The sequence below is a fragment of the Mobula hypostoma genome, chromosome 6, assembly GCF_963921235.1.
Source record: "Mobula hypostoma chromosome 6, sMobHyp1.1, whole genome shotgun sequence".
NCBI lineage: Eukaryota > Metazoa > Chordata > Chondrichthyes > Myliobatiformes > Myliobatidae > Mobula > Mobula hypostoma.
In genome coordinates, this window is record NC_086102.1 from 67,545,537 (window position 1) to 68,656,926 (window position 1,111,390).

At 41.2% G+C, this 1,111,390-nt stretch overlaps 4 protein-coding genes, 1 long non-coding RNA gene and 1 pseudogene across 6 annotated transcripts; 4 read left to right on the forward strand and 2 right to left on the reverse strand.

The window, feature by feature from the left end:
* Positions 1-9,875: 9,875 nt before the first annotated feature.
* On the reverse strand, positions 9,876-44,355 carry tmem47 (transmembrane protein 47). The gene is made up of 3 exons (XM_063050918.1): positions 44,019-44,355; positions 31,879-32,019; positions 9,876-15,938 (listed from the first exon to the last, which is right to left on the reverse strand). Exons 1-3 carry the CDS (start codon positions 44,239-44,241, stop codon positions 15,760-15,762), a joined length of 543 nt encoding a protein of 180 aa, XP_062906988.1. The 5' UTR covers positions 44,242-44,355; the 3' UTR covers positions 9,876-15,759.
* A 69,256-nt stretch (positions 44,356-113,611) lies between these two features.
* Positions 113,612-218,095, forward strand: LOC134348079 (uncharacterized). 2 transcript variants are annotated; one of them, XR_010018349.1, is made up of 5 exons: positions 113,612-113,715; positions 122,050-122,112; positions 211,717-211,817; positions 213,097-213,189; positions 216,044-218,095. It is a non-coding gene; the product is annotated as an uncharacterized LOC134348079 (long non-coding RNA). The 2 variants fall into 2 exon arrangements; XR_010018348.1 differs by lacking the exons at positions 211,717-211,817; positions 213,097-213,189; positions 216,044-218,095 and adding an exon at positions 129,471-129,801.
* Positions 167,428-880,195, reverse strand: LOC134348078 (cilia- and flagella-associated protein 47-like). The gene is made up of 64 exons (XM_063050919.1): positions 880,040-880,195; positions 860,677-860,831; positions 855,516-855,631; positions 847,825-847,963; positions 824,616-824,841; positions 820,974-821,143; positions 817,370-817,503; positions 809,558-809,787; positions 807,890-808,082; positions 793,583-793,805; positions 792,236-792,382; positions 782,589-782,766; positions 771,563-771,659; positions 767,425-767,641; positions 758,589-758,833; positions 748,155-748,285; positions 738,570-738,692; positions 733,728-733,859; positions 733,517-733,594; positions 729,711-729,855; positions 726,419-726,513; positions 709,324-709,489; positions 694,049-694,149; positions 693,761-693,923; positions 691,474-691,672; positions 676,704-676,910; positions 660,289-660,389; positions 653,458-653,595; positions 651,143-651,353; positions 647,424-647,588; positions 643,708-643,789; positions 640,838-640,945; positions 640,031-640,229; positions 631,199-631,296; positions 629,468-629,584; positions 628,643-628,777; positions 611,097-611,209; positions 607,042-607,192; positions 606,073-606,161; positions 604,921-605,034; positions 523,569-523,651; positions 514,423-514,568; positions 511,326-511,434; positions 508,191-508,420; positions 503,271-503,454; positions 447,469-447,668; positions 424,220-424,363; positions 408,038-408,211; positions 407,049-407,160; positions 403,975-404,121; positions 397,513-397,610; positions 375,231-375,406; positions 355,982-356,089; positions 346,076-346,187; positions 341,811-341,915; positions 332,953-333,109; positions 325,702-325,797; positions 267,624-267,783; positions 251,434-251,528; positions 247,528-247,677; positions 230,337-230,505; positions 227,830-227,991; positions 220,612-220,780; positions 167,428-168,047 (listed from the first exon to the last, which is right to left on the reverse strand). The coding sequence occupies exons 1-64, from the start codon at positions 880,181-880,183 to the stop codon at positions 167,823-167,825; spliced, it is 9,486 nt and encodes a 3,161-aa protein (XP_062906989.1). The 5' UTR covers positions 880,184-880,195; the 3' UTR covers positions 167,428-167,822.
* A 4,100-nt stretch (positions 880,196-884,295) lies between these two features.
* prrg1 (proline rich Gla (G-carboxyglutamic acid) 1) lies at positions 884,296-916,440 on the forward strand. Its single transcript, XM_063049915.1, has 4 exons — positions 884,296-884,363; positions 890,883-890,922; positions 899,035-899,195; positions 915,099-916,440. The coding sequence occupies exons 2-4, from the start codon at positions 890,913-890,915 to the stop codon at positions 915,573-915,575; spliced, it is 648 nt and encodes a 215-aa protein (XP_062905985.1). The 5' UTR covers positions 884,296-884,363; positions 890,883-890,912; the 3' UTR covers positions 915,576-916,440.
* A 39,089-nt stretch (positions 916,441-955,529) lies between these two features.
* Positions 955,530-957,680, forward strand: LOC134348718 (craniofacial development protein 2-like; annotated as a pseudogene).
* A 58,475-nt stretch (positions 957,681-1,016,155) lies between these two features.
* LOC134348080 (SR-related and CTD-associated factor 4-like) lies at positions 1,016,156-1,097,043 on the forward strand. Its single transcript, XM_063050921.1, has 19 exons — positions 1,016,156-1,016,365; positions 1,050,188-1,050,271; positions 1,050,749-1,050,793; positions 1,050,901-1,051,062; positions 1,051,616-1,051,757; positions 1,054,440-1,054,579; positions 1,055,176-1,055,325; positions 1,055,477-1,055,571; positions 1,055,871-1,055,991; positions 1,063,209-1,063,400; positions 1,063,484-1,063,575; positions 1,067,950-1,068,140; positions 1,068,448-1,068,548; positions 1,073,673-1,073,786; positions 1,074,239-1,074,395; positions 1,081,177-1,081,292; positions 1,082,583-1,082,742; positions 1,092,418-1,092,516; positions 1,094,108-1,097,043. Exons 1-19 carry the CDS (start codon positions 1,016,336-1,016,338, stop codon positions 1,094,962-1,094,964), a joined length of 3,048 nt encoding a protein of 1,015 aa, XP_062906991.1. The 5' UTR covers positions 1,016,156-1,016,335; the 3' UTR covers positions 1,094,965-1,097,043.
* Positions 1,097,044-1,111,390: the final 14,347 nt, after the last annotated feature.

Sequence of the window (1,111,390 nt, forward strand, 5' to 3'; positions counted from 1 at the left end):
TGGGGAGCATGAATGTTGAGTCAATTTTTTCTGCTTGCAAATAAATGATTAATATACTTATATGCAGTGGGAGGTTATGCCTTACAAATTTGATTGAGTCATTTTTGTGGTGGTAATGAAGAGGATTAATGAGGGCAGGGCAGTTGAAGTTGTTTACATGGACTTTAGCAAGGCCTTTCACAAGGTTCTGCAGAGTGGACAGGTCCATAAGGCAATAATACATGAAATCCAAGGTAAAATGGAAAATTGGACACAAAATTTTCTTGATCATTAGAGACAGAGGGTACTATTGGTCTGCTGATTTTCATAATGGATACAAGGATGCATGCTGAGTCCTTTATTGTTTATCGTATATATTAATGATTTTGAAGCAAATGTAGGTGGTGTGATGAGTAAGTTTGCAGATGACAGCAGAATTTAGTGGGCAGTGAAGCAGGGCGTATAACATTACAACTGAATCTAGATCAATTCAGAAAGCGCGCAAAGGAATGGCTGAGGGAATTCAATTCAGAATAGTAGGAAGTGATTCATTTTGGGAAGTTAAACCAGGACAGGACATACACAATGAATGGTGGACCATGAGGGGTGTTGTTGACAGAAAGACCTTGGGTTGTAAGTACGTAGTTCTCTGGAAGTGGTGACAGATGGAGAAGGCATAGCGTATGCTTGCCTTCATTGGCCAAGCCAATGAGATTGGGAGTTGAGAGTTCATGTTGTACAAAGCTGTGCACTTTTTAAAAGACTGGAAAGGAGATTGCCTTTATGTGTCACAGGCACATTGAAACATCCAGTGAAATACATCATTTTGCATCAACAACCAAGACAGATCAAGGATTGTGCAGCGTCAGCCCACAGGTGTTGCCACACTTCCAATGCCAACATTGCATGTCCACAATTTACTAACCTTAACCTGTATATCTTTGGAATGTGGGAGAAAACTGGAGCATCTGTAGGAAATGCGCGCGATCATGGGAAGAATGTACAGAAAATTGCGAGAATCAAACCCTGATCGGTGATTACTGGCACTGTACAGCAATTGAGCCAATGGCTATGCTACTGTATTGCACTTGGAGTATTACATACTGTATAGATCTGATCACCATGTTATAGGAAAGAAGAGATTAAACTGCTAAAGGTGTATAAAAATTCAGAGGAATGTTGCCAGGACTGGATGTTGCCAGAATTTTACTTGAAAGAAGAGATTGGGTAGGCTGGACTGTTTTCCCTGGAGCAAAGGAAGCTGAGGGGGGACCCTCTAGGCAATTATGAGTGGCACAGATAAGGTAAATGGTCATCATCTTTACTCCAGAGTAGTGGAGTTTAAAACTAGATGGCAGAAGGTTTGAAGTGAGAGGGGAAATACTTAAAAGGAATCTGAAGGTAGGTTTTTCACACGGAGGGTGGTGGGTGCATGTAATGAGCTGCTTGAGGAGGTAATAGAGGCATATATAATTAGATTAAAAACTATTTGGACATGTAGGGTAGGAAAGTAGAGAGATGTGGACCAAATGTAAATGGGATTAGTACAGTCAAGCTTCTTAGTTGGCAAGGAACTTTGAATCTGAAATAAACTTTTGCTTTCTGACATATCTGCACAGTTTCCTGAAGCACCCTTATGGCAACTCATCCCGAGCCTCATTTCCATGTGTTCTATTTACTTCAATATTGAGAAATTCACTCTCGCTTTGTCCGAGTCACAGATTAACCAGATCATTCCAGCAATAAAGACTCTCACAGGAGGTTTTCAACATTGTTGCTCAAGTAAAGTCTTCAGGTTCTTCCTGTGGAAAAACTCTTTCAGACAAAGAATACCAAGAGAAACATACCTGTTTAATGTGGCGGCTGAGACTATGTTAAACCTGCAGCTTGGCTCATGCAGTAGTAAGACTTAACCACCTGACAATTTCCACTGGCCTTAAAGCAATACTCATCCTTCAGAGTAATATGCCACTAAAGCCATTTCCACAAGTCATTGCTACTGAACGTGGTCTTAGCTGCAAAGCAGGTGATGGAATATAAGTAATTCACTTTACACTAAAGGTCGAGCAGATGGAAAACATGCTGCCTCATCACCATTGGATATTTTCTTTACTTTTCAAGACAAATTTTAACTCATTATTTGCATTACATTATTCAAAAAAGTCTTATTTATAGATATCTAAGATAAAAATAGATCATTCCATGATTGATATTGCTTGTTCATACTGAGACATTAGGGAATTTACTTCTCTAATTCAAACCTTACAACATGGCATTTCCTATAATTAAACTGCCATTTACAATCAGGCATTAATCAGTTTGCCTTTAGGTCGCAAGAAATCGATTTCTGCAGTTGAAGATCTCACGAAAAGAGAAGGGTGCTCAATTTGTGACAAACTTTCCATCAATTAGATAATGTAACCTTGCTATGGATAATGGTTATTAATAGCTGCACAAGAACATGATTTATTCATATGATGCAAATTACAGTTTTTATTAATTCTATTTTAAAATGGGCAGCTTCCGTGTGCTATTTCACATTCAAAGGGTTTCAACAAACTAAAGACATACTCTTCTTAAATAAGTTGTGTTCATTGGTCTAGAAGGATATTGGTGCAGATGATGAGCGTAGTGGGGACATGACAGCTGCCTATTACCTGCAGTGAACTTGGATTTGCAGGAAGTCATTGAATCAGATAACTTGGAAAAGGGACTTTCAGCCTCCCGAGTCCGGATTGGACATTAAACATTCATTTATACCAATTCTATATTATTCTCAGCAACTCCCCATCACTTTAAATTCTGCCTCTCAGCTACACTAGGAAGAGTTTACCATGGCCTACCAGCTTGCAGGTCTTTGGAATGTGATAGCAAACCAGAACATCTGGATAAAACCCATGCTGTCACAGAGATTATGTGCAAACTGCATATGCACAATGCCTGACATCAGGATTGAACTTGCCGCATTGGAGCTGTTGAGTTAGCATTGCCATGGTGGTGTCCATACGAACCACTCAAGAGCTTTCGGTACTAGATGATCCACTCAGTTTTATTCTCAATGGTCTGAATCATGCTGGCAGATTGCAAAATTCAGTGCTGAATGCCCAATTTCTGCCTTCCCACTCAGTGACTGTACTCATCAATGAACAGAGGATTGCTGGAAAAGAAGTCCAGATGCACCTTGTGGCTGCCCCTCAGATTTACACTGGGTGGGAGGGTGGGAGTTATAGGTGATTTGCAGTGCCATCAACGGGTGTGAGTTGCTGCTCTGTGAAAAAGATAAATGCAGGGAGGCATTTCAGCATATAGATCTATTTTTCTTCTTGTTTTAAATTTGTTTGTTTTAAAACATTATAAATAAATGTATTGCTTTTATTGCTTTGAACACTTGAAATTTTAAAATGTTATATATGTATATTGAATAGCAAGTAAATGAGAAAATTTAAAACTAAGATACCTTGTGGTAGCAGATTAAGATTCAACCGCATTGCTGTTGATCTGGAGTTACAGGCTGAATAAGGATGACAGATTGCGTTCCTTCAAGGACATTGATGGAAACAGCAGGCTTTCCTGAAAATCTGGGAGTTTAATGGAAATGGTAGCTAGTATGATTTTTTTTAAACAGCAATCCATCTTACTTATATGACCAAATTTAACTTTTCCGGGTGGGAGGTTGGAATTTGAACACTGCAACGCTGCATCAATAGTCCAAAAACATACAGTATATTTAGGTGTTATGTAGTTTAGGAAACAGACCTCCATGAGAATTGAATATTCCAGCCTCGGAACATCATTGTCGTTGTAATCGGGCATCATTTCCATTTCCCATTTTAGCTCTCCTTGTGATTCCTCGGAGGCAAATTGTGACAACAGTGTTCAATTGGGAACGCTTCCTGATTGTAACAATTAGAACTTGAGCCAAACCTTTGCCAAGTTATTTCACTTATAAATCTTACAACCAATTGAGATATGAATTTGAGTCTATTGGCCTGGGCCATTTCAAAACTCTGGTATCCATAGTAAGCTCTTCTTGTTCACAATGGGATTTACAAAAAAAAGGTAGATGAATATCACTTACAGAATAGATCTCAATGGTGGCCATTTGCTTGACTGCAAAGTCACAAAATGTATTTCTTTTATCTGACCCAGGTGATTGTCCACCCTTAGAGAGATGGAAATCCATACCAAACTCAATTGAAATATACTTTCAACAATAAGAATGGAAAAATTGCCTTTTGCAGGAAAGATTATTCGAAATAAAAAAAAGAATGAATTGTTTCTCTTTATTCACTCGGAACTGTAAATGCATAATTATAAAGGTGGAGGGGTAGGAACAACTGCAGCTTCTAGCCAAGCATTCTGGAGCAGTAGCAAAAGGTGCCACGGAATTATGTGGGTGTGTGCCCTGGCGTCCCCACCCTCCACTCTCGCACAATAGATGTCGGATCAGTGATCAAGAGCTCACACAGAAACAATATGTTAGAAAGTTTATTCTCCACCGTCAGAAAGTGGAACATCCATCAGGGCAGCCTGACCTTCACGGTGTCATCTGGCCATCCTTGGACCTTTCCTCACCACTTTTACACCAGGTTCTGTCATGTGTTCGGTGCGAAGATGTAGCAGGAAAGTAACAGTGGCAAATGGGGAGCAGGTGCAAGCATGGCACAGGTAAACCAGGAGACCTGCTCACTCAGCGTGCAGCTGGGATGAGATCAGTGTGCATATAAAATGCAGTGGTGTCCAGAATACAGACAGCAACATCTTGTTATCACCTGAGGGGGCATGAGTTTGGGCAAATTTGGACTGAGGACAGACCTGATACTGTAAATGTTTATAAGATTATGAGAAGAATAGGTAGACAGCCAGTATCTTTTTCCCCCAGGGTTGAAATGTCTAATTCTTGAGGGTATGCATTTAAGGTGAAAGGGAAAAGTTCAAAGGCTACCTCCCACAGAGTAACTGGGAATTGTCAAGGACTCTCTTTAAGTGTTTTTTTCTCTGAGATCTGCACATTCCTCTGCGCCGACAGATATAGGACTCAGACATGTTGTCTGGCAAACCATAGTCTGCTCTTCAAGTGCCCCTGCTCTAAATACTTCTGTTGTACCACTTGACTAATACATCCAATATACTGAGTGTGGTTGACAGAGTACACTGCAGTGAGCTTGGCAGTCCCTCACAAGCTCAACTTCCCATCTGGTTTGCCTGGAAATTTGAACTTGTCCTCATTTGACAGAACTCCCTTTCAATTCACCTCCCCTACAAGGCTGGCAAATTGGGCAAAAGGCCATGTTATAAGCAGCACCATGCTGACTGGCAATGGAACCATGAATTAAACTGCGAATGTAGCTCCCAGCAGGAGCTGTGTGCAGAGCTTATAGCTGCCACATCCGAGACTGTGCTGACAGCTGGGAAATTACACAGGACAAAATGCAGCAGCAATCCAAGATCTCAAGGAGTTGAAGGAAAATGTGGGGGTTGGGGGTGGATGTGGCACATCTGTCTGTCAGGATATGACACTGCTGTGATGAACCTGGCAAGACACAGGCAGATCAAGGGACCAGTGATAACTACATGTCGTTCACTATTGACAGGCAAAATGGCTGTGATCAGTGAAGGAAGCTCCAATGAATAACTTAACGCAATCCAGATCTGTGAGAAGTGAGCCTGGGAGATTCTGCGTGCAAAACACTGATATCACAATGCGGATCTGTTAAATTACCGTCTTCTTCTCATACCCTCATAGTCATTGTGGTTTTGTGAGTGAGCAGTAAAGGCATAAACGTATCACAAAAGCCTGACTTCTGCTGGCAAGGGAGATAATGAACAGTGGTTGACACCAAGTGAGTGAAATTCAGCTATTCTGAGGTGAATCATAAACCAGGTCAATTCTCTGATGGCAATAATCGACAAGGAAATGATTACTGACGTGATCTGACATGCAGGAAACTTTTAATTAGAGATTTGTGAGTACAAATGTGTGGAAGACGATCAATTTTCGAGGCACTTATGCTTCGGTGCTACCCATTAGGGTAGAGATGACTCCTCTCCTGCACCTGCTCCTGCTGTGTGGCATTGTTAAATCAAGCAGCACACACACTTGACACAGTGTAGATGTTACCATTCCAGACTGATAAAGCAGAATCTATAGTATCATCCAATCAAGGACACAGAAGAAACAGCAAGTACTAAAAATGCATACCCTTTAACAGCAGCACCTGAAATTCTGAAGGACCCTATAACTATAAGTACCCTTTGCAATTTCCACCAGTCAGAAGGCAGAATACTGTAACAGCTCCCTTTAAGAAATGTATTTATCTTTAAACACGACCCCTTAAAATTTGGAGGATGGACAGTTGGTGGTGGGACCTGTAGTTCCCACAGTCAATGACCCATGCAAGAAAGTCAGAGCAGGAGTGGACCACGTGGTTGTCAAGCCTGCACCACCTTAAAGATTGATCATGGCTGATCTGTCCTCACATATACAGTGCCTTGTAAAGGTATTCAACCCCTAATACTTTGTTCACATAAATGAGTATTTCAACCAGGGATTTTGATCAATTTAATTGAGAGTTTTTATTTGTGAATAACATGCTCCTTTTTCCCCCACAGTTGAGCCCCTAAAAAAGGGAAAATCGCAAAGCCTAAAGAACTGAAAATCCAAAACTGAACTGTCAGCAGTTCAAAAGTATTCATCCCCCTCTCCTCAGTACTTGGATAAGTCTCTTATAGCTTTGCGAAATGTATTGGAACAACATTTGCCCACTCCTCTTTGCAAAATTGCTCAAACAGTGCCAGGTGAGTTGGGCTGCAGCAGTAGACAGCAATTTTGAGATCTTGCCAGAGATGTTTAATTGAGTTAGGTTCAGGACTTTGACTGGCTCACTCAAGGATATTAATTTTTTTCATTTAAAGCCGTTGCATGGTTGCTCTGTCAGTGTGCTTTGGGTCATTGTCCTGTTGAAAGGTGAAGTTCATCTGCCCCAGTTTAAGCTTTCTGGCAGAGGCTAGCATGTTTTATCCAGAATCTCCCTGTATTTAGCACCACTCATCTTCCCATTATTTATGACCTGATTTCCAGTGGGAAAAGCATCCCCACATCCACGATACTACTTCCAGCATACTTTACAGTAGAGATGGTATTACCTGACTGATTTTTTTTTAAGTGTGTCGTAACAGACAGTCAGCCATTCTTGTCTGGCACGTGGTGTCAGGATTAACCGGGTCACATTATTAACGTTCCTGATTCGACCCTTGTATTTTTTATGAGGCCGTGTGGCTAGCTCGACACTCAACCCGACACAGATGGAAAGCGTGCTCGGGGGTGGCTTGACCTGGATTCGAACTCGGGAACCTCCGCTCCGGAGTCTGGCGCTGATCTCACTGCGCCACCAGCCTGACTGATGCACATTATTAGATTTATGCTATACATACTGTTTAGTGTTGAAGACAAAAAATTTCCACTTTACTTTCATCCAATCAAGTGTGCGTGCACCGGTCGTGCATGCAGCCTGTTACAGCCATTCCGACTAGCTTTCTTACTTTTTTCTTCTTACTTTTTTAACTTACGTTATTTGTTGTATATTTTTTCACGGTAACACGTTGAAGCGGCACCCCCTCTAACATGCTGGTGGAGGGAGTTTTATTTGGGTTCTTAGCACTGGAAATAGTTACATTCCGACACGTCTCATTAGCGGGACAGAAGCATGGTCGCATTGTTTATTCCAGGGACCAGCTGATTGCGCTTATGCTGGCCAGTTTAGCGAGCAGAGCCGCGGACACCCCTGCTGAAATCTGGAGGAAAACACACAGAGGATGCAGAGGGGGATCACAAAGGCGAGGAAAGAGGACCGGGTCGAGACAACAGAGACTTATGGAGAAGAGAAGTTCGGTAGGTAATAAAATGGACGAGTTGACGGCGCTAGCCAGGAGTCAGAGAACATTTCAGGAGTGCAGTGTTATGTGTTTCACTGGAACAGGGCTTCATGAGGACATACCCGACCAAAACTTTTCCACGGAGGGCTTCCAGACCGTTCGGGCTGACTGGAAGTGCGCTGAGAGCGGTAAGCGTAAAGAAGCTGGGGGCTTGCTGTTCTGCTTAACAACGGATGCTGCAATCCTGGTCATATTACAATCAAGGAACGTGTTTGTAGACTGGATATTGAACTTTTTGCTGTTGGACTCCGGCCATATTCCACCGAGATACAACACTGGGCGTAATGGGAGGTTGTGCCTGCCTGTGGCCATCGAACTTTGCAGCTCCTCCCCTGGAGGGTCAGACACCCTGAGCCAATAGGCTGGTCCTGGATTTATTTCCATCTGGCATAGTTTGCATATTGTTGTTTGATTGTTTGTGGTTTTTGTATCGTTATATTTATGCTCTATTCTTGGTTGGTGCAGCTGTAATGAAACTCAATTTCCCTCGGGATCAATAAAGTATATCTATCTATCTATCTACCTTTTTCCACATCAGTATCTTCTAAGTTACACTTTGCCAAGTCTTTACAGTCAAGGATATGTTTTTTTTTTAGTCAGGGCTTCTTCCATAAGAAAGTATGAATTAAGCCATTCAGCCCATCGAGTCTGCTCTGCCATTCCATCATGGCTGATCCAGAATCCCACTGAACCACATACATCTGCCTTCTCGCCATATCCTTTGGTGCCTTGTCTGATCAGGAAATAATCAACTTCCGCCTTAAATGTACTCACGGACTTGGCCTCCACCGCAGTTTGTGGCACAGCATTCCACAAATTTACTACTCTCTGGCTAAAAACGTTCCTCCTTACCTCTGTTCTGAAGGGGTGCCCCCTAGCTCAGGATACACCTACCACAGCAAACATCCTCTCTACGTTCTCCCTATCTAGTCCTTTCAACATTCGGTAGGTTTCAATGAGATCCCGCTGCATTCTTCTAAATTCCGGTGAGTACAGGGCCAAAGCTGCTAAATGCTCCTTATATGTTAATCCCGTCATTCCCGGAATCATACTGATGAACTTCTTCTGGACTCTCTCCAATGACAACACATTCCTTGCCACTCTTCCATAAATACCCTTTTTGTGCAAGGCCTTGGAGATTGTGAAGCCACGAACTTCATCTCCAGTCGCTGCCACTGACTTCAGCAGCTCACTCAGTGACTGTTGGTGTCACAGTAGCCTCTCTTACAAGTGCCATTCTTCTCCCGTGACTAAGTTTAGAGGGCCTACCTGACCTAGGCAGTGTGGCAGTTTCATATTTTTTCCACTTTTTCACAATGGACTGCACTGAGCTCTGATCTATGCTCAGTGCCTTTGAGATAGTCTGATACACTCCTCCAGATTTGTGCTTCTTTATTATCATTCAGCTTGGCTTGAATTATATAAATTGGCTTGAATGCACTTTTGTCTTCATTTTGGCTTGGTCTGTTAAAAATCTACCAGTCTGTTGCACCTTACAGACAGAGAGGGTATTTATTCTCATGAATTCATTGAAAACAGGTGATCCTCCAATTCTCTACATCAACAAATTGGGTAAGTTGGTATAGCAATTGCACATGGGGAAAGTTAGCATAATAATTACAAAGGGGAATAATACTTTTTCAGCCACACAATGTTGGTTTTTAATTTTTTGTAAATTGTTGACAGGGTTTGGAATTTTTCTTTTGATTTGACACAATACAATGTTTCAAAGTTTCAATGGCACATTTAATGTCAGAATAATGTATACAATCTACATCCTGAAATGCTTTTTCTTTGCAACCATCCACGTAAATAGAAGGGTGCCCGAAAGAATGAATGAAAGTTAAATGTTAGAACTCCAAAGTAACCCGCCCCCCCCCCCCAGCTCCCAATCTACAATAGTTTTGTAGATCTATTCAAAAATCCTACTTCAATACAAAATAGTTGTGTGGGCTGAATAATTTCTGAGGACACTCTAGCTGTCTGAGCCCTCTGGATGAGCAAATTGCAGAGATTCTCTACTAGCTTCCACTTCCTTAAGTGATGCATTATCAAGATCACCAATTGGGCCCTTTTTTTTGGCCAAGCAGCTGGCTGAAAGAACTGGCAGCAACTGGGCAACACTGCCCAGAAGATGATCACAATAATGTCCCATATATTTCTTTCTCTCTTCTTTCTGTTTCCTCTGATGTACATTCTCAAGATGAGATATCACTTTCTTTCCGTCCCTTTCTCCTCAGTTGCATGACAACTTTCCTCGATATATACAAGAATTTCCCTTTTTTTATACCCAGAGCATTCTTCCATCAAGTCTATTGAGAGAAATGGTCAGATTATCGCTGATGCTGCTTGAGGGGTTTATTTTATTGACACATCAGAGAAACAACTCAGTATGGCCCTGGAATTTTGGACTTGATTATGCACTCATGCCTTTGGAGCTGAAGTCTTTGCTGTTTATCTAAGAGGCAAGAGTGTTACAGTGTCTGAAATAACAGTGGCTTGTTCCAGATGTAAAAGACAAACACAAAGTGCTAGTATGGAGCTTGACTAACATATTTAAATAATGATAATAATTTTTTTACTGTAAAGGCACTATTTAGTAGGGTCAGTACAACACAGTTTTAAGGTACTTGGAAGTAGGTACAGAGGAGACGTTGGGGTAAGTTTTTTTTACGCAGAGAGTGGTGAGTGCGTGGAATGGACTGCTGGCAACGGTGGTGGAGGCAGATACAAAAGGTCTTTTAAGACACTCCTGGATAGGTACATGGAGCCTAGAAAAACAGAGGTCTATGGGTAACCCAAGGTAATTTCTAAAGTAAGTACATGTTTGGCACAGCATTGTGGACTGAAGGGCCTGTATTGTGCAGTAGGTTTTCTATGTTTCTATGTTTATAACACAGGCACATATCCTGCATACAGAAGACAATTTTCCATGGTTCTTTATTCTTTTGCATCAGATATATACATTGCATTCAACTCTTAAGACAAAAGATTGCTCAACCAATACAAAACCCAGTCAAAATGTTAAACTTCATTTTGGATTAACAAATGTTGGCATTGATTGTCATAAAAGGACTTCACTATTGGAGGAATGCCTTGTGAAGATATACCTGAAAAATTGGTTCTCTTTTATACTTACATTCTAAACAATAATATACCTACTTTTCTCTGTATTGTGCTGCAAGATTTCTCCCTGTGTTAAATTCATTGTTATTATCTGAGATCACAGGAAGCCCACCACCCAACCACCTCGTATGTATTTAACTTTTAGAAAGTGTTGATTCTCAACTGTACTCACTGACAATGCTCTGCACACTTTTACTTTCATTCATTAAAACTACTGTATCTGTAGAGCTCTCGATCGCTTAAATGTGCACAATGAATGCCATTCAATTAAAATTCAATCTTTGTTCGGAAATTTTTACACAGCAATTAACAGTCAAAGAATTCAAAGAGAATTTTACAATAGTTAGAATAAAAAGAACGGATGTTACAAACGCTAACTCTTGCATAAATTAGATCAGGTTAATGTTGAAATTAGATTGTTGTCGAGTAAAATCATGTTTACATTTCCATGGCTAATATACCATAGTTGGGTCAATTAAGGCACAACACAAATGTTCACAGAGCAATTCACCTTTTTCAAAATCTTTAGATTTCCCTTCAGCCACTCAAATACATATTTATGAACCTGGTACAAAGAACCACAGACAAAGTTTTGGCTTAATATATTCTAAAGAATGATAAATATATTTTTGTGTAGCTGTTGTACTATTGCCATATACTTCCTACCAAAAGCAACAGGTGAAAGGTAAACATATACAATAAATTAACTATGGTGAAAACTACTATGTGTTGAATGTTTAACTACTCTTACTATTCTTTAAACATTCCATATCTTAGAACATAAAACAATACAGCACCAGAATGTCTGCACTGAGCACAATGTGAATTAAACCAATTTCTTCTGTCTGTACAAGATCCATATCTTCCTATTCCTTGCACATTCATGCATCTATTTAGCATTCTCTTAAAGCCAGTATTGCATTTTTTATTTACATATAAACAAGTACCTTTCTGCAAATAGCATAATTGTAATTGACTGTCATTTAATAAACCATATTTAGTTCATCACCCCTTTCAAAACTGACTGAAACCTTAGATTCATAGATGACAACTTATTAAGTGGTCATGTGAGGTGTGGGGCACTGGTATTCCTACAGAATGCTGCAGAGATTGTTGAACAGATGAACGGACCTTATAAATAAATCATGGAAGACTTTGATGCATCTACATTTAGTGAAGAATCTTGATCCTCTGAAATACCAAGTTCTTATTATAAAGGGAAACTAAAGTGTAATGGTAACGTACTTTGGGAAACAGCTAACTTAGAAAGGGGTATGATTGAAGGCTTTTAAAAGGAAGGGAGGATTGGATTCAATCCAGTTGGATTGTTACTTGAGATCAATAGGGATGGCAAGACTGATGAACATGCATATAAAATCCTCAGGCGGAGTGAGATTAAATGCCAGGAAATATTTCATTTCACAGAGAGACATTTCCCTCTGGAACAAATTAAAGATGCATGTATTCCGTATAGTTAATAAGGGAACTTGATAAATTCCTGAAAGAAAACACCATGTTTCAGAGTACAAGATATGAAGTAATGACAAGAAGTAAAAGGCCAGAAAATGTTTTGTGGAGCATTCAAGGGTTGGAGAAGATGTTGTAGGATTTTATGTCATTTCAGTTAGATTGTGAGTAAGGAGCTGACAGATAGCTTAATGAGCCAAGCAGTCCATAAGACAATAAGACCATAAGACATAGGAGGAGAATTAGGCCACTCAGCAATTGAGTCTACTCTGCCATTCCTCATGGCTGATTTATTATCTCTCTCAACCCCATTCTCCTGCCTTTTCCCCATAACCTTTGATACCCTGACTAGTCAAGAACCTATCAACCTCTGCTTTAAGTATGTTCAATGACTTTGTCTCCACAGTCATCTGTGGCAATAAATTCCACAGATTCACCATCCTCTAGCTAAAGAAATCCCTTCTCATCTTTGTTCTAAATGGATGTCCCTCTGTTCTGAGGCTGTGCCCTCTGGTCCTAGACTCACCTGCTATGTACCTCCCTACATCCACTCTGCCTAGGCCTTTCTGTATATGATAGGGTTCAATGAGGTTCCCCTTCATTCTTCTAAGTTCCAGTGAGTACAGCCCCAGAGCCAAACGTTCCTCATATGTTAACCTCTTCATTCCCAGAGTCATTCTCAAGGACCTCCTCTGGATCCTCTCCAATGCTAGCACATCTTCTTATAGATAAGTGGCCCAAAATGCTCATAACACTTTAAGTGTAGTCTAACCAATGCCTCATAAAGCCTCAGCATCACATCCTTGCTTTTAGTTCTAGTACTCTCGAAATGAATGCTACCACTGCATTTACTTTCCTTAGCACTGACTCAACCTCCAAGTTAACCATTGGGGAATCTTACTCTCAAGTCCATTTGCACCTCTGATTTTTGAATTTTCTCCCCTTTTAAAAAACAGACTATGCCTTATTTCTTCTACAAAAGTGCATACCATACAATTCCCTACATTATATTCCATCTGCCACTTCCTTGCCCATTACCCCAATCTGTCCAGATCCCCCTGCAGACTCCTTACTTCTTCAACATGACCTGCCTCTCCACCTATCTTTGCATCATCTGCAAACTTTTCTGTAACACTATGGGCTCTTATCTTGTTAAGCAGCCTCATGTGTGGCACCTTGTCAAAGGCCTTCTAAAAAATTCAAGTAAACAACATCCACTGATTCTCCTTTGTCCATCCTGTCTGTTATTTGCTCAAAGAATTCCAACAGATTTGTCAGACAAGACTTCCCTTTAAGGAAACCAAACTGACTTTGGCCTACTTTATCATACACCTCCAAGTACCAAAACCTCATCCTAAATAATGGACCTCGACAGCTTTCCAACCACTGAAATCAGGGTTATCTCCTTTCTTCTGCCTCCTTCCATTCTTAAAGACTAGAATGATATTTACAATTTTCCAGTTCTCTGGAACCATTCCAGAATTTAGTGATTCTTGAAAGATCATTACTAACGCCTCCACAATCTCTTCAGTCACCTCTTTCAAAACCCTGGGGTGGAGTCCATCTGGTCCAGGTGACTTATCTAACTTCAGTCCTTTCAGTTTCCTCAGCACCTTCTCCTTAGTAATGGCAACTACACTTACTTCTGTCCCCTGATATTCACGAATTTCTGGCATACTGCGAGTGTCTTCCACAGTGAAGACTGACGCAAAATACACTTGCATGATTTTTTTCACATTCTCCTTTCACATGCCTATGAGTTATGTATTTTGCCGAAAATGTATATGAGTTTTTCTCTGGAGTTAATAAGTTTTTACACATCTAATAATTGTCCAAATGCTGAAGGCAATAAAATATGAGACAGACTTACTGCTAAGAATATGGCCAAAAACTATATTATGATAGCGTAGCAGACAAGAAATGGTCTGCAGGAATGATAGCTTGGAGCACATTTGTTGGTCATTTCTGTTTGTTAGAGTCTGTTCACCTGCCGTGGGAATGCTTACAGCATCATTTCAGTAAATTGATTGTTGTATGAAAGATTAAATAAACTTTCAACTTACCCTGCAGAAGTCCAGGCAAGGTTCTTAAATGATACCTTTGTATCAGGTTGTTGATCATGTGGGAAATAATAAAATGAAAAATTAAGTACACAGGCCTTTTATATAAATAGCTCTACAAATTCAATGTAGGTTTTCCCCGTACAACTACAAGCAAACCTCCTTTTCCTTCCCAAACTTACGTCTTTTATAGTAAATTAATGTATTCAGGGATCACTGTACGAAACAGAGAAGGAAAGTTACAGAGAAAGAAGGAGATAACAATTTGTTGGAAATATGGAATTTATCTGAGATACAAGTCAAAATAACTTTTTAGGCACAATATAAGGAATAGTATAATCATACAGGAAATAGTGTTCAGAAGTCTATATAAAAATACAGTAGTCGCTCAAATAAATTAGAATGTTTACAATAGCATATAAGATTCTTTCTAGATACTCAGCTCATCAAAATGCTCATCTTTGACACTACATCTAGTGGTATTTAAGTATACTGACATTTGCTATGCTTTTTGTTTTAAAAACATATTTCATAAAATTCATCTATAGGCATAGGAAAATGATAACTGAAATGCTACAATTGTAATTGAATGATACAAATGGAACTTTAGTACAGCTTTACAACAGTATAGTGTTCCCATTTCTCTGTAATAATTAGAAACAAGAGTAATACATTTCTATTTTGCATCAGCACAGTAAACTTTTACAGAGGATGTTGCTCAGCTTTTGAAAATGGATGCAAACATGCACTTTTACTTGAGTTGCCACAGAACAATCAGCACTTCATCCAACTCAAATATGAGGTATAAGTTTTCCAACCTCACTATGGGAAACTCATGTCCTTCATACCCAGCACAAATTCTTTCTTCAAGGTAAATTGAATTGAACATTCTTGCGAAGGTAAATTTTGATTCATGTTCTTCAATGCACACTTTTGTGATTCCGCTCAGCTGATGTGAAACTAACAGAAGTCTGCATTCCAGCACACTGTACATGAAACTGCTAATATACAAAATTTCAGCCATGAGCTCTTCCAGAGTTCCATATTTGTGGTGCAGGAGTTAAAGCAATTATCTTCATTACAGCCAAAGTGAATAGTGCATAGAGAGAACAGGTTAAATACCACACTTCAACTTAGAAAGTAGCAAGTTAGCAAAGGAGGTGAGCTTAATTTTGGTAGAATTAGTTCTGCTCTAGTAGTAATCATCATAGTTCTTCGGGTTTAAGCAGTAAAGTACAGCTCCCCCAAATGAGAAGATGGTGGCTCCCCAGGCAATGCCATATCCCCAGTTGAACTCATGATATGTTCGCATCGTGGCTGTTTCCACAAATTTGATTGGGTATAAAACGAGTCCACATACTTGGAGAACAACTGCAAAGAAAAGCCAATGATTAAACAATGTCCATGTGTTTCTTTAACCACAAAGATAGTTAGTGGAAAAAAAAATTAATGTCACATTTTTCCTCCAGTTATAATCAATCTGTAGCATATCTTTCATTTACAGTAGTAATTAAATAAATATTCCAGTATAATGCATGTGCTAACATGTGCAAATTGAAAATTCAAAGGTAAAAGTAAAATCCAGTGAATGTTGCAGTTACTCAGCATATCAATAAAGCAACAGAGTTTATATTTCCAGCGATTTTGCCTGACGAGCTTAATCTTTCTAATGTTTAGTATGAAAATTATAGTCCCTTTTTACAATGAAAACCATTGGAAGTTAGAAGTACTTCACACAAAGCCATAGAAAATTCTGCAATCTGTATTTCTTTTTAATATGTGTAGTTATTTATCTATCAAACATTGCACTATCTAGCCTGTACAGGTCATTCCTGGAAAGGTCTTCTGGGAATTACGACCCAATCTCCACCTGCCTGTGGAGAATGGCCCTGAAGCAAATTGTTTTCTAATTAGGTGGATACATAGTGATTTCACCTTAAAGCTGCAGCCATACACCCAAACCTGGATGTCACTGCCTTTAAAAGCAAGGGTCACAGTCACAAAAGTACCTTATGGTTATTCCAGGCAACAGCTCATAAATATCACATACAAATGTCACAGTATGCAGGTCACCGCTGCAAATAGAATCTCATAGTTGTTTGCTATTTAAGAAGAGTGGGATTCATTTCTATTGAGGAAACGGCAGCCAATCCTGTGGCTTTGAAGATTCCAATGAATGACCTGCTTCTTTGAAGCACTTCATATGCAAAGCTGGATCTTTTCTTGATCAGAAAGACTATCATTCACTGTAAATTTTCATTGCATATGATTACTAGTAAATCCCCTCATGCTTGGTTCCAATTATCTCAGGTGTTTGCTTGTAGTGTTTATCCTGAGGTAGTCTGCTACCAATAAAACTGATCTGCAACCAGACTGTCTTGACACACATGGTATCTTTTGCCTGAAACCCCTCCCCCCATCAATCCCCAAGTACCAATGGACGGTGACTCCTTGTATGCAGATCCTAGTGCCTACAGAGTGCCAGAACCTAGCTGATGGGTGCCAATCTCAGATGAGGCGATGCTTATCCATCTTCCTCTGCCTCGTAAGTTCCACTGCCAATATGAGAAAGGATGGTGAGCAGAGAGGATTGGCAAGAATAACACACTTGCACTGTCTACATGTCACAAGGGATTGTGTGATGAGGAGTAAATGGGATGTGAGATGGTAAGATGGATGAGGCTACATCATCATCCTCACTAAACAGAATTAGGCCTGTGATGACTGAGACCGCAAACACTAACTCCCTCTCCTCCACATGACTGAACGTTCAGAGACAAGAGCCTTTTCTCCTCTGCTGCTGTACTGACACAATGTATTTAACTTTATCTTGCAAAACAGGAAAGCATGTTGAAATTTATGTTCATGATATTTTCTGACAGGATTGAATGGCTTGTTTATAAGGTGTGAGATCCATAAATACTGGAGTAGAACAAGAGTGCGTACACATTGTGGTACATGTGCTGGTCGTTGTTCCTCTCCGCACTTTGTGGCAACCCTTTGCCATTTCCTAAGCCATTGTCTGTTTTTTTTTACGAGACCGAGCTGCTACTTCGAAATTCAACCCAGCACAGATGGAAAGCATGAAAGGAACCGAGCAATTTCAAATCCGGGGCCACTCACTTCAAAGACCAGTGCAGATGCCACGACACCACCATGGGTGTTGGTAGATGGGATTTGTTCTATTTTCTTTGACCTAGACCTCATGTGTGCTTGTGGATGAAATAAAAGTGGAAGGCTATGTGGGAGGGAAGCATTAGATTGATCTTGGTTGGCACGACATCGTGGGCCAAAGGGCCTGTACTGTTCCATGTTCTTATGTTCTTATAGTGATGAAAGAACCAAATCCTTGGGTCACCACTCTGGGTACTGATCTCTTAGATCAAATGCTTCCACTCCGAGCTTAATCTTAGCTCTTGATGATTTACATGGGAGCACTTGAACTGAAGAAACACAGACATGCCAACATTTAGTGGTAGTAAATTTCAGTTGGGGTGTACAGCTCTTTATATTAACTAGGTCTAGGGATGGACATCTTGATTGGTACCACAAAACAGCACATATTAATAATCAAGTTCATGCATTTAAAATGTGGACTAATAGCACGGTAACATTATTAACTTTTCTAGACAGTTTGTTTTCATGCTCAAATTAAACTCTAAACCAAGGAATTAACATTTCAATAAATTCCATTCCTTATGTAATGCCCTAGCAGTGTGCCATGCTTGAAAGTGTGTTTTGGCTTCAGCTAACATAGCTATGTTGTCCAATTTAGGAATATGTGTCAGCCATTCAGGATTGTGCGATGTGAGAGAAGGTTCAAGAGAGCTATTGAGGAGGAGTTTTCTGATGGACAGTAGTCTGGTTTAGGGTCTTTTGGAGGGAGCTGCAGAGTGGGGCTCAAGGGAAGATGCCACAGAATGATGTTGCAAGGAGAGTCCCCATTGCAAGAAGTGCTGTGTGCAGATGAATGGCTCCAAGGAGGAAGGGCTAATACTCCAGAGAGAGAGCCAGTTTGTTCGAGGTGGTCTTTGAGGGGAGTTCGGAATGTGGTGGGTCCAGACTGTGAATAATGAGATATGACCCCCAGTTACTCCAGTATGAGCTCCAACATTATGCGCACATTGGACTGGTTTAATTGTAATGGGCACTTTCATTTTTTCTTTTCCTTTTCTGTAACTGTTTATTGAAGTTGAACATTTGGTAAATATACTTCCTTTATAATTTTATGCTGGGATATGATCTGTCATTTCTGGGCTACTGATAACTGCGTATGGGCAGTATTCACACAGCATTCGCTCAGGCTGAGGTTCCTTTAATCCGAACATCACGCCGTTCCTGTTTGGTTGAACCCCAAATCATACCAACCCTAGACGTATATTGTTTACGAAAGGTGGCCTTTTTACCTCGGAGTCACATGACCGTTAGCAGAGTTAGCTGTCGAGCCCCAATGAAAGGGTTACACTGTCATAAACTTGTTTTTGACCAATGCTGGTTAAGGATGGTTAAATTCCTTTCAGACATCAGCACTTGTGAAAGTCATTCTTTCAAATGTTTTTCTTCTCTGTAACCAACACTCATCCTATGACGAGGATGGTGGTCCTTTCTTGTGGATAATCCAGATCTTTCCTCAGTTAAGGACTGCATGAAAAACCATTCTATTTACCTTTGTCAAACATTCAGCACCTTAGCTCTTGGTTTCATTCCATTCTATTCCATATTCTTTGCCCTAATTAATTCAGGGTGTGCATAATCACAATATTCTATTTGGACAAAGATATCCCTAAACTTTATTATTTCACAAATGTCAGAACATCAGTTTTTGCTTATTCAAAATTGCACCCCTCCACCAATGCTTCATTCCTACCTCATTACCAGAGTCACCTCATAGTTTCACCGACTGAACTTCCACAACACACCAGCTGCAGATATCAACCTTGACTCATTAGTTATCTACCTAGTAAGTTCATAGTTTGCTTCCTCACCTAATTGGCTTTATCTTTCCCTCTGTATTCAGTGTCATCTACTTCCAGGGTAGAGGAGTCTAAAATTAGATGGTAAGGGTTAAGCTAAAAAGGGAAAGATTTAAAAGGGACTGAGGTGTAACTTTTTCTACACAGAGGATGGTGGGTATATGGAACAAGCTGCCAGAGGAGGTAGTAGAAGTAGGTACAATCACAACATTTAAAAGACACTTGGACAGGCACCTAGACAGAAAAGGTTTGGAGCAATATAGGTCAAACACAAAATGTGTCAAACAGACAAATGGGACTATTCTTAGTTAGGCAAATTGGTCAGCACAGATAAGATGGGCCAAAGAGCCTGTTTTCGTGCTGTATAGGCCAATGACTATCTATCCTGACACCCCAGTACTCAGGTGCTTCACCTTGCCAACTCTCTGCTTCCTCTTTCCCTCTACGCATCTTGAAGCATGTTCAGTGGTCAGAGTTCAGAGCCTCTGTGGTCTTGGTGCTCACCAGTAAAACTCTTTTCTAAACAGTCCATCTTTGCTAACACTCTCCATATCCCCAAAAGCCTATTCAAAATCACATCTTCGGTCACATCTATTAAATCTTGTCACTTTACTTGAGTACCTGGCTTTATTCACATAAAACACTTGATAATTTAGTATTTCATGGGTGTTACATAAATACTGATTGAATGTTAGAGACTTGTAAACGACTTCATTGAAAACACATCATGACCTGAGATTACAAAGCACATAGAAATCCCTCTCCAGAGGTATTGACAGACGGCAGTGGTTGTTTTCTGAAGCCATAAAAACATCTTTCTTTCCCTCTGTTTTGGTTCTCTTTGCCAGAGCATATAATAACAACAGTGATCTCATGCTCACTGTTACAATATTTGAAATTAGCAGCAACTTGTGGACTTTGTAGAAGTCTAGAAGTTGCTGTCAGTGACATCTTGCTCCATACATTGTTATAGTTTTCTAAAGGCATCAGTGAGTTAGGATAAGATACATTCTTTACTGAGGATTATAAACATCAACAATTTTGCCATGATAGAGTTTCAATAGAAGACCAAGCCACAATTATTTTTTAAGAATCACTTTAGAATTTAAACTAGATTTAATATTCCAAGTCAAATTCATTAGCATAAACACTTGAAAATTGCAAGATTTTATTTCCCGCTTTAAAATTTAAACTACTTCTCCTTCAAACATAAACCCCTTTAGATGTCCCAAGTGTTACTTTTACTGCCTGGTTTGATCCCTGACAATTCTTCCATGTGATTGGCTGCTCAGTTTGTTAATTACGTCAATTTTAACGAACAATTTTATTGACTGGCAGAAGGCAAAGAGTGGGAATAAAGGGGGCATTTTCTGGCTGGCTGTCAGTGATGAAAGGGTCAGTGTTGGTACCATTTCATTTCACGATATATGTCAATGATTTGGCTGAGGGAATTGATGGCTTTGTGGCCAGGTTGGCGGATGATATGAAGATAGATGGAGGGGCAAGGAGTGTTGAGGAAGCACAAGGTCTGCAGAAACACAAACAGATTGCGGGAATGGGCAAAGAAGTGGCAGATCAAATATAGTGCAGGGAAGTTCATGGTCATGCGCCTTGGCAGAAGGAATGAAGGCATGAACTATTTTCTAATTGGGGAGAAAAATTTAAAAGGAGGTGCAAAGGGACATTGGCGTCCTTGTGCTGGATTTCCTAAAGGCTAAATTGCAGGTTGAGTCGTTAGTAGGGAAGGCAAATGTGCAATGTTAACATTAATTTCAAGAGGACTAGAATACAAAATTGAAGATGCAATACTGAGACTTTATAAGGCATTGGTCAGACTGCACTTGGAGTATTGTGAGCAGCCTTGGGTCCCTTATTTAGGGAAAGATGTGCTGACATTCGAAGGGGTCAGAGGAGGTTCACAAGAATAATTCCAGTAATGAAAGGGTTAACTTATGAGGATTGTTTGATGGCTCTGAGCCTGTACTCATTAGAGTTTAGGAGAAAGAGGGAGACTTCATTGAAACTTATCAAATATTGAAAGGCTTAGATAGAGTTGATATGGAGAGGATGTTTCCTATAGTGGGGAGTATAGGACCTGCGGGCATAGCACCAGAATTGAGGGATGTCCATTTAAAACAGAGATGAGGAAAAATTTCTTTAGCCAGAGGGTGGTGAGTCTGTGGAGGTCTAATCTTTGAGTATATTTACAGCGGAGGTTGATAGGTTCTTCATTAGTCATGGTGTCAAAGATTACAGGAATAAAGCAGGAGAAAGGGGTTGAGAGGGATAATAAATCAGCCATGATGGAATGGCAGAGCAGACTCAATGGGCCAGATGGTCTAATTCTGTTCCTATGTATTTTGGTCTATTAACACCAGAGACACTCAGCAAAGCAGAAGGCATTGTCATAGTGGTCAGTAGGTCTTTGAATGCAGGATTCTTAGAAAATGGTGGCACATACTGTTGCTTTCCTGGTGGCCACAAAATCCTGGCCTTTGTGTCAAGAATGAAGTGACTTGGTCTTAAGTCAAGCAAATTAAACCTCACCACTGCAGCTTAGTTGTTTTAACTATTGATGAGCTTTCAAGTCCTCAAGGCAGCAACCCTCATACTTGAGGTAGAGACCCTAACCAACTGATTTCTTACATAACACTTGAATCTCACTTGCAATTCACCCGCCTGCTCAAACTCTTCCTATATTCTAAGCCCAAAGCATTTAGCCCTTCCTGACCTTCTGAGGCATAGGGCCAGGATGGAGTTTGTGATCCCTATAACCATTTACCTGATTAATATCCAGGTGTTAGATTAAGGGAGGTACTTCTGTGATAGTCCACTGCAGATGTATACCAGGACCATGCACCCATTCAGAATGGTTAGGATTACATTAGAAAGTGAAATGCTTGGAGACTAACTGGGGCAATCAATTCACCAAGTACAGAGGAGACAGTGAGAAGACAACTGAAGTGAAAAGGAAAAGGCAGCCAACGTTTTTTCAGAAATAAAATGACCAGGTTCTAAATGAACATGCATCTCAACAATGTGAGAATATTATTACCTGAAACTAACCACTGAGCCATACTTGCCCTCACTAAGCAAATTATATTTCTGGTGGGTCGTCTCTCAATAACCTTTTGTCCAGATACCTGAACTTGTATCCTTCTTGCAAGGATATGGAAGAGCACATGAAAATGGTTATAATCTATGAATATCCAATTGTAATCTTAAAGTTGCATTGACTATCATTGGGTCTTGGGATAAAGTGCTAAAATATTATTTTCCTGGATGCAATAAAACATTGAAAGTTGATTCTCATTTTCTGCAACCTCAATCAGAAGGGCCCACTTTAGAGATGGGAATGAGAGATTATTTTTACATAGTATCATCAATTTTCCTTGAATACAGTGTTAAAAATGTAGCTCAGTAAGAAATACATGTGCTGTTCCCTGGGGCACTATGTTATATTATTATCACAAAGAGGGATGTGGGGGGGTGGGGGTATTGGGGCAGAGGGTGCGTGGAAACAATGGTGTGCATAAACACTACAGTGTTTGCTGTAGCAGTTTAGAGCAAAAATCAAATACAACCCTGTCTAGCTTGCAGCTGCAATGAGGGTCTGTTCTGTTCATAATCATGTTCATAGTTATTTGAGAGTGTGTAATTAGGATTTCTCAATTCAGCAATTCATCCATCATGCCTAAACTCATTAGGATGCTCCTCAACCTCTCAATGACGTCCTCAGCGATTCCAGTTTTACTGTGAAACAGTGATTGAAAATGGAAAGCTAGAACTGCAGAATTCATGTGTTAAACTGAATAAGTCCAAACAGAGTGCATGTTCATCTATTACATTCAGGCTCGAGGGTCTTCAATTATATCATTCTTGAAATATTTAATGTCAAAAGCATTGTGAGACACGATTCAACTTCTTTTATGCTAAGATTAGAAAATCTGAGACAGAAATTTTCAGCATTTACATCTGACTGAGAGACAGAGAGCTGGAATTATCTGCAAATCATGCCTTGAGTCTCATGGCCTCGTGTAAATGGAGATGAAAAAAATCTAGTCCAATTCTACAGGTGATTTCCCCCAGCATAAATGCTGGAAAAATGCCACATCCTCATCCTTCACGGAGTCCAATATTTAATCATAGTCAAGAAAAGTGTAAGGATGATTCGTTAGTTTGGGACTTCCATATTCATGTCTCTAGTCAGGGGAAACACAAATTCAGTGGCACTTTAACAGAGACGTGCTGACAATTTCATGCAACACCTATGCCAAATTATTGCAGCAGATAAAGATACTTGTTTCAGATCTATTTTAAGTCACAATGATTGGGTAAAATGCATTTTATTCACCATGTCCTGCAATTCCTCAATTTCCCTGCAAAATTCCTTTTGGAAAGGTCCTGGTTTACATCTGGAGTAGACTATCACATAAATTCCTACTTCAATCTTACACTTGGATGTTGAAAAATATAGATCTGGTAAATGATAATGGGGATCATCTTGGGCCCTTGTCTCAAAGGGTAAGGAATAGTGAGGGCTTAGGGCTTAGAGTATAGGAAGAGTTTGAAGGGGATGGATTGCAAGAGAGATTTAAGGGTTAGGTGAGACACAATTCAGTCACATTGGTATGGTCCAATTGGATTACTGAACTGTAATGGCTTTTAGCTGTATATTAATTTGTCAGTCTTCCACATTTGCTGCAATAAGTAAATTATTCCCCTTCACAGCAGAGCAACTGTACCTTTATAATGTATTATAAAAACAAAACTTTATTTATAAAATAGAAGATAATCTTAAAGATAATTTATTGAGATAATTATCATCTTCAGTGTTACAAAGTTTTTTTCCTTGATTAGTAATTACTTCAGGGTTCAACTTTCTTTTCTCAGTGAGTTCAACCTATTAACAGATACTGTTTAATATTGCAATCTCTCAGAGAAGAACCTCCATGGAAGTTCTGGGTGCTAATTTGTAACATAATACTGATAAAAAAAATTAATTAATTGACAGCCATTGCATTTAAATAATCATTCACCATAGTCAGAGGCATTATGTAAGAGAACGCGACTGGTAAGAAAGTGAAATGAACAGATTTGGAAAGAAAAATCTCTTCTTTGGTAATTAAATGTTCTTCAATCTTCTGCCAAATAAACAGTTTGCCAGAAACCCTGAGATTTCTAATGTTCTTAAGGGCCATAAACTTCCATCCTCCTTTGTGCTCATTATTTGCATTGTTGTCACTGGATTGTTTAACATACATAGTAGCACTAAGGCCCAGGTGTAATGGTATTGGTTTTGCTGACCATGAAGTATTAAACTCAAATGAAGATCTTAAGCCTTATCAGCTTATAGATATAACCTCACTAAAGGGAAGTTATATTGTAACTATCTATTCCAAAGACCAGTTTCCTTCCCTGTTTGCAAAGAAAAAGCATTTCAGGATGTATATTGTATACATTTCCCTTACATTAAATTGGACCTTTTAAATCTTGTTTATCCTCCACTGTGAGTTTAGCTGCCAGTGACCACAATTTGAACGACGGGCAACCCCGCCAACCCAAGGAGAAGATACTTCTAGCTAACAAAGTAGTTCTAAAAACCTTTTACTTATTTTTAGTGATGCACGTTTAAATTTAGATAAAATCCTTAAAACACATTTCATTTTCAAAACACAGGTACAATCCCTATAAGCTAAAAAAATATACCAACGAGTTGTCTGTCGCAGAAATCCAAGGCAGAGGAATAGATTCTAGTTCACCCTGCCTTTCTGTATTTTTTAAAGGCTCCTTTAAGCCCTGATAGGGCTGAAGATCATCCTAACAAGCCTGACTGCTCTCTTACATTTATACTGGTTTTTTCTCTGCCACTTGGGTGAACTCACATGCATGTGATTTCTTTTAAGAAACCTTTTCACGCAGATGGTTTAAAAGCTTCAGTGGATAGAGTTCCCAGATACCCTAAATTAATGCTGCAAATGCTGAATCTCTGAGTACACAAATCTCCCAACTATTGATAGATTGCTATTTGACATGCGAATTGATAGCATCAGACTGGTCTGCAAGCTTCCTGGAACTAAATAACTTAAACAGTATTGTTGAAATAAACCCAATTACATAACCCATTGTTTTACACTGCAATCAACTGCGTGCTGTAAGCCAGCAGTCTATGCTCTATAGACAGTGCTGTTTGTTTTGCAAAGCTGTCCTTTTAACTTCAAACTGATTATTGTCTGTCATTTATATTAAGAACAGAAGATTGGTTCTCACTTATGACAAGAGGCTGAACAAAGAATATTGGAAGTTTAACTTACATAAAAACAACTCTTTGATCTCTAAAAGTGTTAGCTGCTATGTTTGAAATCTAAGCTTGGTGCAAAGGACCCCATCCCTGGTCAGTGATTACATATCACAGGCATCCAAGATGCTGAAGAATAAATGGTGTTCCATGCAGACACCAAACACCAGTGAGTGCACCATGAAAATAAATTTAAACAGAACTGGAAAACCCATTGAGGAAAGAATGTGCCAATTATCATGTCTAACGTCTTCCACAAATGAATATACAGTATATTTTGAACAGATGGTAGCATTTTGTGAGTTTATCTTAATACTGAAGGGATTGATGTTTGCCCTGCAGATATATTTCTGAAATATCTCTGATCTCTAATATCACAGTCTATGCTTTTCAATCATTTAGGTCTAGTTTGTAGTGTTTAATTCAATGATCAGGTGTTACATGAATGAAATATTTTCTATAAAATCTTGCAATGACATTCAAAGAGAGGTGGAGAAATTAATTTTCCCCCAATCATTGATACAACTGAGATAGAAGAGATGAAGAAAAGCTGACAAATAAATAATTTAATGAAGCAATTGGGCTCTGAAGTTTCAGCAGATCACAGTGAAGCTTGTTTCTTTTAATGCTGGCCAAACATCTGGAACTTAAAAGCATAAAGCATTTATTTATTTTGGTTCAGTAAATTTTCAGTGGATTAGGCAGCGGCAAATTATGGTGTACATCATAACTGTACATTGCACCAGATCACCAGTGCAGGATGCCATGGGTCACTGACTGGCTGCCATAACCCAATGACAAAATGGCTGCTTAATACATGGTACTAAACAAAACAACATTTTCATCAGCAATATCATTGTATTTCTTTGGATTGATTCCAATTCATTATTGACAGTTCAGAATGTCCATGAAAGGGTATCATTATTTTTTGAAAATCCCCCCCACCTCTATTCATGTAGAAGAATTTGAAAATCACCAGAACTAATAATGCAGCTTCCTGAAAGATTTAATTTCAAAATTAATTCACTGCTTCATGCAAGATAAAATGCTGCCTCACAGAAACCCGTATCTTACTCAAGCCAAAAGCAATCTTTTCTATTGAGAATATTACATATTTCTACATTTTGCATAATAACTCTACTTTTTCCCCTGATAGTACATTAATATTCTGAAAGGTTAGTAAATCTTTTTTTAAGCAAATGTGTCTATTTCAAATGTAATGAACACCAGCACTTAAACAAAATGAGCTAAATTACTCCGGATGACATGGAATGAAAAGCTATGGGGCTGAACTAATAAAATATTAAACGTTTAATTGTCAGCTACTGTATCCTTTCAGGCACAGACAACTTGTATGAATAATGTCCAGTAAAAGGAGGAGCAATAAATTTGAAAGAGCAAAGTTCCAGAAAGATCTGCTTTTGGACGGTGTATCCAACCTCGCACTATCGTTGCCAGAGAATACATCTTTTGCTCAATGGTCAGATAAATTTGCCAGTTATTAATTTCCAGCTGCCAATTTTCAAAACTATTATACATCTCTGATGTAATTTTATTTTTGGTTGAATGTTTTAGTCACTAGCAAAGTGCTATTTGCTGTGTTGAAAGGTTAGAAATAATTTGCAATCATTTAAAGGATTAAAAAGTGACTTATGTTACCTGATTAAAATAATGCAAGAGAAGTAATCATGGTCTAAATTGTACTTGAGCCCCTACCAGTGTCAAGTTAGTCCGATTGTACACATTCCTGTTGCAGCCAGAGACCTCGCAGTGTTCTCACAACATTGCAACCACAGCCTTCCGATGAGGCGGACTGGCGCATTAGAAGCACCTAGCTCTTAGGGAACAGAACCTGATAACTCACACCTGGACAATCCTGATGGCTTTCTGAGAGTCTATGCCTGTGAAATGCCTTTTCAATTGCCTCTAATTAATTCTGATTACCCAAAACATGATCAATATATTGATTTATTCAAAAGTATGATTGTTTTGTAAGAAATTTAAGCAAAAATAATACTTTTTAAATGCATGTAAAAATAGACACTGAAACCACACTGAACTGCCAAGTATTAATTGATAATATTAATATGAAGTGAAATTTAAAAAAAACACATCTTTTCCATGAAAATTTGCAACCCTTGAAAGGGGCCACACAAGACCTACATGGCATAAAGCTAAGGGGATACAAAGTATGCCTGACTTCTCAGCTTTTAAAATCTTGGACGTGGGGATGAGACCAGCAGTTGAGTGGAAGGCCAGGTTTCGCAGCTTCCATCATCATTGGTACTTTTTTGTGCAATGTACAGCTATGGAAGCCCTGAACTCACTGACTCACAGTAAGGATGCAGCCAGCTTTTCTCTTACATGCCTGCAGCTCCAGGTAAGTATGATCTGGGCCAAAGAATACAGTTGGTAAGTTTGATCACGGTACTTTTCAGAACTGTGCTATCATCATTAATTTATCCATTTGTAAAGTAAATTGAAATCTGATTCAAAATCTGCATTTTCCCCTTTACAAGTGCAAATCACCTTAACACACAAAAAACTTAGAGATCCATTTCTAATATAACTAAATTGTGACATCACTGATGGGCAATTTGAAAACTGCATTGGAAGCAAAAGGCAATCTCTCATCCAGAAAATAAATTGGTCATTAAACAGTTGAGTAATGAATTATTCACCTCCCTGTACATCTCAGTCACTGAAACAGATCCAGTCACTTGCAACAGCTGCTTGCTCAGGTGTTCCTGCAACATAGTTGAGTTCTTTTTAATGCAAACTATATGACATAGTCCTGCTTAAATTTATGGGCAGCTCCAAATCTGTGAAACAGACCAATTCAAGAAAGAAGAGAGCAAACTAGGTATTAAGAGGATTGCAAAGAAATGGCAGTTTTTCCACACTATTGCTTTTTTTGTGTTTCTTAATAATTAGCAGCCAATTAAATAATCCAGAACAATTATATTTAAAATTAACAAGCAGCAGCATCAGTATACAATTAGAAGAATAAAACATAATAAAATCTATATTTCAACAAAGCTGATTTAAGGAAATATTAATAAAGGTAAAGAAAATATGTTTGATCAAGTGCAAAAGGAAACTGCAGAGCACAAAACAAAGTGTGTTAGCAGATGTGAATAAATAATGCAAAGGTAGAATAGAGTAAGAGGCTCAACATTGTAAAGGACGGAATTAAAATCATATTTGCAACATTGTTTAGAAAATATAATATACAGCAAAAACACATGAAATAAATGCAGTAAAATATGAGTGAACGGGAATTTTATCTACTTGGGCTGTAAGTGGAAGTTAAAGATGAAAACAAATGGATCTGCCCTCTTTTGGCTTCAACAGGGCTGGGTACCAAGCAACTCATCTCTGAAAGAGGAGCAGACATCAAAATATTTTAAGAATACTGTGTGCTTACATTTTAATTTTATGCTATCTTTAGTATCAGCAGTTGTTCTCAGGAAATTCACGTTTGACAGGCTAAACCCAACTTCTCGGTACTTTAGGTGACTGCTTGTGAGCTAGAGGGGCAAGGAGACTTTATGTCCAAGCGAGAAATATGTTTAACTTACGCAAACAGACTCCACAATCAGTTCAGCTAACCCACCAATCCAAACCTCAGTGATCCTAATTCGCCATTGAAAATTTATCTTCTGCCAACTCTAACCCCAAATAGTCAATCACTCCCTGACCCAAACCATAACCTAAATGGCCAGGATCCCATTCAGTCTCAAACCTAAAGTGTAATAATGCCATGTCTTCCTGATCCAAAGGCTGAAAATCTATTCACTTTAGGACCTCCTGCTGATCATTCCAATTACTCACTACATCAAACCCCAATCTTCCAACCTCAATTTGAAATCTCAGTCCAATTCTCAAAGGTCCAAACTCAAGAGATTCTTTTCACTCCTAACCCAACCCGAATGTCTGCAATCCCTGCCAGACCTGAAGACCACCCCAATCCCAATTTTCAAAATTCAAAAATCCCACTCTTCTTTTACCACAAACTCCTAATCACCTCCAAAGATCACATTCATTCCTTGACACAAACTACAATAATGTCATTCATTACTCTGAAGAAATGCTAAAGTTACTGGCTTACCCTCACTTAAACCCAAATGATCGCACTCTGTGTGAGGGTGAAATTCAGGTAACATAATGTGAGACTCATTATGTACACTTGAGTAGGACATAAACCATTGTATGTGGTCTTTGTTATAGTCATTTCTTCCACATTGTCCTTCTTCCAGGAATTCACTTATTTACATCTTAACACTACTAATGCCTAACATCTTTAGCATTGTGATTCAGTCATGACTGAGAGCTTGTTTTAGTCCTTGAGATACTTCAGTACACCAAGAGCTCTTCCTTGCACATGTTTGAATAACCTTTTGCCCTTTATCTCATAATTTATGCTATTGTCTCTTTTCTTTACAATTTGATTTTCGATTCCTTTCACAATTTGCCTCTCTTTTGGCTAACTTGATTTATTTTTGTTGGTAAAATGTCTCCTTTCCTCTCTCTTACCTTTTGCCTGAGTGCTGTATTTTTCACCATCCGATACTTTGTTCATGCTGGTATAATGGGACAGCATTTTCTGCATTTTGTTTCCTATTGTTCTCTTCTCATTTTCTCTTCAACTTCTAAGCCCAACTGGCAGTGAGTCACTGTACCTCCTTTGGGGTCTACTTTTGTCAATTATTGCAGAAGACCAGGTGAAACTGTAAGGGTCCCAATATGTTTGTATAGCTTTCAAAGGGACTTAACATTGCTGCCTTGAATGTAGTGTTCAGCGACAACAGCATAACTGAGAAAATGTGAACCTTAAGGGAAGCATACGAAATATCGCAAGAAAATATTGGCTTACTTCCAGATGAGGTCAAAGGTCAACTATAGAACCATGCATTCCATGCCCATTTTAACAGTCATTCTGCTATGTGCCAAAATAGTGGTTAAAATCGCTTCTTAAACACCATGTGCCTCACATAAATCAGGAATTTCGTATACGTAGTAGGTAAACAATTATCCAACCATACCACACAAGTTTACTCAGCAGTTTTGCCGCAGGCAGAACATAATGGTCATTGGAGTAAGCAAATATGTTTACTTTTCTTGAAACAGATTTTGCGTAATTGCATATTTTGAATACTAGGTTCAAGGACATTTGTCCACACTTCCAGGAATATTCCCAGGGTGACTGGAAAGGCCCAGAAAATCTATATGAACTGATGAGGAGAACAACCAGTTTTTCAGGATTCCTTGTGTAATCAGGCGGCACAGTTTTGCTTGTTAGCTCTCAGTTGAGAAAGCAGCGAGGGCAACCATATAGGGCTGGGAATTATCAAACGTTTTGATCACCATTCAGTAACTCCGATGTGCTATAAGGGAACTGGCTTGAAATGAGCTATAATTCCACTACACTGAATAGGTTGATAATGCTCAAAGTCTCTAATCTTGGATATCAGCAACCATGAAATGTTGCTCCATGAAGAAATATTGGAAAGGGAGGCAAATATTCAAAGATTTTTCACCTTCCCATTTATTTTCTCTTCCACGTTTTAGAAAATCCATTAAACCAGCCAATAAAATTATATACAGATCCTTTCCAGGTTACAAATGGCATAAGTACAGACTGCTTGAAAGTACACATGGAGGAGTATTTGGGAGACCACTGGGATTTATTTGCCAGCTGCTGTGGGACTGCAGGCTTCTTTTGTGAAGTAGGATCTCTTGTCTTGGCAATATCTGAATGGTTGAGTTAAATGCCCTAGTTTAACTACACATTGCCCTTTGATGGATTCAGTTTTTATTTAAGTATGTATCTGGGTGGCCACATTTCTGACTTGTGAACTCTTGAGGCTATAGACAGTTACAGACAGTTCCCAGGGACACAACTCTGACCTGTAACTAAAAATATCTGTTGACTAAATAGCCAAAGTGTTACTAAATATAGAACACAACTTATCCTCTCTCTCTATTACACAAAACATATAAATCAATGCTAAATCATTTGTATTTATCAACAAATTACCTGCAGAAAATAACAGGATAGCCACAGGTTTGTAGAATTTTCGACGAGTCCCCTGACAGATTGAGATCAAAGCCACCAGAAAGGCAATAAGAATGATGGCAGCTCCAGTCAGAAGCAAGGCAACCGTGGCAATCTCCCAGTCTGTAACAAAGAAATTAAGAGTACATCTTGAGAATCCTTAAGACACAGTTGATTGCCTAATGTAAACTTACATCACTTACTAAAATAAATGCACAAATTTGGATAAATGGAAAAACAAACATGTCCTCCCACTGTTAATCTGTAACGTTTGAACAGCAGGTTTAAAGACTGTAATGTGCAAAAAATAGTACAGTAGTAATCTGTCAATCTGTTTCATGCAAGAAAAGCTGGCTCCCCATCCACCTAAATAACTGTTTCTTTACTTTCCCATGGATTTTCAATTCACCTCCTGTGAATTTGACGTAAGCAGACGGAAAACTTTAAAAGTGAACACAATCATTTCTTAATTTCAACATTTCAGGTTGCTTCCAGCAATGTTGCTATAATGTCAGTATTTGGGTTTTTTCCATTGGATGTAAACAGTCTAAAATATGTATTTCCTGCATTCCATGTCTGATAGGAAGTTGAACTGCTTTGAGACCAGAAATACTGCAAGCATAGCCATTTGGGGGAAAGCTACATAAAGGGAATATCCCCAATCCAATAAACATTGAGCACATTAAGGAAGTATGCACAACTATTTGAAATTGTCCAAATAAGGTAAAATCTAAATGCTTGTGAACATCCCTGGATGTGAATACAGCTCTCAGATGATTAGTACTGATTAACAAAACCACAAAATCTACAAGTTTGAGATAAGGTGTTTCCCATGAGTAGATCAAACCTGCTATTATTTATTCACTGAAAATGCATAAAAATATTTTGGTGCTGCTTTCTGTGATCTGTTTTGAAGCAAAGAGAAATATTTTAAATCTTCCCCTTTTTAAAGCTCAGATATGCTTTAATGAACACTTGGAATTGTCTATTTTATTTCCATAATTATCAGCTCAACAAAGAAATCACAAGAACACAGCTCAGAAAGACAACTTTCAAGTTGATATTTTAACAGCTGAAGCAAAAATCAGTCTCCCACTTTAATAGATAATTTTCTTGATTTGATAAAAACAAAATGTTATCAGCAAATGAAATACCAGTAAATGTGTATAATAAATCTGAACGTGTACAAAATTTAACACATTTAGTTAAAAATAAGAGGGGGGGTGGTGAATGGAAATATGACAATGTAAATTGATCTTCAATATGCCACCTGGATGGAAAGCAGTAGTAAGAGATGAGAAGCCAGAAACCCCTCAAGCTAATGTTTCCACTAACAAACAATTATGTTAAATGTAGGATTGGCTTTTACCAGGGAGCCTTGCAAGCAGCCTTGTGCTATGGTCACAGAACAATAGAAGGCATAAGAGAGAATCTGCAGGAGAACATTGCATAAACTAAATGAACAGAAGATACCTCAGGTGGTTTGACTGTCAGTCTATCAGTTTTCTGCAGCTCAAAATACAGGATTATGCCAAATACTTTGAACATCACTGCACTGAACTGGAGCAAAACAGGACAAGTGTGAGTTTTTAAAAAAATAAAGTAAAATATTAGTTATTTATTGAGATTCAGTGCAGAGTAGGTCTTTCCAGCCCTTCGAGCTGCATTGCCCAGCAGCCCCTGATTTAACCCTAGCCTAATCACGGGACAATTTGCAATGACCAATTAATGCATCTTTGGACTGTGGGAGGAAACCAGAGCATCTGGAAGAAACCCACACAGTCATGGGGAGAACGTACAAACTCCTTACAGAAAACGGTGGGCTTGGACTTCGGAAAACTCCAAAACACATTTTTGCAAATGAAATTCAATTTAAATGTGGTTACTTCTTGTAAAGTAAGAAACATAGCAACTAATTGATATATAGTGATATTTTGACTAGATAACCTTGTTTTAATGAGGTAAAAATAATAATTATCATCTGAAACACCAGAAAGAATTACACGGTTCTTCTTCAGAAAAAGTGCTGGAGGATATTTTCGATCAACTCGACTGCACAGACAGTGTCTCAAAATAACACCACATTCAAATGATAGTTTTGTTACTAAGCAAAAATATCAGCCTGGAAAATATGCTCAAGTGAAGGTGGTACCATTTGAATCCACAACTTGTCCCCATAAACATCAGCGGTTGCTGCCACCGAGCTATGGTTCACATAACATTATATGCTAAATAATGAAACTATTCTCATCCGATTGCATGTGAGTTCGTGTGGAATGAATTTGGCAAACCTTTAATAGCAAGTTGTTTACATTCTCAGCCTGAGCATGATGTTTTAATTGGCATGGAAATTAAAGCATGAGAAAATGATAAAATGGAAGAATAAATAACTTAATAATAGTTACTCTTCCTCATAGCAGCTGAAACTTGGAGACTGATAGGGGCCTTATTGCTCATTATATCTATGCCAGGCATTAAAAGATACATTTATACAAGTCACTAGCTCCTGACCCATTGTCCAGAGTACATCAACTAGAAAACTCAGAGGTTTTAGCAATTATACTTTTATGTAGTAAGTACCCTATTCAAATGTAAATACACTTTTACATTCCCTGATGAGGCACGCAGTATGGCAGATCTGGTGTTTGTAAAGGGCATTGAAACACTTTTCTGGGAAGTAGTCATGTTTTGGCTCCACTAGTGATGATGATTCATCCACAAAATATTGGGCTGGAATTTCCAGGCTATTGTAGGCCACCCTTATTTGTCACTTGGTCCTTCTCTTCCTCGAGTTGATTTCAAGTACACTTGGAAGGTTCGAAATTGTGTGGTACCAAGGTGGTGTCATGCTAACACAAGCCAAGAAACTTTCTATAACCCTATTCCAGAAAAGCTGTACAGTGCAGCTTTTAATTTCCAGACTCACAGCAGGGCACATAAATAAGAGTTCTGAGATGCTCTGAGCTGACAATGGTCTCAGAAATCTACAAGCACTCTGCTACAGATTATACTCCATAGGAAGGCCCTTACAATGGACCCTGTCTGACAGACTTGCATCAATTGGTTGCTGTCTTCTTTTCCCCAAAAGATGCTGAACCGCAAATTAAGCAAAGTTGTACAAAACCTATGATTACAACATTCAGAGCAGCTAACTAATTTGAGAAAGCAGTCTATGGCATACTTAGCTTACCGAAGATAATCTAGAGGGAGCCCATGCAGACAGTGGTCCAGACACAACATTAAGTTATGCCATATCCCTCTAAAGCACCATTTTAGTCTTTTGGATTGTAAGCACCAAGTGTGGCACAAATCACAAATAAGGAAGAGCAAGGAGAAGTGCTGTGAACAAGTATCTGCCAGGAATTCCCACCATCCACCTTTCTTAACTGCATGAATAGTGGATCAATACCTTAGATGACTTCAGAAGGCAACTGATAGATGAGCAAGGGCAACTTGAACATGCTACTACTCTTGTCAATGAATGTGCATCATGTATATTCAGTTTCTACCCCAAGGAGTTGCAGGCTCACAACACAACTATTTGAGCTAACATTCCAGGTCAGAACTGAGGGAGTGTTATACCACTGGAAGTGTTGTCCTTCATATCAAATGCTAAAACAATACCTACATCCTTAATTAAATGGTCATAAAACAGCCCATAGCTTTACTTTTAAGAAAATAAGGTTAAATATATGAGGTCAATCAATACTGATAATTTAGACATTTGTGCAATGCTCTCTGTGGGAACCTAATGTATTCAAAAATTTGTGCCATGTCTCCCACAAAACCACAATAGCAGCTTTATTTCAAAAATAGATAATTAGTACAATTACAAGAGGCACATTTTAATGACAGAATTTCTTATTTTGTGAGGTAATCTAAAACAAAGGATGCTTTGGATGACCTCACAGAGACAATGATAGAGGAGTCACTGAAAGCAAAATGGTCTTATCCTGATAAGTGTTCTTCTCATGGCACTGTAATTGAGGCAATTGATCTCTTTGTCCACGTCTATGAAGAGAACAAGCTCAGGATCCTGACTCTGAAGACATTGGGTTGGGATTGGCGGTAAAGTGCCATCACACAATTAATAAACCATTTTCACTAAGTGCCTGGCAGCTGCTTTATGGTAAGAGAGAAATAAAGATCTAGCTGATTCAATTCATTCAAAGAAGCTAATTTTAAGGTTAGAAGCTAGAATACGTCACCTCTTTAGTTTTCTCCCCTTGAGACTGGCAGCACTCAAAAGCAGACACTCAGATGTACTTCAGCTTATCCTAAGCATGGACTGGTTCCGCTATGGATGGTCATATTAAGGTAACGACTGAATGTGGGACAGTGTAAGTTGCCAAGTTGGAAATACAGAGCATGCTGTCTTTGGCACACTGGACTGCATTTCATTCACCAGCAACTTGCACTAAACATCTTGACTGTGGCTCAGCTTCCTTGATAGCTTTCCACATCCCTCACATCAGCTCATGCTTCATTCAACTAGCTGCACAATGACTCCTCTACTCACAAAGATGAAGTAGACTGTAACAACTTTGAAGGTCTTGTCTAAGCACTCTGCTGCCACAGTCCACTTGCAGAATCTTTGCTTTACTACATCAGAAATATGTTCCAGATTAGTCCTCAATCAATGATGTTCGGCAGATTAAATGGCCTTTGTACAAATGCCCTTGCTGCAGGTGGATAATAGAACTGATGTGAATGTGATGAGCATAAGTTACAAACAAAAGACTGGAAGGACTGGATTGCTTTGTAAGCTGCCATTGAACTCAATGGGCTGAATGTTCCCCAATGTCAGAAGGAAATATAGAAATGCGCCTTAACAAATGCACCTCTCAGAAAGTTGAGGTGTAAGGAGTTAGTACATATGAGAGAAGCCTCAGTTATGGGGATTCATCACCTGTTGGCTGTCAGAAAATGTAGTTGAGGCTTGACCCAAAAGCAGAGCAGTGGAGAAGATTTAGTGGTGAGTGATAACTTTAATTAAAAACTGCAAAATAACAAGACATGAGCAGCCACAAAACCATGAGAGAGCAGGTACTAAACATGACAAGGCAATGAGGTACCTTGTGCAGCTGGTTGGGGCAGGCTGGTTTGTATGAGTTTGAGTAGTTCGTATGATGAAGGCTGTGTTTAAACAGGTTGCAGGGTATCAATTATTTGATCCATGATGATGCCATAGCCTGTGCTCTCCACTCTGTACTGTCCAACTTAGAAAATAGGATCTCTTATGCCAGGCTGCTGTTTACAGACTTCTGTTCGGCATTTAACACCACTATACCCCAGAAACTGGTGGGGAAACTGTCCTTGCTGGGTCTCCCTCTGTAACTGGATCCTTGACTTCTTGACAGACAGGCCACAGTCAGTCTGTGTGGGCAGCATCATCTCCAGTCCCATTACGCTGAGCCCTGGCGCTCCCCAGGGCTGTGTGCTCAGTCCACTGCTGACACATGATTGGGTTGCAGGACTCAGATCAAACCGTGTCACTAACAGTGGTTGGCCTCATCCACAACGATGATGAGTCAGAGTACAGCGAGGAAGTAGAGCGGCTAGTGGACTAGTGTGAGAACAGTAACCTCAGTCTGAACTTGGAGAAGATCAAGGAAATGATTGTGGACTTCAGGAAGGTACAGATGAACCATTCCCTGCTGTACAGAGAGTTAAATGCACCAAGTTCCTGGGAGTTCACATCATGGATGACTTTACCTGGTCCCTCAATATCACCTTCCTGCACAAGAAGGCACAGCAGCACCTCCACTTTCTACTATCAGGCAAGAGACTCTGATGCATAAGGACAAGAACAGTCAGGATGGGAAACAACTTCTTCCCTGCTTCTGAACTCCCTGCCACATCACATTTAGATTATTATATTATATTATATTAGATTAGATTATGAGGACACTCAGTCCTTGTTTACTGTCATTTAGAAATGCATGCATTAAAAAATGTTACAGCGTTTGAAGAGTCACCGGATAATTTGTACTATACCCTACAATATTTAATTTATGCACTTTACTTTGTTTATCTATGCATAATTCATTTGTATAATTAACCCTTACTTTCCTAAATTATTGTGTGTTATGTGTACTACTGTGCTTTAGATGCTGGTACAGGGAAACGTCTCGTTTGACAGTATGCATGTTTAAAGTTAAATGACAATAAACTTGACTTAACATGAAACAAGTGGCAGGTGACTCCTGTTAGCTGGATAGAGACTGGGAGGAGACAGCATGTGCAGGCCTGACAGTTCTTATGTTTCTGGCTTGCCAACAGCTATTCATACGATCTACTTGAACTTTCCAACTGTACAAGCAAATGTGACTTCCGTATAATAAAGGCATCTACAATAACAGGTAGTGACTAGTAAGGTGACATGAATAGCAATCTGGAAGACATTGTTGTTCACAAGGTTGATGTGAGGAGCCCCAGTCTCCATACGGGTACCATTTCACTGTACTTGGTAAAAATTTCCCCTCGTTTCTCCTTCAACATATGCTACCTTTCCACACGAAAGCTGATTAATGTGTTGCTGGTTCAAGACAAAGCATCTGTCACTGGCTTGACACTTCTGTGCACGGTATACTGTTGTGCACAGTAGGTGATCTTTCACATGTCCCCGGCCGTGACATGGATGAATTCAGTTGCATAAAAGCTCACTGCTGCGATAATTTTTATTTATGGGAGGACACTTCCTTGTCCAAGCAGCTATCTGCTGGGTCACCCTGGAACATATGGCAGAGCTCAGTAAGAACTTCTCTGACAAAGAGAAGACAGCTCTTCACCTGCCATGCCAGTTTAAGATCACCAGGGTCTGTATGTGCAGCTCCCAGGCCAGTAACGTCTGAAGGGATAATTCTTCAGGAGTCATTTTACCTGCATTTATTAACCTTTATGAATTTGCCTTGCTGATTTAGATCCTCAAACACAACAATATCACCTAAAGAGGTTCCAACCTCTCCTCATCCTAAATGTTTGCAGCAACAACTGTGTGAAAAAGCAATGAATTCTGAAGCAGAAACATTCTACAGTGATAGAAATGAATGTTGGGAGCTAATTAGATTTAACTGTTAAATCGTCTTAAAAAGAAGTTTTAAACTTTATTACAACAAACAAGTTTTGGGGATTAATTATCCAGTATGCCAGTCTAGTCATTCACCCAAATGAGTTAGGCCTCCCCCAAACAATGCAAATTTCAGTTGGGGACCTCACTAATATCATTCCTTCTCTTTAAGAGGGCCCTTGCCCACAAGAAGTACAACCACTCTTGTTTCTTTTTTTCCCTGAAATCACATCCTTACTGCAGCCTCATATGTATTCTCAACAATCGCAGCAAATTTCAAAGTTTGCATCTCGTTGACATTATTTCTACTGTCTCTGTTAGCCACTGGATGACACCTACTGCAACCAGCAAGACAGCTGCCTCCAAGCAGTATTTCCAATTAATGCCATCACATGTCATTGACAAGTTCTGCCTTAGCTGTGCAGAAAGAAACACCAGACAATAATAAAAGAGTTTAATAATTCCAAGTGTTTCATATCACCAATAAATTATATTCGGGTGGAAATTCCTAAATATGAAAATTATTACCTGCAAAAACTACCTTGAAAGCAACTGTTTCATTACCAATCTTGGATAACTGCATCATGGATTTGTTCTATTCTGCCACAACTCAATAATCGGAATATTTTCTACAGACACATCAACATTTGTCATATTGACATATTTCTGTCAGATCTGTCATGCATCTTATTTAATTGCTATAATATCAACATTACTGGCTAATATAAAATACATTTTATTAAAATGTAAATTTTGGTCATTCTAATTAGCATCTAGAACAGTATAGCACTGGACAGGCCATTCAGCCCATGATGTTGGCCCAATCTAAATGTCAATTTATAGTAAATGCCCCCCTCTCATCGATTACTCATACCCTGCATTCCTTTCATATTCATGTGTCTATTTAAAAGCTTCTTAAACTCCACCAAACTGCTTGTTTCCATGACTACACCTGGTAACCTACTCCAGGCACCTACCATTCTCTGCATTTAAAAAAAACTTGCCCCTCACATTACCTTCAAGCTTCTCCCCATAACCTTAAAAAATGGTGTTTGTCATTTCTATTCTGAGGAAAAGATTCTGACTGTCTATCCTATGCCTCTCACAGTCTAAGAAAACCTCTAACAGATCACCTACCAGCCTCTGACTCTAGGGAAAACAATTGAAATTTGTTCAATTTTTCCTTATAGTTCACAGCCTCTAATCTAGGCAATGTCTTGTTAAATTGCTTCTGCATCCTCTCCACAGTCTCCAGTTCTTTTCTATAATGCACACAATACAGCAAGCACAGAGTGACTAAAGATTTATATAATTGCAACAAATCTTCCTCACTTTTACACTCTACATCGCTACCAATGAACACAGGCATGTCATACACCTCCTTTACCACCGTATCCTCTTGCATAGCCACTTCCAGTGAACTATGGGTCTGGACCCCAAGATCCTTCTGTGCCTCCATGCTATTAAGCAGCCTACCATTAACACTCTCCCTTCCTTTGATCTCCTGAAGTACAACTCATACTTGCCTGGATTAAGCTCTATCTGCCACATTTTTTTGCCCAGATCTGTAATAAATCAATATCCCGCATGTTAATCCACCCATCCTTATTTTCATCCAAATCATTGATATATATTACAAACAACAGAGGTCCCTGCACCAATCCTTGCAGCACACCACTTATCAGGGGCCTCCAGCCAGAATAAGATCTGTGTGTGTTGCAGAACTGGCTTGAGCATTAGAAACCAAAACTCTTTCTGGGACATCTGAATAAGATCTTTGAAATGATACACACTCTTGTTATAAGATACACACTAGTTGTCCAGAGTGCCTCCTTTTATCTTAGCTTACATTCTGCAATGTAATTTCAAAACAAATTATCCAAAAACGGATAAGCTTTCTTTATTGTACTATTAAGAATGTTTTGTTGTCCCACTCTATCACAGTGTCTTTCGGAGGACAGTAATCAGTGCCAAATTATTTGAATGATTTATGTTGTATAAAAACCCTCACTGGAAAATAAGTGCAACTCACTGAACAGCCAGAGACAGAAATCATGTCCAAACTGTGGAGTGAATTTAATTAATATTCTCTCTAGGTCAAGATGCTATGTTCAGAATCAGAATCATATTTATTATCACTGTCTTATATGAAGTGATTTTGTTTTGTGTTCTGTGGCAGCAGTACAGTATCAGACTACATATTTATTTTTAATACCATCACTATTTAAATACAACTTGGCAAGAAGAAACATCTTTTAATGAATACTTTTTCTAAGGACAGCATTTCTGGGAATCCTTTTTGAACACTTAGTCCCTGGGTGAGTTGAACTCTGCAACAGGAAACTTAGAATTTTCCGGAAAACAAATGTGCAAATATTAGGACTAAGTACCATGTCCAGAAGCATACTGATAGCCAGAGTTTAATAACCTCGGCTCATTTCAGTTTGGAGACTCTTTAAGCACCAATGCTTTATTTGTGCTTATAAGTCACACTGTTGTGTGAGGAACATGAACAGCACAAGAATAGCTTTTAACAGGAGCTGAATGTAAGGAGAGTATGGAGAGTATGGGTTGCTAATCGATTTCTTCTTCCTTATGGCTAGTTAATTATTGCTTCAAACCAAACTGCTCCTGTTTTCCTTTCATTTCCCCAGTAATTGAATGTTTTTTTTAAAATCCAGTAGGAGTGGATTATTCATATTTACCAAACAGGCACCATTAACTTGTCAATGTTGTGGGACTTGTGTTATCTGACAAAAGACATCATAAAAGTAACCAGAACATTTAGATGGTAAATTTCCCGAGAAACAACATGCTGTATTAAACCTCAGAATAAGAAGGGTTTTGCCAGCAAACCAGGAAGGTGAGGTTGGGGATACAAGTGGAGGGTGAATGGCCAATGCATAGTGAGTTGACATTTTACTGAGGGACCTTCATTACTTCCGTGTTACCTCTAATTAATGAATAGTCACAAATAAAACTGTTGATGAGGGCACTTTTCAAAGTATTTGTGCAAAGACAGAATGAAATAGTACAGTTATTGGATTTCTTGGCAGAAGGTATTTTTAGAGACTTGCTGACAATTCACAACAATGAAGACGCAAAATATGAAACAAATAGCAAAATGCAGGTAAAATAGACAGTGAAGTAATGGGGTTGTTATGACTAATGGTTGCACAAATTATCCGCATTTGGCATTATTGACTTCTCTTTTCCTGAATTTCTATTAATTACACTAAAATTTCTCTGCAGCTATCTTGTACTGCCATTGACAAACATAACCATCAGGTAATGCATTTTAAAACACATTCACATTAAAGTTACACATTTGTCTTGATCGTTAAGGCTGCAATTCAAGAAGTGGCAAAATAACAGAAAAGCACTTTGCATTCTGGAGTCTTGCATTGCTGGACTTGCTCAAGCAGGCCAGCTCACATCAGGCTGATTTACATGAGTAATATATACCTTGCCTTACTATCTTTTTATTTTAGTTTGTCAGTTCCTTCTCCACACTTCGATGTATTTTTCAGTCTCTATTCCCGTCAAGTTTTGCTTTTTATTTTTATTGCTTTATCTTCATTTCTTGATGCCATGATTCCCATTTATCTTGGTCTTTATTTTTGATCTATTTTGCAGGCAGTTTAGGTGTCTCTATTGTTCAATGTTCTGTTTTCGCAATCTGCAATTCACACTTTGTGTACGCCTTGTTTTTTTTCCAAGCATTCCTTCCGATCTCTGTGCTCCTGCTTTGGATTATTCTTCACTCACTGTTGCATTGAAGCCACTCACAATCTTTTATTTTCTGCCTCTTTTTTTTCCTCAGTCCCTCTTCTAGCAGGTCAAAGGTAATTTTCACATTTACTCCCAGTGTAGATATGAAGCTAGTGCAAGATTTATGTCAGTATAATTATTTCTCTCCATTTTAGTTTGTTTCCTCAAATTCATTATTGTTTGCCTCAGTACAGCACTCAGTAATTTCCACATTTTATTGGACACTTATCCATTGCTATGATATACTTAGATGAAAATCAGGATTCCTGACGGGTTCCAGATCTGAAACATTCACCATTTCTCCTCCCACAGTGCTGCCTTAACTGCTGAGTATTTTCAGCATTTTCCACTTTTATGTTTTTATCTTGGGTTCAGTTAGTATATCATGCTGCATGGACAATAATCACCACCAGTCTATCACCTCAGTTCTTTCAGTTCAAGTGCACATTTCTAGTAGTATAATTTCTTCACATATAAACATCTGTCCGATTATATCACCCCTCCAATGTGATAATTTCTCATTATTTATCATCAGTGCGCAGCACATCTAAATTCTGTTTTGATTCGATCTGTTTCTTACAGGATATAATTTGTTTGCAATATTTCCTGTAAACAAACTTGTCTTGCACGTCTGTCCCTATAACACTCCTTGTTGCCAATACCTAGCAGGCTGAAATCTATACGTCAATGTTTCTCAACAGAATAACCAAGAATGCTTCTGCCCAGTGCAGTTCTGTGATTCTCTCAGTTCAGAGTATTCACAACGTTCTTCCTGGGTTCGTCAACATGTAGCATGTCCTAATGGATATTTGTTTCTGTTGAGTACAGATACTTGCTCTGTGCAAATGTCAGGATTTCTCTTAACACATAACACGGCCCTATTCACAATTTCTCCTTTCCGTAATCCTGACCGTTGGAATTTCTGTCAAGTACTGTAGTTCTCGACTGGTCTAAGCGCCTGTGCACCCACCATTCCTTTCTGGTTGTGAAATCTGCCTCTGTTTAACTCTGCCTGGCACAGCTTAAGACATTCATTTTCTTTCCTTACAAAGCTATTTATCTACCTTTTGGCAGCCCTGCATTCTGTTACATGCAGTTCTTAATTTCCCGAAAATTCCCTGTTCCTGCAACCTTGTAAGTTACTCTCCAGTCCGTTGGAAATTCGCTATTAATTTTCAGTTGTTCTCAGCCCCTTTCTGACCCCGGCTCTCCTGCTTTCCTCCCGTCCCGGCTTGCCGGGGTCCTATGTCCAATCTCCTGTGAGGGAAGTGGTGTTGCTTACCGCTGTCCAGCGCCCACTTGCAGTCCCACTCGCCGTCGGGAAGCAATCCGGCTCGAAAACACCTCTGCCAGAGAGAGAGAGAGAAGTGGCTGTCGGCGGTGACCCAGGCGGGACTCAGCAAGGCCACCACGTCCAGGCAGAGTGAGATGACCACGCACACCAAGCCGGTCAGTTTGAGCGGAGTTACCGCCGTCACTTGGCTCTCCTCGGTTGTTGACATCATGCAGCTGCCGGTAGTCAAAGCGCGAAGATCTGCACCTCGCACCGAGCCCTGTGGCTGGCGCCTCGCTCAGTCCTGCTCACAGGCTCCCTCTCTCCCCACTCCTCCCTCCCTCCCCCCCTCTCTCTCTCTCCCTCCCTCCGATCTTTTCCTCACTAGATCTCTCGGACTTTCTGCAGTCAACGTGTGAGTCAGCTCCTTGCTGGGAAAGCGCCGAACGTCAACACCTCCCCCTTCCCACCCTCTGGCCCTGACGCCTCTTCCCAAACATCGCTCTGCGTTTCGAATTGCTTCCCTATCCCCGTTGGTGATTATTCCCTGCCTAGCTCTTTCTCCCCAAACATGCCCCTTCGCTTTTCCATCACCATCTCCCTTTTATCTCCAAAAATCCCCCAAACCATCCTCCCAGCACCTCCTCCATGTGATCAACCTCCAAATATTGCTCTATCACGCTTCCCCAAAAACCACCTTCTGGCCCTTCTCCCACCCCGCTCTCAATATTCATCCTTCAGTCTTAATACCTCCTCTCAGTGTTGGTGCGGCAGTGAATGTTCAATTCTGCCTGGTGATTTTAATGCCTGTAGCAAGAAATAGACCTGTCTCAACCGTTCCAACCAACAGTCAGAGGAAGAAATGATCAGCTGAACATTATATCTGGATATATGAAATCTTTTTCAGGACTTTCTGTCAGGATCTGATCCTGGGATGTAGACTTTTTGAAACCGACAGAGTCGAGCAAAATAGATTTATGGAAGACACAGAAGTCTAGGAAATCACAAACAAAACTCAAAATCTAGGTGAAATTGTTCACTCAGCAAGTTGGTTCTTGATTGGCTCAGAGCCCACGGCTGCAATTCTGCAAGACACAATAAATCCTTTTTTTCCTTTCTTGTTACAATCAAAAGATTGTTAACCAAAGCATCTTTTTCAAAATGTTTATCACTGACGCAAATGACTGTTGTGCAATTTAGCAGCGTTTTGTGAAACTCGACCTGAGGGCTCATCTGTAAATAGGCAAGGAATTTTGCACTTTCCGATGGACTGAGTATTACAGTATTCCTCCTGTAGCTAATAGAGTGTTCACAGTGTGTATATTCATGATCATCTGCTGCCCATTCACTTCAAGGTCCGATGTGTTGTGCATTTAGAGACGTTCTTCTGCACACCGCTGTTGTAATATGTGATTATTTGAGTTACTGCCACCTTCCTGTCAGCTAGAACATGTCTGGCCGTTCTCCTCTTACCTTTCTCATTAATAAGGCGTTTTTGCCCACTGGACTGCTGCTCACTGGATGTTATTTTGTTTTTGCACCATTCTCTGTAAACTTTAAAGGCTGTTGTGTGTGAAAATACCAGGAGATCAATACTTTCTTAGATACTCAAATCACCCTGCATGGCACCAACAATCATTCCATGGTCAAAATCACTTGGGTCACTGTAATGTTGAATCGGGTTCGTGGGTGTGGTAGGTGAGACAGGAAATACTCTGACTTCGAATAGGTCTATTAATCATTTATTCACAAACAGTAAAAATTTGACCAAGCATCAAGTTCCCCAACTTACAGACACTACAAAGCTGAATACTCAACAAATGTGCGTACATTCAACAGACATATTTAGTTAAAAGTGTACGTAGAAAGTACCTTCTCGATCATCATGGGCATTGTTGCCTTAAACAAAAGAAGAAGAGAGCAAGCCCCTTCCATGTGCTACTTTACATACCCAAGATATTTGAAACTGGACACCAGGCATCTATCCAATGGGAAAAGCAGCTGCAGCTTCTAAACTAACCAATCAAAATGGAAGGAACTTTCGACAATCAGAATAAGGCATGCCCCAACAGGACAATCACATTTCCTCCCTATTCTGATGTTTGATTTGAACATCAGCTGAACCTCTTGACCATTTTTGCATGCTGTTATGCATTGGATTGTTGCCACATGATTGGCTGATTAGATATTTGCATTAATGATTAGGCATACAGGTTTACTCAATAACGTGGCCACTGCGGGTACTTCCAAATACAAGACAAAAGATCTTGGCTATTTCCTTGTGGGGAGATGTTGTGCATGCTAATGATGCGAATGTGAAGGAAAGGAGCAATATCTTATGATAAATCTCAAAGTTGTTTCTGAGATGTATCACTCCTGCAGCGGCTGGATCAACATGAAAATCCACTGGCTGGAACTCTTTTTCACATATTAACTGAAGCAAAATTCTTCTACTGACATTGTACTACAGACTAAACTTTCCAGTAATAGCTTAGCTACCTTAAGACCCTTACAATGGCATCGCACATGTTAATTCACACCTCCTGAGCACTGAAATTTAATTTTAACTGTGAGGTAATATTGCTCTTACCGTTATTATTATTTGCTGTGGACCTAAAAAAAAGTTTATTTTTTCTTCATTTAATAATTAATGATTTTTCAATCTAATTGGTTTAAGAAGCATACATTACTTGTCTTATTGACACAAATAGTAGATGCCCTTGTGATATAAAATGCTTTAGTCATATTTGAATAACTTACTAAAAACAATTTATGTGTAAATCCTACAGAAAGACCATGCAAAAGTGTTTAAGCTTATCCATTTATCCCAACATCAGATAATCTGACCCATTATAATGGTCTTCATATCAATTGCTTCATTTAGCACACTGACGTTGGTTCTTTTATCTTCCCAGCTGATATTTAAGATGTTTCGAAGACAGCGTTGATGGAACTTTTTAAGTGCCTTCAGATGTCGTTGGTATATTGTCCAGGTTTCTGATGCATACAGGAGCATTGGGATTACCACTGCTTTGTACACTAACACTTTGGTGTCTGTTCGGATGTCACGATCATGAAAGACTCTTGTTCGGAGACATCTAAAAGCTGTTCCAGTACATTTAAGACGATGTTGGATCTCGCATTGACAAGCACTGAAGCCTACGTCATCAAGAACCAGCTAAAGTGGAGTGGTCATGTTGTTCGGATGAAAGACGAACGTCTGCCGAAACAAATCTTCTACTCCCAGCTTAAAGAAGGCAAAGGTAAAAGAGGCGGACAACAGAAGAGATTCAAAGATGTCTTAAAAGCCAACATGAAGAACTGTAACATCCACATCAATAATTGGGAAACCAATGCCAAGGACAGGAAACTCTGGCAAGCCATCAACTGAGAAGGAACAGCAACTTTCGAAGCCAACAGATGTGCAGAATTAGAAGAAAAGAGAAGAAAATGGAAAGAGAGGCAGCAACAACCAAGGCCTGATCTGCCATCTGGAACTACCTGTCCTGAATGCGAAGAACTTTCAAAGCCAAGATTGGACTCATAAGCCACTTGAGAGCCCATAAGTAGATCAACAGAATGAAGACCACCATCCTCGACCTCGAGGGATAGCTGCGACAACATATCAATATTTAAAGTGATCAAACATTGTGACTGTTTTCTTAATTCCTGAAACAATGTGCCTAAGAAGAAACAAAATTGATTTCATGGTTGATTAGTTTAGTTCTATCCGCTTCCAAAGAAGTGGTCAGAAATAAAAAAAGAAGTTTAAATAAAGCTCGACTTCTAAAGCCTACTGTAAATTTTCCCATTTTGTAAATCTTTTCTAGGTGATGCCCTGCTTAGACTATGAATATATAGAACACTTTTGGAAGGAACATCATTTCTGAAGTTAAGCTATGATTGCTGAACACTAGATCAAATCATAAAGACCTCAATCCATTGTTCTTTTCAATGACACCCAAACCTTGGGCATCCGGTCAGTTTATTGGAAAATTGATATTCTACTCATCAAACCACTTGAGCTTGGGCAATTACAATGTTCTCAAGAATTAGTAAGGGTGGTGATGGCAATTACATTTTTCATCTCCATGTCTTTCTAAGGTGATGCTGTGGACATCTGCACTGTAAAACAGCTTACAACATCAAATGAAGTATGAACTGAAGGCCTTAGTGCTCAATATCGAACATAGAACATAGAACAGCAACAGGTCCTTCAGCCCACCATGTTGTGCCAAACCAAACTGTAGTCAAATGACCAACTAAACTAATTCCTTATGCCTACACAATATTTATATCCTGCTATTTTCCTCACATTCATGTGTCTATCTTATTTTCTCTCTTAAAGTCCCTAATGTATCTGCCTCTATCACCCACCCCAAGCAGTGCATTCGGGGCAGCCACCACTCTCCTTTAAAACCATCTCCTTTAAAATGAAAACAACAAACAACAGGAATTCTGCAGATGCTGGAAATTCAAGCAACACACATCAAAGTTGCTGGTGAACGCAGCAGGCCAGGCAGCATCTATAGGAAGAGGCGCAGTCGACGTTTCAGGCCGAGACCCTTCGTCAGGACTAACTGAAGGAAGAGTGAGTAAGGGATTTGAAAGCTGGAGGGGGAGGGGGAGATGCAAAATGATAGGAGAAGACAGGAGGGGGAGGGATAGAGCCGAGAGCTGGACAGGTGATAGGCAGAAGGGGATACGAGAGGATCATGGGACAGGAGGTCTGGGAAGAAAGACGGGGGGGGGTGACCCAGAGGATGGGCAAGAGGTATATTCAGAGGGACAGAGGGAGAAAAAGGAGAGTGAGAGAAAGAATGTGTGCATAAAAAAGAGTAACAGATGGGGTACGAGGGGGAGGTGGGGCCTAGCGGAAGTTAGAGAAGTCAATGTTCATGCCATCAGGTTGGAGGCTACCCAGACGGAATATAAGGTGTTGTTCCTCCAACCTGAGTGTGGCTTCATCTTTACAGTAGAGGAGGCCGTGGATAGACATGTCAGAATGGGAATGGGATGTGGAATTAAAATGTGTGGCCACTGGGAGATCCTGCTTTCTCTGGCGGACAGAGCGTAGATGTTCAGCAAAGCGGTCTCCCAGTCTGCGTCGGGTCTCACCAATATATAAAAGGCCACATCGGGAGCACCGGACGCAGTATATCACCCCAGTCGACTCACAGGTGAAGTGATGCCTCACCTGGAAGGACTGTTTGGGGCCCTGAATGGTGGTAAGGGAGGAAGTGTAAGGGCATGTGTAGCACTTGTTCCGCTTACCCGGATAAGTGCCAGGAGGGAGATCAGTGGGGAGGGATGGGGGGGACGAATGGACAAGGGAGTTGTGTAGGGAGCGATCCCTGCGGAATGCAGAGAGAGGGGGGAGGGAAAGATATGCTTAGTGGTGGGATCCCGTTGGAGGTGGCGGAAGTTACGGAGAATAATATGTTGGACCCGGAGGCTGGTGGGGTGGTAGGTGAGGACCAGGGGAACCCTATTCCTAGTGGGGTGGTGGGAGGATGGAGTGAGAGCAGATGTACGTGAAATGGGGGAGATGCGTTTAAGAGCAGAGTTGATAGTGGAGGAAGGGAAGCCCCTTTCTTTAAAAAATGAAGACATCTCCCTCGTCCTAGAATGAAAAGCCTCATCCTGAGAGCAGATGCGGTGGAGACGGAGGAATTGCGAGAAGGGGATGGCGTTTTTGCAAGAGACAGGGTGAGAAGAGGAATAGTCCAGATAGCTGTGAGAGTCAGTAGGCTTATAGTAGACATCAGTGGATAAGGTGTCTCCAGAGACAGAGACAGAAAGATCTAGAAAGGGGAGGGAGGTGTCAGAAATGGACCAGGTAAACTTGAGGGCAGGGTGAAAGTTGGAGGCAAAGTTAATAAAGTCAACGAGTTCTGCATGCGTGCAGGAAGCAGCGCCAATGCAGTCGTCGATGTAGCGAAGGAAAAGTGGGGGACAGATACCAGAATAGGCACGGAACATAGATTGTTCCACAAACCCAACAAAAAGGCAGGCATAGCTAGGACCCATACGGGTGCCCATAGCTACACCTTTAGTTTGGAGGAAATGGGAGGAGCAAAAGGAGAAATTATTAAGAGTAAGGACTAATTCTGCTAGACGGAGCAGAGTGGTGGTAGAGGGGAACTGATTAGGTCTGGAATCCAAAAAGAAGCGTAGAGCTTTGAGACCTTCCTGATGGGGGATGGAAGTATATAGGGACTGGACATCCATGGTGAACATAAAGCGGTGGGGGCCAGGGAACTTAAAATCATCGAAAAGTTTAAGAGCGTGAGAAGTGTCAGGAACATAGGTCGGAAGGGATTGAACAAGGGGTGATAAAACAGTGTCGAGGTATGCAGAAACGAGTTCGGTGGGGCAGGAGCAAGCTGAGACAATAGGTCGGCCAGGACAGGCAGGTTTGTGGATCTTGGGTAGGAGGTAGAAACGGGAAGTGCGGGGTGTGGGAACTATAAGGTTGGTAGCAGTGGATGGGAGATCCCCTGAGCGGATAAAGTCGTTGATAGTGTGGGAGACAATGGCCTGGTGCTCCTTAGTGGGGTCACGATCGAGGGGTAAATAAGAGGAGGTATCCGCGAGTTGTCGCTGTGCCTCGGCAAGGTAGAGGTCAGTACGCCAGACTACAACAGCACCCCCTTTATCAGCGGGTTTAATAATAATGTTAGGATTAGTGCGGAGGGAGTGGAGAGCAGAGCGTTCCGAAGGAGTGAGGTTGGAATGGGGACAAGGTGCGGTGAAGTCGAGACGGTTGATGTCCCGTCGGCAGTTGGCAATAAAGAGATCCAGAGCAGGCAGAAGACCAGAGCGGGGTGTCCATGAAGAAAAGGAGGGCTGAACACGGGAGAAGGGGTCATCGGTGGGGGTGGAAGAGTCCTTGCCGAAGAAGTAGGCTCGGAGACGGAGACGGCGGAAGAAAAGTTCCGCATCGTGGCGAACACGGAACTCGCTGAGGTGTGGGCGAAGGGGGACAAACGTGAGGCCCTTACTGAGAACAGAGCGTTCTGCCTCCGACAGTTGAAGGTCGGAGGGGATGGTAAAGACCCGGCACGGATGAGAGCTGGGATCAGAGGGGGAAGGGGGGAGGCTGGGGGTGTCAATGGAGAGGGGAGGGTTGGGGTGAGAGGAAGATGGAGCTTCTGAGGGCCCAGGAGTTGACGGTGGGATCTGAGGAAGACGGGGCTGCGGAGTGGTGGTGGGGGAAGGGGAGACAGGAGTCACAACAGCAGCACATAAAGACCCGGCCTGGAGTTCAAGGCTGGCGTCTCCTTTTGCTCCTTTTGCCTTAAATGCATACCTTCTTGTATTCAAAATTTCAACCCAGGAGAAAGGATGCTGTCTGTCTAATCTGACTATGCCTCTCAGAATCTTATAAACCTCTATCAGTTCTCCATTTAGCCTCCACTGCCCTAGGGAAAACATCCCAAGTTTGCCCAACCTCTCATTATAGCACATGCCCTCTAATCCAGGTAGGATCCTAGTAAACCTCTTCTTCAACCTTTCTGAAGCCTCAACATCCTTCCTATAATGGGGTGACAAGAACTGTACTCCAGCATGTGCTAACTAGAGTTTTATAAAGCTGCAATATAACTTCCTGACTTTTGAACTTAGTGTCTCAATTAATAAAGCATGCCTATGCCTCCTTAACCACCCGATCAACCTGTGTAGCCACTTTTAAGGAGCTATGAATTTGGGCCCTAACATCCCTCTGCTCATCATCACTTGTCTTTAACAGTGTACTGTCTCTTTACATCCAATCTAATAAGGTGCAACACTTCACATTTGGTTAGGTTAAACTCTGTATGTCATTTGTCCTCCCTTATCTCTGCCACTGATCTATATCCTGCTGTAGTCTTTGCCAGTCATCTACGGTATCCACAAAAGAACATATCATCTACAAACCACCTAACCCTCCCATCTATGTTTCCATCCAGGTCATTTATATACATCATAAATAGCAGAGATCCCTGTGGAACACCACTATTCACAACCCTCTAGCAAGAGTAAGTGACTTCAACCACCACCACCCTCAGTCTTCTATGGCAAGCCAGTTGTGAATCCCAATGGCCAATTCACTTTGAAATGCCCTAGCATTTTAATACTCTTGGCACTGATCTCCATATCCAACATGTCCTTCTCCTTGGTAAATACTGATTTAAAGTACTCATTAAGGACTACATCTTCATCGTTCGCATCAAAGCAAATGCTCCCTGCTTTATCCTTGAGTGGTCCCACCCTCTCCCTAGTTATCCTCTTGCTCCAGGTGTTTCCCAAGGACTTTTTCTGGCCCCTCCTGGCTTTCCTAATTCTATTCTTGAGTTCTTTTCTGGCTTCTGTATCATCGTCAAAGGCTCCATTTGATTCTAACTTCCTAAGCTTTAGATGCTTTTTCTTTTTCTTCTTGACAAAATTCATCTCCTGCCTCAGCTTCTGAGGTACTCTTACAGCATATTGTCATCCTTGTCCTTCCTTCTGACTGAAACATACCAATCCTGTACTCTGTACATTTGGTCTTTAAACACCCTCCATGTGTCAGATGTGGATTTGCCCAAAAACAGCTGTTCCCAATTAATTCCCCCAAGTTCCTGCCTAATGGTCTGTACTTATCCTCATCTATATGTAAGGGGGTTCTTCTTTTATGTTACTGCGTTGACTAATTAAAATGACTTCTTTGTTATGTTAACTGCTGAGAAAGTTCTCTCGCTAGCAGCTTGTTTGGGTTATATTATTGATAAGAGGACGAACGAATCAATTGTGATAGATGTTATTTTTTTCTAGTATGTCTGTAAGCTATTGTGATGCGCGGGTTTTTGGGGGAGAAGGCACGATGGAGACAGAGAGAGGGGACGGGATGCTGTGAGCGGGCTGACGGGGCGGACCCGAGCCGGAGTCCGAGGCCCAGGGTCTTCGGCGAGGAGAGGAGATGAAGACAGACTCGTGTGGAGTGTCTGGTCGACCACCGTTGTTGGTCCCATGTGGCGGGCCGAGGTGGTCAGAGGGGATCGAATGGTGAAAAGAGGATCGTTACTACAGCTCCAACTGTTTGTGCACAAAGAGATTGAACTTTGATAAGTTTGGCACCTTTTATTTTCCTTTTATATTTTATCTATTAATTACATAGTTCCAGTAATATCTATAAATTGTAATTCATTTAATCATATATGGTGTAATGTCTGTTATTTGGCAGGGTGGGGTACATCACACAGCATCCACAAACTTAATTACCCAGTTTGGCGGGGCCGAGGACTGCTTCCCCTAGACGACAGCAAGCTGAGCGACCCTGAGGCTTACCGGGGGGGCTACATATAGATATCTTAAAACTTAAGGAGTTGTAGTCACTGTTCCCTAACTGCTCACCGACTGAAAGATCGGTCACCCGGCCAGGATCATTACCCAACACCGGATCCAGTACTACTCCCCTCTTGTTGGGCTATCTATATATTGTTTTAAGAAACTCTGCTGGATGCATCTAACAAGTTCTGCCCATTTAAACCACGTGAACTAAGAAGGTCCGAGTTTATATTATGGAAGTTGCCTTTTCACTTGTTACATACACCTGTTAGGGTGCATTCTCCAGTTACCTTATAAGGTAACCATAGCCTTCAGCCAGGAGCAGATATCACCAGGTGGTTCCCAACCTTCACAGAGTGTTTCGACCCTTAACCACGACACTCTCCACTTGGTGGGCCGGCAGTGGTGGCCAAATCACTGCCCCTCTGCTCCTGGCTTCCAGCTTCCCTCCTCTCGCCTGCTCCAAATCTAACAAGAGGCTCGTTCTGCCTTTCCCCCCATCCTATAAGCTGCTTGTTTTTTGCTCCTTTCATTGAAACCCAGATCTGACAACAACCGCCATGCTGATTTGGCTGGGAAACCTCTGCAGCCGATCTCCACAGGGAACAACCATGCCTGCCGTCCCTTGTCTTTACACTCCTGCACTAAGGGCTGGTACTTCAAGGCCTTTCTCTTGTGGGCCTCTTCCCATCCCTCCTCCCATGGCACAGTCAGCTCAACCAGAATTATTTTCTTGTCTTCAGTCGACCACAGTACAATGTCCGGGCGTAGGGTTGAGTGCACCACATCTGGCAACTGCAACCTCCTTCCCACATCGACCCTCATCCCCCAGGACAAGGCTGTTAGCAGCAGATTGGGCTTTGGTTGTTTTGTTACAAAAGGCTTGGCTCCCTCTTTGATGAAGGTGATGGCCTTCCTCAAATCTGTGCTAGCTGTCCTCTTCTCATACCCCTCCCGCTCTATTGTGTCAGCAAGAGCCAGAAGCACCTTATCATGGCACCACCTATACCGTCCTTGAGTTAGAGCTGTTTTACACCCGGACAGTATATGAGCCAGTGACCCCTTTTGACCACAGAGCTTACAGTTCGGGTCCTCTCTCATCCCCTATGTGTACAGATGTAATGGCGAAGGAAGGAAATACGGAAGGGCTCCAGTCTCCATAACTCTGCCCATGAGATCTTGTGCTTAGGCAGATCCCATTTTGTCCAGGCACCCTGGGACCCTTGTTCCACTGCCTTTGACATCCGCTTCTCTTCCTCACGGATTTGTACTTCTGTCTGTACCATGTCTCGCCTGTTCCTTACGCTTGTGTTTCCCCACTGCTGGAAGTGAACTGAGCTGAGGCCTTGCTGCCCGACGCAGGGGTTGCCGATGATATCTCGCATCTTCAGAGAACACACTGCCTCCTCCACAGCTGCATTGGCTGCCCACTTGTGCCCACATCCGGTTGTAATGCCTGCTTGCTTTACCAAGACGTCATTGGAATCTCTCAAGCTTAATAAGACTCTGCATTTTGCCACTTTGAATTCCTCCACAACAGATGACAGGGGAAGCTGCAGTTGCCCAGAACGAATGTAGAGGCCCACTGAAGAGAAGCTTGGGGGAACTGCCAACCATCTCCACAGGTGCTTGTTGGTTTTCCTCTCAATGCCCTCTACGGCAGTCATGGGGAACTCATAAAGTGTTTTTGTGTTTCATGACATCCTCGTTAGATATTCGTTTTGTCCATGATAATCTTTGCATCCTCCTCAAAAACCACATCTCTGCTGCTTCAATTTGTTTCCTCATGTTACTAGATATTGTCCACCATTCTGATCTATATAACATAACTGAGCATACATTCTGCAATGGGCTATGGTGCCCATTTTTTCTGAGGTAACCATACTAGACCAGCAGGTGGCTACTTGGAAACAAGGGCTACCTTCTATACAACTGGTTAAGTTCACACTTAAGAGGGAACGTAGGCTATTCTTGAATCTCTTGTGCTACTGACTATATTTCCACTTCTTTCCGCTGTACTCAGGAAACATTGTGCTCATTTCTGGTTGGAGCATTGTCAAAGTCTCTGTGGGAGATATGTAAATGCAGTTATAAAGGTCTGTTCCAATAATAGAACCTAGAAGATATAACATTACAGCACAGTACAGGCCCTTCAGCCCATGATGTGGTGCCTACTTTATATCCTACTCCAAGATCAAATTAAACCTTCCCTCCTACATAACCCTCCATTTTTCTATCATTCATGTGCCTATCTATGAGTTTCTTAAAGGTCCCTAATTCATCTGCCTCTACCTTGACCAGGTAGCGCGTTCCATACACCTACCACTCTGCGTAAGAATTTACCTTTGGCACCCAAGTTCAAGTTCCAAGTTTAAGCTTAATTATCATTCAACCATACATGAATACAGCCAAACATAACAGTGTTCCTCTGGGGCCAAGTTGCAAAACACAGTACCAACAGTCATACACAGTATGAGGCACAGAGAGTACATGGAAGATAGCAAGTAGACATACAGTCACACATAAAAAATATCTATAGCATAAGTCCCTGAGTGACATGTCCTGTAAATTGATGGTGCAGGGGTGTTATCGGCAAGAATAAAGAGTCTCAAGCAATCTACAGATGAACGTACGCATACACACACACACACACACACACACACACACACAAACAATCCAACTTGTCATTCCATCGATCAACCACTGAAGAGCAGCACCAACAGAGCACTGCACTACATTTGGCGTCTACTCTCATGGACTGCTGCAATAGACAAACCCATTGCCATTGTCCAGTTCTCACTACAACCAAGGCCACGCAGCTCTCCCTCTATCTATTTCACCAATGAACAAGGGAAATGGACCTGTAACATTTCACATTATCAATGTCCAACAGGGTCTTGCGATTGCAAGAGAAACACTCACAGTTAGATTGTGCACCTTCTTTGCGCACTGACTCCGATGCCTTCCTGTAGCAGGCAGTAACACGGTCCACACCGAGTCCAACTCCTCCAGTTCCCTTCTAACCAGCAGCTTGCTTATGGGGTAGGCCTGCAGGACCTGAATTTCTTCATAGCCAGCATTGTCCTGTGGTCATAAAAAAAAAAGATGTTTAAAAAAGATAAACCACCTTTGGTTGGCCCCCGAGGTGCTGCTGCATCCAAATATGCCATCATCTTACCAGAAGTACCCCCTATACCTTTCTCCTTTCCCCTACAGTTCCCCCCTATACTTTCCTCCAATCACCTTAAAATTATGCCTCATTGTATTAGATATTTTCACCCTGGGAAAAAGTCTCTGGCATTCCACTCTTTCTATGCCTTTACCATCTGGTACACCTCTATTAGGTCACCACTCATCCTCCCTTACTCCAAGAGAAAAGCCCTAACTCACTCAACCTAACTTCATAAGGCATGCCCTGCAGTCCAGGAGGCATTCTGATAAATCTCCACTGCACCTTCGCTAAAGTTTCCACATCTTCCTATAATAAGATGACCAGAATTGAATGCAATATCCCAAGTATGGTCTAACCAGGGGTTTTATAGAGCAACAACCTTACCTCATGACTCTTGAACTCAAACTCTCCACTAATGAAGACCAACAAACATTATTCAACTCTTTCTTAGCTAACGTAATTCTCTAGAGCCCTGTCAGGATACTTGTTTCCTAAACCTTAAGTAAGCTTCTTTCTTCTGCTTGACTAGGTGTTCCACGTCTCTTGTCAACCATGGTTCCTTCACCCTTTCATCCTTTCCCTGCTTCAATGGGATAAACCTATACAGAACCATGAGTAAGTACTCTCGAAACAACCTCCACATTTCTGTTGTGCATTTCCAAGTGTACACTTGTCCCCAATTTATGCTCCCCAGTTCCTGCCTAGTAGCAATATAATTCCCACTCACCCAATTAAATACTTTTCCCATACCATCTGCCTCTATCCCTCTCCAAGGCTGTAACAAAGGTCAGGGAGTTGTGGTCACTGTCTCTGAAATGTACTCTCACTAAGAGACCTGACACTTGACCAGGTTCATTGCCTAGGACCAAATCCAGTATGGCCTCTCCTCTAGTCAGCTTGTCTACTTATTGTGTCAGGAATCCTTCCTGGACTCACCCAACAAATTCTGCTCCATCCAATCCTTTCGCATTACGGAGATGCCAATGAATTTTAAGGAAGTTGAAGTCCCCCATGGCAACAACCCTGTTATTTTCGCATCTTCCCAAACTCTGCCTCCCAACTGGTTCCTCAGTGTCTCTGTTGCTACTGGGGAAGAGGGTCTATAGACTACTTCCAATTGTGATTGCTCCCTTCCTGTTCTTCAAGCATTGAGCGCTTGAACTGCAATTATTTCCCACTATGTTGCAGGTGCTGTTCCTTATTTTGTACCCCTTCTTCTACAATGGATAGTTTAACATGCTAGTAAGTTTCTCTCAATTTGGTTGATGTGTCTGCTGTGGTAGAAATTTGTAGAGCACATAAGCTGAGTCATAGATGAAAGGATATTGACCTAAAACATTAACTTCCTTTCTCTCTACAAATAAGGAGACTGATCTGCTGAACAATTTCAGCATTTTCAGCGTATATTAAAAAAACTTTAAATGTCTTTAACAAAAAAAACATTAATAATGACTCTATGGTTAAGAAGGGATACGGTGCATACGTTACACCTTAGGTGACCCCTTTACAAAGCAACAGTGCTTAAATATCCAACCCATTCTGACCTATCTGTCTCTGGCCACCTGGTTGTCACACTGAAAGCAAGCTTGAGAGGTAATGCATCATCTTCCATCCAGTCATACTGCAGCCTTCCAGACCCAATATTGACTTCTACAACATCCAATAATTCATTTTCTGTATCTGTATTTGAACTGGTATTTCTGCTGTAAGTCGCTCCTCTTTAATTTTGGCTCAATTTTTCCTCCGCCCATTGGCACTGTCTGGCCTGTATGGCCCATCAAGCCACCCTGTATTTTGTAACTTCTTTGTCCACCTTATCATACTCAATTTGCCACCGTTTCTCAAAGTCCAAAGTAAATTTATTATCAAAGTACATATACTGTATGGCACCATATACAACCCTGAGATCCATTTTCCTGTGGGCATACTCAGCAAATCTATAGAATAATAAATATAACAGGGTCAATGAAAGATCAATCAGTGTGCAATAGAGAACAAACTGTGCAATTGCAAGTATAAATAAATAGCAATAAATAATGAGAATTTGGAATAAATGAGATAAAGAATCCTTAAAGTGAGATCTTTGGCTGTGGGAACATTTCAATGATGGTGCAAGTGAGTGTAGTTGTCCCCTTCTATTCAAGAACCTGATGGTTGAGCGGTGGTAACTGTCCTTGAACCTGGTGGCGTGAGCCCTGAGGCTCCTGTACCTTCTACCTGATGGCAGCAGTGAGAAGAGAGCATGACCTGGGTGGTGAGGATCTCTGATGATGGATGCTGCTTTCCTATGAAGCATTTCATGCAGATGTGCCCAATGGTTGGAGGGGTTTACCCTGTTCCATTGAGTACTACTTATCTCTTAGACCTCACCCCATCATTTTCATTCTCATTGCAGTATCCCTTCCCAATATTCTCTTGAAGTTAAAATGATTCTGTTTTACTATCTTTCCCAGTCTGACACAAGGTCTTTGACCTGCAATGTTAACCCTGTTCCTCCTTCCACAGATGCTGGCTGCCTGGTTCCATGTTTCCAGTATTTTTGTTTAGTTTCACATGCACTGGTAAACACCAGTTACTGTTTATGAATAGCACTATACTAGAAATTAACTCGTCAATGAATATTTTCACAGTAAAACTAATTGGTGTGCTAATCTCTTTTGATGCAGTTTGAAAGAATTTTAAAAATTAAATTTTGTGAAGATGCCAAATGCAAATGGATATCCTCAAAGTGCTGATTACAATCTGATCAGTGCTAATGCAAGTTTTATTTCCTGTATAAACAGAAACTGGCATCTAACAACCACCCTGAAGTACTGTTAGCTTGATTTGTTCCAAGTGGTAAAACTCAAATTAAGTCATATTGGAAATTTAAGATTAGACCAAGTTTGATGATCATCTAGTCAGTACTAAATGAGATACAATCAAAAAGCCTTAAGATGCAGACAAGTGCAAAACTAAGTTGGAAAGCTGCAGAACACATTGAAGAGAACAAAATGCAAAGTAGTAAGAAAAATACCTTCCTATTGTTTTTTTTTAATGAAAGGTTTGGAACTATTGAAACAATTCTACTAATTCAACTCTTATAGGAATGTTTAAAGCAAAGTTCAATTGGCAAAATGGAGCATGTCAGTAATATTGCATTGTTCTCCGAGCTGGTGAAGTCAGAACTGGTTTTAGGACTCTGTTGCATCTTCCAAAACAAGTTTCTGTACAAAGTTTAACCAGATATTAGGTTACCTTTGTTGTGAAGGCAGAGATTTGGGAATAGTGTGCTTTAAATATTGGTGAAAGAGTTTCATTTTGTGCTGTTATATTACAGGAAAGAAGCAAAAATAAACATAGGTGGCAGGTTGTGTTTAATTGTGGGACTCTCCATTTTTTTGCCTAATAGGAGTAAAAATTTATATGCCTGAGAGCAGTAGACAGGAGGAGGGAGGCCTATTTGACTAAACAGCACTTAATATTATTATTATGATTATAAGGACACGCAGTCCCCTTTTATTGTCATTTAGTAATGCATGCATTAAGAAATGATAACATGTTTTTCCAGAATGATATCATGAAAAACACATGAGAAACCAACTTAAAAACTAACAAAAACCACATAATTATAACATATAGTTACAACAGTGCAAAGCAATACCGTAATTTGATAAGAACAGACCATGGCACAATAAAAGTCTCAGAGTCTCTCGGAAGTCCCATCATCTCATGCAGACGGTAAACCTCCAGCACCGCCAACTTGTCGGTACAGCATCCCGGAAGCATCCGACCACAGTCTGACTCCGAGTCCGTCCGAAAAACTCCGAGCCTCCGACCACCTATTCGACACCGAGCACCGAGCACCATCTCTACCGAGCGCTTCGATCCCGGCCCTGGCAGCAGGCGATACGCAAAGCCGAGAATTTAGGGCCTTCGTCTCCGGAGATTCTCGATCGCACAGTTGCAGCAGCAGCGAAGCAGGCATTTCAGAGGTTACTCCAGATGTTCCTCTGCGCCTCTCATGGATGTCTCCATCAAATCCGGATGGTGCACGGACCCTAGTTACACATACGATATCATTTGGAACAGCCGTGTGCCTATATTACTTCCTGAAATAATATAATTCCATCAATATATTACGTGGGTTGTTCTTAATCATTTTTTCTTGACATTGATTCTCCCTCTCTTTGTCTCTGGCATGTTTTGCTCATTGCTTATTATTGTCAACAAAACACAGGCAGCAAACAAGGGATAGTAAAAGGATCTGCTGGACTTCGTAAGTTAATAATTACAATAAAAATCAGTTGGAATCAATAAAATATAAAGAAAGATGTATTTCTATTGCATCATCCAGATTCCTTTCAATATATTCTAAAACTTTTTAAAAGTTCTTTTGTAATGAAACTTGCACGTATCAAGCACCACAAGCAACAAGAAACAAAATGGTTATATTCAGACAGTATATAGCAAATGTTTCTGGAGGGAATACTTCAGCGAAGTGGAATTTGCTGAGGCCTACCTACAAATGGAGATGGAAGGAGAGTCCAAAGCCTTTCTCACCATCACCACTCACAAAGTACTTTATCACTCCACTAAGTTTATTTTGGAGTAGCATCTGCACGTGCACTCTGGCAGAAAGCTACGGCCTAGATGCTGAAAGGCTGCCTGGATGTTCCGCGATACCTGGATGACATCATTGTTGCCAGTGAGGGTGACAAGGAACATCTCTAAAATCTCAAGACAGCGCTAAAAAGATTAGAAGATTGTGGGCTTCGAGCATGACATGGCGAGTGTGAATTCTTTAAACCAGGCATCACTTACTGTGGTCATACCATTGACGCACAAGATTTACACAAGTGTGTTGAGAAAATTCAAGCAGTGGTGGATACCTCAAGGCCAAAGGACATGTCACAGTTGCAATCCTTTTTTAGGATTTGTCAATTACTATACCAGGTTCCTGCCAAACCTGGCTATTGTGCTCCTCCCTTTGAAGTCATTACTATAGATTGGGAAGAATTGGTGACATCAGATACTGTACTCACACACTATGACCCACATTGTCCAGTGAACCTTGCCTGTGATGCCACATTTTATGGTATAGGTGCAGTCATATTACATGTTATAAATGCTGGAAGTTAATACCCCATAGTCTTTGCATCATGTTACCATACTGCAGAGAAAAATTACACACAGATTTTTAGAGTGGTCTTGAGGCTGGCTAGGGCTGTAAAATGTTTCAACTAGTACTTGTATGGGAGAGAGTTTACGCTCATTACTGATCATCAACCACGAGTGTCCATTTTCAATCCACGAAAGGGAGTTCCACTAACAGCAGCAGCACAAATGCAGAGATGGGCTCTGTTTCTTGGAGGACACAATTACAAGATTGAATTCAAGAGGACAACTAATCATGGAAATACTGATGGGTTGTCCCATTTACCCTTGGAAAAGGAAATACCGGAAAATTTATAAACAAGGACACTCTCCTTGACGTATTTGCCCCAATGCAAATCAGTAGTCTCCCTATTACACCAGACATGATGCAAAGTGAAACCAGAAAAGATCTCACACTGTTTCAGGTCTACATGGCAACCCAGAATGGCTGGAATGTGCAGCGGAAATTCCAGTTCCCCCATTGTGATCTGTGCTAGGATGAACTTGCCCTTGATGGGGGCTGCCTTATGTGGGAATTGAGAGTTACTGTTCCATCCAGGCTGAGAGCCAGAGTGTTGGAGACACTACATGCTGGTCATCCTGGTGTGGTCAAAATGAAAGCATTGATTTGAAGCCTTGACTGGTGTCCTGAGGTTTGTCCTTGGTATGCATTGAGACTCGAATGTGTTTAGAGCTTCACTTATTCAGGAAAGTGGGAACTATTTCACTGTGTTCCTAACTGATATATTGCAAATGGTAGAAATGCTTCTGGGTGCTAGAGTGTGTGTCATCACAAGAAACCTAGCCCCTGACCTGCTGTGTCAAGCACTGTATTCATTTGGATGATCCATTTGAATTTCTGGTTAATGTTGAACATGTGGAAGCTGCTGGACTTAGTAATAGTGACGACTCTGAATGATAAAGATAGTTGTTTGCTTCCTTCTTGTTGGATATGGCAGTTTTGTGACATGCAAGTAACTTGACAAAATTCAGCCCTTGTCTAATGTTGTCTAGGTCAAGAATGGGCCAGCTGAATTTACTGGGTGGTCATGAGTGAATATCTCCACTTCTAGCCCTATGAGAGAAGAAAAAAGCTTAATAAAGCTGCTAAAGTATTGCTAGGCCAAAGGCACTGCCTTATAGGAACTCATACAGTGATATCCTTGGGCTGGAGGATACAGCTTCAGTGACCACATCTACTTTCCGATGAGCAAGATACCACAACAGCCACAGGAATGATTTCACTTTGATACCATTTGATTTCGTTTTCACCAAGATTCCTGTTGTCCCACTCACTCAAAAGTAATCACTCTCAGTTCATCTCCAGAAACCAGCTTTATCTGTGTCTGAACAATGGCTACAATCAGGTCTGCAGGTAAGTGGTCCTAGTGAAACACAAGCTGAGCACTGGTGGATAGGTCGATGGTAAGTAATTGTTGCTTGATTGGACCCTCAGTGGCGCTTTCCATCACTCTGCTGATTGAGAGCAGACTAATACCAGAGGGCATGCATTGAAGATGAGGGGGAGTATGTTCAAGGGGGCTGTGAGGGGTAAGTCTTTTACTCAGACAGCAGTGATGCCTGGAATGCGCTGCCTCGTATGATGGTGGAGGCAAATGCATTAGAGGCTTTTAAGAGATGTTTGGATAGGCCCATGGATGTAAGGAAGATGGTGGGATATGCAAGTAGGAGGGATTAGTGTTGGGCTGCTTTTCATTTGCTTTATCACTGGTTCAGCACAACATTGTGGGCCGAATGGCCTGTTCCTGTGTTGAACTTTTCTATGTTCTATTTAATTGGACAGCAATTAAGAGGATCATATTTTTCTTTTTGTCAACAGGACATAACTGCACATTTTCTACATTGATGGGTAGTTGCCGGTGCTGCAGTTGTATTGAAGCAGCTTAGATTGAGCTATGGGTGCATCTGGAAAGCAAGTGCTCAGCTCTACAGTTGGTAGTGTTCTCCTTGAGTAAAGACCAGTGTCTGTGGAGTTTTCTATAGGAAACCAGGATGAATTGTCTATTTGCTCTTCTGGTTGAACATGATTGTGAATGCTTCAGTCCACTCGTTTGGCCTTTCCTTGACTGAAGATAGGGATATTCTTTTTTTTTGTAATTTATTTTTTATTGAAGTTCATCATCAAACATTTCCATAAGATGTATTTCAGATATTGTACATATATATCATATAATCATATTTGCCATGAATCTCCACATAATATTTATCTGAGGTATAGACCTATAGAAAAGAGAAGAAAGAAAGAACAAGCAAAAGGAGAAAACTATGTACAAGTAGGGAGTGATCTTTTTTTTACAACATATTCATTGATTTGTGAGAATAAAATCAGGCCTATGAGGTGTTATGTAGTTGAACCATTTTTCCCAGTATGAATCAAATTGTTCCAACTTATGATTACCAGATGCTGTTACCTTCTCCATTTTGTAAATGTCCATTGTAATTTCAAGATAGGGATATTCTTGAAGTTTCCCTCTCCTTTCTGGTGTTTAATTGTCCACCTCCACTCAAAACTAGATGTGACAGACTGCAAATCTTTGATGATCCTTTGGTTGTGAAATTGTTTTGCTCTGTCTGTTACAAGCTGCTAGTTACACATATAGCTCTCTGTTCAAGCATCACCAGACTGACACCTCATTTTTAATTATGCCTGGTACTGCTCCCAAACATGCCCTTCTGCTGTTGATTTTGTGGTTTCATTGTAGTGGCTAATAATGGTGACAGCAGCATACACATTGGCTGGATACCAGGAATAACTTCATTTCTCTATGAGATTATACAATGGGATCTATTTTCTTTTTAGACAGCATACAGGGCTATTTTCCAAAGATACTTTGACACACAATTTTCTATTGTAAACATTGATACAGAATGTAGAGTTTTGCAACATGTAAAATGAATATACTATTTCCCATTACACATAGTAACCCATATGACTGTGTTCCTTTGTAAATACTATCCATTGAAACAGATTGTGAGACATCATTTACATTATAAATATTGACCCACTAAAAGCTTGCAACATTGACACGTGTTTCCTTTGTAAAAATGCTGAAACATTGAAATGGTTTTTGCAGTTTCAAAATGCTGACTTTTCTCGATTTTCTCTATTCACAACTGACCATTGAATTAGAGTCGACATTCTGAACCTTTGGTATTGTACTTCATATTGTGAATTCTGACACAGTGAGATAAAGGAGGTAAAATTCAACAACAGAAGGCAAATCAGACCTCCAGCTACATACCCTACTGCAAAGAAAATTTGGCCTAAATTAATTACAGATTGTACTATGTGCCATTGAATCTAAATTTTATAGAATTTTGACGTTACAAGATATTGATCTGTTTTTTCCCCCCATTGTATATATTGACATTTTGAAGAATGATTCTGCTGTTATAAGATGCTGGTGTACAAGGGCGAATTTTAATACTGGTAATTGGGTGAGATATAAAATTGTTAATAAGCTCAAAGTTCTACTCAACCTATTGATTTTAATGCAAGTAGGCTTGTAGGTGGGTATGCAGATGGCTGGGAAATGCACAGCCCTCCAATCTGCTCCCAACTGGCAAGGCACTCTATATACTTTAACATTCACCTGGCCTGCATCTAGGTGGTTCCCCAATCAGCCTGTTTTCAGCTCATAAAGAGACAATAAACATTGATGTGATTCAGGCCTTGAATGTGGCAAAATCCTAGAGAAATCTGTTCTACTCCCCCATCACCAAACTGACTTCCCATTCCTCCACCCATTCTCACTTCCATGTTTTCCACAATAAGTGGTGACCCAGAATGTTAACAGGTCAGCATTGACATCAATGAAACTAATAACAATATTTGTGTCCTAAAGTATTGGGCAGTAGCAAAAGCATGAATAATGTACTCATTGATCACTGTTGTACTGCAAAAATAGTGGCTACACCACCAGGTAACAAGGTCTGGAGAGTCTAATGATACTTCATTCAATCCCCATTTTATAATTGCCTTTGTTTTAATTTATAATTTGATGAGTTTTTAATATCCCTGTTCATGTATTATGCATAGCAGACAGGTTATGCTGTTCCAAATCTGAGCTGCGTGGTGCCATTCTTATTTTGGACAACCCGATTCAATCAAGAAAATTGGGCATTTGCTGCAAGTTGCATGGCCTCTAAGATACTGGACACCAGGATTCAGTACAAGCAAAGTGATGTCCAATAGGATAACTTCTGGGACTTTTGACAAACAGAAATGCCAGAAGACAAACATTGTCCACATGTGCTGAAGCGGAACTTCAGTTGGTAAATTGGTAAATTATTTTATTACAATGAAGAACAAGGACTTCCTAAATACTTATGTGTATATCTTACGAAATTTGGGCTGCCGATCTTAAAAATCACCATGAAGTTTCCCTATCATGCACCTTTTCTTGGAATTGGCTATATTTGTTATTTCAATTCATAGTTCAAGTAAGTTAAAATGTTGCCCACAATGTAAGATGAAAAGTTTTCTATCTTGTCCAGGCATGCTTCAGCAGGATGGATGCTGCATGGTCTTTTAGAAAGGCTATAAATTTCCGCGAAGGAGTTCAATATTTGAGACCGATGTTTTCCAGAATAACTGATGCCAAATCAGCAGGTCAGTGACAATAACAGGCAATTCGAAGAACTTCTTGTGGAAAACCAGAGAAAATCACATGGAAGGCATTCAAGAATGCTGTTGAAATTTTTCTTGACAGAGCAGCAAACTACATGCAGCTGGTGACAACATACTTCAGCCATACAAAACCATGAAGTGTTACATGTCACTAAAGTTTCATCTTCTGCATTCCCAATAAGACTTCCTCCCTGCAAATCTAGGTGCTGTCAGTAAGTGGCATGGTGAAAGGTTTCACCAGGACATTGTGGTAATGAAGAAATGGTATCAGGGCAACTGGAATCCATCAATGCTGGCTGATTATTGTTGGACGTATAAGCTAGAACCTCAGACATTGAGTACAAATGAAAATCATCAAAAAATTATTTTAACCTTAGTTGAACTATTGCAAAATATCAGCACTGTTACGCAATTAAACACTTTATATTCAATATAAGTTAATTTCTTGTTTCTCCAAATTCCTACATGATACAAGTAGTCTGAAATTATATTTGCGTTCAACTTCAAGGGGGTCTATCATAAATAAAAAAAATTCTGAGGAAGCAACACTTTCAAAAAGAACTGTTGTCCAATGTATCATCCAATGTGGGAGGAGGAGTTTAGGAAAACCAGTGGCGCCTAACTGCAACTCCTTTGCTTGCATCTTCGGAAACAGCTCTATTTCCATCTTTAATATCCCTATTTTTCCCTTTCAGGGTTCTTTTGAAGAGCTTGACCCGGAGTTACATGCTGACTACGGTTCTTTGCGGGAATGGGACCCGCTCTCAGGGTTTCACGATCGGCCGTTATTCGGCACACCAAGGTCGTGGGAGTCGGAAGATCTAAGGCTGTGTGCCCAGAGACCCGAGATCTTTGGGCACAGAACTCGGAAAAAGCAACGCAATGGACTTTTAACATCATAAACCAGCGAGTTGTTTGTATGTCTCCAATCTCCTGTGAAAGGGAGACACCTTTTTCTCCCTTATTAGGGAGAGAGAGAGAGCCAGTGGTATGTTAAATACTGGGTGAGTGAGTAGTCTTTGGAGTACTGCAAGTCATGTCTTTGCTGTTGCTTTGCTTACACTTGAGTGCTCGGTGGTGGGTGCCGATGCTTTTTTTTGCTGGTGGGGGGAGGGGGCATCATTGGTTGCTGCTGCTTACGTGTGGGTGGGAGGGGAGCTGGGGGGACTTTGGGGTTCTAATGTTTAACTGTTGTTCATTCTTTGGGAGCACTCCTTTGTTTTTTGTGGATGGTTGCGAAGAAAAAGCACTTCAGGATGTATATTGTATACATTTCTCTGACATTAAATGTACCTTTGAAACCTTTACTGAGGTACAGTGAAAATCTTTTCTTACATCCTGTGTTACCAGGTTCAGATATGGCCCAAGTGTGGAGTGAGAGACACGGAAGCGGGTCAATATTTCACAGACTTTAATGCGAACAATGTTAAAGGGAAAAAGAAAACAATAAACGATAGGCCAAACAGGGCCGTTGACTAAAACACTCAAATCGAAAACAAAGCCTACACTGCATCTGAAAAGAACAACTAAGAATAAAACAAATACCGCTAGTCTTCAGAGTCAGTTGATGCAACAGTCCAATTTCTCAGGCAAGGCAGAATGCAGATAACGAAGCGTAGCTATGTCCAAGTCTCGACAAAAACTATGACGGAATGAACGGAGTTAAATACTATCACAATGAAATAATAATTAGCAGACACGTGCATATTGAAGTGCGCAATTGCTGAATCTGCTGCGCTGCTGAATCCGTGGTTGTGACAGGGCCCCTCTCTCTAGGCGCAGCTCGAGGCACCACAGACCTGTGTCCACTGGAAGTCCCGAATGAAGGACTTGTCCAAGATGTCCTTCAGTGATGCTGGTAGATAAGTGGCATGGTGTGCACTGCCAATATCCGAGCCAAAGATTTTCATGTAGAGACAGAGGCTAGAGTATTTATAGAGGTAGTTCGACCAAGTGACACTGTGAGATGGATCATTCTCAAAATGAAGACTCTCTGAATGGAGCTAATCGGGTATCTGCTTCCACAATAAAACTAACAGAATCCTTAACAATACACTGGAGGAACTCAGCAGGTCGGGCAGCATCCGTGGAAACAATCGGTCAACGTTTCGGTCTGGAACCCTTTGTCAGGACTGAAGAGGGTAGAGGCAGAGGCCCTATAAAGAAGGTGGGGGGAGTGTGGGAAGGAGAAGGCTGGTAGGTTCCAGGTGAAAAACCAGTAAGGGGAAAGATAAAGGGGTGGGGGAAGGGAGGCAGGGAGGTGATAGGCAGGAAAGGTGAAGAAGGAATAGGGGAAAACACAATGGGTAGTAGAAGGAGGCGGAACCATGAGGGAGGTGATAGGCAGCTGGGGGAGGGGGCAGAGTGAAATAGGGATAGGGGAAGGGAGGGGGAGGGAATTACCAGAAGTTGGAGAATTCTATGTTCCTACCAAGGGGCTGGAGACTACCTAGATGGTATATGAGGTGTTGCTCCTCCAACCTGAGTTTAGCCTCATCATGGCAGTAGAGGAGGCCATGTATGGACATATCTGAATGAGAGTGGGAAGCAGAGTTGAAATGGGTGGCTACCGGGAGATCTTGTCTGTTGTGGCGGACGGAGCGGAGGTGCTCGACGAAGTGGTCCCCCAATCTGCGTTGGGTTTCACTGATGTAGAGGAGGCCGCACCGGGAGCACCGGATGCAATAGATGACCCCAACAGACTCACAAGTGAAGTGTTGCCTCACCTGGAAGGATTGTTTGGGACCCTGAATGGTGGCAAGAGAGGAGGTGTAGGGACAGGTGTAGCACTTACGCTTACAGGGATAAGTGCCGGGTGGGAGATCCATGGGGAGGGACGTGTGGATCAGGGACCGCTCAATTTTCCCTCCTCTCCAAGATCCACAAGCCTGACTGTCCCGGTAGACCCATAGTTTCTGCCTACTCCTGTCCCACTGAACTTGTACCTGCCTACCTGGACTCCATTTTGTCACCCATGGTTCAGTCTCTCCCCACCTACATCCGGGATACATCCCATGCTCTCCACCTCTTCAATAACTTCCAGTTCCCTGGTCCCAACCGCTTCATTTTCACTATGGATGTCCAATCCTTATATACCTCCATTCCCCATCAGGAAGGCCTCAAAGCCCTCCGCTACTTTCTGGACAATAGACCTCACCAGTTCCCCACCACCACTACCCTCCTCCGGTTGGCGGAACTGGTACTCACACTTAATAACTTCTCTTTTGGCTCTTCCCACTTTCTTCAGACCAAGGGTGTAGCTATGGGAACTCGCATGGGCCCCAGCTATGCCTGCCTCTTCGTTGGTTATGTGGAACAGTCTGTGCTCCAAACCTATTCTGGTACTACTCCCCAACTTTTATAGTATTGAAGGTAGAGCTGTGGTCAATAAACTATAGTCTAGAATGAGCATCTTTACTGTCCAGGTGCTCCAGAGTTGAGTTTAGGACAGGGGAGATAGTGTCCACCTGTTTAAGCAGTAGGCAAATCACAGTGGGTTGAGGTTCTCTGGGAGGTTGGAGTAAATAAATATCATGAACAGACTCTCAAAGCACTTCATAATAGTAAATGGCAGAGCCAGCAGGCATTAGTCATTAATGCCACCTTGTTTTTCTTAGGTATCAAGATCGCCTGATCTCATCTGATCTCGGAAGCTAAACAGGCTCAGGCCTGGTTAGTACTAAAGCAGTTGGAAACCTCACATTGAAGCAGGAAGAGGTTAAAAATGTCTGCAAGTACCCCCACCAGCTGATCTGCACAGGATCTAAGGACACAGACAGAGACACCATCTGGGTCAGTTGCCCTCTGTAAGTTCACTCTCTGGAAGACTGATCTTACATCAGCAACTGTGAATGGGGATTCAGTTCCATTGGAGACTGCAAGGGTGGGTAGTGACACTCCAATCCCCTTCTGTTCACAATGTGCATAGAATGTATTAAACTCATCAGGAAGTGATGCATTATTGTCAGCAATGCTGCTTGCCTTTATTTTATAGCATATAAGTTCTGCCACAGCTGACCGCTGGTCTTGGATTCTATTTTAGACTGGTATTATCTCTTGGCATTCCTGATAGCCTTATGGAGGTCATACCTCCATTTCTTGTAAAAGGCAGAATCATCTAATTTGAACGCTGTTCTGGACTTGAGGATGGAGTGGATCTCCCATTTATCCATGGTTCCTGGTTTGGGAACACTTGGATTGACTTCATTGGTACACAATCGTCAACTCACTTGCTGATCAAGTCTGTAATGGTAGTGATATACTTGCTAGTCTAAGTGTTGTGTCTTTGAACATGAACTGATCTCAAAAGAGTCAAAACATGGTAGCTTAGAGGTCTGCATCAGCATTACTTGAAGGACTTTGCCTTAATAGGCTTCCAGCACTTAGATAATGACTCTTTAATTAAAGTTTTTACATGACTGCACTGGGAGCATAAACCCTCTGCCAACTTCTTTCCCCCCCTGCATCTTTCGAATCCTAACCAAACCTATCCTTAACCACCCTCGATCTGTAACCTTCTGATCCCGTTTTTCTTCCAATTAGCATGACGCATTGTCCTACCCTCAAAACCAGCCCTATCTCTCACCAAATCAGGACCAGAATATTTTTGATTATTTTTGTTCCACTGTGTTTGGAACACAAAGGAAAGATCTTTCATCAAGCTAGGCCCCTTCAGCAGCACATGGTTCCTGGGAGTTCATATGCTTATAAATATCCCAGAGAATGCCTCTTAAATACTACAATGTTTGGCCGTCTTGTGAATGTGTCAAATCAGGCACCATTTAATTTCTGACCATATACTGTAGCTCCGACAAGGCTAAACTAAATTTTAATTATTTTATTCTTAGTTCACTTGGATTAAAGGATCTGACTTCGAACTATTTTTAGCTGGTGTATTTGATCTCATGTTTTGAGCTATTCTGCACTCCAACCACCTCTTGATTATTTGTTAAAAAATGTTTATACTGTACATTTCTACTAAAAGACGTGGTCATTCTTTGAACTGCGTTCTTTTTCCTGCAGTTTCCCCAATAGCGTTGACATTAATGATTATATCAGTGACTGGGTTGAAATAAGAGAGTCCAGAAATCAAAATTTCATTGCCTTTTATTTTGTTCTTTATGGTTTGTTGAAGTATGATCAGATAATATATACCAAAATAGTTTGCACAGAATAGGATGGACTTCACAATTATCTGTCCATGCAAAAAGGCACATAACTATTCAATCAGTTTCACAGTTAGAAAAACTGGAGAGCCAACCCAAATTAGGGTCATCTATAGTTCAGGAAAGCATTTCAAAATTACAAGCATTCATGCAATTTTGGATAATTGTGGCATTTGCAGAGCCTTCTATGAATACAACTTCCTCTTTCTTCCATTTTGCCAAACTGTTGGTAATGCTCAATTTGCCAACTCCTTCACTTCATGTAGTGAAGCATGTAATAATTTCATGTTAGGAATCAAACAGGTTTTACTTGCAAAAATGTTTCTCTGGATTGCCCTTTCAATGAAAATTATTTCTCAGAGGAGCAAATAACTCCAGAGCAAGACTGGTCAGAGTAATACTTTCTTCAGAATATCTCCATACTTTACACTATTTTAAAATCTGTTTATTTTCAATCTGAAGTGTCTATTTAAAAAAAAATCTGCTGAGTCAGTGCACAAACTGGAAATAATGAGGAACAAAATAATAAAGATAGCCATTACAGAATTTCAGTTTAGGAATATTGATGGAAATCTTTATTGATGGAACTCTATATAAAACCTGTTATGGCTTTCAAAATTAACTTACTGCTCTTTTATTGACTTTATTTGTTGCGTCTTTTGTATCACCCCTTGAAATCTTTTATTTACCAGATGATTTTACACATTTTTTAATCTTAATTTCAACTGAAACAGTTCACTGAAAGCACTCAGTTTGCATATTAAAGACAAAACAGACCTTGAAAACTTCAGCAAAGGTTATTCTTCTATAAGTTATGTATCAGTAGGTATAAATACTAGCAAAATATCCCAAAGGTACTTTCAAAACATTCACAGCACCAAAGCTTGTAAAAATGAAACAAAAAAACCAGAATACTGGAAAAATTGGGCACACTTGGAGAGAAAAAAACTGAGATATTATTACAGGGGATGACCCTAGATTTGAACTGACCTGTTCTAAAGAAAGTTTGTTTGCAATATTGAATTGAATTGACTTTATTACTTACATCCTTCATATACGTGAAGAGTAAAAATCTTTATGTTACATCTCTGTCTAAATGTGCAATGTGCAATTTATAGTAATTTATAATAAATAGTATGTGCAATAGGACAGCCAATATAACATAGAAACACAATTGTATCAGCATGAATTAATCAGTCTGATGGCCTGGTGGAAGAAGCTGTCCTGGAGCCTATTGGTCCTGGCTTTTATACTGTGATACCATACCTGGGTGGTAGCAGCTGGAACAGTTTGTAGTTGGGGTGACTCGGGTCCCCAATGATCCTTCTGCCCCCTTTTACACACCTGTCTTTGTAAATGTCCTGAACGGTGGGAAGTTCATATCTACAGATGCTATGGGCTCTCCGCACTACTCTTCAGAATCCTGCGATTGGGGGAAGTACAATTCCCATACCAGGCAGTGATGCAGTCAGTCAGGATGTTCTCAATTGTGCCCCTGTAGAAAGTTCTAAGATTTGGGGGCCCATACCAAACTTCCTCAACCGTCTGAGGTGAAAGAGGCACTGTTGTGCTTTTTTCACCACACAGCCGATATGTACAGACCACATGAGATCCTTAGTGAAGTGTATGCAGAGAAACTTAAAGCTGTTCACCTCTCAACCTCAGATCCATTGATGTCAATAGGGGTTAGCCCGTCTCCATTCCTCCTGTAGTCCTCAACCAGCTCCTTTGTTTTTGCGACACTGAGGGAAAGGTTGTTTTCTAGACACCACTGTGTCAGGGTGATTACTTCTTCTCTATAAGCTGCCTCGTTATTATTTGAGATAAGGCCAATCAATGTAGTATCATCTGCAAATTTAATTAGCAGATTGGAGCTGTGGGTGGTGACACAGTCATGAGTATATAGAGAGTAATGGAAGGGGGCTTAGGACACCACCTTGAAGGGCACCTGTGTTGAGGGTCAGAGGAGCAGATGAGAGGGAGTCCACTCTTACCACCTGCCAGCGATCTAACAGGAAGTCCAGGATCCAGCTACACAAGGCAGGGTGAAGGCCAAGGTCTCTAAGCTTTTTGTCAAGCCTGGAGGGAATCATGGTGTTGAATGCTGAACAGTAGTTCAAGAACAGCATTCTCACATAAGCATCTTCTTCAGATATGTAAGGACGGTGTGTAGAAGTGTGGCTATTGAGTCATCTGTCGATTGGTTGTGTCAGTAGGTGCTTGATGAATATCTGAAACTGTTGAATTCAATATCAAGACCAGAAAACCACAAAGTGCTGAGATTGAAGAGGTGCCATTCTCCAATTTTACCTTGGACTTTGCTGGAAGAATGTAAAATGTCAGAATGGGAGTAGGATGGAGAATTAAAACCCTGGAAACTCAGGGTCACCCTTGTCAAGAGAGCAGAGGTTCTGTAATGTGAATAGTTTCTTCAGTCTAGAGGAGACCGTGCTGTGAGTACAGTGTGCAATGTATTAAATTGGAAGAAGCACAAGAGAGTTGTCGCTTCACCTGCAAGAAGTGGTTAGGTCCCTGCATTGTGGTAAGGGAAGAGGTAAAAGAGCAGAGGTCGCATCTCCAGTGAATGGAACTGCACAACAAATAGAGTTAGAATTGGTGGAGAGGAAGAATGAATTAAAATGGAAGAATCCCTTCTGAATGCTGGAAGGGAAAGGGAAGATGCACCTCGAGGCAACAAAAATGACAGAGAATGATTGTTGAATGTGGAAGGTGATTTGGTAGAATGTGAGGACAAAGGGAGCTCTAATTGTGGTCCTGGTGGGAATAAAAGAGCTGAGAGTAGAAGTGTACCAAATAGAGCAGGAGTGACTGTGAGCACTGTTAACTCTGATAGAATGGAAAGCATAGTTAAGGAAAAAGAAGACATCTCAGAAGTACTGGTAATAAAGCTGTTGACATGAGAACAGATACAATTGAGATTGAAGGTCATCATTAAAATATTTGTAAAGAAGCTGGATTAACCGGGAGAATTCACTCTTCATCATTTCCCTGTATTGACAGGACTACCCAGACTGTTAAGGGTCTGGATGGAATGAAATTTGTGAAAAGTGCCCAGCAAAGCTTCCAGAGTCAATATACTCTCAGTAGCCACAATGTAGCTCCTATGTATGGTCTTCTGCTGCTGTAACCCATCCACTTCCGGGTTTGATGTGTTGTGCGTTCAGAGATGCTCTTCTGTATCCACTGTTGTAATGCATGGTGAATACAGTTACTTGAGTTACTGTTGCCTTTCTGTCAGCTTGAATCAGTCTGGCCATTCTCCTCTCACCTCTCTCATTAACAAGGCACTTTTGCCCACAGAACTGTTGCTCACTGGATACTTTCAGTTTCTCACACCATTCTCTATAAACTTGAGACGCTGCTGTGTGTGAAAATCCCAGGAGGTCAGCAGTTTCTGAGCTACTTAAACCACCGTGTCTGGCACCAACAATCATTTCACGGTCAAAGTCACTTAGATCACATTTCTTCCCCATTCTGATGTTTGATCTGTGTAACAGCTGAACTTCTGGACCATGTCTGCACGTTTTTATGCATTGAATTGCTGCCGTGTGATTAATTACTTATATATTTGCATTAACGAACAGGTGTACCTAATAAAGTGGCTACAGGGTGTACAAAGGACCTACTCGGTAACGTATAATAGTCGACTTCCTCTTGGGGAAGGAGGATGGGCAAGTAATAGAGGTAGCGGTCAGGGAACACCAGTGATCAAAATTCAAATAGTTTTATGCTCGTGTTGGAAAAGAAAAAGACAGACCCATGGGTTAGGACCCTAAACTGAGGCAGGGATATTTTCTGAGGAATTTGACAAGTTCCAGCAAAAGTTAATTGGGAGAGCATGCTGTAAAGGGAAGTAATGAATTGCATGGGAAGGATTTTAGTAGTGTGATATCAGGAATCGAGGTGCAAAATTTTCCTGGTGAAGGGTAAATCTGGCATGTTTAGGGAACCTTGGCATTCGAGGGGTATAGAGGCTGTGGTCAAGAAAAAGAAGGAAGAAGGAGGTAGGGGATGAAATGAATCTGTTGATAACCATACAGTGATTAAATGATTAACAGGAAAAAAAAACAATGTGGTTTTTACCAGAAGTGAATGACAAATAAATTAAAATGGAAATGGACATGGGCTCAGCTGTTTCAGTCATTCCACAAAATGAGTTGAATAGCATTTCAAAGATACTGAACAGAAGCTTGCAGATATCCAACTCAGAACTTATACTAGAGAAAAGATGACTTCTGTGGGAATGACTTTCATAACAGTGGAATACAACAACCAAGCTTGTATGTGAAAAAACAGGAGGACCAGCATTGTGGGGTCATGATTGGCTGAGACAACTAACAACTTGATTGGAGATTCATCCCCAGTTTTCATGCCACATCCACTGTAATAGATTCAACTAAAAGCAAATTAAGAAAGATACTGCATGAGGCCACAAAAGTGTTGAAGGATGGCATTAGAAAACTGAAACATATCAAGTGTAAAATAGTGTTAAATGAAAATGCCACAGTCAAGTTTTACAAAGTCTGTCTGGTTCCTTATACCATCCTTGATGAAGTAGCCAGCGAGCTAGATCTCATGGAGGCTGAAGGAATTATTTCCAAGGTTGAGTGGAGCCTATGGGCAATGCCAGTAGCAAAGGAGGATGGGACTGTCAGGATCTGAAAGTAGATCAATAGCCTCTGCCTTGATAGAGGATATCTTAGCAAAACTTTTTGCAGCAAATATTTCAGCAAAGTGGATTTGGTTGAGGCCTACCTACAAATGGAGATGGAAGAAAAATCCAAAGTGATTCCCACCATAAACACTCAGACAGCCTTATCACTGTAATAGGCTTATTTATGGAGTAGCGTTTAGACCTGCACTCTGGCAGAAAGCTATGAACCAGGTGCTGCAATGTTGCCCAAGCTGTTAGCATTATCTGGATCACCTCTGTGTTACTGGCGATGATGAAGATGATGAAGTATTCTTTAAAACAAGCATCACTTACTCTAGTCACACCATTGACTATTGGAGCAGTCAGGTCACATGGTATGAGTGATGAAAGTGAATGCCCCATAACCTTTGTGTCACGTTCTCTTACTGCTGCAGAGAAAAATTACAAACAGATAGAAATATAGAAACATAGAAAATAGGTGCAGGAGTAGGCCATTCGGCCCTTCGAGCCTGCACCGCCATTCAGTATGATCATGGCTGATCATCCAACTCAGAACCCTGTATCAGTCTTCCCTCCATACCCCCTGACCCCTGTAGCCACAAGGGCCATATCTAACTCCCTCTTAAATATAGCCAATGAACTGGCCTCAACTGTTTCCTGCGGTAGAGAATTCCACAGATTCACCACTCTCTGTGTGAAGAAGTTTTTCCTAATCTCGGTCCTAAAAGGCTTCCCCTTTATCCTCAAACTGTGACCCCTCGTTCTGGACTTCCCCAACATCGGGAACAATCTTCCTGCATCTAGCCTGTCCAATCCCTTTAGGATTTTATATGTTTCAATAAGATCCCCCCTCAATCTTCTAAATTCCAATGAGTATAAGCCTAGTTGATCCAGTCTTTCGTCATATGAAAGTCCTGCCATCCCAGGAATCAATCTGGTGAATCTTCTTTGTACTCCCTCTATGGCAAGGATGTCTTTCCTCAGATTAGGGGACCAAAACTGCACACAATACTCCAGGTGTGATCTCACCAAGGCCTTGTACAACTGCAGTAGTACCTCCCTGCTCCTGTACTCGAATCCTCTTGCTATGAATGCCAGCATACCATTCGCCTTTTTCACCGCCTGCTATACCTGCATGCCCACTTTCAATGACTGGTGTATAATGACACCCAGGTCGTTGCACCTCCCCTTTTCCTAATTGGCCACTATTCAGATAGTAATCTGTTTTCCTGTTTTTGCCACCAAAGTGGATAACCTCACATTTTTCCACATTAAATTGCATCTGCCATGAATTAGCCTACTCACCTAACCTATCCAAGTCACCCTGCATCCTCTTAGCATCCTCCTCACAGCTAACACTGCCACCCAGCTTCGTGTCATCCGCAAACTTGGAGATGCTGCATTTAATTCCCTCATCCAAGTCATTAATATATATTGTAAACAACTGGGGTCTCAGCACTGAGCCTTGCGGTACCCCACTTGTCACTGCCTGCCATTCTGAAAAGGTCCCGTTTATTCCCACTCTTTGCTTCCTGTCTGCCAACCAATTCTTTATCCACATCAATACCTTACCCCCAATACCATGTGCTTTAAGTTTGCACGCTAATCTCCTATGTGGGACCTTGTCAAAAGCCTTTTGAAAATCCAAATATATGACATCCACTGGTTCTCCCCTATCCAATCTACTAGTTACATCCTCAAAAAATTCTATGAGAGTCGTCAGACATGATTTTCCTTTCACAAATCCATGCTGACTTTGTCCGATGATTTCACTGCTTTCCAAATGTGCTGTTATCACATCTTTGATAACTGACTCTAGCATTTTCCCCACCAATGTTAGGCTAACCGGTCTATAATTCCCTGGTTTCTCTCTCCCTCCTTTTTTAAAAAGTGGGGTTACATTAGCCAACCTCCAATCTTCAGGAACTCGTCCAGAATCTAAAGAGTTTCGAAAAATTAACACTAATGCATCCACTATTTTTTGGGCTACTTCCTTAAGCACTCTGGGATGCAGACCATCTGGCCCTGGGGATTTATCTGCCTTTAATCCCTTCAATTTACCTAACACCACTTCCCTACTAACATGTATTTCTCTTAGTTCCTCCATCTCACTGGACCCTCTGTCCCCTATTATTTCCAGAAGATTATTTATGTCCTCCTTAGTGAAGACAGAACCAAAGTAGTTATTCATTTGGTCTGCCATGTCCTTGCTCCTCATATCCAATTCACCTGTTTCTGTCTGTAGGGGACCTACATTTGTCTTAACCAATCTTTTTCTTTTCACATATCTATAAAAGCTTTTCCCTGCCAGTTTTCTCTCATAATCTTTTTTCTCCTTCCTAATTAAGCCCTTTGTCCTCCTCTGCTGGATTCTGAATTTCTCCCAGTCCTCAGGTGAGCCACTTTTTCTGGCTAATTTGTATGCTTCCTCTTTGGAATTGATACTATCCCTAATTTCCCTTGTCAGCCACGGGTGCACTACCTTCCTTGATTTATTCTTTTGCAATCTGAGATGAACAATTGTTGTAGTTCATCCATACGATCTTTAAATGCTTGCCATTGCATATCCACCGCCAACCCTTTAAGTGTCATTTGCCAGTCTATCTTAGCTAATTCACGTCTCATGCCTTCAAAGTTACCCTTCTTTAAGTTCAGAACCTTTGTTTCTGAATTAACTATGTCACTCTCCATCTTAATGAAGAATTCCACCATATTATGGTCACTCTTACCCAAAGGGTCTCTCATGACAAGATTGCTAATTAACCCTTCCTCATTGCTCAATACCCAGTCTAGAATAGCCTGCTCTCTAGTTGGTTCCTCGACATGTTGGTTCAAAAAACCATCCCGCATACATTCCAGGAAATCCTCTTCCTCAGCACCCTTACCAATTTGGTTCACCCAATCTATATGTAGATTGAAGTCACCCATTATAACTGCTGTTCCTTTATTGCACACATTTCTAATTTCCTGTTTAATACCATCCCCAACCTCACTACTACTGTTAGGTGGCCTGTACACAACTCCCACCAGCGTTTTCTGCCCCTTAGTGTTACGCAGCTCTACCCATATCGATTCCACATCTTCCCGGCTTATGTCCTTCCTTTCTATTGCGTTAATCTCATCTTTAACCAGCAACGCTACCCCACCTCCTTTTCTTTCATGTCTATCCCTCCTGAATATTGAATATCCCTGAAAGTTGAGCTCCCATCCTTGGTCACCCTGGAGCCATGTCTCTGTGATCCCAACTATATCATAATCATTAATAACAATCTGCACTTTAAATTCATCCACCTTGTTACGAATGCTTCTTGCATTGACACACAAAGCCTTCAGGCTCGCTTTTACAACACTCTTAGCCCTTATACAATTATGTTGAAAGGTGGCCCTTTTTGATTTTTGCCCTGGATTTGCCGGCCCGCCACTTTTACTTTTCACCTTATTACTTTTTGCTTCTACCCTCATTTTACGCCCCTCTGTCTCTCTGCTCTGGTTCCCATCCTCCTGTTGTGAACTAACCTCCTCTCTCCTAGTCTCTTTAATTTGATTCCCACCCCTCAACCATTCTAGTTTAAAGTCACCTCAGTAGCCCTCACAAATCTCCCCGCCAGGATATTGGTCCCCCTAGGATTCAAGTGTAACCCGTCCTTTTTGTACAGGTCACACCTGCGCCAAAAGAGGTCCCAATGATCCAAAAACTTGAATCCCTGCCCCCTGCTTCAATCCCTCAGCCATGCATTTATCCTCCACCTCATTGCATTCCTACTCTCACTGTCACGTGGCACAGGCAGTAATCCCGAGATTACTACCTTTGCGATCCTTTTTCTCAACTCCCTTCCTAACTCCCTATATCCTCCTTTCAGGACCTCTTCCCTTTTCCTACCTATGTCATTGGTACCTATATGTACCACGACCTCTGGCTCCTCCCCCTCCCACTTCAGGATATCTTGGACACAATCAGAAATATCCCGGACCTTGGCACCAGGGAGGCAAACTACCATCCGGGTCTCTGGACTGCGTCCACAGAATTGCCTATCTGACCTCCTTACTATCGAGTCCCCTATTACAACTGCCCCCCTCTTCCTTTCCCTACTCTTCTGAGCTACAGGGCCGGACTCTGTGCCGGAGGCACGACCACTGTCGCTTCTCCCAGGTAAGCTGTCCCCCCCAACATTACTCAAACAGGAGTACCTATTGTCAAGGGGCACAGCCACCGGGGTACACTCTATTACCTGACTCTTCCCCTTCCCCCTCCTAACCGTGACCCACTTGTCTGCCTCCCGTGGCCCCGGTGTAACCACCTGCCTGTAACTCCTCTCTATCAACTTGACAGACCTTGAGTCTGGTTTGGCTTGTAAAACATTCAACCAATACTTGTATGGGTGAGAGTTTACCCTCATTACTGATCATCAACTACTAGTGTCCATCTTAAATCCACAGAATGGTGTTTAACAGCAGCAGCAGAAATGCAGAGATGGGCTCTGTTTCTTGGAGGACACCACTACAAGATTGGATTCAAGAGGACAACTAATGCTGGAAATGTTGATGGATTGTTCTGTTTACCGTTGGAAAAGGAAATGCCTAAAAAAATTTACAAAAGAGAACAGTCCTTTCAGTGCATTCTCACTAATGCAAATTGAAAGTCTCCCTATTATGGCAAAGATGATCCAAAAGAAACCAGAAAAAAACCCACACTGTTTCAAATTTACATGGCGAGCCAAAGTGGCTGGAATATGCAGCAGAAATTCTAGTTCCCCATTTTTACCAGTGTCTGGATGAAATTCCCTTGAGAGGGACTGCATTATGTGGGGTTTGAGAGTTGTTGTATCTTCCAAGCTGAGAGCAAAAAGTACATGTATGCCAGTAATACAGGCATGATTAAAAGGTAAGCGTTGGCTCAAAGCTTTGTCTGGTGACCTGGGATAGATCAGCAGATTGAGCTGTTCAGGATATCAACACACCCAGGTGCCAAGAGCAGTGCCTCTCAGTCCCTGGGAATGGCATGCATTGCCTTGGCAGAGGATTCATGTGGATTTTGCAGGACCATTCATGGGCACAAATTTCTTGATAGAAGTGGATGCAGCTGCAAAGTGGCCAGAAGTGTTCCCAAAAGCCTCCACTATAGCCTAACACACTCAAGAAGCCGCTTCTCAAGGATTGATGTTCCAGACACTTAGTCAGTGACAATGGACCGAAGTTTGTTGCTGAACATATGCAGTCATTCCTGAAAATGAATGGAATAAGACATATTACATCTGTATCGTACCACCCACCTACAAGTGGCTTGGCAGAAAGGTTTGTTCAGAGTCTAAGAAATGCACTGTGAGCAATGTCAGTAGGACACACGACATTGATACTGAGTCAGAAGCTTGCCAATTTCCTCCTTACTATTCGCAATGTAGCACACTCCACAACCAACAATTCACTAGCTATGCTGTTCCTGGGACGTCCTTTGTGCACATGCTTGGGTCTCCTCAAACCAAATCTCAGAAGGGGTATGGTAGCTGAGGCAAATTAAAGGCTCCTGAAACAGGGAGGTTCAATATTTCACTCCTGGCAAGGGACTACAGAGGTGATTAATACATGGTAAGATTAAGGACAGAACTGGACCACTCTGCTACATGGTGGAGCTGCATTTGATGTCATCAGGAGATGACACAATGATCAGCAGCAGAGAACAGTCAATTGTTAGAAAAGAAAGGTGTCCAGAGCTGTCAGAACCACTTCCTGTAGTTCCCGAGCCAACTTCTACAACTACCAGGGAGAAAGTTCAAGAACCTGAGAATATTTCACAGTTACAAGTCTCACCTGCCAAGCAGAGTGACCAGCCTTGTCAGGAAAGATGTTCAAAGTTCAAGTAAATATATTAACAAAGTATATATATGTCACTATATACAACCTAAGATCCATTTTCTTGTGGGCATACTCAATGAATCCAACATTCATAATAAAATCAATGAAAATCAGACAAACAGTATGCAAAAGACATCAACCTGTGCAAACACATAATAAATAAATAAATAATCAATGACTATCAATAACGTGAGATGAAGTGTCCTTGAAAGTAGACTCATAGATTGTGGGAACAGTTCATTGATGGGGCAAGTGAAACTGAGTGAGTTATCCCCTCTGGTTCAGGAGCCTGATGGTTGAGGGTCAATAACTGTTCCTGAACTTGGTGGTATGAGTACTGAACCTCCTGTACCTTCTTCCTGATGGAAGCAGAGAGAAGAAAGCATGCCTGGGTGTTGGGTTCCCTGACGATGGATGCAGCTTTCCTGTCAGAACATTCTATGTCAATATGTCCAATGGTGGGGAGAGTTTTACCTGTGATGGACTGGGCCATATACACAATATTTTGTAGGATTTTCTGTTCAAGGGCTTTGGTGTTTCCACACCTGGCTGTGATGCAGCCAGTCAATATACTCTCCACCACACATCTATAGAAGCTAGACAAAGTTATAGATGGAATGTTGAATCTTCACAAACTCCAAAGGAAGTAGAGGTGCTGCCACGCTTTCTTTGTAATTGCACTTATGTGCTGAGCCCCAGACAGGTTCTCTGAAATAACACTGAGGAATTTAAAGTTGCTGACCCTCTCCATCTCTGATCCCCTGATGAAGGGTGGCTCAGGGACCTCTGGTTTCCTCCTCCTGAAGTCAATACTCAGCTCCTTGGTCTTGCTGACATAGAGTAGGAGGTTGTTGTTGTGGCATTTGTGGCACTCTGTCACATTTTTAATCTCCCTCCTATACGCTGATTTGTCACCACCTTTAATTGGGTCTACGAATGTGGTGTCATCAGTAAACTTAAATACGGCATAGGAGCTGTGCTTAACCGCACAGTCATAAGTGTAAAGCAAGCAGTGGAGGGGGTTAAGCTCAGCCTACCGGTGTACCTGTGCCGATGGAGATTGCATTGTTGCCAATCTGAACTGACTGGTGTCTGCAAGTGAGGAAATCAAGGATCCAATTGCACAAGGAAGTATTGAGGCCAAGGTCTCAAAAATCTAACAAGAGAAAAAAATTCTCCACAGCGATTAAATTTAAAGTCCTGAACGAGCAATTAAGATTTTACTATGCTGTGGAGTATGTAATGTGTTGTTCTCGAGTCATCTTATATACACTATATATATAAAAAAGGTAACTAGATAACAATACATTACATAATGAAGTTTAGATGCATTCTATATCGAGTTGGATTTTATAGCTAAGTAAGGAGGAGTGTAATGTATTCAATATTTCAGTAATATTGTAAATATATTGTTTGATTAAGCATTCTTTGTTTATTTACTCATTTTGCTTTACATGTAAGAAGTATGTGAATGGCATACACTATAACGCCACCAAGTCACATGCACATGCCTCACTAAAGACAATGAAAGTAAAACTAAGCACATGAGTATCCCCAGCTTCACTTAGTTTTTGGAGTTACAAAACATAACAGAACTGCACAATTTACCTCAATAAACATTATCATATAAATTTATAAAACTGATTTATTTACATATTTAGTTCTGTTATCGAAACAAATTCCTTAACATAATTATTAATCAGCAAAATGACAATCTGAAGTTTTATTTAACTTCAGTGCAGATTTCCAATTCAGTCATCACTGCAGCTTCCATCATCATGCCATGTATTTTCATGACTGGCCACTTTAAACAACAACTTATTTTCAAACAATTACATTACAGGTTCTGCAATTCTGAGCCATCTGTCTTTGGAATTGGTAGCTCTTGCTTTATGTGCACCCTCTGTAGTTGTTTACACTGCTCATTTGTTTCCTTCTTTTAAAACTCATCAAGGAAATGGATAAGTGTGCCTTCTTAATGTTGATTCATTTGAATCAATTCTGGAATTAGACAAAAGACATTGGATTGCCCTTGCAACTTGCACATTTGCCAGTAAAGTAACAGCATGATGCTGCCAAACATAGGCAGGTCAGCAATTTGCAGAATTAAATAAATGTCATGCATAATTTCTTTATGCACAGTGAGTATTGAGTTACCTCGAAATGCGTGGTTGGGATTAGGAATTCAAAAGCATTTGCAGGCCTGCTGCATTCCAAAAGGAGGGTCAATTTGTTTTTAAAAATGCAAACACGAGGAAATCTGCAGATGCTAGAAATTCAAGCAACACATTTAAAAAATGCTGGTGAATGCAGCAGGCCAGGCAGCATCTATAGGAAGAGGTACAGTCGACGTTTCGGGCCGAGAGCCTTCATCAGGACTAACTGAGAGAAGAGCTAGTAAGAGATTTGAAAGTGGGAGGGGGAGGGGGAGATCTGAAATGATAGGAGAAGACAGGAGGGGGAGGGATGGAGCTAAGAGCTGGAAAGTTGATTGGCAAAAGGGATATAAGGCTGGAGAAGGGAGAGGATCATGGGACTCTTCGTACCCCATCCCTTATTTATTTATTTATTCCCCCCTTTTTTTCTCTCTCTCTCTTTTCTCCCTCTGTCACTATAACTCCTTGCCTGCTCTCCATCCTCTGGGCTCCCCTCCCCCTTTCTTTCTCCCTAGGCTGCCCATCTCATGATCCTCTCCCTTCTCCAGCTTTGTATCCCTTTTGCCAATCAACTATCCAGCTCCTGGCTCCATCCCTCCCCCTCCTGTCTTCTCCTATCATTTCGGTTCTCCCCCTCTCCCTCCCATTTTCAAATCTCTTACTATCTCCTCTTTCAGTTAGTCCTGACGAAGGGTCTCAGCCTGAAACGTTGACTGTACCTCCTCCTATAGATGCTGCCCAGCCTGCTGCGTTCACCAGCATTTTTTGTATGTATTGCGTCAATTTGTTTTGAATTGAATATCTGTTTATACGGAGAGGCTCTCAAATTTGCCTCCTTCCATGAAGCAAAGACTGAAATGATATCAAAGGAAGTGTTCTCACAGAAAGCAGTAACTTTGGGGAAGAAAGACTTTTTCTCCAAATGGGTCTCATGGACAGTTTACATAATACAAAATCATAAATTGTTTGAATGCTGTCTTGTCAGTTCATTATTTATATGATTAATCTAGAAATTTGTCCTCTGGACTTAGTATAATGGCAGGGAAATCAATAAATGTCCTCTAAAAGAAAGGAGATGCTGAAATCATGTAAGAATCAAGCACTTGGCACTGAAACTGAACAGTAGTTGCATGTGAAACATTGTCTGCAAACCATCCCCCTCCTCATATTTCACTTCTTCAGTCTGCGATCTCTCTCTTGCTATACCTCCAATCTGCCAAACTGATTGGCCTCTTTTCATTCACACAGTTCAGTTTTAGCAATTATTTACTTGTTTTGTCTTGTTTTGCCTAGGTAAAATTTTCCCCGTAAGGATTTTGGAAACCTACATAATACCTTGTAAATATTGGGTGGGGGTGGGGGTCGGAGAGGTGGGTAGGGGTGCGACTTCAGCTTATTCTGTACAGGAGACCAGAAGGCAGCAGGCACCAAGGCACCAGAAATAAGTTCACCTTTTCAGAAAATGTAACCTCTAGTTTATAGAATGCTGTGATTTCTACTGCGCAACATTAATGATTGACATAGGATCATGATAACCAGTTTCATACACTCTGCTCATTAGTTAGGACTCTGACTTCACCCACAGTTATGCAAGAGCCGGAGTTTGAGAGGAGAGATTTAAGAGGACTCCACCATTTTCAGTGTTTTAGACCATGTCAGAATGCATTAGTAATGGCTTTTACACACTGCCATTTTTTTTAACCCCCAACAGTGCTATTGATATGTAAGGATATAACAGAACACTACTGAAAACATTGCCTATTATGAATACAATTTGGTTTGATTCATAAAAACAAATTGATTGTTTTTCCTTGTATTTCCAAAATGCAAACTGAGGCCATTCAGCCTACAGATAATACTGGCTCTCAGAGCCTTCCTCTGTGTATTTCCCCATAAACTATTCTCTCTCAATGCCCTTCAACAACCTCCTCCCACCCACCCCAACTCTCCTGCTACCTACCTTCACTACAGTTAATTTACTGTGGACAGATAAGCAGCCTTGGGTATGTGAGAGGGGTCAGGAGAACCCCCATGATCACAGGAAGAACCTAAACTCCACATAGACAGCACGAAAAGTCAGGATCAAACCAGGGCTGCTGGAGCTGTGGGGTAACAGGTCCAAGGCTGTGGTACTATGTTGCACATTCTACCTTACAAATATTCTTAAATCCATTCTAATATTGTGGACAAACATCTTTGGACAGGGTCATATGCCTTCTGGAAATCTTGTTTTGTCTCACCCTTATTCACCTAATTTGTAACCTCCTTAAAGAAATTCATTACGTTCACCAGGTGAGGAGCTACTTGTTCTAATCTAGGTTTATGTTGATTGATGCAAATTGAATTTTGTGCTTTCAGGTTGAACTCTTATGTTATCCTTTCCTAAAATTAATAACAGAGGCAGTCTTTTACACCTTTGCTTGCACCTTTTTCCTTGTGCATGAGAAAGCTGTACAGCCAGGAAAAAAAACAATAAAGTGTTCAAGTAAAACTTCTCTTTCATTGTTGGTACTTTTCCTCAGTATAATCAGCAGCCCTAAAAAGTGCAGAACTGCCTATTTTTCCAAATAGTTTTGTTATCCTCTGCGTTCATACAGAACTGAACACTTAATGCAGCATGGGTGGATTCTAGATAGTTGTGACTGATTCAAATTGTTTTGCCTCTGTGGCACTTGAATATTATTTCAGTGGAATTGCCGTCTGATCTTGAAGGCCTTGAGATTGGAATGCAAAGTTTGATGATTACTGGGGTGTTATGCATGACAATTTATACACAAGTAAAATGCTGTACATTCTTTTCTCCCCCCTCCTACAAGAAAAATATATATTACTGGTTGATGTAATTTGGAAGTATGAAACTATTTAAGTAGGAGAAATATAGTTCATGCTGCAAGATTAAAGGATATGAAATGTAAAAGAGAAATTTCTTAATGAAGAGGTACAAGACTGTAAAACTTATTTCCAGGATTAATGGATGAGGCAGCAATTCATGTTAGATTGAATAGATGGTTGAAAGGTTGAAGGTCTATAGGAGTAGTGCAGCAAAATATGACCCAGAATGCTGTTGAAATAGTGTGGAGGTAGGGAAGGCGAGGTAGAAGATGTGAAGGGTTAACGTCTATATAGACTAGAGGGAACAATAATTTGTAATCATTTTGTAGGAACATAAAGGAACAGCTCCTGATTAGAACCGAAAATCCTGCCCAGCTTATGCCTTCCTTTTTGCACAGAAAATTGATAAGTATATTATACCCTCCCAAACATAACATTTGTCACTTGCTCAATACATCTGTGCACTGCAAACTGCCTGATAAGGCTGATGTCTCTAGGGTGCTTCGAATGATCTGACAGTGTGAAAGCTTAAAGCTGTTTTGACATGAAAAGCTATTCACCATTTCAGGTGCTTTCCAGAAGGTATTATGCAGTAAATGGCACAACACAGTCAAACCCTGTCTTGAGTAACAGAAACATAGAAGACATTCCTTCCTTGACATTTGTTTAGAGAAGTTTGTCGATATTATAGGTTATCAGCAAACATCTCTAATATGCCTCAGATGGTATTTCAGTGGCTCCTAAATAAACTTTACCTCCCTCAGATCTACTAACTATGGTGTCAAATCGGCATATAGGAGGGAGATTGGAAACCTGACAGCGCTGCCTCAACACAACCTCTTTATCAGTCAGCAACGGCAAAGAATCGGTTATCGATTACTGGAGGAAGAAGTCAGAGGTCCATGAATTAGTAGTCATTTAGGGGAACAGAGGTTGAGAAGGTCAGCAGCTTTAAATTCCTTAGTGTTAACATATCACAGTATCTGCTCTGGGACGAGCATATGCGTATCAACACTAAGATGGTATGGCAGTACCTCTACTTTCTTAGAAGTTTGAGTAGATTCAGCACGTCACCATAAACTTTGATAAGCTTCTATAGATACACGGTGGAGAGTATCATAACTGGTGGCATCACCGTTTGGTATGGAAACACCAATACTCAGGAATGAGCTGGCTACAGCAAATGGTGGACACAGCCCTGAGCATCACAGGCAAAGCCTTCCCCATTTACTGCTACGGACAAGCAGCATCCATTATCAAATACTCCACCATCCAGACTATGTCTGTTCACTACTACCATCTGACAGGAGGTACAGAAGCCTTAGGTCCCACACCACCAGGTTCAGGAACAGTTATTAACCTACAACCATCAGGCTCCTGAACCCTTGTGGATAACTCCAATCATCACTACCCTGCGCCGATTCTACAACCTACAGACTCACTTTCAAGGACTTTTTACATCTCATGTTCCCAATATTTTGTTGTTATTTACACAGTTTGTCTTTTTTTGCACATTAGTTGCTTGTCAGTCTTTGTCTATTTATATATAGATTTTCGCAAATTCTGTAGTATTTTTTCCTTTAAATGTCCCCAATAAAATGAATCATAAGGCAGTATACTGTAATATATGCATACTTAGATAATAAATTTACCTTGATCTTTGAATTTCAATTCATGGAATATTCAGATCTGATAGGACGTGGAAACCATAGAAAGGGTGCAGAGGCGATTTACAAGGATATTGCCAGGATTGGGGGAATGCCTTATGAGAATAGGTTGAGTAAACTCGGCCTTTTCTCATTGGAGTGATGGAGGATGAGAGGTGACCTGATAGAGGTGTACAAAATAACAAGAGGCATTCATCGTGTGGATAGTCAGAGGCCTTTTCCCGGGGCTGAAATGGCAAGCATAAGAGGGCATATTTTTAAGGTGCTTGGAAGCAGGTATAGAGGAGATGTCAGGGGTAAGTTTTTTATGCAGAGAGTGGTGAGTACGTGGAATGGGCTGCTGGCAGCGGCGGTGGAGACGGAAATGATAGGGTCTTTTAAGAGACTCCTGGATGGGTACGTGGAGCTTAGAAAAATAGAGGGCTATGGGTAAGCCTAGGTAGTTCTAAGGTAAGGACATGGTTGGCACAGCTTTGTGGGCCGAAGGGCCTGTATTGTGCTGTAGGTTTTCTATGATTCTATATTTCTATAAAGTGATCACCATCTTCAAACTTTTGCTGTTTTCGATGTCAATACCAGCAGAAGCTGAAGGTACGGGTGAGGCAAGGGAACACAGAAACATGAGACCAGGCCATAATGGAGCAATAAAGCTTTGGATTCAAATGCAGCAAGGATCGATAATATCTGTGACTGAGGCATCAGCAGTAGTCTCTGTATCCATTGAAGCAGCTTGCTGGAACATTATGCTGCACAACTCCCCTGTTTCTAGGTTTCAGGATAAATAATTCAGGACAAGTGTTTCAAAGAAATGGGAAATTTGGTGAGGAGTCTAACTTGTTCAATTTTAACAAAATGTTCAACAAGGTGGCCACATTTGCTGACGAAATCTAATTTTTACCTTCAGATAACTTATTGGAAGGTTATAAAGAAACATAAGTCAGGCTAGTTATCTAATTTCCCAATCCATGACTTTTTAATGTGGAACCTTGCAAATGTAGTGTTATTTAGCAAAGTTCCAAGTTGAACATTTGTAGTTAATAATATGGAAAGCGGCATTGTGGAAAACTAGATATTCTATCACAGGTTGTTTTCATAAGTTCCTTGGGTAATTATATTTCAAAGCTAAAAGTTTAAAGCAAATTTATTATCCAAGTACATTTATGTCACCATATTGAGCCCAGAGATTCATTTTCTCACAGGCATACTCAACAAGTCCATAAGAGGGTAATAACCATAACAGAATCAATGAAAAACTGCATCAACTTGGGTGTTCAACTTGTGAGCAAGACAACAAAATGAACAAATATAAAAAGAAAGGAATAATAATAATAATTTAAAAATGAACAATAAATACTGAGAACATGAGATGAAGAGTTCTTGTAAGTGAGCCTGTAGGTTATGGGAACATTTCAATGATGGGACGTGTGAAGTTGAGTGAAGTTATTCCCTTTGGTTCAAGAGCCTGATATTTGAGAGTTAATAACTGTTTCTGAACCTACGGTGTGAGTCCTGAGGCTCCTGTACCTTCTTCCAGAGGCAGCAGTGAGCAGAAAGCATGGCTGGGTAGTGGGGATCCCTGATGATGGATGCTGTTTTCCTGCGACAACACTTTGTGTAGATGCGTTCGGTGGTGGAGAAGGCTTTACCCATGATAGACCGAGTCCTATCCACTACTTTTTGTAGGAGTTTTCATTTGAGTGTATTGGTGTTTCCATACCAGGCTGTGATGCAGCCAGTCAATATACTCTCCATTACGCTTCTCTCGACATTTGTTAAAGTTTTAGATGTCATGCCAAATGTTTGCAAACTCCTAAGAAAGTAGAGGCACTGCTGAGATTTCCTTGTAATTGCACTTTCATAAGTGCTGGGCCCAGGGCAGGTCTTACAAAATAATAACGCTGAGGAATTTGAATTTGTAGACTCTCTCCACCTCCGATCTTCCAATGAGGACTGGCTCATTGACCTCTGGTTTCCTCCTCCTGAAGTCCAGAATAAGCTCTCTGGTTTTGCTGACATTGAACAAGAGATTGATATGGCGCCACTCAGCCAGATTTTCAATCTCGCTCCTACTTTATACTGATTTCTCACCACCTTTGATTCGACTCATCACAGCGGTGTCATCAGTAAATTTGAATATGGCATTGGAGCTGTGCTTAGCAACACAGTTATAAGTGTAAAGCAAGCAGAGCAGGGGGCTAAGCACACAGACTTGTGGTGCACTTGTGCTGATGGAGATTGTGGAGGAGATGTTGTTGCCAATTTGAACTATCTGGGTTCAGCAAGTGGGGAAATTGAGGATCCAATTGCACAAGGAAATATTAAGGCCAAGGTCTTGAAGCTTATTGATTAGTTTTGAGGGGAAGATGGTATTGAATGTTAAGCTGTAGTCGATAAATAGCATCCTGATGTATGCATCTTTGCTGTCCAGATGTTCCAGGGTTGAGTGAAGAGCCAATGAGATGGCATCTGCTGTAGACCTGTTGCTCCAGTCATCATAGCTTGTCACACTAGACAGCCAGCCACTCTAATGTTGTTTGGTTGATGTTGAGCAGATCAGTGTCAGCTAAATCAGGTGAGAGTGGGCAGTTGCGCAGAACGTGTTCAATGTTCTGCACCCTTTCACCACACTCACAGGATTCGCTGGTCTTTAAAACGCACTTCACTATGTTGTCTCCCGTCCTACAATCTCCCGCTCTCGCTCTGTTGAGAGTGCACCACTTTTGTCTGTCAAGCAGTGCCCCATCTGGCAACATTTCTGTGGGGTCTTGCACTGTATTGTTTGATGGGGTTCTGGCTTCTGTTTGTTGCCAGAGGTCAATCCTGTATGTTTGGGGGGATGTTCCGTGCAGTAGTTCCTCCAATGTAGCAAAGCTTTTCCTCGAATTTAGGCGGTTGGAAACTGGCAAATGATGATGTAGTGGGTGCCGTGGATCTGAGTTCTGTTTATCTTTTTCAATTTTGTTGTAGTGTGTCTTCGGATCTCTGGGGGAGCAATGCCTGCAAGTCTGTAAATGATTTTAGTGGGTGTGGGGTTCAGTGTGCCCGTGATTTTTTGACAGGCTTTGTTAAGCAACGGGTCTATTTTCTTCACATGGGCTGATCTGCCCCACACAGGTGCACAGTATTCTGCAGGTGCATAGCAGAGTGCTAGGGCAGTTGATCTAAGTGTGTGAGCATTAGCTCCTCATTTGGTCCCTGCTCATTTTTTCAAGAGAGAATTGCGAGAGCCGACTTTCCCTCGGAGTTTTTGGATGTGGGTGGCAAATGAGAGCGTCCTATCCAGTGTTACATCCAGGTAAATTAGACTTGGATGGTGTTCGAGCTCCTTCCCGCACCAGCAGATCTTGAGTTTCCAAGCTGTTTCTCAATTCCTCAGGTGGAATGCACATACTTGAGTTTTTGATGGATTTGGGTTCAGAGACCATTTTTCATAATACTGCTTCATTGCTTCGAAGACTGCTGTAAGTCGTACTTCAACTTCTTGGAAGGAGTTAGCTTGTGTTGCTATGCATAGGTCGTCTGCATAGATAAACCTGCATGAGTTAGGAAAGGTTGGTTGGTCATTTGTGTAGACGTTAAACAGTAGAGGTGCCAGGACTGATTCTTGTGGTAGTCCGTTCTTTTGTGGACTCCATCTACTCTTAATTCCATTCATTTCTACATTAAATCTGCGATTTTCTAGGAGGCTTCTTATTACTCTGACTGTAGTTTCATTCTTTAACATTTTAGGTAATTTCAGTAGAAGGCCTCTGTGATTCACAGTGTCCTATGCTGCTGTTAAGTCAATGAATACTGCCCCTGTAATTTGTCGCATTTCAAAACCATCCTCAATATATTGGGTTAAGTTCGGGACTTGACCGCAGCAAGAGCGGCCTGGCCTGAACCCGGCTTGGTCTGGTGTTAGAAGATCTTCAACTAAGGGGAATATTCTTTTCGGTATGAGTCTCTCGTAGAGTTTATAGAGGATGCAGAGCAAGGAAATCGGTCTGTAATTTGCTCCACTAGGCAAATTGGAGTAGATCCAAGTCATTTCTTAGGTAGGGGTTGATATTTTTATCACCAACTTCTCAAAACACTTTGTCACTGTGGATGTGAGTGCTACTGGATGATAGTTATTGAAGCAGGTTGCAGGTTCTTCTTAGGAACCAGTAGAGTTGAATCCTGTTTCAATTAGGTAAGTACCTCAGATTGCTGAAGTGAGAGGTTAAAGGTCTCAGTGGACACTCCAGCAATTTGATCAGTACAGTTTTTTAGTTTTTGACCAGGTATCCCATCTGGGCTGAATGCTTCTGTGGGTTCACGCTTCTGAAGGCTGTTCGTAGCTTGGCCTCTAAGTTCACAGGATCATAGGGGGCTGCGGGAGTTCTTGATGGTTCCTCCCAGTTTTGACGGTGAAAGCAAGCATTGAAGGCATTGAGCTCATCTGGAAGTGAAGCCCTGCTGTTGCCTATGCTGCTTGATTTAACTTTAAAAGAGCTGAGAGTATTCAAGCACTGCCACAACTGTGAAGCATCCTTTGTTTCGGGTGAAGATTCTTGATCTCGACTGTACCCAGCTGTCCTTCATGCAGATTCTTTAACACTCTGCTATCCAGTTTAGAGGGAACCACAGCATGAGATCCAGACATCAGCATTCTTTGACATACAGACAGTTGATTTTGTCTCACTGAGAATTTTGGAAACATAGGGATACCATGAACTAGCCATCCTTGCATGGTGACGACATTGACTTTTGACAATGTCGGGTCATTACTTGTTTCTCTTCGTATTTCAGAATTTGTTAATGGCAGCTGGTCCACTAATGCTCTGTGGAACAACTCTGCTGAGTCACAGACTGAAGACTTTTCTTCTTTAGTTGTCAACAGTGGAAGATATGACGAGCTTTCAGCATTGCTGTGTTGTTTGGAACCCTTGAACTCTATGTGCCCAACGTTGCAACCGGGCGGCAGATGTCACTGTGATTCCCTTCCTGGGATTGAAAATGGCCTCAAGGATCTGGAGGTCTGTCACTACAGTAAACTGTTGTCCGTAGAGTCAGGGGTGGAACTCCTTTACTCCACATACTAGACTAAGGGCCTCTCAGTCGATCTGTGTGTAATTGTGTTCTGTGTTCATCAGTGATCTTGAAGCAAATGCAATCGGATTTTCAGATCCATCTTTCATAGTATGTGACAAAATGGCGGCAATGCTGTAAGGGGACACATCGTACACCAGTCTGATGGGCAGGGATGGGTCATGATGGGTGAGCAGATCATCTGATGTGATTAGTCTCTGTTTCCTTGAATGCATTTTCACATCTTTCTGACCATTCCCACTTTGCTCCTGTCTGTAACAGTGTATTCAATAGGTACAGCACTGTAGCAATGTTTGAGAGAAACCGGTGGAAGTAGAAACCAAGTATGACCTGAGTTGTGACACATTTTCCCATTTGGGTGCCTGCAGCACTGCTTCAATCTTCTCTTGTGATTTATGTAAGCCATGCTTGTCAATGACATGTCCACAATATGAGATTTCATTCTTGAAAGACTCACATTTCTCTCTCTTTGCGCACAGACCATACTAACTCAGCCAAGGGTGTTGAGGTGCTTTTCATCATTCTTTCCAGGCACAATGATGTCATCAAGGTAACGGTGTATTCCTGGGATATCTTGCAGACTTGATCCAGCGCTCTTTGCCAAATTGCTGGAGCTGATGTGCTGCCAAAGGCAAGACGTTATATACTAGAACAGTTCCTTGTGAGTGTCGATTGTGAGGAACTTCCTGCTTGACTCCTCAATCTCCATTTGCAGGTAGGCTTATGACAAGTCAATTTTTGAACACCTCTCCCTGACTGCCAAAGATGCAAAAATCTCTTCTAATTGTCACAGGGGATACTGCCGGGGACATAGCACAGGGTTGATGCTGACTTTGAAGTCCCCGCATATACAAACAGCTCTGGCCTTCCCTTTCTTGATCACCCGGCCTAATTGCTCCACTCAACCTTGGAGAGAATGCCAGATGCCTCCAAGCTCTGAAGTTCAGCATCTACTGTAGGACATATTGCATTAGGTACTGGGTGCGTTTTATGGAATCTTGGTGTTGCTACTTCATCCAGTTCAATTCTGACCTTCCTGTCTTTGAGTTTACCAATGCCCTTCTCAAACACCTACTCATTAGCGTTAAGGAGCACTGACAGTCTCTGGTTAGTGCTACCATTTGGGCTGCAGTTGCTTGTTGATGACACACTGAAAGCTTTGATTGTGTGCTAGTCTAGTTGGATTTTTCTCAACCATTCATGTCCGAACAGTGCTGGCTCTCCACTTTTCAACACGTAGAGCTCTGACTGCTGTGTTTTGCCTCCGTACTCTACACTTACCTTCAGTTTGCCTTTGTGTGGGCATGTGGCCAAGTGGTTAAGGCATTCGTCTAGTGATCTGAAGGTCGCTAGTTCGAGCCTCAGCTGTGGCAGCGTGTTTGTGTCCTTGAGCAAGGCACTTAACCACACATTGCTCTAGTGTCTGTGTGAAGAGCGGTGCCCCACACAGACTTTCAATCTGTGCCTTGTAAGGCATGAAAATGCCCGACACAGGCCTCTCAAGGTCTGAGTCGACATTCCCACACCCGCCCCCCGCCGCCTTTGGCAGATACTTTTTCGACTCTGTAGGTCTTTAGCGTCACCAAGGTCTTTTCTAATGGTAGCTTAGTAAACAGTCTGTGAGTCGGTATATTCAGCCTCTGAAATTATAGACAGAGCTGACCCTGTATTCCGCTCCATTTTCAGCTTTAAACCAGACACATCTATAGTGATCCATATGATTTTGCAATCTGCTTCAGTAATGCTATGCATTTCTTGGCATGACAGCTCACCTTTATCAGACTCTGTGTTGTCTGATTCAGTCACTTTGTGCATTTGTTTAGTTTTGTGTTTGAAACTTCTCACTGTGTGGTTTTTCTCTTTGGTTGTGCTTTTTGTCTGTTTTAAACACTCTCTCTATGTGACCTTGTCTGTGTCTCTACTATCCGTAAACTTTTTCCTTGAACCAACAGTTATTTGCATCATGGGAGTATTTGCAACATCGATGACATTTTTGGTTTTTTGCACCATTTACGGGCATTTAGAGCATTTCACATTCTAAAGTCTTTCTCTATCGTTCTGCCATATCCTTTGCTGCAGTCTCTAATGATATTGCAATGGTCAATGCCCATTCTAAGGTTAGATCTCTTTCTGACAGTAGCCTCTTTTGAGTCCTTTGACTATGGATGCCACATACAAAGCTTGTCCTTTAATTCATCAGGAAGTCCATCTCTTAAGTCACAACAATGGGAAAGTTTGCACCGTTCTGCAATGTATTCACAAATGCTTTCATCTTTTGACTGGTTCCTTTTGCGAAATCTATATCTTTCAGCTAGTATTAGTAGTTTTGGGCTCAAGTGAAATTTGCAAAATTGCAACAATTTCCTGGAATGTCTTGCTTGCTGGCTTTTCAGGAGTTACTAAGTTGCATAAGAGATTGAACGTTCTAGTACCCATTAAGCTAAGAAGTGTGGAGACTTCCTTTATCTCATCTACATTATTAGCATTACAATACAGTTCAACCCTCTCGATATATGATTCCCAGTCCTGACTAAGGCCGTCATCACATTATTTTTACTTTAGTTTTGCTAGTTGTGTGTCTCTCACTGTGTACTGTGCATTGTTACTCACACGGCCTTTTAGATCTTTTTGGATTCAACTTTATTGTCATTGTGCCGAGTACAGATACAAAGCCAATGAAATGCAGTTAGCATCCAACCAGAAATGCAAAGAATAGTGTTATTTACAAAATAATTGTGAATAAAAAGTAAGTGCTACAGCACACAAATATACAAGTAATGAGACAGTACAATATGGGTGCAATACTGCTTAGCGCTATGATTTGAGGTTCAGCAGTGTCACAGCCTCAGGGAAGGAGCTCTTCCTGTTCCTGCTGGTGCGGGAGCAGAGGCTCCTGTAGCGCCTACTGGATGGGAGGAGAGTAAAAAGTCCATGGTTAGGGTGAGATGCATCCTTGTTAATGCTTTTCGCCCTGCCCAGGCAGCGTTTATGGTAAATATTCTCAATGGTGGGCAATTGGGTGCCGATAATCCGCTGGGCAGTTTTCACCACACACTGGAGTGCTTTGTGGTGCTTTATAGGAGTGCTTTATAGCATCTGCGACCAGCTTCTCCACACTGGTTCAGTTCAGTCATTCCTCTGTCTGTCTCTTTCCCTTCCTCCGAATTCTGTTGCCTCATAACTGTCAGTGCAGCTAATGATAGTTGCTGACATTCAAGTTCATACTCGTTGCTAATCTGCTGTGTGTGTACAACTGCATATCAATAAGTAAAGGCACATGCTCAGGAGAAGTTAATATGTAAATTCACTTTGCAGGGAGAGCAACAAATCAATGTGCATGCATAAGTTATCAGTCAATACTAAGTGCTAAGGGGAGTCATTGCACTGAAAGAAATAGATCCATACATTGCAGTCCAAATCTCCGGAATTTTGTTCTTTAGCCTCTGCCGGTATGCAGGTTAAGAGAAAGACAGCCAAGTGATCCAATTTACTGAAATGCAATCTGGGCATGGAATAGTAGGCATTCCTTCTCTTAGTATAACAGTGGTCTAGTGTGTTGGGACCTCTGGTGCTACAGGTTACATGGTGATGGTAATTGGGCAGGATTTTCTTCAATAAAGCCTGGTTGAAGACTCCCACTATGAAATTTAATAATTAGTAATGACTTTAATTTCTTGTTTTCTCAGAAACTCAAATGAAATGGAACACTTAAGTTTCCCCCAAGCTGTTACTATGTGTTCATTGAAATTTCTGTACAACCTGATTATTTCTAAACTAATGTCTACCTTGGTAATTCAACAAGAGCTGAATGTCTTTTATTACATCTGTTCAATTTCTGGAACTGGTTACTGAATTTAATTGTTGCACAAATAGAGAGGAGTTTATATTATCTTTCAGTATGTGGATATTAAATCTAACACAAGCATTAATTACCTACTAATTAGCTTTGAACTGATGTTGGTGAGCCATCCTTTTGAATTGCCGCAGTACCTCTGGTGAAGTTATTGCCACAATATGTTTGGGAAGGATGTTCCAGGATTCAGACACAGCAACAATGATGGCAGACCAATACATTTCCAATTCAGGGTGGTGGGCAACTTGGAGGGGTGACCGCACACGATAGTACTCTGTTGTGTCCATTTCCTTGTCCCCATAATGGTCATGGTTGGAGCTTTGGGAGGTAGTCTTGGAGCAGGCTAGATGAATTTTTGCAATATTTTTTGAAGATGGTGAATAGTGCTGATGGTGGAAAGAATGACTATTTATAGAGTTTAGGTTTTTAGCCAAAGAGACAACTTTGTCCTGAATTATGTCCAGTTTCTTAAGCATTAACTAATTCTAATTCGGAGTTAACTAATTCAGAAAACTGGATGGTATTCCATCACACTCCCAACTCATATATTATAGACAGTAGATTTGGGGTACTCAAACATGGGATATATCCTATATCTTACAGTGCCTATAAAAAGCATTCACTCCCCTTGGAAGTTATGAAGTTTTATTGTTTTACAATATTGAATTACAGTGGATTTAATTTGGCTATTTTTGACACTGATCAACAGAACAAGACTCCTTCGTACCAAAGTGAAAACAAATCTCTACAAAGTGATCTAAGTTAATTACAAAAATAAAACACAAGATAATTGACTGAATAAGTACATATCCCCTTCAAGTCAGTATTTAGTAGATGCACCTTTGGCAGCAATTACAGCCTTGAGTATGTGTGGATAGGTCTCTAACAGCTTTGCATATCTGGACACTGCAATTTTTACCAATTCCTCTTTACAAAACTGCTCAAGTTCTGTCAGATTGCATTGAAGATCACGAGTGAACAGCCCTCAAGGGTCATTGTCTTGCTGGAAAACAGATCTTCTTCCAAGTTGCAGTTTTCTTGCAGGCTGCATCAGGTTTTCCTCCAGGGATTCCCTATATTTTGCTGCATTTATTTTATCCTTTACCTTCACAAGCTTTTCCAGGGCCTGCTGCAGTGAAGCATCCCCACAGCATGATAAAGCCCCCAGCATACTTCACAGTAGGGATGGCATATTTTTCATGATGTGAGGTGTTTGGCTTACACCAAACATAACGTTTAATTTAAGAGTCAAAAAGCTCAACTTTGGTTTCATTGAACTATAGAACCTTCTCCCAGCTGACTTCAAAGTTTCCTACATGCCTTCTGGCAAACTCTAGCTGAGATTTCATGTGAGTTTTTTTCAACAGTGCCTTTCTCTTTGCTACTCTCCCATAAAGCTGCAACTAGTGAAGCACTGGGCAACAGTTGGATTTGCAGTCTCTCCCATCGCCACTGAAGAGTTGTCATAGGTCTCTTGGTGCCTCCCTCACTAGTCCCCTTCTTATACAGTCATGCAGTTTTTGATGACGGCCTGCTCTGGGCAGATTTACAACTGTGCCATATTTTTTTCATGATGATTGCCTTGACTGTATTCCAAGGGACAATCAGTGACCTGGAAATTTTCTAGTATCCATCTTCTAACTTGTGCTTTTCAATAACTTTTTTGCAGAATTGCTTTGAGTGTTCTTTTGTCTCCATGGTGTAGTTTTTGCCAGGATACTGACTCACCATCTGTTGTTGGTGCATATACCTGTATAATTGCTAATTCAAATGGTTGTCCTCTGAATCTAACAAGGAGAATTCTTTCTGATATTGCCCAATGTCCTAAAACACTTTTTGCCATGTTTTCATCCATAAGAATTCCTACTCCATTAGTATGGGATGTTCCACAATAATAAATTCGTGTTTTATTTCTATTCTGATATGTTTCAGCACCTAGCCAACGAACTTCGCTAATTCCCATGATGTTAATCTTCAGTATTTCCATTTCATTTATCACATTGTCCAATCTTCCTGCTTGATATAGGGTTCTTACATTCCAATTGGCAATAATTTTCTTTTGTGTTACTTTAATTTCATGAGCAGTAGCTTGATGACGGTCGTGGATCCCCTGCTGACCAGAATCAACCCTACCGAGCAAAGCATCTTCCAGCATTGTCTTGAACATCCTCTTGACGCACCAACAACAGATGGAACAAATGAGGATATAGATAAATTCTATGAAGAGCTTGAACAAGCAAAGAATGGATGCACATCTCAAGATATTGTTATTGTCATGGGAGATCTAAATGCTGAAGTAGGACAAGGTGCTGATGGAAATACCACAGGAAAATTTGGACTGGGGAAAGAAAGAAAAGAGGTGAGAAATGGGTAGAATGGTGCAAGATGAATAATCAGGTCATTATGAATACCTACTTTAAAAACCATCCAAGACGCTTATGGACCTGGAAAAGTCCAGGTGATAACATTAAAAATCAAATTGACTTTATTACTATAAACCAAAGATTTAGAAACTCAGTGACTCAATGCAAAACATATCCAGGTGCAGGCTGTAATAGTGACCATAACCCAGTATTATGTCATGTAAAACTGAAACTTAAAAAACTAAAGAAGCAAAAACCTGAACAATCCCTTGACTACTTGCAATTAATTAAAGAAGAAAACTTAAGACAAAAATTTACAATTGAAGTAAGGAATAGATTTCAAACTCCAGAAATAGAATCTGTTGAAGATAATAGCAATCATGTAGAATTGAAATTTAGCTCTCTAAAGGATGCCTTGGTAGAATCAGCAAAGTCAGTGATTCCTAAAAAAGGAAAAAGCACAAAGAATAAATGGATGACAGATGAAATCAAAAATCTAATGGAAGAAAGGAGGCAGAAGAAAACAAATCCTATAGAATATAAGTCCTTAGATAAAAAAGTTAAAAGCTTATGTCAAAAAGCCAAAGAAGAATGGTTAAACCAGGAATGTGAGCAAATAGAAAGAATCCCTATTACTGATCCAAAAAGGTTACATCAACAAATTAAGAATATCACTGGTAAAAAGCTCCTCTGTTCTTCAGGTGAATGTTTGAAAACAAAGGACAGTACCATTATCATGGAAAAAGATGAGATTATGAATAGATGGACTGAGTATATTCAGGAATTGTCTGAAGATGATCGAGGTGAAAAACCAGAAATTAAGAAAAACATTGAAGGTCCAAGTTTTTTAAAATCTGAAGTTCGTAATGCAATAAATAAGATGAAGAAAGGAAAGGCAGCAGGTCCTGATGAATTAGTAATAGAACAAATTATCGCCCTTGAAGATTATGGAATAGAAAAACTTACTGATTTAATCAATGACATTTATGAGACTGGAATAATACCAGAAGAGATGAAAAAATCAGTATTTATCACTCTTCCAAAGAAACCTGGAGCAATAGAATGTGAATTACACAGGACCATAAGTTTAATGAGTCATATCACCAAGATACTTCTAAGAATTTTGCTGACAAGAGCTAAAAGTAAGATACAAGCTGAAATAGGTAAAGAACAATGTGGTTTTTTGAAAGACAAAGGTACAAGAAACACAATATTGATGTTAAGGATACTATCAGAACGAGCTATTCAAGTGCAAAAAGATTTGTTTGTTTTATGGACTACACAAAAGCATTTGATAAAGTGAAGCACAATAAGTTATTTGAAATATTACAGAAAACTCTGGATCTAGATTCGAAAAACCTCTGCCTAATCAGAAATCTGTACTGGGAACAAACTGCTGCTGTAAGAATAGATGGAGAAGTGAGTCAGTTTATGAAAATCAAGAGAGACGTTAGACAAGAGTGTGTTTTCTCCCCTGATTTATTTAATGTGAACAGTGAAACAATATTGCAAAAAATAAGAGACATCTTGGGAATCAAAGATGGCGTTGAAAACATCAATAATTTCAGATATGCAGATGACACTGTGTTAATTGCAAGTACGGAGGAAGAACTACAAAACTTAATTGATATAATTGTTGAAAAAAGTGCAAAAATGGGTCTATCTATCAATTGCAAAAAGACAGAATGTACGGTGATATACAAAAAAGAAGGAGAATCCTATCTGCAGGCTGAGAATAAACAGGGAAGACATGAAACAAGTACAGAACTTTTGCTACTTCGGAAGCTGGGTAAGATCAGATGGCAGGTGCGACATGGACATCAAAAGAAGAGTAGGGATGGCAAAAACGCCTTTATGGGAATGAAGAGTATACTGACCAATACTAAACTAGGCATGACAACCTGCCTCAGAGTACTGAAATATTACGTTTATCCAGTTATGTTATATGGCTCAGAATGTTGGACAATATCTAGTAACATGAGGAAACGAATTGAAGCAGCAGAGATGTGATTTTTGAGGAAGATGCAAAGAATATCATGGACAAAATGAATATCTAATGAGGATGTCATGAACAGAGCAAACACAAAAAGAGAGATAATGTATGAGATCATGAAAAGACAATGTAACTTCATTGGACATGTGGTTAGGAAAGAGGAGTTAGAACGCACGGTAATTATGGGAAAGATTGAAGGAAGAAAGCAAGAGGAAGACAAAGATAAATGATGATGGAGATAGCAGCCAGAGAATTGGAAATGAATAGCAAATTAATTGATCCACTTGACCCGAAGCAGGAGTGTGTGGGCCATGGCAGTCAAAGCTCAAACTGGGCGCGGCACCTGATGATGATGACTGACTCACCAGCAGTTGGATCCTTTGGATACAGGTACGTTTTTACTACAACCAATTGAAACACCTTGACCGTACATTAGTAATCTCCATTTAACTAATTATGTGATTTCTCAAACCAATTGGCTGCACCAGTGATGCTGGTGTGCCATTAAATGGTAATCAATTTAGATCACCTTGTAGATATCCATTTTCACTTTGACATGAAAGAGTCTTTTTCTGTTTATCAATGTCAAAAAAGCCAAATTAAATCCACTGTGATTTAATGTTGTAAAACAATAAAACATGATAACTTCCAAGAGGGCTGAATACTTTTTATAGGCACTGTATATGGGTATAGGATACTCCGTCTTTGACCTGGTTATGACTGAAACTTAACTAGACCAGTTACATCGAAGCTATACATGAAATAACATGGCAGGGTCTACATTTTTGTGTCAAAAATCTCGCAGGAAGGTCTGTAAAGCCTTTCAACAAACTATAGTTCATAAGGCAATAATGTGACACTTGTTTGGTTAAGTTTAATTAATGATTAGTGGCTCCGTCTGTCTAAGTAGACAATGGATGTACCTCTGGGTGATGAATATGGAGATTCTGGGCTACCCAGACATCAAGATCCCCCTCTCGGCCTCACTGATGTAGTCCAAAGGAATGCAAAGCAGTGCATTTGGCATCAGCTTGGCTGCAGGAGCTGCCGAGAGGTGACGTGATATGTCATCCAACCGCCTTAGGGGCTCCACTCCGGATTTGTGTAGGGTTTACTTATTAGCCTTCTTTTCTTCCGAAGATATCCACAAGGCAGTGGGATCCGTAACCCTGGACAGGGGCCCATACCGGGTACTGTCAGCCGGAGTCAGCTGAGCCCGGGACTTGTGTAGGGCAGGGTCGTCACGCCCTATAGAAGTGACATATGGAGCCACTACCCACTACCCACTACCTTGGTTAAGTTTAATTCAGACAAAACTCAAGAATTGAATTGAATTCAATTGACTTTATTTTTTACATCCTTCACGCACATGAGAAGTAAAAATCTTTACGTTACGTCTCCGTCTACATGTGAAATCTGCAATCATAGTAATTTATAATAAATAGAACAGTCAATGTAATATATACATTCAAATCAGTGTGAGTTAATCAGTCTGATGGCCTGGTTGAAGAAGCTGTCCCAGAGCCCGTTGGTCCTGGCTTTTATGCTGTGGTACCATTTCCTCAAAGATGACCAGGTTGCAGGTTGTAGCGGTGGCTTTCCTCGGAGGCTCAGAGTTAGATGTCAAAACAAGCGTAAAAGTGATCGAGCTCATCTGGCAGAGAAGCAGCGTTGTTGGCAGCACCACCACATTTGGCTTTGAAGTCTGCGATGGTATGCAACCCTAGCCACAAGGCACGTGTGCTATTCGCTGTGAATCTTGACTCAATCTTGTCCCTGTATTGTTGTTTCTCAGACTTGATAGTTTTGTGCAGCTCGTAGCTGCTTTTCTTGAGCTCTTGTTGATTACTGGCAATGTAAGCTCTATGTGAATGTGAAGTTATCCACTTTGGTGGCAAAAATAGGAAAACAGATTATTATCTGAATGGTGGCCGATTAGGAAAAGGGGAGGTGCAACGAGACCTGGGTGTCATTATACACCAGTCATTGAAAGTGGGCATGCAGGTACAGCAGGCGGTGAAAAAGGCGAACGGTATGCTGGCATTTATAGCGAGAGGATTCGAGTACAGGAGCAGGGAGGTACTACTGCAGTTGTACAAGGCCTTGGTGAGACCACACCTGGAGTATTGTGTGCAGTTTTGGTCCCCTAATCTGAGGAAAGACATCTTTGCCATAGAGGGAGTACAAAGAAGGTTCACCAGATTGATTCCTGGGATGGCAGGTCTTTCATATGAAGGAAGACTGGATGAACTGGGCTTGTACTCGTTGGAATTTAGAAGATTGAGGGGGGATCTGATTGAAACGTATAAGATCCTAAAGGGATTGGACAGGCTAGATGCGGGAAGATTGTTCCCGATGTTGGGGAGGTCCAGAACGAGGGGTCACAGTTTGAGGATAGAGGGGAAGCCTTTTAGGACCGAGATTAGGAAAAACTTCTTCACACAGAGAGTGGTGAATCTGTGGAATTCTCTGCCACAGCAAACTGTTGAGGCCAGTTCATTAGCTATGTTTAAAAGGAAGTTAGATATGGCCCTTGTGGCTACAGGGGTCAGGGGGTATGGAGGGAAGGTTGGGGCGGGGTTCTGAGTTGGATGATCAGCCATGATCATAATAAATGGCGGTGCAGGCTCGAAGGGCCGAATGGCCTACTCCTGCACCTATTTTCTATGTTTCTATGTTTCTATGTTGTGCAGTAAGTGCTGTTGGCACGGAACTATTGATCCAGGGTTTCTGGTTTGGGAAGATCCTGACCAACTTCTGGGGGACAACATCGTCGATGCACTTCCGGATGAAGCACGTGACTCCATCCGTGAACTCGGAGACATCTCATCATGGAAGATATACCAGTCGATGCCATTGAAGCAGTCCTGCAGCTTGGAAGCCAAATGGTCGGACCAACAGTGGACGGTTTTAACTATGGCCTCCTCTTGTTTCAGCTTCTGTCTGTACGTTGGTAAAAGCAGGATTGAAGGGTGATCTGATTTTCCAAAAGCTGGGCAAAGGAAAGCTTTGTAAGGATTGCGAAGGGAGTATAACAGTGGTCAAGTATCTTAACTCCATGAGAGCTCACCTGGTTGTGCTGACAAAACTTCAGAGAGACTTCCGTCAGCGACTCTCGATTAAAGTCACCGGCGATGATGAAGGCAGCCTCAGGGTGTGTACTCTCCAGCGTGTTGATAGTCTCGTACAGTTCCTTGAGAGCTCAGTCAGTATCAGCCTGCAGCGGAATGTACACCGCTGTGATGATAACATCAAGAATATTAATACCAATGAGAACAAAGAAGCCAACTTGTTTGATAACAAATTCTCTACCCTCAAAAGATAATTGGCAGGTCAGCGTTTTTAAACTGCATTCTGAAACTGTGAAATTGAATACCTAAAACAATAGGGGATGCAGACTCATTTGACTCTTTTAAACACCAGCTTAAAACCTTGCTATTAACTAACATAATTTATCTTTTATTTTCATGTTTGCCCTTTATCCCATTTCTTCCTTTGCAAAGCACTTTGAATTTCATCTCCTGTATGAAAAATGCTCTGTAAATGTTATTAACATTATTTCTTATTTTTTCTCAGCTCAAGCTGGTAAAACCCAAGGGGCGGAGAAAGCCAAGCAGACTCATTTCTCAATTGCTAGGAACTTTTGGACAATTCTAGTTGCATTTAGTATTTGGGATGATACCAGGTGTAGATATTACCATTAGGACAATGTTTACCCTGTTCCATAGTCTTTCAATTTCCTCTTATAATTCAGCATATTTCTTATGCCTTTCATTTATTGATTTCTGTATGTTATATGTGTTTGGAATGGCTATATCTATTAAATAAGTTGTTCTTGCTCATTTATCTTGTAATATTATACCTGGACAATTATTATGGTTGTCCTATCTATAATAATGGATCGGTCATAATATAATGTACAGCACTCTGACTCTAAAACTGCATCATGCTTGTAAGGTATGATGTCTTTTATGAGTTTGCATTTTAAAGCAATATTTTAGTGAGTAATGTTTACCTCTTGATTGTGCTTGTGTACATAACAGATTGAGTTAAACTGTTGCAGGATCCTGTAATGTCCTTCCATCGTCTCTCAGTTTTACATATTGGAACTCCCTGCCCACCAGTACTCAGGCAAGACCTTCAGATAAAATGCAAAAGCTCAAGAGAGCTGTTTCTTCACCTCTTCTCATTTTCATATCTTGAAAATGACCTAGTGAAACTGGTTCCATTTCCCCACAACATCTAGGCCATAAAGGCCATAATTGCTTTTGTTAGTAGGTTGATACAACCGAGAGGCTACTAAGTCAAACGCATCACTGTGGTGCTGATGTCCATCTGGGACAGGCCAAGCATGGAAAGTGCAACCATGGGATTTAATAGTAATCTAGCAAATTAATTGGCACCAATCTTGGTAACAATAATTTATCCTGGATTTAATATTCAGTGAGCTAACTTGATTCCTGCAATAGGTTGATTAAATATGATGAGAGGAGGGCTCCTCAGAACCTAATCATCTGCACAAATGAAGTTGCGTATTATTGGCTCAGTCACATGGGTACATATTAATCCCAAGCAACTGTTTGTTGTATTTACCACCTTTACTTCTCATTAACCTTGAAACTCTACCACAATCTACATAAAAGTTGTTTTATTGCTCTTTCCTTCTGAGGAACTTCAAGCTGTTAAACCCTTCATGATGCATAACTGATTAGTTCTGGTATAATTCCACGAAATCACTTTATGCATCTATTTAAGTGCCTCCTTTTGATTATTTGGAAACCAGAACTGTTCACAGTGCACCAATTGTTATCTGACAATTAGTCTTCATAAAATTAACACAACTTCTCTGCTTTTATTCCCATTTCTCCAGGAAGGAACTGTAGTCCTGTTTTTGCATTTTAATCATATGCTTATTGAAGTGCAAATTGCATCACTATATCCCCTGAGTACCCCTTACCATTATTTTCTATGTATCATCAGGTTTCAATTCTTCCTACCAAACAATATAGCTTCACAATTATTGGCTCATTTGTCAATTAAATACTAATACAAATTTATTAATATCCTCCAGTCAAAGTCTGATGATTACTTGTCCCAGTTTTGATGATAAATTCTCAAAATTGAGATTCCTGTGTTATTGTCAAACCAAAAATAAGAAATGATTCATTAGAGATGTAACCTGCAGAGGAAGGTAACATCTTGCAATTGAAACAAATGCTTTTCTATACTAGTTTTGATTACAATCACAGTGAGATTGTATATTTTTCTTTTATCACTCTAACAGGCAGATTGAATGAGGAGACTATGCATTTTGTCAATATATTCTGTAGTCATATGTTAAACACGATAAAACATGTTGAATCCGCCTTGCTAAAATATTAAACTGAACTATCTGAAATTAAAATAGGTCTAATTAATGAGGCATGGTCAACATATTGTAATGCTGGCATTAAGTACTTTTATTGTATTATAGTTATATATAGATTAAGCAACATGAAATAAACTTAAGAATGCATCGTGTGACTTGTCAACCTTTACTGGCTTTCTAGTGTGGAGTTAAATGGTAACCATTGCTGCAATATATTATTGCCAATGCTGATCAGCTGGTTAATTAATGTTAATTGATGCACTTTGTGTAGGGTAATTCAGAGTCATATGAATTAGATCATATTAACCCCTCGACAAACATAAATCCTGATTCATTTTCCAGAAGGTTACTGTCTATGCCATTAATTCAATGCTGGACACACCCTTTGATCCTTTATCAAGTATTCTGTTTATACCATATATTAGTCAAATGAAACTGACAATGATTGGACATAAGTTTTAAATACATTAATGTGTGTGTTCTTGCAGGAAGACTTCAGTAATTGTTCTATGATTTTCTTTCCAGCAGGGTGTCATCTGTTATTAGTTGTCATATAATGTCCATGAGATACAAAATATTTAATGACAATTGTATTATTAATAACAAGAAACAGTAGTTCATTTCAATGGGTAATTTACCAAGGTACTCAAAATAGCTGCATGTTTACAGAAGTGTATATCTGGGAATCAATTTTCTATTCTAATCCTGAAATAAAATGCAAATTGAAACATAAATTACAAACACTGAATAAGAAGACATTGTTCATGTAAGTAATTAAAGGAATAACCTTTTTCCAAACAATCCACTCAGCAATTACAGTAAATTAGAAATGATGTTAACAGGTAATCTCTGAATGCATGAAAAAGCAGGATCTCCCAGTGGCCACACGTTTTAATTCCACGTCCCATTCCCATTCTGATATGTCTATCCACGGCCTCCTCTACTGTAAAGATGAAGCCACACTCAAGTTGGAGGAACAACACCTTATATTCTGTCTGGGTAGCCTCCAACCTGATAGCATGAACACTGACTTCTCTAACTTCTGCTAATGCCCCACCTCCCCCTCGTACCCCATCCGTTATTTATTTATATACACACATTCTTTCTCTCTCTCTCTCCCTTTTCACCCTCTGTCCCTCTCACTATACCCCTTGCCCATCCTCTGGGTTTTCCCCCCTCCCCGTTTTCCTTCTCCCTGGACCTCCTGTCCCATGGTCCTCTCATATCCCCTTTGCCAATCACCTGTCCGGCTCTTGGCTCCATCCCTCCCCCTCCTGTCTTCTCCTATCATTTTGGATCTCCCCCTCCCCCTCACACTTTCAAATCTCTTACTAGCTCTTCTTTCAGTTAGTCCTGACGAAGCGTCTCGGCCCAAAATGTCGACTGTACCTCTTCCTAGAGATGCTGTCCGGCCTGCTGCGTTCACCAGCAACTTTTATGTGTGTTGCTTGAATTTCCAGCATCTGCAGAATTCCTCGTGTTTGCGTCTCTGAACGCACGGTTTGTTTCCTTTTATTTCTCAGGACATGGGCTTCTCTAAGTTGACATTTTGACCAACCCAATTGCTGTCATGAAGATTGTGCAAGCTGTTTTTCTAATCCACAAACAGAGATACAGTCAAAGTACACCATGAGGAACATGGAAAAATATCCAAGATGGCACGTAAGATAGAGAAAAAATTGGGGAAATTTTTCCCATTATCCTCCTGTCCTGTTCTGAAACTGGAGATATTGGGAAATAGGTGCAAGTTTGGTGGGTACTGCAATGAAGCTTTACCACTGTGTACATTGTAGATGTTCACAGAACTGTTTCAGGTCAGTGGAGAGAGAGAGACTCTTATAAGTTGATAAAAAGTGATTTACCCATCTTGGTGAATATAGAGCATTCCTTACACTCCTCAGCCATACTTTCTGATGGGTAAGTTAAACAAGAGGGTGAACTACCTGCCTCTGATTTGCTCCCATAATCATTACATTTATGTGGTGCGTCCGATTCTGTGCAAATGTTATTTCCCACGGTTTAGGGCCATTTACTCTTTAATTCCTGCTGATGACATTCTAAAGGTAATATGAATTACAAATATATGCAATCATTAGCCCTACTCATAACATTACCAAAAAGCCTGCTGATAGTCTGTCCATGGACCTTCTGCAGTATTTGAAGTGAAGAGTTGCTTGGTCTACAAATTTTGGAAGTCCTTTCCATGCCAGTGAGGGTAAGAATAAGATGATCTGGTTGATGAATGTGTGGCTGAAGAATTGGTGTTGGGGGCATAGGTGTAGGTTTCAGATTTGTGGATCATTGGGATCAATTTTGGGGAAAGTGTGGCTTGTACAAAAGGGAGGGGTTAGTTCTGAACGTGAGGGGACCAATATACTTTCAGACAGATATGGTAGAGCTATTGGGAAGAGTTTAAATGAGTTTTGCAAGGGGGTGGGAAACAGAGTAAAAGTCAGAAATGGAGTAGTTGATGTAAGGTTAGATGCAGCATGTAGAGAGACATTGAGGAAGGATAGACAGTGGGTAAGGCATAAATGCAGTCAGTTGGATGGGCTAAAAAAATGTCTATCTTCATGCGAGAGGTATCAGCAACAAGGGTGATATACTTAGAACATACATCAGTGCATGCAACTATGATGTTGGTGCCATTACAGAGATTTGGCCCCCATAAGAGGAGAGAATGATTGCTGGCTGTTCCAGGGTTTCAAAAAGGACAGGGAAAGAGGTAAACGAGGTGGGAGGGTGGCATTGCTAATCAGGGGTTATATCACAGCTGCGAAGAGAGAGGATGTCATGGAGGGACCACCTACTGAGTCAGTCTGTGTGGAATTAAGAAACGGGAAGGAACCAATCACTGTATTTGGAGTATTCTCTTGACCACACAATTGCAACAGAGACATTTGAAGACCAAACAACTCACACAAAATGCTGAATGAACTCGGCAGGCTAGGAAGCATCTATGGAAAAGAATAAACAGGTGACATTTTGGGCCAAGACCCTTCATCAGGGCTGGAAAAAAGATGAGTGGTTAGAGCAAGAAGGTGGGGAGGGGTGGGAGGGGAGGAAGAAGTACAAGGTAGTAAGTGATAGGTGAAACTGGGAGGGGGAGGGGTGAAGTAAAGAGCTTGGAAACTGACAGGTGAAAGAGGTAAAGGCTGGAGAAGGGGGAATCTGATAGGAGAGGGTAGGAGACTATGGAAGAAAGGGAAGGGGGAGGAGCATCAGTGTGAGGTGATGGGCAGGTAAGGGGATGAAGTTAGAGAGGGAAACAGGAATGAGATTACCAGAAGTTCAAGAAATCAATGTTCATAGCATTGGGTTGGAGGCTACCCAGACGGTATATAAGATGTTGCTCCTCCAACCTGACTGTGGCCTCATTGCAGCTGGAAAAGTGAAAGGTCTGAAGGTAGATGTCACATGGACTTGATAAAATGTACCCCATGGTTCTGAAAGAGTTAGCTGAAGAGATTGCGGAGCCTTTAGTAGAGATCTTTCAAAAATCAATAGATTTTGGCGTGGTTCCAGAGGAATGGAAAATTGCAAATGTCACTCCATCGCAGAAAAGATACGAGCTTGGATAGAGCATTGGCTGATTGGCAGGAGGCAAAGAGTGGGACTAAAGGGAGCCTCTTCTGGTTGGCTGCCAGTGACTACTGGGTTTCACATGGGTCTGTGTTGGGACTGATTCTTTTAATGTGAAATGCAATGACTTGGATGATGGAGTTGCTACCTAGTGGGCAAGTTTGCAGATGATATGAAGATAGGTGGAAGGGCAGGTAGTTTTGGGGAAGTAGGGTGGCTACAGAAGGACTTATATAGATTAGAAGAATGAGCAAAGAAGTGGCAGATGGAATACAGTGTTGGGAAGTGTATGGTCATGCACTTTGGTAGAAGAAATAAAAGAGTAGACTATTTCTCAAAGGAGAGAGAATTCAAAAAAATTATGTGCAGAGGGACTTGGAGTCTTTGTGCAGGATTTGCTAAAGGTTAAATTGTAGGTTGCGTCAGCGGCGAGGAAGGCAAATGCAATCAACACATACAAAATGCTGGAGGAACTCAGCAGGCCAGGCAGCACCTATGGAAAAAAATACAGTCGATGTTTTGTGCTGAGACCCTTCAATAGGTCTGGAGAAGAAAAGATGAGGAGTAGATTTAAAAGGTGGAGGGAGGTGGAGAGATAAACACAAGGTGATAGGTGAAACTGGGAGGGGAAGGGATGAAGTAAAGAGCTGGGAAATTGATTGGTGAAAGAGATATAGAGATGGAGAAGGGGGAATTTAATAAGAGGGGACAGGTTGAGTCTGTGGTAAAAAAGGCAAATGCGATATTTGCATTCATTTTGAGAGGACTAGAATATAAAAACAAGGATGTAATATTGAGGCATTATAAAGCACTAGTGAGGCCTCACTTGGAGTATTGTGAGCAGCTTTGGGCCCTTATCTAAGAAAGAATGTATTGGAGAGGGTTCAAAGGAGGTTCATGAAAATGATTTCGAGATTGAAGTGCTTGTCAGATAAAGAGCATTTGACGACTTTGTGCCTCAACTTACTGAAATTCAGAAGAATGATGGGGGGACTTCATTGAAACCTCTTGAATGTTGAGAGTTGATGTTTAGAGGATGTTCCCTATGGTGGTGAAGTCTAGTACCAGAGGACACAGCCTCAGAATAGAGGGACATCCTTTTAGAATAGAGATAAGGAGGTATTTCTTCAGCCAGAGAGTGGTGAATTTGTGGAATTCATTGCATTGCCATAGGCAGCCGTGGAGGCAAGTCATCGGGTATGTTTAAGGCAGAGGCTGATAGATTATTGATGAATCAAGGCATAAAAGGATACAGGGAGAAACCAACATTGGGGGTGTACTGAACAGTGAAGAAGGCTATTAAAGCTTGCAGTGGGATCTGGACCAGCGGGAAAAATAGACAATGGAATTTAATGCAGGGAAGTGTATGGTGTTTCACTTTGGGAAGACCAACCAGGGCAGGTCTTAAATGATGTGTGATAGAGCACTAAAGAGTGTGGCAGGACAAAGGGATCTGGGAATACAAGCTCACAATTTCTTGAAAGTGCTGCCACAGATAGGTAGGGTTGTAAAGAAAGTTTTTGGCATATTAGCCTTCATAAATCAATGTATTACGTACAGGAGTTGAGATGAAATGTTGAAATTGTATACAATGTTAGTGAGGCCTAATTTGGAGTATTGTGTGCAGTTTATGTCACCTCCATACAGGAAAGACGTAAACAAGGTTGAAAGAATATAGAGAAAATTTACAAGGATGTTACCAGGTTTGGAGAACCTAAGTTATAAGAGAGGATTAAATTGGTTAGGACAGTATTCTTTAGAACGTGGAAGACTGAGAGGCTATTTGATAGAGATCTACAAAATTACAAGGGGTATAGAGAGGGTAAATGCAAGAAGGCTTTTTCAGTATGGTTGGGTGGTCTACAACTAGAGATTGTGGGTTAAGGGTGAAATGTGAGAAGTTTAAAGGAAACACGAGGTGAAACTTTTTCACTCAGAGGGTCGTGAGCATATTGAATGAGTTACCAGCACAAGTGGTGCATGTGAGTTTTGGGTTTCAATGATTAAGAGAAGTCTGGATAGGTAAGATGGATAGTTGTGGTATGGTAGGCTTTGGTCCTGGTTCAAGTCTATGGGAGTAGGCAGTCTAAATGGCTTCGGTATGGACTAGATAGGTTGAGAGGCCTGTTTCTGTGCTGTACCTCTCTGTGACTCTAAGAGATCAGCATAACATCATGGGTCAAAGGGCCTGTACTGTGATGTACAGTTTTATGTTCTGTGTTCTATGTTCTAAGTATTACAAAAGCCACTGAATAGTTACCCCTTTAATCTCCATTTCCTTTAATTTGATTGGAAATCCTTAAAGTCAGTCAGTCAGATGTTTGGTCAGTCAAAGCAGTTACTCAGTCCTCCCAACTAAAATTGAGGTTGTCTCCATCTTCCAAGATGGGGTACAATGCAATCTGATCCCAATGCAACTCAAGTAGGTTACTTCCATGTAGCCATGGATGCATTGAAAGCATTGTTGTGCATTTCCTCCATCATTTCTATCTTTTTTTAAAATCACGAGGTTTCATTCCTGAAGTACCTTACAGGAAAGGCACACCTTCCCCCATTGTTGTTCATTGGCAAATGGGATAAATAACCTGGCCACAACAAAGAACTTCTAATAGCAATGGAAAATAACCAGTTTATCCGTTTTACTGATAACTTAAGAGTTAGTCCAAACATATCCATTGTTTCTCTTTACAGAAAAAATATTTTCTTCTCCACAGCATAAGCAGATGATGCTTCAGTCTGATCTCATTGAAAATGCAACAATTGCAGTGAAGCACTCCTTTGGTAGCCTACTGAAACATTTGTCTTGATTATATATTCAAGTGTTTGCACCATGGGAGTTGAAGCCACAACCTTCTGAAGCGGAGGTGAGAACATTTTCACTGAGCCAGCATAAGCCTGGATTCCAGTAAAAGAACTTCATAAAACCATTTTTTTTCCAAAAATATGATGTTTATTTAGTATTGTGAGGCATATAATAGTTTTGGCCTTTCTCAAACTGCATTTTATTACCTCATTTGTGAAGTTTTATTTTCACATTCTTTGTCAAAAGCTGGAAAAATTAGAAACAGTGTAACAGAACTGATGGTATTTAGTTTTTATTCATATGTAGCAATATCAAGCTCAATATTTATAAATGTGACAAAAATAAGTAGACAAGTATTTTGGCCCCCAAAGTTTGAACTGTTTGCACTTCTGTTTAAAGAACAATTGCTAAACAACATTTCACAATTTAAATGTTAAGCAAGTATTTTGGTTAAAATAATAAAAGTTGTTTATTGAATATTTACTTTTACTCTTAAGTGAATAATGTAGTGTGATTAAATCATCGACTGTGAAGTACTCACATTCATAGACCCCTGTCAACATGTTTTTTGCTTATTTATGTATCTGTGCACTTAAAGACTTGTATCTGGCAATGTCAGAATATTTCAAAGTACTAAACTTGGAAAATTATACATCTTTTCCACCTGACTTACTAAAAATGCAAAATTCCCCAAATGTATTTGTTGCCTCTCAACTTTGAAGTTGATCCACATTAAAAGGAACTGATCAAGAAATAGCAGCAACTGCCATGCTACAAAATTCCCTCAGTGGGTAATCTCTGACTGACCCCAGGATGTGCGATTATATGGAAATTAGATTTTGTTGGATTCAGTGGATGGACCACGAGGTATAACCATGCCTTACATAGTACTGATATCATGTTGAATATTCTCCCTTTCACAGCTTCAAGTTATTAGAAATTATTACTACAAGCCAGTTAAGTAGTTTTGAAATTGAATTACTACTATAAATGGAGGAAAAACAACACTCAGTTTATGTAGAAAGGTTCCACAAACAGTGAATTGATTGGCTGAGGCGCTCTCTCAAAAATCTTAAGCTTTATTTTGTGCTTTACTGCACTGCATTTTGTTACCTCACATTTATCACTTGTTTTTTTTGCCTAATTCATAAACAGTTTTATTGTTGAACAGCTGCTGGCTAAGTAAATTATTCTGCATTCAACAATTAGCAAACAAAAGCTACAAAAATGAATGATATTTACTCAAATCAGCTATCCCCTTCCCTCTTCCAAAAGGTTTGGAAAATACAGAAACATTAACCATTTTCTTGAAGTTCCAGTTATAAACAATGAATGGTATTTGACTTGTTTAACAATGAAATCACACTTTCAATGTTCACAGATAGTAGGAAGGGAGGAATTAATTTATTATAGAGTCATGGAAAAGTACAGCACAGAAACAGGCCCTTCAGCCCATCTAGTCAAACCACTTAAACAGCCTAGTCCCATCAACCAGCCCCCGGACCACAGAACATCATATACCTCCCATTTATCTACCTACCCAAACTTCTCTTAAACATTGAAATTGAGCTCGCATGCATCAGTTGCGCTGGCTGCTCATTCCATACTCTCACAACCCTCTGAGTGAGGAGGTTTCCCCTAATGTTCTCCTTAAGCATTTCACCTTTCACACTTAACCTATAACCTCTAGTTGTAGTCCCACCCAACCTCAGTGGAAAAAGCCTACTTGCATTTACCTTATCTTTACCCCTCATAATTTTGTATACCTCTATCAAATCTCCCCTCAATCTTCTATTATCCAAGGAATAAAGTCCTAAGCTGTTCAATGTTTCCTTACAACTCAGGCCTTCCAGTCCCAGCAAAACCCTTGTAAAATTTCACTGTACTCTTTCAACCTTCTTTACATCTATCCTGTCAGTAGGTGACCAAAACTGCACACAATATTCCAAATTAGGCCTCACCCATGTCTTATCCAACTTCAACATTACATATCCTGTACTCAATACTTTTATTGCTACACCAAGTTTCAAAGAATAATGGACCTGTATTCCCAGATCCCTTTGTTCTACCACACTCCTCAGTGCCCCACCATTCACTGTGTAAGACCTGCCCTGATTGGCCCTACTGAAGTGCAACAGCTTACACATCTGTATTAAATGCCATCTGCCATTTTCCAGCCCATTTTTCCAACAGGTCCAGATCCCGCTGCAAGCTCTGATAGTTTTCCTCACTGTCCACTACACCTGCAATCTTGTCATCTGCAAATTTGCTGATGCATTTAACCACATTATCATCCAGATGGTTGATATAGATGACAAACAACCTCGAACCCAGCACCATCCGAGTGGCACTCCACTAGTCACTGATCTCCAGTCAGAGAGTAACTATCTACTACCACTCTCTGGTTTCTGCCACAAGGCCAATATCTAATCCAGTCTGCTACCTCATCTTGAATGCATCTTATTGCTATGCATTACACACCATTTTCACAACCATTTTCAGTTAGAGAAAACTCAACCTATTAAAATAGATAATTATAGGACAAGATCATGTTCATTTTCTTTTCCTTGGAAGCTATCTGGCTGGAGCAAAAGATTATATGCATCTGACTTTCCTCTTTCAGGGAAAAGAGATTATCAATTACTTGTGCTGAATTGAACAATACCTCTTGTCTATTTCAATCTAAGTTTTACTAACAATTTTCTGCTCTGTTCCATGCAATAAACACTGAATATTTCTGTGATTTCAGATATGCTCCTAAGTGTGCTCACAAGGGCAAGTTGGAAAGCTGTGTTCCTAAGGGACATGAGACCTGGCAATTTTAAGCCTTGAAAAATTATCTGGCCAGAGTCCGCAACTAACAGGCTTAAAAATGCTATGTTTCAGTTACTAGAAGTTGTAACAGTACTCATGTTCTGGTTGGACTGGATGAATTTCCTCAGAATTTGGGCTTCTGCATATATTGCACTGAGGTTGCAAGTGAGAAAAAAGGCAAAGAAAATTCACACATTTGTGTTCCTGTAAACTCAGTTGAATTAACTTTGATCAGAATAGAAACCATAGAAACCATAGAAACTACAGCACAGAAACAGGCCCTTTGGCCCTTCTTGGCTGTGCCGAACCATTTTCTGCCTAGTCCCACTGACCTGCACACGGACCATATCCCTCCATACACCTCCCATCCATGTATCTGTCCAATTTATTCTTAAATGTTAAAAAAGAACCCGCATTTACCACCTTGTCTGGCAGCTCATTCTATACTCCCACCACTCTCTGTGTGAAGAAGCCCCCCCTAATGTTCCCTTTAAACTTTTTCCCCCTCACCCTTAACCCATGTCCTCTGGTTTTTTTCTCCCCTTGCCTCAGTGGAAAAAGCCTGCTTGCATTCACTCTATCTATACCCATCATAATTTTATATACTTCTATCAAACCTCCCCTCATTCTTCTACGCTCCAGGGAATAAAGTCCTAACCTATTCAACCTTTCTCTGTAACTGAGTTTCTCAAGTCCCGGCAACATCCTTGTAAACCTTCTCTGTACTCTTTCAACCTTATTTATATCCTTCCTGTAATTTGGTGACCAAAACTGAACACAATACTCCAGATTCGGCCTCACCAATGCCTTATACAACCTCAACATAACATTCCAGCTCTTATACTCAATACTTCGATTAATAAAGGCCAATGTACCAAAAGCTCTCTTTACGACCCTATCTACCTGTGACGACACTTTTAGGGAATTTTGCATCTGTATTCCCAGATCCCTCTGTTCCACTTCACTCCTCAGTGCCTTACCATTAACCCTATATGTTCTACGTTGGTTTGTCCTTCCAACGTGCAATACCTCACACTTGTCAGTATTAAACTCCATCTGCCATTTTTCAGCCCATTTTTCCAGCTGGTCCAAGTCCCTCTGCAGGCTCTGAAATCCTTCCTCACTGTCTACTACACCTCCAATCTTTGTATCATCAGCAAACTTGCTGATCCAATTTACCACATTATCATCCAGATCATTGATATAGATGACAAATAACAATGGACCCAGCACTGATCCCTGTGGCACACCACTAGTCACAGGCCTCCACTCAGAGAAGCAATTCTCTACCACCACTCTCTGGCTTCTTCCATCGAGCCAATGTCCAATCCAATTTACCACTTCTCCATGTATACCTAGCGACTGAATTTTCTTAACTAATCTCCCATGCGGGACCTTGTCAAAGGCCTTACTGAATTCCATGTAGACAATATCCACTGCCTTCCCTTCATCCACTTTCCTGGTAACCTCCTCGAAAAACTCCAACAGATTGGTCAAACATGACCTACCACGCACAAAGCCATGTTGACTCTCCCTAATAAGCCCCTGTCTATCCAAATGCTTGTAGATTCTGTCTCTTCTGTCTCTTAGTACTCCCTCCAATAACTTACCTACTACTGACGTTAAACTCACCGGCCTATAATTTCCCGAATTACTTTTCGATCCTTTTTTAAACAACGGAACAACATGATCCACTCTCCAATCCTCCGGCACTTCACCGGTAGACAGCGACATTTTAAATATTTCTGCCAGGGCCCCCGCAATTTCAACACTAGTCTCCTTCAAGGTCCGAGGGAACACCCTGTCAGGTCCCGGGGATTTATCCACTTTAATTTTCCTCAAGACAGCAAGCACCTCCTCCTTTTCAATCTGTACAGTTGCCATGGTCTCACTACTTGATTCCCTCAATTCCATAGATTTCATGCCAGCTTCCTCAGTAAATACAGACGCAAAAAGCCTATTTAAGATCTCCCCCATTTCCTTTGGTTTCGCACAAAGCCGACCACTCTGATCTTCAAGAGGACCAATTTTATCCCTTACAATCCTTTTGCTCTTAATATACTTGTAAAAGCTCTTTGGATTCTCCTTCACTTTGACTGCCAAGGCAACCTCATGTCTTCTTTTTGCCCTCCTGATTTCTTTCTTAAGTATTTTCTTGCACTTCTTATACTCCTCAAGCACCTGATTTACCCCCTGTTTCCTATACATTTCATACAACTCCCTCTTCTTCTTTATCAGAGTTGCAATATCCATTGAGAACCAAGGTTCCTTATTCCTATTCAATTTGCCTTTAATCCTGACAGGAACATACAAACTCTGCACTCTCAAAATTTCCCCTTTGAAGGCTTCCCACCTACCAATCACATCTTTGCCAGAGAACAACCTGTCCCAATCCACGCTTTTTAGATCCTTTCTCATTTCTTCAAATTTGGCCTTCTTCCAGTTCAGAACCTCAACCCTAGGACCAGATCTATCCTTGTCCATGATCAAATTGAAACTAATGGCGTTATGATCACTGGAACCAAAGTGCTCCCCTACACAGACTTCCGTCACTTGCCCTAATTCATTTCCTAACAGGAGATCCAATATTGCATCCCCTCTGGTTGGTCCCTTTATATACTGATTTAGAAAACTTTCCTGAACACATTTTACAAACTCTAAACCATCTAGACCCCTAACAGTATGGGAGTCCCAATCAATGTATGGAAAATTAAAATCCCCTACCACCACAACTTTATGTTTCCTGCAGTTGTCTGCTATCTCTCTGCAGATTTGCTCTTCCAAGTCTCGTTGACTATTGGGTGGTCTGTAATACAATCCCACTAATGTGGCCATACCTTTCCTGTTTCTCAGCTCCACCCATAAGGATCTAGTAGACAAGCCCTCTAATCTGTCCTGCCTGAGCACTGCTGTAATATTTTCCCTAACAAGCAATGCTACTCCCCCACCTTTCATTCCTCTGCCTCGATCACATCTGAAACATCGGAACCCCGGAATATTAAGCTGCCAGTCCTGCCCCTCCTGTAGCCAAGTTTCACTAATTGCTACAACATCATAATTCCACGTGTCAATCCACGCCCTCAACTCATCCGCCTTCCCCGCAATACTCCTAGCATTGAAATATATACACCTCAGAAGATTTTTACCACCACTCACAACCTTTCTATCAGCGGATTTACTTAAACTTTCAACATCATTTATTTTCACCCCAGCCACACTGTCAGCTCTGGCACTCTGGTTCCCATCCCCCTGCAAATCTAGTTTAAAGCCTCCCCAATAGCACTAACAAACCTCCCTGAAAGGATATTGGTCCCCCTGTGGTTCAAGTGTAACCCGTCTCTCTTGTACAGGTCCCACCTGCCCCAGAAGAGGTCCCAATGATCGTGAAATCTGAAACCCTGCCCCCTACACCAGTTCCTTAGCCACTTGTTCCTCCTCCAGAGCATCCTATTCTTACTCTCACTGGCACCTAGCACAGGTAACAATCCTGAGATTACCACCCTTGAGGTCCTGCTTTTCAACTTCCTACCAAGCTCTCTATACTCACTGTCCAGGACCTCTTCACTCTTCCTTGCTATGTCATTGGTACCGATGTGCACCACGACATCTGGCTGATCACCCTCCCACTTCAGAATGTCATGCAATCGATCAGAGACATCCTTGACCCTGGCACCCGGGAGACAACAAACCATCCTGGATTCTCTGTCACGACCACAGAACCTTCTATCTGCACCTCTAACTATCGAGTCCCCTATCACTACCGCTCTCCTCTTTCTCCCCCCTCCCTTCTGCACTGCAGAGCCAGACTCAGTGCCAGAGATCCGGCTACTGCAGCTAGTCCCAGGTAAGTCATCCCCCCCAACAGTATCCAATGCGGTATACTTGTTGTTGAGGTCAATGGCCACAGGGGAACCCTGCTCTGCCTGCCCTTTCCTCTTCCCTCGCCTGACAGTGACCCAATTTCCTGTCCTCTGCTCCTTTGGCGTAACTACCTCCCTGTAGCTACGATCTATAATCTCCTCATTCTCCCGAATGATCCACAGGTCATCCAGCTCCTGCTCCAGTTCCCTAACGCGGTTTGTCAGGAGCTGCAGCTGGATGCACTTCTTGCAGGTGTCATTGTCAGGGACACCGGAGGGCTCCCTGACTTCCCACATCCTGCAAGAGGAGCATTCCAACATCCTGCCTGGCATTCTCACTGCACTAAATAGTCTGAACAGAAAACTTACCGGAACCTACCCTGGCCTCTGCCTGCTCTTGCCGAAGCCTGTTTGAGCCAAAGCCGTCCCACTCTGACTCAGCCCACTCCGACGATGGCCGCTACAACGATGGCCGCTATATATGGTGGTCTGCTTTTTAAACCTTTGCGCGCTACGTCACGCGCCTGCGCAGTGCAGACCCTTCTCCCCGAGCAGTTCTTTAAAAAAAAACGACTTTTTCGACCCGAAATTCTTCCGCTCACTTCTTCAGCTACTTGCTTCGACTGAATAAGAATCAGGTTTATTATCACAGACACGCCATGAAAGGTGTTGTTTTGCAGCAGCAGTACAGTGCAATACATAAAAAAATTGCTAGAAGATTATATATATAGAAACATAGAAAATAGGTGCAGGAGTAGGCCATTCGGCCCTTCGAGCCTGCACCGCCATTTATTATGATCATGGCTGATCATCCAACTCAGAACCCAGCCTTCCCTCCATACCCCCTGACCCCTGTAGCCACAAGGGCCATATCTAACTTCCTTTTAAACATAGCTAATGAACTGGCCTCAACAGTTTGCTGTGGCAGAGAATTCCACAGATTCACCACTCTCTGTGTGAAGAAGTTTTTCCTAACCTCGGTCCTAAAAGGCTTCCCCTCTATCCTCAAACTGTGACCCCTCGTTCTAGACCTCCCCAACATCGGGAACAATCTTCCCGCATCTAGCCTGTCCAATCCCTTTAGGATCTTATACGTTTCAATCAGATCCCCCCTCAATCTTCTAAATTCCAACGAGTACAAGCCCAGTTCATCCAGTCTTTCTTCATATGAAAGACCTGCCATCCCAGGAATCAATCTGGTGAATCTTCTTTGTACTCCCTCTATGGCAAAGATGTCTTTCCTCAGATTAGGGGACCAAAACTGCACACAATACTCCAGGTGTGGTCTCACCAAGGCCTTGTACAACTAATAGTGCAAAAATGGAGCAAAATAGTGAGGTAGTGTTCATGGGTTCGTTGTACTGTCCATTCTTCTACAAATGCAATTACATTTCTCAATATTAAATTTTATCTCCCAGTTAATGAGAATGTGGGTGCAATGTCATAAAATGACAAACTCTAACTATAGGATCGCATTTGAGATAATGTCCGTCACTGAGGTACTCACAATACTTCCATTATTTAGTGAAACGCGTCACTACAATTGTTGACTTTGATCAAATGACTTATTTTCTTATAACTGAAAAGGCTCTGCTAATAATGTATCATGTAGTTAAAGAAAATTGTTCATCATTGCCGACAGTAATTGCATTCTACCAAATATATTTTAATGGATTAATTGACATTTTCTCCTACTCATCTCTTCTTTCATTAAACAATAGGAAAAAAACTTGGAAACAGAACTGTGATGAAGTGTTCGAAAGCTGAACATGTAATTTTGAAAAGTAGGTTTCACAATCTTTGAGTTTTATTTGGTAATCTGCTGAAATCTGAAATCATGCCTTTACATTGTAATCAATGATAATGGTGTTAATTAACAACAACTCCACTTAAAGATAACTAACTTGTAATGGTTAAAAATACTAGCAGTTCCAAGAGTGGTAATGATTCATCATAGGTAATGTTTACACATTAATTGACATTATCCTGTGTGAAATTGCATTGCATAAAGGATCTCCCAATGTCAGCCCAAGGTAAATGACACATCAGTCAAAGCTGATATCAATCCACTCTCCCAATCCTAATAGGCTGGTGAGTAAAATGACTCCAATAAAGTATGAAAGTAAATCTTAACTCAGAGGAAAAGCTTCATGATTCAGTTTATAATAACGTAAACAGATTACTAGTCAGTTAATATGCTTAACTAATTTATTTGTGTATGTAATTAATCTGTGGTAGAACTTCCACTGTACAGGATCACAGGAGGCAGCCAGTTCCATCACATGCTTCGCTCTGTACTGCTGCTGCAAAACAACAAATTTCATGACATATATCAGTGATAATAAACCTGATTTTTATTCTGAACAATGCATACATTAAAACTGGGTAAAAATAATTTAACTTTGATGATTACAAGATACTCATGACACATCACAACCAAGGAAATTACCATTGCTCAGGGGAAAGAAAACTCATTTATTGGCAGGGCATTCTACTTTAATCAAAATAAGTTACTGATTGGCTTGTATCAAAATATTTGTATATTTAAATTTGATTGTTCTGAACTTAAATATACAAATATCTTAATGTTGAGAATACAAAGGAAAATGAAAAATACTGGAATTACTGTATGTAGCAGTCCTGACAGCATTTGTGGAACGGGACGTGTTGAAGTTGCCAGAGGCATGCAAATAAAAAGGATAAACTTACCCTAAAGAAGAATTATAAAAATATTCAAGAAAAGGTCCTCACACCTTATGAAACTTTATGTCTGAATTAAGCAATGAATAATTAATCTTTTCGAGGTCTAAACAGGACATAATATCACTAAGCCATTGAGCGTGAGTGGGTGGGGCAGCATCTTTCCACCTAAGAAGAACCAACTGTCTAGCCAAGAGAGAGGCAAAAGATAATGTACGGCATTTAGTCGGACTCAAGTTCAAACTTATATCACCCAAGGTGCCAAAAACAGCAACCAGAGGGTTAGGTTCTAAATGGCAATTAAGAATTTGAGATAGGGTTGAAAAAACTTCTCTCCAGGATTTCTCTAGACTAGGACAGGTCCAATACATATGAGTAAGGGAAGCCTCAGCCCATTTACACTTATCACAGACAGGACTAATGTCAGGGTAAAACCTCGATAATTTAGTTTTAGACATATCAGCCCTGCGTACAACCTTAATCTGCAAAAGGCAGTGGCGAGCACATAGAGAGGTTGAGTTGACTGACTTAATAATTAAATCCCAAACTGCATCAAATAAGGAGATATTTAGATCTTGTTCACAGGCAGTTCTAATTTTATTGAAAGGGGCACACCTCAAAGTCACTAACTTATCCCGAATAGCAGAAATTAAACCTTTACGCAATGGATTGATACAAAGAAACAAGTCCAGAACACTTTTCTCAGGCTTCTCAGGGAAGTTTGATATCAAAGGGTTAATGAAATGTCTAATTTGAAGATATCTAAAGAAATGAGTATTAGGTAGATTAAACTTTACAGACAATTGTTGAAAAGTTGCAAAACGATTATCTATCAAAAGATCTTCAAAGCGCCTAATACCCTTTCTATGCCAGTTGTAAAGTGTTGAATCCTGCATAGAAGGTAGGAAAGGATAATTTCATAATTCTTCTTTAGGGTAAGTTTATCCTTTTTTTGGTATGCTCCAATCCTTTACTTTCAGCTTTTTTTTGTAAGTTATACGTTTTTTTGTTGTGAATTACATTATACTTTTAGTAGTCGGCATGATACTTTCTTTTTTCCTATATTTATTTACAGTTCTTTGGGGTTGAATGCTCCGATTGATTTATTTTTCTTCTTTTATTTGCAAATGGTTGGCCTGTGTTTTTCTATTTCAGTGGGAGATTGGGGTGGATACTAATTTTACATAATACTCTTTTGGGTGCTTTTTTTCTTATTGCTATGAATTACATATTGGATTTGTTTGTTTCGCACTGTATAAATTTCCATTTTGTTGTTGGGTTTTCTCTCTGTAGTTTGTTGTAGAAATGCATAAAAAAATTAATTAAAAAAAAGAAATTGCCACTGGATGACTTTAGATTTTAGATTAGATTAGATTATGAGGACACACAGTCCTCTTTTATTGTCATTTAGTACTGCATGCATTGAGAAATGATACAATGTTCCTCTAGTGTGATATCACAGAAACACAAGACAGACCAAGACTGAAAAACTGACAAAAACCACATAATTATAACATATAGTTACAACAGTGCAAGCAATACCGTAACTTGATGAAGAACGGGCCACGGGCATGGTAAAAAAAGTTCAAAGTCTCTCAAAAGTCCCATGATCTCACGGAGACAGGAGAAGGAAGAAAACTCTCCCTGCCATGCTTCCAGTGCCGCAAACTTGCCGATGCAGCATCCTGGAAGCACCCAACCACAGTCCGACTCTGAGTCGTCCGTAAACTTTGAGCCTCCGACCAGCCCTCCAACACCAAGCACCGAGCACCACCGAGCGCTTCGACCCCAGCCCTGGCCACCAGCAACAGGAAAAGCCGAGGATTTGGGGCCTTCCCTCCAGAGATTCTCGATCACACAGTAGCAGCGGTAGCGAACCGGGCATTTCAGAAGTTTCTCCAGATGTTCCTCCATGCTTCTCACTTCTGTCTCCATTAAATCAGAATTATGCACGGCCCCTATTTAACAAATACGATATCATTTCACTGGAGAGGCTGTGCGCGCTGTGTCGTGCCACCATCTTCTCCTCCCTTTTAATCAGAATTAAGAGATGCAGATGTTTCAGGTCACAGGCATAAGGAGGAGGAGTGGAAACAAGTGATTTGGTAGAGACAACAAGAGATTAAATAATACGAATGGTGCCACCACCAACAGGAAGAGGTTGGAAAAAATTACTGAATTACAAAAAGTAAATAGGAAATATGAAAGCAGCAAAAGAGGATAGATGAAAGCAGAATGCTGGAAATGAGATACAAGGAATAGCTGATAATCTAAAATTTTTGGATTTAGGTCCATGTAACTTACTGCAAGGTGATATGCACATGTTGCACCTTGTTAGAGTAGTGTAAAAGACTAAAGAATAAGATGCAGAGTGTAAGGGGCATAGAGAATTAGAGTGATGGGCATCTCAGGGCTCAGGGTCACCCAGGCAGACAGAATGAAGTTGTTCTGCAAACTGGTCACTTAATCTTTGTTTGGTTTATGTAACATAGCGATCACATCATGACATTGAATAAACCCACTATATTGGAACAAGTGCAAATAAATCTCTGCATCACTGGGGAAGAGTGCATAGGGCCCTTTGAAACAGGAAAAGTGGTAAAAGTGTAGGGGTCCTTTTACCTCTTTTCTGTTGTCCTGATGAAGGGCCTCGGCTCGAAGCATTGACTGTTTACTCTTTTCCATCGATGACGCCTGACCTGCTGATTTCCTCCAGTATTTTGTATGTGTCGAAAAGGATAGGGAGTTGCACCACCTGCAGTCACCGAAGAAGAATGTTATAAGAAGCAGAGCAGATGTTGGAGAAGATGGAAATGCACCATTCACTTCAGAATCCTTAAAGAGGATGTGGTGGGGACGTGACGATGAGAGAGTGAAAGAAATGCACGGCGGTGGCATTGCATTGAAGCTGTTGGAGATTCCAGGGATGATCCATTGAAAATTGAAGGCAAGGATGAGGGAACCCTATCCCAAGCATGTTGGGAGGAAAGGGAAGATGGGAAAAGGGACTGATAACTTCTCAGGTTGGTAGAGGGATATTCTTGGTCAAGTATGAAGGAAGTGATAACACAGGTACTTGTGTGGAAGATGGAATCATCAGTCCGAAAGCAACTGAACCAGTGACTCTGGTTAGAATGGAATCCTCCGTGAGGAAATGTATCAACAGCTGCAGAAGTCTGTGGTCTTGCTATGGACCTTGCTCAGTAATCCAGCCCTGTAATGGAGATAGAGGAGGTAAGATCCATGGGTGGGCTGTGTAAAAATGAATACTGGGTTGAAACTGAGAGAAAAATGATGAAAATTTTGAAGTATATACCATAACAGAACACCATTAAAAATGGTGAGGATAAGGGCCTGGGTGGAAATGGAAGTAATGTTTCCACTTGCCATACAGATCTAGTATAGGTTCAACCCATACTGGTTCGACAAGCTGCACCTTTTATTCTGAAGTAGTGAGGAGAGAGAGTTCTTTGAAAAGTTGTTCAAGGTGGGAACCAGGTCAGTCAGAAGAAGAAAGGAGTTGGTGGATGTGGAGTGGAGATGGATATATGCAGTGAAAATGAACCAGTTGGCAAAACTGTTAAAGTGGAGGAAGTCATAGATATGGGGGATGAAACAAGGAGCTAAAGTTAGAAAGAATTAAGTTTGAATTTTTCCAGGAGTTCCTCATCACTTCTGTTCCACTCGTGCTCCAACATAGATTCTATTAAAGTTAACTTATGCTGTCATACCAAAATGTTTTTAATAGTTAAAGGAACAAGATGTATTTTTGAATGTTAATTTTTAATATTCACAATTTTTAAAAGGTTAACCTTTTTTAGTGTAAAATATTCTTTGAATATTTATCTAGCAGTCTTTGACAGTTTTGTCAGTTGATGGGCACAAGGTCAAGACTTGGCTGACTATCTATATTACTTAGGGAGAAAATCAGGGCTTGTTGCTTGTAGCAGGAAATCCTTCTCTGCCCAGAAGCCAGATTTGAGGATGCTTGTTTCTCAGAGTAATCGCAGGTGGTTTGCCACTCATCTCAGTATACCAGGGAAAAGCATTGATCTATGGGATGTATGTTTTCCACTGTGGATACAAGGGAACATGCTATAATAATTAAAGCAAAATATAATGACAGGGCAATCCTATTTCAGTATCATCTCACTCAGGAGAGTAACCTGAATGTAATTATGACAAGCATAATTTTTCCAATTGAACCATGCTATTTGGCTTAATTTCCACTATACTGAAAATTTACTTATCAAATAGTCAATGCCATATAGATTTAAAATCGAAAACTGTTTCAAGACTACCACAGAGCTCTTCCCCAAATGAAGTATTTCAATTTAATCGTCTATTCTTAGAATTATTGATCATAGTCCATTTCTTTCATTTAGATTTTACATTTAGCTTTTTCTTGCATTAATTATTGTTGGAAAATTAAAACTTAAATGATGAAAACTTACTGGCAGTTAACTGATAACTGCATGCAGCCACCAAAGGTTAAAATATTGAATCCCTTAATGAGGAGTTTCAATAGCACAAATGATGGAATATTTTCATTTGCATAATGTACACCATTGTAAACTAAAATGAGAGGATACACACAAACAGCTTGAACTTTAATTTGGTTTATGCACTTTGTGCCACTAGTTGCAGACCCTCAATTCCCACTTGCTTCCTTCTAGCAAGAAGTAAAGTTTTGTGCATTTTGGTATAATTTATCTGACAGACATGTTAGTGTATTTAGAAAAAAATAAAACATACTCAAGAAGTTTGACAAGAATTAAGAGGGAAAACATTGCTTCAAACTTTAAGTTTGTCCATTGGTCATACTCATACGAAAATAAAATATTGCATCTGTTGAAAACTCAAAATATTAATAGAAGTTACAACACTTAGCATCCGTGGAGAAAACAATGCTCACACTTCAGTTTAACTACCTTCTTTAGCAGAATGTCATTTTATCTTAGTGCTGTACACTAAGACATTGTGCGAAAATTTTGATCCTTTGATAGAAATAAATCATGAATTTTGGAAAAAAGTATTATTCCAGCTGGTTAATGGTTTGGAGTAGGCTTCCGACAACTTCAACAAATTAACTTCCTTTTGGTTAATGAAGCATAGCCCAAACAGAACCAAACACTTATTTTAAAAAGCACCATATTTAATTTTGGTCAATTTCGAAGAAATGATGTAAAAGGAAAAGAAATTAAGGACATAGGATATTGTGTTGAAAATGTCCTAATTTATGTAAGCACAAATAGATTTTACAATTCAATCTTCTCTAGAAAGTATTTCTGAAGGATGATGCAAAATAGCAATCTACCAAACCAGATTCCCAGAGCTTCATTTGGTACGAGTTAGGAAGGTACAGACAATCTGGGTCTCTTCATTCAGTATCCATGGTGAATAAAACTGACATTTAAAATTAGGTCCCAAAGGTAGTCATTTATTCCATTTTCAGCCAAGTGAGATCTGCTTACCAAATTGTACTCTATGATCTATTTGGAAGATTAAACAGATTGGGAATCTTATTATTCTCATTCCAACATATTGGCCTCTCCCTGTGCCACAATGAGACCACACTCAGTGCAAGAGCAACACTTCATATTCTGTCTGGGTAGCCTCCAACCTGATGGTATGAATATTGATTTCTCCTTCCGATAAATATTTTCACTCTTCTTCTATTCCTCACTCTGACCTCCTATCTCTTCTCATATGCCTTCTCCCTTCTTCCCTTTCTCCTATGGTCCACTCTCCTCTCCTATCAGATTCCTTTTTCTCCAGCTTTTTACTTTTTCCAGCCACCTGGCTTCACCTATCACCTTCTAGTTATCCTCTTTCCCCTCCCTCCATCCTTTTATTCTAGCATCTTCCCACTTCCTTTCCAGTCCTGAAGAAAGGTCTTGGCCTGAAACGTTGACTGTTTTTTCATTTCCATAGATGCTGACTGACCTGCTGAGTTCCTTGGGCATTTTGTTTGTGTTACTCTGGATTTCTGTCATCTGCAGAAGTTCTTGTGTCTGTGAATCTTATTAAATGCTTTCTTCAGACAGATTATACAGACTGTCAACTTTACAAGATAACCCTGCACTGTCCAGGCATTAAGGGGCAGTAGGCATTCTTTTAGCATTACCTTTTGTTGTAAGAAGGTTAAACTCTAGCTATTTTTATAGTGGGTGGATAACAATAATTTTGTACGATTGTTTTTGGGGATGCTGGTGACAAGGATAATATTAATTGCCTCTCCTTAATCACAGTTGTGAAAGGTGTGTTGCAAACCAATTTGAAATGCTCCAGTCTTTCTTTGAAAGTACTCTCACAGTACAGTAGAAAAGAGATCCAGATTTTAAACAGCCATGATAAAACCACTAAGATATTTCCAAGACAGGATAATGTTGCGCTAATGAGGAACCTGCAGGTGGTAACATTCCTGTGTGTTTTCTCATAGTAAAATCCTCATTCTTACCTTATGCTGGAAGGAAAGGTATTGATGTTGCTGCTTCTTGAGATCTCACCATCAGAAAGTCAATGGGCCCAGAAGAGCTGCAGCAGAAATGCCCTGGAGCAAGAGTGTGAACCTTTTTGCGAGTGTATCCCCAAACTGGGAATAATCTTCTAAAAAATTCTTGTGCATACCATGATAATATTGATCAGAAATGAACATTGATTAAAAAATTAGGAACAATAAGTATGTACTTTTTAGGGAAAAAGGATGAGTCCACTTGCTTATTTACATGTATTCTGTGTTGCATTATTAACAAAAGCCTAACAAAGACAGATTGAAATAAACAAAGTATTTTAGAAAATATATTCAAAATTCATTAATATTAATCTTTTAAAAGACAATTGGAATAACCATCATTTCCAAATATTACAGTTATTTTAACGGTTTACCATCCAAATACTGATGTGTACTCTAGGTCTGTGAAGATTTAATCACGTATCATCCAGTGTCACATGTTCTTGTAACCATGTAGTTGGTGCCCAACTGATAAGACATTTCCTCTGAAAACATCTCAGTGGGCTCGGGTTGTAAAAAGTCATTCACTGTTTCATGCGGCAGTAAGAAATATCATTATGTAGCCTTTTCTTTTTTTGGATGGTGTTTAAACAATCAAGCATGCTGCTTACCAACAAAATTTTGGATGTGCCATCTCTGCCCTAGAGCTTAAATAATTGACTTGCAGCAACCATATACATTTGTTTAACATTCTTCCATAGACTTCTGGCATGCTCAGACACCAGGCTTCTACAGGGCCAACCAACACAGTTATTGTCTTTTTTAAATGTATTTTCTTTTACAATCGTAAGACCCTGCTGGAATTAAGAACTTAAAGTACTGCAGGTCTACTCCATCAACAAGTTGCTCATTGGTAGAGAAATGAAGGAGCTGGACTTGTTGCGGACGTGCTACTGCCTGTCTCAGAGAGGCATTGGAGCAGCTAGGCGACGGAGGTGTGTCGTTCAACAGCGAGTGATCGTCTCAATCACTTTTCTTGTGATTGCAAGACACCATTGGACCTTGTTAATGTGGAATGCTGCAAGTCCGGTTCATTGGTGTATTGGCAAACAATGGGGGTGGATGGTGGAGGAGCTGCGTGGCCTCGATCGGAGTGAGGACTGGGCCACAAGCCACAGTGTAACCTGCTTGCAGCTGCTCAGGAAAGAGGCGTCAGAGTCGGTGTGCACCACCAGAGTGTCAGAGATGGTGTGGTGAAGTGTACATGCTGAAATCGGTGCTACACTCCAGAGTTCATTCAGAATAGACAAAATGTATTGTGTTCAGACTGCTGCAACGTTAATGGGCTCAGAGATTGGTCTCTATTTCTTTGTGTGATCGTATTTTATTGCTGTCTTATATGTGCAATGTGTGCCTTGTGCAGTGTGTGACTGTTGTTACTGTGTTTTGCAACTTTGTCCTGGAGTAATGCTGTTTCATTTGGCTGTATTCATGGGTATTCACGTATAGTTGAAGGACTTGTGCCAGTAGGAATCAAAATATGTTTGCATATATTTTGGATTTTGCTTCTTGGAAATCATTATCCTTAATTTTATCAGGTTTTCTTGATGCCATTCTCTGTCAACTTGGTGTCAAGGGCAGACGCTGTTACCGTCTTCTGGAGTTCAGAGGCTTGTGCTCTCATCAGATCCAAAGCCAAATGATCCTGACAACCCTCTAATTAGGCAGTGATGAGGAGATTTTCAGCAGGCTAATGTCACTTGATAGCACTGTCATTGCTACGTTACATCCCTTTCCCTCTGAAAGAAGTTTGTGGCCTGATTGTACTGTAGATGACTAATGTGATCCCATAAATTTGTTGTACCAAACACCAATATCAGCTTCTTGATATCACATCGAGTTGTTATGCTTTGTAACTCCATAAGTGAACTTAAAGAAAGACACAGAAACTCAGGAATAAACATGGCGACTTCATTTTACTTTCAGTGAAGTGCACGCATATGACAGGGTGGCGTAATGACATAAGCCATTCACATACTTTTACATATAACCCATAATGAATTATATAAACAAAAAAGAATGCTTAATCCAATAATATCTCTACAATATTACTTATATATTAAATACATAACACTCCTCCCTGCTTAGCTATGAACTCCAACTCAGAATCCATCTCAACTTACGCGGACGTACATATAGAGGGGATCACTCTGCCTGGTAGGTGAGACTTGTGGCTGTGCAACAATATTAGGTTCTGGGGTATCATCTATGGTGGTTGTAGGAGTTGTCTCTGGACTGCAGGAAGTGGTTCTGATAGATCTGGGCACCTTTCTTCCCTAAGAATTGACTTTGACCTCTTCAACTGTCATCTCCAGATGACATCAGACACAATCTCCACTGTGTAGGAGAGTGGTCCAGTTCTGTCTTCAATCTTTCCAAGTACCTACTTTTGATCACATCTGTAGTTCCTCGCTAGGACTGCTTGCCCAGGAGTGAAACATCAAATTTCCTTGATAAGGAGGCCTCAATTTGTCACAGCTGTTTATCCTACATACTTCTTCTGAGATTGGGTTTGAAGAGATCCAAGTGTGAGTGCAAAGGATAACCCAGTACATACAGTAGTGGGAAATGGCACACCATTTGCTGAACTACTTGCAAAAATGGCACACCATTTGCTGAACTATTTGCAAAAATATCCTCCATCCAGAGCAGAGGGTATTGATCTGCTTTCAGTACTGGGTTGATGGTGACCTTAAGATCACCACAGATCCTGACAGACCCATTCTTCCTGTCTGCTAGGACCACTGTTGTTGCCCATGGGCTCCACTCAACCTTGGAATGAATTCCTTCCACCTCCATGTGATCTAGATCACTGGTTACTATATCATGGATGGTATAAGGAACTGGATGGACTTTGAAAAACTTGGCTGTTCCATTTTTATTTTATACTAATTTACTCTCGATACGTTGGAGTTTCCAGTGCCATCCTTGAACACTGCTGTGGCATCATCCAATGTTTTTCTTAATATTTCTTGCAGGGGATGTGGCATGCAAAGGGTGGGTGTATCTCCAGTCAAGTTGTAGTTATCTCAGCCAATCACACTCCAGAATGCTGCCCCCCCTTTTTACTATTTACATGCCCAATGTGGCTTGTTGATTGTTGTATTTTACTGTTACAGAAGTCATTCCCACAGAAGTTAGATTTTCTCTAGTATAAATTCATAGGTAGATATCTGGAGGCTTCAGTTCAGTATCTTTGAAACGCCATTCAATGCCATTCATTTTGTGGAATGATTGACAAAGCTGAACCAGTGTCCAATTCCATCTTAATTAGTTTTCCATTCACTTCTGGTATAAGCCATATTGCTGGTCTATTGTTAGTTTTCACATAGTAAATCTTAAGGCCAGTCAGTGCTGTGCCACTCATGTTATTATTAGATTTTTCATCAATAGCATGCTGATTAGTGCCCTTATTTGAAACTGCAACTTGACTTTTTAGCTTTTTCTCTTCCAAGCCCAACATCTTATTTGTGTGTCCTACTTTGTTACATTTTCTGCAAGTATTGCCCTTAAATCTGCACTGGTCTGGTGTATGTGAGCCCCTGCTACAACGGAAACACAATTTGTTCAGCCAGGCCAGTTTCAGTTTAGATGTTGTACTTTTGTTCACATTTACTTTCATTCCTGACTGCAATCAATTTTGTCTCTGACTGTAGTTTCCATTGGTACAGCGATTTTAACTGCTCTTTTAAATGTGAGTTGTGCTTGAGTTAGGAGTTATTTTTGAATGCTTTCTTATAAGATTCTACAAACTGAACAATCTCTCAGTGCATCATTAAGCCCATTACCAAATTGACAATACTCAGATAATTTCTTCAATTCAGCCACGTCCACTGACATGGACTCTCCTTCCTTTTGATTCCACTTATGAAACCTAAAGTGTTCTACAATCAGCAGTGGTTTCAATTCTAAATATCTCTGCATTACTTTTACAATATCAGCAAAGCTAAGTTCTATTGGTTTTGTTAGAGCAGTCAAACATCTAAGCTAACTGAATTACCTTTCCAATGAATGCGCTCAACAAAACAGGCACTCACTTTTCATTGGTTATTTCTTTTGCTTACTCAATTTGCTCAATATGCAATAATTAGTCATCACTTGTGCAATCGAATGCATCTATTTTTCTGCTATAGACTGCCATTTCCGATTTTATTTTTATTTAGGATTATTATCATCCGATACTCACTGTTTATGAACCTGTGAATTTTGTCTTTTTTCTGCATTTTTTTTTTACTTTGACCACCTTGCTGCACTTCCAAAGGAAAAAAAAAAGACTTCTTGTACTTTTTAAAAAACTCGACACCTCTTTCTCCCCCTGGCAAAGAAAAAATGTATTGTGCTTCAACAGGTCATTTTAAAACTTACTTGTCACTGCTGTTATGTTTTGTAACTCTAAAATTACTCAAAAGAAAAACAGAATAGCCAGCATAACATATGTACTTCTTTTCCTTTTAGTGAAGCATGCAGATATGATGTAGTGGTGTAATGGTGCAAACGTATGTCATGGTGACATAATGATGTATGCCATTCATATACTTTTACACATAACCCGTAATGAATTATGTAAACAACAAAGAACGTTTAATCAATATATTTACAATATTACTGAGATATTAAATACACAACAGGAGTGAATCCAAACAGCAGGCAGTTGGAACGCATGATGGTGGGGGAATCCCAGGTAGCATTTGAGAGAGTTCAGCTATCCAGCATCTCTGGCTGAAGGTTGTTGCTATGTTTAAGTCTTGATTTTGGCAATCAGATGTTAGGCCCACCATCAAAGAACATACAACAACACAACACAGTACTGACTCTTTGGCTAAAATGTTGTGTAACCTTTTAACCTACTCCAAGATCAATCCAGCGCTTCACTTCCTTCCAGTTTTCTTTCATCCATGTGCCTATCTACGTATGTGTCTCTTAAATGTCCCTACTGTATATGTCTCTACCACCATCCTTGGCTGTGCGTTTCACACACTCTTCATTCTCTGTGTAAAAACCTACCTTGACATCCCCCTGTACTTTCCCACAATCTCCTTAAAATTATGCCCTCTCCTTTTAGCCACTTCCAATCTGTGAAAAAGGCATTGGCAGTCCATTGTATCAATACCTCTTATCATGAACACCTCTATCTGGTCCCCTCTCATCTTCCTCACTCCAAAGAGGAAAACCCTAGCTTACTAAACCTATTTTTCTAATCCAAAAGATGACAATAAAATATAGAAGCAGAATTAGGCTATTTGAGTCTGCTTTACATTCAAATATATATTTGATATTTTTTCAACCCCATTGCACAGTCTTCTCCTTGTAATCTTTAATCCCCTTACTAATCAAGAACCCATCAACTTCTGCCTTAAATATACTCAGACTTGGGAACCACAGAGCACCATGGCAATGAATTCCATACATTCACCACCCTCTGGCATGAAATTGTCATTGGAGCCTCCTCTTCCAATTAGTGATTTAACTATCCATCGCCATTCATGATGAGATGCAACATAATTGGCAAGCTTTGAAAGAGTCATAGTCATAGAGTTATAGAAAAGTGCAGCACAGAAACAGATCCTTTGGCCCATCGAGTCCATACCAAACCATTTAAACTTCCTGGTCCCATCGACCCGAACCTGGACCATAGCCCTCTATAACCCTACCATCCATGTACCTATCTAAACTTGTCTTAACCATTGAAACTGAGCTCAAATGCACACTTGTGTTGGCAGCTCTGATCTGGTCTATTGGATGTGGGATCAATAAACTTTAACTTTTGAATATTGCTTTTGTTGTTGTGACTTCACCAAGTTAATTCCTCTTTTTTCGTTAGTGCTGCAATTAAGGTGGAAATTAACGCAATATTTTTCTTACCTTTATTTTCCAGAGTATCCTTTTTTATTCTTTGCCCTACATTCTTTATAAATATGTACCTGGATTTTATGCTAAAATGCCTCTTGCAGGGAGCCCTTGAATTTCTGAAATGTTACCACACAATATCCAGCTTTGGTGCTTGTTTAGTATATGCAGAAATTGCAGCAGTAAAATTATCCCCACTTGTGTTATTCAATGAGATCATCAATTATTTTCAGATTAGACTTCAACTGACATCTGTGAGCTGTTGCTATGATTCTACAAAGGATCGACACTTTCTAGACTTGAATGTTGCTGAAGAACTTTGTGTTTACTTTTGAACTATTAAACTATTCAAAGGTAACTATTAAACTTATTCCATTACACTCCTATCACTTTAAGCTTTGAGTGCACAGCTTCTCTTCCATCATCTTTAACTTCTTCTCTTTCTTTGTTCGGGAGCCTTCAGTGCACATAGTTGACCCTTTCTCCATGTCATGGAGGGATAGTGTGGGGCAGTGTGGGTGAAAGGCAGAAACAGGAAGGGAGCAATCACTCTATTGGGAGTATTGTATAGACCCCTTAACAGAAACAGGGACACTGAGCAACAGATTGGTAGGCAGATTCTGCAGAAATGACAGGGTTGTTGTCATGGGTGACTTGAACTTCCCTAATATTAGTCATAGCCATACTTTATTGATCCCGGGGGAAATTGGTTTTCGTTACAGTTACACCATAAATAATTAAATAGTAATAAAACCATAAATAGTTAAATAGTAATATGTAAATTGTGCCAGGAAATAAGTCCAGGACCAGCCTATTGGCTCAGGGTGTCTGACACTCCAAGGGAGGAGTTGTAAAGTTTGATGGCCACAGGCAGGAAGGACTTCCTATGACGCTCTGTGTTGCATCTCAGTGGAATGAATCTCTAGCTGAATGTACTCCTGTGCCCACCCAGTACATTATGTAGTGGATGGGAGACATTGTCCAAGATGGCATGCAACTTGGACAGCATCCTCTTTTCAGACACCACCGTCAGAGAGTCCAGTTCCATCCCCACAACATCACTGGCCTTACGAATGAGTTTGTTGATTCTGTTGGTGTCTGCTACCCTCAGCCTGCTGCCCCAGCACACAACAGCAAACATGATCGCACTGGCCACCACAGACTTGTAGAACGTCCTCAGCATTGTCCGGCAGATGTTAAAGGACCTCAGCCTCCTCAGGAAATAGAGACGGCTCTGATCCTTCTTGTAGACAGCCTCAGTGTTCTTTGACCAGTCCAGTTTATTGTCAATTCGTATCCCCAGGTATTTGTAATCCTCCACCATGTCCACACTGACCTCCTGGATGGAAACAGCCGTCGCCGGTACCTTAGCTCTCCTCAGGTCTACCACCAGCTCCTTAGTCTTTTTCACATTAATCTGCAGATAATTCTGCTCACACCATGTGACAAAGTTTCCTACCATAGCCCTGTAGTCAGCTTCATCTCCCTTGCTGATGCATCCAACTGTGGCAGAGTCATCAGAAAACTTCTGAAGATGATAAGACTCTGTGCAGTAGTTGAAGTCCGAGGTGTAAATGATGAAGAGAAAGGGAGACAAGACAGTCCCCTGTGGAGCCCCAGTGCTGCTGATCACTCTGTCAGACACACAGTGTTGCAAGCACACATACTGTGGTCTGCCAGTCAGGTAATCAAGAATCCATGACACCAGAAAAGCATCCACCTGCATCGCTGTCAGCTTCTCCCCCAGCAGAGCAGGGCGGATGGTGTTGAACGCACTGGAGAAGTCAAAAAACATGACCCTCACAGTGCTCGCTGGCTTTTCCAGGTGGGCGTAGACACGGTTCAGCAGGTAGACGGTGGCATCCTCAACTCCTAGTCGGGACTGGTAGGCGAACTAGAGGGGATCGAAGTGTGGCCTGACCATAGGCCGGAGCGGCTCCAGAACAAGTCTCTCCAGGGTCTTCATGATGTGGGAGGTCAATGCCACGGTCTGTAGTCATTGAGGCCGCTAGGGCGCGGCGTCTTCAGCACAGGGACAAGGCAGGATGTCTTCCACAGCACAGGAACCCTCCGGAGCCTCAGGTTCAGGTTGAAGACATGGCGAGGTACTCCACATAGTTGAGGGGCACAGGCTTTGAGCACCCTGGTACTGACACCATCCGGTCCTGCAGCCTTGCTTGGGTTGAGATGTTTCAGCTGTCTTCTCACCTGTTCAGCTGTGAAGCCCACCATAATGGTTTCGTGTGGGGAAGGGGTATAGTCATCAGCTGGTTGAGTAGAGTCACAATAACAACCTCGCACTCAAAATTAGCAAGACCAAGGAAATGATTGTGGATTTCAGGAAGGAGAAGTCAGGAGAACACACATCAGTTTTCATTGCGGAGTTAGTGGTGGAAAGAGTGAGCAACTTCAAGTGATAAGTGAAGGTTAAATGCAGAAGAGTGGAAGAGGCATAATCACTGCTGGACAGAATAGTTTGTCTGTGTTCGACAGTCCATGTAATTTTTTCCAAATAAGTTATGACTTGATTTATCATAAACCATTGATATGTACCTGCATTACACATGATATCGAGAAGGTTATAAAATAACATGCCAATTATCCAAAGAACGGATTTAGATCTCATTTCATGAACATGTATTTTTGAATTTATTTCAAAGAATGCCTACTATCTGTTGAGCAAATTCAAAATAGTTCCATACTTTTTACTTTTTCTCAGATTTTCTACATAATTACCTCAAGAGTTTTTGATACTGGTCTCCTTGTTCTGGCCAAATACAATCTTTCAAAGGAAACTTCGTAATGTCTCAAGTTCTCTTTTAACCCCTTAGGTGATTTAAACCAATGTTCTGACAGATTCAATAATGTACTTTGCATCAATAGTAGAAGAGGATAGCTATCTTAAGGTCTATAAGTAGTTTTCACTTCTTCACATGGATTTTGCACAATGCATTCAATCATTTTTACTTAGAGCAATGAATTTGATTTTTTTTATATATATCAGAGGTTGACTTGCATTTTTATTATCTTATTATGTCTATGAGAACAAGAAGTAGGAGCAGAAGGCCATAAAGCTCCCCAAGCCTGCTTAGTAAGATCATGGCTGATCTTTTGCCTGAAGCCAGTTTCCCACTCAATCCCCATATCCACTGATTGACTTAGTTTCCAAAAATATATTTGTCTGAGCATCCCCAGCACTCTAAGGTGGAACATGCGAATGATTTTCAATCCTTTCTGTAAATGAATTCTTCTATTACAGATGATGATTGCTTTTGGTTGCAGATTTCCTGGACAGAGGAAACAGCCTCTTGACATTGACTCTATCAATCCCTCCAAGAATCCTGTGACCACAGTAGTAACTTCTTTTTCTGAGACTCAGGAGATTCTGCAGATGCTGGAAATCTTGAGAAACACACAAGCATGCTAGAGAAACTCAGCAGGTCAGGTTAGGTCTAGGGAGGGAAATGACAAGGCCTCCTCTACAGCCACAGTGAGGCCAGAATGGAAGAGCAACACTTCATATTCCATCTTGGTAGTTTACAAGTGACAAAAAGAACATCAATTTCTCTAACTTCCGTTAACCACTCTCCTCTGTTTCTTACCCCCAACCGGCACTTTGCTTTCCCTCATGCTGGTGGCCCTCTCACACTCTCTCTTCCTCTCACTTGCCCTCATGACCTGCCCATCACCTCCTGGCTCTCCACATCCTTCTCTTTATTACAGTCTACTGTCCTCTCCTATTAAACTCTTTCTTTTTTGGCCTTTTTCCTCTTGCACTGATCACCTCCTAGTTCCTTACCTCATTCCCTTTCATCTTCCACCTCAACCACCTACCTTTTCCCTCACCTGGACTTATCTCTCACCTGCCAGCTTGTGTTTATCATTCTCCCCCACCTTTTGATTCTGGTTTCTGCCTCCTTCCTTTCCAGCCCTGATGAAGGGCCTTGGCTCACAAGATCAAATGTTTGTTTCCCTCCATAGATGCTGCCTGACCTGTTGAGTTCCTCCAGCATTTCGTGTGTGTTACTCACATTCTTTTACCAATTGCCATTGAGTAAAGGCCAATGTTGGTCATTGGGGAAAAATCCCTCATTTGAAAAATCCAAAGGAAGTAAATTGTTTTTTCAGTGGAGACACCAGTACTGCAAACAGAATGTAAATGACCACTGTAATCAACACTTCCTTTCATTTGTATTTCAAACTAGTTAGACTGAAGGCAAACTGCCTTCCCAATTGATTATTTACTTCGATCTCCCTCCTGGCACTTATTCTTGCAAGAGGAACAAGTACTACACCTGCCCCTACACCTCCTCCCTTGCTACCATTCAGAGCCTCAAACAGCCCTTCCAGTTAAATCAACACTTCACCTGTGAGTCTGCTGGGGGTCATTTACTGCATCCGGTGCTCCCAGTGTGGCCTTCTGTATATCAGTGAGACCTGACGTAGATTGGGAGGTTGCTTCACCGAGCATCTATGCTCCATCTGCTGGAAACAGCGGGATTTCCCAGTGGCCACCCATTTGAATTTCACTTCCCATTCCCATTCCGATATGTCCATCCATGGCCTCCTCCACTGTCGCGATGAGGCCACACTTAGGTTGGAGGAACAAAACATTATATTCCGTTTGGGTAGTCTCCAACCTGATAGCTTGAACATTGATTTCTCAAAGCTCTGGTTATGCCCCCCAATGCCCTTTCTTTACTATTTCCCATGCCCTTTTCCCTCCCTCACCTCATCTCCTTGCCTACCCATCGCCTCTCTCTGGTGCTCCTCCCTGCTTTTCTTTCTTCCATGGCCTTCTGTCTCTTTCACCAATCAACTTCCCAGCTCTTTACTTCATCCTCCCCCATCCAGGTTTCAGCTCTCACATTGTGCTTCTTTCTCCCCCCCCCCCCCCACTTTTAAGTCTACTCAAGAGCCTTTTTTTCTCCAGTCCTGCCAAGGGGTTTTGGCCTGAAAAGTCAACTGTACTCTTTTGCTAGATGCTGCCTGGCCTGCTGAGTTCCTCTAGCACTTTGTTCAGATTTCCAGCATCTGCAGATTTCCTCTTGCTTGAGATTATTTACTTCCTGCTTTTTATGAAACACCGATTAAGATTCCTCCCTACACCAAACTTTCTAACTTCTCAGTATTAAAAATGATTCTGATTTTGTATTTTCCCTACTAAATTGTTCACTTTTTCATTTGTTATTCCTCAGTGTTACCACTCACTTAAAATTACATAAGTAGAAACATTACACCCTCTTCTGCATCTAAATCATTGACAAATTGTGAATAACTGAGAGTGCAATGCAGTTCCCTCTGGAGTCCAACAAATGACAATCTTTAAACCTTTAAATTCTCCACATATCCCTGTCTTTGGCTCCTTTACCCAATCCTCCGCCCACACTGTTGTGTTGTTTTCCAGTCCTGTCAGGCCCCATTTTAGTGTGTTGCAGCTTTGCAGTTGTTTTTAATAAGAACCAGGTCCACAATGTCAACTAGTGCCTCTTATATATTCTGCTGGTTCTATTCTTGAAAGAACAGATGCAATTATTAACATTAATTTCCTTTCATTGAAAGAGTTCAGCCCTATCTAATCATTTTATGATTTTCCAAATTCTATCAATTTGTTTGTTGATTCTAATATCTTACTAGCACTAGATGTCACTCTAACAGGTCTGCACTTACTCTTTTTTTTCTCTTCTTCCTTTTCTTCAATATATTTGCTCCCTTCCTTGCAGTTGAAATATTCTGGAATCTGAGAAATTTTGGAAAATCTACTATAAGTTCTGTTTTTAGCTACCTCTTTTAGAAACTGGGTTGCAAACTCCTTTGTACAGGAACTGGACCAATCTTAGTCTCCTTAACTTCTCTGGGGGCTTCTCGTATATTTAAAAATAGATGTGACTCTAGAGCAGTCTTTCTCAACCTTTTTGCTTTGGAGGAACCCTTGAAATAATTTTCAGGTCTCAGGGAACACCTATGTAAAAATTAATATACCTATAGCTCATGGTACGTTAGTGTCACCAGTAATTTGTAGATAGGATAATCCAAAAATAATTGTCAATACTCTTTTGAATCAAGAATGAATTTTTAGCCAACCCTTCTGAAAAAAAAAACAGTTAGTTAAGCTTAGCTTATCTTTCTTGAAAATAATCTCTTCCTTTGCCTTTCATAAATTTTTAAAACTCGTAAGGCAAACATAATAAATTTCTGTTAAATAACTGGCTTCAGCCAAAATGGGATTTAATTTTTCTAAAGGTAGGCTTGGTAGATTTAATTTAAATAAAGGTTGTAAATTGATTTTAATTAATGCTATTTACAATATGAAAATTTATTGACAATGTTGAATAGTATAGTTATTAAAAAACATAGCCAAAGCAACATGAATAAAAACAGCCCAAGACACAATTTTATACAAGATTTTGGAAAAACATTTTCTTATTAAGTGATGTGATCAGGCTCAAATATAGGCCTAGCATGTGAAACCTGTGCTTGTTTTTTTGCTACAGAAATACTTGATTCTGGGTCAACCTTGAGATAAGCACACACAGATTTCATCTTCAACTGAAATGAGATCCTTGCTTTTTATGCTTGTTAAAGTAGAAAAAGCTTGATCACACATGTAAGAAGTTGAAAATTACAGCAAATTGTTTATTGCTTTCCTATGAATGGCAGTATACTCTTCTTTCACAGATATCCAGAACTTATCCAGGGACAGGTCAGTAAATCTCATCTTGAATGCATGATCAGACTGAAGCTCACAAAGTTCTTCCTCTTCTCTTGAAGACAAGTTCTCAAGCTGAGAAGAAGATTCAGAGAAAGGATCCCTCACCCAGTCATTTACTAGTGTTGAGAGGGAGGAAAAATACTGTTCAATTTTGTTCTGCAGTTCTTCCAGGTGGTTTTCAATAAGACCTGAGACTTTCTGATAGACTTCCTCACTCTCAAGCCCAAGCAGTGGTAGAAACATTTCAAGATTTCCTTTTGCAACATGATTTTTCCGAAGATTCAGTTTCCTTTGAAATCCAAGAATCTTGTTGCTTGAGGTCAAAACATTTTCTCCAGGGCCTTGCAGAGAGTAATTCAACTGTGCAATGCGGTGCTTACCAGCTATCAATGGGCTTCCCTATCCTACGTCAAAAACTGAGAATGCACTCAACCAAATAAACATGGTCCCACTGTGCACTGCCACACTGAGCTGAAAGACCTCTAACAAGATTGCTAATATAGAAACATAGAAACATAGAAAATAGGTGCAGGAGTAGGCCATTCGGCCCTTCGAGCCTGCACCGCCATTTATTATGATCATGGCTGATCATTCAACTCAGAACCCAGCCTTCCCTCCATACCCCCTGACCCCTGTAGCCACAAGGGCCATATCTAACTTCCTTTTAAACATAGCTAATGAACTGGCCTCAACAGTTTGCTGTGGCAGAGAATTCCACAGATTCACCACTCTCTGTGTGAAGAAGTTTTTCCTAACCTCGGTCCTAAAAGGCTTCCCCTCTATCCTCAAACTGTGACCCCTCGTTCTAGACCTCCCCAACATCGGGAACAATCTTCCTGCATCTAGCCTGTCCAATCCCTTTAGGATCTTATACGTTTCAATCAGATCCCCCCTCAATCTTCTAAATTCCAACGAGTACAAGCCCAGTTCATCCAGTCTTTCTTCATATGAAAGACCTGCCATCCCAGGAATCAATCTGGTGAACCTTCTTTGTACTCCCTCTATGGCAAAGATGTCTTTCCTCAGATTAGGGGACCAAAACTGCACACAATACTCCAGGTGTGGTCTCACCAAGGCCTTGTACAACTGCAGTAGTACCTCCCTGCTCCTGTACTCGAATCCTCTCGCTATAAATGCCAGCATACCGTTCGCCTTTTTCACCGCCTGCTGTACCTGCATGCCCACTTTCAATGACTGGTGTATAATGACACCCAGGTCTCGTTGCACCTCCCCTTTTCCTAATCGGCCACCATTCAGATAATAATCTGTTTTCCTATTTTTGCCACCAAAGTGGATAACTTCACATTTATCCACATTAAATTGCATCTGCCATGAGTTTGCCCACTCACCCAACCTATCCAAGTCACCCTGCATCCTCTTAGCATCCTCCTCACTGCTAACACTGCCACCCAGCTTCGTGTCATCCGCAAACTTGGAGATGCTGCATTTAATTCCCTCATCCAAGTCATTAATATATATTGTAAACAACTGGGGTCCCAGCACTGAGCCTTGCGGTACCCCACTAGTCACCGCCTGCCATTCTGAAAAGGTCCTGTTTATTCCCACTCTTTGCTTCCTGTCTGCTAACCAATTCTCCACCCACACCAATACCTTACCCCCAATACCATGTGCTTTAAGTTTGCACACTAATCTCCTATGTGGGACCTTGTCAAAAGCCTTTTGAAAATCCAAATATACCACATCCACTGGTTCTCCCCTATCCACTCTACTAGTTACATCCTCAAAAAATTCTATGAGATTCGTCAGACATGATTTTCCTTTCACAAATCCATGCTGACTTTGTCCGATCATTTCACCGCTTTCCAAATGTGCTGTTATCACATCCTTGATAACTGACTCCAGCAGTTTCCCCACCACCGACGTTAGGCTAACCGGCCTATAATTCCCCGGTTTCTCTCTCCCTCCTTTTTTAAAAAGTGGGGTTACATTAGCCACCCTCCAATCCTCAGGAACTAGTCCAGAATCTAACGAGTTTTGAAAAATTATCACTAATGCATCCACTATTTCTTGGGCCACTTCCTTAAGCACTCTGGGATGCAGACCATCTGGCCCTGGGGATTTATCTGCCTTCAATCCCTTCAATTTACCTAACACCACTTCCCTACTAACATGTATTTCGCTCAGTTCCTCCATCTCACTGGACCCTCTGTCCCTTACTATTTCTGGAAGATTATTTATGTCCTCCTTAGTGAAGACAGAACCAAAGTAATTATTCAATTGGTCTGCCATGTCCTTGCTCCCCATAATCAATTCACCTGTTTCTGTTTGCAGGGGACCTACATTTGTCTTTATCAGTCTTTTCCTTTTTACATATCTATAAAAGCTTTTACAGTCCGTTTTTATGTTCTCTGCCAGTTTTCTCTCATAATCTTTTTTCCCCTTCCTAATTAAGCCCTTTGTCCTCCTCTGCTGAACTCTGAATTTCTCCCAGTCCTCAGGTGAGCCACTTTCTCTGGCTAATTTGTATGCTACTTCTTTGGAATTGATGCTATCCCTAATTTCTCTTGTCAGCCACGGGTGCACTACCTTCCTTGATTTATTCTTTTGCCAAACTGGGATGAACAATTGTTGTAGTTCATCCATGCAACCTTTAAATGCCTGCCATTGCATATCCACCGTCAATCCTTGAAGTGTCATTTGCCAGTCTATCTTAGCTAATTCATGTCTCATACCTTCAAAGTTACCCCTCTTTAAGTTCAGAACCTTTGTTTCTGAATTAACTACGTCACTCTCCATGTTAATGAAGAATTCCACCATATTATGGTCACTCTTACCCAAGGGGCCTCTCACGACAAGATCGCTAATTAACCCTTCCTCATTGCTCAAAACCCAGTCCAGAATAGCCTGCTCTCTAGTCGGTTCCTCGACATGTTGGTTCAAAAAACCATCCCGCATACATTCCAAGAAATCCTCTTCCTCAGCACCTTTACCAATTTGGTTCACCCAGTCTACATGTAGATTGAAGTCACCCATTATAACTGCTGTTCCTTTATTGCACACATTTCTAATTTCCTGTTTAATACCATCTCCGACCTCACTACTACTGTTAGGTGGCCTGTACACAACTCCCACCAGCGTCTTCTGCCCCTTAGTGTTACGCAGCTCTACCCATATCGATTCCACATCTTCCCGGCTTATGTCCTTCCTTTCTATTGCGTTAATCTCTTTTTTAACCAGCAACGCCACCCCACCTCCCCTTCCTTCGTGTCTATCCCTCCTGAATATTGAATATCCCTGAACGTTGAGCTCCCATCCCTGGTCACCCTGGAGCCATGTCTCTGTGATCCCAACTATATCATAATCATTAATAACAATCTGCACTTTCAATTCATCCACCTTATTACGAATGCTCCTTGCATTGACACATAAAGCCTTCAGGCACTCTTTTACAACTCTCTTAGCCCTTTTTAATGCTTGCCCTGGATTTGTCGGCCTGCCACTTTTACTTTTCCCCTTTGTACTTTTTGCTTCTACGCTCACTTTACACCCCTCTGTCTCTCTGCACTGGTTCCCATCCCTCTGTTGTGAACTAACCTCCTCACACCTAGCCGCTTTAATTTGATTCCCACCCCCCAACCATTCTAGTTTAAAGTCACCTCAGTAGCCCCCGCTAATCTCCCTGCCAGGATATTGGTCCCCCGAGGATTTAAGTGTAACCCGTCCTTTTTGTACAGGTCACACCTGCGCCAAAAGAGGTCCCAATGATCCAAAAACTTGAATCCCTGCCCCCTGCTCCAATCCCTCAGCCACGCATTTATCCTCCACCTCATCGCATTCCTACTCTCACTGTCGCGTGGCACAGGCAGTAATCCCGAGATTACTACCTTTGCGGTCCTTTTTCTCAACTCCCTTCCTAGCTCCCTATATTCTTCTTTCAGGACCTCATCCCTTTTCCTACCTATGTCATTGGTACCTATATGTACCAGGACCTCTGGCTCTTCACCCTCCCACTTCAGGATATCTTGGACACGATCAGAAATATCCCGGACCCTGGCACCAGGGAGGCAAACTACCATCCGAGTCTCTGGACTGCGTCCACAGAATCGCCTATCTGACCCCCTTACTATCGAGTCCCCTATCACAACTGCCCTCCTCTTCCTTGCCCTACCCTTCTGAGCTACAGGGCCAGACTCTGTGCCGGAGGCAGGGCCACTGTCGCTTCCCCCGGGTAAGCTGTCCCCCCCAACAGTACTCAAACAGGAGTACCTGTTGTTAAGGGGCACAGCCGCCGGGGTACTCCCCATCACCTTCCTTTTCCCCTTCCCCCTCCTAACCGTGACCCACTTGTCTGCCTCCCGTGGCCCCGGCGTGACCACCTGGCTTCCACTCCTCTCTATCACCTCCTCACTCTCCCTGACCAGACGAAGGTCATCGAGCTGCAGCTCCAGTTCCGTAACGTGGTCCCTTAGGAGCTGCATCTCGATGCACTTGGCGCAGATGTAGACGTCCGGGAGGCTTGGAGACTCCAGGGCCTCCCACATCCGACACCGAGAACAGCAAACTGCCCTCACAGTCATAATGCCCCTCTCCTCAAATAGCAACAGAAAATGAATGTCAAACCTTCCTCGCCTCACCCGCTTCCGCCTAAGCCCGGTGAGCCGAAGCCCTTAAGTCTTCACTCTGCTCCCGGCTCACTCCGCCGCCCGCAAACTACGCTGCCCGCTCTATGGATCTGCTTGGTCACTGCCCACCATTGTGAGTGCTAGCATCGCACATCGTATGAAGTTCAAAGGACAGTATTTATTTTTTTAATCATAATCTCTCGCAGAATCCCTAGCAACCTTTCATGGAACCCCGGTTGAGAAATATAGACTAATGAGTATGGTTGACTCTCAATTGCCCAGTAAATCTATATTGCTCAGCAAATGAACCAGACTCAGGTTGCATGCAACAAGACCAGGATGACATTTAAGCATGGGTGATAGGTAGTAAGTTGTATTGGCTCCACAAAAGTTCCATGGCATGAGCATCTCTAACAAGTGAGAGTAATTATCTGCTCCTGTCACTTTCTTCCTCATCATGCCCATCAATATTTGGTGGCGGGTCGGGTGTTCTAAAACTCATTTGGACCAACCTTGTAAATACTGCAGTTCCAGGAACAGTTCAGAGACTAGACATTATACATGACTGACTCATGTCCTGACACCCCAAATGCCATCAAAAAAGTACAAAGCACAAATCAGGAATTACTAGCCTAAGTGAGTGAATCTTAGAATAACTTCTGAGAAGTTTGACACTATCAAAATAGTCCCCTTAATTTGGATCCAGTCCACCAGTGGCACAAAATTGATCAGGTTACTCCAAAGGCACCTTGTGAATAATGGCCTCTAACACTAAGACGGTCAGTAGCAACAGGCACTTTGGAACAGTGCTGCAGATTCCTCTCAGAGTCATATACCTATCACCTATCGTCAGAGAATCCTGGAACTCACTCTACTTTCACGGGAGGGCTTTCACATGAAGGACTGTAGAGGTTTAAAAAAGCAGCCCATTACCACTTTCTCAATGGCAATTATGGATGGATCACAAATGTTCACCTTACCTTATCAACTATACCTCGGTCCTACAAAAATGATTTATTGTCATAATTCATCTACTCTCCTTTTATTCGACTTTTGATCAATCATCTCGACTTCCTAAAACACTCCAAATGCAGCCCTCAGTGTTCAATATCAAATTTGACAATCTCAGTTTCTGTCTTTTTCTAAAAGTACCAGAATTGGCTAGTTTTGCTGTTGGTTATCCACTTATAATAATAATTCAGTTCTTGTTTCTTCACAGGCACTGCCTAATGTGTTGAGCATATTCAGCATTTTCCTTTTGGGTTCATGTTTTCACAGTTTTATGGGCTCCCTTTGTTTTCTCTGTAGTTGCTCTCATTGGTCAATTAACCAGTTGGCTCTGTAGACATTGCAGTTACTTGGGCAACCTTGGCCTTACTCTATCAAGAATTCCCTTTTGTCAAAAACACAACCTTCCTCCACTGAGCTTTCTCCCCCTTCTCTCCTACCTTTCTCCCCCCTCCCTTTCAAACCCCACTTCATTTCTCTTCCCTTCAATTGCCCCGCCCTTCCCACCATTGTCCTGGTTTCTTGAAATTAAAGAGGAGACTGGTGGGGTGGTAGATGCGGTATGGAAGAGATGCATCGCCTCTCCTCTCAGGATGAGTTTTTTTCATTCCAGAACTAAGGAGATGTGCTCCTCCTTCAAAGAAGGGGGCTTCCCTTCTACCATCAACGCTGCCCTTAACCGCATCTCCTCCATTTCTCACATATCTGCCCTCATCTCATCTTCCCAACACCCACCCCTCTAGGGATAGGGCTCCTCTTTTCCTCACCTACCACGCCACTAACCTCCACGTCCAGCACATAACATCAGCCATCTCCAAAGGGATCCCACCCCCAGGAACATCTTTCCCTCTCCCCCCCCCCACCACTTTCTGCTGTCTGCAGGGATCGCTCCCTACATGACTCCCTTGTCCATTCATCCCTCCCCACTGATATCACTCGTGGCAATTATCCTTGCAAGCAGAACAAATGCTACACCTGCCCCCGCACCTCCTCCTGCACTACCATTCAGGGCCCCAAACAGTCCTTCCAGCTGAGGTGACACTTCACCTGTGAGTCTGTTGGGGTCATCGACTGTATCCGGTGCTCCCAGTGAGGCCTCCTGTATATCAGAGACCGCTGTATTGAGCACCTACACTCCATCCACCAGAAAAAGCAGGATCTCCCAGTGGCCACCCATTTTAATTCCACTTTCCATTCCCATTCCAACCTGTCAGTCCATGGGCATGGCCTTCTCTACTGTCGCAATGAGGCCACACTCATGTTGGAGGAGCAACACATTATATTCCCTCTTGTTATCCTCCAACCTGATGGCAGGAACATTGATTTCTCAAACTTCCAGTAATGCCCCACCTCCCCCTCACCAATCCCCATTCCCATTTCCCTCTCTCACCTTATCTCCTTACCTGCCCATCACCTCCCTCTGGTTCTTGTACCCCTTTTCTTTATTCCATGGCCTTCTGTCCTCTCCTATCAGATTCCCCCTTCTCCAGCTCTGTATCTCTTACATCAATCAGCTTCGCAGCACTTTACTTCACCCTCCTCCCCTCCTAGTTTCACCTATCGCCTTGTGTTTCTTCCTCCCCTCCCCCCACCTTGTAATTCTGGCTGCTTATCTTTGTTTTTTCGGTTCTGGTGAATGGACTCTGCCCGAAACGTCAACTGTACTCTTTTGCGTAGATGCAGCCTGGCCTGCTGAGTTCATCTAGCACTTTGTGATTATACCCAAAGTTCAAAGTATATTTATTATCAAAGTACATATATGCCACCATATACAACCCTGAGATTCATTTCTTTCAGGCATACTCAATAAATCTATAATAGAAAAATAACCATTATAGAATCAATGAAAGACCGCACCAACTTGGGCATTCAACCAGTGTGCAAAACATAACAAACTGTGTAAATACAAAAAGAACAAAATAATATAATGATAAATAAGTAAGCTCATGTATGTATTAGAATAATTATCATTGGCCTTTTCCCTGAGGTGTCTTTGGGGTGAAGACAGGGCAATGTAGAAGCATCAGATGACTAATTATGTTCAGTAAATTGCTCTTTGATGAATTCTTTCTAAATCGAACACAACATTAACAATAAATATATATCGTCATGTTAAAATTGCCGTCACTCCAAATATTTGTTTGAAGCTAAAAATACAATTTCCCATAAAAAAAACAAAAATATTAGCCATCAGAATTCAAAAGCAGTTTGATCTAGATGATTGCTTATGAATGATAGCACATGCTTTCAGCACAAAGGGCATAAAAATGTAATGGAGGCACAAGAGACTACAGATGCTACAACCTGCAGTCAGAAAAACCAACTATTGAATGAACTGAGCAGGTCAAGCAGCATCTGTGGAGGCAAAGGGTTCGTCAACATTTTGGGACATAACCCTGCATCAGAACTGAAGGTGAAGAGTGGAGATATTCAGTACAAAGGACTAAGAACGAGATGTGCGGCAGAGGCTGGTATGTGATAGATGGAGAATGTTGTTGAAGAACAGCAGAACAATTGAAATAACAGGGTGTACATTGAGAGAGAGAGACTCATTGAACATCTGTCAAAGAGAAGAGAATAATTCCTTCAAAGTTTGTACGCCTTGAAGAGAATTAGCAGTGTAGTTGTAGACTGGACACATAAGAGGCAACAGATGCTGCAATCTGGACCAAAAAACTGCTGGAGAAGTCAATAGGTCAGAGACCATCTCAGGAGGCAAAGTCATGGTCAATGTTTGAGTTGAGATGCCAGTAAAGCAATTTGTTTTCCTCATTTGTTGTCAATAATTTAGGGGAGTTAATTCTATTCATTTGTTGAAAAGGAAATCAAAGTGTTTGAATGCAGAGATTATTACCATTCAACTTTATGAGATACCGAGATTTACTGTTGCTCTTAATTGAATAATTTGGTTAGCTAGGGTAGTTCAGAAGGCAAAAACTCAAGGGACCCTTCAGATGCTGGAAATCTTGAGCAACACACACAGAATGTTGTGGAACTTGGAAAGTCAGACAGGATCTACAGAGGGAAATAAACAACTGACATTTCAGGCCAAGACCTTTCATCAGCACTGGAAAGGAAGGGGAAAACAGCCAAATTAAGAAGGTGGGGTGAGGGGAAGGACTACCAAAAGGCAGGCAATAGGTGAGACCAGGTGAGAAGAAGGTGGATGTGGAGGGGGTAATGAGTAAAAAGCTGGAAGGTGATAGGTGGAAGAGCTAAAGGGCTGAAAAAGAAGGAATTTGATAGGAGGGTATAGTTGACCAAGGAAGAAAGGGAAGGATGAGGTAATCTAGAGAGAGGTAGGTGATGGGTGAGAAGAGAAGGACTGAGGAGGTTACCAGAATAGGACATCTGTCAGAGTCATCTGTTGCATCCTCTGCTCTTGGTGTAGCTCATCTTTGAGACCCAATGCAGATTGGAGGGTCACTTTGTCAAACACCTTCACTCTGTACTGCAAAAGGCAGGATCTCCCAATGGCTGCCCATTTCATTTTGGCTTCCCATTGCTAATCTGACATGTCAGTCCATGGTATACTCTCCTCCATGATGAAGCTAAACTCATTTTGGAGGAGAGAAACCTCATATTCTGTCCGGGTACCCTCAAACTTGGTGGTATGAACATGGATTTCTTTAACTTCTGGTAATATTTCTCACTTTTCCTTCTCTCTTTTTGCATTCCCTATATTGGTTACACTCTTGCCCCTTCCCCTCTCCTCACCTGCCCATCTGGTTCTCCTCCTCTTCTATTTTTTTCCACTGTCCTCTGTTATTTGTAGGTCTGGAATCATACTGAGGTTAGTCAGGATTAAATATGGCAGAGTTTCTTCTTACACAGATTTTAATGAACCTAGTGATTATTTTCAACAATCCAGCAATTCAGTGATTGCTATTACTTTTCCTGTGTTTTTATTCTAGCATCATTTAATTAATTGAATTGAATTCACCACTTGTTGTGGTGGGAGTTAACTTCATATCTCTGAAATAATGGTCCAGGATTATTTGTTCAGTAAATTAACCACACTGCTCTTTCATCTTACCGAAGAAATAACAGTACCGAAGAAATAATTACCTGGTGTTCCTTACTTTATAGATATTTTTATTATTGCATGAAAAAAAACTCTCCATTTCAGTCCTTGAGGAGTAGTAACGATTAAAATTCCATGCACACATCCAGTCTTTTCTGAATATAAATGGAGTTTTTTCTTAGATCATATCCTCAGTTTCTTTGACACAGAAAATGACAAAAGACAATAAACTTAAATCTGGCAAAGAAATATGGGTACAGTAACTATGGTACAGAACGTTTAATCTAAAAATTGGAATCATCTGTAGTAACTTCTAATTATTCTATCAAATAAATTGAGGATGCAAGACATTAGGATGGAAACACAAGAAACAGCACCTGCTGGAGAATGGAGCAATAATCTATAAGAGGAACTCAGCAGATCGAGCAGTATCTGTGGTGGGGCTGGGTAGAAATTATCAATATGTTGGGTGATGTTTTGATTCCTTGTTATCATCAGTACTTATTTTGTGGTGGATCATGGCGGTGCTGAATGTAGACTTCAGAAATATCATTCCAAAGGAGAAGATTGAGTGGATTATTGTCTCATAGATCACGCCAAGAAATATATTGACAATGAGCTTTACAAAGCAGTATAGTCTTTGTAACGTTTCAAAAGATGTAAAAAAAATTGATGGCATTAGCAATGAAGTGCAAGGCTCATTTTATTCATGCTCTGCTCACATAAGAGTGTAACATTGTCAGGATATCTCACTGTAACTCGTTAAAAATATAGCCAGTGTACCATCACTGTATCATGTGAAGGCCTTGATACCAGTGTCCATAATCCAGATCAATAATTGAGAAACTAATGTGATTTGAAGAATGATCTCCCTTGAGCTCACCAATGAAAGGTAGAGGTAAAATTCTAAAAGCAGTAACTTGTCAAAACATTAGGATATGGACCAAGTGAAGTGAGTCAACAGATCACTGACTTTAATGAGAACTGTTGCAGAATTTAAAGGAAAAGAAAAACAATAAACGCAAGGTCAACAGGACTGCTAACTGAAACTCTCAAACTGAAAGTTAAATGCCAACACAACAGATAAAAGCAATAACTAAATACTCCTTTACAGTGTCTGTTGAAACGATATTCCTTTTTCCTGGACAAGACTAGATCGAAAAAAAGGGAGTTAAATACCACAATAATGAAACAGTAATTAGCTGAAAAGTGCATACTCATGAGTGTAATTGTCAGACCCGGTGCACAGCCCACCTGTGTGGGTGTGTAGACTCTGCAGCAGAGTCAGTTGTGTGACGAGAATACACATAGATTAAGATGTTAGCTGGCCTGTGCTGGCATCAGTGGGATCAGCAGTTGGTCTGCCACCTGTCTTCAGGAGAAAGAGAGATAAGGAAAACAATGGAGCAGCATTTGGAGATGTTAATGAAGGGACGGGAGAATTTAACGGGAGGAGAGCTGTCAAGATCGGCTCCCCCTTTGAACCCTGAACTGTTTGAAGTGATGGACAGGCGATACCCCAGCAGGGGGATAAAAAGGGACAAGTTCGCTAAGGCAACACACACATGACACCCTGAGGTAATGAGACCCTGGAAGCGGTGCGTCTCCCACAAGTCGGTGGGAAGTTTTGGAAGGCTGGTCGTGGGACCAAGCCATAGACGCACAGGGTGGAAAGGCATGATCAGTGGGAACCTGGTGTGTGTCCGCCCTTGCCTGGGTGCCAGGTTCACCACAGAGAAACGATCGTATCTGGAAACGGAGGGGTCACGGTCGGTGACCTCAGAAGACATCACAAAGGGCTCGCCCGAAAGCTGACTGCGAAGAATATCGAAGGTCTGTGTGGAAGCCGTTTGAATATTCATTCGTTTTGCTCTCTCTCTCTTTCCCCCCCATTGTCCATCTCCCACGGCAGTGATTACGGTGAACTGAACTGAACTAAATTGAACTGAACTTTGCGTCACTTTGAAACTGGTCATTTACCCCTAGACAACGATAGAGCTTGATTGATCCTGTTATCCTAATTCTGTGTACATGTGTGTTTATCATTGCTGAACTGTTGCATTTATTATCCTTTTGATTAGAGTACTGTGTTGCTTGTTTCTTTAATAAAACTTTCTTAGTTCTAGTAATCCAGACTCCAACTGAGTGATCCATTTCTGCTGGTTTGGCAACTCAGTTACGGGGTACGTAACGTAAGTGGGGTTCTCGTCCACGATTTTGAATGCTAAATTTGGGACGGAGTAAATTGATTGGGTTAAAATTCCCGAAAGAAAGAAAAGACAAACAGCAGAAATGGAGGTTGAGGGATTTATAAAGGCGCCGACCTTGGAGGCATTAGAGGATGCCAGGAAAGCGGAATTGGTAGCTGTGGCCAAACGGTTGAATCTTGCTAAGGGGAAGTCGACAATGAGGAGAGAGGAGATACACAGAGCTATCGTAGAGCATTATGTATCTAAAGGTGTGTTTCCCCAAGGGGAGCTGGAGGTGGTGTCTATTGAAAAACCTGCTGGAGACGCGGTACAGGTGCAGCTTGAAAAACTGAGACTCGAGCACGAGTTCCGGGTACGGCAGTTGGAGCGAGAAGAGAAAGAGAGGGACAGACAGTTGGAGCGAGAAGAGAAAGAGAGGGACAGACAGTTGGAGAGAGAAGAGTTAGAAAGGCAGGAGAAAGAGAAACAGTTAGAAAAGCAGGAGAGAGAGAGAGAAAGACAGTTGGAGCGAGAGGAGAAACAGAGGGAAAGGGAATTCGAGCTGGAGAAGTTAAAGATAAGGGCAGAGCAGGGGCCCGTGCCAAACCAAGGTGGAGGGTTCCGGGCGACCCAGGAGGTTAGGCTGGTTCCCCCATTTGACGATACCAACGTGGATTGGTACTTTCCCCATTTTGAAAAAGTTGCTACAAGTCAGGACTGGCCGAGGGATAAGTGGGCTGTTTTGCTTCAGAGTGTACTGAAAGGGAAAGCCCAACAAGCTTACTCAGCTTTGTCTGCGGAAGATGCCCAGAGGTATAGAAACATAGAAACATAGAAAATAGGTGCAGGAGTAGGCCATTCGGCCCTTCGAGCCTGCACCGCCATTTATTATGATCATGGCTGATCATCCAACTCAGAACCCAGCCTTCCCTCCATACCCCCTGACCCCTGTAGCCACAAGGGCCATATCTAACTTCCTTTTAAACATAGCTAATGAACTGGCCTCAACAGTTTGCTGTGGCAGAGAATTCCACAGATTCACCACTCTCTGTGTGAAGAAGTTTTTCCTAATCTCGGTCCTAAAAGGCTTCCCCTCTATCCTCAAACTGTGACCCCTCGTTCTGGACCTCCCCAACATCGGGAACAATCTTCCCGCATCTAGCCTGTCCAATCCCTTTAGGATCTTATACGTTTCAATCAGATCCCCTCTCAATCTTCTAAATTCCAACGAGTACAAGCCCAGTTCATCCAGTCTTTCTTCATATGAAAGACCTGCCATCCCAGGAATCAATCTGGTGAACCTTCTTTGTACTCCCTCTATGGCAAAGATGTCTTTCCTCAGATTAGGGGACCAAAACTGCACACAATACTCCAGGTGTGGTCTCACCAAGGCCTTGTACAACTGCAGTAGTACCTCCCTGCTCCTGTACTCGAATCCTCTCGCTATAAATGCCAGCATACCGTTCGCCTTTTTCACCGCCTGCTGTACCTGCATGCCCACTTTCAATGACTGGTGTATAATGACACCCAGGTCTCGTTGCACCTCCCCTTTTCCTAATCGGCCACCATTCAGATAATAATCTGTTTTCCTATTTTTGCCACCAAAGTGGATAACTTCACATTTATCCACATTAAAAATTGCATCTGCCATGAGTTTGCCCACTCACCCAACCTATCCAAGTCACCCTGCATCCTCTTAGCATCCTCCTCACTGCTAACACTGCCACCCAGCTTCGTGTCATCCGCAAACTTGGAGATGCTGCATTTAATTCCCTCATCCAAGTCATTAATATATATTGTAAACAACTGGGGTCCCAGCACTGAGCCTTGCGGTACCCCACTAGTCACCGCCTGCCATTCTGAAAAGGTCCCGTTTATTCCCACTCTTTGCTTCCTGTCTGCTAACCAATTCTCCACCCACACCAATACCTTACCCCCAATACCGTGTGCTTTAAGTTTGCACACTAATCTCCTGTGTGGGACCTTGTCAAAAGCCTTTTGAAAATCCAAATATACCACATCCACTGGTTCTCCCCTATCCACTCTACTAGTTACATCCTCAAAAAATTCTATGGGATTCGTCAGACATGATTTTCCTTTCACAAATCCATGCTGACTTTGTCCAATCATTTCACCGCTTTCCAAATGTGCTGTTATCACATCCTTGATAACTGACTCCAGCAGTTTCCCCACCACCGACGTTAGGCTAACCGGTCTATAATTCCCCGGTTTCTCTCTCCCTCCTTTTTTAAAAAGTGGGGTTACATTAGCCACCCTCCAATCCTCAGGAACTAGTCCAGAATCTAACGAGTTTTGAAAAATTATCACTAATGCATCCACTATTTCTTGGGCTACTTCCTTAAGCACTCTGGGATGCAGACCATCTGGCCCTGGGGATTTATCTGCCTTCAATCCCTTCAATTTACCTAACACCACTTCCCTACTAACATGTATTTCGCTCAGTTCCTCCATCTCACTGGACCCTCTGTCCCTTACTATTTCTGGAAGATTATTTATGTCCTCCTTAGTGAAGACAGAACCAAAGTAATTATTCAATTGGTCTGCCATGTCCTTGCTCCCCATAATCAATTCACCTGTTTCTGTTTGCAGGGGACCTACATTTGTCTTTATCAGTCTTTTCCTTTTTACATATCTATAAAAGCTTTTACAGTCCGTTTTTATGTTCTCTGCCAGTTTTCTCTCATAATCTTTTTTCCCCTTCCTAATTAAGCCCTTTGTCCTCCTCTGCTGAACTCTGAATTTCTCCCAGTCCTCAGGTGAGCCACTTTCTCTGGCTAATTTGTATGCTTCTTCTTTGGAATTGATACTATCCCTAATTTCTCTTGTCAGCCACGGGTGCACTACCTTCCTTGATTTATTCTTTTGCCAAACTGGGATGAACAATTGTTGTAGTTCATCCATGCAACCTTTAAATGCCTGCCATTGCATATCCACCGTCAATCCTTTAAGTGTCATTTGCCAGTCTATCTTAGCTAATTCACGACTCATACCTTCAAAGTTACCCCTCTTTAAGTTCAGAACCTTTGTTTCTGAATTAGCTACGTCACTCTCCATGTTAATGAAGAATTCCACCATATTATGGTCACTCTTACCCAAGGGGCCTCTCACAACAAGATCGCTAATTAACCCTTCCTCATTGCTCAAAACCCAGTCCAGAATAGCCTGCTCTCTAGTCGGTTCCTCGACATGTTGGTTCAAAAAACCATCCCGCATACATTCCAAGAAATCCTCTTCCTCAGCACCTTTACCAATTTGGTTCACCCAGTCTACATGTAGATTGAAGTCACCCATTATAACTGCTGTTCCTTTATTGCACACATTTCTAATTTCCTGTTTAATACCATCTCCGACCTCACTACTACTGTTAGGTGGCCTGTACACAACTCCCACCAGCGTCTTCTGCCCCTTAGTGTTACGCAGCTCTACCCATATCGATTCCACATCTTCCCGGCTTATGTCCTTCCCTTTTATTGCGTTAATCTCTTTTTTAACCAGCAACACCACCCCACCTCCCCTTCCTTCATGTCTATCCCTCCTGAATATTGAATATCCCTGAACGTTGAGCTCCCATCCCTGGTCACCCTGGAGCCATGTCTCTGTGATCCCAACTATATCATAATCATTAATAACAATCTGCACTTTCAATTCATCCACCTTATTACGAATGCTCCTTGCATTGACACCTAAAGCCTTCAGGCGCTCTTTTACAACTCTCTTAGCCCTTTTTAATGCTTGCCCTGGATTTGTTGGCCTGCCACTTTTACTTTTCCCCTTTGTACTTTTTGCTTCTACGCTCACTTTACACCCCTCTGTCTCTCTGCACTGGTTCCCATCCCTCTGTTGTGAACTAACCTCCTCACACCTAGCCTCTTTAATTTGATTCCCACCCCCCAACCATTCTAGTTTAAAGTCACCTCAGTAGCCCCCGCTAATCTCCCTGCCAGGATATTGGTCCCCCTAGGATTTAAGTGTAACCCGTCCTTTTTGTACAGGTCACACCTGCGCCAAAAGAGGTCCCAATGATCCAAAAACTTGAATCCCTGCCCCCTGCTCCAATCCCTCAGCCACGCATTTATCCTCCACCTCATCGCATTCCTACTCTCACTATCGCGTGGCACAGGCAGTAATCCCGAGATTACTACCTTTGCGGTCCTTTTTCTCAACTCCCTTCCTAGCTCCCTATATTCTTCTTTCAGGACCTCATCCCTTTTCCTACCTATGTCATTGGTACCTATATGTACCAGGACCTCTGGCTCTTCACCCTCCCACTTCAGGATATCTTGGACACGATCAGAAATATCCCGGACCCTGGCACCAGGGAGGCAAACTACCATCCGAGTCTCTGGACTGCGTCCACAGAATCGCCTATCTGACCCCCTTACTATCGAGTCCCCTATCACAACTGCCCTCCTCTTCCTTGCCCTACCCTTCTGAGCTACAGGGCCAGACTCTGTGCTGGAGGCAGGGCCACTGTCGCTTCCCCCGGGTAAGCTGTCCCCTCCAACAGTACTCAAACAGGAGTACCTGTTGTTAAGGGGCACAGCCGCCGGGGTACTCCCCAATCATTTCACCGCTTTCCAAATGTGCTGTTATCACATCCTTGATAACTGACTCCAGCAGTTTCCCCACCACCGACGTTAGGCTAACCGGCCTATAATTCCCCGGTTTCTCTCTCCCTCCTTTTTTAAAAAGTGGGGTTACATTAGCCACCCTCCAATCCTCAGGAACTAGTCCAGAATCTAGTCCAGAAGGTATGAGGTGGTGAAAGAGGCCATCCTCAGGATTTATGAGTTGGTCCCGGAGGCATACCAGCAGAGGTTCCGGAATGCGAGGAAGCAGTGGGACCGCACATATTTAGAGTTTGCCCGTGAGATGCAGACATATTGTGAGCGTTGGTGCGCCTCGAAGTGGGTAGAGGGGGATTATGACAGGCTGCTACAGCTGATCCTGATTGAGCAGTTTAAAGGTTGTGTCCCTGAGGGTATGAGATCCTACCTGGATGAGAAAGAGGCAACCATGTTAGCCGCAACTGCTAAGTTAGCGGATGAGTATGCGTTGACACATAAAATGAAGTTTGCCCGGAGTAAATACTACCAGAAGGGTAGTCAGGACGGCGGGGAGAGTCCGCCAGAAAAGTCAGAAAGTAAGCCGGGGACTAGTCAGAAGGATAAGGTAGACCGGGAGAAGGCTGGTAGGAAGTCTCCTGGGATCGTCTGTTATAATTGCGGGAAAGTCGGACACTTTGCGTCCAGGTGCTTTGCCCCAAAGAAGGAGACGGGAAAAGGAAAAACGGCGATTTTGACTGGCTGTATCGAGCTGGTAAAGGAACCGCTAGGAGAGGACAGGTCTGCAAAAGTTCAGGAAGGGCGCAAGAGGTTTATCTCGGCCGGATTGGTGTCAGTGAAGGAGGGTTAAAACCAGTTCCAGTGCGGATCTGGAGAGACACGGGAGCGTGTCAGTCACTGATACTGAAGAGTGTATTAGAGTTTAGCTCAGAGATCCAGACTGGGGAGGTCAAGGTCAAAGGTATTGGGGAAGGGACAGAGGCAGTCCCTTTGCACCAGATACACTTACAAAGCAACCTGGTCTCTGGACTAGTCACGATCGGGGTGAGGCCCGAATTACTGATGAAAGGCGTGGAAGTCTTGCTCGGTAATGACCTCGCCGGGGAAATCGTGTTCCCAGCCGTGAGATTGACAGGTCAGCCTGCCGGCATTGAGGCCCCACCCATGGACTCACATGTTCATCATGGGACTGTGGTAGTAAATTTAGCTGAGATGTTTCTGCCAGCCTTGTACGAGAAGGGGGTAGAAAGTGAAAAGAAGGAGTGTAGTGAAACAAGAGGTAGTGGGGGAGCTGAGACAGACTTAGTATTAGCCAGGAAAGAATTTCTGCAGGCGCAGGAGCGAGACGAGGGGCTGATGGTTTTGGCGGAGACAGCTCTCTCTGACGCAGAATTAACAAGGGAACCAGTAGGCTATTGTGGAGGAGGAAGTGCTAAGGAAGAAAGGGAGACCAAGTACCGTACCCGCAGATGAGGAATGGGGGGTGGTGCAAAAGAGTTATGGGGATGAGATTTTTAACCTGGCCCACAAGGTACCCCTCGGTGGACATGTTGAGGTGCTGGAGGAAACAGTTGGTGGAATCATGAAAGAGGTTCACCGGCTGCACCAGAGGAAGGATGTTATTGATTATGGCCGACGCGAACTGAGACGGTCACAGGTTTTTGATATGCTAACAAACCTAGTCGGTGTTAGCGCGGAAATCAATGAAGCTAGGGTCCCCCTGATAAGAGGAAAAAACCATTTTGAAAAGATGAGTATGGTATCGACCAGATGGGAGAAGGCTATTGTTTTGGCCAGCGCTGCTGATAAGGTCTCTCCCTTAATCCTGGAACAAAGCGACTCTTTAGAAGAAGTAATTAAACGACCCGCACACGTGTGTTTGATTGTCCTGAGGCGATGCAAAGAACTGGGACGTTGGGTGGTGTTTGTTACGCTAGGCTAGCCTAGCGAGCAACGGTCCTATAGAATGAGTAATTCAGTGACGAAAGGGCTGACGAACACAGAGGTGTGTATTGGCGATGTAATACGGCTGTCTGAAGCCAGCTTGATAGTGAACCTTGAAAAAAATGAGTTCGGCCACACGAAGGTCACTTACCTGGGAATTGTGGTGACACAGGGGCAGCTGGCAGCGATGCAAGCTAAAGTGCGAGCTATCTCTGACATCCCAACCCCGACAGACAGGAGGGCCCTCAGAAGGCTCTTGGAGATGGTGGGGTACTGTAGGAAGTTTTGCAATAACTCTGCGGTTACTACCCCTCCTCCTCCTACTAAGCCCTTGCGAGAGAAAACTAAGTCGGAATGGGACGACCCTTGTTATTGTGGTCCGGGACGAAACCGAATGAGAGGTTACTTTGATCGCAATTCATCAGTGTTTTTTTGCCACTATGAAGTTTGCTAAGTTGGAGCCTGGTCTAAGGGATTATTAATAACACATATAAAAGGAACAGAAAATGTGATGGCTGACTGTCTGTCAGGTGTTGACAACTTCAAATTCGCTGTATTAGCCAAATAGCTGATAAAGATGTGTATTTGTGTGTATCAAATAATGTATTCATGTTTGTAATTTTTACCCCGGTAAAAACCCTTAAGGGTGGGAAGTGTGACAAGAATACACATAGATTAAGATGTTAGCTGTCCTGTGCTGGCACCAGTGGGATCAGCAGTTGGTCTGCCACCTGTCTTCAGGAGAAAGAGAGATAAGGAAAACAATGGAGCAGCATTTGGAGATGTTAATGAAGGGACGGGAGAGTTTAACGGAAGGAGAGCTGTCAAGATCGGCTCCCCCTTTGAACCCTGAACTGTTTGAAATGATGGACAGGCGATACCCCAGCAGGGGGATAAAAAGGGACAAGTTCGCTAAGGTAACACACACACGACACCCTGAGGTAACGAGACCCTGGAAGCGGTGCGTCTCCCACAAGTCGGTGGGAAGTTTTGGAAGGCTGGTCGTGGGACCAAGCCATAGACGCACAGGGTGGAAAGGCACGATCAGTGGGAACCTGGTGTGTGTCCGCCCTTGCCTGGGTGCCAGGTTCACCGCAGAGAAACGATCGTATCTGGAAACGGAGGGGTCACGGTTGGTGACCTCAGAAGACATCACAAAGGGCTCGCCTGAAAGCTGACTGCGAAGAATATCGAAGGTCTGTGTGGAAGCCGTTTGAATATTCATTCGTTTTGCTCTCTCTCTCCTTCCCCCCCACTGTCCATCTCCCACGGCAGTGATTATGGTGAACTGAACTGAACTAAATTGAACTGAACTTTGCGTCACTTTGAAACTGGTCATTTACTCCTAGACAACGATAGAGCTTGATTGATTCTGTTATCCTAATTCTGTGTACATGTGTGTTTATCATTGCTGAACTGTTGCATTTATTATCCTTTTGATTAGAGTACTGTGTTGCTTGTTTCTTTAATAAAACTTTCTTAGTTCTAGTAATCCAGACTCCAAATGAGTGATCCATTTCTGCTGGTTTGGTAACCCAGTTACGGGGTACGTAACAGTTGTGACACAACTAGTCTGACATCTCCAAATGAAGCCTTCTCCCTATATTTTCAAACACGAAAGGGGCAGAGAATACCCTGCAGTGAAATAGTTGGTGAATACAACTCAATCTACCATGGAACTAGCTTAATAATGAATAGCCATCTTTGTCATTGGGATCTCAATATTTTTGATCCCTATCGGGATTTCATTTGGCTACATTCTTAATTTTAGGCTACAGTATCCTGCATGGCTGTGGAACAACTGAAGTTACAGCTAATGACCTCAGATGATAAAGGAAATTTTCACCAAGATGTAGCTAGAATTAAAGGCAACAAGTAGGTCTTCCAAGACTGTTGAAGTTTGTAAAAAGTTTAGTTCATTCTACCATCCATTTTCTCATAGCCTTCAGTTGATTTTCACAGGTATTTCTTAAAATGGTAGATTACAAATCCATAAACACCAGATTTATAACTGAATATGTTACCTTTCCCTATATTTATCATTTTGGCACGTACTTCTAAATGAGTGGGTGCTACATCTTCCTGTCAGCATGCCTACTCTCAAAAAAACTACATCTGGTTTACACCTACTGTCGAACCCTCACACCTTTGTTAAAAATAAGATATTAATTGTGACCTCCCAGAACTCAAAGATTTATGGCCTATTTCTTGAAAGGCTCATTTGTTTGGTGCAAGTATTTTATGAGACAATTATATCACTAATTGTACTCTTTTAAATTTTAACATGCTTCAGTAAGTCATTAGCTGCAATAAGATGGAAGAATTTTGTTTAAAGATAATCAGTCAATATTCAAGACATGTTTCAATAGCAATTACATGTCGCACTGTGAATTGTCTGCAAATCTCATGCAAGACTTTAACAGAAGAAAAAAAAAGACAGACATGCCACGTTTTGTCCAGTTTAATTTTTCATTTAATTCATATAGATGCAAAGATAAAAGGTAAATATTTAGCAACACAGTCAGGAACCCATAGGCCAGTCTCAGAGCTACACAGGGTTCCAAAGTTACTTTGTGTTGTAGGCTCAGAAGGGCTGTCTATTTAATATTTCTGTCACATTTGAGTAATATTGTAAATATATTGTTTGATTAAGCATTTTTGTTGTTTACATAATTCATTATGGGTTATATCAAAAGTATGTGAATGGCATATGTCATCATGCCACCAGGTCATAAGTGCTTCAGGACAAAGTAAAAATGAGGTGGACACTTTATTTCCCAACTCCATGTTTCACTTTTGATTAATTTTATGTTTTGGAGTTACAAAGCATAATAGTAGCAAAGAGGTAGTTTTAAGACGAACTGAGGCGAATACCTATCTGTTGAAGTAGAACACGTTCTTATTATTCAGAGAAGGAGAGAAATAGTTGAGTAAAAAAAGCACAGCACATTTTTTTTTGAAGAGAAGGTTGAGATAAAAATAAGGCATAAAAGAGATGAAATTCATGGGTTCACAGACAGTGAGTACCAAATGATAACGATAATAATAATAATAAATAAATAAATCTCAGAAATGGCTGGCTACATTGGAAAGATAAATACGTTCAATTACATGGCATAAAGCTGGAATATCTATACTGAACAACTTGAGCAGTATATTGAAGCAAATAAAATAGCCAATGAGGAGCAAGTACCAATTTTGCTGAGTGTAATTGGTGGAAGAGCATACAGCTTACTTAAAAGTTCAACTGCTCAAACCAAAACAGCCAAAATAAACTTTGCTGATATCATAAAAATAATGCAGGAACTTTTAGAACCAAAGCCATTGTTGACTGCAGAATGCTTTAGCTTTCATCAGTGGAATCAAAAGGAAAGGGAGTCCATTTTAGCTTACGTGACTGAATTGAAGAGATTAGCTGAACATTGACATTTCAGTGATGGGCTTTGTGATGCACTGAAAGAACAAAACTGCAACACTTAAACAGAAACTGGCCTGGCCAAAAAATTGTGTTACCATTGTGGCAGGGGCTCACATACACCAGACCAATGTAGGTTTACAGAAAATGCAACGAAGTAGGATACATACAAACAGCATGCCAAGCAAACAAGAATAAATAGACTGCACCAGGAAGAGAAAAAGATAAAAAGCCAAGTTGCAGTTTCAAAAAGAGCACTAATCTGCATGCTGCTCATAAAAAATCTGATAATGATATGAGTGACACAGGACTGAAGAGCCTTGAGATTTACAATGTGTAAACTAACAGGAGACAAGCAATATGACTGTCCCAACCATGGATTCAGCAGTGCAGCATATATGGCAATTGCGCTCGTGAGTGTGCACGTGTCAGCTAGTTATTATTTCATTGTGATAGTATTTAACTCCATTCTTTCCCAGCACTGAAACGCGTCGCTGCCTGCTTGCATTTAGCCTTGCCTGAGAAATTGGACTGTCAAATCAACTGACTCTGAAGACTAGCGGTATTCATTTTATATTTAGCTATTCTTTTCAGCCACAGTGTGAGGTTTTGTTTTCCATTTGAGAGCTTTAGCTAATGGCCTTATTTGGTTTAGCGTTTATTGTTTTCTTTTCCCTCTAACTCTGTTTGCATTAAAGTCTGTGAACTATCAACCTGCTTCACTGTCTCTCACTCCACGTTGGAGTCATATCCGAACCTGGTGACAATGACTTACACCAGAAGTGAACAGCAAATTAATTAAAGTGGAGTTGGACACTGGCTTCGCTGTTTTAGTAATTCCATAGAATGAATTCGAATAGCATTTTAAAGATACTGAACAGAAGCCTACAGATAACTAACTAAGAACTTATACTAGAGAAAAGGTAAAACCTGTGGGAATGTTATTTGTAACATGTGAAATACAACAACTAACAAGCCACATTGGGCTTGTATGTGGTAAAAACAGGAGGGTCAGCAGTATGGAGTCATGATTGGCTGACACAACTACAACTTGATTGGAGTTCTATCCACAATTTGCATGTCTCATCCCCTGCAATGAAGCATAGAAACATAGAAAACCTACAGCACAATACAGGCCCTTCGGCCCACAAAGTTATGCTGAATATGTCCCTACCTTAGAAATTAATAGGCTTACCTATAGCCCGCTATTTTTCTAAGCTCCCTGTATCTATCCAAAAGTCTCTTAAAAGACCCTATCGTATCCGCCTCCACCACCGCTGCCGGCAGCCCATTCCATGCACTCACCACATCTCCTGGACAAGCAGTCGTGGCAAGGGACTACAGAGGTGATCAAAAGTGGGTATTTGGAAAGATTAAGGATGGAACTGTACCGCTCTCTTTCACAGTGGGGTTTGCATCTGATGTCATCTAGAGAGGACACATCAATCAGTTGAGGAGAGCAGAGTCAATTGTTAGAGAGGAAAGGTGGCGACCGACATCAGAACCACTTTCTGCAGTCTCAGAGTCAACTCCTACAAGCACCACAGAGGAGGCCCCAGAACCAGAACTTGAGATTGATTCACAACCTCAAATTTCACCAGCCAAGCAGTGATCCCCCTTGTCAGGAAAGATGTTATCCCACATCTGAATGGGAGAATGTAAGATTTGCAGTGCTGTGGATATCCATATAGTTGCTGTAGCATCTACCATACTGTGTATACAATTGAGATACATTCTCTATTGAGCTGGAGTTTATAGCTCAGAAGAGAGAAGTATTGTGTATTCAGTACTTCAGTAATATTTGAGCAATCTTGTATATACAGTATATTGGTTGATTAAGCATTCTTGTTCATTTAAATAATTCAATACTGGTTATATGTATAAATACATGAATTGCGTATGGCATCATGCTACCACGTGATATGTGCACGCCTCGCTTAAACACAAAGTTAGACTCACATTTTGGACTCCTGTGTCTTCCTTTGAATTAGTTTACTGTTGTGAAGATACTAAACATAACAAAAAGCATCATAAGAAATATGAGCAGAAGTCAGCTTAAGGTCCCTTAAAGACCACCAAGTCATTCATTAAAATTGTGGGCATTTTATTGTTAACCTTCCCTGTTGGTTCCCCATAACCGCTGACTCTGCTACAGGTTCCTGGAAGTGCACCTGGATGACATACTTGAGTGGAGCATCAACACAGAGGCTGTGTACAAGTAGGGCCAGAGTTGTCTCTACCTGAGGAGACTGAGGTCCTTTGGAGTATGCAGGCCTCTCCTTCACATGTTCTACCAGTCTGTTGTCACCAGTACAATCTTTTATGTGTGTGCTGGGGCAATGGCATCAACATGGGTGATGCCAACAGGCTCAATAAACTGATTAGAAAGGCTGGCTCTGTTATAGGAGTCAAATTGGACAAACTGAAGACTGTGGTAGAACAAAGGACACTATGAAAAATCCTGGAAATTCTGGACTATGTTTCTCACCCTCTGTATGCCACCTTAGCTGAACAGAGGAGCACTTTTAGTAATAGACTAAGACAACTGCACTGCTCCAAAAAGCACTCTATAAGGTCATTCTTATGCTCGGCCATTAGGCTCTATAATGATTCAACCTATAGCTAGGGAAGTGACGACCCCCTTCCTGTTCGACTGTTTGTGGTAACTTATTTTTTATTCTTTCTACTTGCCTTCTAATATTTACACCTGTACACTTGTAATGATACTGTGACACTGTAATTTCCTTTGGGATCAATAAAGTATCTATCTATCTATCTCTATCTATCTAAACCTAAAACCTGTCTACCTTGGCTTTGAATGTATTGGATTCTTCAGCTTCACTGTTTTCTCTGGCAGACAATCTCAAAGACATAACTCTCTGAAAGAAGAAGTTCTTCCTCAACTCCATCTCAAATTGGCTGCCACTATTCTGAAACTGTATCTTAAGGCTCTTATTTCCCCCACATGGTAAACTAGGGGTTCCCTGCATGTAAAAACATGTTGTTATGATATTGAATTGCGGGTTGGGGGAAGGAGTTGTGGTGTTAGCCAAAGAGGTGCCCAGGCTGTGGGATGTACAAAGTAGCTCAAGGTCCTCCTAGATACTTCTTAAAGTATCAGTAAAATAAGCATTGCTGTGGATGAAGAACATGTTTCTTTCATCAAACATCACCCGCCACTATGAAGGAAACACACACCTAACCCATGAATGCTTGGCCATTTCTTGACAATTGTCCACATTTCAACATTCATCTTTCCATTGTCCCTTTTATGATATTTCCCATACCAGCAAAATTAGTTTTCAGGATTCATAAAAAACTAAATGAAAATACCACAAACATGTCAGTGAATGTGAAATATGAAATGCTCTACTGCAAATGGAATTGGTTTTAAATATACCTTCCATTATACAGCGATGAACATTTTGCATTTTATAATTCACTGTTTAAGCAGAATTCTTCACTTTGAATACTTATTTAATTTATTTTGTTTATGTTAATAAAGTAACATTAATAATTGAAGTATACTGAACAAATATTTTATCAAGCTTTAAAAACAAATGTTATCCGCAGAAAGACTGACAAATAATTATTTCTTTCAGTTTATTATTAATGATGAACATTAATTCTAACTCATGTACCAAAGATTACAGTTGTTGACAAGCTATTTGGATGATCAAAGAAAATTTTTTTAATATTGTGAATGCAGATAAAATTCATCTTGTACAAACAAAATGACATGAATAGACATGGTTACACTGACAAGGATTATTGGAAAAATACAATGCATTAGATATAGTCATGCAACAAACACATGTTTATAGATGTTAATGAAAATAGGATAATTTTTCCATCTAAATCATTTAAAAGTTATCAGTTTTTATTTGCACATCAGAACAAAGTAATTAGTGTTCTTACCAAATTTAAACATTTGCCAAATAAGAGTCAATTGAAATGTAAATTACTTTATATTTACTTTGCTCTACTTATCTTGCTTAATGTGACTAGAGGAGCACCTTTAAGAGGAGAGGACACTGCAGTTGCTTTCACCTTGAGATTTTCACGAATAAAGTTGCGTTGTTGTACCGAAACACAGCGACGGAATCCTGTTGTGATGGTTTTACCATGTTGAACATTAGGAGGATTATACTGGGGATCCAAACTATTGATCTCGTACATCCATTGCATATCTGCAGTCTATAAATACAAGTGATAAGAGGTCAAACATTTATTTTTCATAGCTTTTATTTAGTTCATATACAAAACACCATGTCAAAAATTCTAGAATTGAGACAGGACTTCTGTTTTCACAAAGGCCAATGCACTGGTCCCAGCAAAAATCTTGTGTCCTCTAATAAGGTGGTGCTGATCAGGCAAGAATGAAAGTCCTGCCAGTTGAGAAAGGTATGAAATGGATTAAGGAAGAGAAAGTAGAATAAGTATCATTGAGAAGTGTAATATACCATAAAAGCCTCTATAGAAATGTGAAAAGTAAAAGATTGGGTGAAGATAACGTGAATCATTAAAGCCGGGTTCTTAACCAGGGTTCCGCGAGAGGTCTCTAGAGGTTCTGTAAGAGAAGAAGAAGAAGAAAGCCCTTAACTCCGAGTGGAGTCATTGGGATGCCGTCATGATGGCATTTTTTTTAGCAGGCTTTCTTATTTTTACGAGTCCGAGTTGCTGACTCAAGAAACAGTGATTAAAAAAACCATCGTTTTCTGAACTCCACACAACGCACGATGCTAGCACTCACAGTGGCAGGCAGTAACCGAGCAGCCCCGCCAGCAATCTCATTAGAGGTCTCTCAGCTCAGTGCAGCAGTACGCAGTAGGACCGCGTTTGTTTGGTTGAGTCCATTCTCAGTTTCTGATGTGAGACAAGGGAGGCCGTTGATAATTGCACTGAGGGGAAGACAGTAGGCTGATAATTGGTGAGTGCTGTATTGCACAGAGGGGAGGATGGTAGGCTGATAATTGGTGAGTGCTGTATTGCATGGAGGGGAGGACAGAAGGCTGATAATTGGTGAGTGCAGTATTGCATGGAGGGCAGCACAGCAGGCTGATGAAGAGTGTGAAGTGTGTTTTCCGAGCATTGAATGGACTCACCCAATTTGGGCAGTGATTCAGCTTCTCCCTCCAGAATTATCTCCCCCAACTTCCCCTGATGTACCACTGACTGATTTATGGGAGCGAACAAACTCTACTGTAGTAGAAAATTGGAGGGAAATTTTTAATCTAAAGATGGTTCAATGTGACAAATTTTGAAGACAAGGTTGTGAGATGGAAGAGGAGGATTCTAGGCCTCGGCCTACAGACAATTTTGATAAGGCTAATGATGAAGAATTACTATCTCCTGAGTCATTTCACTGCACTAGTGCAACAAGGGACACAATGATAGCTACTTATCAATGAATTTTACATAGACTGGTTATCCAAATAAAAAGGCTCAGGAAGCAAGTTATTTACTAGCAGAACTTATTACTCAGAAAAGGAAAAGTCACACAGTTGGTGAGAGCCTAATAATGCCAGCATGTAAAATTAAAGTGGGTAAAATGCTATGACAAGATGCAGTATGAGAAATTGAAAAGATTTCATTCTCAAACACTACGATAAGTCAATGTATTGATGACATATCACATGATGCTGAAGAGGTTTTGTGTGACAAACTGAAAAACAACAGCTTCTCTATCAAGTTTGATGAGTCAACAGATTTCACCAATAAATGTCATGCTGTAGCAATTGTAAGATTTGTAAATGATGGCGAAATTCAAGAAAACTTTTTCTGTTGCAAAGAGTTGCCCAAAACAAGCAAAGGTCAAGATACATTTAATGTTTTCTCTTCATATCTGGAAACAAAAGGTCTGTCTTGGAGGAACTGTGTTGGCACCTGTACTGATGGCATCCCATCAATGGTTGGATCCATGAGAGGTTTTGATTCTCTTGTAAAAAAGAAAATCTTGACATTATCACAACACACTGCTTCCTTCACAGAGAGATGTTGATGTCATAAACTCTTGGAGATGAAATAAAAAAGGTTCTGGATGATGCAACAGAAATAGTTAACCCTGTGGCTGTACCCTTGACAATAAGTACTCCTGCTTGAGTACTGTTGGGGGGGGGGTCGACCTACCTGGGGGAAGCAACAGTGACTGCGCCTCTGGCAGAGAGTCTGGTCCTGTGGCTCAGAAGGGTAGGGAAAGGAAGAGGATGGCAGCAGTGATAGGGGACTCTATAGTTAGGGGGTCAGACAAGCAATTCTGTGGATGCAGGAAGGAAGCACAGATGGTAATTTTCCTCTCAGGTGCCAGGGTCTGGGATGTTCCTGATGACATCCAAGATATCCTGAAGTGGGAAGGAGAACAGCTAGAGGTCGTGGTACATATTGGTACCAACGGCATAGGCAGGAAAAGGGAGGAGGTCCTGAAAGCAGACTACAGGGAGTTAGGAAGGACTGTAAAGGTAGTAATCTCAGGATTACTGCCTATACCGCGCGACAGTGAGTATAGGAATAGAGTGAGGTGGAGGATAAATGTGTGGGTGAGTGATTGGAGCAAGGGGCAGGAATTCAGATTTCTGGATCATTGGGACCTCTTTAGGGGCAGGAGGGACCTGTACAAAAAGGACGGGTTGCACTTGAATCCCACGGGGACCAATATCCTGGCGGTGAGGTTTGATAAGGTTACTGGGGAGAGTTTCAAGTAGGATTGCTGGAGGGTGGGAACCAAACTGAAGAGACAGAGGAAGAGGCAGCTGGGTCACAAATAGAGACAGCTTGGAGACAGTGTGAAAGGGAGGATAGGCAGGTGATAGAGAAGGGACGTGCTCAGACTGATGGTTTGAGATGTGTCTATTTTAATACAAGGAGTATTATGAACAAAGCAGATGAGCTTAGAGCATGGATCAGTACTTGGAGCTATGATGTTGTGGCCATGACAGAGGCTTGGATGGCTCAGGGGCAGGAAATGTTACTTTGAGTACCAGGCATTAGATGTTTCAAAAAGGAGAGGGAGGGAAGAAAAATAGGTGGGGGCATGGCACTGTTGATCAGAGATCGTGTCAGAGCCATAGAAAAGGAGGAAGACATGGAGGAATTGTCTACGGAGTCTCTGTGGGTGGAAGTTAGGAACGGGAAGGGGTCAATAACTCTACTGGGTGCTTTTTATAGACCACCCAATAGTAACAGGGACATCGAGGAGCAGATAGGGAGACAGATTCTGGAAAGCTGTAATAATAACAGGGTTGTCGCGGTGGGAGATTTTAATTTCCCAAATATCGATTGGCATCTCCCTAGAGTGAGGGGTTTAGCTGGAGTGGAGTTTGTTAGGTGTGTTCAAGAAGGTTTCTTGACACAATATGTAGATAAGCCTACAAGAGGAGAGGCTGTACTTGATTTGGTATTGGGAAATGAACCTGGTCAGGTGTCAGGTCTCTCAGTGGGAAAGCATTTTGGAGATAGTGATCACAACTCTATCTCCTTTACCATAGCATTGGAGAGGGATAGGAACAAACAAGTTAGGAAAGTGTTTAATTGGAGTAAGGGGAAATATGAGGCTATCAAGCAGGAACTTGGAAGCATAAATCGGAAACGTTCTCAGGGAAACGTACGGAAGAACTGTGGCAAATGATCAGGGGATATTTGCGTGGAGTTCTCTTTAGGTACGTTCCAATGAGACAGGGAATGGATGGTAGGGTACAGGAGCCATGGTATGCAAAGGCTGTTGTACATCTAGTCAAGAAGAAAAGAAGAGCTTATGAAAGGTTCAAAAAGCTAGGTAATGATAGAGATCTAGAAGGTTATAAGGCTAGCAGGAAGAAGTTCAAGAAAGAAATTAGGAGAGCCTGAAGGGGCCATAAGAAGGCCTTGGTGGACAGGATTCAGGAAAACCCCAAGGCACTCTGCAAATACGTGAAGAGCAAGAGGATAAAATGTGAGAGAATAGGACCAATCAAGTGTGACAGTGGAAATATGTGTATGGAACTGGAGGAGACAGCGGATGTAGTTAATGAGTACTTTGCTTCAGTGTTCACTACGGAAAAGGATCTTGGCGATTGTCGGGATGACTTACAGCAGACTGAAAGACTTGAGCATGTTGACATTAAGGAAGAGAATGTATAGGAACTTTTGGAAAGCATCAAGTTGGATAAGTCACCGGGACCAGATGAGATGTACCCCAGGCTACTGCGGGAGGCGAGGGAGGAGATTGCTGAGCTTCTGGCGATGATCTTTGCATCATCAATGGGGAAGGGAGAGGTTCCGGAGAATTGGAGGGTTGCGGATGTTGTTCCATTACTCAAGAAAATGAGTAGATATAGCCCAGGAAATTATAGACCAGTGAGTCTTACTTCAGTAGTTGGTAAGTTAATGAAGATCCTGAGAGGTAGGATTTATGAACATTTCGAGAGGCAAAATATGATTTGGAATAGTCAGCATGGCTTTGTCAAAGGCAGGTCGTGCCTTACGAGCCTAACTGAATTTTTTGAGAATGTGACTAAACACATTGATGCTGGTAGAGCAGTAGATGTGGTGTATATGGATTTCAGCAAGCATTTGAACCAGCTGAACAAGTCTCTGCAAGACCCAAGAGAAAAGGTTTTGACTTCAAGTGACAAGATTCTTAGATTTAAAAGGAAACTGAATCTTTGGAAAAATCATGTTGCAAAGGGAAATCTTGAAATGTTTCCACTGCTGTTTGAGCTTGAGAGTGAGGAAAGATATCAGAAAGTCTCAAATCTTATTGAAAACCCCCTGGAAGAACTGCAGAACAAAATTGAACAGAATTTTTCCTCCTTTTCAATGCAAGTGTACAACTGGATGATGGACACTTTCTCTGAATCTACTGTTCAGTCTGAGAACTGACTGGGAGAAGAGGAAGAACTATATGAGCTGCAGTCTGATTGTGCACTCAAGATGAGATTTACTGACTTGCCCCTGGACAAGTTTTGGATTTCTGTAAAAGAAGAGTATCCTGCCATTCACAGGAAAGCAATGAACATTTTTCTGTGATTTTCAACCTCTTACATGTGTGAGCAAGCTTTTTCTTTTTTAATAAGCATCAAGAGCAAGGATAGAATTCATCTCATTTCAGTTGAAGGTAATATCCGTGCATGCTTATCTCGTTTGATCGGAATCGAGTATCTGTGCAGCAAACCACAAGCGCAGGTTTCACATGCTAGGCCTATATTTGAGCCTGATCATGTCACTTAGTGAGAAAATGTTTTTACAAAGTCTTGTATAAAATCGTGTCTTAGGCTATATTTTTATTCATACTGCTTTGAATTATGCCTTATAGTAACTTTACTATTCAGCATTATCATTAAACTTTCATGTTGTAAATAGCATTAATTAAAAACAATTTACAACCTTTATTTAAATTAAACCTACCCAGCCTACCTTTAGAAAAATTAAATCCTATTTTGGCGTAAGACAGTTATTTAACAGAAATTTATTATGTTTGCCGTATGAGTTTTTAAAATTTATGAAAGGGAAATAAAGAGATTAATTTCAAGAAAGGTAAGCTAAGCTTAACAACCTATTTTTTCTAGAAAGCTTAGCTAAAAAATAATTCTCTACTTGAAAGAGCATTGACAATTATTTTTGGATTATTATATCTACAACTTACTGATCACACTAACATACCATGATCAGTAGATATAATAATTTTTATGCAGGGCTTCCCTGAGACCTGAAAATTATTTCAAGGATTCCTCCTGGGCAAAAAGGTTGAGAAATGCTGCATTAAAGGCTGAGACAGGAAAAATTATATTGGGCAATATGTATAGTCCAGAGGAGTTTCACGAGAATGATCCCAGGAATGAAAAGATTATTGTATGAGGAGTGTTTGATGGTTCTGGGTCTGTACTCAGTGAAACTTTGAAGAATAAGGGCTATCTCACTGAAGACTGAAAGGCCTAGATAGAGTGGACATGGAGAGGACGCTTCCTATAGTGGGGAGTCTAGGACCAGAGGGCACAACCTCATAATAGGTGCTACTTTACGATAAAGATGAAAGGGAATTTGTTTTGCTTGAGGGTGGTAAATCTGTGAAATTAATCATCACAGATGGCCATAGAGCCCAATTTATTGGGTATATTTAAAGCAGAGGTTGATAGATCTTGATTAGTAAGGGTGTCAAAGGTTATGGGAAGACGGTAGCAGAATGAGGTTGAGAAGGATAATAAATTAGCTGCGATGGAATGGCAGAGCAGACTCATTGGGCTGAATCTCCTTATTCTGCTCCTATGCGTTATGGTCTTATAGTCTTTTGGAATAGGATGATTGGAAATGAATGAAACACAGTTTCTGTTTGTCTTCAAAGAAGATGTAGAAAACCTTCCACAAATTGCAGACAACAACAGGTTTAGAGTGAATTAAGAGATAAAACCAGCATTTAAAAAAATACTATCGAGAAGTTATTGGGATTGAAAGCCAGTAAGTCCTGAAGATCTAATGATCAAAGACTAAAGAACTGCAGACCAGTTAGCCTGACATCCGCAACATGGAAAGTTGTGACAGGATATTTTGACAATAATCGGATTGTGCAGGATCAAAACTGATTTATGAAAGCCTCATTTTTGATAGCAAATCTGCCAGGATTTTAAGGCTGGAATTTGCAGAAAAGGGAAAGGGAAACCAGGGGATATGGTGTATTTGGACTCTCAGAAGCCTTTGATAAGGTTCACAGAAAATATATCAAACATAATTAGCCTTGTGGGTAACACACGAGCATAGTTGAGACTTGAGGATCTGTGAACACACTAAAGATGGGGAAAAGTGAAAAAACCCGGTCATTTTTAACCTAGGAGGCCAAGGTCAGTTAGATGCTGCAGAGATTGTTAACGGGCCTTCTGTTTTCATGATCCATATCAGTTATTTGGATGAGAGGATCAAATAAAGTACATTCAAGTTTAACTGATATTGTCAGCTGTGAGGACTTCAATATGACAGATGACCTGAAAAATGGGAAAGCACGTGAAAATGGCATATGGAAAGCATGTGAAAAAAAAGTGAGTCAATTAACTCAAACACAAGAGATTCTGCAGACGTTGGAAATGCAGAGTAACACACACAAAATGCTGGAGAAACTCAGCAGGCCTGCCAACATCTATGGAAAGAGTCAATATTTCTGGTCAGGACCCTTCATCGGGATTGGAATGGAAGGGGGAAGAAGCCAGAATAAGAAGGTGGGGTAGGGGTAGAAGTACAAGCCGGAAGGTGATAAATGAAGCCAGATGAGCAGGGGGAGGGGAAGTCAGAAACTGGGAGGTGATCGGTTGAAAAGGTAAAGGGCTAAAGAAGAAGGAATCTGATAGAAGTGGAGAGGGGACCAAGGAATAAAGAGGAGGAGGGGCACCAGAGGGAGCTGATAGGCAGGTGAGGAGAAGAGAAGAGGTAAATGGGGAGCCAGAATGGGGAACAGAAACAAGGAGAAGTGGGGTGGGGGGGGGGTCTGAAATTACCAGAAGTTAGAGAAATTGAAGTTCATGACATCAGGTTGGAGGCTACGCAGGCAGTACAGGAGGCCACGGACTGACATGTTGGAATGGGAATGAGGATTGGAATTAAAATGTTTGGCCACAGGGAAATCCTGTTTGTTGCAGATGGAGTGAAGGTGCTTGACAGAACAAAGGAAATTAACTCATAGGAGTAAATATAAACATGTGTTTTAAAGGTGCTGGTTGTCTTAATCATTGAAAGTTAGCATGTAAGGAGGTAGGAAGGCCAGAAACAACCATGGCTGGAATACTGTGTGCAGGTCTGGTCTCAAAACTCAGGGAAGGAAATACTTGAGGGAAATATTTGTTATGGATTGATTTTTGGGATGGGCTTAGGTTGCCTTGTGAGAAGAGACTCAGCAAAATTGGCTTGTAACCTCTTGGCTTTAGAAGAATGGGAAATATCATCACCAAAACACACACAATTTTTACAGGACCTGATAGAGTAAATATAGGGATGATATTTCCACTAACTGGGTTGATGAGAAACAGGAGTTACAGTTTCAATGAAAGGGATTGGGTCTTCAGAACTAGAAGGAAAGGTAATTCTTTACCCAGTGAGTGGCTAATCTTTGGCATTCTCTCTCCAAGAGGACCATGATAACTCAGTTACTGAGTATATTCAAGCAAAAGATGATAGATTTTTGGATATAAAAGAATCAATAGATATGGGGATACTACAAGAATGTGGCAAAGCAGGTGAAAGGGGCCAAATGGCCTGCTACTTTTTTCATATTCTTATTGCGCAGAAGAAATATTGAGCAGAAAGGTAAGAATTGAAAAGAAGACAAATAGTTCACTGGGCCTTCTCTTGTAAATAAATATACCAATTTGGATACTGTTTCAGGACATGATATCTTATTAGAATTCAGTAAGAACTCCAGTCTGTGGAGTCATGTGTGGCTTAGCTGTATAAGAGAGGAAATCAAGTGGAAGAGCCATGGTAATAGAGATTCAGTTGTAAGGAGAACTGTTTCTGAAACTGCAAATGTGATTCCAGGATGGCATATTGCTTCCTGCAGCGAAGATTAAGAATATTATTGAATAGCTACAGGACATTCTGGAGAGAGGTGAGTGAATAGCTGATGGTTATAGTACAGATTAGAACAGATTGATACAAATGACACACAATACATAAAAATTTATATGCAGTCCTACAAGCCGAACTTAGGCAGTCAGGAAATAAATTAAAGAGCAGGACCTTAAAGTAGTTTTAGGTTACTCGCACTGGCATGTGCAAGTGGTAGCTGCAATAGAAGCTAGATGAGTTGGACATATGACTGAAAGATAACGTTGGAATGGGGGATTTAGATTCTGAGGCACTGAGACCAGAACTGAAGAAAATAGGACTTGTATAAACTAGATGGATACACCCACAGAAGATTGGTATTGATATCCTTGCAGAAGCATTTGATGTTACTGTTGAAAGGACTTTAAACTTGAATCGCATGGGATGGGTATCAAAGCAGAGAATTAGAAGACTGGGACACAAAAGAAAAATAGAAAGCAAATGAGAAGACCGGAGAAAAAAGGGTGAGAAACAAATAGAGCTATAATAGACTCTACAGATGGGGTTAATGTCAGGAAAGATGTTTAAAAGATAAAATTAAGAACTCTACTTCTGAATGCATATGATATCTGAAAAAAATTAAAAACAGCATAATGAGAGATAAGTGAACATCATCTAGTAGCTGTGGTTAAAGCTGGAAAACTCAATATTCAAGGACATTTGACTTTTAAGTAGGAAGTTAAAGATGGTGGGCTAGCTCTTCTGATAAGGGATGAAATATGCATGGTAGTGAGAACCGATGTAAGCTCAGAAGCTGAAGAGTCTATTTGAGTGGCAGTAAAAGGCTCATGGGAGAGTCTATAATAATGGAAATAGTCACAGATAAATGAACCGTCCCTTCCGTTAAAGATGAGGATTCTGTTTCTCTCAAAGGGTTGTTGGTATTTAGAACACTTGCCCTAGAAATCCATGGAGACAGAATCATCAAATATATTCAAAAGTGATATCATTTTTATTTTATTCAGTAAGGAATCATGGATGGTGAGGATGGGGCAGGAAAGTGAATTGATAAACATCGGATGAATCACAATCTTTTTGAATGGTGGAACATGAGAGGCTTTAATGTCCCCTCCATTTCCTATTTCTTACTTATTATATTAAATTCTTCAGTTGTCATCTATTTATAACTTATATTCATTGGCTAAGATTAAGTCACAATTTGTTAAGATAGTTCAGATAAAATGTCAATACCAGGTGGTGCATCTACCATGCGATAGAGCCAAAGAATAAGGTATTACACTTGGGGAATGATATTGCTGAATGGAAGCATGAAAGTTATCAAGTAGCATTTTGTCTGCTTTTTTGGAAGATCTACAGCAGCAAGAAGAGCTTTTCACCTGTGACTAAATTAATTATGATGATGGTCATGTATCATATATTTATTTTACATATGTAACGCTCAGCTATATTGGCTCGTATATGTCTAGGGGAAATCCCGCCCGACACCGGCCTGAACGCTTCCCGCTGCGTCGGTTGCTGTACCCCTGCCGCCCGAATCAATCCCAAACATCAATCATCAGCCAGCACACACAGTACGTTGTACCAAGTACACTTTATAGATATTACTAAGTCTAGGAAATTAATATAAGCTCGATACAGAAAAGGAAGTAATGGGAAAAAAAAGGCGCCAGACTTATCAAAGTCCAAGTTCTTCGTGCACAATCGTTGGAGCTCAGAAATTCCTGGCGACCACTGGGACCCTGTCGACTCATGGCTCGGGACCACCCGAAGTGATCGACCGGAGCCTTTCCGCACGTCCGCCGTCCTCTCCGTCTCTCCTCCGACTCCCCGCCAAAAACCCCCGTTCCCAGTCATATGAGACAGCATTATCACCCCAAGAAATGATAACATGAACACCCATTGGCTACTAGCACCCTGCTGTCTGTATTAACCCAAACAAATTTCTAGCTAGAGACTTTCTCAGCATCTAACATAACAGAGAAGCCATTTTAATCCACATATGCAGCAATTTAAAAGATTAACATAACAAAGAAGCCATTTTAAATTTAACATACAAAGAAGAGACCCCGTACATATATTTTAAAGGGCTAATAAAGTTAAGGCATGATGAAACGTAACATGCTGGTGAAGTGGTTAACACAGCAACATCCATATATTGGGTCAAGGTACCATATCTTCCCTGGTCTCTCTCTAGTTATACTCTGGATGGGACGATTAGCTGTTATTTTAGTGATCTGTACTAATGACATTTATTGCCATGACAGATTAACAATTTTAATGTTTAAGAGAAGTTTCAATAGGTACATAGATAGTAGGGATATGGAGGGTTATGGTTCCAGTGCAGGTCGATGGGAGTAGGCAGTTTAACTGGTTTTGGCTTGGACTAGATGGGCCAAAGTGCCTGTTTCTGTACTGTTCTTCTCTACTGCTCTATTATCTAATTACTGAGTGTCTTCATCATCATGAAACCAACAATTACCTTTGAATTTGAAATAAAGAAAATCTATTAGATAGCAAAAGAATAGATAAAAATGGCTTTTCTCTTAATTTTGGCCATTGCTGTACATTATTAGCACATTAAAGGGTTAGTGCTTTGTTCAGGGTGTCAGATTTGGGAATCCTGGGAGACCTCCAGCCTTCCTGATGGCCACATCTGCGCCAGGTGCACCGAGATGCAGCTTCTCAGAGACCGTGTTAGGGATCTGGAGCTGTAGCTTGATGACCTACTGCTTATTAGGGAAAGTGAAGAGGTGATAGACAGGAGCTACAGGGAGGAAGTCATCCCTAGGCTACAGGGGTCATAAAACTGGGTCACTGTCAAGAGAGGCAAGGGAAATGCCCGGATAGTGGAGAGCACACCTGTAGCTGTCCCCCTCAGCAACAAATATCTTGTTCTGGATGCTGTTGAGGGGGATGACCTGACAGGGGACACCCACGGTGACCGGATCTCTGGCACTGAGCCTGGCGCTGTTCTGCAGGAGAGAAGGAAGGAGAAGAGAAATGCGGTAGTCGTAGGGGATTCCATAGTCATGGGAACAGACAGGAGATTCTGTGAGCCTGACAGAGATACCCGCATGGTGTGTTGCCTCCCAGGTGCCAGGGTACGGGATGTCTCGGATTGGGTCCTGAATATTCTAAAGGAGGAGGGTGAGCAGCCAGTTGTCTTGGTACATGTTGGTACCAATGACATAGATAGGACAAAGGAGGAGGTCCTGAAGAGAGATTTCCGGGAGTTAGGAAGGAAGCTGAGAAGCAGGACCTCCAGGGTAGTAATCTCAGGATTGCTACCTGTGCCACGTGCTAGCGAGGGCAAGAATAGTCGGATCAGGCAGATGAGAGACTGGTGTAGGGGGCAGAGCTTCAGATTCTTGGATAATTGGGATCACTTCTGGGGGAAGTATGACCTGTTCAAAAAGGACAGGTTACACCTGAACCCGAAGGGGACCAATATCCTGGCGGGAAAGTTTAATAGAGCTGTTAGGGAGGGTTTAAACTAATTTGGCAGGGGGATGGGAACCCGAATGATAGAGTGGAGGAAGGGGAAAACAGAAATAAATCTAAGATAGTGAGCAGTAAAGATGTCAGGAAAGACAGGCAGGTGATGGGGCAAATTTGTAGCCATTGGGATGAGTTGCAGTGCAATAAAGCTGCAGTGAAATCAAAGCGAAAAGTATCAAATACTGGTCTTAAGGTGTTCTACTTAAATGCACGCAGCATAAGGAATAAGGTGGATGATCTTGTTTACAGCTACAGATTGGCAGGTATGATATTGTGGCCTTCACTGAGACCTGGCTAAAGGATGCAAGTCTCTGGGAGCTGAATGTCCAAGGAAACACAGTGTATCGGAAGGATAGGAAGGGAGGCAGAGGGGGAGGCGTGGCTTTATTGGTAAGAAATGATATTAAATCATTAGAAAGAGGTGATATAGGATCGGAAGGTGCAGAATCTTTAAGGGATGAGCTAAGAAATAGCAGAGGTATAAGGACCCTGATGGCAGTTATTTATAGGCCTCCAAACGGCTGCAAGGATGTGGACTACAAATTACAACTGGAAATAGAAAAGGCTTGTCAGAAGGGCAGTGTTATGATAATTGTGGGGGATTTTAACATGCAAGTAGATTGGGAAAATCAGGTCAGCACTGGATCTCAAGAGAGAGAATTTGTAGAATGTCTGCGAGATGGCTTTTTAGAACAGCTTGTTGTTGAGCCCACAAGGGGATCGGCTGTACTGGATTGGGTATTATGTAATGAACCGGAGGTGATTAGAGAGATTGAGGTGAAGGAACCCTTAGGAGACAGTGATCATAACATGATTGAGTTCACTGTGAAATTAGAAAAAGAGAAGCCGAAATCTGATGTGTGGGTATTTCAGTGGAGTAAAGGAAATTACAGTGGCATGAGAGAGGAACTGGCCAAAGTTGACTGGAAAGGGACACTGGCGGGAAAGACAGCAGAGCAGCAGTGGCTGGAGTATATGTGAGAAATGAGGAAGGTGCAAGACAGGTATATTCCAAAGAAGAAGAAATTTTCGAGTGGAAAAAGGATGCAACCGTGGTTGACAAGAGAAGTCAAAGCCAAAGTTAAAGCAAAAGAGAGGGCATACAAGGAAGCAAAAATTAGTGGGAAGACAGAGGATTGGGAAGTTTTTAAAACCTTACAAAAGGAAACCAAGAAGGTCATTAAGAGAGAAAAGATTAACTATGAAAGGAAGCTAGTAAATAATATCAAAGAGGATACTAAAAGCTTTTTCAAGTATATAAAGAGTAAAAGACAGGTGAGAGTAGATATAGGACCGATAGAAAATGATGCTGGAGAAATTGTAATGGGAGATAAGGAGATGGCAGAGGAACTGAACGAGTATTTTGCATCAGTCTTCACTGAGAAAGACATCAGCAGTATACTGGACACTCAAGGGTGGCAGGGAAGAGAAGTGTGCGCAGTCACAATTACGATAGAGAAAGTACTCATGAAGCTGAATAGTCTAAAGGTAGATAAATCTCCTGGATCAAATGGAATGCACCCTCGTGTTCTGAAGGAAGTAGCTGTGGAGATTGCGGAGGCATTAGCGATGATCTTTCAAAAGTCGATAGATTCTGGCATGGTTCTGGAAGACTGGAAGATTGCAAATGTCACTCCGCTATTTAAGAAGGGGGCAAGGAAGCAAAAAGGAAATTATAGACCTGTTAGCTTAACATTGGTGGTTGGGAAGTTGTTGAAGTCGATTGTCAAGGATGAGGTTACAGAATACCTGGAGGCATATGACAAGATAGGCAAAACTCAGCATGGATTCCTTAAAGGAAAATCCTGCCTGACAAACCTATTACAATTTTTTGAAGAAATTACCAGTAGGCTAGACAAGGGAGATGCAGTGGATGTTGTATATTTGGATTTTCAGAAGGCCTTTGACAAGGTGCCACACATGAGGCTACTTAACAAGATAAGAGCCCATGGAATTACGGGAAAGTTACATATGTGGATAGAGCGTTGGCTGATTGGCAGGAAACAGTGGGAATAAAGGGATCCTATTCTGGTTGGCTGCCGGTTACCAGTGGTGTTCCACAGGGGTCAGTGTTGGGGCCGCTTCTTTTTACATTGTACATCAACGATTTGGATTATGGAATAGATGGCTTTGTGGCTAATTTTGCTGACAATACGAAGATAGGTGGAGGGGCCGGTAGTGCTGAGGAAACGGAGAGTCTGCAGAGAGACTTGGATAGATTGGAAGAATGGGCAGAGAAGTGGCAAATGAAGTACAATGTTGGAAAGTGTATGGTTATGCACTTTGGCAGAAAAAATAAACGGGCAGACTATTATTTAAATGGGGAAAGAATTCAAAGTTCTGAGATGCAACGGGACTTGGGAGTCCTCGTACAGGATACCCTTAAAGTTAACCTCCAGGTTGAGTCAGTAGTGAAGAAGGCGAATGCAATGTTGGCATTCATTTCTAGAGGAATAGAGTATAGGAGCAGGGATGTGATGTTGAGGCTCTATAAGGCGCTGTTGAGACCTCACTTGGAGTACTGTGGGCAGTTTTGGTCTCCTTATTTAAGAAAGGATGTGCTGACGTTGGAGAGGGTACAGAGAAGATTCACTAGAATGATTCCGGGAATGAGAGGGTTAACATATGAGGAACGTTTGTCCGCTCTTGGACTGTATTCCTTGGAGTTTAGAAGAATGAGGGGAGACCTCATAGAAACATTTCGAATGTTGAAAGGCATGGACAGAGTGGATGTGGCAAAGTTGTTTCCCATGATGGGGGAGTCTAGTACGAGAGGGCATGACTTAAGGATTGAAGGGCGCCCACTCAGAACAGAAATGCGAAGAAATTTTTTTAGTCAGAGGGTGGTGGATCTATGGAATTTGTTGCCACGGGCAGCAGTGGAGGCCAAGTCATTGGGTGTCTTTAAGGCAGAGATTGATAGGTGTCTGAGTAGCCAGGGCATCAAAGGTTATGGTGAGAAGGTAGGGGAGTGGGACTAAATAGGATAAAATGGATCAGCTCATGATAAAATGGTGGAGCAAACTCGATGGGCCGAATGGCCTACTTCTGCTCCTTTGTCTTATGGTCTTAATTCCTTTTATTTTTTATATAAATAAGATGATGGAAAGAACTTGTACAACCATGCAATGTAGTGCAGCACTTAATGAAATCCAGTGATACATTTAATTATTAATAGGCTAATTGTTCATTCGTCCTGCTCCTGCATTGTAAACAATTAGTAAGGTTTCTTGGAAAACTGATAATTAATCATTTGTTCCATGCAAGGATGTTGACTGACTTTGAGAGGTCACGTGTTATCCTGTTAAATGATCCAGAGACTGGGAAATTAAGTACTGTTATTACTTTCTGGACAACAGTGAGAATTTACTTACTTCTTGTGTTTCTTGTGCAGGTTGAAGCAAAGATTTCTCATGATTTCTGTACTAAATCTTTTCTCTAATGAAAATGATCTTGTGGTCACTGTGCACCACTGTTTTTTTTCCCTTCAATTCAATGGAAGTCAGCAGAAAGGTGTTAAGAACTATGTCTTGATGCATATTGTCCAAAAATTATTCAAGACATAACTTGGCTTCTCTTTGCACAGATACTGCCTGTCCTGCTCAGCAGTTCCAGCAATTTCTGGTTCAACTTTATTTGGCGCACATGTGGTATAAGTGACGGAGAATGGATTTTTAGGCACTCTTGCAGTTTTATTTATGAATTTATTTTAGTGATACAGTGCAGAAAAAGCCTTTCTGGCTCTTCAAGCCGCACCATCCCAGCAAACACTCACAATCCTGATTTAACCCTAATCTAATCACGGGAAAGCTTACAATGTCCAAATAACCTACCCAGTACACCCTTGGACTGTGGGAGGAAACTGGAGCACCTGAGAGAATCCCATGCATTCCACAGGGTGGACGTACAGACTCTTTGCAGATGCACCAGAATTGAACTCTGAACTCCGATGCCACTACGCTACTGTGCACCCGTAGTTCTGACCTATGAATTTAATTTATTTGGCTTCCTACTGATCAGTATTCTCTTCCTAGCCAATAAATGATATCGAGAGGGCATTTCCCTTTAGAAAATACTGTTTTGATGGTTGTCTATTGTATCCAACAATGAAAGGAGACCTAAGGATAAACGTTTTTAAAGTGGAATGCTGTTGCACTCCCGTGGCTTCAGAAGTGCAGGTCCAGTTAAATGAGTAGTTGTCACAAACTGGGGACTTTCTGACCATGACTTCTTCTGTGCCTTGTCATGCCCTTTGCTGTCCATGAAACATGCAGAACCGCCTTCACTGTTGATCTTTTTTGCCCAGTCCATTCACAGGCTAGAATAGACATGTCCTAGTATGAGGCCCACTGGCTAACCTGACCTGGTTTAGCTCACCTGTTGCAGTGGTGTACCAGGGTGTGGTCGCTCTCCATGCAAACAGCCACTTGAAGCCACAGATGAGACCTAAGTGTCTGGTGGAGCTCAAAGGTGAGTAAGCTGCCCCTGAATGGGCCCAACAAGCCCCATCACCAGAGGTGCTACCCCTCCCTGGACACCCCTTACATACATGCTGCTGTAGAGAATAACAAATCCTCAAAATTTAAAAAAACCTAAAGAGCTCCCAGAGAAACTTGGAAAATTGTGACTCTATTTAAAAAGACTGCAGTCTCGTGATGTGACCATAAACATAATAGCTAAATAAAGCAGTAGCAATTCACTCAAGATCTTGTCAAAGCTTCCATTAGATAATGCATTGTGAAATGTTTTATGGAGACTTAAATCCGAGAATGTATGCTAGGTCAGAACAACTGAACTTAAGGACAGATAATGCAGACTCATTGTTTGACGGATAAACTACTTTCTCCCTCCTGGTACAATTTAAGGATTTTTTAATTGGATGGAAACCTAGTGAATCTGTAATTGGTCCTAATTTTCAAACAAATAACCTTCCACATTTTAGGTAGTAAATGGAGATTCTGATTTTTAAACTGCATAATGTTTCTGAACTGAATATTTATTTCATACAGTTTTGTGAGAATAGAAGCAACAAATTGCAAATAAGTTGAATGGAGCTTGAAAGGGAAAATTGCAAAGTAATTTACTTTTGGTTTAGAGAAAGACAATGTCTTCTTGGCATTTATAACACAGAAGCGATAATTCCACATCTGATCAAAGTCAGTGGAAATAGCCACAATGCAATGCACAAACCAGTGTCACCATTCAAAACTTACATGCACATTTCCCATCTTTCCACATATGTGCATGCACAAACATCACTTCCAGCTAATGGTGGCATATCACACTTGTATGTTGCATGCATATATGAACACCATTCCTTCCTTCTTGCAGGAAAAGGTGGCAAAAGATGATGATTAATAAATGTCCTGTAGACAAATTCAGGGCAACAGTGACTCACTGCAAGTCATGAATGTAGAAATGTATAGATGTTTTACAGTGGGGTTATAAACAAAGCATTAGTATCACACTACTGTGTGCTTCTGATATACTGTATGTGACTGAATCCTTTAGAACCAAGTAGCCAAGTATTTCAAGATGTACTATAAGGTACAGTTTGTTATTTATTTTATGCTACAGTTCAGTCCTGTAGTACTGGAAAAACATGAGTTTTCTGACTGAATTCGAATACCCAGGCATCATTGAAAATTTCAAGATTTTGATAATATATTTAAGGTAAACAACAAAAAATGGGAAGTTAGTTAGGCAACTGATCAGGCATTATCTCACTGAATCATGGTGAAGACTTGTGAGACTCAATATTTCACTTATGTTCCTGTGTTTCTGTTTACTGGATAGGACCTAACTAAACAATAGTATTTGAATAAATCTCATGTATTTTTTACTTTGCACCTGTTATTTAAATTTGGCATACTTTGCTATATACCAGATTTTTCTAGTTGGTACAATTAATGGCTGCATTGTGGATCCATTATGATTAAGAGAAATGTGATTGTTGCATTTAGGAAGTGGGTTGACAAGTGTTAGTTTGGGAGAATTTGTTTACAATAATTAATTATGCTGAGTGAAACCTGCTTCAAGCAAAATTGGAGTGAAAGCCATTAAATATAATTGTATATTGTGGGAGAATTTTCACCCCCATAAAATTGATATTTCCATCCAAGTAAGTATGTCCAAAATCAAACTATGTGTTCCATGATTTGCAAAGGATCTAGTATATTCTTAAAGAATCAAGGATTACTTCAATAACTGATAAAGAACCATTGAAGTGCAAATACTATTCAATTATCCAGGCATTGGTACTTAATAAAGAGTTGCTTCTTATGATAGAATATTTTGTGGGTGAGTATTATTATGTAATTAATGAAGTTTGCCTTCATCCCTTCTAGTCATAAATATAGCAGTCTGATAACATAAATACTCACAAACTACCTACGAGATGAATGACCAACTGATTCATTTTATGTAAAAGTTGTTTATAGGATGAATGCTGGAAAATTTTTCAACAATGATTATGCAATCAGAACATGAAGTGAAGCTAAAATCCGTTATTTCCAAACAATGAGTGAAGAATATCCTCTGTGAAACCAAATCAGCTTAAAGTAATTTATTATCGAAGGATTCAACCAATTTGTTGCTGATTCAGTGAAAGCAGACTCAATTATCTGCTTGGGAACATAGTCAGAAAATATGGTCAGCTTGATAAATTGTTGAATCGAGTTAGTGCTGGATAGTTCCTTCTAAAACTTGGCACACAATGTCTTCTGAGCTGGTAAGAACTAACACTCTGATGCCCCCAGAATGAGGGGACAATGAGTTTTCAATAATTACATCTGAAGCTTATTCTTGAAGTATAGTGGATGGTTCATTAATTTCCATCTAGTCACACTGTTTCTTAACTGAAAGCTTTTTATATAATCAGTAGGTGTCTAAGTGAAATATGTTTGATTTCCCAGTGCTCATAATACATCAATTAACAAAAACATTCACAAAAACCTGAAAATACCAAATAAATGCAGTGCACTCTTTAAACCTGTTGGTATTCCTTTTTCTCTGATAAATGCTATCATCCACTGGAACTTACTTAAAACTGGGATGATTTCCTTTATTTTTTCTTTTATGCATCATACGTAAATCTTAGCTCTTACAGCATTTCACAGAATTTGAAAAAAAATTGGATCTTCAGGTGTTTCAATAATTTGCTACTTCTAGGCCCTCAGAATATGTATATTCTGTTTACTTTTTTGCTTAAGATACAGTACAAAACTACATTTACATCACATATTTTCCACTACAAATAGTGAGCAATCAGGCATTTCTTTCCTTACATTCACACTTCACATTGAGATGGTAGCCGAAAGTAGAATTTTAGCATGAATATATATATACTACTCAATTCCATCCTTCCTTAGACTCCTAGGTTCAGTGCCTATATATTATACTAAACACTGATTTAGATAATTAATGTAGTAATTTTAGAGTTTGGGTGAAATACTATGCACCTACTGAAGCCTGAGCGTTTAAGGATGGAACACTTTCCCCAATTAACCAATTAGCTATTTATGTCTGGAATAGTTATTCCAAGTCTGCTCCCTAATCCGACATGAAACAGCTGAATTTTTATAAGCTTTCATTAAAAATCTCTGGAATGTGGCATTTCCTACCAATTGCCAATACAAGTGCAGAATTACCACAGGAACTGCTGCAATTTAAAGCAGCTTGCCATCAAATCAAACAGAGGTGGATGCCATTGCAACAAATTGAATGATTTTCAATTCAGCCCAATTAAAAAGCATTGCCCAGTTTAATAGTACCATCACTGAGATACCAGTGACTGCTGATTACATTTCCATGTGAAAATTAATGAAAACACCATGATAAAACAAAACTAAAAATATATGAGCAACGCACACAAAATGCTAGAGGAACTCAGCAGGCCTGTCAGCGTCTATGGAAAAAAGTACGGTTGATGTTTCAAGCTGAAACCCTTCAGCAGGACTGAAGAAAAAAAGATGAGGAACAGATTTAAAAAGGTGGGGGGAGAGGAGGAAGAAGCACAAGGTGATAGGTGAAACCAGGAGGGGGAGAGGTGAAGTAACGGGTTGGGAAGTTGATTGGTGAAAGAGATAGCGAGCTGGAGAAGGGGGGATCTAATATGAGAGGACATGGAAGAAAGAAAAAGGGGGAGGAGCACCAGAGGGACATGATGGGCAGGCAAAAAGATAAGGTAAGAGAGGGGAAAGGGGGTGGAGAATGCTAAAGGGGGGGGGAATTACTTGAAGTTCGCGAAACAGTTCACCTCACCTGGAAGGACTGTTTGGGGCCCTGAATGGTAGTGATGGAGGAGGTGTAGTGGCAGTTGTAGCACTTGTTCTACTTGCAAGAATAAGTGTCAGGAGGGAGATCAGTGGGAAGGGATGAATGGACAAAGGAGTTGTGTAGGGAGCGATCTCTGAGGGAGGGAACGCTGTGCTTGGTGATGGGGTCCCATTGAAGATGGCAGAAGTTCCGGAGAATTATGTGTTGGACGGGGAGGCTGGTGGGGTGGCAGGTGAGGACAAGAGGAACCCTATCCTGAGTAGGGTGGTGGGAGGACGGGGCGAGGGCAGAATTGCGTGAAATGAAAGAGATGTGGTTGAGGGCTGCGTTGACGTTGAGAGGTAATGTTCCATCTTTATAGGACCCTGGTCAGACCCCACTTGGAGTACTGTGCTCAGTTCTGGTCACCTCACTACAGGAAGGCTGTGGAAACTATAGAAAGGGTGCAGAGGAGATTTACAAGGATGTTACCTGGATTGGGGAGCATGCCCTATGAGAATAGTTTGAGTGAACTTGGCCTTTTCTCCTTGGAGCGACGGAGGATGAGAGGTGACCTGATAGAGGTGTATAAGATGATGACAGGCATTGATCGTGTGGATAGTCAGAGGCTTTTTCCCAGGGCTGAAATGGCTAACATGAGAGGGCACAGTTTTAACGTGCTTGGAAGTAGGTACAGGGGAGATGTCAGGGGTAAGTTTTTTATGCAGAGGGTGGTGAGTGCGTGAAATGGGCTGCTTGTCAGGGGTAACCCTAGGTAATTTCCTTTTCCAATATTTTTATTAGTTTCTACATAGAAGAATACAGAGTACAAGAAAGTATATATAAAAGGTCAAAAAAGATTTTAAGAACTACCAATTACATTATATCTATCCATAATAACAATCTCATTACCCTGTATTCATGTAAGTTAATCAATAGTTATATTGAAATATACTAATATATTACAAAAGAAGAGTCTAACCCCTACCAAAACCGAAGCTGTTTATTAAGGAGAAAAAAAAGTAAAATACCTTCTCATATGATAAAAATTAATAATAGCCAACATCTGAATTTAAACAATGAATTGAAGGTTTTGAAAGTTTTGAAGATAATTCAGGAAAGGTCCCCACAATGTTTGAAAGTCTTGACGAGATTCAGAAATTGAACAACGAATCTTCTCTAAATCTAAGCATGACATAATGTCACATAACCATTGAGCATGAGTAGGAGGGAAAACATCTTCCCATTTAAACAAAAGCGCCCTCCTAGCTGTAAGAGATCTAAAGGCCAAAATATGTAAATCAGGTGTCTTCAGCTTGATATCTTGTCCTGCAACAATACTGAATAGGGCTGTCAGAAGATTAGGCTTAAAATTAACTTTGAAAAGTAAAGAAACAGTTTGAAAAACTTCCAATATTTTTTCAAGACTCTGACAAGTCCAAAATATATGAATTAATGAAGCTTCTCCATTATTACATCTGTCACAGTAGAGAGATATATCCAAATAAAAACCAGAAAGCTTATCTTTAGTCATATGGACTCTATGTACCACCTTAAATTGTATGAGGGAATGGCGAGCACATAGCAATGAAGTATTAAGTAGTTTAAAAATTTCATTCCAAGTTTCCTCAGATATTGATGTCTGTAAATCTTGTTTCCAGAGATTCTTAATTTCGTCTAGAGGAACATTCCTCGTCTCCAGTAACATACCAGAAATATTAGATACTGAACCATTATGAAAAGGTGTCAAATTAAAAATTACGTCTCGCAAGTTCTTATCTGAGCTTATAGGAAATGTGCATAATTGAGATCTTAGAAAGTCTCTGATTTGTAGATATCTAAAAAAAGTGAGTTTTGGGTAAGCTATATTTAGCTGACAATGGCTCAAATGAAAAAAGATCTCCTCTAACAAACAGATCCCAAAAACATTTAATACCCAACCTGTCCCATTCTTTAAAAACTAAATCAGTCATGGAGGGTTTAAAAAAAAATTAGAATAAGTGGGACTTGAAAGGGAAAATCTCAATAAACCAAAATGTTTTCTAAATTGTATCCAGATATGTTTAACTATTAAATTATCAGTTAGTTTACTTACAGATAAAGGAAGTGAGGATCCAAGAAGAGAAATAATAGAAAATTTATTAACAGAGTTAGCTTCTAAAGAAACCCATACCGGACAGTCTACACGATTAACATAATATAGCCAAAACGTAAGATATCATGTATTAACTGCCCAGTAATAAAACCTAAAATTAGGTAGGGCTAAACCTCCAGACTTTTTAGATTTTTGAAGATGAACTTTATTTAAACAAGGACATTTATTTTTCCATATATAGGAGGATAAAATAGATTCAAGAGAGTCAAAAAAGGATTTAGGAATAAAAACGGGTAAAGCCTGAAAAAGATATATAAGTTGTGAGTCCTGACGAAGGGTCTTGGCCCGAAACGTCGACACCACCTCTTCCTAGAGATGCTGCCTGGCCTGCTGCGTTCGCCAGCAGCTTTGATGGATATCAGAATGGGAATGGGATGTGGAATTAAAATGTGTGGCCACTGGGAGATCCTGCTTTCTCTGGCAGACAGAGCGTAGGTGTTCAGCAAAACAATCTTCCTAGAGATGCTGCCTCGCCTGCTGCGTTCGCCAGCGACTTTGATGTGAATTGCTTTTCTCAAAGGGTTTTGGCCCAAAACATCGACTGTACTCTTTTCCATAGATGCTGCTTGGCCTGCTGAGTTCCTCCAGCATTTTGTGTGTTTTGCTTGGATTTCCAGCGTCTCCAGACTTTCTCTTGTTTGTGTCCACAGGTAGGTTTTAATTTATCTCTTTTACAACTCCCCAAAACAGCTTTAAGACAAAAGCATTATTTCCTGATGCCAACGCAGAACTACGTTCTTTGTTGATCCATACAGTAAGGTATACAACCTCTTGCTTAGTGATTAGCTTAACTGATCCATTATTTACTTACTAATGTGTATTGAAATTGTTAAGCTTGATTCCATTTGGAACAATGCTGGGAAATGTTAAGAAGTTATTTACATTATTGGTATGGGGGAGCATTTAAATAACAGATTATGGATTTTGTCAGCCAACATAGGTTGATATAATTTAAAAGACAGATCTGGTTATGTAAACTCAAGGCTAACAAACAATATCATATATATTTAGGGGGTGTAGCACCAGGGGCAGGCGATGGGCGGGCAAGGAGATAAGGTGAGAGAAGGAATAGGGGATGGGGAACGGTGAGGGCGAGGGGGAGGTCATTACCAGAAGTTCAAGAAATCAATGTTCATGCCATCAGTTTGGTGGCTACCCAGATGGAATATAAGGTCTTGTTCCTCCAACCTAAGTGTGACCTCATCACGACAGTGCACTACATGACTCCCTTGTCCATTAGTCCCTCCCCAGTACTCTCCCCCGAGCACTTAATCTTGGAAGCAGAACAAGTGCTACACTTGCCCCTACATCTGCTCCCTCACTACTCTTCAGGGCCACAAGCAATCCTTCCAGGTGAGGTGACACTTCATCTGTGAGTCTGTTGGGTTCATATATTGTGTCCTGTGCTCCCGGTGTGGCCTCCTGTATATTGTTGAGACCTGACACAGATTGGGAGACTGTTTCGCCGAGCACCTACATTCCGTCCACCAGAAAAAGTGAGACCTCCCAGTGGCCACCCATTTTAATTCCACTTCCTGGTCACATTCTTATATGTCTATCCATGGCCTCCCCCACTGTTGTGATGGGCCACACTTAAGTTGGAGAAACAGAGTTTTTGGGCACAGGGCTCAGAAAAAGTGACACAACAGACTTTTAAAACCATAAATCAGCAAGTTGTTTGTTATGTCTCCCCACTCGCTGTGAAATAGGGACAACTCTTTTTCTCTTATTATGGAGAGAGAGAGAGCCTGTGATATGTTGAATCCCAGGTGAACGAGTAGTCTTTGGGGTTCTGCAAGCCTGTGTCTTTATTGATGCTTTGCTGCATGCTTGAGTACTCGGTAGAGGGCGCCGATGCTTTTTTTGCTGGTGGGGGAGTGGGGGGGGGGTGTTACCTTGCTGCTGCTTGTATGTGGGAGGGAGGGGGTGGGGGGCTTTGGGGTTCTTACATTTAACTGTCATTCATTCTTTGGAGCACTCCTCTGTTTTTGTGGATGTATGCAAAGAAAAAGAATTTCAGGAGGTATATTGTATACATTTCTCTGACATTAACTGTACCCATTGAAACCTATTGATTCCCCAAAACTATGCGAAAGGCATCATCCCCCAAATCCCGCATCAGATCAGTCCTGGGGCAGGATCTGAGGCCTCCCATTGACTGTAGGCCAAGATTTTGGAGGTGAAGAGGAATATCACTTGGGTTAAAGGTGATTTCCCATTAGTTTAATGCTTTTAATTATTGATCTGATTACTTTAACTAACAATTTTATTGTTTAAATACACTTGTTTTTCCTTTGCTTCCATTTTTAGAGGTTATTATATGTAACTGAATGTCAAAGACATTTAAATATTAATACCAATATCATCTTTTTACAGCCAACACCCCCTCCCCCCAACCCTAATTTTACAGGCTATTAAAAACTGGTAAAATTATTTTTGAGCCAGGCCCTCCTCACTGTGTCACCAGAATGCTAGTTGCTGTTGCAATCACACCACTGGACTTCAGGGTGCGGGTGGCCAGTGAGAGATGTACTGGTGTGGGTGGAGAACGAACAGTAATTCTGGTTGAAGGTGATGGGGGAGGCCAGCCTGCACAAGCTCAAGTTCAGAACTGAATGAGGATCCCATATATTAAACTATATCTACCTGCCACATCACGGATGTGATGTTACTCGAAAGAATCATGAGATTTGCAGATGTTTTCAGATCACAAATATTAATTAATTAAGAGTACCAGATCTTTCTTTTTCATCAGAATCTTGCTATTCCAAAATTTTCTCTTATTTTCAATTATTTTATTACTGTGCTAAGCTTTGGAGCTAAAAGCTCTTTTCTGGCACAATGCCCAAACTGTAAGTTTTAAGCTTGTTTAATTCTGTGGTGAGACGGCTAAATGTTCTAACTGCTCATTCATACCTTAACTGGAGATCAATCTATGATAGATTGAGCTGTAACCAATTTACATCTGTTGGAGAAGTTAATTAAAACTCTTAAATATAATTTATTCATTGTTTCAAAATGTAGAAGTTTATTGAAGCCATGTGTTCTGAACCAACTCTGGAGATCTTATTTGATTAGAATCCATTTCTTTTATCTTTCACAGTTGTGAAAACTAAGAAGGCTTTCCAATATTATGGACAATTTTGATTTCTTTTAGAATGAAATAATATTTAATAATATTTGTCATGTGCTATCAAATGTATTGCACATTTATATTATTCAAAGAAAGTGTGTTTTATTGGAACTTGTATCTTCAATCTAATTTAATTTCTGAACGAACGACATAATGCAAGATTGCAATTCTTTGATTGCCAGATCTTTTCAAAATTCATTAATGGGCCAAATGATGTTGGCTAGACCCCACCTGGAATACAATGCAAGACCTTCTCACAGAGTACATACAGTATGTGCTATATATAGGTGGACCACAGACAGCAATCAGCGATGCGGTGCAGTGGTAGGGGAAGCAAACTAGCTGAATGTCCAAATTGAACTGGAAACCCACATAGGGATAAGCAAACTAGCTTCCATATCATTAACAGCATCTACTTGCAAAAACATATCTGGTTTCTTCAGTAGAAATTTGCTGAAGCAGCGAAGTCTGAATGCCAGCCAGCTTTGGGACGACAGTTATTTGCTGGATATCAGAGTTGAATGTTACAATTCTCTGTAGCCATTGAAATCTGCAGCTTTACAACTAAAGAGTTAATCCTGTAGTGGGTAAATGTACCATCATGTAACCTTTCTAGCCAGAGGGACATCCCATCAAATTTCCTGTATTAGCCGTTACCCAAATTCCAAACTCTGAAGATCAACACTTAAGGCTGCCTTTCCATCACTGTCTCATCCACCAACTCACTAACCTGATTCTGTTGTGAATTGCAATAACTCCATTATTAACAGCACCATGCATGGCAATGATTTCTGCTGTGATGGAAATTGGGTGAATTATTTCTGACCTGTGGATTCCAGACATGGAGCTCGATAGCTTTGAAGGATGCTCAGCAATGAGAGTAGCAAAGTACAGGCAGTATTTGTCTCCCAAACCATCTGATTGTTCATAAATAGTACTTTTAGTATTTAGCAGAGAATTTAAACATTTCACTAGGATCAACCATTGCTTATGATGTTTTTCGCTGATACTAATTGAAATAATCAGTTTCAGGGAATCTCAAATTCTATTTTATTGATAATAAACTGAATGGTTCATTGCTAATTTAATCATCTATCAAGAAAATTGCATACTGAGCTGATAAAGTAACACAATTGATTGGAATGGTAAATTATCCCTGATGGCAACAACTGAATACTATTTGGCAATTCTCCTTTCACGTTGAATGATGCAATAAGCATGGGTGCTGTAGGTCAGAAATAAAGCAGCTCAGTGATAATTTTTATGGTTGTAAAAAACATCGGTTATATTATATCTGAGCTACAGTGCACAACATTGGTCCTTTTCTTCAAGGAAAGATGTTAATGCATTGAAACAATACAAAGAAGCTTACTGGATGACTTGTTATGAGCAAGTTTCTTGTGAGCGAAAATTGAATAGGCTAGTTATCTGCTCATTTTGTGACAGGGAATTTGATTCAACATTTAAGGCATTGATAAGTCTTGATAGGGTAAATGTAAAGATGGTGTTTCATCTTTACAGGATCATATGGAACTAAGGATCATTGTTTAAAGGTAAGACACAACTCTTTAGGGCAGAGATGAGCAATTATTTCCCCTCAGAGTCTAAGGTGCTTTTTGAACTTTATTCTTCAATGCATAGTAGGCAAAAGATCAGTTCAGCCACGATATTGTACAATAGCAAAGGAAGAGGTTGAGTTGCCTTTTGGTGCTTCGAATTTGTATGTACATACCTGTATATAATGCTCTCAGACAAGGCACTTACAGGATAGAGCACTTTTGAGGGTAAGAGTTATCTGCTTGCTTCCAACTTACATGAATCTTTGAGCCATGTGGGCATAGTGCTAACTGACAACTTTGCAAAAGTTAATGGTGCCCATGGCACAGTTACATTTTAGCAAAGTCTATTACCGCTGATGATAAATGTCAATAGTTCTGTGGAAGATCAATAAGCTCCACGTTGGGGTATGTATCACGATTGTGGTGAAAAGATATAAGGGAGTGTTAATGAGAATGACAAGGTGTTACATATTTTTTAAAATTACATATCCAGAGAGAGCCTTCCTTCAATAGTGTATCATGTGATATTCTTCCAGTGTCAGATTTCCACTCATTCTCTTCCTCTGTTGATGGACACACAACAATATCTACTTGGGTCCTGATAATGATGACATTCATAGTACTGACACTCAGATGGAATTGATGGATTATAAGAGATCCATGATATTACTGACCCAAATGGGGTTCGGTAAAGAGGAATCCTGAAGACTGGAAATAAAATGTTCTGAGATTTCCAGATACTGAGCATTGACAATTAGAATTCAGCTTCATTAATATATATTTTTAGGAGTCTTGTGGCTCATGAAGAGCTTTGGGTTCTGAAGAGCATCCGGAAGTGCCATATTAGTACAATCTTTTGTTAATGTACATTGGGGATGCATGCAATACTGGCAAATCCACATTCATGAAATGCTGGAGGAACTCAGCAGGCCAGGTAGCATCAATGGAAAAAAAGTACCGTGGATATTTCAGGCTGCGACCCTTCCAAGGGTCCTGCCGAAGGGTTTTGGCCTGAAATGTTGACTGTACTTTATTTCACAGTTGCTGCCTGGCCTGCTGAGTTCCTCCAGCATTTTGTATATGTTGCTCCGATTTCCAGCACCTGCAGACTTTCGCTTGTTTGAAATCCACATTCATGCTTAGCCTCAGGAATTGCAGAGGATTGCTTCATCTGAAGTACAAAATATTCATAATCTCCTTGGCAGTATGGCTAGGAGAAAATTCAGACATTGCACAAATCATAAGGAATGATCCCAAGCCTGGCAAGTTGACATTAGTAAGACTGAGGAATTGATTGTGGACTTAAGGAAGGGGAAACCAGGAAACACACACATCAGTTCTCGTTGATGTCATGGTCCAGTCTGGCAATCCCCCACCTTGCCATTTGCCTCAAGAATTGGGCCTCAATCACCTCATTTAGATTCCAATTATTCCCTGGTTCCACTAACTACACGCACCTGCTTCCCATTAGAAACGGCAGGATAAAAACTCTGTGGCCACAGCAAGAAGCCACCAGTTTGTTGGTTGACTCTTGTGAGAGTAAATCTTGTTTTCTATTCCTGAGAACTGTTAGTTCTAAACTTTGCATTGTCTCCTGGATATCAGCTCCCCGTTCACGGTGGTGCTATGACTAACGACTCTGCCTCAGCATCTGTGTCCTGCACTTGGGTTCGTCCCCAGCCACGTTCTTGCAACAGAATGAACTGGCCAAGCACGAACCCAGTGGACACGGACCCCATGCAACAGGCCCTGGCCAGCCAGGGCTACCTATTGGGCGCCCATGACCAACTACTTCGGGAGATCACAGAAAACCTTCAGACACTGTCCACGAATGTACAGAAAGTCAGTGAACAAGCAGACTGGCTCTCCGCTTCTTTTCCTCTGTTCACTCCAAGAACCCTGGCTACCCAAACCGCACTGGTCGGGATTGCTTCACCCCTGGAATCAGCCACACCACCCCCTGGAGAGCCGTATGTACCCGAGCCTGAACCCTACGACAGGGACCTAGGTAGGTGCCGGGCTTTCCTGTTACAACGCTCCCTAGTCTTTGAGCTGCAGCCACGTACCTACACTTCCAATAAATCAAAGATTGCATACATCATGGGGCTGCTACGAGGGGATGCCTTGGCTTGGGCAACCGCGATATGGGACAACTGACCAGAGATTTGTTCCTCCTACTCCTCCTTTGTCGCTGAAATGAGGAAAGTATTCGAGCAATCCATTCAGGGTAAGGACGCCGCGAAATGGTTGCTTACTCTTCGTCAAGCTTCGCAAAGTGTGGCCAAGTATGCCATTGAGTTCCAGACCTTGGCTGCAGACTCCGGGTGGAATGACGAGGCCCTACGGGAGGTGTTCCGACAGGGCCTCTCGGACAAGATAAAGGATGAGTTGGCCGTGAGGGACGACACAGACGGTCTGGACTCGTTGGTATCGCTAGCCATTCGATTAGATTATCGACTTCAGGAATGTCTGAGAGAAAAACCCAGTCGCTCCACTCCTCGGGTCAGGCCACATCCCACCTTACCATCTTCTATCAGCACTAACCTCTCTCTTCCCCCATTCCTCACAGAAATCCCGCTCCTACTGTCCTGATGAATCAAATGACCCTCCCCTCAGCAACCCAGACTCGGATGCAGATCCCGGCAACCGTGAATTACCAACAATTGTCCCTGTCCCTATCTGCTTTGGTGGAATCCGGTGCTGAGGGCAATCTGCTGGACGAAGAGATAGCCACCCAGGCCGGAATACCTCGTGAGCCGCTAACCACTCCCCTGGAGGCCCGGGCCTTGGACGGAAAACTGCTGGTTCGGGTGACCCACCGTACGCCACCCCTGACCTTGATTCTATCTGGCAACCATCGGGAGGAGGTAAGATTCAGCCTCATTCATTCACCTCAAGCCCCGGTAGTTCTAGGGTATCCATGGCTGACCCAACACAATCCCCATGTCGACTGGTCTATCGGGAGGATAGTAAAATGGAGCCCGTCTTGCCATGCCAACTGTCTGCGGTCGGCCCCATCCCCCAGAGAGGCTACCGCGACCCCGCCTGTGTTGGAACCCCTCAACTTGTCCCGTGTCCCCACAGAGTACCATGACTTGGGATAGGTGTTCAGTAAACAACGGGCCCTTTCCTTGCCTCTGCACCGTCCATATGATTGTGCTATCGACCTTCTCCCTGGGGCCCTGCTACCCACCAGTCGCCTTTTTAACCTATCCCGACCGGAGAGGGAGGCAGTGGAGAAATACATAAGTGAGTCCCCCACGGCAGGCATTATCAGACCTTCATCTTCCCCGGTAGGTGCCAGTTTCTTTTTTGTGGAAAAGAAGGATGGGACACTTCGCCCTTGTATCGACTACTGAGGCTTAAATAACATAACAGTTAAGAACAAGTACCCTCTACTACTCATTAGTTCAGCTTCTGAGCCACTGCATGGAGCCACTATCTTTTCGAAGTTGGACTTTCGCAACGCCTACCATTTAGTCAGGATAAGGGAGGGGGACGAATGGAAGACAGCCTTCAATACACCTCTGGGTCACTTTGAATACTTGGTCATGCCGTTTGGCCTCACTAATGCTCCCGCCGTTTTCCAAACCCTGATCAATGACGTACTGAGGGACTTAATCAATCGATTCGTATTTGTTTACCCTGACGACATCCTGATACTTTCTAGCAGCCCTCAAGAACACGTATGCCATGTCCATCAAGTCCTCCAGAGACTATGGGAAAACCAGTTATTTGCTAAGGCAGAGAAACGTTCCTTCGGTCAGCTTCCTAGGTTATATCATTGAAAGCGGGCAGGTAAAAGCAGACCCCGAGAAGATCCGGGCAGTGGAAGAATGGCCTCGACCCACGACATGTAAACAACTTCAACGGTTCCTGGGGTTTGCAAACTTCTATCGTAGATTCATCAGAGGCTACAGTCGAGTGGCGGCACCCCTTACCCGGCTTACCTCGCCTACCGCACCGTTTTGCTGGGACTCCGAAGCGGACTCGGCATTAACCAACCTGAAGGGATGTTTCACCACTGCTCCCATTCTGGTCCATCCAGACCCATCACGGCAATTCATCATTGAGGTGGATGCCTCTGACTCCGGGGTAGGAGTGGTCTTATCCCAACGGTCAAGGTCGGACGAAAAGCTTCACCCCCGTGCCTTCTACTCTTGCCGACTGTCCCCCGCCGAGCGGAATTACGACGTGGGGAATCGGGAACTGCTGGCGGTCAAACTAGCACTGGAAGAATGGAGGCACTGGTTGGAGGGGGCAGAACACCTGTTCGTGATGTGGACTGATCATAAGAACCTGGGGTATACTCAGACCGCCAAACGATTGAACTCCTGCCAGGTACGTTGGGCATTGTTTTTTGGTCGGTTCAAGTTTACTCTCATGTACCGTCCAGGATCCAAGAACGGGAAGCCGGACACGCTATCCTGCCAGCATGACTCCAAGGATGACACCTCTAGTCCTGAGACTATCCTCCCACCATCCTGCATGGTTGCCGCCCTCACTTGGGAGATCGAGGCTAAAGTAGAGGAAGCCCAGTGGGACGATCCTGACCTGGGCAATGGGCCCGGCGATCGCCTCTACGTGCCTGCCTCCGTCAGGTCCCAGGTTCTCCAATGGGGGCACACATCCCAGTTCGCCTCCACCCCGGGAGTGATCGGACTGTGGCTCTCCTGAGGAAGCACTTCTGGTGGCCGTCCATGGAGGGGGACACCCGTTCTTAGGTCTCAGCTTGTTCCAACTGTGCCCAGGGAAAGGTCTCTCATCGACCACCTGCGGGGCTACTTTGTCCTCTACCTGTCCCTGGTCACACATCGCCTTAGACTTTGTCACTGATCTACTCCCTTCCCACGGAAACACCATGGTCCTCACCATGGTAGACCGATTCTGTAAGGTGGTGCACTTTGTGGCCCTCCCTAAGCCCCCTTCCCCTCAGGAAACTGCAGATCTTCTCGTCCGCCATGTCTTCCGCCTCCACAGAATCCCCGCGGACATCATCTCCCATCGAGGTCCCCAATTTGTCTCGCAAGTATGGAAGGCCTTCTGTCAAACCTTGGGCGCATCGGTCAGCCTGTCTTCCGGCTTCCACCCCCAGACGAACGGGCAAACCAAGATCTGGAGGCGACGCTTCGTTGCATAACAGCAAACAACCTATTGACCTGGAGCGACCACCTCCCATGGGTTGAGTACGCCCACAACTCTCTGGTGAGCTCTGCCATTGGGAGGTCTCCATTCAAGTCCTCCCTTGGGCACCAACCTCCACTGTTCCCCGCACAAGAAGAAGAGATTGTAGTACCGTTGGTTCAGGACCATATTAATCTATGCCTTAAGATTTGGGAGGAGATGCGCACGGCCCTACCCAAATCAACAAATCCAAATAAGAAGACAGCTGACCGACACCGCATCCCGGTGCCGGACACCAACCTGGGCAGATGGTGTGGCTGGCCTCCAAGGACATCCCACTCAAGAACGAACATAGAAAACTCGCCCCTCGCTTCCTGGGACCATTCAAGGTTGAAAGGGTAATCAATCCCACAGTGGTTTGCCTAAAGCTACCTAGATCCATGCGCATCCACCCAACCTTTCATGTGTCTCAGTTAAAGCCAGTTTCCATCAGCCCGCTGTGTCCCCCTGCCGAGACCCCCCCCCACCTGCCCGTATCATCAACAACATCCGGCATACACCGTCCAACACCACTAGATGTGCACCATCGGGGCAGGGGTCTTCAATACCTGGTGGACTGGGAAGGGTACGGTCCAGAAGAGCGTCCCTGGGTTCCCCTCTCCTTCATCCTAGACCCTTCCCTCATCCAGGATTTTCATCGGGACCATCCAGACAGGCCAGGAGGATCACCTGGAAGCTCCCACTGGGGGGGGGGGGTACTGTTATGGTCCCGTCTGGCAATTCCCCACCTTGCAATTTGCCTCAAGAATTGGGCCTCAATCACCTCATTTACATTCCAATCATTCCCAGGTTCCACTAACTACACGCACCTGCTTCCCATCAGAAACAGCAGGATATAAACCCTGTGACCACAGCAAGAAGCCACCAGTTCGTTGGTTGACTCTTGTGAGAGTAAACCTTATTTCCTATTTCTGAGAACTGTTAGTTCTAAGCTTCGCATCATCTCCTGGATATTGGCTCCTCATTTGCGGTGGTGCTACGACTAACGACTCTGCCTCAGCATCTGTGTCCTGCACTTGAGTTCGTCCCCAGCCATGCCCTTGCAATAGTTGAGGAGTTAGTGGTAGAATGGCTGAGCAGTTTCAAGCTTCTGGGCATCAACATCTCAGAGGAAAAAATCTGGGACCAACATTTTGACATAATCACGAGGAAGGCACTACACTTCACAGCAGCTATACTTGATTAGGAGTTTGAGGAGATTTAGTGTGTCACCAAAGACTCTAGGAAATTTCTACAAGTGTACTGTGGAGAGCATCCTAACTAGTTGCCTCACTGTTTGATATGGAGGATCCAATACAAAGGATTGTAAGAGGCTGCAGTATGTTTGTAGACTCAGCAGCTCACTCATGGGCACAAACCTCCCCATGAATTGTCAAAAGGTGGTACCTCAAGAAGGCAGCATCCATCATTAAGGACCCTTACCACCTAAGGCATACTCTCTTCTCACTATTACCATCAGGGTGGAGGTATAGGAGCCTAAAATACACATTCAACATTTTAGGAACAGCTTTATCCTCTCTGCCATCAATGTTCTGAATGGTCCATGAACACTGCCTCACTATTCCTCTTTTGCACTATGTATTTATTATTGTAACTTAATAGTATTTGTACGCCTTGCACTGAACCGCTGCCACAAAACAGTAGATTTCACACATATGACAATAAATCTGACCATGATTCCAACAAGCACAGTAGCCAAGACACACAGACATAGCTAGAGGTCAGGCCATAGATTGTGGTCTATCTTTATAGCAATTACTTTGATAAACATAGCAGATATTGCTGCTTGGAGAGGTTGGGATAGGTGCAGATTTATCTTTAGATGCAGAGAGAACAGGATCTATAGACTCAAGTACTTCCAGCATTATCTCCCTCAGGGTCCACTTAGTGCCTAAAGTATCTGCATTGCTGGGCCTGAAGCTCCCATTTAGTGAATGGGATTACTAGGCAAGCATCCAATGTAAATATTTCAAGTAATGAATGGGTGGTGGGCTCTTTGTATTTCTTTATAGTCAATAGTACAGTTAGTAGAATGACCAGTTAGCCTCTGTCAAAAGTGGTTGAGCCAGGTACATTGGACAGGTACAATGATAAAGAATATTTAGTTTAAAATAGGCCGAACATGGTGAATGGGATGAGCTTCGAAAAGCATCCTGGATAGCCTGGATGAGATGGGCCAACAGGCCAAAGGGTCTGATGACTCTATGGCCCTTAAATTTGCAAATCTGCAAAGGAAGTCATATTCTGGAAACCTGCATGGGTTGTGACTGCCCAGTAACATCTATGTTTTGAACCAAAGCCAAACAATTTCAGTTCTAAAATGGTGTTGTCTGAGGTCTAATGTTTCAGTATGTTCAGGGAACATACATTACAGGCTAAAGCACATGAAGTGCTCCATTGAAATTTTGGAATGACACAATTTGACCAGAATATTTGTATTACACTAAGGATAAAAGAACAGTTCCATGAGCTTAAATTCCAAGCAAGAACTTTTTAAATTTTCATTTTATTAGTAATGAATGAAATTTATAACATTTCTTTTCTTCCTTCAAACTACAGCAGAATGAATCATAGAACAGGAAGTGAGGAGGTCAAAATATTCTGAATTTGCCATTATATATTTGCAAGGAGGACAGCATCAGCCAACTTTCCTCTTTCTGTTTGGTGTGAATGTTGAATCTTAGGAAGGATTTATGGAAGTTTTGTAAATATGATACAGATAGGTTCAGATAAAGTCACATCCAACATTTGGACAGCATTCAACTGAGGCAAGATGTCGGATTGAAGCTGGAAAGCATGAAAGTAGGCAGGAAGAAAAATCTATAAATATTATTGATCTTTATCTTTAATCTATCCATACCAGAGTTAATTTTAGTTTTAAGGTTTTCATTCAAGCATGGAGAATTTATTAAAATGTTTCAGGTGTTTTATAACACAAACTGTCACATATGTCATTTAATCTGCACCTGAGCACCCTAATATTTTGATTTAACCACACAATTCCCGCCACTGCTCTGTAAGGAGTTTTTCTCCCTTTGACTGCGTCTCTTTCCTCCGGGTGCTCCAGTTTCCTCCCATAGTCCAAAGATGTACTGGCTGGTAGGTTAATTGTAAATTGTCCTGTGATTAGGCTCAGATTAAATTGAGAGGATTGCTGGCTCGAAGGGCCTATACCACACTGTATCTCAAAAAATAAATAAATACATTTTAATATTCGTTTAACTAAATTTGAGGATTAAGAGTTTCTTTATATATTGCTGTTTTATTCTGAATTGTTAATGTTTCCACTAAACACTGAAAGGGAAAATGCTAGATGACTGAAACATTTTAAACTTCATTGCTGTACACTTGATTAACTACTGTGTTATGAAATTAGGAGTTGTCAATCTTATTAAGGTGACTTCATGAAAGTCCACCCGCAAAGCCTAGAAATAAGTAGAAACTGACTTTGAAAGAAACAGGAAATCATAAACTCAAGAGAATCTGCAGATGCTGGAAATTCAGAGTAACACAGACAAAATATTAGAAGAACTCAGCAGGTCAAACAGCATCTATGGAAAGGAATAAATTGTTGACGTTTCTGACTGAGACCCGTCATAAGGACCAGAAATAAGAAGGTGGGGGGGGGGGAGGGGAAGGAGGGAAAGAAGTACAAGGTGATAAGTGAGGCCAGGTGGGTGCAGGAAGTGGGAAGAAGTGAGAAGCCGGGAGGTGATAGATGGAAAAGATAAAGGGTTGAAGAAGAAAGAATGTGATAGGAGAGGACAGTGGACAATGGAAGAAAGGGAAAGAGGAGGATCATTGGGGGAGGTGAAAGGCAGAAGAGAAGAGGAGAGAGTAGTAGGAGTGGATAATAGAAGAAGGGGAAAGAGCAGGGGGAATAATTACCAGATGTTAGAGAAATCGATGTGCATGTCATTACATTGGAGGCTACTCAGACAGAATATAAGTTATTACTCCTCAGACCTGAGAGTGGCTTCATCATGGCAGTAGGCAATGAAGCGACATGTCAAAATGGGAGTGGGGATTGGAACTAAAATAGTTGGCCACCGAGAAATCCTGCTTGTTGCAGATGGAGTGAAGGTCCTCAACAAAGCAGTTCCCCAACCTACACTGCTTCTCTGCACTGTACAGGAGGCCGCATCACTAGCACGGGATATAGTAGATGACCCCAACAGATTCATAGGTGATGGGTTGCCTCACCTGGAAGGAATGTTTGGGATCCTGAATGGAGGTGAGGAAGGAGATGAATAGGCAGGTGTAGCACATCTTCTACATGCAGGGATAAGTGCCAGAAGAGAGATCACTATGGGTCAAGGGAATTACGGAGAGTGGTGGGGAGGTAAAGATGTGTTTGGTGGTAGGATCCTGTTGAAAATGACAGAAGTTGTGGAGAATGATGTGCTGTACACGGAGGCTCATTGGGTGGTAGGTAAGAACAAGGGGAACCCTATCCTTGTTGGGGCAATGTAAAGATGGGATGAGGGCAGATGTCCGGGAAATGGAGGAGATGTGACGGAAGGATCAATGGTAGAGGAAGGGAAACCCCAATCTTTGAAAAAGGGGGATATTTCTGATGTATGCAGCACTTACAGAAAGAAGCAGTACTATTTTTAGTATGTGCAACTGAGTTGAGCAACTGAACCTTGTCTGTACAGGTCACCTACCTTATTTATAACCAATTGCTATGCACAGGTTATCTCTGGGTATTGATAACACAAGATGAGCAGAAAGAGGTGATACAATCTGAAAATTGCATTGTTAGTATGGAATTAAAACACAGGTAATCTGGAATGTGTCCTGTAGTTACTAGCAAAACTAGCAGTTATACAATGCCAAATGTTAGAATAACTGTAGGAGGCTGGGGATAACAGCATAAATGATGAACATAGGATCATCAACCTGGCCTATAATATCTTTAGAAACAGAGATGAAGTTGCACAGTAATGTTTAACATCTTGAAGAAAAGGCACAATTGCAAGGCCATAGCTTTCTCAATACAGCTAGATGCTAGTTATATCTAGATATTCATGTACACCAATTAAGATGTATGATAAGGACACAACAACAGGCAGCAGTAACTATTTTACTTGTGAGCTCACGGCTAAAAACCAGTTGCTTCCAAGGCTAGGAACTGCACAAACTCACAGCCAAAAAAAGAAGACTGTACAGTCTGATACTACTTTGCCAGGCCTGAGAAGAATTGGAATAAGCCAGTACTAGGTGGAGACAGGAACTAAGTGAAGGCTGGTTTTTGGCAGCAGGGATATCGGGTTTAGGTTTGGGTTCAGCGTCACACAGAGGCGGGGATTATAGGGGAGGAAAATCAGAAACTGCATTTTTCAGTTTGGAAGGACGGTGGAGTAGGAGGAATGAGTGCCAACTGTGGGATGGAAATCAGAAGAGTTCATGGAAAGAGGATACAAGGTGTCCAGTTCTCACCGTACAAGTAACCCCACCTTATCTATAGAACACCCATGATGAGTGCCTGCAACGCAGGTTCCTCAGTAATACTTCAAAAGGAGCATTGCACAGGGAATGGTGACTTCCTGTGTGCAAACACATGAAAATTAAAACAAATTTGTGAGTATGACTGAGACCAGAATATACCTAGATAAATTGTATGAGCAAAATGGAATGCCACAAATTGCAAATAAGTTTCCAAGCATTTATATTGTCTTGAAGCATTCTGTCAGGAGCATGAGGAATGTTCAGTGAGAATTGTTAGTAAGCTGTTTATGTCGATAAAGTGCAACAAAGCTACTATTTTAGGCATAATGCTGGAAGAAATGCTCCTAATCAGATTCTTGTTGTCAAATGCCTCTTTAGTATTTTCTTTTTTTAAGGAAGTCTCCAAAAGCTTAATCCTAACAGTCAGTTTTCAAGTTTAAGACTGCTCCCTCAAATAAACTCTCCCTTGTTTTTCTTTAAACTGTTTCTTTTGTAAATAGAACACAACTGCAGCATTCAAATATAACCAATGCATGAGACTTTTCAAATTAGTTGAACTTGTACAAAAAACTTGACAACAAACTTTTTTTTAAAACATTCTTTGAGCTGCCTTAGCAACTCTCAGGAAGGAACAAAAAAAGAAACTGGGTTCCTCACTTTTTCAAAACAAACTTTGTCAAAACACCCTGCAAAGCCCAGTCACACTTTGATCTCACTCTCTGCAAAACCCAGTTAGGTCTTAAAGTGAGCTTACAAACTGTTCAACAAACTAAGTCTTCACTTGTACTTAAAGGTTGCATGGATGAACTACAACAATTGTTCATCCCAGTTTGGCAAAAGAATAAATCAAGGAAGGTAGTGCACCCGTGGCTGACAAGAGAAATTAGGGATAGTATCAATTCCAAAGAAGAAGCATACAAATTAGCCAGAGAAAGTGGCTCACCTGAGGACTGGGAGAAATTCAGAGTTCAGCAGAGGAGGACAAAGGGCTTAATTAGGAAGGGGAAAAAAGATTATGAGAGAAAACTGGCAGGGAACATAAAAACGGACTGTAAAAGCTTTTATAGATATGTAAAAAGGAAAAGACTGGTAAAGACAAATGTAGGTCCCCTGCAGACAGAAACAGGTGAATTGATTATGGGGAGCAAGGACATGGCAGACCAATTGAATAATTACTTTGGTTCTGTCTTCACTAAGGAGGACATAAATAATCTTCCAGAAATAGTAAGGGACAGAGGGTCCAGTGAGATGGAGGAACTGAGCGAAATACATGTTAGTAGGGAAGTGGTGTTAGGTAAATTGAAGGGATTGAAGGCAGATAAATCCCCAGGGCCAGATGGTCTGCATCCTAGAGTGCTTAAGGAAGTAGCCCAAGAAATAGTGGATGCATTAGTGATAATTTTTCAAAACTCGTTAGATTCTGGACTAGTTCCTGAGGATTGGAGGGTGGCTAATGTAACCCCACTTTTTAAAAAAGGAGGGAGAGAGAAACCGGGGAACTATAGACCGGTTAGCCTAACGTCGGTGGTGGGGAAACTGCTGGAGTCAGTTATCAAGGATGTGATAACAGCACATTTGGAAAGCGGTGAAATGATTGGACAAAGTCAGCATGGATTCGTGAAAGGAAAATCATGTCTGACGAATCTCATAGAATTTTTTGAGGATGTAATTAGTAGAGTGGATAGGGGAGAACCAGTGGATGTGGTATATTTGGATTTTCAAAAGGCTTTTGACAAGGTCCCACACAGGAGATTAGTGTGCAAACTTAAAGCACACGGTATTGGGGGTAAGGTATTGGTGTGGGTGGAGAATTGGTTAGCAGACAGGAAGCAAAGAGTGGGAATAAACGGGACCTTTTCAGAATGGCAGGCAGTGACTAGTGGGGTACCGCAAGGCTCAGTGCTGGGACCCCAGTTGTTTACAATATATATTAATGACTTGGATGAGGGAATTAAATGCAGCATCTCCAAGTTTGCGGATGACACGAAGCTGGGTGGCAGTGTTAGCAGTGAGGAGGATGCTAAGAGGATGCAGGGTGACTTGGATAGGTTGGGTGAGTGGGCAAATTCATGGCAGATGCAATTTAATGTGGATAAATGTGAAGTTATCCACTTTGGTGGCAAAAATAGGAAAACAGATTATTATCTGAATGGTGGCCGATTAGGAAAAGGGGAGGTGCAACGAGACCTGGGTGTCATTATACACCAGTCATTGAAAGTGGGCATGCAGGTACAGCAGGTGGTGAAAAAGGCGAATGGTATGCTGGCATTTATAGCGAGAGGATTCGAGTACAGGAGCAGGGAGGTACTACTGCAGTTGTACAAGGCCTTGGTGAGGCCACACCTGGAGTATTGTGTGCTGTTTTGGTCCCCTAATCTGAGGAAAGACATCTTTGCCATAGAGGGAGTACAAAGAAGGTTCACCAGATTGATTCCTGGGATGGCAGGACTTTCATATGAAGAAAGACTGGATGAATTGGGCTTGTACTCGTTGGAATTTAGAAGATTGAGGGGGGATCTGATTGAAACGTATAAGATCCTAAAGGGATTGGACAGGCTAGATGCTGGAAGATTGTTCCCGATGTTGGGGAAGTCCAGAATGAGGGGTCAGAGTTTGAGGATAGAGGGGAAGCCTTTTAGGACCGAGATTAGGAAAAACTTCTTCACACAGAGAGTGGTGAATCTGTGGCATTCTCTGCCACAGGAAACTGTTGAGGCCAGTTCATTGGCTATATTTAAGAGGGAGTTAGATATGGCCCTTGTGGCTATGGGGGTCAGGGGGTATGGAGGGAAGGCTGGGGCAGGGTTCTGAGTTGGATGATCAGCCACGATCATAATAAATGGCGGTGCAGGCTCGAAGGGTCGAATGGCCTACTCCTGCACCTATCTTCTATGTTTCTATGTTTCTACTTGCACAGACCTGCAGTGACCACTTTATTAGGTACAGGAGTGGAACCTGGTGTGGTCTTCTGCTGCTGTGGCCCATCTACTTTCAAAGTTCAACGTGTTGTGCATTCAAAGATGCACTTCTGCACACCACTGCTGCAATATGTGATTATCTGAGTTACTGTCACATCCCTGTCAGCTTGAATCAGTCTGGCCATTCTCCTCTGACCTCTATCATTCACAAGGCACATGCCCACAGAACTGTCACTCACTTGATGTTTTTTGTTTTTCACACCGTTCTCTGTAAACCCTCGAAACTATTGTGTCTGAAAATCCTAGGAGATCAGCAGACTCTGAAATCCTCAAACAACTCCATTTGGTACCAACAATTATTCCATGGTCAAAGTCACTGAGATCACATTTCTTCCCCATTCTGATGTTTGGTCTGAACAGCAACTGAACCCTTTGACCATATCTGCATGCTTTTATGCATTGAGTTGCTGCCACATGATTGGCTGATTGTATATTTGCATTAATAAGCAGGTGTACAGGTGTTCCTAACAAAGTGGCCACTGAACATACATTATCAAATAAAGTTAGATGTGACAGATTCCACAGAAAGTTCCACATAGTTCAATCTCATAAGTGAAGATTTATTTTCCATAATATTGGAAGTATCTTAGTGTTACAACAGTGCATTATTTATATGTACATGAGAAAATCTGCAGATACTGGCAATCCAAGCAACACACACAAAATGCTGGAGGGGCTCAGCAGGCGAGGCAGCATCTATGGAAAAGAGTAGAGTTGACGTTTTGGGCCCAGACCCTTCATCAAGACTGGAGAAAAAGATAGAAAGTCAGAGTAAGAAGGTGGGGGGAGGGGAGGAAGAAGTACAAGGTGGTTGGTGAAAAATGAAACTGGGAGAGCAGGAGGAGTGAAGTAAAGAGCTGGACAATTAACTGGTGAAAGAGACAAAGAGGAGATAAGACCATGGAAGACAGGGAAGGAGAAGGAGCACCCAGATGGGAGGTGATGGGCAGATAAGATCCAGAGCAGGCAGAAGACCAGAGCGGGGTATCCGGGAAGAGAAGGAGGGTTGAAGATGAGAGAGGGGGTCATTGGTGTGGGCTGGAGAGTCCTGGCAAAAGAAGTAGGCATGGAGACGAAGGCAGCGGAAGAAGAGTTCAGCATCACGGTGGGTATGGAACTCACTGAGGTGTGGATGCAGGGGGACAAAGGTGAGGCCCTTACTGAGGACAGGACGTTCTACCTCAGAGAAGGGAATGTTGGAGGAAATAAGAAGAACTACTTATATGTATGTTGCTTTCCTGGCAATATTAGAAACACTCTAAATGGTATTACAGCTAACTGGGACTCAGCAGCAATGTTCTCTCTAAGGGGTGTGTGGGTGTGTGTGCACGCACGCGCACATGCACACATCTTTTTCTCCTGGTGCATAAAGGAATTTAAATTACGCACATAAACGCACATTACGCTTGCAACGCTGTGTGTCCAACAGAGTGATCAGCAGCACTAGGGCTCCACAGGGGACTGTCTTGTCTCCCTTTCTCTTCACCATTTACACCTTGGACTTCAACTACTGCACAGAGTCTTGTCATCTTCAGAAGTTTTCTGATGACTCTGCCATAGTTGGATGCATCAGCACGGGAGATGAGGCTGAGTACAGGGCTACGGTAGGAAACTTTGTCACATGGTGTGAGCAGAATTATCTGCAGCTTAACGTGAAAAAGACTAAGGAGCTGGCGGTAGACCTGAGGAGAGCTAAGATACCGGTGACCCCTGTTTCCATCCAGGGGGTCAGTGTGGACATGGTGGAGGATTACAGATACCTGGGGATACGAATTGACAATAAACTGGACTGGTCAAAGAACACTGAGGCTGTCTACAAGAAGGGTCAAAGCCGTCTCTATTTCCTGAGGAGACTGAGGTCCTTTAACATCTGCCGGACGATGCTGAAGATGTTCTACGAGTCTGTGGTGGCCAGTGCGATCATGTTTGCTGTTGTGTGCTGGGGCAGCAGGCTGAGGGTAGCAGACACCAACAGAATCACAAACTCATTCGTAAGACCAGTGATGTTGTGGGGATGGAACTGGACTCTCTGACGGTGATGTCTGAAAAGAGGATGCTGTCTAAGTTGCATGCCATCTTGGACAATGTCTCCCATCCACTACATAATGTACTGGGTGGGCACAGGAGTACATTCAGCCAGAGACTCATTCCACCGAGATGCAACACAGAGCGTCATAGGAAGTCATTCCTGCCTGTGGCCATCAAACTTTACAACTCCTCCCTTGGAGGGTCAGACACCCTGAGCCAATAGGCTGGTCCTGGACTTATTTCATAATTTACTGGCATAATTTACATATTACTATTTAATTATTTATGGTTTTATTACTATTTATTATTTATGGTGCAACTGTAACGAAAACCAATTTCCCCCGGGATCAATAAAGTATGACTAGGACTCTGACTAAAGTTGTCACCTTCTACCTCATTGGCGTGTTAGTTACATTTCACAATCATATACATTTCCTTTTCCGGTTTCTGATGCGGATGGTGTTGACAATGTGGAGATTGTGATGATTTGTCTGCAGATTTCATAAATGGCTTATTTATACTGTTCTTTTGTAGAAATTATTGATTCACTATGTTGAATTCCAAATGAGCAAAGGGCGTGAAGCGCAAAAGAACTGCTGGTTCATTTGAAGTGGAATGGCTTAATGAAACAGTAGAAACTGCTATACCAAAAGTTCATTAAGCCAGGAATGTGCAGCAACAGAGAATACTTTTGTACAATACAGGAACTGGTGTTACCTGTGTGTATCGCCACAATACGAATGTTGCTGGAGAATTTGCAAGTGGGAAGAAGTGGAATGATTTTTGGAAACTTGACTTTTTAAAATGTCATTGAGCAAGTAAGTCACATATGGACAGTGTGCAAAAGCTCTGGCAAGAAATTCCTTCGTTACCTGCTATAGGTCTGCTATGTATGTGTAACACCCTGATTCATATTTTTACTGCTATGCTGCAGGTATTTCGTTTTAGCAGATCTGTAAGGGGAGTCTGTTCTGCTTTCAGCCTGTTTGGGTTGTTGTTGAAGATAAGGGATGCTGAGGAATGTGTGTCATCCAATTAGGATAGTGGAACTGGGAGATTTTGCGAGGGACACTAACGTTGGTCTTGGGTTTTTGTTCGGCAGGAGATGAAGAGAGAAGACGCTGGACAAACATGGTCATAGGATTCAACCTGATGGGAGATTGTGATTCGATGGAGCAAGATGCCAGGGCCTTCTGAGGATTGGTGAATATGTGTGACTTTTGGAAGAGTTGAGCTCCAACTTGCGCATATTTGACTGTTTAATTATAAGGGCCTTTTTTTTTTCTTTTCTTTACCAACCCTTAAGTTAAGATTTATAAATATAATTAATTTAATCATAAGCAGTGTGCTGTTTCTTGGCACTGAGTTATAACAGGGTAACAAATTACACAGCATGCACACAAACCAGGATTTGGGATGGGAGAGCCGTCCCAATCTCATGGGTTTGATGGGACTGGAGTGTGTATTCCCTAGGCTTACACAGCCAAGGAAACCAGAGGGGTTTCATATGTTTTGTGAGAGTGCAGATGAACGAGAGAGAAAACATTCAAAACCAGAGGAGATGAAAGTTCTTATTGACAGTGTATTACTGACTGTTAAAATGAATACCTTTACATGTAAAATTCAGTGCGCAGATGTTGTTGTCACAGGGCAAAAGAATTGCACAGCACAAGATTTTTGCGCACACTAGTCACTATAAGTTAGAAGGAACATTACTGTACAGTATTTAACATGCAGTGCAGCTTAACATTCCATTGTAGTCAATCTCTTGACTTGTTTGTAAATGAGGCACAATAATCCATGCACAGTTCCATTTGCATTACTCTTTTTTGATATGATAGGTACAACTTGAAATGTTTTCTGGATGTTTGCAAATATTTTTCAATTATCACACTGTTTATTTCTGTTAAGGTAGCATTATAAATTATTCCAGATTGCAAAGTTGATTCTCAAATTTGTAAACTGTAAGAACATAATAGAATCAAGTTACTTTAATAATGTTGTTACCCAAAGGGAGTATAGATTCATTTTGCTGAAGTCAGACCATGTCTGAAATCAGCATTCTTTGCAATGCTGTGAACTAAGATTCAGTTGCAAGCTTGGTAGTTTGCCAGCTGAACTGGAGAAGTTACATGTTGCATCGCGTGTTAAAGAAATACTAAATCTTAAAGTGATGTTGGCCCTCATATTAATCAGGTTTCTGTTATGCAATTTCAGCTTCTGCTCAGTTCACAACAGAAGTTAAAATTGCATAGCTGAAGTTTGAAAAACCCATCCGCTCAGAATTTAAGATACCTAATTCTAATTTTGTTACTGTTCAAAGTGGAGTGGTAATGTTGGCATAGACATGATGAGCTGAATGGCCTAATTCCATGCTGTATGGCTCTGTGACAGCAGTAATGTCAGTGAGATGGTCAGTGATAGAGATTGACGACCCCAGATTTTTGTGCTCTTACTTTTCTTATTACATTTTCCACCTCAGATGGCGGAAGAAGTTTGGCATGAGACCCCAAATTCTCAGGACTTGCTACAAGGGCACCATGGAGAGCATCCTAACTGGTTATGTCACTGCAAGGTATGGGAACTGAATTGCAGGGTATGCAGAGAGTGGTGCGGGCAGCCCAGCGCATCTGTGGATGTAAACTTTTCTCTATTCAGACATTTACAGTAGCAGGTGTGTAAAAAGGACCCAGAGGATCATCAGGGACTCCCGCCACCCCAACCACAAACTGTTTCAGCTGCTTCTGTCTGGCAAATGGTACCGCAGCATTAGGGTTTGGGCAATATCCTCCCACATATTCCTTCCTTATTGCTTGTACACAGCAACAGAGAGGCAACATAAAGATTTATGTTGTGAGAAGGATGTAAGAAATAAAATCCTAATTCTAATTCTAATTCTCTGCAGTTTTCTCCTTGATATGTATTGAAGAATAGCAGAGATGGAGGACAGTAAGTGACAATCACGGGAAGATTTATTTTTGCCCATATTTAATCTGATTTCATGAGGTTTTCAGGCTTCTCATGTCCACACCTTCATGACTATATGTTATTATGCCAGCTTTAATAAATCATTCCAGAGAGGACAGAATTTATTCTATGATCCTGTTGAGGAATATGAAATGTTGTTGAAAGGAATGATTCTACGAGAACAATCATTTCATGTTGTTCATTGAATAGCCTGCTGGACAGCCCTCATAATTTAGGCTCAAGTTCTTAGATTTTCATAAAACTCCCTGCTGTATGCTCTATTCCATTTTATTATAATGGTTTTTGAAGCAGTTTTGATACAACCAAATGGCTTGCTACGGATTTGCTTTCTCAGGTAGGCAATAGTTTTCTTTTCCTAAAAGAATATTGGAGAGGCAAATGGGAATTGGTCCAAATTTCTGATCATTTGACAGACAACTTTTAAATCCTTAAGCTACTTTGATAGATTTGAATATCTGACTCTGAGTCTTTGGTCCAAGTTTCTTGATTGCTAAAGCTGCAACAGAACATTACAGTGTTATTCCCAATGGTGCTAGCTTTAAGGTTATAGCAAGGGATTGAGAAAAATTGGTCACAGTTTTGTGACAAAGAAATGATATCTGACCAATCTACTGAAGTTCTTTGAAGGAGTAACATGCATTGTGGATAAAGGCAACTGATGGGTATACTATACTGCGATTTCTAGAAAGCGTTTGATGAAGTGCTACATCAAAGCTTATTGCAGAAAACAGAGGAACAGGTTCAGACATAGAGTGTTGTGTATGGTCTTAATCTCCTTATTTCAATAGGTTCAATAGGTTATTAGTCTATTGAAAGTGATTCAGATAAGCTTTACTTGACTCATATCTTGAATGGCTTAAAATCTTTTGAGTAAAATTGGGTGGGCTAGATTTGAGTCCACTGAAGTTTAGAAGTCAGTGATGCTCATTTAAGCATTAAGGTGCAGAGGGATAATGCCAGGATGGATGTGGGGAAGGTGTTTCCATTTGTGGATGAAATTAGAACTAAGAGTTGTTTAAAAATAAACGGTTGTTTACTTAAGACAAAGTTGAAAGGAAATTTATTCCCTTGAAAGATTTTGAGTGTTTCAACTCTTTCTGAAAAGCAGTTGAAATAGAGTCTCTGAATACTTTAAGGCAGAAGTAGGTCTCGATAAATATGGGAGAAAGGTTACACAAGAGATTCTGCTGGAAATCTTTATCAACCTGCACAAAATGCTGGAGGAACTGCCCAGATCAGGTAGCATCTATGGAAGGAAATGAATAGTCAACGTTTCGGGCCTAGACCCTGATAAAGCATTTTGTGTGATGAAAGGTTACCTTTGAAAGACAGGGATGCAGATTTAGAATCAGGTCAGCCATATCTATTGACCTACAGGATTGAGAGGTTCCTTGATTTACTCCTACAAATAGCTTGTTTGTTCCTCATTACGATTACATCCTTTTCCCTCAACTCATTAGCCTTAGTTTCTCATGTTAATTTCCTTTCTAAAGTCTTCAGTAAATCATTTCTTAATTTTCTATAGTCCTATGAAACAATGGAGGATCCATTGAACAACAATATTAGGATAGATAAGTTAAAGAAAGTGTGATGCATTGATCGAATGAAAACTGTTCAGATGCAGCTGTTTCAATAACAGCTGAGGTTAGCAAAAGTGAGAAAATTTGAAATGGGGTGAGACCGCTGCAATGTTGTGCAGTGATCATTACAGCAGAGAACAAATTTCTGAAGTGTTATTTGGAATCTACCCCAGAGAACCTTGGGCTTAATTCTGATTTTGCCTGCAAGTCTTGAAGGTCCTTGGAAAATTATGAATTTTCCCTCCAATTTACACTGGGAATTCTCAAGTATTGGAATTTCCTCCAGGCATAACTTAGAACGATATTGCAATGGTTGAAGTAACATAATAAATGAAGAGAAACAGAGGCAAATTCCCACTTACCTGCCATTCTTCATCCTATTTTTATAAAATTCATGTAGACTTGGCTTTTGAAAGGCGACTAAGAAAGTATTGTATTAAACTTGGGATTTATATCAGTAAACCATTCAATAAATGTTTAAATGCACTGACCTATTGGACTTGGTTGGCTTGGCCCTCCAGAGCACTTACAAGTAGCATTCTTGATAAATGGTTGCACAAGATTCCCATTAACTATTGCATGAAAATTCAATAGCAATAGGTTTGTGAAATTCCCACTGTTCAAATGGAAATTTCTCCATTACACTTTGCACTCATGTAGAATATCTAATTTTATGCTACATTACAATAGTTATATTTATTGATTGGTTGAAGAGAACTTGAATCAACTTAGTTATTCTTATTAAGCTAGCTTGGGCAATTTTAGTTAGGTTTTTTTTAAGCTTAAGATGAGAGCACTTGATGTTTAACACCATTTATCTTTTGGAAGATGATAGTGATGAAGTGCTTTGAATCATTGCAGTTCATGTGATGAAGGTCAGCTAACGTACTCTTGGACAACAAGTTCCGGCAAATAGACCAATTGTGCTGAAGTTATACAACATGGTCTGAAGCAAAAACAAACTGCTGGAAGAACTCAGTGGCTTGAGCACCTCCTGTGGGATGAGAGGAAATATCACCATCTCAGGTCAAAACCTTGGATCAGGACTTGCAACATGGGCTTAAACACCCTTCCGCTTTGCTACTGATCCCTTCAAGAACTGTTGGTGATGATCACCTCATGGGTAAGCATGTTGCTGACTTCCTGCAGTGCAATCAATGATCCAGCAGTGGTGCATTCATGTACTCAACTGAGGGCTGGATGCTTTTTGCATTTGGTTCCTCAGTTTTACACTCTCCATGTCATAGAGTCATAGAAAAGTACAGCACAGAAAAAGGCCCTTCAGAACATCTAGCCTGTGCTGAACAACTTAAACTGCCTACTGCTATCGATCTACACCGGGACTATAACTCTCCATACCATTACCTTCCATGTACCTATCCAAACTTCTCTTTGAATGTTGAAATTGAGCTTGCATGCACCACTTGCAATGGCAGCTAGTTCCACATTCCCATGATCCCTCAGTGAAGAAGTTTCTCCTCATGTTCCCCTTAAACTTTTCACCTTTCACCCTTAACCCATGACCTCTAGTTGAAGTCCCACCCGACCTAAGTAGACAAAGCCTGCTTGCATTTACCCTATCTATACCCCTCATAATTTTCTATACCTCTATCAAATCTCCTCTCAATCATCTATGTTCTGAGGAATAAAGTCCTAAATTATTCAATCTTTCCATATAAGTCAGGTCCTCCAGACCTGGCAATATCCTTGTAAATTTTCTCTGCAGTATTTCAATCTTATTTACATTTTTCCTGTAGGTGGGTGACCAAAACTGCAAACAATATTCCACATTAGGCCTCACTGATATCTTATATAGTATCAACATAACATCTCATCTCCTGTTCTCATTACTTTGATTTATGAAGGCTAATGTGCCAAAGCTTTACTTATGGTCCTATCCACCTGTGACATCACTTTATGGGCCTGTATTCCCAGATCCCTTTGTTCCATCGCACTCCTCAGTGCCCTACCATTCACTGTGTAAGACCTATCCCAGTTGGTCTGCTGAAGTCAAACACCTCGCACTTATCTGCATTAATTTCCATCTGCGATTTTTTAGCCATTTTTTCCAGTTTGTCCAGATCCTGCTGCAAGCCATGATAGGCTTCCTTGCTGTCCAATACACTAGTTGACCACATTATCATCCACATCGTTGATACAGATGACAAACATCAACTGACTTAGCACTGAACCCTGCAGCACTCTACTAGTGACAGTCCCTCCAGTCAGACAGGCTATCATTTATTACACTTGCTGGCTTCTCCCACAAAGCCAATGTCTAAACCAATTTACTACCTTATCTTGAGTGCCATGCGACTGAACCTTCTTGACTAAGCTCCCATGTGGGACCTTGTCAAATGCCTTGCTAAAGCCCATGCAGACAACATTTACTGCCTTGCCTTCATCAACTTTCCTGGTAGTTTGGTTAGACATGATCTAACACGCACAAAGCTATGCTATCTATTCAAATACTTATAAATCCAGTCTCTCAGAATATCTTCCAATAATTTTCCCACTACTGATGTCCGGCTCACTGGCCTATAATTTCCTGGTTTATTTTTACAGCCTTTCGAAAACAGCGGATGAACATCAGTTATTCTCCAATCCTCTGGTACTTCACCTGTCGCTAAGGATGATTTAAATATCTCTGGTAGGGCCCCTGCAATTTCTGCACTTACCTCCCGCAAGGTCCCATTCTTTGGAACAGGGCTGCTGATATTGATGAGAAAGTTCAGCAAAGTTGATGATTTATTCTTTTTTTGTTACTTAACATTAAATTTAAAATAAAATTTCAGTAGCTTAATGTATTTTAATCATATTAAGTTGTTTTATTTTGATTATTTTAAACTGATGGAACTGTTGAACAGTAGGGAGATTTAAAAATAGTTCAAAAGCAATTGCCAGTAGCTAGCTGTCAAAAACCCATCAGGGTGTTCTGGGATATAGCCTCAAGATCAGCCATCTAAGGCCTAGTTACCTATTGCATTCTGGCCTTTTTCATGCTGTGGTGGTAACAGCTAGGCCTCAACATTGACTGCTAGTGCATGTGACAACAGGAAACCATGGAGGTTAAAGGTGGGAATGATCTATTCCTACATTTTTTTCCAGTTAGAATGCTGTTAGACTTAAATGGGAACTGAAGATTATTTCCAGTGTGCCTACTTCCTTTGTCCTGCTAGATGAGAGCAGCACAGAGTATAGGGCATATAGATAATGGAAAAAAGACCCTTTGGCATGCCAGTTCAAACAATCAAAAGCCATTTATATTAATCCTATGTTAATCAACTGTTTTTATTCCCCAACATCCTCAATAACTCTTCCCAGGTTCTACCACTCACCAACACATGAGGGACAATTTATAGTGGTCAATTAACTAACCAAACTGGACATCCTTGGGAAATATGGGTTCGTAGATTAATGGTTGAATGGCTCCCAATATAAAGTTGTGTTCTTAATATTAGGCCCTGCAGAACTCCACTATTCACTATGTATAGAGTCATGTGATTGACCAGTCTCTGGGTTGCAGCAATCATGTGTAGAGGTGTGGCAAAGCCAACTGGAAGATCCTTGGAGTAAAGGAACTCCAGAACCTGTTTTATGCATTGAGATCATGCCAACAAGCCATACAGCATAGAAACAAACCCTTCAGCCAAGACTGTCCATGCCAACCATTGCGCTTATCTGTACAGGTCCCATTTACTCAAATTTGTTCCATAGCCTTCAATGGCTTGGGAATTCAAGCATTTGTCTCAATGCTTCCTAAGTATTTTGAGAGTACCTGTGTTCTGCCAACTGCTCAGGTACCATATTCCAGAGTGAAACCACCCTGAGTGTGAAAAATATCCCTCTCTGATCCTCTCTAAATATACTGGCTCTTACCTTATACCTATGCCTCTTGTTTTAGACACACTAAAATAGAAAAACGGTTCTCACCTATTCTAACACATTTACTTGTATATCTTTATCAAGTCATCCCTCATTTTCCTCTGTTCTAGGATAAGCAAACACAGCCCGTCCCACCTCTCTTATAACTATAATAATTCAATCCACTAAAAAGAGTGGTTATCTCCTTTGTACTCTCCTCAGTGCTATCACATCTTTTTCTCTTGTGAGGTGGTCAGAACTGCACATTTATTCTACAAGTGATGCAACTCTTATTTTTGAGCCTATGGCAGATGAAGGGAAGCACCCCACTTGTCTCCTTCATCACCCACTTCAGTCATGTATCACTTTCAGTGACTGTTGGATTTGCAACTGGAAGGAAAGTTGTAGAATGGGAAAAGAATTTAATTTCTGCACATTCTTGTAGAATTCTTAACATCCTGGAATTCCCTACTCAACAGCTCCATGAAAGTATCTTCATCACAGGGACTACTATCTTTAAAGAAAATAACTTGCTATCACCTTCTCAGGAAAAATCGGGGATGATCAATAAATGACGGCCTGACCAGTGACAGTACATCTTATAAATGTTTTGTTTTATAAGATTGTTAACAGCAATGGTGGTCCAAAAGGAATCCTAACTCCACATGTGTGTTTACAGTTGAAGAAGAGACAGTTGATAGCAAGTTAGAGAAAACAAGGTAATTTCACTGAAAATAGAAACAAAACTTTTAATGCACAGAACAAAAAATTTACCAGCCAGTGTGGATAACAGCTTAATACATTTTGACACTCCACTATAAAATCCATTGCTTGAGGCATACTGTTTAAGACAGAAGTCACATAAAACACACTTCTGTTGATTTTCTCTTCATCCTAATGCCTTCTAATATTCCTCAAAACAGCCTAGCGAACAAAGTATAATTTTATCCTATATTGGCACGTGTATTAATAAAGCAATATTTCTTCTAAAAGAATGGAGGCTTTTACCTATTGTAAGATCCTATAATATTCAGGTTATTTAAAAAAATTTCTGAAGCCTCTGGAGGACTAGAATACTTGGCAAAGTAAAAGTTTTTTAGCTAATGGTTGTAAATCTACTATCTTAGATGAGTTCATTTAAATGTAAGGCATTTCTTTGCAATTGACAGGCTGCATTATTAAACTCACTCCTTTGCTGCCCTAGTGACATTAAATTGTTAATTTCACTTCAGGAATTTGTAAGGAGGCTTGGATGGATATAAAAGAAACATTAAAGAGATGCTTTCAGAATGAAATTAGAGACTTTTATTTGCATATGGTAAAGAGAACATTCATTCCACATATAAATCATGAATTCATAGTACTCAATGAATTCAACTGAGAATCAAACCCATTTCTTAAGACAGATATTAATGTCCAATCAATAAATTAATAATAAGAAAAATGGTAAAATATTACCTGCTTTGCAAAGTAAAGTAACACCATTTTGAGATATTTAATGGACTACTTATTGCATTGGCAACTTTAGAATATCATACTATGTATTTTCTGTCTATTGCACTCACCTGGATGAGCAGTCTAGCTTTGTATTTCTTGCTGTACATTCGTGGAGTGAATCCAACAGTAATTAGAGTCCCAGATGAGCCAAGAGGAAGCAGTTCTCCAGTCTGAGGTGAAACCTCAAATTCTGGATCACTGCAAGGTAAGAAGTGTGCTGTGAATGGTATGGGATCCCTAAAAGTTAAAGGGAATGAGTCAAAAATTACTTAGAAGCAACAATTTCTGAACAAGATAACCATCATATAGTCACAATGTGATCTCCTCTACACTCTTAAAACCAAATGTAGATTGGATGTATTTAGTCTGCAAGGACTACCCTAAGGTTCCAATTGCTTGTCACTTCAATTCATCATCTCATACCCACTCTGTCTGTCGCCTCTTGCACTATTCTGAAGAGATTCAACGTAACTTGAAATACAAGTTCTCATCTTCCATCTCAACATCTTGCAGCCATCCAGATTTAACACTGAATTTAACCATTTAAAGTAAGAGCTCTCTCTTTGTCACAACTGGCCAGTTCTTTTACATTATCCATGTGTAACATTAACTCAGTTTTTTTTTCACTGTACAGACACTGTTTTTTCTATCTTTCTTAATAACCCTTATTAACATTAACCAGCTAGCTTCATCATCACTTAATACAATGTTAACCCTGGTCTCACCCAAACAAGATTCAATCTTTCTGTCCAATTCCTCCCTCCCATACCCTCTCTGGAACTTGAAACCAACTTATTTCCTTACTTTTTCAGTTCACACAGTCTTTGTCCTGAAATGTTAATTCTGTTTTTAGTTCCATATATGCTGTATCATCTGGTGAATGTTCCCAGCCATTTCTGTTTTTATTTCAGATTTCCAGTATATACAAGGTTTTCTAATTTCTATTAGTAATCATTATTAATAGCTCTCTGAAAGACTGGCTATAAAATTTCAGTTGATCTACAGGAAAATCAGAATCCAGGCTTTTTAAAAGGTATATAACAGTTTCTAGAGTAGGTTACATGGTCGGCACAACATTGTTGGCCAAAGCACCTGTAATGTGCTGTAGATTTCTATCTTCTATGTTCTACATGGGTTTATTGGCTTATAAACAGAGGTACAGAGTACAAAAGTAATGGAATTATACTTGGTTAAACACTGGTCGGGCCCAGTCCTAGAATGAGTGAAGACGCAAATTAGTTGAACAGTACCAGAGAAGAAAGACTCTTGTTTACTGCTATAGGCTGAGAGAAAATCTGAAAGATTATTCAAATACTTGAACAGCTGATTCCTGTGCTGATTTAAAACGATAAACAAAGAACCTGAGACAATTAAAGTAAGTAACTCTTTGTGCAATGAAATGATTGAAGTTGAATCGAATGTCTACTTGAAAAAGGAAGTGTTTCTCGGTGAAATGAATACAGCAGAGGAATGGGATTAATTCCTTTCTCTTTCAATAGTCTGGTTCAGATGTCAAATGACTTACTGAAGCTATACTTTCCCATGATTCCATCAAACAAAGAGGTTTGGGACCTGAAGAATGCCAAGTTGGAGAAACCTATGTATTCCAGGGCATCAATATTTCGTAGGGTCTCATTTGGGAGAACAATATCTCCTTCATTAACTAAAAGGCTCAGCAGAGGATGTACTTTTTGCAGCAGCTGGTAAAATTACGTCTTCCCCAGAACATACTGGTACAGTTCTACACTGCCATCATAGAAAGCCCCTCGTGTCAGCCATTACTGTCTGGCTTAATGCAGCATCCTCTCACAATATACAAAAGCTACAGCAACTGTCAAGTCTGCAGAACAGATCATTGACTGCTGTCTACCATCATTCCAGGACAAATAAGTGGGCAGGAAAAATCATTGTGGACACTACCTTCCTGCAAACTGTCTTTTCCAAAAGCTCCCTCCTGGAAAGCACTATAAGGCTATTAAAACAAAAACTTCACACCATCTTAAAAGCTTCTTTTCCCAGGCAATTAATCTGATCAACCATTCTAGTTAGCACCCCCTCCATCCCCTCTATCAATCTGTATCTATTACCCCTATCACTGCACTGCACTGTAAACACTTTAAACCACTTCTGATAATGCTGTTTACATTGTAAATAAATACTGGCATTTACATGTTCTTCTCTGCTGCTATAGGACATCCACTTCAAGGTTCAATGCGTTGTGCATTCAGAGATGCTCTTCTGCACACCACCGTTGTAATGTGTGATTATTTGAGTTACTGTCGCCTTCCTGTCAGTTTGAACCAGTCTGACCATCCTTCTCTCACCTCTCTCATTAATAAAGTTCAAAGTCCAAAGTAAATTTGTTATCAAAGTACAACTATGTCACCATATACAACTCTGAGATTCATTTTCGTGTGGGCAAACACAGTAAATCCCAGGAAACACAATAGAATTAATGAAAGACCACGCCCAGCAGGACAGACAAATAGCCAATGTGCAAAGGACAACAAACTGCTCAAATACAAAAGAAAAAAAACATAATAAATAAATAAGCATGATATGAAGAGTCTTTGAAAGTGAGTGAGTCCGCAGTTCAATAGTCGGGTGAGTGAAATTCAGTGAACAAGATCCTTTCGCCTGCAGAACCGCCACTCACTTGGTGTTTTTTGTATTTCTGATCATTCTCTGTAAATTCTAGAGACTGTCCTGCATGAAAGTCTTAGGAGATCATTAGTGTCTGAGATACTTGAACCACCCCATCTGGCACCAAGAATTATTCCATGGACAAAGTCACTTAGATTACATTCCTTCCCCATTTTGATGATTTCTTCTGAATAATTGAACCTGTGCATTGAGTTGCTACATGAGTGACTTATTAGATAGTTGAATGAATGAGCAGGTTTACAAGTGTACCTAATAAGTTGGCCACTGAGTGTATGTATTAATGCACATTTTATTCCATACCTGTATTTTAATGTCTAACTTTACATTTTATATAATTCTTTATTCTTTATAATTGTTGAATGTTTTTAGTTGCATATCGTGCCAACACACCATAGAAAATTCCCAATACATGTAAATACCCATGTCGAATAAAGTTGATCCTTGATCATTGAAATGCAGGCAGGAACAAATTCTTGAAATGATCAAATTCTTTTTTTTTTCTTGGACTTGTTTCATAACCTGTGGACATTAAAAAACTATAACCTCCCCACCCACCCATTTACCTTTCATTTTGAGAGATTCTGAAGAACAAGCACAACATCCCCATTGGAATACATTTTTAGACCATTAATGTGGAGGACCAGAAAATAGTGAAAGAAAGACAACTTTTAAGAAAGGATATAGACGACAATAAGAGACCTCCACTCTAAAATCAATGAAAAGGATTTATGACCAACAAGTAATCTGCTGAATGAAGCAGCATCTTTGGGAGGGAAGGAATTGTGTATCAGAGGTCCCAAGAGTAGCTGACTGAGGAATCAGAATCAGATTTATTGTCACTGACATATGTTGTTTTGCAGCAGCAGTACAGTAAAAATCTATAAATGAAATAGAAGTAAATAGATAGTGCAAACACAAAAAATGAGGTTCATGGGTTCATAACCATTTAGAAATTTCATGGTGGAAGGAAAATATACTGTTCCTAAATCATTGAATGTGGGTCCTCAGTCTCTTGGTACCTCCCCCCGATGGCAGTAACAAGAAGAGGGCATATCTCAATTGTAAGGACGGTTAGTGATAGATGCCGCTTTCTTAAGGCACGGCCTTTCAAAGATGTTCTCAACAGTGGGGCGGCTTCTGTCTGTGATGGAGCTGGCTGAGTGTACAGCCCTCTGCAGTCTCTGTACCAACTGGTGAAGCAAACAAGCAGAATCTCTCCACAGTACATCAATAGAAATTCACAAGGGTCTTTGGTGACAAAACAAATCTCCTCAAATTCCCAAGAGTTTTTGGCATGCCTTCTTCATGATTGCATCAATGTGTTGGACTCTGGATAGATCCTCTAAGATATTGATGTCCAGGAACTCTATTCTCATCCTTTCTACCGCTAACCACACAATGACGACTGGTTTGCATTCTCCCAACTTCCCCTGAAGTGCACAATGAATTTCTTGTTCTTGCTGACATTGAGTGTGAGACTTTTGTTGGGATGACACTCAACCAGCCAATCTATCTCACTCCTGCAAGTCTCATCATCACCACCTGAGATTCTACCAACAGCAGTTGTGTCAACAGTCAGTTTGTAGTTGCTATTAAGTTGCGTTTAGCTATACAGTCTTGAGTACAGAGAGAGTAGAGCAGTGTGCTAAATACACATCCTTAACGTGTCCTGGTTGATAGACTAGGATATATTATTATGATCTGACTGACTGTGGTTCTCCACTGAGTAAGTTGAAGACCCAGTTGCAGAGGGAGGTACAGAAGCTCAGGTTTTGATATCTGGTTGTTAGTAGTGATGTTATGATGGTGTTAGCTGCCTATTTGATAAACAGCAGCTTGCTGTATGTCTTGCAGTTGTCTAGATGCTCCAAAGCAGAGCAGAGATCCAATGAATGTGCCTGCTGTAGACCAGTTACATCTCCCTGAGCAGTGCAGTCGTTCCTACGTACTTCAAGGCCGCCACCATCGTCCCTGTGCCGAAGAAATCTTCAGTGTCCTGCCTCAATGACTACCGTCCCATTGCACTCACATCCATCATCATGAAGTGTTTCAAGAGGCTCGTCATGAGGCACATCAAGACCCTGCTGTCCCCCTCACTAGACCCCCTGCAGTTGGCATACCGTCCCAACCGTTCGACAGACGACGCCATTGCCATCACCCTCCACCTGGCCCTAACCCACCTGTACAAAAAAGACACATATGTTCGAAAGCTGTTCATAGACTTCAGTTCAGCATCTAACAAATTATTCCTCAGAAACTGATTGGACAGCTGAGCCTACTGGGCCTGAACACCTCCCTCTGCAACTGGATCCTAGACTTCATGACTGAGAGACCTCAGTCAGTCCATATTGGAAGCAGCATCTCCAACACCATCACACTGAGCACAAGGGCCCCCCAGGGCTGTGTGCTCAGTCCACTGCTGTTCACTCTGCTGACCCACGACCGTGCTGCAACACACAGCTTGAACCACATCATCAAGTTCGCCGATGATACGACTGTGGTGGGTCTCATCAGCAAGAACGATGAGTGAGCATACAGAGAGGAGGTGCAGCGGCTAATGGACTGGTACAGAGCCAACAACCTGTCTCTGAATGTGAACAAAACAAAAGAGATGCTTGTTGACTTCAGGAGGACACAGAACGACCACTCTCCGCTGAACATCGACGACTCCTCCGTAGAGATCGTTAAGAGCACCAAATTTCTTGGTGTTCACCTGGCGGAGAATCTCACCTGGTCCCTCAACACCAGCTCCATAGAAAAGAAAGCCCAGCAGCATCTCTACTTTCTGCGAAGGCTGAGAAAAGTCCATCTCCCACCTCGCCATCCTCACCACGTTCTACAGAGGTTGTATTGAGAGCATCCTGAGCAGCTGCATCACTGCCTGGTTCGAAATTGCACCATTTTGGATCGCAAGACCCTGCAGCGGATAGTGAGGTCAGCTGAGAAGATCATCGGGGTCTCTCTTCCCGCCATTAGAGACATTTACACCACACGCTGCATCCATAGAGCAAACAGCATTATGAAGGACCCCACACACCCCTCATACAAACTCTTCTCCCTCCTGCCATCTGGCAAAAGGCACCAAGTATTCAGGCTCTTATGACCAGACTATGTAACAGTCTCTTCCCCGAAGCCATCAGACCCCTCAATACCCAGAGCCTGGACTGACACCAACCTACTGCCCTCTACTGTGCCTATTGTCTTGTTTATTATTTATTGTAATGCCTGCACTGCTTTGTGCACTTTATGCAGTCCTGGGTAGGTCTGTAGTCTAGTGTAGTTTTGTGTTCTTTTACGTAGTTCAATGTAGTTTTTGTATTGTTCATGTAGCACCATGGTCCTGAAAAATGCTGTCTCATTTTTACTGTGTCCTGTACCAGCAGTTATGGTCGAAATGACAATAAAAAGTGACTTGACTTGACTTGACTTGACTAGATGAAATGCAGTAGGTCCTTGCTCAGGCAGGAGTTAATTCTAGCCATAACCAACCTTTCAAAGCATGTAAGTGTTACAAGGTGATAGTCATTGAGGCAGCTTACCATGCTCTTCTCAGGCACTGATATGCTTGCTGCTCTTTTGAAGCAGGTGAGAACCTCAAACCACAGAACTAAGGGGTTGAAGACGTTCTTGAAGGACAAAAATGACCGGCCAGTTAGTCAGAACAGGTTTTCAGTATCCAATCAGGAATATCACTGGGGCCTAATGCCTTACGATGGTTCACAGTCTTTAAGGATGTTTTGTCATTGGCTCTAAGACGTTGATCACTATATGAAACACTGGAAGTTATAAGTATATTTAGAATTGGAGACGCAAAGACTGCACATGTTGGAATCTAGAGCAACGAGCAAAATGCTGGAGGAATACACTGGGTCAGACAACATCTGTGGAGGGAAATGGACAGCTGACATTTCAGGTCAAGACCCTTCATCTGGACTGCAAGAGAATTTAGAGTTGATAATTTATCCATCCTGTCTCAGAGTTTACTAAAATGGGGCCAAAATCTAGTGTAACACCATGATTTACAGCAAAAATATAAAAAGATATAGAGGAGTAATTGTGAGCTCGGCCCAGAACATCAACTGCTTATTCCTCCCCATAGATGCTGCCTGACTTGCTGTGTTCCTCCAGCGTTTTATGTTTGTTCTCTGAATTTCCCTGGATTTCCTGCATCTGCATAAACTCTGGTGTTTATTAATAACTTAGTTCTTCTCAATAGATCTTGTTTGGCCAGATGAAATTTTCAAGAATGTCTTATTGCTTACTTCCAACACTTATTTCTACACTTTCAGTAAAGATTGTCCAACTCAATTGGTTGTCAGGAAATATTGTAGTTTCCCCTCTTCAGAGAAGTTTCATCTTCTCAGGGGGATACTACACAGAAATGGTTCCCTAAGCATATTCAGTCCTAGTACAAAGTCCATAGAAAATCTGTAGGCAAATACTTATAGTACGCAATGAAAACAATTGTTGTTCCTTCACTATTGAAGTCAAAATCTAACCTATTGTATACTCAGAAATTAAATTGTTTCATCCATATTTTACAATAACAAATTTGCTATTCGTGGAGCACTAGGGATATTTAACTCTAGAGTACTACAAGTAATCATAACTTATTTCAGTACCTTGTTTGGCTTGTAAGCCGAAAGCAAACAACAGACTCTTTATTCAGCCCAATTGTTTCAATATTGATGACGTCGTCTACCTGTGGCTCAGTGGCAGTAAACAGCAATGGGAATTTCCAGACTCCACCTGTAGCAGATTGCACCTTCAACATTGCTGGATGGCTAAAATAAAATTATAAAATGGTTACAATGTATTTATCTGAAATGCATTTGTGTTTAAGATATTGTGAAATGTGGGCATTTTCAGTGTTCTTTAATGAAGTAAAAATATTTACCCTGGCATAAAAATGTACTCAACTGCATCAAAAAGAAATAATGACTTATGCCATATAATGGCAATTTGGTATTGATCTATTTCATCCATTCAATGCTATCATTATTGTGATGGTTATGTTGGTTAACTTTTTAGACATATCAAAACAGGAACAGTTATTACTCCACAACCATCAGAGTCCTGAACAAGAGGTGACAACTTCACTCAACTCCACTTACCTCATCACTGAACTGTTCCCACAACCTATGAACTCATTTTCAAGGACTCTTCATCTCATGATCTTGATATTTATTGCACGTTTGTTTGTTTGTCTGCTTATTTATTTATCTATCCATTTATTATTTCTTTTATTTATTTATTTTTGTATTTGCACAATTGTCTTTTGCACATTGGTTGTTTATCAGTCCTGTTTTGTGCAGTCATTCATTGATCCTATTGTGTTTCTTGGATTTACTGTGAATGCCCACAAAAAAAGGAAGCTCAGGGTTGTATATGGTGACATATAAGCACTTTGATAATAAATTTACTTTGAACTTTGACTTTGAAAAATGGTTAATTCATAAAAATAAGAACAGACTCCGCTTGCAGGCACATTCCACAGACTTGAAATGCTTCCTGGAATCTTGTCCAATTTATTTCCAGATAAGGATATGATGCAGGGAGAGGTCACAATGCATTCCATATACAAAACAGAAATGGTAGAATTAATTACTTCAAAATTAAGTATAATTGATTATGATTGTTTCCTCAGTGTGATCAAATATAAAAGATTGCCCCAACTGATTATCCTCAAGCAGAAGAGAAGTTCTTCATTTCTAAGCATGGGCGACAGACATTTACACTTGGCTTGCTTTTGTACAAATACAATTTTTAATTGTAATTGATATAGATGGTATCAAGCAGAACAGAACTGTAGGACAGTTCTGTTGTTACGTAGTAGCATCTTTCGTTACCACTTTCTCAGAGCGATGAAACATACTTACACTTTAAGCAATTCTTTGAGCAACATAAACTGTAGTATGTGAGTAGGCCAAAAAATCCACATCAATTTGTTGCACCATTGTAAATACTTTAACGAATATGGGAACATCGCTCATGATTGCTGAGATTATGGTGTCAGGATAGCTGAGGCTCAGATTATGTTTCTGGGAATTCTTCTACATGAATAATTAGTTTTCAATGGTATCTACAAGATTTTAATGGACGCTTATTTTTCATGAATGGACATTTTGTGAATGGACACTTATTTTTCATGATAGGGAGTTCAGTGCTCCAGCTGTATGCCAGAAGAAATTTATTCTTTAACCTTTAACAGTAAGCTGGAGATAAGTTTTCATCCACAAAGTACCCCCATATTTATTTTATTCAAATAGCAAATAAATAAAATGGTATTCATATTAAAGAGTGTTAAGGATCAACTATTGACTTTTAAACAGTTCATCAGAAGATTGGATGTTCACTTTCAAAGAAAGATTGTACATTTCCAACAGCTGGACTCGGATAAATACAGGAAAGTGACTCATGACTGTTCAACAGGCCTCAGAGTGGCAGAGGTCAACATTATTTTTGTGCTAATACTCCTGCAAGCTCTACAAGATTGACATAGAACTTAACGTTTATGAGCTAGTTCAAACCTAGATCCAGAAATTTATTGGAATGCACATGGAGCAAGTCCAGAAGTCTTAACTAAATGTCAAACTGGGTCCTACAATATTAAAAGAATTTTCTGCCTAAAGAAGCAGGTTCCGCAGATGGAATTATGTCAAAAGATAGCTGACCAAACGTAAAGGTTCATCGTAGATGGTGAAGCCATCAACACAACAGCAACACAAAGTGCAACATGTTTATAATCTCTCCCATCTATATTTTTATTTATTGCCCAGCTTGATCACACACATTACTACATTAAACAGAAATCTGACAACACCTCAGCTAGGGTTTCTGAATAGATTCACTAGTATCACACATCAAAGTTGCTGGTGAACGCAGCAGGCCAGGCAGCATCTATAGGAAGAGGTACAGTCGACGTTTCAGGCCGAGACCTTTCGTCAGGACTAACTGAAGGAAGAGTGAGTAAGGGATGGTATAATTCACTAGTATAGTAGGTTTACCAGTTGCCAACAAGTAAGTACTAAAAATAAAGTAAATTGCTCATGCATTTAAAAAATAGAGTTTCTGCTATTTTTTCACAAAGTTTGCATTGGTAATAATTTCCAGGTTTAACTTCACTCACCTTATTGGTTTGGGAGGTGCAAAAACAATATTGAAGGTCAGCATGACAACACCAGTCTGTATGTCCCATTCCTTATTCACAAAGCTTATTGCAACTGTAGACTCCATTTGAACTCTTGCCTTCTCTGTCTCATAAAGAATTTCATAAAAAAATTCAGCTATGTTCTGACCTATTATATAAAGCAAATAGAAAAAAATTATGACATAATTTATAATTCAAACACCCAGCTCTGAAACTTCAGGCCCTCTGTTGGCCAGGGTTGACCATGGATATCACATCCCAAATATCTACGTGATCCGCAAGCCAGGGCTGTACAATATGGAGAGCATGCTCCCCCTTTCCATGCAGCAGATGAATCCAAAGGAACAGCAGAGATCAATATAGTTTGGCACAAGCAGCATTACAGGAGCTGCTAGTTAGCATTGAACTCAACATAGGATTGCCCAAGGGATCCTAACTCTGGGAATGGGAATCAGAAACAGTCCTTTCAGGTGAGGCAACACTCCACCTGAATTTGTTGGGGTCATCTATTGTGTTTAGTGCTCTCAGTGCAGCTTCCTCTACATTGGTGAAACTTCCCGGTGGGCAAACATTTTAATTCTGATTCTCATTCCCATTACGACATGTCGGTCCATGGCCTCCTCTTGTGCCAAAAAGAGGCCATCCTCAGGGTGAAGGAGCAACACCTTTTATTCCATCTCGGTAGCCTCCGACCTGATGGCATGAGTATCGATTTCTTCTTTCAGTAAAAAGTATTTCCTCCCACGGCCGACTTCCTCTATTCCCCAATCTTACCTTTTACCTCTTCTCACCTGCCTATCACTTGCCCCTGGGTTCCCTCCTCCTTCCCTTTCTCCTGTGGTCCACTCTCTTCTACTATCAGATTCTTCTTCTCCAGCCCTTGACTATTCTCACTCACCCAGCTTCACCTATCACCTTCCAGCTAGCCTCTTTCCCCCCACCCAGCTTTTTATTCTAGCATCTTCCCCTTTCTTTCTCAGTCCTGCAGAAGGGTCATGGCCTGAAATGTCACCTGTTTATTCTTTTCCACAGATGCTGCCTAACCTGCTGAGTTCCTCCAGCTTTTTGTCAGTGTTGCAGTAATGTACACCAGTTAGATATGTGCTATGTACCAAAGACTAAAAGGCGAGATGAATGGGAAATGACTATTTGAGAAAAGAAAGAATCCAGAGCACAGGGATAGAATGTAGCTCTGTTCCAGCAATAATCTGCTTACTTATTGGGGAAAGTGGAAGTATGAGATTATTGTAAAGACAGTAATCTTCTGTGTCTCCCATGCACCACTGTAAGAGATGAACATAATTTTAAGAAGGTGGATCAAATATTATACTACACGTGACTTTTGCCATTGCTAAGGTACCACATTTGTGCTGCATGACAGCTGCAGGAGATCTTGCTGAAAGTGGGCTTGGCACATCCTTGATCTGGTTCCTGTTAAAACAATTTGTCTTTATTATTAGTACATGATTCTTCCAAAAAAGCAAAAATGTTTGGTGAATGTCCTGGATATTTGTGATCTGAAGGACAATACAGTGGATTCCAGTTAACTGGGACACATCAGGACCAGTAGACTTTGGCCCAATTAAACAGCTGCCCCAATTAGCCATTTTAATAGAAATAATTAAAAAAGTATAAAAAAAGACAAACTACCATTTAACTGAGTTACAAATTACGTATTCAAATGAAATACAGAACACTATAAATACTACTGCAGTATTATAAAACTATGCATTAGTTCCTAATAGTTATCGACAGAGGACTATATATACAGTATACACTGCTGTGTTCTTTTGATTGCTGTAAATGAACAAAATCAATGCAGACACCTAGTGCAGATAATGGACTGCCTTCATACAATGTTTTTGGCAACTGGATCCTCCAAATCTTCATTTTCATTATAACATTCAAGATGATTCTCAATACCTTCGGATTCTTCATAGTTCCTAACTCGTTGAAGTAGTGAAATAATTTCATTTACACTCCCGGCTGTTTGTGGCATCTGAAACCTGAATACTTGAAACTACAGTGAGCAAAACAGTTCTGAGTTGTCTTACTGCTTATTTCTCACCAAATATTAGTGTCAAAAATCACTGCTTTTTGAACACAAACACATGCAACTGATGATATCTTAAAACTTTTTGCTCTAAGCAAGGTTGCTTTAACAACCACACAAGTGCATACGTCTGATGCTAGTTAGATACTATGCCAAATAAATGAAGAGAATCCTGGCAATTTTCTTGATTAGTTTTTGTTCTTTAAGAGTTGTCCCAAATAAGCGGCTGCTCTGATTAACTGATGGCTCAATTAACCGGAATCCGCTGATTTTCTGATTTTTTTCTATGTCAGCTGTCCAATTAAAATTGCTGAAAGTCCATAAACAAGCTTTGAAATCTGCCATATGAAAAGTTGGGCACAAACACTGAACTTGTTGAAACGAAATTCATTCATCATCAATTTCAAAAATTGTTAACATAATTGACATTGAAATAACAGCTAAAATAATACCCAACCAATTTGGCCGAATTAGTTAATTATTAAAGAGTTAATGGAATGCAATTTCAAGATCATTAAGTTTAGAATGGGAACTTAAGTTACATTCCCAAGTTCCTGCATTTTGTAACAGAGCTCATTTAATTCTTCTTCATTAATTCAATCCAAAGGAGCAGACACCATTAATACAAATATTTCTTTTTTCTTTTATGAGGAAATGCCTGGCCTCATCTTGGCAATTCCCCATGGCAACGTACTTGAAATCCAGAGTTCACTGTGTGGGAAGTTAGATCTACATCTCAACAATCTGTGGAATAAAATATTGGGAGTATTCAGGAAATTAATGCTTTGAGAGGACACTATACAGATTGAAGTCCTTGACAAAAAGTCTGAGAGAAATGTTGACGAGGATTTATGAGAACAGCAAAAAAAGAGAAGTGCTGGTACATAAGATGCTTTAACACTGACTTTCAAGGGTTCAGACCAGAAGATAGACACCCTTCAGCATTCTCTCTGTATTTAAACCATTAAATCTATCTTAGTTTTCTGTGATTCTGTTGTGAATTTAGGTGAAAAATTGCTAGCAGCAATTGATTAAATGCACAGAAATGCACAAAACCAGCAGTCTGTCCCAGGGCTAGAATACTCCTAGATTTGTTAAAAGTGTATTGTTTATGCAATTTTTGAGATAACATAAGAAACTGGAAATCAATTTGGATCAGTCTGCAGCACAAATGAATCGGCAGGAATGTTGAATTAAACAAATGGTCTGCAGCTGCTAATAAGGATTGGTTTATGTTATTATTATTGTCACATATACTGAAATACAGTGAAAAGCTCTTAGTTTGTGTGTCTCTTAGATAGATCCTTCATACATAATTACATCAAGGTAGTAAAAATAAAACAGAATCCAGCATATATTGTTACAGTAACAGAGAGAGTGAAGTGCAGGTGGACAAATAAATTGCAAGGGCCACTATGAGGTAAGCTGGGAGATCAAGAAGTCAATCAATGTAGTGTATTCAATATTCAATAATATTTGTGTAATATTGTAAATATATTGTTTGATGAAGCATGTTTTTGTTTGTTTATATAATTCAATATGGGTTATACTGTATATAAGAAGTAATATATGTGAATAACATATGCCATCACACCACCACGTCATATGTGAGTGCCTCACTAAAAAGGTAAAAAACAAAGTAGACAAAACATATCTCAGCTCCTGTGTTTTTTTTCCCAATTTGTTTCTGGAGTTACAAAACATAACATTGGCAATGAGGAAGTTTTAAAATAAATCCAAGATGACTACCTACCCGTTGAAGTGCAGCACATTTTTTTCTTTGGAACAGGATAGAGATGTTTCATTTTTTAAAAAGGCAAGAAGTGGACAAAATTAGCAAGCAACTAGGTTCATAAACAGCGAGTACTGGGTGATCATAATAATAAATATTTTAAAAGTAGAAGTAGCTGGCTGCATCTGAAAGATTGACATATTCAACTGCACAGCAAATAACTAGATGATGTATACTGAACGAATTGAACAGTATTTTGAAACAAAAAGAAATAATGGGTGGAAAAGCATAGAGTTTGTGCAGAAGTTTAACAGCTCCAACCAAGCCAGCTGAAATAAGATTTGCTGATATTGTGAATGTAATACAGGAACATTTAGAACCAAAACCATTGTTGATTGTAGAATGCTTTAGGTTTCATAAGTCGAATCGAAGGGAAGGCCAGTCCATTTCGGCTTATGTGGCTGAATTGAAGGAATTGCTCGAGCATTGTCAGTTGAGTGATGAGCTTAATAATGTACTGAGAGATTGTTTAGTTTGTAGAATCTTATAAGAAAGCTTTCAAAAATTTCTCCTAACTGAAACACAACTTATATTTAAAATGGCAGTTGAAATCGCTGTATCAATAGAAAAAGCAGCCAGAGATGCAATTGAGTTGTAGTCAGGAATGAAAGTGAGAGTGAACAAAATTGCAAAGTCCAAACTGACCTGGCCAAAATAATTGTGTCACCGTTGTGGCAAGGGCTCATATATACCACACCAATGTAGGTTTAAAGGTGAAAACTGCAGAAAATGCAAGAACGTAGGACAAATACAAATAGCATGTCAGGCAGATTAAAAATATATGAACTGCACAGGGAAGAGAAAAAAATAAAAAAAATCAAGTTGTAGTTGCAAAAGAGCACTAATCTATATGTTGTTGATGAAAAGTTTGATAATAATGAAAGTGACACAGAACTGTGTCACTTGTTAAGGATGAGGTTATGGAGTACTTCATGACACAGGACAAGGTAGGACAGAGTTAGCATCCTTTAGGGATTTCCTTAAGGGAAAATCATGCCTGATGAACTTATTGGACTTCTTTGAGGAGATTACAAGTAGGATAGATAAAGGAGATGCAGTGGATATTGTATATTTGAACTTTCAGAAGGCTTCTGAGAAAGTGCCATACATGAGGTTACTTACCAAATTAAGAGCCCATGATATTACAGGAAAATTACAGGCATGGTTAGAGCATTGGCTGATTGGTAGGAAGCAGTGACTGGGAGTAAAAGGATAATTTTCTGGTTGACTGCCAGTGACTAGCAGTGTTCTGCAGGGGTTGGTGTTAGGACTGCTTCTTTTTATGCCATATATCAATGATTCAGATGATGGAATAGATGGCTTTGTTGCCAAGTTTTCAGATGATACGAAGATTGGTGGAGGGGCAGGTAGTATTGAGGAAACAGGTAGGCTGCAGGAGGACAGAGACAAATTAGGAGAATGGGCAAGAAGGTGGCAAATGAAATACAATGTTGGAAATGCATGGTCATGCACTTTGGTAGTAGAAATATATGTACGGACTATTTTCTAAATGGTGAGAAAATCCAAAAATCTGAGATGCAAAGGGACTTGGCAGTCTTGTGCAGAATACCCTAAAGGTTAACTTGCAGTCAAAGTTGATGGTGAAGAAGGAAAATACAATGTTGGCATTCATTTCTAAAGGTCTAGAATACAAGAGCAGGGATGTGATGCTGAGCCTTTATAAGGCACTGTGAGGCCTCACCTTGAGTACTGTGAACAGTTTTAGGCTACTCATCTAAGAAAAGATGTGCTGGCATTGGAGAATGTTCAGAGGAGGTTCACAAGGATGAATCCAGAAATAAAAGGTTTATCAAACAAGGAACATTTGATGGCTCTCAGTCTGTACTTGCAGGAATTTAGAAGAAGAGGGGCTCTCATTGAAACCTTTTGAATATTGAAAGGCCTAGATAGAGTAGATTTGGAAAGAATGTTCCCATGCTGGGGAGTCTAGGACAGGAGGCACAGCCTCAGGACAGAGGAGCATCCATTTAAAACAGAGATGCAGAGACATTTCTTTAACCAGAGGGTGGTGAATTTGTGGAATGTGTTATCACAGGCAGCTGTGGAGGCCAGATCGTTGGGTGTATTTAAGGCAGAGCTTGTTAGGTTTTCGATTGGACATAGCATCAAAGATTACGGGGAGAAGGCAGGGGACTGGGGCTGAGGAAGGGAAAAAAGGATCAGCCATGAATGAATGGCAGAGCAGACTTGGTGGGTCATATGGCATATTCTGCTCCTATGTTTTATGGTCTTATGGTCTAACTGGGTAGCCCTGAGACTTACAATGTGAAAACTAACAAGTGACTGGATGTGAACAGCAAATTAATTAAAATGGAATTGGACACTGCCTCATCTGTTTCAGTCATTCCACAAATTGAGTTTGAATGTCATTTCAAAGATAATGAACTGAAGTCTGCAGTTATCTAACTAAGAATTTACACTGGAGAAAAAATAACTCCTGTACGAATGACATTTTTAACAGTGGTATACAACAACCAACCAGCCACACTGAGCTTGTATGTGCTATAAAACAAGAGGGCAGCATTGTGGGGTCATGACTGGCTGAGGTAACTACAACTTGATTGAAGATCCATCAACTATTTGAATGCCCCATCTCCTGTACTAGGGTCAACTGAAAGAGAAATAAGAGGTACTGGATGATGCCACAGCAGTGTTCCAGGATGGCATTGGAAAAATCAAACATATCAAGGGTAAAATAGTGTTAAATGAAAATGCCACAGCCAGGTTTACAAAGCCCGTCCGGTTCTTATGCCATCTGTGACAAAGTAGCCAGTGAGTTAAATTGCGTGGAGGCCAAGGGAATTTTTTCCAAGTTTGAGTGAAGCCCATGGGCAACACCAATGTGGTCCCAGTAGCCAAGAAGGATAGGTCTGTCAGGATTCGTGGCGATTTTAAAGTCACCATCAACCCGGTACAGAAAGTAGATCAATACCCTCTGTCCAGGATAGAGGATATCTTTGCAAACCTTTCTGTAGGGAAACACTTCAGTAAAGTGGACTCAGCTGTGGCCTACCTACAGATAGAAATGGAAGAAGAGTCCAAAGTGTTTCTCATTATAAACACTGAGAAAGGGCTTTATTGCTATAGTAGTCTTATTTTTGGAGTAGCATCTATCTGCACCTGTGCTCTGGCAGACAGCTATGCAGCAGGTGCAGCAAGGCTGCCCAGGCACTCAGTGTTACCTGGATTACATCACGACAAGGAACATCTCCAAAATGTCAAAACAGTGTTTAAAAGATTCAAAGCTTGTGGGCTCAAAGCATGACACAAGTGTGAACTCTTTAAACCAAGAATCACTTACAGTGATCACCCCATTGATGCACAAAGTTTACCCAAGTTACCTGAGGAAATTAAAGCTGTGACGGATGCCCCAAGACCAAAGGACATGTCACAATTGTGGTCCTTTTTAGGATTTGTCAATTACTATAACAGGTTCCTTCCAAACTTGGCTACTGTGCTCCACCCCTTGAACTCACTGCCACAGATCAGAAAGAAATAGAAATGGACAAGACAGTGTGAGGTTGCTTTCCAAAAATATGAAGGAAATGGTGACGTCAGACAGTGTACTCACACATTATGATCAATATCATCCAGAGACACTTGCCTTGACAGCTAATGGTATCGGTGCAGTTAAGTTACATTTTATGCATGATAGAAGTGAATGTCCCATAGCCTTTGAATCATGCTCCTTTACCGCTGCAAATAAAAATTACGCAGAGATTGATAGGGTGTCCTTTTGTCTGGTTTGAGGTATAAAACATTTCAACCAGTACCTGTATGGGTCTAATTCTATTCCTATATCTTATGGTCTTCTGATTATGGTTTAAAACAAAGAAATAACTACTTTATTAATCACACTTTTTTCAGGCAAACAATCACTACAAACAATAGCCTGTAACTTCCTTTTTGGAGATGAACTGTCTGTACAACGGCATTCTTTGTGATGTGAGCTGAAGTATTGAAGGTGCAGGATGCTTGTAGCATGGTGTGTATGGGCTGAATCGATACAGCAAGGTTCAGGTCTGAGAGTGGAGAATGAACTATTGTTCTTCCATTGCTGGAGCGGACTTGGAGGCAACTCTATGCAGCAGAAATGAGGCAAGGTGAGCAGAGGTGAGGCAAAGGCGAGGCAAAGGCAAGGCAGAATTCAGGTGGAGCCCATACCCAAGAGCAAGGGAAGACCCGAGGTTTGATTGATTTGAGTGCTGGACTAGTTTGAAAAGTTCAGGGTGTTGGGGCTAAAGGCATGGGATGGGCTGGTTCAGCTCGCTGCTCCATGAGGTATACTGATCTCTACGCTGAACTGAGGCTGTGGCCTGCAACTAATGGGCTCCTGAATCAGCTGTAGTGATGCCTGGCTTCATGTCTGTGGACTCACTTCCACGAACTTCAGTTCTGAACGATATTTGCTTACTTTTATTGTTTGCATGATTTGTTTTTTTCTCTCTGCACATTTAGTGTTTGATGGGCTTCTTTTTTTAAATGGGTTCTATTGGATTTCTTTGTTTTGTGGCTGCCTGTGAGGAGGTGAACCTCAAGGTTGTATAAAGTATACATACTTCGATAATAGATGTACTTTGAACTACTCCTTTTCATTTGTTCAAATACTAATTTCCCCTTTCTGTGAAGGCTTGCTTGTGTTCAAATTTTTCAGCCAACAACAAAATTTACAAAAATGTTAAGGGTCTGGCAGATCTGAGTTACATGGAAAGATTGAATAGGTTAGGAATTTATTCTTTGGAACATAGAAGATTCAGAGAAGATTTCATAGAGTATACAAAATTATGAGGGCTATAGATCGGGTAAATGCAAGCAGGTTTTTTCCAGTGAGTCTGGGTGGGACTACAACTAGAAGTCATGGGTTAAGGGTGAAAAGTGAAAAGTTTAAAGGGAACATGAGGGGAAACTCCTTCACTCAGAGGGTTGTGAGGGTGTGGAATGAGCTGCCAGCGCAAGTGCGAGCTCGATTTCAACGTTAGAGAGAAGTTTGTATAGGTACATGGATGGTAAAGATATGGAAGGCTATGGTCCTGGTGCAGGTTAATGGGATAGGCAGTTTAAATGGTTTGGCATGAACTATATGGACTGAAGAGCCTGTTTCTGTGCTGTAGTTTTCTATAATTCTACGACTCTGCGTCATTAAAGTTAATTAAACAAACTAAACTCTGCTCAGTGAAGAAAACCTAACTACATTTGCTAAGATGGGTCCATCTGCTTTGTGCTGGTAAACATTGAGGGAATATTCCGTGGAAAATAGACAACTGGAATAACCATTAAAGCAGCCACACCATGTATACTTCCAGGTTTACCCATATCATTTCGGAACATAACAAATTCTTCTGCTACGGTAATGGATGGTGACATTGGTTAAAGTTCCTCAGAATGAAAGCTGATCCATATGCATTATCATTTATTGTATATCTTGCATAGCTTCTGAAATATATACACACTAAAATGAATATTATTTTAAGTCTCGGTAATAAAGAGAGCTATGTACTGTAGTGATTCTTTCCCTTGGTAGTTGACAGCACCAGGTCAATTAAACCAATCTTTCTTTTCAGCTATGCTAAACATAAGAGATCCTGCAGATGCTCAAAATCTAGGGCAACATGCAAAAAAAAAAATCCGGAAGGAACTCAGCAGGTCAGACAGCATCAATGGAAACAAATAAACAATTGATGTTTTGGGCTGAGACCCTTTAGAAGGACTCGAAAAGAAGGGGGAGGAAGCCAGAATCAGAAGGCGGGGGTGTGGAGAGGGGGAGGAAGACAAGCTTGAAGATGGTAGGTAAAGGGTGGGCAAGGTAGGGGGTTGAAGTAAAAAGCTGGAATGTGATAAGTGGACGGGGGGCAGGAGAAGAAAGAATCTTATAGGAGAGGAGAGTGGATCATGGAATAAAGGGAAGGAGGAGGGGCACTGGGGGAGGTGATAGGCAGATAATTGTTTTCTTGTGTGTTTCAGTCATTCTGTTGTGCACAAAATGTTTGTATGTATAATCTGAAGGGATAATGTATCAAGTTTTAGTATTTAATTTAGGCTCTTTATGTAAGTATTATACAAGTCTTAAACAAATAGATAATCTGGATTGTTCACTTGTTTAACACTAGTATAATACTTGCAAGTGGTTAATCTGATACGTGTTTGTATGGTCAATCTCTTGAAAACTAACATCAAGTAACATTGATGTAGGAACCTCACAACAGGCAAACAAACTGTCATGGTCCCGACCGTTAATTCCCCATTTTCTCCTAATTTCCTTTGATGATGACACACCTGGTTCTCATCAAGACCTGCAACATAATAACCCCGGCTTTGCATCCACTCGTTGCCAAATCATTGTTTTAGCCAGTGTGGTAATGAAGGTTCCCGGCAGTTTAGGATTGTGTATTCTAAGTTTTACTTCAGTACCGAGGGTTAACTGTGTAACTCTCTCTCCGTGTCAAGAAAAGTATTGTCTACCGCTTGCCTTTCTATGCTCCGTGTCAAGATAAGTTTTGCCTGCCGCCTGTCTCCTGTTTGCCTGCCGCCTGTCTCCCGTTTGCCATTCAGTGCCAGCAATGCCCTGTGTCAAGATAAGTTCTGCCTGCCTCCTGCTTTCCTGTTCACCCTCCTGTTTGCCGTTCAGCTCCAGCCACTCTCTCACCCTCGTCTGCATCCTAACTCAATCTCTGTGCCAGTGTCCTGTGTTTGGGTTTGCCCCATTTTTTGCAACAGAACGATCTGGCCACAACGTACTCAGTGGACACAAATACCCTTCAACAAGCCCTCGCCAGCCAGGGTTCCCTACTGGGACAGCACAACCAACTCCTTCAGGAGATCATGGAGAACTTCCGTTCCCTGTCTGCTCACGTCACACAGATCAGTAACCAGGTGGTCCGTGTCTCCAATCATATCACTGGACCCACTCCTGGAACCCTGTCTAACCAGCCCAGACAGCCTGTAGCGGCAACACCTGCCCCCCCCCATATGTCAGCAACACCCCCGCCAAGAGAGTGTCACGTACCTAAGCTGGAGCACTACGCTGGAGATTTGGGGAAGTGCCGGGCCTTCCTCCTTCAGTGCTCCCTGGTGTTTGAACAGCAGTCATCAACTTACTCCATGGATAAGTCAAGGATTGCTTATATCATGGGGTTGTTGTGGGGAAGTGCATTAGCGTGGGCCACAGCAGTTTGGGATAACCAACCGGATATCTGCTTTCTTTCGCCACTCTTATCGCGGAAATGAGAAAGATCGTTGACCACCCCGTCCGTGGTAAAGACACCGCCAAGCATCTACTCACTCTCCGCTAGGGCTCACGCAGTGTTGCCGAATATTCCGTGGAGTTCCGGACGTTAGCGGCCAACTCGGGGTGGAACAATGAGTCACTCCAGGGGGTTGGAGTGCAATCAGTGACATGGTGAAAGATGAGTTGGCAGCAAGAGACGACACCGACAGCCTGGATTCCCTGATCTCCCTAGCCACCAGGCTGGACAATCGTCTCCGAGAACGCCATAGCGAAAGAATTGGTCGTCCACCACCTTTGGCCACTTCTTGGCACTTATTACCAGCTCCTGCCAGAATAAGCCTCTCTCCTCCTCCTGCTCCTAGAGTAGCTCCCAGCCCTGCCATTTCCACTGCCCCGGGAAAGGAACCCATGCAGCTGGGATGGAACAGCCTTTCTCCCACTGAATGACTCCAGAGATTGAGAGCGGGTGAGTGTCTCTATTGCGGCCAGTTCAGCCATTTCCTTGCCACCTGTCCCCTTCAGCCAAAAGGGAAGGCTCACCAGTAGCAAGAGAGACCCTGGTGAGTCAGACAACATCTCTTCCATCCCCCGACCCCGGATGCAGCTTCAAGCCACTTTGTGTTACAACCTTGCCTCTGTTATCACCGGTGGACTCCGGCACAGAGGGAAACTTTTTGGATGAAAACCCAGCCTTCCAAGCCGGAATTCCTCGTGAACCATTGTGTACCCCCCTGGAAGCCCCGGCACTGGACGGTAAACTTCTGGCCCGGGTCACACACTGCACAGAACCCCTGCTTCTCCTCCTCTCCAGAAACCATTGGGAACAGGTACGATTCAATTTAATTTTCTCTTCTCAAACCCCTATAGTTCTTGGCCACTCCTGGTTAAGCCGTCATAACCCCCACATCACCTGGCCCACCGGGAAGATAGTCAGCTGGAGTTCGTTTTGCCATTCCACTTGTCTGCAATCAGCTCTTTCCCCAGTGGATGTCACCAGGACCTCGTCTGCCCCTGGGCCCCGACTTGTTCAAGGTTCCCGTAGAGTATCACAATCTGGGAGAAGTGTTTAGCAAGCCTAACGGGCTCTTTCCCTGCCCCCATATCGCCCTTACGATTGTGCAATTGACCTTCTCCCCAGAGCCTCACTACCCACCAGTCAGCTGTACAACCTGTCCCGACCAGAGAGGCAAGCTATGTAGACTTAAGTAAATGACTCGCTCGTGGCTGGCATTATCCGAATCTCATCTTCCCCTGTAGGTGCAGGTTTCTTCTTTCTGGGGAAGAAAGACTGCTCACTGCATCCCTGCATTGACTACCGTAACCTTAACAACATCACCATAAAGAATAAGTATCCCCTGCCCCTTATCAACTCGGCATTCGAGCCCCTTCATGGAGTCACAATTTTCTCTAAGTTGGACTTGCGGAATGCCTATTACCTGGTCAGGATAAGGGAGGGAGAAGAATGGAAAACAGCCTTTAACACCCCCCCTTGGTCATTTCGAATATCTGGTCATACCACTTAGTCTCACCAATGCCCCTGCCGTCTTCCAAGCTCTGGTAAATGACGTCCTTAGGGACTTTATTAACCGTTTTGTTTTTGTTTATTTGGACGACATCCTAATCTTCTCCCGTAGTCTTCAGGAGCACACCCATCAAGTCCGTCAGGTCCTTCCGAGGCTTTTGGAGAACAAGCTATTCATTAAGGCAGAGAAGTGCGAGTTCCATGCCTGTTCCATCAGTTTCCTGGGGTACATCATTGAGAGCGGGCAGGTGAGGGCGGATCCCGAAAAGATCCGGGCGGTGACGGAGTGGCCAAAACCCACGATGCTCAAACAACTCCAGTGATTTCTGGGGTTTGCAAACTTCTACTGTCACTTCATCAGGGACTACAGCCAGGTGGCAGCGCCCCTTACTCAGCTCACCTCTCCTGTGACCCCCTTCCACTGGACCTCCGAAGTGGACTCAGCCTTCTTGGAGCTGAAGAAGTGTTTCACCTCTGCTCCTATCCTGGTCTGACCTGACCCCTCTCGCCAATTCATTGTGGAAGTCGAAGCCTCCAACTCTGGGGTGGGAGCGGTCCTCTCCCAATGCTCCATCCCTGCTCCTTCTTCTCTCACTACCTATCCCCCGCCGAACGGAAATAAGATGTTGGGAACCGGGAGTTGCTGGCCGTCAAACTCACCTTGGAGGAGTGGAGGCACTGGCTGGAGGGAGCAGAACATCCATTCATTATCTGGATGGACCATAAGAACCTGGCATACATCCAAACAGCTAAACGCCCTAACTCCCGCCAAGCCCGTTGGGCATTTTCTTTGGCCATTTCAAATTCACCCTCACCTATCGTCCTGGTTCCAAGAATGGGAAACCAGATGCTCTCTCTCGTCAATACGTCTCCAAGGAGGGCCCTTCCAACCCTGATATCATTCTTCCACCATCCTGTGTTGAGGCTGCCCTCACCTGGGAGATCGAATCCATAGTCAAAGAGGCCCAACGGACTCAACCTGACCCAGGCAATAGACACCCCTCCAATCGCCTCTTCATGCCTGACTCTGTTCGGTCTCAGGTTCTCCAGTGGGGACATACTTCTCGTTTCACCTGCTGTCCCGGAATCGATCGAACTCTGTCCCTTCTGAAGCGACATTTCTGATGGCCCACCATGGATGCTGACACTCGCTCTTTCGTCTTAGCCTGTACTGTGTGTGCCCACGGAAAAGCCTCCCATCAGCCACCTGCTAGGCTGCTTCATCCCCGACCTGTTCCTGGCCGCCCTTGGTCCCACATTGCTCTGGATTTCATCACTGGACTACCCCCTTCACATGGTAACACTGCTGTACTCACCGTGGTGGACCGTTTCTCCAAAGCTGTGCACTTCATAGCCCTTCTGAAACTCCCTACTGCCCATGAAACAGCCAACCTCTTTGTCCAACACGTCTTCCGCCTTCATGGAATTCCCTCTGACATTGTTTCTGACCGGGGCCCCCAATTCATCTCTCAAGTCTGGAAATCCTTCTGTCATGTCCTCGGAGCTTCAGTAAGTCTGTCTTCCGGTTTCCATCCACAGACTAACGGTCAGATGGAGCGAGCAAATCAGGATTTGGAAGCAGCACTGCGCTGCATTTCCACCAGTAATCCGTCATCCTGGAGCACCCATCTCACTTGGGTTGAGTACGCCCACAACTCCTTGGTCAGCACTGCCACCGGAATGTCTCCTTTCGAATGCTCCCTCGGTTAACAACCCCCTCTGTTTCCTGCCCATGAAGATGATATCGCTGTGCCTTCAGTTCAGGTCCATCTCTGCCAGTGCCGCAAGGTCTGGAAGGAAGCACGTTTGGCTCTGCTCCGCTCCACTGACAGCAACCGGAGGATAGCCGATCGCCACCGAATTCCAGCACCCAACTATCGGCCTGTTCAGAAGATTTGGCTCTCTTCAAGAGACATCCCCCTCACGAATGAATCCAAGAACCTCGCCCCTCATTACATCGGACCATTCAAAATCGAGAGCCTCATCAACCCCTCAGTGGTCAAACCCAAACTGCCCAGATCTATGCACATTCATCCACGTCCCATGTCTCCCAACTGAAACCCATGTCTGTCAGCCCTTTGTGCCCTCCTGCTGAACCTCCTCCACCCGCCCGGATCATTGACGACTATCCAGTTTACACCGTCCGGCGAATGCTGGATGTGCGCCACCGAGGCAGTGATCTCCAGTACCTGGTCGATTGCGAGGGATACGGTCCTGAGAAGTGCACCTGGATTCCCTGCTCCTTCATCTTGGACTCTTCCCTTATCTGAGATTTCCATCACGACAATCCGGACAAGCCTGGTGGTTTGCCTGGAGGCTCCCATTTGGGGAGGCGCTATTGTCACGGTCCTGACCGTTAATTCCCCATTTTCTCCTAATTCCCTTTGATTGTGTCACGGTCTCGATCGTTAATTCCCCATTTTATCCTAATTCCCTTTGATGACAACACACCTGGTTCTCATCAAGACCTGCAGCATAAAAACCCCGGCTTTGCATCCACTCGTTGCCAGATTGTTGTTTTAGCCAGTGTGGTAATTAACGTTCCTGGCCGCTTAGGATTGTGTATTCTAAGTTTTACTTCAGTACCGAGGACTACCTGTGTAACTTTCTCTCTGAGTCAAGATAAGGATTCTAAGTTTTACTTTAGCACCGAGGATTACCTGTGCAATTCTGTCTCACTGTGTCAAGATAAGTATTCTAAGTTCTACTTCAGTACCTAGGTTTACCTGTGTAACTCCGTCTCTCCATGTCAAGAAAAGTATTGTCTACCGCTTGACTTTCTATGCTCTGTGTCAAGATAAGTTTTGCCTGCAGCCTGTCTCCTGTTTGCCATTCAGCGCCAGCAACACCCTGTGTTCTGCTTGCCTCCTGCTTTCCTGTTCACCCTCCTGTTTGCCGTTCAGCTCCAGCCGCTCCCTCACCCTCGTCTGCATCCTAACTCAATCTCCGTGCTGGTGTCCTACATTTGGGTTCGTCCCATTCTTTGCAACACAAATGTTTTAATGGAAGATTATAATTTGATATAACTGGCATTTAGCCTGTTATACAGTCTTCCTTGTATTTCTCCTGCCATAACAGTGAATGTTTGGAAAGAGCCACAAATCTTCAGAATTATTATAATACTGTGCTCATTTTACCACCTTCAAATGTTTCCTTTTTTTCTATTCATTTTTGTTGCACCCTAACCTCATGCTAAAGTTATTAACATTTTTATAATAACACTTTCTGAGTGTTGTTTGTCTATGTAATGTTTTGGCCAAATAATCTATCTGCTGATCTTGGCTTCTTTTTGAGAAATACTTGTTTTTAAATTATCAGGAAAGCATCTCCCAAGTGAAATTTAAGATCTTATACTCAACCACAACATTATTTGAGACAGATGTTCCAATGTCCTGAAATTGCTCATTGCCTGCCTGAACGTGTTGGTCATCAAGAGAGTTACGTGGGTCACAGTGAGGGCAATAGGAGAATCTTATAAAATATAAAGGCTCACGTTTATTGATGCAGGAGATACATATCAACCATGATACTTAATAGGACAAAGTCCACAAGCCTATTATTTATTTGCCTGCTGAAAAACAATTGATATGAATGTACTAGGTCTTTAATTGACACCTTAATGCTCAGTAGGTATCATAGATGTTACCATGTATTTATTGAAATAATGTAACAGGCAGTGAGAATTAAAGCCCCATAAATATTGCTGTGAATTTTATGAACTTGATTGCGTTTCAGCCCAAGTTGTTATAAGAATAACTATTACTGGTGTATTTGCAAATCATTGTAAAAGAAAAAAATATACCCTGGTGGAAACATAGAAAAACATAGAGACATAGAAAATAGGTGCAGGAGTAGGCCATTCAGCCCTTCGAGCCTGCACCGCCATTCAGTATGATCATGAGTGATCATCCAACTCAGAACCCCGTACCTGCCTTCTCTCCATACCTCCGATCCCTGTAGCCAGAAGGGCCATATCTAACTCCCTCTTAAATACAGCCAATGAACTGGCCTCAACTGTTTCCTGTGGCAGAGAATTCCACAGATTCACCACTCTCTGTGTGAAGAAGTTTTTCTTCATCTTGGTCCTAAAAGGCTTCCCATTTATCCTTAAACTGTGAACCCTCGCTCTGGACTTCCCCAACATCGGGAACAATCTTCCTGCATCTAGCCTGTCTAATCCCTTTAGAATTTTATACGTTTCAATAACATCCTCCTTCAATTTTCTTAATTCCAGCGACTATAAGCCTAGTCGATCTAGTCTTTCATCATACGAAAGTCCTGCCATCCCAGGAATCAATCTGGTGAACCTTCTTTGTACTCCCTCTATGGCAAGAATGTCTTTCCTCAGATTAGGGGACCAAAACTACAAGATACTATGAGCAATTAGAATTACAAAGAATTTTGTCATGTCTTTTGATACCTATACAGCCAGTAAAGCTTTAAAGTTAGTTATATGAAAAAAAACATTTCATGAGATGCCATGCAATATTTGGCTGTTTCTTATAATGAGGGGAGGATAACAGACAGAAAACTACTACATTGAACTCTGCAACTTACCATTGTTTTCCTGAATCTCCTCATGATCACAAGTATGAACAGTAGCTGCAGTCTCCATTGCTACTGTTTGTGAAGAACCAGGAACTGCACCAGTCAGGACAATTTCTATTGTTTTTTCTATTCTTTGTCGAGCTTGGCACTGGATCACAGCTAGGGAAAACAAGAATATTTATATTCAGATTTTAGGGGCTTGCTCAGAAATTTTAACAGTACATTTCAAAAATCTTTGCAGCTCCTGAATATGAGTATTTTATGGCATTGCTTAGATGTATATAAGATGATCACAATAACCCAAATTCATATAAAATTTTCAATATAATAAAATGTTCCAAAGCACTTCACATAAATGCAATCAAACAAAATTCATCACTAAACAACATAACAAGTTATTAGATTAAGCTGATGAATGATTGAACAAAAACCTTGAGCATTTGAGAAGTGCAAAAAGACATAAAGAGACTAAGAAATATAGAGGAAATCCTGGAACTTAAAGCCTGACTTGTTGACCAGTGGTAGAGTGATGAAAGTCTGGGATGGGGTAAATTCTAAATGTGTGAACAGCAGAGATCTTGGATTGTGGTGTTGGAGAAGTGAAAGACCTTCACCAACCAAGATGTGCTCTCCTTACATTACTACCATCAACGAGGAGGTACAGGTGCTTCAAGACACACATTCAATGTTTTAGTAACAGCTTCTTCCACTCTGCTATCAGATTTCTAAATGGTCCATGAACTTATAAACATGACCTCACTACTTTCCACTTCTTTGGCACTATTCATTTATTTTTATATACGTATTCTTATTGTAGCATAGTGATTTTTTAATGTATTCCACAGTACTGCTGCCACAACACAACAAATTTCATGACATACACTCAGTGGCCACTTTAGTAAGTACACCTGTTTGTTAGTACAAATATCTAATAAGCCAATCTTGTGGCAGCAGCTCAATGCATAAAAGCATGCAAATATAGTCAAGGGGTTCAGTTGTTGTTCTGACTGAAGAAAAGAATGGGGAAGAAATTTGAGCTAAGTGACTTTGACTTTGGAATGATTGTTGGCACCAGATGGGGTGGTTTGTGTATTTCAAAAACTATTGATCTTCTGCGATTTTCACACACAATGGTCTCTAGGGTTTACAGAGGATGGTGTGAAGAATGAAATGCAGCCAGTAAGTGGCAGTTCTGTAGATGAAAATGCTTTGTTAACGAGAACAGTCAGAGGAGAATGGGCAAACAGGTACAAACTGACAGAAAGGCAACAGTAACTCAAATAACCACACTTTATAACAGTGGTGTGCAGAAGAATATCTCTGAATGTGCCACATGTCGAATCTGTAAGTGCATGGACTACAGCAGCAGAAGACCACACTGGGTTCCACTCCTGTCCACTATAAAGTAACTCTGAGTGTATGTCAGTGATAATAACCATAATCCTGATTCTAAATGAAACCATGAAAGTGATTTGAAAACAAAAGGGAGAACTTTACAAATAAAATGTTGCTGGAGACATTGTAGTTCAGCAAACACAGGAATGATGGGATGAGTGACTTGATTCAGAACATACAATTCCTTAAAATATGTTAGTGTTTGACGAGTCTTCATGAGAGACAATTAATTGTTTGTTCTGCCATTCTCCTCTGTTCATATAGAAGTGGTGAATTCTAAGGCAATTGGCTAAGGAATGCCACAAAAATCTTTGAGTTGAGCTGTGGAATTGTATTTGTTACCCTTCAACTGAAGGTAATATTCTTTAGTTTTATTGTTCTGGACAAGGGGAAATATCTTACGAAGGCTTCAATTCAAGGCAATCATTTATTAGAATATTCCTTTACTTCCAAGTGGAATCATCATGTTTTCTAAATGGTTCAACCATCCAACAATTGTTCCAGTTGATTCTTCTTTAAAGTACGTAACAACTAGATCAGCAATAACATCAGGCTATGGGACAGCATGCCTTTATGTTCAAAGCATACTTTGTATACGTCCATTGGCAATGGGTGTTGAAGAAGTTCTTATGTAAGTCACCTTTCATATGAAAACCACCTCAGGTGAATTCAAAAGCTATTGCAAAGAATGAATTCAACATCACCTTTCTGTTTTAAAGAATCTGTGTATTTCTTTTAAATCAAGAACTGCAAAAACCTTTAATTTTGATGTGTCCTTTTGAGGAAATTATAACTTCTGGCAGTGAATGGTCTTGGTTAGAGGTTTTGAATTAAAAACAACACACGTTAAAACATGTTAGATGTAGATGTGTTTTTATGTATATTAGAAAAATGTAAAGGTGTTACTTTAAAGATGACGGAGCTGCATCTCCTTTAAGGAAACAAGTCACATGTTTAACCATGGCTACTGTTAAGTTTCAGGCCAACTATCACAAATAAAGTTTCTATTTACTTAATGTTCCATTAATGAAAGTGTGGCTATTTCATGAGCACCATTTTGCACTTGAGGTTCAGCTGTTGGACCTTTGGTGTTGACCAATATGATTTGGTTCACAGAAAAATCTAAAGCAATAATTCCTCTTTGTTTGATCTGTCACAATAATTCTGGCAGAAGATTGGGAGAAACAAAGTAAAAGCAGTTTTTGATATCCATTTGCATTAGATAAAAATATTAGGCAGAGGCATGAACTGTATACTTAAATGAGTATACTGTACCTAGTATTACAGATGAAGAAAACTTGGAGAGTTATAGAGTCATACAATTGGGGAACAGGTCCTTTGGCCCAAATGATCTATGCTAACTGACATTCCCATCTAAACCAATCCCATTTGTCCATATTTGACCCAGATCCCGCTAAACCTTTCCCATGTATATGCCTGTCCTTTTAAATGTTGCTAATATACCTGCATTAACTACTTCCTCTGGCAGCTCATACCCTAATACTGTCCACCCTCTGGGTAAAAAAAGTTGCCTTTCAAGTTCATATTAAATCTCTTCCCTCTCACCTTAAACCTAGGCGCTCTCATTCTTGATTCCCCAACCCTGGGAAAATGTCTGTGTGCATTCACCAAATCTATGCACCTTTACGAGCTCTCCCCTCATTCTCCCATGCTCCACTAAAAAAAAGTCCCAACATGCTTAAACTCTTTCTATAACCCAGTCCCTTGAGTCCTGGCAACATTGCTGTAAATCTCCTCTGCACTCTTCCCAGTTTAATGACCTGTGTATTTTTTTGTGTTTGGGTAAAATCTGTTCTTTAGGTAAAACGCTGCTAATGTTTGCTTGGACAAAAGAGTACATGGCAATATATCACCCACCAATTATGGCGCCATGATAGCGTCGCAGTTAGCACGATACTATCACAGCTTGAGGTGTCGAAGTTCGGAGTTCAATCCTGGCATCCTCTGTAAGGCGATGGCATGTCCTTCCCGTAGATTGTGTTGATTTTCCCTGGATGCTCTGGTTTCCTCCGACAGTCAAAATTTGTATTGGGTAGGTTAATTAGTTATTGTAAATTGTTCCGTGATTAGGTTAGGGTTAAATCAGGGTTGTCGGAGGTTGCTACTTAGAGAGCCAGAAGGGCCTACTCCATGCTGTATTGCTAAATAAATAAAACATATTCTCCTTCTGGTTAGATTGAAATTAAAGTAATTGTTCATAAAGGGATGTGTACAAATATTACGAATTAGTTATATACCAACAGAGCAATCCTAAACATTGTAGTCAATGTTATTTACTTTATGCTTGTTTTGTTTATAGGTTTAAAGTTATTTAAGAAATGTATATGCCAAGTAAGGATAAATTTCCATTAAAGTCAGTTTGAATTGTCAATTCAAAATTTGTAAACAGTTTGAACTGCAGTGCTGTGATTTAATAGTTTGAGCTGTGTGCTGCAGTTTAACCAACTTATAAATGATTGATGACATGTCACTGAAAACAAATATCCTTTAGTGACTTACCAGGGGACAGTGTTGCTGTCAATGCTTCAGGGATACCATAAATCGGATACAGCCATCGAATAGCAGAAATTTCACCCCCCTCCGATCTACAAAAGCTGAGGCAGAATAGAATTAATGCCACTTTTACAAAACTTATGGATCTGGATTTAAAAGAATTTAAAGGCTCACTCCTTACCCCCTTAAACCTTACAATCTGTAGTGCCAGCACAATTATGCTACAGTGTAGGGTGGGAGATAATTTTCTCCTTCATCAGCCAGGCACTAATCTGATGGAACATAGCACTTCCTGATGTATAACCTGCCTTATTAGCATCCTATTGAAATTCGACAGCCTGTGCCTTCTCTAAGCATCATCTGTCATTTTTGTCAGATATCAACAGCTCAAATTTTTGTTCACTTTCAGAATCAAACTGATTTACCAGCAAAGATAAATGGGTTTGATGACACCACTATTATATGAAATGCTATCTGGAAGATGAGAGACAGGTTAATTAGCAAACAGTGCAAAATGAGTCATGGGCCAAGCTGGATCACCATCATGTGAGCAGACAGTTGAGCACAAAGTGTAAAGAGAAACTGGGACTAAATAAATAAGTTCAAGTTCAAGTTTATTGCCATCAGAAGTTTATTGTCAACAGAACAACATTCAGGCCATGATGCACCCATAATACATATATCACACACAGTATACAAAACAAAATATTACCACGAATACTGTAAGTTAATAAAATATAATTCAAAGTGCATGTGGCTTGCAGCACAGGTAGCATTAAACAGTAAACAGCTCAATGTCCCAGTGATGAGATTTCAGTGGTGGCAGAGTATTCGTTAGTCTCACAGCCTGATGGAAGAAGCTGTCATGCAGTCTGGCAGACCTAGTGCTGATGTCCCTGTACCTCCTTCCTGATGATAATGGGTCACAGAAATTGTGATAGGTGGTAGGGATCCTCAACAATGCTTTGGACATTTTGTATACAATGCTCTTGGTAAATGTCACAAATAGTGGGGGAGCAAGACAACGGTCATCCTCTTGGAGATTTTTAATATCCTCTGTAGGGTGTTGCGGTTTGATATCTTACAGCTTCTGTACCACGCAATGATACAGCCAGACAGGACACTCTTCATGGTGCTCCTATAGAAAGTTGTTAGAATTGTTGCATGGAGCCTTGAATGCCTCATTCTCCTCAGGAACTGTAGACACTGTTCTGTCTTCTTGACTAATGAGGAGGTGTTGTGGGATAAGGTAGATTGTCCGTTATATGCACACCAAGCAACTTTGTGCTCTTCCCTTTCTCCACAGCAGAGCCATTGATGTGCAATGGAGAGTGATTGACCTGTGTCTTCCTGAAATTAACAATCATCTCTTTTGTTTTGTCCATGTTGAGACTCTGGTTCTTGTTCTCATACAATTTGGCAATCTTCTTTAGCTTCTCTCAGTATGTCAACTCGTCATTATTGCTGATGAGGCCAACCACTGTTGTATCATTAGCAAACTTGATGACACGGTTGGAGCTGGATCTCACAGTGCAGTTGTGAGTCAGCAGTGTGAACAACAGAGAGTTGAGCACACAGCCCTGGGGGATATCAGTGCTCAGTATGATGGACCTTGAGATACTGCTGCCAACTTAGAATGAGTGGGAATTACATGATGTGTGAAAATTAAAGATTAAAAAAAAACAGTTAGGGTTTCCAGAACAGAGAATGATCTGGGGAGGTGGAATATATAGGTTAAGATGCTGAGGAAAAATGATGGGAAGAGATGGTGAAATAATGAAGGATTCTGGATGTGTAATATGAAGGTAGATCAGGAGATTTGTAGATGATTTGGGCATAATAGTTATAAGACAAGAGAGAGACTAGGATACAAATTGTAGAGGTTGAAGATAAGAGTGAGAATGAGAAAATATGCTAGTAATTGCAGCATAAAGTGTTGGGGTGGAGAAGGTGCAACATAATGGGCATAGGGAGCAAGGAATTATGTGAAGGGGAACAAGTAGCTAAATGATTGAGGGTACTCTGGAAATCATTGGGCATTGAAGACGCTCTTCACTTCATGTGTTTTTCTTTGTCCTCTGAGTTGCAATCCTTTCTGGGTGCCATGGTAGCATAGTGGATAGCACGGTACTATTACAGCTTGGGATCTCGAAGTTCAGAGTTCAATTCCAATGTTATCTGAGAGGAATCTGTGTGTCCTCCCCAAGGGATGTATGGGTTCTTTCTAGGTGATAAGGGTTCCTCCCTCAATCCAAAGATGTACCAATTTGTAGGTTAATTGGCCATTGTAAATTGTCCTGTGATAAGGCTAGGGTTAAATCAAGGGTGGCTGGGCAGTGTGGCTCGAAGGGCCGGAAGGGACTATTTCACGCTGTATCTCAGTAAGTAAATAAACAAACAAATAAATAAATAACATAATTCATCTAAGCCTCTGAAAATTTTTCAGTAATCCTGGTTAGATTGTTGCTAATCACAACCTAAATCTGTTCCCATGTGTAATCTGCATTACTCAATGACAAAAGAGGAGAAAGAAAAATTAATGAACTGGTCACTGTAGGAGTTGCACTGGAAGACAATAATTCATTGAATAAAAAAACAGAAATGACAAGAGAAAATAAGAAAACAGAAAATATGACACAAAGCACTGTAATTTGATTAATGACAAGATAATGGAAATATCACAATGTAGAAATATATTATAAAAAATCTATTGTTTGTTAAGGCCAGCTGCAATACAACTTAATTTTAAACACTAGAGATTCTGCAGATGCTGGAGGAACTCACAGCAGAAATTAATAAACAATTAACGTTTTGGGCCAAGACTCTTTTTCAGGACTGGAAAGGAAGGGGGAAGGCTCTAGAATAAAAAGGTGGGGGGGGGGAGGGAAGGAGGACCAGCTAGAAGGAAAAAGGTGAATCCAGGTGGGTGGGAAAGGTAAAGGGCTGGAGAATAAGGAATCTGACAAGAGAGTGGACCATTGGAGAAAGGCAAGAAGGAGAGGCACCAGAGGGAGGTGATAGAAACCATAGAAACCATAGAAACTACAGCACAGAAACAGGCCCTTTGGCCCTTTTTGGCTGTGCCGAACCATTTTCTGCCTAGTCCTATTGACCTGCACATGGACCATATCCCTCCATACACCTCCCATCCATGTATCTGTCCAATTTATTCTTAAATGTTAAAAAAGAACCCACATTTACCACCTCGTCTGGCAGCTCATTCCATACTCCCACCACTCTCTGTGTGAAGAAGCCCCCCCTAATGTTCCCTTTAAACTTTTCCCCCCTCACCCTTAACCCATGTCCTCTGGTTTTTTTCTCCCCTTGCCTCAGTGGAAAAAGCCTGCTTGCATTCACTCTATCTATACCCATCATAATTTTATATACCTCTATCAAATCTCCCCTCGTTCTTCTACGCTCTAGGGAATAAAGTCCTAACCTATTCAACCTTTCTCTGTAACTGAGTTTCTCAAGTCCTGGCAACATCCCTGTAAACCTTCTCTGCACTCTTTCAACCTTATTTATATCCTTCCTGTAATTTGGTGACCAAAACTGAACACAATACTCCAGATTCGGCCTCACCAATGCCTTATACAACCTCATCATAACATTCCAGCTCTTATACTCAATACTTCGATTAATAAAGGCCAATGTACCAAAAGTTCTCTTTACGACCCTATCTACCTGTGACGACACTTTTAGGGAATTTTGCATCTGTATTCCCAGATCCCTCTGTTCCACTGCACTCCTCAGTGCCTTACCATTAACCCTGTATGTTCTATGTTGGTTTGTCCTTCCAACGTGCAATACCTCACACTTGTCAGTATTAAACTCCATCTGCCATTTTTCAGCCCATTTTTCCAGCTGGTCCAAGTCCCTCTGCAGGCTGTGAAAACCTTCCTCACTGTCTACTACACCTCCAATCTTTGTATCATCAGCAAACTTGCTGATCCAATTTACCATATTATCATCCAGATCATTGATATAGATGACAAATAACAATGGACCCAGCACTGATCCCTGTGGCACACCACTAGTCACAGGCCTCCACTCAGAGAAGCAATTCTCTACCACCACTCTCTGGCTTCTTCCGTCGAGCCAATGTCTAATCCAATTTACCACCTCTCCATGTATACCTAGCGACTGAATTTTCCTAACTAACCTCCCATGCGGGACCTTGTCAAAGGCCTTACTGAATTCCATGTAGACAATATCCACTGCCTTCCCTTCATCCACTTTCCTGGTAACCTCCTCGAAAAACTCCAACAGATTGGTCAAACATGACCTACCACGCACAAAGCCATGTTGACTCTCCCTAATAAGCCCCTGTCTATCCAAATGCTTGTAGATTCTGTCTCTTAGTACTCCCTCCAATAACTTACCTACTACTGACGTTAAACTCACCGACCTATAATTTCCCAGATTACTTTTCGATCCTTTTTTAAACAACGGAACAACATGACCCACTCTCCAATCCTCCGGCACTTCACCCGTAGACAGCGACATTTTAAATATTTCTGCCAGGGCCCCCACAATTTCAACACTAGTCTCTTTCAACGTCCGAGGGAACACTCTGTCAGGTCCCGGGGATTTATCCACTTTAATTTTCCTCAAGACAGCAAGCACCTCCTCCTTTTCAATCTGTACAGTTTCCATGGTCTCACTACTTGATTCCCTCAATTCCATAGATTTCATGCCAGCTTCCTTAGTAAATACAGACTCAAAAAACTTATTTAAGATCTCCCCCATTTCCTTTGGTTCCGCACAAAGCCGACCACTCTGATCTTCAAGAGGACCAATTTTATCCCTTACAATCCTTTTGCTCTTAATATACTTGTAAAAGCTCTTTGGATTATCCTTCACTTTGACTGCCAAGGCAACCTCATGTCTTCTTTTTGCCCTCCTGATTTCTTTCTTAAGTATTTTCTTGCACTTCTTATACTCCTCAAGCACCTGATTTACCCCCTGTTTCCTATACATTTCATACAACTCCCTCTTCTTCTTTATCAGAGTTGCAATATCCCTTGAGAACCAAGGTTCCTTATTCCTATTCAATTTGCCTTTAATCCTGACAGGAACATACAAACTCTGCACTCTCAAAATTTCCCCTTTGAAGGCTTCCCACCTACCAATCACATCTTTGCCAGAGAACAACCTGTCCCAATCCACGCTTTTTAGATCCTTTCTCATTTCTTCAAATTTGGCCTTCTTCCAGTTCAGAACCTCAACCCTATGACCAGATCTGTCCTTGTCCATGATCAAATTGAAACTAATGGTGTTATGATCACTGGAACCAAAGTGCTCCCCTACACAGACTTCTGTCACTTGCCCTAATTCATTTCCTAACAGGAGATCCAATATTGCATCCCCTCTAGTTGGTCCCTCTATATACCGATTTAGAAAACTTTCCTGAACACATTTTACAAACTCTAAACCATCTAGACCCCTAACAGTATGGGAGTCCCAATCAATGTATGGAAAATTAAAATCCCCTACCACTACAACTTTATGTTTCCTGCAGTTGCCTGCTATCTCTCTGCAGATTTGCTCTTCCAAGTCTCGTTGACTATTGGGTGGTCTGTAATACAATCCCACTAATGTGGCCATACCTTTCCTGTTTCTCAGCTCCACCCATAAGGACTCAGTAGACAAGCCCGCTAATCTGTCCTGCCTCATAGGTAGGTGAGGAGAGGAGGTAAGAGGCTAAAGTAGGGAAATAGAAGAGACAAGGCGGAGGGAAAATTTACTGGAAGAGAAACTGATGTCCATGCCATCAGGTTGGAGGCTACCGAGACAGAATATAAGGTGTTGCTCCTCCACCCTGAGAGTGGCCTTATTGCGGCAAAAGAAGAGACCGTGGATCGACATGTTGGAGTGGGAATGGGGATAAGAATTAAAATGGTTGGCCACCAGGAAATTCCACTTTTGGCAGATGGAGCGGAGGTGCAATTTAATTCTTATAGACTCTCCTAGTCACTAATAAGATCTTCTGGTCACTAATAAGCTCAAACAAGTAACTGCAATTTGAGTAGATTTTCTCAACTGTGTGTTTGCATTCAAAGGGGCCTACGTCTCAGACTAGAAAGTGCTTGAATGGATGTTTTTATTGCCACATTTCACTATTTTGAGGAAACTATCCCAACTTGTGGATATCTGTCTGGCAAAGTTTTGGGGTAAATTTAAGCAGTCTTATCATATGATCATCAAATCATTGCCTCCTAAATGTCAATTTACCATAAAATTTGAGTTTTATAGCACTCAGATGGTGGCATATTTTGTAATATTGATTATGTCATGGGACACTTGATACTTTTAAGGGTTTGATTTTCTTTATGGATTAATGCTGCAAAAATGGTGATCTGCAATTTAGTTCCCTTCTCTGCCTAATTTTTATGGTTTACTCACCCATTTTTGAATATTTCCCCAATCTTTTCTATAACTTTCAGAAAATAATAACCAGGGAATGTATTAGATACTGACTACGATGGTTCTGTTAATATCTGAAGGAAAACTGGATGTAGGGTGAATCTATACCATGAGGTTGTTTAGTTAATGGGAGACAGAATACCAAGTATAAGGCCAGAACAGCAGGTTGTTCACCATCTCCTGCAATCTGACTTTATCTGTTTCTTACAGGGACACACTAGATCTCTCTAAAAACAGCATTCATCATTCTCACACCAGTAAAATATTGTGCTTTTCTATTCCTCCTATAAAAGGGATAACACCTCTGCCACATTCCCTACTTGTACTTTATCTATCCTTTGCCTTCTTATAGAATGCTTAACCCTTTGCAGACTTTTTGTGTCCTCACCACAACATTTTTAATTGCCAAAATTTGTCTTGGTCCCATCATCCAAATGATTAAGATGAATGGTTGAAGATCAATATATGATACCCCACTAGTTACAGTTTCCAAATGTGAAAATGACCTATTTCCTCTCTGCTTACTGTCACATAACCAATCTTTTATCTCTGAGCAATCAATTCCATGAGCAGTTAATTTGTGGAGTAACCCTTTGTGGTGAACTTGGCAACTTTATTTAATTATCCAAACACACTATCAACTCTTTCTTTATTCCAACCTGTGATTTGCAGTCTCAATCAATACAAATAAATGCATCAATTATTCTTTGTAAACCAACTTTCACTCTAACTAAATATATAAGAATTTTCAGAATGTCACTACACTGCTGCCTCAGTCAAGAATTTCAAAATTTCCAAGTAGTTGATGTAAGGATAACTAGCAACAATACCCTGCATTTTCACTTCTTGTGAAGTGCTGTTCCATTTGAATCTGGAAAGGTCCCTGGAGTTTTCCAGTCTACTGTGACCTTTGCAGAATCAAATGTGTATTTTGAAAGGTCACACATTATGCATCTCTGCAGCCAGTTCTTTGAAATCACGGAGATACGGGCAGCGGATTGTCAGTCTTTAATCCCTTTAATCCTGCCTGTCCTGTTATGTACTTCCAGCATTTTCTCTTTTTTATTTTCGTTCCATTAGATTGCCAGTACTGTTCTGTCTGGTGGTAATGTTAACTTTAAATTTTCCCCTCACTTTTGCCCTATTATTTCCTCATATTTTTAGTACACTTTGCTTTTGCTTTCTTCCTCTTTATAAACTACAAAATATTGTTTTACTGTCTTTGACATGTTCTTTTATCCCATTATTAATTCCCATTTTCACTTCCAAGTAATCAGATTTTAATTTTGCTATTTTCTTTCTGGTTTAACTGTTGCAAGTTTTTCTGATTTGTATCTATATCCTCTGCTAGTTTAACTATGTGCTACTGTAACCTTCTTATCCAAAATTTTCTTCAGCCTACTTACCCTTGATAGCGATATACAGTGGATTCCAGGTAACTGGGACACATAGGGAACAATATATTTTGGCCCAATTAGCCAGTTTCGTGGAAATAGTTTCAAAGGTATAAAAAAGACAAACTACCATTTAACTGAGTAACAAATCATGTATTAAAATGAAATACAGCACAAATTAGAATACTACCAAAACTACTACAGTACTATAAAACTGTGTATTAGTTCCTAATAGTTACTGACTGAGGAATTAATTCATGTTCTTTTGATTTACTGAAAATGAACAAAATAATTGTATACACTTAGTGCAGTGTCTCAAACAATGCTTTTGATGATTGTTTTCTGCAGGTCATTTTTATTGTAACATTCAAGGTTATTGCCGATACCTACAAATTCTTCGTATTTCCTAATCTGCTAAAGTAATGAAATTGTTTCATTTTCACTTGTGGCCGTTTCTGGCATCTGCAAGCCTGAATGCTTGAAACCACAGTGAGAAGAACAGTTCTAAATTGTCTTACTGCTTATTTCTTGCCAACTATTAGTGTCAAAAATCACTGTTTTTTGAACACAAAACATACAATTAACGCTATATTCTCTCTAAGTGCAGTGTAGTGTCTAATGACCACACAATATGCACGCACCTGACACTAGATAGAAATTGTTTGGCAACAGTCTCCTGCCCCAATCAAACAATATAGTGCCCCAAATAAGTGAAGGGAATCCCAGAATTTTTCTTGATTAATATTTGCTTTTCAAGAGTTGTACCAAATCAGCGGCTGCCCCAATTAACCAATGGCTCAATTAACCAAAATCTACTGTAATTGTCTTTATTAGCACATGCTTAATACCAGACTTCAGATTGCTACTATGTGTAAAGCTAATCAACAATTCATTATCTTTCCCTTGTTCATCAATGTAGCAATGCCTCAATCAGGTTGCTGTTTATTGATTACAGCTTAGTGCTCAACACCATTATACCCTCAGTATTCAGCAACAAGCTCCAAAAACTGGGCCTCTGCAAATGGACTTTGACTTCCTCATTGGAAGACCACAGTCAGTGTGGACCAGAAATAACATCTTCTCCTCACTGACAATCAACATGGGAATACCTCGAGGATATGTGCTTTACTCATTCCTCCATTCTCTCTACACACACGACTGTGTAGCTAGGCACAGCTTAAACACCATCTATAAATTTGTCAATGACACCATTGGCAGAATTTCAGATGCTGACGAGGAGGCATACAGGAGCATGATAGATCAGCTGGTTGAATGGGGTCACAACAACAACCTCGCACTCATCATCAGTAAGAACAAGAAATTATTTATGGACTTCAGGAAAGAAGATATCAGCAGTATACCGGACACTCAAGGGTGTCAGGGAAGAGAAGTGTGCACAGTCACAATTATGACAGAGAAAGTACTCAGGAAGCTGAATAGTCTAAGGGTAGATAAATCTCCCGACCAGATGGAATGCACCCTCGTGTTCTGAACGAAGTAGTTGTGGAGATTGCAGAGGCATTAGTGATGATCTTTCAAAAGTCGATCGATTCTGGCATGGTTCTGGAGGACTGGAAGATTGAAAATGTCACTCTGCTATTTAAGAAGGGGGCAAGGAAACAAAAAGGAAATTATTGACCGGTTAGCTTGACATCAGTGGTTGGGAAGTTGTTGGAGTTGATTGTCAAGGATGAGGTTACAGAGTACCTGGAGGCATATGACAAGATAGGCAGAACTCAGCATGGTTTCCTTAAAGGAAAATCCTGCCTGACAAACCTATTGCAATTTTTGAGGAAATTACAAGTGGGCTAGACAAGGGAGATGCAGTGGATGTTGCATATTTGGATTTCCAGAAGGCCTTTGACAAGGTGCCACACGTGAGGCTGCTCAACAAGATAAGAGCCCACGGAATTACGGGAAAGTTACATATGTGGATAGAGCGTTGGCTGATTGGCAGGAAACAGAGAGTAGGATTAAAGGGATCCTATTCTGGTTGGCTGCCGGTTACCAGTGGTGTTCCACAGGGGTCCGTGTTGGGGCCGCTTCTTTTTACATTGTACATCAACGAATTGGATTATGGAATAGATGGCTTTGTGGCTAAGTTTGCTGATGATACAAAGATAGGTGGAGGGGCCGGTAGTGCTGAAGAAACAGAGAGTCTGCAGAGAGATGTGGATAGATTGGAAGAATGGGCAAAGAAGTGGCAAATGAAGTACAATGTTGGAAAGTGTATGGTTATGCACTTTGGCAGAAGAAATAAACAGGTAGACTGTTATTTAAATGGGGAGAGAATTCAAAGTTCTGAGGTGCAACGGGACTTGGGAGTCCTTGTGCAGGATACCTTTAAGGTTATCCTCCAGGTTGAGTCGGTGGTGAAGAAGGCGAATGCAATTTTGGCATTCATTTCTAGAGGAATAGAGTATAGGAGCAGGGATGTGATGTTAAGGCTCTATAAGGCACTGGTAAGACCTCACTTGGAGTACTGTGGGCAGTTTTGGGCTCCTTATTTAAGAAAGGATGTGCTGACGTTGCAGAGGGTTCAGACAAGAGTCACGAGAATGATTCTGGGAATGAGAGGGTTAACATATGAGGAACATTTGTCCGCTCTTGGACTGTATTCCTTGGAGTTTAGAAGAATGAGGGGAGACCCCACAGAAACATTTCGAATGTTGAAAGGCATGGACAGAGTGGATGTGGCAAAATTGTTTCCCATGGTGGGGGAGTTTAGTACGAGAGGGCATGACTTAAGGATTGAAGGGCACCCATTCAGAACAGAGATGCAAATAATTTTTTTTAGCCAGAGGGTGGTGAATCTGTGGAATTTGTTGCCATGGGCAGCAGTGGAGGCCAAGTCTTTGGGTGTATTTAAGGCAGAGATTGATAGGTATCTGAGTAGCCAGGGCATCAAGAGTTAGGGTGAGAAGGCGGGGGAGTGGGACTAAATGGGAGAATGGATCAGCTCATGATAAAATGGTGGAGCAGACTCGTTGGGCCGAATGGCAGACTTCTGGCTCCTTTGTCTTGTGGTCTTATGGATATCCATCCTGGGCCCAATATATTGATGCATTACAAAGAAGGCACGACTGTGGCTATATTTCATTTCGCATTTGAGGAGATTTGCTATGTCACCTGTGACGCCAAACCAAGTTATCAGACGATTGATGCTAATGAGAAAGATAAGGGAGACAATGGAAAAACGTTCAAAATGTTAATGAGAGAGGAGGGAGAGATTAATGGAAAGAAACACAATTCAGAATATTGACAGACCGGTTGCTTTGAACCCGAACTGTTTGAATTTTGATGGACAGGCGATACCCCAGCAGGGGGATAAAAAGAGCAGGTTCGCTAAGGCACGGGACACACCACAAGATCACGAGATAACAAGACCCTGGAAGAGCGGTGTGCCCCCACAAGTTGGTGTGAGTTTGGAGGTCTGGTTCGCGGGAACCGACCATAGACTCACAGGGTGTAAAGGTACGATCGGTGGGAACCTGGTGTGTGTGTGTCCGCCCTTGCCTGGGTGCCGGATTCACTGCGGAAGAACGGTCATATCCGGAACGGAGGGGTCACAGACGGTGACCACAGCGGGATAGAAGACATAAAAGGGTCTGCCCAAAACCAACTGCGAAGAACATTAAAGGTCTGCCTGAACAAACTGCAACCCCCCTCTCTCTCTCTCTCTCCAATGGCACAACAGCAATTACTGCGAACTGTACGAAGCTGAACTGAACTCTGCGTCACTTAAGACTGATCATTTTACCCCTAGACTGCGATAGAGCTTGGTTGATTCCTATTACCCTAGTTCTGTGTACACGTGTGTGTTATCATTGCTAACCTGTTGCATTTATATCCTTACGATTAGAGTACAGTGTTACTTATTTCTTTAATAAAACTTTATTAGTTCCTAGTAATCCAGACTCCAACGAGTGGTCCATTTCTGCTGGTTTGGCAACCCAGTTATGGGGTACGTAACACACCAAAGATTCTTGCAAATTTCTACAGATGCAATGTGGAGTGCAAAGCGCAGAATCAAATATCACTGTAATGTTCTAGTATCAATTGTTTGGCGACAATAAAGTAAAGCCAGTTTCAGAGAGCTATTGACTTGGTATGGGGATATCCAAAAAGAAGGAGAATCCTATCTGCAGGCTGAAAATAAACAGGGAAGACATAAAACAAGTACAGAACTTTTGCTACTTAGGAAGCTGGTGACATCAGATGGCAGATGCGACATGGACATCAAAAGAAGAATAGGGATGGCAAAAGACACCTTTACGAGAATGAAGAGTAAACTGACCAACACTAAACTAGGCATGACAACCCGCCTCAGAGTGCTGAAATGTTACGTTTATCCAGTTATGTTATATGGATCAGAATGTTGGACAATATCTAGTAACATGAGGAAATGAATTGAAGCAGCAGAGATGTGGTTTTTGAGGAGGGTGCAAAGAATATCATGGACAAGACAAACATCTAACGAGGATGTCATGAACAGAGCAAGTACAAAAAGAGAAATAATGTATGAGATCATGAAAAGGCAACGTAACTTCATTGGACATGTGATTAGGAAAGATCAGTTAGAATGCACGGTAACTATGGGAAAGATCGAAAGGAAGAAAACAAAAGGAAGGTAAAGATAAATGATGACGGAGACAGCAGCCAGAGAACTGGAAATGAATAGCAATGAATTGATCCACTTGACCCGAAACAGGAGTGTGTGGGCCATGGCAGTCAAAGCTCAAACTGGGCATGACACCTGATGATGATGATGATTGACTTGGACCCCAAGATCCTTCTATGCAACAACACCATTATGGGTCATGCCAAATACAAAACATTTGGCTGGGTTAAATTCCATTTGTCATTTTTACCCCTAGATCTTCAATTCATCTATATCCTGCTGTATTCTTTGGCAGTCTTCTATACTATCAAAAGCACCAGCTTACTAACCCAACTACGTTTTCATCCAGGTTATTATACATATCATAATCAGCAGAAGTCCTAGTACAGGTCCCTGTGGAACACCACGAGGAACATAAGCTTGAATAAGCACAAAATAAGCATCATCAGCCACTACTTTCTGTTTTCTAATCAAGGTTTTTGGTCAATGAGTGAAGGGCAGCAGTTAGAGGGTAAGAAAATAGACAAAAGAACCTAGAACCTAGAATAGTACAGCACAAGAATAGGCCATTCAGCCAACAAATACCCTCAAAAATTTCTATCGATGTACCGTGGAGGGCATTCTGACAGGCTGCATCACTGTCTGGTATGGAGGGTTACTGCACAGGACTGAAAGAAGCTGCAGAGGGTTGTAAATCTATTCAGCTCCATCTTGGGTACTAGCCTACAAAGTACCCAGGACATCTTCAAGGAGCGGTGTCTCAGAAAGGGAGTGTCCATTATTAAGGACCTCCAACATGCAGGGCATGCCCTTTTCTCACTGTTACCATCAGGTAGGAGGCACAGAAGCCTGAAGGCACACACTCAGTGATCAGGAACAGCTTCTTCCCCTCTGCCATCTGATTCCTAAATGGACATTGAACCCTTGGACACTATCTCACTTTTTTTAATATCGTGTATTTCTGTTTTTTGCACGATTTTTATTCTATTCAATATATTATATACTGTAATTTAGTTACTTATAATCTTATTTATTTATTTATGTTTGTTTGTTTTCTATATTATTATATTATGTATTGCATTGAACTGCTGCTGCTAAGTTAACAAATTTCTCATCACATACCAGTGGTAATAAACCATATTTTGATTCTGATGTGCCAAAATATTTCAACTAGTAATTAAATGCCGAAACAAGATTCATATTGCTTAATTCTCTACACATTTGTGTGCCTATCTAAGAGACTCTTAAATGCCTCTGTCATATTTTCCTCCACCACAAACCCTAACAGCACATTCCAGGCACCCACCTCTCTGTGTAAAAAAAAATCATGCGCTCTGTTGAACTTACCCCCCCCAACCTTAAATGCATGCCCTCTCATATTAGACATTTCAGCCTTAGGAAAAGGATACTAGCTTCTTACTCCATCTATGCTTGTCATAATCTTGTAAACTTTTATCAGGTCACCCCTTATCCTCTGCTGCACGGGAGAAAACAACCTAAATTTGTCTAACCTCTCCTTGTATTACATGCCTGTTAACCCAGGCAGCATCCCGGTAAACTTCACAATCTCTCCAAATCTTCCACATCATTCCTATAATGGGGCAACCAGAATTGAATGTAATACTCCAGATAGAGGGAGGGAGGGAACATCGACTCAGACCATGAAAGGCTTGTGTCAGGCATTTTCATGCCTTACAAGGCGCAGATTGGAAGTCTGTGTGGGGTGCCACTCCTCGCACAGACTAGAGCAATGTGTGATTAAGTGCCTTGCTCAAGGGCACAAACGCACTGCCACAGCTGAGGCTCGAACTAGCGACCTTGAGATAACTAGACGAACACCTTAACCACTTGGCCACATGCCCAGATAGAGCCAGAGTTTAATAAAGCTGCAACATAACTTCCCAACTTTTGAGCATGACATTTGGCTTCTTTACTACCCTGTCAACCTGCGCAGCTAGCTTCAGAAACCTATGGGCTTTGACCCCAACATTCCTCTATACAACGTTATAGTTAAGGGTCTTCCCAAAGTGCAAAACCTCACATTTGGCTGGATTAATCTCCACCTGCTATTTCTCTGCATACATCTTCAATTGATCTATTTCCTGTTGTATCCTTTGCCAGTCTTCTATACTACCCACAACACCACTGATCTTTATATCATCTACAAGCTTACGAGCCCATCTGTCTATAATTTTATGCAGATCATTTATACACATCATATTCAACAAAGCTCCTAGTACTAATCCCTGTACAGCACCACTAGGTACAGACCTCCAGTCAGCAACCAGTACCTTCTGTCTTCTATGAGTGAATCCAAATGGCTAGGTCACAATGGATCCCATGGATCTTATTCTTCTGGATGAGCCTACCATGAGGGACATTGTCAAATGCATTACTAAAATCAATGTAGTTAACATCCACAGCTTTACCTTCATCAATTATCATTGTCAACTCCTTGAAAAACTCAAGCAAGAAAAACATAATTTGCCCCACACTAAGCCATGTTGACTTTCCCTTGTTAGGCCACGATTCCTTTAACCTAGACAAAATAGTCTAAGAATTACAATATGCAGAGCAGGCTGGATATGTCCTCCATTTCCAAAGAGAAGAAAAGAATCAACAAACTCAGCTAATATCATAGATAGATGATCAATACAGATTGAGAAATGAAATTACCTGAAGCTGCAGAATTCAGTATCAAGTTCAGGAGGCTGGAAAGTGCTCATACAGAAGATGAGGGGCAGTTCCTCAAGCTTTATTGGGCCTCACTGTTACAGTACAGGGGGTCACAAACTACAAAGTCAGAATGTGGGAAGGATGGGAAATTGAAGTGGTAGGCAATGGGAAGCTTGGGGTCACCCATGTGTTTTGATTTCTGCAATGTAAAGGAGACCACGTACAATGCACTAGACTGGAATAAACTACAAGTGCAAGTCCGACTGTTTAACGTGGAAACTGTTTCAGTCCCTAGATGTTGGGAATTGTTCCATCACTTGTGATTGGAAAGGAAATTGACATTAGAAATGGGGCTGTTGGTGGGATTGGAAGAGTGAACTACGGAATCACAAAGGGGACAATTCCTGAGAAATGCTGAAAGTATGGAGGGATTAAGAAATGACTTGTGTCTGGAATCATTTTGATGGTTCTTCTTAAGTCCCCTTAGTTACAGAAACCAAAACTACACACAGTGCTTCAGTTGTGATTTCATAAAAGCTTTGAACAGCAAAGCACCGTTCCTCTTATACCACAATGCTCTTGCATAAAAAGCAAATCTGCATCTGTCTTCAATACTACTCACAGTACCTGCAAGTTAACTTTTTGTGTTTTGTAAACCAGCAAAATAACATCACAGAACACAAAAATTTACTAGTTTCCCTTAAAAAAACTTGCATTATATTTCTTCCAAAATAAAAGTGCACAATTGCACGTTTCCTCTATTATACTTATCATGAAAGCCTATTCCTCACTTATTCAGTGCCTATCAATTCGCAGACACCTAGCGCTCTTTTCATCTGACTTTTATCATCAGTAATCTTGGATGTTAAATTCTTCTTTTGTCTTAATGACTCACGTGAATCTGTTCAGTTTTGCATTATTTCTTTGCATTTAATTGTCATTGTGTAATAATCTACTGTCAGCACTCACATCATCTCATATTTACATCAAAAATATAATATCATATATTAAATTGATTCTTTAAACAGTTATAAAAAACAAATATTTCTGCTTCCATGCCTGATGTGTCAGCATCTTACCTTTTCATTTCTTGAGTTGTTATATTTGGCACAGAAGGAGGCCAAGTACTTCCATCCTGTTTCCTGATTTGGACCACCATCAGCCCCTCATAAAATGTCATGTCATCTGGTGCAAATATCAAAGGAATGTCCAATTTCCCTTTTGGCAGAAGTAATATATCTATTCAAATGAAAAATGTATGGTATTAGAATGTATTGTCAGAAAATCTTATGTCCCAGAGACATGAAATGTGTATTTCACATATGACAAATCTAATTTAAAAGATTAGATTCTGTAAATGGCTTGATGGAACAAGGTGCCAACTGAAAGAAATATGATGCAGCACACAGACAAATCAGTTGATATACAATTTATTGCTTATGATAAATTTAAGATTTAAGGCACACTATTAAATTTATGGTGTTATGCAAGTATTAAATTATAAATTAACCTGACACCACATCGGTAGAGGAGTTGTATAGGCATGCAATTGTAAACCTTTGCTACATCTTTACAAAGATATGACATAGTTCAATATTATTTTTAATGTGTATATGTATTCTTAGAATGACAAGGAGTTAATATATTAAAATACATTATTTTGAGTTCTTTGTGGCTATAACGAGCACAGTGGATAGAGGGGAACAGATGTACGTTATTTATTTGGATTTCCAGAAGGCGTTTGATGAGGTGCTGCATAAAAGCCTTCTCCATAAGATAAGGATGCATAGAGTTGGGGGTGATGTATTAGCATGATTAGAGGATTGGTTAACTAATAGAAAGCAGAGAGTTAGATACATGGGTATTACTCTGGCTGGCAATCAGTGGTGAGCGGTGTGCTGTAAGGATCTGTGCTGGGCCTGCAACTGTTCATGATATGCATTAAATATCTGGAAGACAGGACCAAGTGCAGTGTATCTAAGTTAACTGATGATACTAAATTGAGTGGAAAAGTAAATTGTGCAGAAGATACGGAGAGTCTGCAGAGAGATATAGATAGGTTAAGTGAGTGGGCAAGGGTCTGAGAGATGGAGTACGATGTTGGTAAATGTGAGGTCATTCACTTTGGAAGGAAAAATGAAAGAGCAGATTATTTATATGGTAAAAAAATTGCAGCATGCTGCTGTGCAGAGGGACCGGAGAGTGCTTGTGCATGAATCACAAAAGGTTGGATTGCAGGTACAGCAGTCTATTAAGAAGGCAAATGGAATATTGGCCTTCATTGCTGTAGGGATTGAATTTAAGAGTAGGGAGGTTATGCTGTACAGAGTACTGGTGAGCCTGCACCCGGAGTACTGAGTGCAGTTCTGGTCTCCTTACTGAGGAAGGTTATATAGGCTGTGGAGGCAGTGCAGAGGAGGTTCACCAGGTTGATTCCATAGATGAAGGGGTTAGACTAGGAGAGATTGAGTCGCCTGGGACTGTACTCGATGGAATTTGGAAGAATGAGAGGAGATCTTAGAGAAGCATATAAAATTAAGAAAGGGATAGATAAGATAGAGGCAGAAAGGTTGTTTCCATTGGTAGGTGAGACTAGATATAGGGGACATAGCCTCAAGATTCGTGGGAGTTGATTTAAGATAGAGATGAGGATTCTTTTCTCAGAGAATGGTGAATCTGTAGAATTCTATGCCCAATGAAACAGTGGAGGTTACCTTAGTAAATATATTTAAGATAAGGTTGGATAGATGTTTGCATAGTAGAGGAATTAAGGGTTATGGGGAAAAAGCAGGTAGGTGGAGATGAATCTATGGCCAGATCAGCCATAATCTTATTGAATGGCAGAGCAAGCTTGATGGGCCAGATGGCCTACTCCTGCTCCTATTTCTTATGTTCTTATATTAGCTACAGTACATTAGAACTTTTCCAATAGACTCCCCTTCACATCCAAAACCATTCATTTAAATACATTCTATGCTAAACATAAGATGAAAAGTTCTAATTGTATGAGTCACACATCATTAACTCTAATAAGGTTTGTCTCAAACTTCCTGTGTCTGTTGTCTCACTGTATTAGTTCTCAGCGAGCAGGAGGTCAAGTCTGGGAGAAGGTACTGTAAGTGGTCTGTTGGACAGAGTGTAGATTGTGGTTGAGGAAGATCTGGGATTATGGATATTCGGCTTAAGGGCTGGGAATATAAGGGGCAGGAGGGATGGTGACTGGGAATCTCAGGAGAGAAACTGGTTGGGCTAGAAGCAGTATGGCTGGGTGTCATGGACCCATGGAAGACCATGAATGCATGATCATTATTCTATAAGGGTTTGTTTGTCTTATGAGTATATCTGCAATGGCAATGGCTACATCATAACAAAGTAAAATTGGAAAAGGGCTGCAAGAAGATATTAAGGCCCTTAGTATCAGTGTAACAATTTTTATTAAAAGAATGCATACTTAATGTAGCAGCATGACATTATATACTTCACAAGAGCCTCAGAAAGCAAAATCATAAATCAACCCAGATTAGGGAATTAGGGAAGTTAACCAAAAGAAGTACATTTTCATGGGTATCTTAAACCATAAATGAGACTTAGAGGCAGACAGTTAGAAAAAAAATTCCATAGTTTACAGCCCTAGTATGATTTGGTAAATGAAGCATTTTGTGGGAAAAAGTGAAACTGCCCAGTTTAGGAGGAAAAAATTAAAAACAAGCTAATGGTGGAAGATTTCTCGGAGAAGGGATTTGTTTGCTGAGTCACACACGGCTCCTATGTAGATATATAAAATAATTAGAAAAGCTAACAGCATGCTTTCAATTATTGCTCGGGAAAAAGTGGGGAGAAAATAAATATTAAAAACCGTAGGTAATGGAAATAAAAACAGAAAATATTAGAAAAGTCAAGAAGATAAACGGAGTTCATTATTCGAGTCAAAGGCCCTGGGAAAGCAGGTTAGTTTCAAATGGCAGAAAGGATGATGTACGGATAGGTAGGGTAAAGAAAATAACTCAGATAGGATGACAAATACTTCTTGACAGAGTCATCTAATTAATAGATTAATGAAAGTCACAAGAGAGAGAACAGCATAAAGAAAAGAATGAAGAAGCTATGAAATAAAGGTCATTAGTGAGAGATATTACAAACAAATTATGTTAAACTATGAAATGCACAGCTGTGAGAAACAGTTGGCAGATCAGTTGGAATCAATGGACAGAGAAAACCCAAAGTTATATTACAGGTGTATGACCAACAGTGGAACAGGTCAGTTCCAAATTAAATGATACAGCAAGTTATCATAAATTGTTGAATTCAGTAATGACTCTGGAAGGCTGCAAGATTTCCATGAGGTGCTTTTCCTCAAGCTTCAATGGGCCTCATTATAAAAGTGCAAGAAGCAATGGACATTGGTCAGATTGGCAGGCTAGTGGAAGATTAGAGTTGTCCTGTGGATTGAAAGTTGATGCTTTGCTTTGTAGATGGGCAACATATTTGCAATTGGTTTTCCCAGTATAAAGAAGATTACATAATGAGTGTGACGTGAGTTCTTGACAAGGAAGTTTGGACCCCAATGCTGTGGTATCTGAAAAAACATTCAAGACATGGTATCAAACTATATCTGAGCGCCAATCAAATGCTAGGTGATATCACTAATGATTATGATTAAGCACTGAGCAAGGAACTTGTAGATTCCTTAAATAATCAATGCTGGGGACCCAGAACATAGAATCATAGAAAACCTACAGCACAATACAAGCTCTTCGGCCCACAATGCTGTGCCTAACACTTACTTACTTTAAAAATTACCTCGGGTTACCCATAGACCTCTATCTCTCAAAGCTCCATGTACCTATCCAAGAAACTCTTAAACGAACCTACTGTATCTGCCTCCACCACTGTTGCCGGCAGCCTATTCCACGCACTCACCACTCTGTGTAAAAAACTTACCCCTGACATCTCCTCTATACCTACTTCCAAGCACTTTAAAACTGTGTCCTCTCGTGTTAGCCATTTCTGTCCTGGGAAAAAGCCTCTGACTATCCTCATGATCGATGCCTCTCATCATCTTATACACCTCTATCAGGTCACCCCTCATTCTCCGTCACTCCAAGGGGAAAAGGCCAAGTTCATTCAACCTATTCTCATAAGTCATGCTTCCCAATCCAGGCAACATCCTTGCAAATCTCCTCTGCACCCTTTCTATAGTTTCCACATCCTTCCTGTAGTGAGGTGACCAGAACTGAGCACAGTACTCCAAGTGGGGTCTGATCAGGGTCCTATAAAGCGCTTACATTACCTATCAGTTCTTGAACTCAATCCCACAGTTGATGAAGACCAATACATTGTATGCCTTCTTAACCACAAAGTCAACCTGTGCAGATTTGAGTGTCCTATGTATTCAGACCCTAAGATACCTCCGATTTTCCACACTGCTAAGAGACTTACCATTAATATTATATTCTGCCATCATATTTGACCTACCAAAATGAACCACCTCACAGTTATCTGGGTTGAACTCCATCTGCCACTTCTCAACCTAGTTTTGCATCCTATCGATGTCCGCTGTAACCTCGGACAACCCTCCACACTATCCACAACACCTCCAATCTTTGAGTCATCAGCAGCTTTACTAACCCGTCCCTTCATTTCCTCATCCAGCTCATTTATAAAAATCATGAAGAGAAGGGGTCCCAGAACAGATCCCGGAGGCACACAACTGGTCACCGATCTCCATGCAGAATATGACCTGTCGACAACCACCCTTTGCCTTCTGTGGGCAAGCCAATTCTGGATCCACAAAGCAAGGTCCCCTTGGATCACATGCCTCCTTACTATCTCAATAAGCCTTGCATGGAGTACCAAATCAAATGCCTTGCTGAAATCCATATACACTACATCTACTGCTCTACCTTCGTCAATCTGCTTAGTCACATCCTCAAAAATTCAATCAGGCTCATAAGGCACAACTTGCCTTTGACAAAGCCATGCTGATTATTTTTATCATATTATGCCTCTCCTAATGTTCATAAATCCTGCCTCTCAGGATCTTCTCCATCAACTTACCAACCACTGAAGTAAGACTCACAGGTTTATAATTTCCTGGGCTATCTCTACTCCCTTTCTTGAATAAGGGAACAACATCTGGAACCCTCCAATCTTATGGAACCTCTCCCATCCCCATTGACAATGCAAAGTTCATTGCTAGAGGCTCAGCAATCTCCTCCTTGCCTCCCACAGCAGCATGGGGTATATCTCGTCCAGTCCTGGTAACTTATCCAACTTGATGTTTTCCAAAAGCTCCAGCACATCCTCTTTCTTAATGTCTATATGCTCAAGCTTTTCAGTCTGCTGTAAGTCATTCCTACTATTGCCAAGGTCCTTTTCCGTAGTGAATACTGAAGCTAAGTATTCATTAAGTTCCTCCGCTGCCTCCTCCTGTTCCATACATACTTTTCCACTGTCACACTTGATTGGTCTTATTCTGTGACGTCTTATCCTCTTGCTCTTCACATACTTGTAGAATGCCTTGGGGTTTTCCTTAATCCTGCTCGCCAAGACCTTCTCATGGCCCCTTCTGGCTCCCCGAATTTCATTCTTAAGTTCCCTGCTAGCCTTATAATTTTCTAGATCTCTAATATTACCTAGCTTTTTGAACCTTTTGTGAGCTTTTCTTTTCTTCTTGTCTAGATTTTCAACAGCCTTTGTACACCATGGTTCCTGTACCCTACCATTCTTCCCGTCTCATTGGAATGTACCTGTGCAGAACGCCACACAAATATCCCCTGAACATTTGTCACATTTCTGCCGTACATTTCCCTGAGAACATCTGCTCCCAATTTATGCTTCCAAGTTCCTGCCTGATAGCTTCATATTTCCCCTTACTCCAATTAAACATTTTCCTAACATGTCTGTTCCTATCCCTCTCCAATGCTATGGTGGAGGAGATAGAATTGTGATCACTATCTCCAAAATGCTCTCCACTGAGAGACCTGACACCTGACCAGGTTCATTTCCCAATACCAGATCAAGTACTGCCTCTCCTCTTGTAGGCTTATCTACATATTTTGTCAAGAAACCTTCTTGAACGCACCTAACAAGCTCCACCCCATCTGAACCCCTCACCCTAGGGAGATGCCAATCAATATTTGGGAAATTAAAATCTCCCATCACGACAACCCTGTTACTATTGCACTGTTCCAGAATCTGTCTTCCTATCTGCTCCTCGATGTCCTTGTTACTATTGGGTGGTCTATAAAAAGCACCTAGTAGAGTTATTGATCCCTTCCTGTTTCTAACTTCCACCCATAGAGACTCAGTTGACAATCCCTCCATGACTTCCTCTTTTTCTGCAGCCATGATACTATCTCTGATCAGCAGTGCCACGCCCCCACCTCTTTTGCCCCGCTCCATGTCCTTTCTGAAACATCTAAAGCCTAGCACTCTAAGTAGCCATTCCTGTCCCTGAGCCATCCAAGTCTCTGCAATGCCACAACATCATAGTTCAAGTACTGATCCACGCTCTAAGCTCATCCGCTTTGTTCATAATACTCCTTGCATTACAATTGACATATTTCAAACCATCGATCTGAGCATGCCCCTTCTCTATTACCTGCTTATCCTCTCTCTCACACTGTCTACAAGCATTCCCTATTTGTGAGCCAACCACCCCATCTTCCATCTCTTCAGTTCGGTTCCCACCTCCCAGCAATTCTAGCTTAAACTCTCCCCAGTAGCCTTAGCAAACCTCCCTGCCAGGATATTGGTCTCCCCAGATTCAAGTACAACCCATCCTTTTGGTACAGGTCACTTCTGCCCCAAAGGAGGTCCGAATGATCCAGAAATCTGAATCCCTGTCCCCTACTCCAATTTCTCAGCCATGCATTTATCCTCCACCTCATTCTATTCCTAAACTCACGGTTGCGTGGCACAGGCAGTCATCCCGAGATTATTACCTTCGAGGTTCTGCTTCTCAGCTTCTTTCCTAACTCTCTGTAGTCTGTTTTCAGGACCTCGTCCCTTTTCCTACCTATGTCATTCATACCAATATGTACCACGACCTCTGGCTGTTCACCTTCCCACTTCAGGATATTGTGAACGCGATCAGGACCCTGGCACCTGGGAGGCAAACTACCATCCATGTTTCTTTCCAGCATCCAAGAATCATCTGTCTGACCCTCTAACTATAGAGTTCCCTATCTTTGCTGCATTCCTCTTTCTTTCCCTGCCCTTCTGAGCCACAGGGCCAGACTCTGTTCCGGAGGCGCGGCCACTGTTCTTCTCCCAGGTAAGTCGCTCCCCCCTAACAGTACTCAAACAGGAGTACTTATTGTTAAGGAGGACAGCCACAGAGGTATTCTCTGGTATCTGACTCTTGCCATTCCCTCTCCTGATCTGTCTTCCGAGGCCCCAGTGTGACTACTTGCCTATAGCTCCTATCTGTCACCTCCTTACTTTCCCTGACCAGATGAAGGTCATTGAGCTATATGTCCAGTTCTCAATCTAGTCCTTAAGGAGCTGCAGCTCAATGCACCTGGTGCTAATGTGGCCGTCTGGGAGGCTTGGAGTCTCCTGGACATCCCACATCCGACACCCAGTACAGAACACGAGCATCGCAGACATACTTCCTATTCCTATTCTTCACAAGTAACTTAACTCGCCTCAACCCATTATTACCGAAGCCCCATTGAGCCAAAACCCTCCTACTCTGACTCCCTCTACTCTGATGCCTGCTTCTCTGTTGCCCACTCTATAAAGATGTCTTCTTTTTAAATTCTTCCCGCTGGTCTAACTTGCTGACATCCATGCACCAGCATAGTCGTGCCTTGATCATAACATGATTATGAATGAACGGGAGCATCCTAACCCTTAGAGAGGCTGGGCCAGCTATCCATACTCTGTACTCCGGTGTGTTAGAGCATTTAAGTTTCAAAAGCTGATGTGGTTGGGAGCATCTTGTAACAGGACCCCCTCCCCTACAGCCAACTCCTGATGACCCTGGTTGCTCGGAGAGGCAGTGATGGTAATCGTGAATGAGTCTAGGATCTAGACAGGGTCTCTTTCTGGCATCCAGTACCTTTCCTCCAGTCTAAATCCCTCCAAGTCCACTAGGTATTGCCAAATTCCTCGAGCAGTATGCGTGTCCAAAAATCTTTTCACCGTGAAGGCTCGATAAACGTGGGTGGCGGTGGGGCCGATGGTGATGGCGCTAAGGGGCTGGTGCAGACAGGTTTTAATTTAGAGTTGTGAAAGGTGAGGTTGATCTTTAAGGACTTGGGGAGCTGCAGGGTGTAAACCACTGGGTTTACTTTCCTCATGATCATAAAAGGACCAACAAACATGGGCACCAACTTTATAGATTCCACCAGGAGAGGCAAATCATGAGTAGACAGACACTTGTTTTCCAGGCTGTAACGCAAGTCCCAGACTTCCCCTTCAGTTTATCTTGGTTTCTGCTCTCCAAGTAGATGCCAGAAAAATCTTTCTTGCCCTCATCTATTTCTCCTTGCAGTGTTGGACAAGATATTCTGCCGCAGTGACTCCAGCCTCGGCTTTTTGTTCTGGAAACAGAGGCGGAAGATAATCAAACTGGCACTCAAACGGTGACATCCCATGTGCCAAATTCTGTAATGTAGTCACAACTCAAAATGGACAAATGGCCACACAACTCATCAGCTCTTTCCGAGGCCAGGCATCTCAGTGTACGTTCTGAATCTTGGTTGGTCCGCTCCATCTGGCCATTGGACTGTGGGTGAAATCCAGAGAAAAGGTTTGCTCTTGCCCCTATCAGTTTACAGAAATCTTTCCAGAAATGTGATGTGAATTGTGGACCACGATCTGAGACAATGTCCACTGGGAATCTATGGACAGTGAAGATCTGGCCCAGGATAATCTTGGCCATCTCCGCTGTAGAAGTTAGCTTCTCCAAAGCAATGAACTTGCAGGCTTTCGAAAACTGATCAATAACCTTCATGATGACCGATTTCCCCTTGGATGACAGGATACCTGTGACAAAGTCCATGGAGAAGGGTGCCCGATATCTTTTCAGGACGAGTAGGGGACCCTAGAGGATAGGTACGGGGCTCCCTGTTTAGGGTGCATACCTTACATGCCTGCACATACTACTGAATTTCTCTCATCATTCCAAGCCACCAATACCTCCTCTTGATAAACTAGAGGGTACCTGGCAATCCCTGGCTGTGCGGTTATACTTGATGAATATCTCCATTAAAGTACCTGGGGCAGGACGGAACTTAGGATGTACAGCTGACCTGCAGGACAACTCCCGGTAAAACTCCCCTTGCGATTGGGCATTGTGAAGAGCATTGATTCCCCAGCAAATTGGTACTACAACCCTGACTTGGGGCAAAAGGCTCTCGTTCTGGTTTGTCAAACTGGCAGGACAGGGCACCGGGCTTCTGGTTCTTAGACTCCGGTCGATAGGTCAAGACGAAATTAGACTGGTTAAAAAATGAAAATCGCCTGGCCTGCCTGGAATTCAGCCTCTTGGCCTCCTGAACATAGGCCAGGTTCTTATGGTCAGTCGAAATAATAAAAGGGTTCTTGGCCCCCTCCAGCCAGTGACGCCATTCCTCCAAAGCTAACTTAACTGCAAGAAGCTCCCAATTCCCAATGTCATAGTTCTCTGCTGGGGATAGCTGCTTGGAGAAGAATACACACAAATGCAATTTACTGTCCAAAGGTGATCATTGAGACAAGATGGCATCCACTCCAATGCCTGAGGCATCCACCTCCACAATGACAGGAAGGGCCGGTTTAGAAGAAGCCAAGATGGGAGCTGTAGTAAACCGCTGTTGAAGCTCTGCAAAAGCAGCCTCTGCTTCAGTTGTCCAGACGAAAGGACCCATGGATCTCTCAGTTAGAGCCGCCAACGGAGCTGCCACTCCGAAGTTCCTGATGAACTTCCGATAGAAGTTAGCAAACCACAGGAATCGTTAGACCTGTTTGATATAGGATTATGGTGGCCAGTCTCTGACTACCTGGGTCTTGGTAGGGGCCATCTTATCATTAGAGATAATGAAACCCAAAAATGAAACAGTTGTCACATAAATGAAACGTATAAAATCCTAAAGGGATTGGACAGGCTAGATGCAGGAAGATTGTTCCCGATGTTGGGGAAGTCCAGAACAAGGGGTCACAGTTTGAGGATAAAGGGGAAGCCTTTTAGGACCGAGATTAGGAAAAACTTCTTCACACAGAGAGTGGTGAATCTGTGGAATTCTCTGCCACAGGAAGCAGTTGAGGCCAGTTCATTGGCTATATTTAAGAGGGAGTTAGATATGGCCCTTGTGGCTACGGGGATCAGGGGGTATGGAGGGAAGGCTGGGGCAGGGTTCTGAGTTGGATGATCAGCCATGATCATAATAAATGGCGGTGCTGGCTCGAAGGGCCGAATGGCCTACTCCTGCACCTATTTTCTATGTTTCTATGTTTCTAAAACTTAGACTTTTCCAACCTGACAAAATCCCTGGGTCTAGGAGCCTCTTTAAAATGTTCCTGATGTGAGCGATGTGCTCCTCCATGGATTTTGAGAAGGTTAGTATATCATCCATGTAGATGAAGGCATACCTATGGAGTCTGTCGTTTATAAAGGCTTGGAAAATGGATGGGCATTTGCAAGGCCAAAGAGCACAACCTGGTACCTATAGTGCCCTGTTGGTGTATTGAATGCTTTCTTCCCCTCATCGCCCTCCCTGATTAGGACCAGGTTGTAGACACTCTGGAAGTCTAATTTTGTAAATACCCTTGTCCCTTGGAACATCTTGAAAGCTGTATTCATAACAGGAAGGGGTAGTGATTCTTGATTGTTATGCAGCTTAATCCCCTGTGTTCAACGCATGGCCACAGGCTCCCCATCTTTCTTTTGTACAAAGAGGAAACTTGCGCCAGCGGGTGAGGTGGAGGGCCAAATGAAGCCCGTGGCAAGAGCTTCCTTTATATACTCCTCCATGGCGCTTTTCTCTGGGCCTGTGAGCATGTACAAATGATCCCATGGAAGACAAGTACTGGGCAATGGCACAGTCATAGGGTCAATGCGGTGGAAGAGTCGAGGCTTTTTCCTTGCTGAAGACCTCCTCTAAGTCCTTATAAACAGAGGGAGTTTTGACCGGTTTCTGGACCTTCCTTCGAGGATGACTCTTGAGACTTCTTTGGTGACAGGGATGGTTCAACGGGCTTCAGAGTCCTCTCTCCAAGCTCATAAAGTTCATCCGTGGAAACAATGGCCAAATCAGAGTCCGACTCCCCATCTGTATCCACAGGCAATGGCAGTGAGATGTTACAGAGGGTTCTTGCAACCCCAGAATAGGGTTCAAGGATCGGTGTAAGGGAGTCTTTCCCCTCATTGAGGCCTGGCGACTGGGATCTTCCAGTAAGAAGAGAGATAATGAAGGCCATCTTTCTCTGCTCAGAAGGGAACCGGGATGGCTGGACTTCAAATACAAATGAGCATTGGACGAGGAAGCCGCAGCAAGAACCAGGTCACTGTTGAACCTCCCCAGAATTGGAAGATGGAACGGCACCGCAGAGTGAACAACAGCCTCAGCTGAGCAACTTTGGCTTCCTCCCTGCAATAGTTGGCACATGGCGACCTGGCGGTCACGTATCTCCAAGCTTTGTCTGGAAATTTTCTCACTGTGGTTGGCCACAACTGACGAAAGGCTCCAATTCCCCTCAGGTTCCATGTTGGCTCAATTGTACTGTGATGAGAGTCCTTGATAAGGATGATGTGGACCCAGATGCTGGGGTATCTGAAGCAAGTTTCAAGACACGTTATCGAACTGAATCTGAACACAAAACAAATGCAAGGTAATATCACTAGTAGGCTTACAATTGAGCACTGAACTTATGTTCAGATTTTCCTTAAGTACTCAATTCTTGGCACCCACGACGTGATTGTCAGTTAACGGGAACGTCCTAAGCCCTTAAAGAGGTCGTACCAGCTATCCGTACTCTGGAGAGTTAGAGCATTTAAGTCATGGAAGCCAGCGTGTTCGGGAGTATCTCATAACAAAGAGAAAAAAATGCAGTACATTAAAGCAGAAGAAGTACTTCATCTGGAATGCCTGTTTGGGTCCCAAGATGTTGGGATGGATAGGTGTTGCATCTCCTGCAGTTTGCATGAGTAGCATAGTGATTGCTGGAAGATGGCAGATCAGAAAGATCCTTTAGAATGCTGAAAGGGGAGGTGAGATCAAGATGGCAGCAGAATCTAGTTCAAGCAGAGGAGAACTACAAAAGTAAGGAGCTTCTGCTTGACTTACATGGGGTGCTGGCGAGACCACCATTGGAGTATTGTATGCATTGCTGGTCTCCTTATTTCGGGAATGATGTCAATATGTTAGAAGCCATTCAGAGAAGGTTGAACTGGACTTATACCTAAAATTGGTGGATTGTCAAACATGGAAAATATGGGCAGACTCAAGGTATCCACGGGAGTTTAATCAGAAGAAATTAAGGGGTCTTAACAGGATGGTTGTGGAGAGGATGTTTTCTCTTATGGGATTATTTAGAACTAAGAATCAATGTTTAAAGAAGTGCAGTTGCCCATTCACATTGAGGAGGAACTTGTTTGCTTTGAAGGCTCGAGTCTTGGGAATCCTCTTCTAAAAGGGCAGTGGGCACAGAGTCTAACTATTTTTAATACAGAGGTAAAGGGTGGTAACAGTAGGTGGATGAAAATTCAGAACTTAGGTTTGAAACCTCATGTTGTTGATCGATCACATTGTAAATAAAGACAAAAAAAAGGCATGAGGGATTGAGTGGGCCTCTAGTTTATTCCTTCTAATATATATGCTCATGTATTATCCTTAAATGTCTCAAGAATTTGAATGAACCTTTTGAAGAAGTGATCAAGAGGATTGATGAGAGTGGGGAGTAAATGTTGTATACATGGATTTCAGTAAGGTCTTTGACAAGATTTTGCACGATAGGCTGGTCTGGAAGTTTAGTTCACATGCAATCCATAGTGAACCAACCAATTAGATATAAAATGGCTGGGTGGAAGGAGTCAAAGGATGGTAGTGGAGGGCTGTTTTACAGATTGGGGGCCTGGGATTACCACTGCTACAGGGATTGGAATTTAGTCTACTGATGTTCATCATCTGTATTAATAATTTGGATAAGAATGTTCTTGGCCTTGTTACTAAATTTGCAGATGACACCAAAACTGCTGCTATAATGGTCAGTGAGATGGCTATCTAAGATTACAACAGGATCTAGATCATCTGGGAAAGTAAGCCAGGAAATAGCTGATGGAATTTAACTTGGATCAGTGCAAACCGTTCCATTTTGGGAACATAAATATGAGCAAGACTTATACAGTAAATGACAGGACATTGGAATGTGTTGTAGAATGGGGAGACCAAGGGATACATGTACATAATTCCCTGACAGTGGCAATACAGGTAGACATGGTGTTGAAGAAGACATTTGGGATACTGGTCTTCATTGGGCAGGGCACTGAATTCATAAGTTGGGATGTTATGTTGCAACTGTACATGACGTTGGTGAGGCCACACTTGGATTACTCTGTGTAGTTCTACTCACCTATTTATAGGAAAGATGTTATTAAGCTGAAAAGAATGCAGAGAAGATTCACCAAGATATTTCTGGGACTGGACAGCTTGAGTCATAAGGAGAGACTGGAAAAGCTGGGCATCTTTCCTTAGAGAATAGGAGGCCGAAAAGTTATATAAAATCATGAGGGACATGGATAAGATGAATAATCACAGTATTTTCCCTAAAACAGAAGGACATAGATATAAGATGAGACAGAAAAGATTTAAAAGGGATCTGTCAGGCAACTTTTTCACTCTGATGGTGGTGGGTATGTGAAATGAAATGCCAGAGGAAATGTAGATGTGGGGACAATCATGTTTAGAAGACATTTGGACTGGGTCATGGATAGGAAAGGTTAAGATGGATATGGGTCAATTGTAGGCAAATGGGACTTGCTTAGGCAGGTATATCAGTCAACGAGAATGAGTTGGGCCAAAGGTCCTGTTTCTGTGCAGTACATCTCTGTGACTCTATAAATGGAATTTAGTGCTGGTCAAGACACATGGATATCAAATTTCTAAAATACCTCGTTTGCAGAAGATAGGTTGAGAAAGTCTGGTCAGAAATTGAGGCCCTCTGTTGTTGGGGCCAAGCATGGATGTTGCATCCCAGCTGTCGACATGATACATGATAGGTAGTGGGGGCTTATCCCCACTACCACCCCTGGCTGTAACAACCTCATGGAATCAGTCAGGAATAGAGCAGTAAAATATGAAAGCTATAAAGATGTGGATAATGGTCTGAATCGCAAATAATTTGAGGAACGCAGCTTCCAGCACTGTTTTCGACTATTTTAGTGATTGTGGTCTGAAGCTTAATCTGGTATTTGTATCATATGAAGCCTATTGCCAGACAGAAGGCTAAAACTGTCACCAGGGGATGCAAATTATGATGGAAACAAATGAGAATGGCTTTGAAATTTCTAATATTTATTTGTAGAAATATTCAGTTCATTCAGTTTTGGATGTCAGACAAGCAGGCTGAAGATTCAAGAACAATTGCAGATTCAAGAGAGGGGATGAAGCAGGATTCATTGTCATCATGTTGAAACTAACATTTTGTTTTTGGATGTTACCAATGGGCAGCATGTAGAATGAGAAGAAGAAGTGAATATTATATACCAAAAAGCGACAGCAATGATGTCATCGTGAGTGTAATTCTCCTTCTATAATTTACAGAACAAAATGGAACCACTGTTATCCCAGCAAGAGGAAAGTAGGTGGTAAAACATCGGGAGAGGATGATGTGATGTGGTCAACCATATTAAGACTTAAGCACAATCAAAATGGATAAGTTAAGATAGATTAGCTCTAACACAATCACATTTTGTTGGAAGCAGCCTTGATAAAAATGGTGGCAGTAGAGCAAACAGGATTGAAAGATCTCAAATAATGAGGTTCATACAGAAAAGAGTTTCAAGTAGGAAAGGGGTTTTAGAAATGGATCAGTAGTTCACCGGAATGAAAGGGTTATTGATTTTTGTTTTGAAGGGAAGATAAGAAACATAGAGGAAATCATAAAGAAATGAGAGAAAGGAGTTTAGAGCTAGGAAAGGATGAATTTGCAGTATCATCCTGTGGACTGGGAAATTGAGTAAAGTCATTTGGCTAAATGGTCTCCATCTTGGAGACAATCGATATTTCAATAATGTTTTGAACAAAATATGACAAATGCTAAAAATGAATTTAATTCATCTTTCTTTTAGCTGATTCAATTTTGGGATAAGGAATGACTCGTCTTTGGGATAAGCACAGCCATATGGATATAATATGGAAAGAGAGAAATCAGGCTAAATTTGATCTCCATTGAGGCCAAGGAATTATAATTAATTCCAGTCCACTGATTGCAATGCAAGTAGCAGACAATTTCAAGCTGCCCATACTGTATATTATAAACATATCAACTTTCACCTCAATGCAAACAATGCTATTGGTTGAGACTACTGTATTATCATGAACAGTTGGCAGCCTTTGGTGTCTAATGGAAAGATGAGTTTCTGAAGAATTAAGTTCTTTCTCACCACACAGAACTACAGAGCATTTCTGAAGAATCATAGACCCAAAACTGCTTCTTTTCCACAGATGTTACCTGACTTCCTGAGCATTTTCTGTTTTCATTGCACACCTTGTTTTTTTTTAACATTTTTAGCATTCTAAAGTTATTTTCCACCATCTCCACAGCAAAGTTGTGGATGACACCAAAACTGGGGGAATAGTGAACAGCAAGGAAGGTTATTGAAGCTTACAGCATGATCTGGATTAGCTGGAAAAATGGAATGAAAAATGAGTGATGGAATTTCATGAATTTAAAGTGTGAGGTATTGGACTTTGGCAGGGCAAACCAGGGTATGAATAACATAGTGAATGGTAGAGCACTGAAGTGTGCAGCAGAAAAAAAGGGAACATATATCAATAATTTCTGAATCTTTAAATAAGTAAATCAATTACAGAATACATATATTCAATAGATTAAAAAATTGTGCAAAAAACAGAAATATTGTATATTAAAAAAAGTGAGGTACTGTCCAAGGGTTCAATGTCCATTTAGGAATAGGATGGTAGAAGGGAAGAAGCTGTTCCTGAATCACTGAGTGTGTGCCTTCAGGCTTCTGTACCTCCTACCTGATGGTAACAGTGAGAAAAGGGCATGCCTTGGGTGCTGGAGGTTCTTAATAATGGTCGCTGCCTTTCTAAGACACCACTCCCTAAAGATGTCCTGGGTACTTTGTAGGCTAGTACCCAAGATGGAGCTGACTAGATTTACAACTTTCTGTAGCTTCTTTCAGTCCTCTGCAGTAGCCCCTCCATACCAGACAGTGATGCAGTCTGTCAGAATGCTCTCCACGGTACAACTATAGAAGTTTTTGAGTGTATTTGTTGACATGCCAAATCCCTTCAAACTCCTAATAAAGTATAGCCGCTGTCTTGCCTTCTTTATGACTACATCGATATGTTGGGATCAGGTTAGATCCTCAGAGATCTTGAGACCCTGGAACCTAAAGCTGCTCACTCTCTCCACTTCTGATCCCTCAATAAGGATTGGTATGTGTTCCTCATTCTTACCCTTCCTGAAGTCCACAATCAGCTCTTTCATCTTACTGGCATTGAGTGCCAGGTTGTTGCTGCGGCACCACTCCACTAGTTGGAATATCTCACTCCTGTACGCCCTCTCGTCAACAACAATGGTTGTATCGTCAGCAAATTTATAGACGGTATTTGAGCTATGCCTTGCCCCACAGTCATATGTATATAGAAAGTAGAGCAGTGGGCTAAACACACATCCCTGAGGCGTGCCAGTGTTGATCGTCAGCAAGGAGGATATGGTATCACCAATCCACACAGATTGTGGACTTCCAGTTAGGAAGTCGAGGATCCAATTGCAGAGGGAGGTACAGAGGCCCAGGTTCTGCAACTTCTCAATCAGGATTGTGGGAATGATGGTATTAAATGCTGAACTATATTTGATGAACAGCATCATGACGTAGGTGCTTGTGTTGTCCAGGTGGTCTAAAGTCGTGTGGAGAGCCATTGAGATTGTGTCTGTCTGCCGTTGACCTATTATAGCGATAGGCAAATTGCAATGGGTCCAGGTCCTTGTTGAAGCGGGAGTTCAGCCGAGTCATGACCAACCTCTCAAAAGATTTCATCACTGTCGATGTGAGTGATGCTGGGCGATAGTTGTATAAGGCATTGTTGAGGCTGAATTTGGAGTACTGTGTGCAGTTCTGGTCACCTGTCTACAGGAAGGATATCAATCAGCTTGAAAGAGTGCAGAGAAAATTTAGAAGGATATTTCCAGGACTTGAGGACCTGAGTTATATGGAAAGGTTGAATAGGTTAAGCCTTTATCCCCCTGGAGCATAAGAGAATGAGGGGAAATCTTATAGAGGTAAACAAAATTATGAAGGGTATAAAAAGGGTAAATACATGCAGGCATTTCCCTCAGAGGTTGGGTGAGACTAGAACTAGAGGTCATAGATTTAGGGTGAAAGGTGAAATATCTAAGGAGAACCTGAGGGGGAACTTCTTCAATCAGAGGGTGGTGTCAATATGGATTGAGCTACTGACAGAAGTGGTGAATGGGGTTTCAATTGGAACATTTAAGAGAAGCTAGGAGAGGTACATGGATGGGAGGGGTGTGGAGGGCTATGGTCTGGATGTGAATGAGATGAGGCAAAAAAACAGAATTAAAAGTCTCCAGGTACATGGTCAAAAAGATGGTGCAAACCAATGCCTTTGATGATCAATCATTATTAGATTAGATTAGATTCAACCTTATTGTCATTGTGCCGAGTACAGATACAAAGCCAATGAAATGTAATTAGCATCTGACCAGAAGTGCAAAAGAATAGTATTATTTACAAAATAACTGTGAATAAAAATTAAGTGCTACAGCACACAAATATAAAAGTACTGAGACAGTCCAATATGGGTGCAATACTGCTTAGCGCTGTGATGTGAGGTTCAGCAGGGTCACAGCCTCAGGGAAGAAGCTCTTCCTGAGCCTGCTGGTGCGGGAGCAGAGGCTCCTGTAGCGCCTACCGGATGGGAGGAGAGTAAAGAGTCCATGGTTAGGGTGAGATGCATCCTTGATAATGCTTTTCACCCTGCCCAGGCAGCATTTATGGTAGACATTCTCAATGGTGGGCAATTGGGTGCCGATAATCTGCTGGGTAGTTTTCACCACCCACTTGAGTGCTTTGTGGTCTAATAGAGGATAATTGCCATACCACACTGAGATGCAGTTGGTGAGTATGCTCTCAATGGTACAGCAGTAAAAGTCCATCAGTATCCTGGGACAGAGGTAAGCTTTCTTAATGCTCCACAGGAAATAAAGGCGCTGTTGCACCTTTTTGATCAGGATGGAGGAGTTCAGGGACCAGGTGAGATCCTTGGAAATGTGGAACCAAGGAATTTGAAGCTTGATACATGCTCCACTACAGCTCTGTTGATGTAGATGGGGACATGAGTGTGGCTCCTAGCATTCCTGAAGTCCACAATAATGTCCTTGGTCTTCTGGGTGTTAAGGGCCAGATTGTTATCAGCACATCACGCGGCCAGGTGCTGGACCTCATCCCTGTAGGCCGTCTCGTCATCCCCTCTGATCAGGCCAACCACCGTGGTGTCGTCTGTGAACTTGATTATGGAGTGAGAACCATGTACAGGAACGCAGTCATAGGTGAAAAGGGAGTACAGAAGAGGGCTCAGCACACAGCCTTGAGGCACGCCGGTATTCAGGGTGAGAATGGAGGAGGCGAGGTTGCCTACTGTTAGTCAGAAAGTCCAAGGTCCAGTTGCAGAGGGATGAGCTGATACCAAGCTGGCGAAGTTTGGCGATCAGCTTAGAGGGGATCACAGTATTGAATGTCGAACTAAAGTCAATGAACAGCATTCTGACGTAAGAGTTGGGGCTGTCCAGGTGGGTCAGGGCAGAGTGAAGTGCCGCGGAGATGGCCTCCTCTGTAGACCTGTTGGTGCGATAGGCAAATTGATGGGGGTCCAGGGTAGTGGGCAGACAGGATTTCAGATGTGATAGAATCAGTCTCTCAAAGCACTTTGCAATGATGGGGGTGAGTGCAACTGGGCGGAAGTCATTCGGGCCCGTGGCAGTGGAATGCTTCGGCACTGGCACGATGGTGGCGATCTTGAAGCTTGTGGGGACAACTGCCTGGGCCAGGGACAGATTGAAAATGTCCATGAAGACCTTGGCCAACAGCCCTGCACAGACTCTGAGCACATGGCCAGGTATTCCAGCTGGACCAGCTGCCTTCTGTATATTCACCCTGCTCAGGGTGGCGCAAACATCGGAGGTGGAAAGTGAGAGAGGCAGTTCACCAGGTGGGAGATCCGCTTTGAGGGTGACCTCCTTGTTCTCTCGGTCAAAGCAAGCATAGAAGTAATTGAGCTCATCAGGGAGGGAAACAGAGCTGGAAGGGGGCACAGTACTAGGAGGTTTGATGTCTGTAATAACCTGTATGCCATGCCACATGTGCCGGGGGTCCGAGGAGTTGAACTGCTCCTCGATCCTCTGTTTGTATATGTGTTTAGCCTGAGAGATTTCCCTCCTCAGGTTGGCTTTGGCTGAGCTGTAAGCCTCCCGGTCTCCAGACCTGAAGGCTGAATCTCTGGCTTTGAGCAGGAGACAAACCTCTCTGTTCATCCATGGTTTCTGATTGGGGAAAACTTTTATTTGTTTTTGTGGTGTTAGTCTATCTACACACTTGTTGATGTGCTCAAGGTCAGAGTGGGTATATAAGTCAATGTTACTCTGAGAGTCTGTGGTGGCATGGGCAGCAAACGCACTCCAGCCTGTGTGCTGGAATTGGTGCTGACGAACAGTCAGCACCCTCCAGCCAGATCTGAATAGACTTCACAGTGGGTTTCACATGTTTAATGACCAGGCTATACTTGGGAAGCAAAAACAATGAAAGCTGGTCGGACTGTCCCAGGTGGGGGAGGGTAGTGGCTTTGTAAGCGTCAGCCACATTTGTGTGGACATGATCTAAGGTTTTATTTCCCCTTGTGGTACATGATACATTTTGGTAAAATCTTGGAAGCACGGTATGTAGGTTGCAATGATTAAAGTCCCCAGTGACAATAAAGGCTCCGACTGGATGCAATGTCTGCAGTTTGCTAATAGCGACACTGAGGTCTTTCATGGCTACTTTAGCATTAGCATCCAGTGGTACATAAACTGCAACAGCAATGATACATGTAAACTCTAACATTTATCCTTCTTTCCTCAACTGAGTATAGCATGAATGACAGATTCTATACCTGAAAGATGGTGAAGAACCAGGCATGAGCATCCCACATTCACAGGGAAATAGGTAAGAACGTTAAGAGACATGAGCTCACATATGAATTCTGTTGCAGCAAAGAAATGAAGACATTGATTAGAGGAGTGTAGAAAAAAAGGCTGATGCATTGGAAACCTGCACAGACACTCGTGTTCAATGTTGATGAGTATTGACAATTTGGAAAAGGTCTTTGTACACAGTTTGGAGATTTATTTTCGCTTATGGAATTTGTAGCTGTCTCCATTTGCAGGCACAATGAAGTATTTGATGGCTGATACTGAAATACAAGCAGAAGTCATCCAATTTCCGAGTGATGCAGTGTACTTTTGTCATCATGGCTATGGATTAAACTGAAAACAGGTCTGCAGGATGTCAAAGCAGATCAGCAATTTGTCCTTCAACAAGGCAGTCAGAGAATTCATAGTGTCTGATGATGGATCTTCAAGCTGAAAGATTAACTTTGTTTCTTTTTACATATGTGCTGCCCAGTCAGATCTTTATTTCATATTTTCAACATCTGTAGTTCTTTTTATCCTCACATTAAAGGAGATTAATTGACAGTGTACTGTAGGGAATAATTTCATTCATAAATTTTGTTTGGAATTGTTACTTTGCAATGGTTTTTACTTTTGTTTTTTGGCCATCATTTCAATGTCACTATCTCTCATCTTTGTCTTCCTTCACCCATCTGTTCACTGTTTAGCTCCTGACAAATCAAATATCCTATCACAATAGCAATTTTATACAGCATCTGTGTAGGCTACCATAAGAAATGAAATTACTCTCAAGAGTACTTCACTTTGGTATTTGCCAAGGAGAAAGATATTGGAGATAATAAGATCAGAGAAGAGTTTGCAAATATTCTCAGGTACGTTGACACATAAAGAAGGATGATATGCTAGATCTCTTGAAGATCATTAAGGTGAATAAGTCCCCAGGGTTGGATAGGACTTATCACCAAATGTTGTGAGAGGAAAGACAGGAGATTGCTCGGGGCCTTGACAAGGACTTCTGTTTTCTCTTTGTTCACAGACAAAGTACCAGAGAATTGAAGAAGAATTAGTGTTGTTCATCTGTTTAGGTAGGGCATTAGGGACAACCAGGAAATTATAGGTTGGTGAGCCTTACATTAGTGGTAGGGAAATTACTGGAGAAGATTCCTAGGGATAGGCTCTACTAACATCTGAAAAAACACAGATATCATTTTTGATATAAAGTTGAGTTTTTTGAGGTGATGACAAAGATAATGGAGGATAGCGCAGTGGATATTATTCACATGGCCTTCAGTAAAGCATTCAAGAAGTTGCTTCATTGTGGGCTGAGCAAGAAAATTAAGGTATGTGAGATCCATCGACGTTTGGACTTCTATTGCCTGTAATATATATGAACGATTTGGATGAAAATACAGGTGGGCTGATTAGAAAGTTTGCAGGCAACAAAAAAAATTGGCAGACCTGGGACTAATGAAGAAGTTTGTCAAAGGATACAACAGAATATAGAAAATAGAACATAGAATAATACAGCACAGTACAGGCCCTATGGCCCGCAATGTTGTGCCGACCCTCAAACCCTGCCTCCCATATAAGCCCCCACCTTAAATTCCTCCATATACTTGTCTAGTAGTCTCTTAAACTTCACTAGTGTACCTGCCTCCACCACTGACCCAGGCAGTGCATTCCATGTACCAACCACTCTCTGAGTAAAAAACCTTCCTCTAATATTCCCCTTGAACTTCCCACCCCTTACCTTAAAGCTATGTCCTCTTGCATTGAGCAGTGGTGCCCTGGGGAAGAGGCGCTAGCTATCCACTCTATCTATTCCTCTTATTATCTTGTACACCTCTATCATGTCTCCTCTCATCCTCCTTCTCTCCAAAGAGTAAAGCCCTAGCTCCCTTAAACTCTGATCATAATGCATACTCTCTAAACCAGGCAGCATCCTGGTAAATCTCCTCTGTACCCTTTCCAATGCTTCCACATCCTTCCTATAGTGAGGCGACCAGAACCGGACAGAGTACTCCAAGTGCGGCCTAACCAGAGTTTTACAGAGCTGCATCATTACATCGCAACTCTTAAACTCTATCCCTCGACTTATGAAAGCTAACACCCCATAAGCTTTCTTAACTACCCTATCCACCTGTGAGGCAACTTTCAGGGATCTGTGGACATGTACCCCAAGATCCCTCTGCTCCTCCACACTACCAAGTATCCTGCCATTTACTTTGTACTCTGCCTTGGAGTTTGTCCTTCCAAAGTGTATCACCTCACACTTCTCTGGGTTGAACTCCATCTGCCATTTCTCAGCCCACTTCTGCATCCTATCAATGTCTCTCTGCAATCTTTGACAATCCTCTACACTATCTACAACACCACCAACCTTTGTGTTGTCTGCAAACTTGCCAACCCACCCTTCTACCCCCACATCCAGGTCGTTAATAAAAATCATGAAAAGTAGAGGTCCCAGAACAGATCCTTGTGGGACACCACTAGTCACAATCCTCCAATCTGAATGTACTCCCTCCACCATGACCCTCTGCCTTCTGCAGGCAAGCCAATTCTGAATCCACCTGACCAAACTTCCCTGGATCCCATGCCTTCTGACTTTCTGAATAAGCCTACCATGTGGAACCTTACAAAAATCCATATACATCACATCCACTGCACTACCCTCATCTATATGCCTCGTCACCTCCTCAAAGAACTCTATCAGGCTTGTTAGACACGATCTGCCCTTCACAAAGCCATGCTAACTGTCCCTGATCAGACCATGATTCTTTAAATGCCCACAGATCCTATCTCTAAGAATCTTTTCCAACAGCTTTCCCACCACAGACGTAAGGCTCACTGGTATATAATTACCAGGACTATCCCTACTACCTTTTTTGAACAAGAGGACAACATTCACCTCCCTCCAGTCCTCTGGTACCATTCCTGTGAACAACGAGGACATAAAAATCCTAGCCAGAGGCTCAGCAATCTCTTCCCTCGCCTTGTGGAGCAGCCTGGGGAATATTCTGTCAGGCCCCGGGGACTTAACTGTCCTAATATATTTTAACAACTCCAACACCTCCTCTCCCTTAATATCAACATGCTCCAGAACATCAACCTCACTCATATTGTCCTCACCATCATCAAATTCCCTCTGATTGGTGAATACCGAAGAGAAGTATTCACTGAGGACCTCGCTCACTTCCACAGCCTCCAGGCACATCTTCCCACCTATGGCCTTCCTACTATATCACAACCAGAACAGTACATTGCACTCCAAATGAGATCTAACAAGGTGCTTCATTGAAGGCTGATCAAGAAAATTAAGGTATGTGAGATCCATGGATGTTTGGACTTCTATTGCCTGTTACATATATGAACAATTTGGATGAAAATGCAGATGGGCTGATCAGCAAGTTTGCAGGCAACAGTTTGAGATCAACTATACAGGGTACTGGTGAGGCCACACCTGGAGTACTGTGTGCAGTTCTGGACTCCATACTTGAGGAAGGATATACTGGCTTTGGAGGCAGTGCAGAGGAGGTTCACCAGGTTGATTCCAGGGATGAAGGGATTAACCTATGGGGAGAGATTGATTCACCTGGGACTATACTCTATGGAGTTCAGAAGAATGAGAGGGAATCTTATAGAAGCATACAAAATTTTGAAAAGCATAGATAAGATAGAAGTAGGATAGTTGTTTCCATTGGTAGGTGAGACCAGAACTGGGGGACATTGCCTCAAGATTCAGGGGAGAAGATTTAGGACAGAGATGACGAGAAACTGTTTTTCCCAGAGAGTGGTGAATCTGTGGCATTCTCTGCCCAGGGAAGCAGTAGAGGCTTCCTCACTAAATATATTTAAGAAACAGTTGGATAGTTTTTTATATAGTAAGGGAATTAAGGGTTATGGGGAAAAGGCAAATAGATGGAGCTGAGTTTACGGACAGATCAACCATGATCTTATTGAATGGTGGGGCAGGCTCGATGGGCCGGATGGCCTACTCCTGCTCCTATTTCTTATGTTCTTATGTTCTTTATCTCTAATCGGTCCTACTTTCACTCCTGTCATCCTTCTTTTCTTCACATAACTGAAGAATGCCTTGAGGTTTTCATTTACCCTATTCACCAAGGCCTTCTCATGCCCCCTTCTTCCTCTTCTCAGCCCCTTCTTAAGCTCCTTTCTTGCTTCCCTATATTCCTCAATAGACTCATCAGATCCTTGCTTCCTAAACCTCATGTATGCTGCCTTCTTCCACCTGACTAGATTTTCCACCTCACTTGTCACCCATGGTTCCTTCACCCTACCATTCTTTACCTTCCTCACCGGGACAAATTTATCTCTAACATGCTGCAAGAGATCTCTAAACATCGACCACATGTCCATAGTACATTTCCCTGCAAAAACATCATCCCAATTCACACCCGCAAGTTCTAGCCTTATAGCCTCATAATTTTCCCTTCCCCAATTAAAAATTTTCCTGTCATCTGTGATTCTATCCTTTTCCATGATAATGCTAAAGGCCAGGGAGCGGTGGTCACTGTCCCCCAGATGCTCACCCACTGAGCGATCTGTGACCTGATCCGGTTCATTACCTAGTACTAGATCTAGTATGGCATTCCCCCTAGTTGGCCTGTCCACATACTGTGACAGGAATCCGTCCTGGACACACTTAACAAACTCTGATACACACTTAACAACTCTATAGATCAGATGACTGAAAATGAAAGTGACAACATGTGTAGAAGGGTGGTAAAGAAAGCATAAAACATACTTGGTAGGGGTATTGAGTACAAAAACTGGGAAATCATGTTGCAGCCATATAAAATTTTAGATAAGAACATAAGAAATAGGACAGGAGTAGGCCATCCGGCTCATCAAGCCTGCCCCACCATTCAATAAGATCATGGTTGATCTGTCCGTAAACTCAGCTCCATCTATCTGCCTTTTCCCCATAACCCTTAATTCCCTTACTACATAAGAAACTATTCAACTGTTAATATATTTAGTGAGGAAGCCTCAACTGCTTCCCTGGGCAGAGAATGCCACAGATTCACCACTCTCTGGGAAAAACAGTTTCTCGTCATCTCCGTCCTAAATCTTCTCCCCTGTATCTTGAGGCAATGTCCCCTAGTTCTAGTCTCACCTACCAATGGAAACAACTTTCCTACTTCTATCTTATCTATCCTTTTCAAAATTTTGTAAGCTTCTATAAGGTCCCCTCTCATTCTTCTGAACTCCATAGAGTATAGTCCCAGGCGAATCAATCTCTCCTCATAGGTTAATCCCTTCATCCCTGGAATCAATCTGGTGAACCTCCTCTGCACTGCCTCCAAAGCCAGTATATCTTTCCTCAAGTATGGAGTCCAGAACTGCACACAGTACTCCAGGTGTGGCCTCACCAGTACCCTGTATAGTTAATCTCAAACTGTTGCCTGCAAACTTGCTGATCAGCCCATCTGCATTTTCATCCAAATTGTTCATATACGTAACAGGCAATAGAAGTCCAAACATCCATGGATCTCACATACCTTAATTTTCTTGATCAGCCTACAATGAAGCACCTTGTTAGATCTCATTTGGAGTGCAATGTACTGTTCTGGTTGTGATATAGTAGGAAAGCCATGGAGGCTTTGGAGAAGGTACAGAAGCGATTCACCAGGGTTTGAGAGTATTAGCTATGATGAGACTTTGGACAAATTTGGATTGTTTTCTTTGGAGTATGGGAGGCTGAGGAGTGACCAGATAAAAGTATATAAAATTATAAGAAGCATTGATGGGATAGATAATCACAATTTTATTTCCTTAAACCTATGCAGTACATAGGTTTAAGCAAAGGTTTATTTTACAGTAAGTGCTTTAGGTACCTGGAGTATATTGCCAGGGATAGTAGTGGAAGCAGATATGATAACTAAGTTTAAGAAACATTAAGAGCGGCACAGATATGGGCAAGGCATGGAGATATAGATCATGAGCAGTCAGATAGGAATAGTTTGAATTGGCATCATAGTCAGGCCACACGTCATAAGCCAATGGGCCTGTTTCTGTGCTGTGCATCATCACCAAGAGGTGGTGATCTGACATGGCGGTTTTGTCAGACTCATGTTCCTCCAACCTTGAACACATAACAATCAAATACCTTCCATTCTATTTCCCAAGGAGTTCTCCTTCAGAATCCTTACTACAAGCTTACTATAATCATCAGCAGCCAACTATAATCAAACGCTTGAGATACTGCTTGATGCCGTCTCCAAACAAGAAATAGTTCGCCCAACACATTTCAAATCATAGTTGAGAACTTCAACCAAGCTTGCTTAAAGAAAACTTGTCCAATTACTATCAGCAAAAATCCTGTAGCACTCGTGCTCCCAACACACTAGACCACTGATATACTAAGTTATGGAGTGCCTATCATTCCATGCCCAGAACGCATTTCGGTAAATTGTATCACTTGGCTGTCCTCGTACCTGCATACAAGCAGAGGCTAAAGAGCAAAGCTCCAGAGATTAGGACAACAAAAGGGTGGTTGCGGGAGGCAGAGGAGTGGCTAGGGATTGCTTCGAGTCAGTGGACCGGGTGTATTGAAGGACTCATCTGTAGATATGAATGAATATACCATGGTTGACATGGACGTTATTAAAACAGTTGTAGATGATTGTGTCTGAACAAAATCATTCAGAGTCATCCCCAGTCAAAAACCTTTGATGAACCATGAGATCCCTAATCTGCACAGGGTAGATCAGAGGCATCGGAGTCTGGTGACCTCTTTACAAGGGGTCCAGGTACGATCTCCAGAAAGCTATCTCATGGGCGAAGTGGTACTTCCAGACTAAACTTGAATCAATGAAAGATGCTTGATATTTGTGGAAGAGCTTGAGTACTATTACCTCTTATGAAGTTAAATCAAGCGACATAGGAGACAGGAGGGCTTCGCTTCCAGATGAGCTCAATGCCTTCTACGGTCGCTTTGACTGTAAAAAAGCTAGAAAAGATGGTGCGAGCGGTTTTTGCAGATCCAGGTGACTTCTTCCATTTCGTCCATGAAACAGCTTCTTCTTCTTCTTTTCTTATGTCTGTCTTTTCTTTTCAAGGTGGCTGTGGTCCTGTCAGAGTCTGTGATGTACAGCCACAGCTCGAACTACAGCTCTTTATGGGTGGTGGGTTCTTATTCTAGCACTCACCTTGCAATCTGGCATTTTGATATCTCTGAGTGCATCCTGGAAAATGTGTGCCTTCGGGGTGCGGCCCTGTCGATGACCTGGTTCCAGCAGTGTGTGTTGCTACTGGAAGAAGGCCCTTACACTCAAGTTATTCCCTCCCTCCTCTCTCTCTTTTGATGGTGAGTGAGAGTCTGTCAGTTCTTAAGTCTGGAAGCTTGAAGACTAGCGACATGGCAGATTGTAACTTGGGGTGATGGGAAAGGGAAGGGGAGGGATCTGTCATTCATTCTTTGGGGTTTTTTTTCTATTTTGTCTATGAAGAGTAAGAATTTCAGGTTGTATACTGTATACATTCTCTGGTATTAAATTGAACCATTGAAAACATAGATGAACTACCATGAATTCCCATAGCCCCCGATGATCCTGTGATCCTGTGATCCAGTGTCTTTAACACTGCTGTGCAAACATCCTTCAGAAGAGTGAACCTATGAAAACTATCTGGCCCATGAAGTGTTTTGAGAGGATGATGATGAAACATATCAACTCTAGCCTGGGAAACAATTTGGATCTGCTCGAATTTGCCAACTGGAGCAACACATCCACAGTAAATACGATCTCAATGGCTCTTCACTCAACCCTGGAACATCTGGACAGCAAAGATCCATACATCAGGATGATCTTTATCAAATACAGCTCAGCATTCAATACCATCATTCCCTTAAAGCTAATCAATAAGTTTCAAGACGTTAACCTCAATAACTCCATGTGCAAATGGATCCTCAAGTACCTCACTTGCAGACCCAGTCAGTTCAGATTGCCAACAGCATATCTTCCGTAATCTCCATCAGCAAAGGTGCACCACAAGGCTGTGTGCTTAGGCTCATGCTCTATTCAATTTACACTTATGATGTGTGGCTAAGCATAGCTCCAATGCCATATTTAAGTTGCAGGAAAGCAGCATCCATCATCAGACCCCCAACAGCCAATACACGCTAATTTTTCACTGCTGTCATCAGGAAGAAGGCACAGGAGCCTCAGAACTCACACCACCAGGTTTAGTAACAGTTATTGCCCCTCAACCATCAAACTCTTGAACCAAAAATGATAACCGCTCAACTTAACTTGCCCCATCATTGAAATAGTCCCACAACCTATGGACTCTCAAGGACTCTTCATCTCATGTTATCGATATTTATTGCTTAATTATTTATAATTTTTTTTTGTATTTGCACAATTGTTGTCTTTTGCACACTGGTTGAATGTCCAAGTTGGTGCGGTCTCTCGTTGATTCTGTTATGGTTATTATTCTATGGATTTATTGAGAATGTCTGCAAAACAATGAATCTCAGGATTGTATTTGGTGACATACAGTGCCTATAAAAGATATTCACTTCCCCCCAGAAGTCTGCATGTTTTATTGTTTTACAACATTGAATCACAGTGGATTTAATTTGGCTTTTTTGACACTAATCAACAGAAAAAAACCTCTCTCATGCCAAAGTGAAAACATATCTCTACAAAGTGATCTAAATTAATTACAAGTATAGAACACAAAATAATTGATCATAAGTATTCACCCCCTTCAGGTCCGTATTTAGTAGATGTACCTTTGGCAGCTTTTGCAGCCTTGAGTCTGTGTGGGTAGGTCTCTATCAGTTCAGCACATCTGGACCCTGCAATTTTTCCCCATTCTTCTTTGCAAAACTACTCAACTTCTGTCAGATTGCATGGGGATCATGAGTGAACAGCTCTTTTCAAGTCTAGCCACAAATTCTCAATTGGATTGAGGTCTGGACTCTGATTTAGCCAGTCCAGGACATTAACTTAGTTATTTTTAAGCCATTCCTGTGTTGCTTTGGCTTTATACTTAGGTTCATTGTCCTATTGGAAAACAAATCTTCTCCCAAGTCGCAGATGACATCAGGTTTTTCTCCAGGAATTCCTTGTATTTTGTTGCATTAATTTTACCCTTTGCCTTCCAGTGCCTGCTGCAATAAAGCACCACCACAGCATGATACAGCCACCACCCATGCTTCATGATATGGATGGTGTGTTTTTGATGATGTGTGGTGTTTGGCTTACGCTAAACATAGCCTTTAGTCCAATGGCCAAAAAGCTCGATTGTGATTTTGTCAAACCATAGAACCTTCTTCCAGCTGACTTCAGATTCTCCCACACTCAGGTTGGAGGAGCAAAACCTTATATTCCATCAGGGTAGGCTCCAACCTGATTGCATGAACATTGATTTCTAGAACTTCCAGTAATGCCCCATCCCTTCACCATTTCTCATTCCCAGTTCTCTCTCTCACCTTATTTCCTTATCTGCCTATTACCTCCCTCTGGTACTCCTCCCCTTTTCTTTCTTCCATGGCCTTTTGTCCTCTCCTACCAGATTCCCCCTTCTTCAATCCTGCATCTCTTTCACCAATCAACTTCCCAACTCTTTATTTCCCCCTCCCCACCTCCCGGTTTCACCTTCTGGTTCTTCCTCCCCTCCCCACCCCCCATTTTCTTACTCTGACTCCTCATCTTTTTCTTCAGTCCTGATGAAGGGTTTCGGCCTGAAACGTCGACTGTACTCTTTTCCATAGATGCTGCCTAACCTGCTGAGTTCCTCCGGCATTTTGTGTGTGTTGCTTGGATTTCCAATATCTGCAGATTTTCTCTTGCTTGTGATTTGACTTTACTATATACTGTACATGCATATGTATATATAGTTTTATAAATGTATATATAGAAGTATAATTGTTTTGGTAGGGACATGTGGTGCCTACAGTTCATGAGATGTCACTGGTTCTCCTACAATATAAGCAAAGCCATGTGCTCTCTCCAATTTCTGATCCCTGACTTAGGAGACAAAATAGATTTAGCTTCGTTTGCAGAGAGAGATTCAGTGAGCTCTCTCTCCCACACACACAGAGTACAGCTATCTGTAAAATGTTACAAATATCTCTAATTCAAGATTGTAAGAATTCTTTCCCTGTACTCATGTTGCTTTTATGGCTGCAGAAGGTGGCAGAAGTTTTATAAATTGTACTTTGTTGAGAATTTGGTATGCCGATTGCTCCTTGAACATTCCAGCCACAAACTCATGTCTTCTGTTGAGTGCTGCCTTTTACTTTCTCTTCCAGCAATTTGTCATTTTTTCTTAGTTTCTGAAAGATATTCCAAACATACAGCATTGCATGGGGAATATCTATTAATCTAATCCATTGGACTGCTTTATGCAAAATCCTTCAGATGAACAAAAATATTCTTCAGCAATTATTTCTCGGCTCGCACTGGAGGGTTGGTAATTGCAATAACTAACAAAAGGAATAAGTACTCAGAATTATGGCAATAATCCATAGAAATCAAACACTATGATTATTTATGTCTTGCCTCCAAATATATCAGGGTTGGTTTCATGCATATTCCCAACAGAGGTTTGAGGTATGGGCGATTACATGAAGGTAAGGAAGGGTACTTCAGCAAGGGTAAGACAAAGGAGCACATACCAATCCTCATAGAGGGATCAGAAGTGGAGACAGTGAGCAGCTTCAAGTTCCTGGGTGTCAAGATCTCTGAGGATGTAACCTGGTCCCAACATATTGATGTAGTCATAAAGAAGGCAAGACAACAGCTATACTTTATAAGGAGTTTGAAGAAATTTGGCATGTCAATCAATACACTCAAAAACTTCTATAGTTGTACCATGGACAGCATTCTGACAGGATGTATCGCTCTCTGGCATGGAGGGGCTACTGCACAGGACTGAAAGAAGCTGCAGAAGCTTGTAAATCTAGTTGGCTTCATCTTGGGCACTAGCCTACAAAGTACCCAGGACATCTTTAGGGAGTGATGGCTCAGAAAGGCAGCGTCCATTATTAAGGACCTCCAGCACTCAAGGCATGCCCTTTTCTCACTGTTACCATGAGGTAGGAGGTACAGAAGCCTGAAGGCACACACTCAGTGATTCAGGAACAGCTTCTTCCCCTCTGCCATCGAATTCCTAAATGGACATTGAAGCTTTGGACACCAGCTCACTTTTTTTAATATACAGGATTTCTGCTTTTGCACATTTTTAAAAATCTATTCAATATACATAATTGATTTACTTGTTTACTTATTGTTTTATTTTATTTATTTTTCTCTCTCTCTGATAGATTATGTATTGCATTGAGCAGGTCAGGCAGCATCTGTGGAAACGATCAGTCAATGTTTTGGGCTGGAACCCTTTGTCAGGACTGAAGAGGAAAGGGGCAGAGGTCCTATAAAGAAGGTGGGGGGAGGGAGGGAAGGAGAAGGCTGGTAGGTTCCAGGTGAAAAACCAGTAAGGGGAAAGATAAAGGGGTGGGGGAGGGGAAGCAGGGAGGTGATAGGCAGGAAAGGTGAAGAAGGAATAGGGGAAAACACAATGGGTAGTAGAAGGAGGTGGAATCATGAGGGAGGTGATAGGCAGCTGGGGGAGGGGGCAGAGTGAAATAGGGATAGGGGAAGGGAGGGGGAGGGAATTAACGGAAGTTGGAGAATTCTATCGTTGACTGATCGTTTCCACGGATGCTGCCCGACCTGCTGAGTTCCTCCAGCTTGTTGTGAATGTTGCTTTGACCCCAGCATCTGCAGAATATTTTGTGTTTATGTATTGCACTGAACTGCTGCTGCTAAGTTAACAAATTTCACATGATAATAAACCTGATTCTGATTCTGAGGTATATGTAAACAATAAGTACTCCTGTTTGAGTACAGTTGGAGGGTCGGCCACCCTGGGGGAAGCAACAGTGGTCGCGCCTCTGGCACAGAGTCTGGCCCGGTGGCTCAGAAGGGTAGGGAAAGGAAGAAGGCAGCTGTAATAGGGGACTCTATACTCTGGGGGTCAGACAGGCGATTCTGTGGATGCAGGAAAGAAACACGGATGGTAGTTTGCCTCCCAGGTGCCAGGGTCCGGGATGTTTCTGATCGCGTCCACAATATCTTGAAGTAGGAAGATGAACAGCCAGAGGTCGTGGTACATATTGGTACCAACGATGTAGGCAGGAAAAGGGAGGATGTCCTGAAAACAGACTACAGGGAGTTAGGAAGGAAGTTGAGAAGCAGGACCTCAAAGGTAGTAATCTTGGGATGACTGCCTTTGCCACGCGACGGAGAGTATAGGAATAGAATGAGGTGGAGGATAAATGCGCAGCTGAGGGATTAGAGCAAGGGGCAGGGATTCAGATTTCTGGATCATTGGGACATCTTTTGGGGCAGGTGTGACCTGTACAAAAACGAACGGTTGCACTTGAATCCGATGGGGACCAACATCCTGGCAGGGAGGTTTGCTAAGGCTGTTGGGGATAGTTTAAACTAGAACTGCTGGGGGGGTGGGAACCGAACTGAAGAGTCAGAGTAAGGGGCTGTTAGCTCACAAATAGAGAAAGCTTGGAGACAGTGCGAGAGGGAGCATAAGCAGGTGATAGAGAATGGATGTGCTCAGACCTAAGGTTTAAGATGTGTCTATTTTAATGGAAGAAGCATCATGAACAAAGCGGATGAGCTTAGAGCGTGGATCAGTACTTGGTGCTATGATGTTGTGGCCATTACAGAGACTTGGATGGCTCAGGGGCAGGAATGATTACTTCGAGTGCCAGGCTTTAGATGTTTCAGAAAGGACAGGGAGGGAGGCAAAAGAAGTGGGGCATGGCACTGCTGATCAGAGATAGTATCACGGCTGCAGAAAAGGAGGAAGTCATGGAAGGATTGTCTACTGAGTCTCTGTGGATGGAAGTTAGAAACAGGAAGGGGTCAATAACTCTACTGGGTGTTTTTTTATAGACCAGCCAATAGTAACAGGGACATAGAGGAAAAGGTAGGGAGACAGATTCTGGAAAGGTGTAATAATAACAGGGTTGTCATGGTGGGAGATTTTAATTTCCCAAATACTGATTGCATCTCCCTAGAGCAAGGGGTTAAGATGGGTGGAGTTTGTAAGGTTTGCTCAGGAAGGTTTCCTAACACAATATGTAGATAAGCCTGCAAGAAGAGGGGCTGTACTTGATCTGGTATTGGGAAGTAAACCTGCTCTGGTATCAGGTCTCTCAGTGGGAGAGCATTTTGGAGATAGTGATCACAATTCTATATGCTTTACCTTCGCATTGGAGAGGGATAGGACAGGCAAGTTACAAAAGCGTTTAATTGGAGTAAGGTGAAATATGAAGCTATCAGGCAGGAACTTGGAAGCATAAATTGGAAACAGATGTTCTCAGGGAAATGTACAGCAGAAATGTGGCAAATGTTTGGGGGATACTTGCGTGGTGCTCTGCATAGGTACGTTCCAATGAGACAGGGAAAGGATGGTAGGGTACAGGAACCATGGTGTACAAAGGCTGTTGTAGATCCAGTCAAGAAGAAAAGAAAACTAGATAATGATGGAAATCTAGAAGATTATAAAACTAGCAGGAAGGAGCTTAAAAATAAAATTAGGAGAGCCAGAAGGGACCATGAGAAGGCCTTGGTTAGCAGGATTAAGGAATGTGCCAAGGCATTCTACAAGTATGTAAAGAACAAGAGAATAAAACGTGACAGAATAGGACAAATCAAGTGTGACAGTGGAAAAGTGTGAATGGAACCGGAGGAGATGGCAGGGGTACTTAATGAATACTTTGCTTCAGTATTGACTACAGAAAAGGATCTTGGCAATTGTAGGGATGACTTTCAACAGACTGAAAAATTTGAGCATATAGGTGTTAAGAAAGAGGATGTGCTGGAGTTTTTGGAAAGCATCAAGTTGGATATGTCACTGAGACCAGACGAGATGTACCCCAGGCTACTGTGGGAGGCGAGGGAGGAGATTGTTGAGCCTCTGGCAATGATCTTTGCATCATCAATGGGGACGGGAGAGATTCCGGAGGATTGGAGGGTTGCAGGTGTTGTTCCCTTATTCAAGTAAGGAAGTAGAGATAACCCAGGAAATTATAGACCAGTGAGTGTTACTTCAGTGGTTGGTAAGATCCTGAGAGGCAGGACTTATGAACATTTGGTGAGGCAGTATATAATTAGGAATAGTCAGCATGGCTTTGTCAAAGGCAGGTTGTGCCTTATGAGTCTGATGGAATTTTTTGAGGATGCGACTAAACACATTGATGAAGGTAGAGTAATAGATGTAGTGTATATGGATTTCAGCAAGGCATTTGATAAGGTACCCCATAAAGCTTATTGTGAAAGCAAGGAGGCATGGGATCCAAGGGGACATTGCTTTGTGGATCCAGAACTGGCTTGCTCACAGAAGGGAAAGAGTGGTTGTAGATGGGTCATATTCTGCATGGAGGTTGGTGACCAGTGGTGTGCCTCAGGGATCTGTTCTGGGACCCCTTCTCTTCGTGATTTTTATAAATGAACTGGGTAAGGAAGTGAAGGATGGGTTAGTAAATTTGCTGATGACAAAGGTTGGGAGTGTTGTGGATAGTGTGGAGGGCTGTCAGAGGCTACAGCAAGACATTGATAGGATGCAAAACTGGGCTGAGAAGTGGCAGATAGAGTTCAACCCAGATAAGTGTGAGGTGGTTCATTTTGGTGGGTCAAATATGATAGCAGAATACAGTATTAATGGTAAGACACTTGGCATTGTAGCGGATCAGAGGTATCTTGGGGTCCAAGTCCATAGGACACTCAAAGCTGCTGCACAGGTTGACTCTGTGGTTAAGAAGGCATACGGTGCATTGGCCTTCATCAACTGTGGGATTGTGTTTAAGGGCCGAAGGGTAATGTTACAGCTCTATAAGGCCCTGGTCAGACCCCACTTGGAGTACTGCGCTCAGTTCTGGTCACCTCACTACAGGAAGAATGTGGAAACTATAGGAAGGGTGCAGAGGAGATTTACAAGGATGTCGCCTGGATTGGGAAGCATGCTTTATGAGAATAGGTTGAGTGAACTTAGCCTTTTCTCCTTGGAGTGGCAGAGGATGAACTGATAGAGGTGTATAAGATGATGAGAGGCATTGATCGGGTGGATAGTCAGAGGCTTTTTCCCAAGGCTGAAATGGCTAGCATGAGAGGGTATAGTTTTAAGGTGCTTAGAAATAGGTACAGAGGAGACGTCAGGGATAAGTTTTTAATGCAGAGTGGTGAGTGCGTGGAATAGGCTGCAGTAACAGTGGTGGAGGCAGATACAATAGGGACTTTTAAGAGACTCCTGGATAGGTACATGGAGCTTAGAAAAATATAGGGCTATGGGTAACCCTTGGTAATTTCTAAAGTAAGTACATGGTCAGCACAGCATTGTGGGCCGAAGGGACCGTATTGTGCTGTAGGTTTTCTATATTTCTATGCAAACATAAATACAAGAGATTTTTCTATTGATGGAAATTCAAAGCAACACAGAAAAAAATTTGGAGTTGAAAATAAAGCACTCCAAGATGTTCGCACTTCCGTTTCGACAGCTATAATCGCCAACATACACATGCCAAAAATAGAGGAAGAGCATAGAATCTGTAACAGCATATTATTGTAATAATTCAATTAATTATCTAAGTGACTGCTGTTTAAAATTTACATCATTGCATTCCTTTTATTAGCTATTTCAATTGCCAAAGCTCAAGTGTGAGAAGAGAAGTAACTGACAGCAAAAGAGGACAAAACGACCTACTGGAGGAACTCAGCGGGTCAGGCAGCATCAATGGAGAGGAATAAACTGTTGAAGTTTTAGGCCAAGTCTCTTCATCAGGACTGGAAAGGGAGGGGAAAGAGGCCAGAATAAGAAAGTGGGGGAGGGGAAGGAGTACAAGCTGGCAAGTGATAGGTGAAAACAGGTGAAGGGGATAGTTGGTGAGTGGAGAAGAGGGGAGGTGAGAGGTGGGAGATGATAGGTGGAAAGGTAAAGGAATGATGAAGAAGGAATCTGATGGGAGGGGGAGTGGATCATGAGAGAAAGGTATTTTGTGTATGTTGATATGTAAGTATATTACATTAGACAATTAAATTGCATCATCCAGTGAACTTAACACAAAGATACATGAAATCAGAGATTTAATCATTTATGCTTTTATCATTTATCAGTTTTTGTGAGGATTAATAGAAAATGCAATACAAAATAAAACAATGGTAAGTATTGCAAAAGATAACAGCAAAAGAAGAGAGCAATGGAATTCTTGATTTTCTGTCTTATGTAAACACTACTGATTCAAAAAGAAGTAAAAAGATTAACTGAACCCCCAACAATTCCACTTAGCAAATGCTTGAGTATAAGCATGAAGGACAAAATCCACCAATGTCATAATTTGTGAGCATAAATATCTATTAAAAAACAATTTGAAGCAATATGTTCAACTGCTGTCATAGCATGACATGCAGATAATGAAAAGCTACCGTGGTTTCATTTAAAAGCTAATATCTGTCAAATCCATTCACTTGGTTTATGCAAAATCCTGTTGGTCAATAAAAAATACTTCATCGGTTATTTCTCTACTTACACTAGAGCTTTGGCAATTAAAATATAATAAAAGGAGAGGAATGACATAAATCTGTAACAGCAATTACTTAGATACAGTAATTAATTGAATTAGTACAATAATGTGATATTAAAGATTCTATTCTCTTACTCTATTTTTGGTAGGTACATGCTGTAGATTATAGCTGTCAGAAAGGAAATGATAACATCTTGGAGTGCTTTATTTTCAGTTTCAACTCTATTTTTAAACTTTAACATGCACAAATGTGATATGAATACCAAACTTGCAAAGAATAAAAATCTGTATTACTTTCTTTATTTCCATCTATCCTTGGCCTTAAAATTACTAGTCTTTTTTCTTTCCTTACAGTTTGTTGGATGCATTTTAGTGAACACAAATTAGCGAATCTTCGAATGAACACAAATGAACAATATATTCAAGAATTAGCTGATTTTCTCAAAAAAACAATGATTTTTTTGTCCATCAAGGCAACTCAGATTCCATTATTTCTCTCTAGAACCTATCACTCAATTACAAGGCTTCAAAACAACTACCTTAAAACTATAAATTTCCTATTCCAGTTTGGTAAATATGCTTAATGAAAAATAAAATATGCTTCATATTATTCATATGAGTGTCATAAGGTAGAAGTGAGTGCAATCTCTATTAACAAGAAGTTGAAAGATCTGAAGGTAGATAAGTCACTTAGATCAGACAGACCACACCTGAAGTTTATAAAAGAGGAGTTGAAGAGATCATGGAGGCATTAGTAGTGATCTTTCAAGAATCACTAGACTTGGAAAGGTTCTGGTTGACTGGAAAATTGCAAGTGTCACTGCACTGTTTAAGTGCAGACTGGGGAGGCAAAACACAGAAAGTTACAGGCCAGTTAGCCTGACTTCAGTGGTTGGCAAGGGGTTAGAGTCCATCACTAAAGATGAGATTTCAGGGTTTTTGATAGCACGTGATAAAATAGGCCTAAGTCAACATGGTTTCCTAAAAGGGATATCTTGTCTGACAAATTTGTTGGATTTCTTTCTGCAAGTAACAGGCAGGATACACAATGAAGAGTCAGTGGATTTTGTTTACTTGGATTTTCAGAAGGCCTTTGACGAGGTGCTGCTAAACCAGGTAAGAGAAAGATACCAGCATGTCAGAAGACTGGCTGACTGGCAACAGACAAATAGTGGGAATAAAGGGGGAATTTCTGATTGGCTGCCGGTGACTAGTGGTGTTTCACAGAGGTTGGTGTTGGGACCACTTCTTCTCACATTATATGTTAATGATCTGGATAACTGTATTGATGGGTTTGTGTCTAAGTTTGCTGTCAGTACAATGATAGATGGGGGGCAGGCAGTGTTGAGGTAAGCATGGAGTCTGCAGAAGAACTTGGACAGATTAAGATAATGGGCAAAGAAGTGTAAAATGGAATACAGTGTAGGGAAGTGAATGGGTAGCAAATTCAGAAATCAGACATGCAAAGGGACTTGGGAGTCCTTGTGTAGAATTCCCTAAAGGTTAAATTGCAGGTTGAGTGGGTAGTAAGGAAGGCAAATGCAATGTTTGCATTAATTTGAGAGAACTACACTATAAAAACAAGGATATATAATGCTAAGACTTCATAAGGCATTGATCACACCATACGTGGAGTATTCCAAGCCGTTTTGGGCCCCTTATCGAAGAAAGGATATGCTGGCATTGGAGAGGGTCCTGAGGAGATTCATGAGAATATTCACAGGAGTTTAAAAGAATGAGGGGAATCTCATTGAAACCTATCGAATATCGAAAGGCCTAGATAAGGTGGATGTGGAGAAGATGTTTCCAATAGTGGGAGATTCTAGGACCAAAGGGCACAGCCTCAGAATATAAGGATGTCTCTAGCACAGACATGAGGAGAAATTTCTTTAGTCAGAGAGTGGTGAATCTTCAAAATTCATTACTGCAGATGGCTGTGGAGTCCATGTTATTGGGTATATTTAAAGTGGAGGTTGATAGTTTATTAATTAGTAAGGGCATCAAAGGTTACAGGGTGAAGGCAGGAGAGTGAGGTTGAGAGGGATAATAAATTAGCCATGATGGAATGGTGGAGCAGACACAATGGGCTGAATGGTCTAATTCTGCTCCTATATCTTGTAGTCTTATGGCTTTAATGTTATGAAAAAGATTCCATCTGTTATAGATAAACTTAAACAATATTCCTACTGCAGAATTTTAATTGATCTATGTTACCTCCCTTCATTTACGATTTACACTTGAAAGTTCTAATGCTATCTTAAAAATATGAAAAAACAAAAGCACTTCTAAAATAGACAATGATCTGTATTTAGCTGTAAAGTGATAGAAAAATTAATCACATGATATAAAAAATTAGTTCTGATTAATCACAGTTTTGATTAATTTATTAATTAATAATAGACTATCAATAAGTGTGAAGATCATTGAAATCATGATACCATTGAGTTTTAGTTCTATTACTGATTAATTCATTCTTTTGTAAATATTCTCTTTTCAAATTCTGAGGAACAGGCCAATTAATATTAGGTTGATGCTGTCATCTTCAGTTGTTGTTCTGATGGACTACTGTAACCTCAATTTCAAACCTAGAAGTTTTAGATGGGTGAGTTGGATCAGATAAGTTGGGAGGTCAACCAAAGAAGCTTGACATACAGCAAGTATGAGATATTTTAACTGTCTATTAATGTGTTGTTTTGGCTGCTAAGCAAAAGCTAGGCTAAATGCAATGAACTCCTTGAATATTATTTCATTGTTACACATCTTTAATTCTTACCTCTTTTATCAAATTTAAATTCACATGAGTTTTAGTTGGACCACAACATGTGAATACAAAACTATAATGAAGTTATGTAAAGCTTACAGACTTATTGATACCTCGTTCAATCTCCATCCAGTAAGATGGTGGCATGCTGGGACACAGCAACCTCCCTGGGTCCAAACAAAGGTTTTATTGTTTGTCCTTCATATCTCACAATTGCAAAACATTACTGGATATTAAGAACATGAAGTCAGGAAGGTGTACCCACTAGCGAGTTGCTGGATAGCTCTGGAGCTGGACTTGCGTCAGTTGTGCAGACAAGGCCCTCATGCTTAGGAGTTACCTGTTATGATTGCTGGAAAAAGAGAAGCTGGAGTTGGCTGTGTGCCATTGAATTCTGTACACCATGAAGACAAAAGAACACTCCAAGCAACTCCATAAAAAGGTTATTGAAAAGCACGTTAGGAGATGGATACAAGAAAATTTCCAAGTCACTGAATATCCCTTAGAGCAGCGGTCCCCAACCACTGGGCCATGGACCGGTACAGGGCCGCAAAGCATGTGCTTCCGGGCCGCAAGGAAACGATATGATTTGGCGATACGAGTCAGCTGCACCTTTCCTCATTCCCTGTCATGTCCACTGTTGAGCTTGAACACACGCGAGGTCATTACCCGCGCGTCATCCATGTCAGCGCGGGAAGAAAATCAACTTCTATGTTCTATGTTCTAACTCCTGGAGCTTGGAAATGACAGCGGGCTGAAAAGTATGTTTGATATAACATCTCTGCCGGCATTCTGGATCAAAGTCAAGGCTAAATATCCTGAGATAGCCACGAAAGCACTGAAAACGTTGCTTCCATTTCCAACATATCTCTGCAATGAATTCAATGAAACTAAGTTGTAGAATCCCCTTCAAGTATCGCTGTCTCCCATCACCCCTCGATGGCACCGTCTTGTTGCAGGAAAACAAGCCCAGGACTCCCACTGATTCAGCGATATTGGTGTGTTGCAATTATTTTATATGTTCATACGGGGAAAATATGTGCTGTGTGTTTAATATCCAAATGTTACTTAAAATGTTATGATACTATTGACCTATAAGTGACTTATATAACCATATAATAATTACAGCACAGAAACAGGTGATCTCGGCCCTTCTAGTCCGTGCCGAACGCTACTCTCACCTAGTCCCACTGACCTGCACTCAGCCCATAACCCTCCATTCCTTTCCTGTCCATATACCTATCCAATTTTTCTTTAAATGATAATATCAAACCTGCCTCTACCACTTCTACTGGAAGTTCGTTCAACACTTACTTCAAGCTCCCCTATCCTCCCCCGATAATTGACTTGTCACTACATTCATGCGAGGAAAATATGCGCTGTGTGTTTAATATTAAATTCGTTAGATAAACCCTTTTAGAAAGGAAATTAAGTGTATTAGCCACTTATCACCTATATTCCGGTTGTGATTAACACTCCCCCCTCCACCGCCGAACAGAATCGCCAAAAATGAGTTGTAGGAAAAAATCGGCACGTACATGCATGTGCACTGGTGCCCACGCAAGGCTTCATAGTCATTGTAGTCTTTCTCGGGGTAAACACAACGTATTTGACTGCTACTCTTGTCCATTGGCAACCCTACCCACCCACCGCCCTCGTCGGCCAGTCCGCAAGAATATTGTCAATATTAAACCGGTCTGCGTTGCAAAAAAGGTTGGGGACCCCTGCCTTAGAGCACTTTTAAGTCAATCATCAAGAAATAAAAAGAATATGACACTACTCTAAATCTGCTCAGAGCAGGCCCCCCTCAAAAACTACAAGAAGGGGACTAGAGAGGGAGGCCACCAAGAGGCCTATGATAACTCTGTAGGAGTTACAGGTTGCAGTGGCTGAGATGGGAAAGAATGTACATACGACAACTGTTGCCCAAGTGCTTTACCAGTCGCAGCTTTATGGGAGAGTGGAAATGAGAAAGATACTGTCGGAAAAAAACTCACATGATATCTTGGCTAAAGTTTGCCAGAAGGCATGTGAGAGACTCTGAAATCAGCTGGAAAAAGGTTCTGTGGTCTGATGAAACCAAAATTGATCTTTTTGGCCATCAGACTAAATGCTTTGTTTGGCATAAGACAAACACTGCACATAATCAAAAAACACACTATGCCTACTAAGCATGGTGAGAGCTGCATCATGCTGTAGGGATGCTTCACTTTAGCGGGCCCAGGAAGACTTGTGAAGGTAGAGGGTAAAATGAATGCAGCAAAGTACAAGGAAATCCTGGAAGAAAACCTGATACCATCTGCAAGTGACTGCAACTTGGGAGAAGATTTGTTTTCCAACAAGACAACAATCCCAAGCGTAAAGCCAAAGCTACATAGGAATGGCTTAAAAACAACAAAGTTAATGTCCTGGAGTGGCCAAGTCAGCGTCCAGACCTCAATCCAATTGAGAATCTGTGGCTGGACTTGAAAAGGGCTGGTCACCCATGATCCCTATGCAATCTAACAGAGCTTGAGCAGTTTTGTAAAGAAGAATGGGGGAAAATTGCAGTGTCCAAATGTGCAAAGTTGATGGAGACCTATCCACACAGACTCAAGGCTGCAATTGCTTCCAAAGGTGCATCTACTAAATCCTGACTTGAAGAGGTGAGCAATTATGCATTCAATTATTTTGTGTTTAATAATTGTAATAAATTTAGACCAATTCGTAGAAATTTGTTTTCACTTTGAACAAAAAAGTATTTTCTGTTGATCAGTGTCAAAAAAGCTAAATTAAATCCATTATGATTCAATGTTGTAAAACAATAAAATAAGAAAACTTCCGGGGGGGGGCATGGTGAATACTTTTCATAGGCATTGTATATGGGCTATATATGCTGTGGTGACTGTTTTGCACCTTGGCCTCAGAGGAACACTGTTCCATTTGACTCTAATCTTGTTGAATGACAATTAAACTTGAACTTTAACAATGAGCAATTGACTTGAACATACAGTTCGGTAAATAATTAGAATTATATTATTCTTCTGACGATTTTAAAAGAGGATCAGTTCCTGCCAAAATACATGTTGATATGGAAATAACTTACATTTACAAATTTTCTGTAATTGAGTTGAATGACTTTTTTCTGCTGCTTAAGAAATTTCACATAACAATTTTAGAAATTCATTCTGCAGCCATTCCTATCAGGCCTGAGTCAGTTCAGCATCAATGTAAACCAAGTGCCTGATTCAGACTGGCTTTCTCATCTTCTTCAAAGGAATGGAAATGTTCCATTCTGTGTCCTCCAAATATTTATGCTATTTCAAAACACACAATTTGCTCCTTATTTCAGAAATGAATTTTCAAGTTTCGTGTTCATTTTTGATTTTGCCTCAATTCCAAATGTGTCACTAATTTCAAAATGTAAGCTGATCATTTACTTGCAGTGAAAATCATCAAAGCCTTGAAATGATTTAAAGTGAAATTAGCCTCCTAACATTCAATGTACTTGTATCAATTGACTTTGTTCACTATTTAAACTGTTGAATTAACTAGTGAAGTTGGTGATCAACATAACCTTATTTGTATTTCATACTTATTTGTTAATTTCACTGTTTAATTTCTATATTAAATTATAGAGTAATTGCTCTTCTTCCCTCAAAGAAGGGAAGCAAACATAACTATCTGCCTCCTTATAATGACTTGAATAATGGCAGGAACTGGTCAAGCATAAATTAAAGTCTTGCCATTTAAAACACTCGCTCAATCACCAAACCCACAGGATTAAAAAAAAAACTGAGCTATAAACTATAATTTCTCCCAAGATTTTTCTAATCTCCTGGAATTAAATCTCCATTACCTACTATATTTTAACTTCATAATTTCTATTTGTTTTCTAATTTAGAGGTGTGATATTCAAAATCTTCAGTTTTGTATTTAAATCTCTTCTAGCTGTTTGAGTGGCAGAGATTTAGCTGCCCCGATTCTTAAATCCAGAATGCCACCATGACTTCAAAGTAATCCACAAAATTTTTCTCTTTAATAATTCTTTTGCTCATCCTACTTTTGCAATGCCTTTTTTAACATATGTTAAATTCGTTGGTACATCTACTAATCTGACCCTTTCAGATTTCAAATAGCTCCATTCTATCTGCTGACAAGTTTATATAACTGACTGTGATCCATCGTCTCAAGTTCAAGTCTATTGTCATCTGTGCACACACAAAACACATATCACATCAAACAAAACATTACCACAAATAAGTTAGTAAAATATAATTCAAAGTGCATGTAATGCACAACTGTAAACAATACAGTAAACAGCTCACTATCCTAGTGATGAGACCTCGGTGATGGCAGGGTATATATTAGTCTCACAGACAAAGGGAATAAGCTGTTATCCAGTCTGGCAGTCCTAGTCCGGATGCTCCTGTACCTCCTTCCTGATGGCAGTGGATCAGAGACTATGGGATTTGGGTCCTTCATATACAACATTCCCAGTAAATGTTACAAATCAGAAAGAGGGAGAACCCAGTAATCTTTCCAGTGGTTTTTACTATCCTCTGTAGGGTCTTGTGAACTGATGGCTTGCAGCTTTCATACCACAAAATGATTCAGCCAGACAGAACACCCTCAATGGTACTCCTGTGGAAATTTGTTAGAACAGGGGTGGGAAGCTTGCACACCTCAATCTTCTCAGAAAGTGTAGGCACTGCTGTGCCTTCTTGACTAATGAGATGTTAAGGGTCCAGATTAGATCGTCTGTTATGTATACACCAAGGAACTTTGTGCTCTTCACTCTCTCCGTGGCAGTGCTATCGATGTGCAATGGAGGATGGTTGAACTGTGCCTTCTTGAAGTCCACAATCATTTCTTTTGTCTTGTCCATGTTGAGACTCAGGTTGTTCTCAAACCATTTGACAAACTTCCCTACCTCCTCTCTTTATGCCAACTCATCACTGTTGCAGATGAGGTCAACTACTATTGTATCATCAGTGAACTGGATGCAGTTTGAGCTGGATTTAGCAGTGCAGTTGTGAGTCAGCAGCATGAATAGCAGTTGGCTGAGCACACAGCTCTGGGAGGCACTAGTTCTCAGCATGATGGAGCTTGAGATGTTTCTGCCAATTTGGACTAACTGGGGCCTTTCCATCAAGAAGTCCAAGATCCAGTTACAGAGAGGGGTGTTGAGTCCCAACGAGGACAGTTTAGCCACTGGTATCTGCTGTTCTGTTCCCAAAGATATAATGTTGAGCAGAATTTATTCATAAAGTTTTTATAAGAAGAAACCATTTAGCATTTTTCATCATTGAATATTTTGATGGATTTATTGTTCTAATCTTCTTTAGTTGTAATGATTCTACCTTGCCAAAAGTTATACCTTGTTTTATAATAACGGTCTTCTGAGGTCTGCCAGATTTCTCTTCTCCAACTCTCAACATAGACAGATTTTCTTCTGGCTGTTAACAAATTCACTCTGTCAATCTATGACACATCTGCAGCACATATGTGCTGGCAGTCAGTAATTTAGCAGCTTTGGTTTGATTTATCCAAAAACTTCAGATCCTCTAGAACAAGCGTAATTTCATATTTGACAAGTTAAAAATAGAACATATTTCACTGCCATTTTAGCACCAATTATTCAACCTTCCTTTGTAAGATGTGCATTCTAAATTATAATCTGAAGCTCAATAGTATTTGGTTTTAATAAAGTGTATGAGGTATTAATCTTAATCAGATAGTATCAAATACAGTAATATTAAGATTCTTAATGGCATTATCATGGTTGAATCGCAGTAGGTATGAATGTCAGAAATGTTTAATCCAGTTTACTGTATTCATCTCATGTGCTAGATTTTGATGAAAAGAAACTGGATTATTGTGCTTTCATGCTGAGTATCGTGAACAGTAAAAGACTGCATGACTGAAAATTGGTTGGAGCCTCCAAAAGCCTGTAATCATTCCCTGCATGGCAAACCAACTAATGTTTTGCTCACGGGCCTATTGTCAGGCTATTCAGGAGCACAAAAGGCACAGGTCCTTCAGTGCTATAAATTTGTATGCAGAATTTAGGACTCTCCAATGCATATTCACAAGTACAAAATACACAGAGAAAATCTAAGAGGAGAGATGCGGTGCTGGGGCAGTGGGTTACAAAGGAGGGAAACTCAGTTGCATTATTCAGTAAGTATAAAGTTGGTCCTTAAAGTCTAAGTTGAGCAAAGGTTAATTTCTAAGAACTGAAAATAGAAGAGTTCAGGAGTCGGTCGTCAGCTTTACAACCAGCTGCCAGAGAGGGCAGGGTTTCTTTTATGAGCAAAATAAACTTTATTCACAATAAAATTATTTACCAGAACAAACCCATCAATAATTCTACATTCTTTACGGGCATTGTCAATACTCTCCATACAATGTAAAATAATTCTGCCACTCATGTGGCACACTGGGGTTTCATATTCAGACAATATCACAGTAATTGAGGGGCTTCCTCCCCCCACCCCACCCAGGGCAGAGTTGAACTGAATATATTTAGCTGTTAGGAAGTGGAAATGGTCAAGTAAGGAAGTGTAAATGGTAGCTGGAGTATTTTATTGATTTTTGAGTGAACAGACAATCACTAGTTGGGGGCGGTAGATCTGAATTCAGCCTAATTGGAAGGAGGGGGTGGTTAGTCAGAAACAAAGACAACCTACAGCACAATATAGGCCCTTCGGCCCACAAAGCTGTGCTGAACATGTCCTTACCTTAGAAATTATCTAGGGTTACCCATAGCCCTCTATTTTTCTAAGCTCCATGTACCTACCAGGAGTCTCTTAAAAGACCCTATCATATCCGCCTTCACCACCGTCGCCAGCAGCCCATTCCACGCACTCACCACTCTCTGAGTAAAAAACTTACCTCTGACATCTCCTCTGTACCTACTTCCAAGCATCTTAAAACTGTGCCCTCTCATGCTAGCCGTTTCAGCCCTGGCTTGTGTCAGATTTGCAAGCTTAAGGAACGTTGATGGTATCTAGAGTGCTGAGAAGATTGTGTGTGTAACTGGAGTGGGAGGTGAAGAAATTACGTATTAAAGAGTGCTTACCTAAGTTAGGTTCCAACTGAAAGTATGAAACCTGATGAGACATGCAGGTTAAAATACAGTGCTGTATACGTTAATAGCCTCCATGGTGCAGGTGAAGGTTTGTCCATACATTTGCTATCTCACACTAACATTGCAATCAAGGCATTTTGGTTGACACAGAAGCCAAGGGACACATCTGGGAGTGTTTGAATAAAACTTCTGGAGGCTTCACAAACATCACATCAACTTAAAGCAATGGATGCAAGGTGCAGATGACTGATGGCATATGCATTTCATACACAAGGAATAAGAAAAACTACCAAGACTTTTAAACCAAAATCAACTATGTCTGTAAAGGCAGAATGAGGGTTACAAAAATTGGGTACGTTACTCTCCCAATGTGATTATGATATTGAATAATCCACTTGAAAACAAATCACCATGGCTGATGCTCATTTGAGGATTCCATTTGAACGGTGAAAGGTCAATATAGAAAATAAGATGTTTAGAATGCAAGTAAATATTGATGATTTTGAAGTTATGGCGGAAGAAATTGCAAGAGTTATGCTTAAAAATGTAATTTTCTGCCAAGTATATAAATATCCCTCTTGTGAAGTGGAATGACTTTGGTACAGGTATGAGCAATGGCATTTCGCCATTTCTAAGGGAGCCATAAACTGTTCTTAAATCTATGCGGCCACCAAGTAATCACCTTGGAGTGCTGTAAGCATACATAGTTGATGAACTCTGTACTAAACAAATAGGCATGGCACGAATTAAGACAATTATTGCAGGTTAGTCTAGGAGTATAAAGATGAGGTCACCTCATGTTAAGGTTCCAAGATTGTAGAACCCAGTGAAACTTTTAACAAATATTCTTTGCTCAAATTTGATCCAGTTTCCAGTTCTTGATGTAAATTGTGTGCAGTAATAACTTTGAAGTTAAAGGCACAGGCTGTTAGCCCACAGAAGGCAACTTCTTGACTGCATTAGCCAAACGCAAGACAACTGGGGTCATGTCACTTAGCACATCAAATATGTTTATAAATTAGGATGTTTGTGTACTCAGATGATTAGCCTTTACAGCATCAATTATGTATGTTTGGGATCTCTGTCACCAGAAGCTTTTAAGATCATCCATGTGAATTACTTTGTCCCAGCAAAGGTATCTGCAAAACCTTACATGCAGATGATGTCATCTGGTAGAAAATAATGTAAATAACTGAAGCACTGGGGATTGTTAGGAATGACAAGGAGAACGACAGAAAGATGAGGTTACAGAAAGAAGAACTAGAGTTCATTCTGCAGCCTACATTTTCTGTGACAGATGACTTGTTCATCTGCAACTCATTGCTATGTTCTCCTAATTCGTAAGAATTTTACTTGTGTTTGGAAATCCCTCGTAGTTCGTAAATCTTTTGTAATTTGGAAATCTTTTTATAAATCAGAAATCCTCTAAGTATTAAATCTGTGTTAAGAGCTATTTGTCTACATTTAAATGTGTATCATTAAAAAAAACTGTGTATATATAAAAAAAATTTCATTGACTGGAAGCAGTATCTCCTTCTGTTAGGGAGGGGGATCCACCACTCAAGCAGTGGATATTGGCAGCTGGACCCCACCACAGAGACTAGACAGGGAAGGAAGCTAGTCCTTGAAGAGTAGCTGGATACAATGTAACCTCTCTATTTTGAGGGTACCTGCAGATATCTATATCTGATAGGGCTCAAATTTTTCTTTTGAGTTGATGGCTTTCTGGACAGGGAACCAAATACCATCACATTGTCAAATCATAGGCACTTCCGCAATCATAATCAGAAAAAAAAGTTGATCAGTAAGAGAAAGAAATTAATCTGTAAAATGTCTTCAATCCTCTCAGCAAATTAACCAATCCAAGATGAGCGGGTGCCAATCTGGAAGCAGAAGAGCCGCCATCTTTTGATTTCTTTCCATTCTTCATAAATTTAAGATCCTCAAAAAGTCTACAGCTCCTTTTCGCCGATCAAAGGTTTTAAAATTCTCATTCATGTTATGGAACTTTTCCCCTTATCGTCACTGTTACATCTTCCAAGCTTAAGATCTGCCAAGCTATTGGATTGTTCTGGCTTCTTGCTTCTTGTGCACCTCCAGTTTATTACTCTACACTTGTCAGCTGTGTTTTTATTGACCAGTCTCCTAAGCTCTGCAATCTCTTCCTGAGTTCCTTTTGCCTCCCTAGTTCAGTTGTACTTTAAGCTAAATTTTATCCGGGACATAATGTAGTTGAACAATTTTCCCATTTTTTTTAGGTGGAGGTTGGTGTTATAAATGTACTGGTACATCCTGGCTAGAGCTATAGCTAGTTCCAGAGAGAGCATCTTCTGTGCCACAGCCAGGCTGTTATCTGGTCCCACAATCTTTGCAGTATTCCATTATTCCCAACCATGGCTTTATATGCTTCAGCCTTACAGTGTGAGGTTGATAGGTATGTTCAAGGAGCCACCTCCTCTTGTTAGTTCTGCCAACTGCTATTCACAATCAGATGTGGCAAAAGTGCAAAAATGTTGATCTAATCTGTTGGTGTGGGATTCATTAGCTTTGTTATTGCTGCCTAGTACGCATATAATCCCAAATTACAATTTTACTTGTTGGTATCTCATTGAGGTTAGAGATGGCAGTGGAATGTTTTTCTGTTGCTGCTGCTTGTCCATAGTTCATTATGGATACTCACTATTGAGCTGCCAAAGCTTATTGTGATCTATCTCTATTTAACAGGAGGTTCGAGATTCAAGATTATTTAATGTCATTTCCAGTTCACAAGTGTAAAGGAGAACAAAGTAATTGTTACTCCAGATCTGATGCAGCACAAAAAAAACACAGTAAGATAAGGAAAGCAATAATAAGACCATAAGATATAGGAGCAAAATTAGGCCATTTGGTCCATCGCGTCTGCTCTGTCATTTCATTATAGCTGATCCAATTTTCCTCTCAGCCCCAATCTCTTGCCTTCTCCCCTTATCCCTTCATGCCCTGATTAGTCAAGAATCTATCAACCTCTGCCTTAAATCTATCAACCTCTGACTTGGCCTCCACAGCTGCCTGTGGCAAAGAATTCCACAGATTCACCACTCTCTGGCTAAAGAAATTCCTCCCCATCTCCATTCTAAAATGACACCCTTCTATTCTGAGGCTGTGTCCTCTGGTCTTAGGCTCTCCCACCAAAGGAAACGTTCTCCCCACATCCACTCTATCAAGGCCTTTCACCATTTGATATATCTCAATGAGGTCACCCCTCATTGTTCTGAATTCTAGTGAATACAGGCCCAGAGCTATCAAACACTCTTCATATGACAAGCTATTTAATCCTGAAATGGTAAAAAAAAATACAATAAATATAAACACATAAGATAGCTTATGTACATAGATTTATTGTATGCCCATAAAGTGATGCTAGGCATAGGAATGTCTGTACTGATAGGAAATGATATGTAGTGGTGGTGGGGGTTGTGCAGGGGTGGGTTAGTGGATGGACGTGTTGATCACCTTTGCTGCTTGGGGAGAATAACTGTTTTAGAGTCTGAAGGTCCTGACACGGATGCTACATAGCCTTCTCCTTGATGGGAGTGGAACAAACAGTCCATGAGCAGGGTGGGTGGGATCCTTCATGATGTTACTGCCCCTTTTCTAGCACCATTCTGTATAGTTGGTGCCAACCATTCTGTATATAGGTTGGTGCCAGAGATGTATTGGACAGTTTTGACTACCCATTGTAGAGCCTTCCTGTCCATCACAGTGCAGTTTTCATATCCCACAGTGATGCAGCATGTTAGGATACTCTCTACTGTGCTTCTGTAGAAGGATATGTGCATAACCCAGCTCTCTTCAACCTCATCAGAAAGTAGAGGCATTATGAGCTTTCCTAAATATGTAGCATATGTTCCTGGGCCACGTGAGGTTGTGCAAGATGTGCCCTCCCCGGAGTTTGAAATTGCTAGCAGTTTCCACTGTTGTGCTGTAGATGTAAAGGGGGAGGGGGAGTGAGTGGTATGAGCTCTCCTCATGTCAATAACCATCTCTTGTGTCTTAATGACACTGAGGAAGAGGTTATTTGACTGGCATCAGGCCTTGAGCTCATCCATTTCGTCTCTGGAGGCCATCTTATCGTAGTTGATAACAAGCCCCACTACGATCGTGTCATTGGCAAGCTTAATATAATTACTCAGGTATCTGGCCACGCAGTCATGTGAACAGAGTGCACAGCGATGAGCTCAGCACATTGTTCTAGGGGGGCACCCATGTTTAGGATGATGGGGAGGGATGTGTGGTTGTGCACCCTGCCTACCTGAGGTTCGGAAGTCCAATGCCTAGTTGCACAGTAGTCTATTTAGACCGAGGAGTAGGAGCTTGTTCGCCAAGGTCTGTGGGAGTGTTGTGTATTTAATATTTCAGTAATATTTGAGTAATCTTGTATACATATTGTTTGATTAAGTATTCTTGTTTAAGTAATTCATTATGGGTTATATGCATAAATTCATGAATTACAAATGATTTCATGCTAGCACATGATATGTGCACTCCTAGCTTAGAGTAAAACATGGAAGTGGACTCACATTTTGGACTCCCATATCTTCCTTTGAATTAGTTTAATGTTTTGAAGTTACAAAACATAACAGTGGCGACGAGGTATTTTTAAAACAAACCTGAGACAACTGTTGAAGCGCAGCGAGACATTCAAACTAATAAAGGGGCAGTGAAAATGATAAGAAAAAAAATCAGCACAGCACAACAGTCAAGTTAAAAAATAAGCAGTAAATGGAGGAATTCATGGGTTCATAAAAAGAGTGAATATTGGGTGATAATAATCATAAAAAGCAGAAATAGCTAGCTACATTAGAAAGATTTGCACATTTGATTCCACAAGAGATAGCTGGTTCATGAATACTAAGCTAATTGAACAGTATTTTGAAGCAAATTAACTAGCCAATGAGAAATGAGTAACAACTTTGCTTCAAAATTTGACTGCTCCAACCAAAGGAGTAGAAATAAGCTTTGCTGAAATTGTCAAAGTAATGTAGGAACATCTAGAAGCCACTGTTGATTGCCGAAAGCTTCAGGTTTCATAAGCAGAATCAGAAGGAAGGGGAGTCTGTTTTAGCGCATGTGGCTGAATTGTTGTCTAATCATTGTCAGTTTAATAATGGGATTAATGATGCACTCCCAAATTGTTTAATTTGTGGAATCTTACAAGAAAACATTCAAAAACAGCCCCTAACTGAAGCACGGCTTACATTTAAGAGTAGCTAAAATTGCTGTATCAATGGAAACAGCAGACAGAGATACAAGTGAGTTGCAGTCAGGAATAAAAGTCAGCGTGAACAAAATTGCAAGTCTAAACAGAAACCAGCTTTTGGAGAAGAAATTGGGTTATTGTTGTGGCAGGGGCTCACATATGATAGACCAATGCAGATTTAAAGGCTAAACTTGCAGAAAATGCAACAAAAAGCATTTGGGCAGACAAAAGTAAATGGACTGCACAGGGATGAGAAAAAGATAAAAAAGCAAGTTGCAGTTTCAAAAAGAGAACTAATCTGCATGCTGTTGATGAAAAATCTGATAATGATGAGAGTGACGCAGACTGGGTACCCTTGAGATTTTCAATATGAAAACTAATAATAAGACAAGCAATGTGGCTAATGCAAGAAGTGAATGGCAAATTAATTAAAATGGAATTGCACACTGGTTCAGCTGTTTTAGTCATTCCACAAATTGAGTTTGAATGGCATTTCAAAGATACTGAACTGAAGAATGCAGATATCTGACTAAGAACTTCTACTGGAGAAAAGATAATTCTGCGGGAATGGAATTCATGACAGTGAAATACAACAACAAGCAATATTGAGCTTATATGTGGTAAAAAGAACTGGAGGACCACCATTGTGGGGACACAAGTAGCCGAGACAACTACAAATTAATTGGACGTCCTTCCACCATTTGCATGCCACATCCTGAACAATAAAGTCAACTGAAAGCAATTTAAGAAAAGTACTACTGAATGATACCAGAACTGTCTCCATGCTGAACATCATGAACCATTGCCTAAAAGAGGGCAAACAGGTGTTGGTGCCAACTTCTATGCCTCTGATTGGAAAGCATATTGGACTAATGAAGGACCATGCTGCTTAGAGAAATTGTGAAAGTGACAAAAGCAGTGGACCAACTAAAACAGTTTTGGTAAGCAACGTATCTGAAAAAGATTCTGATATGCTAGTCAGGCAGTTACTTGTGAAATGAGGCCTGATTTTAAGCTGGAGGAGATTTCAAGGAACTTCAGGAAAGCTGCAAGCATTGGCTTTTGTAAGTATAAAGAGCCAGAGTCTGCTCTGCATGTATTAAGGTAATTGCATGAACTTCAAGTGAGAGATTAAAAACTGCTTGTAAAAGTAGATGTACTGTAAAGACCTAAGCCCAGCTGGATGAATGGAAGGCCAAAAAGAAAGGAGTCAAATGAAATACGAAAACAAAGGACTCATCAGCTGTTGTTGTGGATAAGGAAATCAAGAGGAGAGATCAGATCATAAATGGAGCAATACAGGGATTAATAGGGGAATACTCCAGTAAATTAAACGCACCTTCCAAAACTCAAGATACACAAAATAGAAGAAAGGCGGCTACAGCTGTCACAACTACTTTCTGCAGTCTCAGAGTCAACTCCTACAACCACCATGGAGGAGGCCCCAGAAATTGAGAATGCTTTCACAGCCACAAGTCTCACCTGTCAAGTAGAGTGATCCCCCTTGTCAGGAAAGTCTTTATCCCACAAGAGTAAGAAAGCCTCCACAGTGATTAAATCTTTAGGCCTGTAAGGCCAATTTAAATTTACTATGTTCTGGATGTCTGTATATAGTAGTTGTATTATATAGTATACTGTGTATTTAGTTGAGATACATTCACTATTGAGTTGGAGTTTATAGCTAGGTAGGGAGGAGTGTTGTGTATTTAATATATCAGTAATATTTGAGTAATCTAGTATACATTGTTTGATTAAGCATTCTTGCTTTAATTAAATCATTATGGATTATATGTATAAATTTGTGAATTGCATATGTCATCATACTACTATGTGAGATGTGTATGCCTCACTTAAAGTAAAACATGAAGTTAGACAGATTTCAGACTTCCATATCTTGGTTTGAATTAGTTTAATGTTTTGAAGTTACGAAACATAACAGGGACAAAAGTGTTGAATGCTGCACTGAAATCCAGAAACAGCATTCTGGCATAAGTGTTCTTGTTTTCTAGGTTGTGCTGCAGATGATGAAATATGGACTTGGTGTAAAGATGGGCTTAGACTTGGCAAAAGCTGTATGGTGGGCATTACAACCAAAGCAACAGATAGGTTATGTGAATGAAGTCGAACAGAGTTATGCTTCAGGGGGTGACACAATGGAACTGCAGCTCCAGTAACCCAGTCAAAACAAGAGAAAATCATCATTTTTTTCTCCAGTACTGCTGAAGGGCCTGGGCCCAAAACGCCAACTGTACTCTTTTCCAAGGGTGCTGTCTGACCTGCTGAGTTCCTCCAGCATTTTGTGCATGTTGCTCCAGTAACCCAGATTTGATCCTGACCTCCCATGCTCTCTGTATGGAGCCTGTCCTGTGACTGTGTGTGGATTTTTCAGGTTCTCCAGTCCAGGTGAAGGGTTTCAATCCAAAATGTCAACTCTCCATTTTCCTTCAAAGATGCTGTACTATCTGCTAAATCCCTCCCACTTTTTGTGTGTTGTTCCCAAAGGTGTGTTGGTCATTAGGTTAATTGACTACTGTAAGTGCAGTAAAAGAATTAAAGGACCATTAATGGGCATAGGCATAGAGTAATAAATGAGGAAAGGGAAATGATGGAATTCCTCTGAGAGCCTGCATTGACTCCACAGCTGAATGGTTTTCTTTCATATCGTGAAGAAATATAGATCACGTTGTAAAATGGGTAGTCTGATAACTGATTGACATAGATACATTTTGGAAGATAAGTCTTTCAAACTTTTACCTTGCTCTTTTAGGAATAGTACTACCACTGAAAGAGTCCCTGAAAATGAGTCTACAGACTGTGTAGTAGCTTCACCACTGAGGTGACTGAACCCATCCACGCCAATCCAGGAGCCTGATGGTTGTAGGGCAACAGCTGTTCATGAACTTGGATCTTCCCACCACAAATGTTAGTTATGAGAAGAGAGAAAGACAGGTCAAACGCAGGCAGACGGGATGGGCTCAAGTGGGAGATCTTGGCTGGCATGGAGTAGTGGGGCTGAACACCAGTTTGTTTTCTGCTCAATGTTTAATTGGCTTGAAGTCCACTCCTGTGTATGGCCAACCTTCATTTGCTTCAAGGTGCCATACCTGCATCAGTAAGTCAAGTTCGCCAAATCCTCTAGAAGATCGTAAAGGTACTAGTTCAGGTTGTCGGTTCAAAAATACATTTCTTAAAGGGAAATTACAGGTTATGGATTATGTGATCATAGTTCAGAAGAAGAATGTCATAAAATATCTATTGGTCTTGTGAGCTGCCCACAAAATGTCACCATATATTTTCAGTGCCATCTTGGGAGAGTTTGGCACACTCCAAGCTACAAAATCTGTTGTACAACTATGTCAGGCTGTGGCTGAGTCATTCTGTGTGACAGCTTTCTCATTTTAGTCACCAGTTCCCAGACAGTTGTAAGAAGAACCATATGAGGTTACGTAGACTGGAATTGACCTTGCCTTGTTCAAATTCCCAAGGAAAATTCAAGTGCTAGGTAATTTTATTAATTATGTAAACTAAGACCATAAAATTCCAGAGCAGAGTTAGACCATTCAGACCACTGAGTCTGCTTCACCATTCAGTCATGGCTGAGTTTTGTTTCAAGCCAGATCTTCACTCTTCTCTCCATAACCATTAATCCATTTCCAATCAAGAATCTATCAATCTTGACCTTAAACATAGCCAATGATGGCCTCTAGAGCCCTCTACGACAAGGAATTCCATACTATAGGTTCATTATCTGTGGCTGAAGAGATTCCTCGTGACCTCAGTTAAAGGGACATTCCTTTAATCTGAAGCTATGCCATCAGATTCTTGACTCTCCTAATGGAAACATCCTCCCGACATCCACTCTATCCAGTCCTTTCAGTATCCAGAAGATTTCAATGAGATGCTACCTCATCCTTCTGAACTCCACTGAGTTTAGGCCCAAAGTCATCAAATGTTTCTCACACATTATGCCTTTTACTCCTGGAATCATTCTTGCGGATCTCCTCTAGATCCCCTCTAGGGCCAGCACATTTTTCACAATATTCTAAATCCTATATGATCAAAGTTTTAAAAAGCCTGGGCAGTACATCCTGACACTTGTGTTCTAGTCTTTTTGAAATGAATGCTAACAGTGCATTTGCCTGCTTTACTACCGACTCGGTCAGCAAGCTAACCTAAAGGAAATCCTGAATCAAAACTCTCAAATTCCTTTGTACCTCTGGTCTCTGAATTTTATCTCCATTTAGAAAACAGTTTGCACCTTTATTTTTCCTACCAAAGTGTGCAACCTCACACTTTCCTATGCTATATTCCATCTGCTACTTCTTTGCCCACTCTCTAAACTATTATATTGAAGTTAATATTTCATTGTTTCCATTTGTTAACTTTATATTTTGTGTTTAATCAATTACAATTGAAAACATAATAATTTTGAAAAATCACTACTACAATTTTATTAGTTTTGTTACTAAATATCAGAGACATATAACATCTGTACAGAAAAGCCTTGCAGCTTTGACAGATTCATTCCTCTTCATAGCTTTGCCATCTGTAAAAGGTTATCAGTATTGTTCCAGAACGGCACTAATAGAACATTGCCTAAAGCCTAGCCACTTCTGATGCTCCACTGTACCTCAAAGGCTGAATCCTGGTGATGGAAGGTCTCCAATCCAATTCTGACAGGTGCAGGCAGCCAGAGATAGTGTGTGGTGATTCATAGGCAATTAACAACAAACATCTCCTTCACTGTCTCCACTAGCACAGGTGCACCACAAGACTATGTAGTTAGCCCCCTCCTCTATTCACTTTACACTTATGGCTGTGTAGCTGAGCACAGGTCTAAATGACAAATTCAAGCTTGCTGGCGATACCACTGCCACAGGCCAAATCAAAGGTGGTGATAAATCAGCATATAGGGGGAAATTAAAAATCTGGTTGAGTAGTGCATAATAACAACCTCTTATTCAGTGTCATCAAGACCAAGGAACTGTTTATTGATGTCAGGAGGGCAAAACCAGAGGTCCATGAGCCAATCCTCATGGGAGGATTAGAATTGGAGAGGGTCATTAACTTTAAATTCGTCAGTGTTATTACTTTGGAGGACCTGTCCTGGGCCCAGCATGCAAGTACAATTCTGAAGAAAGCACAGCAGTACCTCGACTTCCTTAGGAGTTTGTAAACATTCGGCATGACATCTAAAACTTTGACAAACTTCTAAAATAATGCAGTGCAGAGTATATTAACTGGCTGCATCACAGCCTAGTATGGAAACATCAATGCCCTTGAATGGAAAATCCAACAGCAAGTAGTGGATAAGGCCCAGTCCACCATAGGTAAAGCCTCCCCACCCCACCATTAAATATATCTACATGAAATGTTGTCACAGGAAAGCAGCATCCATCATCAAGGACCCACACCACCCATAGCATGCTCTCTTCTCACTGCTGCCATCAGGAAGAAGGTACAGGACCCTCAGGACATGCACCACCAGGTTCAGGAACAGTTATTACCTCTCAACCATCAGGCTCTTGAACCAAAGGAGATAACTTCAATCGACTTCATTAGCCCCATCATTAAAATATTCCCACAACCTATGGACTTACTTTCAAGGACTCATCATCTCATATTCTCAATATTTATTTGTTTATTTATTTATTATTACTATTTCTTTCTTGTACTTGCACAATTTGTGCCTTTTGCACAATGATTGAACACCCAAGTTGGTGAGGTCTTTCATTAATTCTACTATAGCTATTACTCTATTATGGAGTAATTGTGTATGCCTGCAAGAAAATTTATCTCGGGTGTGTGTGCGTGTGTGTGTGTGTGTGTGTGTGTACTGATCTTGTTTAGGTCTATGCATATTTGAAAGGTAACAATGAATATATACCTCACTCATTACAATTCATGTTGGACTTTCAAAAAGCTCAAGAAAAGTTATGGAATGGATTAATTAACTGAATGATTTGATCTATGGCTTTTGCATAATATTGCATGCTGACTGGAATTCTTCAAACATTAAATTAAAAATTGATCAGCATTGAATAAATATGTAATTAAATAATTTCAGAGATTAACTATTAAATATGCACATGATCTTAAAAACTCTGCAGAAATACACTCTTGTATCAAAAGATTTTGAAAATCATTACCTCTGCTTTGTTTCAGGGGAATGCAAAAAACAGCCTGTTTGTTAACACATTGTTGTAGATCTGAAGGACTTTGATTATATGTGACTTGTTTATTATCTGAAATGGAAATTTTCACAGTTTAGTATCACATCCAAAGAATAAATCTATAACTCTTGAATTCTTTCATCATGTCAAATCAAAGTGATCTCTAAATTAGCATATGGAGGAATAAATATTTTATGAAAGAAGTAGTAATTTCCATTTTATTTGGTGTTGAAACAAGATAGGAAATAACGTACATAAACAAATTAATCTTGAATGTATTCTTTCAGTTCTGTGATCCAAACGAAGGAGAAACAAAGTGCTGTTTATACATTAAGTATAAAAAAACAGAAATATAAAAATAATAATAAAACTTAATACCTTAAATATATAATAAGGGATAAGATCCTGAAGAGTATATATAGGGAGATAGGTAGGAAGCTGAAAAGCAGGAACTCAGGGGTGGATTTCTGCCTGTGCCACACCCCAGTGAGGACAAGAATAGGATGGTATAGCAGAAGAATTGCTGTGGTTTCAGGTTTCTGGATTATTGTGATCTCTTCTGGGGAAGGTATGGCTATAAAAAATGGGATAGGTTACACTTGAACTTCAGTTGGACTAATATACTTGGAAGCAGGTTTGCTGGAACTGTTAGGGAGGGCTTAAATTAGATTGATAGGGGAATGGGAACCAGAGTGATACATCAGAGACAACAGGAATTCTGCAGATGCTGGAAATTCAAGCAACACACATCAAAGTTGCTGGTGAATGCAGCAGGCCAGGCAGCATCTCTAGGAAGAGGTACAGTCGACTTTCAGGCCGAGATCCTTCGCCAGGACTAACTGAAAGAAGAGTTAGTAAGAGATTTGAAAGTGGGAGGGGGAGGGGGAGATCCAAAATGATAGGAGAAGACAGGAGGGGGAGGGATGGAGCCAAAAGCTGGACAGGTGATTGGCAAAAGGGATATGAGAGGATCATGGGACAGGAGGCCCAGGGAGAAAGACAAGGGGTCTGGGAACCAAAGGATGGGCAAGGGATATAGTCAGAGGGACAGAGGGAGAAAAAGAAGAGTGAGAGAAGGAATGTGTGTATAAAAATAAATAACGGATGGGGTACGAGGGGGAGGTGGGGCATTAGCAGAAGTTAGAGAAATCAATGTTCATGCCATTAGGTTGGAGGCTACCCAGACGGAATGTAAGGTGTTATTCCTCCAACCTGAGTGTGGCTTCATCTTTACAGTAGAGGAGGCCGTGGATAGACATGTCAGAATCGGAATGGGGTGTGGAATTAAAATGTGTGGGCACTGGGAGATTCTGCTTTCTCTGGCGGACAGAGCGTAGGTGTTCAGCAAAGCGGTCTCCCAGTCTGCGTCGGGTCTCGCCAATATATAGAAGGCTACATCGGGAGCACCGGACGCAGTATATCACCCCAGCCGACCCACAGGTGAAGTTTCGCCTCACCTGGAAGGACTGTCTGGGGCCCTGAATGGTGGTAAGGGAGGAAGTGTAAGGACATGTGTAGCACTTGTTCCGCTTACAAGGATAAGTGCCAGGAGGGAGATCAGTGGGGAGGGATGGGGGGGACGAATGGACGAGGGAGTCGCGTAGGGAGCGATCCCTGCGGAAAGCGGGGGGCGGGGGGGAAGGAAAGATGTGCTTAGTGGTGAGATCCCGTTGGAGGTGGTGGAAGTTACAGAGAATAATACTGTAACCCCCACCAGCCTCCAGGTCCAACATATTATTCTCCGTAACTTCCGCCATCTCCAACGGGATCCCACCACTAAGCACATCTTTCCCTCCCCCCCCTCGCTTTCCGCAGGGATCGCTCCCTACGCGACTCCCTCGTCCATTCGTCCCCCCCATCCCTCCCCACTGATCTCCCTCCTGGCACTTATCCTTGTAAGCGGAACAAGTGCTACAAATGCCCTTACACTTCCTCCCTTACCACCATTCAGGGCCCCAGACAGTCCTTCCAGGTGAGGCGACACTTCACCTGTGAGTTGGCTGGGGTGATATACTGCGTCCAGTGCTCCCGATGTGGCCTTCTATATATTGGCGAGACCCAAAGCAGACTGGGAGACCGCTTTTCTGAACACCTACGCTCTGTCCGCCAGAGAAAGCAGGATCTCCCAGTGGCCACACATTTTAGTTCCACATCCCATTCCCATTCTGACATGTCTATCCACAGCCTCCTCTACTGTAAAGATGAAGCCACACTCAGGTTGGAGGAACAACACCTTGTATTCCGTCTGGGTAGCCTTCAACCTGATGGCATGAACATTGACTTCTCTAACTTCTGCTAATGCCCCACCTCCCCCTCGTACCCCATCTGTTATTTATTTTTATACACACATTCTTTCTCTCACTCTCCTTTTTCTCCCTCTGTCCCTCTGACTATACCCCTTGCCCATCCTCTGGGTTCCCCCCACCCGCTTGTCTTTCTCCCTGGGCCTCCTGTCCCATGATCCTCTCATATCCCCTTTGCCAATCACCTGTCCAGCTCTTGGCTCCATCCCTCCCCCTCCTGTCTTCTCCTATCATTTTGGATCTCCCCTTCCCCTCACACTTTCAAATCTCTTACTAACTCTTCCTTCAGTTAGTCCTGACGAAGGATCTCGGCCTGAAACGTTGACTGTACCTCTTCCTAGAGATGCTGTCTGGCCTGCTGCGTTCACCAGCAACTTTGATGTGTGTTGATACATCAGAGGATGTGGCAGTTGCTGTAAAGGTCAAACAGCTTGTAGAGAGACGGTGAGGAAGGATAGGCACTGAAAAGGGCATAATGTCAGTTGGATGGGTAGAAATGAGTCTATTTTAATGTAAGAAGTATGAGGAACAAAGTGGTACAGTTAGAGCATGGAGCTAAGATGTAGCCATTACAGCAACTTGGCTGTCACAAGAGCAGAAATGGCTGCTGGAAGTTCTGGGATGTAGATGTTCCACATGGAACAGGGAGGGAGGTGAAATAAGGTGGGGAAGTGACATTGCTAATCACGGATAGTATCACATCTGCAGAAAGGGAGCATGTTGTGGAGGGATCATCTGTTGAGTCAGTATAAGTGGAAGTCAGAAACAGGAAAGGAGCGATCACTTTATTGGGAGTATTCTATACATTCCCCAATATCTACAGAGATACTGAGATGCAGATCGGGGGCAGATTTTGGAAAGATGCAAAAATAAAAGTTGTTGTCATGGGTGACTTCAACTTCCTTAATATTAATTGGCATCTCCTTAATGCAAAAGGTTTAGTTGAGGTAAAATTTGCTAGGCATGTCCAGGAAGGATTCCTGAACACAATATTTAGATAGGAAGACTACAAGAAAGGCCATAGTGGATCGTGTACTAGGCAATGAATCTGGTCAGATGACTCATTTCTTGGTGGCTGAGCATTTTGGAGAGAGTGACCAAAACTCCCTGACCTTTACCATAGCTTTGGATAGAGATAGGAGCAGACAGTATGTGAAGGTATTTAATTGGGAGAAGGTGAATTATGATGGTATTGGGCAAAAACTTGGGTCCTAAATTGGGGATGGATATACTCAGGAAGTGCACAACGAAAATATTGAGGTTATTTAGGGAGCACTTGCGCTGGGTTTTAGAAAGGTTTGACCCAGTGAAGCAGGGAAAGGATGGTAGGGTGAAGGAACTATCGTTGACAAGAGATATGGAACATCTAGTCAAGAGGAAGAAAGAATCTCACCTTAAGTGCAGGAAGTAAGGATTAGATAGGGCCCAGAGTTGCAAGGTAGCCAGAAAGAAATTTAAGAATGAACTTAGGAGAGCTGAAAGGAGATGTGAGAAAGCCTTGGCAAGTAGGATTAAAGAGAACCCAAAGGTTTCCTTCACATCTGTGAAGAACAGGAGGATTACTCGAGCGAGGGTAGGATTTATCAGGGCTAAAAGAGGAAACCTGTGTCTGGAGGGAGAGGAGGTATAGGAAATCCATAATGATATACTTCAGTATTCACATAAGGTGAATAAATCCCGGAGCCCAACAGGATATACCCCAGGTTACTATAGGAATTAAAGGAAAAGTAGAGTAATGCCTGATGATTGGAGGATGGAAAATATTATTCTTCTGTTCAAGAATAGTAACAGGATTAGAAATATAGAAACATAGAAAACCTACAGCACAATACAGGCCCTTCGGCCCACAGATTTGTGCTGAACATGTCCCTACCTTAGAAATTACTGGGCTTACTATAGCCCTCTATTTTACTAAGCTCCATGTACCTATCTAAAAATCTCTTAAAAGACCCTATCGTATTCGCCTCCACCACCGTTACCGGCAGCCCATTCCATGTGCTCACCACTCTCCGAATAAAAAACTTACCCCTGACATCTCCTCTAAAACCTACTCCCCAGCACCTTAAAGCTATGTCCTCTTGTAGCAACCATTTCAGCCCTGGAAGAAAACCTCTGACTATCCACACAATCAATGCCTCTCATCATCTTATACACCTCTATCAGGTCATCTTTCATCCTTCGTCACTCCAAGGAGAAAAGGTCGAGTTCACTCAACCTATTCTCATAAGGCATGCTCCCCAATCCAGACAACATCCTTATAAATCTCCTCTGCACCCTTTCTATGGCCTCCACATCCTTCCTGTAGTGAGGCAACCAGAACTGACCAGGGTCCTATATAGCTGCAACATTACTTCTTGGCTCCTAAATTCAGTTCCATGATTGATGAAGGCCAATACACCGTACGCCTTCTTAACCACAGAGTCAACCTGTGCAGCTGCTTTGAGTATCCTATGGCCTCGGACCCCAAGATCCCTCTGATCCTCCACACTGCCAAGAGTCTTACCATTAATACTATATTCTGCCATCTTATTTGACCTACCAAAATGAACCACTTCACACTTGTCTGGGTTGAACTCCATCTGCCACTTCTCAGCCCAGTTTTGCATCCTATCAATGTCCCACTATAACCTCTGACAGCCCTCCACACTATCCACAACACCCCCAACCTTTGAGTCATCAGCAAACTTACTAACCCATCCCCCCAGTTCCTCATCCAGGTCCTTTATGAAAATCACGAAGAGTAAGGGTCCCAGAACAGATCCCTGAGGCACTCCACTGGTGACCGACCTCCATGCAGAACATGACCCATCTACAACAACTCTTTGCCTTCTGTGGATTAACCCCGGGAATTATAGATTACAGAGTCTTACATCAGTGGAAGGCAGATTATTAGAGGAGATTCAAGTTGAGGGATAATCAAGTTGGTTTTGCGAGGGGTGGGCTGTGAGACTGATTGAATTCTTTGATGAAGTGACAAAGCAAATTAATGAAGGCAAACAGAAGATGTGATGCATATGAATTTTAGTAAGGCATTTGAAAAGGCAGAAAGTCAGCAGGCACAGGATCCAGCAAAACATTGCTGCAAGGATTCAGTATTGGTTTGTCCACATAAGGCAGAGGGTGGTAGTAGATGGAAGGTATTCTGCCTGGATGTTGATGACCAATGGCATTCTGCATGAAATCTGCTCTGGGATCCTTGCCCTTTGTGTGTTTTTTTTAAATGAATTGGATGGGAATTGGAAGGGTGGGTTAGTTAATTTGCAGCTGACACGAAAGTTGGTGATGTCGTGGACAGTGCAGATGGTTGTCATAAGTTATTAAGGGATATTGATAGGATGCAGAGCTGAACTGAGAAGTGGCAGATGGAGTTCAATCTGGAAAAGTGTGAAGAGGTTCATTTTGGAAGGTCGAACTTGAAGTGAATATACAAGATTAATGGCTAGATTTTTAATAGTATGGAGGAACAGGGGGCATGTCCATAGATGCATCAAAGTTGCAGCACAAATTGAAAGTGTGGATAAGAAGGCACATGATGTGTTGGCCTTCATTAGTCAGGGCACTGAGTTCAAGAGCCATGAAGAAATGTTGCAGCTCTATAAAACTCTGGTTAGACCATACTTGTTGTATTATGTAAACATAAGACATTTTGCAGATGCTGGAAATCCAGCGTAACATACATAAAATGCTGGAGAAACTTAGCAGGTCAAGGAGCATCGATAAAAAGGAATAAAGAGTTGAAATTTCTGATCAAGGTTCTTGTCCTGAAATATCAACTCTTTTTTCCACTCCATTGATGCTGTCTGACTTGCTGAGTTACTTGAAGTGTTGTGCTGAATTCTGGTAGCCACATTATAGGAAGGATGTGGATGCCTTACAGAGGATGCAGAGAAGATTTTCCACAATACTGCCTAGATATGAGAGCCCATCTTATGACGATAGGTTGAGCAAGCTAGGGTTTTATGTTTTGGAGCAAAGGAGAATAAAGGTTGACGATAGAAATATGCAAGATGATGCGAGGCATTGGTAGAGTGGATAGCCAAAGGCATTTTTTCAGGGTGGAAATGGCTAATACAAGGGGGTATAACTTTAAGGTGTTTGCAGGAAAGCCTGGGCAGGACGTAAGAGAGAAGTTTTTTGCACAGAGAATGGTAGATGTGCGGAATAGGCTGCAAGGGATGGTGGTAGAGACAGGTACATCAGGGCCATTTAAGAGACACTTGGGTACATAAATGAAAGAAAAATAGAGAGGTATGTGGGAGGGAAGGGTCAGATTGATCTCTAGAGTGGATTAAAGGCTCGGCACAACATTGTGAGCTGAAGGGCCTGGACTGTGCTGTGGCATCCCATGTTCTATGTACTGTGTTCTATCTGGCATTGTTATTCAACAAAACAGATAATTTATAATCCACCAGTTGCCTTAATATCTCCAAAGCTGCTAACAGCTCCTAAGCATACTCACTGTAGGAAGTACTAACAATAAAATAAACATTTTATTTTATTTTTGCAGAAATGGATAAAATAGTGTAAAGTTGTTCACAGTAAAAACATACGGTACTTTACATGGCTAAGAGTGCCGTAGCTTTAAGTGTTTTCCATCAATTCTAACTCAAGGAATTTACATATTGAAATATTTTTAGCATACTGTATGCTTGTTGGAAGTTTTCCTTGTCTTTGAAGCCACTAACTATTTATTCCATGGACACAACAACCTATTAATGAAGATCACTAATCTATTAGGACAAACCAATAAAAGCATTTATGTAAGCTCTAATTAACACCAGCATATATTGTTAACTGGGAAGTTTATTAAAATAAACGTGCTTCACAACTGAGTCTTAAACTATAGATATTATAAAGACTTCATTAATGAATATCAGGAACAGATATCTAAATTGATCAAACTTAATGAGCTTTTGTTCATCACCTGTTAGCACCACATCTATCAGAAGAAGATCATCCGTTGGGTTCTTGAAAGGCACAATAAGTGATGCATGAGAGTTAACACAAGCGCTGATACTAATGGGGTCCATCTTAAGGGGAAGCAAGCCTATTCCTGATAGATGAAAGGTCCAGTTTTGTAACTATTAAGAAAAATAGACGGTAGTCAGCAAAATCAGAAATCCACAAATATTTCTGTCAGCAGTAACAGTTAGTATGTTTACAAAAAATGTGAGTAACAATGGTGTTCAACAGTCAATGAATGAAGAAGCATATTGAAATATAGAATATTTACTTTCCCTTCTTTATATAGAAAATGTAGCTAATTGGAGAAATCAGTTAATTTATGCAAATAATTTGGGAATCAAGTTTGAAAGTGATGGGTGCTCAGAATGCATTGCTGAGATGGGGGAGATGGTAGTGGTAAGAGAAAATATGATAGAATTCTTCAAGAAGTTCTTAGATAGGCGGATTAATGTGCAGGAAATGGAAGGATGTGAACATTATGTGGACAAAAGGGTTCAATCTAGTTGGGAATTTGATTACTAATTTAATTAGTTTAATATTGGGCTGAAGACCCTGTTGCTGTGCTATACTGTTCTGTATCCTAACCTCATCTGTTCAGTTATGGTAGGTAGAATCAGCCACAAATACCATCTGACAACACGTACTTCATTCACTGATTTACATACTTTCTAACACTTGTACATGTCTCACACATATCTACAAGTATTCAACCATAACAGATATATCATTAGCACACATAGAAATAATGAAACACTCAGTAACTAAGACCCTTTCTTCTCTTTTATGTGAGAAGGTTGTTCACAACTAATACCCACAGCAGAAAACTGGAGGAAAAACTCTTCCAATCTCAACACCTCATCATATTGGAAGGGAGTGTCCTTACTATAATGAATTGCCTTAACACAGACTTAGTCAGTAGTGAGGATCAGAACTACTGGAGTGTGGTGTTAAGTATACATCCAATCAGCTATCTCATATCCTATCAACCCCCATTGCACAATATCTTCTTGTGAAATTCCACATTTCACAGAACTCTCTCTTATCTAGCCTCTCATTATTAATGTCCTCTTGTGATTTGTCATGACAGGTTTATAGATATCACTTCTGCGGAAAGTATTCCAAGCCCTTCCTCAGCTCCTCTCCATGGCACCCACTCCAATGAGTCAATGAGGAAGATGAACGCAGTTACTGTAATCATCCACCAACTCAGATTTTGACATTACATAAGAGGAATGGCTCTGAACATAAGAATTAAAAGCAGCAGAACATCACATGGCTCAGGGCATCTGCTCTGCCATTCAATTAGATCATGGGTGATCTGACCATGACCTCAGTTCTACTTTCCTGCTTATTACTTTGCACACATGGGGTCCATACAAGTAAGTCAATCCAAGGGGTTTTCTTTATCTCACTAAAAAGCCTATAAAAGATGCCAATGAACATGGAGAAGGATAGGTGCAGAATTTCACAAACATTCTTAACAATTCTTTGAGCGAAGCCCAGAACCTGATACAAAAATCCACTTTGGGAGGCATTATGGAGTAGAAGGCAGTGACATAAGTTAATAGCAATTGGTCAAGGCTAACACCTCAGATATGAAAGACAGCCAAGATCAAACCACTTTCTTTTTGGCTCCACTTGCTGCTATCTGAATAGACCTATCAACATTATCATACCCTCAGTTCTAATCAACAAGTTCCAAAACCTGGACACTGTACCTCCCTCTGCAACTGAGTCCTTGACTTCCACACTGGGGAACTATAGTCAGTGCAGATTGTAAATAACATCTCCTCCTCACTGACAATCAACACTGGCACACTTCAAGGATACCTGCTCAGCCCAGTGCTCAAATCTCTCTATACCCATGACTGCTTGGCCTGGCACAGCTCAAATGCCAACTATAAACTTGCCCATGACATGCCTATTGTTGGCAGAATTTCAGATGGTGACAAGGAGGCATGCGGGAGTGAGCCAGATCAGCTGGGTGATTGGTGTTACAATAACAACCTTGCACTCAATGCCAATAAGACCAAGGAATTGATTGTGAACTTCAGGAAGGGGAAATCAAGGGCACACCAGTCCTCAGTGAGGGATCAGCAGTAGATACAGACGGTGATGCAGTTATGAAGAAGGCATGACAGCGGCTATATTTCATAAGGAGTTTGACAAAACTTAGTATGTCACCAAAGACTCTCAAAAATTTCTACAGATGTACTGTGAAGAGCATTCTAACAAGTTGCATCACCATCTTGTATGGACGGGCCATTGCACAGGATCAGAAAAAGCTGCATGAAATTGTAAACTCAGCCCGCTCCGCCATGGGCACTAGCTTCCCCAGCATCGAGGACACCTTTAACAAGTGATGCCTCAAGAAGGCAGCATCCATCATTAAAGACCTCCACCACCCAGGGCATGCTCACTTCTCATTGCTACCATGAAGGAGGAGATACAAAAGTCTGAAGACACACACTCCATGTTTCAGAAAGAGCTTCTTCCCCTCTGCCATCAGATTTCTGAATGAACAATGAACCCATGTCCACAACCTCACTATGTTTTTTCTTTTTTTTTATTTTGCACTTCCTATTTAATTTAATCATTTATATATTTTTTCTTATAATTCATATATAGATTTTTATTATACATTGCATTGTACTGCTGCTGCAAAACAGCAAATTTCACAACATATGCCAGTGATATTAAACCTGATTGTTCTGCCTCTAAAGGTGCTGTTCATTTTATATACAGTTCATTTTGTGTAAACACCACTGGAGCAAAGAACTGTTTGTAAGCTTTTTTTAAAAACATCATTTCCTCTGTGGGTTAATCTGGATTTGGACTTGGAGCAAACATGGTAGAAAGACATCCATCTCCATCCACTCTTTATTTGCCCTTGAAACTGTGAACCTTTAGCTTTCTTTATATTGATAGACATTTAGTAGATGTATTTTGAAGGAAGTATTATGTTTATCATTCATTGCTATTAAATTATTGTTGCACCACAAGTTTGCCTGGAATGCTAAAGCGCAAATTACCTTATTTAACACTAATTGTGAAAATAATTGATTATATTAGTATATACAGGTGCGTGATAAATTCTGCATTGAATCTAATATGTGTTTTTCTTAACTTTCTGCAGTTTCACAAAGATTTCTCACTAAAAACCCTGAAGAAAGCTTCCAGCTCATGTGATTTTTGAAAAGGTGTTTAACTCCTTGCCTAGCTTTGTTCACAATGCACTCCAGAGGTAGTAGAGTGGAAAGGTAAATTGGCTTCAAAAACATTGCCTGTGGACTGGAGATGCGTCTGAACACTATACGCTACAATGGTTGCTCAACAGAGGATGAAATCAAAGCAGCAGACAAAAGTGGGAACCAGCTTCCTGTCAAATTTCAAAACAAATGTTTCCCCAGTCCTCCTACTGAGCTTTCATCCTCCACTTCAGATTCAAACCCAAAGAAAGATGAACCCTCATTTAAGGTATAAATTGAGAAGTGTCTGAAGTCACCCAACTTGGAAACTCTTCTCAGGTGGTTTCGCCACTCCATAAGTGCAGACAAAGGGTAGGCAGTGCACCAACTGCATCAGTAGCTCACCTTTTAACAGAAGCTACTGCAGAACTCACTGCACAGCCCTCACTCTCTGCACCAGGCCGTGGTAATAAATCACCATTGGACAATAATTTGAGTGAGATGCTGAGACTGGCCAGAGAAGACCTGGGGCAGAGTAAATCTGAATGTAGATAAGACAGTCATCCAGAGACTGTTGGAGAATCTGGGGAGGGCAGCAAGGAGAACTGGAGAAGCAGTAACAATATATTGCTTTTTTTAAAAATTTTATTTTTATTTGGATAAGGAATTCACAAATATCATGTACTTTTTTCACACATATAACCTTTTCCATTTTTTTATATGTATAAAACTACAATTATTTATACATTCTTAAGTACACATTGAGATGATATAAAAGGAAAATAAACACTTAAATAGATAATTATGTACTGTGGTAAATCTAACCTATTAGGCTAAGTAACGGTATTAATTGTTAAGAAAAATGGTAATAATAGTTTCCATATAACCCTTCTGGACCATTTCCACTGGTCCAAAATGTTGTATATAAGCCTATGTAACAACCATTGTAGGTGTTTATATCCTAATTTGTTCATGCTTGCTCCTGCCCGCAGACATAATTATCCAATCCCTATGTACTTATTTACTTAATTTTTCCATTTTTTTTATCCCTTTCCCAAATCTTTCCCTTTACTTGTGTTAATTCTCTATTTTGCAAAAGAAAACAAAAAAAAAAGGACATTTAGACTAGGGGTGCTTACGTTAGCAACATTACTGTGTTGATGAGAATAGCAGTATAAATCATTAGGAGAGTCATCTAAAATCTGCTCGCATTGGGGTTATATATTCAATCCATTTATTCCAGATTTGATAAAATTTTTCTTTTTGAATTCTCAAGGAGTAAGTCAACTTTTCCAATTTCGTGCCAATCTTCTAATGTAGGTGGTATTGGATTTAGCCATTTTCTAGTGATTGATTTCTTACTTGCCGCTAAGAGGGCCTGCAGCAACTTTATATCTTCCTTCTGTTCAAGAAACAATACATGCCCCAAATAGAGCGTCTCAAAGTTCAGAGGTATCTGGGACCTAAGTACCTTAACTAATGTTCTATGAATACCTTCCCAATATAGACTTAATTTAGGGCAATCCCAGAAAATATGAAAATGATTTGCCTCCTTGGAGCCGCACCTTCTCCAACAGATCACATTTGTATCTTTATATTTTTCCTGATATGGGGCCTTGAAGTATCTTATAATGTTTTTCCAACAATGTTCTCTCCAAGTCAAAGAATTAGTCGAGGACGGTAACAATATATTGCATAGCACGAGTGGACCACGAGTGGTTGCACCAGAGTAGTTTCCAGGAAAATGAGTCAAGAATCTATCAACACTGCAGAAGAATTAGACCCAGGTACAGCTTTAAATTCGGGGCCAGCACATTAGCCTACTGGTTCCAGCACACCTGCAGCAGAGAATGGTGGGGAGCCAGCTGAGCCTCCATCAGATGAAGCTATTTTACCAGACACCCCAAAGACATGTTCTGGAACATCAGAAGTTACCAGAAGCAGAGCTGGTGTGTTTGTCATGGAGTCAATGGGGGGGGGGGTCTGCTTACCCATGCCAACTCTCATTCCCAACATCAGGGATGAAATCCCAACTTCTGAAGTGGTACATAGTGGTTCACATTTAAGGACATAGCTGACAAGATCCCCCCACTTGACTCTTCCGCTGAGATTCTCCTGTTGCTTGGCAGAGACACCATCTGTGCACGAGGTACATGAACAGTTCAATGGTTGGCGCAATGAACCTTATGCCCAATGACTAGACCTAGGCTGGGTCATAGTGGGTGAAGTATGCCTTGATGGTTCTTATAAGACCACTGTCAGTGCATTTAAGATTAATGTCCTGGAGAATGGGCGTCAAAGTCTTTTCAGTCCCTGTGTTAGTAGTATTCATATGAAAGAGAAGATTGTAGGAGTAGCCAAAGATGGCCTTTGCAGTAGTTTGCACATCTGTAAGCTACTTCTCAATGCAAAGCAACTGAATCAGGCAAAGTTTAGAATCATTCATGAATACAGAGGATGTTTAGTGCATCACAAGGCAGGAACTTCTCCCAATCCAAAGTTACATTAATCCACTGTCCCTTTCTTGATTGTGAGGGGCTACGGTGATTTGGAAGATGTATTGAGGGAGCTCAGCTCACTTCAGAGGTACCTCACACAACTGTCATTCTGGGTGGGCACCACGTCACTGGTTTGCTCATCAGACATTACCACAAGCAAGTATGTCATCAAGGACAACATTTTTGACTGCAGTGAGACCGCTTCAAGATCAGTCTGTGAAACTGCCCTTCTTTTGCCAAAGACTTAATAAAGGGATCATTTGATTTTTAGTTTCAGAAGGTAAGTTTGACATCATGCATCTAGAGATACTGTTGAATTTGTATGCAGTTTGTTTTGTATAAACATCACTTCCTGTAGGTAAGCTGTTTTTTAAATTATTTCTTGTGCGGTGTAATTTGGATTTCAGCTTGGAATAAACACTGTAGAAAGGCATCCACCTCCATCCACTCTTTTATTTGCCCTTGATACACCAATATCTGTGAGTCTTAAACTTCCTTAATATTGGTAAGCATTTGGTAGATATACTTTGAAGTATTATGTTTATTGTTCATCTCTATTAAGTTATTATCATACCACAAGTTCACTCTAGTCCATGACATAGCTGTAGAATGTTGTATGTGTGTATTACCTTGTTTAATGCTGATCATGAGAGTAATCGATTATATTAGTACATCCAGGCACACAATGATCCTGTATTGAATCTAATATGCGTTTTACTTAACTTTCTGCAGTTTCACGAAGTTTTCTCATTAGAAACCTTGAAGAAAGTTTCAGGCGCTGGTGATTTTTAACGAGATGCTTAGCGCCTTGCCTAGCTTTATATGCAAGACGCTGTGAGTGGAAAGACTGATTCTGATTCTGAGCTTGCTACCAGCAAGAACAGGAAGTCAAAAACGTTAAAAGTCAAAACTGTTGACTTTGTCTGAAAGGCAAGCTTTGCAGAAAGTAAACAGGTGGACCTGAGGTGTTATGGAGGTAGTAAGGAATAGTAATAAGCAGTAAGAAGGCCAAGAATGATGAGCATATTGAGATTGCTGTATATTTTCAAAACTATTACAGTCCTTTCTTAATCACCCAGTCATTACTGGGACAGATTTTCACTTACAGTATCTTTGAGCATACAACTAGATAATTTGTAATTAATTACTATTATTGAAGTTAACCGATTTTAATTTCTATACAGGTTCAGGCATAATGCCCACATTGGGAGGGTTAGAGAACTCAATCAAGAAAATAATTACAATGGTGTAAACCCTCTGTGCTGATGGCAGAAATGATCACCATGTTAAGACAATGAGGAAGTTGAAAGCTTCTTGGCAGATCAGTGATACATCGCAGGAAATTCTTCCCAGCAGTTCAGGAGGAGTTATTGCAGTCAGAAAGATTCACATTCAACTGCCTTGTAGACTTGGGCCCAAAATCTTGACTGACACTCCAGAGCAGTTTCACCCAATCTGATGCGTTTACTGCAAAACTTGGTTGCCATCTAATATACTCTGTAATTCATAATATCCCTCTAATGGGAAACCATAAGATCATTTTCACATTGTGACACCAATGTTGCTGCAATTTGAATAGGGATTTATTAACAATATGTAGCCAGGTGAAACAGATAATTATGCCTGTTGTTTCCAGCTAGAGGGAAAATAGGATAGGACCTTCCTCCCCAGATGGCCTTAAAAGCCTACTGTTCACACGTGCTTAGACCAGTGTCTACTCCATATTGGAAGGTGACTGACAGCATTGCTGATCCTTTTGGTTGATTTATTTTGGTGACATGTGAAGTGCGTTACTTATGCAGCTCCTTTTATACTCTGCAGAACAGTGTAGGTCTTTGTGTGAGTCACTATTGTAGCCTTTTATTTAACTCATTTTGCTTAAACTTGAACTGGTGGTATTTGTATGGCTAGTATTAAATCTCCATGTGAACCTGAGTCATTGACACACTTTATTATACTGGTGTAGTAACTTTACCTAACTCACTTCTGCATTGATGCATTTTATTTCGCTGTGACAGACAGTTGAGATTTTAGTCTTTTATGAGCCATAAGCTAAAGATAGTATTATTGCACTTTACTCGATCTAAAGGTAACTCAGGAGCTGTATTTTATTTCAAATCAGACAATGTTCAATGTTTCTAACAATGTTAATAAAATTTGTTATAATTCTAAACGACTTTGTCACACTGCCTGCCTTGGAGGTCCAGAACCTGCCTGCACTACTGGTTCAGTAGATACAAGTACTTACAAATAGAACCTCAAATATCAAGGAGGATTTTTTAGAAAGATTACTCATTGTACCTCTGTAAACTCTTTAGGTGAAGTTGGTAATTCACCAAAGTTTAATTTCTGTATAGAAATCAGAGATGATACTGGCTGTTTGCCAGGATCCTGGCATTATAATGAATATAACAATAGGTGAAGAAATACCAAAGAAGTTTCTTAAGAGAGGCATGATCACAAATTTTATTATGGAAATTAATAATTTATGAATGAATACATATGAATCTGAAAAATGCAAATGATTTTCTGACATCCAATAATAAAGTGAAGTAAAATTAACTACAGTATTTTTGATGTCGTCTAAATAATGTTTTATGAGATACTACAATAATTCCTTCAGTGTTATTTAACTTTCTGATAAGGCAGCCTCATGTTGCATTGAAGGAGTATTTGCTTAACTGAGGAGATTCTGTGGTTGAGGAAGGTTGGGTTAATGTTGTGGGGTGGTTACTTTTTGCTTTTGTTTTTTCTTCGGTTTTTATTCTGATTTGTATGTGTACCTTCACTTGGTTTGCTTTTCATTCTGCACCCACCCATGGCTTTTCACCAAAAGATTCTGGTTCTGTCACTTCAGAGTTTCATGCCTTCTATCATATAGGTACCTTTCTATTCAATAGCTTTTTATTCAGAAAAATATGCCGTCTGAACAGACTAGTTCTACATATGTGCACAATCTATATTAGATGCATCTTTTTGCAAATGGATTCAAATAAGGTCTTTTCCCCCCATCTAAGGTATTACAAAACCAGAAATAATTGTGTTATCTCTTTACCAAAAGGCAGTTCCCCTAATTCCTACATCCAGATCAATTATGGAGATAATGAAGAGAAATGAAAAGAAAAACACACCTGAGGACACTTGAAGGTAATCTTTGCACAATGACTGCCTTTTCCTAATGTTGAAGGAAAGAATTGAACAGGCACTTCAGTTGTAGATTGAGGATTCACTATTATCTGTGAATAGGAAAAATAACTTTATAAAATTGATGCTAATCTTTCAAGCTTTTACTGTATTATATTGACAATACCGTATTTTATGCAGTCACTGCATCTTTCTTCAGGCAGCAATAAATTGCTAGGATCAAGAGGTCCTCTGCTTTTGTACAGAATTTCAGAATCTGATGGCCATCTTTGGAAACCAGAGACCACAATTATGTCTGTGAACGTTGTATGTTTGGGCTCTAGAACTGCTAGGCCTTAGCAAAATCAGCTAGGATGTCTATATGCTGATTCTCAGAGCTAGTTGTAATTTCCTCCAGAATTTGTGCTGAAAATTCTTTAAACCCATCTATTATACACGTGTAAAATTGACTGATAGTTTTCATCAAGACATATTCAGTACATCCATGGTGCAAATGAAAGTGGACAACATACAGCAGTATCTTCTTTATGGAGATCAACTAATAATTCAGAATAGGTGGCATTTGAAAAAAATACGATGCACAGCATTCCAATTCCAATTTGATTTTGCTCAAAAAGTAATACACGAGGAAGACAGTGAAGAACTGTGTTATACTGTGCACTTGGTCTCACTCATCAAATGAAATTTATGGAGGGGCATAATAATAAAAAGCAGACCTGATACAATGCTACTTGTTGCATGGAGGCCTATTTGGAAGTGAAAAAACTGCTTCATCACACAGTTCTTATAATGCTCAAATATTTTCATTCCACTGCCAGTTGCCCTGTATCAAAACAGCACACTAAATCTTTTTGTAGCCAAAGGGTGGCACCCACATCATTGCTACCTGGATGTGTAATTATCACTGAACTAATAGTCCTTGACATCTTAGAGAGGGAAAATGATGAGTGGGGAAAACTTGCATTGTATGCCACTTCTATATCTTTTATAGATAGTACCAAAGCACAATTAACAGCTTTTAATTTGCTGCAACCAATCTGCACACTGCAAGCTATTCACATAGCAATATGATAAAAACACAATGTATTTTTGTCAAATTAATTGAGTGATTAGTAGCTCAGCATTGGAAACTGCAAGAAGTTTCCAGCTCTTGGGAGTGCATATCACACACAAACTCTCATGGTCCCAGAACACATCCTACACAGTCAAGAAAGTTCACCAATGCCTCTACTTTCTGAGAAAGCAGAAAAGAGCCAGACTTTGCACATCCATACTCATGCCATTCTACAGATGCGCAGAAGAGAGTATCCTAACAAGCTACATCACTACTTGGTATGGAAACTGCAACGCAGTGGACAAGAAGGCTCTACAACAGATAGTCAAAACCACCCAACTGGCAACATCCAACCCACCTTCAAGGACATATATACAGAAAGCTGCCACAAAAAGGCTAGTAATATCATGAAGGGTCACACACACACTACTCATAGGCTCGCAAACAAGAGGAAATCTGCAGATGCTGGAATTTCAAGCAACACAGATAAAAGTTGCCGGTGAACGCAGCAGGCCAGGCAGCATCTCTAGGAAGAGGTAAAGTTGACGTTTTGGGCCGAGACCCTTCGTCAGGACTAACTGAAAGAAGAGCTAGTAAGAGATTTGAAAGGGGGAGGGGTAGGGGGAAATCCGAAATGACAGGAGAAGACAGGAGGGGGGGGGATGGAGCCAAGAGCTGGACAGGTGATTGGCAAAAGGGATATGAGAGGATCATGGGACAGGACGGCCTAGGGAGAAAGAAAAGGGGGAGGGGGGGAAACCAGAGGATGGGCAAGGGGTATAGTGAGGGGGACAAAAAGGAGAGAGAGAAAAAGAATGTGTGTATATAAATAAATAACGGATGGGGTACGAGGAGGAGGTGGGGCATTAGCGGAAGTTTGAGAAGTCAATGTTAAGGCTGTTTGTCCTACTCACATCAGGTAGGAGGCTACACAGTATCTGTGCCAGAACCACCAGACTCAAAAATAGTTACTTTCCCCAAACAGCAAGGCTGATCAACACCACCGCCTACTAACTTCACCACTACACTACTTAATTATTCTCTATCAGTCACCTTGTGTACACCCTAGTGTCACTTTATGGACATAAAATCAATCTTCTGTACTTATATTTATTGTGTCCTTTATCTTTTGTGGGGGGTTTTCTGCTGCATCGGATCTAGAGTAATGATTTATTTATTTTCCTTGCACTTGTGTACAGAAAGTGACTAACAATCTTGAATCTTGATAAATTTGACCAAATGACCAATTTGACCACTTTGGACTTTTATGTCAACCCCAGATATGATATGCTGAAAGTTGTATTTGCACCTCTTTTTCATTTTACTCACATAGATTCTGTATGATAATTAACAGTGTATAAAAACAGAACTCACTCTCCCCTCATTTTTGTTACTTACAAGATGCTTTTTGTCCCTCTCTTTTATTTCATGTATAGAAATTGTCAGGACCTTTTGTGATACATGATAAAATAAGAAAAGCAATAAAACATTGCACACAAATATACAGAAGCTAAATGAGTAGGGAGTACAAACAGAAAATGTTGGGAATACTCAGCAGGGAGAGAGCATGCTTACACCAGCATCACCCACATTGTCAATGTATTTCTAAGTAACATACAGAATGTTCGCCAGTGTGTCCCAGCCAGAAAAGAGATATTGCGAATTGAAGCTTTGTTCAGGATTTCAAAATCTAAAACTGCTCAAGTTTTGCTTTAGTGATTCCCTGCAGCCGTGGCCACTTGACAACACTTTGTATTAGCACCAGGATTAGGTAATGAGCACACAGGACAGGATCTCAAAGGATAACTTATAGGGTGGACTATTGTATTATTATGAAGAACAATAATCAGATTTTGAACTTGATGGTAAAGTTAGCAATGTCTTCTGGGTTAGATTTGGGCAAGTATAGGTATTTTAGGTTTCTTGAAGGAATTTGATCAGAAATAATAAAAAACACCAATTTTTTTACCCAGTGATTCTCTTCTTCATTTTTTAAAAAGTTCTTTTAAGTGTTTTATAATGTGTGTGAATGTTAGGGACACCTAACAGAATTCAAAATCCATGACAAATATCGCAGATAGCTAACTCAGGTATGGCTTTGACATCTGTCAAATATGTTAGCTGCTTTTTCATGGGCAGAGCTTTCTTTGTCTTGTCCATGTTGGGAAGGACCCTATTGCTGCACATAGCCTTGCAATGTTGGATCAGGCAGCATAAGGTAGTACTGAAACAGCTGGTAAAATGCTGCTCCCAAACCACTTTAATCATGCGAACATGAGGAGACTATGTTACAGGGAAAGTTACTGATGGGATTGGTCAGTGAGGCATGACAGGTTTTATGCAACTAATATCTTGCTCTACTTTATCAAGAAATACAGAATATAGAGTCACAGGAAACATAGTCTCTTTCCCTCTAAGAGCAAATTCTGACTCAATATTTGTACTTGTAGCCATGATACTGGATTTCAGGAGGGTAATCTGATAATGGTTATGAAATATTTTATTGGGAAGGAGAGAGATAGACCAGGTACGAGTTTGTCTTTGACAACCAGGAGTATTGTAAGCAATGGTTCTTTTGCTCTTTCTGCTGCTTTTCTTAATCTTTCTTCCCATCCTAGTAGAAGGGTTCATCCTTCCTGACTGAAAACTCCACAACAGTCTGAAGACGGTGATAATATACTGAGTTATTCAGGATCTTTTGGAGGGAAAAAAATAAATGTTTGTTTGGAGACATTGTTACTTCCCTGATGCACCAACAGCAAGCTGCTAGTGTACCTATTGCAGCTTGATATATCACTCAGACAAATGTTGACATGCAGACAGCTCACACACTGCTAAATGGTAACTGAGATAACAAATGTATTTCTCGATGGCTTGTGGTAAGTTGAGTCGTATATACAGTTCCTTTTCTTTCCCCTTCCCCTAGCAGCCTTTACACATTGTTGTTTGTTTTTGTTGTCACAATAGTAGATGTGATTGACAATTATGAGTGAGAAGACATCCTGCACCAGCAAAAAGTTGTTCCCAACATACAACACTAAAGGTCTGGTCTTCTTGTTTAACTGGAGAAAATCTGTGCTAGTCTAATAGGAATTGATAAGTAGTTTCAAAACAGAGGAACTCAACTGAATTACAAGACTCAAAACAGAAAAAAAAAACAACCCTTTGATCACACCGTCACTTTATACAGATACTTACGGGCTTTCTAGGATCAATATCTACTGAAAAATTTGCTGGGTTACTGTTGTCAACTTCCAATTTCAGAGTTTCAATGGTAGAATTAGTGAGAGGGATGATCTGACGAGCCCATCTGCAAAAAGTACAATCACGTGGCTATAATGTTTGCACAAAACTACTTCTTCATTATATGTAAATAAATTAACAAATCACCAATTTTCATTTTTCAGCATGATCTGTATCATGTGCACTAAAAGTATGAATATAAAACATTGAAATAATGTTCAAAAAGTCAGTAATGCTTTGTACTACAGTACAACAATGCCAGTTAACATATCTATAACTGAGTTTCAGAATAATGCTGGAGGGATTTATTATTACTAAATATTTTGACATGTTACAGATGCAAAACAGTTGTTTGAAATTACATAGGAATAGGTTGAAATTTCTTCTCATACTCTTTAAATGTAAATACAAAGTTATCTACAGAAAAAGAGTACCGTACATTCCCTTCTATGAAATGATGACGGAAGGCAGGATGTTGTAAACATCTGTTCTTACAAAGCATCATTGATCTGAAATATTTACTGTTTCACTCTTCACAACTGCTATCTGACCTGCTGAGGCTTAACTCATAACCTACTGCCTTATTACATCATAGAAGTAGACATTTTTGCCCATTGGGTCCCACCAGATCCCAGCAGAACAAATTTATCAATCCATTTTCCCTTATTTCCCTATAACACTACAACATACTCTCTCAAATGCCCATTAACTCCTCAGTTTTTTTAGCCACTCATGTACAAGAGAGGGCAAATTACATCATCTAATGTTTTATTTTGTCTTTATTCTGTTCTTATTCTATATAGAAATTAGGATAGTACAGTACAATAATGTTGTACCAAACTTTTAACCTACTCTAAGATCAACCTAATCTTTGCCGCCTACATAGCCATCAATTTTCCTTCCATCCCTGTGCCTAAGAGTCTCTTAAATATCCCTAATGTATCTGCCTCTACCAGCACACCTAGCAGTGTGTTCCACTCTCTGTGTAAGAAAACCTACCTTTGTGATCCTCTCAATATATCCTCCAATCACTTAATCCTTACAATTAATCCCCCTCATATTAGCCATATTATATTTCAAACCTTGTCAGTCCTTTTTTATTTTCAAAAGCAGCTGTTAAACTGACTATAATTTAAGACATCATAGTCCATTTTAATTTTTTCTCCTCTAAAATATGCTATGTTCCAAGTCCATGGAAGCCAATTTTTCTCTGCTGTCACACCGAAAAAGGCCATTAATCATGTGTAATTCTTTACAGATAGAATCATTTATTTATAGAACATCTAGATTGTGATACTAGCCTTTGAAGCTCAGTTCATTTTTTCATCTCTAATCATACTTATGAAGAGCTGACAATTCAACAAAATAGGATTGAAATTCATCCTCTGCGGACTACATATGTCAGTAAATTCATCAGGAGAATATTCCAGTGAGGTTATTTATTCAGTTAAATAATAAGTCAAATTTTATTTGCAACTGTCATATTTCCATGCCCAATTTCAAAAAAGTTACAAAGCAGATTTGGAAATTATAAATTCAGAAAAACTCAGTTGGTCAGAAAAGACAAAAAAGATCTATGATAGGATAGAGAGTTAGTCATAAATGTCGTACAATGGAAACAAGCCGGTCAGCCCAACTGGTCCACGCAAATCAAGATTCCCCATCCAAGCCAGTCCCATTTGCAGCATTTGGCCCATAACATTCCAAACCTTTCCAATCCTTGTACCTGTCTTTTAAATGTTGTTACAGTACATGCCTCAACAACTACCTCTGACAGCTGATCCTACAGAAATACCACCCTTTCTGTAAAAAGAAAAAAGTGTCCTTTAAGTTCCTCTTAAATCTTTCCCCCTCTCCTTAAACCTATGCCCTCTTGTCTTTGATACTCTGACTCTGAGGAAAAAGACTGAGTGCATTCACTGTATCTATGGCCTCCATTAATTTATACACTTCTATAAGATCACTCTCAGTCTCCTATGCTCTAAGGAATAAAGGCCTAACCGGTCCATCCTCTTATGATAACACCAGTCCCTCAAATTTTGGCAGCATACTTGTAGATCTTTTCTGCACTCTTTCCAGTTTAATATATTTCCTATAGCTGGAGGACAAAACTGAATGCAATTTTCCAAGTGCGGTCTCACCAGTGTTCTGTACAACTACATCATGGCCTCCCAACTTTTATACTTAATGACCTGACTTCAAAAGCCTTTTTCACCACACTGTCTACTTGAGACTCCACTTACACAGAACTATGTACTTGTACTCCAAAGTCCCTCTGTTCTACAACACTCCCCAGGGCTCTGCTGTTCATTGTTAAGGTCCAACCTGGAGTTGACTTTCCAAAATACAACATCTGTGAGACAAAGGTCCGGTACTGGTGACTAGCCTCAAATGATAAATCCCATCCCTGTCCCCTTATAAATTTCATCAGAGACAAGCTGATTTGCAAGGAAAACATTGGTGGTTCTCAACATAATTGTTGGTAAAAGTAAGTACATTATGGTCCATTTGTACTTTGAATTCCCATCAAATTAGTTCAGATGCAGCTGTCAGGTATACTTAGGGGTTATCCTAATTTACTGGGGTTAATAAAGTATAGTTCCCATTTAGGGTGCTTATCCAAAGTCTCTCAATGAATAACCAAATTAATTGAGGTTACAACAAATAAGCCCTCAAGAAACTTTCCAAATCCTGGATAGATCGTCACTACCACTAGTTCTGCAAAGTTGCCTTGATTTGGTTAGAAATAGAAAATCAGATGTTGTAGCTCCTGTTTCTAATATAAAATAGCTCTCCTCAAGTTCCACTTACTTAAATAAAAAAAGTAGAATTTTACTTTTATCTGCCATTCAAATCCCTCCTGATTGAATTAGCTTTTTTTGAATGGCTTTAAAACGAGTGCATCATAGTTATGGTACAAGAAATTCCAAGTCAGTGGACATCCAGTCTGATCTTCTTTTGACCTCTTTCATTTCATTAGAACAGTCTCCATAAATGGGTGTGCCACAGTAGCATAGCGGTTAGCATGATGCAATTACACCTTGGAGCGTCAAAGTTTGGAGTTCAGTTCTAGCGTCATCTGTAAGAAAGTTTGCACGTTCTTCCTGTGTGTGCATGGTTTCCTCCTGGTGCTCCAGTTTTCTCCCATAGTCCGAAAGCATACTGATTCGTAGGTTAATTGGACATTGTACTGTGATTAGGCTAGGGTTAAATCAGAGGGTTGCTGGGTGGTGCAGCTCATTGGGCCTCTTCCATACTGTATCTCTAAATAAAATAAATAATCCTTTTTTTTCCATCCCAGTGAATATCTTAGGTCCTTCTTTTGTGATTAAAATGAGAAAAATCATAAATATCAAACCTGGAATTCAAGATGTATAATTTCCTTCTTAAACATAAAATGGTTTCCAACAATAATTTGCGTGAATACATAAAAATTATAACACAGAAACAGGGACTCCATGAAAGCAGTAGTCCTAAATACACTTAACTTCCCTGATCTCAATATTCCTGTATCACCTTTTCTTTCACTCAACCTTCCAATTTGATTTTGAATATCCAGATAAATTCCCTTAACCAATAACGTTAGTAATCAACTTGGGTTCACGTTTCTTTGAATATGTTTTTTCTAATATCATTTCACTTAAATCATGAATAGCTGTGATGCTTCACTCCCATATAAACAAAATGCTTTGTATACACCTTTGAATTCCTGCAGAATCTGGTGACCCTGTGATCTCTCTTGGACAGCAACATCAGAACATCTTTCAAGAGGGTGAACTGTCGCAAGGCATCAGGTCCTGAGGGTGTACCTGGGTGGGCACTAAAAACCTGTACCAACCAAATAGCAGGAGTGTTTATTGACACTTTCAGTCTCTCACTGCTACAGTTGGAGGTTCTCACCTACTTCAAAAGGGTGACAATCATATCAGTGCCCATGAAGAGCAGAGACAGCTGCCTTAATGAATATTGTCCAGTTGCACTCACATCTACTGTGATGAAGTACTTTGAGAGGTTGGTCATAGCCAGAATCAACTTCTGCCTAAGCAAGGACCTGGACTTGCTGCAATTTGCATTTTGCTATAATAGTTCTACAGTAAATGCAATCTCATTAGCTCTCCACTCGGCCTTGGCTCACATGGACAATAGCAATACAGGTACCCCCCACTTTTCGAAAGTTCGCTTTACGCCACTTCGCTTTTACGAAAGACCTACGTTAGTACCTGTTTTCGCTAACCGAAAGAAATCCAAAGAGGATTTTCATTTTTATGAAAAAAGGCGAAAAGCGAAAATAGCGTTCTGCGTTTGTTTTGCAGCGAGCTGTTATAGAGGCAGCGCGCACCCCGGGCAGCGAGAGTGGTGCTGCCAAACTCCTTCCCTGGGAGCTACACTCAGCACCTCAGCATCAAGCTTTGAACTGTGTCTGTGAGCATCTGTGCTTTATATCGATTTATTTTGTGCATCCGTTAGCAAGATGTGTCCAAAGGTATTAGAAAAGCCTAAGAGAGATCCTAAGGGTGTCACGCTTACTGTAAAACTGGACGTAATTAAGCGTTTCAATCGTGGTGAATGAAGTAAAGACATTGTGCATGCATTGAACTTGCCTGCGTCCACCATTCGTACTATTTACACACAGAGAGAAAGAATCTTGAAAGCTGCTGACGTTACTATTGGTATGATTTGGTAGGTTATTTTTTGGGTCTGGGAACGCTCAAATTTTTTCCCCCATATAAATTAATGGTAACTGCTTCTTCGCTTTATGCCATTTCAGCTTATGAAAGGTTTCATAGGAATGCTCTACTTTTGGATAGCGGGGGAAACCTGTATCTATGTCAGACTGCTGTTGGGTCAGTGTACAACACAATCATGCCCTCAGCTCCAATGAATAAGTTCCAAAACCTGGAACTGGATCCTTGACTTCCTCACCAGAAGATCACAGTCAGTGCGGATCGGCGATAACTCCTCCTCGCTGACAATCAACACTGGCACACCTCAAGGATGTATGCTTAGCCCATTGCTTTACTCTTTCCACACCCACAAATGTGTGGCTAGACACAGCTAAAATGCCATCCATAAATTTGCATATGACACAATGATTGTTGGCAGAATTTCAGATGAGCCGTAAAGGAGTGAGATAGATCAGCTAGAGTGGTGTAACAACAACCACCTTGCAGTCAATGTCAATAAGACCAAGGAACTGATTGTGGACTTTGGAAGGGGGAAATTGAAGAAACACACATCAGTCTTCATCGAGGTATCAGCAGTGGAAAGGATGAGCAGTTTCAAATTCCTGGGTGTCAACATCTCTGAAGACCTATCCTGGGCCCAACATATTGATACAATTACAAAGAAGGCACAACAGCAGCTATATTTCATTAACAGTTTTAGGAGACTTGGTATATTGCCAAAGACTCTCACAAAATTCTACAGATGTACCGTGGTGAGCAGTAAAACTGGTTGCATCACCATCTTGTTTGGAGGAACCACTACACAGGATCTGAAAAAGCTGCAGAAAGTTGTAAACTCTGCCTGCTCCATCATGGGTACTAGCCTCCCCAGCATTGAGGGCATCTTCAAATGGCAATGCCTCAAAAAAGCAGCATCCATTATTAAAGATAACCATCATCCAGGACATGACCTCTTCTCATTGCTATCATCAAGGAGGTGGTACAGGAGCCTGAAGACATTGCCATCAGAGTTCTGAATGGGCAATGAACCCATAAACACTACCTCACTTGATTTTGCTCTCTTTTTGTACTACTTTTTTTTAATATATATTTCTTATTGTAATATATAATTTTTTGTATATTTATGCATTGCAATATACTGGTGCTGCAAAATAACAAATTTCATGACATATGCCAATGATATTAAACCTGATTCTGATTCATTTCATCAAGTATGTCTGATTTTAGACATTTCAGCCTTGAGAAACTCTTTCTATTGAGCATAGCTCTGTAAAAGACATTTGTATCACACAGCTCTGATTACCCTAATGAAAATGCACTAAACTTTCTTATTCTATTTGTTACTATATTTCTTAAAATTGGTAGCATCTTACTGGACACAATGATCATGAGACTTTTATAAGGTACAACATTGATATCATTATTCTCAGTTTTTACATTCTACAACTTATTGATGAAATATAGAATTCTATTTACTATTTTTAATGATATTATTGGGATGATATGCTGCTTTTAACATGTGAATCAGAATTTCCAGATTCTCACACTCAGTCTACCATATTTTAAGATCGATTTCCTCAAAATAGTAATTCACATTTACTATAACTGAATTCTATCTTCCAATATTTAGCCCATTCTTTCTCTTATAAATATCTTACTCTAGCATCCTTTGATCTTCTCAATTATTTATTATTCCCACTATTTTGGTATCATCCACAAATATCCTCATTATTCCTTACTGACCTTTAAACAAGTCAAAGCTGGTGGACCCCATTGTGGTTCCTGGTTACCACATCTGCAGCAAATATTGGTTGCTTAAGGAATTTGGGCTCAAAGCTGATGATCTGAAATCTGAGCTTCAAACACTGTAATGCATCAGGAAGGGAGAGCTTTACTTGGTCGCTGTGTTTTGGGAGGCAATCACACCCATTAGGTTTATTGCTGATCTAGAAAGGTAATAATCTCTGGATTGTTACCTGAACAATGTGCAAGATGGCACAGGGACAATAGAATTAGAGTAAATGCATTAAATAAGAAATGGGTTTGAATTTGTAGGACAAGGTACCAGTATTGGGGAAGAAAGGAACTGTTCTGATGGGATGGATTTGACCTGAACCATGCCAGGACCAGGATCCTGGTGAATTGCATTAATGGGACTGTGGACAGGACTTTAAATATTGGGTGGGGGAGTGTTCTACAGATTGGGAAACTATGGATGAAATAAAACAGAAGAAGAGGTTACAAAAGTCTGCAGAAAAATCAGAAAATAAGACAAAGTTTAGAAAAGAATAAGAATTGGACTTCAGGCAACATGGAGATAATCCTGTATACAGGACTGAAGGTGTTGTTATATTTGAATGCACACAGTATACAAAACAAGGCAGATGAGCTTATAATGAATTTAGAAATTAGGTGGTACATGGCTGACAGATCACAACTGGGACCTAAACATTCAAAGACACACATCTTTTTGAAAAGACAGGCTGGTGGACAGTGGAGGGGGTGGCTCTGTTGGGAAAAGTACTTGAGTGGGGAAACTGAGGCTACTGTTTCAGAGATTTCACTGAGAAGTGATGGAAGCCAAGGTGAGTTTCTAAAAAGTTTCTCCTTCTTTCTTTCTTTATCATTGCATAGAGAAAGCAGAAAAAATGAAACCTAGGGCAGTGGTGTGCCCCTCTTACATGATATAGGAAGTCAGGGGTCCTTTGATGTTCCTGATGACTATACCTACATGAAGTGCATTCAAATGGTGCTCATGACAGACCGTAAGGGAACTGTACGTGGAAATGGATGACCTACAGGTCATTCAGGAAAATAATGGGTTGATTGATGGGAGTTACAGGGAGACAGATACTGTCAGGAGAGGCAAAGGGAACAGGCAGACAGTGCAGAGTGCTCCTGTGGCCATTTTCCTTAATAACAAGTATACCACTTTGGATACCGCTGGTGCGAGCGACAGGTATCTGGCACTGAGTCTGACTCAGTGGTGGTGACAGGGGATTCAATAGTTAGAGGAGTAAACAGTAGATTGCGTGAACGTGAAAGGGACTCCTGGATGGTACGTTGCCTCCCAGGTACCAGGGCCAGGAGTATCTCAGATCTGGTCCACAATATACTTAAGAGGCAGGGTGAGCAGCCAAAGGACCAATGACATTGCAAGAAAAAAGGATAAACATAGAAACATAGAAAACATAGAAACATAGAAAGGTCCTGAAAAGTGAATATAGGGAGCTAGGCAAGAAGCTAATAAGCAGAACCTCAATGGCAGTAGCTTCTGGCCAACCAATATATGGGAGGGAGGGGAAGGTTGACTCAGACCATGAGAAGCCTGCGTCCGGCATTTTCATGCCTTATGAGGCGCAGATTGGAAGTCTGTGTGGGGCGCCACTCCTCGCATAGACACTACAGCAATGTGTGATTAAGTGCCTTGCTCAAGGACACAAACATGCTGCCACAGCTGAGGCTCGAACTAACGACCTTGAGATCACCAGACGATTGTCTTAACCACTTGGTCACGTGCCCACACAATATATGGGAAGTTCAAATAACCCATGACAAATGTTATTTTACACCTTTCTAAAATCTGCTTGCTTATCTGCTTCTTGCAGTCCTAGTAGTTTGTTTTTTTGGGGGGGAGAGCCTATAGAATACTGTCAATAGAATGATTGCACACTTTCTGTTTCTGATTTCCAACAACACTGACTCAGTAAAAGATCCCTCCACGATGTCCTCTTTCTCTGCAGCTTAACGATGCCACTCCCACTCACCTCTTTTACCTCCATCCTTATTCCTTATGAAAGATCTAAATTCTGAAACATCCAGCAGCCAAGTCCCTGTAATGGCCATAATGTCGTAGTTCCATGTGCTGATCCATATAAGGTTTATCACCCTTATTCTTAATACTTTTCACATTGAAGTAGACACCGCTCAATGATTCACTGACTGCATTTATGCTTTATCCACTGTTTATCCTTCCTCACAGTCTGCACAATGCATCTACTTTTACAGCATCTACTCTATCATCTGATCTAACACACTGGTTCTCATCCCTCTCCCTGCCTAGTTCAAACACTCACAAACAGTTCCAGCAAATCTGCCTGCAAGGATATTGATCATCTCTTCAGTTCAGGTGTAATCCTTCCCTTCTGTGCAGGACATACCTTCCCCAGAAGAGATCCCAATGATCCACAAATCTGAGACCTACTCTCTGCACCAACTCTTCAGCCATGCATTTGACTGCCACACCATTCTATTCTTACCCTTACTAGCATGTGGTGTGGGCAGCAATTCAGAGACAACTAACCTTGAGGACCTGCTTTATAGCTTCTTTTCTAGAAACATAGAAAACCTACAGCGCAATACAGGCCCTTTAGCTCACAATGCTGTGCTGAACATGTACTTACTTTATAAATTACCTAGGGTTATCCATAGTCCTCTATTTTTCTAAGGTCCATGTACCTATCCAAGAGTCTCTTAAAAGGTCCTATTGTATCCGCCTCCACCACCATCTCCCTAAAAAAAACTTACTCATGACATCTCCTCTGTACATACTTCCGTGCACTTTAAAACTATGCCTTCTCATGTTAGCCATTTCAGCCCTGGGAAAAAGCCTCTGACTATCCACATCATCAGTGCCTTTAATCCCTCTATTTTCTCACCTCCTTCTCAAGAATGCTGAAGACTTGATCTGAGATGTCTCTGACCCTAGCACTTGGGAGGCAACATACTATCTAGGATTCTCATTTTTCTCCACAGAATCTACTGTCTGTTTCCCTAACCAATGTATTACTTTTCTCCCCCCTTCCTTTTCATGCCCGCTCACTGCAAGAAATCCGGCCGCTGTGACTTACCCCTGGTAGGTCGTCCTCTTCCAACAGTATCCAAAGTGGTATACTTGTTATCGAGGGAACGGCCACAGGGGTCAGCTGCAATGGCTACGTAATCCCTTTCCCTCCCCTGACAGTTATCCAGGCACCTGCATCCTGCAATCTCGCTATGACTGCCTCCTCTAACTCCTATCTATAAACCCCCCTGAGCCTTTCATATTTGTGCTCAGTTGTGGAATATATTTCAAATCTACTAAACAAAAGTAACGTGAAGAAACCAAGAGAATTTTAATGCAGAATAATTGCCTGTCTCTACTCAGAAATAATGTGTGATGGAGTGGAGTACTTACTTCCCCAGCTCGCTTTGGAGCTCTGGCAGTGTTAGTGGTGTTGGCTGCACTGCAATAAGGTCCAGTTCATACCAAAATTCTCCTATGAGGGCCGAGTACAAAGTAACACTGCAGATAAGAGAAGATTAGAAATGTAAATTTTCTGCTCATCTAACAAATAGAAAAAATTTTTATGGGCATTGTATTATATTTTTGGTGACAGTGTCTGAAATCATCATAATTGTTATCTCACATACAGTAAATTGCCTGGTTATTCCAACATATTTGATATGCAAAGAATCTCTGTATGAATTTCATTATAGTCTTGTCAATAAAACTATTAAGATGATTATTATACTGATCAAACTGTTTTGCAACTAATTTAGCAATAAAGCGCGAGCTGCGCAAGTCTGGAGCCAGAAGCGTAACAACTGCAGTGCCCGCACATGTCTGCCCCACATGTGCCAGGACATTCCGTGCCCGAATTGGCCTGACCAGTTATCTTCGGACACACCACATCCAGTCTCAAAGTGACTAATGGTGTCGAGGTCTTCATCAACGACGATGGATGAACCATGAGCAATAACAAACTGGAAGATTTGAAGGATAAAGGCAGGCTAGCAGTTGTAACATAAATTAAGCAAAATTTTGCAAACTTCACTCATGTACCATAGTGTCATAAGTAGGGTAACAAAAGATAAGCAGTATATATTCAGATTAGGAAACAGAATCTCATGAATACAAACAGTTCTGGGGAATTGGGCACAAACAACCCATTGAAGCAGGAAGAGAAATGGATAATCATTGTTTAACATTGGTCATTAGCAAATTTGAATTCCACAACAATATCACTCAGAATTTTGAAACGTATGAATTAATCAAGAAGAGGAAATTGGAATGTGTGAAAGAGAATGCACTAAAAAGTTACCAAGTATATACAGTACCTATAAAAAGTATTCAGCACCCCCCAGAAATTTTCATGTATTATTGTTTTACAACATTGAATCACAGTGGATATAATTTGGCTTTTTTGACACTAGAAAAAGACTTTTATGTCAAAGTGCAGATGGATCTCTGCAAAGTGATCTAAAATAGTTACAAACATAAAACTCAAAATAAATGATTGCATAAGTATTCAGCACCTCCCTTAACATGGCACACCAAATTATCACTTGTGCAGTCAATTGGTTTTAGAAGTCACATAATGGAGATCTGTTTTTGGAGACTTGTGTGCAGTCAAGGTGTTTCAATTGATTGTAGTAAAAATACACCTGTATCTGGAAGGTCCAACTGCTGGTGGGTCAGTATCCTGGCAAAAAATACACCATGAAGACAAAAGAACACTCCAAGCTACACAAAAGGATATTGAAAAGCACAAGTCAGAAGATGGACACAAAAAAAATTTCTCTGTCACTGAATATTCCTTGGAGTGCAGTTAAGTAAATGGAAAGAATATGGTACAGCTGTAAATCTGCCTAGAGCAGGCCAACCTCAAAAACTGAGTGATCATGCAAGAAGGGGACTAGTGAGGGAGGCCACCAAGAGAGCTATGACAACTTCAGAGGAGTTACAAGTTTCAGTTTCTGAGATGGGAGAGAATGCGTGTACAATTGTTGCCCAACTGCTTCACCAATCACAGCTTTATGGGAGAGTAGCAAAGAGAGCTACTGCTGGGGGATAAAATATTTCACATAAAATGTCAGCTAGAATTTGCCAGAAGGCATTTGAGAGACTCTGAAGTCAGCTGGAAGAAGTTTCAATGGTCTGATGAAACCACAATTGAGCTTTTTGACCATCAGACTAAACACAATGTTTGGCATAAGCCAAACATTGCACATAATCAAAAATGCACCATCTCTACTGTGAAGCACAGTGGTGGCTATATCATGCTGTGGGAATGCTTCACTGCTGTGGGCCCTGAAAAGCTTGTGAAGGTAGAGGATAAAATACAAGGAAATCCTGGAGGAAAACCTAATGCAGCATGCAAGAAAATTGTGACTAGAGAGAGGATGTCTTTTCCAGCAAGACAATGACCTTAAGTATAAAGCCGAAGCTACACAGAAATGGCTTAAAAACAACAAAGTAAAGGTCCTGGTGTGGCCAAGTCTGAACCCAGACCTCAATCCAATTGAAAATTTGTGACCTGACTTGAAACAGGATGTTCACTCACGAACCCCATGCAATCTGACAGAGCTTGAGCAGTTTTGTAAAGAAGAATGCAGAAAAATTGCAGTGTCTGGATGTGCTAAGCTGATAGAGACCTAACCACACAGACACAAGGCTGTAATTGCTGCCAAAGGTACATTTACTAAATAGTGTCTTGAAAGGGATGAATACTTATGCAGTCAATTATTTTGTGTTTTATATTTATAACTAATTTAGATCATTTTGTAGAAATCTGTTTTCATTTTGACATGAAAGAGTCTTTTTCTGTTATTCAGTATCAAAAAAGCCAAATTAAATCCACTGTGAGTCAATGTTGTAAAATAAGAAAATATGAAAACTTTCAAGGTGGTGAATACTCTTGTTGGCACCGTAGATAAGTGGAATGCCATGCACATGGTTCACTGAGATTTTCAGAACTCTCATCATAAGCTTGTTAAAATAAATTGGGCAGATTCTCAAAGAAAAGTTAACAGTGTGAATAAAAAGATTGGCCAATGAACTGAAATCAAATTGATAGGGATGACAGATTTTTAAAAAGCATTATAAGCACTTGGTGCTGATCTTAGATTTTCTTTCAGTAAACATAGACGAATTAGACCTAGAACCATGGTGTACAAAGGCTGTAATAAATCTAGTCAAGAAGAAAAGAAAAGCTTACAAAAGGTTCAGAGAGTTAGGTAATGTTAGGGATCTAGAAGATTATAAGGCTAACAGGCAGGCGCTTAAGAATGAAATTAGGAGAGCCAGAAAGGGCCATGAGAAGGCCTTGGCAGGCAGGATTAAGGAAAACCCCAAGGCATTCTACAAGTATGTGAAGAGCAAGAGGATAAGGCATGAAAGAATAGGACCTATCAGGTGTGACAGTGGGAAAGTGTGTATAGAATCAGAGGAAATAGCAGGGGTACTTAATGAATACTTTACTTCAGTATTCACTATGGAAAAGGATCTTGGTGATTGTAGTGCTGACTTGCAGCAGACTGAAAAGCTTGAGCATGTGGATATTAAGAAAGAGGATGTACTGGAGCTTTTGGAAAGCATCAAGTTGGATAAGTCACCGGGACCGGATGAGATGTACCCCAGGCTACTGTGGGAGGCGAGGGAGGAGAGTGCTGAGCCTCTGGCGATGAGGTTCTGGAGGATTGGAGGGTTGCGAATGTTGTTCCTTTATTCAAGAAAGGGAGTAGAGATAGCCCAGGAAATTATAGACCAGTGAGTCTTACTTCAGTGGTTGGTAAGCTGATGGAAAGCTCCTGAGAGGCAGGATTTATGAACATTTGGAGAGGTATAATATGATTAGGAATAGTCAGCATGGCTTTGTCAAGGGCAGGTCGTGCCTTACGAGCCTGATTGAATTTTTTGAGGACGTGACTAAATACATTGATGAAGGAAGAGCAGTAGATGTAGTGTATATGAATTTCAGCAAGGCATTTGATAAGGAGAAACTAAGGAGGCATGGGATCTAATGGCACATTGTTTTGTAGATGCAGAACTGGCTTGCCCACAGAAGGCAAAGAGTGGTTGTAGATGGGTCATATTCTGCATGGAGGTCGGTGACCAGTGGTGTGCCTCAGGGATCTGTTCCGGGACCCTTACTCTTCGTGATTTTTATAAATGACCTGGATGAGGAAGTGGAGGGATTGGTTAGTAAGTTTGTTGATGACACAAAGGTTGGGGATGTTGTGGATAGTGTGGAGGGCTGTTAGAGGATGCAGCGGGACATTGATAGGATGCAAAACTGTGCTGAGAAGTGGCAGATGGAGTTCAACCCAGACAAGTGTGAAGTGGCTCATTTTGGTAGGTCAACTATGATGGCAGAATATAGTATTAATTGTAAGACTCTTGGCAGTGTAGAGAATCAGAGGGATCTTGGGGTCCAAGTCCATAGGACGCTCAAAGCAGCTGCGCAGGTTGACGCTGTGGTTAAGGAGGCATACAGTGTATTGGCCTTCATTAATCTTGGAACTGAATTTAGGAGCCAAGAGGTAATGTTGCAGCTCTATAGGACCCTGGTCAGTCCCCACTTGGAGTACTGTGCTGAGTTCTGGTCATCTCACTACAGGAAGGTTGTGGAAGCCAGAGAAAGGGTGCAGAGGAGATTCACAAGGATGTTGCCTGGATTGGGGAGCATGCCTTATGAGAATAGGTTGAGTGAACTCGGCCTTTCCTCCTTGGAGCGACAGAGGATGACAGACGACCTGATAGAGGTGTATAAGATGATGAGAGGCATTGATCGTGTGGATAGTCAGAGGCTTTTTCCCAGGGCTGAAATGGTTGCCACAGGAAGGCACAGGTTTAAGGTGCTGGGGAGTAGGTACAGAGGTGATGTCGGGGTAAGTTTTTTACTCAGAGACTGGTGAGAGCGTGGAATGGGCTGCTGGCAACGGTGGTGTTGGGGATACGATAGGTTTTTAAGAGACTTTTGGATAGGTACATGGAGCTTAGAAAAATAGAGGGCTATGGGGAAGTCTAGAAATTTCTAAGGTAGGGACATGTTCAGTACATCTTTGTGGGCCGAAGGGCCTGTATTGTGCTGTAGGTTTTCTATGTTTCTATGTAACACAATATTAACAATTTTGAATATCTCTACATACCACAACTACCATCTTCCCCTTATCCATATATTTAGTCACTTTCTCAAAAATAAATTAGCATATTCTGCCTTTAATACATTTCTAAATGTATATTCTGCATATTCTGCCTTTAATACATTTCTAAATATTTTGCCAAAATGTAAAACCTTTGGAAGAATTGCAAATGCTTGATATACCTTGGCCATTTTATAAACCAACATAAAATCAAATGTCTCTTTTGGCCCAGAAATCATACTCATAAAACTTCAAAAGTGATAGAAGAGGTTTTTTAACTTGCCATATGTATGACTATGTCAAGGTTAGAAATATGTTGATGTCAGTGACATCCTAAACTGAAGATAAAGGTTTAGTTCCTTCTAAATGCAATGTTAAATAAGGAATAAATGTGGCACACAACGGATCATCTCATATCAGTCTTTGTGATCTATTTGGAAGCACATTTATTTTAGAATGGATTCAAGGGTATCCTGTACCTAAATTATTGACATGTCTGGTCTGTAGATCACACGTCCTGCTATTTAGAATCTGTAGTGTGTCCTACTGGAAAACCAGACTGCTATGGAATACTTGTATTTAACTTTATTAGACATTGCTTTAAACTTGAACACAAAAATGGCAATGAGGTATATAATGTGTTTATTGTGGTTTATTGGAAAATGTGGTCTGAAATTCCACTCATTGTCTTAATGGTATAGGAACAGCTCTTTCAGCACAGCCAGTCCAAACTGTCACCTCTGTTCCATTGCCTTCTCTTTTCACATCTCTCCTCATGCAAGTCTATCAGCACAGTTATTCATTGCAAACACTCCTTCAGAATTCCCCGTTGAATTTTTTGGTGAGGAATTTTTAAAATTATAATCAGCAGTTATGCTTTTTCCACAGGTGGAAACATTCTTTCTGTATAAACTCTGTTAAAGTCTTTCATCTTTTTAAAGACCAGAAACAGATTTGTTTTGAAACTAGGGAAATCAAGAAAAATGGGGGTAGTTACAGAAAAATGGCTTTGAGGTAAAAAAAATCTACCAAGATCTCATTTAATGGCAGAACAGCTGTGGAAGGGCTATTTCTGCTTCAACTTCTTTTTTGTCACACTTTAACCTTCTGTTCTCAAGGGAAAAATAAATTTAATTTATTCATCCTTTCCTGACATGAATGCCTCTACATTTTTGGCATTAAAGTTCAAAGTAAATTTATTATCAAAATACACTTATGTCACTAATGAGACTAATTTTCTTGTGGGCATACTGACTAAATCCAATAACCATAATAGAATCAGTAAGACCGCACCAAGTGGGCAGACAACTAGTATGCAAAGACAACAAACTGTGCAAATAATAAAAGGAAAAGATGAATATTAATAATAAATAAATAAGCAATATATATTGAGAATGTGAGATTAGGAGTCCTTGAAAGTGAGTCCAAAGGCTGTGGGAACATTTCACTAATGGAGCAAGTGAAGTTGAGTAAAGTTATCCCCTGTGGATCAGGAGCCTGATGGTTGAGGGACAGTAACTGATTTTGACCCTGGTGATGTGAGTCCTGAGGCCCCTGTACCACCTTCCTAACAGCAGCAGGGAGAAGAGAGCATGTAAGGTATTAAAAAAATTACAAGTAACAAGAAAATAATAATAGTGCAAAAGAGGAATCGTGAAGTAGTGTCTATTTTGTTCATGGACCATCAGAAATTTGATTGTGCAGAGGAAGAAGCTGTTGCTAAAACACTGACTGTGTCCTCAGGCTCAAACTTCGGTACCCCCACTCTGATGGTAGTAACGAGAAAAATGTTATTCCGAATGGTGAAGTCCCTTAATGATGGATGCCATCTTCTTGAGGCAACCTTTTTGAAAATGTCACTGATGCTAGGGAGGCTTGTGCCTGTGATAGAGCTGGCCGAGTCTATAACACACTGCAGCCTCTTTTGATCCTGTGCATTGGAATATCCATGCCAACAAACCTTAAAAGATGATTAGGGTTGAAATTAAATATTGCCTTTGCCTGTGGCTTCCACATTCTAAGACAGTGTACATTTTTTAAAAATCTATCCTGTTTAGGGTGCTTATTTAATGGGTTGATTCTTAAAAAGATAAGAGTAATGCAGTGCCCCTTACCCAGGGCTGTGATCTTCTACATCATGGCTGTGAAACACAAAAAAATCCAAGGCTGAACCTTAAGGTATCTACAACACCTTGTCAGTTTGTTAGAGAAAGTGAAGCAGTGATAGACAGGAGCTACAGGGAGGTAGTCACCCCAAGGATACAGGAGACAGATAAAGGGGTGACTGTCAGGAGAGGGAAGGGAGAATGTCAAATGGTGGAGAGCACCCTGTGGTCGTCCCTCTCAACAATAAGTACTCCATTTTGAGTACTGTTGGGGGAGAATGACCTAACTGGAGGAAGAAACAGCGGCCGTGCCTCTGGTACTGAGTCTGGCCCTGTAGCTCAGGGTAGAGAACTGAAGAGGATGGCAACAATAATCGGGGACTCTATAGTCAGGGGGACAGATAGGTGACTCTATGGACAAGAAAAGGAAACATGAATGGCAGCTTGTCTCCCAGGTGCCAGGGCCTGCTATGTTTCTGAACGCATCCACAATATCTTGAAATGGGAGGGTGAGCAGCCAGAAGTACATATTGGTACCAACAACATTGGTAGAAAAAGGCGGTCCTGAAAAAAGAATACAGGGAGTTAGGAAGGAAGCTGAGAAGCAGGACCTCAAGGGTAGTAACCTCGGGACTGCTGACTGTGCCATGTGACAGAGAGGATAGGAATAGAATGAGGTGGCAGATAAATGTGTTGCTGAAGAATTGGAGCAGGGGGCAATGATTCTGATTTCTGAATAATTGGGACCTCTACAAAAGGGATGGGTTGAACTTGAATCTGAGGGGGACCAATATTCTTGCAGGCAGGTTTACTAGAGCTGTTGGGAGTGATTTAAGCTAAAATGACAAGGTGATGGGAAGCAGTATGATGTAGCTGAAGATGAGCCAGCACGTTCACAAGTGTATGATGGATGTAACATGAATGTAAGGAAGGACAAGCCAATGATTGGGTACAACTGCAGACAGAGCAAAGAGATAAGTTGTACCACAGAGGCAAAATTCTTAAGGGCAAAGAATGCAGGACCGAAGGAGGTGTATTTAAATGCGCGTAGCACTCAGAATAAGCTAGACGAACTTGTGCTACAATTAGAAATTGATAGGTATGGCATTGTGGGTATCATTGAGTCATGGCTGAAAGAAGGCCATAGTTGGGAGTTTAACATCAAAAGATATACTTTGCATCAAAAGGACAGGCAGGAAGGGACAGGCAGTGGTGTGGTTCTGAAGGTAAGAGATGGAATTACATCTTTAGAAAGAGGTAGCATAGGGTCAGAGAATGTAGAATCTTTGTGGGTGGAGTTAAAAAATTGCAAGGGTGAGAAAACCATTAAGGGAATCATATATAGGGCTCCAAATAGTAGCCAAGACGTGGGGTTGAGATTGCAAAGGGAGCTGGATAAGATAAGGGTAATGATACAGTTGTAATGGGGGACATCAATATGCAAGGGGCTTGGGAAAAACAGTCTGGTGTTGGAACACAAGACAGGGAATTTGTTGAGTGCCTATGAAATAAATGCCTTTGAAGAGCAGTTTATGCTTGAGTTTACTCGAGAAAAGGCTATTGTAGATTGGGTGTTGTGTAATAACCCAGATCTTGTTAAAGAGTTTATTGTAAAGGAACCCTTAAGAGACAGTTATCATAATATGATTGATTTCATACTGCAGTTTGAGAGGGAGAAGCATAAGTCACATGTATCAGTATCGCAATGGAATAAAGCTAATGAGAGGGGAGCTTGCCCAGGAGGAGGATACTGGCGTAGATGATAGCAGAACAGAGATGGCTGAAGTTTCTGAGAGTAGTTCACAAGGCACAGGATAGATATGTCCCACAGAAGATGTAGTTCTCAAATGGCAGGGGTAGGCAACCGTGGCTAACAAGGAAAGTTAAGGACAGCATAAAAGCCAAGGAAAGGGCATACAAGGTAGCAAAAATGAGTGGGAAGTTGGATGATTAGGAAGCTTTTAAAATCCAACAAAAGAGAAAAGATGAAATATGAGGTCAACTAGACAATAATAAAAAGCAGGATACCAAAAGTTTTTTTCAGTTATATAAAGAGTAAAAAGGAGGTGAGAGTTGCTGGTGGGGTAGTAATGGGGGACAAAGAAATGGCAGATGAACTTAGTGGGTACCTTGCATCTGTCTTCACTGTAAAGCAGGGGTTCCCAACCTTTTTTGCACCACAGACCGGTTTAATATTGACAATATTTTTGCGGACCGGCCGAGGGGGGCGGGGGGGAGGGTGTGTTAATCACGACCAGAATATAGGTGATAAGTCAACTATAAGTCACTTACAAGTGGCTAATACACTCAATTTCATTTCTAAAAGAGTTTATCTAACGAATTTAATATTAAACACACAGCGCATATTTTCCTCGCATGAACATATAAAATCATTGCAACACACCAATATCGCTGAATCAGTGGAAGCCCTGGGCTTATTTCCCTACAACAACACGGCCCCATCGAGGGGTGATGGGAGACAGCAATACTCGAAGGGGGTTCCTTATGTCCAGTCTATTCCACAATTTAGTTTTCATTGCATTCATTGCAGAAAATCCTGCTTCGCAGAGATATGATGTTGGAAATGGAAGTAACGTTTTCAGTGCTTTCATGGCTATCTCAGGATATTCAGCCTTGACTTTAATCCAGAATGCTGGCAGAGATGTTATGTCAAACATACTTTTCAGCCCACCGTCATTTGCAAGCTCGAGGAGTTGATCTTCTTCCCGCGCTGACATGGATGATTCGCCGGGGACATACACAAATGGGTCACGGACCCATTCCTTTGCACGTCTTGGGTCATTTGCGGTTGGAAAGTAACACTCGAATTCTGTCGACAGTGAAGATAGGTGATCGCGCACCGGCTGTGAGAAGGACGGTACAGCTTCAGTCTCTCCCAAAATCCCAGCAAATGTTGGGAACATGTCAAATATGCCCCTGTCCACTCGCCGTCCCCACAGTTCCAGTTTGGCTTTGAAAGCAGACACTTTATCTGCCAACTTGAAGACAGTTGTCAATCTCCCCTGAAGTGATAAATTGAGTTCATTGAGCAAATTGAAGATGTCACACAGATAAGCGAGTTTTACTATCCACTCCTCGTCACTGAGTTATGCTGCCAGTGGTGACTTCTTCCTGAAAGAAATCTCTGTAACTGCTCTCTTAACTCAAAAACCCTGGCCAGGACTCTCCCCCTTGATAGCCACCTGACTGTGGTAGCTGAAAGAGAAACCTGTGCCATCTTGTCAGCTGCAGCTTCTCCCAACAGTTCACGGCATACGTCCTTGGCAGCAGGCAGAATCAATTCTTCACCAACAGTGAAAGGCTTCTTAGCCTTAGCAATACGGCTAGCCACTAAGTACGATGCTCTCAGAGCATCAGCATTTGTGGAGGTACTGGCTCTCAGCACTTGCTTCTGTCCCGCTTGCTCATGTTTTTTCCTCTCAAAAAACTCAACGAGTTTGTCTTTAAGTGCAGGGTGCTTGGACTCAAGGTGCCGAAGCAGTTTTGAGGGGTTTATTGCCTCATTAGACAGCTTGTCTCCACATATCACACACAGGGGGATTGGAGCGTGCGAGTCACCAGTCGCAATTAAGCCATATTTTATGTATGACTCGTCGTATTTTCTGTTGAAGGAAGCTTTCTTTTTTTTTATAGTCTTGGCCTCAGCTGTCTCTGCGTTTTCATCATCATTAGGCCTTTTATGTCCCCTACCACCTCTTCCAAAGAAACTCTCAAGCGACATTTGTTTTTCACACATCGAGTAGTTGTAGGTTAATGACCAACTGATGACCTCGTGTGCGTTCAAGTTCAACAGTGGGCGTGACAGAGAATGAGGAAAGGTGCAGCTGACTCATATCATTTCATATCACCAAATCATATCGTTTCCTTGCGGCCCAGTACCGGTCCGCAGCCCGGTAGTTGGGGACCACTACTGTAAGGACACTAGCAGTGTTCCAGAGGTCCAAGAGTGTCAGCGAGCTGCAGTGAGTGCCATTGCTATTACAAAGGAAAAAGTGCTAGGCAAACTCAAAGGTCTTAAGGTGGATATGTCATCGGGACCAAATGAACTACATCCCAGAGTCCTAAGAGAGATTGCTGAAGAGATAACAGATACATTGGTCATGATCGTTTCAAAATCACTTGATTCTGGCATAGACCCAGAGAACTAGAAGATTGCAAATGTCACTCCACCCTTTAAGAAGGCAGGAAGGCAAAAGAAAGGAAATTATAGGTCACTTAACCTCGCCTCAGTGGTTGAGAAAGTGTTGAAGTCTATTATTAAGGATGAGGTTTCAGGGTACTTAGAGACTCATAATAAACTAAGTCAAAGTCTGCATGGTTTCTGTGAAGGGAAATCTTGCCTGACAAAATGGTTAGAGTTCTTCGAGAAAGTAACAAGCAGGTGGACAAAGGACAGGCAGCGTAGGTCATTTACTTGCATTTTCAGAATTCATTTAATAAGGCGCCACACACGAGGCTGCTTAGCAAGATAAAATCCTATGGCATTACAGGAAAGATACTGGCATGGATAGAGGAATGGCTGACAGGCAGGAGGCAGTGAGTGGCCTTTTGTGGTTGGCTCCAGTGACTAGTGGTGTTCCTCAGGGGTCAGTATTAGGACCACTACTTCTCACATTGTTTGTCAATGATTCGGATAATGGAATTGATGGCTTTATGGCCAAGTTGTGGATGATACGAAGAAAGATGGAGGGTTAGCTAGTGCCAGGAAGCAATGCGATTGCAGCAAGACTTAGACAAATAGCAAGAATGGGCGAAGAAGTGGCAGATGGAATACAGTGCTGGGAAATGTATGATAATGCATTTTGGTAAAAAGAACAATATTGTGGACTATTATCTAAGTGGGGAGAAGGTTCAAACATAAGAGGTGCAGAGGGACTCAGGAGTCCTCATGAAAGACTCCCAGAAGTTTAATTTATAGGTTGAGTCTGTGGTAAATAAGGCAATACAATGTTGGTATTTATTTCAAGGGGAATAGAATATAAAAACAACGAGGTACCGCTGAGCCTTTATAAGACACTAGTGAGGCTGCACTTGGGAGTATTGTCAACAGTTTTGGGCCCCATATTTCAGAAAGGATGTGTTGTCGTTGGAGAGATCCAGAGGAGGCTCATGAGGATGATTCTGGGAATGAATGGGTTAACATATGAGGAGTGTTTGGCAGCTTTGTGCCTGCACTCACTGGAACTTAGAAGAATGCATGGGGGTCTCATTGAAAGCTACCAAATGTTGAAAGGACTAGACAGGGTGGATGTGGAGAGGATGTTTCTAATGGTGTGGGTATCCAGAACTAGGGGGAACAGCCTCAAAATTGAGGGACAACCTTTAGAACAGAGATATGGAGGGATTTTTTAGCCAGAAAGAAGTGAATCCGTGGAATGCTCTGCCCCAGACTGCAGTGAAGGCTAAGTCCATGGGTATATTTAAAGCGGAAGTTGATCGTTTCCTGATCAGTCAGAGCATCAAAGGATATGGCGAGAAGGCACATGTATGAGATTGAGTGGGATCCAGGATCAGTCATGATGGAATAGTGGAGAAGACTCAATGGACTGAATGGCCTAATTTGGCTCTTATGTCTTATGGTCTTATAGTCTTAACACATTAAATAATTTTCATGTGATTGAAGTAAAAAAAAATTGTCATAGAGATAGCTAAACGTCCTACAATACTTGACCATCAGACTTCCCACTTCCATTTCTGATAGTATTCTGCATATGTTAATAATTTCTTGGCTGCACCTGCTCCAGTTATTTCCCATCTCTACCTCACAGCCTTGAGTGGGGGGTAAATTAATATGTAGTGTTTGAAATATTTATGAAAATTTGTCATCCAGGTTCTTGTCATGTTAATGTTCAGAAGTAACTGCAAGTTGTCAGCGAGTGGGTGGTGTAGGAGGAAGTGCTTCCACTGTGAAATCAATTTACAGAACAGTTAAATACAATCTATGTGTAGCCATATGGCAGCAGAATGTTGCTGTATCTGTTCTAAGCCAGAAGTAAGTGTTAATTGTGTGATTGTCAGCAGAGGAGATGTGTTATAATATTACGTAGTGACTGAATCAGATGAAGAATGGGAGTGAAAGATTAAAACTGCTGCTAAGAATGTTGCTGACCACTTCATGCGAAGTTTTGCTGAGAGAAATTAACAAGTGAAAGTAGCATTCAGTGTCCTGGTCAATTGCTTAGTCATATCTTATTTTCATCACCTATTCAATACCAAATAATAATAAAGAGAATTGGAAATGGTCAGCAGATCTGGCAGCATCTGTAGACAGAAAATCAGATTTAATGTTTCAGTCAATTTTCATTTATCATAACTCTCCACAGCTACTGATGGAACCTGCTATTTCCAGTATTTTCTGTTTTTAATTTCAGTTTTCAACAATGGCAATCTTTTTCTCTTTTATTTATCCATTAAGCACTCATTGAAAATGCTAATCCACCAAGTCTTTGGTACAGAGTAAGGGGCATCAGAAACCAACTCTTACTAAGATGTTTAAATATGGTTTATTTTAGTACTACCTATATGACTATTTCATAGGTGTCAAATTAATAACGTATCTTCGGTGCTGCATGCACATGCACAATTGGATAGGCATCATATCTGACTTCCTTAATATCACCCTTGTGAAATCCTCACCAACAACATCCTAAGGGTTATCTTTGATCAGAAATTCAACCGAACGAAGTACACAAATAGGTGGCTTCAGGAGCAAGTCAGAGGCTGGGTTTTCTATGGCAGGAGAACCAGTCCATGACCCCCTAAAGCCTTAGTAACATATACAAAGTAGGAACTCAACAGAATACATACACTCCACGTACTTGCATTAGTGCACCACTATCAACTTTTTTGAACAATCTAGGTCAAAGCAGCCCACTTGCCTGACTGTCCATCATCTACCACCCCCCCACTTACCTCTGATGTTCCCTGCCTGCAGTGAGTGTTAGCTGCAAAATGCTAATCCAGACTACTGCAACAGCTCCTCCTAAACTCACAACTTCTAGCACAGACAAAGACCAGGCAACGGATGTATGGGAATACCTTCACCTTCATATTTCCTCTAGGTTGTACACAATCATGACAGAACTAAATAACATATAAAACTTGTTCTTCATCTTTTGCTATGTCTAAATTCTGGAACTTCATGCCCTACAGCACTGGAAAGTGTCTTCACCAGAAGTACAACAGTCATTCAAGAAAGCCGATCAACACCTTCTCAAGGGCAATTAGTGGTTGGGGCAATAAATGCTGGCAAATGCCCAGTCCCTAAAAATCCACATATATAGCAAGTTTAATAATCATAAGTATGCTATTTACTGCTATAATAGGATAAACAAATGACAATTCAAATACACATTCTCCTGTAATACAAGAAATTTGTCATCACAGCTGTTCATATGCATTGTCTAAATATTATTCTACTCACTTGCAAGAGAGTGGGTATCATGAGATGACTATTTGTTCTTGCACCACAAATTGCTCTGCCATCTTATGTAACTAAAATGGCTTTGTTTTCAAAGCGACTTATTCTACTATTTACTGCAGTTCTGCAGATAGTGTTTGAAAGTGGTCATCCTCAAGATGTTATTCGCATGTGACAGAGAGGAGAAAGAACTTACATCTGGCATGCGGCTATTCTGTGGAATCATATTGGACATTTCATCTTTGTCCCCACTGAGCAATGGTTCAATGCTAGAAAAGTTACTCGAAACTTCATGGAAGAATCTGAACAGACGTGGATTGCTACAGCTTTCAGTGATAGCAAGTTGCATATCTTTTATGTTACAATCAAGGCACTTACACCATCTCATTATTGGTATAAGGAAAACTAATGCAGTTCCTCCTGAAAGGAAGAATGAAAGATTACCCAGAAGTGAAAAGTACAATAATGAAAAATCAGCATGGATTGCAAACGGGAGAAGATTACTTGACCAGCCTAACTGAGTTTTGTGAGGAAATAACAGAGAAACTATGGTAACATATGGTGACTATAATTTGCCTAGATTTTCACTAAGTTTGTTGATATGCTTAACCCATAATAAATAACTGAATGTCAGGGTATGTTGAACCAGGGCATAAGTAAGAGAATTAATCGCCAATTGGCTTCTAGATTTAAAGTGGAGAGTGAAAGTAATGAATGGTTATTGAAAAAAGTGATCATTTTTTTGAATTATTTTATCTTTGAAATCAAAAACATTTCTGAAGTTGCATATAATACCAATTTTTGATGTGCTGGAGTTTGGTATGGAAACACCAATGCCCTTGAATGGAAAATCCTACAATAAGTAGTGGATGCGGCCCAGTCCATCATGGGCAAAGCCCTCCCCTTTATTGAACACATCTACATGAAACACTGTCGGAGGAAAGTAGCACCCATCATCAGGGACCCCCACTACCTTGGACGTGCTCTCTTCTCACTGCTGCCATCAGGAAGAACATACTGGAGCATCAGGACTCACACCACCAGGTCCAGCAGCAGATATTACCCACCAACCATCAGACTCTTGAACCAAAGGGGATAACTTCACTCAACTTCACTTGTCCCATCACTGAAGTGTTCCCACAACCTATGGAGATCACTTACAGGGATTGTTTGTCTGATGGTCTCAATATTTTTTTTTCTTTTTGTATTTGCACAGTTTCTTGTCTTTTGCACTTTAGTTGGACACTCAAGTTGGTGTGGATTTTCATTGATACTGTTACGGTTATTATTCTATAGATTATTGAGTATGCCCACAAGAAAATCAATCTCAGGGTTGTATACAGTGACATATATGTACGTTAATAAATTTACTTTGAACTTTGATTTTAAACCATCCTCTGCATCTGCTGCTATCCATGTAATGAAATTACACACTCTAAGAATAACAAACCAGCATCAGACTTCCAGCTGAGTACAGTAATTGAGATGTGGTAAAGCTCCTATGCACCTACTCCCTACGTCTTCTTGGTTTAGGCGAGTTCCTGAGAAAACATTGAAGATTTGATGCAAATACTTAGCAGCAATGCTGGAGGTAATGAATGTTTAAAATGGTGCATCCAATCTTAACATAATCGTTGGAAATTAAGGACACAGAATGAAGCAATTCAACACAAATAAGAGCTATTCAGCTCTTGGTCCTTAGTCCTGCAAGTTTCAGAGTATCCCATAGATTTTTTAAGTATGTTCAGGTTTCAGTCTTGGTAAGTTCCATTCCCCCACTATTCTGAGTGAAAATGATTTTCCTCAATTCCTGTGAAATCCTTTGATTCACTGGAATCTTTGTCCCACGCTTAATAACTTCTCCACTAAAGCAAATTAATCCTTCCTATTGACCTTATTTTAAGTCTCCTCAGCCTCCCTTCTTTTGAAGAAAATAGACTCAGCCTCAGCAATGTTTTCTCTTTACTACCTACACCTTGTCCACTGCCTGCACCTTCTGTTTCTGACACTCTATACTCTGTGTCCTGACATTTGCTTTCCTCTCGTACTAAATAGGTGTATTTGTGTATGGAATAACCTGTTTGGATGATGTGTAAATATTTTCATTGCATCTCGGTACATGTGACCAATAAATCAACAATTAACAAAATTTCTCTAGCCTTGGCCACATCATCACAGGTTCTTTCAGATATTGTCTCTTTTTGTGGCTTGCGGCATATCGGGTAACATTTTTTTGCTGCTTCCATAGTACTTTGACTTTTTTTTTATGAGGCCGAGTTGTTAGCTCAATGCTCAAGCCAGCATGGATGCAAAGCGTGCAAGGAGCCGGCAGGATTCGAACATGGAAACATTTGCCTCAACGTCACGTGCTGATACCATTACACCACTGGCCGACCAAGGTTCCTTCTGTACCCACCCCCTATCACCCAAAGCTTTCACATACTTGTGGCATTGTGATGACAAAATCTGTGTGCAGTACCATAACAGTGGGATCAAGTGGTGTTTTATGTAGTTCAGTCTCATGCTCCTGATTTAGGATATTGATGCCACCACATCTTGAATATTGTGAGCAATTTTGATCATTGTACAATAGGAAGCTAGAGACAATGAAGAAACATTTACAAAGATGGTACTGGGACTGGAGGACTTTAGTTATGAAGAAAGACTAAATAGGCTGGGTCTGGTTTCCCTGGAATTGATGAAGCTTGATGGTGACCATGCTAAGGTTTATAAACCCATGAGGGACATACTGTAGATAAAGTGGATGGTAACAGTCTTTTATCCAGGGTAGATGATTTTAAAACAAGAAGGTGTGAGGTTAAAGAGAGAGGGTAAACATGCAAAGGGAGCCTGAAAGGGAAGATTTTCAATGAGGGTGCTGGGTATTTGGCCCCAGCTGACAGAGGAAGTGGAGGAAATGAATACAATCATAGCATTTAACAGCACAGATCTGCAATACACACAAAAATGGTGGAGGAACTCAGCAGGCCAGGCAGCATCTATGGAAAAGAGTACAAAAGAGTCCTGATGAAGGGTCTCAGCCCGAAATGTCGACTGTGCTCTTTTCCATAGATGCTGCCTGGACTGCTGAGTTCCTCCAGCATTTTGTGTGTGTTGACAACATTCAAAAGACATTTTTACAGGTTAACGGAAACATGAGGAAATCTGCAGATGCTGGAATTTCAAGCAACATGCATAAAAGTTAACACAAAATAATCTGCAGATGCTGTTGTCAAAGGAACACTCACAATGCGCTGAAGGAACTCAGCAGGTCAGTCAGCATCAGTTGAAAAGATTAGTCGACGTTTCGGGCCTGACGAAGGGTTTCGGCCCGAAACGTCGACTAATCTTTTCAACACATAAAAGTTGCTGGTGAACGTAGCAGGCCAGGCAGCATCCCTAGGAAGAGGTACAGTCGACATTTTGGGCCGAGACCGGGTCCTGACGAAGGGTCTCGGCCCGTTCCTAGAGATGCTACCTGGCCTGCTGCATTCACCAGCAACCTTTGTGTGTTTTTTTACAGGTTAATTGATAGGAAAGTTTAGAGAGATATGAACCAAATGCAGGTGAATGAGATGAGTAAAGGAAACACAAGCTGGACCAAATGGGTTTAAGGAGTTTAGCAGGATAACACAAGGTGCTTAGTCTCCTCAGAAACCAGTGTGACAACGTGATAGGTAGATGGAGCTTAGAAAAATAGAGGGCTATGGGTAAGCCTAGGTAGTTCTAAGGTAAGGACATGTTCGGCACAGCTTTGTGGGCCAAAGGGCCTGTATTGCGCTGTAGGTTTTCTATGTTTCTATGTTGTATTATACTGCCTGTCCAAACTTTGCACCAGGAACAGCCTCTTGCATGTTGCATCTCCACAGTAATCCTTTCTCTAATTGGTGGTACTGTACCTCCAGTTCTTGTTGTTGCTGGAGCTGGTGAAAGTTATGTGATACTTGACACTGCTGGAGCTGTTCCTGATTCTGTTTGTTTTTTTGTCCTCAGCTTAATGCAGCATATGAGTAGTACTCATGCGGATCTGAAAGATCAGAGCTCCAAAGTGAAGATTAATGTTACTGTCAAAGTAACATTTCAGCAAAAGTAGTAGGATCAAATAAGCAGGTAGAAAGGTGGCTTTGAGATGTGAGAATTTTACTGACAGATTTTCCTGTCAAGTGATCAGCTCCAACAATTTCAGAGTCTTTCATCACATTCAGAGCTTTTGATTTAAGCAGCAAGTTCTGGAAAGCCAAGGAAACAGCAGCTTTAATTGAAGCAATTGTCCCAGTGGAACTTTCCAGATACAGCCTATAATACTGGATGTAAATGAGTTAGAGTCAAATTTCCATTGTTGATTTTTCCAGATTTTATCTGTCCATTGTCCCCCCAGAACTGCTTGGATCCCACTCACTAGCTACAAAGCATTATAATTTTTCCTAGCATGTGCAAAAACTTTCATTCAACAGATATATATTGCATTCCTTGTTTTTAAAATAAATTCCAAACTTCTAAATAACATAGAAAGAGGGAAATTTTATTTGCAATTAAGAAGCATTTGTTGATTTGACAAATTTCACAGATAGCTGCTATAGATTTTTCTTCAGGCTTCTTGGTTTCAGCTTGCTCTAATTCTTTATCTTACTACATACAAGACTCTTGAAGAGTCTGGAGTTGCCTAGGGCCTCACCATTGAGGAGCTGGCCAGAATAGGAGCATATTGGTACTGGGAAATCTATAAAAATTAATAAAGACTTTTTAGAACCAAGTACTTAGAGCCGGGGCTCCCAACCTGGCATCAACAGACCGCTTGCTTAATGGCATTGAGCTCATAGCATAAACAGGTTGGGAACCCCTGACCAAGAGGTTTGCTACTGATCACAAAATCTGCATTAGCAAATTTCAGATCTGCTGATAAAAATAACTTCACCATTTTAAAGAAATACTGTCTCCCAATATACAGTATTTTGTAACTTTTCTTATCTTACCTTCCAATACTTTTACCAACAATGCTTGGAGTGAATCTAGCCACATAGACAGCAACTTCTTTCGGTTTAAGTACCAAACAATTGTCTCCTGCAATTCCATCTCCATTCAGCATAATGTCAAGTGCCAAAGGTTCATTAACAGGATTACTTATCATAATCTTCACATCAATAGAATCCTAGGTATGGAATTAACACATTGTTATTTTGAGCACTTCACAAACCTGGAAAAATGCTATATATTAACATATTATTTAGCAACTAATTTCTACAAATTGAAAGGGCAGATAATTCAAACTTAATCTACCAGAGTGATTTAGATGAAATCTAACAACTGTGATGTGTCAAATATTAGTTAATAATAGAGATCTGAAATAATAATTAATCAGACAGTAAAACTAAATGGTATGACACAACTGACATGATTTAGTTAGCACTGTTGGCATTTTTTCATTCAATGAACTAGATACAATAATTTCAGAGAAAGAATTATTAATGAACTGAACTGAGAAACTTATTGGATTTGGTGTGGACAATTAGGATATTTAAATTGGATAGTACAAGATTTGCAAGTTAACAGTCAGTTAGCTGTCAGGCAGTTCTTCTCCTTATGGTTGTTTGCTGAAGCAATTTACCAAATTGTGTAGATTAGAGCAGATTAATGCATGAGCCACTGCTACATTTGAATCCCCACATAAAGCTTACCAGAACACAGAAAAACTGCATGCTGCTACCAGGTCATAATGTTGAAGCATTTAAAAATATTCAAAGCTATGACTAGAAACTAGAGTTGTTTCAACATTTCAATTGACACCAAGTTTTTACATATTTACCATCTTTTTTATCGTGCATTTTACTACAAGTTGGTATTTTTATGAATCGGATAAAATCGAATCGATATGAATCGAATATTGGGGGGAGGGGAGAGGGGAAGGAGGAGGGGGAGGGGGAGGAGGGGGGAGGAGGAGGGGGGAGGAGGAGGGGGGAGGGGGAGGGGGAGGAGGAGGGGGAGGAGGAGGGGGGAGGGGGGAAGAGGAGGGGGGAGGGGGGAGAGGGACAGGATAAAGTGAGAAATTTATTTTACTGCATTAAAGAGGGCTCCAAAACATTCTTGGAAGCCAAACAATCACAATTTACTTAACATGCAAAACAATGTGTTAAAATGGGACAACAAAAGTTCTTGGGGTTGAAGAATGTTTTGAATTATCAGTTGCAATGGATAGTTAGCTTTACGATGTTACAAACTATGGTTTTCTGGAACTTGTTTCATTGCCTGTACAAGTGGGAAAGAAAATGCGTTACTTCTAAAAAAAATTGATTCCGGCTTTCATCTCTAATACTTGTCTTTTCCAGAAGGTAGCATGATCAGAGTTGTGTTGATAGTGTAAATGATGGCTTCACTGATCAACTGAGGAAGGTTAGAACAATAGAAATAACGTCACAACCCCCGGAGAAAAGAAATTTCTATTCATTTCTATCATAAATGAAAAATATATTATCTCAAAACTACGTTCCCTTGCTCCAGACACCCCTACTTGGGAATGCCATCCTCTTTGCATCATAGGTGGACTCTGTCGTATAGACACAAATCAAAACATAAGGTTTGTAGGGAAATGCATAATTACTGACCCTACAACTACATTTCAACACTGGCCATCAGATCAAACTAACTTTTTGCGATATGCGCGGCAAATCTATTCAATGAAATAAATAAAGAAATAATAGTTGCGTATAAAAGACTGAAAGTGATAATGTCATTAGATTTAAACCTGCTGCCTACGTACTCTCTCTCTCTCTCTCTCACTCCTCTCTCTACCTCCCTCTCTTCTTCCTATCTCTCCACTGTACCAAATATCCTCTCAACCTCTCTATCTCTCTTTCCCTCTACCTCTTCCTCTCTCCAACTCTACTTCTTTCTCCACCTCTACCTCTCTCTCCACCTCTACCTCTATCTACCTCTCCCTATCTCTACCCCCTCTCTCTCTACCTCCAGCTCTACCTTTCCCTTTCCCTCTATCTCTACCTCCCTCTCCCTCTCTCCCTCTCCTTCTACCACCCTCTCCATCTCTTTATCCCCCTCTCTACACCTCCAACTTTGCTCCCCAGCTCTCTACCCATCTGCTCTCTACCCCCTCCACCTCTGAACCCCCCTGCCCTCTACCCCTCCACCTCTGAACCCCCCTGCTCTCTACCCCTCCACTTCTGAACCCCTCTGCTCTCTACCCCTCCACCTCTGAACCCCCCCTGCTCTCTACCCCCTCCACCAATGAATCCCCTTGGCTCTCTACCCCCTGCAACTCTGAACCCCCTGCTCTCTACCCCCTCTACCTCTGAACCCCCGGTCTCTATCCCCTCCATATCTGAACCCCCGCTCTCTACCCCCTCCACCTCTGATCCTCTTGTTTCTCTCTCTCCCCCCCCCCGCTACCCCTATCTCTCCCTCTCTTGCTACCCCCGGGTCTCTCTCTCTCTCTCACTGCCTCCATCTCTCCCTCTCTTGCTACCCCCTTTTTTCTCTAACCCCCCTCTCTCTACACCCACCCTTCTCTCTGTACCCCCTCTCTACCCCTCCTTCTCTCTCTATAGCCCCTCTCTCCCTCTACACCCGTTTCTCTCTCTCTCTCTCTCTCTCTACACTCCCCCTCTCTCTATACCCCTCTCCCTCTCTACTCCCCTCTCTCTCTAACCCCCTTCTCTCTCTAAATTCCCCCTCTCTCTAACCCCCCACCTCTGTTTTCACTTTGACATGATAGAGTCTTTTTCCGTTGATCAGTGCCAAATACCCAAATTAAATCCACTTGTGATTCAATGTTGTTAAACAATAAAACATCAAAACTTCCAAGGGGGAGGGGATGAATACTTTTGATAAGCACTATTTATGCTCTATATCCCGTTGTATTCTTTGTCGGTCTTCTACGCTATCCACAACACCACCAATTGTTGTGTCATCTGCGAACTTATCAACCTACCATCTACATTTTCATCCAGGTCATTTATGTACATAACAGCAGAGATCCCAGTACAGATCTCTGGGGAACACCACTAATCATAGACCTTCAGACCTCCAGCTAGAATAAGTCCTTTCAATGACTGCCCTCTGTCCTCTATTGGCAAGCCATTTCTGACTTTTCACCATGGATCCCATACACCTTAATCTTTTGAATGAGCCTTCCATGAGGGACCTCATCAAATGCCTTACTAAAATCCATGTAGACAACAACTACAGCTCTAACTTTATCAATCACCCACCCTCGTCAACTCGTCAAAAGACTCAATCAAGTTAGTAAGACATGACTTGCCCCACAGAAAGCCATGCTGGCTCTCCCTAATTAGACCATGGTTTTCAAAATGCTCATAAATACGATCATCTCCAGTAACTTCCTTACTACAGGTGTGCAACTCACTGGTCTATAGTTTCCAGGATTATCCCTGGAACAATATTAGCTACTTATCAGTCCTCCAGAACCTCACCTGTGGCAAGACAAGATATGAAGGTATTGGTCTCTCTATCCTCCTTTTCCTTGATATATACTGATGTAAAGTATTCATTAAGGACCTCACCCACATCCTCCACATCCAAATAAATGTTCCCCCTTTATCCTTGAGTGGTCCTTTCATTTGCTTAGGTATCCTCTTGCTCTTGTTGTATGTATAGAATGCCTTGGGATTGTCTTTAATCCTACTTGCCAAGAATTTTTCATGGCACTAGAACATACCTGTTCTGTACTCTGTGTAGGTGGTCTTTAAACACCCTCCACATGTCAGATGAGGACTTGCCCAAAAACAACTGTCCCAATTAACTCTCCCTAATTCTTGCCTGATGCTCTCGTAATCTGCCCTGCTCCAATTTAATACTCTCCACAAGGTCCATACTTATCCTTATCTAGAGCTATCTTAAAACTTGAGTTGTGGTCACTGTTCCCTAACAGTTCACCCACAGAAAGGTTGGTCACTTGACCGGGCTTATTATCCAACACCAGATGCAATATACTTCCTTTCCTTGTTGGACTATCTATAGTCCATATTGATTTAAGAAACCCTCCTGGGTGCATCTAACAAACTCTGCCCCAGCTAAACCTCTTATATTCAGAAGGTCTCAGTTTATATTAGGGAAGTTGAAGTTTGTGACTACAATTCTATAGTTTTAACCTCTCCATAATCTGCCTGCATATTTGTTACTCAGTGTCCCAGTGGCTGTTAGGGGAGTCTATAGTAAAATCCTATCACACTTCCTATTTTTTAGTTCTACTAATACAGACTTAGCAGATGAGCCCTCCATTATGTCTCCTCTGTGTGCAGCTGTGATATTGTCCCTGATTAGTAGTGCAACTCCTCCACCTTTTTGCCTCCCTATCTTTTCTAAAACATCAAAACCCTGGGGCAGTAAGAACCCATTTCTGTCCCTCTCTCAACAAAGGCTCTGCAATTAGCACAACATCATAGTTCCATGTAACAATCCATGCTCTAAGTTCATCACCTTTACCCATAATACTCCTAGCATTAATACACACACTTCAAACTATCTGTCCCATTGTAACTATTACTTCGCTCCTGTCTGTTTTCATTGTCTTTGATTATCTACCTTCCTGTCCATGCCGCACCCCCCCCCACCCCCCCGCCATCTGACCTGGTGCTCTGGTTCCCTTCTGCTGTCAAACTACAAACCACATTTCCAGAAAAGTTGGGATATTTTCCAAAATGCAATAAAAACAAAAATCTATGATCTGTTAATTCACGTGAACCTTTATTTAACTGACAAAAGTACAAAGAAAAGATTTTCAATAGTTTTACTGACCAACTTAATTGTATTTTGTAAACATACACAAATTTAGAATTTGATGGCTGCAACACACTCAACAAAAGTTGGAACAGAGGCATGTTTACCATTGTGTTACATCACCTTTCCTTTTAATAACACTTTTTAATCGTTTTGGAACTGAGGATACTAATTGTAGTAGATTTGCAATTGGAAATTTTGTCCATTCTTGCTTGATATAAGACTTCAGCTGCTCAACAGTCCGTGGTCTCCGTTGTCTGATTCTCCTCTTCATGATGCGCCATACATTTTCAATAGGAGATAGATCTGGACTGGCAGCAGGCCAGTCAAGCACACGTACTCTGTGTCTACAAAGCCATGCTGTTGTAGCCCGTGCAGAATGTGGTCTGGCATTGTCCTGCTGAAATAAGCATGGACGTCCCGGGGAGAGACGTCGCCTTGATGGCAACATATGTCTCTCTAAAATCCTAACATACGCCTCAGAGTCAATGGTACCTTCACATACATGCAACTCACCCATGCCGTGGGCACTGATGCACCCCCATACCATCACAGATGCTGGCTTTTGCACCTTTTGCTGATAACAATCTGGATGGTCGTTTTCATCTTTGGCACGGAGAACTCGACGCCTGTTTTTTCCGAAAACTAGCTGAAATGTGGACTCATCTGACCACAGCACACGGTTCCACAGTCTTTCAGTCCATCTGAGATGAGCTCGGGCCCAGAGAACTCGCCGGTGTTTCTGCATAGAGTTGATGTATGGCTTCCTCCTTGTGTAATACAGTTTCAAGTTACATTTCTGGATGCAGCGACAGACCGTGTTGAGTGACAAAGATTTTCAGAAGTACTCCCGAGCCCAGGTGGCTATAATTGCCACAGTAGCATGACAGTTTCTTAGGCAGTGCCGCCTGAGGGCTCAAAGATCACGTGCATTCAACAGTGGTTTCCGACCTTGCCCTTTACGCACTGAGATGTCTCTGAATTCTCTGAATCTTTTCACAATATTATGTACTGTAGATGTTGAAAGACCTAAATTCTCTGCAATCTTGCATTGAGAAATGTTCCTTTTGAACTGACTAACAATTCGCTCACGAATTTTGGCACAAAGGGGTGAGCCACGACCCATCCTTGCTTGCAAAGACTGACCCTTTGATGGACGCTACTTTTATACCCAGTCATGATACCTCACCTGCTACCAATTAGCCCACTTAATGTGGAGTCTTCCAAACCAGTGTTACATGAATATTCTGTGCACTTTTCAATCTTATTTTAACTCTGTCCCAACTTTTGTTGAGTGTGTTGCAGCCATCGAATTCTAAATTTGTGTATATTTACAAAATACAATTAAGTTGGTCAGTAAAACTATTGAAAATCTTTTCTTTATACTTTTGTCAGTTAAGTAAAGGTTTACGTGAATTAACATATCACAGATTTTTGTTTTTATTGCATTTTGGAAAATATCCCAACTTTTCCGGAAATGGGCTTTTCTGAAAATGTAGTTTGTTTGGCAGAGGGATAGGAAACTAGTAAATTGGCATATGTGGGTACATAACATCTTCTATTATTAGGGAAAGAAAGTCTGAGATCTGCAGTTCCAAAATGTTAGTGAGATATTTTTTGTGGGAATGTATGACTTTCAAAAGATGTTTTTATGAAAAAACATAAAAAATCCCTATTTTGGAAGAAAAGTGAAAAGAATAGATGTCAAAACACTCTTCCATTTAGAATCAACTATTTCAGTCCTCTTCCAACAAGCCTCTCATTTCTGTTTTCATTTTTAAGCTCATCCCCGTATTATTCGATCCTACACTGAATTTATCATTACCATTCTATCTTGTTGAATTAATTGAACAGTGCCTCAAATTTTAATCTTTAAATCTAAATCTCATTTTTGCTGCATCTCTACCATAATAGCAGTGCCGCAAGACCTGAGAGACTGCAACATTGTCACCCTATATAAGAACAAAGGGAACAGAAGCGACTGTGACAACTACAGGGGAATCTCCTTGCTGAGCATTGTTGGGAAGGACTTCGCCCGCATGGTCCTGAACAGACTGCAGAAAAATAGCCGAAAGGGTAATATCCCAGGTCAGTGCGGTTTCAGGTCAAAGCGCTCCACAATCGACATGATCTTCTCCCTTCGACAGCTACAAGAGAAATGCAGAGAGCAAAGACAACCACTCTATGTCGCTTTCATTGACCTCACAAAGGCCTTCGACCCTGTGAGCAGAGATGGCCTGTTCAAAATCCTTGCCAGGATTGGTTGTCCCCCGAGGATCCTCAGGATAGTTCAGGCATTCCACACAGACATGAAGGGCGTCGTTCAGATTGATGGCTCTTCTTCAGAGGCCTTCAACATCTGCAGCGGGGTGAAGCAGGGCTGTGTGCTTGCCCCCACCCTGTTCGGCATCTTCTTCGCAGTCAAGTTGAAGCATGCCTTTGGAACATCAATTTATGATGTCTACCTCCATACCAGATCGGATGGGAGGCTGTTTAGTCTGTCCTGGATGAGGGCGAAAACCAAAGTTCATGAAATACTCATCAGGGACATGTTGTCTGCAGACAACGCGGTACTGGCAACACACTCTGAAGAGCAATTGCAACACCTCATGGACAGCTTCTCAAGAGCCTGCCAGGACTTCAGCTTGACTATCATTTTGAAGAAGATCAACATATTGGACCAAGGCGTTGAGTACCCCCCACCATTACCATCAACAACTACGAGCCGGAGGTAATTCACGGGTTTACATACCTTGGCTCCACCATCATGGACAGTCTCTCCCTAGACCCCCAGATCAACAGATGGATCAGACGAGCAGCCTCAACATTCACCAGGCTGACAAAGAGAGTCTGAGAGAACAGAAAGCTGACGATGCACACCAAAGTTGCAGTCTACAGGGCCTGCGTCCTCAGCACACTGCTTTATGGCAGCGAGACCTGGAGCCTCTACTGCAGACAAGAGCGGCGTCTCAACGCCTTCCACCTTCACAGCCTGAGACGCATCCTGGACATCAAGTGGATTGACCGAGTCACCAACAATGAGTTCCTGGCCCGTGCCCAGATACCCAGCCTCTTCACCCTGCTACAACAACGCCATCTCCGCTGGCTGGGCCACGTACACCACATGTCAGACGGGAAGATCCCGAAAGACCTGCTGTACGGGGAACTGGCCTCCAGCAAGAGAGCTCAAGGGCGGCCCCATCTTCATTTCAAAGATGTCTGCGAGAGAGACATGAAGTCACTGAACATGAACGTTGAGAGGTGGGAGGACATTGCAAGTGATCGTTCTCGCTGGAGGCTGGAACTACGCAGAGGTCTAAAAAGAAACTGAGGCTTGCTGCTGAAGAGAAGTGCACTCGCCAAAAAAGCAGCACCAAGACAACACTGGAGGACAGCACCTTCAAGTACAGTCACTACAGCCAAGACTGTCACTCCCGCGTGGGCCTCTACAACCACAACAGATGCTGCTCTACCAACACAGACTGAAGCAAGACTTTCCAGGCACAAATCCATGGTCTCATGAGACTAACGGATGCCACACCATAATACCCTCATCCCAAATAGCTGAAATTAACTGCATGGCATTTTCCTCTGTTGTATCTAACTTTTCTTTGCTCTTTTGCATCAATAATAGCCACATCATTCCCTCCAAAACTCGGGTTTCAAAATTTCCTCACCAAAACTTTGTGTGTTTGACTTCATGTTCTCCTTTTAGTACCCTCTATAAAATCTCTTTAATTTATCTTCTATTCTTATTCACTGTTCCATTTCTTATTTAAGTTTTCCTTTGTTCTTACATGTTTCTTTCTGTCAAAAGGTGCTTTAAAAACTCATTGCTGAAACGTTTTTTCTACTTTTTCCAGATATTAGCTGACATGCTCTGCATTGCCAGATTTTTTTGGTTTTAATAATTACATGAATAGTTCACCCACCAGAAACTTCCTGCATTAAATTCAGCTATTACAGAGAGATATATAACTAGAATGAAAATATTTGGCTTGATCTGCTGCTGGAAGCAAAAAAGAACTGTGCAGTGAAATCCCATTGATTTAAAAGCATTGGATTACACAGAGTTTAACTGAAGGAAATGGATTTAACGCTGCCACAAGGAAATTGAGTTAATGATTTCAAAGTTGTTAATATTATTCAAAAGGTATTTTTTCACCATGAAGTACATGAATCTGGAGAAGGATGTAAAATATAGAAATTATAAGGATGACATTAACATACTTGTGATAAAGTGGTTCAAAATTACATACTACAATCAACTTTTTTTTCTTGGAAACATATTGAAACGTATTATACTAATGAGCAAAATTACTTTATCATTTCTGATAAAATAGCCATTGCTTACCAAAATACAACACTTTTAAGAATATAATTGATCATAAAAATATTCAGAAATTCTAACGTCAGCATCCTTCTTTCTGATTCAGTTATAATGAATTTTTATGTTGCTACACTTCCTTATTTTCCTTATACATCACTGATTCACTTCCAGTTAACTAACAAGCAAAAGTTAAGAGTCCATGGAGTTGCAAATTTATAAGATTGCTAACCTTGCATTTTATCATCTGCTGTATTCTAGAAAAGTCCATTCAGAAAGGGGACTTGAGGAAAATAAACATGATAAAGTTTCTTGTGAACAAAGGTTAATTTTACAAATCAATGCGCTGCTGACAGTGTAATAATATTGCAATATCATCACAATGATGAAAATTTCATCGTAGATTGGTAGCAGCACAAGAAAATGCCACTTAGCTTTTTTTGTCTGTACAACTCTCCACGAGAGCAACACATTAGTTCAACTCCCTAGTCTTTTCTCTATAGCCTTGCACTTGTTTTTGCCTTATATTTACCCAATTTCTACTTCAAATCCACAATGGAGTCTGCTTCTATCACATCCATGAACAGTGTACCTCAGATTCCAACCATATGTTGCATAAAGGTGTTCCTTGCATTTCTCTTTGTTAATTTCCCCAATACTTTGTGACTTATGAGGACGATGGTGCCTAATAGCGACTCCTTTGCTTGCATCTTTGGAAACAGCTCTATTTCTATCTTTAATGTCTCTATTTTTCCCTTCCAGGGTTCTTTTGAAGACCCTGACCTGAAGTTACACGCTGACTTCGGTTCTTTGCAGAAATGGGACCCATTTTCGGGGTCTCACGACTAGCCTTTCTTCCCATTTGCCAAGGATACGGCCTAGAAGATTAGCACGCCTTCAGAGTGCCAGTTTTATGTGGCTCTGGAGGAGACTGGAGTCGAGGTCAGTGCCACCACAGAAAACTGGTGTGTCGTGGGAGACGGAAGATCAAAAGCAGTGAGCTGGCTGCTGGCTGTGTGCCCAGACACCCAAGTTCTTTGGGCACAGAGCTCTGAAGAAGTGACACAATGGACTTCAACACTGTAAATCTGCAAGTTGTTTTGTTATGTACCCCCTCTCGCTGTGAAACAGGGCACCTCTTTTTCCCTTATTAGGGAGAGAGAGAGAGCCTGTGGTATGTTGAATTACCGGGTGAACGTGTAGTCTTTGGGCTATTGCAAGTCTATGTCTTTATCGATGCTTTGCTGCACACTTGAGTGCTCGGTGGGGCTGCTAATGCTTTTTTGCTGGTGGGGGAGGGGGTTGTCACTTTGATGCTTATGCATGGGTGGGGGAGCTTTGGTGTTCTAACATTTAACTGTCATTCATTCCTCTGTTTTCATGGATGTTTGCGAAGAAAAAGAATTTCAGAATGTATATTGTATACATTTCTCTGATATTAAATGTACCTATTGAAACCTATTGAATTCTCATCCTCAAGCATCCTATCAAAGGAAGCTACTTCTCTCAATCTAGTCTGCTCATAATCCTTATTATTTCAAATTCTTCTACCAAATCTTCCTATGCCTTTTCTAATTCAAAAATAAAAACTTTTGAAAAAAAGGCCTTTTCCTTATAAATATAGTCTTTTATCCTAGGAACCATTCACTTACAGCCTGTATCCGATCTAAAATGTTCACATTCCACCAGTAATGTAGTGGCCAGAAATTGGAACTGGAATTCGCATTGTTTTACTATTGTCACATGTACCGAGATACAATAAGAAGCTTGTCTTATCGACTGTTCATACAGATCAAATCATTACACAATGACACAATACTCCAGATAAGGCTGTATCCAAGTTTTATAAAGGTTCAACTTGATTTCACCTATGTTCCTATTGATAAAACACAAAATTATGACACACATACCTTATTAACCCTACCATTTTCATTGCTTTTTTCATATATACCCCCTATCCCTTCTTTGAGAACAGCATCATTTATTCCAGCGGTCCCCAACCACCCGGCCGCGGACCGGTACCGGGCCGCAAAGCATGTGCAACTGGGCCGCGAGGAAGCAATATGATTTGGCGATAGGAGTCAGTTGCACCTTTCCTCATTCCCTGTCACGTCCACCGTTGAGCTTGAACGCATGCGAGGTCATTACCCGCGCGTCATCCATGACAGCGCAGGAAGGAGATCAACTCCTCGAGCTTGCAAATGATGACGGGCTGGAAAGTATGTTTGACATAACATTTCTGCCGGCATTCCGGATCAAAGTCAAGGCTAAATATCCTGAGATAGCCACGAAAGCACTGAAAACATTGTTTCCATTTCCAACATATCTCTGCAATGAATGCAACGAAAACTGAATTGTGGAATAGACTGGACACAAGGAACCCCATTCGAGTATCGCTGTCTCCCATCACCCCTCGATCGGACCGTCTTGTTGCAGGAAAACAAGCCCAGGGCTCCCAGATTCAGCGATATTGGTGTGATGCAATGATTTTATATATTGTTACGTACCCCGTAACTGGGTTGCCAAACCAGCAGAAATGGACCACTCAGTTGGAGTCTGGATTATTGGAACTAAGGAAGTTTTATTAAAGAAATAAGCAACACAGTACTCTAATAGTAAGGATATAAATGCAACAGGTTAGCAATGAGTAAACACACATGTACACAGAACTAGGTCAATCAAGCTCTATCACAGTCTAGGGGTAAGATGATCAATCACAAGTGACAGAGTTCAGTTTAGTTCAGTTCGCAGTAATCGCCGTCGTGCTGTTGGAGAGAGAGAGAGAACAAATGAATATGCAAATCGGATTCCAAACAGACCTTCGATATTCCTCGCAGTTAGCTTTCGGGCGAGCCCTTTGTAATGTCTTCTGAGGTCACCGACTGTGACCCCTCCGTTCCAGACACGATCGTTCTTCAGCGGTGAACCCGGCACCCAGGCAAGGGCAGACACACACCAGGTTCCCGCCGACCGTATCTTTCCACCCTGTGCATCTATGGTTGGACCCGCGACCAGACCTCCAAAACTCCCACCGACTTGTGGGGGCGCACCGCTTCCAGGGTCTCGTTACCTCGGGGTGTGTGTGTGGTGTCTGTTGCCTTAGCGAACCTGTCCCTTTTTATCCCCCCTGTTGGGGTATCGCCTGTCCATCAGACTTCAAACAGTTCAGGGTTCAAAGCAGCCCGTCTGACAGTACTCAGACCGATGTCTCCTTCTATTAAACTCTCTCTCGTTTCCTCATTAATATTTCCAAATGCTGCTCCATTGTCTTACTTATCTCTCTCTCCTGAAGACAGGTGGCAGATCAACTGATGATCCCACTTGTGATAGCACAGGACAGTTAACACCTTAGTCTATGTGTACTTTTGTAACCCTCTTTTGTCACAATATTCATACGGGGAAAATATGTGCTGCGTGTTTAATATCCAAATATTACTTAAAATGTTATGATGCTATTGACTTATATAACCATATAACAATTACAGCATGGAAACAGGCCATCTCGGCCCTTCTAGTCCATGCCGAACGCTACTCTCGCCTAGTCCCACCGACCTGCACTCAGCCCATAACCCTCCATTTCTTTCCTGTCCATATAGCTATCCAATTTTCCTTTAAATGATAATATTGGACCTGCCTCTACCACTTCTACTGGAAGTTCGTTCAACACTTACTTCAAGCTCCCCTGATAATTGACTTATCACTATATTCAGGCGAGGAAAATATACGCTGTGTGTTTAATATTAGATTCGTTAGATAAACCCTTTTAGAAAGGAAATTGAGTGTATTAGCCACTTATATCCGATATTCCGGTCGTGATTAACACCCCCTCCCCCCCCCCAAACAGATTCGCCAAAAACGATTTGTAGAAAAAACTGTACACGCATGCGCGCTGGTGCCCGCGCAAGGCTTCATGGTCATTGTAGTCTTTCTTGGGGTAAACCCAGCATATTTGACAGCTACTCTCGTCCCTTGGCAACCCTACCCCGCCTCCCCCCCCCCCGGTCGGTCAGTCCACAAGAATATTGTCAATATGAAACTGGTCCGCTGTGCAAAAATGGTTGGGGTCCCCTGATTTATTCTATATAGTATCGGTACACATATTTCACAACAAAGTACGTAATTAGTTCATATTTCTCAAGCACTCAATGTCCTATGATTTCTGAAAATTGGTAAATTGTTCTATCATTGTCAATTGTTCTGAGGTACAGTGAAAATCTTGTCTTCCATACCATTCATACAGATTAATTTATTTCAACAGTCCCTTGAGATAATACAAGATAAAACAATAAGCAAGTGCAGAACAAAATAGTGCAGTTACAGAAAAGTGTAATGAGGTGGACAATAAGGTGCAAGGTCATAATGAGGTAGTTTGCAAGGTCAAGTAAGATTCCATCTTATTGTACTATAGGACAATTCAATAGTCTTATTAAAACAGCTCATAAAATTTGTCATTGAGCCTGATGGTATGCACCCTCAGGTATTGGACCTGCTGCCCAATGGGAGCAGAAGACAAGGGAATGTCTGGAGCGGGTGAGGTCATTCATTATGTTGACTGTTTTACCAAAGGCAGCAAGAAGTGTAGATGGAGTCCATGGAGGGGTTCCTTTACTGGTTTCCATCACGTGATGAGCTGTGTCCACAAATTGTTGCAGTTTCTTGTGGTCATGGGCAGAGCCATGATGCATCTGGATGGGTTGCTTTCTAGGCTGCATCAATAAAAATTGGTGGTCAAGGGGGACTTTACAAATTTATTTAGTGTCTTGAGGAAGTAGAGGTGTTGGTGAGCTCTTCTGGCCATGGAGTCTACATGGTTGGACCAGTAGAGACTACTGGTGACATTCACTCCTAGCAACTTGAAATTCTCAATCCTCTCGGCCTCAACACCATTAATGTAAACAGAAGCATGCATACCACCCCACTTCCTGAAGTCAACGATCAGCTCTGTTCTGCTACCATTGAGGGAAAGTCTACTGTTATGACACCATGACATGAGGCTGTCTATCTCCTTCCTGTACAGCCCACTACAGTGGTAGTATCCACAAACTTGTAGATGGAGTTGGAATAGAATTTGACCACATAGTCATGAGTGTATAGGAATTAGAAGGTTGAGGATGCCAGTAAGGATAAAGTTGTTGCTGCCTATTTTTATTGATTGCAGTCTCTTATCAGGAAGTCAAGGCTCCATTTCCAAAGGGTGATATTGAGTTTGGTCCAGGAATTTGTAGATGAATTTGCTAGGAATTACGGTATTGAAAAGAAAGCTGTAGTCAATAAACAAAAGTCTAATGTGGGTGATTTCACTGTCCAGCTACTCCAGATTGTAGGGGCAGGGAGATGACATCTGCTATGGAACTGTTTTGCTGGTAGGCAAATCATAGTGGGTTGAAGTGCTCTAGAAGGCTGGACCATGACCGGCCTCTCAAAGCACTTCATGACGGTAGATGTCAGAGCCACAAGATGGTAGTCATGAAGGCACATTACCTCATTTTTCTTAAGAACTGGGATGACTGTGGTCTTCTTAAAGTAGGTGGGAACCTCAAACTGAAGCAGGGAGAGGTTAAGAATGTCTGCAAACACCCCCGCCAGCTGATCTGAACAAGCAGATTGTCAGCATGTGGGAAATAATTCATCTATTCTTTGCTTATTATGGTATACAGTAAAATAATAAGCCAAAATAAATAATTTATGTGTGGAAATCCAATCACAAACAAGAGAAAATCTGCAGATGCTGGAAATCCAAGCAACACACACTAAGTGCTGGAAGAGCTCAGCAGGCCAGGCAGCATCTATGGAAAAGAGTACAATCAACATTTCAGGCAGAAACCCTTTGGCAGGACTGGATCTCGGCCTGAAATGTTGACTGTACTCTTTTCCATAGATGCTGCCTGGCCTGTTGAGTTCCTCCAGCATTTTGTCAATTTATGTGTGAAGGCTGGTTCACTTTAACACCTAATGTCTCTTAAGCTATTTCCATATGCATTTTACCTTGACTCATGAGGCCAGCTCTAATTTGAAAACTGTAAGCCCTTCATTCTTTCCCCACTTCTGGAGGAAGGGTCACTGATCCAAAATGTTAGCTGGTTTTATCTTTCCATGGATGCTGCTTGACTGGCTGAATTCTTCCAACATTTTTGTTTATGCTTCAGTTTCCAGCATCTGCAGTTCTACTTGTTTTCCACCACATTATACAATCTCCTATTGAAATGAACTTGCATGAGTCATCTCCCGAGAGAATATTGTAATAAGGGAAACAAAACCTAGAAATGTTTTCTTTGACTTCTTCAGCTAATTTGACACTTCAAATTTATATAATTGGTAGAGTTTGAGTATTTTCATTCTTCCATCCAAATAAATATAACTGCAAAGCATACAAATTAAAAGCATTAGTGGAGTGGCAGAGTATGTTAAATATTTGAGAGTCATTTATGAGAATGATTCTTGCAAGGCTGCATTACTTTTATACATTTGTACATTCTTTAGTACAAGGATAATTAAATGATAAACAGAATTCCCCATGCCAGAATTTGATAACTGAAAGTTAACAGAGACATTTAAAGAACTGGTGTTTGTTCATATTAAATAGAACCAAAACATGTAAAAAATGTAACATAAAAAAAGTATCCTCTTCCAAATTTTTACAATTACAGTATTTGCTTGTTATACATGATGAGAAATAATTTTTTAAACTTTCTGCCTGTCAATTTTAATACAAATTTGACAAGTTGGGTTTGTTTCAAATATTCCACTCATTTGAACTGGCAGATCAATATACAAGCAAAACTAAAGGACTTTAAAAAAAGGACTTTCAAATGTACAATAATTCAATATATAAAAACAAACCATCTCTACATTTTGCTAACTTAATGATTCCTAAGCTATATTTGCATTTACAGTAGCAAATTGATTTATGGCTGCAGACATTTAACAATATAGGCAATTTTTTTGCCACTAAATTCATTATCTCACCACTGTGTGTTGCCAGAAAATAAATCAGAAGTTTACTTTAACTAAGTTCACATCAAAATATTTATTTCCAAACCAAACAGGAGGGAATAAAGTTACACACTTTCCAACATTGGAATTTATATAGAGTTATATTAAATCATTCAAAGAAATAAAATGTCGTGTATTTGAGTTATTTAAGAAAGTTGTCCAAAGTATTATGTGGCTGACAGGACCTGAAACACAAATGAACTCATGACTGTAGTAAGTTACCATACCTGCACACCATTCCAGTCCAAAATTCAACACTAAACTAAATTACAAAATTGGGAGCTAGAAGCTAATACTCCAGTTTAAAGCTCTCTGCAGAACTTCTTACCAATGTGAAGGTCTCCAAACTCAAGAATCAAAGGCCTCTGTCAGAAAACTAAAGATAATTTGCCACGACACTCTGGCCCATTCATCACTCCCTACCCATCCCTCCCTGACCCCTGACACCTTCTCTGAGAAGATGGCCTCAGAAGGTCATACATGAAACATTACAGGAGGTATAACAATTGCTCTTACACCTCCTCCCTCACCACTATCCAGTGACCTAAACAGCCATTCCAGCCAAGACCTGAAACATTAACCATTTCTCTTTCCACAGATTGTACCTGACTGAATGCTTTTGTGGTTTCCTGTTTTAATTTCAGATTTTCTAGCATCTATCATCACCATCATTATGTATTGTATGACGTGGGTGATCATTGTCTTCTATCATGGTCTCCCATCTGTCTTTAATCCAGGAAGTTCTAATAAGGTCTTCAAAACTTTTGTCTGTCCATCCCCTGATGTAAATGCCATGCATTCTTGACCACAACTTTTTCTTCCATCTGTTTTTCACATCACTGCAAGATGTTCGATTTTCTCTTTCTTCAGTACATGTCCCAGAAATTCCAGCTGCCATTTCCTGATTGATAATATCAACTCTCTTCTTACTCCAGCTTTTTGCAACAATTCCTCATTTGTTACTGTGCTTCCACGATATTTTCATCATTCTCCTCAAAAATCACATTTCTGCAGCTTCAAGTCTTCCCTCTTTTCTTTTATATATATTTTCTAGCATCTAGATATATATTTGCTTTATATCATTTGAGTTTGTCATATTTCATAATTTGTGTATCATAATGTCTCTGACAGATCAACTCCACACTAAATGCCTGCCTTGGATGTTGGTAGAAAATTGTCATTTGCACATTTGATGCTCAGGAAACATAATAGAAATAAGTCTTATGAACCAGGCAAACAATTAGTGCATTTTCATTGCCACAAGATACAATTAGTGTGATATGGAACATTTGCACACCTTCTGTTATTGTAAGTGCTTAATATATAATTTCTAATTATATATTTGTGTGGCATTTCACTGCTTACAAATATATATACTGTACATACACACTAAATTGTTCAGCCCTTCACTACTTTCATATAAATTACAAAATAAAAGCTATTTCACATTCACAATGTTGCAATGAGTTTCATTTTTTAAAATTTTTGATGCTATCCAAACATGACACGATTACCTGTAAAATTAATAATTTTACATTTTGTTGCTTTGACTAAGGTAAAACTCAATGGCACCTACTTTCTTCAATATGCAAACAATTTCACTCTTACAAGACCTAGTGGTGGAAATAAATATACAGAAACAATTTAGTAGTTTCAAACACACTGGTCCTGCTATGTGGCTCATTTAGCTTCAGTGATGAGGCACACATTTCCAGGCAAACTTGTTTTTGGTAAAATAGCAAACTGAAAGTATCAACATATATAATTTTAAGAAGTATGCCTGACATGCCTTTTAAATACATCATTTACGAAAGTATTGTCTTGGAAGGTCACTCATGAAACATCTCAGGGAATCATTCTTAAAAAATGTTCAATATGAATGATGGCAGAATATTGTAACAACTGGTAAAAACAACTCAAGATCCTTTCAAATTGTATAAAAAGTCACTAATAAATTTCCAAATAATGACTTCCATTCAATGTCTGACAATCAAATTCTGGGAAAAGACTTCTTAAATTCATTATTAGTTACATAGCATTTTTAGGTTTATAGTATTTCTGAAAACATGGAATATTGATCCATCATATGGTGTCTTACATTTAACAAAGCAGCCTTCCAAGTTGCACCTCTAATAACTCTGTAGATATCCGCTGGGGACCTCCACAACTGACTAACTTGGAGAAGGCTGATATGGAGAATATTTTAGCCATTCTTTGGTTACATATACAAGCCCTAGCCAAGAGGTTAAGGAGCACACCACCTCACAAAGTATCTGCACATAACCATCCCTTCGTCAACTTCTGATCCATCTGTGGATCAGATCAGAAGAGAGCAGTTTCCACACTGGCCTCATCACGAACCTAGAACCTACAAAAAGAAATGGGAGCAAGTCATCCTCAGTTCTGAGGGACTGCCTATGTAGGAGAGAGAAATATCTCCTTTTGTTAATTGTGGCATTGGTATATTGATTTCAATCATTTTCAAGATTTGCAGCTACTGATGAAGCACAAGCTTGAAAGCAAACAGGATTAAATTTCAGCCCTCAGTACTGCAAATGGCATGGTATGACGATTTCATGTTGATGCTGCTACAGTCTCTGGCCTGTTTCTCTATTGATACTACTATCCATTATTTTACCCAAGACCTTGATAAGACACTCAACCAGATCAAACCCAAGAAAGTAGCAATTCATCAAAAAAGTGAATTTCTTTGCTATCTACTCATGTTCTCTCTGTGGCAATTAAAGTTGAACTCATTTACTTTGATGAATAAACACAGGGAATTCATTATTTATGTATATTATTTATGTATTTTTACATGGGGCTTTTCATGTTTACATGGGTTTTCCAGAAATAGGTGTGAAATCATTGAGCAGGTATTCATGGGAATTGAGGACTGTTCAAGGACAAAGATATGCAAACTAAAAGGATGAGTCAAGAGAAACTAAAAAAAAGAGGAAATATAGAAGAAGGTAACTCATTTCAAAACTGAACCCTAACCCAAAATTTGTAATATTCGCATCAGGTTTAAGATGGTGCTAGTGAAATACAACAACACCTTGCTGGCAGCAAATAAAACTATTAACTACTCTATTAATCACACTTTTTCTAGAGAAAAAAAAATCACTGCAATCAATTGCCTGAAACTGCCCCTGCAGTGTGAACTGAAGTCTGGAAGGTGCAGTACGGTTGCAGCGAGGCATGTACAGCGTGAATCAAAGTGGCAGGCCCTAAGCCCAAGAGCAAGGAATGAGCCAATACTTGGTCATTGCTGGAGTGGACTTGGAGCCAATTCGCAGCAGTAGAACTGAGACGAGGTGAGGCAGAGTTGAGGTGGCAGGGCCCGGGCCCAAGATCAAGGAACAAGCCAATGTTTGAATGATTTAAACACCTGGCCAGGTTAGAAAGGTCAGGTATGGGGCAAATCAAGGTGGTGATGCCTGGCCCCATGAGCATATCAAAGCGGCAGGGCCCAGGCCTGAGATTAAAGAACGACCCGATGTTTGGCCTATTTAAGCACTGGGCCAGATTTAAATACTCAATTTTAAGCCACATTTGATGACAACGTAATACATTGTTCATAATAAGTAAAGGTGCTTACAATTTACGGTAAATGTAATATAACAAGTGAATTGTCAATTGTGGTTTGTATAGCTTTTGGTCACTTTGCAAAATGACATCTGAAACTTCCCATGAATCTTATAACATTGTTGCAGATGCAAATCATATTTACTATAGCAATATCATACAATTAAAAGCTGAAATAATTTGATATTTGTTTAAAATTACCATCAGCTTTATTTGCATAGAAAAGTGCACATATTCGTATCAAAACAACAAAGAAAGCAAAATCTCAAATTTTTAATATTCTTATTTGTCTGTCTCTTTGCCCTTTTGCTCAATCCTTATTTCACTCTATTAGCTATCTTTAGTCATTATATCTCCTGTAATCTAACTTACTTTAAGACCTTATGCATCTAAAATAGTCTTCCATCTATTGCTTACAACAAAATGTTCATCTGAATGTTCGCACCATCTGGCTCACTTCTAAAATACCCAATTTCATCTGATTCCAACATGAGGTAGATTAGAGTGCTAAATTGGGAGGATCAAAAGTCCAAACACTTCAATATCCTTACTGAACCATTTACTGATATCAACCTCATTAGTAATTTATGCACAAACATATTTAATGAAGAGGGCATACTTCGAGAAAATCTGGCCTAGATCTCCCAAGCTTTTAGAACACTATTCTCCTATGTGTTTTTTTGATCAAAGTTTCTTAAAAATTAGGAGAATGTGCAACACTTTGAAGCTGATTTCTACAGAATCTATAAATGATCAATACCTTGTCTGATTAAAAAAAGACAAAAATACTTCAATGTCTGAACTTTCAAGTTCTTTTTATCAGTAATCATTAACAGAGAGATGAAAACATCAAGGAATAGGATATCCAGCAGATGGAAATCATTAGGAGAAGTTTTCTCCCACCCTCTTCAGATTCCACACCATCCAGTTGTCAGTCATTTATTTATACACTCACACTCTTAGACCTCAAACCTCCATCTTTCCAAATATCTGCCTATTTAATTCTGCAACCACCGGACATAGAACAGGAAATTAACCATTGGGAAAAGTCAGAACTAACCAATTATAGCAGTTTTTAAATACATAATCAAGAAAAAAAAGCTAACTGCATTTCCATTTTTAGAAACAGGAAAATGAAGTCCAATGTCAGAACACAACTTTCTGTGCCACATCAAGTCAGTGATAATAACTTCTGGATTTCTATATTTGTATACATTTGCAGGAAATCCTTGCATTCTGCTCAGCAACAAACAAGAGAAAATCTGCAGATGCTGGAAATCCAAGCAACACACAAAATGCTGGAGGAACTCAGCAGGCCAGGCAGCATCTATGGAAAAGAGTACAGTCAACGTTTCAGCCCGAAACATCAACTATACTCTTTTCCACAGCTGTTGCCTGGTCTGCTGAGTTCATCCAGCATTTTGTGATTCCACTCAGTAACATAGAGTAATAATTGCAACCTTGTGCCGCTCTGCAGAAAATATTCAAATCCAGAAATGATCACTAGATGAGCATAAGATTCAGAAACATTAAAGTTAACATTATTTGTTTTTTATTTCCTATCACAAGATTCCATAAGAATACTTGCAAGTCTCTTTTTTTTGCCCAGTTTCTGTTCTAGATCGCTTAGGATGTACAAAGCCCAGCTGATGTTCTACATCACTCCGGATGTACAAATTTTATATGTAACTACTGTCTTAAACCAATGAGGTTACCTAGTGATAATAAATTGCTTTTCCACATAGAAGTAAGCGAGATAGTTTGTCTTGGTGATAAATAGTTCAGCATTTTTAATATTTTTTGTGATAGTCCACAATTAACCAGAATCACTTGTAATATTTTGAAAAAGTAGGACTTCAATTTGTAATACCGATGTTATGTTTAGCATAACTCTCTGCTTGTTATTCAGAGATTGACATGAGTAGAAAGCATAAAGTCTACCATCGACTAAATAAATATATATTAATTAACAGCAAAAAATGCACAATAAATTTGTAGTGAACACAACACATCTTTAAGATTTTTGTTGGGTTATTGTGTGTGGAGACTGTACTCAACAGTATTCACAAAAAGCATAGACCAAAGACAGCAGTAGCGAAATAAATGAACTTTCATACCAGTACATTGTAATAATTATGTCTAAAGACACAAGAGCAATTTTGAGAATAGAATTATATTTCAGTGTTAAAAATTTTTGTAAAATTTTTGGGAATATTTGAACTTTGCTATATTAAGTGATTGCCCCTTGCCAACCACACATATTAGGCCTGACCCCATTAATTCCAAAGGATATTGTTCAGCTGCAGACAAGGAAACGGAAAGGCTGCTCATATTTAAAATATTTTGGTTCAGTTTAATATTTGCAATTAGTTAACATAATTATTCTTTAACTATTTTAGTTTATTTAATGCTATGGTTACTTGATTTGAAGTGGTTTAAAATATCAATGAATCTGATTGTAATTGAGTGCAAATTAATTTGATATGGAACTGGAACTATTGTAAGTTGAATTCTAACAACATTCATATCATCTGTATGTAGCATTTTACACATGATTAAAAGTGTAAACTTTTATTTTGTAAACTTTATATGGTACTTACCTGTACAGCACAGGTTACGCAAAGCCGCTGCTCAGGTGGAGCTGGAACAGTATTAATCTCTAAATAAAACCAGACTCTATATAATTTACTCTTCTTTGCTGTAGATGAAAGATGAAAAAAACTATTTTCATGAATAATATTTTAACCCTATTAATCCTATTAACACCATTACTCCACAAGTTTTGAAACAAACTCCAATAGATTCCATCTAATAATTTTGGATATTCAAAACCAAAAAATATTATTGTAATGGAGTTTAAATGTTTATGTACAACACATACAGTATATTAATCATAACTCAATATAATTGATACAGTGGAAACTATCTATTCCATAATTTGATGGTTGCAATAAGTTGGGTAGTTGAATGACCCAGATCTGCTTGAACGGAAAACAAGAGGAAGATTTTTGAAGCTACACTTTAAGATGTATAGGTTGCAAATTTAATAACAAATTCATATCCCAAATATTTTAAGTTCCTTCTGCCATTGGCCTCCTCAAGGGTGGCCTTGCCGACAATCCTCAACGATTATGTTGGACATGACCTTTCAAATACTGGCCTAGTCTGACCTCATTAATTTAAATGGGTTTTGCAAGGCAAAGGAGAAGGAAGCAAAAGGGTGGATTCCTGCTTTATTTTAATTATTCAGGTTTAATGTTAATAAAGATTTATGAGCATATGTTAATGATTTAGAGGAATACATTTTCTTAAAAATTATTCAATAGTTTTTATTACTGCCAAAGTTTGGACTGAAGTTTTGCCAAACATCAAAACTGGCAGCCCATTACAAATACAGCTTTTGCATGCAAAGTCAGTATTTTCAGGCCAGTTGCACCTTAAATGAACTTGAGAAGATGTGGTGGGTCTTGTTATTTCATTGTTGCCCTATATGTAATGATGGTCAATTTAGATATGTTGTCTCCTATGAACTGGATATATCTGGAAACCTTATCAGGTGGATATCAGGGATAAAGGTAAAAAATGTAACCACTTCCAGTTTAGGTCTTCAGCGCTAAAATTTGGATAATGTTGGATCCCTTGCTTTTCAAGTGTTGAGTGCTTTCAGCTATTTCTTGATGAGATATTGAGTTAATCAAATTACAAATTGGCAATTGCAGAAATGAAACCTCTGGATAGGGTGAAGAAAGATCACTCACTCAGGTCTTCTACTGAAAGAAATTGTGAATGTTTAAGCTTTTTGTTCTTACACTCTGACTTAGCTATTGTTTACACCCGGTAACATTCATGAAGCTACTCCATGGTCTAGAACTAGATATGGATTGCAGATTTTGATGGATCGTTTCAATGTAGGTTGAAAGTGAGAGAAAAGAAACAGGGGATTATAGGCCAGTATTTTAATATAAGCTTTGGGGAATTTGCTGTAATCTGAAATTAACGATAGAGCAACTGAACATCTTGGAAATTTACAGTTCATCAGAGAGAGTTCTATCTGCCAAAAGCAGAATTTCCCTATGGTCAACCAATTTAATTCCTTTCCCTATTCCTGTTTCGACATGTCGGTCAATTGTCTCCTTTTCTGCCATGATGGGGCCACTCTCAGGTGGAGAGCTAACATCTTGTATTCTATCTAGGCAGCCTCCAAGCTGAATATTCATTTCTCCTTCTAGTGTTTTTTTTTTCTTTCTCCTCACCCTTCCCTCTTCTTCTAGTCCCCACTTTGGCCCTTTACCTCTTTTCATCACCTGCCTATCACTTCTCCCTGGTGTCCCACCTTCTTCCTTTTCTCCCATGGTCCACTCTCCTCTTTCATCAGATTCCTTTTCCTCCAGCCTTTAACCTTTCCCACCCACCTGGCTTCACCTATCACCTTCTAGCTTGTTCTCCTTCCCAACCCCTCCCTACCTTTTCATTCTGGTACCTTTCTCCTTTCTTTCCAATCCTGAAGGTTCTCAGCCCGAAACATCCATAGATGCTGCCTGACCTACCGAATTCCTTTAGCATTTTGTATTTGTTGCTCAATATTGTTCAACTATGCTCTAAGAAGACTAAATCAGTAGATTAATTAGAGGCTAGACAGAAAACAGCCTTGGAGAATGAACTGGGAAATATCCTCAAAATGGGAGCAATAGATGTTGTCAAGAAGATATTTGTAAATGAAAAATTTCACATTTCTCCAAAGATTGTACATGATCTCATTATAATTTTGTGGTTGCCATAAGTAGATGTAAAAAAGAATAGAGTGAAGATTCTTGTATTTAAAGTGATAAACACCCTAGTTTAAAAACGTCACCTATTTTGATCTGTAACACAATTTTAAAAATCACTTTTTATTTCCATTTGTGAAATTGCCAATTCATACTATTAGCCCTCCAGGAAATCATCCAAATGACCATATAATTAAATTCATGCATACTTATTGCTGATTTTATTGATATAAAAATGGACATGAACAGGCCAGCTGGTCCATTTAACTAGTTTCATCCTGGAAACTACAACATCTGCAAATCAAAACATTATTTTCCTCCTGGTACAAATTTATGATTTCCTTGCTTGCTGCATAATGTTTGCAGGGAGAAATAATAATGGTGTATTAAATTAACAAAGGCATTTTTAAATGAGAAGCTTCCCAGGGTGGGAATATATTGAGCTTTGTAAGGGTTCCCTAATAAATCCAACACTTTTTCTCTCATTTTCATGAATTTACGTATCTACACAAAATATGTTTAAGAACAAATTGTTTGTTTAAAAAAGAAATCAATACTTTGAAATAGATGGGGAAGGTGATTTTAATTCAGCTAAGTGTGAGGGGTAATTGTGACATGTTGTATTTTGCGAAGGTAAATTGCACAATGAATGGTAGAGTTATTGGAAGTGTTGTATAACAGAGGACCAAAGAAATCAAGTGTAAGTAGACAGGGTGGTGAAAAAGTCTTTTGGCATGCTGACCTTCATTTGTCAGGGCAATGTGCAGAGAAGATGAAATATTATGCTGCAGTTGTACAAGATGTTGTTGAGGCCACACTTGGAGTACAGTATTGTATTCAGTTTGGTCACCCTGCTGTAGAAAATAATCCATTCAGCTGGAGAGAATGCAGAAAAGATTTGAGTGACTGAGTTATATAAAGAGATTGAGCAGGCTAGGACTATATTCATTGGAACATGCAAGAATGAAGGGTTATCTTAAAGAGGTGTATAAAATCATGAGGGGCATTAATCAGGAAAATTCCCAGGTTTGGAGAATCAGTCATTAGAGGACATAGATAAAGAGTGAGAAGGAAGAGACTTCACAGGAACCAGAAGGGCAATCTTTTCACCCAGAGTGCTGAGGCAGGTACATTAACAACGTTTAAAAGAAACTTGGAAAGATACATGAATCAAAAAAGTTTAGAAGGATATGGGCCAAGTGCAAATGGGACTAATTTAGATTGGAATTTTGGTTAGCAGAGATCAGTTTGGCCGTCTGGGTAGCCACCAACCTGATGGCATGAACATCGATTTCTCGAACTTCTGGTAATGCCCCTCCCCCTTCACCATTCCCCATCCCCTTCTCCCTCTCTCACCTTACCTCCCTGCCTGCCCATTGCCTCCCTCTGGTGCTGCTCCCCCCTTTCCTTTCTTCCATGACCTTCTATCCTCTCCTATTATATTCCTCCTTCTAAAGCCCAGTATCTCTTTCACCAATAAACTTCCCAGCTCTTTACTTCACCCCTCCCCCACCCTTAAATCTACTCCTCATCTTTTTTTTCTCCAGTCCTGCTGCAGGGTCACAGCCCGAAATGACAACTGCACTTTTTTTTTCCATAGATGCTGCCTGGCCTGCTGAGTTCCTCCAGCATTGTGTATGTGTTGCTTGGCCAATGATGAAACTATTTCCATGCTGTATGACTGTGATTCAATGACTATGTTGAAAAGCATGGTGTGAAAATTGCAATTATTGGAAGATATACAAATTCAAAAATAAGAATGAAGTATCATGCTGTGAAAAAACTCTTCACTCTTATGCCAGCAAATACAGAAGATCCTCCCCAATTAGCTGTTACTGGGGAGCAACACTGAGGATGTATCTACACCTCAAGGACTGCAATATTTTAAGAAAGCAGCTCACTATGGCCTTCAAGGTCAACTACAGATGGGCCATTAAATGCCAGTTCAGTCTGTGAGCTCCACATCCTTTGAGTGGATATAAAAAAAAACAGAGAGTGGACAAGCTCACAAGGATGTGATGTAACGAAACTGCTATTCAAAAACTATTAGAAAATTTAATTAACAAAAGTAAAATTACAAAATGTAATTCACCTACCAATAATTACATAATTAATAATAAATAAATAATATTAATAATGTAAATTAGTTTATTCTTCTCCCTTGCAGTTGTTTTCCCAGCTGTTCCTGCACTGAGTCTAATTTGAAGCAGGTTTAATAGGCAGATATAGTGTCCAAAACTAAAACATATTCTAGAAATTGCTGATCAAAACAGCCAACAAGTTCAGTGCCTCTGCATTCAAACAAAAGTCCCAGACTCAGATACTTGTAGCTTGGCATAGATCTGCCAGCATTTCTTAGATGTCCTTTCCCAAAAATTGAGAATGCACCAGTGCATTTCATGAGAAATAGATGTCCTCAGTTCTTTCACCTCTTACATGAGGAAATATTTTCTGCTCTCCTGAAAGAGTAAGGTCAATATAGAAGAGTGCTCAAGCAGTCACAGGTATTCTACACTGGTCTAAAAATGTGGGGAAAATCAGTAAGGGAATTGGATTGCAGACATGATGGGCCTTCTATTGTCAAAGGCAAAATGGAAATGTGGAAAGGATTTCAGAGTTTTTGGTGGCCTGTAGAACTGTTTAACATTCTAACACATTTATTAAAAGACTTCAGTGGATATTAATTAACAATAATGGCTAACTTATCGCTCTCTGTATTTCAGGAACCTCCAGCAAACATTAGGCAACAAAATTCCTCACTATTTCCCATTTGCTGACTTTGGGTATTTCTTTTATAACTAGCTCAGTTTTACATTACATTCTGTTGCTTCACATTTAATTATTTTAAACTATGCCGTAAGCCAGTTTAAATAGTTTTCTGTTCTGCTCTAGCCAACAAAACTAACGGAATAGGAGGAAATACTCCATGTAGCAAACTTCTCAGTTCTATCTGTACAGCATTAAGTAGAAATTGAAACCAATAGAACTTTGTTTTGCAAGTGAATATCCAGCCTTACTTAGTTGGCTGGGAGATGTAAATATTTTTAATTCAAGCTTTTTGCACTGACTTGATTTTGAACTTGATGGCCTTTGAATCATATCTGGTCAGAGGTTCAGCAATCAAAACAATATTTGAAGTGCCTGTGGCAACACAACTATTCTAACAATTCCTTATTTCACTCATTTTCAAAATGTAATGTATACAAACCAATTTTTGAGCACTTGGTTTTCACACTAAATGGGCTGAATGTGCCTTCAAGCAGGAGGAATTAAAAATTCCTCTGCTTTTTAAACAGTGCCACACCCACATATTTTTCCACAGTTACTTGAAAAAGATAAACTATAAGACCATAAGACATAGAAGCAGAATTAGGCCATATAGCCCACTGTGTCCTCTCCACCATTCTACCATGACTGATTTATTGTTCCATTCAACCCTATTCTCCTGCCTTCTCCCTGCAATCTTTAACATCCTTATTAATTAGAACCTATCAAAGTCCACTTTAAATATACCCAATGACTTGGCCTCCACAGCCATCTGCAGCAATGAATTCCAAGGATACACCACCTTCTGGCTAAAGAAACTCCACCTCATCTCTGTTCTAAAGCAACGTCATTGTATTCTGAGGCTGTGCTCTTCAGTCCTAGACTTCCCCACGATGGGCAAGATTTCCATGTCCACTCCATCCATACTCTATCCACACTCTTTCAATATTCAATAGGTTTCAATGAGGTGCCCACTCATTATTCTAAACTCCAGCAAGTACAGGCCTAGAACGCTCCTCATAAGTTACCTCTTCCATTCTAGGATCATTCTCATAAACCTTCTCTGAATCCTCCCCAATGCCAGCACATCCCTTCTTAGATAAGGGACTCAGCCTTCAAGTTAACCTTAACAAATCCTGCACTAGGATTCCCAAGTCTACTTGCACCTCTGATTTTTGAATTTTAAGATAGTGTACACCGTTATTTCTTGTACCAAAGTGCATGACCATATGCCTCTCCTCACTGTATTCCATCTGCCACTTCTTTGCCCATTTTCCTAATCTATCCGTCTTTCTTCAGACTCCAAGCTTCCTCAGCACTACCTACCCCTCAACCTATCTTTGTATTGTCTGCAAACTTGGCTACAAAGCCGTCAATTCCATTATCCAGATCATTGACATGTAACATGGAAGAAAGTGATCCCAACACCAGTCCCTGAAGAACACCATTATTATGTAGCATAAATAATTTTGTCAAAAACAAAGCAAGTAGTATGCAACAGGTTTAAGTTACTAATTGATGAAAGCAGACCAGAGTTTGTATCTCCAGTTATTTCGTATGTCATTGATGTCACATTTGTTACTGACTGTTCACCACTAGGCTTTTCCACTGAGCTACTGCAGTCAGGCAGCTGGTCCTGTTGAAGAGTTTCATCTTCAGCCACAAATGAAATTACACCTGAAACAAAGAGAATAGATCCTCTGTCAACTGGAGTCATTGGGTAAAATTATTCCATAATGTATTGATTAAATCATAGAAATATACAGCACAGAAACAGGCCCTTCAGGTCCATCTTGTCCATACCAACTACGAGGCCTATCAATGCTAATCCCATTTGCCGGCATTAGGCCTGTTTCTCTCAATGCTTTTCCTGTCTTTTAAACATTATAATTGAATCTGCTTCCATCACCTCCCCTGGCAGCATGTTCTAGATATTCAACACCCTCTGAGTGGAAAAACTCACACCTTTATCTCTTAAATTGCACCCCTTTCACTTAAATGTGTGCAATCTAGCTATGGAAAAGAAAAGATTCTTTCTGTCTGTCATATCCAGGCCTGCTCCTCATAATTTTATGAACTTCTTAGCCCTTTAGGTTTCAGTAAGAATAAACCAGCCTATCCTTATAACTACATCCCTTCATTCTTGGCAACATCCTAGTGAATCTCTATGAACTTTTTCCATTGCTACCACATCCTTTTTGATTCTGGGTGATCAAATTGGTGCACAATGCTGTAAGTGCAGACTAACCAATATTTTGTACAAATGCGACATGGCACCCATATGTATTGTTTCTTAAAGTTACTATTTAAGTGAAGACTCCAATTTTTGGTGCATTGATCAAGTATTCACATTGTGCTCTGTACAAAATTGGAAAAACAAAAAGAGATTGGGTGACCATTTGCAGCATATCCACAAGGGTGATCTTGAGTTTCCAGTAGTCCGTCACTTTAAAATTCCATCCCATTCTCACTTTGATCTCTCTCTCTTGGACTCTCATACTGTTCCAACAAAGACAGATTTAAATTCAAGGAAGATCATCACATCTTCCAACTCAAGACTTCATGGTGAAATCAGAAATTTCAAATAAATTGCATTTCCCATTTGAATCAGTACTGGCCAGTAGATCATCAACCTGATACATTACCTCACTTCTTCTCTCTCCATCTGAGTTGTTGTGTATTTGCAGCATTCTGTTTTTATTTTAAATTTCTAGCTTTTTAAAATGTGCTTCTCACGTACACTGTAACTTAAAATTCCAGTTTTTCTTTTTTTTCTTTTTTTATCTTCTCTGTTTTTATTAATCTCCTACTTACATTTTTTTCAGGAATATCTTCCATGTTTATATCCTTCATCATTCTCTCATGGTCAATCACAGACCACAACAGCTTATTTCATGCAGTCTCTCTTAGCCACCCCATCACACCTATAATCATTCTACCCCTCCCCTTTCTGCAGCTTAAATATGTCTAATTTCTAATTTTTTTCAGCCCTGATAAAAAAAATTCCAGCTTGAAATGTTAATTCAGTTTCTCACTTCACAAATAATTTCACAGTCTGTTTGTATCAAATCTTTGTTTTTCATCTCTAAGCTGACTTTTGATCTGTATTTAAAAGAGAACATTTCTCCAAGAAAAGATTATCAAAGCAAAATTCAGTCTTCTGAAGTGTGTTTCATTAATGAGATCAATATCCAGCAGCAGGAAGTTAAATAAAATTGTTTTCACCTAAAGAGCTGGCTGGAACAAGGACATTAAAAACAGCTGTTGATGATGGCTCCCCCGCTGGGGGCAGACAGAACAATTCAATGATCAATGAACTATTTTACAGTATCATGCTTAATGGATATCCAAGGAACTTTCCTGAAGACATAGATTTTAAGGGGGTTAAGTTTTACACTGAAAGAAATTCCTCTTTAAGGAGTAGCGCTGAAAGATTTACTGTGTCATCGAGATGAAACAAATACAAAAATGTTAAACAATAATGTCTTAAGAAACCTTAGCCACCAGGAACAGCTACTGGAAATTGTATCATATGTTGTGCTTAATTTTCAAACTTATTTTTTTTCAAATAAGCTGAACTCCCCTACTGTCTTCAATGTCCCTGTGTGTTTAATATCCCTCTCTCACCTACCATCCAATTCAAATGAAGCTTTATTTTGTTATTTCTTAAACTTGGGTCATTTTTACATTTACTTAACTTTTAATTTACTTGCATTGTCTCACAGAACTAAACTTTTTACCTTACCCATGAAGGTAAAAGACTCAGATTTTACTTCATATATTTTCTTGGTTTAGCATAACCAGGTAACTAGTATTCTGACATTGACTTATTCTTTGCACTGGATAACATAAGTGACTACAAAAAAATTCACTACTCATCCACAATGAAAATTAAAGAAATAACACTTATACAGTATATTCCTGCATACTTTAATGTGTACATAATTCACATTACATTAATGTTTAAATAATTTTCTTTTCATTTTATGAGTGGGTAGAAGAATGCACTGTGTGCAGTATAGAGAAAGTATTGGTGTAAGGCTTGAAGTCAATCTATCGAGCCTCATGGAGCCAAGCCAACACCAAAATAATTTCAGTGCATTTTGGTGGCTGCAGAATGGGCAAGCATGAAGAGAATGTCAAATAAAGGCTTCAAGTAGAAATATTAAAAGTTAAATGCTGTGACACAAGAAGATTGTTCATAGTTAAATTCAATTAACTTAAATTAAAGAACAAGTAGAAAGATAGAAAGCACTGTATCCATAAGTGAATGCATGCATAATCGAAATCTGGAGGCAAGATCCTTTATTCAGATGGAGAATCAAAGTGGTCCAAGTAAAAAGATATGCATTGTGCATGACCCACATATTTTAGATCAGTTACTTCTGCTTTCTATCATTCAACCATCTCCAGAACAAAATCTCCCATTTTTCCTTTGAAACTTTGGCTTTAAACTTCTCATGCTTCTTACACATTATTTCATCAAAATCATATTGAAATGTTAAATAAGCTGCATTCACATGCAATACATTCACTTGATAACTTCCCTGAAAGTTAAAATAAATTATTCAAATCTTTTCTATTTGCTTAATTGGTAGCCATACCTGTAAAGTTTCCTCGCTTCCATGATAAAACATTGATCTCATAGGGAACAGTTTGTCCGGCCTTTAATGTAACAAATGGTTCTCCACTCACTATTAACATGTCTGAAATAACCTGGAAACATATTTTCATCCATTTTTGTAAAATAAGGCAAGCTCGTTCATGTAGGTAATTATATTTTAACAATTATTAACTTTTGTAAACAGTTGTAATACAACCGCAATTTATTGGCAAGTCTTGCCACAGCTCCAATAGATTATTGAAAAGCTGCAACAAATTGGATACTTATGTATGCAGTTCATTACTTGTGGGTACACTCAACAGTACAGAGTCAAGTATTTACAAAGTAACATACAGTACACCTATATTGCCAAAGCAATAACAAGATAGCCTCAGGGCCAATTTCAATTTTAACCTTCTTGCAACCCATATGTTCCTGCAACATCAAGTACCAATTTGATGCCCAGTCTTCAATTAAATAAAAGCAAAACTGAGAGTCTCAAATGTATTAATCAGAGCAACTGGGGTTCTATGAATATAATAAAACTTTCTTTGCATCTTGTATGTGCTATTTTACAAAAAAAGAATCAAAACAAAAACTGTAGATTTGGGAAATCTGAACGAAAGGAAGGAAGAAACTGGAAACATTGAACAGACTGGGCAGTATCGATGGAGAAAATCAACACTTCAGATCAGCAATCCTTCATCAAAGCTTTCATTAGACTTGAACTTTTGAGTCAGCTTCTCTTTGCCTAACCTGCTGAATGCTTCTAACATTGTCTGTTTTGTACCAAAGTATAGACAGATGCTTTGCTTACCCACCAATGACATTTTTTAAAGTGCAGAATATCAACATGTGGAACACATTTACAAACACTGTATCATTTCCCCCTTTCTATTAAGAGTAATTCACATATCCACACCACTCAAATACTTAAGTTTTCTTCTCAGAGGATATCAAGCTTAATGTGGTCAAGTCTAAACATCTCACCTTACATGTTAACTTAGTCTGAGTGTAATTGGGAACCATTATGACCTTCTTTGTAATCTGTTTTACTTGGCAGTCTATCACAATATGATCCATTGATGCTGGCATTTTGCCTATCCCTTTGAGGTTGAAGATGCGCTCAGTACCATCTGTTAGGTTTGCCAGGACAAGTTTACCCTGTGAGAAAGGAAGAAGTGCAAGAGAAATTGTCAGACAAAAAAATCCTCTTTTGCTGTTGAGCTTTTACTTCTTTTGTATACAATCGAATATTTCAGTGTATTGGGTAACTATTTCCAAACAAAATGTAAAATGCTTGGCAAAATTAACAAAGTTGATGAAAGCAACTAAAATAATCTGTTATTACATAATCTATATAACTTGAAGGGTGCATAGGTTTCTGTAATAAACAAGGAATATGGAGTACTAAACAAAATATAATGGCAGTTGAAGTTTAGAAATTAGTCTTCTAATCCGATTACATAACAGCCTACCAAGTAAAGCAAAATAATAGATTTAATTTCCTTTACATGGCATTAAATGGAAATAAAATGTTGTAATCAGTGTTACATTAGGTGAAGCAAAGCAACCAAACCAAAAATACATTCAGTGGCCACTTTATTAAGTACAGGAGTGGAACTCAATGTGGTCTTCTACTGCTGTAGCTCATCCAATTCAAGGTTCAACATGTGGTGCATTCAGAGATGCTCTTCTGCACACAACTGTTGTAAAGTGTGCTTACTTGAGTTACTGTTGCCATCCTGTCAGCTTGAATCAGTCTGAGCTGCCATTAGGTTCAGATATGGCCCAAGTGCGGAGTGAGAGACACTGAAGTAGGTTGATAGTTCATAGACATTAATGCAAACAGTGTTAAAGGGGAAAGAAAACATTAAACACTAGGCCAAACAGGGCCACTAACTAAAACTCTGAAATGGAAAAAACGAAGCAAACACTGCGGTTGAAAGAACAACTAAAATATAAATTGACTACCGCTAGTCTTCAGAGTCAGTTGACTCGACAGTCCAATTTCTCAGGCAAGGCCGAATGCAAACAGGCAGCAAAGCGTTGCTGTGCTGTGTCTCCAAGCACTACGACGACAAGTATGGAGTTAAGTACTATCACAATGAAATAATAATTAGCTGACACGTGCATATTCACAATTGCAATTGCCATACCATCTATAAATACTATCTATAAATTTGTTGACGATACAACCATTGTTGGTAGAATCTCAGGTGGTGACGAGAGGGCGTACAGGGGTGAGATATGCCAACTAGTGGAATGGTGCCACTGCAATAACCTGGCACTCAATGTCAGTAAGACAAAAGAGCTGATTGTGGACTTCAGGAAGGGTAAGACGAAGGAACACATACCAATCCTCATAGAGGGATTAGAAGTGGAGAGAGTGAGCAGCTTCAAGTTCCTGGGTGTCAAGATCTCTGAGGGTCTAATCTGGTCCTAACATATCAATGTAGTTATAAAGAAGGCAAGACAGCGGCGAGACATTATCAGGAGTTTGAAGAGATTTGGCATGTCAACAAATACACTCAAAAGCTTCTATAGTTGCACCGTGGAGAGCATGCTGATAGGCTACATCACTCTCTAGCATGGAGGGTTACTGCACAGGACCGAAAGAAGCTGCAGAATGTTGTAAATCTAGTCAGCTCCACCTTGGGTACGAGCCTACAAAGCACCCAGGACATCTTTAGGGAGCGGTGTCTCAGAAAGGCAGCGTCCATTATTAAGGACCTCCAGCATGCAGGTCATGCCCTTTTCTCACTGTTACCATCAGGTAGGAGGCACAGAAGCCTGAAGGCACACACTCAGTGATCAGGAACAGCTTCTTCTCCTCTGCCATTATTATTATTATTATGTTTTACTTTATTTTTTTCTCTTTCATAGATTATGTATTGTATTGAACTGCTGCTGCTAAGTTAACAAATTTCACGTCACATGCTAGTGATAATAAACCTGATTCTGATTCTGATCTACTACGCTGCTGAAGCCATGGATGTGACACGAGCATTCTCCTCTGATTTCACTCATTAACAAAACATTTTCTCCCACAGAACTGCTGCTCACTAGATACATTTTTTTTTGTTTTTTCACAGCATCCTTTGTAAAATCTAGAGACTGTTCTGCATGAAAAATCACAGGGGGTGATCAGTGTCTGAAATAACTCAACCCACCCCGTCTGGCACCAACAATTATTGCATGGTAAAAGTGACCTAGATCACACTTCTTCCCCATTCTGATGTTTGGTCTGAAGAGCAAATGAACCTCTTGACTATGTCTACATTCTTTTATATATTAAGTTGCTGCCACATGATTGGCTGATTCAATAATTGCATTAATAAGCAGCTGTATATAGGGTTAACTAATAAAGTGGCCTCAGAGCGTATGTTCCCTAGTTTTTCATTTACACAGGTTTATTTATGTATTCTACACAACACTGCCACATGGATATCAGTGAGGAAGGTTATAAAGGCCACGTTTGTTCTTTCATCCAAAAATAAACATGATTTTCCTCTTGACTACATCCAAATGTTTCTTAAATAATCATTGAATCTTTGTCACCTCTCACCAGTCCAGAGTTCTATTCCATATGCTCACCAATCTGTGGGGAGAAAGTATTTTCTGGATGCAGCCCTTAAAATTACCTTAAATTTATTTGAAACATTATATGATGTTGGCATAGCTTTGGACCAAATTTGTTCTCTCTATTATTTATATCTATCTATACCTTATAGAGAATAGCTTCTTAGTTACCACCTTTTAAGAGAGAACATCACATGTTTTCATCTTGGGTTACTAGGGATTGAGCTTGTGGTTCTGTTGCACTACCCCCAGAGCTTTTTGACCATTGGCACTAAATCCATTTTCACATATTAGTTCCCTATCCTTCTATATTTTGCATAGTCAAGTGTTGTCTAAGTATCTCTTAAATATAGTAGAAATATGGAAACATAGAAAACCTGCAGCACAATACAGGCCCATCGGACCACAATGCTGTGCCGAAAATGTACTTACTTTAGAAATTACCTAGGGTTACACATAACCCTCTATTTTTCTAAGCTCCATGTACCTATCCAGAAGTCTCTTAAAAGACCCTATCGTATCCACCTCCACCGCCGCCACTGGCAGCCTATTCCATGCATTCACCACTCTCTGCGTAAAAAACTTACCCCTGACATCTCCTCTGTACCTACTTCCAAGCACCTTAAAACTGTGCCCTCTCGTGTAAGCCATTTCAGCCCTGGGAAAAAGTCTCTGACTATCCACACGATCAATGCCTTTCATCATGTTATACACCTCTATTAGGTCACCTCTCATCCTCGGTCGCTCCAAGGAGAAAAGGCCAAGTTCACTCAACCTATTCTCCCCAATCCAGGCAACATCCTTGTAAATCTCCTCTGCACCCTTTCTACAGTTTTCACATCCTTCCTGCAGTGAGATGACCAGAACTGAGCACAGTACTCCAAGTGGAGTCTGACCAGAGTCCTATATAGCTGTAACATTACCTCTCGGCTCTTAAACTCAATCCCATGGTTGATGAAGGCCAGTGCACCATATGCCTTCTTAACCACAGAGTCAACCTGCGCAGCAGCTTTGAGCGTCCGATGGACTCGGACCCCAAGATCCCCCTGATCCGCCACACTGCCAAGCATCTTACCATTAATACTATATTTTGCAATCATATTTGACCTACCAAAATGAACCACCTCACACTTATCTGGGTTGAACTCCATCTGCCACTTCTCAGCCCAGTTTTGTGTCCTGTTGATGTCCCACTGCAACCTCTGAAAGCCCTCCACACTATCCACAACATCCCCAACCTTTGTGTCATAGCAAATTTACTAACCCATCCCTCCACTTCCTCATACAGGTAATTTATAAAAATCACGAAGAGAAGGGGTCCCAGACAGATCCGTGAGGCACACCACTGGCCACAACCTCCACGCAGAATATGACTCATCTACAACCACTCGTTCCCTTCTGTGGACAAGCCAATTCTGGATCCACAAAGCAAAGTTCCCATGGATCCCATGCCTCCTTACTTTCTCAATAAGCCTTGCATGGGGTACCTTATCAAATGCCTTGCTGAAATCCATATACACTACATCTACTGCTCTACCTTCATCAATGTGTTTAGTCACATCCTCAAAAAATTCAATCAGGCTCGTAAGGCATGACCTGCTTTGACAAAGCCATGCTGACTATTCCTAATCATATTATGCCTCTCCAAATGTTCATAAATCCTGCCCCTCAAGATCTTTTCCATCAACTTACCAACCATCATCTCTACTACCTTTCTTGAATAAGGGAACAACATCTGCAACCCTTCAATCCTCTGGAACCTCTCTCGGCCCCATTGATAATGCAAAGATCATTGTCAGAGGCTCAGTAATCTCCTCCCTCACCTCCCACAGTAGCCTGGGGTATATCTCGTCCGATCCCGGAGACTTATCCAACTTGATGCTTTTCAAAAGCTCCAGCACATCCTCTTTCTTAATGCCTATATGCTCAAGCTTTTCAATCCACTCAAAGTCATCCCTACAATCGCCAAGATCTTTTTCCGTAGTGAATACTGAAGCAAAGTATTCATTAAGTACCTCTACCATCTCCTCCGGTTCCATACACACTTTCCCACTGTCACACTTGATTGGTCCTATTCTCTCATGCCTTATCATCTTGCTCTTCACATACTTGTAGAATGACTTGGGATTTTCTTTAATCCTGCTCGCCAAGGCTTTCTCATGGCCCCTTCTGGCTCTCCTAATTTCATTCTTAAGCTCCTTCCTGCTAGCCTTATAATTTTCTAGATCTCTACCATTACCTAGTTTTTTGAACCTTTCACAGGCTTTCCTTTTCTTCTTGACTAGATTTTCAACAGTTTCTTCTTGACTAGAGTTTCAGTAGTAGTATCTACCTCCACCACACCCTCTGGCAGCGAATTTCAGATATCAACCATTTTCACTATGAAAGAACATACCTGTCAAATTCCTTTTAAAACTCCTTTCTTTCTCCTTAAACACATCCTTCATGTTTTCTGTTCTATGTATTTTGTCTGAGCGTCTTATAATTTTTCTAAATCTATCAGGAAATCATTCATTCTTCTTTGCTGCAAGTAAACCATACCCACTCTCTACGATTTCTCCCATTACTCAAAACCAGACAGAGCTCTAATTATTCTCCTCTGTGCTCTCTTCAATGTAAATATGTCCCGTCCAAGCAGTGACAATCAAATCTGCACACTATATTCCAATTGTGGTCCAACTTTTTGTCAAGTTGCAACATAATGGCCCAGCTTTTCTGAATTATTACCCATTTACTGAATATGTTCTAGGTCCGATTGATTTCAAAAAATGCCATCAACTCGCACTTGTTGAGATTACATTCCATTTGTCAATGCTCTGCCGAACTTTGCAACTATAACCTGCTATAGGCTGAGGCAATCTTCCTTGATATCCGTAACACCAGAAACTTTCCTGTGATCTGTAAATTTACTAAATCGTACCTTGAGCATTCACATCCAAGTTGTTAATATTTATCCAAAGCAGGGGTTCACAACCTGGGGTCCACAGACCCCTTGTCAAATGGCATTAGTCCATGACATAAAAAAGGTTGGAAATCTCTAATCTAAGGGGACATCGTTCTATTTTGAGGCTGTGCTCTGGTCCTAGACTCTTGCACTATTGGAAATATTCTCCATGTCCACTCAATCTAGGGCTTTCAATTTTCTTAGAATACAATATGAGTGAAATTCTGAAGTGATCATAGTTGAAAAATCATTTTGATGTTTGCCACCATGATGTTTCCCACCTGTGTGACGTAACAATAGATTGCTATTACTCATGGGTACCACAGTCCAAAGACATACCAGTTAATAGGTTAATTAGTCATTGCAAATTGTTCCATAATTGGATTGGAGTTAAATTGGTGTATTGTTGGACAGCGTGGCTTGAAGAGCTGGAAGGGCCTATTCCGTGCTGTATCTCTAAATAAATAAATAGATCACAAAGATGAATCACTGTCCCAATAGCTACCTATGCTCCACTGGTCATAGATTTTCAACCAAAAGAGCATTCTTTCCATCACCATCTCCACCCGGTCACCAGACCAATTTTGGATCCAATTGCCTACTCAGCTTGGATCCCACATGCCTTATACACTGAAGCAGCCCACCAAAGAAGGCCCTAGTAAAGTCCACACAAACAATATCTCCCACCCTTCCTTCATCTATCTTCTTTATTAAATCCTCACAAACACAATTAAACTAGTGAGACAGGATTTCTCCCACACAGAGACATGCTGAAAAATCATAATCAGTTCCTATCTTTCCAAAACACATATATCTTATCCCTTAGAATTTTCTGCAATAACTCCACAACCACCGATGTAAGCCTCATTGGCCTTTAGTTACACAAACATGAGAAAACCTGCAGATGCTGGAATTCCAGGGGAAAACACACAAAATGCTGGAGGAACTCAGCAGGTCAGGCAGTATCTATGGAAATGAATAAACAGTTTACTTTACTTTATTGTTGCCAAACAATTGATAGTAGAGCGTACAATCATCGCAGCGATATTTGATTCTGCGCTTCGCGCTCCCTGGAGTACAAATCGATAGTAAATAGTAAAAATTTAAATTATAAATCATAAATTGAAAATAGAAAAGGGAAAGTAAGGTAGTGCAAAAAAACCAAGAGGCAGGTCTGGATATTTGAAGGGTACGGCCCAGATCCGGGTCAGGATTCGTTCAGCAGTCTTATCACAGTTGGAAAGAAGCTGTTCCCAAATCTGGCCGTACAAGTCTTCAAGCTCCTGAGCCTTCTCCCGGAGGGAAGAGGGATGAAAAGTGTGTTGGCTGGGTGGGTTGTGTCCTTGATTATCCTGGCAGCACTGCTACGACAGCTGCGGTGTAAAGTGAGTCCAAGGATGGAAGATTGGTTTGTGTAATGTGCTGGGCTGTGTTCACATCATCAGTTGATGTTTCAGGCTGGAACCCTTAGTCAGTGCCTTTGGTTAAGTGGCTTTTCCCTGCTGCTCTCCTTAAATGAAGGAAAAACATTAACTATTCTGGCTCCTCAGATGTGACCAACAAAATGCAAAATTCTCTGTCAGGGCTCCATCTATTTCTTCCCTTGTTACTTATTGTAATCTCAGACAGATCTCATTTGGTCCTGTGCACATCAACCCCTATGCATTCCTTGATTGCACCTCCTATTTCTTCATTCTGACAAGCTCCAGGTTACCTATGTACCCTTCTGTGGCTTTATGTCCTTCTCCTTAGTGAGTACAGATGAAAAATATTCATTAGCAACTTGTCCAAATGGCCTGGTCCCTGTATTCAATACTTTGAGATTTTTCTGTATTTAATTTTGTAATGTGACAAAATGGAACCTGTATAATCCCAGAGTGCTTTGCTATAAATTAAGTGTGTATGTAGCAAGAGGCATGTAATGTCCTGCTCATTGTCCATTGTGTAACAAAGGGGAGATTGACAAAATGTGTGAGCTTAAATAAATGTACTACAGCTGCTAAATGGAAGAGCTGATCCTCAGTACAGATAACAGCCAAAGAATAGTCTGAAAACAAATTAAAAAAACGAACATTGTAAGCTGTAAATTAGAAGTGTCATGCCACTATGAGGAGTGGAGGTGCTTCTCCTTGCAGGTAATAACAAGTCTGTGAACAGATCCACTCTGTGTTTTTTGGTTCTCTGTTAAAAGACCTAGCAAAAGGTACATGACATCCTTCAGGGACCTTAGCTTTCCCTGGCTACCTACACCTTCCTGATATACATAAAAGGTCCTGGGATTCCCTTTAAGTTTTCTTGATATTCATGGCCCCTTTTCTCGCTCCTAATTTCTACCTTAAGTTATAAACACGAGATTCTGCAGATGCTGGTAATCCAGAGCAACACAAACAAAATGCTGGAAGAACTCACCAAGTCAGGCAACATCTATAGAAAGGAACAAACAGTCAATGTTTTGTGCTGACACCCTTCATCAGGACTGGAAAGGAAGTGGGAAGAAGCCAGAATAAGAAGATGGGAGAAGGGATAGAAGTACAAGCTGGAAGCTGATAGGTGAAACCGTGGATGGGGAGGGGGGTGGTGAGAAGCTGGGAGCTGATGGTGGAAGAAGTGAAGATCTGAAGAAGAAGGCATATGTTAGGAGAGGAGAATAGACCTTGGGAGAAAGGGAAGGAGGAGAGGCACAAGTGGGAGGTGATATGCAGGTGAGGAAAAGAGAAGATGTAAAAGGGGAGCCACAGTAGGGAATGGAAGAAGAAGGAAGGGGAGGGGGAAAAATTACCAGAAGTTCAAGAAATCAATGTTATGCCATCAACTTAGAGACTACCCTGACAGACTATGAGGTGTTGCTCCTCCACCTGAGAGTGGCCTCATCATTGCAGCAGAGGAGGCTATGGACCAACACATTGTAATGGGAATGGGGATTGGAATTAAAATGCTGGCCATTAGGAAGTCCTGCTTGTAACGGATGGAGCAAAGGTGCTCAACAGCGGTCCCCCAATCCACGCCTGGTCTCACCGATGTAGAGAAGGTCACATCAAGAGCACAGGATATAGTGGATGACCCCAAAATATTTGCAGGTGAAGTGTTGCCTCACATGGAAGGAGTGAAAGGAGGTGAGGGAGGAGGTAAATGGGCAGGTGTAGTACTTCTTCCGCTAGTAGTAGGATCATCGTAAGTTCTCTTCTACACCGTCCTTTTTCTTCAGTAGACTCCCTCGATTCCAATTGCCTCTGCTATGTGTTTACTTTTCTCCCCCACCAAGATTCTCTAATCTTGGCATCATTGCCTTTCACCCTTATTGAAATATGCTGGTCCTGTACTCTTACTTATCTATATACTACTAAAACTCTCATGCTTTGTCTGTCTGTCTGTCTGTGGCCTCCAATTAGCGCAAACGGTGCATTACAGTGGCACTTTTTTTGGCTAAATCGAATTAAAATGTGCTAACTTACAGAATGCAGGCAACATTCAGGATTATATATTTGTATAAAATTGCTCCTTCGCAAAAATCAACAGGCTCCCTTTTAACCCGAGAGCCGATCCACCATCATGAAATCGGGACACAACAGCCCGAAGCATGCACACGGCCAGCCTCAGCAGCGACACCTACCGGAGCAAAAGGGCAGGGCAGCTCTATTTCGAGGGGTCACATTCTGCTAATCACCATCAGCATGTGCAGGATTGGGACAGATCCAACTGCCACCCATCAATAAGAGATAATTAAATCTTATTGTAATGATGTACTTCGAGACATCCTTAAAATCCTTTGCTGAAGTCAGTGGTGACTATATCACATCCATTTAGGAGAGTGCCAGCCCCATTATCAAGAATAATCAGCATCCTTTGGTGTTACTGCTTCATACTTTCTATCCAGCATTAGGGTAAAAAAAATGGTCAGCCTAAATATGCCATGTGGAGAGGGAAGGGGGACGTTATGGTCAAGAGATGTTGTCGAGAAGCGGCAAGGAGAGGGAGAGAACAAGAATCGGATGAGGCTAGGGCTACACAACTCCAGGATCAAAGAGTCAGGACAAAAAAAGATGAGAGAAAAAGAGACAGAGGAGGAGAGGCATGCACGTCTCCAGGATCAGAGACAAACAACAAACAGCAAAAGAGATGAAGAGACGGGGAATGAAAGGACTGCACGTCTCCAGAATGACAACAAGAGGCACAAGGGTGGCAGATAAACCAGAAATGATGCCATCAAAAGTGCCCTTTGTTAAACGAGGAGGACCTATATTTGCTTTGCTATGTATCATTCTTCTTTAATAAACTAAGGTTTTCTACTTCAGTTTGCAAAGCAAAGTGATACCAATGGCATTCAGGAAAATTTAATGTTCATTCTGGTCACATCAGACTGCACTACCCTTCTCTCACAGGGCATCCCAACGGGTCATCCCGTTGTCTAGTTCTCTGTTAAAAGACTCAGACTTGTGAGGTCCATCTGCATCTGTGTCCAATCTTCTTTCATCAGGTACTTTCTTACACTATTGAAATAACCCCTCCGGCAATGAAAGAGTTTAACTTTAGGACCAAATTCATCCCTTTCCATAATTTCTTGAGAAGTATATTATCTTGGACACTGTATTCCATAGATACTTCCCCCATCAGTCCAGTTTCATTTCAGATAAACTCAAAGTTATGGTTTATCTTTAACAGGAATTTCTCCATATTCTCTCAATAAAACTTTGCTGAATGCAAGTAAAATAATTACACTCCATCTAAGCCCCTTGCGCTAAGGCAATCCCAGTCAATAATGTGCAAGTTAAAGTCATTATTATTGTACTTCAGTTGTTCTTACGCTCTTCTGTCATTTGCTTACATATATGTGTCTCTAAATCCTGCTGGCTATTGGGAAACCTATATTATAACCCCAGTAAAGTGACTTCCCCTCTCTTTTTCCACAGTATATCCTCTCTAAGTATTGCTGTTATGTTCTCCCTAATCAATACTGTGACTCCTTCTCCTCTTCGCTGCTGTTCATCGACTATTGTTTAGCATTCAACACCATTATTCCCACAATTCTGATTGATAAGTTACAGAATCTAGGCCTCTGCAGTTGGATCCTCGACTTCCTAACTGGAAGATCACAACCTGTGCAGATTGGTGATAGCATATCCTTCTTGTTGACGATCAACACTGGCACACCTCAGGGATGTGTGCTTAGCCCACTGCTCTACTCTCTCATGACTGTGTGGCTTGGCATAGCTCAAACCATCTATAAATTTGCTGCTGATACAACCATTGCTGGTAGAATCTCAGATAGAGATGAGAGGGCGTACAGGAGTAAGATATACCAACTAATGGAGTGGGGTCACAGCAACAACCTTGCACTCAACATCAGTAACACGAAAGAGGTAACTGGGGACTTCAGGAAGGGTAAGATGAAGGAACACGTACCAATCCTCACAGAGGGATCAGAAGTGGAGAGAGTGAGCAGTTTCAAGTTCCTGGGTGTCAAGATCTTTGAGGACCTAACCTAGTCCCAACATATTGAGGCAGCTATAAGGAAACCAAGACAGCGACTATTCTTCATTTGGAGTTTGCAGAGATTTGGTATGTCAACAAAAACACTCGAAAACTTCTATAGATATACTGTGGAGAGTGTTCTGGCAGGTTGCATCACTGTCTGGTATGGGGGGTCGGGGGGCTAGGGTAGAGTGGTGGGGGCTACTGCACAAGACTGAAAGAAGCTACAGGGGGTCGTAAGTTTAAACCGGTTCCATCTTGGGTATAGCCTACAAAATACCCAGGACATCTTCAAGGAACAGTGTGTCAGAAGGGCAGCGTCCATTATTAAGGACCTCCAGCACCCAGGGCATGCACTTTTCTCATTGTTGCCATCAGGTCGGAGGTACAGAAGCCTGAAGGCACACACTCAGTGATTCAGGAACAGCTTCTTCCCTTCTGCCATCCAATTCCTAAATGGACATTGAACCAATGAACACTACCTTACTTTTTAAAATCTGTATTATTTCTGTTTGTGCACGATTTTCATCTTTTCAATATACATATACGGTAGTTGATTTACTTATTGATTTATTTTTACTTTTTTTCCTTCCATATTATGTATTGCATTGAACTGCTGCTGCTAAGTTAACAAATTTCACAATACATGCCGGTGATAATAAACCTGATTCTGATTCTTTTCCATTCCCCTCTGTTACATCTGGAACTTCAATATCCTAGAACATTAAGCTCCCAGTCTTGCCTTCTCTCAACCATGTTTCTGCGATTTCAGGAGTGATGAAGGGTCTCAACCCAAAACACTGCCTCTTTATCCCTCTCTACAGATGATGCCAGTGGTGAGTTTCTCCAGCATTTTGTGTGTGTTTCTCTGGATTTCCAGCATCTGCAGAATCTCTTGTGTTTGTGTTTATGATTACAATGATATCATAATTTCAAGTGTTGATCCAACATCGAAACGAAAAGGTTCTTTACATTCAGGTAATTGCATTTGAGCCCACCAGCTCTCCCATGATTCCTAAAATGCTTATTTCCTTTGTTGCCTGTACTTGATATATCTTACATATTTTTCTCCCCACCTGCACACTGGAGGCCAGGTGATTGGCTTTATTTAAAGCAGAATTAATAGGTTTTTAATTAGTAGGGGTGTCAAAGGCAATAGGGAGAAGGCAGGAGAATGGAGTTGAGAGAGAAAGTAAATCAGCCATGATGAAATGATAGAGCAGACTTGATGGCTGCCCCTGTGTCTTATATATCTCACTTCTCTACCAAATTTTCTTAAACCATTGTCAACAACCACCCTCCTTCCCAGTAAGAATATTGGTCCCCTTCCAGTTTCAATGCAACCTATTCTTCTTGTGCAAGTCCCATCTGCTCCAGAAGTGGTCCCAATTATTCAATGTCCACCTGTACCACCTTTTTAGTCATGTTTTTGTTGTCCTATACTCCCAGTTCTACCCTCAGTATCAAGTAGTACCAGAAGTTATCCTGAGATTTGTTCCTAAAGGTTCTGCCTAACTCCGTTAATTTACTTTGCAGGACCTCATCCCTATCTAATGCTGTTAGTACCAATGTTTACCACAACAACATCTTACTTCCCCCACAAGCCCCTCTACTCCCCTTCAGAGTGCTCTGCATGCAGTCTGAGAGACCACTCTGACTCTGTCATCAGGAACAACCTACCACATTGGAGTCTTGCTCTGTTTCCCTCACTAATGAATCCCCAACCTCTACTGTTTGCCTAGACTTTTCCCCTTCCTTGCTGTGCATCAGATCCAACAGTACTGCCTTAAATTTGGTTGCTGCTGCCAAATTTACTCAAGGAGGCCACCTTTCTTTCCTAAAGAGCAACCAAAGCAATAACGCCGAGAGGGCAGTGACCACAGGAGACTTCTGCATTACCCACCTGCACTTGCTGCCTTTCTTGATGGTTACCCAACTTCTTTCTTTCTGTACCTCTAGCTCACACAATATACTGTTCATGACATTTTCAACATCCTGGTTCCTCCCTCCATTGTGAGTCTAACCACAGCTCTAACTGTTCGATACGGCTTAACAAAAGCTTGCAGAGGGACACACTTCCCATAGGTGCTAGACTATTCTACCAGGGGAATTATCAGAAGGAAATCTTATACTGACAATACTGAAAATTCATCTATTCCAGCAGGCATACATTAACTAATGTTAAAATTAAAATCATCAAACATTGTCTGGAATCACAAAACACTTTTTAAGATGTCATTACATGAAAGGGAAGGCTCCACAAATGGCCTCTGTGTACTCTGATAGAAGTACACATTCTCTCCCTTTTTTTGTTAGAAACATAGAAAACCTAGAGCACAATACAAGCCCTTCAGCCCACAATGCTGTGCCGAACATGTACTTACTTTAGAAATTACCTACGGTTACCCATAGCCCTCTATTTTTCTAAGCTCCATGTACCTATCCAGGAGTCTCTTAAAAGACACTATCATATCTGCCTCCACCACCGTCACCAGCAGCCCATTCCACATACTCACCACTCTGCATAAAAAACCTACCCCTGACATCTCCTCTGTACCTGCTTCCAAGCACATTAAAACTGTGCCCTCTCACGTTAGCCATTTCAGCCCTGGAAAAAGCCTCTGACTATCCACACAATCAAAGCTTCTTATCATCTTATACACCTCTATCAGGGCACCTCTCATCCTCCACCAATCCAAGAAGAAAAGGCCGAGTTCACTCAACCTATTACAAGGCATGCTTCCCAATCCAGGCAACATCCTTGTAAATCTCATCTGCACCCTTTCTATATTTTATACACCCTTCCTGTAGTGAGGTGACCAGAACTGAACACAGTACTCCAAGTGGGGTCTGACCAGGACCCTATACAGCTGTAACATTACCTCTTGGCTCCTAAACTCAATCCCATGGTTGATGAAGGCCAATACACCGTACGCCTTCTTAACCACAGAGTCAACCTGCGCAGCAGCTTTGAGTGTCCTATAAACTCGGACCCCAAGATCCCTCTGATCCTCCACACTGCAAAGAGTCTTACCATTAATACTATATTCTGCCATCATATTTGACCTACTAAAATGAACCATCTTACATTTATCTGGGTTGGACTCCATCTGCCACTTCTCAGCCCAGTTTTTCATTTTATTGATGTCCCGCTGTAACATCTGACAGCCCTCCACACTATGCACAACACCCCCAACCTTTGTGTCATCAGCAAATTTACTAACCCATCCCTTCAATTCCTCATCCAGGACTTCTCATGGCCCCTTCTGGCTCTCCAAATGTCATTCTTAAGCTCCTTCCTGCTAGCCTTATAATCTTCCAGATCTCTATCATTACCGAGTTTTTTGAACTTTTCGTAAGCTTTTCTTTTTACTTCTTGACTAGATTTTCAACAGCCTTTGTACACCACGGTTCCTGTATCCTACCATCATTTCTGTCTTATTGGAGCGTACCTATGCAGAACGCCACGCAAATATCCCCTGAACATTTGCCACATTTCTGCCATACATTTCCCTGAGAACATCTATTCCCAATTAATGCTTCCAAGTTCCTGCCTGATAGCTCCATATTTCCCCTTACTCCAATTAAACACTTTCCTAACGTGTCTGTTCCTATCCCTCTCCAATGCTATGGTAAAGGAGATAGAATTGTGATCATTATCTCCAAAATGCTCTCCCACTGAGAGACTTGACACCTGACCGGGTTCACTTCCCAATACCAGATCAAGTACAGCCTCTCCTCTTGTAGGCTTCTCTACATATTGTGTCAGGAAACCTTCATGAACACACCTAATAAACTCCACCCCATCTAAACCCCTTGCTCTAGGGAGACGCCAATCAATATTTGGGAAATTCCTCCCACCACGACAACCCTGTCATTATTACACCTTTTCAGAATCTGTCTCCCTATCTACTCCTTGATGTTCCTGTTACTATTGGGTGATCTATAAAAAACACCCAGTAGAGTTATTGACCCCTTCTTGTTTCTAACTTCCACCCACCGAGACTCAATAAACAATCCTTCCATAACTTCCTCCTTTTCTACAGCTGTGACACTATCTCTGATCAGCAGTGCCACACCCCCACTTCTTTTGCTTCCCTCTCTGTCCTTTCTGAAACATCCAAAGCCTGGCACTTTAAGTATCTATTCCTGCCCCTGAGCCGTCCAAGACTCTGTAATGGCCACAACATCATAGCTCCAAGTACTGATCCACTTTCTAAACTTAGCTACTTTGTCATGATGCTTCTTCCATTAAAATAGACACATCTCAAACCATCAGTGTGAGCGCAACCTTTCCCTATCACCTGCCTATCCTCCCTCTCGCACTGTCTCCAAGCTTTCTCCATTTGTGAAAACAGGAGTACTTATTGTTAGGAGGGACAGCTACACGGGTACTCTCTAGTATCTGACTCTTGCCCTTCCCTCTCCTGACTTTTACTCACTTTTCTGTCTCCCAAGGCCCCGGTGTGACTATATGCCTATAGCTCCTCTCTATCACCTGCTCACTTTCCCTGGCCAGACAAAGGTCATCCAGCTGCAGCTCCAGTTCCCTGACTCAGTCCCTAAGGAGCTGCTGCTCGATGCACCTGGCGCAGATGTGGCCATCCAGGAGGTTGGGAGTCTCCCGGACTTCCCACATCTGACATCCAGCACAGAACACCAGCCTCACAGACAGACTTCCTGTTTCTATTCCTCACAGGTAACCTGTCTCGCCTCGAACTGTTATCGCCAAAGCCCCGTTGAGTCAAAGCTCTCCTACTCTGTCTACCTCTACTACATCGCCCACTCCTCTGGCACCTGCTCTATAAAGCTGTCTCCTTTTAAACTCTTCACGTTGGTCTAACTCGCTGACGTTCATGTGCTTGTGCAGTCATCTCTCGATCAAACCACTGAAGAAAAAACTATCTCCTTTTAAACTCTTTGAGCTGCTCCAACTCGCTGATGCCCACGTGCTTGTGCAGTCGTCCCTTGATCAAACCGCTGAAGAAAAAACTGTCTCCTTTTAAACTCTTAGAGCTGTGCTAACTCGCTGATATCCACTCCCTTATGCAGTCGTCCCTTGATTGTTAGGAGTTTATTTGTGCTATTTTGTTTTCATTAGAAGAAAAGCCATTTTCCTGCAAAACACAGCTTAACAGAGATTCAACATGCAAAATTTAACAGCAATCAAGTCTTACCCTGGTTACACATTCAAAATCTGGTTTGAACATTAATGGGTACATCGATGTTTCACAAGCTCGTATATGAAGCATTGATGGGCCGAAGAAGTCCTTCCCTTCCAGAACAGCTCGAATTGTCCAATCTTCTTGCGTCTCATTTTGCTGAAAAACAAGTTATTCAGCATGTTAACATCAAAATTATTTTCAATTGTCTCTTAGAAATGAATACAATCCAAATGATTGTACTGCATCTAAATATTATGCTCACATCATTTCTTTAATTATAAATCAATTACTTCACCAATATATTCCTGATAATAAACAGTTTTGAACTGGTAGTAAGTATTAAATTTCATTTTGGTTCTTCAAAATCAAATATAGCATAAAAGCAAATGTTATGGCGGCCAACATAAAACATTGTTCAGTACTAGTTTTTAAAGACTGTTATGTTTACATTTAAAATTTTAAATACCTAAGTTAACGAAAGGAAACATTTCTTTTGCAATTAAACCGAAGATAATTGCTGTGCATAAGGACTCCCCAGTGCTCAAACTTTATCTCACCTTTTCCAATGCTGATTCTCTACTGATCGTGATGAATATAACAACAATGCAGCACTTAGTGCTGCTGCCTGACAGCTCAAGCATCCTGAGTTTGATCCTAACTCTGAAGCTTTCTATATGGCGCTTGCATATTCTTGTAACTATGTGGGTTTCCCCTGGGACTTCCAGTTTCCTTCCAGATCTCAAAGATATGCTGGCTGGTCAGTCTCTCTAAGTTATCCCTACTGTAGGTTGGTGGCAGTTTATGGGATATGTGAGACAGAATAGATTACAGTGAAATATGATGGGGAATAGAACTGATAGGATTGCTCTAACAGCCAAAATAACTTCAGAGGTCAAATGGTTTTCTTTTATGTCATAAGAAAATATGAGAATATGTTGGAGCTACATAGCAACTTGGAGACATAGCTGCTGAAACCTTGCCTTGTTAATAATTCCTAATAGCTAGAACCATTGATATAATGATACTGCACATGCTACCACTTGCACTGTGGGAATGTTGAATGAAGGGTGCATTCAGTCCAAGAGTGCAGAACTCAAAGGCTTCCACAAGGAGCACAGGAATTTATGCAGAGACCATGCACACTCTTTCACAGAACCTTCAGATAAAAGAGAGCTCGTGTTCAGTGGGTAGCATGCTAGACTCTTTTTTTTAAGATTCCAGAGTCTGCTGCATAAAGGTACTGAAAAAGCTGAGGAGTTGCATTTTGTTAATAATTGGAGTTCAAAAAATGGTAAAGTAGCAGCTGGAAATCAGAACAATCAAAAGATGTTTCACAACCATTGGAAAGGAAATGTAACCGGAAGTTTTGAACAGGGACAAAAGAAAATACATTTTAGCTGAGAAAAAAAAATACAAGTAGTTTGATTATTTAACTTCACTAAAATCAATTCTGTTTAATCTAATTATTGGCTGAAGTAATTAATTTTGGTATATTAGTTTTATTTCTATATTTAATGACATAAGCACAATTATTTTAACAGGAACATTGATGCTGTATGAAACAGAATTATGCAAATATAATGGGATCATTAAACTTACCATATTTAATTCGACATACCTAACAAAATGCAGGATTCAAATGCAAGATATCTATTTTCATAAAACATGATTGCACCTTCTGCACAAGCTAAATCTGGAAATATTAGGCTAGCTGTCAAATGTTAAACTTGAAAAATTATTTTTTACTAATAATTGAAACAATTTTAATGATTACAAATAAAGAAAGAAAGCCACCATCCAATGAAAATTTACTGCATCAGTAACAGCTATTCAGGTAGTTTACAACATATCATTCTGGATTGCATTTTTGAAGTAGTATCATCTGTCAACCATTGCAATGAATTTTGTGCAAAACTTTACTCAGATACTTGACAAGGTCATCACTCCTTCCTCCCATAAGATCATGCAGAAACAGGCAGCCTACAGCCATCAATTCAAAAGATAATTTTCAAAAACAGAATAGTTGCAAACTGATAATAACTCAACTTGACACATCTAGAACTCTGAGCTCTTGATACTGTATACAATACTCAAACCACATCCTGACTTTCTCTGAAATATGATTAGCTACAATTTCCCATAATGTATTCATCCTTCTAAATGCAGCTTTTACAATGCTTCATAAGAAAGAATGTCATGTCAGTATGGTCTCTGGATCACAAGGCCCCCTCCCCTTGATCTCATAGATTATCACCCCTTTTCAAGCACTACAAACAGCAGCAGTATGATGAATTCTAAAACGAAGTACATGTTTATATTAAAATGTGCATCCGTCACATTTGAGTATTGTAGAGAGATACAGTTTTGATTTTTCTGGAGAGATTCTACAGTGTGCTCCTGGTCACATGACTTGAACATCTGTTGCCTGCTGAGCTCTGTGCAGCTTTAACTTCCATAAAAGTCTCTGAGATACCTCTGCCAACTCATATCAGATTTGGAAAGCTTTGGAATATTTTCTTGAAGACTGAAAGGTCTCATACAAAAAGGATTAAACCCCAAATAAAGCATTCTCTTCTATTTAACACTTCCTACATTATTAACGTTGCTTTCCATACCTCAAACATATGATTAATCCTTCAATTGAGTATCTATAATAGAACATGATATTTTATTTGACCCAACGAAACTAACGTACATTGAGCTTCAATATGAGAAAACTTAAATTGTAAAGAAGATTTTTTTCATTTCATTGTGCTTCCCATGAACTGATTTATCATTCTTTTTCAGAATTAAGATCAGGTTTATTATGATGAATGACGTATGTTGTGAAATTTGTTGTTTTGTGATAGCAAGTCAGTGCAAGGCATACAATTTTAAGCGGAAATTTGCAGACAAGCCTTACACAAGGTGATTCCTTTTTCTACATTGTGAAATTGATCATAATATGCTGGGACTCATTTATAAAAGAACAGTTGAAATCTACTAGACAACCTTAAAAACCAAATAAATACACCTACTCAGTCTATGGTGGAATCAGGGTCTAAATGGCACCAACTGCAATTTAAATTCAAAGTTACAAAGAAGCGATATGGACCCATTTAACCCAGCAGAAAGCAGTTGGTCACCATGATTAAATAGCACCACTTGCAGCTGAAATGCTAAGCAGGGGTCAGAGGAAGTCATGAGTTGGGTGTCTCCTGGATACCATAGTCACTGCAAGGTAATATTGAAATAACTATGGCATATTAATCCTGTTTGGATGACATCTACATGATGCAAATAAACTGACATGCAAGATTATAATAAAATTAATTCTATCAAGAAATGCTGAATGCAACTCCAGCTGTCAACGTCAATTTGCCACAACTGTTTTTCATAGAGCTTCAGAGTTTCTATCTGTTTCTCCAACATATTTATTTATTCTCGCCTAGTCATGATAATGGGGAAAAAAACCTACAGATTCTCATCAAAAGCCAGATTCAAGAACTGACCACTGGTTGTCTGTTTGAAAATCAAACATGAAGAATAATACAACTCCAGTATTAAGTTGAATACTATACATATGAATGATTAAAGTTTCTCCAATAGAAATTTTTAACTAGAAGTTTCAGTTCATAGCTACTAATTGCCATTGACCAGTTTTAATACTTGTTATCAGTTGGCATGCAATAGAAGCATAATTACCCAATGATCTAGTTACAGATCCTCCTACATAAAGAATACTATTTTCATCATTCTGTCTGCTGTAATATTGTCTAATACATCAATAACAATCCAAAGAAAATTCAGATGTGGCTTAATTCATTTTGATTAGAAAATAATAAGTCAAATAATTCTGTGGGTGGGCATCTGATTTCAGTAATTATACCTGCATGGTCAAGAGTTTTTCAGATTTTTTTTCAGTAAATCAGTAAGGTAAAGATGCAAGTATGGCATGGCTCTGTTTTCAATTGTTGTGTGTTTACCTCCTTACTTACAGTTTATTAACTACCAACTATAATAATGTACACGTTGAGTGAAAACTGGACTTCAGAAAAATGGAAATATCATATAGAAGGAAGAATCTGTCACTGCAGCTAATCAAAATAACTATTCATGGTTTGTGTTTTATCATACCTGGAATATTGCGACCAATTTTGGGAAATACAATTCAGGAAGAATACCTTGAAGGGAGAGCAGTGAAGATTTGCTGGATTGATATCAGGTGCTAAGGGTTAAATGATAAGGAGAATTTGCATATAAAATAATTTAGATGATTTCACATTTTCACAAGATTAAGGGATTCTGTCAGCTTGATGGGACTTTGGAACTATGGGATATGGCTTAAAATCTGAGTAAAACTCAAAAACATTTCAACATGCTGCAGGTAATGAAAATGGAATTCTTTCACAAATGAATTTTAGAAAATGATGAAGTTCAAAAGCAGGAAATATTAAATATAAATGATTTTATCTCAGGTGATTTCAATGAAGAAAGGAGTCTGAATCTGATTTCAGGGTCAGGGGACATCCACTTAAGAGAGGATTTTGCTTTCTCCCAAAAGAGTGGAAATCTTTGGAATTCCCTTCGCCGGAAGCCTGTAGAGACCAAATCATTAACATCATTTAAGGCCTAGATAAATATTCTGTTCAAGGGAGAGTTAAGGATTAAAGGCAACAAGCAGAAAAGTTGATTGGAGGTAAAGATCATATCAACCATGAACTTACTGAAAATCAGCACTCACAAAGAGTCTCCAAATTATGTTGGTCTTAAATCAGCACATCTGTAGACTTGGCTGAAGCAATCACTGATGATTTTCAACCAGTTAGATGAATAACGTTCTTAACATTTTCTAGTGATTTCCTAAACATCAACTTAACTTTAATAACAATGTATGAGTCTGCTGTAAATAAAATTAAGATTTCAAAAAATCTGTTATTTCCATGAGTGAGCCAAATTTTGATTAAGTTCATTGGAATCATTCAGAAATGAGTAAAATCCTATTGTTAAAATGCTACTTTAGAGGTTCCGGTGATGTCATCATTCAGAATGGCAGCTTAAATCAATAGCTCCTCTGGAAAAATGCATATTTTGCCCTGTTAACCCATCAAATATAAGACCTTTCAAAAATATCTGAATTGATAAGGGGGGCAAGAATGGGGAAAAAGAATGGAGATAAAAAAAGCACCACTGTGGAGCCTGTGGAAGAGGGAGGTACAGCACGCGGCTCTCCTACACGTGCGCGTGGCGGCGAAGCTGACGCTGGGCCTCGTGCAGGCGAAGCAGCAAATATGATAAGGAATCTGGAAGAGATAAGGGAAGTCCAAAAAGATATAAAGCAGCAACTCAATGATATAAAGTCAGAGCTCGCCAACGTCAATCAGAAAATAGCGGTGGCAGAGACTCGAATTGAGAAGGTGGAAGATCACGTGCAAGACGTGGAACAGATACTAAGTAAGACAATAAAAATATTAAATCAACAGGAAAGTAAATTGCGTGACCAGGAGGGAAGATCGCGACGGAAAAATGTCAGGATTTATAATGTTCCAGAAAAAGCAGAGGGATTGTTGATGATAGACTTTGTAGACAAGCTGCTGCGGGAAACGCTGGAGATTCCCCCGACTATGGAGATTGAAACTGAGAGGGCGCATCATTCGCTTGTCCTGCGGCCCTCCGGAGACACAGAAAGTAAACCACGCTCAATAGTACTTAAATTCCTTCGATTCAAGAGCAAGGCGGAGATTTTATGAAGGGCCTGGGGTAAGAAGAGGGTTTTTTGGAATGGGAAGTTAATATACTTTGATCATGATTACCCCCCGGTGGTCCTACAGAAACGGAAGGAATATTTGGAAGCAAAACGAATATTAAAGCAAGAAAAGATTAAATTCCAAACCCCGTACCCTGCTAAACTGAGGGTATTTTACCAAGAAGGGATACGGCTATACGGATACCAGACGGTGGAAGAGGCAACTGCACACATGAACAACAGAGGACTGCCCATTAGCGTGGTCAAACCAAGGGAAAGTCTGGCTGAGCAGTTATCCCGAACTGCTTGGGAAATAGTAAGAGAACCTAGAAAGCAGGGAGCAGGAGCAGGACGAGAGAAGGATATTAGGAAGAGACTGTCAGTTCTCCGAGGGCAGCCCTCACCTCCTCCAGAAGAGCCATAATGTTTGGCTAACTTTAAAAGTGCTGATAAACTAAACGGAAGCAAAAATGGACGGTGATATACCTATCTCAAGAAATACGTATTATTATGTGGATTTTATATTACTCAATTTTTAAAAATTCATTTATTCATTCCTTTTTCCTCACCTAAATGAGAATATATACATGGGAGGAATACACAGGGAAATCATTTCTGCGTAATGGACATAGTTTTTTTTTTACTTACTGTTATAGGTACTGCAAAGGGAGCCCTCAACCCACAGGTAGGAAGGGTTAACCCCCATGGCTAGACTTTTCTTCTAGCCCAATCCAGGGTCATCTAGAGACCCCAGCCTTGGAATCACACCTTTGTAACCCTTTTTTTTATTATTCACATTTCTTGGCTATTATTTGTTCAGGGAGTAGACTGATTAAGTCATACTCTGCAAATTTCAATGATATACTAACAGATAAATACACATGGCTAAGGACAAAGTAAAATTCATTTCTTTTAATGTCAATGGGCTGTTGAATCTAGTCAAGCGCAGTAAAATTCTATTCAAAAATGAAAAAAGAACAAGCCCATGCAGTATATTTACAGGAAACTCACTTAAGTGATAATGAGCATAGAAAATTAAAGAAATCAGGACATAGAAGAGGAGTTGCTATTCTCACCTCAAGTAAGCTAAATTTTGAAAAAGTATTCGAAATGGGAGATAAGGAGGGCAGATATATTCTGGTAAGGGGGAATATAGATGGAAATCCAGTTAATTTATTGAATATATACGCACCCCCAGGAAGTGATATTAGTTTCTTCCAGAAAATTACTAATATTATGGTAACAGAAACAGAAGGTCTCTTGGTATGTGGGGGAGACTTAAATTTACAATTACAACCAAAGTTAGATTCTTCCAATAAAAAAGCTTATGAAACAAAGTCCATACATAAGAAAGTTAACTCTCTTTTTGAGGATGTTGGTCTAATTGATATATGGAGGGACCTTTTCCCCGACAGGAGAAATATGGAGGGATTACGCTCATCGTTCTGCGCACCCCCCCCCCATTCCGTATATACAAGAATAGACTATTTCGTAACATTTGGAAAAGATAGAGACAAAATAATCACCTGTGGAATTGGGACAATAGATGTAAGTGACCATGCACCTATATATTTATCCGTTGGTTTTGATCTACAACCAAAGAATACTATTTGGAAACTAAATTCAAGTCTACTCAATGATCCTGATTTTAAGGAACAAATTAAAAAAGAAATTGGTCTTTACTTAGAATTCAATGAAAAAATGAGAGGTTTCACCTCCCATTCTATGGGGTACTCTGAAGGCTGTCTTAAGAGGGAAAATTATAGCGGTATCTTCATATAAGAAAAAAATAAGGAATAGAACTTTAGAGGAATTACAAAATAAGCTGAAGGAACTAGAAAATAAAACAGAAATTGAGTTTGGCACAGGATGCACTAGAGGAAATTTAAAAAATTAGAAATGAAATTAATAGTTTGGCTACGCAAGAAATTAGAAAAAAAATGTTTCTGAAACAGAGACACTATGAAAGCGGATCTAAATCTATGAAAATACTGGCGTGGAAAATGAAAAAAAAAGATGCAGAATATACAATTCATAGAATAAGGGATCCAAGAACAAAAGTGATAAAAAAATAAGCTAAGTGAAATTCAAGAAGCTTTTGAAATGTTTTACAAAACACTATATTCCAAAGTTCCAGGGGGAAGCATAACCCAAATTGACACCTTCCTGAATTCTTTAGAGTTACCCACTTTAAGCAAAGAACAAAATAGAACAATGACTGCTGATATAACTGAAGCTGAACTAAAAACTGCAATTAGTAGGCCTAAATTAAGCAAGTCACCAGGATCAGATGCATATACGACAGAGTGGTATAAAGAGTTTAGAAGTGAGTAAATTCCTACTTTACTCCCCACACTGAACTGGACCCTAAGAAAGGCGCAAATGCCTCCCAGCTGGAAGGAGGCGATAATCTCAGCTATACCGAAAGAAGGCAAGGATAAAACTGAATGTGGGTCATTTAGACCAATATCTGTTCTTAATGTGGATTATAGAATATTTACCTCCATCATGGCCAAACAATTAAAAGAGTTTCTACCCACACTGATACATAATGATCAGACAGTTTTTATACAACAATGCCAAACACAAGACAATATATGAAGGACACTTCATATTATGGATCATATTTAAAAATGAAATTGAAGCAATAGTGATAAGCGTGGATGCTGAAAAGGCATTTGATTTGGTTAATTGGAATTTTCTTTACAGAGTTTTACATAGATTTGGTCTACATGACACAATTATTAAAACTATACAGGCACTATACGACAATCCTACTGCCAGGATTAAAATCAATGGATATTTATCTAATAGTTTTACCCTAGAAAGGGGCACGAGACAGGGTTGTGCATGGTCACTGCTACCCTTCACATTATATCTGGAACCATTAGCTCAATATATCAGACAAAATGAAGATATCAGGGGAATTACTATGAAAAGGACAGAGCATAAATTGGCCTGATACGCCGATGACACTTTGATCGATCTAGGGCAACCAACATACTCTTTACGTAAATTGATGCAATCCTTTGAACAATATGGCCAATTATCAGGATACAAGATCAACACAGATAAAACCCAACTACTTTCATATAACTATAGCCCACCAAGAGAAATTGCAAGTAGATATCCTTGGGCATGGCAAACAGACTCCATCAAATATTTGGGCATCATTATGCCAAAAGATTTGGCAGAATTATCAGAATGCGATTATCAGCCTATATATAAAAAAATTAAGGAAGATATAACAAGATGGAACCTAATTCCTTTTCTTGGTCTTAGTTCAAGGATTGAATCTATTAAAATGAATATACTGCCCAGACTACTATATCTCTTTCAGACCCTACCAATAGAGATTAACCAAAATCAATTCAATGAATGGAACAAGATGCTATCAAGATATATATGGCAAGGTAAAAGGCCTAGGGTTCATTTTAAAACTTTGCAATTAGCCAAGGAAAAGTGGGGATGGGGCCTACCTTCTCTTAGAGATTATTATTTTGCAGCACAGTTGAGAGCCGTGATATGCTGGTGCAACCCATCATATGGCGCTCAATGGAAAAACATTGAGGAGAGGATACTTTCCATCCCCATACAGGCAATTTTGGCTGATAACAATCTACAAAGTTACATAAATAATATCAACAACCCATGGGTGAAATGGACTCTTAAAATATGGAAACCTATTATAAAAGAATATAAACTGGAGAGAGACACTGCAATTCTTAAATGGTGTGCATATGACTCGGATTTTACGCCGAATAAACTGGATGCTAGATTTAAGGACTGGACAGCTAAAGGAATAACAGCTATTTGCAATGTAATGAAAGAAGGAACAATGTTCAGTTTTGAAATGCTCAAGAGAAACACATATTAGAAAAACAAGACTTTTACCAGTATTTACAGTATGTTAATAGGACGGTTAAAAATGTAACCAAGGCAAATACATGTCTGATAGAGCTATTTAGAAAAGCATTATAATTCAGACAACGGTAGTAGAATCATTTCAAGCGTTTATAAGGGTTTGTCAAATCTTAAAACACATTCGACTTCATACATTAAAACAAAATGGGAGAAGGAAGCAGGGATAATAATATCTGAGGAAGAATGGACAATAATATGGAGGTATCAATGAAAGTGTACCAGTTCACAGAAATGGAGGGAGTTCGGGTGGAAAACTTGATATTTTATTACACCCTCTCAGAAATCCCGTTATAATAGTAACCCCGCTGCTTGCTGGAGAAATTGTGGAAGTCAAAATGCAAACTATTATATTTTCTGGGAATGCCCCGTTACCAAAGACTATTGGAGTGGAATACATAATGCCCTACAAGACATCTTTAAATGTGAAATACCTTCAGAGAGTGACACCATATATTCTGGGTATATACCTCAAGAATGGCTGAAAAGAGGTAAATATTTAATGAATGTACTGCTGGTGGCTGGTAAAAAGACCCTTACAAGGAAATGGTTATCTCAGGAGAGCCCAACTTGAAATGTATGGATGGAAATTACAATGGACGTTTACAAAATAGAGAAGATAACAGCATCTGATAATCATAAGTTGGAACAATTTTATTCATACTGGAAAAAATGGTTTAACTGCATAACACCTCATAGGCCTGATTTTATTCTCACAAGTCAATGAATATGTTATTAAAAAAAAAACTCCCTACTCTGTACATAGTTTTCTTCTTTCGATTGTTCTTTCTTTCCTCTCCTTCCTGTAAGTGTATACCTCAGATAAATATTATGTAGAGATTTGTGACAAATATGATTATGTGATATATATGTACAGTATCTGAAATACATCTTATGGGAATGTTTGTTTGATGATGAAATTCAATAAAAAAATAAATTACAAAAAATGCTGCTTTAGAAAATTCATATTTAAAATTAACATTTTCAATGAATTAAAATAAATAATATAGTAATTATAGTGTAATATCTGTATAAAATATTTAAAAGAACATTTTTCCTGAGATGGTTCTTTTGCCTTATTATACTGAAATGACTTTTAAGATTGCTGCACTTTGCTTTTACATCAATTCAAAGATAATGAGTTAAAATGAGCAAATATTGTAAAAGGAATTTTAAGTTAATACTACATTGCTTTTGAGAATGAACATATTATTTCATGCAGTGATTAGACCACATAGTCATAAGAGAGCAGAGTTAGGCCCATTGAGTATGCTCCACCATTCAGTCACAACCGCTGTATCATTCTCTTACCTCCTCTCCATAATCTTTGACACCCTTATGAATCATGAACCTATGAACCTCCATTTTAAACATACACAATGGCCTCCACACCCACTGTGGCAATAAACTCCACAGATTTACATCCTCTGGCTGAAGAAATTCCCACTCATTTCTGTTCTAAGAAGAAAGCTTTTTATTCTGAGGCTGTGCCACTGACTCTCTGACTATTAGAAACATCCTCTTCATGTTCACTCAATCCAGGCCTTTGGATATTCACTAGGTTTCAATGAGTTCCACCCTCACCCATCTAAACTCCAGCAAGTACAGATCCAGAGAGCTCTTCATACATTAGTGCTCATATGTTAACTCTTTCATTCCCATAAAACTTCTCTGGACCCTCTCAAATGATAGCACATCCAACTCAAAACTCAAAACTGCTCAAAATACAGAAAGTCTCGTCTGACCGGTGCCTTCAAAGCCTCAACACTGCATACTTGATTTAATATTCTGGTCCTCTCAAAATAAATGTGAACATTGCATTTGCCTTCTTTACTACCCCACCTCAAACTGCAAGTTAACCTTTAGGGAATCCTGCACTAGAACTCCCAAGTTGCTTTGTACCTACAATTTCTAAGCTCTCTCCCCATTTAGAAATTAGTCTGTGCCTTTATTCCTTTTATCAAAGTACATGACCATACCATTCCCTAGACTGTATTTATCTGCCACTACATTGCCCATTCTCCCAACTTGTCCAAGTCCTCTATATTCTCCCTGCTTCCTCAATATTATTTATACCTCCATATGTCTTTGTATCATCCACAAACTTGGCAACAAGGCACAGGATAGAAATGTCCCACAGAAGAGGTTCTCAAGTGGCAGGGCTAGGCAACTGTGGCTGACAAAGGAAGTTAAGGATTGCATAAAACCCAAGGAAAGGGCATATAAACTAGCAAAAGTGAGTGGAAAGTTGGATGATTGAGAAGCTGTTAAAATCCAACAAAAGGCAACTAACGAAGGATCTCGACCTGAAGCGTCGGCTGTACCTCTTCCTAGAGATGCTGCCTGGCCTGCTGCATTCACCAGCAACTTTGATGTGTGTTGCTAAAAAAGCTATAAGAAGGGGAAAGATGAAATATGAGAGCAAACTAGCCAATAATATAAAACAGGATACCAAAAGTTTTTTCAGTTATATAAAGAATAAAAGGGAGGTGAGGGTTGATACTGGACCACTGAAAAATGATGCTGATGAGGTAGTAATGGGGGACAAAGAAATGGCAGTTGAACAATGGGTACTTTACACCTGTATTCACTGTGGAAGACACTAGCAGTGTGCCAGATGTCTGTGAGTGTCAGGGAGCAGGAGTGTATGCCATTGCTATTACAAAGGAAAAAGTGCTAGCCAAACTCAAGGGTCTTAAGGTGGATAAGTCACCTGGACAGATGGACTACGTCCCAGATTCCTGAGAGAGGTTGATGAAGAGATAATGGATACATTGGTCATGATCTTTCAAGAATCACTAGATTCTGGCATGGTGCTGGAGGACTGGAAGACTGCAAATGTCATTCCACTCTTTAAGAAGGGAGGAAGGTAAAAGAAGGAAATTATAGGCCAGTTAGCCTAACCTCAATGGAAGGGAATGTGTTGGAGTCTCCAACACTTCCATTAAGGAACACACACAGAATGTTGGTGGGAAGCAGCAGGCCAAACAACATCCATAGGAAGAAGCACAGTCGACGTTTCGGGCCAAGACCCTTCGTCAGGACTAACTGAAAGAAGCGATAGTAAGAGATTTGAAAGTGGGAGGTGGAGGCCCTCCCATTCCCACTTTCAAATCTCTTACTATCACTTCTTTCAGTTAGACCTGACGAAGGGTCTCGGCCGGAAACGTCGACTGTGCTTCTTCCCATGGATGCTGTCTGGCCTGCTGCCTTCCACCAGCATTTTGTGTGTGTTGCTTGAATTTCCAGCATCTGCAGATCTCCTCGTGTTTGCACTTCCATTACGGATGAGGTTTCGAGGTACTTCGAGACTAATGATAAAATGAGTCAAAGTCAGCATAGCATGGCTTCTGTATGGGAAATCTTTCCTGACAAATCTGTTCGAGTTCTCCATGGAAGTAACAAGCAGGGTGGACAAAGGAGAGGCAGTGGATGTCATTTACTTAGATTTTCATAAGGCATTTAATAAGGTGTCACACATGAGACTGCTTAACAAGATAAAATCCAATAACGTTACAGGAAAGATCCTAGCATGGATAGAGGAATGGCTGATAGGCAGGAGGCAGTGAGTGGGAATAAAAAGGGGTTTTTCTGGTTGGCTGCCAGTGACTAGTGGTGTTCCTCGGGGGTCAGTATTGGGACTGCTACTTTTCACATTGTCTGTCAGTGATTTGGATAATGGAATTAATGGCTTTGTGGCAAAATTTGTGGATGATACAAAGAGAGGTGGAGGGGTAGGTAGTGTTGAGGAAGCAATGCGATTGCAGCAGGACTTAGACAAATTTCAAGAATGGGCAAAAAAAGTGGCAGATGAAATACAGATTTGGGAAATGTATGATAATGCATTTTGGTAAAGGAAGAATAGTGCGGACTATTATCTACATGGGGAGAAGTTTCAAACATTAGAGGTGCAGAGGGGCTTAGGAGTCCTTGTACAAGATTTCTAGGTTAATTTACAGGTCGAGTCTGTGGTCAAGAAGGCAAGTGCAATGTTGGCATCTATTTCAAGGGGAAAAGAATATAAAAACAAGGAGATAATGCTGAGGCCTTATAAAACACTAGTCAGGCTGCCACTTGGAGTATTGTCGACAGATTTAAACATAGGACATAGAAATCTACAGCACATTACAGGCCCTTCAGCCCACAATGTTGTGCCAACCATGTAACTCAAGAAAATGCCTAGAATTTCCCTAGCACATAGCCCTCTATTTTTCTGAGCTCCATGTACCTATCTAAGAGGCTTTTAAAAGACCCTATTCTATCCACTTCCACCACCGTCATCAGCAGTGCATTCCACGCATCCACCACTCTTTGTGTGAAAAACTTACCCCTGATATCCCCTCAGTACGTATTTCCGAGCACCTTAAAACTATGTCCCCTGTGTTAGCCATTTCAGTCCTGGGAAAAAGCCTCTGATTATCCACACAATCAACACCTCTCATCACCTTATCCACCTCTATCTGGTCACCTCTCATCCTCTGCCACTCCAAGGAGAAAAGGCCAAGTACGCTCAACCTATTCTCATAAGGTACACCCTCCAATCCAGGTAACACCCTTGTACATCTCCTCTGCACTCTCTCTATAGTTTTCACATCGTTTCTGTAGTGAGGCGACCAGAACTGAACACAGTACTCTAATTGGGGTCTGACCAAGGTCTTATATAGCTGAAACATTACCTCACCGTTCTTAAACTCAATCCCATAGTTGATGAATACAAACACAGCAAATGCCTTCTTAATAACACTGTCGACCTGTGCAGCAGCTTTGAGTGTCCTATTGACATGGACCCCAAGATCTCTCAGATCTTTCACACTGCCAAGAGTCTTACCATTAATATTATATTCTGTCTTCAGATTTGACCTACTAAAATGAACCACTTCATACTTAGCTGGATTGAAGTCCATCTGCCACTTCTCAGCCCAGTTCTGCATCCTATCGATGTCCGGCTGTAACTTTTGACAACTCTCTAGACTATCCACAACACCCCCAATCTTTGTGTCATCTGCAAACTTACTAACCACCCTTCTACTTCTTCATCCAGGTCATTTATAAAAATCAGAAAGAGGAGGGGTCTCAGAATAGATCTCTGCGGACTACCACTGGTCACCAAACTTCATGTGAAATACGCACCATCTACAACTTTGCCTTCTGTGGGCAAGCCAATTCTGGATCCACAAAGCAAGATCTCCTTGGATCCCATGCCTCCTTACTTTCTGAAGCAGCCTTGCATGGGGAACCTTTACAAATGCCTTAAAGAAATCCATATACACTACATCCACTGCTCTACCATCATCAATGTATATTGTTACATCTTCAGAGATTTTGATCAGGTTCGTAAGGCATGACCTGCCCTTGACAAAGCCAGGCTGACTATCCCTAATCAGATTATGTCTCTCCAAATGCTCATAACTTCTGCCTCTCAGGATCTTCTTCAACAACTTGTCCACCACTGAAGTCAGACTCACTGGTCTATAATTTCCTGGCTTATCTCTGCTCCCTTTCTTGAAGAAAGATCATTGTAAGAGGCTCAGCAATCTCCTCCTTCACTTCCCACAGTAGCCTGGGGTATATCTGGGCCTGGGGCATGGTGGAGGATTACAAATACCTGGGGTTACGAATTGACAATAAACTGGACTGGTCAAAGAACACTGAGGCTGTCTACAAGAAGGGTCAGAGCTGTCTCTACTTCCTGAGAAGACTGAGGTCCTTTAACATCTGCCGGACGACGCTGAGGATGTTCTACGAGTCTGTGGTGGCCAGTGCGATCACGTTTGCTCTTGTGTGCTGGGGCAGCAGACAGAGTGTAGCAGACACCAACAGAATCAACAAACTCATTCGTCAGGCCAGTGATGTTGTGGGGATGGAACTGGACTCTCTGACGGTGGTGTCTGAAAAGAGGATGCTGTCCAAGTTGCATGCCATCTTGGACAATGTCTCCCATCCACTACATAATGTACTGGGTGGGCACAGGAGTACATTCAGCCAGAGACTCATTCCACTGAGATGCAACACAGAGCATCATAGGAAGTCATTCCTGCCTGTGGTCATCAAACTTTACAACTCCTCCCTTGGAGGCTCAGACACCCTGAGCCAATAGGCTGGTCCTGGACTTATTTCCTGGCATAATTTACATATTACTATTTAACTATTTATGGTTTTATTACTATTTAATTATTTATGGTGCAACTGTAACGAAAACCAATTTCCCCCTGGACCAATAAAGTATGACTATGACTATGACTATGACTATGACTATATCTCATCCAGTCCCAGTGATTTATCTAACTTAATGCTTTTCAAAAGCTCCCACACATCCTCTTTCTTAATGTCTATATGCTCAATCAATATCCCTAATATTGATTGGCACCTGATTAGTTCCAAGGGTTTAGATGGGGCAGAGTTTGTTAAGTGTGTCCAGGGTGGATTCCTGTCACAGTATGTTGACAGGCCGACTAGGGGAATGCCATACTAGATCTAGTACTAGGTAATGAGCTGGACCACCGCTCCCTGGCCTTCAGCATTATCATGGAAAAGGATAGAATCAGAGAGGACAGGAACATTTTTAATTGGGGAAGGGCAAATTATGAGGTTATAAGGCTAGAACTTGTGGGTGTGAATTGGGATGATGTTTTTGCAGGGAAATGTACTATGGACATGTGGTCGATGTTTAGAGATATCATGCAGGATGTTAGGGATAAATTTGAGGAAGATAAAGAATGGTAGGGTGGAGGAACCATGGGTGACAAGTGAGGTGAAATATCTAGTCAGGTGAAAGAAGGCAGCATACATGAGGTTTAGGAAGCAAGGATCAGATGGGTCTATTGAGGATTATAGGGAAGCAAGAAAGGAGCTTAGGAAGGGGCTGAGAAGAGCAAGAAGGGGGCATGAAAAGGCCTTGGCAAGTAGGGTAAAGGAAAACCCCAAGGCATTCTTCAATTATTTGAAGAACAAAAGGATGACAGGAGTGAAGGTAGGACCGATTAGTGATAAAGGTGGGAAGATGTGCCTGGAGGCTGTGGAAGTGAGCGAGGTCCTCAATGAATACTTCTCTTCGGTATTCACCAATCAGAGGGAATTTGATGATGGTGAGGACAATATGAGTGAGGTTGATGTTCTGGAGCATGTTGATATTAAGGGAGAGGAGGTGTTGGAGTTGTTAAAATACATTAGGACAGATAAGTCCCCCGGGCCTGATGAAATATTCCCCAGGCCGCTCCATAAGGCGAGGGAAGAGATTGCTGAGCCTCTGGCTAGGATCTTTATGTCCTCATTGTCCACGGGAATGGTACCGGAGGATTGGAGGGAGGCGAATGTTGTTCCCTTGTTCAAAAAAGGTAGTAGGGATAGTCCAGGTAATTATAGACCAGTGAGCCTTACGTCTGTGGTGGGAAAGCTGTTGGAAAAGATTCTTAGAGATAGGATCTATGGGCATTTAGAGAATCATGGTCTGATCAGAGACAGTCAGCATGGCTTTGTGAAGGGCAGATCGTGTCTAACAAGCCTGATAGAGTTCTTTGAGGAGGTGACCAGGCATATAGATGAGGGTAGTGCAGTGAATGTGATCTGTATGGATTTTAGAAAGGCATTTGACAAGGTTCCACACGGTAGGCTTATTCAGCAAGTCAGAAGGCATGGGATCCGGGGAAGTTTGGCCAGGTGGATTCAGAATTGGCTTGCCTGCAGAAGGCAGAGGGTCGTGGTGGAGGGAGTACATTCAGATTGGAGGATTGTGACTAGTGGTGTCCCACAAGGATCTGTTCTGGGACCTGTACTTTTCGTGATTTTTATTAACGACCTGGATGTGGGGGTAGCAGGGTGGGTAGGCAAGTTTGCAGATGACACAAAAATTGGTGGTGTTGTAGATGGTGTAGAGGATTGTCGAAGATTGCAGAGCGACATCGATAGGATGCAGAAGTGGGCTGAGAAGTGGCAGATGGAGTTCAACCTGGAGAAATATGAGGTGGTACATTTTGAAAAGACAAACTTCAAGGCAAAGTACAAGTAAATGGCAGGAGACTTGGTAGTGTGGAGGAGCAGAGGGATCTGGGGGTACATGTCCACAGATCCTTGAAAGTTGCCTCACAGGTGGATAGGGTAGTTAAGAAAGGTTATGGAGTGTTAGCTTTCATAAGTTGAGGGATAGAGTTAAAGAGTCATGATGTAATGATGCAGCTCTGTAAAACTCCGGTTAGGCCAGACTTGGAGTACTGTGCCCAGATCTGGTCGCCTCACTATAGGAAGGATGTGGAAGCATTGGAAAGGGTACAGAGGAGATTTACCAGGATGCTGCCTGGTTTAGAGAGTATGCATTATGATCAGAGATTAAGGGAGCTAGGGCTTTACTCGTTGGAGAGAAGGAGGATGAGAGGAGACATGATAGAGGTGTACAAGAGAATAAGAAAAATAGATAGAGTGGATAGCCAGCACCTCTTCTCCAGGGCACCACTGCTCAATACAAGAGGACATGGCTTTAAGGTAAGGGGTGGGAAATTCAAGGGGGATATTAGAGGAAGGTTTTTTACTCAGAGAGTGGTTGGTGTGTGGAATGTACTGCCTGAGTCAGTGGTGGAGGCAGATACACTTGTGAAGTTTGAGAGACTACTAGACAGGTATATGGAGGAATTTAAGGTGGGGTGTTATATGGGAGGCAGGGTTTGAGGATCGGCACAACTTTGTGGGCCGAAGGGCCTGTAATGTGCTGTACTATTCTATGTTCTATGTTCTATGTTCAAGTGTTTCAGTCCACTGTAAGTCATCCCCACAATTGCCAAGGTCTTTTCCCCTAGTGAATACTGAAGCAAAGTATCCATTGAGTACCTCCGCTATCTCCTCCAACTCCCTGCACACGTTTCCACTATCACACCTGATTGGTCTTATTCTCATACAGCTGATTCTCTTGCTCTGCACATACTCGTAGAATGTCTTGGGGTTTTCCTTCATCCTGCTCACCAAGGCCTTCTCATAGCCCCTTCTGGTTCTCCTAATTCCATACTTCAGCTCCTTCCTTGCACCCTTGTAATTTTCTAGAGCTCTAACAGTACCTAGTTTCTTGAACTTTTCATAAGCTTTTCTTTTCTTCTTAGCTAGATTTTCTACATACTTTGTACACCATGGTTCTTTAACTCTGCCATCTTTTCCTTGCCTCAATGGAACATACCTACGCACAACTCCATGCAAATGTTCCCTGAACATTTAACACATTTCTGCCATGCATTTTCCCTGAGAACATCTGCTCCCAATTTATGCTCCCAAGTTACTGCCTAATAGCATCATATTTCCCCCTACCCCAATTAGATGTTTTCCCAAATTGTCTGCTCCTATCCATCTCCAGCACTATGGTGAAAGAGAAAGAGTTGTGGTCACTACCTCTAAAATGCTCTCCCACCAAGAGATCTAACACCTGACCAGGTTCATTTCCCAATACCAGAACAAGTACAGCCTCTTCTCTAGTTGTCTTCTCTACATACTGTGTCAGGAAATCTTCGTGAACACACTTAAGAATCTCCACTCCACCTAAACCCCTTGTGCTAAGGAGATGCCAATCAATATTAGGAAAGTTAAAATCTCCCAATACAACAACCCTATTGCTCTGTTCCAGAATTTGCCTCCCTATCTGCTCCTTGATATCCCTGTTCCTATTAGTGGGTCTATAAAAAAACCCAGTAGAGAGTTATTGCCCATTTCCTGTTTCTGATTTCCACCCACACTGACTCAGTAGACAAACCCTCCATGACGTCCTTCTTTTCTGCAGCCATAACACTATCCCTAATTAGTAATGCCATGCCTCCACCTCTTTTGCCTCCCTCTCTGTTCTTTGTGAAACATCTAAAGCCTGGCACACTCAGCAGCTATTCCTGCTCCTGAGACATCCAAGCCTCTGTAATGGCCACAATGTCATAGTTTCACATGTTGATCCACGTTCTAAGTTCATCCGCCTTGCTTACAATACTCCCTGCATTAAAATAGGCACATCTCAAACCATCAGGCTGAGTGCATCTATGCTCTAACATCTGCCTATTCTTCCTCACAAACTCCCTACAAACTGTTTCTACTTGTACTCCAAATTCCTCATTGTCTGCCTCTTCACTTTGGTTCCCACCCCCCTGCAAGTCTAATTTAAACCCTCCCCAATAGCATTAGCAAACCTCCCTGTCAGGATATTAGTCCTCCTCGGATTCAAGTGCAACCTGTCCTTTTTGTACAAGTCACGCCTGTCCCAGAAGAGGTCCCAATGATCCAAAAAATCTGAATCTCTGCCCCCTGCTCCAATCCTGCAGTCATGCATTTATCCTCCACTTCATTCTATTCCTATACTCACTGTCGCGTGGCACAGGCAGCAATCCAGAGATTACTACCTTTCAGGTCCTGTTTCTGAGCTTCCTTCCTAACTCCTTGTATTCTGCTTTCAGGACCTCCACCCTTTTTCTATCCATGCCATTGGTACCAATACGTACCACCACCTCTGGTTGCTCACTCTCCCATTTCAGGATATTGTGGACACGCTCAGAAACATCAGGAACCCTGGCACCTGGGAGGCAGTCTACCATCCTTGTTTCTTTTTCATGCCACAGAATCACCTATCTGTCCTCCTAACTATAGAGTCCCCTATTACCGCTGCTATCCTCTTCCATTCCCTATCCTTCTGAGCCACAGGGCCAGACGTAGTGCCAGACACACGGCCACTGTTGCTTCCCTCAGGTAGGATCCCCCCACCCCCCCAACAGCACTCAAAATGGAGTACTTATTGTTAAGGGAGACAGCCATAAGGGTGCTCTCCACTACCAGACATCCTCCCTTCCCTCTCCTGACAGATACTCACTTATCTGTGCCCTGTGGCCCCAGGCTGACTATCTGCCTGCAGCTCCTGTCTATCACCTCCTCACCCTCTCTAACAAGCTGAAGGTCCTCGAACTGCAGTTCCCTAACTCAGCCTCTAAGGAGATGCAGCTCAATGTACCGGATATCCCACATCCGACACTTTGACACCCAGAACAGAAAACTGGCCTCACAGTCATACCCACTGTTCTTGTTAGAGGGGGAAAGAAAGTAACTTACCTTGCCTAGGTCTGTCGTCACTGAAACCCCAATGACCCAAAGCCCTACTATTCTGACTTACACTACTCAGACGACCGCTCTGTTAGACAGTGTCTCTCTTTTATTTCAGAGCTTCCTCAGCATCCTTGCGCAATGACAAGCTACTGTGTCTGCGCACTTCTTCCTGACCTGTGCAAAGCTCACTCTCTCTTTGAATCAGGTATATGGAGGAGTTTAAGGTGGGGGGCTATATGGGAGGTAGGGTTTGAGGGTCGGCACAACAATGTGGGCCGAAGGGCCTGTACTGTGCTGTACTAGTCTATGTTCTATGTTCTATGTTTTGTTATGTTCTATGAATCGATTGGTCCATCACTGATATGGCTCCATGTCTCAGAAAGGATGTGTTGTCATTGGAGAGAATCCAGAGGAGGTTCATGAGGATGATTCCAGAAATGAAAGGATTAAGATACGAGTAGCATTTGTCAGCTTTGAGCCTGTACTTACTTGAATTTAGAAGAATGCATGGGGATCTCATTGAAACCTACCAAATGTTGAAAGGACGAGGTAAGGTGGATGTGGAAATGTCTCCTGTGGTGGAGGGATGGAAACCTAGAGGGTACAGCCTCAAAATTAAGGGGTGACCTTTTAGAACACAGGTAAGGAGGAATTTTTTTAGCCAGAGAGCAGTGATCTGTGGAATGCTCTGTCATACGAGGGGTGATTGATAAGTTCGTGGCCTAAGGTAGAAGGAGTCAATTTTAGAAAACCTAGCACATTTATTTTTCAACATAGTCCCCTCCTACATTTACACACTTAGTCCAGCGGTCGTGCGGCATACGGATCTTGGACTTCCAGAAAGTGCCCACAGCAGGGGTGATTGATAAGTTCGTGGCCTAAGGTGGAAGGAGATGAGTTATACAGCTCTCGTTACATGCACATGCAGTTCAACTCTTTGAATGATTATGCAGAAAGTTTGAAGTTAATAATTCATCTCGTTCTACCCCTGATGAGTTATTAACTTCAAACTTTCTGCATAATCATTCAAAGAGTTGAACCACATGTGCATGTAATGAGAGTTATATAACTCACCTCCTTCTACCTTGGGCCATGAACTTATCAATCACCCCTTGTAGACTATGATGGAGGCAAACTCCATGGGTATACTTAAGGCAGAAAGTTGACCGTTTCCTGATCGTTCAGGGTATCAAAGGATATGGCAAGAAGGCAGGTGTATGGGGTTAAGTGAGATCCGGGATCAGCCATGATGGAATGGCATTGCAGACTCGATGGACTGAATGGCCTAATTATGCTCTTATTGTCTTATGGTCTAAACAATTCCAACATATTTGTCAGGTAAGATCTTCCCTTAAGGAAACAATGCAGAATTTTGCCTATTTCTTCATGTGGTTCCAAGAACCCTGAAACCTCACATTTAATAATAGACTCTTAAAATCTTACCAACCAGTCTATAATTTCCTGTCTTTTACTTCTCTCCCTTCTTAAAGAGTGAAGTGATATTTACAGTTCCTTTGGAACCGCTCCTGACTCTAGTGACTCTTGAAAGTGCAACTAAAAGTTGTGTTTTATTAGTTGCTTTCTGTAGGTTTATAAAAGATGTCCGCTAGTTTTTGCAATACTGTACGCTCCCTCTTTTACTTTTATGCTGTCTTTGACTTCCCTGGTTGCTATGGTTGCTATGGTTGCCTCATTCTCTTTTTAGATTGCTTCTTCTTATTAGGGATGAAATGTTCCTGTGACTTCGAAATTACTCCCAGAAACACCTACCATTGCTGCTCTACCATCATCCCTGATAGGCTTTTCTTTCAATCAACTTTTGCTAGCTGCTGTCATGCCTCTGTATTTGTTTTTACTTAAATGTAATACCAGTACATCTGATTTTACTTCCTCTCTTTCAAATTGCAGGGCGTATTTTATCATATTATGGTGACTGCCTCCAAAGGATTCCTTTACCTTAAGCTCCCTAATCAAATCTGGCTCACTGCACAACTCCAACTCCAGAATTGCCTTTTTCCCAATGGATTCAATCACAAGCTGCTCTAAAAAGCTATTCCATACATTTCTTCTCTTGGGATCCATTGCTAACATGATTTTCCCTGTCCACCTGCATATTGAAATTTCCCAAGACCACTGCAACATCAATTTTTTATATATGCTGTTTCCATCTCCAGTTGTAGTTTGAACCTCAAATCCTGTCTACTATTCGGATGCCTACAAATAATTCCCACTAGTGTCTTTTTACCCTTGAAGTTTCTTAATTTTACCAACAAAAATTCCACATCTTTTGATCCTATGTCACTTTCTGTTAAATATTTAATTTAATTTTTTACAAACAGAACCACCCCACACCTGTCTTTTCAATAGGATGGGTATCCTTGGATTCTGTGATGCCCACAATATCATAACTACGAATTTCTAACTGTGCTATAAGTTTACCTACTACGCATACATTCAAATGTAATGCCTTCAGTCCTGTATTCACCTTCCCTCTTCTCAAATTTGTCTACACATTGCCTGAAGTTAACTTAATTTTCTCAAATTGAGGTTCATTTTCAACACTTACCAAAGGAATGTTTTTAGTGACAGATTGGTGGGTAGAAGCAGCAATTTCCAACTCACTCTCAAAGTATTCTTCAGAATTTACTACGCACACGATATTGTATAAACGGACGTCGCATTGGGACTTCAATAGGACCTGACAAGTACAGTGACCTGGCCCTTTCGATACAAATTTCATTGGCATAGAGATTGAATCTTCCTCATCTAGATTTAATGAAAAAACAAAAATATCAATGTTCAAATTCCAAAATTACTTGACACCAGAATGCTGTAATTAAGTCAACTCTCAGAAATTATATTTACTATAAATTTCATCTTGTTTCTAATTTTTTGCATTTCAATACTTTATTCCTGTATTTTATTTTTTATATTAGATTGAGATTATACAAGTAAAAATTCAGTAATTAAACCGATATTAAAAGGAATTCTAGAGTCCACAGATTACAAAATTATTATTGTTACCTCTCAAGAATACTCAAACAAGAGCATCTAGCCACTTACCTAGGCATTGATAGCTTTTATCTATGCCTCAAAATTGAATGAAAATAATTTATTGTGTATTGAAGCGATCAAATGCAAATTTAATGATTACATTGCAGATCACAGAATCAAGGAGTCATATGCAACAAAAACAAGACCTTTGGTCAACCGTGTTTTTGCTGGCCATCAGATATCTGTCTATATAAATTCTCTTTTCCAGCACTTGGCTTGTAACTTTCTATGCCATTGTGTTTCAGACATCTTACTAAGTATTCCTTAAATGCTATGAAAGTAACTGTTACCACAACTCACAAACCACACCCCGCCCCCACAACTCGGGCAGTGTGTTTCACATTTCAACCATTTGATGAGTGAAACTTATTTTCAAATCCCTTATTACTATTTTATCTTTAAGTTAAGCCTTTATCTTCTGTTTATGGATAGCTTTGCTAAGGGGATATTTATCTATGTCCATCTAATACGTGCCCTTCATAATTTCCTATATTGTACAACTTCATTCTATTGCAAATGTGACCATATATTCTGGTCAGTTATCATTTACTTTCTGCATTTCATTGCCAGTTTGACCTCTGAGTTTTCCTTTTTGCAGTTTCAAATAAACTCAACCTAAAGAGAAGGATCAGGACTTTGCCCTTTTTACTGTAGATTTCTGGGCTTAGCACAAAGTTCAACAATTTCAAATAATAAACATTCCTCCTTTTTTTCAGCAGCCATTGGCAATGATTTAGCTATTCCGATTCACTCCTTACACAGACTCACCTTCTGTTTCTTACTTTGGTCTTGTACAACCATCTCTTGGCATGAAATCTCTCCAGATTTCTTAACTTGCCACTTAGATTCACTTGGCTTCTTTCCTTTCCCATCCTATTTTTTTTCTGCCTTTCTTGCTTAAAATTTCTCAAATTTCTAACTTATCCCATTTCAAATGAAAGACACTGAACTGAAACAAATATTTGCTTTTGCAGAAGTATTTCTATTTCTGTAATGTTTTGTAGCTTCAATATTAACTACTTCAAAGGAAGACACAGGAGTCCGAAATGTGACTCTAACTTCATGTCTACTTTAAGCGAGGTGTGCATGGTAGCGTGATGACATACTCAATTCATGTATTTATTCATATAACCCACAATGAATTACGTAAATGAACAAGAATGTGTAATCAACCAATATGTAACCACGATTACTCAAATATTACTGAAATGTTAAAAACACAACACTCCTCTCTGCTTAGCTATAAACTCTATCTCAATAGAGAATGCATCTCAGCTATATACACAATATACTATATAATACAACTATAATATACAGACATCCACAACATAGTAAATTTTTAAATTGTACCATTCATGCCTAAAGAATTAATCACTATGGAGGTTTTCTTAGTCTTGAGGGATAACGTCTTTCCTGACAAGGGGTATCACTCTGCTTGACAGGTGAGACTTGAGGCTGTGAAAACAATCTCTCAGGTTCTGGGGCCTCCTCCATGCTAGTTGTAGGAGATGATCCTGAGACTGCAAAAAGTGGTTCTGCCAGCAGCCGCCACCTTTTCTCATCTTCCTTTTTCCTCTTCTAATTTGTACATCTCGATTTTGGGAAGGTGCATTTAGTTCACCAGAGTGTTCTCTTATTAATCCTTCTATTGCTCCTTTACAATCTGATCCCTCCTCTTGGTTTCCTCATCCACAAAATCAGCTGATAAACCCTCTGTTTTCGCATCTCCATTGACTCCTTCCATTTTGGCCTTCCATTCATCCAGATGAGCTTTAGTCTTTGCAACTATTTTTACAAGTAGTTTTCTGTCTCCCATTTGAAGTTCATACAATAACCTTAATGCACGCAAAGTAGATTCTGGTTCTTTGTACTCACAAAAGCAAAATATCTGCAACTTGTCTGAAGCTCCTTGAACACTCTTTCCAGCTGAAAACCAAGTCATATTTTGCATGTAACTGCCTGATTAACACATCAGGAGCTTTTTCAGATATGTTGCCTACAAAAACTTCTGTAGTCAGACCCTTGCTTTCATCTCTTTCCTGATTCCTCTGAGCAGCATGGTCCTTCCTTTGTCCAATATGTTTTCCAATCAGAGGCACAGAAGTAGGCACCAACGCTATTTGTCTCCTGTTGTGGGATCATCCTGTACCTTTTTTTAATTCACTTTCAGTTTACTTTATTGCAGGGGACGTGGCATGAAAATTTTGGATTGATCTCCAATCAAGACATAATTGTCTCAGCCACTCACGCCCCCACAATGCTGGTCCTCCTGTTTTTACCACATACAAGTTCAATGTGGCTTGTTTGGTTGTTGTACTTCACTGTTACGAATGTCATTCCCACAGGAGTTATATTTTCTCCAGTTTAAGTTCTTAGCTGGATATCTGCAGGTTTCTGTTTAGTATCTTTAAAACGACTTTCCAACTCATTTTGTAGAATGACAGAAACAGCTGAATCAGTGTCTAATTCCATTATAATTAATTTGCCATTCACTGCTGGTGTAAGCCATATTGCCTGTCTATTGCTAGTTTATACAATGTAAATTTCAAGGTTACACAGTCCTGTGTCACTTCCATCATTATCAGATTTTTCTTTAACAACATGCAGATTTGTTGCTCTTTCTGAAACTGCAACTTAAATTTTTATCTTTTTCCCTTCTCTGTGCAGTTCATTTATTTTTGTCTGCCTGACATGCTCTTTGTATGTGTCCTCTTTGTTGCATTTTCTACAAGTTTTCCCTTTAAACTTCCATTGGTCTGGTGTATGTTAGCCCATGCCACAACGGTATCACAATTTGCTCAGCCAGGCCAGTTTGTATTTAGACACTGCAATTTTGTTCATGCATACTTTCTTTCCCGACTGCAACTCAATTGCATCTCTGTCTGCTGTTTCCATCGATACAGCAATTTCAACTGTCTTTTGAATGTTTCAGTTAAGAGTAATTTTTGAATACTTTCTTTGAAGATTACACAAACTAAACAATCTTTTGTGCATTATTAAGCCCATTGCCGAACTGACAATGCTCAGACAATCTCTTCAATTCAGCCACATATGCTGAAATGAACTCCCCTTCCTTTTGATTCCACTTATGGTGGATCATTCTGCAATCAACAATGGCTTCAGTTATAAATGTTCCTGCATTATTTTCACAATATCAGCAAAGCTAATTTCTGCTGGTTTAGTTGGAACAGTCAAACTTCGAAGCAAACAGTATGCCTTTAAACCCAATGCAGTCAGCAAAACTGGTACTTGTCTCTCATTGGCTATTTTATTTGCTTAAAATACTGTTCAATCAGCTCAGTATACATGAGCCAGTAACCAGATGTGTAATCAAATGAGTCAATCTTTTCAATGTAGCCAATCATTTCTGATTTTTTTAATGATTATTATTACCTGGTACTCACTGTTTATGAACCCATAAATTCTTCCATTTTCTGTCTTTTTTAACTTGACTTTCTCGGCACGTGCTGCGCTGCTTTTTTATTTTGCCCATTCCTCGCTGCACTGCATTTTTAAAATTCACCATTCCTCACTGCACCTCAGCATGTCGGTAGCCGTCTTAGGTTTGTTTTAAAAATACCTCGTCACCACTGTTATAATGTGGTATCACGTGGTAGCACGATGACGTAGGCTATTCACGTATTTATACATATAACCCCTAATGAATTATTTAAACAAGCAAGAATGCTTAATCAACCAATATGTATACAAGATTACTCATATTGCTGAAATATTAAATACATAACATGCAGCAATGCACTATGGCCCATAAGTTTACATTCATAGCACCATTTCTGCACCATATGGAGAAAAGTGATTACTCCTTGAGAAAAATGCAATTTTAACAATTTCTGGATTTAAACTGGTAAACACGAGGAATTCTGAAGATGCTGGAAATTCAAGCAACACACATCAAAGTTGCTGGTGAACGCAGCAGGCCAGAGGCAGCATCTCTAGGAAGGGGTACAGTCGACGTTTTGGGCCAAGACCTTGCATCAGAACTAACTGAAGGAAGAGCTAGCTCTTCCTTCAGTTAGTTCTGACGAAGGGTCTTGGCCCGTACCTCTTCCTAGAGATGCTGCCTGGCCTGCTGCGTTCACCAGCAATTTTGATTTTGATTCTGGTAAGTTGGCTTATAACTGATGCATGCACTGAGGTACAGTAAAGAAAACTTGTCTTGCATACCATTCATACAGATCAATTCATTACAACAGTGTATTAAGATAGTACAAGGTAGAACAAGAACAGAATGCAGAACAAAATGTTACAGAGAAAGTGCACTGCAAGTAGACAATAAGGTGCAAGCCATAATAAGGTAGATTGTGAGATTAAGGCTCCATCTTATCATAGTAAGGAACAATTTAATTGTGATATAACAGCAGGATAGAAACTACCTTTGAGTTTGGTGATACATGCTTTCAGGCTTTTGTGTCTTCTTCCCTAAAGCAGGGGAGAAAGAGAAAATATCTGGAGTGGGTGGTGTCCATGATTATGTTGGCTGCTTTACTCTGCCAAGAAGTGTACACAGAGTTCATGGAGGGGAAGTTGGTTTCCATGGTGTGCTGAGGTGCGTTCACAGCTCTCTGCAGTTTCATAAGGTCTTGGGCAGAGAACTACCATACTAAGCTACGATGCATTGATAAAAATGGTAAGAGTCAAAGGGACATGCCAAATTTCTTCAGCCTCATGCAGAACTAGAGGCTCTGGTAAGCTTTCTTGGTCATGGCGTCAACATGCTTAGACAGGACAGGCTATTGGTGATATTCACTCCTAGGAACTTGAAGTTCTCCATGCTCACAAACTCAGCACCATAGATATGAACAGGAGCATGTGCGCCTGGTAGTAGATGGAGCATATTCTGCCAGGGGGTCCATAGATCCCTCAAAGTTGAGAGCCTTTATTAATCAGGGGATTGAGTTCAAGAGATGAAAGGTAATGTTGCAGCTCTATAAAACCCTGATTAGACCAAATTTGGAGTATTGTGTTTAGTTCTGGTAGCCGCATTATAGGAAGGATGTGGAAGCTTTAGTGAAGGCGCAGGAAGGTTTACCAGGATGCTACCTGGACTACAGGGTATGTCTTGAATAATGGTTGAGCAAGCTTGGACGTTGCTCTTTGGAGCAAAGAAGGATGAGAGATGACAATAGAAGTTTATAAGATGATAAGATGCATAGATACAGTGCACAGCCAGAGACTTTTCTCCCCCAAGAGCAGCAGTGGATAATACAAAAGGGCATAAATTTAAGGTGATTGGAGCTCAGTATAAGGGTCATGTCAGAGGTAGGTTTTTCTTTTACATGTAGAGTGGTGGGTACGTAGAACACATTGCGAGAGGTTGCGCTAGAGGCAGATATATTAGATGCATTTAAGAGACTCCTAGATAGATACCTGGATGAAAATAAAATGGAGGGTTTTGTGAAAGGGGAAGGAGGAGGAGGGGAGGAGGGAACGTCGACGCAGACCTTGAGAGGCCTGCGTCGGGCATTTTCATGCCTTACAAGGCGCAGATTGGAAATCTGTGTGGGGCGCCACTCTTCACTCTTCACAGACACTAGAGGAATGTGTGGTTAAGTGCCTTGCTCAAGGACACAAACATGCTGCCACAGCTGAGGGTCAAACTAGCAACTTTCAGATCACTAGACGAACACCTTAACCACTTGGCCACATGCCCAACCTTTCCTTTTTGTGGAAAGGAAGGGTTAAATTGACCTTGGAGTAGATAAAAAGCTCAGCACTATATTGTGGGCTGAAGGGCCTGTACTGTGCTGCATTATTCTATGTTTTATGTTTTGTTCTATGTCCTATGAGGAAAGGTTGACTGAGCTAGGGCTGTTCTCTTTGGAGCAAAGGAGGATGAGAGGCGCCTTGATAAAGGTGTATTAAATGTTAAGAGGCATAAGATGTTAAGACCATAAGACCATAAGACCATAAGACAAAGGAGCAGAAGTAGGCCATTCGGCCCATCGAGTCTGCTCCGCCATTTTATCATGAGCTGATCCATTTTATCCTATTTAGTCCCACTGCCCCGCCTTCTCACCATAACCTTTGATGCCCTGGCTACTCAGATACCTATCAATCTCTGCCTTAAATACACCCAATGACTTGGCCTCCACTGCTGCCCGTGGCAACAAATTCCATAGATTCACCACCCTCTGACTAAAAAAATTTCTTCGCATTTCTGTTCTGAAAGGGCGCCCTTCAATCCTGAAATCATGCCCTCTCGTACTAGACTCCCCCATCATGGAAAACAACTTTGCCACATCCACTCTGTCCATGACTTTTAACATTCGAAATGTTTCTATGAGGTCTCCCCTCTTTCTTCTAAACTCCAAGGAATACAGTCCAAGAGCGGACAAACGTTCCTCATATGTTAACCCTCTCATTCCTGGAATCATTCTCGTGAATTTTCTCTGTACCCTCTCCAACGTCAGCACATCCTTTCTTAAATAAGGAGACCAAAACTGCCCACAGTACTCCAAGTGAGGTCTCACCAGTGCCTTATAGAGCCTCAACATCACATCCCTGCTCCTATACTCTATTCCTCTAGAAATGAATGCCAACATTGCATTCGCCTTCTTCACTACCGACTCAACCTGGAGGTTAACTTTAAGGGAATCCTGTACGAGGACTCCCAAGTCCCGTTGCATCTCAGAACTTTGAATTCTTTCCCCATTTAAATAATAGTCTGCCCGTTTATTTTTTCTGCCAAAGTACATAACCATACACTTTCCAACATTGTACTTCATTTGCCACTTCTCTGCCCATTCTTCCAATCTATCCAAGTCTCTCTGCAGACTCTCCGTTTCCTCAGCACTACCGGCCCCTCCACCTATCTTCATATCGTCAGCAAACTTAGCCACAAAGCCATCTATTCCATAATCCAGATCGTTGATGTACAATGTAAAAAGAAGCGGCCCCAACACTGATCCCTGTGGAACACCACTGGTAACCGGCAGCCAACCAGAATAGGATCCCTTTATTCCCACTCTCTGTTTCCTGCCAATCAGCCAACGCTCTATCCACGTATGTAACTTTCCCGTAATTCCATGGGCTCTTATCTTGTTAAGTAGCCTCATGTGTGGCACCTTGTCAAACGCCTTCTGAAAATCCAAATATACAACATCCACTGCATCTCCCTTGTCTAGCCTACTGGTAATTTCCTCAAAAAATTGTAATAGGTTTGTCAGGCAGGATTTTCCTTTAAGGAATCCATACTGAGTTCTGCCTATCTTGTCATATGCCTCCAGGTACTCTGTAACCTCATCCTTGACAATCGACTCCAACAACTTCCCAACCACCGACATCAAGCTAACAGGTCTATAATTTCCTTTTTGCTTCCTTGCCCCCTTCTTAAATAGCGGAGTGACATTTGCAATCTTCCAGTCTTCCGGAACCATGCCAGAATCTATCGACTTTTGAAAGATCATCGCTAATGCCTCCGCAATCTCCACAGCTACTTCCTTCAGAACACGAGGGTGCATTCCATCTGGTCCAGGAGATTTATCGACCTTTAGCCTATTCAGCTTCCTGAGTACTTTCTCTGTCGTAATTGTGACTGCGCACACTTTTCTTCCCTGCCACCCTTGAGTGTCCGGTATCCTGCTGTCTTCCTCAGTGAAGACTGATGTAAAATACTTATTCAGTTCCTCTGCCATCTCCTCATCTCCCATTACAATTTCTCCAGTATCATTTTCTATCGGTCCTATATCTACTCTCACCTGTCTTTTACTCTTTATATACTTGAAAAAGCTTTTAGTATCCTCTTTGATATTATTTGCTAGTTTCCTTTCATAGTTAATCTTTTCTCTCTTAATGACCTTCTTGGTTTCCTTTTGTAAGGTTTTAAAAACTTCCCAATCCTCTGTCTTCCCACTAATTTTTGCTTCCTTGTATGTCCTCTCCTTTGCTTTAACTTTGGCTTTGACTTCTCTTGTCAACCACGGTTGCATCCTTTTTCCACTCAAAAATTTCTTCTTCTTTGGAATATACCTGTCTTGCACATTCCTCATTTTTCGCATATACTCCAGCCACTGCTGCTCTGCCGTCTTTCCCGCCAGTGTCTCTTTCCAGTCAACTTTGGCCAGTTCCTCTCTCATGCCACTGTAATTTCCTTTACTCCACTGAAACACCGACACATCAGATTTCGGCTTCTCTTTTTCTAATTTCACAGTGAACTCAATCATGTTATGATCACTGCCTCCTAAGGGTTCCTTCACCTCGATCTCTCCAATCACCTCCAGTTCATTACACAATACCCATTCCAGTACAGCCGATCCCCTAGTGGGCTCAACAACAAGCTGTTCTAAAAAGCCATCTCACAGACATTCTACAAATTCTCTCTCTTGAGATCCAGTGCCGACCTGATTTTTCCAATCTACTCACATGTTAAGATCCCCCACAATTATCATGACATTGCCCTTCTGACAAGCCTTTTCTATTTCCAGTTGTAATTTGTAGTCCACATCCCTGCAGCTGTTTGGAGGCCTATAAATAAGTGCCATCAGGGTCTTTTTATCCCTGCTATTCCTTAGCTCAACCCATAAAGATTCTGCACCTTCCGATCCTATATCACCTCTTTCTAACAATTTAATATCATTTCTTACCAATAAAGCCACGCCTCCCCCTCTGCCTACCTTCCTATCCTTCCGATACACCGTGTATCCTTGGACGTTCAGCTCCCAGAGACATGCATCCTTTAGCCAGGTCTCAGTGATGGCCACAATATCATACCTGCCAATCTGCAGCTGTACAACAAGATCATCCACCTTATTCCTTATGCTGCATGCATTTAAGTACAACACCTTAAGACCAGTATTTGATACTTTTTGCTTTGATTTCACTGCAACTTTATTGCACTTCAACTCATCCCAATGGCTACACATTTGCCCCATCACCTGCCTGTCTTTCCTGACATCTTTACTGCTCACTATCTTAGATTTATTTCTGTTATCCCCTTCCTCTGCTCTATCATTCCGGTTCCCATCCCCCTGCCAAATTAGTTTAAACCCTCCCTAACAGCTCTATTAAACTTTCCCGCCAGGATATTGGTCCCCTTCGGGTTCAGGTGTAACCTGTCCTTTTTGAACAGGTCATACTTTCCCCAGAAGAGATCCCAATTATCCAAGAATCTGAAGCCCTGCCCCCTACACCAGTCTCTCAGCCAAGCATTCATCTGCCTGATCCGACGACTCTTGCCCTTGCTAGCACGTGGCACAGGTAGCAATCCTGAGATTACTACCCTGGAGGTCCTGTTTCTCAGCTTCCTTCCTAACTCCCGGAAATCTCTCTTCAGGACCTCCTCCTTTGTCCTATCTATGTCATTGGTACCAACATGTACCAAGACAACTGGCTGCTCACCCTCCCCCTTTAGAATATTCAGGACCTGATCCGAGACATCCCGTACCCTGGCACCTGGGAGGCAACACACCATGCGGGTATCTCTGTCAGGCTCACAGAATCTCCTGTCTGTTCCCCTGACTATGGAATCCCCTATGACTACCGCATTCCTCTTCTCCCTCCTTCTCTCCTGCACAACAGTGCCAGGCTCAGTGCCAGAGACCCGGTCACCGTGGGTGTCCCCTGTCAGGTCATCCCCCTCAACAGCATCCAGAACAAGATATTTGTTGCTGAGGGGGACAGCCACAGGTGTGCTCTCCACTATCCGGGCATTTCCCTTCCCTCTCTTGATAGTGACCCAGTGTTCTGACTCCTGTAGCCTAGGGATGACTACCTCCCTGTAGCTCCTGTCTATCACCTCTTCACTTTCCCTGATAAGCAGTCGGTCATCAAGCTGCAGCTCCAGATCCCTAACGTGGTCTCTGAGGAGCTGCAAATCGATGCAGCTGGCGCAGATGTGGCCAACAGGGAAGCTGGAAGTCTCCCAGGATTCCCACATCTGACACCTAAGAGTAGATTGAGCATATTCTGCCTGGATATTTTGCCTTATCATCATAAAATGATAAGAGTGGACAGCCAGCACCATTTTCCCAGAATGGCAAAAGCTAGTATGAGAGGACATACTTTTTAAGGTAATTGGAGGGAAATAGGGAGGGGGAGTTAGAGGGTGTTAATTGACACTGAGATTAGCACGTGCATAGAATGCACTGCTAGGGTGGTGGCAGAGGGAGATACATTAGGGGAATTTAAGTCACCCTTAGATAGGCACATAGATGAAAAAAATGGAGGGTTCTGTGGATGTGAAGGGGTAGATTGATCTTGGAGTAGGTTAAACGGTGGAATGAAGTGCCTGCACTGTGCCATACCTTTCTGTGTTCTAGGTCCTATGAAATAAGATCATAAAACAATAGACAGTAGGTGCAGGAGTAGACCATTCGGCCCTTTGAGCCAGCACCACCATTCACTGTGATCATGGCTGATCATCCACAGTCAGTACCCCATTCCTGCCCTCTCCCCATATCCCTTGACTCCGCTATCATTAAGAGCTCTAACTCTTTCTCGAAAGCATCCAGAGAATTGGCCTGAGGCAGAGCATTCCACAGATCCACAACTCCCTGGGTGAAGAAGTTTTTCCTCAACTCCATTCTAAATGGTCTACCCCTTATTCTTAAACTGTGGCCTCTGGTTCTAGACTCCCCCAACATTGGGAACATGTTTCCTGCCTCTAGAGTGTCCAATACCTTAATAATCTTGTATGGTTCAATCAGATCCCCTCTCATCCTTCTAAATTCCAGTGTATACAAGCCCAGTCGCTCCAATCTTTCAACATATGACAGTCCCACCACCCCGGAAATTAACCTTGTGAACTTCCACTGCACTCTCTCAATAGCAAGAATGTCCTTCCTCAAATTTAGAGACAAAAACTGTACACAATACTCCAGGTGTGGTCTCACCAGGGCCCTGTACAACTGCAGAAGGACCTCTTTGCTCCTATACTCAACTCCCCTTGTTATGAAGGCCAACATGCCATTAACTTTCTTCACTGAAACAAGGAAACAGAATTAGGCCATTCAGCCCATCGTGTCTGCTCCACCATTCCATTATGACTGATCCTGGATCCCACTCAACTCCATACACCTGCCTTCTTGCCATATCTTTGATTCCCTGACCACTTTAAATATATCCACGGACTGGGTCTCCACTGCAGTCTAGCAGAGAATTCGACAGAACAACCAGTCTCTGGGTGGAAAAAGGGCTGTGCCCTCTGGTTCTGGATACCGGCACCATAGGAAACATCCTCTCAAGAAAGCTGCCAAGCACTCCTCATATGATAATCCCTTCATTCCCAGAATCATCCTTGTGAACCTTCTCTGGACTCTGTCCAATGACAACACATCCTTTCTGGGATATGGGGCCCAAAACTATTGACAATACTCCAAGTGTGGCTAGTGTCCTATAAAGCCTCAGCATTATCTCTTTGATTTAGATTCTATTCCCCTTGAAAAAATGCCAATATTGCATTTGCCTTCTTGACCACAGACTCAACCTGTAAATTAACCTTCTGAGAATCTTGCACGAGGACTCCTAAGTCAACTCTGCACCTCTGATGTTTGAACCTTTCCCCACTTAGATAATAGTCTGCACTATTGTTCCTTTTACCTAAATGCATTATCATACATTTCCCAACACCGTATTTCATCTGCCACTTTTTTTGCCCATTCTTGCAATTCGTCTGAATCCTGCTGCAATCGCATTGCTTCCTCAGCACTACCTATCCCTCCACCTATCTTTGTCAGATCTACAAATTTTGCTACAAAACCATTAATTCCATTATCCAAATCTTTGACAATGTGAAAAGTAGCGGTCCCAATACTGACCCGAGGAACACCACCAGTCACTGGCAGCCAATCAGAAAAGGCCCCCTTTATTCCCACTCGCTGCCTCTGTCAACCATTCCTCTATCTATGCCAGTATCTTTCCTGTATCGCCATAGGATTTTATCTTGTTTAGCAGCCTCATGTGCGGTACCTTATCAAATGTCTTTTGAAAATCCAAGTAAATGATTCTCCTTTGTCCACCCAGCTGTTTACTTCCTCGAAGAACTCAAACAGATTTGTCAGGCAAAGTTTCACTTTACTATGAGTCATGCAAAATAATTTTGCAAAATGATTTTATTCCCTGTGCAACACTTTTATACCATATAACTTGAAAGACTAAGTTGTGATTTGCTGAGATTAGCCTGTTTCCAGGTATATTTCAAAGCAACCATATTTTAATGCCAGAAGTCCCTGAAAAGAACTTGGGACATTATTTAAAGAACCTTTCTGACTTATCCCTTTCTCCTCTGGAATTTTTCCATCAGGTCACAAGCTGCTTGTACACCCATGCTTGCCTGGTCTTTCCCCACTCCACTTTCTCATCACTCCCAAACTCCCAAATCTGTGTCCTTGCTTGCTCTTGAATACCTCACTAACTATTTTCATCAATTTTATTCCTTCATTTTGAATCCTAGCATGAGAAACATTCCACCTTCCCAATTGTCCCTCTTTAGAACTCAGGCCCCAATTCTCAGGTTCCACAAATGTCCTGGCTTCTTAGTTTCCTCAATTCTGGCTCCATACAACAAACTTAAATATTCAAAAAATTTGAGTAAGGCTTTATGGATAAGAATATTGCAAAATGGTGCAAGAATTCAGCCACAGTAGTGCATACCAACATCCAAGAGGTTAATTGACTCCAATGTCTGTGAAGTCCTGCGTTTTATAATTACCTTTATAAATATATTAGTAACTGAATGACTCATATCTTAGTAAGTGTTAAAATTTCATAACAGAAATTATAATACAATTACATAACTGTATTACTATTAATAAGTGTCTTTTCAAGACACTTACATCAATAACATTTGTATATTTTCAAAACAACAGTTCAACCAACATACTGCACATTATTTTACTCAGGATTGGTCTTGCAGTGTCAAAGGAGATTATATGAGCTAGAAAATAGAAGCTTACAGCACCTACCTTGTTCTCAAAGAAAATTTAAAGGGAAAATGTTATCAATAGAAATAAAGGACATTGTTAAAATGAGCTCTCGTGTTCCCTGAAGCCAACAATGGACAGAGTTGACTGGTCCCTTCCCACACCTCATGAGTGCTTCCATGGGATGCCCATGTTGAACTTTTTCATTTTATAGAAGGACAGCCTCTTTTTTGCAGTTGTTTCACTTAAGTGGAATATAACTAGCAAACAGGCCACAGGTGATGGAAACTGGGTGCCAAAACACCAAGCAGAATTGTTCTGGGGAAAACAGTTGTTAAGCCTACATACAAAGACGGAAATGAAAGGCTGGACGTGGTGAGACTAATAATCTGAGTCAGATCTATTTCAATGCAAGGAGTATTGTAGGGAAGGCAGAGCATGGATCAGCATGTGGAAGTGTGATGTTGCAGCCATTAATGAGACTTTGTTGTAGGAGGGCCAGAGTTGATAGCTCAACATTCTAGGGTTCTGTTGTTTTAGGCATGATAGAGGGGGAAATATTAAAGGAGAAGGAATGGCATTAATCAGGGAACATGTCAAGGCAGTGCATAGACAGTACAGTCTGGAGGTCTTCTCTACTGAGACTACAGTATATAGGTAGAACTGAGGAATAGAAAGCGATGACCATGTTAACAGAATTATATAATAGACCTTTCAATAGTCAGTGGAATTCAGAGCAGCAAAATTGTAGAGGAATAGCAGGTGGTTGCAAGAAAAATAATTGTGATAGGTGATTTTAACTTTCCACATATTGACTGGGACCCTCATATTGTAAAAGGATGGATAAAGTTAATCAAGTATATTCATGAAAGTTTCCTTAATCAATATATAGATGCCCCAACTACAGAAAACACAGTATTGTACTTCCTATTAGGAGAAACTTTAACTTCACTCATCCCATCACTAAACTGCACCCACAAGCTATGGACTACTTTCAAGGACTCTTCGTCTCATGTTCTTGATTTTTATTGCTTATTTATTTATTTATTCATTTATTCATTTATTTTTGTATTTGCACAGTTTGTTGTCCTATGCACACTGGTTGTTTGCCCTGTTGGATGTGGTCTTTCATTGATTCCATTACGATTATTGGATCTACTGAATATGCCTGCAAGAAAATGAATCTCAGGGTTGTATATAGTGACATATATGTATTTTGATAATAAATGTACTTTGAAATAATGAAACAAGTTTGAGGGATGGAAAGGCCTCCTACTTCTTATACTTCTTAAGTACTTCTATCTTTCTTTTCTTTACATATCATGTTCAAGTTCAAGTTCAATTGTCATTCATCCTTGCATGAATGCCCATGAATACAGCCAAACACAACACCATTCCTTCAGGGCCAAGGTGCAAAACACAGTACAAGTCACATATAGCACATATTTCTTCTCTCTTCGGTTATCCGTCGAAATCCGATGACGACATCCACTCCTTTAACGATGAGATCTTTGATGACTATACAGCCCTATCCTGGATCCACAAGCTCTATTGCAGGTGGGACATGTATATGTGGTAGTGGTGATAGTGGTGGCAGTGGTGGCAACCATGGCTGCATTTCTCCTGGCTCTCTTCTGCTGTCTTCTGGTTGTTCTTTCCATCTCCAGAATACAAACCCCGTCCCTACACAGTTGTCGCCACGTGGTACGATTAGCAGCAACATCCTTTGATCTTGCACTTCCTTAAAGCATTCTTCATCTGATCCTTATAGCGCTTCTTTGGCCTTCCAGCTGAGCATCGACCATGACGTAGTTGGCCGTATAACACTCTGCGGGGTAGCTGACATAGGGGCATTCTTATCACGTGCCCCAGCCACTGCAGCTGACGCCGGGTGATCATGGCCTCAATACTCCTGCAGTTGGTCTTTACAAGTATTTCAGTGTGAGGCACCTGCTCACGTCAGGTAATTCCCACGATGCGCTGGAGGCAGCTTATGTGGAAGCACTCCAAGGACTTGTTGTGATGGCTATAGGTTACCCAAGCTTCACAGCTATAAAGGAGGGTGGTGACACAGACCGCTTGGTATATGGCGACCTTTGTGGAGGGACGAAGGCTCCTGTTCTGAAAGACTCTACGCCGAAGTCTCCCAAAGGCAGCAGATGCCTGTTTAATGCAGCTCTGGATGTCGTCGTCAATGCCACCATCCTCAGAGAGAATGCACATATAAGATAGCAGTAAGCTACATATAAAATCCATGGGCGTTTTTGGCAAGAATATGCCTGTAGCAGTCTGCAGACAAACACAATCCAGCTTGTCTTCCATTGAACGAACACACAGGAGAGCAGCAATGATACCAGCATGGATGCCACGCCACATCACCTCCAGTGTCACATCTGCTGGACAGCTGCAACAGGCAACACCACACCATGAGGCAGAACACATGCTGCAACCAAGGCCACGTAGCTTCCCACCATTGGTCCTGTCAATAAACCAGCGAACCCGACTTGCAGCATTCCACATTAGCAATGTCTTGCAAACAGGGTCTTACAATCATGAGAAAAAGGACTAAGACAATCACTTGCTTTTAGACTGTACACCACCTTCGCACACTGACTCTGATGCCTGTCTATAGCAGGTGGCAACATGGTCCGCTCCAAGTCCAGCTCCTCCGCTAAGGAGCAACTCGCTGATAGATTAGACTTGCAGTACTTGAAACTCTTAATGTCCAGCAGTGCCTTGCGATCATAAAAATATCATTACATCGTAGCCTTTGCAAACAATAATTCATTAAAACTATAGTACAAATATAATGCTTTCTTCATTACTAAAATGAACATAAATCCAGTTTAATCTTGCACACTAATAGTTTATCTCATCACTGATTTTAACTCTCGTTTAGCTTATCCATGCCTTTTAATGAGAATAGCTTTCATGGCTAGAATGCAGTCTCCCAAACCCATGCCTCCGCCAATCCTCCTAAAAGGGCAATCTTTTGAGTGAATTTATAAAAGGTGACACTCTTGAATTTCTGGCATACGATTGGCGTCTTTCACAATGAAGACTGCTGCAAAATTCTTAAATTGTGATCATCATTTCCTTGTCCCCTATTACTACCTCTTCAGCAGTCCGATATCGACTCTTGACTCTCTTTTATTCCTTATATGTCTGAAAAAGTTTTTTTGGTATCCTTCATTATATTATTGGGTAGCTTACCTTCATATTTCATCTCTTCCCTTCTTATGGCTTTTTAGTTGCCTTCTCTTGGTTTTTAAAAGTTTCTCAGTCCTCTGACTTCCCACTAATTTTTACAATATCATATGCCCTTGCTTTTGCTTTTATGCTGTTGTTGACCACCCTTGTCAGCCATGGTTGCCTCATCCTACCTTCAGAATACTTCTTTATCTCTTTGATGTATCTATACTGTGCCTTCTAATTTGCCTCCAGAAACTCCTGCTACTGCTGTACTACCATCACCCCTGCTAGTGTCCCATTCCAATCAATTTTGACCAGCTTCTCTCTTATGCCTCTGTAATTCCCTTTACTTCACTGGAATACTGAACTATCTGACTTTATCTTCTTCCTCTTAAACTCCAGGGTGAATGCTATTATATTATGATCACTGCCTCCTAAGAATTTCTTTACCTAAGCTCTTGAAACAAATCTAGCTCATTATACAGCACCAAAACCCGAATTGTCTTTCCCCTAGTGGACTCAACCATAAACTGCTCTAAAAAGCCATCTCATATGCATTCTTCAAATTCTCTCTCATAGGATCCAGCACCAACCTGATTTTCCCAATCTACTTGCATATTGAAATCCCATAACTATCATAACATTGACCTTTTTACATGCCTTTTCGATCTCCCATTGTAATTAGTATCCACATTCTAGCCGCTATTCAGAGGCCCTTCAGGGTCTTTTTACCCTTGCAGCTTCTTAACTCTACCACAAGGATTCTACATCTTCTGATCCTACATCATTTCTTTCGATGGATTTGATTTCAGTTTTCACCTACAGAACCACCCCACCTCTGCCTACCTTCCTGTCCTTTTGAAGCAATGTGTATCCTTGAATGTTAAGCTCCAAACTATAACCTTCTTTCAACCATGACACAATGATGCCTACAACACTGCATCTGCCAATCTTTAACTGCGCTACAAGATCATCTACCTTATTCTGTATACTACGCACTTTCAAATATAAAATCTTGCATCAGTATTCATCACCTTTTTCGATTTTGCCCATGTTACAGTTCAACTTTGTCACTGTCCTGTCCGTCCTTCTTTATAGTCTCAGTACATACAGCATCTACTTGTATACCAACTGCTCCATCCTCAGCATTGTCACTCAGATTCCCATTCCCCTGCCAAATTAGTTTAAAACTTCCCCAATGGTTTTAGCAAACCTGCCCGCAAGGATGTTGGTCCCCTTTGGGTTCAAGTGTAACCCATCCTTTTTGTACAGGTCATACCTTCCCCAGAAGAGATTCCAATAATCCAGAAATCTGAAATTCTGCTCCCTCCGTCAATTGCTCAGATATGCACTTATCGGGCTACATCATCCTATTCTTACCCTGACTGGCACATGACACAGGCAACAATCCAGAGATTACTACCCTGGGGGCTCTGATTTTCAGCTTTCTACCTCACTCCCTATATTCTCTCTTCAGGACCTTCATCCTTTTCCTACCCATGATGGGAAAGAGCAAGTCATTTTTAAAATTGAGAAAACATATGGTTGTCACTCTCAAGTCTATAACCAAATAGTGGTGTTTGGTCTACTGCACATTTGCAATAAATTAGGAATATTTAGGTAATATCTAGGGATATTTTATTTAGAAAGTTCCCTGATTTTCTGATTTTTACTATGAAAAGAATGATATGGTTTGTGTAGTTCAGAAGTAAATTTCATTGTATTGAAAGGCTCAGTTAAATTGTATAATTTCTGTGTTTTGGGTTGTTTAGCTTTAATCAAGGCAGCAAATAAAAGAATTAATTGCAGTTAATTAAATAAACATTTGATCAACAAAATATTTAATTATCAATAGTAGATTAAGAAGATTACTGGTGCAAATCTTCTGGTTTTGAAGTGAATGGCTACTGTGTTTGTCACTATGCTCTGGTGTTGGAAGATGGGCATCAGAGAAATCACATCTTCATTGTTACATTAGATCAGACCTGCCGTAAGATTAGTGACAGTCAGCTTGCAGAAAAGTTGTTTATAAAAATTGTTTATTTTCCTTTTAATGCTTTTTAAAATTATTTCTGTTGCTTGTTTGGGTGTTAATTTGCTTTAAAATTTAAACAATTACTTTTTACATTATTTACATCAATTTTAATATTTTTCAAATGTTTTTGAATGACAGAGACATTTAGAATTTAAACATTATCTCAGCTTTAACACTAGATGCGGTCAAGATGGCAACAATGAACAATAATTCCTCAGGCGACATCTTACAGATAGTCGATCATTTCAGTTTTTCTGCATCTTCTACTTATTCTTTTAATCTTAGTTTTGTTTTTGAGAAACTGTTGGAGCCTGTGGTTTACAGACTGTAATTTGATCAAGTGAGCTAGCGCTCTGCAGTCCCTGAGCAAACTCCAGGAGAGAAGCACGAGCATCAGCTACCACAAGGAGAAGCTCAGAGATGAGGCGAGGGGCCATGATTGACTACATTTATCACCAATTGAAGTGTTGAGGAAGGGTGAAACATCAAGGCAAATGCAGAGGAGAACATGCAGTCACTCCCCTCAGAGGGGCCGCTGGTTTCGAGTCGCTCCCCTCAGAGGGGCCACTGAGTTGGAGTCACTCCCCACAGAGGGGCTGCTGAGTTGGAGTCACTCCCCTCAGAGCGGCTGCTGAGTTGGAGTCACTCCCCTCGGAGTGGCCGCTGGGTTCAAGGAGATGCTCTTGGAGTTGTTATCGAAATTCTCAGATTTATATATTGGACTGTATGTTAAACTAACTGCAGTTCATATTGGTCTCTTTCAGTTCTGTGTTTTATTTCGTTTTCTCATCCATTCTTTCTTCTTGTTGATTAGTGGGCTTGTTGTTGGGGGTTTGATGTTCTTGTTGCTGTTTCAACTTGTGGGCAATCTGTTAATTTTTGTGCAAGGGAAGGGTTTGGGGTTGGGGGGGTTGGGGTTTGAGAGTTTTTGGTTTGTTTCTTTTCAAGTGGTGGAGGTGAATTGATGCATTTTCTTTCAACCACTATGGTTTTTCTGTATGTTATAGATACCTGGAGAAGAAAAATCTCAGAGTTGTATTCTGCATACATACTTTGATAATAAAATGAACTTTTGAACCTTTGAAAAACAAAGCTTCAGCATTGTTTATTTTGCAGCCCACTCCTTAGTTAGAGCCTTCAGCAATTTGGGCATTGAGGGAGAGAGGAAGAGGAGAGCCAACACACAAAATGCTGGAGAACTCAGCAGGTCAGAAAGCTTCCATGGAAATTTACAGTCGTCGTTTTGGGCCAAGACCCTTCTTCATTAATTAAAAATTAATAATTGCTTTGGGAAGCTGAATAAATACTCAAGTATGTTTAGTAAAAATTTCAACTATGCTACATCTATTAGCACATTGATTTGAAGTGAGGCTTTGGAGTATAATGCAGTTTGCTTTAAACTCTACAGTGGTTCAAATGTAATATGATGAATTTCAGAACAATAACTTTATGGCTTGTTACTTTGTAATGAGTCTGAACAACAGAGCTTGATCATTTTGTATCTATTTGCACATAATTTTACAAAATTACCAGAGACTTTGCTGATTCTGAGGCAACTCATTCAGTTAAAATGGAATTAGCTCAACTACCAATGCAAATGCAATATACAGTCATGCAAATGTTTTGGCATTTATGCTCTGGAACAATACTGCATTAACTCTTCACAATTTATTACTCTACAAATGAGGTTAGTTGTAAATGCCCAAGTTTCACTCTGCCACATGCTGTTGCAAAATTGATGTCGAGTGCAGAAAGTATTCTTAAGAATTTTTTTCTTTGTTTTGATGAATTTGAGTATTTCTCAGAACCAAATTTATTTTTGTACAAAAACTTGGGCCTCAGTATTTACAGGGGCAGCTTCCATGTGCAGCACGTATGGTATTTCCGACAGAAAACAAAAAATCTATTCAGAATCTCTTGTGTTTTAAGTATTTCACATATGATGACATTTTCATTCCTGTACTTCTTGACCCCAAGAGGTTTTGAGCCCAAAACCCAGCCTGTTTGAGAGCAGGACCTATCAGACCAATCTGCAAATCTGGGTCATATGGGGATCTGTTCCCATGGGGAAAAGTGAGTCTAGTTACTAAGGAGAAGGTGCTTGGGAAGCTGAAGGGTCTGAATAGACAAGTCACCTGACCCAGATGGACTCCATGCCAGGGTTCTGAAAGAGGTAGCTGAAGAGGATGTAGAGGCATTAGTAATAATCTTTCAAGAATCATTAGAATCTGGAATGGTTCCAGAGGACTGGAAAATTGTAAATGTCATTCCACCCTTTATGAAGGAAGAGAGACATAAGAAAGCAGTTGATTAGACAATCAAGATTTGAATAGCTCAGACTCAGCAGAAAGCAGCTGATTGGGCAATCAAGGTCAGGTGACCAAGCAGTTCCAACAGCTCAAACAAATAAATGGAGGGGTAGCTCAAGCAGAGCGGCCTGTAGAAAGCGGCCAATGAAGGAGTGGAGCTTTGAGGCTTTGACTCGAGAGGCTTTCACGATAAGAGGCGGAGGACAAGCTTGTTCCCAGTTATTCTTTACAATGCCTCCTGAGACGGTAATGTGCCTCTCATGTGAGATGTGGCAGTTGTGGGGGAACTCCCTGCTCCCGCAGAGTCACATCTGCCAGAAGTGCATGCGGCTGGGTGATCTGGAAGACCATGTAAGGAATCTGGAGCAGCAGCTGGATGACCTTCGACTCGTAAGGGAGAATGAGGCAGTCATAGATGAGAGCTACAGGGAGGTAGTCACACCTAGCCTGCCGGAAGCAGGTCATTGGGTGACAGTCAGAGAGGGGAAGTGAAGGTGAGTAGATAGGTAGTGCAGAGCACTCCTGTAGCCATTCCCCTGAATAATAAGTTTACCATCCTGGATACTGTTGGCGGGGATGACTGACCGGGTGTGAGCCATGGTGGCAGGGCCTCTGGCACTGAGTCTGACCCTGTGGTGCAGAAGGGAGAGACGGAGAAAAAGGAGAGCTGTCGTCATTGGAGACTCTATAGTCAAGGGAGCAGACAGGAGATTTTGTGGACGTGAGAAGGACACCTGCATGGTTTGTTGCCTCCTGGGTGCCAGGGTCCAGGATGTCTCTAACCGGGTGCACAACATCCTGGTACAAGGGGGAAAGCAACCAGAAGTCATGATACATGTTGGCATCAACAACACAGGCAGCAACAGGGATGAGGTCCTGAAGTTTGAGTTTCGGGAACTAGGCAGAAGGCTGAAGAACAGGACCTCAAGGGTAACATTCTCAGGATTGCTGCCAGTGCTATGTGATAGCGATGGTAAGAATTGGAGGAGATGGCAGTTAAATGTGTGGCTGAGGAGTTGGTGCAGGGGGCAGGGTTTTAGATTTTTGGATCATTGGGATCTCTTCTGGGAAAGGTGGGACTTGTACAGATTGGATGGGTTGCAACTGAACCCAAGGGGGAGCAATATCCTTGCAAGTAGGTTTGCTAGCATGGTTCGGGAGGGCTTAAACTAATTTGCAAGGGGGATGAGATCTGGAGCAATAGAGCAGTGAAAGACGTGCATGGAGTAAAGCCAGATCTAACATATAGAGAGGCTTTGAGGAAAGAGAAGCAGAATAAAGGATTAAAGATAGGAAGGTAGAAGGGCTAAAGTGTATGTACTTCAATGCAAGAAGCATCAGGAACAAAGGTGATGAACTGAGAGCTTGGATACATATATGGAATTATGATGTAGTGGCCATTACAGAGACTTGGGTGGCACCAGGGCAGGAATGGATTCTCAATATTCCTGGATTTCTGTGCTTTAAAAGGGATTGAGAGGGGGGGAAAGGGGAGGAGGGGTGGCATTACTGGTCAGGGATACTATTACAGCTACAGAAAGGGTGGGTAATGTAGCAGGATGCTCTTTTGAGTCAATATGGGTGAAAGTCAGGAACGGGAAGGGAGCAGTTACTCTATTGGGAGTATTCTATAGGCCCCCTGGTAGCAGCAGAGATAGCGAGGAGCAGATTGGGAGGCACATTTTGGAAAGGTGTAAAAATAAACGGGTTGTTATCATGGGTGACTTTAACTTCCCTAATATTGATTGGCACCTGATTAGTTCCAAGGGTTTAGATGGGGCAGAGTTTGTTAAGTGTGTCCAGGATGGATTCCTGTCACAGTATGTTGACAGGCTGACTAGGGGGAATGCCATACTAGATCTAGTATTAGGTAACTAACCGGGTCAGGTCACAGATCTCTCAGTGGGTGAGCATCTGGGGGACAGTGACCACCACTCCCTGGCCTTCAGCATTATCATGGAAAAGGATAGAATCAGAGAGGACAGGAAAATTTCTAATTGGAGAAGGGCAAATTATGAGGCTATAAGGCTAGAACTTGCGGGTGTGAATTGGGATGATGTTTTTTCAGGGAAATGTACTATGGACATATGGTTAATGTTTAGAGATCTTCTTGCAGGATGTTAGGGATAAATTTGTCCCGGTGAGGAAGATAAAGAATGGTAGGGTGAAGGAACCATGGGTGACAAGTGAGGTGGAAAATCTAGTCAGGTGGAAGAAGGCAGCATACATGAGGTTTAAGAAGCAAGGATCAGATAGGTCTATTGAAGAATATAGGGTAGCAAGAAAGGAGCTTAAGAAGGGGCTGAGGAGAGCAAGAAGGGGGCATGAGAAGGCCTTGGTGAGTACAGTAAAGGAAAACCCCAAGGCATTCTTCAATTATGTGAAGAACAAAAGGATGACAGGAGTGAAGGTAGACCGATTAGAGATAAAGGTGGGAAGATGTGCCTGGAGGCTGTGAAAGTGAGCGAGGTCCTCAATGAATACTTCTCTTCAGTATTAACCAATGAGAGGGAACTTGATGACGGTGAGGGCAATATGAGTGAGGTTGACGTTCTGGAGCATGTTGATATTAAGGGAGAGGAGGTGTTGGAGTTATTAAAATACATTAGGACAGATAAGTCCACGGGGCCTGATGGAATATTCCCCAGGCTGCTCCACAAGGTGAGGGAAGAGATTGCTGAGCCTCTGGCTAGGATCTTTATGTCCTCGTTCTCTACAGGAATGGTACCGGAGGACTGGAGGGAGGCAAATGTTGTCCCCTTGTTCAAAAAAGGTAGTAGGGATAGTCCGGATAATTATAGATCAGTAAGCCTTACATCTGTGGTGGGAAAGCTGTTGGAAAAGATTCTTAGAGAAAGGATCTATGGGCATTTAGAGAATCATGGTCCAATCAGGGACAGTCAGCATGGCTTTGTGAAGGGCAGATCGCGTCTAACAAGCCTGATAGAGTTCTTTGAGGAGGTGACCAGGCATATAGATGAGGGTAGTGCAGTGAATGTGATCTGTATGGATTTTAGAAAGGCATTTGACAAGGTTCCACATGGTAAGCATATTCAGAAAGTCAGAAGGCATGGGATCCAGGGAAGTTTGGTCAGGTGGATTCAGAATTGGCTTGCCTGCAGAAGGCAGAGGGTCGTGGTGGAGGGAGTACATTCGGATTGGAGGGTTGTGACTAGTGGTGTCCCACAAGGATCGGTTCTGTGACCTCTACTTTTCGTGATTTTTATTAACGACCTACATGTGGGGGTAGAAGGGTGGGATGGCAAGTTTGCAGACAACACAAAGGTTGGTGGTGTTGTAGATAGTGTAGAGGATTACAGACATTGATAGGTTGCAGAAGTGGGCTGAGAAGTGGCAGATGGAGTTCAACCCGGAGAAGTGTGAGGTGGTACACTTTGGAAGGACAAACTCCAAGGCAGAGTACAAGGCAGGATACTTGGTAGTGTGGAGGAGCAGAGGGATCTGGGGGTACATGTCCACAGATCCCTGAAAGTTGCCTCACAGGTGGATAGGGTAGTTAAGAAAGCTTATGGGGTGTTAGCTTTCATAAGTCAAGGGATAGAGTTAAAGAGTCGCAAGGTAATGATACAGCTCTATAAAACTCTGGTTAGCCCACACTTGGAGTACTGTGTCCAGTTCTGGTCGCCTCACTATAGGAAGGATGTCGAAGCATTGGAAAGGGTACAGAGGAGATTTACCAGGATGCTGCCTGGTTTAGAGAGTATGCATTATGATCAGAGATTAAGGGAGCTAGGGTTTTTCTCGTTGGAGAGAAGGAGGATGAGAGGAGACATGATAGAGGTGTACAAGAGAATAAGAGGAATAGATAGAGTGGATAGCCAGCGTCTCTTCCCCAGGGCACCACTGCTCAATACAAGGGGTAATGGCTTTAAGGTAAGGGGTGGGAAGTTCAAGGGGGATATTAGGGGAAGGTTTTTTACTCAGAGAGTGGTTGGTGCATGGAATACACTGCCTGAGTCAGTGGTGGAGGCAAATACACTAGTGCAATTTAAGAGACTACTAGACAGGTATATGGAGGAATTTAAGGTGGGGGGTTATATGGGAGGCAGGGTTTGAGGATCGGCACAACAATGTGGGTCGAAGGGCCTGTACTGTGCTGTACTATTCTATGTTCTATGAAGTTATAGGCCAGTTAGCCTGACTTCAGTGGTTGGAAAGATATTGGAGTCCTACATGATGAAGGATGAGGTTTCAGGGTACTTAGAAGCACATGATAAAATAGGTCAAATTCAGCATGATTGTCTTGCCTGACAAATCTGTTGGAATTATTTGAGAAAATAATAGGCAGGATAGATAAAGGAGAGTTGGTAGATGTTGTTTACTTGAATTTACAGAAGGCCTTTGACTAGCTGCCATGCATGAGGCTGCTGAACAAGATAAGAGCCCATGGTATTACAGGAAAGATACTAGCATGAATTTAAGATTGGCTACTGTCAGGAGGCAAAGTTTGGGAATAAAGGGAGCTTTTTTTTGGTTGGCTGATGGTGACTCGTGGTGTTCCACAGGGATCAGTGTTGGGACCTTTTATTTTCAAGTTCAAGTTCATTCAACCACACATGGGTACCCATGAATACAGCCAAATGTAACAGTGTTACTCAAAGGCAAAGGTGAAAAACAGAGTACTAACTGTCATACACAGCACAAAGCATACAAAACACATAAGACAGCAGTAAGATATAGTCACACAACAAAAAGATAGTTCAAGGTCCCTGGGTCCATGAATGTTGTAGCAGTCAACAGTTGAACACAATACATCATGTTTTCTAGCAAGCGATCACTAGAAGACAGCACCAACTCCAGCATGTACGCCACGCCACATCTCCCCCACGTTCCGGTGCAGCAGACCAATTCTAATGTCTCTCTCCTGGGTGGCTGCATGCTGGCGACACCACGGCTTGTGGCCTCGTCCTTGCTACAACTGAGGCTACACAGCTCCTCCAGTATCTGCACCCGCCATTCACCAATAAGCCAGTGAATGGGACGAAGCATTTCACATTAACAATGCCCAACAGGGTCTTACAATAACAAGACAATCACTTGCTGTGAGACTGCACACCTCCTTTGCACACTGATACCTTTCAGTCACAGCTGGTATCACATTCCACACCCAAGTCCAGTTGGCATTGGAGATGCTCAAGCAGCGATTCACAAGAATGATTCTGGGAATGAAAGGGTTAACATATGAGGAGCATTTGATGGCTCTGTGCCAGTACTTGCTGGAATTTAGAAGAATGGGGGAGGAGAATCTCTTTGAAACCTATCAAATATTGAATCGCCTAGATAGAGTAGATGTGGGGAGAATGTTTCCTATCATTTGTGAGTCTAGGACCAGAGGGCACAGCTTCAGAATAGAGGGATGTACATTTGGAACAGAGATAAGGAGGAATTTATTTAGCCAGGGGGTAATAAATCTGTAGAATTCATTGCCATAGAAGGCTATGGAGGTGAGTTATTGAGTATTTTTAAAGCGGAAATTAATAGGTTCTTGATAAGTCAGGGCATCAAAGGCTATGGGGAGAAGGCAGGACAATGGCTTTGAGGGGATAATAAACCAGCCATGATGGAATTGCAGAGCAGACAATGGGCCAAAAGGCTAATTCTGCTTGCTATGTCTTATGGTCTTATTTTATTTAATAAGTGTTTGTGGGGTAAGTAGGCATTGCAACCAATTATAACAAGTAAAATCCTTCCACCATCAATGAAATAATGATCAACCAAAATACTTTTATTCTGTTTGATGACAAACATTATACAGCAGATTAGAACAACCGATACCAGCTTTATGTCTCTAAATGAGCAAATAAAGCTGCAGTTTAACAGATCATCCACCTCGGTGGCATAGCACTTTCATATTCCACTTACATCTTTAATTCCTGCGGTGCAGCTTGAATGCATGAATTTCTGACTCATTGTCAATCATGATGCAAACTAGTACAGCACAAGTTTTACTTGATTACTGCACACAGGCAAAATCAGTTGCTCAGGGTATTTTTTTAATAAAAGTGAATGATAATTACTGAACCAATTTAATAAATCACAGAGATAAAATCACGTCCTGCATCTGGGTGCTAATCCAACTTTTGCAGGTTTTAAGAAAAAATTTAGATGGCTTCCACAAATAACAGACAACTCACTCCATGAGACTATCATCAACAATGTTCTGTCCAATCAATATTACGGGAAGGTAATATCAAGCTGCAATTTTAACCAACCCGTTGATATGAAATTAACAAGACCAGGCACTTATGCTGTGGATGAACCACTTACTTTATGACTGCAGGGCCTTGAATGTCAAGATATAAAACAGCAGTTCATAAACAAGATTATAAATTTTCCTACAGCTCAAAAAAAGATTCCTAAGCATTTATTTTGTGTCCCCTTAAAAAAGGATTTTAATTTTTCCTGTCACATCCCCATCCTGTAAATGCTGAATTTTAAAATATGTAACAGCCATGTTAATGTGATGGTTTTGTTGCCAAGACTGCAGATGCTGCAAAGATAGATGGAGAGGTAGGCAGGTAGTTGGAGGAAGCAGAAACTCCGAATGAGGACTTGGACAGATTAAGAATAATGGCAGATGGTATATCGTATAGAGAAGTGTATGGTCATGCACTTTGGTAGAAGGAATAAAGACATAGACTTATTTCTAAAAGGGGAGAAAATGCAGAAATTAGAGGTGCAAAGGGAATTGGGAGTCCTAGTGCAAGATTGCTGAAAAGATAACTTGCAAGTTGAGTCAGTAATATGGAAGATAAATGCATTGTTAGCATTAATTTCAGGAGGACTAGAATACAAAAGCAAGAGACAAGGATAAATTTCTTCAGCCTGAGTTTGATGAATCTGGGCAATTCCTTGCCACAGATTACAATGACAGACAAGTCATTGTGTATATTTAATGCAGAGGTTGATAAGTTCTTGATTAATAAGGGCATCAAAGGCAATTGGGAGAAAGCAGATAATTAGGGTTGATAGGGAAAATAAATCAGCCACGATAGAATGGTGGAAAAGCCTCAATAGGCCAAATAGCCTTCCTATAGAATCTCCTTCTATGTTCTATTCTAATGTAACTACTTAGTAGGGTTTCCCACATCCATGTGAAAACCCAGATGCAAATGATGTAAAATAATGAATCACAAGGAATACTGAATTCAATTTTACAACTTTCCATGGTAGGATTTCAATTTGTGATTGCTTAGTACTATAAAAACTGCACTATTGTATTCAATATTTTGAAAAAGTGAGTTGGAAGTCTGGAAAAGGCCAAATTTAAGAAGCTTATTTCAAGTTTTAGAAAACATTTATCAATAAATTGCTAGATGGCTGATATGCCAAAACTTCAACAATTGACTATAGTGTCATCTAGTGGCAGGTAATGAAATATTCATACTTAGCATGGGTTTTTCCATTACAAATACACAGGATTGAGTTTCAACTTTCTGGTGTTCAGGAGGTGCAGAATGTAAGGCCTTGTAAATAGAAGTGCCTCACACTTACGAGGGGTGATTGATAAGTTTGTGACCTAAGGTAGAAGGAGTCAATTTTAGAAAACCTACCACATTTATTTTTAACATAGTCCCCTCCTACATTTACACATTTAGTCCAGCGGTTGTGGAGCATGCAGACCTTAGACCTCCAGAAAGTGTCCACAGATGGGTGATTGATAAGTTTGTGGCCTAAGGTAGAAAGAGGTAAGTTATATAGCTCTCATTATATGCACATGCATGTCAACTCTTTGAGTGATTATGCAGAAAGTTTGAAGTTAATAACTCATCTCCGTCTACCTTGGGCCACGAATTTATCAATCACCCCTGATGCATTATTAACTGATGAGTTATTAACTTCAAGCTTTCTGCATAATCACTCAAAACATTGAACTGCATGTGCATGTAACGAGAGCTGTATAACTCATTTCCTTCTACCTTAGGCCACAAACCTATCAATCACCCCTGCTGTGGACACCTTCTGGAGGTCCAAGATCCGTACGCTCCACAACCACTGGACTAAGTGTGAAAATGTAGGAGGGGACTATGTTGAAAAATAGATGTGCTAGGTTTTCTAAAATTGACTCCTTCTACCTTAGGCCACGAACTTATCAATCACCCGTTGCAGAAGATTTTAAAAATAACTTGATTTGCATTTACAAGTATTTACCAAAGGGAATACTTGCAAATAAATGCATTTATTAACTGCTTTAACAAGCCCTGAACTTCCTGAATGTAACTGCACAACATTTAGACCTTCATTCTTTCGCCTGCAGGGGGAGATGCCACATGATTACCCGCTATACATATTTCATATTACTGGTGCATTGTAACTGGAGAAAAACACAACAGATGCTGGAAATCCTGAAACAAAAACCAGAAAATGATGGAAACACTTAGCACTTTCAGAGTTGTTCAGTCATCACATAAACACAACATAAATATTTAATACCCTAGTGAATAATTACCAGTGATTGTTCCTATATTGAAAATGGTTTACCACTTATGTTACAACATACTCCAAGGATGAGCATATATGGCTGAAAAATAATTAATGACTTCATATATGTCATTCAAGGTTAATGAACACATCATATACTCAAGGCAGTTTGAACTATAGAATCAAGGCAGCCTCATCCAGAACAGCTTAACTGAATTATAGATGGCAAAGGTAAGGCAATCTTAATATACCAACATAGTCTTACTGTGTCATTTAATAAAACAATGGAGCCCCATCAGGAGCACATACTCCCCAGATTCCTTTTTCAAATTCAATACCACTTTCGTATGGTCAGTGAAATAACTGATCTGTCAGTATAACACCCAATTGGAAGAAATGTGCAATATGTAACACACACACAGTGCAGGAGTGCTGTACAATTACCTGACTTAAAGGTAAGTGTGTTCACTTCAGAAGTTTACATTTTAGACACAAATGAGTAAAAGGGAAGAACAGCTTGTAATACTGAGGAAAGAAAAAAAAGCTAATTGCAGTTGAATCGCGATCCAGAGATAATATTCACCAATTTGACCTGATGCATATTTTATATCTCATTATGATTGTAGCACCTAACTAGTATCATCCACCTTATTTTGAAGATTTTGATAATAGGTTGCAGGTTTAGGGATTCCTACCTACCCCAGGTTAACCAAGGGGTCAGGACTGAAGTCGGAAATATCTCCCTTAAAGGAAAGATGGCCATTACCTCCAACCTTTGCTGGAAGTTATGCAACTCTGGAAAGTTTTGGATACCGTTTTTAATTATATTGTAAAAAAAGACATAGACAAAGAGAGACATCCTCTATTTTCAAAAGTCCAAGAAGCTCCCAAATCCATGATATTCAACTGACAGGCACAAGGAGCATAGCAAGTTAAAATCAAATGTCAAGTACAAAGGCTGCACATATATTATTGAAAAATAATTAATTGCCTCACACGTGCCATTCAAGGTTAATGAACACATCATATGCCTAGCACAGCTTGCACTATAGAATTAAGGCAGTCTCATGCTACCTATCTCTATCAGCCATGTGATAGAAATATCTTTTTAATTACAGTTCCTACCTAACACTCACATGTCCATCTTTTTAAAATCATGTGCATAATTTAGAGATACATCTCACAAACATTATACAGTACACACTAAATGATACATTTTATTTTCCATCACAAGACAAGACTGTATTTGTCACCAACAGTTAACATCAGTCACCAGCCTGTCAATCAATTCATCAGCCTGAAGGAAAGTATGCTGACCACCAATGGCTAAACAAAGATCATTGCACATGACTGGATTCTCACATCCTCACATTCCAGTTATTCCACAATTTCTTCTCATTTACAAGATCCAAGAGGATTACAAATACTTTCTTATCCCCTCCTTTATTCCTTTCAGCATTCAAATAGCTAAGATTTTTCACCTGCCCAAATCCCAGCTGCAGAGTCACAAGGCACTACAGTCTTAAAACAGGGTTCTTATCTTTTCTACTTAAGTCCTGCGGTTTTCCTCCATTTATAGCTTTATACTTTCAGGAGTTGGGAAGAGTTTAATCTGCTATTGATAACTCAGTTTGACAAGCATAAGCCAGCAATGCAATCACAGAATTTCTAATTGATACCAAAGTTCTGACAAATTTGCACCCACAGCATTGAAATAAACGTGTCCTCTTGTGATTTGCTTTCTGTGACTCACAGTTATGGCTGGTTTTAAAAACAATATACATGTTTCTGTGTTAGATGGTAAGTGACTAAATAAACATTGCACCCTTTCCAGAAGAAGCTGACTGGAGCTAGTAATGGAATTTCCTCACCATCAGATCCCTTGAATAAAGCATAAATGATTATGCTTTTGAGAATGACCTGCTTCCAGTCAAGCTCCATGGGTTCTAAAATAGCTGATGAGGCCACTGTAAGATGGCAGATTCTGTCACAGATGACACAAGGTGCTTGGAGAAGATGGATGGGAAGTATCAGGCTAGAGAACAGGTTTTGCTGACATGGATACAATCATATATATTGACCTGAAGCACAGGAGATTCATCAATGGAACAAGTGCTGTTGACAGTAGGAGCTACTGTAAACTCAATGTAAATATACCCAATAGATACCCTAGATTCTGAAATGTTAGTCCTGTTTTTCCTTTTGATTGAAGGGCAACAGTGAAAAGGACGAGCAGCTCTATGTTCCTCAATGTTTACATCTCGAAAAATCTACTCTGAGCCCAACACATTGATACAATCACAAAAAAGGCACACCAATAGTCTACTTCATTAGCAATTTGTGGAGATTCAGTATGTCACCAAAACTTCTTTCAAATTTCTGTTGATATATGGCGGAAAGCATTATGACTGGTTGCATTGCCGTCTGTTAAGGCTCCAGCACAGGATCAGAAAAGGCTGCAGAAGGTTATAGACTCAGCAGCTCCATCACATGCAAAGTACTCACTACCATCAGGACATCTTCAAGAAGCAATGCCTCAAGAAGGTGGCATCCATTACTAAGGACCCTTACTATCCAGGACATGGCCAGCGGGGAGAAGGTATAGTACCCTGAAGAACCACACTCAGTGATTCAGAAACAGCTCTGCCCCTCAACCATCAGATTTCTGACAGTCCAAGAACCAATAAACATTGTTTCGTACTATTTATTTATTTTTGTAATTTATAATAATTTTATCTCTTGTACTGTACTTCTGCTGCCACAAATCAAATTTCCCACCATATACGTCAGTGAAAATATGTCTGATTCTTCTGATTCTGAGATGCAGCTTGACCTGTAGAATATATTGAGCATGTTTTTGTTTTAGATTTCCAGTATCTGCTGCTACTTTTCTTATTTATTCCACATTGCTTCTCACTTGGAAACTTCAAATGCCAAATCGTATATGACTGGATAACTGCCAGTATCTAATCTCTTGAGATTTTCAGACACTAAAGAAGACATCAAATACCAGAAATTCTTTCTCACGGGGTTCACAAAATGAATAAAATCATTGGGGCTCTTTTCCTGCAGATCTGTGAGATTGTGGGCTATATGCCTAAAGTGAGAGCAATTGTAGACACAGCTGCTGAAGATTTATGTCTTGAGACATCACTTGATGAAGATTTAAGCACTGAAAAATGGTTAGTTCTGAAAGAATTCCATAAGAATTTACTTAAAACCACTTAAAGTTAAGGTCCAATTGCACTTTTTAAAGGCAAGATATCTTTCTTGAATTTAAAAATAAATAATATTTTGAATATTTTTCAATGGGTTCAGAATTTCCAACACAATCCTATCCACTCTGACTATGAACATCGATATAGGAGAATTACAAAATTTCTATTTACACAAAGCACCATAAAAGGAACAGTGAATTATTCTGTGTTATTATCATCCTGTAAATTTATTAGTATGTGGGGAATACTAAATCACATATAATCAAATTTAAATAATGCAATTATCGTACATTGCCGACTTACATCGTTGAAAATGACTGTGATTAAATGCAGATCACGCACTGGCTCTCATCTCAAACGTCAATTATAATTTACAAAACTTCATTTCAAAACAGATTTAATTGGAAACTACACAATCATATTTTAAATGGAGTCTAAAGATCATAAACTTGCTGCATGCATATTTAAAGCAATATTTTACTATTTATGCCATTGGAACAGCTTGGAGAAAAAAAAGACATGTTGATATTCCAGTGATAGGTTGAAACTTTGGGATAAACAACAGATTGCCATTATAATTCTCATCAAAGAGCGATACAGCTTGGAAACAGGACCTTTGACCCACCCAGCCCACGCCAACCATCAACCACCCAATTACACTGATCCTACATCAATCCCACTTTTATTTTTCCTCACCACATTCTTAGCAATTCTTCTCAAATTCCATCACTCACCTACACACTTGGAGCAATTTACAATCATCAATTAACCTATCAATCCGCACAATTTTGGGATTTGGAAGGGAACCAGAAAATCTGCAAGAAGCCGCACAGTCATAGAGAAATCATACAACCCTACGCAGAAAACAGCCTAAGTCAGGACTGAATCTAGGCTCCACTGTGCCATTCTCTTATAAAATATAATTATCTCAAAGGGTCATGTAAACTAGTTTATGCAATTCAAAATCAAATTTTCTCTCGAGTAGAATACTATAAAGACCATGACTAAATTGTTTCACATTACTTCAGATATTTGATTGGGCAATTCTGCACACAGGATGGCATCATTCCAAATGAAATACTGCTTCTGAAACATGCCCAGTAAACATGGATCACATTGCCTATGGAGCAAACATTCTGGACCTCCTGGGACAAGCAGTTCATCCAGCAAAATGCTGGCCATTTTCAGACAAGTCAAGGGCTATATTCTAACTGAGCCAACATTCCTTGCATAGCACCTTCACTACCATCAACTCCTCCCTGTGTTTCCCCCAAACCCCACTCTCACCCCATTCACTACCATCTCCTGCTCTCCACTGCATGCCATACAACCAATGTGCTCCTGGATCACACAGACCCTAAGTTCCTAATCCTATCCTATGAACTCTTATGATCTAAACCAAAATTTCCCAACCTGTCTGGTTCATTGATCCCGCAAGATCCAGGGTTTGATAGTCCACACTCCCAATCCTGTGATTTCATGAAGTCCAGGCTCCAATTTCCAAAACCTTTGTAACACCAAACTCACTAACCCCAAAACTCAAGTACTCGACATGCCACTCCATGACTCTGCAAAAACAGGCTGAGGCCCAATTGCCTGGACCTTTGACCATGTTATCCTCTGGGTTTTGATCCTCCTAGCTCCTCAAATCCTGACTCCGTAATTCTTAGGGCTTGGACTCAGCCTTCTGCCACAATGATCCCAACAGAGGCTTTGATCTCCTAACCATTCACTTTCAAATTACATTGTCAATTCAACTATGGTCACATTTGTTTGCTCAGCACTCCCAATTCCATCCCCCAGCAACAGCAAGGATCCTCAACATCTCTTGCCCTTATCAATAATAATATCAAAAATAAAAAATATTTCTCCCTCCTATCACATCTCAACCATGGCTACACAGCCATCTAATCACAACCATCCAGCTGACCATCAAAGAATAAGACTGCAAAACCCAAACAATACTATTCTGATAAGTTCCTTAGCCTCTAGGCATTCTGACTGTTCAGTGTTTTGTATTTCAAAATATTAAGATAATTGCAAGAAAAAGATGGAGATAGGAATGCGAGTCTAACTTTGTGTTTTACTTTAAACAAGGTGTGCACATATTACTTGGTGTCATGATGTATGCAATTCATGTATTTCATACATATAGCCATAATAAATTATTTAAACTAGACAAAATGCTTAATCAAACAGAATACTTGAAATATTATACAAATATATTGAAATATTAAATATACAATACTCCTCCTTGCTTAGCTATAAACTCCAACTTAATATACTGTACGGGGTCTTTCTTTTTGTTAAATTTAAAATGGCTCCTTTTGTTATGTTATACTGGGGAATGCTAGAAAGTCTCTAACGAGACAGTTGCTTGAGTTATTAGAGATAGCAGGGTGCTATTAACCAATGGGTGGTCATGTATCGTTTTGATTTCAGATACCATGCTGTATCATATGACTGTGGACGGGGTTTTTGGCGGGGAGTCGGAGGAGAGACGAGGAGGACAGTGGATGGGGTTTTTGGCGGGGAGTCAGAGGAGAGACAAGGAGGACGGTGAAGGGGGTTTTTGGCGGGGAGTCGGAGGAGAGACAAGGAGGACGGTGGACGGGAATTTTGGTGGGGGGGTCGGAGGAGAGACGGGGAGGACGGTGGAAGTGCGGGGGTTTTTGGCAGGGAGTCGGAGGAGAGACGAGGAGGATGGCGGACGTGTGGAAAGGCTCCGGTCGATCACTCCGGGTGGTCCCGAGCTGTGAGTCGACAGGATTCAGGTGGTCGTCCGGATTCGATTGAGCTCCAACGGTTGCGCGCGAAGAACCTGGACTTTGATAAGTGTTGGCGCCTTTTTTTTCATTACTTTCCTCTCTGTATCAAATTCATATTAATGTCATAGAATTAGTAATATCTATAAAGTGTATTTGTTAAAATTTACTGGGTGTGCTGGCTGATGATTGATGTTTGGGATTGATCTGGGCGGCGTCCGACACTGTGGGGAGTGTTGAGGCAGGTGCTGGGCGGGATTTCCCCTAGACATATACGAGCCAATATAACGGAACGTTACAAATGGGGGCTACCGCCCTGGATTTGGATTTTCAGTAAAGCTGTAATAGTCGTCGCGTTAAGTGGGTGGTAAGATTGTAAGTTGGTGTGAATGGGAGGAGGTACCGGTGAATCATGCGTGGCGTGTTAAGTGGGGTCGATTATCACATTTCAGCAGATGTACTGGTGCAAGGGTTGAGTTTGATTAAAGATATTGGGCAGGTAGAACCTATAGCTAGAAGGTGTGGGAAAGAACTGGAGTCCAGCTGGATGTTGGTGCGGACGAGTGCCGACGTCATGACTTTGGAACTACCAGCGACAGTCCACGTCCAGGGGGAGGCAGGGCCGTGGGGTCTCCACACTCTCCCGGAGGACAAAAGTGAGGAGGTGCTGGAGGAGGAGCTAGATGAGGCCCCAGGGGAGGTGCCAGTAGCCAGGGGTGGAGGTGTGGAGTGGGAAGGTTTGGCCAGGCCCTGTCCCCATGGACGTGCTGAGACTTCCGAGTTAGCCGTCGCCATTACCTCCCTGGCGAGAAGGGTTGAGGGGCCCCGCCCGAAGCTGAGAATTTTCTCGGGAGCCAGGCCCACCCCGGAAGGGGAGGAGGAATATGAGACCTGGGTTGAGGATACATCCCAGTTGTTAGAGGTGTGGCCAGTTTCGGATGAGTAAAAGAGACAGTGATTGGTGGAAAGCTTAAGGGGCAGGGCAGCCTATGTGGTCCGCGATTTGAGAGCGGAACGCCCTTCGGCTTCCCTATTGGAGTGCTTGGACGCTTTGGAGGAAGTGTTTGGACTGTCAGGAGATCCCTGGAAACATTTAGTGGAGTTTCAACAAATGGGGCAGAGAAGAGGGGAAAAGCTCTCAGAATACGTTTTCTGGCTGGAAGGGAAGCTTATGGGGCTGCAGCGATGAGGGGTAGTGAGGGCGGACGAAGTGGCGAAGTTGAGGATGAGCCAGATATGTAGAGGTTCCCGGGAGGATGACAGGGTGGCTTGGAGTATCCGGCAGTCATTTAAGTGGAGCCCCCCTCCATCATTCGGGCAACTGATTAGAGGGGTACGGGCAGAGGAGAGTGCTTCAGGCCGACCAGGGGGCTCGGACCCCCGGGGACGGTCTTCAGCAGTTCAGGAGGTGGTAGCCGGGGTGAGATCAAAGAAATCCAAGGGGTCCCCGGGGGGGGGGGCGTATCGGGAGGAGAGAGGCGGCGGGTAGCGGGTGCTATAACTGTGGGAGAGAGGGGCATTTCCGGTGGGAATGTGAGTGGCCGGGGGTGTGCTACAGCTGTGGGGAAGCAAGTCACTTGCGGAGGGATTGTAAGAGACGAGATGCTCCGGCGGGGGAGAGCCCCCGGTCCACTAAGAAGGGAGAGGTGTCAGGAAACTTAGGAGAGGCTCAGTGAGGGAACGGACTGGAGTCTCGGGAGGAACACATTCCCAGAAAACAGCTATGGAACCCCAGAAAGAACAAACCTAAATTCCGGATGGACTGGTGGGACCCCGTTCCAGCGTGTCCCTACGGATAGAGGGAATCTTTGCGAAAGCCATCCTTGACACCGGGTCGCAGGTTACCTTACTGTACCGGTCGTTCTACAACAAATATCTGAAGCATTTGCCAGTAACTCCGTTTCATGCACTGGAGATTTGGGGCATAAGTGATGGTGATTACCCGTACGATGGGTACTTGTCAGTGAGATTGGAATTTTCGGAGGGAGATTTGGGAGTGTCGGAAGCCTTTGAGACGCTGGTGTTGGTCTGTCCGGACCCGGTGGAAACCTGTGGTGCTGCCCTGCTAGTGGGGACAAATTCCCCTCTGGTGTGACGGCTCTTGGGAGCCTGTAAGAAGAAGGCGGGGGAGAACTTTCTGGAGACCCTCTCGGTACACCCAGTGTTCCAAGCGGTGTACGAAGGAATGGGTGACCCCCAGGGACTGGATCCTGAGTGCAAACGAGGGACGGTGTGGTGCACTCAGTCGAGGCCTAAGGTGATACGGCCAGGGCAGGCGGCATTAGTGATGGGGACCCCCAGATTCCCTGGAGTACCGGCGGGCAAGGCCCTGCTAGTAGACTCCCCAGACGACCTGGAAGGGGAGTCCCGGTTCCCGGCTGGGGCGCTGGTGAGACCTGAATTGCAGAGGCCCTCAGCTGTACAGGCACGGCGGATGGGGGTGATGGTAAGGAACATAACGGAGCGGGAGATCATCTTTAAGCGCGGGATGCCCCTCGCGCACTTGTTCCCGGTGACAGTGATGTCCAGTGCCCCCGTGAAGCCCACTGGAGGAACACTATTGGAGAATGGGGGGCGGCTAACTGAGGAGGCCTTTAATTTTGAAGACTCCCCTGTACCGCCGGCGTATAAGAGCAGGCTGGTGGAGAAGATGCTGAAGTTAGGGGAGGTCTTTTCTCTGGGCGAGTTTGATGTAGGATGTTCCAAGAGCACTCGGCACACCATTCGGGTAACAAATGACACCCCATTTAGGGAGAGGTCGCGGCGGTTGGCCCCAGCAGATGTGGAAGATGTGCAGCAGTTGAAGGATGCAGGGATTATCGCGGAGTCCTGAAGCCCCTATGTATCCCCCATAGTGGTGGCAAGGAAGAAAAATGGGAAGGTACGCATGTGCGTGGACTACAGGACCCTGAACCGCCGCGGTCCCGAGGGTGGAAGATGCATTGGCCTGTCTGAGTGGGGCGCAGTGGTTTAGCGTATTGGATTTGCGGAGTGGGTACTACCAGATTCCGATGAGTGAGACCGATAAAGAGAAGACGGCCTTTATCTGCCCCCTGGGATTTTTCCAGTTCAAACGAATGCCCCAAGGCATTTCGGGGGCCCCAGCCACCTTCCAGCGGCTCATGGAGAGGACAGTGGGGGACATGAACCTACTGGAGGTATTGGTGTACCTGGACGACCTGATAGTGTTTGGATCTATGTTGGAGGAACATGAGGAGCGGCTGCTGAAGGTGCTGAGTCGGCTGAAGGAGGAAGGGTTAAAACTTTCCCTGGATAAATGTCAGTTCTGTAAGACGTCAGTCAGTTATGTCGGGCACATAATCTTGCGAAATGGAGTGGCCACCGATCCGGGTAAGATAGCCGCAGTAACCACCTGGCCGAGACCTCAGAAGGTGAGCACCTTACGCTCGTTTTTGGGGTTTTGCGGATATTACCAGCAATTCGTGAAAAGATATGCGAAAATGAGTCATCCATTGAACCAGCTGCTGTGTGGCTATCCACCTGTGGGGAGGAAGAGGAAGGGAGACCGAGGGCCGGAGGTAGGAGGATACTTGAACCCAGGGGAGCCTTTTGGATTGAGGTGGGATGCTCAATGTCAGGAGGCGTTCCAATCTCTGAAAAGGGCGCTGACACAGGCCCCGGTGTTGGCTTTTGCTGATCCCCGGAAGCCGTATGTTCTACACACTGATGCCAGTCACGAGGGTCTGGGGGCTGTCCTGTACCTGGAACAGGGCAACGGATTGAGGCCGGTGGCGTTTGTCAGTTGGAGCTTGTCGCCATCTGAGAGAAACTATCCCACTCACAAGCTGGAGTTCTTGGCGTTGAAATGGGCGGTGGTGGACAAGTTGAGTGACTACCTATACGGGGCCCAGTTTGAGGTGAGAACTGACAACAACCCCCTCACTTATATCCTGACATCGGCAAAGTTGGACGCTACTGGGCACCGGTGGTTAGCAGCCTTGTCTGCCTATGAGTTCAGCCTGAAGTACCGCCCGGGGAGTTGGAACATCGATGCAGACGCCCTGTCTCGTCGGGCACACGACGAGTCAGGCACGGCTGAGGAGTGGAAGAGTGTCCCTGCCCCGGGAGTAAAGGCCATGTGTCAAGTTGGGAGCGACGGGGAAGTAGGAGCACAGATGGGAATGGATCGGGCAGTAGATCAACTGGGAGCTGACGATGACGCGCTACCCACTGTTTACTGTAATTTGACTGCTCTGAGGAACAGGCAGCTGCCGGAGTTGAGTCCCCAGGAAGTGGGGGCGGCTCAGTGGGATGACCCGAGCATTTGACACTATCTGGTACGTGGTTAGCCAGGGTGATATGGTGCAGGTGGAGAAGGCGAAGCATGCCTCCGTTCCCCTACTACTGAAGGAGTGGCCTCGGTTGAAGCTGAAGAACCACGTCTTGTACTGGGTCACGTCGCCTCCGGACCACCCCCGGCGCTGGCAGCTGGTCCTGCCTGAGAAGTATCGGAAGACTGTGCTCCAGGCTCTACATGATGATTCCGGGCACTTAGGGGTAGAGAAGACCTATGGATTAGTCAAGGACCGGTTTTACTGGCCCCGGATGAGGGGGGAGGTGGAAGAATACTGTAAAACCTGTAGCCATTGCGTCAGGAGGAAGACCCTGCCTGCGCAGGCGGCTCCTCTGTCCCACTTGCAGAGTGCGGGACCCCTGGACCTGGTATATATGGATTTCCTGTCTATTGAGCCAGACACCAGCAACACCGCGAATATCTTGGTCCTCACGGATCACTACACTAGATATGCGCAGGCTTTTCCTACTAAGGACCAGAAAGCGACTACAGTGGCGAAGGTGTTATGGGAGAAGTACTTTGTTCATTATGGCCTTCCCCGGTGGATCCATAGTGATCAGGGACGGGACTTCGAGAGCAGGCTTCTCCATGAATTACTGCGTATGCTTAGGGTTGAGAAATCCAGAACCACCCTCTATCACCCGCAGGGTGATCCTCAGCCCGAGAGGTTTAACCAGACCCTGCTGGACATGCTCAGCACTTTGAAGATCGGACAGAAGAGTAAGTGGAGTCAGCACATCAGCCATTTGGTTCACTGTTACAATTGTACTCGCAATGATGCTACGGGGTACTCGCCCTACTATCTGATGTTCGGACGGGAAGTGAGGTTGCCCATTGATCTGTGTTTTGGGACTGAAGCGGGTGAAATACCTTCGAAGCCATGTCTGAAGTACGTGTCCGATATGAGGAGAGAGTTGAAAAGGGCGTACGAGTTGGCTGAGGCGGCAGCCACCAAGCAGAACCAGCGGAATAAGAAGAGGTATGATCAGAAAGTAAAGTTCGTCCAGCTTTTGCCGGGAGAACGAGTCCTTATCCGGAATTTAGGATTACCTGGTAAGCACAAGTTGGCGGACTGTTGGGCAGCCACCCCCTATGTGGTGGAGAGTCAGATGCCGAATCTCCCTGTTTACCGGGTGAGACCTGAGGGCGGGAAGGGGCCTGTCAAGGTACTCCATCAGAACCACCTGTTGCCTCTGGGTCGAGAGGTAAAGGTAGACCCAGAGCCTGAATGGGAGTTTACGCCTAGTACGAGGACTCTGCGAGGGCGCGGGGCGAGGGAAGAGCCCGCTGCGAAGAAGATTTGGCCGGCCCCCACCTCGAGAAGGGATACGTCATCGGAAGATGATGATTTGGACGTGTGGTACCTGTTTCTGTTCACTGATTCCCCGGTGCCAGGAGAAGAGACTCCTGGCCCTTCCATCACTGAGTTAGGGGAACCGAGGGAAGGTGTTGCAGAGCCGCCTGCATTACAGCCAGAATTGGGGGAGGAGAGGGTGGAACCAGAACCTGAGGCAGAGGGCTCACAGGTGCTGAGGGGTCCCAGTGAGGGGGAGGGTCTGCCAGATAGGCCCGGGGGGGGGGTCACCTGGGTGTCTGAACAGGGAGAGTCAGCAGAGGAAGTACAGAGGCCTCAGAGGAGTAGGTATCCCCCGGAGAGACTAACTTATACAGCGCCGGGAGAGCAGGGTGTGATTTCTACTGCCCTGCAAAGTTATGTCACTGCTTTGTGCACCTGGGTTGGGTTTTGTGTTTTACAAGGAGCACTGGTGAACTCTGTTAACGTCATGAGGGCATGACTTTTATTGGTGGGGGGAGAGTGTACGGGGTCTTTCTTTTTGTTAAATTTAAAATGGCTTCTTTTGTTATGTTATACTGGGGAATGCTAGAAAGTCTCTAACTAGACAGTGGCTTGGGTTATTATAGATAGCAGGGTGCTATTAACCAATAGGTGGTCATGTATCGTTTTGTTTTCGGATACCATGCTGTATCATATGACTGTGGACGGGGTTTTTGGGGGGGAGTCGGAGGAGAGACGGGGAGGACCGCGGACGTGCGGGGGTTTTTGGCGGGGAGTCGGAGGAGAGACGAGGAGGATGGTGTATGGGGTTTTGACGGGGAGTCAGAGGAGAGACCGGGAGTCGGTGGAGAGACGGGGAGTCGGAGGAGAGACGAGGAAGACGGTGGACGGGGTTTTGACGGGGAGTCGGAGGAGAGACGGGGAGTCGGTGGAGAGACGAGGAGTCGGTGGAGAGATGGGAAGGACGGTGGACGGGGTTTTGACAGGGAGTCGGAGGAGAGACGGGGAGGATGGTGGACGGGGATTTTTGACGGGGAGTCGGAGGAGAGACGGGGAGGACGGTGGAGAGATGGGGAGTCAGAGGAGAGACGGGGAGTTGGAGCAGAGACGGGGAGTCGGAGGAGAGACGGGGAGTCAGCAGAGAGACGGGGAGTCGGAGGAGAGACGAGGAGGATGGTGTACGGGGTTTTGACGGGGAGTCAGAGGAGAGACCGGGAGTCGGTGGAGAGACGGGGAGTCGGAGGAGAGACGAGGAGGACGGTGGACGGGGTTTTGACGGGGAGTCGGAGGAGAGACGGGGAGTTGGTGGAGAGACGAGGAGTCGGTGGAGAGACGGGAAGGACGGTGGACGGGGATTTTTGACGGGGAGTCGGAGGAGAGACGGGGAGGACGGTGGAGAGACGGGGAGTCGGAGGAGAGACGGGGAGTTGGAGCAGAGATGGGGAGTCGGAGGAGAGACGGGGAGGATGGTGGATGGGGTTTTTGACAGGGAGTCGGAGGAGAGACGAGGAGTCGGAGGAGAGATGGGGAGTCAGCGGAGAGACGGGGAGTCGGAGGAGAGACGGCAAGGACGGTGGACGGGGTTTTGACGGGGAGTCGGAGGAGAGACGGGGAGGACGGTGGATGGGGTTTTTGACGGGGAGTCGGAGGAGAGACGGGGAGGACAGCAGACGTGCGGAGAGGCTTCGGTCGATCACTCCGGGTGGTCCCGAGCCGTGAGTTGACAGGATCCAGGTGGTTGTCAGGAATCGATTGAGCTCCAACGGTAGCGCGTGAAGAACTTGGACTTTGATAAGTGTTGGCGCCTTTTTTTTCATTACTTTCCTCTCTGTATCAAATTTATATTAATGTCATAGAATTAGTAATATCTATAAAGTGTATTTGTTAAAATTTACTGGGTGTGCTGGCTGATGATTGATGTTTGGGATTGATTCGGGTGGCGTCCGACGCTGTGGCGAGTGTTGAGGCAGGTGCTGGGCAGGATTTCCCCTAGACATATACGAGCCAATATAACGGAACGTTACAATACTGTTACAAGACTTACCCCTGTAATAATGATCAGTGAGGCACAGAGAGAATTGTAAAAACAAAAGCGCTTATTTAACTTAACCAACTTAAGCAATAATCTGGCAATGACTTCAACTAAATATGACTATGAGGACATTTTCATAGTTTTTTCTCTCCTAAGAGTATATTATTTCAGGCCACAGTCCCTGCACAATGTATAACTAATGTGATGTTGCTGATATCCTTGCACTTTTAATAAATTGGACAGATGCAACAAATTTTTCTCAGTTAATGAGCTTAAAGTAGTGAATATATTTTATGATTAAACTTAGCTGTGATACTGAAGAAGTGTGTCTGTCACTGAAGAGCATATTAATCTTGATTTTAATGCAATCACAGGTTGTATAAATAGTTAAAATTTAGCTTGTAATCCCTTGGGTTTAGGCAGCTAAGAGGTGATCTAATCAAGATTTTTAAAATAACATTGATAATTTGATGGTGACTCCTTCCTCCGTTAGCAGAATCTGGCATGAATTTAAAAATTAGACTACAGTTATTCCGTCAAAAGAAATTTTTTTTTTGACACTGTGTAGATAAAATCAGCAGAAATAAGAGCAGAAGTAGATCATCCAGTCCTTTAAGCTAATGTGTAGTTCAAGATTATGGTTGATCCTTCCCCTAACCTACATGATCCCCTTGACTGCCTTAAAAAAGCAAATCAATTTCAGTGTTGAATATGTCCACAGGTCTCTGGGACTGAGAATAACAGATTTGCAGTACTTTGATCTGGCACAGAAACAGATGAAAAGATATATGCATTGAAACATGCTGCATGCTCCAGCTACAGCCCCAGGCACACAACAGGATAAAGATTGGTTTTGCCAATGTTAACAAGATTAGTATGGCAGAATGCGGGGCTATCTCCAGACTGGAGCATTTAGGTCTTGTTATTAAATTGGCCTTTGCTATTGCAAAGCATGAGACAGGAGATTACAAGAACAGGAAACCTGGGAACTTACTTAGAATCATTGAGCTATATAGCATGAAAACAGGCCTTTTGGCCCAACTGGTCTATGCCGATGAAGATTTCTCTCTAACCTAGTCCCATATGCCCATGTTTGGCCTATATCCCTCAAAACCTTCCCCATCCATGTACCTGTTAACACTGGCGAAAGCAGTCTTTATCCTGCTGTGTATGTGCCTGGATCTGTAACTGGAGCATGCAGCATGTTTCACTGCATATATCTTTTCATTCGTTTCTGTGCCAGATCAAAGTACTATAAATCTGTTATTCTCGGTCCCAGACACCTGTGGGTTCTCACTTACGGGACAAATTTAACACTGAAATTGATAAGCTTTTTCGGATATTAGGGCAATCTAAGGGATTATACAGGTTCAGGGTACTTGAAAAGCACCTTTTAAATATTGTTAATGAACTTGCCTTAACCATTTCTTTTGGCAGTTTTTTCCATCTACTAACCTCAGGGTGAAGTTGTCCCTCAGGTTCCCGTTAAATCTTTCCCTTCTCACCACAAGTCTGTGCCTTCTAGTTCTTGATTCCCTAACTCTGGGAAACAAACTGTTACTATATCAACATTTACTCTATCATAATTTTATACACTTCTGTAAGATCACACCTCATTCCCCTATGCTCCAATTAAAAATGTGTCTTGCTCAACCCCGCTCCATTAAATAAAAACTGTTCCATCTCTCCCTCCATAACTCAGTACTTTGAACTTCAGCAATATATCCTCATAACTCTCCCTTATACTCCTTCCAGCTTAATAGCATCTTTCCTTTAGCAGGGTAAACAAAACTGAACATAATATTCCCTATGTGGCCTCACCAATGTCTTATACAACAACAACATAACACCTTACCTTCTATATTCAATACCCTAACTAATGAAGGCCAGCACTCCAAAGCCTTTTTCACCACCTGTCTACTTGCAACACCAGTTCCAAGGAACCATATAATTGTACTCCCAGGTCCATTTGTTCTGTCACCACTCAACAAAGCCCTATAGTTCACTGTGAAAGTCCTACCCTCATTTGTCTTGTCATAGTGCAACATTTCACACATATATGAATTAAACTTCATTTGCCCTTCCTTGGCCCACTTACCCAACTAATCACGATTCCTCTGTAAATCTTGATAACCATCTTCACTGTCATTGACACCTTCTATTTTAGTGGCTTATGCAAATTAACTAACCATGCCTTGTACATTCTCATCCAAATTCTTGATATTGATGACAAGCAGTAATGGTCCTGGCATGAGTCTCTGGGGAACACTACTAATCACAGGTCTCCAGTTGGAACAACTTTCCATCATCTCCCTCTGTTTCCTACCATCAAGTCTTCTACCACAAACTCTTCCTTCCATCACCAACCCAATTATGGAGCCAATTAGCTAGCTAGTCTTGGATCCTTTATGCTTTAAGCTCTGGTCAGCCTTCCATGCAGGAACTTGTCAGAGACCTTACTGAACTCTAAAAAGGCAATGTCTACTGCTCTGCCTTTGTCAATCGTCTTAGTCACCTTCTCACAAAAAAAGCAAATTAGTGAGGTGGAATTTCTCCCACACTTATAATCCCTGAACAGTCCCTCCTTTTTCAATAGTATATAAATCCCACCTCTTGGAATTTACCCCAATAGTTTCCTACTATAGATATAGATATAAGGTTCAGGAGCCTGTAGTTCATTGGTTTATCGCTGTTGCCTTTCATCAATAAATGAACAGCATTAGCTATCCATCAGTATTCCATTACCTCACCTATGGCTAACGAAGATGTAAAATCTCTGTCAGGGCCCCAGCTCTCTCAAGATTCAAGTTTATTAATTCAAAGTTCAAAGTACATTTATTAGCAAAGTATGTATAAATTATACAAACATGAGATTTGTCTGCTTACAGACAGCCACAAAATAAGAAACCCAAAAGAACCCATTTAAAAAAGAAACCAACAAACTCCCAATGCACAGAGCAAAAACAAAACAACATTGTGCAAATAATAAAAGCCAGGAACAGTATTCAAAATAGACACAAGACCCAGAGAAGGCCCATAGCCTCAGCCTCAGTTCATCACACAGTGGGGCAAATCGTCATGGAGCTCGCAAACACAAAGCATGGAGCAACTGGAGTGGTTTCCACAGCCTCAGACTCAATGAAGAGGAGAGCAGAGCAGTAAGCAGCCCGACCCTCGCCTCCACTCCCGACACCCAGCCTTTTCAATCCATCTGGTCCAGCGTTTAAATAATCCGAACACTGGATCATTCCCCGCACTAGAGCCCAGGCCCTATCGCTTCAATACGCTCTGGGCCTGGACCCCATTGCCATGTTTCAGACCATACCCAACCTTTACAAATCAGCCCAGCATTTAGATCAATTTAACCTTGCTCTCGATTTAAGTGGACGGACCCTGAAACTACTCCACTCCGCTCACTCCAATTTCATCTCCAACTCCAACCACTTCTCTTCGAGCACTAGATGGGAGGTAGGATAATAGGATGGAGAATGAAGATGCAAATCTTCAAAATGCCCTCAAACCCCAGTCAAAAAATGTACAATTATATTAAACCTTGCAAGAAATATGCAACACAGCACTGTTAAAAATGGTAACATATGAGGGACAATAAAACATTTTATTGCTCTGTTGCAAAATGAAATTTTACTATAGCTGCATTAGTGTATCAAACCCTTAAGAGCTTACAAATGAATGCACATAAAGATAATTCCCAAAGATGCTAGATCTGATTAATAGGGTCTCTGTCATCCTAAAATACATAATTTAATGACAAACAATGTATATAGCTAAGCAATGGAACCTTTTAGTGTCCAAATAAGCTTTGTTGAGAGCAACTGCAAAATTTTGATTTCATGATTACCATAATGATTAGATTTTAGCTAAATTGACAGGCTTCATCTCATGGGTTTTGCATAGTTAATCAGCTTTGTATATTTCTGCTTTCTGGCAACATTATTTTTTGCTTTTCAAGATGACCTGATATTCTGACTAGTTTTGAAAAGCATAAAGAACAACATTTAATTTTGTATTATAAAAACTAGAATTTTGAGCTTAACAAGAGTCACATTGAAGTCACTCTACTATTCTTAGTCCATATGTGTACAGACCATATTTCCACTTTTTGTGTACTTGTCCTTAGAAAATGTTGGCTAGAAAGAACTAGAGTCTACAAATCAATTAATTCAGATGAATCAAGGACAGCAGAAGTAGACAAAGACCAATGGCCTTGGTTCCTGCCATGAAATCGAAAGAATAGAGGCTGCCATTTTGTGAAGCTGTTCTGCATCCTCCATTTTGTGAACCAGTTTTACTCAGCTGATTCGGTGTTTTAAAGTAGATGTTTCAGGTAATCTGCTAGACTAGAGATCCTTTCCAAATAAGAGATTAATTATGAGGTGTTCTTTGGTATGATATGACATGCAGGTTTGTGAATGGTGGAGTGTGTGTCTGTCCTGAGTGATTTTAGCTGATTACTCATTTGGTAACTGATTTAGAACAAAGAGCTATAAATTACTGTTTGTTACATGCAGACTAGGGCAATAAATGCATGCTGGCTTGCACCAAGCCAATAAGAAGGTGACATAGGTAAAGTCAGATGACCTAGAGCCAACAAGATTGAAATGGAACATTTAAACCGATAGGAAGTGTGAAAATGTAAGGAGCTTCAAATGCAAAGCAGCGACTTCTCCCCAAAGACTACACATTGTGGACATGGAAAATCCACATCACAGCATAGATTACTTTCCTGGTTTTTACCTTTTCTATTCTTTGACTCTTCATGGAGGGTTGGGGAAACTTAGTTGGTGTGCACACAGATATTCAGTTGCATAAATTTGCATGCTTTTTAGTTGAGATAATAACGGTACTTATCAGTAAATACAGATTCTCTCTGTGCCTAACTAATCATTATAACTAAGTGGTAATCCTTGTAACAGAAATATAAAACATTAATTTTTCTAATTAAGTGGTTCCAGGAGTATTAAAGACCTGTGCAGGCACGACTTGGGTGTCAAAAATGGAGAGTTTTCTGTTTACAGAAATGTGTGAGACAGCAACATATGGCCTGCAAATTTATTGAGTCCAGGTAGAAGTAAGACAGCGGTGCTGGCTAATCAATGTGATATTAAAATTTTGGCATGGTGCAAAGTATTACTCTAAGTTAAAATGAAGATGAAAACACTTTAATTCAAGAAAGATTCTGAGATCACTTCAAAATAATATAATAGTATCTTTTTAGATCTGCCTAAGTGGTCAGACAAAATTTCAGCTTAACATTCGATAAGGCACCACATAGGAGATTAGTGGGTAAAATCAGAGCTCATGGCATTGGGAGGAGGATATTGACATGGATAGAAAACTGGTTGGCAAATAGAAAGCAAAGGGTAGCAGTGAATGGGTGTTTCTCGGAATGGCAGGTGGTGGCTAGTGGGGTGCCACAGGGCTCGGTATTGGGACCACAGCTGTTTACGATTTACGTCAATGATTTAGAGGAAGGCATTGTGAATAACATCAGCAAATTTGCTGATGATACTAAGCTGGGTGGCAGTGTGACATGTGATGAGGATGTTAGGAGAATTCAAGGTGACTTGGATAGGCTGGGTGAGTGGGCAGAAACTTGGCAGATGGCGTTTAATGTGAATAAGTGTGAGGTTATTCACTTTGGGAGCTAGAACAGGAAGACAGATTATTATCTGAATGGTGTGGAGTTAGGTAAGGGAGAAATACAAAGAGATCCAGGAGTACTTGTTCATCAGTCTCTGAAGGTGAATGAGCAAGTGCAGCAGGCAGTGAAGAAAGCTAATGGAATGTTGGCCTTTATTACAAAGGGAATTGAGTACAAGAGCAAGGAAATTCTTTTGCATTTGTACAGGGCCCTGGTGAGACCACACCTGGAGTATTGTGTGCAGTTTTGGTCTCCAGGGTTACGGAAGGACATCCTGGCTGTCGAGGAGGTGCAGCGTAGGTTCACTAGCTTAATTCCTGGGATGTCCGGATTGTCTTACGCAGAGAGGTTAGAGAGACTGGGTTGGTACACGCTGGAATTAAGGAGATTGAGGGGGGATCTGATTGAGACATATAAGATTATTAAGGGATTGGACAAGATAGAGGCAGGAAATATGTTCCAGATGCTGGGAGAGTCCAGTACCAGAGGGCATGGTTTAAGAATAAGGGGTAGGTCATTTAGGACAGAGTTGAGGAGGAACTTCTTCTCCCAGAGAGTTGTGGAGGTGTGGAACGCGCTGCCTCAGAAGGCAGTGGAGGCCAATTCTCTGGATGCTTTCAAGGAGGAGCTAGATAGGTATCTTATGGATAGGGGAATCAAGGGTTATGGGGACAAGGCAGGAACCGGGTATTGACAGTAGATGATCAGCCATGATCTCAGAATGGCGGTGCAGGCTCGACGGGCCGAATGGTCTACTTCTGCACCTATTGTCTATTGTCTATTGTCTATTGTCTATTCCATTGAATGGGCAGTGCCATTGCAACACTTTCTCAGGCTGAAATAAAGTAACCGATTTAATCATTGCGATTGAACTTGACACAACTGTATTACAAATCAGAAGTAAATGTGCTGTCACTAAGTGATAATAAATGAGAACAAATAAAATTAGAGAAGGAGGAATGCAAAAGGAATGATAGAGAAACAAAAGAGCGAAAGAAGAGATGTGGGAGAAGTAAAGAGGAGAACAAAGCAGAGAATGAAGAAGAGGAGAATCTAAAGAATGATTGAAGATGCATGGGATACAGCCAAGGGAATGAGAAAACTACACCAATGAGGACAGAGAATTTGCCTCTATGTCAGAAAGCTCACCGTGATTCCAGAATTATATCGCTGTTGCAGGAAGAAAATTCACTGCAAACTATCTGAGAAGATATTTTTGTCAGATTCAGACATGAAAGCTGGTGAAGAAGTAGCTTGATAGAGTAGATTAAATATGGGTAGACAGGGTATGGTGGCAGAGGTAGGGTTGCCAGTCATTACATCAGGAAACTAAACTCTCCATAACTGGAGAAGACTGAGTTTTTATTCAGATAACATAATTTTGGAGAAATTTCTAATTCAAGCACTGTTACATATGGAAGATTTCAAAATTTAACATGTTGGTTCTTAAATTTTCTATAATCGAAATTATAACATTGACAATCACACTTCATAACAGACGAGTTTTACAGACTGATGATTGAAACAATGCATTAACATCTGAATAGAAATGGAGACAGAGAAGTTACTTTTTTAATGGGAGAATAAAGAACAAGGAAAAAATATTCCAAAATACGAATCATGGTATGGAGGAGATAGAGAACTTTTTAAGTTTGACCTGCTGAGTTCCTCCAGCATTTTGGGGGTGTTGCTCCTGATGATATCAAGAAATGATTGAGTAAACATTATCCTCGTAGTAGTACAGAAGTCATAGAATCATAGAGTCTTAGAGCAATACAGGCCTGTCTAGTCCATGCCGAACTATTATTCTGCCTAGTCCCAACAATCTGCACTGAGACCATAGCCCTCCATACCTCTCCCATCCTTATATTTATCCGTGCTTCTCTTAAATGTTGGAAGTGAACCCACATCCACTACTACCACTGACAGTTCATTCCACACTCTCTCCACTCCGACTGAAGAAGCTTGCTCAGTAGTTAGGTGACCAGAACTGCACACAATACTCCAAATTTGGCCTCACCAACATCTTATACAACTTCAGCATAACATCTCAACTCCTGCACTCAATGCCCTGATTTATAACAACCTAATGTACCAAAAGTTCTCTTTACGACCCTGTCTATCTGTGATGCCACTTTCAAGAAATTACCATAAATGATGGAAAGACTTTTGTTAAGATACAAGTCATTCACTTCAGCATGGCCAGCTCTTGTTGCCAAAGGATAGATATGGCTTCTCTGGCTGAATTTCTGTTAAGTGGTTATTACCCAAATGGGAGACTCAACAAATATAATGGCATTGAATGTTTAAGGTACTATAGGTAATTAGACTTCTTGGACATAATCATTGCATGTTACTTCCTTTGCACAAATAGTCCTTGCTACTCACCAGTCCATGTCTCAATATTGTCTAGTTCTTATAACATGCAGGCATTTGATGAGAAGATGCAAATGAAATTGAACATAGTGCAATCATCAGTAAATATTACCTGCTTCTGGCCTTATGATGGAAGGAAGGTCATTGATGAAGCCCCTGAAGATGATTATACCCAAGTTACTGCTCTGGTATTCCTATAGCAATGTCCTTAGTTTTGGATGATTGACTTCCAACAGCCATGATCACCTTCTTTTGTGCAAGATATATCGCCAGTCATTGGATTGTTTTGGCCCTGGTGCCCATTGATTTCAGGGTTAATTGACTTGATGAAGTGTTGTCATGATGCCAAGATTAGTTACTTAGTTCACAAATGGAATTCAACTGAGTTCAAATGTGGTCAACTGAAGACAGGAAAATAATTCTGGTTGAGCTGACTGTGCCTTGGGAGGAGGGATGGGAAGAGGCCCACAAGAGAAAGGCCTTGAAGTACCAGCCCTTACTGCAGGAAAGCAAAGACAAGGGATGGCAAGCATGGATGTTCCCTGTGGAGATCGGCTGCAGAGGTTTCCCAGCCAAATCAGCATGGCGGTTGTTGTCAGCTCTGGGCCTGAACAAAAGGAGCAAAAAACAAACAGCTCGTAGGATAGGGGAAGAGGCAGAACGAGCCTCTTGTTGGATTTGGAGTAGGCGAGAGGAGGGAAGATGGAAGTCAGGAGCAAATGGGCAGTGATTAGGCCACCACTGCCGGCCCACCAGCTGGAGAGTGTCGTGATTAAAGGTCGAAACACTCTGTGAAGGTTGGGAACCACCTGATGACATCTGCTTCTGGCTGAAGGCTATGGTTACCTTATAAGGTATCTGGAGAATGCACCCTAACAGGTGTATGTAACAAGCACCTCTTAAGTCCATGTCTGGATAAAAGTTATGAAAGCTGAGCAAAATTCAGACAAGGCATCAAAGACCAATTAATTGGTGGGTAAGTGTTATTTAGCAGGACTGCTGACAAAATTTTGCATCACTTTGCTGATAACCGAGCAGTAATTAGCCAAACTGGATTTATCCTGTTTTGTCCTGACAGGAGATAGCAAAACATTTTTCCACGTTGTTGCATTCATAAATGCATTGAATGATTTTTATGCATTGAACGATTTAGTCAAAGGTGCAGGAAATTCTGAAGCTCAAAAGGTCAAATGACACTAGAACTAGAGACCATTGGTTAAGGGTAAAAGGTGAAATGTTTCAGAGGAAAATGAGGAGTAACCTCTTTACTCAGAGGGTGGTGAGAATGTGGAACAAGTCACCAGTGGAAGTGGTATATGTGGGTTCAATAGCAACATTTAGGAGAAGTTTGGAAAGGTACATAGATGAGAAAGGTGTGGAGAGCTATGGTCCGGGTACAGGTGGATGGGATTAGGCAGGTGATCAGGCTGGCATGATCAAGGTGTGATATGGTGCTCTATGACCCTTGAGATAGCAATCACACATCAAAAGTATGATGAAATACTGTCCAATTACCTGAATAGGTAAGGCCCCAACGGTACTCAAAAAGTTCAACACACCCTGCCAAAGCTATCCATTTAATTGGCATTCCTACCATCATGCTAAGCAATCATCCCCTTTATAACAAGAATATTGTTTACCATCTACAGCATATATAAACCCAGCCAATTCTGAGAGCAGCTTCCAAACCTACAACCACAACCACATAGCCAGAATGCACGGAGGATCTTCATCACATGAAATCTCCTGTCTTTGTCACCTAATATCCTGAATAGAAGATACATTGCTAATCCTTTGGAGTGGGTAGGCTTAGTTTCTGTAACTCACTCCCACAATGCTGTTCGCTAGTACCTTCACCAGAAGAACTGCTGCACAACTATGCTAAGGTTGCCCACAATATCTTCAAAGGAGTTGAGTAAGGACAATGAATGCCATCTTTACTGAGGATGACAATTATAAAAAATAAACAAAATATCCAATACATTTTAAATAAAGCATGTGATGTACACTGCTGATGAAACACTGCCGGGACCACCAGAACCAAAAACAGTTACTTTCCCCAAGCAAAAGGTTGATCAACACCTCCCCACCCACTAACCCACCCCTCCACAACCCCCATGAACACTACTTTATGATTTTCTGTCAGTCAACTTATGTACAGACACTCCGGTGCCCAGCATCACTTTATGGACATACAAACAATCCATTTATATAAGCTATCTTAAGTATTCATATTTATTAGACCATAAGACCATAAATTATAGGAGCAGAAGTAGGCCATTCAGCCCATTGAGTCTGCTCCGCCATTCAATCATGGGCTGATCCAATTCTTCCAGTCATCCCCACTCCCCTGCCTTCTCCCCATACCCTTTGATGCCCTGGCTAATCAAGAACCTGTCAATCTTCGCCTTAAGTGCACCCAATGACTTGGTCTCTTCAGCTGCTCGTGGCAACAAATTCCACAGATTTACCACCATCTGACTAAAGTAATTCCTCCGCATCTCTGTTCTAAATGGATGTCCTCCAATCCTGGAGTCGTGCCCTCTTGTCCTAGACTCCCCTACCATGGGAAATAACTTTAACATATCTAATCTGTTCAGGTCTTTTAACATTTCTATGAGATCCCCCCTCATTCTCCTGAACTCCAGGAAATACAGCCCAAGAGCTGCCAGACGGTAGCCCTTTCATTCTTGGAATCATTCTCGTGAATTTTCTCTGAACCCTCTCCAATGCCAGTATATCCTATCTAAAATAAGGAGCCCAAAATTGCACACAATACTCCAAGTGTGGTCTCATGAGTGCCTTATAGAGCTTCAACATCACATCCCTGCTTTTATATTCTATACCTCTAGAAATGAATGCCAACATTGCATTTGCCTTCTTCACCACCGACTCAACCTGGAGGTTAATCTTTAGGGTATCCTGCATAAGAACTCCCAAGTCCCTTTGCATCTCTGCATTTTGAATTCTCTCCCCATCTAAGTAATAGTCTGCCCCTTTATTTCTTCCACCAAAGTGCATGACCATACACTTTCCAACATTGTATTTCATTTGCCATTTCTTTGCCCATTCCCCTAAATTATTTCAGTCTCTCTGCAGGCTCTATTTCCTCAACACTACCCAGTTTGTATCTTTGTATCACCAGCAAATTTAACCAGAAAATCCATTAATCCCATAGTCCAAATCATTGACATGTATTGTTAAAAGCAGCAGCCCCAACACCAACCCCTGTGGAACTCCACTGGTAACCGGCAGCCAGCCAGAATAGGATCCCTTTATTCCCACTCTCTGTTTTCTACTGATCAGCCAATGCTCCACCAATGCTAGTAACTCCCCTGTAATTCCATGGGCTCTTACCTTGTTAAGCAGCCTCGTGTGTGGCACCTTGTCAAAGGCCTTCTGAAAATCCAAGAACAGCATATCTACTACACCTCCTTTGTCTACCCTGCTTGTAATTTCCTCAAAACAATTGTAGTAGGTTAGTCAGGCAGGATTTTCCTTTCAGGAAACCATGCTGGCTTTGGCCTATCTTGTCATGTGCCTCCAGGTATTCTGTAATCTCCTCCCTAACAATCAATTCCAACAACTTTCCAACCACTAATGTCATGCTAACATTTCCTTTCTCTTGCCTCCCACCCTTCTTAAATAGCGGAGTAACATTTGTAATTTTCCAGTCATCCGGTACAATGCCAGAATCTATCGATTCTTGAAAGATCATTGTTAATGCCTCCACAATCTCTCCAGCTACTTCCTTCAGAATCCAAGGGTACATTCCATCAGGTCCAGGAGATTAATCCACCCTCAGATCATTAAGCTTCCTGAGCACCTTCTTTTATTGTGCTTTTATTATTCTGTTCTTCATCTTATTGTGCTTTTTTTGTTGCATTGGATCCGGACTAACACTTATTTTGTTCTCCTTTACACTTGTGTACTGGAAATGACATTAAACGATCTTGAATCTTGAATTATGAAAAGTAAACCAGTCAGCACTCCTTGCAGTCCTGAAAATGAAATAGTTACGCAAGAAACTATTTCCATGCACCAAAGGAAACCATAGGTGTTTTCATCCTTGCTTTCTAATTCTTCATTTCATCATTTTTTGAATTTATCTTTGTTTCATATCAATCCACATTACTCAGAAGATGAAAATAGTTTTACTGTTTTTCTCGCACAAGTGAATAAAGAACCAAGAAACAGCTTTTGGGGCAGGGGTTCTTAGTTTTAATGAATGATTTTCATTCCCACAACAAATTCTTGAAACTCCTGTCTCAATGGCAAAGTTCCTTAATGGATTTTAGTCTACAAATATTGAGGAACTTTTAGTCCTAGTGAAATGTTTCATGGTGAGAAATAGCACTGTATGCCTTGGACATACCAGCATTGTTCTGGACAGATACATTTGTACTATTTGATTTGCACTAAATTGTGGTTTTTATTTACTGAGGCAATGAGTGTTTATTGTAATTTGCTGATCTTATAATTCTACATCCTTAATATTCTCTGATAATCTTATGTGTGGTACCTTGTCAAAGGCTTTCACAATATAACCCTCATATTGCATTCAGTGTTTATCATTTTCTCTAATAATGTTGCAGTGATAAACAACTTAACAATCCCATTTTCATTGTAAATTATTAGATGTCACAGAAGTACTAATTGACTTTAATCACAGATTAAAATTTAAGTAATTTATTCAAACAATCAGCACCTATGCACATTAAAATCTATGAAGCAAACATGTTTTATAATCCCTAAAATATGCCTGAATGCAAAAAAAAACATTCATACTTTACCCATTTTAATCAAGTTCAGACTTCCAGTCATCAAATGTGATTTGGAATTTATCCTGTGTACTCTGGCAATAGGAAGCGATATTTCACTTGGACTTTCAAAGTGTTTTGGCGTGGACACCTCCACACTGTAGTTAATAATTTTTGGCCTTTTGTAATCTTTTACAGTGGAGTACAGTGCTTTTGTCTGTTTAAATAAAATGTAAAAAATACTACGTTTACTTCTGTGAGAAATGAAATATGAAGAACTTATTTATTATGATACTTGTTTTTACTCTTCGTTCTTCTGATGCAGTAAAACATAAAATATCAATCTGCTCAGTGTTGCAACACCTTTTCTCTCACCAACAGGAGCCCAAACAGTGCTACTGAGTGATGCAACAATTCTCTTCCACTCCTTCCAATCTTGTCTACTGCATCTAATGTTCATAATTTGGTCTCTTGGATACTGGAGAAACCAAACACAGACTGGATGATCACAGGCTCTGGAGAAGGTGCAGACAAGCTTCACCAAGATGTTGCCTAAATTGAAGTGCATTAGCTATAAAGAGATTTTTTTTTAAATGCACCTCTACTTCATCGTGCTTGTTCAAATGACAATATACCTGACTTGACTTGCTATGTGGTTGCAGCATTTTCCATTTTTATTTCAGATTTCCAACATCTTCAGTTTTGATTTCAATCTTCTTTTGGCCAAGCTTTCCCATTCTCCAAGAACAATTCACTATTCCAAGATCACCCAAAAACATTAAAATGATGCTCAATTCCACCAAATTTCAGTTTTGGCTCTATCCCATGACCACTGACTGATGTTGAACCCAGCTGTTCAACAAGACTAAAATTAGTCTCAAATGTTATATTCCTTCCATCACAACTGTCTTCTTTCACCTTATTTATCAAATCCACCTCTGAACCCTCATATATTCCAGATTGTTTCCTCCAAACTGAACAGATCCAAATAACATCAGCCTTCAACAACTTTCTCACCGTCCACCCTTCCTGAATTTGTATAAAATGGTCATTCTGCCCCACCATTTCATTCATCAATATTGACTGATGCCCTAATTTCGAAGTTCTCTTTGAAATCCTCCCCATCTCTCATTTCTTGTAATCACATGACCCAAGAAGATGAATTCCTCCAACTCCAGACTCTTCAGTGCTCATCACTTCCTTGAGCAGGTAAAAGCAAATTAAAAACTCTAAAATTTCCTTTCTTCTTGAAACACCATCACTGGCAACATAGTACCTCATCACATTATTTGCATAATTTACACCATCGCCTTTTCTAAGCATTCGCACACGAATGTTTGAGATGTTGAATGATATCTTCACACGACATTGTTTGGGAATGGTCAGGTCAGACAATGAGATATTGACTAATCTGGCTGAAGACATCGATTTAGCTTCTCAGATGCTTTTCCTTAATATATCACTTTGGCTAAAATAATTCCCCTTGAAAGGAGCCTTTCCTACAGCCATCAAAGTGGACTGTGTTGCTTTGGCAAAGCACACCTCCACACTCCACACACCACTGTCATTGGACTAATCACCAGAGGTTATGAATCCAACTACCACCAGGAAGCAAACAATCTGGTGCCATAAGAATAACTTGGAGCTGAACCATGGAGATGCACATCAAGTTGAGGAGAAATATGTCTCCTCTCCACCCATTCATCATCAACAACTTTACGATTAGTACTGTTTCAACATTAAGGTATCTGGGTAGAACCACATCTCCTTCATAAACAAAAAGGTTCGACAGAAGAATTACTTTTTATGGCAGTTGGTAAAATTCCATCTTCCCCAGAACACGCTGGTGCAATTCTACACTGCAATCATAGAGAGCATCCTCATATCAACCTTTACTCTCTGGTTTGATGCAGTATCCTCTCACAATATACGAACACTTCAGCAAACTTTCAAGTCAGCAGAAAAGGCTGTTGGCTGCAGTCTACCATCACTGTGTCCAGGACAAAGAAGTGGGCATGAATATCAATGTGGACACTACCCGCGCTGCAAACTGCCTTTTGTAAAGCACCCTTCTGGAAAGTGCTATTGGGTTATTACAACAAAAACGTCATACCATCTTAAAAGTTTTATCCCCAAGGCAGTTAATCTGATCAAACATTCCAGTTAGATCCTCCACCCCTTTCTATCTATTACCCCCGTCAGTGCATTGTAAACACTTTACACCGCTTTTTACAATGCTGTTTAAATTGTAAATACATGCTGGCCTTAAGTATTGATGCCCCTTATATTCCATATCCATACCTTTAACTTCTAACTTTGCTTTTCATGTAATTCTTTATTTTTTTATAATGGTTTAACGTTGTTGTTTTTGTTGCATTTTGTGCCCTGACCAACACACTACACCACAATAAGTTCCTAATACATGTCAAAGTATATGTTCAATATAATTGATCCATAGATTTTCTAAAGCTTTTCGAAAGCTGAATTTGTATACATCCAGAAAAGGTAAAAGGACTGACTCAGCAGTCAGTGCTGCTGGAATCCTGATTTAGACTGCTGTCTCTGTGGAGTTTACATGCCTCGCCATGGTGCCCCCATGAACACATGGGTTTCCTCTGTAGGACATATTAAGTACAATCTGGTGCCATTAGCTTTAGTGCTTTTTCCCACATCCTAGAGATGTGTTGGTGGTTAAGTTAATTGGTTATAATAAGGGCATTTGAGAAAAAAATGGGTTATAGGAAAATAAGGCTGCCACGGTGGCTTAGCAGTTAGCATGATGCTATTATAGCAACAGGCATCAGAGTTCACAGTTCAATCCTGTTGTCCTCTGTAAGGAGTCTGTACATCTTCCCCATGAAATGTGTGGGTTTTCTCGGGATTCTCTGGTTTCCTCCCAGTCCAAAGACATACTGGTTAGGAGATTAATTGATCTCTGCAAGTTGCACTGTGATTAGGTTAGGGTTAAATTGGGGTTTGTCAGGAGATGCCGGGCAACACAGCTCAAAGGGCCGAGAGGGTCTATTCCATGCTGTATCTCTAAATAAAATAAAGTTAGGTTATATCAAGTAGTAGAGAAGGATCTTGAACAGCTGGGTAAGTACACCAAGGATCGAGAGATGGATTTTAATTTGGCTAATTGCGAGAAGTTGTATTTTGGGAAAATAAATCAGAATTTCATAGTTACAGTAGGGCCCTGAAAAGTGTTGTAGAACAGAGGGTCCTGGGATTACAAGAATATGGTTCCCTGAAAGTGGCATCACAGGAAGACAAGGTAGTGAAGGAGGCTGTTGGCACACTGGCATTCATAAGTCAGGCCACTGAGTATATAAGTTGGGATGTTATATTGCAACGGTACATGTCTTAAGTGACACCACATGTTAAATATTGTGTTTAATTTTGGTCACCCTGCTGTAGGGAAGATCTCAATAAGCCGGGAAGAGTGTGGCAAATGTTTATGAGGATGTTGCCATAACTCAAGGAAATAATGAGAGGTTGAGCAGGCAGGGATTTTATTTATTGGAGCGTAGGAGAATGTGAGGTGATCTGATAGAGGTGTATAAAATCATGAGAAGCATTGATATAGTGTATGCACATGATCTTTTTTCAGCATTGGAGAACCAAGAACTAGATATTACAGGTTAAAATGAGAGGAAAGAGATTATAAAGGGACCTGAGGGGAAACTTATCCATGCGGAGGGTAGAGCAGATATGGAACGAGCTGCTAGAAAAAGTGGTTGAGGCAGGTGCATTAACAATATTTTAAATGTACTTTTAACAGGTATTTAGATAGGAAAGATTGGAGGGATAGATACCAAATGTGGGCAGATTGGATTAAATACATCGACATCCTAGTCAGCATGGACCGATTGGGTCAAGAGGTCTGTTTCCAAATAGTATGATTCTTTGACTTAAGTGGGGGAACGACATTGATGACAACGCTCTGACAACACAGACAAGGCAGGCCAAATTACTTTCTTCAACATTGTCAGAAAGTATGAGAACAATAGAATGAATAACATATTAATATAATCCTGATTTTCCTTGTAGATCATACATGTCGGATCAAACATTGACCTTCATCACAAGAAAAACAGAGTCTGCAAGGCAGGCGTTCTATTGAAATTTTACAGACTTTTGGGGAAACTGCAACTGGAGAACAGCTTTTGTGTTCTTCCTCTGGTTTGCTTTGGAAGCCATCATAAAAGGTTCAGTTAATTGCTCACTGGAATAGGGGGTTGCCATTTGAGAAATGATTAAAAATATTTAATAGACTTAGCTTATAAAGAAATGCCGCAGTTTTGTTGTGGTTTGGACAAAAAAGGGGAAGCTTGCTTGTACTAGGAACTTCAAAACTTTAAAATTAAATGTATGATGAATTAATTTTTTTGTTTATTGGTCGAGAAGTTTGCTCCTGATTTGCTTTAAAGAATTCCTTGGGTCTTTTCCATTCTTCAAAACCAGGGGTTGCTAACCTGAGATCTACAGACCCTCAGTTAATAGTAGGGGTCCATGGCATAAAAAAGGTTAGGAACCTCGATATAAACAGACAGATGTAGTCATTGTCTAATACTTGAAAGACTGCACCTCCTATTACATTGTGCTGCCACAACACCACATAACTCCAGAGTGGAACTCAAATAAATACAATTAATTACCTCTTCTCCTTTGGCTCACCCTGCCCAGCCACCAATCTCACATCATGAACTTCTCCAGATAAACCCAATTGCCCCAGGTTATCTGAGACCCTATTCTGTTGGATCAATTTACACTCCCTGATCACCTACTTCCCCCTAATCCTTGAGTGCTCTGATTGGCTCAACTTCCCTAATTGCCATTTTATACATTGTCAACTATTCCACCCTCCAAAAAAAAATGTATACGTTCCTTTGATTCTGCCTGTCATCAGTGTGCTGTTGAAATTACACATTTAACATGAGAAAACCTTCCTACCTCAGTATGGTTCAGGCCAGCAATTGCAACTGAAGCTCGGACGGTGCTGCTTTCCAATGTGCCGGCAATCTTTCTGCGCTTGTATTCTATTTGTGACATCCGCTGTTGTCCTACAATTGCTAGAGCTTTTTCCCTGGCTTCATTTATCAATGGGATCTTTAGTAATTGATCAAAGGTACAGGCGTTATTACATTTGTAGTATAGAGTAACTTGTGCTGCATTCTTCTTGCCTGCAACAAAAAACATTACGTATACCGTATGAATATCACAACAATGGGAATTAAGAAACCATTGGAAAAGAGATAACCTGAAATTATAGATCAATTGGGAAAGTGCGCAAAGAAATGGCAGATGGAATATAATGCAGAGAAATGCAAAATAATATACCGTATTTTAGTAAGGTAAACCAGGACAGTAAATGTCAAGTGACCTATCGAAAACCAGAGAGACCAAGGGGAACAAGTACGTCAAAGTTCAATATTTAAAGTATATTATCAAAGTATGAATATAGAGTCATAGAACATTACAGCACAGAAGCAGTCCCATCAGCCCATCTATTCCATGCTAAAATATTATTCTGCCTGGTCCCTTCGACTTGTACCTGGACTATAGCCCTCTGAAACTCTCCCTTCCATGTACTTATCCAAATTTTGCTTTAATGTTGAAATAGAACCCACATCCACTACTTCCACCGGCAACTCACTCCACAGTCTCACCATCCCCTCATGTTCCCAGAAACATTTCACTTTTCATCCTTAACCCATGACCTCTAATTCTAGTCTTAGCAAACCCAGTGGAAAAAACCTGATTGCATTTATCCTATCTATACCCCTCATAACTTTGTACACCTCTATCAATCTATCTGCCTCTACCATACCCTTGGCATATGTTTCACATACCCACCACTATCTATGTAAAAAACTTACTCCTTTACTTTCCTCCAGTCACCTTAAAAATATGCTCTCTTTTATTAGAGATTTCTACTCTGGGAAAAAGTCTTTCTGTCCACTTAATTTATGCCTCTTAACATCTTGTACACTTCTTTCAGATCACCTCTCATCTTCCTTCACTCCAAAGAGAAAAGCCCTACCTCACTCAACCAATCCTCATAAGATATGCTCTCTAATCCAGGCAACTTCCTGGTAAATCTCCTCAATACCCTCCCTAAAGCTAAACACATCCTTCCAATAACGAGATGACCAGAACTGAACACAATATTTCAAGGATGGTCTAACCAGGGTTTTCTAGGGATTTTTAGAGCTGCAACATTACTTCACAGTTCAATCACCAGACTAATGAAGGCCATATACCCTCTTAACAACCCTACCTAATTGTGCATCAATTTTGTGAGATCTATGGATGTGGATCCCAAGATATTTGTTCCTGCACACTACCAAAAATCCTGCCATTAACTCTGTATTCTGTCTTCAAATTCAATGTTCCACAGTGAATCACTTAACATTTTTCCAGGTTGAACTCCATCTGCTACTTCTCAACCCTGCTCTGCATCTTATCAATGTCCCATTGTAACCTATAACAACTTTCTACACTATCCAGAACATCATCAACCTTCATGTCATCTGCAAATTTATTAACCCAGCCTTCCACTTCTGCATCCAAATCAATTATATATAAAAAAATCACAAAGAGCAGGAGCCTTAGAACAGATATTTTTGGGCCGACTAAGCAACCTAGTGTTTTTGCTATCTCCTAGGGAATTCAGTGAGTGTGCGGCCATCGTCTCCTACTGGTGCAACTTGAATCCACAGTCAGCTGATTAATGTGTTGAGCAAGACTGAAATTGATGAGAACAAGAACAGATGATGAGATGGTGTTCAGCACCATCTGCCTGCATTTCACTATTTTCCCTCTTTCTGCTGCTGGAGGAAGGTGCGGCTCATGCCTGTGGGACTCTGTTTTGGGGGAACTGTATGGTTTGATGTTTAATACCCCCAGCACTGAATGTGCTCCGTGGTTGTGGACTCATTTTTGGAGGACCCTGCAGTACATGTTCCATGTGTTTCTGGGTACATGTATTTTTTTTTTGTTATTTGTGCGATTTGATTGAGGAACTTTGGCATGGAACTAGCTCTGTGGCTGAGGCCTGCAGTCACATTTGGTATTTGACGTTTTGTTTAAATGGGTTCCATGATTTTGCTTTGTTTCATGGATGCCTGCAGGAGGATGAATCTCAGGGCTGTATACTGTATACATACTTTGATAATAAATGTACTTTGAAATATCTTACTCCTTTGAATAAAGACAAAATAACTCCATTAGCGTTTGCTAACATTTGAGAGTATTAATTGTTAATTATTTAGTGTGTTGTAGAGCTTAAAATGATAACAATTTAGAAAAAAAATGAAAATTAATTTACTGTGCATTTGTGAAGAAAATTTAGAAAGCTGCAATAGGAAAGAAATTCCTTAATATGTAGCAAAGTCATTTTCTTCAATGGCATATTTATGACAAGATTTCTAGAGTTTAACTAGAAGAAAGCTGGAAAGTTTTTATTTATTGACCTGTACTGCAGTGTAAAGACATACAGTTAACTCATTGCCAAGGATGAAGTAAATACAGATAACTATTCATCTCAATGGCTGCAAGCAAGACAGGATAATTAAGTATTCCATGCACGTAGATTTATTTTGGCCAGCAAGCTCAACAATAATTGTCTCCATGAGCTGCTTTAGGACATAACTAGTTTTCATTCCAAAACAAATTAAGCAAAGCAATTTTTCTGGATAATTACATTAAAAACATTTGGCAAGTGATTTTTAATTTTAATATGCAACTTGTTCTTGCACATGTATAAATGTATAAATCATAACTACAACCACTCTATCTCACAGAATAAAAATTTATGCTTAGCCACTATAATAGAAGTCCCTGAAGTTAAATGTATCACATTTTATGTAATAAAGATGGCACTATGGGGTCTAAAACTAATTCTGGATAGGAGAACAAAGCAGACAGTAATAAATCTGTTTTACAGTTTGCCATTTCTCTTTGCATTGTCAGTTTGATTTCATAGCCCATGTGAATTTCTGTCCTTGTTTTCATATCATAATTAGACAGAAATTATTTTCTCTGTTCAACTGAATAGTTACAAAAAGGTATTAAGATTAACAGCACCTGAAGCAATGCAATGATTCCGTATTGCACTAGAACTAAACACTTCTAGTCCTGTGGAAGGTAATGGTATTCCACCGATTCCTTCGAGACAGTACACAAATTCACCGACCTATATGAAAAAAAATCAGAATACTGTGCATCATTGATAAAAGCTGCTGGGTGAAAAAAAAATCAAATAAGTTATATTTCTAGAAATGCATAATAAGTATAAAAAAGGTCTATGATTTGAGTGCAACCTTTTATTAGAAATGACAAGTGTAGAGAAGGCACTGAGAAGCCACCCTAAAGCATGAGAGCCATTTTCTTTATATGCCATTAAATAAGGCAAATATGTACCACCCTTCACAAAATGGAACATTCCCTTTGCGATCAGACAATCATGGAATCAAAACTCACACCAGAGACTTAGCTGAAATTATACTGAACCTTCAATGCAGTGTTGTATTGTCAGAATTCAGTTGAAATACTAAACAAGGTATCTGTTATGAATTGAAGAAATCAAGACACTATATGAAGATGCAAGAGAAAGTCGAAAATGCCAGAGATTTTCTGGAGCCATTTTGCTCTCAACAAGTGAGAAAGAACAGGGTTGACATTCCATTCGAATAGTCTTACAAGTAGAAACCAGATCCTCAGCTTTGCAATCTAGATTGACATGCTGCTAGATGGTTGCATCCCAGATTAACATGCTGTTGGATTTTCACATTTGAAGAGTGGTTATGCAAGGAGCATGAAGCTTATTGAAATTTTCCTGTCCATAAAGGATGATTTTATCTATAATCATTGGTATAATTATGACTTTCTGGCCCATCAAGCTGCGCCATCCAGCAACCCACCTATATTTAACCCTAGCCTAATCACAGGACAATTTACAATGTCCAATTAACCTACTAACTGGTACATCTTTGGTCTAACCTTTGATGCCAGTAATTCACAATCTTTGCTAGGGAAACTGTAATTGCTGGAACAGTTAATTTCTTTTCATTGCTGATTGTAGAATCCTGATATGTAAATTTACTCACAAAGGGATAGCCTTCAAAAGTATTTGTGAAACTGGATTGCTGTTAAAATGTTATGCACATCAATACTTATGACCTTTTACAGATAGACAGTAGAAAGGATCCTAACATGCTGCCTCACTATACGGTTTGGAAACTGCACTGTGGCACATAGGAAAGCGTTCCAACAGGTAATCAAAATTGCTCAAAGCATCACTGGCACCATCCTACCAGCAATTAAGGACATACAAACAGAAAGGTGCCTGAAATAGGGCCAGCAATGTCATAAAGCATCCTGCCCCTTCTGTTGATAGACTTTTTGTCCCACTTCTATCAGAGAACAGGCTTTGTAGCATCCACGCCAGGGCTACCAGCCTCAAAAACAGTTACTTTCCCCATGCAGTAAGGCTAAATAATACCTCAACCCACCAACCCACCAACACTACTTTATCATTTCCTGTTAGTCACTTTATATACATACAATCAATGTATATAAGCTATCTTATGTATTTATAGATTTTTTTATTGTTATGTTCTTTATCTTAGCGTGTTTTTATATGCTGCCTCAGATTCAAAGTAACAATTATTTTGTTCTCCTTTACACTTGTGTACTGGAAATGACATTAAACAATCTTGAATTTATTTCTTATTCTTGTTTTAAGATAAAGCAGTCTAACAACAGGGAATATGCTTGCCAATTCTGATTTATATTTTCTATTCTCAATTTTTTTTGAAATTAAATATCACTTGTCATTTGTTGATCTTATCAATTATTTGATATTTAAGCTGGAAAATTAATTAAATAATTTTCTGTGTCACAACTTAATTTCAGAACCTAAGTAGGGAGAGTTTCATTCGGTTAGATTACTGGCATGCTGTCAGTATAAGAATGACTACAGTACAAAATAAGTGCTGAAGGTCAGCATGTTTTCACCGATACTGTCACCACATTTTCCTCCAGTTCTAACCACCCTACCTCATACCGATTAGCACAGTTCCATTAGGCCTAATGTATTTGACATTCACCACAGTTGTCATTGAATAAAAAAAATTGTAATTTCATATGAAAGAAAATAAATTGAAAGACTGAGCAAAGAGTAGGAAAAGTGGGAAAACAAGATTGCTCTACTTGGAGCCTACAGTGATTCAATCTTCTTTGTCATGTCAAAACAATTCTATAATTCTATGTTCTTTCTCTCCTTCCCATACCCCAGCCTCAACCATGAGCTGATTTGTACTGCCTTTAATGATTATAGGGGACTATGTCTATGGTTCCTATCACCAGTCTGGCTGTCAGCAGGGGTAATTGTCAATAACAGTCTGCAACGGGTTACTTAAATAAGTCCTTGCCATTTAGATCAGCACATCTTCATATTCCCACCTTGCTGTTTTCCTACATTTCTATAAACAATAGTACAATGTGTTTTAATTGTTTGCATTTATTAGATTTGGAAGAAAATTGTAGCAAATGAAACAATGCGCAAGGAACGCGAAATATTCCATTCCAATAGTCTTGATATTTTCCCACAAGAATAACAACTGTTGCAGGACAAGCTGGAGTTCCCAGCATTAGCCAAGAAGCTAAAGTAAAATTTAAAGAAACAAGCGAAGGCAACTGATGGAGGTAAAAATCAAGCTGTATCTAAAAGATGACTGTTTACAAAAGAAAATACAAATGGCTGCAAAGAACCATGAAAAGGAATTAAAGCAATTATAAACATCTAAAAAATTTTTTAAAAGTTCCTTCAAAAAAGAGAGGTGGTGAAGGCAAGAGAGATCCCAAACTGCATAAATTTCTGTGAGCTTGTTAGTGAAATTAACTAAGAACTTGTAAAAACATCAAAACAATTAAGATTTCGTCTTTTGCAGCTATATTCTACCCTTGTAATCAATGGAGATGGTACCCAATCCTAGGCCAATGCCTGGATTCCTTGAGGTAAGAAGAGTGACGAACTGCCTCAACAATCCACTTTCATGTCAAAGTACAGTTGATAACCAGAACATCAACTTCCAATTTTCAACTTAAATAAATCAAAATAAACTATTTTAATTCAAAACTCAGCTATTAAGAAATGAATTTAAAAATCATTTAAATATACCTGCTCATTGACAAAGTAAATAGTGCAGTGGGATTTCCCTGTGCGAAAGGGAAGATAAATAACTTCCATATCTGAGGAACCACGTGCTTCCAATTGCAATGATTCCACTTTAGTGAAGAACTCTGACACCCAGTTATCCAGTAAAGCTGTAAGCAAAAGGATAATTAGAAACAATCATTGCAATTAATCAAGACAGAATTTAAGAAGGATGAGATGTTTAGAACTCTGTTTAAATTTCATATTTATACAATATATGTTACAACAATTTAATGTACTAAATCTCACAGTTTAAAAATAAATCAGAATCAGATTAACTATCATTGATATATGTCAAGAAATTTGTTGTTTAGTGGCGGTAGTACAGTCTGAAGCATAAAATTACAATGTTACAATAAAAGATAGATAGTAGATACTTTATTGATCCCCAAAAAAATTGCAGTATCCAGTAGCATTACAAGTGCACAGATATACAAGTATTAGAAGAGAAACAAGAAAGAATAAAAAATAAGTTACCTCAAACAATCTAGCAGGAGGGGGCCATCACTTCCCCAGCTATAGGTTGACTCGTTATAGAGCCTAATGACCGAGGGCGAGAATTACCTCATATAGCACTCTTTGGAGCAGCGCAGTTGTCTTACTCTATTACTACAAGTGCTCCTCTGTTCAGCCAAGGTGGCTTGCAGAGGTTCAGAAACATTGTCCTGAATTGCCAGGATTTTCCATAGGGTCCTTTGTTCTACCACAGCCTCCAGTGTGTACAGTTTGACTCCAATATCAGAGCCAGCCTTTCTAATCAGTTTATTGATGCTGTTGGCATCACCCATGTTTATGCCTTTGCCCCAGCACATCACTGCATAGAAGTTGGTACGGGTGACAACAGACTGGTAGAACATGTGAAGGAGAGGCCTGCATACTCCAAAGGACCTCAGTTTCCTCAGAAAGTAGAGGTGACTCTAGCCCTTCTTGTACACAGCCTCTATGTTGGTGTTCCATTTGTCTGTCATCCAGGTACACCCCTCAGGTACTTGAAGGTCCTCACCACATCCACATCCTCACTTTCAATAGTAACAGGGAGCAATGCAGGCTTAGTCTTCCTAAGGTCCATCACCAACTACTTTGTCTTACCAATGTTGAGCTGCAGATGATTCAACTTGCACCATTTGACCACATCCTCCACCAGGGCCCTCTATTCATCCTCCCGTCCTCCATTTATACACCTAACTATTGCTGAGACATCCAGAGAAATTCTGTAGATGACATGACCCAGTGTTGTACCTGAAGTCCAAGGTATACAGGGTACACAGGAAGAAAGCCAGTACAGTCCCCTGTGGGGCCCTAGTGCTGCTTATATCCATATCTGACACATAGCTCTGAAGCTGCACAAACTGGGGTCTGCCAGCCAGGTAGTCCATTATCGAGAATACTTAATATTAATAGCTTAATATTCCAGGGTTCCGATGTTTCAGATGTGATCGAGGCAGAGGAATGAAAGGTGGGGGAGTAGCATTGCTTGTTAGGGAAAATATTACAGCAGTGCTCAGGCAGGACAGATTAGAGGGCTTGTCTACTGAGTCCTTATGGGTGGAGCTGAGAAACAGGAAAGGTATGGCCACATTAGGGGGATTGTATTACAGACCACCCAATAGTCAATGAGACTTGGAAGAGCAAATCTGCAGAGAGATAGCAGGCAACTGCAGGAAACATAAAGTTGTGGTGGTAGGGGTTTTTAATTTTCTATACATTGATTGGGACTCCCATACTGTTAGGGGTCTAGATGGTTTAGAGTTTGTAAAATGTGTTCAGGAAAGTTTTCTAAATCAGTATATAGAGGGACCAACTAGAGGGGATGCAATATTGAATCTCCTGTTAGGAAACGAATTAGGGCAAGTGACGGAAATCTGTGTAGGGGAGCACTTTGGTTCCAGTGATCATAACACCATTAGTTTCAATTTGATCATGGACAAGGATAGATCTGGTCCTAGGGTTGAGGTTCTGAACTGGAAGAAGGCCAAATTTGAAGAAATGAGAAAGGATCTAAAAAGCGTGGATTGGGACAGGTTGTTCTCTGGTAAAGATGTGATTAGTAGGTGGGAAGCCTTCAAAGGGAAAATTTTGAGAGTGCAGAGTTTGTATGTTCCTGTCAGGATTAAAGGCAAATTGAATAGGAATAAGGAACCTTGGTTCTCAATGGATATTGCAACTCTGATAAAGAAGAAGAGGGAGTTGTATGAAATGTATAGGAAACAGGGGGTAAATCAGGTGCTTGAGGAGTATAAGAAGTGCAAGAAAATACTTAAGAAAGAAATCAGGAGGGCAAAAAGAAGACATGAGGTTGCCTTGGCAGTCAAAGTGAAGGATAATCCAAAGAGCTTTTACAAGTATATTAAGAGCAAAAGGATTGTAAGGGATAAAATTGGTCCTCTTGAAGATCAGAGTGGTCGGCTTTGTGCGGAACCAAAGGAAATGGGGGAGATCTTAAATAGGTTTTTTGCGAATGTATTTACTAAGGAAGCTGCCATGAAATCTATGGAATTGAGGGAATCAAGTAGTGAGATCATGGAAACTGTACAGATTGAAAAGGAGGAGGTGCTTGCTGTCTTGAGGAAAATTAAAGTGGATGAATCCCCGGGACCTGACAGAATGTTCCCTCGGACCTTGAAGGAGACTAGTGTTGAAATTGCGGGGGCCCTGGCAGAAATATTTAAAATGTCGCTGTCTACGGGTGAAGTGCCGGAGGATTGGAGAGTGGCTCATGTTGTTCCGTTGTTTAAAAAAGGATCGAAAAGTAATCCGGGAAATTATAGGCCGGTGAGTTTAACGTCAGTAGTAGGTAAGTTATTGGAGCGAGTACTAAGAGACAGAATTTACAAGCATTTGGATAGACAGGGGCTTATTAGGGAGAGTCAACATGGCTTTGTGTGTGGTAGGTCATGTTTGATCAATCTGTTGGAGTTTTTCGGGGAGGTTACCAGGAAAGTGGATGAAGGGAAGGCAGTGGATATTGTCTACATGGACTTCAGTAAGGCCTTTGACAAGGTCCCACATGGGAGGTTAGTTAGGAAAATTCAGTCGCTAGGTATATACGGAGAGGTGGTAAATTGGATTAGACATTGGCTCGATGGAAGAAGCCAGAGAGTGGTGGTAGAGAATTGCTTCTCTGAGTGGAGGCCTGTGACTAGTGGAGTGCCACAGGGATCAGTGCTGGGTCCATTGTTATTTGTCATCTATATCAATGATCTGGATGATAATGTGGTAAATTGGATCAGCAAGTTTGCTGATGATACAAAGATTGGAGGTGTAGTAGACAGTGAGGAAGGTTTTCAGAGCCTGCAGAGGGACTTGGACCAGCTGGAAAAATGGGTTGAAAAATGGCAGATGGAGTTTAATACTGACAAGTGTGAGGTATTGCACGTTGGAAGGACAAACCAACGTAGAACATACAGGGTTAATGGTAAGGCACTGAGGAGTGCAGTGGAACAGAGGGATCTGGGAATACAGATACAAAATTCCCTAAAAGTGTCGTCACAGGTAGATAGGGTCGTAAAGAGAGCTTTTGGTACATTGGCCTTTATTAATCGAAGTATTGAGTATAAGAGCTGGAATGTTATGATGAGGTTGTATAAGGCATTGGTGAGGCCGAATCTGGAGTATTGTGTTCAGTTTTGGTTACCAACTTACAGGAAGGATATAAATAAGGTTGAAAGAGTGCAGAGAAGGTTTACAAGGATGTTGCCGGAACTTGAGAAACTCAGTTACCGAGAAAGGTTGAATAGGTTAGGACTTTATTCCCTGGAGCGTAGAAGAATGAGGGGAGATTTGATAGAGGTATATAAAATTATGATGAGTATAGATACAGTGAATGCAAGCAGGCTTTTTCCACTGAGGCAAGGGGAGAAAAAAACCAGAGGACATGGGTTAAGGGTGAGGGGGGAAAAGTTTAAAGGGAACATTAGGGGGGGCTTCTTCACACAGAGAGTGGTGGGAGTATGGAATGAGCTGCCAGACGAGGTGGTAAATGCGGGTTCTTTTTTAACATTTAAGAATAAATTGGACAGATACATGGATGGGAGGTGTATGGAGGGATATGGTCCGTGTGCAGGTCAGTGGGACTAGGCAGAAAATGGTTCGGCACAGCCGAGAAGGGCCAAAGGGCCTGTTTCTGTGCTGTAGTTTCTATGGTTTCTATGGTTAATATAATGGAAGTGCCAACCTGTGTTGAACAGAGCTTTACCCCAGCATTGAGAGCAGCATGTTAGTGAGGGCACTTGAAAAATCAAAAAAAACATGATCCTCGGACTGCTGCCCTGCTTATCCAAATGGGGGTAGGCTCTGTTCAGCAGATAAATGACAGCATTGTCGACTCCAATGGCCTCCTGGTAGACAAACTGCAGGGGATCAAGGACTGATCTTGACCATGTGTCAGAGGTGGGCCAGGACCTTCATGATGTGTGAGGTCAGGGCCATTGGACAGTAGTCATTCAAGACTTCCTGTTGGCCCTTCTTCGGTACTGGGACCACACATGATGTTTTCCACATAGTCTGGACCCTTTCCAGGCCTAGACTCAGATTAAACATGCATTGGATAACTCCACACAGCTGCTCAAGACAAAAATGATGAAAAATGAGGGAGTATTTATGGATTCATGACTATTCAAAAATTTGATAGAGGGGAAGAAGCTGTTCTTAAAATGCAGTGTATGCACCTTCAGACTCCTGTACTTCCTCCCTGATCGAAGAGGGCATGCTCCAGATGGTTAGGGTCTTTAATGATGGATGCTGACTTATTGAGGCACTGCCTCTTCAAGATGTCCTCGATGACAGGAAGGGTGTTACCTGTGATGAAACTGATTGAGTCTACAACCCTTTGCAGCCTCTTGAAATCCTATGTACTGGAGGCTCGATACCAGGCTGTGATGCAGCCAGTCAAAATGCTCTCCACCATATACTGTATCTATTGGAATCTGCAAAAGGTTTTTAGTTACATACCTAATTTCTTCAAACTCTGAATGAAGTAAGAGTCACTGGCATGTCTTCTTTGTGACAGCAGCAACACGTAGTGGCAGGGGTAGATCCTCTGAGATATTGACACTCAAGGAACTTGAAGCTACTCACCGTCTTTACTCCTGATGAAGGGTCTTGGCCCGAAACGTCGACTGTACCTCTTCCTAGAGATGCTGCCTGGCCTGCTGCGTTCACCAGCAACTTTTATATGTATTGCACCCTTTTTACTGTTGACTCTTTAATGCAGACTGGTGTGTATTTTCCTGACTTCCCCTTCCTAAAATCTACAATTAATTCCTTGATCTTTCTGATGTTGAGTGCAAGGTTGTTGCTGCAACAGCAAACCTATCTCACTTCTGTTTGTCTTCTTGTCATCTGAGATTCTCCCAACAGTGCTGTTATTAAAAAATTTATAGATGGCATTTCAGCTGTCGCTAGCCACACAGATATGCGTGTAGAGAGAATAGGGCAGTGAGCAAAGAATGCAACCTTGAGTTGCATCTGGATTGATTGTTAGTGAGAAGGACATGTTATTACCAATATGCACTAACTGTGATCTCCCGATAAGGAAGATGAGGATCAGAAGGTGTTACAGCGTTTTAGATTTTGTAGCTCGTTGATTAATAATGTGACAAGGTTCCACACGGTAGGCTTATTCAGAAAGTCAGAAGGCATGGGATCCAGGGAAGTTTGGCCAGGTGGATTCAGAATTGGCTTGCCTGCAGAAAGCAGAGGGGCATGATGGAAGAAGTACATTCGGATTGGAGGACTGTAACTAGTGTTGTCCCACAAGGATCGGTTCTAGGACCTCTACTTTTCATGATTTTTATTAACGACCTGGATGTTGGGGTAGAAGGGTGGGTTTGCAAGTTTGCAGTCGACACAAAGGTTGGTGGTGTTGTGGATAGTGTAGAAGATTGTCAAAGATTGCAGAGAGACATTGATAGGATGCAGAAGTGGGCTGAGAAGTGGCAGATGGAGTTCAACCTGGAGAAGTGTGAGGTGGTACACTTTGGAAGGATAAACTCCAAGGCAGAGTACAAAGTAAATGACAGGATACTTGGTAGTGTGGAGGAGCAGAGGGATCTGGGGGTACATGTCCACAGATCCTTGAAAGTTGTCTCACAGGTAGATAGGGTAGTTAAGAAAGCTTATGGAGTGTTGGCTTTCATAAGTGGAGGGACAGAGTTTAAGAGTCGCGAGGTAATGATGCAGCACTATAAAACTCTGGTTAGGCCACACTTGGAGTACTGTGTCCAGTTCTGGTTGCCTCACTATAGGAAGGATATGGAAGCACTGGAAAGGGTACAGAGGAGATTTACCAGGATGCTGCCTGGTTTAGAGAGTATGCATTATGATCAGAGATTAAGGGAGCTATGGCTTTATTCTTTGGAGAGAAGGAGGATGAGAGGAGACATGATAGAGGTGTACAAGATATTAAGAGGAATAGATAGAGTGGACAGCCAACGCCTCTTCCCCAGGGCACCACTGCTCAATACATGGCTTTAAGGTAAGGGGTGGGAAGTTCAAGGGGGATATTAGAGGAAGGTTTTTTACTCAGAGAGTGGTTGGTGCGTGGAATGTACTGCCTGAGTCAGTGGTGGAGGCAGATACACTAGTGAAATTTAAGAGACTACTAGACTGGTATATGGAGGAATTTAAGGTGGAGGGTTATATGGGAGGCGGGGGTTATATGGGAGGCAGGGTTTAAGGGCCGGCACAACATTGTGGGCCGAAGGGCCTGTACTGTGCTGTACTATTCTAGATTCTATGTTCTACGTTCTAATAATGATGTTGAATACTGAGTTATAATTGATAAACAGCAGCCTGTTGTATGCTTTCCTGTTGTCTCGGTGCTCCAAAGCTGAGTGGAGAGCCAATGAGATTTCTTCTGCTGTAGACCTGTTATGGTGGCAGGCAAACTACAGTAGGTTCAGGTCCTTGCTCAGGCAGCTCACCCTGCTCTTGAAACAGGTGGAAACCTCAGCAGTGAGAGGTTGAAGATCTCTATGAGCACTCCAGGTGATTGCAACAGATTTTCAGTACAATCGGAACCTGACAGTTTGCAAGGTTTTACCCTCTTGAAAGATGTTCTGACAGCGGGCCTCTGAGACAGAGATCAGAGTCACCAGATACTGTGAGGAATCATATAGACTTAATGTTATTTCCCCTTTCAAATAATGCATAAAAGGTATCGAGTTCGTTGGGGAAGCTCATTGAGCACATCACTGTTATTTATGGTGTTAGGTTTTGCCTTATGGGAAGAACTGGCATACAAACCCTGCCACAGCTGTCATGCATCCAGCCGTGCCTCTAACTTGACATGGAATTTGTTTTTATGCTTCAAAATAGCCTTCTGTAGGTCATAAATGGACTCCTTATAGAGATCTGGATTGCAGGTCTTGAACTCTACAGATCTAGCCCTCAGCAGACTTTGAATCTCGATTCACCTGCAGCTTCTGGCTGGGGAAGACTCAGTATATTCTTGAAAGCGCAGTCATCCATGTAGATCTTAAAGTTGGCGATTAATTCAGTTGTGAAATATGAATCCTTGAATATGGTCCAGTCCGCTAATTCAAAGTAGTCCTGTAAATCCAGAGCTTCAAGATCCACAACAATGGTGTTGCGTCCTCAGTCTCTACTTATATGCCGGGAGTAGGAGCACAGCCAGGTGATCAGACTTGCCAAAATGTGCATGTGGAATGGCAGGGTAACATTATTGATAATGGTGTAATAGTGATCAGGTATGTTAGTTCCTCTGGTTCCACAGTGACATGTGGTGGTAGTTTGTCGGTGATTTCTGTCAGTAATGTATTCTGGTTAAAATTCCTCACAATGATAAGGAAGGCAACAGGGTGCACTGTCACATCACTGTTGATCATGGCACTCAGTTCCTCCATTGCTAGCTTCACACCTGCCAGCGGTGGAATGCACACTAATAACAGGATGACCACAAAGAACTCCTTCAGAAGAGAGAACATACATCACTTGATTACCAGACGTTCCATGTCAGGTGAGCAGGATTGTGCATCACAATGAATTAATCATGAAACAAACACCACCTATTCTGTGTTTATGTCATATTGCTGTCTGGTCCAAGTGATGAAACCCTCGGGCTGGAGTGTCGAGTCCAGAGTGCTAGGGGTGAGCCATGCCTCTGCGAAGCAACTTAACAATGCAATGTAAACAAAAGTCTGGCATATTGATGTATGAACAAAATTACAGAAAGGTAATCATAATTTGACCGGATATTTAAGCTAATATAGATGTACACTCAGTGTCCACTTTATTATGTATACCTGCACACCTGCTCGTTAGTGAAATATCTAATCAGCCAATCATATGGCAGCAATTCAATGCATAAAAGCATGCATACATGGTCAAAAGGTTAGGTTCTTGTTCTGACCAAATATCAGAATGGGGAAGAAATGTGAACTAAGTGACTTTGACTGTGGAATGATCGTTGGTGCCAAATGGTATTTGAAAATGAAAAACAAGAGAGAAGAAATACTTCTTCAAAACTGTTAAGAGATGTTTGTAATTATACATAATGACCCAAGCTGACTGATCTACTTCCAATGAAAACACATGGTAAAGCAAATTTTAAACATTCTATTATGTGAACTACCTTAAAGACAACTCATATCTCCTAAAACAATGGTTTTCATGAAAAGATGTTTGCGTTGTCACTACATACCTGTTGTTTTAAGCAATGTAAAACACCAGCTCAAATTTGAACTTAAGCAAAATTGCACTGTCAACCTGAAGTAAATCTTCTAATGTTTTATCAGAACTACCAACCAATTTGAACTTAATGAATCTCATTAAACTTGAATTGCTTCACTTAAACTGAAATGAAGACTTTGCCTGATCTTGTTAGATATATGGATCAATTATCATGTAGCAGAGTGAAACGTTAACCACACAAGGTTAACTCAAACTGCAGACAAGTAATTTTTCATTGCTATATCATTTTTTTGTGATACAATGATTAATCCAATGTTACATTGAGCGGAATCAATTCAGAACAATACAATAAAGTCATATCTCTCTTACATCGTACCCAATAATGAAATTGTCAAATAAGAAAATCTATTATTATCAAGCGTTCCTTATAATATGGTTTTATCCTGCAAAGAACTTACTGTCTTTTAGATTCACACTTTGATTGTCCATTCCATTTTCAAAATCATTATCTTTTCCATTTTCAAATTCAGCAGCGGAATCACTATAAAACAGAAGACAGTTACTTATATGCATTGAAGTAAATAAATTAATACTAAATGCAACCTTTTTTAAAAAAAATAGCATACCAGTGAGAACAGCAGCCAAAGTCAACCTGTGCAGCAGCTTTGAGTGTCCTATTGACTCGGACCCCAAAATCCCTCTGATTCTCCACACTGCCAAGAGTTTTACCATTAGCAGTAAACAGCTGAGGTCCATGAATGATGTCAGGGCAAAGTTTTTTACGCAGAAAGTGATGAGTGCATGGAATGGGCTGCCGGCGATGGTGGTGGAGGTGGTTTCATAAGGCCTTTTAAGAGACTCTTGGATAGGTGCATGGAGCTTAGAAATTAGAGGACTATGGGTAACCCTAGGTAATTTCTAAAGTAAGTACATGCTTGGCACAGCATTGTGGGCTGAAGGGCCTGTATTGTGCTGTAGGCTTTCTATGTTTCTATGTTTCTATTAATACTATATTCTACATCATACTTGACTTACCAAAATGAACCACCTCACACTTATCTGAGTTGAACTCCATCTGCCACTTCTCAGCCCAATTTTGCATCCTACCGATGTCCCACTGTAACCTCTGACAGGCCTCCACACTATCCACAACACCCCCAACCTTTGCGTCATCAGCAAATTTACTAACCCATCCCTCCTCTTCCTCATCCAGCTCATTTATACAAATTACGAAGAGAAGGGGTCCCAGAACAGATCCCTAAGGCACACCACTGGTCACCAACCTCATGCAGAATATCTCCCATCTACAACCATCTGTGGGCAAGCCAATTCTGCATCCACAAAGCAAAGTCCCCTTGGATCACATGCCTCCACACTTTCTCAATAAGCCTTGCATGGGGTACCTTATCAAATGCCTTGCTGAAATCCATATGCACTGCATCTGCTGCTCTACCTTATTAATGTGTTTAGTCACATTCTCAAAAAAATTCAATCAGGCTCATAAGGCACAACCTGCCTTTGACAAAGTCATTTTGACTATTCCTAATCATATTATACCTCTCCAAATTTTCATAAATCCTGCCTATCAGGATCTTTTCCAACAACTTACTAACCACTGAAGTAAGACTCACTGGTCTATAATTTCCTGGTCTATCTCTACTCCCTTTCTTGAATAAGGGAACAACATCTGCAACCCTCCAATCCTCCGGAATCTCTCCCGTCCCCATTAATGATGCAAAGATCATTGCCAGAGGCCCAGCAATCTCTTCCCTCACCTCCTACAGTAGTCTGGGGTACATCTCATCCAGTCCCAGAGACTTATCCAACTTGATGCTTTCCAAAAGCTCCAGCACATCCTCTTTTTTGACGTCTATATGTTCAAGCTTTTCAGTCCACTGTAAGTCATCCCTACAATCACCAAGATCCTTTTCCATGGTGAATACTGAAGCAAAGTATTCATTAAGTATCTCTGCTATCTCCTCTGGTTTCATACACACTTTTCCACTGCCACACTAGATTGGTCCTATTCTCTCATGTCTTATCCTCTTGCTCTTCGCATACTTGTAGAATGCCATGGGGTTTTCCTTAATCCTGTTCGCCAAGGCCTTCTCATGGCCTTTTCTGGCTTTCCTGATTTCATTCTTAAGCTCCTTCCTGCTAGCCTTAAGATCTTCTAGATTGTTATCATTACCTAGTTTTTTGAAATTTTCGTAAGCTTTTCTTTTTTCTTCTTGACTAGATTTTCAACAGCCTTTGTACTCCACCATCCTTTCCCTGTCTCATTGGAACGTAATTATGCAGAATGCCACGCAAATATCCCCTGAACGTTTGACACATTTTGGCCGTACATTTCCCTGAGAACATCTGTTCCCAATTTATGCTTCCAAGTTCCTGCCTGATAGCTCCATATTTCCCCTTACTCCAATTAAACGCTTTCCTAACTTGTCTGTTCCTATCCCCCTCCAATGCTATGGTAAAGGGGATAGAATTGTGATCACTATCTCCAAAAGGCTCTCCCACTAAGAGACCTGACAACTGACCAGGTTCATTTCCCAATACCAGATCAAGTACAGCCTCTCCTCTTGTAGGCCTACCTACACATTGTGTCAGGAAACCTTCCTGAACACACCTAACAAACTCCACCTCATCCAAACCCCTCGCTCTAGGGAGATGTCAATCAATATTTGTGAAATTAAAATCTCCCACCACAACAACACTGTTATTATTACACTTCTCCAGAATCTGTCTCCCTATCTGCTCCTTGATGTCCCCGTTACTATTGAGTGGTCTATAAAAAACACCCAGTAGAGTTTTTGACCCCTTCCTGTTCCTAACTTCCACTCATAGAGACTCCGTAGACAACCCCTCCATGACTTGCTCCTTTTCTGCAGCCGTGACACTATCTTTGATCAGCAGTACCATGCTCTCATGCCTTTTGCCTCCTTCCCTGTCCTTTCTGAAACGTCTAATGCCTGGCACTCTAAGTAACCATTCCTGCCCCTGAGCCATCCAAGTCTCTGTAATGGCCACAACATCATAGCTCCAAGCACTGATCGACATTCTATGCTTATCTGCTTTGTTCAAAATGCTTCTTGCACTAAAATAGACACATCTCAAACCATCAGTCTGAGCACATCCCTTCTCTATCATCTGCCTATCCTCCCTCTTGCACTGCCTCTGAGCATTCTCCATTTGTGAGCCAACAGCCCCTTCCTCCGTCTCTTCAGTTCGGTTCCCACCCCCCCCCCCCAGCAATTCTAGTTTAAATTCTCACCAATAGCCTTAGCAAACCTCCCTGCCAGGATATTGGTCTCCCTCGGATTCAAGTGCAACCCGTCCTTTTTGTACAGGTCACGTCTGCCCCAAACAAGGTCCCAATGATCCTGAATCCCTGTTCCCTGCTCCAATCCCTCAGCCACGCATTTATCCTCCACCTCACACTATTTCTGTACTCACTGTCATGTGGCACAGGCAGTAATCCTGAGATTACTAACTTTGAGACCCTGCTTCTCAACTTGCTTCCTGTCTGTTTTCAAGACCTCCTCCCTTTTCCTACCTATGTCGTTGGTACCAATATGTATCACGACCTCTGGCTGTTCACCTTCCCACTTCAGGATATCGTGGATACGATCAGAATCATCCTGGACCCTGGCACCTGGGAGGCAAACTACCATCATTGCTTCTTTCCTGCATTCACAGAATCGCCTGTCTGAGCCCCTAACTATGGAGTCCCCTATTACTGCTGCCTTCTTCCTTTCCCTTGTGCCACAGGTGCAGCCATTGTTGCTTCCTCCAGGTAGGCCATCCCCCCAACAGTACTCAAACAGGTGTACCTATTGTTAAGGGGGAAAGCCACAGGGGTACTCTCTGGTGTCTGACCCTTGCCCTTGCCTCTCCTGACTGTTACCCACTTATCTGTCTCCCGAGAACCCGGAGTGACTACTTGCCTATATCTCCTCTCTATCACCTCCTCACTTACCCTGACCAGATAAAGGTCATCAAGCTGCAGCTCCAGTTCCCTAACACGGTCCCTAAGGAGCTGCAGATCGACGCACCTGGAGCAGATGTGGCCTTCCGGGAGACTGGGAGTCTCCTGGACTTCCCACATCTGACACCCAGTACAGAACACCGGCCTCACAGACATACTTCCTGTTTCTATTCTTCACAGGTAACCTTCCTTGTCTCAACCCGTTATCGGTGAAGTCCCGTTAAGCCAAAGCCCTCCTACTCTGTCTACCTCTACTCCATCACCTGCTCCTCTGAAGTGCGCTCTATAAAGCTGTCTTCTTTTTAAACTCTTCCCGCCGGTCTAACGTGCTAACATCCACGTAACAGTGCAGTCGTTCCTCGATCAATTGTAGAGTCAACTTTTCAGGGCAAGACCCTTCAGCAGGACTTCCCTGCTAAAGGGTCTCAGCCCAAAACATCGACTGTACTCTTTTTCCATAGATGCTGCTTGGTCTGCTGAGTTCCTCCAGCATTTTGTGAGTGTTGACACATGCCTGCTTGCTTTATCCATTAGGATCAGGAACAAAAACCTTGTCCATCTTTTTAAACATCTTATTTCGATATTGGCCATAACTACCAAACCAATAGTGCACTCTAATTGTTGACCTAACAGATCTGCCAGTTGAAAAAAAACAAGTCTCATTTGAATGGAATTTACTCTTCAACCTGAAATAGCAAAATATTTTTTACTGCAAGATATTATAAAACTGTGAACCACTTACTCATTTTTTTCTGTATTGTAATATAACATTAAGTTATTGCTTGTTATATAAAACTGAAGTCATTACAATTTTTTGTTTCAAACTGAGGTCTTTAAATTTTTCTTCAAAGAAATACTTTGATATACTTAAAGAAATACTTAAAGGCTCAAGGGTAGGAAAGAAGGAAATGAAAAAAATGTGCAACTTGCTATTTTCTATCACTCATATTTATAGTTTTGTGCACCAAATAAAATTTGCAATCTTGGGACATTACATACAGCATGAGTTGATTGTACTAAGGCAAGTGTGCAAAAGTAAGAGGGGAGGATAACATGCATCATAGCTCACTAGAAAGCAAATCCCAACCCCAACCTAAATTTTGGACATGATTTAAGGGGAAGAAATGTTGATCATTGAAGGAGCTATAAATATTTGAGACTGTTAAAATCAAGAATCTCCAAACTTATGTCACATACTAAATTTTACGCGTACTGTAAGGGCAGAGATATCAAACTAAATAAATCTCTTCCATTTTCAATGTATTCTGCCCTTTAATTTATTGCAATCTCACATTATAACTATTCTTTCAAAGTTTAGCACATGCAAGAAAAGTAATAATGTTGGAATACTTTCTACGCTTCTTATTCTGTACTTATCTAGTCCTATTAATGGTATCATATTCAGAAAAAAAGGGGGCAGCCAAAACAAAATAACTAAATTAGATCAGTTCAAATGCATAGAAGAACAGACATAGGCCCTTAAGCCACAATATCTGTGCTGTTCATGATGTGAATATAAACTAATCCCATCTCGCTGCATGTAGTCTACATCTTCAACCCCCTACCTGTTCTGGTGCTTTCTAATTATGTCTTCAGTGTTGCTATTTTATCTGCTTCCACCAGGTAGATAAATCTTGATTTTAAAACTTTTAATCCCAAAAGTATCTTTCCAATTAATACTGTCTATGTGATTGAAGTACTCGTTGAGCTATCTATAGGGCTATTTTATCCTATTTTCTGTAGTTTCCTATGAAATTGACCCAATCATTTATTGGGGCAGGCTTTATTTTGAATTAGTTTGAGCTGTACCGGTTTTTTTCCCCTTCTTTGTAACATTATATACTTATAAAATACTGAAAAGTGACACAATAACATCATTACACTGAATCATGATCCTTGAGCACTGACAGCATCTTATAATGCATAATACAAATACTTAACAGCATAATACAATGCTCCCAAAACATGTGTCACCACCAGTTTTTCAAGCAACCAAGCATGAGTAATCAAAATGAATGCAAAGATATTCCTGTAGACAATAGTCAATATTAATCCAGATTTTGCAGTAGTGGAAACCGTCCATGGGCAGCATTGGTCTCAGAAGAAAGTTCAGTCTAGTTGGACACAAACAGCTAGACCTTATATGACAAGTTTCTTGCATTGTGGAAGTAACTTCAGGTACAATTCCCATCACATGAAGATAGGAGTGGAAGAGGGAGATAAACCATCTCTCTGACATAGCTAGCTGTCAGAGCTGTCAAAAATTGACATCCACCGTTAAAGACCCCCATCACTCAGGACATGTCTCTTCTCATTGCTACCATCAAAGAAGAGATACAGGAGCCTGAAGACACACACTCAACATTTCAGACACAGCTTATTTCCTTCAGCCATCAGATTTCTGAATGGACAATGAATCCACATACACTACCTTACTTTTTTCCCTTTTTTCTCTTTTTTGCACCACTTATTTAATTTTTTAAATATTTCCTGCTGAAATTTATAGTTATTTTTATTGTGTATTGCACTCTACTACTGCTGCAAAACAATAAATTTCATGACATATGCCAGTGATATTAAACTGATTCTGATTCTGATTCTAAAAATACTGCCCATGATGGAGCTGGCTGAGCTTGTGACTTTTTGCAAATTTTTCCGATTCTGTGCATGGCCCCTCCATATCAGACGGTGATGCAACCAGTTAGAATGCTCTGAACGGTACATCCGTTGAATTTGCAAGAGACTTTGGTGACATACCAAGTCTCCTCAAACTTCAAATGAAATATAGTCACCATCATACCTTCTTTGTAATTGCATCAATATGTTGGGTCCAAGATAGACCTTCGGAGATGTTGACACCCAGGAACTTGAAACTGCTCACTCTTTCCACTGCTGATCCCTCGAAGAGGGCTGGTATGTATTCCCTTGATGTCCACAACCAATTTCTTGATCTTTCTAATGCTGAGTGCAAGGTTGTTGTTGCGACACTACTCAACCAGCTGATCTAACTTACTCATGTATACCTTCTCGTCACCTTCTACAGTCCTCCCAACAATAGTTGTGTTATCGACAAATTTATAGATGGTATTTAAGCTGTGCCTAGCCACAAGGTCATGGGTGTGGAGGGAGTAAGCACACTCCATTGAGATGCACAAGTACTTTCAGTAAGATGGCAGCACGTTTGGACACAGCGGCCTCTCGGGGGCCAACCATAGGTGTTCACAGTTGTTTCTTTCTTTGATAAATATCATTTTTACAATAGCAAGACAAAGCCGGATTCCAAGAACTTTAGGTACTGTCAGTCTACTCCATCAGTGAGCTGCACGTTAGTAGAGGTGCAGGCCTTGTAGTTGCCTGCTACAGGAAGAAACTGGAATTAGTGCACAAAGGCAGTGTGCACTGTAACCTTGGGTGATTAGCTTGGACATTTCTTTTGTGATCAGAGGCCCAGCTTTTGGAGTTTGCCGATTAGTACTGAGGGTATGATGGTGTTGAATGCTGAGCTGTAATCAATAAACAGCAGTCTGACATAGGCAAACACGAGGAATTCTGCAGATGCTGGAAATTCAAGCAACACACATCAAAGTTGCAGGCGAAAGCAGCAGGCCAGGCAGCATCTCTAGGAACAGGTACAGTCGACATTTCAGGCCGAGACCCTTTGTCAGTCCTGACGAAGGGTCTCGGCCCGAAATGGCAACTGTACCTCTTCCTAGAGATGCTGCCTGGCCTGCTGCGTTCGCCAGCAACTTTGATGTGTGTAGTCTGACATAGGTATTGCTATTGTCCAGGTAATCCAAGGCCAGTGCAATTGCATCCACTGTAGACCTATTATGGTGATATGCAAATTGCACCAGCCTCCAGATCCTTGCTAAGGCAGGAGTTGATTCTGCCTTTACCAACCTCTCAAAGCACTTCACCACAGCAGATCTGAGTGCAACTGGGCGATAGACTTTGAGGCATCTATCCAACTATGTTCTGGGCTATTAACTATTAATCAGCGCTGGGTGAACTGTTGTTTTTAATTTATCAGAACAATTTGGATGAGAATGGAGCTGGTATGGTTAGTAGGTTTGCACATGACACTAAAATATTTGTATGGAGCTCCCAGTTGAACTCCAGTTAGTCCAATTCTCCACCACCCCCCAAACCCCACCCCCAACACTGGCCTATTAATGTATCTGAACTGCCTCCAGCTTCACTTTTAATTTTGAGGAGAATTAATTGATGCCTGATGTAGGTCCAAAATTCCGCTACAACTTTAAAACATTCCAAAATAATCTCCTCTATAATTTACCCCTATGTTCTCAGATTCTCATTCAGAAAAGCAGTCACATCAATGTACATACTACAAAATCCAATAAAACATCAAATGAGTTACCAGACTTCTAGTTGTACAAGATGAGGAATAAACGTTGAGAGTTTCCTGTGGTTTTTTTAAAATCTGGCTGTCATATCTTTTATTTTACACTTGGATAAATGGATGCCTCATCCATAAATCATATAGTGCAGCTTCCCATTTGTTTTGTACTTTTGCCACAAGGTCACCCATTTTTTACAGATTCCGGGAAATATTCAATGAAGCACCAGGCATTAGATTTGTAACAAGGAAAAATGTTATAAAATCCCCTTCTCTGGAATAAAATCTAAACAAGACATGAGGGGCTTTCTTGCCCCTAAATAAGGGAGACTAAAATATGTTCCACTTTTACTTTATTCACATTATGCTTTGTAACTCCAAAACATGAAACTAATTGCAAACAAAATACAGGAGCCCAGGAGAATAGGTCTTAAATCATTTTTACTTTAAGCAAGGCGCACACTTACCATGTGGTTGTGTCATGATGCACGCAATTCACATAGTTTTAAATATAACCCGTAATGAATTATTTAAACAAATAAAGAATGCTTACTCAAACATATACTTACAATAGTACTCAAATAATACTGAAATATTAAATACACCCCTCCCTGCTTAGCTATTAATTCCAACTTAATAGAGAATGCATGTTAAAATATTCACAGTGTACTATATAATACAAAAGTACTACTATATACAGACATTCACACTATTCAGGCCTAAAGGTTTAATCGCTGTGGAGGCTTTGTTTCTCCTGTGGGATAACATCCTTCCTGACAAGGTGGGGGGGGAGGGCGTGGATTTCTCTGTGTGGCAGGTGAGACATGCGGCTGAGAAACAACCTCAAATTCTGGGACTTCCTGCATCATGGCTGAAGGAGTTAACTCTGGGACAGCAGGGAGTGCTTCTGACAGCTCTGGTCATCTTTCATCTCTAACAATTGAGTCTGTCTCCATGAGTGATCAATGTGTTATCTCCAGATGATATCAGATGCAATCTCCAATTTGTAGGAGAGTGGTCCAGTTCTGTCCTTAATCTTTTTGAGTACCCACTTTTGATCACCTTGATAGTCCCTTGCCAGGCCTGAAAAAATAAACCTCCTTGTTGACGAGCCTCCAATTTGTCTCAGCTGTTTGGCCTGCACACTGTGTCAGTGTAGTTATGCTGATATTGATCGCGGTCCATTCTTTAGACTCTGAACAAACCTTTCCTCCAAGTCATTTGTAACTGAGTGGTATAGTGCTGACGTAATATGTCTTATTACATTCATATGCAGGCTTGACTAAAACTGTTCCACGGCAAAGTGTAGTCCATTGTCACTAAGTGTTCTGGAATACCAATCCTTGAGAAGAGGCTTATCAACATACTAACAGTGTGCGAGGCTGTAGTGTAGGCCATTAGGAACACTTCTGGGCACTTTGTAGCTGCCTCCATGTCTACCAAGAAAGTTATGCCCATGAATGGTCCAGAAAAATCTGCAAGAATCCTCAGCCAAGGCAATGCAGGCCATTCCCAGGGATGGTGGGACGATGTTCTAGGCATCTTTTTTATTGTTTATTATTGTTCATTATTATTATTGTTTATCTTCTGGACATGTTGATATCCTGAACACTGCACGGTAAACTGCTCAGTCTGCTCATCTATCCCAGATGACCAGACAAAGCTTCAAGCCAACGCTTTAATTTTAAGCATGCCTAGATGTCCAGCATAAGACCATAACACATAGGAGCAGAAATAGGCCATCTGGCCCATCAAGTCTGCTTCGTGAATCCTTTCTTTCTATCTCCTCCTCAACCCCAATCCTCGGCCTTCTCCCCATAACCTTTGATGCTATGTCCAATCAAGAACCTATCAATCTCTGCCTTAAGTACATCCAACAACTTGGCCTCCACAGCTGCATGTGGCAACAAATTCCACAAATCCACCATCCTTTGGCTAAAGAAATTTCTCCACATCTCTGTTTTGAAAGGTGCCCCTCTATCCTGAGGCTATGCCCTCTTGTCCTAAACTCTCCCACCATGGGGAACATCCTTTCCACACCTACTCTGTCTAGGCCTTTCAACATTCGAAAGGTTTCAATGAGATCACCCCTCATCCTTCTAAATTCCAGCGATTACAGATCCAGAGCCATTGAACGTACCTCGTATGATAATCCTTTCATTCCTGAAATAATTCTTGTGAACCTCCCCTGGATCCTCTCCAATGCCAGAATATCTTTTCTAAGATGAGGGGCCCAAAACTGTTCACAATACTCAAGGCGAGGCCTCACAAGTGCCTTATAAAGCCTCAGCAGTATATCCTTGCTCTTGTATTCTTGACCTCTTGAAATGAATGCTAACATGGCATTTGCATTCCCGACCATTGACTTAACCTGCAAGTTAACCTTCAAGGTGTTCTGCACAAGGCCTCTCAAGTCCCTCTGCATCTCAGATTCCTGGATTTTCTCCCTATTCAGACAATAGTCCGCACATTTATTTCTACTACCAAAGTGCATGACCATGCATTTTCCAACATTGTATTTCAATTGCGACTTTCTTGCCCATTCTCCTAATCTGTCTAAGTCCTTCTGTATCTTACCTGTTTCCTCAACACTACCTGCCCCTCCACCAATCTTTGTATTATCTACAAACTTGACAATCAAGGCATCTATTTCATCATCTAATTCATTATATACAGCATAAAAAGAAGTGTTCCCAACACCAACCCCTACGGAACACCACTGGTTACCGGCAGCCAACCAGAAAATAATCCCCTTATTCCCACTTGTTGCCTCGTACCAATCAGCCAATGCTCTAACCATGTTAGTAACTTCCCTGTAACACCATGGACTCTTAACTTGGTAAGCAGCCTTATGTGTGGCACCTTGTCAAAGGCCTTCTGAAAGTCCAAATATACAACATCTACTGCATCCCCTTTATCTATCCACTCGTAATCTCCTGAAAGAATTCCAACACGTTTGTCAGACAGGATTTTCCCTGAAGGAAACCTTCTGACTTTGTACTATCTTGTCCTGTGTCACCAAGAACACCATCACCTCATCCTTAACAATTGATTCCAAGATCTTCCCAACCAGTGAGATCCGGCTAACTGGTCTATAATTTCCTTTCTGCTGCCTTCCTTATTTCTTAAAGAGTAGAGTAACATTTGCAATTTTCCAGTCCTCTGGCACCATGCCAGAGTCCCATGATTTTTGAAAGATCATTTCTAATGCCACCACAATCTCCAATGCTACCTCTTTCAGAACCCTAGGGTGCAGTTCCTCAGGTCCAGGTGACTTATGTACCTTTAGGTCTGTCAGCTTTTTAAGCACCTTCTCTTTTTTAACAGTACCTTCACCCACTTCCCTTCCTTCACACACTACAACATCAGGCATACTACTAGTGTCTTTCACAGTGAAGACTGACACAAAATACTCATTTAGTTCATCAGCCATCTCCTTGCCCTCGTTATTATTTCTCTTGCCTTATATCCTAGCAGTCCTATATCCACTCTGATTTCTCCTTTATTTTTAACATACTTGAAAAAACTTTTACTATCCTCTTTAATATTATTTGCTAGCTTGCTTTCATATTTCATCTTTTCCCTTCTAATGATTTTTTTAGTTGCTCTCTGTAGGTTTTAAAAACTTTCCAATCCTCTATCTTCCCACTAATTTTTGCTTTGTTGTACGCCCCTTCTTTTGCTCTTACAATAGCTTTGACTTCTCTTGTCAGCCACGGTTGTACTATTTTACCATTTGTCCTGCACCTTCCTCATTTTCCAAGAAACACATACCATTGCTACTCTGCTGACATCCCTGCTAACAGCTCCTTCCAATTTACTTTGGCCAACTCCTCTCTCATACAACTGTAACTCCCCTTACTCCACTGAAACACTGCTACATCAGACTTTACTTTCTCCCTATCAAATTTCAAGTACAACACAATCATATTGTGATCACTGGTTCTGTAGGGTTCTTTTACCTTAAGCTCCCCAATTGCCTCTGATTCATTACAAAACACCCAATCCAGTATAGCTGGTTCCTAGTAAGCTCAATGACAAACTGCTCTAAAAAGCTATCTCTTAGGCATTCAACAAACTCACTCTCGAGATCCATTACCAACCTGATTTTCCCAATCGACCTGCATGTTAACATCTCCCATGACTACCATAACATTACCCTTTTGACTAGCCTTTTCTATTTCCCGTTGGAACCTGTGATCCACCTCCCAGCCACCGTAGGGAGGCCCGTATATAACAGCTATCAACGTTCTTTTACCCTTGCAGTTTCTTAATTCAACCCACAAGGATTCAACATCCTCCAGTCCTATGTCACATCTTTCTACTGATGTGATGTCATTCTTTACCAGTAGAGCCACACCACCCCCCTCTGCCAACCTTCCTATTCCTCAGATATAACACGCAACCTTGGACATTCAGTTCCCGAATACAACCACCTTTCAGCCACGATTCAGTGATGGCCACAAATTCATACCTGGTCATCTGTAATATTGCAACAAGATCATCTACCTTATTTCTTATACTACGTGTATTTAGATACAACACTTTGAGAATCATATTTGCTGTCCTTTCTGACTCTGCGTCCCTGATGATTTGATACTCAGCCTGTTGGCTGCAACTAAGTCCCATCACCTGCCTGCTCTTCCTGACAATCTGACTGCACGCTATCTTTACTTTTTTACCATCCGTCCTTTCCTGACTCCCTTCACTCTGGTTTCTACCCCCCTTGCCAAGTTAGTTTAAACCCTCCCCAACAGCTCTAGCAAACCTGCCCGCGAGAATATCGATCCCCCTCAGGTTCATGTGCAACCCGTCACTTTTGAACAGGTCATACCTCCCCCAGTAGATATCACAATTATCCTAAAAGTGAAGTGAAACAACTTGCAGAAAATGTAGCTCCTCCAACACTTTTGCTCTCAGCTGGGATGGTACAACCCTCAATCCCCATATAAGGCAACCTCCGTCAAAGGTAAGTTCATCCCAACGCTGGTAAAAAAAAAAGAGGAACTGGTGTCTCCTCTGCCCATTCTAACCAATTGGGGTGGTCATGTAGTCTGAGACAGTGTGGGTCTTTTCTGGTTTCCTTTTGGATCATATCTGCCATAATGGGAAGACTTTCAATTTGCATTAGGGAAAATATGTAAAATGGAATATCTTCTTTGGAAGTTTTTCAAGCATGTCCTTTTCCAAGGGGAAACAGCATTTCCATTAGTTGTCCTCTTAAATTCAATCTTGTAATTGTATTCTCCAAAAAACAGAACCCACCTCTGCATTCTTGCTGCTACTGTTAGTGGAACACCCTTCAGTGGAGCGAAAATGAACACAAGTGGTCACTCACGGATTACTAATGAGGGTAAACTCCCTCCCATAGCTTAAGGGTGAACGGTATGAAGGTTAAGGGGAACATGAGGGGAAGCTTCTTCACTCAGAGGGTCATGAGAGTGTGGAATGAGCTGCCAGCCCATAGTCAATGCAAGCTCTATTTCAATATTTTAGACAATTTTGTATAGGTACATGGATAGTAGAAATATGGAAGGCTACAGGCCTGGTGCAGGTCATTGAGAGTAGGCAGTTTAAATGGTTTTGGCATGGATTAAATAAACCGAAATGCCTTTTTCTGTGCTGTACTTCTCCATGACTCTATCATTCTAATTGTCATCCCCTAAAAAGAATCATAACTGTGACACATCCTTTGGCCTTGGGGCATTCACTGCTGCTTGAATTTTCTCGGCACATTTGTGTAATCCTTGTACATCAATATTGTGATTACAGTAAGTGATGCTTGGTTTGAAGAATTCACATTTGCTGCATCATACTCTGAGCCCATAATCTTCTTATCTTTTTAACACTGTCTTGAGATTTTGGAGATGTTCCTTGTATCATTACTGGAAACAATGATGTCATCCAGGTAACAATGAGTGCCTGGGCAGCCTCGCTGCACCAAAGTGCAGGTGCAGATGCTACTCCAAAAATAAGCCCATTATAGTGATAAAACCATTTCTGAGTGTTTATGGTGGAAACACTTTGGAATCTTCTTCCATCTCCTCCACTTTGGTGAAGTGTTTCTCTCCAGAAAGGTTTGCAAAAATATGCTCTATTCTGGGCAGAGGGTATTAATCTACTAATCTATTGGGGTAATGGTGACTTTAAAATCAACAGAGATCCTGACAGACCCATTCTTCTTGGCAAATGGGACCACTGGCATTGGCCATGGGTTCCACTCAACCTTGGAAAGAATTCCTCAGCTTCCATGTGATCTCGCTCCATTTGCTACTTTATCACAAATGGTATAAGGAACCAGATGGGCTTTGCAAAACTTGGGTGTGGAATTTTCCTTTAACAGTATTTTACTCTTCATATTGTTTGAGTTTTCCAGTGCTATCATTGAACACTGCTGAGGCATCATCCAGTACCTTTCTTATTTTGCTTTCACTTGACTCTATTGCAGGGGATGTTTCAGGCAAATGGTGAATGGATCTCCAATCAAGTTCCAGTTGTCTCAGCTAATCACAAACCCACAATGCTGGCCTTCATTTTACCACACACAAGCCCAATGTGACTTGTTGTATTTCACTGTTACGAATATCATTCCTACAGGAATGATCTTTTCTCCAGTATACAGTAAGTTCTTAGTTGGATAGCCGTTTAGTATCTTTGAAATGTCATTCAAGCTCATTTTATGAAACAGCTGAGCCATAGTCAATTCCATTTTAAATAATTTGCAAATCATGTTGCTTGTCTCCAATCAGTTTTCAGACTGTAAATCCCAAAGCTACCCAGTGCTGTGTTACTCTCATCATGATCATTTTTTTCATCAAAAGCATGCAGATTAGTGCTCTTTTTGAAACTGTGACTTGACTTTTTATCTTTTTTCCTTCTGTGTGCAGTCTATTTATATCTGTCTGCCTAACGTGCTATTTGTATGTGTCCTACTTTCTTGCATTTTCTGCAAGTTGCCCTTTAAACTCACATTAGTCTGGTATGAGTGAGCTCCTGCCACATTGTAACACTCCTTGTTCAGCCAGGAAAGTCTAGCCCAGGAGTTCTTAACCTTTTTTATGCCATGGATTGCTTCGGTAGTCTGGTGAAGCCTATAAACTGCTTCTCAGTTTAATGTATTTAAATATTCCAAATAAAATACATAGGATTACAAAAAAGAATAATATTGAAATACGGTAACCAAAATATTAAAAAACAAATTTGTGATATTACAAACACAAGAAAATCCGCAGATGCTGGAAATTCAAGCAATACACACAAAATGCTGGAGGAACTCAGAAGGCCAGGCAACGTCGATGGAAAAGAGTAAACAGTCAACATTTTGGGCCGAGACCCTTCATCAGCACTAGAAGAAAAAGATGAGATCAGGCTAAGAAGGTGGGGGGAGGGAGAAAGAAGTACAAGGTGGTAGGTGATAGGTGAAACTGGGAGGGGGAGGGGTGAAGTAATGAGCTGGGAAGTTGATTGGCAAAGGAGATATCGGAAGAAGGAAGAATCTGATAAGAGAGGGTAGAAGACTATGGAAGAAAGAGAAGGAGGAGGAGCACCCTCCAGAGGGAGGTGACGGGCAAGTAAGGAGATAAGGTGAGAGAGGGAAACAGGAATGGGGAATGGTAAAGGTAAGGTGGGGCAGGATTGGCAATTCCCGGAAGTTAGAGAAATTGACGTTCATGCCATCAGGTTGCAGGCTACCCAGATGGAATATAAGGTCTTGCTCCTCCAACCTGAGGTGTGGTCTCATCACGGCAGTAGAGGGCGCCATGGACTGAAATGTCAGAATGGGAATGGAATGTAGAATTGAAATGGGTGGCCACCAGATCCTACTTTTTCTGGTAGATGGAGCATAGGTGCTTGGCAAAGCGGTTTCCCAATCTACATCGGGTGTCAGTGATATACAGGATGCCACACCAGGATCACCAGATACAGTAGATGACCCCAACAAGATCACAGCTGAAGTGTCACCTCACCTGGAATGACTGTTTTAGGGCCCTGAATGGAGGTGAAGGAGGAGGTGTAGAGGCAGGTGTGGTGCTTGTTCCACTTGCAAGGATAAGTACCAGGAGGGAGATCAGTAGGGATGGATGAATGGAGAAAGGAGTCGTGTTGGGAGTGACCTCTGCACAAACTGAAAAGTGAGTGGGGGGAGGCAAAGATGTGCTTGGTGATGGGATCTCATTGAAGATGGCTGAAGTTATGGAAAATTTTGTGCTGGAAGTGAAGGCTAGTGGGGTGAAGTACAAGAGAAATCCTATCCCTGGTGTGGTGGTGGGAGGATGGGGTGAGGATAGACATACATGAAATGGAAGTGATGCAGATGAGGTGGAGGAAAGAAAGCCCTTTTTTTTGAAGGAGGAGGACACCTCATTAGTTCTGGAATGGTGTTGAATGCTGAACTGTAGTCCAAGAACAGCATTCTCACATAAGCATCCTTCTTCTCCAGATGTGTAAGGATGGTGTGTAGAGCTGCGGTTACTGCATCATTTGTCGATCGACTGTGTCAGTAGGCGAATTGTAGGGGTCCAGTGTGGGTGGCAGCATGCTGCAGATATAGTCCTTGAACAGCCTCTCAAAGCATTTGCTTATTGTTGAGGTGAGTGTGACAGGACGCCAGTCGTTCAGACATGTTACCTTGGTCATTTTAGGTACAGGAACAATGGTGGATTTGAACAAAACATAATTTGAGGCAGGGTGTAGTTAGACAGAAAGTTGACAAAGTCGATGAGATCAGCATGGGTGTAGGAAGCAGCACCAATGCAGTCATCAATATAGCATAGGAAAAATTGGGGAGTGATGCCAGTGTAGGCCTGGAACATAGACTGTTCTGTTTAGCTGACAAAAAGGCAGGCAGAGCTGGGACCCACACAAGTGCCTATAGCCACACCTTCTGTTTGAAGGGAGTGGGAGAAGCCAAAGGAGAAATTATTGAGGTTGAGGACCAGTTGGTCATATAGTAATATATGTGCTTCTTTATTAACACATTAAATAAAAAGATAATATATTTAAAATATAGGCAAGTTAAAATTAAATTTTATTTTTTAAAGACATATCAGTGTGAAACCTGTTGTTGCTTAGCTTAAATGAGAACACTATGTCTTAGCAGGTACAGCTAATTCTACTGTGGTTTGTTGCCTATATTCATAATTGAAGAAAATGCTAAATTTCAGTTAGATATTAGTGAAAATAAAGATATTTAAGTTTTTTTCCCATCCAAGTTCATGGATCCCAGAAATCTATCCTCTCTCGAGGGGTCCGTGGACCCCAGGTTAAGAACCCCTGATCTAGATGCTGCAATTTTGTTCACACTCACTTTCATTTCTGACTGCAACTCAACTGAGTTTCCATTGGTATAGCCACTTCAACTGTTCTTTTCAATGTAAACTGTGCTTCGGTTAGGAGCCATTTTTGAATGTTTACTTGTAAGATTCCACCACTGATCTCACAGTGCATCATTAAGCCCATTATTGAAATGACAATACTCAAACAACTTCTTCAATTCAGCCATGTACACTGAAATGGACGCCCCCTCCTTTTGATTCCACTTATGAAACCTAAGCAGCTGGTGGCGTAGTGGCATCAGCATCAGACTTAGGTTCGAATCCAGGCAGCCGGCTCCCCTGCACGCTTTCCATCCGTGCTGGGTTACGAGCTGGTGATCTCTTTGGAAACTCACCCGGCAGAAGGCAGTGGCAAACTGCTGCTGTAACTTGCCTCGTACGCAATTCCCCACTACATCAGAGAGGCGTGGAGGGAAATCAACCACTAACCAGAGAAACTCCGGATGTGACGTACCTTTCCTTCCTATGAAACCTAAAGTGTTCTGTACTCAGCAATGGTTTCATTTATAAATGTTTCTAAATTACTTTCATAATATAAGCAAAACTCATTTTGACTGATTTGGTTGCAGCATACAAACTTCTAAGCAAACTATATGCCTTTAACCCAATGCACTCAGCAAAACTGGTACTCATTTCTCATTGACTATTTCCTTTGCTTTAAAATACCGCTCAATTCTCTCAATATACAAAATCCAGTTAACGCTTGTGCAATCGAGCATGCCAATTGTTCCGAAGCAGCCAGCCATTTCCACTTTTTTTAAAATTTATGCTTATTTTAACCCAGTACTTACTGTTTATGAACCCATGAAATTATCCATTTTCTGTCTTTTTTTTACCCAAGCACTCTCCCTTCCAACGAGACGGATGCGGTGATTTTTTTTTTAACTGAAGCGTCTCGCTACATTTCAACATAGAGGTAATCATCCTGGGTTTGCTTTAAACTTCCTCACAGCCACTGTTAAGTTTTATAACTGCAAAACATTAAACTAATTGTTATGAAAAGACGGGAACCCAAGAAAAGGGATCTCAGTTCATTTTGAATTTAAGCGAGGCACACTGACTTTAAGTGAGGAACACACTTACCATGTGGTAGTGTCCTGACATATGCAATTCATGTATTTTTACATATAACACATAATGAATTATTTAAACAAATTTTAAAAAGGATTCTTACTCAAGCAATATATTTACAATATTATGAAAATATTAAATACACAACAACTCAGGTTTTCCTTTCAAAGATGTTATGAAGTAATTCAGTTATATCTTTCCCATCCTGTTTACATTCCAATCCCTTTCAACTTCCATCATTTTTTAATCAGCTAACAATACATTTCTTATCCTATCATATAATCTATAAAAGCAACTTCTTTGTACCATTTGATGCTTTCTCCAGTTTAATATATTGAATGCAAAATAAGAACTAACATGTAGATATAGTTTATGATCTGCATAAGAATTTCTGCTGCACACAATGCAACTTAAACTTACTTCACATTCAACCTTCCTTCTCTGAGCTTGTCACCTTTCTACATAAAAAATTACAAAAGCAGTGTGCACTAACTATTAATTTTATGACTAATAGGATTGAACTTGATTCATTTAGAAAGGTTAAGCTGCTTTACAAAATAATTTCACAGCTTTTATTAGTTAGATGTGCATTTGTATAATTAGAAGTACTGCAAGTAAACAGAGTAAACAAAGATTAAATTGTTGTTCAACTTTGAATAAAATCCCTGAAAGGTTATTACTTAAGGATAGTTTCCTCCACAGATCAAATCTCAAAAATCAATTTGGAATGCGCCTCAAAATTTCTAAATCTGGTTGTCGTCTTCAGTTATTGAGATAATCCAGTGTAAATTATCCAAGACTGTGACCTTTACAAGTCATTTCACAAGATGCTTTAAAATTCATTGCATGACAAAAAGAAAGTTAAAATTATTAATTTATATTTTTTATAGTATGGTTCACAGCAGGATAAATACTCATTTACACAAATCCACTTCATATCCTAAATGATTTATTCACTGTTTTATTGAACATTTATAAATTGCATCTCAGAAGGATACCCATCAACCCATCAGGTCCATGCTGTCTCCTAATGAAGCAATTCTATCAATCTTCTCTGTCATATCTCTCTGAACCTCATTCTTTCTTATGTCTATTCACTCTCCTTGAGGTTGAGATCAAACTTGAATTACAGGAACTGTGAGATTGTCGCACTAATTGTTGCAGTACCATATTCCCAGTGTACATCATCTTTTGTGTATATATATGATCCAGTTCAAGTTCAATTATCGTTTAACTATACATGAATACCAATGAGCACAACCAAATGAAACAGCATTCCTTTGGGGCCAGGTGAAAAACACAGTACCAACAGTCATACACATCACAAAGCACATATTAAGGTAGCAGTAAACATACAGTAACACAAAAAAATATATGTAGCCCAGTCCCTGAGTGACATATCCTGTATGTTGATGGTGCTTGGGTATTACCAGCAAAAAAAAATACAGTTCTCAGCAGTCCACAGATGAATGTATGAATGTGCACAATCCAGCTTGTCTTCTGCCAAAGAACACTGGAGAGAAGCACCAACCCATCTTGGATGCCACACTGTACTGCTTCTGGTGTCCCCTCTCCTGGATTGCTGCAATAGGTAAACCCGTGGCTTGAGGCCTAGTCCTCAAAACAACCAAGGTTACCCAGCTCCCCTGCCTTCTGTCTCACTGATAAACAAGGGAAACGGACTAAGCAACAACACAAATTGCTGGAGGAACTCAGCAGGCCAGGCAGCATCTATGGAAAAGAGCACAGTCAACATTTTGTGCCAAGACTCCTCATCAGGACTCTTTTGTACTCTTTTTCCATAGTTGCTTCCTGGCCTGCTGAGTTCCTCCAGCATCTTGTTTGTGTTGCTTGGATTTGCAGCATCTGCAAATTTTCTCTTATTTCTGGAAGGAAGCAGACTTACAGTATTTTACATTACCAATGTCCAATAGGGTCTTGCAATCACAAGAGAAATGGCCAAGACAATCACTTGCTCTTAGACTGCACACTTGCTTCATACACCAACTCCAATGTACGAAGATCTTCATGTCCAGCATTGTCTTGTGATTGTAAAAAAAAATGTTTGAAAAAGACAATAACACATTTGGTTGGCCCCAGAGAGTCTGCTACGTCTGAATGTGTCACCAAATTAAAGGAAAATGCAAAACTAAATGCAAAGCAAGGAAATTAATAATCCCAAAGAAAAGCTTTGTGGTTTTTGAACTGAAACCAAGAACAGCTTTAAGAAAAATATTGAGTAATTTGTCAACCATTATATGCATTAAATATATATGTAGTGAAACACTCTGGTTCTGTCGGCTGTGTAAGCCTAGGGAAAGCAATCTCTGGCCCCACCAAACCTGTGATATTGAGGTGCAAGCCCACCCCAAAACTCCCTATTTGTGTGGCTGCTGCGTTATTTGTTACCCTGTTACAAGTAAGTACCACTAAATAACAGACAATACTTGGCTTACAATTAAATGATTTAGCTTTATAGTTCTTAATTTGACTAAACGGTTAGTAAAGAAAAAGCGCAAAAAAAGGGCCCATTTTAATGAAACAGTCTAATGTGTATAAGTTGGAGCTCACGGTTTCCCTTTCGCCGATCCTCCTTCAATCTCCCCGGGCTTTGTCGGATCATGGCCCCGCTCCAGGACAAGTCCTATAACCTCTTCTCTCTGTCGTCTTCTCCCTTCATCTCCCACCAAACAAAAGACCCAGCTCACCCCTGTGTCAGGCACACAACATGAAAACACACCCCCTTCATTGGACGGGGTTCACATTCCAAAGCACCCGTTATCTCTAACCATAACCCAAACAATGCTTCTACAGAAAGACCATTACGTTAGCAGTGAAACCTTTTCCAGGCTGTTACATTAGATTGAACACCCCTTGTAAAGTTCTGTTATGGTGATATGTTATTGAAATTTTATTCCATTAAAGTTGCACTGTTCAATGAAACTGAGTTTCAGGTTCAGTGTTCAACATACTGTATTTGCGTTTCTGTACTGTGCAATTAATGCAGTTAACAGAGCACAAAATTGTGCCTAATTTTTAAATGTAAGTATCGTTATCTTTATTACAATACCCAAGTTGCTCTCTTCATTATACACCCACAAACTACTTCTACTTTTTAAAAATGGAATATCTACTAGACAACGGGGTGACCATTGGGGCACCCTTTGAGAGAAGGGTAGTGCAGTCTGATGTGACCAGAATGAACATTAAATTTTCCTGAATGCTATTGGTATTGCTTTGCTTTGGAAACTGAAGTAGAAAACCTCAGTTTATTAAAGAAGAACGACGCGTCGCAAAGCAAATACAGCTCCTCCTCATTTAACGAAGGACACTTTTGATGGCATCATTTCTGGGTTATCTGCCACCCTTGTGCCTCTCGTTGTCATTCTGGAGACGTGCAGTCCGTTCAGCCCCCGTCTCTTCATCTCTTCTGCTGTTTGTTATTTGTCTCTGATCCTGGAGACGTGCATGCCTCTCCTCCTCTGTCTCTTCTTCTCTCATCTTATTTTGTCCTGACTCTTTGATCCTGGAGTCGTGCGGCCCTGGCCTCATCTGATTCTTGTTCTCTTCCTCTCCTCGCCGCTTCCCGATGACGCTTGGCATCATCTCTTGACCATAATGTCCCTCTTCCCTTTCCTTGCAGCATAATTAGGCTGACCTTTTTTTTACCCTAATGCTGGATAAAAGATATGAAGCAGTAATACCAAAGGATGCTGATTATTCTTGATGATGTGGTTGGCACTCTCCTAAATGAACGTGATATAGTCACTGCTGTCCTTTGACTGCAGCAGAGGGTTTCATGGGTGTCTCGAAGTATGTCATTGCAATAAGATTTAATTATCTCTTATTGATGTGTGACAGTTAGATCTGTCCCAATCCTGCACATGCTGATGGTGATTAGCAGAATGTGACCCCTCAAAATAGAGCTTCCCTGCCCTTTTGCTCCAGTAGGTGTCGCTGCTGAGGCTGGCCGTGCGCATGCGTCAGGCTGTCACATCCCGATTTCCATGATGGCGGATCTGCTCTCGGGTTAAAAGGGTGCCTGTTGATTTTTGTTAATGAGCAATTTTATACAAATATATAACGCTGAACTTTGCCTGCATTCCGTAAGTTAGCGCATTTTAATTCGATTTAGCCAAAAAAAAGTGCCGCTGTAATGCACCATTTGCACTAATTGGAGGTCACAAACTGATAAACAGACAGAGCATGAGTGTTTCAGTAGTATATAGGTAGATTTTTTTAAAAAGGCAATTTAATTTTGTTGTGGTTGATGTAGTTTTACAGCAATATTTGGGAACACAAATGAAGAAGGTTCCTTTGGGCAATCCAATAGAAATATGTTAGAACAAAATCAATTTTTTAAGAAGTAACATCGGCATCTCACTCAATGTCAACAAGACCAAGAAACTGATTACAGACTTCAGGTGAGGGAAACCAGAGGTCCATGAGTCAGTCCGCATCAGATAAGCAGAGCTGGAGAGGGTCAGTAAGTTTAAATTCCTGAGTGTTACTGTCTCAGAGGACCTATCATATAAATGTAATTGCAAAGAAAGCATCACAGTGCCTTTACTTGCTTAGGAGTCTGCAGAGATCAGAATCAGATTTAATATCACCAGCCTATGTCATGAAATTTGTTAACTTAACAGCAACAGTACAATGAAAAAGATGATAAATAAAAATATAGAGGAAAAAAATCCTGTCACATTAAATATATATATATATGTCTATTAAATAGTTAAGTTAAAATATATAGCGCAAAATAGCAGAAATAAAAAAGTAGTGAGGTGGTGTTCATGGGTTCAATGTCCATTTAGAAATTGAATGGCACAGGAAAGAAGCTGTTCCTGAATCGTTGAATGTGTGCTTTCAGGCTGCTGTACCTCCTTCCCAACGGTAACAGGGTGAAGAGGGTATGTACTGGGTGGTGGGGATCCTTAATGATGGACGTCACATTCCTAAGCCAGCGCTCCTTGAAGATGTCTTGGATACACAGAGGCTGGTAACATTAATAAATTTGACTAATATTACAAGTTTCTGCAACTTATTTCGATCTTGTGCAGTAGCTACCCCACCCACACTCCCATACAAGATGGTGATGCAACTAGTCAAAATGCTCTCCATGGTACATTTGTAGAAGTTTTTAAGTGTTTTAGTTGACAAACCAAATTTCTTCTAACTCCTAATCAAATATAGCCACAGCCTTGCCTTCTTTATAGCTGCGTCAATACGTTATGTTCAGGTTAGGTCCTCAGAGATATTGATACCCAAGAAACTTGAAATTAGAGTACTGGGAGACTTTTAAGGAGCAGCAGAAGATAACTAAAAAGGCAATACAGGGGGAAAAGATGAGGTATGAAGGTAAGCTAGCCAAGAATATAAAGGAGGATAGTAAAAGCTTCTTTAGGTATGTGAAGAGGAAAAAATTAGTTAAGACCAAAGTTGGGCCCTTGAAGACAGAAACGGGTGCAACTATTATGGGGAACAAAGAAATGGCAGACGAGCTGAACAGGTAGTTTGGATCTGTCTTCACTAGGGAAGACACAAACAATCTCCTAAGTGTAATAGTGGCCAGAGGACCTAGGGTAACGGAGGAACTGAAGGAAATTCGCATTAGGCAGAAAATGGTATTGTGTAAACTGATGGGACTGAAGGCTGATAAATCCCCAGGGCCTGATGGTCTGCATTCCAGGGTAATTAAGGAGGTGGCTCTAGAAATCGTGGATGCATTGGTAATCATTTTCCAATGTTCTATAGATTCAGGATCAGTTCCTGCGGATTGGAGGATAGCTAATGTTATCCCACTTTTTAAGAAAGGAGGGAGAGAGAAAACAGGCAATTATAGACCAGTTAGTCTGACATCAGTGGTGGGGAAGATGCTGGAGTCAATTATAAAAGATGAAATAGCAGCATATTTGGATAGCAGTAGCAGGATAGGTCCGAGTCAGCATGGATTTACGAAGGGGAAATCATGCTTGACTAATTTTCTGGAATTTTTTGAGGATGTAACTATGAAAATGGGAATGGGAAAGCCAGTAGATGTAGTGTAACTGGACTTTCAGAAAGCCTTTGATAGGGTCCCACATAGGAGGTTAGTGGGCAAAACTAGAGCACATGGTATCGGGTGTAGGGTACTGACATGGATAGAAAATTGGTTGGCAGACAGGAAACAAAGAGTAGGGGTTAACGGGTCCTTTTCAGAATGGCAGGTAGTGACTAGTGGGGTACCACAAGGCTCAGTGCTGGGACCACAGCTATTTACAATATACATTAATGATTCAAATGAAGGGATTAAAAGTAACATTAGCAAATTTGCAGATGACACAAAGCTGGGTGACAGTGTGAAATGTGAGGAGGATGTTATGAGAATGCAGGGTGACTTGGACAGATTGGGTGAGTGGGCAGATGCATGGCAGATGCAGTTTAATGTGGCTAAATGTGAGGTTATCCACTTTGGTGGCAAGAACAGGAAGGCAGATTACTATCTGAATAGTGTCAAGTTAGCAAAAGGGGAAGTACACCGAGATCTGGGTGTCCTTGTTCATCAGTCATTGAAAGTAAGCATACAGGTACAGCAGGCAGTGAAGAAAGCTAATGGCATGTTGGCCTTCATAACAAGGGAAGTTGAGTATAGGAGCAAAGAGGTCCTTCTGCAGTTGTACAAGGCCCTGGTGAGACCCCACCTGGAGTATTGTGTGCAGTTTTGGTCTCCAAATTTGAGGAAGGATATTCTTGTTATGAAGGGAGTGCAGCGTAGGTTCATTGGGTTAATTTCAGGGATGGTGGGAATGTCATATGTTGAAAGATTGGAGCGACTGGGCTTGTATACATTGGAATTTAGAAGGATGAGAGGGGATCTGATTGAAACATATAAGATTATTAAGGGAATGGACACGCTAGAGGCAGGAAACATGTTCCCGATGTTGGGAGAGTCCAGAACCAGAGGCCATAGTTTAAGAATAAAGGGTAGACCATTTAGAACGGAGCTGAGGAAAAACTTTTTCACACAAAGGGTTCTGTGGAATGTTCTGCCTCAGAAGGCAATGCAGGCAATTCTCTGGATTCTTTCAAGAAAGAGTTAGATAGAGCTCTTAAAGTTAGTGGAGTCAAGGGATATGGGGAGAAGGCAGGAACAGGGTACTGATTGTGGATGATCAGCCATGATCCCAGTGAATGGTGGTGCTGGCTCAAAGGGCCGAATGGCCTGCTCCTGCACCTGTCGTCTATTGTCTCCATTTCTGATCCGTCTATGAGGATTAGTTTGTGTTCCCTCATCTTACCCTTCCTGTAGTCCACCATCAGCTCTTTAGTCTTGCTGACATTGAGTACAAGGTTGTTGCTGTGCCATCACTCAACTAACTGATATATCTCACTCATGTATGCCCTTTCATCACCATCTAGAATTCTACCGACAATGGTTGTATCATCAGCAAATTTATAGTTGCAGTTTGAGTCACACAGTCATGACTGTAGAGAAAGTAGAGCAGTGGGCTAAGTACACATCCCTGTGGAGCGCCAGTGTTAATTGTCAGCGAGGTGATATGTTATTTCCAATCCACACAGATAATAGTCTTTCAGTTAGGAAGTCAAAGATCCAGTTGCAAAGGGAGGTACAGAGGTCTTGGTTTTGTAGCTTTTCAATCAGGACTGTAGGAGCTATAGTCAATAAGCAGCATCCTGACATAGGTATTTGCATTGTCCAGGTGGTCCAAGGCTATGTGAAGTGCCATTGAGATCCCGTCTCCCGTAGATGTATTATGGTGATAGGCAAATTGCAGTGGGTGCTGGTCCTTCCTGAGACAGGTACTGATTCTAGCCATGACCAACCTCTCAAAGTATTTCAACACTCTAGGTGTGAGCACTACTGGATGATAGTCATTGAGGCAGCTCACACTGCTCTTCTTGGGCACTGGTATAATTGTTATCCATTTGAAGCAGGTGGAAATTTCCAACTGTAGCAGTGAGAGGCACAGGTTTTCAGGGTCTTACCGGGTACTCCATCGGGCCCTGCTGCCTTGCAAGAGTTCACCCTCTTGAAAGACAGCCTGACATCGGCCTCCAAGACAGAGATCACAGGGTCATCAGATACTGCATGAATCTTCATAGCTGCAATTTTATTCTCCCTTCCAAAGTCAGCGTAAAAGGCTTTGAGCTTGTCTAATAGTGTAGCACGCCAAGGTTTAAAAAGAGAAATTTTCAACGGTTCTTGTTTCAGTCAAAGCTAGCAGCTGAGAAGATGGGAGTGAAGAAATCGGGTACAGAAAGTCTTTTTATTCAAAACACTGCTTGGGGAGAAGGGTCTGCACTGTACAGGCGCATGATGTAGCGCGCCAAGGTTTAAAAACAGACCACCATATACAGCGGGCAGCATTGTGAGCGGGCAGCAGAGTGAGAGGGAGCAGAGTGGGACAGCTTTGGCTCAACAGGCTTCGGTGAGAACAGGAAGAGGCCAGGGTAAGTTCCGGTAAGTTTTTTGTCCAAATTGTTTAGAGTAGAGAGAATGCCAGGCAGGATGTTGGAATGTTCCTCTTGCAGGATGTGGGAAGTCAGGGAGCCCTCTGGTGTCCCTGACAATGACACCTGCAAGAAGTGCATCCAGCTGCAGCTCCTAACAAACCGCGTTAGAGAACTGGAGCAGGAGCTAGATGATCTCCGGATCATTTGGGAGAATGAGGAGATTATAGATAGTAGCTACAGGGAGGTAGTTACGCCAAAGGAGCAGAGTACAGGAAATTGGGTCACTTTCAGGCGAGCGAAGAGGAAAGGGCAGGCAGAGCAGAGTTCCCCTGTGGCCAACAACAAGTATACCACATTGGATACTGTTGGGGGGGATGACTTAACTGGGACAAGCTGCAGCAGCCAGATCTCTGGCACTGAGTCTGGTTCTGCAGTGCAGAAAGGAGGGTGGAAAAAGAGGAGAGCGGTAGTGATAGGGGACTTGATAGTTAGAGGTACAGATAGGAGGTTCTGTGGTCGTGACAGAGAATCCAGGATGGTTTGTTGCCTCCCGGGTGCCAGGGTCAAGGATGTCTTGATCGCTTGCATGACATTCTGAAGTGGGAGGGCGATCAGCCAGATGTTGTGGTGCACATCAGTACCAATGACATAGCAAGGAAGAGTGAGGAGGTCCTGGAGAGTGAGTATAGAGAGCTTGGTAGGAAGTTGAAAGCAGGACCTCGAGGGTGGTAATCTCAGGATTGCTACCTGTGCTACGTGCTAGTGAGGGTAAGAATAGGATGCTCTGGAGGATGAACAAGTGGCAGAGGAACTGGTGTAGGGGGCAGGGTTTCAGATTTCAGGATCATTGGGACCTCTTCTGGGGCAGGTGGGACCTGTACAAGAGAGATGGGTTACACTTGAACTACAAGGGGACCAATATCCTTTCAGGGAGGTTTGTTAGTGCTATTGGGGAGGCTTTAAACTAGATTTGCAGGGGGATGGGAACCAGAGTGCCAGAGCTGACAGTGGGGCTGGGGTGAAAATAAATGATGTTAAAAGTTCAAGCAAAGCCGCAAATAGAAAGGTTGTGAGTGGTGGCAAAAATCTTCTAAGGTGTATATATTTCAATGCTAGGAGTATTGCGGGGAAGGCAGATGAGTTGAGGGCGTGGATTGACACGTGGAATTATGACGTTATAGCAATTAGTGAAACTTGGCTACAGGAGGGGCAGGACTGGCAGCTTAATATTCCAGGGTTCCGATGTTTCAGATGTGATAGAGGCAGAGGAATGAAAGGCGGGGGGTAGCATTGCTTGTCAGGGAAAATGTTACAGCAGTGCTCAGGCAGGACAGATTAGAGGGCTTGTCTACTGAGTCCTTATGGGTGGAGCTGAGAAACAGGAAAAGTATGCCCACATTAGTGGGGTTGTATTATAGACCACCCAATAGTCAGTGAGAATTGGAGGAGCAAATCTGCAGAGATATAGCAGGTAACTGCAGGAAACATAAAGTTGTGGTGGTAGGGGATTTTAATTTTCCACATATTGATTGGGACTCCCATACTGTTAGGGGTCTAGATGGGTTGGAGTTTGTAAAATGTGTTCAGGAAAGTTTTCTAAAGCAATATATAGAGGTACCAACTAGAGGGGATGCAATATTAGATCTCCTATTAGAAAACGAGTTGGGACAAGTGACGGAAGTCTGTGTAGGGGAGCACTTTGGTTCCAGTGATCATAACACCATTATGGATAAAGATAGATCTGGTCCGAGGATTGAGGTTCTAAACTGGAAAAGGCCTAATTTGAAGAAATGAGAAAGGATCTAAAAAGAGTGGATTGGGACGGGTTGTTCTCTGGCAAGGATGTGATCGGTAAGTGGGAAGCCTTCAAAGGAGAAATTTTGAGAGTGCAGAGCTTGTATGTTCTTGTCAGAGGTAAAGGCCAAGTGAATAGGAATAAGGAATCTTGGTTCTCAAGGGATATTGCAACTCTGATAAAGAAGAAGAGAGAGTTGTATGACATGTATAGGAAACAGGGAGTAAATAAGGTGCTTGAGGAGTATGAAAAGTGCAAGAAAATACTTAAGAAGGAAATCAGGAGGGCTAAAAGAAGACATGAGGTTGCCTTGGCAGTCAAAGTAAAGGATAATCCAAAGAGCTTTTACAGGTATATTAAGAGTAAAAAGATTGTAAGGGATAAAATTGGTCCTCTTGAAGATCAGAGTGGTCGGCTATGTGCGGAACCAAAAGAAATGGGGGAGATCTTAAATGGGTTTTTTGCGTCTGCATTTACTAAGGAAGCTGGCGTGAAATCAATGGAATTAAGGGAAACAAGTAGTGAGATCATGGAAACTGTACAGATTGAAAAGGATGAGGTGCTTGCTATCTTGAGGCAAATTAAAGTGGATAAATCCCCAGGACCTGACAGCGTATTCCCTCAGACCTTGAAGGAGACTAGTATTGAAATTGCAGGGGCCCTAGCAGATATATTTAAAATGTCGGTGTCTATGGGTGAGGTGCCGGAGGATTGGAGAATGCTTATGTTGTTCCGCTGTTTAAAAAAGGATCGAAAAGTAATCCGGAAAATTATAGGTCGGTAAGTTTGACGTCGATAGTGGGTAAGTTATTGGAGGGAGTACTAAGAGACAGAATCTACAAGCATTTGGATGGACAGGGACTTATTAGGGAGAGTCAACATGGCTTTGTGTGTAGTAGGTCATGTTTGACCAATCTATTGGAATTTTTCGAGGAGGTTACCAGGAAAGTGGATGAAGTCCACAGTGGATGTTGTCTACATGGACTTCAGTAAGGCCTTTGACAAGGTCCTGCATGGGAGGTTAGTTAGGAAAATTCAGTTGCTAGGTATACATGGAGAGGTGGTAAAGTGGATTAGCCATTGGCTCAATGGAAGAAGCCAAAGAGTGGTAGTAGAGGATTGCTTCTCAGAGTGGAGGCCTGTGACTGGTGGTGTGCCACAGGGATCAGTGCTGGGTCCATTGTTATTTGTCATCTATATCAATGATCTGGATGATAATGTGGTAAATTGGATCAGCAAATTTGCTGATAATACAAAGATTGGAGGTGTAGTGGATCGTGCAGAAGGTTTTCAAAGCTTTCAGAGGGATTTGGACCAGCTGGAAAAATGGGCTAAAAAATGACAGATGGAGTTTAATACAGACAAGTGTGAGGTATTGCACTTTGGAAGGACAAACCAAGGTAGAACATACAGGGTAAATGGTAAGGCACTGAGGAGTGCAGTAGAACAGAGGGATCTGGGAATACAGATACAAAATTCCCTAAAAGTGGCGTCACAGATAGATAGGGTCGTAAAGAGAGCTTTTGGTACATTGGCCTTTATTAATCAAAGTATTGAGTATAAGAGCTGGAATGTTATTATGAGGTTGTATAAGGCATTGGTAAGGTTGAATCTGGAGTATTGTGTTCAGTTTTGGTCACCAAATTACAGGAAGGATATTAATAAGGTTGAAAGAGTGCAGAGAAGGTTTACAAGGATGTTGCCGGGACTTGAAAAACTCAGTTACAGAGAAAGGTTGAATAGGTTAGGACTTTATTCCCTGGAGCGTAGAAGAATGAGGGGAGATTTGATAGAGGTATATAAAATTATGATAGGTATAGATAGAGTGAATGCAAGCAGGCTTTTTCCACTGAGGCAAGGGGAGAAAAAAACTAGAGGACATGGGTTAAGGGTGAAGGGGGAAAAGTTTAAAGGGAACATTGGGGGGGGGCCTTCTTCACACAGAGAGTGGTGGGAATGTGGAATGAGCTGCCAGACGAGGTGGTAAATGCGGGTTCTTTTTTAACATTTAAGAATAAATTGGACAGATATATGGATGGGAGGTGTATGGAGGGATATGGTCCGTGTACAGGTCAGTGGGACTAGGCAGAAAATGGTTCGGCACAGCCAAGAAGGGCCAAAAGGCCTGTTTCTGTGCTGTAGTTTTTCTATGGTTTCTATGGTTTCATCGCTGCCATTCATGCTATTGGGCTTTAATTTGTAGGAAATAATGGCCTGCACACCATTATTTGCACGTGCATCCGAAGACCCGTCCAACCTCTCCCAGAATTGTTTCTAGGCTCTCGAAATCACCCTCCGCAAAAAATACCTGGTTTTCCTATACAGAACTGGATTGCCAAATTTAAATGCCGTAGATCTAACTCTCAGCAGACTACGAACCTGCAGGTTCATCCATAGCTTCTGGTTTCGGAACGTACAGTAAGTTTTCGTAGGCATACAGTCATCCACACCAGTTTTAATGAGGTCCATGACAACATCATCCTGACTCGAAGATGATTCCCTGAACACAGTCCAGTCCACTGATTCAAAGCAGTCCTGTAAGCACTCCTGTGCCTCCCTGTCCATAGTTTCTTGGTTCTCACTACTGGTGCTGCAGTCTTCAGTTTCTACCTATACTCAGGAAGCAGAAGTACAGCCAGGTGATCATAGTTAAAGTGTGGGCGTGGAACAGCACAGTAGGCACTCTTGTACTTAGTGTAACAGTGATCCAGTGAGTTATTTCCTCTGGTATTATAGGTGATTTGTTGATAGTAATTATTTGGTGACTTTATCAAGCTGGTTAAAATCCCCCAAAATGATGGGGAAGGCATCAGGACATGCTGTTTCATGTCTGTTGATTACATTGCACCATTCGTCTGGAGCCTGTTTGACATTGGCCTGAGGTGGAATGTACACCACTATCAAAAAGATCACTGAAACCTCTCGCGGCAGGTAAAATTGCAAGGTATTCCAAGTCTGGTGAGCACAATTGGGATGTCATTCACACATTAGTACACCACAAGGAGTTGATCATGAGGCATACACCTCCACCTCTGCTCGAGGGATTCTGCATGACAACAAAAACTTCGACAAAATTCTATAGACATGTAGTGGAGAGTGTATTGACTGATTGCATCATGGGCTGGTATAGGAAAACCAATGCCTTTGAACAGAAAACCCTACAGAAGATGGTGGGTTCGGCCCAGCACATCATATGTAAAGCCTTCATGAACATTGAGCATTAGAGTTCAGGTGAGGAAAGCGGCAGCCATCATCAAAGATCCTCACCACCCAGGCCATGCTTTTTTTCTCACTGCTGTCATCAGGCAGAAGGTACAAGAACCTCAGGACTCGCTCCACCAGGTTCAAGAACATTTACTACCCCTCTACCATCAGTCTCTTGAACAAAAGAGGACAATTACACTCATCTATTGAGATGCTTCCACAACCAATGATCTCACTTCAACGACTCTTTATCTTGTTATTTCATGCTCTCGTTATTTCTTACTATTTATTTATGTTTGCATTTGCAGTTTGTTGTTTTCTATGCTCTACTTGATCCTGTTATAGTTACTATTTTATAGATTTAGGGAGTATGCCCGCAGGAAAAAGATTCTCAGGGTATTATGTGGTGACATTTCAGTACTCTGATAAAAAGATTTACTTCATACTTTGATATTTCCTTCATCACAATGATGCAAAGTTATTTTCTTTAATCTGACAAATCCAATTAATGAATATCCTCACAAGTAAGCAGATACACATTTGCAAAATATGCAAACCATTGTTAGAGCCTATGCAATGTTAGTTTAGTAGGAGGAGACATCAGGAACAAGAACTGGTGCTGTACAGCAGTTAACTATTGGTGCTGTACAGCAGTTAACTATTGGAGCTAAGACTAAAGCACCAGAATAATGATACATGATTCCTCGGACTACCGAGAGACCGAGTAGGTTTGCCTCTAACTTCAGATGAATGAGAGCTGAGGTACCTGAGAAGGATTGGCTTGATGATAGAATACAGAGGGTGAGGGTACAGATGGTTTCTCAGCCTGGAAGCCTGCGATCGGAGATGTACCACAGAGATTAATGCTGGATCCATTGTTGTTTGTTATTTATATTACTGACATGGATGAGAATAGAGAAGACATGATTCCTAAATTTGCAGATTGCACTAAAATCGGTGGTATTGAGGACAGTGAAGAAGGTTATCTGAGATTACAACAGGATCAAAGGAAAAGACTGGTAAAGACAAATGTAGGTCCCCTACAGACAGAAACAGGTGAATTGATTATGGGGAGCAAGGACATGACAGACCAATTGAATAATTACTTTGGTTCTGTCTTCACTAAGGAGGACATAAATAATCTTCCAGAAATAGTAGGGGACAGAGGGTCCAGTGAGATGGAGGTACTGAGTGAAATACATGTTAGTAGGGAAGTGGTGTTAGGTAAATTGAAGAGATTAAAGGCAGATAAATCCCCAGGGCCAGATGGTCTGCATCCCAGAGTGCTTAAGGAAGTAGCCCAAGAAATAGTGGATGCATTAGTGATAATTTTTCAAAACTCGTTAGATTCTGGACTAGTTCCTGAGGATTGGAGGGTGGCTAATGTAACCCCACTTTTTAAAAAAGGAGGGAGAGAGAAACCGGGGAATTATAGACCGGTTAGCCTAACGTCGGTGGTGGGGAAACTGCTGGAGTCAGTTATCAAAGATGTGATAACAGCACATTTGGAAAGCGGTGAAATGATCGGACAAAGTCAGCATGGATTTGTGAAAGGAAAATCATGTCTGACGAATCTCATAGAATTTTTTGAGGATGTAACTAGTAGAGTGGATAGGGGAGAACCAGTGGATGTGGTATATTTGGATTTTCAAAAGGCTTTTGACAAGGTCCCACACAGGAGATTAGTGTGCAAACTTAAAGCACACGGTATTGGGGGTAAGGTATTGATATGGATAGAGAATTGGTTAGCAGACAGGAAGCAAAGAGTGGGAATAAACGGGACCTTTTCAGAATGGCAGGCAGTGACTAGTGGGGTACCGCAAGGCTCAGTGCTGGGACCCCAGTTGTTTACAATATATATTAATGACTTGGATGAGGGAATTAAATGCAGCATCTCCAAGTTTGCAGATGACACGAAGCTGGGCGGCAGTGTTAGCTGTGAGGAGGATGCTAAGAGGATGCAGGGTGACTTGGATAGGTTGGATGAGTGGGCAAATTCATGACAGATGCAATTTAATGTGGATAAATGTGAAGTTATCCACTTTGGTGGCAAAAATAGGAAAACAGATTATTATCTGAATGGTGGCCGATTAGGAAAAGGGGAGGTGCAACGAGACCTGGGTGTCATTATACACCAGTCATTGAAAGTGGGCATGCAGGTACAGCAGGCGGTGAAAAAGGCGAATGGTATGCTGGCATTTATAGCGACAGGATTCGAGTACAGGAGCAGGGAGGTACTACTGCAGTTGTACAAGGCCTTGGTGAGACCACACCTGGAGTATTGTGTGCAGTTTTGGTCCCCTAATCTGAGGAAAGACATCCTTGCCATAGAGGGAGTACAAAGAAGGTTCACCAGATTGATTCCTGGGATGGCAGGACTTTCATATGAAGAAAGACTGGATGAACTAGGCTTGTACTCATTGGAATTTAGAAGATTGAGGGGGGATCTGATTGAAACGTATAAAATCCTAAAGGGATTGGACAGGCTAAATGCAGGAAGATTGTTCCCGATGTTGGGGAAGTCCAGAACGAGGGGTCACAGTTTGAGGATAAAGGGGAAGCCTTTTAGGACTGAGATTAGGAAAAATTTCTTCACACAGAGAGTGGTGAATCTGTGGAATTCTCTGCCACAGGAAACAGTTGAGGCCAGTTCATTGGCTATGTTTAAGAGGGAGTTAGATTTGGCCCTTGTGGCTACGGGGATCAGGGGGTATGGAGGGAAGGCTGGTGCAGGGTTCTGAGTTGGATGATCAGCCATGATCATAATAAATGGCGGTGCAGGCTCGAACGGCCGAATGGCCTACTCCTGCACCTATTTTCTATGTTTCTATGTTTTCATCTGGGCCACTGGACTGAGGAATAGCTGATGCAATTTAATTCAATTAAATGAAGGGTGTCATATTTTTCCAAGGCAAACTAGGAGAGCACGAACACTGTAAATGATGGGGCCTGGAGGGGTGTTGAAGAGGGTCTGCAGCGGACATAGTTCCTTGAACATTAAAACAAAAGTAGACACAGTGATGAAAAAGGTATTTGGTACACTTTCCTCCAGAATTGAATGGCTTGTCATATGAACAGCATCTGATGTCTCTGAGACTGCAGTCACTAGAATTTAGAAAAATGAGAGGTGACCTCATTGAAACCTTTCAAATCGTGAAAGGCCATGATAGAGTAGATGTGGAGAAGATGTTTCCCATGATGGGGAAGTCTAAGACCAGAGGACACAGCTTCAGAATAAAGGAAAGCCCTTTTAGAATGGAGATGAGGAAAAATTTCTTTAGTGAGAAAGTAGTGAATCTGTAGAATTTGTGCTACAGGCAGCTGTGGAGGCCAAGTATTTATGTATACTTAAGGCAGAGGTGATAGATTCTTGATTGGTCAGAGCATGAAGGATATGGGGAGAAGGCAGGAGATTGGGGCTGAAAGGAAAATTGGATCAACCATGACAAAATGGCGGAGCAGATTTGATGGGCCAAATGGCCTAATTCTGCTCTTATATCTTACTAGAACTAGAATACCACAGCACAGTACAGGCTCTTCGGCCCTTGATGTTGTGCCGACCCATATATTCCTTAAAAAAAGTACTAAACCCACACTACCCCATAACCCTCTATTTTTCTTTCATCCATGTGCCTGTCCAAGAGGCTTTTAAATACCCCTAATGTTTTAGCCTCCACCACCATCCCTGGCAAGTCATTCCAGGCACCCACAACACTCTGTGTAAAAAAATTTACCCCTGATGTCTCCCCTAAACTTCCCTCCCTTAACTTTGTACATATGCCCTCTGGTGTTTGCTATTCGTGCCCTGGGAAACAGGTACTGGCTATCCACCCTATCTATGCCTCTCATAATCTTGTAGACCTCTATCAAGTCCCCTCTCATCCTTCTACGCTCCAAAGAAAAAAGTCCCAGCTCTGCTAACCTTGCCTCATAAGACTTGTTTTTCAATACAGGCAACATCCTGGTAAATCTCCCCTGCACCCTCTCCATAGCTTCCACATCCTTCCTATAATGAGGTGACCAGAACTGAACACAACACTCTCAGTGTGGTCTCAGCAGAGATCTGTAGAGTTGCAACATGACCTCTCTACTCTTGAACTCAGTCCCCCTATTAATGAAGCCTAGCATTCCATAGGCCTTCTTAACTATCCTATCAACCTGTGCAGCGACCTTGAGACATGTATGGATTTGAACCTCAAGGTCCCTCTGTTCATCCACACTCTTAAGTAACCGACCATTAACCCTGTACTCAACCTTCTGGTTTGTCCTTCCAAAATGCATCACCTCACACTTAACCGGATTGAACTCTATCTGCCACTTTTCTGCCCAACTCTGCATCCTGTCTGTATCCTCTTGTAACCTTCGACAACCTACAGTTCTATCCACAACTCCTCCAATCTTCGTGTCATCCGCAAACTTACTCACCCATCCTTCCGCCTCTTCATCCAGGTTATTTATAAAAATCGCAAAGAGCAGTGTCCCAGAACAGATCCTTGCGGCACTCCACTGGTCACCGACCTCCAAGCAGAATACTTTCTTTCCACTACTACCCTCTGCTTTCTTCCTGTAAGCCAATTTTTTATCCAAACAGCCAAGGTTCCACTGATCCCATGCCTCATGATTTTCTGGATGAGTCTCTCATGGGGAACCTTGTCAAATGCCTTGCTAAAATCCATGTAGACCACATCTACCACCCTACCGTCATCAATTTCTTTTGTTACCTCTTCAAAAAAATCAATTAGGCTCGTGAGGCACGACTTTCCCTTCACAAAGCCATGTTGACTATCCTTGAGTAGACTGTACTTCTCCAAATGCTTGTAGATCCTATCCTTAAGAATCCTTTCCAATAGTTTGCAGACCACCGACGTAAGACCCACTGGTCTATAGTTCCCAGGATTCTCCTTATTACCTTTTTTAAACAAAGTAACTACATTCGCTATTCTCCAATCCCCCGACACCTCCCCTGCAGCCAAAGAGGATTCAAAGATCATAGCTACTGCTCCAGCAATCTCTTCTCTTGCTTCCCACCTGGGGTATATCACGTCCAGCCCTGGGGACTTATCAATCTTGATGTTTTTAAGAAGATCCAACACTTCTTCTTCCTTAATCTCTACATTGTCCAGCACACAGGCTGGTTCTATTTCGATCTCACCCTGATCAAGGTCCTTTTCACTTGTGAATACTGAAGCAAAGTATTCATTTAGGACCCCCCCAACCTCCTTTGCTTCCAGGCACATGTTGCCTTCTTTATCCTTTAGCGACCCCACCTTCATTCTTGTCATCCTTCTGTTCTTCACATAGGTATAGAACATCTTGGGGTTTACCTTAGTCCTACATGCCAAGGCCTTCTCATGCCCCCTTCCAACTTCCCCACGTCCTTTCTTAAGCTCCTTCCTGGCTACCCTATATTTCTCATGAGCCCCTCCTGCTTCCTGCTTCTTATATCTAACATATGCTTCCTTCTTCCTCTTGACGAGCTGCCTCACATGTTTCGTCAGCTACGGTTCCCTTTTCCTACCATTTTTTCCTTGTTTCAGTGGGACAAACCTATCCTGAACCCAGCACAAGTGGTCCCTAAACTTCCTCCACATTACTTCTGTGCTTTCACCCTTGAACATCTGTTTCCAATTTACTCTCGCTAGTTCCTGCCTCATCCCTTCATAGTTAGCCCTTCCCCAGTTAAGCACTTTCCCATTTTGTCTGTTTTTATCCTTTTCCATAGCTATGCTGAAGCTAAGAGAGTTCTGGTCACTCTCACCAAAATGCTCCCCCACCAAGAGGTCTGCCACCTGACCAGGTTCATTACCCAGAGCTAGATCCAGTATGGCCTCTCCTCTAGTCAGTTGGTCCACATACTGTGTCAGGAATCCTTCTTGAACACACCTAACAAATTGAGCCCCATCTATCCCCCTTACAGTCAGGAGGTGCCAATCAATATGAGGGAAGTTGAAATCACCCATAACTGCAACCCTGTATTTACTGCACCATTCTAAACTCTGCATGCTTATCTGCTCCTCGGTGTCCCGAGGGCTATTTGGGGGCCTATAGACTACTCCCAGCACAGTGATTGATCCCTTCCTATTTCTGACTTCCACTCACACCGACTCAGTGGATACTCCCTCTGCAGCGTCCTCCCTTTCTATAGCCGTGATACTATCCCTGACCAGTAATGCTACTCGCCGCCTCCCTTTCCCACCTCCCATCCTATTCCTTTTAAAACACCTAAACCCCAGTACCTGCATCAGCCAATCTTGACCTTCCTCCAGCCAGGTTTGAGTAACGGCCACAACATCGTAGTTCCATGTACTGATCCATGCTCTAAGTTCATCCCCTTTATTCCTAATACTCCTAGTGTTGAAATAGACACATTTCAACCCCTCTAACTGGTTACATTTATGTTTTGTCCCCTGCTTGTTCTTCCTCACCAACTCAGAACACATAGCATCATGCCCTTGTCCTTCTACCCTAATCTCTGCACTCACATTCTGATTCTCACCCCCCTGCCAAACTAGTTTAAACCCTCCCCAACAGCTCTAGCAAACCTGCCCGCCAGGATATTTGTCCCTTTCCAGTTCAGGTGCAGCCCGTCCTTTTTGTACAGGTCAGACCTTCCCCAGAAGAGATCCCAATGAGCCAGAAATCGGAACCCCTGCCCCCTGCACCAACTTTTTAGCCACACATTCATCTGCCATAACTTTCTATTCCTACCTCGCTGTCTCGTGGCATAGGCAGCAATCCCAAGATTACCACCCTTGAGATCCTGCTTTTTAACTTCTTTCCTAACTCCCTATATTCCTTCTTCAGGACCTCATCCCTACTCCTATCCATGTCATTGGTCCCCGCGTGGACCACAACATCTGGCTGCTCACCCTCTCTCCTGAGAATACCGAAAACTCGATCCGAAATATCGTGGACCCTGGCACCAGCGAGGCAACAAACCATCAGGGATTCTCGATCTCTCCCACAGAACCTCTTACCTGTCCCGCTAACTATCGAATCCCCTATCACTACTGCTCTCCGCTTTTCCCTCCTTCCTTTCTGAGCTGATCTTACGGTCTTATCTTATGGTCCGATCAGTCAGGATTCTGACTACAAATGCTGGGATGTCATGTTACAGCAGTACAAGACCATATTTGGAAGACTACACAAAGTTATGGTCACCCTGCTCTAGGATGTCATTAAACTAGCAATCATGAATACATCTGGATGCTCTTTATCGACTACAGCTTGGCATTCAATATTATCATCTACTCAAAATTAATTAATAAGCTTCGTCGTATCTCCCTGTGCAATTGGATCCTCAATTTTCTCACTTATAGACCCCAGTCAGTTCAGACTGGCAACAATATCAAAGGTGTCAAGGGTACATTTAATGTCAGAGAAATGTATACAGTATACATCCTGAAATGCTTATTCTTCACAATGATCCAAGAAAACAGAGCAGTGCCCCTAAAGAATGAAGAACAGTTAAATGTTAGGACCCCAAAGACCCCCCAGCTCCCCTCCCTCCCAGTGTAAGCAGCAGCAAAGCAATTATCCCCCCTCTCTCCACCAGCAAAACAAAAGCATTGGCACCCAGCACCGAGCACTCAAGCGTGTAGCAAATCAACAGCCAAGACACAGACTTACAGTACCCCAAAGGCCACTTGTTCACCCGGTATTTGACATATAATAAGGTACTCTAATAAGGGAGAAAGAGGTTTCTCCACTTCACAGCGAAAGGAGAGACATAACAAATAACTCACTGGTTTACAATGTTAAAAGTTTGTTGCATCGCTTTTTCCGAGCTTTGTGCCCAAAGATCTCAGGTCTCTGTGCGCACAGCCAGGGATCTTCCGACTCACACAACACAACGATTTTCTACCAGGACACCAACATCAACCTTCAATCGACCTGTCTCCAGAGACACGAATCCCGGACCTTGGAAGGCAAGCTAAGCTCTTAGGCTGCATCCTTGGCATGTCGAATAACGGCCACTTGTGAAACCCCGAGAGCGGGTCCCATTCCCGCAAGGAACTGAAGTCAGTGTGTAACTCCATAATCTCCATCTGCACAGCTGTGTGCTTAGACCCTGCTCTACTCACTTTATATTTCTGACAATGTGGCTAAGCACAGCTCCAATGCTATAGTTAAGTTTGCTGACGATGCCACTGTCATTGACCGAATCAACGGTGGTGATGAATCAGCATATAGTAAGAGGGAAATTGAAAATCTGGCTTAGTGCCACAACAACAACCTCTTCCTCAATGTCAGCAAGACTGAGGAGCCAAGTACTGACTTCAGGAGGTTCATGAGCCAGTCTTCATCAGGGGATCAAAGGTGGAGAGGGCCAGCAACTTTGAATTCCTCAGTCCATTTCAGAGGACCAGTCCTGGGCCCAGCACGTATGTGCAGTTATGAAGAAGACACAGCAGCACCCCTACTTCCTTTAAACTTTGTAAAGATTTCCTATGACATCTAAAACTTTGACAAACTTCTATGGATGTGTGGTGGAGAATATATTGACTGGCTGCATCATGGCCTGATATGGAAACACCAATGGCCTTGAATAGAAAATCCTATAAAAAGTAGTGAATATAGACCAGTCTATCACATGTAAAGCTCTCCCCACCATTGAGCACATCTATACAGAGCGCTGTCGCAGGAAAGCAACATTGATCAGCAAGGAACCCCACCACCCAGGTCGTGCTTTCTTCTTGCTGCTACCTTCAGGAAGAAGGTACAGGAGACTCAGGACTCAGACCACCATGTTCAAGAACAGTTATTATCCCTCCACCATCAAACTCTTGAACCAGAGGGGATAACTTTGCACCCACATCTATGGACTCACTTTCAAAGACTCTTCACATCATGTTCTCAATATTTATTGCTTATTTATTAGTTTTTTCCTTTTGTACTTGCACAGTTTGTTGTCTTTTGAACACTGGTTGTCCACCCTGTTGGGTATGGTCTTTCATTGATTCTATTATAGCTATTGGATTTACTAAATATGCCTGCAAGAAAACAAATCTTGAGGTTGTATATGGTAACATAAATGTACTTCCATAATAAATTTACTTTGAATTTTGAAAAAAATATTTACAGGAATTTTACCAGGACTGCCAGGTTTGAGTAATGAGGAGAGGGAAGATAGGCTAGGACTCTTTCTTGGAGCGTAGAATGTGAGGCGTAACTTTATGGAGATTTATGAAATCATAAGGAGCGTAGATAAGATGAATAGTGACGGCCGTTTCCCTCTTGGGAAATCCAAAACTGGAGAGTATAGGCTTAAAGTGAGAGGGAAAAAATTAAAAATGCACCCAAGTATTAACTTTTTCACACATAGGGTGGTGGGGATATGAAACGAGCTACCGAAGGAAGTTGCAGAGCCAGCTCCAACTAAGGAATGTAATAGAAATTTGAACAGGTATATAGAGAGGAAAGTTTCAGAGGGATATAGGCCAAACATAAGCAAATGGAACTCACTCAGTTTGGCAACGTGGTTGGCATGGCAAGTTGGTCTGAAGGCCATATTTTCAGTGCTCTACAGATCTATTACTATGTTTCCACTAGCTAAAGATTCTAGAATTAGGAGGGACAATATCAAAATTTGGGGTGTTGAAGTAAAAACCAACACAGCCACAGCAAAGCCATATTGATTATTTTCTTAAAATATCACTTACTTTGGAGAGGTGGAGTGTGGGTATAGGAAGGAGAGAGCAGCTTGAATAGACAAAAGGAGAGTGGCAATGCGTGAGTACTCAGAGATCTCACAGATACCTTTGTGACACCAGGATATGTGGCAAGGCAAACAAACCATAACTTATTACTAGTGCACCCAGCATGTCAACAACAGTGATGCATCCCTTCCTCATAGGCTGAATGCCTTCTATGCGCAATTTAACACAATGAATGATGTGCCACCAAGGGAAGCCCCCTTTCAAACCTTGGAACAGCCACCATGTCTGGACACAGCTGAGGTGAGGAGCATCCTAACTAGGGTAAACCCATGCAAAGCTATGAGACCAGGCAACATACCTGGTCAGATGGTGAGAGATTGGCAGCCCAACAAACAGAGGCTTTAATAAACATCTTTAATATCTCTTTGTAACAGTTCACTGTACCTGCAGGCTTAAAAAATACCACTCAATGGTGCTGACCTCAACAATCATGAAGTGGCTGAAGAACTGGAGCCGGAGGCAGGGATTCAGACTTCTGCATCAATGAGGACGCTTCTGGGGCAGGTATGACATGTACAAAAGGTTTAGGTTGCACTTGAATCTGAGGGGGACCAATATCCTTGTGGGCAGGTTTGCTAGAGCTGTTGGGAGTGGTTTAAACTAATATGGCAGGGAATGGGAGCCAGTATGAAAGAGCTGAGGATGAGCCAGAAGGTTTACAAGTAGATGATGTAATATGTAATATGAATGTAGGGAAGGACAAGCCAATGATTGGGTACAACTGCAAACAGAGCAAGAAGTTAAGTTGTACTATAGGCAAAATTCATAAAGGTGAAGAATGTGGACTGCAGATGCTGTATTTAAATGCACATAACATTCGGAATAAAGTAGACAATCTTGAGGTGCAATTAGAGATTGGTCAATATGACGTTGTGGGCATCACTGAGTTGTGGCTAAAAGGTCATAGTTGAGAGTTTAACATCAAAGGATAAACTTTGTATAAAAAGGACAGGCAGGAAGGCATAGGCAGTAGTGTGGCTCTATTGGTAAGAGATGGAAGTACATCTTTAGAAAGAGGTGACATAAGGTCAGAGAATGTTGAATCTTTATAGGTGGAGTTAAGAAACTGCAAGGGTAAAAAAAAAACATTATGGGAATAATATATAGGCCTTCAAATAGTAGCCAAGATGTAGGGCTAAGATTGCAGAGGGAGCTGGAAAGGGGATGTAATGAGGGTAATGTCACAATTGTAATGGGGGCCTTACTTACTTATTGCCCGACGCCGGCCCACTAGGCCTGAGTCGACATAATTGTAGTAATGTAATGGGGGACTTCAATATGTAAGTGGATTGGGAAAATCAAGTTGGTGTCCATTAGACCATAAGACACATGAGTAGAATTAGGCCATTTGGCCTACTGAGTCTGCTCCGCCATTTCATCATGGTTGATCCTTTCTTAGCCCCACTCCCCGGCTTTCTCCCACAACCTTTGATACCATGCCCAATCATGAACCTATCAAGCTCTGCCTTGAATACACCCAACGACCTGACCTCCACAGATGCCTGAGGTAATAAGTTTCACAAATTCACCACCCCCGGCTAAAGAAATTTCTCCGCATCGCTGTTTTAAATGGCTGTTCCTTTTTCCTGAGGCTATGCCCTCTTGTCCTAGATTCTTCCACCATGGGAAACATCCTTTCCACATCTATTCTGTCTAGGCCGTTGAACATTTGAAAGGTTTTAATGAGATCCCTCCTCACTGTTCTAAATTCCAGCAAGGACAGACCCAGAGCAGAATCAAACGTTCCTCATATGATAATCCTTTCACTCCGGGAATCATGTTTATGAACCTCCTCCAAACCCTCTCCAATGCCAGCACATCTGTTCTTAGATGAGGAGCCCAGAACTGTTCACAATACTCGAGGTGAGGCCTCAGCACCACATTCCTGCTCTTGCTTTCCAGATCTCTTGCAATGAATACTAACATTGCATTTGCCTTCCTCACCACCAACCCTACCTGTAAGTTAACCTTTACTGTGTGTGACGAGAATACACATAAAATTAAGATGTTTGCTGGCCTGGGCTAGCATCAGTGGCATCAGCAGTTGGTCTGCCACCTGCTCTCAGGGGAAGGAGAGATAAGGAACAATGGAGCAGCGTCTGGAGATGTGTAATGAAGGGACGTGGGAGACAGAGCTGTCTGGAGTGGCTCCCCCTTTGAACCCTGAACTGTTTGAAGTGATGGACAGGCGATACCCCAGCAGGGGGATAAAAAGGGACAGGTTCGCTAAGGCAGACACACACGCCACCCTAGGTAACGAGACCCTGGAAGCGGTGCGCCTCTCACGAGTGGGTGAGAAGTACCAGACAACGACCAGGGTGGAAAGGTACGATCAGCGGGAACCCGGTGTGTGTCCACCCTTGCCTGGGTGCCGGGTTCACTGCAGAGGATCGACCGCATCTAGAGGAGGGGTCACAGTCGGTGACCTCAGGTGACATCACCAAGGACCCGCCCAAAAGCTGCTTGTGAGCCATCTCGCCAGTCTGCGAGTGAAGCAGTGTCTGAATGATCAGTTGTTCCTGTTCTATCTCTCTCTTCTCCCCACGTTGTCCATCGCCAGGGCAACGATTACTGCGAACTGAACTACTAAACTGGACTGAACTTTGAGTCACTTTTAAATTTGGTCATTTACCCCTAGACAACGATAGAGCTTGATTGATGCTGTTATCTTAATTCTGTGCACATGTGTGGTTATCATTGTTGAACTGTTGCATGTATTATCCTTTCGATTACTGTGTTGCTTGTTTCTTTAATAAAACTTTCTTAGTTCTAGTACTCCAGACTCCAACTGAGTGATCCATTTCTGCTGGTTTGGCAACCCAGTTACGGGGTACATAACAGGTGTTCTGCACAAGGATTCCCAAGTCCCTTTATATCTCAGATTTTTGGATTTTCTCCCCAATTAGAAAATAGTCTGCACATTTTTTTCTACTACCAAAGTGCATGACCATGCATTTTCCAACATTGTATTTCATTTGCCACTTTCTTACTCATTCTCCTAATCTGTCAAAGTCCTTCTGCAGCCTACCTGTTTCCTCAACAGTACCTGCCCTTTCACCAATCTTCATAACATCTACAAATTTGTCAACAAAGCCATCTATTCCATCATCTAAAAAGAAAAAGAAACAGTCCCAACACTAACCCCTGCAGAACACCACTAGACACTGGCAGCCAACCAGAAAAGGGTCCTTTTATTCCCACTCGCTGCCTCCTACCAATCAGCCAATGCACCAACCACTAGTAACTTTCCTGTAATACCATGGGCTCTCATCTTGGTAAATAGCTTCATATGTGGCACCTTGTCAAAGGCCTTCTGATAGTCCAAGTATACAACATTCACTGCATCCCCTTTATCTATCCTACTTGTAATCTCCTTGAAAAATTCCAACGGGTTCCTCAGGCAAGGTTTTCCCTTAAGGAAACCATGGTGACTTTGTCCTGTATTGTTCTGTGTCACCAAGTACTCCATAATCTCATCCTCAACAATTGACTTGAACATCTTCCCAGCCACTGAGCACTGAGGTCAGGTTAACTGGTCTATAACTTCCTTTCTGCAGCCTTCCTTCTTTCTTAAAGAGTGGAGTGACATTTGCACTTTTCCAGTTCCCTGACACCATGCCAGGGTTCAATCATTCTTGAAAGCTTATTACTAATGCCTGCACATCTCTACCACTATGGCTTTCAGAACCCTAGGGTGCAGTTCATCTGGTCTGGGTGACTTAAGTCTTTCAGCTTTTTGAGCGTCTTCTTCCTTGTAATTATAACTACATTTACTTCTCCTCTCACACTCTTCAACATCTGGCACACTGCTTGTGTCTTCCACAGTGAAGACTAATGCAAAATACTCATTTAGTTCATCTGCCTTCTCCTTGGCCCCCGTTATTATTTCTCTGGCCTCATTTTCTAGACATCATATATCCACTCTCATCTCTCTTATATTAAAAAAGGTTTTGCTATCCACTTTGAAATTGTTTGCTAGCTTACTTTCATATTTCATCTTTTCCCTCCTAATGATTCTTTTAGTTGCTCTCTATAGGTTTTTAAAAGCTTCCCAATCCACTGCCTTACCACCAATTTTTGCTTTGTTGTATGCCCTCTCTTTTGGTTTTACGTTAATTTTGACTTCCCTTCTCAGCCATGGCTGTACTATTCTGCCATTTAAATATTTCTTTGTTTTTGGAATGCATCTATCCTGCATCTTCCTCATTTTCCCAAAAATTCACACTATTGCTGCTCTGCTGTCACCCTGCCAGCAGCTCCTTCCAATTTATTCCTCTCTCATACCACCATAATTTCCTTTACTCCACTGAAATACTGCTTTTACCCTTTTGATATGCCTTTTCTATTTCCTTATTTCCTGTTGTAATCTGTGGTCCACATCCCAGCTAACGTTGGGAGGCCTGTATATAACTGCCATCAGGGTCCTTTTACCCTTGCAGTTTCTTGACTCAACCCCCAAGGATTCAACATCTTCCGGTCCTATGTCACATTTCTACTGATTTGATGCAATTCTTTACCAGCAGAGCCATACCACCCCCTCTGCCTACCTTCCTATCCCTCTGTTACAACATGTAAACTTGGACGTTCAGCTCCCAACCACAACCATCCTTCAGCCACGATTCAGTGATGGCTATAACATCATACCTGACAATCTGTAATAGTGCAACAAGATCATCCACCTCATTTCTTATACTCCATGCATTGAGATATAACACTTTGAGTACTGTATTTCCTACCCTTTTTGATTCTGCATCCCTATTGCACTGATACTCACCCTACTGGCTGCAATTATGTCCTATCATCTGCCTGCCCTTCCTGACAATCTGACTACATGCTATCTTTGCTTTTTTACCATCCGTCCCATCCAGCGTCCCTTTACTCCGGTTCCCATCTATTAACAGGTTCGGTTATGGCCCAAGTGTGGAGTGAGAGACACTGAAGTAGGTCGATAGTTCATGAACTTTAATGCGAACAGTGTTAAAGGGAAAATAAAACAATAAACGCTAGGCCAAATAGGGCCGTTAACTAAAACTCTCAAATGGCAAACGAAGCCTACTCTGCGGCTGAAAAGAAAATCTAAACATTAAACGAATGCCGCTGGTCTTCAGAGACAGTTGACTCAAAAGTCCAATTTCTCAGGGAAGGCCGAAAGCAAACAGGCAGCTGTGCTCTGTCCAAGTCTCGACAAGCACTACGACGACAAGTATGGAGTTAAATACTATCACAATTAAATAATAATTAGCTGACACGCGCATATTCACAAGCACAATTGCCGTATCTACTGCGCTGCCGAATCCATGGTTGTGACAGGGCCCCCCTCTCTAGGCGCAGCCCCTGAGGCACCACAGGCCTGTGTCCACTGGAACTCCCGGATCAGTGGCTTGACCAAGTTGTCCTTCACTGGGATCCAAGTACGTTCTTCTGGGCCATACCATTCCCAGTCCACAAGGCACTGGACCTTACCACGTACAGAGCGAGATACAGGAGACACCACACAGTATAGGCAAGGAAACCATCTACCAGGCGGGGAGGAGGGGGAGATGGGGTGACTGGGGCCAGGGGAGTGGTAGTAACCGGCTTGAGCTGGGAAACATGGAATACTGGGTGGATCTTCAGTGATGCTGGTAGCCGCAATCTATAGGACACCTTGTTGACAGCCTTTTCTACTACAAATGGTTCCACGTTGCGCTGTGCCAAGTTCCGATTCTCAGCTTTCAGGGGAAGATCCCTGGATGCCAACCAGACCTCCTCTCCTGGCTTGAATGGCCTTATCTGTAGATGGAGCCAATCAGCCTGCTGGGAATGCTGTTTCTGGGTGCGCAGCAGAGAAGTTCTGGCTTGTCTCCAGGTGTGCTTGTAGCGCTGGATCAGCTGTTCAGCAGCAGGAACTCCTACGTCAATCTCCTGATCAGGAATGTGCGGGGGCTGAAATCCCTTCTGGCATTCAAAGGGAGACATCCTGGTGGAGGACGACTGTAGGTTATTGTGGGCGATCTCTGCCCAAACCATTTGGGAGCTCCAGGATGTGGGGTTGGAAGAGGCAAGATAGTGCAGGGTTCTCTCCAACTCCTGGTTCACTCTCTCAGTCTGGCCATTAGATTGGGGATGGAAGCCAGATGAGAAGCTGGCTGTGGCTCCTACAAGAGAGCAGAAAGCCTTCCAAATGCGGGAAGTAAACTGTGGTCCACAATCAGACACTATGTCTTGAGGAAAGCCATGGAGCCTAAACACACGTTGATCCAAGAGTGTGGCAGTCTCACGAGCTGATGGGAGCTTGGGGAGGACAATGAAGTGGGCAGCCTTGGAAAATCGATCTACAACGACCAAAGTGGTGGTGTTTCCATTAGACGAGGCAGACCAGTGATGAAATCTACTATGAGGTGGGACCAAGGGCAGTGGAATACAGGCAGTGGACATAACAGACCCACAGGATGCTGGTGTGGTGTCTTGTTCCGAGCACAGGTAGGACAGACAGATACAAAGTCGTGGACATCCTGGGACATAAATGGCCACCAAACTGGTCTCTTTCCTGACCAATGAATCTCACGGCCAAGGTCAGCTGCTCTCTCTCTCTGTTGAGTCCATCTTTGTGTGGTCGGGACTTGCTGTTACCAAGTTCAGATATGGCCCAAGTGCGGAGTGAGAGACACTGAAGTAGGTCGATAGTACACAAACTTTAATGCGAAGAGTGTTAAAGTGAAAATAAAACAATAAGCACTAGGCCAAATAGGGCTGTTAACTAATACTTTCAAATGGAAAGAGAAGCCTACACTGCGGCTGAAAAGAAAATCTAAACATTAAACAAATACCGCTAGTCTTCAGAGTCAGTTAACTCAAAAGTCCAATTTCTCAGGGAAGGCCGAAAGCAAACAAGCAGCGAAGCATTGCTGTGCTCTATCCAAGTCTCGAGAAGCACTACGATGACAAGTATGGAGTTAAATACCATCACAATTAAATAATAATTAGTTGACACGTGCACATTCACAAGCACAATTGCCATATCTACTGCGCTGCCGAATCTGTGGTTGTGACACCACCCACTACCAAATGAGCTTAAACCCTCCCTAACAGCACTAAAAACCTGCCCAGAAGAATATTGGTGCCCCTTGGGTTCAGGTGCAACCCATCACTTTTGAATAGGTCATACCTCCCCCAAAGAGATCCCAATGGTCCAAGAACCTGAAGCCCTGCCGCCCTGCACCAGCTTTGGACCGCAAGAGAGGGAATTTCAGAGAAGCTTGTGCTTGAGCCTACTAGGGGAAAGGTTATCTTAGAGTGGGTATTGTGTAATAACCCAGATTTTATTAGTCAGCTTAACGTAAAGGAACCCTTAGGAGGCAGAGATCACAATTGAACTCAGAGTGCAATTTGAGAGGGAGACGCATGAGTCACATGTATTAGTATCACAATGGAATAAAGGGAAATACAGAGGCATAAAAGAGGAGATTGCCCAGGTGGATTGGAGGTGGATATTGGCAGATATGACAGCAGAACAGAGGTGGCTGAAGTTTCTGGGAATAGTTCAGAAGGTGCAGGATAGATACGTTCCACAGAAGAAGTAGTTCTCAAATTGCAGGTGTAGGTAGCCATGGCTGATAAAGGAAGTTAAGGACTGCATAAAAGCCAAGGAAAGGGCATATCATCTAGCAAAAGTGAGTGGGAAGTAGGGTGATTGGGAAGATTTAAAATCCAACAAAAAGTAACTAAGAAAGCTATAAGAAGGGAAAAGATGAAATATGAATCAAACTATCCGATAATATCAAGCAGGATGCTAAAAGTTTTTTCAAGTATATAAAGAATAGAAGGAGGGAAGTATTGATATTGGACCACTGTAAAATGATGTTGGTGATGTAGTAATGGAGACCCAGAAATGGCAGATGAACTTAATAAGTACTTTGCTTCAGTCTTTACTGTGGAAGACATTAGTTGTATGCCAGAGGTCTATGAATGTCAGGGGGCAGAGTTAGTGCCATTGCTATAACAAAGGAAAAAGGATAGGCAAACTCAAAGGTCTTAAGGTGGATAACTTATCTGGACCAGATGGACTACATCCCAGAGTCCTGAAAGAGGTTGCTGAAGAGATAACGAAGACATTAGTCATGAACTTTCAAGAATCACTTGATTCTGGCATGGTCCTGGAGGACTGGGAAATTGTAAATATCAATCCACTCTTTAAGAAGGGAGGAAGAGCAAAGAAAGGAAATTATAGGCCAGTGAGCCTAACCTCAGTGGTTGGGAAAGTGTTGGAGTCTATTATTAAGGATGAGGTTTTAGGGTACTTGGAGACCAATGATAAAATAAGTCAAAACCAGCATGGTTTGTGTGAAGGGAAATCTTACCTGACAAATCTGTTGGAACTCTTTGAGGAATTAACAAGCAGGGTGGACAAAGGAGAAGCACTGGATGTCATTTACTTAGATTTTCAGAAGGCATTTGATAAGGTGCCTCACATAGAACATAGAATAGTACAGCACAGTACAGGCCCTTCGGCCCACAATGTTGTGCTGTCCCTCAAACCCTGCCTCCCATATAAGCCCCCACCTTAAATTCCTCCATATACCTGTCTAGTAGTCTCTTAAACTTCACTAGTGTATCTGCCTCCACCACTGACTCAGGCAGTGCATTCCACGCACCAATGACCCTCTGAGTAAAAAACCTTCCTCTAATATCCCCCTTGAACTTCCCACCCCTTACCTTAAAGCCATGTCCTCTTGTATTGAGTAGTGGTGCCCTGGGGAAGAGGCGCTGGCTATCAACTCCATCTATTCCTCTTATTATCTTGTACACCTCTATCATGTCTCCTCTCATCCTCCTTCTCTCCAAGGAGTAAAGCCCTAGCTCCCTTAATCTCTGATCATAATGCATACTTTCTAAACCAGGCAGCGTCCTGGTAAATCTCCTCTGTACCCTTTCCAATGCTTCCACATCCTTCCTATAGTGAGGTGACCAGAACTGGACACAATACCTCAAGTGTGGCCTAGCCAGAGTTTTATAGAGCTGCATCATTACATCGCAACTCTTAAACTCTATCCCTCGACTTATGAAAGCTAACACCCTATAAGCTTTCTTAACTACCCTATCCACCTGTGAGGCAACTTTCAGGGATCTGTGGACATGTACCCCGAGATCCCTCTGCTCCTCCACACTACCAAGTATCCTGCCATTTACTTTGTACTCTGCCTTGGAGTTTGTCCTTCCAAGTGTACCACCTCACACTTCTCCAGGTTGAATTCCATCTGCCACTTCTCAGCCCACTCCTGCATCCTATCAATGTCTCTCTGCAATCTTTGACAATCCTCTACACTATCTACAACACCACCAACCTTTGTGTCATCTGCAAACTTGCCAACCCACCCTTCTACCCCCACATCCAGGTCATTAATAAAAATCACGAAAAGTAGAGGTCCCAGAACAGATTCTTGTGGGACACCACTAGTCACAATCCTCCAATCTGAATGTACTTCCTCCAACACCACCCTCTGCCTTCTGCAGGCAAGCCAATTCTGAATCCACCTGACCAAACTTCCCTGGATCCCATGCCTTCTAACTTTCTGAATAAGCCTACCGTGTGGAACCTGGTCAAATGCCTTACTAAAATCCATATAAATCACATCCACTGCACTACCCTCATCTATATGCCTGGTCACCTCCTCAAAGAACATGAGTTGGCTTAACACGATAAAATCCTATGGTGTTACAGGAAATATACTGGCATGGAGAGAGGAATAGCTGACAGGCAGAAGGTAGTGATTGGGAATAAAGGGGGCCTTTTCGGGTTGGCTGTCAGTAACTAGTGGTGTTTCTCAGGGATCAGTATTGGGACTGCTACTTTTCACATTGTTTGTCAGTGATTTAGGTAGTGGAACTGATGACTTTGTGGCAAAGTTTACAGATGATACATAGTTAGGTGGAGGGGTAGGTAGTGCTGAGGAAGGAATGCGTTTGCAGCAGGACTTAAACAAATTGGAAAAATGGGGGAAAAAGTGGCAGATGGAATACAGTGTCAGGAAATGTATGATAATGCATTTTGGTAAAAGGAACAATAGTGCAGACTGTTATCTAAATGGGGAGAAAATTCAAACATCAGAGGTGCAAGGGATCTTAAGAGTCCTTGTGCAAGACTCCCAGAAGGTTAATTCACAGGTTGATTCTGTGGTAAAGAAGGCAAATGCAATATTGGCATTGATTTCAAGGGGAATAGAATATAAAAACAAGGAGAAAATGCTGAAGCTTTATAAAACACTAGTCGAGCTGCACTTCAAGAATTGATAACTGTTTTGGACCCCTTATCTCAGAAAGAATTTCTGTCATTGGAGAGAGTCCAGAGGAGGTTCACGAGGATGATTCTGGGAATGAAGGGAATTTTATGGTCGGCCGCCAGTGAGTAATGGTGTTCCTCAGGGGTCTGTATTTAGACTGCTTCATTTCACATTGTTTGTCAATGATTTGAATGGTGGAATTGATGACTTTGTGGCAAAGTTTGCAGACGATATGAAGATAGGTGGAAGGGTAGGTAGTGCTGAGGAAGCAATGTGATTTTAGCAGGACAGACAATTTGGAAGAATGGGAAAAAAGTGGCAGTTGGAATACAATGTTGGCAAATATAAAATAATGCATTTTGGTAAAAGGGACAATCGTGCAGACTATTACCTAAAGGGGGAGAAAATTCAAACATCAGAGGTGCAAAGGGACTTAGGAATCCTTGTGCAAGACTCCCAGATAGCTAATTCGCAGGTTGAGTTTGTGGTAAAGGCAAATGCAATGTTGGCACTACTTCAAGGGGAATAAAATATAAGAACAAGGAGATAAAGCTGAGGCTTTATAAGACACTAGTCCGGCCGCACTTGGAGACTTGGAATATTGACAAAAGTTTTGTGCCTTTTATCTCAGAAAGGTTGTATTGTCATTGGACAGAGTCCAAAGGAGGTTCACGAGGATAATTCCAGGAATGAAGGGGTTAACGTATGAGGAGTGTTTGGCAGCTCTGGGCCTGTACTCACTGGAATTCAGAAGAATGTGTGGGGATCTCATTGAAACCTACTGAATGTTAAAAGGACTAGATAAGGTGGATGTGGAAAGGACGTTTCCTCTGGTGGGGGTATCTAGAACTGGAGAGCACAGGCTCAAAATTGTGGGGTGACCTTTTAGAACAGAAGTAAAGAGGAATTTTTTTAGCCAAAGAATGGTGAAGCTGTGGAATGCTTTGGTCTACGGATATATTCAAGGAAGAAGTTGATAGATTCCTGATTGGTCAGGGCATCAAGGGTTATGGTGAGAGGGCAGGTGTATGGATCTGGGATCAGCCATGATGAAATGCTGGAGTGGGCTCAATGGGCTGAATAACCTAATTCTGCTCCCATGTCTTATTGTCTTATAGTCATATGGAAATGCTTTGAGCACCTGGAAATGGATCGTATAAAACCTACATTCCAGCTACATTGGACCCTTTTCAATTCACCTACTGCCCACACCAGTTCTCTAATGATATCACAGACTCGGCCCTCCACTCCATCCTGTCCTACCTAGAAAACGAAGCTTCATCTTCCAGGATGTTGTTCATTAACTTCAGCCCAGAGTTTAATATGATCATCCCTCAGAGGCTGGTGGGTAAATGTGTTCATTGGAACTCAACACCCCGCTCTTAACCGGATACAGCCAGCCTGAGTTTGCAGGAAAATCTCAAGCTCTATCCAGGGCTGCGTGCTCATCCCACTGCTGTTCATGCTGCTGACTTATGATTGAATTGCTAGAACCAGCTCAAAACACATCATCAGCTACGCCGATGATACAATGATTGGCCTAATCAGCAATAATGATGAGTAAGCATACAGAAAGGAGATAGAGAGGCTTTTCAAATAATGTGAGAACAACAACCTGAGTCTCAATGTGTTCAAATCAGAAGAGCTGATTGTGGACTTCAGAAAGGCACAGGTTAATCACTCCTCATAGTTCCTTGGTGTTGTCAGAATAGCTGATCCAACCCAGACATACAACACCTCCACACTTGTCAAGAAGACACAGCACACTCTGAAGAGCTTGAAGCATGCAAGGTTCCCTACCTCCATTCCAACAACTTTCTACAGGAGCACCATCAAGAATGTCCTGTCTGGCTGCATCATCTGGTGGTCTAGAAGCTGTAAGGCATCAGACCACAAGACCCTACAGATACTAAAAACCACTGGGTGGATCACCAGGATTGCACTCCTCCCTATTTGTGACAATTGCTAGGACCTTTGTATACAAAGGGCTTGAAGCATTTTCCAGAATCTCTACCACCAATGCCACAATCTCCTTGACCCAATGCCATCAGGAAGGAGGTACAGAAGCACCAAGACTAGGATTAATAGACTTGGGAACAGCTTCTTCCCTCAGGCTGTAACATAAATGAATACTCTGCCACCACTGAGGTCTCGCCATTAGGACAGCGAGCTGTTTACTGTTTACTGTACTGTTTACCTGTGCTGTGGACTACATACACTTTGAATAATATTTTATGAACTTATTGGTGGTAATAGTTTGTTTGATGCGCTGTGTGATATATATTTTGTGGGTGCACCATGGTCTGGGGAGAACCTTGTATCATTTGGTTGTACATATATGAACAATCAGATGACAATAAACTTGAACTTAAATATTGCCACTGAAAATGAGAATATTTTGGTTAAGATATCAAGAAAGTGTGGACTTTTTTTTCGAAGGAGTCATGAATCTCTGGAATTTTCTATCTCAGAGGACTTGGTCATTGATTGCTTCCAAAATAGAGATCAATGTGTTTCTGAATATTACAGGGATTGATGAACATGAGGATAGAGCATGAAGATGACAGAGATATAAAAGAATTAGTCATGATCTTGTTGATGAACAGAAGCGACTTAAGTTGTCATGACCAAATACCTTCATTTTGCTCCCATTTCTTATGTACATCTGTTTATGGTTATGCAGTTTCCCTTCAACTCAGTGCAAGCTGGACAAAACTTGGGCTGCTAGTTCATTATCATGATTTAATTCACCAGCCAACATTAACCACAAGTTTATTCTCCATTTTCATAAGTGGCTGGCACCATATTCTTCATATTTTATTAAACAGAGGTGGATACCATTCAGCCTATCAAGTCTATGCTGCCTATCAGACCAATCCCATTCCCTTCTTATTTCCTGGTATCCTATTCTCTCTCAATTGCTAGTAATTGCTATGTACATTAGGAGTTAATTCTAGTAACTAATTAAACTACCAATCTTTCCAAGTAAACACAGATTAAAACCAGAAAGCATTTAAAAGAGCAAGCACTTTTGGATGGTACAAATAGTGGATGTCACTGCACAGGTCCCTTGGAGCTTCCCAAAAGGTAATCATGACAATTCATGAGAATAGACATTTAGAATTACTGATGCAGCATGGGATGTCCTGTTAATTTAGGGTCCAGGAAATCAGCAAAGCAAATGCTAAATCAGTTATGGAAGGAGCAAGCTGATGAAGTCATCAGGAGGAGTTATGTCACAAAATATTAATGTATTGAAGAAAAAGGTTCCATTGCATCATACATCATAGCATCTTTTTCTAAATTAGTAAACAAGTATTTGAATTCTATTTCTCACCAACCACACCAACAGTTGCAATGTACTGTTCAAAGTCACACACCCCATTACTCATCGAAGTTCCATCAGTCAGAATTCAGATCCTAAAATTCATATGACATACACCAACCGTAATGCACTTAACACCAATCCAAGCCTCATATCTATAACTTTCACACACAGTCAGCTCTTTGCACAGTAGGGGTATAGTATTGGCATTTCTATTGGTTTATTATTGCCACATGTATCAAGATAGTTGGAGATGGTTGTCTTACAAATGGTTTATACAGATCAAATAATTACACAGTGCATTAAGCCAGAATAAGGAAAAATAATAACAATGCAGAATAAAATGTAAAAGCTACCAAAAAGATGTGGTGTAGGTAGGTAAACAATAAAGTGCAAGATCATAATGAGGTAAATTGTGAGGCCAAGAGTCCATCTTGCAGTTTCTTGTGGTCATGTGCAGAACAATTATCATATCAAGCCACATCAACTCCTGCTTTCCAGACAACCTCGACCCATGCAATTTGCCTAGCACAGAAGTAGGTCTTCAGTAGAAGTATCTTCCTGTCCCTCCCCTCATCTATGAGACATCTGGTCAGTAAAAACATTTAGGTCAGACTATTGTTTATTGACTACAGTTCTGGCTTTGATACTATTATTCCAAGCAAACTCACTGGCAATCTTTAGACCCTAGAATTCAATGCCTTCCTCCACAAATAGATTCTTGATTTCCTGACCAACAGACCATAATATATAAGGACAGGCAGTAATACCTCTGCCACAATTATGCTAAACACTGGTGATACACAAAGTTGCACCCTCAGACCCCTACTATACTCCCTGTATACTCATTGCTATGCGGCCAGATTCTGCTCTAACTCTTTCTGCAAGTTTGCAAACGATACCACTATAGAAGACTGCATCACAAATAATAATCAGTCAGAGTACAGCAAGGAGACAGAGTGCGCAGTGACATGGTGTCATGACAAAATCCTTTCCCTCATTGACAACAAAAGAGCTGATCAATGACTTCAGAACGGTGGGGAGAGGGAGTTGCAGTGCACATGCTCCTGTCTACATCAGTGTTCTTGAGATTGAGAGGGTCGAGAGTTTCAAGTTCCTTGGAATAAAATCACCAGTAGCCTGTCCTGATCCAATTGCATTGATATCACAGCCAAGAAAGCTCACCAATACCTCTACTTCCTCAGAAGGCTAAAGAAAATTGGCTTTCCTCCATTGACCATTATCAATTTTTATCAATGCTCGTAAGTAAAGCAACTGCTCTGCACGTGAGTGCAAGAAATTGCAGAGAGTTGTGGCAACAGCTCAGCACATCACAGTAACAAGCCTTCCCTCTATGGACTCTGTCTATACTTCTCACTGCCTCAGTAAAGCAGCCAACATAATAAAAAAGCTCACCCACCCCTTCCTTTCAAGACTTGATGAAGGGTCTTAGCCCGAAACATCGATTCTTCATTCCTTTCCATAGATGTTGCCTGACCTGCTAAGTTCCTCCAGCACTTTGTATGTGTTACTTTGGATTTCCAGCATCAGTAGAATCTTTTGTGTTAAAGATTACCTTTAAATTGTAACATGTCCATCAAAATATTGAAACGTATAGTGAAATGCATCATTTGGGAAACCTGAAATTGTGACCATGCTTCCAACATTAATATGACATGCCTACAGACCCTCCTGGGCCATGTGTCAGTGAGGGTCAAAATAGGATGATCTGGCAGATGAATGATTGGCTGAAGAACTGGTGAGGGGGCAGGATTTCAGATTTCTGAATCATTGGGATATCCTCTGGGGAAGGTATGACCTGTACAAAAAAGAAGGGTTACCCCTGGACCCAAGGGGGGCCAAAATCCTTGCAGGAGGTTTGCTAGAGCTGTTGGGGAGGGTTTAAACTAATTTGGCAATTTGGGAACCGGAGTGATAGGGCTGAGCGTGGAGCAGTTGGTATACAAGTAGATGCAGTGTGTAGTGAGACTGTGAAGAAGGCAGGCAGCTGAGGCAAATTTGGGCAAATACAGTCAATAGGGTAAGCTGAAGTGTAACATGGGAGCAAATTCAAAAAAAAAGTAATGAATTTAGAACTAACAGTGTTATAGTATACAGATAAAAAGTAATGAATTTAGAACTAACAGTGTTATAGTATACAGGTAGATGATCATGTAGTGCAGTTAGAGATTGGCAGGTATGACGTTGTGGGCATCACTAAGTCGTGGCTGAAAGAAGATCAGAGTTGGAAGCTTGATATCCTAGAATACACATTGCATCAAAAGGATAGGAAGGTAAGCAGAGAGGGTGGGAAGGCTCTATTAGTAAAAAGTAAAACAAATCCTTTGAAGGAGGTGACATAGGATTGGAAAATGTAGAATCATGTGGGTTAAGTTCAGAAACTGCAAGGCTAAAAAGATCCTTACTATATATACAGGTCTCCGAACAGTAGCCAGGAAGTGAGGTACAAAATACAATGGGAGCTAGAAGAGGCATGTTAAAAGAGCAATGCTACAACAGCAATGGGAGATTTCAATATGCAGGTAGATTAGGAATAACCGGTTGGTGCTGGATCCCAAGAGATGGAATTTGGAGAATGCATATGAGATGGTTTTTTAGAGCAGCTTGCAACTAAGGTCACTATGGGAAAGCAATTCTGGACTGGGTGTTATGTAATGAAACAGATTTGACTGGGGAGCTTAAGGTAAAGGAACCCTTAGGAGAAAGTGATCATAATATGATAGAATTCACCCTGCAATTTTAAAGGAAGAAGCTGAAATCAGATGTATCAGTATTACAGTGAAATAAAGGGAGTTACAGAAGCATGAGAGAGGAGCTGGCCAAAGTTGATTGGAAGAGAACACTAGCAGAACAGAAATGGCTAGAGTTTCTGGGAGTATTTCAGAAGGTACGGGTTAGATACTTCCCAAAGATGAAGAAGTATTACAAAGGGAGGATGACACAACTGTGGCTGACAAGGGAAATCAAAGACAGTTTTAAAAAAATACAAAGTGTATATAATATAGTAAAAATTAGTGGGCAGTTAGAGATTTGGGAAGCCTTTAAAAACCAATGGAAGACAACTGAAAAGGCCATAAGGAGAGAAAAGATGAAATATGAAGGTAAGCTAACTAATAATATAAAACCTAAGGTTATTCAGATATATAAACAATAGAGGTGAGAGTGAATATCAGACTGCTGGAAAATGACACTGAAGAGACAGTAATGGGGGATCAAAAAAATGTCGGAAGAACTTAATAGGTACTTAGCATCAGTATTCACTGTGAAAGACACTAGCAGAATGCCAGAAATTCAAGAGTGCCATGGAGGAAAAGTGAGTGTACTTGCTATTACTAAGGAGAAGATGCTTGAGAAGTTGAAGGCTCTGAAGGTAAACAAGTCATCTGGACCAGATGGACTACAACCCAGGGTTCCAAAAGAAGCAGCTGAAGGGATTGTAGAGGCATTAGTAATGATCGTTCAAAAATCACTAGATTCTAGAATGGTTCCAGTGGACTGTAAAATTGCAAATGTCACTCCTCTCTTTAAGCAGGGAAGGAGCCAGAAGAAAGGACATTATAGGCCAATTAACCTGACTTCAGTGATTGGGAAGATGTTGGAGTCTGTTATTAAGGATGAGGTTTTGTATACTTGGAGGCTCATGATAAAATAGGCCCCAGTCAGCATGGTTTCCTTAAGAGGAAATTTTGCCTGACAAATCTGTAGAAATTCTTTGAGGAAAAAATAGGCAGGATAGACAAAAGAGAGTCAGTGGATGTTTTATACTTGGATTTTCAGCGGGCCTTTAACAAGGCGCCACACATGAGCCCGGTTAAAAAGATTACAGCCCATGGTATTACAGAGAAGATACCACTAGTGTGAATAGAAGAGTGGCTGATTGGCAGGAGGAAAAGAGTGGGAATAAAAGGTTTCTGGCTGGGTGCCTCTTGGTGCTCCACAGGGGTCAGTGTAGGGACTGCTTTTTTTCAGATTATATGTCAATGATTTTTAAAATGGATTTGACGGCTTTGTGGCCAAGTTTTCAGAAGATATGAAGATAGGTGAAGGGTCAGGTATTGTTGAGGAAACAGGAAGGGCAGAAGGGCTTAGATATACTGGGAAAATGAGCAAAGAAGTGGCAGATGGAATATAGCAACATACATCAAAGTTGCTGGTGAACGCAGCAGGCCAAGCAGCATCTATAGGAAGAGGCGCAGTCGACGTTTCAGGCCGAGACCCTTCGTCAGGACTAACTGAAGCCTTCAGTTAGTCCTGACGAAGGGTCTCGGCCTGAAACGTCGACTGCGCCTCTTCCTATAGATGCTGCTTGGCCTGCTGCGTTCACCAGCAACTTTGATGTATGTTGCTTGAATTTCCAGCATCTGCAGAATTCCTGTTGTTTGAGATGGAATATAGTGTAGGGAAGTCAATGGTCATGAACTTTGGTAAAACAAGTAAAGGTATAGACTATTTTCTAAACGGAAAGAAAATTCAAAAATCAGAGGTGCAAAGGGACTTTGGAATCCTCATGTAGGACTTCCTAAAAGTTAACTTGCAGGTTGAGTCAGTGTTAAGGAAGGAAAATACAATGTTACCATTCATTTCAAGAGGACTAGAATATAAAAGCAAGGGTCTAATGCCAAGGCTTTATAAGGCATTGGTCAATCTGCACTTGGAATATTCTGTGCAGTTTTGGGCCCTTTGTCTAAGAAAATTTGTGCTAACATTGGAGAGGGTCCAAAGGAGGTTCACGAGAATGATTCCATGAATGAAAGGGTTAGCATACGAAGAGTGTTTGATGGCTCTGGGCTTGTACTCGCTGGAGTTTAGACAAATGAGCAAGGACCTTATTGAAACCAATCAAATATTGAAAAGGCTCAATAAAGTGGGATGTGAAGAGGATGTTTCCTATAGTGGGGGAGTCTATGACCAGAGGGCACCACCTCAGAATAGAGAGATGTCCATTAGAACAGAGATGAGGAGGAATTTATTTAGCCAGAGTGTAGTGAATCTGTGGAATTCATTGCCACAGACAGCTATAGAGTACAAGTTATTGGGAGTGAGTTGGTAGACAGTGATGACTTTCAGCTAATCTGTGAAAACAGCTTACTTCTACCCTTAATGTTTCTTTTTCTCCCCTTCAGGGTGGATGGGGTTCTGTCATAGACCCTGATCTAGAGCTGCACTCAAACCTTGGTTCTTTGAGGTGTTAGTTCCTGCTCTCAGGGCTCACCAACCAGCCGTTTTTCAATAACCCAAAGATATGGCCTAGAAGAAAGGCACACCTTCCAAGGCTTTGCAACCTCGGGGATGAGCTGATTCTATGCTAATGCCACTAAATGAAGCGTTGCAGGAGAAAATGGAATATCGGAAAGAGCAGATCAGCTGTCTGGGACTCTATACTTGGATCGCACTCTTCCTCTCTTTCTCTCGTTGGTGGGGGAGAGTTTGTTGTCGATTCTGGAGTTGGAGAACACAGAAAAATGTAATGTTGCAAACTTTAACACTGTAAACCAGATTGTTTTGTTTATGTCTCCCCTCTCGCAGAGTGACACCTCTCTGCCCTTTATTAGGGAGAGAGAGAGCCTGTGGTATGTCAAATTGTCTGATAAACGATTAGTTTTTGTTGTACTGCAGATCATGGTCTCTTTTGGTGTCTTTGCTATTGCTTGCTTGGTGGGTGGAGGGTGCTGATGGTTTTTGCTGAAGTAAGTGGGGGAGGGGTGGGTCGCTGCTTTAATACGGCCTGTGCATGGAAGGGGGGAGTGGGGGGGGTTACTTTGGGGTTCTAACATTTTTACTGCCACTCATTCTTTGGGGCACTCTTCTGTTTTGTTAATGTTTGTGAAGAACGAGAATTTCAGGCTGTATATTGTATATATTCTCTGATATCAAATGGAACTATTGAACTATATTTAAAGCAGCAGTTGATAGTTCTTAATTAGTCAGGGTGTCAAAAATTACGAGAACACAGGAGAATGGGATAATAAATCAGCTATGATGTAATGGTGCACAGAATTGATGGGCTGAATGGTCTGATTCTCTTCTATAACTTATGGAGACAGGTTATCAGTCTCTTATTGGATAGCAATACTATAGATACCTTTTTTGAAGCAAGATGATGTGTTAAATCCTATTTCTATATACCATTCACTGGCAGGGTGGCACAGAAGCTTGCAGAGTTACTGCCTTGCAGCACCAGTGACCTTGCTTTAAACCTGGTCATGGGTGCTGTCGATGTGGAGTTTGTATGGTCTCCCTATGATCACACAGATTTCCTCCATGTGCTCCAGTTGCTTCCACATTGCAAAGACCTGCAGATGTGATAAGTTAATTCAGTGGTCCCCAACATCCAGGCCGCGGACTGATACTGGGCCGCAAAGCATGCAGGAGTGGAGTGGTAGCTGGAATGCACCCAGTACCTCTTTAAGAAAAAAGCCGAAATAAACAAGCTAATTAATTAGGTGCCACCCAGAAGCCAGTCTTCATTAGAGGAACTTAAGTGGAGGGGGTCAATAACTTTAAATTCTTCGGCATTAAGGATCGACGTTTCTCTCTCTGAAAAGTGTCAGAGGATCTGTCCTGGGACCAGCACGTAACTGTCATTACAAAGAAAGCACGGCAGTGCCTGTACTTTATTAGAAGTTTGTACAGATTCAACATGTCACCTCGATCCTGACAGCCCTGTGTTTTCAGCCTGTCTGGGCTGGCGTTTAAATTGACCAAACAATGGAACAGCTAAAGGCTCCAGCGCCCTGGAAAGAGGAGTGAACATTGCGTAGAGCAAGTGAAATCGGCAATCACCCCTGACCTGGGCCAATATTTACGTGCCGGGTGGCACCTAATTAATTAGCTTGTTTATTTCGGCTTTTTCCTTAAAGATGTGCTGATTGCGCTCCAGCTACCGCTGCACCCCTGTATGCTTCGCGGCCCGGTATCAGTCTGTGGCCCGGAGGGTGGGGACCACTGAGTTAATTGACCATTGTAAATTGCCTCCTGTGTGTAGCTGAGTGATAGAATATGGGAGTCAATTTATGAGAATGTGCAAAATTGTAATTGATATAAGATTAATGGAAAAGGGTGATTGGCGGTTGGCACAGGTTCAGTGAGTATTTAGTGTAAACCTGAGATTTCTATTCTTATGTATCTGGACTATCTTCCTTAAAATCTGTTTGCAAACCTCATCCCACTTTCTTCCTTGTAGTTGGTACCAACATGGATATTGATGTCTGTCTGTTCGGCTTCACTAATGTTCTGAAATTCTACCTTCATGGAAGCAAATCTGCAACTACAGAAATAACTTTCTTCTGTTCCCAACTATAAATATCATGACAATCATTTCTCTCTTGATCCTTCTACTCCCACCCTGTATTGCTAAAACATTCATAGTATAATGGATTTGTCTATAACTGCTTGTCAGTAGTCAAAAATTAACATGGCAAACCACCCAGCAGTGTACTTGACAATTCACTTGTTCTTATTTGTCCATCTGGTCATTCCCCTCTGGCTGCCCTTTCTTGAATGTTGGTCTGCCGATAAAACACCAAACTTCATGGATGGTCTGCAGTGTTATTAGTTATTGATGGGTATCCAAAACCCATACCTGAATACCAACAGCTGAAAGTACTTTTTGATTACTTCAGAGATGTCTAATATTGTGGAATTTCCACATGCACAAGATTTATATTGCTACTGGTCTGATGTGCCCTGTGAAGCCACTAATTAATTATCAAATCAATTCAATAAACAGAAATCAAGTACTTGAACTTGTTTGCATAAAATTTCCCCAATCACCAAATTTTTGTGTTTTATTATCCATATGTAACAAAACTCTGAAGAACTGAACTTCTTGCTACTAACTGTATACTCTAGCAACTGCGCCCCCCTTGTACTTACAAGTAGATAGTTAGTTATTCCTGAACCAATTTGACCAGAGAAGAATGTTCTTAATTAATTACAAAGATTAATATTATATAATTATTTCATTAATTTATTTTTTAATTTCAACTTGCAGCATACGCACAAAGTAGAACAACCATTTATGATCTTTCATATACTCTCATGATTCTCACCGTTAAGCGGAAAGCACATATTAATTCTAGCATATTAAACTTCATAGATCTTAAATATTTTATGTCAAATTAATATTTACATTGATTGACAATGCTTCTGGAGTTAATTCATGGTGGTGAATATTAAGGTTAATGAGAAGTGGTGTGTGAACACTTGCTGTTTTTAAAGGCACCAACTATTAGGTTATATAGTCTCTGCATTATCCATAATATCAAAACCATTGGTTAATATGGAGATGATCTTATGATATGTATGTTTGAACATTTATCATATTCTTTCCATGAAGCTATAGGGGCCCAAAAATGACTACATCAAGGGAGCAAGATACATGACATCTGAGTGGGAACATTTAATAGAATAGCCTAATGAGTAATACAATGCCAACTGTAGACACTCTAATTTTACATTTAGCAATGTACACTAAGGGTTAAAAAACCATGAAAGACCAAACAACAAACTCTATTTTATCTTTTATCAGCATTGATTGAAGAGGATAATACTGTCTGGAATCACACTTCGTTGACCTGCAAAGAGCTGATAGATTGAATATTTGCCTTCAAGATACCATTTATCCTTTTTAAAACAAATCTTCAAGAATGAGTTTAGCAGAACCAGATTTTGCTACAGTCCCAGGTTGCCCATTAGGTAATTTATCAGAGTTGCATCTCAAACCAAATTCAAGTGTGATGCCCTGAATTTGTTTACTGCTGTTCAATTATTTAATGTCAATCAAAATTTCTACCTGTGATAGCACTAGTTTCACAGTAAATCTTGATTGGAATGTCTGATAATAAAATTATTCTGTCAAAGTAAATTTTGAAAGTAAAACCATGACTGGAAAAGGAAAAATTTAAATAAATCAAAATTTGTATTATTCATAGACTTTTTTGTGTTGCTAATGAGTAAAAATGCTAGAGGTACTAAATGAATCACATCCTTTATTATAGCAAGTCAACATTCAAACAACAGCAGTGGGCGATAAGGCAAGGAATAAATCAACTTGGCAATCCTAGTTCTAACATATTATCACCCATATATTCACTGCATTGTTTTAAAATGTAACAGTGTCATACCAATTATGCCTATCAATGTCAACTAACCATGTACAAACTTTACTTCAGAATGCAAAATATTTGCATACAAATATAGCTAATAACAACTGATTTAACCAATCAGCTGGTTTCCAAACCCTCTGTGAACTTTACAATTACAAAGCAATCTTTATCACTCCTGAAGTACCTACCTCAGGTGCCTTTAATTCTAACATATTGTTTCCTCCGATAGCATATTAACCATCAACATAATTTCTGATCATACATTCTCCTGCCCATGCTCTGCCAAGCCATGCTTGCACGACAAATCCTTCCAGGCACATTCTGCACATTATATTTTCAATCAACATCTTAAGTGTTATAGAAATGTACTGATGGATCACCATTTGACAATTGTCCCCTTTTCACCAATTTATGCCAGTACCTCATGACTCCATCTTTACAATCTTTCAAAACCTGGTGATGGGAGTATTTTCACAGTATTTCCCACTTGAAATTACTTCTCCCAGCATTACGATCTGTGCCACCACAATCGCCCCTTTTCTTATCCTCCACTCCTCTTTCCAAGTAAGACTGAATCAACTCAGCCATTTCTACAACTAGTAATTCTTTAGAATTTCATCTGAGGAATATCCTTTGGAGGAATATTGGGTGGTCCTTTAGATAAACAAATTTTTCAACTACCATTTCATTGTTTCCTCCAAGTGTGATAAATTATTCCGCTTCTCCCTTAGACATCCTTTATGAAATCTAGTGAACACTCATAGTTATGATATCAAGAAAGTAAACCATGTCAGGTTCCCTAAGGGCACAGAATTAGACAAACCATGCTGATGTGAACTTCTGTCTTTGTTTTTCCTTCTTTTTCAACAATGCCTCGGGATCAAGGATAACAATTTCATTTCAGTCTTCTTGTTCTGAGATGACTAACAAGGCAAATGTGGAAAAGCACTCAAGAAGAGGTTGTTCATTCTGGTGGGATTATAGGTATGAACCCTCCTCTGATCCTTCAATCCTCCAATAGTCAGCAGGACTTTGAGGAGTAGTTATATACAGTAGAGAGATTGCAGCTCGTTGTCAACAGGCTAAAATAGTACTAGTGGGAAATTTTAACTTTCCTAATATTCACTAGGCCAGCCACGGCGTAAAAGGCTTGGACAGAATAGAATTTGTGAAGCGTGTCCAAAATCAATAAATAGACAGACATACTAGAGAGGATGCAACACTGGAACTCCTCCTAGCAAATGAAGTAACACAAGTGGCAGACGTGTCTGTTGGCGAGAACTTTGGATACAGTGACCATAATTCTTATTAATTTCTAAAAAGTTATGAAGAAGCATATGACTGGTTCACAGGTTAAGGTCCTGAACTGGAGCACAGCAAATTTTGGTGCCATCAGGTGGAATATTGCAGTGGTTGATTAGGTGAGATTGTTTACAGATGAAGGAGTGTCTGTAAAATGGCAGACCTTTACGAGAGTGATGTTAAGGGTTCAGGGCCTGTATGTCCCTATTAGGGTTAAGAGCAAGGTTGTCAGATTTTAGGAATATCAGTTGACAAGATATATTGAGGATAGATGAGGGTAGGCGGTGGATTCTCTCTATGTGGACTTTACAAAGGCCTTTAACAAAGTTCCACATGGTAGGCTTGTCCAGAAGGTTAGATCACATGGGATTCATAATTGATTCAGTGTTAAGAAGCACTTCCCTGATAGAGGATATTGACATTGGTTTGTTGTCCTACTACCAAATGTGGAGGAATTTTTCCACTGCTTTGAGATGTCACCTGTCATTAATTCAGTCCTCAGACAGATTTAAGAAAGGCAGGGGTCATTACTGCCCATAGCCCAAGTTTTACTAACGGCTGTGATGGCACATTGACAACCTTTGCAGTGAGATAAAAATCCTGATAAATGGGAAGTGATTTCTGTTTTCTTGGGTTTTGCCAAGAAACTTTATTGAGAGTGAGCAGTGTGTTGCAGCAGGGACAGGTTGTGTTACGAGAATACACATAAAATTAAGATGTTTGCTGGCCTGGGTTAGCATCAGTGACATCAGCAGTTGGTCTGCCACCTGCCCTCAGGGGAAGGAGAGATAAGGAACAATGGAGCAGCGTCTGGAGATGTGTAATGAAGGGACGTGGGAGAGAGAGAGCTGTCTGGAGCGGCTCCCCCTTTGAACCCTGAACTGTTTGAAGTGATGGACAGGCGATACCCCAGCAGGGGGATAAAAAGGGACAGGTTCGCTAAGGCAGGACACACACCACCCGAGGTAACGAGACCCTGGAAGCGGTGCGCCTCTCACGAGTCGGTGGGAAGTACCAGACCTTAAATGCACAGGGTGGAAAGGTATGATCAGCGGGAACCCGGTGTGTGTCCGCCCTTGCCTGGGTGCCGGGTTCACTGCAGAGGATCGACCACATCTGGAGGAGGGGTCACCGTCGGTGACCTCAGGTGACATCACCAAGGACCCGCCCAAAAGTTGCTTGTGAGCAATATCGCCGGTCTGTGAGTGAAGCAGTGCTGAATGATCAGTTGTTCCTGTTCTCTCTGTCTCTCTTCCCCGACGTTGTCCATCGCCATGGCAACGATTACTGCAAACTGAACTGGACTGAACTTTGAGTCATTTTGAAATTTGGTCATTTACCCCTAGACGACGATAGAGCTTGATTGATGCTGTTATCTTAAATTCTGTGCACATGTGTGTTTATCATCGCTGAACTGTTGCATTTATTATCCTTTCGATTACTGTGTTGCTTGTTTCTTTAATAAAACTTCCTTAGCTCTAGTACTCCAGACTCCAACTGAGTGATCCATTTCTGCTGGTTTGGCAACCCAGTTACGGGGTACGTAACATAAGTGGGGTTCTCGTCCGCGATTTTGAACGCTAAATTTGGGACGGAGTAAATTGATTGGGTTAAAATTCCCGAAAGAAAGAAAAGACAAACAGCAGAAATGGAGGCTGAGGAATTTATAAAGGCGCCGACCTTGGAGGCATTAGAGGATGCCAGGAAATCGGAATTGGTAGCTGTGGCCAAACGGTTGAATCTTGCTAAGGTGAAGTCGACAATGAGGAGAGAGGAGATACACAGAGCTATTGTAGAGCACTATGTATCTAAAGGTGTGTTTCCCCAAGGTGAGCTGGGGGTGGTGTCTATTGAAAAACCTGCTGGAGACGCAGTACAGGTACAGCTTGAAAAACTGAGACTCGAGCACGAGTTCCGGGTACGGCAGTTAGAACACGAAGAGAAAGAGAGAGAAAGACAGTTGGAGAGAGAAGAGAAAGAGAGGGACAGACAGTTAGAGAGAGAGGAGAAAGAGAGGGACAGACAGTTGGAGAGAGAGGAGAAACAGAGGGAAAGGGAATTTGAGCTGGAGAAGTTAAAGATAAGGGCCGAGCAGGGGCTCGTGCCGAACCAAGGTGGAGGGTTCCGGGCGACCCAGGAGGTTAGGCTGGTTCCCCCATTTGACGATAACGACGTGGATCGGTACTTTCTCCACTTCGAAAAAGTGGCTATAAGTCAGGACTGGCCGAGGGATAAGTGGGTTGTCTTACTTCAGAGTGTACTGAAAGGGAAGGCCCAAGAAGCTTACTCAGCTTTGTCCGCGGAAGATGTCCAGAGGTATGAGGTGGTGAAAGAGGCCATCCTCAGGATTTATGAGTTGGTCCCGGAGGCATACCGGCAGAGGTTCCGGAATGCGAGGAAACAGTGGGACCGCACGTATTTGGAGTTTGCCCGTGAGATGCAAACATATTGTGAGCGTTGGTGCGCCTCGAAGGGGGTAGAGGGGGATTATGACAGACTGCTACAACTGATCCTGATTGAGCAGTTTAAAGGTTGTGTCCCTGAGGGTATGAGACCCTACCTCGATGAGAAAGAGGCAGCCACGTTAGCCGCAACTGCTAAGTTAGCGGATGAGTATGCGTTGACGCATAAAATGAAGTTTGCCCCGAGTAAAGGCTACCAGAAGGGTAGTCAGGACGGCGGGGAGAGTCCGCCGGAAAAGTCAGAAAGTAAGCCGGGGACTAGTGAAAAGGATAAGGTAGACCGGGAGCAGTCTGGTAGGAAGTCTCCTGGGGTCGTCTGTTATAATTGTGGGAAAGTCGGACACTTTGCGTCCAGGTGCTTTGCCCCAAGGAAGGAGACGGGGAAAGGAAAAGCGGAAATTTGGAATGGCTGTATCGAGCTGTTAAGCGAACCGCTAGGGAAGGACAGGTCTGAAAAAGTCCAGGAAGGGCGCGAGAGGTTTATCTCGGCCGGATTGGTGTCAGTGAAGGAGAGGTTAAAACCAGTTCCAGTGCGCATCTGGAGAGACACGGGAGCGTGTCAGTCACTAATACTGAAGAGTGTATTAGAGTTTAGCTCAGAGACCCAGACTGGGGAGGTAGAGGTCAAAGGTGTTGGGGAAGGGACAGAGTCAGTCCCTTTGCACCAGATACACTTACAGAGCAACCTGGTCTCTGGACTAGTCACGGTCGGGGTGAGGTCCGAATTACCGATGAAAGACGTGGAAGTCTTGCTCGGTAATGACATCGCCGGAGGAATTGTGTTCCCCGCCGTGAGGCTGACAAGTCAGCCTGCCAGCATGGAGGCCCCGCCCGTGGACTCGCAGGTTTATCCCGTTTGCGCAGTAACTCGGCGGATGGCGAGGAAAGCTGCAGAGGCCGACATGAATTTAGCTGAAACATTTCTGCCAACCCTGTATGAGACAGGGTGTAGTGAGATAAGAGGTAGTGAGGGAGCTGGGACAGACGTAGCAGTAGCCAGGAAAGAATTTGTGCAGACGCAGGAGCGAGACGAGGGGCTGATGGTTTTGGCAGAGACCGCTCTCTCTGACACAGCCTTGACAAGCTATTGTGCGGAGGAGGAAGTGCTAAGGAAGAAAGGGAAATCAAGTACAGTATCGGCAGATGAGGAGTGGGGGGTGGTGCAAAGAGTTATGGGGATGAGGTTTTTAACATGGCCCACGAGGTACCCCCCGGTGGACATTTTGCGGTGCTGGAGGAAACAGTTGGTGGAATCATGAAAGAGATTTACCGGCTGCCCAGGGGGAAGAATGTTATTGATCATGACCGACGCGAACTGAGACGGTCACCGGCTTTTGATATGCTAACAAACCTAGTCGGTGTTAGCGTGGAAATCAATGAAGCTAGGGGCCCCCTGATAAGAGGAAAAAACCATTTTGAAAAGATTAGTATGGGATCGATCAGATGGGAGAAGGCTATTGTTTTGGCCAGGTCTACTGATAAGGTCTCTCCCTTAATCCCCGAACAAAGCGAATCTTTAGCAGAAGTAATTAAACGACTCGCACCCATGTGTTTGATTGTCCCGAGGAAATGCAAAGAACTGGGACGTTGGTTGTGGTTGATTGTGGTTACAATAGGGTAGCCAAGTAAACAACACCCATATTTTTTGAGTAATTCAGTGACTAAAGGGCTGATGAACCCAGAGGTGTGTATTGGCAATTTAATACAGCTGTCTGAAGCCAGTTTGATAGTGAACCTTGAAAAAAATGAATTCGGCCACACGAGGGTCACTTACCTGGGAATTGTGGTGACACAGGGGCAGCTGGCAGCGATGCAAGCTACAGTGCAGGCTATCGCTGGCCTCCCAACCCCGACAGACAAGAGGGCCCTCGGAAGGCTTTTGGAGATGCTGGGGTACTGCAGGAAGTTTTGCAATAACTCTGCGGTCAATACCCGTCCCCCTCCTACTAAGCCCTTGCGAGAGAAAATTGAGTCGGAATGGGACGACCCTTGTTGTTGTGGTCCGGGACAAAACCAAATGAGAGGTTACATTGGTCGCAATTCATCAGTGTTTTTGGCCACTATGAAGTTTGCTGAGTTGGAGCCTGGTCTAAGGGATTATTAATAACACGTGTAAAAGGAACAGAAAATGTGATGACTGTCTGTCAAGGTGTTGACAGCTTCAAACTCGCTGTGTTAGCCAAATGGCTGATAAAGATGTATATTGTGTATGTATCAAATAATGTAGTCATGTTTGTAATTTTTACCTCCCGGTAAAAATCCTTAAAGGGGGGAAGTGTTACGAGAATACACATAAAATTAAGATGTTTGCTGGCCTGGGTTAGCATCAGTGACATCAGCAGTTGGTCTGCCACCTGCCCTCAGGGGAAGGAGAGATAAGGAACAATGGAGCAGCGTCTGGAGATGTGTAATGAAGGGACGTGGGAGAGAGAGAGCTGTCTGGAGCGGCTCCCCCTTTGAACCCTGAACTGTTTGAAGTGATGGACAGGCGATACCCCAGCAGGGGGATAAAAAGGGACAGGTTCGCTAAGACAGACACACACGCCACCCGAGGTAACGAGACCCTGGAAGCGGTGCGCCTCTCACGAGTGGGTGAGAAGTATCAGACAACGACCAGGGTGGAAAGGTACGATCAGCGGGAACCCGGTGTGTGTCCGCCCTCGCCTGGGTGCCGGGTTCACTGCAGAGGATCGACCACATCTGGAGGAGGGGTCACCGTCGGTGACCTCAGGTGACATCACCAAGGACCCGCCCAAAAGTTGCTTGTGAGCAATATCGCCGGTCTGTGAGTGAAGCAGTGCTGAATGATCAGTTGTTCCTGTTCTCTCTGTCTCTCTTCCCCCACGTTGTCCATCGCCATGGCAACGATTACTGCGAACTGAACTGGACTGAACTTTGAGTCATTTTGAAATTTGGTCATTTACCCCTAGACAACGATAGAGCTTGATTGATGCTGTTATCTTAAATTCTGTGCACATGTGTGTTTATCATCGCTGAACTGTTGCATTTATTATCCTTTCGATTACTGTGTTGCTTGTTTCTTTAATAAAACTTGCTTAGTTCTAGTACTCCAGACTCCAACTGAGTGATCCATTTCTGCTGGTTTGGCAACCCAGTTACGGGGTACGTAACAGTTGGTACAGGATATTTTGGTTGAGGATATTTGATTGCTCTGCTGAGCATTGGCTGACCCTCTCATACATTAGAAAACATTTCCTCAAGGATGTTTTGATCATCTGACCTCACAGCCACAATGATCTATTCCATAGAAGTGCATGATCCAAACAGTAATACAGGTACTTCCAACGTGCACGTGACTAAAATATAGCCTGGTCACAGTAGTCATTATGTATCCAATATTTCTGTCTTTACACTAGTAAAGGAGGCACCTATAGCCTGCAAAGTTTTAGAATCTGGTGAAGTCCTAATCAGTGTCATGATAAAATCTTGATCAACCCCAAGCCAATGCGCATAACCTCCTGTAATTGCCCTTATAATTCCTACCACTGAAAATTAACATTCTTTTACAGGTGTACCTTTCATACCACTTTTATTGCTTTGTGCCCTGACTCCATTCTTTCACCCTACCATTTTTCTTTCCAGAGATGAGGGCACTGGAAATATACACAATTGGTATATCACACTGAGCACTGGTGCTCCCCGGGGTTGTGTGCTCAGTCCACTGCTGTTCATGCTGCTGAATTACCACTGCACTGCCAGATTCAGCTCAAACCTCATCATCAAGTTCACTGATAATACTACATTAGTGGGCCACATTGACAACAATGATGAGTCAGCAAACAGAGAGGAGGTAAAGAGGCTTGTCAGATGGAGCGAAAATGACAGTCTGAGTCTCAAAGTTGCTGGTGAACGCAGCAGGCCAAGCAGCATCTATAGGAAGAGGCGCAGTCGACGTTTCAGGCCGAGACCCTTCGTCAGGACTAACTGAAGGAAGAGTGAGTAAGGGATTTGAAAGCTGGAGGGGGAGGGGGAGATGCAAAATGATAGGAGAAGACAGGAGGGGGAGGGATGGAGCCGAGAGCTGGACAGGTGATAGGCAGAAGGGGATACGAGAGGATCATGGGACAGGAGGTCCGGGAAGAAAGACGGGGGGGGGGTGACCCAGAGGATGGGCAAGAGGTATATTCAGAGGGACAGAGGGAGAAAAAGGAGAGTGAGAGAAAGAATGTGTGCATTAAAAAGAGTAACAGATGGGGTACGAGGGGGAGGTGGGGCCTAGCGGAAGTTAGAGAAGTCAATGTTCATGCCATCAGGTTGGAGGCTACCCATACGGAATATAAGGTGTTGTTCCTCCAACCTGAGTGTGGCTTCATCTTTACAGTAGAGGAGGCCGTGGATAGACATGTCAGAATGGGAATGGGATGTGGAATTAAAATGTGTGGCCACTGGGAGATCCTGCTTTCTCTGGCGGACAGAGCGTAGATGTTCAGCAAAGCGGTCTCCCAGTCTGCGTCGGGTCTCACCAATATATAAAAGGCCACATCGGGAGCACCGGACGCAGTATATCACCCCAGTCGACTCACAGGTGAAGTGATGCCTCACCTGGAAGGACTGTTTGGGGCCCTGAATGGTGGTAAGGGAGGAAGTGTAAGGGCATGTGTAGCACTTGTTCCGCTTACACGGATAAGTGCCAGGAGGGAGATCAGTGGGGAGGGATGGGGGGGACGAATGGACAAGGGAGTTGTGTAGGGAGCGATCCCTGCGGACTGCAGAGAGAGGGGGGGAGGGAAAGATATGCTTAGTGGTGGGATCCCGTTGGAGGTGGCGGAAGTTACGGAGAATAATATGTTGGACCCGGAGGCTGGTGGGGTGGTAGGTGAGGACCAGGGGAACCCTATTCCTAGTGGGGTGGTGGGAGGATGGAGTGAGAGCAGATGTACGTGAAATGGGGGAGATGCGTTTAAGAGCAGAGTTGATAGTGGAGGAAGGGAAGCCCCTTTCTTTAAAAAATGAAGACATCTCCCTCGTCCTAGAATGAAAAGCCTCATCCTGACAGCAGATGCGGCGGAGACGGAGGAATTGCAAGAAGGGGATGGCGTTTTTGCAAGAGACAGGGTGAGAAGAGGAATAGTCCAGATAGTTGTGAGAGTCAGTAGGCTTATAGTAGACATCAGTGGATAAGCTGTCTCCAGAGACAGAGACAGAAAGATCTAGAAAGGGGAGGGAGGTGTCAGAAATGGACCAGGTAAACTTGAGGGCAGGGTGAAAGTTGGAGGCAAAGTTAATAAAGTCAACGAGTTCTGCATGCGTGCAGGAAGCAGCGCCAATGCAGTCGTCGATGTAGCGAAGGAAAAGTGGGGGACAGATACCAGAATAGGCACGGAACATAGATTGTTCCACAAACCCAACAAAAAGGCAGGCATAGCTAGGACCCATACGGGTGCCCATAGCTACACCTTTAGTTTGGAGGAAATGGAAGGAGCAAAAGGAGAAATTATTAAGAAGTAAGGACTAATTCTGCTAGACGGAGCAGAGTGGTGGTAGAGGGGAACTGATTAGGTCTGGAATCCAAAAAGAAGCGTAGAGCTTTGAGACCTTCCTGATGGGGGATGGAAGTATATAGGGACTGGACATCCAAGGTGAAAATAAAGCGGTGGGGGCCAGGGAACTTAAAATCATCGAAAAGTTTAAGAGCGTGAGAAGTGTCACGAACATAGGTCGGAAGGGATTGAACAAGGGGTGATAAAACAGTGTCGAGGTATGCAGAAACGAGTTCGATGGTCCTACCCGCTATTTCATCCTCCGTCGGATCCACGCCTGCAATCGCCGTTTCTTTGACTTTGTCATGTTAGGCAAAGATCGCAAGATCTTACATCTACGGACTGCAGAGCCTGCCGGCCCCGACGCTAGCAGGCATGAACTTTCGGTTGCGGCCCCTGCCGTTGGTCTCGGCGGCTCCAACACCTCAGGACATATTCAAAACCCGGACTCCAGCAACGACCATGGAGACATTCAAAGCGATCGCGCAACCACCAACTGCGACTCCAGCCTTGAACTCCAGGCCGGGTCTTTATGTGCTGCTGTTGTGACTCCCGTCTCCCCTTCCCCCACCACCACTCCGCAGCCCCGTCTTCCTCAGATCCCACCGTCAGCTCCTGGGCCCTCAGAGGCTCCATCTTCCTCTCACCCCAACCCTCCCCTCTCCATTGACACCCCCAGCCTCCCCCCTCCCCCCTCTGATCCCAGCTCTCATCCGTGCCGGGTCTTTACCATCCCCTCCGACCTTCAACTGTCGGAGGCAGAACGCTCTGTTCTCAGTAAGGGCCTCACGTTTGTCCCCCTTCGCCCACACCTCAGCGAGTTCCGTGTTCGCCATGATGCGGAACTTTTCTTCCGCCGTCTCCGTCTCCGAGCCTACTTCTTCGGCAAGGACTCTTCCACCCCCACCGATGACCCCTTCTCCCGTCTTCATCCCTCCTCTTCTTCATGGACACCCCGCTCTGGTCGTCTGCCTGCTCTGGATCTCTTTATTGCCAACTGCCGACGGGACATCAACCGTCTCGACTTCACCGCACCTTGTCCCCATTCCAACCTCACTCCTTCGGAACGCTCTGCTCTCCACTCCCTCCGCACTAATCCTAACATTATTATTAAACCCGCTGATAAGGGGGGTGCTGTTGTAGTCTGGCGTACTGACCTCTACCTTGCCGAGGCACAGTGACAACTCGCGGATACCTCCTCTTATTTACCCCTCGATCGTGACCCCACTAAGGAGCACCAGGCCATTGTCTCCCACACTATCAACGACTTTATCCGCTCAGGGGATCTCCCATCCACTGCTACCAACCTTATAGTTCCCACACCCCGCACTTCCCGTTTCTACCTCCTACCCAAGATCCACAAACCTGCCTGTCCTGGCCGACCTATTGTCTCAGCTTGCTCCTGCCCCACCGAACTCGTTTCTGCATACCTCGACACTGTTTTATCACCCCTTGTTCAATCCCTTCCGACCTATGTTCGTGACACTTCTCACGCTCTTAAACTTTTCGATGATTTTAAGTTCCCTGGCCCCCACCGCTTTATTTTCACCATGGATGTCCAGTCCCTATATACTTCCATCCCCCATCAGGAAGGTCTCAAAGCTCTACGCTTCTTTTTGGATTCCAGACCTAATCAGTTCCCCTCTACCACCACTCTGCTCCGTCTAGCAGAATTAGTCCTTCCTCTTAATAATTTCTCCTTTTGCTCCTCCCATTTCCTCCAAACTAAAGGTGTAGCTATGGGCACCCTTATGGGTCCTAGCTATGCCTGCCTTTTTGTTGGGTTTGTGGAACAATCTATGTTCCGTGCCTATTCTGATATCTGTCCCCCACTTTTCCTTCGCTACATCGACGACTGCATTGGCGCTGCTTCCTGCACGCATGCAGAACTCGTTGACTTTATTAACTTTGCCTCCAACTTTCACCCTGCCCTCAAGTTTACCTGGTCCATTTCTGACACCTCCCTCCCCTTTTTAGATCTTTCTGTCTCTGTCTCTGGAGACAGCTTATCCACTGATGTCTACTATAAGCCTACTGACTCTCACAACTATCTGGACTATTCCTCTTCTCACCCTGTCTCTTGCAAAAACGCCATCCCCTTCTTGCAATTCCTCCGTCTCCGCCGCATCTGCTGTCAGGATGAGGCTTTTCATTCTAGGACGAGGGAGATGTCTTCATTTTTTAAAGAAAGGGGCTTCCCTTCCTCCACTATCAACTCTGCTCTTAAACGCATCTCCCCCATTTCACGTACATCTGCTCTCACTCCATCCTCCCACCACCCCACTAGGAATAGGGTTCCCCTGGTCCTCACCTACCACCCCACCAGCCTCCGGGTCCAACATATTATTCTCCGTAACTTCCGCCACCTCCAACGGGATCCCACCACTAAGCATATCTTTCCCTCCCCCCCTCTCTCTGCATTCCGCAGGGATCGCTCCCTACACAACTCCCTTGTCCATTCGTCCCCCCCATCCCTCCCCACTGATCTCCCTCCTGGCACTTATCCGTGTAAGCGGAACAAGTGCTACACATGCCCTTACACTTCCTCCCTTACCACCATTCAGGGCCCCAAACAGTCCTTCCAGGTGAGGCATCACTTCACCTGTGAGTCGACTGGGGTGATATACTGCGTCCGGTGCTCCCGATGTGGCCTTTTATATATTGGTGAGACCCGACGCAGACTGGGAGACCGCTTTGCTGAACATCTACGCTCTGTCCGCCAGAGAAAGCAGGATCTCCCAGTGGCCACACATTTTAATTCCACATCCCATTCCCATTCTGACATGTCTATCCACGGCCTCCTCTACTGTAAAGATGAAGCCACACTCAGGTTGGAGGAACAACACCTTATATTCCGTATGGGTAGCCTCCAACCTGATGGCATGAACATTGACTTCTCTAACTTCCGCTAGGCCCCACCTCCCCCTCGTACCCCATCTGTTACTCTTTTTAATGCACACATTCTTTCTCTCACTCTCCTTTTTCTCCCTCTGTCCCTCTGAATATACCTCTTGCCCATCCTCTGGGTCACCCCCCCCCCCGTCTTTCTTCCCGGACCTCCTGTCCCATGATCCTCTCGTATCCCCTTCTGCCTATCACCTGTCCAGCTCTCGGCTCCATCCCTCCCCCTCCTGTCTTCTCCTATCATTTTGCATCTCCCCCTCCCCCTCCAGCTTTCAAATCCCTTACTCACTCTTCCTTCAGTTAGTCCTGACGAAGGGTCTCGGCCTGAAACGTCGACTGCGCCTCTTCCTATAGATGCTGCTTGGCCTGCTGCGTTCACCAGCAACTTTGATGTATGTTGCTTGAATTTCCAGCATCTGCAGAATTCCTGTTGTCTGAGTCTCAATATGGACAAGACAAAATAAATGATTGTGGACTTCAGGAAGGCACAGGTTGGCCACTCTCCATTGCACATCAATGGCTCTGGCATGGAGAGTGAACAGTACAGTTCCTTGATGTGCTCCTAATGGATGATCTAACCTGAACTCACAACACCCCCTCACTAGTCAAAAGGCATAGCAGCTTCTACATTTTCTGAGGATATTGAGGCGTGCGAGACTCCCTGCCCCCATTCTAACAACTTTTTACAGAACACCATCAAGAGTGTTCTGTCTGGCTGCATCATTATGTGGTATGAAAGACCCTACAGAGGACAGCAAACACAACTGAGAGGATCGTTGGGGTCACATACCCACCACCCCCACTTGTGGTATTTACCAGGAGCGTTGCAGATGAACAGCCTAAACCATTATTGAGGATACCACCTATCCCACAGACTTTTTGACCTACTATCGTCAGGGAGAAGGTACAGAAGCATCAGAACTAGAACTGCTAGACTGGGTAGCACTTTCTTCCCTCAAGTTGTGAAATTAATGAATATAGGAGAGCGAGGTGTTTACCGTACTATTTAACTGTGGTGTGCTTTACTACATGCATATTTTATGAACATATTATTTTGGTTCATGTGCTGTGTGTGATATATGCTGAGTGGGTGTACCATGGTTTGGAGAAATATTGTCTCATTTGATTGTACTGTATATATGTACGATCAGATGACATTAAACTTGAACTTGGTCGCCTATGCTGCATTCTGAAGGCTTTTACGGGTTGTATGGACAATAAAGGTATCACTACTAAGCTTTCTTCTGAATAGATTACGTATCATCACCCAGAATCAGGATTTTCCTTTGTGTATACTGGCTGACCTCATTAAAAATGTAGTTTTGCAGAACCGTCCCCTGGAAAAAGTATAGGTCAATTCAATTCACCGGCTTACTCAATAAAGCACTCAATAAAGCTGTCACCTTTTCCATTGCAGATTTCTACTCATTCTTCTCAGTTCTAGCCCATTTTCTTTTCCTTCAGACTTGTTTACAACCTCCCTACTTCCTTAATCAACAACATCCATGATTTGGAGTTATCACTATCATTTTGATTAAAAATATGGCTGCCCTCTTTCAACCTTCCATTAAATCCTAAATACTTCCATTTATTTTCTGGCTTTAACAACTTAAGGATGCCCCTAAGCACATTCCAAGTTAGCCACTCTTATAAAAGTAAGCAGTATGACATACAAATTACATGCCTCTTAGTGAATTAAAGGTGGTGAAAAAAAATTCAGACCTTAGAATTCATAGTTTTGAAACCATTACAAAATGGAACATTTCAAAAATATTGCACTGGTAAAGTGGCTAACTCCAAAAGACTCAGTCCTTCTGCTGAATACCAGGATTCTGCTCAACTCAGAAGCTTCCATATGTGGCAGAATATACAATATTTTTCGGACTCTGTTTTCAGGTTCTTGTACAACACTGACCTCTAGAGCCTTATATGTTTGGATGGCATCCCACCCCGGAAAGTTTGCTCCATCTATCCTCTGTGCCCAGTCTTCTTTCACAAAGTTAGGAGAGCTAGAAGGGGGCATGAGAAGGCATGTATGTGAAGAACAGAAAGATGGCTAGAGTGAAGGTAGGACCAATTACAGATGGTAGAGGAAAAAGGTCCTTTGAGTCAGATGAGGTAGGGAATTCTTAATAAATACTTTGCTTCAGTTTTCGCCAGGAAGAGGGACCTTGCCTTGCCATTTGTGAGGACAGCATAAGAAGGCTGATTTGTTTCAACATGTCGAAATTAAGAAAGAAGACGTGCTGGAACTTACAAAAAACATTTGGATAGATAAGCCCATGGCGCCAGACGGGATATACACCAAGTTACAATGGGAAGAGAGGAAAGAGAATGCTGTGCTTTTGGTGATAATCATTGGACCCTAACTTGTCAGCCGATTGGAGGGTGGCATATGTTATTCTTTTGTTCAAGAAAGGGAGTAGGGATAACCTTAGGAATTATAAACCAGTGAGTCTTAATTTAGTGATGGGCAAATTATTGAATTGACTGAGAAACTGGATTTACGAGTGTTTGGAGAAACATAGGGTTCATCAGCATGGCTTTGTAAGGGGCAGATTATGCCATATGAGCCTAACTAAATTCTTTGAGGATGTGACAAACCACAGTGGTGAAGGTAGTGCAGTGGATGTGGTGTATATGGATTCTATATAAAAGCGGTCATTAAGGTTCCTTATGGTAAGCTCATTCAGGAGGCATGGAATCCAGAGAAAGCTGGCTGTGTGGATACGGAATTGGCTTGTCCATAGAAAGTAAAGGGTGGTAGTGGATGAGCATATTCTGCCTGGAGTTTGGTGACCAGCGATGTTTTGCAGGGATCTGTTCTGGGAACCCTGTTCTTTCTGATTTTTATAAATGACTTGGATGAGGAAGTTAAGGGGTGAGTTAGTAAGTTTGCAGATGACATTAAGGTGGGTAGAGCTGTGGATGGTGTGGAGGTTGTAGGTTGCAGTGGTATATTAACAGGATGTAGAGCTGGGCTGTGAAGTGGCAATGGAGTACAACCTAACAAAGTGTGACATAATTCACTTTGGAAGGTCAAATTTGAAGGCAAAACACAGGGTTAATAGCAGGATTCTTAGCAGTGTGGAGGAATGTAGGATTTTGGGGTCCACATCCATATATCCCACAAAGTTGCCACGCAAGTTGATGGTGGGTAAGTATGGTGTGTTAGCCTTCATTTATCGAGGGATTCAGTTCAAGAGCCACAAGTTAATGTTGCAGCTCTATAAAACACTGGCTAAACCACACTTAGAATATAGTGTTCAGTTCAGGTCACATCATTATAGGATGGATGTGGAAGCTTTAGAGAGGGCGCAGTGGAGATCTACCAGGATACTGCCTGGATTAGAGGGTATGTCTTATGAGGATAGTTTGAGTGAGCTGAGGCTTTTCTCTTAGGAGTGAAGGTGGATGTGGGGTAACTTGACTGATGATACGAGTCAAAGATAGAGTGGATAGTCGGAGACTTTTTCTCAGGGTGGAAATATCTAATATGAGGGGGCATAATTTTAAGATGATTAGAGAAAAGTCTACAAGGGATGTCCAAGATAAGTTCTTTACACAGAGAGTGGGAAACCTTGCCAGGGGTCATCATATAGACAAATTTATTCGAGGCATTTAAGAAACTCTTAGATAGAGCTATGTAGAGGGAATGGTTAGATATTAGAGTTGGATAAAAGGTCAGCACAAGATTGGGGGCTGCAGGACCTGTACTGTGCTCTAATGTTCTATGTTCTCTGTTCTAACGTGGGTCCTGCAGCTACTTTCAAGGCTAACCATTTTACCTCCTGTTTGTTTTTGCATAAAGGAAATATCCTGGCCTTGATATCAGCAAACATCCTCCTCTCCTCTATGCAAAGTTGTAGTGAAGCTTCGGTTTTTACCAGAGTGACAAATGGATTCCTGATTTCATATCTCAACTGAAAAATAGACTTTTTACAATGCAGTTCTTAAATACAAGTCGAGTTTTTTTAAGTAATTACATGTTCAGTCTTCTGGAAAGGAACATGTATGGAACAAGCTGCCAGAGGAATAAGAAACAAGCTACTAGAGGAATATGGAACTGACTGCCAGAGAAATATGGAACAGGCTGCCAAAGGAAGTGGTTGAGTCAGGTACAATGACAACACTTAAAAGACATAAAGTTAAGCGCTTCGATAGGCAGGTTTGGAGGAGTATGGGTCAAATGCAAGCAAATGGGACTAGTTTAGATGGGCATTTTGGAAAGCGAGGATGAGTTGGTCCAAAGGGCTTGCATCCATGCTATTTGACTCTGCGACTCTACTACAATACTCTTACTCAGCAGATGAGAGTGCTATCAATGTGCCATGTTTCATACCTTGAGTATAGAATAAGGGAAGACAGGTCAATTTATTGACACATATCCTCTACACAGCATGAATTCATGAATAACCTTACCCACAATGGTGTCCCCAAACTGAAAGAGAAAATCAATTACTGATAAACTGGCAGAGGAAGCTCTGCAAACCTCTCTATCATCCTAAAAGCCAAGCAAATAAAACTCTGGAACATTTCACCAGCTTTATAACATGTACAGTATCTTCAACTATCCATTCTGCACATTTCATAATCCCATGTTCTTACCATTATTTTAATACATAAAGTCCAGTAATTATTTTGTAAACTCATTACTACATGATACTGATCCAGAACAGGAAACTATTTTTTGCTCGGTTCCTGAAGCCCCATGATACCTAATTTCAACCAAAGTATCATTGGGAATACTGGAGATAGCCAAAGACCCCATGATCAGGAAGTCTAAAAAAATTAGTAAAGTTCCAGCTCATGATTGTTATTTAGTGTTCCACAATACAATATGAGTAATTTTTCACTGTTTGAGGAAGTATAGGATTAGTTGTGTATGATAAACCCCTCGATACTTTTTGTGATGATTAATGATTTCAAAACTATTATAAGTATAGAACTGAATTACATCTAACTAATTCATTTGTTAAATAATATAATTTGGCTTTGCTGCTTACCTAAATGTTACATTCATTTTTTGACTTTGCACCTTCAATTTGGCAAACAAGGCTATAAGGCATTCGAAGTACTCGGTCTTAAAAAGAGAATCCCGATGTTCCATTAAAATCACCCTGGGGAAAATGGAGTAAGATAACATACTCAACACAAAAAGATTAAACTAAAAAGCAATGAATTTCCATTGGATACTCCTACTGTAATTTTGGCAGAAATGCTGCAGGAACCTTCTAAAAATGGATTCAAGGTGAAACAGAGCAGGACAACTGCTGCAGAGCCACGGAGAGTAAAAGGTAAGCAATTATCATTTCACAGGTGTCTCATTCTGGTAATGCATTGGAAAAGCTGAGTTGTTCCAGGAATGAAACATGGTGATCAGTCCTCAGACAACATAGTCCAAAGGTAGCATGTACCCTGATGCAAAATTTTCATCACATATGACTCATTCCTAAAATGCTGAGCCGAATAGCTGTTACTCTATTTCATTTCCCCCTCCAAAATAAAATCAAATTTAAATTTCATAACTCTGAAAGAAATTATACAACTGAATCTTTAAGCAACTAATCTTCCAGATTTCTCAAGACTCTTCTATTAAAGTTAAATGAGCAAAAACACTCAAAGAAAATAATCTTTTATCTTCTTTGCAAAGTAAAGTATCACTATCTGAAATTTTTCAGCAACAGATGTGGACTCACCAGCAAGATACCAAGAGATAATATTTTAAAGGAAAATAACATATGATTTTCCAAAATCTTACTTATAAGTAAAGAATTAAATTACTTCCAATACAATGTTAAAATGTCAATTCAGAAAGGGGCACATTTTTCTCCATTTTTCTCTATATGGGTAGTCTATTTCTAATATTGGCTGAAGATTGTGACACCTGTACACAAATAGATACCAATGAAATGCAATCACTTTGATGGTTAAACAAGTTTTTCTTTCCAAAGAAATAGTTCAGAATTATTCATTTTGATATTTATTATCAAACTATGCATAGAAGAAAATGCACTGTGATCAAAGATTTAAAGAAAGCCTAAGCCTTTATACTTCTGCTTATCATTTATCAAAATGAAAGCTTTGGTCTAACTCACATGCGTCCTAGAATAATAATATGTCAATAGATTTTACTTCAGCTATTCAACAATTCATACCTGAAATCTCCCTTTACATTCAATGGGTTGATAATACTCAATTGTATGCTTTTCTGCTCATAGCATGGAGATTCACATTTAATAGTGGCCTAGAAAATTGTGAAAAACATAATACAAAAGAAAATAATTTACTATAAAACTCTCAAATGCTTACATATTCAAAAACAACTGAACTCAATAAAAGAGCAATTGATAAAATGAAAAAGAGTATTCAATAGCAAAAGACAAAAACATAAAAGTTCTGAAAGAATTTTCATTTAACATGAATAGGAGGAATTTCTTTAGCCAGAGAGTGGTGGATCTGTGGAGTTCTTTGCCACAGGCAGCTGTGGAGGCCAAGTCTTTATGTATATTTAAGGCAGAGGGTCGATAGATTCTTGATTGGTCAGGGCATGAAGGGATACAGGGAGAAGGAAAGAGGTTGGGGCTGAAAGGAAAATTGGATTAGCCATGATGAAATGGCAGAGCAGACTCAATGGGGCAAATAGCCTAATTCTGCTCCTGTATCTTATGGTCTTATGATCAGTTAATACTAGATTAACACTGCAGCTGAATTCTCATTTCAAGGTACATAAATCAGTAAAAGAAGCCATTCTAAACTGAGATATTTTCTGTGATTATTTTCTGTTATAATTGTTCTTTCTCTCCAAATTAAAAATAGGGAGAAAATAACAAAAATCACAGAAAACAACTCCCATTCTGTGAACACAAGATTAGACATTCCATGAAGGACCAAAGCATGAGTAAAAACCAACTTGGATTGGAAGTATGTTGAAGAAAAATTGAAAGCACACTGATATGGTGTAAATGTTGTAAGCAAATGAATGGCAATGTATGAATGTAGTGTGTTTTATGAATAAAATATACTTTGAAAGAAAAAACTGTACTCACAATTAAGATATAAAGAAGACCAAAAACAAAATTTTGAAGAATGCACAGACATCAGATTGCAAATTATTATTGACTTACAGTTGGATTTATCTTGTTTATTTGTGATATTAGTGAAAATGTTGTTGTTGAGCACACTATTCCTTTCTTTAATCTTGATACAAAAATTAGTAGAGCTCGTTCTGGGTTCAGGAAATGGCTTGTGAATTCCACATTTATATCAACATAACTCCTGTTTAAAATAAATGTTTATCGTTCAATAAACAGAAACCTATCAAATACCATACTTTAAGTCAACAAAAGTAAATTTCAGCTTTTGCAATCAGAATTATCTGAAATGCCACTAATGTGGCATTATATTTCCTAGTAATAAGATGTACGAAGATATTATCTCCCCTACGTGTTAACCTCATAAAGTTTAAATTCCACTTTCAACACTAGCTTGTGTTCACAAATGTATTTGCTATTAGAAATAAAAACAACAGGAATTCTGCAGATGCTGGAAATTCAAGCAACATACATCAAAGTTGTTGGTGAACGCAGCAGGCCAAGCAGCATCTATAGGAAGAGGCGCAGTCGATGTTTCAGGCCGAGACCCTTCGTCAGGCCTGACGAAGGGTCTCGGCCTGAAACGTCGACTGCGCCTCTTCCTATAGATGCTGCTTGGCCTGCTGCGTTCACCAGCAACTTTGATGTATGTTGCTTGCTATTAGAAATGTTTAGTTTCACGTTCCAATTCTGCTATTGAAATCATATGCAGTGAATTTCAATACTTTTATTAAAATCAACACATATGATAATGGAGAAGTTCGGTGAGTCAGGCAACATCTATGGAGGGAAATGGGAAGACAATGCTTCAGCTCAAGATCTTTTCTCTGTACTGGCTAGGGTCAAACTGTGAGATCTTGAAATGTAGTGAAAGCCACATAGGACATGATGGCAGTGGAGACAAGTACAAGATGACAACATTGGAAAATAAGTTCTATTGTGTGTTTTGCTCACAGATGCCCAATTACTGATCAATCCTAAAAATATATATATACTCATTGACGTTTCCCACTCAGTTTTCACAGTCTTGTAAAATTGCAATTCTATCATGAAAGACCTGAAATTAAGATTTTCAGGTCTTTACAGAATCGCAAAACCATGCCATCCTCTGGACTAAATATGGAAGTTCACTCATATTTGCAGAGTTTTGATCCAAAGCAAATCCATATTAAATTATTATCTCACAACAAAAGCTCAGTATGAGCAATGCTTTTTCAAAGTATTAAGTCTCGAAATTGATCAGTACTTGCAAAAGAATGTTTGATAGTTCTTCAGCCTTACAGGAGAAAATAAACTTAGCTTAGCAAAATATACATATCAGGAGTGCAGGCAAGGGAGGCAAAGGGTAATGGAGGAGTAAAGGTTGGGTGAGGAGCAGGGGCAAAGGGAGTAGATATCCACGGGTTCAGAATGATTTAGGGAATAACTGATTAAGCAGAAGAAATAGTCAAGTATCTACAGAAGGGTCAGGGTGAAATCAGTCTGTGAGGAGCTAGTGAGCTAGTCAGGAACACAAATAGCATTTAGGGATAGTCATTCAAGGGTTGTGATCAACATTTGAAATGAGGATAGTCATGTCTGAATGTAATCATTTAGGGAGTAGATAAGAGTCTGAAGTGGCCATTGATCATCATAGCACACAAGATTCTGGAGGAACTCAGCAGATCAGGCAGCATCTCTGGAAATAAATAAACAGTTGATATTTCAGGCTGAGACCTTTCATCAGGGCTCAATTGTTTATTCATTTCTATAGATGCTGCGAGACCTGTTGAGTTCCTCCAGCATTTTGTGCGTGTGGCTCTGGATTTCCAGCATCTGAAGAATTGCTTGTGTTTACATAAGATGCCAATTATCCCATTGAATACATGCCTGATTTTTGTGAAACAGTTTGGCTAGTTCTATTGCTCTCATTTTTCCAAGAGGTCAGGTAAATTATTTTCCTTCAAATGCCTACATAATTTAACCTGATATATGCTATTTATACCACATTTACAAGTAATGAGTTTCAGATTATAACTACTCTTTGTGTAAGAAATGATTTTCCTCACATACTCCCTGGTTCTTTTCCCTTTCACACTTTAGCTCTGTTCCCTGGTCCAAAAACAATTCACTTATGCAACAGATTTTATTTATCCTATCAAAACTCATGCTGATGGCATATACTTCCATCAAATATCCTCTTAACATTACTTTGCTCCAAGAAAAATACTCACTGCTTATGCATATTAATATACTATATATTAAAAAGAAACACGGTGGTTCTTGTACTGATGTTAGTGGAAAAGTGTTGACCTAAGGAAAAAGACTTAGGAGCAGGGATTGCACAGTTGTGATTCACTGAGGGAGAACTAAATACTACTTCTAAAGGGGATTTAGTTGAATGGGGTTCTCAGCACCTCACATTCACCCCTCACCCACCCCCTGTGCAATTAACATTGGGCACTCAAACATGGGTACACAGTGTCAGTTGTGTCAGACCTGCATAGGCAGGCACCTCTCAGTCTCCACCCAGCTAACAGGAGTCACCTGCCACTTGCTTCCAAGTCATCACCTGCACACTATTAAAACTCAGCACTCATCCACAGCCCTTTGTTCACCCATCAAACCAGCCAGCTTCATCCAGTTCCTCTAGTCATCTGTTACCTTGTTGCTTTGTTGTGCTAAGTATCTGTTCTCTCGTTTTTTGGCCCCTCTTGGCTTGTTATTTTGCAATTTATTAATAAAATATCATTTACTGCTACAGTAAATCATCTCTGCTGCTCTGCTTTTAAGTTAAGCCTCCTCTATACTTCCTGATAATTGACCTGGAGAGCTCCACTGTACAATCCTTTTCCAAACTGAAGAGACCACGAGCCTCCAGACCTTAGATGCTGGAGCATCAGATCGTCCTTCTATGACAGCTTGCGAAAACTACACACAAGTTTTACTCTTATTAAATATCTCTCATTTGGAGACATTGAAAGGGTTTAAACATAATTTAATTAAAAATTAATTATTGGGAACAAAGACAAGATACATCTAGTTAAAGTGCATCAACATACAGTAAATTATTATAACATGAAAATAAATGAAATAATGAAATAAAGAAAAATAAACAACCACCATAGTCAAAACTTACAATCCATTTCAAATGAATAGGGTTATCACTTGTACATCTGCCATAGCACTTATAAAGTTGAGAAGACATACCCTAAATGAATCTAGTCCCTTCACGCAGTATGATCTAGGGTTATCAGTGGGCTCAATGATTATTCCAGTGACATTGTGGGAAATCAGGTGCACTTGCTTCTTACTTGCAGTACATGGAAGTGCAGAAGGCAAAACTTCCATTGACACTGTAGCATTACTGGCTCAGTAATTACGATTTTGTGTATCATTTGAAATTCACATATAATTAAATCACAAAATGTATCATTTTCACAGTATTTTGTGAAGAAACTATCTCGCAAACGTCTCAAAATCTGATCCATTTGCTAGCTGTCTATAAGTATAACAGAAAAGGATGTGCACCTGGTTTCTACAAACAACATCTTCAAATTAATCTCAAAATTGTTGTCAGTTTCATGCAGTAATAATGCTAAAAACTTTCATTTAAAAACTGCTAAAAACTATGGATATTTCAAAAAGGGTTTCCTGTTGAATGATCCCAACTCCCAACACAAAGAAACAAGGTGTTTGGAAATTTTGGTCATATTATACCATTTTGTTAGCATAATGGAAAAGAAAGTGTTTGATCTGTCAGCCTCCCTGAAGTAATCCCTCCTTGTTATCTGTTATCTGGACTAGAGGCAGAATATCTAATCCTTTAATCCAGTAGCATGGGTTATGAACCATGTGAATCCTCTTGCAGAGGTAAAACCATAAATTATATGTGAATATCTTTGATATCTAGCAAGGATCCACTTGGGTTTGTAAAACAATAAAATGTTTAGCTGAAATTTTGTACCATAGATTGTTAGGGAAAAAATTACTCTATCAGAAAAAATGTATTGGAGGCAGAACTCAAAGACGGCAGATATTAAACAAAAAATGTTGTCTTCATAAGTACAAAATAAATCAAAGAGGGCACATATCAATCCATAATTTACCTTGATGAAATTGACACTTTGTTTCCATTGGGCAATGAGAAACTTCCTGCATCTTTTCCTACTATTATTGCAAAATAAACCACGCGTTTGTCGATTGGATTTTGCAATCGAATCTGCATTAAAAAATAATAATTAGTTTTATCTTTGACAGAGTTTATTATACAGTGTTCAGGGATTATTAAGCTAAATACCTGATTCTACGTATTTCCATAAACCTTTCAATAAAGCATCTCTCATGAACCCTCCTGTTGGTCTTTGATGTTCCCTTTGTTAAAGGACTCACACTGAGTCTACAGAGAATGGCATTATATTATATTATAAATTTGTGTTTTTAAAAAAGACCAAATACTCAAAAACTACCAGAATATCTGTAAAAGTAATACCCATAACTAATTCTGAGCATTACTCCTAGAATCAATCACCAACAAATTACCAATTACCAAATTGGTAACTCAGATTGGTAATTGGTAAATCAACAAATCACCAAGTATTTGGTGATGACATAAATTGAAGTAGTCTTCAGCCAATAGGATGACACCAAGATTGGAGACATAATGGAAAGTAAGGAAGGCTATCAAAGCTTGCAGTGGGATCTGGATCAGCTGGTAAAATCAGTAGGCACTGAAGAGTGCAGTAAAACAGAGGAATCTGGGAATACAGATCCATAACTGCTTGACTGTAGCATAACAGATAGATAGGGTTGTTTCTGATGCATTAGTCTTCATAAATCAAGGCATTGAGTACATGTGTTGGGATGTTATGTTGATGTGGTAAGACCTAATTTGGAGTATTGTGTGCAGTTCTGATCACCTTCCTACAGGAAATATATCAACAAGATTGACAGAGTGTAGAGAAAATTTACAAGGATGTTGCCAGTACTTGACCTGAGTTATAGGGAAGGGGTGAATAAGTTCGGACTTTATTCCCTGGTGCATAGGAGAATGAGTGAAGATTTGATTGAGGTGAACAAAATTATGAAGGGTATGTTATTAAAATAAGCACCAAACTGCACCAGTTTCTGGGGTTTAGATGCTCTAAATCTCTGGAATATGGCTAGCTGGTGTGGCCTCTTTAAGGATTCAGGATTGTCCTATTAATTGGCAGCCATGGTTTGGCACCAGGACTTCAGTGTTTAAGGAGCATCTGAATGGAGACTTGGTGCTAATTGTAAGCTCTACTTGGATTATTGTCTAACATCTAGTTTAATATTCTGTTCTCGTTTCAGTCTCGCATATCTTGATTCCAGCCTGGGATACTCCAGCACTTGGGTCCAACCATCCTCACCTAGGTCTCCTGTCATAGTATGATTGAGTCAAAAGTGAACCCAGCAGGGTATTGGAGTCTCTCACCTGCTGTGGCCAGCCAGAGAGAAAGAATTTCTAGACAGAGCCTGGAGATACATGACCTCCAGGTTGTCGTGTGGCAACTTTCACAAGGGGGAAGTCAGAGTGCTCAAGTGAGGCTGTTGGTCACTCTGCGGAGCCTAGAGAGATTAGATGGTGACCCGGGTTCTACCCGTGGCTTCTTCAGTCAGAGCTCATTAGTGTTCGAACTCCAGCCATCCCGGTTCCCTTTGGAGAACGAAAAGGTAGCTTTCATTATCTCCCTCCCGAACGGGAGAGCCCTGGCCTGGGCCACAGCGCATTGAGAACAAATGTCGGAGATTTGCTCAGATTTGGAGGAATTCATGGCCACCATGACATGAAGAAGGTGTTCCATTATCCTGCCAGAGCCAGCCAAGACTTGCCTGACGAAGGTGTCAGGGTAGATGGTTATCGGCCAACTATGCTATCGACTTTTAAACTTTGGCCCAAAAGAGTGGCTGAAGCAGGGAAGTCTTGGCAACTCTACTGTCACGGACTCCGAGACAAACTAAAGGATGCCCTCACCCTTGGAGAGCCTGCAGAGGACCTGGAGGTTCTGATCGACCAGTCCACCTGCCTCAATAATTGTCTGGCTGGGCGAAAGTGGGGACTACTTCCAGAGGTCCATAGGGAGAACCCTGGGGACTATAGACCGGTGAGTCTTACGTCGGTGGTCTGCAAACTATTGGAAAGGATTCTTAAGAATAGGATCTACGAGCACTTGGAGAAGTACAGTCTTCTCAAGGATAGTCAACATGGCTTTGTGAAGGGAAGGTGGTGCCTCACGAGTCTAATTGAGTTTTCTGAAGAGGTAACAAAAGAAATTGATGAGGGTAGGGTGGTAGATGTGGTCTACATGGATTTTAGCAAGGCATTTGACAAGGTCCCCCACAAGAGACTCATCCAGAAAGTCATGAGGCATGGGAGCAGTGGAACCTTGGCTGTTTGGATAAAAAATTGACTTAAAGGAAGAAAGGAGAGGGTAATAGTGGAAGGAAAGTATTCTGCCTGGAGGTCAGTGACTAGTGGAGTACTGCAAGGATCTGTCCTGAGACCTCTGCTCTGTGATTTTTATAAATGACCTGGATGAAGAGGCGGAAGGATGGGTGAGTAAGTTTGCGGACGACACGAAGATTGGAGGAGTTGTAGATGGAGCTGTAGGTTATCAAAGGTTACAAGAGGATATAGACAGGATGCAGAGTTGGGCAGAAAAGTGGCAGATGGCGTTCAATCCAGATAAGTGTGAGGTGATGCATTTTGGAAGGACAAACCAGAAGGCTGAGTACAGGGTTAATGGTCGGTTACTTAAGAGTATTGTGTTCACTTCTGGTCACCTCATTATAGGAAGGATGTGGAAGCTATGGAGAGGGTGCAGGGGAGATTTAACAGGATGTTGCCTGTATTGAAAAACAAGTCTTATGAGGCAAGGTTAGCATATCTGGGACTTTTCTCTTTGGAGCATAGAAGGATGAGAGGGGACTTGATAGAGGTCTACAAGATTATGAGAGGCATAGATAGGGTGGATAGCCAGTACCTGTTTCCCAGGGCACAAATAGCAAACACCAGAGGGCATATGTACAAAGTTAAGGGAGGGAAGTTTAGGAGAGACATCAGGAGTAAGTTTTTTCTTACACAGAGGGTTTTAGGCACCTGGAATGACTTGCCAGGGATGGTGGTGGAGGCTAAAACATTAGGGGTATTTAAGAGCCTCTTGGATAGGCACATGGATGAAAGAAAAATAGAGGGTACTGTGGGTTTAATACCTTTTTTTTAAAGGAATATAAGGGTCGGCACAACATCGAGGGCTGAAGGGCCTGTACTGTGCCGTAGTATTCTAGTGTCTAGGTCAGAGATAGCTAGCCTGAGCCTGGTCTCAATGCATTGCAGTTCCATTCCCTGATCTCAAACAATGTCCAGCCCATCTCCTGCTCAGTACCTGATGAGTCGATGCAAATTGGCTGCCCAAGACTCTCCATCATTGAGGTCCCAGCGTCAGAGTTGAGGTGGCTGCTTTTACTGTGGGGAACAGGTCATCTGCGGGCCAAATGTCTGAAGCTGCAGCTTTAGGGAGAACTGCTAAGACCATCCAGTATTGGGAGGACTGTGACAGTAGCAGCCACTACTCCCAACTCCATGGATTCTGGTATCTGAGATCTCTTGGGGTAGGTACCAAAGAGAGGTGAATGGTTTTGTGGGCCCTAAGGCAGTTGGTAATTTCCTGGACTTGGGGATCACCTGTTGGCTCAACATAGTACCGCTGAAGTTGAGCCAGTCAATGCTCACAACTATTCTGGATAGTCACCTGCTAAGTTTCAAGCAGATCCAGCAGCAGGTAATAGTTTTGTGGATGAGGATTGAGGATCATGTGGAGGACATTAGTTTCTAAGTCATCGATTTGTCTCTCATACCTCTGATCCTCAGCACCTTTGGCTGTCCCAGCATAACCCTTCTATGAACTGGAAGGAAGGGAGAATCATTGCTTGGTCCAGTCATTGCAAGAGGTTATGTTTGCAGTGTGGTGTTCCAACCCTCAGACTCCCCCAAGACCAATGACCAATGAGGGGGCAGACTTCAGTCTGGGGTAGTCTGAAGCATTCTGGAGACCCAGTCTGGCCCTCAGACAGACAAGCTGTCTCCAGCCAAAAGGACCATGCGAATCCCGATGCTGTCTAATCCAACGCATGCTGGAAATAGACAGGGTGGTTTCTAGATTGGGAGCAAACCAAGGAGCCTAGAACTCTAGCAGCTAAGCCTAAGGGATCCAGCTCCCAGGTGCTGACTAAAGGAAGGACTCCTAAATGCAGACCCTTGGAGCTTAGCTCTGGAGGCGCAAGGGCCATTTGTAATGCCTGTTACTGTCGTGTGAGGATATGGACAAAGATTTGGACTTTGATTTGGCCACTGTTTCAATGAAGGAGTCTAGTGAACCTATGGAAGATATTGAGTTCTGTCAAATCACCCCTGTCACTTAAAGAGCCTCGGGAGTCATCCTCAAAGAAAAGATCAAAGTTAATTGCAACACCCAAATCAGTCGATATCCTTTCTATCTGCAAGGATTTGGAAGAGGCCTTCAGCAAGGAAAAGGCCTCGACTCTTCCACCACACTGACCAGACAACTGTGCTATAGATTTACTGCCTGGTATTGTACACGCTCACTGACACGGAGAGAAGTGCTATGTACATGAAAGAGGCACTTGCCATGGGATTCATTCAGCCCTCCTCCTCATCAACTGGTGTGGGTTTCTTCTTCATACAGAAAAAGGATGGGAGCCTGCAGCCATGCAGTGATTAGAGGGTTGAATTGCTTAACAGCCAGGAATCGTTATCCCCTTCCACTCATGAACACAGCCTTCAAGATTCTCCAAGGGGTAAGAGTACTCATGAAGCTAGACCTGGGGGAGTGTGTACAATCTGGTTTACAAAAAAGAGGGCAACAAATGGAAAACTGCGTTCAACACACCGATGAGGCACTATGAGTACCTGGTCATGCCGCTCAACCTCACAAACGTTCCAGTTTTCCAGACCTTTATAAACTGTGCTCCAGGATGTTTTCCATAAGTACGCTTTCGTCTTGGATGATATCCTAATCTTCTCAAAGTCCCTGAAGCAACATGTTGCTCATCTCAGGGATATTTTATAGAGGCTTCTAGACGGTGAATTTATGTCAAGCTGGAGAAGTTTAAATTTCATGTGACCACCATTTCATCTTTGGGTTTTATCATCTCTAATGGAAGTCTCAAGGTGGACCCTACTAAAACCCAAGCAGTCAGAGATTGGACTTGTTTCACATTGGATGGTTATAGCCAACAATTTCTGGGACTTGCCAACTTCTACCAGAAGTTCATCAGCTACTTCAGCTCAAGGGCAGCTCCACTGACAGCCCTAAGTAAGAAATCCATGGGTCCTTTTGTTTGGACTACCAAAGTGGAGGCTGCATTTGCAGAGGTCAAACAGCTCCCATTTTGGTTTCACCTAACCCAGATCCTTTCCTTCATCATGGAGGTGCATGCAGTATTGTATCAAAGGACACCTTCAGACAGTAAACTGCACCCATGTGCATTCTTCTCCAGGCAGCTATCACCGGCAGAGATGAACTATGACATTGGGAATAGAGAGCTGCTTGTGGTCAAGTTGGCTTTGGAGGAATGGTGTTACTGGCTTGAGGGAGCTAAGAACCCTTTTATCATTTGAACAGACTACAAGAACCTGGTTTGTATTCAGGAGGCCAAGAGAATGCATTTTAGGCAGGCCAGGTGGTTTCTCTTCTTTAACCCCTTTAATTTTGTCCTGACCTATCGATCGGTGACGAAAATTCAGAAACAGATGCCTTGTCCTGTCAGTTCAATAAACCCAAATGAGAGGAGAGCCAACCACCATTTTGTTCGTATTCATGTCATGTTTTTGGAGGGTGTTCAGTATGCTGACTGGGGCAAGTCTTTCCTGTGTTTCACTCGTGGTCCAATGGCCAGATGGAGTGGGCCAACCAAAAATTGGAATGAACACTAAGATGCCAGGCCTCAGAAAGACCAGATATGTGGTGTGACCATTTGATGTGGGGCGGAGGTCACCCAGAACACTTCACTGCATTTGGCACATGGGATGTCGCTGTTTAAATGCCAACTTGGATATTCTCTGCCAATCTTCCCTGAGCAGGAGGTTGAGTTTGGGGTTCCTGCAACTGAAGATCTCGTTCAACGCTGCAAGGAGGAATGGACTACAGCAAAGCAGAATTTTGTTAACCTCTACCCACAAAACTGAAGTAAAGGCTAACCACAAGAGAAGACTGGGACCAGCTTTGCATCTTGGGGAAACAAGTTTGGCTATTTACACAGAATTTGCCACTCTGAGTGGAGTCTAACAAATTGGCACCCAAGTTCATTGGACCCTGCAAAGTTCTCAAAAAAGTAAACCTTATGGCTTACACCTTGCAGCTCCCCAAGACTCTCAAAATCAATCCCACTTTCCACATTTGCAAATTAAAACCTGTGAACACCAGCCATTTAGCCCTACCACCATCAGTCCCACCACCACCTAGGTTTGTCAATGGTGAACAAGTCTTCACCATGAGAAGAATTTTAGAATCACAAATTGTTCGGGATGTTCAGCAGTTCTTCGTGGACTGGGAAGGATTCAGACCCAAGGAATGGTGCTAGGTTCCTGGAAGGGACAACTTGGATCCAGCTCTCATCCATGACTACCTTCACCGTCTCTCCAAGCAACCAGGGCCATCAGAAGAGGAGGAGGGGTTTGTTATGATAATACACCCAACCACACCAGCTTTTGGGGTTTAGACGCTCTAAATCTCTGGAATATGAAGAGCTGGCGCAGTCCCTTTAAGATTTCAGAACCATCCTGCTAATTTGCAGCTATGTTTTGGCACCAGGCTTTCAATATTTAAGGAGCACCTGAACTGAGGTTCAGTACTCAATTGTCAGCTCTACTTGGATTATCATCTAGTTTAGTATTCTGTTCTTGTTTTTGCTTCAGTTTCATATCATGTCTCCATTCCAGCCTCGGATACTCCAGCACTTGGGTCCAACCATCCTTGCCTAAGTCTCCCATCACATATAGATAAAGTAAATGCAAGCAGGCTTTTTCCACTGAGGTTTGGTTAGATTAGAGCTGGAGGTCTTGGGTTAAGGATGAAAGGTGAAATGTTTATGGAGAACATGAGGGGAACCTCACTCGAGGGTCATGACAGTGTGGAATGAGCTGCCAGCTGAAGTGGTGGATGCTGGTTCGATCTCAACATTTTAAGAGAAGTTTGGATAGGTACGTGGATGGAAGAGGAATGGAGACTATGGTCTGGGTGCAGGTTGATGAGACTAAACAGATTAATAGTTCAGCATGGACTAGATTAGCCAAAGGGCCTGTTTCTGTGCTATAGTGTTCTTTGACTCTGAGTCAAATAAATCAAAGATCATTCCAATAAGCTAAATAACATTTGCTACATTTTTGAGGAGCAAGCTTTCAGAAAAGCATCAAATTAGTTTTGCGCCAAGAACAGCATTGATTTGTCTACGTAGCATATTTCTATCGTAGATGAGTGCTACACACATTCATGCCCTTCCCAATAAGGTAAACAATGGAAATTGAATTCTAAATTTCCATCAGCCACCTTGACAACCAAACACCATGTATTATTGAAATTGCAAGGCAAACAAGTTTGTTTATAACTGCTGAAAGGAAACAATTAAGTTGACCAAGACTTTTTTTAATTGCTCATATTTGTCCCATTCCTAATACCTTCAAGAAGGTGGTAAGTAGCCTCCTTAAACCACAAAATCTTTTGTGACAGAGGTACTCCCAATGTATTATTATTCCAAAATAGATATTGATTCTCATGACAGTAAAGGTCATCAAGTATGTTTCTAAGCTCAGGATGATATGCAGATGATAAGAAATTTACAGAAGACAGCATACTCATGCCCTTGTTGCAATTGTTTTAGTTAGGAGAGGTCAAGGTTTGGAAAGTATTGTCAAAAAGTCTTCAGCAAAAAAATCTTTGACATGTTATTGCACAGAATTTTTGCTGGATACAGCAGCTATAATGTGCTATGGGTGGAGAGAATTTAATTAATGCATAGGATTCCAATCAAATAATTTGATTTATCCTACGTTACCTTGAGCTTCTTGCTAATTGTTTGGTGATACCTCAGGCCAATGGAGAATTCTCCTTCACACTTCTATCTTGTATGACTGTATCATTTAAGCTTTCAGTCAATGCTGAGTCTTAGCTTCACAATGATGAAGGTGTAAAGCTAATGCCATTAATTATCAAGAGGATATCTTGAGATTCTTTCTGATAGCTATCATTACTGAAATGTGTGCCTCATTTCTGATGCATGCATACTGATATTGATCTAATTTGGCAAACAAAACTATTCTAATATAATGGCCTCCATTTTCATGTTTTACAAGCAAAATCATTGATTTTTCTATCACTCAGCTCTCAAAATCACATCATTACACAATCATTTGTGCAATTGTTTTGTAGTGACAAGGTTTTAAAATCAAAGCGTACAATATCAATAGGCAAATAGGATATGTAACACTCTCAGTATATCAAATTTGAAGACAGAATATAATATTAATGGTAAGGCTCTTGGCAGTGTGGAGGATCAGCAAGATCTTGGGACCCGTCTCCATAGGATACTCAAAGCTGCTGTGCAAGTTGACAATGTTGTTAAGAAGGAATGTGGTGTGTTGGCCTTCATCAATCATGGGATTTGAGTTCAAGAGCTGTGAGGTAATGTTAAAGCTATAAACATTTTGAACCAAACATTTTGAAAAGCTCAAACAGATAAATAGAGGGATAGCTCAAGTGAAGCGGCCAGAGCGTGAGTGGGCCAGTGAAGGAGTGGAGCTTTGAGGCTTTGACTCGAGAGGCTTCGACGAGAAGAGGCAGAGGACAAGCTAGTTCCCAGTTAGTTTTTACAATATCCCCTGAGACGGTGATGTGCCTCTCATGTGAGATGTGGCAGTCTTGGGGGAACGCCCCTCTCCCGCAGAGTCACATCTGCCAGAAGTGCATACGGCTGGGCGATCTGGAAGACCGTGTAAGGAATCTGGAGCAGCAGCTGGATGACCTTCGACTCATAAGGGAGAGTGAGGCAGTCATAGATGAGAGCTACAGGGAGGTAGTCACACCTAGGCTGTCGGAAGCAGGTCGTTGGGTGACAGTCAGAGGGGGGAAAGCGAAGGTGAGCAGACAGGTAGTGCAGAGCACCCCTGTAGCCATTCCCCTGAATAATAAGTTAACCGTCCTGGATACTGTCGGCAGGGACGACCGACCAGGTGTGAGCCACGGTGGCAGGGCCTCCGGCACTGAGTCTGACCCTGTGGTGCAGAAGGGTGGGACGGAGAAGAGGAGAGCTGTCGTCATTGGAGAATCTATAGTCAGGGGAGCAGACAGGAGATTTTGTGGACGTGAGAAGGACACCTGCATGGCTTGTTGCCTCCCGGGTGCCAGGGTCCGGGATGTCTCTGACCGGGTGCACGACATCCTGGTATGAGAGGGAAAGCAACCAGAAGTCGTGATACATGTTGGGACCAACGACATAGGCAGGAAGAGGGATGAGGTCCTGAAGTGTGAGTTTCGGGAATTAGGCAGAAGGTTGAAGAACAGGACCTCAAGGGTGACGTTCTCAGGATTGCTGCCAGTGCTACGTGACAGAGATGGTAAGAATTGGAGGAGATGGCAGTTGAATGCGTGGCTGAGGAGTTGGTGCAGGGAGCAGGGTTTTAGATTTTTAGATCATTGGGATCTCTTCTGGGGAAGGTGGGACCTGTACAGATTGGATGGGTTGCACCTGAGCTCGAGGGGGAGCAATATTCTTGCAGGTAGGTTTGCTAGCATGATTCGGGAGGGTTTGAACTAATTTGCGAGGGGGATGGGACCCAGAGCGATAGAGCAGTGAAAGAAGTGCATGGAGTAAAGCCAGATCTAACATACAGAGAGGCTTTGAGGAAAGAGAAGCAGAATAAATGGTGTAAAGACAGTAAGGTAGAACGGCTGAAATGTGTGTACCTCAATGCAAGAAGCATCAGGAACAAAGGTGATGAACTGAGAGCTTGGATAAATGCATGGAATTATGATGTAGTGGCTATTACAGAGACTTGGCTGGCACCAGGGCAGGAATGGATTCTCAATATTCCTGGATTTCAGTGCTTTAAAAGGGATAGAGAGGGCGGAAAAAGGGGAGGAGGGGTGGCATTACTGGTCAGGGATACTATTACAGCTACAGAAAGGGTGGATAATGTAGCAGGATCCTCTTTTGAGTCAATATGGGTGGAAGTCAGGAACAGGAAGGGAGCAGTTACTCTACTGGGGGTATTCTATAGCCCCCCTGGTAGCAGCAGAGATACAGAGGAGCAGATTGGGTGGCAGATTTTGGAAAGGTGCAAAAATAACAGGGTTGTTATCATGGGTGACTTTAACTTCCCTAATATTGATTGGCACCTGATTAGTTCCAAGGGTTTAGATGGGGCAGAATTTGTTAAGTGTGTCGAGGATGGATTCCTGTCACAGTATGTGGACAGGCCGACCAGGGGGAATGCCATACTAGATCTAGTACTAGGTAATGAACCGGGTCAGGTCACAGATCTCTCAGTGGGTGAGCATCTGGGGGATAGTGACCACCGCTCCCTGGCCTTTATAATTATCATGGAAAAGGATAGAATCAAAGAGGACAAGAAAATTTTTAATTGGGGAAAGGCAAATTATGAGGCTATAAGGCTAGAACTTGCGGGTGTGAATTGGGATGATGTTTTTGCAGGGAAATGTACTATGGACATGTGGTCGATGTTTAGAGATCTCTTGCGGGATGTTAGGGATAAATTTGTCCCGGTGAAGAAGATAAAGAACGGTAGGGTGAAGGAACCATGGGTGACAAGTGAGGTGGAAAATCTAAACAACAGGAATTCTGCAGATGCTGGAAATTCAAGCAACACACATCAAAGTTGCTGGTGAACGCAGCAGGCCAAGCAGCATCTATAGGAAGAGGCGCAGTCGACGTTTCAGGCCGAGACCCTTCGTCAGGACTAACTGAAGGAAGAGTGAGTAAGGGATTTGAAAGCTGGAGGGGGAGGGGGAGATGCAAAATGATAGGAGAAGACAGGAGGGGGAGGGATAGAGCCGAGAGCTGGACAGGTGATAGGCAAAAGGGGATACGAGAGGATCATGGGACAGGAGGTCCGGGAAGAAAGACGGGGGGGGGTGACCCAGAGGATGGGCAAGAGGTATATTCAGAGGGACAGAGGGAGAAAAAGGAGAGTGAGAGAAAGAATGTGTGCATAAAAATAAGTAACAGATGGGGTACGAGGGGGAGGTGGGGCCTAGCGGAAGTTAGAGAAGTCAATGTTCATGCCATCAGGTTGGAGGCTACCCAGACGGAATATAAGGTGTTGTTCCTCCAACCTGAGTGTGGCTTCATCTTTACAGTAGAGGAGGCCGTGGATAGACATGTCAGAATGGGAATGGGATGTGGAATTAAAATGTGTGGCCACTGGGAGATCCTGCTTTCTCTGGCGGACAGAGCGTAGATGTTCAGCAAAGCGGTCTCCCAGTCTGCGTCGGGTCTCACCAATATATAAAAGGCCACATCGGGAGCACCGGACGCAGTATATCACCCCAGTCGACTCACAGGTGAAGTGATGCCTCACCTGGAAGGACTGTTTGGGGCCCTGAATGGTGGTAAGGGAGGAAGTGTAAGGGCATGTGTAGCACTTGTTCCGCTTACACGGATAAGTGCCAGGAGGGAGATCAGTGGGGAGGGATGGGGGGGACGAATGGACAAGGGAGTTGTGTAGGGAGCGATCCCTGCGGAATGCAGAGGGGGGGGAGGGAAAGATGTGCTTAGTGGTGGGATCCCGTTGGAGGTGGCGGAATGGAGCTTAGAAAAATAGAGGGCTATGTGATGGGGAAATTATAAGTAGTTTCTAGAGTAGGTTACAGTAGGTTCTAGAGTAGGTTGAGCGCGAACAGCTTAAAAAGAGGAAGAAAGTCGCAGACTTTTTCTCTTCGGATCAAGAAGACAGTGGTAAGAGGCTAAGGATTTCCAGCGAGAAGACATTTTATTTCTCGGAGTAGGAAAGAGGCCAGACTGCGCAGGCGCGTGACGTCAGCCAGTTGAGCGCGAACAGTTTAACAAGTAAACCACCATATCCAGCGGGCAGCGTTGGAGCGGGCTGCAGAGTGAGAGGGTGCAGAGTGAAAGGGCTTTGGCTCAATGGGCTTCGGCGGAGACGGGAAGAGGCTTCCTGCGCCCTTTGAGTCTCATAGTAACGGAGTAAGTTACAGTTTTTTGGTATTTAGTACAAACAGTAGCACCAGAGGTATGCATCTAGGATTAGTGTTGTGCTTGAAGTGCCAGATGTGGGGACCCTGGGAGACTCCCAGCCTCCCCAAGGATTACATCTGCACCAGGTGCACTGAGATGAGGCTCCTGAAGGACCGTGTTAAGGAGCTGGAGATGGAAATTGATGACCTTCGGCTAATTAGGGAAAGTGAGGAGGTGATAGATACTACCTATAGAGAGGTAGTGGATAGCACCCCTGTGACAGTCCCCCTCAGAAATCGATATATCGTTTTGGATACTGCTGAAGAGGCAGACCTGACAGAGGAGGACCACAGTGAACGAGACTCTGGCATTCTGCCCAGTGCCGAAATCAAGAGAGCAGAAGAAATGCGGTAGTTATAGGGGATTCCATCGTAAGGGGGACGGACAAGAGATTCTGCGAGCTGGACGAGGATACCCAGATGGTGTGTTGCCTCCCTGGTGCCCAGGTACAGGATGTCTCAGATTGAGTCCGAGTATTCTGAGGAGAGAGGCGGAGCAGCCAGAAGTCTTGGTACATGTTGGTACCAATGACATAGACAGAAAAAGAGAGGAGGTCCTGAAGAAAGATTACTGGGAGCTATGAAGAAAATTGAAAAGCCGGACCTCCAGAGTAGTAATATCAGGATTGCTGCCTGAGCTGCGCACTAATAATGGTAAGAATAGCAGAATTAAGCAGATGAATGTGTGGCTAAGTAACTGGTGCAGGGGGCAGGGCTTCAAACTCTTGAATCATTGGGATCTATTTTAGGGAAGGTATGACTTATACAAAAAAGATGGATTACACCTGAACTCAAAAGGTCCTAATATCCTGGCGGGATTGTTTAATATAGCTGTTAGGGAGGGTTTAAACTAAGTTGGCAAGGGGAAGGAAACCAAGGTGTTAGCGTCGAGGAAAAGGGAAATAGAACTAAGTCAAAAATACTGTGCAGCAAAGATGGCAAGAAGGACAGGCCGGAGAATATAAAGGATAATTTGCTGCAAAATAGAAATATAGCAAAATCAGCAACAGATACTGATCTAAATATACTGTACTTAAATGCACGTAGCATTAGAAATAAAGTGGATGACCTTGCTGCACAGCTGCAGGTTAAAAGATATGACATTGTGGCCATCACCGAGTCATGGCTAAATGATGGATGTGATCGGGAGCTGAATATCCAAGGATACACAGTGTATAGGAAAGATAGGAAGGTAGGTAAAGTGGGTGGCGTGGCCCTGATGGTAAGTAACGATATCAAATCAATAGAAAGAAGGGACATAGGATCAGAAGAGGTAGAATCTTTATGGGTAGAATTAAGAAATGGCAAGGGTAAAAAGACACTATTAGCAGTTATATACAGGCCTCCAAACAGCAGCCGGGATGTGGACTACAAGTTACAGCTGGAAATAGAAAAAGCATGTCAGAAGGAAAATGTCAAGATAATTATGGGGGATTTTAATATGAAAGTGGATTGGGAAAGTCAGGAAAGTAAAGGATCTCAGGAGAGAGAGTTTGTGGAATGCCTACAGGATGGCTTTTTGGAGCACCTTGTCCAGAAGCCCACCAGGGGACCGGCAGTTTTGGATTGGGTGCCGTGTAACGAACCTTAGGCGATTGGGGAGCTGGAGGTAAAGGAACCCCTTGGAAGTAGTGATCATAATATGATTGAGTTCAGTTTCAAATTTGAAAAGGAGAAGCTCGTATCAGGTGTATCGATATTTCAGTGGAACAGGGGAAATTACAGTGGTATGAGAGAGGAACTGGCCCAAGTCGATTGAAAAAGTAAGCTAAATGGAGGGACGGCAGAGCAGAATTGGATGAAACTCCTACAAGAAATAAGGAAAATGCAGGAAAAATATATTCCAAGGAAAACGAAAATCATGAATGGAAAAATGGCACAAATGTGGCTAACGAGAGAGGTTAAGGCAAAAATAAAAGCAAAAGAATCGGCGTACAAGGAAGCAAAAATTAGTGGGAAAAATGAGGACTGGAAGACTTTTTAAAAACTTACAGAAGGAAACTAAGAAAGTCATTAGGAAAGAAAAGATGAATTATGAAAGGAAGTTGACGATTAACATAAAAAAGGATACTGAGTTTTTTTTTAAATATATGAAGAGTAAAAGAGTGACGAGGGTAGATACAGGACTGATTGAAAATGATGCTGGAGAAATTATAATGGATGGTACAGTCAAGATTACTAGAGAAAAGGTGCTTGGGAAGCTAAGTGGACTAAGAATAGATAAGTCTCCCGGTCCGGATGAGGTGCACCCAAGGGGTCTGAAGGAGGTGGCTTTGGAGATTGTGGAAGCATTGGAAATTATCTTCCAGGAATCAATAGACTCTGGCATGGTTCCAGAGGACTGGAAGGTCGCAAATGTAGTTCTGCTATTTAAGAAAGGAAGGAGGCAGCAAAAAGAAAATTACAGACCTATTAGTCTGACATCGGTAGTTGGCAAGATATTGGAGTCAATCCTCAAGCACGAGGTTATGAAATACCTCGAGGTGCATGACAAGATAGGCCGAAGCCAGCATGGTTTCATGAAGGGAAGATCCTGCCTCACCAACCTACTGGAATTTTTTGAGGTAATCTCGAATAAGATTGACAAGGGAGAGGCTGTGGAAGTTGTGTATTTGGATTTTCAAAAGGCATTCAATAAGGTGCCGCATATGAGGCTGCTTAATAAGATGAGAGCCCATGGAATTACAGGAAAGATATTGAAATGGGTGGAGCATTGGCTGATAGGCAGAAAGCAAAGGATGGGAATAAAGGGATCCTATTCTGATTGGTTGCCGGTTACTAGTGGTGTTCCGCAGGTGTTGGTGTTGGGGTCGCTTTTTTTTATGATGTATATCGATGATTTGGATTATGGATTAAATGGTTTTGTGGCTAAGTTTGCGGATGACACCAAGATAGGTGGAGGAGCGGGAAATGTTGAAGAAACGGAAAGGTTGCAGAGAGACTTAGTTAGTTTAGGAGAGTGGGCAAAGAAATGGCAGTTGAGATACAACGTTGACAAATGTACGGTTGTACATTTCGGAAGAAGAAATAATCGGGCAGATTATTATTTAGATGGGGAGAAAATTCAAAAATTGGAAGTGAAAAGGGACCTGGGGGTCCTCGTGCAGGATACCCTAAAGGTTAACCACCAAGTTGGATCGGCAGTAAGGAAAGCGAATGCTATGTTGGCATTCATTTCAAGAGGAATAGTGTATAAGAGTAAGGAGGTGTTGATGAGGCTCTATGGGGCATTAGTGAGACCTCATTTGGAATACTGTGGGCAGTTTTGGGCCCCCTATCTTAGAAAGGATGATCTGATGTTGGAAAGGGTTCAGAGAAAATTTACGAGGCTGATTCCTGGAATGCAGGGGCTAACATATGAGGAGCGTTTGTCGGCTCTTGGATTGTATTCATTAGAGCATAGAAGAATGAGAGGGGATCTCATAGAAACGTTTCGAATGTTGAAAGGGTTGGACAGGGTGATGTGGAAAGGTTGTTTCCCTTGGTGGGTGAGTCCAGGACAAGAGGCCATAGTCTTAGAATTAGAGGGTACCCAGTTAAAACAGATGAGGAGAATTTTTTTTAGCCAGAGGGTCGTGGATTTGTGGAATTCGTTGCCACATACAGCTGTGGAGGCCCGATAAAGGAGGAGATTGACAGGTATCTAATTAGTCAGGGTATCAAGGGATATGGGGAAAAAGCCGGAAATTGGAACTAGATGGGTGAATAGTTTAGCTCATGGGGGAGCTGTGGAGCAGACTCGATGGGCTGAATGGCCTACTTCTGCTCCTTTGTCTTGTGATTGTGATATCTTATGATTGTTACATGGTCAGCAAAACATTGTTGGCCGAAGGGCCAGTAATGTGCTATAGGTTTTCGTTTCTATGTGAACCAAAAGATGCTGGAAGTCTGTAGCTAGTCAGATAATATCTTTGCAGTAAGAAACATTTTTGGTCGATAATCTTTCACTAGAACTTGGAAAATCTGGAAAGAAAGCATGCTTTAATTGCAGATAAGATTTCAGATAAACAGTCTCTTTTGTTTGAATTGGAATTGGCCAGTTCTAATGACAGGCCAGGTTCTGGAAATGTGACATTTTTTCTTTATCCACATAAATGCTGTCTGTATCCAATGTTCACTTACATTTCATTTTGTCAGCAACTGTAATGTTTTGTACCTGATAATTTTATACTTATTTCTCACTCCCTCCTTTCTACCAACTTGATTCTTTGCTCCTGCCTCCCTACACTGTTTTATTTTCCCTCTGTGTTGATCTTTCTAACTTACTTTTGTCACTCTTATTCTCTCATTTCATCAATATGTCCCTCCTATCAATGCTTCATACCAATTTTTTTTCATTCTGTAGAGTTTTATGCTTCATGCTCACACCTTAGTTCAATGCAGTGAATTGTTACACACACATTGTGAAATATCATTCATTCTCTTCAGGATAGTCTCAGTATAGCAAGGTTTGGATAGAGAAACTGCATAGTCATATTGAAGTTGTATCAGTTTAATGGATTTATATCTACTAGTTATATAACAGAGTTGAGGAATTTCTTTAGCCAGAGTATAGTGAATCTGTGGAATTCATTGCCACAGACACCTATAGAGGCTAAATCATTGGGTATATTTAAATCAGAGGCTCCTAATTAATAAGAGCATCAAAAGTTACAAGGAGAAGGCAGGAGAATGGAGTTGAGTTGATAAATCAGCCATAATGGAATGGCAGAGCAGGCTCGATGGCGGAAAAAGCCCAATTCTGCTGCTTTATCTTATGGGCTAATTATCTCAAATTCCAGAAAATAATTGATACACTAAATAGTCTGAAAAATGTAAAATAACAATGAAACTGTTTCAAGCAATATTAATCCTGAACTACTTTTTATATGATATTCACTTCAAACAATATGCCAAACTGTGAACATTTCCAAACCCCTTCTCATACACTCCTGTTGGTCCTGATATTCATGAAATTTGCAATCGAATTAGTAACAATACAGGGAAAGAGACTACAAACCATATTCTGGAAATAGAAAATTGAACTGAATATCTTGAATTCGTTTTTGTAAGTAGATAGGAAGGGTTCAGAAGAATATGCGCTAAACACAGCCAAATGGGACTAGCTTATATAGCATCTTGTTCAGCATGGACAAATTAGTCTGAAGACGTGTTTCCATTCTTTATTGCTTTATCACTTTATTAATTACTCTGTTGAAAGTTTTGATTTTGCAATATTATTTAGAGCTTATGAATTTCAATCCCTACAATAAACAGTAAAGAAAAGAATTATTGTCTTAAAATAATCATTAAAAATATCCATAATAAGCAATGATTTTGAAAGGACAGTTAATTTTGCTTACTTTTTTAACAATAGTAGCATGCAGTTCACCAACAAACTTAACAGTCATCTTGGGTAGGTAGCTGGGAAGCCGTTCATATAAGTAAGCACACAGCATAAGCATCATGATAGGATTTGGATCTGAAATATCTGTGGCCTTTTTAATTAAGATAAAAAGAACATTACATTTTAACCAAAAAATTACAATTAATATATTAAGAGCTAGTGATAGGTATTCAATTGATTACAAATTTATGAACGTCAATTGCACTAAAACATCTTCAAAAATACAGCAATTGGAAAGTTCAGGCTAATTTCATCAAACTAGCAAGATTTAAAAAGACATTTGGTAAAGGAATCAAAGTAGAGAAGAGTACAATGCCAAAAAGGTGAAATAAATAAATGTTATGACCAAAAATCATCAATAAAAGCATTTACAAAGAGGTTATCAGCACAGAAAACATGAAACAATAACAGAAAGGGAATCCATAATATATTTTCCATAAGAAATAAAAAAACAATTACGAGAGTAAAAGTACTAAGGAAGAATAGGGTAGAGCCGAATTGATAGAACAAATATGGTTGTCCAAGTGACAAGCAGGCTGCAAGGAAAAAAATCCTGGAAAAAAATGTTCTTGTATTTAAAAGGCATAGCTATGAAGATTCTACATGTTACATAAAGGAAATACTGTTTACCAAAGTAAGTACAATAATGATGCATTTTGAATTTTATTGATATCTTAACTATGACTAATTTTTTTTATCATTACTCTGTACAAGAAGCTATTGATTTAACAGTTCTGTATTCTGGTCAAATTGTGTTTCTATAAAAATAATTTCAGTTTACCTGTATGTCAAAATCAAGGCCAACAGCGTTAAATGCATTGAGGAGTACCAGGCTATTATGGAGGCATTGCTCAGGACTAGCTGGATATGTGTACATATACATCAGATGAGTCAGAATCTGTAAAGAAGACATTTGTTGCATCACTACATAACTGAATATATCTGTGAAGTGATTCTGGATAACAAAGTTTAATATTTCTTGTAAAATAGAAATTGTTAAGCAGATGGAATACAAGTTTATCAATACTAGAGTATTTTGTTCATTTCTGGTCTCCTCATTATAGGATGAATGTGGAAGCTTTCGTGACGGTGCAGAGGAGATCTACCAGGATGTTGCCTGGATGTGAGTTTGAAACATTCCTCAAGCAAGTAACCAACAAAATTATATGAGGATATGGATCTCAAAAGGAACTTAGACAAAACCACTGATTAAAAATTAATATTAAAAAAGGCAGTTCTGTTTTGCATTAACTCATAAATGGCTTCTGATTAAAGAGATACCAACACATTAGCTGAAGTATCTATACTCTTTGGAGAGAAGGAGGATGAGAGGAGACATGATAGAGGTGTACAAGATAATGACATGATAGAGCTGTACAGGATAATAAGAGGAATAGATAGAGTGGATAGCCAGCACCTCTTCCCCAGGGCGCCACTGCTCAATACAAGAGGACATGGCTTTAAGGTAAGGGGTGGGAAGTTCAAGGGAGATATTAGAGTCAGGTTTTTTACTCAGAGAGTGGTTGGTGCGTGGAATGCACTGCCTGAGTCAGTGGTGGAGGCAGATACACTAGTGAAGTTTAAGAGACTACTAGACAGGTATATGGAGGAATCTAAGGTGGGGGCTTATATGGGAGGCAGGGTTTGAGGGTTGGCACAACATTGTGGGCTGAAGGGCCTGTACTGTGCTGTACTATTTTATGTTCTATTAAATGATCCATCTGCAAGAATTACTACGTGTGCATGTACAATATCTTCAAGGTAGCTGTAATTGTGCCTGCCACAGGAAATTTTCACAGAAACTTTTCCCAAAGACACAAGTGAATCACAGGCCTGCACTAGCCATATGGCAAACACCAAAAGGGCCAGAGATCTCAAGGGATGGTGGGCTCATCTTTGTGAGAAAAAATATATGACGTAGCCAATGGCAAAATACCAAGCATTCAATCCATTTCAAATAACTACACCCTTTCATTATATCTGGATTTTATGTGTTTTACATAACATGCTGTGTTGCTAAATCACGCAAAGCCTTGTCTTTTGACAAGACTCTGTATGAGATTTGCTGAATAGTCTAATTGACTTGGTACTGGATAACGCAAGTTAACATGCATTCTTCTCTTGAACAAGAATAAAATTTATCAGAAATTTAAAATTAAAGTCTTCTGCTACAAAAACAAGGACTTTGGTTTTTAAAATCAATTTGTTTGCTTTAAAATCTGAAGTAAGCATTAGAGATTTGGTACAAAGTCAATTTAATTGGCTGAGTTGTTTTACTGTTGGTTTGATCTGTTTTTCATTTTATGTTGGCTATAAAAAATGTGAATCCATCTTTTGTGGAAACCATTCAATTTCACATGAGATTGATCAAGAACTGCTGTAAAGTGTACAACATCAAAATTAACAACTAAAACTTACTGTCCACTTAAAGAATTCATCGACTAATAAACAAATCTATGTTTTTAAAGAATTATCAAAAAATTAAACAGAGTTACTTTATAAAGTCACCTACCACTTCAGGACAATAAGCAGCCAAGACAGCTGCCAGCACCAAACCATCCAACAAATCTAAATCAAAATTAATTATCCAGCGTATTGGTGGGACACCACCTATTTAAAAGAAGAGAATAAAGATAAACCAATCATGTCAAAATAAAAAAAATAAAGGTACAAGATTCAAGATTGCTTAAATTCATCTCCTGTACAAAGGTGTAAAGGAGAACAAAATAATTGTTACTCCAGATGTGATGCAGCACAAAAAAAGAAAGATCAAGGATATAATAATAATAATAATAATAATAATAATAAATGAGTCTGGTGATTCTGGCATGGATGCTAAGTAGTCTCCTTCCTGTTGGGAGTGGGACAAACAGTTTATCAGTAGGGTGGGTGGGATCCCTCATGATGTTACTGGCCCTTTCCTGGCACCTTTCTGTGTATATATATATATCCTTGATGGTGGGTAGGCTGGTACAGGTGATTACGTTGGCCAGTTTTCCTGTCCACCACAGTGTAGTTTCCATATCAAGCAGTGATGCATCTCGTTAGGATATTCTCTACTGCATATCTGTAGAATGACGTGAGTGTGGATGTACAAAGTCTAGCTCTCTTCAGCCTTCTCAGAAAGTTAAGGTGTTAATGATTAGGATGTGTTCTGGGACCATGAGAGGTTGTATGTGATGCTCACTCCCAGGAGTTTGAAACTGCTTGCAGTTTCCACAGCTGTGCTGCCATTGTAAAGGAGGTGTGAATGATGTAAGTTCTCCTGAAGTCGACAGCCGTATCCTTTGTCTTGTTGACATTAAGGAAGAGGTTATTTGTCGGGCATCAAGATCAAGCTTTTCCACTTCCTCTCTGTGCACCATCTCATCGTCATTGGTGATGAGCCCCACAGCTGTCATATCATCAGGGAACTTGACAATGGGATTGCTTTCATGCTTGGCTAGGTAGTCATGAGTGAGCAGGTTGTACTGCATTGGGCTCAGCACACAGCCCTGGGGGGGCACCTGTGTTGAGGGTGATGGGGTGGAAGGAGTGGTTGTGCATCCTGACTGTTGTAGAGCAGTTCTGTTGGCAAGCATATTGGTGATTTGCACCTTAGCAAAAGGCACCCAATATTGTAACTGACAAACATCATTTAAAGTTGGCCTGTACCACATAAAGCTACCTGCACCTCTTGAAAGGAGCTGAGTGACTCTAAGAAATGGGGATTAGTGAGCAGAGCAGCGACTGCAATTTGGTCAAAACGACAGTGTGTTAAGTGGAAGAAAGTCGGCTTTGCTCCTTTACATTACTCCAAATGAAACTTCTGTGGTGCAGATGAGGAGCAGCAGTGAAATCAATCTGCAGGACTGGTTTAGCGACCCTCCTGTGGATGGGAGAGATATCTCAAGAGGTAAATGGAAAGAGGCAAGCAACAAAGATTGAGAAGAATTTAAAGACATTATATGTATTTCTCAGGGTCAGTGCTTATGTTTTCCAAAAACAAAATGCTGGAAGAACTCAGAAGATTAGGCAGCACCTATAGATCAAAGGGATAGTCAACATTTCAAGTTGAGATTCTCAATCAGAACTGCATGTAGAGGGAAGACTACTAGTGTAAAGAGGTGAAGGGGAGGGATGAGGCAACAGTTAGCAGGTGATAGTTGGACCCAGGTCAGGAAGGGAATGATGGGCAGATGACGGGGAAGAAAGGGCGAAGGAAGGGTGGAGTAAGAAATTAATGACGTGGAGACAAGCACTACAGATATTGGAGTCTGATAAATAAGGGAGGTAACAAGTGGATCCACAAGAACAAACCCACATTATTCTTCCCCATTAAAAAAGTCACTTTTACACATTAGCTCAGTGAAAATACTTTGTGAAGCCCAAGTGCTAAGTAGGGGGGCATTCATTCGGCTCTCCTCTACGCACAGGAGCGAATCTTGGAAATCATTAGGATTGGTAACAACAAATGTTACCTATCTGAAATAAAACAAAAAGTGTTGGAAAGACGTGGCACGTCCACTAACATCGGTGAAGGAAAAAATAGAGTTAATATTTCAAGCTAGTGCATTGTTGACTATTTCAGACATATTTTGTTTTATTCCTGGGAAATGTGTTTTGCTAAATGGTAACCAGTGATTTTAACCCAGGAAATAAATACAGTCAGATTCAGCAAAGTCAATTATGTAACATGTTCTTTATGATATCCATCTTATGGTTCTTTATGGATATATTCTGTTAAAACATAGTCTAAACACAGCTGGTTCTTCCAGAGTAAAACTTTAATTGACAAGTCATTTGATTATTCGTCAACAATTTAATAGTGGAAAAATAGAAAACAACAACAGCCCAACATAAACATTAAGAAAAACAAATTTTTAATCAAAGAATGCCATATTGCATGAGTAGGGAAAATCATCACTATCATCAAACCAAAGGCCTCTAAGTCCTGATCTTAAAAGTACTGCCTACTTCAAGACACTGAATTTTCACTGAGTAAGTTTAATTTATATGTGTAGATAAAAGAAACAAAGTTCAGTTTAGTATTGCATATTAATGTACCATTATAGAATTACATTGTTATGGTGGGAAGTGTGGATTACATTCCTAGAAAATGGGATGCATCATGATTTTCTGTAATGTGATGTTCTGTCTGCACATCAAGAAACAAGAATTTCAATAAAATACATGCTGTGATGATTTATTTATTTCTTTTCCACATATATTCCAAGAGAGCAAATTTGGTTCTCTATTTCATATTTTAGGTAGTAACTTACCAATTCTGTTGCAACAAATTTCTGAACAGCCATAATGCAGGGTAGCCTCAATTTATACATGCAAATTTATGGCATTACAGGTGTCCCCCGCTTTTCGAACGTTCGCTTTACGAAACCTCACTGTTACGAAAGACCTACATTAGTACCCTGTTTTCGCTTTCAGAAGGTGTTTACACTGTTACGAAAAAAATTCAGCATGCAAAAAAATCAGCGCGCGATAAAAGGCAACGCGCGCCCCAAGCAGCTGCTCTCCCCCGGATTCGGAACGGCATTGCTTAAACACATGCCTGTGAGCAGCCGTTTGCAAGATGAGTTCTATGGTGTCGGAAAAGCCTGAAAGAGCTCGTAAGGGTGTTACACTTGGCGTTAAAACTAGACATAATTAAGCGTTTCAATCGTGGTGAATGAAGCAAGGACAACATGAGTTTGGCTTGTGGAGGTTGACGAAGATGATGTTGAAGAGGTTTTGGCATCCCATAACCAAGAACTGATAGAAGAAGAGCTGATGCAATTGGAAGAGGAAAGGATAACAATCGAAACCGAATGAGTAATGATAAAGTACGACTTTAATTTTGAAAGGGTACGTAGGTTTAGGGGATATTTGCAAGATGGTTTGAGTCCTTACAAAGAACTGTATGATAGAAAAATGCGCGAGGCTCAGCAGTCAAGCAAGCCTTCCACATCAGCCACAGCAGACAACGAACCTCGACCTTCGACACCGAGGCGGGCAGTCATAGGAGAAGATGAGTTGCCTGCTCTAATGGAAATAGACAACGAGATGACACCCCAGTGTCCCACCACCCCAACACCCAGTCCGCGGACAGATACTGTACCGATTCGCGGAGAATGCAGCAGTAGCCGGGAGCACACAGCACATCTTTAAGAAAAAAGCCAAAATAAACATGCTAGTTAATTAGGTGCCACCGACACGTAATTGTCGGCCCAGATCAGAGGCGACGCAATTGGCAGTCGGCACTGATCTGGGCCGACAATTACGTGCCGGGCAGCACCTAATTAATTAGCATGTTTATTTCAGCTTTTTTCTTAAAGATGTGCTGGATGCCTCCCGGCCACCGCTGCATCCCTGCATGCTTCGCGGCAATGTATCGGTTGGTGGCCCGGAGGGTGGGGGCCACTGCACCACCCAACCTGCGACGACTCAGCCTAACACATCATCATCAGTGTGCTCGGTGCTGTCTTCCCAATTCCTGCAAGTGATACTACACTGTACGTACATTATTTCTACTTTATATCGGCTATGTATTTTTACGTGTTATTTGGTATGATTTGGCAGCTTCATAGCTTAAAGGTTACTGGAGAGCGCTTGCGCCGTGTTCTTGCCAACAGCGCTTGCGTGAGATTTTCGCTACGGAGAACAGTTCAGCAATGATTGTGGAAAAGTACTTCTACTTTATATAGGCTGTGTATTTATCATATCATTCCTGCTTTTACTATATGTTACTGTTATTTTAGGTTTTATGTGTTATTTGGCATGATTTGGTAGGTTATTTTTGGGTCTGCGAGGACTCACAAAATTTTCCCATATAAATAAATGGTAATTGTTTCTTCGCTTTACGACATTTTGGCTTACGAACCGTTTCATAGGAACGCTCTACCTTCGGATGGCAGGGGAAACCTGTACTTGCAATGATAATGAACAATTTCGCATATCTAGTCATTATTATACTTAAGTTTATTGTCAAGGCAGATCATAAAATGAATTAATATAGGTTGCTGGTTAACACAGTCCAGATAGTTTTGGAAGTAAATACCTCCAGATATTATATGTTTTCAGAGGAACCTCCTGCCAGTGTCTTTTTTAAGTAACTATCAAATTGGTTACTGATAGGCTTCTACTAATTATAGCAACAGTGTAAAGCTTTGCTTTCTTGATTTCTTTAAAGTTACTGAACACTATAGGAAACTTCGGAGTAGTGATCATATACTTTCTCCTGTCTTCAAGGCTTATGCACAAACCAGCTGTTCTCAGTTACTACAGTAGACATTCCTCTTAGAATGCGTGACATGACTGGAAGAATAACTAGAGGTCATACTTCAGAAGACAATGAGTCAGAAGACAAAAAGGAATTGGGAGGAATATTCTCAACAGGTCCATCAGATCCATCCAGCGTTCAAGGAGCAATTCACCAATAAATTCACAGTACGGAAGAATAAAAATACAAAACAAATATAAATCAAAGAATGCCATATTACAGAGAAACTTGAACTAATCACATATATACATTTCCTTTGTATCTACCCTTTCCAAATACACTCATGCTGACTTTTAGTGAACGAGGTGTAGATGCCTTTGGCCATGACCATCACCAGCCTGGATCTGGAAAGCCCAGCTTTGCACTACATCATTTTATTGTGGTTACACTAGAATGGGATAACCAGGTGGCCAATGTCAAGGCCACTAGCAGAGCAGCAGGGTTAGAAAGAAGACAGTAGCTCTGAGCTCTGAGTTATGACTATACTCGTGGGCAGAAACTCGATTCTACCAGTCTGTGGACAGAGATTATTTGGCTGCTCAAACACTCTACAAGACAAGTTGAACACTGGTTCTATCAACCATACAGCTATTAAGTCATAGAGTCATAGGGGAACTCAACCTACCTAGTCTGTACTAATCAGCAACCACACTTACACTCATCTTATATTAATCACCATATTCCCATCAATTCTCCCAAATTCCAGTACACTTTGGGACAATTTACAATGATCAGTTAACCTGCACATCTTTTGGCTATGCAAGGAAACTGAATTACCCAGAAGAAACTCATATGGGCACAAATAGAAGAGCAAACTCCACACAAGAGGTCAGAATTGAACCTGGTCACTGAGGCTTCCAGTAACTGATCTGAGCCACATAGCTGCAAGCTATGCAAAGGTCTGGCCATCATTTAAATTTTAAGTTGTTTCTATGTGTATTTCACTGAAAGCTCAGATATCAGTCTTCATATCATGAATCAGGATTGATTCTACAAAAAACGCTGATAGGGTGGAACTCATCTTCGAAGTTAGAAGTAACAGGGTTCAAAACAGTATAGCAAATTCATGCTCTTTAAGACTGCATTCAGGCTTTCTGGCAAGCATACCAATGCATTAATCATAACGGTGTGTATACCCAATAGTCTCTTCCTGTAGGCCAACCCTATCAAGTGTTGGTCACAGTCCCCAAAATCAGAGCCTATGTAATGAACTTTTGTGATCACAGCCTTCTTGCCCCTCAATCTGTTACTGTCTCATCAATTCATGGCTAGGTAACAGTTCCTTCAAAAAAAAGACAGCATGACATAGGGTTGAGATGAGAGATAGTCATGTAGCGTAAAAATAAGATACGTATACTTTCACAGTCAGCATCTTCAAAACTACAAGAAATTGTTGATTAGAGTGAAATGCAATGTGAGAAAGAGGATTAGCTATAAGGTAATGCCATCTTCTATCAAATCAATCTGCTTGTGAGTCCCAGCAATGAACGTCCCATGATGGCCAGCATGCTTTCCTCTGTAGAGGTTAGAAAATTTTGTTTAGTGGTTCAATGTTTTCAGCTCTAATTGTGTGCCATTCACTCCTGCTCAAGAGAGTCGAGAGCAACATGAGTCATACTATGTGTTTCAATGTGTAAAGTAGGCATAAGCTATAGGATTGAATGAATAAAGATAGGTGAGTCTATGAATGTACAATATCAGTCCTAATTGTCTAATGAGTGTGTGGTGAATTGAGAAAGTGTGAAGGCTAATGGTCCATTTAGTAGACTATGACATATGCAGATATATTCACTAACTATGAACAGAAGTATGAGATCACTGAACTTCTCAAGGTACAGCTTTTGGATCTTTAGAGCTTGAACCTGCATTTACCACCATGATTATCAACTGTCATCTAGAAAGTCAGTGTATATTAATCCATTTAACTTGTGTGGATTGACCACATCGCTTTGCCCTTCCCCTTCCTTCATGAATATCATTGATGAAGGATGAAGTATGTCAATAAACTTCCTACCCACATCAGTGACACTTGGCACGCTCTTGATCTTTTCAATGATTTCAATCCCCAGCCCCAATCATCTTATTTTCCTATGGATGTCCAGTCCCAATACACCATCAGGAAGGTCTCAAAGCTCTCCATTTGTTTCTGGACAGCAGACCCAACTAGTTCCCCTCCACCACCACTCTCCTCCGTCTGGCGGAACTTGTCCTCACTCTCAATAATTTCTCCTTCGGCTCCTCCCATTTCCTTCAAACAAAAGGTGTAGCCATGGGCACTCGCTGTTTCTGCACCCATGCAGAGCTCGTCAACTTCATCAACTTACCCTCCAACTTCCACCGTGCCCTCAAATTTACCTGATCCATTTCCGACACCTCCCTCCCTTTTCTCGATCTCTCTGTCTCTACCTCTGGAGACAGCTTAACTACTGATGTCTGTTATAAACCCACTGACTCTCACAGCTACCTGGACTATATCACTTCCCACCCTGTTACTTGTAAAAATGCCATCCCCTTCTCTCAATTCCTCCATCTCCGCTGCATCTGTTCACAGGATGAGGCTTTTCATTCCAGAATGACAGAGATGTCCTCCTTCTTCAAAGAAAGGGGCTTCCCTTCCTCCACCATCAATGCTGCCCTCAACCGCTCTTCCATTCCACGCATGTATGCCCTCACCCCATCCTCCCACCACCCCACCAGGGATTGGGTTCCTCTTGTCCTCATCTACCATCCCATAAGTCTCAGCATCTAGCATATAATTCTCTGTAACCCACCATCTCTAACAGGATCCCATCACCAAGTACGACTTCCCACTTTCTGCTTTCCACAGAGATCTCTCCCTAAGCGACTCTGTCCATTCGTCCCTCTCCACTTATCCCCCTCCTGGCACTTATCCATGTAAGCAGAACAAGTTGCTACACCTGCCCCTACACCTCCTCCCTCACTACCATTCAGGACCCCAAACAGTCCTTCCTGGTGAAGTGACACTTCACTTGTGAGTCTGTTGTGGTCATCTACTGTATCCAGAATTTCCATTGTGGCCCCCTATATATCAGTGCTTCGCCGAGCACCTATGCTCTGTCTGCCAGAAAAAGCAGGATCCCCCAATGGCCACTCATTTTAATTCCACTTCCCATTCCCATTCCATCATGTCAGTCCATGACCTCCTCTACTGTCGCAATGAGGCCACACTCAGGTTGAAGGAGCAACACCTTATATTCCGTTACGGTAGCCTCCAACCTGATGGTGTGAACATCGATTTCTCACACTTCCAGTAATACCCCCCTCTCCTTCACTATTCCCATTCCCCATTCCCATTTCCCTCTCTCATCTGATCTCCTTATCTGCCCATCAACTCCCTCTGGTGCTGTTTCCACTTTTCTTTCTCCCATAGCCTTCTGTCCTCTTCTATCAGATTCCCCCAGCCCTGTATTTCTTTCACCAATCAACTTCCCAGCTCTTTACTTCACCTCTCCCCTCTCCCAGGTTCACCTATCACCTTGTGTTTCTTCCTCCCCTCCCCCCACCTTCTTACTCCTCATCTTTTTATATCCAGCCCTGACGAAGGGTCTTGGGCCAAAATGTTGACTGTACTCTTTTCCATAGATGCCGCCTGGCCTGCTAAGTTCCTCCAGCATTTTGAGTGTGTTGCTTAGATTTCCAGTATCTGCAGCTTTTCTCTTGTTCGTCATTAAACCACTCATATTTTGTGTTCTTAATATCACTATCCATATCACAATGTGTTATGTAATGACTTCTCCCAGCTGCTGGTGCTATAGTGCAGCATTAAGGGGTATAAAATGACTATAAATCATGCAGGTTAGCTATTATTGCTGCTCAGCACTTAGAAAAGTTAAAGGGTGCTTTTCATGTTATTAGGCCCTGACATGGTGTGCAGCCATTCAGTGTAGTCAGAATTGAGTGTATGCTTCAATCATGGCAATTGACAGGCAGCATGAAGGTGATGTGCTGCTTGCTTCAGAAACAATGGCATACGTTAATTTCACAATGTTCATTTTCAGTAATGAACCAATTTTACCTCCAATTATTTTAATTTACATTCTAAAGGCAAAAGAATCACTTAACAGTTACCTTTCTTGCAGCATTTCCACACAGTACTTTTCATGGATTCATAGTGAAAGTTGAGCCATATCAACAGGGCACGCTCACCAGTGGAATATATATTGCTGGAAAGGGGATCAGCATTTATTCTTGGTAAGTTTTCCATGCTGCTTTGACTGCCCAGTATATTGTTGACATCCTTCAGTGTCAACCGAGAAAGAACAAAAACCTAAGAAACAATAAATCGTCTTTGTTAAAACTGTATAATCCTTTTTACAGCAAACGTGTGCATCAAAGAAAATAAAGCATAATCATCTAGCAGTTAATTTACAATTGACTCTTTTACATCTGATGAGTGTAATAGCCCCAAAGCACCAGTTTGAAACATCCACTCTCTTCTCTCCACCCATAGTTTGATGTGTATCAATTAACCTCATGTAATGATGTCTCTTCTGCTGCTAACCACTTTAACCTATTTCTTTTCACAAACTTCAGCAAAACATCTAAAGAAAAATGCTCCAACATTTCAAATAATGAAGCATTTAGGTGTTTCCAGAGAAACTGATGTAGACACTTAGTCTATCAACTGAATTCAATTAATTACCTCTAATCTTATTCAATAACGTCATATGCAAATAATATTGTCTAGAATTTGCAGAAAGGCTATTGCCTTTAAATAAAGTCATAATGCCTGTTCTAAACGTACAAAAGGTCATTCATTTAATCAAACAAACCATTAAAAGATGCTAATGTGCTGATCTGTTTTATTATAACATTAGAAAATTCACTATGTTAAATTTTGCATGTATAAAGCATAATGTATTTGAATCATTTTACCTTGTAAATTTGAAGCAACACATCGCACCATGAACGTTTGCTTATTGATTCAAAGACGCTATCATCCAGTTCAAAAATGTCAGCACTTTCAGGGTTCTGAAAACAATGCTGAAAAGGTGACATATAATTTTGATGCCATGTTATTTTAAAGGTGCTTTTTAAGTACAAATCCATGCATTTTTGCAACTTTGAATGATGGATTTAATCTAGTTATCAGTGTTTTAAGAAATATGGACTGAACAGGTAATCATACCTATTATACAATGCAAGATATACAACCACTATTACACTATTACGTATTATTTATTCTAAAACTAACTTAGAGTAGCATTACAAATATATTTTCTCCCATTCATAACAAGAAGCAGTTTCAGGAAAAACCAAAAACCTGAAATCAACCAAAGGCTAGACTCTGCAGTTCCAATCGTAGTAATATCTCTACAATAGGATTTTTTAAAAAACAATCTGATCAAAATAACCTTCTATGCAGAGTTTTCTCCTTTATTGATACTAGTCTCTTTTGCAACAGAAACGAGTGACATTGTTATTGATACTCAAAACTGTGATGGTGCTTCATTTTTCCAAAACTTTTGCTACTTTTAATGCAACATGGGAGATGGACATTAGACAAATGCCTCAATGTCCAAATAGCATTATTACTCCAAATATATAACAAATAGAGTGATTTATCTTTCCTCCTCTAACTGTACATTAGGATAAATAAAGTGTTCCATGAAAGTTGTTAAAAATGATCAAACAAATTTGTTTCAATTATATGTACAACTAAATGGCAATCAAAAACTACATCAGAGACCTACACTTCTCCCGTATGAATACCTGTCAACTCCTCTTCAAGTTTTCCATACCAAGTGTCCTCATTTAACAGTTAATTCTAAGAGTCCTTTAAATGTAAATAAATCAGAACTGATGAACTTAACTGAATAATTTGTGATGTATGGCTGTTCGGTGTCTATTGATTACGTGTTATAAATGCCCAGTTGTGTCCCACTTTGACAAGTAAAGTATCTGCACATTGAGGGTGCGAGTTGCACGAATTACTGTATTGGAAATCAAACTGAGACATCATAAGCCGCTGCTTCATAGAACACTGCAGTGCAAGTAGATGATGGCATCAATTACAAAATTTGCTGATTTAATATCAGTCGTATCACATTGATCTCCTAATGCAATTGACGTGTTTGACAAACATGGAAAACCAAACAAACAGGAAAAGGAAGGACCACCCACCTAGGTATTTGGAAAGATTCATCATTACCTGGAGATTAAGAATGCTGCTGATGTCTAGAGAATAATAATATTTACATGGAGTGTTAGCCCAGAAGATGAAGGACTTGTGTTGAGTTCAAGGTTTCACAAAGTTCATTAGTTGAAGTTAGATGCCTCAACAATCATTCCTCTTTATCAACTATGATGACAAGTAGAAAATATACTGCACTAAATAACACTGTTTTCAAGAAGAGGGAGGAGCAGAAGGGTAAATGGGTTCTTAGCAGAATAATTAATCCATCGGGGATCTTCCAGCGGAAATCTCTTATGACTACCTTGGTAGAATATTATAGAGATCCTGACTGAAATATGAAATATATTCCCAATTCAACAAACACTTGATCATCTGCATATCAGGCTTCCTCCAGGAAAGACCTGGATAGATCTGTAACCTAACCCAGCCTTCTGTGCACTGCTACATTAGGAACAGTGTGTTGTGCTCCTTATTCCAAGAGAGCTGAATATACTGTATCTCTTTCTCCTTGGCAAGAAATAAGCTGGTAGAACAAAAATATAGGTTTGACAGGATTGGAGGCATCCCATTGGTACACAATACTTTAGCTTGCAAGTGTATTACTTTAATAGTGTTTGGTATCAACTCATGTGCCAGCACCGGAAGACGTGTATTCTAGAATGCCAAGTTAGTGTCTTCATATACACAGAGCATAATTCTGATCAATACGCAACATTTAAGCTTCAATTATGAAACTTTTGTTGCAACTGCTATACAACCTGAAGATTCCAAGCATCCATGTCTATCACTTTTCACAGAATTTCTGATTTCACTCTACAACTCGCACACACAATGACACTATGCTTGCACTGAAAGCCATGTTGCAACACCCAATGCAATCAACCAAATCACTAAAATTCATAATAGCCCACAGCACTCTGCACAGAAGAACAATTAAGGGTTTGGTCATCCCATGATCATATTACTGTGGAGCAGCACTTGAATTGCATACTGCCTGCAACAGCTTGGGTGGCTATGGGTTAATCACTAACACTAAACCTGTCTTTCAGCACCACCTGATTCAACTCTCTTTACTCAGAACAAATAAGTGTGATATTGAATTCAGATTTAGAGTGGGTGTTCAAAATGTTCGGTAGATGAATGTGTAGAATCGGGTTAAATGTGCAGTAAAAATCATCAATGTTTAAGATTGTGTTATGTCTTTGTGTTAGTCTAAAATTTGTGATTATTACATCTTTTAGGAAATAAGAGTGCTAAATGCAATGCACCACTAAAGGTATATAAATTGACTGATAACAATTAATAATAGGTGAGAGTATTTGTATAACTGATACATGTCATTAAAATATGCAATACTTAGTGTGCCAATTAATAGTAAAACACACAAAATATAAATGTGCATCAGTGCTCAATATTCAAGGAAGCTATATAATTAAGGGGAAATATTAACCTTTCTTAATATCACACTACCAAGAATCAGGAAATCAAATATTCTCTTTGGATGAAGAGTTGTCCAAATGCTTGTTTTACAGCTTGAATAAAAATTCTCTGAGGTGGAACAAAATGTTCCTCATAAATTTAACATATGTTTGAGTAATAAGATTCATACCTGTAATTGATACCATTGTTTAAACTGTTCCGGCTCCAATAAGAACTCTGGTTTCACGTGAGCAAGGCAAGCTCCTTGAGCTCTGAAATAAGACATAATTAAAACAGGAAGGAATATGTTAATTATACCCAGGGAGTGAATTCATATATTATGTTTCACAGTTTTCTGGACAAACATTATAATATTTTGGAAACTTTATTATAACATGAAACTGGAATGTGGCATCATAATTGATTTTCATATTCAATAGTTGGAAAATGTAGCCATATTCAAAATTTAAAGTTGAATAACCAAAAGTATCCTTCAACTGGAATTCAGAACCAACCAAATAGGCTATACATGAATGCATTATAGATAAAAGACTAGAAGTTGCAAAGGGAAAATCTCTGATACAATAAATTATCTCAAACACGAGAAAATCTACAGATGCTGGAAATCCAAAGCAACACACAAATACTGGAGGAACTGATGGTCTCAGCCCGAAACATCAACTATTTACTCTTTTCTGTAGATGCTGCCTGGTTTGCTGAGTTCATCCAGCATTTATATGTGCTTCAGAAAAATATCAATTTTCTTGGGTTCACAGATCAAATAAATATACCTGTTGCAACTCTCATCAATTAAAACTGCAGAGCTAATCATATGCAGTCAAGCTTAAACTACTGCAACCGTAGGATTTGTTTTTAATTTGTTCTCGAGATATGGACAATATTAGGGAAGCATTACATGATATCCTACTTCTATTCTGCCTGAGGAGGTGTTGATGGGTTGCATTTTGTAGCAACGGAATCTCTTTGGTTCTTATAATGGCATCAAGTTAGGGAAATGATTGATTTGACTCGAAAACAATGAAGGGAAACGAGAGCAGATAATGTCAGAAATATTTGTGATTCAGAGAGAAAAATCAGAAGTCATGTTTTTAAAAGGACTATATTTAGCTAAAAAGTTTGTACTTCTTGCAATAAATTTAGTATTCTCATCTGATGCATTATATGCTATCTAAAAAATGTAGGCAAGAATTTGACAAGTTTACTTTGACAGCATAACTTAGTAACTATTATTTCCAAGTTTTCCTCTAAGATAGAAACACTTCTAACTCTTGAATGTGAAAACTGTACTTGTTCCAGCAAAGGTGCATGTGCCACTTGAGAGTTGTTTATTGTGATATTCCTTGCAGAATACTAAACTATTGCCCTATCATTGTAGACATGGTATTGGTATTAAATTTCTGGAGAAAGATTACCTCTAAGGCATGGAGTTCCCAACCATTTTTATGCCATGGATCCCTACCATTAATCAGAGGGTCTGTGGACCCCAGGATGGGAACCCCTGCTCTAAGGGATGAAAGCTGGGCACTGGCACTGATGCTGCCTTGACAAATAATAAATTGATGAGCGGTGAGGTAATTATATTCATTTTTGTTTGATTTACCCATTACTTAACAAGTGTGAATTTTGCCTGTTATGTCTCATCCTACTTTGCCAAATGAGCTATGACTGCATCTGCACACCACAGAAATTATTAGCCAAGTGTTGACATTATCAGAAATAGGTTCATCACTGATGAGAAGTCAAGGATTATGAACAATGAATTTGGATCTTGGAGAAAAAAAGGCTGAGAGAAGATGCAGATCTTTGAACTGAGAGCATCAGAAATGTTGCAAGAAACCTGAAAATTTATTTGACTAATCATGATACAATGAAACCTAATTTTAGAAATAGATAAAATCTGCAAATCTGACTATTGCATTTTTCCTGCAATCAGGGGGAATCGTCTACACCAGTGTATAACAGTCTCACTTCAAAGAGCATGAAAAATATTAAGGAGGCAATGTACAATAATTTGTGTGGATTCAGCCCTTTGGAGTCTGCACATTGAGTTATTATGAATTCAGTGTCTAGCCAACACTAATTGGGATACTGATTATCTCAGTGAATCACTACAGCGAACAATTCAGTGAACTGAGTGGCAAGTCTCAGTTCAAGCTACTTGCTTTGCTTTCAGCACTTCTTTATGAGAAGTTACATTGTGGTATCAAAGATATGAAAAGTTATTCCAAAGCTAAACGTGGCTTTCTATTAGAGATGGCACAGCATTAGAAAGTCTACACAATACTCACATTGGCCCAAGAGCAGAGTTTGCAATTTTCATTAAGAGCCTCTAGCGATTCAAAGGTGCCTCAAAAATTACTCTTTGCTGATGCATATATTGGAGATATGGCCTCTGAGCATTCTTTGAGAATAGCATTTCAAGCTGAGACTCCTCTCCTAATTCTTCAAACATGTTTTATTTCTCTCTGTCTGTCTTTTCATTCTCCCTGAACAGCTGCTCACTGAGATGAATAGTAACTAAATTACCTTTGCGCAGAAGCAACAGTATTTGCCAAAAGCTTGAAGGAAAGACAACATTCTTGTTTCCCCTTGAAATCCTTAAAACTTTCAGGTGCTCTGGAACACTTAAGACTAGCTTACTATAAGCAACATTATATGCAAATCAGTCAGGAGCTAATTTGTAGGTGTGTTGCCATTTCAAAAAGCATGAGTACTAAGTCCTCCCTGTAACTAAATGTTAAATTTTATTTATAAATAAAACATAGTACGGGGTACAACACTGAGATGCAATTAGACATTGCTGATATGAAATCATTGGTGCACACTAGACGTCACCATAATCTGCCTACTCCCCATATTCATTTGACAATTTTGCACACTTTGTATTTTTCTTCAATTGCCAGAATATGAGATTAAGTGTACATATAAGCATAATACAGAAGGTTTAAAAGCACATTGGCCCTACAGTACCAAAGTAACAAGTATGGAACTGTGAAAAATGTCACTATTTTGCCTTTTTTATGAAAATACAGAAAACATGGCATGGATGTGTGATTCAAAGCAAATAATTGATTGAGAAGTTAGTTCATCAGAAAATAACATGGAGTTCAACAATGGATAAATGTATCAAGCAGTGAATGGAGGTGGTCAAAGGGGACCAAAAGGGACCAGAAAAGGAAATTTCATCAAGGAATAGGTCAAGTGAAAGGAAAATGAATCATAAGGATGACTAATGATATAGATAAAATATAATATCACAGAGAAGAAATCTTACAACATACCAGTTGCTGAATATTTTTGTGGCACTATTGTAAAGGAATACAGGAAACAAATGGTTGGAATAAGTGGATATTTCATAGATTAAGGGAAAACAGCAGAAATGAAAGATGGATGTATTTTTGGTACTGTTATATATAGATGTTTTGAATGTGAAAAGGTAAATACACTCAGTGGAAAGATGTTGCAGGGTCTGGTTTAACAGAAGGACCTAGGAGAAAAAAGTATTTGCAACAGACACAAAATGCTGGAGGAACTCAGCAGGCCAGGCAGCATCTATGGAAAAGAGTAAACTGTTGATGTTTCGGGCCCAGACTCTTCATTAGGACTATTGTCTTGTAAATTAAAGTGCAGGTATTAAATCCAGAGAAATGGCCAATGGTGGTCTGGATTTCATAAACAAGAATATATAAATGATAATAATTTTGAAAATGATTTGCTAATGATCAAAGTTGAGTACAATGTTTAAGTTTTGAAAACCTCATTACAGAGTCTTGAATTCAGTGCTTCTAAAAAAAATGGCATTAGGTTGCAGCCATTCAGTTTTCTTACATTAACCATATGAGTGCAACTTCATATTAATTTGAAAATACAAAATAATCACTTTACCTTAGGAAAATGAGAAGTATTGAATATTGCCAATGCAGCTGCAACATACATTCCATAGGGTGACTAGGCAATGACCGGCTTGCTGTCAGTCCAAGCAACTGCTGGCCACTCAAATGGTTTAATAAATCATAAATTGTTTTGTTTCCTTTACCACATGGCTTTTGGCTGCGTTCAGAAAAAAATGCTACCTTTAGATATACAGTCACTTTGTAATTTACTTAGTTCACTATTACCAGAAATTTCATTTGTTCTTCTCCAGTTCTGAACTTAAATTTTACCCTAGCAACACACGAAGGAGGAGCTGGGGGAATGCAGCAGGTCAGACAGTATCTATGGAGCGAAATAGATAGGTGAGACCCTTTATCTCAACTGGATATGTTAGTTGTCCATTATAATTAAATGATTAGAGAAAAAAGGCTTTTTATCTAATAATTATACATTTGGTCTTCTCTAGTTTCACCTTGAATTTTTCTTTCCTTTCAGTTTTATTTACAGTGCCTCTAATATTTTTGTGATTTGAAGTTTATCTTTGGGATCGTCTTCAACTATTTTTTCACTTCCTCTGCCTTTTTACCCTTTCACATTCTCTCTTGTATGGTTTCAACAATATTTTTTTCAAACTATATTTAGTCTGTGTTGCATATCTAAATTGAGGTGTTATCTGTTTCACTGCTATGTTGGAATTTTCCATGAGGGTCAGCAGCTAAAGGTGCAGAGAAGAGCCCTGCCATTCACTTAAAGGCAAAGGAACGGAAGGTAAACAATGGTAGCCACAAGGCCCCTCAAGCCTGGATCACAATTCAATAACATATTGACTGAATCTGTGTCAGTTGCCCACATAATCCTGATTTACTCACTGGGTGTCATAGTCACATAGCAGTTAGTGCAACACTATTACAGCTCAGCATGTTCTGGAGTTCAGAGTTCAATTCTGGCACCATCTGTGAGGAGTTTGTATGTTCTCCCTGTGAGCCACATGGGTTTCCTCTGGGTGCCCTGGTTTCCTCCCACAGTACAAAGATGTACCGGTTAGCGGGATGGTCATTATTAATTGTCCTGTGATTAGGCTAGTGTTAAGTAGACGAGTTGCTGGGCGGTGCGGCTCGTTGGGCTGAAAGAGTCTGTTCCACACTGTATCGCTAAATAAATAAATACTCCGATTCCCCTCACATCAAAAATCTGCCAATCGTAGTCTTAAATACAGTCAATAGCTGAGAATTCACAGTCCAGTCCTCTGACAAGAAAAATATCTCCACGTCAAGAAATTTCTCTGCATTCAGTCCTAAATGGCTAACATCTTGTCCTGAGATTATAATCCCTACTTCAAGGTGATCAAGCTAGAAGAACTAGCCTCTTAACATCTACGCTGTCAAAACCTGTATGTGTTGATACTACCTCTGACATTTTTCTAAATTCTACTGAATAAAGGACAATTTTCATAAAACTGGATGAAGTTTAAAATTGGAAAGCATTATTCCATTGTATCCATGTCAGTAGATCTCCCCAACCACTACATAATTTTCTGGACTTACTCTTTAGCCTTGCCTATCATAGTTCTTCAAAGATACAGCAATATATTAATTAAATATGTGTAATGACTATTGTTTATTGACTACAGCTCGACCTTCAATGCTATAATTCAAAGCAAACTCTCTTCTAAATTTATTGATTTGTTGACAATGGGATTCACCACCTCCCTTTGAATTTGAATGCTTGACTTCTTGCAATCAGTAGGGATAAGCAGCAACACCTCTGCCTTTCTTATCCACAAAACAGGTGCCCCACAAGACTGTGTCCTAAGACTCCTACCCTGTTCACTCATTACTGCATGGCCAGATTCTGCTCTAACTCCATCTACAAATTTATAGATGATATCATCATAGTTGGCTGAATCTTTAATGATGATGAGTTGGACTACAGGAAGGATTAACTCTTGACCTCACAGTCTACCTCGTTATGACCTGCACATTGTCCACTTGCAATGCACTTCCTCTGCAACTGTAACACGGTATTCTGCACTCTGTTATTGTTCTACCATGTTCTATCTCAATGTGCTGTTATAATGAATTGATCTGTATGAATGATATGCAAAACACATTTTTCACTGCACTTTGGTACATGTGATAATAGTAAACCAATTTATCTGTTTCTTCCTCTGTACATTTTTCAAGCAGATAGTTCCAGAACCCTACCACAGCTGATGAAAACATTCTATCATAACTCCCATCTAATTATTCTACTAACTACTTTAAATCAATGGCCCTTGTTTAATGACCCCATTGCTAAAGGAAATGTCTTTCCTATTTCCTCTGCCTCAGAGCCTCAACGCATCTGTGAAGAAATGCTAGCTTTCTTTATCATTACTTTGTTCCAATCCCAGCAGAATATTCATAAATCCTCTTTACATCTTCTCCAGTGAAATCACATCTTTCCTAGTTTGAAATGAGATCTGACCTAGTGTTGTTGCATAAACTCTCTTCTCTTACATTCCATACAATGATTAACAAAGGAAGGTTGGAATAAGTCAAGCTGTTACAGACCAGTTACTTTCATTTCAATGCAGGGCAAGATATTGTGTCTATTCCATGAGGCAAGATAAACCTTCATTTTCAAAGGGACAGATTAATCAGAGACACTCACTCAGCATATATTTGTTGAGAGAAGATTTACTCTGGCTGGCTTGGTTAAATATTTCTCTAACTGCAAGGTGACCAGCTTCTGAAACATATTCTCCACAATACCCTCAGGCTCATGGCTGAACTATACCAATGTCAGATTTGCCTAATTTCCACAACCCAGAATTCAAGCTGCTCCACCTAATGATACCTTCTGCTCTTATATTTATCCAGGACAGAGGAAATGTCCTGAAATTCTCAATTAGCAGAAAATACTCATTTCACAAGTCCAAGTTATCTTGCATACCTCATTCTGCAAAGGTTAGCACTAAGCATAAACCAGGATCATTAAATTTATTTAACTCTTTAGATATAAACTAGACTATTGACCTTGACTCACAGATGTCCATTATTCTCCAAAGTCCACACTAGTGAAAACAATACTCCATGCACACTACACACTGTTTTAGCAGAACTCATGGAGCTAGATTCAGTTACCACAAGCCTTGAATCTACAGCCTTTAGTTACCATTTCCAGCTGGTGACTTAATTACATACAGACACCTATATGATTCTTTACAACAAAAAATGTTTCATTTATATAATATGTGCTCATATCTGACTCGAGGAAACTTTGGATGAGTGATATCACTTTCATCTAAGTCAAATGATTATGGATATGATTTAATAACACTTGTGATACCTTCATGAATTATTTTGGATAAATTGGATGAAATAATAGTTTTGGTCTGTTTCTCGCTTGGATGTCATAATTCCATTGGTGCTATTCAAGTAAAAACAGAATGTTGACTGATCAAAATTTAACCTCCAACAGACACCAGACAGACTATGTTCTCAATTAATTGGTGCTTAAAAAACCTCTGTGCAAATAAACTGGTTCATTTCCTTACAGTGGAACGTAACTGCCATTCAAAATCTTTGTAAACTACAAAACACATTGGAACATCTTGAGATTGTGACTTGTGTTCAAGCCAAACCATTTGTTTTCTCTCCCAATGTTCAAATAAAGGTATTCCAAATTTGAACAAGCTGTTGAAAATGGTAATCATAGTTGCTTATAACAGATTGATTTTATGCACTTGCCTTCTCAGTGACTCTGGAACTGAAATAGGATGCATTCCATTTGGCCAACCGAAGAGACTGAACCAGATCTGAACAGCAGTTAGAACCTTCTGGCAGAATACATCTTTACTAGAAAACATTAGTTCCTTTAAATTGTTCTTTCTGTCTAAACCATCAACATCATCTTCTGGACTCGTCATTTCTAACTTGGAATCTCCACTTCCAATGGTATCTACAAAAAGAGATCATACTTCAAGTTTGCGAAACTGTTTACTTTAAACAACAGTAAATATTGCTTTACTACCTACGTTAACCATGAATTACTATATATAATCTAATGCTATTTCCACAGTACTATTCTTTCACAAGCCAGGAAGAAACATTATCATATCAGTCTATGAGTTGTAAACAGTAATGTCATGCATCAGAAAGTTCTATCAATAAAAGGAAATGATAAAGGGCAAAATATGCTACAAAATAATCAATTCTCAACATTATTTTTATCAAAATTGCTTATGAGCAATCATGTATTGTATACAAATATACAGCTTAATGCAAAAATCAAACAGCTGTAGACCAAAATGCTGCTTTTCTAAACATTTGTAAAACTACGGCATTAAACCAACTGATTAATTACGTATATAAATTTCCTGAATGTTATGGTGATCCTTGACTAACTTTGTGGGTGATTTCGACACTAAACGTGAATTTCATCACTCATCTCTGCACCTTACAAAAGATAGAGACAACTTTAAATAAATGCCATTATTTTCTCAGTGACTCCTTCTTCCTTCCCTTGATTTATATCTAATTTCTTACAATGAACTGACTAGTTCCTTTGATAACTTGGTGCTTGTTGTTTATGTAACCAGCTTTGTCTCCTTCTCAGCTCTCATCTTCTTTCACTTACACAAGTCTAGCATTTTCATGGTGTAACCTTTGTAACTGCGTACCACGCCAGCTATAGTAATGCTTTAATCATTATAAAGACCCTTAATTACAATTCTTGAAAGCCATAAATAGCAACCATAGCATAGCAAATGGACATTGATCAGTTCTTTTCTTTCATAAAGATAGTTTCCTGGAATACCATGTCCACCAGCATTTGATGTCACTTTCGATCATCTTGTCTGTTGACAAAGCATTTCTGTACTGTTAACGTCAAGCCAAAAGTCCCACTCATAAACCAATCACTAGGTAAACTTCAGAATATGGTAATATTCAGAAGGTTGAATAGATCAAAGGCTTTAATTTGAAAATTTTCACTTTTAACTAAGAATACATGTGATTGGTAAAAATCACAGCATGGTACGGAGCCTCCAAAGAACGGGAACGCAAGAGGCTACAGAGGACTGCAGGATCAGCCAGTTAGCCAGTTCTATCATGGGCATATTCCTCCCCTGTTTCGAGAACATCTTCAAAAGACAGTGCCTCAAAACGGCGGCATCCACCGTTAGAGACTCTTGCCATCCAGATTACGCCAGAAGACCAACATTCAACATTTATGAACAGCTTTTTTCTCCTCTGCCATCGGATTTCTGAACAGTTCATGAACCCATGAACACTACCTCATTATTTATCTTTTGCACAGTATATTTATTTTTGTAACTGATAGTAATATTTTATATTTTGCACTGTACTGCTACCGCAAAACAATAAACCACAATAAACTTCAGTGAAAATAAACCTGATTTTGATATCATGTATAAATTGTATATTTAATAAATTGGATAGATATCAGCAACTTTCTTAACGCACCATTTTGCATGGTCAAAATAGCACTGTCAAAATTCATCATCATTCAATGAAAATTTATTTCATTATTCCCAATATTCGGGAAGGTATTCTTACTAATCTAAGGAAGCAACCAGATGCACATTTTTCCAACTTTTCTCAAGCTTTTACTAATATGCATTTTGCTCACGTGGAAATTTAGTAGGAGTTGGATATCCCAGTAATATTTTTCCATCTTCTACTAATGACCTGCTCAAAGGCAAGTTAATATTTTATTTAACACCTGTGAATATTTTCAACTGCCAGTAATCTCCAATGCTAACCCTGCTAAAATTTACAGTACAATATCACTGTAGTGACAAACAATCTGCATTGCAATAGCCTAATTACAACTTGTATGCCTGATACAATCATAAGAATTGCTATAGTGATCCCCCATTGATGAAACAAGGTTGATATTTTGCATCTCAGTCCTGGCTTGCATCAAGTCTTCTTTCATCGAAATTATTAGAATTTATCAAAATAGTCTTCAGTTATAATCTAAGCCAAATGAACAAATCTAGCTTTTTATTTCAATATATAAATGTAAACTATTAGTTCACCTGATGAAGATTCTTCAGAATAAGAACTTGTAACAGAAAGTACTTTGACTGTAGATGAACTTTGTAAGGAAACTCCAGGGGTATAATGTGGTTGAAGAATAACTTTTCCAGTGCTTTGATGATTGTTTGAATTATCTTCTAAAAAGAACACAAAGGATTATTGGTAAATGAATATTTATTCTATATTTATTCTGCTAATACAATGCTTTCATTTTATTTGAAAAACTGCATGATCAGATGGTTTCATCATACTACAGGACAAGACAGGAAAATTGTTTATTTCCAAGCAACTATTTATTTCAATGTTGATTAGTGTGAAATGTGGGCAAATTTTAAACAAGAACAGACACTTCTGAAAAATCTGGCTGAAAGCGCTTGGATGTGTGGCACAAATCTCACTGAAACTGAGTAATTATTTGAAGTTAATAATATTGAAATTCAAAGACCAGGGCCAAAAGAAGCCTTTGATGAACTGCAACTAACATGGGGAAGGCTAAAATAACTATCTCCTGCTCCAAATAGAGCTCAAAGTTTGCTATCAACTTTATCTCCTTGGCCAGGAGTTCCCATCTGGGGTCCATGGACCCCTCAGTTAATGGTAGGGGTTCATGAGATTAAAAAGAAGGTTCGGTATCCCTTCCCTAGGCATTGTTGATGTTTCAGAATAGATCAAGAATCAAACCTACAGCATCCTCTGCAGACTGTTGTTTTCTTCCATTCCTACCTCACCTGATTTGCACAAAGCCCTCTTTCCTAAACTAATCACCTCCTGATTAACTTTACATATGGTCGCTTGGCTGTGTTTCCAATATCTATTGGTTGGAGAACAATGCCCTGCAGTTCAATCTTCTAATTGGTTCATTGATAATTTGTTTTCAACTAATATCTCCATCAAGCTGCATCCACAAAATGAAGAAAGAGGATATAATTAAATTCCAATTTTGAGCTATTTAAACATTATTTGTGAAATCAGAAGAACGTATATTCCTTCAATATCTTAGTGGCCTTTCATTTGCAATTTCACTTTTCTAAAGTGTTTGAATTATTAAAAATAAAATATAACAATAATCAGTTGCAATCTTCACTTAATTTCTAGATTTTTAGTAACTGACAATTTATTTTTCAGGATTTCCCAGATGAAACCTTTAAAGTTTAATTTACAGATAATAACAATAAAACTTTAACACTTTTAATATGATTAAAATTAAATTTAGGATGCCTGTGCTTTATTTTATCCATTTTGAAACAAGTGCCCATTCCTGAAACTTTGCCTCCTATATTCTATCATGGTAGCATAACAGTCAGGACAACACTATTACAGGTCGGGGCATTCTGGAGTTCAGAGTTCAGTTCTAGTGCTGTTCTGTAAAAAGTTGCTGTTGTGGCGACCCACTTTCTGGCACACACAAACCGGCTCACAACAGTGCACGCAGGCAGAGGGCCGGTCCCAAAAAGGGCGCCAGGCAATCTTCACCAGCAGGAGGAAAATCCCGCACGCGGAAAGGGTCTGGGAATATGCATTCCCCACAGCAATCCCGCCCCAGGGAGGGCGGGAACGGGAAGGCTTTAAAGCAGGCCGCGAAGTTTGAATAAATCTCTTTCATCACAACTCTAACTCACCGACTCCGTGTGGTTACTCTAGCGCTGTGTGTAGCACACCGCTACAATTGGTGACCCCGACGGCCCAAACGATATTTGGACCAGAGATGACCGACGCTGCATCTGTTCACGCAGTTTCGTTAAAACTGCCAAGCTTCTGGACGCTGCGACTCCATTTATGGTTCAAACAAGCAGAAGCTCAATTCCACATTCGGCAGATAACCTCGGAGTCCACTCGCTACTACTACGTGCTGAGCTCCCTCGACCAGGAGACAGCTACACAAGTTGAGGAGTTTATACAGTCGCCCCCGGAGGATGGCAAATACACAGCATTCAAAGCCCTGCTCATAGGGACTTTCGGACTCTTACGGCGCGAACGAGCACGCCGCTTAATGCACCTGGATGGTTTGGGAGACAGGCTGCCGTCAGCGTTAACGAACGAGATGCTGGCCCTGGCTGAAGGACACAAACCCTGTCTCATGTTTGAGCAGGCGTTCCTAGAGCAACTGCCCGAGGACATACGCCTGCTGCTGTCCGACGCAGATTTCAGCAACCCCCGGGAGGAGGCGGCCCAAGCAGATGTGCTGTGGAATGCCAGGAAAGAGAGAGGGGCATCCGTCGCACAGATCATCAAGCTGCGTACCCAACGACAGACCAGACCAGGTCCAGCAGCAGAGCCTACAAAACCCGGCGACGGGAGTGAGGAGCCCAACGAACAATGGTGTTTCTACCACCAGCGGTGGGGCACAGAGGCCCGCTGCTGCAGACCACCCTGCAAATTCCCGGGAAACGCCAGGGCCAGCCGCCACTGATGGCTACGGTGGCTGGCCATCAGGACAGCCTTCTGTATGTCTGGGACAAGCAGTCGGGACGCCACCTTTTGGTCGACACCGGAGCGGAGATCAGCGTCTTACCTCCAACGAGTTATAATACCTGCAACAGAGAACCGGGACCCGCCCTGAGGGCCGCAAATGGCAGCACAATACGAACCTACGGCATCCGCACGGTGCGGCTACAGTTCAGCTCCAGCCGGTTCACGTGGGACTTCACACTGGCCGCCGTGGCCCAACCACTCCTGGGGGCGAATTTTCTACGAGCCCACAGCCTGCTGGTCGACCTGCAACGGAAGCGCTTAGTCCACGCCAAGACTTTTCAAACGTTCTTCCTGGGTGAAGCAGAGTTGCCAGCCGCACACCTGGACTCCATCACGCTGTCTGACGATGAATTCACCAGGGTCCTGGCGGATTTCCCATCAGTACTGACACTGCAGTTCACGGCAGCCATGCCCAGACACGGAGTACAGCACCACATCCCGACCCAGGGACCACCCCTCCACGCCCGTGCTCGAAGGCTTCCCCCGGACAAGCTCCGGCTGGCGAAGGAGGAGTTCAAGAAGATGGAGGAATTGGGGATCATACGACGGTCTGACAGCTCATGGGCCTCCCCCCTTCACATGGTGCCCAAGGCAACGGGGGGCTGGAGACCATGCGGTGACTACCGCAGACTGAACGAGGCTACAACGCCAGACCATTACCCTGTGCCGCACATTCAAGACTTCGCAGCAAACCTACACTGCGCAAGGATCTTTTCCAAGGTAAACCTCATCCGGGGATACCATCAAATCCCTGTACATCCGGACGACATCCCCAAAACAGCACTTATCACCCCGTTCGGACTTTTCGAATTCTTCTGAATGCCGTTTGGTCTAAAGAATGCCGCACAGATGTTCCAGCGGCTAATGGACGCGGTGGTACGCGACCTGGACTTTGCATTCATCTATTTGGACGACATCCTCATAGCCAGCAGTAGTCGGCAGGAGCATCTGTCCCACCTCCGCCAGCTCTACTCCCCCCTGAGCGAATTCGGCCTTACAATCAACCCAGCCAAATGCCAGTTCGGACTCGACACCATCGACTTCCTGGGCCACAGGATTACTAAAGACGGGGCAACCCCGCTGCCCGCCAAGGTAGACGCGGTCCGCAACTTCCCCCGACCCAACACAATCAAAGGCCTGCAGGAATTCGTGGGTATGGTGAATTTCTACCACCGTTTCCTCCCCTCAGCAGCCCGAACCATGCACCCCCTGTTCACTCTACTGTCGGGTAAGGGCAAGGATATTACCTGGGACAAAGAGGCCGCAACCGCTTTCGTTTAAACCAAAGAAGCCTTGGCAAACGCCGCGATGCTAGTGCACCTCAGAACGGATGTTCCTACTGCCCTCACGGTGGACGCATCCAACACAGCGGTCGGTGGAGTGCTGGATCAACTCATCGAAGGTCGCTGGCAACCCCTGGCATTCTTCAGCAAACACCTACGACCACCTGAACTCAAATACAGTGCTTTCGACCGGGAGCTATTGGCACTATACCTGGCAATCCGGCATTTCAGGTACTTCTTAGAAGGTAGGCCCTTCACTGCGTTCACAGACCACAAACCGCTTACCTTTGCGTTCATGAAGGTGTCCGACCCCTGGTCGTCCTGCCAGCAGCGACATCTGTCCTACATCTCCGAGTACACGACGGACATCCAGCATGTCTCTGGAAAGGACAACGTCGTGGCGGACGCACTATCCAGACTGACCATACAGGCCCTGTCCCAGGGGGTGGACTATGCAGCGCTGGCAGAGGCACAGCAGGCAGACGCTGAGATCCCCAGTTACAGGACTGCAGTCTCCGGTTTGCAGCTCCAAGACCTCCCCGTAGGCCCAGGTGAGAGGACCCTACTATGTGACATAGCTACTGGCCAACCCCGCCCCGTTGTCCCAGCGGCCTGGCGCCGGCGGGTTTTCGAGTCCATTCACAACTTAGTGCACCCCTCCATCAGGACAACCGTCCGGCTGGTCGCCAACAGGTTCGTGTGGCATGGACTGCGTAAACAGGTCAGTGAATGGGCCAAAATGTGCATGCAGTGCCAAACGGCCAAGATGCAGTGGCATACCAAGGCTCCGCTGCAGTGGTTTGAACCCACCCGCCGGAGGTTCGACCACATCCATGTGGATATCGTGGGGCCCCTGCCAGTGTCACGAGGAGCGCAGTACCTCCTAACTATGATAGATTGGTTCACCAGATGGCCAGAGGCAGTCCCGCTCACCGACACCACCTCCGAATCCTGCGCCCGAGCACTGATCGCAACCTGGGTAGCCCGCTTCGGGGTACCGGCCCACATTACCTCCGACAGGGGACCCCAGTTCACCTCCAGCCTGTGGTCGGCTATGGCCAACATTTTAGGATCGCAGCTACACCACACAACTGCCTACCACCCACAGTCGAACGGACTAGTGGAGCGCTTCCACCGTCACCTGAAATCGGCTCTCATGGCCCGCCTGGAGGGGCCTAACTGGGTGGACGAGCTTCCCTGGGTCCTGCTCGGAACCCGCACGGCGCCCAAAGAGGATCTGCACACCTCGTCGGCCGAGTTGGTGTATGGCGCACCCCTGGTCATCCCAGGAGAGTTCATACCAGCCCCAAGGGGGCAAGAGAAAGAACCCACAGCAGTCCTGGACAGACTACGGGAGAGGCTCGGTAACCTGGCCCCCATCCCCACTTCACAGCACGGACAGAGCCTGACCTGCGTACCCAAAGACCTGCAGAACTGTAAGTTTCTTTTCGTACAACGGGGCGGACACCGGGCACCGCTACAGCGGCCCTACGAGGGGCCGTTTAAGGTGATCAGGAACAACGGGTCCATGTTCGTGCTGGACATTGGGGGGAGAGAGGAGGTTTTCATGGTGGACCGACTCAAACCGGCCCACGTGGACTTGGCACAGCCGGTCCAGGCTCAGGCACCGCGGCACCGGGGCAGACCTCCCAAACAGAGGCCGATCCAGACTGTGGACATTGGGGGAGGTATCGCCGATTCTGGGGGGGCGTTATGTGGCGACCCACTTTCTGGCACACACGAACCGGCTCACAACAGCGCGCGCAGGCAGAGGGCCGGCCCCAAAAAGGGCGCCAGGCCATCTTCACCAGCAGGGGGAAAATCCCGCACGCGGAAAGGGTCTGGGACTATGCATTCCCCAAAGCAGTCCCGCCCCAGGGAGGGTGGGAACGGGAAGGCTTTAAAGCAGGCCGCGAAGTTTGAATAAATCTCTTTCATCGCAACTCTAACTCACCCACTCCATGTGGTTATTCTAGCGCTGTGTGTAGCACACCGCTACACTGTACATCTTCCCCATGGAATGTGAGGGTTTTCCTCATGTGCTCCTGTTTCTTCCCACAGTCAAAAGACATACTGGGTAGGTTAATTGGTCATTGTAAGTTTGTAAGTTGTTCCATGATTAGGTTAGGGTTAATTGGGGTTGTGGGGTTGCTGGGGCAATGTGGCTCAAAAGGCCGGAAGGGCCTATTCTACACCATATCACTAAATAAAATCCACAAATGTTGCCGGACTTGATATTGTATGTTTCCCATACTTGTATTCTTGATTTTTTTTTTGCTTTGGTCCAGTTGATAGAGTATTTTCAAACATTTAGAAATTTTAACATAGGTATGGTGTTGAAATGAAGTTGACCTCCAACTACAACCACTATTCAATACAGATTGGGTAGGAAGGGACAGTGACGAAAATTAAGCTGAAAAATTAGCTAAGTAATAAGCAGACAGTAAAGGAAGGGATTAAAAGCAGACAGCATAGAGAGAGCTGTTTTTTGTGGCCAGAGTACGTCAGCAACAAGGAAAAGGGTGTGAGTGAGTGAATATTTAGATAAGTATACAACAGAGAGCACACATGGAATACAATGAATTGTCCTATCTTCTAGCAGTGGATCAGGAAATTTAAGCCTCCTTCTGAAAACACTGCTTCATTGTGTGGGGTCCAATTTTCACAAATATCAAAGAAGCAAAAAAAATTCCATTTTATATCAATGCAAGTGACCATGTATAAACACACAGCTGAAGAATCTGGAACATTATTTTAGAAATGTGTTTTCACTATTGTAACTATGCAATAGGGTTTTATGAAAATTCATTTGACATGTAATAAGAAAGAAGTATTTTACATGCCTTGTGTTTGATTTAGTGAACCAGCCAGATAAGTATAAAATCCAAGAAAATACAATGCACATGGCAAAAATTTTTGGCAACACATGTAGATCAATTTAGTATCACCTTTCGAAGGCGCATTTTTACCCTTCAAGATTATGCAAATTTAAAGAAAAATAATCACAATCCAACGATGTTATGTCTATTTAACTCTTAAAATATATAACTTAAATATATCTTTAAATATGCCTACCAGTTTTGAGGACAATTTGTTGGTCTGCTTGGTGAAGAGCTAGGTATCTATACAAAGTCAACAGACAATTATCCGCAGATGCAGAGACTGAAAGCTTGACCCTATATAGAAATAAAGGTAAAATATATTACACCATTGCACAATAAATGAAATTTAATAAAGCAAAATTCTATTTTGCTCACACTTCCTGAACATAGGTTCAAGTACTTTTCCAACAAGCCTTATGGAATCTGTAAGTTTTTCTACCAAAAGGCTGCATATGTTTCATCATAGAAGTGTTCAACAACTTGACATTCACAGGCATCACCTATGATCTGCCTTGAATGTGGATATCAGAACATTCTTCAAGAGGGTAAACTTTTTCAAGGCATCAGACCCTGATGGTGTATCTGGCATGGTACTGAAAACTTGTGCCAACCTACCAGCCAGAGTGTGTAAGAACATCTTCAGGCTCTCAACCCCTGCTCATTATATTTTGCAGCAGTTAATTTTTGATAATCTACACTTAAAGGTCATGAAGCCAGTTCCTTGGAGTGCAAAATCATAAAAATACTCAATGAGTCAAGGAATTCAATAGAGAAACCTACAGAAGAAAATTGATAAGCATTTCTGTCATACTGGTATGTTTGAAATGTTGAGAAGCCTGAAATAGTTCAGCACAAACAGAGGTTTTGTAAAGTGCTCAAAGGTAAATTTAATGGGGTGCCCAATTCATTTTAATACATGAGGCATGACCTCCATCAATATTTGAGGCCAATTAGCTCACCTTCCACTGCAGCAAACAAAGTCATTCAACATCATTTAACAATGTGAAAACGATTGAGGAGATCCATCCCAAAGAAAAGACAATTTTTATCAGGATAAAAGCATTTACTTTATTATTATTGCAACATTATCTGAGCCTTTCCTCAACCTGTCAGTTACCCATTCCAAACTGAAACTATTTTTGACAAAAAGATACAGCCAGAAGATAGGCCTTCTAACCCTATAACTTCATGAGGTCATTCTGAAAGAAAATCTGCACTTTCTTTCACTAAATCACTGGAAAGCACTGAGAAAGTCATTAGAGCAAAGAAAGGCTTTCAGAAGACAGGAAATAATCGAATGCACTTGATTGATGCAGGTGCATGTTATTTGTCATGGTTTATCTAAAAATTTCACATTGAATATTCATTGACATCAATTCTGTTTTGTCATTGAGAGCAAGACAATATGATGGTTAGCAACAGAGGGAAGGTGTGGCGTGTAACCAAGTGGTTAGGGCGTTGCACTAGCGATCTGAAAGTCATGGGTTCGAGCTTCGGCCAAGGCAGCGTGTGTGTCCTTGAGCAAAGCACTTAACCGCACAATGCTCCAGTCTACCCAGCTGAGAATGGGTACCGGCAAAAATGCTGAGGGTTAATCTCGCAATAGACTGGCATCCTATCCGGGCGGAGTCTCGTACTCTCAGTCGTTTCACGCCACGGAAACTGGCATAAGCACCGGCCTGATGGGCCACAAGGCTCGTGCCAGACTTTAATCTAATCTTAAACAGAGGGAGGTAAGGTGTAACTTCTTCAACTGGGACATCAATTCGTCATCAAAATCCATCAAGAATGCTTATCATGCCATCCCACACCCACATTTTAGCAAGTCCGATCACTTGGCTGTACTTCTACTCCTAGCACATAGGCAGTGACTGAGGACTGCAACACCAGTAGTGAGGATCAAGAAGCTATGGTCAAGGGAGGCAGAAGTGCACATAGAAGACTGCTTTGAATTTGTGGACTGGACTATATTCAGGGATTTATCATTGTTTCCAAATTAATATGCCACAGTTGTCGCAAACTTCATGAAGACCTGCATAGATGATTGTGCGCCTTCAAGTACGTACCAAAAATACCCAACCAAAAGTTACAGATTAACCAGACAATTTGCAGTCTGCCGAGGGTTGGATTAGTGGCATGCAATACTGGTGGGCCAGAATCCTACAAGAAATCCAGGTACAACCTACAGAAGGCTGTCATGAGACTGAAAATACAATTTCATTGGAAGTTAGTAACACAACCAGATGCAGAACGCTGAGGCAATTTGCATGCCATTATTTCCTATACGGCAAAATGTAACTGTATTTGCATGCCATTATTTCTTATATGGCAAAACGTAAGTGGCAATGTTGCTTCACTCCCCACAAGCTCAATGCCTTTTATGCATGCTTTGACTGGCAGAATAAAATTATACTTTTACAATCCCCACAGTATCTGGTTATCCTGTGATATCTGTCTTGAAGGCCAACATTGAACATCTTCAAGAGGGTGAACCCTCGCAAGACATCAGGCATCACCCTGATGGTGTACCTGGTAGGGCTCTGAAAACCTGTGTCAACCAACTTACCTGAGTGTTCAAGGACATCTTTAGTCTCTCACTGCTGCAGTTGGAAATTCCCACCTGAGTCTCCATTTGGCAGCATATGCAGTAAGATGTTTTTTTGTCTCAGCTCCGTCTTTCACAACTTACTTTCCACTGCTAGATCCGTTTCAAGTTTGAAGATTTATTATATTTGCTGAAAGATTTTACGATTTAGTTACGATGGCTGGTACCGAATTACGGAGTGGCAAAACTCTTCCTGAGCCGCAACAAACAGAGAAATCAGTGGAAATTTCTACTTCAGAAAGAATGCTCTCTTTAATAGAAGCTATTGATGTGAAGATCGGTACGCTAGATACCAAAATGGATAAATTGATGAAAGCTAATTAATTGTTTGAAAAAATCATCATCGCTATTCAGGAGTCTTTGAAGAATTTGGAAGATCGATATCAGACTCTTAAGCAGAGTACTCACAGAATTGAAAGGGAATTTGAATTAATGGATCAATCTATTAAGGAACAGAATTTGAAGATGTCTTTTATGGAAAAGAAAATTAATGAGAATACTTCAGACTTATCAAAAATTAAGAAGAAAATGATTGATTTGGAAAGCAAAACTCGCAGGATGAATCTACGTTTACTGGGTTTGCCTGAAAATACGGAAACCGGTGAGCCACTAAAGTTTTTTTCGAACATGTTATATTCACTTCTTAGTGACATTCTCGAAGCCTGTCCAATATTGGACAGAACCCACCGAATTTGGCGTTTTAAACCATCAGCCAAAATTAAACCACGTCCTGTAATTCTCTGTTTGCATTATTTTATAACCAAAGAAACTATTCTTCGGAATGCAAGGAAAAGGGATAAGCTAATCTATAATGAAGTTCAGATTCGTATAGTGGATGATTTTGCTCCAGAGATCTATGCCAAAAGAATTAAATATCGGGAAGTGATGGTGGAATTTTTTAAAATGAGCTGTCGCCCATCACTGCGTTACCCGGTACGTCTGATGACTACTCCACCCAATGCTCGTCCAAAATGGATTGACTCTCCAGAAGGCGGTTGGAAATTTATAAAAGAGTTTAAGTCCACTTCGTAAGCAATTTGAAAAGTTGATCCTTAGCTGGGAGTGGTTTGTAACACCGTTGATGAAAGTCCGCTCTTCGTTTTATCAACGTTCAGATACAGACTTGGTTAACTTACTTAGATCTGTTGTTGTTTCCTTTAACAGTTAATGTAGTTCTGAATTTAACACATATATATTTACTTATTTTTTCCTTGATTTGTAAGTCTTTAATATGAGTTGTAGTATATATTAGTTGATTGGATTTATCTTTTTCTTTGAATACATGGCTGCGTATATTAAATGGATTTAAGATGGCCGTCGTTAATTCGGTCTTAACTACTGTTAGACATAATATGAAAATATTTGGAACTTGTTTCCTTCTTTATGTATTCTTTGTTATGTCTTTTTGGTGGTGGTAATTTTTTACTGTGTAAATGGAGCTGCCAACTGGAGACGGAGTTAAGGGACAATAGATTAGCATGTCGTTCGCCTATTGGACAATTTCTGGGCTTTTGGGGGAGATGGGTGGGTCTATTAGGTTAGTTTTTTTTCGACTGGGCAGTTGTGAGGGATTTTTCTTTGTCAGTCATCTTGCTTTTCTTTCTGACCGAGTCAAGCTTCGCCCTTTCTTCCGATTTAGGTTGAGCCTGCGCATTAGATTACTTTATAAAATTTTAACATTAAATTTTAAATATGGATCTTAATAAAATCATTATAATATCTTGGAATTTAAACGGTATGAACCAACCTATTAAGCGCAGAAAGATTTTTAAGAAATTAAAAACACTTCATGCAGATATTACTTTTGCGCAAGAGACACACATCCGTAGACAAGATGAAAATCACTTTTTTAAATTTTGGAAGGGACCCTTATTTCATTCTTTATCGGTAAACTAAATAAGAGGGGTATCTATTTTTAATAATTCTAAAATCCCTTTTGTTCATTTTAATACTGTTACTGATTTTATTGGAAGATATTTAATTGTTACTGGCTTGTTGTGTGGTCAAAAGGTGGCTCTAGTATATGCAACTAATATAGACAGCCCTGATTTTTTTAAGAAGCTGTTTTCTGTATTGCTGAATTTAAATGATTATAAGTTGATTATGGGTGGTGACTTTAACCGTTGTCTTAACCCGTTGATTGACAGATCGTCCACCAATCCGGCACTTCCTAATAAAGCTGCGACTTGTATTAATTCTTTTTTATTAGAATACGGTCTGGTCGACATTTGGAGATCTAAATTTCCTAAAAAAATGATTTTTCCTTTTTTTCCACATGTATACCATAAATATTCAAGAATTGATTATTTTTTCTTGGATACACGATTGGTGCCCTCTGTTGTTGAGTGTGCCTATGATGTGATTGCGTTGTCATATCATCCACCTATGAAACTAACTTTGGAATGCTCTGATAATATTCACATACCTCAGTGGAGACTTAATATTTCATTGTTGCAAGATTCAACTTTTGTAAATTTTATTAAAGAACAAATGTCTCTACTATTTGAATTGAATACAACTGACGGAATGTCAAAACGCAAACAACAGGAATTCTGCAGATGCTGGAAATTCAAGCAACACACATCAAAGTTGCTGGTGAACACAGCAGGCCAGGCAGCATCTCTAGGAAGAGGTACAGTCAACATTTCAGGCCGAGACCCTTCATCAGGACTAACTGAAGGAAGAGTGAGTAAGAGTGAGTAAGGGAATGTCAAATTTGGTTATTTGGGATACGATGAAATCTTTTCTTAGGGGACAGATTAATTCATATTCAGTAGGTTCAAGAAGGAAAACTAAGGCAGAACTTCTGCTGATCACTAACAGGATTAAAGAAATAGATAAACTCTATTCAGTAACACCTAGTGAAGATCTCTTTAAGGAAAGGGTGGAACTCCAAGCACAACGTGATTTCCCATTGAACAGCAACTTTTTAAATCCAAAAGCCAATTTTATATACATGGAGACATATCAGGCAAATTATTAGCTGGTTAGTTAAAAGCAAATATAGCTAGATGACAGATCCTGAAAATAAGAAGACCTGATAGAACTGCAACGGTAGATCCTTATGAAATTAATGAGATATTTATAGATTTCTACTCTAAACTTTATGAATCTGAATTTTCAGATAATATTACCTTTATGAATAGCTTTTGCAAAAAGTGAATGTACCTAAAATCTCTATTCAAGATACGAATACATTAGATGCACCTATTAAACAAGAGGAAATAGCAAGGGCTATATCCTCTCTTCAATCAACTAAGGCTCTGGGACCAGATGGATATACAGAGGAATTTTATAAGACCTTTACTGATACTTATACCTCATTTATGTGAAATTTTCACTGACTCTATATCCTCTGGGACTCTCCCAAAAACTTTCTATGAAGCTTCAATCTCTTTAATTTTGAAAGAAGATAAAGATTTATCTGAATGCACCTCTTATAGATCAATTTCTCTACTGAACATGGATTTTAAAATTCTCTCTAAGATTTTGGCTAATAGACTTGAGAATATCCTACCTACTGTTATTTCCAATGACCAGACTGGATTTATTAAAAATAGAGATTCACATTTTAATATTCAAAGAATCTGAATGTGTTATTTCTCTTGATGCAGAGAAAGCTTTTGATAGGGTGGAGTGATTTTACTTATTTGAGGTTTTGGAAAGATTTAATCTTGGCCTGGGATTTATTTCCTGGATCAAATTGATCTATCATGCTCCTATAGCTGTTGTTATAACAATCAAAAATCTCCCTATTTTAGATTACATAGGGGTACTCGACAGGGATGTCCTCTTAGCCCTTTATTATTTAACTTGGCCTTAGAACCCCTTGCTATTGCTCTTAAAGATTCTAACACTGTTCAGGGTATTAAGAGAGGGGACAAAGTACACAAGGTTTTGTTATATGCAGATGACCTGTTAGTTTATATTTCAGATCCTAGGAAATCTATTCCTTCCATGCTATCTATATTTTCTGAATTCAGTAGTTTTTCTGGGTATAAATTAAATTTACATAAAAGTGAGTTATTTTCTATTAATAATTACTCAGATCCAAATTATCAAATACCCTTTAGTATTGCTAAAAATTACTTTACCTATCTTGGTATTAAAATTGCTAAAAATTTTAAGGATCTCTATACATATAATTTTTTCCATTAATTGGCTACACCAAACAAATGCTTTCTAAATGGTCGCCTATGACATTATCATTAATAGGTCGAATTAATGCTATTAAAATGATAGTTGTACCAAAATTTTTATGTATATATCAGGCAGTTCCTTCTTTTGTTCCTAAAAAGTTTGACAGAATAGATTCTATAATTTTATCTTATATTTGTAATAATAAAAAATCCTAGATTGAGTAAACCCTTATTGCAGAAATTAAAAAAGGATGGTGGTACGGCTTTGCCTAATTTTAGAATGTACTATTGGGCAATTAATATTCGATATATTACTTTTTGGATTCACTGTTCAGATATACATGAATGTCCTTCATGGTTGGAGCTAGAGGTAAACTCGGTGAAAGGATTCTCTTTGGCCTCTTTACTGGGAGTTCCTCTTCCCTTTTTGTTTTCTGAGATTAGCAGACAAGAACTTAATCCCATTATTAAACATACATTAAGAATTTAGTTTCAGTTTCGTAGATTTTTTAAGTTAAATAATTTCATTCTTTCTAGTAATATCTATCTCAATTATTTTTAAACCATCAATTTTGGATAAGGCCTTTTAATTTGGAAAACCAAAGGAATAATAACTTTTTCAGATTTGTTTCCAGGGGACTGTTTAATGTCTTTTTCTCAGTTAGTGGATAAATATGATTTATCTAATGTACACTTTTTTTTAGATATTTACAAATCAGAAATTTTTTACGTGGTTTGTTACCAAATTACCCTTCTGCTTATCCACCTAATATGACAGATGTTCTCTTTCAATTTAAACCATTTCAAAAAGGGTTGATAGCTATAATCCATAAACGGTTATTGAGTTCACGGATGATATCTAATGATAAAACGCGCTTGGGAATCAGAACATCAAGAATCATTTTCAGATAATCTAATGGAGTAAAATTTTTCATTCGGTTAACAACTCATCTATTTGTGCCCGTCATTCCTTGATACAGTTCAAGGTAGTGCATTGGGCCCATATGTCAAAGGATAAACTAGCACGTATTTTCTCTAATATTAATCCTATTTGTGACAGATGTAATACTGAGCTGGCCACTTTAACTCATATGTATTGGTCTTGTATAAAGCTAGATAACTTTTGGAGAGATGTTCTTAAAACACTATCAAAAGTTTTGGATCTGGATCTACAACCTAATTTGCTTACGGCAATTTTTAGGATTATCCCATCAGAAGCAGGAAATATTCCTGTTTCCGCTCAATGTATGATAGCCTTTTCAATCTTACTGGCAAGGAGAGCCATTTTATTGAATTAGAAGGATTCTAATCCACCTACGGTCTTTTATTGGCTCTCCTCCATTATGTCCTGTTTAAGTTTAGAGAAAATTGGAAGTCGGACATTTGATACATCCTTTAAATTTGAGCAAATATGGCGACGTTTTATCCAATATTTTCATTTAATTTGATTTATTACTCTTTCAATCTCTTTTTTTGAAGTTTTAGATTTGATCAGAAAGTCCTTCTTTCTTTCTTTTTTGGTCATATCCTCAAAATGGACTGCCCAGTCCCTTTTTTTTTTGGTTTTGTTTTTTTTTATAGTGTAGTGTTTTTTTCTTTTCATTTAAATCCCAATGTTTTTTCCTTTCTCTTCATAAACTGGTAAGAGGAGAATTGTTATTTTCATTTTTTATTATATATTTTGTACCAGTTTAACAATATCTATGATTATCTTGGTTTATATTATTACTGATATATATATTAGAACTAATTCTCCTCTTGATTGTAGTTATGCTTTTTTAAATCAATAAAAAGATTAATAAAGTAAGAAAGAAAATTCCCACCAATCATACCAGTGCCTAAGGACAGTAAGGTGAGCTGCCTCAGTATTATCATCTGGTAGCACTTACATCCACTGTGATGAAGTGCTTTGAGAGATTGATCATGGCTAGAATTAACTCCTGCCTGAACCACTGCAATTTGTTTACTGCCACAACAAGTCTACAACAGACATAATTTTACTGGCTCTCCACTCAGCCTTGGGAATCCCAGACAACAGCAATACTTTATACTTTATTGTCGCCAAACAATTGATACTAGAACGTACAATCATCACAGCAATATTTGATTCTGCGCTTCACGCTCCCTGGAATATAAATCAATAGTAAATATTAAAAATTTAAATTATAAATCATAAATAGAAAATAGAAAAGGGAAAATAAGGTAGTGCAAAAAAAATGTGCACTAGGTAGTGCAATAGGCCAGGGGTCCCCAACCTTTTTTGCACTGCGCACTGGTTTATTATTGACAATATTCTTGCGGACCGGCCAACCCGGGGGGGGGGGGAGGGTAGGATTGCCAACAGACAAGAGTACCAGTCAAGTACCGAGAAAGACTACCATGACCATGAAGCCTTGCGCGGGCACCTGTGTGCGCATGCGTGACTTGCGCATGAGTCTACGTGCCAATTTTTTTTCTACAAATCGTTTTTGGCAATTCTGTTCGGTGGGGGGGTGTTAATCACAACCGGAATATAGGTGATAAGTGGCTAATACACTCAATTTTGTTTCTAAAAGGGTTTATCTAACAAATTTAATATTAAACACACAGTGCATATTTTCCTCGCATGAATATAGTGATAAGTCAATTATCAGGGGAGGACAGGGGAGTTTGAAGTAAGTGCTGAACGAACTTCCAGCAGAAGTGGTAGAGGCAGGTTCGATATTATCATTTAAAGAAAAATTGGATAGGTATATGGACAGGAAAGGAATGGAGGGTTATGGGCTGAGTGCAGGTCGGTGGAACTAGGTGAGAGTAGAGTTTGGCACGGACCAGAAGGGCAGAGATAGCCTGTTTCCATGCTGTAATCATTATATGGTTATATAGTTATATAAGTCACTTATAAGTCAATAGCATCATAACATTTTAAGTAACGTTTGGATATTAAACACACAGCACATATTTTCCCCGTATGAACATATAAAATCATTGCAACACACCGATATCACTGAATCAGTGGGAACCCTGGGCTTGTTTCCCTGCAACAAGACGGTGCCATCGAAGGGTGATGGGAGACAGCGATACTCGAAGGGGGTTCTTTATGTCCAGTCTATTCCGCAATTTAGTTCTCGTTGCATTCATTGCAGAGATACGTTGGAAATGGAAGCAATGTTTTCAGTGCTTTCGTGGCTATCTCAGGATATTTAGCCTTGACTTTGATCCAGAATGCCGGCAGAGATGTTATGTCAAACATACTTTTCAGCCTGCCGTCATTAGCAAGCTCGAGGAGTTGAGCTCCTTCCTGTGCTGACATGGATGACGCGCGGGTAATGATCTCGCGTGCATTCAAGCTCAACAGTGGGCATGACAGGGAATGAGGAAAGGTGCAGCTGACTCATATTGCCAAATCATATTGTTTCCTTGCGGCCCGGTAGCACATGCTTTGCGGCTCGGTGGTTGGGGACCACTGCAATAGGCTGCTGTTTATTGATTATGGCTTGGTATTTAACACCATCATCCCTCACTACTAATCAAAAAGCTTCAAAACCTGGCCTCTGTACCACCCTCTGCAACTAGATCCTTGACTTCCTCATCAGATTGCTGACAATCATCACAGACACATTTCAAGGATGTGTGCTTAGCCCACTGCTCCACTCTCTCTACACTCCTGACTGTGTGGCTAGGCACAGCTCAAATGCCATCCATAAATTTGCTGATGATGCCACTGTTTTCGGCAGAAGCTCACAAGGATGCGAACAGGAGCGAGACAGTCAGCTAGTAAAGTGCTGTTGCAACAACAGACTTGCACTCAGACTCAAAAATACAACAGGGTGCGATAATTTGGGAAATGCAGTACACAATGCCAACATCAGTAAAGCAAAATTGAAGTTCCTAGAGAGGTTACACTTATCAGCATATGGCAACATTGTTCTGGTTACATCAGACAGTGAAAACTGAGCCAATATGATTGCAATTTTGTATAGGGTTTGGCAGACCGTTACAAATATTGAGACCAATTCTGCTGTATTTCAGAATGGTCCAGTCAGCAGAATAATATGATCTGCATTATCAAGTTTTGGATGAAATCATGTCTTTCATTACCCTTTTTAATCCATGTCTATAAGATTTACACAGAAGAGCCTGCTTTGTCACTCAGTAGTCACTATTTATTTGATAAGATGACTTAAAAATGGAGGGTCAAATTGACTACTTCAAAAGATCTACTTAATGAATGCACAATAACATTTTGCTAATAGAATCTTCTTACGGGAATTTAGTTATCTCGTGCAGTGCTTTTCACTGAATATTATTGATCCCTTCACACATTAATTATTTTACCACTTCTCTCAGTTTCCCTTTCATATTATCGTCCTTGGTGAATGATAACCAAAACATTCATGTCTGAGAACAACAGGATTTAAATTAAACTCTTGACGTCACACAATTTGTCCTCCTCCTACACTACTCCAGCAAGAATTTTATAAATTATTGGTCTCTTATTCACTGTATACAGCTTATTTACAGCTATATAGGACCTTGATCAGACCCCACCTGGAGTATTATGCTCAGTTGTGATCACCTCACTAAAGGAAAGATGTGGAAACTATAGAAAGGGTGCAGAGGAGATTTACAGGGATGTTGCCTGGATTGGGGAGCATGCCTTATGAGTAGGTTGAGTGAACTTGGCCTTTTCTCCTTGGAGCGATGGAGGATGACCTGATAGAGGTGTATAAGATGATGAGAGGCAATGATCGTGTGGATAGTCAGAGGCTTTTTCCCAGGGCTGAAATGGCTAACACGAGAGGGTACAGTTTTAAGGTGCTTGGAAGAAGGTACAGAGGAGATGTCAGGGGTAAGTTTTTTTACACAGAGAGTGGTGAGTGCGTGGAATGGGCTGCCGGTGACGGTGGTGGAGGTGGATAGAATAGGGTCTTTTAAGAGACTCCTAGATAAGTACATGGAGCTTAGAAAAATAGAGGGCTATGGGTAACCCTAGGTAATTTCTAAGGTAAGGACATGTTCAGCACGGCTTTGTGGGCCAAAGGGCCTGTATTGTGCTGTAGGTTTTCTATGTTTCTAACCAAGACTACCCCCAACCGAAGTAACTGAGCTGTGTGATGCAGGAGATGCTGATTAACATGCTCATTGGGAAACTGAGCACAGAGTCATGATCAATTCACTTACTGAAACACACAACAGGTGCCTTACATTTAATATCCTCTCCCAACCTGCCTCACAATGAGACCTGGAAATATCGAGTCCATATCTCAGGAGCAACCTCTCAATGAAGAAGCTGCTTTGCTTGAAACCAGACTCAGAAAGAATGGCTGCTTGCTGAACGATGGACATAAAAAGAAATGCAGAACTTTCTGAGGCGATTAAATTCTTCTAATCCTCATTTAACAGGAGATGTGGCACAGCATTGTGGGCCAAAGGGCTTGCACTGTGCTGTACGTTTTGATCATGCTCTTCACTTATAACTGTTCTTATACATCTCTTTGGCAAGCTCTTTGGCCCGTCACATCTATGCTGACTATTGAGTACTAACTTTAACTACACTTGTATTGACACTATTTTATTCCAACCATATTACTCAGAACGCCCTCGATTATATTACTTACTAAACTCAAGGGATAATTTAAAATAGCTATTTAACACACCAACACACATCATGGGAGAAAATTGTACATATGGAGGAAATCCAAGTGCTCACAGGAAGGGAATGCAAGCTCTACACACAGAGCACCAGAAGTCAGAATTTGGCACAGATTCCTGGAGCTGTGAGACAGCAGCTCTTCCAATTGCACCATGGTGCCACCTTTTCTTTCAGCTTTTACACTTAACATTCAATGCAGTTGGGTAAGGGCATACTGTTCTCCTGACTCCACATAAATGACAGTTGTGCAATAAACTGACAGAGACATCTAAACTGCTTTAATACAAAAATTCAGCTATTTAGTTAAGAAAAGTAAGTAACATAGAAACATAGAAAACCTACAGCACAATACAGGCCCTTCAGCCACAATGCTGTGCCGAACATGTACTCACTTTAGAAATTACCGAGGGTTACCCATAGCCCTCTGTTTTTCTAAGCTCCATATACCTATCCAGGAGTCTCTTAAAAGACCCTGTCTGAACTGCCTCCACCACCATTGTCAGCAGCCCATTCCACGCACTCACCACTCTGCGTAAAAAACTTACCCCTGACATCTCCTCTGTACCTACTTCGAAGCACCTTCAAACTGTGCCCTCCCGTGTTAGCCATTTCAACCATGGGAAAAAAGCCTCTGACTATCATACGATCGATGCCTCTCATCATATTATATACCTCTATCAGGTCACCTCTCATCCTCCGCCGCTCCAAGGAGAAAAAGCCGAGTTCACTCAACCTATTCTCATAGTGCATGCTCCCCAATCCAGGCAACATCCTTGTAAATCTCCTCTGCACCCTTTCTATAGTTTCCACATTCTTCCTATAGTGAGGTGACCAGAACTAAGCACAGTACTCCAAGTGGGGTCTAACCAGGGATCTATAAAGCTATAACATTACCTCTCGGCTCTTAAACTCAGTCCCACAGTTCATGAAGGCCAATGCACCGTATGCCTTCTTAACCACACAGTCAACCAGCGCAGCAGCTTTTTGAGTGTCCTATGGACCTGGACCCCAAGATCCCTCTGATCCTCCACACTGCCAAGAGTCTCACCATTAATACTAGATTTCTGCCATCATATTTGACCTACCAAAATGAACCACCTCACATTTATCTGGGTTGAACTCTATCTGCCACTTCTCAGCCCAGTTTTCCATTCTATCAATGTCCCACTGTAACCTCTGACAGCCCTCCACACTATCCACAACACCACCCAACCTTCGTGTCATCAGCAAATTTACTAACGCATCCCTCCAATTCCTCATGCAGGTCATTTATAAAAGTCACAAAGAGAAGGGGGTCTCAGAACAGATCCCTGACGCACACCACTGGTCATCGACCTCCATACAGAACATGACCCATCTACAACCACTCTTGGCCTTCTGTGAGCAAACCAATTTTGGATCCACAAAGCAAGGTCCCCTTGGATCACATGTCTCCTTACCTTCTCAATAAGCCTTGCTGAAATCCATATAGTGTACACTACATCTACTGCTGTACATTCATCAATGAGTTTAGTCACATTCTTAAAAAATTCAATCAGGCTCGCAAGGCACGACCTGCCTTTGACAAAGCCATGTTGACTATTCCTATTCATATTATGCCTCTCCAAATGTTCATAAATCCTGCCTCTCAGGATCTTTTCCATTAACTTATCAACCACTGAAGTAAGACTCACTGGTCTATAATTTCCTGAGCTATCTCTACTCCCTTTCTTGAATAAGGGAACAACATCTGCAACCCTCCAATCCTCTGGAATCTCTCCCGTATCCATTGATGATGCAAAGATCATTGCCAGAGGCTCAGCAATCTCCTTCCTCGCCTCCCACAGTAGTCTGGGGTACATCTCATCTGGTCCCGGAGACTTATCCAACTTGATGCTTTCCAAAAGCTCCAGCACATAATTTTCCTGAATATCTACATGCTCAAGCTTTTCAATCCGCTGTAAGTCAACCCTACAATCACCAAGATTCTTTTCAATACTGAAGCAAAGTATTCATTAAGTATCTCTGCTATCTCCTCCGGCTCCATACACACTTTTCCACTATCACATTTGATTGGTCCTCTGCTCTCACGTCTTATCCTCTTGCTCTTCACATACTTTAGAATGCCTTGGGGTTTTCCTTAATCCTGCTCACCAAGACTTTCTCATGGCTCCTTCTGGCTCTCCTAATTTCATTCTTAAGCTCCTTCCTGCTAGCCTTATAATCTTCTAGATCTCTATCATAACCTAGTTTTTTGAAACTTTTGTAAGCTTTTCTTTTCTTCTTGACTAGATTTACGACAGCCTTTGTACACCACCATTCCTGCATCCTACCATCCTTTCCCTATGTCATTGAAATTGACCTATGTAGAACGCCACACAAATATCCCCTGGACATTTGCCACAGTTCTGCCGTACATTTCCCTGAAAACATCTGTTCCCAATTTATGCTTCCAAGTTCCTGTCTTTTAGCCTCATATTTCCCCTTACTCCAATTAAACGCTTTCCTAACTTTTCTGTTCCTATCCAATGCTATAGTAAAGGAGATAGAATAGTGATCACTATCTCCAAAATGCTCTCCCACTGAGAGATCTGACAGCTGACCAGGTTCATTTCCCAATACCAGATCAAGTATAGCCTCTCCTCTTGTAGACTTATCTACATATTGTGTCAGGAAACCTTCCTGAACACACTTAACAAACTCCACCCCATCTAAACCCCTTGCTCTAGGGAGATGTCAATCAATATTTGGGAAATTAAAATCTCCCTCCACGACAACCCTGTTATTATTACACCTTTCCAGAATCTGTCTCCCTATCTGCTCCGCAATGTCCCTGTTCCTGTTGGGTGGTCTATACAAAAACACCCAGTAGTGTTATTGACCCCTTCCTGTTTCTAACTTCCTCCCACAGAGACTCAGTTGACAATCCCTCAATTACTTCCTCCTTTTCTGCAGCCATGACACTATCTCTGATCAACAGTGCAATGCCCCCAACCTCTTTTGCCTCCATTCCTGGCCTTTCTGAAACATCTAAAGCCTGGCACTCTAAGTAACTATTCCTGCCCCTGAGCCATCCAAGTCTCTGTAACGGCCACAACATCATAACTCTTAGTACTGATCCACGCTCTAAGCTCATCTGCTTTGTTCAAGATGCTTCTTGCAATAAAATAGACACATCTCAAACCATCAGTCTGAGGGCATCCCTTCTCTATCACCTGCCTATCCTCCCTCTCACACTATCTACAAGCTTTCTCTACTTGTGATCCAACAGCCCCTTCCTCCCTCTCTTCAGTTCGGTTCCCACCCCCCAGAAATTCTAGTTTAAACTCTCCCCAATAGCAGTAGCAAACCTCCCTGCCAGGATATTGGTCCCTCTCAGATTCAAGTGCAACCTGTCCTCTTTGTACAGGTCACGCCTGTCCCAAAAGAGGTCCCAATGAACCAGAAATCTGAATCCCTGCCCCCTGCCCCAATCCCTCAGCCACACATTTATCCTCCACTTCACACTGTTCCTGTTGCGTGGCACAGACAGTAATCCCGAGACTACTACCTTTGAGGTCCTGCTTCTCAACTTCCTTCCTAACTCCCTGTAGTCTGTTTTCAGGACCTCCTCCCTTTTCCTACCTATGTCGTTGGTACCAATATGTACCATGACCTCTGACTGTTCACCTTCCCACTTCATGATATCATGGACACGATCAGAAACATCCCAGACCCTGGTACCTGGGAGGCAAACTACCATCCGTGTTTTTTTCTTGCATCCACAGAATTGCCTGTCTGACCCCCTAACTATAGAGTCCCCTATCACTGCTGCCTTCTTCCTTTCCCTACCCTTCTGAGCCACAGGGCAAGACTCTGTGCAGAGACGCAGCCACTGTTGCTTCCCCCAGGTAGGCTGTCCCCGCACCCCCCAGCAGTACTCAAACAGGAGTACTTATTGTTAAGGGGGACAGCCACAGGGGTACTCTCTAGTATCTCACCCTTGTCCTTCCCTCTCCTGACTGTTACCTACTTAACTGTCTCTTGAGGCCCTGGTGTGACTATTTGCCTATAGCTCCTCTCTATCACCTCCTCACTTTCCCTGACCAGACGAAGGTCATCGAACTGCAGCTCCAGTTCCCTAACACAGTCCCTAAGTGCGACTCATATTTCAGTACTTGGAACCAAATGTTGTCAAGTTGTCATCTTATTTGCTTACTAAAATCTTATTCTCTGAGAAAATCTTATGACATCCAAGATGACCATTTTACCTTTGCTTTTCCTGATCAATGAAAATAATATCCATATTTATCGAAATTGGGACGAATGAAGAGAAGGTGATGCAGCAAGTTAAACTTTTCTTTGTTCCACTTTCATACAGCAAAGTTGAGCCTTCAGGGAACTCACAGGATATGGGCTTTAACCAGTTCCCATCTTTAGTTTCCACTTCTGGAATTTCAGCTTGGATCTTGCAGTCACTGAAAACAAATTAAGAGTTTAATTTTCCAACACGTAAAGAACGAGCCTATGATATAAGACCTTGTCAAGAAATTTTCCCTGCTGTTTTCCATGTAATTCATAATGTCTCAAACACCTCTAAATGAGTTACTTAAGCAGATTTGTTAAAAGTAAATTGAAAGTTAGTTTCACAACTATCATGGACAAATTGATCAATAGCTACAATGATATGTGTGTTTATCTGAATGGAGGTAGAAATTTGATTGTGCTGAAAACCAAGCATTAAACTGTTGATGCATGAGAAATCCTTGAAAGTCTCCATGTTCCTCACGCAAGAAATTTCTGCAGGATCCTAATGCAATGAGTTGTGCACTTAAACATAATAACATAAATGAAGCCGAATTTCAGAGTTGCACATACCAGTTACAAGTAACCTTCTTAAATCTGAGGTGTTTACTAACTAATCACTGCATGTAGTCCTTGCAAATCTTGGGAAGCATTCAGAGCAACCATGGGAAGCTAAAACAGGGGAGTAGGAATGAATTTTTTTGTGTCCAGAGACCAAAGTGATCCTTCAGTCCATAATGAATTTGCAGTAAAGGAATTTTTATGGAAATTTGTCAACTCAACCATACTTAAATTTCCTGTACATTCAGACTCACATAACAATAATTTTCTGAAAATTCATAGAAACCCAACATGCTCATACATTGAAATTTTCCAAAACATTTCATACTACACACACACTTATATTTATCCATCAATCCTCAAATGCACATCGTCCAAAACACTTACACATGGAATGTCTCCAGCACATCTCACATCATTAGTTATCAAATCATGTTAAGCCAGAGGGATAAACAACAGCCTGGGTGTCATTGACCAGAAAACGAGATTGTCTATCACTGCTATTTCAGAGCACTCAGATGAGGACTACAATAGAACAGCCTGTGGATGTGCACTGATGTGCACGCAAATTGAGATGTTTGGGGCAATTTTCGATTTTCTGAAAAACCTGAAAGAGATGGGAGATGAAGGAATGTAGGAATCTAGCTCCAATCTTGCACATAGCTTTGCCAAGTCTATTGACACCACTTTCTTAGCATGGGTATAATACCCAGCTCTATTTCAATACAAATGTATTTAATTATAGTTCAATTGCTGATTGCAAACAACTTTGACCATAAGACCATAAGACCATAAGACAAAGGAGCAGAAGTTGTCCATTCAGCCCATTGAGCCTGCTCCGCCATTTTATCATGAGCTGATCCATTCACCCATTTAGTCCCACTCCCCCGCCTTCTCACCATAACCTTTGATGCCCTGGCTACTCAGATACCTATCAATCTCTGCCTTAAATACACCCAATGACTTGGCCTCCACTGCCGCCCGTGGCAACAAATTCCATAGATTCACCACCCTCTGACTAAAAAAATTTCTTTGCATTTCTGTTCTGAATGGGCACCCTTCAATCCTTAAGTCATGCCCTCTCGTACTAGACTCCCCCATCACAGGAAACAACTTTGCCACATCCACTCTGTCCATGCCTTTCAACATTCGAAATGTTTCTATGAGGTCTCCCCTCATTCTTCTAAACTCCAAGGAATACAGTCCAAGAGCGGACAAACGTTCCTCATATGTTAACCCTCTCATTCCCAGAATCATTCTAGTGAATCTTCTCTGTACCCTCTCCAACGTCAGCACATCCTTTCTTAAATAAGGAGACCAGAACTGCTCACAGTACTCCAAGTGAGGTCTCACCAGTGCCTTATAGAGCTTCAACATCACATTCCTGCTCCTATACTCTATTCCTCTAGAAATAAATGCCAACATTGCATTCGCCTTCTTCACCACTGACTCAGCCTGGAGGTTAACCTTAAGGGTATCCTGTACGAGGACTCGCAAGTTCCGTTGCATCTCCGAACTTTGAATTCTTTCCCCATTTAAATAATAGTCTGCCTGTTTATTATTTCTGCCAAAGTGCATAACCATACACTTTCCAACATTGTACTTCATTTGCTACTTCTCTGCCCATTCTTCCAATCTATCCAAGTCTCTCTGCAGATTCTCCATTTCCTCAGCACTACCGGCCCCTCCACCTATCTTCGTATCGTCAGCAAATGTAGCCACAAAGCCATCTATTCCATAATCCAAATCGTTGATGTACAATGTGAAAAGAAGCAGCCCCAACACGGACCCCTGTGGAACACCACTGGTAACCGGCAGCCAATCAGAATAGGATCCCTCTATTCCCACTCTCTGTTTCCTGCCAATCAGCCAATGCTCTATCCACGTATGTAACTTTCCCGTAATACCATGGGCTCTTATCTTGTTAAGTAGCCTCATGTGTGGCAACTTGTCAAACGCCTTCTGAAAATCCAAATATACAACATCCACTGCATCTCCCTTGTCTAGCCTACTGGTAATTTCCTCAAAAAATTGTAATAGGTTTGTCAGGCAGGATTTTCCTTTAAGGACTCCATGCTGAGTTCTGCCTATCTTGTTATATGCCTCCAGGTACTCTGTAACGTTATCCTTGACAATCGACTCCAACAACTTCCCAACCACCGATGTCAAGCTAACGGGTCTATAATTTCCTTTTTGTTTCCTTGCCCCCTTCTTAAATAGTGGAGTGACATTTGCAATCTTCCAGTCATCCGGAACCATGCCAGAATCTATCGACTTTTGAAAGATCATCGCCAATGCCTCCGCAATCTCCACAGCTACTTCCTTCAGAACACGCGGGTGCATTCCATCTGGTCCAGGAGATTTATATACCTTTAGTCTATTCAGCTTCCTGAGTACTTTCTCTGTCGTAATTGTGACTGCGCACACTTCTCTTCCCCGCCACCCTTGAGTGCCCGGTATACTGCTGATGTCTTCCTCAGTGAAGACTGTTGCAAAATACTCGTTCAGTTCCTCTGCCATCTCCTTATCTCCCATTACAATTACTCCAGCGTCATTTTCTATCAGTCCTATATCTATTCTCACCTGTCTTTTACTCTTTATATACTTGAAAATGCTTTTAGTATCCTCTTTGATATTATTTGCTAGCTTCCTTTCATAGTTAATCTTTTCCCTTTTAATGACTTTCTTGGTTTCCTTTTGTAAGGTTTTAAAAACTTCCCAATCCTCTGTCTTCCCACTAATTTTTGCTTCCTTGTATGCCCTCTCCTTTGCTTTAACTTTGGCTTTGACTTCTCTTGTCAACCACAGTTGAATCCTTTTTCCATTCAAAAATTTCTTCTTTTTTGGAATATACCTGTCTTGCACCTTCTTCACTTCTCGCATAAACTCCAGCCACTACTGCTCTGCCGTCTTTCCCGCCAGTGTCCCTTTCCAGTCAACTTTGGCCAGTTCCTCTCTCATGCCACTGTAATTTCCTTTACTCCACTGAAATACCGACACATCAGATTTTGGCTTCTCTTTTCCAAATTTCACAGTGAACTCAATCATGTTATGATCACTGCCTCCTAAGGGTTCCTTCACCTCAATCTCTCTAATCACCTCCAGTTCATTACACAATACCCAATCCAGAACAGCCGATCCCCTAGTGGGCTCAACAACAAGCTGTTCTAAAAAGCCATCTTGCAGACATTCTACAAATTCTCTCGAGATCCAGTGCCGACCTGATTTTCCCAATCCACTCGTATATTAAAATTCCCCACAATTATCATAACACTGCCCTTCTGACAAGCCTTTTCTATTTCCTGTTGTAATTTGTAGTCCACATCCCTGCAGCTGTTTGGAGTCCTATAAAGAACTGCCATCAGGGTCCTTTTACCCTTGCAATTTCTTAGCTCAACCCATAAAGATTCTGCACCTTCCGATCCTATGTCACCTCTTTCTAATGGTTTAGTATCATTTCTTACCAATAAAGCCATGCCTCCCCCTCTGCCTACCCTCCTATTCTTCTGATACACCGTGTATCCCTGGACGTTCAACTCCCAGAGACATGCATCCTTTAGCCAGGTCTCAGTATGGCCACAATATCATACCTGCCAATCTGTAGCTGTACGACAAGATCATCCACCTTATTCCTTATGCTGCGTGCATTTAAGTATAACACCTTAAGACCAATATTTGGTACTTTTCGTTTTGATTTCACTGCAACTTTATTGCACTGCAACTCATCCCAATGGCTACAAATTTGCCCCATCACCTGCCTATCTTTCCTGATATCTTTACTGCTCACTATCTTAGATTTATTTCTGTTTTCCCCTTCCTCCGCTCTGTCATTCCAGTTCCCATCCCCCTGCCAAATTAGTTTAAACCCTCCCTAACAGCTCTATTAAACTTTCCCGCCAGGATATTGGTCCCCTTCGGGTTCAGGTGTAACCTGTCCTTTTTGAACAGGTCATACTTCCCCCAGAAGAGATCCCAATTATCCAAGAATCTGAAGCCCTTTGCTTCCACTGTAGCACAGATGAACCCATGATGACTTCTCCCATACAGCCTACCATTGTCACAATATAAATTAAAAGGTGTCATAGCACCCCAGCAATTTCAAGCAGAATGCCAATAATGTTGATACCCTACCTGGCAGAGTGACACTTAATGGTATACAAATATGCTATCCTTTATGACAGCAATAATATATATTCTCCTACAGCTGGTGGTAGCATTTAAAGTTAAGTTTGGATTGCTGCAATTATTGAGCACATGCAATTAAATCCAGGCCATTTATACCAGAACTGATTACAGTAGCCCTTCATGGGTGTTTTGCAACCTCCTCCACAGTAATTTTACAACCATCCTGCAGGATAGGACAAAGCATTTGATGTCACAAAATGCTGCAATTAATGGTAGGAATCTAGGCCTTAAGTCCATATGCTTAATTGTCGAGTTCCAGCTACTTTAAATTCTGCCAGATATCCTTAAAAGCTATCTATTACAAGCCTGAGCATAACTTCAGTACATATCCAACCAGAAATACAACACAACAGGAAAACTATTAGTAGGTGGAATGGAAAATGTGCTCTAAGAGTAATGAAAAATCTCCAAATTGAGATGAGAGATTGCAAGGAAAGCAGCATATTAGTTTCAGCCTCAATTTTTTTTAAAAATAACTCGCTCCCAATTGAAGGATTCAGTAACATACGTGAGATTCAAGGCAACAACGTATAAGTTCCCTAGAGTTGCCAAGCAAATCATGTCAACAGTGCTTCTTGCAGGATAAATCCATGTCTTAATTGGTGGAAGCAACAATTAGATCAGTAGAAGGAGACAACTGAGAGGAACTTGGGAATGAGTTTCCTTGTGGTATACAGCAGGGAGAACGTTGTTGGACTTGTCTCTTTTCTTGAAGATGGTCAGTGCATAATCACTCATTGATTAACAGTACTGCACTATAAAATAGTATTATATCTTTGCTCAGTGTAACTTTCACCCCAGCCAAAACAACCCATTAATTTATACAAACACACGCACCTTTGGGGTATCAACATTCACACTACAACCAACCTGTCTTATGAAATGAAACCTCATTCCCATCCTTATCTTATGACCAAGTCAACTAATTCTTTGCAACATGCTAATAGAAACAACAATAATGGATCAGATCTCATATACTAATGGTAGCAATTCTGAAAAATAAAACATTGACATTTAGCCACTTAAACAACTATCCATCAGAACTGAATACAAATATCTAATCAATTACCTACCAAACTAAATAATAATCGTCACTTGCACTCAAGCATTAACGTAGCTATCATGAAAAACAAAAGTGCATTACAAACTCATAACTTTTAAACAGAGGTGAACATTTTGATTAACACTTCAAAGGAAAAGCAGCATCTGAAAGGAGTCATAGAGACATAAAGCACAGAGATAAGCCCCTTCAGCCCTACTCATATATGCAAATTAAGTTGTCAACCAGAACAAGTCCCATTTACCTGGGTTTGGACCACATCCCTTGAAATTGTCCTATCCATGTACCTATTCAAATATGTTTTAAACTATAATTGTACCTACAGCTACCACTTCATCCGGAATATCATTCCACATATCCACGATCCTTTGTGTGAAAAAATGGCTCTTCAGATTCCCTTTAAATCCTTCCCTTCTCTCCTTAAATCTGCACCCTCTAGTTTTAGATTTCACTGCCTTGGGGAAAAATACTAGACTATTTGCCTAATCTATGCTCCTCAAGATTTTATATGTCTCTATAAGTTCACATTTCGGCCTCTCATGTTCAAGGAGAAAAGCCCCAACCTATCCAGTCTCTCCTTACAACTTAAGCCTCTTAGTCCCAGTAACATGTTTACAAATCTTTTCTGCACCCTTACCCTACATATAGCTAGAAATCAAAACTGTGCACAGTATTCCAAATGTAATCTCCCCAATATCTTGAACAATTGTAACATGCCATCCCAACTCTTGTATTCAGTATCCTGACTGATGAAGGCAAGCAGGCTGAACATCTTCATCACCCTGCCTACATGCATTGCTGCTTTTAGGAAACTATATAGTTGTATATCTTGTTATCTTCTACTATACTCCCCAGGGCCCTACAGTTTACTGTCCAGGTTTAACTTCAGTGCCAAAATACAATACTTCGCCTCAATTGTATTCCATCTGCCATTCCTTGTCTACACTTTCCCTTTAATCTAGATCCTGTTGTAATCTTAGATGGACTTCTTCATTCTTCATTATGTCACGAATCTTGATGTCATCCTCAAACTTAATACCCATGCCAACTACGTTTTCATCCAAGTCATTGATTATCAGGATAAACAATGTGGACTGCTAGTCGCAGTCCTTCAATCTGAGAAATAACCCTCTAGTATAACCTTCTGATTCCTTTTACCAAGCCAATTTTGCATCCCATTGGGTAGCTCACCCTGTAACATATATGATCTAACCTTCTGAACGAGCCTATCATATAAGACCTTATGTGTATATAATGTCCACTGTCCTGTTCTCATTAGTCATCTTAGTTACCTCTTCAAAAAAACTCAAACTCATGAAACACGATTTTGCACACAGAAAACCATACTGACTATCCAAAGCAGTCCTTCCTTTTCCAAATGTAGGTATTTCCTGGGATACCCTTCCAGTATTTTTCCCACCATTGATGTTAGGCTTACTAGTCCAGGCTTGTGCTTACAGCCCTTCTTAAATAAAAGCACAATGTTATCCATCCTCCAGTCTTTTGGTACCCCACTTGCGGCTAACGATAGTATAAATATCTCTGCCAGGGACACACCAATTTCTTCTCTACCTTCACACAATGTCCGAGGACACACTTGGTCAGACCATCAGACCATAACACATAAGAGTAGAAGCAAGCCATTTGCTCCATCGAGTCCACTCCACCATGCCACCACAGCCAACTCACCTCCGCCTTATCCCTATTCTCCTACCTTCTCTCCGTAACATTTCACACCCTGAATAATCAAGAACAGATCAACCTTCACCTTAAATAGACCCAATGACCTGGCCTCCACAGCCATCTGTGGCAACGGATCCCACAGATTCCCCACCCTCTGTCTAAAGAAATTTCTCCTTATCTCTATTCTAATTGGGCATCCCTCTATTCTGAGGCCGTGCGCTCCGGTCATCAAGATCCCACAAGAGGAAACATCCTCGTCACATCCACTCTATCTTGGCCTTTCAATATTTGATAGGTTTCAATGATATCCCTCCTCATTCTTCTAAATTCCAGTGAGTAAAGGCTCCTCATATGATAAGCCTTTCATTCCTGGAAACCTTCTCATGAATACCTTCTGAACCCTCTCCAATGTCAGAATATCCTTTTTTAAATAAGGTGCCCAAAAATGCTCACAATATTCCACATGAGGCCTCATCAGTACTCCTTAAAGCCTCAGCATTACTCCTTACTTTTATATTCTAGTCCTCTTGAAATGAATACTAACATTACATTTGTCTTCCTCATTATTAGAACATAGAACATAGAACATAGAAATCTACAGCACATTACAGGCCCTTCAGCCTACAATGCTGGCCGACCATGTAACCTACTCTAGAAACTGCCTAGAACTACTGATTCTGTAAAGATCCTTACTAATGCCTCCACAATCTCTTCAGCTACCTCTTTCAGAACCTTGCGGTGTAGTCCATTTAGTCCAGATGACTTATCTACCTTCAGATCTTTAAGTTCCCCAAGCACCTTCTCCCTGGCCATAGCAACTGCACTCCCTTCTGCCCCCGGCACTCTCGAACTTCTGACATACTGCTAGTGTCTTCCACAGTGGCATTTTTAATTGTCTTCTGTTGTTTTTTTAAAGTTTCCCGATCGTCCAACTTCCCAATAATTTTTGGTCTATTATATGCCCTTTTATGTTCACTTTGACTTCTTTTGTCAGCCATGGTTGCGTCATCCTGTATTTAAAATACTTCTTCTTCTTTGGGGTGTATCTATCCTGTGCCTTCCGAATTGTTCCTAGAGCCTCCAACCTTTGCTGCTCTGCTGCCATCCCTGCTAGTGTCCCCTTCCAATCAACTTTGGCTAGCTCTTCTTTCGTGCCTCTGTAATTCCCTTTACTCTGCTGTAATACTGATACATCTGACTTTAGCTTCTCTGCCTTAAATTGCAGGGTGAAATCTCTCATAATATGTTCACTGTCTCCAAAGGATTCCTTTATCTTAAACTCCTTAATCAAATCTGGTTCATTACACAACACCGAATCCAGATTAGCTGATTCATTAGTGGGCTCAATCAGAAGCTACTCTAACTAAAAGCCGTCTTGTAGGCATTCTACAAATCCTCTCCTTTGAGATCCAGTATTACATTGCACCCCACCACCCTATTGGATCACAGGCTGCCGACACCAGCTCTCCAAGGTCCTCTGTCCTGGGCCATTTTCAAGTTGTTCAAGTTATCTCCTGGTGTAGCCCATCTTCTTGGTGTATCCTATCTTTCCCAGGGATGAGGACTTTGGAGTTTCTATTAGTGATTCTGTAGCACTGGGTTTTTACAGGATGAAGTTGCCAGTCCCATGCCCAACCCTCCTCCTTTCACAGCGGGCTTGGAACCATCCATGGCAGAGTTTTGAGATCAAGTACAAACCTGATTTTCTCAATCTACCTGCATATTGAAATCCCCCATGACTATCGTAACACTGCCCTTTTGACATGCCTCTTCTATCTCCTGTTGTAATTTGTATCCTCATCCTGGCTACTGTTCGGAGGCTTGTATATAACTCCCATCTGGATCTTTTTACCCTTGCAGTTCCTTAACTATACCCACAACGATTCTACATCTTCTGAATCTATGTCACCTCTTTCTAAGAACTTGATTTCAACTTTTTAAAAAAGAGTCACACGACACCCTCTGCCTATCTACACAATGTGCATCCTTGGGTATTAAGCTCTCAACAATAATTTTCTTTCAGCTATGACCCAGTAATGCCTACAATGTCATACCTGTTAATCTTTAATTGTGTTACAAGATAGTCTACTTTATTCTATATAACACCTTATATTCAAATATAGCACTATTAATCCTGTACTCATCATCCTTTTCATTTTGTCATTGCAGCTCATCCCATTGTCTGCAATTTTGCCTATCATCTGCCTGTCCTTCTTGACAATCTCACTACACACTACCACTGCTTGTAAATCAACAGCCCTATACTTCGTCCTATCACTCTAATTCCCACCCCCACCCCCGTTAAATTAGTTTAAACCCTCCCAAAAAGCTCTGGCAAACCTGTATGCAAGGATATTGGACCCCCTCAGGTTCAGGTGTAACCTGTTCTTTTTGAACAGATCATACCTTCCCCAGAAGAGATCACAAGGATCCAGAAATCTGAAACCCTGACCCCTGCACCAGTTTCTCAACCATGCCTTCATCTGCCAAGTCATCCTACAGGTCCACAATCTCTTATCCAAAATTCTGAAATCTGAAAAGCTCCGAAAACCGAAGTTTTTTTTGTGGAGTGTGGAGCGTGTCATAACAAGGCTTGTTTGGCGCGCTAACAGCTGACGTCACTGAGGTGTGACGTGGCAGCACTAGCAGAGGCTGCCAGATATCATTTGTCGCTCAGCACTTGTATTGGTTACACATCCATTTGCTGTTCGCTGATACTTTGTGTTCACTGTTGACTTTGTGTTTAATTTCACTATGAAAATGTCAGAAAGAGCTGCAGATACCCCTATGGGTAACAATGAGAAAAAGAGAAGGAAGCATCTATCATTATCAATAACACAGAAAGTGGAGTTATTGCAGAAGCTTGACCGTGGTGTGTCTGTGCAGCACCGCAGAAATTTAAGAAGTGTCACGGTGTAAAATATCTGAAAATCTGTGGTGAAAAAGCTTCTGCTGATCATGAAGCAGCTGAAAATTGCAAACCCCATGTCCAGAAAAGTTGGGATATTTTCCAAAATGCAATAAAAACAAAAATCTGTGATATGTTAATTCACGTGAACCTTTACTTAACTGACAAAAGTACAAAGAAAAGATTTTCAATAGTTTTACTGACCAACTTAATTGTATTTTGTAAACATACACAAATTCAGAATTTGATGGCTGCAACACACTCAACAAAAGTTGGGACAGAGGCATGTTTACCATTGTGTTACATCACCTTTCCTTTTAATAACACTTTTTAATCATTTTGGAACTGAGGATACTAATTGTAGTAGATTTGCAATTGGAAATTTTGTCCATTCTTGCTTGATATAAGACTTCAGCTGCTCAACAGTCCATGGTCTCCGTTGTCTGATTCTCCTCTTCATGATGCGCCATACATTTTCAATAGGAGATAGATCTGGACTGACAGCAGGCCAGTCAAGCACACACACTCTGTGTCTACAAAGCCATGCTGTTGTAGCCCATGCAGAATGTGGTCTGGCACTGTCCTGCTGAAATAAGCATGGACGTCCCGGGAAGAGACGTCGCCTTGATGGTAACATATGTCTCTCTAAAATCCTAATATACGCCTCAGAGTCAATCGTACCTTCACATACATACAACTCACCCATGCCGTGGGCACTGATGCACCCCCATACTATCACAGATGCTGGCTTTTGCACCTTTCGCTGATAACAATCTGGATGGTCGTTTTCATCTTTGGCACGGAGAACTCGACACCCGTTTTTTCCGAAAACTAGCTGAAATGTGGACTCATCTGACCACAGCACCCGGTTCCACAGTCTTTCGGTCCATCTGAGATGAGCTCGGGCCCAGAGAACTCGCCGGCGTTTCTGCATAGAGTTGATGTATGGCTTCCTCCTTGCGTAATACAGTTTCAAGTTGCATTTCTGGATGTAGCAACGGAGTGTGTTGAGTGACAATGGTTTTCCGAAGTACTCCCGAGCCCAGGTGGCTATAATTGCCACAGTAGCAGGACAGTTTCTTAGGCAGTGCCGCCTGAGAGCTCGAAGATCACACACATTCAACAGTGGTTTCTGACCTTGCCCTTTACGCACTGAGATGTCTTTGAATCTTTTCACAATATTATGTACTGTAGATGTTAAAAGACCTAAGTTCTCTGCAGTCTTGCGTTGAGAAATGTTCCTTTTGAACTGACTAACAATTTTGGCACAAAGCAGTGAGCCATGGCCCATCCTTGCTTGCAAAGACTGAGCCTTTGATGGACACTACTTTTATACCCAGTCATGATACCTCACCTGCTACCAATTAGCCTGCTTAATGTGGAGTCTTCCAAACTGGTGTTACTTGAATAGTCTGTGCACTTTTCAATCTTATTTTAACCCTGTCCCAACTTTTGTTGAGTGTGTTGCAGCCATCAAATTCTAAATTTGTGTACGTTTACAAAATACAATTAAGTTGGTCAGTAAAACTATTGAAAATCTTTTCTTTGTACTTTTGTTAGTTAAATAAAGGTTCACATGAATTAACATTTCACAGATTTTTGTTTTTATTGCATTTTGGAAAATATCCCAACTTTTCTGGAAATGGGGTTTGTACATTGACGAATTTGCCAAGATGATATCTGATAAAAACCTTAGCCTTGAACAAATTTACAATGCTGATGAAACAGCTTTGTACTGGCGCTACGTTCCTAGATGAAATTAACAACGGCAATGTGACATCTATATTACAGCCTTGTGACCAAGGAATTTTACGATTGCTTAGACATAAACCTATGTTAATGAGACTGATGACACTTGAAGAAGTCTTTAAAACCGCCGTCTGTCATCCGTCATCGTGCTGCTTCATAACTTGAGGATCCTGTTCCTGGCCCATCAGTTACCTGTGGAGTACTTAGCTTTGTTTGCCAGACGTAATGCAACTTAACTAGAGGTACCGTACGTACTTAGCTTAGTTTGAACCTATATATGTCCTAGAGTATTTACGTTCTACATTTATTCCAATAAGTCATTTACCATGTGTTTGATTCAGTTCATTTGAAGCTGTATATTTTTATGTTTTATTGAATGTTTTTGTTGGAAATAGAATGTACTAATGTATTTATGGTCTATAATTATCCCACTATTTCACTTATCAGTATATTACTCTATAAATAAACTGTAATAGTATTTGTAGTCTTTATTTATCCCACTTAACTATACGTTTTGTGTTCACTGGTGACTTTGTGCTTAATTTGTGAAAATGTCAAAAAGAGCATGGATCGGGAAAACCCAGAAGTTCTCTCTTCAACACTCGTTGTTTGAGCATGTACAGACTTTTTTCTTGTTATTATTCCCTAAACAATACAGTATAACAACTATTTACATAGCATTTACATTGTATTAGGTATTATAAGTAATCTAGAGATGATTTAAAGTATACGGGAGGATGTGCGTAGGTCCGGAGCTCCCCTGGGTCCTAAAGTCCACATGCACTGAAACAGGTTAATTATCAATATAATTATCAATTTTCTGAAATCCGAAAAATTCTGAATTCCAAAGTGCAACTGGCCCCGAGGATTTCGGATAAGGGATTGTGGACCTGTATTTGTACCCACACTGGCACGAGGTACAAGCAACAATCCAGAGGTTGCTACCCTGGAGGTCTTGCTTTACAGCTTTGTTCCTAGCTCCCTAAATTCTCTCTTCAGGACCTCCTTGCTTTTCCTACCTATGGAATTGGAACAAATACGTACCAAGACTTCTGGCTGCTCACCATCCCCTTTTAGAATGTCATGGACTCAATCTGAGACACCCCTGACCCTGACACCTGGGAGGCAACATACCAACTGCTGTCTCTATCGCGTCCACAGAATCTTGTGTCTACTACTCTAACTATGGAATCCCCTATGACTATTGCAGTCTTCTTCCCTCCTATTCCCTTCTGAGCCATGGCACCAGACTCAGTGCCAGAGACCTGGTCACTACAGCTCCCCCCACCGGTAGATCATCCCCCTCAACAGTATCCAAAAAGGTACATGTACCATTGAAGGAAACAGTCACAGGGTACTTTGTACTGGCTGCTCATTTCCATTCCTTCTCCTAACATCACCTATTTTCCTGACTCCTGCAACTTAGGAATGACTACCTCCCTATCTATCTATCTATAGCTCCTATCTGTCATCTGCTCAGCTTCCTGTACGAGCTGAAGGTCATCGAGCTTCAGCTCCAGATCCTTAACACATTCTCTGAGGAGCTGCAACTCGGTGCACCTGGTACAGATGTGGTTATCCAGGAGGCTGGAGAATTCTGGAGGCCCAGAATTCCCCTATCTCATACAACAAACACAACACAGCCCCTGGAGCCACGCACTAACAGACAAAGAATGAAGAATGAAGAGGAAGAAGAAGAAACTTACCAGATACGTACCTCACCCACGCCTGTTCTCGTCAAACCCTCCCCTCTCTTAACACTGGTCCACTCACACAGTGGCTGTTCCACTTGCCCCTGCTTTATTTTTATTTGCTCTTGTTAATGCATGAAGCCTCCTGCACCAATTCGACTGTGACTGCCCAGGGAATTACCCACCTTTATGCACATTGAGATCACCAGTACCTCCTCTTTTGTAAAGTGGATACATTCCAAAACATCACTATTCTCTGAACTCCCAAGCTTCCAAAACTACCTTCTTGGTAAACACAGATAAGAAGTATTCATTTCAAATCTCACCCATCTCCTGTTGCTCCACACAAAGATGACTAAACTGATGCATCAGGGGTCCTAATCATGCTCTAGTTACCCTTATATAATCTTGTAGGATTCTCCTTTACCTTATCAGCCAAAACTGTCTCATGCCCCCTTTCTGCATTCCTTTTTCCCTCCGAAGTGCATCGCTGTATCCCTTATACCCCTTAAGGGATTTACCTGCTAACAGCTTCTCCCAACAAAACATGGCAGGTTCCAGTCTAATACAATCAAAATTAGCCGTGCCCGATTTTAGAGCTTTAAATTGGGTATACCAGTACTATCCTTGTCCTTGAATATATTAAAAACTAATAGAATTATGACTATTGGTCCCAAAGACCAGAACGTTTTTGCATCTCTTTCAGTTTATTCTGTTACTTATTCATACCAACTTCTGTTTTATACTTTCAAAGTCCAATAACTCACATTTTCTTTTATTCCAAATTGCAGTATGTTTCTAAATATTCTCTGTTATTTTATAAACCTAATGAAAAGACACTAGCAATAATTAACTTCATGTTAGAATAACAGTAAACAAAAGAAATAAAATGTTCAAACCTTAAATAGTTTAAACAAGTAATTTGGACTGTTGCTGAAGTCTCCCTGTTTAGAGGAACTGGGTTCAGGTTCACAAAGTGGGGATCTATAATCATTTTAGGGATATGTATGATACCATTCACAGAAATTACTCGATAAGGGATGCTCTTATCCTCATTAATAAACATGGGTATTTCAGCCTCATAATTGCCTGGGCAACCTGAAAAATATGCAAGCAGAGAAAAAATATTATCAGTTTTGGAGGTAATATGATACAAATTATTGACATTCTTCTCAATTCACCAGAAACTCCCTCTGCTCTATCCTCACAGAAATATATGCAAACATTAAAATAATTTTCAAACAAGCAAGGAATACCATTTAAATGAAACAAATTAACATAGAAAAAGCTAGATCAGATAAAACATGTGTAGCCTCCCTGGCCAGCCTCAGGGTCGCTCGGCTCGCTGTCGTCTAGGGAAACAGCCCTCGGCCCTGGCAAACTGGGTAATTAGCTTGTGTGGATGCTGTGTGATATACCCCACCCCGCCCAAATAACAGACAATACACCAGATATGATTAAGTGATTTACAGTTTATAGATATTACTGGAACTATATAATTAATAGAGAATAAAATATAAAAGGAAAATAAAAGTCGCCACACTCATCAAAGTTCAATCTCTTCGTGCACAAACAGTTGGAGCTCAGGACCCTTCTTCTTCACCCTGCAACCCCTCGCACCACCTCGACCAGGCGCCTGGGACCAACAATGGTGGTCGACCAGACGCTCCACACGAGTCCGTCTCCGTCTCCTCTCCTCACTGAACGCACCGCTCGGGATCTGACCCCGTTAGCAGACGTCACAGCACCTGGTCCATCCTCTGTCTCTCTCTCCCACCTTCTGCCCCCAAAACCCGCGCATACAATCTCTGACAGACACCCCACAGGCATAACAACTAACCCAATTGGTTCATTTGTCCTCTTATCAGTAGATAATCCAAAACAAACTGCCAGTGCAAGAACTTTCTCAGTGTTTAACATAACAAAGAAGCATTCCCAAGTATAACATAACAAGGAAGCCATTTTAATTAGCCTACACAGTAACATAAAAGACGAAACCCCCTTACACATGCAACATTTTTGAGGTGGTAATAAGATGTAATAAGTGTTTTTATTTTGATTAGTTTTGGAGTTTGCAAAACATAACAAGCTTCTAATTTAAAATAATCTACCTGTTTTAATCTACAACACTTGGATTTTAAAAATGGATTTTTGTCATGAAGCAAACTGAAGTTCTTGAAATTAATGGGGCTAATCAGCTTAACTTCAAATACTTGGCAATATAAAGACAATTCTAAATGTAAACGCCTACATGTAACTAGCATGCAGTAAGTTTTGCCTGAATCTAATCTATATCTCTACGTCTACTCATAATACAAAGCAGGATACCTTTTATAATATTGGAAATAAGATTTTGTGGCTAACGTAAAGAGAAATTAACAGGTGATGAAAGTGATATTTTTTCCACTGGAGAAGAGATTTAAGTATTTTGAGGACAATAACTCTAAAGTGGAACTATCACAATGTTTGGTATTGGGTGCTTAGTTTAGACACCTACTTTCTGAGGCATATTACTGCACAAAGGTAATTCAAAGACAGAAGAATGACCCTGAAATGCATGGCTCAAAGTTATGACAGCTGACTTGGGAATATAGTTGCTTATGGAGAATGGGGTTGGGTGGTGGCAGGTGATATGAAAAGATGTGCTTAACTTAAGCAGCTCAAGGATAATCTTAACAGATATTGTACATCAAACTTATATGACAGGTGAAGACTCAAACATCTGATGTCATTTATAACATTTTGGAGTCATATGGCATGTATTGTATGAATTTTGCATAATTTTTTACGATGTTGAATACCATTCAATTAATTTCTGGCCATCAAATAGCCTTCTAATATCTACAATGAATACACTAGAGTTTCTTAAGTAATTATGCTTTATAACTTTCTCTCTCTGATGGACCTTTGTAATGACTTTAACTGATTGTTTTCAAGTGAAATTTACAGCAGGTACTAAAAAAAAACTTCAATTCACTTTGCTATGACAAAAATAAGAATTTTAAGAACAACAAAATAACAAGATGATGAAATAATTTGCAATTAAATCAGTTTACAGCCAGTTACTTTTGCTTCTGAGAAGTAAGTCACTTACCACAGGCAAGAATCTAAAGTACTACTGTGGTTTCTGAAACAGCTTCAAAAGAAAATTATTCTTAAAAGCATATTTTCACAATAAATACCTACGTGGGCAAAAGCCAACTGTAATGCAGTGTCTTTGGCTGGGTTGAAGACTCCCATTAAAGTCATAGATTCTGAAAATACCCTCATTGAGAGCTTTGTTTTGTTGACTGTTTAAATCGAAAATCCATTTTACCTCTTTACTCGAAGTATTCAGTATTTCAATTTTCTTTCAGATTATACAAAAATAAAAGTAAAACAATGGTCAATAACGCTTTTCTTCAATTAAGACAAAGAAAATGTCACTTTTAGATGGTAAGAAGAAGTACTAATTATAGACATTGAATATGATACCTTTATAAAAGATTCTGCTGCAATAACACCTAAATCATTGTATCCTGTCATTAGGGAGAATTCCACCTTTGTAGTTGAAAGTTCAATTGGTGGATGAAGTGCTGAAAGATGAAGTTAACAATTTTGTTGATCTCTCATTTTGTTTCAAGTAAAGAAAAGTAATACAAAATTTTATGAATGATAAAATGAATAATATGAAAATATATCAAAAAAAATTATCTAAATTAAAAGCAATATATATTAAATCAACAAACTACAGATCAGGAGGGAGATCAAAATTTGATTCTCACTAGATTAGATAATTAAGACACATGCAGAATTAAGATAATCCAAATAAATTATAAAACACTGCAATAGGTTTAAGGTTTCAACATGTGAAACTGATCAAAGTGTAGAATACCAGCATTCAGAATGGATCTCATTTGCCCTCATTTAATCTTACTGGTAAAATCCACAATGGTTACACAAAATTTTAACAGCACTGCATTTTTACATGGATTTATAGAAGTACTGCTCTTAAATTGCAGGAAATAACACAACAGACGATTCATTAAGGTCTTCTTCACTTTATCTAAGGTGCCCTTTGAAGCTGTGAGTAATTTGTGTAATTCCATTGCAGTTCTATGGGTTTTGAGTTGACTGATGCGGCCAATGAGGTACCTGCAGTCACAGTTACAAGAGAATCAGGAGGTCCTTCATCGGGATGGCAGCAGTGTGGTATGGGAGGTAGTACCTCCTTCTGTGATTTACGCTGTGAATCTATGGAGCCCAATGAATGAACTCAAGGTCCTAAATGTTTCCCTGAATGCTCCTTTTCGGCTTTGATTTATCATTAGCCAGGAATTTCCATGAGTCAGTGGAGATGTTGCACTTTTTCAAGTTGGCTTTGAGAGCATTCTTTCATCTATTTCTTCTGATCACTTGGCAATTCCTCAGCAGAGTGGAGCTCAGAATAAAGTATCTATTTTAAAAGTCTTATATCAAGCATATTGTTGGTTCATCATAGCTAACTATGTGTAATTGATGCATTAATGCCTTAGATGTAGGCCTGGGAGAGGAAACTAAAAAGCTTCATTCTTGCTTCAGATAAATAAGGAGAATCCTGAAGAAACATGTTTTTTTGGTACAAATGCTTAAAATATCTGCAATAAGTAATCCAGAAGTGTTCACAGAAGTATTCAAGAGACCACCTGTAGACCACATTTTTTGTGTTCACACACACTTCAAATGGTGAAAGGCTGTTCTCCCTCTCCAATCAGGCTTTTCTGAAATCCAAGTAAACCATGCACAATGATTTGTATTACTCCTTATAATTTCCTTGATGCTAGTCTATAGATCATGTCCATTATGTACATGTATCTGGATGAATAGAACAGGGATTTAGGGACCGGCTATTTCCCTGCTGAAAGAATGCAGTTGAGAAATACCTCAGTGATAACTGTCCCTGTAGTAATCAGCAGGACTATGCATCTACTGTTTTAACTTTAAACATATTTTTTTTTCTGTGAAAATAGTCATGATACCGTAAGTTTTAACAAATAAAACCACGTAACAACTCATTTATTGAACACCAAAAAACTGAACACAAGGAGTGTTAATAAGCCTTTACATAATTATGTCATCAATCAGACCAGTCTCTTAAAGTAAAACCCCAACTCAATGTTGGTGGTCGTGAATTATGTACTTTCCACCAATTATATAACCCTACACAGCCCCCCCACCCCCACCAGAATTCACTAAAACCATTAATGGGAGCCTGTCTGGAGCTCAAATGCGCTGCCGGGCTCAGGTCCTATATTCCAAGGGTGGAGGAACAGCAGGTACCTCTGGCTCATCCAAAGGTGCGTTGACATGCTCATGGTCATGTTATGATGGCAGGAGCATAGCAGTGGAATCCTCCAAATCCTGGTAGGCCAGTTTAAGGCAATCTACCAAAATACATTCAGGTTTACCCCTCTTATCCATGATAAAAGTCTTTTCTCTCTGTTCCAAAACACAGAACAGGCCTAAGGGGATGTTGGTGTGCATTAATGTGGACAAAAACAAATGAGGCGGAATGTAGGGGGAAACCTGTAGTCAATCACAAATACGAGAAAGTCTGCAGATCCTGGAAATCCAAAGCAACACAAACAAAACACTGGAGCAGCTCAGTAGGTCAGGCAGCATCTATGGAGAAGAGTAAACAGTCAATGTTTCAGGCTGAGGCCCTTCTTCATGACTGAGAAGGAAGGGGAAAGATACTAGAATAAAAAGGTCAGAGGAGGGGAAAGAGGCCAGCTGGAAGGTAATAAGCAAAGCCAGGTGGGTGGGAAAGGTCAAGGGATGGAGAAGAAGGAATCTGATAGGAGAGGAGAGTGGACAATAGAATAAAGGGAAGGAGGAGGGGACCCAGGGGAAAATAATAATCAGGTGAGAAGAAGCAAAAGTGGGGGAGGGCAGGGAAATTTGTTCACCAGAAAGAGGTGCTGGAGGGTACCCAGACAGAATATAAAGCGTTGCTCCTCCACCCTGGGGGTGGCCTCATCTTAACACAAAAGGCGGCCATAGATCAACACATCGGAATAGAAATGGGAATCGGAATTAAAATGTTTGGCCACTGGGAAGTCCTACTTGTAGTGGATGTTGCAGAGGTGCTCAATGAAGCAGGTCCTTAACTTACAACGGGTCTCACCAACATCTGGAGACAAACTATCAACTGACATCTTTGGTAAACCTATTGCATTGATTCCCATGGTTATCTCAGCCATATCTATTCCCACATTATCTCCTGTAAAAATACTATTATTCCCTTTTCTCAATTTCTTCACTTCTGCCACATCTGTTCCCAGGACACAGCTTTCCATTCCTGGACATCAGTGATGTCCTCTTTCTTTAAAGAACAGGTTTTCCCTTTCCCCACTATTGATGCTGCCCTCAACCACATCTCCTCCAATTCCCAAAACCCCATCTTCCCACCACTTTAATAGTTATGGAGTACCTCTTGTCCTTATCTACCACTCCATCAGCCTCTGCATCCAATACACTATCCTCCATGACTTCCAGCATCTACAAAGGGCTCCTACCACTAAACATATCCTTACCAAACCCCACCCCCCACACTTCCTGCGGGGATCACTCCCTCTGCAATTCCCTTGTCCATTCATCCCTCCCAGCTAATCTCCCTCCAGGCACTGCAAGGGTTTAAGTGCTACACCTGCCTATATACCTCCTCCCTCAGGGCCCCACACAGTCCTTCCAGGTGAGGCAACCCTCCACCTGCGAATCTGCTATGGTTGTCTATTGTGTCTGATGCTCCTGATGTGGCCTCCACTACATTGGTGAGACTCATCATAAATTGGGGGACCGCTCCGTTGGGCACCTCTGCATCATCTGCCACAAGGGGACTTTCTGATGGCCAAATATTTTAATTCCTATTCCTGTTCTGACATGTCGATCCATGGCCTCCTCTTGTGCCAAGATGACGCCATCCTCACGGTGGAGGAGCAACACCTGAGTTCCTCCAACATTTTGGGTGTGTTCCTGAGGAAGTAGGGGTGCACCTGTGCCTCTTCATAATTGCACTAACATGTTAGGCCTGGGTCAGGTCCTCCAAAATGATAACACTGGGGAATATAAAGTTGCTGATCCTCTCCACTTCTGATGAGGATGGACTCATGGACGTCTGATTTCCTCCTCCTGAAGTCAATAATCAGCTCCTTGGTTTTGCTGACATTGAGTAAGAAGCTGTTGCTGTGGCATCACCCAACCAGATTTTCAATCTCACTCCTATATGCTGATTTGTCACCACCTACAATAGTGATTTCATCAACAACTTGAATATGTGCTTAGCCACACAGTCATAAGTATGAAGTGAGTAGAGCAAGGGGGCTAAGCACACAGCCTAGTGGTACAACTGTGTTGATGGAGATTGTAGAGGAGATGTTGTTGCTAATCTGAATTGACTGGGATCTGCAAGTGAGGAAATCCAAGACCTAATCTCACAGGAGGTACTGAGGCCAAGGTCTTGAAGCTTACTGATTAGTTTTGAAGGGACAATCGTATTGAATACTGAGGTGTAGTTAATAACGAGCACACTGATGTATGTATTTTTGTTGTCCAGATATTCCAGGATTGAGTGAAGAGCCAATAACCATATAACCATATAACAATTACGGTACGGAAACCGGCCATCTTGGCCCTTCTAGTCTGTGCCGAACTCTTACCCCATCCTATTCCCACCGACCTGCACTCAGCCCATGACCCTCCATTCCTTTCCTGTCCATATATCTATCCAATTTAACTTTAAATGACAACATAGAACCTGCCTCAACCACTTCCTCTGGAAGTTCATTCCACACAGCTGCCACTCTCTGAGTAAAGAAGCTCCTCCTCATGTTACCCCTAAACTTTTGTCCTCTAATTCTCAACCCATGCCTTCTTGTTTGAATCTTCCCCACTCTCAATGGAAAAAGTCTAACCACGTCAACTCTATCAATCCCCCTCATAATTTTAAACCCCTCTATCAAGTCTCCCCTCAACCTTCTACGCTCCAAAGGATAAAGACCTAACTTGTTCAACCATTCTCTGTAACTTAGGAGATCAAACCCAGGCAACATTTTAGTAAACCTCCTCTGTACTCTCTCAATTTTATTGACATCTTTCCTATAATTCAGTGACCAGAACTGTACACAATACTCCAGATTTGGCCTTACCAATGCCTTATACAAATTCAACATTACATCCCAACTCCTATACTCAATGCTCTGATTAATAAAGGCCAGCAAACCAAAAGCTTTCTTCACCACCCTATCCACATGAGATTCCATCTTCAGGGAACTATGCACCATTATTCCTAGATCCCTCTATTCTAAAGCATTCTTTAATGCCCTACCATTTACTATGTATGTCCTATTTTGATTCGATCTACCAAAATGAAATGGCATCTGCTGTGGACCTGGTGCCCCAGTTGGCAAAATGTAGTGGATCCAAGTCACTTCTCAAGCAGAAGTTGATACGTTTCATCATCAAAACACTTAATCACTGTAAATGCAAGTGCTACTGGATGAAGTCATCGAGGCAGGTTACCATGTTCTTCTTAGGCACCAGTATAAGTGAAGCCTGCTTAAAGCAGGTGAGTACATCAGACTGTCGAAGCCAGAGGTTATAGATCACAGTGAACTTTCCAGCCAGTTGATCGGCACAGTTCTTTTGTGTGATTGAAGTAAATATCCAGATTGTATTTCTCCTGCCTTTGATGGACAGGAAGCGCTTGAACAATTTTCCACATTATTAGGTGGACACCAAATTTATAGATGGAGCCACAGCTCATTCTGGAGCGTGTTTATAGGAAAATTTATTATGGCAATACATAAACAGTATGTCACCATATACTACCTTGAAATTCATTTTCCTGCAGGCATTTACAGTAGAACAGGGAAATACGACAAAATCAATTAAAAAAAAATTACGCACAAAGATTGATGAAGGAGACTTCCGCCTGCAGCTCAATGGAGTAATACATACATTTTGTGGCTGCCTTTAATTCCTCCTTTTCCCCAGTCTAAACTTTGAATTATTCAACTTTTATTTTTTGGATTTTAGAGGGAAATAGTGGTCATTATGTCGTATCCTTTAAGAAGTGGAAAACAGCCTTTTGAACCCAGCAATGGAAAGGAAAAAACTTAGAAAGAAAAATCAGAAGATATGCCTGTCTGGCTGAGCATTTGGAACGTACATTGGTGGCTCTCAATAACAAAATGGATAATAACACTTCTGAGTTGAAGTCGTTCCAACAGAGTTTACAGACTATTGAGGAAAATATTCTTTCCTTGAATACTGAGTTTAAAGAATCGAAATGTCAGATTGCGGATATTTCAACCCGACTGGAATAGGCTCAATGCAAAATTGTCGATTTAGAGGCAAAGTCTTGTCAAAATAACATTTGTATTTTAGGTCTTCTGGAACACTCTGAATCTGGGAATCTATTGGATTATTTTGCCAATCTGTTTCAATCTCTGTCCCGGATATTCTATCTCAGCCTCCCGAGATTGAAAGAGCTCACAGAATTTTTACTTCGTCAGGTAAAGCTCGACCAATTTTAGTTAACTTGCTTCGGCTTTAAAGTTAAAGATCAAATCGTAAAATGTGCCAGAAAACAGAAAGTTTTTTAATTTAACGGTTCCAAGATCCGTTTTTATGAAGATTATCCACGGGAAGTTATGGAACAACGGATCAAATTCATACCGGTCATGAAAATCGCTTATGAAAAAACTCTTTTTCCATTCTTGAGATATCCAGCGAGATTAAAGCTATTTCCTAAAGACTCTACCCCTCGTGTCTTCTTGGATCCCCAAGCGGCATTGGATTTTGTCAACTCTATTGTGGAATCGGCTGAAGTATGAAGGATATTAGAGTCTCCGAATAATTCTCTGAAAAAAAACAGGATTTGAAGATTTCGGTATGCTGAAGATATCTTTTGATTGATGGATTACTTAAAGAAGAGGTGGCCTTCTTGGTTTGATTAAAGAATGACTTTTTTTTGAAGACTGTTTAGTATACGGAGTGAATTAATACAGCGGGTAGATTGTGAACTGGTTTGATTATCTGTCTCTATTTTTCTTTTTCTTTATTAATTAAGTGATAGTTTCCTTGCAGTTTATATAGATTTTTTTTCTTATATTATGGAGTGTTTAGTAATAGATAATTAGCTTTAATTCTTTTGTGAAATAAGGTAGTAAGTTAAAGAATAATGATTTTCTCTCTTTAGAGATTAAACTGTTTGAGTTAATAGTATTGTTTTGGTGTCTTTGGAGACTGTCTCCGCATTCCTTTAGCCTATTTTCAATGACTAAGTATAAACATTTTTTTCTTCGCTGGGCTTTCTTATCTTAAGGTTACATATTTTCGTTGTAAGGGGGAGGGGGGAATTGGGAGAAAAAACTTTTAATCATTACTTAAACTGAGCAGCACGCGGAATTCCGTTCTTATGTCTTTTCTTGGGGATGCATTCCGACCTTTCTTTCTTTTGCCGGATTTCCTTCTTTGGGGATGGTGGGAAGTTTGGGGGTATTTTTGTATTTTGGGGTTTTATTGTGGGATTTTTTTTTTCCACACACACTTTTTGTATTTTTTCCCATTATGGAGCTCCGGAGCATGGCATTTTCTATTTTGTTATATTCATCACTGCCATCTTTGATTAGCCTGTGATGGTGTACGTGTATTGTTGTGTTTAAGAATCATATTCAATGGTACTTAAACAGATAAACGTTATTAGTTGGAATGTATGTGGCTGGAATCATCCTGTTAAGCGAAAGAAGACATTTAAAGTTTTTAATCGATTCCAGCTCGATATAATTTCTGTTCAAGAAACGCATATCAGAACGGGCGATCAAAATAGGTTTTTTAAAACATGGAAGGGCCTTCAATATCATGCTACTTGTCAAAATAAAACAAAGGGAGTATCCATTTTTATTAAATCTAATATTTTATTTATTCAAGAAGACATTGTTTCAGATAATAATGGTAGATTTTTAATTATTAAAGGAACAACTTGTAATAGAAAAATTGTCCTGGTGAATTTATACGGACTTAATGTAGATGATCCTTCTTTTTTTAAAAAATGTATTTGGTTTATTACCAGGCTTAAATGAATATATGCTGCTGATGGGAGGTGACTTCAACTGTTGTTTAAACCCTTTGACTGACAAAAGTTCAACCAATCAGCAGCTTCTGAGTCGTTTGGCAACACTTATTAATTCTTTTTTAACTGATTACGGTTAGATAGAAATCTGGAGAAAGTTACAACCTAATGACAGAGATTATTCTTTTTATTCACATGTTCATAATAAATATTTGAGAATTGATTACTTTATAGCTGATTTCCGATTTTTGCCTAAAGTTCAGAAATGTGAATATGATGCTATTGCAGTCTCGAACCATGCGCCTTTAAGCTTAACTTTTGACTTAAATGATGTTAGTAATGTAAACTTGCCTTGGCGCTTTCCAGAAAATTTATTACATAGTTCGGACTTGGTTAAATTTATAGAGATTCAGATAAAAGATTTCTTTCTTTTTAATAATACGGGAGATGTTTCGAAATTGATTATATGGGATACACTCAAAGCATATTTGCGAGGTCAGATAATACCTTATTTGGCTAAACTTAAGAAACTGACAAAAATAGAGTTAGATAGAATTTCCAAACTAATTAAAGATCTGGATAACACTTATGCAGTTTCTCCTAATGTTGATTTATTTAAACAAAGGGTTGAACTTCAATCACAATATAATTTACTATTGAAAGAAATTTGCTTAAATTAAAAAGTCAATTTTATATGTTTGGAGATAAAAGTAACAAGCTATTAACATCTCAACCTAAAGCAGTTAGAGCTAAAAGGCAAATTTTAAAAATTCATAAGGGAGGTGGTAGTTTTGCTAGTAATTATGAAGATATTAATAAAATTTTTCAAGACTATTACAGTGAACTCTATAAATCTCAGTTTCCAGCTGACCCTTCTAATATGTATGCCTTTTCACAAAAGATTGATTTTCCTAGAATATCTATTGGAGATCAGCAAATTCTTGCTGCTCCTTTCACTGAAAGAGAAATTCAGAAAGCTATTCTTTCAATGCAATCTGGTACAGCTCCAGGATTGCATGGTTTTACTGTAGGGTTTTATAAAAAACTTGAACATTTGCTTACTCCTTATATGTTGGAAATGCTTAAAGATTCTTTTCTGTTAGGAGAGTTACCTTTCACATTTTATGAAGCTCCTATTTCTTTAATTCTTAAGAAAGATAAAGATCCTGCTGATTGTTCTTCATATAGACCTATTTCATTATTAAATGTGGATGCCAAAATTCTTTCAAAAATAATGGCTAATCGGATGGAGAATATACCTGCTAAGATTATTCCTCAGGATCAAACGGGTTTTATAAAAGGCCGTTATTCTTTTTCTAATACTCGGAGATTGTTAAATGTTATATACTCATCCCTCTCTAAGACCCCCCAGTGTGTTGTTCCTCCAGATGCTGAAAAGGCATTTGATAGAGTTGAATGGAAATAGCTATTTAAAGTTTTAGAGAAATTTAGCTTTGGTACTAATTTTAATAAATGGATTAGATTGATATATAAAAGCCCTATTGCTACTGTTATCACTAATAACCGTAGATCCCCCTTTTTTCAACTTTTCCGGGGTACGAGACAAGGATGTCCATTAAGTCCTCTGCTATTTAACTTGATGTTGGAACCCTTGGCTATTGCACTTCGTGAAGCTAAAAATATTCAAGGAATTTCTATAAATGGGACTATTCATAAGATCTCCCTTCATGCGGATGATCTTTTGGTTTATATTTCGAATCCCGAAGAATCTATTCCTAGCTTATTGAAATTATTAAATGAATTTGGATTGTTTTCAGGATATAAATTAAACCTGCATAAAAGTGAATTATTTCCTTTAAATGATTCCACATCTATATATGGTAATATTCCTCTAAAAGTTATGTATTCTTTTAAATATTTAGGTATTATCATCGTTAAAAACTACGGATACCTTTATAGAGCTAATTTAGTTCCCTTAGTGGATTTTATGAAGCAATTTTTTTCTAGATGGAATCCACTTATGCTTTCGTTAGTAGGTCGAATTCATGCAGTTAAAATGATGATTTTACCAAAATTTTTATATGTATTTCAAAACATTCCTATTTTTCTAACTAAGAAGTTTTTTGATCAGGTTGACTCTATTATTTCATCTTTTGTTTGGAATAATAAAAGACCAAGAATTGGAAAATGTCATTTACAAAAATTAAAAAAGGATGGAGGTCTTACCTTGCCTAATTTAAGAATGTACTATTGGGTGGTTAATATACGTTATGTGCGTTCTTGGTTATATTGGACCGATAAAAGGAACGACCATCTTGGGTTGATTTGGAATTGAAAATTGTGAAACAACTTCATTTAACTTCGTTATTAGGAGCTCCTTTACCTGTACAATTAGCCAAAATTTCTATTCTAAATATAAATCCTATGATTAATCAATCATTACGAATTTGGTACCCGTTTTGTAAGTTTTTTAATCTTAAAAAATTTAACCTTTTTAGTTTAATTTATCGAAACTATTTATTTAAACCTTCACTTAGTGATCCTACTTTTTCTCTTTGGAGGAATACAGGAATTTTTTCCTTTATGGACTTGTTTCAAGAAGGTCGATTGATGTCCTTTGAGAAATTAGTAACTAAATACTCTCTCTCATACTCACATTTTTTGCAATGTCTTCAGGTCAGACATTTTTTACAAGAATATTTAAAGTAATTTTCCATATATACAAGACTCTGACCTGTTAGGCATTATTTTAAAAATGAACCCTTTAGTGAAAGGTTTTATTGAGAAAATTTATAATTTATTATTACAACAGGATAATTATCCTTTACTTAAGATTAAGCAAGATTGGGCAATGAGCTTGATATGACCTTGATAACAGAGGATTGGTTGCGAATTCTGAAGCTGGTTAACTCTTCTTCAATTTGTGCCAGTCATTCTCTAATTCAATTTAAAATTGTACATCGTTATTATTTGACGAAAGAGAGATTGTCTAAAATATTTCCTAATGTAAATAGTCAGTGTGATAGATGCAAAACTGTGATAGCTACATTGACACATATGTTTTGGTCGTGTTCTGTATTGAAATAATTTTGGAAATCTATTTTTTCTACAATCTCTAAAGCTTTAAAAATCAATTTACAACCTAATAAATTGACAGTTTTGTTTGATATAATTCCTCAACATATTCACGGTATTTCTATATCTGACCAATACGTAATTGCATTTGTCACATTATTGGCTAGAAGGGCTATTTTATTAAAATGGAAAGATGCCTCCACTCCCACTTTGATACAATGGTTCTCTCAGGTGATGTTATGTCTTAGTTTGGAAAAAATTAGAAGTCGAACTTTTGATCCCAAATTTGACTTCGAGAAAAGGTGGGGTTCTTTTGCCAGTTATTACCATTCGACTTGAGTTAATACAGATGGTCCTTCTCTGATGCTTGCTTATATACATTTGGTTGGTGGTTTGATGTCTTTTTTTATGGAAGCTTGTATGGCGCATAGCTCCGGGTTTGTGCTCCAAATAGGTTTTTTTTCCTTGTTTTTAGTTATTAGGGGTTTTCTCTGTTTTAGTTAGTAAGGGTTCTTTTTTTTATTTCTTTCCTTTTTCCATAAAAAAAACCTTAATACTTTGTTTTTTGATTATTATTGATATATTGCTCAGCCTGGTTGATAGTTTAACTTTTACTTTACATATGGATATGTTATCTTGATTATTTTGATGTATTTTTTTCTGTTGTTGATTTTCAATAATAATTAATAAAAAGATTTTTTAAAAAAAGATTGATGAACAACCAATGTGCAAAACAAGACAATTTGTGAAAATTTAAAATAAGTATGTAAATAATACTGAGAACATTGGTTGAGTCCTTTAAAGTGAGTCCATAGGTTGTGGAATCAGTTCAGTGTTGAGGTCAATAAAGTTATCCACGCTGTTTCAGGAGCCTGATGGTTGAAGGATAAAACTGTTCCTGACTTGCCACTGTAACCAGAATGTTATCATGCTCCACAGTCTTTGCTGTATCCAGTGTACTCAGCAGCATTCTGATATCATATGGAGTCATTCAAATTGGCCTGAAGACAAGACTTCTGCGTAATAGGGAACACATGTGATGGCAGAAGCAGATCATTCACTCCACACATCAGGTATGGAGATAACAATAAATGCTGCACACTAGTTGTTTGCACTCAGAGATTGAGCTCTATCACCACAGAAGGTGAAGATATTCATTGAGCTTCCTTGCAGTTGTCATTCATCAGTTAGTACCGAACGTGGCTCAATTCCTAAGTTTTGATCTGATCTGGTTGTGGACTTACTTAGCTAGGCCAACAGCAAACCACCTTCCATATTAAGTATGCATTCAATCACTCCCTTGTGGCATCTTCATCAAATTGGTAGATGATTTGACACCCATTATAGTCTATGAACCAAATGTAAGAACTTCAAAAGGAACATAGGTACAGGGAAGACATAAGTGCAGATCAATGTACTATGCCAAGATACGAGGCAGATTAAATCTATATTGTGGTGATAGTATTCTTTATAAAGCCTACATCCCTATTTTCCATCTGTTTAAAATGTGCTGAATAAGTATAGGTACCAAAAGAGATTCCTGCTATAATTATGGTGATTTTTTTACTCTTTATTATGTGCTGAAGTGAGGTGTTATAAATGTTCACAATTTTAAACGAGATAACAACTTTGGCATGGTTGTGGTTTGCCTTCCAAAGGGTGATTGAATTGACATCAATTTTAGCAACACAATTTCCCTATGTTGAAGCAAGAGATCATGAATTCACAAATCTCCAAGAGAGTTTCCTCCTCGCCTTGATCTTAAATGATAACAACTTATTTTGAAACTTGCCCTATAGTTCTATAGTCCCACATGAAGGAAATATCCTTTCAGTTTCTGTCCTGCCCAACCTCCCCAGAATATTATATTTTATTAAGCTCATGTTTCCTTCCTTAAAAAAAAGTAGACTACAAACTAATCCAATTGTTATTCATAAAATAACACTTTCCTCCACAGAATAATCCAAGTGTAGCTTCTCTGAACCATCTCAAATGGAAATAGATCCTTTCTTAAATAAGAAAATTGCACATGGCACTCTAGATATGACGTTATTAATGCCCTGACAAGTTGAAACATGACTTCATTCCTTTGAGTTTTATCCCACTTGTTAAAGACCCAACATTCCATCTGCCTGCATGAACCTGGATGACTTCTTTCAGCATTTCACGTTTGAAGACACTGAGTTCCTTCTGACAGCAACATTCTGTAGTCTCTCTCCATTTAAACAATATTCTGCCTTCTTATTCTTCCACCAAATAACCTCACATATTCCCACATTCTACATGTAATTTATTTTTCCACTCACTTAATATACCATTATCCCTGGCTAAACACTTTTTCCCCTTCCAGTCCAAAAAGAATGTCCATCAATACATTTCAAGTATAACCAAGCACGAGGGGTAAATGGAGCAACAGAGAAATGAGCTTTCAAAACAGGTCGACATGCACAAAACAAGACTGGTTCCCTGAAATGAAGAGCAGTTGATAATCACAGTAAAGCTCCAATTCATTACAAATAATGGAATCAACATTGTCTATATTGGGTGGATGATATGAAATATGTTAAGAAATCCCTGTTTAACTTGCATTGTAAAATCATTCTGAAGACATCAACAAATAAACTATTACACTGATAATCTTATTTCACTGGTAATTCTGCCATTTGTTCAGATAAAATATGGCCCTGAACTTTATTTGGAAAGATACAATCAATTTCAAATTATAGGTTAGATCACAAAAGAAAGCAACAACAGCATAACAGGGATAGCTAATGCCCACAATAGAGAGGAAGTTGGTTGATTAGCTAGAGAAAGCTGAAGTGATTTGTGTGAAATAGTGTGACAACATTGTTCCAAAGATGACCCCTGACCTATATAACAAGGTTGCAATACAAAAATAAGAACAAGTAGCTAACTTTGAGCAGCAGGTGTTGCAGCGGCGGGGGGGGGGGGGGGGCGGTGTGGAGCCAGGGGAAGAGAAAAGCAAAACCAAATTATTTGTTAATATAATTAATAATTGCTACTCTGACCAACATAGCAGTGCTTGTTTATTTACCGCTGAATAAAATACAAACTGAAAATTGATTCACACTCTCAGTAACACCAGAACATTTTCATATGAACTAGAGAGAACCTGGTGCAATTTAGTGAGAAGAATCTGGACCTTGGCAACAATAAATCAGGTCTAATTTATGACAATCAGTTCTATCAAAGCTAGAAAAACATATTATAGAGAAAAAGGTATTTGGCAGAAATAACCAGACTAATGCAGACAAAGAAAATGAGTTACATAGAACAGTTCAGAACAGTAAGAGGCCCCTTGTCACACAATGTTGTGTTGAACCAATTAAATTAGTAATCAAATGGCTAACTAATCTCTTCTGTCTACGTAATGTCCATATTCTCTGTTTTTCTCACATTCATGTGCCTATCTAAATGTCTCTTAAAAATCCCAAATGTATCTGCCTCTGCCACCACCCCAGGCAGTACATTTCTGTCATCCTCCAATCTATTAAAAATCTGCCCCTCACATCTCCTTTAAAATTACCCACTCTCACCTTAAGCACATGCCCTCAGGTTTTAGACATTTCAACCCTGGGAAAGATACTGTCTGTCTACTCTTATCATACCAGGTGAATAAGAGGCATTGATTGGGTGGATAATCAGAGGCTTTTTCCCAGGGCTGAAATGACTAGCACGAGAGAGCACAGTTTTAAGGTGCTTGGAAGTAGATACAGAGGAGATGTCAGGGGTAAGTTTTTGATGCAGAGGGTGGGAGTGTGTGGAATGGGATGCCGGCAACAGTGGTGGAGACGGATACGATAGGGTCTTTTAAGACACTCCTGGACAGATACATGGAGCTGAGAAAAATAGAGGGCTATGGGTAACCCTAGGTAATCTCTCAGGTAAGGACATGTTCGGCACAGCTTTGTGGGCTGAAGGGCTTGTATTGTGCTGCAGGTTTTCTATGTTTCTGTGTTTCTATCTATGCCTCTGATAATCTTATAAACCTCTGTCAGATCACCCCTCATCAGAGAAAACAATCCAAGTATGTCCAACCTCTTATGGAGAACACATGCCCTCTAATCCATGCAGCAGCCTGGTAAATCTCTTCTACACCCTTTATAAACCCTCAACATCCTCCCTATAATGGGACAATCAGAACTGTATGCAATACTCCAGCCTCATACTTCAGATAACTCTGTGACACTGACTCAGTTCTTCTTCTGCATTGGTGCAGCCTGACCTCCTGGACATGTCCCGTAGCCCAATACTTTATGCACCTTTATCTGTATTATCATCCAATAACTGTACTGATAATCTGATGAAAGGACCTTACAAAGTATCACAACAGCAACCTTGGCTCATTGCCTTGTTCCCTTGTCCTACCAATCACTCCCACCACCTTTTCTGCAACTTATAACTATCTATTTTATCATTCTTTCTCAGTTATTTTCAATGTGAATGGTTAACTATGCTCCCCCTTCAACACTGCTGCCTGATCTGCCGAGTGCTTCCAACATTCTAATTTAATTTCAGATTTCCAGCATCTATAATTTTGTTTTTGTCAGAAAGAGATCATTTACATTGGTATTTTCTTCCTCTTATGAACCTACAGTACCTGTAGCTTTCACTCTGCAAGATGGTGTAGGAGCACTTTGAAGTTGCCCTGAAGAAGAATCTGTAGACGTATCATCATAAGGATCAGGTGGCATAGAACTTGGAGGAGGAGATGGTGATATATTGCCATTAATGTTGATTGGCAGATTAAAATCATAGGCTGCTACCTAAATACAAAAAAAAGTAATTGCTATGTTATATCTTTCCAAAATGAGAATAACTATAATATTTTATTCTAAAAATTTGATGTGAAGTTACTGTGAGGGATGCAATTGGCAAAATACACTGAAAATATGCCGAACATTTCAAAGGATTCTCAAGGGTAAGTTTCCAAACTAATGCACTGATAGAACACAGGTTATAAAAAAAAATAAGATCAGCATAATCAAGCAGGAAAACGTCAAAAACGTCACTAGAACAGAATCAGTGGGCCTCAGGTTACTTGAAGGATTATAATGTCATTAAAAGATATGCATAGAAGCAGGCCATTCAGCCCAACAAATTCATGCCAACCATCGAGCACCATTTTTATACTGATCCTTCTCTAGACTACTTCATTTTTCCCACATTCTTGTCAATAACATACAAAATTATGAGAGGCATATTCAGGGTAGACAGAGTCTCTTTCCCAGAGTAGAAATGTCAAATACAAGAGGACATAGCTTTCGGTTGAGAAGGGCTAGTTTAAAGAAGATATACAGAATGAGGCAAGTAATTTTTACACAGAGAATGGTAAGTGCTTGGTACATGCTCTCGGGGAATGTGGCGGATGCAGATATGATTGCAATGTTTAAGAGGCAAGTACATGAACAGATAGAGAAAGAAGGTTGGAGCAGAGTATCTCAACCATGTGTGGACATATGTGTCGTTTAAATTGACATCAGGTCAGCATAGGTATACTGACCTAGAGAGCCTGTTCCTATATTTGACTGTTCTATGTTTTCTCTGCTCCCACACCATATCCACTATCTCAAATATGCCACACTAGAGGCAATTTGCAATGGCTAATTAATGTAGCATATAAGAAATCCATAAGGATTAAAAAATCCTTTCCAGGTGTGACTAGTCAAAGTAACTCACTTTACTGTCTTACGAAAACTGTGCTGTTCATTGCACTTCGTAATTATATCTTTGAATATATTTTGCCTTCATTATTATAATTCCAAGCAAACTCATCACCAAACTCCAGACCCTGGGAGTTAATGCCTCCATCTTCTACTGGATTCTTGACTTTCAGATCAACAGACTGCAATCAGTAAGAATAGGCAACAAAACCTCTGCCACTATTATTCTCAACACTGTTACTCTAAAGAATTGAGTTCTCAGCCCCCTACTCTACTCCCTGTACACTCATGACTTCATGGCCAGATTCTGCTCTAACTCCGGCTACAAGTTTGCAGATAATACCATTGTAGTGGGACACATTTCAATGACAATGAATCAGAGTATAGGAAGGAGATAGAGAGCTTAGTGACATGGTGTCATGACATGTTGCCTCAAAGTCAACAAAACATCAAGGATGTCACTGAGCTGCAACCTTCATTGAGTCAGAGCACAGAATTAGCTGCTTTTTTAATTGTTTGTTTAATTTTGAATTTTTTTAGGTTCATAAGGATGGTTTTAGGGACAGAGAGGGGAGTTAGAGGTCAGGTTAGCGTTCAGAAATAGAGGTGTGAAAAATCAGAAGACAGACCAGAGTCTATGTCTTCACTCCTCATCTGAAGATCAGCGACATAGATATGGAGCATCCATGGTCAGATGTTGAATGTCAAATGTCAAACTGGCAGTGAATGACTGAGGGTTCACCTAGGACAATGAGCTATCAGCAGGTTCTAGAGCTGGAGGTATGTGCAGACAGAAAGAGTGAGCTACCAATGACCTCCAGGGTTCATGAATTGACAAGACTGGAGTTCAAGGCCTGGTGTTCAGAGTCACATCATTGATGAGTCTGGAATTCAAGGCCTAGTATCCTAGGATTGATATCGAAGATCGTAGCCCAAGGGTCAAATCAAAAGTCTGAAAGTCAATGTCCGTTGGCTGGAGCTGGGTCTGCGAATCTCTGACAGTCCACTGGGGAAGTTTCAGCCCAATGTCTGCAAGCCCAAAACTGTGTCTACTGTCCTGGGGTTAAAGGACGGCATATATGTGTGGATGGGAGGGAGGACAGGACTTGACTTTGCTGTTGTTGTTTCTTGCGTTCTGTGTCCCGTGTTGTTCTGCTAAGCATTGCAGACATGGTATGGTGGCGTGGGAATGTCTGGTGACACTTGTGGGCTCTGCCTCAGCATACCTTCAGGTATGTTGGTTACTAATGCAAATGACGCATTATTTTGATGTGCACATGACAAACAAACTTGAATCTTGAAAGAAAATAGCTGGTCATTGACTTCAGAAAGTCTACAAAAACAATGATGAGGTTGAGAGAGTTAAGAGCTTCCAGTTCTTAGGTGTAAACATCACCAATAGTCCTGTCCTGATCCAAATGCATTCATGTAACAGTCAAGAAGCTTCACCCATGCCTCAACTTCCTTAGGAGGCTAAAGAAATCCAACATCTTCCCATCAATTCTTACTATTTTTTATCAATGCACCATAGACTCTTTCACGGTGGTGACTGAAAGGAGGATGCTGTCTAAGTTGCATGCCATCTTGGTCAATATCTCTCATCCACTACATAATGTACTGGGTGGGCACAGGAGTACATTCAGCCAGAGACTCATTCCTCCGAGATGCAGCACAGAGCGTCATAGGAAGTCATTCCTGCCTGTGGCCATCAAACTTTACAACTCCTCCCTTGGAGGGTCAGACACCCTGAGCCGATAGGCTGGCCCTGGACTTATTTCATAATTTACTAGCATAATTTACATATTACTACTTAACTATTTATTACTATTTTCTATTACTATTTATTATTTCCATGACTATTACTATTTACTATTTACTAATAATAGTATTACTATTACTATTTATTATTTTTGGTGCAACTGTAACAAAAACCAATTTCCCCCGGGATCAATAAAGTATGACTACAACTATGAAAGCATTATGGCTTGATATGTGGTAGAGTTGTGGATATATTTAGCTCATCCCAGGAGCCACAGCAAACTCTACTGTATACTTCTCGTTGACTCAGTAAAGCAACCAGCATAATCAAAGACCTCACCCACCCTGGACATTTTCTCTTCTTCCTTCTCCTATTAGATATAAGATACACAAGCCTGAAAGAAAATACCACAAGATTCAAGGACAACTTCTATCCACTGATATCAGACTCATACATTGACCTCTTGGATAATAAGATGCACCCTTGGCCTCACAAGCTACCTCGTTATGATCATAGTTTACCTGACCCAAATTTTTTCAGTAGTTTTACACTCTATTCCGTATTATTATTGTTTTACCTTTTTCTCTCTCAGTTCACTGTGTATAGATTTGATCTGTATAAACAGTATGCAAGACAAACTTTTCACTGTATCTTGCTACATGAGACAAAACCAATATTGCAATGGAATAAGATCTCCAATTTTAATTGACTGCTGATCACAAGTCCAATAGAATCCAAACTAAAGTGAACTACACTCAGTGGCCATTTTATTTGGTACACCAGTATGCTTGCTCATTAATACAAATATCTAAGTAATCAACCACGTGGCAGCAACTCAATGCATACACATAGTCAAGAGATTCAGTTGTTGTCAGACCAAACATCAGAATTCAAAATACAGTTAAATGTATGCAGTATACAAACAGAATACAACCCTGAGATTCATCTTCCCACAAACAGCGATGAAACAAAGAGACACCATGGAACCCGTTCAAAGAAAACATCAAACACCCAATGCGCAAAAAAAAAGAATCATGCAGATAGCAAAAAAACAAGTGAAAAACACAAAATATAAAACATCCAATCATTGAAATAGTCTAGGAATGTTCATAAAGTTTTCTTCAGTTCAGTTCAATTTAGCGTTCTTTCGCTTGTTGACTGCAGGCTGCAGAGTCAATCCCCCCCCCAATCAAAATTGCACAAAATACAATAAGAAAAAGGAGTAACCAGAAACCAGATTCATCTTAACATGAACTGCAGAGTTCAATCCATAAACCATGTCAATTAAACCAAGACTCCGGCACCTTCCTCTGGAAGCAGTGAGCGAGGGCAATGGCTGACTTATACTTGTGCGTATGGGCTATGCTGTAGGCCTGATTTATACTTTTGCATAGCCCTACACCGTAGCAAGCATGCGTAGTTGTGTCTGCGTCGCTCTGCAACTCACCGCCAAAACGCTAGTTGGCGGTGGGGTTTCTATGCCACTGTGTTGAGTTTCTTCGTGAGAGACAAGGACGAGGAAATGCATTTCAAATATTTCCGGATGTCAGCAGGTAGATTTGTCGATTTGGTTCATCATCTCCAACCATTTATTTCATATCAGTGTACTGACATTCCAGAGAAAAGCAACCAGAAATGTGTAGGAGGAAATGCGATGCTACCAAGCGGACCAATCACAGTTGTTGCGGTCAGTGTTGCCACGACGCATGAGTTACTTTTTTGGGGAGGTGCACGTCACCCTACGGGGTAGGGTACGCGGTACCTATGGCGTACATTTGACACAGAAGTATAAATTGGGATTAAGTGTGAGACAGGTCAGTTGTAGGCACAGTTCTCCAGCAGCAGTGAGCAAGAGAAAGCGTCAGACCAGTCAAACGCAGGCATATGGTGCTAAACACCTGCTCACTTTCTGCTCTTGCCCTCATTGATTTCAATCTTAATCTCCACTTTAATCTGTGAGGTCAGCCAGAAATGGAGTTGATCGTGGGCTTCTTGGCCTCCAGGCCACACACTCTGCTCGAAACCTTACTGAACTCCCTCAGAGACAACAAAGCACCAGATCACTCAAACAGCCCAAAACAACACCATCAAAATGTAAATCATAAATTCCAATAGTAGCAGAATCACATTTGAAAGAAGTAGTTCATGAAATATCTGAAGTATGTCGCCCTTGGTTGCATTGTCCGCTGGCGTCATCTTCTTCCAACATCCAAATGAGGAAGAAATGCGATCTAAGTGACATTGACCATAGAATTATTGTCAGCGTTAGTATCTCGGAAATTGCTCATCTCCTGGGCTTTTCACGCACAATAGTCTCTAGAGTTTACAGAGAATAGTGCGAGAAACAAAAAACATCCCATGAGTGGCAGGTCTGTGGGCAAAAATGCCTTGTTAAGAGAGAGGTCAGAGGAGAAGGACCAGACTGTTCAAGCTGACAAGAGGTTGACAGTAACTTAAATAACCAAGAGTTACAACAGTGGTGTGCAGAAGAGCATCTCTGAATGCACATCATGTTGAATCTTGAAGCGGATAGGCTACAGCAACAGAAGACCGCAAACATACACCCAGAGTATACTGAGTGCAAGTTAAACTGTATTTCAGTAACTAAGATAGCAGAAGGAGGAAGATTCTTGGTCCAGTGGTTTCATTTGACTGTAAGTCACTCTATATAGTAATTGATTACTATAGGTTGAATGTGAATCTGATCACAAAGCTCAGCCATGACTATTGGAATACTTTGCACATTATCCAAAAATATTGAAAAGAGTAAATCATTTTTGATTTCAATCTATAAACAATAAAATAAACTTTCAAGTAATTTGATTTAAATATCAATATCAGGATTTTTTTTTGTCAATGAGTCATTACATGTCATAGAATCCCCAAGACCACACAGTAGCCCAGAAATACCGTTCAAATTTAAGTTTGAATGTGATAGGCAAAGCCTATGATGGCACTATTTATGAAATAGAAGTGTCCATCCACCATATTGAAAAAGACAAAGAAAGATATCCAGGCCCCATGCATGGCATTAGGTTGTTTGCAGGTGTGCACAAGGATGGGAGAAGTTCCTGGCTTCTCTTACAAAAAAAAATTGGAAATTTTATAAACAGCTGAGAAGATAAACAGGCCTAAAATCACCAGCACACTCAAAAGTCACTATTTATAAGAGACCAATACACTTAAATGCACTGATGTGCTAGTATTGATACACTGTGCTCATGTTTCTAGAGTACACCAGGATGTTTCATCAATAATACAACCACCAAGTGTAAGAAATTAATGAAAGGCATTTATTATTTTGACATTACTTTTATTTCTCTTTAAGACCTTTGGTCAGTTTCATGGTTAAATAGCAGTTCTATTGGGGTTAGTGAGGATGATATTGTAAGACCATGAGACATAAGAGCAGAATTAGATGACTCAGCCCATTGAGTCTGCTCCAACATTATGTAGGTTAGGCCTGGAAAACACAGTGGGCAAGGACTGCAAATGTGAACAACATATTGTGATTGTCCCTTTTGCAGATTGAAAGGCTGCAACAAGATAAAAATGTGTATTTATGGAGTCCTTGAGAGTCAACAGGATCCATTCTCTGTTCCAGAGACAAGAGGTCCCGTTACACTGGAAAACCCCAAATCAGCAAAAACAATCCCATCCATCACCAAAGTTAAACTAATTAATCTGTTATTGCTAGGCTTATCTTACTCTCTTTTTTTTGTTGAATAAGTTGTTCACATTTGCTACACTCCAGTTCTCTGGTATTACCTTATATCATCCAAAGTGGCTTAAAGAGCATTAGTGTCCCTAAGACTTCCTTCAGAACCTTATGATTTACTCCATCTGGTGCTGATGGCTTAACTATTTGAATTTCAGCCAGCTTTTCAAATTGCTCCATGATATCAATGTTTAACTTATCTAGTGCTCTCAACTTTCTTTACTATTAGTTCCAAAACATTATTTTCTTTGGATAAAAGAGATGAAGTCTTCACTTAATAACTAACTCAGCAGCCTTAATATATCATATTCCTCTACGTACTAACCATTTTATTATGGAACACATCTGGATCCCTTTCATTTAGCTAATCTTTTCTCATCAACTTTCTTTGCTTTTTTAAGCTGGTTCTTAATGATATTTTCTACCAAACATCTGTAAGTAAACTTTTTTCCTCTGTAATTTTTATAACATTCAGAAAATCCTGAATTGTTTGCTCTTCCGCTGTCCTTCATGGGAATGTGGCTCAATTGAACTAACTTTTCCTGATAGGCAGTCTGTTATTCTTGTACAGCTGCCTGTCAACTTCTGGTTCCAATTTACCATAAGAGCTAAATTCACTGAAATTTGATTTCCTCCAATTAATTACTTATACTCTGGATTGCTCAATCTTGTTTTTCTTCAATTATTTATCATCTCCTAAACATAACCCTACTGAGATTGATGCAAATGACCAAAAACTGACCAATTACCTAACTGTACCCTTCTTTGAGTCTCATGGCAGATACTTCGGAAAAGAACAAGATTCCCTTCATAACATTAGTGAAGGTGCTAACAGTTATCCTCAAGTTCCTTTTAAATCTTTCTTCTCTCATCTACAGTAGGCTTCTTCATTTTGCAGTCCCCTACGCTACGGAAAGCATTCAAAGAGGCTTCTTCAATTCTGATCCATTGTGCGTAGTTTTCTGGCTTATAAGCTCTGTGAGTTATTCCAAGATATAGCAATCACATGAGGGTCATTAAAAGTTATAGAGGTAATGAGAGGATCATTAGTTTTATCTTTGCTTGAATGGCAATGTGAACTGTTGTGGAGACACTGGATAGAGATGTTGGGACTGCATTGTATGTAGTTAAAGGTGGTGTCATACCCCACCCCTCTCTGTTCAGGGATGAGTTTTCCAGTTTGACAACAATGGCTTCTTTAACCCCTCTTTCAAATCACCTGTCCTCCCTGTCCAAATTGTGCACAATGTTATCATCAAAGGAGTGTCCCTTCACCTTTAGGTGTAGATATGCAGCCGACTCTTGAACTGAGGCGTTAGCCCTCCTATGTTGGGCCATCCATTTTGTGAAATAGTTGTTTAGTCAATATACAGATCTGTGCAGTTCTCATTGCATTGGATAGCATATACAATATTGCTTGTTTATGTTGAGTGTAGGATCCTTCTTTGTTAAACTGGAAAACCACTGGTAATAGCTGAGAGGTTTGATTTTACTAAAAGAACCAATCAAAGGATTGAAGCATTTCTGAATACATTGCAAAACTGTGCAAACTTTAACAGTACTGTGACTTTAGAGATAGACTTTCTGATGCTCTAAGGGACAGGCTTGTACGTGGCATGAATAGTCAAAGCATTCAAAGAGACCTAACCTTAGAAAAGGCATTGACCATTGCAATATCATTAGAAACTGCAGCTAAGGATGCAGCAGGATTACAGAAAAACAGGTTAGAATGTAAAATATACAAAATGTCCTTGAATGGTGCCAAAATCCAAAAATGTTATCAATGTAGTAAATCCTCCCATCATGCAAATGACTGTTGATTCAAGGAAAAAGTTTGCTGGAAGTGTCACAGAACACATAGAGAGAAGGTGCAAGACAGACAAAAAGCACAACCGAGTGAAGTTTCAAACACAAAACTAAGCAAATGCATAGAGTGACCAAATGTGAAACAGAATCAGACAACACAGCATCTGATAAAAGTGAGCTGTCATACCTAGGACTGCATAGTATTTATGAAGCAGATCACAAAGTCATCTGGATCACAATTGATGTGTTTGGTGTAAAACTGAAAAAGGAGCTGGATACAGGGTCAGCTTTGTCTATAATTTCAGAGGCTGACTACAACAGACTGTTTTCTAAGGTACCATTTGAGAAGACCTCAATGATGCTAAAGACCTACATAGGTGAAAAAGTGTCTCCCAAAGACAAACTGAAAGTGAATCTGACATGTGGAACCAAATCACAGCAGTTAGAGCTTTATGTGGTGAAAAGTAGAGGGCCAGCACCTTTCGGACATGAATAGTTGAGAAAAATCCAACTAAGCTGGCACTCAATCAAAACTCTCAGAGTGGCATCAACAGGAATTGGCAGCCTAAATGATAGCATTAAACAGAGACTGGCGCAGCTGCTTAACACTAATGAGAAGGTCTTTGAGAAGGGGATTGATAAACTCGAAGGCATGAAGGCCAGAATTGAACTGGATGACACAGCAACACAAAAGTGGATGCTGAACTGCAGAGCTTGGAGGCATCTGGAATTCTCTGTAAGGTTGAGTGGAGTTATTGGGCCACACCCATTGTCCTGTTGATCAAGAAAGGGATGGCCAGAGCCATGCACATATGTGGGGATTTAAGGTGAGTATCAACCCAGTGCTGTGTATTCTGCAGTATGCCCTGCCACAAATAGAAGGCATATTTGCACCTTTGGCAGGCAAGGATAGGTTTTCAGAGATTGACTTGTCTCAAGCCTATCTGCAAATAGAGACTGAGAAGTCAAGCAGGAAGCTCATTACAATCAACACTCACAAGGGACTGTTCAGTATAATCGTTTTGTCTTTGGTGTCACATCAGCTCCAGAAATTTAGCAAAGAGCAATGGACCAAGTGCTCCAAGAGATCCCAAGAACACAATGTTACCTTGATGACATCATTGCGACTGGCAAAAATGATGACAAGCACCTCCAGAACCAGGCTGAGTGAGTATGGTCTGCTTGTAAAGAGAAAGAAATGTGACTCTTTCAAGAATGAAATCTCACATTGTGGACATGTCATTGACAACCATGGCTTATATAAGTCACAACAGAAGGTTGAAGCAGTGCTACGGGCACCCAAACTGGAAAATATGTCACAACTCAGGTCATACTTGGGCCTTGTAAACTACTAGCACCGGTTTCTCCTAATCATTGCTACAGTGCTGTGCCCATTGAATGCACTGTTGAAGACAGAAACAAAGTGGGAATGGTCAGAAAGATGTGAAAAAGCATTCAAGGAAGCAAAGAGACGAATCATATCAGTTGAACTGCTCACCCATTATGACCCATTGCAGCCCATAAGACTGGTGTGCAATGCGTCCCCTTATGGCATTGGAGCTGGTTTGTCACACACTATGAAAGATGGATCTGAACATCCAATTGCATTTGCATCATGATCACTGACAAGTAACAGAAGCAACTACTTACAGATCGACCAAGAGGTCCTTAGTTTAGTATGGGGAATAAAGAAGTTCCACCACTATCTCTACGTACAAAGGTTTATGCTAGTGACAGAACACCAGCCCCTTACATGCACTTTCAATCCCAGGGAGAGAATTCCAGTGATGTCGGCTGCCCAGTTACAATGTTGGGCATTGTTCCTAGCAGCCCACTCTTATGATATAGAGTTCAAGGGTGCCAAGTAACACAGCAATGCTCATGGCTTGTCACGTCTTCCATTGTTGGCAACTGAAGAAGAAAAACAGAAGTGTTCCACATCACATAGGTGGACTGGTTGCCGGTAACAAATTCTGAAATATAAAGGGAAACAGAGAATGACCCGACATTGTCAAAAGTCTATGAAATCACCATGCAAGGATGGCCAGCTCATGGTAACCCTATGTTTCCAGAATTTTCAGTGAGACGAGACCAATTGTTTGTTCGTCAAATGACACTGTTGTGTGGATCTCATGTTTTGGTTCCCTCTAAACAGTGCACCAGAGTGTTAAAGAATCTGCATGAAGGGCACCTGGGTACAGTCGAGACGAAGAGTCTCACCCAGAGCTACGTGTGGTGGTCAGGAATAGATAAACAGATTGAGGTCTTGGCCAAAAGCCGTTTAGAATGCCAAAAGTACAAAATTCACCCCCACAGGCACCATTACACCCATGGGAGTGGCCATCATCACCATGGCAAAGAGTACATATTTGCTGGACCATTCATGGACTTCATGTTTCTGATTGCTGTGGATATTCATTCGAAGTGGCGGTGGTTATACCGATGAAGTCAATCACCTCAGCAAAGTGTCTCCGCTCTGAGGACTATCTTCATCAGAAATGGCTTACCGGAACATATTGTAAGTGACAATGGTCCACAATACACATCAGAAGAATTCCGACTGTTCATGAAGGAAAATGGCGTCAGACATTTCAAATCATCTCCTCACCACCCAGCAATGAATAGGTTAGCTGAAAGGTTTATCTAAACATTGAAGAAGTCCATTAAAGCTAAGGACAAGGAGGACTTCTCTCTACAGCACAAGGTGGACAACAAAGAAAAAATTTGCAGATGCTGGAAATCCAAGCAACACACACAAAATGCTGGAGGAACAGCAGGCCAGGCAGTATCTATGGAAAAGAGTACAATTGACGTTTCAGGACGAGAACCTTCATCAGGATGATTTCCTTTTTTGTGTATCAGAATGCTGTTTATGTGACAATAAATCAAACACCTGCAATGCTGTTCATGAGCAGAAATCTGAGATCTTGCACAGACTTCCTTAAAACAGACCTATAGAGGGAAGTGCAGAATAAACAGTTCAGTCAGTTGCCATGTGAAGCTGCAAGGACCTGCAAGATTGGACAGGAAGTCCTAGCCCATGATTACCGAGAAGACAAGAGGACACCCAGTGGGATAGCTACACAAACTGGACCGCTGATACATACATGGAGATGTCATGTGGACCAGATGCTGGATTCTCAACTGAGGAGTCAATTGCATCCAACAAGACAACATATTACAGTCACCGGACTTAACCTCTCAGTGATCATCATGTCACTGACAGCAATGTGACACCGGCAACTGAGAAGACACCTGCCAAGCCTGATGCCACTCCACAGATCCAGAGGCTCAATGAGAACTTTGTCATTGACAGGACACTGTCAAACCTGATGCCACTCCACAGATCCAGAGGTGCTATCATGAAAAATACATAGCGCCACCCAAAAACTGAATCCTTAGAACCATGAAGTTAGATATAGACCATTATTGTGAAAGCATGTTTATTTGGAGCATGGTTTATGAAAGGACAATTGAATGTTTTGTACATATATAGTTTTATGTTGCATTAATCTAAAAGGGGAGGAAGTGTAATGTATAGATCTATTTCTTTAAGAGCAATGACCCCCCCCCCACCTCCAACACTATGTATGGACTGATGTCTGTGCATGTGTTTTGATCTGTTGTCTATATGTGCGCATTGCTCCTTCTTCCTTTCGCTGCAATTTGAATACACCAGTTAAAGCCATCTTCCATGCGCATGCTTTTATTTAATTGATATATAGTTGCAAAGACACAACACTGACTTTGGTGTTTGTATTGCCCAGGTGATCCAAGGCCATGTGAAGTGCCGTTGAGATTGCGCCTGCCGTAGACCTATTGTGGCAGCAGGCAGATTGCAGTGGATCCAGGTCCTTGCTGAGGCAGGAGTTCGTTCTAGCCATGACCAACCTCTCAAAGCATTTCATTGTCGTAGATGTGAGTGCTACTGGGTGAGAGTCATTGAGGATCTCGCACTACTCTTCTGATACACAATGCCATCTCTGATGAAGGCCAGTGTGCTAAATGCCCTTTTTACCAACCCATCTAACTGTGATGCCACTTTCAACATACTATACACTTATACTCCTCGGTCCCACTGTTCCACTAAGCTGCCGACCACTTACCATACAAGTTCTATAACAGTATTACTTTCCAAATGCATCACCTCCCAGTTATCTGTATTGAAATCTAATTGCTATTCCTCAGTCCATTTCTGTAACTGAGCAAAATCCCCCTGTAATCTATGTGAGATATGTGGCTTGTGATTGGCCTCTCTCCAGATCTCCTTACAAATTTCTTTCTGGGTCTAATGAAGGTATATTTGAGATAAAATAGGTGGTTCTAAATTCACCCGAGACCTACTGATCAGTGTTTACAGAGTTGTATCAGTTGGAGGCAATCCATTATAATTATCTGAGATTTAAGAACTAAATTCCTTTAATTTTGTGGACTTCCTTTATTATGTGCCATTGTGTGCCGTGAAAAAAATAAGCCTGAACTAATTTCTGGACATTTATTGCCCAGAGCACAACAAACCATAATTCCAACAATATCCCCAGTTCCAAATTCTTTATTGGAAAAATTATTGGAAACCTTCATGGTTTCTAGAACTGAAACACTCATCGACCATGAAAAAGGACCTAGTGCTTTGCTGGTGCGTGTGATGAATAAACTCTTCTTGAAAATCCTTTTCAGAAAGGTGTCATAGCAAACATTTATAATATAATTATGAAAATACATCCAGACGTATCTAATAAAGTTAAGATCAATTGGGAAAGGGAACTTAAGATTACTTTACCTATTGAAAAATGGGAAAAAGTTCTTCAATTAGTTAATTCATTTTCTATATGTGCTGAACATGCATTGATACAGTTTAAAGTAGTGCATAGTGCTCATATGTCCAAGGATAAATTAGCTCGTTATTACTCTCATATAAATCCTAAATGTGATAGATGTCACTCCAAGATATCTTCTTTAACTCATATGTTTTGGTCGTCCTCTTTTAAAAAATACTGGAAAGATATCTTTGGTACTATTTCAGCTGTTTTGAGTATTGATTTACAACCCCAGCCTATTACCGCAATTTTTGGTTCACCAATGATAGAACCAGATCTTTCAACATCTTCAGCTTATCGGATGATTGCATTTCTTACACTAATGGCCAGAAGATCCATTTTGCTGAATTGGAAAGAGATCAATCCCCCCACCACATTTCATTGGTTCTCTCAAACTACATTGTGTTTAAATTTAGAAAAAATTAGAAGTGTTATTTATAATCCCTCTATTAAATTTGAAAATACTTGGAGGCCATTTATTCAATACTTCCATATGATGTAATTTGACCTTTTCAAACCTACTCTATTTCTTTTTAGTATATGTTGAGAGGAGGGGAGTCAACGACACTAGTGTTTCTTTTTTTTTGTGTGTTTCACAACAGCCCATGTCTTTTTTTTCCTGTAATTTAATTGGTTAGTCTTGTTAGATTAGTATTTTTGGGGGGGATATATTTTTTTTTTTCCTTTTTTCATGTTAATTTGTTTATATATAATATTTGTATCCTGTAAGATCAGGAGGTTTAATATCCATGTACTAACTGGGTTTATACAACAATGTAATCCCAATAACTTTGTATGATTGCTATATTTTGTTAACCTTTATCATTACGATACTAATAAAAAGATTGAAAAAAAGAGCTTCCAGCTGTCTATAGGTACTGATTATAACCAACATTTCAATGACAATCTCTACCATCTTCATCAGGTAACCATCGGTTATAATCAGAATCTGCATCCAGCTGGAAGCTCGAGAAGAGTTTATTACTCATAGATTGTATCAGTAATTTCTTCAAAAATTAAACTAAATTAGATTTGAACTGAATATTTTTCATTATTTAATTATTCCTGGCAAATTTATGACTGCTTTACAATTATGATTCAAATATATATGAAGAATTTAATGTTTCTTATATCAAACCTGCAATTTGAAATCGTTTTTTAATTAAAATTTCTTTCACATCCTCTGCAATTCATTGTAAAGTTGAATGAATAACTACTGCCCTCGGGTGGCTTCAGCAGATCCATACACATAAATTAAAATACAGAAGCTCCTTGAGTTATAAATATTCAGATATCAGACTTTACACAAATTCTCCCTTACATTTAGTCATAGTCATACTTTATTGATCCCGGGGGAAATTGGTTTTCGTTACAGTTGCACCATAAATAATAAATAGTAATAAAACCATAAATAGTTAAATAGCAGTATGTAAATTATGCCAGGAAATAAGTCCAGGACCAGCCTATTGGCTCAGGGTGTCTGACCCTCCAAGGGAGGAGTTGTAAAGTTTGATGGCCACAGGCAGGAATGACTTCCTATGACGCTCTGTGTTGCATCTCGGTGGAATGATCTCTGGCTGAATGTACTCCTGTGCCCTCCCACTATATTATGTAGTGGATGGGAGACATTGTCCAAGATGGCATGCAACTTGGCCAGCATCCTCTTCTCAGACACCACCGTCCAGTTCCATCCCCACAACATCACTGGCCTTACGAATGAGTCTGTTGATTCTGTTGGTGTCTGCTACCCTCAGCCTGCTGCCCCAGCACACAACAGCAAACATGATAGCATTGGCCACCACAGACTCGTAGAACATCCTCAGCATCGTCCAGCAGATGTTAAAGGAATTTTAAAGCAATTTTCAAACTAATAATAATTATAAACACAAGAGATTCTGCAGATGCTAGAAATCCAGAACAACACATTGGTAAGGCCAAACTTGGAGTATTGTGTACAGTTCTGGTCACCCAATTATGGGAAAGATGTCAATAAAATTGAGACAGTACAGAGGAGATTTACTAAAATGTTGCCTGGGTTTCATCTCCTAAGTTACAGAGAAAGGTTGAACAAGTTAGGTCTTTATTCTTTCGAGTGTAGAAGGTTGAGAGGGGACTTGATAGAGGTGTTTAAAATTATGAGGGGGATAGATAGAGTTGACGTGGATAGGGTTTTTCCATTGAGAGTGGGGGAGATTCAAACAAGAGGACATGAGTTGAGAGTTACAGGGCAAAAGGTTAGGGGTAACATGACGGGGAACTTCTTTACTCAGAGAGTTGTGGCTGTGTGGAACGAGCTTCCAGCAGAAGTGATTGAGGCAGGTTCGATGTTGTCGTTTAAAGTTAAATTGGATAGATATATGGACAGGAAAGGAATGGAGGGTTATGGACCAAGTGCAGGTCAGTGGGACTAGGTGAGAGTAGGAGTTCAGCATGGACCAGAAGGGCCGACATGTCTTGTTTCCGTGCTGTAATTGTTATATGGTTATATGGTTAACACACACAAAATGCAGGAAGAACTCACCAGGTCAAGCAGTATCTATGGAAATTAATAATGTTGACATTTTGGGCCAAGACCCTTCATCAGGACTAGAAAGGAAGGGGGAAGATACCAGAAAAAAAGGTGGGGAAGGGGAAAGAGGGCAAGCTAGGTGACAGGTGAAGCCAGGTAGGTGGGAATAGTAAAGTCCTGGAGAAGAAAGAATCCAATAGGAGAAGAGATTGGACCATGGGAGAAGGGGAAGACGGAGGGACATCAGGAAAGAGATAATAGGCAGGAGAGGAGAAGAGGTAAGAGACCAGAATAAGAAATAGAAGAAGAGGGAGGGGAAAAGAAAAATAGAGAAAGCAAAATTACTGGAAGGAGAAATCGATGTTCATGCCATCAGGCTGGAGGTTACCTAAATAGAATATGAGGTGCTGCTCCTCTACTGTGCAAGTGGCCTCATCGTGGTCCATGAAAGAGGAGGCCCTGAACCAACATGTCAAAACAGGAATGGGGATAGAAATTAAAATCTTTGGCCACAGGGAATTTCTACTTTTGGCAGATGGAGCAGAGGTGCTCCACAAAGCTGATACCCCAATTTACATCCCATCTCACCAATGTAGATGAGGTCGCATTGGGAGCTCCACACACAATAAGAACTCCAGCAGATTCGCAGGTGAAGTGTTGCCTCACCTGAAAGTACTGTTTGGGACTATGAATGCAGGTAAGGGAGGAGGTGAATGGACAGATGCAGCATTTCTCTCATTTGCAGGGATATATGCCAGGAGGAAGATTAGTGGAGAGTGACGAATGGACAAGGGAATCATGGAGTAATGATCCCTGTGAAAAGTGAAGAGTCGGTTGGGGGGTAGTAAAGATGTGTTTGGTGGTAGGATCCCATTGAAGATGGCAGAAGTTGTGGCGAATGAGATGTTACATGCAGAGGCTCATGAAGTGCTAGGGGAGGACAAGAGGAATTTATCCCTGCTAAGGCGGTGAGAAGATAGGGTGAGTGTGGATGTCTGGGAAATGGAGGAGATGCGGATGAGGGCAGTATTAATGGTGGAGGAAGGGAAATTCTGTCCTTTGAAGAAGGAGAACATCTCTATTGCCTGGAAAGGGAAGTCTCACCCTGGAAACATATAAATAATAATAATAAATATAATAATAATACTGAAATATTTCATGTTACTCGTTAATGGCTGGATGCAGTATGTATTCTCTTAGTTTAATTATAGATAATCTGTGGATGATTATTCAATGAAATGAAAATTATAGCAAGCATAGGGTCCAGAGCAATATAGGTAACTATAGGAAATAGACATTTCTAACTTACACCCTCTGTTCTTAAGCACAGAAACTTCACGTAACCCAGGGACTGCCTCTATATACCTTGATTTCAAAACATGGTATGTGCATAGATTTAGTGTTGTGGGAAGTCAGTACTTACATCTGTAGGTTTGAAGAATAATTCACACCTTGTACTTTCCTTTCCTCTTAGATTCACAACAAAGAGTTGAGGATTCAATGGATCTTGAAACGCATCTGAAAATAAAGGAAATGAATAAAATAATCTTTCTGTGCACATTTGCTTGCACATCAAAGGTGAAAGGAAAACTTGCATTTCTACTTTAAGCTACTTTATTACTGTGTGTGAAAAGCACAAGTCTGCGGGTTGAAGGGAGTCAAAAGGAATGCCTGAAATTTATGGTGAGGCACAGAAGTAGTGGGAGTGCATGGTAATGGAAGGAAAAACCAGAAATTTTTGGGCACAGAGAAGTCCTTCTTAAAATGGCATGTTTAGTCTATTACAAGTCCAACAATCATCTACAATGACTTCCTGCATAGCTGCCGGGCAGGCAAATTAGAGATGAAAGGGCCAAAAGGAAAACATTGAGGACATTCCCCAGTGAATAGTAAATATACAAGATCTATTGCGTTTGACTTAGAAAATATTAGGCAGAGGGACATAAGAAGATCAGATTATTAATTAAATGATGAAAGATTACTGGACTGGTCAAAGAACACTGAGGCTGTCTACAAGAAGGGTCAGAGCCGTCTCCATTTCCTGAGGAGACTGAGGTCCTTTAACATCTGTCGGACAATGCTGAGGATGTTCTACGAGTCTGCGGTGGCCAGTGCTATCATGTTTGCTGTTGTGTGCTGGGGCAGCAGGCTGAGGGTAGCAGACACCAACAGAATCAACAAACTCATTCATAAGGCCAGTGATGTTGTGGGGATGGAACTGGACTCTCTGATGGTAGTGTCTGAAAAGAGGATGCTGTCCAAGTTGCATGCCATCTTGGACAATGTCTCCCATCCACTACATGATGTACTGGTTGCGCACAGGAATACATTCAGCCAGAGACTCATTCCACCGAGATGCAACACAGAGCGTCATAGGAGGTCATTCCTGCCTGTGGCCATCAAACTTTACAACTCCTCTCTTGGAGGTCAGACACCCTGAGCCAATAGGCTGGTCCTGGACTTATTTCCTGGCATAATTTACATATTACTATTTAACTATTTATGGTTTTATTACTACTTAATTATTTATGGTGCAACTGTAACGAAAACCAATTTTCCCCCGGGATCAATAAAGTATGACTATGACTATTACAGCATGCTATTGTGTAGATGAACTTGGGCGTACCTGTGCATAATCGCAAAAGGCTAGCTTGCAGGTGCAACAGGCTATCACAAAGGCAAATGGAATGTTGGCCTTCATTGCTAGTGGAATTGAATTTAAGATCAAGGAGGTTATGCTGCAACTGCATGAAGTACTGGTTAGGCCACACTGGAGGACTTCATGAAGTTCTGGTCTCATCACTTGAGGAAAGGTAAACTGGCTTTGGAGACGGTGCAAAGGAGGTTCACCAACTTAGATTCTGGATTTTGATTCTAAAGAGGGTTAATATATGAGGAGAAAATGAGTCACCTAGGGCAAAACTCAATGGAATTCAGAAGGATGAGAGGAGATCTTACAGGAGCACATAAAATTATGAAAGGATAGATAAGATGGAGGCAGGAAATTTGTTTCTACTGGTGAGGGAGACTAGAATTAGGGGACGCAGCCTCAAGGTTTAGGGAAATAGATTTAGAACAGAGATGAGGAGAAACTGTTTTTCCCAGAGAGTAGTGAATCTGTGAGATTCTCATCCCAGATAAGTAGTAGAGGCTACCTTATTAAATATATTTAAGACATAATTAGATAGACTTTTGCAAAGCAGAATCATTCAGCGTTATGGGGCATAGGCAGGTAGATGGAACTGAGTCCACATCAGATTAACCATGATCTTACTGAATGGCAGAGCAGACTAGATGGGCCAAATGGCCTAACCCTGCTCTGATTTCTTATGTTGTTAAGTTTGTGCCCAATAGCATTTCTCAACTGGATTGCTGAAAAATCTTCCAAAGAGATCAGGAAAGTGTTTTCCTTTAATCTTGCAGAGCTAGATTATGGATATATGTTGTTCCTACAAAACCTCTGCTGTTTTTGACCAACTAAATCAGGGCCTGAAAATCAAAAAGTACTAGGACTTCAAGTATGTAGCATATAACCATGGCCCTCAATCTAGTTTCAATCATGTCCCAGGCAAATATCTTCAGGTAAGCAGATGAATCAGATTGCCAATCTTGCATTGGAAATTGCTGCTTGAGTTCCTGTCTACTGAGATGAATGGAAAGATCAGAAGTAACAATAGCATTCTAATACTCTCCACATTCTGAAAAAAGTCCTTTAAACACTGAAAACTGGGGATTTTTTAAAAAATCATCACAGATTTCCTTGCCTTTAAAATTCTATGCATTAAGTGAAAGATTAAACATTATGTCAACAAGATGTGGTTCTGTATTATAGTACAAAACAGAAAACAATGCCATTTACCGCAGGTATATGCTATTTCAAAAGTCACTGCATTTTTACAAAAAAGGTACCGTAATATTAGGTCCAAATTTCCCACCACTCAACAGAAAGGAAACTGACTCGGCTTGTCATTTGGGAATTATTGTTAGAAGTGTACACTGCTTAATTTTGGGGGATAATTGTACTTTTGGCATTAATGTGATGTAAACACACTAAAAGCAAATCATGCAATCTGTACACAAAGTAATTAAAATAATTGAAGAACTTCAATGAAGGAAAACGTCGGACTGTATTATGAGAGAAAGTTATTGAGTCAGATGTACAGCAGAAAAACAGCCTTTCAACACACCACATCATTGCCACACTTTCTGCCCAACTTAAACCCATTTGCCCGCATAAGGAATGCTTGAATCATAAAATTGTTATGATACAGGAGGAGGCCTTCGACTCATAGATCCATGCTTGGAAACAGTAGTAGATTTTCAGTGTGTTTGGTATTACAAAAGAGAAGGTTAGAACATTCTTAAATTTCACTTTATGTTTTACATGCAGAACAACATAACAACTTATAAAATAGGATTATGGAGAAAATGAAATGGGTGGTGGCAGTTAGTGTAAATAGGTGCTTGATGGTGCATGTGCATTCAGTGAGTCAAAAGATTCAGTGACTTCAGAACGTCAGAATTCAGCAAATATCTTGGTAAATTTGTGGAAGTACCTAACAACAATCAACATGCTGAATGGGCACTTTCCTAAATATCTATAGAACTTGCTCAGAAATCCAAGAAAAAATCCTTAGTTTCCAGACTTTCTAACTTCTTAATGCCTCTGCTTTGAGAAGAAAATTAACAACTTTATGATCTGCTTATAAGTATACCTTCAGTTACTTCAAACTTCAGTGAGAAATCTTTGTACTTAGAAAAGTCAAATTCAAGCTTGATGGGTGATTCTGTTAAGTTCGATAAAGTGAATGGAATCATTGAAGACGAACCACAGTAGATGCCAGAGAATACACAATATTTCTACAAATAAAAAAGTGAAATGAATCATTTGATATAAATAAATACATAGAACAAATCATTAAAAATAACTCAATACCAGTTAAATGGAGTTATTTGTCAGAATCACATTTTTAAAACTTTTGCAAATACAGCTTCCATAGGCATGGGAAAGATAACTAGAAAAAAACCTAAAGTTTCCTGTGCAGGAGTACCATTAAATTGCTGCCCAGGTTAATACAGTGCATTGCTCTTATGGCAGGAGAAGATTTCCCCATGTTTTTTGATATTAATTACTAATTTAGTTACGTTTACAGAACTGCACAATGTAAACAAAAAAACAGCCAGTATTGTGATATTTTGTCCAATTATGGCATTTACATTTACATTTACATTTACTTAAAATGGAAATTAAAAGAAGTCTAAAATTACTTAAGATTAAAATGACAAAATTGAAATTTCTAATGCCGGCTCATATACTTTTTTCAATATATGTTGCACAGTGAGAAGACATGAAAATAAAATATCATAGATTTTCAATGTGAGGACACAGAAAATCTTCTTCAAGAATCAAACAAAGGTGAGGTACTCTTAATAAAATCAGATAGCCTGTAGAAGTTGGATGGATGCTTTTGCAGTAGTGCGTAAGCACTAGTTCTCTGAATTCTTAGGGAGCAGAGAAAATAAGTTCTAATGAACCATTCATTGCAGTGTCTTCTATATATGCAGTTTCTCCTTCCTCAACTGTTTCTTATGAGTACTAATCAGAAAAAGGGCACATCCAATGGATAAATAATTACATTCCTTTAAATTTCTCTCTGTGCGGAGGATTCTGAACATTATTTCTTACTACCTGGATAATAAACTGACAAGAATACGAAAAAATAAGAACCTCAGAATATGAAAATAATTTCTCGATAAATACATACATAGAACATAGAATAGTACAGCACAGTACAGGCCCTTCGGCCCACAATGTTGTGCCGACCCTCAAACCCTGCCTCCCATATAAGCCCCCACCTTAGATTCCTCCATATACCTGTCTAGTAGTCTCTTAAACTTTTCTAGTGTATCTGCCTCCACCACTGACTCAGGCAGTGCATTCCATGCACCAACCACTCTCTGAGTAAAAAACCTTCCTCTAATATCCCCCTTGAACTTCTCACCTCTTACCTTAAAGCCATGTCCTCTTGTATTGAGCAGTGGTGCCCTAGGGAAGAGGCGCTGGCTATCCACTCTATCTATTCCTCTTATTATCTTGTACACCTCTATCATGTCTCCTCTCATCCTCCTTCTCTCCAAAGAGTAAAGCCCTAGCTCCCTTAATCTCTGATCATAATGCATACTTTCTAAACCAGGCAGCATCCTGGTAAATCTCCTCTGTACCCTTTCCAATGCTTCCACATCCTTCCTATAGTGAGGTGACCAGAACTGGACACAGTACTCCAAGTGTGGCCTAACCAGAGTTTTATAAAGCTGCATCATTACATTGCGACTCTTAAACTCTATCCCTCGACTTATGAAAGCTAACACCCCATAAGCTTTCTTAACTACCCTATCCACCTGTGAGGCAACTTTCAGGGATCTGTGGACATGTACCCCGAGATCCCTCTGCTCCTCTACACTACCAAGTATCCTGCCATTTACTTTGTACTCTGCCTTGGAGTTTGTCCTTCCAAAGTGTACCACCTTACACTTCTCCAGGTTGAACTCCATCTGCCATTTCTCAGCCCACTTCTGCATCCTATCAATGTCTCTCTGCAATCTTTGACAATCCTCTACACTATCTACAACACCACCAACCTTTGTGTTGTCTGCAAACTTGCCAACCCACCCTTCTACCCCCACATCCAGGTCGTTAATAAAAATCACGAAAAGTAGAGGTCCCAGAACAGATCCTTGAGGGACATCACTAGTCATGATCCTCCAATCTGAATGTACTCCCTCCACCACCACCCTCTGCCTTCTGCAGGCAAGCCAATTCTGAATCCACCTGGCCAAACTTCCCTGGATCCCATACCTTCTAACTTTCTGAATAAGCCTACCGTGTGGAACCTTGTCAAATGCCTTACTAAAATCCATATAGATCACATCCACTACACTACCCTCATCTATATGCCTGGTCACCTTCTCAAATAACTCTATCAGGCTTGTTAGACACGATCTGCCCTTCACAAAGCCATGCTGACTGTCCCTGATCAGACCGTGATTCTCTAAATGCCTATAGATCCTATCTCTAAGAATCTTTTCCAACAGCTTTCCCACCACAGACGTAAGGCTCACTGGTCTATAATTACCCGGACTATCCCTACTACCTTTTTTGAACAAGGGAACAACATTCGCCTCCCTCCAATCCTCCGGTACCATTCCCGTGGACAACGAGGACATAAAGATCCTAGCCAGAGGCTCAGTTTCCCTTTTTCATGAGATGAACACCAAAATTCACATCATGGTGGGGACATAGTGTCACTGGCCCAGAATTTATGGTCAGAAACATGCCGCTATCATTTTGAAAAGAATTTGACTTACTCAGTCCAGTTCTCCCAAGGGGAACTTGTGGTCTGAAAGTAATTCTATCTTTCCTATTCAGCAAGTACTCACTGATGCGAAGAATACTGCACATGACAGCAAATGTGTAAATATTCATTGTGAAATCCAGGGGCTCCTTATTCCCTTGGCACCATTAATGAAAATTTAACACACACCTTCCAAAGCCTCTTTTCCATGGAAACTACGTTTTAACAAAGGGACAAAGCCTGTTTTGATCAGTATTCAAATTAAAATATTGGCCCCTGATTTGTACACATTGATGAGGATTTTACTCAAAGTACGGTGAACACTTCAGCTGTTTAAAACCAGCTACTATAACTAAGATGGCAACAAATACAATTCTGGTGGAAATGTCGAGGTAATATTTTGAATATGATTTTCTTTGCACAACTACCCCTTACCCAGTGGGCAGAGAGTACTAAAAATTTCAAGACTCAATCAAAATGATCATATTATACTATGTGAATCTAAAATGAGAAGTTGCAGTCATATACAGGCTTTAATATCATAAAATACCAAAAGGTGCTTTATAGAAACATGTCCAAGCATAATTTATGTCAAGCCATAAGTGGAGATATTCAGGTATTTGCCTGAAAGATTGGTCAAAGTTCGTTGGTGTTAAAGAATGCCTTTAAACAGGTCAGAGTAGAGGCAGAGTAGTTCAGATAGAGTGATCCAGAGCCAAGGCATTTGAAAGCCTGATTATCAATCAGCACTGAAAATCAGAGATACTCAAAAGGTTAGAATTAGAGAAGAGCAGAGAAATCAACAGGTCACCAGCAGGCAGTAGAAAATTAAAAACCTTATAAGGCCCCATCGAATCCCAAGAAATGCAATTTTCAAACGTAGCCATAAATGGGCAATCTTCCCATCAGGAAAAAGAATATGGCTGTTTAAATGTACAAATATTAATAATAAGAAGATGTAAAAGTGCAAACCTGATATCTGTATTAAATGGAATAGAATCTGCAATACACACACTCCAACCTTTTTATTAACTTTGATTATTCCAACCATAGGTCTTCGAAAGACAATTGGCCAGACAAAATAAAGGGACCATTTGTTTTCAGTCAAGAAGTAGAATTTGAATCATGAAATATCATGCAGAGTAAAAATAAACCACTTAAATACTAACCAGATCAATTTCAGCCTTTGGTTGTACCACTGATCCTCCAACCCGTAGTTTCAACACATTTGAATTGCGAATGTCTACCTGAGGAAATACCATAAATATTTATATGAGGAGTTCTAAATCTCAGCATCTTGTATAAATTTTCAGCATTATGGAAATTATGAGCTATAAAACAAATAATGCTAAAAACATATGTGCATATATTTCAATTTACCCTTAGTCTGGTATCAAACTTGAATATTGTAGTTGGGTGGAAGAAAATTTTGAAACACACAAAACCTCCAACAGGTATGATGCCATGAGTAGGAATTACTGTCATCCCAGGCACAGGATTCACATTTTCGACCTTTTAGGAGAAATAAATTAATTTTTAAATTATTGGTTGCATTCTTCTAAACACAAACTAAAGCACTGGATTACTTTCTAAATGAACTGAATTTCAAAGCTGAGAGGTGTATTAAATATGTATTGTGTTGACTGGAATTCATTTCATCCATTGTGCACAATTTGTTGTCCACATTTTAAAGAGAATGGAATCATTGGAAAAGATGCAGAAATGTTTTAAGGTTGAAAACACAATCTTTCAGAAACTGTGAATAAACTGGACCTCCCCTCAAGAATCAGTGAAACCAAAGGAAGGTCTTTTAGTATATGAAGGAATTTTAGAAGATAGTCCTTTAGAAAATACAACTACTTGTAGAAATGCCAAACTTGATATCATAACTACAAGATAAGCCATTAATAAATCTATTCAGGAATTCTCTTCTGAGGGTATGGACAGTACTTGGAACAGAGTAATTGAGACAAAGAACATGAGACCAAAAGGAATACAATATTGATAAGATTATATAAAACAGCATAAGAGGAAACACATTTGCAGTAAAAAAAAATACCGGCAGAAGGCATTTGGGTTGAATTCAAACATGAAAAAATCTGCTGGAAATCCAAGCAATACACACAAAATGCTGGAGGATCTCAGCTGGCCAGGCAGTACCTATGGTAGAGTAAACAGTTCACTTTTCAGCTGGAGACCCTTTATCAGGATTGGAAAAAAGATAAGTCAGAGTAAGAAGGGGTGGGGAGGAGAGCAATGTATTATTTGGGTTGAATTGATTGTTCCTGTGCAAAGGAAGACTATAGAGATTTTCACAATCTCAGAACCTCTCAAAATATTTTGCAGACAGTGAAGCATTTTATTATGCAGAAGACACACCAGCCAAATTTCACACAAACAGCGGTGTGATAATGACCAGGTACTGCACTTCTTGTGATCCTGACTGAGGGATATTTTTACACCAGGACACTAGGAATAACTGTTTGAGACCTTATATCCTCCCAAATGGTAGTGCATTAAAGCTTCAGCCGAGACTTTAGTGCTCAAGTCTTGAAATGCTATTTCAATCCATAACTTTTTAAACTCAGAGTAAAGAATGCTACCCATTGAGCCAATGAGTTAATAAAAACAAGAAAATGAGTTCCTGTCCAGCCTGTTTGGCTGATTAGTTGGTAAAAACAAATTTAAAAATAACACCCGAAAAGAAATTACATACCGGAGGGGAAAAATTAATGGTTATGGGGAAAGAAGAGTAATAAACGACCATTAGGAAATCAATTACACTTTCTGTTGTGGTTAAATCACAGAGTTACAACTGAAAATATATTAACACTTCAGTTTGTAACTATATATATAGATTTAAATTTCATCTTATAACTCATATTAAGAAATGATATAATTGAGTATCTTTTGGCCAGCCCCTTAAAGTTCGAGTGGTAATTATCATTTAAGTATTCATTCTAGAAAAAAAATAGATTTCAAGGCCAATAACATTGCCTCTGCTCCACATTTCTATTTCTACTAAACTCCCAACAACACTATACACTGTCCACTGTGGTAAACCATAAATATGTTGTAACTGGGTTAACTGTCTGGACACGCCCCTCTGCTAACTGCCCCTGTGGCTCCTCCACAGACCCCTGAATAAAGGTGATTTTGCCTTACCCCTCCTCCTCAGTCCGGGGGCAGACACTCACCATGGAAGTTGTATTTTACTGCGAATAAAAGCCTTTCAGTATTTACCCTACTTCAGTCTTTTGGGATTATTGAAGGTGCTTCAATTTTAAGGGCCCCCTTACCTCCACCGACCGCAATGTGTACTTTCTTAATATTATCGACAAGTATTCGTGGGTCCCCTTTGCCATCCCCTGCCGGGACACCACTACCACGTCTGTTATAAAAGCCCTGCGCAAGCTCTTCATTCTGTTCGGATACCCATGCAATATCCACAGTGACAGAGGGTCCTCGTTTATGAGTGATGAGCTGCGCCAATACCTGCTGGCTAGGGGAATTGCAACTAGTAGGACCACGAGCTATAATCCCCGGGGGAATGGACAGGTGGAGAAGGAGAATGCCACGGTGTGGAAAGCCACACTCTTAGCCCTCAGGCCAAAGGGACTGCCAGTCTCCCGCTGGCAGAAGGTCCTTCCCAAGGCACTCCACTCCATCCGCTCCCTGTTATGCACATCCACCAATGCCACCCCTCATGAGCGGCTCTTTTCTTTTCCCAGAAAGTCGACCACTGGGACCACCCTACCAACTTAGCTGACGTTCCCAGGGCCAGTGCTGCTACAGAAATATGCGAGGAGCAATAAATACTCCCCGATGGTCGAGAGGGTTCACTTACTTCATGCGAACCCCCTGTATGCCCATGTGGTTTTACCTGATGGGCGAGAGGACACGATCTCCATCCGCGACCTGGCACCCGCAGGAGCACCAGGCCCCTACCCTGAACACTCTGTGGTGACTATTAACCCGTATCCACCAGTATATGTAGCCACCAGACACCGCGCACTCCAAGCCCTACACAGACACCACACGACCTCCCATACCAGGTGCAACGCACACGCACGAGGGATTACCGACGTCTAACGTGCTGGCACCTCAAGTCAGGCCAAGCCAACACAACTGCTATCGCTGGTGCAATCACCACCAGTGCTACGTAGATCACAGCGACGGACTCGACCGCCTGATAGACTTGACCTGTAAATATGCTTGTTTTAAATATTGTCAGTCACTTCACCCCATGGGACTCTTTTTTAAAAAAAGGAGGGGTGAATGTGGTAAACCATATATATGTTGTAACTGGGTTAACTGTCTGGACAGGCCCCTCTGCTGACTGCCCCTGTGGCTCCTCCCACAGAGTCATGAATAAAGGTGATTTCGCCTTGCCCCTCCCACTCAGTCCGGGGGCAGACACTCACCATGGAAGTCGTATTTTATTACGAATAAAAGCTTTTCAGTATTTACCCTACTTCAGTCTTTTGGAATTATTGAAGGTGCTTCAATCCACATCTTCTCATTATTAGATATAATTCAGATTTTTACCTTCTTTCCAAATTTCATTTCAATACCTCTCCACTTCAGTACTACTCTCGCCACTTGAGAAGCCTCATCAAAATTTGGTTATCATTGGATTGCTTCATCTAACCTCTTTCACAATTCTTTCTATGAGACACCTTGCATAGTTGCATCATATTAAACTCTCGATAATTTGAGGAAATGGGATTAAGCTATCTATAATTTGTGAAAAAAATCACTGTTCAAATAATGCTAATTAAATTGTCCTTTCACTAATTCAGTTTCCTCACAATTCTCCACAAATATAACAAGCTTGAGCTTGTTATGTAACACCCTTCTTCCGCATCTTTACAGTATCTTCTAAGCAATGCTTTGGAAAAACTTTTTTGGCAATGATATTATTTTGTTAGTGGTACGTGTGGTGTGAATATAATACTGTGCATCAGCCAGCTAACGCAATCTCCACTGTAAAGCATAGTGGAGGGAGCATCATGCTACAGGGATGCTTTTTAGCGGCAGGAACTGGAAATCTGGTCAGGATTGATGGGAAGATAAATGTTGCCAAATACAGAGAGATCCTAGCTAAAAACCTGCCAGCCTCCTCCAGAAAGCTTAAACTGGAGAGGAAGTTCATCTTTCAACAAGACAATGACCCAAAGCACACACTACCAGAGCAACCATGAAGTGGCTTCAAATGAAGTAAGTTGATGTCCTTAAGTGGTCCAGTCAGGGTCCTGACCTTAACCTGATCAGACATCTCTGGGAAGACCTCAAGATTTCTGTTCATTACTGCTCCTCAATTAACCTGGCACAGCTTGAGCAATTTTGCAAGAATTGGCAAATCTTACTCCATCACTTGGTATACAGCTAATAGGAATTAACCAAAAGACGACAGGCTGTAATAACTCCGAGAGGCATTTCAACTAAGTACTGAGCAAATAGGGGTGAATACTTTTGAACTGCTGACATTTCAATTTTTGAATTTTTAATTTATCATGCTTTACAATTTTCCCTGTTTTAGGGGGCTGTACTGTAAAAAAAGGAGCATGTGATTCACAAGTGAAAATTCTCAAGTTAATTGATCAAAATCCCTGGATGTAATACTCATTACAAAGGATGAAGGGCTAAATACTTTTTCTGTATATTCAGAAAGCCACCTTCAACGCCGTAACAAAAGAGGTATATTTTAGGAGTCCAGGAGCTCAGAACCCCAAGAACCAGCCACCAGTAGTTAAACTTTAAAAGGGATTGTATAAGTTTGGGTGTATTCCCATTGTAAATACGTAATTCTACAGAGTTACTATCCACATTCAAAATGTTAAAGTTAATTAATGAAAACCATTGAAACTGTACTTAATTATTTTTGTTACCTTTGTGTAGAAAAGTATAAAACATCAGGAAAAAGAAAGGAGCAGAGGGAATGCTTTTGCTGAATAAAGATATTTTACATATACCAGGTTCAGTTTCCAGTGGCTTATTCAATGTCACTAACGAGGATTTTCAAGTGGCTAAGAGGTACTGAGGTGGACGGCATGGAAATGAAATTTGGGAATATTTTTGTTAATCATATTTTGCGATTTTTTTTGTATTTTTTAACTTATGAACAAAATCAACTTATGGTAAGTTAAAACAGAACTCATTCATAACCCTACAGGGCCTATATCATAATAAGCCCAACTGAAAAGAAAATTAATGACATACCTTAAAGTATGCATGGTTTTGTCCATAATTTTTGATGATGGCTGTCTTCATAGCACTTAAGTTCAAAGCAGCAGAATTAAAAAGCACACGGTTCTCAACAAAGCGAACATTAACCCGACCAAGCTTTAAATTAAAAAAAACAAAGTTGTTTTGATTAACAGAGGGAAGGCACAAAATATGCAGTAATTCTAACATATTTAACAGGTGGCTGCAGAGTTAATTAAAAATTCAAAAATGGATCAAATCAAAAAATATAATGGCCCAGAAGCAGGAAACAAAGCTCCATAATTTTTGGGCACCATTCAAAAGTGATTGAAAGCAGAGTTAGATACATCAAGTTGGTTTTACATTCTGGTGCACCAAGTATCTGATTAGATTTACAGGTGGAGCATACACAGCGGTGTCCAGTGGCACGCGATACATACTTGAAAATTACAAAAATAAGTTCCCATGCACAGAGTAGCCTGTGGCACAAACCATCCTTGCAATATGTAGCCAATCCTACTGATCATCTCTTCAGTGAAATGCGACCTCCTGAGGTAATATTCCTTAATTATATGGATATGTGTGAAGTGCTCTCAGAATATTCTGTGCAATTGGCCCCCAGATCCATGTCCTTCTCATAGTCATAGATAACTACAGGACAAAAATAAGCCCTTGGACCATCCAGTCCATGCTGAACCATTCAAACTTCCTAGTCCCATCGACCTGTATCTATGTACCATCCAAACTTCTCTTAAACATTGAGATCAAAATCGTATCCACCACTTGCACTGGCAGCTCATTCCACACTCTCATCACCCAATGAGTGAAGAAGTTTCCCCTCATGTTCCCTTAAACATTTCACCTTTCATCCTTAACCCATGACCTCTAGTTGTCATCTCACCCAACCTCAGTGGGAAAGATCTGCTTGTATTCACCTTGCCTGTACCCTTCATAATTTTGTATGAAGGGTACCACTATACAATCTCCCCTCAGTCTTCTACATTCTAGGTAATAAAGTTCTAACCTTTTCAAACCTTCCTTATAAATCAGCTCCTTCAGTCCCGGCAACATCCTTATATATTTTCTCTACATTATTTCAATCTTATTTACATCTTACCTGTAGGTAGGTGATCAAAACAGAAAATAATACTCCAAATTAGAACTCACCAACATCTCATACAATTTCAACATAACATCCTAACTCTTGTACTTGGTACTACGAAGACCAATGCGCCAAAAGCTTTCTTAATGACCCTATTGACCTGTGATGTAATTTCCAATGAATTATGGACCTGTATTCCCAGATCCCTTTGCTCTACCACACTCCCTAGTGCCCTTCCGCTCACTGTGTAAGACCTACCTTGGGTGGTCCTCATAAAGTGCAACACCTCACACTCCTCTGCATTAAATTTCATCTGCTACTTTTTCACCCATTATTCCAACTGGTGCAAATCCCGCTGTAAGCTTTGTCTTCCTTGCTAAGGGGTGTATGGGGTGTCAGGGAGGGGTAGCACCTCTGGTGGGGGAACATGTCGCGTCCTTTTCAAGGCGGTTAGCCCACCTTTGGTCCCCCACCTGGCACTCAGCTCTCACCTGTGGCTCCCCGTAGCTGTTTGCATGTGACAGCTGCCACACGCCGGGCAACAGCTTCGACAAGGTGGCTAAACCAGGTGAGGGTAGCTGACAGGTCTCAAACCCTCAGTGAGATAGACCCAGCACTCAGCATGTGAAGACAGACTCCAGTGGATTGAGCGGACGAGACCAATGGAAGGTCCAACGGTTAAGAAGGCGGTCTTTGCAAGCGTCGTAGAACGTGTAGAGTAGGACAACACACAGAAGATGTCCTGGTCATCCACTGCGCCTAGTCCCATCTCCAGTCGTCTCGACTCTTATCTTGCCACTGGATCCAGATGGGAATTGGGAAGAGAGAGTGAGGCTGACGCTGCGCAACTCTCCCTCACTTAAATCCAAATCATGTGCTAGTCTCGACACCATCATCATCATAATGGAGGTCTCCATCAACGGTGACAATGGACGAACAACAATCTTAGTGTCATTCGCAAATTTGCTCATCCAGTCTACCATATTATCATCCAGATTGTTGATATAGATAACAAACAACAACACACCCAACACCAATCCCTGCAGCACTCCACTAGTCACAGGCCTCCGGTCAGAAAGGCAACTATCCACTACCAAGCTCTAGCTTCTCCAACAAAGCCAATGTCTAATCCAATTTACTACTTCATCTTGAATGCCAAATGACTGAACCTTCTTGACCAACCTCCCATGCAGGACCTTGTCAAATGCCGTGTTAAAGTCCATGTAGACAACATCCATTGCCTTGCCTTCATCAACTTTCCTAGTAACATCCTCTTCCTGCTCCTCCTCTTTTGTATCTCATAGTCCTGTACAATGATCCCTGTGCTCATTCTCCCTGCAACATGAAAAGCTCTTCAAGTACTGGTCCCAAAACAGTAAGTGAAAACACCATAAATAAATTTTGCTGCTGTCTTATATTTTAGTCTCACAATATATTGTATAAATGTACAGGTTTCCAAAAATACTACATGAAATGTAGTAGGGGCAGCATGACACTTTATAGTACCAGCGAACTGGGTTCAAGTCCTATCGCTACCTGTAAGACGTTTGTACACATAAGGATCCAAAGGCAAATAAACTGAAAGCAGTGGTGACAGATAGCTAATAATAAAGCATAGCTCTAATTAGTAACTGATCTGTTCAAGCAGGCTGCATTTATCAACCCAATCTGAAACATGGCCCTTTATAGGAATCTTCAATTACTTATATTTTTTATTTATTGAGATACGTTTGAGGTCGGCCAAGGTATGACAATTGAAGGAGTGAGTGAGGGGATTGGCTGAGAAGGAGCGGTTGATTTAAAAACCAGTTGGGACCAGCCTGCAACACAAACGTTCGAGGTTGGCCGAGGTGCGACAAGTAAAACAAACTGGTCAAAATATCAGCCAATATAATCAAGGTTTGCTCTGGGGAGCGGCCTGTCGGGGAGCGGCCTTGTCGAGGGAAGTGCCTTATGAGAAAAGTGCAAGTCTTTGTCTCGAGAGTCTTCGGCGAGGAGGCTGAGGGAGGAGACTACGCCACAGTTGGAGAGGGTGAGAATCAGTGAAGAAATGACAGGTCAACTGACTCAGTATGCTGCTTGCATGATGTGGGAGGTCAAGGATGTTGATGGTGCCTCTGGTTGCTACAAATGTGGAAAGTGTGTCGAGGTTCAGCTCCTGAAGGACCGTGTTGAGGCACTGGAGAAGCAACTGGATGACCTCAGGTTCATCCGGGAAACCAAGAGTTTTCTGGACAGGACCTACAGCGACATCATTACACCGAAGACACCGGAAGAGAGAAGTGGGGTGATGATGAGGAAGGGATGGATGCTTGGAGTACAGGATAACCCGGGGGATGTACCTCTTGAAAACAGATTCACCCTTTTGGAAGCTGTTGGGACAAAAGACATTGCCAGTCTGAGAGGCGGACAGGTCTGCGAGTCAAAAATTGGTGCTGAAACAAAGCCGAGGAGACAGAAGTCAGGCAGAGCCGAGGTAGTAGGACACTCTATAGTGAGAGGTACAGAAATGGGTTTCTGCGGCAACAGGCGGGATTTAAGGATGGTGTGTTGCCTCCCTGGTGCCAGGATCCAGGACATCATAGACCGATTGCAGGACATCCTCAAGGGTGAAGGTGAACAGCCAGAGGTGGTGGTGCAGGTCAGCACAAATGACGTCGGGAGGAAGAGGAAAGAAATTCTGCAGCATAACTTCAGAGAACTCAGAAGAAGGCTGAAAAGCAGGACCTCCAGGGTGGTTATCTCCGGTTTTCTTCCAGTTCCTTGTGCTGGTGAGGGCAGGAACAGGGAGATAGGAGATCTGAATGTGTGGCTGAGGAGCTGGTGCGGGAGGCAGGGATTTAGATTCTTGGACTACTGGGATCTGTTTTAGGGTAAGGATGAATTGTACAGAAGGGACGGGTTGCATCTTAACAGACGGGGGACCAGGATTCTGGCAGGTAGGTTTGCCACTGCTACACAGGTGTGTTTAAACTAAGTAGTGGGGGGGTAGGGGACGAACTGGAAATATAAGGATGGAGTTAAAGGGAAAGGGAGTCTAAGAAAAGTTAAGAAAGACAACAGAATTAACAGGGCAGAAAGCTCAGGAAGGGATCGGAGAGTATGGCCAAGTGCAATAGGAACCGATGTGAAAGGTGAGGGGAGTAAAAGTATTACTTTAAATGGATTAAAAGTATTATATATGAATGCAAGGAGTATAAGAAATAAAGTGGATGAGCTTGAGGCTCAGTTGGAAATTGGCAAGTATGATGTTATGGGAATAACAGAGACATGGCTGTAAGAGGACCAGGGCTGGGAAATGAATATTCAGGGATATACATCCTATCAAAAGGACAGGCAGGTTGGCAGAGGGTGTGGGGTGGCTCCGTTGGTGAGGAATGAAATTCAATCACTTGTGAGGGGGGACATAGAATCAGGAGATGTAGAGTCAGTATGGATGGAACTGAGAAACTTTAAGGGCAAAAAGACCCTAATGGGAGTTATCTACAGGCCCCCAAACAGTAGCCTGGATATAGGGTGCAAGTTAAATCAAAAGTCGCAAAGGTAATGCTACGGTTGTTATGGGGGATTTCAACATGCAGGTAGACTGGGAAAATCAGGTTGGTACTGGACCCCAAGAAAGGGAGTTTGTGGAATGCCTCAGAGATGGATTCTTAGAGCGGCTTGTATTACAGCCTAACAGGGAGAAGGCAATTCTGGATATAGTGTTGTGTAATGAGTCAGATTTGATAAGGGAACTCAGGGTAAAGGAGCCATTAGGAGGTAGTGACCATAATATGATAAGTTTTAATCTACAATTTTAGAGGGAGAAGGGAAAATCGGAAGTATCAGTATTACAGTTGAACAAAGGGGACTATGGACCCATGAGGGAGGAGCTGGCCAAAGTTGACTAGAAAGATACCCTAGCAGGGATGACAGTGGAACAACAATGGCAGGTATTTCTGGGAATAACACAGAAGGTGCAGGATCAGTTCATTCCAAAGAGGAAGAAAGATTCTAAGGGGAGTAAGGGGCGACTGTGGATGACAAGGGAAGTCAAGGACAGTATAAAAATAAAAGAGAGAAAGTATAACATAACAAGGATGAGCAAGAAGCCAGAGGACTGGGAGACTTTTAAGGAGCAACAGAAGATAATTAAAAAGGCAATACGGGGGGAAAAGATGAGGTACGAAGGTAAGCTAGCCAAGAATATAAAGGAGGATAGTAAAAGCTTCTTTTTTAAAATATTTTATTAATGATTTTCTACAAACTACAGCATAGAAGAAAAAAATCAATAGTATAAATAGAAGGATCATTGCAATACAGACAAAAATAGCAATAACACATATCTTAACAAATGAGCAAGTCACCCATATTAAAAATGAAAAATTATAAAGAAAAGCACCCAACCCACCCACTATCCATCTCCAAGCCAACCATTATATTATAAGTATAAATATTTGAAAGGACATTTGAGATAAACTTTTATCACCCCAGAACTATATATTGTAGTAAAAAGAGAAATGAATAATAATTTTAGAAAAGCACATCCTGCTACCTAATCAAAGAATCAGAGAAAGCTGGAAATGCAGGATCTGACTACCAAGGGAAAAAAAAATACATCAATCAATCTAGGTGAGAATTATGAAAACATTCAAGAAAAGGTCCCCACACCTTATGGAACTCTATGTCCAAATTAAAAAGTGAATAGTAAATCTTTTCAAGATCTAAACAAGACATAATATCCCTAAGCCATTGAGCATGGGTAGGGGAACCTTCGTTAGGTATGTGAAGAGGAAAAAATTAGTCAAGACGAAAGTTGGGCCTTTGAAGACAGAAACGGGTGAGATTATTATGGGGAACAAGGAAATGGCAGACGAGCTGAACAGGTACTTTGGATCTGTCTTCACAAAGGAAGACACAAACAATCTCCCAGATGTAATAGTGGCTAGAGGACCTAGGGTAACGGAGGAACTGAAGGAAATTCACATTAGGCAGAAAATGGTGTTGGGTAAACTGATGGGACTGAAGGCTAATAAATCCCCAGGGCCTGATGGTCTGCATCCCAGGGTACTTAAGTAGGTGGCTCTAGAAATCGTGGACGCATTGGTAATCATTTTCCAATGTTTTATAGATCCAGCATCAGTTCCTGCAGATTAGAGGGTAGCTAATGTTATCCCACTTTTTAAAGAAAGGAGGGAGAGAGACAACAGGCAACTATAGACCAGTTAGTCTGACATCAGTGGTGGGGAAGATGCTGGAGTCAATTATAAAAGATGAAATAGCGGCATATTTGGATAGCAGTAGCAGGATAGGTCCGAGTCAGCATAGATTTACGATGGGGAAATCATGCTTGACTAACCTTCTGGAATTTTTTGAGGATATAACTATGAAAATGGACATGGGAAAGCCAGTGGATGGAGTGTACCTGGACTTTCAGAAAGCCTTTGATAAGGTCCCACATAGGAGGTTAGTGGACAAAATTAGAGCACATGGTATTGGGGGTAGGGTACTGATATGGATAGAAAATTGGTTGGCAGACAGGAAACAAAGAGTAGGGATTAACGGGTCCTTTTCAGAATGGCAGGCAGTGACTAGTGGGATACCGCAAGGCTCGGTGCTGGGACCGCAGCTATTTACAATATACATTGATGATTTAGATGAAGGGATTAAAAGTAACATTAGCAAATTTGCAGATGACACAAAGTTGGGTGACAGTGTGAAATGTGAGGAGGATGTTATGAGAATGCAGGGTGGGTGAGTGGGCAGATGCATGGCAGATGCAGTTTAATGTGGATAACTGTGAGGTTATCCACTTTGGTGGCAAGAACAGGAAGGCAGATTACTATCTGAATGGTGTCAAGGTAGGAAAAGGGGAAGTACAATGAGATCTGGGTGTCTTTGTTCATCAGTCACTGAAAGTAAGCATACAGGTACGGCAGGCAGTGAAGAAAGCTAATGGCATGCTGGTCTTCATAACAAGGGGAGTTGAGTATAGGAGCAAAGAGGTCCTTCTGCATTTGTACAAGGCCCTGGTGAGACCCCACCTGGAGTATTGTGTGCAGTTTTGGTCTCCAAATTTGAGGAAGGACATTCTTGCTATGGAGGGAGTGCAGCGTAGGTTCACTGGGTTAATTCCAGGGATAGCGGGAACGTCATACGTTGAAAAATTGGAGCGACTGGGCTTGTATACACTGGAATTTAGAAGGATGAGAGGAGATCTGATTGAAACATATAAGATTATTAAGGGACTGGACACGCTAGAGGCAGGGAACACGTTCCCGATGTTGGGGGAGTCCAGAAACAGAGGCCATAGTTTAAGAATAAGGGGTAGACCATTTAGAATGGAGTTGAGGAAAACCTTTTTCACACAGAGGGTTGTAGATCTGTGGAATGCTCTGCCTCAGAAGGCAGTGGAGGCCAATTCTTTGGATTCTTTCAAGAAAGAGTTAGATAGAACTCCTAAAGATAGCAGAGTCAAGGGATATGGGGAGAAGGCAAGAACAGGGTACTGATTGTGGATGATCAGCCATGATTACAGTGAATGGCGGTGCTGGCTCGAAGGGCCGAATGGTCTACTCCTGCACCTATTGTCTATGTCTATTGATACAGTATGGAATAGGGCCTTCCAGCCCTGCAAGCTACGCTGTCCAGCAATCCCCTGATTTTAATCCTCACCTAATCATGAGACAATCTCCCTGTGACTGCATGGGTTTCCTCCCACAGTCCAAAGTCATACCAGTTGGTAGGTTAGTTGGTCATTGTAAATTGTCCCATGATTAGGCTAGGATTAAAATCAGGGGATTACGGGACAGTGTCGCTCAAAGGGCTGGAAGGCCCTATTGTGTACTTTATCTCAATAAATAAAAAAAAACAAGTAATGGAGGATTCCTATAATGGGTCATGTTTCAGGTTGGGCAGATATATGCAGCCTGCTTGAACAAATCAGTTACCAATTACAGCTTTGCTTTATTATTAGCTATCTGTCACCACTGCTCTCAGTTTACTTGCCTTTGGATCCTTGGAGTGCAGCTCAGGAAAGATACCATAAATGCTATTTTGCAGCTGATAGCTAAAGTGTGAATGAGTAAGCAATCCACCTGCTTTAGATGTTTGTTAGCTGTTTAATCAGACATGGAAGTCTGTGCTAAAATATCTTGTAAAAATTAGGAATAATTATGACTGATGACTTGCTTGCAAGAATAGGCAAGTATGTCAACTTTAACTGTGGTAATGAGAGACAGATTAAGCAGTGAAACAGATGACAATTGTGACTTCCCTGCAGCAAGATTATCCACTTTAACAGCTTCCACTTTATTAATGTGAAGCCGGTGTTTAAGCCAAAAAGGATGCTTATGTAGATCCATGCAAGATGCACATGCACCTACTGAAATGTTTCCATTTTCTGGAAGTTCACTCTCCCTGATTTCTCTCATTTGACTGTTCAGAGACTAGCAAGTGAACCTATTAGGAACCCAGGCAGTGCATTTCAGGAATGGTACAAAGAGTGTTATTTGCATGTGATAAGTAAAGTATTATTCAGTCAGTAATCAGGTTGCTGTAAGTATATATCATCTATTCAGTCAGAAATAGAGGCACACTTTAAAATGCTCCAACCAGGGTTTCCAGTATGTTCAATATGTGCTGTGTTCTACAAAACAGCATGCAGCAGTGAAGCTTGGAGAAAATGCAGAGTGCAGATAAACCAGAAGCATTTAAAACAAATCAAATACATTTAAAAGAATATAGAACATAACAGCACTGCACAGGCCCTTTGGCCCACGATGCTATGCCAACCTTTTAACCCACCCTAAGCTCAATCTAACCCTTCCATCCCACATAGCCCTCCATTTTTCTATCATTCACATGTCTGGCGTCTTTTAAATGTCCCTAATGTATCTGCCTCTGCCGCCACCCCCAGCAGTGCATTCCATGCACCTACCGCTCTTTGTGTAAAAAAACTTACATTTAATTTAAAAATTACAATCAACAAATCTAAAATATTTCAAATCACATCTGATGTAAATTAATCTAAAACACGAATATTTATGGGAAAAAAGAAACAAATTTATACTAATACTTTCTTTTTCCATCTGATTTTGCAAATGAATGGGACCATGGTATAGCTGCCAGGCATGACTGGTATAAGGCTGATGGTCAGATATGAAATGCATCTGGTATTTCAGTTCAGAAAACATGCTTCCATCCTAAACTCAGCCTCAAGTCTCACAGCCAAACGAGAAGCTAGATGCACTAGGATCTGACCTTAAGTGCATCCAGTATTTCCCTATTAATTAAAGACATGCTAAACAGCAGAAAATGAATAGACAAAGCCACATCCCACTTCAAAGTGTAACTAGCCAAATGCCCAAAAGAGGGTAAGATATCCATTTTTTAGACAGAGAAGACAATTTACATTCAATAGAAAATTATATTTTTATAAAAAATACATTATATTTGCCTTTCATGTACCTAAAGAAACATAAAAATGATTTACACAACTAGATGCAATCCTGTACCTTAGCAATACATTTCAATCTGACCTTGTTCCCATCATGCACAATAAGATCAAATTCACCTTCCTCAGGGGAGAAGAACGATGCATGCCAGACTACTTCGCATTCTAAATCACTGAATGCATCTACAATGCCTGCATAAAAAGAGGACCATTTAGTTTCTTAATCCATATGTCAATTGTTTAAGAGAAAAAACAGGTCAGTTTTAAGTTGCAAAGAAGGTGGAGGCAGGATAGCCAGGGCAAAGGAACACAATTTTATCAGAAGAGATCAGAGTTACATTTTGACGAATTGTTGAAGAAGCAACTTGGGTGACTGGTGGGGGGAGTGAGGGGGGTGGGGGAGAGAGAGAGAGAGAGAGAGAGAGAGAGAGAATAAGAATAAGAAACATGTAAAGAGCTGAGAAATATAGGTAAAACCTGAAGAGAATATCCAGGTCAGGCAGTGTTAGTGGAGAGAGAAAAAGTGAGTTAATATTACAGATGGATAACTTAAGCAGAACTTGGCCAGTTCTGTTACAAAAAGAGAAAATAAGTTACACAAAATTGTTGAATTCAACAATGAGTCCAAAAGGTTGCAACATACCTAGACAGAAATGGAGAGCAGTTCTTCGACCTTACATTGGCTTTGTTTAAACAGTGCAGGAGACCATACACACATAGGCCAGCATGGAAGAAGGACAGAAATTAAAGAAGGAACTGCAAGTTTGAGGTTATTCTGGGCACTGAAAGCTGATTTTATCCATCTGTAGTAATATGTTTTTCCATCCTCTACAAATTATACCTGATATGCCAGGCATTTCCTCTGGCTCTATCTTCATTTCACAGCTTCTTACATTCAGAGTCATAGGGTCATAGAACATTACAGCACAGAAACAGGCTTTTTGGCCCACCTAGTCTGTGCCAAAACTTTAATCTGCCTAGTCCCGTCAACATGCACCCGAACCATAGCCCTTCAGCTACCACCCATCAATTAACCTTTCCAAATTTCTCCTAGATCTTGAAATCGAACCCACATCCACACTTGAGCTGGCAGTTCATTCCATAATTTCACCACCCTCTGAGTGAATTTCCCCTTCATGTTCCATTAAGATATAGCAGTAGAATTAGGCTATTTGGCCCATTGAATCTGCTCTGCCACTTCATCATGGCTGATCCAAATTTCCTCTCAACCCCAATCTCCTGCCTTCTCCCTATATCTCTTCATGCCCTGACCAATTAAGAATCCATCAACTTCTGCCTTAAATATTTCATCTTTCACCCTTAACACATGACCTCTAGTTGTACTCTCACGCAACCTCAGTGGAAAAAGTCTGCCTGCATTTACCCTGTCTATACCCCTAATAATTTTCTATACCTCTATCAAATCTCCCCTCAATCTTATATATTCTCAGGAATAAAGTCCGAACCTATTCAACTTTTCCCTATACCTCAGGTCCTCAGGTCCTGGCAACACCCTTGTAAATTTTCCCCGCACTCTTTCAATCATATTTACACCTTTCCTGTAGGTAAGTGACCAAAACTGCACAGAATTTTCCAAATTAGACTTCACCAATGTCTTATACAATTTCAACATACAGTAACATCTCAAATCCTGTACTCTATACATTGATTTATGAAGGCCAGTATGCCAAAAGCTTTCTTTACGAGCCTATCTACCTATGACATGACTTTCAAGGAATTATGGATCTGTATTCCCAGGTCCCTTTGTTGTACCAAACTCCTCAGTACCCTAGCATTCACCGTGTAAGACCTATGCTGGTTAGTGCTCCCAAGGTGAAACACCTCCATCTGCCATTTTTCAGTCCTTTTTTCCAGCTGGTCCAGATCCTGCTACACCCTCAATCTTGGTGTTTTCTGCAAATTTACCATATTCAGATTATTGATATGGATGACAAACAACAATGGACCCAGCACAGATCCTTGCGTCACACCACTAGTCACAGGCCTCCAGTCTGAGTGGCAATCCTATCCCTGTGCAACTCTAGTTTAACAACCACCCTTCCCCACCCCAGCAGCACTAGCAAAATCTTTCCGCTAGGACATCAGCCCCCTCCAGTTCAGCTGCAAACTGTCCCTTCTATACAGGTCAAACCTTCCCTGGAAGAAAGCCCAATGATCCAAAAATCTGAAGCCCTCCCTCCTACACCATCTCCTTAGCCATATGTTAAACTGTATGATCTTCCTATTTCTGGCCTCACTAGCACATAGAATGGGTAACAATCCTCAGATCACAACTCTGGACGTCCTGTCCTTTAATTTAGCACCTTACTCTCTTGACTCACTTTGCTGGGCCTCATCATGCCTCCTACCCATGTCATTGGTATTGATGTGGACCACGACTTCTGGCTGCCTAACACTCCCACTTAAGAATGCTGAGCTGTCTCTGACCCTGACACCCAGTTGGCAACATACCATCCAGGAATCTCGTTCTCAGCACAGAACCTCCTCTTTGTTCCCCAAACCAACAAATCCCCTTTTACCACAGCTCACCTCTTCTCCCCACTTCCCTTCTGAGCCACAGAGCCAGCCTCAATGCCAGACACAAGACCTTTGTGGCTATCCTCTGCTTGGTCATTCCCACCCCCCAGCAGTATGTAAAGTGATATACCTGTTGTTGAGGGGAACAGTCACAGGGGTACTCTACAATGGCTGCCTATGCCCTTTTCCCCACCTGGCAGCCACCCAGTTACCTATATCCTGCACGTTGGGTATAACTACCTCCCTGTATGTCCTGTCTATCAAAGCCTCAGCCTCCTAAATGATCCAGAGTTCATCTAGTTCCTCAACATAATCTGTTAGAAATTGCAGCTGGGTGCACTTCTTACAGATGTAGTCATCAATGTCACTGGAGGTCTCCCTGCCTTCCCACATTCCGTTACCCTGCCTGGAAACCCACAGCTCTAAATGTGCAATAAGACAGAAAGAATAAAAAAAGAAAAAAATCTGCAGTCATTGCCTCTCCTTGCCGAAGCCACAATGAGCCAAAACCTCAACTCCCCACTCTAACATTGGGCCACATAATGGCTACTCACACAATTCTTTCATTTTGTTTTCTTGCTCTCCAATTATCCTCACTAAACTATAAATCAGATGGATTCCATCATTAGTTTCTCACTCAGCAACTCTGGTTTATACCCTATCAGATATAGAACATAGCAAACTGAACAATACACCATAGTCCAGGCTCTTTGTTCTACAATGTTGCGCCAACACTTCAACCTACATCAAGATCAATCTCACCTTTCCCTTTCTGATAGTACTCCACTTTTCCTACTTCGACATGCCTCTCTAAGAATTTCTTAAAAGTCCCTCGTGTATCTGCCTCTTCAACTACCTATGACAGTATGTTCCCACATACCCCTCACTCTCTGAGTAAAGAACTTACCTCCAACATCCTTTCTTTAATTTCCTCCAAATACTTTAAAATTAAGCCTCTGAGTATTTAGCTATTTCCTCTTGCTGTCCACTCTATCTATGCCTCATATAATCTTGTGCACATCAACCAAGTCACCTCTCATCTGCCTTCTCTCCAAAGATAAAGGCACTAGTTCACTCAACCTATCTTCATAAGACATGCTTTGAAGAAATGAGAAAGGATCTAAAAAGCGTGGATTGGGACAGGTTGTTCTCTGGCATGGATGTGATCGGTAGGTGGGAAGCCTTCAAAGCAGAAATTTTGAGAGTGCAGAATTTGTATGTTCCTGTCAGGATTAAAGGCAAGGTGAATAGGAATAAGGAACCTTGGTTCTCAAGGGATATTGCAACTCTGATAAAGAAGAAGAAGGAGTTGTATGATGTGTATAGGAAGCAGGGAGTAAATAAGGTGCTTGTGGAGTACAAGAAGTGCAAGAAAATACTTAAGAAAGAAATCAGGAGGGCTAAAAGAAGACATGAGGTTGCCTTGGCAGTCAAAGTGAAGGATAATCCAAAGAGCTTTTACAGGCATATTAAGAGCAGAAGGATTGTAAGGGATAAAATTGGTCCTCTTGAAGATCAGAGTGGTCGACTATGTGCGGAACCAAAGGAAATGGGGGAGATCTTAAATAGGTTTTTTGCGTCTGTGTTTACTAAGGAAACTGGCATGAAGTCTATGGAATTAAGGGAAACAAGTAGTGAGAACATGGAAACTGTACAGATTGAAAAGGAGGAGGTGCTTGCTGTCTTGAGGAAAATTAAAGTGGATAAATCCCCGGGACCTGACAGGGTGTTCCCCCAGACCTTGAAGGAGACTAGTGTTGAAATTGCAGGGGCCCTGGCTGAAATATTTAAAATGTCACTGTCTACATGTGAGGTGCCAGAGGATTGGAGTGTGGCTCATGTTGTTCCGTTGTTTAAAAAAGGATCGAAAAGTAATCCAGGAAATTATAGGCCAGTAAGTTTAATGTCGGTAGTAGGTAAGTTATTGGAGGGAGTACTAAGAGACAGAATCTACAAGCATTTGGATAGACCGGGACTTATTAGGGAGAGTCAACATGGCTTTGTGCGTGGTAGGTCATATTTGACCAATCTATTGGAGTTTTTCGAGGAGGTTACCAGGAAAGTGGATGAAGGGAAGGCAGTGGATATTGTCTAAATGGACTTCAGTAAGGCCTTTGACAAGGTCCCGCATGGGAGGTTAGTTAGGAAAATTCAGTCGCTAGGTATACATGGAGAGGTGGTAAATTGGATTAGACATTGGCTCGATGGAAGAAGCCAGAGAGGAGTGGTAGAGAATTGCTTCTCTGAGTGGAGGCCTGTGACTAGTGGTGTGCCACAGGGATCAGTGCTGGGTCCATTGTTATTTGTCATCTATATCAATGATCTGGATGATAATGTGGTAAAGTGGATCAGCAAGTTTGCTGATGATACAAAGATTGGAGGTGTAGTAGACAGTGAGGAAGGTTTTCAGAGCCTGCAGAAGGACTTGGACCAGCTGGAAAAATGGGCTAAAAAATGGCAGATGGAGTTTAATACTGACAAGTGTGAGGTATTGCACGTTGGAAGGACAAACCAAGGTAGAACATACAGGGTTAATGGTAAGGCACTGAGGAGTGCAGTGGAACAGAGGGATCTGGAAATACAGATACAAAATTCCCTAAAAGTGGCGTCACAGGTAGGTAGGGTCATAAAGAGAGCTTTTGGTACATTGGCCTTTATTAATCAAAGTACTGAGTATAAGAGCTGGAATGTTATGATGAGGTTGAATAAGGCATTGGTGAGGCCGAATCTGGAGTATTGTGTTCAGTTTTGGTCACTAAATTACAGGAAGGATATAAATAAGGTTGAAAGAGTGCAGAGAAGGTTTACAGGGATGTTGCCGGGACTTGAGAAACTCAGTTACAGAGAAAGGTTGAATAGGTTGGGTCTTTATTCCCTGGAGCATAGAAGAATGAGGGGAGATTTGATAGAGGTATATAAAATTATGATGGGTATAGACAGAGTGAATGCAAGCAGGCTTTTTCCACTGAGGCAAGGGAAGAAAAAAACCAGAGGACATGGGTTTAAGGTGAGGGGGGAAAAGTTTAAAGGGAACATTACAGGGGGCTTCTTCACACACAGAGTGGTGGGAGTATGGAATGAGCTGCCAGACGAGGTGGTAAATGCGGGTTCTTTTTTAACATTTAAGAATAAATTGGACAGATACATGGATGGGAGGTGTACGGAGGGATATGGTCCGTGTGCAGGTCAGTGGGACTAGGCAGAAAATGGTTCGGCACAGCCAAGAAGGGCCAAAAGGCCTGTTTCTGTGCTGTAGTTTCTATGGTTTCTATGGTTTCTAATTCAGACGGCATCCTGGTAAATCTCCACTGCATCCTCTCTAAAGCTTCCTCATCTTCCTATAAAGACTCCATTGCTGCTCTCCGATTGAGAGGTTGAGCAAGGCTGAAGTCAATGAAGACATAAACAGAGGACAGACAGGTATTCGGCACCGTCTGGCGGCATTTAACTGGTCTTCCTCTTCCTCTTGCCAGCTACTTTACATTGAATCATTGAGGTGACCAGAACTGAACACAATATTCCAAGTGTGGTCTAATCAGGGTTTTATAGAACTGCTCTTGAATTTAATCCCCCAATTAGTAAAGGTCAACACATCACACACCATCTTAATCACCGTATCACATGTGCAGCAACTTTGAGGGTTCTATCCTAAGATCTCTCTGTTCCTCCACACTGACATCAAGTTCAACCACCCAAAGTGAAACATTTCACACTTTTCCATGCGAACTCCATCTGCCACCTCGCAGCCCAGCCCTGCATCCTATCACTGTCCCATTGTAACCTTCAACAACATTCTACTCTATCCATAACACCACCAACCTTTGTGTAATCTACAAACTTAAAAACCAACCCTTCCACTTCCTCATCTAAATCATTTATAAAAATCTCAAAAAGCAGGGGTTGAGAACAGGTCCCTGCAGAACATCACTTTACCACTACTACTCTGCCTTTTGTGGACAAACTGATGCTGAATCCACGCGGCCATGTCTCCTGATTTTCTGGATGAGCCTGTCATGGAGAACCTTGTCAAATATCTTACTAAAATCCATATGCAGCACTGCCTTCATTAATATGTTTTGCTGATTTCTTGAAGAATTCAATCAGGCTCGTAAGCCATAACCTGCCCCTCACAAAGTCATGCTGAATATCTCTAATCAGATTGTGCTTCTCCAAATGCTCATAAATCCTGTTTCTAAGAATCTTCTTCAATATTTTGTCCACCACTGACATAAGATTCACGGATCTATAATACCAGGTTTATCCCTATTACCTTTCTTGAACAAAGAAGTAACATTTGTCATCTTCCAATACTCTGGCACTACTCCTATGGCCAGTGAGGATGCAAAGATCATCACTGAAGGAGCAGCATCTCTTCCCTCTCTTCCCGCAGTAACCTGGGTATGTCCCGTCTGCCCCCAGGATCTTAATTATACTAATGTTTTTCAAAAGTCCCAGCACATATTCCTCCTTAATGGCAACATATTCCAACATATCAGTCTTGTGTATGCTGACCTTGCATTCATCAAGTAGTCTCTCACTGGTAAATACTGAATCAAAATATTTATTAAGGACCTTACCTTATTAAGGATTTCAGGATGTACATTGTATACATTTCTCTGACATTAAATGTACCTATTGAAACCAGCTCCTCAGACTGCAGATATATGTTTCTGCTTTTACCTCTGATCAGTCCTACACTCACTTACTCTAGTCATCCTCCTGTTCTTTGCGTATATGTAGAACATTTTGGGAATTTGCTTAATCCTACCTACCAAGGCCTCCTCAGGTCCTCTTCTACTTCTCCTAAGTCCATTTTTGAGCTTCTTCCTGGCTGCCTAGTAACTTTCAAGACCCTGTCTAATCCTTGCTTACTGAAACTCAAGTCTTTCTTCCTCTTGACTGGGTGTTCCACATCTCCTGTCAACCATAGTTCCTTCACTCTACCAACCATTTCCCACCTCAATGAGATAAACCTATCCAGAACCCCAAGACGTTATAATGGTCACAACATTGTAGATCTAAGTACTGATCCATGTTCTAAATTTTATCACCCCTGTTCCTGATATTTCTGACAGTAAAATAAACACATTTCAACTAATCAAATTATGCCCTTTCCACTGCCTATCCTTCCTAACAGGCTCTCTATAGATGACATCTACCTTTATACTAAATGCCCCACCCACTGACCAATCACTTTGGTTCCTATGCCCATGCCAAACCAGTTTAAACAGTCCCCAGCAGCTCTAGTAAACCTACCCACAAGAATATTAGTCCCCCCCCCTTAAGTTCAAGTGCAACAAGTACACATCAAGCCTTTCCCAAGAGATCCTAATAATCCACAAACCCTGCCTCTTACACAGATTCTTCAGTCATACATTCATCTACCAAATCATCTTATTCTTAATCTTACTAGAGCATGACATAGGCATCAATCCAGAGATTACCACGTTGGGGATCTTGCATTTCACCTTCTTTCCGAACTCACTATATTCTCTCATCAGGATCTCATCCTTTTTCCTTAATATAGAATAGAGAGCATTACAGTACAATACAGGCCCTTCGGCCCACAATGTTGGGCCAAACTTTTATCCTACTCTGGGATCAATCTAACCCTTCTCTCCTCCATAGCCCTCCTTTTTCTATCATCTATTTGTCTATCTATGAGTTTTTTAGATGTTCACTGACCTCCAAGCAAGATACACTCCATCTACAACCACATTCTGCTTTCTATGGACAAGCCAATTCTGAATCCATACCACCATGATTCTCTGTATCACATGCTTCCTGACTTTCTGAATGAGCCTACCATGGGGAACTTTATCAAATGCCTTACTAAAGTCCATATACACCACTGTTCTGCCTTCATCAGTGTGCTTTGTCATAGCCTTAAAGAATTCATTCAGGTTTGAGCAGCATGTTCTACCCCTCACAAGGCTATTGTACCAATACTTCTACCAATATGTACAACAACTTCTGACTGGTCACCCTCCCCTTAAGAAAGTACACCTGATCTCAGATATCTCTGACCCTAGTATCTGGGAGGCAACATAGAAACACAGAAAATTGGTGCAGGAGTAGGCCACTTGGCCCTTCGAGCCTGCACCGTCATTCAGTATGATCATGGCTGATCATCCAACTCAGAACCCTGTACCTGCCTTCTCTCCATACCCCCGATCCCTTTAGCCACAAGGGCCATATCTAACTCCCTCTTAAATATAGCCAATGAACTGGCCTCAACTGTTTCCTGTGGCAGAGAATTCCACAGATTCACCACTCTCCGTGTGAAGAAGTTTTTCCTCATCCCGGTCCTAAAAGGCTTCCCCTTTATCCTTAAACTGTGACCCCTCGTTCTGGACTTCCCCAACATCAGGAACAATCTTCCTACATCTAGCCTGTCCAATCCCTTTAGAATTTTATACGTTTCAATAAGATCCCCGCTTCAAAATTCCAGTGAGTATAAGCCTAGTCGATCCAGTCTTTCATCATATGAAAATCCTGCCATCCCAGGAATCAATCTGGTGAACCTTCTTTGTACTCCCTCTATGGCAAGAATGCCTTTCCTCAGATTAGGGGATGAAAACTGCACACAATCAATCAAAGCATAACATCAGGAAGTCTCTGTTACATCCACAAAATCTCCTGTCTGTTCCCCTAACTATTGAATCCCTGATCACTATCACTCTCCTCTTCTTCCCCCTTCCCTTCTGAACCACAGAGCCAGACTCAGTGCCAGAGACCTGGTCGCTTCAGGTTTCCCTGATAGGTCGCTCCCCTGCACACAACAGTACAAAGTGATATGCTTGTTATTGAGGGGGACAGCCACAGGGATACTCTGCATTATTTACCTATTCCTTTTCCCTCTCCTGATAGTCACCTAGCTACCTGCCTCCTGTATTTTAGGTGTGACTACCTCCCTGTAGCTCTTATCTACCACCTCCTCATTCTTTGTATTCTCCCAAATGAGCCAAAGGCCATTTAGCTATACTTCCCATTCCCAAACACAGTCTGAAAGGAGTTACACCCAGATGCACTTCTTGTAGACGTGGAATTCACAGAGACTGCTGGAGGTTTCCCATATCTCCCATGCCTTGCATGAAGAGCACAACACAGACCTAGGATCCATTCTCACTCCTCTAGCTCGACACTAATAGACAAGAAAGAGAAACCTGACAGAAACCTCAATCTAGACTCCGCCTCTTCTCACCAAAGTCTCTTGATCCAAAGCCTCAGTTTCCCAATCTAACCTTCCACTCCAACAACAGCCACTCCACAACCTGCTTGCATACTTTACTAATTTGTTTCTTTCCCAGTCCAAATGAAGGATTTTCAAACTCTAACTATAACTTCGTTTCCCATTCCACAGTTACTGAAGTGTTTCCATCATTTTCTGTTTTTTTTTCAGATTTCCAGCAGCAATATATTTTCATGTTCACAAAATTAGCATGTATTTGTTGAATGAAGATTAAGAGCTTCACATTTAAACCCTCTGCAACATATGCTTCAAAGGAGGACTTGACTGGAGGGGATGGGAGAATGAAGATCAGTTATGAGATTAAGTATTAGGTTTGCTTAAGTACGGCTGCTTACCACTGACATAAAAATAGCCATCTTAATCATTAACAGCACCCATTCCTCCAGTGGGTTAAGGCATACAGACTATCTGTTTACTTGTTTCTGCATTTGGATATACACAACCTTGTTCCACTAAAGACGTGTGTCAGGCAGTGTTGTGCAATGTGACAATGGAATGGAAGTGATGCAGATTGAACAGTTTCCGATAGTCTTGCAGATTAGTTACACTCCAGTAGAAAGCTTAATGGAGGAAAAGTGCAACAGTACAGTGAAGAAGAGACCTTAGTCAATGCTGCTCTCAAAGATATTCACCAAAGTGATCTGATTTATTTACTCTGAAGTTCTTTTTCCTCAACCATGCTTAGTTCATTTTTATATTAGCTACCTCCATCAGGTCGGATGAAGAATGCCATTCCTTTTTCTTCGACTACTGGACACCAGCTGAATTGAACAGGGTTGTTTCTCCTGTTATAGAGTCGCATTGTTGTCCTGAAACCCGATTCACCCAGAAGTCCATAGTTTGGGGTTAAAACCAACTTTCTGGTTGACAACTCAAGAGCGGCATAAACCACGTTTGCCTTTACTAATAACAGGCCAGTATGGATGTTATTTATTGTGTAGGTGATTGATCTACAAAATAAAAGAAAATTAGCTTAAGTTTCTATAGTACCGATTCATAAAAATGTTGTGGCATTGCAGTTCTAATACTTATTAACTATTCTGTTTAAAATCTTGTAAATTTATGACCACCTCTCAGCCCATCATAGGTTTTTGTAATTATTCCTCAACTACATGCCTTCCATTTTACTAATGTATGGTCAAAATTAAAATTCTCCAAACATTTTGTTGGAGAATGAGGGGAAGAAATAAGAAAAATAATCATGATTATCCTGTAATTGCAACAATATTCATTTCTGTTCCAAACCTCCATCAGATTAGGAAGGGTTTAAAGTGTATTCACATTGTCAAATGAGATTATCATGATTATAAGATGATATAAAACACTGGAGAATGAACCTGTTAATGTTCCATAGGGCTCAGCAGCATCCCCTGCTTTTTGTAGCATATATCATCGATTTAGACATGCTTATAGAGACCATATTTAAAAATTTGCAGATGATTACTAAAACTGAGAGTATCATTGATGGTGGAGAGTGTGTTTATAAATTGAAGACTACGGGGAAATGTCAATGATCTGGTTAGTTAGCTACATGTGCTATCCAGAAAAACATGGCATAATGCATCTGAAGAGTGCATATGAGGCAAGTGATTACACAAAAATTGGTAGGGTACTAAGATGTGTAGAGGAATATAAGAACATATGATATAGCAGCAGAATTAGACCATTCAACCTATCAAGTCTGCTCCACTATTTGATCATGGTTGATTTATTATTCCCTCTCAACCCCATACTCCCGTATTTTCCTGTATCCTTTGACATCATTACTAATCAAGAACCTATCAACCTCTGATTTGAATATACCCAATGATTTCACCATCTGTGGCCTTGAATTCCATAGATACGCCATTCCCTAGCTAAAGAAATTCCTCTTCACCTCTGTTCTAAAGGGATGCCCTTTTATTCTAGCCTGTGCCATTTGGTCCTAGACTTTCCCACTATTGGAAACATCCTCCGAAATCCACTCTGTCTAGGTCTTTCAATATTTGGTAGATTTCAATAAGATTCCCCCCACCCCCCACAATCTTTCCTCATCCTTCCAATCTGTTAGTACAGGCCCAGTGCCATCAAATGCTCCCCATGCATTTACCTTTTAATTCCTGGACACTATCCAACACCAGCACACCCTTCCTTGGATATTAGATTAGATTATGAGGACACTCAGTCCTCATTTATGGTCATTTAGAAATGCATGCATTAAGAAATGATACAATGTTCCTCCAGAGTGATATCACAAAAAAAGGACAAACCAAAGACTAACACTGACAAGACCACATAATTATAACATATAATTACAGCAGTGCAAAGCAATACCATAATTTGATAAAGAGCAGACCATGGGCACGGTAAAAAAAAGTCTCAAAGTTCCGATCGACTCCCGATTAGTCCCGAAAGCAGGCGGCAAAAGGGAGAAACTCTCCCTGCCATAAACCTCCAGACGCCAACAACTGCCAATGCATTGGAAGCCCCGACCACAGCCGACTCTGAGTCCGTCCGAAAACTTCGAGCCTCCGACCAGCCCTCCGACACCGAGCACCGAGCACCATCTCTGCCGAGCGCTTCGACCCCGCCCCAGCTGCCAAGCAACAAGCAAAGCCGAGGACTTGGCACCTTCTCCTCCGGAGATTCTGGATCACATAGTAGCAGTGGCAGCAAAAAAGTCATTTCAGAAGTTTCTCCAGATGTTCCTCGGTTCTCTCATGTCCATCTCCATCAAATCAGGATTGTGCATGGCACCCTACTTGACAGATTACAGATATCATTCACTGGAGTGACGCCGCCATCTTCTCCTCCTCCCAGATATGAGATCCAGAATGACTTACAGTTTTCCCAAACATGGTCTAACCAACATATTATAAAATTATAAAGTTTTAATGTCACATCTCTGCCTTTATATTCTAGTTCTCTTGAAATGAATTTTACTTCCTTACTCAACCTGCAAGTTAACCTTTAGGGAATCCTGCACTAGTACTCCCAAGCCCCTTTAAATCTCCAAATTCTCTTCCCATTTAGAAGATAGTTTACACCTTTATTCCTTCTATCAAAGTGCATGACCATACACTTCCCTGTGCTGTATTCAAGCTGCCATTTCTTTGTCCATTCTCCAGACAAGATCATCCCTTCGGCCTATTCTATCATGTGCTTCCAGCTACCCCAAAACCTAATTCTTGATAATGGAATCTAAAATTTTAACAATCACTGAAGTCTGCTATCTGGCCTATAATCTCCAGTCCTTTGCCTCCCTCCCACTTAAAGAGGGGAGTGTTATTTGTGATTTCCCAGTCCTCTGGAATCATTGCTGACTTTAATGATTCTTAAAAGATCACTACTAATATCTCCACTATCTCTTCAGCCACCTTTTTCAAAACCCTGGTATACAGTCCATCGGGTCCAGGTATCTTATCCAATTTCAGACCTTTCAGGTGCCAAAACACCGTCTCCTTAGTAATGGTAACTACACTTACTTCTGACTCCGTCCTCCTACTCTCTCAAATTTCTGGCATGTTATTGGTGTCTTTCACCAGAAAGTTAATCCATCATTTCTTTGTTCCCCATTACGACTTTTCTAGCATAATTTTCCAGTGGTCCAATGTCGACCTTTGCCTCTCTTTTACTCTTTATAATCTGAAAAAACTTTTGGTACCTTCCTTTATATTATTAGCTAGGTTTTCTTCATATTTCATCCTTTATTGTTTATAATTGTCTTCTACTGGTTTTTAAAAGCTTCCCAGTCCTCTGGCTTCCCACTAGTTTTTGCAATATTGTATATTCTATGATATTATGATCACTGCCTCCAAAGGGTTTCTTTACCTTGCGCTCTCTAATCAAAGCCAGTTCATTGCACAAGACCAAATCTAGAAATGCCTTTTACCTCGTAAGTTCAAACACAAGCTGCTCTAAAAAGCTATCTCACAAATATTCTACAAATTCCTCCTCTTGGGATCCAGCGCCAAACTGATTTTTCCAGTCTACCTGTAGATTAAAGCCCCAATGACCTCTCTAACATTGTTTTTCATACATGCCTTTTTATCTCTATAGTTTGTACTCCATATTTCTTTAAGAGGAAATCTTGCCAGATAATCCTGTAGGAATTCTTTGAGGAAATAACAGGCGGAATAGATAAGGGAGAGACAATAGATGTTGCTTACTTGGATTTTCAGAAGGCATTTGACAAAGTGCTGCACATGAGGCTGCTTATCAAGACAAAAGCCCATGATATTACAGGAAAAATACTGCCACGGATAGTAGAATGGCTTACTGACAGGAAGCAAAGCGTAGGAATAAAAGGGATTTGAAAGACTTTGTGCAGGATTCCCTAAAGGTTAACTTGCAGGTTGAGTTGGTGTTAAGAAAGGCAAATGCAATGTTAGCATTCATTTTGAGAGGACTAGATTATAAGAGCAAGAATGTAATGCTGAGGCTTTATAAGGCATTGGTCAGACTGCACTTGTGTAACTGCACTGTATTGTGAGCAGTTTTGGGCCCCTTATCTAAGAAAAGATATCCTGGCACTGGAGAGGTTCCAGAGGAGGTTCACGAGAATAATTCTGGGAATGAAAGGGTTAACACATGAGAACCATTTGACGGCCCTAGGCCTATTCTTGTTGGAGTTTGAAAAAATAGGGGAGGGGGGAAATCCCATTGAAATCTATTGAATATTGAAAGGCCTAGTCAAACTGGATGTGGAGAGGATATTTCCTATAGTGGCTGAGTCTAGGACCAGAGGGCACAGTCTCAGAATAGAGGGAGTTCCATTTAGAACAGAGGTGAGGGGGAATTTCTATAGCCAGAGGGTGGTGAATCTGTGGAATTCATTGCCACAGCCAGTTATGGAGGCCAAGTCATTGAGTATATTTGAAGCAAATGTTGATAGGTTCTTGATTAGTGAGGGTGTCAAAAGTTATGGGGAGAAGGCAGGAAAATGGGATTGACAGAGATAATAAATAAGCTATGTTGGAATAGTGGAGCAGAACTGATGGGCATATGGCCTAGTTCTGCTTCTATGTCTGATGATCTTATGGTCTTATATCCCGGTTACTATTCAGAGGCCTATATATACCTCCCACCAGAGTTTTCTTACCCTTGCATTTTCTTACTCTACCCATAAGGATTCTACATCTTCTGATCATGACATTTTTTACTAAGGATTTCATTTCATTTTTTTACCAACAGAGTCACCCAACTCCTCTGCCCATCTGTCTGTCTTTTCAATACAATGAGTTGGTGTTAAGAAAGGCAAATGCAATGTTAGCATTCATTTTGAGAGGACTAGATTATAAGAGCAAGAATGTAATGCTGAGGCTTTATAAGGCATTGGTCAGACTGCACTTGTGTAACTGCACTGTATTGTGAGCAGTTTTGGGCCCCTTATCTAAGAAAAGATATCCTGGCACTGGAGAGGTTCCAGAGGAGGTGCATTTTCTTACTCTACCCACAAGGATTCTACATCTTCTGATCATGACATTTTTTACTAAGGATTTCATTTCATTTTTTTACCAACAGAGTCACCCAACTCCTCTGCCCATCTGTCTGTCTTTTCAATACAATGTATACTGTATGCTTGAATGTTAAGATCCTGCCTGTGATCTTCTTTCAGCCATGACTCTGTGATGTCCACAATGTCGTATCTGCCAATTTCTAACTTCGCTATAAGCTCATCTACATTGTGTTGTATGTTCGGTACATTTAAATATAACACCTTCAGTCCTGTATTCAACACCCACCTCCTTCTCAAATTTGTCTCAAATTTTTGAGTTAGTGGTGGAGAGGAGGTTACTAAACAAACTGTTATCCATTATGGACAGTCAGGTACATCCTCGCCATCACCCACTGAATAAGCAGCGGAGCACCCTTTTGAACAAACACATTCAGCTCCACTGTCACAAGGATCGTTACGGAAAATGCAATAAGCATATACAACAGTTCATCTCTGTGCGACAGGAGAACAGACATTATAGTACAATAGTCTCTGTTTTATTATTTCATACATTATTGCACATTATTGAACATTGATAAATTATTATTGTGTATATTATTGTTCTGTACTTTATTATCAGTTAAGTCTGTACATTGTTAAGTGTGTTTTTAAATGTTGCTGCTGTAATGAAATAATTTCCCACTCGGGATCGATAAAGTACTTATTATTATTATTATTATTATTATTATCATCTCCATGTGACCTGAGATAAATTCTTATTCCTTTCTAAACCTTCTATCCTAGTGTTTTATTCTGGAAACTTCAGTAACTTCTGCACTCTCCTTCTCCTCGGATGAATCATAATATTGGAGTTTCACAAATCCCTGAGTAACAGGACGGGTATGTAAGATGGTTAACAAAGTAATTCAGACACTAGATTTTAAATCTGTTAATTCCTTTCAGCATGGAACTTTAACAGTTTGTCTTTCTGTTTCTTCGGGTCATAGATGGTGGTTGTTCCCTCTGTCAGATGCTTCAAACTTACACCGCTGTAACTTTTTCAAACAACTTGACTTTCTATGTTATAGATAAACATAAATGCTTCCTCCTTTTCTTTTCACTATTACTCATAAGGATTACTACAGGCCTTTCTGACATTTTCAACAATATATTCACAGCACAGAGCAGAGAATAAGCGCAAAACGCATGGTAATGACTGTGAGTAATGCACAAAGGTCTGGCGATAATGACCGCTGAAGACAAACTGGCTCCCTAAGAACCCTACTCAGGGTATGTGAGGTCACTGCTCGGAGTTGTCTGTGGTGTGCAAAAACTTGAGCATCGCCTGGGATCCTTCCCAGCACTTTGTGGAATTTTCCATTTGTGGCATCATGTCAGCGCTCAAAAAACATTTGGATTTCGGAGGTTTTTGAATTTGGGATTTTCAGGTAAGGGGTGTTCATCCTGTATAGCTATTATCAGTATGAATGAATGATAAAAACAACTTGGTTACATTCATTTCTCATTTGTGATTCTTATTCAGTAACCTCTAGAAACAGAAATATTTTAAGGACATGATTAGAATCGCCTAATGAAATCCAGTCAACTTACTCATAAGAAATGATCATTTCAATGAACTGCAAGAACCTATTAAATCTTGCTATAAGATTTCATGCTGACAAAGTTTGGTGGAGTTGTGGATAGTGTAGAAGGTTGTCAAGATTACAATGGGATATTGACAGGATGTAGAGCTGGGCTAAGAAGTGGCCCAGCTCTGTTAAGAGTTCAACCCAGAAATGTGTGGTGTGGTGTGGTGTGGAGTGGAGTGGAGTGGAGTGGAGTGGAGTGGAGTGGAGTGGAGTGGAGTGAAGGTCAAATTTAAAGACAGAATGCAGAGCGAATGGAAGTATTCTTAGCAGTGTGAAGGAACAGAGGGATCTTGGGGTCCATGTCCATGGATCCCTCAAAGTTGCCATGCAAGTGATAAGGTTGTTAAGAAGGCTATGGTGTGTTAGACTACATTAGTCAGGGGACTGAGTTAAGAGCTGCAAAGTAACGTTACAGCTCTATAAAATCCTGGTTAGATCACACTTGGAATGTTGCATTCAGTTCTGTTCGCTTCATTATAAGAAGGATAGAGAAGGTGCAGAGGAGATTTACTGAGATGCTGCCTGGATCAGAGAGCATGTCTTACGAGGAATGGTTGAACAACCTAGGGCTTTTCTCTCTGAAGCAGAGGAGGATGAGAGGGGACTTAATAGAGATATACAAGATGATAAGAGACATTGATCGAGTGGATAGCCAGATACTTCTTCCTGGAGCAAAATTGGCTAATACAAGGATAATTATTTGAAGGTAAATGGAGGAAAGTATAGGGACGATGTCAAAGATACATTTTTATGAAGAAAGGTGAGTGTATGGAATGCCATACAAGGTGTGGCGGTATCTGCCTCTGTCAGAAACATTAGGAGCATTTAAGAAACTCTTATATAAGAACATGAATAATAGAAAATGGAGCGCTATGTAGAGGGGATGATTTAAATTAATGCTAGAGTAGGTTAAAAGGTCAGCACAACATCTTAGGCCAAATGGCCTGTACTGTGTTGTAGTATTCTACGATTTAAGTTCTATGATTTTCAATTTCCAAAAGGGTTCAAATTATGCTCTTTAACTGCACCAAATAAATTCACAAAATGTTCACATAAAATAATCTTGCCGTTGCTTTGAAATAACAAGGTTGTTAAACTTTGCACGACAGTAAAAATACTGACCTTTATTTGTATTATCAAGAAAAAACATTGATTTAAGGTTTCTCTTTTTCAGTATCTAAAGTTGCTCATGTTACTTAACCTCCTCATTTGTTAATTTGTATTTTACAAACATTTTTATACATACTGACACAAGAGCCACCACCTAAGTTAATCAGGAAAGCATCATCTTCAGTAGTTTTTTTACACACCCGTCACTTCTTTCTCCAGATTTCCAAGTCTGGAACCTAGATAGGAACTCTAATAAGGTATCTAACCAAGGGATCTGAAACAAATATTTTAAAACAAGATAGCAGTCCAAAAACATTAAAGATTAAAAGGCAATAGAATGAAGAAATATAAAATGATGAAAGACTAAAAAGAGAATAAAATGAGATTAAATGAGAATAAAGAGTGACAGTGAGAGAATAGAAGCAAAAATAAAAATAGAAGTAAAAAAGTGTAAAAAGAAGAGGAGAGATGGGAGAAATGGTAAAAAGAGGCAAAGGAGAGGAAGAAAGTGAGGGAATAGAACAGGAGTGGATTCAAAGGGAAAGCATTAAAGATATGAAGGATACCACGCTATTTAAAATCATTTAAAAAGAGAAAATAGAAAGGACAGATAAGAATATTGTGAAAAATATAGATGGGCACAATGAGGGATGAGAATAAGAAAAAACAGAATAAAAGAAAGCAGAAAGGAAAATACAGTTGGGGTAGATGGTAAAATACAGAAAGAAATGCACCAAATAAAGAGAGAGAAAAAAGATACACTGAGAATTTTCTGAGAAGAAAAGCAAAGGAAAGATTAGAGGAAAAAAAGTAGACAAAGAAATAAAAGTAAAGGTTAGTAGTGGAAACTGCAAGAAAGAAGACAGTAAGGGAGATTACAGAAAGACCTTTGATAAAGAAAAATCTTTGATAAGTGAATAAAGAAATTAATGGGTTATATTTCAGAGCCTTGGCCTAAGGTTTTTGATCTGGTCAAAGTATGTTCATTATGTCAAACTGTAGCCAATCTAATCAGCAATGGACCTTTTTACTATGGAAATCAAAGTATAATTGTATAATTTTCTCACAGGTATAAGTTTTATAAGACAAGTAAACCACACAAAGCAAATTTAGGATTTTTCAATAAGCTGCCTGATGCTTATGAGATACATCAACAACACAAGATTGCAAAATATGCTTGATTATTAAAACAAATTACTTGCCATGACATGCATTGCTCTTTACAACTTTGTTTACTTCAATAGTGCTTAATACTGCGTAATGTATGTCACAGAAAGATGCTAAAGTAATATTGTTGTCTATATTTCATATTTTCCCTCAAGATTCTTTCCACTAGACAGAAAAGAAATTTCTCTTTCACACTTACTTCTGAAAAGTTCCAATTCTTTTACTTTCAAATACCATTGGTACGTAAATCGTAGATATGGGTGGGATCACCTGAGACAACGGACTAGATTCAAGCAGCTCTGTACAACATGTATCCATTTCAACTAAAATGTGTGTAGTTAAGTTGTTCACAATAGTCAAATTCTGGGTTGAGGATGAATGTAAACATACTTCTCCAAAGTCGATGTTTGATGGGCCTAGTCAAAAAAAAAGTTTAATTTTAGTAAAAACTTCTGAAAATTAGCAAGAAGAGTGCAATTACCTATGGGCAAAATGCAATCATACTTGCAACATAAGTTAGGTGGTCTTCGTACTTGTAAAAATCGACCAGTATGAAAATGCACTGCTAAACTGTGGGTGGTGGGAATATCTACTAATTAAAAAAAAGATAAATAAGCTACAGTATACACCATATGCCATTAAAATTAGTTCTTACTGCAGCAGCACAGTGCACTACAAGATAAGTGTAAATATAAGTCAATACTAAATTAGCATATACATATATCTTACATGTGTGCAAAATAAACAACAAAATAAAAATAATGCCTCTAGTGCATTATTGAGATACAAACAAAAACTATAGCAGTAAAATATATTCTTTTGTCTAAAATAGACTTAAAAATAAAACTACAATTTTCAGCAAAAACAGCATAATAGGGAAACAGAATATAAATGACGAGATACACCTTGGTTACAATTATAAAACACTTATAAAACACAATTATACTCCTCAAAAGTATTTCACTATTTATTAATTTACTGTCCAAGTTCACACACAAACACAGCTATTTGAGGGAGATACTGGAGGTACACAGTCCTCTTGAAAATTACATAGTTTCAATTGATGAACTACTATGGAAAAGATTACAAAATGTGAACAAAAAATGTCTATTCCAACCTCATCCATTAATCTGATGAATACTTGGGCCAGTACTTTCAGATTATCGATATTTAGAAACCAAACTTTGATTTCTCAATTATTTCAAAATGTCTTCATACTTTAGGCAAATTTGTCTTTTTAAAATCATACCACCTTCTTGTTTTTTTTAATTATTTTCTTCAATTTTCATAGTCTTTACATGTTTTCAAATGCTGACATGGCACAAAGGGGAGCAGGACTAGAAACAGGCTTTACTATCCCATTATTAGTCTGTTATTTCATTTTATTATCTCTCGGCTCAGCTTACTTCAGCTCGGCTTATCACATTTTTGATTATATTTTTGACCCACAAGCCACAGCTCTGAGATTGAGAGAAATTGCTCCCAAATTTCACTCTTGAAAGGCCTTGCTCTAAACTTAACTAAATGCTCTGGATTCCCCATCAAAAATAACACCTCTGTATCTTCTAAATCTTTTCATAATTTTGAACATCTCAAATATATAGCCTCTTATCCCTCTAAACTCAAACAACCACAAGATATGTCCTGACTTTTTAACTGAACTACTAAGACTTGGTTGGTATCAATGGTGAAATGAAACCATAGGAGGTTGCAGATGATGAAATCTGAAACCAAAAAAAAAATTGCTGTAGCAACTCAGCAGGTCAGGCAACATTTGTAAGAGAGATATGGGGCAATCAATGTTTCAGGTCAAGGCTCTTCATCTGGACTGAAAGATAGAGGGGAGATAACCAGTATAAGGCAGTTAGAGGAGGGATGGGGCCAGAGTTGGCAAGCAATGCATGGATCTAAGTGAGAAGGGCTGATTAGTAGATGAAGGAGGGAAGAGTGGAAATAAGGGAAGTAGCTGAGAGGTAATAGAGGCAACAAAGTCATAAGACCATAAGATATAGGGGCAGAAGAAGCCCATTCAGCCCATCAGGTCTGCTCCGCCATGCAATCATGGGCTGATCCAATTCTTCCAGTCATCCCCACTCCCCTGCTTTCTCCCCATACCCTTTGATGCCCTGGCTAATCAAGAACCTATCTATCTCTGCCTTAAATGCACCCAATAACTTGGCCTCCACAGATTTACCACCCTCTGACTAAAGTAATTTCTCCGCATTTCTGTTCTAAGCGGACGTTCTTCAATCCTGAAATCATGTCCTCTTGTCCTAGACTCCCCTAACATGGGAAGTAACTTTGCCATAGCTAATCTGTTCAGGCCTTTTAACATTCGGAATGTTTCTATGAAATCCCCCCTCATTCTCCTGAATTCCAGGGAACACAGCCCAAGAGCTGCCAGATGTTGCTCATACTGTAACCCTTTCATTCCTGGAATCATTCTCATGAATCTTCGCTGAACCTTCTCCAATGTCAGTATATCCTTTCTAAAATAAGGAGCCCAAAACTGCACACAATAGTCCAAGTGTGGTCTCCCGAGTACCTTATAGAGCCTCAACATCACATCCCTGCTCTTATATTCTATACCACTAGAAATGAATGCCAACATTGCATTTGCTTTCTTCACCACTGACTCAACCTGGAGGTTAACCTTTAGGGTATCCAGCACAAGGACTCCCAAGTCTCTTTTCATCTCTGCATTTTGAATTCTCTCCCCACCTAAATAATAGTCTGCCCATTTATTTCTTCCACCAGAGCGCATGACCATACACTTGCCAACATTGTATTTCATTTGCCACTTCTTTGCCCATTCCCCAAAACTATCTAAGTCTCTATGTGGGCTCTCTGTTTCCTCAACACTACCCGCTCCTCCACCTATCTTTGTATCATCGACAAATTTAGCCATAAATCCATTAATCCCATAGTCTAAGTCATTGATATAAATTGTAAAAAGCAGCGGTCCCAATACTGACCCCTGTGGAACTCCACTGGTAACCACCAGCCAGCCAGAATAGGATCCCTTTATTCCCGCTTTCTGTTTCTGCCGATCAGCTAATGCTCCACCCATGCCAGTAACTCCCCTGTAATTCCATGGGCTCTTATCTTGCTAAGCAGCCTCATGTGTGGTACCTTGTCAAAGGCCTTCTGAAAATCCAAGTACACCACATCTATTATATCTCCTGAGTTTACCCTGCTTGTAATTTCCTCAAAAAATTGCAGTAGGTTAGTCAGGCAGGATTTTCCTTTCAGGAAACCAGGCCAATGGATGGTGGAATCTGATAGGAAGGTAGAGTGTAACCAAGTAAGGAAGATAGATGGGTAACATGCTTCTCCTCTGTCCCCTTTTCTTGTTCCTCCCAATCTCCCCAGATCCCACTCCCAATCACCATATCACACCATTTCTTTCCCCTCCTCCACTTCATTTCCCATCATCGACATAGTCCTCCCGTTGGGACCTTCTCCCTCCTGTTCCCATCCACCCACTCCATCTTCCATATCTGGTTCCATGTTCCACCTTCCTTTCCTTCCAGATTAGGATTATTCCCTTCCTTAGTGGCAGTGCCCAAAACTTAACATAATATTCTGGATGAGGTTTGATCTATCCTCTGTACAACTAAAGCATCAATTCTTTCTCTTTTGTATGTCACGTCAGAAGTCTGAACTTCAACAAAAGCCAGCAGACTTTTGGTAGTTTAAATGGTACTTCATTAGTACGAGAAGCATTGGTGAATAAAAGCAACAAGTAATTTGATGTAGAAAAAGTGCAAAAATTCACAAGCAAATTTCTAATAACCAAATAAGCTGAAGTGTATTAATGGCCACTTGCTTACAACAAAGATACTAAATGGGATTTGTATCTTTTTAGATACTAATTGGATGATTCTTCTTATTGTATAGTCACCTACAGTGAGCACTCTGTATTGTATAGTCACCTACAGTGAGTGCTCTGTATTGTATAGTCACCTACAGTGAGCGCTCTGTATTGTATAGTCACCTACAGTGAACGCTCTGTATTGTATAGTCACCTACAGTGAGCACTCTGTATTGTATAGTCACCTACAGTGAACACTCTGTATTGTATAGTCACCTACAGTGAGCACTCTGTATTGTATAGTCACCTACAGTGAGCGCTCTATATTGTATAGTCAGCTACAGTGAGCACTCTGTATTGTATAGTCAGGTACAGTGAGCACTCTGTATTGTATAGTGACATACAGTGAGCGCAGATGAACACTCTGCCTTGCCTCCAGCTTACTGGATGATACAGTGTTGACAACAGCAATATTCACAATCTACCTCTGAATATAAAAGAAATAAATGAATATTCAACCTACCAATAAATATTTGGTGGAGCTGTTGAGGAGTCAGTGTCAAACTGCAATCCTTCTCTTCTTGAAGGGTAGCTGGGACAGCATTAAGACTATCTTTTACCTGAAAGAAGTCAATTGAAAAGAGATCAATATTCTTCAAAATCAAAGGGGAATAAAAATCGTTGATTCTCCTCCTAAAAGAAAAAGTATGCTGTTAATATCTTTAAAAAATGCTTGTAAAAATAGACAATGGTGAGATTATTAATTTCCCAAACAATTCCCAACCTGAGTACAAGTGAAATGTGTACATTTGCTCCCTAGATTCCTGTTCTCCCTGTTGTCTTGCCCAGCATTTCTTTCATATATATCACATAAAAAATAATTATTCATTTATGTATTCCTATATGTGGAACTACATTATATACAAATTGGTTGCTGCATTTCTTAATAATATTAACACTTCAAGAAGAATTTAAATGTAGTTTGGGAATCTTAAAGTCATGGTTGGCATTTTAAGTTTTTTTTATTTTTCTTTCTAACTGCTAAATTCTCAACTTACCTTTGGTGCCATTCCTATATGAAAGTACTTAATTATTTGAGCATTAAGAATGTTGCCTTTATTGAAGACACAAGCTCCAGAGTTGCATACGTGGCTAGGCAAAGGTTACTTCCACTACAGGCCTGAAAATACATCAGGGCAGGAAAGGATGCCTGAAGGAGGGACAACAGGGACCTCGCATCAACAGCTACTTTTTGAGAAGCAGGTCGAGTCAGTCAACTTAAGTTCAGCAGCAGGACAAAACCCAAAGTGTGCAGAAAATCAATACCCCTGTCCCAGCAGAGGAAGAGCAAGGCACAGGAGAGCAACCGGAACCCAGCCCATTACGACCTGCAATAGAAAAGAAGATCCAGGGAGAAAGCCGTTGATCAAGTGGCCAAAATCCTGCAAGAAGGCAATGTGGGAGGAGGTCAATGCTGACCTCTCCAACATCTTATAGACGTTCAGAGGCACAACCATGAAGAAGTTGGAAAGAATGGGGGAATTAATCTATAGCTATGGAACAGAATGTTTTGGAGTGCTAGAGAGGAAGAAAATTACATCGACGATCCCCACTAAGTCCAGGAGGCAGAAGGAAATAGATCGCCTAGTCAGAGAGAGGAGGCAGCTGAAGAAACAATGGAGGAAGGCCACAGAGGAGGAGAAGGAAGGCATAAACCTGTTGCAAGCAGACATCCAGAGCAGGCTTGCGACACTGAGGAGAGCTGAGAATCTGGTAAGGAAGCGCAGGAAGAAGGAGCGGACAAGAGCAAGCTTCTATAAAGATCCCTTCAAGTTTGTGAAAGGTCTCCTCACTGGGGAGAAGAGTGGAAGTCTCTCAGTGTCAAAGGGAGAACTGGAAAAATACCTGAAAAAGTTATACACAGTCAACTGACGCCACGAAGAGATCACCCTCCCACCTGACATGCCACCAATCCATCCACCAGAACACCAAGCAGATATCAGCCCACCTAGATGGAGTGAGGTGGAGAAAATTGTGCATAGAGCATCAGCCCCGGGTCCCAATGGAGTGCCATACAAGCTCTACAAAAATGCACCAGGTGTCCTGCGGTTCCTTTGGAGGCTCATTAAGGTGGTATGGCATAAGCAGGAGATACCAACATCCTGGCAGAGAGTCGGAGGAATCCTGATCCCAAAGGAAAAGGGTTCAACAGAAATCGGCCAATTCTGCCAGATTAGTCTCCTAAACTTCGAGGGCAAAATCTTCTTTAGTGTGGTGGCTCATAGGCTATCAAGATATCTGCAAAGAAACCATCTGATTGGTACATCAATCCAGAGAGCAGGGATCTCAGGCTTCTCTGGCTGTCTGGAACACGCTTGCACCACCTGGCATCAGATCCAGCCGCCAAGGAGGGAACAGATCTTCACGTGGTGTTCCTGAACCTCACCAACACCTTCGACTCAGTCCCCCATAACCTCCTCTGGGCTGCTTTCAACTTCTTCGGGGTCCCAGTGGCCCTCACAAGCCTTGTTAAGGTCTACTTCCAGGACGTGCAGCTATGTTTGACAACAGCAGATTACACCACAGCGTGGCAACATCTGGAAGTGAGAATCATGGCTGGTTGTACCATCTCCCCACTAGCCTTCACCATGGCCATGGAGGTGATCATTAGAGCATCTCGATGGATGGTTGGAGGACAGCACATAAGACCTGGCCTGAGGCTGCCGCCTATCAGAGCATACATGGACGATCTCACAACACTCACCACGGCCAAAGCTTGTACTGTACGCCTGTTGAGAAAGCTTCAAGAGAATATCGAGCAGGTTTGGCTTAAGATCAAGCTGAGCAAGTCCAGAAGCATCTCTATCCTCAAGGGGAAGCTGGTAGACCAACGCTTCTATATGGGTGATGAGACGATTCCAACAGTCTTCGAGAAGCCTGTGAAGAGCCTAAGTCGGTGGTATGTGCATCCCTCAAAGACGCAGAGCAGCTAGATCAGCTCAGGAAGGATGCCGTCAGTGGCCTCAAGAGCATCGACAGAACCACACTCCCTGGCAAGTTGAAGCTCTGGTGTATGCAATTTGGGCTCCTTCCACACCTGATGTGGCCACTAACCCTGTATAAAGTTCCAATCTCGAAGGTGGAAAAGCTGGAAAGACTGATCCACTCGTACGTAAGGAAGTGGCTTGGTCTTCCCGGGTGCCTCAGCAGCAAAGGGCTCTATGGCAAAGGAGTCCTACAGCTACCCATTTCCAGTCTTTCAGAGGAGTACAAGTGCGCCAGAGTAAGACTGGAGATGATGTTAACAGAGGCGAGTGATCCATTTGTAGCACAAGCTGCCCACATCCTGGATACTGGGAGGAAATGGACTCCATCAGAAGAAACCAAGCAAGCAAAGGCAGCACTCGAGCACAGGGACATCGTGGGCCGAGTACAGCAAGGGAGGAGTGATCTTGGCCTTGTGGACAGTACAGCAGCCTGGAACAAGGCTGCTCCATCTCAGAGACGCAGGCTCGTGACGCAGGAGATACGTCGGCAGGAGGAGGCCACAAGATGTGCAAAGGCCGTCGCTCAGGCGAGGCAAGGGCAATGGACGAAATGGGAGGGAGTGGAGAAAAGAAAGATCTCCTGAAAAGAGCTGTGGGAGATGGGGACATTCAGAGTGAGCATCACCATCAGGGCTGCCTACGATGTCTTGCTGTCTCCCATGAATCTCAGCCAGTGGTATGGAGAGGACTCCACATGCTCCCTCTGCCCGACTTCAGCAACACTAAATCACATTCTGGTGGGCTGCAAGACCAGCCTTACTCAAGGCCGATTCACCTGGCGGCACAACCAGGTGCTATGGTGTCTTGCAGCGGTGCTGGAAAGTTGGCAGATAAGCGTCAACGCTCTCCCTTCCCCTTCATCCCGCTGGCCATCAACAGCATTTGTCCGGGACGGTGAGGGTCAAGCCAGACTCGATACATGGAGACCAGACACCGGGCAGCTAGGCGGGGCACGTGATTGGAAGATGGTTGCAGACTTAGGCCAAAGGCTCTGCTTCCCAACTGAACCCATGGAAACCAACCTCAGACCAGACCTTGTGCTATGGTTGGCCTCGCTCCATCTGGTTTACATCATCGAGCTTACAGTGCCCTGGGAGGATGCAGCGGAGGAGACGCTTACAGTGCCCTGGGAGGATGCAGCGGAGGAGGTCTACGAGCACAAGAAGCTGTGGTATACTGAGCTTACAGTGCCCTGGGAGGATGCAGCGGAGGAGGCCTAAGAGCACAAGAAGCTGAGGTATACTGAGCTTACAGTGCCCTGGGAGGATGCAGCGGAGGAGGCGCTTACAGTGCCCTGGGAGGATGCAGTGGAGGAGGCCTACCAGCACAAGAAGCTGAGGTATGCTGAGCTTACAGTGCCCTGGGAGGATGCAGCGGAGGAGGCCTACGAGCACAAGAAGCTGAGGTATGCTGAGCTTACAGTGCCCTGGGACGATGCAGCGGAGGAGGCCTACGAGCACAAGAAGCTGAGGTATACTGAGCTTACAGTGCCCTGGGACGATGCAGCGGAGGAGGCCTACCAGCACAAGAAGCTGAGGTATGCTGAGCTTACAGTGCCCTGGGACGATGCAGTGGAGGAGGCCGACCAGCACAAGAAGCTGAGGTATACTGAGCTTGCAGCCGATGCGCAACGACGTGGCTGGAAAGCAGGGGTCCGACCGGTCAAAGTAGGCTGCAGAGGATTTGTAGCCACATCAACATCAAGGCTACTCCGGGAGTTGGGAGTGTGAAGGAAGACACACCGACAAGCAGTCAAAGACCTCTCCAGAGCTGCTGAAAAGGGTAGTCAGTGGTTCTGGATGAAGAGAAAGGATTCTTTCTGGGCCCCCAAGTGGGTGAAAGGCATCTGGGGTGTGAGCCTGGGACGCCGGGATTCACTGCTGAACCCTCCGGAGGTGTTGTGGGCCTATCAACGAAACACTGAAGAAAGAGGGCGCCCAGTTGATAACCCAGAAGATGTCACCACTCACTTGGCCACCCCACAGAGTCTAGGCAGCATGTCTCAGGAGTGCAAATAAGGGATATTAACATCTAGTCCTACATAACATACCTTTCAATATCTTCTTTGTCTGCTTTCTTGTCTTTTCTATCCAAAAGAGAAATCTGCAAGATGCAGTGTTAGCATTAAAGGAAGAGAAATTAGATAGTAATAGGAAATGCATATAGAAATCATGATGCATGACGAGCATGCATCTTTGACTCAGTGCAAAATAAACACAGAATTCACATAAACACAGGAGATTCTGCAGATGCTGGAAATCCACAGCAACATACAGAAAATGCAGGAGGAACTCAGCAGATCAAGGCAGCATCTATGAAAATGAACAAATGGTCAACATTTTAGGCCGAGACCTTCCGTCAGGACTGGGAAGGATGAGTGAAGATGCCAGAAAAAAAGGTGCGGGGTGGGGATGGAGGACAAGCTGATAGGTGAAGCTAGATGGGTGGGAAAGGTAAAGGTTTGGAAAAGAATGAATCTGATTCCAGAGGAGAGTGGACCTTAGGAGAAAGAGAAGGAGGGGGGAGGGGGGACTAGAGAAAGGTAATAGGCAGGTGAGGAGAAGCGGTAAAATACCAGAGTGAGGAATGAAGAGGGAAGGGGGAGGGAAAAAGAAGAAAATACTGGAAGAGGATTTCAATGTTCATTTCATCAGGTTGAATGTTATCTACATGGAATGAGAGGTGTTGTTCCTCCACCCTGAGAGTGGCCTCATCATGGCAAAGGAGGAGGCCATGGACTGACATGTTGGAAATGGAATGGGGAAAGGAATTTAAATGGTTTGCCACTGGGAAATTCCGCTTTTAACGGATGCAGCAGCGGTGCTCAACAAAGCAGTTCCCTCCAATTTGCATCCAGTCTCACCAATGTAGAGGATGCCACATGGGGAGCACTGGATGCAACAGATGACTCAATAGATTCGCAGGTGAAATGTTGCCTCACCTGGAAGGACTATTTGGGGCCCTGAGTGGAGGTGAGGGAGGAGGTGTATCGGCAGGTGTAGCACTTCAGCCACTTGCAGGAATAAGTGCCTGGAGACAGATTAGTGGGGAGGGATGAATGGACAATGGAATCATGGAGGAGTGACTCCTGTGGAAAATGGAGAGTGGAGAAGGGCAAGTAGAGCCATAAAGAAATACAGCAAAGATACAGGCCCTTTGTCCCATCTAGACCTCACTAAAACAATTTAAACTGCCTACTCCCCTAGACTGGCACCCGGACCACAGCCCTACTATCCATATGCCTATCCAAACTTCTCTTAAACGCTGAACTCAAGCTGCTTGAGTGAGCTGGCAGCTTGCTGCACACTCTCATGACCCTCTGAGTGAAGAGGGTCTCATGCTTCACTTAAACTTCTCACCTTTTACCCTTAACCCATGACTTCTGGTTGTAGCCATACCTGACCCCAGTGGAAAAAAACCTGCTTGCATTTACCCTATCAACACCCCTCATAATTTTCTATCAAATGTCCTCTCAATCTTCTACGTTCTAAAGAATATAGTCCTAAGCTATTCAATCTTTCCTTATAACTCAGTCCTCCAGACCCAGCAACATCCTTGCAAATTTTCTCTGTACTTTTTTAATCTTGTTTACATCTTTCCTGTAGGTAGGTACCAAAACTGCACACAATACTCCAAATTAAGCCTCACCAATGTCTTACACAACTTCAAAATAACATCCCATCTTCTGTACTCCATACATTGATTTATGAAGGCAAATGTGCCAAAAGCTTTCTTTATTACCCTATCAAACTGTGATGCTGCTTTCAACGAATTAGGTACCTGTATTCCCAGATCCCCTGGTTCTACCACCCTCCTCTTACCGTACTGTTCACTGTGTAAGACCTACCCTGGTTGGTCCTACCAAAGTGCAAAACCTTGCACTCGTCTGCTTTAAATTCCACCTGCCGTTTTTCACCTCTTCCTAGAGATGCTGCCTGGCCTGCTGCGTTCACCAGCAACTTTGATGTGTGTTGCTTGAATTTCCAGCATCTGCAGAATTCCTGTTGTTTGCCGTTTTTCAACCTATTTTTCCAGCTGCTGTAAATTACTCTGCAAGCCATGGTAGCCTTCCTCACTGTCCACTACACCACCTATCTTGGTGTCATCTGCAAATTTGCTGATCCAAAATTAACCACGTTATCAACCAGATTATGAATGGCATTGTAGGTGTTTGATTTGTTATCACGTGAACAGAGTTCCGATACACAAAAAGGAACTTGTCCATCTTGTGCAGTAGAGAAATGTCCTCCTTGCCTATCACTTTAATAGACTTCTTGACGATTTGGATAAACCTTTCAGCTAACCTATTTGTTGCTGGGTGGTGAGGAGCTGACTTGAAATATCTGATGCCATTTTTCTTCATGAACAGTTGGAGTTCATCTGACATGCATTGTGGCCTGTTGTCACTGACAATTTGTTCTGGTAAGCTGTTTCTGGCGAAGATAGTCCTCAGAGCAGCAACAGTCCTTGCTGACATGGTTGACTTCATTGGTATAACCACCAGTCACTTCCAATGAGCATCCACAGCAATCAGAAACATGGAGTCCATGAATGGCCCAGCAAAGTCAATATGTACTCTTTACCATGGTGCTGACGGCCATTGCCATGGGTGTAGAGGTGCCTGTGAGGGTGCATTTTGAACTTTATGGCATCCAGGAACAGCTTTTGGTCAAGTCTTCAACCTGTTTATCTATTCTTGGCCACCACACGGAGCTCTGGGCGAGACACATCATCTTGACCCAAGCTGTCCTGTATGCAGATTCTCTAACAGTTTGGAGGGAACCACAACACGAGATCCACACATCAATATTTTCTGACATATCGACAGTTAGTATTGTTCTCACTGAGAACTCTGGAAACATAGGGTTACCATGAGCTGGCCACCTTGCATAGTGATGTCATAAACTTTTGACAATGTCGGGTCAGTCCTTGTTTCACTTTGTATTTCAGAATTTGTTGCCAACAACTGGCCCACCAATGCTGTGTGGAACACTTCTGCTGGGTCAGTGTTGCTGCATTATTTGGTACCCTTGAACTATGTCAGATGAGTGGGCTCCTAGGAACAGTGCCAAGTTGTAACCAGGTAGCAGACCTCTCTGGAATTCCCTTCCTGGGATTGAAAATGGACAGAAGGGGGCTGGTGATCTGTCACTAGCATAAACTTTTCTCTGTAGAGGTAGTGGTGGAACTTCTTGATTCCTCATACTAAACCAAGCCCCTCTCAGTCAATCTGTGCGTAGCTGTGTTGTGCGCTCGTCAGTGATCTTGAAGCAGATGCAATCAGACATTCAGATCCATCTTGCAGTGTGACAAAACAGCACCAATGCTATAAGGGGACACATCACACACCAGTCTGATGGGCAGAGATAGGTCAAAGTGGGTGAGCAGTTCATCAGATGTTATTAGTCTCTTTGTTTCCTTGAATTCTCTTTCACATCTTTCTGACCATTCCCTATTTGGCCCTGTTTGCAACAGTGCGTTTAATAGGTACAGCACTGCAGCAATGTTCAAGAGAAACTGGTGGTAGTAGTTTACAAGGCCCAAGTATGACATGAGTTGTGTCACATTTTCCAGTTTGGGTGCCTGTAGCACTGCTTCAATCTTGTGACTTATGTAAGCCATGCTTGTCAATGACATGTCCACAATATGAGATTTCATTCTTGAAAAACTCACATTTCATGGTACACAGCACTGAGTTGATGCTCACTTTGAAATCCCCATATATGCGAATGGCTCTGTCCTTCCCTTTCTTGATCACTGGGACAATGGGCGTGGCCCATTGCTCCACTCAACTTTGGAGAGAATTCCAGATGCCTCCAAGCTCTGAAGTTCAGCATCCACTTTGGACGTAGTGCTTTATGGAATCTTGGTGTTGCTGCTTCATCCGTTTCAATTCTGACCTCCATGCCTTTGAGTTTACCAGTCTCTGGTTAGTGCTACCATTTGGGCTGCAGTTGCCTGTTGATGACACATTGGGAGCTTTGATTGTGTGCCAGTCTAGTTGGATTTTTCCCAACCATTCACGTCCGAAAAGTGCTGGCTCTCCACTTTTCAACACAAAGCTCTAACTGTTGCATTTGCCTTCCATACATCACATTCACTTTTAGTTTGCCTTTGGGGGACACTTTTTCACCTGTGTAGATCTTTAGCATCAATGACGTCTTTTCTAGTGTTAGCTTAGAAAATAGTGTTGTAGTCAGCCTTTGAAATTATAGACAAAACTGACCCAGTATCCAGCTTCATGTTCAGTTTTACACCAGGCACATCTATTGTGACCCAGAAGATTTTGTGATCTGCTTCAGAATACTATGCAATTCTAGGCATGACAGCTCACCTTTGTCAGACTTTGTTGTATGATTCTGTTTTAGATTCAGTCACTTTATGCATTTGCCTAGTTTTGTGTTTGAAACTTTTCACTCGGTGTGGTTTTGCTCTTTGGTCGTGCTTTTTGTCTGCCCTGCACATTCTCTCTATGTGACCTTGTCTGTGACACTTTATGCAAACTTTTTCTTTGAACCAACAGTCATTTGCATTATAGGAGGGTTTACCATATCAATAATATTTTTGGCTTTTTGTACAATTCAGGGATATTTCATGCATTTCACATTCTATCCTCATTTTCAGTAGTTCTGCTGCATCCTTTGCTGCAGTCTCTAACAATAATACAATGGTCAATGCACATTCTAAGGGTAAGTCTCTGTCTGACAGTAGCCTCTTTTCAGTGCTTCAATAATTCATACCACATACAAGCCTGTCCCTTAATGCATCAGAAAGTCCATCTCTAAAGTCACAGTACTGGGAAAGTTTGCACAGTTCTGCAATATATTCAGGAATGCTCTCATCCTTTGACTGGTTGCTTTTGAGAAGTCTAAATCTCTCAGCTATTACCAGCCATTTAGAGCTCAATTGATTTTATAAAATTGCAACAATTTCATCAAACATCTTGCTTTCTGGTTTTTCAGGAGTTACTAGATTGCATAAGAGCCTGTACCATTAAGCTAAGAAGTGTGGCAGCTTTCTTTTTATCATCTACATTGGTCGCCTTACACTACAATTCAACCCTCTCAATTTACGACTTCCAGCCTTCATTAGCACAATCAAATTCATCAAATTTCTCAACAAAAGTCATCACCATGTTATTTTTACTTTAACTTTGCTTGTTGTGCATCTTTTCAGTGTGTACTATGCAATTACTCACATGACCCTTTGTTAGTATCTGGTCAGTACTGTTAACTCTTTCCTCCCATAATCATCCTGGAACTATCGGTGCAGTTGGTGATATTCTCTGACATTCAGGTTCATACTCATCACCAATTTGTTGTGTCAGTGCAACTACATATCAGTTAAATAAAAACACGCACGTGGGAGATGACTTTAACTGGTGTATTTACATTGCAGTGGGAGAGAGTAGACAATAGATCAATGTGCAAAGGTAAGTTATCAGTCCATACTTAGTGCTAAGGGGAGTCATTGATCGAAAAGAAATAGATCCATTTATTACAGATAGGTTTATAAAAGATGTCATTCAACAGCTTGTCTCTAAAGATGGAGGCAGAGAGATTGAGAAAAGGGAGGGAGGTGACAGAAAAGGACTGTAAATTTAAGGACAGGGTGGAAGCTAGAGGCAAAGCTGATGAAATTGACAAGCTCAGCATGGGTGCATAAAGCAGCACTGATATAGTTGTGAATGTAGCGCACAAAGAGTTGGGGAGAATTACTGGGAAAGGCTTGGAACATGGACTGTTCCAGGTAGCCAACAAAAAGGCAGGAATAGCTAGAGCCCATGCGGGTGCCCATGGCTACCCCTTGAGTTTGCAGAAAGTGGAAGGAGCCAAAGGAGAAACTGCAAAGAGTGAGGACAAGTTCTACCTGATAGAGGAAGGGTCGTGTTGGAGGAGAACTGGTTGGGTATTTCATCGAGAAAGAAGCAGAGAGCTGGAAGGACTTCTTGATGCGGGACCGAGTGTACAATGACATTCACGTTCCTGATTTTCAACCTCTGATGATTTTCCCTTTGTTTCCTTTAGCTCTCTCCCTGAGAGAGATTGTCACCAGATTTTTGTCATCCAATCCTAAATGATGTGCAGCAAGCACTGGTTTTGTTTCAATGGTGGCTGAGGGTTTGCAGCAAGACAAGACTCATCTCTGCTTCACCATCAGTACCAACATCTCTTTTCTCACCCTTGCTGAGAATATACCACACCTTTGAAGAATAAGCAACTTCACTACTACAGATCAATCCCTGAAGGAAAAAAAGGGAATAATAAATAATTAAATAGATGAGAAAAACAGGATTGTGTTATCCTAGTAGAAAGAAATGATACTTCTTTGACAAAATACTTTGGATACTGAATACCTAAAAATAAAAGTTCAGCCAATTAGGCAACATACAACAGAATGGAAAAGAATAAACCTGTTTTTTCTTCAGACATACTCTATATTTATATCTAACTGCCTCATATTTGACCTTAATTTGGCAGAATTTAAAAGAAACCAACTTACAGGATTTGATGGTACTTCAAACTCTTCCTGCTTGTGCGTTCCGATAGGTTGTACCACAAAACATGTACTCAACACCGGTTTATCATAAATTATGTCTTTGACTGAAAGTTTTGGAGAAGACAGTCCTTCAGCTGGTCTCATGCCAATATCCACTGCATTATTAAACTCTTCAAATTCTCTAAAGACATAAATGAATATACTTCTTAATAGTGGCATGGAAAATATAATAATAGCACATCATAATTTGTGTCAAATGTGGATTACATCTTTTGCAAGGCTGACTTCAAAAGATACTTGAGTTATTTTAAGAAAGCCAGTAATTGAACTATATTTTTACATCCCTTTGTCCTGCTATACTACAAAATTCATGAAGTAATCTTCTCAGACATTCTATTAAGGGCATTTTTGTGGAAGAAACTCAGAAAGATAACCCACTGTTCTCTGATCTGGAATGTAGGGCTTCTCTGGCTGGCTTGCCTTTTCTGACTCCACTGTTGTAGCCTGGATATCAATGACACAGCAAAGAAGCCCCAATTTCAAAACACTCTTGAGAGTATTGGCCACTGACAAGGCCTTGTCTCCAGTTTGGCCAGTTGTGAAAGTTATGAGGGTTCACAAATACTACTGACTACAGGTTTCCCCCACCATCCGAAGGTAGAGCGTTCCTATGAAATGGTTCGTAAGCCGAAATACCGTAAAGCGAAGAAGCAATTACCATTTATTTATATGGGAAAATTTTGTGAGCATTCACAGACCCAAAAATAACCTACCAAATCATGCCAAATAACACATAAAACCTAAAATAACAGTAACATATAGTAAAAGCAGGAATGATATGATGAATACACAGCCTATATAAAGTAGAAGTACTTTTCCATAATCATTGCTGAACTGTTCTCCGTAGCGAAAATCTCACGCAAGCGCCGTCGGCAGAAAATCTCACGCAAGCGCTGTTGGCATAAATGCGCTCTCCAGTAACCTTTAAAATATGAAGCTGCCAAATCATACCAAATAACACATAAAAATACACAGCCTATATAAATTAGAAATAATGTACGTACAGTGTAGTATCACTTACCGGAATCAGGACAGCGCAGAGCACACTGATGATGCTGTGTTAGAATGAGTCATCGCAGGTTGGAGTAGTAGAGTGGCCCCCACCTTCCGGGCCGCCGAGCGATACATTGCCGCGAAGCATGTAGCGGTAGCCGGGAGGCACATAGCACATCTTTAAGAAAAAAGCCGAAACAAACATGCTAATTAATTAGGTGCCACCCGACACGCAATTGTCAGCCCAGATCAGTGCCGATTTCTGATTGTGTCGTCTCTGATCTGGACTGACAATTACATGTCGGCAACACCTAATTAATTAGCATTTTTATTTCGGCTTTTTTCTTAAAGATGTGCTGTGTGCCTCCCGGCTACCTTTGCATTCTCCACGAATCGGTATCTGTCCATGGCCTGGGGGTTGGGGTGGTGGGACACTGGGGTGTCATCTCGTCATCGTCTGTTTCCATTAGAGCAGGCAGCTCATCTTCTTCTATCTCTGCCCGCCTCGATGTCAAAGGTCGAGATTCGTCGTCTGCTGTGGCTGATGTGGAAGGCTTGCTTGACTGCTGAGCCTCGCGCATTTTTCTATCACACAGTTCTTTGTAAGGACTCAAACCATCCTGAAAATATCTCCTAAACCGACGTACCCTTTCAAAATTAAAGTCGTACTTTATCATTACTCATTCGGTTTCAATTGTTATCCTTTTTTCTTCCAATTGCATCAGCTCTTCATCTGTCAGTTCTTGGTCATGGGATGCCAAAACCTCTTCAACATCATCTTCGTCAGCTTCCACAAGCCAAACTCACTTTGTCCTTACTTCGTTCACCACGATCAAAATGCTTAATTATGTCTAGTTTTACGCTAAGTGTAACACCCTTACGAGCTCTTTCAGGCTCTTCCAATACCTTAGAACTCATTTTGCAAACGGCTGCTCATGTTTAAGCAATGCCGGCGAGAATCCAGGGGAGAGCGGCTGCTCGGGGCACGCGCTGCCTTTTATCGCGCACTGATTTTTTCGTGCGCTGATTTTTTATCACTCGTTGCTTTTCTTTCGTAACAGTGAAAACACCTTCTGAAAGCAAAAACAGGGTACTAATGTAGGTCTTTCGTAACAGTGAGGTTTCGCAAAGCAAACGTTTGAAAAGCAGGAGACACCTGTGTATAACTTTAAAATCTTTTAAAAATAAAGAAAATAAATTTTTTAACAATTCATGAAAAATAGCTAAAGATACATAAATAATTTAAAACATTAAACCAAACCAAGATAATTTTATGGTAATTACCTTCCCCTTTCACCTTAAAAACTGACACCAGATCTGAGAAGCAATACCCCGGTATAAATGCAGGGGAATCTCAGAAAGATGGAAGTTCTCCACATGGATTCTGGTGCAACTCAAGTCAGAAGCACCAGCAGGGTATATGCTCATTAAATATTGAGTTACAGAAAACAAAGCAGAAAAGGCCATCATCTAGTTTTACTCTAGAAAATATGCACCCACCAATGCCATAAATGGCACACTTTAAAAATGTACAAATGAGTCAAGAAACACTGCAGATGTTGGAAATCTGGAGTAACACACAAAATCCTGGAGGAGCTCACTCAGTTAATCACAACCTACAGATACAAGAGCACAGTTGTTGCTTCAAGTCAAGACCCTTCTTCAGAACTGCTAAGAAAGATGGGAGATAGCTTGTTAAAAAAAGGGTTGAGGGAGGGAGTTGAGTGAGAGCTGGTGGGTGACAGGTAAATCCAGGTGGGAGAGGGAAGGTAAGCAGGTAGGGGAGAGGGAGTGGAACGATATAAGAAGTTGGGAAGTGAGAGATGGAAGTGACAAAAGGCTGAAGAAGATGGAATCTGATAGGAGAGTACACTGGACCATGGAGTGAAGAAAAGAAAGTTAGAAGAAGAACTGAAGAGAAGAATGTGTGGCTGATATCACAGGAAGTCATTCCTGCCTGTGGCCATCAAACTTTACAACTCCTCCCTTGGAGGGTCAGACACTCTGTGCCAATAGACTGGTCCTGGACTGATTTCCTGGCATAATTTACATATTACTATTTAACTATTTATGGTTTTATTACTATTTAATTATTTATGGTGCAACTGTAACGAAAACAAATTTCCCCCAGGATCAATAAAGTATGACTATGACTATGACTATGACTACGAGCAGATTGACAGCATGGAGCAAAGTAAACAGAATGTGTGTAGGCCTGGTGGGATAAGGGAAGAAAAAGCCGGGTAGAGGAAAGTGGTTATCAGAAGTTATAGAATAGATATTCATACCATCAGGTTGGAGGCTACCAAAAAGGAATAAGAAGTGCTGTTTCTGTCACCTGCATCTCGCCTTAGCTTGGTAGTTGAGGAGGTCGTGGATAGAAATCTTGATGTGGAAATCAAATTAAAATGGTTTGTCACCGGGAGATCCTGGCTGTTATGGTAAATGGAATGAAGGCGTTCAATGAGGCAATCCTCCTATCTGCATTAGATCTTACTGAAGTAGAGGAGACCACACCAGTGAGCATCAGATGCAATAAATGATCCCGATAGATTCACAAATGAAGGACTGGCTCACCTGGAAGGATTGTTTTAGGCCCTGAACAGTGGTAAGGGATGTGAAGAACGAATAGCACTCTGCAGAGTTGCAGGGATGAATACCTGGAGGGTGATCAGTGGGGAAGGACAAGCAAACTGCAGAGAGCGATCCCTGCGGAATGTGGAGAGGGGGTGGGGAAGATCTACTGGGATTGCACTGGAGATGGTGGAAGCTGTGGAAAACATCAAGATTCAAGATTATGTATCACGTACATCAAAACATACAGTGAAATGCATTATTTACATTAACAACCAACACACCTAAAACTGTGCTGTGGGCAGCCTGCAAATGTCTCTACACATTCCGGAGCCAACACAGCATGTCCACAATAATTGGCAGACAACTCAAAATACAATAAGTCAGAATACAACAAGCAGCGAAAGAACAACAACTAAATAAGCTTCATTCCTCCCACTCACCCACACACTTATACGGCTCTCTAACCCCGAGAGATGTAAGTGGGGTCAGCCTCTTCTTCGGCCTCCAGCCTATAGAGACTGGGATTCAGAAGCACACGTGCATATGCCAGATATTACATGCTGGACATGGAGGCTCATAGGACAGGAGGTGAGGACAAAGGGAACTCTATCTCTATTATATTTAAGTTCAAAAGTTCAAAGTACATTTATTATCAAAATATGTATACATTATACAACCTTGAGATTTGTCTCCTAACAGGCAACCATGAAACAAAGAAAACCAAAAGAACCCAAATTTTAAAAAGACCGTCAAACACCCAATGTACAAAGGGAAAAGAAACACATCATGCCTAGAAAAAAGAACCCATAAAAAAAGACCATCGAACACCCAATGTGCAGAGAAAAAAAACATATCATGCAAACAGTAACAACAAATAATGTTCTTTCTTTCTTTTTAAATCTTTTTATTAATTTTCAAAATTATAAACACAATAACAAAGTTGATACCAAGAGATTGGAATAATCTTAATAAAATAAGCATATACAAAAAGGATTTTAAGTAACATAGGTATAATAGACTTCCAAACTCATAATGAAATTAGTCATAAAGGGAAAAAAAAAGAAATAAAAAGAAAAAAATATATATAAAAACAAAGAAAAACCCGCAAAAGAAAAAGAAAAAAAACCCAAAAAGAAACAGAACAAAACAGGGCTAGACCAATATCTTGAATCAGACACGTTCAGTAATGTTGTCAACTCCACTCCTCTATTCATATAATTTAAGTTAAAAAAAGATTCGGAAAGGTCAAATTACATCATATGAAAATATTGCATAAAAGGTTTCCAAGTTTCTTCAAATTTAACCGAAGGATCAAAAATATCACTTCTAATTTTTTCTAAAATTAAACTTAATATAGTTTGAGAAAACCATTGGAATATTGTAGGAGGATTGGTTTCCTTCCAGTTCAACAAAATAGATCTTCTAGCCATTAAAGTAACAAATGCTATCATCCGACAGGCTGAAGAAGACAAAGATCTATGTTCTACCATTGGTAATCCAAAAATTGCCGTAATAGGATGGGGTTTTAAATCAAAACATAGAACTGTTGAAATAATATTAAAAATATCTTTTCAATATTTTTCCAAAAGAGGACAGGACCAAAACATATGAGTTAAAGAAGCCACCTCAGAGTGTCATCTATCACAAGTAGGGTTTATATGGGAATAAAAAGGGGCTAATTTATCTTTGGACATATGGGCTCTATGTACTATAACAAATAGTGTTCTGAACTTGTCCGCAAAGAAAATCCCATAGTTCAGCACAGAGCATGGAGTAGCAATCTGAATCGGTCTGTCCCTCACCTCAAGCCCCAGTACCCTGACCTTCTCAATCAATTTCGGGGCAGATGGCATGAGGACAGAAGTGTAGAAAATAGAAGAGATGTGAGTAAGGGCAGCAAAGGCAGTGCAGGAAAACACACTGTTTTCTGAGAACCAAGGATATCCCAGATGTACTAGTATGGAAAACCTCATCATGGTAATAGATGCAGCAGAGGCAAAGGAACTGAGTGAAGGGAAGAGCATTCTCACATGACAGGATGAGAAGGGTTGTAATTAAGGTAACTGTGGGAGTCAATGGGTTTGTAGAAGTGGATAATCTGTCTCCTAAAGTGGAAGAGAGAGAGGTATCAGAGCGTGGACCACGTGAGAACAGGGTGTAAATGGGTAGCAGAGCTGATTAAATTGACAAGCTCCACGTGAGTGAGGAAATGGCACTAATGCAGTTGACAATATAGCGGAGAAAGAGTTAGGAAGCATTGCTAGTGGACGTTTGAAACACAAATGCTTCGCGCAGCCAATGAAAAGGCAAGCATAACTGTGAAATAAGTGAATGTCCATGGCTGCACCTTTACTCTGGGGAATGCAGGAGAAACTGAAAGAGAAGTTGTTGATGGTCAGTGCCAGTTCTGCATGATGGTGGAGAGGAACTGTTTTCCAGAGAGAAGTGGAGAGCTCTTGAGGCTTTCCTGACTAGGGATAGAAGTGTACAAGAACTACACGTCCATGGTGAAAATGAGGTGGTTGGGGCATGGAACTGAAAATAGTGAAAATGGTGGACAGCATTTTACGTGTCACGGATGTACAATAAGTCAAAAGGGACTGAACAAAGGAAATAAAGATGGAGTGGAGATGCAGGGAAATGAGTTCAGTAGGTTGGGAGCAGGTGGAAACAATTGGCCCTCAGGGGCAGTTACGTTTGTGGATCTCGGGCAGGAGGTAGAAATGGGTAGTACAGGCTTGGGGAACAACGAGGTTAGAAGCTGTGGAGGAAAGATCTCCAGAGGTGAAGAAGTCAGTGATGGAGCAGGAGACAGTGGTCTATTACTTCTCAATAAGGTCTTGTTTCATGGTTAATTAAGAGGAGGTATCCTAGAGCTGCCATCAGGCCTCTATAAGGTAGAGGTCAGATTGCCATCTACATCAGAAACATTCTAGTCTTTGATTGTGAGTTTGGGCCTGTTCCTGTGTTGTACCATTTCTATATTCTATAAAAGAAACCTAAGCTTTGAGGACATTTTGGAAAAGTTATGATTATCCACTTTAGACAGGTCTTAATGGTATAGATAGAGAAAAATTATTACCACTGATCAGCAAATCCATATTGAGAGATCACAAATTCAAGCTCTTTCGCATAAGATTGAAAAGAGAAGAATTTTCTTTTTTAGCTCAGGGTTAATTAAGATGTAGAATATTATCAAAAGCAATATACAGTTCCATGAATAATTGAATAGAAAGTTGGGCAACGTTAAGACAATAGGTGGATCTGAGAAAGGATCTCTTTGGGGAAGTATGATCATGAGGAAATTCTTCTGTTCTCCCTTTCTGCCTTGACTATCTACATTACAACATTACAAAAAATTCCATTAGTTGTGAAGCAGAATCAGAATCAGGTTTTCTTTATTACTGCCATATGTTGTGAAGTTTTATAAGGCTTTATAATGTATTGGTCAGACAGCACTTGGAGTATCCTGAGCAGTTTTGTGCCCTTTATTTAAAAAAGGATGTGCTAGCGTTGGAGAAGGTCCAGAGGTGGTTCATGAGAATGATCCCAGGAATGAAAGGGTTAACATATTATGAGCATTTGATGACTCTAGGCCTGTACACACTGGAATTTAGAAGAATCGTGGATGGGGGGGGTGGAATCTCATTAAAACCTATCAAATTTTGGAAGGCCTAGATAGAGTGGATGTGGAGAAGATATTTTCTATAGTGGGGTGTATAGGACTGGAGATTACAGCCTCAAAAATCCAAGGACATCCCTTTAGAACAGAGATGAGGAGGAATTTCTTTAGCCAGAGTCATGGGTATATTTGAAGTAGAGGCTGACTGGTTCTTGATTAGTAAGGGCATCAAAGGTTATGGGGAGAAGACAGTAAGTAGAATGGGATTAAGAGGGATAGTAAATCAGCGATGATGGAATGGCGGAGCAGACTCAATAGGCCAAATGGTCTAATTCTGTTCGTATATCTTATGGTCTAATTTTGTTGTTTGTGGCAGCAGTACACCACAAGACAAAAAAAATTACAATAAGCTACAACAATAAATAGTCCAAAAGATAAACAGCAGTATTCATTGGCTCAAGAACCGTTCAGAAATATGATGGCAGAAGGGAAGAAGCTGCTTCTAAAGTATTGAGTGTGGGTCTTCAGCTCTTGTATCCGCTTCCTGATTGTAGAAACATGGAGGGCTTGTCCCAGATGGTGAAGGGCTTCAACAATGGATGCCGCCTTCTTGAGGGACCTCCCTTTGAAGATGTCCTTGATGGTGCAGAGAGTTTTGCCCATGATGGAAATAGCTAAGTCTATGACCCTCTGCAGCCTCTTGTGATCCTCTAATTTGGACACTCCATACCAAACAGTCAGAATGCTCTCTATAGCACTTCCGTTAAAGTTTGTTAGAATCTTTGGTAACACAGCAAATCTCCTCAAAATCCTAATGAAGTAGAACTGCTGGCATGCTTTCTTCATGATTACATCAATGTGTTCACCCAAGATAGATCCTCTGAGGATCTTCAAGCTTTCAGGGATTGAGATCTGGAAAGGCACTATAGTAATACAAGTATTTCTTTGTTTTGATTTCAATGCACCAACACCATACAAAAGCCATAATATTGTTCTCAGATTATCAATCAATTCTGGATTGATTAATGGATATCAATAAATTAGCTTTGCCTCTTCTGAGCACAATTCACCTTCACATTTACCTGGTGTCAGTTACACACCCAATGGCAATATAACTTGTGCAGTGCACATTTCCTCCACTACTAGTATAAGTCAGAGCTTTTCAAGGAAACCTGTGACCTTCACTGTTAACTCACAGAAGTTCCTAGAGCCCATTGTGCACAGTTTTGAGATGTCAGTTAAAGGGCCTGCACTGTTCTATCAAGGCTATGCGCACAGCATTCCCAGCTTCACTGTTAAATGACCAGCATTATGTTAAGTCATTAAATGGAGCTCCATTTACTATTTTCTGATTTTTTAACATTCACTGGTAACAAACATGAAGAAATCATTTGACATATTGATCAGCTCAATGCTGACAGTTGCTCAGGTCCACTTGCAGTGCAAGAGTCAATCAGCCCAGTTCATCAGATGTGAAGTGTCCAGACAGAATGCAATTATGTTCTCTCTCCTTTATATATTCTTTTCTTTCACCTCCATAGCAGCCTCTTCTTGCATGATACGGGGAAGTTCTTTCAATGCTGACTCACTTTCTAATGGTTAACATTTCGATGATTATCAGTTGCAAATTCAGTGAAGACCCTGACCTTTGGGTCAATCTTAGTGCATCGTTATGTGCTAAATAGCATTCACTACTTTTCACATATTTTAGCCAACTTTGTAAATATTTTCAGTACTAAGCATTAACATCACAGGTAGCACAAGTTTACTGCACTTTAAGAGGGAGAAAAATATTTATATAGCTGCAATAACATGCAAATGATAAAAATGAGAATTCCACTTTTCTATTGGATAAATTAGGGAAAGTGAAGGAGAAAATAAGCCAACTGGATGTGTAAATGTTAATCTGCCGGATGATAGCAGGTAACCTTTGATTATAGTGAAAATTAGCGAATACAACATGCAATTTCTTTGCAGTTCCATTCTTCAGCATTTTGGTAAATCGCTCACACAAGGTAATTCTGACTGTACTATTATGTAAAATAGACTGAACACTCAAGCAGTAATTTGTATATTGCCACACAAGAAATATTACTTGCAGAGTGCTATATCAAGTCACGATTTTAAATCTGAAAACCAGTGGTCAAATATTATTTTTATTGCATCAAGGAAAGATAAAATATTGCTTTTTGAACATAAGCATCAATTAATTTTACACGCTTCATTTGATTTTGTTAATATAATTTCCCTTGTTTAGTTCAACACAAAAGCTGCTGAAATTATTCCAATTTAAGCAAACCAGTACCAGTGTACAAGAGGAAACCTGTGACTACAATATGTCCTTTCCAAGGATTAAACAAGAAATTAGAAAGGTAACCATTTTATGTTCACTGTTTACCTGCGATCCTGTTTTTGGAACCGACCTATTCTTAGACCTTGAATGTATTGCTCAAAATACTTCTTCCGTGCTTTTATTGCTGCTACCTCCTCTTCGTTATGAGTGTATTCAGGATCCACCCAGGTGCAGTGTTTCATTTCTGAGGAGCTGCCACAAAATAAAATTTCATAAAATTATGTCGTGTTACATGTCAGAAATATTGCCAAGTATTGAGTGATTACAATACTACATTCTGATCAAGATGTTAATCATAATAAACAGTTCAAAAATAAGAACTGCATATTCAACATTTGAAAGATTTACCCAATGTTTTTTCCCCTTTTCGCTTTCTTCCAACCTATTTCTCTCTCCACACATCATTCACCCCCACTTTGTACTTCTTTTCTTCCTAACTGGTTTCTATTCTTTCTTTTACTTTTCTTATTTATTGCTCAATTCTTCCTTCATTTTTTACCCATAGATTTCTTCTCCATTCCCTTCAATCCTTTCAAAATCTTCCTTTCCCTTTCTTTTACATCTACTTCTTCCACTGCCTTCCTCCTCTCAACTGTGCATATTCTTATTCACCTGTCCCTTCTCTTTCTCAGGTTCCTTACAGTTGACAGTACTCTCTTCCCTCAATGTTGTAGGTTCAACTTATAGTCCAAAACTAAGCACAAATATCTAGGCCAGCACATGAGCATGGAATAAGATGGTTTTACATTCTCTGGAGTGAATGAACAATGAGCAAGTGGTAAAATAGAGAGAAGGAAAGAAAATAGAAAACAGAAATGGTTAAGGACACCGGAGGGAGGGGAAAAGACGCAAGACAATAAACAGAGACAAACTAAAACATTAACAAGAAGGGAAAATAAAGGGAATTTTTTGAAGGACCAGATATCTAACTTGGTGGAGAATTAAACAAGACTAAGTTACAAGCTGCTCCAAGAAGTGTGTTGGACCACAATGCACAATTAAACAACACTATTCCCAGCATGAGGCTCAGAGCAAGGAATAGAGGCACTCTCACAATTTAGTCACAAGGTTGTGTGTCCAACTTCCATTCTCAAGTTATGGATCACTGTATAGTATTAAGGGCTGCTGCACCAGTTAGCTGTAAAATTTTCCAAAACATTAGTTGAGAAAGAGCAATGATGTTCACTCTATGTTCTGTCCAATATTTTGCTTTCAGCCAACACAAAATAGATTATCTCTTAATCAATCTATAAAGGGGTTATCTGGTAATGTTTTTATTGTTATTGGTAAGGACTATATCTCAGATGTAATAAATTGGTTGTGAAGTTCATTGGAAAATCTTGACTTTGATAGGCATGCTGTGTAAAATGGAGACTTAATATAAAAACTCACATGTATTTTTCAGATTTACAACGAAGTCCACTCCTTTGAATGCTTCCATCAGAAATAGATAAGGCCGTTTTGTTTTCAAAATTTTTATTTTTAATCTTACTATAAGAAATGCCTTGATGCCCAGTAGACAGCATAACAGGAGATAAATGCTTATTGCTGTTGATTTCATCAGTTTTCTTCTCAGCCAATAGTCCAGTTTCTTTGGTTACAGCAGGAGTTATGCCTAAAGGTGAATCACAAGAGTTAACTTACTCAAGCAAAAAAAAAAATTGGATTCCAGCAGTTCTTCCTACAGGTTTTATTTGTAACTGTGATGAAAGAAAGAGCAGCCAGTGCCTGAAGTTTCCATCAGATCCTGTGTAGATATTAAACAGATTACTACAAATATTTGGAAGGAAGAAAGAAGGATTACCCCTGAAGTGGGTTTCTCTTTCTGTGCGTAAATCTTGCTTAGGTCTGAGACAACATCCCAGATTTTTAAATGCAGAGTATCACAAAATAAGACAATCCATTAAAATGAATCCACTTTCACCAACTTGGAATAGGGATGGCCAAAATATGATTCCTACCAAACTGTAATAGCTCCAGTATTAGTACCCAGGGCAAACATATTAAATATGTATTAAGTACTTTGCATTTCCCACTTGGAAGCTGAACACTGAGTTTTAAAGCACCCTTTGAAATCCAGATTGTAATTAATCAAAACAATTTCTTCAGGCTCTTGGCAGGGAAGCTAGTGGTCCTTTAATTAAATTTTAAAAGTAAACTTTATTCATAATAAAAAATAGATACAAAGGAAGAAACAGTGAAAAGACTTTTAAATTCATGGTTGTAACATTCAGTAGTGTAAACTTCTTTTACAAACAAAAACAACCAGCACTATTGCCACTCATGTGACCCCCTGGGGTAATACACCCTTTTCATTGTTCGAGAAGATTCCCCACCCAACTCAGTCTCCCCATGTGCAGAAGCGGAAGAAACCTGGACTATGGTTCTTCCCCACAGCGCCTTGTTGTGGTAAACCATATATATATATGTTGTCACTGGGTTAACTGTCTGGACAGGTCCCTCTGCTGACTACCCCTGTGGCTCCTCCCACAGATCCCTGAATAAAGGCGTTTTCGCCCTGCTCCTCCCCCTCAGACCAGGGGCAGACACTCAGCATTGAGGTCACGTCTTACTGCGAATAAAAGCCTTTCGGTATTTACCCTACTTCAGTCTTTTGGAATTATTGAAGGAGCTTCACTTGTCATTGACTACACCAAATGTCAGTGCATCCCTCAGCACGTATTCCTGCAGCCTTGGGAAACACACATAAAATGCTGGAGGAATTCAGTAAGTCAGGTGGCATCTAAGGAAGCAAATAAATAGTCACTGTTTCCAGCAGAGACCCGAAACATTGAGTGTTTATTCCCTTCTAAAGATGCTGCCTGACTTACTGAGTTCCTCCAACATTTTGTGTGTATTGCTCAAGATTTCCAGCATCTGCAGAATCTCTTATGTTTTTGAGTTCATTTTGTATGAACATTACTTCCTGTAGGCAAGCTGTTTTTTCTACAAATACCACTTCCTGGGTTGGTAGTTCTTATTCTGATCTGAAGCACCTGGAGGAAAGACATTTATCTCCATCCACTCTTTATTTGCCCTTGAAACAACAATATCTGTGAGTCTTAAGTTTTTTGTAGTATTAGTAAACATTCAGTAGACATAGTTAAAGAACATAATTATGTTTAAGTTTGTACTACATGTTTACTCTTGCTTACACTACATAGATATGGAGTGTTACATATATGTGCTAAGTTAGTTAACAACTGTGGTGTAAATGATCAACGATATTAGTATATACAGGCACACAAGGATTCTCTGTTGACTTGAATACGTATTTCACTTAACTCTGCAGTTTGACAAAAGTCTTTTCATTAAAAACCTGAAAGAGAGCCTCTGCCTCAGGTTATTTTTGAGAAGTTGTTTCACTCGTTACACAGCTCTTTCCACGTGCACAGTGTGGGCAATAAAGCTCATCTGCAGCAATCACATATAGTCATCTCACTGTGCTGAAGACCATCAAGTTTCAGGTAGACCAGAAAGCATCTTTCACCAAGTTGACTACCTTACAGAAGCACTTAATGTCTGTCTTAATGTATGTCCCTGGGAACAACCCATACATCAAAGAGCCTTCTGTTAGTAAGATGCTGGGGATGAACCAGGTCACAAAGCTTTGCACCCTTCTCCACAACTTCTTATTAAATTCATAGTTTATTGACAAAGAGGTGGGTGACTGTCTCTTCCCTGCAGCCATGGTCTCCAGGACTTTGGGGGTGAAGCATTGTCTCTAGAGAAAAAATGCTGATTGGGAGAGCCTCTCTTATCGCCAGTCAAGCAAGGTCTTGTTGCTTGTTGGTCAGATTAGGCAACGAGACAGATTGCTCAAAACATTTGCTCAAGGAACAAGCTAACAGAGTCCATGGCATCTCTGTCTTGCAGTGTCACCAGAATGTTCCACACTGACCAAGGCCTGATGAACTTGTAGTCAAAAGTGTTTACTTGGAAGAACTTTTCCACAAAGAACAGGTAGTGGGATGTTACACGGTAAAGGGACCAACCTATCGTCCACAACAATAAGGTCAGCTGGGACCTGGGACTTGCACAATGTGAACCACTGGACTCACTCCATCTTGGAGCCCAGGTAAGCTGGAGAATGTTCAACATGCACAGTGTGGGCAATAAAGCCAATCAGCAGCAATCACTTACAGTCATTTCACTGTGCTGGAAGACCACCAAGTTTCAGGCGGACCAAGAAACATCTTTCACTAAGTTGATTACTTTACAGCAGGCCTGAGAACATATCATAACTGATAACTAAATTCTTCCTAGTTATTGACAGGGAAAACCATTTCTACAGGTCCAATTTTTGATTGACTTTCCCAATCCACACCAGCCAATTCTTGTAACATGCCTCAGCTCATTCGAACCAGATTCCCGGCACCTTCAGGTAGTCAGATATGATGGTGAGGGGGACATTAGAATGGTAGAGCCAATTCTGAAGAGCACGGCCTTGTTCTTCCTGCAGCTGACTCTGACACCAAATGCCAACTCAAACTGATCACAGATGCTGAATCAATCTGTAAACTGACTGTGGTTCCAAAAAGAAGACAGTGACAACATCAACATACAAGGAAGTTTTAACTTGTATGCCTCCATTATCTGACTATATCACCCCTCTTATGCTCTTATCATTCTTGATGGATTCAGCAAAGGATTTCATGCAACACACAAACGAGACAGAGGAAAGTGGATGACCCTAACTGACTCCAAATGATGGGGAATCTATGTCACCCGCCCATTGATTTGGACTGCACTACGGATATCTGTGTAGAGCAGTTGGATCCAAATTCTGATTCCCTCGCCAAAAATTATTTTGGAGAGCACATCCATCTTGTACATGTATGATAGCCTGCCGAAGGCCTTTTCCTAGTCCAATCTGACCAAGAAAGCATCCACTCCTCTGAGAAGAGGGTCTCCCTGAGCAGTGCAAGACTGTTTTCCTGCTAGCAACAGTACAGACATGGTCTGCATGGATCACTCGCTCCAGATCAGTCATGACCAAGTTGGCTAAAGCTTTGTACGGGATCGTATAATCCGCAGTCAGAAGTGCAATGGGTCTCTAGTTCCTGCTGTCCTCCCACACCCCCTTCTGCATGTTGACGAGAGTGATAAGGCTCTTCCTAATGGAATCTGACATACTGCAACCAGAAGCTAACATTCTACACTTCCAGTAGGTCCAGGCTCATCCAAACCCACAGAACTGAGTTTACAACTTTCCTTGTAAGCTGTCACTTCCCTGAGTTTTATTTGTGCCAAGGGAACAGTTCAGAAACAGTTATCAGGCTCTTGAACCATTGGGGATCATTCAGCTTCCCTCATCCTAAGACTAAACTATTCTCACAACCTATGGACTCACTCACAAGGATTCTTCATCTCATGTTTTCAATATTTATTGCTTATTTATTTATTATTATTATTTTGTTTTTTTTCTTTTTGTATTTGCAGTTTGTTGTCTTTTGCACACAGGTTGCTTGTCTGTCTTGTGTGCAGTTTTTCATTGATTCTATTGTGTTTCTTTGTACTTAAAGGAATCTCAGGGTTGCATACTTTATACTTTATTGTCGCCAAACAATTGATACTAGAACATACAATCCTCACAGCGATATTTGATTCTGCGCTTCCCACTCCCTGGATTACAAATATTAAATATTAAAAATACTTAAAATTAGTAAATATTAAAAATTTAAATTATAAATCATAAATAGAAAATAGAAAAATGGAAAGTAAGGTAGTGTAAAAAAACCGAGAGGCAGGTCCGGATATTTGGAGGGTACGGCCCAGATCCGGGTCAGGATCCGTTCAGCAGTCTTATCACAGTTGGAAAGAAGCTGTTCCCAAATCTGGCCGTACAAGCCTTCAAGCTCCTGAGCCTTCTCCCGGAGGGAAGAGGGACGAAAAGTGTGTTGGCTGGGTGGATTGTGTCCTTGATTATCCTGGCAGCACTGCTCCAACAGCATGTGGTGTAAAGTGGGTCCACAGACTGAAGATTGGTTTGTGTGATGCGCTGCACCGTGTTCACGATCTTCTGCAGCTTCTTTCGGTCTTGGACAGGACAACTTCCATACCAGGTTGTGATGCACCCTAGAAGAATGCTTTCTACGGTGCATCGATAAAAATTAGTGAGGGTTTTAGGAGACAGGCCAAATTTCTTTAGTTTTCTCAGGAAGTAAAGGCGCTGGTGGGCCTTCTTGGCAGTGAACTCTGCTTGGTTGGACCAAGTCAGGTCATTTGTGATATTGACCCCGAGGAACTTAAAGCTTTTGACCTGTTCCACTTGCGCACCACCAATGTAAATGGGGTCGTGCGGTCCGCTACTCTTTCTGAAGTCAAAAACCAATTCCTTCGTCTTGCTGATATTGAGGGATAGGTTATTGTCTTTGCACCATGCCACCAGGTTCTTAATTTTCTCTCGGTACTCAAACTCATCATTACCCGAGATACGGCCTACAATTGTTGTGTCATCAGCAAACTTATTTATTGAGTTTGATGGGAACTTGGCTACACAATCATGGGTGTACAGTGAGTACAGCAGGGGGCTGAGTACACAGCCTTGTGGGACACCAGTGCTCAGAGTGATTGTAGAGGAGAGCTTGTTCCCTATTTTTACAGCCTGGGTCCTGTCTGTGAGGAAGTTGAAGATCCAGCTGCAGATCTGAGTGCTAAGGCCCAGGTTCCAGAGCTTAGGAATCAGTTTATTTGGAATGATGGTATTAAAGGCAGAGCTGTAGTAAATGAAAAGGAGCCTATATGTACATATATGTACTTTGATAATAAATTTACTTCAAACTTTTATATGGAGCCAGTCAGCTCTTCCAGGGTCAGTGGCTGAACCAGACTCTCCACAAATGTTTCCATGATTTTGACTTCAACGTAGCATGACCACAACTTACTAACCCTCACCCCTACATGGGATGAAACTGGAGCAACCAAAGGAAATCTACACAGTCATGGGAAAAATATACAAACTCCTTAAAGACAGTGGCAAGAATTGAACACCTATTGCTGGTGTTATAAAGCGTTGCACTAACCACTACACTTCCGTGCTGACAATAGTCTGTAGTTGCTGTCCATTCTTATCATCACTGCCGGATTGTCCAAGTGCATAAATGAGTCACTGGCCAGGAGATGCACAAAGCTGTCATCAGCAACGGTGGGAGCTACTGGAGCATAGCTAGCAATTCACTCAACATTGATTATTTGAAGCATATTGTTAAGATCATTTATATCAGCTACAAGGATCTGCCCATCCAACATCTCTTTGACTTCAGTGATAGAGAAGTTGTCTCCATACAGCAGAATCCCAAGACTGAAGACATGACTATCATCCCCACCACATCCATCCCTCCCAATCCTATAAAGAATCCCTGGGACCATCATTGCAACCTCATCCAATAACTGTGGAAGTGTGACAGCCTAACTCTTGTGAAAAAAAAAATCACATCTGCCCAACTTTGGTGAGGTATTGCAAGGTGTAAACATATTGTACAGTGCTCTTTCATGCTGCGCTGTAATGATTAGAGATGGCAGGTTTATCTCCATACTTATCTGAGCTCAGGGATCATAGATACAGTCCATTGACAATCAGTCTGAGCCTCTATGCCCACTGGCTTCTGGCTTGTGGCTCTTCTGCTGCTCCCAGACTCCTGGAGCGTGGGCCAATGGCTTCTGTACCACTCCCGGTCTCCTGGAGCTGGGTGATGGCAGGTTGTATGTCTCCCTCGACTATATTTGTCCGTAGGCTCCCCTCCTCTTTGTCATCTCTATTTTGACACTTTCCCTGCCTGCCTTGTCAGTTTCCCTTAATTACTTCATCCTTCAATGAGGAGAGTTTCCATCTGCCTGTGGCATTGCTCTATTTTTCTATTACTTTTACGCTCATAAGCCCACTGTCTCTTAGATATTCCCTTCTGAGATTTCTTTCTTTTCATCACATGCCGTTCCCCTTCTTGTTCCACTGCCATCCTCTCTTCTAATGGCGAGGGACCTGAGAGCTTGTATCTGGAGTTTGAGGTGGATGGCCTCTCTACAGTCCTGGTGTCAATCACAATCTCTGCAGGGGGTTCTGCACTAATAGTGGGCAAATTGGCATTTCTCTAGTGATAGTTGTTCCCAGCATCCCTTCTTATTGCCTGAGCATAGACACAGGCACGTTTTGAGCAGGCCTTGTAGAGATGGCTTTCCTCTCCACAAAGGTTGCAACTTTTGTTTTCTCTGCAGTTCTTTGTCTAGTGGCCATCTTGTTTGCAGATCTCGCAGATGATTGTAACACATTGGGCCATCACATGTCCAGGCTTATTGCAGTTACTACACAGTCTGGGTTGTCTTGCATATATCAGGTAACCATGGTGGATGGTGCAGATCCAAACAGGTCTTTGATATCAACACAGTTTTCTGTTCCCTCAACCTATCAAGCCTGTAAGGTGAGGTCATCCACAACAGGCGGCTACACCTTCAGCTCATCATCCTCCCCTCCCTGAAGGATTTTCTGATAACATTACACATGTTTATTCCCTTTCTGCTGTGTGGCAAGTGGCCAAGTAGTAAAGGCGTTGGACTAGCGATCTGAAAGTCGTGAGTTCGAGCCCCAGCCGAGGCAGCGTGTTGTGTCTTTGAGCAAGGCACTTAACCACACGTTGCTCCAGTCCACCCAGCTGAAAATGGGTACCATCAAAATGCTGGGGGTTAACCTCACGACAGACTGGCGTCCTATCCGGGGGGAGTCTCATACTCACAGTCGCTTCATGCCACGGAAACCGGCATAAGCACCGACCTGATGAGTCTGAGGTTCAGGACAGACTTTAACTTTAATTCCCCTTCTCCTGAAAGTCCTATGGCATCTTCCGCCACCCCACCGAGGTACCTGAAGTTAACATCAATGTAACACACATCAAAGTTGCTGGTGAACGCAGCAGGCCAAGCAGCATCTATAGGAAGAGGCGCAGTCGACGTTTCAGGCCGAGACCCTTCGTCAGGACTAACTGAAGGAAGAGTGAGTAAGGGATTTGAAAGCTGGAGGGGGAGGGGGAGATGCAAAATGATAGGAGAAGACAGGAGGGGGAGGGATGGAGCCGAGAGCTGGACAGGTGATAGGCAAAAGGGGATACGAGAGGATCATGGGACAGGAGGTCCGGGAAGAAAGACAAGGGGGGGGGTGACCCAGAGGATGGGCAAGAGGTATATTCAGAGGGACAGAGGGAGAAAAAGGAGAGTGAGAGAAAGAATGTGTGTATAAAAAGGAGTAACAGATGGGGTACGAGGGGGAGGTGGGGCCTAGCGGAAGTTAGAGAAGTCAATGTTCATGCCATCAGGCTGGAGGCTACCCAGACGGAATATAAGGTGTTGTTCCTCCAACCTGAGTGTGGCTTCATCTTTACAGTAGAGGAGGCCGTGGATAGACATGTCAGAATGGGAATGGGATGTGGAATTAAAATGTGTGGCCACTGGGAGATCCTGCTTTCTCTGGCGGACAGAGCGTAGATGTTCAGCAAAGCGGTCTCCCAGTCTGCGTCGGGTCTCACCAATATATAAAAGGCCACATCGGGAGCACCGGACGCAGTATATCACCCCAGTCGACTCACAGGTGAAGTGATGCCTCACCTGGAAGGACTGTTTGAGGCCCTGAATGGTGGTAAGGGAGGAAGTGTAAGGGCATGTGTAGCACTTGTTCCGCTTACACGGATAAGTGCCAGCAGGGAGATCAGTGGGGAGGGATGGGGGGGACGAATGGACAAGGGAGTTGTGTAGGGAGCGATCCCTGCGGAATGCAGAGAGAGGGGGGGAGGGAAAGATGTGCTTAGTGGTGGGATCCCGTTGGAGGTGGCGGAAGTTACGGAGAATAATATGTTGGACCCGGAGGCTGGTGGGGTGGTAGGTGAGGACCAGGGGAACCCTATTCCTAGTTGGGTGGTGGGAGGATGGAGTGAGAGCAGATGTACGTGAAATGGGGGAGATGCGTTTAAGAGCAGAGTTGATAGTGGAGGAAGGGAAGCCCCTTTCTTTAAAAAATGAAGACATCTCCCTCGTCCTAGAATGAAAAGCCTCATCCTGAGAGCAGATGCGACAGAGACGGAGGAATTGCGAGAAGGGGATGGCATTTTTGCAAGAGACAGGGTGAGAAGAGGAATAGTCCAGATAGCTGTGAGAGTCAGTAGGCTTATAGTAGACATCAGTGGATAAGCTGTCTCCAGAGACAGAGACAGAAAGACCTAGAAAGGGGAGGGAGGTGTCGGAAATGGACCAGGTAAACTTGAGGGCAGGGTGAAAGTTGGAGGCAAAGTTAATAAAGTCAACGAGTTCTGCATGCGTGCAGGAAGCAGCGCCAATGCAGTCGTCGATGTAGCGAAGGAAAAGTGGGGGACAGATACCAGAATAGGCACGGAACATAGATTGTTCCACAAACCCAACAAAAAGGCAGGCATAGCTAGGACCCATATGGGTGCCCATAGCTACACCTTTAGTTTGGAGGAAATGGGAGGAGCAAAAGGAGAAATTATTAAGAGTAAGGACTAATTCTGCTAGATGGAGCAGAGTGGTGGTAGAGGGGAACTGATTAGGTCTGGAATCCAAAAAGAAGCGTAGAGCTTTGAGACCTTCCTGATGGGGGATGGAAGTATATAGGGACTGGACATCCATGGTGAAAATAAAGCGGTGGGGGCCAGGGAACTTAAAATCATTGAAAAGTCTAAGAGCGTGAGAAGTGTCAGGAACATAGGTCGGAAGGGATTGAACAAGGGGTGATAAAACAGTGTCGAGGTATGCAGAAACGAGTTCGGTGGGGCAGGAGCAAGCTGAGACAATAGGTCGGCCAGGACAGGCAGGTTTGTGGATCTTGGGTAGGAGGTAGAAACGGGAAGTGCGGGGTGTGGGAACTATAAGGTTGGTAGCAGTGGATGGGAGATCCCCTGAGCGGATAAAGTCGTTGATAGTGTGGGAGACAATGGCCTGGTGCTCCTTAGTGGGGTCACGATCGAGGGGTAAATAAGAGGAGGTATCCGCGAGTTGTCGCTGTGCCTCGGCAAGGTAGAGGTCAGTACGCCAGACTACAACAGCACCCCCCTTATCGGCGGGTTTAATAATAATGTTAGGATTAGTGCGGAGGGAGTGGAGAGCAGAGCGTTCCAAAGGAGTGAGGTTGGAATGGGGACAAGGTGCGGTGAAGTCGAGACGGTTGATGTCCCGTCGGCAGTTGGCAATAAAGAGATCCAGAGCAGGCAGAAGACCAGAGCGGGGTGTCCATGAAGAAGAGGAGGGTTGAAGACGGGAGAGGGGGTCATCGGTGGGGGTGGAAGAGTCCTTGCCGAAGAAGTAGGCTCGGAGACGGAGACGGCGGAAGAAAAGTTCCGCATCGTGGCGAACACGGAACTCGCTGAGGTGTGGGCGAAGGGGGACAAACGTGAGGCCCTTACTGAGAACAGAGCGTTCTGCCTCCGACAGTTGAAGGTCGGAGGGGATGGTAAAGACCCGGCACGGATGAGAGCTGGGATCAGAGGAGGGAGGGGGGAGGCTGGGGGTGTCAATGGAGAGGGGAGGGTTGGGGTGAGAGGAAGATGGAGCCTCTGAGGGCCCAGGAGCTGACGATGGGATCGGAGGGAGACGGGATTGCAGAGTATTGGTGGGGGAAGGGGAGACGGGAGTCACAACAGCAGCACATAAAGACCCAGCCTGGAGTTCAAGGCTGGCGTCGCAGTTGGTGGTTGCATAATCGCTGTGAAGGTGTCCATGGTCGTTGCTGGTTAACATCAATGTACCTGTTACTTGATAAAACCTGATGGGAATAGGTGTCCTTCATCTTGAAAATAGAGCAATCTATCAGGACTCTCTTGGTGAGGAGACTCCTGGTGAAAGAGTTCCCATCACCGAGATCGTTCATTGCCATCCTGACAGTGCTTTGAGTCCCTTGTCCTCCACCCAAAGCGCTCGTCACTGCAACCATCCTGATGGAGCTGGTTGGTCATATAAGCTTTCAAAGTTCAGAGTAAATATATTATCAAAGTACATATTTGTCACCATATACAACCCTGAGATTCCGAGCATACTCAATAAATCCAATAACCATAATAGAATCAATGAAAGACCGCACCATGGCAGACAACCAGTGTGCAAATACAAAAATTTTTAAAAAGAAATAATAAGAATAAAAACAAGCAATAAATATCAAGAACATGAGATGAAGAGTCCTTGAATGTGAGTCCATATGTTGCTGGAATGTGGTGTTCAATTTGTTTCTCAATCAGTACTGGGATCTATCCCTACATCAACAGGCTAAACTCTCATCAGGCAACCATTTGGCTGTTGAGTCATCACTGTCTTCCTTCTTCTTCAACTTTTGAGTTTGCCCATAAATCTGCTTCATAGATTAACTCTGTAATAAATGATATCAATAAACAACATAATGTACTCAAATAAAGCAAACGCTTTCAACCATGCCAAGTTCCCAACAGTAATGCTGAAGAATCAGAATCAGGTTTATTATCACCAGCATGTGTCGTGAAATTTGTTAACTGAGCAGCAGAAGTTCAATGCAATACATAATATAGCAGAGAGAAAAAGAAAATAAAAATCGTAATAATAAATAAGTAAATCAATTACAGTATACATATATTGAATAGATTAAAAAAGTGTAAAAAAAACAAAAATACTGTATATCAAAAAAAGTGCCTTTATCCAAGGGTTCAAAGTCCATTTAGGAATCAGATGGCAGAGGGGAAGAAGCTGTTCCTGAATCGCTGAGTGTGTGCCTTCAGGTTTCTGTACCTCCTACCTGATGGTAACAGTGAGAAAAGGACATGCCCTGGGTGCTGGAGGTCCTTAATAATGGACACTCCCTTTCTGAGACACCGCTCCTTGAAGATGTCCTGGGTACTTTGTAGGCTAGTACCCCAGATGGAGCTGACTAGATTTACAACCCTCTGCAGCTTCTTTCAGTCCTGTGTAGCAAGCACACCCCCCCCCCCACCAGACAGTGATCTTCATACTCCTAATGAAGTATAGCCACTGTCTTGTCTTCTTTATAACTACATCGATATGTTGGGCTCAGGTTGGATCCTCAGAGATCTTGACACCTAAGAACTTGAAACTGCTCACTCTCTCCACTTCTGATCCCTCTATGAGGATTGCTATGTGTTCCTTCGTCTTACTCTTCCTGAAGTCCACAATCAGCTCTTTCGTCTTACTGACACTGAGTACCAGATTGTTGCTGCGGCACCACTCCACTAGTTGGCATATCTCACTCCTGTATGCCCTCTCGTCACTACCTGAGGTTCTACCAACAATGGTTGTATCGTCAGCAAATTTATAGTTGGTACTTGAGCTATACCTAGCCACACAGTCAGGGGTATATAGAGAGTTGAGCAGTGGGCTAAGCACACACCCCTGAGGTGCGCCAGTGTTGATCGTCAGAGAGGAGGATACGTTATCACCAATTCACACAGATTGTGGTCTTCCAGTTAGGAAGTCAAGGATCCAGTTGCAGAGGGAGGTAAAGAGGCCCAGGTTCTGCAACTTCTCAATCAGGATTGTGGGAATGATGATATTAAATGCTCAACTATAGTCAATGAACAGCATCCTAACATAGGTGTTTGTGTTGTCCAGGTGGTCTAAAGCCACGTGGAGAGCCATTGAGATTGCGTCTACCATTGACCTATTGTGGCGATAGGCAAACTGCAATGGGTTCAGGTCCTTGCTGGCACAGGAGTTCAGCCTAGTCATGACCAACCTCTCAAAGTATTTTATCACTGTTGAGGTGAGTGCTACAGGGTGATTGTCATTAAAGGAAGTTCACATTATTCTTCTTAGGCATTGGTATAATTGTTGCCTTTTTGAAGCAAGTGGGAACAGTTCCAAACAACTGTTAGAAAACATTGACCCTGAATCAATCCACCCAGCAGTTAATAAAACAACATTTTGATTTTTGACGTCAAAGCAGCATTTGTTTACATGAAACTTCAAGTAGCCCTGATAAAACTGAACCAATGGGAATCGAGAAAACCTTTCACTGGCTAAAATCAATCTCAGTACAAAGAAAGATGACTATGGTTAACACAGCCTATTCCCCTCAGCTCCAGGACATTACAGCAGAAGTTCCTCAAAACGGTATCCCACAGCCATTCGTTTTCAGCCGCTTAAGCAATTACCAATTACCTTTATTCCACCATAAGATCAGCATATGGGATGGTTTCTAATGGTTGCACAATGCTGTAATCCAGTCATAAACCATTGAAAATTGCAGCCCGTGATTAGATAGGCAGGACAAATAATTCCTACAGCACACAAATATTTGGTAATGATATTTGATAATCAGAGAGAGTTTGAACACTTGCATGTGATAGCATTACCATTATAGAGCTTGCCACCATTAACTTCAGGAGAATGTCTCCATTGATCAGAGGATTAATTGAATAAATCATATAAACACAGAGATGGGTATTCTTTCAGGAGTACCCAGAGCCTTTCTATCTACAAACAAGTCCCACAGGAACAGTTATTAGCCCCCAACCATCAGGCTCTTGAACCAGAAGGGATAACTACATTCAGAACAGAACTGAACTGATACACCACCTATGGATTCACTTTAAAGGGCTCTATAACTCATGTTCTCAATATTTTTGCTCACTTATTTATTATTATTATATTGTTTAATTTATCTTATTTTTGTATTTGCCCAATTCATTGTCTTTTGCACATTGGTTCTTTGTCCGTCTCTGTTGTGTGGTTTTTTTTTATTGATGCTATTGTGTTTCTTTCTATTTATATGAATGCCCACAAGAAATTGAATCTCAGGATAGTACATGGTAACATATACATACTTGATAATAATTTTACTTTGAACTTTTGAACTTTGAATGATGGAACATCCTGTATAAGCCTGTACAAATTCATGCCATCAGTAGCTTTCTTCATGGATTTGAAGGGAGAGTAAAGACGCATTTTCTCTCGGGATCTATATGCACTTCCCTCCTTTAGGATGCTCTTAAATTTCACAATACGTCACAAACCTCAAAGCTAGGGGATCAGCTTGGGAATGCCAGCATTGCCTGAAAAGTTCTAGTCTTGCCATTCTTTGCACTGATTCTACACGGAAAGTGGATAGGGAGTTAAACAAAGCAAGTTCAAAAGTTTAAACTATTGAGTTTATTTCACATTTTCCCAATTGCACTTGCCTACTTTGAGTCAAAATCAATCTCAAAAATACATCATTTCACTTTAATAGATTTCATTATTTAAATATTTTTATTCACTTAAAATCAATATTAGATATTTTAAAAAATGTTGTCCAATTTAATCAATAGTAACTTATGTATAACTAATTATCAATTAGCAACACAAAAGTAAAATTAAAAGATTTATAAAAGAGAAATTTCAATCTCACAGAATAAATCTCCCTTGTAAAGACAACTTAATGCTCCCATACTGCAAACAGCTACAAATTTGTAGCAACCATTTTTCAACAAGGTAAAAAGTCAGGAACAACTTCTTCTCTTACATCCAAATGTAATTAACAATTTTAAATCAAAGATGTCCTAACCAAGGGTATTGTAGAACTTTAAGCCATTTGTAAATAAAATTCAGCTAAAGTCAAGACTCAGTAAATAACAAAATAGGTTTACGAGACAGAATAGTGTACAAGACTAGTAGGGCAACAAAATATATACAATTGTCCTTGGCAATGAACACCAAAGTAGATTAACTGAGCTGTAAACCTACCAGGAATACACTTTCCATCTGGTTTCTTCATGGGAGATTTGCACACACCTGTGAAAGTGATCTTTATCTGATGAAATGATTCCATCTTCAATTCTACTGGATTGTCAGGAAGTACGACTAAACCAAAAAAGTCTATCACTTGATTTACTTTAAAACTGCCAAGCTGGTGTGCAGCAAAACAGATTACAACTTCCTGTTCAAAAGAAAAGTAAAAACAATTTAACTTACATAAATAGTTTTTGTCATGAAATCAAAGTAGCATTCTACAAAAAAAATTGCACTACATGGAACTGTCTTTCTCCTTATTATGAGTACATATGTTCCCATATATTTTACTACTTATGATCCCACCATCTCTGTTACCCACAAGGAGATTTTTTTCTAAAATATGTTTTAGAGCCAGTTGTTCTGTCCTCTTCCATCTTCAAATAATGGTTGACTGGTGCATTGGTTAAAAAGAAGCACCACACATGCAAACAGACTCACAGATTAGAAGTATTTTATATTGTTGAATTAAATTGATGTTGTTTATAATAATTAAAGAACCTAGAAAACTGAAGAGCAACTCCCTCACGTCCTTTTAATATGATTCCAAGGAGTCAAATAGTGCAAAAGCTTTTGTGGGCAAATGATGCTCTGACCATCAGATGATTCACATGTCTACTATGAACTGATTTACCCTCATGTATTCCCTATGGCATATGGAAATGACGTAGTGACATCTTCACAATGACTAATAGAGCCATCTTTATGAAAGATATTAATTGTCATTCTAGCTTCCTAAGACTTAATTACGAAGCACTAGATGAAAAAAATACTCAAATGTAAAACTGTGTCTTGATCCACAGGCTCAGATTCTCAGGCTTGTTATTACTACCTTCAAAAAGGAATTACCAGAGAAATAGCTATCTTTCAATTTTTAAACTATTCAACTAAATCTGGAGGTTTCATTTTTTTTCTATAATGTGGGAAACAGTTCACATCTAAAGAAGATGGCTAAATGAATGGAAAAAGATAAATATAGTTAAATAAAGTTAAGGGAAGCTCAACAATTTTCTTTGATCAGAAAAAAAGCACCCGAAGGTGAAAATATACCCTCTTGATGATCAAGCAGTGAGCTTTCAACTCGGCACACTGCAAGCTACAGAACCAAGAACTTTCACCTAGAACACTACAGCACAGAAACAGTTATTTCGGCCTGGTAATTATTATTATTTTCCATAACTGTTTTAGTCTAAAGATCCTGCTGACTAAACAAAAATAAATGCATTGCTAAAAATAATCGCAAACCAATTTCCTGTGTATTTTTGCATAATTAGTGAAACAGAGTGGATATATCTGTTCATGTACTTCAAGAAAGTTTGTTATGAATCCAAATCCAACAGGAACTCACTTGAAGCCATTATAAACTCATTTCACACACCAATTTAGTTACCCTGAGAAGAATTTTAATTGCTGCTCAACATTACCAAAAGAAATCTCAAAACAAAGCACCTATAGTTGTTTAAGTCAGCAATTCACTTAAAAATTTCCTCTATGAAATAAAAAGGCCACATGTGGCAATCACTTCATAATTCCTACAGCAATAATCCATTAACTTCTCTCAAATCTATGGAATTTAAACATAAGGTAATTGAGAAAATTACAAACTATTTGCAAAATATTTACCATTGACTGCCCAGGCTTAAGGTCTCCCTTTGCAGGAGTAACTCGAAAATGGGCTATCTTACGAAACTGGAAGGTGAGTGGAAGTAAAAGTGAGTCATTTCGAAGAGTGCTGTTAACGTTCACTTTTTCACCAAGAAGACATCCCTTGAAATCAAAGTTAGTCACTGGACTGATGGTTAAGCTCACAGGGACCCCTATTCCAGTAAGTGCTAACTCAATTTGCCGTTGACCTACAAACAGAAATAAAACAAACAATTCCATGTGCATACTTTCAGATTAAGATCTCGAGAAGTTAAAAACATTTCCTGCAATGATGAGATTGGCACCATAAACTTTGCAATTCAACCTCATTATTGATAATATGCCCAAATTTTCCTGCCTACACATGATAGGATACACTACAGTGGGCACAGTAGACATAATGCCAATGTGAAGTAAATTATGGTTAAATTCAATTGTGCATTTGTTCAAGTGGAATCATCATCATAGTTTGTCACACCAGACAGCCAGCCACTCCAGTGATGTTTGGTTGATGTTGAGCAAGTCAGTGTCAGCTAAATCAGGTGAGAGTGGGCAGTTGCGCAGAACGTGTTCAATGTTCTGCACCCTTTTGCCACACTCACAGGATTCACTGGTCTTTAAACCCACTTCACCATATTGTCTCCCGTACTACAAACTCCTGCTCTCGCTCTGTTGAGAGTGCACCACTTTAAGTGGAATAAGCACATCTTATCTTCATCCTGATTTCAACAAAACCAAGATAGTATAGTGCCTGATCAACTACAGGAAGTTTGTAACAAGCTTAGAATGCAATTTTTTTTAAATGCAGCATATATTCTGTTTGAAAGGCTACTCTACTTACTTATGAGAGTTCTGAACCACCTTCTCCAAAATACTTCAGCTTCTGATCCACCTCTCAAAGTTCAAAGTATATTTATTATCAAAGTATGTATACATTCTACAATCTTAAGATTCATTCCTTACAGGCAACCACAAAACAAGAAACCCAAAAGAACCCATTAAAAAAGGCCAACAAACACCAACTATGCAGAAGGTAAAAAAATCATGCAAACAATGAAAGCAAGCAAACAGGATTCAGAACAAAAGTGAGTCCACAGATAGCAAGCCTGATGCAGCAGGAGCAGGCCCCAACCCTCAGCCTCAGTTAATCACAGAGCGGAGTAAAACATCGCGGAGCTCGAAGTCTGGAGTAGCCAGAGCAGGCTCACAACCTCAGACTCAGTGTAGCAAAGAGCGGAGCAAACGCCATGAAGCAGCAAGCAGAGCTGGTCCGACGCTCACCTCTGGTTCCAACACCCTGTCAATAAATCCATCTGGCCCAGCATTTAAATCGTCCAAACATCATGCTGTTCCTCGCACTAGGACCCAATTCCTGTTGCATCAATACACTCTGGGCGTGGACCCTGCCACCAAGTTCTGATCCGTATTCGAACTTTCCAAATCGGCCTAGTGCTTATATCGATCAGACCTCATTCTCAGTTTAGGTGGACAGGCCCACTCCACTCCAACTTTCCTCCACTTCACATGCCCCAACCATTTCAACCTCACTCCGACCACTTCTCCTCTTACATGCTTCCATCTCTCTCTGAATCCCTCTTGCACCCTTTGACCCTCTAGTCAGCCGCGCCTTTGCTTGCCTCTTCACTGTCTGCAGTGATCATTTACCATGAATTTTAACAGAAAAAGAATTACTAATAATGTATTTAATTGTATTTCTTGCTTTAGGAACCACCAGTAAATTGTCATTTGGCTTCAGTAGCACCATCTTAAACTGTCCAGTGCAATTTTATCACTTTTTCACCAAATATTACTCCAAACCAGACCGAAAACTAGAGCAGGACAGGAGGTTCTGAGGTAGGTATCCAGACAAATCGTGAATGATAAGTTTTGGTTCAATTGGTTACACTGAGTTGCCCCATGTCAGAAAGTTGAGATTGAAGTGCCATTCCAAGAGATCAAGCATAAAAGTCTTTTCTAAAATTCCTGCGCATAACCAAGGAGGGATTTACCATATTTGGAGGAGCCACTAAATGAAGGCTATCTCTGTTCTCTCAATGGAAGATTCCTAAGCTTAATCATAAAACTGGACAATATTGAGGGATGTTTATTTATCCCTCAATAAACATCACTTTAAAAAATACTTAATCCTTAATCACATTGTTATTGGTAGGATTCTGACATGCACAAATTGTTTTCTGTTTCATGTTTTCTCTATCCGAACAATGTACATATCTTAAAGTGTTTTATTGGCTGTAATTATTTTGAGCTCATGAAAAGCACAATATAAACTGAATTTTCTTACATAATGGAAGGATTAAAAATTAGGGATTGCAACTATCATTGTCAGTGAGCACTGTTTTCTCATTGCATTAACGATGCTTCCAGTTCAACAGGTGTTAGTGAAAATATTTTTAAATTTCTAATGCCATTGGAAATATATAGTTCCAAAGCTGTTCCTCTGAGCCCAGTTGACTGATGCAAGATTTACCCTCAATCATGGAAGGTAATGATCACCATAGAAATAACAAAGTAGACTTGCGATCAATAATTCCTCACCACATTTAATATAACTAAAAAGAAACTGAGCAAAAACAACAGTAAAATACAGCATTGCAAAAAGTCATATTGCTCATTACTCAATTCAATTCAAATTTAATTCTCATTCAACTATACATGAATACCCATGAATACAGCTTAACAAGACAGCATTACTCTGGACCAAGGTGCAAAAGTCACACAGCACAAAGCACGTGTAGCATGTACAAGATAGCAAGCACATAAAGGTATCAGCAAGATACAGCCATACAGTAATAACAAAGTCCAGATTCAAACAACAGTGGAGCTTTGTTTCCGCCGAGTGAACACTGGGGGCAGCACAGACTCCAGCCTGCATGCTGCGCCACACTACCGCCGGTGGAGAACACCAGCTCTGACGCCTCTCTCCTGGCGGTTGTAAATAGGCGACACCACGGCTTGAGGCTAGTCCTCACATGTACAAGATAGCAAGCATATTTTGGATATCAGTAAAATACAACCACGCAAAATACATGTACAGTGCCTATAAAAAGTATTTGCCCCCCCCCCCCCGCCTTGGAAGTTTTCATGGTTTATTGTTTTACAACATTGAATCATAGTGGATTTAATCCGGCTTTTTTTTTACACTGGTCAACAGAAAAAGACTCTTGTGTCAAAGTGAAAACTGATCTCTACAAAGTGATCTAAATTAATCTAAAAGACACAAAATAAATGATTGCACAAGTATTCACCACTTGAATAAAACACACCAAATCATCAATTGGTTTTAGAAGTCATATATTTAGTGTAATGGAAATCAACCAGTGTGCAGTCTAGGTTCTTCAACTGACTGTAGTAAAAATACGGCTGTATCTGGAAGGTCCAACTGACTGTAGTAAAAATACAGCTGTATCTCGAAGGTGCAATTGACTGTAGTAAAAATACAGCTGTATCTGGAAGGTCCAACTGACTGCAGTAAAAATACAGCTGTATCTGGAAGGTGCAATTGACTGTGGTAAAAATACAGCTGTATCTGGAAGGTCCAACTGACTGCAGTAAAAATACAGCTGTATCTGGAAGGTGCAATTGACTGTAGTAAAAATACAGCTGTATCTGGAAGGTCCAACTGACTGCAGTAAAAATACAGCTGTATCTGGAAGGTGCAATTGACTGTAGTAAAAATACAGCTGTACCTGGAAGGTCCAACTGCTGCTGGTGGGACAGTATCCTGGCAAAAACTACACCAAGAAGACAAAAGACCCACTCCAAGCAACTCCACGAAAAGGTTATTGAAAAGCACAAGTCAGGAGATGAATATAAGAAAATCTCCAAGTCTCCATATCTCCAAGGCAGTTTTGTAAAGAAGAATGGGGAAAAATTGGGGTGTCCAGAGGTGCAAAGCTGATTGAGACCTATCCACACATACTCAAGGCTTTAATTGCTGCCAAAGGCGTATCTACTAAATACTGACTTAAGGGGGTGAGTAATTACGCAATCAATTATTTTGGGTTTAACAATTCTAATAAATTTGGAGTACAGTTAAGTCAATCATCAAGAAATAGAAAAAATATGGCACAGCTGTAAATCTGCCAAGAGCAGGCCATCCTCAAAAGCTGTGTGTCTGTACAAGAAAGGGAGTAGTGAGGCAGGCCATCAAGAGACCTACGACAACCGTGGAGGAGGTACGTTTCAATGGCTGAGATGGGAGGGACTGCGTATACAACTGTTGCCCACTTGCTTCATCAGTTGCAGCTTTATGGAGAGTGGCAAAGAGAAAGCCACTATTAAAAAAAACTCACATGAAATCTCGGCTAGCGTTTACCAGAAGGTACGTGGGAGACTCTGCAGTCAGCTGGAAGAAGATTCTATGGTCTGATGAAACCAAAATTGAGCATTTTGGCCATCAGACTAAATGCTATGTTTGACGTAAGCCAAACACCGCACATCGTCAAAAACACATTGTCAAAAAAGGTGAAGCATGGTGGTGGCTGCATCCTGCTGTGGGGATGTTTCAGTGCAGCAGCCTCTGAAATACTTGTGAAGGTTGAGGGTAAAAAGAATGCAGTAAAATACAGGGAAGACCTGGAGGAAAACCTGATGCAGTCTGCAAGAGAACTGTGATTTGGTTTTCCAGCAAGACAATGATCCCAAGCATAAAGCAAAAGCAACACAGAAATAGCTTAAAAAACAACAAATTTAATGCCCTGGAGTAGCCAAGTCAGAGTCCAGACCTCAATCCAATTGAGAATTTGTAGCTGGACTTGAAACAGGCTGCTCACTCATGATCTCCATGCAATCTGACAGAGATTGAGCAGTTTTGTAAAGAAGAATGGGGAAATATTGTAGTGTCCAGAAGTGCAAAGCTGATAGAGACCTATCCACACAGACTCAAGACTGAATTGCTGCCAAAGGCGTATCTACTAAACACTGACTTAAGGGGGTGAGTAATTACGCAATCAATTATTTTTGTGTTTAACAATTCTAATAAATTTAGACCAATTTGTTTTCACTTTGACACGAAAGAGTCTTTTCTGTTGATCAGTGTCAAAAAATCAGTGTGGCTCAATGTTATAAAACAATCAAACATGAAAACATCAGGGGGGGGAGGTGCTAACATATATATATAGTCCAGACCCTGATTCCTTCAATACTGAAGAGCTTCTCTTCTGCCGAATAAACATGAGGGGCGGGCGGGCTGCGAGAATCACCAACTCCAACCCGGATGCTGTGCCATGCCGCCCCTGATGGAGCGTAACAGCTCTGACACCTCTCTCCTGGCAGCTGTAAGGAGGTGACCCCACGGCTTGAGGCCCTGAAACCACTGAATGCCGTAGATAGCTGCAATCGACCATAATAGAGCTTATCTTCTGCTGAGTGAGCACCGTGGGGGAGGGTGTGCAGAACCTACTTCAGCCTGGGTGCCGCACCATACCACCCTCGGTCAAGTGCCCCGGCTTCAATGTCTCTCTCCTGGCAGCTGTAAATAGGTGACCCTGCAGCTTGAGGCCTAGTCCTCACCATGAATGAGGCCATGCAGCTCCTCCACCATCCGCCCCTGCTCACTGCCAATAGAACAGTGAATCAAACTTGTGGCACTCCACATTAACAATGTCTAAAAGGGTCTTTCAATCACAAGAAAAGCGACCAAGCTGTCACTCGCTATTAGACTGTAAGTCTCCTTTGACTCAGGCAACAGCACAATGCGCAGCTCCTTCACTTTCTCCGCTAACAAGCAAACTGCTTTTGGGGCAGACCTGCAGTACTTTAATTTTATAATGTAAAGCAGGACCTTGCGATCATAAAAAAATACCTTTTATTGACCCCGTAGAAGCTGCTGTAATCAAACGAGCCACCATCTTAACAGAAATCCTGGTATTATTTAGGTCATGTTAGTTCACTCATGAATATCATTTTAACAGTTCTTATTGAAAATAAGGTAAGTCTACAGAAAAACGGTATTTGCTATCATTTAGCCTTTTTATTGATTCTCTGGGCAATCTTTCCTTAAAACATGAGAAATACTATTATCCATAAAGATACATGATTTATGATTTATAACTGATAGAATAAATAGTAGATAGGTTGCAGAACTGGGATAAGAAGTGGCAGATGAATTTCAACCCAGATAAGTGTGAAGTGTTTCATTTCGGTAGGTCAAATTTGAAGTCAAAATGTAGTATTAATGGTAAGGCTCTTGGCAGTGTGGAGGATCAGAGAGATCTTGGGGTCTGTGTGCATTTGACACTCAAAGCTGCTGCACAGATTGACAGTGTTGTTAAGAAGGCATATGATGTGTTGGCTTTCATCGACTGTGGGATTGAGTTCAAGAGTCGGGAGGTAATGTTACAGTTATATAAGACCTTGGTCAGACCCACTTGGAGTACTGCGTTCATTTCTGGTCACCTCACTACAGGAAGGATGTGGATACTATAAAAAGAGTGCAGAGGAGATTTACAAGGATGTTGCCTGGATTGGAGAGCGTGCCTTATGAGAACATGTTGAATGAACTTGGCCTTTTCTCCTTGGAGTGGTGAATGATGACAGGTGACCTGATAGAGGTGTATAAGATGATGAGAAGTATTGATCACGCAGATAGCCAGAGGCTTTTTCTCAGGGCTGAAATGGCTAACATGAGGGGGCAAGGTTTTAAGGTGCTTGGAAGTAGGTACAACGGGGACGTCAGAGGTAAGTTTTTCCACACAGAGTGGTGGGTGCGAAGAAAGCACTGCCGGGAACAGTGGTGGAGGCGGATCCAATAGGGTCTTTTAAGAGACTCTTAGATAAGTACATGGAGCTTAGAAAAATAGAAGTCTATGTGGTGGGGAAATTCTAGGCAGTTTCTAAAGTAGGTTACATGGTTGGCACAACTTTGTGGTTCGAAGGTCCTGTAATGTACTGTAGATGTCTATGTTCTATGTTCAATCAAATTCTCAAAAAATTGCTTGTTTTTAAATTGGGAATTCATGATTCCAAAAACATCAAAATTAATTTAGTCTTCATGAAAATCACTCACTTGATTGATGAGTAAGACAGAAAAAGATTTATAATCAATTGTGTCAATTACTTTACTAATTCAGTAACTATTCAACAAACTTTTGTTTACATCAGTGACTTTTTTCCAAGATTCCCCACAATAATCTCAAATAAATCATTTTTTACTGAAATCTAATAGCATGATGTGTTAACTATAAAAATTAACATTCTTGTTCTAGATTCAAAATTACATTATCTATGCCTCTGGATTAAAGAAAAACTTTTATGATATCCCAAGTAACTCACAGAGGTACTGGTGGAAGTTAACAGACAAGTAGTATCTATAGATGGACTGCCCATTTCCCTCCATGGATGTTGCCTGATCTGCTGAATTCCTCCAGTACCTTTATGTGTTGCTCCAGATTTCCAACAACTGCCAACTCTTGTGTCTTCATTCAATGATATCCCCTTGGCATTCTTTTTCTCTAAGGAGAATAACTTCAGTTCGGTAAGTATTTTTCTATGATATAATTTGAAGCATCATTCTTAAATTTCCAAACTATTTCACAGTGCCATCAAAAGTTAATAGCCTTTCAATGATACTTATGCCAAAGCTTTATCTATTAGCAGTTAAATTTCACACTAAAGTACACAGAATTAAATATAATGCTTGCTATGTGATGTGAGCAAATCAATGTGTTCATTCATTTATATAGTTCATAGCCCTCTGGCTTAGTGACTGCGTCATAGATTTAAACAAATCATGCTTTTAATATATTAAAAAAAATAAAGTTTGTTGAGTACCTTTTCTCTCACTGGTTCCATTGAATGACTCCTGCATAAAAACACCACAGCTGTGCCCAGTTTCAAATCTCACATAAAGAGCATACTCTCTGAATTTTGGTATTTCATCCTCTCTTTTGTGAAATTTTGTAGAACTATAGGAAAATCAATATATTATCAGTTTTTCATCCATTGAAGTTCAACAATATCTGGGAGATAAATATTCATCAAAACTGCCGGAGCAATAATCAGGTGGGCTGGATTGCTTATCGGCTATCAAACTCAAGACTTTTAACATCATCACTGTTAAAATCATGAATGATAATCAGTTGGTTCCACAATATCTTAATAAACCTTTCCTCAAGTTCACCTCTCAGATGATCTTTTTGTAACTGTAATCATAATGTCTATAATTTGAATATTTTGAAAGATAGTGTCCTAAATTGTCTCCAACTCCTGATAGAGGCAGAACACAAGAAGACATTAGAGAAAAACTGGTCAGTTGGATCCATGAAAAGGGATGAGACACGCTACCCTATGGCAATATGATTGAGTCTAATTTGAATGGAGAGCCCCCAGATTTTCAAACTGTATGGCAAAGAATAATACAGGCTCATGCAAGTGAGAGGCTTTCATGTTGACCATGCATCTCCAGTGTGTTTCAAGCTAGAGAACACTCAATTGCAAAATACTAATTTAAAAGTTGTAATTATACCCTGTGCTTTTCTCAGGTCAAATTCACTGCAATTAATTTGGAAATACAGTATATTTTTAAAATGGTATATAGATTCACAACAATTTGAATGATGAACATTTTTTTAAAAACCTGCACCAACATTTTTAAACTTGCACACAAGCAAAATTATTTAAAAAATCAATATACTTTTCAATACTTCTTAACCAAAATTTCCATTTTCATACTGTTACTGAGCAGGGTCAATGAAACTTAGTATTTTAACCTTACCTTACACCTTTTATTGCTTTTAATCAACAACATATGAACATAAAAAAGAGGCGCAGAAGTCAGCCATACATGCCTTTGTTCATGCTCCATCCATCATTTTATGCATGCTTTGAAAGGGAGAATAGCATTACTCCTGTGTGAATTCCCACAGCATCTGGTGATCCTGTGATCTCTGTCTCGGAGGCTGACGTCAAAACATTCTTCAAAAGGGTGAACCTTCATAAGGTTTAGACCATATGACATAGGAGCAGAATTAGGCTATTTGGCCCATCAAGACTGCTCTGCCATTCAAAAGGCTGATCCTTTTTTCCCTTCCTCAGCCCCACCCCCGGCCTCCTCCCCGTAATCTTTGGTGCCGTCCAAGCAAGAACCTATCAATCTCTGCCTTAAATACACCCAACAACCTGGCCTCCACAGCTGTCTGTTTTAACAAATTCCACAAATTCAGCATCCTCTGGCTTAAGAAATTTCTCTGCATCTCTGTTTTAAATGGACACCCCTCAATCTTGAGGCAGTCCTATTGTCCTAGACTCTCCCATGATGGGAAACATCCTTTCCATATCTACTCTGTCTAGCCCTTTCAACATTCGAAAGGTTTCAATGAGATCGCCCCCCTCATCCTTCTAAATTTCAGTGAGTACAGACCCAGGGCCATCAAACATTCCTAGCTTGAAATCTTCATTCCAGGTTTCAGGCTCTAACAGTGTACCTAGCAGGGTACAGAAAACCTGTGCTGATCAGCTTGCTCGAGTGGTCAAAGAGATCTCAACCTCTCACTGCTGCTGTCAGAGGTTCCTAGCTGTTTCAAAAGGGTAGCAATCATACTGGTGCCCAAGAAGAGCAGGGTGAGCTGTGTCAACAATTGTAGTCCAGTAGCACCGACATCTACTAAGATGAAGTGCTTTGAGAAGTTGGTCATGTCTAGAATTAACTCCTGCCTGAGCAAAGAACTGAGCCCATTGCAATTTGCCTAGGTCTGCAGCAGACTCAACCACACTGGCTCTCCACTCAACCTTAGTGCACTTAGACAACAATGCTGTGGATTCTGGTTAATTGGGCCATCAGTTAATCAGGGGCAGACGCTTAATTGGACAACTCTTAAAGAACAAAATATAATTGAGTAAATAACTGGGATTCCCTTCATTTATTTGGGACACTATGCCACTTAATTGGGGCAGGAGACAGTTTCCGAACAGTTTCTAACTAGTGTCAGTCACGTGTGCTTGTGCGGTCGTTAAGCTGCCAAGTAATAAGCAGTAAGACAATTCACAACTGTTTTGCTTACTGTGGTTCCAAGCATTCAGGCTTAAGAGATAACAGATGCAAAAATGGAAATGCAAAAAGACAGATGCAAAAATGGAAATGCAAAAAGAAAGGATTTCACAACTTCAACAACTTAGAAACTATGAAAAATTTTAAGGTATCAACAATTATCTTCAATGTTACAATGGTAATGAAGATTTGGAAGATGCAATCATTGACAGCATTGTGTGAAGGCAGCCCATTTTCTGCTCTAGGTGTCTGCACTGTTTTTGTTCATTTCCAGTTAAAAGAACTCAAAGTGGATTAATTCCTTCATCGATAAGTATTAGGAACTAATATTCAGTTTTATAGTACTGCAGTAGTGTTGGTAAAGTTCAAATTTGTTCTGCTTTTCACTTAAGTATATACAGTAATTTATTATTCAGTTGGTCTTTTTTATACTTTTTTAACTATTTCCATGAAACTTCGGCTAATTGGGGCAGCCGTTTAATTGGGCCAAAATGTACTGTTCTTGATGTGCCCCAATTAACTCGAATCCACTGTACTTGCTCTACCTGGGTACAAGTATTTTGTCAATCAAGCATGAGGAGTTCCAGATCCTTCTCAGAGCTCTGCATTCTCACTTCTTGAATAATAGGCAATGTTATATTTTCCCATATTATACTCCCTCTGATAGATCTTTCCCTACTCACAGAACCCAGCTATGTTCCCTTGTAGCCTCCTTATTTCCTCTTATTTTATAATCTATCATCAGCAACTTCACCATACTGCTTCTTAGATCAACACACAACCCGACATAAAGTAAGATCCCAGTTCTACCTTGTTCCTCGACATTCTATGCAGGTTTACAAGCAAGCCTAGCAAAGGCTCACATATCTCATTATGTGTACATACTCTTCAACAGCCGAATGTCTGCTCTATTTCATGACAAGTTAAAGCTTCAAGCTAGACTCTTTAGGATTTCTACTTGATGTGGCAAGATAGAGGCACCTCCCTCTTAAGAACCATAAGCATGGATTCATTCAGCACTGGCCTCTCAGAAAGGTACACCTGTAGTATGTGGGAATGGAGTCACTGAAGGGACTCATATTTTCTTGACTACATAATCTTTCTTAATTGGATACGACCAGGGTATACTTATGTGTGTCCTGCAACAGGTCAAATAGGTTTTTAATCCAGATCATATTGCTCAGTACTATCCACCTTCTCTGATCCTACCCATAGTCTAAGTCTGTTCTACATACTTACAGGCAATAAAATGTTACTATGATAAGATTGATGACATTATTCTTTCAGTCATAATTTGAATTCTCTTTTCAAATTACTATAAAAACAATAATTTTTTTGTTAAATTATAAACAAAACTACTTTCAGTATTCTTTGAACCATTCGACTTACGCAAAATCCTCGGGGGTGAAGCACAGAGTAACAATGATTTTGTTATAAGGGTTTAGAATTCCTTGGCAAGGTCGACATGTAATCAATGCAGAAGTACAAGCCGTTAGTCTGGATTCTGTTGTCGCTTTATCTGCCAAAACTGCCTCTGAACTCAGGGATAGATCTGTACCCTGTCAAATATAAGTAGTTTTGAAAATGAATTGACACAGTTCCCTATAATATTTGACTTATTAAAAATAAAGTACTAAGAAATCCATCTGCACAGACAAACAACTATATAGATTTTAAAGATATGCGTTTTATAACACCATTTTATTTGGTGAAATTGCTTCCAATTTGCTGCACCATTTGTGATTGCAAGTAATGACCTACATAGCAAATTGGGAAATGCAGTGGCTTGTGTAACTAAGTATGCAGAGTAAAGAAATTATGATGTCAGTTCTACAATAATACAAATTTGATGACTGTACTGTGAAATTGGGCCTCAATAATCTAGCTAATACCATATGTTTATCAAGTATCAGGAATTGGTGTTTAAAAACAGGAAGAAACTTCTCCTCTATATCCCCACCCGTCCATATTAATTAAAGGAATTGACAATGATTTACAGGGTTATTGGCAAAAGATTTGATTGGAAAAATGAGTATTGTGATTCCCACTGTCAGAACAGGCAAAATTCTCTTGCCTTCAGAGTTTCAGTGCTGTGGCTCATTATGTTCTCAATTGTTATGCTTATCCACTAACACATCTGATAATCTGATATATATTTTAGCCACAACTATAGGTGTACAGCCATGCGAGGACATTTGCAATGGCTGCGAGAACAGCAGCTTTCAAATTCATTGTCTCAGATTCTTGCAAGACGGATACAAGAGAAATCAATGTCAATATAACATAACATACCACAAGTTGAGAGTCACCAAATATAGTGTGGCACGGTAGTGTGGTGGTTAGCACAATGACTTACAGTATCAGTTACTTGGGTTCAATTTGTGCCACTGCCCGGAAGGGGTTTGTATTTTCTCCCCATGATTACTTGTTTCCTCTATGTGCTCTGGTTCCCTTCCACAGTCCAAAGCTGTACCGGCTAGTAGGTTAATTGGTCATTCCAAAGATACAGGCTGCCTTTGATCACACCAATTTTACCTTATGACCTCATCCTCAAAATGAGAAATGTAACACAGCAGTAAGTGATTTCCCTCCTCAAAGTACAACTGGTCTGTATCTGTATGATTAAGGTCTTGACTGTTAATGCTTTCATGATGCCTTCATTCTGCAAAAGTCCATTGTCCACTCAGGCTGTCAGCTTGCACATAAGCCAAAAGGGATAAGTGATATCCACATTTAACTTGCCCCTCATTCCACTGCAGACTCAACTTACAAGAGAAGAACTCTCTTAGAGTTGCTGATATACCACTGCAGATATCTAACTGGAGTGCCACGGCAGCATGGTGATTAGCGCGATGCTATTACAGCTCCGGGCATCCTCTGTAAGATAGTTTGTATATTCTTCCCATGAGTGTGTGGGTTTCCTCTGGGTGCTCCAGTTTCCTCCCACAGTCCAAAGATGTACTGGTTTGTAGGTTAATTAGTCATTGTAAACTGTCCTATGATTAGGCTAGGGTTAAATAGGTGAGCTGCTGCGCTGTTCCACGCTATATGTCTAACTAAAAATATATAACTGTACTGCTCAATGGTGAATCTGAACAACATTCCTACAACCTGGATTGCTCTCAAAGCATACTCACCAATTAAGTTATTTTTAATTGCTCCTCATCCACGCCCAACCTGGTTATCATCCAAAATCAGTTTGAGATAATAGCTGAAGTGTTAAAGGAGGAGTAGAAGGAGAAAGAACAAGAGGGGCAAGATAATGCCAGAATGCATCACCGAAACATCCAGTTATGGATCTTTAACATCTCCACTTAAGTTTGCAATTTTTAATCGGTTCATGCAAACTAAATCATTTTAGATTTTGACTGCCCCTGTCAAATCAAATCTCAAACATCTCTGCTGCAAGGAGAATTATTTCAGATGCTCTTGTCCATCATGAGAACCTTTATATAAATAATCTTTTCTATACCCTAACACTTTCATTTCCATTCTAATAGGCAGTATTTGACAAAATACCTGGTTGTGCAATCAATTTAACCACATTCTATGTTCTAATCACCCTGATTTATGCTCTATACCACAAATTGCAAATTCCATGTTTTATGTAACATCTTTTCAACCTGTCCTACCATCTTGCAAGATATATTCACATAAAAGCCCAGATGTGTATGATCCTGTATTATTTTGTCAATATTGCCTCTCCTTATTTTTCAAATCAAAGTGTATGAAAGTGTACTTGTCTTCACTAAATGTCATCTTCAATTTGTCTCCACATTCCACAATACTATGCCCACTGAAGAGTACTGCTATTCTCCTCACTATCTGAGCACTTATCCCAAGCAGACAGCCTTTGGTCTTGCATGTAAGCTGACAGCCTGGGTGGGCAATGGACTGGTGGAAAATGAAGGTGTCATGAAAGCAATGACAATCAAGACCTTAATCATACAGTTACAGAGCTCAGGGTCATGATGGTATTGCAGGATAAGATGTTGTGTTCTATTGCCACTTTGAGGACATTTGGTAGGGGCCATAAACACTGACTTTGATTTTCCCAAGGTTTAGCTGGAGGCTAATTGAACAAATAATAATTATGGTTACTGTGAATCTGTGTTGATAAAGACCCAGATGAAAGCAGTTTATTAATATCAATGCCATGCAATAAAAGGCAGTGTTCTCCAGAATAAGAATTGACTTAGAGACCAAGAGGGTGTGGTAAATAATTGGTTTTCATACTGGATGGAAGAAGGCATTGGACTTCTTAGGAGTTGGTACTGGGACTATTACTATTTTGATGCACATTACTGTGAAGAGTAAAATTTCCAAACTTGCAAATGAGTCATTTCATTGGGCCTGATTAATAGGGTACATAATAGGAAAGTAGTTGTTGAGGTATACAATATAAAACCACTCAATAAAACACCAGATGTGAGACCATTACACCCAAATGGTTCATATAATCTCATGAATTTAAAAAAATGGTTGGAGAACAGAAAACACAAATGGAATGCATGGATTGACTATATTTCTCTATTTTTGCTTCGAAGTTCGACCATTTTAATAAATTATAAACAAATGAAACTATAGATATTAAGTAATGGTTTAAGAATAAATGCTGAATTCTACCAAATCATGGATGAATTCGTAAGTATACAAATTGCACTTATGTGTAAATTACATCCCCTTCATTAGCACCTCCAAAAGTAGTACCCAGATTTGACTAATACATTAATTTTTAGATGATGTGATTGAGCGTGGAAATGGCAGATGAGGTAATATACATGTAAGTGTAAAAATAAATGCTTTAGTTTAGTAGAAAGATGTTTACAAAGGTACAGCAAAGGAATGCAATCATATAGATAAGACAATTACATACCATTATCAAATAAATCATAAAATAAGAAGATATTAGTATTTCTGGATAATATCCTATATTTCATTATAATCCACTTATTTATTTATTTATTTATTTATTTAAAGGCAAATGCATCTTACTTAATTTAATATTACTCCAATAATAATTTTTACTACCACTTCAGATCCGGCAGCGTCATTTTTCATCACAGTCACCCAGTCAATAGGTTCGGGGCTGTTGTTATACAGAATAACTTGCTCCTGCTTTGAGGTTCCATAGTAGGTACTGCCAAAATGAATACATTCAAGCTTCTGGCTGGAAAAATCAAGAAGTTCCAAAACTGGCTGAACAATGTTTCCCTTAATTTTCACAGTCGTTTCTCTACCACCTTCAAACTTCACCCTAGAAATAAAGTCAACAGATCAAAATAAAGCAAAAGAACTTATCGTGAAAATATAGTTTTCAATTACCAATGCTTTCTCCGCACACTTGCCCACAAAATTTGAATTCTCAAGTCAAATAACTGGATTAATTGATCTTGTTCAGCAATTCAAAAGTGCACCTAAAAATTCAAAAGAGCAAGAAACTATGCAAACAAATAGTAAAAACCATAACAATATGTCTTGGGGGAACTCCCTCCACAAATCTGATGGGTGTAGCTTTTCATTAGTGCTTTCCATATCAGCATACAATAAAGGTATTTAAGAAGTCCTTTAGATCAGATGAATTGAACCGGTACTGATTGAAGTAATGGCTGCATCTTTTAACAGAGAGATGTTCACTGACTACAACCTCTGCTAGAAATCACTTCTAATCATTGTTTTCCATAGCAATGTCAAAACAATCACTATCTTTTGGGCACTGTACTGTAATGTATTCATGGAAATAAAGGAGAGTGAGAGAAATGAATTATTTGTGTCCCAGGAAGCCTTCCTGAGCAAAAATGAAGTTTCAGTAATAGGAAGTTACCAGAACGGTTATACAAGAAGTGATCACAGGATTTACAATGCTTTGTAAAACTATTCAGCCTCCAAACCCTTTGTTCATATAAATAAGTATTTGCAACCAGGGATTTTGATTAATTTAACTGAGAATTTTTATTTGTGAATCATATGCTCGTTTATTCACAGTAGAGCCCAAAAATATGGAAAATTGTAAAGCATGAAAAACTAAAAATTCAAAAACTGATATGTCAGCAGTTCAAAAGTATTTGTTCCCCTTTGCTCAGCTACCTCTCACAGCTGTGCAACCAGTCATCTTTTTGGATAAGTCTCTATTAGCTTTGCACAATGTGATGGAACAAGATTTGCCCATTCCTCCTTGCAAAATTGCTCAAGCTTTGCCAGATTAGTTGGGGAGCAGCAATAGACAGCAGTTTTGAGGTCCTGCCAGAGACCGGATTAAGGTCAGGACTCTGACTGAGCTACGGGCCACTCAAGGACATCACTTTTCTTCATTAGAAAATTGAAGAACTACGTGGTTGCTTTAGCATTGTGCTTTGGGTTGATGTTCTGCTGAAAGATGAACTTCCTCCCCAGTTTAAGCTAACAGGTTTTTATTCAGGATCACTCTGTATTTAGCAACATTCATCTTCCCATCAATCCTGACTGGATTTCCAGTCCCAACAGCTGAAAAGCATCTCATTAGCATGATGCTACCTCCACCGTAGTAGGGATGGTGTTAACTGACTGATGCACCATATTAGGTTTACACCATATGAACCATATGAGGCCAAAAATTTCAACTTTAGTCTCATCCGACCACAAGACCTTCTTCTACAACTTTACAGTATCTGCTAAGTGATGTTTTGCGAAGTCTTTACAAGTAAGGATATGTTTTTTTTTAAGCCAGGGCTTCTTCCTCACCACTCTTCCATAAATACCCTTTTTGTGCAACACCTTAGAGATTAAAGAGCCATGAGCTTCATGTCCAGTTGCAGTCACTGACCTCTGCAGCTCACTCAGAGTGACTGTTTATATCACAGTAGACTCTCTTTTCTGCCATTCTTCTCCAATAACTAAGTTTAGAGGGGCGGTCTGACCTAGGCAGTGTGGCCGTGGTTTCATATTTTTTCCACTTTTTCCACAATGGACTGCATTGAGCTCCAAGGTATGTCAGTGCCTCTGAGATGGTCTTATACCCTTCCCCAGATATGTGCTTCTCTATTATCATTCCCATGACCAGTCTTGAATGCTCCTTTATCTTCATTTTGTTTGGTCTGTTGAAAATCTACCATGCTGTTGGACCTTAGAGAGAGAGGGGGTATTTATTCTTATGAGTTCTTTGAAAACAGGTTATCCTCCAATTTTCTACATCAACAAATTATGTGAGTTCATAAGATAATATATTGCTCCTGAGGTAAGTTAGCACAGTAATTACAAAGGAGATGAATACTTTTTCTCATCTCACAATTTTGGTTTTTAATTTTTAATAAATTGTTGACTGGTTTTCAAATTTTTTGACTTAATATGATGGACAACATTTTGCAAATTAGCTCAAAAATCATACATTCTAAATTTAGAAAATAAGATAGTAAAATCTGAAAATAGTTGTGGTGGGTGAAACACTTTTCAAGGTAATGCATTCACAGTCCTAGGGACTGCATGCTTGCCCAGAAAATGTGTCACATCCCATTATTTTTTGTCATTGCAGAACAATGCAAATTCAATTTTACATGAGTAAATTGTATCAGTATACAGTAAATCAATGGGCCAAAAACATTCTCCTGAAGTACCCCTGCATTAATGGCCTTCCACAATTATGAGTGAGAGTGAGGCAGGAGGAGAAGATGGCGACACAACGCAGCTTGCAGCGGCCACTCCGGTGGTGATGTCTGTTATTTGTCAAGTAGGGTGCCGTACACAATACTGATTTGATGGAGATGGACGCGAGAGCACGGAGGAACGTCTGGAGAAACTTCTGAAATGCCTGCTTCACTACTGCTGCTACTGTGTGGTCCGGAATCCCCGGAGGAGAAGGTCCCAAGTCCTCAGCTTTGCTTGTTGCTCGGCGGCCAAGGAGGGGTCGAGGCGCTCAGCGGAGGATGGTGCTTGGAGAGGCTGTATCAGAGGGGCTGGTCAGAGGCTCGAAGTTTTCAGATGGACTCAGAGTCGGCTATGGTCAGGGGCTTCCAATGCATCGGCAAGTTGTCGGTGCTTGGAGGTTCATAGCGGGAAGAGTTTCTCCCTTCTGCTGCCTGCGTTAGATCAGGGGTCCACAAACTTTTTTGCACTGCAGACCAGTTTATTATTGACAATATTCTTGTGGACCGGCCGACTAGGGGGGTGGGTGGGTAGGGTTGCCAACAGACAAGAGTAACTGTCAAATACGTTGTGGTTACCCCAAGAAGACTACCATGACCATGAAGCCTTGCATGGGCACCAGTGCACATGCGTGTACGTGCCGATTTTTTTCTACAAATCGTTTCTGGCGATTCTGTTCCGGGGGGGGGTGTTAATCACGACCGGCATATAGGTGATAAGAACCATAAGTCACTTATAAGTGGCTAATATGCTTAATTTCATTTCTAAAAGGGTTTATCTAACAAATTTAATATTAAACATATTTTCCTCACATGAATATAGTGATAAGTCACTTATAAGTCAATAGCATCATAACATTTTAAGTAACGCTTGGATATTAAACACACAGCACATATTTTCATCGTATGAACATATAAAATCATTGCAACACACCAATATCGCTGAATCAGTGGCAGCCCTGGGCTTGTTTACCTGCAACAACACGGTGCCATCAAGGGGTGACAGGAGACAGCGAAACTCAAAGGAGGTTCCTTATGTCCAGTCTATTCCACAGTTTACACAAAATAATCTGCAGATGCTGGGGTCAAAGCAACACTCACAACACGCTGGAGGAACTCAGCAGGTCGGGCAGCATCGGTGGAAAAGATCAGTCGACGTTTCGGGCCGGAACCCTTCGTCAGGACTGTAGGGGGAAGGGGCAGAGGCCCTATAAAGAAGGTGGGGGGAGGGTGGGAAGGAGAAGACTGGTAGGTTCCAGGTGAAAAAACAGTAAGGGGAAAGATAAAGGGGTGGGGGAAGGGAGGCAGGGAGGTGATAGGCAGGAAAGGTGAAGAAAGAATAGGGGAAAACATAATGGGTAGTAGAAGGAGGCGGAACCAAGAGGGAGGTGCTAGGCAGCTGGGGGAGGGGGCAGAATGACATAGGGATAGGGGAAGGGAGGAGGAGGGAATTACTGGAAGTTGGAGAATTCTATGTTCATACCAAGGGACTGGAGACTACCTAGACAGTATATGAGGTGTTGCTCCTCCAACCTGAGTTTAGCCTCATCATGGCAGTAGAGGAGGCCATGTATGGACATATCTGAATGGGAGTGGGAAGCAGAGTTGAAGTGGGTGGCTACTGGGAGATCCTGTCTGTTTTGGCATCTATTCCACAGTTTAATTTTTGTTACATTCATTGCAGAGATATGTTGGAAATGGAAGCAATGTTTTCAGTGCTTTCGTGGCTATCTCAGGATATTTAGCCTTGACTTTGATCCAGAATGCCGGCAGAGATGTTATGTCAAACATACTTTTCAGCCCGCCTTCATTTGCAAGCTCGAGGAGTTGACCTTCTTCCCACGCTGACATGGATGGTGTGTGCGTAATGACCTCACGTGCGTAATGACCTCACGTGAATTCAAGCTCAACAGTGGGCGTGACAGGGAATGAGGAAAGGTGCAGTTGACTCATCTCGCCAAATCATATCGTTTCCTCACGGCCCGGTAGCACATGCTTTGCGGCCCGGTGGTTGGGGACTGCTGCATTAGATGATGGGTTGATCAGGACTTTGAGACTTTCTTTCACTGTGCCCATGGTCTGCTTTTTATCAAATTATGGTGTTGTTTTGCATTGTTGTAACTATATGTTATAATTATGTGGTTTTGTCAGTTTTAGTCTTGGTTTATCCTTTTTTTTGTGATATCATTCTGGAGGAACATTGTATCATTTTTTAATGCATGCATTTCTAAATGACAATAAACGAGGACTGAGTGACTTCATAATCTAATCTAATCTTTTTTTTGTTGGTTTAGGTTCTATTGTGGAGAGTTTGTTTTTGATTTCAAATGATTTCTTGCTCCCATACTTGATTAAATCCTGTCCTCCACCATCAACTCTGCTTTCAAAGAGGCTTTTCATTCCGGGACGAAGGAGATGTCTTCCTTATTTAAAGAAAGAAGCTTCCCTTCCTCCACCATCAACTCTGCTCTCAAATGCATCTCTCCCATTTCACGCACATCTGCTCTCACTCCATCCTCCCGTCAACCCACTAGGAATAGGGTTCCCCCTGTCCTCAACTACCGCCCAACCAGCCTCCGGGACCAACATATAATTCTCCGTAACTTCCGCCACCTCCAACAGGATCCCACCACCAAGCACATCTTTCCCTCCCCCCCTTCTGCTTTCTGCAGGGATCGCTCCCTACACAACTCCCTTGTCCATTCGTCTCCCCCGTCCCTTCCCACTGATCTCCCTCCTGGCACTTGTCCTTGTAAGCAGAACAAGTGCTACACATGCCCTTATACTTCCTCCCTCACCACCAGTCAGGGCCCCAGACAGTCCTTCCAGGTGAGGCGACACTTCATCTGTGAGTCGGCTGGGGTGATATACTGCATCCAGTGCTCCCGGTACGGCCTTCTATATATTGGCAAGACCCAAAGCAGGCTGGGAGACCGTTTTGCTGAACACCTACGCTCTGTCCACCAGAGAAAGCAAGATCTCCCAGTGGCCACACATTTTAATTCCATGTCCCAGTCCCATTCCCATTCTGATATGTCTATCCACGGCCTCCTCTACTGTCAAGATGAAGCCACACTCAGGTTGGAGGAACAACACCTTATACTCCATTTGGGTAGCCTCCAACCTGATGGCATGAATATTGACTTCTCTAACTTCCATTAATGCCCCTCCTCCTCTTCACACCCCATCCCTTATTTATTTATTTTATATTTTTTTATATATATTTTTTAGTTTTCCCACTTTTTTCTCTCCCTCTTTTTTCTCCCTCTGTCCCTCTCACTATAACTCCTTGCCTGCTCTCCACCCTCCGGGCTCCCCTCCCCCCTTCTCTTTCTCCCCAGGCTTCCCGTCCCATGATCCTCTCATATCCCTTTTGCCAATCAACTTTCCAGCTCTTAGATCCACCCCTCTTTTTCCCCCTCTGTCTTCTCCTATCATTTCGGATCTCCCCCTCCCTCTCCCACTTTCAAATCTCTTACTATCTCTTCTTTCAGTTAGTCCTGACAAAAGGTCCTGGCCCAAAACATTGACTGTACGGCTTCCTACAGATGCTGCCTGGCCTGCTGCATTCACCAGCATTTTTTGTGTGTGTTGCTTGAAGTTAAGAGCTATCATTTTCATTGCTTCTTTGGAAATCAGTTCTTTTATGCATATTCGGACCAAGTCTCCTGCAATGTTTATGAAGCTCAACATCATCCAAGACAAAACAGACTATCTCCCAGCCAAAACACCCCAGGTTTTAGCACCCAAGTTCAAATTCAAGTTTATTGTCGTTCAGTCGTATACATCTATACAGCTAAATGAAACAATGTTCCTCTAAGACGAAGGTGAAAGACACAGTACATATATCACATAAGCACATAAACACAATAATATTAACGGATAAAAATAAGTACTCCATAGCTGTACAAGTTGACATGAAGTGCATATACAACATATAGTTAAATATTCAACAATATTACTGCTACTGGCACTATTATAAATAATGTATTCTGAGTGGTAACACAGCACTCAGAAGTCTCACAGCCTGGGGGAAGAAGCCTTTACCCAGCTTAAAAGTCCTTGTTCTTATACTGCAGTACTTTCTGCCAGAGGGTAGGATGTCAAAGCGAATGTAAAACAGATGGAAGGGGTCTTTGACAATGCTGAGGGCTCTGTGAATGCAGTACTTCTGGTGTAGATCCAGGATGAGGGAAAAGAGAGACTCTGATGATTCTCTCAGCAGTCCTCACAATCTGTTGCAGGGTCTTGTGGTCAGATGCCTTGCAATGCCCATGCCAGATGGTGATATGATCTCCAGAAAGCCATCTCACGGGCTAAGTGGCAATTCTGAACTAAACCTGAATCAATAAAGGATGCTCGACATTTGTGGCAGGGCTTGAAAACTATCACCTCTTATTAAGTAAAATCAAATGATATAGGCAACAACAGGGCTTTACTTTCTGATGAGCGCAATGCCTTCTTAGCTCGGTTTGTCCATCAAAACATGGAGGAACCACCACAAACTCCCACAGCCTCAGATAATCCTATGATTTCAGTCTCTGGGGCTGACATGAAAACAGTCTTTAGGAGGGTAAACCCACAAAAAGCATCCGGTCCAGAAAGGGTACCCACCTGATCAACTAGCTGGAGTGCTCACCAAGATCTTTAGCCTCTCGATTTCAACAGTGTGAGGTACCACCTACTTCAAGCAGGTTTCAATTATACTGGTGCCTAAGAAGAACATTGTAACCTGCCTCCATGACTCTCGTTCAGTACCACTTAAATCCACAGTGATGAAGTGTTTTGAGAGGTTGGTGATGAAACATAATCAACTCCTGCCTAAAAAGCAATTTGGATCCACTCCAGTTTGCCTACGGGAGCAACAGGTTCACAGCAGATGCCACCTCACTGGCACTTCACTTAATCCTAGAACATCTGGACAGCAAAGATGCATACATCAGGATGCTCTTTATAGACGACAGCTCGGTATTCAATACCATTGTCCCTTCAAAACTAATCAATAAACTCCAAGACCTTAGCCTCAATGCCACCTTGTCCAGCTGCATACTTGATTTCCTCACTTGCTGACCCCAGTCATTTCAGATTGGCAACAGCATTTTCCCCATGATTTCCATCAGCACAAGTACACCAAAAGGCAGGTGCTTGGCCCCCTGATCTACCTGCTTTACACTTATGACTCTGTGGCTAAACATACTCCAATGCCATATTCAAGTTTGCTGATGGCATCACTGTCGTAGGCCGAATCAAAACTGGTGAAGAACCAGCATATAGGAGGGAGATTGAAAATCTGGCCTAGTGGTGCTATAACAACAACCTCTTACTCAATGTCAGCAAGATCAAGGAGCTGATTATTGACTTCAGGTAATGGAAACCAGATGTCCACAAGCCAGTCTTCATCGGAAGATCAGAGGTGGAAAGGATCAGTAACTTTAAATCCTTCATTGTTACTATTTCGGAGAACCTATGTGGGCCCACCACGTAAGTGCAATAATGAAGAAAGCACAGCAGCATCTCTACTTCCTAAGGAGTTTGTGAAGATTTGGAATGGCACCTAAAGCTTTGACAAACATCTATAGATGTGTAGTGGAGGGTATATTGACTGGCTGCATGAGACCCTTGTATGGAAGCACCAATGTAGGAAAATCCTACAGGAAGTACTAGATATGGCCCAGTCCATCACGGGTAAAACCCTCCCCGCCACTGAGCTCATCTACCACTGTCGCAGGAAAGCAGCTTCCATCATCAGAGACCCCCACCACCCAGGACATGTTCTCTTCTCTGCCATCAGGAAGAAAGTATAGGAGCCTCATGATTCACACCACCAGGTTCAGGAAAAGTTATTACCTGTCAAGCATTAGGCTCTTGAACCAAAGGGGATAATTTCTCTGAGCTTCACTTTTCCCATCATTGTGGACTCACTTTCAAGAACTCCTCATCTCATGTTCTCTATATTTATTGCTTATTTATGTATTATTATTATTATTATTATTTCTTTCTTTTTCAACACACATTGGTTGAACACCCAAGTTGGTAGTCATTCATTGATCCTGTTATAGAGTCAGAGACAAGTATAGCACAGAAACAGGCTCTTCAGCCCATCTAGTCCAAGCAAAATCTATTTAAACTGCCTACTCCAATTGACCTGCACATGGACGATAGCCCTCCACAATCCGACTATCCATGTACCTATCCAAACTTCTCTTAAACATTGAAATCGAGCTCACATGCATCACCTGTGCTGGCAGCTCATTCCACACTCTCATGACCCTCTGAGTGAATAAGTTTCCCCTCATGTTCCCATTAAACTTCTCACTTTTCACCCATGACCACAGTGAAAAAAGCCTGCTCACTTATACCCTATCTACACTGTCACAATTTTGTATACCTCTGTCAAATCTCCTCTCAATCTTCTATGTTTAAAAAGAATATAGTCCTAACCCATTCAATCTTTTCTTATAATTCAGGTCGACAGACCTGGCAACATCCTTGTAATTTTTCTCTGCACTCTTTCAACTTTGTTTACATTTTTCTTGTAGCAAGACGACTAAAACTGCACACAATACTCCAAATTAGGCCTCACAAATGTCTTTTACAACTTCACTATCTTCTGTACTCAATACATTGATTCATGAAGGCCAATGTGCCAAAAGCTTTCTTTATGCCATATCTACCCGTGATACCACTTTCAATGAACTATGTACCTGTATTTGTTCTATCACACTCCTCAGTGCACAACCGTTCATTGTGTAGGACCTACACAATGTGCAAAACCTCGCACTTGTCTGCATCAAATTCCATCTGCCATTTTTCCAGCTGATGCAGATCCCTCTGCAAGTCATGAAAGCCTTCCTCACTGTCCACTACAGCCCCAATCTTGGTGCCATCCACAAATTTGCCGATTTAGTTCACCACATTTTCATCCAGATCATTGATATAGATGCCAAACAACAAAGGACCCAGCACTGATCCCTGTGGTACAGCACTAGTCACAAGCTTCCAGTCAGAAAGACAATCCTCTTCTACCATTCTCCGGCCTCTCCCACAATGCCGATATCAAATCTAATTTACTACCTCATCCCTAATGCCAAGTGACTGAAACTTCTTGACCAGCCTCCCATGTGGGACTTTATCAAATGCCTAACTAAAGTCCATGTAGACAACGTCCACTGCCTTGCCTTCATCCACTTTCCAGGTAACTTATTCAAAAAACTCTAAGATTGGTTAGACATGCCCTACCATGTACAAAGTCATGCTGACTGTCCTTAATCAGTCCATGTCTATCCAAATACTTATACATCCAGTCCCATAGAATACCTTCCACTAATGTCAGACTCATCGGCCTGTATGTTTATGGTTATTATTCTATTGTAGATTTATTGATTATGCCCACAAGGAAATGAATTTCAGGGTTGTACATGGTGATACATATGTACTTTGATAATAAATTTACTTTGAACTTTGATACAGCCAGTCAGGACATTCATGATGGCTCTCTGGTAGAATGTGGTTAGAATGGAGGTGGAGAGGTAGAGATTTTGCTACAATACAAACAGTCTGAGGTTTCTCTGTCAAGACGTCCATAACTCAAAGTTCAAGTTCAAAGTAGAATTTATTATCAGAGTATATATATGCCACCACATACAACCCTAAGATTCTTTTTTCTGCCGGCATACTTAGCAAATCTATAGAAGTAACTGTAAACAGCATCAATGGACAACAAACTCCAGCACAGTCTGGACGAAGTACCTGGCCAAGCACTAAAGATCCGTGTTAACTATCTGGCTGGTGTGTTCACAGATATCTTCACCCAGTGGCACTTAAATCCATAGTGATGAAGTGTTTTGAGAGGCTGGTGTTGAAGCATATAAGCTCCTGTCTAACTGGTGACTTGGATCAGCTCCAATTCACTTACCAAAGCAACAGGTCCACAGCAGATGCCATCTCATTGGCCCTTCACACAACCCTGTAACATCTGGACAGCAAAGATGAATACATCAGGATGCTCTTTATCGATTACAGCTCAGCATTTAACACCACCATCCCCTCAAAACTAATCAGTAAGCTCCAAGACCTGGGCCTGGATTTCCTCACTTGCAGACCCCAGTCAATTCAGATTGGCAAAAACATCTCCTCTAGAAGCTCCATCAGCACAGGAGCACCACAGGGATGAGTGCTTATCCCCCGGCTCTACTCAGTTTACACCTATGACTGTGTGGCTAAGTGCAGCTCCAACACCATATACAAGTTTGCTGATGACACCACTGTTGTGGCTGTATGAAAAGTGGTGATGAATCAGCAGATAAGAGGAAAATTTGGCTCAGTGATGTAATAACAACAACCTCTCACACAATGTCAATAAGAACAAGGAACTGATTGTAGACTTCAAGAGAGGGAAACCAGAGGTCCATCAGCCAGTAATCATCAGAGGATCAGAGGTGGAGAGGGTCAGTAACTTTTAACTCCTGGGTGTCACTATCTCAGAGGACTTGTCCTGGACCCATCATATATATATACAATTGCAAAGAAAGCACAACAGCTCCTCTACTTCCTCAGGAGTCTGTGGAGATTCAGCATGCCATCAAAAGCCTTGGCAAACTACTATAGATGTGTGGTGGAAAGTGTGCTGACTAGCTACATTATGCCCTGGTATGTGTACATCAATGCCTTTGAACCTAGAAAAGGTAGTGGATTCGGCCCAGGACATCACGGGTAAAAACCTCCCAATTATTTAGCACATCAACATGAAACATTGCCATTTAAAAGCAGCATCTGTCATCAAAGATCCTCACAACCCAGGCCATGCTCTTTTCTCGCCGCTGCCATCAGGTAAAAGGTACAAATGCCTCAAGAGTTGCAGCACCATGTTCTAGAATGGTAACTACCCCTCAATCATCAGGCTCTTGAACAAAAAGGGATAACTACACTCATTCTACTGCTGGTGGTCCCACAACCGATGGTCTCACTTTAAGGACTCTTTATCTTGTTACTTCATGCTCGGTCTTTATTGCTAATTATTTATACAGTCAGCCCTCCTTATCCACGAGGGATTAGTTCCGGGACCCCTCGCGGATACCAAAAAATGTGGATGCTCAAGTCCCTTATTCAACCTGGCTAAATGCGGTGGACCTTAGGACCCAGCAGAACCCCGGACCTTATTTAACCTGTCTTAGTGCAGTGAACATTAGGACCTGGCAATGGAGCTCTGAATCTGCAATGTTTCTGTTCACGAAAATAATCACGATCGCAATTTAAAATAAAGTGGAAATAATAAAGCGATCGGAAAGAGGTGAAACGCCATCGGTCATTGGAAAAGCATTAGGCTACAGTCGGTCAACGATCAGAACAATTTTAAAGGATAAAGTGCGAAAAGCCCAGCCCCGATTAAAGCTACAATTATTACTAAACAACACAGTGGTTTAATTATTGGGTTTTGGGGTTTTGGGTTTTTGATCCTTCACATCAACCCGGCCGGGATGGAGAGCACTCGGGAGCGGTCTGGCACTGGATCGAACTCGGGAATTTCCGTTCCTGAGCCCGGTGCTGAAAACATACGTTTCTTAAGTGTTTTATATGCAGAGAAAGGTAAAATATATACTATATACCGTTATGTACCCCGTAACTGGGTTGCCAAACCAGCAGAAATGGACCACTTAGTTGGAGTCTGGATTACTGGAACTAAGAAAGTTTTATTAAAGAAATGAGCAACACAATACTCCAATAGTAAGGATATAAATGCAACAGGTTAGCAATGAATAAACACACATGTACATGGAACTATGATAATAGGATCAATCAAGCTCTATCGCGGTCTAGGGGTAAAATGATCAGTCATCAAGTGACACAGAGTTCAGTTCAATTCAGTTCGCAGTAATCGCCGTCGTGTCGTTGGGGAGAGAGAGAGAACGAATGAATATGCAAATCGGATTCCAAACAGACCTTCGATATTCCTCGCAGTTAGGTTTCGGGCGAGCCCTTTGTAATGTCTTCTGAGGTCACCGACTGTGACCCCTCCATTCCAGATACGATCATTCTTCTGCGATGAACCCGGCACCCAGGCAAGGGCGGACACACACACCAGGTTCCCGCCTGACTGTATCTTTCCACCCTGTGCGTCTATGGCTAGTCCCGCGACCAGACCTCCAAAAACTCCCACCAACTTGTGGGGGGGCATACCGTTTTCAGGGTCTCGTTACCTCATGGAGTCATGTGTCTGTTGCCTTAGCGAACCTGTCCCTTTTTATCCCCCTGCTGGGGTATCGCCTGTCCATCAAACTTCAAACAGTTCAGAGTTCAAAGCCACTGGTCTCTGACAATACTCGGAACCGTGTCTCCTTTCGGTAATCTCTCTCGTCTCTCTCTTATTAGCACCTTGCATGTCCCCCCATTGTCCTCTTATCGGCATCAATCTTCTGATAACTGGTTCTTTTGTCACAATACTAAGACAAACATTTGACTAACTAACGCTAAGTAATACCGGATGTACCTGTTCCGACTTACTTAGTAAGATAACTTCCGTTTTTTTATCCCGATCCATGATAACCTACGCACATCCTCCCGGATACTTTAAATCATCTCTAGATTACTTATAATACCTAATACAATATAAATGCTATGTAAAATTGTTGTTATACTGCATTGCTTAGGGAATAATGACAAGAAAAAAAAGTCTGTACATGTTCGAACAACAAATGCTGGAACAGCACTTCCGGGTTATCTCGATCCGCGGTTGGTTGAATTTGCGTTTGCGGAACTCGTGGATAAGGAGGGCCGACTGTATATGCATTTGCAAAGTTTGTTGTCTAGTTGCAAGAGGGAGGTGTTGAGACTCAACAAGGATAGTTTACTCACTAGCTTTTGAGAAATGATCGTATTGAATGCTGAACTAAAGTCAACGAACAACATTCTGATGTACATCATTCTCCAGGTGGGACAGTATTGAGTAGGGGCCAGAGCAATATCATTGGTGAACCGATTCAGGTGATATGCACACTTTTAGGGTTCAAATGCAATGGGAAGGCAGAATTTGATATAGCTTATGACCAGCTACTCCAAGTATTTCATTATTATTAAGGTCAGTGACATCAGACTGTAGTTATTGAGGCAAGTTATTATCCGCGAACTCCTCTAACTCTATGAGGCATATTTGCTTGCAGCTCCAAACCATTAATGCTGATTGATCACCAAGGATAATGGAATAGATGTATCGGAACGCAATAATCTACAAGGTCCTCCACAAATAATAGCTGTTCTAAGTTTAAACTACAATCAGCATTACTGCATTGCTGCTGGATTAAAATCTGAAATTCATCACTCAAGAGCAAACTGGAGTACTACAGGACTTTAGTAGTTCGAGAAGACAATTCAGCAATAGCTTCATAAATAAAATTAGGAAAAGAAAGCAAATGCTGGCTTTGCCAATTACAAACTGTATAAAAAGGAGATTTTGAGAGTAATAAAGAGGCAATTGTAAATCTGCTCACTCAAAAGAAAATGTGTAAAAAAAGTGGTTAAAATCAACTGTCATACTCTTTCTCCAATGTTCTACATCCATCCTACAGGTTTTTATTCATTTGTGTAAGCATGAGTGACACTGATCAACCTTTTCATTAAATAAATATATAGGGCTATATCAGCATCAACAGGGAAAGACTGCCAATTCAATCAGAGATTGTGATTGTAATAGATATTCACTTTGCAGGGCCCAAGAGGTTTATTGCTGAACTCAGCTTTCTAGCACAGCTGCATAACCTTTCCAAAGGGTTAGAGTTGCTAATGATAACGTTAAACTTTTAATGAACATCCTATGCTCAGCTTTTCTGTTGCAAACAAGAACCAGTCTCCAGCTCTTAACTTTGTTGAAATCTACTGTCTTTTTTAATAATAATTTTTATGAGATTTGTACTTTTTAATGAACTCATGTATTTTTCACACTCCCTGGCAGAAAGCAGTATAGCAGCTCAGACATCCCACCTCTCCCGGAAGTCTCTCACATATTGATAGCGGCATCCCTGATGCCCGCAAATTATATACAATATCCAAGAATTCGATTTTTTTGAGAGGGAGAGCGTAAGCAGGAGCGAGAGCGAGCATCCTGATTGGTCTCTCTTTGTGCTAAGTAGACCTATCAGTTTTCTCTGTGGGCGGGCTTTACAGTCGACGTCCATCAGTTCAGTTTAGTGTCCTGCGCCGCCATGGCAGAGTGTTTCAAAAACAGAAAATATTCACCCAGACTACACTAAAGTGTAGTCTAATAGGGGTCAGAAATAATGACAGTGTTGCTCGCTGCACTGTTTGCAGCAGTGACTTTTCTATTGCCCATGGTGGGTTAAATGACTGTAAAAGACATGTTGAGGTGAGTTTAACAGGTGCATTCGTTCATTAGCATAGCTAACGTTATTTAAACTAGCTGTCTAGCTGCTAAGGAGCTACTCTGTTGATGTCCTACCTGTTGAGGCCAAACTCCCTGTAGATTTGCTTAAAGTTGTAATAGAATAAAAAAAACTCCTCCATGATAATATAAGAACATATTTTAATGTCACATTTTCTGCATATACCCAACTTGGTTTACAGATTAGACAAAATCACTAAACAAATTATTACATAAGACAATATAATAAAGATTCACCTTATGCTTTTATTTCTTTTAGGGACCACAATATATTAGGGAGGCTTACCGCAGGGAAGGCTGCTCAAGTATTTCACAGTTCTTTTCAGCAGAAAACTAAAGTCTGACAGAGAAGGTCACTAGAGCTGAGGTGTACTTTACATCTTTCATCGTTGAGCATAACTTGCCATTCCAGGTGTGTAAGCACACAGGCAAGCTATTCAGGAAAATGTTTCCTGATTCAGAAATAGCAAAAAACTATGCCTGCTCATCAACCAAGACAGCAGCAATTGTGAACATGGCACTGGAACCTGAATGTTCAAAGGATCTGTACAAGTTCATCCGGACAGAAAAAAGGCCATAGAGTATTTTGGTTGATGAAAGCAATGACATCATGTGTGAGAGGGAATGTGCCATTTTAGCCAGATACTATAATGATACACAGGATAAGGTAACAGTTGGATTTGCAGACATGCCAGTGTGTAATGATGCCAAAGCTGAAAACATATTCAACTACATTGCATCATCCATGCATGACAAAGGCCTTGAATGGTCTAATTGTGTAGGATTTAGCAATGACAACTGCAATGTGATGATTGGCAAAAACAACTCTGTCTTATCAAGAATGAAAGCACAGGCCCCTCATTATTTACAGTGTTGCCTGTCCAAGTCACCTGGTCAACATTTGTGCCAAAACTGCTGCTAAGGAGCTCTCAATATCACCTGAAGAACTGCTCATTGACATCTACTACTACTTTGAGAAAAGTTCCAAATGAAGAGTTCTGCAATGTTGCCCAGCAGAGAGTACAAAAGCATTGCCCTACGTGCTGGCTTTCTTTAGGAAAAGGTATGGACCATCTGCTCCACCAATGGCCAGCCTTTATTTCATATTTTGAGTCAAAGAGTGAGAATCAGAAGTCATCTCATATTCAGAAGAGGCTGAAAGACCCCCAAATGAAAATATACACATGCTTTCTTCATAATGTCACACAACGTTTTGACAAATTCAATTTGATTTTTCAAAACAACGCACCTATCCACTTCAACTTGGATCAGAGTGTAGAAGAGCTCCTGCCTCACATAGCAAGCAGATTTATTGAGCCAAAGGTATTGAGAAATCGGAACATTCAGGAGATAGATGTGAGCAACCCTGAAATTCACCGCCCAGATGAAGAGCTTTTTACTGGGTACCTGGCAAGGAGGCAGTGCTAAGCAAGGAAGCACAAGAGATCCCCCCTTACAAGACAAAGCAGTTCTTCAAAGATGCCAGAGCATTCTATGTCAGGTGCTTTCAAAAAATCTTGCAGAAGTTCCCAATGAGAGACCAAATCTTGAAAAATCTGTCAGTGGTCAATACAGAGAGCCAAGATGAGGTGAATCCAGACCAGATTTTGACTTTGGCAGAGAGATTTCCAAATGTGATCAAGGCAGATGCAAGAGAACAGCTCCACTTGGAAGTCCTGGATTATGTCTCAACTAACCTTGAAGGAGTGCTGCCAAACTACAAAAGTTTGCCAGTTGATGAGTTCTGGGGGAAGCTGTCCAAAGTAAAATCTGTGAGCACAGGGCAGTTGAGATTCAAAGAGCTCTGCCAGTTGATGAAGCTGCTTCTGGTGCTGCCAAATTCTAATTGTGATATAGAAAGGGCATTCAGCATGGTGCGTCACATTTAAGTCAAAATTCAGAAGTCAGCTGTCTCACAAAACACTTGTAAATCTGCTGTCTTGCAAAATTAACAAATTCATTAACACAGTCTGCTGTGAGATTGAGATTTCCAGCAAAATGCTCAAGTCTGCCAAGCAAGCCACATCACAGTACAAGGAAAGTTTGCAAAAGAAATAGAAAAGCTATTTGCATTAGCATTTAGCTATTAGCATTGAGAGTGGCAACAAAATATTCAACAAGGAATATGTGTGTGTGTGTGAGTGTGTGTGTGAATAGTTTCAATATGTGATCAAATAAATTGTTCTGTTCTTTCATAATCAAATGTCCTGTATACATGCACCCTTGGAGGTCGACTGGGGGGGGGGGATATGGGGTTGCAGGAGGCGGGGGTGCAACCTCCCTGAAATGAGTTTTTGCAGGGTGGTATGTCTGGCAGCTAAACTAATGGTTTATCACTTTTCTCATTTTTCATTTGTAAAGTATTAGTACATTACCCATGTGATGTAATTGTTTTAATTATGAAGCCAATTAATTCATTCATTCCTATCTAAGAAATTTCTTTTATCTTGTCTATAAAAGTGATAGATTTTTCAGAAGCACCATCTTTATTCCTTTGTCTTACAGCCCTTAGCATTAATTCCCCTCTTAGGATCGTTTCTCAGCTCTTTACAGTATTTAGTTTACTTAATATTTGTATGCTTGTTTGTACACTAACATAAACTGAAATCTTGGAATTAAGACTGCTTGTCATTTCTGACTCCCAAAAGAACCCGAAGGATCAGAAATTAAACAGAGAGGTATCCAACAAATTAAATTGCAAGCATCAACCAATTTGAAGCTGGAAGCACAGTAAGGGACCAGGAGCCAAATGCAAGACAATGAGGTTACATACATCAAAGTTGCTGGTGAACGCAGCAGGCCAAGCAGCATCTATAGGAAGAGGCGCAGTCGACGTTTCAGGCCGAGACCCTGAGACAATGAGGTTATGTCATTTAGCACATCAACAAACATAATTACAAATTGGGATGCGTATATACTCAAGGAATCAGCCCTTTCAGCATTAATTGTAGATGTTTGGGATCACTGTCACCAGAAACTTTTAAGACTATCTCTGTGAATTACTTTACAGTCTTCAAAGTTTCGGGTCTCAGCAAAGGTATCAGGAAAACATCACATGTAGATGATGTCATCTATTAGAAATTAATATAAATATCAGAAAGAAGGCAGGACTGTTAGGAATGATGAAGGAAACAACACGAAGGTGGGGGTTACAGAAAAAAGAACTAACATATATTCCTCAATCTTTGGTCTCTGCAATGGATGACTCGTTCATCCGCAACTCATTGGTATGTTCTTATAGTTCATAAGAATTGCACCTGTGTTTGGAAATTCTTTGCAGTTTATAGATCTTTTGTAATTCATAAATCATTTATAAATGATTGTGTGTTGAGAATTATTGGCCTGAATTTAAATAGGTATCATTAAAAGTAAGGAGAATCCTATCTGCAGGCTGAGAATAAATGGGGAAGACATAAAATAAGTACAGAACCTTTGCTACTTAGGAAGCTGGGTGACATCAGATGGCAGGTGCGACATGGACATCGAAAGAAGAATAGGGATGGCAAAAGGCCATCCTTATGAGAATGAAGAGTATACTGACCAATACTAAACTAGGCATGACAACCCGCCTTAGAGTACTGAAATGTTACGTTTATCCAGTTATATGGCTCAGAATGTTGGACAATATCTAGTAACGTGAGGAAACGAATTGAAGCAGCAGAGATGTGGTTTTTGAGGAGGATGCAAAGAATATCATGGATGAAATGAATATCTAACAAGGATGTCATGAACAGAGCAAATACAAAAAGAGAAATAATGTATGAGATCATGAGAAGGCAACGTAACTTCATTGGACATGTGATGAGGAAAGAGGAGTTAGAATGCACGGTAATTATGGGAAAGAATGAAGGGAAGAAAGCAAAAGGAAGACAAAGACAAATGATGATGGAGACAGCAGCCAGAGAACTGGAAATGAATAGCAATGAATTGATCCACTTGACCCAAAACAGGAGTGTGTGGGTCATGGCAGTCAAAGCTCAAACTGGGCACAGCACCTGATGATGATTATCATCATTAACATAGAACATACAATAGTACAGCACAGTACAGGCCCTTCGGCCCACATTGTTGTACCAACCCTCAAACCCTGCCTCCCATATAACCCCCCACCTTAAATTCCTCCATATACCTATTTAGTAGTCTCTTAAATTTCACTAGTGTATCTGCCTCCACCACTGACTCAGGCAGTGCATTCCACGCACCAGCCACTCTGAGTAAAAAATCTTCCTCTAATATCCCCCTTGAACTTCCCACCCCTTACCTTAAAGCCACATCCCCTTGTATTGAGCAGTGGTGCCCTGGGGAAGAGACACTGGCTATCCACTCTATCTATTCCTCTTAATATCTTGTATACCTCTATCATGTCTCCTCTCATCCTCCTTCTCTTCAAAGAGTAAAGCCCTAGCTCCCTTAATCTCTGATCATAATCCATACTCTCTAAACCAGGCAGCATCCTGGTAAATCTCCTCTGTACCCTTTCCAATGCTTCCACATCCTTCCTATAGTGAGGCAACCAGAACTGGACACAGTACTCCAAGTGCGGCCTAACCAGAGTTTTATAGGGCTGCATCATTACATCGCGACTCTTAAACTCTATCCCTCGATTTATGAAAGATAACACCCCATAAGCTTTCTTAACTACCCTATCTACCTGTGAAGCAACTTTCAGGAATCTGTGGACATGTACCTCCAGATCCCTCTGCTCCTCCACACTACCACGTATCCTGCCATTTACTTTGTACTCTGCCTTGGAGTTTGTCCTTCCAAAGTGTACCACCTCACACTTCTCTGGGTTGAACTCCATCTGCCACTTCTCAGTCTACTTCTGCATTCTATCAATGTCTCTCTGCAATCTTTGACAATCCTCTACACGATCTACAACACCACCAACCTTTGTGTCATCTGCAAACTTGCCAACCCACCCTTCTACCCCCACATCCAGGTTGTTAATAAAAATCACGAAAAGTAAAGGTCCCAGAACCTTGTGGGACACCACTAGTCACAACCACACATCTTCCCACCTTTATCTCTAATCGGTCCTACCTTCACTCCTGTCATCCTTTTGTTCTTCACATAATTGAAGAATGCCTTGGGGTTTTCCTTTACCCTACTCGCCAAGGCCTTCTCATGCCCGCTTCTTGCTCTTCTCAGCCCCTTAAGCTCCTTTCTTGCTACACTATATTCCTCAATAGACCCATCTGATCCTTGCTTCCTAAACCTCATGTATACTGCCTTCATCCACCTGACTAGATTTTCCACCTCACTTGTCACCCATGGTTCCTTCACCCTACCATTCTTTATCTTCCTCACCGGGACAAATTTATCCCTAACATCCTGCAAGAGATCTCTAAACATCGACCACATGTCCATAGTACATTTCCCTGCAAAACATCATCCCAATTCACACCCGCAAGTTCTAGCCTTATAGCCTCATAATTTGCCCTTCCCCAATTAAAAATTTTCCTGTCCTCTCTGATTCTATCCTTTTCCATGATAATGCTGAAGGCCAGGGAGCAGTGGTCACTGTCCCCCAGATGCTCACCCACTGAGAGATCCGTGACCTGACTCGGTTCGTTACCTAATACTAGATCTAATATGGCATTCCCCCGAGTCGGCCTGTCAACATACTGTGGCAGGAATCCATCCTGGACACACTTAACAAACTCTGCCCCGTCTAAACCCTAGGTGCCAATCAATATTAGGGAAGTCAAAGTCACCCATGATAACAACCCTGTTATTTTTGCACCTTTCCAAAATCTGCCTCCCAATCTGCTCCTCGGTATCTCTGCTGCTATCGAGGGGCCTATAGAATACTCCCGAGTAACTGCTTCCTTCCTGTTCCTGACTTCCGCCCATACTGACTCAAAAGAGGATCCTGCTACATTACCCACCCTTTCTGTATCTGTAATAGTATCCCTGACCGGTAATGCCACCCCTCCTCCCCTTCCTCCGCCCCGTCTCTAACCCTTTTAAAGCACTGAAATCCAGGAATATTGAGAATCCATTCCTGCCCTGGTGCCAGTCAAGTCTCTGTAATGGCCACTACATCATAATTCCATGTATGTATCCAAGCTCTCAGTTCATCACCTTTGTTACTGATGCTTCTTGCATTGAAGTACACGCACTTTAGCCCTTCTACCTTCCTACCTTCACACCCTTTATTCTGTTTCTCTTTCCTCAAAGCCTCTCTATATGTTAGATCTGGCTTTACTCCATGCACTTCTTTCACTGTTCTATCACTCTGGATCCTATCCCCCTTGCAAATTAGTTTAAACCCTCCCAAACCATGCTAGCAAACCTACCTGCAAGCAGACACCAACAGAATCAACAAACTTATTCGTAAGGCCAGTGATGTTGTGGGGATGAAACTGGACTCTCTCACGGTGGTGTCTGAAAAGAGGATGTTGTCTAAGTTGCATGCCATCTTGGACAATGTCTCCCATCCGCTACATAATGTACTGGGTGGGCACAGGAGTACATTCAGCCAGAGACTCATTCCTCCAAGATGCAGCACAGAGCGTCATAGGAAGTCATTCCTGCCTGTGGCCATCAAACTTTATAACTCCTCCCTTGGAGTGTCAGACACCCTGTGCTGATAGGCTGGTCCTGGTCTTATTTCATAATTTACTGGCATAATTTACATATTACTATCTAACTATTTATGGTTCTATTACTATTTATTATTTATGGTGCAACTGTAACGAAAACCAATTTCCCCCTGGGATCAATAAAGTATGACTATGACTATGACTATGACTATTGCTCCCCCTCGAGTTCAGGTGCAACCCATCCAATCTGTACAGGTCCCACCTTCCCCAGAAGAGATCCCAATGATCCAAAAATCTAAAACCCTGGCCCCTGCACCAACTCCTCAGCCACGCATTCAACTGCCATCTCCTCCAATTCTTACCATCACTATCACGTAGCACTGTGATAAAATAAAATAACTGTGTTTAAATTACCTTGTTGGCTGGAAGTATCTCCTTCTTGGTGGGGTGTTGGGGGGAAGGGGGTAATCCCACAACTCAAGCTGTGGGTATCGGCAGCTAAATCTCGCTGTAGAGGTTAGAAGGGAAGTAAGCTAGTGCCTGATGAGTAGACAGATACAGTACAACTTTCCTATATTGAGGATACCCATAGATATCTATGTTGGATAGGGCTTAAAATCTTCTTTTGAGTTTAGGGCTTTGTGGACAGGGAACCAAATACTATCACATAATTGAAGTCAAGACCAGTAGCGCCAAAACATACATATTTTTCTGGACTTTTGACATTAAACATGCTGTTGGCAGAAGCAGAGTGTTCATCCAGATCACTGGCAGGATTATACCACTCAAAACCTTTCAGTAATTTATTTGAATGCCAAAGGCTGATTTTTCAGTCTTGTGGAGTTACTTCACAATGCCAATACAGGCTTCAGACTACTGCATAACTGCTGCCTCCTACTACTTTCAAGCAGAAGGCCGAATGAGATTATAAAAAGCCTTAGAGATAAAAAGCTGCTATGGTTTGGACGATTTGTTCATCCCTTCATCTCAAGCATCCCTGATGACTGCCACCTGTTAAAATAATGGTACGATCACTGATGATATAAACATCCAAAAGAAAATACGAAGAGATATTAAATACAAGATGATAAACTACAAAATATGAACTTCTGTATTTTAGGAACAACCCTTAAAAATCTGAATAAGAGTTTTATATCAAAAAGGAGAAAGTCGGAAACAACAAAATGCACAGATGACTTACATGTGCACACAGCGGATAATAAGTAAGTATGTAAGTCTTCCAACAGGCAACGATCTGAAGTCATTTAAAGGCATAAAGAGCTGTGAATGGACTAATCAGCAACTTGGAAGTCAAGAAAAATCAGGAGTCGGAACCAAGATCCTGATTTTAGGACCAGAAACATTAAGGTGGCAATTACTTCATTTGCTGGTGACACATGACACTTGACATTTTGGGTTGATTTTTCCTGAGAACTAGTATTGGCTGCCATGGGGCAAATCTGATGTGGTAGCACAGGCCAAAGCAAATATTTATATTATTGATTAGCACATGCTCAAAAAAGGACATATAAATTAATCACAGTTTTACATTTTAAATCTTGACAATTAAGACTATACTCACTGGAGCTTAGAAAAATGAAGAGATTCAACAGAATAATTGAGTGCAGATGGTCCGCAAGTGTATAGCAGCAGCTTGGGAACCAATTTAAATTTTAAAGACTTACGTGACCATTTCATCAAGAACCATTGGCTGTTGGGTCACCAGTTCAACTTTGATCAAAAATTCTGCTTTTGCTTGAACCCTTCCATTCCTCGGCATAATAGTCAAGAATGGATTTTTTGGACTATTAATTGCAAAGAGACCTAAGGGAGAAAGAAAATTTGATACATTTCTATCCAATTCTGCATCATCAAACATTCACAATTTAATGTTTGAAAACATACTATTTCACCTGCAAGTTTAAATATTTATTGACAATTTTTCATTTTAGAACACCTTTGTTGCATTAAGAACTTCTAAGGAATGTGAATAAATATCAAGCATTTCTGTAAATGCAGTTAAACCAAATAGTAAAGGATTTATGTAATGCAAACGACTTCTGCACAAGATCCCAATGAAAGATAAAACAATTATATTTACGCTCCTTGGGTTTTGTTTGATTTTACAGATTTAGCATCATAGTCATAGACAAGCCATAAAACTATTGCACTGAAACCATGATAAATTCAAAGCAAAATAAAACAATTTTGTGAATGGAATCTGCATTCTTATGATTTGACACTAATATTTCGGGGTGGCACTTAAATGGAAATAATCTTTCTTTGAAAAAAGTGCAAGTATCTAAGTATTCAAAAAGTTCAAAATGCATTACATTTCTCAGTTTTAATTGTTGGTGCATGGCCAAGTGGTTAAGGCATTGGTCTAGTGATCTGAAGGTCGCCAGTTTGAACCTCAGCTGAGGCAGCGTGTTGTGTCATTGAGCAAGGTACTTCTCTGCGACGACACCAGTGCCAAGCTGTATTGGCCGTAGTGCCAATGGACAACATCAGTGGCATGGAGACGGGAGACTTGCAGCATGGGCAACTGCCGGTCTTCCATAAAACTTTGCCCAGGCCTGCGCCCTGGAAACCTTCCAAGGCGCAAATCCATGGTCTCACGAGGCTAGCAGATGCCTATAATTGTTGGCTTACTCAGCATAACCAAAACTTTAACTCACTTATTCCTATTAATATTTTGAGTTTCCCATCAATCTTAAACAGTGAGCTGAAACAACATACGTGGTGCAACCTTGATGACAGTTTTATGTGTATTGCTTGAATTTGTCCATTATATTGTTATATTAAGACTGAAGATGTCGATTCAAGTCTTAGACAACAATCACAATACTCCTGATAGAACAATCTGATACCGTACCATTGAATGTATTATCCTTCAGATGAAATATTCAATTGACACATTGCTGAGCGCCTCAAATAGATGTAATATATAATAAGTAACTATACATTGGGTTAGAGCAAATGTCTATAGAAAAAGTGTCCTTTAAACAATATTTGAGAAATATAATTTTTCTTCCCACTGATTCTGCCTGATTTGCTCTGATCTCATCACTTTCAGTTTCTATTTCAGATTTCTAGTATTTGAGGTTTAATAACAGTGTGGAAATGGAGAAATAAGCCAGAGCGGTATGTCTGGAACTTCATGAAGCACTTTTTTAAGGTATTGAAGTAGAAGTTTTTACTTAAAATAAGAAAGCATGGTGTTTGCCACAGATCAGTTAAGGGACAAAATGTAAATAGTAATTCTTTGGTCATACAGATAGTTACAGATTTGTGGATCACTGGGATCTCTTCTGGAGAAGATATGACCTGTACAAAAGGGACAGGTCACACCTGAACTTGAAGGGTATCAATGTCCTTGCAGGAAGGTTTGCTGGAGCTCTTGGAGATGGTTTAAACTAGGTTGGCAGGGGAATGGGAATCAGATAGGTCAAAAGATGCAGCAGATTGGTGCAAAGTTAGATGCGACATGTAGAGAAATTGCGAAGAAGAACAGGTGGTGGATAGGACATAAATGCAGTCAATTGGATGGGTTGAAATGTGCCTATTTTATTGCAAGACGTATTGGGAACAGGGCAATAAACTTCGAGTATAGATCAGTACATGGAACTACAACACTGTGCCCATTAGAGAGACTCAGCTTCAAAAAGGGCAGGAATAGCTGATAGACATTCCATGAGTTAGATGTTTCAAGAGGCACAGGGAGGGTGGTAAAAGAAGTGGGGGAGTGGCATTACTAATCAGGGACTGTATCAGACAGTTGGATTCATTAACAGTGGTATCACTGAATGGCCTTGCTAATCAGGGATAGCATGCAAAATGGCAAGACATCATGAAGGGATCACTGAGTCTGTGTGGGTGGAACTCAGAAATAGGAATGGAACAATCACTCCATTGGGAGTATTGCATAAATCCCTCAATAACAAAAGAGAGATTGAAGAGCAGATCAGGAAGCAGATTTTGGGTAGGTGCAAAAATAACAGAGTGTGCTGTGTTCACCAGCAACTTTTATGTGTGTTGCTTGAAATTCCAGCATCTGCAGATTTCTTCATGTTAGAGTTGTTGTCTGGGTGACTTCAACTTCCCTAACATTGTTTGGCATCTCCTTAGTGCAAAAGGTTTAGATGGGGCAGAATTTGGCAGCTGTGTCTAGCGAAGATTCCTGACACAATATGTGCACATACCAACTGGAGGAGAGGAAATATTGCAGCAGATTGTATAGAAAAGTATTTAATTTGGGGAAGGCAAATTATGATGCTATTAGACAGGAACTTGGAAGCATAAGTTGGGAACAGATGTACTCACGGAAATGTACAATGGCAATGTGAAAGTTGCTTAGAACCCCTAAGCAACCTGCACATTGCTATTGTGTGGGGTTCTGGGTAGGTTTGTCCCAATGACACAGGGAGAGGACAGGAAATTGAAGAAACCATGATTGACAAGGAAAGTGGAACATCTAGTCAAGAAGCAGAAGGGATCATACTTAAGCATTAAGGAGCAAGGGTCAAACAGGGCTCTTGAAAGTAATACTGTAAGTTAGCCAGAAAGGAGCTTAAGCAAGGACTTAGGATTGCTAGAAGATGACATGAGAAAGCCTTGCAACACGCATCAAAGTTGCTGGTGTTTCACCAGCAACTTTGATGTGTGTTGCTTGAATTTCCAGCATCTGCAGAACTCCTGTTGTATGAGAAAGCCTTAGTGAGTAGGATAGGGAAGACCCCAAGACATTCTACATGTACGTTGGTGTACCACAAGGACTTCAGCAGTTCAGGAAGACAATTCATCAATAGCTTCATAAATAAAATTAGGAACAGAAAGCAAATGTTGGCTTTGCTAATTACAAATTGTATAAAAAGCAGATTCTGGGAATAATAAGAGGCAATTTTAACTCTGCTCACTTAAAAGAAAATGTGTTTTTAAAAAAAAGTGATTAAAATCGCTGTTATACTTCTCCTCCAACATTCTACATCCATCCTACAGGTTTTTATTTGCAGCTGTTCGCTTGTATAGGCATGAGTGACACTGTTCAACCTTTTCAGTAAATAAATATATCGGTCTGAATTCATTGAGGTAGTGACAAAACAAATTGATGAGGTAGCGCAGTGCATGTGGTGTATATGGATTTAGTAAGTTGTTCAAAAGAAAAAAGCAACAAGAGACAGCTGGCTTGTGAATTTTGAGCACAAGGTTTAATAAAATGAGAGGGGCCAGTCAGATCATTTGGTACGTTTGCAATCGGTAAAGGCATTGGCTTGTGGATTTTGAGCGCAAGTTTTGAAGGAGTGAGAGGGACCGTTTGGGTCATTTGGCACTCTTGTGATCGACAGGGCCATTGGCTAATGGATTTCGAACACAAGTTATTTGTTTAGTTATTGATTGATTGATTGATTGATTGATTGAGATACAGTGCAGAAGAAGCCTTTTTGGCCCCTCAAGCCACGCCGCCCAGCAATCCCCCAATTTTATCCTAGCCCAATCAGTCACAGGACAATTTATATTGATGAATGTGTGGCAGGGTTTCATATTTGTGGGTCACTGAGATTTCTTCTGGGGAAGGTATGATTTGTACAGAAATACTGAGGTATACCTGTGGCAGGGTTTCATATTTGTGGGTCATTGAGAATTCTTCTGGGAAAGGTATTATTTGTACAGAAATATCCAGGTACACCTGAACTTGAGTGGAACCAATAACCTTGCAAGCAGATTTCCTAGAGCAGTTGGGAAGGGTTTAAACCAGTTTGGCAGGAAGATGGGAACAAAAATGGTTAGGCAGAGGTTGGGCAACCTACCAGCTTTCCCCTGGTATATTGTTCCACACCCCCCACCCACTCCCATAACAGTATCCAAAGCAGTATACCTATTATTGACAAGAACAGCTACTGGGGTACTCTGCTAATCAGAGGTAGCATCACAGCTGCACAAAGGGAGGATATCATGGAGAGACTGTCTACTGAATCAGTGGGAGTGGAAGTCCAAAACAAAAAGGAAGCAATCACTCTACTGGCTCCACTCTATAGACCAACACAACTCCCCTTCAATAGCAACAGAAATATTGAGGAATAGATTGGGAGGCAGATTTGGAAAGGGGGAAAAATAACTGGGTTGCTGCCATGGGTGACTTTAGCTCCCTAATATTGACTGGCACCTCCTTAGTGCAAAAGATTTAGATGGGGTAAAGCTTGTTAGGTGAGTCCTGACACAATATGTAGACGGGCTGACTAGAGGAGAAGCCTTACTGGATCTGGTGCTCGGCAATGAACAGCATCAGGTGTCAGAAGTCTCGGTGGGTGAGCATTGCAGATACAGTAACCACAACTCCCTGACCTTAACCATAGCCTTGGGCAGGAATAAGAACAGATAGTATGGGAAAATATTTAGTGTGAAGAGTGGGAAATTATGATGCTATTAGGCAGGAACTTAGAAGCATAACTTGGATGTACTCAGAGAAATGCACAATGAAAAAATGTGAACTTTGCGGGGGGGGGGTCTGGATAGGTTTGTCCTATTGAAGCAAGGAAAGGATGGTAGGGTGAAGGAACCATGGTTGACAAGAGATGTGGAAAATGTAAAGAAGTATACTTAGGTTTAGGAAGCATGGTTCACACAGAACATTAGAGTTACAAGGTAGCAGGAAAGAACTGAATAATGGACAGGAGAGCTATAAGGGGAATGACAAGGCCTTGGCAAGTTGGACGAAGGAAAACACCAAGATGTTCTACACATAGGGAAAGAAAAGGGGGATGGCAAGAGTGAGGGTAAAATAGATCAATGATAGTAGAGAAAACATGTGTATGGAGTCAGAGGAGATCCGAAAGATCCTTAGTGAATATTTTGCTTCAGTATTCACAAGTGAGAAGGACCTTGACATTTGTGAGGACAGGCTGATGTGCTAGAACATGTCAACATTAAGAAAGACGATGTGCTGGAATTTTTGAAGAACATTACAATATATGTTCCCAGGGCCAGTTGGGATATACTCCACGTTACTACAGGAAGTGAGGGAAGATACTGCTGTGCCTTTGGCAATGATCTTTGCATCCTCACTGGCCACTGGACTAGTATCAGGCTACTGATGAATGGAGGGTGGCAAATGTTATTCTTTTGTTCAAAAAAGGGAGTAGAGATAATCTAGGAATTATAGAGCTGAGAGAATTACTTCAGTGTGGGCAAATATCTGGAGTAAATTCTTAGACACGGGATTTTTGAGCAATTGGAGAAGCACAGTCAGATTAAAGATAGCCAGCATGGCTTTGTGAGGGGCAGGTCATGAGCCTAAATTAATTCTTCGAGGATATGACAAAGCACATTGATGAAGATAGAGCAGTGGATGTGGTGTATATACACCTTTGTAAAGGGTTTGATAAGGGATCCAGGGAATCTTGGCTGAGTGAATTCAGAATTGGCTTGTCCATAGAAGCCAGAAAGTGACTGTAGATAGAGTGCATTCTGTCTGTAGTTCAGTGACCAATAGTGTTCCAGAGGGATCTGTTCTGGGATCCCTGCTCTTTCTCATTTTTATAAATGACTTGAATGAGAAAGTGAAAAGGTGGGTTAGGAAGTTTGCAGATGACATGAAGGTTGGTGGAGTGGTGGATAGGGTGAAAGGCTGTTGTAGATTACCACTGGACATTGACAGTTTGCCAAGCTGGGCTGAGAATTGGCATATGGAGTTCAACCCAGAAAAGTGTGAAGTGATTCACTTTGGAAAGTCTAATTTAAAGGCAGAATACAGGGTTGATGACAGGATTCTCATCTGTGTGGAGGAATAGAGAGACCTTGGGGACCACATCCATAGATCCCTCAAAGTTGCCGCTCAAGCTGATAGGATGGTTAAGAAAGTAGATGGTGTGTTTGCCTTTATCAGTCAAGGGATTGAGTTCAGAGCCTCAAGGTAATATTGCAACAGCACCATAAAACTCTGGTTAGACCATATTTGCAGTACTTTGTTCAGTTCTGGTCATCTCATTGTAGAAAATATGTGGAAGTTTTGGAAGTTTTGAAGAGATTTACTAGGATGTTGCCTGGATTAGACAGCATGTCTTCTGAGGAAAGGTTGAGTGAGTTAGGGCTTTTCTCTTTGGAGTGAAGGAGGATGACAGGCAACTTGATAGAAGTGTACAAGATGATAAGAGACATAGGCAGAGAGGACAGCCAGCACCTTTTTCCCAGGGAAAAAATGCCTAATACAGGAGGGCATAAGGTAATTGGAGGAAGTATAGGGAGTATTTCAGAAATAGGTTTATTTCATAGAGACTGGTAAGAGTGTTGAACACACTGTCACGTATGGTGGTAAATTTGGATACATTAAGGAGATTTAAGAAACTCTTAGACAGGCATATTGATGAAAGAAAAATGGGAGGGTGGGCTATGTGGAATGTAAGTGTTCGATTGACCTTGAAGTAGTTTAAATGTTCAGCACAACATATTGGGCTGAAGAGCCTGTACTGTGCTGTACTGCTCTATGTTCTATATTAATAGTGAAATACTTAAGAGTTAAGTTTTGGTGCACAGCTAGTCACAATTTCCATTAAGAAACATTGTTAAATGTATCCATGTTTGCTGAAGATATGAAGTAACCAAAGCAGAAAAGTAAATTATGAGGATACAAAGAGCTTGAAAAGGGACTTAGATTAAGCAAAAAAAAAGCACGAAGGGAAAAGATGGAGTAAAATGTGGAAAAATGTGAAGTGTGCACTTCAATTGGAAGCATAGAAAAAACTGAAGATGCTGAGAAATTGTTAAATGTTGATGCACAGATTTACCTGGGTGTGATAGTTCAAATGATGCAGAAAATAAATATTTGCGTACAGGAAGCTATTAAGAAAACCACTGCCTTCTTAATCTTTTTGAAAATTGGTTGGAATACAGAAATTACTCCCACTGAGACTGCACAGAAACTTGTTAAGATTACATCTGGATTATTGTGTGCTCTTATAGCCTAACTACGTTTAGAAGGATAGACTAGTGTTGAATACTGCACATCAGAGATTAAGAAGATAGATTCTTAGATGAGAAGGTTCTCCAAAGAATAATAATTGAGGAAACTTGGCTGACACTCAGAGAAGCTTAGAAGATTTTCAAGATTTTGCATTCCTCCTCTGGGGAGAAATCATAACCAGGAAGCAGTCACATACAATTAAAGGTCATCCATATAGAACTGAGATAATGGAAAAGATTTTTTTTAATGCCACATATTTTTGATTTCTATCTCTCTTTCTCTCTCCAGGGGCTCAGTCAGCTACTATATATTAAAAGCTGAGATCTAAAGGGAGATATATTTTCAGCTTTCAAATTCAGAATGTTAAAGTAGCATGAATAAATGTCATTTATCCTTATGAAATGTTGTTAAAAATCATACCTGAGAGAGATCCATGATTTGCAACGCGTAGGTCCTTGAAAATAATTTTATTATTGGCAAGAACAGTGCCAAAATCAACTTCTGGCTCAATACTAAGATCACAGACAGAAGTAAACCTGCAAAAGAAAACAAAAACTAGAGTGATCAACCCAAAATATTTTAATATCATTAAATCAATGAATTCTAAAAATGGCACAGAATAGCATCACATTGCTGTGCAAAATGACATCATTCTGGGGCAATCTGAGAGCCTCACATGAATAAACAGGAATCTGGATGTAAATCTGCATTGGAGCCTACCATCCTGACACAAGTCTAATGGAACACAAATAACACACATCAAATTTGCTGGTGAACGCAGCAGGCCAGGCAGCATCTCTAGGAAGAGGTACAGTCGACGTTTCAGGCCGAGACCCTTCATCAGGACTAACTGAAGGAAGCGTTAGTAAGAGATTTGAAAGTGGGAGGGGGAGGGGGAGATCCAAAATGATAGGAGAAGACAGGAGGGGGAGGGATGGAGCCAAGAGCTGGACAGGTGATTGGCAAAGGGGATATGAGAGGATCATGGGACAGGAGGCCCGGGGAGAAAGACAAGGCGGGGGGGGAACCCAGAGGATGGGCAAGGGGTATAGTCAGAGAGACAGCGGGAGAAAAAGGAGAGTGAGAGAAAGAATGTGTGTATAAAAATAAATAACGGATGGGGTACGAGAGGGAGGTGGGCCATTAGCGGAAGTTAGAGAAGTCAATGTTCATGCCATCAGGTTGGAGGCTACCCAGACGGAATATAAGGTGTTGTTCCTCCAACCTGAGTGTGGCTTCATCTTTACAGTAGAGGGGGCTGTGGATAGACATGTCAGAATGGGAATGGGATGTGGAATTAAAATGTGTGGCCACTGGGAAATCCTGCGTTCTCTGGCGGACAGAGCGTAGAACACAAATATGTGTGTTGGTTTCTAATAGAATCAGAGTGCACATTCTGATAAAACTTTTAGGTTTCAGGTCTAGGTGTGTGTTATTGTAGTGAATTCCTTTATCCTACAGAAAATTTGGAGGGAATCTGCATATGGTAGGTGGGACCTCAGTTTGATGTTTCATCTGAAAGATAGATTCCAGCCCTCTATTTGTAATCTAATGGATTGGATCTCTAAAGCAAATTAAGCTACCCTACATTTTCAGTAGGACAGTAAAAAAAGATTTCATTATCAGACAAATACAAACTTAGAAACTTTACTGTTATGTAAAACATTCTCTTAACTTGCGATGAGACTTAGCAATCGAATTTTGTTGGTGCCATTTTTCTAGTTAATATACATTGTAAATTTCACTCAGTTGCATATTATTAACCGTATAACCATATAACAATTACAGCACGGAAACAGGCCATCTCGGCCCTTCTAGTCCGTGCTAAACTCCTACTCTCAGCTAGTCCCACTGACCTGCACTCGGTCCATAACCCTCCATTCCCTTCCTGTCCATCTATCTATCCAACTTAACTTTAAACAACAACATCAAACATGCCTCAACCACTTCTGCTGGAAGCTCGTTCCACACAGCCACCACTCTCTGAGTAAAGAATTTCCCCCTCATGTTACCCCTAAACTTTTGCCCTTTAACTCTCAACTCATGTCCTCTTGTTTGAATCTCCCCCACTCTCAATGGAAAAAGCCTACCCACGTCAACTCTATCAATCCCCCTCATAATTTTAAACACCTATATTAAGTCCCCTCTGAACCTTCTACGCTCCAAAGAATAAAGACCTAACTTGTTCAACCTTTCTCTGTAACTTAGGAGATGAAACCCAGGCAACATTTTAGTAAACCTCCTCTGTACTCTCTCAATTTTATTGACATCTCTCCTATAATTCGGTGACCAGAACTGTACACAATACTCCAAATTTGGCCTTACCGATGCCTTATACAATTTCAACATTACATCCCAACTCCTATACTCAATGCTCTGATTAATAAAGGCCAGCATACCAAAAGCTTTCTTCACCACCCTATGCACATGAGATTCCACCTTCAGGGAACTATGCACCATTATTCCTAGATCCCTCTGTTCTACAGCATTCTTCAATACCCTACCATTTACCATGTCCTATTTTGATTAGTCCTACCAAAATGTAGCACCTCACATTTTTCAGCATTAAACTCCATCTGCCATCTTTCAGCTCACTCTTCTAACTGGCCTAAATCTCTCTGCAAACTTTGAAAACCTACTTCATTATCCACAACGCCAACTATCTTAGTATCATCTGCATACTTACTAATCCAATTTACCACCCCATCATCCAGATCATTAATATATATGACAAAAAATATTGGACGCAGTACAGATCCCTGAGGCACACCGCTACACACCGTCCTCCAATCTGACACACAGTTATCCACCACTACTCTCTGGCATCTCCCATCCAGCCACTGCTGAATCCATTTTACTACTTCGATATTAATGCCTAACAATTGAACCTTCCTAACTAACCTTCCGTGTGGAACCTTGTCAAAGGCTTACTGAAGTCCATATAGACAACATCCACCACTTTACCCGCATCAACTTTCCTAGTAACCACATCAAAAAATTCAATAAGATTTGTCAAACATGACCTTCCACGCACAAATTCATGTTGACTGTTCCTAATCGGACCCTGTCTATCTGGATAATTATATATACCATCTCTAAGAATACTTTCCATCAATTTACGCACCAATGACGTCAAACTCACAGGCCGATAATTGTTAGGTTTACTCTTAGAACCCTTTTTAAACCATGGAACCACATGAGCAATACGCCAATCCTCCGGCACCATCCTCGTTTCTAATAACATTCGAAATATTTCTGTCAGAGCCCCTGCTATTTCTCCGCTAACTTCCCTCAAGGTCCTAGGGAATATCTCGTCTGGACTTATCCACTTTTAAATTCCTTAAAAGCGCCAGTACTTCCTCTTCTTTAATCGTCATACTTTTCATAACTACTCTTATTGTTTCCTTTACCTTACACAATTCAATATCCTTCTCCCTCTCCTTAGTGAATACCGAAGAAAAGAAATTGTTCAAAATCTCCCCCATCTCTTTAGGCTCAGCACATAGCCGTCCACTCTGATTCTCTAAGGGACCAATTTTATCCTTCACTATCCTTTTGCTACTTATAACTGTAGAAACCCTTTGGATTTATTTTCACCTTACTTGCTAAAGCTGTCTCGTATCTTCTTTTAACTTTTCTAATTTCTCTCTTAAGATTCTTTTTACATTCTTTATATTCCTCGAGCACCTCATTAACTCCAAGCTGCCTATATTTATTGTAAATCCCTCTCTTTTTCCGAACCGTTTCCTATATCCCTTGAAAACCATGGCTCTCTCAAACTTTTAAACTTTCCTTTCAACCTAACAGGAACATAAAGATCCTGTACCCTCAAAATGTCACCTTTAAATTACCTCCATTTCTCTATTACATCCCATAAAACAGATTGTCCCAATCCACTCCTTCTAAATCATTTCGCATCTCCTCAAAGTTAGCCTTTCTCCAATCAAAAATCTCAACCCTGGGTCCAGTCCTATCCTTCTCCATAATTATATTGAAACTAATGGTATTGTGATCACTGGACCCGAAGTTCTCCCCAACACAAACCTCCATCACCTGCCCTATCTCATTCCCTAACAGGAGATCCAACACTGCCCCTTCTCGAGTTGGTACCTCTATGTATTGCTGCAAAAAACTACCTTGCACACATTTGACAAACTCCAAACCATCCAGCCCTTTTACAGAATGGGCTTCCCAGTCTATGTGTGGAAAATTAAAATCTCCCACAATCACAAACTTGTGCTTACTACAAATATCTGCTATCTCCTTACAAATTTGCTCCTTCAGTTCTCGGTCCCCATTAGGTGGTCTATAATACACCCCTATAAGCATCACTACACCTTTCCTATTCCTCAGTTCCACCCAAATAGCCTCCCTGGACGAGTCCACTAATCTATCCTGCCGGAGGACCGCTGTTATATTTTCGCTGACAAGCAATGCAACATCTCCCCCTCTTGCCCCTCCTGTTCTATCACACCTGAAACAACGAAATCCTAGAATATTTAGTTGCCAATCACACCCCTCCTGCAACCACGTTTCACTAATAGCTACAACATCATATTTCCAGGTATCAATCCATGCTCTAAGCTCATCCACCTTTCTTATAATGCTCCTAGCATTAAGATAGATGCATTTAAGAAACTCTCCACCTCTTACTCTCTTTTTATCCTTAATGGAGCAAACAACTTTGTTATCTTTTTCTTCCTTGTCCCCTACATCTTAGGTCTGAGTGCTCCTGATCTCTGTCCCCTGCCTATTCTCTCTCACACACTGTCTACTAGCTTTCTCTATTTGTGAACTAACCTCCTCTCTCCTAGTCTCTTTAATTTGATTCCCACACCCCAACCATTCTAGTTTAAAGTCACCTCAGTAGCCCCTGCAAATCTCCCCGCCAGGATATTCGTCCCCCTAGGATTCAAGTGTAACCCGTCCTTTTTGTAAGGTCACACCTGCGCCAAAAGAGGTCCCAATGATCCTAGCCGCAACCCACTTGTCTGCCTCCTGTGGCCCCGGTGTGACCACCTGCCTGTAACTCCTCTCTATCAACTCCTCACTCTCCCTGACCAGATGCAGGTCATCGAGCTGTAGCTCCAATCACTAACACAGTCTCTTAGGAGCTGCATCTTGGCGCACCTGGTGCAGATGTGGACGTCCGGGAAGCCTGGAGACTCCAGGACCTCCCACATCCAGCACTGAGAACAACAAGCTGCCCTCACACTCATACTTCCCCTCTCCTCAAATACAACAAAAAATGAATACCAAACTTTCCTTGCCTCGCCCGTTTCCGCCTAAGCCCAATGAGCCAAAGCCCTTAAGCCTTCACTCTGCTCCTGGCTCACTCCGCCGCCCACAAACGACGCTGACCGCTGTATAAGGCTCTGTTCCTTTTAAATCTTCCGTGCTTTACTGCCCGACGTCACACACCTGTGCAGTCCCACCTCTCTGAACACTGACAAAAAAAACCTGAAAAATTCAAAAATGGCTTCCTCCGCACTCCTGCTCCGATTCTCAGACTTCCTTCTCCGAATTACACCCAAATCAGGATTTATTGTATGAATGAAATTAACTACTGAGTAATACTTACGCACGTAGTGGGACTGTTATAACATCATCATCTATTCTTATAGTGCATACATCTGTTGCATTCTCTTCTCTTTCTGTAGAATACTCTATACTTGCTGAGATTCGTACTCCAGAAGCAATTTTTTTGTTACTGTTCTTCACATCTAATCTAAATAACTGTAAAGGAAAAGATAATTGTTACTATTTTGAACCCATACAATTAAATTCCAAGTTCAATTTCAACTGTACACTTATTAGAACTAGTAAATTAACAAATAATAAGGTGCATTTATGACACAAGTTAAAAAGTATGTGTGTGTACAAGTTATAAAGAAAATAGTATCACACTACTAGTGTTACATGCGTGATGAGACCTGGGTGGTGGCAGGGAGTTCAGTAATCTTACAAACTGAGGGAAGAAGCTGTCTCCTATCCTAACAATTCTTGTCCAAATGATACGGTACCTCCTGCCTGATGGTAGGCAGGTCAAAGATATTGTTGGATGGGTGGGTGAGATCATTGACAATGCTAAGGACCCTGCATTTCCAGCACTCCTGATAAATATTTCTAATGGATGAAAGAGAAACCCTAATGGTCCTTTCTCCAAAATGAGGCTCAATCTCTCAGGAAGTGGAGACGCTGCAGTGCTTTCTGGTGCAGTCATGCGTCAGCAGCCTGAACAGCGGCAGGTTGAGCATGCAGCCATGGGAGAGCGCCAGAGCTCAGTGTGATGGAGCGAGAGATGCTTCTACAAACATGGACTGACTGCGGCCTTTCTGTCAACAAGTCCAGGACCCAGTTACAGAGAGGGGTGTTGAGACCCAACAAGGACAGTTTACCCATCAGTTTCTGAAGGATGATCGCATTAAACACCGAGCTGAAGTCAATGAACAGCATGCGAAGCATCATTTTCCAGGTGGAACATGATGGAGTAGAGTGCAGAGGCTATGGCATTATCAGTGGACCAATTTGAGCAGGAAGCAAACTGGAAAGAGTCCAATATAGCAGGAAGATAATATTTGATGCAATCCATAACCAGCTGCTCAAAGCACTTCATTACTGTTGAGGTCAGTGCCATTGGATGGTAGTCGTTGCAACAGGATGATGGTGGACACCTTGAAGCCTGAGAGGACAGTGGACGTTAAAGAGAGGCGTTAAAGATGTCTGTTAGAACCACTGTTAACCGGGCCGCACAGTCCTCAGCACCCGACCAGATACGTACATTATCAGGCCTCGCAGCATTATGTGTGTTGACCCTTTCTAAGGTCTTCCTCACATCAGCTGCAGCCAGACAGAGTGCCTGCTCCTCAGGTGGGGTCTCCCTTGCTAGCACATCGTTCCATGCATCAAACCGAGTGTAAGGGGCATTCAGCCTTGGAAGAGAAAGATGTGCTTGGTGGTAGGACATTGGAGGCCTGGCTTTACTTGTGGAGGCAAATCCACATTGCAGCCTACCATCCTGACTCGTGCCCAATGGGCCAGAAATGAGTGTATTGGGTTGTAACAGAATTACAGTGTACATTCTGATGAAACTTTGAAGTTCAGGTCTGGTAAGCCATGTCATCCCAGCTCAGAACTTTATCCAGGTCATTATGACTTTTACAGCTTATTATTGCATGTACACTATGTTCTTGAGGAACGGCAATTTATACATAGAAAGTCTATTTTTCTGCTTTTTCACAAATATTGCATCTCTAGGTTCATTCATGTATAGGAAACAAAGCAAGTACTTGGGCTTAGGTTGTTTTAGGTTTGGCTGTGGTTGGCTTGGGTTTTAATCTTACCCCTGTGCAGACCTTCGGTCTACACGATCCACCATAGTAACTTCACCATATCAAAGGAGATTTGTTTTCTTTTTTTTGCATGTGCCTGCGTGCGTGGAAGTCTGTGCGTGTGTGTCTGTGTGTGCGTGCATGCGCATCTGTGCATGTGCGTCTGCGCGTCCATGCGTGCGTGCATCCATGATGATGGATTTTTCATGGCTTTTTCCAAGGCGCAGAGTGAGAGAGAGAGAGACTGTGTGGCGCGCCACTCCTCACACAGATATTTTCGCAGTATTTTCCCTTTGTTTTACTAGGTCGAGTTGCAGTCTCAACACTCAACCCGGCACGGATGGAAAGCGTACTCAGGAGTGGACCTGACTTGTTTCGAACTCGGGAACCTCTGCTCCCGGGTCTGGCGCCAATGTCTTTGCGCCACCAGCCGGCCCAGGAAATTTGTTTTCATTGTTTAAGGATTATTAAGCTCAGAATTTGCCACATCCTGAGCCCAACCTCTGAATTTTTCCTTGAGCTGTAATTTGCTTCTGTTGTGAAATATTAGCATAACCTGGAGCTTCAATTCAAATAGTTCTTTTGAAGTTATCCTGAATGATTATTGCTAGATTAGTGATAATTTGACAAATCAAACAACTTTTACAAAGTCATTCAACAACAGCAGATCTGGGTAGCTGATATTGTCAACCTTTAATCTATCAGCTGGATGAGCTGGAGGAATTCAGTGGGTAGGCAGCATCTATAAAGAGAAGCGGACAATTGATGTTTCAGTTCAAGGTCATTCATCTGTACTACCTAATTTATTAAGAGATTGAGGGTTTATAAGCAAAAACCAAAGAAAACTTGGCAAATTGTTTAAGTGCATTTTGTACATGGTACATACTGTACCTACAGTGGTGGGCATGGTAAATGTTTATTTTTGCACATAAGATACTGTCAAGCAAGGTTTTTTTTCTTTGGAGCAAAGGAGGATGAGAGGTGACTTGATAGTTGAAAAAGTACAAGATGAAAAGATACATAGATCAAGTGGACACCCAGAGACTTTCCTCCAGGATGGAAATGGTTAATTAATATGAGTGGGCATAACTTTAAGATGACTAGAGGACAGTACGAGGGTGATGTCAGAGGTAAGGTCATTACACAGAGGTGGGTGTATGAAACACCCTGTCAGGAGTGATAATAGAGACAGCTAAGCTAGGGACATTAAGAAACTCTTAGACAGGCACATGGATGATAGAAAAATGGAGGGCTATGTAGGAGGGAAGGATTAGATTGATCTCCGAGTATGTTGAGGGATTGACACAACATTGTAGGCCAAAAAGCTTGGCACTGTGCTGTAATGTTCTATGTTCTGTGATCTATTAATTGCAACTGTACACAAAGAATGTTACCTACCACCTATTAGCCTTTGATGTCTGTTGTCTGTCTCACTGCCTGAAAGAATAGGTTGTTTTATTAGGCAAGGAGTTACAAATTAATTAAAATATAAGGCCATCATCTTCAGAGAGCATCCAAACCTGGATCTCATTATGGATTAAAGTTATTCTAAAGTTAATATTCATGTTAACATATTTGCTTTTGCTCAATGCTCACAATCACACATTAACCATAGCAGGTAATATCAGCCAAAAGCACCCATAATACCCACTTTCCTCACGGCATCAAACCTGCACCGACAGAAACAAAACAGCAGCAGGAAACACTTGGTAACAATGACAAAGGATGACAAGGTCCTACAAAGTGAGTTTCAGGGAATTAGGTGCTAAGTCAAAGGACAGGACTTCCAGGGTAGTGATCTCAGGATTACTACCCTTGCCACATGCTACTGAGTTTAGAAATAGGAAGATAATACAGTTCAACACGTGGCTAAAGAGTTGGTGCAGAGGTAGGGCTTCAGATTTTTGAATCATTGGGCTTTCTTCCGTGGGACCTGTACAAATGGGATGATTTGCACCTGAACTGGAAGTGTTCTAATATCATTGAGGGAAAGAATCCTACTAGTGCCCCAGGGAGTTTCAACTAGAGTGGCAGCGGAATGGGAACCAGAGTGCCAGGGCAGCTAATGGAGTGGTGTGAGGAAAGTAGATGCTAAGCCTCCATACAAAGACAGGAATCAAAAGGTCAAGCATGGTGCGACTAATGTTCTGAACCATAAGAACATAAGATATGGGAACAGAATTACACCACTTAGCCCATCAAGCCTGTTCCACCTTTTCATTATGGCTGATCCAATTTCCTCTTAGCCCCAGTCTCCTACCTTCTCCCTGTATCCCTTCATGCCCTGACCAATCAATAATCTATCAACCTCTGCCTTAAATATACATGGACTTGACCTTCTCAGCTGCCTGTGGCAAAGAATTCCACAGATTCACCACTCTCTGAAGAAATTCCTCCTCATCTCTGTCGTTAAAGGACACCCCTCTACTCTGAGCTGTGTCGTCTGGTCTTAGATCCTCCCACCATAGGAAACATCCTCTCCACATCCACCCTATCAAGGTCTTTCACCATTCAATAGGTTTCAACCCTCAATCTTCTGAATTCCAGTGAATACAGGCCCAGAGCTATCAAATTCTCTTCATATGACAAGCCATTCAATTCTGGAATCATTTTCGTGAACCCCTTACTCTCTCCAGTTTCATCACATCCTTTCTAAGATAAGGAGCCTAAAACTGCTCACAATACTCCAAATGAGGCTCCACCAGTACTTTATAAAGTCTCAACATTACATTCTTGCTTTCATATTCTAGCCCTCTTGAAATGAATGCTAAAATTGCATTTGCCTTTCTCGCCACAGGACCAACCTGCAAATTAACCTTTAGGGAATCCTGCACAAAGACTCCCTTTTCCCTTTGCACCTTAGTTTTTTGTATTTTCTCTCCATTTAGAAAATAGTCAACCCTTTCATTTCTTCTACCAAAGTGCATGACTGTACACTTCCCAACACTGGATTCCATCTGCCATTCCTTTGCCCCTTCTCCTAATATGTCTAAGTCCTTCTGCAGCCTCTCTACTTCCTCAAAACTACCTGCCCCTTCACCTATCCTCGTACCAGAATCACATCTTCTCCAGTGCAAGGAGTATTTCAAGTAAGGCAGATGAGCTTAGAGCATGGATCAGTATGTGCAATTATGACTTTGTAGTCATTAGAGACACTTAGTTGCAGGAGGGGCAGGACTGGCAGCTCAATGTTCCAGGGTTCCATTGTTTTAGACGTGATAGATGGAGCGATATTAAAGGGAAAGGGGAGGCAGTACTCATCAGGGAAAATGTCATGGCAGTGTCCAAACAAGACAGACTGGAGGGCTTGTTCAGAGGCTATCCGGGAGGAACTGAGGAATAAGAAAGGGAAAATCATATTAATGGGAATATATTATAGACTTCCCAATAATTTAGCGGGATTCAGAGGAACAAATGTATACAAAGACAGAAGACAGTTACAAGAAAAATAAGGTTGTGATAGTCAGATTTAAAGTGAGTTTATTATCAAAGTACCATAAGCTACCTTAAAATTCATTTCTTGCAGGCATTTACAGGAATGAAAGAAATACAATAGATTTATGAAAAACTATACATAAGCAAAGAATCACAAACAACCAATATGTGATAAAAGACAAATTGTACAAATTAAAATTTAAAAAATAATAATGCTGAAGATGAATTTGTAGAGTCCTTGAAAGTGAGTCTGTATCAGTTGAATCAGTGGAATCAGTTCAGAGTTCAAGTGAATGAAGTTATCCATGCTGGTTCAGGAGCCTGATAGTTATAGGGTGTTACATACCTCGTGGGTATGTTGTGACTGTCTTATGAGCATGATGTAATGGTCTTGTGGGGGTCACATGATGTAATTTTCCCACCAGTGTGAGGTCACGTGATGACGTGTTCTCAACAGGTATATAAAGGGAAACCCTGTTGTGACGCAGTTAGTTTTCAGTTTAGTTTTGTGTTAGTTCGTCAGTTACTCCGTTATGCTGCGTATTTGTCCCATGACGCAGTTTCGTTTTAAAACGGAGTTTTCCTTTCTATTTTAAGGTGCAAAGATTGGTGCTGGCAGTTTCGCCAATTGCTGCCAGTTTTATGTGTTGCATCTATAATTTTTACTTCACAGGCCAGGATTGGTGAGTGAAGAAAGAATGGAATAAAGTTGGAGTCGTTCAGCGGTTTTATAAAGGATCGACCTTATTGAGTCTTCATTCACAAATAGTGATATGCATCTGAGATAACTCCTGCAAGAGCAGGGAAGTTTGTGCAGTGTTCACTTGCCAGGAAAAGGTCAGTTCCTTTAAGCCATTTTATTTCCTTCGGCGTGAATCCTTTGGAGAATCAGCAGTAATGTCATGTCTTCGAAGAAATCCATTTCCAGCGAAGTCTCCTTATTGACTGTGTAAATCACGTGAACTTTCAAATTTACCACTTTAAGAACAGTTTCAGAGCTGCTGTACAGCAGTTAACTTCCAGTTAAGTTAGTCGTTTAAATATTTTTCCGCTATTGTTGAGCAGAGTTTAATAAATGTTTGTTTATAAAACCTGACTCAATCATATATTCATTGTTGCTGATTACGTAACAAGGGTAATAACTGTTCCTGAACTTGGTGGTGTAGGATCTATGGTTCCTTTACCCCCTGCGTGATGGTAGAAGCAAGAAAAAAGCAGGGCCTGGATGGTGAGGGTCCTTGATAGTGTACGTTGCTTTCTTGTGGCAGCACTCCTTAAAAATGTGCTCAACAGTGGGGAGGGCTTTACCTGTAATGGACTGGGCTGTATCCAACACCTCCTGTAGACCTTTCCTGGGCACTAGGGTTTCCATACCAGGCCATGATGCAACCAGTCAAAATACTGTCCATCTATAGAAGTTTGTCAAAGTTTTACATGATATGCCAAATCTAAGAAAGTAGAGGCACTGTCGTACCTTTTTTGTGATGGCACTTACATGCTGGCACAGGATAGATCCTCTGATACGATAACACCAAGGAATTTAAAGTTACTGATTTTCTCTGCCTCCAATAACCCTAATTAGAACTGGCTCATGGCTTCTTCCTCCTGTGGTTGAAAATCAGTTTTTTGAGTTTAATAGTACACGATTTTAATTTTCCACATATTGACAAAGACTCGCACATTGTGAAAAGACTAAGTGGATAAAGATTCTCAAGCATGTTCAGGGAAGTTTCCTTAATCAATATATAGGTCCCAGGTAGAGAGAGTGTGACACTGGATCTCTCATTAGGGAATGAGGCAATGCAGATGACAGAAGCGTGTGTAAGGGAACACTTTGGATATAGTCATCATAATCCATTAGTTCCAAGATAATTATGAAGAAGGATAGGTCTGGTCCTCAGGTTGAATTTGTAAATTTAAGAAAGGCTAATTTTGATAGCATCAGAAAGGATCTGGTAGGTATGGATTGGGATAGATTGTTTTCTGGCATAGGGATGCTTGATAAGTTGGAAGCCTTCAAAAGTGAAATATTGAGAGTATAGCATTTGTATGTTCCTGTTAGAATATAAGAATCAGAATCAGAAGCAGAATCAGGTTTAATATCCCTGGCATACATTGTGAAATTTGTTAACTTTGTGGCAGCATTACAATACATGATAAATATAGAGAAAAATACTGAATTACAGTAAGTATATGTATATTAAATATATAATTAAATAGTGAAAAAAGTAGAAACTAAAAAGTAGTGAGGTAGTGTTCATGGGTTCAATGTCCACTTAGAAATCAGATGGCAGAGGGAAGAAACTTTTCCTGAAATGTGAGTGTGTGCCTTCAGGTTTCTGTGCCCCCCTTCCTGATGGTAGAGGAAGACAAGGCTAACAGGTTGAAGGAACCCTGGTTTTCAAGGTATATTGTAATTCTGGTTAAGAAACAGAAAGAGGTACTTACCAAGTAAGGTAATAAGGAAGAAATGAGGTAATTAAGGAGGACAAGAAATGCAAGAGGACACTTAAGAAAGAAATTGGGAGGGTAAAAAGATGGCATGAGGTCGCTCTGGCAAACAAGGTGAAGGAGAATCCCAAGAGCTTCTACAGATATATTAAGAGTAAAAGGATAGCAAGGGAAAAAATGGTCCACTTGAAGATCAGCACCGTCATCCATGTATGGAACTGAAAGAGATGGCAGAGATCGTAAATTGATTTTTTACATGTTTGGTTACTTGGGAGACAAACTCGGAGTCTATAAAACTGAGGCAAAACAGTAGTGAGGTTTTGGACCGTATCCAGATTACAGAAGAGGAGGTGCATGCTGTCTTGAGGCAAATTAGGGTGGATACGTCCCCAGAAGCCTGGCAAAGCATCCCCTCAGACCATGGAAGTCGAAGTTCAATTTCAACATTTAAGAGAAATTTCCATAAGTACATAGATGGGAGGGGTCTGGATGCCTAAGGACCAGGTATAGGTTGATGGGACTAGGCAGAATAACAGTTCAGCATTGGCTAGATGGGCCAAGGGACCTGATTCTGTGCTGCAGTTGTTGAGTTCTGTTCATTTGGACTATGTAAGTATTTAGTACACATGTATACTCTCCATGTTATGCACGTGTGCGCAGGAGGAGTAGGAATTGTGGGATATACATATTGTGGGATCCTCGGGTATTGAATGGAGATGTTGAAAGTAAAGTTATTGTTTGGCATTAACAGTGGTAGCAGAGGAAGGTTTCCAAATGAAGGATCACACCAATATTTGATGAGTGCAAGCCTTAGGCAAGCTGGAAAAATAAAACTGGTATGTGGACTTGTGTTATGGAACTGAAGACAAAGCAAGCCTTGGCTGTTGCATTGTTGCTTCTGGGAAGAGAGAGAGAAACCCTGATGGGAATTTCGGTAGAAGACTTGAACAAAGATGATGGTATGAATATGCTAATAAATACACTTGACTCTTTTTTTGAAGGAAGAAAAGGATCAGATTTATGAGGCATATTCAGACTTTGACAAAATTGATAGACAATTCTAAAAATATGGCTGATTATATTATTGATTTTGTACAGTCACATGCATAAACACAAATGAAACTTCCTGACTGTATTAGATTTTAAATTCTTGAATACTGCATGTCTAGACATAAACAGCAGATAGCTGGCATTAACTGTATGCACAAAACTTACATTTGAATCTATAAAATCAGCACTAAAGAGAACATTTGGAGATAAACAACAGTCGGAATTAGTTTGAGTCAGAAAATAGTATACTTCACTAAGCAGAAACAAGAGTATAGCAAGCATAGATCCCAGAGGGACCAGACAAGGGTACCATAACCTGGCTCAAATCCAATAAACAAGTATGGTAGGAGATCGAAATATGCAGTATGTCAAAGTATTTTTCACTGAGCAAGAAACTGTCTGCACAGAACTGAACAAGTTAGGCTAACCAAAGGAAATAACAAATTTGAAGATTTAGCAGAGTGCCATATCACCTTGTTTGTGAAGGAGTCACTTACTAATGCACAGGCATCTAACGCAGAGATTTTGATGATAGAATCTCTAAGATCTGCTAATATTGTTACAGTATGCACACGCAGTGTGTGGAGAAAAATGACTTGAAAGCTATGTAAGTGAACTAAACCAGAATGAAGTGCAGTGTTACGTACCCCGTAACTGGGTTGCCAAACCAGCAGAAATGGATCACTCAGTTGGAGTCTGGATTACTAGAACTAAGAAAGTTTTATTAAAGAAACAGGCAACACAGTACTCTAATCAAAAGGATAATAAATGCAACAGTTCAGCAGTAATAAACACACATGTACACAGAATTACGATAACAGGATCAATCAAGCTCTATCGTCGTCTAGGGGTAAATGACCAGTTTCAAAGTGACGCAAAGCTCAGTTCAACTGAGTTCAGTTCAGTTCACAGTAATCACTGCTGTGGCGATGGACAGTGGGGGGAAGGAGAGAGAAAGCAAAAACAAATGAATATTCAAACGGCTTCCACACAGACCTTCGATATTCCTCGCAGTCAACTTTCAGGCGAGCCCTTTGTGATGTCTTCTGAGGTCACCGACCGTGACCCCTCTGTTTCCAGATACGATCGTTTCTCTGCAGTGAACCTGGCACCCAGGCAAGGGTGGACACACACCAGGTTCCCGCCGATCGTACCTCTCCACCCTGTGCGTCTATGGCTTGGTCCCGCGACCAGCCCTCCAAAACTCCCACCGACTTGTGGGAGGCGCACCGCTTCCAGGGTCTCATTACCTTGTGGTGTCGTGTGTGTGTTGCCTTAGCGAACCTGTCCCTTTTTATCCCCCTGCTGGGGTATCGCCTGTCCATCACTTCAAACAGTTCAGGGTTCAAAGGGGGACCAATCTGGACAGCTCTCCTTCCGTCCCTTCATTAACATCTCCAAATGCTGCTCCATTGTTTTCCTTATCTCTTTTTCTCCTGAAGACAGATGGCAGACCAACTGCTGATCCCACTGGTGCCAGCACAGGACAGTTAACATCTTAATCTATGTGTATTCTCGTCACAGCAGAAACTGGTGAGCACAGATATGGCTAGTAACAAAGCATTCAAATTTAGAGATAGAAAGATTGTGCATTCCAACAAAAGAGTGAAAATTCCCACAAAAATAGGGCAATCTTGAGTAAATCTTCCCAAGGAAAGCCGGAGCAGTACTGGATATGGAGAATGACCAAGCAACGATGTTTCAACAGCCAGTGTCTCTTGTGCACACCAGCTCTAGACATTACTGTGTGAACATTCTAGATAAAAACATTACTGAGAACCAATGCGAGAATGAAGTACTGTCACATAAAATATGACCATAGATGAGAAAAGCAGTGTTGCTTAAACTTCGCAAGCAGTTTGGATGCACTTCAACAGTTTGGTAAACTTCAGAAGCTGCTCGGGAGTTCAGGAAACAAAGATACAAATAACTTTTCCATTCTAAAGCAAATAATTGACATCTGTGAGATACGCCAAAAGTTTGGAAAGCCCAAGCCTAAGCCTGCAGTTAATTTGCCACAAGCAGCTGAATGCAATGAAACAGTAGCCATAGACCTATGTGAACTGGAGCAGGGAGGTGGTATCCCCACATCATTGAGGGGTTGACACTTTTCAGTGCTGGTAGCATTATAAATATAAGGAAATAGTTTTTTAAAAACTTCATCCATTCCTTGATAAGTGTGCATGGCCCACCTTGGAAAGTATTCAATGACAATGGTGGTGAATTTAATAGTGACGAATTCAGAAATATGGCAGAGAACTTTAACATTGAAACAAAGACAACAGCGTCATATAGTCCTTGGAGTCATGGAGTTCTGGAGCAACACAATTAAACACTTGCTGAAGTAATGCTGAAGGTAAAGAAAATCAATGGCTGTGATTGGAACACAGCCTTGGACTGGGCACTTATGGCACAGAGTATCATGCACAACGTACATGGCTGTAGCCCGTATCAATTGGTGTTCCGCCAGAATCCAAACCTTCCCTCTGTGCTGACTGATGAACCACCTGCCGATTGATGGGCGCTACAAGGAGTGAGTGGGCTGAGAAACATAGTTCAGCACTGCATACATCAGGGAAGCCTTTCACTGAAGCAGAGTGTTAGAGAGAATTCACAGAGCACTGAGGGTACAGGTCTGTCCTACAAATGACAAATATGACACAGGGGACAAAATGTATTACAAAAGAGCAGACAGTACAGAATGGAAAGGCCTGGAGTTGTCATTGGTCTGGTTGGAGTTGTGGTATTACTGAGACATGGAAGTACATATGTGAGGGTGCATCATTCAAGATTACAGAAAGCACATGCTGAAGACCATCAGAACTCCATGGAGAATGACACCAAATATGAAAAGCATTTACCTGGCACATAGTCACAAAGCACTGACAGTTATGAGAAGAACGCAGCTAAGGACTCAATACAGTTGCTCAACGGTGACACGAGCAGTGTGGAAGAGAGTGCAGTTGGAGAAATAATGGAGTGTTTGAGGAAGCTACAGACATTAGCCAAAAAACAATGTCTACAAGAAATCATGTGCCACAGAGGGGATGCACCACTCAGTGAAGCTGAAGCTGAGCAACTTCGGTCAGAGAGGTCAGATTCTATGGGTGGCAAGGCAGAGCAGACCTGACATCATGTTTGATGCCTGTGTGACGCCAAACCAAGCTATCAGACAATTGATGCTAATTGGAGAGATAAGAGAGACAATGGAGAAACATTCAAAATGCTAATAAGAGAGGAGAGAGGGATTAACAGAAAAGAAACACAATTCAGAATATTGACAGACCGGTTACTTTGAACCTGAACTGTTTGAAGTTTGATGGACAGGTGATACCCCAGCAGGGGGATAAAAAGAGCAGGTTCGCTAAGGCACGACACACCACAAGATCACGAGATAACGAGACCCTGGAAAGAGCGGTGTGCCCCCACAGGTTGGTGAGAGTTTGGAGATCCAGTTCGCGGGAACTGACCACAGGCTCACAAGGTGTAAAGTTACAATCGGTGGGAACCTGGTGTGTGTGTCCGCCCTTGCCTGGGTGCCGGGTTCACCATGGAAGAACGATCGTATCCGGAACGGAGGGGTCACAGTCGGTGATCACAGCAGGATAGAAGACATAAAAGGGTCCGCCCGAAACCAACTGCGAAGACATCAAAGGTCTGCCTGAATCAAATTGCATCCCCCTCCCTCTCTCTCTCTCCAACAGCACAACAGCGATTACTGCGAACTGAACTCTGCGTCACTTAAAACTGATCATTTTACCCCTAGACTGCGATAGAGCTTGGTTGATCCCTATTACCCTAGTTCTGTGTACATGTGTGTATTATCATTGCTAACCTGTTGCATCTATATCCTTACGATTAGAGTACTGTGTTACTCATTTCTTTAATAAAACTTTATTAGTTCCTAGTAATCCAGACTCCAACGAGTGGTCTATTTCTGCTGGTTTGGCAACCCAGTTACAGGGTACGTAACACCTGCAACTTGGCATTCAGCAAAAAAAAATGCCACAGTACAAACCTTACATGAGGCAAACAAAATAGTGCACAGAATTCGATCAGAAAGAGTAGTCTTGAGGTTTCAACAGCTTGGAAAAGATAGCTCACTGAGGCTCATTGTCTTCAGTGATGCCTCACTTGGAAATCTTCCTGATGGAGGTACTCAAGGAGGATATTTTATTCTAACTGATGGGAGAAGAGGGAAGGATTCCACCTCTTTGTTGTCAGTCAAAAAGGATCCGAAGAGTTGTACAGAGTATGCTGGCAGGAGAAACCTTTGCAATGTCTGAAGGTATTGCCAACACTGTTTTTCTGGCCACACTCTATTCTGAGTTTTTCCATGGTGACCCAAAGAAGAACAGTTTACAAATAACTTGTGTCACAGACAACTACTCTTTGAATGATGCCATCGAATCCACCAAGTCAGTTACAGAGAAGAGGCTTCGCTTAGAGATGAGCAGCATCAAAAAACTTCTCCAAGCACAGAAAATTCATCGCATGCTATGGTCAACTATAAACGAACATCTCACTATCTCACTAAGAAGGGAGTTCCAGCTCTTGTGCTGTTAAAGGGGCAGTTAGTGAAGGCATTTGGTATCTTAAGAATTGTATTAACATCAAGGGTTACAACTAAGTCTCATATCCTGATGGACATTTAAATAGTTTGGACATTTGAATTGTCTTTAATTTTTTCAAATTAAAATTTTAATATACACATAAAAAGGATGGTAGATTGTTGAGTTCTGTTCATTTGGACTATGTAAGTATTTAGTATGCATGCACACTCTCCATGTTATGCGCATGCGTGTGGGAGGAGGGGTGAGGATTGTGAGATGTAAAGGTCACAGCCTCAGGTGTTGAATGGAGACGTTGAAAGTAAAGTCATTTAAATAAAAGAAAAACATGTCCTTGTTGCTTGGGTGTTAACAGTAGTGTGATATGACTCTGACTCTAAACACGACTACTACGTCTTAATTATGCCAGAGGAGAGTTTGTTGATCATTGCTAGAGTGTAGGCATTGGCAGCCTGATATTATTGAAATAACAGAATATCATAGTGAGGCTACCATCTAATATTCCATTTCTTTCTCAACCTGCTTTTTCTTATTACAAGCTGGGCATGGTGCAAGATTGTACAAGCACTTCCTACTTCATACTGAAAACCCTCCCTCATTGTTTCTTTTTTCTTTAAGAAGGCCAAGAATAACCAATCCAAGTAACAATTTAAGCGCTACAATATGAAGATGAAGGGATCATGTTAGTCAGTATGAAACTCACAGAAATCAACTCACAAATATTGGCATTTTGCATACTGCAGTTCTTAGAAAAAGATCTGCATGTGATGATTCAAGAAGCACTCACAATCCTGAGATAAACCACTATAGAAGTGATTAGCAAAGAGGGACATCCGAGATGTGCTGTTTGATTGATGAATTGTCCACTGTACATTGCAACCAGTATGAGGACAGTTATAAAGAACAGGTTACAAAAACATGAGGGTGAATTGATAATTGAAATTGCTCTTAGACCCAGCATAGACTTCTACAGATGTATTAAGAGCAAAAGGATAGAAAGGGACAAAATTGGTCCTCTGGAAGATCAGAGTGGTCATCTCAGAATCAGAATCAGAATCAGAAACAGGTTTAATATCACCAGCATATGTTGTGAAATTCATTAACTTTGTGGCAGCAGTACAATGCAAAACATGGTAATAGAGAGAAAAAAAGAAAACTGTGAATTACAGTAAGTATACATATAAAATAGTTAGCTTAAATAAGTAGTTCAAAAAATTAGAAATAAAAAAGTAGTGAGGTAGTGTTCATGGGTTCAATGTCCATTCAGAAATTGGATGGCGGAGAGGAAGATGTTCCTGAATTGTTGAGTGTGTGTCTCCAGGCTTCTGTACCCTCTTCCTGAATGAGAAGAGGGCATGGCCTGGGTAGTGCAGGTCTTTAATGATGGACAGTGCCTTTCTGAGGCACCTCTCCTTGAAGATGTCCTGAATACTACAGAGGCCAGAGCCCATGATGGAGCTGATTAATTTTATAAATCTCTGCAACTTAATTCGATCCTGTGCAGCAGCTCACCTCCCCCGTACTAGATGGTGAAGCAGCCAGTTAGAACACTCTCCACAATACATCTGCAGAAATTTGCAGATCCAAAAATGGAGCCAAAAATGATAGGGAAGATCTTAAATAGATTGTTTTGTATCTCTATTTACACAGGAGATGGACACAGAGTCTAGAGAAGTAAGGTAAAGCAGAAGTGGGATCATGGACTGTATACAGATTACAGAGGAAGTCTTGAGGAAATCTATGATGGATAAATCCGCCAGGGCTGATAAGGTGCTCCCTCAGATCATGTGGGAGGCTAGTGCATTAACTGCAGGGGCCCTAGCAGAGATACTTAAAATGTGCTTAACCATACGTGAGTTGTAGGATTGGAGGATAATTAATGTTGCTCCCTTGCTTAAGAAAGGTTCTAAGAATAAGCCAGGAAATTATAGGCCAGTGAGCCTGACATCAGTAGTGATTGCTATTGGAATTCATTCTAAGAAACCGGATATATACGTATTTGGATAGACAGGAACTGATTAGGGATAGTCAGCATAGCTTTGTGCATGGCAGGTTATGCCTAATCAATCTTGTAGAGCTTTTGAGGAAGTTACCTGGACAGTTGATGAAGGCAAGGCAAAAGATATTGTCTCCATGGACTTTAGCAAGGTCTTTGACAAGGTCCCATTTGGAATGTTGGTCAAGAAGGTTCAGTCATTTGGCAATCAAGATAAGGTAGTAAATTAGATCAGACATTGGCTTTGTGGGAGAAGTCAGAGAGTGGGTGGTAGATGGTTACCTTTCTGACTGGAAGCCTGTGACTATTGGTGTGCCACAGGGATCAGTGTTGGATAGATTGTTCTTTATCATGTATATCAATGATCTGGATGATAATATGGTAAACTAGAACAGCAAATTTGGTCACATACCTACAGGAAAGATGTCAATAAGATGGAAAGAGTGCAGAAAAAATTTACAAGGATGTTGCCAGGACTTGAGGACCTGAGTTATAGGGAAGGGTTGAATAGGTTAGGATTTTATTCCCTAGAGTGTTAAATAATGAGGGGAGATTTGATAGAGATATACAGAATTATGAGGGGTATAGACAGAGTAAATGCAAGCAGGCTTTTTTCAACTAGAGGTCATGGGTTAAGGGTGAAAGGTCAAATGTTTAAGGAAAAGGGCCTGTTTCTGTGCTGCATGACTCTGTGACATACTGATAGACACAAAATCAGAGAAAGATGAAAGCATTCAGCAGGTCACACAGCAACTGTGAGGACAGAAACTAGAAAAGCAGATATTAGATTATGAAGACACGCAGTCCTCTTTCATTGTCATTTAGTAATGCATGCATTAAGAAATGATACAATATTTCCTCCGGTGTGATATCACAAAACAGATATTAAGTTGCAGAGACAGAAATAAAATAATATCTGTGATAGGGTGTAGATTAGGGGTCACCAACCAGTCGATCGCGGTCAACTAGTCGATCTCTGAGACTTTCCCAGTAGATCCCGAAGAAAAATCAAAAATAAATACACAAATACTGTTGTAATGTGAGCATTATAAAGGTAAGTATTAGGATAATGGTAATATAGCAATATTTTCACTAAAAAGCTGTTTGTAAAGAGAGATTGTTTCCGGGTTGCGGGGGTTTAGTTCTGTTCTTTCTGCCCAGTGCGCATGTGTGTAGTTCCCCCGCCATGCACCGCGTTTTCAGCGTAGCCTGTGCTGCATCAAAGTGACCAATTAGATTAGGTAACAGTACAGACTGTCGCAAACATCAATATACGGCAGTGTCCCCAACCTCCGGGCCGTGAAGCATGCGGGGGTGCAGTGGTAGTCGGGATGCACACAGCACATCTTTAAGAAAAAAAGCCGAAATAAACAAGCTAATTAATTAGGTGAATGTCAGCTCAGATCAGAGGCGACTCAATCGGCACTCGCTCGTGAGACCCTGATAGCACGGCGGAAGCTCCACGAAAGAAGGCAAAAAAGTACAAATTCCATCCAGAATGGAAAGAGGAATTTCTATTTACCTTGGTGAAAGACAAGTGTGTATGTATGTTGTGCCACCAAACACAAGCACTGACTAAAAGAGGGAATTTGGAGTGGCACCACACCACCAATCACCAGAAATTTAAAGACACCTACCCCCCCAAAGAGCGCAATTCATGCCAGGAAAGTTGAGGAGCTAAAATCGGGGTTGAAGGCCCAGCAATCCTTTTTCACAAAACATGCTGCTCAAAATAAGGCTGCTATTGAAGCATCGTTTTGTGTAAGTCACCTTTTGGCTAAACACAAGAAGCCTTTTACAGATGGCGATTTATTCAAGGAAGCAATGGCCATTAACGCAGAGACTGTTTTTAATGACTTTTAAAAAAACGGCATCACAACCGCAATACATAATATACTGCTTGGCCCTGCAACAGTGACAAGGAGGGTAGAGTCACCGTCAGAGGACGTGAATATTTTTCACTACAGTTCGATGAATCCCTGGATGTAATGCAAACAGCTCAGCTTGTTGTATTTGTCAGAATGGCTTTCCAGGATTTTACAACAAAGGAGGACTTCCTCACTCTTTTGCAATTAAAGGAAAGAACGAGAGGTGAGGATATTTACAATGAGTTTAAAAAATATGTCCTTGAAAATGACACCCCCATTCATAAACTGGTGGCAATTACTACTGATGGGGCCGAGCAATGCATGGTGTGCTTTATAGCACTAAAAGTCAGTGCCTACTTCAGATCAACTTATCTATGTGAAATTGCATTTTCACAGATGAAAATTATTAAATCTAAGTACAGGAGCTGACTTACTGACAGACACCTCACTAGGGTTGCCAACTTTCTCACTCCCAAATAAGGGACAAAAGTAGCAGTCAAATCCCGGGACATTTGTGTTTACCCCAATAAGACTACCATGACCATGAAGTCTTGCGCGAGCACTTGTGTGCACATGCGCGTACGTGTTGATTTTGTTTACCTGACGAATAGGTTTTGGCTTAATCTTCATTATTTCTACTTTATATAGGCTGTGTATTTATCATATCATTCCTGCTTTTACTATATGTTAGTGTTATTTGAGGTTTTATGTGTTATTTGGTATGATTTGGTAGGTTTTTTTTGGGTCTGGCAACGCTCAAAATTTTTTTCCATATGAATTAAAGGTAATTGTTTATTTGGCATAGAGCATTTCGGCACAAAAGGTTTCATAGGAACGCTCTACCTTAGCGGGGGGAATACTGGACAGTTGGCAATTCTACACCTCACAGACTGTCTCAGACGGGCTGTCTGTAGTTATGAGCCAAATTTCAGGGAACTAGCAGAAAGTATTCAGCCCCAGTCATCACACTGAGTGCAACAGTCAATCTTTATTCATTTATTTTTCGTGTCGAAATAAAATTAAATAATGAAACTTAGAATTAAAGGTGTGAAGTATTGTAATATTCTTAAAGAAAGACAGCTATGGCCTGTTTGATATGCTAGTTACAGTGTTTTCTTGTTTGAATTACTTTGAAAATTTGACAAAAGTATTTTATGTAATTCAAATACAATTCGTCCAAATAAAAGGCCTCAAATTGTAAGTACAATCTGAGCTGTTTTTTCTCTAAACGATTTAGTAGGTAGATCTTGCCTTTCACTGAGGTCAAGGTAGGGGATCTTGGGCTTAAAAAGGTTGGTGACCACTAGTGTAGATCACAGTTGTTTAGATAAAGTTAAAACAACAAGTTCACCAGCAACTTTGATGTGTGTTGCTTGAATTTCCAGCATCTGCAGAATTCCTGTTGTTTAAGTTTTACCCAGAGATTATGTTCATTATATAGTCACTAAGTTTCTGTCTGGTATGAGCTAAAATGTTGATTGTTTCTCTCCCCAGTGATGCAGAACTCTTCTGGCTTTCAGTTTCTATTTCAGATTTCCAGCATCTACAGGATTTTGCTTTACTTCAAGTGCTAGTAGACACTATTTGCTTTCTGGCTACAGCTACTTACCATTTCCAGATACTAAGCTCTGGTGAGAAAGCAAGGCTATCCCATCCTGGCTGCAACTACATCCATCATGATCTTGCAAATAGAATGTTCATTTGTTGAGACCACTTTAACAACTGAGCAGACTCGCTTGGTAGATGTAAGATGATGGCTATCTTTGCAGTTTGAAGGTATTAAAATTTATTGTAAGGGTAAATTGTGATTAATTCAATGATTTGGAATGAATTGTGAATTAGTCTATTTCTAGAGGAGGCAATTTTGCCAGTTTTTATTTAACCATGAAAATATCCTACAGGGCAAGGCGGCACATTGACAGTTAATGCTGAGAAAAGACTTAGACCACAATCACACTTTCAACCAACGATTCTTCTCATTCCTGATATCCACTAAGGATTCTTAAAAAAAGATGTTCCCCCCGCCCCCCCAAGTTCCTCCAGCAGTCTGTATTTTGTTCCAAACTCCAGCACCTGCAGTTTATTGTGTTTACAGGGATACACACAGGATGACTTGCAACTGCCTACAAGTGCCAATCATATCTACCTCCTACATAAGTCGAATCCTTCGGATTCTCAGGTCAGCAAAGGCGGATCCGTGAGGCTGGGCTTCCTTTTCACCATGGTGAAAAGCCGGGCTTACCTTTTTCTTCAGTGGCACGATGAACACCTGTTTGGAGACGCTGCTGATGTTTTGTACGGTGAGGGTTGCACGGTAGATTTTTCCAGGTTCCGTGGCAGTGAAAATCACTTCAGAATGCGAAATTCTCACGCCTGCAATATCCATCTGTGCGGTCAAAGAGTCGACCTGATTCCTCTCCTCTTCCCCCGTGGCGTGGTTTCGCCTCGTCACCAATTTACCGTCTCTAAGGAACAGCGCCGCTAGGCATTCGCCGTCACCCTGGCAACGCTTGGGTAAATCCAGCAACCCCTCCTGATGCGTAAATCCCTTAAAACAAACTAAATTATTTTCTAAAAAGTCAAAAGATTTGAAACATCAGTAACATATCTCGCCCACTATATTTGAAATATTTTTTGAAGCAAGATAACCTGCAAACATTCTGTTTGCCTATGATTTAGAAACTTGGAATGTGCAGCTGCTGAATTTTAATCCGTTTTCAGTGACATTGTGGGGGCGTTGGTGTTCGAGAAATTGATTTTAATTGTGAAAAATAACTCAATTTTTAAAAATCGCAGTTTATTTTAAAACATTTGACTCAGGGATTTTGCTTTCAATTCCACCCTTTATAGTAGACGCAAACATAGAAAAATTGTTGGTGGTCACTATTTTGGACTTGTTTTTGTTTACTTCATCCCAGATCAGGATGCATTAGCATTTGGTGTTAATCTTTGGTACTCGGGTTCAACAACCTAAAAATAAGTAGAATTACATTTCACACTGAGCTGCAAAGAGGTCATCTCTGATGAGTTGAAAATCTCGTATGAATGAGACCAGAGGTCAACAAAGCTTAAAATCTGACAAGTGGGAAACGATTAGAGAGGGAAGTTGCATTGGAAGTCTCCAGCATAGCGACCATAGCAGGCAATTGCTCGACTGTTCTTCACACTTCCAAACGCATTTCCTCGATCTTTTATGCTATTGGGTTGTGTTTCGATTGGCTGGTTCACTCACAGCAGTGTCATTTTGATCCCTCAGATTGCACTGTTAAATGATTGAGCCCTCCGCTTCGAAAATTGAAATCAGTTTTTGATACTGAATCTGCAAGTCTTTCTCTGTCAGAAGGGCTGCCTGTCTTTGGAATTCTCTCCATCAGAGGAAAGTAAGTTCTTGAGTATTTTAAGGCAACACTGGATAGATTTTTGATACGGAGGTAGGGGAGGAAGATTAACAGATACAAACGGGAATGCAGAGTTGAGGTTGCAATCCGTTCAGCCATGTTCTTATTTAACTGCAGAGCAACTTGCTAACTTATAAGTACCAACTTGCAACTATCTGCCTGCCATCACCATTCATCATTGATCTCATCTGCTGCTGATATTTAACACTATGCCTTTATTAGTTCTAGTCACCAGACTGCTCCACTCTGGTGACAGATCGTCTTCCACTTCATGTAAACTGTTCCAGTTCCTTCTCAAGACTCATTCATGTTTTAAACCTGCGCTTCTTAACTTTCACCATTCCCACTGCCATCGATATTTCAATTTAAAGTATTACAGTTGTCTCTCCATCGCTTCAATCATGTCCCCTCTCCTTTCCTGCATCAATACACACAGATATCGCAACTCAGCAACCTCCTAGATTTCTGCATTCCTCCAATCCTGGTTTCTAATGCAACATTATAATGTACTTACTGAAACAGAAAATGCTGGTGGTGCTTAGCAGATGAAGTAGCAGAATGGCGAGAGAAACAGAGGGAACTATTCAGGTCAAGAACTTTGATTCAGAATTGGTAAAATGAGAAATCATGTATTTTAGGTTGTGGAGATGGAGAAGGTGGGAAGAACAGCACTTTGAAGTGACTATTCCCTGAACAACTACTTGGTCCATTTAAGCAACATACATCAAAGTTGCTGGTGAACGCAGCAGGCCAAGCAGCATCTATAGGAAGAGGCGCAGTCGACGTTTCAGGCCGAGACCCTTCATACTTGGTCCATTTTTCCATTTTGACCTGCCATTCAAGTTTTCTTGGCATTCCCATGTATGTAATCAAAGGAGATCGGGTGCTCAGTAGTGCTTACAAGTGAAGCAGTGATTCACGTGTGTTTATTCTGATTTAGTTCTCACAATGTGACATCCTCTACACTGTAAGAATTAAATGCAGTATGGCATTAAGTCTACAAGGGTGATTCTGATCAGCTTTCACCAGAATTTGCCATTCTACTTTCACTCTGCCATTCTGCCTTCACCTTCCTCTCTTCTCTCCCCCCCCCCACAGATATTTAAATGTTTTTAATTCTTTCTGCCTTCAGCTGCTGCTTGCCTTGACAACTTTAGTCTGTCATAAACCCTATCATAAACATTCTTTTCTTTTCCATCCTCCCACTCTGCCACTTAAAACATTCTTACTTTCCTGTTCTGATGAAGGGTCCTTTTTCTAAAACACCAACCCTGTTTCTCCCACTTGTTCCATTGATCTTTTGAGTATTTTATTTGCATTTTTTTCAAATCACTGAAAATGTCATTATCATCGGTGGCTATACTTTTAGTTGCCTTGGCCATAAAGGTGCCATCACAAACTTCTCAATCTCCTTGGTTTTCTCTCTTTGTTTAAGATGCATTTCAAAATCCACCTCTTTGACCAAGTTCTTAGTCATCTGCACTGACATCGTAAAATATGGTTGAGTTTTTGTTTGGTATGAAATTGAAGCAGAATCAGATTTTCATCCTCGATACCTGCTCTGTTGACCAATAAGATTATACTTCAACCCCACTTTTCTTTGCCAACTCCACTATCATTAATCCCTAAATTTAAAAAAATGTTAATCTCCTCAGTCCAAATCAGGTATTACTCACTATATTCTATATTTAAATATTGTTGAACAATCTCTTGTGTGGCATCTTTTGAGGGTCTTACGAAAGGCCAGTACACTACACCAAAACACCTCTTCTTCTCGACATAACATTTCAGAAATGTTCTTAGCATTATAGTAATGGGGCACATGTGCTCACATTCATTCAAGTAATTGACATGAAATTCTTAAATATTTTTCAAATTGATGCCTTTCATGGGTAGTTAGTTATCTGATCATGAAACCCCATTTTCACCTGAGTTTCAAAGGGGCATGTTCTAGACATAGTATTAAACTGAATGATTATATAAAATTTTGTGTGCCGTTTCTGACAAGTCTCTTCCATTCTTATTCAGTTGTTGTGATCTCATAGCATAAATTATTTAATTTAATTGTATGTATACAGACAGTTTCAGAATTGCTCTGACCATTTTCTGGAAAAAAATACACAGTTTTTGCCACATATAATTTGCATTAAAATAAAATGTCCTGTTTCATGCTAGGATAGTATGTATCTTTCTACTGTTTTAAGATTTCAAATGAAAAATACACTGTACTTTTAATTAAAGGCAAAGAACTCTCAAAAACATGTTTGAATGAAGATAACCTTACAACTAGGAAAACAATTATTTTCTAATCTTTAAGATCTATGTTGATGTACATGGGTGAAATTGTCTCCCACAAAAAAGCTAGCACCAAAACTAAACATTCATCAGCCTACATGGCTGTATCCCTGATCCGCTGAACATTTTCTTGGTATTTCATTGTCTATAAGAAATGGTAACAAATTGTGAAAATAAAAGCTTGTTATATGTTTAAGTGGTGGAGCATGATGAAAGGGACATGAGTTGATAAAGAGCAGAAAACAAAGTTTCAAACAATTTGAAGAACCAGCTGCTTCATTGAGATCATCAACAAGAGAGATTTTCCTGGCTACATGTGGTTGAGGTGAATTAATTAAACTCTACCAGAAGGTGGCCCCAATATTATGAGCAAAAATTACGGAAACTGTTTCGGGGAGAGGGAGAGGGAGAGGGAGAGATCTATATTGTACAAATGACATGAGACCTCATTCAACGCATCTAATAAGTTTTTTTTGTATTTCTTGACTAGACAATTTATGCAAGTACCATTTCAGCTTATACCTTTCTCGATGACAGAGAAGCTCAAAAGAACGATTCTGACACCTTATCCACAACTATGTGAAATGTTGTTAATAGCCGATGTTCGGAATGAGACCCATGATCAAAATAATAAGACATAATAACAAAGTCTCCAGGAGTTGTACTTACTAATAGCATATATTTCTAAAGGTCAACAATATGACAAATTGAGAAAACGTGTAGCTGCTTCTTTAAGGAGTTCGTGGTTACTGCCCATTTAAAAATATCAAGCTGTTTGGAAGCGTGGCCTAATTGCGCGCATGCTCTTTTCTAGATTGAGGACGGAAACTTTGGAAGGCTTTGGTTGTTTTCGGAGTGGAGAAATAAAGTGTGGTAATTATTCTGTATTTTACTTTCTAATCTATTTTCTGTACTTAGTTCCAGACACTGTTTTGCAGCTATATTGATAATATAACAATTGTTAGGGAGAGGGAAAACTGAATCTCGAATAAAGTGAGGTTGGCGGTGTGGTGAATTCTCTCTGTTTTGGCGGTGCTGTTACTGATTAATGCTGTCTGCGATCATGTGAGTTGAGTCAATGAAGGAACATTCTTTTTAATAAACTTCTTTGTGTAGCATTGAAATTAGGTATCTGGGACGCTTAATCGTGATTCAGAGCATTGACGACGTTTATATAAATGCTGGTTTAATTGATATTTGGATAAAGTACAACGAGCAAATAAAATATATTATAATCGTTTTTTCTTCTGAAAGTGAGTTTAACCATTCGTGCTTTTGAAGTTACGTTTGAGTTGTTCGGCAACTCTTTCCAAAAGAGATGATAGAAGGGACGTTAGGGTATATCTCAGATTTAGCGATTCAGTGCCGTGTCCCGGTGCCTATAAATTACTTGCTCGCTGACGATGGCGTATTGCTATGGCTCAGCCGGATAACTGAATTAACATTTCCACTCCACCTCCCTGCCTTACAGGTGCCATGGGGCCGTTTATTCCGTCGAAAACTGCAAAAAATTACTTTTCTTATTGTTTACTTTGATTTTTAAACAAGAGGGAGAAAATGCTTTAAAATATTCACCGCTCCCAACCCTTCTTAAATACCCTTCATAGTTTTTTTTTCCTCTCGGACCGCTTGTCAATTGGTAATTAGATGTAGCTTGGCATCACTCCGTCTGGTTTACGTGTAAATCTGATGAACCAACAGATTAGTTTCTCTTCCCCCGCTCCTTCTCAATGGAGAAGCATTCAGCCTATGCTTGGGCCTCTATACGCAAATAAATTTGAGATCGGAAACGATAGGAATGCTGCTATTTTGACAGAGACGACTACTTGCGTGATCCCACCAATGGGTTGCACAGATTTTGATAGGAAGGAAGTTTAGTTGAGTGAGGATATCTGGTTAAATACACTTCAGGCACGTGGGGGTGGGGGTGGCAGAGAGAATGTATTCCTGTAAATGAACGTTAGATATTCTTTAATTCAAAATCGGGTGTTTGCTTCACACATTCTAGCTATTAAATTGACTGTGAAACTCTTCACTTCTGAGTAGTTGTAATTGAACTTAAATATCAGTGGAAAGCCGCCAACAACAACATGCAGGAAACTGTACGTTGTAGAATGTTTAACATTGTTGGCTAAATTTATTATTCTGCCCTGAGATGGTGCGCAGCAATAGATGCTACCTGGCCTGCTGCGTTCCACCAGCATTTTGTGTGTATTACATATTTAACCTTTATTTGTATACAGTAATTAACTATTAATTGTGGCATTTCACGTCAATTTAATGACGTTTTTAGCAGAGCGGAGTTACCACATAATGTTTAGTAAGATTCAGCCAGGTCTGGAGAGTCGACATAAGGTTAGCAGTATTACTGTTTCCTCTGAGCTGCACTGGTGCAGGACCACACGGTAACTGAAATGCTTCCATGCACATAGCCTTTGTTGCTGTACAGGTGGAGTTAGGCGCAGCTATAAAAAGTTTACAAAAGTGTAAGATTTTCTTTGTACTACATTATACTCCAACTATTAAGGTGTGATTTTACAGTTTTCATTATAAATATTCATAGTATAAATGTTAAAAATATCAAAGTGCAATGTAGTTATTCAGGCCATGTAAACTTTTCCTATCAGCAGATATTGGTCTACACAGCTGTTTTTTTTTAAAGGAACATTAACAGTGGTGTGGCTTTTAAACTCTCTGGACAAATTGCAATAAGACAAGTTTTTAAATTGGAGGTGCAGTTTGGATGCAAGTAGTTCTTTTCGTAGAAGTAATTTAGATTTTTTTCTGTCATCCACCATTAAACCAGAGGAGAAATTTACTAAATTTCTATTTTCTTTAAAAATATTAAGTGGAATTTAAACAAAATGTAATTCATGTAATAATATCAGCACTGCTTTAACAGAGTTCCATTTTCTGTGCAACAAATTCCAAAAACTATACTCCTTGTGTCCCGTGATATTATTTTGTATGTGTCACAAAATAAAAGATATTGACCTTTCTCTTGATCATTAGTATTTATTGCTGGAATTTTTAGTTTAGATTTTGTTCCTCTTTTATAATTTTACTATTTTCCTTACTGAATACTAGATCACTATTTCTAATGGTTGTTACAGCTTGGGGGGGGGGGTAATGGGGACAAGCTCCCACTACCTATTAAATACTTCTAATGGCATGCGCCTCAAATAGCCTCTGACACAAAGTCCATCCCCGGCCTTCTCGTGTGACTTGGCTACTGAGCCTGGCAGAAACATTTGTACTGACAGGAGAAGGGGTAAAGGTGGGTTAGTCGCTTTGGGCAGATGGGGCTTGTCAGCCTTGGGTTGGCAGCTCATCTAGGAGAAGGAAAACCCTGATTTCAAACTTCTGCTGCCTTGTGGCTGTACCCACGTATGGGGAAGGCTTTGGGAGTAAACCCTGAGGGAGTGGAGGGGGGGATTCCTGAGCTGTAGTCAAGGCAGTCCTACATTGAGTTCAATGCTGGTACCAAACTGTATCAGTTTCTGCCATTTCTTTGGGTTCATCAGCTACATGGAGAGGGGGAGCTTACTACATGGCAGCAGCTTGCTCTCCATATCCTACTGCCCAGGCTTGCGTATCTAGACAGCTAGGACACGATATCCATGATCAACTCTGACCAATGGAGGCCCTCACTCACCTCATAATTTTTCATTCCTCTTCAAAGGAAAAATAGCTAAATCTTCTATTGTAAATATTTTTATTTGTTCTTATCCTAGTTACAGGATTGGAGGAGTGATAAATTCTCTACACCCATTAAGTAAAAAGTGTCTGGAATTCATTATTTAATTGCTAGAGGGAGGAATGTTCATTACAGTTTTAAAAATGGTACATGCATGAATGTTTGAAGAACTCTGAATGAGGAGGTGCAGCAGTTTAGTAACCAGAACATAACGCAATGGCCTCAATTGTAAATGTTCTTAAGCCCTAATTGAAGTTGATCATCAAAGATCACATTGTATATTAGAAAACTTGTGTTAGTCCTGGTTAGATAGCTGGTGTATGGAATTTGCCACGCTAGTTGCCACAGTTATCATTTTGCCCAGAGTCCTGGTATTACATCAGACAAGGCCCATATGACAACTTTCTGTCCAAGGGTATAGGGATAAAGATGGGGTGGGAATCAGATTCCCAGCTATTATGTCATGCTTAAGTCCAGATGTGTGTCCTGCTTTAGACACTGGTGTGCTGTACTAGTAAGCATATGTTTGGATGCTGTTTATTCATGGTTTACAGTGCATATAAAACAAAGAGCAAGTCATGAAACCTCAACCTTTTCTACCAATAAACAAAATTATAATGTGCATTGCACATTTTAACCTCTCCTGTTACCTTTTGCCCTTGATGATCAAGTTTCTATTTACCTCTTCCTTAAATTACCAAATGGAAGAGAATTAGAAAAATTAGCATCTCTCAGTAAAATAATTACCTTGTCTGTCACAAATTGTGACCCCTAAAAATTGACCCCTTTAATTCCATATTTCCCCTCAAGTGTATCTAAGAGTACAGGTCTATTTTGCTGCTATTTGTGATTTTTGAAGAGCTGGTACAGGCATAAATGGTTGTAAGATTCTTTGAATTGCTATCTCTGCTCAGGCTTCAACCTGATTTTACTTTTGAGAAATTCTGAAACAAACTTGATCTGAATGCTCAAAAATAAGAGAAAATCTGTAGATGCTGGAAATCTAAACAACACACAAAATGCTGGAGGAACTCAGCAGGCCAGGCAGCATCAATGGAGAAAAAAAAAGTACAGTCGATGTTTTGGGCTGAAAAGTTGACTGTACCTTTATCCATAGATGCTGCCTGGCATGGATATAATATGTCCAGCATCTTGATTAGAAATGGGGGGGGGGGGGGAGAGAGAGAGTTGCATATCCCCTGAGGGGAAAATATGAATAATAACTTGGAAAAAGCAGCTTTCATGTAATTTTCTCAATGAGATTTGGAGAAAATAAAATAGTTTACTTGTAGCTCTTAGAAGTGGTTTGGTATGAACATTGGGCCCTCGTTACAAAGATGTACCCTCTCATTCAACAGCAACATCTTTAGAACTCAAATAATTCTTACCTCAAGTTTTGATGTCTTTTTAGTCCCCAGAAAAGCATATTTCCTTTTGTTACTGTTAACCTATCACCACTCAAAAAGATCTATTTTTATTTAGTGGAGACAAAAAATGCTGCAGTTGAAATCTAGAACATGCTAACATAATTCAGTGGGTCAAACAGTGGGGGTGGGGGGGGGGTGGGGAGAGAGAGGTTTGACCTGAAACTTCAACAGCTCTTTTCTGGCCATCTTTCCTCATGTCATTGTCCATTTCCTTTTGGAGTATCTAATGAATTCCAGCTCTGCCTGCCTTTTCATGGGATATATAGTGGAACTTTGTTCTCTGAACTTTTTCCAGTACTCTAGTGCTGTTTTGGGTTCTTGCACAGGAATTGAGTGTTCATCTTTTCTTCCCCTCCCCCCATCCTTTTACAGTGTGAAGATATTTAAAAATAGATTTTGCAATAAAGTTGGTTAGTCAAAGTTTGTCCCAAGCCTTTGTGGCCCATCAGGCCGGTGCTTATGCCCATTTCTATAAAGTTGGTTACAAAACTTAATTTTCTTTCTAGTTTCATTATTTCTTAGCTCAGTTTTGTGAACTAACGTTGTATGTCAAATTTTTTTTTTAAAAAGTTATTGTTGAAAGTTTTTGTAGCTTTAAAAAGAATAGGCTGACTTTAAAACAACTTCCTGTTGAATTTATCAATGGATCGAAACCCAATTTGGGTAGTTAAATCTCATTGCAATGACAGCTCTTTTGTAATTACCAACTGAACTTGAAGGCTTTCCCTATTCACCAGAGGTTTTGGAGAATTGTACACCAAGGTTGTTTATTTTCATTGGTGACTGTCTCCCTGTTATAAATGACATTGCTTATCTAATTCTCTGAAGAATGAAATTGCTAGTATTAAATTCAGTTTTGAGGAACTGGATGTTATATTTTTTAAGATTGATTTGATTTCTGGCTCATGTAAATCCATTAACTCACAGAATTTTGGGTTCATGAATTAAAACACCATCTTCACCTGGAATGGTGATCTTCCTCACCAAGTGAAATAAATTATTTTCTTTTCAGTTAGAATGCATGAATATTAAGAGATAAAACTATTCCCTTCTGAATTCCCCTGCCCCATCTTCAGACTTTTTCCGGCCATATGGAAAATTTGAAAATGATAGTCAAGTATTTTGGCTTTTGGTAATTCTTATAACGTTTTAAAAAATAATTTTTTTTATTTTTGAGATAAATTACCCTACATGCAATATGTGTCACTTTGTAGAATTTTCTAAAATGTTTCAAGTTTTCTAAAAAACATGTTTATAAATGTCCTGATTTATTAAAAATTATATTTTTTAATTTCAGGAAAGGGTCATTCAGTTGACCAAAGCTTATGTTTTTGCTGCACGCTAGCTGCTTTCTTTGTTCATCTAGCCCCACCACATATCCTGCTTTCAGTTTATCCCTTATTTCACTAGCTTCCTCGTCAACACAACTTTCCTATTCTTCTCAATTGTTAATATATCACTGTTTATGGATGGGTCATATTATTTTCAAGCTGTAGCTGTGGAATTCAGTTGAGCAGCAATCTAAATACCATCTCTGGGTTGTCAGTCTGGATTCCATTCATTCAGTGCATATGGTATGTAGTTCTGGTATGTAGGATGCTTGCCAAGCCTGACACCCTGGAAGTGGTGAAGAAAGTCTGTCTGCTCCATCTTCCAAAAGCAGAACTTCCTGATGGCCAAACGTTTTAATTCCCATTCCCCTTCCAACATCCCAGTCCATGGCCGCCTCTTGTGTCAAGGTGGAGGAGCAACACCTAATATTCTGTTTGGGTAGCTTCCAACCTGATGGCATGAATATTGATCTTTTTCTCCTGGAAAAATAGTTTTCCTTCCACCTCCCCTCTTCTTTTCCTCACTCTGGCCTCACCTTTTCTCACCTCCCCCTGGGCCTTCTTCTCCCCTTTTCCTATGGTCTACTCTCCTCTCCTAAGAGATTCCTTCCTCTCCAGCCCTTTATCGTTCCTACCCACCTGGCTCCACCTATCACCTAGTTATCCTCCTTCCCCTCTACCACCCCCCCCACCTTTTTATTCAGGCATCTTTCTCCCTTCCTTTCCAGTCCTGAAGAAGGGTCTCAGTCCAAAACGTCGACTGTTTACTCTAACATAGATGCGGCCTAACCTGCTGAGTTTCTCATTTTGCATGTGTTGTTTTAGATTTCCAGCATTTGCAGACTTCCTTGTGTTTATTTTTAGATAGATATACCTTAAGGAATATCTTGTAGCAGTTGTTCAGTGTCCATCATAATGTGTATTCTCCTTCTTTCAGACATCTAGATTTACTTTTTAAAAATAAAGCATGGAAAGTGGTGAGTATGGATTCTGTTACTGTTTAAGTTTTGTCAAATATAATTTTAAAAATCTAAGTTGTAATGTTTTTAACAGTTCTATACAAGTATCGTTCAATGTTGTTCCTGATATTCATTAGTCATAGTTTAATTTGCCCCACCCTTGCATTGTTTCTCATTTCTTCACTTTAAGTTTTGTTTGTTTCGTAATCTGTCTTGATCAACAAATACTCCACTTAAACTTTCTGATTTTGTTATGCTTTCTGAATGCTTTCTGAATCCCCTGAATAAGGAACATTTCCTGATGCCTTAACAGCCCAGTGATTCTGAATGGTCCTTCCATAAGAGCATTTGGAGATGGTTGTCTAAATTAAGGAAAGCTGTCCTGTCGATAAATTGAGCACAGACTGGACATGTGTAACAAAAGACCAATATTGCATCTATAATCCCAAATTATTCTAGAATTATCTGCAAGTGGGATCTGCTCCATTGGCCGGACAGAATCGCCCAATGTAATGCAGTGGTACATCAGGAGGGAATGACCTAAACTTGTATTAATGGTGTGTCTGGATACTATTCAACCAAGTTGTTTCATGAAACACTTATTGCTGCTTTTCTCTAGGAAGAGGTACAGTTGACGTTTCGGGCCGAGACCCTTCGTCAGGACTAACTGAAGGAAGAGCTAGTAAGAGATTTGAAAGGGGGAGGGGGAGATCCAAAATGATAGGAGAAGACAGGAGGGGGAGGGATGGAGCCAAGAGCTGGACAGGTGATTGGCAAAAGGGATGTGAGAGGATCATGGGACAGGAGGCCCAGGGAGAAGGAAAAGGGGGAGGGGGGGATAAAAGCCCAGACAATGGGCAAGGGGTATAGTCAGAGGGACAGAGGGAGAAAAAGGAGAGAGAGAAAGAATGTGTGTATATAAATAAATAACAGGGGGTACGAAGGGAGGTGGGGCATTAGCAGAAGTTAGAGAAGTCAATGTTCATGCCATCAGGTTGGAGGCTACCCAGACGGAATATAAGGTATTGTTCCTCCAACCTGAGTGTGGCTTCATCTTTACAGCAGAGGAGGCCATGAATAGACATATCAGAATGGGAAACATTGACTCTCTAACTTCCGCTAATGCCTCACCTCCCCCTCGTACCCCATCTGTTATTTATTTATATACACACATTCCTTCTCTCACTCTCCTTTCTCTCCTTCTGTCCCTCTGACTACACCCCTTGCCCATCCTCTGGGTTTTCCCCCCCTTCCCCTTTTCCTCCTCCCTGGGCCTCCTGTCCCATGATCCTCTCATATCCCTTTTGTCAATCACCTGTCCAGCTCTTGGCTCCATCCCTCCCCCTCCTGTCTTCTCCTATCATTTTGGATCTCCCCCTCCCCCTCCCACTTTCAAATCTTTTACTAGCTCTTCCTTCAGTTAGTCGTGACGAAGGGTCTTGGCCCAAAACGTGGACTGTACCCTTCCTAGAGATGCTGTCTGGCCTGCTGCGTTCACCAGCAACTTTGATGTACGTTGCTTGAATTTTCAGCATCTGCAGAATTCCTCGTATTTACTGCTGTTTGTTCTTAATCCTGGTTTTGGGTGTTACGTTTTCAACAAATTTGAAAAGAATACAAGTTGATGAGCTTTAAATTTGCTCTGGGTGGAGAACTTCAGTATCCACGAACAAGGCTTGGTTGGGCTTGCCGAGTCCTGAAGGACAGAACCACCACAGTGGCAGCAGACAATAATGGAACCAACATATGATATAACCTCCTTGATCTCAGCCAGCTATATGATGCAAATGCAGACTTTAATAGCAACACTGGAGGTCTACAACATAATCCTGTTGAAGATAATGGCATCCTCACACTAAGGACATCCTCCATGTTGCATGGCAGTTTAAAAATGTTAGTTATTTTGGAATAAATCTGGCTGCTCAGAACTGCCAGGGAATGATCCAGCCCACCTCTTGAGAGATGCAGTATTCTTGTTCTTGAGTCCTGAAAATATTCATTTCATCCACTTTACTCTAAAAGTCATATGTGCAAGTACAGTGAGGTACTGGTTCAGGAAAAAATTGCAGCAACATCACAGGAATGTAGGTAGAGGCAACATAAATATAAATAAAACAAGACAGTGATGGGGTGGGGAAACACAACCAGGCACCAGTCCATCTTGATGCAAGAGGTGGTTCATTGTGTTCCATTGCTGAAGTAGGGTTACACTTGTTTCAAGGCTATTCCTCAACCTGGTGGTATCTGTGGTAAACCATGTATATATGTTGTAACTCGGTTACCTGTCTGGACACACCCCTCTGCTGACTGCCCCTGTGGCTCCTCCCACAGTGTCCTGTATAAAGGTGTTCGCCTTGCCCCTCCCCCTCAGTCCGGGGGCAGACACTCACTGTGGAGGTCGTATTGTACAGCGAATAAAAGCCTTTCAGTATTTTACCAAACCTCAGTCTTTTGGAGTAATTGAAGGTGTTTCAATTTTATTCGCTGTACGTTTTAAAAAATGGAACAGTCCCTGAGACCAGAAAAATTAGACCTCAATCCGCAAACACCTGAAGCTGGAAATGCTTTCAAACTCTGGCTGGCCTGCTTCGAAGCGTATCTAGAGGAGATTAAAGTGACCGACCCCATAGCGAAGCGCAGAGTTCTACTCTCCAGGGTCAGTCCACGGGTTTATTCACTGATCAGAGACCAGCCGAACTACGACGGCGCAATGAACGCACTCAAAAGACAATACCTGCAGCTGATAAACAGCGTCTATGCTAGGCACCGTTTAGCGACACGGCAACAACGCCCCGGGAAATCGAGTGCTGAGTTCGTCCAGGCCCTACGGACACTCTTGCGAGCCTGCAATTGCCAGGAGCTGACGGCAGCGCAGCATGCAGAACTCCTAGTGAGGGACGCCTTCGTCACGGGGACCAGGTCAGTGTACGTGCGCCAGCAGCTGCTGGAAAAAGCCGATCTTACCCTAAGTTCGGCGATGGAGCTGGCTGATACGTTGGAGGCTGCTCTGCACAACTCCAAGGCTCTCCAGGCACGCGGTCCCCCGATGGCCTCGTGGGTGCCGCAGACCCCGCAACCTGCCGGCGAATCGACCTCAGCTACAGCCAGTCGTGAGTCCGCGAAGTGCTACTTCTGCGGACTGGAGAAGCACCCCCGGAAACGCTGCCCGGCCCGACAAGCTACCTGCTCCAGCTGCGGAAAGAAGGGCCACTTCGCCAAGGTCTGTAAGTCAAAACCGCGAGCGGGATCGAGCAGCGCCGCGTGCGAGACGGGGTCGCCATCTTGCCTGCCACCATCTTGCCTGCATGCCACCACCACGTGCGAGACATGGGGGCGGCCATCTTGGTCGGCGCCATCTCCCACCGCCTACGACCAACGGGTGCTCACGGGGCACCCCACCACGCCGGACCAAGACAGCAACCCCACCCTGGCTTCCGTGACCCTCGACCAAAGTGCTCCCCACCAGCTCGCAAGGTCAATGATGGACATCCTGGTGGAGGGGCACGGGACAAGCTACCTGTTTGACACAGGCAGCACGGAGAGTTTTATCCACCCGGCCACGGTGCAGCATTGTGGACTCATGATACAGCTGGTAAGTCGGAGGGTCACCATGGCCTCCAGGTCGCATACAACAGACATCCGGGGGGATTGTGTAGTGACACGAGTGGTGCAGGGCACAGAATATCGGGACTTTACGTTACTGGTCTTGCCTCAACTGTGTGCCCCTGTGCTGTTGGGGTTGGACTTCCAGAGCCACCTGAAAAGCGTGACAATGAAGTATGATAGGCCCCTCCCGCCAATTACTGTCATAAATCCCGTTTTGTAGAGATATGTCACGTACCCTGCTACTGACCACACACACACACCGACCCGCGCATCCCACCCAACATCATGCCAGCTGCCACACTACTGACACCACTTGCGGCCTCTCCACCCTCAGGATCGCTCCCCCACTGCTGTTCGCCAACCTGACCCCCGACTGTAAACCCGTGGCAACTAAAAGCAGGAGGTACAGCGCGGGGGACAGAGCTTTCATTAAGTCGGAGGTGCAGCGGCTGCTGAGGGAGGAGGTCATTGAGGCAAGCACAAGTCCTTGGAGGGCGCAGGTGGTGGTTGTTCGGAACGGGGAGAAGAATAGGATGGTTGTGGACTATAGCCAGACCATCAATAGGTTCACGCAGCTCGACGCGTACCCTCTACCCTGCATCGCGGATATGGTCAATCAGATAGTACAGTACAAGGTGTACTTGACCATAGACCTAAAATCCGCTTACCATCAGCTCCCCATCCGCCGGGAGGACCGCCCTTACACTGCCTTCGAGGCGGACGGCAGGCTTTATCAATTCCTGTGCGTCCCCTTTGGTGTCACAAATGGTGTATCTGTCTTCCAGAGGGCAATGGACCGGATGGTGGACCAGTGCCAACTGAAGGCCACGTTCCCATATCTGGATAACATCACCATCTGCGGTCACGACCAGCAGATCATGACAACAACCTCCAAAAATTTCTCCAAGCGGCCAAACCTTTCAACCTCACCTATAACAAGGACAAGTGTATATTTGGGACCACCCGACTTGCTATCCTTGGGTGTGTCGTGGAGAATGGAGTCATTGGCCCTGACCCCGACCGTATGCGCCCCTTGTTGGAACTCCCTCTTCCCAATACCCTCAGAGCCCTCAAAAGGTGCCTGGGCTTCTTTTCATATTACGCCCAATGGGTCTCTAACTATGCAGACAAGGCCCGCCCCGTGGTCAAGTCCACCGCATTCCCCCTCTCAGCCGAGGCCCACGCGGCCTTCAACCGCATAAAAGGGGACATTGCCAAAGCAGCAATGCATGCGGTGGATGAGGCCATTCCCTTCCAAGTAGAGAGTGACGCCTCCAACTTTGCGCTGGCTGCTACCCTCAACCAGCAGGAAGACCAGTGGCGTTCTTCTCCCATACCCTTCAAGGCCCTGAAATTCGGCACTCTGCGGTAGAGGAAGAGGCCCAGCCCATAGTGGAAGCTATAAGGCACGGGAGGCACTATCTTGCCGGCAAAAAGTTCACCCTGCTAACTGACCAGCGCTCAGTCGCATTCATGTTTAATAATCAGCAGCGGAGCAAAATCAAAAATGATAAAATTCTGAGGTGGAGAATCAAACTCTCCACCTACAACTATGACATCATGTACAGGCCTGGGAAGCTCAACAAGCCCTCCGATGCCCTATCCCGGGGAACGTGCGCCAGCGTGCAGATCGACCGGCTATACGCCCTACATGTAGATCTTTGCCACCCGGGAGTCACCTGGCTTTTCCACTTCGTGAAAGCCCGGAACCTGCCTTACTCCCTTGAGGAGATCAGGATGATGACCAGGGACTGCCAAGTCTGCGCAGAGTGCAAACTGCACATCTACCGACCCGAAAAGGCACCACTCATCAAGGCCACCCGCCCCTTTGAGCGACTGAGTGTTGACTTTAAGGGCCCCCTTCCCTCCACCGACCACAATGTGTACTTTCTTAACGTAATTGACGAGTACTCGCGGTTCCCCTTCGCCATCCCCTGCCCCGACACCACTACCACGTCAGTTATAAAAGCCCTGCACAAGCTCTTCACTCTGTTCGGATATCCATGCTATATCCACGGTGACAGAGGGTCCTCGTTTATGAGTGACGAGCTGCGCCAATATCTACTGGCTAGGGGAATTGCAGCCAGTAGGACCATGAGCTATAATCCCCGGGGGAATGGACAGGTAGAGAAGGAGAATGCCACAGTGTGGAAAGCCACACTCTTAGCCCTCAGGTCAAAGGGACTGCTGGTCTCCCGCTGGCAGGAGGTCCTTCCCGAGGCACTCCACTCCATCTGCTCCCTGTTGTGCACAGCCACCAATGCCACCCCTCATGAGCGGCTCTTTTCTTTTCCCAGAAAATCGACCACTGGACCCACCCTACCATCTTGGCTGACGTCCCCGGGGCCAGTGCTGCTCCAGAAACATGCGAGGAGCAATAAATACTCCCCGATAGTCGAGAGGGTTCACTTACTTCATGCGAGCCCCCAGTATGTCTATGTGGTTTTACCTGATGGGCGGGAGGACACGGTCTCCATTCGTGACCTGGCGCCCGCAGGAGCTCCGGGCCCCTACCCTGAACACTCCGTGGTGACTATTGACCCCGTACCCACCCATGTATGTACCTACGAGACACCGTGCACCCCAAACCCTATACAGACACCACACGACACTCCCATACCGGGCGCGACGCACACGCACGAGGGATTACCTACACCTAACGTGCTGGCACCTGAAGTCAGGCCGGAGCCAGCACAACCGCCATCGCGGGTGCAATCACCGCTGGTGCTACGTAGATCACAGCGACGGACTCGACCGCCTGATAGACTTAACCTGTAACTATACTTGTAAATATTGTCAGTCACTTCACCCCGCAGGACTCTTTTTTTAAAAAAAAGAAAGGAGGGGTGAATGTGGTAAACCATGTATATATGTTGTAACTCAGTTACCTGTCTGGACACACCCCTCTGCTGACTGCCCCTGTGGCTCCTCCCACAGAGTCCTGTATAAAGGTGTTCGCCTTGCCCCTCCCCCTCAGGCCGGGGGCAGACACTCACTGTGGAGGTCGTATTGTACAGCAAATAAAAGCCTTTCAGTATTTTACCAAACCTCAGTCTTTTGGAGTAATTGAAGGTGCTTCAGTATCACTTAACCATGCTGTTGAAAAACATCTCACTTTGAATGGAATGTTGATTTTAAGCAGTACAGAAAACTTACTTACTTCACTTTGAAAGTTAATATCATCAACAATCATTAGAGAAGCAGTATCAAGCAGCAATTTTAAATGCTTTTAAGTTGTCTTAAAGCCAGATATGGTCGTCAAAGGAAACAGAACAACTAGGTTACATAAACTTGAAATCTGTACCAAGGAAATCAATTTGATTTAGTAATACAGCCACATTCATAGCTTTAGAGAAAGTAAGTATTTGAATATTAATATTGTACTTGAGCATCTCCAAACCATTTCTTCTCCTTGAATGAAAATTTTAAGAAAATTACACATGCTAAAAATCTGAAATGAAAACAAACTATCAGAAACACTCAGCAGATCAGGCAACATTTGGGGAAATAAACAAATTTAATGAAGGATCTTCAACCTGAAAATCTTGATTCCCTTTCCACACTTATTGACTGTTGCCAGAATTTTGTTTTAGTCTTGTTTATTCTATGGCAAACTGCTTACGATGTTTATAATCCAAAGTTTACTGTCTTCAATAGTTGTGTTTTTAAGTTCAGCAGAACCTTTTACTGTTTCTTAACAATGTTAAGACCATGGGATTGTGACAATTGGATCTCCCACCCACCCCCCCCCACTTAAATTTCTCTTCCTTGAAGGAGATGGCCCTCGCTTTGGTATTGGATAGGTAACATAACCTGTAGATCTTGTACTCTGCTTGCAATGGATTGTCTTTCCCTTAAATGTAATGCACTGCACTCTTCAACATTTGCTGCCTTTTCACCCCTATTTGAAAGGCTTCTTGACCACAGTTAAATCACTTCCCTCTAAGTCCCCAGGCTTGTTCCCAAGAGCGTGAAGAAACTCAAATCTATTGGATGTATGCAAAAACTTGATCTGTCATAGTATCTTCTGGATTCCTCTACCTGGCTCATCTGCAGTCATCTTCTGTCCTTGACTTTTCCAGTACTAAAGTCATTTGAAATGTGACAGCCTGCTGCAGTGATAAGTCCTGGTAACTCTCTACCACTGTAGGAATTAGACAAAAAATGCCCACAAGCTCCCACATACAGGTACTACAACATGTAACAAATGTTTATTTGTTTTGTGTTAATTATTTATCTGTGATTTATTGATGGAATTTGGTTGTTAAAATTTAACAGTACTTTCAGTTCACAATCCACATTCACAATCAATCACATGCCTGCCATTCCTGTGGTATTATGCTACAGATTTGTTTTACAGCTTTTAAAAGACTCGGGGATTTTCTCTCTACACTCAGGTAGCTGGTATGTGTAATATTTTCTGATGAGGCCAATTGAATGAATTTGTTTTATTTTTAGCGCACAGTGCATGATTCTCTTTCTATAGAGCAGCATATTTCATAAAATGTTTTGCATTTTTTGTAGTGTTCCTGAAACAGGGTGACGCCAATTCTATTCTGAAAAGATATCGAAGAAAAAATTATCTCCTTGAAGAGATACAACAAGGCAATATTGAACGTGAATGTCGGGAAGAAGTTTGTACTTATGAAGAAGCAAGAGAAGCTTTTGAAAATGATGAAAAGACAGTAAGTACCAGGCATTAGCTAGTTTGTAGTTGTACTGATGTATTTACTTTCACATTTGGCTTTGTTATGACCATTCCTAATAAGTGATAATTTGCCTTACCTTCTCATTTATAGGAGTTAGAGTTTGTGGCTAACTATACTTTACAAGTATCCATAAATTACACAGGATCAGAAGTCCTTTCCTTAAAGGATGGTATGTTTTGTAACTCCAAAACATAAAATTTCATTTAAATATTTTTATTAATATTGAAAATCAACAACAAAAAATACGTTAAAATAATCAAGTCAACATATCAATACGTATAATAAGAGTTAAACTATCAACCAAGCTAAACAGTATATCAATAATAATAAGAGAAAAAACAAAATGTTAAAGTTTTTTTTGGAAAAAACAAAGAAGGAAAAAAGAACCCCTACTAACTAAAACAAAAAAACAACCCCTACTAACAAAAAATAACCGGGGGGGTGGGGGGGAAACCCATTTGGAGCACAAACCCGGAGCTATACGCCATACAAGCTTCCATTTTTAAAAAAAAGACATCAATCCGCCAACCAAATCCATTTACCCAAGAAGCAGAAGGGGACCATCTTAATTAACTCAAATGAAATGATAATAGCGGGCAAAAGAGCCCCACCTTTTCTCAAAGTCAAGTTCGAGGATCAAAAGTTTGACCTGATTTTTTTTTTCCCAGATTAAGACATAACATCACCTGAGAGAACCATTGTATCAAAGTGGGAACAGAAGCATCTTTCCGTTTTAATAAAATAGCCCTTCTAGCCAATAATGTGACAAATGCAATTACGTGTTGGTCTGATATAGAAATACCATGAATATATTGAGGAATTATACCAAACAAAACTGTCAATTTATTAGGTTGTAAATTTATTTTTAAAGCTTTAGAAATTGTAGAAAAAAATAGATTTCCAAAATTGTTTCAATACAGAACACGACCAAAACATATGTGTCAGTGTAGCTATCTCAGCTTTATATCTATCATGCTGACTATTAACATTAGGAAATATTTTAGACAGTCTCTCCTTTGTCAAATAATAATGATGTACAATTTTAAATTGAATTAGAGAGTGACTGGTGCAAATCGAAGAAGAGTTAACCAACTTCAAAATTCACAACCAATCCTCTGTTATCAAGGTCATGTTAAGCTCTGTTTCCCAATCTTCCCTAATCTTAAGTAAAGGATAATTATGCTGATATAATAGTAAATTATAAATTTTCCCGGTGAAACCTTTCACTAAAGGGTTCATTTTAAAAAATAATGTCTAACAGGTCAGAATCTTGTATATATTGAAAATTACTTAAATATTCTTGTAAGAAATGTCTGACCTGAAGATATTGCAAAAAGTGAGTATGAGAGAGAATATTTAGTTACTAATTTCTCAAAGGACATCAATCGGCCTTCTTGAAACAGATCCATAAAGGAATAAATTTCTTTAATTCCTCCAAAAAGAAAAGGTAGGATCACTGAGTGAAGGGTAAATAATTTCAATAAGTTAAACTAAGAAGGTTAAATTTTTTAAGATTAAAAAACTTACGAAACTGGTACCAAATTTGTAATGACTGCTTAATCATAGGATTTGTATTTAGAATAGAAATTTTGGCTAGTTGTACAGGTAAAGAAGCTCCTAATAACGAAGTTAAGTAAAATTGTTTTACAGCTTTCAATTCCAAATCAACCCATGGTGGTCGTTTATTTTTATCAGTCCAACATAACCAAGAACAGGCGTAAGGTATATTAACCGCCCAGTAATACATTCTTAAATTAGGCAAAGCAAGACCTCCATCCTTTTTTAATTTTTGTAAATGACCTTTTCCAATTCTTGGTCTTTTATTATTCCAAACAAAAGATGAAATAATAGAGTCAACCTGATCAAAAAAACTTCTTAGTTAGAAAAGCAGGAATATTTTGAAATACATATAAAAATTCTATGAGCTCTTTCAATATCGGGAGGCTGAGGTTGAATATCCGGAAACAGAGATCGAAACAAATTGGCAAAATAGTCCAATAAATTCCCACTCTCAGAACCTTCCTTCAGTCCAACAATTCAAATGTTATTCCGAAGAGACTTCGCCTCTAAATTGACAATTTTGCGTTGAGCCTGTTCCAGGCAGGTTGAAATATCCACAATCTGACGTTTCGATTCTTTAAACTCAGTATTCAAGGAAATAATATTTTCCTCTATAGTCTGAAAACTCTGTTGGGACAACTTCAACTCTGAAGTGTTATTGTCTATTTTGAGCCATCAACGCACATTCCAAACGCTCAGCCTAGACAGGCTATCCTCTGATTTTTCTTTCAAAGTTTTTCCTTGACCATTGCTGGACTCAAAAAGCTGCTTTTCACTTCGTAAAGGATATGACATAATAACGACTATTTCCCTCTAAGAGCCGAGAAATAAAAGTTAAAAATGCAAGGTGTAAACTGGGGAATAGGAGGAATTAAAGGCAGCTGCAAAATTTATGTATCACTCCATTGAGCTGTAGGCGGAAGTCCCCAAAACGTAAAACTAATCGAAAGAAAAACGTGGCACCGGGGATAACGTGTCTGTACTTGTTTTACTTTAGTGAGGTATGCGCATATGATGTGGGATAATGACATATGCCCTTCACATATTTTTATGTATAACCTATAATGAATTATGTAAACAGTAAAGAATGCTTAATCTAACATATTTACAATATTACTGAAATATTAATTACACAGCAGATGTAATCAAATTCAAGAACTTCCAAGAGCATTGAATAAACAATTCAAGGGGGTGGGGATTTTGCTAGACAAAAGAGCGTAGGATTAGGATTAAATGTTAGCTTTATTTTTCAAGGAACTACTATAGATATAAGGACTAACCAATGACTGCCTTCTGTTCTGCATACTTTATTGGTTTTAACTGTTGAATTTACAAATATAGGGAAAGTTTTAAATGCTAAGGTTGTGAAGGAAGCATTTGAAATTAAAATTAAACTGTAGAACTGGGAGGGTATAATATTTGAGTATAAAATGTGTGGTAAATATCCTGTTTCTACCATTGGAATCCACACTGAACACAATGAAAGAAATTTTAGAATTGACACTGTCATTTGTTTTTATAATGTTTTATCATGTTGACTTTACAAATATCTGTTGTCAAAGAAGCAAGTCCCTTGTTCAAATCATTTTTCACTAAGCAGTGGAAATTTAAATATTCTATTAGTTCGGGTGAGAAAGTATCTTAATTTCATTTGCAGTTGTGTGTGAAGATGAGGTTCAGTGGTTGGAGAAACAAGTGCCCAGCGTAACACATTGCATATTTCAGCATTGGGCATGGAATACACTTGTATGGAAAGTAAAAAGTGATACAAAACTACAGTGATTATTTCACCGTTACTTGGCTGGTATTATGTTGAATACTGGCAGTAAAAACAATTTTGCTGTGGAGTAAGAACCTAATGAGAGTAATATGGGAAATGCTGAGATGATACATGTTGGATTGGAAGGGACTTGGAGTTAAATATGAAAAGCATGTTGAGGAATGAAGGGGAAGAAAGAGGCTGATAGTAAAGTAATATGGATACTAAGCAGCAAGATGAGCAGGTGGCTCTCATTCTATTTTAATTACGTTCTTGGTGAACTGAATGCCAGAGATGTTTGAAAATTCATTCCTATATTTAGGAATGCACAATCAGTGCAAGTAACTTCTGTTTGCTTGATAAATATCATATCCTTCCCCTGTGGAACACAACTGAAGCTGATAATTATTGCCTGCTTCGTCTTTCCTTTGCCCAAGTGTGTTAAGGATTAATTGTCAAAAACTACTTTGACAGGAAGTAAAAGGTTTAAAAAAAAAATTAAGAACTCCATCCCATGACACTGCTGTTCAGTGTGGTTGTGGCTGCGCCAATTTTCCATAGACTTCAATTCTCTCATCTTTCAAAAACGTATACTACAAATTTGATCTGACCCCCACAACACTGGGGTCTACAATTCCAGAGTTCCAACACCTTTTAGAAGTTCTTGCGTGCCACAGTTTTAATTAATAGTCCTCTTAGTTTGTGATGATGTCCCCTTGTTCAGGATTCTGCTACTGTTGGAAATGTGTCAACATCTGCCTTGTCATGACCCTCAGGATCTTGTACAATGAGATACATAGTTGTTAATAATTAATGTTCTTGATAAGGGCATCTGAAAGTAATCTCAAGAACAGCTGAAAATAAAGTGCAAGGATGATTCTTTAGGTAGAGAATTTTTTTGTGTAATTGAGCAAGCGGTAGATCTCACAATCTGACATGAAGAAATCACCCGACTTTAAGTGACAAATATTATTATTCTCAAACTTTTATCTTATCGCCTAACTAGGAACTTCTTCACTCAGAGAGTGGTAGGTGTGTGGAATGAGCTTCCAGCAGAAGTGGTTGAGGCAGGTTTGATGTTGTTGTTTAAAGTTAAATTGGATAGATATATGGACAGGAAAGAAATGGAGGGTTATGGGCTGAGTGCAGGTCGGTGGGACTAGGTGAGAGTAAGAGTTTGGCATGGACTAGAAGGGCCAAGATGGCCTGTTTCCATGCTATAATTGTTATATGGTTATATTGACTAATATATTTATATTTACTAATTTTTACTATTTTTAGTATTTAATATTTGTAATCCAGGGAGTGGGAAGTGCAGAATCAGATATCGCTGTGATGATTGTACGTTCTCGTATCAATTGTCTGGCAAGAATAAAGTACAAAGTATAAAGGGAGGAATTTGTTGGAATGTTTTAATGATGAGAAATTGGTTATGTGTGTGAAGAGAAAGGACAAAGGATTTAGGATACAGCTTCTGCCAGATGATAACATTTATTGCAAGAAATGGGTAACAAAACTATCTGGATTTACTATGTTATGAGCAAATATTGGTTTAAGCTGTGGAAGATATTATTGTTAGCAGTGGGCAAGGAGATTTCTACTGTCCACTTGGAGAATTATCTGTTGGAAACATGGAAAATGTCTTTGCCATGCATTTTTTTTTCCAGGAGAAATTCGTTGATATTTCATTAACCTTTTTGAAAAGTTGCTTGTCAATACTTTCCTCATAATAATTATTTCTTCATCATTGTTAATTCTTCAGCGGTTTAATCAAGGCCCGACTGCGCAAGCGCATGGATGTCAGCCAGTGAGAACAGCAAGAAGAGTTTAAAAGAAGACAGCTTTATAGAGCGGGTGTCAGGAGAGTGGGGAACAGAGTAGAGGGAGACAGTAGGAAGGCTTTGGCTCAACAGGGCTTCAACAATAACAGGTCGAGGCGAGGTAGGTTACCTCCCAGCCTCCTGGACAGCCACATCTGCGCCAGGTGCGTCGAGCTGCAGCTCCTTAGGGACCGTGTTAGGGAACTGGAGATGTAGCTCGATGACCTTTGTCTGGTCAGGGAGAGTGAGGAGGTGATAGATAGAAGCTACAAGCAGGTAGTCACACCGGGGCCTCGGGAGACAGATAAGTGGGTAACAGTCAGGAGAGGGAAGGGCAGGAGTCAGAGGCTAGAGAGCACCCCTGTGGCTGTACCCTTTAACAATAAGTACTCCTGCTTGAGTACTGTTGAGGGCGACGGCCTACCTGGGGGAAGCAATAGTGGTTGCGCCTCTGGCACAGAGTCTGGCCCTGTGGCTCAGAAGGGTAGGGAAAGGAAGAGGATGGCAGCAGTGATAGGGGACTCTGTAGTTAGGGGGTCAGACAGGCGACTCTGTCGATGCAGGAAAGAAACACGGACAGCAGTTTGCCTCCCAGGTGCCAGGGTCCGGGATGTTTCTGATCGTGTCCACGATATCCTGAAGAGGGAAGCAGACTACAGGGAGTTGAGAAGCAGGACCGAAAAGGTAGTCATCTCGGGATTACTACTTGTGCCATGTGATAGTGAGTATAGGAATAGAGTGAGGTGGAGGATAAATGCGTGGCTGAGGGATTTGAGCAGGGGACAGGGATTTGGATTTCTGGATCATTGGGACCTCTTCTGGGGCAGGAGTGACCTGTACAAAAAGGATGGGTTGCACTTGAATCCCAGGGTGACCAATATCCTGGGGGGGGGGGAACATTTGCTAAGGCTATTGGGGAGAGTTTAAACTAGGATTGCTTGGGGGTGGGAGCCAAACTGGAGACAGAGGAAGAGGCGGTTGGCTCACAAATAGAGAAAGCTTGGAAACAGTGCGAGAGAGAGAGGATAGGTAGATGAGAAACAAGAACACGCTCAGACCAGTGGTGTGAGATGTGTCTGTTTTAATGCAAGGAGTATTATGAACAAAGCGGATGAGCTTAGAGTGTGGATCAGTACTTGGAGCTATGATGTTGTGGCCATTACAGAGACTTGGATGGCTCAGGGGCAGGACAGGGAGGGAGGCAAAAGAGGTGGGGCTGTGGCACTGTTGATCAGAGATAGTGTAACGGCTGAAGAAAAGGAAGTCATGGAGGGATTGTCTACGGAGTTTCTGTGTGTGGAAGTTAGGAACAGGAAGGGGTCAATAACTCTACTAGATGTTTTTTATAGACTACCCAATAGTAACAGGGACATCGAGGAGCAGGTAGGGAGACAGATTCTGGAAAGGTGTAGTAATAACAGGGTTGTCATGGTGGGAGATTTTAATTTCCCAAATATTGATTGGCATCTCCCTAGAGCAAGGGGTTTAGATGGGGTGGAGTTTGTTAGGTGTGTTCAGGAAGGTTTCTTGACACAATAAGTAGATAAGCCTACAAGAGGAGAGGCTGTTGATCTGGTATTGGGAAATGAACCTGGTCAGGTGTCAGATCTCTCAGTGGGAGAGCATTTTGGAGCTAGTGATCACAATTCTATTTCCTTTACCATAGCATTGGAGAGGGATAGGAACGGACAAGTTAGGGAAACGGTTAATTGGAGTAAGGGGAAATATGAGGCTATCAGGCAGGAACTTGGAAGCATAAATTGGGAGCAGATATTCTCAGGAAAATGTACAGCAGAAATGTGGCAAATGTTCAGGGGATATTTGCGTGGAGTTCTGCATAGGTACATTCCAATGAGACGGAAAGGATGTTAATGTACAGGAACCGTGGTGTACAAAGGCTGTTGTAAATCTAGTCAAGAAGAAAAGAAGAACTTAAGAAAGGTTCAAAAAGCTAGGGAGTGATAGAGATCTGGAAGATTATCAGGGTAGTAGGAAGGAGCTTAAAGATATTAGGAGAGCCAGAAGGGGCCATGAGAAGGCCTTAGCAGACAGGATAAAAGAAAACCCAAGGCATTCTACAAGTATAGAAACATAGAAACATAGAAAATAGGTGCAGGAGTAGGCCATTCGGCCCTTCGAGCCTGCACCGCCATTTATTATGATCATGGCTGATCCTCCAACTCAGAACCCCGCCCCAGCCTTCCCTCCATACCCCCTGATCCCCGTAGCCACAAGGGCCATATCTAACTCCCTCTTAAATATAGCCAATGAACTGGCCTCAACTGTTTCCTGTGGCAGAGAATTCCACAGATTCACCACTCGCTGTGTGAAGAAGTTTTTCCTAATCTCGGTCCTAAAAGGCTTCCCCTCTATCCTCAAACTGTGGCCCCTCGTTCTGGACTTCCCCAACATCGGGAACAATCTTCCTGCATCTAGCCTGTCCAATCCCTTTAGGATCTTGTACGTTTCAATCAGATCCCCCTCAATCTTCTAAATTCCAACGAGTACAAGCCCAGTTCATCCAGTCTTTCTTCATATGAAAGTCCTGCCATCCCAGGAATCAATCTGGTGAACCTTCTTTGTACTCCCTCTATGGCAAGGATGTCTTTCCTCAGATTAGGGGACCGAAACTGCACACAATACTCCAGGTGTGGTCTCACCAAGGCCTTGTACAACTGCAGTAGTACCTCCCAGCTCCTGTACTCGAATCCTCTCGCTATAAATGCCAGCATACCATTCGCCTTTTTCACCGCCTGCTGTACCTGCATGCCCACTTTCAATGACTGGTGTATAATGACACCCAAGTCTCGTTGCACCTCCCCTTTTCCTAATCGGCCACCATTCAGATAATAATCTGTTTTCCTATTTTTGCCACCAAAGTGGATAACTTCACATTTATCCACATTAAATTGCATCTGCCATGAATTTGCCCACTCACCCAACCTATCCAAGTCACCCTGCATCCTCTTAGCATCCTCCTCACAGCTAACACTGCCACCCAGCTTCGTGTCATCCGCAAACTTGGAGCTGCTGCATTTAATTCCCTCATCCAAGTCATTAATATATATTGTAAACAACTGGGGTCCCAGCACTGAGCCTTGCGGTACCCCACTAGTCACCGCCTGCCATTCTGAAAAGGTCCCGTTTATTCCCACTCTTTGCTTCCTGTCTGCTAACCAATTCTCCACCCACACCAATACCTTACCCCCAATACCGTGTGCTTTAAGTTTGCACACTAATCTCCTGTGTGGGACCTTGTCAAAAGCCTTTTGAAAATCCAAATATACCACATCCACTGGTTCTCCCCTATCCACTCTACTAGTTACATCCTCAAAAAATTCTATGAGATTCGTCAGACATGATTTTCCTTTCACAAATCCATGCTGACTTTGTCCGATCATTTCTCCGCTTTCCAAATGTGCTGTTATCACATCCTTGATAACTGACTCCAGCAGTTTCCCCACCACCGACGTTAGGCTAACCGGTCTATAATTCCCCGGTTTCTCTCTCCCTCCTTTTTTAAAAATTGGCCACCCTCCAATCCTCAGGAACTAGTCCAGAATCTAACGAGTTTTGAAAAATTATCACCAATGCATCCACTATTTCTTGGGCTACTTCCTTAAGCACTCTAGGATGCAGACCATCTGGCCCTGGTGATTTATCTGCCTTCAATCCCTTCAATTTACCTAACACCACTTCCCTACTAACAAGTATTTCGCTCAGTTCCTCCATCTCACTGGACCCTCTGTCCCCTACTATTTCTGGAAGATTATTTATGTCCTCCTTAGTGAAGACAGAACCAAAGTAATTATTCAATTGGTCTGCCATGTCCTTGCTCCCCATAATCAATTCACCATGAAAAATGTGAAGAGCAAGATGATAAGACATGAGAGGATAGAACCAATCAAGTGTGACAGTGGAAAAGTGTGTATGGAACCAAAGGAGATAGCAGAGGTACTTAATGAGTACTTTGCTTCAGTATTCACTGCGGAAAAGGATCTTGGTGATTGTCGGGATGACTTACAGCGGACTGAAAAGCTTCAGCATGTAGATATTAAGAAAGAGGATGTGCAAGACCTTTTGAAAAGCATCAAGTTAGATAAGTTACCAGGAGAGAGATACCCTAGGCTACTGTGGGAAGCGAGGGAAGAGATTGCTGAGCCTCTGGCGATGATCTCTGCATCATCAGTGAGGACAGGAGAGGTTCCAGAGGATTGGAGGCTTGCAGATATTGTTCCACTTTCAAGAAAGGGAGTAGAGATAGCCCAGTAAGTCTTTCTTCAGTGGTTGGTAGGCTGATGGAGAAGAACCTGAGAGACAGGATTTATGAACATTTGGAGAGGCATAATATGATTAGGAATAGTCAGCATGGCTTTGTCAAAGACAGGCCGTGCCTTATGAGTCTGATTAAATTTTTTGAGGATGTGACTAAACACATTGCTAAAGGTAGAGTCGTAGATGTGTGTATGGATTTCAGCAAGGCATTTAATAAATTACCCCATGCAAGGTTTATTGAGAAAGTAAGGAGGCATGGGATCCAAGGGGACATTTCTTTGTGGATCCAAAACTGGCTTACTCACTGAGGGGTAAGAGTGGTTGTAGATGGGTCATATTCTGCATGGAGGTCGGTCACCAGTGGTGTGCCTCAGGGATCTGTTCTGGGACCTCTACTCTTCATGATTTTTACAAATGACCTGGATGAGGAAGTGGAGGGATGGGTTAGTAAATTTGCTGTTGACACAAAGGTTGGAGGTTTTGTGGATAGTATGGAGGGCTGTCAGAGGTTACAGCAGGACATTGATAGGATGCAAAACTGGGCTGAGAAGTGGCAGATGGAGTTCAACCCAGACAAGTGTGAGGTGGTTCATTTTGGTGGGTCAAATATGATGACAGAATATAGTATTAATAGTAAGACTCTTGGCAGTGTGGAGGATCAGAGGGATCTTTGGGTCCAAATCCATAGGACACTCAAAGCTGCTGTGCAGGTTGACTGTGTGGTTAAGAAGGCATACGGTGCTTTGGCCTTCATCAATCATGGGATTGAGTTTAAGAGCCAAGAGGTAATATTGCAGCCGTATAGGACCCTGGTCAGACCCCACTTGGAATCCTGTGCTCGGTTCTGGTCGCCTCACTACAGGAAGGTTGTGGAAACCTTATAAAGGGTGCAGATGAGTTTTTGTTATACTCGTGATATCCTGAATGAAATTGGTGTAATGTAGATGCTTCTGATTTTCAGGAGACCTGCGCTGATCCCCTGAACCATGTGGTGGATATCTTGGGTGATGCAAAGCACAGGAGACAAACTACAGGGACACTGATTGAAAAACAATCAGCTGGTGTTCTTTGGTGCTGTGGGCAAATAAGTAAATATAATAAATCTCATCTGGGAGAACCCAGGCCAGTTTCAATGTCCTGTGCAATGTTGTAGCCATGATCCTAACTGTACAACAATGAATGATCTTTTCAAAACTACAGTTTATTTCTATTTTGTTTTTATCTTAACACCCTGTTGAACCACTCTCAACAATGTTGTTATTCTGCAGTCTAATTCTGCTCATCGTACCCTGTTCCAATAAAGATGAATCCTTTGCAGATCTGTTCATACTAGTAGGTCATTCTAGACTGAACTTGTCAATCAGCTTGCTTAAACTGCAATATAGAAAGAAAATTGTTGCCTTTCCCAGACAGATTTTTTAATAAAACTCTTTTAAAGTAGTATTAGAACTTTAGAACATGTGGCAATAATAAACCAAAGTACAATTAAAAAAACCTTGTCTGCAGAAAATACCTTTTCTACACATCGATTCATTAAAACAGTGCACTGAGGTAGTAGAAGGCAGAATGAAGTGTTAAATTTAGAGAAAACAGTGCATGTAGACAGTAAAGTGATGTAGATCGAAGTCGAGTCCATCTTGTCACACTTGTGATCCATTAAATAGGTTAGACATTGTACTGTCTTTACTCAGGTCTCCTATAAGGCATGGTTTCTTAATATGAATTGGGAACCTCTTTGCATTATGCAGATTCATTATAGCACAGTCAGAAAACCTGTTTAACTCTTTGCTTTGAACACAGCGACAGCCTGTTCTGCTATAATGCAAAGCTGCTTAGAGACATAACAATTGAGTTATAGCAGAACCAACTGATTATTTGTTGATTGGAACTAAGTATTCATTTTCATTTTGCAGGTTGGATTGCCTCAAGTATTGCATTTTGATAAGAGACAGTTTGGCCTGCAGCTTAAGCTACTAGCCACTAAACAAATAGCTTTGAATTTATGACAGTAGGGACAGGAACCATTCAGAATTATTTATTTGATTTTATTAAAAGTTCAAAGTAAATTTATTATCAAAGTACGTATTGTATGTAACCATATACAACCCTGAGATTCATTTTCTTCAGGGAATACTCAATAAATCCATAATATAATCAGTGAAAGACCATACCAGCTTGAGTGTTTAACCAGTGTGCAAATGACGAAAAACTGTGCAAATACAAAAAGATAGAAGTAATAATAAATGAGCAATAAATACTAAAAACATGAGATGAAGAGTCCTTGAAAGTGAGTCCATAGGTTGTGGGAACATTTCAGTGATGCGTCAAGTGTATTTGAGTGAAGTTATCTCTTTTGGTTCAAGAACCTGATGGCTGAGGGGTAATAACTGTTCCTGAACCTGGTGGTCGAGTCCTGAGGCTCCTATACCAATTCCCTGATGGCAGCAGCGAGAAAAGAACATGGTATGGGTGCTGGGGGTCCCTGATGATGGATGCTGCTTTCCTGCAACAGCATTATGTAGTTGTGCTCAATGGTGGGGAGGGCTTTACCTGTGGTTGTCTCGACCCTATCTACTACTTTTTGTAGGACCTTCCATTCAAGGGCATTGGTATTTCCATAACAGGCTGTGATGCAGCCCAGTCAATATACTCTCCACCACACATAGAAGTTTGTCAAAATGTTAGATGTCATGCTGAATCTTCACAAATTCCTAAGGAAGTAGACATACTGCCATGCTTTCTTCATAACTGCACTTGTGTGCTGGGTCCAGGAACAATTCCTCCAAAATAACACTGAAGAATTTAAAGTTGCTGACCTCTCCACCTCTGATCCTCTGAGGACTGGGTCATGGACCTCTAGTTTCCTCCTCCTGAAGTCAGTAATCAGCTCCTCGGTCTTTCTGACATTGAGTAAGAGATTGCTGTTGGTGTACACCACTCAGCTAGAGTTTTGATTTCCCTCTTGAATGCTGAATCATCACTACCTTTGATTCGGCCTATGACAGTGATGTCATTGCCAAACCTGAATATGGCATTGAAGCTGTGCATAGCCACGCGGTCATAAGTATAAAGCGATTAGAACAGGGGGTGAAGCACACAGCTTTGTGGTGCATCTGTGCTAATAGAGATTGCGGAAGAGATCTTGTTACCAATCTGAACTGACTGGAGTCTGTAAGTGAGGAAGTAGAGGATGCTATTACACAAAGAGTTATTGAGGCCAACATTTTGATGCTTATTGATTAGATTTGAAGGGATGATGGTATAGAATGGCCAGCTGTAGTCAATAAAGAGCATGGCTCTTTTGTATCATTACTGTCCAGGTGTTCCAGGGTTAAGTGAAGAGCCAGTGAGATGACATCTGTGGATCTGTTGCTTCACAGGCAATTTGGAGCAGATCCAAGTTGCTTCTCAGGCAGGAGTTGATGAGTTTCATCACCAATCTCTCAAACTATCGCTGAGGATGTAAATGCTACTGGACAATAGTCATTGAGGCAGGTTACTGTGTTCTTGGGCACTGGTACTGTATAAGTAAAGTTGCTTGTACAGGTGGGTACCTCAGACTGACGAAGTGAGAAGCTAAAGATCTGAGTGAATACACCAGTCAGTTGATCAGCACAGGTTTGTGGTAAATGTGTTGGATGAAATGCTGATATCCAGTATTGACCTTAATCTGGAAAGCAAATGTGCTGATGATATGAAAGACTGAAGAAGGATTTGGATGGATTGGGTGAAAGAGCAAAGAAGTTCCAGGTGAAATGTAGTTTAGGGAAGTGTATGCTTATGTACTTTTGGTAGGAAGAATAAGACATAGACTAACTTATAAATAATGAGAGAATTCAGAAATTTGAATTGGTGGCTCTATGGGTTACAAAGAAGGTAGATTAAGTTGCTAAATAAATAAGAAATTATACTGTATCCAGTAACCTATTCTATTCTGATTTTAAGAGGCAATTTAGAAGAAACAAAAATGGAGATAAAAACATGACTGAGAGAAACAAATGTTTAATAAAAAATTGAATTGGAAGAATCGGACAAAATTTCCTAAGTGGCATGGATTACATATGTTAGATTCATAGATTATATATGAACCTTGTTATTTTTAAAGTATTTGTAGTAATATTACTTCGTGTGGTATGTGTGAGTTGTATGTACTGTGTTGTGTACTTTGGTCCGGAAGAATATTGGCTCGTTTGGTGGTATACCTGTGTACGGTTGAATGACAATAAACCTGACCTTCAACATAGAAAAGGGTTGTTTCGGCTTATTATTAACACTTAATTATATCCATGATTTGTCAGCCCCAGAACATTTTGATAACTTTAAAATTGATAAATGAAGCAAAACTGCCAGGTCTATTTATCCAAATTCTTTCCAGGTGAACAAGAAAACTGGTAACAGGAGGAACACACACAAAATGCTGGAGGAATTCAGCAGGCCAGGCAGCATCTATGGAAAATGGTAGAGTCGAAGTTTCGGGCTGAGATGTCAACTATACTCTTTTCCTGGATGCTGCCTGGCCTCCTGATTTCCTGCAACATTTTGTTTGTATTGCTTGGATTTCCAGCATCTGCAGATTTTCTCTTGTTTGTGATTGATACCAGGAGGATATTGCATTTGATCTTATCTACAAGTTGTTTCTACCTAGTAGCATATTTGTAAATGGCTTGACAAACAGCAGTCAATTTTAGCTTCTAACTGTACTTGAAACAGATTATTTCAAGTACAGTTGAAAGCTAAAATATGATGGGTATAAACTGGAGAAACAAGTTTCATTAGGCTGTGTGGTCTGTATTCCAAACATGGAAGTGGAGTGTTTATTTTGGGAGAGTAGGGATGTGAAATGAAGGGTTGTATGAAAAACAAAGATCCAGGTCTTTCAGCCCACATCCATGCCTGTTTTTTTTATTTTCATCCATCTACACTCATCTGCCTGCATGCTAACCAAATGACGGTAAGAACAGTCAGTATTCATTTATTTCCAGTGGAGGGTATATAAAAAAAACTTAAACAGGAAAGCACAGCTGTTCAGAAAGTCATTTTTCTGGTGAATGTGGTTCCATGGAGGGGAAAAAGTCCTTCTGATGTATGCTGGTTAATGTTGAGTGAATTTACTTCACTGTTCCATTTGAATGCAAAGTAGAAAACTGATGGAGCACATAAATCTCATGTACCCAGTGATGATATTCTTCTCTCTCCCCCCCCGCCACCATTTAATTCCTCAAGTAAATCTGATTTCAAATTCCCCACGAGAGAGTAACTAAATCTAGCTGCCTGTCATTTTTGAGAGAGTCCTTCTTTTCAAACTGAACATTTTTTTTTCAGTTTAATCTTGTAAATATCTACTTTAGTTCAAGCTGGAATTGATCTTATAAATTGTAGAAGTGTGAGAAAAGAATTCCTGTAAAGTTGTACAGCATTAAATTCAGTTGTAGTTGGGACCTTGAGTTTCTTCATCTTGCCAGCTATTGCAAATGAACCTGTCCATGTCTGGCATGTCCATTATTTGACATGAGCAATGTGAACAGCAGTTGCAAACTCCGCACTTCATGCTGCTCACAAGGATGTTGTTTATTTCAGTAGTTGCCTGAAATTAAAGATAAAATTATTCACTTGGCTTTTACAATTAATTGTGCAATATGTATTCAAATTTCTTTATCATTAAGCTAAAAAGCTTTAAAGATTTTCCTGCAATCCTTTTTTTTAATCCTCTTCTGTCCACTTTTCTGCCTTTTGTCTTCCCTTAAGAAAATGTACCATAACATAATGTTTCACTTGTTTAGAATTGCAAGTGTTGGAATACAAGGGCTCCTGTCACCAATTCTTTTGCCAGCCTAAGAATGTCAGGAATTATTGTCTATGCATTAGTCTTTTGAAAATGCACAGAATGTAAAGGAACAAAATTGCCTTGTAAAGGTAGTGTCTGAGGGGTATTTGCAAGTAGTGGTATGGTGGTTTAAGTTGCATGTTTGAGAAGTGATGTCAAAGAAGCTTAGCTAAGTTTCTGTGATGCATTTGTGGATAATAAGCATTGGGTTGGTGGAGGCTGTGGATGTTTAGGCTGGAGGTTTATATGCCAGCCAAGTAGTCTGTTTGGTCTTGGGTAGTATCACAGTGCCTAAATGTCAGAGCTGTATTCATTTGGATAAATATTCCACACTACTCCTGATGGGCCTTGTGGATGATGGAAGGACTTGGGGAAGAGGGGGTGGAAATGGCAAATGTCAGACAATGAGGAAAATCAGCTTGGTCTAGAATTTCTCTAAGAATGAGTGTTGCCTTTTATTCCCATTCTAGTCTTTTCCACAAAACTCCTGAAACTGTTTTTCCTTCCCATCATGAGGGTATAACTGTTTAAAAAATAATTTCATTCAGCTGTCATTTTTATGGAATATAGTGCAGAAAGATTTCATGCTAAACAATATTTTGACATCAGTGTAAATCAATTTAACCTATTTTTATTTTTAGAATGACTTCTGGACAGATTACATAAAGGGACAAAGTGAGAATCAAGGGAGTGGTGCCAATGTCAACATGGAATCAGTTTATCTTGTGGCTCCTCTGATAGCTGGCCTCCTTGTAATTATTATCATTCTCTTTGTTATCTGGCGATGCCAGGTGAGAAAGGCAAATCGCAGGCAAAATACATATGCCCAGACTCAATTCCAGGCAAACCAAGCCACCAGGAACTTGTCAGTGGTTGTATTTGGTTATAATGAGCATTCTGTCAGTCCGCTTGATAGATTACGTACCCTGCAGCCAGAAGGCATGTCCAGTGGACACTCCAATCAAAATGGACCCCCTGTAAGATTGTCTGGGTTAAATTCAGATCCCCCCCCAACCTATGATGAAGCTACTAACCAAGTGGAGAATGTAAGAATCAACAATGAAGAGCGGCAAAGTGAAGATCCTCCGAAGTATGAAGAAATTATGAGTCCAGCATAGATAAAGTTGTACATTAAGTTGCCAATGTTTGAATATTTTTATTTAATAAAATATAGTTATTAATTTCTCACACCTGCATTATATTACAATTAGAGGGTGCTTTTGTACCACATGTAATGCAGTTTTTGCGGTCAGCTTTGTTACTAAAATTGAATCCTTTTGAAATTTATAATTTGATAAGTTATAGGAATAAGATTTTTTCTTGAGTTAATGTTCAATTGGGTTGATATTTTTGGGAACAAGAATAAATAGGAAGAGCTAAAAAAAAAACCCATCTGTAGTATTTTACTTCACTGGTGAATCAAAATTCTCTAAATAGCACTGACACTTTAATATAGACTAGACACAGATATGGCTACAGAGTTTCCACTTGGGTGCTTCAAAAAGATTGTTTCTATAACAAAGATAGAATTAATATTCATATTTCATTGCCAATCATTTTAGAGAGGAACTAGAAATGCTGCTCAGAGGTTGTGAAATTCCTTCAATTCATTTTGTTCTTAATTGAGGCAACTTGTTATTTAGTATCTTTATTCTGCAGTATTAAATTAGTAATTGTTAACTAAAACTGTCCCCATTGCTGCTGCTGTTGAGTAGATAGTGGAATTTGCATTATACAGAACAAGTTATAATTGTGTTATTGTTAAATGATTTATAATCTAAATATAAGTTATTCGCTCTTTTTAAGTTACAGACTGAATCATTGTTTAATCGTCACACTTCTGATCCAGAATTGTTGTTTTCCCATATAAAACATGGAAAATAATTTGGAAAAGACAATATTTTGCTTTCAAAATAATTATGAAATAAAGTTGAATATCTTATTTTAACAAAGTTTCTCATTCTAATAAAGCACATGTAATTTTTTTCCCCCCCAAAAAAGTCAGTATTGATTGTTCACCACATCTGAGTGATGAAAGCAGCGTGGGTACTTTTGCTACAGTTGAACAATGGAATTGAAACAATATCTTGTTTCTCTAGCAATGCAAATCTCAAGAAGCTTGGACACATTAGGCCAAGAGTTAAATACTTCAGCTCTATATTAAAGTGAGGTACACGGTTGTTTGATTTTAAAACTCTCTTGCACTTGGGGTTCAAGTTGAAGACAGGATTTAGCTTTTGTTTTCAAATAGTGGAGGGAGTGATAGATATACTAAAATTTGCTTTTACTCTTGTGCCTCAATCTCCATATTCCCATGCTGGATTCTGGTTCTGGACGTTTCAGCGGCTCCTCCGACTACATGCTTGGCTTCAGACACAATGCAAAGTGGTGATCATTGGCTTCACTGACAATTTTAATATATTTTGGGAATGCGCCACCTTTTTCACATCTGACGGTCTTCACCCAAACAGTCTGGGCTTATGGAAACTGCCTGCAAACATATTCCACTGCACTCTGGCAAGCCAACATGTATGACTGTTTACAATCAACTACATACATGTGAGATCCTCCCCTATCGACTTCCTCCTCATCGTTCACTGGTTCTTCACAGCCATTCTAATATACTACCTCTGTCACTGACTCCATCAGTCCCAAATATGATTCCTATACTTCCCAACCCTATTCTATAGCCTGTAAATGTTACTCATCATGTTCACTGAAAAGACCACCAGATTAAACTATCCCATGAAAGGTGTTAACAGAAACTACCTTCTACTTGTAAAATATACCTCCCCGTTGCAGCACTCTGGGCTATTCTAATCAAAGCTAGTTCTTCTGAATGTGAGCTCAAATAAGACTTTTATCTTAAATGATATTACCTCTACAGACCTTGATTTTATGTTCTTAACCGAGACCCGATTGTGCCAAATGGACACAGCCAGTTATCTAAACTGCGTTCCCCTGACTATGACAATTTTAGCATACCAAGGCCCAGTGACCAAGGTGGAGGGCTTGCCACAGTGTTCAAGCAACACTTTAGTTGCAATCTATCTGTTAACAACTTTTCAAGTTCTGTGTTGTATATGTTTAAAGTTTGTGGTAGGGATCCTATCCTTTTGTGTTAATCATTCATCACCTCCCCCTCGTACCCCATCCGTTATTTATTTTTTTACACACATTCTTTCTCTCACTCTCCTTTTTCTCCCTCTGTCCCTCTGACTATACCCCTTGCCCATCCTCTGGTTCCCCCCCACCCTTGTCTTTCTCCCCGAACCTCCTGTCCCATGATCCTCTCATATCCCTTTTGCCAATCACCTGTCCAGCTTTTGGCTCCATCCTTCCCCCTCCTGTTTTCTCCTATCATTTTGGATCTCCCCCTCCCCCTCCCACTTTCAAATCTCTTACTAACTCTTCTTTCAGTTAGTCCTGACGAAGGGTCTCAGCCTGAAACGTTGACTGTACCTCTTCCGAGTGATGCTGCCTGGCCTGCTGCGTTCACCATTTAAAACTGTTGACTGAGTCTGCATCCCTTACAGTTTTGGGTATTGAGTTCCACAGTTTAGGAGCTGACCTGCCAATTTTCTTTTGAGGGAGATTGTTTAAATTTAAGAAAAAGGCGGGAGAAGACCTGAGAGCTCGAGCAGGGTTGTAGAATGAAAGTGATCCTGTAAAGTACTCTGGTCCCAGACCAATGAGAGCTTTAAATACAAGAAAGAAAACTTGAAAATCAATTCTAAAAGATACAGGCAGCCAATGCAGAGTGGTAATGATGGGAGTGATATGCTCCCTTAACCTGGTTCTAGTTCAAAGTTTAGTAGCAGTGTTCCGAATGAGTTGAAGTTTGTCAATAGATTGCTTTGAAAAAAGTAGTAAAAGTGCATTGTGGTAATCTAGTCTATTTGATATAATGGTGTGAATTAGTTTTTCAGCATCATTACATGACAAAAATAGACATAGTTTTGCAATATTTCTTAAGTGTAGAAATGCTGCTGTGGTCACTTCCTTTATGTGGGATTTAAATCAATTCTGAATCAAGGATAACATCCAGGTTTGACACTTTTGATTTTACAAGGGGAGCCAAATATCCAAGTTTATCAAGAAGTTTATCTCTTTTGGCTTTGGGACCAACTAAAAGTATTTTAGTTTTATCTTCATTTAGTTTTAGGAAAATATTGCTCATCCATTTGTTTACTGCAGCCATACCTGAAGTCAGAGAAGATAGGGCGTTATCATTGTCAGGCTCAACTGAGATATACCATTGTGTATCATCTGCATAACTGTGGAAATCAATTTTGTGCTCCCTAATGTTAACTCCTGGAGGAGCATGTATAAGGAGTTGGAGACCATGACAGATTCACTGAGCAACACTAAAAGGTACATTATATGTCTTAGAAAAATTGTCTCAGTGACAGACAATAAATATTCTAAGAAGTATGAGCAAAACACGTTAAGTGTTCTCAGGAGCACGAAGCTGAAGCTGCCTCAGCAAAGGCAAAGGTGTATGAAGCAGCCCCTGACTTGGATAGTCGTGTGTCTATAATCAGAATCAGTCATGCATAGTCGTCACAATAGACAATGCAGCTTATTAAAGAATACGGTCCAAACACATTTCAACAGTGCTACAGCTCTACAACGAGAAACTGTCCACAGAATGCAGCCAATATGCTTTTCACATAGTCCAACAATTGACAGTCAAAGTCTACAGCAGCAAATACCACAATGCCCCCTTTTTGCATTCCATCACACCAAAATCCTCAGTCACGAGTTGCTATTGATGTCAATCCCATCTGCACAAGAATGGACAGACTGAACTTCCATACATCCCAGAAAATACATATTGCAAATCAGTCTGCACAGTAATTCAGGAGTCACTGGTGCATTGGATTTGGTTTGATATCTGGCTCGTCGAGAACCCATTACCATGGAAGGCAAAGTCTCATACCTAACGAAGAACTAGACCTTCTCTGTAAGTAGCTTGGTGAAGAGTCTCTGCCACATGCAAGAAGGGTTAGGGCAGTTCACATTAATATTCCAGCTCTGGGTTTGCAAATGCTGAAGCAGCAGCTAAAAAAAAATGCTATGGCTCTCCAGAGGCAATTGAAGAACTTCCCTTCAGCAAACTTGATAATTTTCCAAAGCTCCCACAAAATAACCATGGAAACTACAGGAGCTTGCAAATCTGTTGTCAGAACTGCAAGCCACAATAAACCAAGGTTACCTACTAGGACTGAGTTTCTTGGACGCAGCAAGAGGAGTAAACCCTATCATGCAGAAACTACTGAACAATATGTAAGAGCAATGGATAACTGAAGTGTTCAAGTATAAAATAAAGCATCATGCCCTCTATCTGTCATTTTCATCTTTTGTGGAGTTCGTCGATCACAAAAGGATTCCTAAAATATAAAAGGCACTAAGTAATGATCATTTGGCTTTCTGTTTATCAGCCCAAACACTGCCTGATAGATAAATGTGACCCTCTTTCATCGTGTGGTTAAATTAAATTCCATATTTAGGACTGCATATATGAAGTTGTTACCTGAAACAAGAACAGCCTTGCATTGAATGGAATCTAAAGCACATAGCTATTGATAGATAAAAGGTATGAGTTTCAAAGTGGCTGGTCTTGCTTCAGGTAAATGTGAAGAAGTTTCCCCTCATGTTCCTCTTAAACTTTCTACCTTTCACCCTTAATCCATGAATTCTAGTCACATATCCACCCAGTCTCAATGGAATAAGCCTGCTTGCATTTACCCTATTTATACCCCTCATAATTTTGTATACATCTATCAAATCTCCCCTCAATCTTCTACGTTCCAAGGAATAAAATCCTAACCTACTCAATGTTTTCTTTTTACTCAGGTCCTCCAGTCCCAGCAAAATCCTTGTAAATTTTCTCTGTACTCTTTCAACCTTCTTTGCATCTTTCCTGCAGGTAGGTGACCAAAGTTACACACAATACTCCAAATCAGGCCTCACCAATGTCTTCAACAACTTCAACATAATATGTCAACTCCTGTACTCAATACTTTGATTTATGAAGGCCAATGTGCCAAAATCTTTCTTTACAACCCCGTCCACCTGTGCCACCACTTTCACTGAATTATGCCCTGTTGCATTTAAAACAGCAGAACCCCAGAATACTGAGCTGCCAGTCCTGCAACCATGTCTCACTAATGGCTATAACGTGATAAATACGTGTTGATCCATGACCTGAGCTCATTTGACTCTCCTACTTCTTGCATTGAAATGCACTCAGCTCAGGATATTAGTCACATCATGCTCAATCTTTTCATTCCTGACTGTGCCTGAGGTCTTTATAACAGTGTCTCCACTAACTGTTCTGGAACTCTGGTTGCCACCCCTCTGCAAATCTATTCTAACCCCCTCGCCCCACTAGCAAATCTTCGCACTAGGATATTAGTCCCCCTCCAGTTCAGGTGCAAACTGCCTTTTCTGCACAGGTCCAATCTTCCCTGAGACCCTCCCTTCTACACCAACTCTTTAGCCACAAGTTAAACAGTATGATCGTTCTATTTCTGGCCTCACTAGCACACGGCTGGCTAGTGGGGAGGATGGCCACAGGGATACTCTGCACTGGCTCTTTAACCCCTTTCCCCTTGCTGACTCTCACCCATTCTCCTGTGTCCTGCACCTAGGGTGTAATTACCTCTCTATATGTCCTCTATCATCCCCTCAGCCTCATAAATGATCTGGAGTTCATCCATTTCCAGCTCCAACTCCTAACATGGAGTGTTTGAGGCTGCAGCTGTGTTGCAACAATTTTTGGTGGCCATTTTGATTCCCTAAAATATCTTTGTTTACAAAGTATTTTCAATTTAATTTACAGATTCTATAGCACCTGATATGTGGCCAAGTGGTTAGGATGTTGGGCTTACGATCTGAAGGTCATGGGTTCAAGTCTCGGCCAAGGCAGTGTGTTGAGTCTTTGAGCAAGGCACTTAACCACACACTGCTCCAGTCCACCCAGCTGAAAATGGGTACCTGCAAATGCTGAGGGTTAACCTCGTGATAGACTGGCGTCCTATCCGGTGGCGGGGGGGGAGAGGGGGAGTCTCATGCTCTCAGTCGCTTCATGCCACAGAAACCGGCATAAGCACCGGCCTGATGGGCCACAAGGCTCGGGACAGACTTTGACTTTGATAGCACCTGATACTTTGCATTCGGTAATTACTATCCTAAATATTTTCTTATCCAGTTTAATTATTAATTTTACATCCTTGTGTAAACAAATATTTGTCTTTAAGAAGACTGATCAGCCATGATGTGCTATTTGATTGTTGTAGAGATTTATTGTAGGTTCAGGTGATAATAGATCATGTGAGATACATAACATTTCTTTGGAAGTATCAGGAAGGTAATTCAAACATGTATATACTGTACTGTCAATAAAAAGGAAGCCTCAGGTCAACCCAACTTTACTAATGCTCTACGAAAATAAGCAACTGAAACCTACAGTGTCCTAGATTTAGTTCTCTGTTCTTCCTGCACTATGTATGCATGTTAAGAAGGAGGGAATCTAAAGCACATAGTTATTCATAGATAAAAAGCTCGATGACCTTCATCTGGTCAGGGAGAGTGAGGAGTTGATAGAGAGGAGCGACAGGGAGGTAGTCATTCCGGGGCCTGGGGAGACAGATAAGTGGGTAACAGTCAGGAGAGGGAAGGGCAGGAGGCAGATGCTAGAGAGTACCCCAGTGGCTGTCCCCCTTAACAATAAGTACTCCTGTTTGAGTACTGTTGGGGGAGACGGCTGACCTGGGGGAAGCAACAGTGGTCTTACCTCTGGCACAGAGTCTGGCCCTGTGGCTCAGAAAGGTAGGGAAAGGAAGAGGGTGACAGCATTGATAGGAGACTCTATAGTTAGGTGATTCTGTGGATGCAGGAAAGAAACGCAGATGATAGTTTGCCTCCCAGGTGCCAGGGTCAGTGATGTATCTGATCACGTCCATGATATCTTGAAGTGGGAAGGAGAACAGCCAGAGGTCGTGGTACATATTGGTACCAATGACATAGGTAGGAAAAGGGAGGAGGTCCTGAAAACAGACTATAGGGAGTTAAGGAGGAAGTTGAGAAGCAGGACCTCAAAGGTAGTAATCTCGGGATTACTGCTTGTGCCACATGACAGTGAGTATAGGAATAGAATAGAAACATAGAAACATAGAAACATAGAAAATAGGTGCAGGAGTAGGCCATTCGGCCCTTCGAGCCTGCACCGCCATTTATTATGATCATGGCTGATCATCCAACTCAGAACCCAGCCTTCCCTCCATACCCCCTGACCCCTGTAGCCACAAGGGCCATATCTAACTTCCTTTTAAACATAGCTAATGAACTGGCCTCAACAGTTTGCTGTGGCAGAGAATTCCACAGATTCACCACTCTCTGTGTGAAGAAGTTTTTCCTAACCTCGGTCCTAAAAGGCTTCCCCTCTATCCTCAAACTGTGACCCCTCGTTCTAGACCTCCCCAACATCGGGAACAATCTTCCTGCATCTAGCCTGTCCAATCCCTTTAGGATCTTATACGTTTCAATCAGATCCCCCCTCAATCTTCTAAATTCCAACGAGTACAAGCCCAGTTCATCCAGTCTTTCTTCATATGAAAGACCTGCCATCCCAGGAATCAATCTGGTGAACCTTCTTTGTACTCCCTCTATGGCAAAGATGTCTTTCCTCAGATTAGGGGACCAAAACTGCACACAATACTCCAGGTGTGGTCTCACCAAGGCCTTGTACAACTGCAGTAGTACCTCCCTGCTCCTGTACTCGAATCCTCTCGCTATAAATGCCAGCATACCGTTCGCCTTTTTCACCGCCTGCTGTACCTGCATGCCCACTTTCAATGACTGGTGTATAATGACACCCAGGTCTCGTTGCACCTCCCCTTTTCCTAATCGGCCACCATTCAGATAATAATCTGTTTTCCTATTTTTGCCACCAAAGTGGATAACTTCACATTTATCCACATTAAATTGCATCTGCCATGAGTTTGCCCACTCACCCAACCTATCCAAGTCACCCTGCATCCTCTTAGCATCCTCCTCACTGCTAACACTGCCACCCAGCTTCGTGTCATCCGCAAACTTGGAGATGCTGCATTTAATTCCCTCATCCAAGTCATTAATATATATTGTAAACAACTGGGGTCCCAGCACTGAGCCTTGCGGTACCCCACTAGTCACCGCCTGCCATTCTGAAAAGGTCCCGTTTATTCCCACTCTTTGCTTCCTGTCTGCTAACCAATTCTCCACCCACACCAATACCTTACCCCCAATACCGTGTGCTTTAAGTTTGCACACTAATCTCCTATGTGGGACCTTGTCAAAAGCCTTTTGAAAATCCAAATATACCACATCCACTGGTTCTCCCCTATCCACTCTACTAGTTACATCCTCAAAAAATTCTATGAGATTCGTCAGACATGATTTTCCTTTCACAAATCCATGCTGACTTTGTCCGATCATTTCACCGCTTTCCAAATGTGCTGTTATCACATCCTTGATAACTGACTCCAGCAGTTTCCCCACCACCGACGTTAGGCTAACCGGCCTATAATTCCCCGGTTTCTCTCTCCCTCCTTTTTTAAAAAGTGGGGTTACATTAGCCACCCTCCAATCCTCAGGAACTAGTCCAGAATCTAACGAGTTTTGAAAAATTATCACTAATGCATCCACTATTTCTTGGGCCACTTCCTTAAGCACTCTGGGATGCAGACCATCTGGCCCTGGGGATTTATCTGCCTTCAATCCCTTCAATTTACCTAACACCACTTCCCTACTAACATGTATTTCGCTCAGTTCCTCCATCTCACTGGACCCTCTGTCCCTTACTATTTCTGGAAGATTATTTATGTCCTCCTTAGTGAAGACAGAACCAAAGTAATTATTCAATTGGTCTGCCATGTCCTTGCTCCCCATAATCAATTCACCTGTTTCTGTTTGCAGGGGACCTACATTTGTCTTTATCAGTCTTTTCCTTTTTACATATCTATAAAAGCTTTTACAGTCCGTTTTTATGTTCTCTGCCAGTTTTCTCTCATAATCTTTTTTCCCCTTCCTAATTAAGCCCTTTGTCCTCCTCTGCTGAACTCTGAATTTCTCCCAGTCCTCAGGTGAGCCACTTTCTCTGGCTAATTTGTATGCTACTTCTTTGGAATTGATGCTATCCCTAATTTCTCTTGTCAGCCACGGGTGCACTACCTTCCTTGATTTATTCTTTTGCCAAACTGGGATGAACAATTGTTGTAGTTCATCCATGCAACCTTTAAATGCCTGCCATTGCATATCCACCGTCAATCCTTGAAGTGTCATTTGCCAGTCTATCTTAGCTAATTCATGTCTCATACCTTCAAAGTTACCCCTCTTTAAGTTCAGAACCTTTGTTTCTGAATTAACTACGTCACTCTCCATGTTAATGAAGAATTCCACCATATTATGGTCACTCTTACCCAAGGGGCCTCTCACGACAAGATCGCTAATTAACCCTTCCTCATTGCTCAAAACCCAGTCCAGAATAGCCTGCTCTCTAGTCGGTTCCTCGACATGTTGGTTCAAAAAACCATCCCGCATACATTCCAAGAAATCCTCTTCCTCAGCACCTTTACCAATTTGGTTCACCCAGTCTACATGTAGATTGAAGTCACCCATTATAACTGCTGTTCCTTTATTGCACACATTTCTAATTTCCTGTTTAATACCATCTCCGACCTCACTACTACTGTTAGGTGGCCTGTACACAACTCCCACCAGCGTCTTCTGCCCCTTAGTGTTACGCAGCTCTACCCATATCGATTCCACATCTTCCACATGAGGTGGAGGATAAATGCGTGGCTGAGGGATTGGAGCAGGGGGCAGGATTTCAGATTTCTGGATCATTGGAACCTCTTTTGGGGCAGGTGTGACCTGTACAAAAAGGACAAGTTGCACATGAATTCCAGGGGGACCAATATCCTGGTGGGGAGATTTGCTAAGGCTACTGGGGAGAACTTAAACTAGAATTGTTGGGGGTGGGAACCGAACTGATGTGACGGAGGAAAGGGAGGTTGCTTCACAAATAGAGAAAGATTGGAGACAGTGAGAAAGGGAGGATGGGCAGGTGATAGAGAAGGTACGTGCTCAGACTGATGGTTTGAGATGTGTATTTTAATGCAAAGAGTATTATGAAAAAAATGGATGAGCTTAAAGCGTGGACCAGCACTTGGAGCTATAATGTTGTGGCCATTACAGAGACTTGGATGGTACAGGGGCAGGAATGGCTACTTCAAGTGCCAGTCCTTAGATGTTTCAGAAAGGACTGGGAGGGAGGCAAAAGAGGTGGGGGCGTGGCACTATTGATCAGGGATAGTGACACAGCTGCAGAAAAGGAGGAAGTCATGGAGGGGTTGTCTATGGAGTCTCTCTGGGTCGAAGTTAGGAATAGGAAGGAGACAATAACTCTACTGGGTGGTTTTTATAGACCACCCAATAGTCACAGGGACATTGAGGAGCAGATAGGCAGATAGATTCTGCAAAGGTGTAATAATAACAGGGTTGTTGTGGTGGAAGATTTAAATTTCCCAAATATTGATTGGCATTTCCCTAGAGTGAGGGGTTTAGGTGGGTGGAGTTTGTTAGGTGTGTTCAGGAAGATTTCTTGACACAATGGGTCTTTATTCTTTGGAACATGGAAGGTTGAGGGGGGACTTGATAGAGGTATTTAAAATTATGAGGGGGATCGATAGAGTTGACGTGGATAGGCTTTTTCCACTGAGAGCAGGGGAGATTCAATGAAGAGGACATGAGTTGAGAGTTAAAGGGCAAAAGTTTAGGGGTAACATGAGAGGGAACTTCTTTACTCAAAGAGTGGTAGCTGTGTGGAACAAGCTTTCAGCAGAAGTGGTTGGAGGCAGGTTTGATGTCGTCACTTAAAGTTATATTGGATAGCTACATGGACAGGAAAGGAATGGAGGAAATGGGGCTGCTGCCTGGTCTGCTGTGTTCACCAGCAACTTCAGCATCTGCAGAATTCCTCGTGTTTATGTTTTTAAATTCACCACTACAAAGCCTCTTCCGTGATGCCTACACTGAAGAAGTTTAAATCTTCTCTTCGACGGGAGTTCAGTGAAACCATCTCTCACTGCTCCCCATCTGTAATTTCTTCGGCTCTTGAACTTTTCACCACATTTTGACTCAGACTCGCTATCACAGCCCCCTCCTGTCTTCTCCTATCATTTTGGATCTCCCCTTCCCCTCCCACTTTCAAATCTCTTACTAGCTTTTCCTTCATTTTGTCCTGACGAAGGATCTCGGCCCGAAACGTCGACTGTACCTCTTCTTAGAGATGCTGCCTGGCCTGCTGCGTTCACCAGCAGCTGTCAACTTAGGCCTTTTTCCCTACCGCTCTTCCCCAACTGGCCTCATGGGGGCGCTATGCATCACCGTCACCGGGAACAAATGCGCCAGAGGCATTCCTCGCTTAAAGGTGACCTCCCGTGCGGTAGTGTTCCTGACAATCACCACTGTACCACCGAGGGCTTCTGCAACTTGGGTCGCACCAGCACCCCAGCAGGGAATCTCGACTCCCCTTCGAGATCTTCTGGAGTGTCCACTAAAAGGGCTTCACCCTCGGGCACTCCCGAGAATCTAGGGGTCCCCATCACTCTTGCTACTTCACCCGGCAGCACCACCCTGTGCTTCGATTGGGCACACAACACAGTGCCTCGTTCACACGTCGCATCCAGCCCAGGGCGGCCCCACGCTTCCTCAAAAGCAGCTCAGAACACTGGGTGCACTGACAGGGTCTCCAAAAAGTCTTCACCTGCCTTTTCCTTGCAGGATCCCAGGAGTTCCCGCACAATAGGGGTGTTGGTCCCCACCACAATTGACACACCCCCAGTCTCACCGGGGTCTGGGCACACCAGTACCAGGGCCTCATGAGCCTCAGACACCCCCAACTCAGCTTCCAGGAACTTCAGTTTCAGAGACAAATAGCCATCGTATGGGTAATCACCATCACTAATGCCCCAAATCTCCAGTGCACTGAAAGGTGTCAGGGGTAAATGCGCCAGATACTGATTGTAGAACAACCGGTACAGTAATGTGACCTGCGACCCCATGTCGAGTATGGCTTTTGCATCTATTTCCTCGATCCGTCTCGACACGCTGGATCGGGGCCCCACCAATCCTTCTGGGATAGGGTCTTTTCCTCTCGAGGATCCCGCGGCACATTGTTGGGAATGTATTTTCCCAGAGACTCCAGTCCGTTCCCTCACTGAGTCCCCTCTAAGTTTCCCGACCCCCCCTTCCTGCTGGGACACGTGGGGACTCTCTCTCAGAGGGGCTCCCTGCCATTCACATGCCCGCCTGAAGTGCTCCTCTTCCCCACAGTTATAGCACACGCCTCGCCTCGCCGGACCCCGGCCTCTGCCTGGCCTCAGTGCCGTCCGTCCCTTCTCGAAGGGGCCTTCTCCACTAATTCCCTCCCGCAGAGGGACCCCACCTGCCGCGACACCTTTATGTACCTCCTGTGTGGAGCTGGCCCCGGTCATTTCACCACAAGGGGCTACTACCGAGGACTGTACCTTATTAACAGAGCCATCTTTCACTTCCAATTCGTCCTCCTCCTCCCTTACCTCTCCGAGCAACTGAACAAAAGATGGGGGGGGGGGGACGCGCTCTACGAGACCGCCAGAGGCTCTTAGCAATCGCATCATGTCTCTGCACACCCATGACTACCTGCTCGATTCTTATCCAATCCACCTCAGCAGCCGAAATGACCCCCAGCGCCTCAAGCAATTTAGCCTATGCTCAAGTCGGAGAAGATACTCAGAAAGCTTTTCCCCTTTCTCCTGACACAGATTCTGAATCCTCCCCTAAAAGCTCCCTCCACTGGGCTTCCCGTCAGCACAAACGCCTCCTCTTGGGCGACTAGACACTCCTTCCCTGAAGCCAGGGGCTGGTTAACTCTCACCCCTTTTACCACCTCAGCTGCTGTCCCTCTCAAACTGTCCCCCAATCTTTGCCGCTTCTCCTCCTCAGAACAGTGCCACTCACCTAGCAACTAAGAGGTATGTTCTACCCAGGACTCGTAATCATCTTCCCCATCAGGGATGGGTTACCTCCCTGAGAAAAATCTTAACTTCTGTCGCGGACCTACCGCCCGGTTCACCAGAATTAATGGCTGAGGCCAACTCAGAGCCCTCCCCCTTCCGTGGGGAATGAGAACTAATTACATTCTCCAAATCTGACCTCTCCCTTCCTTCATCCCTCAAAAACGATTGGACCCGCTCTCTAAAATCTCCGCACCTAGCTTCGGGCAACCCTTCTGGTGTCTCTTCAAACCCTTCCTCCGTGACAGCGTGCACGCCCCATGGCCCCGCCTCACTGAGGTCACCGATACATGCCGGCAGTCCCAAGTCCTTGACGCCAGTACACGTCTGTACAAGCATAAAGGCTGAGTCTCCCATTTTACCAATCTTTCTACTTACAATCTCAACCTTACCGATAGCTCTGACTGTACTCAAACATCGAATTAACACATCATCCGGGGTACGTATATCCACCCCACTTAATACGTAGGCATGAGTAACCGGGACATCCTCAATCTCACACCAAAGTTCGATCTTATTCGCATCCATCCCTTTTATCTCAACCCGGGCGACTTACCTCTTATCCTGAAAGAACTCAAATCGCGGAATGAGCCCCCAAATGTAACGGTCTTTGCCCCACTGACCCCCCCCCCCGTTGCCTAGGGTGAATAGCCATCAACCTCGTCAAACAGTGCAATTGCTTTGGTGCGGATAAGGTGTGAGTCACCCAATGATCAGCCACGACACAAATATGAAACAATATACAAAGTGCAAGTAAAGAATTATACTTTATAGCAAATTTTTTGTGATGGGTTAGTAGAAACAACTACAAGAAAACTTATCAGTCTTGTGCACATAATATTTTAATACGTTGGAGCTCACGCCTCCGATTCCATCCACAACATCCTTCCGGGACCTGGCCACCCTCCGAACCCCCAAGGTCCGGTGTCCGCTGCCCTGGAACCGCTGTCCGTTCCTCACACGTCCATCCTCCCTGCTTGCCTCCGGAAAAAGCCCGTGCTCCTCAACTCAACACACATATACAAGATAACAGAACATGACTTCCACTGGCTAACAAATGAATACATTTCCCATTATCACACTGTATAACCCAAACATTGCAGTTACAGAGAACCCCTTGCTCAGCAGTTAACATTACGAGAAGCTATTTTAATATAACACTTTAGAGAAGCCATTTTGGTAATAAGTGATCAACAGTTAACAGTCCATCTAGTATTACTGAGAGCCCTACAACAGAACGGGTGCAGAGGATATTTACAAGGATGTTGCCTGGATTGGGAAGCATGCCTTATGAAAATGGGTTGAGTGAACTCGGCCTTTTCTCCTTGGAGTGATGGAGGATGAGAAGTGACCTGTTAAAGGTATACAAGATAATGAGTTGCATTGATCGTGTGGATAGTTAGAGGCTTTTTCCCAGGGCTGAAATGGCTAGCACGAGAAGGCATAGCTTTAAGATGCTTGGAAGTAGGTACAGAGGAGATGTCAGGGGCAAGTTTTTTTTTACGCAGAGTGGTGAGTGTGTGGAATGGGCTGACGGTGGTGGTGGAGGTGGAAACAATAGGGTCTTTTAATAGACTCCTGGATAGGTACATGGAGCTTAGCAAAATAGAGGACTATGGGTAAGCCTAGATAGTTCTATAGTACGGACATGTTTGGCACAGCTTTGTGGGCCAAAGGGCCTGTATTGTGCTGTAGTTTTTCTATGTTTCTATGTATGATTTCCAAAGTCGCTGGCCTTGTTTCGGGTAAATGAGTCACCTGGTCCAGGTGGAATGTACCTTGACTGGCTGAGGAAGGCGGAAATAAAGATTGTGTAATGACTGATAGTCATTCAACCCTCTCTTCTTACATGGGTGTACCATCAGAGAACCACACAATGCAACTAGAATACCCTTTTTCAAACAGACTGCAAGGATATACCAATCATTTCAAAAACGTGGGCAAGTTTTCAGAACTGATAGAGGAAGTAATTGATAGGCATTGGGAAGATGAAAGGAGCCACTGTGCTTTACTGACAGCTTTGAACTTTAAATCGAATGAAAAAATTCATGAAGGAAATACACTAAATAGTTATTACCATGAAATGGTATCTCTCTCACAACCACCTCTTCCCTCTCCACCCTCTGCTTCCTTAAAGATCACGGAGTTTTAAGGTTAGTAGTGCATCAATAGAAAATTAACTTAAAGGCAAAGCAGATTATGGGCAAGTTGTTTGTCAGATTGGAGTATTGCCAAGAATTGGTGTTGGAACTCTTTTTATGTGTATCAATACAACCATGAGTGGTAATTTTGAAATTTGGATATAATATATAACTAATCAATGAGGTAAATGGTAGAGAGCTTGGAAGTAAAATGCAAGAAGAAATATGTTTGGTGAATAGGCAAGAAAATGGCGAAGTTCAATAAAAAGATGAGAGGTAGTATTATCTTGATGGCATTGTTCAAAATTGCATGCCTAGATCACTGAAAGTGACAGATTTATGCGTGTTGGCAGAGATTAAAGCATTGTGGGATCCTCGAATTCATTGAGCTATTGGGTATAAAAGAAGGAAAATTACAATTATTTTTTTAAATATGCACAAGCCACCACTGGAGTATTATGTCCAATTCTGGTCATCTAACCTCAGGAAAGTGGAAGAGAAATTTCAGTTTCAAGGTTGAAATGAAGCAATAAATGGTTGAGTGTAGAATTATTAGCAATATACAAGATCCTGATTCATTTGGATAGGGTAAATAAGATCATTTCTACCAGCAGCTCTCTCATGGACTAGACACCATTAGTTCTTTTTTTTAGGGGGTGGGAAGGAGACAAGTATTTGCTATGATGAGGGGAGCCATACCTGCAGCTTGCTGCCTTTGTAATGTTATTAGAAACCAAATTAATTTTGGCTCTCAAATCAAACGGGAACATAATTGAGGAAAGGCCAGAGAAAGGGGGAATTGAAAGGATTACTATAGTTGAAGTCTACATAAACTATGAGTTGAACAGCAACACACATCAAAGTTGCTGGTGAACGCAGCAGGCCAAGCAGCATCTGTAGGAAGTGGTGCAGTCGATGTTTCAGGCCGAGACCCTTCGTCAGGACTAACTGAAGGAAGAGTGAGTAAGGGATTTGAAAGTTGGAGGGGGAGGGGGAGATCCAAAATGATAGGAGAAGACAGGAGGGGGAGGGATAGAGCCAAGAGCTGGACAGTTGACAGGCAAAAGGGGATACTAGAGGATCATGGGACAGGAGGTCCGGGAAGAAAGACGGGGGGGGGGACCCAGAGGATGGGCAAGAGGTATATTCAGAGGGACAGAGGGAGAAAAAGGAGAGTGAGAGAAAGAATATGTGCATAAAAATAAGTAACAGATGGGGTACGAGGGGGAGGTGGGGCCTTAGCGGAAGTTAGAGAAGTGGATGTTAGAGATGTTAGAGAAGTCGGAAGAGAACTTCCGCTAAGGCCCCACCTCCCCCTCGTACCCCATCTGTTACTTATTTTTATGCACACATTCTTTCTCTCACTCTCCTTTTTCTCCCTCTGTCCCTCTGAATATACCTCTTGCCCATCCTCTGGGTCACTCCCCCCCGTCTTTCTTCCCGGACCTCCTGCCCCATGATCCTCTCGTATCCCCTTTTGCCTATCACCTGTCCAGCTCTTGGCTCTATCCCTCCCCCTCCTGTCTTCTCCTATCATTTTGGATCTCCCCCTCCCCCTCCAACTTTCAAATCCCTTACTCACTCTTCCTTCAGTTAGTCCTGACGAAGGGTCTCGGCCTGAAACGTCGACTGCACCTCTTCCTACAGATGTTGCTTGGCCTGCTGCGTTCACCAGCAACTTTGATGTGTGTTGCTTGAATTTCCAGCATCTGCAGAATTCCTGTTGTTTGAGTTGAACAGCAGGCTTCTTTGCTGTAATAATTCTGTTCCTCATAATCCCTGCAGAACGGCAGAAAACGGCTCTCACAAATCAAATTGTTACTTGCCTTACACTCACTGGATCTGTGAAATTAGATCCTTGCAATCTATAGTATAAAGAAATGTGAAACAGATCAAGTTGTTTCATCATGGTAACATTTTTAATAGTAGAACACACTTGTTCATGTGATGTTGGTGGTAGTAGAGCAGATTTTTAAGGTAATTCACAATGTACTACACAAGTGTACTACATGGCCTAGCCAGAGGATTCAAAAGAAGCTTTGTTCCTTCAACTTTTCCTCCATTCTGATTGGATCTTAGTCTTTTCTTCATTGAGCCACAGTTAATGGCACCCATGTTAGCAATCTTGTGTCCATGTCAAAATATCAAGGGTTCTGAAACATGCCCAAATCAGAGACTTAAAATTCAACAATTTAGTTTCATACTGTTGCAACTGGCTTTCAATGACATAAAATACCTAAAGTCCCATTTAATTCTTGAAACAGAAGATCTCATTTGGATAATTTCAAGAACAGCATGGAGATTCTGGTTTGCCATCAACATCATCAAGATTTTTAAGATCTAGCTGGGTGCAAATCGCTGCTGAGTTTGCTAAGCATTGACTACACTTAGTTTGACTATATTTTAAAGTGCTGAGATACCCAGATGATGTAAATGTCATTATACATTTGCAAGAATAATTCTAGAACCAGTGATAACTTTATCAGAAAAGATTAACATTTCCTTTCCTTTTGGGGTGGGTTTGTGGAGGAGGTAAAAATTGAAGAAGATCTTTTAAGTTTGTTGAGTTCAAATAAATGTACACTAGAGGAAGTACTGTACATAAGATTGCTTGGATGGCCAAAACTATTGTTTCTTGGAAGTGCAGAAGAAACTTTATCTAGAGAGCCATAAAACCATAAGACATAGGAGCAGAATTAGGCCATTCAGCCCATTGAGTCTGCTCCGCCATTTCATCATGGCTGATTGCAGATCCCATTCAACCCCATACGCCTGCTCTCGTAACATATCCCCCTAGTTCTGGATAGCCCCACCAGAGGAAACATCCTCTCCACATCCACCTTATCTCGTCCTTTCAACACTCAGTAGGTTTTAATGAGATCCCCATGCATTCTTCTAAATTCCAGTGAGCACACGCTCAAACCTGCCAAATGCTCCTCATATGTTAACCCTTCTTTCCCAGAATCATCCTTGTGAACCTCCTTTGGAGTCTCTCCAATGACAATACATCTTTTCTGAGATAAGGGACCCAAAACTGTTGACAATACTCCAAGTTTCCAAGTGCAGCCTGACTAGTGTCTTATGAAGCTTCAGCATTATCTCCTTGTTTTTATATTCTATTCCCCTTGAAATAAATGCCAACATTGCATTTGCCGTCTTTACCACAACTCAACCTGTGAATTAACCTTCTGGGAGTCTTGCAGGAGGACTTCTAAGTCCCTCTGATGTTTGAATTTTCTCCCCATTGAGATAATAGTCTGCACTATTGTTCTTTTACCAAAATGCATTATCATACATTTCACAACACGGTATTCCATCTACCACTTTTTTGTCCATTCTTCCAATTTGTTTAAGTCCTGCTGAAATTGCATTGCTTCCTCAGCACTAGCTACCCCTCCACCTAACTTTGTATCATCTGCAGACTTTGCCACAAAGCCATCAATTCCACTATCTAAATTACTGACAAACAATGTGAAAAGCAGTGGTCCCAAAATTGACCCTTGAGGAACATCACTAGTTACTGGCAGCCAACCAAAAAAAGGCTCCCTTTATTCCCACTCGCTGCCTCCTGTCTGTCAGCTATTCCTCTGTCCATGCCCGTATCTTTCCTGTTACACCATAGAATGTTATCTTGTTAAGCAGCCTCATGTGAGACACCTTATCAAATGCCTTCTGAAAATCTAAGTAAGTGAAATCCACCGCCACTCCTTTGTCCACCCTGCTTATTACTTCCTCAAAGAACTCTAATGGATTTGGCAGACAAGATTTCCCTTTACAACAAACATGCTAACTTTGACTTATTTTATCATTAATCTCCAAGTACCCTGAAACTTCATCCTTAATAATGGACTCCTACAGTTTCCCAACCACTGAGGTTAGGCTAACTGGCCTATGATTTCCTCTCTTTTGTCTTCCTCCCTTCTTAAAGATTGGAGTGACATTTGCAATTATCCAGTCCTCCGGGACCATACCAGAATCAAGTGATTCCTGAAAGATCATGATCAATGTATCTGTAATCTCTTCAGTAACCTCTCTCAGGACTCTGGGAGATAGTTCATCTGTCCAGGTGACTTATCCACCTTAAGACCTTTCAGTTTCCCAAGCACTTTTTCCTTGTAATAGCAATGGCACTCACTCCTGCTCCCTGACACTCACAGACCTCTGGCATACACCAAGTGTCTTCCACAGTAAAGACTGAAGCAAAGTATGTATTAAGCTCATCTGCCATTTCTTTGTTTACCCATTACTACCTCACCAGCATCATTTTCCAGTGGTCCAATATTAACTCTCACTTCCCTTTTATTCTTTACATAACTGAAAAACTTGTAGTGTCCGACTTTATACTATCGGCTAGTTTGCCCTCATTTTTCATTTTTTCCCTTCTTATAGCTCTTTTCGTTGTCTTTTGTTGGATTTTAAAAACTTCCCAATCATCCAACTTCCCACTCACTTTTAGACCATAAGACATAGGAATAGAATTAGGCCATTTGGCCCATCAAGTCTGATGGCTGATCCTTTATTCCCTCCTCAGCCCCTCTCCCTGGCCTTCCCCTGTAACATTTGATGCCATGTCCAATCAAGAACCTATCGAGCTCCATCTTAAATATACCCAATGATCTGGCCTCCACATCTGCCTGTGGTAATAAATTCCACAAATTCACCATCCTCTAGCTAAAGAAATTTCTCCGCACCTCTGTTTCAAATGGACACCCCTCTATTTTGAGGCTGTGCCTTCTTGTCCTAGACTTCCCCACCATGGGAAACATCCTTTCCACATCTACTCTGTCTAGGACTTTCAACATTCGAAAGATTTCAATAAGATTCCCCCTCATCCTTCTAAATTCCAGTGAGTACAGACCCAGAGCTATCAAATGTTCCTCGTATGATAACCCTTTCATTCCCAGAATCATCCTTGTGAACCTCCTTGGAACCCTCTTCAATACCAGCACATCTTTTCTTAGATGAGGAGCCCAAAACTGTTCACAATACTCAAGGTGAGGCCTCACCAGTGCCTTATAAAGCTTCAGCATCACATCCTTGCTCATGCATTCAAAACCTCTCAAAATGAATGCTAACATAGCATTTAGCTTCCCCACCATCAACTCTACCTGCAAGTTAACCTTTAGGGTATTCTGCACAAGCACTCCCAAGTCCCTTAACATCTCAGATTTTTGGATGTTCTTCCCATTTAGAAAATAGTCTGCACATTTATTTTTCCTACCAAAGTGCACGATCATGCATTTTCCAAAATTGTATTTCATTTTACAGTCTGCATTGTGCTGCAGGTTTTCTATGTTTCTATCTGCCACTTTCTTGCCCATTCTCCTAATCTGTCTAAGTCCTTCTGCAGCCTACCTGTTTCCTCAACAGTACCTGCCCCTCCTCCAATCTTCATATTATCAGCAAACTTGGCAGCAAAGCCATCTGTTTCATGATCTAAATCTTTGATATGAAGTATAAAAAGAAGTGGTCTCAACTCCGACCCCTGCGGAACACCACGAGTGACTGGCAGTTAACCAGAAAAGGGTTCTTTTATTCTCACTCACTGTCTCCTACCAATCAGCCAATGCTCTAACCATGACAGTAACTTTCCTGTAATACCACGGGCTCTTAACCTCCAGTTTATTGTCATTCCATTTAATTCAAACAATATTGATGCAAAGAGAGTTCCCGGGCCAAATGTTTCTGTTACCAAGAGACCTGGCAGCAAGGCGGAGGAGGCACAACAGTTCAAGATGCATATTAGTAGTGAGCAACAATTTGCTTTGTTACTGAAAGGCCAAGTAGCGAGAGAGGCTCTGGCAGAGTGGCCACTTTGTGATGGGCTGCCTTAAGGTACACAGGCTGCTGCTGAGGGTAAAGTGCAGGCTTTGGTAAGGAGAACCAGCAGCAGCAAGGTACGGCCGGCAAAATAAGAATTTTCCTTTTCTTTCTTCCACTAGTTGTCAAAGGGTTGGAGACGCAGTGGTTTGTTCTTCCTGTGGGATGAGGGGGGAGTCTGGTACCTCTGATGATTATTCCCGTAGGAAGTATGTGCAACTGCAGCTTCTCCCAGAACACAGGGTTGAGTAGTGGTCGGGTTCACCAAGAAACATACAGGAGGCAGTGAGTGTTCCAGGAAGTTTTAGTGTAGTGGAGATTCAGACTAATAGACGGGGGGGGGGAAGGCAGATAATGCAGGAGTCTCCCGCAGCTGTATCCTTCTCATAAGAAGGATATTATTTAGATACTGTAGGGGAGGAGGACAGTCTCTCAAGACAAAAGGATAGCTGCCACCAGATCAAAGGCAACATATAACCATATAACAATTACAGCACGGAAACAGGCCATCTCGACCCTTCCAGTCCGTGCTGAACTCTTAGCCTATCCTAGTCCCACCGACCTGCACTCAGCCCATAACCCTCCATCCTTTCCTGTCCATATATCTATCCAATTTAACTTTAAACAACAACATAGAACCTGCCTCAACCACTTCTGCTGGAAGCTCATTCCACACAGCTACCATTCTCTGAGTAAAGAAGTTCCCCCTCATGTTACCCCTAAACTTTTGTCCTCTAATTCTTAACCCATGTCCTCTTGTTTGAATCTTCCCCACTCTCAATGGAAAAGGTCTAACCATGTCAACTCCATCAATACCCCTCATAATTTTAAACACCTCTATCAAGTCACCCCTCAAACTTCTACGCTCCAAAGAATAAAGACCCAACTTGTTCAAACTTTCTCTGTAACTTAGATGAAACCCAGGCAACATTTTAGTAAACCTGCTCTGTACTCTCTCAATTTTATTGACATCTTTCCTATAATTCGGTGACCAGATCTGTACACAATACTCCAGATTTGGCCTTACCAATGCCTTATACAAATTCAACATTACATCCCAACTCCTATACTCAATGCTCTGATTAATAAAGGCCAGCAAACCAAAAGCTTTCTTCACCACCCTATCCACATGAGATTCCATCTTCAGGGAACTATGCATCATTATTCCTAGATCCCTCTGTTCTAAAGCATTCTTTAATGCCCTACCATTTACCATGTATGTCCTATTTTGATTAGTTCTACCAAAATGTAACACCTCACATTTTTCAGCATTAAACTCCATCTGCCATCTTTCAGCCCACTCTTCTAACTGTCCTAAATCTCTCTGCAAGTTTTGAAAACCTACCTCATCATCCACAACACCACCTATCTTAGTATCATCTGCATACTTACTAATCCAATTTACCACCCCATCATCTATATCATTAATATATATTACAAACAACATTGGACCCAGTACAGATCACTGAGGCACACCGCTACACGCCGTCCTCCAGTCTGACACACAGTTATCCATCACTACTCTCTGGCGTCTCCCATCTAGCCACTGCTGAATCCATTTTACTACTTCCATATTAATGCCTAACGATTAAACCTTCTTAACTAACCTTCCGTGTGGAACCTTGTCAAAGGCCTTACTGGAGTCCATATAGACAACATCCACCGTTTTAGCCTCGTCAATTTTCTTAGTAACCTCTTCAAAAAATTCAGTAAGATTTGTCAAACATGACCTTCCACGCACAAATCCATGTAGACTGTTCCTAATCAGACCCTGTCTATCCAGAAAATTATATATACCATCTCTAAGAATACTTTCCATCAATTTACCCACCACTGACGTCATACTCACAGGCCAATAATTGCCAGGTTTACTCTTAGAACCCTTTTTAAACAATGGAACCACATGAGCAATACGCCAATCCTCCGGCACCATTCCCGTTTCTAATGACATTTGAAATATTTCTTTCAGAGCCCCTGCTATTTCTACACTAACTTCCATCAAAGTCCTAGGGAATATCTTGTCCGGACCCGGAGACTTATCCACTTTTATATTCCTTAGAAGTGCCAGTACTTCCTCTTCTTTAATTGTCATACTTTCCATAACTACCCTACTTGTTTCCTTTACCTTACACAATTCAATATCCTTCTCCTTAGTGAATACCGAAGAAAAGAAATTATTCAAAATCTCCCCCATCACTTTTGGCTCCGCACATAGCCGTCCACTCTGATTCTCCAAGGGACCAATTTTATCCCTCATTATCCTTTTGCCACTAACATAACTGTAGAAACCCTTTGGATTTATTTTCACCTTACTTGCCAAAGCAGCCTCGTATTTTCTTTTAGCTTTTCTAATTTCTTTCTTAAGATTCTTTTTACATTCTTTATATTCCTCAAGTACCTCATTAACTCCAAGCTGCCTATATTTATTGAAGATCCCTCTCTTTTTCTGAACCAAGTTTCTAATATCTTTTGAAAACCATGGCTCCCTCAAACTTTTAACCTTTCCTTTCAACCTAACAGGAACATAAAGATTCTGAACCCTCAAAATTTCACCTTTAAATTACCTCCATTTCTGTTACATCCTTCCCATAAAACAAAAATTCCCAATCCACTCCTTCTAAATCCTTTCAAATCTGCTCAAAATTAGCCTTTCTCCAATCAAAAATCTCAACCCTGGGTCCAGTCCTATCCTTCTCCATAATTACACTGAAACTAATTGTATTGTGATTACTGGATCCGAAGTGTTCCCGAACAAATACCTCCGTCACCTGCTCTGTCTCATTCCCTAACAGGAGATCCAACACTGCCCCTTCTCGAGTTGGTACCTCTATGTATTGCTTCAAAAAACTACCCTGCGCACACTTTACAAACTCCAAACCATCCAGCCCTTTTACAGAATGGGCTTCCCAGTCTATGTGTGGAAAATTAAAATCTCCCACAATCACAACCTTGTGCTTACTACAAATATCTGCTACCTCCTTACAAATTTGCTCCACCAGTTCTCGGTCCCCATTAGGTGGTCTATAATACACCCCTATAAGCATCAAAACACCTTTCCTATTCCTCAATTCCACCCAAATAGCTTCCCTGGACGAGTCCACTAATCTATCCTGCCAGAGCACCGCTGTTATATAATCTCTGACAAGCAATGCAACACCTCCCCCTCTTGCCCCTCCTATTCTATCACACCTGAAGCAATGAAATCCTGGAATATTTAGTTGCCAATCACACCCCTCCTGCAACTACATTTCACTAATAGCTACAACATCATATTTCCAGGTATCAATCCATGCTTTAAATTCATCCACCTTTCTTGCAATGCTCCTAGCATTAAAATAGATGTATTTAAGAAACATGATGTGCTTTGTTGTTCAACAGAGTGTGTCAATGATAAGATTGATAACAGTGATAGAGGTCTTTTTAGTCATGGGCACAGAATGAGATTCCAGGATGGTATGTTGCCATGCTAGTGCCAGGGTCAAGGATGTTTCTGAGTGGGTATAGAGCATTCTGAAAGGGGAGGGTGAGCAGATGGAGGTTGTTGTAATGTTGGAGTTAATAGCATTGGCAAGAAAGCAGATGAGGTCCTGTACTTCACGTACAGAATCTCATCAGGTCCTGGATATATGTAGAAAGTAAAAAAAAACAAAACCTTTAGGATTGTAATGTCATGATTATTCCCCATGCCTCGTGCCACTGAGACAAGAAACAGGAAAATGGTAGCGTTCAATGAGTGGCTATAGAGATGGAGCAGGATGGAGGCAGGTACATGGATCATTGGACTCTCTTGGAGTAAAACTACAGGAGACTCCTGCACTATCTGTAGAAGGGTAGGTAGACCCAGGGACACAAATACCTGTGCAGGGAGGCTCCCTTGTGCAGCCAGCGATGGGTTAAACGAGCAGTCGGTCAGCAAGTGGAGGGATTAAAGGGAAGGTACAGTTTAGGCCAAGTGAGTGAAAGAAAGGACAGCCAGGGACAGGTTAATGAACACAGTGGGGCTGTTGGGCTGAAGCATAAATATTTCAAAGTTTGGAATATTATGGGTTATGCAGTGTGACGAGAATACACATAAAATTAAGATGTTTGCTGGCCTAGGTTAGCATCCAGTGACATCAGTAAGTGGTCTGCCACCTGCCCTCAGGGGAAGGAGAGATAAGGAACAATGGAGCAGCGTCTGGAGATGTGTAATGAAGGGACGGGGGAGAGAGAGCTGTCTGGAGCGGCTCCCCCCTTTGAACCTTGAACTGTTTGAAGTGATGGACAGGCGATACCCCAGCAGGGGGATAAAAAGGGACCGGTTCGCTAAGGCAGGACACACACGCCACCCGAGGTAACGAGACCCTGGAAGCGGTACGCTTCTCACGAGTCGGTGAGAAGTATCAGACAACGGCCAGGGTGGAAAGGTACGATCAGCGGGAACCTGGTGTGTGTCCGCCCTTGCCTGGGTGCTGGGTTCACTGCAGAGGATCGACCGCATCTGGAGGAGGGTTCACAGTCGGTGACCTCAGGTGACATCACCAAGGACCCGCCCATAAGCTGTTTGTGAGCCATCTCGCCGGTCTGTGAGTGAAGCCGTTCTGAATGATCAGTTGTTCCTGTTCTCTCTCTCTTCCCCCACATTGTCCATCGCCATGGCAACGATTATTGCGAACTGAACTACTAAACTGGACTGAACTTTGAGTCACTTTGAAATTTGGTCATTTACCCCTAGACAACGATAGAGCTTGATTGATGCTGTTATCTTAATTCTGTGCATATGTGTGGTTATCATTGCTGAACTGTTGCATTTATTATCCTTTCGATTACTGTGTTGCTTGTTTCTTTAATAAAACTTTCTTAGTTCTAGTACTCCAGACTCCAACTGAGTGATCCATTTCTGCTGGTTTGGCAACCCAGTTACGGGGTACGTAACAGCAGATAAACTCAGGGCTTGGGTTAGTGCATGAATCATAACATTGTAGGCTTTGTAGACAATTGTATGAGAGACGAGCAGGACTGAAAGTTCAATATTCCAGAATCTCTGTTTAGAAAAGTACATCACAGAAACAGGTGCTTTGGCCCATCTCATCCATGCTGAAACCATTTAAGCTGCCTACTCCTATTGACCTGCACTGCGATTATAGTCATCTATACCCTTACCATCCATATACCTATCCAAACTTTACTTAAACACTGAAATTGAGTCTGCATGAACCACTTGTGCTGGCAGCTCATTCCACACACTCGCGACCATCTGAGTGACGAAGTTTCCCCTCATGTTCCCCTTAAACTTTTCACCTTTCACCCTTAACCCATGATCTCTGGTTGTAGTCCCACCCAACCTCAGTGGAAAAAGCCTGCTTGCATTTACCCTACCTATACCCCTCATAATTTTGTTTACCTCTATCAAATCTCCTCTCAATCTTCTATATTCTAAGGAATAAAGTCTTAATTATTCAATCTTTCTTTATAACTCAGGCCCTCCAGACCCGGCAACATCCTTGTAAATTTTCTCTGTACACTTTAAACACTACTGTTCACTGTGTAAGACATAGCCTGGTTGGTCCTACCAAACTGCAACACCTCGCAATTGTCTGCATTAAATTCCATCTGCCATTTTAGCCTATTTATCCAGCTGATCCAAACCCCTCTGCAAGCCATTATAGCCTCCCATGCTGTCCACTACACCCCCAATTTTAAACCATAAGACACAGGAGCAAAATTAGGCCATTTGATCCATCGAGTCATGGCTGATCCTTTTTCTTCTTCTCCTCAGCTCCACTCCCCAGCCGAGTCTAATCAAGAACCTATCACGCTCTGACTTAAATACAGAATCAGAATCACATTTATTATCACCGGTATGTGTCGTGAAATTTGTTAATTTAGCAGCAGCAGTACAATGCAAAACATAATATAGAAGATGAAAAACAAACACGACCTGGCTTCCACAGCTGCCTATGGTAATAAATTCTACAAATTCACCAAACTCTGACAAAAAAAATTTCTCCACATCTCCGTTTTAAATGGACGCCCCCCCCCCACCCCATCCTGAGGCTGTGTTCTCTTGTCCTAGACTCCCTCACCATAGGAAACATCCTTTCCACATCTACTCTGCCTAGGGCTTTCAACATTTGAAAGGTTTCAATAAGATCCCCCCCCCATCCTTCTGAATTCCAGTGAGTACTGATCCAGAGCTATCAAACGCTCCTCATATGATAACCCTTTCATTCCCAGAATCATCCTTGTGAACTTCCTCTGAAACCTCTCCATTGCCTGCTCATCTCTTCTTTGATGAAGAGCCCAAAACTGTTCACAATACTCAAGGTGAGGCCTCAGCATTACATCCCTGCTCTTGTATTCTTGACCTCTTGAAATGAATGCTAGCATTGCATTTGCCTTCCTCACCACTGACTCTACCTGCAAGTTAACCTTTAGGGTGTTCTGCACAAGTACTCCCAAGGTCTGTTGTATCTCAGACTTTTGGATTTTCTCCCCATTTAGAAAATAGTCTGCACAATTATTTCTACTACCAAAGTGCATGACCATGCATTTTCCAGCATTGTATTTCATTTGCCACTCTCTTGCCCATTCTTCTAATCTAAGTCCTTCTGCAGCCTAGGCAACATAGCCATCTATTGTCTAATTCATTGGTATACAGCATAAAAAGAAGCAGTCCCAACTAGTCACTAGCAGCCAACCAGAAAAGGAACTTTTTATTCCCTCTAGCTGCTTCCTACCAAACAGCCACTGCTTTAACCATGCTAGTAACTTTTCTGTAATACCATGGGCTCTTAACTTGGTAAGCAGCCTCATGTGTGGCACCTTGCCAAAGGCTTTCTGAAAATCCAAATATACAACATTCACTGCATCCCCTTTGTCCATCCTACTTGTAATCTCCTCAAATAATTCCAAAAGGTTTGTCAGGCAAGATTTTCCCTTAAGGAAACCATGATGACTTTGTCCTATTATGTCCTGTGTCACCAAGTACTCCATAACCTCATGCTTAACAATTGACTCCAACATCTTCCCAACCACTGAGGTCAGGCCAACTGGTCTATAATTTCCTTTCTGCTGCCTGTCTCCTTTCTTAAAAAGTGGAATGACATTTGCAATTTTCCAGTCCTCTGGCACCATGCCAGAGTCTAATAATTTTTGACAGATTATTACTATTGCCTCCAAAATCTTTACTGCTACCTCTTTTAGAACCCTAGAGTGCAGTCTTAGGGTCAGGGTCTGGTCGGGGTGATTTATGTACCCTCAGGTTTTTCAGCTTTTTGAGCACCTTCTCCCTTGTAATAGTAATTGCACTCACTTCTCTTCCCTCATACCCTTCAACATGTGGCACACTGCCAGTGTCTTCCACAGAGAAGACTGATGCAAAATATTCATTTAGTTCATCTGCTTTGTCCCCTGTTACTATTTCTTCGACTTCACTTTCTGGCGGTCCTATATCCACTCTCATCTCTCTTTTATTTTTACATGAAAAAGCTTTTACTATCCACTTTGATATTGTTTGCTAGCTTGCTTTCATATTTCATCTTTTCCCTCCCAATGATTCGTTTACTTGCTCTCTGTAGGTTTTTAAAAGCTTCCCAATCCTCTGTTTTACCACTAATTTTTGCATTGTTGTATGCGCTCTCTTTTGCTTTTACATTAGCTTTGACTTCCATTGTCAGCCACCGTTGTACTATTTTGCCGTTTGAGTAATTCTTTGCTTTTGGAATGCATCTATCCTGCACTTTCCTCATTTTCCCCCGAACTCACACCATTGCTGCTCTGCTGTCATCCCTGGCAGCATCTCCTTCCAATTTACTTTGGCCAACTCCTCTCTCATACCGCTGCAATTTCCTTCATTCCTCTGAAATAGTACTACGTCAAACTTTACTTCCTCCCTATTAGATTTCAAGTTGAACTCAATCACTGTGTCATAAGAGTTCTTTTACCTTAAGCTCCCTAATCACTTCCAGTTCATTACATAAAACCCAATCCAGTATGGCTGATCCCTGAGTAAGCTCAACGACAAACTGCTCAAAAAAACCATCTTGCAGGCATTCAACAAATTCACTCTCTTGAGATCCATTACGAACCTAATTTTCCCAATTGACTTGCATGTTGAAATCTCCCATGACTATCAAAAATTGCTCTTTTGATACGCCTTTTCTCTTTCCTGTTGTAATCTTTGGTCCACATCCCAGCTACTGTTGGGAGGCCTGTATATAACTACCATCAGGGTCCTTTTACCCTTGCATTTTCTTAACTCAACCTACAAGGATTCAACATCTACTGATCCTATGTCACATCTTTCTTTTGATTTAATGCCACCAACAGAGCCACGCCACCCCCTCTGCCTACCTTCCTATCCCTCCAATACAATGTGTAATTTTGGACATTCAGCTCCCAACTACAGCCATCCTTCAGCCATGATTCAGTGATGGCCACAATATCATACCAGACAATCTGTAACACTACAACAAGGTCATCCACCTTATTTCTTATACGTCGTGCATTGAGGTATAATATGTTGAGTGCTGTATTTGCTACCCTTTTTGATTCTGCATTCCTAATGTACTGATACTCATCCTGCTGGCTGCAAGTTTGTCCTATCATCTGCCTGCCCTTCCTGACAGTCAGACTGCACGTTATCTTTGCTTTTTCACCATCCATCCTATCTTGAGTCCCTCACTCCAGTTCCCACCCGCTGCCAAATTAGTTCAAACCCTCCCACAACAGCTCCTAATAACCCTGCCTGCAAGAATATTGGTCCCCCTCGGGTTCAGGTGCAACCCATCACTTTGAACATCATACCTCCCCCAGAACAGATCCCAATGATCCAAGAACCTGCAGCCCTGCCTCCTGCACCAGCTTCTCAGCCAAGCATTAATATGCCTGTTTCTCCCCTCACTGGTATGTGGCAGAGGCAGCAGTCCAGAAATTACTACCCTGGAGGTCCTGCTTCTCAGCTTTCTACCTAGCTCTCTAAATTCTTTTCAAAACCACACTTGCTACCTCATATGCCTTTTCCTTGGCTTTTATGCAGTCCTTCCCTTGTCAGCCACAGTTGCTTAGACCTGCCATTTGAGAACAACTTCTTCTGTGGGACATATCTATTCTGCGCCTTTTGAACTATTACCGGAATTTTCAGCCACCCTTGTTCTGCCGTCATTCCTGTCAGTATCCCGTCCAATCCACCTGGGCAAGCTCCTCTCTCATGCCTCTGTAATTCCCCTTATTCTATTGTGATACTAATACATGTGACTTATGCTTCTCCTCTCAAATTGCAGTATGAATTCAATCATATTATGATCACTGCCTCCTACGAGTTCATTTACACTAAGCTGACTAATAGAATCTGGGTTATTACACAACACCAAATCTAAGATGGCCTTTCCCCTGGTAGGCTCGAGCACAAGCTGCTCTAAAAAGCCATCTTGTAGGCATTCAACAAGTTCCCTCTCTTGCAATTTGACATCAACCTGATTTCCCCAATCCACTTGCAATCCCCGATTACAATTGTGATATTACCCTTATTACGTGCCCTTTCGGGCTAGCTTTGCAATCCCAACCCCGTATCTTCACTACTATTTGGAGGCCTATGTATGATTCCCATAATGGTTTTTACCCTAGCAGTTTCTTAACTCCACCCACAAACATTCAACATTCTCTGACCCTATGTCACCTCTTTCTAAAGATGTAATTCCATTTCTTACCAATAGAGCCACACCACCACCTATGCCTTCCTGTCTGTCCTTTTGGTACAAAGTATATCCTTTGATCTTAAACTCCCAACTATGACCTTCTTTTGGCCATGACTCAGTGATGCCCACAATGCCATACAATCTCATAGAAACATAGAAAAACCACAGCACAATACAGGCCCTTCAGCCCACAATGCTTCGTACTTACTTTAGAAATTACCTCAGGTTACCCACAGACCTCTATTTTTAAAAGCTCCATATACCTATCTAGGAGCCTCTTAAAATATCCTATTGTATCCGCCTCCACCACCGTCGGTGGTAGCCCATTCCACGCACTCACCACACCCTGCATAAAAAACTTACCCCTGACATCTCCTCTGTACCTACTTCCAAGCACCTTAAAACTGTCCTCTCATGTTAGCCATTTCAGCCCTGGGGAAAAGCCTCTGACTATCCACATGATCAATGCCTCTCGTCATCTTATTCACCTCTATCAGCTCACCTCTCATCCTGCGTCGCTCCAAGGAGAAAAGGCAGAGTTCACTCAATCTATTCTCATAAGGCATATGCCTCAATCCAGGCAACATCCTTGTAAATCTCCTCTGCACCCTTTCTATAATTTACACATCCTTCCTGTAGCGAGGTGACCAGAACTCAACACAGTACTCCAAGTGGGGTCTGACCAGGGTCCTATATAGCTGTAACATTACCTCCCGGCTCTTGAACTCTATCCCACAGTTGATGAAGGCCAATGCACTGTATGCCTTCTTAACCACAGAGTCCACCTGCTTAGCAGATTTGAGTGTCCTATGGACTCAGACCTCGAGGTCCTTCTGATCCTCCACACTGCCAAGAGTCTTACCATTAATGCTATATTCTGCCATCATATTTGACCTACCAAAATGAACCACCTCACACTTAGCTGGGTTGAACTCCATCTGCCACCTCTCAGCCCAGTTTTGCATCCTATCAATGTCCTGCTATAACCTCTGACAGCCATCCGCACTATCCACAATACCCCCAACCTTTGTGTCATCAGCAAATTTACTAACCCATCCTTCCACTTCCTTATCCAGGTCACGTATAAAAATCACAAAGAGAAGGGGTCCCAGAACAGATCCCTGAGGCACACCACTGGTCACCAACCTCCATGCAGAATGTGACCCGTTGACAACACTCTTTGCCTTCTGTATGCAAGCTAGTTCTGGATCCACAAAGCAACGTCTCCTTGGATCCAATGCCTCGTTACTTTCTCAATAAGCCTTGCATGGGGTACTTTATCAAATGCCTTGCTGAAATGCATATACAATACATCCACTGCTCTACCTTCATTAATGTGTTTAGTCACATCCTCAAAAAATTCAATCAGGCTCGTAAGGCAAGACCTGCCTTTCAGGATCTTCTCCATCAAATTACCAACCACTGAAGTAAGTCTCACGGGTCTATAATTTCCTGGGCTATCTCCACTCTCTTTCTTGAATAACGGAACAACACTTGTAACCCTCCAATCCTCTGGAACCTCTCCTGTTCCTATTGCCAGAGGCTCAGTAATCTCCTCCCTCGCTTCCCACAGTAGCCTGGGGTATATCTCACCCGGTGACTTATCCAACTTGATGCTTTCCAAAAGCTCCAGCACATCCTCTTTCTTAATGTCTATATGCTCAAGCTTTTCAGTCTGCTGTAAGTTGTCCCTACAATTGCCAAGCCATGGTGAATACTGAAGGATTCATTAAGTACCTCTGCTACCTCCTTCGGTTCCATACACACTTTTCCACTGTCACACTTGATTGGTCCTATTCTCTCATGCCTTATCCTCTTGCTCTTCACATACTTGTAGAATGCCTTGGGGTTTTCCTTAATCCTGCTCACCAAGGCCTTCTCTTGGCCCCTTCTGGCTCTCCTAATTTCATTCTTAAACTCCTTCCTGATAGCCTTATAATCTTCTAGATTCCTATCAATACCTAGTTTTTTGAACCTCTCATAAGCTCTTCTTTTCTTCTTGACTAGATTTACAACAGCCTTTGTACACCACGGTTCCTGTACCCTAACATCCTTTCCCTGTCTTATTGGAACGTACCTATGCAGAACGCCACACAAATATCCCCTGAACATTTGCCACATTTCTGCTGTACATTTCCCTGAGAACATCTGCTCCCAATTTATGCTTCCAAGTTCCTGCCTGATATCTTCATATTTCCCCTTACTTCAATTAAGCACTTTCCTAACTTATCTGTTTCTATTCCTCTCCAATACTATGGTAAAGGAGATAGAATTATGATCACTATCTCCAAAATGCTCTCTAACTGTGCCACAAGTTTGTCCATCTTATTCCGAATGCTACATACTTTTAAAAACAACACCTTCAGTCCTGCAATCTTTGTCCTTATGATTTTTGCCTCTGTGGTACAACTTAACTCTTTGCTCTGTCTACAGTTGTACCCAATCATTGGCTTGTCCTTCCTTACATTCATATTACATATTACATCACCTACTCGTAAATCTGTTGGCTCATCCTCAGCTCTATCATACTGGTTCCTGTCCTCCTGTCAAATATTTTAAACCACTCCCAACAGCTCTAGCAAACCTGCCCACAAGCATATTGGTCTGCCTCAAAATCAAGTGCAACCCATCCCCTTTGTACAGGTTCCACCAGCCCCAGAAGAGCTCCCAATAATCCAGAAATCTGAATCTCTGCCCCCTGCTCCAATTCTTCAGCCACACATTTATCTGGCACCTCATTCTATTCCTATCGTCACTGTCACACAGCACAGGCTTCAATCCTGAGATTACTACCCTTGAGGTCCTGCTTCTCAGCTTCCTTCCTAACTCCCTGTATTCTTTTCTCAGGACCTCCTCATTCTACCCATGTTGTTGGTACCAATATGTACCACGACTTCTGGCTGTTCACCCTCCCTTTTCAGGATATTGTGGACACATTCAGAAAAATCGCTGACCCTGGCACCTGGGAGGCAAGCTACCACCCAAGTTTCCTTTTTATGTCCACAGAATCTCGATCTGTCTCCTTAGAGCCATTAGAATATAAAGTTAGCAATAATGCAGAGTAATGAAAACAAAGAGAACATTTAAGGGAAAGCTGGGGACACCTGCAAGGAATAAAGCAATATGACTGCTGATAACACAGGAAATATGGATGTTTATTGCAAATCACAAATACCAGAGTAGGTCAATGGGTCAACATGGTCTGTTCCTGTTCTGTAGACATGATTATAATATATCGTTACTAATTATGCAAGACTACAACTAATGTGTTAATGGTAGCCACAAAATTTGGACACAATGACTTCATTGGATGTGTCACAGTTTAAATGTATGTTTAATTCCAGTACTGCCAAATATTCCTATTACTCCGGATGTATCTTATTTTGTTCTGCTTCCAGCTCGGCACATTCTTGCTGTTTTCTCAATACTTAAATTTACAAACCAAAAGTTAATAATTAGTGCTGCCAATTCTATGTAATTCAAACTGTAATTGCCATTAGCAAATGTTAAATCCATAAGAAATGTGTGGAATATTACTACACTCACATACATTACAGTAAACATTCTATCACATTATCTCCTGACTGTACAATTATGTAAATTAGGGCTGTGATTCAAATCTACCAATTCCACACTTAATTTTCTCATCCATCCTGAGAACTTATTCATCAGTCTATGATATCTGAATGTTGTTGAGAATAAGGCAAATTGTAATCATTTGAGAAGATATTAAGACAGTGGTAGGGTAGAGAAGAAATAATGACAGAGCTAGTGAGTTTCTACATATAAGCAGGCTGTTAGTCGAGAAAAAGGATTGTGGATATTCTCAGAATGCCCAGCCTACTCTTGTAGCCACAGTAGTTGTCAGATAGGCCTGTTCAGAATCAGAATCAGGTTTATTATCACTGGCATGTGACGTGAAATTTGTTGACTTAGCAGCAGTAGTTCAATGCAATACATAATCTAGCAGAGAGAGAAACTAATAATAATAATAATGGTAATGATAATAAATTAAATTAAACATAATAAATAAACAAGTAAATCGATTACATATATTGAATAGATTTTTTTAAATGTGCAAAAACAGAAATACTGTATACTTTAAAAAGTGAGGTAGTGTCCAAGGCTTCAATGTCCATTTAGGAATCGGATAGCAGAGGGGAAGAAGCTGTCTCCTGAATCACTGAGTGTGTGCCTTCAGGCTTCAGTATCTCCTACCTGATGGTTAACAGTGAGAAAAGCCTTGGGTGCTGGAGGTCCTTAATAATGGACGCTGCCTTTCTGAGACACCGCTCCCGAAAGATGTCCTGGGTACCTTGTAGTCTAGTGCCCAAGATGGAGCTGACTAGATTTACAACTTTCTGCAGCTTCTTTTGGTCCTGTGCAGTAGCCCCTCCATACCAGACAGTGATGCAGCCTGTCAGAATGCTCTCCACGGTACATCTATAGAAGGTTTTGAGTGTATTTGTTGACATTCCAAATTTCTTCAAACTCCTAATAAAGTATAGCCACTGTCTTGCCTTTTTTATGACTACATCAATATGTTGGGACCAGGTTAGATCCTCAGAAATCTTGACACCCAGGAACTTGAAGCTGCTCACTCTCTCCACTTCTGATCCCTCTATGAGAATTGGTATGTGTTCCTTCATCTTACCCCTCCTGAAGTCCACAATCAGCTCTTTCGTCTTACTGATGTTGAGTGCCAGGTTTGGTATGTGTTCCTTCATCTTACCTTTGCTGAAGCCCACAATCAGCTCTTTCGTCTTACTGTTGTTGAGTGCCAGGTTGTTGCTGTGGCATCATTCCACTAATTGGCATATCTCACTCCTGTATGCCCTCTTGTCACCACCTGAGATTCTACCAACAATGGTTGTATCATCAGCAAACTTGTAGATGGTATTTGAGCTATGCCTAGCCACACAGTCATGTGTATATATTAAGTAGAGCAGTGGGCTAAGCACACAGCCCTGAGGTGCGCCAGTGTTGATCGTCAGTGAGGAGGATATGTTATCACCAATCCGCACAGACTGTGACCTCCTGGTTAGGAAGTTGAGGATCCAATTGCAGAGGGAGGTACAAAGGCCCAGGTTCTTCAACTTCTCAATCAGGATTGTGGGAATGATGGTATTAAATGTCGATGAACAGCATCCTGACATAGGTGTTTGTGTTGTCTAGGTGGTCTAAAGCCGTGTGGAGAGCCATTGAGAATGTGACTGCCGTTGACCTATTGTGGTGATAGGCATATTGCAGTGGGTTTCTCTTCAAAGATGATTCTTAGGATGTTGATAGTGGAACAACTTATTGGAATGCTGTTGGTCATCAAGTGTAAATGATTCGATTCCCTGTTAAATTGGTCATTGCTTATTATTAATTCTGGCCTGAGTTTAGGAATTCATGTTTGTGGTCTTGGCTCTCAATCTTATGAGGAGTCACTTTAAGACTCATAGTTGAATTGCATGGAAACTGGCCATTTGGCCCATCACATCCAGGCTGACCACAGTTCACCAATTAATATTGATTCCATCTACCAGTACTTGGCCTGTCACCTTCAATGCCAAAGAAATTCAGGTACACTAAACATCCTACGATCTTTTGTGAATACTGATCTTATAATGGACAGAAGGTTATTGATCAGGCATCTGAGCATGATTGGGCTTGGACATGGATACAGGAATTTCTTTGGGTAATGTCTTGAACCATCACTTTCACCTGAACTCTGGAATTCAGCATTTGTTTTGATCATGCTTGCCAAAATGTGCAATCAGGCTAGGAGTTGAATGTGAATGAGACTATTGTTAAATGAGTAGCCATGGCAACGACCTCTTCTGTTACTTTCCTGGTGATTGAGATCTGGTTGATGTGAGGAATTGAGAATAGAAAAAAAAATCATTTTGAACCTATGTAACCTCTGGTTAAAGGAATAATTGAGTCTGAATAGGAATTTCTGAACTGAAGTAAACTCTGTCTTCAGCAGTTAGCTAAGACAGGCTCATTACCAGTTCTCCTTGATTTGCAGAGAGACAGTGAGAATTTGGTAACATTGTACATTGTACCCTCGTTTGAGTAGGAGGAGGAGGACTCACCGATAAGGACAGGAATGAACATCCACCTGTAATTAAGTCAAGGCCCAGCAAAGGGGAATAACTGATAAGGACTGGACAGTACATCCATCTGTAATTAAACCTTGATTTAGCAGACTCTCTTATCTACATAATTAAGTTTTGCACCAATAGACTTGGTGGGCGTACCAGTTCAAATAACATATTGCAACAGTAATGTATAGGGCTTACAATGTATAAATATACGGCTGTAACCTGACTAAGTGAGCCCACCTGTCAGATGGTGGCAGTACTTACCTGCCTTCCCTTCGACAACTGGGTCTCAAACTCCTGCAGGAGGGTGCACAATAAATTGTTGTAACTACAAGAAGCTGGTCTCCCGAGTTTTATTCAGATTCAACTTTAACAGATGAGGAGGCAAATGAATAAACTGAAATTTATCTGCCTTTTGTGTTCTATTCATCCCTAAGTAATCAGTTGTTGTTGCTACATAAAAAACAGCTCATTCATAATGTTGACATTGAATACCATTTTACTGTGATATTTGTGTTACAGTGGATGAATTAAAACTTGCAAGATGAGCCCCAGAAATAATAATTTCTCATGCTCTGCATTTTCTGTCTAATATTGCTACCTTATTTTTGTTCATTTTTTCATTCATAAACCATAAAAAGAATGGCATAACTTTGTTTTCTTACCGGCTATTCTCATGTGTTGCTATCAAATAAAGAATCTTAACATTCACCCATTGATCTAATGTTTAATTAAATGTGCAAGTATAAGCTCAGGTTGGAAATGAAGCAATTGATACACACTGACTAGATTAGTTTCATGCTATTCACAACCTGTCATAAGCTTGAGGAGGAAACCAATTCTTAGACATCCCATGATATTAGTTAATTCAATTACACATGCTAGGACTAGATGTAACATATACTTGGTTACCACGTTATTAAGTAGAGGAGTAGAATCCAGTGTACGACAGCTGTAGTCCATCCATTTCAAGGTTTGACATGTTGTGCATTCATACATGCTCTTCTGCACACCACTGTTGTAATGTGTGGTTATTTGAGTTGTTGTAACCTTCTTGTCAGCTTGAACCAGTCGGGCCATTTTCCTCTGAGCTCTCTCATTAACAAGGTACTTTCAACAACACTCCGAGCTAGGTGGGGATCCGGCTGTTACTGTAGCCAGCTGAGGTTGCTGGCTGAACTGAGACTTGGAGCTACCCCGGAGCAGAGATGGAACTGTCTGTTGTTCTTTGGTGTTTGTCTCTTCTTGTCCTTGCCTCCGTGGGGTAAGTCAGGCCGTCTTGCCATTGCCCCGCGGGGGGTCATGTCTTGTCTTGTCTTGTCCTCGCCTCTGTGGGGTAAGTCAGGCTGTCTTGCCGTTGCCCTGCGGGGGGACATGTCTTGTCTTGTCTTCGCTTCTGTTGGGTAGGTCTGGCCGTCCTGCCGTTACCCAACAGATGGATCTGTCCCACCTTGGTGCAGAGAAATTGAGTCCCGGCTTGTCTTCCGATAAGTCCCGGCTCTATGTCTATGTTCTGTCCTGTCTCATGTTAGTGTCGTGTCAAAGATGAGTCCCGGCTTGTCGAAGGATAAGTCCCGGCTCTATGTTGATGTTTAGTTCCCAGTCTGTCTCTGAGCTCCGAGAACCCAAGCCTTGACGATTCCGCAGCCAAGCTCCAAGAACCCAAGCCTTGACAATCCCGCAGCCAAGCTCCAAGAACCCTAGCCTCAACAATCCCACAGCCAAGCTCCAAGAACCCTAGCCTCGACGATCCCACAGCCAAGCTCCAAGATCCCTAGCCTCGACGATCCCAAGCCAAGCTCCAAGAACGCAAGCCTTGAGGATCCCTAGCCCTCAAGACCCAAGACCCCAAGCCTCGAGGATCCCAAGCCAAGCTCCAAGAACCCAAGCCTCGAGGATCCCAAGCCAAGCTCAAGACCCAAGACCCCAAGCCTCGAGGATCCAAAGCCAAGCTCAAGACCAGAGACCCCAAGCCTTGAAGATACCAAGCCAAGCTCCAAGAACCCAAGCCTCGAGGATCCCAAGCCAAGCTCAAGACCCAAGACCCCAAGCCTCGAGGATCCCAAGCCAAGCTCAAGACCCAAAACCCCAGCCTCAAACCCCATGTCATGTCCTTGCCTGGTTCCGGGGTCCGAGGCCAAGGCAAGGCCCAGGTTCTGGGTCCTTGTCCAGTCTCGGGCTCGGAGTCCAAGACTTGCCTCCTAGTCCATGGTTCCTAGCCCTGGTCCCGCTTTCCCTAGCCCAAGTCTGCATTCTTGTACCTGCTCCTGGTCTGAATCCTGTCATGTCCCTACTGTAGTCAAGTCCTGTTCCTTGTACTTCAGTGTCTGTGTCTTGCATTTGGGTCCGTTCCCAGCACCCCATTGTGACAATTCTCTGTAAACCCTAGAGACTGTTGTGCATGAAAATCTGAGACCTGCAGTTTCTGAGACACTCAAACTACCCCATCTGGCACCAACAATCATTCCATGGTCAAGTCATTTAGATCACACTTCTGCCCTATTTTGATGTTTGGCCTGAAACAACCGAACCTCCTGAGCATATCTGCATGCTTTTGTACATTGAATTGCTGCCACATGATTGGCTGATTAGATATTTACATTAACAAGCAGATGTACAGGTGCACCTAATAAAGTGGACACCGCAAATGCAAATGTTTAGAGAGATAGAGGATCCAGCATTTGATAGGCTAAGATCTGGTGGCTTAAGATATTGGAACAGGATTACGCCATTTGGCCCATCAAGTTTGCTCCATCATTTGATCATAGCTGATCCATTTCCCTCTCGACGCCATTCTCCTGTCTTCTCTCCATAACCTTTCACTCCCTAATTAATCAATAATCTATCAATCTCTGCTTTAAATACACTCAATGACCTGGCCTCCACAGCCGCCTATGGCAATTAATTCCACTTATTCACAACCCTCTGGCTAAAGAAATTCCTCCTCATCTCCATTCTAAATGAACATTCCTCTATTCTGAGGTTATGCCCTCTGGTCCTAGATTCCTCCACTATAAGAAACATCTTCTCCACATCCACTCTATCTAGGTTTTTCAACATTCAATAGGTTTCAATGAGATCCCCCTTCATTCTTCTAAACTACAGTGAGTATAAACCTCCTCATGGCCCATTACCTCGTCATGGTGATGAGGGTTTGTGTATCTCAGTGACGCTATGAGCTATACCATGTGGAGCTACTCAAGATGGACAGGTCATGGCAGAGAGGTCAGACTAAACATGGTCCACCGGAGAAGGAAATGGCAACCCACTCCGGTAATTTGCCAAGAAAACCTTATGGATAAAAGTAACCAGAGATATATGAGCATGACTTCGGAAGATGAGCCCCACAGGTCTGAAGGTGCCCAACATGCCAATGTGGAAAAACGGACGACAAGTATGAGTAGTACCAGAGCTAATGACATGGCTGGATTAAAGCCAAAAGGACAGCCACCTGCTGATGTGCCTGGAAATAAAAAGAAGGTCCGATGTTGTAAGGACCGACACACCATTGGAACTTGGAATGTAAAATCCATGTATCAAAGTAAACTAGATGTGGTCAAAAACAAGGTGGCAAGACTAAACATTGACATATTGGGAATTAGCAAACTGAAGTGGGTCATTTTACATCAGACAGTTACCAGATCTTCTGCTGTGGGCAGGAAACCTACAGAAAGAATGGAGTAGCTTTAATTGTCAAAAAAAGGTAATCAAAATCAGTGACTGGATACAACCCCAGAAATAATAGAATGATTGCAATACGACTTCAAGGCAAGCCTTTCAACATTACAGTGATCCAAGTTTATGCTCCAACCACAGATGCCAAAGAGGTTGAAATTATTCAGTTCTATGAAGAACTGCAGCACCTCCTGGATATGACACCAAAAAAAAAGGATGTTACATTTGTCATTGGAGACTGGAATGCCAAAGTTGGCAATCACAGAACACCTGGAGTAACGGGCAACTTTGGCTTGGAGTAAGAAATGAAGCAGGACATTGACAGGTAGAATCTTGCCAAATTAACTCTCTGGTTATAGCAAATACCCTCCTCCAACAGCCTAAGAGGTGGCTTTATACATGGACATCACCAGACGGTCAACACCGAAACCAGATTGACTATATACTCTGCAATCAGAGATAGAAATGCTCTATACAGTCAGCTAAAACAAGACCAGGAGCAGATTGTGGCTCAGACCATGAGTTGCTTGTTGCAATATTCAGAATGAAACTGAAGAGCATTAGAAAAACCAATGTACCAGCAAAGTTTGATGTTGATAGCATCCCTCAAGAATATGACATGGAGGTGAAGAACAGATTCAATACATTAAACCTGACAGGGAGAAAGCCAGAAGAACTATGGATAGAAGTAAGGAGCATTATACAAGAGGTGGCAACAAAAAAATATTGCAAACAAAAAGAAGACCAGGAAAGCAAAATAGCTTTCTGCGGAGGCTCTACAAGTGGCTGAGTAGTGAAGAGAAGGCCAATGGAGATTGGAACAAATACCTCCAACTGAAAGCAAAGTTCAAGAAGATAGCAAGGGAAGATAAAGAAACTTACTTAAAGGAGCGATGCAAAGAAGCTGAAAAAGCCAACAGAATTGGAAAACGAGATCTATTCAAGAAGATTAGAGAAATCAAAGGAACATTTCATTCAAAAATGAGTATAGTAAAAGACAAAGAAAGGAAGGACCTTACAGAAGAAGAAAACATCAAAAAGAGAGGGCAGGAATTCACTGAAGAATTCTATAGGAAAGATTCCAACAGCGAAGACACCTGCAATGACTCCCTCATCGATCTAGAGCCGGACATTCTGGAAAGCGAAGTCGAATGGGCGATAGAAAACGTCGCCAATAATAAGGCCACAGGATGCAACATGATTCCAGTTGAATTGTTTAAAAAGTGTAAAAGTGCTGTAAAGGTGTTGCATGCAATTTGCCAGCGAATCTGGAAAACCCAACCTTTAGACTAGAAAAGATCAGTTTATATCCCAATTCCCAAGAAGGGAAATGTTAATCAAATTACCAAATAATTTCACTAATTTCACATACTAGCAAGGTAATGCTAAATATCATGCAAGCAAGACTCCAGCAATATATGGAATGAGAACTGCCAGATGTACAAGCTAGTTTTAGAAGAGGCAGGGGCACCAGGGACCAAATTGCTGGATAATGGAGAAATTGACGGAATTTCAGAAAAGTATTTATATTTTATTGACTACTCTAAGGCCTTTGACAGTGTAGACCATAATAAACTATGGCAAATCCTTAAAAAAATGGGGTACAGCCAAACTTCTGATCTGGCTTATGAGAAACTTCTACAAAGATCAAGAAACAAAGTTAAAACTGAACACGGAACAACAAACTGGTTCAAGATTGGGAAAGGAGCATGACAAGGCTGCATACTGTCACTCTACTTATTTGATCTATATGCTGAACACATCATGAGGAATGCTGGTCAAGAGGACTCAAACGTTGGAATCAAAATTGCCGGACAAAATATTAACAACCTCTGATATACAGATGATACTACTCTGATGGCTGAAAGTGAGGAGGATCTGAGGAAGTTTCTAGTCAAAATGAAAGAAGGAAGTGCAAAAGCTGGCTTGTTGCTCGATATTAAGAAAGCCAAGATTATGTCGACCAGCCCTATTAACTCCATAGTAATAAATGGAAAGGAAATGGAAGCAGTGACGGATTTTGTCTACCTCGGTTCAAAGATTTCCATAGATGGTAACTGCAGCCACAAAATTAAATGGCGGTTACTTTTGGGGAGGGCAGCAATGGTAAATTTAGATAAAATCTGAAGTGCAGAGGCATAACATCGTCTACGAAGATCTGTATAGTCAAGTCTAGGGTATTTCCAGTTGTGCTGTATGGCCATGAGAGCTGGACCATTAGTAAGGGTGAATACAAAATAATCAATGCCTTTGTACTTGGATGCTGGAGGAAGGTGTTAAGAGTTTGCTGGACAGCAAGAAGATCCAGTAAGTCAATACTTAAAAAAATACAGCCAGACTGCTGACTAGCAGGCTTGGTTATGAAGCAAAAGCTCAAATATTTTGGCCACATCGTGGAAAGACTGGATTCCTTGGCGAAGACTCTCATGTTAGGGAAACAGAAGGTAAAAGAAGGAGAGGATGACAGAGGCTATGATGGATAAATAATATTACTCAGACAATGTGTATGACCTCGGGGGATCTTAGAGAGGCAGTTTCCAACAAGAATTCTTGGTGTGCGAGAGTCCATGAGGTCATGAAGATTTGGATTTGACTTAATGACCGAACAACAACAACAAGCCCAAAGCCATCAAACACCCCTCATATGATAATCCTTTCAATCCCCTGGAACCATTTTTCTGAACCTCGTTTGAACCCTTTCCAACGTCAGCACATCCTATCTCAGATAAGAGGCCCAAAACTGCTCACAATACTCCAAGTGAGGCCTCACCAATGTCTTATAAAGCAGCAGCATTATATCCTTGATTTTATATCCTAGTTCTCTTGAAATGAATGCTAATGTTACATTTGCCTTCCTCACCACTGATTCAACCTGCAATCTAACCTTTAGGTAATTTTGCACTAGAACTCCCAAGTCCCTTTGCATCTTGGATATTTGAACTTTCTCCCTATTTACAGAATAGTCAATGCCTTTATTCCTTCTACTAAGGTGCATAATCATATACTTGCCATCTCTATTCCATCTGCCACTTCTTTGCCCGTTCTTCTAACCTATCTAGATCCTTCTGCAGCCTCCCTGCTTCCTCAACATTATCCACCCCTCCACCTAACTTCATATCGTCCGCAGGTTTGGCCACAAAGCCATCAATACCATCATCCAATTCATTGCCATACAATGTAAGAAGCAGCAGTCCCAAAACTGACTCCTGCGAAACAACATTCGTCACCGGCAGCCTATCAACAAAGACTCTCCTTATTCTCACTGTTTGCGTTGCTTGCTTACTTGAGTTCTGTGTAACACCCAGTACTATGTCTAAGCTGTATTCCAGAAATGGATCTAGCCAAGATGGATTTCTGTAGGATTCAAGTTAGGGCAAGAGTTCCCAACCTGGAGTCCAAGGACCCCTTGCTTAATGGTATTGGTTCATGGCGTAAGAAAGGTTGGGAACCCTCAAGGTAACAAGATTTATGTAAGTAGCGTGTGGGTGGAGGATGTAAGGGGGGAGGAAAGAAGGGCTATATTTTTTTTCACACTCCTCAGCCTGTTGCTATTTAATACTTCTGCAAGGCCAACGACCTGCACCCTCATTCCATCTACCACTCCTTCAACCGCAATGGAGAATATGTAATAATAATAATAATAATAATAATAATTTTAAATTAAAGTTCTTTGGAAGTCCAGGTAATTCAAATATAAAAAGGCAAGCCTTCCAAATACCCTAGGCCTCTGTATCATCTAATCTTACTGAATAAGTCTCATGTTGGTTGGTACTTCACATTAAAATGGAATCCAAATCAGTTATTGAGTTGTGGTACATGGACAATACTTTGGTGCACACATTTTGGGAATCCAAGCTTTAAATCTTAATTGACAATTCACTGAAACATAGGGGAGAATGGAGTTAAAGATCTAACAGCAAACTGCCTCAATAAAAGTCCAGATCAATACATTTACTGTAACATGTAGCACTTCAGAACACAAAGACTTCAAGAAGTCAGAAAGTGGTTACCCAATGTATAAACTACCCTTACAGCTCTGGCTGGAACAGTTAAATTTGTTGAACAGTGCTGACTGCCAAGATGTTGTTCTGATCTGTTTCAGTGTATATAATGATGGTGAAAGTTAAAGGCACATGAATAAATTGTGTTGGAGATGTTCATTACAAGATACCTGTCTGAGATTATTTCTCTTTGTAATGAATCACCCTTTGCTGAAAGTTGTCTAAGTCCTGTTGCACGCATGGATTTTTTTTCATTATCTGTAGAGTTTTGAATTGAATGCTGCAGATGACATGAAGGATGGTGGTGATGTGGATAGTGTAGAGGATTACCACAGATGACAACAAGACATTGACAGGATGCAGAGCTGTGTTGAGAAGTGGCAGGTGAGTTCAACCCAGAAGTGTGAAGTGATTCACTTTGGAAAGTTAAATTTGAAGGCAGAATATAGGGTTAATGGTATGATTCTTAACAGTGTAGAGGAACAGAGGGATCTTGGGGTCCACATCCATAGATCCCTCAAAGTTGTCACGCAAGTTGACAGGGTTGTTAAAAAGAGTTATGGTATGTTGGACTTCATTAGTCAGGGGATTGAGTTCAAGAGCAGCAAGATAATGCTGCAACTGTATAAAAGCCTGGTTTATCAGTATGTGGAATATTGTGTTCAGTTCCAGTTGCCTCATTATAGGAAGGATATGGAAGCTTTAGAGTGGGTGCAGAGGAGATTTACCAGGATGCTACCTGGATTGGAGAGTATGTCTTTTGAGGATCGGCTGAGTGAACTAGGGCTGTTCTCTTTGGATGAGAGCTGACTTTTTACAAGGTGTATATGATGATAAGGGGTATAGGTTGAGTGGAAAATTAGAGACTTTTTCCTGGGGCAGAAATAGCTAATATGAAGGGGCATACTTTTAAGGTGATTGGAGGGAAGTATAGAAGGAATGTCAAGAGACATGTTTTTTTTTACACAGAGTAGTGGGTGCATGGAACATGCTGCCAGAGGTAGTGGTAGGGGCAGATAAGAAACTCTTAGATGGGTACCATAAGTGGACAATAGAAAAATGGAGGGCTCTTTTGGAGGGAAGCAGAGATTGATCTTCGAGCAGGTTAAAAGAACAATATGATTTCATGGGCCAAAGGGCCTGTACACTGTGCTGTGCTTTTGTGTTCTATGAATCAGCAAACACACCCACTTATGATAAATGGAACGTCATTGATGAAGCAGTTGAAGATAACAAGATATAGACTCTGACTTAAAGAATTCCTGCAATGATGTTGAACAGCAAAGATGATTGATCTCCAACAACCACAACCACCTTTTTTGTTGGTTGGGACGGGAGTCGTACCAGTGGGGAATTATCCATTCAATTCTTATTGCCTAAGTCTCAATATGGACTAAGGTTCAGTGAGTCAATTATTAATGACATGTAACATTCTGGGACGCGCAAACAAAACTGCTGTGGGATTAATTACCCAGCCTGAATTTGCCTCATTTTGAAGATACATTAGTCTCTTGACTACTCTCACTCTTATTTTTCCTCTCAACCTATCCCTATCTTTGACATCATTACTAGTCAATTTTTTTTTACCAATTCCCGTGATTCTCTACTGAGTCCTGCTTCTCTCAGTACTCAGAGATTGATGTTATTCTATTAAAACACTCTAAATTATCAATAACTTTAACGTACCAAATTATATTTGTGTGGCTATCCCATCCTATGTGGCTACTCTGTATCTCCATAAAATTCCAGTCCCCTTAGCCATAGAGCACTGTGCCAGAGAAACAGGCCCTTTGGCCCATCTAGTCCATACCGAACAATTATTCTTCCTAGTCCCATCGACTTGGCCCTGGTCCATTGCTCTCCATACCCTCCCATTCATGTACTCATCCAAATTCCTCTTAAATGTTGAAAATGAACCTGCATCCATCACTTCCACTGGCAGCTCGTTCCACACTCTCACCATCCTCTGAGTGAAGAAGTTCCCACTCAGTTTCCTGTTAAATATTTTATGTTCACCCTTAACCTATGACTTCTCATTCTAGTCTCATCCAATCTCAGTGGGAAAAGCCTGCTTACGTTTATCCTTTCTAAAGTCTCATAATTTTGTATACCTCCATCAAATCTGTCCTCATGCTCCTATGGTCTAGGGAATAACGTTCTAACCCACTCATCCTTTCCATTCAAGGTCTTCAAGTCCTGGTAACGTCCTTGCAAAATTCCTCTGCACTTTTTCAATCTTATTGATATCATTTCTGTAACTAGTGCTCCAAATTAAGCCTCACCAATGTCTTATACAACTCCAACATAACATCCCAAAGCAAGGCCAAAATACCAAAAAGTCTTTTTATAATCCTATGTACCTGTAATGCTACTTTCACAGAATTATGGATCTGTATTCCTCGATTCCTCTATCCTATGGCACTCCTCGGTGCCACGCTGCCCACTATGTATGTCCCATTCTGCTTTATCCTCCCAAAGTGGAACACCTCGCACTTGTCTTCATTAAATTCAATCTGCCATTTTTCAGCCCATTTTTCCAGCTGGTCTTTCATCACTGACAACTACACCCACTATTCTGGTGCTATCTGTAAACCTGCTGAACCAGTTTAACCACATTATCACTCAGATTATTGATATAGGTGACAAACAACAATGTATCCAGCACCGTTCCTTGCAGCACAACACTAGTTACAGGACACTAGTCAGACAGGCAACCATCTACTACTACTCTCTGGCTTCTCCCACCTAATCCAATTTACCACTTCTTCTTGGATGCCAAGCAAATAAACCTTTACCAACCTCTCATGCAGGTCCTTGTCAAAGGCCTTGCAAATGTTCATGCAGACAACATCCACTGCCTTATCTTCATCCTGGTAACTTCCTTGAAAAACTTAATAAGATTAGATTAGATTATGAGGACACAACAGTCCTCTTTTATTGTCATTTAGTGATGCATGCTTTAAGAAATGATACAATGTTCCTCCGGTGTGACAGCACAGAAACACAAGACAGACCAAGACTGAAAAACTGACAAAAACCACATAATTATAACATATAGTTACAACAGTGCAAGCAATACCATAACTTGATGAAGAACAGGCCATGGGCACGGTAAAAAAAGAGTTCAAAGTCTCTCAAAAGTCCCATCATCTCACGCAGATGGGAGAAGGAAGACGACTCTCTTCCTGCCATGAGCTTCCAGCGCCGCAAACTTGCCGATGCAGCATCCTGGAAGCATCCAACTACAGTCCGACTCTGAGTCATCCAAAAACTTCGAGCCTCCGACCAGCCCTCCAACACCAAGCACCGAGCACCACCAAGCACTTCGACCCCAGCCCTGGCCACCAGCAACAGGAAAAGCCGAAGCTTTGGGGGCTTCCCTCCGGAGATTCTCAATCGCACAGTAGCAGTGGCAGCAAACCGGGCATTTCAGAAGTTTCTCCAGATATTCCTCCATGCTTCTCACGTCTGTCTCCATCAAATCAGAATTGTACACGGCCCCTATTTAGCAAATACGATATCATTTCACCGGACAGGCCGCGCACGCTGCGTCGTGCTGCCATCTTCTCCTCCCGCCTTTTTTGTTAGACATGACGCACCACGCACAAAGCCATGTTGCCTATCCCTATTCAGGCCCTATCTATACAAATACTTATATATTCTGTCCCTTAGAATACCTTCCAATAATTTACCCACTATTGATGTCGGGCTCACCAGCCAAAAATATCCTGTCTTATTCTTACAGCCTTTCTTAAACAACAAAACAAAATTAGCTATCCTCCAATCCTCTGGCACGTCACCCATGGCTAGAGACATTTTAATTACCTCTGCTGGGACTCCTGCTATTTCTGCACTAGTCTCCCACAAGGTCCGAAGGGGCACCTTGTCAAACCCTAAGGATTTATCACCTTAATTTGTTTGAAGACTGTAAGCGCCTCCTCCTCTGTCATTCTCGCTGTGCTATTGACTCTGTATCTTTCTTCTTTGTAAATACAGGTGCAAAACAATCCATTTAGGATCTCCCTGCTGCTTTTTTTCTCTTGCTATCTTTTTGTTCTTAATATATCAGTAAAAGCTCTTGGGATTCTCCTTCACCTTGTCTGCTGGAGTAACCTTATGCCTTCTTGATTTCTCTCTTTAGCATTCTATTGTATTTCTTGTACTCCTCAAGTACCTCATTTGTTCCTTGCTGCCTATACCTGCTATACACCTCCTACTTCTTGCTATCTCTCAAAAACTAAGGTTCCCTCATCCTGTTAACCTTGCCTTGCAATCTAACAGGAACATATAAACTCCATGCTCTCAAAATTTCTCTTCTGAAGGCCTCCCATCTACCAAGCATCCCTACGCCATAAAACAATATGTCCAAATCCACATTCACCAGTTTTTTTCTGATGCCTCAAAATTGGCTTTTCTACAATTTAGAATCTTAACCCGAAGACCAGCCTTATCCTTCTCCATAATTATATTGAAAATAATGGAATTCTGATCACCAGAACCACAGTATTCCCCTACATACACTTTTGTCACCTCCCCAGTTTTATTCCCTCATGGGAGTATCACACTCTCTCTAGTTGGGACATCTATATATTGATTATGGAAACTTTCCTGCATGCATTCAACAAATTCTATCCTATTCAAATCCTTTTAGTTTGGGATTTGCGTCAAAATGTGGAAAATTAAAATCACCCACTATTACAACTTTTTTTTTCTTGCACTGTCTGCTATCTCTCTACAAATTTTCCCCTCTAAATCCTGTTGACTATTGGGTGGTCTATAATATAATCTCATTAATGCGGTCATTCCTTTCCTATACCTCAGTTCCCCCCATATGGTCTCAGTAGACGAGCTCTCTAGTCTGCCCTGTCTGAGCACTGCTGTGACATTTCCCTGACAAATAACTCCCTCCCACTCACCAGGATATTGAGCTGCTAGTCCTGCCGCTCCTGCAACCAAGTCTCATTAATGGCTACAACGTTATAATTCCACTAAGGATATTAGTCCCCCTCCAGTTCAGGCGCAAGTCATCCCAACTGTAGAGGTCCCACCTTCCCTGAAAGAAAGCCCAATGATGCAAAAATCTGATACTCTCCCTCCTGCACCATCCTCTTAGCCACATACTAAACTGTATGATCTTCATACCTCTTACCTCATGAGCACATGACACAGGTAGCAATCTTGTGATGATAACCCAGGAGGTCCTGTCCTTTAACTAAGCACCTTGAACTTCCCAATTCCAACATGTTTTGACATGTCATGCACCTTAATTATATCTGAGTCCTGTCTAAGTGCTCCCTCGTCCTCTGAAGCCTACCTTCCATCAACATTGCCTTTGCACACTCCCTCTTATGGATCTGAAACAAACACTTTTGCCTACAATGCCTGTGCTGACCATGCCAATCTTAGTAATCTTATCTGCCTGTACAAGATCCATGTTCCTCTTTTCCATGATGGATCATGTGCCTCTCCAAATGCTTCTTTTCCATGACCGATCATGTGCCCGTCCAAATGCTACTTCATCTGTGCTGACAGATTAGCTCCCCTGGAAGTGCATTCCTGGCACATATCACTCTGCTTTTTAAAAAAAAATCTTGCCTCATAAATCTCCTTTAAACTCCCCCACCCACACCTTAAAGCAATGTTTTCTAGTATTCAACATTTTCTCCCTGAGAAAAAGACTTCAGCTATCCACCCCATCTATGCCCCTAATTATTTTATATACCTTTATTAGATTGCCCACCAGCCTCCAATGCTCCTGAAAACACAATCCAAATTTGTCCTACCCTGATGCTTTCTAATCCAGGCAACATCCTAGAGAAACTTTTCTACACCCTTGCCAAATCCAGTAAACCACAGAGTCTTGTCAAAAGCTTTCCTAAAGTCTACATACAAAACATCCACTGCTCTACCCTCATGAATAATCATTTTCAGCTTCTCAAAATCTCAATCAAGTTTACATGTCATCACCTCCCATCGCACAAAGTCATGCTGATTATCCCAAATAAGTGTATGCTTTTCCAGATCCTAGCAGGCCCTATCCTGGAGAATATTCTTCAAAAATTTCTCCATCAGTAATGTAATGCTCTCCAGCCCATAAGTTCTTGGTTTGTCCTGTTATCCCTTCTTAAGCAGAGGAATAACACTGGCTGTTATCCAATCCATTGGGATCTTGCCTACAGTTAAAGAGGATATAAAAATCTCAGTCAAGGCCCCAGCAATCTCCTTTCTCAATAATGTGGGAGAGATTCCATCAGGCCTCAGGGATTTAAATGCCTAATGTTCTTCAGCAAACCAGATACCTCCTTTTTTATATCAACATGCCCTAAAGTATCATCACACCCCAATCTGATCTCACTGTTCTCTATCTCCTTCTTAGTGAATACTGTTGCGAAGTATTCATTTAGTCCTTGCCCACTTTCTCTGGTTCCAGCCATAAATTCCACCTCCCCCCCTCTTGTCTTTGAGTAGTCATACCCTCTCCCAACTTTGTTATTAATGTATGTTATTGGGTGTATTTAAAAAGGAGGTTAATAGGTTCTTGATTATAAAGGGTGCCAAAGATTAGAGGAAGAAGGTAGGAGATGGGGTTGAGAAGAAAAATAAATCAGTCATGATTGAATCGCAAAGCAGACTCAATGGGCTGATTGGCCTAACTATGCTCCTATGTCCTATGTATTAATGGCCTAGTGATTCACTTTAAACTTACTCATCCTGGACATTGCATTACTCCCCTGATTCACTGTTTATGTTCTCTCCTGCTTCCATGATATTCCTCAAAGCTCCTGCCCGATTTCAGCCTCTGCAACCTCACATGCCTCTTTATTACCCTTTTACACTAAATTTACATCTCCTCTCATCATTCAAAGTTCCTGAATATTGCCATCCTTGTCTTTCTTCCTCATGGGAACATATTGGTCATGAATTTTGACCAGGTGACCTTTGAATTATTCCCAAATGTCAGAAATTCATTGCGAGAGGGATTAAATTCAAGAGCAAGGAGGTCATGCTGCAACTGTACAGGGTACTGGTGAGACCTGGAGTACTGTGTGCAGTTCTGGTCTCCATACTTGAGGAAGGATATACTGGCTTTGGAGGCAGTGCAGAGGAGGTTCACCAGGTTGATTCCAGAGATGAAGGAGCTAACCTATGAGGAGAGATTGAGTCGCCTGGGACTATACTCTCTGGAATTTAGAAGAATGAGAGGGGATCTTATAGAAACATACAAAATTTTGAAAGGGATAGCTAAGATAGAAGTAGGAAAATTGTTTCCATTGGTAGGTGAGACTAGAACTAGGGGACATTGTCTCAAGATTCAGGGGAAAAGATTTAGGACAGAGATGAGGAGAAACTGTTTTTCCCACAGAGTGGTGAATCTGTGGAATTCTCTGCCCAGGGAAACAGATGAGGCTTCTTCACTAGATATATTTAAGATACAGTTAGATAGATTTTTACATCGTAGGGGAATTAAGGGTTATGAGGGAAAGGCAGGTAGAGGGAGCTGAGTTTACAGACAGATCAGCCATGATCTTACTGAATGGCGGGGCAGGCTCGATGGGCTGGATGGCCTACTCCTGCTCCTATTTCTTATGTTCTTACGAAACAAATTTACACAATCCGCTGCACATGTCAATCCTTTACATGTCAAAACAAAAGACAACGGCCCTTCTCACTGCTGTCAGCATTACCGTACCTGCTCCCACTTTACTAATATTTATCCAAAATTCCTTTCCTTTCTCATCCATAACTTCCAGTTCCTCCTTCAGTCCAGTGAGTATCAGCTGTCGTCTTCCTCACCTAATAACAAAATGCTAGCAATTATGATATCAGTCTTGAATTATTATATTAGAGCAGGGGTTCCCAACTCGGGGCCCACAGACCCTTGCTAAATGGCATTGATCCGTCTCATAAAAAAGATTGGGAACACCTGTTTTAAAGCATAACGAGAAAACCGGTACTGAAAAAGTAGATACTGACTTAAAAAGAATTACACAAAAAATAAAACTATGGAAACAAATTAGAGACAAATAGCCACTGCAACGGGTGACTCAATGTGTGATTGCACGTGGACAGATAGGTGTTGAATATTTATAAATGCTATGTGCTTCTCTCAGAATTAAGTTCAATGAATGATTAAATCAAGTGCAGCAACAATAATTTTCTTTTTAATGTATGAGTAAACTACAGAATATAAGCAATACATCCAGAAAATAGGTTTAAGTTGCATCCAAACTATGAGGTATTCTTTGGTAAAGAAATCTTACATAACTTCTCTCATCTATGCAAGTACTGAAATGTCGCGCCATCTGGTGGATCCTTTACTTATGGCAATCCCACTGGGTTGCACAAGTTGTTGAAGAGCAAAGATTGAGAAGTTTCAAATCCAAGCCATGAGGTGGATTTCAACAGTATAAGCCAGAACCAGGGAGAAGAAGTTTGGAAACATCGGCTAGTGGGGAAAACATCACCTGATAAGTAGAAGCAACTTAAAAGTGAGGTGTTTAGAGTTCAGTCCCTGTTAGGGCAAGAGGCAAAGATGGTATGCTTATGAAATGTTTCTTACCAAAAGATACTGTAGGTTTGTCAGGTTTAGGAAACTGTAATCACATGAGTCACTTGAATGTAAAGGGGTCATTGGAGAGAAGAAAGAAATTAAGCTGGTGCAGTGGTGCCATGGGATGATCTTGGCAAGTCAGGTGAAGGAAAATCCTGTAACCTGTATAAATGTACTAAAAGCAAGAGGGGAGCAGAGGAAGGAATAACTCCACTCAGGGACCTGAAGAGTAATCCACGCATAGAGTCGGGATATGCGTGAAATGTTAAATGAATGTTTTTCATTTATACTCACCAGGGAAAATGACACGGAAGCTGGAGAGTTAAGGGAAGGTTACACTTGTATCCGGAAGGAGGAAGTGCTAGAAACACTGGAGCACATTAGGGTAAATCCCCAGGGCTGAATACAAACCATTCCAGAATGCTAAGGGGTTAGCCGGACTTTCAACAGAGATTTCTGTATCTTTATTAGCTGCAAGAGGACAGAAGATAGCTCATATTGTGCCCTTGTTCAAAAAGAGCAGCAGCAATTAAGCCTGAAAATTACAGGCTAGTGAACCTTTTCTCAGTGGTAGGGAAATTGTTGGAGAAGATTCTGAGGGACAGTATTTATGTTCATCAGGAAAGGCAGAGACAGATCAGAAAGAGTCAGCATGGTTTTGTGCAGAGGAGATAATGTCTCAGAAATCTGATGGATTTTCTTGAGGAGATATCCATGGTAAATGAAGGCAGGTCAGTAGATGTTTTCTATATGGATTATAAGGCTTTTGACAAGATCCTGCATAGTTGACTGGTGTAGAAGGCACAAGAGATTCAATTTGTGTTGGTAAACTGGATCCAAAATTGGCTGGATGATGGAAGGCAGATGGTGGCTGTGGATAGGTATTTTTCTGACTGGAAATCTGAAATAAGTGCTGTCCTACAGAGATGAGTGCTGGACCTTTGCTGATTGTAATATAAATGGATGACAAAGAACAAAGAAGTCATGGCCATCTTATATTGCCAAGTATTTCAAACCAGACAGAAATCAATACTTTACAAGAGATTGAACAAATAGTCATAGTCATACTTTATTGATCCCGGGGGAAATTGGTTTTGGTTACAGTTGCACCATAAATAATAAATAGTAATAGAACCATATATAGTTAAATAGTAGTATGTAAATTATGCCAGTAAATTATGAAATAAGTCCAGGACCAGCCTATTGGCTCAGGGTGTCTGACCCTCCAAGGGAAGAGTTGTAAAGTTTTATGGCCACAGGCAGGAATGACCTCCTATGACGCTCTGTGCTGCATCTTGGTGGAATGAGTCTCTGGATGAATGTACTCCTGTGTCCACCCAGTACATTATGTTGTGGATGGGAGACATTGAGCAAGATGGCATGCAACTTAGACAGCATCCTCTTTTCAGACACCACCGTGAGAGAGTCCAGTTCCATCCCCACAACATCACTGGCCTTACGGATGAGTCTGTTGATTCTGCTGGTGTCTGCTACCCTCAGCCTGCTGCCCCAGCACACTACAGCAAACTTGATAGCACTGGCCACCACAGACTCGTAGAACATCCTCAGCATCATCCGGCAGATGTTAAAGGACCTCAGTCTCCTCAGGAAATAGAGACAGAATGAAAGAACATAAATGGAATATTGAAAACACTGCCTTTGGATTCGGAGGAGCTTTGCTACAGAAGATAACAAGAGATCTTTTAAATTGTTCTTTTAAGTGCAGTTATGTGGTGACCAATGGCCTGGTGATATGTTATGATATATAAAGCTGTTAGATCTCATTTTAAACAGCTTAAAATATCCAGTGTTTTTTTCTTCTTTGACTATGGAAATTAATTTGGCTTGATATCCGTAAGTTTGGCTCGATTGAAAAGCATAAACCTGCTGCCCAATTAAATTTGGTAAGTAGCCTTTTAAATGCAGGATTGATGTTCATTATGACTTACACAGTTCATGACTTTTGCTGATTACTTCTAATTTAACAGTGCTTTATAAAACATTGGAGTTAAGTTTACAATCATGTTGAACAATCTTAAAATAGTATATCTGCAATTATAGAATATCAGAGAAGCATCGAATGTGCACCACATTAGCGTAGAGGTTAGCACAATACTGTTACAGCTTAGGACGTCAGAGTTTGGAGTTCAATGCTGGTGTTCTCTGTAAGGAGTCTCTATACATTCTCACCGTGGAATGCCTAGGCTTTCTCTGGATGCTCTGGTTTCCTCCCACAGTCCAAAGACATACTGGGTAGATAATTGGTAATTATAAAATTGTCCTATGATTAGGTTAGAGTTAAGTCAGGGTTGTCAAGAGTTGCTGGTGTGGGGCAGCTCAAAGGGCTTGAAGGGCCTATTCCGTGCCATGTCTCTAATAAATAAAGAGTTTTCTTGATAAGAGCAGCCTTATGAAACAGTTTGATTAATGGTGTAACACAGGCTACAGACAAAGCAACAAAAGCTATATCACAACTTATTAAATATTCAATGAAAATTTACAAACAGGTGAGTATGCAAACATATAAGCAAGCAGAAAGAAAGTTAAACTGCAAGAAAATTGAGAATTTAGACTCTAACCAAATGGAGGTTTACAAAATAATGAGGGGCATTGATCGTGTGGATAGTCAGAGGCTTTTTCCCAGGGCTGAGATGGCTAACACAAGAGGGCACAGTTTTAAGATGCTTGGAAGTAGGTACAGAGGAAATGTCAAGGGTAAGTTTTTTTACACAGAGAGTGGTGAGTGTGTGGAATGGGCTGCTGGCGACAGTGGTGGAGGTGGATACGATAGGGTCTTTTAAGAGACTCCTGGATAGGTACATGGAGCTCAGAAAAATAGAGGCCTATGGGTAACCCTAGGTAATTTCTAAGGTAAGGACATATTCGGTGTCATGGTCTGGTCCGTGAAGTCCAGATTCCGTTTCATGGTCCAGTCCATTGTTCCTTATTCCAGGTTTTCTGGTTTTCCCTTTTTCTGTTGGGTGCTCTAATTGAGGCAGCTGATTCACATTTTGGGCTGGCTACATAAATAGCTCCTTGGTTCAGCTTCAGTTGCTGAATTGTTCCCTCAAAACCCTGAGTCCGAGTCCGAGTCCGAGTCCGAGTCCGAGTCCGAGTCCGAGTCCGAGTCCGAGTCCGAGTCCGAGTCCGAGTCCGAGTCCGAGTCCGAGTCCCCCCGGAGCCCTGCCTCGCCTGTAACCCTCGCCTACACCACTGTCAAGTTCAACTGCTGGAGCAAGATAAGGAACTGTCTATTGTTGTTTTGAACCGTCTCTGTGTCCACACCTTCACTAGGTAGGTCTGGCCATTTGCTGCTACCTAGTGTTGGGAACTATCTCTCAGTGTCCATGTCTTCACTAGGTAGGTCCAGCTGTTTGCTGCTACCTAGTGTCTCGTCATGTTCAGCATTCTGTGTATGAGTCCTGGCCCTACGTCCTGTTCCCAAGGAAGGGTCTCAGCTCTGTGTTATGTGTATGAGTCCCGGTCCTACGTACTGTTCCCAAGAAGGGGTCCTGGCTCTGTGTTCCATATCCCTGCATTCCTGTCTCTCCCTCGACCAAGGCTCTGCGTTCCTTTCTCTCCCTCGACCAAGTCAAGGCTTCCGGCTTTGTGCTCTGAGGTTCCAGTTTCCCAAGACCACGTCATGTCTTCGCCTAGTTCTGGTGTCCGAGCCCGAGTCAAGACCCAGGTTCTGGGTCCTTGTCTAGTCTCTGGCTTGGAGTCCGAACCCAAGCCCCGTCACGTCCTCGCCTCGAGGAACCCAAGCCCCGTCACGTCCTCGCCTCGAGGAACCCAAGCCCCGTCACGTCCTCGCCTCGAGGAACCCAAGCCTCATCACGTCCTCCCCTCGAGTAACCCAAGCCACGTCCAGTCTTGTAGCCACGTCATGTCCTCACCTAGATCCAGGGTCCGAGCCCAAGTCAAGACCCAGGTTTTGGGTCTTTGTCCAGTCTCTGGCTCGGAGTCCTTGTCCAGGTTCCAAGTTCCTAGTTCCTTGACCAGGTCCTGCTTTCCTAGTCAAGTCCTAGCCCAAGTCTGTGTTCTTGTCCCAGCTCCTAGTCTGCATCCAGTCACGTCCCTAACTCTAGTCCTGTCCTGCTCCTAGACTTCAGTGTCTGTGTCTTACATTTGGGTCCGCCACCAATGCCCACCTTATGACATTTGGCACAGCTTTGTGGGCCAAAGGGCCTGTATTGTGCTGTAGGTTTTCTATGTTTCTATGGATTATATAAGATGGATAGTAAGAATCTTTATGCTGGGGAGGGGAGTCTAGAACGAGAGGGCAAAGATTTATCGTAAGATTGGAGAAACTTAAAGGAGACCTGAGAGGTTAAGTCTTTCATACAGAGGGTAATGAATATTTGGAACGAGCTGCCAGAGGAGGAGTAGAGGGATGTGCAGTACATTAATAAAATTCAACATCATTTGGACAGGTTCTGGATAGAAAATGTAGTAAAGCGCAAATATGAAGAGGTAGGTTCAGGGTTAGGGTTAGGGTTATCATCTTTGAAGGTGAGCAGGAATGGACTGAGAAGCACGCTGAACAATTAGAAAGGTAATTCTGAATTATGTGATTTTTTTAATGTTAGGTTGCTCAGTTACTAGAAAGAGGATACACTGATATTGCAGGCACTGTACATTGTACAAACTTGTGATATAAAAGCAATGATCAAGTCCACTGAAATCTGTTATTATGAAGACATGGATGCTTGATTATTAGCACAGACCTGATAGGCTAGAAGACCTGTTTCTGTGCTGTATTAATCAAATTCAACAGATTGTTTAATTCATTATCTATCTCATTAGAATGACACAGATTTGTTGTACTCCTTCCATATTCTCTTTCCCACACTACTTCTCCCCCTCCCCTCTCCCCATTACCAAAATAGGTAATTATTCAAACACTTTTACTCTACCCTTCCTGGCCCACTGCCTTAAAGTAATTGCTTCAAGTCTAGCCAATGTCCATTGGCTTATAGTATTGGTCAGAATGGCAACTGATGCTGCTGCTTCAGTAAGTTTCTAAATAGCACTCAAGGTCAAAAGCCATGGCTGACTTTAGTGGTCTTCTCATTGAATTTGCCTGTCAATATGAGATGAACATACATCGACATCACTGTTGACGTGGGAAGAGCATACATCGACATCACTGTTGACATGGGAAGAGCATACATTGACATCACTGTTGACATGAGAAGAGCATACACTGATATCACTGTAGGCATGGGATGAACATACACTGACATCACTGTCTACATGGGAGAGGTGGCCCTCATGGCTCATTTAGACGGTACATGTTTCTATAACTCAATGAAATGTTTACACATCATTTGTCAATGAACTAAATCTAATGTGGCCACCTCCCGTATTGTTCTAGGACATGTTGTTAGAAAACTTTCCTTTAGAAAGCACAGAAATTGATTACATTCCAGGCATAAGATAACTTGTGCATCTGTTCAATGTTATCTATTAATAATGCAACACAGCATTTATTGAAGGTGTGAAGAAGAAACGTTGGTCTCTAAGGGACTGTAGGGTGGTCACTCCTATGGTTCTGGATAAGAATGAAGATAACATGTTTTGAATTGATTTCCTCACTTCCTATCATGGACCTTGTATCCCATTTGTGAGCTCAAAGGCTGCAAATTCATTGAGCGGCAATTCTATCAAGAAGCCACAAAGAGTGGTGAATTCACCCAGTTACAGTATATCATGGGTACAATTATCACCATCATCGAGGATATTTACAGGAGGTGATGTCTCGGGAAGACAACCTTCATCATTAAGGACCCCCATCATCTAGGTCATGTCCTCTTCTCTATGCTGCCATCGGACAGGAAGCACAGAACCTTGAAACATACACACCTCAGGGTTCAACAACAGCTTCCCCATTGCTATCAGGTTCTTGAAATGACCTAAAAGAAACTCCTAATACAACCTCAGACGATATTGCTTTTGTCTCCTCTTCAACTAGTACTATTATTAACATAAGAGATTCTGCAGATGCTGGAAATTCAGAGCAGCACGCAAAAATTGCTGGAGGAACTCAGCAGGTCTCTGAATCATCGCTCACCTTTCTCGATCACTCTGGAGATAGACTATCTTTGATAAACCTATGTCTCTCGCAGTTATCTTAACTATACCTCTTCTCATCCCGTCACTTGTAAAAATACGATTCCCTTTTCTTAGTTCCTTCGTCTCCACTGCATATGTGTTCAGGATAAGGCAAAACATCTGAGATGTCCTTCTTCTTTAGAGTACGGGGTTTCCCTTCCACCACCGTCAATGCTGCCCTCACCTGTATGTCCTCCATTTCCCAAACAACTGCCCTCACCCCATCTTCCTGCAGCCGAACAGGGATAGGATTTCCCCTAGTCCTTAGCACCACCCACAAGTCTCTGTATCCAGCACATCATTCTCCATAACTTCCACCATCTACAACAGGATTCTACCACCAAGTACATCTTGCCCTCCATCCAGCCAACCCTCTCCCCGTCACCTCTTTTCACGGGGATTTCTCTCTACATGACTCCCTTGACCATTTGTTGCTCCCTCCTAGCACTTACCCTTGCAAACGAAAGAAGTGCTACTTCTGCACCTTCACCTCCTCCCTCACCACCATTTAGAGCCCCAGAAACTTCAGCTATGTCTGCCAGGGTCATCCACTGTACCTGGTGTAGCCTCCTCTACATTGGTAAGACACAACATAGACTGAGGGATCACTTCGTCAAGCTTCTTCGCTCCATCTGCCACAAAAGGTAGGATTTTATCCTGGCCACCCATTTAAATTCGAGTTCCCATTCCCATTCTGGCATGTCAGTCCCTGGCCTCCTCTACTAGCACAATGAGGCCATACTCAGGTTGGAGGAGCAACACCTCATATTCCGTTTGAGTAACCTCCAACTTAACAGCATGAACATCAATTTTTTTTTTTAACCCTGGTAATTTCTTCTCTCTCTCCCTCTCTCTTTTTCCATTCCCCATACTGGCTACCCTCTTATCTCTTCTCTTCTCCTCACCTGCCTATGGCTGTGCCCCTTAACAATAGGTACTCCTGTTTGAGTACTGTTGGGGGGGAAAACTTACCCGGGGGAAGCGACAGTGGCCGTGCCTCCGGCACAGAGTCTGGCCCTGTAGCTCAGAAGGGTAGGACAAGGAAGAGGAGGGCAGTTGTGATAGGGGACTCGATAGTAAGGGGGTCAAATAGGCGATTCTGTGGACGCAGTCCAGAGACCCGGATGGTAGTTTGCCTCCCTGGTGCCAGGGTCCGGGATATTTCTGATCGTGTTCAAGATATCCTGAAGTGGGAGGATGAGGAGCCAGAGGTCGTGGTACATATAGGTACCAATGACATAGGTAGGAAAAGGGATGAGGTCCTGAAAGGAGAATATAGGGAGCTAGGAAGGAAGTTGAGAAAAAGGACCGCAAAGGTAGTAATCTCGGGATTACTGCCTGTGCCACGCGACAGTGAGAGTAGGAATGCGATGAGGTGGAGGATAAATGCGTGGCTGAGGGATTGGAGCAGGGGGCAGGGATTCAAGTTTTTGGATCATTGGGACCTCTTTTGGCGCAGGCGTGACCTGTACAAAAAGGACGGGTTACACTTGAATCCTAGGGGGACCAATATCCTGGCAGGGAGATTAGCGAGGGCTACTGAGGTGACTTTAAACTAGAATGGTTGGGGGGCGGGAATCAAATTAAAGAGGCTAAGCGAGAGGAGGTTAGTTCACAACAGGGGGATGGGAACGAGTGCAGAGAGACAGAGGGGTGTAAAGTGAGGGTGGAAGCAAAAAGTACTAAGGAGAAAAGTAAAAGTGGCAGGCCGACAAATCCAGGGCAAGCATTAAAAAGGGCCACTTTTCAACATAATTGTATAAGGGCTAAGAGAGTTGTAAAAGAGCGCCTGAAGGCTTTGTGTGTCAATGCAAGGCGCATTCGTAATAAGGTGGATGAATTGAAAGTGCAGATTGTTATTAATGATTATGATATAGTTGGGATCACAGAGACATGGCTCCAGGATGACCAAGGATGGGAGCTCAACTTTCAGGGATATTCAATATTCAGGAGGGATAGACATGAAAGAAAAGGAGGTGGGGTAGCGTTGCTGGTTAAAGATGAGATTAACGCAATAGAAAGGAAGGACATAAGCCGGGAAGATGTGGAATCGATATGGGTAGAGCTGCGTAACACTAAGGGGCAGAAAACGCTGGTGGGAGTTGTGTACAGGCCACCTAACAGTAGTAGTGAGGTTGGAGATGGTATTAAACAGGAAATTAGAAATGTGTGCAATAAAGGAACAGCAGTTATAATGGGTGACTTCAATCTACATGCAGATTGGGTGAACCAAATTGGTAAAGGTGCTGAGGAAGAGGATTTCTTGGAATGTATGCGGGATGGTTTTTTGAACCAACATGTCAAGGAACCAACTAGAGAGCAGGCTATTCTGGACTGGGTTTTGAGCAATGAGGAAGGGTTAATTAGCAATCTTGTCGTGAGAGGCCCCTTGGGTAAGAGTGACCATAATATGGTGGAATTCTTCATTAAGATGGAGAGTGACATAGTTAATTCAGAAACAAAGGTTCTGAACTTAAAGAGGGGTAACTTTGAAGGTATGAGACGTGAATTAGCTAGGATTGACTGGCAAATGACACTTAAAGGATTGACGGTGGATATGCAATGGCAAGCATTTAAAGATTGCATGGATGAACTACAACAATTGTTCATCCCAGTTTGGCAAAAGAATAAATCAAGGAAGGTAGTGCACCCGTGGCTGACAAGAGAAATTAGGGATAGTATCAATTCCAAAGAAGAAGCATACAAATTAGCCAGAAAAAGTGGCTCATCTGAGGACTGGGAGAAATTCAGAGTTCAGCAGAGGAGGACAAAGGGCTTAATTAGGAAGGGGAAAAAAGATTATGAGAGAAAACTGGCAGGGAACATAAAAACTGACTGTAAAAGCTTTTATAGATATGTAAAAAGGAAAAGACTGGTAAAGACAAATGTAGGTCCCCTACAGACAGAAACAGGTGAATTGATTATGGGGAGCAAGGACATGGCAGACCAATTGAATAATTACTTTGGTTCTGTCTTCACTAAGGAGGACATAAATAATCTTCCAGAAATAGTAGGGGACAGAGGGTCCAATGAGATGGAGGAACTGACCGAAATACATGTTAGTAGGGAAGTGGGCTATCTCTACTCCCTTTCTTGAAAGTGGAACAATATCTGCAAGCCTCCAATCCTCTGGAACCTCTCCTGTCCTCACTGATGATGCAGAGATCATCGCCAGAGGCTCAGCAATCTCTTCCCTCGCTTCCCACAGTAGCCTAGGGTATCTCTCTCCTGGTAACTTATCTAACTTGATGCTTTTCAAAAGGTCTTGCACATCCTCTTTCTTAATATCTACATGCTGAAGCTTTTCAGTCCGCTGTAAGTCATCCCGACAATCACCAAGATCCTTTTCCACAGTGAATACTGAAGCAAAGTACTCATTAGGTACCTCTGCTATCTCCTTTGGTTCCATACACACTTTTCCACTGTCACACTTGATTGGTTCTATCCTCTCATGTCTTATCATCTTGCTCTTCACATTTTTCATGGTGAATTGATTATGGGGAGCAAGGACATGGCAGACCAATTGAATAATTACTTTGGTTCTGTCTTCACTAAGGAGGACATAAATAATCTTCCAGAAATAGTAGGGGACAGAGGGTCCAGTGAGATGGAGGAACTGAGCGAAATACTTGTTAGTAGGGAAGTGGTGTTAGGTAAATTGAAGGGATTGAAGGCAGATAAATCACCAGGGCCAGATGGTCTGCATCCTAGAGTGCTTAAGGAAGTAGCCCAAGAAATAGTGGATGCATTAGTGATAATTTTTCAAAACTCGTTAGATTCTGGACTAGTTCCTGAGGATTGGAGGGTGGCTAATGTAACCCCACTTTTTAAAAAAGGAGGGAGAGAGAAACCGGGGAATTATAGACCGGTTAGCCTAACGTCGGTGGTGGGGAAACTGCTGGAGTCAGTTATCAAAGATGTGATAACAGCACATTTGGAAAGCGGTGAAATCATCGGACAAAGTCAGCATGGATTTGTGAAAGGAAAATCCTGTCTGACGAATCTCATAGAATTTTTTGAGGATGTAACTAGTAGAGTGGATAGGGGAGAGCCAGTGGATGTGGTATATTTGGATTTTCAAAAGGCTTTTGACAAGGTCCCACACAGGAGATTAGTGTGCAAACTTAAAGCACACGGTATTGGGGGTAAGGTATTGATGTGGATAGAGAATTGGTTAGCAGACAGGAAGCAAAGAGTGGGAATAAACGGGACCTTTTCAGAATGGCAGGCGGTGACTAGTGGGGTACCGCAAGGCTCAGTGCTGGGACCCCAGTTGTTTACAATATATATTAATGACTTGGATGAGGGAATTAAATGCAGCAGCTCCAAGTTTGCGGATGACACGAAGCTGGGTGGCAGTGTTAGCTGTGAGGAGGATGCAGAGTGACTTGGATAGGTTGAGTGAGTGGGCAAATTCATGGCAGATGCAATTTAATGTGGATAAATGTGAAGTTATCCACTTTGGTGGCAAAAATAGGAAAACAGATTATTATCTGAATGGTGGCCGATTAGGAAAAGGGGAAGTGCAACGAGACCTGGGTGTCGTTATACACCAGTCATTGAAAGTGGGCATACAGGTACAACAGGCGGTGAAAAAGGCGAATGGTATGCTGGCATTTATAGCGAGAGGATTCGAGTACAGGAGCTGGGAGGTACTACTGCAGTTGTACAAGGCCTTGGTGAGACCACACCTGGAGTATTGTGTGCAGTTTTGGTCCCCTAATCTGAGGAAAGACATCCTTGCCATAGAAGGAGTACAAAGAAGGTTCACCAGATTGATTCCTGGGATGGCAGGACTTTCATATGAAGAAAGACTGGATGAACTGGCCTTATACTCATTGGAATTTAGAAGATTGAGGGGGGATCTGATTGAAACGTATAAAATCCTAAAGGGATTGGACAGGCTAGATGCAGGAAGATTGTTCCCGATGTTGGGGAAGTCCAGAACGAGGGGTCACAGTTTGAGGATAAAGGGGAAGCCTTTTAGGACCGAGATTAGGAAAAACTTCTTCACACAGCGAGTGGTGAATCTGTGGAATTCTCTGCCACAGGAAACAGTTGAGGCCAGTTCATTGGCTATATTTAAGAGGGAATTAGCTATGGCCCTTGTGGCTACGGGGATCAGGGGGTATGGAGGGAAGGCTGGGGCAGGGTTCTGAGTTGGATGATCAGCCATGATCATAATAAATGGTGGTGCAGGCTCGAAGGGCCGAATGGCCTACTCCTGCACCTATTTTCTATGTTTCTATGTTTCTATCACCTCCCTCTAGTGCTCCTCCTCCTTCCCTTTCTCCTGTGGTCCACTGTCCTCTCTTATCAGATTCCTTCTCCTTTGCGCATTAACCTTCAAACCCTCCCCTAAACACCCATCTTCCCCTCTACTGATTTCACCAATTACCTCCCAGCTTGTACTCCTTCGCCTTCCCTCATGTTATTACTCTGGTTCCTTCTCCCTTCCGTTCCAGTCCTGATGCAGAGACTCAGCCTGAAAAAATGACTGTTTATTCCTCTCCATAGATGCTACCTGACCTGCTGAATTCCTCCAGCATTTTATGTGCATTGCAAAAGTATTTTGTTAACTGGGTCGAGACTGGGAGGTGTCTGCCTGTACAGGCCTGACAGGGACCCCCTACTGCCGGCACCCAACAGTGTAGGGCGATCTGGATAGTTCTGGTGGAAAACTTCGATGAGCGATGGATCAAAGGTGAGACTGGGTGACACCCAAGACCTCTCCTCTGAACCATACCCTTCCCAGTTGACCAGGTACTGCAAACCCATCCATGACAATGTGCATCCATCAAACTGAGGAACAGCTTCTATCCTAGAGCTGTGGCCTCCATCACACCACTCCCACAGAACAATGACTGAAATTGTGAGCACACACATGCACAAGGACTCAAATACTTGCACTAACGGCACTTGGTGCATTACTGTGATATTCTGGTGCTGCTGCAACTTATTTTCTGCTACTTATCTATTTAATACTGTTTTTCTACTACTGTCTTGTTTTTATCTACCACTTCATTTAATTGCCTGAGAGGAAGCCAAACAGAGTGTCATTGTACCTATGTATAATGACAATAAAGATCATTCAATTCAATTCAAAATGGTGAACTATGTACACTGGACTGCCTTCCACCATCCTTAGTTCTTGAGGAGCAGGCTCAGGAAGACTGAGTGGTCCACAGTCAATGGGCTTGAGGCAGGACATGTGGAAGGTAGGTGTGATCCTGAGGGACGGTGGATGCTGAGAACACTACACAACTGGGTTGCTGCAATGGGTAATCTTAAGGGGGCCAATGAATCAGGGTGAGAGCTTGCAGGAATTTGTGTTTTGGAGGAGCCAGATGTGATTCCCAGGCCAGAGTAGTCTGGCTGGGCACTGACGGCAGTTAGTGCGAGGCATTAGGTGTGGTTGGCAGCTGCAAAGGCCCTCCGTGCCCTCTTCCAAGCATTTCAGCATCAGCAAACCAGGACCCTAGCGGATAGGAGCTCCACCGTTGGCTCCTCTGCAGGTAACAATGGGGGTTGGTAGCCATGAAGCACTTCAAAGGATGACATGCCTGAGACAGATGAGGAGCGTGGATTGTGGGACAGTTTGTCCCAGAGCAGATACTCTTCCATGTGGAAGGGTTAGAGGCGGCAAAGCATCACAGAAACTTCTCCATTTGCTGATTGGCTCTTTCTGACCGTCTATTGGTCTGCGGATGATAGCCAGAAGGTAAACTCACTGAGGTACAGTGGAGGGAGCAGAAGGCTTGCTAGAAGTGGGAAGCAAATTGTGGGCCCCGATCTGACACTGTATCCTGGGGTAAGTCGTGGAGGTGAACTACACGTTGGAGAACCAGGTTCTCCATCTCGGCAGCCAATGGAAGTTCGGGGAGAGCAACGAAGTGGGCCACCTTGAAGGAACAATTGACCACTGTCACGATCACCGTGGCCATATCGGAAGGCGATGAAATCCATGGCAATGTGAGACCACGGTCATCGAAGGACGAGCAGGTGCCACAGGAGCCCAGTGGACCGCTGGTTGGAGGAACTGGACTGGGCTCATTGAGGGCAGACAGCGCTGAACTGACGTACATCAGTGATCACGGTGGGCCACCAGAACTGCACTGTAGAAAATCCAGGGTCCGTTGTGCGCCTGGATGGCTGGAGAGGAGTGGTCTCATTTGAGTTCTTCAAAGTGCACTGCTGCCAGCACGTACACGCAGTTATCAGGTATGTTGATTGGAGCAACTTCGTGCTGTAGGGCTTGGCAGATCTGGTTCTCAAGGTCCTAGATGATCAGTGAAAAGATCTGGGAGGATGGAATGGTGGGATGAGGGTTGATCTCCAGTTCAGCGGAATCGTACTGTCGTAACAGGGCATCCACCTTAGAGTTCATGGAGCCAGTGTAGGGTAACGTAACCAGGAGAAATGTACACAATTCACAACTACCAACACTGAGTTAGGGTTTCGCCTTAAGAGGCTAGTCTGACGTGATGATGTTATTATGTAAAAGGTTTTAGCACGTTTTACTTGTGTAGCTTTTGGAGTTCAATAAAATGTGTTATGGGTTTCGTTAAACATAAAACGGCTTATTTTGTTTTATTTGCAGAAACCTACTTTGCTGACCTCAATGCTCTGGGATGACACCAGAGTTATTGAACATGTCGGCCGCTGCAATCGCTTTTAAACTGCTAGAGTTTTGGGAGCAAAATGCTGCCACTCAGTTCATACAAGCTGAGGCCCAGTTTGCTCTGCGAGAAATCTCCATCGCCAACACCAAATTCTCAAACATCAAATTCTACCTCATGGCAGCATCGCTCAGCAATTCCGTGGCTGCAAGACTGCTGAGTCTGCTTGAACATCCACCTGAACACATTAGATACTGATCGCTGAAAATTCACCTTCTACAGACTTCTGGAATAGTGAGTCTGAACGCACCAAACAGTTGCTTTCCTGAACCGGTCTCAGCGATGGTAAGCCTTCAGAGCTAATGAACCACATGCTGTCTCTTCTGAGAAGTCACCATTTTGTTTTATTTTTAAACAACTCTTCATACAGCAAATGGCTGATCCAGTTCGCATAGCCCTCGCTAATGCACGTGATGGATTTAGGGAGCTTGCTAAAATGGCTAACAGCGGTGTATCATTCCTCCTCCTTTCTCTACCTCAATAAACCCAGTCAGCAAAGCTCCCAACATAAGGATGCCCACGACTGTGAAAAAGACGATACCAAGCCTGTACTTTTACCATGCTCGCTTTGGTAGGAGCACTAGGAACTGCCAAGTGCCTTGCAGCCTCGACAGTGCCAGCATATCAGGACATCAGAGATCTGTGAATACCAGGGGTTCCAGCTGCCAGGGTTGTTTACTGTTCAACACAGACACCCTTTCAGGGCGATATTTCCTTTGTGACATGGGTGCTCAAGTGAGTGTGCTGCCAGCATCGTCTATTGATGAGAAGACAAAAAGTGATGAAACCTTGCCGGAGGCCATCAACGGCAGCAGGATTCTGACTTACAGGACACAACGAGAGATGTTCTGCTTCAGTGGGCGATGTTACACATGAGTCTTCATCCTGGCTAAAGTGCCTAGACCACTGCTCGGTGCAGATTTCCTGTGTGCCCAAGGACTGTTAGTTGATCGTAAGGACTGACAGCTGGAGATGTCAAAGACTTTTGCTCCATCAGTAATTTCCCCACAACGAATCTATCAAGCACATGCACCTCCGCATGTGAGTTTACTTAACTGCTGGGCGAATTCCTGGCCCTCACCAACCCCACATTCTCCACTACAGTCGCAAAACATGGGGTCCATGCCCATGTACATAGACTAGACCCAGAAAAGCTGGCAGCCGTGAGGGCTGAGCTTGCAAACATGGTAAGACTCGCCATTGTACACTGGTCAAATATCCCCTGGGCTTCACCCTTCCATATGTTCTCCAAGTCTGATGGTGGTTGCTGCCCATGTGGTGATTACCAATGCCTTAAAAAAGTCACCAGCACCAATCATTACCCAGCATTCGACACGTTTAGCAGGAAAGTTAATTTTTTTTTTACAAAGTCAATCATGTTAGGGGCTACCTTCGGGTGCCTGTGCTCTTGGAGGACATTCCGAAAACAGCTATGATAACTGAAAAATGCAGCACAGACTTTTTCCAACAGCTCATGAACTCTGTATTAAAAGACTTCGAATTTTCCTTGTTTACCTGGAAGACATACTTGTCATCAGTACATCCAAATCCAAACAGCTCTCTCATCTCAGCACACTTTTCGAACACTTAAGCCAACACAGGTTGATTATTAACCCTGCTAAATGCCAGTTTGGGTTGTCGACCATTGATTTTCTTGGCCATCACATCTCCGCAGAAGGTATGAAACCCCTCCCATCAAAAGTACCCACTATTTTGGACCTCCCACTGCCCCGCACTACTGAAAAAAAACTCACGGGAGTTTCTAGCCATGGTGAAGTTTCTTAACTTCATCCACAAAGAATCAACATTCTCTGACCCTATGTCACCTCTTTCTAAAGATTTAATTCCATCTCTTACCAACAGAGCCACACCACCACCTATGCCTTCCTGTCTGTCCTTTCGATACAAAGTAAATATTAATAAAAAATAGAATGATTAATTTACAATTTTACTTTACTCAGGAGACAGATTATTTACAGGAGAATTTTTTCATTCTTATTACAAATTAACCATGCCACAAAGTTTCCTTTCCAACTGTTACTCCCTGATTTGGGCCACTTCTAATCACATTCTCAACTACTCTTTTCTGATGCTATAAGCCGCGATAGCACTGCAAAGGATGTTAAGAATGTTGCCCTGGATGGAGAATTTCATTTATGAGATGAGACTGGACAACACAGGTTTGTTCTCACTGGAGTGGAGGAGGCTAAGGGGGGATATGATTGAGGTATATGAAATTCTGAGGTTTATAGATAGGGTAGATTACAGGAAACTTTTCTGCATAGCAAAGGTAGGTAAACTAGAAGGGGAACTGAGAGTAAGGGGGAAAATAGTAGAGAGGATACGAGAGGGACCTTCTTCACTCAGACATGATAATCAGCTGGAATGCACTGCCTGGGATCAAGGTTAAAGCTAGATTGCTGACAGCGTTTAAGAAATGTCAAGTTGAGCAGTTGAACTGCCTTGGCATAGAAGGCTATGGACTAAACTGGGAACTACAGAAGGGTGCCCGGTGGTTGGCACAGCCAAGTTAAGCTGAAGAGCCAGTTTCCAGACTATAGTATTCTACTGCTCCATGACCTTGACAACAGCTGATATTGTCAGGCCTGCACAGGCAGGCACCTCCCATTCTCCACCCAGCCAACAATAGTCACCTGCCACTTGTTTCTAAATCACACAGGAGGTTCTAGTAGATTCTGGCGCAGCAGGCAGCTTTCTGGTCCAGGGTCTGTGCGTGCAGCTTGGACTTCCTATTTCTCACCCACCCCTTCTGCATCACGGTCATTGATGGATGGTCAGAGTGTGCACACAGCCTGCGCGCATGAGAACTGAAGAGTCCATCCAATTCCTTCTTATTGAGTCACCCAACACTCCTCTCATCTTGGATACCTCTGGCTCTCCACTCATGACCCTTACTTTGCCTGTTTATCCAGTTCACTGCTGAGTTGGGGATCCACCTGCCAGCAACCTCAGTTAACTTCACCCCAAAAATCCACAGACAGAGGAAACTCTTGACCTCATTAAGCTCCCACAGCAATGGCGTGACTTAGCCATCGTCATCAGTAAAAGGGGGAGCCAGTACCCTGCCATCTCACAGACCACACAACTGTGTGATTGACCTCCTTCTGGGCATCACCTCTCCCCGAGGTTGTCGATTCTTCTTCTCCCCTCCTGAGACCCAAGCAATGAATGACAACATCAACAAAGCACCACAGCATGGCTTAATTTGACTGTCCCAGTCCCCTGCCAATGCAGGATACTTCTTCATCAAAAAGATAGATGGCGGTTTTCATCCCTCCATCAACTATTGCAACTTGGAAAAATGCCGGTTCCATACCCAAGTCATTTCCTTCCTGAATTACGTCCTTTCACCTTAAGGCATACCCATGGACTCAGATAAAGTGTGCACCATTGTTGAACAGCTCTGACTACATTCCCTCAAACAGATACAGTGCTTCTTGGGCTTCTCCAACTTCTGCCATCGTTTTATCAGGAACTACAGCTCCTCTTCTCACCTACTTCACAGACAACCTCATCTGTTTCCGTGGACCACGCTTTCGAGGACCTCAAGAGAAACTTCACCATTGCCCCCATTCTCCACAATCCAAACCCCTCCAGACCTTTTGTGCTGGAGGTGGGCACATCTGGTGTGGGCGCTGGGACCATACTATCCCAGCAAGGACCAGACAGGAAGACACAAAAGAGGGGAAATAATTTTTTGTTTTGAAACGTGTTATAAAACACTAAGTGTTACCAGAGTTTAGCATTAGCTCTTCTTCTTTGGTTTGGTGCACTTATCAACATGGAATTCAGCAAGGCTTTTGATGAGGTCCAACATAGCAGGCTGGTCAAAAAAGAGATGTATGGGATCTGAGAGAGAGTGCAAATCTTGTGTAAGACGATGTGGCAGGAAGCAAAAGGTCGTAACTAAAACAGTTTTGTGACTGCAGAGCTGTAGGCAGGTAGTCACACCAGGGCCTCGGGAGACAGGTAAGTGGGTAACAGTCAGGAGAGGGAAGGGCAGGAGTCAGATGCTACAGAGTACCCCAGTGGCTGTCCCCCTTAACAATAAGTACTCCTGTTTGAGTTCTGCTTGGGGGGATGGCCTACCTGGGGGAAGCAACAGTGGCCGTGCCTCTGGCACAGAGTCTGGCCCTGTGGCTCTGAAGGGTAGGGAAAGGAAGAGGAGGGCAGCAGTGATAGGGGACTCTATAGTTAGGGGGTCAGACAGGTGATTCTGTTGTCGCAGGAAAGAAACACAGATGGTAGTTTGTCTTCCAGGTGCCAGGGTCCGGGATGTTTTTGATCGTGTCCACGATATCCTGAAGTGGGAAGGAGAACAGCCAGAGGTCGTGGTACATATTGGTACCAACAACATAGGTAGGAAAAGGGAAAAGGACCTGAAAGCAGACGACAGGGAGTTAGGAAGGAAGTTGAGAGCAGGACCACAAAAGAAGTAATCTCGGGATTACTGCCTATGCCACATGACACTGAGAAAAGAAATAGAATGAGGTGGAGGATAAATGCGTGGCTGAGGGATTAGAGCAGGGGGCAGGGCTTCACATTTCTGGATCATTGGGACCTCTTTTGGGGCAGGTGTGGCCTGTGCAAGATGGGTTGCCCTAGAATCCTCGGGGGACCAATATCCTGGTGGGGAGGCTTGCTAAGGCTACTGGGGAGAGTTTAAAGTAGAATTGCTGGGGGGTGGGAACCAAACTGAAGAGACAGAGGAAGAAGCAGTTGGCTCACAAACAGAGAAAACTTGGATACAGTGCAAGAGGGAAGATAGAAAAGTGAGAGACAAGAATGCGCTCAGACCGATGGTTTGAGATGTGTCTATTTTAATGCAAGGAGTTGTATAAACAAAGCAGATGAGCTTAGAGTGTGGATCAGTACTTGGAGCTATGATGTTGTGGCCATTACAGAGACTTGGATGGCTCAAGGACAGGAATGGTTACTTCAAGTGCCAGGCTTTAGATTTTTCAGAAAGAGAGGGAGGCTAAAGAGGTGGGGGTGTGGCAGTGTTGATCAGAGATAGTGTCACGGTTGCAGAAAAGGAGGAAGTCATGGAGGGATTGTCCATGGAGTCTCTGTGGGTGGAAGTTAGGAACAGGAAGGGGTCAAGAACTCTACTGGATGTAACAGGGACATCGAGGAGCAGATAGGCAGACAGATTCTGGAAAGATGTAATAATAACAGGGTTGTTGTGGTGGGAGATTTTAATTTCCCAAATATCAATTGGCATCTCCCTAGGGTGAGGGGTTTAGATGGGGTGGAGCTTGTTAGGTGTGTTCTGGAAGGTTTCTTGACACAATATGTAGATAAGCCTACAAGAGGAGAGGCAGTACTTGGGAAATGAACCTGGTCAGGTGTCAGATCTCTCAGTGGGAGAGCATTTTGGAGATAGTGATCACAATTCTATCTCCTTTACCATAGCATTGGAGAGGGATAGGAACAGACAAGTTAGAGAAACAGTTAATTGGAGTAAAGGGAAATATGAGGCTATCAGGCAGGAACTTGGAAGCATAAATTGGCACTGATGTTCTCAGGGAAATATACAGAAGAAATGTGGCAAATGTTCAGGGGATATTTGCGTGGAGTTCTGCATAGGTAAGTTCCAATGAGATAGGGAAAGTATGTTAGGGTACAGGAACCGTGGTGTACAAAAGCCTTTGTAAATCTTGGCAAGAGGAAAAGAAAAGCTTACAAAAGGTTCAAAAAGCTAGGTAATGATAGAGATCTCAACGATTATAAGGCTAGCAGGAAGGAGCTTAAGAATGAAACTAGGAGACCCAGAAGGGGCAATGAGAAGGCCTTGGTGGACAGGATTAAGGAAAACCCCAAGGCATTCTACAAGTATGTGAAGAGCAAGAGGATAAGATGTGAGAGAATAGGACCAATCAAGTGTGACAGTGGAAAAGTGTGTATGGCACCGGAGGAGATAGTAGAGGTTCTTAATAAATACTTTGCTTCAGTATTCACTACGGAAAAGGATCTTGGCAATTGTAGGGATGACTAGCAGTGGATTGAAAAGCTTGAGCATGTAGATATTAAGAAAGAGGATATGCTGGAGCTTTTGGAAAGCATCAAGTTGGATAAGTCACCGGGACCAGACGAGATGTACCCCAGGCTACTGTAGGAGGCAAGAAAGGAGATTGCTGAGCCTCTGACGATGAACTTTGCATCATCAATGGGGACGGGAAAGGTTCCAGAGGATTGAAGGGTTGCAGATGTTGTTTCCTCATTCAAGAAAGGGAGTAGAGATATCCCAGGAAATTATAGACCAGTGAGTCTTACTTCAGTGGTTGATAAGTTGATGGAGAAGATCCTGAGAGGCAGGATTTATGAACATTTGGAGAAGCATAATATGATTAGGAATAGTCAGCATGGCTTTGTCAAAGGCAGGTTGTGCCTTACAAGCCTGATTGAATTTTTTGAGGATGTGACTAAACACATTGATGAAGGTAGAGTAGTAGATGTAGTGTATATGGATTTCAGCAAGACATTTGATAAGGTACCCCATGCAAGTATTATTGAGGAAGTAAGGAGGCATGGGATCCAAGGGGACATTACTTTGTGGATCCAGACTGGCTGGCCCACAGAAAGCAAAGGGTGGTTGTAGACAGGTCATATTCTGTATACAGGTCGGTGACTAGTGGTGTACCTCAGGGATCTGTTCTGGGACCCCTACTCTTTGTGATTTTTATAAATGACCTGGATGAGGAAGTGGAGAGATAGGTTAGTAAATTTGCTGATGACAGAAAAGTTGGGGGTTTTGTGGATAGTGTAGAGGGCTGTCAGAGGTTACAGCGGGACATTGATAGGATGCAAAACTAGGGCTGAGAAGTGGCAGATGGAGTTCAACCCAGGTAAGTGTGAAGTAGTTCATTTTGGTAGGTCAAATATGTTGGCAGAATAATGGCAAGACTTTTGGCAGCGTGCAGGATCAGAGGGATCTTTGGGTCCAAGTCCATAGGACACTCAAAGCTGCTGAGCAGGTTGACTCTGTGGCTAAGAAGGAATATGGTGTATTGGTCTTCATCAATCATGGGATTGATTACAGGAACAAAGACGTAATATTGCAGCTATATAGGACCCTGGGCAGACCCCACTTGGAGTACTGTGCTCAGTTCTGGTCGCCGCACTATAGGAAGGATGTGGAAACCATAGAAAGGGTGCAGAGGAGATTTACAAGGTTGTTGCCTGGATTGGGGAGCATGCCTTATGAGAATAGGTTGAGTGAACTCGGCCTTTTCTCCTTGGAGAGACAGAGGATGAGCGGTGACTTGATAGAGATGTATAAGATGATGAGAGGCATTGATCATGTGGATAGTCAGAGGCTTTTTCCCAGGGCTGAAATGGCTAGCACAAGAGGGCACAGTTTTAAGGTGCTTGGAAGTAGGTATAGAGGAGATGTCAGGGGTAAGTTTTTTATGCAGAGAGTGGTGAGTGTATGGAATGGGCTGCTGGCGACGGTGGTGGAGGTAGATACAACAGGGTCTTTTAAGAGACTCCTGGATAGGTACATGGAGCTTGGAAAAGTAGAGGGCTATGGGTAACCCTAGGTAATTTCTAAGGCAAGCACATGTTCGGCACAGCTTTGTGGGTGGAAGGGCCTGCATTGTGCTGTACGTTTTCTTTGTTTCCTCTCATCCTTCTTTGCTTTAATGAGAAAAGCCCTAACTCAATCAACCTATCCTCATAAGACATATTCTCTAGTCCAGGAGGCAGCATGTTACATCTCCTGTACATCCTCTCTAAAGCTTTCACATCCTTCCTCTAATGAAATGACCAGAACTGAAAACAATACTCCAAGTGTGATCTAACCAAAGATTTATAGAGCTGCAACACTACCTCACAGCTCTTGAACTCAATCCCCCAACTAATGAAGGCCAACATACATTATGTCTTTTAACAACCCTGTCAACTGGTGTGGTAATCTTGAGGGATCTATGGAGGTGTACCCTAAGATCTCTCTATTCTTTCACACTGCTAAGAATCCTGCTATTAACCTGTACTCTGCCTTCAAATTCCTGCCAATAACCCTATACTCTGTCTTCCAAAGTGAATCACTTCCTATTTTTCTGGGTTGAACTCCATCTGCTACTTCTCAACCCAGCATCCTGTCAATGTCCCATTGGAACGTACCACAACCGTCCAGACTATCCACCACTCCACCAACTTTTGTGTCATCTGCAAAATACAAATGTACCCTTCCACTTACTCATCCAAGTCATTTTTAAAAAACAGAGCAGGGGTCCCAGAACAGGCCCCTGAGGAACACCATTGTCACCGTGGAATCATTTGTATATCACTTGTTGTTAAAAACATTGTCATCTTGCAATTTTAGCCAACATTATATTCTGATGTTTCCCAGGACTCAAATGGTTCATTGAGTCTCTGTTGGCTCTCAGAAGGTTCTAATCAGAACCATTCTCCAGTTATTTCTCTGTTGCTTATTCTCTCTCATCCACCCCTTAACTCTCCTGATTCCTCAGCAACCTGCCTATACTGGAGATAATTTACATGAGCTACTTAACCCACCAGCACACCTTTGGGATATGGGAGAAAACAAGGGCACCTAGAATGCTTCTGGTTGAAATGTATAATGTTGTGCATCTGTGCTTTGGCTCCTGACAGAAGAATCAGATATTCAGTGGACTGAATAAATTGGTGTCATAACTGCTACTCTCAAACCTTGGCGGCTGCTTCTTTTGAAATTGAGATGCAAATAAGGATGGTATTTTTGTCTCTGCTGACTACCAAAGCAATTATAAAATCAGAAGTCAGTAAAAATTGAATGCATACTTTCTCCCACAAATTTCCTCAATAACAATTCATAACCCAAACCCTAAATTTAAAAGGGAGTGTGATGCTGCCACTAAGTGGCTCCCAGTGTCATTCCTTTCCCTTTTCTAGTAGAACATAGAACATAGCACAGTATAGCACAGGAACAGGCCCTTTGGCCCACAATGTTGTGCCGAACCAATGAAATCAGTAATCAAATGGCCAACTAAACTAATCTCTTCTGTCTGCACAATGTCCGTATCCTTCCATTTTCCTCACATTCGTGTACCTATCTAAGCATCTCTTAGAAGCAGCTAATGTTTCTGCTTCTAACACTGTCCCAGGAAGTGCATTCCAAGCACACACCACTGAGTAAAAAAAACTTGCCCCTCACATCTCCTTTAAAATTAGCCTCTCTCACCTTAAACGCATACTCTCTGGTATTAGACGTTTCAATCCTTGGATAAAGATATTCTATATCTACTCTGTGTATGCTTCTCATAATCTTAAGGATTCAAAGTTTATTTATTATCAAAGTATGAATGCAGTATACAACCCTGAGAATCATCTTTCCCACAGACAGCCGTGAAACAAAGAAAACTATTGAACCTGTTCTAAGAAAAACATCAATGCACAAAAATAAATCGCTCAAATGGCAACAAGAAAAAACGTGCAAAAACACAAAATATAAAACACAAGATTGGAAGAATCTATATTCAGTTCAGCTCAGTGTTCATTATCAGCAGGCTGTCCCGATTCAAAGTCATGCAGAATAGCAACAGAAAAAGGATTGACCAGAAACACATCATAATATGAAGTACAGTCCAATCCACAAACCACAGATCCAAAACTTCCATCCTCCAGCAGAATCAAGGGCAAGAGAGCAAGACCATTCAAAGGCAGGGACCTACCCTCGGATGTCTATCAGATCTCCACCACCCCCCCAGCCTCCACTACTCCAGAAAAGTCACCCAAGTTTGTCCAACCCCTTGAAATAGTACATGCCCTCTAATCCAGGCAACAGCCTAGAAAACCTCTCCAAAGTGTTGATATTCTTCCTATAATGGGGTGACCAGAACTGTATGCAATACTCCAGATGTGGCCTAACTGGAGTTTTATGCAGCTGCAACATAACTTCCTGACCTTTGAACTCAATGCTTCGACTAATAAAGGTAAGCATGCCATATGCCTTTTTAACCACCCTATCAAGCTGTATAGACTCTTTTTGGGAGCTATGAATTTGGAACCCAAGATCCCTCTGCTCATAAACACTGTTAAGGATCTTGCACTTTGCATTTGACCTACCAATGTGCAACTTTCACATCTGACCAGTTTAAACTCCATCTGCCATTTTCCACTCGTATTGTATCTGTGACTGATCTATATCCTGTGTTATTGTAGTACTTTTCCGAAATGCAATTCATAATAGTATATTGAAAGATCGTCAGTTATAAATGGCCCAGTGGTTGATGCTGTAGGTGAGAGATATACTAAAAGCCTAGAGTGGAAATAGTAAGTGAAGAACAATTAACTTCTAGAAAATATAGATGCATAAATTTAAAGTTAGCTGTGAGGAAAACAGGAGGCATCTGGACATTATGTGATAGAATGTGTGAGATGTCAACCACGATGACTCTGCAGGCAAGCTGCTGCAAGAAATAAGGTGAATCCCCAGATGTGAGATGGGAAGTCAGGAAAACCACTCATCAGTTTACAAGGGTGCAGATAATACCCCAGATGAGAAATAGGAAAGCAAAAGCAATGACGCATGTTAACAGTAACAGTGAATGTAATTGGTTTATGTGCATGAATTAATGAAGCAGTTTAGAAACGTACCTCTCCGAATGTGTTTATTTGCCTGGAAGTATTTTCAGACAGTGACATACAACAGCAATCAAAGAATGTATGAATCTGTAATGCATTATTTCAAGAGGGTGAATCACTACCATCAAATTTTCAAGATTTATTAGGGCAGGACAGTAAACACTAGTCTTTGCAGCAGCAGCCACATGATATATCAAATTAATGGAAGATTAAGAACAGGAGGGAACACATTTACAGTAAATGACTAAAGAAGATTAATGGAAGTCTTTTTCTCATTATAAGTCATTATCTGAAACGCACTACCTGAAAGTGCCAGAGAATGGAAGTAAGGACGTAAGATGAGGGTTTATGGAACTCCTTTAGGGCCATTTTGATTCAATACAAGATAACACTAATGGGGTACCTTAAGTGCCCCATTAAAAACAGTCAAGAGGACCATCACTATATGGCCTAATGAGGCAATCTCTATGCTCCAGGACTCTTTTGAATGGACTAGTCGACAGATGTTCAAGGAGGCTGTCACAAACGGAGAAGACATACACCCCGAGGAATATGGCTCATCTGACATCGACCATTTCAGCAAGTGTGTAGATGACGTTGGTACCTCAAGAATCAGGGCCCAGCCAGAAGCAATGGCTGAACGCAGAGGTGCGTTCCCTAATAAAAGCCCAGGACACTGCCCTCAAGTCTGGTGACAGAACAGCTCTGAGAGCAGCCAAGAGGCACCTCATATAGAGGGCAAAGATCGCTATGCACTAAAGAAATTCAGGAACACTGCTCCAGTAATAATCCCCAGCGTATCTGGCTGGGCATCAAAGGCGTTACAGACTACGCAAGGAAAAACACTGTTGACTGTGCCAGTAACGCCTCCGTCCCTGACACTCCACACAACTTTTATGCACACATCCAGCCATGCAACACAATGCTGGCCACAAACATGAGAAGGACCCTGCAGAGAGTCAGCCTCAATAAGGCGGCCAGGCCAGACAACATCCCAAACGAGAACTCGGGAAGTGTGCACACCAGCTCACTGGTGTCTTCATGGACATCTTCAACACTTCACTCATCAAGGCTGCTGTCCCCACGTTTCAAATCAGGCACCAGTATCTCTGCATCAAAGAACTCAACACCTTCAGAAATAAACAACTACCGCCCAGTGGCACTGACGCCAATCAGCTTTATGTGCTTTGAACATCTGATAACGATACATATCAAAAACTCTATTGCTTCCACATTGGACACTCACTGACAGAACCACTCTATGACATCTGTCGTGCACCTGACCCTGATACACCTAGAAAACAAGGACACTTATGTCAGAATGCTGTGTCTGGATTTCAGTTTGGCCTTCAACACTATTGTCTCACCAGCCTTGGTGAACAACCTCCCACCCTTCAGTCTAAATACACCACTGTGCAACTGGGTGTTGGACTTCCCGAAGAACAGACCTCAGATAGTCAAGGTGCACAACGGCTCCTCCCTCCCCCTCATCCTCAATATGGGAGCCCCCAGGTCTGTGTGCTGTCTGTCCTCTCCACAGATGCTGACTTAACAGCTAAATACAAAGTACAAAGTAAATTTTATTATCAAAGTACATATATGTCACTATATACAACTCTGAGATTCATTTTCTTGCAGGCATGCACTGTAAATCCGAGAAACACGATAGAATCAATGAAAGACGGTACCCAAAAGTTCAAACAACCATTGTGCAAATATAAAAGAAAACAATAGTAATAATATTAACAATAAACCCGTCTGCGAGGGGTTTTTGGTCCCCATCAGGGACTTCCCCAGGTCGCGGATTGGGGAAAGCTCAGCACAGATGCAGGGCAGGTGGGAAATAAAACACCAGCCGTGGACCAAAACAGAAACAAATCCAGGCACACCTGTGCCCAGATAGTGCAGTGCTCTGGTCAGCGTCCGTTCTCCATGTTAGACACGGCTGAAACCAAAACCTGGCTGGAGGTATAAAAATCAACAGCCTTTCACTTTAGAGATGGGGAGATGTCTGCAGAATAGAGGGATACGGCTGCTGTGCGTGAGGATCGCCAATGTACGGCTGGAGATAGCGCTGGGCGTGACAATCAGTGAACCACTAGTGGTGCACTGCCGAATAGGCGGGCAGGCCCCAGGAAACCCGAAAAGAAGATACAGGCAGCATTCAAAGTAGCCCGCAAACACCACCGACTGTGACTGCGTCAGGGGTTTCTCAGGGGAGCAGTCCACTTACAACTGAGACCACTCAAGCAGTCAAGAGAAGAAAGTCACGCTTGAAATGGCCATTAGAAGGAAACACATTTCTAACGTGTGCATATTATCAAGTAACGGAACTTGAGACTGACATGACAGCGTACAGGGACAAACTTCATCAACAGTTTATAGCACAATATCCCTCCATACAATGAATAGCAGACCAATATCCAGTGAAAGTTAAAAATAATTTAGTCCCTATAGACATGTTAAACCAGATAAAACATGAAGTTGCACAAGAGCCAGAAATAAACCAACCTAAAGACCACGACAATGCTGTACAAGAAAATAATGAAGATGCAACCCATCGAAGTGCTGATGACGATACAATTATTTCAACTGCTCTACAACCTGACCACAACAGCAACAAGCCTACGCAGAATGCTGATGATGAAACTGAGCTTGCAGACAAAATTCTCCTAATATTTAACACCACACTAACAGAATGTATGGGATTTAACCCAACAAATGACCCCACATGACAAAACAAAATTTGCAAAAGTTGTTAATACTCTCAACAATATTATTGTGGTGAGCATTGGTCCATGATGATAGATGAGAAAAGCTCATTTATCTCAAGCACAGTAACAGACAGAGTGTAATAGCTCGGTGAGAACTAACTCAGTCACATACAGACAGGGGAGGTGATTATTACACACCTCGATTACATCCAGGGTGACACTCAAATACACAAATGAGCAACTGTACAACCCGATCTAAAATAAATTAACATGAACAACTCAGCATGATTCTACTGAACATACACATACTTAAAAACAAAAACAGTAAGTGGCACTGGCCGCCAGGAATGCTGGGGTGAGCTCAGGAATGGTGGGGTGAACTGTCGACTATGCCCTCGGGGTGCCACACTGCCCCCACCTACGGAGTCAGCCATCCTCAGCAATCCCAGAGACCAGGCCAAAGTCCAAAAGTCCCAGTGGTAGTTGACGCTGGGTGCTGGGGCTTATCTGTGGCCATTCAACCTCCACCCCCCCCCAGGGGAGGCACTGTTTGGTGAGGCAAAAGGCAGGGCACTTGCAGTGTCACTTCCTTCCCTCAGCCTCGCTGGGCTGATGATGGCCAAGGGCCGATATGGTGCCAGCTGTTTCCGGTGAAGCACAACTGCCTTCCACCACTCAGGCAACCACACCTGCTATACCACATCGGAGATGCAGTTGAGCACCTCTCCCAGCCCCTCACAGTGGCTTTCAAGCTTGGGGGCTAGTCCCTTCTTCTGGGTGGGGCAATAGACCCATACTCAGTGTCTCTCCCCTCCCCCCAGTAAAGTCCTGCCCTTAGCCGCGAGCATCAGAAGCCCGTTTTTGGTTCTGCCGAGCCACTTGGTTAACAGCCCGTAGGTGCCCCCTGAGGTGCTGCAGGGACTCCAGCCCAGCCTCCCCAGGAGTCTGTGGCTCAGTAGGGGGGCAAACACCAGATCCACCAGCATGCGCAGCTCCCGCCCAAACACGAGCACATCCAGCGTACGCCTTGTGCTCTCCTGAACTGCTGTCCAGTGTGCCCACAATACTGGGGGGGTTGGCGATCCCAATCGCACTGGTGCTGGCTAATGAGGATGGCAAGCTGCGTAGCCAGGGTGGGGTTAAGGCACCCTGCCAGCCCATCACTTTGCGGGTGAAGTGGGGTGGTCCGTGTTTTGGTGATTCCCAGCCGCCCGCAGACCTCGCCAGATGCCTGCACCTCAAAGTTGTGCCCCTGGTCGCTGTGGAGTTCCTCAGGAGAACTCCTCCACCAGTCTCTCAGCGGTGGAGGTGGCGCTCTGGTCTGAGACCATGTACGCCTCTGGCCACTTTGTGAAGTAATCCATGGCCACAAGAATATAGCAGTTCCTGGCGTTGGTGCAGGGGAAGGGGCCCAGGAAGTCCACCCCTACACACTCTGTTGAGGCCCCCACCAGGTACAGCTGCACTGGTGCCCTAGGCTGGCAGCCCAGCCCCTTCTGGGGTGTTCAAGCGTTGCAGCAGTGCGCAAACAGCTCCGGATCCTGACTGTGCTCCGGCCAATAGAAGCACTCGTGCAGCTCGCCCAACATCTTTGTAACCCCCAAAACGTCCGGCCCCCACTGGCCATGTACCGACCACAGCACTATCCTTAATAAACCAGTGGTCATATGGGGGGGGGGGTGTGGGCCATCCCCTGACCACTGCCACCTTCACTCCTTCCGCACTAACCACATGCCCCTGGAACTTCATCTGGCAGCGCAGCACCCAGCATCTTGCGGGGTTGAGGCGCGGGTTCACCTGGTGGATGGCAACAAAGGGCATCATCAAACATGGCTGTGTGCAGCAGGAGATTGTCCAAATAGACGACACAGCAGCTCCACGGAATGTGAGCCAACACCTTCTCCATCAGTCTCTCAAAGGTGGCTGGGGCTGGGGCGTTACCAAATAGTGAAAGCAGTCTTGGGCCAGGCCTCCTGGGCCAATTCGACCTGCCAGTAGCCACTGCGGAGATCCAGAGGACTGCACTAGGCCAAACTCGCAATACAGTCCAGGGCATCATCAATTCGGGGCAGCAGTTAGGAGTCCTTCTGGGTCACAGCATTGAGATGGCGGTAGTCTATGCAGAAACGTCACAACCCACCTTTCTTCCTGACCAACACTGCTGGGGCTGCCCACAGGCTGTTGGAGGGCTTGAAGATGCCACCTGCTGCCTCTCTTTGATCCGCTGCTCTGCTGCCTGGCATTGGCGAGGGCCAGGCGAAGGGGCCGCAGGCAGTGTTAATGTGGTATTGCGCCAGCTCCATGTATCTGCAGTCCTTACCCCGATTGCAAAGATGTCGAGGTGCTGGTCCAGGAGGTCTTTCAGCTGCTGCCGCTGGTACTGATACAATCCCTTGCTGCTCCACTGCCACAGCTCCCGCACCGCCTGGACAGTCTCACTGGAGGGCGCCATAGTAACGCTGCACCAATGTGCTTGCTGATGACAGCTGCGCGGCGAGCTGCACTGGAGTGGCCGGAGATGATGCTCATCATCCCTTCACAGGTTTTGGCGTGGTGCTCTGCATTGCGTTGGGCCACTGTGGGGTGTGCTGCACTGTGGTGGGCTGCTGTGACTCTGGTGGTGCTTGTTGCTGCGCCCACCTGGTCTGCTTCCAGGAGCTGCCCTGACGGAGAGCCACGGCTTCAGCGCCGAGGTAGAGTGTTGCCCCTGGCATATCTCAGCGGGACAGCAGATCCAGGCCGAAGATGCAGGAGTCCCGGATGTCGGCACACCACATTTCGCGCTCTACTGGGTTTTCCCCCACTGCGATGTGCAGCCACCTCTTCCCTCTCATCGCCGCACAGTCGCTGGTGACCGTAGCCAGCTGGACGGCCGTCGTTGTCAACTCAGGCAGGGATGGTTGGTCCATGTTGGGGAGGACACCTGGATGGATGATAGTGATGGTTGACCCCGTGTCCACAGGTGCACGGCATCTGATGCCCTCCACCATGCAGTCCACATATAAACCTTGCTCTTCACCCAAGTGGCCCACTCAGAGCGATGACAATGGAGGGATTCTGCTAGAGGTCTCAGGTGGCGCTTCCCTCATGGTGCCGCCTGCTCAGCGTTTCCCGATGGCTGCACTGAACTGTGCTATGGCACTGGTGCAGGGCATTTCCAGGCTACATGGCCTTCCTTGCCACACCAGTAGCAGAGATCGCTCTGTGGCATGCAGCGCAGTGCAGGTCAGACCTGTCTCACGGGCTCCTCCTCGTCAGTTTCCTCCTCCGCCCTCGGAGACACAAGCCTGGGCTCCCGGCATGCGAGGCAACGTTGGAACACCTTGGGGACTAAAAATGCTTCTGCCCTCTTCGCCTCTGCCAGTGCCTTGTCCAGTGATGATGGTGATGTCAGGTGAACCTGCTGTCGAAGGCACTCCAACATCAGTGGCTTCACAAAGACGTGGAGGGCAAGCTCTTCCTGAGCCCCGGGAGGGAACTGGGGGCAACCATGCCAAGTGCAGTGGCGGAGATCTGTCGCAAACACCTCCAGGCTTTCTCCCACATGGCGCCAGCTGCTGCCCAGTTCTTCCCTCATTGCTTTCTCCAACGGCCTGTGCTTGAAACTCCACTATGAGGGCCCTGTAGTCACACTACTCAGCCGGTGTTAGGTCGTGGAGGGCCCGCAGGGCATCCCCTTCCAGCACCAGGGCAAGGTGTATCGCTGTCCTGGTGGGACCCTACCCACTGTGTCATGCGGCAAGTTTGACTTGCACCAGGTAAGACTCCAGGTGGCAGGCACCATTGTATCTGGGGAGCTTCAGGGTGGACCTTGTGGTCTTAATTTCGGGAGCCCGTTGGTCCTCCTCTATCTCTGGTGGTGCTGGTAGTGCCTGCCGCATTGCCCATCCTCCCATGGCTGCGGCATCTTGGGTTCACTAGCGATGGCCACAAGGGAGACGGGTGATGCGCACCGTCGTGTACCCGGGTTGGGAAGCCTGGGTATGCTCGCCTCATCAGAGTTCCCTGGGAAGGCACAATGCTTGGTTCCTAGGTTCTCCCTCCAGGTCAGCATCTCGCCTTCGGAAGCCTGGCCCGGGGATGCGGGGGAGGCATACCGCTCAGTCCCTCGGCTTATTCCCCGGGTGCTCCATCCAACGTCACAGCTTTTTAATTTCACCATCAATTTCTGATCCCACTCCTGACACCAATATAGCGAGCATTGGTCTATGATGACAGATGAGAAAAGCACATTTATCTCAACTGCTGTTTTTTTTTTGCGACAAGTACAATAACAGACAGAGCGCAATAGCTTGGTGAGAACTAACTGAGTCACATATAGACAGAGGAGGTGATTATTACACACCTCAGTTACATTCAGGGTGGCACCTAAACATACAAGTGAGCAACTGTACAACCTGAGCTGAAATAAATGAACTTGAACATCTTACCATAATTCTACCGAACATGCACACCACAAATGCATTTTAAATCAAGAACAATAAGTAGTGCTGGCCACTAGGAATGCTGGAACAAGCTGTTGACCATATTCTATGACAATATTTAGGAAAACTTGATACATTTGAAGAACTACACACAGTAACATACTGTGCAGCATTAAAAGCAGTGTAGTACAATAGCTGCAAAATAGAGGCATTCATTAACAGAACCCAAAACTGACCAATGAAAGGAGAACACTGAAAAGGCTGAAGAAATTGAGAAACAAAATAAAAACCTTAAGAGCAGAAATAACCTGCCAAATAGAGTATAAAATGGATAAGACGAGCAAGAAAGTTAAGGGAAAAGATAGGGAAATATCAAGGAAATACAAGGGCCTTCAAGAAATTATCAACCTAAGAAAAGCATTGTAGAATTTATAGATAGACTAAAACAAAAGCTTAGTGCATACAAGGCCAGACTAAACAGATACATGAAATATACCAGATGATAAAAACAGAATTATCATTTATGGAACAATGAAAGAAGTTTATTAAGGACATTGAAACTAAATTTGATGCACCAAAATGTCACCAACCCTAGCACAGAATTACCAACAAGCATAGAGATAATGAAATTTTGCTCTAATATCTGGTCAAACAGGATGATGCACAATCAAGAAGCAAGCTGGATCAGGAAGGAAAAAGAACACACACTCACGCAGTTGAAGAAATGCAAACACCTGAAGTTACAATGGATATGCTGAAAGCAGTTATAGAAAATAGCCACAACTGGAAAAGTACTGGCAGTGATAACATCCATAACTACTGGTATAAAAATTTTACTTACCTTCCTCCACACCCATTAATACATGTAAACAATTTTCTTAAAAATCCTGAAAAAGTACCTGAATTTTTGACAGAAGGTAAAACACATCTATTACCTAAAAGAGAAATCACAAATGACCCATCAAAATATCATCCTATTCCTTGTTTACAAACTATATCTGAAATTCTAACATCATGCATCTCTCAACTACTCACTACTCACTTTGAGAACCACACTGTACGTACAGAAGAACATAAAGGATGCCGTAAGGGTATGAAAGGATGTAAAGAACAACTGAAATAGATCCTGCAGCTCTAAATCAAGGCCAGTGGAAAAGCAGAAATCTTTCATGTTGTTACATTAACTACCAAGAAGCATTTGATTCTGTCCCACTCTCATTGTTAATTGAAGTTTTAATATATATAAACTACACACATTACTCGTGAAATTCCTACAACATCTGATGAAGCATTGGCATATTATAGTCACCCCATCTATTAACAACAAAAAACAACAACCACCATTATCAAAATAACCAAGGCATTGTTTAGGGCAACTCTCTAAGCCCACTATGGTTTTGTCTAGCTTTAAACCCCTCTCTAATTTATGAAAGCTGACAAAAAAAGGATATCAAACGAATTATACACCTTCTATACATGGACAATTTGAAACTGTATGCTCCTTCATCAATAAAGCTAAAGCAATTAATTCAAACAGTAGAACTATTTTCTAAAATACAAATATGAATTTCGAACTAGGTAAGCGCAAAACTTAAAAGAAAGGTGCAATAGAGCTAATAGAATATAAAACATAGCAATAGGATACAATACAATTGAAGGAGGAATATGAAACATATAAGTATCTGGGACATCAACAAGCAAAGAAAATAGATCATAGTGCAATAAAGGGAAGACTTTCAACATAATTTACTTCAAGGCTTAAGAAAATCTGCCAAACAGAGCTTAATTGTTAAAAGGTAATAAACACTTCCACTAAACGTATATTAAGATACACTTTTGGCATGATATTTTGGTCCGAAACCAATCTGGAAAATTTACAAACAAAAGTAAGAAATGAAATGACAAATTTTCGAAAACACTATTTACAGTTGAATCAAATGCACTTAGATTAATACTGCCTAGGACAGAAGGAGGAAGAGGAATAACAGACATTAAAAAAATTACACAGCAGTCAGATAAGACTTCTAAAGACAGATTTCCATCAATGAAAATAGGATTCAGCATTCCACATGAGCATATACAATTCTGATAGGAAGTACACACCACTAAACTTAAGTGAAAGCACAACCCAGAAAAACAAAGAAATTATCACGACAGAAGAAAAAGTTAACCAATGGAAGAGCATGACCCTCCATGGAAGACAGTCCCATGATCTGAGCAGACTAGATGTCACCAAGGAAGCACCGGACACCTGGCTCAGACGTGGAGACCTCTTCCCAGAAACAGAGGGGTACAATAAGGGACCAGGTGGTTTAGTCAAAAAGTTATCAAAAATACAGAATAAAATACCATAAAATTCAAGATAATAAATGTAGAAAATTCCAAGAGAAACCAGAAACAATCCAAAACTTTACAGGATCCTGCAGCAGTTTAACGCAATCTGATTACTGACACATGTACAATCAAGTGGTAACCTTATTCACAAAAATTTCACTTTAAAATACAAACTCATAAAAGATACCATATCTTACTATAAATACAAGCTTGATTCAATTTTAGAGTCAGAGTTCTACAAGTTATATGACAACCCATCCATTGTTATAGGTAGGACAATCCATAATAACCATTGAATATAATATTACAGGATAAACAAGAAAGAACAACTTACTTAATAGATATAGCCATTCCAAACACACATAACATACAGAAAACAATATGTGGCAAACACTTGAAGTATGTTGAATTAAAAGAGCAAGTTAAGAGACAACAGAACATGTAAAGAGTAAACATTGTCCTGATAGTAATGCTTACAACAGGTATCATCCCAACTTCACTACACAATAGAAATAAACAATTTAGCTTACACAGCAATATAAATGTAAATCTTCAGTAAACCACAATACTAAACATGAATAGAATAGTCCAAAACTTCCGAGCAATTGAGAAACATGTGTGCTGGGCTATGCCCGTACCTCAGGTTTTACCAGCTTGAGGTGAGAAAAAAATATATAATAATAAAAAATAAATAAGCAATAAATATCGCAGCCAGCCGGTGGTGTAGTGGCTCAGGACCATTCACCAGACTCTGAGGTGAATGGTCCTGTGTTCAAATCCAGCCAGCTCCTTGCATGCTTTCCATCCATGCTGGGTTGAACATTGACCTAGCAACTCAGCCTCGTAAACAACAATCCAATGCTACGGAAATGGCAAAAATGTCACCCAGCAAAAGGAGCAACAACGATAACAGCAATAAATATTGAGAACATGAAATTAAGAGTTCTTGAAAGTGAGGCCATAGGTTATGGAAACAATTCAGTGACGGGAGTGAGTGAAGTAGAGTAAAGTTATCCCCTCTGGTTCAAGGGTAATAACCGTTCCTGAACCTGGTGGTGTGGGTCCTGAAGCTCCTGTACTTCTTCCTGATGACAGCAGCAAGAAGAGAGCATGGTCTGGGTAGTGGTGGTCCTTGATAATGGATGCTGCTTTCCTGCAACAACCTTCCATGTAGATGTAATCAAATGGTGGGGAGGGCTTTACCTATGATGGACTGGGCCATATCCATTACTTTTGGTGGAATTTTCCTTTGTTGTCCTTAGCTCTGGAGTCTTGCTATTTAGCCTCTGCATGTATGCAGGTAGGAGAGGAACAGGCAAGTGATCAGATACTGTATCCCAAAATAGAGTCTAGGCATGGAACAGTAGACAAGTTCATATTTCTCTGCTTTTTTTCAGATTTCCAGAATCTGCAATTTAATCCTTTTATTTATAGAAGTATGGAATTGAAATTTAAAGAAATTGTGCTAAGACAAGTACAAAGCAGTCATCAAGAAATCATACAAAGAAACTAAAAGAAAGTCTTTCTCCAGAAAATGTGAAAATCACAGCCACAAAGAGTTCAGACAATTTATAAGCGCATGTAAAGAAAATTTGGAGAGCCACGTTATGTACAAAGGATCAAGGGAGGTTGGAGAGGTTGAATTCATTATTGTTGACTTTTCTTCCATTGTATAAATCTATACACAATTTTTTTAATATGCTGTTTTTTCAACAACCGTATGATTGCTTTTAAAATAATTTGTGAATTCTAAGAATGATTTGTGGTAGAAAATCTATATACATGACCACTGGGATGAGGGAAGGGGATGGTGGTGGGGGCAGGTGGTGGCGATGATGGGTGGGGGGTGGTTTGCATTCCTGGAAGATGATCCATAACATAATTACCCATAACATGAAACCTCACTCTCTGCCCATGCAAGAAAGATAAATTGAGAAAAGATTGTGTTTATTTTATTACATTTTTATCCCCTCAATTAAATTCTGTGAGAGTGAATTTTATTCTATATCTCACCGGTAAAGGTGCATTCTGTTACCCGAAAAGCCATAATGCAGGAGTCATTTACATTTTCAAAATCCCTTCTAAACTCATCTTTACTTATTTTTTGCATACATAGAACATAAAGCAGTACCTCACAAGAACAGGCCCTCTGGCCCACAATGTTGTGTCAAACTAACAAATTAGTTATCAAATGCACAAGTAAACCAATCACTCTCGTAGTAAAAATCTTTCCCCATACTTCCCCTTTGAACTTAACTCTTCTCACCTTAATTGCATGTCCTCGGATATAGGACCTTTCAACCCTGGGTTAAAATTACCAGCTGTATATCCTTTTACGCCTCTCATAATCATGTAAACCTCAGTTAGATCTCCCCTCACCCTCTGTCGCTTCAAAGTAAACAACCCAAGTCTATCCAATCTTTGCTTATAGGACATTCCCTCTAATCCAGGCTGCATCCTAGTACTCCTCTTCTACACTCCACCTTTCCTATAAGTGGCAAACAGAATTGAATTTAATACTCTGGATGCAGCTGAACTAGAATTTTGTAAAACTACACCATACAGTAACTTCCTGACTCTTGAACTCAGTTCTTCAATTAATAAAGGCAAGTACGCCATATGCCTTCTTAACCACCCTATCAATATGTGTATCCATTCTCAGGGAGTTATAGACCTGGATCCCAAGATCCCTCTGTACAAGAACCCCCTTTATATTGGCAAGACAAAACAACCACTTCATAAATGGATGGTCCAACATAGGAGGGCTCACACCTCAGGTCAAGACTTAGCTGTACATCTACACCTAAAGGACAAGAGACAGTCCTTTGATGACAACAATGTGCACAATTTGGACAGGGAGGACAGGTGATTTGAAAGAGGTTTGAAGGAGTCATCATTGTCAAACTGGAAAACTCTTCCCTGAACAGAGGGGGTGGGTACAACACCACCTATCAACTACTTACAAAGCAGTCCTAACATCTCTACCCCAGCATCTCCTCAACAGTTCACACCTCCATTGATGCAAAGATAAGACTAATGACCCTCTCATCAGCTCTACAACTCTTAACAACCCTCAGGTGATTGCTATACAACTGCTAAACAACTCACAGAGTATATAAACCAGAAAACTACCCACCATGGATCAGAACTAAAGAAACCTTTTAGATGAGTAGTGAAACATCTTCTAGACAACACAGCCAGTCCAGTTGCCTTGATTTACTATTACTTGATATCCAATGACCTGGATGACTGAGAACCTTTATAGACATCTTACTAATCCACCCACTATTTATTGAAAAATCATTACACTGCTGTTCATTTTATGATTATTGTCAGTGCATAAAAAATGTCATACATAATTGGAAGACTCTCCAGTATTGTTGACCTTTCATTTTATTTGCTCATAATAGATAAATATTGTGTTAAGAAATCAAAGGTTCATTTTATTGTCATTTCAAGATTTCAGGATTCATTTATACAGCAAGGAATGTATAAATTAAACAACCAAGATTTGCTTGCTCACAGGTAGCCACAAAGCAAGAAACCCAAAAGAACCCAATTAAAGAAAAAAAGAATAAAAATTAAAAATTAAAGACCAACACATGATGCACAAGAAAAAGAAAAAAAATAAAAATCATGCCCACAATGGCAGCAAGCGACAACAATAACAACATTCCAAACCAAAATCGAGTCCTCAGATCTGACCCCTGGAGCAGCCTGGAGTAGGCCCAAAGCCTCACTTATCAGTTTATCATATTAGTGGGCATAGAGCACAGCAGCCGGGGCAGTCTCGAGGAGCGGCTGTCGCAAGTGAAATTGCCTCTTGTCCTGACTGACACATTACCTTTTCAGTCTATCTGGGGCAGCATTTGAATTGACTCAATGACTGAACAGTGAAAGGCTCCGTGCCATGGAGAGAGGTCTGAAGATCCTGGACAGCAGGCGAAATTGCTCTTGCCTCTGAACTGGGCTGGCGTTTAAATTGTCTAAACAGCAAACTGTACCTCGCACTAGGACCCAGCTGCAGCAAAAGATTCCAGGCCTAGACCATGCTGTCCAGTGACTTGCTCCGGGCCTAGATATCGCCGCCCAGTGACTTGCTCCAGTCCCAGGTTTCATTGTCCAGCAACTCACTCCAGGCCCAGATTCCGTTGCCCAGCTCAAAGCTGCTCTCAAGTTCTTCAGATCAGCTCAGCACCCAGGCCAGTTGAGCAAGCATTGGAGCATCTCTGCCCAGGCCCCGACTTCTTTTGGCGCCCAGAGCAATCCAACCTTGCATCCCAGCCAGCGGTACAGGCATAGGAGCTCTATCTACAATGATTCTGCAACACCCATGAAACTCGGCTCATCTCACAAACTCGCCTTGCCCCATCACTGTTTACGCTGATAGTTTAGCACAATTTGCTACAGAAAAGGTATTTTTGGTGATGTTTTTACTTGGATTTCTTATATTTTTGACTACCAGAAGCTGTTGCCCACGTTTGGTAGCGCCATCACAAAGTATGCATGTGCATTACAATCTGACATTCAGTTTCTCCAGATAGCCATGAAATACAGAAAAAAAAACATAAAGTTATCAAAAGAAAAAACATCAAACCCCTCCCGACATGAAAAGGAAAGAGAAACAAAACTTGCACACCCCAACCCCCCCACCACCACATCCTCCCTCACACAAAGCTAACATATCGCCCACCTGGAATCCCAACCCATCAATCGGCAACAAGAAAGAAAACACAGAAATCTGAAGGAGGGCAATATAAGCTACAGACCAATAATTACATAAATCTTAGAATTTTGAAAACATCCTTCCATCAGAATTGAACTCAGTACTTTCCTGAAGAGCGATCACCATGCTGCCGGTCTGCGGCCTTCTGAATGCCGCTGACTCCGCTACCAACCCATTGACCCTTGGCCCTCATGGAGAGTGACTGCTGACCTCCTCAGTGTTTGCCTCGATGCTTCAATCTTCCTCGACGGTTCAAAATGGAGTTGACATTGGCCGTGCATCCCGCATCTGGTCTTCTCCATGGGCAGCTCTCGGTCCTCTCCAGACACAGCAATGCATTAAATAATTCAATTGACCTCCAATCTGCACATCACAGGCTCCAACTGTTTCTGAAACACAATCAAGCCAAAAAGAACAAGCAGAAGGTGTAGAAAAAGTGAAATAGTTGAAGAGATCAGCTATCTGGAACATGTCGCTCGAGGAAACATTGTTCGCTGGCGCCATTTTGACTGGATGTGTTGTTACCCAAAGGTAATGTGCGCAGATATTAAACAACCTTCTTGTGTCGGTTTCTCTCCAAACCTCCCAGAAACAATGCCAAACAATCGGTTTAGAGTAGACAAGGAGGTCAAAGAAAGATTGGCATTAACATAGATCCCTAGAACCTTTTGAGCTACATCCCAGGGTTTTGAAGGAGGTGGCAGTGAATACAGTGGATACACTGCTCATCTTCCAACATTCCACAGGGTGTGCAATGCACTAGAATGTAGCAAGTGCGATCCCTCTACTGGAGAGAGAAAATGGGGACATCTTGTTCAAACCCTCCTTCAATAAAGGCCAGTGTACAGCAAAACATCAGAGAATGAGCACCACATATGGACAGGGTGGTGAAAAAGGTGTTTAACATGCTGCCCTTCATCAGTCAGGGAGTAAGTATCGGAGATGGGACATTATGCTGCAGTTGTATAAGTCGTTGGTGAAACCATGCTTAGAGTTTTGCGTACAGTTATAGGAAAGACATGGTTAAAATGGAAAGAGTGCAGAAAAGATTAGAGGATTCATTGGTTAGGGGAACAGACAACAGGGTCTGTGGAAGAGAATGAGATTCCCAGATGGTATATTGCCTCCCTGGTGTCAGGGTCAGGTACATCTTGGATCAAATCCATAGTGTTCTTAGAGAGGTGGATGAGCAGCCAGAGGTCATGGTACATATCAGTAGACTAGGCCAGATCTATCATGAGCACAGCCCTCTCCCTATCAAGGACATTCTCAAAAGGTGATGTGTCAAGAAGGCAGCACCCATCATTAAGGACCGTTACCATCCAGGACATACCCTCTTCCCATTGTACCATCAGAGATGAGGTACAGGAGACTGAAGATCTGCATTCAGTGTTTTAGGTACAGCTCCTTCCTCTCCGTCATCAGATTTCTGAATGCTCTACAAACCCATGAACATTTACTCAGTATTCCTCCCTCGCATTATTTATTTATTATAAATGGAGGTAATTTTTTACGTCTTGCACTGTACTGCAGCTGCAAAACAATACATTTCATGACATATGTCAGTGACAATAATTCTTGTTCTGATTAGGCTACTGAGCCAGTGAGAACTTCATACAGAGCAAATGCAGAATCCAAAGGTGTAAAGGGGCTTAGGGTCCTCATGCAGGACTCCCTAAATGAAAACCTGCAGATTGCGACAGTGGTAAGGGAGGCAAATGCAATGTTGAGAAGACCTGGAATACAAGAGCAAGGATGTAATGCTGAGGCTTTATAAGGCATTGGTCTGTCTGCACTTGGAGTACTGTGAGCAGCTTTAAGCCCCTTATCTAAGAAATGATGTGTGGGCATTGGAGAGGATCCAGAGATTGTTCACAAAAATTATCCTGGGAATGAAAGGGTTAACTTATGAAAAGCGTTTAGTGGATCTGGGTCTGTATTCACTGCTGTTTAGAAGAATGGTGGGGGGAATTGCAATGAAACCTATCTAATATTGAAAGGCCTAGATAGAGTGGACATGGAGAAGATGTTTTCCATAGTGGGGGAGTCTAGGATAAGAGGGCACAACCTCAAAATACAAGGACTTCCATTTAGATAAGGAGGAATTTCTTTAGCCAGAGGTGGTGAATCTGTGGAATTCACTGCCACAGACGTCTGTGGAGGCCAAGTCATTATGTATATTTACATCCAAGATTCAGAGGTTCTTGATTAGTAAGGGTGTCAAAGGTTACAGGGAGAAGGCAGAAGAATGGGGTTAAGAGGGATAATAAATCAGACATGATAGAATGGTAGAGAAGACTTGATGGGTCAAATGGCCTAATTCTGTTCCTATGTCTTATGGTCTTATGAAAGCATAGAAGAGAAATTTAAAAAAATAAAAAAAACAAAGACAGTGTTTGGAAAATATACTAGCAAACAAAGTAAAATTAAAATCCCAATATGCACAAAGAGAATGGGCATAGTGGAGGCTTGGCTCCACAAAAGATGATGGGTGGGTGTGCATGGGAGAGATGACACTACTGTTTCTCAAGGAGCATATGTAGGGAATTGGAAAGGATTAACATACAAAAGACAAAACATTAAAGGGTAGAGTTCCCCCTAACTTCTGCCATCTCCAACAGGATCCCACCACCAAGCACATATTTCCTTTCCCCCACTTTCCACAGGGATGACTCCCTTGTCCACTCATCCCTCCTCACTGATCTCCCGCCTGGTACTTATTCTTGCAAGAGAAACAAGTGCTACACCTGCCCCTACTCCTCATCTCTAACTACCATTCAGGGCTCCAAAAAGACCTTCCAGGTGAGGCAACAATTCACCTGTGAGTCTTTTGGGGTCATCTACTGTATTCAGTGCTCCTAGTTTGGCCTCCTATACATCAGTGAGTCCTGATGTAGTTTGAAGACTACTTTGTCAACCACCTTCACTCCATCTACCACAAAAAGTGGAATTTTCCAGTAGTCATTCATTTCAATTCTACTTCCCATTCCCACTTTGACAAGTCAGTCCATGGCCTCTTCTACTGCCATGATCAGGCCACTGTCAGGCTGGAGGAGCAACACCTGATGGCATGAAATTCCATTTCTTGAACTTCCGGTAATTGCTCACCCCTCTCCTTCACCATTGCCCATTCCTCTTTCCCTCTCTCGTCATATCTTACTTGCCCATCACCTCCCTCTTGTGCTCTCCCCCCCTTCCCTTTCTTCCGTGGTCTTCTGTCCTCTCCTATCAGAATCCCTTTTCTCCAGTCCTTTATCTCTATCTCCAATCAATTTTCCAGCTCTTTACTTCACCCATCCCCCTCCCCTGCTTTCACCTGTCACCTGCCACCTTGTACTTCTTCCTCCCCTCCCTCCACCTTCACAGTCCTTCCTCCTTTCTTTTCAGTCCTGATGAAGGGTCTCAGCCAGAAACATCGACTGTTTACTCTTTTCCATAGATGCTGCCTGGTCTGCTGAGTTCCTTCAGTATTTTGTATGTGTGGCTTTGGATTTTCAGCATCTGCTGATTTTCTCATGTTAAGGGTAGAGCATATTTTGATAGGTAAATCATTAGATCAAGATGAAATATTCCCCAACCTGTTAAGAGCAGCAAGAGAGGAATTTGCTGAGATTCAGACAACAATTTTCCAATGTTCTCTGGCTACAGAAGACAAGTAGCAGGACTGATAGTCTACAAATGGTGTACTTTTACTTAGAAAAGAAGGAATTTATTTTTCTTTTCTTTTATTTCATTTTAATGTGTTCTATTCGGTTTCTTTGTTTTGTGGCTGTCGGTAAGGAGATAAATCTCAGGGTTGTATTTTGATAATAAATGTACTTTGAACTTTGAATAGATAGCTATTTTTAATTGGTACTGACATGATAGATCAAATAGACTTTCTCTTTGTAAATTTTCTCTGAAGAGAGTGTACATTCAAGCCAATTAAGAACTATACTAAATGGCCATTTAATAGGTACACCTGCTTGTTAACACAAATTTCTAATCAGCCAATCATTTGGTAGCAACACATTGCATAAGAGCATGCAGACAATCAGTTGTTGGTCAGACCAAACATATGAATGGGGAAGAAATGTGATCTAAGTGACTTTGACTGTGGAATGATCTTTAGTGCCAGATGGGGTGGTTTGAGTACTTCAGAAACTGCAGATCTCTTGTGATTTTCACACAGAACAGTCTTTAGAATTTACAGAGAATGGTGCGAAAAACAAAAAAAAGTTCCAGTGAGCAGCAGTTCTGTGGGCAAAAACGCCTTGTGAATGAGAGAAGCTCAGATGAAAATCGCCAGACTGGGTCAAGCTGACAGGAAGGCAACAGTAACTCAAATACCCATGTGTTACAACAGTGGTGTGCAAAAGAGCATCTCAGAACACACATGTTGAACCCTGAAGTGGATGGGCTATGGCAGCAGAAGGCTGCACCAGGTTCCATTCCTGTACCTAATAAAGTGGCCACTGAATGTATATTGTATATTTTGGTTCTAGTATTTTCATTTCTAAGGATTATAGAGAAATGCAGCATGCAAGCAGACCTTTCGGCCTGACCCATTCAAATATCTAGCTGAGGTAGTCTCATCTGCCTGCATTTGGTCCATATACAGCCAGGCCTTTTCTACCCACATATCTGTCTCTTAAATATGGTAATTGTTCTTGTTGTTTTAAGAGTATTAAGTGTTCCCACATATGATAAGATGGACTTGACCTCACAATCTACTCAGTTATGTTCTTGCACTTCTTTGTTTACCTGCTCTGCACTTCCTCTGGTGCTGTTACACTTTATTGGGTATTCTATTATTGTTTTGCCTGTTCTACCTCAGTGCACGGTGTAATGATCTGATCGATATGATCAGTAGATAAGACAAACTCTTCACTGTATTTTGGTGCATGTGACAATAATAAACCAGTTCCATTTCCAATTATTACACAAAAATTCACTTGAATACAAAATAGTTGTTTCTTATTCTTATGTTTTCCTGGTTTGTCTTTGTCCTGTAAAACTTGCTCTCATTGACATCGAGTATTTTCTTTATTGTACTCCAATTCCCATCTCTATCTTGTATTACGGGACATTTATACAACTTTTTTTTTCTCTTCTTCTGTGTCTTCAGGACTTGCTTTTTCACAACCACTTAATACAAACTTACTGATTGCCACAACTAACCTGGCTGATCTCAACCTATTTCTTTCCAGCATTTCTTATCTATTTCCATTTTCTGAAATACTATCCACAGCAGCAGAATGGAACAGCTGCACACAGCCCCAGCAAACCAATTTTATCCATAGCCTTGATGGTGCTTGTACGTCCTTCAGGGTTCTTCCCTAGGTGTTGTTTCCACCAGACATGCTGATAGGTTAATTAGCTGCTGTAAATTGCCCCAGAGTAGATGGGCGGCAGGAAATTGGTCATGTGTGGGAGAAAAGGATACAAGGAAATGGACTGATGAAAATGCTCTGAGAGCCAGCAAAGACCGAAACAAATCTATTTATAATTTCCCATGGATAATAGATTTTACAAATAGGTATAAATAGTATATAAATAAATGGTGGATCTGCACAAGTCATTTTTTTAGGCCATAGTTAGAATAGTTTTCAGTTTGGTGGCTTGGTTTTAGGAAAGACTTAAAGATGGAGTATTTGTGTGCTTCGAGCGTCAGTCCTCACAACATTAATTTCAGGTGCTTGGATTGTCTGTCCTTTTTTTTAAAGATTATCCTTTGGAATTAATCTGCCCCAGTAAAGATGTTTGAACATTCAGAGGTCTTTCCCATTGTAGATATGTAACTCAATGAAAGCATTGTCAGTAATATTGAACAATGTCATTTTAGCTGTTGAATTTGTATTCAACCACCCATTACCTTTATTCTTCAGAAGATAAAAACTTGATGTACAGTAAGTGTGCAAGATTCGACTGAGAGGGTCTTCAGGAGAACGCTTGCTTGTCATGATGAATAAAGACCATTTATATCAACCAGTGTCTCTCCAGTGACTCGGTTCATTGGACAGAGAATCAGAATCAGGTTTAATATCACAGGCATATGTTGTGAAATCTGTTAACTTTGCAGCAGCACTACAATGCCATACATGGTAATAGAGAGAAAAAGGAAACTGTGAATTATAGTAAATGTAATATATATATGTACTAGTTAAATTAAATAAGTAGTGCAAAAATAGGGAAAAAAGTAATGAGGTAGAGTTCATGGGTTCAATGTCCCTTCAGAAATCTGATGGCAGAGGGGAAGGAGCTGTTCCTGAACCACTGAATGTGCCCCTTCAGGCTTCTGTACCTCCTTCCTGATAACAGTGAGAAGAGGGTATGTCCTGGGTGCTGGAGGTCCTTCATGATGGATGCTGCCTTTCTGAGGCACCACTCCTTGAAGGTGACCTGGATACTATGGAGGGTAGTGCTCATGACGGAACTAGCTAATTTTATGACTTTCTGCAGCTTACTTCGATCTTATACAGTAGCCCCTCCCCACACCAGACTATGATGCATCCAATTAGAATACTCTCCACGGTACATCTGTAGAAACATTTGAGTGTTTTGGTGTCATACCAAATCTCCTCAAATTCCAAATGAAATATAGTCACTGTGTTGCCTTCTTTATAGCTGTGTCAACATGTTGGGTCCAAGTTAAGTTCTCAGCGATATTGACACCCAGGAACATAGATAGATTGAAGGAGAGGGGTGTAGGGTCTCTCTTTATCATTTCAGGGGAAGCAGATAGGAGTGTGAAGGTTTGCTGAGAGGTATTATTTATGAAGGAAAAACTGATAGATCCTTTTCACAAAGAAAAAAGAAAAAGACGAAGAGTTGATAAATACATTGAAAGGCTTTAATGTATTCTAATTGGATAAGAGTATATTTTTACAAATTTTACTAATGACAATCTAAGCCAAAGAGGTGCTTTTTTACAGACAGTTTTTCGAGTGCTCCATAGATTGACTCCATAATAACTTTTGAAGGAAAAGAGAATACAAATAATAAGAGAAGCAACTGTAGACAAAGGTGAATAACTTGCTCTTTTAGAGAGAAGCCCTTCTCTATGCTGCTGGTCTCCATATTTTATAATTCTCCTGGTGTCCAGTATTAGATGGTACAAAGGATAAGTTAGTTATATCAATGTAAGTTCTGAAACTTAGGAATTTCACATTTCTTACCCAGATGGATAAAAAGAAGCAAAGCTGTGCCGACTTGAAATTAAATACTAATCTTGCAGTTTAAATTTTTTGAGATTTTGAATTTATGAAAAAGCTGTTAGTGAGTAGACAGCAATGACAAACAAAGATCCAGCTATGATACCTTTGGCATTCATAAATCAAAGTATTGATTAGAGGTGTTGGGATGTTATGTTGAAGTCGTATAAGATGTTGGTGAGGCCTAATTTGGAATATGTGTCCAGTTCTGGTCACCTTCCTGCAAGAAAGATGTTGATAAGGTAGAAAGAGTTCAGATAATATTTACAATGATGCTGCTAGAACTTGAGGTCCTGAGTTATAGGGAAAAGTTGAATAGGTTAGGACTTTATCCCCTGCAGCATTGGAGAATGAGGAGAGATTTGGTAGAGGCATACAAAATTATGAAGGAAATCCATGATCGCCTGGATATTTATCTTTGATTTTTATTTCAGTTTTAGAATTTCCAAGAATATACAATAAAACTCAGAGGTTACTGGAAACATCTAGTTGGAATGCTAAAAAAATGAAACTAGAATACAAAAACCACAGAAATACAATAGAGAAGTTGGCAGGCTGATTGAGGCCTATTAAGCCTGTGCCAGTTCAATGACAAATTGATCCAAGTAACACACAAAATGCTGGGTAAACTCAGCAGCTCAGGCACCAACCATGGAGAGGAATCTGATTGGATTGTCTGCTGCATCCGGTGCTCCCAATGTGTCCTCCTCTACATTGGTGAGACCTGAGGTAGATTGGGGGACTGCTTTGTCGAGCACCTTTGCTCCATCCACAAAAAGCAGGATTTCCTTTTGGCCAACCATTTTAATTCCAATCCCCATTTCCACTCCAACAAGTCAGCCTATGGCCTCCTCTTCTGCCACGCTGAGGTCACTCTCAGGTTGGAGGCACATTGATTGCTCATCAGATAGATGATGAGCATTAAGAATTTGATACATTAACTCGGTTTCCCTTGTGGCAATTGCTGCCTAACCGGCTTGGTACATTTAAATTGGTCTCATTGGTAAAAAGATCTCAAATATAGGAGTGAAGAAATGAAACTAATTCACAAGAAAGCCAATTGCTTATAGTCTGGAATACATTACCGGTGCTGGTATACATTAGTTATGTAGCTGTTAGCGTGATGCCATTACAGCTCAGGACTTTGGAGTTCAATTCTGCCACCACGTGCAAGGAGTTGGTATGTACTCCCTGTGACTGAGTGGGTTTCCTCCTGGTGCTCCGGTTTCCTTTCACAGTCCAAAGGCTATGAGTAATGCAATTGATTGATGTGATTAATTAGTCATTGTAAATTGTCCTGTTTGCTGGGTGGTGCAGCTCGATGGGCCTGTTTCCCGCTGTAGCTCTAAATATATAAACACATAGCAGGGCTCAGTCCTGAAAAAGTCTTTCTGCCCGAAACGTCGGCTATTTACTCTTTTTCACAGATGCTGAGCTCCGTCAGCATTTTGTGTGTTGCATTGTCGTAGTAGTATTGGTGGTCAAAAGGGGGTTGGGCAAGTAGCTGAAAGGAAGAAGGATAAAGGGGTACATTACTCTTATCTCGATGCGGTTCGAAGTAGGTGGACCGAATGAGCAGTACTACCTGTCGTGCCGTAACCTCACTGCTCCTGGATCGCTTGCGGGTCCAAGTTGTGAGCTTTCATCTCTTAAAACTGGAGCGTGTTAGTTACAGCGCAGAATTCATGCACGACCGAGCTGCGCAGCCCAATAGCGACCTGACCCCGCGGAAGCTCCGCCTCGCTTCACGAAGCCGGTAGAGCGCGAGCGCGGGCGCGGGGGCGGGGGCGCGCGCCGCGAGGCGGGCGACGGCTCGCACTCCCACAAGCCACCACGGTGGTGTTGTGTAGCCGCCGCCATGTTGATCGGGGCGCGTGTGGAGCCACTTTGGAGGTGAATGCGGATTGAGAGCGGAAACCGAGCCGAAGGAAGCCAGCAGGGCCGAGCTGAGTTGAGCTGAGCTGAGTGGTAGACAGCTGAAGGGACCGCGGAGCCTTTGTGGCACGCCGGACGCCGACAATATGGAAGCCGTCAACGCCTTTAACGACGAGGTGAGTGAGAGCAGAAGCCGCTCGCACCGGCCTCTTTCCTCCTTCAGCCTCCCCGAAGCAAGGTTTTCGAGGAACCCCGGGTGGATATCATGTACGATCCGGCACCATCGATCCGAATTCTCCGGGCGCTTGCTGCACTCAATCCGGCCGCAGTAGGCCTTGAGACCCCGCTGCTACCGAGGAGGATCTGGTTAAGCGGAGCGATCAGAAGATGGAGGCTGGCGAGCGCGGCGTGTTATGGCGGCAGGCCCGGCTAGGCCGGGCCTTGTCAGCGACGGTTACCATATTGAAGCTTCCGAGTTATGATCGGAGTAGGTTGAGGAGGAGAGGAATGGGGTATGGGTGGTAGGCATTAGCCCGGCCCTGGGCGTCCTCACTCTTAGGGACCAGAGTTTTGCAGTGTAGTTACTGTAGACGAGTTTGGCTCAGGCTGCGTAGGGATTCTATTGATTTCCTTGTTTCTTTTCTCTTTCTCCCTACATTATTTGTCGTGAAATCCTGGGGGTATTGAATAAGTGGGAAAGAGGACAATGGTCCTGGATTTGTGTGTAAACCCGCGGCCTGCAAATTTTTCTGCGGTAACATCGCGCCAAATTGCTCCGCCAACCCTTGTTTTGGCTTTTTATAAATTGTAAAACTAACAGGGTGCCCTTCCGTGGTTTCGACCTTGTCCTATTTGTGCAATTTATTAATCAACGACTTGAAATGCTGCATTTTTGTTTTGAAGGCTGATCTACGGCAATACCTCCTATAACTTGTTCTGTTTACACATTGTTGCTTATCGATAGGACAGTATTCAGCAGAAGTACCTGGACCTTAACATCAGTGATTCTTTACTTTTAGAAGCGAATATTTTACACACTTTCATTGAAGAAAATATAAACAGCAGTTTAAATAATACTATTTACTGTTGACAGGGTAGTTTAGACTTTTCAAAAAGAAATCTGGCATCTCTTAATTTGTATTTTAGCACACATTCGTTTGTATCAATCTTTATTATCTTGATTTCATTAAATGCATTGGTATCATGTGCAGACTTTTATATGTTGAACAAACATCGGCACTAAGTTATGCCCTTGTGCATAGCAAAAGTTATTTTCTCTAAACACACGAAGTTGTCTTTTAGTTTCACAATTGAAATTTCAGTAAATATGTGCTATTTGCCCTATGTCTGAAACAAAAATGCCAAATACTATAGCAGTTGAAAGGAATGCTTCAAGTTGAATAGAAAGCTGATAATGTACCTTAGCCAGATTTTCTAATTTCATACTGTTTGATTTAGTGTGGTATACATTGCTGCAAATTAGAGTAATTAAAATTAATCCATCAATGGAAACGCTGTTCAACATTGTAAGGGAAAATAATATTTTGGTAAGAAATGGATAGAAGAGGGAAATCTTAATAAATTTGGTACAGCATATCCAACCAAAGCAAACCTATTGTCAGAAGCCAATTCAGTGGTCAGCTAAATAGTAGAAACATTGAAGGATGTCAGAGGAGGTTGAAATTGTATTTGTTTTGCTGGTTAGATTCTGCCTTGATTAGTGCACATAGTCCTGATAACTGGCATTTATTTGCTGTCAGCAGTGTAAAGAAAAGCAACTAGACTGTGACCAGTGGGACTAGTTTGCTTGATGATGAAAAACTAGAGGAGTTTAAAGGAAGGTGTAAGAACAAACTTAGAAAGTTGCAGATGAATGTATGAAAAATGCAAGCAAAATATATATTCAAAGAAATTCAGGAATTGATGTTCAAAATAGTTGAGGCCAATATTAAGAATAATGGGGGAGAAGAAATGAAAGATGTACCAATTGATTTTCTGAATATAATTATTGTGACAGCCATATTGTAATGACTATTCTATTGATGGAACAATTGTCACCTATAGAGAAGTTCAGGTGAGTCAAATGGCTGCCTCCAGTCCTGCCAAAGGGTTTTGGCCCGAAACGTCGACCTTGTTCTGCCTGGCCTGCTGAGTTCCTCCAGCATTTTGTGTTTTGCCTTCATTCATAATTGTTTTTGTGGTCTGTGCTTTGAGTTGTCTCCTGCCTTGTATAATGAAGTCCAACTACTAGATCATAAGACAGCCATTTGAAATAATATTTTACATTCTGTTGTAAGTAACACTGAAGTTGTTAATTACACCCAATGTATACTGATATTTTGTGCAGTAAGGTGTCCAAGCATCTTTCACAAACCAGAAAATCTGCAGATACTGGAAATCCAAGCAACACACACACAATGCTGGAGAAACTCAGAAGGCCAGGCAGCTTCTGTGGTTAAAAAGTACAGTCAACTATACTTTTTTCCATAGATGCTGAGTGACCTGCTGAGTTCCTCCAGCATTTTGTGTGTGTTGCTTGGCTTAGCATCTTTGTTCTTTGTGAAAGCATTTTGGCAAGGGCATGTACTGTAGTTTTTAAACAGTGCAAAAGTTACTTTGTAATAAATACATTTCTTTGATTTATCATATAGTTGACTCCTGAGGAAAACTCATGAGTTTTCTCTCTGTCTTAATACTTGTAAATCTCCTCTGGTCAGTTGTTGTAGTTTAGATTTTCAAATTCTTGCATCATGGATGTTTTCAGGTATCTCCATGTGTTAGCTTCAAATAATTGAAATTTTAATATGGAGTGTTTGTGTTTGGAACCATGCACTGTATTTTCCGTTTTGGGTGTTTGGGAACTCCTGAGATTTCAAATTGATATAATTTGGCTGCTATTGTATGATAGGCACTCAGTTAGTTCTGCTGTTCAAAATTCCAGGTTAATGAATTAGTGGTGGAATTATAAACAAGTGGAGTAGAATATCTCATTGTCTTCGTTCTCATGGCTGCATCTTCATTATGTCGTGAATGTTGTATCAATAAACCTGTATAATTGAAAAGATGAAGGGGCTCATGGTATTCATTCAGTTGGTGGTGTCAGGAATGACTTGGGTATGGAGGAAAAAATAAGGAAAAGACAGATTGTATTTACTCAAAGTGTGTAAATAGTTTTTTTCCCAGTATGTATTGCAGAGGAATTATTAGTGAAATTTTGATTGTAAATGTTCAGAATTGTACTTGCAGGATTACAGTTTAGAGTTTTGAAAAGAAATTGTCACATCTGAAAATGGTTTTAAAATTGGCTTATTTTTATAGGAAGTGCTAATTAAAGCATTATTTGATCTTGTAAAGATTTGAAGTCAATTCTGATGCTTGAGTAATAGAAAGGTTATAAAGTAAACATTAAAATGTGGTTCTGATTTTAATGTATAATTATATAAAAAGGCTTTAAAATCTTCAGGCCTGATATAAGATCAGTCGACGTTTCGGGCCGGAACCCTTTGTCAGGACGCAGGGTTCTGGCTGGAAACGTCGACTGATCGTTTCCACGGATGCTGCCCGACCTGCTGAGTTCCTCCAGTGTGTTGTGAGAGTTGCTTTGCCCCAGCATCTGCAGATTATTTTGTGTCTTGACAGAACTTTTTTTTTGGACAAGTAAATTTGAAAGGAGAAAAGAGAACTTGGCTTTAACAATAACATATTATTAACATATTATTTGCATATGTTTTACAACAACTTGCATTTGTAATGTCTTCAATGTAGCACAAACATTGATAAGACACAAGATATTCTGCAAATGACCAATGGCTTAACTGAAGAAATGTGAGCAGCATCTTGAAGAAAGGCATGGAGATTAGGGCTTGAGAGATGTTGGGGTTGTTACCTGTAGGGGAATGAATAAGCATAGGAATGAACAGGTAGTCATAATTTAAGTGCAGGTATACGACTGGAGGGAAATAATAGCATTGAGAGCGGAGTCTGGAAAGAATTGTGAAAAGGAGCAGAAATTGGCTCTTTTTTTAAAACTGAAATTTGTTAATATTAGAGTTACAATTAGAGTTAACCTTGCATTAATTTATTTATAGAAGAAAGTTCCTTATTTCTTTAAAGGTTGTTTACTAACAGTCAAATTCTAAAATTGCAAGAAAGAGAACAATTATAGGGTGAATGAGACGAGTGGAAGTTGGGTAACGGGGTTTCAGATGACAGGGTGTTAAGAGTGAAAATAGGAAGGCTGGAGTAATGTGGTCTGGAGGTAACAAAGGCATGGACATTTGCTGCAGAATCTTATGAAGGTGGACATTAGTAGGACAGTTAAGTCCAAGGGTCATCTTGGGTCTCGATGTAGTGCTATAATATAAGTAGTGACTTCAATGTGAGAAAGTTGGTTGGGGTGTCAGTGGCAAGGAAATTGAGTTTGTGCTTGGATTCTAAATAAAATGCTTGTTCAGTCCATGAATTATTTTAGGATGTGTCTGTTTATCCGTTGGTATAATACCATGCAGATTTGGGAAGGGAAATGGTTACTGGTGTTTAGAATGGGAGAGGTCATCATATTCAAACAGCAAATAGTGGAAATGTGTTTACAGCTTAGAACCTTGCAAAGGGGTTCTTAGAAAGGCTGGCTGAAGATGGTTGTTCCAAAATATAATGTTCTTTGCTGAAAACCCACTTGATAACCATGGAGATGCTGAGACTGGGTGATTCCGTTACAGAAAGAATGTCATTCGAACCCTTTCTTTATAGATTTGGATTTTTTTCATGCTATGAACCTTTGAGTTTAAATGAAAAAATTATTTGCTTTTGGTTAGTTTTGAACCTTAGCTGTACCTTTTTAGTCCTTTTGGATACCTGAATATTAAATCCTTTTAATGTTTATTAATTCCTTCTCTCACCATTTAAAAAAAATCCAAAATGGCTGAAGGATTCTGTGTAGATCAAGTGAAACTTCACACAGAGCATTTCACTTGTTCACATTCAGATTCTCTAATTTTTTGTTTCCTTCTGTGTAATTCAGTCATCATCCGTTAGTGTTACTTGCAAACCTGGTAGGTACAACTTGTTTCATGACTTTAATGGGGGAATAGTTTTTAAGATGAGTTTACAGGGCATATACCCAGAGAATATCACTTTTTGTATCTTTTCATTTGTTCATTCCTGCTTCTAGTTCCATGTATTTTCGTTTTTGATTTTTGTTTTGTTTGACCTTCATAAAGTCCTAAACACAAATCCAAACAGCATCCAAAAATCCTGTACTCACTATGCTTGTAATCTTCTCAAAAATGTTATTAGTCTGCATGGCCTAACCTTCACATAAAGACTTAGGATGTTCATCTTTTATTTGTTGAATTGCTGAGTCACTGTATCCTAGTGATTATTTCTAGCAACTTGTAGGTAAATGTTGATCTGGCAGTTTGCTAACTGTCTGAATTCTTCCACCCCCATCCTTAAACAATGGATCAGTTTATGCGATCCACCAGTTTAATTCAGATCTCATGCAGAGATTTGAAGTTTTCCTCAGATTTGTACTCTTTCAATTCTCATAAAACCCACACTCTGGGATACAGGGGTAATATATTGCTCCATTTGTACCCAGTTGTCAAACTCCTGTATTGGTTTGTGCTCATCATAAGGGGGTATCTATTGTGTGAAGAAAGATTCTGCTTTGAAAGCAAGGAAAAAGTAACACAATTTTTTGTTATCAAATCAATTTTTTAAAATTGACAATTATGGTTAGAGATTTTGTTAAAATATTTTCAAAGCTTCCTTTTGCATTACACATTCTGGGGTGTCCATACATGATCTAATGCATATGTCTTCATGCAGTACATGAAATAAAATCGATTTGCACGAGGTGATAGTTATTAAAACAAGTTTATTTGCATTTTCTAACAATTTTTTATCTTTGTATGTGTTTCTGCAGGTTTTCTTATCTTATCCCTCTTTTCTCGAAGGCAGGGATTCATACTGGTCGCAGTTCCATCAATGGTATTGGCTCTTCAAGGGTTTGGTGCCCACCATTCCTTTCAAATATATTGTTATTGTTGAGCCTGAATAGTGATCTTGGTAAACTGATTTTGATAGGGCATAACAAGCTGAGGATGATCTTGTTTCTCTCTTGGGGCATATTAATGTGCTCTTGCAGAAAATCTCATAAACAGTTTGGAAGTCGTGCAGCATCACATACGTTCAGAGCTTACTGGCTGTCATTAGTTGAGTGCAGGATCTTGGTATTACCAAATGAAATTTGTATCTTATTTGCTTGTGTGTTTATGTAGTAGCACCAGGAAAGTGAATTTTTGTCTTTTCCTTTCTACCAGAATCTTTTCTAAAGTACTGGATGTACATCAGATCTCATAATAGAAGCCTTGTCTAATGGAGTATGGTTCTGCCAGAATTTTCATATATTAGGTGTGCATACCCAGAACTAAGCATTTCTTAATTCAGGTATGGGAAATAAAATTTGCATGCAAGTACAATTGTACTTGTTCTTGCCATTAGGAGATCATTAGGATAATAATTGTAATATGCAAATTAAATCAAGTAACTGGCAGAGTATCTGAAGTCAAAGTAGTTTTATGGCATTTGGTAGTCAAGTGTCATTTTTAACTGACATTTTGTTGACAGGCTCCACCATCTTCATCAGAGATGATGACTGGACACGTTTAGTCCGGTGGTATATGCACTCAACTCCTGTCATCCATCCCTCCTGATTGGTTAGTCCTCAACCAACCAGGAGGGATGGGCGATGGGAGTTGAGTATATATACCACCAGACTGGATGTGCCAAGGCATCATCCCTGATGAAGATGGCAGAATTTGCCATCTAAACATCAGTTAAAGTTGACATCGACATCTGTATCTTGCTGAAAGCCCAAGAAGAGTTTATGGGTCAAATATGCTGGTAAAGCACTGGAACCATTTTGGAACAAAGAGGCCATTTCTGGTCCATTAGTCATTATGATGGTCACAAGTGTTATTCTGGGGAATAGGAAAAAGATAATATTTCTATATCAGCTCAAGTTTCACTGGTGTTTTAGGGTGGTTAAAATGTACCCTTTATTTAAGGGTTAGTTTGTGCATTAATAACTTACAAAGAATAAATGATCCCCAAATTCAGAAATATCTCATTTCAAAGTCCTAGATCAGGCATTCCCAACTTTGGGTCCACAGACCCCTTGGTTAATGGTAGGAGTCCATGGCACAAAAAAGGTTGGGACTCCTGTCATAGAGAGCTGAAGCATGAAAGATTTGGATTAATTTCATGTTGAGAAACTACCTGATGAGAAATTGAAACTAATCACAATTGGAGGATATAAACTAATATCTTAAGTTTGTGGTTTTACTTGTCAGATGGAAGCTTGTGGCGCAAGTCAGGTTCCAGAAGATTATAAAGGTAGTATTGAGTCTTAAACTAAACAGCCTGTCACTAATGAGTATTAACATTCATAGAACAATTTAGTGAAGATGATGGGAAAAAATTTTTGTAGTTACATAACCTAGACAACTGACCATATTAACATTCATTAATGCTAAATTTGTAAAGCATATGGTACTTGTATAGTTGTATTTAATTTCGCTCTTGCTACATTAAAGATGTACACAGCACAGAAGAAATTACTGATATTGAACACAAGATTAAAGCCTGTCAGCATTGTGCAGAAATTTACATAGAAAATAGCATAAGGAATGTACATTCAAAGTTTTACATTAAACTTTACTGCGTTCAGTAGTGTTGAGAAATTACTGGCATACGTGGAAGTCAATATAGTAACTTAAGGAGAAATAGACTTAAAAGCATATTCAGAATAATTTGTTCAGATATTGCCATTGACTGCACCAGAATCTTTGTAGTTTTCAAAATAGTTTAGGTCATGAACATTTTTTGATTTCTAAAGGTGTTAATTTTGAGGAAAAGCTTTCTTTTTTCATAAAACCTAACACATTACTTTCCTGTTTGAATCTTTAGCTTAAGTTATCCTCTTGCTTATTTGAGACAGCTTTAGCCACGTCTTGAATTCTAGTGAGATAGCAAGACTGCCTTCAGTGTAAAATAAGTATTTTTCCCCTTCACTAGAATTTTTGTTGGTCTGCTATTGCATAGATAGGAAATTTTCATTCTGTGTTTTGAGTTGTGAAAGGAATCACTGTAGTTGGATCAGCGGTGTCCATGCTATTTGACTATCTGCTTGTGGCAATGGTATGTCATGAGCCATCATTGATATTAAATGAACCATCAGTTTTGGACTCTGAACTCGTCAGCTGTGTTGAGCAGTTATCCTGACATTCAAACACAAAATTGGTAATATGTCAGATTGTGTGGATTTGGGCCATTATTTGTGGAATGCATGTGGATGATGAACTGCAGTTTTTATACCTGAATTGAATATAGATGATTTTATTTATAAATCTTGTCTTCAGAGCAAAATAACATCCATGATCAAGTAATCTGTTAATGCACTGTTAATCAACTTCCTTGATTTTCAAAAACAGAAAATGTTGTGGACAGAAATAGAGTTAATCTTTCAGGTTGAAACCCCATCAGAAGCTCAATTTTAAGTTTAGTCACTATTTTGTGAGTAAGATCAACATCATTGTGAAATTTTAAATAAACTATAGTTAAAATCTGTTGGTGAGGTGGTGAGTGAGGAAAATGAAGCTAAGTTTATAAGACTGAGTTGAGGTGGTTTTTCTTTTGGGTGGTGCATGTTTTGTGATATGGAGGATGACTAGCCAATGGTTTTTAAATATGCAATCTTGCTTTACATGAGCAATTGTGTTGCAGTCTGCTTGAACTTCGTTACTGTTTATAGATGAAATCTGAAGTTAAAAGTTTGTAGCTACATATGCTTTCAAATAGAAAGGAAAAAGAAATGCGGATTCTGGAAATCTGAAACACTCTGCACTAGCAATACTCAGCAGGTCAGGCAGCACCTGGGAAAATAAATAACATTTCAGACCAATGACCATTTATCAGAAGTGGAAAAATATGAAAGGAGAGAATAAGCCAAGTGTGCTAAGTTGGGTAATCAAGTCCAAGTTGTGTTTATGATTTTAGTAGCCATCCATTTAATTGAAATGGGAGGAAATGGCTGGAACTGTGAGGAACAGAACAGTTGCTGAAAATCTGAAACAAGAGGGGAGACAACATCCAACTGATCAAACGTCACTGTGGAAATATTTTGATTAATATTAAAATATTAATGGCCTAACATCAGAATTGGGCAGTTCTAATACAAAGCTGAATTTAGTAATTGACTCCTAAGAGCTGCAATGTTCCAAGACAGGGTGCTGTTTTTTGAGATTACATTAGTATTCCTTAGTGGGAAGTCAAAGATAGGAGTCATAGTGGGGTTGAGATTTCAAGTGACATATGATTTAGGATCCTGTAGGCTAAACCGAGGTGTTTAGTGAAGTGAACCTTTATTGTCCTTTGTGTAGAGGAGATCTTACTGAGAGCACCAGATGGAATACACTGGATTGGAAGAAGTGCCTTGCAAATGCAACAGATCTCTCGTGATGTTAGAAGTTGCATTTTGAATCAAAATTGACTGAGTATAAGGATTTCGAAAAATGTTTGGAAGATATTTGACAATAAACATACGTGAAGTAGTTTCTATATTTCAAAGGCAAATTTGATATTTCTGTTACCAACTGTGAACAGACAATTAACTTTGCTGCCTTCGGAGCAAAGATACATATCTGTTTAAAGGTGGAAGATTTTTTAAAAAGCAAATGGGCATTTTTTCTGTTTAGGTTTCAAGATGGGTTTTCTTAAACATGCACTGACATTGAGTCAAGTAAGCTAATGAGTAAGGCATAATGGAATCAAAAATTTAGGCAAGAAAATCTTTTTTTAAGAATTGCTTCACTTCTGAATTTTTCAACTTGGCATCTGATCTGTAAATATTTGAGCTAGTAAATTCAAATTACCCAAAGTAAACTTATCCAGGCTTGGAATGGGAAATGTTCCATATAATTCACCTGTCGAAATCTGCAAGCTCTTGGAGAAGGCTGTGGTGATAATGAAGCTAACATCATTGTTTTCAAATGTAAAAGAGAAAATTGTATGCCGAAATACTCGGCTCATTATGCAGCATTTGAGCACAGACACTATTTTTCAGGTTGACCTTTCATCAAAGCACCATAGACGTTATCCCTACTGAGTATTTCCAGCATTTCCTGTTTTTATTTTAAAATTGTCTAAATTGAGATTTAATAAACTTTTGTTGGGTTGCCAATGTGCATAATTGCATAGGAAGGAGTATTTTGAATGTTGGCATTACAAAGCTAAATGTCCACTTCATTGAAAAACAGGAGTAAGCATGTGGCTTCCTCCTTTACTGGTAGCGTTTCTAAGTAAATTACTTGTTCAAATTGCATTTTTTTTCTTAATTGTTGAACCACACAGGGTTAGTAAGATGAGTGAGTTAAATGTGTGGCTCAAATATGGGAGAAGTGGGTTTGAATTTGTGGGACATTGGTACTAGTATTGGAGAAGGAGGGAACTGTGCAAATATGATGGGCTCCACCTGAACTATGCAGTTTTGATTTATTGGGGTCCTGGCAAATCACATCACTATGGCTGAATGGGTCTATAAACTAAGTAGTAGGAGAGTGTGTTCAACAGCTTGGAAAAGTATGGATAAAGTAAAAAGTAAGGGGAGTACAGGAGGGGTTTCTGAAGTCTCCAGAATAAAGAATAAAACACAGTTTAGAAAGAATTAAACCTCAAGCAACACGGAGACACAATTGGAAAAGATGGTGATTACAGAACTGAAGGTGTTATATTTGAATGTATGCAGTATACAAGATAAGGTAGATCTTGTGCAAATAGAAATTGGCAGGTATGATGTGGGCATAAGAGCAGAATTTGGCCATTTGACCTATCAAGACTGCTCTGCTATTCTGTCATGGCTGATTAATTATCCTTCTCAATACCATTTGTCTGCCTTCTATCCATAACCGTTGATGCCCCTACTAATCAAGGACCTTCCAGCCTCAGCCTTAAATATACCTAATGACTCGGGCTCCACTGTTGTCTGTGGCAATGAATGCCACAGACTCAACACCCTCTGGCTAAAGAATGTCTCATCTCTGTTCTAAAGGGATCTCCTATTCTGAGGATGTGCCCTCTGGTCCGGTATTCCCCTTTACGTCTACTTTATTTAGCCTATGCAATAGGTTTCAATCATTGTAAACTGCAGTGAGTACAAAGACTCCTTATAAATAAATCCTTTCAATTCCCGGGATCACTTTCTGGACCATCTGCATTGCTAGTGCATTCCCTTTTATAAGAGACCCAAAATTCCTTGTAATAGGGAAGTAATGCATGATCTCACAAAGTACCCACTCCGCAACACCATCTCTCCCTATTGGGCACTTGTCCCAGTGCTGAAGTTAATGGTTCTGATATTGATCCCAGTTTCCTCAGAACAACAGAATCAAAGTAAAGCAAATTTATTCTCAGTCCTGAAGGAGTGTTGAAGAGGAAGCACAACTAAAGCAATAACAGAATGCTGGAAATCAGACCACATGTGCGAAATGAGAATGTTACGGGTCAGATTTTTCATTAGAACCTGAGACAAGAATGTGAAGCTGCAAGGAAAATGGGATAGAGGGAGGTCTTTGGGGTAAATCTGGCAACCATGGGATAAGCTGTTGCAAGGTTATCTGGTCATTAAGTGAATGGGAAAAGTTAGTGAGAGTTGTGGAATTAAAGTGAGAGGACAAAGGATTAGGCTGGGCATGTCCTCCATTCCCAGAGAGAAAATAAAACAATTGAAAAGCTAATAGTGCAGGTGGATTGAAAAAAAAATTGATGAACATTGAACTGTGCAGCACAGTTAGGGCTCTTTAGTGCACAATGTTGTCCTGACCTGTGAACCAGCACCAAGATCAATCTTACCCATACCTCCTACCTGTTCTCCATTTTTCCTTCATCCATGTGTCTAGCATTTACATGTCTCAACTTTATCTGCCCCTGCCATCTTCCCTGGCAGGACATTACACACACCCGCCACTTTTTTTTTTCTAAAAATAGCTAGACTCCAACATCTCCCTTATACTTGCCGCCAATCACCTTAAAATTATCCCTCCTTGTATTAGAGGTCATAACTGTGAGCTTAATGTATTGAAAGGACAGGCAAGTAGGCAAAGGGGATGGATTGACTCAGTTGGTGTGTAAAATAAATAAATAACACTTTAAAAAGATGTGACATAGGATCAGAAGATGTAGAGTCTTTGTAGGTATAATTAAGAAACTGCAAGAGTAAAAAGATCCTTATGAGAGTTGTACAGTTCTCTGAACAGTAGGCAGGATGTGGGGTACAAATTACAATGGGAAATAGAAAAGCCATGTAAAAAGAGTAATGTTAAGATCATGGGAAATTTCAATATGCAGGTAAATTTGGGATTTAGCATAAATGAGATTTTCCCAAAGGAATTTATAGAATACTCATGGGGTGGCATTTTAGAGCAGCTTGTGATGGAACTCAATAGGGAAATGGAAATTCTGAACTGGGTGTTGTATAATAGGAAGCTTAAGGTAGAGGAACGCTTCGGAAGCAGTAGTCGTAATGTGATATAACTCACCCAGTAGTTTAAGAGGGAAAAGCTAAAATCTTGGTGTTACAGTTAGTAAAGGTAACTACAGAGGCATGAGAGAGGAGATGGCCAAAATTGAATGGATGGGGACACTGGCAGGGATGAGGGTAGAGCGCCATTGGCTGGAGTTTCTGGGAGCAATCCAGGAGACAGGATTGGTTCATCCCAAAAAAGAAATGCACTCAAACCCCAGATAGCGCTAATTTGTTACAACACAGTTATGCAATTCATTATTGAAAATTTTTTAAATGACAAAAATTCATTCTGAGCAACACTTAAAACTTCTCGAATGGCTGTCTTTACAGTAAACATTCAATCAGTCTAAGTCACTCACAGCCAATCATTGTATGAATTCATGCTGTGCCTCCCCTGCATGTGTAAAGAAGCAAAAGTTATGGGGAGAAAGGCAGGAGAATGGGGTTAAGAGGGAAAATAAATCAGTCATGATGGAATCGTGGAACAGACCAAATCCAAATGGTCTAATTCTGTTCCCAAGTCTGTAGCATTAAAATTAAGCCCTTTAGATTTAATTATTTTATTGTTTTATTAACAGATCACTTGTAACTTTGTGGCTTAAATCTCTTCTTTTGCCATAATGTCATAAAATTGTTTTCCCTGGTAAATGAGATCATTTTCCTCTGCTGTGATTTGTCTTTATGTTCATTTCCCAATTTTCTTTGTAAATTATTACTATGTATTTTGTTGCAATCATTTATTGCCACACTTCAAAATTTTCTGTTGTGCAGATTTTGACATCCAGTAGTTGGTGATAGTTCACTGGTGTGTTCGTAACTGCTTTGTGGGTATGTCAAAGGTCTTGTAGTTCCACCCTCCCCCCCCCCAATTTCCACCCCAAAGTGCCAACTGCATTCCTATGATGATTTACTAAGTTTTTAATGAATTTTCCTGTCTTTTAGTTCTTGAAGTGTTAAACAAGTACTTAAAATGTGTAGCAATAGTTAACACACTCATTATGCTATATTGTTACTCTAGGTATCAGATACAGTACTTAATGGTATTTTGGTTAAAGATTTTAACTGTTACTTTGAGGTAAACTTCAACAATTATATGTAAATTGTATGATGCCATTCATATTTAATTTTGTTCAAAATTAAATTGTTACGCAAATGACCAAAATATGTGATTGTGTCTTAATGAAAATATTGAAATAGCTGAGAGATATTGTTAACATTAAACAAAATTTAGGAATACAGTGGAAAGTAGTTCCTTTATTGGTGGAGCTAAGTTGTCAAAAAAAGTTGCGGAAATGAGAATAAATACGGAGTCTAGATTTTGTACCTGGAATTCAAAATGGTAATTAATTTGTAGTATCACATATACTGAGATATGGTGAAAAATTTTGTTTTGTATGCTATGCAAACAGGTCATTCAGACAAGTATATTGAGGTATTACAAAAGGGGGAAAACAATAATAACATGCAGAATATAGTATTACAGTTGGAGAAAGTGCTTTGCTGGTAGACAAATAAGGTGCAAGGCCATTATGTGGTAGACTGAACAATCGAGTTCATCTTTATCATGTGTGAAGGCCATTCAAGAGTCTTGAAACAATGGAATGGAATCTGTTCTTGAGCCTGGATGGATTCAATAGAGGAGCAAATCATAAACATGAGATTCTACAGATGAAGATCTTCAGCAACACACACAAAATGCAGGAAGAACTCTGCAAGTCAGCTACCTGGATGGAAATAGTCAACATTTAAGGCTGAGACCCTTCACAGCAGGCTGGTTTGTGTGATTGACCTGCCTGTGTCTACAACTCCCTGCAATTTCTTGTGATCTTGGGCAGAGCAGTTGCCTTAACAAGCTGAGAGGATGGCAAGGATGCTTTCTATGGTACATTTTTAAAATTGGTGAGGGTCATCGTGGACATGCCAAACTTCCTTGGTCTTCTGGCGAAATAGTGGTGCCAGAGCACCTACCTGATTGGAGCTGGACAAGCTTTTCTGATATGTATACTGAAGAACTTGAAGCTGTCAACCATCTCCGCTTTAGCTATGTTGATGCAGATAGTTATGCACTCCACATTGCTTCCTGAAGTCAGTTTCATTATGCTGACACTGAGGGAAATGTTACCTTTACACCATATTGCTTGGCTTCCATCTCCTTCCTCTACCTCATCATTTTTTTGAGATCCACCACAGTAGTGTCTTCTGCAAACTTATAGGTGGAGTTGGAGTTGGAGGAAAATATGATCACAATTGTGGATGTACAGAAAGTAAAAGGACTGAAGACACAGCCTTGTGGAGCACCCATGATAGTAATCTTGGTGGAGGCTTTGTACCTATCCTTGTTGATTACAGTCTGTTGACCGGAAAATCAAGGATCCAGTTACCAAGGGAGTTGTCAAGTATAAGGTTAAACAGTTTGATGAGTTTACTTTACTTTGTGATAGTATGCTCATACTAACATGTTTTTCATGTTCTAGGTATTGTTTTTAAAATATTTACATTTGAGTGCTTCAGCTTTTGGTAAGAAAATATGATTGAGTTATTTAAATTGCCCCATGAATTTAACCTTTTCTGGAAGGAATAAGAATTTTATTCATTGAGGATTCTTCAGCAAAAAACATTATTTCCAATGTGCTACACACTTGGGAAGTTACCTGCCATTGAGGTATGATAAATATTTATACAATGCAATTGTTTTATAAATATCTTGTAAATTAATCAATTGAATGTTCTTGGATGTCAGTTTTGACAGTTTCTTGGTCTTCAGAGTAGATATTAACGTCCTCTAAAATAACAAACTACCTGGAATGGGATTTAACCTTTTTCCTTATCTGCATGCCAGTCAGTTGTCTTGTGTGACTTCAGTACTTGAGGCCTTGTTTATGGCAAAGCATAATGGTCCTACTCCTTGATGGACTGGATCGAGCAACCCTCTGATCAACATTTAATCGAATTGCTGCTAGTAACTTTGTTTCCGGTTCGAATATAGCAAGATTGGCTAAGTAATATACTAGCTGCCATATGTTAAGTAACATTGGTACTGGAAACTGGAATCTCCAAGCCTTTAAGGTGAAAAGGATGGGGTGAGATTTCTGCTGCTCAGTGATCAAGCACTGCTGAGATCTTTCAGCACTTGACTGCCACACTGCTATCTGAGCTATACCCTGACCGCTGCAGAGTCTAGGACTCTGGGTGGAATATTGTCGTAAATGAATTGGATCTTAAAAATCATGTTTGCCCCAAATGCCAACTAACAAATAATTTGGGGCAAACATTTAAGACAGATGTTTACAAATGCTTTCCTGGTGATTGAAATAGAAGCCCTGTTGACATTTTTTAGCTGTGCCCCTTATTGAGGTAAAATTGGATGCATTGTCAGCTGGGGTTTCCATATTAATCATTCACGAAAAGGACAAAGTACAGTTGGGGAATGCGTGGGCTGATCATGTGATTTTCATGCTTTGATGGTCAGTAAGTGGTATGATATGCACCTAAAATTTGGCCTAATTTCATCAGGTATTTGGCAAACATGTTTTCTGAGGACTGACTTGTAAATATAACTACATGTTGATGGACTGAGAGTTAAATGAATCACCCCAATATATTGTTCTCTTGTCCTTTAAACTAAACCTTTTCACAAAATTAGGACATCTCCTTGAAAGGTATTGAAGTGTCAACTGTGATCTGATCCTGTGTTGTAGATAATGGAATGTGTACAAATGTGACATCTGCAGTAACTTGAAAGGGTACATTATTTTAATAATCACCATCTTTTTGATTCCATCTCCCTTGTAAAATTTCATTCACTGTGACAGATTATACTTGCCCAACAGTTTATCACTTACATCTATTAAAATGAATACTTGCATAATGCCATTTATTGATGTAAAATGTCCCAAGTTAGTTTACAAAAGAATTACCAAAGGAGCATTTACATAATTATGTAACTAGGACCTATGATCAAACACTTGCAAAACTTTAAGGGGGGTTGAGAGCTAAATATGATCAATTAAATGAAGATTATTTTGCTGGAAGAATATAAGGAAACTTGAGAATCAATCTTGGAAGAAGTCTAAAGTAATCGGACTAACGTTATCCTTTATGGCTGATGCTAATAAAACATTCAGAATTAATATGGAATAAGCATTCAGTGAACTTGTTCTTTATTGGCAAACCTGTAGCTATTTTGACTTCTGGTTTTAGTTTGTATGACAGAGTATCAGATTGGCCAATGAGAAGACATAGCCAATCAATCACCTTTTGCTATACTGTATAGTGTCTATTCAATTCATTTCCTCAATTTCAAATCAAATGTATGAAAGCATATGTTTTTCTACAAATTAAAACTTTTTTTAAAAAATCTGTTTTAGTGAATTTGGGGTATTTTCATAAATCCAATCCAGTTTTTTTGTAATCATCTTTGCCTGTCATCGTGCAAATCATGTTATGATGGCCAATAATTGTTGCAGTGACATAATGAACTACATGCTATGCTTGATACTGCACATATTTGTCTATATAAGTACACTAAGCAGATCTAATCTGTCTTTCCTCATAGCCTGAACATTGAACACTATTGTTATTAAAATAATGAAAGTGCTTGACTAAATTGTGATATTGTGTATAGAGAATTTCTTAGACTATGTCAGCTGGATATATTAGCTGAAATTCAGTACTTTCATTCCAGATGTTTTTATGAACTAAATGTTAATACCACAAATTTATAAAATCCCTTATTTCAAAACCGGTAATATATTGCAAAGTCAAGTTTTTCTCGATGTGTATTTTCAAAAGTTTTGTACATTCAAAGCAGAACTCTGCCTCCATCCACCCATAGATGATGACAATATCCTATTAGGCCATAAATGTGTGGAATATTCTGAATTGATGCTTGCTGTTCTTAGCCTGGAATACCCATTCCTGCTATAAACTAACATTGGTGGTGCCTACCACTTAATCCACAGGATCTTGTGCCAAATTTTTGGTCTAGCATTGTAAATCTGCATTGTTTTATTTTACTCAGAACAGTACTTTATCATATCCTCACCCAAGTCCAAATGTACAGTACTTTTGAGCCCTGCTGGTGTCACACATCTCTGCTGCTAATACACCCTTCCTGCCGAAGAGTTTCGGCCCGAAACATCAGCTATACTTTTTTCCATAGGTGCTGCCTGGCCTGCTGAGTTCAGCATTTTGTGTATTTGCTTGGATTTCCAGCATCTGCGGATTTTCTCTTGTTTGTTAATTACAGAAATGTGTAACATCCCATTATTTTAAAACTTACACATGCAAAAATCTTTATATCATGTTTCAAAAAAGTGTTGCTATGTATACTAACAAATCCCCTTCACTAACAATGCGATACACTGAAGCCTCTGATTTTCCCAATACTTATTCAACTTCTGGCAAACAGTTATCGGGTCTAAATAGGTAACTGTTGAATTAACTTGTGTGTCAAATGAATAAATAACATTTTGACTTTTTAATCATAAGGTATTGCCCAGCCCTGCAACAGCAGAGTTAATTTGGCACAAATTTGATTTGATCTTGAGGCGCAGGATGTATTAAACATGCAGTAAAAGCAATGATTGGTTTGAGTCAATATTGTACATGCAGTTAAACACAAGCGTTTGACATGCTGTATTCAGGGGCATGTAGTTTGCGGACATCCTAATTAGAAGGCAAATGTTGAGCTGACCAAGCAAGTAGCTGAGGCTTGATGCAATATAACCAGTTTAATTTTTGTATGTAAATTTGTAAAGTAAAAATTGTAAATGTTTTTAATTTATTGCAGTGAATGAGACTCATAGTTATGAGGGAATGTCATGCATGTTATAGAACGTTGACTTAAACAATGGTGAGGGGAATATAGAAGCTTGAGTGTCAAATTAGATTTTTACGTGTTTGAAGTGCCTCCATGACATTTCTCATTCACAGATCTTTCATCTGTCTTGGAAGCTTGGATTTTATTTATCCAGTCTTTTCTTTAAAAAAAAGTATACTGCGAGGAATTGCTCGTGCCAGTTTTGTGCTGATGGTCTAAGCTTCCCAAAAAAAAAGTTATGATCAACTTAAAGGAAGTTTGAGGTAGAATGTTATGTGATGATAAGCTGAGAATGGGCAGTACCACTCTCCTTCAAAATAAAAATGTCCTATTGGAAATTTTTTATCTTGTTCAAATATTCCTTTACCTCACTATTAAAACAGACAGGACATATTTGTATGTTGCTTCTCATCAGAGTTTAAATTTTCACCTGTTTTAATTACTAAATGCACCACAAAAATCCCTTTTCTGTATTGAAACTTGAAACATTGTAGTACTGAAGAAATTGACGTTGACAACAAATCACTAATTAATAACCAGATGGAGGAGCTGTTTCTTAAGATTTCTGTTGCCTTTTACAGTCCAGCTGCTTTCTTTTATGATGCTTATCACTACTTCCTGAGTTTAACTCCCTCTAATGCTGCTCAAATATTTACTAGATGCAGTGAAAATCAGCATTAGAAAATGGTGGAAGTAATGAAATTGTTTGATTATCCCCATTATAGAATTTCACATTGAAGTAGAGCACACCTTTTATAGCAGAAAGGGGTGGAACACAATAGTTCAATCATAGCCTGCTTTCACAATTTCCCATCCTCTGTTTTCTCTATTCCTGCCAGCATTTGTATTGGGTAATATTGTCAATCAATGAATGATGTCCTGGCAGATTTGTCATAATACGTGGCCTAAAGACAGGATATGTGAATTATTAACTAATGTTTTAAAAACATTGAATGTGAATTTGGTTCACCAGGTGCAGATTGATTTTTAGCAGCCAATATAGCAAGTAATATTTTATTTTTGTTGTTTGTTTTGTCTTTATTAATTACTGAATCCAGGGGAATATCATGCTTATATAAATCACTATCTAGCAAAACCTCAAAAAATTATAAAATAGTCAATATTATTCTTTTTTATAATGTTAAAAAAGAAATCCCACTGGTTCACAAAAACCTGTTTGTGATATCAATGTGCTACTTGGCCCATTTAAAGGTTGTACTGTTTATTATGGATTTTTATTGTTTCGCAGGTTTCACAGTGGAAACTATACATTAATAACCATACAGTTTTTACAGTTTACATTTGTATGGTACTTTCTCCAGGTATTCCACTTGGTTGGTAAAAATTACCTATCTTATTTCACGTGCAAATGAAATTCAATTTATTTGATCACCATCTTAATTATACATTTGAACAAGATTTTATCTAACAAGAATTAATTTAATTCAAATTTCTGCTCATGTCAGAGACTGAAAATGGTTTTGTACAATGCAGACTTCGATCCCAAATAGATTCCCCTTCAACCATTTATTTGTGTACTAGTTACTGTGGAGTACCTTCAATACTTTAAATATGTTAAATTTTCCCTTTTATATATTGTTAAAATAATTACACCTGAAATTGCTTAGAAGATTCCAAAAAGCCCAGATGTTCAATGGACTTTTGTGTTCCCATCTTGCAGAAATCATAAACAATATTTTCATTCCTTGTTTCAACAGAATCTATCAATGTCAAGGCTAGACGCTTGTGCATTGCTGATTTTATGTTCAATTTGTATGAATAATGCTCATTTATATTAGATTAATAATGCAGTATACTGTATTGGCTGTGTCATGTGAATGTATAATTTGTATGTATCATTAGTTAAGTTCCATAAACTTTGTTCATTCTGATTTTAATGGGAATAATAGTTTTATCATATTCAAACTAATGAAATTGCTAGTTATATTAACCATTTACTAAAGAGTGACAGTGCATACAATGCTGTTGAAAATCAACTATTACCAAAAGAAGTTAAATTTAGTTCAAAACTTCCATGAGCTACTCGCTTTATGTGTATATATAATACTTCTGAGAATGAAGCAAATAGTTACTGATCAGGCAAAGAATTTAAAGGATTCTTTGCATGAACCTTCAGTTATGGAAGTTTGGTTGATCAGCAAGCTTGACAAAATTTTTGCAGATGTTAGAGCTACTCTGTTTCCTGATCAGAGCTGAAATATCTGCAAACATTTTGCCATGCTCAGCGATCAACCAAATAGCCAACCTGAGCCACCAACTTTCAGGTATCCATTATTTCTTTTCAATGCAAGTAACTGTTGCTCAGAAGAGTCCTGAAGAGATGTTCTGTGCAGCCACAGAGATTAGGGTTTTCCACAGCAACCAGCAAAGCCAATTTACAAACCACTTTCTTCGTCTATTGCTGAGTATGGGTTTGTGAAGAAGAGTTGGTGCTGTGCAATATCTTGCACAACTAACCTGGTGCTTTGTTGAACCATGTCATTTCTTTGGAGTATGGTAATTAATTTTCCTGAATAGTTTAATCAAACATATCATTTCCAATATTAGTTAAATGATAAACTGAACTGTCCTAATTTTGTCACAGAGTATAAAATTAAGGCCCAAGTTAACAACATTTTAAACCTGAAAAACCGTTTCTAATGTCTCAGTCTGTTTGGATAAATCAGTTCCTATATTTTTAAAAAAATAGAAAATGAGAATGAACTTAAAATTATGAAGGATATCACCTTTTCACTATCCATATTAGAAAAGGACTGCACACTTGTTCAATTAATATTATTTATTAAATTTAATGCTTTATTTGAGGGAAATTAAGTTTCATTGTGTTAATTTTGAAAATGAATGCTGTAGCACTTCAAACAATATGCTAAGTACAAACTGAAAATTGGAGGCAAAAGTAAGTGTATATGCGGGACTGCATTGTGCCATATACTTGAACCTTGTGCAGGCAGTCAACTAAATTAATGTTGAAATTTGTAAATTGTCTATGTAACGAGTGTGCTAAGAATTTGTAAAAGATGCTGCAAAATATTTAAAATTTGCTGTGAGAGTAAAGTTTTTAGCTACAAGCACATTTTTAAAAATTTTAATACTTAGGACATACTGAGGGTGTAACCAGCCTCTGAAGAAGGAAGACATAACTACCGATGTAGTAACATTGGTTAATTTAGGTTCTAGAATACTCTGCATTGATATGATGGACTTCCTTCACTGTGAACATTACCAAATATGAACTCCTGGATGGAATCAAAAACTTTATGAGAAAATGCAATTAGCTTTAAAAGCAACATCTACATTTCTGCTAATGTGCTTGTGTTTTGTACAGTATGATTGTTTTTGGGGACAGATAGTTGTAAATTGGTTTCCTAATATTCCTGTAAAACTATGTATGGTCTTGTTTTGCATCACACTGTATGAACTGCTGATTTGAAATAAAAAAATAAATCAATCTTTTAATGTGTTTTAATAATCTGCTGAAAATACAGTATACTCTTAATTATATTAAAAAGGTATGCTCTTATTAATACATGCAAAATTAATTGTGATTGTTTCTCGTCATTTGCTATTACAGCATTTCACATGTAGTGGATTCGACAGCATGGTAATCAAACTGATTCAGTAAAGCAAACAATGTTATTTTAATTGGAAGAGAACTCATGATTCAATATGTTAATTATTGGCATTGTTATTGAGTTATTTTTCTACTTACTATTTAGAGCCAAATTTCAAAAAGAACAAACAAGGAAAGACTAGCAGTTTATCCATTCATTAACAGTATGGTTCCTAAACTGGAAAATGTGACAGCAACCTTTTTTATAGCATAATTCCCAAAGGGATCAAATAGCAGAATCTATGTTGGTTAATCCATATTTGAACACGCAAGTGCCGTGGCACCATTTTTACATCTTCAGTTTAAGAGTGTAAAGGCATAAATTAAAGGTGAGCAAAGTAAGTTATCTGAATTATAGCAACAGACTAGGGATCTTTTAGAGATAGGCTTGGAAAATTCTTTACAAAGTGATAACAACTCTTTAGTCTGGCTTTTACATTTTATTTCACTCAGTAATATTTTAAAATGCTTAACCATTATTGACTTGGGTTTATATTATACTGGAAAGTCATTTTTGGGTTAAATCATCCAGTTTGAATTAAACTAAACAATGAGACAAAATTACCCATTGATTTTAATTGAAGTTTGGTAAAGACCAAACAGTCCATCTTTTGTGTGAATTTATGGGAGGAAAATATTGGGTAGTATCTGCATTAGAAACAAAAAAAAATTGAAATTCTTACAGCTAGTTACTTCATGACATTTTTAGGTTCCAGGTGGTGATTATAAATCGTCAGTGCTTTAATACTGTATTTACTGATTGTTCTCAGGATATTTGAAATTGTGTTAGGCAGTGGAAGTCTAGAAAATGTAGGTTTCTCCATGATCATTTGAAAATTAGATCTAAACTGGATAAAATAGAAATATGGAAAAACTGGAGGCAATGGAGAGTCAAGGATCATTTCAGGTATGTGATGTTTTAAAAAAAAAATAAATAATAATAATCCTGGATATGCATAGTACACAAGCAAAGCTAATTGATCATTGGCTTTTATTTCTAATGGAGTAGACTACGAGGGACTCAAAGGTAAGCAACAGATGCAAACACTTTAGTTACATTGCATCTGGACTAAGAATTTCTGGATACTGCTTCTTCGGGAGGATTGGACTTGGAATATACGTTGGCAGTTAAATTGAGAAGAAGCAACATAAGGCCTGTTGGTATTCCCTGGAGTTTACAAGGATAACATAAGGATTAAATTGACAACTATTCCGACAAGTTGAAGAATACTGACAGAGAAGGAGAAGCAGTCCTTATTGAGGGTGGGAGTGTTAGTCCTTTGAAGTGTGAAGGTGGGATGTATTTTTATACCATCTGCAAATGGCAGTTGATGTTAGATCAGTCATTAATTTTCAATCCGAGATTGCTAAAATTTCTGTTTATCGAAGGAACTGAGGATACAAATAAATGAAGGTAGGTCGTGGATCAGCCTAGATCTTACTGAATGCTGCCGTAAACTCAAGGGCTTAAATTAGTTCTATTTCAGACAAGTTTCCTGTTATCAACGTCATTTTTAAAATACTCTGTTGCCACCAGATGCATATTCAGCTGAATGAAAGATTTAATACATGTATCAAAATTGTGTATACCTTTGCTGCTTTTCAAATAGAAGAGATAATTTTCACAACTTTGGGCTACCAAAGCACTTATACACCCAAAGAAGTTTAGTAGCCCTTGTAAGTTATAATGTATGGTGGCCAGCGAGCTTTTTTTCCCAACAAGTTTGTTCAAACATTCTGTTTTATTTTAAAAAAACATAAGCTGCTTTTATAATGTGAGTGATGTGCCTTGGCCTATAGGATGGTTAATTCACTTACTGCTCTTGGGAGCAACTTTACTATTCCTTAAAGGGCTGGCTGAACTTGGTTTAATGCCTCAATGAAAGGCAGCATTCGGACCAGCTGTTACTCTAGGGGGCAAGGATACCAACCTATGTAATGGCAGTCAGGGCTAGCGCAAATCGAATCTTTATTCTTGAAATGTAGATGTGAGTTTTGTTCAGTGAACCACATGTGACACTTAATTAAGTGATTTTAATCAGTGTGTCAGCACTATATCACTGCATGCTGGAACTGAATGTGGATATAAATATATGACTGTATATTTTAATAACTAAAGTTATTGCCTTGAATTTTTTGAACAGTTGTCACTAAAACAATTCATAGTGTTTGGATGAGAATGCTGAATTTTTTTTTAACCTTATTTGGTAAAAGGGCTATTTGGGCCATCGAGTCTCCTCTGATATTCAGTCATGGCTGATTTAATTTCCTTCTCAACCACATTCTCCTGCTTTTTCCCCTTACTAATCAAGAACCTATTAACCTCCGCTTTAAAAATACACCTCTGCTTTTGTAGCAATGAATTCCACAGATTCACCACCCACATGGAATGATGAATGGCGATATAATCTATCTAACTGAGTAAATTGAGAACTTGTCTTTAATTTTCATGCCTCAGTTTGTGCTTGTTCAGATAACATTAGGAAATATATAAGCATATGAACAGCATTTTCATACTAGATTCCAGGCATGAAGTTTTCTGATTTTGTATCTAGTTATGCTGGGGGGGGTGTTATCTTTTAATTTCTATAAACTTAAAACAAAAGAAAAATAATTTCAAATTTAATGAGAACAATTGTTGTAAGTCTTCAGCAGGTCAGGTAGCATCTGTGAAGAATGACCTTTAATCGGCTAGAACTGGATACCTGACCTGAAATGTTCATTGCTCTAAATCATATTTGGTTAAAAAGCCCAGATGCGAAGCAGTTTAAAGACAGAGATCTGTTATCTGATGGAAATTATTGACCTGGAACATTAGTGAAAGTCAAAAACTGCAGATGATGGAAATACTCAGCAAGTCAGGTTGCATCTGTGGGATTAATTTGGTTTATGTTTCCACAGATGCTGTGACACCATCTACGCAATCGTTTCGCAGTTTTTGTCCAATTTTGGTTGGATATTTACTTCGAAAGGATGAAAGATTTTGCATGTAGCTTAATGAATATTGTGATATGAAAAGGTAGTAGGAAGTTTACATGTTAAGTCCCGCTATTAACCTTGCATGGCATGTGAGCAGAGGTCAATTGAAGTTGCTTTTTTTTAGATTATTTAGGTTTTGAAACTTGAAACATGTACAATGATAGGGAATTCACTGCGGTAATAATGTCTGCAAAGGTGACAGCCTTTAATAAGATGTATATTTGGGCAACATTTCAAATTAAGTTTTGCCTCTTACTGCATTCTCTTAAAACAGAATGGGATAATTTCATATAAATTAGAGTATATACAGTTTGTTGAGTAATGGACGTAAATTGAAATGGTTATATGATATCCCCCAAGAACTTAAGAACTCTGCAGGATGAACGTCGTTCATTGAATGACAAACAGGGTTAACATTTCAAGCTGCTAACTTTAATGAAACTGAGTATTGAGATGTGGTACAAAATAAAATTAAAGATTTTCATCAGTTCATACAATTGCAAGTGATACAATTAGTTGGCCTTGACTTCGTGGATGGAAATTGCCGAATGCTGATCCCAGGGGTGGAAAGAAACAAAAAGACAATTAAGCACACCCCATTATTTGTTTCCTATTTGTAAATACTGAAAACCTATCTGGTTAGAGCACTTATCAGTATATAGTTTCTGTAGGAAATGGCATTTAATCTGGATCTCAGAATAGTCATACAAAGAAAATACTTAATATAGCTTGTTATTTCAAACTTATATCCAGAATGAATACCAAGGTGAATGTTTTAAATATTAAGTTCAGGTTAGCATGCTTTCTGATGTGCATGCAGAAATTTCAAACTTTTTAAGTTACCAGACTGCCTAATTTTAATGTGAAAATCTGACTTGCTACATCAGAGTTTTTGCTGAAGGCTACAATGATTACTGATATCAGGATTCAATGGATCATTCTGTAACTGGCCTTGTGCGAAATGGCCATTTTGCATGATATTCCTGTTTTAATGTTAATTATTCATGATTTTAAAAAGTTTCACACACTGCAGCATCTATACTTTAAAATTATGAGAAATTTAAAAGGTGTAATTGAAGGGTGGAAAGACACATTTTAATAGGCAAGTATTGTACTCATTTACTCACAGTTTATAGTTACTACGTTATAAGTTGTGGAAGGGCATAAAAGAAAAGGTTTTCCCCAATTTACATGCCTTTCTTTAAACTTCGGTTGAAAGAACTACAGCATTAGAGGTTTTCTTTTAAAAAAGCATGAAAAATGTTGATTACAATGTTGAAAAAAAAATTGTTGACTTGTTGGACTGATTATAATGCATTTTGACTCAGTCTTCCTTACAAAAATATTTCCATACAGCTGAGAATAATTAAGCACCTGAATTTACTGATTGAAACATCGCCCAAGATTTGAATTCTGCATTGAAACTGAAGGGGGGAAAGAATTCTTTTGTTTGCCAGCAATGAGTACAGTGGCATGCAGAAGTTTGGGCACCCCAGTCAAAATATCTGTTACTGTGAATAGCTAAGTGAGTAAAAGATGACCTGATTTCCAAAAGGCATAAAGTTAAAGATGACACATTTCTTTAATATTTTAAGCAAGATTACTTTTTTATTTCTATCTTTTACAGTTTCAGAACAACAAAAAAGGAGAAGGGCCCGAAGCAAAAGTTTGGGCACCCTGCATGGTCAGTACTTAGTAATACCCGCTTTGGCAAATATCACAGCCTGTAAACAATTTTTGTAGCCAGCTAAGAGTCTTTCAATTCTTGTCTGGGGGATTTTCGCCCATTCTTCCTTGCAAAAGGCTTCTAGTTCTGTGAGATTCTTGGGCCGTCTTGCATGCACTGCTATTTTGAGGTCTATCCACAGATTTTCGATGATATATAGGTCGGGGGACTGTGAGGGCCATGGCAAAACCTTCAGCTTGCGCCTCTTGAGGTAGACCATTGTGGATTTTGGTGTGTGTTTAGGATCATTATCCTGTTGTAGAAGCCATCCTTTTCATCTTCAGTTTTTTTACAGACGGTGTGATGTTTGCTTCCAGGATTTGCTGGTATTTAATGGAATTAATTCTTCCCTCTACCAGTGAGCTGTTCCCTGTGCCATTGGCTGCAACACAAACCCAAAGCATGATCGATCTCCCCCCCCCCCCCCCGCTTAACAGTTGGAGAGGTGTTCTTTTATGAAATTCTACACCTTTTTGTCTCCATACCTTCGCTCATTGTGGCCAAAAAGTTCAAAGGAACATCTAAACAAGCCTGATGCATTTTGGAAACAAGTCCTGTGGACTGATGAAGTTAAAATAAACTTTCTGGCTGCAATGAGCTGAGCAAAGATATGTTTGGAGAAAAAAGGGTGCAGAATTTCATGAAAAGAACACCTTTCCAACTGTTAAGCACGGGGGTGGATCGGTCATGCTTTGGGCTTGTGTTGCAGCCTGTGGCACGGGGAACAGTTCACTGGTAGAGGGAAGAATTAATTCAATTAAATACCAGCAAATTCTGGAAGCAAACATCACACTGTCTGTAAAAAAGCTGACGATGTAAAGAGGATGGCTTCTACAACAGGATAATGATCTTAAACACACCTCAAAATCCACAATAGACTACCTCAAGAGGCACAAGCTGAAGGTTTTGCTATGGCCCTCACAGTCCCCTGACCTAAACATCATTGAGAATCTGTGGATAGACCTCAAAAGAGCAGTGCATGCAAGACGGCCCAAGAATCTCACAGAACTAGAAGCCTTTTGCAAGGAAGAATGGGCGAAAATTCCCCAAACAAGAATTGAAAGACTCTTAGCTGGCTACAAAAAGCATGTACAAGCTGTGATACTTGCCAAAGCGGGTGTTACTAAGCACTGACCATGCAGGGTGCCCAAACTTTTGCTTTGGGCCCTTTTACAGTTTCAAAATAACAAAAAAGGAAAAGATGGAAATTAAAAAAAAGTAATCTTAAAATATTAAGGAAATGTGTCATCTTTAACTTTATGCCTTTTGGAAATCAGGTCATCTTTTACTAGCTTAGCTGTTCACAGCAACAGAAATTTTGACCGGGGTGCCCAAACTTTTACATGCCACTGTATGAGCCTGTCTTTGTGGATTCCATTGAAGTGAATGCCAGGAAGTGAAGACAACTGTTATTTTACAGTACCTCTGCTCATTCACTGTTAGTAAAGGTTAATTTTTTTCTTTGGTTTTTGCCTACTGGTACAGATTTGAGGAGTATTGTTAAGTATAATGGACTTGAAAATCTGGGCATGACATCCAGATTTGAGACAACTGTCTCCTGATTCAGTGCTAGAGAAACTGGGGAAAGAGAATCATGGAAAAGTAGAAGAAAAAACATCCAAAAGGAGCAATAAATAGCACATTGAATTAGCAATACTTCTGTTCAGGCTCAAGTGTAGCATCTCTTGAGAATGTCGTTGGTGGTTATGAGGGATTAATTTTAAAACCCAGACAATTCCATGGTTAATTAAGCTTTTTAGTATAAAATGGGACAGAAATAGCAATGTTGGCTGATATAAAATATCAAGAAATTGGAACAGAATTTCTGTTTTGCTCTTTCCTCACTCCCAATTACATTTTCAAAAAAGAAACATGCATGCACATTTTAACTAACTTGACTAGGTCCTTGAGCATTTTAATTGTTCCAAGTTTCTGTAATGCATTGTAAACATAAGCACCCTAATGGTTTGATTTTCTAGAGAAATGCCAACATTTCCACTTTGAACTGCCAGTGTTTTCCTTTTCATAAGTCAGGAAAGCAGAATTTCCTGATGATGCAAGCACAAACGGGCAGACCGGAACTTCAGGACTTCCCAGTTGTGCATGGATGTAGGATTTGTCATAGAGTACAAGGGAGGAGCACCAATTTCTTGCTTGTCTCAGCAGTTAAACAGGCAAAAATATTCAAAAATTCTGTGCCACATTAGACCTGGTACAGGTTCAGTAACTGTTTCATGGGCGAAATAAAGTCTATAAGGGATCTAGGTACATCTTGGGTAATTCAGTTGAGTTCACTTGTGAATTTTTTTTAACTTAATGAATTTGACTTTTCAAAATATAGATAATTAAATATTTTAATAATTGGTTTAATTTAGTAGGTTTTGAATGTTGGGGAGCATTCTAATTTGATGTTTTCCTTTACTAGCTAAGTTGCGTCAAAGCTGGTGTCCGAGTAAGGCTTATTTAAGCTCCATAAGTGATGGTGTTATTTGTAGCTGAAGCTGCTTCGTGAACACATTGCATCTTGTTGAATGGAGGAAATTGCCGCCAAAGTCCATTTCTGCCAAGTGTGGAGTTGCTAAGGAACACTGAATGCTGGGGTGGAGGAGGGTGCTGGGAAATTGGACATTGTTCTTGACCCTTGAGTTCTTTTGAGCTCTGCAATAACTTTGTTGTAAATATTATTTGCTGTCATGAGTCTCTCAACTGTCCAGATTATTTTATCAATTTTGAATTCCTAGTATTTGCATATGTGTATAATACAGAACATTTTTTCCCCATTTTCATGAGAAGCTATGACATTCCATGCATCACATCAATTTTCTGTTGCTTTTATTCTCTGGAAGGCAGTCTAAGGGAGTTCTTCAATGGTTCCAATTTGTCAGCATGCTATGGTGGAAACTCTAAAACCATGGACTTTGTCCATGAAGGCTATGTGTTGCCTCTACCAAGTTTCAAGTGGATCAATTAACATGCAACCTTGGACCTTAGAATGTGTCCGTGTGCCATATTCATTCCTGGACTACTACTTGTACCAGAAGACCAATGATACTGAAGCAGATGCGAAGGTATCTTGAAGCATTTAATCAGCATGGATCCCTGGAAACACCATACAAAATACAAGTCCTTTGTTAATAAATGTCATTGCAGACTTTTTGCCAAATGTGCATAACATTTCTCAAGGCATTATAATCTGAAGAAAGTTGTTTATTGAGGTTTATACTATTTTGCAATGATACTAGGAAATGTGAGTTTTTGTATATAATGTTATATGGCTGAATAAATAAAGATACTGCACAATTTTGCACAAAAGCGATCATTCAAGTAATTTATGTATGTGTATATGTATGTCTTTGTGCTAGCCAATTAGTGCTTTTAATCCCAATTTGCATGTAAACCTTGAGTGTAACATAATTTGCTCACAGTAAAAATCCTGTCTTTTTAAAGGCTACTCTAAGGTATATATGTATGTAGATAGATAATATATATTGTATATACAGGAAGTGCAGCAGCATACTTGTATATGTTGTTCACAACATAATTACTGCAACAACTTTTAATTGGAGTCACCACCGTTTTCTTAAAATTGCTCTGAATGACACCTCATTTGTTTACCCTTATCAATGTGGTTACATGGAGACAGCTGGAATGGGAATTTGGTTCCTCTGAGAATTTTGTGCATGGAAGAAGGAAGGTTGCTATTTTCTGATTTTAATACTTGGGGCTGAAGGTGCCAAGTGCTGAATATTCTCCAGCACCTAATGCAAGTTCTGTGTTTTTTAAATAAAAAAGGCTTGCAGAAAAACAAATTAAGGAAATAACTACTGAAATGAAACCAAGTAATATACTAAGTAGGATTTGATCATGGCAGTACAGTGTATCAGGAAATTGATTTAGCTATTGCTACAACAAAGTCAGTAACCACATTAACAGTAAATTTAGGAAATTTACATTAAGAGCTTGTACATCAAAAGTACAAGCTGTTGATATTTTGGAGAATTAGGATGGGGGGGGGAGTTGCCCAGATAGAACAATTTAGAAGGGAGTAACTGCTTAGATTACGTGCTGCCCTGGATTTAAGTAATTGCCATGGACAGAAAAATGACTCAGGCAGTTTGTGGTGACACAAAATATTATTAATGAGTCTTTTGACTTCGTCCAATGGTTTCAAAATGGTAATTGCTCACTACTGAAGACATTTGTTTGAGGCTAGCATGCAGAATCTTGGGTAACAATGCTGAAATTCTCACCTGAGTGTAAATTGGCATACATTCAGAGCAAATTACATAACTAAATGTGTGGTGAAGGAAGGTATTTGAAATCATTGGACATTGGTGCATTTATTGGGGAAAAGAGCTACTTACTTTGCTTAAACTCTTATGGGGGTCGTCTGGTGAGATGGGAAAATAAGGCTGTAAATGGATTTAAACTAATAGTGGTGGAGTTGGTGTGTGGTAAAACCAGACACAAACAGGCTATCTGAGAGATCAAAAACGAGAAAATCTACAGGTGCTGGAAATCCAAGCAACACACAAAATGCTGGAGGAACTGAGCAGGCCCAAAACATTGACTGTACTTCTTTCCATAGATGCCACCTGACCTGCAGAGTTCCTCCAGTATTTTGTATGTGTTGCTAAGTTTATCTGTGATCTTGTATATACTTTTTTATGCTGTTGAGTGGATGCACAAAATGATTGGAGACATCTTGAGGGATACGTTAACTAAAGTAGATTGGAAAAAGGTTTGCCAGTAGGTAAGCGGTGAAGTGCATGAAATATTTCAAATATGTCTTCCATAGAGAATGGGAAGAGATGGGAAATAATCATTCAATAGCTAACTTAGGAAGGCAAGGGTGACATTAGATTAAAAGAAGAACCTAGCATAGATATTGGTTATAAAATGCAACACATTTCCAGAAACTGAAAGTTTATATTCCCAAAGTGATGGCAGTTGAAATAAATTAGCAATCTTCTTTGGAAATTACACCTACTGGAAGGTAACCAAAGTAACAGCTCCATATGAAGGAAGGGTAGGGGAAAATGGGAAACTAGAGCAGTTAGCTTTACATCTGTGATTGGCAAAATGCTAGAATCTAATATTTGTGGATGTACTAACAATGTAGAAAATAAGGATTACACAGGATCAGTCCAACAAGATCATATATCACCAATGTAATGGTCAATTGAAAATGTAACAAGGAGGGCTGTTTGGGTCTTGATGTTAAAAAAAAGGTACAGTTGTCTTGGAGGCAGTGCAGTGAAAGACAGTAAATTCTTGGAATAAGGAATTATTATACGGTGAGATTGCTCAAGATCCAAGTTTCTTAAGTTTTGATGGATGAGATCACTTTTTTTAAATCTGTGATTGTGGAGGTTGTTCCCAAGTGGCTTAGTTTCTTCAGATGATGACGAGAATCAGGTGATAGTTCTCAAGGTAAAGTCTAGGAATTTGCCACTTAATGAACAGTGAATATTCAATGTAAGAAGCTGAGAGATCTTTTGGATATCAGTAATTATATTGAGAAGCACGCTCCTCAGCCCAATGAGCTCATGCTACCCAACTACACCCATGTGAAGATTGCTAAACAATCAACATTTCGAGCCAAGGACTCTTCTTCAGGACCCGAAACATCAACTGTTCATTCATTTACAGCAACTATGCAGACTCTTGCGTGTTTATGTGAAAATTAACGTGCTAACCTGTATGTCTTTGGAATGTAGGAGGAAATTGTACATCTCCTTGGAGACGGTGGTGGAATTAAACCTGGGTTGCTGACGCTGTAATAAGGTTTTACTAACCGCTACATTATTGTGCTGTCCCTAATGTCTGAGGATTGTATGGACTGGGCAAGAAAGTAAGCATGGGGAAAATTTGGCCATAATCTACAGCAATCTAGATTCAGGGGATCATATTTTTTCTTCATCTGTATTTGTATGCCTATTAAAAGGATATCGGTATGGATGGCAATATTTCAGGACATCTGTTGGATGGGGCAGAATCTGGTTTGATTAACTGAATTTTAATTTCTCAGTTGTTTTGAGATTTGAGCTTGTTTCTAGATTAGCATCCTGCCCTCTGGCTATAGATCCAGTAGGCATACAGTAAAGCAGCTGTACCCCCAAGTGATACTGTAATATTTGACTTGAATTGTTTTGTGATTCCTTAAGAGTTAAATACAGTGGTTGACTATTTAATAATAGATTACCATTACATAATTAATATTTGACAATTCATTTTGCTGAACATGAATATGTAAAAGTCTGCTGTTGAATGTTCTTCCATGTTTTATGATAGTTACATTGTGGCAATTGTAAATTAACTTTTCCTTTGAAAATTCACTTATTACAAAAATCTTGCAATAATATTGAAGAATTTATTCATAAATGTTAAAAATTCTTTTTAGGAAATTGTATATAAATGAAAATTTCTGTCACTGATCTTTAACCTTTTTGAGGACTATGGATGGATAGGAATGTCAGTGTGATTTTACAATTGTGGTGGCAAAGAGGGATGTGTTTGATACTTTTAACAGGGAGGGTTTATAACTGAATGCAAAGTGAGAGTTCGTCAAGTAGAGGCAGTTTAAATTATTTTATATTTCTGAATAACAAAACCACTAAAAATTGTTAGAAAAGTGAGAGAGAATTGTGTGGCTGATTGAAATCAATCTTCTTTCATTTGCTTTAAAGCAGAAGAGTTCTTGGCAATTGCCAGATTATCATTTTGATGAGTACGCATTGTACTCATTGTTATTCTTCAACACACTTTAAGTATCTGCAAACCTGTATCAAGGAAACTACTGTGATTAAGCAAGTGAATTTTGTGGTCTTCATAAAACCTATTGCAAATCAGAATGAATTGCTTTCAATGTAAGTGTGTGGTGGGGGTGGGTTTTTCCTCCTTCCAATTGCTGATGTCATGTCTGATGTAGTAGAATACTGCTTTCTGAAAGTTAAAGTTGCTCCTCTGTAGCAGGAATATTAGGCAGGTTTGAGATACTGTCATCTTACATTAGAGATCGTGCAGTAAATGATTTTAGAGATGGTTTACAGTAGAGACCTTGCAGTAAGATAGAGATGTTCTGACATCCAAATTACTTGGTACCGCGGATATTTCTGGTGCAGCAGATGTTCATTGCAGCAAGAAATGCCAGATTGCTGTGTTCCTGATGACGTGTTGCCCTTTTAAAAGGTATAATCTAAATGTACTTTGAAATCTATACAACCTGACTAATTTTGATTTTTCTTGTTTGTTTTAGCTCTTTTCCTTAATGGAACTAAAGCCACCAATTTCACGGGCAAAAATGATCCTTATCACAAAAGCTGCCATTAAAGCTATTAAGGTAAGAAATCTTGCATGATACTCTCTATTGTACCTGTTTTCATGTTATTCCTCCTGTTTTTCCCTTTCAGTTTCTGGTTGGTTTCTTTTGCATGAGGTTATGTTCTTCCCCTCCCCTGCAGCCTCTTACGGGTAAAAGAATGAAGCAGTGTTTCTTTGCGTATCATTACACTTTCAATTTGTCAGTGAATGTCTCAGGTGAATCAATGTTGGGAATTGCCATGAACATTTTTAGTAAATTGCATTTCATCTCATTTCATGCAAAATATAGCTGTTGATAGGTTTAGTTTAATCTGTATGAGTCAACAAATCCCTGGCCAAAGTTACAAAATAAGTCGAGACAGGAATGAACTAGTGTTCATGTGGGAAGATAGCAGTTATTTCATTAATAGCTTGGATATCTGTAAAGGTCACTAAAGGTCTGACAATATTATGAGAAATGAAAAATGGACCTACAATAATATTTCTGTCTTTCCAGCTTTACAAGCATGTTGTGCAAATTGTAGAGAAGTTTATTAAAAAGGTGAGAAACTGATTTTTTTCTTGATTTATTAACAGTAAATAATTCAATTTGTCCAAAACTGTTTGTTGATTCATAATATTTAGGCTTTTCACTTGTTTATCTTGTAGTGCAAACCAGAATTCAAAGTTCCCGGATTGTATGTGGTTGACTCTATTGTTCGCCAATCCCGTCATCAGTTTGGAGCAGAAAAAGATGTTTTTGGGCCACGTTTCAGTAAAAATATTACTGCAACATTCCAGTACTTGTATAAGTGCCCATCTGATGAAAAGGTAAATGCATCGTCCATGCAGAAGATATTTTTGTCTATCTTTAAGCTTTAGTTTTCTTCAATGTTTTGATCTGAGTTCCTGATTGAAGTTGCACTTTTGTCATGTCATTAAAACCTTCCTGACAACAATAATAAGTGGTGGTTGTGAATGGAACAATGGATTTAGTTTTTTCAAGCAAGGGATGACCATGGGCTGTTTAAAGGTATAAAATTAGGAAGCTATACTATTTCTTACAAACCAAGTGGCAAACAATAGAAATTAATGAAATTGTATAACTTTTTTGATGTGTAGTGGCCCAAGTGAAGTGCTTTGGTAACTTTTTGTTAGAGATTTTTGACTTGATACTGAAGTTTCATAATATTTTCATATCTGTAGGAATAACCACCATTTAAAAGGTTAACCAAAATGATTAGCATTCAGTTTTTCATGCCTCAGTAAGATCATTAGAAGGTTGTACTCAGAGGTAAATGTCAGCATTGCAAAGATGTGCGAAAATACTACATCAATTGTATATTACATCTATCAGAGTTACAATGTTATTTTGTTTATACAGAGTAAGATAGTTCGTGTTTTGAACTTGTGGCAAAAGAATTGTGTCTTCAAGATAGAAGTTATCCAGCCGTTATTAGATATGGCAGTTGGGATAACACCAACTCCTGCTCCACCTGCACTAGAAAATGCACCTAATAATACAAGTAAGTGTAAGTTTGCTGTTAAATAGTTTGTCTAAAAACACAAAGTAATAATGACGCCTTAGTGAATTAGCTTCATAACTGATTTGTTCTTTACATCAGTTTGAAGGGTAGTTAACTATTCAAACAGATTTCCTCTACTGGAATGGGCTTTTTATTTAATTCTTTAAAGGACATTGCAACAAATGCATTAGGATTAAAAGCATTGATTCAATTGATGGATAACTTTGTTATCAACATTTTCATGGGACTTTTAGACTGATAGTAACTTTATTATCAACTACATTGACATTAATAAATTGGAACTACTGTCCTTGAATAAAACCATATGAATGTTTTGGAAAATGGAGGAAGGAATTATTTTGGACAAATAAGTTGATAATTTCTTCCTATGTATTCTATTTCATTTTTTCTTGCATCTTGTATATGTATTGTATTGCATATACACAGGAATAGTGCTCTGATGAATTGAATGTTAATCTCTAAGGATCGCTTTGAAGTTGAATGGTATTACGTGCTTTCTTTATGGTGTTTAATAATAGTAGTAAGAACATGCAATAAAGTATAGAAAAATTGAATACCACAATTAAGGTAGCTGCTTTTTCTCCCCCTCTTTTTTATTTGAGCATTCTCTACAGATCGTTGATTACTTCTATTCTGACTTTTTAGGTTTTTTGGTAGCAAATAAGGCCAAAATAGGAACAACAGAAGGTGGCTGAGGGAGTGGGTGGGTAGTCTGTGAGGCTATAAACTGATTATGACCTCACGACATCTGTGAGCTCCTGTTACAGACCTTGAGGTATTTGGTACTATCCAAAATGTGCCTCCTCCACATCCAGCAAACATGGGACATAATTGTTACATAGTTGTTACATTTCTTCAAGAAATCTTTGGGCACAACTTGAATCTTTTTATCTGTTTGGTGATCTCCTCCCACAATTGAGCTTAGAGCGTTTTCTGCCTTGGGAGTCTCATATCAGACATAAAAGTGACCTGGTCAGCTAGATGTAGCTGTCTGATAGTAATAATATTGTCAACGATGGAGGTGCTGGTCTGGGAGAGGACATTGGTATTGATTTGCTAGTACTTTCAATAAACTTGGAGAATTTTGTAGCGGTGTTATTGGGATTTTTCCTGTGCTGTGAGATCCCTACTGTAGAAAACCTCAAGTTTCGTACCTCATCTGAAGTCCTATCTTTTTCTGTGAATCAAATGCTGTGCAGCAATAGAAAGCAGTTGTAAAATGAAGTGTAAATTCTGTCTGCCTAGTTTGATTCTCACTAGGTGCTAGCTCTAAGAAAATTGCAGAGAGCAACACTTCAGGATGTATGACTATATTTGGCACCAGTTAGACTGTGAAGTGCCTTCCTCAAATTCAAATGCCCACAGAAGTTTACCTGCAGCTCCAAGACAGATAACGTGCAAGCTATTTTACTACCCAATGGGTCTATAACAGTACAGATCTCATGGAAAACTTAATTTGCAACTAGTCCTATAAAAGGTCACCTGAACCTCGGTAATTTTACTGCAGTATGCAGGGAATGGCCTCACATCCATTGTTTCATAGCACTAAGTCATTCACCAAAGCATGTTATAAGATTGTCTTTCCACTTGACATCTGGAAGACCAAGATTCTCCACCAGCTGCCCTCTTCAGCACCACGTTGCTGTCTAACATAAAGGTTCTCTTCTCAGTAGCTAATTCTTGAGATAAGAAACTTTAATAAGGCAAATATGGATGTTGAAATTCGCCACCACCTTTGTTTCACCTTGCACTTCAACCCTTTTTCATCTCTTTTTCAGAAGTTCATTCATTCCTGGTCATATTTTAGTACCTCTACGTGTCACTGACCTCAGATTTCCTTGGGAGTCTCTTGCCTATGATTGCTGCAAACCTTGCCACTAAATACTTTTGAGTCGGTATCCCAATATAATCACAAACAAGGAAGCTGGTTGAATCTCTGCAAAGCCCCAAGTAAAGGTTTCTTTTCCAATTGTAATTCTCAACAATATGCTTTGACAGAAGTTGTTGCACATACCAAGTACAAACCAGCACTCGAAGAGCTTGATATACACTTAATTTTAAAAATTAGGAATTTAAAGAAAAAATGAAAATGCTCAATGCTGAACTCAGCAGGTTAAGCAGCATTTATGGAAATGAATAAACAGCTGGTTGTGGCCCTTCAGAACTGGAAAAGAAGGGGGAAGATGCCAGAATAAAAAGGTAGGTGGAGGGAAGGGACAACTAGCTGGTAGTTGATAGGTGAAGCCAAATCGGTCCAAAAGGTGAAGAAGAAGGAATCTGATAGGAAATGAGAGTGGACCATGGGAGAAAAGGAAGAAGGAACTCCCATTCTATCTCTGACCAGATGTTAAGTGTGCATCCTGCAAGAGTTACTGAATTTGGAATTAGGAGTGGGAATCATATTATTTTGATCTTTGCCAAACCCAGAATGATGAGGTCTGTCTGCAGCAGCCTGACTGCTGCTTTTCATGAAATCAATTAATTCAAACTTTAACCACTCATTTCCTTAATCAGAAGCCCAAGTCAATGGAAAAGGGATTTTGACAGTTTTTATTTTGCAATCTGTGCAACAGTAAGGTTTTGGTGTTACTTTTTTAACAATATTAGCATTTTAGCATTGCAGAGAAATAATGTTCAGCTATTTCAAATTACATTTTCTAGGTCCTCCTGTTGAACCTCCCACACCTGCACCAGTTCCTCAGATTACTTCTGATTCTTTATCTACAATGCAACAACAACTACCCACTTCTGATGCTTTCGTAGCTGTAGCTCAGCTTTTTCAGTCAACGCAAGGGGCGCAGGTAAAATAACAGTTTATAGTAATTACACTCAATTGACTTGTGCTGTACATATTACGTTAATGCTACCACTAAATTTTATGTATATTGATTTGAAATGGGCAAGTTATGTTCAATTCCGAATTTTATTGTGATGCTAAATGGAAACCACATTTTCTTTCATTTGGTAAACTAAGAGTTGGGTATTTTATCATGGAAAAACTAACTAAAATCTGGAATTTCAAGACTGACAGTGACGATATTAAACTAATTTGTTGTATCCTAATCTTCATGAAAGAGAAATAAAAGCATAATGATTGACTTTTTTTTAGTTTGTTTTAGTTAGTTTGTTTTTAGGGTAAATGAAGTGTAAGTTGAGGTTTTTTTGTGCTGTTCCAGGTTGTTTAAAGTTACTCCCCATCTAAGTTTATTGCCACATTTACAAAATACTTGACATGCAGTAACTTAAAATGGATTCAATACATGCAGGAAAAAAAGTTGAAAGATTCATTACCTTTTAGTTTTGTGTTTAGGTTCATTGTATTCTGGAACATGCAATTTCACTCTTTTTTTCAATTTTGTACATAAGTGGTAATGCTGATTTTTCTTCCCCACCTTAGATACAGCAAATATTGCAGAACTTCCAGCAGGCTCCAAAGCAGCAGTCACCAGTTGTAGATAGTGCCATAATGTCTCAAGTGGAGGCAATAACTGCTCAGTTGAAACCACCCAGTACGCAGCCTCCCGAGCAGAAAGCTGCCTTTGACAGGGTATGGAGAAACATTTGAAGTCAATTGAATGTTTGATACTGAGTAGACTGGTCACATTTGTATAAAGTAGATGTTTCAAAATATAGAATAACTACTTTAGGGTCTTTCCTCATGAATGAAATGTGACAGGTTGTTCACAATTTTACTGCAGAAATTGCTTGACCGGTTTGATTATGATGATGAGCCAGAACAAGTTGATGAAGTAAAGAAAGAAGAGCCTACGCCTCCACCTGCTCAAACTTCTTTGTAAGTACCAGTGAACTGATTGTCTTGAGCTCATGCGGTTACTAGTGATCTATGAGTTGTATGTGGGTCACGAGTGATATGACACAAAATTAGTTAAATTATTTGAATTGGACATAGTAATTCTATGGCCAACTTTTTGAATATGCTGCTGTTAATCAACAGTATCAAGTTGTTCACCACATGAAAATATTAAATATGTATAGTTGTACATGAAGAACTCCATGCATTCTATGGGTACTTTTAATGGGATTTCTAGTTTGCTGAATTAAACATTGTTTGTTTTGTCTACTTAATTTTAGTGCCTATTCGGGAGAAGGCTTACAGCCACCTATGTATCAGCAGCTTGGAATACAACTGCCAAATATGGAACAATTTCAGCAAACTTTGATGGGTCTTCAACAAGAGACATTGCAACAACAGGTTAGTGAATGCAACAAGTTTAAAATCCTGGAATCAACATTTTTTTAAAACTGATAAATGGATGCGCATTAGCTATTTAGTTAACATACCTGAATATGGTAGTATTGTGATTAATATTTACAATATCAAAATGCAAATATAGAACAGGAAGACCAATTAAACACCACATTAAGTCCAATTAAAGACCAATTAAGTCCACAGTGTAATAAACAGTCTGAGCTTCCACATTTCCTACCTCTTAATGGAATAAAAAATAAGTGTTATACTTAACTAAGTACAGAGCAACTTCACAATGTTCTTTTTCCACTAGTGCAAATGAAAGAGCCAGTTGAAGTCGTCATTTTGTAACTTGGGGAGTGGTCAGTTGACATTTTTGTACAGCATAAGAAATGGCGGGAGACTTCCGGTAGCGCTCATGGAGTGAAGTCGCGTTCTTGACTCGCTCCATTACCTCTGAGTTTTTTTTCTCTATGGTCAGCTATACTTTAATTAACCATTAAGGCATCAATTTTTACAATACTTTGAATTAAACTGAATTCTCTGACAATTGGATGATACTTAGATCTGCTATGTCTAAGAACGGGAAAGACGGCAAGGATGGTAAACCTTCGGCTAAACCGAAAGCTACGGATCTCCCTCCGACTGAATCACCGGTGACTTTGAAAGCGATATCGGAGTTAATTCAGAGGGAAATTTCAACCTCTGTTAGGGAGATGATTCGTACGGAAATTGCAGGCTTTGTTAAAGACCTGATTCATACGGAAATCTCAACTAATTTCCAGAAAATTGCCGATTTAATTGATAAGATGCAAACATGTATTGCGGAACATCAGTCGGCTATATCTGATCTTCAAAAATTCGCGCAACAAAGTGAGCTTAAGATGGGGAAAATCGAAGAAACAATTAATGTAATGAAGAAGAAACTTGACTTTTTGACTTTTAAAAACTCTGACTTGGAATCTAGAATGCGACGGCAGAATTTACGAATGATTGGCGTGAGGGAAGCCGTTGAAGCTAACAACCCCATGAAATATTTCTCCCAACTTTTAAAAGATGCATTCCCTACTGTATTTCCTGACCAACCACCGCTACTGGATCGTGTTCACAGAATCCCATCATACTCGTCTAGGTCAGATAGACCTAGGCATGTTATCTTACGTTTTCATTACTTTCAAGACAAGGAGAGACTGTTTCGATTCGCTCGATCTAAAGGTTTCATTGATTTTTCGGATCTTAAGTTCCGATTCGTGGAAGATTTCAGTAAACCAATCTGGGACCAACGGGTCCGTTACAGATCCGTGATGTCGGAATTCTATAAGAGGGATTTAAGACCAGCGCTGCTGTACCCTGCACGTCTAAGGATTCGCATGTCAGATGGAGCCCTTCGTTTTTTTGATTCTTCATCGGATGCCCAGAGTTATCTGGATCAACTTTTATCTCCAACATCTTAATTGCCTTCTTTTTAATTTTCTCCGTTGATCGGAGGCTGTGAATTGGTTGGTTTTAACTTTTCTGTGCCCTATTTGGGCAGAAAAGTTTACTTTTGATTTCTTAATATGGCTACTAAACTTTCTTTTTAACTGCGTCATTTCTTTCTTTTCCCAGGGGATTCTGGGTGGTTACTTCCCTTTTGTCATCTTACGTATTTCCTGTGCGGCCTTAAATTTTGTAGTTTTTGTTTAAATTTTATTCTGTTTTGCTTTTTATAATCACTTTATGTTAATAATCCTATTTTTTTTTGTTGCTGTGTCTATTCATGAGTTTGAGGTTTATTGTGGTTTTTTTTTATATATATTTTCCGGCTTTTGTTCTGTTCTGTGTGTATTCTAATTGAGCTAACTTTTTTTTACTTATTTTTTTACTGTTTTACAATTAGCTGATCCTTTTCATATTTATACCTTTTTTTTAGGGAGCGTATACCGGAAGTCATGGGGGTAGTTTTAGCGCTTGCTTCTTTCTGGCGGGTCTGCTTTAGATTTTGCCTTGGGGTCTTGGGCTGGGGGGTGGCGGGAGGGGCTTCACGTTTTAGTTTGTTTTTCTTTGGGCTATATACATTATTGAAGTACTGGTTGCGTCCTTTTCCCCGGTATCTTTTGTATGTTCTGTTTCCTCTCCGGGTTTGTGGGTCGCGCCTATTGTCAATCCTCCTTGTTGTGGGTTGACTTTAGGATTTATGGAGTCTATTATTAATTTTGTCTCCTGGAATACTAATGGTCTTAATCATCCTATTAAAAGAAAAAAAGTTTTTAAAGTGTTCCGGAGACTTAAAGCACAAATTTTATTTTTACAAGAGACCCATGTACGGAGGGGGGACAGACTACGTTTTTTCAAATTCTGGAAGGGACAACAATTTCATTCGAACTCCAATGCTAAGATTCGAGGCGTCTCTATTTTTATAGATTCCTCAGTTACTTTTATACAACAGGATATTATTTCTGATCCGAATGGTAGATTTTTATTGGTTAGTGGTTTACTATTTAATAAAAAAGTAGTTTTGGTTAATGTTTATGCTCCTAATATGGATTGTCCGGAATTTTATAAATCATTGTTTGATCAGTTTCCGAATTTGAACGAGTTTTCATTGATTTGGGGCGGAGATCTTAATACCTGTTTATCTCCAGCTTTGGACCGTTCGGCTCCTTTACGGACTTTACCTAATAAATCTGCAAATTTGATTAATTTTTTCCTTTCTGATTCTGGGTCGACGGACATTTGGCGTTTTCTGCATCCTCAGGAAAAAGATTTTTCCTTTTTTTTTCACATGTTCATCATTCCTATTCAAGAATTGATTATTTTTTTATTGATTCTCGTCTCATTCCTTCAGTGATTAAATGTGATTATGATTCTATAACCATTTCGGATCATGCTCCACTTAAGCTTTCTATTAAAATTATGGCCAATATACCAAACAATAGACAATGGCGTTTTAATTCGCTGTTGCTTCAGGACTCGGACTTTGTTAATTTTATGAATGAACAGATTGAGCTTTTTTTTACAATTAACCATACAGAAGATATTTCGGTTAACACTCTTTGGGACACTTTTAAAGCCTATATTCGGGGTCAGATTATTTCGTATTCCGTTGCTTTGAGGAAGAAACAGAAGCAGGAGGAGATGGCAATTGTGGACAAGATTAAAGAAATTGATAAGAAATATGTTATGGCTCCTTCTGAGGAGCTATACAAACAAAGAACTGAACTTCAAATGGAACACAGTTTACTACTCTCGTCCTCGATTGTAAACCAATTAAAGAAAACAAGAAGTGATTTTTATGTTCACAGTGATAAAATTGGCAAGCTGCTGGCTAATCAATTGAAATCTAATTATGTTAAATCTTAAATCAATCAGATTTATAACCAAAATGATCGATTGATATTGGATCATGTGGGGATTAATCAAACCTTTTGTGGTTTTTATTCTTCTTTATATCAATCAGAGTCTCCTCGAGATTCTAAATATATGAATGATTTTTTAGATAAGTTAGACTTTCCTCAGATTTCACAGGATATGTCTTCTTTATTAGATACTTCCATTACAATGGATGAGATTAAGAATGTTATTTTTTCTATGAATCTGGGGAAAGCTCCTGGCCCTGATGGGTTTACCGTTGAATTTTATAAATGTTTTGCTTCTTTATTGATTCCTTGGCTTTATAAGGTTTTTGAGGCTTCTTTGAAACTTGGTAAACTTCCGGAATCTTTTAATAGAGCATCAATTTCTTTAATACTAAAGAAGGATAAAGACCCTGCTCAATGTGCATCTTATAGACCAATATCTTTATTAAATGTTGATTCTAAAGTTTTTTCTAAGTTATTAGCAAATAGACTAGAAAAAGTACTTCCTTCTATTATTTCGGAAGACCAAACGGGTTTTATTAAAGGTCGTTACTCTTTTTATAATATTCGTACATTGTTAAATATCGTTTATACTCCCTCACAAAATGTTCCTGAGTGTGTTATTTCTTTAGATGCCGAGAAAGCTTTTGATAGAGTAGAATGGCCTTATTTATTTAAGGTGCTTGAAATGTTTAATTTTAGCTTGAAATTTATATCCTGGATTAAACTGTTATATCACTCCCCTGTAGCCTCGGTTCGTACTAACTCTTTAAACTCACCTTTTTTTCCTCTCTTTCGTGGTACTCGACAAGGCTGTCCTCTTAGTCCCCTATTATTTGATATTGCATTAGAACCTCTTGCAATTGCTATTCGAGAATCTTCAAATATTACTGGGATAACTCGGGGATTAAAGTCCCATAAATTATCACTCTATGCTGATGATTTACTTTTATATATTTCTAATCCTGAGAGATCTATTCCTGCTGTTTTAGAGTTATTAGCACAATTTGGTCTTTTCTCAGGTTATAAATTAAATCTTAGTAAGAGTGAACTTTTTCCGATTAATAAACATCTTCCCTTATATTATAAATTTCCATTTAAATTGATTAATAATTACCTTTCATATCTTGGGATTAAAATTACTTGTAAACATAAAGATTTATTTAAGACTAACTTTTTACCATTAATAGACCATATTACTCAACTTTCATCTAAATAGTTTCCCTTATATTTAACTTTGATTGGTCGTATTAATGCAGTTAAGATGTTTTTTTTGCCAAAATTTTTATATGTGTTTCAGGCATTACCAATTTTCGTTCCTAAATCTTTTTTTGATAAAGTCGACTCTAGAATTTCTTCATTTATTTGGCAGAATAAGAATCCGAGACTGGGTAAAATACATTTACAGAAAGCTAAGAGAGATGGAGGTTTAGCATTACCTAACTTTAGATTTTATTATTGGGCTATTAATATTCGACATATGAAATTTTGGTTACTTGACCGGGATATACTATCTATTCCTAAATGGGTAGCATTGGAATTACAATCTGTTCAGGGTTATACACTTGGTTCTATTTTAGGTTCATCTCTTCCTTTTGATTCGAAACGCCTTAAGCAGGTCTCTAACCCGATCGTTAAATATGCTTTGCGTATTTGGTTTTAATTCAGAAAATTTTTTGATCTTAATCAATTCGGGTTAGCGATTCCTATTTTAGGTAACATATTTTTTCCTCCCTCTTTTACGGATCGCGCTTTTCAAACTTGGAAGACTAAGGGTATTTTACGGTTTTTGGATTTATTTTTAGATGGTTCCCTTATGTCTTTTGAACAATTATCTAATAAATATAACTTATCAAGAATACATTTTTTTAGATATTTACAAGTTAGAAATTTCCTAAGTACTATACTTTCTTCCTTTCCAATGCTTCCTCCTATATATATTTTAGATTCGATAATTAACCTTAATCCATGTCAGAAAGGTGCATCGGCTATGATTTATAATATTATTATGAAACTCAGGAAAGCTCCATTTGATAAGATTAGGGTAGATTGGGAACAGGAATTGGGGCTTACCATTTCTGTGGATGATTGGGGGCAGATTTTACAATTAGTTAATACTTCCTCTATTTGTGTTAAACATTCCCTAATTCAATTTAAAGTGGTGCATAGAGCACATATGTCCAAAGATAAGTTAGCGCGTTTTTACTCGCATATTAATCCTTTCTGTGATAGATGTTCGGGGCAGATAGCCTCTTTAACTCATATGTTTTGGTCTTGCCCTACTTTGGAAACTTTTTGGAGAGATATTTTCAATATTATTTCTAAGGTATTAAATATAGATATCTCTCCTCACCCTATTACTGCTATCTTTGGATTACCTAAAATTTCTAGTAATCTTTCCCCTTCAGCCCGTAGAATGATTGCATTTCTTACTTTAATGGCGAAAAGATGTATTTTACAACATTGGAAAGAGCTTAATGCTCCAACTACCTTTTTTTGGTTTTCTCAGACGATTTTATGTTTGAATCTGGAGAAAATTAGAAGTAACCTTTATGATTCTTCATTTAAATTTGAACAGATTTGGGGACCTTTTATTCGTTATTTTCATTTAATGTAATATTTACCCTTCTTGTTTTTTTTCACTGTTTTAATGGAGGTCGGGATTGAGGACGTGATTTTAAGTTTAACTCTGTTTGGTTTCAAGTTAGCCCATTGCTTTGCTTTGCTTTTAGTTAGTTGCACGGTGGGTTTTTTTTTGGGGGGTTTTTTTTCTTTTTTTCCATTGATATATATAAAATCTAGTATACTATTATGTTATCTTGGTTTCTTATGCTTAAATTACATTGTTTGTAGTATTTTCTTTTTGGTATTGTTATCTTTTGGAATTTTATTATACTTTAACATTGTATTAATGTTTATATGGCTTACCTTTTTTGTATACACTCAATAAAAAGATTTAAAAAGAAAGAAAGAAATGGCTGCCTTTGTGAGCCATTCAATTCCTTGTGCCCACTGTGCTTATGGTTGACTTTTGACTTTTGTGCTACTTTCCTGGATCCTGGATCAGCCTCTACAGCCACCTGATGACCCACAAATAGACAATCTCTTAGGAATACCAGCCAGGAAAAGTTTCATCTATGCATGCACCCAAATTAAATACTTAATTTGTTTTGTTTACTTAACTGTGAATCATCACATATTAAATAGTATGTTGGTTATTGTATCATCACAAAAGGAAATCATTTTTGTTTCCTTATATTGATGAAAGATTTGATGAATGCATGTGTGTTGAACAGTATTAGCAGGATAATAAGGGAAGTCTGTTCAGAGCGGTCAATCCAAACTTTTTGCAGCAGCAATCAGTATTCTGAATAGAATGTCCTATCTGTTTACTTGTCCATACATTATTTTAATTAAGACTTTGAGGATCTTTGAAAGTATGTTAGAAAAAAATGTTGAACATAGAAAAGAGATTCTTAGTTTAGCTTAGATTCTTCTCAGGTTTTTACTGGGTTCTTCATTGTCCTCCCAATAGTTGTAAAGGGAAAATTTGCTTTGGTGTCCAAATGTGACAATGGTTTGCTGAATTTAACAGCTGTCCTTAAGGGTTAGGTACTTCAAAAATTGCATTGATTAGCTAAGAAACCAGCTTTTTAGTGTACTGATTGGGAGGATGGTGCATTGTTGTAGAGGAGAAAATGTGTGTTTTTCAAAAAGGTTATTCAGTATCTGTTTTCACTAAAATACATTGAAGCTTATCCATGAATAAGTTGGAACTTGGATGGTTATCACATGTCCATTATGTAAGGTTGCTTTTTAATATTGAAGATTTATTTTGACATTAAATAATTTTAGAATTTATGGTCATTTATTCTATTTCAGATGCCCCCACCTCCCAATGGGCAGTTGCCAACTTATGGAATGGTTCCTGTTCATCCTTATGCACCTATGCCTCAGCCTACTATGCCTCCTGTACCACCTTTACAGCCTGTTTTTCAGCAAGAATATCATGCTCCCACTGAGGTGCCACAACAACAACAGCAGCAGCAACCACAGCAGCAGCAACAACAGCAAGTGAGTTAAATTTAAGTTGTGGTGCAATGCAAGTTACTTTAAACAGTACCAACAAAATGATTTTTTTTTTGTTCTTTTTCAAGGAAGTAGATATGGAGATTGAAAAGCCTGAAATGCATGAAGCAAAACGTCGTAGTGTTGAAAACAGACGGTCACGCACTCGATCTGGATCCAGGTTAGTAATAGGCTATAAGTTTGCACTATATGAATGTACTTGAAACAGCTTCAAGGATGTAACTATCTATCTCCTGCAAGGATCCATGTTGAGAACTTAACTGTAAATGTTAATGACTTACATTATGCAGTGAAAAGCCACATATTCTGAGTATGTTTATTGCTTACTGTACTAAGAGAAACATTGAATTTCATATGTCAAAAACAAATGGACAACAAGCATTCCGCGAGGTTTAACACTTAGGACGTAAAATGGATAAAATGGAATTATTGTGGTAAAATCTAAAAATTGTAGACATCTAAATATGCCTTGGATTTTATGTACATGAATCATTAGAGTGTAGTAAAATGTATTTACAAATCAATTTAGGTAGTTGCTTACATAAAATGTCTTTTTATTTGCCCTGACAATGTGACAATGCATTCTGTGAGATGGTTTCCTGATTAGACTGTCAAAGTTAGTTCACATAATGCCTCAGTATCAGAGCTTTCAAATGAGTACAAATATTTTTGGTTCCTTATGTGAAACCCTTCAGACCTTTAATTGGAATATTGATCATGTGGCATATTGAGTTGTGTGAAAAATAAGGTTGTGACCCATGTCCTCAGAGAAGGCATCTTTGCCAGGAGATTCTGGGAAAAGACTGGGGTATTTGTCATGGTTTGTCTCAAACAGATGTTTTACATAAGTCTCTGTGCTTTATCTGAGGTTCCCAGAGGGACATGCTGAAAGAAATATCATTTGCTGTGAGGAGCCATCAGTGCAGTGAAAGTGCCCTCTGAAATGCTTGTAATCTTAGTTATTTCAGAGCAAAAATGTTTGCCAGTCATTTTTGGAGAAGTACCACTTTACCACTGCTCCATTCTTATTAATGCTATGAATGAATGATAACTAATGATTTGCTAATGTTAAGTAATGGCAATAATGTGACATTAAGAAAATGCTCTCTTGAATATTCTGGACAACATACTTCTGAATAATTTAACAAAATATACTTAGACAGCATCCTGAGCTAGTTCAGAGAATCAGTGGAGTTACAAGTGGGAATGTTGGCCTTTATATTTTGAGGCCCAGGGTGGAGTTGTATGAAACCCTGGCTAAGTTATTTTAGAGCAGATCTGGTAAATATTTGTCTAATTGACAAATGAAGACTTCAAGATATATAGGAGAAATTATCATTGAGAGAGAACTTATTTTCTGCTGGGAGGGCAGTGTGAGTAGGTGTATCTTGAAAATTAGTGCAAGACACAAAGGGTGTAGAGGTTTGGAAGATGCTAGATAAATTGTTTATTTTTAAATTAGTGATGGTCTTTGGTTAACTTCTGTTCTGTTTTCGACATTTATGGGGCAGGAGCAGGCAGAAGAAACTAAATCCCAGATCACCCATAAGCACATTGAGGTCAAGTTTAAGGGATTTAAATCGCCTACTTCCATATCTGCATTCCTTATAAAAGTAAGCAAATAACTTTAGGCACTTGTTTTCTCTTCTGTTTGCACTCAGCTGATAATTCAGTTTCCTACTTCATTTGATCATTGTAACTCTGAACTAGCAGTTTCTGAGCCAGGTTCTTATGGACGTGTATCGCAGTACATCATGACACCTGTTGTCTGGATTTCCTCCTTTTTTGGGGTAATAATTCTACAGAAATTTTAAATTGTTCAGTGACTATAATTCAGAATCATTTTTACTTTAGGGGCGACACAGTAGCATAGCAGTTAGCACAATGCTATTACAGCACTAGTGACCAGGGTTAATTAATTCCCACTGCTGTCTATAAGGAGTTTGTATGTTCTCCCCATGTCTGTGTGTTTCCTCCCATGTTGCAAACACACATGAGTTATTGTGTGAATTGGTCCCATGAGTGCAATTGAGCAGTGCAGGCTGGTTGGGCTGGAATGGCCTGTTACCATGCTGTATCTTTAAAATTAGAAAAAAAAGTCATAAAATTTGTTTTGTGGCAGCAGTACAGTACAAAAAGGTTCCAATAAGCAATATAAAAATAAATAGAGCGAAAAGACAGCAAAATAGTGAGGTAGTGTTTATCTTATGGACCATTAAGAAATCTGATGGTGGGGATCGGGGTCACTCACAGTTCCTAAAACTTCAAGTTCCTGTACTTCCTCCTTGATGGTAGTAACATGAAGAGGACATGTCCCAGATGATGAGGGATATTATTAATGGATCTCCTCTTCTTGAGGCACTGTCTTTTGTTGAAGTTTAAATTTAATTGTCATTCACCATACATGAATGCCCGTCAATACAGCCAAATGAAACTGTGTTCTTCTGGGGCCAAGGTACAAAACAGTGCCAACAATCACATAAAAAATGTAATATAGCCCAAATCCCTGAGTCTGTGAATCTCGTCGGCAAGGACAACATAATCCAACTTCCTCCGAGCGAGCATTAGAGGCAGCACGATACCAAGGGGACACTGCGCCGCATCGCCTCTGGGCATGGGCTGCAACTTCTGGGGCAACTGCAAACTAGCAAGCCTGCAGCTTCAGCATTGTCTGTGCTTCAACTGAGGCCAGGCCGCTCTCCCCAGTTGTTGGTCCCGTCAATAAACCGGTGAACTGGACTTGCAGCATTCCACATTACCAATTTTCAACAGGGATTGCGATCAGAGGAAAAACAACTAAGACAATCACTCACTGTTAGACTGCACACTACCTTCGCACACCAACTCTGATACTTTTCTATAGCAGGCAGCAGCATGATCTACACCAAGTCTAGTTCCTCTAGCTCCTCTGCCTGTGAGCAAGTCGCTGATGGGGTAGACCTGCAGGACTTGAAGTTCTTAATGTCCAGCATTATCATTTGATCATAAATAAAAAGACATTTTTAAAAAGGACAAAAACAGCTTTGGTCCCAGAAAGGCTGCTGTATCTGAGGGCGGTGCCCTCTTACTGGATTTTGAAAATGTTCTCAATGGTGGGAAGGCTTGTGCCCATGATGGAGATGTCTTGAGACTACAACCCCCTTCAGCTTTTTTCAGTCCTTTGGACCCTCATACTATGTGGTGATGCAACCAGTTAAAATGCTGTCTGTGGTACATTTGGAGAAATTTGCTAGTCTTTAGTGATATGCCAAATATTCTCAAACTCCTAATGAAGTATAGCTGCTGGTGTATCATCTTTCTGTTTGTTTCAATATGTTGGGCCAGGGAATGGATCCTCTGAGATGTTGATGCCCAGGAGCTTGAAGCTCTCACCCTTTCCACTGCTAACCCCTTGAAGAGGACTGGTGTGCCAACTTCCCTTTCCTATAGTCCACAATCAATTCCTTGCTCTTACTGATGTTGTGATACCATTCAACTAGCCAATTTATCTCACTCCTGTGTACCTCCTCGTCACCATGTGAGATTCAGCCAACAATAGTTATTATCAGCAAATTTACCTTGCCAAACAGTCATGAGCATAGAGAGAATGGGGCAGTGGACTAAGTGTGCATCCTTGAGGTGCCCCTGTGTTGATTGTCAATGGAAAGGAACTGTTATTTCCCCTCTGCACTGATGTGGTCTCTCAATGAGGAAGTCAAGGATCCAAATGTTAGGTTTCAACTTGTGCAAAATAATGCCATGCAAACCCTACCACAGCCAACCTGCAACCAATTTAAATGTTCCTTGTCCTCACAAATGAAATGCAAGAAAATGAAAATTAATTTCACACCTAATTTTCCAAGTTTTCAAAAATTGTATCCATGATCATCGAATGGAGATTGGTGAAACATAATGTAGAAGCAGAAATGGTGGTAAATTAGGAACTTCTGTGTCATGTATTGGCAGTTAAGATACTTGTCAATCTACATAGGTTTATTTATTATGTCTTGATAAATTTAGATTGTTGGCTACTAAATGTTTATTCTCTCATAGACAATAAATTTGATAGTCCATTATGTTCCTATACTCAAATGATTGCTAAATGGCCATCAATTTTGCAGTTCACTGTTCACCCTTATGGTAGAACTGTCAGGAAAAATTTAGAATACATAGACATGCTTTGGAAGTTTGAAATGCAAATTTATAAATTAATAACTTTAAAAGCTGAACTTCCTGACAGATTGCAGCAGAGTAGGTGCATTAATCAACTTCACAAATTCCGTTCATTTCTAGAACCAGGTTTTAATTGAGATCTTGTTATCTGTTCATAATTGTTAATAGGCGACCTAGCTGATGTGAAAGATATTCTTACAGTTCAGAATGTGAGTATTGAGAACAGTGCTGTCTTTAATTATTAGCATTGTTATTCAGTTTTAGCTATTTTGTGGAAATTGGAAGGATTTGTATTTGTTCAGAAGACTGGTTGTTAAAGTATAGATGGATTTATAAGACCTGATGTGGAATATAAAGCATTTATTTTTTTTATTTTTCGCAGATCACCGAAGAGGAGACGTTCTCGGTCAGGTTCGAGGTCCCGAAGATCAAGACATAAACGTTCTCGATCACGATCTAGAGAAAGGCGAAGGCACTCTCCTCGATCCCGAAGTCAAGAAAGACGTGAACGAGAAAAGGAGCGAGAACGGCGGCAAAAAGGGCTTCCTCCAGTAAAGTCTAAAATTGTCAGCGGTGGGTAAAATGAGTCTAGTAAAAAATCCTCTTATTTCCACCAAAGACACATTATATTTTAAAGGAACATTCTGTCACTAATGTAGTTTATGAATATAATTCTTCTGCAACTAATCTTAAAAAAAAGTTCATAATATTTAGCTAAGATCATCAGTTTTTGCAAGTGAATTTTTTCTAAACACAAGGGCTATTTCTGTTTTGTACATTCAAATCACATTTGTACATTCAAATTACATTTGTTATTTAAACATTTCATATTGTTAAGGCAAAAATATTCCTGTATTTACGCTTTTCATCTTGAATCCAGTTTGTAGCACAACTCTCTGGATAGGACAACTGGATAAAAGAGCAACACAGCAGGATGTTGCAAATCTTTTGGAAGAGTTTGGCCAGATAGAATCTTTGAATGTAAGTATATTTTATCAATGAAAATTCATTTGTTGCCTTGGATTAAGTACCAATGTATAAATTATCTATTTTTCATTGTATGGAGCTAGATTCTTGCCTTGGCCAAGGAAAACAGGAATAAACCAGCTAATGTTTTTACCACCTACTTGCATCCTCTGATTGTTGCTGGGTCTTGACTATATTGCTATTGTAAGATCTAAGCTGGTTTTGACTTGCCTGTTTTAGTTAAAAAAAAAAGTTTTTTGCTGTGCATGTAAGGTAATTTTTGAGTGTAAAATTCATAGTTGAGTGTTGCTGGGATCTGATCCATCCTTCATTCAGAAATTAAATTAGTAGATTTAAAGTTGGGGAAAACTAATTTTAAGATTTGTAGAGCAAAATTACTTTTTGTGCCATTGTATAAAATTAATTACTGTATGTTTGTTACATATTTGCTGGTTAGGGTTGCTTAGCAAGATGTAAGGTATAACATTCCAATCTGAAGCTACCTCTGCTCATACATGACAGTTCTATTCACGATTTGTGGTCTACTTTATACAAGTGCCAGTTTGGACCACAATTAATTCTGTACAGTTGCAAGAAAAAGTTTGTGAACTCTTTGCAATTACAAGGTTTTCTGCATTAATTACTCATAAAATGTGGTCTGATCTATGTCTAAGTCTGCCTAAACTAATAACACACATACAACTACTTTTCATATCTTTATTGAACACATTGTTTAATCATTCACAGTCCTGGCTAGAAGTATGTGAACCCTTGTATTTAATAACTGGTAGAACCTCCTTTAGCAGCAATAACCTCCACCAAATGTTTCCTGTAGCTCATTTCATACAAAGCTGTATCAGGTCATCAATATTTCTGGGATACCATGCACAAATTAACCCTCTTCAGGTCATGCCACAGCATCTCAATTGAGTTAGTCTGCTCTGACTTGGCCATTCCAAAATGCAATTTTTTTTCTTCTTTTTAAACCATTCTGTTGTTGATTAAATCTTGTGTTTCGGATCATTTTGAATCACAAAAGGTTGGTTTGTAGTTGCAGGAGACTATCAAGAAGACGAGGAATGTTGGCCTTCATTGCTAGAGGGATTGAATTTACGAGCAGGGAGCTTTTGCTGCAACTAAACAGGGTACTTGTGAGGCCGCACCTGGAGTACTGTGTGGTCTCCTTACTTGAGAAAGGCTATACTGGATTTGGAGGTGGTGCAGAGGAGGTTCACCAGGTTGATTCCAGAGAAGAGGGGGTTAGACTATGACGAGAGATTGAGTCGTCTGGGACCGTACTCACTGGAATTCAGAAGAATGAGAGAAGATCTTATAGAAACATATAAAATTATGAAAGGGATAGATAGGATGGGGCAGGAAAGTTGTTTCCACTGGTAGGTGAGACTAGAACTAGGGGACATAACCGCAAGATTCGAGGGAGTAGATTTAGGAAGGAGATGAGAAGGAACAGCTTTTCCCAGAGCATGGTGAATCTGTTGAATTCACTGCCCAATGAAGCAGCGGAGGCTACCTCAGTAAATATATTTAAGACAAGGTTGGATAGGTTTTTGCATAGCAGGGGAATTAAGAGTTATGGGGCAAAGACAGGTAGGTGGAGATGAGTCCATGGCCCGATCAGCCATGATCTTATTAAATGTTGGAGCAGGTTCGACAGGCGAGATGACCTACACCTGCTCCTATTTCATATGTTTTTTACGTTCATTGTCTTGTGTCATCCAATTTCTATTAAACTTAAGGTGATGGACCACTACCCTGACATTCTCCTGTAAAATGTCTCGATACAATTTTGAATTCATTGTTCCCTCAACGATTCCAAGCTGTCCAGCCCTTGAGGCACCTCAGATCATAATGCTCCTTCCACTATTCTTCACAGTTGGGATGAGGTTTTGGTGTACGTATGCAGTGCCCTTTTCCCTCCAAATAGAGCTGTGTATATTTCTACCAAAGTATTCAATTTTTGTCTCACCTGTCCTCAGAACATTGTCCCAGAAACATTATAGACATCCAGATGGCCTTTTGCAAACTTGAGACTTGAGACATCCAGCAAAGTATTTTTTGGAGAGCAGTAATTTCTTCTGTGGTGTCCTTCCACGAACACAATTGTCATTCAGTGTTTTGCTGATAGTAAACACGTGAACAGAGTCTTTGGCAAATTCTTGAGTTTTCTGCAAGTTTTCTGCTGTTACCCTTGAGTTCTTTCCCACCTCCTTTAGCAATGCACGTTTTGCTCTTGGTGTGATCTTTGTGGGACTCCCGTTCTTAGGAAGAGTTGCAACAGTACTGAATTTCCTCCATCTGTAGACAATTTTTCTTAATGATGAACAGTCAGGTCTTTGAGAAATGCTTTTGTAACCTTTTGCAGTTTCATGCATCTCTATGATTCTTGTTGTTTTGATCAAGGCATGGTGCACATAAACAGATCTGTTTTGAGGAAAGCAGGCTCTGTCAGACCTGACGATGAGTGTCTTTTTTATAGGGCACCTCTACAACCCATACATCTACATCTCAATGATTGGAACACCTGACTCCAAATAGCTTTTGTAGGAGGCATTATCCTAGAGGTTCACATACTTTTTTGAACTTAGACTGAGATTGTTAAAATGATGTACTCAGAATTGGTGAGAAGTACAATTTTTTGTGTGTTGTTCATTCAGGCAGATTGTGTTTGTCTATTATTGTGACCTAGATGAAGTTCAGACCACATTTTATGAGTTATTAATGCAGAAAAACAGGTAATTGCAAAGGGTTCGTAAAGTTTTTTTCTTGCAACTGTAGATAGTGAGGTGGCAGAGGAGATTTACAAAAATAGCACTGAGTCAAAATTTAATTTACAAACCCCATTTCCAGAAAAGTTGGGATATTTTCCAAAATGCAATAAAAACAAAAATCTGTGATATGTTAATTCACATGAACCTTTATTTAACTAACAAAAATACAAAGAAAAGATTTTCAGTAGTTCTACTGACCAACTTAATTGTATTTTGTAAACATACACAAACTTAGAATTTGATGGCTGCAACACACTCAACAAAAGTTGGGACAGAGTTAAGATTGAAAAGTGCACAGAAAAGTCATGCTACTGTGACAATTATAGCCACCTGGGCTCGGCAGTACTTCGGAAAACCATTGTCACTCAACACAGTCTGTCGCTGCATCCAGAAATGCAACTTAAAACTGTATTACGCAAGGAGGAAGCCATACATCAACTCTATACAGAAACACCGGCGAGTTCTCTGGGCCCGAGCTCATCTCAGATGGACCGAAAGACTGTGGAACCGGGTGCTGTGGTCAGATGAGTCCACATTTCAGCTAGTTTTCGGAAAAAACAGGCGTCGAGTTCTCCATGCCAAAGATAAAAACGACCATCCAGATTGTTATCAGTGAAAGGTGTAAAAGCCAGCATCTGTGATGGTATGGGGGTGCATTAGTGCCCACGGCATGGGTGAGTTGCATGTATGTGAAGGTACGATTGACTCTGAGACGTATATTAGGATTTTAGAGAGACATATGTTGCCATCAAGGCGACGTCTCTTCCCGGGACGTCCATGCTTATTTCAGCAGGACAATGCCAGACCACATTCTACACAGGCTACAACAGCGTGGCTTTGTAGACACAGAGTGCGTGTGCTTGACTGGCCTGCTGCCAGTCCAGATCTATCTCCTATTGAAAATGTATGGTGCATCATGAAGAGGAGAATCAGACAATGGAGACTGCGGACTGTTGAGCAGCTTAAGTCTTATATCAAGCAAGAATGGACAAAATTTCCAATTGCAAATCTACTACAATTAGTATCCTCAGTAAACGATTAAAAAGTGTTAGTAAAAGGAAAGGTGATGTAACACAATGGTAAACATGCCTCTGTCCCAACTTTTGTTGAGTTTGTTGCAGCCATCAAATTCTAAATTTCTGTATGTTTACAAAATACAATTAAGTTGGTCAGTAGAACTATTGAAAATCTTTTCTTTGTAGTTTTGTCAGTTAAATAAAGGTTCACGTGAATTAACGTGTCACATATTTTTGTTTTTATTGCATTTTGGAAAATATCCCAACTTTCTGGAAATGGGGTTTGTACTTCTGGTCTAGAAGGGGAAGATTTTCTCTTTAGAATGGAAGTTTATTGGAATTGTTCAAATGGGGCGGGGGGAGGGAATTTCATAGTCAGAGTAGTTCTTTCCAGTGGTAGAAGGATTAGCAACCATAGAACAGAGGTGTTAAGGTAATTCAGGGAAGAACCCAAGAGTAAGTGAACTTTTGGTGGTTTACAATTTAGTGGTGCGGAAGGCAATTTGGGGCCGACTTGTGGTGTTAAGACATCAGCACTGAACTTCAAGGCAGATGATCCTGAATTCAATCCGAGCTGGGTCCAAACCTGGGCAGCAGCAGTATCTGTGCGGAAGAAAGGCCCGGCAATCTACTTCCATATCTTGCCGTGAAAACCTTAAGGACCCAATGGTCCATGAGGTGACGAAGGGTCGGACTTGAGACTGAAAAACAAAAGCAGATCTAGCAAAGGGGAATCAAATAAATGATGGAAGAGGTATGTGGGAAGTGCAGAGGTGGGGGATTAGTTAGCTCCTACAGAAAGATGAGAGGTGTGATGGACTGAATAGTCTGCTTATCTACAAGAATGCTTCCTTCTCCAGTCTCCTTAAAATTTAATTAACATGTTATGTATTTTCAACTTGCATTCAACTTCTACAAATAAATGAATACCAGAATATGATGTAACATTTGAAGTAATTTTGCAAATAATTTTGTTCTGATATAAGTGCTCTTCTTGGATATGGCAAGTCAGTGTGAAGATAGAAAGCATGATAACTTTGCAACTTGTTTTAACAGCTCAGCAACGTGTGGTGGCAATGGCAGTGTCTTTATGACAGGATTACAAACAGTTGTATGTATAGTCAAGAGCAAATTAAAACCTGGTAGTGATTAGTTATAAAAGCAGAATTCTATGGATAAGCAGATCCAGTAGCATTTGTGGAGAGAAGATGAAAGTTAGTGTTTTGTTTAATAAGTATTCGTTAGCATGTTTGTTTGTAACTTGGTTGTTGTCTATTCTTTCTGGCTCTATTACAGGTTAGTTCGTTCTTAATCTACCTTTTGTTCTATTATAGATGATTCCTCCAAGGGGCTGCGCTTACATTGTGATGGTTCATAGACAAGATGCATATCGAGCCTTACAGAAACTTAGCAGAGGAACATTCAAAGTTAATCAAAAGCCTATAAAGGTATGCATTGTGCAGATGTTGGAAGTATATGGTTTACTAAACTGGGGCTCAGTTCTGGCAAGTGTAACCTTTGGTGACCAAATGATTTGATTTTGTTCTGCACAGCATTTATGGAAGGTATCCATTGTTGATATACCTCTCTGTTAATTCTGCTATGGCATAGAATGTCCATCAGTTTGGTAGAATTAGGATGAATTTTCAGTTTTCCATTCAAGCAAGGATATTTTTAAGAATTTGTTTAGTAAATGGCAGAATTAATTATAATTCCTCAGAAATGTAATGATCTTACTTCAGTTATGTTTCTGAAATGATTTCTGGAACGTCTGCAATAGAAATACTCGTAACAGTGCTCTATTTTGAGGGAGCAGACCTCTTAACGTTTCATTACTGGACCAATATTAGATTTTGAGCAAAACAAAATGATGTAAACAATATTTACATTTTTCCCCCAGATTGCCTGGGCCTTAAACAAAGGAATGAAAGCAGAATACAAGCAGTTTTGGGATGTAGAGCTTGGGGTTTCATATATCCCTTGGGATAAAGTCAAACCGGAAGAACTGGAGCGTTTGTGTGAAGGAGGAATGTTGGACAGTGAAACTCTTTGCCCAGGTAATTGTTATCAACTCTGAATATTTTCTTTGAAAGAATGTGTTTTCAATAAAATTAAATACTTTATTTCAGTATACTGTAGGAGGGTAAATTTTTCAGGCCTGATTGTTTACATCTTTTGAAGAATATGGCAGTGCTGTTTCTGATCACTCCCTTTTGTTGTGATTTTGATGGACTTTAGGCTCTGTGACCTAAAGTTAATGAACGATAGGGCTAGATTGAACTGAACTGTATATGTTTCGATGGTTTGTGGTTTAGTATTTTATGTTCTGAGTTTTTGTGCTCTTTTTTTTGCTGTTTTGTACAATTTGTTCTTTTTCATGTGTTGAGGGATTAATGTCTTTCTTTGAGCGGGTTCGATGGTTTTTCTTTATTTGGTGGCTGTCTTTGTGGGAAGACAAATCTCAGAATTGTATACAGCATACATACTTTAATAATAAATGTACTTTGAATCATTGAAATTATGAATGCACAAATTGTCATTTCCAAATTTCATTAGGTTTGAGGATGGTTCCAAGAAATGGCAGTGTACTTGATGTAGCCTCACTATTTAAGGAGAAGAACAAATGGGAAACAGCAAATAGTTACAGACAATGTGCTGAAGAACTCAGCGGGTCATACAGCATCTGTAGAAGGAAAGAAATTGTCAGCATCTCTGGTCGAAGCCCTGTATAATTTTTTTTCCCCCCCACATACTGTTTGACCCATTGAGTTCTTCACTTTGTTGCTCTATATTCCATCATCTGCAATCTCTTATGTCAACATCAATTCGATGGACTGGCTTGTGGAGTGACTCAAGTCTGGAATATTATTGAGCAGTTGGTGTCAAAGCAGATGGAAATAAGAACAGAATTAGACAGGATTCACATGAATTTATGGAAGGAAAATCACCAGCAGGTAAATAAGGGGAGAAAGCAGTGATGTGCGCTTTGATTTTCCAGAAGGCCTTCGGCATTATTACTGACATGAGATTATTAAGCAAAATGAGAGTGCATTGCTGTGGCAGTACTGAATTGAAGATTTGTTCATAGGGCAGAAAAAAGTACCAGGGTAGGTTTATTTTGGAGTGGAAGGCCTTGACCCAGGGGTACTTCACTGGTTGGTTTAGGGTACCAGATGTCCACAACCTCTTATCAATGATTTGGATGAAAATATGAAGCATAGTATATACTGATTTGCTGCTGATAGAAAGCTTGCCTGCCATGTGGGTTAGAGGTAGAATATATTGAGGTTTCATGGGGAAAAAGAAGAGAAGTCAGTGGGTGAAGATGCAGCAAACAGAATATAATAGGTAAAATGTAGAGTCATTTATTTCACTTGGAAAAATGGGAAGACTAAGGTTGTAGATTGCCTGAAGGATAAGTTTGGGGGGGCACAAATTTCCTGATAAATGAATCACCTGTAGTTAATGTGGAGGACCAGCAGGAAATTGGGAAGACAAATGGTATCTTCACCTTAATTACAAGAGAATTTGAATTCAGGAGTAGACCTCCTGCTTCACTTCAAATCACAGAGCGCAGAAATGAACCCTTCCTATCCATTCGAGTTTTATTTTCTTAGCTCTACAAATGCAACTTGCCTGTGTCGGGAGAACTGTATTTTTCTGTGGCTTTCATAAATGCCTCTTAAGTTGAATGATATCTGATTTTTATCATCACATCTGGTAGAATGTTCTAGATGTCAGCCATGTTCTGTGCAAATACAAAAGCTTTCCCTTTCCTCCCACCACCCATACTGCCTTGTTTTAATAGCCTACTCTGACAGCTTCTGGCTATCTACCTTAGCAATGCTTCTCAATCTTGTATACTTCTATCAAATCTCTCCTCAATCTCTTTCACTTCAGGGAAAACAAACCCAGCCTGTCTAATCAGTCACCATAACTAAAGTCCTTCAATCCAGTCAACATCCTGGTGAATCCCCTGCATTCTCTCCTTTAGCAGGGCAACTAAAACTACACTCAGTGTACCAAGCATAACCAAACCAGTGTTTTGATCAGTTGTTAATTTGCAAAGCCAAAATAATGTAAGGTGGAACCTATTGAAGTTCCCAACGTTAATCTTTAAATTGTTGAAAGGTATGCAATTCACCTACCAGAGCAACAGATCAATGGCAGATGCTATCTCTGTGGCCCTACATTCCTCAGAACACCTGGAGAATAAAGACACATATGTAAGGCTTCTTTTCATTGAATACAGCTCTGCCTTTAATACCATCATTCCAAATAAACTGATTCCTAAGCTCCGGAACCTGGGCCTTAGCACTCAGATCTGCAGCTGGATCTTCAACTTCCTCACAGACAGGACCCAGGCTGTAAAAATAGGGGACAAGCTCTCCTCTACAATCACTGAGCACCGGTGCCCCACAAGGCTGTGTAATCAGCCCCCTGCTGTACTCACTGTACACCCATGATTGTGTAGCCAAGTTTCCATCAAACTCAATATATAAGTTTGCTGATGACACCACAATTATAGGGTGTATCTCTGGTAATGATGAGTTTGAGTACAGAGAGGAAATTAAGAACCTGGTGGCATGGTGCGAAGACAATAACCTATCCCTCAATGTCAGCAAGACGAAGGAATTGGTTGTTGACTTCAGAAGGAGTAGTGGACCGCACAACCCCATTTACATCAGTGGTGTGCAAGTAGAACAGGTCAAAAGCTTTAAGTTCCTCAGGGTCAATATCACAAGTGACCTAACTTGGTCCAACCAAGCAGAGTCCACTGCCAAGAAGGCCCACCAGCGCCTTTACTTCCTGGGGAAGCTAAGAAAATTTGGCCGGTCCCCTGAAACCGTCACTAATTTTTATAGATGCACCATAGAAAGCATTCTTCAGGGGTGCATCACAACCTGGTATGGAAGTTGTCCTGTCCAAGACTGGAAGAAGCTGCAGAAGATCATGAACACAGCCCAGCACATCACACAAACCAATCTTCCGTCCTTGGACTCACTTTACACCACACGCTGTCGGAGCAATGCTGCCAGAATAATCAAGGACACGACCCACCCAGCCCACACACTTTTTGTCCCTCTTCCCTCCGGGAGAAGGCTCAGGAGCTTGAAGACTCGTACGGCGAGATTTGGGAACAGCTTCTTTCCAACTGTGGTGAGACTGCTGAACGGATCCTGACCCGGATCTGGGCCGTACCCTCCAAATATCCGGACCTGCCTCTCGGTTTTTTTGCACTTCCTTACTTTCCCTTTTCCTATTTATAATTTATAATTTAAATGTTTAATATTTACTACTGATTTGTACTCCAGGGAGCACAAAGAGCAGAATCAAATACCACTGTGATGATTGTATGCTCTAGTATCAATTGTTTGGCGACAATAAAGTATAAAGTATCCATTCTTTCTGCAGCTCTACAGCCTTGGTGACAAGTATATTTGACAGATGAGATTTTGTAGTGATTAACCTATAGGAGGTATGTGCCTGTGGACACAACATATGCTGTACCATGGTCTCTTCAACCCATCCGACTCCAGTTTACCTGGGCATGACACTGGATAGGACACACTCATTTGCCACCCACATCCAAAAACTCCGAGGAAAAATTGGCTCTCACAATTCCCTTGAAAAAATTAGCAGGCACGAAATGGGGACTTAGATCAACTGCCCTAGCACTCTGCTATGCACCTGCAGAATACTGTGTACCTGTGTGGGGCAGATCAGCCCATGTGAAGAAAATAGACCTGTTGCTTAACGAAGCCTGCCGAATAATCACGGCACACTGCGCCCCACACCCACTAACATCATTTACAGACTTGCAGGCATTGCTCCCCCAGAGATCCGAAGAGACAGTACAACAAAAATTGAAAAAGGTAAACAGAACTTGGATCCACAGCTCCCACTACATCATCATGTGCCAGTTTCCAACCGCCTAACTACTGCACAGAGTCTTGTCATCTTCAGAAGTTTTCTGATGACTCTGCCATAGTTGGATGCATCAGCAAGGGAGATGAGGCTGAGTACAGGGCTACGGTAGGAAACTTTGTCACATGGTGTGAGCAAAATTATCTGCAGCTTAATGTGAAAAAGACTAAGGAACTGGTGGTAGACCTGGAGGGCTAAGGCACCGATGACCCCTGGTTCTATCCAGGGAGTCAGTGTGGACATGGTGGAGGATTACAAATATCTGGGGATACGAATTGACAATAAACTGGACTGGTCAAAGAACACTGAGGCTGTCTACAAGAAGGGTCAGAGCTGTCTCTATTTCCTGAGAAGACTGAGGTCCTTTAACATCTGTCGGACGATGCTGAGGATGTTCTACGAGTCTGTGGTGGCCAGTGCGATCATGTTTGCTGTTGTGTGCTGGGGCAGCAGGCTGAGGGTAGCAGACACCAACAGAATCAACAAACTCATTCATAAGGCCAGTGATGTTGTGGGGATGGAACTGGACTCTGACGGTGATGTCTGAAAAGAGGATGCTGTCCAAGTTGCATGCCATCTTGGACAATGTCTCCCATCCACTACATAATGTACTGGTTGGGCACAAGAGTACATTCAGCCAGAGGCTCATTCCATCAAGAAGCAACACTGAGCGTCATAGGAAGTCATTCCTGCCTGTGGCCATCAAACTTTACAACTCCTCCCTTGGAGGGTCAGACACCCTGAGCCAATAGGCTGGTCCTGGACTTATTTCCTGGCATAATTTACATATTACTATTTAATTATTTATGGTGCAACTGTAATGAAAACCAATTTCCCTCGGGATCAATAAAGTAGGACTATGACTAAAATCGAGGAAAAGCTTTGCTACAGTGGAGGAACTACTGCACGGAACATCCCCCCAAACATACAGGATTGACCTCTGGCAACAAACAGAAGCCAGAACCCCACCAAACAATACAGTGCAAGACCCCACAGAAATGTTGCCAGATGGGGCACTGCTTGACAGACGGAAGTGGTGCACTCTCAACAGAGCGAGAGCGGGAGATTGTAGGATGGGAGACAACATGGTGAAGTGCGGTTTAAAGACCAGCGTATCCTGTGAGTGTGGCGAAAGGGTGCAGAACATCGAACTGCCCACTCTCTCCTGATTTAGCTGACACTGACCTGCTCAACATCAACCAATCAACACTAGAGTGGCTGGCTGGCTGGTATGACAAGCTGTGATGATGATCAACCCATAAAAAAAAATGTAAAGGATTCCACTTTCTGTTCAGTCACCTACTGTACTGTGCCAAAATCTTAGGCACCTTAGATTTTTAATATAAATTTAGATTTAGATGTTTTTTTGTCTTCTGCATTAGTGTGTCAGTAGAAAAAAGCAAATTTTAGATTTCTGAACATTCATTTATCAAAAAAAGTTAGATATTTTTGTATCTTGTTAAAGAAAGTAACATATTAAGTAAAGGACCGCTTTTCAAATAAAAACTTGATGGCTTTGTAGGTATATAGCTCAGTGCATAATAACCAGGTACTAATGGTCAATGACAAAATGAGTTGAATGAGCTAAACTGATCAACAGAAACAGGTGTAGAAGGAATCAAACTGGGCAAAGGACAACCAGTCCAAAAGGTGAGGGTGTGGCAGATGTGACAGTTTAACCTTCAAATTATCAATTCTTGCACAGTGGCAAGAGTGAGCATAGCAACAAGACACAAAGTGATCACCCTGTATCAGCAAAGTCTCTCCCAAGCAGAATTTTCGCAGCAGATATGAGTTTCAAGATTTGCTGTCCAATCTCTTTTGAAGAAGCACAGAGAAACAGCCAAAGTTGAGGACCAGAAACACAGTGATTGGCCATGGAAACTGGGTGCAGCAGGCAAGAGATACATCAAACTGACATCACTTCTGAATTGGAAGATGTCAAAAACTGCTGTCGGCTCTGAATTCACAGAAACCACTGGAACCCAAGTACACCCCTCTACAGTCCAGAGAAATCTTGTCATAAGTAGTTTTCATGGAAGAGTTGCTGCCAAAAAGCCATTCCTCTGAAGTGGAAACAAAGCCAAGAGACTCGCACACAAAATCACAAAGACTGGGGTGCTGAACAATGGCAGCAAGTGCTCTGCACTGACAAGTCAAAATTTGAATTTTTTTGGCTCAATCAGGAGGCAGTTTGTTAATAGAAGGGCTGGAGAGCGCTATAGAGATGAGTGTTTGCAGCTAACAGTGAGGTGCAGTGGAGGTTTCCTATAGGTTTGGGGCTGTATTTCTGCAGATGGAGTTGGTGATCTGGTCAGGATTAAAGGAATCATCAATGCTGAGAAATACAAGCAGATTCTCATTAATTATGCAGTTCCATCAGGGAGGCATCTGAATGGTCCCAATTTCATCCTACAGCAGGGCAATGACTCCAAACACACAGCCGAGGACATAAAGAACTATCTCAAGTGACAAGAAGAACAAGGAGTTCTGCGACAAATGGTATGGCCTCCACAGAACCCTGATATGAACATCATCAAGGCTGTCTGGGATTACCTGGAGAGACAGAAACAAGTGAGACAGCCAAAATCTGTAGAAGAAATGTAGCAAATTGTCCAAGATGCTTGGAACAACCTAGCGCTGACTTTCTTATAAAACTGTTTGACTGCTGCATCTAATAAAATTGATGCAGTCTTAAAGGCAAAGAGTGGTGTTGTCACACCAAATACTGGTTTGATTTAGTTTTCTCGTTTACTGTTCTTTATAGTTTTTTTGATATTTTAACTTTTCCATTCATTATTTTTGAAAACATCTTTGCTTTACAGATTTTTTTTTACATGTGCCTAAGAGTTTTGCACAGGACTGTACGAATTAACTGTCATGTTTGATTCTGATTTGTGTTTGTATTAGAATGGAAGAATATTACAAAGGCACCACCAGCTGTCGCTGATACTTCTGAAAATGGCAGCACAGCTGTAACACAATCAGAAGAAATGCCCCAAACCTCCCTGCCCATGCCTACACAGGTAAGAATGAACTGTGATATTTTCCAAGTTATTTATATTTAGTTGAGTGCAATCTTTCCATGGGCAGGATAAAGGAATTCTGAATCCATTGCCATAGTTGCAAGGCAACTTGTGAATATTTAAATATTTGCTGAGGATAACACCAGAGACACCTAATTTGTTTGTCGTCTTTCTGAAATGAAATAAGTGTCATTGTGTTCACAACATATGGCTGATTGCTGTACACTTTCTTCAAATCTTAAGTGTTTAGTAGAGATACTCTATATCCCTTCACTAGTGTGAGATGGTGGCTGATTACATTTCTGTGTTGATCCTTGCCATCCTAAGCATTGATTTGTCATCTATTTAATGCTTTTGCAAAATATAAATCTACCCTTAAAGAATAGACAATTCCAGGAGAGAGTTCAACATATTATGCAATACTCAATCTTTTGATGCTGTTGGTGTGCCTTTCCTTCAGCTGCATTGGCACTGAATCACTGCCTTTCAGCCCACTTCCACTCATTAAAATGGTATCACGTAAGTTAAGAATGTTTTGAGTTACAAATTTCTGCAACATTAGAACTGTGATAATCTGGCACCCTGGAATTTTGGTGGCAGTAAAGCAATATTTTCACACTATTGAATTTTTACTCCTAATAATGCTGTTGTATGTTTTTGTTTAGCTTTTTAAATGTTCCATAGTAGCATAATAAATTTGCCATTCAGCACATTGAGCCAAAAGGCAGCAGGAAATGACAAGGAATTCAGATCCCAGTCCTGATTGCACACTGGTCCATGTTCATAATCTTTAGTATTCTGGACCCCGACCCAAGCTCTTCTGCACACACATTGGATCCCAGCTCACACTCTGAGTTGGTGAGTAAGCCATGTGTCAGTTAATCAGGACTACGAACAATTGACTGCTGAGTTGTCACAATTCTACTGTGCAATCCAATTGTCTTTTGAGTACTCATCCTCAAATTACATTTTTTTCCCTCATGATTAGCAGTCCTTAGGATTAGGAGCAAAGGGGGAGATTATATCAATATTAGCATTAAGCAGCAATTGAAATCCTAGTCAGTCAAGAAAAATAGCTATCCAGTCAGTCTGAATTGCACTGGTTTTTATACCGCACTTAGCTTTTATTTTCAATGTTGTTATTTGTATAGTCGCTCTGGGGGGAGGGGGGAGTATTTGTTGAAAAGAAATGGATAAATGTTTTTAAGTATAAACCATATTGATCTATATATTTGTATGAGGTGCATTAAAAATATTACAGAATTTTACCTTAAAAATGTGTTATTGCAGATGCCTGGAGTTCAGCCGATTCCAGCTGTTAATAGATTGCAGCCTCCAAATTTTTCAACAATTCCACCACCTACGTTCAATCCAGGAGTACCACCACCACCCCCGCCACCACCACCTCCATTTATGCGTCCTGGTTTCAATCCAGTCCAGCCACCACCTGGTACGTCACTTCACTAAATCTTGAGCAGTAGCTAGGACATTGAACAAGATAATACGTTGTGAACCTCAAGTTTGGTCCTTCAAAGTGAAGTAATTAAGACTAAATGTTACCTTTGATCTTGTATGGTACCATCCTTTATCTTTTTAGGTAATTTCTTTTGACTTGAACATCATTGGGAAGTGAAAGGTTCACTTAGTGTTCCTTTTTGTTCTTCAAAAAATCAAAGACAAACTTTTTAAATAAGCATATAAGGGATGAAATCACGTAAGTTTATCAGAAAGATGTAGCAATTATCCTGGAGAATATCCTATCAACATATAAACTGTAAAAATCAGATTGACAAAAGAAGACTATATGAGGAATTAGTAATTTTAGGGTAGTTAATGAGAATGGCATGTGTGGCCAATAGGAAGCAGGTAATACCAGAACTGGTACTGTGCAATGGGATGAATTAATGGCTAGTGGTTAAGGTGCTCAAGGCAAGAACAATTGATGGAGCAACAAATAATCTGGATGGACCCAGAGGACCGAACAGCATCTGAAGTGGAGGGAAAGGAGTTCTACATCAGGACTGAGGGGGAGAGCAGCAGTAAAAAGAGGAGAGGGGAAGTAGTGTACTACTGACCAGAGGTGATTGATGGACTGAGGACGGAGAGATGGTGATGAAAGGTGACATGTGATCAAGACAGGTAGGGGAAGGGAAGGGATTGATTAGGGAGACAGGGTGGATAGAGGCAGAACAAAATAAAACAGAAGATGGAGTTGGTTGGCTCTTGAGGAGGGTGAAGCTGGAGGGAGATAATCAGGAACACAAAGGCTCCAGTGCTGCAATCTGATAAGGAAGAAAAGTGATAATAGAACCAATTAGGAGCCACTAGTAACAGGTGAAACCAACACCAGGTGAGGGAGAGCCAGTGGGTGAAATGTGTGGGTATTAGGTGGGTGGAACTGAGTGGACGAGGGGCACCATGTATTATATATCGTTGGAGAGAAGACTAGATTGAAGACTGGTATTTGAGGATATGAAGGTAGAGCTAGCTACACTGAATTGGCAAATTAGTTTCAGAAATTGGTCAGTTCAAATGCAGTAACAGACGTAACTATTTATACTTACTTGTACAATAGATTCTGGTTAATTGGTCCATTGATTAATTGGAGCATCGAGATAATAGCCAAGATTTCAGTTCTTTATTTGGGATACTTTGTTGCTTAATTGGGATAGGGGACTGTTGCTGTACAGTTTCTAAATAGTGTCAGTTGCATGTGTTCAAAAAGCAGTGATTAGCAAATAAGCATTAAGACAATTGAGAATTGTTTTGCTCACTATGGTTTCAGGCATTCAGGCTTGAATATTCCAGAAACAGCTAAGAGTGATAATGAAGTGCTTTCACTATCGACAGTCATCTTGAATGTTACAATGAAAATGCATATTTGGAGGATGCAATTGTCAAAAGCATTGTATGAAGGCAGTCCATTATCTGCACCAGGGCAATGTGTTGGTCGTCCGTCTGGTTCTGTGATGACAGTGAAACATAGCAGAGTTTTTATAGTGGGAAAGCTGTAGCACTGGGACAGTTTCACACTCTTGACCTCGGAAGTCTGGGACTAATGCTGCGAGTAGTCATCACAAAGGGGCGACTTCCTTGGTTGCAGTGGATAGCCATGACCACTACTGTGCCTTATGCCCTTTGCTCTCCATAAAACTTTGCAGAACTGTCTTCTATAGCATTTGGATCTCTGATCTCATCTGCCTAATCCACCGGAGCTGGCTTCACATGCGAGGACAGTCATATCCCTGTTTCTTCAGGGTATGAGGCCCACCACCTACGCTCACCTGGTTTAGCCCACCTGTCAAAGCATTGTACTGGGGTGTGGCCAGTGTAACATGCAAACAACTGCTTGGAGCCACAGGTGAGAGTTGAGTGCCCAGTGGGGACCAAAGGTGAATGAGCTACCCCATAATGGATTTGACAAGCCCCTTCACCAGAGGTGCTACCCATCCTTTGACACACCATACGTGGCAACGTACACTGGATGAATTCTTCCATGGATAACTATTAGAAACGAATACAGTTTTGTAGTACTGTGGTAATGTTCTAATTTGTTCTGTATTTGTTGTTAGTTAAATTATAGTTTTTTTTAATATACCTTTTTAACTATTTCCAAGAAACTTTGGCATATCATTTCATTGGGCCAAAATGTACTTGTCCCAATGTGTTCCAATTAAGTAGAGTTGGCTGTATTAGGAAATTGCTGTGGTGTGTTGGCACTACATGCAACAAAAATAAGTTAGAAGTATAGATGTGGATTAAAATGTGCATAAATACATACATTTATACCAGCATGTATTTACATTGTAAATAGCATTATAAAAAGTGGTTTAAAGTATTTACAGTGCAGTGACTGAGATAATAGAGGGGGTGGGGATCTAACTAGAAAGGTTGATCAGATTAACTGGTTTGGAGGGGAGTGAAACTTTTAAGACAGAGTGAGGTTTTTGTTTTGATAGCCGTATAGTGCTTTAAGAGGAAGCTTTTAGAAAAGGCAGTTTGGTGGGTGGGTCATGTACCTAATGATTTTTCTACCTGCTTCATATAAGTCTTGCAATGATGATTGATTGCAGCCAATGACCTTTTTGCTGTCCTTAAAGTTGGCTGTAGTTTTCAAGTATTGTTAAGAGGATGTTGCACCAAACCAGACAGTAATGGCAATGGCTGATGTAAGGATCTTACAGAATAAGTGGAGTCAACTCATTCCAGTGAGAAATAAAGCTGTGGGGGTTTATTGAGTCTTAAGATGTACTGCTTTTTGAGTCTTAAAATAAATGTTTGCTGATACAATTAGTGCATTTGTTTTAACTTTCTATAATCAAACAGATTTTGGGTCAATGTAGGCTTTATTAGATTAGAAGATAGCAATTCAGCCTATATTCAGCTGGGGAATGAGAAAGAAAGCAGGAAACTAAGCAGTTATAAGATATAATTAAAGGTGGAGCACTGAGAAAATTTTGTTAATTCTGCACAGTTGATTCTATTTTGTGAAAGAGAAATGATGTTTGACCAATTGTTTTGGACAAACAGTATGTGCTGTGGATAAAATGCAACTGGTCCCTAGATCTCCAGATGACACTTGGTGAGGTGCTGCACCAAAGATAATGGCAGAGAAGGCCATGGTGCAGGAGGTAACATTAGTTTACATAGAAGACTGGCTAGCTGACAAACATAAATGTTTTTGTTCCCCTGATTATAAGCGTGTAATGAGCTACAGGGATCACTGCTAGTGCCACAAGTTTTTACACATTATATAAGTAACTGGTGAGGGGACTAAAGATATGAATGATGCTGATAACACAGCGGTAGTTAAGAAAGCACATTGTGGATAGAACATAGAATTGTATCGCATTGAATAAGCCATTCAGCCTGTGATGTGTCGATCTTGATGCCAATTTATACTAAATATCTTCCTCTGTATCACCCATATGTTTCTATTCCACTATAACCCTATAACCTGTTCCAGACATTTACCGACTGCTGTGTTTAAAATAAAAAGGCTCTCGTGTTGCATTTAAACATTCCCCCTCTAACGTTAAAAGCACGTCCTCTTGGTGTGTCATTTCTACCCCAGGAAAAATTTTTGTTTACCCTGCCTATGCCTCTCATTAATTAAAACAATTCCCCTCAGCTTTTGACTCTTAAGGGAGAACAAGCCAAGTTTGTCCAACTTTATAGCTCATACCGTTTAATCCAGGCAGCATTCTGGTAAACTGATTCTGCATCTTCCCCTCAGTCTCCACATCCTTCCTATAATAGGCAACCAGAACTGCTCTGGATCTTTTCATTGCTCCTTTGACACTATCAATCCCCTACCCCCCACCCCCACCCTGATCCCAGTTCTCATCCATACTGAGTCTTTACCATCCCCTCCAACCTCCCTCTCTGAGGCAGAACATTCTGTCCTCAGTAAGGGCCTCACCTCTGTCCCCCTGCATCTGCACCCTCAGTAAGTTCCACACCCACTATGGTTGAGCTGCTCTTCCACCACCTCCACCTTCATGCCAATTTCTTTGGCAAGGACTCTCCACCCTACGCTGATGACCCCTTCTCCCATCTTCAACCTTCCTCCTCTTCCTGGACACCCCGCTGTGGTCTTCTGCCTGCTCTGAATCTTTTCATCACTAACTGTCGATGGGACATCAACTGTCTCAACTTTGCCACTCCTCTCTCCACTTCCAACCTCACTCCTTCTGAGCACACTGCTCTCCGCTCTCCACACTAATCCTAACCTCACCATCAAACCCACAGATAAGGGGGGGGCGCTGCAATAGTCTGATGGACTGACCTCTACCTTCATGAGGCCTGGCAACTACTGTCAGACAGCCCCCACTAAGGAACACCGGGCCATTGTCTCCCACACCATCACTGACCTTATTAACTCTGGGAATCTTCCATCCACTGCCACCAACCTCATAGTTCCCTTACCCCACAGCTCCCATTTCTAGCTCCTACCCAAGATCCACAAACCTGCCTGTCCAGATAGACCCATTGTTTCTGTTCATTCCTGCCTCACTGAACTTTATCTGTATATCTCAACTCAGTTCTATCCCCTCGTTCAGTCCCTTCCTACCTACATATGTGACAATTCACACACTCTTGATCTTGTTAATGATTTAAAGTTCCCTGGCCCTGATCATCTTATTTTCGTGAAGAATGTCTAATCCCTATACACCACCTCTATGCCCCACCAGGAAGGCCTCAAAGCTCTCCTTTCTGGACACCAGACCCAACCAGTTCCCCTTCCGTCACCACTCTCTTCCGTCTGGTGGCATTGGTCCTCACTCTCAATAATTTCTCCTTCGGCTCCTCCCACTTACAAACAAAGGGTGTAGCCATGGGCACTCATATGGGTCCCAGCTATGCCTACCTTTTTGTCGGCTATGTATAACAGACAATGTTCCAGGCCTGCACTGGTATCACTCCCCAACATCTGCTACGCAATATCAATTACGGCATCAGTGCTGCTTCCTGCACCCTTGCAGATTTCGTCAACTTCATCAACTTTGCCTCCAACTTCCACACTGCCCTCAAATTTACCTGGTCCATTTCTGGCACTTCCCTCCCCTTTCTCGTTGTCTCCGTCTCTGGAGATAGCCAATCTACTGATGTCTGCAGCTACCTGGATTATACTTCTTCCCACCCTGTTACTTGTGTAAAAAAAAATCATCTCCTTCTCTGTCTCTGCTGCATCTGCTCTCAGGATGAGGCTTTTCATTCCAGAGCTAAGGAGATGTACTGCTCCTTCAAAGAAAGGGGATTTCCTTCCTACACTATCAACACTGCTCTCGGCTGCATCTCTTCCATTTCGTGCACATCTGCCCTCACCCTGTCCTCCCACCATCCCACCAGAGATGTGGTTCCTCTTGTCCTCACCTACCATCCCACCAGCCTCTGCATCCGGCACATAATTCTCCACTTCCATCTCCCAACGGGATCCCACCACCAAACACGTTCCCCGCCCCCCCACCCCCACTTCCTGCTTTCCGCAGGGGTTACTCCCTAAGTGACTCCCTTGTCCATTCGTCCCTTCCCACTGATCTCCCTCCTGGCACATATCCTTGCAAGTGGAACAAGTGTACACCTGCTCCTACTACCATTCAGGGCCCCAACAGTCCAGGTGAGGCAACTCTTCACCTGTGAGTCTTTTGGGGTCATCTACTGTATCCAGAGCTCCTGGTGTTGCCTCTTGTATATTGGTGAGTTCCAGCGTAGATTGGGAGACTTTCAATAAGCACCTAGACAATATGATATGTCCCTGTGGCCACCCATTTTAATTCCACTTCCCATTCCCATTCCAATATATCAGTTCATGGCCTTCTCTACTGTTGCAATGAGGCCCCACTCAGTTTGAGGAGCAACACCTTATATTTCCTCTGGGTAGTCTCTAACCTGATGGCATGAGTGTTGATTTCTTAAACTTCTGGTAATGACCCCCCCCCCAACCCCCTTCACCATTCCCCATTCCCATTTCCCTTTCTCACCTTATCTCCTTACCCGCCCATCACCTCCCTCTGGTTCTCTTGTCCCTTTTTCTTCCTTGGTCTTCTGTCCTCTCCTTTCAGACTCCCCCTTCTCCAGCATTGTATCTCTTTCCCAGCTCTCTTCACTTCATCCCTCCTGGTTTCATCTATCACCTTGAGTTTCTTGCCTCCCCCCACCTCCTTACTCTGATTCCTGTTTTCCCCTTCTGGTCCTGATGTAGGGTCTTGGCCAAAATGTCAGCTTTCCTCTTTACCGTAGATGCTGTCTCGCCTGCGGAGTTCCTGCAGCATTTTCTGCATGTGTTGCTCCAATACGCAAGTGTGGTCTGACTAAAGTTTTATAAGGTTGTAGCATGACTTGCATACTCTAATACTCAACACCTCTACCAAGAAGACAAACATGCCATATAACAGGAATTCTGCAGATGCTGGAAATTCAAGCAACATACATCAAAGTTGCTGGTGAACGCAGCAGGCCAAGCAGCATCTATAGGAAGAGGTGCAGTCGACGTTTCAGGCCGAGACCCTTCGTCAGGACTAACTGAAGGAGTTAACTAAACAAGTGCTACACATGCCCTTACACTTCCTCCCTTACCACCATTCAGGGCCCCAAACAGTCCTTCCAGGTGAGGCATCATTTCACCTGTGAGTCGACTGGGGTGATATACTGCGTCCGGTGCTCCCGATGTGGCCTTTTATATATTGGTGAGACCCGACGCAGACTGGGAGACCGCTTTGCTGAACATCTACGCTCTGTCCGCCAGAGAAAGCAGGATCTCCCAGTGGCCACACATTTTAATTCCACATCCCATTCCCATTCTGACATGTCTATCCACGGCCTCCTCTACTGTAAAGATGAAGCCACACTCAGGTTGGAGGAACAACACCTTATATTCCGTCTGGGTAGCCTCCAACCTGATGGCATGAACATCGACTTCTCTAACTTCCGCTAAGGCCCCGCCTCCCCCTCGTACCCCATCTGTTACTCATTTTTATGCACACATTCTTTCTCTCACTCTCCTTTTTCTCCCTCTGTCCCTCTGAATATACTTCTTGCCCATCCTCTGGGTCACCCCCCCCCTCCTCTTTTCTTTCTTCCCGGACCTCCTGTCCCATGATCCTCTCGTATCCCCTTTTGCCTATCACCTGTCCAGCTCTCGGCTCTATCCCTCCCCCTCCTGTCTTCTCCTATCATTTTGGATCTCCCCCTCCCCCTCCAACTTTCAAATCCCTTACTCACTCTTCCTTCAGTTAGTCCTGACGAAGGGTCTCGGCCTGAAACGTCGACTGCACCTCTTCCTATAGATGCTGCTTGGCCTACTGCGTTCACCAGCAACTTTGAAACATGCCATGTGCCACCTTTACCATCTTTTCTACTTGCATAGCTACTTCTAGTGAACTGTGCACCCAAACCTCGCTGCTATTAAGGAGTCAATCATTAACTGTATACTTCCTCCTTTCATTGACATTCCTATGTGCAACATCTCAAATTGCCTGAATTAAGCTCCATCTCCACTTCTCTGCCCAAATCGATAACTGATCTATATCTCACAACTGCTACAGGCTTGGTGTCCTCTGCACCCATCTACATTTTCATCCAAATCATTGATAAATATCAGAAACAACAAAGGTCCCAGCATTGATCCTTGAACACCATGGGTCATGGACCTCCACCTATAAATTCAGCCTTCCACCACTACTCTGTCTTCTGTGGACAAGCCAGTTTGAATGCAAACTTGAAATTCACCTGGATCCCATGTATCTTTATCTTCTGAATTAACCTACCATGAGGAAACATCATATGCCTTACTAAAGTCTTTGTAGATAATGTCCACTTCCTTCCCTCTTTAAGCACCTTCATCACCTCCTCAAAGCACTAGATCAAGTTGTAAGGCATGACCTGTCCTGCACAATTCCATGCTAACTTTCCCTCAGCAAGCTGTTTTTCCAAATGCACATTAATTGTATCCTTCATATCCTCTCCAATAGCTTCCCTACCACTGACATGAAACTCACTGGACTATAATTATGATATTATCCCTACTTCCATTCTTGTACAACATTGTTCAGCAAACACAGAATGCTGCAGGAAAATAGCCAAAGTTTCGGCCAAGACCCTTCATCAGGACTGAAATGTAAAGTGGCAGAAGCCAGAATAAGGAGGAGTTGGTGGCAAGGATTACAAGCTGGCAGGTGATAGGTGAAACCAAGTGAAAGGCAAGGTAGGGGTGGAGGATGTGTGAGAAGCTGGGAAATGATACTGTAGCTGGTAAGAGTAAAGGGCTGAAGAAGGGAGAATCTGGTAGAAGAGAACAGTCACCATGAAATAAAGTGAAGAAGGGGAACAGGAGGGAGGTCATGAAGGTGGGGGAGAAGAGAAAGGGTGAGAGGGCCACCAAAAGGGGCAATGTGGGGGAGGGGGAGGGGAAAAAGTGGGGTTGAAAAAGAGTGGAGTGGTTACTGGAAGGTAGAGAAATTGATGCTATCAGATGGAAATATGAGGTGTTTCCTCCCACTGGAGTTTGGTCTCATCATCCCACTCATAGTCTGGCATGAGCACATATATCTGAATATGAGTGAGAAGTCTGATTGAAATAGGTGGCTCCTGGGAGATACTGGCTGTTGCAACAGACTGAGGTAAGGTGCTCAGCAAAGCGGTCCTTCAGTCTGAGTTGGGTCTCACCATTGTAAAAAGGGCTGCACTAAGAGCATCAGATACAATAAACTTGTCCCAGTCACAGGGATAGATCTAGAAGTATATCTGTGGGGAGACGAGTGGACAAGAGAATCGCCTAGAGAACTGTCCCTGCAGAAATTAGGTGATGGTGGGGGAGAGAAAGGTGTACTTGGTGGTAGAATCCCATTAGGCAGAAGTTGCTGTGAACAATGTTCTTTCACTCGGGTGGGTAAGGGGACCTTCCCTCCCTGTTGCATCGGGCGAGGGCAGATTGCTGGAAATGGAGGACATGGGAATGAACAGCAGAAAAGAAACTCTGTCTTGAGCCAAAAGAGGACATTCCAAATGTTCTGGAATGGAAAGCTTCATCTTGAGATGCAGGTGTGGTGGGACTTGGAGAAGGGAATAACATTTTTGTGAGTGACAGGGTGGGAAAAGGTACAGTCAAAATAACTAAGAGTCAGTGTGTTTGTAGAAAAAGTCAGTAGATTATCTGTCTCTGAAGATGGAGACAGAGATTGAGAAAGAGAGGAGAGAGATGAAATTGATGAGCGCAGGAAGCAGCACCAGTGCAATCATTTATGTAATGGATAAAGAGGTGGGGAGCATTACTGGTGTTGGCTTGGAACATGGAGTGTTCTGTGTTGCTGATGAAAAGGGGGGCATCGCTGGGGCTTCACCTTTGCTTTGAAGAAAGTGGGAGGTGCTGAAAGGGAAATTGTTGAAATAGTTCCGCTAGATGAAAGGGAGGTGAGGGGAGGGGGGTCGGGTTAAATCTTCGGTAAACGACATCAGCGTAAAAGAAATTGTCATAAATTCTTGTGGAAGTATAGTCAAATTAATCTTGAAATATGATATGTGAAATATGTAAAGACAAGAAATGTGAGAACATGTTTTGACTCTACTGTCTTTATTGAAAGATCTATTTTAATTTTAATTTCTTTTGATATTTCTGATTTTTCAGGTTACCTCCCGCCTGGACCTATGCCTCCACTGAGTGCTGCAATGCCCATTGGAAATACAGGAACGAACATTCCAACGTGCGAGTCATCCCAGCTTCCTGGTTAGACATTTTTCATTACTTTATTCTTTAGTGAATTTCCCTGAACCATGAGTCCAATTTTTAAAGTTTGTTGCTATTCAGAAGTTCTTTATTTTTCAAACAAAATGGTACTTTTCAGACTCTGTTAACTTTTAAAGGCCTTTTATTATTGTTAGCATGTTATTAATCATTGACTCTTCATCCACAAGTAACCTTAAATGAGTAGGTTGTCATTAGGCAAGGTTTCATTAACCAAAAAGTATCTCAACTATGATCTTTGTTTCCAAGTCCATTGATGTTCGCAGTAAAGGTATAAAAGTTGTATCTGTTTATGCTTATTCCTTGAAATCCAATATCACTTCCTCATTACCTTGATTGCACACTTACAGAACACAACTGACTAGATAATGTATTCAGGCAGTATTTTATTTGCTTTGATTAAAATATTCCATTTAATTATTGAACATTTTACTTTTTTAACTGCAAATCGCTTTTGAACGTAAATGCTTTGTACGATAAATTTCATAACCCCTTAAATCTTTAGAAGTGGCAAGAAAAGTTGACTTTTTTTCCTTACAGCTAGCAGTAGAACAGTAGCTGAAAAGTGATAAAGATGCTAACTGGTGGCACAACATTTTAACACGCTTTCATATAACAAATTCATATGGGTAGTTGAATGGATAAGCACTAATCATCTTTCTTGAACATGGTAGCCTTCATTCATTGTCAGCTGTAGAATTCTGTTGGTTTCCCAGCTAGTGCAAGCTGGAAACAAATGAGAGAAAATCTGCAGATGCTGGAAATTCGAGCAACACACACAAAATGCTGGAGGAACTCAGTAGGCCAGGCAACGTCTATGGAAAAAAGTACAATCGCCATTTCGGGCTGAAACCCTTGGGTAGAACTGAGTTCCTCCAGCATTTTGTGTGTAGTGCAAACTGGAGCTTTTTGCAAGAAAGTGGTTATTTGCGAGGTATATTGAATAGTGTTGTGATGGAATTGCACTCAGAGAACAAAGGAATATTTGGAAGTATTTATTAATGCAAATATTCCTGTTTAATGCAACTATATGTAAGCATACTTAATGTTTATGTTAATTCAGTGTCCAACACTAAAATCATTACTCACTGTATCATTGGAGCAGGGAAACAAGTTTAAATTTGTATCTTGCACAAGGGAAATTAGTGGCAGACTAATCGTTGAATGGTCATTTTTAAATATGTAGAATATGGTAATCTTTATAAGGTAAATGTCTCCTGAAATACTAAAGAGAATAATTTTAGATTAACTTTGAAAGTAGGTACATTACTATACCATAAGTTAATTTGAGAGCAACACACACAAAGTGCTGGAGGAACTCGGCAGGCCAGGCAGTATCTATGGAAAAAAGTACAGTTGACATTTTGGGCTGAAACATCAACTGTACTTTTTTCCATAGATGCTGCCTGGTCTGCTGAAGTGCTCCAGTGCTTTGTGTTGCTCAGGTTTCCAGCATCTGCAGACTTTCTCTTGGTAGTTAATTTGAGAGTTTTGATTTCTATTACAAATTCCATGACGATAAGGAGTCTGTGAATGATTTTACCTAATGTACTTTAATGTATTTGTGTTTCAGGAAATCAGAGTGGAACAACTCACGCTCCCATGATGAATGTGCAGCCGCCAAGTCCTGGTCTTTTGGGTGCACGGCCTGGTTTAATACCCTTACAAAGACCACCTGGAGTTCCCCCTCCTCATTTACAGAGGTTTCCTGTTGCTCCACCACGTCCCCTGCTGCCACACTTACTACACAGAGGTCCACCACCTCCAGGACCAGGAGGATTTGGAGTACCTCCACCTCATGCCATGCGGGGACCCTTTCCACCCCAGAATGTTTTTCCTCGTCCTGGAGTGTCCGAAGATAGAGATGGGCGACAGTTTAGGAATGACAGACATGGATTTCCTCCAGGAAGGGATCGAGAGCAAGAACAACGCTTTGGCAGATCTGAGTTTAGAAATCGTCCTTTTGGTGGAAATCGAAATGAAAATGAGAACCGTGATCGCTATGGAAATCGACATGAGGAAAGAGATGATCGGCATTGTGGTGCACGCGAGAGAAGGGAGTGGGGGCGAAGAAGCGCTGAACGAGAAAGATATAGAGACTCAGAGGAAAGAAATAGACGGTCAAGTGGACATAGGGATCGTGACTCACGAGACAGGGAATCACGCAGGGAAAGAGATGTGGATCAACGTGGAAAGGAAAAACCTGAAGAAATGGATGAGGGCAGTGAAAAGCATCACAATTCTAATGGAGACACACAAGGAGAAATAATGAAACAATTGGATGTGATCCCAGTTCCTAATTCTGCTCAAGGAGAATGTAATTCATCAAATGTGGAATTGAAAGCTTCAGGGATGGTGGAATTAGCGCCTACCTCATCTACTGATCAACCTGATATGAAAGATTCAGGTGCAATAGCTGAGGCCCAGTGATAGAGAAACTTATTGTAATAAAGCACATGATGTGGTGATGATTGATGTATTCACTGCAGGATTGTGCCATGAAGCTTTAGAGTTGTATAAAGAATGATGTATAAATATTTGCTTCTGCTGTCCCACAGTCCTGTCTAGTTTTAAGGTTTCAAGCAAATTATTTGCTTTCCCCAGTATTCAGAATGACCACACAATTTACTCTGCAGTCTGAACACCTGATGACCAGAAAACAGATCAAATTTTTGCTATGTTTTTAAAATTTTGACGTAAGGTAGAAGTGCTTTCTATTCTTTTTAATTTAAAACAAATAACAGTGAAACCTCCTCCAAAAATTGAGCTTAGGATTTGTTTTTAATAAACTCTATTTTCTTAACAAACTTTAGAGCGTGTGATATTCTTCCTCAGATTTGTGAAGAAAAGAATGTCATGGGATGGAAGAATAAGATTGTGAAACACCCTAAAGTTTGATGTTTTCTATATTGGAAGCAAGTCTAAATTAGACTCTCATTAGTATGTGTTCTTAAAAAAAATCAGAAATTGCTTTTGAACAACCAACTGCAGCCCAAGACAGATTGCTTTGCGAAGTGTATTATAAAATATTAATGTATTTCACTGGTGATGTATAGAAAAAAAATTATAAATTTGCCCACTCAAGATAAGGAAACAAATAGCCTGAACAGTACTTTGTTTTAGAACGTTTCTTGGAGTTTATTTGTTCATTGCCCTTAAATACAGACTGTTTCTTAAAAGTAAACAGTTTTCCTGTTTTCTTCTCTTTTGAATGTTAATGTAATTGCAAAAAAAATGTTTACCATTTTGAAAATAGACATCAACATTGCAGCTAGGTTATGAATGTGTAGATTTAATATATAGCTGAGTATTGATTTAATCATAATTTAGCATAAATTATTCATTCACTTCTCATAAATATGATTTGAATCTCCAAAAAAAACATAATTGGATGGGCGGCCCCTGTATTTATGGCAGAGCACTGCATTCATAGAGAACAGTCCTTATGGCAGTTTTCCACAGTTCAAAACGGTGTCATCTGCACATATGTCAAGAAACACAACTTTGAAAGAAGAATGTTTTTATTTATTTTTTTCATGTAGATTCCATAAAAGTGAATTATTCTGCCTCGAGGTTTTGGTAGTAATTGGTGAACGGGTATGATGTGGGGGCTGTCTGTATCTGGTTCTGAGATATTTCTCAAAGTGGGGGTTTTGAATTGTTGATACTTAACTCGTATTGCAACTTGAATCTTAATTTTTCCACCAAAGAGATACTTATTTCAGATGCCTCTTATTTCAACAATTCACCTTTTAGTTGGAGGGTTTCCTTTCTACTCAAAAATAAGTCAGAATAAAATGCCTCTAGTAATGCTTCCTCTGCAAGAGTAGTTGTATTTGTTTTGGACTCTGATTAAGTTTCAGTCTCTTGTTTCTTCATTTATTAATTTTGTCATCCAGTGAAAAGTCATGTTGATTTTGGGCCTTTTATATAGAACATCTTTTCTCCCCAACTGTAGGATCGGATTGTAAAAGATCATCAAAGCTCATTTTCTCTCGTGATTGTTGGTAAGTTTCTTCACAACGTGATGTATGAGTGTTGTTAACATTAAGGACTAAACTTGGAGATTTACAGCAAGCATCAAGCAGTCCCAAATAAATTACAGCATGTATACTAAGTAAAGCTTCCTTCATTTCTCCATCATTAATGAATATTTCTGCAGATAGCAAAGGATGCATTTACAATAAATAAGTGAAAATGTTCTTTCAGCCTTACCTCCAACCTCAGAAGTACTTAATTTTTTTCATTTCACCTATTATTCAGTCACAGCATGTACTTCTGAATTGGAGTTGTGGGTCAAGCCCCACTCCAGATTTGCAGCAGAGAATCATGAATGACCTTTATGTGCCACACTATCAGCATTTCTTTCCGCTGACATTAAAATGAAGAATTTAGTCAAATATTTAGTGAGATGATGGCAATTCAAATCAAGTTGGTGTTACTATCATTTATTGTAAAACTCTTCCTATTGTCATGGGACTTGAAATAAACATTCTACTAACCCCATTTCCAGAAAAGTTGGGATATTTTCCAAAATGCAATAAAAACAAGAATCTGTGATTGGTTAATTCACGTGAACCTTTATTTAACTGACAAAAGTAAAAAGAAAAGATTTTCAATAGTTTTACTGACCAACTTAATTGTATTTTGTAAACATACACAAATTTAGAATTTGATAGCTGCAACACACTCAACGAAAGTTGGGACAGAGTTAAAATAAGTTTGAAAAGTGCACAGAAAAGTCATGCTACTGTGACAATTATAGCCACCTGGGCTCGGGAGTACTTCGGAAAACCATTGTCACTCAACATAGTCCGTCGCTGCATCCAGAAATGCAACTTAAAACTGTATTACGCAAGGAGGAAGCCATACATCAACTCTATGCAGAAACGTTGGCGAGTTCTCTGGGCCCGAGCTCATCTCAGATGGACCGAAAGGCTGTGGAACCGTGTGCTGTGGTCAGATGAGTCCACATTTCAGCTAGTTTTTGGAAAAAACGGGTGTCGAGTTCTCCGTGCCAAAGATGAAAATGACCATCCAGATTGTTAACAGCAAAAGATACAAAAGCCAGCATCTGTGATGGTATGGGGGTGCATCAGCATGGGTGAGTTGCATGTATGTGAAGGTACGATTGACTCTGAGGTGTATATTAGGATTTTAGAGAGACATATGTTGCCATCAAGGTGACATCTCTTCCTGGGATGTCCATGCTTATTTCAGCAGGACAATGCCAGACCACATTCTGCATGGGCTACAACAGCATGGCTTTGTAGACACAGAGTGTGTGTGCTTGACTGGCCTGCTGCCAGTCCAGATCTATCTCCTATTGAAAATGTATGGTGCATCATGAAGACGAGAATCAGACAACGGAGACCACGGACTGTTGAGCAGCTGAAGTCTTATATCAAGCAAGAATGGACAAAATTTCCAATTGCAAATCTACAATTAGTATCCTCAGTTCCAAAACGATTAAAAAGTGTTATTAAAAGGAAAGGTGATGTAACACAATGGTAAACATGCCTCTGTCTCAACTTCTGAGTGTGTTGCAGCCATCAAATTCTAAATTTGTGTGTGTTTACAAAATACAATTAAGTTGGTCAGTAAAACTATTGAAAGTCTTCGTACTTTTGTCAGTTAAATAAAGGTTCACGTGAATTAACATATCACAGATTTTTGTTTCTATTGCATTTTGGAAAATATCCCAACTTTTCTGGAAATGGGGTTTGTATTTTGCAATGTGGGCTTTAGGAGATTCTATTTCATGGTCTGTTTTCATGTCTAGACATCATTCCTTACACATTAAATTGGAATCTTGGGGTTATTAAAGAAAATTTTCAGGAAGAATGCATTAATTGGCCACAGCACTGCCTTTTTGGCAGTAGTTTTTTTAACTAGGAAATGTGTTGTTTGACTTTGTTTCACAGTCATGTCAAAAGGACTTTTCAGTAATGCATAACTTTTATAGGCATTATGTTTGAATTCATCGGAGACACATTAAGTACATGATTTAGTATTTTGGAGAAAGATGTGCAAGGAAATATTGTAATCTTAATTAAAAGCTCAAACTTAGTTTTAAAGGATTTAGTACACCAGTTCCTGTAATCCAATGTCTGAATAATTCTAGTGTGACCATTTGCTAAGTTAATTATTGTTTTAAGTTCCATGAACATTATGATGATTTGTATAATACTGCATAGGGCAAGTATATGACTGTTGAAAATGTAGGAAAAGTGATTTCTGAATTTAACTTTGAAAGATCAATACTATTTTCATCTTTAGTTTGTGTTTCTTTCTATAAATAGCTTGATTCACTGTTTAAAAAAGACTTGCCTTGATACTGTACTTTTAAAGTGGACCTAATCTTAAAAGCTGTGGATCTGCGCTGATTTCCATCCAGCGTTCCTATGAATCCATTTTAAACTATTATACACCAGTATAATATGGTGCTTGAAAATGCTAATAATTTGTCTTTGCAGTTTATAAAGGCTCCAAGAATAATCAAGTGATGGCAAAGTCCTGAAAATGTACCATCTAAACAAGTTGCGATTTTTTTTTAACATTTACTGGCTTTTTTCATAGACAATACACAAATGTTTGCCTTTTTCCAGGTAAGAATGGGGGTTGATGGCTTTTTAAACACCCTAATGTTAGCGCAAACTAGTCATTTACAAGGTAATTGTGTTTGCTATCCAGTTAGAGTAAAAATTATTGTATTACAAATCATTGGAAGCATAATACTATTCTCCTCTCTACAGTCACAAGCTAAATTTCTTCAGCTTCTGTGAAATAAGGTAAATGTCATGCGTGTTACATTACTAAATCATGTTTGATTTGGTATACAGGCTTCATTTCTTACTGTTCTCTTGCCATCTCAATGTATTTTTTAAAGATTCAAAGTATAAGAATCACTGCATGTTCTGTCAGGCAGTGAAAATCTTTATTAGTTACGTTGAGGGAAGTGGAACTAGAGATGTCTTCAAGGATGCTTTTTGGTCTTTGTTGAAATGGCCAAATATTAATATCTATACCTGGATCTCTGAGGATAAGGATCTGGCAGCCTCCTTGTGTCTGAATATAGAAAGACAATAAGCAAATGAGAATCAGCTTTTAAGAGATTGTGCTGCTAATTTCCCTTTAATTCTGATTCCTGCTTTGGAATTAATGTGAAAATCCCTTACTAGAAAATAAAATAAATGCATTTTTCAGGTTTGTCTCTCCCAGCACCAAATTTAATTATATGCACTCGTGCCTTTAAATGAAGCCCTGTTATCACTATATGATTGATTTTCAGCAAATCCTTGCAGTTGCAGTAACAGATGACTTGAACATTATTGAATCTCAACTTACTTTTCTTGGGAAGTGATTAAAAAATGAATGGGTCACAGCAAATGAGAATAACTTAAAACACTTACAAATTGCATATAGAGTTTGCCAAAAGATGATGACTAGATAAGAAGAAAGCAATTGGAAATTGGCAAGGCAACCTTTGTGATTGTCATTTATGGCCTGGGAATGCATATGAATTTTGGAGTAGAATTTTTAAGATCATGATGGCTCTTAATTGGAACCAGTACTGGAGAGGGTCCACTGGAGGTTCACAAAAATGATTTGAAACCTATTGAATATTGAAAGGCCTTGACAGATTGGAGATGGAGAGGATGTTTCCTATAGTGGGGGAATCTAGGACCAAAAGGCACAGATGCAGGATAGAGGGATGTCCATTTAGAACAGAGATTAGGCGGCATTTTTTAGCCAGAGGTTAGAAAGTGTGGAATTCATTGCTATAGGTGGCTGTGGAGCCCAAGTCATTGGGCATATTTAAAGCGGAGGTTGATGGGTTTCTGATTAGTCAGGGCATCAAAGGTTGTGAGGAGAATGCAGCATAATGGGAGTGAAAGGGATTATAAATCAGCCGTGATGAAATGGCAGAGCAGACTCTGAGTATACAGTGGCATGCAAAAGTTTGGGCACCCCAGTCAAAATTTCTGTTACTGTGAATAGCTAAGTGAGTAAAAGATGAACTGATTTCCAAAAGGCATAAAGTTAAAGATGACACATTTCTTTAATATTTTAAGCAAGAAAACTTATTTTTATTTCCATCTTTCACAGTTTCAAAATAAAAAAGGAAAAGGGCCCGAAGCAAAAGTTTGGGCACCCTGCATGAAATTTCTATTCAGAAGGTTCAAAGAAATATCTAAACAAGCCTGATGCATTTTGGAAACAAGTCCTGTGGACTGCTGAAGTTAAAACAGAACTTTTTGGCCACAATGAGCAAAGGTATGTATGTTTGGAGAAAAAAGGGTGCAGAATTTCATGAAAAGAATCCCTCTCCAACTGTTAAGCACGGGAGTGACTTGTGTTTGCAGCCAGTGGCACAGGGAACGTTTACTGGTAGAGGGAAGAATGAATTCAATTAAATACCAGCAAATTCTGGAAGCAAACATCACACCGTCTGTAAAAAAAGCTGAAGATGAAGAGGATGGCTTCTACAACAGGATAATGAACCTAAACACCTCAAAATTCACAATGGACTACCTGAAGAGGTGCAAGCTGAAGGTTCTGCTATGGCCCTCACAGTCCCTAACATAAACATCATTGAGAATCTGTGGATAGACCTCAAAAGAGCAGTGCATGCAAGTCGGCCCAAGAATCTCACAGAACTAGAAGCCTTTTGCAAGAAAGAATGGGGGAAAATCCCCCAAATAAGAATTGAAAGACTTAGCTGGCTACAAAAAGCGTTTGTGATGCTTGCCAAAGGGGGTGTTACTAAGTACTGACCATGCAGGGTGCCCAAACTTTTGCTTCGGGCCCTTTAACTTTTTTGTTATTTTGAAACTAAAAGATGGAAATAAAAATTTTCTTGCTTAAAATATTGAAATGTGTCATCTTTAACGTTATGCCTTTTGGAAATCAGTTCATCTTTTACTTGAAAGCTCTTCTTTCAGTCGGTTCTGACGAAGGGTCTCGGCCCGAAACGTGGACTGTACCTCTTCCTAGAGATGCCTGGCCTGCTGCGTTCACCAGCAACTTTTATGTGTGTTGCTTGAAATTCCAGCATCTGCAGATTTCCTCGTGTTTGAGTTAACAGTTTATACTTACTTTGATTCTACCAATTATCTGAGTATGAGAATGGGAGCTGTCAGCATTTTAGCGAGTCATTAAATGGTCACCCATTTGGACCCTTGTATCTGCCTGCTATATCAGCTGAAATTCAGGTTCCACAAACCTGGCCTTTTTTCATCACCTTGTATATTTTCCTTTGCCATATTTATCCAATTCCCTCTTCAAGGGCCTCCACCACATCTGCCGATTTTGCAGCTACATTTTTAACAGGATTTTCCTTGTGTTGCTTTTAACACTTTTTTTTTATCTTCAGCTCTAATCGTTGAACCTTCCATCCAGGAAACTACCTGCCACTATATCCAGTCCATCCAGACCTTTGATCATTTTAGATACCAACATCAAATCTTCCCCTCAGCCTTTCTTGTAAAGAAAAAAAATCAGCTTTTTCAACCTTATAGTTCCCACACCCCGCACTTCCCGTTTCTACCTCCTACCCAAGATCCACAAACCTGCCTGTCCTGGCCGACCTATTGTCTCAGCTTGCTGCTGCCCCACCGAACTCATTTCTGCATACCTCGACACTGTTTTATCACCCCTTGTTCAATCCCTTCCGACCTATGTTCGTGACACTTCTCACGCTCTTAAACTTTTCGATGATTTTAAGTTCCCTGGCCCCCACCGCTTTATTTTCACCATGGATGTCCAGTCCTTATATACTTCCATCCCCCATCAGGAAGGTCTCAAAGCTCTACGCTTCTTTTTGGATTCCAGACCTAATCAGTTCCCCTCTACCACCACTCTGCTCCGTCTAGCGGAATTAGTCCTTACTCTTAATTTCTCCTTTGGCTGCTCCCATTTCCTCCAAACTAAAGGTGTAGCTATGGGCACCCGTATGGGTCCTAGCTATGCCTGCCTTTTTGTTGGGTTATGTTCCGTGCCTATTCTGGTATCTGTCCCCCACTTTTCCTTCGCTACATCGACGACTGCATTGGCGCTGCTTCCTGCACGCACGCAGAACTTGTTGACTTTATTAACTTTGCCTCCAACTTTCACCCTGCCCTCAAGTTTACCTGGTCCATTTCCGACACCTCCCTCCCCTTTCTAGATCTTTCTGTCTCTGTCTCTGGAGACAGCTTATCCACTGATGTCTACTATATAAGCCTACTGACTCTCACAGCTATCTGGACTATTCCTCTTCTCACCCTGTCTCTTGCAAAAACGCCATCCCCTTCTCGCAATTCCTCCGTCTCCGCCGCATCTGCTCTCAGGATGAGGCTTTTCATTCTAGGACGAGGGAGATGTCTTTTTTTAAAGAAAGGGGCTTCCCTTCCTCCACTATCAACTCTGCTCTTAAACGTATCTCCCCCATTTCACGTACATCTGCTCTCACTCCATCCTCCCACCACCCCACTAGGAATAGGGTTCCCCTGGTCCTCACCTACCACCCCACCAGCCTCCGGGTCCAACATATTATTCTCCGTAACTTCCGCCACCTCCAACGGGATCCCACCACTAAGCACATCTTTCCCTCCCCCCCCCTCTGCATTCCGCAGGGATCGCTCCCTACACAACTCCCTTGTCCATTCGTCCCCCCCATCCCTCCCCACTGATCTCCCTCCTGGCACTTATCCGTGTAAGCGGAACAAGTGCTACACATGCCCTTACACTTCCTCCCTTACCACCATTCAGGGCCCCAAACAGTCCTTCCAGGTGAGGCATCACTTCACCTGTGAGTCGACTGGGGTGATATACTGCGTCCGGTGCTCCCTATGTGGCCTTTTATATATTGGTGAGACCCGACGCAGACTGGGAGACCGCTTTGCTGAACATCTATGCTCTGTCCGCCAGAGAAAGCAGGATCTCCCAGTGGCCACACATTTTAATTCCACATCCCATTCCCATTCTGATATGTCTATCCACGGCCTCCTCTACTGTAAAGATGAAGCCACACTCAGGTTGGAGGAACAACACCTTATATTCCGTCTGGGTAGCCTCCAACCTGATGGCATGAACATCGACTTCTCTAACTTCCGCTAAGGCCCCACCTCCCCCTCGTACCCCATCTGTTACTTATTTTTATGCACACATTCTTTCTCTCACTCTCCTTTTTCTCCCTCTGTCCCTCTGAATATACCTCTTGCCCATCCTCTGGGTCACCCCCCCCTTTTCTTTCTTCCCGGACCCTCCTGCCCCATGATCCTCTCGTATCCCCTTTTGCCTATCACCTGTCCAGCTCTCGGCTCTATCCCTCCCCCTCCTGTCTTCTCCTATCATTTTGGATCTCCCCCTCCCCCTCCAACTTTCAAATCCCTTACTCACTCTTCCTTCAGTTAGTCCTGACGAGGGGTCTCGGCCTGAAACGTCGACTGCACCTCTTCCTATAGATGCTGCCTGGCCTGCTGCGTTCACCAGCAACTTTGATGTATGTTGCTTGAATTTCCAGCATCTGCAGAATTCCTGTTAGCTTTTTCAATCCATCTTTATGGATCTCATCCCATAAACAAATGACATAAATATCTCCCCCATACCCTTGCTATAAAGGGACAATTTGGCACAATACTTAAGTTCAGGCTAACTCTGGAGGTACCGTAAATAAAAGCAGGGGATCATGCTGAACCTGTATGAAATCCTGACTTAGCCTGAGCTGGAGTATTGTGCTCAATTTCTTTGTTGATCACTTAATGCAGGTGATTTGCTTAGCGTTATAGGAGTTTTCGTTATGAACACATTGACTGCTGTTAACTTTATTACTTTCAATGCTTCAAAAACATCTTGTGCTTAATGGATTTTGGAATAATCTGAATGTTACTGTATCGGTAGAGCAGTGAAAATGGTTCTCAAGGCAGTGGTGTGCACTTGCACGATGTGGAAAGTCTGGGAGACCTTTAGTGTCCCCGGTGACCACATTTGCGAGTACATGTGGCAGCGGGCCCTTGCTGACAGCGTTAGGGAACTGGAGCCTACAGATCGTTTGGGAGAATGAGTTGACAGGAGCTACAGAGAGGCAGTCACGCACAAGTTACACGAGGCAGGGGACACGGGAGAGGGAAAAAGAATAGGCAGACAGTTCAGAGTGCTGTTATCCCCAGTAACAAGTAAACTGCTTTGGGGGAGGGGCGACGAGGGAAAATCTGCAGCGAACGTGACTTCAACACAGTCTGGCTCTACTCAGAAGGGAAGGGGGGAGAAGAGGAGAGTGGTGGTGATGATAGGTGATTCAATAGGGCAACAGACAAGAGATTCTGTGGATGTGAATGAGACTCCCGGATAGTATATTGCGCCCCTCGTGGGAAGATCAGGGATACCTCAGATTGGGTCGAAATCATTCTTAAGAGGGGTGGCGAAAAGTCCTTGTACATATTGGTACCAATGACATGGGTATGGAAAGGCATGAGGTCCTGAAGTGAGAATATGGGGAGCTGAAAGGCAAGATCTCAAGATCTGGATTACTGCTTGTCCCATGCATGAGTAAGGGTTAAGAATAGGATGATGTGGTTGAAGAATTAGTGTAGGGAGGGTTTTTTATGTGGAAAACATAGAAACATAGAAAATAGGTGCAGGAGTAGGCCATTCGGCCCTTCGAGCTGCACCGCCATTTATTATGATCATGGCTGATCATCCAACTCAGAACCCCGCCCCAGCCTTCCCTCCATACCCCCTGACCCCTGTAGCCACAAGGGCCATATCTAACTCCCTCTTAAACATAGCCAATGAACTGGCCTCAACAGTTTGCTGTGGCAGAGAATTCCACAGATTCACCACTCTCTGTGTGAAGAAGTTTTTCCTAATCTCGGTCCTAAAAGGCTTCCCCTCTCTCCTCAAACTGTGACCCCTCGTTCTGGACTTCCCCAACATCGGGAACAATCTTCCTGCATCTAGCCTGTCCAATCCCTTTAGGATCTTATACGTTTCAATCAGATCCCCCCTCAATCTCCTAAATTCCAACGAGTACAAGCCCAGTTCATCCAGTCTTTCTTCATATGAAAGTCCTGCCATCCCAGGAATCAATCTGGTGAACCTTCTTTGTACTCCCTCTATGGCAAAGATGTCTTTCCTCAGATTAGGGGACCAAAACTGCACACAATACTCCAAGTGTGGTCTCACCAAGGCCTTGTACAACTGCAGTAGTACCTCCCTGCTCCTGTACTCGAATCCTCTCACTATAAATGCCAGCATACCATTTGCCTTTATCATCGCCTGCTGTACCTGCATGCCCACTTTCAATGACTGGTGTATAATGACACCCAGGTCTCGTTGCACCTCCCCTTTTCCTAATCGGCCACCATTCAGATAATAATCTGTTTTCCTATTTTTGCCACCAAAGTGGATAACTTCACATTTATCCACATTAAATTGCATCTGCCATGAGTTTGCCCACTCACCCAACCTATCCAAGTCACCCTGCATCCTCCTCACAGCTAACACTGCCACCCAGCTTCGTGTCATCCGCAAACTTGGAGATGCTGCATTTAATTCCCTCATCCAAGTCATTAATATATATTGTAAACAACTGGGGTCCCAGCACTGAGCCTTGCGGTACCCCACTAGTCACCGCCTGCCATTCTGAAAAGGTCCCGTTTATTCCCACTCTTTGCTTCCTGTCTGCTAACCAATTCTCCACCCACACCAATACCTTACCCCCAATACCGTGTGCTTTAAGTTTGCACACTAATCTCCTGTGTGGGACCTTGTCAAAAGCCTTTTGAAAATCCAAATATACCACATCCACTGGTTCTCCCCTATCCACTCTACTAGTTACATCCTCAAAAAATTCTATGAGATTCGTCAGACAGGATTTTCCTTTCACAAATCCATGCTGACTTTGTCCGATCATTTCTCTGCTTTCCAAATGTGCTGTTATCACATCCTTGATAACTGACTCCAGCAGTTTCCCCACCACCGACGTTAGGCTAACCGGTCTATAATTCCCCGGTTTCTCTCTCCCTCCTTTTTTAAAAATTGGCCACCCTCCAATCCAATTTCTGGCTAATTTGTATGCTTCTTCTTTGGAATTGATACTATCCCTAATTTCTCTTGTCAGCCACGGGTGCACTACCTTCCTTGATTTATTCTTTTGCCAAACTGGTTGTAGTTCATCCATGCAACCTTTAAATGCTTGCCATTGCATATCCACCGTCAATCCTTTAAGTGTCATTTGCCAGTCTATCTTAGCTAATTCACGTCTCATACCTTCAAAGTTACCCCTCTTTAAGTTCAGAACCTTTGTTTCTGAAGGTATGAGCTATTTTTTTTAAGGGTCTGGTTACACCTGAACTTGAGGGTGAGGGGCAATATCCTTATGGGCAGGGTTGCTAGAACTTTGATTCCCACCCCCTACCAACTTAATTTAAACCCTCAGAATGATAGGTCAGAGGACGGAGCAGTTGGTGTAAAGGTAGATGCAACCTACAGAGACTGCAAGGAAAAATGCGCTGTGGATAGGGCATGAACGCAGTCAACAGGATGGGTTGAAATACGTCTAATGCGAGAGGGATCATGAACAAGGGTGATGAGTTCAGAGCATGGATTAAATCATCAAATTACAGTGTAGTTGTTACTGAGACGTCTGTCACAAGAGTGTGAATGGCATTCCAGGGCTCACATCTTTCAAAAGAGACAGAAATGGAGGTAAAAGAGGTGGCATTGCTAATCAGGGATAGTGTCAGAGCTGCAGAGGGGGTGGATGTCATGTAGGGATTGTAGTGTTCTCTTACCCACTATAGGAACAGAGACACCAAGCAGAAGGCTGGTAGATAATTTTGGAAAGGTGCAAAAGTAATGATTGTCATGAATGAGTGGTTGGCTTTAACTTGGGTAATAGTGATTGACACCCCCTTATTTCAAACGGTTTAGATAGGGCAGAAATTGTTAGGTGTATCCAAGAAGTATTCCTGACAATATGTAGACAGGCAGACTAGAAGAGATGCCATATTGGATTGAGTACTCGGCAATGAACCTGGTCAGGTGACACATCTCTTGGAGAGAGAGCATTTTAGAGGCAGTGACCACAACTGACCTTTACCATAGCCTTGGACAGGAAAAGCAGCAGATGGTATGGTAAAGTATAACAGGGGAAGCTGATTTATAAGGCAGGAACTTGGGGCATAAATTGGGTGCAGATGTTCTCAGGGAAATGTGGAGATTGTTTAGGAAGCACTTGCCAGGGGTTCTGGATAAGTTTGTCCCATTCGGGTAGAGTGAGGGAACCATAGCTGACAAGAGAAATGTACCTTGAGTTGAAAGATAAGGGAGGTCCTTAATGAATCGTTTGTTTCAGTATTTCTCAGTAAGAGGCACATTGACAAATGTGAGGTCACTGTAAAACAGGTGAATATGCTGGAAAATGTCAATACTAATTTTATTTTTATACAGCATGGAATAGGCCCTTCCAGTCCTGGGAGCCACACCACAGAGCAACTCCTGACAACCCCGATTTAACCCTAACCTAATCACGGGACATATTACAATGACTTGTTAACCTGTCAGATATGTCTTTGGACTATAGGAGGAAACCATAGGATCTGTAGAAAACCTATCTGTAGAGATGACATACAGAGACTCCTTACAAAGAATGTCCAGATTGAACTCTGAACTCTGACACCCCAAGCTGTAATAGCATTGCCCCAATTATTAAGCTACCATTATGTCAAAGAGTACCTGCTGAAATTAGGATAGAAATCCTAATTAGGATAGGCAGAAGTTGCCACATCTGTTGGTCCTTCCATCCTTAATGGCCACAGGAGTAGCAACTGAAGATTGAAGAGTGGCAAATGCTATTCCTTTGTTCGAGAAAGGTTAATAGAAGTAAATCTGGGAATGATAGACCAGTGAGTCTTGCATTAATACTGAGCAAACTATTGGAGATGGTACTTAAAAGCATTTGAAGGAGCTGAGTCTGAGTTAGGGACAGTCAGCATAGCTTTTCAAGAGGCAGGTTGTGGCTCACCGGCCTGATTGAATTCTTTGAAGAAGTGACAAAACAAATAGATGGAGGTGTGTGTCTGAAGGCAGAAGGTGATAGTTTATGGTGTATATTCTGTCTGGAGGTTGGTGAGTGTGGTGTTTCTGCAGGATCTGTTCTTTGACATCTACTGAGATTTTTATAATTGACTTGGATGAGAAGTGGAAGGGTGGGTTGGTAAGTTTGCAGGTGACTCTAAGGTTGTGTTCTGGATAGCGTAGAAAGATGTACGTTACAAGAAAACGAATTGTGTAGAGCTGGGCTGAGAAGTAGCAGATGGAGTTCACTGCAGAGAAGTTTAAAGTAATACACTTTGGAAGGACAAATTTGAAGGCAGAGTATAGGATTGTTAGCAGGGTAGAGGAACAGAGAGATCTTGGGGTCCACATCCATAAATCCGTCAGTTTCTGCACATCTAATAGGGAGATTAAGAAGGCGTATAGTTTTTACTTTTAAAGATATAGCGCGGAGTAGGCTGTTCGAGCCATGTTGCCCTAGCAACCCTAACAAACCCTAACCTAATCATGGGACAATTTACAATGACAAGTTAACCAACGCGATACATCTTTGGGCAGTGGAAGTAAACAGGAGGACCCAGAGAAAACCCATGCATTCCACAGGTAGGATATGCAGGGACACCTTACAGAACGGCACTGGAATTGAACTCTGAATTTTGTAACACTCCAAGCTGTAGTAGTGCTGTCCCACCACGGTACCTTTTATTGGGTGTTTTGGCAACGTGTTGACCTTCAGTAGTTGGGGAGGTTGAGTTCAAGACCCGCAAGGAAACTTTGCAGCTTTATTAAACTCTGGTTTGACCACACTTAGAATAGTATTCAGTTCTGATCACCTCATTACAGGAGGTATGTGGAAACTTTAGAGAAAGTGCAGCAGAGATTTACCAGGAATCCTCGATTGGAGAGCATGTATTATGAGGAAAGCTTGAGTGAGCTAGGGCTTTTCTCTTTGGAGCAAAGGAGAATGAGAGGAGACAAGGTCTGTTACAACTGTATATACTTTAAAGGTGAATGGAGGAAAATGCAGGGGGGTTGTCAGAGAGGGTTTTTACAGCGTTAAATGCATGGAACATTGTTAAGGATGATGGTAGAGGCAGCTACATGAGGGACAGTTAAGAGTCTCTTACATAGGCACATGTATGAAAGCAAAATGGAGGTCTATGTGAGAGGGAAGGGTTAGATTGATCTTGGAATAGGTTAAAAGGTCTGCACATCTTGGGGCATGTACTGTTCTACGTGAGTGGCCTTTGCTACATTGGAAGTGACTGAATAGCTTTATTGGTTGTCTTGTGTAAGGTGGTAGGTGGACTATACACTGCTCACATAGCTTTCAGATAAATTATTCCACACTGCTTTTTCTGCTCTATCTTCCCCCACCCCTTTCACATTCCTATCAGTTTCAGCTGAAGGCTGACTTGAGAGCATTCTTCGGAAGGAAAACTTCCGGCCCAGATGGTATATCTGGTCAAATACTAAAGAACTAGCTGGAATGTTCACTGAGGTCTTTAACCTCTTGCTTCAACAGTCTTGAGGTACCCACCTGTTTCAATTATTCCAGTGCCTAAGAAGAACGTGGTAACCTGTCTCAATGACTATTTTTCAGTAGCACTTACATCCACAGTGGTGAAGTGTTTTGAGCGGAGGTGATGAAACATATCAATTCCTGCCTGAGAATCGTCTTGGGTCCGCTCCAATTTGCCTACTGGCACAACAGGTGCCATTTCATTGCCTCTTCACTCAACCCTAGAACATCTAGACAGCAAAGATGAATACATCAGGATGCTCCTTATCACCTATAGCTTGGCATTCAATATTATCACACTCTCAAAACTAATCAATAAGCTTCAAGACCTTGGCTCAATACCTCCATGTGCAATTGGATCCTCAATTTCCTAACTTGCAGACCCCAGTCAGTTTGGATTGGCAACAACATCTCCACAATCTCCAGCAGCACAGGTACACCACAAGGCTGCGTACTTAGGCAACCCCCCCCCGCCCATCTACTTGCTCTACACTTATGACTGTGGCTAAGCAAATCTCAGATTTAAGTTTGCTGATGACACCACTGTTATTGGCTAAATCAAATTTGACGAATCAGCATAAAGGAAGGAGATCAAAAATCTGGCTGAGTAAATCCAACAACAACATTTACTCAATGTCAGCAAAACCAAGGAGCTGATTGACTTGAGGGTCAGCAACTTTAAATTCCTCAGTGTTATCTTTTCAGAGGATCTGTCCTGGGCCTGGCATGTAAGTGCAATTATGAAGAAAGCATAGCAGCGTCTCTACTTCCTGAGGAGTTTGCGAAGATTCAGCATGTCATCTGAAACTCTGACAAAATTCTATAGATGTGTCGTGGAGAGTATATTGATTAGCAGCATCACAGCCTGGAATGGAAACAACAATGCCTTTGAACAGAAAACCCTACAAAAGGTAATGGATACAGCCCAGTCTATCATGGGCAAAACCCTCCCACTATTGAGCACATCTACACAAAGCATCCCAGGAAGGCAGCATCCATCATTAGGGGCCCCACCACCAAGGTCATGCTCTCTTCTCGCTGCTGCCATCAGGAGCAAGATACAGGAGCACCAGAACTCACCGCCATCAGGTTCAAGAATGGTTATTACCATTCAACCATCAGGCTCTTGAACCAGAGGCAATAACTTAACTTGACCCAACACTGAACCATTTCCACAACCTATGGACTCACTTTCAAAAACTCTTTTGCTATTTATTACTTTTTTTATATTTTGTATTTGCAGTTTTTTTGCACACTGTTTGACCACCCTGTTGGGTATGGTCTTTCATTGAT

Coding starts and splice junctions, on each gene's coding strand:
- prrg1 (XM_063049915.1), top strand. Junction 899,196..915,098: donor TTGAAAATGATGAAAAGACA/GTAAGTACCAGG, acceptor TTTTATTTTTAG/AATGACTTCTGGACAGATTA.
- tmem47 (XM_063050918.1), bottom strand. CDS start 44,241: ATGATGTCAACAACCGAGGAGAGCCAAGTGACGGCGGTAACTCCGCTC. Junction 32,020..44,018: donor CAAGTGGGCGCTGGACAGCG/GTAAGCAACACC, acceptor TCTTTGTTACAG/ACTGGGAGATTGCCACGGTT. Junction 15,939..31,878: donor TATCCTGTTATTTTCTGCAG/GTAATTTGTTGA, acceptor TTTTCTTTGCAG/TTGTTCTCCAAGTATGTGGA.
- LOC134348078 (XM_063050919.1), bottom strand. CDS start 880,183: ATGGATATTGCAGGCGTGAGAATTTCGCATTCTGAAGTGATTTTCACT. Junction 729,856..733,516: donor CAAAGGCTGAAATTGATCTG/GTTAGTATTTAA, acceptor TTTTATTTGTAG/AAATATTGTGTATTCTCTGG. Junction 653,596..660,288: donor ACAAATTGTCCTCAAAACTG/GTAGGCATATTT, acceptor TGTTCTTTTTAG/AAGATAATTCAAACAATCAT.
- LOC134348080 (XM_063050921.1), top strand. CDS start 1,016,336: ATGGAAGCCGTCAACGCCTTTAACGACGAG. Junction 1,055,326..1,055,476: donor AGAAAGCTGCCTTTGACAGG/GTATGGAGAAAC, acceptor ATTTTACTGCAG/AAATTGCTTGACCGGTTTGA. Junction 1,073,787..1,074,238: donor TTAATCAAAAGCCTATAAAG/GTATGCATTGTG, acceptor TTTTTCCCCCAG/ATTGCCTGGGCCTTAAACAA.